The sequence below is a fragment of the Lissotriton helveticus genome, chromosome 9 (genome assembly GCF_964261635.1).
Source record: "Lissotriton helveticus chromosome 9, aLisHel1.1, whole genome shotgun sequence".
Lineage (NCBI taxonomy): Eukaryota > Metazoa > Chordata > Amphibia > Caudata > Salamandridae > Lissotriton > Lissotriton helveticus.
In genome coordinates, this window is record NC_136070.1 from 1,072,434,115 (window position 1) to 1,073,307,293 (window position 873,179).

Here is an 873,179-nt window from a genome sequence, read left to right on the forward strand (position 1 = left end):
CCAAATAACCTGTCTTTGTATCTACATTTAATACGGCTTCACAGCAGGTAAAACGCCTTATATTAAAAAATTGGAAGGTCTTGAATTCAGGAGGGATGAATATAGAGACACCTCTCTTCTCCTTCAGACGAAGTAACAATTTAAAAGACCTGTTAATACACACGAGACCCAAGAACCTGAGGCCATTAGGAACAACGACTACAGTGACAGGCTTACCTTCATACACAGGCCACACACGATGTGGATCATGTAGTATATGTCTTCTCACAAAGAATACACATTCCTTGGATCTGGGACTTCGTACACCATGGGAACAGAGGTCGCATACGAATTGCAACACTCAGGGGGTAATCTATTTACTCACGTGCCCCTGTAGAAAAATGTATGTGGGAATGACAGGCCGCAAAATACGGGTGAGAATAACAGAACACTGTAGCACAATAAGGTGCGGTAAATCAAACACCAAACTTACCGCACATTTTTTGGAACAGGGCCATAGTGTTGAGGATCTCATGTGGACTGTTATAGAGAAAGTACCAGCAGCTAGGAATCAAAGGGATGAACAGAGACTCCTGCTACAATTTGAACAAAGATGGGTCTACCGGTTGAAGAGCCATGTGATTGGATTAAACGATGATATTCCATGGCAGGTCCTGGCGAGACAATAAACCTACATACATTTACTTAACGGCTAACTAGATACTCTTTGTTTCAAATTGATAGGACCAAAGGATAATATCTGACATTTGATTTATTCTCAGACATTCTCTGGTGGGTCTCCTGCTATACTCAGCAATTTGGGAGTGTCTTCATATTATAGAATATATGGTTCTACCCATCCCCAACGTATCACTGTAGAGGAGGTGTGTACTCTTTTCACTGTCTTTTATAGGTGGAGGCTCCCCTTTAATTGCGCCATCCACTGCTTTTTACCTGAATTCATAGGGGCGGTGCGGACGGCATCTATACTAACAGAACCATGGCAAGAGAAGTGGGTTTGGTCTTGTATTGTAAACACCTCTGCCATTGCAGGACAGACCGAGATTTTATTTTATTTACTTATTGATTCCCCCTTCCTTTGACATGAATGGGATGCCTGCTGGTTCTTTTCCCCTGTTCTCGGGACGGGGTACACCATTCTATGAGACGGGTATGATAATTAATATTAACATATATTTGCCGATGTCGGGACTAAGATCTGACTACACTTCCCATGATATACTGCGGGAGAGTGCAGCGGAAGTAATTGGGCGACGCACTTCTACGTTGCATCACGTGTGACACGGCACGCAGAACCCGGGATACGCCTACCGTTGCCTTTTAATCCGTATTGAAACCACACACCTTAACTGCATGGTGTTACGGATAATGGGGCTACAGGAAGGACATCTCCCATGGAACGGTAAGGAGTGGGTGACCTACTCTCATGGCGACTAGAAGTTTGAGGAGATTGAACTCCTTTGGAGAGACTGGGCTAATAGCGGGACCGATACTAAAGCTACCATTTATTCTACATGGTGGCGAGGGAGATGCTAAAGTAATACGCACCCTTTTTTCCCTTTTAACGATGTGCATACAGATTGTGTTCTCTGGGGATCCTCCCGCCGGACACCAGTTCGAGTTCATAATTCACATGGACTCGGTGAGTAATGTACCAAACATTTGTACTCTACTTTTATTGCAATTTGGTTTATCTTCTAAGGGTTATAGATCAGAGTTCACAGTGTGAGATTACGGGGAGAAGTTTGAATTGGTGGTGATGTTATTCAGTCAGTTTTAATGCTATGTTTACTGGCAACATATAGTAGACTAGTATCTTGATACGGGCCATCGAGGAGAATCTTGCTGACAGCCCTGGGTCACAATTCAAATAGAAGGAATGTGTTATACAGGAACCATGGCACAGAATGAGATGGCGGACAGAAAATAATGAGGGGAAGAAAGGAGAGGACTTTCGGGGGTTATTAGCATACCATGATATTTTCTTTTTTGCTCCCTCAGTAAATGTGTTCCTGTATTTTGGGACAAGCCTTAACACGCAACAAGAAGGGCATGGATCTAGACTGACCGGCTCATATCTGGGGGCCCACGAAACCGGATTACGGTAGGGCTACTAGTGAAATAATAGGCGACAGTCCTGACGAAGACCGGGGTGACCAATTTTGGCACGACTAAATCGGTCGAAACATGTTGACCACAGCAGTGTTTGGAGGGAAGTCTTGAGGGATCTTTCAGTCTCTAGCAAGACATCTCCCATCCTACTTTTGTTCTTTTAATCCTGGTAAGGGTACCAAGCAACGTCTAATAAAGCAATTCTTTCAATTGGCACCCCTAATCAGTTTTAATATTTCCCATTTACTGCACTATTGTCGCACTACTTATTTCAATTACATGGTGATTGGCACTGGTTTCATCACATTATATGTTACGTGTTGTATGTGTCTGTTGGTTTCTTGTAACGTTGTGTGGAATTTATTATTTTTCCCCTCCCTTATGCTCCGCCCTGAGTGTGGCTACACCAGGGCGTATTGTAAGCAGACCCGATGATGAAGCATGTCACATACTTCGGTATGTGAGTGAGGGCAGTTTTTTCCAATTTATGGATTTTTCTGTATTTGTCTCGTGGTTTTGATTTTGTGTACTCTACACCCCTCTTGTGTATACATCTGAATTTATATGGGGGCATGGGGAAGTAGAGTTATAAGCCCTCACCCCTCTTTTGTGTAGAATAGTTCTAAACTGCACACAGGCACTGCAGTGTCAGGCCTGAGACATCATTTTAGGGCTACTCCTGTGGGTGGCACAATCAGTGCTGCAGGCCCACTAGTAGCATTTGTCATCACCAGCCCTGGCACACCCAGTGCACTTTACTAGGGACTTCATGGTGATACAAATTTGCCAAACATGTATATTCAATCAGAATAACAATTTACACAGGGAGCACTTACACTCTGGCACTGATCAGCAGTGGCAGAGAGTCCAAAGCATCTAAACCAGCCAAAACGAAATGCAGCACAGCATCAAAAATACAGGAGGTAGAGGCAAAAAGATAGGGGAAACCACGCCAAAGATGCCAGGTCTAACACCTACACTCTACTACCAGTAATCCAGAAGACTAACTAATTCATATACCTGGACTTACCAATCCTTATAACCACAACGGATCAGGGAGCTAGCTGCAAAGATAAGCAGTCTAAAATAACCATTTATAACATTTGCACTCTTTATAATAACCACAGACTCAGGAAGTTTTGAAAACCTTTATCTATTCTGCATCAAGAGTTGAAAGCATGAAATTCCCATCGAGCAAACTATCAATGACCAAAATCAAGAAAATCGTATAACCATGCAGTAAATAGATTATGCCAACCAGTTAGAACTCTAAAGGGAAGGGTAAGGACAGGGAACATGCTAGTAAGAAATTTCAGAAATTAGACTTGGTGCTGTGTGTCTAAAGGACAGGGAAAATAAGGAACATGCTAGAATGTCACAGTTTGAGTAGCCCTAAATAGGTGAATAAGGAAAAGGAACTTGACTTATAATGACGTAAATTTCGAAATAACCATGTAGCTATAGGGAAGGTAAGAAAATTTGAAAAACGCTAATAATTCAGAGCAACCACTTTAATTCAGTTAAAGGAAGGGAAGAGAAAAGGGACATCTATATTTCATGAACGGTATTTCACAATTTGCTCAATGGATGGGTAAAAAAGGGTTTGTTTAAACAAAGTAGAATCCACTCAGAAGGTGGCAGTGGTCCCTAAAGTAATGGGGAACACACAGTGCTGTTTAAATGCCCCTCACACACCAACAGGCCCCTTGGTGTCATGCTTCATCATTGGGGCCTTCGCACCCCTCTACGGGAAGCGGCGTGCTACGACTAACGGCTACGTAGGAGCACTTAATAGTGAACTATGTGAGGGTGTGTGTTTTATAAGGGAAAGAACGTGAGTGTGGTGAGGTGAAAAAAAGAAGAATTAAAAAATACCTGGTACGTAGGAAAACAATCATTTATTATGCCCTCGGCTGGTATTATTAAAAAAGTGCAGAGTGAGGTTGATAATATACGTGCTAGGGTATATCAACCATTTCAAAGTGTCAACATGTTTCGGAGCACTGAGACTCCTTCTTCAGGACAAGGATATGCACATTATCCTCACCTTACTCACATGAAATGTGAAAGTGTTACATACAAAAATTATGTGTAATGTACCTAACAATGTTTTTAAATAGGTACGTTCAGTTGCGCCCAATTGGCGTTGTAGAGAACCTGTGGGAGAAAGACATAATAAACATACTAGTCGGATGTCCAGGAACTCAGGGAAGAAATAACTTTCCTTGTCAATGAGGGTAAGTAGCAGAACAAAAAATCTGGTTCTGGAACCCTGTAAAAAGACAATAAAAAAGGGACATACAAACAACACACAGACATACATCTTAATTGTAGCCTCCCTGGTGTGGATAAAGGGAGAGAGATAGTGGTTAAAATGAAGGCTTACTTATTTCTCAAGTCTGATAACCTCATGAGCCTATGCGTGGTATTGGGGGTATCCTCCCTTGCTGCCCAGTAAAGCAACCTAGAAGATATCAATGGGTAGATTTCAGGTTGTTGATAGGTAAGATCAGCAGAAAGTATAAGGTAACAGATGCACAAAGCGCATCCTAGTTCGTGTGACCCAACTCACGGTTACTGCATGGTTCAATCGCCTGCCTTCCCCTCAACGCGGCTCCGATGAAGTGAGCGGTTGGAAAAAGCGATTTTCTATTTATACTCTTGACTCGGTACTTAATGGAGGTAAATTGAATAATGATTCTCGGAAGTATGCCCAAATACGGCAATAGTTACCCCACCAGATCCGATACTGCGCGGTCGGCGGGGAAGGTGCTGGATGATACTGCGCCTGCGTGAGGGAGTAGCGTAGGTAAAGCTGTGCATGCGCCTACTTAAACCCACATGCGCATGCGTTTAAGTTAGAAGCTCGATTGATGCGCATGGGAGGTACAAAATGGAGAAATATTTATCGACTCTGGTTACAAAAAATATATGTACAAATGACAGTTAAATGCGAGTGTAAATACCGCGTTAATACTATGAGGAGCATGTCAGGGCTAGCAAAAAAAGGGGACCCATCAGTGCTGAAGGGGGAGGAAACCAATAGGAAGGTTATGCCAAGACTTATTTGTGTGTTTTGTATATAAACCACACCATATACACCTATTAGTAGTTGGCCTTCAAATGTACAATATAGTTGGGAACATGCTAAAAGAACAGTTCAGATGTATGACTTTATTATTTGTCAGAATAAGGAGGTAAGAAAATGAACAATGTGAATTTAAGACTTTTAGCTGTTTCAAGAGAGGCAAGGAAAGGACGCAAGTGGGTTTCCCTCACAGATTTATATTTACCTAGAACGGTGTGGAGACCAACCCTGGCCACGGGTCAGTTAAGGACAGGAGAACCCCAAGGAATACAGTTGCCAGTAGGCCAGCAGGTGTAGAAGGAAACTCAGGACAGCAGGACAGGAAAACCAGATTAGGATCAGGACAGGACCACCAAAGTTGAGACCAGCACCCGCAGTTCAGTTGCAACGCCTGCGCTACACCCTCTCTGCAGCTATCAGTCAAAACCCCGATTGGGTTATCGAATTCCCCAGCAAAGTGCTTCGCCAGCACTTTTAAGGTTCCCAAAACCCCGATTGGGTCTGTGAATCTGTCTGACAAAGTGCTCCGCAGCACCTCTGTTTCTCGATCAGCTATTGAGTGCGTTGTGTCAGTGACAGGTCAGCTATTTGGACAAGTCGGACAAAATCTTTAGCTAAACCCAGGCTAGTTATACTGTTTTCGGGTCAGTGTACCACCCCACAAATGTTGCAAGTGTTAGAATCCCCAATTTTGATTGGACAAAAGAAAGGACAGGTCATCACACTTTCTAGGATTTGACTTTCTCAAGTCCCTCATTTGAATTTTTCATACCCGCCAATCAAATTTTGGGTTCCCATGACACGTGCTCTTCACATAACAATGGTGAATTTAACTTTGCATACAATGTATTATTGTCGGGACAGTTCAGCTTCTTCGACTAGGTGAGAGAGCTTCTTCCCAGGCGCATCTTGGCTGGGACTGCCACTTGGTAAAGTTCCAAAGGTCATTGCTTGTGGAGACTCGCAGATCTCGCGCAGACTCAGTTTCAAGCAAAATGGAGTACGGCAGGGGACAGCAGGCCATATTTCGTAATGTACCATGAAATGGAAAAGAAACAGTTTTAGAATACAGGAAAAATGAATGCACTGTATACCATGAATCTCTATACTACTCCCATTACTTTATAATAACTATAGCTTTAGTGATTAATGCGGAACGAACAGCGTAGCAAAAGCAGCAATGCAAGCTTCAGGCATGTGAGAACACAAAGCAGCCATCTTAATTCTACTGCGCAAGTGCAAATAAGTTCCCTCCAGAACTGCGAGTACGTCACGTCACATGGGTATGACCGACGCATGCGCAGAAGAAATTCCCGCGTAGCAGCAGCCATTTTAATCTGCAAGCGTATTACTATTAGTAAACACATAGGCACGCGTCACTGGGACACCCAAAATGTCAGAATAAAGGGTAAATTAATAAGACAAACAGATTGATTAATTAATTAGGGTTATTTGAGGTTCTTGAATACAAGCAAGGCGCTTTACGTGCGAATCCTTGCTCCATCACTCTCTCCAAATCTCAAATCAGGGTTGACTCCCTTCGAGCAATCTTATCGGCATAAAACTAAAGTGTTTCTATAACTCATTTTTCAGAAGTAAGTCTGCCCAAAATTATCCAAAGTATATTGTCTTTCACTGGCAAGTTAGTGCACTAACCTCTCTGAAGAGTGGAGTCTTGAACGAGGTAAAACGTTTTGTGGCTTTTTCTCTTTCAGATGCAGCTTTGGTTAAACATGCCTGACTGCCACTTCAGACCAGGATTCCAGGATGAATGACGTTGTGGAGTTCTGACCTCCAGGAGTGAAGAAGAGAGACATCTGCTCTTTCCAACAGGAAAAAAATCAAGTGCTACCTCGTGGTCAAATCCAAAATGGATGCCTATCACGTGTCATCTGAAAATCCCGCAACATTTCAGATGGCTTGTGTTTCTAGGGAGTTGGCTCAATGTAGGCAAGAACAATAGAGCCAGGGGGCATACATGGCATAATTAGGGGCCCAGGGGAGTGGCACAATAGTGTCAAGAAGAATATGGCCCTAGCGCATTCACATAAAATGGGAACCCAAGGAAAGCAGGCCCCGGGATGACCATATGGGAAAGTGACGTGTACCCTAAAGAAGAAATGACACAAAGGGAGTGAGGACTCCCAGGACTGTGACAATATATACACCCAGTTGTGCCTTTGAGGCGGGGCTAAGCTCTAGAGGCATGCCTTTGAAGTACACAGGTGCCCTGCCTTCCTGGCTCCAGACTAACTACATGGGGTACACAGTCCTTTGTGAGGAGACAGGATACAGTCTATTCAAGTATAAATATGGGCTTGGTGCAGCTCCTCCCTCCCACCCTGTCAGTGATAACCCATCCAGTCACAGCTAAACTACTCATTGTGTGTAGCTGGCTAGGAGGAATACACAAAGCACAACTGTCACCCACACTCAGCCGTCTGACACAGAGACAGGCTGCAGACACCAATTGGCTGAGGCAAAAAACACAATACTTTCTGAAAGGACCTTTTTCAGAATTGCGATTTAAACTTCGACTTCACCATAAGTTAGGATTTTAAATTGTGATTCCAGAGACACTAAACATGAACTGTTTACCTATTCCCATTTGAAAATTACACTTATAAAATGTAATAAGGTAATTCCAATGTTATCCTATGGGAGAGGTGGGTCTTTGCAGTAGTGAAAAACGAATTTAAAAGAGTGTTTTACTACCAGGACATGTAAAACGTAAAAGTACATGTTGTGTTTTTTAAATGCATTGCACCCTACCCTCTGGGCTGTCCGGGGCCTACTCTAAGGGTGACTCATATGTATTCAAAAGGAAGGTTTGGGCATGGCAAAACAAGTTACTTTGCCAGGTCGAAATGGCAGTTTAGAACTGAACACACAAAGGCTGCAGTAGCACGCTGAGACATGTTTAAAGTGCTACTTAAGTGGGTGGCACAATCAATGCTGCAGGCCCACTAGCATTTAATTTACAGGCCCTGAGCACAGTAGGTGCCACTTTACTAGGGACTTCCAAGTAAATTAACTATACCAATTGTGTTGCTGCCATCACATATTGTAAAGAGAGAGGACAAGCACTTTAGTGCTGGTTACCAGTGGTAACATGTGCAGAGTCCTAAAGGTCTAAAGACAAAAAGCTAGGGAGAAAACCATGCCAAGGATGCCAGGTCTAACAATCTTCTTTTGATTTTTATACGACTAATCGCAAATTTATCAAAACTAAACAATCAAATTAAGGTGAAGTAAACAGGTTGACAGATGGCACATGTTTGCTGCCTTCCCATTATTGGTGGAATTATGGGCCCGAATTTTTTAGAAACGTAGCTGGAAATTGCACTCTTTATCATGCCCTGAACCGAGCGTTGCATGATGATGTCGTTTGTTATGGTGTATTCCGATTGTAGAAAACGGGCCAAGTAACCCAGCTCCCGATTGTTGGGAGTGGTGGAGAGACTTTAATGAGCCAAACGAGCTGATAGTCCAGATTGCTAATGCAGGAGGCACTTTAAACAAATTGGAAATATTTGATTAATTGCCCGAATTTGGAGTACGGTTTCATGTGCGTTTTAACCACCTTTCGAATTTCCCACAGTTCCCCTTCTCTCGCTTTTCTAATCAATTGGTTATTTTTTTTAATTGTTATGTTATGTTATATGCCTTTTATACAGCGCAAATCACCTTCAGGTCTCTAAGCCTTACAGAGAAAATGTCTTAATTGGGTTTAAAATTCGTAATGTTTATGAACTGCGGTGCTCTGTATTTTCTTCTTATCTTGCTTGCTAAGACTTTTTTTTTTACTTTTCAGTAATAAACATTAATAAAGCTAAAGCAAAACATCCGTGCTAGACAACTTTTAGCATGCCAATTTTAAATTTGTATATTAATTAAAGTATACAGAGAATGTCCCAAAGATTAGAATACAAGAAGGACAGCGTGTCTTGGTATTTTAAATGCTGGTATTTCCTGAAGCTGCTATTGAGGCACTCAGTCTAGTGTACACCAGAGTCAATAAAAAAACCAGTGCAAATCTGATGCCAGATTTACTCTGCTTGTAGGGATGACTGCGATGAAGCCATTAGACATGCCAAGAATCCATATCACTGCGCTGTTTTCTCTTACAATAAGATTTGGCAATCATACAGTTTGCAGGCTAAACAGGGCGCACACATACTGCGAAAATAATCATGCAAATGTGATAAAGCTTAGTAAGGCTTTTTTTAATATCATGGCCACAAGAAAATATGGGCTATTGGTACTGACAGATGGTGTGTAGCAGAGAAAGCACATTAGCGCCCACACTAATTTTGTCATCATCTGCACGGAAGTTCTTTTGGGTTTCATCCATGCATTGTTCAGCTTCAGGGGAAATGCTGCATTCAGCTTGTGCTAATGGAAAGAAAAATACACCCTCCGAAAATAGAGCTGAGATAAAAATACAGGGCTGAACACGTCAATAAAAATTGAATGGCTGTTTAGAGCGTTTGTAAGTGCACACGATACCAAGCAGGTGGGTTAGACAACCCTCCACAGTTAATGTTTTGGCAGGAGCAAAACGGTCATGAAAAGTCTCTGCTATACATTTGTACAAGTTACCATATACAAATATAGAACAGAAGATAGGTTGAAGGTCACGTGCATTTATCTAGTAACCAACAAAAAAACCTCTGTGGGAAAGAAGCATTGAATGGACAAAGGTTGTGTCCGTAGAATGATGGGGCTAAAGGGGGAACACAGCACAGTGTTATAAGGAGGGCATGCAGGAAGGACAAGAGGGGGCCAGCAGGGATTATTGTATTTTAGTTTTTGAGTATATTCATTAAATAACCCCCGCCATTGGTCGTGCGGACCTTTTCATCAACAAAGAAAATTCAGAAGAAGTTATCATTTACAACCAACACCATTGAACAGTGAAGACCATTTGGGGCTTCACAAGAATCAATAAAGAGATTTAGTGCGAGTTTCAGGGTTTTATTATCAAATTAATTACAAATCGATATGTATTCTGTTAGTAATAATATTTAGTTATTCTCAATATAGATTAAAATAATGCATTAGTCAGTATTTCAAAACGATACAATATCACATTAGTAAGAATTACAAATAATGGAGAAAATACAGCAAGTGTGTTCCACCCATAAAGGAAATCCCTAATCTAAATTAATAAAGGTTTAGGCATATACAGTCAGTTTCTTCAATAGCAAGGGAAGGTATCCACTTCAAAAACACAAATGAAGAGTTCTGATGAGAGAATGAAAACCCATAGGCATGAAGCCTTCACACTTAAGCAATGGAGAATTTGCAAAGCTAAAAAGTATTCTCAGCTGTAAATCAGCAGGCATATCTAGTCTCTGGGTGAGAAAAGGGAAGGCTCAGATGGGTATCTCCTATACAGTCCTGCTCTAAACTAAGGAAAAAATTCTCTAAAAACATTGGTAGCAACAAATATTGCTTTCGCCATATCCAACACCCAATTAATCAATGCTCAGTAACTCTGGAAATAGGCAATCTTCCTAGTTTCTCACGTTTTCACAATGAAGCACTGAATTGAGTCGTTGAAATCGCACACCAAGCACATCTTGTGGTTTAGACAGTTCTTCCCACTCACGTTTCCTGCCATCTTGTCTCCTCCCAGGGAGAACTTCACTATCAGTTGTCTAATACATAACAATGCATATTTACTAGCAAAAAGAAGGCTTCCAGAAAGTTACAACATCTGCAGTGGAAGAGAAAAACAGTTTAATGCAAAAACAGGCCTCTTAACCCGAACGTGTAATCCTGACATTTAATATGGCACCAGTAGTCAGGCTAACTTAAGCAAATACATGATGTTACTTCAAATGTGTTCATACAATGCCTAAATATGATTACCTACTAAAACTTTGCTCTTATTAGGGGGCCGATTCCGATCCGGTAAAATTCTCGTCCGTACGATTCGCATCCGGAGCCGTTTCCGTACGACTCGTACACACACCGTACAACTCGACGAGTACGATCCGGACCGGGGTATCAGGACACGATTCGTACTGTCCACGTCAGGTAAGGGCGATTCGTACGGAAAAGCGCACATTCACATACACAGCGTACGGTGCGTACCCCCCATGATCGCAGGGGTACGCACCGTACCCCTGCGATCATGGGGGGTACGCACTGTACACCCAGCGGACATGGTGTACGCACCGTACACCCAGCGTACATGGGGTATGGTGCGTACAGCCCAGGATCGCGGGGTACGGTGCGTACACCCCGTGATCGCAGGGGTACTCACCGTACCCCTGCGATCATGGGGTGTACGCACCGTACGCGGGGGGAGGGCGTTCTGTACCTGTTTCGGGGCGAACTCTGCTTTTACGGCGGTTTTCAGCTTCCATAGAAAAAGGGTCGTATGGTGCGTACCCAACACGAATCGTACTTGCCGGTTCGGAAAAAGCAGCCGCGAATCGTACAGATGTCGCATACAGTGGGTTCCGAGGGAGATTCGTACGGGAATTTGATTTGTACGGTCCCTGTACGATTCGTACGGAGTCCAGCTCCTGGTTCGAATCGTACTTCGTCGTACGTACGGGGGACGTTGCAGGGTACGATTTGTACGGGAAAAACGCTCCGAACGGAAATTCGGAGCGCATTTTACCGGATCGGAATCGACCCCTAGATGTGTATTATGCAGCATAAATGTACACTTGTCAGCTAAATGCATTTTAATTTGCAAAAATTAGGACATTTGCTGTGTCAGGGGTTGCAGCTGGGGTCCAAGAACCAGAGAGTTATAAGAGTAGGAGGTGTTACTTGAAAAGGCGGGTCCTCAGTTCCATCCTGAAGAGGATAAACGAGTGAGAAACATACTCGTTGTCTTTGTCTGAAGTACCCCAGATGGTAAAAATGTTCACTTCGTAAATCTTTTACCATTGTTAAAAACACTGGGGGCATGATTACGATGTCGAGCGGATGAGCGTTGCAGGGAAGGAAGCACCTGAACATAGGTCGGGGGTTGCGACAACCCAATTTGGAACGGAAAACCAATTGTCCAGTGGGAGCTTGTGTAGCAGGTCCAAAATGCCCATAGCACAGGCTCCATTTGAAAAATGTATGTTTTAAACATCCCTTCACCAGGGAGGGTTAGGGCCATGATGCAGAGGGCCAGGGGGAAAGGGGGCCCCCAATGTCGCTTTCAGAAAGCATTTCCATGTCGGAAAGGCTGACATGGAATGGCTGTTGGAAACCGACATCATAATCCCGACGTCATGAAAGGATTATGAGGAGTTTCCGACACACCAACAGCTGGCGGTCAGACTCAAACCGGCGAGCCGTTGGTTACGGTCCGACAGCCATCATAATTAGGCCCATTTCTTTTGCCTCTCAAAATACAGATACACTCAACAGATGACAAAGTACCCATATTCCACAAAAATTGGTGCCTCGTTCTTTAGTAAAATAGAGACGATGCGCTATTGTGGGCGTTACAAATCTTGGCTTGTGAAATATAGCATTAGATAGACTCAAGGAAAATGATTCAAGACATTTAAAGAAAAGGTTGAGTGCAGAGCCTTTTAGGAAAATGATTGTGCAACCATTTAGGAAAATATATATATATTTATTGATAAGAAAAATCAAAAATTCATAGAAACAGCAATCACAAAATACAAGTATCGTTAGCAAAATAAGAGCAAACCCTCTCCTTCCCTGTTAGTTAATCACCTACATATTCATTTGCTGAATGAAACACGGATGGAGAGTCACTCCAACAAGGGGTAACTTGCTGCCACAGCTACTGGGTTACATCAGGACAGTATTTCCAGATCTCTAAACATTTTGTAAAGTGCCTATTCTAGCTGCATATAGCCTCTCAAAAAGCTTTACCCGTTGCAAATTGCTTAACCATAGGGCAAATGATGATATGAGTCTGAATTTCCAGTTTTGCAATATTAATGATCTGGTGACCAACTAGGCGAATAAATACAAACTGTTGCTGCCGTAAAGAGATGTCTAAGCTCTGAGACACTAGTTTGAACAGAGCCCAGAGTGGGCGTGGATCGACTTAGAGCTGTTGGTTTGAAAACCCAAAGACCTGCTCCCAGAAATACCAAAGATGCAAGCAGCTAAAACATGTATGGATCCAATCTACTCTAGCATTGAAAGATCCGAAGCAACAGAGTGATGTAGCTGGATAAACCTTGTGGAGACGATCCTGTGTATAATAAAGCATCCACTTCCTAAAGAAGGTTATTTTTCTGAAATTAGTGGTGCAAATTTTTCTATTGGTAATCCTATTGTAGAATCCCCAAAGTTTAAGATCTATCAGATTGTTGGTTATAGCTGAGATCGCACTTAATAATGGAAGCAAAGTTTCATCAGCCAATTTGGAATGGAGCAGGCGATACCAGTTGCCAATACCCATAAATGGGAAATGGAGAATGCCTTGCTTATATCTCGAGCTAAGGAAGATACATCTTGATCGCTCTCACAAACAAAGATCCTACTTTGGATATAGCTAAACCATAGACTAGAAATAATATTAGAAAAATTAGCGGCAAGTAGATCCTAGGGGATCACGACTCCAGCTTGAACTAAATTTGCCAGCAAGGGACATCCAGCCTCTTTCCATTTCGAGACCCGACTGGAAGGCAGCTTTTAAATGTAGTTATAAGTGAATCAAGGGCACCTTATATTCTTGCTAATATTTGATAAATCAAAGCTAAAAAAATGTGCCATCTTATAATTAGTTCATTTGGGAAGCCTAACATTTTTTAAAACATTATAACGTCAGTACCGGCTTCAAAAAGCATCTTGCTGAGATAGATACAACTGGAGTTGTCTTGAGAGTTACTCATGCAACTTAGCCAATCGAGCAAGGTAGCTTGATAGTACATTTTGGGGCAGATGACTGTACTTACTGAGTCGTATTCGGCTGCATTTGAGGGACAAAATAATTTTGAATTCAATCTGGATTCTATCTAGAGTCCCACTTCCAGTGTCCATGAACCCCACAATACAATATGATTAGAAGTACTTTTCTTCAACATGTTAATATTTGCATTTGTCTCATTTGAATTATTAACAAATCCTCTACCTGAACCCTGTGGAACAACATTGCAAACTTGCGGAGATGGTATATTACTTCCCTGCACAATGACTCCTTGCATTGTACAATCAATGAAACCAGAATCAAAACCGGAGTACACCATTTGATTTTTAACACCCTTTTGAAACTGCTTTGCCTGCACAACCATTAATTTTTCTTTCAGCTTCCTCTGCTGTGTACTTTGCTTATCTGAGTATCTCATCAGTGCTCTTTGTCTGCCAACACATCACACTATGCTACACCTTCTCTGCGCATTCCCAGCATTAACACTGACACAAAACTGCCAATACCTTCTTTTGGTGGATCTTCAACTCGACTATACTTTCTATGGATCTGCATTAGTCTCTCATAATAAGCATGCTCCTGAATATCTCTCATAATTTTGAACCAATTCACCTCTTTCTCAGGCCCCTTATGTATCAAGAATGAAATCACATTCTTGTACTTTTCCATAACCGCAGTAGCTGGGCCTTTCTGAAGAGGAAGTCTGAGGCTCCCATTTTGGCAATGTTACAACTGCTTTGTATTCAGCCCATAAATCCTTGGGGACAATAATTCCAAACAATGAATTCCAATCTACCCCACACACCTTCAAAATCATTCCTAATTTTTCCACCTCCGTATACACTTTATTCGGTTTCTCCCTAAGCCTTGGAAAATTAATTGTAAATTCAAAAAGATTAGACTGGTTCCAACGAACATTCACATAAGCACCTCCATCTAAGGGGTACACAACCATTTCCATTTCAGGCTGGCTCATAGGTGCATTTGTTTCTTTCTTATGTGCCTTACAACTTCCTTTCTTTTTCCATTTCTCTTTGCATTTTTTAAAATTCTGGACAATCTTGTATAGTTAATGTATTCTCTGATATGCACTTGTAATTTTAATGAACTCATTTCATTTACCACAGCTTCTACCAAATCCATTCTGCAATTTCTACACAAATTGCTCTTTTTACATAAGTTAATGTCACGCTCTGGTGCTAAATCTTCAGACTTACCATATGCTTCATTATAACACCTAACTACTTCTTTGTTCAGATATTTCAATGTATCCTCATCATAAGAAGTCAACCAATCTATGCCAATTGTATTTTACAAAATCTCTCCAAGTTGAATTAACAATTGGTAAATATTATTGTATGCCTTATTGTGGATAATGGCTGGGGGGGGGGCGGCGGGAGTGGGGGGAAATGCATAATGTACTTTACGGTAGAGATGACTGCATTGTTCAGTTTGGAGAAAATGCCAATAAAAAATGTTTAAAAAAAACAATTGGTAAATATTATTTCTCTTTCTTGTTGAGTCACCTGTTTGCACTGTAGTAACAGTAGCAGTAATATCAACAATACTAACAGCTAGAGCAGCACGTGCACTAACATGAACAGTAATAATCCCAATAAGACCTACATCACTCGCAGGAAAGTCAGCACTCATGAAGATGGTCTGGGCGTCTGCTGCAAAACCACATTATCTTCAATTCAATAAATCAGTTAGAAAAGGTGTTCTCATTATCTGAATTGTTCTCTAAATCTTTTTTATCTTTATTTTTCTGTTATTAATTTCATTATTTTTGCAATCAAATGTATTTTTATCTGTCTTATTGACAATTACAGGATACACTTCCGCTCCCTACAGTGTGTCCTCTCTCCATGTTTTTTTCTGCATTCCCCATCTTGAATTCATCAGTGACTCACAGCATTCTTAACCTGTTTCTTTATTCTCTTTTGTTCGTTCTCAGCAGCAACACAATCCCACTTATCCAATGTTTCAAACTGTACAAGTCTAGGTTGCACTTTTCTCTCATACATCAAGTGCATCAAGCTTTCTCACACTAGAGATGCCCTCCAAAGGAAATTGCATGTTCTTATCATCAGAGGTGATCTCGTTCCAGTCTTTGACCAAATACACATATGAAGTCCCGAACTTAACATCTTTTCAAAAGAAGAAGAATCTTCTGAAATCATTTTCTCTTCCTCAATAACAGGCGTTCTAGACTTTCACAATGCAGCTACCATTTTCACTCAATCTGATTACACAAATCATGTGAACAAACAACAATAATCAACCAAATGCATTGCAACCAACGGCGACAACTAGCCTAATCGCAGCGCATCACTGTAATGAAACACCAATTGCAGCGTGACTTACTGTTATGCAATTCTGAAAGACAATGCAGAAAGAAACACATACAAATCAACACACCAACAAAAACAACTTCTTGTCTGCTTAACCTAAATACAGATAAGAAAGAAGGAAAAGTAAATTAATTTAAGAAAAGTATGTCTTGGCACTGTCAGTCACACTATGGCAAGTTTTGACCCATGGCAACTCAGCCTTGATCAGTGTGTATACTCTTGTGCACCAACGTTTAAAAAACACCAATCTAAGGTGCAACACATTCAACAGAGCCTTCAGTAATTGAGAAATGTCTTTATTTTAATGTGAAAGTGTTGTTTCACAAAACGCACATCCTCTTTGCAGACAAGTTCAACAATGTATTTCAAAATCTTGTATTTCAATGAATTGGTTTGCCAAACTCAACACTCAACAGGAACCATAACAACTCAATAATGTATTTAATGCATTTGACAAAGGCCTAATCAAAAACCATAATGAGGCTTGACATTCTGACTCAAAAATATGGTAACAACATAAAAACAACAATAACTAAGGCCAGATGTAGGAGCCAAAATACCTGTCGGTAACGGCCGATATTTAAGAATTGGCATGTAGGGGGCATATTTTACCGATTCGGTAAATTTACCGAATCGGTAAAATACCAAATCAGTATTTTTACCGATTCGGAAACTTTCCGATGTAGGTGGGACTCTTCAGAGTCCCAAAGGCCCTACAAATTTAGTATTTTACCACCCAATCCAATTGGGTGTTAAAATACCGAATTCAGGTGTGCATGCACATGTGTGCATGCACACCTAGCTATGTGACAGACAGACATGCCCTTAGGGCATGTCTGTGTGCCACATGGCGCACATGCCTATTTTTGGGGTGCCAGAGGGTGTCAAAGTGACAACCCCTGCACCCTTGCAGAATTCGGTATTTACCGGTTCGGTAATTACCGAATCAGTATTTCCCATTGATTCCTATGGGCTTCACAGCCCATAGGAATCAATAGGAAATACCGATTCGGTATTTACCGAATCGATAAATACCGAATATTACCGATTCGGTATTTATGAATCGGTAAATACAACTTACCCACATCTAGCCCTAAGACTCCTAATAAGCCCAAAATCAAATCCACAAAACCAAAAAGCTCAGGAGAACTATAATTCATGACACACAATAATCCACACCAAAATACAAATATTGCAATGCACTTTGGGAAACACCACAATCCGTTGCAATGCATTTATATTTCTGATACTCACACTCCTATGCATGGGAGCTGGTCAGGAACACCTGAACACTGAAAATAATCCAATTTGCCTAGGCTAGAGGAACCACAAGTGTGAACAAACTGTGGGAGAAGAAAATCGTATTTCGAAATGTTGTCTCATTTCATGTATTATCTGATATCTGCTGTTTCCCGCCAAACCGGTTGACGCTATTCAGAGAGCTATTTTCTGATTTATATCTGAGGTGCATATTAACGTGGGCCAATAATAGTTAAAACAAAAATGTTAAGATGTATAGAACTGTGTTTTTAAGACGTGTCATATTTTGCCTCAACTCCATTTTATAATAATATGACTGCTACTTCATAATATTCATTGTGTGTTTATACTTCTTGTTAGAAATGCGGTCTCTATTTTTGCAGAGGTATGCACCCTGTCCAAGTAGGAAACCACACTCTAGTCAGGGTAAGTGTAGTATCCATTAAAAGTTTACCTGTACTCCCCCTCGGGTAGCTTGGCTCAGAGCAGTTAGGCTAAACTAAAAAGGTAAAGTGTAAAGTATGGGTGCACAGCACATAGTAACACAGTGAAAACACCAGAAAAGTAATCCGCACCAGTTTAGAAAAAAAGCCGCTATTTATCTGGGTAAAACAACACCAAAACGACAAAAATTCAACATAAACAATTTCAGATATACATTTCTAAAGATTAAATCAAAATGCAATGCTTAGAAGTCTATAGCTCCAAATCAGTCTGACCGTGATGGAACTGAGGCCGGACACCGGAATCGCATAGATCCCCTTACAGTACCTTGGATGCATCGGAAATCAAAAATGATGCATGGTGCAGAGGAGGTGAGGTGTCAAACATGCAGGTGATGCGTGGGTTCCATTTAGCCGGTGCAAATTCATTGAAGATTTAATGCCTGGGGATGATGCATTGTGCAGAGGAGGTCATGCATCAATTGCTGGTGCAAGGTCTCGGTTCCTAAGGACGACGCGGCATCAAAGATGCATCGATGTCACAGGGTGATGCGCTGGTTCTTTAGTGTCAAAGTCGAGCTGCTGGGCTGAAGGCGAAGCATCAGTCGAAAGCCCCTCAGGGCCAGGCCGGTGTCGGAGTTAGAGTGGGGCATCACAGACTTTGGTGAGGCAGTGTGCGAGACTCACGCAGTGGCGATTCTTTGGAGGCACTGCGGCAAAGTCGGGCTGCGTTGAAAGTTGAGGTAGTTGCGTTGCACACTCTTTGAGGAGTGTCCACAGCTTTGTTGCAGGCAGCAGCGATAAGTCAGTTTCGTAGGGATGCACGGATTCCGAACTGACGCTTTGAAGGTGATGCAATGGAGTTGAGTTTGATGATGTAATCAAGAAACCAAGTGTTCAGGACTGGATTTGGCACCACTTGGCAGGTCAGGACTCACAGCAGAGGAGCCAAGGTGCTGGTAGCAAGATGCAGGTGAAGTCTTTGATGGTCCCAAGACTTCAGCAAGAGGAGGAAAGTTCAGTCATGTCCTTGGAGAACCTTAGAAAGTTGCATGCACATAGTAAAGTCAAGTCCCCTCACTCCCGGGCAAGAAGCAGCATGTAGCAGGCCAACACAGCAAGGTAAGCAGCAACGTGGCAGTCCCTCCTGGCAGCACAACTGCTCTTTTTCCTGGCAGAATGTCCTCAGTCCAGAAGTGTTCTGACTATATGGTGTAAGAGGTTCAGTACTTATACCCGTTTTGGCCATTAAAGTTGGGAGACTTCAAAGAAAGGTCTTGGAAGTAGTGCCAAAGACCCTGCCCTTCCTGACCTTGGCTTCAGACACACTACATGGGGTATACAGCTCTTTGTGTGGGAACAGGCACAGCCCTATTTAGGTGCAAGTGTCAACTCCTTCTACCACTCTAGCTCAGGAAGACTCATTAGCCTGGTGATGGGTCATTAGTGTATGCAGGGCACACTTCAGCTCCCTTTGTGTGTGACTGCCTGGAGTGAAATCACAAAGCCAAACTGTCACCCAACTCAGAGGCACAGAATGGTTAAAGTAAGATAATGCCAACTTTCTAAAAGTGGGATTTTCAGACCTGCAAAGCCAACTTCACTAAAAGATGTGTTTTTAAATTGTGAGTCCATTGACACCAAACTACAATTTTCTATCTGTTCCCAATTAGAAGTCATACTTGTAATGTGCTACAAGGCTGCTCCAATGCTAACCTATGAGCGAGATAGGCCTTGCTGTGGTGAAAAATGAATATAGCAGTCTTTGACTACCAGGACATGTAAAACTTAAATGCACATGTCCTATCTTTAAAATGGGAAATGGTCGGAACAAAGCGGGCAGAGCAACATGTGTCCTAACAACGCAAGCAATACCAACCTTGCCTTAACCCCTTCGCTGCTAGGCCTTCCCTTTGATAAGCCTTTTTTTGGCTACTTGGGGTAGTTCGCACTTAGGACCTGTAACTTTTTTACCAGATAAGGTATCCACGCCAAATTTGCGTCCTTTTCTTCAAACATTATGGGGATTTTAAAGGTACCCAGGGTTTGTGGATTCCCCTGGAGGAGACCCAGAAATTAACCAAAACACAGCTAACTTTTGTTTTTTGTCGGAAAAATGGGAATAAAGTGCTACAGAAGAAAGCGCCTGGTTTTTCCTTGTAAATGGTATCAACAAAGGGTTTGTGGTGCTGAAATCACCATCTTCCCAGCTTTAGGGACTGACAGACGTTTGTCAGAAAACCAACATTTTTTACACAGTTTTGGCATTTTACTGGGACATTGCCTATTTTTGCAATATTTTGTGCTTTCAGCCTCCTTCTAGGTAATGGTAGAATGGGGTATGAAAGCAATAATCGATACTGGAAAGCTATGCATTTCAGAAAAGTAGATACAATTCGGAATTCAGCAAGGAGTCATTTATGTAGATCCATCAAGGTTTCTTTATAGAAACTTATAGCTGAAAATAGGAAAAATTGAAAATTTGAAAAAAACCAGCCATTTGTGGCAACGTTTTCACCCGTAAATTCTTGTAAGTATGACAGAGTTTCAAAAGCAATATATTGTTACATCCACTGGACCCTTATGGTTGTGGGAATATATAGGACTTGTAGGTTCACCAAGAACCCGAGGAACCCAGAGCCAATAACTTAGCAGCGTCTTGCAATGTTTTTTTATTGTGTACCGAGGTTATAGCAATTCATTTGAGAAAATAAAAATAGTGAAAAATAGGTATGAAAGACACCTATGTATTTCCAAAATGGGAACAAAATATAGAGTTTAGAAACAGTAACTATTTGCACATCTCCGAAATTGTGGGTATCCATACTAGCATGTGAATTATAGGACATTTATCAAAGTGACTTATTTTTTACACATTGTCTCACAATTGGAAGGCAGAACTGCATCGAAAGTCAATAGGTAATAACAGTTGCTCTACAATTCTGTGTTCTCCTAAGTCTCCCGATAAAAATGGTACCTCACTTGTGTGGGTAGGCTTAGAGCCCCCGACAGGAAACGGCCTAACCACAACGTGGACACTCCACATTTTTACAGTGAGTACAGACCCTTTTTTGCAAAGTGTCAAGCTGTGGATTTTGAACCCTAGTTCAGCCAGCACCTAGGGAAACCTAGCAAACCCATATATTTTTTAAAACTAGATACCCAGAGGAATCTAGGGAGGGTTGACTTGTGTGGCGCTCACCAGGTTCTGTTACCCAGAATCCCTTGCAAACCTCAAACTTTGTAAAAAAAAACACATTTTGGCCACATTTCTGTGATGTAAAGTTCTGGAATCTGCGTTGGTCCTCATACTTCCACCCACCCTGCATTCTCCAAAGTCTCCTAAAGCTCCGAAGTCACCAGGAGCATGCTCACTTCTGACCTCTCAAAGTGAGGCATTAGGCGGTTCACTTGGAAGACCCTCAAAAGGTTCCTGGGAGTCTGCAAACTCGCCAGGTAGGTGACATTACTTTTGCGGTCCTCCACCTCAAAAGGCCCAGTCCACTTGTCCTGCAAGACACAAGGTTCAACTGGGGCCACGACCCACACTTTTTAGCCAGGCTGAAACCAGCGTTTCATCTCCTCCTGGCTTGCTTCCAGGTTCGCCTGAGCGAGTTTCCTGAAGCGTGAAGTTTGGTTCCTGAAGGATAGCATGTGGCTAAATACAGCCTGGAGAGTTTTCCAGGGTGAGGATGTAGCCTTACGGCGAGAGTGGTCTACCTCAAAGCTGGGGAACTGGGTTAGAGTCTCAGCAACCACGCTCAACATCCTGTGATTTTGGGCAAATCACTTAATCTCCCCTTGCCTAACAAAAATGAATGTGTCCATTAATAACAGAACTGGTGCTCATGTAAAGCGCTCTGATCCCTGGTATCTTCGAGTCTAGTTCATGCTATATAAAACTCTAAAAAAAGAAAAAAAGCTGTCTCCCAGCCTTCCTTGACCAAACTGAGAGGTCCTCTCACAGGGTGCCCATACAGAATCTCAAAGGGACTAAACCCTAATATCTTCTGTGGTACCCCCCTGTATGCAAAGAGAAGGCATGGTAAGAGGATGTCCTATTTACGCCTCATGGGTTCTGTTAGACCCTTGGTCGTGCCCTTTATGGTTTGGTTGAATCTCTCTACCAAACCATTTCCTTGTGGATGGTAAGGAGTGGTGAACTTGTAGGTTAGATCGCACTCCTCTCACAGGGATGTCAAACTAGGATATGAAATTGGTGTCACGGTCAGACACCACCTCTCTGGGGAAACCCACATGGGAAAAGATCCCCATTAATGCCTGGCCCACCACTGGCACCGTCGTTGCTAAGAGGGATAGCCTCCGGGTACCGGGTGGCATGGTTCACCAAGACCAGGATGTACCTGTTGTCCATGGCTCTCTTAGGATCCAGTGGCCCCACAATGTCCATTCCAACCCTTTCAAAAGGGGTTCCTACAACTGGAAATGGTTGGAGAGGAGCCTTACACTTTCTCCCACTCTTACCACTTACCTGGCAAGCTTGGCAAGACCTGCAATGTTCATCTGACTGCCTTTGCATTTGGGGCCAAAAGAAGTGGGTGACAAGCTTGTCAAAGGTCTTGTCTTGGCCCAAATGTCCTGCCAAAGGCACGCCGTGAGCCAGACCCATTAGGAAGGTCCTGGAGCACTGCGGTACCACCAGCACACAGGCTGACCCAGTCTCAGGGACCTTAGGCTCGCTGTATAGGAGACTATTCTCCCAATAGATCCAGTGTGATCCAGACTGATACCCAGCTGCCTAGTTTGCAGCCTGCTGCCTCAAACCCTCCAGAGAAGGGTATTGCTTCTGCTCCCTGCAGAACTCTTCCCTGGTGGGACCTCCTTCTTGTTGCCAATGGGTCAGCTCAAATATGTCCCAAAGTTCAATACCTGATCTCCTGTAGATACCGGGGCATCCCCCTTAAGGTCAGCCTCCTCCCAGATAGTGGAAAGCTCATGGGTGGGTTTCCTGCACCCCCTGCCCTTTCTCTTGGCAGGGACCTGGGCCACTGTTTCAGGCTCCAGGTCCTTCTGATCACCCTTCCCGGCTGCCATTGACTAAGTGGTCACACAGGTCAACTCTGGCAACCCAAGCATTTCCAAGATCGACCTGAGCTCAACATCCTTCTATAAAGCATGCTCCAGGTCATTACATAGCAGACAATCTACAGGCATGGTATGGCTTACAACCACCCTCAAGGGACCTGAGACCCCCTATTCAATAGGGAACCTGTGCCACCATACACTAGTGCTCTGAGTTGTTCACAGCAACTACTTAGTGAAATGCCACAGTGATTACTTTCTCCTCAGAGACCAGGAAACACTGGACTGAGGTCACACTGGCTCCAGTATCTTCGAGATCCTCTACCTTTTTCCCATTGATGGTCACCCAGGCGTTGTATTTCTTAGTGTTAGCAGGCACCTGGTTTCCTGGGACCATCCCACTGTTCCCTAGGGAGACAAGGGACATCTCTGTGTGTACGCCTCCTCCCCACGGGCTACACTAGCCAACACCTTGGACTGCCCAACGGTGGGTGGAAGTACCCTCTTGGGACACTTGTGGTCCCCCTTTAAGTGACCCACCTGCTCTCAGGTAAAGCACTTGTGGGGGCAGGCTTCCCTTTAGAGACCCCCTGTTTCTTATCTCCTAGGGAATGGGAACCTTTACCTGGGGTAGTAGTATGGGGCCCTTTAGAGATCTCCTGTGCTTTACCTTTTCCCCCCACTCTTCTGCTGGGGACCCTGCCCACCTTTGGTGGAGTCTCCCCCAAACACCTTCTTGCGGACCCTGGTAGTCACCCAGTTGTCTGCCTCGATAGCAAGTTTCCTGGGGTCCGTCAGCGTACTATCAGTCAAGTGTTGGTGCAGCTCTGCAAAACATAGACTCGACAAGTGCTACCATGCAATCAAATTGTAGAGCCCCTGAAAATCTGTCACATTACTGCCCTTCAGCCAACCATCTAGTGACATGCAAAAAGAATCCACACATTTCAACCAAGTGTTTGCATCAGTTTTCCTACAGGACCTAAACTGATCCCTGTACTTGTCAGGAGTGAGACCACACCTGGTAAGAAGGGCCTCCTTCATGTAAGCTTAGGTGAGGCTCTGCCCCTTACCCAAAGCTATTAAAGTGTCCTCCCCTCTTCTGGGAAAAGAGGCCACAATTGTGCTCCCCAATTCATGTGTATAGACACCTCATAACCCTGAAACCACCGTTGTATGTCGTCCCCCTTCTTGATTTCCTTGCTTACATTCTTGGGGATGTGCACAATTCTATCTGCCTGCACTGAGGAATTGCTGCCACCATCTGTGCTGGATCTACTTCTTAGCTGCAGCTCCCTAATACCACACTCATGCTCCAAGATCATCTTCCTTTCTTCCATGGCGATTCGTATGTATTCCCTCTCATTCTCCAGCCTGAGTTTTTCCAGTTCAAACTACCTTGCTTCCCACCTGTTCTCCAGCTCCTCTGGGCACAACTGTTGCCTAGCCTGGAGGGTTCCCCCCTCCCAAAAGCATATCAATCCTACGAATAGGCTCCTCCGCCTCTACACTGAGATCTCCAGACTGCCCACTGGCAAGTCAGGCTGCTTCCCAGGCCCTCAGCGGCTTTTGAGCTCCTCTTTCCCGGTGAGGCCTCTGATTTGGACTTTGAGGTTCTTCAACTCTTTCACATTGTAGGTTGCTAACCTCTCCTCCTCAAAGGCCACTTCCAAGGATGCAACTGATGATGCTCTTGATTCAGGCATATTGCAATGGAAAGTTCAAGTTAAAAAACAATGGGATTACAAAATAGACCAAACAAACACAGTATGTGGTATGTAAGGATCTGCGATATGGTAGTAGTGTACATCAATCACTGTAGGTCAAGTGCAAATGCAAGTCCTATCCTCACCGCTGCCAACCAATGTTAGAAATAGGGGTCTCTAGGTGGCAATGGTTTGCACCTTTGACTAAATAGGGACCCTTCCTTCTAGTCAGGATAAGGAGGATACACTACTGAAATAACCCCTGCTCATCCCCTTGGTAGATTGGTACGAGAAATCAGGCTTAATTCAGAGGCAGTGTGTAAAGCATTTGCACATAACCAACAGTAATACAGTGAAAACACTACAAAAGGACACCACACCAGTTTTTAGAAAAATAACCAATATTTATCGTGCAAACAAGGCCAAAACGATAAAAGACCAACTTACAGTATTCAAAAATAGGAACTTTGCAAGAATAACTTTAAAATGCAGTTCCTTGAAGCCGGTAGCTTTGTCCAGGGCTACCGCAGTGCTGAAAACAACAGAATCCTATAGTTCTGGCCGACCACATCGATGCGGACTGGCATTCGTGTCAGCAGGCTTGTAAACTGTAACTTTGGTTCCGGCTGACCGCGTTGGTGGGGCACAGTCGTGGCAACCGTAGGGGTTGCAGTGTGAATCGTAGCGGTGTGGCGTGCGGTGCCCTCAAGTCACGGTGCAGGCAACGGCTTGGTGACAGTCATCCAGCGGCGTTGGTGAGACCAGAGCTGCGTGCGGAGTGAGGTCATGGTGCAAGCGGAAGTGCCGGTTGATGGGACATGACAGGGGTTGGTCCAGACTGAAGTGTGAGACGAGGCGGTGCATCGTGTGACTTACAGGTGATGCCCCCAAACCACAGTGCAGTCACAGGTGTCGAGGTCAGCGTGCAATGATGTCATTTGTAGACCAGGTGGGCAGAGTGAGGTGCCCACAGGTCACATTGCAAACAGCGGCTTGGTGGCGGCAGCAGTTGCCATCATCGGTGAGACCAGGATTGGTGTGCGAGCTGCGATGGTGCCTTCTGGGGTGCATTCAGAACATGGAGCCAGCAGCGGTGTCGGTAATGGTGTTGGCTGCTTTCCCCCTCTGTGGCAACTGAAGCCCACGGTTCAGAGAAGGTACCCAGAAGTAAGCAAAGTCTTTGCTGCCCCTGAGACTTAATGAACAGAAGGCAAGCTCTAAAACAAGCCCTTGGAGATACTCAGTGAAAGTGAAGAAGGTTCAGTCCTGTTCGTTCACTGCCCAAGGCAGACCCAAGCAATTGCAGGCCAACCCAGAAAAGCAACACACAGCAAAGTGGCAGTACACCTCCTGGCAGTTCTTCCAGTTCTTCTTCTTGGCAGGTTCCTTGGTCCAAGCGAGTTATAAGGTTCTGGGGTCTGGGCCCCCATATTTATACTCAGTGTCTCTTTGTTCTCTTGGGCAGAGAGTGCCTGTGCTCAGTCCAAACCAGTTTGGTCCTCTCTGGCCTAGCTTCCCCGTAGGAGATGGAGACAGCATTGTCCATGGCAGACCAGGCCCATTCAGGTGTAAGCAAATCTCCTCCCAGTACTCTAAGTGCAGCCCAAGTCTATTCAGCCTAGCCCTGACTCATCCAGGAAAGGCAGGACACCTCGACCCCCCTGTCTAAATTGAATGCACATCTTTAGCCACTCCAATGCCCAGACAGTCAATCTACAACCCAGCAGAGTCACACAGGATGGCTAAGCAAGAAAATACCTACTTTCTAAAAGTGGTATTTTCAAACACAGAGCATAAAACTCATCTTTACTAATAGACGCATTTCAACAATCTGAGTTCAGGCATAATAAACTCCATTTTTCTATCTTGTCCCAATGGGAAGAAATACTCGTAACATTTTACCAAGTATTTCCCATTTTATCCTATGAGACAGATAGCCCTTCAACAGTGAAAAACAAATGTCACTGTAGTTCACTATCATGATACGTCGCACACACCAGGACATGTCCTACTTTTCACATACACTGCACCCTGCCCATAGGGGTTCCGTGGGCCTACCTTGGGGGTGATTACCATGTAATCAAAAGGAAGGTTAGGGTTTAGCAAGTGTTTGCACGTGTCAAGCAGACATGTTAGTAAATACTGCATGCAGACACTGCAGTGGCAGTTCTGAGAACCCTTTGTAAGGCTGCTCATGTGGGCAGCACAATCAGTGCTGCAGGCCCACTAGCAGCATTTGATTTACAGGCCCTGGCATTCTCATTGCACTTTACTAGGGACTTACTAGTAAATCAACTATGCCGGGGGGCGTGGCTGCACGCGCAACAACTGGAAAGGACTACTGCGGGTAGAGCTCCGCGCCGAGCTCCCCTTCCCGGCGTAGTTCTCCGTTAAATTACCCTGTTCAACCGGCCGAAAACCACAGGCGCGGTGACTGCACACCAAGACCCAGCACCTGTCCGAGTTTGGCGGCGATCGGAGCTGCTGAATTGTACCGCGACATCCTGAGGAGATGCAGCCGCACACGTCGCCTCCGGGCCCGGCAGACATCTAGGACATCCCGAGGCCCTGGCGGAAGTGGTAGGCCCGAAGGTACGGCCTACAGCGGGCACTTGCGGGACGAGAGCACCTCCAGACAGGGCATTCGGAGCTTGTCCCCGACAACGAGTGGGCACCGTGTCCGGTATAAAGTGAGACCTGGGACCAACCCGACGGGCAGGGGACGGAGGAGGAGAACGCTGGAACCGGAGGCCCGGACCGGACACGAGGGGACGCCCGGAACCGGACCCGCGATAACAAGCACCACGGAGCCAACACCGCAGGGAAGAAAGAGGTGAGCGGTAGCGGCTCGAGTGACCAAGGGGAACGGGGCCACGAGTGGGAATCACACACAGGCACAGACGACCGCAGCCGAGGATCACACACCCAGACGACGAAGGCGGCACGAAACGCGAGCAACCTACGCCATCAGCAGCGGCGAGGGGCGCGAAGTCACCCGAGGAGCGAGCGACGCACCGCGAGATCGGCCAGCAAGAGCGCTCTCAATCTGGGGCGAGATTCCCGGGGCAATACTGTGCACACAGAACCGGCACGCACGGGCACCCAACGCCGGACACCTGACAGGAAACAACATGGCGCCCGCAACGCGGAGTCGGCGAGAGTAAGCGCCAGCAGCTTGGGTGGCGGGGAAGGCCGGGGCCTGGTGCGCGACCCACGGGCTGACGCCAACATATGCAGCCGGAGATAGACCACCCGGCCACTGCTTGCGTACGACGGGCCGCACGCATACCCACGGCAGGGGGCCGACCGGGCAGTGCGGCAACGAGGCCACGAGGTGAGCGCAGCCCACACCGCTAATAGTGCCACGAGACGAGGCGCCCCCAGAGTGAAAATCGACAGCCGGCAAGTCCGGACGGCGCACGGAATTCCCAGTCTGGAGAGAAAGCTCTGGGGCCAAACCGCGCACACGGACCGGAACGAGTGGCGCAAACTCCAAAGGCAAGATGGACAAATCCGGTAAGACCGCCGATCAGGACCAGACAGCGGCCAAACTTGACACCATGCTAGCGGCCATGGAAAGGCTGGAGGAGTCCATTCAAATCACTCGCACTTCCCTAGCCACCAAAATTGATAGCGTGGCCATAGACCTCACGCACCTCCGGGCGGATCACAAAAAACTGGCGGACCGCACCACGTCCCTGGAAAGCAATATGGAGGAGCTTCAGCCCCAAGTTGGACAATCGAGTAAACACATACAGGACCTACTGAACAGGGTGGAATTCCTGGAAGACAGGGCCGAGTATGCGGAAGGCAGGGCACGAAGAAACAACGTGCGATTGGTCGGTATTCCGGAGAAATGGGAAGGGAGGAATCCGGAGGAACACATGGAACGATGGCTGAAAAATATACTGCCGGAGGGATCACTCTCGCCGCACTTCGTGGTGGAACGTGCCCACAGGGTTCCTACCAGGCCCTTGACAACAGGCTCTAACCCGAGACCCATGCTGCTCCGCATATTGAACTATAGAGACAGAGACTCAATCCTACGCGAGGCACGCAAACTCCAAGAGGTGCGGATCGAGAACGTGTCGGTGATGTTCTTTCTGGACTATACAGTACAGGTGCAGAGACAAAGGCACTCCTTCCTGGCAGTGAAACGGCGTCTGCGACAACAAGGCCTCCAGTATTCTTTGTTGTTTCCCGCAAAACTAAGAGTGGTGGCCGGCGAACAGACACACTTCTACACTGACCCAAACGTAGTGGAGGCATGGCTGGACAGTGGCACAGACACGGCCCCCAGGGCGGCTGCGGATCCCGCTGGCAGACACCAAACTGGCGGAAGCCGGAGGAGACGCCGACCTCGACAGAGAGCACAGACAGGCGCGAGAGGAGCGGCGAGGACACCCCCCCCGGCGGACGCTACGCAACAGGAGAAGCAGGATGCCCTCCGCCTAGTTATGGAGCTAAGCCGCTCCCCTACACAGAGCGACCCGGCTGGAGGCAGTACGCGTGATCTTCCCAGCGACGACGAGGCCATCTATGGGGTGCCGGACTCTCAGGCCTCGGGCGCCGGGCCGGACGTCACGCCTCAGACTGCGGACTACATCAGCTAATTGTGTCATAGGATACGACGCCCTGGGGATACTCACTGTGGACTGTGATGCTGATCACGGGGAGAATATCAAATTGCACTACGACGCAGTGGACAACTGGAAATCTCATGCCCGTGGGCGACGCACCCGGCCCTGGCTGGGGCCTGGGAGCCAAGAGCACACCTGACTCCTTTTCAGTGGATATGCGACCTGGGGACAGCACAGAGACTAGTGCGCGGTCGGCGCACGGTTCCAGGGAGCGCCTGCCCAGCAGCCAACCAGCCAGGACACGTAATGTATGGTGTTTAATACATGTATGAACGACCCCCTGTATTGCAAGTACGGTCTGGACTGGCATATGCCCCCCGGGAAGGCGGAAGGCCTTCATAGAATGATTTTGTTAACTTAAGAACTATTGCTATAGTGCGCACTGCATAGCAGCCCCCCTAGAGTTAGACTTTGTTGCTCTCCTTGAGAGCATGGACGGAAGCACGTTTGGCCTCCGACCTTTTGGTATTCTATATGTTCATCACGTTCAAAGGCTAACCGTTCCATTAGCCGTATTTCTTACCCCCCCTTCATTCTGATGCTGTGGTATGCTGGACTGGATGCACTCTTGATGAACATTGTGTGGATCACTGGCACGGTGGGTACTGTGGGGCTCGTGGGAATGTGGCGGGGGAGATGGGAAAGGAGAACTGCTGAAGAACTGTAATGTCTGCGATTAAAATATGTACATGGAATGTGAGGGGTATGCACACACCATCTAGGCGATACCAGATTTATTCCTACCTCAAACGCCATCACATACAGATAGCTCTCTTGCAAGAAACGCACCTCTGTGAGTCGGAAACCGACACCTTGCGGCGCAGATGGCGGGGACAATTATATGCCACACGCTACTCATCTTACGCTAGAGGGACGCTGGTGTGGGTAAAACCGGGCACCCCATGGACAGCACTGGAATCTTATGTAGACCCCGGAGGGAGGTATGCGGTAGTCAAGGGCAGGTTAGACGGAAACCCGCTGGTACTAGCCTCAGTATATGCACCCAATACGGGACTGACGGACTTCCTAGCACAACTGTCGAACACACTGGCACCATGGCATGGCACCCCGTGGGTGCTGGGAGGAGACTACAACTGCACTCTGGATCCTGTCCTAGACCGATCCCACCCCCCGCCACCTAACTCACAGGCACTAAACGCCGCACACGCCCTTCAGGCTTGGTCAGCGCAATGGGACTTGCAGGATGCGTGCCGCAGCCGTAACCCCATCACCAGAGTCTACTCATACTACTCGGGGGCACACGCCCTACACGTACGCCTAGACAGATACATGGTCACTAGTGAGATTCTACCATTTGTCAGGGATACACATTACATGGGCCGCACACACTCAGATCACAATCCACACCTTATAGAACTAGCATGGGAGCAACCACGGCCGCCGATACCCACTTGGAGACTGCAACCTGATCTATTATTAGATGGTACATTTAGGAGCTCCATAGGTGCTCAAACGATGCAATACTTCGAAGACAATAATGGAACGGCATCCACACCCCAACTAGAATGGGACGCATTCAAGGTGGTCCTTAGGGGACAGTGTCTAGGCACACAGGCTCATTCAAGACGGCAGATAGAGGCAGACCTAAGGCGCCTGGAAACGGACCTAATGCAAGCAGAACAGGAAGCAACTGAGGGCGCAAACACCAGACTACTGGAGGTGCAGGCGGAACATGACAGATTAGTGGATAGGTTAAAACATGTTAACTATGCTGCCCACTCGGCCCGCACACACCGCTACGGTGACAAACCCGGAAAACTGTTAGCCTGGTTAATACAGCGTGAAGATCGAACTTCACCAGTGACGGCGATACGTCCAGCCAACGGCCCAGTGGTATATACACAGGCGAGAATCCACGACGCCTTTGTGACGCACTACGAAGCACTGTATCGGTCGCAGCTGCAGAATCCACAGCCGGATATCACTGCGTACCTGGACGGGGTAACGCTCCCCACCTTGACTGATGACCAACGAGACGACCTTGGGTCGCCGTTAACGGCAGATGAGCTGCGCAACGCCATCTTCGCACTCTCCAATGGCAAGGCCCCAGGTCCGGATGGGCTGCCGGCTGAATACTACAAGGCCTACTCGGATATCCTAATCCCTGAACTCCTCAGAACATACTCGGCAGCACTAGAGGACTCGTCCTTGCCCAAGTCGATGAATGAGGCAACGTTGGTGTCTCTCCTTAAGCCGGGCAGGGATGGCACGCTCCTTGGCTCGTACAGGCCTCTGGCACTGTTGAATACGGACTACAAGATCCTAGCGTCCACCCTAGCCCGGAGGCTGGCGACCTTGGTACCTGCCCTGGTGCATAAAGACCAGAACGGCTTTGTCCCAACAAGGTGCACCTCCCAAAATATAAGGAGGCTGTTCCGAGTGCAGGAATACGCGACCCAGAACTGGCCGGGATCGGGCTGCTTAATTTTAGACCTCGAAAAAGCATTCGATTCAGTGGAATGGCCCTATCTACTGGCAGTCCTGCATAAGTTTGACCTGGGCGATGAATACATCGAGCTAGTCGGACTACTGTACCAGAGACCTGAGGTGAGAATACGCACAGGCGGGCTGTTGTCTGATACCATCAGAGTCAGAAGGGGCACCAGACAGGGCTGCCCGCTGTCCCCATTGCTCTTCTCGCTGGCGATGGAACCTCTCACTGAGATGTTGCGTAGCAGAGGCGCACAATGGGGCATCCCACTAGCAGATGGCACACACATAATATCACTATACGCTGACGATCTGCTCCTGTACATCAGAGATCTTAATCACCTACCACTGGAACTCTCGGACATCTTCCGAACATTCGAGATCATGTCGGGCCTAAAGGTCAACTGGGCCAAATCGGGGGCATACCCATTTGCTCCTAACACCCCAGACCCTGAGCTCCGAATCAACGGTGAGAGGTTGCCAAAATATCTGGGAATACATATATATAGAAATCCCCCAGATATCCTGGATGGAAACCTGACGCGAGCCATCACATCTATAAGATCCCAAATCGCCTTTTGGAAGACTCTCCCATTTAATGTGCCGAGCAGAGTGACATTAACGAAAATGATTGTCCTACCCAGGCTCCTATATAACTTTGCAAACATTCCAATATACGTCCCGGCCCGCACCTTCAGGGAACTAGAAACCATGATTAGAGAACTGATCTGGAACACGGGAAGACCCAGAGTAGCGCTGACAAAATTGTATACTCCAGTTAGCTAAGGAGGCCTTGCGGTCCCAAACCTGGAACTTTATTACCTGGTGGCACAACTGCAATGGGTAGTGGCTTGGCTATCAGGCAAACATCAGGAAGACACAGCCACAGCTGTGGATGCACTATCCTCATTGCAGATACACTCACTATTCCACCCACTGACGGGCGCTAGGAAGCACACCCAACTACATGCAGCGGTGACCGCAAAATGCTACTCTCGATGTCTGCGGCTTACCAAAGCCACTAAACCGTACGCCCCAGCGCTCCCACTCCTAGGTACCCCCAAGACTACGACCGTGGTCACGGAAACAGCTCTGGAGCACTGGACACGCTCGGGAATAGAAACCATGGCGGATTTATACACTGACGGCGCCCTGCTCCCTTTCGCGACACTCGCCACCGACACGGGATTACCGGCGGGACAGTTCTTACAACACGCTTCCATACTTAGAGCATTCACACAAAATTGGGGAAACATCACTGAAGAACCTCCCACACACCAACTGATACAATACCTTCATGTCATGGGGAATGGTACACATGTGGTGCACTGGCTGACCCAAGCACTGTTAACACACACACAACGCACCTTACAACCATTGCGAGATAAGTGGGCAGTAGACAGGGGGAAAGCCTGGACGAACAAGGAGTGGGCGGTGGTACTAGAAAGCCCAAAGAACATTCCCCGCAACGCACGCTTCAAGCAGATCCAGTTCTACATACTACAAAGAGCATACCTCTCCCCAGACAAGATCAACCAATACTTCCCAGGAGCCGCGGCAGGTTGCCCGAGATGCGCACTAGAGGGGGCGGACCTTCTGCACGTGCTGTGGCAATGTCCGCAGATCCAAACATACTGGCGGTCAGTGTTGCCGATACTAGAGCGGAGCACGGCAATGCCGATTCCTCACACATGGGAAGCATGCCTATTAGGCCTCTACCATAGGACCAAACAGAACAAAGTGCCCTCCCGTTTTTGGGATCTTGACCTTATTGCGGCCAAGAGACTAATCATCAAACACTGGAAACGCGCAGAACCACCCATGACAGAACACTGGCGCACCTCCCTGGACACCTGGGCGAAAGCGGAAAGCATTTCCCTCCACAATGAGGAGACGGCAGGACTGCGGCAGTTCCCCATTGCGACACGATGGGACGAGATGCTAAACTCCTTCCATAGAGAATGCCAGACGCCGGGAGCCCCCACAGGCGACACCTCCCCAAGCAGAGAGCACGGAGACGGACACGCACCACCAGGCACTGCTGATGGTGGTCCCGCCACTGACAATCCTACCTGACCAGCAGGACGGGCCCCACCCCCCACCCCGCGGCACATAAACACCGCTGATGACGCGTCGCCCTCCCCGAGCTGGTAGAGCAACCATGGGCCAGCTACGATGTCACCTCTGAGCCCCCAATTGCATCGATATGCATCCACCGCACCACGCACCACGCACCTCCAAGTTTGGCAACCCCACACACACCCCATCCTTTCTATTTTTGCTTTTCCTTTACTTAATGCTGATGAGGCTGACATGATTGAGCTATAATTCCACCATTGTATTCAATGTGATGTAACAGTGTATTATGTGCTTTGCTCCAAGACCAACGTATACGCTCTCGAGCTGCATGATACTGTATAATGTGCAATTCATGTTTTCTTTTATCCTGTGAACCCAATAAAGGATATATTTAAAAAAAACTACTAAATCAAATATGCCAATCATGGAAACACCAATCCATAATCCAATTTACAATAGGAGAATTTGCACTTTAACACTGAGCAGTGAGAAAGTGCACAGAGACACTAAAACAGAAACAAAAGTGAAAACCAGGAGGTCAGAAAGCAAAAAGACTGGGGAAACACGCCAAAAGATGCCAGATTTAACAGTGCTCCACAGAAAGGCCAAAACCTACAACAACCTCAAAACCAGAGCTCTCAAATTGTTGCCCATCATGAGGACCTGAGGCACACAGTTCTCAGTTTCCACAATATGGGGTTATATGTAACATAAAACAGTACTAAAATATGTATTTGGAAAAAATCAAAACGTCTATGGAATGTAGGATGACATAAAGAATGAAATGTTGAGTCCATCATGAATACCTATCAACAACGTGACCACTGCAGTCAACTCAGTTCACAGAATCATATATGCATGGGGTCACGTGTGGCATGAAACAGTACTGAAACGTGTCATTAAGAAAAAGCAAAAAATGTCATGGAATGCAGGATCAAGTAAAGCATTAAATGTTAAGCCTCACTACGACCACCCACCAACAACCGTACCACTGGATGCAACTCAGTTCACAGTATCCATTGAGCAGGGGCTCATGTGGAATGAAGCAGTACTAAAACATTCAATTCAGAAAAAGCAAAAACGTTTGTGACATGCAGGATGCCAAAGGATGATATTGTTGAGCCCCATCATGAACACCTACCTGCAACCTGGTCACTGCAGACACTTCAGTTCCGTGAATCCACTATGAAGGTCATATCTGGCATGAACCAGTACCGAAACATGCCATTCATAAAAAGCAAAAACTTTTGCAGTATGCAGGATGATGTAAAAGCATCAAACATTGAGTCCCGTCACGGACACCCACTAAAAACCTGACCACAGCAGCAACTCAGTCCACAGCACTCACTATGTATGGATCATATGTGGTATGAAACAGTATTTGAAGCAGACGATTTATATTAATGAATCACTTTCTGGGACTGGCTAAAATTACTTTTTCAGACAGAAAAAAGTACCCTTGACCTCCAAAGCAACACCCCCCACATTTGCATATGCAAAGCGGCTGGCACCACGCGGTGCCTGCCGCTTTGCATATGCAAATGCGTTCACAAATGTGCACCGCCCGCCACAATGATAAACATGTAGGATGTGCCCCCCACTGTGGCGGGCACATCCTAATTCCCCCTATGGAACCCCCGCCCCGCCCTTATGGCGGGTGGTCCCGTTCTCCGTTAGGGTGGCGGGCGGGCGGACAAAGTCCACACGCCATCCTAATGACCCCCATAGTCTCACTTTTAGCACCGTTCGTTGCGAACGTGGAGAACAGGGCCATTTTCTGTCCCTGCACCTCTCCCCTTGCGCTCCAGGGAAACAAGGGAGCAGTTTCCTGGGTACCGTTCCTGCACCTGATGCGATCGTGTTAGTGACGTGATCGCATCAGTTTCAGTACAATCACATCTCCGTGTGCCGGAGTGGGGGATTCTCCCGCTCCAACCCAAGGGGGCTTGTGACGGATGGTGGTTGGTTACCAGAGAAGCACACAATGGCTGATGTACCAGTGCCAAACACTTTGTCGTGACCTCGCATCAATAGCACCTGGCCTTGAGAGCTTTGACAGGGAGATCACGTCAATAGTGTCGAAGGGGTTAATGCACCAAAGATCACGCAGGTATCCGGAAACGGCCGGGCCTTTTTAAAGCTGTTGTCTTTGTTGCCTACCTGAGATAACTACAAAATAAGAGAATGAACCTCTCTGGGTAACTGCATAAGTAGTGTGCCCAAAAACAGAGAAATAGGATTCAGAGAGCAGCTAAATGGATAAACCTGTTATTTGCAGTTCTGCAGAAAGTACTGCCAAGGCTTTAAAATATATTAACAGTGATAATAAAATTCCACTTAAACAGTAAAGTTTTGAAACAATTGAAGCCAATACTTTCCGCCTGATTTATTCGTATACAATACTGTTTCATACAAAGAATAACCGCTGTCAATATTGCTTAATGTCTCAGCACTTAAATAGAGCTTCTTTTATAACCCTCAGTATGTTTTAATGTTTATTGTCTTTTCTCAATCGTGCACCATCAATTGAGTAACTCTGAAACCGTCAATGCTTAAGTTGGCACAGACACATGGCGGTAGGAATGGCTTTTGTTATGTTGAAACTCATGTTTCATCATAAACCACAATGGCCCTGGAAGGTGGGACTGTGTTTGATCATTGGTTTCACTATACTTAAGTGTCTCAGCCTTGCAAACAATGGGATCACATATTAGAGTTCAACACATTTGATGAATCCTCCTGCAATACGTCTTTTGTGGGTGCTCAGCTGCGGAGGGAGTGGGGGCAATGGAAGATTAGTTCCAGCATGGCTGTGCAGTTGCAATGTGCAACATCGACACCCTTTGGTGACACAATTCGATTAATAAAGAGCAATATTGTAATTGTCCATTCGTCTTTGGGAACCAGGATGTAGGCAGACACTTAAAACGTACTTCTTTATTTGCACCAAAAAGGTTACACAAGGAATAAAATATTTCACCAGGACCAGATTTTAGCAGCAACTCCCCTAGCTGTTGCCAAGCCAAGAGTCAGACCTGCAGTGAGATAACACAACGACATCCTCATATTGGCTGAATAGTATCTTGCATGTCCACTTCCACGGAACCTTAGAAACATGTACGGAAAGGAAGACACTATTCCTCTTATACAACACACACAACAGGAGCTTTGAATGGAATACCGAAGGCACTGGACAAAGCCATTTAAAAAGGCAGACATCTACTGATTCACACTCCTGAAGCACAGGTACCATAAGAATTTTTAGGAATACCCTTACACGAGTTTTCTGGGTGAGAATGGCCATGGAAATTGATTCTAAAAATCCTCAATTGTGAGAACGTGTTTTCCCAGTTTCCTGCCACTTACAATACAGAGAAAACTGCAAAAAAACTTTCATACTGATAGATTTTTTTTATAAATTACTAATTGAACTTTTAATTTATCAAGCAATCCACTTATTTTGATGATATGAAACAGGATGTTGAATTTAGAATCACTAGTGCTTTTATGGTGCACCTAGATTACACAAGTTGTGAAAACATATTTTAAATTGTCTGCATGGTTAGTAGTTGAAATAAGACACGTTCCAAGCATTTCTGCTTTGTCTAGTTCCCATTTGGGATTCATTCAGTCACCACCCTAAACAATGTAGAGTACTCTCCTACTCTAAAAAAGGAAGCGATCAGTATGGCTTTCTGTCCCCAGATTTGAACATAGTGGTACTAATCCCCCTGTGGCACACTAGTTCAAATTTCACTTTGGGAAGTGGACATTCAGATGTGCCAAAATCTCTTACGTGTGCATCACAGTGAAGAACAGTGCTGAAGTGTGTAGCCACACTAGTAAGACTCATCTGAATAAGAACATGCAGATGCTTATGAACTGGTTTTATATTGTTACAAAGAATCTCACTGTATGGAATCCCTCGCAAAATAAACCCAAAGAAATATTTCAATCAACAGTGATTTATTTGTAAGTACACACCTAAGGGCCTATTATGAAGTGAGTCAGAAAGCCTCTGACCCCTAGTCGGAGGCTTTCCGCCTCACTTCATAGGTTTCAAATCTGACAGCCTTATTATGATAAAGCCTGTCAGATTTAAAACTGGCAGGTCAGACAGACTTGCTTCCGACGGGCTCAAGGAGCCCGTCGGACAGTCGAAGACCACTCATAATCCCCCATGTACGGCGTTTATGTGGGGATAATGATGTTGGTTTACAACAGGCTCTTCATGTTGGGCTTTCTGACATGAAAAGCCTGTTGAAAAGTGACAAGGGGGTCACCTAGCAGGGCACCTATGTCTCCGCAGGCTCTGGTTGGGGACCAGTATTGTGTGGCAGGGATTTACACCGGCTCCCATTTCTCCATGGGAGCTTGTGCTATGGCCGGTTTATGGCTGCTGCACAAGCTGCCATAGGGAAATAGGAGTATGTGACCGCACCATGTGCTGTTGCATTTTAATGGCGTGGAAGGGACCACAGACCGGAGGTTGTCGGTCCCGAGAACGTGGTGATGTCGGGAGGAAGTGAGTCGGCCCGACACCGTAATCAGGCCCTAGAGGAAGAATATTTCTCAACAAAGAAATTGGAAATGGATTCTTGGCCTAAAGACTTCCCATACACATGCTTAATGTAATAACATGGATTAAGGAGGGCCACCCCAACAGCCAAAACAAAGAAAAAGTGTTTGCCTGGCTTTTGCAAACAATGAAGCAATTGGGTTTAAGTTTATCCATTGCGCCCCATCCAATACCATTGTCGCTCAAGAATCCAATTTCAATTTGCTAGTGGGTATAGGTAGATATGCACCTTCCACCCCAAAGCCTTTCACAAATCAGTTAAATTAATTGAAATATTAGATCCCCCAGTCCACCATTTGTAAGTGATAGATTTGGGGGTTCTCCTTTTCAGATGTGCATTGCTTTGAACAGTGGAATTTCAGAGATTATGAAAGTTATGTAAAACCAAGACTACAATAGGGGTATGTAATGGTAATCTGCCCTTCTACAGAAGAAGAAGGTGCACTATAATGGAAAAATAATACTTTGAGGGGTTAAGGTAGATTAACTGTTGGATTACTTGAACATTCCAAGATTAAAGAGGAATGCTAATAACATTCAAGACTGAATACTAATTAACATATTTACTAATCTTTGTTTTGCTGAGATTGGCACGCCATTGGGTTCACTCACAAAATACTGACTACTAAAATATTGAGTAAAATATATCTATTTTAAAAATATCGACTCCCTATATTTATAATTAAAATTGCAAAATATATCGGGAACAAAAATATAATTTTCACTAATATAGGGGCTGATTCGGAAGGTAGGCGGACTTACGTCCGCCCCCACCCCATCGGGAATCGGGACCGCCGACAGGCTGTTGACGGTCCCTCATAGGCATTACCATGCAACGCCACCACGGCTGTCGCAATGTCTATACTTTGTACTGCGGCAGGTTGTGCTGTCTGCAGCCCCTGCCGCAATACAAAATGAGGGACACTGCACATATCCCTGCACTATGTGGCAGGCACCATGTAGTGCCTGCCACATGGTGCAGGGAAATGTGCCCCCAAGTGCTGAAACCAACTGCCCCTGCACAAGGGGGGCTGCAATGGGCCCCCAGAGGCCATCCCTGCCAGCCTTTCCATGGAAAGGCTGGTTGGGAGCCAGCATCATAATCTGTCCAGCGGTGCCTGCTAGTCACCGCCGGCATGCATGGCATGCTGAGGGCCTACCCAGCACCATGCGGTGCCTGCCACATGGTGCAGGTACATGTAGGGTGGCACCATATGTGCCCCCCAGCGCTCACATCGGAGGGTCAGGGAGGAAGGGGGCAGCTACGGGCCCCCAAAGTTCCTTTCCGCCAGCCTTTCCTTTTCATGGCGGGTTAGCCGCCATGGAAAAGCGGGCAGAAATGGACATTGTAATCCCTACGGTGGTGCCTGCCAGGCACCGCCACTATGGTAGAGACTACAACCCCCTACGCCGCACCGGCAGGTTCAAGGAGCCCATTAGAAGCGTGGCGGTCGGTCATGCCAATTTTAAATACTAAACATTAATTACATTATATAATAATGATATAATTAAATTAAAATATATGTAATAATGTTTTTGAAAAATATAACAAGTATTATTTTGAAACAAACATATATTAATATGCATATTTTTATTTACATGTCTAATTAAAAAAAATTACTACATTAATATTTCTAATTTATAGTATTTTTTAATACTTTTTTAATGTAATAGAAAAAATAAATACATATTCATATATGAAATAACAAAATATTTAAAAATAAACCATTGTAATTACAAATAAAAAACTCAAACCTAATAAAAAGTTTGAATTTACTAAAAATAAATAAAATATACATTAGTAATTATGAATATTATAATTTTAAATAACCAAAAACATATTAATATAAATGTAAACAATATAAAATAACTTACAAATGTTTAAATTAATACCAATACTATTTCCACTACAACTTATAAATGGTAGACAAAGGCCCTAATTAAGATGTCGGTCGGAGTGGCCTCCGACCGACACCGTCTCGGTGTGGGAACAGAACGACCGTAGGTTGGTGGATCAGAACACTGTATTACAATGCGACTGCATATGTTGCAGTCACAAACTCCCATTTCCCTATGGAAACCATAGGTGCCCCCCAACCAGATGCTGCAGAGGCATGGGGGCCTGTTAGGTGCCCCCGACAGGCTTTTCATGTCGGAAAGCCCAAAATGAAAAGCCTGACGGAAGCCGACATCATAATCCCAACGGCGGAAACGCCATCCGTAGGGGATAATGTGCGGCCTCCGATTGGCAGATTGGGTCCTTGAGCACCATTGGAAGCCAGTTCGTCCGAAAAGCCGATTTGAAATTCGGCTACCTGCATTGTAATAAGGCGGTCGACCTTAAACCATGGATGTCAGTCATAAAGCCTTTGACCTGCAGTCGGAAACTTTCCGACCGACTTTGAAATCAGACCAAAAGTATCAAACTCAGGAGCTGTAAAATTTACAAGTCCCACTACAGTCAATGCAACAGTAGGGAAAGTGTTGGATGCCGAAGGGGTAACATTTACTTTTCCCACTACAGTCAGTACAACAGTAGGGAAAGTGTTGGCTTGCTGAGGGGTAAAAAGTACTATTCCTACTCAAGTCAGTACAACAATAGGGAAAGCGTTAGATTGCTGAGGGGTAAAATTCACTACTGCCGCTGCACTTTACGTAGCATTAGAAACAGACTATTTCACTTCAAGTTAAATAAATAATTTCAAAACTATAGTAAATAACAAAAAAATCTATATTTTTTGAAAAAAATATCTATATTTTTTAATTAACAAATTACATATTTATTACAATGTTTAATACATATTATAAATTAATACAAATATTATTTTTTATCAAAATACCCAAATCTATTGTCAAAATAATAACAAACAATACAAGATTATTTACAATTAAAAAGCATAATACAATTAATACATACAATAATAAATAACACTTAAAACAATGTAATACTCTTTTTAATGTTATTACTCACATTACTTTCTACTCTATGGGGCCCATTACGATGTCGGGTGGATTGCCTCCGTCAGGCTGGCGGTAGCCACCGCCGGCCAGGCGGAGGCAATCCGCCCGACATCCATTCCCGAATTCCCCCCACCATATTAGTATGGCTGGGGGGACCGCGGCGGACGGAAAGACCGTCCGACGCTTTTCCGCCCCGGTCGCCTTGCGGCCAGGGCGGAAAATGTTTAATATGCTGGCGGTGTCTCATAGACACCGCTAGCCATATTAGTATGGGCTGTCAGTCATGCCTTTCCACGGAAAGGCATGCCGTCTTCACTTTGGGGGCCCCCAGAGTGAAGGAGGGGTGGGGGCTGCACACGGGGGGTACCTGTGGTACCCCCCACATTTGCATAAACAAAGCGGCATGCACCGCTCGGTGCCTGCCGCTTTGTTTATGCAAATGCTGAAATGCATTTCTAGCATTGTGGCGGGCAGTGCTGAGAGCACCGCCCGCCACAATGCTAGAAATGCAGGATGTGCCCGCCACTGTGGTGGGCACATCCTAATGCCCCCCACGGGACCCCCGCCCTTATGGCGCGCAGTCCCAATCCCCGCTAGGATGACGGGCGGACAAAGTCCGTCCGTCATCCTAATGGACCCCAAAATCTCTACAAGCTACACACTACACATCTAAGATGTATATTTAAAACTACAATATTTACGTTTTACATAAATATCTATTAAAATATGAATACAAATTAACTCCTATTAAAACAATTACATTTAAATATCATTGCAGCCTTTATCCGTACGTAACAAACAACACACACCTAATATATACATTTTAAAAAACATCAAAGAATGTACTTAATTAATTAAACCATTATTATAACTAATTAACTAAGAATACCTTAATATTTAATTTACTTCCCACCCTTTACCCCTACCAAGACAACTCACACATATAACCTCAATATTTTATTTACATATTATATAATTATCATGTAAACAATTATTAAAAATTAATATTGATTAATTATTGTAATTTTCTACACAACTTTCTGTCATACAAAAAACACAAAACACCCCCAAAACATACATTACACAATTTACATAATTATCAATTAAATAATTATTATAATAAATCATTTTTTAATAGTTATAAATAATTTACTTCCCACCTCATACAAAACCAAAAACCTGCACTTTAAAAGTAACTTGTATTTCATTAACATATATAATGATCAATTAAATAGTTTTAAATTAATTATTAATTGATAAATTATAATTACTATCCCACCCTATACCCCTATAAAACACAGAACCCACACCTCAAACCTAAAATAAAAAACATTAGACTATTTACATAAATAATGATCCTTTAAATAATTAATAATAAATACAAATTAATTATAAATTAATTATAATTAATTTACTTCCCACCCTACACCCCTTCAAAACCCACAACCTACACCTTAAACTTAAAACCTAAAAATATTAATTGTAAATCAAATATAAGAATTATCAATTAAATAATTGATATTCATTAAAAAATATTTTTGAATTATTTATAGGTAATTTACTTCCCAACATATACCCCTACAAACCCACAATACACACCTAAAACTAGAAAAGTAATATTAATTATACAATGAACATAAATAATTATCAATTAAATAATTACATTACATTTTTAAAAAGTATTTTATTTTTTTTAATGATTTACTTCCCACACTATTCCCCTATAAACCTCACAACCCGCTACAGTACTTAAAATAACAAAAAGTGATTATATTCAAATTAAAAACTATTAATTTACAAACAATATGAAAAACTAACAATATTTAAACATATACAATTAACCTATATATTAAAAGACACAAAAATAGTTAAAAATTGATATTATTAACAACAATATTTTTAACATTGATCTTACTTACCTTAAAATTGATATTCTTGTCCACGATATTATTGCTCATGATATTTCTGTAATAATATAGGACAGGGCAACCCAATCTTCCCCAAGAAAATGGGTATATCTAATCATAGAACAAGAATCCTTGAGGATTTATTCACGAACCTTTTCAATTATAAATTATAACAACGTCAGAAAACTGATCGCTTAATAAATACAAGCACTATAAACAGCAAACTGATATTTAAATTTTTTCTTTTTATCAGCAACTTCATATGAAATCCAAAGTGTGCATCATTAGTTTATACATACACATTGGTATACAAACAATTTGTTCATGGCAACCAAAGAACATGCTGTTGTATTATTCTCTCCCTACAGCATCAGTATATCACCTTTGTACATATGTATGGCCACTTTAATCGTTTTGCCATACATTAATTCAATTAGAAACAATATCTATCTGGTTCATATCTAGAAATCAATTCGTTACAACAAACAAAAGGTGATAGGGCGTCGACGTTTCGGTCTCCACCAGCTTAGTTCCACGAGACCATCCTCAGGACAAGAAGGTTGCACACAATCTATTAAAAGAACATATATACATCTATGTGAACATATACACCAAATGTTACAGTCATCAGCCTACCTATAGTGCACGTGCGTTCGTCTGCCCACATTGAACCAAAACCAGATGCAACACAAATGTGCAGACTAGATGTAAAACATAAATCACCTATTTATAACACACAAAGCGTGTCCAGTGTAATTCTAACCGTGACTTTTTAATTGAATATAGTTGACCCAGTGACTAGCCATGCCTGTGATTACTCACTCTGAACCACTCATAGGTCACTTCAAGCTTCTGTCGGATAAACAACCGGGTATTACTACTCTCATCGAGACGTCATTATTCACAAAATAAAACCACCTACAGTCAAGAGTCTTACCTGGACTTGAACTGTAGTCATATGGTAAGTATACAACGGCGTTTCTCTAGTTAGTCGGATTCATCTAATGAATCCAATTTCTATAGAGTACATAAAACACAAAAGCCGGTCTTCTGTCAATTCTATTTAGTTGGACTTATATGTACATATATACAGATTAGCTCATAACGGCATTATATGCGGGGGTGAACTTACTATCTGGAACAGTTACTACGAATGGTAGACTTGGGCTCGGAAAGGAGGTATTGTGCCTGAATCCGTGAATAATCGCGTAATGGAGGTAGTTCCGATTTTTAACTTATCATCCCATGCTTTCAGTACTAAGAAAGTTGAACTGCTGAGTTATGGACTATCATTCATTCCCACGAATAGAAATTATCTATTTACCACAAAAGTTGAGCTCTACAGATTTTTTAGAACATTACGTCTGAAATATTTTTTTCAGCAAAAACCCTCTGACCATACAGAATGAGATCACAGGATTACGGTGCCCCTCCACCTTCTATCCAGCAACGAATATGATGCCAAAGGAATTGATAACTTTTGAAAATATTGTGCTGATGGAAGTTGAGCAAATATTCCAACAAAGAAAATATGTAAAATTTAATTTCTCCAAAGACCGACATTTGACCCTAAAGAACTTGGCGAGTCAGGATGATATTCTGATCAAACCGGCCGACAAGGGGGGTAGCATCATTATTCAAGATAAATCTGATTATGATGCGAAAGCCCTCAGGCAATTGAACAACACAGCACACTATGTCAAATTGGGAGGGGACCCTACCAATAAAATTAGACAGAAAATACTAAACACGACTAAAGAGGGTCTGGATGGTCTGTGGCTAGGTAAGAAGGGGTTTGACTATCTAAATAAGAACAACTTTACTATCCCTGCGTTTTACACGCTACCAAAAATTCATAAGAATGAGGAACACCCACCCGGAAGACCTATTGTGGCGGGGTGTCAGTCGATTTTACAACCCTTGGTGGAGTATGTCGACTTTTTCATTAAACCATTTGTTCCACTAACCAAATCCTATACAAGGGATAGTATGAGTGTAATCACACAGCTAGAAGGGATACCCTTCAATGAATCTAATGATATTTAGTCACAATGGATATTGAGAGCCTGTACAGTAACATCCCACAAACTGAGGCTCTCCTAGTGATTACTGATGTCCTGAACAGCAGACCACGTCCCCATCAGGTCCCGACTGAATTTATTACCAACTATGCCAAAATAGCATTGGGGGACAATTATTTTCTCTTTAACCACTTGGCTGCTAAGGCTTTTCCCCTCCTGCGCTGAGCTTTCATGATTCCCATTATACATGACGAGTTGACCTTGTCATGAGCACAGCTCCAGTGTGCCTCATGACGAGCTCACCTTGTCATGAGCATGCAAGAGGTTAATGGAGATTTCTTTGGGCCATTTTTGCCCCGGACATAGCTAATCTCTATGTATCAGCTTTTGAGGATGAAACTATTTTTAACAATAACCCATTTGAAGGCCACATTAAGAAATATCTTCGTTATATTGACGATGTGTGTTTTATATGGGAGGGTACCTCAGACGAACTTGATGATTTTCATAGATGGTTGAATGAACAGAACGGGAACTTGCAGTTCACTATGGAATCTAACAACCAATCGATCAGCTTTTTAGACCTATGCATTAAGAACGAGGAGGGTAGGCTTGTAGTGAGTCTCTTTACTAAACCGACTGCGAGGAACACCCTTTTGAAGTACCAGAGCCATCACCAGCGAAATCTGCGAGATAACCTCCCTTTTGGGCAGTTTCTCAGAATTAGGAGGAACCGTACCAAAAGGGAGGATTATTTCAAAGAGGCAAAAATCCTGCAAATGAAACTTATGGCAAGGAATTACCCTTACAGACTAGTTAAACGGGCTCTTAAAAGAGCGTGGTATTATGATCGAGATGCGCTATTACAAACGAGAGTGAAGGATCCTAATACTATCAACTCAATCACATGTGTGACCACATTTGGTACTGAGTCCAATACCATTAAAAAGGTTATTACCAAGAACTGGCATTTGATTCAAAAACTAGAACCACAGTTCAAATGCCCACGGTTTGCCTTCAAAAGAGGTATGAACCTAAGGGATTGTTTGGTGAAAGCATATAAAGATCCACCACCCAACACTAGACAAAACCTTTGGGGCTTGGATCCAGTAGTGGTTCATTATCCATGCGGACAGTGTAACGCATGTTCTACTACCACAACTGTCAAGTCATGTGTACTAAATGAAAAAGAATGGATCTTTAAACATCAATCCAATTGCCTTACAAGGAATGTGATTTATTGCATACAATGCCCCTGCTCTCTAAACTATATAGGGAAAACAAGTCAGGAGTTAAAAAAACGAATAATGCAACACCAGTCTAGGATGAGGTGTAAAATTCTGACTGCTCCATTAGTTGAGCACTATTTAGAAAAATCACATGACACCAATGGAAATGCATTGGTTTGTACTGGATGTGGTTAAACAATCAAAACGGAGGCACGATGTGGGTCGTCTGCTCACATTGAAGGAGAACCAGTGTATCTGGTTAGAAAGGAGTGTAGAGAATGGTCTGAACCAGTATGTAGAGTGGCAAGCATTGGCGACCTTATAACCTCTTTTGAAATTAACCTCATTTAAGAATACCTAACCCTCTTTTTAGAATACTCTGACCATGGGTCTGTATCTATCTGGATTGAGATTGGTTAGACTACTCTGCAGGAGACCCAGTATCCTGAGTTACTTGTATGCAGCAGACATTGGTGTCAGGTCTGGGTGAATAGATTGATTAAACGATGGCTAAATATACTCAAGATGACCGCCATTACCGAACACATACCATTTTAGTTGTTTGGACAAAGAGAAATAGATAAGGATTGTTTTGATTCCGGACACGATTTCGAACATGGCGGGTTTAGGTTCACGGGATCTAACAGAACTTATCAGGGTCCATAATGTCTGATAATATAATTATGTATATATAATTATATGAATAGATCATACGTGACAACGAAGTATTGTGTAGAAGAGTAGAGTAGCATTGACCTGTTCAAGATGGCCGCCACGTTGGATGATACATTACTGATGTTCCGATCTGTTAAATCGAGACGGCAGTACGTGAGACGCTAACGCGATAGCGAGTGAGGCTGGATTACTGATGTGTACGGAGTTGCCGCCAGATAGTAAGTTCACCCCGCATATTATGCCGTTATGAGCTAATCTGTATATATGTACATATAAGTCCAACTAAATAGAATTGACAGAAGACCGGCTTTTGTGTTTTATGTACTCTATAGAAATTGGATCCATTAGATGAATCCGACTAACTAGAGAAACGCCGTTGTATACTTACCATATGACTACAGTTCAAGTCCAGGTAAGACTCTTGACTGTAGGTGACTTTATTTTGTGAATAATGACGTCTCGATGAGAGTAGTAATACCCGGTTGTTTATCCGAGAGAAGCTTGAAGTGACCTACGAGTGGTTCAGAGTGAGTAATCACTGGCATGACTAGTCACTGGGTCAACTATATTCAATTAAAAAGTCACGGTTAGAATTACACTGGACACGCTTTGTGTGTTATAAATGGGTGATTTATGTGTTACATCTAGTCTGCACATTTGTGGTGCATCTGGTTTTGGTACAATGTGGGCAGACGAACGCACTTGCACTATAGGTAGGCTGATGACTGTAACATTTGGTGTATATGTTCACATAGATGTATATATGTTCTTTTAATAGATTGTGTGCAACCTTCTCGTCCTGAGGATGGTCTCGTGAACTAAGCTGGTGGAGACCGAAACGTCGACGCCCTATCACCTTTTGTTTGTTGTAACGAATTGGTTTCTAGATATGAACCAGATAGATATTGTTTCTAATTGGATTAATGTATGGCAAAACGATTAAAGTGGCCATACATATGTACAAAGGTGATATGCTGATGCTGTAGGGAGAGAATAATACAACAGCATGTTCTTTGGTTGCCATGAACAAATTGTTTGTATACCAATGTGTATGTATAAACTAATGATGCACACTTTGGATTTCATATGAAGTTGCTGATAAAAAGAAATAATTTAAATATCAGTTTGCTGTTTATAGTGCTTGTATTGATTAAGCGATCAGTTTTCTGACGTTGTTATAATTTATAATTGAAAAGGTTTGTGAATAAATCCTCAAGGATTCTTGTTCTATGATTTCATATGATATTTCTGTGTCACAATATTTCCAACTCGATATTTGTGTCAGTAGATATTTTTGACTCAATATTTTTTTTGAACACCCGCCATTGTTCTCTATGGGTGTAGATGTAATTTTAAAAAACACAAATTATATAATTTTTATTAATAATAAAACTAAATACTATGGGGCCGATTAACAGTCGAAGCCTTCCGGGCCGCATCATAATTGGGCCCTCTGATTACTTTCTGACCGCCGCATTACAGTGCTGGCCGTTGGAAACTAAACTAGCTAGTCATTTCGACTGGCTTCTGATGGGCTCAAGGAGCCCGTCGCCCAGTTGGAACCGGCTCGTAATCCCAAAGGGCGGGCCTTTCCATCCTTGGGATTACAATGCACGGTTTCCGGCATGGTTTCCAAAGGGCACCGGGCAGGGCGTCCTCCCGTTTAGGGCTGAGGGGCATGTTGATGCAGGCACCTTGGGGTGCCTGCCACAGGGTGCAGGGATGAACAGCACCCTCGATTTCCCTATGGGAGCATGTATAATGGGCAGTTTATGTCCGTAATGCATGCTCCCATAGGGAAATGTAGGAATGTAACAGAACAGTGTTCAGTCGCATCCTAATTAGGAGGTCGGGACTGCTGACCAGAGGTCAGTTAGTCCCAGGACCAAGATGGTGTCGGGCGGACTTAAGTCCACCCGACATCGTAATTAGCCCCTATATATTTTATTTTGTTAACTCAGAACATGTAACAAATATGTATAACAATGTATTAATCATTTTCTTACCCCTATATTCACTGTGGACTATATGTATCAAATGGTTATACCCATTCTGTGTCTATGGGAAAATGTGTTCGTACAAATGGCCCTGTGACCCGTAACTAACCTTTAACCAACCTTTACCCGAAACAAAAATTAAATCATGAAGGTGTTTAAATCTCACTTTTTGCCTTATTTAAAAACTTAAATACAATGCAACAGGACTCAGTTATTTAATGTGTCATATAAATAATCAATGATGTAGGCCTGATTTCTTTTTTTGAAATGTATATGGCACCACCATAGGGATTATGATGATCCTACCCACAGACCGTTTCATAGCGGTTTACCCGCCATTAAAAGGCTGGCGGAAAGGGACATTGGGGCCCGTATCGGGCCCCTGTCTGCCCTGGCCCTCAGTTCTGGGTTTTGGTGCCTGCCACATAGTGCAGGGATATGTACAGGATCATTTTTTGTACAGCGGCATGTGCTGCAGTTCGCCGCATCCCCCGCAATACAAAGAATACACAGTGCAAACGCCTTGCAGGCAGGTGCATTGTAATCCCTATGGCGGGACCGCCAATGGCTAGTTGGTCATCCCGCTCCTGAAGGGATGGTGGTCAGACAGGCCCAATGTGTTTTTGGGCCTGTTTCACAAACACTATGGAGCATCTGCATTAAATCTTCAGTATCCTCATCAGGCAAATGGGCTTGTGGTCAGAGGAGATCAGACCTCTGGTGGAGCGCTTTGCTTTATATATGGGTAAAGTTGTATCATGGAACACGGTATAAACTTTCAAAATGCAATTACCATAATTTGTCTGCATGGGATTCTACACTTAAATAAGAAGAAATAAAATAAGGTGAGATGGTGTGTCTTGGAAAGTGTAATTACTCTCCAAAGTGAGGATGTTAAAGAAGCCATGGGGAATAATGTCCTACAAGATATCAAAAAATCGGACATCAACCTTGCAGAGAAGGCATCTGATGGATGCTTACCAATGCTGGAGATTCAAAATAACTGGCATGTATGCACAAATGTTCTAAAAAGTTAGAGCTGCATCATTAAATTACAAACATTTCTTTATTAATCATAGATTTTGCTGGACCCTCGAAAAGATGGCCACATTTATAACACGTACAGGGACATGTAGAAAATGCAAACCGCCAGGTGTAAATGCTATTTATATTTCCAAATTTTGCGTAACTGTTCGAGTTCAGTAACTTGCAGAATCTCTGGAATCTTGAATCAATAAACTGAGGCAAGCAATTCTGTAGCTATTTCTTAGTCTGGCCTTTGAGATAGCTTTAGCTCACTAGACTATTGGTTTCCCCAAAAAAATCAAACATAACACATACAGAGAGGGGCTTTTGGTTATTGGCTTCATTCATTTGGGGCCAGATGTACTAAAAACTGGCCGCAATTTGCGACCAGTATTTTGTGTCCAGTCTGGTTTGGAAACTAACTTATGTACAAATAGGTCAGTTCACAAATTACCAATTCCTAGTGGATTGCAATTGGACCTACCTTATGAATCTTATAGAGGTAGGCCACAAATTGCTACCCACTATACTTTGCAGCCATCAAAGGAATGGTGGTCTGCTAGGGTCAGCAGACGACCGTGTGTACTTGCTTTAAACAAAGCAATTATTTTTTAAATGCAACCCAATTTCTTTAAAGGAAAATTGAATGCATTTTTTTTAATGAAAATGTAACTTTCACTTTTTAAGAGTAGGCAGTAATCCAAGGGACTGCATCCTATTCTTTAAAAGAATTGTCAACATTCACAAAGGTGAAGGGGTCCATTGTGGATCCCTTCCCATTTGTGAATAGCTTAACCTTTTTGAGGAGGTGATAAAGATTAATGTTTTGCGACTGGAATTCAGTCTCAAAACATTAACATATACCAATGCAAATCAGTATTTGGAAGGGATACCCTAAACATGCCCATTTCAAATATTGATTTGGAATTAAGTCACAAACTCAAATTGCGAATCGGAAACATGTTAACGAATTGTAATATATGCTTTATACAAAAAAGCCTTTTTGCGGTAAGCAACAGCCCGATTCTGCTAATCTGACCCTTGACAAGCACAAATAGGCAATGTACATCTAGATGCAAGTCTGTTAATTTGTAATTCACATTTTACTTCTGCCCACCACAGCATACAGTATGGAGCAATGAGCTAGCCCACTTTATCTAATGGGTCCCCTGAGTTTGAGTGAGTGGACAATGCTTGTGCTCATTGTTCACATCCACTCAAAAATAGTTCTTTTAAGATTCCTTTGTAAAACTAGGCCAAAGTAATCTATTTTAATTTATTTTTTAAATATTAACTTTATATTAACCTCTTTAAGTGACTTGAAATATAATAGCCGTGGTTGGTTAGGTAGTGATTTATTAATATCTTCTACACAAGTAATAGTAAAACATAATACAAAACAAGGATAACTGAAAGCTCGTCATTTAAAAACATCCTTAGTAAAACAGCTGTATAAATGAATGCTTTGTAAATTACATTGTTGATGCTTCCATAAGGCAGCCACATTTATGTGACAGATATTTTGTCTCTTTCCTTTTTATATTTGTGGCATATGTTTGCAGCAAAAAACATTAGCATTGCACCAGATTACCAACGCCAGACCTATGGATTTTTCCAATTCCTCTTGTCATCTGTAATTTCTACTCTTCTATGCTGGCTAGTCAGAAGAAATGTATGTTCTATTTGATTTTGATGGCAAGGCAACAGATAAGCAAACTATTTCTAAAAACTCTTACTCCTCAATTTTATGATTGTTTTGGGCTCTTAAATCTGTGCATACACGCGTAATGTTTAGTCTCTTTATGCTAATTGGCCGACAACAGTCTAGATTGCTATAGTAACAGATTGGTTGGTCCTTTGATTCTACCCCTCTTGGCACAGATCGCAGGGGGGATACCACTAGGAAACCTCTGTAGAAACAAAAACAGGCTCAGATGTCTTCTATTCGGTTCCATAATGAAAAACAGTATTTGCTGAGTAAGAGGATAGAGAAACAAACTATAATTACATTAAAATTAAATTAATTGTATATCGTGGTATTGATTTTTACTAATGCTACTCGCGTGTTTAAAAATGGTAGGATCCCTTAAAATACTTCCACGTGTTCCATAGAGTTCAATTCTTTTTTTTAAATAGAGGGAATGGGACTAAATCCCCATTTTAATTTGTTATCCTGGTCTTGGTACCCTATTAATAGCAACCTACACTATTATCCTTAGTATACACTATAGTGTTTATGTCTTCAAAAACTTTAAGGGCCAAATTACGACTTTTGGGGAAGCAGTAGCGCGGCAATGCCAACCGCTGCACAACCGCTCCACCTAAGGTCGCTGCTGCCTACCCACGAGCTTACCACCACATTTGTGGTCCCGCTAGTGTGTGTCTTTCAGAGCGGCAGTGCCTTTGAAGGAGGCACCGCAATGGGAATGACACACTGGGTTCCTGTATAGTATGGACTCGAAAGACCATGCAGTGCAGGAACCTGGGTGCATGCACACAGGGGTGCACTCGTTGAGCGTCATAAGGGCGCCATTTAGAGTGTTTTTAGGTCTTTATGCCATCATAAGGCTTAGTTTCTTGGGACTGCCATGTGAGGCCCAGCGCTCTATGACAGCGAAATAAATCCCTGCACAAGGGGGGTGCTAACTTAACTGATTTCAAGAAACTGACAGACAGAGAGCTTCTTTCTTGTAAACAAAAAATCTCTCCCACGTGAGCCCAACACTCTAGGCACTCAGTCAATAAATGTCACTGCCTTCAGCAGCAACTGCTGTCCAGGCCTTATATGAATGGGAGCATTGGAGTAGTAAGTTGATAGTGTGTGACACAAAAGTGATCAGTAGGTCTATTTTTGACCTTGTGCACATTGCTGAAACTTGTTAGATTATCGAAGGCAGGGTGAACCACAGATAAGATAAAGAAGCACCTATAGAAAAGTACCCCAATGGTGAAGCAGAATAAACCTGCCACTAGCAGGGCAGTCTGCCCTCAAAAGTAGGAGGGTTTGTCAGACAATATTTTGCCAGATGGACGTTATTTAGTGGTCGCCAGGGGTTGCAAGCTGCCAAGCCTGGTTTGCTCCTTGTGACCCCTGGCTCTGCCTCTGCCGCCCCTGGCCTCATGGGTGGCAAAGGCAATGCCAAGAATAGAAGTAATAAAAAGTGCTGTGTGTGCACTGTTTATTTTTTACAGCTCTGGCTGTGACCTGAGGCAGTAACTCTAAGGTCTCAAAAACACAGTAGTGTATTCTCTTCTGATTAACATAAGCAAATGAAATGCAAAAATAAAACACCACATATTTTTAACAAGAAGTTGCAGGTTTTCATTATTACATATAAGTGTTTGAATAAAAATCACCTCTGTGCTTTAAATGATGGATAATGTCTTACAAGCAATACGAATCATAATGTATCAACGATGATGAAGAATAATTTGTTAATAATATAGTTCACATTAATTATTTGGTTTACATGAAGAAATACAGATGGACAAAACCACAGTTTTTAAATATTCTTGCTCGTCTTTCTGTAATTTAGCAATGCAGTTTATGGTTGAGTTGTACACTAGGAAATCGATATAATCGTGACAGTTTGAGGTATATGTAATTTGGCTTGCAAGTGTTGTTTTATGTTTTTGTGGCTATATTTTCCTCTTCCAATAAACAAATTTTTTCATTCAATAAAAAAGAAAAATGTGAAATTTTCTTATGTCAGCACCCAATTTAAAATGTCGATGGCGTATTAAACTGACATTTATCTGTATCAAAAATGTGTATGATTATATCACTTTCTCCGAGGATTTAGAGTCACATATCATATGATGTCACTTCCTGTGATGTCATTCGGTCAAAGGGTAGGTATTTGATGTCACTTCTGCTATCATTAGTATTTTGGTGAATTGAGGCCTGTGTTTTGAAACAGTCCTGCCAAGTATCACGCAACTCGCGTTAGACTAACGCATTTCAGTGTGGTGCTCCGCTTCAACACACTGAAATGCATTGTCACGCATATCTGCAGATATGTCAGCTGTCACTGTGAAGTGCTGTGGAAGGCACTGTGTGTGGTAGGTGGCAGCGCGCTGCCTGCAGGCTGTGCTGTGTGAGCGCTGCTCCTGCAGACTTGTGGCTCACAGTGGAGCTCAGGCGCCGCTGGGAGCATTAAAGTGCTACAATGTATCTTAATATGGTAATTATGTGGGGCCGCACAGCTCTGATTCAGACACCTGATTTCAGGGCTGGGTCCAAGTCAGGTTGTTTGATACAATTGGCCGGTTGCGCCGCAAGGAATGTGACGTCCTAGCTAGAGCGCAGTGGGAAGTTTGAGTAGAAGGCTGCGTCTCACTGGTTTGCGGGTGGCGCTGGCCTGTCTCAGCGCTGTACTGTCTGACATGATGCTGAATGGTCACAGGGCCTGGCACCCTTGCTGTGGGGCTATAGTGATGGCTGGCGTCCGCTGTGAATCCAATATTGCCCATCCCGGCCGAGGGAGAGTGCAGGGGACGTTGTGGAGTCATCTGCCAGTCACACTCACTGAACGGCAGGTAAGGTTCATTCAGCGGCTGCCAGGACAGGCAAAACTCACAGCAGGGACAGTCAACTGCTTCAGCTTGGAGTAAGGCGGGCGGCATTCTTAACAAAATCTAACCGATCATACTTTTCTGTTTTCAGTTCTGCTCATCTGGTTTGTGGCTGAAATTACTCACAGCAGGGACAGTCAACTGCTTCAGCTTGGAGTAAGGCGGGCGGCATTCTTAACAAAATCTAACCGATCATACTTTTCTGTTTTCAGTTCTGCTCATCTGGTTTGTGGCTGAAATTACTCACAGCAGGGACAGTCAACTGCTTCAGCTTGGAGTAAGGCGGGCGGCAGTCTTAACAAAATCTAACCGATCATACTTTTCTGTTTTCAGTTCTGCTCATCTGGTTTGTGGCTGAAATTGAGGCCGAAATAGAAAATACACAGGCGGGTTACACACATTAAAAAAACTTGGGCAAAATAAATGTGCAAAATCCGTATGGAACCAAGGCATGTGCGTTTTTGGCAGAAAAACCATGCTGCATACTTGGATTAGCTCTATGCACGGTCTGGGGTATCTCGGACGGCAGCTGACCCTTAGCTTTTTAGCTGTACCAAGCACCTAGAGGTGATTCCGTTAACGATGATTGTCGTAGGAAAGGGGGAGAGGTGTGGAACGGGGGCTGGGCAGAGCCTGCCTGGCACCCGGCTGCAGAGAGTCCCTGACGCCAGTCACGCTGCCTCTATGCACCGACATAGCTCTTTCTCACGTTCTCACAGCTTGCCCAGGCCACATCTTGTGTTTTGAGGTGACACAGGGCCTCAGAGTCTGAGGGCTCTTATCTCCAGCCCCTCGCTGTGAACACCAACATATATGGTTCACAGGGAGCACAGAAATGTGCTGCTCCCTCAGGCAACACGGTAAGGCCCCCACTTAGGCTATTCTCCTACCATGCAGCCCGGGATCTTCAGAGATCTTTTCTTGGTCACTTCTTAGCAGTCGCCCTCACATGACCCCACGCTCAAGCCATCACTCTGGAGCACAGAAATTAGCTTAATTCAGCTCTGCATTTACACCAGTCTCAACTGGTGACTGTCACATTTTATATTCCTATATTATTCTGTCTGGCTGCAGTGTTACTTATGCAATACTTTTCAGGAGTCCTGGAGTGGAGCAAGCCGGCAGGGCATGATAAGTTAAGTCCCACAGCATTTATTAACTTGTTTTAATTAGGCTGCGCTGGTGATATAATTATTTTTGGTGTCAGTGAGCTGAGGAGTTGGGTAATTTTTTTTAATAATGCCACCGGTTGTCAGTGACCTGTGTCCCTCTGTTGCTTAGTGCTACTTCTTGCCTAATCAATGCCCGTGCCTGTGTGTGGCGGTGTCCACTAGTCAGCTGTGTTGACTCTCAATTTTAAATTTAGGCAGCACCAGCTCATCTGTCATTTTGCTCTCTGTGCCTGCAGCCTGGTTGTCCCCTTAGGAGTGTGAAAGGCACAGTTGTGCAGAGAGAGCGCCACAGAACCCAAGGAGGGCTAGAGGTCCTGGTTGGCAGTGTTATGTCTAAGAAGCAGAGTGCCACACACATTCACACAAGTAGCATGATCCTACTTGAGTTCTATCAGGGTGTCTGCAGCCTGGGTGTCCCATTAGGAGTGTGAGAGGCATGGTAGGGCAGAGGGAGCGCCTCAGAACTCAGGAAGGGCTGCCGAAGCTGGGGGTCAGTGGCATGAGGTGCTTAGAAGCAGAGCACCTCACACATTTACACCTACAGCACGAGGCTGCACCTGCTCTCTGTGCCTGCAGCGTGGGTATACCCTTAGGAGTGTGAGAGCCTGAGAGGCATGGTAGGGTGGACAGAGCACCCCAGAACTCTGGTTGGTCTGAAGGTCCTGGGGGTCAGTGACATGAGGTGCTTAGAAACAGAGCACCTCTCACATTTACACCTACAGCACGAGGCTGCACCTTCTCTCTGTGCCTGCAGCTTGAGTATACCCTTAGGAGTTTGAGAGGCATGGTAGGGTCCAGAGCACCCCAGAACTCCGGTTGGACTGAAGGTCCTGGCGGTCAGTGACATGAGGTGCTTAGAAGCAGAGCACCTTGCTCATTCCCATCTAACTGCAGTTCCATTTCTGGTGCTTTGCATCATTTTTAAGATCTTCTTGGAGTTTCTCGTTGCTCCAGTGGGTGTAATGTCTGATATTTATGTTTCCTCGTCTTTATCGCTTGATTTTGATCACAAGAAAGTGTCACTAATAGTCGTTGAAATGTCACTCATAATTGCACTGAAATTATGAAAATGTAACACATAGCAATCTAAAACCTTGAAAACTATGGCTTTTGCCTTACCATAAATTGAGCCATATGGCCTAAAATCCACTTTCTGTAATTGTGGGGCCGTGAAGAGGTGGTAGTTGCTTGTCCCTTTTGATTAATCACAAACTGAAAGGGGGTATTTACGCTTCTAGATGAGATATGGGCTCTGCTGAATAAATATTCAATCTTTAAAATGGTCTTGCCATTTTGCTCACTAGTTTACGTTCCTTTTTTGTAAAACATTGGAGTAACCGACTCCTTACACATTCTGCAGCACTTTTTATTTCCCTTCCAGCAGTAATGCACCTGCAACTTAAGAGTCGGAGAACCTTCTCACCAAATGTGACGAATCTGCCGCGCGCTTATTTATCACGCGGGAGGGGTAATGCATGCGCGCGCGGTGAGTATTAGTTCCTCATCTAGCAGCACTGGAATTGGAATTTAGTCCTTCTCAGCATAAGTCATCATCAAGTCCGAACCAAAGTTGTGGCATCTGTCACTGATTGAACTGCTGCCCCTTGGGTAATGGCGTATCAGCTAACCACGCGGAAGAGATTTATCGAGCACTGCCTGGCAGGCACTCGAGCACTAGGGGGGGGGGGGAAGGACGTGCTAAATTATCACCTGCTATATTGGTGAATTATTGTCTCCAAACACGTTTCAGAGAGAGCTCAGTTATAGAAACGCAGTATTTATTCGGACATCAGTGTTACCGGGTTAAATATTTCAACCACTGTGAGGAATTACGAGGCAATTTTGTATTTGTTCTCACAGGATGTAGAATAAATCTGCAAATGGAGGTAAGCACATTGGGGTAGTTATTGTAATTGGCTGGCGCATTAAAGCGGCCATGTATTAGCCCATATCGATCTAGGCATTAGGTAAAGGTACTGAAGTGGTGTGTCACAATTACACATCATGCTACTCGCAGATAAGAATGAAGTAGTGGCTTATGTATAGGAGTGCTGTTTGCCTGGCCGTGGGCCAAGAACCATATAATCTTTGCTATTTGTACATTACATCTACATAATATCAGCTGTATATCCAGCCACAGGTTAAATAGTCTATATGATGTACAACTGGACCGGCTCGATGCACCGCGTAACTGAAGTCTTAATTTAGCTGGCCGCGCACGGACATCTAAGGGATTTTGGGGCCCTGGGCAAAACATATTTTAGGGGCCACTGTTCAGAACATCTCTGAATTTATGATCCAATTTCAGCTTGTTCATGCCAGGTCACTGACACTGCAGAGCCACATCAGTACCAATTCTAAATGTGTTTCCATCTAATATTCAGGGTTAGTGACAGTCTTTTCAATATTGTAATATAGCAGCAGTTTGCTAATATTATTGAAAATAATCTCTGCAACCCCCTGCCATTTCTCATATGTGAGGACCCTTTTTGATCTAAAAGGAACTGTTTTATGGTTGTTGCATGTTATTGAAAAACATACACAACAATTTGCTGCAAAATGTAACAAACTCCCACACATTAGCTATATTAAAAAAAATTACATGAAAATGGTGCTCAAAACAAACTGTATTTAAAAATTATTCACAGACATCAAGGCAGGGTTGTGTGGAGAACAGAGTTAGGTCTATCAGAGCCCACCTTGCCCATGCTATAAAACGTCTATGTGGCCGTGAAGAAAAAAGGGAATCCAGGAAATGGGAGGGTAGTGGCCATCTTGTAATGGAGATGTAGCATGTGTGAGGTATTTGAAAGTAAGTTCATGTTCAAATGTACATTAGTTTGTACATAGGTAACTGCATGAATAAAGCTAAACTGATTACAGATGAAAAACAGTAAAATCAATTTTGTATAAAAATATGTATGTTATTTTAATATTCAAATAAGAAATGTAGACATCAAGGGGCCCATTAGGATGGTGGGCGGATTGTCCCTGCTGGTCCGGCGGGGGCGATCTGCCTTCCATCCGTCCATGATTGCACCCCCACCACTATAGGATGGCTGAGGGGTCCGCGGCAGACGGGAACACTGTCCGCTGCTCAACACATCGACCGGGCAGAAAACTGCCACAATATGGTGGCGGTGTCTGTAAGACACCGCCGTCTATATTATGATGAGGGTGGAGATGAGCCTTTACATGGCGGCGTTGCCCCCATGGATAGGCATATGGTGTTCGCTGTTGGGGGCCCGTTGGGGGGCTGGGGGGTGCCCATGGGGGGTACTTGCATTGGCATGGACAAGGTGGCAGGCACTGCACGATGCCTGTCACCTTGAGCATGCCAATGCACCACATGCAATTCCAGCATTGTGGCGGGCGGTGCTGTGAGCACCGCCTGCCACTATGCTGGGAATGGGGGATGCCACCGCCACAGTGGCATCCTAATTGCAGGTGCTGGACCACTGCACCCCTGCCGGTTGGTCCTGCATTCCGTTACGGTCCGCCCGCCATCGTAATGAACCCCTAAACTTCTATTTCAGGAGCTTCAGGATACGGCACACAGATATTTTGTGCTGTAGTATTTAGCTGTCTGCAAAGAATAATGAGTATGGATTGAAAGCATGCAACCTCAATGTTTTATGCACCCATGAGAATACATTTATTTTTAATTTCATAATGAATGAATAAACGAACTGCGACTTGTAAACCGCACTGCTACTCCAAGGAGTGTCCCGGCACTGCGCTTATAAGCAACCTTACAGACTACAAATGGACTGTCTATTGTTCTATTGTTTAAGCTTTTTTTAAACTGTGAAATAGCATCCACTGAACAAAACTCAAGAGGGAGTTTATTCCATGCAAATGGCCCTAGATAGAAGGCATGTCCTCTAGTTCTAGTGTGGCGGGTCCTTTGGATCCTAGCCTGAAGGCTGTTGACTGACTGCAAGTTTCTAGATGGAATCTAAAAACGGATTCTTGTCCTAAGGTGTGGGGACACGTGCGTTCTCGGAGGTAGGCTTAGGAGAATGAAGGTTGCCGTGTTCTGGACCATCTGATCTGTACTGAGCTGGTAGCCAGGAAGTCCCATCTATAGTTCATTTACATAGTCCAGCCTAAAGGTTATAAGCGCCTGGATGACCGATTTCCTTTCAGAAAAATGAAAGTGCAGGAAATTTTCTTTGCATACGCAGTAGTCCGAAAAATGTGCCTACCTTCGACTTGATTTGCAGTTGGAAGGATAGCCAGTTTGTTAATTTGTCACTCAAATTCTTACTGTCGGCCCCTGAGGGCCGGGGGAGGAGGGTGTCTACTGGCCATAAGGTCGGCCATATTTTTGGGGAATTATGTCACAAGAATAGTATTCATTTTTTGTCTGCATTACATTTTAGTTCATTGGTGGTCATCCAGTGGAATACAGCTGTAAGGCAGGTCTTGATGGACTCTCCCGCAATCTCTTCTCCCCTCCCATAAGAGAATAGCAGCTGAGTGGCATGGGTGTATAAGATCACTTTTACCATCAACTGAGCTAGTGGTGTAAGGTACACATTAAATAGTGTGGGGCTCCAATCAGAGCCCCGAGGCTTCCCCAAAGTCAACTTACAGGATTTTGAGGAGAAGGGAGGGACCCATATTTCCTGTCCTCTATCCTCCAAAAAAAAGCCTAGTCAGTCCAAGGCTTGACAACCTATTTCAATGGATTGGAGACGCACTAGAAGTTTGGACTGGGGACCGTATCAAAGGCAACTGATAGGTCTTACACAATTATAGGGAGAAGGTCAGTCTAGTGGTATGACAACAAAACCCCATATGCTCAAAGGAAACTGCTCACGAGGTGTAAATAGCTTTCCCAGTACTTGGCATAAGAAAAGTCTCCATCAGCCCACCCATTTGGCGGAACTTCGTCATTTGGAAGACTATGAGAGGAGGGTCGAATGTAGCCAAATGTTGCTCTAAGGCTAACATAGGTAGATACCTGACCTCTTACTCTCAGTAATCTCAGCCACAGTAGTTGTTCAAGATATGAGACAACTGATGGAGTGCAGTGCAAGTGATAAACAAGAACAATTTAAAAATGACTATAAGGACAAAAAATAAGTTTATTAGGTACTGTCCAAATGCCATGAGATAAAATGGATCGCCTGATAGTATGAAACAAATTTACTATCTCCTGGCGAGTGGTGAGGTCGACATGTTTCAGCCGTATGGCCAACTAGCCCGGCTTTCTTCAGGACCTAATAGTTGTTAAGTGCTACTTCAGGAAAAGCAATCAATGAAATGTGTTGTAGATAATAGTTTACACGTGAAAGAATTAATAGATCAGTGGTTTATTACCACCCTACCCGACATGAATCCCATGTGTGTGTAGGTAAGAACTATTTCTTCATTTCTAAAACAAAAACAGTTTGTCAATACAAGGGTCAAACTTATAATAGTGAACAAGAATACTTAGAACATAGAGGTTAAGAAAGTCAAAAGGTCGCTTTTACATTTTAATCGACCGTGCCAATTCATTATGTAACTTTGCTAAGGCAATTATTTATTTTTAATAACAGATAGGTACTTACCCTGCTTTCTGTGGGAGTAAGCCCCATCTCAACCGGCAACTGCTCGGTGGTAGAGGCCCCCCCTCTATTCGTAGGTAAAACAAGGGAACATAAGGTGATTACATCATCCTTCTCTTGTCCCTATGTTGTACTCAAAAATCGAAAATTACAAAAACCTAAATCAAAAAGTGTAGAACCATGGCGCTCCACACCATGAAAGACAACAGGCTAGCATTTGACGTGTAGAGTTCAATCTATATTAGTTCAATTTAGTAATGTCTTTTGTTAGTTCATAGGCCTAGCATAATCAGCACGGCCTCCCCCCCCCAGCATCCAAGGTGCCTCCAATATATTCAGCAATGTCCAAAGCCGAACTGGCTAGGGTGGAGTAGATCATTGATTTCAAGATTCAGGAGAGCCGCTGATTTGAAAACCTTTCCTGCACCTTAGATAGGGCCGGCAGTAAGGATGTTGGCCTGCTCATTGGGGTCCGCCAATGTTTTTTTATTTTTAACAGGGGCAGTATTTTAGCCTGCTTCCACATAAAGGGCACTGTTGCTGTGGACAGCGAGGGTTTAAGCACCTTGTTGGCTAATGGCAATTGGCTAATGGGTTGATGGTGTTTGCCCCCAATGCTAACAGGTTGGGAGGGCAGCGATCAGATGTTGATCCCGATTTATGCTTGCCAATGACCCCTCTAGCTATTTTGACTTCTACATAGTATTTTGTAAGAGCTGCCTTATATATGGCCCTTACCTTTAGCATTATAGTATTTTGGCCATTGCCTCTCCAGGATTTTGCAGAATTTCTTCTCATTCCTGAGTCTGTCTGTGATCGAGGGGCCATACTGCTTATTTTTACAGGGAGTACGACAAGAGACTGGTGGAAGCTTCTTGGATGTTACAGATCCAGCTGTCAAGCAGGCTGGTATCTTCCCCAACTGAGCCAGTGAGTGAGGGGGCACTGTCTTCCACACAGCAAATACATTCCAATGGCTGAACTGCTCATGCTGTGCATGGACCCCTGACTGTGGGGTCTGTGATTTTTGCTAAGACAGGCCAGCCAAACGTGTTCATATCCTCCTTTTGATGACTTTTGAGGGCTGGGCTTTTCTTGAGCTTCTTATTGAAGGCTTCTATTTATGGTTATGTTTGCTTAGTTTTTTAAACTTGGAAACACAGCAGCAGCTGACAAGCAGCAGCTGACAAGCAACAACAAATAGGAAGTGCAGCCAGATAGGTGGTATCTGATCCCCAGAGGGAGGGAACTGTACAGTAGGCAACTGGTGTTTGGGGTAACACTGCTTGGGACATGTGCAGGAGGTAAATTGAGTGAGATACAGAAATGGGGCATCTGTGGAATGGAGAAATGAAAGGAGGAAATAGATAAGTAAGAAATCTGAGTAATTCACAGTAGTAGTTCACTCTGCTGCCTGTGAAAACACACTTTTTTCATACTATTCACCCAGCAGAGATTGTTTCAGGCATAGCTTATTTGTGTCATGTAATAAGTGGCCCACTTAGCCACACTGACATTTTAGTCACTGCACAATGTATTGAGCGGAATGGTAGTTTACATTTTTCAAATGTTAAGCAGTTTTTTTTAAGTTGGCAGGGCCCTGTTGCTCATGAGCCCTCATTTCTGTTTTTGGCAATGCTGTACTGCCAAAAGAAATCTGGAATCCTAAAAATGTTTTTACATCTGAGTGACTGGCTTGGAGGTTATAACTGACTAAAGTCATTATGAGTAACCCCGGGCGGAGCAGGCGGAGTTGCTCTACGCAGAGCTCCAAGGAGTTGGGCAAAAACTCAGTGGAGCTCTGCTCTGCGCCTCCACCCCCCCTCAATAAATATGTATAAAATACAAATAAAAATTAAGGTAAATAAAACACACTTACCTTTATCGCGGCATCTCCAGGCTGCCTCCTCCTCGCCGTGGTCCTGCAGAATCCCACACGTCGTGTAGGACTGCGGGCGCAAAAGTGAGACAAAGTAAAAGCAGAAAACAAAAGGTTTGTGGCAGAGCCAACACGTGTTTCATCCCCTATAATTGGCCTTTCTGTCTGGGGCTTCTTCAGGGCTGCCAAATTAAATGTATTCAAATACCATAATCAAAATTAAGATGCATAGAGAGAACACAGACGTACAGTACATCAGAGACAAATTTGTACAGGAAGAAAAGTTTGGTCATTCAGACAAGGGGAGAAAAGAAAATGCGGAAATCATAATAGAGAGTGATAATTAAATAATACATAAAAGCAGGAATCCGTATGTTACCAGGCAAGAAAGTGGGAAGGAAGGAATTTAAGATAAGCCCGGTGGGCCAGGTTCAGAGGGGATTCAACATACTACCACAAGGGAAAATTAAATAAATAATTAACTTTCCCTCATCTTCTGTCAAAATCCATCCACCTGGCTCCACCGCTCTTACCTGCACGGGATGCGGCTGTACCTGAAACCAGTGTCTGACCAGAACTAGTTGGACCAGGGCCAAGATAACAATCAGGAGGTACACAAAAAAAAAAGAAAAGGAGGACGTAGGCAGGACCAGAATGCAGAAGCACGTAGAGGAGAAGGAAGAAGACAGGCAACAGGAGGGCACCTATTTGATTCTACTCCACATGTATTAAGATATGCCTTTTGTAAATGGTTCTTATTTATGCTTCTTATGCTGTCAAATCCCGGAACCCTCCACCTTTTTTAGCCCAAATATAGAATTGGTAAGTATTTGCTGAAAATTAGAGTGCATAGTAATCTGAGGTTGGACCTGGTGGTAGAGGTGAAACTTGACAGAGCGGCCTGAAGGTTGATGAGCGAAAAGGTGTGTGGTCTGTAAAGAATGGCAGAAAGGTTTGAGAAACTCCATAAGGCCAGAAGACAACTCTAAATTTGGTGGACGTAGGTCACTCAGGATGGCAAAAGTATCATCCTCCACCATCCTGATGGAGCTAACTTCCTCCCCCAAATTCTAAATCAGACCCATAGTTTTTCCTTCTTCTGGAATTTGATTTCCTAAATCATTGTTTTCAGGTGTTTTAGTCTGATAACTTTATTTGAACTGAACCGGAATTAATAATTCCAGAATGCACTGGTATGCTGCAGAATAAGAGGTGCTCTGATAACATGAAGCCATTTGGCTATCCTATATCTTGTCCTGGTACATTACCATGGCTTTGTGAGTAACAGCGAATGCAAAGCTGTAGAAGAGTACAGTTTCAACTAGTACTGCAAAGATTGTAATCATCTTTATCATTAGTCACCTCTGCAGGTACATGTAGAGGAGTAGGATCATGTGTGGAGCACAAAAAAGCTAAATAAAGGGCCTGTGGGACCTATAAGTAGGGGTGGGCATAACTTGTGTACATGGCGGAGCATAATTAAATTGAATTACAGTAATATTACGCTGAATTATGCGATGAGCATAACCCAGCATTTTGAGACATTTCTTAGTGCAAAATGTACCCTTGAATCCAAAATGGGCCAGAGGATGCACTTTGCACTAGCAAAATAGTGGTAAATTCAGAATACAGAACAGGAATGGGAACTGCAGCAGCCGACATTCATTTGTGCTCGCTAAGTTCATTCCTCCTGTGCTTCTGCGGTAGGGTGTTTGTCCCAAATTACTTTTAATTATGCTAATTGGCGTAATCATGTAACTTTTCCGTAATTTTGCACTGCAAAAGTAATGCAACGGTACTAATATGTACTCTGGCATGATTATAATTTTGCCCAGGCCTACATATAATTTAAGTGTTTGTGACCAAACAGTAATTAGGCCCAGAATCACTTTTACGAGTTAAAACATTCCTCCAGCTCCTAAAAGGACAATAATGATTTCGTCTGAATTGCAAATAGGCGGGGTCATATAAGGGGTTTTCCCTTTCCAATTTGGGAAGGAATGTATTAATAGTTTACGACTGCAATTGCTAACAACCCCCAAGTAGGAGAGGTAACTAATTTCCTTTAGAAGCTCTTATCCTTTTTTCAATCATGTTGGCATCCTCTGGGAGATGATGTTTTCCAAAATGACAAACTTTTTTTGTAACATCTTTTTATTTCATTAAGTCTTTATTCTTACAATGGGTAACAAAGTGCAATTGGCAATTGATAGTAGCGTCACAGTATTTAGACATTGATCAAATATTTAGTTCCGGAAGCAGAGCAGGTGACATGGATAACATATTGCAAAGCATTCCCCTTTGCAAAGGGTAACCACAGCCTTACAGACATGCCAAGCCCACTCTCAACTAGACACCACCATGTATTAAAAGTGGGAGTACCCAAATAATGATATCATACTCAATAGGCATCTGACAATGCACCGCAACGGTCTGGTGCCTCTTCCAGTTGTCCCTCCAACTCCCCGGTTTCTTTTCTCACTAAATAAGCTTGATAAGTGCCCCAAATATTCTTAGGATGGTTCTGCGGGGGGAGGAGAGCATTGTAAGCATCTGATTGTGTTTTGCAGTGTGTCATGTCTTTTTGCCACTCTTCTAAAGTTGAGGGTGGACCGTGTTACCATTGCATTGCTACCCTGCGTTTGACTAAGAGGATTCTGATAGCCACCAATTTTCTCTCTCCTTTGCTGTTATCTCTATCTAGCCCCAACAGGCTTTAGAGTGAATTGGGCTCCAACGAGTTTCCAGTGATGATCGACAGTTCATGAAATATCTTTACCCAAAACGCCATGACGGCTGGACAGAGTCATGCAGTGTGTAAAAAACCTGCATCTGGAACATGGCAACGGGGACACTCTTCTGAATAACGAAGGTGTAGTGACGGTCGAATAAAGGTACGATACGCCATGTAGATATAACTCTTAGACTTTATTATGATAAGTGGCAACCCTGCGACCTCAGCCACAGCCTCCTCGTAGACAGCTTGTTCTTCATGCCCCCGGCGCTCGCCTTGGAACGCTGGTCGCGGTGACATTCTAAGTGATGTCACCGCGAGCAGCTCCATCACACGCGGAGTCGCCGGGGGGAAATGCAGGCGGAAGATACCACACATCCCCCTCCCCTGCGGAAAGAACAAAAGAAATATAACAATACAACAAATACTTCACAATGTTACCAACTGACATATTGATCAAAGTGTCTGGGGGGTCTGGTCACTCTCCTGCTGGGCCTGACACTGGGGTGGGGGGATGGCAACAGTATCTTAGTGTTGGGCCTTTTGTTCCTCTCCGCATCACTCTCCCCCTCACTGTTTGAGTCTTGCCCGGGTGGGTGAAATCTCACTACTCTCCCTAGGTTCCAGATCTTCCCCTCTTGAGTCTTCACAGCGTTTTTGAACAATTTTGTGATCTTGGTTGGACTACTGTACCCTGACCAGCTAGCTCTCCCAGTTGGGGTTCTGATCTTGATGCTGTCCCCTACTTTGAATCCGGCCTCTCGTGTAGATTTCAACTGGTCGTATCTTTCCTTCCTTTTAGCCATTGCTCCCTCTTGTCTCTCTTGGCTTTTCACTTCTTTTGAGTGGTTTGACCATCCCTTGTGCCACCCCATCCATCCCGGGGATAGCTTGGTGTTGGGTATCCTTGCGCGGAGCAACTCGAATGGCGTGACACCCGTCGTTTGGTGCGGTGTGAACCTGTACGCTTCTACACGCCTCCATGCTTCTTCTTTCCAGCTTAAGCCACTGGCCTTGGCCAACTGTATGCTCTCCTTGAGCGTCTTGTTAAAACGCTCGACCATGCCATTCGTTTCGGGGTGATACAGAGCGCAACGTTTGTGTCTGATGCTCCTCTCTCCAAGGAAGTCTTCCATTTCCTTAGAACACAACTGCACCCCATTGTCCGTGAGAATGCTGCTGGGTAGCCCTTCACTGATGAACACCTCTTCCAAAAATCCAATGACTGTCTTAGTAGTGACTTCACTTACTAACTTTATTTCAGGCCACCTAGAATGCATATCCATGAGTACTAGGATGTACGGCGTGCGCAGCTCTCCAGACAAAGGACCTGTGATGTCCAATGCCAACTCCTCCCAGGGTCCTGACAGTGGCAGCCTGCATACCATCGGGGTGTAGTTTGCTTCAAGACCTTGTCACTGTTGCTGCAGGGAATGCAGTCTCTAATCTTCCTTTCTGTGGCAAGGTCCATGCTTGGCCACCTATAGCTCTCTCTGAGTCTCTGTTTAGTCTTGGTGAGGCTCATATGTCCTTCGTGGGCTATCTCGACCAGGTTGTCTCTGACCGACGTGGGTGGCACTAGTCTCGTTCCCCTGAACAGGCACTCGTCTACCATGGACAGTTCATCTTTGACAACCCAGTATGGTCGCAGATTTCCCTCCCGTTTATCTTCGTGTGTCCACCTGTTTTTTACTCTTTTGCACACCTCTTCCAAGACCTCATCTTCCTTCAATGCAATCTTCCATGTTTCCTCTCCTAGTGCCTTCTGGATGGTGCAGACATTCTCCATCTGTAGTTCATCCGCTTCATCATCCACCTTCTCTTGACTCTCCCTCACTTCTTTCTCATTTACCAGTCTTGACAGACAGTCTGCTGCGAAATTTCGCGCTCCCGGGACGTACTCGACACCGAAGGTGTACTCTTGGAGTCCGACCACCCACCGCCTGATCCTACTGGAGATGGCATCCAGGCCTTTTTTGCTGAATACTTCCACCAGTGGCTTGTGGTCGGTACGAAGAGTGAACTGTGTGCCCCACAGGAAGTCTCTGAATTTCCCTAATGCCCATGATACTGCCATGGCCTCCTTTTCAATCACCGAGTAGTTGTTTTCGGACTTCTGGAGTGACCTCGAGGCGAAGGCTATCGTTTCCTCTCCGTCCTTGCCTACTTGGGTGAGGACTGCTCCCAGTCCCTTAGCGCATGCGTCGGTGGTGACCACAGTCGCCCGGTTGGGTATGTACGACTTCAGGCTGGGGGCCTCTGCAAGTGCCCTTTTTACGTCTTCAAATTCCCTCTGACACTCCTGACTCCAGTTGAACTCTGTCTCTTTTTTTAGCAGCAGTCTGATGGCGTAAGTCCTTCCTGCCAGGTTCTTTATAAATTTTCCATAGAACTCCAACATTCCCATCATCGACTTGATTTCGTCCTTGCTCGTCGGAGGCGCTAGATTGACGATGGTGTTTTGTAGTTCGACTTTGGGACATATTCCTTCAGCTGTCACCTTGTGTCCCAAGAAATCCAGTTCAGCGCAGCCAAACACACACTTGTCCTTTTTCACCGTTAGACCTTGTGACCTGAACCTTCCCAGTACTCGCCTCAGCCTCTCATCATGCTCCTCATGGTTCTTTGCAAAGATGAGTACATCGTCCTGGTAGCACATGACACCTGGGATGCCTTTCAAAATGTTCCCCATGAGTTTCTGAAATACGGCAGCCGCCGAGACTAACCCGAAGGGCATCCTCTTGAACTTGTACGCGCCCATAGGTGTCACAAATGCTGTGAGTTCCTGTGACTCTTCGTGCAGCTTTATCTGAAGTAGGCCGAGGTGAGGTCGAGAGTGGAAAACACCTTGGCTCCCTCAAGCATGCTCATCATTTGAGTGATGTTGGGCAGGGGGAATCTATCAACCACGACCTCCTTGTTCATTGCCCTCAGGTCGATGCAGAGCCGAACCGACCCATCCTTCTTCTTCGCGGCCACGATGGGTGCTAGCCATTCTGTCGCCTCAACTGGTTCGATGACTCCAGCCTTACACAATTTCTCTAGTTCAGATTTGACCTCTTCTTGGATGGCTATGGGAAGCTTCCTGACTTTGGCCACGACTGGCTTCGCGTTGTCTCTAAGTTTTATCTTGTGACAGTAGTTTTTCAAGCATCCCAGCTCCTCTCTGAACACTTCTTTGAACTCAGTCACTACGTTTGTCTTATGCTCCTGTATCTCCTGTATCAGGATCTGGGGATTACTATTAGGATTGAGGTAGACTCCAAACTCCTTCTGTGCTTACCACCCCAAGATGTTATCCCCGACAGTGGACACATACACTTTGGACACAGTTGTCCTGTTTTTGTATTCGATTTTTCCTAGGAAATAACCTTTCATAGAGATGGGGCGACCAGCATACCCCCCCAGGTCTCAGGTCCATACTTTTCAATACTATCTTCCCCTTGGACACACGAGTGAATTCTTTAGCATTGATAATGGTTATCCTAGAACAGGAATCAAACAAAGCATCTAACTCGGTGCTCCCCACTTTTATTGTGTCTTTAGGGCTGCTGACCTGACTCTCATCATTTTGTACTCCTAATTCTTCGCATGTGGCGTCAACCAGACTTTGGATCTGTAACTCTTTCACCTGCACTACAATTTCGTCACATACTTTGTTCGTCCTGTCTCTACTCTGTCTTCCAGCTCCTAGCCCACTCTTGCAATACTGCTTGAAGTGACCTTTCTTGCCGCACTTATTACATGTAAACCTGAGGGCGGGACACTCTCTGTCATTAGCAAGATGCCCCTGCTTGCCACACCTGTAGCAGGTGCCCTTGAATGTTCCTCCCAACTTGCCCGCCCTCTGCTCTCTACCCGCCACCTTCTGACCTTTGATTACTGACACGGCCTCACACTCGGTCACTACTTCCTTGACATTGGGTTTATCCTCGCTTCTTTTCTCCCCGGTGTCTTGCTTTATTTCCTTGACACACTGTAGCATGTGCTCAACCTGTTTAGCTATAATGAGAACCTCCCTCAAAGGTGGGTCATCCTTCAGCCACAACTCTTCTCGCACACACTCCATCCTGCAAGCCAATACAAACTGATCCCTGATCCTTTCCTCACTTGCCCCACCAAACTTGCACGTAGCTGCTAGTTTCCTCAATTCAGAGACAAAATCTTCAATAGATTCCCCCTCCTTCTGTGTCCTCCTCCCAAAGTGGTACCTCTCCATAATTGTGCTAGTCTTGGGGAGATAGTGTAAGTCCAATTTCTTTAAACTTACTTCTAACTCATTGAGACCCCTTGCTTCTTGTGTCCCTAACTCTGGAAGGTGGTCTAAAACCTCTTCTCCTTCCGCACCCAAGTAATACGCTAACAATGCTACCTTCCTTTCCAGGCCAAGGTTAGGCCCACACACAGTGGCGTAATTCAAAAACACTTTTTTCCACTTTTTCCATTGTATAGTGGGATCACCTGGGTTAGTCAGCAAAAAGGGTGGAGGGGTCACACTCTGCATAGTGCAAAGTCACCGTGTGATGTACAACCAGGGAACCTAAAAACTGTGTATATATGACACTAACAGTGTACATTTTGAGCAGGGTGCTATTTCCAGACACTGAATGAATTATAAACGTATATAACACATTTGCCTACAATTCTACCTTTGCATTTTGGAAGTATATGACACCTTAGTGGGGACAGTGGTGGGTACGCCTGTCACAGCCGATCTCAGGTTTGCGTACCAGAGGATAACATTCCCCATAAATGAATTGCAAAGTCCACCCCCAGGCTGTAGGGAACCCAAAGAACAAAAACGATGGATATGGCTCCTAGTCTTGTAAATGCGGCCAGTCCCCTTAGTTCAGACTGCTACCGGCTTGATTCACATTGTGCGGGATATGAGGATGTAAGGAGCCTTTCCCTTGTACACAATTCTAGGCAGGGTGGAAACAATAGATTCCCTTAGAAGTCGGGGGGGGCGCCTGACAATAAAGAAGCAGTGTTACTTTCCCTTATACACCCTTGTGCATGATGATGAGAAGATGAAAACGCCAGCCGTTGCAGGGTTGGAGGTGGTGGAAACGCTTAACTGTCACGCACACAGAATCAACCAAAACCCACACTGCAGGCCTTCAGGTTATCCTATGCGTGTTCCCTTTATGCCACGTTCCGAGTGAAGTGACAAAGTGTGAAAAGCCACGATGCGCAAGACGCGCTTCCGTGACAGACTGTCACGAACCTGCACCAGTCTCCTACGCCTATGCGCCGGCCTCTACTTTGTTCAAAATGCAGGCACAGGCCGGCTGGAGAGAACGGGAATGTTATTCTGCCACTGCAACAGTAGGCCTCGCTCGATCTCCTAGTCCGTCGGATTACACACCAGGCTTGGAGTAAAACGCGCGATCTCCACAGCGCAACTGAAAGCGGCAACCTTTCCTGCTTGGTCGGAGAGGGACGGGCAGTTAGGTTTCTTCTGTCCCGCTGTCGCACCTTCAAATGCTCCTCACACGCACTTCTAAGTGCTTCCGATCACAGCCCGTCAAAGTATGTGCAGTAATAGTACTTCTTCCCTCCCGTGGCAGACAAAGCAACGCGGTCACTGGGGGATGAGCATCACGCCCCACGAAACAGCTGACGGAGGTTACAATTCTCCCAAAAGCGGCAACAGGCAACTCTTAAAAGATGAGATCACAGCTCTTTACAAGGTTTATCCATTCATGCACAAGAGTGTATATTCCTCTCATTTTCATTCTTCATCTCCCGGTCTCGGTACCCAGCTTCACAGACCACTTCTGACGGGGAAATGTTCCCGTCCGACCAGCACTTACTTGACAGGTTGTAAGGCTGTTACGCTTTATTTTCTTGTCCACACGACTCCGCTCAGTGCTTTCAAAGGAGATTCCTACACAGTGCCGTCTGCTTCTGGGTCGCGGAATTCTTCCTCTTTTCTCCTCAGCTGGAGTTCCGGTACATGTCAGCGTGTTGAGGTCGCAGGCATTAGTTTCCCTCGTCGCCAGTGTAGTGACGGTCGAATAAAGGTACGATACGCCATGTAGATATAACTCTTAGACTTTATTATGATAAGTGGCAACCCTGCGACCTCAGCCACAGCCTCCTCGTAGACAGCTTGTTCTTCATGCCCCCGGCGCTCGCCTTGGAACGCTGGTCGCGGTGACATTCTAAGTGATGTCACCGCGAGCACCTCCATCACACGCGGAGTCGCCGGGGGGAAATGCAGGCGGAAGATACCACAGAAGGCCATAGTGGTGTTATCTCCCAGGTGTATAGTAGACACAAATTATGTATTTAAAATGTATGAGTTGATGTCTACCATTAAGGGAGATCTCTCCTGTCCAAGCATAGCAGTATTGCCATGTGTTGTCATCTATGGTTACCTCAGGGTCTCTCTGCTAATCTGTCCATGTGTTGAGCCTTGCCAGACATCTGGACTCTGCACTTGTACACAGAACCTGGGGACCAGTTTCACTGGGATAGCGCAGGGATTTCCAGGGCTTCCTGCATCTCTTTGCCGAGCAGGGCGCGCAAGGCCTGAGGGACCCTGAAGTACTGACAACTAGTTAGGGCTGTCTATTCAGTCGATTCTTGTGCTACCTTGTCCCAACTTTTGACAATGCCGTCGTCAAAGAGGTCTCCCATTTTGTGTATATCAAGTTTATGTAGCTCTTACGTACCTGCTTTCGCCCTCCCCAATGGGTACCATGAGCACAATTCTGTCATAATGTGGGGTGAGTACAATAAGGAGCCCAATTGCTTTTCCAGAATTCTGCACCAGGCCTATCTCGTAGCGTTCAAGAGATCAATTGCGCTGTGTTGTCTAGGTGGCTCCTGAAACAGAGTCATTGGCAGGATATGGGGAAGAGCAGCTTTGCATTCCACAAATAAGTGTGGTAGATCAGGCGGACCCTTAAGCCAGTAATGAGCATGTGAACACTGAGCTGCATAATAATATAGCGCTAATTCAGGCACATTCAAGCCACCCATATCGTACGGTAATATAAGGACTTCCCATTTGACCATAGGTTGCTTGCCTTCTCAGGCTAGCTTGAGCATCGATGAATGCAGGGATATGAAGAACTTGCACACCAAGGACATTGGTATATTCTGGAATAGGAATAGAAAAGGGGTAGTACTATCATTTTCATTAGGGCACTCCATCCAACCAAAGACAAGGGTAATTTGATCCAGCGATCTATATCCACCTCTAATTTGAGGATTGCCCTACCATAGTTATCAACCATAACTATAACTAGGTCAGTATGGACCATTACACCCAGATACTGTATAGGGTCAGTGCTCCACCGCAGGGGGAACTCTATTATTGGTGGTATGGTAGATGATGTCATGGGAAAGATGGAGGACTTGCTCCAATTTATCTGGAGCCAAGAGAGGGCCCCAAAATCAGACTCCTTCTTTGAGCATGGGGGTGAGGTTGCCCTCTGGTTCACGAACAAAGAGCAGAGAATTGGCCGATATTATAAATGGATGTCCTGGGAAACGTATGCCTATATTACAGTGGTATTCCCTTAAGGCACAAGCGAGTGGATCCGCCAATAGCACATAAAGCAAGGGCGATCGAGAGCAACCCTGGCAGGGGCTCCTGGCTATATCAAAGGGGATTGTGACGTGATTGTTAACCCAAACTCTTACCCAGGACAAAACCAGCTTGCTCAGGGCAGACAACCCCTTGTAGCAACAAGGCAAGGGAATTGGCCAAGATTTTAGCAAACATTTTTGCATCTACATTCACTACTGTTAAAGGTCTATAAGAGGTACAGTTATTGGGTGGTTTTCCTGGTTTTAAAAGGGTGATGATTAGTGCCTCTCGCATTGTGGGGGGCATGACCTCCTTCTCTGCCATTTCCTTAAAAAGAGTAACTAAATGAGCGATCAAGAGATCTTGATAAGCCTTATATAAAGTTACAGTAAGGCCATCAGAGCACCGGCAGAACGCATTCCTATAAGTGCAGCCCGTTTTTAGAGAGGTCCAAAAGATCAATAAGGTGCCCTCTGTGCTCTATTATCAGCCATGCCATTCGTATATGTTCCAGGTAGTCTGCCACTGCCTCTGTGTTAGGGTTAGTGGATGAATGGTAGAGTTCAGAGTAAAATCTCAGAAATCGTACAGCTATATGTTATTTAAGACTCAATTGGGATAAAACTGAGATTTTAATTTTCTGAGACAATCAGGAGATTTGGTCCAGGGCCTGGTGGCCAGATACGCTTGGATCTTGCCTGCATCCTGGCCTCAGTGCCAAAAATCTAGGCATCATCGTTGATACCTCCCTCTCCTTGGGCCCCCAAATAAATAGAACAGTCTCCACTTGCTTCGGAATGATAAGAACCCTCAGAAAGATTTGTCAATTTCTCTCCCTCTCCGCGCGCAAACAGGTAGTGGTGGCCCTTTTGTTGTCCAGATTGGACTACTGCAATGGCCTTTATGTAGGGATAAATAAGGGTCTCCTACACCGACTCCAACTTGTGCAGAATGCTGCTGCAAGGCTGGTGATGGACCTTCCTAAATTCCACTCAGGTGCAGCAACCATCAGGAGCCTTCACTGGCTTCCTTTGGGTCCGAGAATTGTGTTTAAAGCCCTGTGTTTGGTGCACAAGGTCTTCTACAATATGGGATCCGAAGGAATTAAAAAACGGGTTCGGAGATATGTCTCTGGCAAGCAGTTAAGCTCTTCCAGCAGGAATCTGGTGATTGTGCATAGATTGATGAAATCTAGATGGTGGAAGATCCTTCTCGTTGGCTGCGGCCAATTTGTGGAACTCCCTTCCTCTCTTAATTTCGAGTCTGGAAACGCATTCCTCATTCCAGAAGGCCTTGAAGAACTGGCTCTTTACCAATACGCATCTGTAACCCCTCTATCTATGGACACCCCTCATCATGATCTCTGTCCACAGCGCCTTGATGCCCATGGGCTAAGTTTGCGCTTTATAAGTTCTACATTCATTCATTCATATGTTTCGTGTCGTTCACCTTCACCGTACACCCTGGCCGTGGCGTATTTACACAGGTGTTTGACTTCAGAGTCTGCAGTCTCCCAGAACTACACAAGCTTTTCCCTAATGTTCTTGAGGATTAACTCATTAACGGCCCATTGGTGTTCTATTTCTAACTGCATGAACTCCCCATCTAATATATCTAGTCTGGATCTCAGAGATCTAAGAACCCCTGCTTGTTTTGAGATTGTGGCGCCTCTTACATACACTTTGAAGATTTCCCAAACATACTAAAGCTAGAAATTATGTCAATATTAGGTTGAAAAAGTTCCTCAATTGCTTGGGCAAATTTGATCCTAAAGACTGAGTCAAGTAAAGAATATGGAGGGAAACTCCCAAGAGAATGCAGTGAATTTTCGAACTCATAGAGCTATATCCAAAATCAGGGGCTAGTGATCAGAGAGAGTTAGGGGGCAGTTCACATTTGGTAATTCAGGACACAAGACTTGGATATTAACCAGTAATCAATGCAGTCTCCATAGGGGAGAGGAGTTGGCCTAATGGCTAGGGCGCTCGACCTCGGACCTGGGGATCTGGGTTCGAGTCTCGGTAACGACGCTAAAAACCTCCTGTGATTCTGGGCAAATCACTTAATCTCCCAGTGCCTAAAATGAATGCGTGTCCTCATGTAACATAACTGGTGCTATGTAAAGCGCTCTGATACCTGATTCAGTTCGGGTCTAGTTCGCGCTATATAAAACTCTGCAAATAAATAAATAAATAAAAAATGTGGGTGTCATATGCTGGGGTGTAATGAGTGAAGCAAGCCCTCTCTGCAGTGCAGAGTCTCCATATGTTTACTAGATCTAAGAGTTCTGCTATGTCCATGATGGCTCTAGCGGCAGCAGAAGGCCGCCGTAGGGGCCCTTGGAGGCCTTAATTGCCCTTAATTGCCCAAAATACAATTAAGTTGCCATCCCAGATCTGTGGATGGTCTCCCCATTGAAGTAAATGGGCACCTAATGCACTGTAGAACTGTGGATCATCCTGAATAGGACTGTATATTACAACCAAAATGTAAAACATCTCCGTCCCTGGTACAGCGAGCAATAACAAATCTACCCTCTTGGTCTGTAGATAGTTCGTGTACTGCAATGCCTGACCTATTTCTGGTCCATATGAAAATCCCCCAGACATGGGAGGTGAAACCAACGGCACAGAAGGAACCCTTTTCATTTACGGTGTGTTAAGAGCACGCTTTTTGTTTCGAAAGGTGTGACTCTTGTAAAGTTTTCTGCGGTCGTGTAGTCACCTCACGTTCCACGTGAGGAATCTGATAGATCGGGTTCTTGTTGAGTATCAACTGCTTTGTCTAGGTCACCCATCCCTTATTGAACCCACCAGGACTTCTAGTATGCCTGAATTGCCATTGCACTAAAACTTTGTCACAATTAACATCATGAATATGTTCCCCACTAAGCAACTCACCCACTCTATGCATGACCCAACTAAGCATAGCAGAATTAAAAGCCACCCCAAACCTCCCAAGCAAGACCCAAGAAACAAAACCCCAAACCAAAAAGTCTACATATGGTGGAACACAGATGGGGAAAATGTTGTCAGGATGTGCCCGAAAGAGATCAAAACCCCTATGACGGACCCAGCGTCCCAGGTTCTCCGCACAGCAGGGACCCCAACTGTAAACAATTGAGGACCAATTTGGCCTGAGCAATGATGCATACCTGAGTACCCACAAACAGTTTTCAATCTATTGCATTCTGGAAACAAAACATCCGCCAGCCCCGTTATATGACCCCCACAATTAGGAAACAGTCTTACCTGTGCCCGTGAAGTCCCCAATGGAGGAGCGGGGGGCTGCGCCAGGGCCCAGACCACGGGTGCCACAGCAGATTACGGACATTAATACATGACACAGTACCTCTAGGACCATAGATTCGTAAATTACTCATGCTCATGGATCTTACTTTTTTCCACAGCAAGCTCAATCAATGAACAAAAAACTTTCATTTTCTTAACATTTAAGGTAGGTACACAGCTATTCAATCCTTTTTCAGTAATGAACAACACAGAACTTGCTTATCTCTTGAATTTTCTTATTTATCTTATGCGTTTGTTTTCATAAATACAAATGTCCTTCAATTACATCACACTACATGGTTGGATTGCTTTTTGTGTTATGTTTGTACATCCGGTCTTAATACAAAGAAAAACTTAGTCATTTGCAAAGAAATTGTAAACCACAATCAAACAAAAGTGCATCTCATATATACAGTGAATACCACATTTTGGCGTGTTTGGTCACAATCCTATGTTTTCTGTCCACCAGGGTACCTCTAAGTAGTACTCCTTGGTCAATTTTACTAAGTATTCCTTAAAAAAGTATAGGCTCAGAGAGTCATTACGAAAATGTTCAAGGTTTAGACCATTCAACTTTTTTATGGCTAAACTTTGAGTCCTTTTCAATACTCCTATTTATTATTGATGCTCTGAGTCCTGTGCAAGTGAAAAGGTGAGTTGTGTGAGTGTGCCGACGCATTTCGATCTTCGTGCTGGGGACCAGGAGGATTCCGAAGAAGGTCTTCCTCCGGGCTGGACTTTGTGATAGGACTATCGTGATCTACAATTTGTGAGGAAAGGAATACAAAATAAAAGTGTCTATCAGTACCTACTATCGCAGGCATACCCAGTGTGATTGAAATGCAGCGATTCAAACTTCTCCGTCTCGTCATTTGGGGTTTGCTTCTTGGGACGTTATGGATCGTTGTTTCTGAGGGGTTAAATACCATGAGGTCATTTCCTGTCTAGTTTCTTCCATGGACGTCTCATTATCTATTGGATGGCTAATGAGTGAAAATGTGGTCCTATTATTTAGGCACATGCATGGTGTGTCAGAGTTGTGCTTCCCATTTATAGGTGTGCTCTTGAGTGTTCAGCAGTGTGGACTGATTTTAACTGAACCTCATAGTTGCGGGGGCAAGGTATCTCTGTGTGTCTGAGGTTTGTTTAATAAAGTTTCTGATTGTCTCAGTATCACCCACGTGGTTTCATATGACATAACATGCATTATATAGAATGGCTTACAGCATGGAGCATACCTGGTGAATCTCCATTATTTTACCAACATCACCCTACTGTGCGCTGTTAAAGCTGTGCTTGAACAGATTTCAGTTCTTCCGTTTATCATGATTTCTATACTGTGTGACATAGCTTGCGTTGTATAATGACTTGCAATACGGAGCATGCCTGGTGAATCTCCATTGATTTACCAATATCACCCTGCAGTGCGCTGGTAAAGCCATGCTTCAAATACCTTCAATTCTTCTGTTCGTCGTGATTTTTTCGACGCGACTCTGCGAGGATTCAATCTCCCGGCTTGCTTCTTCTGGTGTCTTGGCTGCCTCGTCAGTTTCTTGTAGTTGGCGGCTTATTGGCTAACTATATTTTCTTCACGGGGCACGTCATTGGCTACCGATGTTAACTTAACGTTGCGCGTCATCGGCCTGATGCCTGCCTGACTTCCTCCTTTGTATGCTACATGGGCAGTCCTGTGTTCCTTGCGCCTGACTTCCTGTTATAATGTAGTCATGGCATCAAACTTTGTTTATACATACAGTGTATGTGCCTTATATTTTCCTTTACACATGACTTTAGAGTCGTCCCAGGGGTGTGTTTATTGCAGGACACTGCTTTATTCGTCACACTGGTTTTCCTGTAGCGATGTTATCAAGGCGGCACGCTTTATTTATACATATGATGTTTGTACTGCATGTACTCTTGTTCCTCAAAACTTCAGAATGTTCCCTTAAATGCGTGTATGGAGGCACGTATGTTCTTGATTTCGTTCAAGTATTTTCCTCTTGGCTTGCGGGCTTGCTTGGCTTGCGGGCATACACCCATCTTCCTGTTGTAGTATGGTTATGTGAGACCCCCTAGGTCCGCAGTATGCCGGGGCGCATTGCATCTGTGTTTCTCAGGAATTCATATTACAATTATTGCAGTGCATGATTGAATAACTTCTCTCTAGCATTGTTCGCTGTTACCCACATCGGTTATATCCTCCTGCACGTGTTAATTCTGTATCCAAATTGTTTGTTCGTCTAAACTGTCATTCACGGGGCAGAAGATCGACTCAATGTTCTCTGAAGAGATCCTGAGCCTTGCCGTGGTCTGTAGTTTTTAAATGTTCAATTACACGTTGGGTACTTAGACTCTGACTGGCTATATACAGTGTAAGATCTCTGACAGTTCATTTAGGCCGTTTTCTGTGGTCCCAAGTCTCAAAATCATTTTTGCTTCTTCATTTAGCAGTCGTTTTTCTGGCGATCTTCCTTTGACTTGTCTGAGGACTGTCCATTTCATTTTGTTAATGTTATGATTTACCTCCATCCAATGTTTCACCATAGGTGCTGTCCATACTTTGCACTTGATCCTGGATTTATGCTGCATTATTCTTGTTTTGACTGGCTGTGTCGTTTTGCCAACATATGTCAATCCGCAGGGGCATATGATGCAGTATACCACAATTGGGGTATTACAATTAGTAAACTCCTCGTGGTAAATTATTTTATTGCCATACGTGAACTCCGTACCTTCCTCATGTTATTTAACCCCCCAGAAATAACGACCCATAACGTCCCAAGAAGCAAACCCCACATGAAGAGACGGAGAACATTGAATCGCTGCACTTCAATCACACTAGGTATGCCTGCGATATCCCTAGGGTGAAACTGAAATAGCTAATGTACATAAGTAGGTACTGATAGACACTTTTATTTTTTATTTCTTTCCTCACAAATTGTAGATCACGAAAATCCTATCACAAAGTCCCAGCCCTGAAGAAGACCTTCTTCGAAATCCTCCTGGTTCCCAGCACGAAGGTCGAAACGCTTCAGCACTCCCACACAACTCACCTTTTCACTTGCACAGGACTCAGAGCATCAATAATAAATAGGAGTATTAAAAAGGACTCGAAAAGTTCAGCCATAAAAAAGTTGAATGGTCTAAACCTTGAACATTTTCGTAATGACTCTCTGAGCCTATACTTTTTTAAGGACCACTTAGTAAAATTGACCAAGGAGTACTACTTAGATGTACTTTGGTGGACAGAAAACATAGGATTGTGACCAAACACGCCAAAATGTGGTATTCACTGTATATATGAGATGCACTTTTGTTTGATTGTGGTTTACAATTTCTTTGCAAATGACTAAGTTTTTCTTTGTATTAAGACCGGATGTACAAACAAAACACAAAAAGCAATCCAACCATGTTGTGTCATGTAATTGAAGGACATTTGTATTTATGAAAACTAACGCATAAGATAAATAAGAAAATTCAAGTGAAAAGCAAGTTCTATGTTGTTCATTACTGAAAAAGGATTGAATAGCTGTGTACCTACCTTATATGTTTGTGGTAAATAAATAAATAATACCCTATTTTTGAATGTATAAATGAATAACAGATAGCTCAATAAATAAGAGTCAAAATTCGAGGTAGTAGGAGTTTCGCAGGTTTATTACAGCATAAAGGACAGGAACAGGACAACCTGCATAGGAATAGGATGGCAGGGCCCAGCAGCGCTGCTGGTGTCAGGATCGGGACAAGGGGAACGGATGACTTCTTTTAATAACAGTGCATTAGCATATATACATAACGCAAACACATAGCATTACATTGCAGTAGGCGTAGCAGTGGGTGGAGCAGAAGGTGTGACGCGTAGCAGTCGCGAAAGATAAGGGTGAAAAGAGGTGTAACAGGGCGTATACATAGACATGTGATGCAAACGTAACAGAATATGTCATGAATGGGGCGGAAACCATGGAGGGGGCTACCTGAGGAGCCGGGACCTCTAACCTGATGGTGCGCGCAAACTAGCAATGACGTATCACTAGGAGAAGCTGGGGGCTATGAACTCTGTGCTAGGAGCAGAGACTGAAGTCTGGAGAGTCAGGGCGACATGTACCTAAACAGTATCTAGTATCTGATGTTTAGAGAACATGTTGATATAAACTAGAAGTCAGGAGGGGAAAAGGTTAACAGACACTAAGACTGGACCATGCATTATTCTACATGTAGTGCGTGATGAAGAATATTAAATGACCATTAAATGCAGTATTTCTCTAACGTGGAGACGTGAAGGCTAGACAATGACGGAAACTATTGATGCGGTTCAGTAGCTTAGGAATGCAGAGAAGGGGGACTGAACTGATAACTGGAACTATAACATACTTTTGGCAGACTCAGAGGCAGAGCCAGGCTGAACCGGGCACTGTGAGGCAGGAAGTAAGTGAAGGGTCGAGGATACAGGTGGGGGCTGTATCGCTCCTCAGCGAGGTTTCAGGAGACAGGAGCTGAATCTGGTGTCCAGGCCCTTTTGAGGCCTAGAAACGGGGACTTTACAATGGAATAACGTGCACACTGAGAAACGTGGCAACGTAGCTTTACATAGGCCTGATATTCGTAGTATTCACGAGGACTGGAAACTGGCATATTAGAGGTGGACACAACTATAATTGTGTCTTGAATCGAACATGGGGAATACATATGCATATTTAATCATGCACACATAACATATGATGGATGACACGTAGGGACACAGAACATGGCAAAATTTACTTTTCCACATGTTAACAAACTGAAAGTTTTTTGTTCATTGATTGAACTTGCCGTGGATAAAAGTAAGATCCATGAGCATGAATAATTTACGAATCTATGGTCCTAGAGTGACTGTGTCATGTATTAATGTATGTCTATAGATTCCAACCTCTTAGGCCCTGAACTGAATCTATCCCCTTAATGTAAGCACAGCAGATTACGGAGCATGGCCCAAGGACACCCGGCTCAAGGCCCACATGGGAGACCAACACTGAAACAGGGTGCCCATAACCCTTGCCCAAAGAAGTCAAAGGCAACAGAAGTTTATGGTGTTATCTGAATTCAGCAAGTCATTGTCTACATTGGGCGATCCTCTGGGTGAGGCCACACAGAAACTGAGTCATTGTGGTTTTTGAGGAACTGTTTCAACTGCTTCGAGTCTGAGAAGAAGTAAGTTTTCCCTCCCGATAGAATGAGTAGAGCATGCTGTATTCAATGTTCAACTCCTGCAGCTCTGTCTTTACTTGAGTGAACTAAAGGCGGGCTTCTTGCACTTGCTGCTTAAAGTCCGGGAAGGGAGAGAGTTCCATGCCCTCATGTCACAGCACCTTCAGCTCTTTAGCCTTTCAGAGGGCAGTGTCACGATCCCTGTAATTCAGGAGACAGGCAATGATTGGATGCGGATTGGCTCCAGAGATATGCATTAGCATCATGGTACGGTGGGCACTCTCGACCACGAAAAAATCCAAGAAAGTTTCACTCCCCATAAGGGTTATGAACAATTGTTCTACATTTCTCTCCATGTTGTCAATGTTTGTAGATCCGGCCACACCAATGTTTTGGACATTGTTTCATCCCGAGCACACCTCCAGATCGTGTGCAGTTTTGGCCTTCAACGTTTTCAGTACTTTATCCGTTTTCATGTAGGTTGCAAGCTCAGTCTTGATTATGTCCTCAGCATCTGACACTCTTTTTACAGTGTCTAGTCTCTCCGTGTTGATCTAATCTTTTGATCCATTCTATAAGAGAGTGCATCTATTTTACCATCGATCTTTGTGAGGCTGCGCTGCATGGCGGCTAGGATTTGTTTTAAGTCTTGTTCTGACGGAGGTTCATAAGACTCCCAACCGGACTCCACAGCGCCCAAGTGAACCTCTCTGCTCCTGGGTGACCTGCATGGTTTGAATTGTAACTTTGGCTGTAACATATCTGTTTTGCTCATTGTGATTAGTGCCTCTAAGATTCCTGGCGACAAGCAATATAATATTATGAACCTCAGTGCACACACATGTGCTCTAGCATCGCAACAGATTGGCTAGGATGCAACACCAGGGGAGGGTGCTTTTGATCAGGCAGTGGGGAGTGTTTAGCATGAAACATGTGGAACAGCTGGGGTCTAGGGCACTGGTAGCGCTAGAGCCAGTGATTACCACCCCAACAGATCAAATGTTCACTGAGAAGTCTCAGGACTGTGGGGTCCAGTATACTTTCTCTTACTCAAGCTTCATATTTGGTAGGACCCAGGTGCACTGCATAATGAAAAGGCCTCAGCTGCGGTGCACTCACCACGCTGCTGATGCAGCCCCTCGCACTCTGGGCCTCCGTGGCACTGGGGGCTCCTGCAGGTATATCTGTTAGAGGTCCCAGTCACACATAGAACCCACCATGATCACAAGGCTCTCGGATGTAGGGGATTCCCGCTGAGCTTTCAGGGCAGCTTGATTACCAAGCGTCGCTCATGGAAGCCGAATGCACCAAGGGCAGGCACCACAGCCTGTGGGGGTCCAGTGCACAAGAACGCCCAAAGACCACAGAGCAGACCGCCAAACCAAGCTGGAGCAAGGCCCCTGCCCTCTGATCTTCTGCAGGCCCAGTCACGCCTGCCTCTCTGCTGCACTTCTCGTCAAGAGCAAGTCTGGTGGCCAGAAATACCAGAAGTACATGGCAGCCTCTAGAGTCCAATATCCCGGCACTCAATTGTAACAATTTTTAATTCCTTATGTATTAAACATTAAGACTTTTTTTATCTATGCACAGATCCGGAGTATTACATCCACATGGCGGCTGTTGTCTTTTGTGGATCAGGAAAAGGAGGACATACTAAATACCAACTGTCCTGTATATTTTGTTGATCATCTTCTCCTGACCAGCTCTTATAATATTTTGTGTCTGATGTATACATAATTGTTTGGTGTTTATGCTCACTAATATGTATTAATAAATTCCTATAACTAATAAGAACCAAAAGTGTCACTTGTGGATGTAATACTCAGGATCTGTGCATAGATAAAAAAAAGTCTTAATGTTTAATACATAAGGAATTAAAAATTGTTACAATTGGGTGCCGGGATATTGGACTGTATAGTTTGTTTTACCTAGGGACTGTCTATGACATCCCTTTGTATATGTGCACCTAGGTAGTAGGGTGTTTTTTCCCGAGAGGCACCAACCCCAAATGTAACTCTGTTGTTGATATACACTTTTCCAATCCTTAAATATATGGCTTAATCTGAATCTATTTTCAATAAGAGGTGCGCCCCAGTAGCATTACTGCCAGTGAAAGTGTATACATGGCAGCCTCAATCGCAGGGGCAATCAAGTGTCATGCGGGATGCCAGACCGCCGAATGCAGTGAGGATTTTAAAGCATTTCACATCGGGCTTTCAGAGCTCCTCTAGCTTGCAGCCATCTTGAAGGCAGGCAAGCTTCCCCCCGCTCAAAATGGCAATCTTTTCTTTTTAAAAACCGCACTGGTTCTTGTAAGCAACATGAGGAAAATGGAATTTTACATGACCAATATGTCCCCTGCGTGTACCCTATGTTTAATGTATGTGCATGTCATGCATGCATTTTCCCGTAGTGGCCTGAATCACAAGGCCTCTGTATTTACGTCCTGCATTAGGATGCCAGTCATCAAGTCTCCCATGTAAGAAATATTAAGTTAGCATTTAAGGCCCATGTATTTGCATTGTGCACTTTTAAATAAATCACGATGAACCCGTTTTGTGGCTCAGCCTGAGCCCGTCTCTGAATTAAGGGTTTTTCATGGCTCAGACACTCTGAGAGCTACAGTTACGTATCCCTGACCTCGCATACTTCTGGCTCAGCCGAAAGAGACCCAGCACGGGGTGCCAAGACAGTATTTTGCACAACAGTTATCTGCTTGCTCTACAGAATCACATTCCTGCCTGGTGAAGAAGGTAAACAGAACCCGTCTTCAGAGATAGGGCCTAGCCTTTCTGTCTCCGTTTAAGTAAATTACAGAGCTTACATCCGTAGAAAGCCCACGGCCCCCACGCAATGAACGAAGAAATATATGCCCTCTCTGGCTCTTAGTGATGAGCGACCTTTGCTTCAGATAAAACATCCCCGGACTCAAGATATCAGATAATACCAGACGTGCTGGTCGCCCTGACACTGAAGGCCTCTCTACTAGACTGAATGTCAGCTTTCCCCCCAGTCACACGTCAGTTGCACGTCATGATCAAGTTGCACGCACAAGTAGGCAAAGTTCCAGCCTGCCATGCAACCCCCCTCCATGTATCCGCCCACCTATGACTCACCTATGACTCATCAAGTGTACACCCTCATGCACGCCCACATGCTCTTATCTTCTTTTCTCTCTTGCTCTGCCTCGAGCGCTCCTCCTATGTACAAGATTGCACGTATAAATATGTAATCAGAAAATAATGTTTAGAAGACCCTTCCTGAACCTTAGAGGTGATGGAACAGATTCTCCCTTAACTCGAGTTATTGGAATAAAGCCCTTTGACTCGGATACCACGGACTCTGCCTCTCATTTAATGCATGACACTTTGTTTTATTTATAGAAATTATGACAGGGTAATATTTTATTTACCACATTAATCTGGTGCCCGAACAGGCACTAATCCCTTTCCCCACACGCCGGAGACGTAGGTCCAGCCTTTGCCCCCTTCCACAGCCGTGACGGACTTCAAAGTGCACACGCAGCGGGACTTCCTGCTTACTCCCTCAGGCCCACGGAGGAGACGGACTGCGACCAGGCGTCCACACGAGGCCGTGAGGATCGCGGATCATCCCAACCAGAGCCCAACCCGTGAGAGAGCAAGGTCCGAGGTTTCCGAAGGCCCACCTGTTCCGAGGCGCATGCGCAGTATCAAGTTTCCGAGGCCTTCAAGTTCTGCTTCCCGGTGAGTACCACTATGGGGAATGCATAAAGTTCAAGACGGGTTCATTTATTTGAACACGGTAAAGACGTGTCATGTTATATGTACACGGTAAAGACGTGTCCGTTCACACGAACACGGTAAAGACGGGTCCACGGTAAACGTGGGCACGGTAAAGACGTGTCTCATTTTTGGGACCGGTATGGTTGTACTGTATTCCAGTGCATAAAGTTAACTGTTTTCAAGTACATGTTTTATTCCATGTATCAGGTTAGACTGTATCTGTTTTAGTGTTTTAGTGTTGTAGTGTGAATGATTGTTTCAGTCAGTCTATTCTGGGTGTATTGTGTTTCCATTGTGTTGGTTTCAACATGCCACTGTTTTCAAAATTACGTCAGATAGGGACCAGGAAAGGTATACTAGAAGAGTCAGTTAACATCCCGCCTAGAGACACACCTGGTCATTATATGTATAATAATCACGGGCTAGACGCTATTTTGTTTTTAGACTTATGGGTAGATTACACGAAGGATCTGGAGGAGAAATATAGATGGCCTGTCTCAGGAACATGGGATTCTGAATGCATTGTGAGAGTAGAGGAAGCGCTATGGAAAAGGAAATCAAGACCCTCTCAGAAAGATGCCATTGAGTTATGGCGCAAAGAGTCACATAGGAGAACAGAGAAAGAATTGAACAAAGCAGAGAGAACTAAACAAGCAGCGGAAAAGCCAAAGAAAAAGAACTGCGGGAGGAGGGGGAACGGGTCAAAACAGAACAGGCTGATAGAGAAAGAAATGCAGTCGTTACTGGTATTTATCCCGTCCTCTCGGAAGAACTAGCTAGAGTGACCCCCTCAGATACATCCCGTAGGTCGCGAACGCCACCACCTGTACCCTTTAGAGTATGTAGAAAGAGGCCGACAGCATCAGAGGCTTTTATTTTCCTCCTATATAGAAGAGCCCGCACCGGACTACGTAAACGCAGATTTCCCTCCGCCCCCATCGGCCATATAAGTTTACTGTGTAGTTCCTTGTAAATAGCTCCTTGTAAATATGGTTTATGAAGAGCATGTAATTATTATAACTTGTTGAGTTTCTTGTGAATATGGCTTGTGAATAGCGCCATGTGGTTATGGTTTGTGCAGAGCATGTTATCATTACGTTAGGCAGGAGAGAGCTGGATCTCTTTCAAGTGCTTGGAGAAAACGTTTTGAAGATGTGCGTACGTGTTATGTGATAACGTGGAGAGATGAGTTCATGACTTTCCCATGTACTGCAGTCATTGGGGAATGATTGTGCTTCAGCTGCCAAAGGGTTAATATCTTGTTTTGAGAAGGCAGTATTTGTTTTAACATGCTGTTTAACATGCATGGTTATGTGAGCTGACACTAAAAGCCAGTGAGTGTTTAGATGAATGATGGTTTGATTTAACTTTTTCATTGGTTGCTGGGTCTGCCTATGTGCTTTGTCAGCTTGCTGACTGAGTGGTAACATCTTGCATGGAGAGTAAAGAAGTGTTCATTTAACATTCTATTTCAAATGCTTCCGTGTATTTGTGTGGGTTTGCCTTGGAACACTTGATTTAATGTGTTTGACTCAGAGGTCGGTAAGTTGTAAATAAACCAGTCGGATTGAGATAAGGGTTTGCACAGAGGGTGCTTTAATGTTTTCACGGTTGAGAAGAAAATATAAAACAGACCCATCATAGAATGTGCTTTTAATTAGTGTAATGCAACCATGTGTTTTTTTTTTTAATAAAAATGGGTTCATCCTGATTATAAAAATGTGTTCTACAAAATATACATTATTATTTTTCCCAATGCAAGCTGCCCTTTAGAATAGCGTGTGACAGTTAATCCACTCAATTAGAAAACATGGCTTTTTTGAAAAATGATGAATCTGGCCCTTTTAATAGGTAGAATAGAAGAGCTTGCACACTTAATTATGAAAATCTTGGTTATGCAATGCAAAATTATGGTGTTTCACATTTCAAAAAGTAAAATGTGATGTGTTTCCATGCCATGTTGTTCTGTTTCTTTTTTTCCTTTGCAGCTAGTAACAATATTTTATGATATAATTATTTTAAAATGCTAGCATAGCATGTGTCTAAGTTACGAAATAAAATATGTCCTTATTAATTACTGATATTAGGATGCTTTTTATCACGTTTTAAATTTGCTTCAGTTAAGTTAGAGAATGTTGGTTAGCTCTCTGGCCTGGGTACAGATATGTTTTGAATTACAAAGAATGTGTTTTTCGACCTTGAGGTGGCCTGGCTCCCAGGGAAAGATATTTTGTGAAGGGAGGGCTTTTCCCTCTTGGAGCGCCGAGCAGTGCCTGTCTTGTTATTATTGGCCATACTCCAATTCTTTTCCGCGGACAGTCCTCCAACTGACTCAGGCTGAAGGCTTCCTTCGCATGCAGATAAAGAATGCTTGCAATTTGACCAAGCTCTCTCTTCAGTAACTTGGCAGCTGTTCTTAGCTCTCAGAGTTTTGAAAGGGTGGAGGAACCGCCCTGTGGGTGACATCACGATGAAGGGGAAGGCAGTGTAGAGAAAAAAAAAACTTGATGAGCCGCGGAGAAATGTTTATATAAGGAGGGGGTCAAGTTGCTCTTCCTTACAGCCAGCACTGAAAGCTTCATTGACTTCAGATAAGGCATGCTTGCAAATGAATAGTTTTTCCCTCGTAGTGTAAACAGAATAATTGGCAGGAGTTTCGCTCTTGCAATGAGTCCTAGCATTTACAGTCAGGCATTAAAAAGACAGCTGGACAGTATTAGCATGCCTCCCAACACTGCGCTACTCCAGTACGTAGACGACATCCTAATTACAGCACGATCAGAACCAGACTGTGAAAATGCATCACTGACAGTTTTACACTTTCTGGCAGACAAGGGGCACAAAGTGTCCCCTTCAAAGTTACAATTCTGTGAACAGCAAGTGGTGTACACTTGCTGTCCAAGGAGGGTAGACAGCTAACACCAGAACGTATACAGCTCATTTCTAACCTTTCACAGCCCAAGACACAAAAGGAAGTACGGGCCTTCATTGGCCTCACTTCATACTGTAGGCAATGGATTCCCCAGTATGCCTATCTAGCCAAACCACTCATACAATTGACAACACAGGAGGCAGCGTCTTCGACTGTCCTCCCTTGGACACAAGAACATACCTTGGCATTTGAGGAATTAAAAAGAGCATTATGTCAAGCGCCAGTTCTAGCGACTCCTAGTTACAGTAAACCTTTTATGCTTTTCGTAACTGAACGGGATGGAACAGCGTTATCTGTCCTCACACAAGATCAAGCAGGAAAACACAAGCCTTGTGCTTATTTTTCTAGTACACTGGACCCAGTGGCCCAGGCTCTGCCTGCGTGCCTGAAATCGGTTGCAGCAACAGCCCTAGCCATAAGACAAAGTGACTCGATAGTGCTGGGACACCCCCTGACAGGTATCGCATGCAGTGGAAGTTCTCTTAAACAGGACACAGACACAACATTTGACTGTAGCGAGACTGACAGGATATGAACTGACATTATTTCAGCCACACATAGAGATCAGACGATGTAATATTCTGAACCCTGCTACACTTTTGCCCTCAAGTACAGTAAATGCACCACCACATGACTGTGTGGAAGTAATGAATATAGTGACGAAACCAAGACAAGACCTGACAGATATTGCACTTCCAGACCCTGACCTAACACTCTATGTAGATGGATCATGCATGAGAACGAGTGCAGGAGAGTTAGTAGCAGCATATGCCGTGACCACTGCTACTGAAGTCATAGAGACACAAAGAATAGACACACTGTCAGCACAAGCAGCAGAGCTCATCGCTCTGACACAAGCCTGCATAAGAGCTAAGCACTTAAGAGTGAACATTTATACAGATTCACAATATGCTTTTGGCGTAGTTCATGATTTCGGAGTACTGTGGAGGGAGAGAGGTTTCTTGACCTCTCATGGGGCCAAGATTCAGCACGGCCCGCTTATTCAAGCCCTGTTGGAAGCAATACATTTACCTACAGCCATAGCTATCCTGACATGCAAAGCTCACACCAAAGTTACAGACACCATTTCCCAGGGTAATGACCTGGCAGACCGAACTGCTAAACTTACAGCCCAGACACCAACAGACACGACAAGGACAGAGGTACCATTACTGACAAAAAGTATGACAGTCAGGGATCCTTCTCAAGATGTACTCGACATACAGACACATGCCACTACAGATGAAATACAGAGATGGACTGAACAAGGAGGGGTCCAGACTGACCAAGGTTGGATGACTAAGGGAAAAGGCACATGGTTTCTTCCAGATTCCATGGTACGAGTAATCATAAACACAACACATAGTCCAGCACACTTGGGAGAAAAGGCAATGATAGACAGCTTACAGAATATCTGGTTTAACAAGCACCTGCGTGCAGCAGCGAAACAGAAAGTACGAACATGTATGATCTGTTGCCAGTTCAATCCAGGTAAAGGCATCCCGGTGGAACAAGGCGGATTTCATCCTCCTGACCACCCTTTTGAGGTCCTCCAGATGGATTATATCCAGATGGACAGATGTAGAGGTTACAAGTATGTCTTGGTAGTTGTGTGTGCACTAACTAGATGGACAGAAGCGTATCCAGTTCCAGATTATACTGCTGTGACAACCGCTAGGCAATTGGTGCGTGAATTCTTTCCCAGATACGGATTGCCCCGTGTCGCCTACTCAGACAATGGTCAGCCATTTTCCTCTGAATTAATGAAACAAGTGTCTCTTCTGTTAGGATATAATTGGAAGTTCCATTGTGTACGACACCCTGAAGCAGCAGGCCTTGTAGAAAGACATAATCAGACAATCAAGATGAAACTAGCAAAGATCTGTGCAGAAAAGGGCGTGGATTGGATGGTAGCCTTGCCGGTTGCCCTCTTTCACATGCGTATGGTAGCTCATTCCAGAACAGGCCTATCTCCGTATGAAGTAGTTTTTGGTAGACCGCCAAATATGTGGGGTACGCCTATGCCTAAGAAAATAACTGATGTTGACAGTAACATGCTGACAGATTACCTGGCTTCCTTGATGTCTGCACTACTCTCTTGTCGTTCACAGGTTGCTGCCGCCTTCCCTGACAACACCCAGGTCAAGGAGCATGCCATAGCACCAGGAGATTACGTACTTGTCCGGAATTTCGATCGATCAAGCCCCCTTGAGCCGCGTTGGAAGGCGCCGAAGTTAGTGTTACTGACCACGAGGACTGCAATAAAGATCGAAGGAAGAAAAGGGTGGATTCACGCCCATCACTGTAAACGATACTTTGGACAATTTGGAACTTTGGTAAAGAATAAAGACATTAAAGAGATCAAAGACATTAAAGACTTTGCGCCGCTTGCGCCGCCTTTGCTAGTAAAGACTCCACAGCAAGAGTATAGGTCTAAGTTACGATCTAGTAAGTCAGACGAAGTTTAATTGTTTAAGTCCACTAGGTGGTGAATCGGTTAGACTAGATTTCTGACATGTATAAGATCGCATACGACAATAGTAAGAAGAGCAAAATGAGAGAGAAATACTGTAAGCTATTACATAGTAGATGTATAGTTTCTTTGATTATTCTTTTTTTTCTGTGCATCGTTATAATCTGTGTTAGTTTAATACTACATGTTTTCTTTCCTCCTCTTGCCTCACATATGCACTCTTCTCTTAACAACACCGTAGAGCATACATTCAGTGAATTGCCACCCCATGAACTGTCATATCGACTTGCCCTGCGTAACAATACTTTCATTCGAATGTTACACCGTTCTCATCAGACCAGCAATGCGACTGATTGCTGGGTATGTGGCCAACTCCCACCTTATCAAAAGACGAAGGGAGTTCTGCCCTTCTTCCCTTTACCGTTCTCCCACAATGGTTCGTGCGGAGCATGGTTTGCCTTAATGACCTCACTAGACAGAAAGTCCATAGTATACCAAGATGAATGGATATATGGAAACCTGAATAAAGTAATGAATGAGGCATGTTTTCCAGACGAAGACGGATTTCCCCAAAGGAAGGGAACAGATCTAGAAAATGAAGAGTACGAGCAAGGAAATGCATCCGTTAGTTTTATAATGCTGAACGCTCAGCCCATGCAAAACATAGGTCCACCGTTTATATCAGTCCTACCAGTAAAAGGTGCTTTGTGCGTTAGAAAGAAAGGCTCAGTACATATGGGACACAGCGAGTGTAAAGCTGTAGTAGAGTTTAACGATAAAGGACAGTCTTCATTCAAAACATCACGCCATACCTATTTCATTTGCGGTCAGACAGCCTATGTACATCTGCCCCCAGACTGGGGTGGGACATGTTATATAGCGTTCCTGCTGCCACCCGTCTTTCTGGCCCCATCCCATTACCATCGAGATTCACGACTAGAGCATGTTAGACAAAGGAGAGAGACCGATGTCTCAGAGATCGATCAGACTGAAACAGCTTGGGAGCAATATACAGATTTCAACAAAGGATTCTTTTTCTTCATAGGTCCCGTCCAAAACAGTAAACTGATACGCAGGTTAACAAGAACTCTGGAAGCAGTAGTGAATGTGACTGCCTCTGCTCTGGCGAATTTGATCCAGGAGCAGTCTGCCATGAGACTTGTTGTTCTTCAGAACCGCCTTGTTCTTGACGTCATCCTGGCGGATAGGGGCGGGGCTTGTAGAGTGATCGGCTCCAGTTGCTGCATTTTCATCCCTAATAACGCGCCATCTGTGTACGCAGCAATAACAAGACTCCACAAGATTGCTCATGATATACATCAAGACCCAGGCACATGGACTTGGTCCAGTTGGCTCTGGGGTGTAATATCGGCTTGGGGATGGAAAGTGTTGTCGTTCCTAGGAATGATACTGCTTATGATATTCGGCTGCTGTCTCTGTCTGCAGTGTGGCCTGGCCATTTGCGGCCTGTGTGCGACTGCCTGTGTACCACATCCACGTGTACAAAGGATCAAAGATGAACAAATGATGCTGTATGATCAACTATACGGTCTCATGAATATAGATGTGTCCTGAAGGGTAAAGTAGGGGACAAGGAGGGAATGAGGAAAATGGAATTTTACATGACCAATATGTCCCCTGCGTGTACCCTATGTTTAATGTATGTGCATGTCATGCATGCATTTTCCCATAGTGGCCTGAATCACAAGGCCTCTGTATGTACGTCCTGCATTAGGATGCCAGTCATCAAGTCTCCCATGTAAGAAATATTAAGTTAGCATTTAAGGCCCATGTATTTGCATTGTGCACTTTTAAATAAATCACGATGAACCCGTTTTGTGGCTCAGCCTGAGCCCGTCTCTGAATTAAGGGTTTTTCATGGCTCAGACACTCTGAGAGCTACAGTTACGTATCCCTGACCTCGCATACTTCTGGCTCAGCCGAAAGAGACCCAGCACGGGGTGCCAAGACAGTATTTTGCACAACAGTTATCTGCTTGCTCTACAGAATCACATTCCTGCCTGGTGAAGAAGGTAAACAGAACCCGTCTTCAGAGATAGGGCCTAGCCTTTCTGTCTCCGTTTAAGTAAATTACAGAGCTTACATCCGTAGAAAGCCCACGGCCCCCACGCAATGAACGAAGAAATATATGCCCTCTCTGGCTCTTAGTGATGAGCGACCTTTGCTTCAGATAAAACATCCCCGGACTCAAGATATCAGATAATACCAGATGTGCTGGTCGCCCTGACACTGAAGGCCTCTCTACTAGACTGAATGTCAGCTTTCCCCCCAGTCACACGTCAGTTGCACGTCATGATCAAGTTGCACGCACAAGTAGGGCAAAGTTCCAGCCTGCCATGCAACCCCCCTCCATGTATCCGCCCACCTATGACTCACCTATGACTCATCAAGTGTACACCCTCATGCACGCCCACATGCTCTTATCTTCTTTTCTCTCTTGCTCTGCCTCGAGCGCTCCTCCTATGTACAAGATTGCACGTATAAATATGTAATCAGAAAATAATGTTTAGAAGACCCTTCCTGAACCTTAGAGGTGATGGAACAGATTCTCCCTTAACTCGAGTTATTGGAATAAAGCCCTTTGACTCGGATACCACGGACTCTGCCTCTCATTTAATGCATGACACTTTGTTTTATTTATAGAAATTATGACACGGTAATATTTTATTTACCACAAACACGGGCGGTTTTAGAAAAAAAATCAATTTTTAAATCCAGTCATAGGGATGGTGCTGTGCTGTCCTTTGTAGGCCACATCCGTGCAATTACATCCAATCACAGAAGGTTTAAAATTGGCAACTGCCTAATGAATAGTAATTAGGTAGATCATTCTGTAACCCCCTGCGATTAAATGTTAGTGAATCAACCTAAGAGTTTATAGGCCAGTTTGTAAACTACTATTCCACGTGCAAAAAGTATGTGTGCAATTTGTGACTACATTTTGCAAATAAAATAATACATCAGTACCCTAACTTCCATTAGTAGATGGATGCCAGTTACATTCACTTCATGTGTTCAGTTCTACCTGGTGGCGAGTATCCGTTGAATTCTGCATAAGGCATAATAACACAAAATATAGGCTGGTTAGAAACTAGCCGGGTAAATAGTGAAGTTCCTCTGCTATCTGAATGGCTGCAGGCCAAGTTGGGCATACGGTCTGCTACTTGGCAAGCTACCAGGTGAAGAAATACGTTTATTTTCTATTTGCAAGGCAGCCACCCAAACAGTACATTTTTTTACTATTTAGCCATCAATGATATTGAAATCATTTAGCTATTTGCCAGGCTACCAGTGAAGTAGTATATAATATCTGTTTTTTAACCAGCAGCCAGGAAAACAATTAAGCTTAGTTTGTATTTCCATGGCTGCTGGCAAAATTGTAAATAGTGTACTGATTTTCTAGCAGCAGGGTAATGAGTTTCTTTGCAGCTTGCTTCACTGCTGGCCAGATATTACACAACCTTTGTTAAGAAGCCAGTGCCCAGGTCAATACGAAAATATCCTTGTTATTTCTGCAGTTGCTGACTAAACAGTGCAGAATCCCTCATATCCAACCAGCTGCCATGTAAATAGTGATTTTTTTCTGCTATTTGCATGGATTCTGGACAAATAGTGCAGAATCTCTAATATTTAGGCAGCAGCTACAAAAATAGCAAATGTTTCTCTGCTATTTTCAAGGCCACCAGCCAGATAGTGAATAACGTCTACTATTTGGCCAGCGGCCAAATAATAGAGAAAATTCACTATTTAGCCAGTGTCCAGCTACATTTTGGCTATTGAATGTAATTCATATTCAGTGTTACTACAAAGCTCAATTGAACACTTTGGGAAGACTCATCTTTTGTGGCCATCAGTTGGCCTGCAGCAGTCATCATATCCCACGTTACCCACCCACCCTCACCACAAAGACTGGGAGTCTACATACGAGGTAGGAAAGCAGGTACCATCTGGATCAATCACGAAACTGAAGGGGCTCAAAGGTGGCCTGTATTTGCAAAAAACACATGCATCATTTGATGAGACTACCATGGACAGCATGAGATAGTAAGGAGCCAAAAGGAGGCAAAATTACTAAAGTACAAATATTGAATAAATCATAGGACACAGACTATGTAGGTGAAACAGAAACATAAGACTGTTCTAGAGAGACAAAGATATCTAGGGTGGGCCAGAGACTGGTGGGAGCAGAGGCCGACAGAAGCCTGCAGCGAAATATCAGTGTCTCCAAGAGGAACAAAGAGTTCACTGCTTCCAGTTATGTGCATCATTGCCCAGCATGTTAAGAACCGTCCCAGTGGCAGTCCCCTAACACTTCCTCAACATCCTTCCACCTCTCACTAATACCTTAGTCATCAAGTTCACCTACTCAACAATAAAACTTCAGGCGTTATCTGACAACATACTTACTAGTTAAGAATCTCTGCTATTTAAACAGCATGAAATGTAAGGTTTCTTCTCCAAATGGTACTTAAGCTCTGCTATTTTGTTAGTGGCTGGGTAAATAGGGAAACTTCTTTGCCCGGCTGCTGGCCAAATATTACATGATTTCTGCTATTTAGTCAGTGACTGGGTAAATAGAGATATTGGTTTGCTATTTGCAAGGCTCAGGAAAAATAGTATGTAATCTCTTGGATTTAATTGGAGGCCAGGAAAATTGTGTCGTTTCTGAGCTCTTTGCTTGATTGCTTGTGGAATAGTCCATGATCTCTACTCGTTTAGTCGGCAGCCGGATAAATAATTAAGTCTCTTTATTATTTGCCTGGTTGCTGGCCCAATAGTACATTAGCTTTCCTAATCTAGTCAGTGAACGTGTAAATAGTAAAACTTCTTTGCAGTTTGAACAGTCACCAGTCAAAGAGAACATGATCTTTGCTATCTAGTCGGATTCCAGGTAAATAGTGATGTTTCTTTCTTATAGACCCGGCGCCAGCCAAATAGCACATAATCACTGCTATTTATTCGGCATGGGGTAAATAATGACATTTGCTATCTATTTACACGCTAGATGGTCTAATAGTGCATAATCCCGGCTTTTTAGCCAGCTTCAATGTAAATAGCAGCAGAAATTCACTATTTACCCAGCAGCCAGGAAATTAGCCGCAACTTATGTATGAATTCTTCTGAAAGGTGCAGTTAGATTGTTTGTAGTTTTTAACGTTGTTTGATGGTGCTTTTCTGAAAATGCTGGGTATTTATCATCTGGAAAATAATTTTCCTTGTCCACATTCTCTTGTCTTCTGTCCTCATCCTACCTAGTTGTCCACTAAATATGGTTGCTTTGAAAACTTCTTCCTAATGGCAGTGTGAAAGTGGCATTTTAAAGGAGGATTATTGTGGTGTCTTTCACATCAATAAACAAGTTCCACACAGAGTAAAGATCAGGTCCGGTTTATTCATCTCAGCCATCAACAACTCTCTAATAACTGACAACTTAGGAGCCCCCATACAGAGATTCTACATGGAACCCACAGCAGGATTCCACACGGAAACAAGCATGATGTCACACATCTTCCCTCTTTACAAGAACTAAACAAATAATAAAAGAAAACAAGATAAGAGAAAATAAAAACACATTTCACAAGGGTTGACCATGCTGAAAATAAGACTCAAGTAACATAGTCTTTCATATACAATGGTAATCTGTGCACCCTCTGACTTCTCCTTCTGTCTGTAGCAGTTAAGAAACCCGACCTTGTCAGAGATAAATCTGCATCAGTAGGAGAGGAACTGAAGTGAGCACAACCTGGATTAGGATTGGAATTAACTAACACCACACAACTCTTATTCCAAATCATATCATCCTTAGTTTTCACAGCATTTTTGAAAATCTTTACAACTCTTCTCACTTTTCAAAACTTTGACCAGGTCTGACACCCGAGAGGTGCCCTAATTTACACCTGATCCCCAACAATCAACTCATTATTTTGAACACATTTTTTATCACCAAGGTACATTTTCCTTGACAATTGCTTATAATAATCTCTACGTCTCCAATCACCTATCTGATTGTCTTTGAGGCCTTTGTCAAGACTCATCCACCCTGGACAGAGCTTAGAGTTTGAGGCTCTTCCTTTGAACAACTCAAAGGGTGATCTTCCAGTGGTCGAGTGAGGAGACATTCGATAAGCCGTGATCCTATCTTGTAGAACAACTTTCCAGTTTAAATTACTCACTCTGGCTAATTGTATCCCATCTTCGTAGCCAAATTAATGTGGTGTCGTTCACATCAATAAACAGGTTCCACACACAGAGTAAAGATCAGGTCCAGTTTATTCACCTCAGCCATCAACAGCTCTCTAGTAACTGACAACTTAAGGACCCCCATACAGAGATTCTACATAGAACCCACAGCAGGATTCCACACAGAACCAAGCATGATGTCACAGTTATGTATATAAGCATCTGCGATGCATGAAACACTATGTGGAGAAACCTGGCTCAACTTCATCCAATATTAGTTTAAAGGCTGAGAGGTGAGATGCAAATCATGAGTAGAGGAAAAGGAAAAGAAAAGGAATAAAGAAATGAAAAGAAGAACAACAAAAACAATGTTTTTGTGGGATGGTGGGAGTTGAAAAGAGAGGAAAATTAGGATTTGCAATTTATCAGCCATGGTCAAATTACTCAATTGACACTTAAAAAAGTAATGCAGGGCACACTCACAAATACTTTATAGTAGACAGTCAGGTGTTCATGGTGGATTAATGTGTTCCAGGGAATCCTCCAATTTATCTATAGCTAATTAACATTAACGTTCTAAATTTTAGCTGTATTTGACATTGGGTTTTTGCATGTTCTTGAATGTGGCTGCTGTATGCCTTTGGGAATGCTTGCCTTTGACCTGTGCACTAGTATAGAACTTGGTGCTGTTATCACTAAACATGAGAGTGGTTCTTACTTTCCCAAAAGAGTGGGGATCAGCTATGTGAAACCTTACGTCACTGCATATTGTGATGATATGTTAGTATTTCAATACCAATTACTTATTTTCCTTTGCACATATTTACTGGTTTGGGACATCCTGGTATCCTATGCTTTGGCTGAGGCTGTTCTGGTGATATATGCTTAATTTTATTTTGTTTCTTTCCTCTTTTAAAGTGCCTTCACTCAAATACCACATAGTCATCTGGAAACTCTATCCACTATAGCCAAATGAATGTTGTGTAACCTCTCTGAATCATGAATAAATGAATGAGTGTTCACTTGGTGTCTGGATGCACAGCTAAAGTTCAATATTTTCACATTGTACAATAAAAAAGCTGTTATATATCGGTGTCGAGCCATAGTGGCTGTTTCTCTTATTTGATAAGAAGCAGTGATCGGTTGAATCATTTTTGTCATACCAGAGCACTAGCAATAAGCCTATATACTGTTCGTACGGATTGGCACTAAAGCATACATAATGTTCTAGGGTTGAGATTTTTATCTTTATTTTCACTCCTTGGTTCTGTTGTTTTGGGTTTCTTTTTTGCACATTTTCGCATGCCAGGCTTTACTGGGAGAATGATTGACATTTCTATGCGTTCCTTGGGTGCTTCAGTCGACACCCCTGTATGTTTGTATGTTATATCATTTCAGTGAAGTTAATTGCTATTCATTATTGATTTCTAAGAGTCCACTGAAGAAGGGTTTAAATAATCCCGAAATACATTGGGCAAAGTGTACATTTTGTGAGAATGGTCGCTCCTGATTAACGTCACAGTGATATTGTGATTTTTTCATTGTATTCATTGTTCGCTATGTGAATATGAAAATATTTTGTTCAAAATAACGTGTGTTAATTTACGTTGGCCAAATAAAGGCTCAAAATTTGTATGAATCAAGTTACTCAGTATTTCTTGCAGTAGTCTATAAAAATTGTGTGTTTACTGTACAATGTGAAAATATTGAACTTTAGCTGTGCATCCAGGCACCGAGTGAACACTCACTCATTTATTCACGATTTATTGAAGGGGATGGCTACCCTAACAACTTCTGTGCACGCATACGAGATTAATACGTTTTAGTTTTCAAGAGAATATTACAAACGTGGTGTGCGCTAACACTTTAATTCAATTTAACCTCTCTGAACCATATGCGGTCGAGATATTTTCTGATTTATTCAGATGATCATTTGTCATTTTGAATAACAACATTCTAGGACACAAACCCAGAGGGAAGAGAAAAACAATACAGTACATGTATTGTGGTTTGTGGAGACACCAGAACTAATAAAGAGCTAATATGAACCATCAATAAGGATGCCATCCATCTGGATACCTTTACTAACATTACATTGATGTATGAATTCTTCTGAAAGGTGCAGTTAGATTGTTTGTAGTTTTTAACGTTGTTTGATGGTGCTTTTCTGAAAATGCTGGGTATTTATCATCTGGAAAATCATTTTCCTTGTCCACATTCTCTTGTCTTCTGTCCTCATCCTACCTAGTTGTCCACTAAATATGGTTGCTTTGAAAACTTCTTCCTAATGGCAGTGTGAAAGTGGCATTTTAAAGGAGGATTATTGTGGTGTCTTTCACATCAATAAACAAGTTCCACACATAGAGTAAAGATCAGGTCCGGTTTATTCATCTCAGCCATCAACAACTCTCTAATAACTGACAACTTAGGAGCCCCCATACAGAGATTCTACATGGAACCCACAGCAGGATTCCACACGGAAACAAGCATGATGTCACACATCTTCCCTCTTTACAAGAACTAAACAAATAATAAAAGAAAACAAGATAAGAGAAAATAAAAACACATTTCACAAGGGTTGACCATGCTGAAAATAAGACTCAAGTAACATAGTCTTTCATATACAATGGTAATCTGTGCACCCTCTGACTTCTCCTTCTGTCTGAAGCAGTTAAGAAACCTGACCTTGTCAGAGATAAATCTGCATCAGTAGGAGAGGAACTGAAGTGAGCACAACCTGGATTAGGATTGGAATTAACTAACACCACACAACTCTTATTCCAAATCATATCATCCTTAGTTTTCACTGCATTTTTGAAAATCTTTACAACTCTTCTCACTTTTCAAAACTTTGACCAGGTCTGACACCCGAGAGGTGCCCTAATTTACACCTGATCCCCAACACTCAACTCATTATTTTGAACACATTTTTTATCACCAAGGTACATTTTCCTTGACAATTGCTTATAATAATCTCTACGTCTCCAATCACCTATCTGATTGTCTTTGAGGCCTTTGTCAAGACTCATCCACCCTGGACAGAGCTTAGAGTTTGAGGCTCTTCCTTTGAACAACTCAAAGGGTGATATTCCAGTGGTCGAGTGAGGAGACATACGATAAGCCGTGATCCTATCTTGTAGAACAACTTTCCAGTTTAAATTACTCACTCTGGCTAATTGTATCCCATCTTCGTAGCCAAATTAATGTGGTGTCGTTCACATCAATAAACAGGTTCCACACACAGAGTAAAGATCAGGTCCAGTTTATTCACCTCAGCCATCAACAGCTCTCTAGTAACTGACAACTTAAGGACCCCCATACAGAGATTCTACATAGAACCCACAGCAGGATTCCACACGGAACCAAGCATGATGTCACAGTTATGTATATAAGCATCTGCGATGCATAAAACACTATGTGGAGAAACCTGGCTCAACTTCATCCAATATTAGTTTAAAGGCTGAGAGGTGAGATGCAAATCATGAGTAGAGGAAAAGGAAAAGAAAAGGAATAAAGAAATGAAAAGAAGAACAACAAAAACAATGTTTCTGTGGGATGGTGGGAGTTGAAAAGAGAGGAAAATTAGGATTTTCAATTTATCAGCCATTGTCAAATTACTCAATTGACACTTAAAAAAAGTAATGCAGGGCACACTCACAAATACTTTATAGTAGACAGTCAGGTGTTCATGGTGGATTAATGTGTTCCAGGGAATCCTCTAATTTATCTATAGCTAATTAACATTAACGTTCTAAATTGTATCTGTATTTGACATTGGGTTTTTGCATGTTCTTGAATGTGGCTGCTGTATGCCTTTGGGAATGCTTGCCTTTGACCTGTGCACTAGTATAGAACTTGGTGCTGTTATCACTAAACATGAGAGTGGTTCTTACTTTCCCAAAAGAGTGGGGATCAGCTATGTGAAACCTTACGTCACTGCATATTGTGATGATATGTTAGTATTTCAATACCAATTACTTATTTTCCTTTGCACATATTTACTGGTTTGGGACATCCTGGTATCCTATGCTTTGGCTGAGGCTGTTCTGGTGATATATGCTTAATTTTATTTTGTTTCTTTCCTCTTTTAAAGTGCCTTCACTGAAATACCACATAGTCATCTGGAAACTCTATCCACTATAGCCAAATGAATGTGTTGTAACCTCTCTGAATCATGAATAAATGAATGAGTGTTCACTTGGTGTCTGGATGCACAGCTAAAGTTCAATATTTTCACATTGTACAATAAAAAAGCTGTTATATATCGGTGTCGAGCCATAGTGGCTGTTTCTCTTATTTGATAAGAAGCAGTGATCGGTTGAATCATTTTTGTCATACCAGAGCACTAGCAATAAGCCTATATACTGTTCGTACGGATTGGCACTAAAGCATACATAATGTTCTAGGGCTGAGATTTTTATCTTTATTTTCACTCCTTGGTTCTGTTGGTTTGGGTTTCTTTTTTGCACATTTGCGCATGCCAGGCTTTACTGGGAGAATGATTGACATTTCTATGCGTTCCTTGGGTGCTTCAGTCGACACCCCTGTATGTTTGTATGTTATATAATTTCAGTGTTAATTGCTATTCATTATTGATTTCTAAGAGTCCACTGAAGAAGGGTTTAAATAATCCCGAAATACATTGGGCAAAGTGTACATTTTGTGAGAATGGTCGCTCCTGATTAACATCACAGTGATATTGTGATTTTTTCATTGTATTCATTGTTCGCTATGTGAATATGGAAATATTTTGTTCAAAATAACGTGTGTTAATTTACGTTGGCCAAATAAAGGCTCAAAATTTGTATGAATCAAGTTACTCAGTATTTCTTGCAGTAGTCTATAAAAATTGTGTGTTTACTGTACAATGTGAAAATATTGAACTTTAGCTGTGCATCCAGGCACCGAGTGAACACTCACTCATTTATTCACGATTTATTGAAGGGGATGGCTACCCTAACAACTTCTGTGCACGCATACGAGATTAATACGTTTTAGTTTTCAAGAGAATATTACAAACGTGGTGTGCGCTAACACTTTAATTCAAAGTAACCTCTCTGAACCATATGCGGTCGAGATATTTTCTGATTTATTCAGATGATCATTTGTCATTTTGAATAACAACATTCTAGGACACAAACCCAGAGGGAAGAGAAAAACAATACAGTACATGTATTGTGGTTTGTGGAGACACCAGAACTAATAAAGAGCTAATATGAACCATCAATAAGAATGCCATCCATCTGGATACCTTTACTAACATTACATTGATATTCTTGGCTAAGTTAGGTGGTGACTACCACTCAGGAGAGAAAATACCCCATTTCCATACTGGAAAGAAGATATATTATGTTGTGTCCCCAAGAAGGTGGGCAAAACTACACTGTACGCCGAAATGAGCATTAACCTTCTGTTGAGAACCCCAGCTCTGACGCAACAAGAAAGAATATTAATCTCTGTGTTGTGTTGTTAAGTAAATTCTGGTGACATATGGATGGATTGGATAAGTGAGTGTGTGTGCCCATGAGAATGGCATGTATGAAAGGTTTTAGAGTTGATTAGGCTTTGTGATGATTGAACAGTACTTTTAATTTGTGATAAATTTACGGAGAATAGTTATTTTTTTGTAAATGAAATGTGTTATAAAAAGATATTGGTGCATTTTATGTTGAAAATTGTGAAGAAAAGAGAAATAATGAGAAATTGGATAAAAATATAGGTAGATCACTAATTATTTTGTAATTAAGTCTGGGTTAGTAGTGATACAGGTTAAGTGGGAACTCGTGTTGAATATTGATGCATGGTCAAAACACAATGAACAGTCATTATCCACTGCAGCTTAGGTGATGGCTCCTTGGTATTGTATGTTCTTGGACACCAGATAAACACTGCATAGCTTTGCAAACTGAAGAGTTCAAATGGAATAACAAATATTACTTTTGTAGAACATCCTTCAATGAAAACGTGTACAAATGAAAACATTGTCACCTCGTTGTATTTTTCTCTGCTTGCTTTCACTATTGTTCCATCACTGTTATTAGTTTTTTGGGGGGGAAACGAGTGGATCTGTACAAATGATTACTTGCTGAATTCAGAATTTTAGTTTCCAGAAATGTGCAAATTTCTGGGTTCAGCTGTGAGTTTTACTCTCCTTTTCCCCATAATTTGGAAGGAGGTAGGAACCCAAAACATTTTAAATATTGACCAGCACATGAAAAAGTGCAAGAAAAACGGACTTTTCTTTCTACTTGGCCTGTATCTGAAAGCTGGAATGAGACTGATGTCAGCAAAGTAAATGTGTGTTTATAACAATCATGAGAAAAAAACACACTTTCTTGAACAGCACTTTTTTCCACAAAGAAAATGTTGCCACATTTTGGGTATTTTCTCAGGTTCCTCCAGGGTAAACGGAAAATGATTGATTCCATTTACAGGCCAACTCATTGGGAAAAGAGAGGGAAATTTGGCAGGAATAGCGGTTATAAATATAAAGTTAAAGGCTTATACACAAACTGCCTCAAATATTGCTAAAAGGGTTCAGCACTTTGGAGGGGATTGAGGGGGAGGGGGAAACCCTCAGCATTTAACTGCTTCATGCATGCCTCTCTTTAATTTATTCAGTGCACTGCCTGCATTCTGTTATCATTTTCTTGTGGTTCCTTATTGCTGTGTGAGTGGAGCTGTGCAATTTGGCTTAGACACTTATAACCTAGGCATCTCTGCTGCATCTCTCTCATATCATTTTGAGTTAGTATTCATAAGCCGTTTACCTGTTATCAAGTAATCAAATAAAACAGCATGGAATTGGAGCCCCCCCCCCCACATTTCTCTCAATATGGAAAATGCTGTTAGAATGTTTTATTTTGGTCTGGGATTAACCAATTTGTGACTCAAGCTATTAAGTGGTATGGCATACATGAACATCACCCACACTTGAGCTCTAATAAATGTATGTTTTGACAATGCTAGACATCTTTTTTGGTAATTCCTTGGTCACTTAAACATAAGATCATTTAAGGTGTTGAGAAAATATTGGGTATCATGTTAAGTATGTAGTTAATTATTGGCATCAAGGTTATATTCACTAAATCTACTCCATTCCACCATATTAGAAATTTGTGGAATCATTTATAGGTGATATCTTTGAACGTATTGAATGATGAGCTTGGCATTGAGTTTAACCCTGTCTTACCTTTTGTTCATACATTAAAAGAATAAGGATTTGGCATGTATATGGGAATGCAATCTGATTTATTTAAATGTGCAGTCAGAGATGGTCATTGATGTTCTTTTTTAAAGTTTAAAAATGCCTATTGAACATTTTAGAACAAGTTATTAATAATCGTTGCAAATAGTAATATAAAATATAGATGATCTAATGTGTGGGCTTCTGTTTCAAGCTCAGCGTGGAAATTTAAATCCCCTAGAAGCATGACATTTTCTGCCGCCAGGACGTGAAGTGCAATAGTTTCAACTAAGTTGTTTGGGAAGTGGGTTTTGTTTCCAGGGGTCTGTATAGCAGCACACCTTTCCATGTTAAATTTGTTAAGCTTTCTATTTTGAAAATACAGATTTCGCCCCTCTTGGCCTGGATGGCTTCTATGGTGTGAATTTTCACGTTTGATTTAGAGGCAATTGCTATGCCTCCTCCTTTTCTGTCTATCCCATCATGACTGATCAGCTGGTAATCATGGGGCACCGCTATTGCTAGGTCAGGTTGAGAAGATTCATGTAGCCATGTTTCCGTGAAGAAGCAGAGGTCTGGTTTCTCTGTGACCAACAGGGCCCAGATTTCGAGTGCATGTTTGGGGATGGATCGTGTGTTACAGTAAAAACCCACTCAGTACTCAGCTTCTGATTTTACAAGGGTGGACTGTGAGTGTACAGAGGTGTTCCTAGTGGGTAAGACTTGTTTTGTGATGGGTAGACACTCTTGGGTGTTAGGAATCCTGGCAATTAAGGGAGGGACGACGCTATTTTCCAGGGGGTGTGCTTTATTTAAGGAGTGAAGCTCCTGACGGTAAGGCGCGGACGAGCGCAGACGGGCTTGCCTTTGGCCCGCCGCTGCGCGTCCGCTCCCTTATGTAGCAAGGAAGTGGGCGGGACTGGAGCGCTAACCTCACGCTGGGATTTGTAGAGGAAAGATGGCAGAGCCAGTCCCCTACGCACAAGCGATGGCAGACCAGGGGAGACTCAGGATAGTGCAGTGTAGTTTTGCCCACCTTCTTGGGGACACAGCATAATATATCTTCTTTCCAGTATGGAAATGGGGTATTTTCTCTCCTGAGTGGTAGTCACTACCTAACTTAGCCAAGAATATCAATGTAATGTTAGTAAAGGTATCCAGATGGATGGCATTCTTATTGATGGTTCATATTAGCTCTTTATTAGTTCTGGTATCTCCACAAACCACAATACATGTATTGTATTGTATTTCTCTTCCCTCTGGGTTTGTGTCCTAGCATATTGTTATTCAAAATGACAAATGATCATCTGAATATATCAGAAAATATCTCGACCGCATATGGTTCAGAGAGGTTACATTGAATTAAAGTGTTAGCGCACACCACGTTTGTAATGCTCTCTTGAAAACGAAAACATATTAATCTCGTATGCGTGCACAGCAGTTGTTAGGGTAGGCTAAAGTTCAATATTTTCACATTGTACAATAAACACACAATTTTTATAGTGGGAAGAAGTTGGCACTAGTCTATGACACTCTGGTGGTTTTTTTTTGCCCGTATGTTTTGGAAAATGAGTATATGGGCAAATTTATGGAATTACATGCCAGCTATTCTAAGGCAATTGTCCCACTGTGGATTGGTGACGAGCAGGTTTTAACTAAAATATCAGGCAGGATTTAGAGCTAAAATTAGCACCATAGATCAGGTGTTCAGGTTCGCTTGTATGTTTTGGAAATATATCAACATAAAGAAGGGCCACTTATATGTGGCATTTGTTGATCTAAGAGCTGCTTTCGATCTCATCCCTAGACATTTACTATGGGGAGCACTCAACAGGTTGGGTCTACCGGCCAATCTCCTGGAACAATTAATTAGGTTACACCATAACAACTATGCTAAAGTGAGGTGGGGGCCGGAAGGTGAAAAGACTGGGGCAATACCAATAAAGAGGGGCGTTCGTCAAGGATGCGTTCTCGCACCAACTCTGTTCTCCTTATTTGTAAATGGTATTCCCAGTTTCCTGAAGGACTGTAGTAATGGTGCCCCAAAATTAAGAGGGGAGACTATACCCACTCTCCTATTTGCAGACGATACTATATTAGTGTCGCAAACACCGAAGGGTCTGCAATGTTTACTCAACACTTTCCAAACCTACTGCAGTAACAAAGGACTAGATATCAATACCAGCAAAACTAAGTTTATGGCGATAAATCCTCACAGGTCTTTTTCCAGACACATGGTACTAAATAAACAAAGAATAGAATATGTTCAAAATGTTACGTACCTAGGAGTCTCAATTGATTCAAAAATGTCTTGGAAAACCCAGATTGAAAAGAGTAAGCTTCTGCTTACGCAGAATGCACTTCTAATCTAAAAAAAACATGGTAACCGTCATAATAAAGCTGTTTTGCCAGCACGTGAGGTTTTTAAGTTTAAAGCCCAGTCTGCTGCCATCTACGGCGCTGAACTGTGGGGCCCAGCATGCAAAAGAGAGTTTGAGTTGAATGAAAATAAATTCTATAGAGCACTCCTTAAATTACCAACTCGTACCCCGTTAACACCATTGACGCTGGATCTCAACGTGAAGCGAACTGACTACCATGTAATTTTAAGACCGCTAATGTTTTGGGTCAGGATATGGACAACACCAGAGTTAGCGGACTACAGGGCAGCCCTAATTGAGATAAAGGATTTAGATATCTACAACCGCCTCACTTGGTTTAATCATGTTAGGTCCTGGCCGATTGGTCTTGTACATTTCTGGAATAATCCCTTAGAAATGACAAAAAGCTCGAAGAGGGTTCTAAAAAAGTCATTTTGGTTTTATATGGAACAGAATGGACCATATGACAGAGCAAATGGTTTATTGACTAGTGAATTTCTGTTGTTTAAAACCAACCCAAATTTTGAACCCTTTCTCAATGAGGTAAACCCTCCTCTTGCCAAAACACTATACTTGAAGCTAAGATATGGTATACTAATGTTAAAATCATATGTGGCAAGATGGACTAAGGATGGTAGCGATTTATGTACCTTGTGCTCTGGGGTAAAAGGGAAGACATTACTCATGTTCTTTTTTTCTGCCCAGCTTATGGAATGGCAAGGGAAAAATTGATAAAACCAGTTTGTAGAAACATAGGTGTGAGATCATACCAGGTGGCGGAAAGGATATTAAAATCAGACACTAGCCAAGTATTTGTTTTTGCTGTAAGTAGATTTTTGCTAGCAGTTAATTTTATCAGGATAAAGGCGGGTGAGAAGCTCTAGAACACGTATGTGTATTTAAATGAAGATGCAAGAAAATAGGGAACACAATGGGACGCTAGACCCGAACCATGGCCAAGGGACGACATTTGCCGAATTTAATCAATGTAATCAATTATCCAATTGTTAATTGTAAATACGATGTAAATTGTTAGATCTTTTTTTTTACGTTTTTGATACGTGCCTTTTTATTCTCAAGTATTTATTGTAAAACTTCGATTTTAAACATCCCTCCTGAATGAAATTACGAATTGAAAAATTAGATCGGAGGATTATGTATTTCTATGTGAACGTTCTATGATAAAATGTGTAAATGTTTTTTAATGTACCTTTTATGATACGATTGTATCGAAATAAAGGAATAAAGAAAGAATCAGTCTTTGGGGGCCCATAGCAGGCCCCCCCTTCACCTGGGGTATTCCGAATCGGTCCTGTGGGGGTACCCAAAGGATCCCCCTTTTAGACCATGCACATTGTGGCAGGCACCACGGGGTGCATGATTTTCCCCAGCCACCCCTTTACTCAGTGAGAGCCTGTGTCCTCGTTTGGAACACAGGCTCCCATTGAAGTAAATGGGAGTCCAACTGAATCGTATCCAAAAGCATCTGGATGCATCACAATCACTCAGTTGGACTTCCCCGATCCGGGTCGTTCAGAAAGCATTCCGGAACTGAATCGGTGGGAATACTTTCCGGTCGAGATCGTAATCGGCCGCTAAATATTTATATATTTATGGCTTCAAAATACTTTATTATACTCTTCAACTAATACCATTATATTGTGAAAAATATTTCCAGTAAATGGCGATATACACCGCCACAGACACGCAAAAGAAAAAGGAGGGACAGTACTTTTCTCCTCCCTAGCCACCTACATGTGGGTTTCATAAGTTACAAGGAGTACAACGGTAAACAGAAGGTAAAGCGGCTAAAGAGATGGACCCGGTTTCATCCTTTTTCAGTGCCTTTGCTTGGCACCCTCTGTGACCAAATAGGTGACCACCGTCATCATCACGAATACTGGGAACCCACAATTGGGGGCTCCATTAATGGAAAATTATATTGAAAGACTAGAAAATGGGGCCATGTCCATCCCTTTGGTTAAGGCCCCTCGTGAGTAGATCTGATTGAACACCTTGACACACAGGTGCGATCTCGCAAGCTAGGGACTGATAGGAACATAAGACAGCACCCAGCCCGCATACTCCAAAATTCGGGAAATTGCGGTGGTCCAAATAGGCTTGGCTGTATCCTTGACAACGTGTGTTCGTAGTAAGTGCTGTTCGACTTTCTGACAGATATGTTAGAATTCTGTTCTAATCCTATTTTCAGTATGTGATGTATGGACCAGCCAGTCTGTAACCTCGCAATGGGCAAATTAGAAGCCCTTAAGAAAGTAGGTACTATTTGGAGTCTAGGGACTAGCTAAAGTAGTCTTTTAAGGTCTTAATGACTCATCAAATCACCTGTTCTAGCACTAGTATTGGTTCAGTGTGGGCTGAAAAAGGAAACCACTGCATGTACACATAATTTGAGATGGGTTCAATGTTTTTGCGAAGACTGGAGGGTGAGTACCTTTAATTTTTATCCGTCTTTGGTAGTGAAATGTGATCACTATCAGACAACACCTATAAAGAACCATTGTGGAAAGAGTGTGTGTCACACAGGTAGGGTATAGTCCCTCTTTAAAAATATATCCTCATTCCCTTCTTTTGTTTGGCTGAGAAAAACCAATGGGCTGGATTGCAGCCCAGAGGCTCTACTAGTGTCTGAAATGAATTCAAGCAATCCACCATCGTTTTTGTTTTATTGCTTCATGAAGCAGGCTATTTGCTGGAGAGAATACCGAATCAGAATGTCACCATGGCATGGTTTGCAGGGGCGGCTGTTACCCTTTGAAAGTGGTGAGGCGAGCAAATTGCCCCACAGCTTCCAATAAAACCAAATTTCAACAACCCCTCCTTCAACAAACCCAAAGTAAAACAACCCCTCCCTCCAAAAGCCCCAAATAAAAATAACCCCTCACTCCAAAACCTCCAAATTAAACATAAATTAATTACAGGTATTACACATTTAATATATACAAAAATAAAAGTAAATTGTACTTACCCAAAGGCTATGACGCGTCCTCCTAGGTGTTCTCCTACAGTCTGTGGCAGAAAAAGCTCCCCTAACCAATCCAGATGCTGCTCTCATGATGTTAACCAGCATGAGATGAGTGCCAGGATTGGATGGAGTGGATCGCACCGACGCTCCTTTAGGTCCTGGAGGTCTATGCTTGCTCTCCACCCAGCTGTCTTGAAAGCTGAGTGAAGAGCTGCAAAGTGTGCATGTCACTTTGGTCTGTGAAAGACAGCTGACTAAACTGCCATGCGAACTTTGCAGTGTCTGGTCAGTCCTCCATGCTGCCAATCGGCAGCAGAAGGCACGTCCCTATTTCTACTGGCTAAGGGGTAAGCTGGCACTGGCTGTGAACCGCCGCTAAGTGTTCAATTAAAAATGGCAATGAAATAATTGGCATTTTATTTTTAACACTTAGGGGGTCATTAGGATCTCGGGCGGATCGCCATTGCCCGCATGATGGTGCAAATCCACCTGAGATCCGTCCGCGCCCGCCACCCATTACCCCCCACCCGTCCGCCGCTTTTCCACCTGGTCGACAAGTTGACTGTGCAGAAAAGAGTTTAATATAGTGGCGGTGTCTGCTAGACACCGCCATCCATATTGGTATGGGGGCGGACACATGCAGGAATCACTTGCAGGGGCCGTTGCGGGCCCCCAGGGACTCTGGGGGTGCACATGAGGGGTACCATAAGTTCCATGCACAACCACGCGGTGCCTGCCATGTTGTGCATGGAAGTACATGACATGCCTTCCTGGCATTATGGCGGGCTGTGCCGAGTGCACCGCCCGCCACAATGTCAGGAATGCAGGATGCGCCCGCCACTGTGGCAGGCGCATCCGAATGGCCCCCACAGGAACCCCGCCCTTATGGGGCGGTCCCATTTCACAATAGGATGGAGGGCGGACAAAGTCCACCCGCCATGCTAATGACCCCCTTAGTGCGGTTCGCAGTGGGTCGGGGAGCGATGCTCCTCTGCCCTCACGAAGAAACGGCCGCTGGTGATTTGGTGTTGGATGGGCTTTGTCACTGGTGAAGGCCATCAGTGAGGAGAAAGTCTGCACTGGAATCTCCCTGCCCGACATGCTGTACATGCTTAGACCATGTATAGCACAGCAGCAGCTGTGCTTTACTGTCCTGCAGCACAGGATTCAGATAGGTTCCAGGAAGACTGCAATTGAATGAGTGCGACCTCCCTTGCTCCCTTACTCTGGGTTGTGGTGTTGGATAGTGTCCTTTTGCTCGCAAGATGCTACAATGTTTCCATCCATTGAATGACCAGGGTGATTGGTGACTTCTGTAGATATTTGTTAGTGGTTTGTTTCCAGGTTGGAGAAATAGAAATAAGATTGCCTTCATGCATTTGAACAGCTGTGGTAGTTTTTTACACATCTTCAATGACTTCCTCAGCATGCACTGCACAATGCGAACTAAATAAAAATAATTCTTTCAAATATGCCTAGGTGTACCTAGAAGTTTGGATTTAACAAGATCTGTTGCAGGCTCACAAAATTAGTACGTCAGGGAATTTTTGTTTTTGTTAAGAGAAAAACATGTTTTCTCTTGTCCTCACTGGAAACTGCCATGCAGATGTGAGATTTAAAAGGGGGCATTGTAGCTCATTGTTAATGATACAGAGGGCATGCAAATTCAACTCCCCTGTCGCAAATGAGTGTCTGCAAACGGGGTTGGGAACGTGTGTCTGTCATGAATATGCAGTTCAACATATTTGAATTATGCACATCTATACATTGTATAGGCAGAGCAGGAGCATGTAAATCAATCTGAACATATAGTCAAAAGAACTATGTTAACAAATCTAGGTAGGGTAAAGAACATTTACCCAATGTAGGTAATCTCGATTTACCTACTCTTAAATACCGAATCATACCGATTCGGTATTTAAGAGTATGTAAATGGGATGTAGGTAATTTCTATTTTTAAATTACCGAATCGGTAAAATTCGGTAATTACCGAATCTGTATTTACAGATTTGGTAATTGCCATTGATTCCTATGGGCCTTGAGACCCATAGGAATCAATGCCAATTACCGAATCAGTAAATACCGATTCGGTAATTACCGAATTTGCAAGGGGGACAGGGTGTCACCTTGACACCCTGTTGCACCCCTCAATTGTGCATGGGTGCACATGTTGCTGACATACATGCCCTTAGGACATGTATGTCTGCAACATGGCACATTTTTAAAGCAAAAAAAATGCTTACTGAAGGGTTTTCATTCTTCTAGTTGGTGGTAAATAACGAATTCTTAAACCCTTGTAGCACTGATTACAGTGCTACCTACATGTCAAATTACAGAATCGGTAATTTTACCGATTCGGTATTTTACAGAATCGGAAAAATTACAGATTCGGTAAAATTACCGATTCTGTAATTTGACATGCCCCTACATCTCAATATACAAATACCGGTCAGAAACGGCCGAAAATCGGTATTTTCGGCCGTTTCCGACCAGTATTTGCCTACCTACATCGGGCCCTTAATCTTGTAGGTTTGCAAGCTTTTTTGAACTTCACCGATGGGATTCCAGTGCGTAGTTCTGCAGGCTTTGAGTTCTGTTAGGGATCCAGGGAGTCAACAATGGATTGGAAGAAAGTGTCAGATAGTTTGGCATTCCCTGAAAAATGGCTCTTTGGTTGAATGTTTCATGAACTTGTTAATGTTTAGTCTAAGAAGAAATGTGTTTCTTGAGACTACTCGAACGATAAGGCAGCAATCATCGAGAACCTGCTACAGGGGGAGAAAGCTTCTTCATTTGGAGAATTACAGCTGCATTGGTGTCAATGGAACAAATGAAAACCAGACTACCTTAATGGATTAAACAAATCACGCCCAAGACCCATAAATATTATTTCGCAGTTGGAGAGTGGAGCAGACTGTTCCCAGTGTGTGTTTGTCACATTTTAGTAAAGTACAGGAACACATTTGTCTGACCGTGTGGACTTGTAGCACTAAACTATTGTGGCATTCAGGGCCCCAAAAAGAGAAATATGAAGAATTAGGCTACCTGACCGACATGTTAAAAGGGTCAGCGATATTGGGACATGGATGACTTATTTTTTGTTGTGAGCAGGCTCTGCTTAGGCACCAAAAATACATTCAATGTGGTGTTGACAGTCATGAATATTATTATTTTTTGCAGATTTTATATAGCGCAAACTCGACCCGAAGTTATTGGAGCGTTTTACATGAGCACCGATTACGTTACACATTCAAGCACAGGGAGATTAAGTGATTTGCCCAGAATCACAGGATGTGGGTTTCCAGCACCAAAGTCGGCAGTCTAGCCGACGGACCTCATCCTCTCCCCAGAAGATCTCATTATTGACATTGCACAGTAGTGAGAAAGCCCAGTGACAGCTTACACAAGTAGCTGTGTGGAATTTTAGTTCGTGAACTGAACATCATCTGCGCCATCTTGCCCATTCCTCAGACTCACGTATGAACATGCACGACAGCCATTTTAGGTACCATGGTCTCCCTGTTCACGATCGATCATCAGCGCACTTCCCTGACCCTGCAAGCCTCCCCCATGCACCCTGGCTGCCCCCGCGCTCACATGCACAAGTCATGAACCCTCCTCTTCCGCATGACTCTGTCTCTGGGAATCACACCCCGCGCCTGACCAACACCTCCTTTCCTTCCATGAATACCCCTCTTTTGATAAACCCTTCCTCTATGCTCGATTGTCCACACTGATCCTTTCTTTCATGAATATCTCTCCTTTGATGGCCCCTTCCTCTGAGCCCGATTGTCTGCACGGACCGCTGGTCATCCCTTGGCCTGAGGATACAGTTTATTGCCCACTACTGTATGCACTCGCCCCTCTTCAAAGGAGCTACTATTGATCATGACCTCCCCACCCCCTGAGATTCGATCAGGCGCACACATTCCAAAGGAATCGGCGGAACACTCAGCTGCGTGATAGCCCCCTCCTATTGTATGGGGGGTGAGGACCTCTACTGTAGCCACGTGTTGGAATGAGCCGGAACTGGGGGGGGTACCGGGGATGTCATTTTTCATTACTTCACAATGTCTTTATTGTAATAAAGAGCGGTCACATGTCGTAAACCAGTGTATAAAAGGCCAGGCCTCAGAGAGGCTGCTAGAGAGCACCTCGAGACGATACCTTGTTGTCCGATCTGATGTGTTCTGCTCCGTCGGAATAAAACTTGTTTCCTGTCTTCCTGTCTCCAGCGCCTGCCTCTTTATTTGATAAACTTCGTATGGTATTAGAGGCGTTTAACGCCGGGCAAAATTACTTAAGAAACATCGACTAAATCGCCTGACCATTTTCCTGACTTTCCTCAGCTGGTTAACTAACATTATCAAACTCAACACCACAAATATATTTATATTGTTCTTTTGTTTTAATGTACAACAAAAAATGCCAATATATTTTAAACAGTTGCTGACAGATACTTTAAATACATTGAGAAGTATTTGATCACATTGGATGTCAATAAAGTACTCCCAATCTAAAGCACAGAATGGGTACTCCTTGTGCTGTGCAAAGTATTTCAAGGGAAGAAAGATTATTAAATGTTAAGTGATAAAAAAATACTATGTGGTTCCAAATACACTTTGCACATACTTATTATACCAACAATTTATATTTCAAATAAATTAACATTTAAATTTTATGAACGTACATAATCCAAATGTGGATTTAAAAAACAAAAAACATTACTCTTGTAAAATCCATCTACGTTTCCCCACTGTTTTGCACTGTACCTCCAGAGTGACTTAGACTATCTAAGTTGGACCACCAAATGTATGCTGTTTAATAGGATACCTGCTTTATTCTAATTTCTCATAACTGTCTTTCTGTTAATTGTAATGTTTGTGTTAAATTCTCCGTGCATTTGCACAGAGGGCAGATATGGAGTTTAAGAGTGAATTAAATAATGTATCCATTTGAAACTTAAAATGCTGCACGCAGCCAAATTGTACGCCATGTTCTGAATGAGCAACATCGGTTGAAACCCTAGGGCTTAACTGTATAAAACCTTTTTTCTGCATTGCAAGTCCTGCGCTTCACGGAGCACGTGAAAAACCACTGGCAGTGTAGGAAAATGAAATTGGAATGTTTCGGCTCACAATGCCTCCACTGCAAACCATTGAGAACGTGAAATGATTAATCAGGATCAAAACATTGGGGAAAACAAATATAAAATAAAAATATCCAAAATATAAAATGTGTATATGATTAGGCTGCCTTACCTATCTTTTTTTCTTGCAAAGAAAGCTTAACCCCTCAGATGGTTAATACAGTTGAGGGAATATCTGTTTTAAAAAAATCTATACATTACAAGGCTGCTTATGGTTAAGCCACAGATTCCTTTTTGATTTACCTACAACAGTAGTCCCTATGTGCAGATCTCCATTAAATTTGGCAAACACAGCGTAGTCGGCTATGGTCCTGCATACCAATTTTTGTATATTTGCGTGCACGGGAAAAAGTTATGTGGTGATGCAAAGGTTGTGGTTTTCCATTTCGGCTCCCATAGGTAATTGTGCTCCCACCTAGAGCTCAAATCGCTAACTGGATTTACAACAAACTTGGGGGCCGATTATGATCGCGGATAATCCGCATCCTCCGGGCCGGCGGAAGCCACCGCCGGCCCGGAGGATGCGGACTGAAAAAATACCCCACGTCAGATTAGGATGGCTGGGGGATATTTTTTCCGTCCGCAGCTTTTCCGCCGCGGTCGCCTTCCGACCGCGGTGGAAAAACTCTAACATGGCTGCCGGTGTCTATCAGACACCGCCAGACATATTAGGATGGCGGCGGTCCTATGCCTTTCCCTGGCGGCATTTCTGCCGTGGAAAGGCATACGGTCTTTTCTTTGGGGGCCTGATGTGGGCCCCAGGGGTGAAGGGGGGGTGGGGGTTGCACATGGGGGTACCTATGCCTTGCGTGCACGAAGCGGCAGGCACCACGCGGTGCCTGCCGCTTCGTGCATGCAAAGGTCAACATGCACTTTTTAACCTTGCGGCGGGTGCTGCTTGGAGCAGCATCCGCCGCAATGTTAAATGTAGGGGATGTGACCGCCAAGGTGGCGGTCACATCCTAATTTCAATGGAGGGACCGCCGCTGCCCATGCGGACGGTCCCTCTTCCTCGGGGGTGACGGACGGACGCAGGTCCGTCCGCCATCCTAATAGGGCCCTTGGTATGAAAGTAAACTTTTCTCAGAGAGTATGCTGTTATTGGCCTGGTGTAAATCTTGTCAGTAGTTTTATAAAGATTAATGGTAAAATATAATGCCTAGTGGGCTTTAAAGAGTTAACAGTTTTGTTTATTTTGAACATTTTAGCTTGCATACTACAAATTCAATAATAATTGCCGCATGTTGAATGAGGGAGCTTTTTGCTCCCATCTGCCATTTTGGGTCTGCACACCAATCAGAGTTAGCCGACCTAAATGATCTGATTGGGCTGGCTGCAAGAGAAACATCTCTAATGTAGCAGCAATTACAATATGCAAGGCACCGTAAGGCCGCAATTTCTTAAAATGCCACTGGAAGTCCACAGTCGCGCATACTAGGCTACAGACTCAAAACAACTTAGACGACATCAGAACTCCAGGGCCTTGAAAATTATTCCATGGAATGCTAGGTGGATTAATGACATAACATCGAGACAACAAATACCGTCTCACGCAATTATCATAAAATAAATATGTCTGACAAAAAAAGAGAGACCCTACACATAACTATAAAACTCACTTATATCGAACATATAAGCATTGCAAACAAAAATATAAATGTTTACATATATTGAGTACAACAATATCAGGAACAAAAATATTGTGGTTTAAAAGCAAGTATCTACTATGTCAAAAATATCAATGACAATTTTGACTTCAAAATTATCAAAATAAGTGGTAAATAATTTTAAAACACCAGAAACCAATTATTTACACAAAGAAACGAAAATTATTACCTAAAATTCAAACAAAAATATATCATTTAAAAAAATGTACTAAGACAAAATATCGACCATCAACCCTATTAAAATACTACACCTATACAATATACACAAAAAATATTTTAAAATTATGTGATTACTATTAACATTTAAATAAAACAAATATTTACACTATTACCAAAACAGAGAAAAGCAATATTAAATAAAATAATTTAAAATACAAATGTTAAATCACATAAATTAGCGTTTACCAAATAAGGATCTAACTGCCCAAAAATATAACAATTATACTAAAGCAACCAATAAAATACAACTATAAACAACTTTAAGCTATTCCATGCCTTAAACAATTATACAATTAAACAAACAATATTAATATTAATTAAAACAAATAACCCGCAAAATCAATCAATCAGGGGTTTGTAAAGTGTGCTATTCATCATGAGGGTCTCAAGGCGCTGGGGGGGGGGGGGGGGGCAGCTCTGGATCAGTCGATGAGTCAGGTCTTGAGGTCCTCCCTGAACATGTGCAGGGTCGGGGAGCGTCTGATGTTCACAGGGAGCTCGTTCCAGGTCTTGGCCGAGATGTAGGAGAAGGCTCTCCCACCTGCTCTGCTTCTGCGGATGCAGGGGACCTCCGCCAGGGTGAGGTCGGCAGAGCGGAGGTTCCTTTTGGGTACGTGGAAGGATAATCTCTCGTTGAGGTATTTGGGTCCGGAGTTGTTGAGGGATCTCTACTTTCGAACACATGTCAAATGGTTAAAGTAACATACCTGTTGCCAAAATGTAATTGGGCTAGACCCTACCTTTACATATTGACACATATCAAGGGTCCTGGGATGATAATTTAATAGTAATACACTACAGACAGCATTGCAACATGTGGAATGTAATGAAGATTGCTACATGTGATCTTGTATGCAACAATACAAATTGAAACTGACAAACATCTCTGATACTTTGAGTACTGCATGTTAGAAAAGAAGATAGAGAACACATTAGCAAAAGCTGATATGAGAGCAAACAGGACATTGAACGGTTGTGACATTTAACAACGAATAATCTAATGACCAAAAATCTGATACTTTAACTCCTGATGGTGCTTATGAATGATACATTCAAGTCAAGGGTGTTGAGGCTTCATACAAAATATTCTGCCAATTGTTTCAACCACTTTCAGATCGTAAATAGAGGAAGTTTCTACAGTGCTGCAGTTAGGGGTATTTTAGCCCTCAAACAGCCCGTGGTCAAGCCCAGTGGTGTTGGTTCGCAAGACTTCCCCTCCAGGTGCCACCCCTGCACTCAAGTTCTGTAAGGGATACCAGGGGCGCAGTGCAGTCATTTGAACTGCCATGCACCCCATCCCCAGAGCTGATGAGCACATAGATCAGTTGGGAGAAACCAAGTTCCTCAGAATACTTGACTTAATGTTTGGATACTGGCATATTGCCTTGTTCGGGGGTGCTAAAGAGAGGTCTGCCTTTTCTTCCCAGTGAAGGTCACTTCCAGTTCCGGGTAATGCCCATTGTGTTGAACAATGCTCCTGCCACCTTCCAGAGATTGGGCAACCAGGTACTGGCTGAGTTGGAGAACTTAAGTGCCGCAAATCTAGAGGACATTGCTGTCTTCAGTTCTAACTGGGACGACCATTTGTGCCAGAGGGCAGGCTGGCAGGCATAACTATCGAGGCTAGTAAGTGCCAGATAGGGCAGAGTTCAGTGGTCTACTTGGGTCACAAAGTGGGAAGAGGCAAGGTGCAGGACCTCCAAGCCCATACCAAACCATTCTGGCTGGGAACTCCACCACCCACCCGCCCCAAGATCCAGACAGAGGTCAGAGCCTTCTTAGGCCTCACTGGCTACTACAGGCCATTTGTTAAAGAACATGGCACTGTTGCTACACCCTTGACAGAGCTGACTTCCAAGAAGCAATTAGGTCAGGTGATCTGGACAGAGGCATGCCAGAACACTTGACACGCTGAAGGAGGCCATATGCACCACACTGTGCTCAAGGCCCCTGACTTCTCCCAAAAATGAATTGTACAGACAGATGCCTCAGAGCATGGCATAAGGGCCGTGCTCTCAATGCTAAACAAAGAGGGCCTGGATTTGTAGCATTATTAATAATCTCCACAGCATGGTATTTCCTGACATACCTGTGGTCGGAACCTCTAGAGCACTTGCTCTCATATATCATTTAGTCATTCTTGGTCTTGGGTGGCACACATTTCTCTTGCGGTCCTGAAATGCTCTGTCTACACAGGAACCGCTTCATGATTAATACTCCATAAACCATCCCCCAGGTAATCCCCAGTCCTCATGAGACCTTTCCACTCTTCCATAGGGTTGAAATGCAGTACAGACAGACCACTGTTTAAAACAAATACTACAGGAATTTCCCTAGTTCTACTGTATGCCTTTCCAATATTTTGCTGTCTGTTTAACACCAATCTACCTATATCACACTTACTTTGTTACAATTTTTTCCTTTCTGGTTATAGTTCTTTCACTTAGGGCTTTTTTACACTTCTCGTAGTTTTGCTTATTAATTGAATTTCGAATTTTCGTATTTAAAACGAATTCATACCAGTTCTTATCGGATTTTCTTCTCCAGATTGAAACTCTACAGATATTTTCTGTCTTACTATGTATTTTTTGTGTGTATAGGAGTTCCATGCCAATGCCTGTTTAAACCTTGTGTACTTTTAGAAGGTTGGCATTTTCTTACCTTAGCCATTTGATGCCTGCAGCCTTCCTCTGGATCACATGACATGGTGTGGGTGACAGTTAGGCTTTGTGTATTCCTTCTAGACGGGACAGACAATGGGGAGCTTAGGTGTGACTGGATGGGCCATAACTGGCATGATGGGAGGGAAGAGCTGAGCCCAGCCCCACTTACACTTGAATAGGCTATGTTTTGTATCCACACCAAGGGCTGCATATCCCCTATACCTAGTTTTGAGCCAGAGCTAGGAAGACAGGGCACCTGTGCACTTCAAATGCATGCCTCTACTAGCTTCTTGCAACTTCACAGGCAGAACTGGTTATAAATACTGGACCTCAGACACCACCACTTCAGTACACTTCTGGACCTGTGGATACTCTGCCAAGGAGAAGGACTGCCACACTGTTGGACTGCTGCTCTGAAGGAACGGCTGCCCTGCTGTGCGGACTGCTGCACTTTGGCCTGGGTGAGAAGGACTGGACCTGCGTCTCGTCAACCCAGAAACCAGATTGAATCCAAGGACTAGTTGGCTGGCCTCCTGATCTGAAGCCTCAGGGACATAACAGGCTTCCAACAACCTTGCACCTAGACTCTGACATCTGAGAGTCTACCCTGCTAAGTAGTGCCAGCCACTCCAGTCCTGGAGTCTAAGTGGGTGTAAGATGATGTGCCAGCCTCTGAGGATCCAGTGGAACCAACGCATCTCCTCTGCTGCATCAGCACAACCCAGAGAACTAGCGCATCTCCACTGCTGTGTGGATTGGACCTATCACAAAGACCAGCATTGCTGCCAGAACCAACAATGCCTTTGGAAATGCCACTGTGCGACTCCTCCTCGGTGGAGGCCCTCGCATCTCTTGTCGACGGCAGCCATGCGTGCCGCGTCCTTGACGCCAGACTTCGCATCACAAGCCATGTCAGCAGAATCTTTGACGATGAGACAGGCCCTAGCATCACAGCCTCGCCTCATTTTGAAACTGCTACATTGCTTCGGCCATGCAATGCATATTGATGCGGATCCTCGCAACACTTTGCAAACAAGGATTTAACCTACTTTGTTCAGCAGGCATAGTAGGGTCCCTGTAGCTAGTCCATGCTCCATGGAGGTCATCCTGAATTTCTGACTTTGTCCTGGTTCGACGCGACCACATATTAACAGTTGGTACTTTGTGCTTTTCGGTGCTATTTTTACTAATTTCTTTAAAGTTGCATAACTCTGGTTCCACTGATTGGATTTTTGTCATTTTGGTCGTTTTAATAATTAAAGAAACGTCTATTGTTCCAACATGAAGTGGGATCCTTTTCAGTGTTGTTGTGTTTTCACTGTATTACTGTTTGATGTGTTCCACAAATACTCCACACATTTCCTCTAAATTAAGCCTGTATGCTCTGTATGAAGCTATCAGAGGGTTAAGCACAAGTTAATGTAGGGTTGGCTTGTGCCTCACCCTGAAAAGGGTTGTGGTAGCTGCTTGGTCAGGGCTCACAACCCAATCAACCAACAACCCAATTTCTCACATAGGTCATCAATAAAAAATAACCCTTTCGCAACATCATTGGTATAGAGGTTATACACACTGGCCACATGCTACGCCCAACAGCCCATAAACAGGTTGACATACTTGAAGGCAAAGCAGGTGCCCATAGCACAGGGCTTTGTGACTTTCTGTGTATTCTGTTGAACAAAAATATGTTCATCAAACAGGTTTGTATCACGTTGATAAGCATATATATGTGGAGAAAATATGCGATGGGTCTTGCCGTCATGAGATGCCGTAATCCATTTTATGAATGATGCTGGTTTAAAAGTCACTTACATCTATGGACCTCAAAAGCATTTTTACCCCATGTGATTGCATTAATGTGCATCTTGAAATCAAGGCTATTCTTGATGCTCTTTCATTTAAAAAGAATTGTGGATAATAATACCTAGATGCTTAGCCATGTTAGTGGGCAAAGGAGAGGAGCTGAGTACATTTGACCACATTTGGGGACACAAAAGCTGTTTGCCTGCATTAAAGAATTACCTCTGTCATATCACCATTAAGCTTCATACATTTATCCTTCATCCAGGCGGTCATTTTATGCATTCAGTCCAGAAACCTGCATCTCCTCTACAACTTTTTCTTAGATGGAGATAATAAACTGAGTGTCATCAGCATAAGATATGGCTTCAAAAACACTTGTTATCTTAATGGCAGCCAGTAGTATCATGTAAATATTGAAGAAAGTCAGACTAAGGGAGGGCCCTTGGGGGACTTTCTGATTTGCAGAAGCTGGGTATGATTTGAAGGAGGTGAAGGGGGAGTTGGACGGATTGAGTTCTCTCAGGATCGAATGCCTAGAACCACTGCCGAATCTCAGATTGGATAATTATCTCATACATGCATTGGATGAGTATGGCATGTGTTAAACGCTGAGGACTCTGCCCCTAGTTACGTTTCACCCGATATCATCAGTGGCTACCAACAAGGCAGTTTCAGTGCGATGGCAAGGCCTGAAACTGGACTGTGATCGATATAAAAGATTGTTAATCTCTAGATATGATATCACCCAGAAACTAAAATGTTTTTCCAGGACCGGAAAGGAGAAGATTGAAATGGCCCTGTAGTTAGAAAGAATAAAGGAGTCATTATTAGCTTTTGTTGGTATTTTAACTCATATTTCTATGGCTAATCTCTAGCATTAATTGTGAGCAACTGCTGGGTGACATATAGAAGTAGGGAATTTGATTAATTCGCGATTGGATGCAGTTTTTATTTGAGTATTAGAACCTTGCATACAATAGGTACTTCCGTTCTAGCATATACATATGTAAGCGTCAGCAATGCTACTTTTTTGAGTATCATAATCAGTAATTAACCATTTAGGGGCTTAGCCACAGTGACATGTCTATCTAACAAGATATTGTAGTCTGTAAACAATTTAAACAAACAAGTACATTTGTCAGGTCCGGTGTCACAGAATTGACAGTCTCGATAATGGAATAACTTGCTATGGTGGGTATCTGAAATGCAGGGCAAACATAAATCATCTTTGCTAAGGGAACATAGGACTGACAAAAACATTCCAACTGCCACTATCCCACAGCTGTTTCTAAACAGACATGTAATACACCCTTTAAATTAACCACTGTCGTCTAACCCCTGGACAGACCCATCTTTTCTTTCAGTTCCCTGGTATTATATACATGAAGTCAGCATCTCATCCAATAAATGTGCATTCAGGCATCCACAAAGGACTTTACTTTCCCCTTTGTGTAAGCAGTGGCCGCAGCTTGCTGGGAAAATTGGTGAGTCATACCTGAAAGCCCACCGTCCGCCGCCTCCTCAGCTCTGACGCGACTATTCTCAAACAGGCTCCCAGAGTGCCCTGCGCCAATCCAGACGCTACTCTCATGCTGGTATTACCAAACATGGGAGGAGCGTAGGGATTGGGCAGAGCAGGCAGGTTCCACGCTCCAGCCTGTGCTCCTGAGCCCTGCAGATATCTCCAAGCAGCAGCATGGAGATATCCAAGTGCGCAAGTCGGTTAGGCCGTCCATGGATGGCCGGCCAAACCTCCATGCGCACTAGCAGTGCTAGAGCTCCACATACTTCCTGCTGTTGGAAGCCCCGCCTTCAAGACTTGTCGGCGGCTCCATAATAAAAGAGAATGATAATAAAGCAGTTTTATAAACTGCTTTATTGTCATTTCATTTTATGTGCGTCTGCTGGTTCCAGCAGTGGGGCAACGCTCCTCTACCATAACGGAGGAGCCGCCCCTGAGTATAAGGTTCTACTTTCAATTTCAGTCCTCTTTTTCAATGACTCTATACCAGGGGTCTCCAACCTTTTCTATAACGAGAGCTACTTCTGAGCAATGGAAACGGTCCTGAGCTACTAACGGCTTCAACTATTTCTGCAGTAGTAACCACATCAAATACAATTACTACAGAGACCACAACTTACAGAATTACTAGTAGTGGCCACACACATGCATGTCACACTATCAAGTGATAAAATATTGTGTCATGTCAAAATATCAAACCCAGAAAATGACTAATACAATATCATGAAGTATACATGAATCCGTAAGTATAGGTTTACTATTTTTAACTCCACATCTACGTACCTTGAAGGCTCATATATGTGCAAGATAAATAGATGTGTAATTTAGAATGTAATTGAAATTAAACTCTTCTATAAATACTTACCTTCATGATATTGTGATAGCCAATATTCTGGCCACAATATTTTTTCAGGGCGATATATAATACTCAAAATTGTTGAAGCACACCAACCTCCCAACGTGTAAGAAACAGTGCTTCCACATGACTAATGAAATAACAGCCAAAGGAGAAAATGCGCAATGGTATAAAGGGATTACGAACAGGTATAAACATCCCCAGCTTGGTTTGAATTATTATTCAAAGGGCAGCTATAAATATATTTTGTATTTTTAATCCTTTGTTTTCAAACATTAGCATATTAGTTTTCCAAAATGTGTTTTGTATGAAATACGAACATTTCATATTGGGTAAATACACAGAAGGAATATCTTGCCTTTTGCAACAAAAAAACTCACAATTTGAGGGTACAAAAATGTGTAGCGCAACCATCATTAAAAATGCTAGACCCTCGGAATTACTTACAATGCTGGGCTGCACTACAGAGAGCTACTTCCAGGGTACTGGCGAGCTACCAGTAGCTCCCGAGCTACCCGTTGGAGAACCCTGCTCTATACCAATGGTTGCCAGAGGGATATGTAGATTTCCATGCCATGGCAATAGCTCTTTTGGCAAAAAAAACCACTACCAGATCCAGGAAACTTTCCTCGACATTCCGTGGGGAAAGCCCCAACAGACACCACTTTGGGGTCTTTAATTACGGGCAGTCTAACTTTTATCGAGGAGGTTAGTCACCTCATTAGAGAAGCAAGCCACTACGGGCAATCCATACCATGTGATGGAATCCAGTGTCTTCATTGCCACATCTAGGGCATATAGCCAAGGTGTTATTATAAATTCTTTTAAGGATTTCAGGATTACGGAGGTCATAAGTAGACAGATGAATAGGGTGGATTTAAAATGTAATTCCTAAAGCGGCTATACACGTACTCAACAACTTTCTTCCAGTTTCTGTTCTTTGTATCCTCCCTCTTCCAATCCAGCCTCAACTTCAGCAGAGCAGTCAGACATTTTGAGACAGGCCATAAACAGCTAAATCACCATTCCTTATGGTGAATAACAGCTGTAGCACTTCATATGTCTTAGGTTCAGCAATTTGAAAACCCCATTGCAAATGTATGGGATTTAAAACAACTCCATACATCATGAGCTGTCCTCCAGGGACCCTGTTATTCATCATATCGCCCATCGATCTGACTTTCCAACATTGCCATAACACGTATGTCCAAGGTTCCATCCGTTTATCCCTAAAAACAACCCCTCGGCTCTCAGCATGCCCACCAAAGGCAAGGTAGGGGCAGACACCTTCATCAGTTTAGTTCTATTTTTACTTCTTCTCTAGCATCCTAGTGCAACAAGTACAAAAAGGAACATTTCCACCACATGGTGTACTCCTGAAAACAATTCAGTGAGAGTGCTGTTTGCAATTTGGGATTCTGGTTCCTCGCACATTCATAGTGTCAGGCAATTTGTCAGCTCATTATAATTGGGTTATTAGATAATATAATTTAAAATCAGGCGCAACCTGGCTCCTAGCTCTCTCACTGGTAGTTTCAACTTAGAGAATGCCGAACTGATAGCGGCCTTTTCCCCCGAATCAGGAATGTAAGCAATGGGTCTGGTTCACCAAAGAAACACCCACAAGCGCAAATGGGTGTAACCTAAATAGCTTATCTCCAAAGAACCATGTGACTGGTCTGACCACCACTCCACCTCCTTCATTTTACCTGGGACCCGCAAGACAAAGACACCACAACCGGTGATTCCCAAACGCTGGATCAGAGACACTAACAACCTTGACCTTATGAAACTGGAGGCTCGCTGCAAATCTGACCCCCCCCCCCCCTCGCACATAACCACGGTCAGTGACTTCAATGAACATTACTTGTCGTCTATATCAAACATTCTGGATGACCTTGCCCCTCTAAAGCTAAAAAGAACACAAATCAAAGAGAGAAACCCCTGGTTCACTGGTTCCCTCAACTTGAAGAGGAGATACCTACGGCAATCTGAAAGAATCTGGAGACATCACCCCTCTGCTACGCATCTAAAACTTCTCCGCCAGGCGAGAAACTCTTACAACAAGCACATCCTCAATTCCAAAAAAGAATATTTCAGATCGGAATTGGGGAATGCCAAGAATAGACCCCGCAAGCTCTTTGAACTGGTCAAAAACCAATCAAACTGGCTAAAACACCGAAAGAATCCCCCAAATCTCTAATATCGTCAGAGGAATTCTCCTCTTTCTTCGCTGATAAAATCACAGCATTAGGAATTGAACTCAGTACCGCCACCTACTCTCAACCCCTTCCGGACCTGCCCCCCTTTTCCGTACAACCCCCTCTGACCTCACCTAAAAACCAAGCCCGCTGGACCGACTTCGAATACTATGACGAAAACTCCATCTCCAAAATCATCTCTACCTTAAACCCAAATAACCACTTTAATGACCCGCTGCCATCCAACTGCCTCGCTGCTGCCTCCCAATCCATTGTTCCTTGCTGGACTGCAGTAATCAACGCCTCTCTCCAGCAGGGTTCGATTCCGGACTCCTTGAAAGCCAGCCAAGTCCTCCCTATTTTAAAAAAAACATCGCTGGATCCAGCCTCCCCTGACAATTTCAGAACTATCTCCAATATCCCGCTATTAGCAAAAGTACAACACCAACTAAGTCAGCTCATCAACACCTTCCACCTACTTGATGACTTCCAATCTGGATTCTGATCGGGGCACAGCACTGAAACTACTATGCTTCACATCGTGGATGACGCCCTCCAAGCCCTAGACCAAGGCAAAACCTGCCTTCTAATCCTCTTAGATCTATCCTCCGCCTTCGATGCCGTCAACCATGAAAAACTACTCGAACGCCTCAAACTCAGGATGGGTCTGGATGGTGTGGTACTAGAATGGTTCAGGTCCTTCCTCCACAACCGATTTCTCATTAACGGCAACCTATCAGCTCTCACCCGATCACGGTTGAAATCCCCCAAGGTTCAACCCTGTCCCCCACCCTCTTTAATCTTTACTTAGAGTCACTCACCGAAGTTCTTCGTACCGCCAACATCTCCTACCATATGTACGCGGACGATACCCAAATATACATCAATATTTCATCGCTCAAGGTGATCCTCTCCCTGAATGAGACCCTGAAACTGACTGTCCAATGGCTAGCCGCTAACCAACTCAAACTCAATGCAAAGAAAACTGAATTTCTCCTAATTTCCCCTTCAAAAGCCAACCCGGAGATTCAGATGTGGATCAAGGCCATCACAGCCTTAAACTGCCCGCCGACCATTGTGGACTCTGCCAAATCCCTGGGCATAATCCTCGACTGTAACCTGAACATGAGAGACCACATTATCTCGATGGCTAAAGCAGCCAGATTCCACCTGAGCTACCTATGGAAGCTGAAACCTTTCATTGATGCTCCTGACTTAAAAATGGAATTTCAAGCACTAGTCATCTCTAGACTGGAATATAGATGTTCCACCCTTACAGGATTACCCAAGATCTCCTTGGTACCTCTAAAAGCCTCCCTCAACTCGGCTGCCAGACTACTCACCAGCACCAGGAAATTCGACCACATCTCTCCACATATGAAAGCATTGAACTGGCTCCATCTAGAGGCAAGAATTCAGTTGAAACTGGCATGCATTACACACAAGGCTCTATATGCAAACTCCCCTGCTTAACTGGCACAGAAACTAGTGGTATCTGGAGGAAGCAGGAACTCCTGGTCCGCTAGGAACCTCTTGCTCCAACCTGCCTTTTTTTAGAAAAAAAGAACCTACAATAGGGCGTTCACCGGGGCAGCACCAAGAATTTGGAACTCTTTTCCTCCCGCCATCAGGAGAATCCCTTCTCTAGCACATTTCAAGAAGGAGGCCAAAACCTTCCTCATGGGTAAATTCCTCGTAAGGCCTCCCCTCAACCACCACCATATGCCTGACGAATCTAAGACTATTGCTTCTTTCTCAGATCACCAATTCTCCCCGCTGAGAATATGTGGGGCTTTTGTTTTTACTGATTCTAACTAGGACTGTAACCATGCGCTTGTATCCCTTTTTCCCCCCTATGTTCCCAGCACCCTACCCCTCGCCAACCTTTTTGTATATTTTTGTACATTTCTGCACTCTAGACTTTTGTTTGTTCACCTCTGTATACCGTGTAAAGCGCTCTGATACCCTCAAGGGTCAAGTTCGCGTTCTATAAAACACTAAAATAAAATTAATAATAAAATAAATAGCACACTAGCCTAGTCAATATTACCATTTTCACCAGCACAATCCTGAACATAACAGAAAAAGACAGTGTCTTCCATAACCCTGCATTCCCTTTCAAAGCCTGTAGCGGTGTGTCCAGATGCCCATCCCTCAAGTCATTTTCAGAGCAAGACATGGATCATCAGTTATAGGAAAAACGTGCAATTTCTAGGAGACACCCGGGGGGAGCTTACCATGAGAGCCCAATATACAGACGTTCAAACTGTGAAGACATTATCTTTGCTCAACTATCTTCAAGTACTGTCACAAACTCGTCAAGTAATTCCATCAAAGAATATAGGCCAGAGGCACCCTATCTCAGGGTCAACTGTATACAACGATATGTTATACACCTCGTTCGCTAATGGGTTGGGGTCAGTGGTCATCCCTCGCTAGTGCTGTGTTCTACTACATATACATCCATCAGGACCACCATAAGGCGGCAGCAATTTAGGAAATAGTTGAAGACGCACCTCTTTGAAGAACACTATATCCAATGCATTTATAGTTCACAAGCCAACCACCTCTCCTATCATTTGGTGACTTTATGCATGCCTTTGACACTGTACAGCACTTTGCTGTCTTTTGGCTGGGTTTGTGATGTAGAAAGATCACATACCTACATTTGTGGCTGAAATCATTCCTCTGATCTGTAGCCGCCCCACGGGGCTCGAATCTAGGAGGGGGATTCACCTGAGCATTTCCCCCTTCAATCCCAAGCAAACAAGTACCTACTGTATTAAATACTTTCATCACGTATCATTGCATCGGTAAGCTTTTGTGGTATTTCCCCCAAAAATGTAAGCATACATCTTAACATCGTATATTAAGTGAGGTGCTATACCCATGGATAATCCCCCTTTGATCCAGGTGAATTAGCATTGGGAGTAAGGAATAAAGTTATTTTCAGGAGGTGCCCAATGCACAGGGCAATGGTTAACATCTCGGCTAGGAGTGATGTCTGAGTCTGTGCTAGTTTTGAAGCTATTATTCATTTGATGCGGTTGTACTCTTGCTGCTCGGTGATTCACCACTTAGGGCATAAGCAGTTTTTATGATGATGGCTCTTTCAGCCTTTGTCTGGGGAATGAGGGACTTTTTTCACATTATACTGCCTAGACTTCCTTCGCCTCTGGCATTGCAGGGGCTAGAAGGTTGTTTGCTTCTCAATGACTTTATTTGTCCCCCCACGGCTAGTTCCAGTCAATCCCACACCTTGCTGGGCTTCTTAAGGAAGTAGGTCTTTGCCCCAGCCACTACTTAATTTCTCTGGGATTAGCAGTGCGTATCACAAGGAATTTTCTTACTTCCAGCAGCATTACTCTTTTTTGTTTCACTGTTGCGGTGTGGCCAATAAATATTAAGACATTATTTGCACTCTCAACTGACCTGTTGCCCAGGCTTTCTGTAAGATAAATAACACTCACAGCAATGGAACAAGTGCACTACCAATGGTCAAGGCGTCATTGAGCAGGTACGCTGTGGGCTCTGACAAGTGCATAGAGGGTGGGGTCCTTGAAGTGTCACAGTTTGTATCCAGCCAGTTCACCAAATACATCACCAGGTCATTCTTCTAGATTGCTTCTGGTAGGCCCACCACTGATATTGTTCCTTATGGAAAATCTATTCATGACTTCTATACCCCAGGAACTTCACTCTTTCTGTTAAGTCTTGTACTTGTTGGTGTATTGCCAATGCTTTGCAGAAAACTAAGAGCTTCTTTTGGGCACTTGGTATACTCTACCAGTTTGCACTTCTTTAGCTGTAGCCCCATATTGATTATCACAGTGTCCATTTTAGCCTCCAATGCCTCACTAGAGGAAGTGATGTCTTCAAGTATGTTGTCATATGTTTATGTTCGAAATGGCCAGACAGCCTGTCCCAGCCTGCATCTTTAGTGTGTGTGTCCTTCTTTTGCTTTTGGTGTCCTCCACTATTGACTGGTCTCTTGGTACCTTTCAGTTTGTGCATAATCTGCAAGAATGATGGGTTTGTCTCAGTGCAGCTAAGCAGTACTCCAGAAGCTTACTTAAGGGGTGTGTCATGTGACTGCTTTACAGTGAAGCAGGGTCTAGTTTTTACTATATAGTGCCCCAAGCCCATTCTGCCCACATCTGAAGCATGAGTCTCAATTGTCCCTGCCAGCCCATAGACAAGATTGTGCTAAAATTATCCACAGTGCCTTGAGTGTCTACAGAGGCAGTAGGCCTCACACCCTCCTGTAACCTCAGATGTATCTCTCCTAAATAGCGACAGGGCTTAAAATAAACAATAGCCTTAAAAGGAGCATAGGGGTCCATTAGGATGTAGGGCAGATCGCCACCGCCAACATGGAAGTGGTGATCCGCCCTACATCTTTCCCCGCCCGCCCCCATTTGCACCTTGACATATTAGTATGGCGGGGGTACCGTGGCGGACGAGAAGACCGTCCGGCGTTTTTCCGCCCGGTCGACAAGTTGACCGGGTGGAAAAGGGTTTAATATGGTTGCTGTGTCTGTTAGACACCGCCATCCATATTAGCATGGGGACGAAACATTCCTTTCCGTGGCGGCAACGCGGATTTTGCTTTTGTGGTGCACGTTGCGGGCCCCCAGGGTATTGCGTGGGTGGGGGGTACACATGTGGGGTACACACCACCCATGGACATGGTGGCAGGCACCTCGTGGTGCCTGTCACCTGGTGCATGACGATGCACGCAGTGCATTCCCAGCATTGTGACGGGCGGTGCTGTGAGCACCGCCTGCCACAATGCTGGGAGTGGAGGATGCCACTGCCACAGTGGCGGTGGCATCCTAATCGCAGAGGCGGGACTGCCGCACCACTGGCAGGCGGTCCCAGCACCGCTAGGGTGGCGGGCGGACGGAAGTCTGCCCGCCATCCTAATGGGCCCCCAAGTATTTTTGATAAAAAGTTCAAACATTTGTTATGTGCTGCGGTCAAGCACCCGCCAAAATAAGATCCTGCGGTCAACAGTCCCTCATTTCAAATGTATAAAAGGACTGCTTACTCTCCAGTTCGTTGACCACCTTCTGCATTGTACTTTTCACGCTGATGGTGCTCCCGGTTAACCGTTTTATTTAGCATTTTTGATTGAGGTTGTAATGCTTTATTGTACTTTGATGTTCAGTTTCTCTCTCTCTTTCTTTGCATTGCTGCGATTTTGAACTTACTCGATTACATGTTTTTGTTCCTGATCTGCAAGGTGTCTTTGACACTTGTTACTTACTCGATTGCATAAAGTTATTTTTAATTAATGTTGTGTCTTTGACGTTTATTGTCTAAATTGTTTGAATAAATAGTACCACTCTGACTCAGTTGCTGCATTTCACACAAGTGTCTTGTTAATTTAGATAGCACATTTCTGCGGTGAATTATGTGTTAAAAATACTACTCTCCAACAACAGGTGAACACTTTTACTTGGGAGGCCTTCGTCAAGGCAGTCCCATCTTCGTGTCATACGTGTCCTATTAGGTTACAGACCACCTTGTAAAGATAGTGCTTCGTGCATTTCGCTGTAGAAGCCTCAAAGTCATCAGAGGACCTTGCCGTAGTGGCTGAGTTTCACACTGTAATCTCTTTGCGCCACCTCACCCTATTTGCAACCATTCTGTGTATATCAAAGGCATCTATTCCACACATTTTAGTCTTTATTTTCAGTTTTATGTAGCGCAAACTAGGTCCAAAGACAAAAAAGCACTTTACATGACCAGCAGATTACATTACACAAGGTAACTTTTTTATTTTTATTGAGGCATGGGGTGATAAAAGTAATTTGCCCGGAATCAAAGGTTGTGGAGTAGATAACGGGGCTTGAATCCTGGTCCCCAGTTCCAAAGCTGGCAGCTCAGGCCGTTGTGCCACATAACTGTTCCTGCCCAATAGCCATTCTCACATCTCCTGCAGTAAGTCAAAATAAATCATCAGCATGACCCAAATAGTTTATTTCACCAATATCTTCAGCTATATTGCCGGATTCTCCCTTAAGCGCTGATATGAAATTTAATGTAAAGACTCCATTTCAATTTTCTTAAAATATTACTTTTTATTTATATCTTCTTTCTCTTCTTATAGTAAAGCCAGTTCTCCAATAGTAGACACAAAAATTCCCCAACGCGTTTCGTCTCAACATGAGACTTCTTCAGGGATCATTAGTTGAATTTCTTGGAAACAAATGAAGCATTCATCGACCAGTCTGTTCTTTCAAGGTTTTCTGGATTAGACTTACCTCCTGAATCAGCACACTGGGCGTTTTTCAGCATCTTACCATCTACATTATCCGAGCAGCAAAAAAGAATATTTTAAGAATATAGAAATTGAGTCTGCATTAAATTTCATATCAGAGCTTAATGCGGAAACCGGCGACATAGCTGAAGATATTGGTGAAATACACTATTTGGGGCATGGTGATCATTTGTTTTGACTTAATGTGGAGGGGACTCTGTTATTAGAGGTTAGGGATTTGACCTTCCAAATCGTTGCACTGCCCATATTTTGGACTATTGTGAAATCACTAGGAATGATAGGTGCAGTTCTTATATCTCAACCCTGTTTTTTTGTAAATCATCACATCTACTGCGGGCCCGATTCAAAAAGGGCCTCTACACTCGTTGAGGTGGTCCCACAGTCGTGGGGGAGTCTCCACCCTCGGGTAAGAATCCCCGCAATGAGAATTCTCACTGCAAAGGTTCCACCGGGAGTGCAGAGATTACCCCATGACTGCGGGGCCTCCGACACGATTGAAGACGCCCTTTGTGAATCAAGTCCATAGCGTTCAATTCGGCCTCTGCTTTCCTGCAGCCAGGCTCAGTCTTCCTTCTCTGCTCACCTGTACTTGTGTAGCAGTATTTTAACAGTTACAGTCGCACTCCCAGCTCCCTGGCTTCTCACAGTTTAGGAAGGCCGGAATTATGCCTTGCAGTGGGACTGACAGAAGCCACACACATTCCTCCATACCTTACTCCCTACACTAGTCCCCCAACCACTTCTCAAACCTGGGGCCACCCCCACAGGCGATGCACTCTGCCACCTGAACATCCTATAGACCCATCTGGCTCGCCTCACCTCAGCCTCAATCACTTGTCCTACTTGAACTCACATGCAGGCGACACCCCCAAATCTCATTAGCCTGCTTCAGTTGTTGCACTGTAATGTCTGTCCATCTAGGCTCTGCTGATTTGACAGGTTAGGGCCAGCCTTCAGCCCTTTTTATAAGCTGTTCCAAAGCTGCACGGTTTATAGTGGTCAGTTGGTGTTCCCACAACAATGTAGGAGTCTAGCCCACAGCCAGGCACCCCTTTTCAATGTCTCAGCAATTACTGGGGTTGAGGGCCTCCTCTCTATTTAGGGTGTAAGGTATTCTGGTGGTTTGGCAAGAAGCCAACAAGAATTACATCTCATTGCAATGCCTGCTAGCCACACCCCCTCTGCAATAAGATCGAGATCTATTAAAATTTCGTTCCTAAATGATGGGTCACTGAGAGGTTCAAAATCCGATAAAATAATGCAAAATATTTTACTATGAACATTGGAATCAATGAATTAAAAACCTGCCACTGAAATGACATTGTAACAGGAAATCTCTGAACAATTTTGAAGCATTCTTAAAATTGAGTAGTGTGTGACAACAAATGATGAAATTAAAGAGGTAAAATGCACCCTGGTTAGACAAAGGATGAAATCCATCAAATATACATAAGTGACCGGTTACCACCATGGCGATGTTACGTTACTCTTGTTTGTAAAGCACACGTACACCAAACAGTGTCATGGCGTTGGGGGTAACAGAAACACTGCACCCAGCATAATGTCTAATCATTTTATAAATATTTTTAATTTATTTTTCAAGTACAGCTTATTCAATTTGTAGCATTTTCACTTTTCACAAATATCTTACACCATCACTGGTAGGTCTGTGGTGATGGTACAGATGTAGGCTAGGGAACATGTGTGTTGTGTGCCGGTGACATGCTGGAAGGTGCGGAGTCGTGTTTTACTGTTTCTCGGAAGGGGGAGGGTACTCTTTCCTGGATGGTTTCCGGTTTGTAAAAACTACCGGCTTTGGCTACTATATACGAACTTGGGATAGTACCGGGGTAGGGAAATTTTGGGTAGGGACTTTTGTGCGTTGCCCGTTTGGATGACCTATGTTAGATCTGGGGGTCTCTAGTTGGCAATGGTTATCACCTTGGTCCAAATAGGGACCCTTACTTCTAAGTCAGGACAAGGGGATTACTCTCCTTAATAACCCCTGCTCACCCCCTTGGTAGCTTGGCACGAGCAGACAGGCTTATCTCAGAGGCAGGGTGTTAAGCATTTGTGAATATACACAGTGATACAGTGATAACACTACAGATGGACACAACACAGGTTTTATAAAAATAAGTATTCTTTATATAGATTAAACACAAGACCACAAACGACAAAAATCCACAATACTATACTAAAGGTTACTTAAAAGATGATAAAAGTCTCTTAATTCAAGTTGATGGTAAATGCGACAAAGTTCTCAACAAAGTTCTTGGATGCGGCATGCAAAGTGAACAAAAGGCTCGCAAAAAGGGGAGATGCGTCGGTTCCGTGACCCGGGGGAACGGTTGCATCCTTCCTCAATGCTTGCGCAGAGTAGGGGACTCGTCCTGAGCCTTACCGGTACGGAGGTGATGCGTAGATTCTCGACCTGTTTCGGTGCGCAAGATGGCGCCTTGATGCGATGCGATGATCCAGTTGCGATGCGAGGAGATGACGCCCTTGATGCGGCGATGCGATGACGCCCTGGCAGCCTTGCGACGACTCTGTACTTTGGAGCCGCAGTAGGCCCTGCGATGCGCTTCTCCGGTGATGCGACAGCAGACAGCTTCGATGAACACACGCTTCCAGGGAGATGCGACGAACTCTCGCTTCTCCGGCGTTGCGATGATTTCAGCTGCGGCGGCGACACGCTTCTCTCGATGCGTCGCGCTTCCAGCTCCCAGCGTCACGCAAGTGACTGGAGTCAGAATTCCCAGCAAGGAAATTCAGGAGGGAGCTGGAGGTGAAGTCTTTTGGCCCTGAGACTTCAGCAGGAGGCCAGCACAGTTCAAGCCCTTGGAGAATATTCTGTAGATGAAAGTCCTTACAAAGTTCCTTCTCCTTTCCCTTGGCAATGAAGCGACCACGGTAGGCCAACCCAACAAACAGCACACTGGCAGAGGGGCAGTCCAAACTCCTGCAGCTTCCTTGGTTCTTCTCCTTGGCAGAAAGGTTTCTTGTTCCAGAAGTGATCTAAAGTCTGTGGGACTGGGTCCCAATATTTATACCAAAAAATCCTTTGTTCTCTGAAGGCAGAGAGGCCTCTGCCTAGTTTAAACCGGTTCCTGAGCACTGTGTTTACATGACTCTTCTCTTCCTTTCACTGTGCAGGGCAGAAACATCAGACGCCCCACAGGAGGTGGAGCCAGGACAGGGGAGGGAAGATGCAGCTCTGGAGTACTCGGTTGACAGGATTCCCCTTCTCCTTTCACTGTGCAGGGCAGAGACATCAGACAAGCCACAGGGGGCGGAGCCAGCATTGTGGAGGGAAGGCCTAGCCCTATTCAGGTCCCAGGTGCACTCTCCCCCTCCCATCTGGAGGTAAATCTCCCTATTCACCACTGGGCTGTCTCAGACGGTCTCCTGGAATTTCCCCAGCCCTGTCACACACAAACCCAGACAAGGAATACACAAGTCAGCAGAGGCGGGCTCAAATGGTTAGGCAAGCAAATACCTACTTTCGACGGCGGCAACCGTAATGGCCGCATAGCTGTGAGGCTCCTCCGGGCGGGCGCCCGAAGCGGACGGAAAAGAAATGTACCCGCATCCCCGCTGCCACGGACGGCTGTGTCCAGCTTCCTGATGCTTAGAGGTGGCCCGCGAGAGATTGCCAAGCTGCGAGGACGGCTGGTCGCGTCAGCCATGGCGGAGGAGATCTGAGGCCTCCGGACCTCGGCGCCATCTTTCCTGTGGCGTAGGTGCTCCGGGTGAGTGACGCTCGGCCGATTGCGGCCGCGGCTTCGTTCCTTGTTTCTGCCCCTTGCTGCCTAACGCATTGGCTCGCTGTTACCGCTCATTCCCGTTTTTTTCCCGTCTTTCCGGGCTCTTGGGTGCGGCTGCGGCCGTGGGCCTGCTGGAGCTCGGGAGCCGGGGATTAAATTTTGGACTCAGGCGGAGCGGGGGGGCGTGCTGCGGGCAGGGGAGGGGGGCGGGGCGATCTGCGTGCCTGCTGGTCGGTTTGGGGGCCCTCCCGGGCACCACGTTGCTGCCCCGCCGAGTGTTTGGGCTGCGTGCCACCCTGCCTTGCACTCATGAGGCCTCTACCCACTGCGCTACAATAGGGGTGATCCCCGCCTGCACTCCGGAGCTCCATCTTGCGCTGCCTGCCACTGTCTGGTCGCCCCTGCTTCTGCTCCTTTGGCTGCGGCCTGGACTATTGCCTGTTGTGCTGCCCACGATTCCTGGCATTGGTGGTCTATAACCCGGACTGCTTTACAATTGATCCCTGCTCCCCGCCTTTGTCGCAGCGCCTGCGACCTCGCCAATTGTCCTCCACGATGGTGAAGAAGGACCCTGCTCAGAGGACCCTCCATTTCGACAAGCCTCCTCCCCCGGCTGCCGACCCCCCTCAGGGTGCTGCATCGGGAGCTTCTGTGGCACTAGATTCTGGTGACGCAGCGTCCATGATGGCCGCCATGATGGGGGAGATGCGTGCAGGCTTCAAGGCGCTGGACACTAGGTTCGACAGTCTGGAACAGAAACTCTCTGCTATTAACTCCACGGTGCAAGCCCATGATAGACGCCTGGATCTTGCGGAGTCTAGAATATCCGACTTGGAGGACGGGTCCTCCAAAGCTCTGAAGCGCCTGGAGAGGGTGGAAAAGATTCTGAAGGATGTCGCCATTAAGAACGAGGATTTGGAAGCGCGCAGCCGGAGGAATAACATCAGGATCCTTGGCGTGGCGGAGACCACAGCCACTGGCTGATTCGACACCTTTGTGGAAAACCTCCTTATTGAACTGTTTGGCAAGGACACTTTTACGGCTGGTTTTGTTGTGGAGAGAGCACACAGATCCCTGGGACCCAAACCTCATTCTGGTCAGCTTCCCCGACCCATCATTGCCAGAATAATGAACTTTCGAGACCGAGACGCCGCGCTCCGGGCGGCACGTGAGATGGGTGAGGTAAGATGGCAGGGGAGCAGGCTGTCCTTTTTTCCGGATTATACTGTTATGGTGCAGGAGGCTCGGAGGAAGTACACCAGCGTCAAGGCGGCGCTCCGAAACCTGGGCCTCAAATACAGTATGCTCTACCCGGCCCGGCTGAAGGTGGAGGCCTATGGCCGGTTCCGTATCTTTGACTCTCCAGCTGAGGCACAGGAATTCTGCCACTCGTACAAGAAGGGGCCTGGGTCGGCCGTGGGTTCCAGACCCGCCTCTCCTCTAATTCCTGACACGCAGGCGAGCGATGATTTGTTTACTGACGCTGGGCAGGGCTGAATGCCCCTATCGCTCTAGTTCTGGTTCATTCTTCTCCTTGCTGGGATGACTTACCGTTCTTCTACTACCATTCGTCCTTGACTTTTCCCGAAGTCCCGTTGGGTTGCCCGCTCAGGGGTTGCGTTGCTTCCCCCCATGGCGCGGGCCGTGATGTTCTGTTTCCTTTTTTTGGGTTTACTAGATTGTATTATGCAGCCAATTTCGTCTGGTTTTCCCTTTTTGCACTTATTGTTCTGCATGGTTGATTTCCAATCGGTGGGGTTCTGCCTCCCGTGGGGTGCTGGGAGGCTGGGTGGTGGGGGGTGTTTTTTCCTTGTTTTTTTCTTATTTTGATGACTGATTGTGAGACGCAAGACAATGGTTTGCAAAAATGCCTCTTCTTGCCCACGATTCTTGATTTGACTCTATGGCCCGGATAGGATTGCAGACTGGCCCTTCTGGTCTAACATTAATGACATGGAATGTCCGTGGCTTGAATTCCACCCGGAAGCGGAAACAGGTTCTACAGTACGCTGCGAGATATAATGTTGATGTGCTTGTCTTGCAGGAGACACATATGGTTCAGTCAGACACACCTTCCTTTGCGCGGGGTTGGGGTGCCCATAGAGTGTTTTCATGCTTTAGTCGATATGAAATGAAATGAAATGATTACGCTCTTGTATAGCGCACGACTACCCGTAGGCATCTCGGCGCTTGCTTAGGGAACCCGTCCTGGTATTCCCCTGTGAGATACCCCGGCAGGGTGTCCACAAGGTGAAAGCCAGGCATCCCGCCGCGAGGGGCCGTAGTGGAGATTAAGCAAGCTATTGCCCAGAGTTGCAGAGTGTGACCCCGTGAGTTGAGTAGGCACCGGAACGAGAATTACCGAGTCCGTGGAATTTTTGAGCCCGAGACCCGCCGAGGCGGGGAATCGAACCCTGGTCCACAGCTGATCTCAGCTTCCAGGTCTGCCGCCTCTAACCACTGAGCCACGCTTCTCCACCTTGGTGGGGTGTAGCAGTCTTGGTACACAAACGTATTCCCTTTGTCTTGACGGGTAGCAGGGTTGATGGGGAAGGGCGATATGCGATTCTACATGGGGTGCTTTTTGGTTATAAGATTGCCATTGTTGGGGTGTATGGTCCAAATGTAGATTCCCCGACCCACCTTGAGGAACTGCACCTATCTCTACTACACGCGGACATCGACCTGCTGGTGATGGGGGGAGATTTTAATTTACTGATGAACCCCGGCAGAGACAGCACATCTATCTCCCCTGACCGCAAACCACTATCCCGCGCTGTAATGGCAGATATTTGCTCCCACTTTTCACTTCAGGATGTAGAGTCGACGCGACACACTGCCTCCCCCTCCTTTACACACCATTCCGGCTACCATAACACGAGCACCAGGATCGACTACTGGCTCCTTTCTCCGGGCCTGGCGGGCTGGGTTACTGGTCTCCGCACCCTGCCGCGCACAATCTCTGACCATTCTCCTGTGGTGCTGGCGCTTGCGATTCCTAGGTTGGGTGGGTACGAACGGCAGTGGCGATTTCCTGGGCGCGCGCTTGCGGATCCAGTTTTCACTGAGGGGGTCCGCTCTGCGATCGAGGACTACTTCGACCTCAACACTGGTTCGGTTAACACATGGGCCACTTTATGGGAGGGGTTCAAGGCTACTATAAGGGGGGTCTGCATTACCAAACATGTCGGCGCGCTGCGTGAAATTCGAACCTCCCTGACCCGGTTAGAAACTGACCTGTTGGCTATTGAGTCCCAAATTCTTGCTGATCCCTCCCCAGTCAACGAAGCTAAACGCATTGAACTCCTTTTGAAGTTCAGGGATGAGGTGGACAGAGAACTGAAATATCTGGGCAAGTATCACACGGCGCGCCAGTACGGTGAGGGGGACAGACCTGGCAGATTGTTGGCCCAATTGCTGCGCCCGCCTCGGCAAGCTGCGTACATTACACAAATACAAGACGACGATGACACGCCACTCCACACTACTCCTGCCATTTGCAACACATTCTTGACTTACTACAAGCGCCTCTACAAGTCCGCCCTCTCCGACGAACACCGTGACCCCGGTCCCTATATAGATGAAATAGCTATGGTGTTCTTGGAGAGATATATGCAGGATTTCTTGGCGCACCCCATCACACCCGAGTTGATCGTGGAAGCGATAGACTCGCTGAAGGGATCTTCAGCACCGGGACTGGATGGCTTTACGGCTGATTTCTATCAGACATACAAGGAGGAGCTGGGGCCCATTCTGGTGGAGGTCTATGCCGAGTCCTTGGAGTCCGGTATTCTCCCTCCAACGCTCCGTGAGGCGGTTATAGTCTTGTTACCCAAGCCGGGCCGCGACCCAACGGTTTGCAGCTCTTATCGCCCGCTGTCCCTCCTGAACTTGGATTATAAAATCCTGGCTAAAGTACTCGCACTGCGGCTCGCGCTGTTGGTGAACTCTATTATTTCGCCAGTACAGTCTGGCTTCGTCCCTCAGAGATCAACTTCCCTTAACCTTCGCACTCTTTTCTCGGTTCTGCACAGAATTGACCCCGACGTCCCGGCTGCTGCGGTCTTTCTGGACACCGAGAAGGCTTTTGACACTTTGGAATGGCCCTTTTTTTTGGAGGTTATGCGTAGGATGGGCATGCCTGCAATGTTTGTGGCGACTGTTGAATTGCTGTACAAAGCTCCCACGGCTCGCATTCGCCTTAATGGCACCGTCTCAGATAGGTTTACCCTGTCCAGGGGTACGCGACAAGGGTGCCCCCTGTCCCCCTTGCTTTTTATATTGGCTATGGACCCCCTGGTCCGACACTTTCAGGAGAAACATTTGCACAGGGGGCTCCAGTTCCGCACCGGGCCTCTTCTAGTGTCACTCTACGCAGATGACATGGTTCTTTATGTCCGTACCCCTGAGCTCAACCTGCAGCCTTTGCTTTCTGAAATTACGCGATTTGGTGACTATTCTGGTCTTAGGGTTAACTGGCACAAATCGCAACTGTTCCCTCTCACCTTCGCCACGGCGAGATGGCCTTGCTCCCACCCGTTGGAATGGTGCGATGACTCCATCAAATACCTAGGGATACATATACACCTAGATACTACATCCATTATCCGCCTGAACTATGGCCACGCCCTTGATTTTCTGGAAGACAACACTGATCGCTGGCTCCGCCTTCCTTTATCGATGGCTGGGCGTATAGCCATAGTGAAAATGGTGGTTCTGCCCCGGTTTTTATATCTTTTCAACAACATCCCCATCCCTCTAAAAAAGGTTTTTTTCACCCAATTGCGCACTGCCCTACTCAGACTGGTTTGGGGGGGGAAACGCCCTCGACTCGCCTGGAGCACGTTGACATTGCCCTGCGAGAGGGGCGGATTTGGGGTGCCGGACTTCCACCTTTACTATCTGGTAGCCCAATGCTCTTATTCCCACCCCTGGTACCACCCCGATGCCAGGATCCAACATCTAAAACCCGAGGCGGACGCAGCGCTCCCGGTGTCTCTAAATGCCGTGCTCCCCAGGGGCATCCCTCGCGACCCACACGACATACTCCCTCTCACCACAACGACTTGGGCTTGGGACAAACTCAGACGCTTGCTGCGCGTAGACATACTGTATTCTCCGGCCCTCCCACTTCCCAACCCACATTGGCTCCCCATTACAGGCGAAACACTGATTAGTCGGACACTTTCTAAGTACCAACTACACACGATAGGTGACTTGTTCCCAGATGGCCACGCTCTGTCTATTACCGAAGACCCCCGCTTCGCCGACCGCACTTTTATGGACACGTTTGTGTTTGCAAGACTAAGGGCACTGCAGCGGGCTACATTCCCCACTTTCCCGTTGCCGCCTGATGACAATCTGGCACTCACGTCCATTATCCAAAACTCTTCGGGGGCCCATGTCGTGTCCAAACTCTACAAGCTTTGCCTGTCCTCACTTCCGGTGTCTGACGAGGCGGTGAGAGCCGCATGGGAGCTAGATCTGGACATTCAGATAACTGACGACCAGTGGGGAGCATGCTGTGCCATGACCAGGGAAGTTTCAATGAACAGCAGGCACAAACTTTTACATTTTAAATTCCTTCGTAGGCTTTATCACACCCCCGCGTTGGCCCACAGGTTAGACCCGACTCGTCCCCATACTTGTCCTAAATGCAATGCCCCTCAGGCTGACTTTGCCCATCTTGCCTGGACTTGCCCGAAGCTACATTCTTATTGGGTTGAAATACACGACACACTGGGTGCGATCTTGGGTCTGTCCCTGTTGGTCCTTCCGGAGGTTACCCTGATGGGATATATGTCAAAGTTTCCCCGCACGCTCCGCAAACTGGCATCGATCTGCTTCCTTCTGGCCAAGAGGGAGATCGCGCTGCTATGGTGCTCGAGACGTGCTCCATCAGTTGCCGCTTGGCTAAGGAGTGTGGCATTCTGCAATGTAAATAGTGTGGAGTATTCTGACCAACTCCCGGCCTCCTCCCGCCCTACAGACATTTGGGGTCCGTACCGCCAATACCTTTCACAGAAGACACTAGAGGCTCCCTCCCAATCCTTGCATCCCAACACACCGACCGGGGTGGGCTAGCCCTTGGATCCCACTTTCAGCGTTCCCACACTGCTGTGCCTCTGCAACTGTTGTCCACAGCCTTCTTGATGTGGAGTTGGGGCCTGTTAGTCCGGGGCCCGATGTGGTTCCAGATGGTGGGGGTCTTCGGGCCGACGCGGGTGATGGTTCCCGCCATGCTAACACCACCAAACTTTTAGCGCTTTCAGACGCATCGGTGCTGTATGAACTAATGCCGCTGGCCCAACGCATTCCTGGGTGGAATGGCTCCTGGTATAAGTTCCCAGTGCGGAGGGCATTGGCAAACTGCTGCTAAATGTGATTCTGATAGACTTACTGTACTGGTCTTGCAGTCTGATCATCATTATTGTCGTCCCTTTTTATTCTTTCATTGCTTTCTGTTTTATTGGTATGATTTACTTTGTATTTCAGTTGCTTTATTGGAAAATGTTTTTACTGTAACAGTTTTCATGCTGTAAGGTGCTAACCGAATAATTGGCTTGCTGTACCCATCCACCTGTTAATTGAGCTACTTACCTGCCGTAAGAGCAGAATTTGTACCATTGATCTGTTTTTCTGCATATGATAATATGGTTTGCACACCTGCCTCAATAAAGTGTTATAAAAAAAAAAAATACCTACTTTCTAAAAGTGGTATTTGCAAACACAGAATATTAAAATAAACTTTACTAAAAGATGTATTTTATTATTCTGAGTTCAGGCATACTAAACTCGAATTTCTACCATGTTCCCTGAGTCAGTTAGGATTGTAGGGATGTAACAATCTTCACTGCCATTCTAGTCTATGAGAACAGGTAGCCTTCAATAGTGAAAAACGAAAATGGCTGTGATTCACTACTAGAACATGCTACACACATCAGAGCATGTCCTACCTTATACTTACAATGCACCCTGCCCTTGGGCCTACCATAGGGGTGTCTAATATGATGCAAAGGGAAGGTTTAGGGACTGGCAAGTGGGTGCACTTGGCCAAGTCAGCATGGTAGTCACAGACTACACACAGGCCTTTACAAGCTGCGTATGTGGGTGGCACAACCAGTGCTGCAAGTCCACCAGCAGCATTTGCTCTACAAGCCCTGGGCACACATGGTGCACTGTACTAGGGGCTGACAGTAGATCAAATAAGCCAATCGTGGAATCCAATCAGTATATCAATTTAACATAGGGAGCACTTGCACTGTGTCCCTGATTAGCAGTGGCACAGGGCCCAAAACATACAACCAGCCAAAATATGTCAAAACAGAGGAGGCAATCCGTCAAAAATGGAAGGGAGACTCACGCCAATGATGTCAGGTCTAACACGTGTCCCCTCCAGCTGAAATGTGGGGAGAACTACCCTTCCCCTTGGGAGTTCTCTTCACTAAGGCTGAAAAATCTGGACAGACCATCAGCGTTGGCGTGTTCTCACCCCTCATCTGCATCAGCCATCTGAGGGGCCTGTGGTCGGTCTGAACCCGGAAGTGAGTCCCAAACAAGTATGGTCTCAACTTCAGTGCCCAAACCACAGCAAATGCCTCACGCTCAATTGCACTCCACCTCTGTTCCCGTGGAAGTAACCTCCTACTGATGAAGGCTACAGGTTGGTCAAAGCCCTCTTCAGTAATCTGTGATAGAACAGCCACCACACCATGCTCTGAAGCGTCTTTCTGTACAATGAATTCTTTTGAGATTTTGGGTGCCTGAAGCACAGGTGCTGTGCACATGGCAGTCTTCAGGGCATCAAAAGCTTTCTGACAGGTGTCAGTCCAGTTCACTTTCTTGGGCTGCTTCCTGGAAGTCAGCTCAGTCAAAGGTGCAACAATGTTGCCATACCCTTTGACAAACCTCCTGTAGTACTCTGTGAGTCCTAAAAAAGGCTCTCACCTGTGTTTGAGTCTTTGGGGGTTCCCATGCCAGGATGGTATCAATCTTGGGTTGTAGGGGCGCCACCTGGCCGCTTCCTACCTGGTGACGCAAGTACACAACGGAGCCCTGCCCGATCTGACACTTACTTGCCTTGATCGTGAGGCCTGCCGTGCGCAGTGCCATCAACACTTCCCAGAGATGCTGCAAGTGTTCCTCCCAACTGCTGCTGAACACTGCAATGTCATCCAGGTAGGCGGCACCGAAATTTTCCAGTCCTGCCAACACCTGGTTGACCAACCTCTGAAAGGTGGCAGGGGCATTCTTCATCCCAAAGGGCATAACCTGAAATTGGTAGTGCCCATCTGGTGTGGAGAATGCTGACCTCTCCTTAGCCCCGTCAGTCAAGGTGATCTGCCAGCACCGAGACACCAAATCAAATGTGCTGAGGTACCGTGCAGCTCCTAGCCGATCAATGAGCTCATCAGCTCTGGGGATGGGGTGCGCGTCAGTCCTGGTGACTGAATTGAGCCCTCTGTAGTCCACACAGAACCGGAGTTCAGGTGTGGCACCCGGCGAGGTAGCCTTTGGGACCAAGACCACTGGGCTGGCCCAAGAACTGTTGGAAGACTCAATGACCCCCTAAAGCAAACATCTTGGAGATTTCCTCCTTAATGTAAGCCCTAACCTTGTCAGTCAATCTGTAAGCCTTGTGCTTCACAGGAGGACTGTCACCAGTGTCCACATCAAGGACGCACCAATCTGTGACACCAGGAACCAAGGAAAATAGATCAGAGAATTGCCCCAACAGTTGGCGACAATCTTGTTGCTGATCAGGGGTCAGTGTGGCAGAGAGGCTGATACCATCCACTGACCCATATTGCTCTGCTGCAGACAGGAGGTCAGGAAGAGGCTCGGTCTCCTCCTCCATTCCATCATCTGTCGCTAGGTGCATGCCCACTTCGGACCTTTCTAAGTGGGGCTTCAGGCGGTTAACATGAAGGACCCTCAAAGGGTTCCTTGGAGACCGAAAGTTCACCAGATAGGTGACATCAGTCTTGCGCTCCACCACCTCATATGGACCAGTCCACCCGTCTTGGAGTGCACAAGGCTCCACAGGGGCCATGACCCAAACTTTCTGTCCAGGCTGAAGCTCAATCAGAGTGGCATTCTGATAGTACCACCGCTACATCTCTTCCTGGCTGGCTTCCAGATTCGTCTGAGCGAGATCCCTGAAACCACTGGTTTGGTTTCTGAAGGCCAGCATGTAGCTATATACATCCTGGGGAGGTTTCCTGGGAGATTGCTCCCAGCCTTCCTTTACCAAACTCAAAGGTCCCCTTACCGGGTGACCATACAAAAGCTCAAAGGGGCTGAACCCTAGAGACTTTTGCAGCACCTCTCGGTAGGCAAACAGAAGGCATGGCAAGAGGATGTCCCATTTACGCCTCATTGGTTCTTCAAGACCCATGATCATGCCCTTAAGGGTCCGGTTACATCTTTCAACCAGCCCATTACCTTGGGGGTGGTAAGGAGTGGTGAACTTGTAGGTAATACCACACTCCTTCCACAGAGACTTCATATAATTGGAAATTAAGTTTGTACCTTGGTCAGACACAACCTCTCTGGGGAACCCCACACGGGAGAAAATCCCCATCAGTGCAAGTCCCACCACGGGGGGCGTCACTGTCCTGAGTGGAATGGCTTCCGGGTACCAGGTAGCATGGTCCACCAAGACCAGGATAAACCTGTTGCCCATGGCTGTCTTGGGGTCCAATGGCCCCACAATGTCAATGCCCACCCGCTCAAAGGGGGTAATGACTACGGGGAAAGGTTGGAGAGGGGCCTTGTGCATCCTTCCACTTTTCCCACTTGCCTGGCAAGTTTGACAGAGAGTCCCAGAATTTTCCCTGTTCAGTATTTGGGGTGTATATACTACCTATTAGTAGTGGTTGGCCATCTAGGAGTTCTTCCAGAAGTGTGCATTGTCCCTCTGCATCCACCACCCTGCAGGTTTCTTGGAAGGGGGCCCAGGGTCTGAGCCAGAGCAGCGCCCCATGTGCGAACGCAGAATATGTGGTAGCGCATAGGGTGACACGCCATCGTTTACGCAATCTAATTCGCCTTTTGTGAGGTGCGTTTCCTGCAGCATGGCTATCTGTACTTGGTGCTTGATGTAGGAATAGACAGAATATCATTTACGCACTGTGTGCATCCCCTAACATTTAGGGATGAGGAAACTGGTATCCGTAGCTTGGGCCATAAACTGACCTTTCTGATGGTCAAGGGGAGGTAACTGTTGGACCCTTCTGCAAGTTGTCCCCACACCCCAGGTACTGCTGGTTGTGAGTAGATGTAATGCCCACCCATTGTCGGAGTTTGGTTGTGATACTGGGAGGAAATCGAAAACTGTATGGGGACCGGGCCCCAACTCTGGGAACCTACCACAACTGGTGGTACGTCCAAACTAAACATGGTGCTAGAATACTAGTGTATAGTGGGAGCTGTGCGTGTGTTCAGCAGATGCCTGGATTGAGTGTGGCCCATGCCTGTAATTAGATGGCCGGTAGGGCCTTGGCCCCTCTTGGGGTACTTTTGCTGAGGCTCTGGTTGTGTTGGAGGTCTGCTAGAATTGTCCGAGCGTGGAGTGGGAGTTGAGAGCAGTAAGGTGCGCGGGTGAGTGCTTGTTTAGGTAACCATAATTATCTGTCAAAGAAGTGTGTCTGCAGTCTGAGGGGTGACCTGTGGTGGGTTCACCGAGTCTGCTCTGGGGGAGCTGGCATCGCTGAGGTCCTCCTCAAATGTGAAGATACGCGGAGCCTTCTCCCAGTTTGTGCTCTCTGTGGCTGGACCCAAGTCCGTAGCCGCTTGCAGGGCTCTCTTGTGTTCCACAGTAATTTCTTCTAGGTTGGGAGGCCCAGTGGTGGAGCCCCTAAGTTGTGATTTAGGTCATTGCGAGGCCTTCTTCCCGCTTCGGCGTCTCTTCTGGGGTTCCAGTGAATCTTGTGTATGACCCCACTGTGTCTACACTTATGCTTGCAGTTCCATTCAGTCATACACTTCCTTCGGATCCATGAAAACCTTGGTAGCTCTGTCGTATATGAACCTGAGTCGTGCCAGGAAGAGCAGAGAGTATTAGATCCCCTTTTGCTGGAGCAAGTACTTTATCTCTAGGATGGAGGATCATTATCGTTATCGTTGCACCGCCCCAGAGTAGTCTGGGAAGAGCATCACATGCTTGTCCTCTACGTAGATGGGCCCTTTTTGTCTGGTTGCCCGTAACACTGCATCTCTATCCCAGAAGTGGAGGAGTTTTAGCAGCAAGGGTGGCGATCCTAGTGGTGGCCGCTGCGTTGGAATGGTGAGTGCTCTCTCCCCAGAGAAGAATGGTGTGAGCTCGGAAGCCGGTGTAAATGTTTAGGCCATGCCTCCACATATCCAACTGGGTCGGGTCCTTCCCCCCTCTGGCAAATTCACTACTCTGATATTGCTCCTCCAGGAGCAGCCTTCCAGATAGTCTGCTCTTACCTCTAGGAACGAGACCCTGGTTTGGAGGTCCCCGAGGGTTTCTTGCTATATCTTGGCTAGGGGCTGAGGGTGGAGATGGCCTTCTCCCCATCTGAAACCTTGTCGGTCAGCTTGCGGTGGTCGTCCCTAAGGAGGTTAAGGTCAGTGGCTAGCAGCCCAGATTGGTCCTCCATTGAGACCCTTGAGTGCTCTATTGCGGCCAGTACCTTATCTTGCTTGTCGGATATCGACGGTGCAGTGGCTGGTCCTTTTTCCAAGGTACGGTCGTTAGCCACTGAGGAGGTGGGCTGTGTTGAAACTGGTGTCAGTGTCCCTGTGTTGGATCACAGCCGCCCCATGACTTGTCTGACCAGCTATCTGCATTCTTCCCTGGGTTAGCACTCTGGTTCTGGAACTGGTGATGCTCTATCAGTTGGCGTCTTAGGAGGTCTGCAAGTAAGTTTCTGGGGCCTTTATTGCTGCTTTTAAGATGTGCGTGGGCACTGCTGATGCAGAGTATTTTTTGTGGGAGGGAGTGGCCCCGGCTCTAAGTGGAGGTCTCTGTCCTATGTGAATGCTTTTGAGCGATTCTATGTTTTTGCAACTGCTATGTGTGGGCTGGTTTCTTCTGGCTTTATCAACCGGGTGCCTGTCTGTCCCGGGTGCGCTGCTCCTGGCTTTAGTGAGTACCCATAGTACCTTATTCGGGGGGTCCCCTGTTGGCCCCGTTACTGCTGGGTGCAGTCTGATGCCTACTTGCTGCGTTTCCTTGTCCCATTTGGCACCTTCTGTTGTGTTTTAGGGATGTGAGGGGGGCCACACCTCGTATTGTGTCTCTTCTCCCTGCTACCGCCTCTATTCAGGTTGTGCCGTAAACTGTGGTCTCCCCTGGGGGTGAGTGGTCTCCTTCCCTCCTAGTGGAATCTTTGTGCCGTCTCTTCCCACTGTAACAGCTCCCTGTGGCCCTGGTTCCCTCCCTGCGCCTCAAGGCCTGCCGCAAAGGCCTGGAATGTAGGCTGGGGGTAAGTGGTTCACCTTCAGTCTCACGCAGTCTTCCCGTTGCTGCGGGGGTCGGGCGCTTCCCGTCTGCTGCTGCGCTCCGCTCGGTGCAAAGCCCCGAGCCTCCAGGCCGCGTCCTTGCCGTCTCAGGGCCCACCCTCGGCAGTGTTTTGTGTGGGCTCCTGGCAGGGGCTTCCACGCAGGCTCCACTGCTCCAGTCCCCCGCGTCTGCCGGGCTTCTCTGTCGCTGATGGTGTGGCGCTCTCCTTTCTGTTGCTGGCAGCGGACAGCTCGGCTCCACTGTGGGGTCAGCAGTGCCCGCTTCCGCTTGGCACATGGCCGTCCTCATTCGTGGGCAGCGGGTTCCGTCACTAGGGTGGAGTTAGTACAATCAAGCGTCTCGGCTTGCTATCCTTTCCCTCTTCGGGTCGTCACCAGATGCTGGGCGCCGCCATGTTTGGCGCAGTCACAAGCCTATTGGGTGCCTTTTCATTGCAGAGCCCCCTCCTTCTCTCCTGTACCAGACGCCTGGTGGCTGTCCGGGAAGCCAATGGTGGGATCTCATTTCCCATTCTTGCTTTGGGGCCCCACCGGTACGGATGGATGCCGATAGTCGAACAGTTGGTCAGAGCCCTAGATGAACATGTCTGCCATCATGGCACACTGGTCCACGCCCATAATGTCTAATCATATGCTAGTCTGAAAAGCCAGGTCTTCAGGAGTTTCCTGAATTCAGAATAGCAGGGGGTAAACCTGATATCAGGGGGGAGGCTTTTAAAAATGTGAGGGGCGAGTACTGAGCACCTGGAACCTCCAAGTGTCTTTTTTTGAAAATGAGGGAATGTTGAGAAAGTTTGAGTGCACAGATCTGAAATTACGGTGGGAATATATTTTTGAACGCAAGCTGAATTGAAAGTAGGACTGCAATTCTGTGGTGATTAAAAAAGAATGCAGCCGGCCTCAAAGAAGGGACACTGTTCTAATGGAAGCCAGTGTAATTTCCTCTTGAGGGGTGTGATTAAGCAATTCTTGGTGCAAAAGCCCGCCTGCCTGATTTTGTACTAATTGGAGTCTGCAATTCAAGCCCTTGGGAAGGCTCAAGTAAAGGGAGTTAGCATAGTCTAACCTTGAGATGACCAATGAAATGATAACCTGGGTAAGAACCTCAAAGGAGAGAAGTTTACCAATATTTTTGATTTAGCAAAGTTGTAAGAAGCAAGAGGAGATTACAGCCCCTAATTGGGGTTTCATAGACAAATTTGCATCAATCAGAACTCTGAGGCGCTTAACTGACTTCTTGGGCTTAGGAGGGGAGCCCATTTTGGCAGGCCAAAATGAGGAATTCCACAAGTTATACTTGCTTCCAGTAATGACAATTTCAGTCTTATCAGAATTCAGTTTGTGTTGATTATTATTCATCCATTCACAGATAATTAAGATCGTATTTTGAAAAGATGATTACGACGAGTTGTCTTTGGCAAAAATCAATTGCATGCCATCTGCATAATTGATGTAACATAATAAACTGATTCAGTCTTCAATTCTATAGTTAATCAACCAAAGTTATTAGTGCCAGTTACCCATCACACTGCCTTCAATCACTAATACTGCCAGGGTGTCAGCTAGAACCACAGCCCAAATGCCCATAATATTCTCCATTGCTCTGCTGGCTCCAAACACAAAGTTGGATTTAACAGTACTTCTTGTGGTGAATATTTCCATCCACTAGCCTACATTAATGGGTTATTACACATTAGATGTTGTACCTATTGCAATGAGACAAAGCTCACGCTGTGGCTAAATGAAGATGACTTGTTTGGGTGGGATAGATCGCTGGATGTTTGCAAAGTGTCTTCAGTTAGATGGAAGTAAACAAGAAATCCTGGGTGTTAAAACCATTAATCTCAGAACAAAAATGGTCTGGCTGGAACATTAGGGATTCATCAGTGCCTGGATGAGAGTCAGGGACTTGGCATATATTAAATCAGAGGAGGTTTAGTGTGTTTCCCAAACTGTGGGATGCAAGCAGATATCTAGTATGACATAACAGAATGTAAATGCCTGTAAAACACATTCAGCAGTTAGAAAGCAAAACATTAAGCACTATGTTTGTTATTCTGAAGTGTGATGAAAAAAGTATTTTAATAGGATGAAAACAATTAAAGACACTATACTTGGTGATGAACAAATGATAAATATTTACTGAATCACGATTTCCACACAGTATCATGTGTGTGAGCAAATTTAGGGGCCGTATCAATGGAAAATATGTTGTATGTAAATGACAGAGTGGTACCACACCACGCTTTAGTTTACATTCAATAAATTGTCCGCCTCATGTTCATCCAAGAAGGTGAGTCGCACAAAAATGTACTAACCACCCCACTGTTTGCGGCCCACTTAACTGTTTAACTGAGGTCCGCTGACTGCCCTTCTAAAGTGAACGCGACCCTTGATGTTGCATCAAATACATACATGAAATACATCAAACGTAAAGGAGGAGTGGGTTTGGTGGTGTAGCATGAGAGGTGATTCTCTGATTAAACAGCGGTGTGGGCTCAAAATGTTTTGGGCTAGTTTGTCATGATCAGGGCCAGACTGGGAACAGCAACCAGCCCTGGCAGACGGCCCATGGGAGTGGGGGAGGGGTGCTAGCAAGAAGCTCCTGCTTGTGTTACAGGGGGGCAATATTGCAGCCCTGCTGCAAAACCGGACCCCAGTGACAAAACCGGACCCCACCACTCCGTCCCATCAGGGAAATGCCCGGTGCCTGCTACGGCCTGTCCGGCACTGGTCAAGATCAATAATAGAGCTGATTGTAAGACAATAATAGCACAGGTAGTCATCACATGTAGCTCCAGAAACACTTTAGCCAATCAAAGAGTTGAATAAACAATATACTGAAGAAAAATACGTGACACAGGACAACATGGAATAAGCTTGGCCAGAAATATCTGGTGGCCCATCCTGGTAAGTGCCACTGCTTACTTCTGAATGTGAGAGCTCATTTTAATGAGCTGGCTATTGGGTGGTCTAGTGGAAAGCGAACAGTTTTGTCAGAGATACCTACATATAATATGTACTCCCCATGTCACAGAACAAGCAGTGGTCTCATAGTCAAGAACTGTTTTCCCCATCAATGAACACAATACCACATTCAAATTCTGTAAAATGATATTTTTACACTTTATTATATTTACATACATTTTTGCCAAATTTCACCTAACCCGGCATGAAGGCACATTCATCAAGCACCTCAATCAAAAGAAAACACATTGAAGAAAGGAAGGGAGAACTAGTCTGAAACATTGCATCTTTAACAGTAAATGCCAACTTTTTTTATGTGCTTTCACCATATTGTGAAGTACGATGATCACAGTCCTTCAAATTTGCTACAACTAAGGCCTGAAAAATTATTGGTCATGTTAAAAATTTTTTTTATTTGCATTCACCAATTAGCGCTATTGCTTCACTACACAATTAGACCAATCACAGTGCGATGTATTTAGTGAGATGCAACAAGGTGTATTTGCTAAAGACAGTCAATTGTTGTTACACAAGTAAAATTAAGCTTTTTTACAAATATGCAAGAAATTATGCAAAAAAATAACTTGTAGCTTCTATGTCTGTACAGGAGAAACAGAGCTGTACCGATGGGCGGAAAATACCTTATAAAAGGGAAATCACAATCCAATGACCAGTTAGTTAAACAGTGGTTATAAAAAGGCTCAAATTTTACCCAGGTCCGATTTTATGAATTTTAAAACAAATAAAATGCAGTATCCCTTGGGCACAGTGTAATAACATAAATAATATTCCTATTATAAAATGAACGTTCAAGTCACGACTCCAAATAAAAGAAAAAAACGTCAATACAGCATTCAGCCCATTTGCACAAATGTTTACACTAAATGAAGAACACAAAAATGCACACAAAAGTTACAAAAACTTGTACATTCTCAATAAAACTTTCTAGCAAGCTCAACAAAAAAATTGACTAGATTTGTACCACAGAAGGCGTAACAGCATTTTTTTTTTTTTACACAAAATAATAATTCACAGTTGCTGCATGGTTCCCAATAATCTTACTGGCTATTTTTCATCTTAATCACATTACAAGGCTGATACATAAAAAAGAAAACTTTTCAGTACAGTGAATTCCTGAGATTGTTTTTTTGTTAACAAAGGCAACGTCTAAAGCTGCTACTGGAAATATCCTTCACATTTGTTAATTACTGCCCAAATCAAAACTAATTGGTCGCCAATCCTAATAATTATACGGTGAGGAAAAATAGTTTCCGTTTTGGTCTGCAGATGGTCTAAACGAAATTTGATTTTGTGCTAACAGTCTTTTCAGTCTGTTTGTTTTTCCTGCCTGTAGACATTTAGGCAGAAAATTACAATATATGTTCAACAGTCCGAGAATGTCACTAGCAAAGGTGGTATTTTTGTGTTGTCGGATTGCTATCAAGCAAAATAACTATGATGCATTTGTAAAGGCAAGTCACAATGTCTGCCGAATTAGTCTGTTAATGCATACTGTTGAGATGCAAATGTGCAGGCGTAAGTGCATTGGGCAAGCAACAGCATGATATTGTGGCCCCAACATTTCACTGCGTACCACCACCAGAACGAAGCTAACTTATAGCAATAGTAAAAAGAAAGCAGATAATGGCAAACAAAGTCTATGATGCAAGTGGGACGAACGTTCACAGTACTACTAACCTAAAACCTTGTCCCCACTAATTAGCAATGGTGCACCTGAACAATGGAGCCTCTGGTGCTATGAAAGGCAGGTGATGCAATGCTCCAAACTGGGGACTTGAACTACTGGTTGCTATTGAGAGCTTATCTGTGGTGCATCATGCTCCATCAATATCGATGAGGATGTTGCATGCGGGGGGGGGGGGGTGGATAGAGATGTTGCAGAGAGCAAATATGAAACATTTTCCACTTGACAAAATCTCATTGGAAGAGCATTTTGATATGTTGCTATATTTATGAACTTTTATGGCAAGTCTATACAGATATTGGTCCACTGGAATACCGCCTCACTACAGACAAAATATGTTAGAGGGAGTTGCTAGGAGAGCATCACAGTGTAACACTCAAAGAAAACAACTAAAAAAGATGTATTAAATTACACAGCACAATGTGAAAAAACAGTGCATGATCAGTAAGTTGCAGGGAAGTGTCAGTGGCTAACACATACTCCATGCAGCGTACACACCAGTGGTACCAAAAGCGGGTGGATGTGTATTTCTGGTCGTAGAATTTTATGTTGCCCCATCACCCTATGTACCATTGACACATCTATTTTAAATGTCGCAAAATGCCAAGTCTCTAAAAGGCTTAACTGAAAATCAAAGTTAATTTCATGAGGCGAATGATTAAGTCGATGACTCCTCATATTTGCTGTGGGCAGCACCACTGCTTACATGGCTTCACTAGGCAGCTTAATTTCCATAACAAGGAAAAAAGGCTAAACATACTTGCTTCCATGAGTGGGATGCAGCTAAAAGGAAAGCATGGCAAAAGCCTATCAAGAGGTCAGAATTCTTTGGCAGCAGTGCATCAAAATATTTGAACATCACGAAAGAATAATAAATCACGTACAAAATAGAGAACTTTGCATTTAAAAATATATCTGCAGGACTTCAAAATGAGCCCCCAAAACAGCATACCGGATATTACACCTTTGCAAGTACTTCACAAGCAGTCGACTTGTAATTCAAGAGGCACTAACTTTTTGCCAAAGTGCCTGCCCTTTTTCTTAAGGAGTTCAGAGTATCCTAGATGATGAGATGTATATTATCGAGTCCACAGTTTGGACGAAGAAGTGCTTTTTGGACTTCCGGATACGGGGTGGAAGTAATTAGCTGATGGTGAATGCGAAAAACCTAGAATTGCAAAAAGTAACATTTAATTAGCTAAGATAATACTTAATTCCGACAGTAAGACACAGCCATAAAAGCACAGTACAAATGTTATAAGCATTGTTAAAAATAAAATGTTCATTTTCAAATTATTCTGAAGTCAAAACCATCCATGGATATTCAAACATTGTCTTGATCCAACTGTACATAGCCTCCAATAGACTCCAATAGCGCTTAGAGACCTGTCGGTGATTAGCGCTATACAAATACAACCTCTTAGATTAACATTTGTTGTAATTGAAATCGATTTTTCTACACCAATTATAGTGTCTTTCACCAATCCCAAAAAAAGTCTTCCAGTAAAAATATTTATTCAAGCACAGAGATATCGCATAGGTCAGGTTGTTTTCTTGTTGAGTCTGTTTACATTTCACATTTAACAACTTTTATTTCCTAAACCATAGTATATAATCTAGTGTCGCTTATATTTCTATACAAACAAACATTAGCCTTGTGCGAAACGTTCTGTAAAGTATGCGTAATTTTCTCAATTTTGTATTCCACAAAAAACACTAAAGTGTCACCAATGTCACCAGCTCGAAACTTTTTCTGCAAAGGACTGGTTCGAGCAGAAAAGAACTTTCAGAAGACAAGTTCCGTCAGAAAATGTCCTGCAAATTCCCATCTCTGTAAAACAGTCTCTTTGTCAGTATCTCAAATTATCTTTGAATGCGAGTACGCTTTCAAATTTCACTTGATTTACACGAATGTGCCTTTTTTATGAAGTATGCTCAAGTTCAAGTAATTCTCTTGACATGCCTCGTATTTTCGGTGGGAAAAGTTATGCAATTTTGCACACCTTTAACATACACCGTATTTATGCTTTCAGAGACTGAAAAAAAAACAGACTGTCTCAACATTTCAATCCCTCAACACAAAACCCTCACATAATTGTCTAACTGTTCCACCTCCACTCTTACATCTACAGTGCTGATTTTGCTACTGCTCTGATACTCAGCACTTGGAAAGCATCAGACTCAAGTCTCAAGATTATAACCCCTTCATACCACAGACTTTGCTTGGCTTTTTTGCAGCTACCAAGATCTTGTGCCTTGCTCACAACGCAATTTGTAGCTTCAAATGAAGTTTAAGATCAGCAGATCAATTTACATTCATTGCAGCAGAGGAAGATCTGAGGTTGGTGATGCACTTCTTTTCTAATGCCCCACAATACCAACTGCAAGTCTATAGAACACTCTCCACAAGGTGTTGAGGCCTTTCTCTTTCAAAATGTCTATGTGCAGAATAGTTTGCTCCCCATTCATACGACTTGAGGTGGCGAATCCATTTCTCTAATTCCAGGTATTCCCTCTTACTTTCTGGATTAGTCTAAATTGTTATTCCATTCAGGCAAACAGGCACTCTGAATAAGGCTTGGTGGAAAGACACCAAACTGTTAGTTCGATAACTGCTTTATCTGGTGTGATATTTTACAAGATCTCCCCTAAATGGAATACAGGGCATCACTTCTCTGGAAACTTATGTGCTCTGGCACCTCCTGTGTTTCCTTAACAATTTTAAATCAAGAAGTTACCTCCCCCTACTAGGGCTAAATGCATGGCATAATCGCAGCAATTCCAAATAAAAACTCTTATACACAAGCACCTATTTCTTTGAGACTCCCACTTACATGGGGGAAAACGGCACTGAAGTCCTCCCTCCTTACCATACCCCGAGAGAAGCAAGGAGGAAGTAATGCAGGAACTAAAACCATAGTGGCATACTTCTGACATTTTAATGTGCACCTCAACTTCTGTTAAGCGCCCAAATGCACCCTGATAGAGCGCCCTTAAAGACGATCCTGGGTGCCAAAACTACAAGTCCCAGAAGGCTTAGCGAGTTGGGCGGAGTATAAAAGCAGGACTCAGACAACGCTGCACGTCGGATATTTTGACTCCGGACCTGGTGTGGTGAGCTGCGTTATTCTGAGTTCCTGTTTTCTTGTGTCTTCGTATTCCTGTGCTGTCACGCATTCCTTAGCGTTTCGACTAAAGAGTCTTGTTTCATTGCGGCTCGTTAGGGAAGGTCTAGTTTCCTTCCTGGCGGGCAAGTCCGTGTTCCTGCACGCAATTAAGTTTTGCAAGCAAGTGCGGGGAAAGATTACTGTGCACGTTTTGAGCCATCAAGCCTTGTGAAAACAACAAGGTGTTTTCAAATTGTGTGGGTTGTTATCTGATCCGGCGTCCCCGTTGGCTGAGCCTTCTTGCACCGGCTCGTGCGGGGAACGCCAAGCTTATCATCCACTCCTTAGGCGCCCCTGTTGGCTGAGCCTTCTTGCACCGGCTCGTGCAGGGTGCGCCAAGTCTGTTCCATTATTGTTTACTACGGCGTCCCCGTTGGCTGAGCCTTCTTGCACCGGCTCGTGCGGGGAACGCCAAGCTGGTCATCTTCTCTTTCAAGCGCCCCTGTTGGCTGAGCCTTCTTGCACCGGCTCGTGCAGGGGGTGCCATTTCTTCGGAAGACAGATCTGAAGACCAATTCAGGTACTATCGTTATTCATTTAAGGGTGACGTAACCCGTTCTATTGTTTTGCTTCTTCATGAATACTGTTTCAGTATAAACTCGATCCACTATTGGGAATCACGTTCAGGGCTACCATCAATCTAAGCATGGTATGTACTTAACCAATTACTTACATTATTGTCTGGAAAGTTGGTTCCACTCTAAGCCTTTATATGCTGTTTCATTACAGGTGGAACACACATACGCTTCAGACCTATACCCAGAATCATATAGTGGGGGAAGAGACGTATCTTCAGGGCCTAGCTTTAGTTTTGTTACAGGTATAGGATACAAAGTCTTACTAAGCATTGTAGTATCTAGACCCCAATCCAGAACCGAGACATTTATTCTTTTCTCTTTTTGTCGTTACAGTTCTCCCTCCCTGCTGTTCCCTTCCTTTCCTTCCTGTTTATTATTTTATCATTCTGCCCTTGCTTGATCCTTCCTGGACCCAGGCTATAATAGCCTTCTGGGTTAGATCAGGAGGTGGCCTTGTCTCATCAGCCTGCTGATTCCGAGGACTTGGAGGATAACAGAATATCCGACCCAAGGTTACACGTCCTCCCGATCAGGGAGTTTTTGGGAATAATGGCCACGTTGGATGACGTATTAGCAGCCTTGGTGTTAGTACAAGAAGAATTGCATTCGTCTAAACAGGAGACAGCTGAGTTACGCACTAGGCCGGATACTCTCCAAAGAAACCCTTTTAGTGCAGGAGCGTCAGGAACGACTCAGCCCAGTTCAGTGGTGGTGGAAATGCCAGCCATCATACCTTTGGCTAATCCCGAAAGATTCAAGGGCGATGCGGGTTCCATACAGGTATTCCTGACCCAAGTCACTTTACACTTTTCTTGCAAACCAAGGTCCTTTCCCACCAATCAGGCCAAGGTGGCTTTCTTAGTGTCCTATTTAGCCGGTGATGCTGCTCAGTGGGCAGTTCCTTTGATCCAGAGAAATGATCCCATCATTCATGATTGGGAAGCATTCAGGGATGAGTTTGTCAAGGTTTTTGACAGACGGGCAGATACGTATACTGCAGATAGAGAGTTGCTGCTTCTGAGACAGGGCTCTCAGGACTTATTAACGTATCTGAACTCTTTTCGGAGGTTAGTCACAGAAACCAAGTGGCCAGAGGCTAAGCAAGCTTCTATGTTTCATCAGGGATTAAGCGAAGAAATGAAGGACGTTATTGCCCAAATCGACCCTCAACCTGCTACGTGTGAGGATTTGATAAATCTTGCAATGCGCTTAGATCATAGAATGAGGGCTCGCAAGGGGGATCATAAGGAGAAGACCAGAACCATCCCTACTTTTGTTTCGTCCAAGACTGTTGATAACGCTCCTGTCTCAGGAGCTGAGCCAATGGACATAGGGGCGGTAAGAGCCGCGTTAACCCAGATAGAGAAAGAACAGAGAAGAAAGAATGGGCTCTGCCTGTATTGTGGAAAGAAGGGGCACTTCGTGCGAGAATGCCCTGTGAAGCCTAAGGTGGCTAAATACCGTTTCAATAAGGGGGCATCCGTAGTGGGGGATAAACCGACGGAAAACTAGAGGGCTCTGAGGGTAATGAAGGGGTTCCTTGGAGTCGGTCAGTCATCCCTTCCCTTTTGAACGGTTTTGTGGGAAAGAACCATCTGTTTATACAGATCAAGTTATTTGTACAGTCAGAATGGGTGGAGGTACAGGCCATGGTTGATTCAGGGGCCACAGGCATGTTCATGGATACTACAGAGGCTAGAAGACTGGGTATACCCCTCGTTTCTAGGTCTGTCCCTGAAGAGGTATACGCAGTTGATGGTAGGAAATTGGACGTAGGCCCCATTAGTTATCACACAGAAGAGACAGACATGATATTTGGCAGTCACCAAGAAAGGGTTACGTTCAGTTTAATCCAGGCACCTCATTATGGTCTGATTATCGGGATACCTTGGTTGAGGCTGCACAACCCTGAAATAAACTGGGAAGAAGGTATCGTGACCATGAACTCCCCATATTGCAAAGAACATTGTTATGACCACCTTCCCAGTCCATCCCTCTCCTTAGCTAGCAGTGTGCATGTAGCTACAGAAGCCGAAAAGGAAGTGAGGTTGCCTGATGAGTATCATGAGTTTTCCGGGGTATTCGATGAGGTGCAAGCTGAGGTGCTCCCTCCTCATCGACAATATGACTGCCAAATCGATTTAGTCCCTGGTGCAGTCGTGCCTAGTGGACGTTTGTATGCATTGACAGAGCCTGAGAACGCTCATCTAAGGGTATATTTGGATAAATTGGTTGGGTTAGGGTTCATCAGGCCTTCCAAATCACCCGCGGCATCCCCTCTTTTCTTCATACCTAAAGCTAATGGAGAATTGAGGGCGTGTGTGGACTTTAGAGCCTTGAACGCTGTCACGGTAAAGAACCGCTACCCCCTTCCTCTCATCCACGTATTATTGGAACAAGTAAAGACTGCCATCATTTACACCAAGCTGGATTTAAAGGGTGCATACCATCTAGTGAGAATGAGGAAGGGGGATGAGTGGAAGACGGCCTTTAAAACCAGGTACGGCCTCTATGAATATCTGGTTATGCCGTTTGGGCTATGCAACGCCCCGGCTGCGTTCCAGTATTTTTTGAACGATGTGTTACGAGAGATACTGGACCGTTACGTAGTCGTCTATATTGATGACATTTTGATCTATTCAGAGTCGGTGGAGTCGCATATCCAACATGTCAAGGAGGTTCTAAGAAGACTAAGACAACATAGCCTCTATTGTAAATTGAGCAAATGCGACTTCCATGTCACCACAGTCGAATTTCTGGGGGTGATGCTCAGCCCCCAGGGACAAGAGATGGCAGAGCGAAAGATCCGAGCTGTCAAGGAGTGGCCTGTGCCCCAAAACATCAGGGACATTCAGTGCTTTCTTGGTTTCGCTAATTTTTATAGGCGATTCATCAAGCAGTTTTCATTGGTGGTGGCTCCCATTACACGTTTGTTGAGGAAGAATCAGATGTTCAGTTGGACACGGGAGGCAGATGAGGCTTTCCAGATGTTGAAGGAGGCTTTCGTGTCCGCGCCAGTGTTGGCGCATCCAGACCCAGAGAAACCCTATATCGTTGAGGCGGACGCATCCGATGTTGCCATAGGGGCCATTCTCTCGCAAAGACATGTGTCAACAGGGCAGATGCATCCTGTTGCGTATATGTCGAAGAAACTGAATGGGGCCGAATCCAACTACTGCATCGCCGAAAAAGAACTGTTAGCGATAAAAACAGCATTTACCGAATGGAGGCATTTTTTGATGGGAGCAAAACACATGGTGACTGCATACACTGATCACAGGAATCTACAGTATATGACAGCAGCTAGGCTCCTCACACCGAGACAACTTCGGTGGATGTTGTTCTTTTCGGGTTTTCATTTTACTATCACTTTCCGTCCTGGGGTAGAGAATAAGAAGGCTGATGCCCTAACCAGACAGTCATCGCTGAAAACACCAGAAACAGTGGGGGAAAAGGCCATCATTGATCCAGCGAACAGGATATGTGTTATTCAACCAGACGCATTCTTGCACGGAATCCGTTTGGGTATCAAGACCGTGTTCTGGAGAGAGTGGATGCGCCTGCATCCTGAATGGCTGATGAAGGACGGATATCCAGTAAACAACGGACGGTTGTTGGTTCCCACGTTGCCTCTTCGTAAACAGGTGTACAAATGGTGTCATGAGTCACCTAGTGCAGGTCACATGGGGGTGGACAAAACCATCGATCAGCTCCTGAGGAGGTGTTGGTGGCCCTCCTTGAGAACTGACGTTAAAGGATGGGTTTCCCAATGTGCGGTGTGTGCAACAGCAAAGACAGATCATAGACGCCCGGCTGGGCTTCTTCAACAGTTACCCACTCCATCTGTTCCATGGGAACGCATTTCTTTGGATTTTGTGGTGGGGCTACCGAAGGATCAAGGGTGCACGGCAGTGCTGGTGGTTATAGACTATCTGACCAAGATGGGACATTTCGTTGCATGTCCACAAGTCCCTTCAGCTAGTCAATTGGCTGGATTATTGATGGAAAACGTTGTTCGCCTGCATGGTCATCCGTCTGTTATAGTCTCTGACAGGGGCTCTCAATTTACAGCACGTTTTTGGAAGGCGTGGTGTTCATGTTTACACATCGAAACAGCCCTATCCACCAGCTTTCATCCCCAAACGGACGGGCAGACAGAGCGTCTCAATCAAACGCTGAAACAGTTTCTGAGATGCTATGTGGACCAGGGAAAAGACAACTGGGTGAAATATTTGTGGCTAGCGGAGGTGGCCTATAACAATTCCACTCATTGTGCCACTCGGGTCTCCCCCTTTTATTGTACTTATGGACGCCATCCACGTTTCTTGCCATTTCTCCATCCTCATGGGGAACAGACGGTGCCTGAGGCGGCCGGAAGGGTATCTCACATCAAGGACACGTTGGTGAAAGCGCAAGCCAGTCTACAGGCTTCTAAGGCGGCTTACAAGGGTACAGCAGATAAGCGCAGAAGAAAGGGTCCTCTGTATCAAGTGGGGGATCTGGTATGGTTGTCCACGCGGAACGTCAGATTCAGAAAGTACAGTGTCTTCAACCCGAAATACATCGGCCCATTTCCCATATTGCAGAGAGTCAATCCTGTGGCTATGAGACTCGGATTGCCTAGGCATTTGCGGGTGCATCCGGTGTTTCACGTGTCGCTATTGAAACCCTCTTTGTCTCCACGGCGTCAGCCACCTCCTCCTGTTGCCTCGCCTGATGGCTGATACATGGTGGAAGGTATCCTGGATTCCAGGCGACGGGGCAGAGGCCTGAGTTATTTGGTTTCCTGGAAGGGATATGGGCCTGAGGAAAACTCCTGGGAGCCGGCGTCGGGGGTTCATGCTCCACGACTGGTGGCAGAGTACCATAGACTTTTTCCTTTGCGTCCTGGTCCTGTGGGTCGCTCTCGGTGAAGGGGGATGTACTGTTAAGCGCCCAAATGCACCCTGATAGAGCGCCCTTAAAGACGATCCTGGGTGCCAAAACTACAAGTCCCAGAAGGCTTAGCGAGTTGGGCGGAGTATAAAAGCAGGACTCAGACAACGCTGCACGTCGGATATTTTGACTCCGGACCTGGTGTGGTGAGCTGCGTTATTCTGAGTTCCTGTTTTCTTGTGTCTTCGTATTCCTGTGCTGTCACGCATTCCTTAGCGTTTCGACTAAAGAGTCTTGTTTCATTGCGGCTCGTTAGGGAAGGTCTAGTTTCCTTCCTGGCGGGCAAGTCCGTGTTCCTGCACGCAATTAAGTTTTGCAAGCAAGTGCGGGGAAAGATTACTGTGCACGTTTTGAGCCATCAAGCCTTGTGAAAACAACAAGGTGTTTTCAAATTGTGTGGGTTGTTATCTGATCCGGCGTCCCCGTTGGCTGAGCCTTCTTGCACCGGCTCGTGGGGGAACGCCAAGCTTATCATCCACTCCTTAGGCGCCCCTGTTGGCTGAGCCTTCTTGCACCGGCTCGTGCAGGGTGCGCCAAGTCTGTTCCATTATTGTTTACTACGGCGTCCCCGTTGGCTGAGCCTTCTTGCACCGGCTCGTGCGGGGTACGCCAAGCTGGTCATCTTCTCTTTCAAGCGCCCCTGTTGGCTGAGCCTTCTTGCACCGGCTCGTGCAGGGGGTGCCATTTCTTCGGAAGACAGATCTGAAGACCAATTCAGGTACTATCGTTATTCATTTAAGGGTGACGTAACCCGTTCTATTGTTTTGCTTCTTCATGAATACTGTTTCAGTATAAACTCGATCCACTATTGGGAATCACGTTCAGGGCTACCATCAATCTAAGCATGGTATGTACTTAACCAATTACTTACATTATTGTCAGGAAAGTTGGTTCCACTCTAAGCCTTTATATGCTGTTTCATTACAGGTGGAACACACATACGCTTCAGACCTATACCCAGAATCATATAGTTTGGGAAGAGACGTATCTTCAGGGCCTAGCTTTAGTTTTGTTACAGGTATAGGATACAAAGTCTTACTAAGCATTGTAGTATCTAGACCCCAATCCAGAACCGAGACATTTATTCTTTTCTCTTTTTGTCGTTACAGTTCTCCCTCCCTGCTGTTCCCTTCCTTTCCTTCCTGTTTATTATTTTATCATTCTGCCCTTGCTTGATCCTTCCTGGACCCAGGCTATAATAGCCTTCTGGGTTCGGTTAGATCAGGAGGTGGCCTTGTCTCATCAGACTGCTGATTCCGAGGACTTGGAGGATAACAACTTCAAAGGTAATTCTTTCTTTTATAAGATCTCGGAGTTAGATAAAAATCACTTACAGCGTGTAGAGTGAAGCCAAGATTTCTACGTAAAAAGAAAAGCAGTGCACTCTCCTCCAAACTACATATGCAATTCAAACTTGCTGAAACTGGACCCATTATGAGTGAACATGACCATAACTGAGTTCCCCCAATGGCACGCTTACATAAAACCCTGGATACAGAATAGAATTAATTCTAAAAATCTCTAGTTCTTTCCAGACTCGACTATGGTAATGCCACTCTAAGCGGGTCAGCTAGAACACACACAGCCCCCTTGAGAGCCACCCTCAACGCCGCAGCAAGAATGGTCTCAGGGACTAGGAAATTTGACCACATCACCCCTACTCTACAGGCCCTAAAATGGCTACCCATCGAAGCACGCTGCACCTACAAAACGGCCAGCCTCACACAAAGCCTTGCACACAGGCAAACCGGATTACCTCGCTGCCAAACTCACAAAAGCTGGACAAATAAGAAACCTCAGAGGCTCCAACTCACTCCTCTTAATCCCCCCAAAAAGACAAACAAAAAGCCCTCTCCTGCTCTTTCTCTGGGAATGCCCAAACAATCTGGGACTCTCTCCCTACTCACATCAGGACGAATCCCTCTTTCACGATCTTCAAGAGGCAACTAAGGAATTTCTCCTCAACCGCCACCTCTATGCTTCCGGACAATGACTTTGTTACTCTTGGTACCCAATATCCTCGTGACTCTCACTGTACTTTATTGCTTATGTTTTTCACTTTTATGTATGCTGTAAAGCGCTCTGACACCTCCGGGTCTTGCAAGCGCTATATATAACTCCAAATAAATACTAACATCTCCACCCTGTTCAATCTGGATATAGACTATGCATGGCACTAGGTCTGACTTGTTGACAGTGTCTGATGGGGTGTCTATGGCTTTTTATACCTGAATTCTGTGAGTGCATTCCGCTCTGTTGTGGGGCATCTGCATGGCAATCTGGGTATTATTACAGGTTAATGTTACAATTTGGCTACAACTTGACAAGTATTACTTAAATAAAGTAACAAAACCGTTTATTCACTTCCTTATGAAATACCATCAACCACCCTATTTGCATTAGCTGCCTTGGTCATGTAGGTACGTGCAATAAACACTTGACCTCACTCAAGTAGTTTTTTTTATGCCTGCCAGATGTAAAGTTGTTCACAATCCTCCCTTTTGCTCTACATTTAAACCTCTCACCTGACATGTACCACATGGCTCTTCCCGTAGACCTACGCTTTTCTACCTTTGCAGCACTCCCTGTCCTTTGACCCTTTCTTATTTATGAAATTGCCTTTCCCTAGAAGCAAACACTGATAACATTCAAGTCCTTTTCCTTGATGATGACTTATGCATTACCCAATCCAACTTTCTTTCTTGAAATTCGATTCTCTGAAACGAAATATGTATAAAATAGTTATTTATCTGTGGTTGTTCCAACACTGTCTGGCCATCTATTGGTTTGACCTGTAAGTTGGGCCTACCACCAATTGCATTCAAATCATCAATCAAATTAGTGTTTATTTTCAAGCAGTCCCTCATTTCTCCACTCGCTTCTTTGACATCAAGATGCTCCCTAAAGTAATGTATTTCCTTCCTCTTGAAAGCCACAAAACCATAGTGTAACCGTATGTGATCTTCGGCCTGGAGTATGCAGATGTTCTCCATGTGGACCTTTATTCCTTCCGATGTGATTGCTTGCCTCCATAGAATTAAAACAGAGCAACTCAGTTTATCCTTAGACTCCCTGCTGGCACTTCTATTATTCCTCACCTTCTGAATTTGCATTGGCTTCCTACTGCCAAACACTCCCTAGTCAAGGTGGGTACATCTGCCTCCATACTGTCAACTGTAGACTAACACTTACATATCTTTTGCATTAGGATAACTACCACCGTTGAGTCAATGTTTTTCCTTTCTTGGTGGTGGAATGCTCTTCATTGCAACTAATGTCTAACCATCTTCCGTTCAGCAAGCTTAAAGCCTGGCCGATTCCTCTTACCACCTAATTTCTTTTCAGGTTCTTCTTCAGTCTTATCCTTCAGCGTCAGGAAGTACTTTGATTAACAATGCACTTTAGAAATGTTATTCGGTCTTAGCAGAATAAGTGGGGGCGTGGGTGGACGAGTGTGCATATTTGAAAGGAATTGGGATGATGAAGGGAGCTTGTGGACTTTGGGGAGAAGAGTGACACGTGGATGGGGGTTTAGAAGCAAAGGGAGAGTGTAGTTTGTGGGGAGGAGGATATGATGGAAGAGACATTGAGTACTGCAAGCATAGGAGCACATCTTATTCTACACTCCTACTAAAATGTTTGCTTTTACGAGGTCATGAGTGATAGAATTAAGGGATTCAGAGAAAACACAAAACAAAACTGGAGTTTCAGAAACCTCTATCATGGCACTCAGTTAATATGTGTACTTATGGGACAAATTTGCAACTCAAGCCACACAAATACTAGCATGTCATTTTGTGCCTCAAAACTGTCAAGGCGGACATATCATGGCTCCAGGAAACCCACGCTCCGTATCAGCAAAGGATATTACAAAACCAGTGTGGAGCAAGGAAGTTTGACGCGCCTCCCGGGCAATTCGTAATGGAGTGGTGGCAATAATCATATTTAGTCAACTAATCTAGATATCCAGGTATGCAGGGACCCACTGGGCTATCACCCAGTGCCATACGGAATGCACATTTTTAAGTTTCTGCTCACCCAACGGGCCTCCCAATGCTGAAGACAACACATCTGCCAGATAGCTCCAATATGCTTCAAGGTAGGTTTCTGAAAAAAGATGGGTTTTTAGGCGTTTCTTAAAGCTAGATTCAGACTGGTTCATTCTGAGGTCCTCAGGGAGGTTGTTCTAGAATTTGGGAGCTAGCTAGGCCAAGAAGCGACCGCCGCTCCTTGCCTTGATGGCTATTTAACCCAGGTAAGTGGAAACTTATATACTTCTCTCACCCCTAAAACGCCTACCTACAACATCACTTACTTTATTATTTCCAGCTCAATTGTCACGCAGTGTTCTGGTCACAACTACCCAAACATGGCCATGCTATTATCATTCTCCAGCTTTCAAGCACAAGCTCAAAGCCTCACACCTGCTTCTGGATGATCATCATCTTTTACGTCAGAGTGAACATTTCTGTGCTTTGATATGGATAGATAAATGTCGGCAGTCAAATGCCCTAAGAGCCACTGTTAGGAGTTTATGTGTAAATGTTTTCTTCATGAATGTACAGCACACTCTAATTGAGCAATTGAATCTGCAGGAATTTCCAAAGAATGTAAAAAGAGCGCATCATCCCCATACTCTACTAGTACAAATGAGCTTCAGTGTTGATATTAGACAGAATTAAAAGTATTCCAGCAGAGGTTTGGCTAATTTACAACAGTCCCTGGAATAACCAACATGTATGTGCTACAACTGCAAATGAACAGAGAAAACCCTCAGGTTAAAGCTAGTACTTATGTCACAATAAAGACAGTGGCAGGAGAAAATTGATGTCATAAAAGATAAGACCCATTAGCACTAACAGATCCCTCAGTAATTCTTGATCTACTTTCACAGCTCTATGCGAGTTTCCGAAAAGGCAATACTTACTGGTACTCTGTTAGGACCAACTTTACATAAATATATTGATTAGTTTACCACCTTGAAACTGCCAACAGACTCGTTTAAACCTTTGTCAAAGCTTGTGAGCAGATTCCCAATAATAAAGTAGCTGGGGAAAACAGATTGTCAGCAATTTAATGATCTTCTAGCCAGTATTTTGCTGTGGTATTCCACAATGGAATGAGCTTAGTCAATATGATGCATAGTTGGTGGAATGCGGCTAAAATTCTGCCTATCAAATTAACTTTATTCTCACTGTACTAGTCTCACAACAGCAAACCTTTTTTTCTGGGTTAGGAGTACTGCAGACCATGCAAATCTGAAGATTGATCTGCTGGATTTTGCACAGACACACAAGGCTCCATAGGCTGATATCTTCCTAAACGCCAAAAATGGGTTTGATTAGGTACGATGAAAATTATTTTCGTGGAACACATTTGAATATGTTAATTGCCACAGGGTATGTATTTTTTTATGGAGTTAAGGGCCCATATCAGTGACTGGCTGCAGCCATATGCATTAATCAGAAATTCTTAACTGTTCATATAGACAGGACAGAGAAAGCACTTGCCTATTTGAATGACCCTTCCATCCATCCTTCTAGTCATACCCTAAACCACCATCCACTATTAAAGCATTAGCAGAGGAATGTGGGGTATGTTCATGTAGCAGATCAGCAAAATTCAGATTACTCAGTACAATCAGGCAAATCCTGGGCATCGTCCTATTGATGAAGATTTGAAAGTCAGACAGCACCATATTCATGCTCGTATCTAACAAACAAGTTACTTACCTTCTGTAACGTTGTATCTGGTAGAGACAGTCTAGCCGCAGATTCCTTAACTTGTAATATCCCCAGGCGTCAGACTGGATCCGGAAAATTTTCCGCAGCAGCACCTCTGCGCGCCGGGGTCGGCACCGCCCAGCTCCGCCCTGACGTCGTCTACGGACATTATGTCAGCGGAGCCATATATGCCCCTCCCGGCGCGCTGACGTCAGTTTTCGTCGGAGAAACCTTTCCGTGTCAGAACGCGGAGCCATCAACAAAATAAAAAAATGTGAGAATATGGAAACAGTGTGCAAAAGTGACGAAAAAATTGAAGACATTGACAGGCGAGACAGAGCAGTGCTCTGAAAAGCCATCCTGCATGAGCAAAGGCTCAATATATGTGAAAGGGAGACAAGGATGTGGAAAAAAACAGTCTGGCACAGGTTAAAATGTCTGCATCCAGAAAGTGAAACCGTGAAGGGGAACAAGTCCGGAACACAAGATTAAGGAGAGTACACCACAAGATGTCACCAGAAAGAGACGTCGTAACCCCAACGAAAAGACTCATAAATGTACAGAGCCAATAGACTGAAGGAAAAAGCCGTAGGTGTGACAAAGACCACAAGGCAATGTAGAAGGGGAGAACGGGATGGTGGGAAAAAGCGTGAATAGATTTCACACCCTAAAATCCAGGCCAAAGGCTGGCAGGAACACTTGAGCTATTAACATACCGCCTAAGGTAGAGAAACAGAACAAAGCAGTCTGTGTTGAAGTGAGAGAATATCACCTTGCAAAATGGCAATCCACCCTAAGGGAGGCGAGGATAGAAAGCCACAACCTGAAAAGGTCCTCGCAGAACGGGGAGGATGGGCGGGCGTTAAGGAATCTGCGGCTAGACTATGTCTCTACCAGATACATCGTTACCAAAGGTAAGTAACTTGTTCATCTGATAGAGACATCCAGCTACAGATTCCTTAACTTAGAATAGATACCAAAGCCATACCCATGAAGGAGGCGGGTCTGTGACGGAGCCCCACCAAGTTCCCGAAAGAACTTAGTCGTCCATAAGGTGACTTACAGCACCGTCAACCTTTGGGACGAACCACAACGAGGACAGTAATGTTAGCGCTGTTAACCACTAGACCATGAAGCTCTAAAGAGAGCAAAAAGCAATGGGAGGCAAAGGCACCAGAAGCAGTCAATAGCATCACGAAAACCCCTTTTTGTATACCGGGTTGAGAGAATGAAAGCACAGAGCCAGAATACCCATGGCAAAGTGAGAGTTCACAACTTCAAAAAAGGGGATGAACCAACCCAGGGTTTGAAGGATCCACAGGATCGGAGGTGGCGACAGAAAGCAAAAGCCATTTCCGGTCGACCAAGCAAAACAGTGGAAAAATCCCTGAGGAACCTATACATGCAAAGGCACGTGGGGGAGCAGTGGCAAGAGGCTGACCCTTACCCAGAAAAGGCCAGCATGGAGAAGAAACCATATACTAGATATGCTGGGGTAAACGGTAAGGTTATGATTTCGCAAGAAGTAGAGCTGAACCAAGGGTTTGAGAGATCTGCCGGATGCATGCTGGTAGAGACTGCAGCAAAGCCTCGAGAGACAATAACTGGTATGACAAGAGTCCTCGCACACCAGCCCAATATGTACAACAGTGAAAAGGAACCCTGTTGAAACCGGTACCAGCAAGACACAAGTGACAGTATTTGCAGGATGCCAATCCACGGCCACAAGATGCCGGTAGTACTAAACCACATGATACGCCAGAACTTATGCGGTTTGTGACAACATGTGAAGGGCCGAAGACGTGCAGTTGAACGTCAACAAAAAAGAGGGAATATCGGAAGGTACTTAAGCATACCGGAAGTTATCTAAGCATTCTGTGTGGGCGCTTGAGCCACACAAAGTAAGCAAATACCTCCTGAAGGGTAGAGTGAGCAGCTCAAAGGTGCACAACAGCAAGAAGGCAACTGCCCAAAAAGGGCACCAGCAAGCCGGACACCACATAAGAGCTGGTGGTACAAGCAGAGCGGGTCAAGAACCACGGACACCGCATGAAGGAAAGAGCCTGTACGAATCCACCTGGTAAGAACACAGAGCAGATACAGAGCCGGAGGAACAAACGTTGGGATTACTTGCAGAAATGTGGAAACTGGGTAGGACAATGTCCAGGACAGTACGTAATCCAGGCCCCTTGCCAGAGAGGAACAACAGTCCCCTGCAAGAGTGGGTGAAAGAACCTGTTTCGATAGAGGAAAAGGTGAGGACAAATGTAAAGGTCCCGGACCCCAAGAAAAGGAAAACACGCCCCTTTGAGAGTGAACAGCATGAACTCAAGTAAAGCGTGGAAACTCCCGTACAGAAACAGCAGGGAATATGGAAACCGGTGTAGTAGTAGTAGTAGTGATAAGTGGTCAGAAGGAGGTCATGACCACGCGTAGCAGAGAACATTTGCTGAATCGAATCGCTGCCTTGGAGGACAAACCCTGAAGGGGCCATACATCTGAGTTGCATCAAGAAGAACAATAAGTAAACCGCACAGCGGCAATAGGGTGTCAGTTGTGAAAAACTGCAACCACAAGGTATCTCGCCTGGTGTGCGAGATAGACATTTCACGGCATGGAACCTAAGCCAGGGTCCAATGCACCGCAGACGGAAAAACCCAGACATGCAATAAGCAATACCATACAAGGATCACTGTAGGAATAAAGAAGCGGTTCCCAGCAGGATGTACGCGAGGAGACTCCACAGGAGTGTACCAAGGCAAAGGCAGAACCTAATGCCAGCAAATACCCCACATAGGGTAAGGCTAATCCCCTGTAGGGTTATCCTCTGGGGTTAAGCACACAATCAGAGGACTGAAAAAAACAAGAGTAGCAGCCGAACGGCTATACTGAACGAACATAGAAATGGCTAACCAGCCATGAACAGTAACTGGCACCATAACAAAACAGTGCATCAGGATGGGTGCCGTAAAAGGAGGCATAGAACATGGCACCAAGATTTACTGCAGGCCGGACAAGAGATGGGAGACCGCCGAATCTGCGTGGCGGTAAAAAAGATCCACCCCATTAAATGACAGATCTCTGAGGGCATCCCGAATATGATCTGGGAAGCGACTGTCGCACAGCTAAGCATGGCGGCGTAAGGAGCCATGCTTCTGCCATGCAGCAGAAGGTGAAGCAATTCTGTTTGTGGCCCTTCCGGAATTTAAGGGAGAAGATTAGCAACCGAGTCTCAAAGAGCTGAGGATGCGCGTGCAAATACACAGGCAGTATTTAACGCCCGGATGCCTGCGCTGGCAGAGGCGAAAAGGCGGCGACCACAATCATCCAGCCACCGAGACTCCCTGGTGGGAGGTAACAATGGCAATGTGGGTGACAACTGTAAATTAAAAGCCGCCTGAACAACTAGGCCTTGAGCTGTTGGGTGAAGAGACGGGCAAAGAGGATCACCCGGAGCAGGGCTGTGCCTACGAGCAATAGCACGATCAACAGGGTACGCGAAGAGGGTCTTGACCATGTGCCAAGCAGAACGTCAAGTAGAGATTCCCCAAAGGACAGCAAACGTTCTACTTCGATAGGCCCCAATGGAGCAGCTCCAATAAAGGATAGAAAAGTAGAGGCACCATTGGAGGCTGAAAGCTGAGTACAGCAGCCGCCCCCTGAATAGCACGCGCGAAGGCAGCACTAGATTCAGTCGCCATCTGTGTAGGTGACAACAAACCGTCAGTAGGAGACGGTTGAAGGCTAAGCCTGCCACTAGACATGAGGAGTGGAGGAGCCGGAGATTGACTCGAAGGCCAGGCAACACAGGGTACTTGCAATCTGGCTCCTTGATCTCGGGTGTCCATGGAAGCATCAGGTTGCAAATGAGGAGGCGTAAATGGCATTACCGGCATCGACGGATGCCACATTGGAGACTTATCGGCGCCCGAGGAGTCGGGAGGAGCAACCATCAAAGGAATAGGAATCGACGCCAGTACCAGAGATCGACGCCGCATGGGAGTCGCCTGGATGTCAACGGTCTCCACAGAGGACTCAACCGGGACGCCGAACGACGTTGAACCCACTGCCAGCTTCCTGGGGGAGCACGAGGTGCCGGACGCGGCATCGAGCCTGGCATAGGACCCGTCGTCAACACCAGCGTCGCTGGCGCCGCCTCAGACGTCGGCGCAGTAATCCACACAGGGCTATGCGCTGACTGACGGGAGGGCTGTGCTCTAGGCCCTGGCTCCGGAATCGACGCACACAGCGGTGCCAGGGAAACGTCCGCAGACGAAGACCCGGCATGAGTGCCTGCTACCTCTGTAGGACCCAAAGGCCCACCAGGAGAGGGGGAGACTCAGAACAAGCCTGGAGTGCCTTAGAATAAGCCTCCATTTGGGCATGCATTGCCCCAACACCCGGATGAGGTTGGCGTTCGCCCTTACCCGGCACAGTGCGAGAGGAATGGGCAGCAGCAGCATTGACATTAGAAGAAGATCTCCGTAAGCCATGCCTGTGCTTAAGCTTAACTGTTGTTGCACAGAGGTTGCAGGAGCCACCTCGGGAACTAGCCCAATCCTGAGAGGAAGAGCGGCGACGGAAGGGATGCGGACCGGACATCAGTGCGGCCAGTAATTTCATGCGAAGCTCCCTCAAAGACTTTGGTTTCATCCTCTGACAGGAGTCACAGTCCTCGTTAATTCCTTAAGTGGCATAATCTGCTATTGCCTCTTCAAAGAATGAATCTCATTAAAATTTCTTTTCTACCATTGTTCCTGTGGCTGTTTGGACAACTATGATTTATGATTCACTTATACTTTAAAATACTTAAGAAAACGGACACTCATTTTTTGAGACAGGTATAGCAGCCTTTACAGGCATAGTCGCAATTCAGGGTATTGAGGCTGGCAAGCTTTTTCTTTTTAACTTCAAATAGTAACATGCAGTTTTAGGCACTGGGATCGCATCACTTGAATTCTTCGATTGAGGGTCAGACAAACATTTTGCCTCTCTGTTGGATTATTATATCTGTGTGTTATTGCTCAATAAAACAAATATGAAACATAATAGTCCAACATGGGCCAGATCCGGGACGGAGTTTCTAGATGTCCACATAAAACTACATAGAGTAAATCTAAATAGCAATAATTTTCAAAGATGAGTTTCCCCCCCAACAAATGTTGCAGGATATTGTTGATAATATTGGGCGGCGAGTTAAACCGGCTAAATTCTGTATGCAATGCTACAGGTAATGCTGAAGGGCCTAAGGCTAACATCAACATGATCTTCATACAAAAAACAAAACAAAAAAAACACGTTGAAAACCTGACAGTTCTGATTGTTTCAGAAAGTTCTCAAATGCCAATCTCCCGACTATTTTATGGTTTTCATTCTCCATCACAAGGTAAATTGAACACCATTGACTTGCCTTGATAAATGACAACTCACCATCATAAGCTTATTGTCTTTAATTATTCATGTTTTAATACATATCTGTGCTAGGAACATATACTCTAAGTATAGAGTGATATGGCACACTCAGTGTAATTTAATTACCTGTAGTGTAGGTTAAGGAAATCATACAGCTTGTGTCTCTCTCACTTCCCTAGTCTGCGTTTTCTTAACAAGCTTTATGTAATTACAGTAACTCTGTTTATGATGTCTGGATTTTATTACATACTTGATGACAAAATGACCTATCTGTGTTCTATTCTCAGCATTAAGGAGCAAACTCAGCATTCCACATCTGAAGACGTTTTCTGGCAACATCATGTTCCAGTACCAGCTGGTCTTCTGATCCATGAGGCAGTGAGAGATGTTACATTAATGTGCTTGAGAGGTCTGAAATACCAAGATTCTTCTTCAAGGTGCATTCCATTTAGGATTGTGATGCTTATCACAGATCCTAAATGTGATGCTGTACTTACATGCTTTTCAGAAATAATGTTGCAGGATTTTGAGGACCTTCTACAGGCATTTCTGTGGAAATTAATTTCTTGTTGAAGACAAATGCACATTGCTTTTCATAGTTTCTTGCAGGCAACAGAATAAAAAGTTTACGTGGTTTCTGAAGTCACACTTCACAAACTGAGGGCCTCTTATATCTGCACAGAATCCTCAGTTACAATGGTGTCGATTTAGATCCTGGAATGTTTTAGTTTATTTCTCACAAGACTGAACCTTCTAAAAAGACTTCTCTGGCTTGCCAGTCATTTCTAGAGTAGAAATTGTTTAGGCCTATGATTGGTTTAGATTGTGAAAAAAGTAAGGGAGGATGAAAATATGTTTGGGCTCCATCTAATTCCAAGGCTCCATAATTGCACTAGCTTGTTCCTATCAAGCAAATTACTTGCCTCAGTAACACTTTCCAGTGGGTTCTCTAATGGCAGGATCCTTACTTTACAATATCATATCATATAACTTAATTTTATTGCAATTTTCCCATCTTCGTCGCCAATTGTTATCAAATGAAGTTTCTTCAGTCGAGATATTTTCAGGAAGGTTTATTTAGGAGATAAGTTATATGAGGAAGAGCCCCACCAGGAGCAGCCTGTATGGTGCTGGGCCGTTTCAGCAACTGACTACAGCTTTCCTTTTTAACATTCTAAATCCAACATTCTAAAACAAATTCATAATGGCTGAGCATCATATTACAGTTGGTGAGTTCTTGAATGACACTGAAAAGTTCCTTGGAGTTGGTGGAGTTTGCCAGGATTTTGTTGTGGATGAAGTTCCTCTTGGTAGCTCTGATCTGGTTGTGGTAGTCCGTCATGGCGTCCTTGTAGGTGGTGTGGTTTTCAGTTGTCCCGGTGTTTATCCAGTTCTTCTCCAGGCGTCTGCAGGTGCGTCTGACTTTTTGGAGAGCGGTGGTGAATTAGGAGGCTTTCCTGGGGAGTTGTCTGTCGGGGTTGCGTAGCGGTGCGAGCTCGTCTGCGCAGTTTGAGATCCAGGTGTTGAGTTCTCAGGCTGCGCTGTTTGCGTCGGGTGCCCAGGTGTGGTTGTCTCGGGTGAGGGTGGAGTTAAGTTGCACGTCTGTAACCTTGCTCCAGTTCCTTCGTGGTGGGCTTGGGGGTGGTTTGGGTGCCTTGGGTTTGTTGATGGTGACGTGTACGCAGTGGTGGTCGGTCCATGGTGGCTGCGTTGTGTGGCTGAATTGGACGCTGTTTCCTGCCGCGAAGATGGGGTGGAGGGTGTGTCCTGCTCTGTGGGTTGGTGTGTTGATGAGTTGTTTAAGCCCGATGCTGGTGAGGTTGTCACAAAGAATAGTGGAGTTGGGGTTTTCGAGGTGGAAGTTAAAGTCTCCAATGAGTATGTGGTTTGTTGAGGCGATGGCATGGATTGCGATGAAGTCGGTGATTGTGGTGGCGAAGGGTATTTGGGGGGTCTGTAGATGAGGGTTCCTCAGAGTGTGGCTTTGGGGGTGGTCTGAATCTGGAAGTGCAGGTGTTCGGCAGAGGGGAAGGTTTCGCTGGAGGTGGTGAGGCGGAGGGTGCTCTTCTGGGAGATGGCGAGGCCCTCTCCTGGGTCTTTGGGGCGGTCTTTCCTCTGGATCTTGTATCTGTCTGGGATGGCGGTGCTGATGTCGGGGGCAGAGGATGTGTTGGTCCAGATCTCTGTGAAGAAGGCGATGTCGGGCGAGAGAGAGTCGAGTAGGTTCCAGACTTCCATGGCGTGTTTGTGTATGGAGCGTACATTGAGCAGGATGCTTTTTAGGGTGTCGGCGGTGTTGGAGGCCAGGGTGGCGATGAGGATCTGGCGGCAGTGGAGGCAGGAGAACTGGCCGTGGGTCGTGATTGGCGCGGCCTGTTGGCATTCTCGAAGCTTTTCAGGGTTGAGTGTGAGGAGGGTGGTGGTGTCATAGCGATGGGTAGTGGGAGGCCCAGGGTTCCTGGTGCTAGGTGCGCTCGGATACGGATGCAGACAGGCTTGCCTTTGGCGCGCCAGCGGCGTAACCGCTGCGTGCGTCTGCTGCTTGACCGCGCAGAGGCCGTCAATAAGTAGGGGAGGTAGGAGGGAGAAGAGGCTGGAAGGCGGGAGCGGGGGAATTTCTGGGGGGAGGGGCCGCAGGGGCAGGAGCGGCAAAAGGAACAGGCAGGCATGAGAAAACAAAAACAGTGGTGGAATTAGAGCAAGACACAGATGGGTACAATAACAGTGGTACAACAGGGAAACATTAAGAAAAAAATGGGTGATAAAGGTTACGGTGGTTGCAGGCAGTCTGGTCCCAGTTGGAGCGGGCAGCAGGAGCGGAGTGGGCAGCAGCCTCGAACCTCTCAAGGAGGAGGTCGGGGTCTGGAGGCAAGAAACGGCACAGCGGAGCTGCGGGCAAAGAGTGGACCTACATGGAGGGTGGGAGATCATGTGGGATAAAAGGGACACATCTTCCTAATCATCTTTCAGTCAAAAAAGGCTGATGAGGCCAGGGCATTAATCAGATCTTTAAAGGTCAGCCTGTTGTAAAAATGTATCCCTAGATGCCACACCTTACTCACTGGTACTAGTAAGGATCCCATGTCCATGGGCCACCAGCTAGATGACCAAAATCAGGTATCATTGCCCAGGAGGAGAACTTCGGTTTTCCTGGAGTAAGGTTTCTAACACCACCATGAAAAGATCGGTGGAATGGCAGGTAATGTGCCAATAACACATGGCTCTAGAGTGAAAATGCCCTTATGTGATGTGGCTGGTGCTAAGCTGGGGGCCTCTGATGTCGTCATGTTGGGGTGCACACGGTTTCCCTTTGCAAGACATGGTGCGAGGAAACAGTGCGCCCAACCAACTGGAGGCACCCCAGTATGGCCGGCATTGGCTGTATGCTCTTTCCTAGAGCTGCAGCATGCTGCCGCCATGTCTGCGCTGCCAATTCACCAGCCCGGCAGGAATGCAATAATGCGGCAGTTCTCCCAACAGCCGTTGCTGCGGGCTGGTGGTGTCACCACCAAAGTCGAGAGCAGCCCCTAAGAAGCTTTCAAAACTGTGTGTGGGTCTAAGTACTGAACACGTCAATGCTGGCTACAGCTTAGGATTCAGGTGCATTGGTAGAACAGTCTGTATCTCTTTCAGAACAGCAACAAGTGCTGCAGCTCTGGACTGAAGTGTAAGTTGATCCCACTTCTGAAATATGAGGCGGTGCAACATCTCATCATTAAAATGCATTTGCACTGCTGTGTTCAATCTCAGTATTGGAAAAGCTCAATGGAGGGAGATCTTGGTGCAGGAATAATGGGAGAATCTGTTGGTGTTGAAGGAAAAGTTGAATTGGAAGAGCTATTTGTAGGTGTACATTGTAGGAAAGAAGTGCGTGCTAACTCAGGACAGAGATATACTGACAGAGACGTAACTGTGAGTCAGTGTTGTTACACAAATAAATGTCGCAGCCAGGTTTTCAGGCACAGTGGCAGAGCCGTTTCTGGAAAATAGTGCAGAGAGATCAGTAGGAACAGCAGGTCAGGGCCAAGGAGCACCGTTAGAAATGCACCTATGACCAATAGAGTAGAAGAGGAGAAATTTGGAGGCAGGGTCTCAGGTACAAGGGCACAACTGTGTCTGATCTTTGTGTTAAAACAGAACTCAGAACCATATATTTGATGGGGTAGCCTTCTGTGAATTCTGTAAACTGACTACTTGCGACCAAAACTGAATCCCAATAATAAATCCTTTATTAGATCTTTAAAACACCATCAAACAATTTAACATCAGCCATTTGACTGCCATTGGCTGTAACATAACATAACGTGTATTTGTAAAGCACACATTCACCCGAGGCAATCTTGGGCCTGAATACCAGTTTATTGTCACCCAAGTCAATGGTTCTCATTTTATCAACCTCACAAGGATAAAAGGCTGAGAGGACCTGTCAGGATTTGAACCTGTGAGCATGCGGTCGAACACAGGCCCCTACCGTGGATGCATTAGTCCATTAAGCCACCAGTCTCATGAAAAGTAATGCCAGGTTTATCATTAATTTCTAAAATTCATGCCTCTCTCAACCTTTAAGAGGCCACAGTAGAATCCGAATTATCCCCACTCATCTCCAAAAGTCTAAATTGTACAATAATTTGTGTTTTTGTTGATTGCCCCAGATGAACATAGCTTCTGTTCTTTACTTTACTGGTTTGTTTTGCTGGGTTTGCCCAGTGGAGTGGCAACAGGGTGCATATCCTTAGTACTTGAGGACACTTCTTTCAAAGGCCCTTTTGTATCTCCTTCTGCAACCTAGATCGCTCTCTCTTTGCGTACTGAGGAGACCCTGAAGTACTGAACTGTTGTATATAAGGACCCCTTCCTAAATGCCTGCAAAACCTCTTGCTGTAAAGAAAATTCCCTGCCTCTATTTTATTTTACAGCTCCCATTGAGCAGCAGCCCAGCAAACCTCTGGTGACCAAGCCCACCTTGGGATGGTCCAGCCTGCTTGCTTCATGCATGTTTCCACATGATGAACAGGGCTTCCTAGGGTTCTTTTTGGCAGAACATAAAGGGTGTAGAATCAGGCAGCCAGATAGAACCTTAATCTACAGCAATGAGACCAGATAAAAACTCCCTTGAAATTACTCTATTGGATTAAATATAAGAATACTTGCAGCATGCACTTATGAATACAAAGGTCTGGGCTAATTACAAAATCTGAAGCCACACTACAACTTTTGCTAGAGTCCTTTTGCCACGCCACCACCTCTGATTAAATAATTGGTTTTAGAGGGATTAAATAAGGAGATAGAGCTGTCATTGAACAAGGTCCAAGACCGTGAAATGACACTAACTGTAGGAAGAATTTAACCTCTTGGTTTAGTAAAGTGAAAGGTTGACATTTGTGTATACTAAGTTCTTCTGACTAACAGCACTCATTATTGAAATCTGGATAGGTAAGCCTTCAAGTAAGTCCTACTTTCAAGTTCTCATCTCTAGTTGCCTCTATTACCATTTAGGAGAACATCCAGTGCACTATAAGAACAAATAAATAAATAAATTAGGGCTTCAAATGTGGGTACGGGATGACACTTACTGTTGTTAACAGGCTGTGGTGGTGTCCGTGGATAAAACGCTGGGTGTGGAACTGGATCTCTTGGTGCAAAGGCTGCATGGTATGCTGAAGAAAATTCAAATATATTTTAGCTTCAGTAAACCAACAGAGTGCAATCTTCAAAACTTGGTCAGTAGTTATACACAGTGTTATTTGGACACATTCTTACCTATGAACAAGATGGCTGTTCCTGCCAGCATTGCAAAAAGAGTGAAGAACATCACTTGGTAGGAATCAAGGAAATGCTGAAACAGTCCATATCTTTCTGTTGACCCAACTGAAAAGAGAGATACAGTTAAACGCAGAAACTGTCTTAAGCACTTGAAATACTAAAGTAGCATGATAAAAAGAGTAGCATAAAGTTTGCCTTCTACTAATTAAGTGTGAATACATTTAACACATGTTTATCATGCTATGACATTTACATTTTGCTTGTTCCAGCAAAGTATTTTAATTTCTGTGCAACTACATTGTCAGATATTCATCTTATATAGGTGGTTCCTATGAGACAGTAGCCCAGAGGACGGTATGCACACTACGTCCGTCCGAGCTTCCAGTAAGTACGTTTAATAGATTTCTTGGGATTGCTCCATTGTGATACCGCTGGTGGGTGCTGACAGAAACTAAAGGGTATGCACCGGTGGTTTACCTCTTTTGCCCAGTTATCTTATATGAGCAGCATTCAAAGCATCACACGGACCATTCATACTTTAACTTTGCTTTACCTACACTTTTTGGAGAAAGGCAGAGTCCACGGACCACATGAAGGGTTCAACTACTGTTGGAAGCTTTTATTTTGCCTATGGGCAGACCTGACGTACCTCAAGAACTTCTAGCCCATCTCACTGCTTCCTTTTGCCGCCAAAGTCACCGAAAAGGCCGACAACACCCAGCTAGCACACTTCATAGAAACCAACAGCATCCTAGACAGCTCTCAATCCGGATTACGCTGCAACTAAATCACCAGCAAAACCAACAGTTGATGGACAGAATGCAGAATATTCACCCCAGTACAGAGATCTGGGCCTAAATCCATCGTTTTTTTGCACTCCACACCACCCCAGTTCAGACATGGCCATATGCAAATCAGCCTTGACCCTGTGCCTCATGGGAACAGTCCAGCCCGAACTGCCAAGCCATGTCTTTCCTAGACCGAAATCAAGCATCCTAGGACTGGTTTCTGGCTATCAGCCGTCATCAGCCAGGATAGCTTGACTCCAGTGGTGTGCAGAGCATGGAACTCACGTCTGAGCATACCCATCCCACTCGGGGTGACAAATGCAAAACCAACACTGCCACTGCCACCGACGACGTACGAGCCCTCCTCGAACAATGTCACACAGCAGCCCTCATCCTCCTCGACCTACTGGCAGCCTTCAACGCCGTGTCACACCGCACACTAGCCACCAAACTCCACGACGCCAGCATCCAAAGAAAAACTGGATACGATCTTTCCTCTCAAGCATAACACAGAGAATAAGACTCCTGCCCTTCCTCTCAGAACTGAAAGAGGTCAGATGCAGAGTATCCCAAGGATCCTCCCTCAGCCCACACTCATCAACATCTACATGACGCCCCTCACCACCATCGTCGGAACCCACAGGCTCAACATCGTCTCCTATGCCAATGACACCCAGCTCATCCTCTTCCCTCACCAAGGAACCTGCTATCACCAGGCGGAACTTCCAAGAAGAGATGAAAGCCGTTGCGACCTGGATAAGCAACAGCTGCCTGAAGCTTAACTTAGAAAAACAGAAGTCCTCATCCCCGGCATCCCCACCCGCATTGGACAACACCTGGTGGCCCCCTGCCCTTGGAAACCAACACACCCCAATGGACCATGCATGCAACCTCGCATTATACTCGACTCCTCACTCACCATGAATCGTCAGATCAACGGTGTATCCTCTGCATGCTTCATCACCCTCTGCATACTTCGGAAGACGTTCAAGTGGATCCCCTCCAACTCCAGAAAAATCATCAGCCAAGCACTCATCACCAGCAGGCTGGATGCTCTCTACGCAGGAATCAACATAAAGCTCCTCTGCAAACTCCAGACCATCCAGAACGCCGTAGCCAGACTCATCCTTGACATCCCACGACACGACCATATCACTCAACACCTCCGTGACCTCCACTGGCCCCCCGCCGAAAGAAGAATAACCTTCAGGCTGCTCACACACACACCTACAAAGCCCTCCACAACACTAGAACACAAAATCTCAATACTGAATCTTCTTCCACGTCCCCAAGAGAAACCTCTGCTCAGGCGATCTCGCCCTAGCCACCGTCCCTCGTTTCTACAGGACCCAGGGAGCTGGAAGATCGTTCTCTTACCACGCAGCCAAGACCTGGAACGAACTCCACCTCCGACAAAGCCAGACACTGCACCAATTCAGAAAGGACTCAAGACCTGGCTCTTCCAATGACGCAACAGAGCTGCCCCCCAGTGAGACCCTCACGGGTGAGTAGTGCGCTCTACAAACCCTGATTGATTGATGGTGGGTATTCAAATCTATTATGAAAGAAGGCTGCAGACACAACTGAATAAAGGGAAAGACATTTAGTTTTTCCTTTACAGCCACGAAATTCATTCTGGGGTTAACGTATTCCGTTCAAGAATTCCAATGCTTTGCCGTTATATGGTCAGTTCTTGCCAAGTCACCTCATCAGTCACGGTGAATTGCCCTTTAACGAATGTCCCATCAACAGGTTTGAACACACAACAAAAAATTGGCAAGATGTACTACTGTGAGCTACAGAGTCCGTTTGTAATGAAACTTGGGAACAGGAGGACTGTGTTCTGGTCCTGTAATGTAAGCTAAGGGGAGCGCTAGAGTAACCCATTGTGAATCTGGGCTTCTATATTTAAGAGAAGAGTAGGGTTCTCAGTAGAGCTCAATTGTACTCTCAATTTAGACTCAACAGTAAAATACCCGAGAGACACTCCATTGAGAAATTAAACAAGTACTATGATAGTAAAAGTAAAAAGAAAGCAAGGAGTGTAATAGAATTACAATGCACTGAATATACGTATTTCCCATTTATATGTTGGTATTAGGTATAATGTTGATTGACTGCTTATGAGACGTAAGAGGTCTGGTAAACAAATTAGTAATTAAAGCAAATTAAATTTGCAGACGTAAATAATTATGTGAACTAAGTTTTTATTGTCAAGGAAAAATTGATTGTACAATTGACCCCTAAAGAGAACCCTTCTGTGCTCTAGTCCTGGTCACAAATATGCCACTAGGACCTCACTCAAAGGGGCAGAGGAGAGTTTTGAATCTAATAAAGTATTACTTGCCTTTAAGTAATGTTTTTTTTTCGAATGTATTAATTTTTCTTCATGCCTTTTTCATATCTAATGGTATAGCTCTCAATCTGAAAAACTTTGTACAATGAAGACAAATGTAGAGACGAAAGTGGATGACTACCACAGCAGCTCTTCATTTTTGCCATTTTTCTTTGGCCCACAGTTAGTCAGTCAGTCAAAGTACTTTATTTCGATAATTCAATATCATAAAAAGAAGGTGAAAGCATACAATACATTCAAAATACACATTAAAAACAATTACAATTTATATTTTAAAAATATCCCACAGAATTCATAAAATCACTAAAAAGTCATTTAACATAAATATGACTACCATATTACATTACTCTCTAAAAAAACAATATATACAGTGCTAAAAACTCAATCAGTTGCAATTTATCATTTTTCAGTTTATCATTTTCTTGTTCCTAACCCTAACAGCACCTGTCAGATAACTGGCAACATGAAAAATAATTTGGGGGCTGTTAAGTAATTGCAGATAAAGGAGAGCGGGCTTAGCTTGTAAAAACCCTTCCTCCTTAAGGATAGGAACAAGGAATTTGGTCCTTAATGCTGTATAGTTACCACAAAACATCAAAAAATGCATGGCATCCTGCGTTGAGAAATTATCGCAGGAACATGGTGATGCCTTTTCAGGTTTACACCATTCGGGAAAGTGACCTAAGTTCAAATGAATCATATTAAAACGAAAGCGTGTCAAAAGAAACCTGTGGAAAGGACGGTTAACTAAAACAAGGTAAAGTTCAGGTCCAGGGGGATTAGCAACAATGAGGTTGCTCCTTACCGTGGGTTTTATGAGCTCAATTTCTTCTCTATCTAACATCAGTATTTGTAGCATAGCCCCCTTTATTAGTGCTATGTCTTTACGAGTTATTTTGTCGGGTGAGAGAAAGAGCTCAGGTCTCCCTAATTTGTGAAACCAGTGTTTAACATAAGATAGCCACTTAATTGTATTTACATTGTCTAATAAGAGGCAATCTTTAATGATAAAGTGGTTCAAAGAGAGTTCTTCATTCAGCCACGTCTTCAGCCAGGATATTAAGGGGGCCACTCTAATCGCATCTGTAATAAAACCGACCCCTAACTCTGAGTGGATCGTATAAGATGGGGTGGACTGTGGCACTGATAAAATTGTTCTCAGGAATTTATTTTCAGTGACCTGTAGACAATCTATTGCACTGTACCCCCAAATTGAAGACCCATATGTTGCTACAGTCAGGCATTTTGCTTTGTAGATGTTCAACAAAGCCTTTATGGGCCTAGCCCCCAGTTTTTTGCTGAAACCCATAATTGCTGTGGAGGTTCTAGCAAAAGCCACATTTCTATTTTTAATCTGTGGTCCCCAGTTCCCATTCTCCTCAAAAGTAATCCCCAGATATGGGAATGTAGGGACTCTACAGATTTCCTTCTTGCCACAAAAAAAGTTTTCAAATTTGTCTTTCTTTTACCTCTTCCCATAATCATATTTTGGGATTTCTTAACATTAATTTTAAGATCCAGGGACTTCATGAAAAGATCGAAAGCATCCAGCAAACGTTGCAGGCCTACACCTGTCCGTGCCAGAAGGACGGCGTCATCCGCATACAGGAGAACAGGAATACCAAGTTCCCCTATATGCGGAATGTCAGACGCGGCCTCCCTAAGAACCGGCTCAAGGGCATTTATATAAACTGTAAACAAAAGTGGGGCAATAATGCATCCCTGCCTGATCCCCCTTTCGGATTTGAAATGGCTAGAACAACGCCCCTCTGTAGTCACCCTGACTGAAGTTAAAAGATCAGAATGCAGATTAGATAGAAAATTTACCAAAACGGGGTCAAGACCTAGGTCAATTAAAATCAACCAAAGTTTTGTACGATTTACAAGGTCGAATGCTGAGGACAGGTCCATGAATCCCAAGTATAGGGACACATCCTTAGCCTTGGTATATTTATCGACCAGCAATTGTAAATTAAGGCACTGATCTAAAGTACCTCTTTTGGATCTGAATCCATATTGGGTATTTGACAAAATACCTTTATCGTCCAGCCACTCCTGTAATTTATACAGGATGACCCGACCCAAAACCTTACCAGAAGAATCTATCAAGGATATTGGTCGGTAACAGGCAGGATCTGCCCTGTTACCTTTTTTGAAAACTGGAACAATGATGGATTCTTTCCAGGATGCTGGGAAATTGTCATGATTTAACGTGTTAAAAACCTTGCATAGGATCTTCGACCATAATTTTGGGGCATGTTTAAAAATATCGGCGGGGACCCCATCGGGGCCAGGAGCCTTATTTATCAATGTTTGTTCTATCGCCCTTTCAACTTCTTTCACATCAAAGGTAACACAAGAACCCTCCTTTCTGTAAATAAACTCATTTAAACAGTCCTGTTGTGCCGTGTTAGCATATATGCTTCCAAAGTGTTTGATCCATGCCTCGTCGGGTATGTTAGACTCAAGAGGACGGATATCCTCATTTGAGAAAAGTGGCTGGTTAACAACTTCCCAGAACTGACTACTATTTTTTAATGTCAAGGAATCGAGTAGTTTTGACCAGGCAATTTCTTTTAACTCGTTCTTCCTAGTTAAAATTGTGTTCTTATAGCATGCTCTTGACTTAGCTATTAAGGCGCGATCTTTAGGACTGGTCTTTAAAGCCCTAAGTAAATCGGCATGAGCCTTAGTGCATGCGTGATCGAACCATCTCTTCACATGAGGTTAGGAAGGCCCTTTTGCCCCAGTTAAACTTTGAATAATTTGTTTACAAATATTGTCAAACGCCACAATTACTTGAGTGTCTAATGCCCCTGAGTCAAGGCAGATAGCTACATCACCCTCCGCCCTAACCAGAACTTCCTCGACAATATTTTCGGGATTTATATTCGTCCACTTTAACCTACGGCCTTGATCTATAGGAATCACATTTCGGCCACCCTTTTTAAACAATAATTTCATGGTTACAAAATCCCTGGACGATACCTCCATCACGACTGGATTATGGTCACTGAAGGCTGAAACTACTGTATTATATCTTAACACTTTACCTAATATAAAACAAGACATGAAAATAAAATCAATAATTGTGCCATCACCGAATCCTTTAAAAGTAGGGACTCTATCTTCACTCTCACCGCATCCAGATTCATAAGGATTCCATACCGCCAAAAAATCCTCGAGTGCCTCCCCTCTTTTTGAGTGTTCAAAGTGCGTAACAGTAGAACAGGGGGGGCCCTCTTCCACTGAGTTAGCACACAGCTGGTTACAGGGGTGGATATTAAAGTCTCCTAAAAGAATTATCTCGAAACAATTTACCTTAGTTCTATAGACCGGCAAAAAGTTATCAATATAATCCAGATTATGTCTGGTACTTTCCGTAGCATTAGCATTATAAAAATTAATAAACAAAATGTTTGATGAATCAGGGGAATTCAATTCAACAATTAAGCAGTTTTCACAACCTGAATCAAGCTGGGTTAAAACTCCTTTTAAGTCGAGTTTAAACAAGCTCAGTATTCCTCCTTTTGCTCGACCTACCACACCACTTGTGGCCGGAATAGAAAAATGACTATAACCATCCAAGGAGAAGCTATTAATTGTGTCCCAAGTCTCCTGAAATGCCAAAATGTCAAAGGTTTTCAAAAAGTCAAACCATATTTCATTTTCACATTTGGCCCTGATCCCCGCAATGTTCCAAATCATGATTCTGCAGAACTGTGGGTTAGGCCTTGGGTTGTTAACAAGTCAATCATTTTCCTCCAAGGATGCCAAGGGCGCAAACCGATTACAAAGTGGGAGAATTTGTTCGGCTTGGAAGTTTGGCCTACACAGAGCATAACAATAGGGGTCCATTGCCACTGGAGTTTGATGACGAGGATAGGCACACAATCCGGCACTCTGTATAAAAGGGGATGGTGGTGGGTTCTGGTGAGTAACATGAGATTTAGGAATGTTACTGAGGTGGTTATAGAAAAACCCAAGGGGGCGTGCACAAATAAAACCTTCTGTGGTTGATAAAGAGGCCGCCCTCAGGAGAACAGTAGCTACATGCTGAGGGTGCCTAAAATTTACGATGATACAGTCTCCCTTGGTTGTTTTCCTAGAGTTGCCAATCCAGCCCACTCTGCGTGTTGATATAATGTCATTTCGAAACATAAGAGGAAAACCACAGTATTTACCCAGCCATGCCAGTACTTTATGATTCAGAGAATCCACCGTTTCCCCCCTTACATCATTCAACCGTGAATCTATGCCAGGAACGTTTGTTAGCACTACTATATAAGGAGCACATTCTGGTGGTAAGTTAACTAATTGTCTTTGCCTGTACTCCCTCAACCCTGTGTTATTAACTTGGTTATTCACTGCAGCAATAGGAACAGGGTTGGCTTTCGGGATAGGAGGAGAAATAGATTGGTTACTCGAGGGCTGCGCAGATGTTACAACAGGGGCGATGTTTATGACATTTTGACTCCCACTAGAAGAACTTGAAGCCCCCTCATTTACAATAGCAGCATTTACAGCGGTGCCCATGTTAGTATTCCTGTCTGCTTTAGATGAAGACAAGTGTGTAGACAGCAGGACACCCAACCTCGAAACCTCCTTTGACACCTGATCCATTTTATCCCCAACCCCTTTACTAGAAACTGCAGGGCCCTTGGTTTCTTTCAAACTAACGTTAGATTTTTGGGGGTTTATCTCTACAGTGGCTAGGTGGGAAGATAAAAGATTGCCCAATTTGGACACCTCTTTTGTGACTTGTTCAACTTTGTCTGCCAGGTGTCTAAGCATAGTCTCCATTTTCTCTGCGAGCATGTTAATCAAGGAGTTAAATTGTTCACTATTCAATTTTAGCGTACCCCCCTCATTTAGGCTATCCGGCAAAACTCCCCCATCGTCAACCGGAATAGTAGCCACCCTCTTACCTCTCTTGTCCCCTCCACGTTTGCTTTGTACACCTCTACAAGATCTCACTTTCCTCTGTGCCAACGGTGGAGCTGGGGGAGACTCCGGGGACACTAAAGACAACGGTTGAATAGAGGAAGACAAAGAGCTATCTAATAGAGCCACTTCAGGAACGGGATTAACAAGAATATCAGTATCTGCATCTATTTGAATACTTGGGGAGCCTCCTGGAGCTAGATCACAAAACTCTACAGGCGCAGAACCATTAGTGGGTGAAACTGGCGGACTGACTCAGCCTAGTGACATACGGCGTGCTGTGTTAATCTTATTCACCACTTTTACCATGTAGTTATCTATTGGTCCAGACAAAGATGGAGTTTTGCAAGAACGCAATTTAGCCATGGCTGACCGGCTTATTATAACTCAATATAGCAGTCAGTAATCCCACTCAACAATTAGCACTCACGGTTCTTTACAGTCTCTGGAAGAAAAAAACAAGGTCCGTGGCCCAGCCTGGCCTCCTGTGGCCTCTGACGGCCGCAGACGGCCCCTCCCTTGTCCCGGGCTTCGCCCGGCGCGTCCCGTGGGACTGGCGTTGCCTTTATGCGCCTCCTGGCGCTGTTGTGGGCGTCACTGGTGGTGGGAGGGGCCCGGCGGAGCCAAGCCCGGCCGGGAGACAGGCGGAGCAAGGCTCGGCCCTTTGCAGCTGGTGCGGCTGAGCAATGCCCGGCCGTGAAGTTTCCTCAGACAAGAACCCCCGCTGGACTTAGCACTGGCGCTGCCTTTATGCGCCTCCTGGCGCTGTTGTGGGCGTCACTGGTGGTGGGAGGGGCCCGGCGGAGCCAAGCCCGGCCGGGAGACAGGCGGAGCAAGGTCCGGCCCTTTGCGGCTGGTGCGGCGCTGCGGCGGAGCAATGCCCGGCCGTGAAGTTTCCTCAGACAAGAACCCCCGCTGGACTTAGCACTGGCGCTGCCTTTATGAGCCTCCTGGCGCTGTTGTGGGCGTCACTGGTGGTGGGAGGGGCCCGGCGGAGCCAAGCCCGGCCGGGAGACAGGCAGAGCAAGGCCCGGCCCTTTGCGGCTGGTGCGGCGGAGCAATGCCCGGCCGTGAAGTTTCCTCAGACAAGAACCCCCGCTGGACTTAGCACTGGCGCTGCCTTTATGCGCCTCCTGGCGCTGTTGTGGGCGTCACTGGTGGTGGGAGGGGCCCGGCGGAGCCAAGCCCGGCCGGGAGACAGGCGGAGCAAGGCCCGGCCCTTTGCGGCTGGTGCGGCGGAGCAATGCCCGGCCGTGAAGTTTCCTCAGACAAGAACCCCCCCATAGTTGTTTCCTTGGATGTCTACATTCTGGAGTAGTTGGTGGGATTCCTAAATAGTAGGCATCTCTCAAAATGCATATGTGGTGTGTTTCTGGGAATATCTAATACCATATGCCTACCTGGAGGCCAAGGAGTTAAGCAGGGTCAGGCAAGACCCATTTTCTCTTGTAGGCCTGGTATCTGGAGCTCTGGTTATCTGAGACATTTAGCTTTCCACCTTCTGGCGCGTTTTGTCTGTGCAAATACACTCCGGAGAACTCGATTAGAGGCATCAGATCGACTCACGATAAGAATGTATATCCTTGACAACAACAAAAAACCCATGCCATAAGTGTATGCAATAGTACGGTTTAAAGAGCAACTTATGCCTCAAACCTCAATGCCAACATTTTTCAGCACCAGAAGTTATAGAACATTGGAAGCAACATATAATCTAGAAACTGAGGTGAATAAATCCCTCACCGAAGGAACGGGAGCAAAGCAATATCTGTAGAAGAACTAGTGCATTAGAAAAAAAACTTAACTTAAAAACTTGACTTAATAACCTATTCACTTAATATTGACTTGTTATGAAATTAATATTCACTTCCTTTTAGCAGAGGCGTGGTCTCCTGAGAGATTCCCACAGAGCGTAAGTGGAAAGAGGGGAAAGAAGATGGAGCAAGACTCGCTGCTATTTCACACAAGGAATCTCTGTACAACGAATAGTCCAACATGAGCCTTCTTATCCTATAAGGTTACAGGTATTCATGGGTAGAGGATCACAGTCATAGGGCTGATGTTCAAGGTAAGACCCACCCTAAAAGCTAAAGACTGACCCATCTTGGAAAGAGCCCCGATATTTTCAGGGACACCCTTCCTGGACAGCTCACATTGCAGTTCCATGCACATCACAATCTACTTAAAAATGGCTTCACAACTTAATGCGAATCAAACTATAGTAGGTAGAGGGTGTTACCTACACTGATGGCAGATGAAAACCTATGCATGCGTGCATCATAGGATGTATGACTTGAACACTCAGTATGGAAAAAAGGTCAGACTAGCCAATCAGCCATGTACACGGTCTTGGAAAGTAAGGCTGCACATATGCACAACTGTAGGTTATGGCCAAAAACCTTATTTCTATTACTGTTTTAATATACCCTATTATGAGAAACGTCTATGTGATATTAGCACACCTAGCAATGATCCTTGAAGGCTGGATAATATAGATGAAATGGACTTGATCATATGCCCTGAAAAGGGATGGTGCTGTGATGGAGGTGTCACAAAAGGATGGACGCTTGCAATGAAATACATGTACAGGTACCTTGTGAACTTACAGTTGTAGGAGAAAGGCACATTTAGCAGATTAGCACATTTACAGGAAATGTTAAATAGGTATGCATCATAACAGGAACTCAAATGTGTCTGTACTATGACCTATTTGGACAAGTTCAGTTACGAGGCAGAAGAGAGCCAGAGAAAAAGGAATCACTGCACAGCAGGCAAGAAGTAAGCACCACGAAGTCTGCAGTATGGAACTGTATGAGTCCAATCCAAACTGCCTGGCTAAGTATTTAAGTCCATTTTATTTTTGTTGTTTCAGTGTAAAAAAAGCACTGGCTCAAACATTCACCCACTATTTTTGTGTCGCCTTCGAATATCCTCATATTGTGGGAGTGAACTGGGCTGGCATGCTCCCCCTAGGCTGGACTGAAACAGAAAACATTATAAAAGGTGGTAATGTTACCCAGAGGATTTTCCCAGTGGTCATGAAGGACTGGATCAAGCTTTCTATACCTTACTTTTCTGTTGTGTAGGTGAATGTCCTATTGTGCGCTATGGGCTTGTTGTGCTTAATAAATTCAAGCTATCCTCACCTATGAGGCTACAACTGCTGCTCCTATGTGCCATCAACAATCTATAATTAACAGCTGGTAACCAATAAGAAAAAAATAACACTACATACCACTCTATTATAAAATAGTAACACAAGTTTTAAGTAACGGTTAAACTGAGGGATGCAATGTCGTGATGCGGCAAGATTAGAAAGTCAAAGTAATGGGAATGCATCTGAAAGAGACTCTTCTGCTGAATTATTTCATAGAGTTTGAGAGACGGTGGGGAGGGATACACAACTGATCTGGTTTGTGCAACATAATTGAAGGGTAGCGAGAGACGGAGATGGCTTTGTTTCTGTTTTAATAATAATGCACATTCCAGAGACCTGCCATGCTTATCGAAAAGGTGAATAAGGGTCATGTGCAGTGAAGAGCGGCACTTCCCTTGACATAAGCAGAATGGAGCACATCCAGCCAAGTAATAATTCTAAATAAGCTAAACACCAGTTTTAAAAGCACCCTAGAAGCTCTCCAATACTCAAGCTCAATTTTGGGGTCGAAAGACATCATATGACTCAGAGACCTACTTTTGATTCAAAACAACGTTTTGAGACATAAATCTGTCAAACCGTTCAGGAGGAGGGGAATATATGTAGGAGAGGAGCATAAGGGGTAATAGCTGGCCCTGTAACAAATTGTGTCCCCTTTTATTTGAATCTCCTGTGTGATCGAGACCTAGCTTCTGGGAGAGGGCCAAGCCAGCCACTGCAACCCCTGATTGTTAGGGCAATGAATAGCCAACAGCTGGAACCACAACCCCTCTCAACCCAAGAACTCATCCCTACCAAACATGCTTACCCAACACAAATCTATGTCTGTTAATCCGCACTTCACACTCTTTCACAGCAAGCAATACACATACACGTAGATGACCTGCTCCCTGCTCCTCCTGGATACCTCCTAAACACAAAGCAAGAGGAGGCCATCACAGTGACTCCCTGAAACCTAACACTTGAAGGAACAATGGAGGGGGCTCAAATGCAAATCACCAGTATCACTCCATTAAAAAAAAACTTAACTGTTGCTGCACATCATAGCAAAAGATGGAATTGGCCAGCGAAAGAAACAATGACGTTGCATCAAATAGAGCTTAGGTGACACCAGATATGAAGCTCCAACCAAAGAAAAAGAGCATACCCTTTACAAACTATCACTAGTAAATTACAACGCTTGTCTCTCCGCCACTATCACGAACGTTGTCCCCCTTAATAAACATTGTCTCTACTCTTACAGCAAAAAAAAATAAAAAACAAAAGGGGATACAACCATTCCTTATTCAAATATCATGTGGATTGGACAAGGGATGTCACAATAGGAGGACCATGCCACTCTAACACAGATACAAGGAATAAATACAATGGAAAATGGAGAGACTCATGTGAACACTGGGACAGGAAGAGAATAGCATGCACACTGGAGCTTGGAGACATAGAAACACATGTACATTAAGGAACAGCCACACACAAAATATTTTTAGTCTGTTTTATACATTTAAAAAAAACAATTCTATACATTTAATTGCCATCCAATCGCTGTTGTCTTTTTGTCAAGTTTTATGCGATATTGATGCACAATTCATCCCCAAACTTTGATTACAGCACAATGTATGATCGGCATCCTCTGATGACATGCATTTTGGAACAAACAGTATTCCTTTAGATGCAGAGCAGTCTGTTCTTACCCAATTCCGAAAAATAATTAGACTTCTCAAAATTAATTAGCCATTATGTTACAAGAAAATAGTGGAATGATGTTAGAAGCTGGCCTTAAAGACCAACATAACTGAGCTGATGTTGACTGGTTCCAACAGTATTTTAAAGATGCTTTGTCCTCTTGCAGGGATTCTACTCAGAAATAAAACTATGCCTGGGACCACAGAACATCAGTATGTAGGAACTGAGTCACCATACCACATGAGTACCTATGGGCTGAAATCCACACTAGCTAATAGTGCCTTACTTGTTCTCCTAACCTCTCCAGAGAAACAAGCAAATCGGCACATCAGAAGACAACACTTTAGACCCTTTCGGGGATCGTGGTAGCAGGCCATCATCTTTTGTTCTCTCACTCATAAGTATCCACAATAAAATGGAAAGAGACACAACGAACTGTTACAATATTTATTGAAACTATTGTGCTCTATTTTGTAATAACTGCAATGCAATTAAAAGACATATACAAGTCAGAAAAGTGATTATCATAATCATCAGGCTGGACACAATTAAAAGTCCTCCTATCTTGTAGTTTCCACCCTACGGTAGGAACTGCGCATTTGTGGACAGCATAACAGTTGGGATGGTGCTAGACTCATTCCATTCACCTCTTCATGTGTATATTGTCCTACAGGCAGTTCCTACCATTGGGTGGAAACAACACGACATGGCGCCCCACACTGTTGTGTAGTTTCCGTCAAATGGTAGGAATTGCATGTTAATAGGACAACATATCCTGAAGAGGTGCATAGAATCAGTTTAGCACCAACCAAACGGTTATGCTGTCCACAAAAGCACAGTTCCTACTGTAGCATGGAAATTACACAACACTCTCATATTGAAAGACTGATTCCCCTAAGCCTACCCTCTCTATAGAGACATAGGGCCAGATGTATGAACATATTTTCCTATAGACACAATGGGTAAAACTGTTTGATACATCTGGGCCCTTGTGTTATATTATAGGTCTCTGGGATTAGTGGGGGACCCCATATCTGGCATACATAGGTAGTTGTTCTACATCTTATGCGGCAGATCGCTCCTTGTTGGGACCTTTGCTCTGTCAGAATGCATCCTCTGTTTTCAAAATGACAAATCCCAGCTTATATGATATGAATTGCATATTAAAAACAGCAGCTGGATTTTTCTATTATGTCTAGATGTTCGTGTCTGATCACAGAAAAAGCAGAGCAGTGTTCTTTGGAATTGAATGAAATGTTCTGTCTGAATCCCAGCAGAAGAACTAAATAACAAAACATGTGCAGTCTCTTTGTAAAATAAATGTATAGCACAAAAACAATTGTGTTCTTTTGTAACATGTGCAAAGCAAATGCTGGCTATTATGAGCAGTTAGGATAACATAAGAGAGAAAACACAGTGGGCCTCTAGGAAATACACACCAGTCCTAAATATGAACTGTTCTGGATTGAAAACTGCTTGAATAGGATCCTACATAGTAGACACAGTGTTGCTCTGGACCAAGATAGCAGGTTATTTTCAGGCTCTCAAAGTAGTAAGTAAATATGAGGTAGGAAAATAAGAGTTTATCTTGAGAGGGGTAGATCTAGCTTTTTGATCAGGGCAAATTTTGGGAACAATTGCCTGTGAAGATGAAGGGCGTGTTTGTTAACCAGTGACACAGTTACAAAATGATGGGCATTTCTGATGAAAACAGGTATAACACTGTGAAACAAATCAAAAGAGCAGAGGCAGAGAACATCTGGAGGAGATTTTTGAAGAGTAGAAAGCTAGCTTTTTATGTAGCATAAATCCAGACAATCCTTATTGGTTTACAGGGCTTACATTTATAATCCAAATGCTCTCTTTCGTGGTAGTGTGGGGAGCAGTTTAGCCTGATCAGAGGGTAGTGTTATGCATCTGTTGAACACACAGAGTCAATAACTGAGACACACACTCAAGCAGAAACTCAAGATAAATTTAGAAAAATACAGAGATTTGTATATTATTTTTAGACACTAAGATTATTGCAAGAAGGTAGGTACTTTAGTAGAAACAGTAGAAAACGACAGCTATCAGATTTGAGGCATGAGCCTCAACGCAGTAATTTTATCCTATGGGAAAAACATTCACTGCATAGGGTCACTTGCAAATGACTTACAGGGCCTGTTCTCCTACACTTAAGGTAACCAAGGTCCTCAGAACCACCAGCAGTTTCAGTTTACCTGCCCTGGTGTGCCCGGGTGCAGAGGTGCTGTTCACAAGGATAGCATTGAGCGCTATTGCTGAAGTCAATGGGGAAAAGTACCTGTAAAAAAAGGCTGCAAGTGGGGACTGGGGGACGAGTCCACTAGAACCCAAAGGGGGTGGGGAGAGGGAGTGGAGGTCAGCTTTTGTGGGTCTCTGGGGCAATGGGGCACGGTCCGTCTGCTTGGATTGTGGGGCTCAGTGCAGAGGTATTTTGAATGGCGGGTCGTTTGCGTTAGAGGCTCTAACTTCGTGGGGTTGACCTGGCGATGGGGACAGAGCAGGACGACTCTGTGCTGGGCTCAGTGACGCAGACGTCACTGGTTGGTAGGTCAGTCTTGGCAGGGTTGGTGTCTGGACTGAACACTTAACCTCTGACTGATGCAACTGCTCCTTTACTCGGATATTTGTGCTTGAGGAGTCCTTGCGTCTCCAAACTCTGCAGGGAGACGGATCTGACCTCCTAGAGCATGAAGTCTTTTTCTGGTGTGCTGCTCTCTCGGTGGACCCAGGGGTCACCAGAACGGTATACCAGGCAGTTGCGGTCAGTGCCTGCAGACCACAGGGAAGTGGCACATCCATTTTTAAGGAGATCTATGCTGATTACTGGGGTGCAGGACGGTCCTCCAAGTGGTTTGAGGAGGATGCGCAGCTTTTGGACTTAGTCTCAGCAATTGTCAAGAGCCGGCAGTCTGGCAGGGTTCAACGCCAATCTTTGGTGCAGGTACTCAGTTCTCACCTTGTTGGTCCATCTTCGTCCTTCCTTGGTTCCCAGTAGTCAAATCTGAGTTCCTGGTGTCATGGGGCCATCTAAATACTCATTTTAGGGGCGTTAAGGGGTGTGAAGGGTAGTAGCCAATGGGCTACTTACCCCTGGGGTAACTACACCCCTAGATGACCACTTCTTCTGGGGAGTAGTCATAACCCTGTCCCAGAGTTGCCGCTTCCACTAAAAATAAGATGGTGGAACACTTCCTTCATGGAGCACATCAGGCAGTTCACCATAGGGGTGTGACTAGCCTGGTAGTGCAACATGCCTACCTACATAGCTAATTTCTCACTGCCCTGAGCCAAACAGGCTTCAGGGAAGGGGTGGCATCTCCCGGGTCATGGGAAGCTGGGGTCGCATATCAAAGGCAGCAGAGGCGTTGAAGGCTCTGGCCTTGGTATGCATATTTACTAGCCATCCTGCTGGAGAAGGAGTGAACACCTTCCTCCAGAGTAGGCATTGTGGCTGACCTCAAAGAACATGGGCTTGCACCTCCAGGGGATCAGAAACTTGCCTGTGGCGACAGGTTAGATGAAACCAGCCAGCCAGCACACTAGCAGGCTAGTAGGTTTTCACCTCACAGGTGCCCTCTAGGTGCATGTCTTCATAAATCCGCTACTGGCATCAGTACGGATTTATCAAGACCAGGCTTTTCATGCCAAACACCATTATTTTCAGTGAAGCCATTATGTAGCTGGGTAACTTGTAATGACTAGTGCCCAGTACATATATTTAGGATGGCTTCCCTGTTGACTAGCAATATTTGGTAATAGAATTAGAAATCACAGGGGCATATCTATTCTTTCCAATATCTCCTTGCATGCGATATAATGCACACTGTCTTAGGGCACTTAAGGCCTGCCTTAGGGGTGACTTACATACAGTACATGCAATGTATGGGCATTGCACACAGGGAGTGTGCAATGTTGTCTTTTCAGAAGGGCGTGCACCCTTTGACGGAGCCTGCTGTGGCAGTCTGCATGTAATTTTTATGTGTGTCCCCACTAGGGTGCCATAATACATTCTGCAGCCCTTGGGGACACTCTTTAGTAGAATTCTTTAAGTATCAGGTGTAACATTTACTAGGGACTTACAAGGGTGCTAAACACAGTGCCAATTGAACATGACAGTTTTAGGGGAAAGAACACTGGCACTGGAGCCTGGTTAGCAGGCTTCAGTGCACTGTTGTAAGACCAGCATTTAGCAGTTCAAGTGGGGGCAAAAAGTGGGGGGGGGGACATCTGCAAAGGAGTCCAGCTTCCTACAGGAAGAATCAAACAAAAGAACCCCTCCATACCAGGAGATGAGCATTTTCAATGTCTGAAATGAGGGACTAGCTTTCAAACTCCTTTCACCAACTCCACAACACCATCAAATACTGAAATGTCCAAATACTACAGCATAACAAATAGGATTGGAAAGCCTACTATATATAGCAAGTGTTTCTTGCTACAGCAGAGGGCAGTGAATGTGTTGCAGACTTCATCCAGTCCTGCATGAGGAACTCCTGATTGATCTCCAAACAGATTTGCTCGGTTCAAGTTAAAATATGTAAACACCACCCCTTTCAGCTAGTGTAACAAATTACTATTTCAAAACCTATTGCCCAATTTAGCAGAAAATACTCACATTTGGATACTTTTTGTTTAACTCAAAAAGCATCTGGACAGCCTGCAGTAGATAGTCTCCTGTGTGTGCAAGGATTTACTAAGCATAAAAACCAACAGAGAAATGCTTGTTATGCAACTTAAAAACAGTTTAAACCACCTCTGGGATCAAAGACACCAGGAAAAGATGATCCCAACAAGCAAATCCAACGAATTCTCTCGACCAATCTGTCATTCAACTTCACTCGAGTGAGAAAGCACACGACAAAGGTGGTTTGGTAAGTGGTTTTTCTCAACATTTTATTATTTTGCCAGGGCAGCCTGTCCGCCACCTGTACAAATGAAGAATTTCTCGCTAATGTAAAAAAAAGTGCAATTATTCCAGCTCATATTATATAAGAAAACAGTGTATGACACCGTACATGAACACTTCTCTGACAAATGACAGAAGTGAAGGGCACTTACTTTGCACTGGTCCAGTCCGTTCAGGTATGTGAACAATGGCTACAGGAATTGTGATGGACTGGTCTGTCAGGTGGCTGGACACCGTAAGGACAGTCGACGGGTTCCCCTGGCTGAAAACTCTTGAATCCAAAACACTTACTGTATGTGTTACATAACTTGGCAGATCATAGGATTTTTCCTTTTCATAGGTGATCACCAAAGGAGATCCAGATTTGACCTGAAATAATATTTACATTTCTTTAACATAAATAGAATGTGATGTCACACTTTTTAGGAACAACAGATATAATATGACTGTGAGAATGAATTACAAAGTTTCATTTTATTTGCTTTTGGTTGCATGCAAACCTAGAATGTATGTGCGTATGGCTTAGAGTGACCACATCATTAGAGCAACACCACGTTACTGTGGAATTCCCTCCCATGTGCTCATGGCCTTCGAAGGTGGATTCATTTTTCAGTTTTGTCTTGAAACCTGGCATTTCATCTCGTTGTTACCCACATTCAGAGCTTCTGACTACTAATTATATAGGCACCCAGGGCACAACAGGTATTTGCGCTTGCCTTTTACAGCCCATGGCCCTATGGAATTCCAGAGGGTACCACAGATGCTTATGTGGTCCTTTCTGCAATATGGATCCCAGCTTCACACACCCTGATCCTGTGCAACACCAAGGGGGCACTCCCTCAATGCCTTCGCCCTAGCACCGATGCAGCATTGCACATGCAGGTGCGAGGGCAAACTATGTTCAGAGGCAAAGTAAAGTGGGCAATAGGGTCCCTAAGACTCCCAGGCGGGTGATGTGACGTACTGCCCCTGCCTGTGGGCGGATCCCTCCTCCCTCTTGAAAATGAGGCAGATCTGAGCATTCAAGCTCCAGTTTTGTCTTTCACCCATGCGTTCTCCATGGTACCGGCAGGAATTATTAAGTGCTCGTGCCAGTGGCTTTTGAGGGTACATTTTTCTTCATAATAAGGGGCAATGAATGTGCCCGATTGCTAATACGGTCCCAGGTATCATTCTCAGAGAAGATGGAGTTGTATATATTTATGAGAGAATCTCTACCTAAAAAGTTCGAGCAAGTGTTTCTTCTATATTCGCTCTCTCTTTTTCCATCTCTGCAATATCAGGCTCGTTTTATAGTTCGATTTGTTGTACAAACAGTAGCATAAAATATAGCCTTATCAAAGCATATATCTGGAGCAAGTAATTAATAGTATACATAAAATGCATACCCAATTTATATGAGTTTTATACGTGATTATAATACCGAATATAGTTTGAAATGAATGTACTATTAGGCTTTCCATTTTATTGTGCGTTTCGAAAAACAATAAAAACCTTTTGAACTGAAAAAAAGAGCAAGTGGGAAAGTCAGTGCTTCACGTTAAGATTTAAATGGATTTGTGTAGTAGTTCTGATGTGAAATCTGATCGCACAAGTTACTACTTGTGTAACGATATATCTGTAAGAGACATTAGTTAGTATTAGATTCCTTACCTTAGAATATCCTCAGGCGTCAGACTGGATCCGGAAATTTTTGCGTAGCAGTACCCTTGCGCGTCGGTAGGCGTCGTCTGCGGCTCCGCGTCCGTCGTCGGCGTCGTGGGTGCCGTGATGACGTTGTCGGAGTACTTAGACGCCGCCTACGCGTGCTGACGTCAGTTCTTAGACACAGCTTTTCCGCGCCAGAAAGGCAGAGCCATGTTAAAAACCAACACTGGTGCCATTGAAACTAGGGCCCTGGAAGGGGACAACCATAACCCTAGATATTGGTTCGCAGAACGGGGAGGATGGGTGGGTCGGTAAGGAATCTAATACCAACTAATGTCTCTTACAGATATATCGTTAGACAAGTAGTAACTTGTGCATCTGAAAGAGACACGTTAGTATTAGATTCCTTACCTTAGAATAGATACCCCAGCAATACCAACCCCGGTGGTGGGTCTGCGAACCAATAATCACACCAGAAAGTCCTGGAGGACGGAACAGCCAAAGAAGCCATCCCTCCGGACTTGGCTGTCCAGGCAGTAGTGTCTTGCAAACGTGTGCAGCGATGCCCACGTAGCCCCCTGACAGATGTCTTGTAAGGGCACACCCCTGCCCAGGGCAGTGGTAGCCGCCGTGGCTCGGGTAGAATGAGCCCGCAATCCAGCAGGAGGCTCCTTCCGAGCCAAGGAGTAGCATGCCTGGATACACAGGATGATCCACCGGGAGATGGTCCTCTTGTGCACAGCTTTCCCCTTCTTCGCACCCACGTAACCAACAAAGAGTTGGTCATCCACCCGGAACTGGCGTGTGCGATCCAAGTAGAATGGGAGCGCACGTTTTGGGTCCAGACGGTGGAGCCGCTCTTCCTCTTTAGAGGGATGCGGTGGCGGGAAGAAGGTTGGCAAGGTGATAGACTGCCCGATGTGGAAGGCCGTGACAACCTTGGACAGGAAAGAAGGTTTGGTACGCAGCACCACTTTGTCCGGATGGACAGAAAGGAAAGGTGGAGTACAAGAAAGGGCCTGGAGCTCACTCACTCTCCTGGCAGAGGTGATGGCAACCAGGAAAGCAGTCTTCAAAGTCAGAAGGCGAAGAGGACAGTTGTGAAGTGGCTCAAAGGGAGCGCACATCAGAAATGTAAGAACCAGGTTCAAGTCCCACTGAGGCATCACAAACGGAACAGGCGGAAACGTGTGTGGGATGCCCTTAAGAAATCTATTAACAATAGGGGACTTGAACAAAGAAGGTTGATCAGGCAGCCTGAGAAAGGCTGAAAGGGCAGAAAGGTAGCCCTTGATAGTGCCCAGAGCAGAGCCCTGCTGGGCAAGAGAAAGAAGGAAGAGAAGGACCTCAGAAAGAGGGGCATTGAGGGGATCCACAGCCTTTGCTGTGCACCATGCCACAAATCTGTTCCAACTGCAGGCGTATACCGACTTTGTGGAGGGACGCCTGGCTGCCAGAATGATGTTACAAACTTCAGGAGGCAAGTCAAATGGCCTCAACTGTCGCCGCTCAATCTCCAAGCATGGAGGTGGAGACTGGACAGGTTCGGGTGGAGGACCGTCCCCTGCTGCTGCGACAGAAGGTCCTCCTGAAGAGGCAGACGAACCGGGGGATCGACTGACATACTGAGTAGCTCTGGATACCAGTACCTTCTCGCCCAGTCCGGAGCCACAAGGATGACTTGGGCCCGGTCGCGCTTGATCTTCTTCAGCACTGTGGGCAGAAGTGGTATAGGCAGAAAGGCGTACAACAGACCGCAACTCCACTCGCGACGAAAAGCGTATCCGAGCGAGTGCCGCCTTGGAAATTCCAACGCGCAGAACTGATGACATTGCGCGTTCTCTTCGGTGGCGAATAGACCTAACCAAGGCTCTCCCATCGCTGAAAGAGGCCTTGCGCCACGTCCGAGTTCAGACGCCATTCGTGATCCATCATGCACCGACGGCTGAGCTCGTCCGCCCTGGCGTTCAGAGAACCTGCCAGGTGTTGAGCCACCAGGGTCACACCCTGGCGTTCCAGCCATTGCCAAAGGCGAAGAGCCTCTTGACAAAGGATCCACGACCCCACCCCGCCTTGTTTGTTGCAGTACCACATGGCGGTGGTGTTGTCCGTGAACACCTGCACTACACTCCCCCGGACAGAGGGGAGGAATGCCTTCAGTGCCAGACGAATCGCCCTGAGCTCCAACAGGTTGATGTGGAGGCGGGCCTCCGCCGGAGACCAGAGGCCTCTGATCTCCGCCTCTCCCATGTGGCCTCCCCAGCCCTGGAGGGACGCGTCCGTCACAACTGCGTTCTCCGGTTGGGGGAGGGAGAGGGATCTGCCGCTGACCCAATCGCGGTCCGTAAGCCACCACTGCAGCTGTCTCGCAGTGCCCTCCGAGATCAGGACGTGGTCGGATAAGTTGCCCTGATGCTGGGCCCACTGAAACTTCAGGTCCCACTGCAGAGCCCGCATCCACCACCTGGCGTGATGCACCAGTAGGATGCAGGAGACCATCAGCCCCAGAAGCCGCAGCGTCAACCTGACCGAAACCCGGGATAACGGCTGAAAGATGGGAATCAGAGCCTGAATATCCCGAATCCGCTGTTCGGGAGGATAAACCCGAAACCGCGCCGAGTCCAGAATCGCTCCGATGAAGAGGAGCTTCTGAGAGGGGCACAGGTGTGACTTCGGCACATTGATGGAGAACCCCAGCTGGTGCAGGAGGTCTGCCGTTGTCTGGAGGTGGCTGACGACTGTCTGGGGCGAGCCCTCCTTCAACAACCAGTCGTCGAGGTAGGGGAAGACTGAAACCCCTAACCTGCGCAGATGAGCTGCGACCACCGCCATCACCTTTGTGAACACCCGTGGGGTGCTGGTAAGGCCGAAGGGGAGCACGGTAAATTGAAAGTGCTCGTGGCCAACCATGAACCGCAGGTAGCGCCGGTGGGTAGGCAGGACGGGGATATGAAAGTAAGCGTCCTGCAAGTCCAACGCTACCATCCAGTCTCCTGGGTCCAGGGCAGCCAGGACCTGAGCCAGTGTCAGCATCTTGAACTTCTCCTTCCGGAGGAAGCCGTTGACGTTCCTTAGGTCCAAGATAGGGCGTAGGCCCCCTTTGCCCTTCTTGGGTACCAGAAAGTAGTAGGAGTAGCAACCATACCCTACTTCTGGCCCAGGAACGCGCTCGGTGGCCCCCTTGGCCAAGAGGGCCGTAACTTCCTCCTGCAGAAGTCGCAAATGATCCCCCGACACACGGTGGTTCTGCGGTGGCATGGCTGGAGGAGTCGCCTCGAAGGGGAGGGAGTAGCCCCTTCGGACGATTTGCAGCACCCACCTGTCCGACGTGACAGTGCGCCAGTGGAGGTGGTGATGGCGAACCCTGCACCCCACTGGCGTCACATGGGCCTGAAAGCACGGACTAGGAGGGTTTTGAGGCGGATGCTGCGGCAGAAGGTGTGGACTGACCTCGCCGCTGCCCCCGACCGCCCGGACGGCAGTTCCCACGGCCACCACCGCGTTGGGTATTGCCCTGCGGAGCATGGCTGGCGGCGCGTGTGGGCGCACCCCTTCCGTGGCCACGAAAGGAGTGAAAGGCAGCCGATTGCTGGCGCTGGCCCGAGAGACCCAAGGACTTGGCCGTAGCCCTGGAGTCCTTAAAGCGCTCAAGCGCATGGTCTGCCTTGTCGCCAAAGAGGCGACGGCCATCGAACGGCATGTCCATGAGCGTGCTCTGGACATCTGCCGAGAAGTTGGCGGACCTCAGCCAGGCGTGGCGTCTGACCGCCACCGTCGTTGCCATCGCTCTACCTAGCGAGTCGGTGGTATCCAGCCCACACCGGATGGAATACTTGGCTGCATCCCGGCCCTCCACAAGGGCTTGGCCGAGTTTGGCCCGTACCTCCAACGGACACTCTGGCAGCACTTCCGCGACCTTATCCCACACAGAGTGGGTGTAACGTCCCAAGAGGCAGGCGGTGTTGGAAGACCGCAGGCCTAGACTAAGGGACGAGAAGATCTTCTTCCCATACTGGTCATACCTCTTGGATTCCTTGTCCGGCGGGGCCGACGGGAATGCGGTCTGGGAATTGGAGGCCTGGATGACCAGGCTCTCGGGGGTAGGGTGGGAGGACAGGAAACATGGGTCGCCCGGGGCTGGGCGGTGGCGTCTGGCCACGTTCCTATCTACGGGCGAACCCGTAGCGGGCTTGAACCAAGTGCCCAGAAGAACGTCGGTCAAGGCCTCATTAAAGGGCAGCAGAGGCTCGGCCGAGCTTGACTGCGGTTTAAGGACCTCAGTGAGGAGGTTAGTCCTCACGGCCCCGACGGGGAGCTCAAGGCCCAAGGCCTTGGCAGCCCTCATCAGCACCACACTATATGTTGCCCCCTCCTCCGAAGCCACGGTAGGAGGGGAGACAAAACCAGTGTCTGGAGAGGTGTCCAGGCCACTGGCCTCCCCAAGGTCTCCTGTCCAGTCCTCATGAGACTGACACTCCCTGGTCAGAGGGTCCTCAGACCCCTCCCAGTCCTCTTCATCACCTATCTCCTGAAACTCAGGGTTCTCAGCTAATGGGGCCTGTTCATAGAAGTGAAACTCCCCAAACGACGTCTGGAGCGGCGCCCATCGGGGCCGTCCCGGCGCCGGAACAGGAACGGAGATGGAACCGGGGACGGCGCCGCCCGAGGACGGCGCCGGTGGTGACACCTGAGGGTCCGACGCCGGGGAGGTCGTAAGGTCCACCGGCGACGAACCAGATCCCGAAGGAGGTCCAGCGGCGTCCTGCGGCGCCGGGCCCGAAGGCGCCGGCGGCGCTGGAACAACTGAACCCCTCGGCGCCGGGCCCGAAGGCGCCGGGATAACGGGAACCTGCGGCGCCGGGCCCTAAGGCGTCGGCGGCGCCGGGGCCGAAGCACCCGACGGCGTCGGGGCAGATCCCCCCGACCCGCTAGGGGTCCCAGACAGGTCCGCTGGGCCCGAAGGCGCCGCGGAGCCCGTCGGAGGAGAGAGTAGCGCTCGATCTCCTCCGGGCGCCGCGTTGAGCCCAGGGACCGTAGGGTATGGGGCTGGACGCGGCGCCTGCGACTCAGTCGGAGCCGCGTGGGTGGTGTCACCCGAACCCCCGGCCGCATCGCGCGAGCGTCGGGGGGAGTCCGAGGAGCGATGACCCCGCTTGGACTTCTTGTGCCGCTTACCTGACGACGACTTCGACCCGGAGGAGTGCGGCCTACCCTCGGAACTGTGGGGGCTCCGAGCCCGCGACCTGTCCCTCGACCTCCCATGGGATCGGGACCTCTCGCGGCGCGGGACCGACTGCCGGAGTTCGATCCGCCTGCGGGACCGCTCCCGTCTGGCCTTCGAAGAGAGGGCCCGGCAGTCGGAGCAGGCCTTGTCGTCGTGGTCGATGCCGAGACAAGATAAACACACGCGGTGAGGATCCGTGACCGACATCAGGCGGTCGCAATCCTCGCAGTGCTTAAATCCGGGCATCTCTACGTCACCGTCGGAGTCGATATACTTCGAGAACAATCAAAAGTGATCATAAAAGTTAGTCAAAAAATGACTAGGGTTACTGCTTTTTCCAGATCTGCGCTTGCTGGCACGGAAAAAAGAAGAACTGACGTCAGCACGCGGAGGCGGCGTCTAAGTACTCCGACGACGTCATCACGGCGCCCACGACGCCGACGATGGACGCGGAGCCGCAGACGACGCCTACCGACGCGCAAGGGTACAGCTACGGAAAAATTTCCGGATCCAGTCTGACGCCTGGGGATATTCTAAGGTAAGGAATCTAATACAAACGTGTCTCTTTCAGATAGTTACATTCACATATTCCAGCTATGCTTGCAGATTGCATGAAGAAAGATATTCTCTGAGTGATCTCCTTCAACTCAAGAGCTCGAGCATTCAAAGAAAAACAAACCACAAAGGAAATGCACACATTTGTATTTGTATCGTTCAGTATTGGAAAACAGCATTGAGTCCAAGATACTGGCAAATACTCTCATGGACACACTAATAAAAGAGGTTTCTAAACAAAAACCTGTACTGACGTCACTTCATCCCAACCAGTATCATCAAAATGAACTTCAACACCTTCTCTACTGCCATAAGATGGAGGGCTCCATGGCTTTATTTGTACTAATTCCAGAGAAGTCTTGGACTCAAAGATGCAGATTAATGAGGTTTCCTATTGACATAGGCTTTCGCTAGTGGAACTAGAGGCACATGGTTAGGTAAATGGTCACTTGTCGAGATCATTCAGTCTGGTAGAGAGGACCAAGATGCATTTCCCTTTCCCTTGTCCAGTTTATACAGGTAAAGCCCTGAGCATAATTAATGAGAAGTGTTGTGATGGTAAGGACTGAGTGGTGACAAGATAGCTTTGTGCAATACTCAGTGCTCCACAAGACTAACCAATTCAAAGTGATGGTCATAATTCCAGAAGATGAGCTTTAGAAACCTGTTTGCCCAAATAAGAGAAGAAACACAAACATTCAGGTGACTAAAACTAGATCTGGTATTTGAGAAGTCAGACATTAAAACAACTCCAACCATTTTATAATGGGACAAGCAGTCAACTATAAAACCATTGCATGGTGTGTCGGAGTTGAGTGATCTTTCTAAATAGTGATTCTTAATACAAGGACAAATGGCATCAGCCGATCATACAGTGTGGCGCAATATAACTAACAGTAAAGAACAAGTTACTTTATGTAACGCCTCATCTTATAGAAACTACATCTAGTCTCAGATTCCTTTCCTGGAAATAATTCTAAGGTAAGGAATCTGCAGCTTGAAGTGTATCAAATAGTGCATTTTGCTGAAGTCTGTGCAAAAAAATCATATAATAAACTAGGCAAGATTCATATGGAAAAAGCAGTAAATAATTAGCACTGTGAGCATGCCCGAAAGTCTAAACTTTGTCATTATTGAAGAATGATAATATTCTCGCATCTGGATCATAGTCTCCCCCGCTCCAGGGAAGGTAGGGAGGCGCGGGGTTGACTTGAGTGACAACTCTGCAACAGAGGGGGAGAAGAAGCCTCAGGTAATGAAGGCTGCAACTTCAACTGCCAGCGCTCAGACTTACCTCAGGACGTCGATGTAGAATGAAGTCTGCAGGAACGACTCGGGGAACGGGCCCCCAAGCAGGCCGTGGAGCATGGGTGACAGAACAAATGGGGGATTTGGAAGGCTTCGACAGTCAGTGCTTCCAGGTGAAGTTGACTGCAGGAGTTGTGTTCGTCAGCATCATGGTGTACTCCTAGGCCCCACATACAAATAGAATTAGGGTCTGTGGCCGACATCTGCCGTCCACAGGACCCACAAGGCTTGAAGTCTGAAGACATATGTAGAAAAGGCACACTGTTCCATCAACGAGAAGTCGAAGTAGGCTGAAAAATGGCAAGAAGTACCACTACCGGATCCGCGTTGAAGCGAGAAAAGGAGAAACTGTTGTCAACTCATCAGGGGAGGGCTTATATGGACTTCGTTCACATCATATCTGGTGGTCGACATCGCTACGGAGTCGCTCAACGCCTTCTACCAACGTGCAGAGGTACTGCTGTGAAAAATATCCAGATCCAGTAGGCGCCTGAGGAGAATTATAAGGTAAGGAATCTGCAGAGATGTTTTTATCAGATGTTGAACTCAAGTACATTCAGCAATGTAATTTTGGGTGTAATTAAAACCCAACCCTTACCATTTCACATAGTGTTTGTTCAAGACCGTTCCAATATCTTTGTGGGATCATAAACTCCTAACAGTGTGTAAAAAGGTGCCATCTTCTGACTCACTTCAGGCCTTTAAGGGATGAGTCTCTCTTTAAATGCCCAGTTTATATCTGGAGTGGTATAATCAAGGTAAGTAGCAAAACTGACTGAGCTCTTATGGATATGGCCACTTGTCATGGAACGATTAATGCCGTTGTCCATTCTGGGTCTTCAGATATCCCAATGTTTGTCTTCCATGCTTCTCCTAGTTTTGGGAAGGAGTCAGTTGTGTGTATCACTGTTTCATACACTTTGAAGAGCATAACATTCAGTAGTTGTTCTAATGTAAGTTAGGTCTCAATATGGCCGAATTTCAGATTTGGTGTTGCCATATCTATACATGGTTGAAGAGAATATCTCAATTGCAAGTAGCAGAATTGTGAAATATTAATTTCAAATGTTTGCTGTACATCTGAAGATGATCTTGTATGACTGTCTTTTGCTACATTCTTCTATGTTGATATCCCCAGCAGGTCCCATCCTTCAAATTCTGCTAAAGCAATGACTTCTGGAAGAGTGCTAAATGAGTCTATATGCTAGTGAGCAGAAATTTGCAGCATGAGGCCGCTCTTGTCTAGATGTATTAATCAGTGTCAATCTATAGGCAAGTACTCTGGAACACATTTTAAGTTCCATATTTATCAGGGATATTGGTATATATGAATCACATCTTGCGTGTTTTCCCCCAATTATGGTTTCCTCTAGTACCTCAGGTAGGTCTCCTTTTCTCTTGGATGTAGAAACACCGCCTTTGCATTGCATTTGAAACATTTCACCAGGAACCCATTAAGGTCAATGTTTTGCCAGATTGTAATTTTGAGATTTTCTCTGTACTGACCTTAATCTGAGAAGTTTTGGTCTAGTTGATCTTTTCTTCTTTGGATATGTTGGCCATGGAGAGACCCTACCACAGTAGTTTCTAGCTATTCTTCCTGCTACATCGTTGTGGGGAACTATACAACCTTTGCTAGAAACTCAGAAGGTGTTCTGCTCTTGGGCCTTTCTGAATAGATGATGAGTGTCATCCTGAATGCTATAGACTTCTCCAGTTATATTGCCCTTATGATTTAACCAGTAGAGCAATTTTTTGATTTTTATTTTACATGACAAAGGGCAGACTTCTCGGTCTGGCCTCATACATAAATGTTTGTTGGTAGTACACCTTAGATGTTGCCAAGTATGTCCATTATGTCAGTTTGTAGTCACAGTATTCTTCTGTATTAATAACTATTGCTTCAAACTTTTCCACTTTTTTCTCTTTTGTCACTTTAATTCCAAGATAAAGCTGATTGCTCTATCATGGATTACTGGTTTCAGTGCCATTTGTGAGGGAGTCGACCGTTCCTCACTGATCTTCAGGTATTGTTCTACCTCTTCTTTAAGGATGTCTCTACTTTTCATGAGCCGCCATGCATTCAGACACCACAATTTCTGGCATGTGGTTTCTAAATCAATGGTAATTCTTATTGGCAAATGATTGGATAACCCATTTGCATGTGTTGTTGCTTTTTGGACTCTGGCACTCTCAGTTTCTGAAAGAAGCATGTAGTCTACCCTGCAAAAGATTTTGTAAGCTACTGCGAAGAATGTATATGTTTGTGTACTTAGAGGTCATATTGGCCATATATCACATATCCCATAAGAATTCGCCATGGCCACTAGGTGTGGATATAGGAATGTTTGTTATTGTCCACTGGTAGCTAGCACTGTGTGCACAACTGTTGAAATTTGAAATCACCCTCCTATCAATAGTAGGTCTCATGGGGATCTCTGTGCAATGTCTGTAGGAATAACTTAGTCCGATTGGGGTGGAAGGGGATGGGGGTGGGGGTGGGGGTAAGGAGGACACATACTGACTCAACAGTCAAAGTGGATCATTATACATTATCAATTACTATTGTATATCTACCTAGTCTATCTTGCCACACCTGGTCTATTTGAAATCGCAACAAATAAGATGGCTAACCCCATTAAAGGCAGCGTGGAGCACGGAGGCGAACCCAAACCTAGCCAAGAATTCACAGTTAGATCCTACTCGATGGCTTGCTTATAATAGCAGGCGCTCAGCCCCAAATCAGCCCCAAATTATTATCTTCTTAACCATTACCCCCTTTATTTTAACAGTACATTGACATTTCATGCTGACAATGTGATCTTAGCTAGGTTATGATTTATCATTTGTTTTCCAATTTTTATCCAGGTATTATAAACGTATTTAGGAGTGGTGTGACTGTCTGTTTTCACTGTCAAAGTTAAAGTAATTCAAATAATTCCAAGAACTAAACACTTCCTCTGAGTCACTACCAAAACATCTGAAATTCAGTATCTGTGGATAAGCTCACTCAGATCTACTAGTTAGCCTATTGTTCCTCTTAATAAAGGGCTGCAGCTATTTTCCTTTAAATACTGTTGAGCTATTTTGGAATTTGTATCCTTAACACCCTTCTTTAGAAATTGATTCATGCATGCAATTTTACTAGGTTTGGTATTCTATTTTAGTCTTTTATTAGGGAGGAAACCCAATCTAACTTCTCATCAGTCTTGCTATTTTCTGTTATGATTAATTTTCTTCAATCTTTGGGTTTTGGGTAAGAAGTTTTAAATCACAGATTATTACTTTCTCCCAGTTGAATATGATGTGCAAAATGTTTTCCATCCTTGGTATTTCGATTTCTGTTAATCCTTCAAATTGTGAGGATTCAAGCCTCTGTGTTCCCTCTGGTTCTGCGGACATTGATAATGTATTCTGCTTTTTCTTAGACTATTGCCTCCTGGGTCATACTTTGTCAGTACTGCCTTGAGTTTGTCATTCAGAGCTACTAAGTCATATCGATCGAGAATGTTTTATAGTTGTGCACCTTTCATGCTTTCTTGAAAACCTATAAATTGTACATTACCGTACTGGGCCCTTACATCCGCATCTTCTGCTTCTTCTGAAAGGTTTGTTGCTGTGATCATTAAGTTTGTCACTTTTTCTTCCAGCATCATGACTGTCTTCTTTGACTGAAGTACATGGCAAGTTATCCAGTCTACTCTAATGTACTTCTAAGATCTTATCTCATCAGATGAATCGCTAGACTCTTATTACCAATTTTAATTTTCAGCACAGCCCAGTTACTTGGGCAGCATCTACAATAATGTTTGTTTCTTTGTTGCATCTTGAAGTCTTTCCATTTCAAGATTTTCAGGGATTGCTTCTTGCAAATTTCTGTACTTTGATTTTGTGAGCTCCTTGGCCTGCTTTATCTTTGCTCCTTAACTTGTCTCTTTCTGACCTTGTGCATTCTCTAGAGGGGTGATGTGGGGGAATTCCCAAGGAGGGCCCTCTAGTTCTGGGTTCTCTAAAGTCAGTCACGGAAGGCCTCATCCATGACAGATTTGTAGCCTATCCCCATTTGAATAAATGTGGTTATCTTAAAATCTGGTATGGATCAGGCCCTACAGGACAGACTTTGGAGAACCCTGCTATAGATGGCCCAGGCTGTGCTCTACTAATGCCCTGCTCCTAACCCCACTGAGCTTTTTCATTGCTTTAAAGTTTTTTATATTCATGTGTGGTTGCAGGATTTCAAATATCTTGTTTAGCCTTAGATCTTCTTGCTATGTCAAATTAATGCCTTTAGTTCATAGTTTCGCTCTGGTGGGACCTGGGCATCTATGCCCCATGTGGGCCCTTTCAGCTTTCTCAATATATTTATACCCCGAGGGCTGCCGTTTTCTATTTTGCCCCTACGTCAGTATTTGTAGGTTTTCCCTCTATCAGTTAGTGGCAGCTTACATCTCTAGTCCCTCCCACCAATCCCCTTTCTTACTTAATTGTTTGATGGATCGAGGTTTAACTCCCTTCAGTAGTCTGAATGCACCTCTGGTGTTGCCTGTGGCCCATCTATCATTAAATTATGATGCAGGTAACTCGACCTTCCTTGCTCGCTTGCATGTGTAGCAGGTTTCTACACCACACCTCTGTCTGGTCAGATGCTGTCTATGACTGCAGCTCTTTCCTCACTACACTTTATCTGGAGGAGCAGGGTGAATGGAGGTGGGAAGGTCGGGCCAGTACAGTTTGTGTTTTGGCCATGCACGGACCTGTGACCATTCCTAGGACTTCACCGTCATGGTGGTGAGTTTGCTCCAGGAACTCCAGCTCTATTTACTGTCACCATCTTGGCCTCAGTGTATAATTTAAATTAGACTTCTGTTCAGTCCTGTTCTTCTTCTCCCTTGCTCCTCTTCACCATCTGGGGGATCTCATCTGTTTTTGCTGCCACCGGTCCTACCGCTCGGCTGGGATGAAATTTTAGCAGCTGCCTCCTGTGTGAAGGAACAACTCTCAGCCCGCTTAACATGTGGCACTTTTTTACTTCTTGTGTCTGGTACGGCTGGAAGCACGAGCATCGCTTGATTCGAGAGTTTCTTAAGCAGAATTTTTTGTTCCCTCTGCTACAGCATCTGGATGATGTCTGGATGCCCAGCCATAGCTCCTGCTATAGAAGCACAGAGATGAGTTGCCATTGAAGAGTATTTCCAAGAGGGTTGTTAGGACATCTATTGAAAAGCCAATGGAACACATCAAAGCATAGCAGCGCAGTAAGACAGCTTTGTCCATGGATCGAGCCACGGCATCTACAGAATCCCAGCTCCAATAAAGGATCTGTTTAGAGGCATCTAACCCATCATGACCAAATTGGAAAATGCCTTTCTCATGTGGTCCAATAATTTGATAACTACGCTTTGCCAGTTTCCACAGAGCAGGAGACAGGGAGAGTTCACAGATTCAAGAGCGAAGCTATATGTGATACTTTACAGGAAAAAGATCCCCGTCTTTTTTACTCTATCGGGATGAGCCATGGAAAAAGGCTTTTGGGTTAATTTGTGACCACCAGACATTCCAATGAAGCATGTGAATTGCGGGAACCACCTATAGGTACAAATCACCTTGAAATCTTTTGACTGCTGGACCTGAAAATGTTTCTCCCATGCACCTTCTGGTGAAGTATCAGGGCCACCTGCATTTTGTAAATCAAGATACAAGACCGCATCAGCATTATCGGGGGAAGGAGTTTGGTACCAAGAGTCATCTTCTGTGCAGCCGCAATCCTTATTTAGCATGGCAATAGCCACTGAGTTGGACATCCAATAGTTCTTCCATCTTTCGGCCCTAGGAAGAGGCTTTCACAAAAGCATGTCATCAATTTCCACCTTCTGTTACACCACTTGAATGATTTATTCTAACTTTAATAGATTTGAAGTTGGCATTGTAGGCTGCTCTGACCAAACGGGTTCACAGTTCGATCCCCGGCTCCGGCGGCGGCTCAGCTCAGCACCATGTGACTCTGGGCAATAGCTCAGTTAATTTCCACGACGGCCCCCAGCGCCTTGAGACCGTAAGGTTGAGTAGTTCGCGCTTTACAAATACGGATTTACATTAGACATCAAGAAATAGTGCCCGGTCTTTGAGAAGCAAAGCTGTTCCAAGATTTACTCAAGGAAGAAGATGATCCTAGCACAATTTGCAGCTTTTGTGGGGAGATCTTTTGAGAGATTGTTTCCTGCCAGGAGACTTACCTGACTTTAAAGGGGATCGCTTACCCATGTGCCTGTGGGCCTTTGCGTTCATCAACGAACATGAGTCACAGAGTACGATGAGTTCTAAACCCAGAGATTACATTCAGATGTTGTGTGGGTTCTAAGAGGACTTTTTCTTGTGGTACCTGTGACCGGGTTTAAACCTATAATCCTAGAAGAAGACATTTAACCTACTTCCTATCAAAATGATGAGGAATGATGTGGAGAGGGGTTTAAACAGAGATCTTTTTCCTGCACACTGGTTAGTGGCTAATAAAATCCAATGTCACATCCGATGGGCAGAGTCACATGACCCCAGCTGGTGTCACTGGAGTGCTATTGGTGGGGAAATGTTCCTCAAACACAGTCTGGATCCTCACAGGATACTCGTAAGGTGAGGATTTTGAGGCAGAGGTGTCCATTAAACTGTTTATCAAAAATGAACCTTGCACCCCCTTAATTAGAATATTTGGGGATATTTTGCAAGACTCAACATAATGTATATTTTTCACTTTGGGAGAAACAAAGCAACGTAAAAAGCACCCTTATCCGGGGGAGTATTTATCAAGACGAGACAAATGTGAAAAAACAAATTTACAAGGGTGAAAGAAATTAATGAAACAAGCCTTTATCGATTAAATATATATTTCTTTTTACACTGCATTTACAGAGGCGTAGAATGTTATATTTATTTATAAAGGTCATGTATACTTTTTTATTGGTGAATGCTCATACAGGAGAATCAAATGCACACATACTTTTAAAAACTCACTTACTTCTAGATTTTCAAGTATGTCCGTGGCTCCAAATATTTTAACATCAGAACTCATGTGATGGTTGCTTAAGACAATTTCAGTTTGGTCAGCATAAAATCCTGGATTGAAGGGAACATTAGCACTTATTTGCTGCCCAGAGAAAGAGATGCCTTGAAGTGAAGCTGTCACGAGTAGTGCAGTTTTACTCATGGTAAGATGTTTCAGTTGTTTATCACTAAGTCTTTGCATCGATATAGAACAAATATAATGACCTGAAATTATAAATTTATCATCAGATATCCAGTTTTCTAATTGTATCACATTTAGCATCTTTCAAGAAAGGAAGATGCTCATACATGCAAACAACTTATTACATTACTATATACAGATGAATAAAATGCTAGTGAAAGCAAATGTCGTCCAATAACATGTTACAATGAGCAATAGTACAAATTGACACATATTAATACACTGCAAAGGTCAAATTCCTTATTACCCACGGCTTGGGAGCGAAACCTCGCACCAGTATGGGAGCCTGTGCGTGAGGATGTCAAGATCTGGTCCCACAAGTCCCTGTCCATTTACGGCTGGTCAGCTATTTTTAAGATGGTGTTCCTCCCGGGCCTACTGTATCAACTGCAGAATCATCCCTATCCGATTTTCCTGTGGTGGTTTCGTCAGTTGAACTCTGCCTTGGGTCAGTTAGAATGGCGATCCGGACTGGTTTTCTGTCTACGTATTGCGGGGGGCTGGCAACTTCTGACATTTGGTCTTACAATGTTGCATTGCATCTACTTGCTTTAAATGAGTGGTGGTACGGGATAGGGCAGACCCGGCTTATGCCGTGGAGCAGTGCTGCGTGGGTGACCACACTCTACACACTATTCTTTATTCTGACCCGTTGAGACGCTCCCTACCGTCTGCCACGCAGATTGTTTTTCAGATCTGGAGGCAGGTGTTACGGAGGATGGGCTGGTGGAACAGGTTAACTCGGGAGACCACACTATGGCATAATGGCCGCTTTCCGCAATTGGCGATTCTATCTGGGTTCCGCGACTGGGACAGTATCGGGATATCCACATTGGGTAACGTCATGCAGAGTCAGGTTTTAAAATCCTTTCAAGCGTTCCAGAAGGGCTTTCAGATGCCGAAGACCCCATTTTTTAAATACTTACAATTCAGGCATGCTATCTCTCCCAGTCTGGAGGGTCTTGACTCGTTGCCGGAGTTTTTTTTTTTTTTGAGGATATAATTTAATTTTTAAAACTGCCTTCTCTCCTGCTCTGAAGCACGCGCTGGCCCTTACCTGCACATAATTCGTAGAAAGATCACCGCTGTTTGGCGGGTCCGGGTTACCGGGAGGTTGTGGGTGTGAGCGCCATCTTAGTTTGGGGAAGAAGCGCGAGCGCCATCTTGGAGCGTCCAGGTCACCTGGGACGCCGAGACGACGCTATTTAAAGCTCGCTTGAGGAGCGCAGCGGTAACGCGCAGCGGTCGCGCCTTCCCTGCGCCTGAGTCGCGCCAGAGTCCCGCCCGTCTGCGCTCGTCAGCGTCTCGGAGGCGTGTAAGGCGGGGCTCTGGTTGGCGGCTCATTTATAGACCAGGCGCTTCCTGGGTTCGGAGGCGTGTGTTACTTGCCACCTTCGGAATGTTCACCTATAGCGCGGAGTGTTTGTTAGCTTTGCGGTCTCATCCTCAGGGCTGTAAATATCTATTCCCTGGAGGTCGTCTTTTGGGGAAAGGCTGCCCCGCGTGTGGGTGGCGCCCAACATCCTCGTCATCTCCTGCCTCCCCATCTCCTATTCGGAATTATCATTGTGCCCTACTGAACACCAGGTCCCTGGCCCGCCACGCTACGGACATTTGGAATCTTTTAGTAGACTCCAACATATCATGTCTTTTTTTAACAGAGACGTGGCTCGGGGTAGGTTCTGACCCGGATGTTGCCTGTGCCCTTCCCTCTAAATACACCATCTTAAGGAGGGATAGAGTTGGGGGTAGAGGCGGTGGGGTGGCCTTAATAGTGGATAAAGCCTTGGAATGCTCCTCTTTTCCTGTGGAGAATATCGCAGGTTGCGAAGCTTTAGGCTTTTCACTGAGTCTTTCTGCCTCTCAGACATGCACAGGGATTCTCGTCTATAGACCGCCTGGGCCAATCGGCTCTTTTTTCAAAGATCTGCAGGCGGCTCTCTCGGTACCCTGTTTGCGATCAGCACACTGTATGTTGTTGGGCGACTTAAATCTACATATGGACTCGTTACTGGATGCTGATGCATCCAAGCTGCGGGATATTACTGCGCTGCTGGGGCTAGCCCCTTTTATTGACAGTCCTACCCACATCAAAGGCCACACACAAGATTTAGTCTTTTCCACGGTCCCGATTGAGGTGTCCCCACCGCTCCCAGTTCTTTGGTCTGACCACTTTTTAATAAATTTCGTCATTTTGCGCGGATTTAGAGCCAGCCATAGAACGCAGAAGGAGGGGTTCCGTCAGTCCAGAGCGTTTCACCTGGTGACAGCAGATATGCTATCGGATGCTCTCTGTCAACACCCGTGTATACTTACAGGGAACTTAGATGCTGACCTGAATTTGGTTCAGGAATGGCTGCAAATGAGATTTGTAGAGCTGGCTCCAGTGAAGCCAACTAGAACAGTCCCCTGCCATGATTCCGCGCCTTGGTTCACTTCCGCCTCACGGAATATGCGCCAAGACTGTAAAAAAGTGGAAAGACTCTGGCGGCGCAAATATGACCCTGTGGAGAAACTTAAATACCGAGACGTTATAAAACAGTACCACAAACGTATCTCGGAAGCCAAAAAAGAACATCTGGAGCATAGAATAGATCGGGCGGATAACACGAGCAGAGAACTTTTCAGAATTGTGAAAGAGTTTGTTGATCCTGCTGCTGGCGCCCTCACACACTCTCATACAGAAGAGTGGATTAGGAAGTTGGCTGACTTCTTTGTCACAAAAATCAAAATCATTCAAGATTCCTTCCCCCCTGTGGCTCTCCCCGCGGCTGCTGACGACTTATGTCTTACTTGGAGTCCAGTACCATCCTTGGAGGAAGAGGCCAGACCCACACTATCGGTCTTTCCACAGTTGTCCTATGAAACATCGCTGGAGCTACTGTCGCGGCTTCAATCTGGCTCACCCCTGGATGCATGCCCAGCAAAGTGTTTGGGCAGGGTGGCATCAGCAGTAAACAGCTTGTTGAACCCCCTGCTCAATCTGTCTTTGAGTTCTGGAGTGGTGCCCAGGGAATGGAAACACGCGCTTATTCTGCCGCTGATCAAAAAACCTCTGTTAGATCCTTTGCTGCCGGCCAACTACAGACCAATCTCCCTCCTCCCTGCTCTGGCGAAGGTGGTTGAGAAGCATGTTCAACATACACTTACCACCTTTATTGAGAATAACCATTCTCTCCATGATTCTCAATCGGGTTTCCGTGCCAATTATAGCACGGAGACAGCCCTAGTGGAGGTAACCGACGCCATCAGGGAGACGCTCGATCGAAGGGGAAGGGCGATGCTGGTCATGTTGGACTTATCGGCGGCTTTTGACACCGTCCCTCATGCCGGCCTCCTTTTAAGACTCAGGGAGATCGGACTGCGGGGGACGGTGTTGGATTGGTTTCAATCCTTTCTATCGGGCCGCCGGCAGGTGATCTGGGCTCCACCGTTCTCAGCTGAAATGCCATCGCTGGAGGTTGGGGTTCCTCAAGGTTCCATTCTGAGCCCCACCATATTTAACATCTATATGGCTCCTCTGGTGGTGGTAGCGGAGGCTTATGGGGCCCGGATCATCTCATATGCTGACGACACCCAGCTCCTGTTTACGTGCAGCAAGGGAGAGGTTTTTGACGGCGGCAGGATTAAAGACTGTCTGAGTGCAGTCTTCGCGTGGTTTCAGCGGCACAGCCTGAAATGCAACTCGGATAAGTCCGAGTTGCTTTTCTTCGGCTGTGCCCCCGATCCGAGCTGGAGGTCGTGGTGGCCCCAGGACATGTTCCCTCCTGAGAAGTCATCCTCCCAAGTGAAAAATCTGGGAGTGGTTTTTGACGATGATCTATCGTTTCGTCCCCACATTATGGGGTTAGCAGGGAAATGCTTCGGCATTCTTAAAATGCTGAGGAAATTTCTGCCACTGCTTTCCCTGCAATACCGTAAGACTATAGTCCAGGCATTAGTGGGGTCACGATTAGACTACGCAAATGCGCTCTTTGCAGGTCTGCCCAAGTATTTACTGGCCAGACTGCAAATTGTTCAAAATTCGGCGGCCCGAGCTATATTTGGTCTGCCTAGAAGAGCCGGTGCGTCTCTGCTTTTAAATAGGCTGCATTGGTTGCCTATTTCGAAAAGAATCAGGTTCAAAATTCTCACGCTGGCGTTTAAAGCCCTTCATGATGTAGGTCCCAGCTACATAAGGAAGCGTACTGCTTTCTATGTGCCACGGAGGTTGCTGCGGTCAGCAGACTTGGCTAAAATGGAGGTGCCTATCATCAAACGAGTCCGGATGGGAGGGCGGTCCTTTCAATATGTGGCAGCATGCCTTTGGAATGAGCTCCCTTTCTCCCTCCGTAAAGCTAACTGTCTTTTAGCTTTTAGGAAAGAGCTGAAGACCATGCTCTTCGCTGTGTAACCACTGTGACTGCAGCGTCTGCTTTTCGTTGTGTTCTTGGATTTCAGGTCTCTTTGCTAAAGCGCCGGGACACCTCCTGGGGTAGCCGTGCGCTCTAAAAGTATGGCCGTGAAATAAGAAATAAAAATAAGTTCAGCCCGGTGGAGGCCAAGGTATTTAAGGGACACCTCCTGGACCATAAGACTTCCAAAATCTACCAGTCCATAGTTACACACTGTTCCCCTTCGCTGCAGCATTTAAGGGAGGCCTGGGAGGGCGTTGTGGGTCAGATGAAAGAGGAGGACTGGACAGAGGCTCTGGCTTCCCCGCGAGGGGCAGCTTTTGCAATGAGCCTGCAGCTTATTCAATTTAAATACCTTCATCAGGTTTGTTATACCAGGGTCAAGCTCTGGAGGGCAGGCTTGGTGGCTTCCCTGGTGTGCCTCCGTTGCGAGCATGAGAAAGGGACCCTGCTGTACACTGTCTGGCATTGTACTGCATTAGCACGATTCTGGCGGAGGGGTTCTGGCCTGTCTTTCTGAAGTGCTGGGGTGGGAGCTCCCTAATTTGCTGAAGCTAGTCCTCCTACATGTGATGAAAGGGATTGGGGCAACATTTATAAGCGTCATCTCATGCTCCTGGGTTTTACCCTGGCGAAGAGATACATGCCTGCGCCGGGAAAGCCTGTCTAGGGTAGCTGCGCGCATTAGAAATTTAATTAATCATAATAGCTAGAGCCTGGAATGCGGCAGTTGTCCCCTCGATCTCGGCTTTGAAAAATGATGTGGATCTTTGTATGGGTTTGGAGATCCCAATATTAGAGGCCAGGGGTTGTCCACGGAAGCACTATAAGATCTGGAAGAGCTGGGCGGACTACAAAGGCCTGCAGCTTGAACCGCCTCAGGGGGACCGGAGCAGAGACCCAGTGTGACTTCCATATCCCCGACTGCTAGTTCTTCCACTATCTGCATCTACCTGTGATTTGTCTGCAGTTCCTGGGCAGTAAATTGTTTGGTGAAGGATGGGCTGTTATGTTGCTCAATGGCAGTTCGAGTCAGTGATAAATTGCTCCAGAATAAGAGGACAGTGCACTGGGGTTGGTTGTTTTGTGGGACAGATTTAATTTGTATTGCCTTTCATATTTTCCTGCCTTCTTATACGTAAAATTGTCAAATTCAATATTTGTATCTTACATGCGGCAGTTGTCTCTGGGGTACAGAGATCTGCGCCACATGTGATATTTTGACAAATAAAATCTGTTTAAAAAAAAAATAATCCTTATTACCACTGTACAGCAACATTTGCATGAGAATCACAGATCACTTGCCTCATAGATTGCCTTTTACAATGACTTTATACACTGAAGCAATGCTGCTTTTGGTCAGGAGGTCTCTCCAAAGTGATTTTACCTAATTGCTTGAATTTGACCCTTTGCATCAAAGTTTTGGTTAAATTCCTAATTTCAAAATAAATATAAATGGAAACACACCATGGTATAAATGATATCTGCAGCTGTTCCAAGTGTAATATGTGATTGGCGTTTACTGTTGAAGGATCGACGGTGCAGCGTGTCCCACTCAAGGCTTAGCATCTCTTGAGCGACTGGCCCCTCGACCACTGAGCAATAGTAATAATCCACATATTACATTCTGCACATACGGATTATACAATGGGGTTTTGATAGCTGCTCAAGCAAAAAATGCTTAACAGAAGTACAATAAACTGAGCATGAATCGAGAACTTATTCTGGCGTGCCTTTCTTTCTGCAGTGTAAATCGTTCAGTAATTTTTGAGAAATAAGCATTACAAAAAAAAAGAGAGGTGTGTTCTGAATGGTTAGTTCATACATCTCGGACATTAATTCACAGACAATTGTCAAAGTCGAGCTGCCAAAATGTCAATGTACCCCAAAATAAAAAAAATTAAACCTACTGGACAACTCTACAGTGGTCAAACTAGAGACAACACCCTTTCAGTAATGCACTCCAATAAGTCCCAAAATGTCCTGCTTTAACACCTACTCTTGCCAGTGGTGTTTTCGTCACCATACATGAGTTTCCTTAATCTATAAATGATGGTGAGGAGGATGAAGAAATGTCTTAGACTACAATTTAATGGACAGTCACCAAATTGCTGTCTGGCTAAGGACAAAGGGACTAGAAATTAAAAAGAACTGTGGAATAGGATGAAGAAATAATCTTGAGGATTCTGAAAAAAGTGCATCAAGTGCAAAGAAAGCTGTCAGAAACCAGCTACCTAGAGTGTTAGGGTGTGGCAGTATGTATTCTTGTGTCGACTGGGGGTAAGTGGGTTGAGGGTTTGCTATGAAAAGGAGAATTCACCTATGAATAACAAAGTGCTTTCTGAATAATGACTGGCTTTATTGAAAGGAAATGAATGTAGTAATGATAGCTAGTCACTACTCAGGGGAAATATGTGAACAACTAGTGAAAGTCTGACTTCTTCCAGGCCCAATCCACAACCTTCATGTGTACCTGTACTTAAGAGAAATAACTGAGCTGGAGAAGGGATCAATTCCTTCTGACCTTGGTGGGATGTCTATACTGTCTGAAATGGAGCAAAAATGTTTTCCTTAAAGGCAGAAATTTGCCAGGCTGCAGGAGGCCTGCCACAATTGGGAGTTAAATGTGTCACAACTAAAACCTGGTGCAGGAAGCAAACTGTTGTGAGGAAGCAAACTGTTGCGAGGAAGCAATGTCCACAGGAAACTCAATGATGCCTTGGTCCTGGGAAGAATCGCGAACCTCATAAGGAAGGGGAAAGCCGTTGTTCTCTTTGGGAACCTCCCAAATCTGCCTGAAGTGATTTGGCAGGGTGGATGCCAAAAGATAAGGGCCTGCAACCAGAGACTGAGTGAAAGTTTGACAAATGATAGGAGTACCCTGTGGTTATGCACCTGGTGGCAGGATGACTGCAACATGTTAACACCTTCCGCGCTGAGCGTTTTACTGCGCTGCGCTGCAGATTCGCAATTACCGCGTTACATGACGAGCTCAGCTCGTCATGAGCGTACGACAGGCGTACCTCATGACGAGCTGAGCTCGTCATGAGCTTGGAAGGGGTTAAAGGATGTCATTAGAAAGCAGAAGTGGTTCAGAGGTGGTTTGGGGTAGTCACGTTGGACTAATTACAAACAAGTGGAGGCGATGCACTTTGATCACTCTGAACAGCACATGCCAAACCACATGGGTGACTCCTTTAAAGGCTAATAACCAAATAATTAAGATGCATAGCTTTTTATGTGGGGGGAAAAGCAACTCCAACTGCCACTGGAAAACTGGAAAACCTTAAGTATAGCAGTATGAGTAGCTGGGCACAGAATGACCTGCATGAGAACCAAAATGTTAAGATAGACAGATATGATCCATGACACCAGAGAAGACCTCTACAGTACCTCAAGCTGCACCTTTTGTCCACAGGCAGAGGGTGTAGGGAAAATTCTGAATCCAAGACGTGGCCTTAGTCATCTGACCTAGAACACTAAAACAAGGGATACTTTCCATACTCATCCCTTTGAACTGCAGGCTGGATCCACCATGAGTAGAGTTACTTTAACCAACATGACTGTATCCACTGGCAAATGGCTGCCACAATAAATTAAACGGAAAATGTTTGCCTCAATTATTCCATGCATGGCGTATATCAGGGAAAGTCTACCCACATTCAGCAATATCATCTGCAAAAAAGAAATGCAACTCTCCTCATTCAGAAAAGGGGGATAATGAGACACCGCACTCTCAGCAGTGTTCCTTGCTGACTACTTGTTAAACATGCTAGATTTAATAATTTTGTCACAACATTACGCAGTAGTGACACTGTCCTTTCTGTTTTGGAGTGTTGCTTCTAACTTCTGCAACCTCAAGACTTTTCTACCTCCTTTATTACCCTGCTCCAGCATGACAGAGTTAATTCCCTCTGAATCGAGGTCATTGGTAGAGCCCTTCCCTGTAGCATAATTATCTGTAATGCCTCAGAAAATATTCTATCATGTTATTATGCTAGTCTCCACAGTGAAATGGTGCCTTAAACAGACTATACATTCTGCATTTGGCTAGCTGTACTGACGACCCATAGTTGTGCCTAAGTGTAATGGGTTTTACAAACTTTCATTGCTCTGCAAACCAAATCACTTTCAAAGTTTTACTTGCCAAGAAACAGTTTTTTGCCTGATGGACTTTCTCTTATTATTATTGCTATTGATCAGTTTTTTTGGACTTTTAAAAAGTACCAGTCTAAGCTCTTATGATCCTGCCTAGCCCACTGGTCTACCACGTCTTAGGACTATTGCAGACATTGTTTTACTCAACATTCCGTTTCTCAGCGTATAACTAGCCAGAAAACACTTTGTCTCATTTCTTCTGCACTGCAGTCAACAGCAAGCTCCACCTGCACTATACAATTTCAGTTTCCTAGCACCTGTCCACACGCCTGTGTCTCTTTCCTGACCTTGCATGAAGATTTTCCGGTTTCCCTTCCTGCGGCATCGATCAGTTTTGCCTCGATATAGAGGTATAGATAAACCAGGAACTCATCAAGAATGGAGATCTAAATTCTTTAAAGTCTCATGTCGATGGTGTCCAGACACAAGGGAATAGCTTACTAGAGCTGAACTACATGCTCCTAGGAGAATTAATGCCCATAACTAGATTAGATGTAAGATTGTATAAGATATTCTCCAAAAGTGGTCTTTATACGTTTCTTGGTAATTTCCAAGTAATTAGTTGGTTAAAATTGATTCCAATCTTTTTTTAGTAAAACACGGATAGCCTTTTAGAGAAAAGGGTATAAAAAGATCGATGTGTGCCCGATGAGGGTTTGAATTGCCTCAAATAGTCATGAGTAGCAAAATCTGGTCTTCTTCCATGACCGTTCTACTGGTATGGTGGTGCAATTTCCTGGCACACAAGGATATTAGCACATAGTGAAAAAGCCAACTTGTGCACCGTTGGTATCAACAATTGATCATGATTAGAAATATGACGGTGATGCTGGCAATGCCATGACAATCAAGCATTTTAAGATCGTTAGGAAGAAGAATTGTGTGGACTTTTCAATTTACTATGAACTTTTGTTGCTCAAGGTATTGATTATTGATCTTACTATATGTGTGGACTGCTGTTCACATAGCTGGCAACACAGGGCAGTCATTACCTAATATCCTTGGAGCATTTTCACTTGGTTTTCTGATTCTCCGAGGACTTAGCGCATACCATACCCATCCACGCGTCCTTTTGTATTTTAATCAAGCTTTTAAATTATATTTTTGAAACAGAGAAAATCATGAAAAGGACACCATTACTATAAACACCAACCATGTATCAGACAGTTATAGATGTTCCCTAAAGTCCCTTGAGGTCATGTAATGGGAGATAGGAGTACAAAGAAGCCTGAGCTTTCAGAGGAGTGGGGATTTGACAAAAGGCATCCCTTGTTCATATCCCTTGTAAACAAGACTTCTTCCATTCATTTGTATGAGGAACATTGCAGAGGTCCATGAAATGGGCCTCTGCGAAGGCAGAACATGCCTCTACCATGCAATCTAAATCTTTTAAGCACGTAGTACACAAAAATCTACTTTCATGCCAATGCTGATGAAGGTCCTGAAGGTACCTTTTGAATACACCTTTAGGAGAATCAGAACTCATGATGATACTTAAGTACCTAGATGGGTATATCAGTAATAAAAAGCTAGTAAAATGTATGACCACTGTATTCGAGACTACTGGGCATCTTACCTGATTGTGCATCAAATCCAGGTTTTGTTGTAAAGATATCATGTGCTGGAAATTCAAATGGTTTGGCATTGAAATGAAGATGGCAGCCAATGCTGTCCTCTGGGTGCAGTTCTTGCAGGGCTTCAATCTGAACAGATGAGCACAATCCTTAAAGTAAAGCAGAATATGGTTTTAAACTAATTTCTATTCGTGAATGGATATCACTGACAGCCTAAACACATTTAAGAGATCTTGTGGTTTTAGATGAGCAATATCAATATTCGATCATTTATTTTCAAAATGTGGTCTAGGTTTTGAATGATAAAAACAGTTTTCTAAATCGAGGTCAAAATTAGGATAGTGCAAGGAGCAGCAGTTCCGGTTAACAATATATACAAATTGAACAAATGTGTGTATGCTGTCCTATTCCCCTCTACTCATCCCCGTTCCTCTAACTTGGATTATGAAAAATTAACATGGTATTTGTAAAGCACAAACTAATCCCCCCTAAGGGTCTCAAGGCACTGGGGGGCATCAGGGAGATTATGTGAGCTAATGCCTAGAGTCACATAATGCTGAGCTGAGCTGCCTCCAGTGCTGGGGATCGAATCATGAGCCCCGTGCTCTGTAGTCAGCCGCCCTGGCCGCTGCGCCACACCTCTCCAAGGAAAGAACACTGTCCAATATACTTGGCAAACACAAGATGATGGACAGAGTGCTGAATCTTTTCAACCACGTACCCCCCAAGTCAAGAGATCTTGATTGAATTAATCGTTCTTTTGCTCACTATAAAAACCCAGTTTGGACCTAGCCATATGCAAATCAGTCTTGACCCTGCCCCTCATGGGAGCATTCCAGCCCGAACTGTCAGGACAGGTCCTCCCTGGGCTGGAAACAAGCATCCTGGGACTAATTTTGAGGTCTCACCTCTCATCAGCCAGGCTAGCTTGAATCCTGCGGCACAGTGAGCAAGGGACCCATGTCTGGGCACACCCTTGGCCACTTAGGGCAAACATTGCAAACACAAAAAGATGATCGATGGAACGCTGAAACTTTTCAATCACTCACCCCAATCAAGAGATCTGGGATGAATCCAAGAATCCAATGGGGTCGCAAATTGCACTTGCCTCATGAATATTGATGAGGCATGCATTTTGAAACCCCATTGGGAATTGCTAACAGTGTCTGAGACACTGGTGTACATTGCATTTTGCAAGTCACAAATTGCCAGTCGCTAAGTGACGCAATTTGCAAGTCACAAAATCTATGGGTCGTACATCTGGCCCAATGTCTTCTGGAGAGGTGGTTCTTCTATACACCTACCAGAGAGTGAGGTCAGAGCTTATTTTGTTATAAGGGGATAGGGCAATGAAGTGCCTGTTTGAGGAAGCAGGCTCATCCAACATTGCAATAACTGTCATGAAGTCAAAAAGGAAATGAGTTCTGGATGTCTGCATTAGATGATCTGATTCGATGCTCCAGGAGTTCCAGTCGAGAGAAAAAGGCCAGACAATGTTGCTGAAACGATGCAAGACTGGACCATCATTTGTTTTACTGCAGTGTTCTGACCATCTGCAAGCACTCCTTTACAGCGCCTGCAGCACTAACCTTTAGTTCACAACACTGGGATTGTCCAAACATCACAGCACTGGAATCTTTTCTCATTAGAAATTGCAAACTATTGATGGATATTTCAATCTACTACTTCAGCTAAATGGTGCTGCAGTGCAAATGTGTTTTCGAAGTAAAGATGTACTTTACATCGCAGGGGGCTCTCAAACATAACATAGGAAGGAATAGTGGTCGCAATTTCATTGAAGTCTGAACAATCACCCCCGTGTAGTGGCTCACAGAGATTTACATGTGGTGGGAGAGTGAGGGCCCTTCACACCTGTATCAGAAACTGACCCTGCGCTCTGAGTGGCTGTACTTTGGCATGGACAAGGGACACTTTAGTGCATGGGCAAGCACCCTGATAAATGTATTTAGTTATCCAGTGATCTGATATAGCCTGGACTTGACATTTAATGGGCAACATCGCTTTACAAAATTATAAACGCGCATCAGGCGAATACACAGAAAACAATTATGAGACTCCTGGGTTAATGTGATTGCTCCTCCTGAAGGGCCTCCAGCATGAGCCTCGGGATGACAGTCACCACCCATCCTGACTTTTGACGCAGGAGCAGCCACAGGCTGCACCTGGGGTAATGAGAGAACAGCCTCTGCTTTGCACAGCACTAAGACCCGTACACGTCACGTCGACTACATGCTTCATTCTCTACATCGACACAATTACATTCTCTTTCTTACTAACAGCTGTATCAACCTAAGGAGGGTTCAAGATGCTTTAAGACATCTGTGAGCTTTGAACTTCAAAGAATAACGAGAAGGGATAAATATCTGCATATGTTTAAACCAACCAATAGATTTACACATAAATTGGTCACAGGAGTGCGTCATTGTGCAGCCTACATACATGGCATGCTTTTATCACGATTTTGACACGTCAACTGAAGGCATGCAAGAAAACTATTTTATTATAGAAGGCACTTGCATCTGTTTGCCTTTCTCCTCGCTGAGCCCACGAGGTTACAAAGGGCTGTTTTCCCAACATAAAACTGTTCAACATATTTTAAACGAGTATTCTCGGGCACATAGTTCTTTCCAAAATAGGGACAGGATTAAATGAAATGATTTCCTGCAATAAATGTATCAGACACTCTTAGTAGGACACTTGATCAGAAATAAGAAAACGATCAGTGAAAAATACCTTTTAAGTTGCTGGTTTGGTCTCCAACTGTAACAATAATTTTCGAGGCAGTCACGCCTTGGATCTTCGTCTTCTCTTCACTTATGTGCATGGCTGTGGTCTTCTGTGGTGCATGAATCATGATCTGAAAGAGACACGAACAAAGAGATAGGGCCTTAAAGCAAGAAGTACACGGCAGGGGTGTGACTTGCTTTCGTGTCTTTGGCGGAAAAGGGGAAAGAGTTCAATAGAACAGTCAGAGAGTTGCACTCAATAACTGTCTAGAGAAGAGAGCATTGCAATCGGCACTGAAATAAAGTCCTTGCTAATACAACTGGTCTTTAGAAAAAAGAGATTTTGACAATAGTTGTCTCGATCATTCCATAGCAGCCTCGCAAGGATTTGACATCTGATTTCACTTTCCTTTTTTCATTTGTTCGGTAGGCAGTGCAAATATTTTTCGTTGTGTATATTCTGTACAGTTTTAATGCCTTTCATATTTTTGTATTCCTGTATATAGACCTTCAAAATGTCAGTGTTGGAAAATAAACACCCTGTGTACTTCAGTCGGCTGCTACCATACGTCAGGGTACTTGCAACACACCCAAGTGGTCGCTAATATTTCAGGGTTCTGTCAATTCCTTCACAGGGACAAGCTAAATAAAAACATAACGTGCCAGCGTGTAGGCGTTGCTGCTCCATTACACCAGTACACACAATGTCAATGATGCTTTCAAAATATGGCTATGCAATAAGGTGCTCAATATGCTAATACGGCTGCTGAAATGAAATGCAGGCTGTCGGTGATGTTGTTCAAATAAGCCATGTCTTTTAAAAAAAGATGACAAGTCCAATGTATCAGTACTTCTTACTTTGTTGAAGTCTTAAATTCCCATGCAGCTAAATTATTTATCAGGTTAAAGACACGGCAAAGCCATTTGTCCTAATAGATCACACATGTCCATGTAATATTCCACACTGCAAACTAAGCACATATTGCCATGCCAGTTTTTACACTGATGAGTATGCACTCACTTCACATGGCCAGGTACCGACCATCTGTCACTCACTTCACATGCCCAGGTACCGACCATCTGTCAGGTATTGCCACCCTCTGCTCAGGTATGAACATGCGAGATTTATTTGTGCAGATGCATGTGCCAACCACATGAAAGGCATGGTCTGAATACTACCACATATGCTCAGAAAGACACTCCACTACAAACCATGGATTTCCATCACATAGTTAAGTATTTATAAATGTCAAGCACTGACACCATAGGACCCGGCAGAGTTATGCCTCCCAAATGCCAAGTATTAGACTTTATACACCACTCACTACTCACATGCAAGAAGTTGATGTTATATGCCCAGTTTGGAGGGGCTACCCGCCGGCAACCAGTGGCCTTTGATCTCCTCCTTCCCCAGGTCACCCCAGCACGCCAGTCGTGATGCGCCTGTCACAATTGTGATTCTGAGTGGGGAAGGGAGAGAGCCTGCCGCAAATCGAGTTGGCACATGCCACCACAGAGGATCCTGCAAGATCTGGGTGGAGTCCGAGAACAACCCTGATGCTAGACCCTCCGAAACCAGAGGTTCCACTGCAAAGCCTACACAGGATATCCGAGGTATGAAGGAAACCGGATGCTAGTAGTTCAAGAAGCCTCGGAGCCATCCTCGCCACCTCCTCAAATTGAGCCTGAAACACTGTGGTCATACCCTTAAACTCCCAGACTTATATCAGCAGTGCAACGACCTTGCACTCCACCATGTCAAGAACAGAATGAAGAGAATCCTCTGCTTTGGACACAGTTGGGACTTTGGCTCAAATGGTGGGAAAACAGAAAGATGTCAGGGGTAGAACGTGCACTGGATCTGATCTCTGACTGCACCAAGTTTGTTGAGGTTTGGAAATACAGGTCCTCAATCTCAGAAGATGGGTAGTGACCACCACAATCACTTTCATGAACACCCATGGTAAGGCTGAAAAGGAAGCATGAAAACTGAAAATGTTTCCTGCCCACCTTGAGCCACAGATTACGCTGATGGGACTGCAGGACAGGTGAATAGAAATATATGTACTGCATGTCTGGGGCCACCATCAAATGTCCTCCTTCTCTGAGTCTGGAACCCGCTCGATGGCACTACTAGACACTCTAATTCATGGATCAGGACTGAGGATTGCTCTTACGAAAGTTGCTCTGAAGTATTAGGAAAATGGGTGGGGAAGATATGAAAGGTTTGACCATAGCTCCTTGAACAATTTGTAAGACACACCTGTCTGGAGTGATAGATTTATAGCTGGGGATGAAAAGATGTATATATTGCCTCCTGGCAGCCTTGCATGGGACTTTGAGGGCAGAAAAAGGCAGAGTCCCAGAGTTGAAGCAGAAGAAAACTTATTGGATTGCTGCCCTTGCTGGCGCAACTGGTTTTGGCTGCTGCAGTGCTCTAGGCAGAGCTGGAACCGTATCATGCAGTACAGATTGAGAAGGCTGGCACTCTCTGTAAAATGGCCTGCTGGAGTAATCCCTAAACTCCCTGCATCATTGTGGAAATTGCTATGCTAGTGATAATAGTTCCAAGGACCTAATTGTGGGGTGAATCTATAAAATGTTATAGGGTCTAATCAGTCTTTTCACCAAATACCATGGAACCACCAGAGGGCCTGTTCATTAAGGATTCTGGCACGTCCCCAAAAAACCCAGTTGGGCTCATCCATTCATGTCGCCCAAGCTTGACGCTGGTGTAAATTGCTCTGCCTATGCAATTAGTATTATCCTGGCCAGCTCGGACTGCATACTTCACAAGATCCTAACTATTATGATTCATATCGGCTAAAAAGGCCCCAAGATCCTCGGGCGGCAGGCATTGTCTTGTTGGTCATATCCCACTATATATGGATGTACCTTCCCAGGAAACAAATTGTGTTAGTGGATCTGAGAGATGAACCAGCCAAACAAAGCATTTTCTTTCTGAATGCATCAATTATTTTTGATTCTAAGTCTGAGGTATTTATTGAAAGGAATTTAGAATGACCTCATGTCGATGCCGGACAAGGCTTTCCAGTGTAGGATATTTAGTTCAGAAGTCCAGGTCACCGGGATCCAGCCTTTGTCACCTAATTATAGGTGCATGAACGTGGCATAAAACATGTCGCCATAAGGGCACTGTTACAGACATTTTTAAAAGGCAGTATTGACTCAGAAGAAGCCAGCTTTAGTTCAAGAATCCCAGGCAACACGTTCACCCTCGTCTCACTAGTGGGCAGTTGCAACTCTAGACCTTCAGTTGCTCTCAGAACTACCAATGCAAACAAGACAATTTATTTCACTGGTAGTTAAGGAAGCAAATCTAGCTCCGTTTCAGGGGATGTCTTTAGCCCACTGGTATTTTGGAGTTCTACGTGCATGGCACCATCAGAAGAATGAGGAGAAATACTTTGTAGCCCTCCCCCTCATCATCAGTGCAATTAGGTGCATCCTCCACAGGATCAGAACTCGATCCAAGGAAAGCTTTGAACCTCTGATAATATAAGCATTGTAGCAGAGGTCTTAGATTAGAGTCTGGGTGTGCCTTTGTGATCTCATGGCATAACTTTGGCCTGGAGCGGGCCAAAATCAGTTCATGGCCAAAGATCAAGTTATGACCAGATCTTGGGCTGGCAGGTTCGTTATCACCACTGGATTGGAAAGAGTTACCGTGGAACTAGCACCGGTTCTAAGGTCAAGACAGGAGTGCAGGTTCCCAAAAAGGCACTGGGGCCGACCCACCAGAGGGAGTTTGACTAGAGACCCTTGCTTCTCCGTGGGGAGTGAAGGCACACCAGAGGGAGCCAGCATAACACCAAAGGTCTGCAGTATGATCTCTTCGCAGTCCACTATCTGCTACAGGATTGAAGGCAGTCTAGAATATTTAGGAAACACCAGCACCAATTGTGAGATTGGATAAGGTTCAGGTCACACCAGTGGATTGCAATGTTTATCTTGATGATCTTGAACTTCTAGACTCTGAGAGGCAGGATGGGGTGGAGTTCCACTTGGCCTTATTGTGATTAAGTCTGGACTTCAACTAAGATGTGGACTTTTCACCTTCAGGCCAGAACTGCATGTGTGCCTGTGATTTGAAGCTAGATTGTTGCTCTGATCACAGCCTATTGTCGTATCTGGTGCCCAAGCACCCCAAACACACTTTGTTCTGCACTGTTATTAACATTTGCTTCTAGCACTCTCGGCACAGCTTGAATCCTGTAGGTTTCAGTGCTGACATTGTTACCTTACACACTGTGGTAGAAATGTATAAGTTGTCGGAAGAACAACAAAGTTGGCAGTGAACTCCTGATCTAAGTCAAAGAGTGCGAAAAAAAAGGAACAGATATTGCGTGTAGGAGTGGTACTTATATACTCTCCAATCTGTTAGTCCCAGGGAGGTAAGGAGCCACAAGACATCACCTACTGGCCCATGGGAAAACTCCTACAAAAATATCCCAATCCAGTCTAGCACCTAGGAACATTATAAAGTTGAAGAATCTTCAGTTAGAAGTATCCATCAGAGCATGTCTTTAGCATGTAGTATAAGTTCTTACCGGCCTGGATAGGCACACAAAAGTTATATATATATTTTCTTTTTACATAGATGTTGACAAAGCTTCAATAACAGAGTTTAACAACCCTACCAAGTGGAATTACAGATGTCTTTGGTAACTAGAAGTACAGTTATGTTGACCTACAAAGTTCCTGTAACAGTCCAAGCAGCTTACCTCTCTGTATGTTTTAAGCAGTCCAGGAATCTCATAGTAGATGGTGACCACTCCCGAATCTCTTGCTACTGCTGCACCAGTTTTGGGATCCACTTGTAGCATGTTTGATGAAGAGCTCCATACTCCAGAGAGGCCTGTGAGAAATAATATGTTACATTAAACTTTTGAAGGGTTCTTCATTATGCCTCATCTTCTATAGCCCGGGGATTATTTATATATATATCGTGGGGTGGAGTGGGGTAAATTGGGATAGAGGGTACAGTGGGGTAGATTGGGTTAGAATGGGGTAGATTAAAGATGAGTAGATTGGGGTAGATTGGAGTGGGATAGATTGAAGTGGGGAAGATGAATTGGGGTAGATTGGGGTGAAGTGGAGGGAGTAGAAGGGGTTGACTGGGGTAGAGTGGCGTGGGGTAGATCAGGGTAGAGTGGAGTGGGATATCTTGAGTAGATTGGAGTGGATAGGAGTAGACTGGAGTGGGGTGGAGTAGATAGAGTGGGCAGGCTATGGTTGGGTAATTTAGAGTGATGTGGCGTAGATTGGAGTGAGATAGGAGAGGGGTAGTTTGGAGTGGGGTAGTTATGAACGGAGTAGATTGAAGTGGGGCTGGATCGATTGGTGTGGAGCAGATTAGGATGGGGTGGTGTAGGTTGGAGTAGAGAGGAGTGGTGTAGATTGGAGTAGAAAGGATTGGATAAGGTGGATTGGAGATGGGTAGGTTGACTTAGAGTAGAATATGGTAGATTGGAGTGGGGTGGGGTGGAGTGAGATTGAATGGGGTAGATTTGGGTGGTATTTGGTAGACTGGAGTGGGATGGAGTATGGTAGACTCGGGTAAAGTGGAGTGAGAAGAGTGGGGTGCAGTTGGAGAGATTGAAGTGTAGTTGAGCTTGGAGTGGAGTGAAATAGATTGGGGAAGAGTAGAGTGGGGTAGATTAGAATGGAGTGGGGTATATTGGAGTGGGGTAGATTGGAGGGGGATGAGTGGGGTAGTCTGGAGTACAGTGGGGAAAATTGGATGGAGTGGATTGGAGTGGGGTAGATTGTAGTGAGGTTGAGTGAGGTAAATTGGAGTTGTAGATTGAAGTAGAGTACATTTGAGTAGATTGGGGTGGGGTAGATTGGGATGGAGTGGGGTAGATTGGACTAGGGTGGAGTGGGTTAGATTGAAGTGGAATGTGTTAGATTTCAGTGGAGTGTGGTAAATTGGAGTGGGGTTGACTGGATGAAGTGGAGTAGGGTAGATTTGGGTAGAGTGGAATGGAGTACAGTGGAGTGGGGTATAGTGGTTGGATTGGAGTGTGGCAGATTGGAGTGGATTGAGGTAGACTGGTAGATTGAAGTAAGGTAGACGGCGGTGGAGTGAGGTAGATTGGAGTGGGGGTATTGAATAAGACTGGGCAGGAGTTGGATAGATTACAGTAGAGTTTGGAGTGGAGTGGGGTAAATTGCAATGGAGTGGATTGGGGTAAATTAGAATGGAGTGGGGTAAATTGGACTGGAGTAAAGTGGATTCGGGTAGGTTGGAGTGGGTTGGATTGAGGTACATTGGAGTGGGGTGACTTGGGGTCGAATGAAGTGGATTAGGGTAAACTGGGTTAGATTTGAGCTGAGTGGGGTTGATTTGAGTGGAGTGTGGTAGACTGTGGTGGAGTGCAGTAAAATGAGGTGGGATTAATTGGGTTGGATTGAGAGGAGTAGGTTAGATTGGAGTGGGGTAGTTTATAGGGGAATGGGATAGACTAGATCGTAGTGGAGTGAACTGGGGCAGGTTGCAGGCTTGTTAACACAAAATGGTGGCTGGGGATGCACTGTTTAACAGGTCTTAGCACAGAGCAAAGGAGAAATTTGGAGGGAAAACTGAATAGTCACCAGGAATGAGAGGGAAAAACTACAGAGTTTGGACTGCAAATCCCACAATTCAACATGTTAAATGGAAGCAATCATGGGCAGGAAAAAAACCACAAGTTTAAAACACAAAACAAGTGATAAAATATGCAATCACAGGCAGGTTAAAACTACAATTTTAAACTGTAACAACCACAGGCAAAGACAGTAATCACTGAAAGGGAAAATAGTTTTTTTAAATCTTTTTTTTTGGGGGGGGGGATAGACAGCACTAGTCTGCCTCCTTACTACTTCCTGGACTCTGCTCACTACAATCTGGGGCACAGTTAGGCTGCAACTCACAAGATGGACTAGAATGATTTGGGGTGCACCCAGCAAAGCCATAAGTGACCTGGGCAGGTGTGAGGGGAGGTCTCAGATGTGCCTGATAGCTGAATAACCAATCCCCAGTCCTAGGTCTGCTGGCCTAGGGGTGGGGGCTGGGGAGCTCCTTCTCCTGTTCAGACTTCCGCAGGTAAAGGCCTCACAGACTTGAAATCTAACAATACTGTTTGAATGAGACTTTATTCCCTCTCCTGGCCAAAAAACGAAGTGCACAGTCCCTATTAAACACAGTTTAACCAGCTCACAGAAGCACCCTCTGCTGTAGAATATCCCTGTTGCTTTGGGGGGGGGGGGGGGGGAGGGGAGAGGCAGGGGGGTTGGTTTCACAGGCTTGTTAACACAAAATGGTGGCTGGGGGGTGCATTCTTTAACATACAGGTCTTAGCGCAGAGCAAAGGGGAAATTTGGAGGGAAAACTGAATAGTCACCAGGAATGAGAGGGAAACACTACAGAGTTTGGACTGCAAATCCCACATTTTAATATGTTAAATGGAAGCAATCATGTGCAGGAAAAACCACAAGTTTAAAACACAAAACAGGTGATGCTGAATGATACATAGGTGGCACTAAGTGATGCTGAGGTGGTGCTAAGTGATGAAAAAACGTGAATGTTAAAAGGTGCGGTCCATTTTGAAGCTGTGTACTGTGCAATGGGGGAAGGAAGTACGCATGACAGCTGTGCACTGTGCAGAGATGTCAAAGGTAGCAAGCACCACAGCTGCGCAGAGGTGTGAAAGGAAGCGAGCACCACGGTGCTGAAAAAATGTGTATGTTAAACGGTGCGGTCAATTTTTAAGCTATGTACTGTGCAATTGGGGGAAGGAAGCCTGCACCACAGCTGTACAGTATGCAGAGATGTGAAAGGTAGCGAAAATGAACAGGAGTAGGACCCATAAACCACGTTGGAACTGGGTAATGTATGTATATAGAAAAACAATGTTCCAAAAGGTTTCACTTAAAAAGACAGTTAAACATGCATGCAAACTGCATTACATAAGCAAGAAACAAGGAGACTCAATGAAGGTGTTTGAAGGCTGTTAATTGCCAAAGTTACATCAAACGAAGTTGCACAAGGGCATACAGTTAAAGCAGCACTGTACAGAAGAAATCTTGTGACAACCTGAAGGCACTTGGTGTGAAGCAATATATACAAGTGAAAAGTGACGACGCAAGTGAGCAGGGTGAACAGCGTGAACGGCGCAAAGTGAACAATGATGACAATATATACAGGTAACAAATATCTACATTAGCAATCATTATTTGTCAGACTTGGGAGGTAAATAGCATTCATATCCTCAAATACTGACTCTATTCTCCTCACAAAACCCTACCCCCTTTGCCGGGTTTGAAAACAAGGTTCCTTTTGCTAAAATGTCCAATGTACTTCAGAACATGATGATTCCTGAGCCTACCACTACCTGACAAAGTTGTCAATGAACATAACACAGTATAAAGATTTCAATTCCAATTACATTATTACGTTTCCACACCACCCAGGTACGCAAGCATAATAGTGTAATATGTTTTCATGCACTTCTTTTTATAAATAGACGGCATATAATGGGATCACGACATAACATATGTTTCATACAAGAAAGCTTTCACTTAATACATTTTTATAACAAGGACAATGGCTGTGAGAAGTTTTCACTGGTGAGCAGAGTGAGATACTGACAATGGTGAGCAATGTCATTAAAGCACAAGTTATTACTTGTGTAACGATATATCTGTAAGAGACATTAGTTCGTATTAGATTCCTTACCTTAGATAATCCCCAGGCGTCAGACTTTTTGCGTAGCAGTACCCTGGCGCGTCGGTAGGCGTCGTCTGCGGCTCCGCGTCCGTCGTCGGCGTCGTGGGCGCCGTGATGACGTCGTCGGAGTACCTAGACGCCGCCTCCGCGTGCTGACGTCAGTTCTTAGACACAGCTTTTCCGCGCCAGAAACGCAGAGCCATGTTAAAAACCAACACTGGTGCCATTGAAACTAGGGCCCTGAAGGGGACAACCCTAACCCTAGATATTGGTTCGCAGAACGGGGAGGATGGGTGGGTCGGTAAGGAATCTAATACTAACTAATGTCTCTTACAGATATATCGTTACACAAGTAGTAACTTGTGCATCTGAAAGAGACACGTTAGTATTAGATTCCTTACCTTAGAATAGATACCCCAGCAATACCAACCCCGGTGGTGGGTCTGCGCACCAATAATCACACCAGAAAGTCCTGGAGGACGGAACGGCCAAAGAAGCCATCCCTCCGGACTTGGCTGTCCAGGCAGTAGTGTCTTGCAAACGTGTGCAGCGATGCCCACGTAGCTGCCTGACAGATGTCATGTAAGGGCACACCCCTGCCCAGGGCAGTGGTAGCCCGCCGTTGCTCGGGTAGAATGAGCCCGCAATCCAGCCGGGGGCTCCTTCCTAGCCAGGGAGTAGCATGCCTGGATACACAAGATGATCCACCGGGAGATGGTCCTCTTATGTACCGCTTTCCCCTTCTTAGCGCCCACGTAACCAACAAAGAGTTGGTCATCCACCCGGAACTGGCGTGTGCGATCCAAATAAAATGAGAGCGCACGTTTTGGGTCCAGACGGTGGAGCCGCTCTTCCTCTTTAGAGGGATGCGACCACTGCGCCCTCCACGGCCTGGTCGCCCCCACGCTCCCCGCCTGCTCTGCCTGCCTACCTCTACCTGCTGCCTGCCAGACGCCGATCCGGCGCCCCAGCCGCCGCAGGGCCGCCCACCAAGGCCGCCGTTTTTTCCCGCCGTTCCTGCCGCCCCCCCGCTTGCCGATTGGCCCACGCGCTCCCCACCTCCCAGCTGACCCTCCCTGCCGGCTCCCTTCTTATGACGCCCCCAGAGCGTCCGCGCAGCGTGCACGCGCAGCGGGCGCGCCAAAGGTAAGCCCGTCTGCGCCCGTCCGCGCCTGGACCGCGCCCAGTGCCAGGACCCCTGGTCCCCACCGCCGGAAGCCGTCCCAACGGACCTACGACGCCACTGACCTCAACGCACTCAACACCGGCCGAACACCGGGCTGCTACCGAGCCACACCGAGACGCACCCACGGACCCTTCAGCTGCCACTCCTGCAAGTTCACCTGCAACCGGACCCACGCCACACCAGCACCCACCAAGCCGAACACCAGCAGCACCCACCTGAAGTGCATCCTGCTCAACACCCGCTCCGTCCACAGACACGCCGTCGAGCTATGGAACCTGCTCGACACCACAGACCCAGACGTCGCCTTCGTCACGGAAACCTGGATGAACGCCTCCTCAGCGCCTGACATCGCCATCGCCATCCCAGAAGGCTACAAGATCATCCGGAGAGACCGCGTCAACCAGACAGGAGGAGGCATCGCCATCATCCACAGGAACACCATCCGCATCACGACCAACACCGACGACACCCTCGCACCTGCCGAACACCTGCACTTTCAGATCCACGCCAACCCCAAGACCACCCTCAGAGGCACCCTCATCTACAGACCCCCGGGACCACGCACACAATTCAGCGAGGACATCGCCGACTTCATCAGCCCACACGCCCTCCCCTCCGCCGACTACATCCTCCTCGGGGACCTCAACTTCCACCTGGAGAACAACAACGACCGCAACACCACCACCCTGCTGGACAACCTCGCCAACCTCGGACTCAAGCAACTGGTGACCACCCCCACCCACTACGCCGGACACACACTCGACCCGATCTTCTCTTCCAGCAAGGACATCGCCTTCAGCCACGCCACGGGACTCCACTGGACGGACCACAGCTGCGTCCACTTCAGCTTCAGAAGGACCACGCTCCACCATCACCAGCAACAGGCTCCCCGCAGAAGCTGGAACAAGATCACTACAGACCAGCTCGCTACTTCCCTGAGCAAGAACCCTCCCACCAGCACAACCAACCCCAGCCAAGCAGCCACCAACCTCACGAAATGGATCAGCGACTGCGCAGACGACCTCGCCCCGCTTAAGACCCCGCCGAGCAGACCCGGCAGCAAGAAAGCCCCATGGTTTAACGACGAACTCAAGAGCTCCAAGAAGAACTGCAGAGCACTTGAGAAAACCTGGCGCAGAGACCCAACACCGGACAACATGACTGCCCTCAAGCTCGCCACCCGAAAACACCACCAGCTGATCCACGCCACCAAGAAAACCGCATTCAAGGAACGACTGGACAACAACGCACACAACAGCAAGGAACTCTTCAACATCGTGAAAGAGCTCTCCAACCCCAACGCCGGAAACAACAACATCACCCCTTCGCAAGACCTCTGCAACTCCCTCGCCTCCTACTTCCACAACAAGATCGCAGACATACACAACAGCTTCAGCACTCAACCGACGCACGCCATGACCGAACCACCGCCCCCCACCACCACCCTCCGCGCCTGGACCCCGATCAGCACCGAAGACACCACCCGCACGATGAACTCCATCCACTCCGGATCTCCGACAGACCCCTGCCCTCACCACGTCTTCAACAAGGCCGACGCTGTCATCGCACCCCACCTGCGGGACATCATCAACACCTCCTTCGACATCCCACCTTCCCGGAGAGCTGGAAGCACGCCGAACTCAGCGCTCTACTCAAGAAATCATCAGCAGACCCAACCGACCTCAAGAACTACCGCCCCATCTCGCTGCTCCCGTTTCCGGCAAAAGTCATCGAGAAGACCGTCAACAAGCAACTGTCCGCCTTCCTCAAGACAAACGGCTCCCTCGACCTCTCGCAGTCTGGCTTCCGGGCCAACCACAGCACCGAGACCGCCCTGATCGCTGCTACCGATGACATCCGAGCCCTGCTTGACAACGGAGAAACAGCGGCCCTCATCCTCCTGGACCTCTCCGCGGCCTTCGACACTGTCTGCCACCGTACCCTAGTACAGCGCCTCAGCAACGTCGGAATCCAGGAGAAGGCACTGGAGTGGATCACCTCCTTCCTTGCCGGAAGGACACAGAGTCCGCCTCCCCCCGTTCAGATCGGAGGCCACCGAAGTCATCTGCGGCGTTCCTCAAGGCTCCTAGCTCAGCCCAACACTCTTCAACGTATACATGAGCCCCCTCGCAGCCATCGCACGCCAGCACAACCTGAACATCATCTCCTACGCCGACGACACCCAGCTGATCCTCTCCCTCACTAACGACCCCGCCACCGCCAGAGCCAACCTGCACGAAGGGATGACAGACGTAGCCACATGGATGTCGAACAGCCGCCTGAAACTGAACTCGGACAAGACGGAAGTCCTCATCCTGGGATCCTCACCCTCCGCCTGGGACGACTCCTGGTGGCCCCCCACCCTGGGCAGCGCACCCAAACCAACAGACCACGCACGCAACCTGGGCTTCATCCTGGACTCCTCCCTCTCCATGACCAGACAAGTCAACCCCGTCTCCTCGTCGTGCTTCAACATCCTGCGCATGCTACGTAAGATATTCCGATGGATCCCCACCGAGACCAGGAAGACGGTCACCCAGGCCCTCGTCACCAGCCGGCTGGACTATGGCAACTCCCTCTACACCGGAACCACCGCCAAACTCCAGAAGAGATTTCAGCGGATCCAGAACACCTCAGCACGACTCATCCTGGACATCCCCCGCCGCAGCCACATCTCCGGACACCTGAGAGACCTGCACTGGCTCCCGGTCAACAAGAGAATCACCTTCCGGCTCCTCACCCACGCACACAAAGCCCTACACAACCAAGGACCAGGATACCTCAACAGCCGCCTCAACTTCTATGCTCCCAAACGCCAGCTTCGATCGACCAGCCACGCCCTCGCCGCCGTCCCCCGCATCCGAAGAGCCACCACAGGAGGAAGGTCCTTCTCCTACCTGGCCGCCAAGACTTGGAACTCCCTTCCTACCCACCTCCGCCTGACCCAGGACCACCTCGCCTTCAGGAAGCAGCTCAAGACCTGGCTGTTCGAGCAGTAGCGGACCCCCTCCCCCCAGCGCCTTGAGACCCTCCGGGTGAGTAGTGCGCTATACAAATGCATTGATTGATTGATTGATTGATTGATTGATGCGGTGGCGGAAAGAAGGTTGGCAAGGTGATAGACTGCCCGATGTGGAAGGCCGTGACAACCTTGGGCAGGAAAGAAGGTTTGGTACGTAGCACCACTTTGTCCGGATGGACAGAAAGGAAAGGTGGAGTACAAGAAAGAGCCTGGAGCTCACTCACTCTCCTGGCAGAGGTGATGGCAACCAGGAAAGCAGTCTTCAAAGTCAGAAGGCGAAGAGGACAGTTGTGAAGTGGCTCAAAGGGAGCGCACATCAGAAACGTAAGAACCAGGTTCAAGTCCCACTGAGGCATCACAAACGGAACAGGAGGAAACGTGTGTGTGATGCCTTTAAGAAATCTGTTTACAATAGGGGACTTGAGGGGATCCACAGCCTTTGCTGTGCACCATGCCACAAATCTGTTCCACCTGCAGGCGTATACCGACTTTGTGGAGGGACGCCTGGCTGCCAGAATGATGTTACAAACTTCAGGAGGCAAGTCAAATGGCCTCAACTGTCGCCGCTCAATCTCCAAGCATGGAGGTGGAGACTGGACAGGTTCGGGTGGAGGACCGTCCCCTGCGACAGAAGGTCCTCCTGAAGAGGCAGACGAACCGGGGGATCGACTGACAGACTGAGTAGCTCTGGATACCAGTACCTTCTCGCCCAGTCCGGAGCCACAAGGATGACTTGGGCCCGGTCGCGCTTGATCTTCAGCACTCTGGGCAGAAGTGGTATAGGCGGAAAGGCGTACAACAGACCGCAACTCCACTCGCGACGAAAAGCGTCTCCGAGCGAGTGCCGCCTTGGAAATTCCAACGCGCAGAACTGATGACATTGCGCGTTCTCTTCGGTGGCGAATAGATCTAACCAAGGCTCTCCCCATCGCTGAAAGAGGCCTTGCGCCACGTCTGAGTTCAGACGCCATTCGTGATCCATCATGCACCGACGACTGAGCTCGTCCGCCCTGGCGTTCAGAGAACCTGCCAGGTGTTAAGCCACCAGGGTCACACCCTGGCGTTCCAGCCATTGCCAAAGGCGAAGAGCCTCCTGACAAAGGATCCACGACCCCACTCCGCCTTGTTTGTTGCAGTACCACATGGCGGTGGTGTTGTCCGTGAATACCTGCACTACACTCCCCCGGACAGAGGGGAGGAATGCCTTCAGTGCCAGACGAATCGCCCGGAGCTCCAACAGGTTGATGTGGAGCCGGGTCTCCGCCGGAGACCAGAGGCCTCTGATCTCCGCCTCTCCCATGTGGCCTCCCCAGCCCTGGAGGGACGCATCTGTCACAACTACGTGTTCCGGTTGGGGAAGGGAGAGGGATCTGCCGCTGACCCAATCGCGGTCCGTAAGCCACCACTGCAGCTGTCTCGCAGTGCCCTCCGAGATCAGGACGTGGTCGGATAGGTTGCCCTGATGCCGGGCCCACTGAAACTTCAGGTCCCACTGCAGAGCCCGCATCCGCCACCTGGCGTGATGCACCAGTAGGATGCAGGAGGCCATCAGCCCCAGAAGCCGCAGCGTCAACCTGACCGAAACCCGGGATAACGGCTGAAAGATGGGAATCAGAGCCTGAATATCCCGGACACGCTGTTCGGGCAGATAAACCCGAAACCGCGCCGAGTCCAGAACCGCTCCGATGAAGAGGAGCTTCTGAGAGGGGCACCGGTGTGACTTCGGCACATTGATGGAGAACCCCAGCTGGTGCAGGAGGTCCGCCGTCGTCTGGAGGTGGCTGACGACTGTCTGGGGCGAGCCCGCCTTCAACAGCCAGTCGTCGAGGTAGGGGAAGACTGAAAAGCCTAACCTGCGCAGATGAGCTGCGACCACCGCCATCACCTTTGTGAACACCCGTGGGGCGCTGGTAAGGCCGAAGGGGAGCACGGTAAATTGAAAGTGCCAGTGGCCCACCATGAACCGCAGGTAGCGCCGGTGGGCAGGCAGGACGGGGATATGAAAGTAAGCGTCCTGCAAGTCCAACGCTACCATCCAGTCTCCTGGGTCCAGGGCAGCCAAACCTGAGCCAGAGTCAGCATTTTGAACTTCTCCTTCCGGAGGAAGCCGTTGACATTCCGTAGGTCCAAGATAGGGCGTAGGCCCCCTTTGCCCTTCTTGGGTACCAGAAAGTAGTGGGAGTAGCAACCACACCCTACTTCTGGCCCAGGAACGCGCTCGATGGCTCCCTTGGCCAAGAGGGCCGTAACTTCCTCCTGCAGAAGTCGCAAGTGATCCCCCGATACACGGTGGTTCTGCGGTGGCATGGCTGGAGGAGTCGCCTCGAAGGGGAGGGAGTAGCCCCTTCGGACGATCTGCAGCACCTACCTGTCCGATGTGACAGTGCGCCAGTGGAGGTGGTGATGGCGAACCCTGCCCCCCCACTGGCATCACATGGGCCTGAAAGCACGGACTAGGAGGGTTTTGAGGCGGATGCTGCGGGGGAAGGTGTGGACTGACCTCGCCGCTGCCCCCGACTGCCCGGACGGCGGTTCCCACGGCCGCCACCGCGTTGGGTATTGCCCTGCGGTGCGTGGCTGGCGGCGCGTGTGGGCGCACCACTTCCGTGGCCACGAAAAGAGTGAAAGGCAGCCGATTGCTGGCGCTGGCCCGAGAGGCCCAAGGACTTGGCCGTAGCCCTGGAGTCCTTAAAGCGCTCAAGCGCATGGTCTGCCTTGTCGCCAAAGAGGCGACGGCCATCGAACGGCATGTCCATGAGCGTGCTCTGAACATCCGCCGAGAAGTTGGCGGACCTCAGCCAGGCGTGGCGTCTGACCGCCACCGTCGTTGCCATCGCTCTACCCAGCGAGTCAGTGGTATCCAGCCCACACCGGATGGAATACTTGGCTGCATCCCGGCCCTCCACAAGGGCTTGGGCGAGTTTGGCCCGTACCTCCAACGGACACTCTGGCAGCACTTCCGCGACCTTATCCCACACAGAGTGGGAGTAACGTCCCAAGAGGCAGGCGGTGTTGGAAGACCGCAGTCCTAGACTAAGGGATGAGAAGATCTTCTTCCCATACTGGTCATACCTCTTGGATTCCCGGTCCGGCGGGGCCAACGGGAATGCGGTCTGGGAATTGGAGGCCTGGATGACCAGGCTCTCGGGGGTAGGGTGGGAGGACAGGAAACATGGGTCGCCCGGGGCTGGGCGGTGGCGTCTGGCCACGTTCCTATCTACGGGCGAACCCGTAGTGGGCTTGGACCAAGTGCCCAGAAGAACGTTGGTCAAGGCCTCATTAAAGGGCAGCAGAGGCTCGGCCGAGCTTGACTGCGGTATAAGGACCTCAGTGAGGAGGTTAGTCCTCACGGCTGCGACGGGGAGCTCAAGGCCCTGGCAGCCCTCATCAGCACCACACTATACGTTGCCCCCTCCTCCGAAGCCACGGTAGGAGGGGAGACAAACCCAGTGTCTGGAGAGGTGTCCAGGCCACTGGCCTCCCCAAGGTCTCCTGTCCAGTCCTCCTGAGACTGACACTCCCTGGTCAGAGGGTCCTCAGACCCCTCCCAGTCCTCCTCATCACCCATCTCCTGAAATTCAGGGTTTTCAACCAATGGGGCCTGTTCATAAAAGTGAAATTCACCAAACGACGTCTGGAGCGGCGCCCAACGGGGTCGTCCGGGCGCCAGAACAGGAACGAAGGTGGAACCAGGGCCGGCGTCGCCCGAGGACGGCGCCGGAAGCGACACCTGAGGGTCCGACACCGGGGAGGTCGTCAGATCCACCGGCAACGATCCCGTACCCGAAGGAGGACCAGCGGCGTCCTGCGGCGCCGGGCCCGAAGGCGCCGGAACAACTGGACCCCTCGGCGCCGGGCCCGAAGGCGCCGGCGGGATAACGGGGGCCTGCGGCGCCGGGCCCGAAGGCGTCGGCGGCGTCGGGGCCGAAGCACCCGATGGCGTAGGGGCCGGAGCCGCCGACCCGCTAGGGCCCCCAGACGGGTCCTCTGGGCCCGAAGGCGCCGCGGAGCCCGTCGGAGGAGAGAGTTTCCTCATGGCCACGAGGAAGCGCTCGATCTCCTCCGGCGTCGCGTTCAGCCCAGGGACCGGAGGGTGTGGAGCTGCACGCGGTGCCCGCGACTCCGACGGAGCCGCGTGGGCGGTGTCACCCGAACCCCCGGCCGCATCGCGCGAGCGTCGGGGGGAGTCCGAGGAGCGAGTCCGCTTGGACTTCTTGTGCCTCTTACCTGACGACGACTTCGACCCGGAGGAGTGCGGCCTACTCTCGGAGCTGTAGTGGCTCCGAGCCCGCGACCTGTCCCTCGACCTCCCATGGGATCGGGACCTCTCACGGCGCGGGGCCGACTGCCGGAGCTCGAGGCGCCTACGGGACCGCTACCGCCTGGCCTTCGAGGAGAGGGCCCGGCAGTCAGAGCAGGCCTTGTCGTCGGGGTCGACGCCCAAACAGGACAAACAGACGCGGTGAGGATCCGTGACCGACATCAGACGGTCGCAATCGTCACAGTGCTTGAAGCCGGGCATCCCTACGGCACCGTTCGGAGTCGAGAGACTTCGAAAAGCAATCAAAAAGGGTCAAAAAAAGTTAGTCAAAAATGACTAGGGTTACTGCTTTTTCCAGATCTGCGCTTGCTGGCGCGGAAAAAAGAAGAACTGACGTCAGCACGCGGAGGCGGCGTCTAAGTACTCCGACGACGTCATCACGGCGCCCACGACGCCGACGACGGACGCGGAGCCGCAGACGACGCCTACCGACGCGCAAAGGTACTGCTACGCAAAAATTTCCGGATCCAGTCTGATGCCTGGGGATATTCTAAGGTAAGGAATCTAATACTAACGTGTCTCTTTCAGATTCACACACAGCGGCTTCGAGAGTAGCCTGCACTGGTAGCCAATGCAGGAAGCAAGCTGTGGTGGGTGGTGTGTTCCACAGCTGGGCATACCATGCTTTGGTGGGTGCACTTCCATTTACTTCCTTCAAACCTTACACATTTGTTTCCGACTATGGCTTGCTCATAGGCACATATTTGCGGTTGTGGAACTTATAAACATACAACAAACAATATGGTCAGCCACTGACAATTGTCTGGGCCACATTACAGTCCATAGTTGTTTTGCCCTTAATGTCACTTTAGACAGAGGCCCACCTAATGCAAATCAGTACTGATACAGCTCTTCATGGGAACTTGTATGTTGCACTTACTTCTACTGGGGAATTATAGCACTGGTAGATTTTTAAATAAGCCGTTAAATCCTAGAAGCAATAGATTGCTGGCACACCAGACCCACTGGTGAAGTGCCCACTTAAAGAAAGTGACAAAGGGCAAATATGTAGCCTGCGTTGAAAAGGTTAGGTGGGAAAGATACTGTATCTAAGAATACTCAAAGACTGCTGTACATTTACTGTACATTTGTGACAGCAATGTCCCAACAAAAACACCAACGGTCTTTGTAGTCTTGACTTGCTGTGCTCTTAATGAGTAGAGAAGGAACAACTGGAATTCGCAACACTAAATTAAGCCATGGCCTGCTTGTTCCATGGCAATTTCCCTGATTTAGTCTGCCCACTCTTGGCTGCAGTGAGGGTTATACATTTGCTTTGCCGGTCTGCCATGGGTCTGCATTCTTCTCAAGGCAGGTCTTAATCTCATATGCTCTGACTGCTTCATATACCTTCCACTGCTGCCTGATAACTTGGTTCTTCCTCAAGTCCTACTTTGGCTATGCTTGTTCAGAAGTTAGCAGAAACATGAAGTCTTGGATATTTTAACAACTGTACAAGAAACTGCATTAAGGTCTCTTGGAGCTGTGTCCTATGCTTTGATCACAGCCAACGTATTGCACTGACCCTTGAGGGAGACATGTCTAATCCACTGGCAGTTTGAAGGTCTAAATATAACTCATGCTAAGTCTAATGGGGAGAAAGTAAATTGTCCCCATCATTCCTCATTCGTGCTGAATCCACTCCTGCTTGGTGAAACCTCCTTAACTCCATCCCCAGACTCGATATTAAGCCAGAGAGGAAAACATACATTAGCATGTGAAAGATTTCATAAAATGAACAATTCCAGTTTACTATTCATTTTGTTATTCACTACTCAATCAGTAAAAGGGCTACTAACCCGCTTCAACTTGGGATATCTAGACACAGTTATTCCTCTCCCTGTGTGTATAGTCTTCAAGTCTGTGCTTCATTATCAGATTAGGGATGTATACTCTTTGTTAGCCTGTGTTCGTTGAGCCTGTCACATTAATGCAACCATGACAATAGGAAAACATAATGAAGCGGAGGGGGCGAAATGGGACTGGGACTAGGAAATCAATCACAGACATGCTCATGGGCTTAATAGCCACCTGTTAAACTTGGAACAACCAGAAATATCATGATCAAGAACTGATGTGGACAAAATAATTTAACACATGATTATCCACAAACCACCAATTACCCAATGTCTACGTGTTCAGAAGACAGTATAATTACTATTTATGAACAATAAAACTATATGTCTTAGTAAAGCTGGAACATAGGCACCCTAGCTCTATAGAGAAACTTCACATTGGCAAACGGAGCTAGGCAATATTTGAAGATATGTAAAGTCAGCAGCGGGAACGGATCTATGCTAATTTTACTTTGTGTAAAAGGAGAACAATTCTGTATGGAGTCATTAAATGTATTGTGAAGGCGCAACAAGAAAAAACATTAAATACAATATTCTCAATGCCATAATTTCTCTCTGCATCCATGCAGACATTGTGTGCATTCCTGAAATTCAAACTTAGACACTTCCTTGAATAATACTGAATTTTTGATTAGTAGAATATGCAAAATCACTTGCAAGGGAACTAGAAGGGAATGAGCAATGTCCAACAAAGATGTTAAATCTCACCAAGAAGAACAAAAGGTAAAAGAACCATAGTAAAAGTACAAGAAAGGTATTATTTAAGTCAAAGCTTCATCCAGTTGATCAGAGCACAACCTCACAAAACAACAACCTAAAAAGCTATTAGAAACGTTTTTGTAAATGAAGTAGGGTCCTTGTAGGTAATCAATCCAGTAGCCAGTAGTGTCGATTATGTAGGTTTATTCAGTTACAGGTAAGATAGTACATGCTCCACCGGAAGCAGCATCCTGCTGCTCAGCCCCACTCATTCCAACTGGTCACTCATCTAAACCATGCACTCATGAACATTCTATTACATCACAGTCACACAGACTGAGCAGCAAGGAACTAGGTGACACAGGGTATAACAAAAGTCAGTCAACAAATCAAATCATTGACCCTGCCTGACAACAATCCCAACACGAACTGTGAGAAGACTGAACTTTCTTTCAGTTTACCTGAACCTACTTTCTACTCCCTGTGTTTATACACAAAAACGCAGTAATCCTCAGTCACCCGGAGAGAACTGAAAGTAGTACCTCAAGTAAATCACTGTAAAAACAACTTCAACTGAAATCATCCTCCCACGTTACCAATCCCACCGAACAACTATCACAAAGGATTTGAATATGGGCTTTGTGACTTTCTGGACCAAACTTCTCAAGGACTCCCTTCCCCAATGCATCACAAAAGACATCTTAAAAACTGGTTGATTATCCAGGTACTCTTGACACATCAATGTCTCTGTGACGTTTGACACTGTCAATCATCCTACTCTTCTTCGATCTCTGAAACACAAAAGGAGTACTCGAATGTCAGTTTACCATAATTAATTGCAAGGGCAAATCTCCAATCCCACGTTAATTTCAAACATGGTACAATCACTAGTCTTTTCTAGACTATGGCATCTCCTTGCCAGCAGGAATTCTTAAATGCCAGCTGTCTTTTTTGACTCGGCAGGAAGGCGACAGTGAAGCTTTGCCAGCCAGGCAGAGCCTTTGTCTTTATAGTGCAACACTTATGCGCTCTAGTTCACGGTACTACGAATCCTGAACTTGACAATATAGCTTTTAACATCGATGCTCTGAGATTTGGACTATATTCTGAAATTAAGCTTCGTTTTAGCTCCAGGCTAATACCTTGTGGGAAATTACTGGATCGGAATTCGCCCTGAAGAAGCCCGCATGGGCTAAACGAGTTGGCTGTGTTGCACAATTCACTTGTATATATATCAAACGATAAATAAAAAGGAACTACGACAACACGAAGAATGATTTGCCTCTGACATCGTGATTTGTGCTGGCCTATGGACTAACCCAAGGATTGTGTTTAGACGTATTTATGTGCCTCTCTTATTGTGTGTTTATATGTTGTATTAAGGACCACTGAAGGTGGCTGGTTCTTAGAGGTGAGCACGTTTATGAGACCATTTAGGAAACAATAATGGAGTTTCCAAAACTATGTATTTAACACAGGGAGTGGTGCGGCATTTTAGATACCCTGCCACCATGAATCAGTGTGTTTGAGCCATCTGTCATCTCTAAAAGCAACTCTCCTCTCTACTATTTTTGGGCTCCGTAAATTAGGGTCATATCACTCCTATTTGACACTACTGAACCATCTGCAATAAAAGCAAGGAGTATCTTGAAATTGGTGTGCAAATCTCTACAACTGAAAACGCCCCTACTACGTGGCCAAGAATTATCTCTGGAGGATGACAGTTAAATCCGAGGACCAACACCCTCCTACTTTAAGTCCCCTCCTGGCAGAAGAAAGGCATCCTAAAACAAGACTTTTCGGTAAACACCCTCAGGTTGTGTAATTTCATTCCCACACCAATCTGAACTAATCCCTCCCTCAAATTCTTTGAAGGAGGAAAATAAACTTTAACAATCCTCATACAATTTTTCTTGCCATCCCCACACAAACGGTCTTACAGCACTAGACGGTTGCTTTGACAGGGTCAGTGCAATCTTTCAAGATTGACTATTACTCTTCTAAGGTTATCCAAATGTGTTGAATCCATGGGCCTCCCCATATTTGTGAAGATGTCTCTCTGCATATAGCTGTTTAACATTGCCAATAAATGATCTGTAATCTGAAGCGGTGCCTTGGGCACCACCAAACATTAGTTTATCTGCACCACAGTTTTCAACACTACACTGCAGCGGCGTAGCAAAGATACCATGGGCCCTAGTGCAGAGAACCAAAATGAGCCATCCATCCCTTGGTTAGGTACTGATGTATAGGGTCCCCTGAGAGCCCTGGATCCCCAGAGCCACTGCACCTGCTGCACTATTGATAGCTATCCCCTTGCTACACTGGTGTAATGTGTATCTAATCCCCAGCACAACGATCATCTTTGCATCTTATATTTTATATAGTACCTTCCACTACTGTTATCTGTCTTGAAGCTTCATAAAGCTCTTTGAACACCTTTAGCGTCCAGTGCATGCTATATAAAAACAATTAATACAAAACAAAATACAAGGGATAATATTCTGCTACAGTATGTAACTGGAATCTATGAGTCATTGCATTGCCCTGTCCGAACGGAGACTTCTTGTTGTTAATTGCCAAATGTCTTTCTTCCGTAAATACAACTTGTGTAGTATTTGTAGATCTATTTGTAAGAGGAAAGAATTATAATATTAGGCACATCCATCTTCAAAATAGTGTGTTAATGGTCGGCCTTAAACTAGTTAAAAATGTAATAGATAATTGATGGTTGCTAAGAGAAAGATGCTTACCGTCTTGATTTACCAATGTGGCACTAAAACAGATGACATCACCCACTACCGCTTCCTCCGTAAAGTCGGGGTAGATGGCGTGCTGTACAGGTAGAGGCACATAATCAGAAACTCCAGCGTGCTCTGTATCCCAAACTCCAAGCAGCGTCAAGCCTACATTCACAGTCCTGATTACAAAGGTATTGTTGGTTGCTCCCTTCCCAATCTGCACAAAGTCATCCCTGTAGACATTGAAAGAAGGTAAACAATGACATTCTAATCGCACAATGGATAATGATACATTGTTTATGTTCCAAATGAACTAAAAAGGAAATATCGAGTATGCTCTATTGCATTTCCTTAAACATATTTTCCAGATAATACTACTGAGTTCAAGATTAAGTAGCAAGGAAGACAAATATATTTTCTGACATTAGGAAAATTATTGCAATATAATGTAATCCAAAATCTCTTCTAGGAGCTCTATTGTTCCTTCACTAATACTGTAGAGTTCCAACTTTGCCTCCTCAGCTATTCTGCACCATGCAGAGAGAGGCTTCCTACTGAGGTCATACAGAAGCATATCACACAAGAAATGCGTAGAGCAAGCAGATACATCAAGTGCACTTAAAATGCATAAAGGCTCTGTTGTTAATCCAACATTTCTGCTGCCTGTTTAGTAGCATGGCTTCTTAGCTATACTCCTACATAGGAAATGGGAGCAGATGTCCACCTTCTGAAATAACGTTATCTAATATGCAACAAATGAGGGGGGCAAGAAAAATAGTGGATGGATGGAAGAGAGAGAAGGAGTGAAGAGAGGAAAGGAGCAGGGTTGGTTTGAGCATTTTTGCCAGGGCTGCTTTTGGTTTCCAGTCCGGAGCTGTCCGCTCCCCATAGCAATACCATGAGGTTTGTTTATGCCTCTTTTTTAAAAATCAAGTGGTTGATCAATGGATCGATTGCTGTCTTAGATAAAGCAAGATTAAGATTACATACATACATAATATTGAACGGAGCAAATACTGATCAAAGTGTTAGTTACAATTAGGGGTTAGTGAATAAAAAATGTATTCTGCAACATATACTGTTTAGTTAATTACCAAAAGAACAGTGATTATTTGAACTTGCATGCTTTTTGTAGGCAGGCCAGATGCTTTCGGAAGCACGAAGAGTATTCTTTATTGAGGCCGAGTTTATTACGTTTGAATAGAAGTGAATTTTGTTTTTATTGTCCTAATGAATGAGTGAGACATTTCTTCCTAGAATACAATAGTGACAGATACCATGTATAACTGACAAATGTGAATGTTTAAAAAAGCCATGACATGCAGATGAATAGAATTGTGGCTATCCTGCAATATATGACGCTACTTTTTGAGAACATTCAAGTCTTGTACACCTTTGGCGTATATAATTTAATAAGAAAGGAAACATACAAAATCTGAGCAACATGTTAGTTGAGGACACGTAGCAGTTTGCTAGCAGTGTACTACATTGTTTGGACCACACCTTTTAAGTCACCGAAAGGTAACAAACGCACACAAAAAGTGTTCTTTGGTTTGCTAACTGTTGGACCTACAGAACAATAAGCCGCATTGTGAAAAATCTGTGAATGAGACCATATGGATGGTTTCAACTACCCATACAAGAAGCCTTGCTTGTCCTTTAGGACAATTTTTCAAATTAATACCCCAACCCCTATAAATTAACATGCATCCACTTTTTTGCTGCTGTAGAAGACAACAATTGGAATAAAATTCAATAGCATGACTCAGCCAACCCACAAAAATGGGCAAGTTTATGTTATTTGGCCTAACCAATAGTGATTTTCTAAAATTCTTATAGATGAAAATGCCCTCATCATTAATCATTTGTACCTTGAAATCCTCTCTCTGAATACTCCTGCATCACTGCTTTTACCCTTCAATATGCAAAGTAACAATATCGAAGTACACGTCAGAATTTCGGAGGGGCTGGAGAAATCGCTTTTGAATTGTGGACTAGCAACATTATCCACCTAGTTTTCATTACTCCCTGCCAAATTACACCCTTTCCATGTCAGCAACTACCCAAACCCCAAATATATCGACCACAATGAAATACTAAACAGCCTCACTTGATTCTGCACTGCTACTCAACTAGCAAGTAACACACAGATAGCCCAAAAATAAGCAATATGATCACCAAAGTGCTCTAAAACTTCACTTTACAACTGGCATAATTATATAATTTCTCGATAAAATGGCACTTGTATTACAGGGAATCCCTCACCAATTTCTGAGACACTTTATGCGAAGTTTCTTGTACTAATAGAGCCCTAATCAGGATATGCATACCTAGTAAATCTGCACTGAAGAGTGCTGTGCTCTTCCTGGTTTCTTAAAGTTCTTACTAGATGGTAAGACCGTATTTGCCTACTGAACAAGTTACTTACCTTTGGTAATGCCTTATCTCGTAGAGACTATCTAGCCGCAGATTCCTTACCTATGACTATCCCCAGGGGTTAGACTAGATACGGAAGATTTTCAAGCAGTAGCCCTACACACTGGTAGGTGGCATGGTCTGTGCTGGAAGTGATGTGTGCGGTACTTATATAGGTGCCACCCCGGAGTGCAGAAGTCAGTTACTTTCATGACTTTCCAAGTCAGGAGAGGAGAGCCACGATGACAACTGACTACTGGTGAGGAAAAGACTAAGGCTTCGAAAAGAGTGTCCCTTACACCTGAACCGGCTCTCAAGAGCGGAATGATTGGTAAGGATTCTGCAGCTAGATAGAGTTTCTACCAGATAATACGTTCCTAAATGTAAGTAACATGTTCATCTGATAGAGACTTTTAGCCACAAATTCCTTACCTTTGAATAGATACCCAAGCAATAACTCACCAGAGGGGGGTCTGCAAACCCTTTTAAACCAAAAGGTCCTGCAGGACCGAACGGGCGAAGTGCCACTCACGACAGACAGCAATGCCCATGTCGCTGATTGACAGATGCCCAGGAGAGGAATGCCGCACACTCACACAGTAGTCGCAGCCTTGGCTCTGGTAGAGTGAGACCGCAAGCCCTCTGGGGCTGTTACTTGGCCTTTTTTTGCTCCCAAATAGCCCATGTAGAGTTGATTGTCACCTGGAATTCCCTTGTGCGGTCAAGGAAGAACAAGAACGCTCTTTTGGGTTCAGGAGGTGGAGTCTCTCCTCTTCTTTGGAGGGATGAGGTGGGGCAAAGAAAGTAAGCAGGGTGATGTTCTGGCCTACAGGGAAAGGAGTCACAACATTTGGAAGAAAGGAGGCAAGTGCCCAGAGAACCAGCTTGTTCGGGGAAAAGGTGGTGTAAGGAAGGTGGGAATGGGCGCTTACAGTTCTCTGACCCCCGACCATTGTTATGGCCACTAACAAGGCAGTTTTGATGGTCAATAGCTTAACAGAGCAATTGTGCAGAGGCTCATATGGAGCACACACGAGGTGAGGACAAAGATGAGGTCCCACTGAGGCATGATGAAGGGCCTAGGTGGGAACATATGTTGCAGGCCTTTATGGAGCCTTGCCACAACAGGTGACTTAAAGAGAGAAGGTTGATCTGGCAACTGCTGAAACACCAAGTTGGTGGACAGGTACCCGTTAATTGTACCCAAAGCAGAGCCCTGATGGGCCAAAGACCATGCAAACAAGAACACTCGTGAGAGAGGTATATATAGAGGGTCAACATTGAAGACTACCATGGCACAAATTTCTCCTAATGGCAGGCATACACTGAATTGGTGGAGGGACGCCTGTCTGCCAGAATAACATCACAGACTTTAGGAGGAAGATCGAAAGTTGTCAACAGTCACCCCTCAATGTCCACGCACTTAGGTGGGGAGTGCGCAGGTTCGGTGCAGAATCCTGCTGTGTTGCTGTTACAGAAGATCTTCCCAAAGAGGCAGCCTGACTGGAATACTGATGGTAAGGCTCAACAGCTCAGGAAACCAGACATTCTGTGCCCAATCCAGAGTCACAAGGATGACTTGGTGCTGGTCATTCCTGATCTTCTTAAGAACTCTGGGCAAGAGGGATATTGGCAGGAAGCCATACAGAAGGCCGTATCTCCAATCAAGACTAAAAGTGTCTCTGAGCGAGTGTCGCCTTGGAAACTCTAGCATGCAGAACTTCTGACATTGCACGTTCTCTGAGGTGTCGATCAAATATAACCAAGGCTCTCCCCACTGCTGAAAGACACCTTGCACTACATCTCTAGGTGGAGATGCCAATCATGATCTGCTAGTCCCCCACCAAGGAAATGCAGTGACGTTCCAGCTACTCCAGCGGTGCGGAGCATCTTGACATAGGGTCCACGACCCCACTCCGGAGTGTTTGTTGCAGTACAACATGGTGGTGGTTTTGTCAATGAACACCTGCACCAGCCTTCTCTTGATCAAAGATGAAAGGCTTTTAACACCAATCAAATTGCCCAGAGCTCCAACAGGTTTATGCGAAGCTCGGACTCCATAGGAGACCACACTCCTCTGATCTCCACCTCTCCCAAATGGCCAACCCAGGAGTGATACATCTGTCACCACTGTTAGATCTGGTCGGGGAAAGGAGAGGGGTCTGCCACTGACCCAATCATGGTTTGTTAGCCACCACTGCAGGTCTTTTGCAGTTCCCTCCAAGATCTGGACCACTTCAGAGAGATTTCCTTGATGCTCCTTCCACTGTGCCTTTAAGACTCACTGCAGAGCCTGCATATGCGTTTGGTCCTGTGTCACGCGCAGGATGCAGGAGGACATAACCGATTCAGTCTCTCCGAAATCCAGGACAGAGGCAGAAACATCAGTATCATAGCCTGAATATCCTACACTCCACACTCAGGAGGATAGGGCTGAAACTGCACCATGTCCGGAACAGCTCTGATAAAAGGGAGCTTCTGTGAGGAAATCAGGTGTGACTTCGTCATGTTGGTAGTGAACCCCAGCGAGTGCAGGAAGTTCACCAAAGTCTCAAGGAAGGTGGGTGACAACAGCCTGGGGTGAGCCCGCCTTAAAAAAACAGTCATCAAGGTTGGAGAGAACTGAAATCTCGACCTCAGATGAGCTGTGACCACTGCCATCACTTTGGTGAACACCGAGGGGTACTGGTATGGTTGAAGGGTAGCACACAAATTGAACGTGCTCATGGACCACCGTGAACTGCAGATTGTGTCTGTGGGCTGACAGGATGGGGATGTGGAAATATGTGTCCAGGTACAACGCTTAAGTCCAGTCTCCCGTATCTAAGGCAGACAAAATTTAGGCAAGACTGAGAATTTTGAATTTCTCCTTCTTCAAGAAGAGGTTGAGTAGGCAATGATCCAGGATAGGATGAAGCCCTTCATCCTTTTTTGGCAGCCAAAAGTAGCAAGAATAACAACCACAACCTCCTTCTGATAAAGACCTCCTCTCTATGGCTCCCTCAGCTAAGAGAGCATGCACTTCTTGACGGAGCAAGGAGAGATGGTCTGTCAGCCAATGGTGACATGGGTGGAGGGGTGTCACAAAGGGGAGAGAGCAGCCCCTTTGTACTATCTAGAGTACCGAACAGACTGATGTTACCAACCACCAGTGGGGGAGGTGATGGTGTATCCTGCCTCTCACTGGATAAACCATCACCTCCCCACTGGGTGCCCAGGATGGTCTGAGAGCAGACAAAAGAGGCTTAAAGCCAGCGACTGCCCGGGGGGAGGTGGTGGACTAACTTGATCACAGGCCTTCTGTCCCCCATGGTCTCTGGCACCCGCATCCTCGATCATGAAAATGCTGGGAAGCTGCTGGAGTTGACGAGGGGTCATAGATAAGCCCAAGGACCTGGCCGTAGCCCTACTGTCTTTCAAGTGGTTCAGCACTGAATCCACCTTGTATCCAATGAGGCGAGAATCATCAAAAGGCATATCCATAAGGGTATACTGGACATCCCCGGAAAAAACAAATGTTTTCAGCCAGGCGTGGTGCCGCACGTCCACTGACAATGAAATTGCTCTACCTAGCGAGTCGGTTGTGTCAATGTCACATCTGATAAAGAACTTTGCAGCATCTCTTCCATCAGCAACTACCTGAGGGAGTGTGTCTTGGACCTCCTCAGGGACCGTAGGAAGCACTTGCGCAACTGAATTCCATAGTGTATGGAAATAACGGAATAAAGGCCCAATAGGCAGCCGTCGTTTACGACCACAGAGCCAGGTTTGTGGAGGAGAACTTACTAAAGCTGTCCAGCTGCTTGGATACCCTATCCAGTGAGGTGGTAGGGATTGCCCCAGAGTGAATGCGGGATGAGGAGAGTTGGACCACCAAGCTCTCCAGGGTCGGGTGCTGGGTAAGAAAACTGGCATCCTCGGAGGGGGCGATGGCGGCAGGCAATCATCCTATAGCAGGTCCGTAAAAGTTCCAAAGAATGGGAGTAAGGGTTCTGAGGGGGCAAATCCCCACTGAAGCACCTCTGCCAAGACATTACTCTTGACTGCCACGGAGTGTATTTTAAGGTCTAGGACCTCAGCCGCCCTGCACACCACCACTGCAAAAGAGGTTCCCTCCTTGGTAGCCACAGTAGGAGGGTAAACCAGGCCAGGGTCACATGATGTGTCCAACATACTGGCCTCATCTAGTTCCTCATACCTGGTGTCCTCCTCAACTGGGTCTTCTCCAAAAGGATCTATAGACCCCTCCTAAACGTCTCCTTACTAGACCATTTCACCAAATATGGCACTGGCTCTGCTCCAGCCAGAAACGATGACCTTGGTCGATGCCAGACGCAGCGTCAAACAACACCAATCCGCCTCCGAGTCGGAGTCAGAAAAGACAATGGGGATGGTGGCACTGGCACATGCGCTAAGGAAGGTCTTGGTATCCCCGGCACCTCCGCTCCTAATCCAGCGAGGAATCCTTGGGGCCTGAATGGCAAACCTGCTGGCGTTGTCCCAGTAGGTGACCTCCCGTGCCCTTGGAGCGCAAAAACACTCCAGAGGAGTCAGGCGGCCAAAAGATGAGATGCATGGGCATAATAAAATTCCTTCAGCTGGCGGGGTTCGCTCCAGCACTGGGAAAAATCAGGGCAGAGCAGAGCGGACCCAGGGTCAGACCTTGCCGACTAATGGGACCTGGACTGCTGGCACGCCTTCGGTTCTTCCAATTACTTCGACGGAAGCAGGGAAATCAGAGAGTATTTGGACTGCTTAGACTTCTTGTGCTTGTTGGACTTCTCTGATGATTTAGAGTGCGATGAAGAACATCAGAAGGGGCTCTGTGAATGATCCTGGGACCTCCTATGCAAACGGGACCAGATTGTCGCGAAGTCAGCAGATATTGGGCAGCATGGAGCTTGAGGGACTCCTCCTTCGGGTGCATGGCGCGGCAGTCCTTAGATGCCTTGGAGTCATGTCCTAGCTCCAGGCACCACAAACAAACTAAGTGGGAGTCTATCACTGACATTTGCCTATGACAGGACTCATATGGTCTGAAACCAGCCAGTTTCTTGGGTGAAATCCTCGGACTATGAGATGAAATCTAAAAAGTCAATAAAAAGTCCACTCAGATAAGCACTATCAGGAGTGGAAAGGAAAGAATTGACATCAGTACGTTGAGGTGGTATTTATATCGGTACCGCACATGTCACTTCCGGAACATACACCGCCGAGCCAAAAGACGCCCCCTACCGGCATGCAGGGGTACTGATCAAAAATCTTCTGGATCCAGTCTGATGCCTAAGGATATTCAAAGGTAAGGAATCTGCAGCTAGAAGACTATCAGATGCAGATGTCCATTCACGAAGCAAGTAGACTAGAGGGTGTCTTACAGTGACATGTAGCATTGGTTCTCACATTTTACACTGTGCTCTAACCAAGGCATCAAATTGGAAATTAGAGGTCACATGAAGGGGAACATTGAAAAGAGGATAATGATGGAGTGCAGCTGTATTTCAATGGGATATCCTCTAAATATACATCTGTGCTCATTTGTTGTTTTAGTGCTTAACCTGGGCATGCATATTCCATTGCAATTTGAATATAAATATTCTACCCCTTTATAATAACTTTTACAACCTTTTGTGCATGTCCCTTTACATGTGTGGTTTGCATCTATGTTACAATAACCTGGCAAAACTATGGAATCAGAGTCTAAGGTCACAAAACAGGCACTATGCTAAGAACACAAACAGAAGTTCAAAAGTCAGGGTGTGAACCTACAATTCAGTTAATCACGGAATGCTGAAAAGTAGCAGTCCTGACACACCACTAGAAGTTTCATATTTAAGAAGGTCGCAATTCAACATAAGAAGCTAATCTTAATTTATCCTAAATCTTCCTTAACAGGTGACATATTTTGATGTGACAAAATACCAATGAGCTTTCTCAATGCTTAATTTAAGCAAGTCTAAGTTTACAGAATGGAAATGCTTCACTGTTACGGCTCAGTCAGGAAAGAGAGTCTGCTTTGCCTTCTGTGGGTGCACCCAACCAGTATACGTTCATGTATGGGAATATTAAACTATGGTAGGTTACCAATACAAAAAAAAACTTTATTTGCTGACGAGTCGTCACAATGCAATTTTCCATTGCCTGGAACGTTACCGATCTAAATGATGCCTCGAGAAAGCACCCAAAAAATAATTGCTTCTTAGATGGCATACATGCAGTGAAAAAAGCCTGTAGAGAGTAGGATTCCGTTCAAGCAATATGAAAAGGGGCAACGATTGAGCATAACAAGTCGATGGAGATTTGGGTTGTGTTTTCTCCCAAAAATGTATTTTGGGAAAGCAATGAAAATGCCATTAAATTGTGCACGCTGGCTCAGGTCAAATCAGATAATCTTTCCCTTTCCAGTGCCAAAAATGTGACATAGGATGAAAATACTGTTTAAACTGGATGTGAAGGTCCGCTATTCACAGCTGTCATTAGGAATGGCAAAAGCTAATTACGACCACACCATTTATGCACATCTGTTAAACATAAATCTTAAGAGATGAAGATGTCTTGCGATGAAGCTATGTATTCTTTGTTATTATGTTAAAAGAACTTTGTAGATACAAGAAATTGACAAGAAACTCAAAATGTTAAGATTTCAAAAAAGATGGTTAAGTATTACCTAAGTGTGTCAATTTAGCTGAAAAAGCAACTTCATTAAAAAGTTGTGTTGCCAAGTTACCTGTTAGTTGCAAAGCTCAGCATTGAATTTTGTGAATGGAATGAATCACCGGCGTTGTCATGGAAATGAACTGTGAAGGTCAAAGTCATACCCAGCGGAATAGCTTGTAAAGCATCTTTATTTCGGGAACGCAGACCAGGACTTGTTGATATTCTCAGGTATGAAACAGGAGACACCTGCACAATAAAAGCAAATGCATTACTACTGCTCTGTACGTCAGATGAACAAAGGTATACAATTTATCACAAAACCATAATGCCACCATTATCAAATAGGCAGGAATATTGCTTTTGTGCTGCATAGATGCAATTCATTCAATAAGCTGAAAAGTGAAAACCGCGCCATGTAGATTTTGTATTAGAACAATCACAAATGAAAAATATTAAATGCTATGCAAGAATCACCCTCTTTTTAGACTAGAATGTTTGAAATGCATCATTCCACATTAAAATATAAATGTTTAATAAATATTCTACAAGGTTTAGTATTTAAATTCTATATCGAAAATGTGTTATCAATATTCTGCTTAAAGTGGTTGTAGGAAAGCCCCTTGTTGCATGGTTGTCCCCCACTTTTTGCCTGATGTTGATGCTCTTTGACTAAGTGTGCCATGGGTTGCTGCCAACCAGGTACTCAGGGCCTATGTTCTTTTCCTAAAACTGTACTGTTGCAAGCCCAATTGGCAAGTCTCTGGCCACATGTAAGTCCCTTGCAAAAGGTTCCATAGGTACCAAGGGCACTGTGACCAGGGAAAGTCTCTAAAGGCTACACCACATATTGTGCCACCCGTAGAGGCCCTGTACCCTAATACACACACACTGCAATTGCAGGCTGTGTGTTTTGATGCAGAGCAAAGTGAAGAGTCGACATGGCACACAACCCTGTTTGCCATGCCTACAATCCACTGCCTATAGCATAGGTAAGCTACCCCTCTAGGTGGGTGCACTATACCACTGGTGAGGTTACAGGTGCTTGAGCCCTGTACCCCCACAGTGTCTACGTCCATTCTTAAACATTGTAAGTGCAGTAAGGCCATAAAGAGTATATAGTCTGGGAGTTTCTCATTACAAACTCCACAGCCCATACTGGCTTTAATGAAATCGAGGAAGTTTGATATCAATCTTCTTAGCACATTAAACCCACACTGATGCCAGTGTGGGAATTAATGCCAAATGCACTCAGAAGGTATCTTAGAGATGCCCCCTGAAACACATCCTGAATCCAGTGTCCTGGCTGACTTGCTGCTCGCCAGCTGCTACCCCTAGACATGTTTCTGGACCCCTGGGTCGAGAGCCTCCCACTATCGGAGTCCTGAAACAAAGTACATCCTGGGCAGAGGTGCCTAGCCTCCTCACCGAGGATGGGGAGGGTCCACAGAGGGGTAGCTTCAAAGGCTTGCTGCCTTTGTGAGCTGACCCAGCCATTTGCTGCTCCCAGCAACTGGCCCCCACCAGTTCTGACCCCCACTTTGGGTAGGAGAATCGGCGCGAAAACCAAGACGAGAGGAGAGGAGAGGTGTACCCACCTTTGCCAACCCCACCCCTCAGGTGGGAGAGGCAAGGCAAAGCACAACTCCCATTACCCGCCATCTTGAAGATGGGGGACCCAGCCAACCAGAGTGAGGCTTATGCCCCCCTTCCACTATAGGAAGAGGGGCATTATAGGGGGTGTACCCACCTCAAGGAAGGGACCCATTGGTCCCAACCTGTACCTACCCTAAATTTAGTATTTAGAGCCAACCCCAAACCTTGCCTCCTCAGACAAAAAAGAAGAAGGACCGAAGGAGGACACCAACTGACTTGGCCCCTGTCCTACCGGCCTGTCCTGACCTCGACCTGCTCCAGCAAATCCCGGTGTGACCTGCAGCTAGAAGCCCCCCACAATCTGGAAGACCTGCTGTCCTTCCCTAAAAAGACCTTGTCTTCCGTGAGCACCAGAGTTGCTCACCAACAGACTCTAGCTTAGGCCAAATCCACAAGTCTACACCACTCTGCACCAGACGGCAATGGCCCGAGTTAGAGTGGCCCAAACCACTAAGAGGTCTTGGCAGTGATCCAGAGTTAGGATCTGTTGATCTCTGACCTACATTGATTTTCCAGACGACGCCTGCAGTCTCTATCTGGAGGATCACCGCGACCAGAGCCGGTAAGGAAAACCCGATGCCAAAAGACAACCCTACACCCGACGCCCCAAGGTCTTAGGTGGCCCAACCACCAGTGTCCTGGCATCCCTCGACAACCCAACTTACCTCTCCAACCGGTGGTCGCCTCAAGAAGATCTTCGTGCCTGAGGCTGCAGTGTTTGTTGTGACCGGAGCTTCCCCATTCAAATAAACAGGGCTCCCAATGTCGATCCAACACCCTCCCGCCCCTTTGCCTCTGTGGGTGCACCTTGTGTGCTATCTTTGCCCTGAGCTAAACCCTCAGACCTTTACTCCCACAGGCAAGTGAATTGCGAAGAAGGGAAAAGATGAGTAAGACTGCTGTTCTATGGCATCTTACGTTTCACGACGGCCAACGGCCGTCCCGAGCACTACCTCGGTAGTGCTGCGCATGGCCGTTGACCGCCACGGCCCGCCCGCACATTCGAACGCCCCCTACCAAGGCGGAATTGCCGACATGGTAAACAGGTTAAGTTATATAAACATAGCAATATATGTGTTTTAGTGTATACATAAAGTTGTACTGGTAGCACACCATCCAGATACTCAACAACCTGTGCCAAGGAGTTCTCGGACTTTTATTTCAGATATACAGAAGTAATTTAGACATCCTACATTTTAGCTTCACAGGTTCTTGTTACTAACGACGTTCATGTGGTATGGTAAAAATCATATCAAATAAAAAATTTAAGATTATCCATATATGTAAGTTTCGAGAGACATGCCAATTCACAGATTGCCAAAGCAAAATGTTGCCTATGTGAATCAAACTGCAAGTGCCTCGTCTCTGTTCAACATTATACTTGGTTCTTACAGTAGGAAATAAAGAGCCCCTTGAATGTGGGAGTTCAAATCCCATTTGAAAAGACCAGGGAATGTTTTGTGAAAGAATTGGACCACAAAGCCAAATGTGTCATTGGCCTCAATTCCTCCTTGTAGTCCTAGAATGTGGAAATCCTTTTATCGGAGACAATTTTCTAGATCTTCCTGCGTCTGTACATTACTCGTGGCAGAAATTTAAATCTTTAAAATGACGGAACATGGCATCTTTGATAGCTCTCACACCTATGGGAGGTATGCTTTAGCCACTTTTACTGACTGAACCCTGTAGTTTCAGATTCGCAGAGTCAGAGGGTCCTTCCGATTGTGTGCCCATTGGGCTACTTGAAGATGGCAGGTATCTCCCTAGAGCGAAGGTGAAGAAGACAGAATAAAAAAAGAAAGGGAAAAACAGTAGGTGGTCACAGAGGGCGAGGTGCCAGTTGAGTGCTGTTTTGCTACATTGCTAAACAAATTACACTTACGCTGTAATATAAATATATTGTCTAAATTGGAGTTGAGGGCATCTGTTAGACAGATTCTTTGTGGTGATCAGTGCTTCAATCGGCAATAAAAGGTAGCCTGATCTCAGCAGGCAGCCATCTTTCTCCCAGTGACTAGTTAACTCTTTGGCTGCCGATAGCTTGTCTTCAGAAGCATAGGCCATTTTGAACACAGACCAGTTGCACAATGTTATGTTTAGCACAAATGTATTCACATGTATTTTCACCAGCCAAGTAACGGATGCGTTTATTTGAACAGAAATGAGAAATACTTTATTGTATTGTGATAGCATGTTTAAATCTTTCTAAAACAATCAATTATCATCTAACTGGCGAAAAGTCTTAAATGGCCCTTTATCAAGACTGTACTAACAAAGTGTATCATTATTTCGGCTGACTAATTTTAAATGTAAAAACAACAAGTGATGGACTGAATGTGGATCAATGTCACACACTCCCCCAGTCAAAAGATCTGGGCCCAAATCCATCGTTTTTTTGCACTCCACACCACCCTGGGTTAGACAATGGCGATATGCAAATCAGCTCTGACCCTGTTGCCCCATGGGAACAGTCCAGTCCGAACTACAAAAGCCATGTCCTTCCCAGAACGGAATCAAGCATCCGAGGACCGGACCGGTTTCGAGGTAACACCTCTCTTCAGCCCGGCTAGCTTGACTCCAAGTGGTGTGGAGTGCCTGGGACCCACGTCTGGGCATCCCCAGCGCACTTAGGGCGGCAATTGCAAAAACAACAAGTGATGGACTGAATGTGGATCAATGTCACACACTCCCCCAGTCAAAAGATCTGGGCCCAAATCCATCGTTTTTTTGCACTCCACACCACCCTGGGTTAGACAATGGCGATATGCAAATCAGCTCTGACCCTGTTGCCCCATGGGAACAGTCCAGTCCGAACTACAAAAGCCATGTCCTTCCCAGAACGGAATCAAGCATCCGAGGACCGGACCGGTTTCGAGGTAACACCTCTCTTCAGCCCGGCTAGCTTGACTCCAAGTGGTGTGGAGTGCCTGGGACCCACGTCTGGGCATCCCCAGCGCACTTAGGGCGGCAATTGCAAAAACAACAAGTGATGGACTGAATGTGGATCAATGTCACACACTCCCCCAGTCAAAAGATCTGGGCCCAAATCCATCGTTTTTTTGCACTCCACACCACCCTGGGTTAGACAATGGCGTTATGCAAATCAGCTCTGACCCTGTTGCCCATGGGAACAGTCCAGTCCGAACTACAAAAGCCATGTCCTTCCCAGAACGGAATCAAGCATCCGAGGACCGGACCGGTTTCGAGGTAACACCTCTCTTCAGCCTGGCTAGCTTGACTCCAAGTGGTGTGGAGTGCCTGGGACCCACGTCTGGGCATCCCCAGCGCACTTAGGGCGGCAATTGCAAAAACAACAAGTGATGGACTGAATGTGGATCAATGTCACACACTCCCCCAGTCAAAAGATCTGGGCCCAAATCCATCTTTTTTTGCACTCCACACCACCCTGGGTTAGACAATGGCGATATGCAAATCAGCTCTGACCCTGTTGCCCCATGGGAACAGTCCAGTCCGAACTACAAAAGCCATGTCCTTCCCAGAACGGAATCAAGCATCCGAGGACCGGACCGGTTTCGAGGTAACACCTCTCTTCAGCCCGGCTAGCTTGACTCCAAGTGGTGTGGAGTGCCTGGGACCCACATCTGGGCATCCCCAGCGCACTTAGGGCGGCAATTGCAAAAACAACAAGTGATGGACTGAATGTGGATCAATGTCACACACTCCCCCAGTCAAAAGATCTGGGCCCAAATCCATCGTTTTTTTTGCACTCCACACCACCCTGGGTTAGACAATGGCGATATGCAAATCAGCTCTGACCCTGTTGCCCCATGGGAACAGTCCAGTCCGAACTACAAAAGCCATGTCCTTCCCAGAACGGAATCAAGCATCCGAGGACCGGACCGGTTTCGAGTGGAAAAACGATGGATTTGGGCCCAGATCTTTGGACTGGGGTGAATGTGTGACATTGATCCACATTCTGTCCATCACTGTTGTGTTTGCAATTACCGCTCTAAGTGTACTGGGGATGCTCAGACGTGAGTCCCAGACACTCCACACCACTGGAATCAAGCTAGCCGGGCTGATGAGAGGTGTTACCTCGAAACCGGGCCGGTCCTCGGATGCTTGTTTCCGTTCTGGGAAGGACACGGCTTTTGTAGTTCGGACTGGACTGTTCCCATGGGGCACAGGGTCAGTGCTGATTTGCATATCGCCATTGTCTAACCCAGGGTGGTGTGGAGTGGAAAAACGATGGATTTGGGCCCAGATCTTTGGACTGGGGTGAATGTGTGACATTGATCCACATTCTGTCCATCACTGTTGTGTTTGCAATTACCGCTCTAAGTGTACTGGGGATGCTCAGACGTGAGTCCCAGACACTCCACACCACTGGAATCAAGCTAGCCGGGCTGATGAGAGGTGTTACCTCGAAACCAGGCCGGTCCTCGGATGCTTGTTTCCGTTCTGGGAAGGACACGGCTTTTGTAGTTCGGACTGGACTGTTCCCATGGGGCACAGGGTCAGTGCTGATTTGCATATCGCCATTGTCTAACCCAGGGTGGTGTGGAGTGGAAAAACGATGGATTTGGGCCCAGATCTTTGGACTGGGGTGAATGTGTGACATTGATCCACATTCTGTCCATCACTGTTGTGTTTGCAATTACCGCTCTAAGTGTACTGGGGATGCTCAGACGTGAGTCCCAGACACTCCACACCACTGGAATCAAGCTAGCCGGGCTGATGAGAGGTGTTACCTCGAAACCGGGCCGGTCCTCGGATGCTTGTTTCCGTTCTGGGAAGGACACAGCTTTTGTAGTTCGGACTGGACTGTTCCCATGGGGCACAGGGTCAGTGCTGATTTGCATATCGCCATTGTCTAACCCAGGGTGGTGTGGAGTGGAAAAACGATGGATTTGGGCCCAGATCTTTGGACTGGGGTGAATGTGTGACATTGATCCACATTCTGTCCATCACTGTTGTGTTTGTAATTTTAAATGTAATCACATTTGTTTAACTAACAAAGTATTCAATTATCCATTTTTATTGCTACTGAAATATGTATTTTAAAAAAGAGGTATCAACAGAATACCTACCATTTCATAGCATTTCTGCCCATACATTCTGTCAAAGTATGAAAATTGGGATAGGATCAAGATGATGGTCACTCTCCCACCTCTAATGCGGTTTTATTAACCATGAGACAAAGTCTAACATCACTAATCGTACATTTGGACTAACATCCAACTAATATTTAAGCCTGTATCCTATATTCAAAGATGTTTCCATTTAAATTTTGGCTGTATATAACCATTAATCAGTAACAAATAGTTTTCTTTCTCATTTCATGTCCTTACCCTAAATGGTAAGTTTAAATACTGTGTTTCATGTTGTATCTGTAATTGCATATTTAATCACTTTTATCATCAAATATCCCAGGTTTCTCTTTAGTTAGCATTGGAATCTTAACTCCTTCATTCATTTCAAATTCCCCATTTATGCAGTTTCCTGCGGTAGAATGAATTACAACATGTTTCCTGTATTCTGTACTAACTATCTCCTATCCTGGAAATATTCTAAGACATTAGTGTAAGTAACTCATAAAAAAACTCAAGTTTAAATCAGAAGGTCAAACTTTGTTGCTCAAGGCTTAACTGTGGAACATGTTCCATGAAACCATAAACACTGATTAAATAGTGTCTTTTAACACATTACAGTTTAAGCTCTTTTCTAGGTTCTTTTCTGTGAGGTTGCCTTACACTGCAGCTCTGTTATGCTTCAAACAGAGAAATGCATGCTTCTCTGTGCAGGAACAATCTGAAGGGATAAATAGATCAAAAGGCCTCGATAACCCACACAGCTACCATCACTGCCTCAGCAATGGCATGAAACCAATGGCAATACCATCCTGTAACACCATACATAGTTTACTAACAATCTACTGGCCAAGAGGTCTGTCAAAAGTATTTAATTATCTGGAAGTCGTAGGGAAATTGGATGATTGAGTCAATCTGTTTGGTCTTTGTTCTTTTTTGAGACTTAAATATTATGTAACAGCATAAAAGTTAAAAGTAAGGTTTCCCTTTTAATATTACTTGGTATTACCTATTCTGCGAAAGTACCTGATGTGTTGTTTGTTAAAAAACACTTTTGCTTTTAATGGTACTTATTCATGGACCACTGTTTAAAGACATTGACCATAGTGATTAGATCTTTCTCTAGTGGTCCTTTATTAGCAGAAATAGATCAAGGGAAGAAACTTTTAAGTTTAATCTCACAACATAGGAACATCCCATTTCCATTTGGAATCTAACTCCCTGTACTGTAACTTCCCTAGTACTTGGAAGGAACTAAAAGACACATAGCATTACATAAAATATTTAAATAAATGAATATTTTATAATATGGCCACTGTCTGGAAAAGCTGTGTGTGTGTGTTTGAGGACATATTACTAATACTGAATTAAGGGAATTTCTTAAATTGTATTTGTTATTCGGGTCTTTGCATCTCAAGTATTGTTACTAAGGACCAGTGTGTTTTTCGTTATAGTTATTATCACAGGTCCCCCATGATCCTTGGATCTCCCTTGTTGAAATATTATTACTTTTAGAAGGTTATCATTCTCCTGCTTAAAGCTTCTGGGGATTTTCAGAGATTGGCCAGCTGTCCGTGGGCTGGTGATGGCTCCTCCACTGAGAAATGTGCATTGAGCCAGACAGTGAACAAAGGGCCAGGGCGTGGGGAAGTGAAGGTCCTGAGTGGACCCTGATTGTACTTAAAAGTCAAAAGAATCATTACACTCCACGAACTGAGAATATTCCGAAGGATTGCCCTGCTGTCTGAAATAGGAAGAGTAGACCTGCTTGCCTTGAACCCAGGACCACAGTATTGACACCAAGGGTCAGTTGGCTGCCCTCCTGTTTGGGCTACAGGGACATAAGTTTCCAGAGGCCTTTTCTGCTTTCCAGCTGACCTATCCAATTTGTCCTGGAGTGAGTCTTGACCCACGAGTGCTTCCCTCAAGGTCCTGGATCCTCGGCTGGTGTAAGAGTATTTCTCCTGGCTTAACTGAAGGTTTCACAGGATCCAATGCAGGGCCTCTCATCATAGCACTGCGCTGCACCTGGTCAGCAGCTTCACAGTGTGACTCAGAGCCTTGCATCGTCACACCACGCAGCTTCTGAGCGATGGCTTCAACGGATCCGACGAAAAGTCTCTCACGGCAGCACAGTGCAGTCCCTGAACCAAGGACAGAAGGTACCTCTCCCAGTAGGCCATCGCTCCATTCCGGTCAGCCTGAACTTGTGACTTTGGTCTGGCACAATCCGATACCTGCGGTTGGCGCCATTCTTGAACCTTAAACTTTAAAAGCTCATAATTCTGGATCTGCTTGTGTTGTATTTTTATTTATTTACATTTGAGTACTGCTTGAATACTTAGGTTCCATACGGTTAAGCACATTTTATTTAGCGACTTTTGTGGTTCACCCAGGCAGGAATAGTGATCATTATTTGAAGTGTGTTCTCACTCTTTACAACCAATAATGCAAGTTCTTACCGCTAGTTGGTGTTTTTCCTGATATTCTGCCTACGAGCTTCCCTTCTGGACCCATATTAACATCAGTGCTCTAAATTATGTAAGTATCCATAGACCCGTATATTCAAATCGAGATAAAAAGCAGAATTTGCATCATTTTACATAAAGGAAGCATTAGAGCACACAGCAAAACAACAAATGAATAGCAACAGTATATTATGAAATGACACTTAATCTCAAAACATGCCTACAGAGTGCAGTGATAAAATACATTATAGAAATGGCTGTTGTCAGTTTTATGTGCCTGGAGAAGACTTCCTCTGTTCAATAAAACTCAACTTTAAAATTACTCGACTATAGAGATGTATTTCTTTTCTTTACAATCTATAGATCATAAATGAATACCACAACTGAGTATTAACGGACTGAATTATTTTTTATGGAACTCCGGTTTAAAGTCTAATAAACATTTTTTATTGTATAATGTACCTATTAAGAGCTACTTCATTTTATTATCAAGGTTAATGGTATACAAGTTCAAAATGGTTTAGCAACTTTAAGAAAAAATGATTTTAAAAAGCTTACCTTAACACCCACTATCACTGTCTGATTTATCCCAAAAGGTTCCCGAGAATTTACTTCCATTGTTGAAATTCCAGTTAAAGACCCAGAGCTAAGTACACCTTTCTTGTCAACTTGTACAATAGAGGCTTTGTCTGGAGCATCCAGTATTTGATAATTTAGCAAAGCCTCTCCATCCCTTATAGGAGAAAAGAAAAAATGACAAATTAATTTGCATAGAATCCCATTTTCCTTTCTATTAATTTAGTAAATTGATACCACTATGTAAGAAATAATATTTCTTGTTGAAAAGAATGCGCTCTACCAGGAAATTCCTCCTTCAAAAAAGAATCTCTTGATATTCAATTTGATTTAAAAAAAAAAAAAAATTATTGTTTTTTAACATAAATATAAATATATTCCCCCCCTACTCCCCTGGACAGGTAAACATTCTTCACATTAACATCATGTGCTTTACATTGTTCTTGTCATACATACATGGTCATTATAGAAAATTTACAAAATATATTCCCGGCATCACGGAAAACAACAAAAGCAATAACATACATTCATAACAGCATTGATAATGATTAGTTTTGTGCAACTCGCCATTGTGTAAGAGGAGTCCAGATTTTCGTACCCCTTTGCGTCGAGATCTGCCTTTCCGCTTATATATAGCTATCTCAATATTATACACAGCTAAAAGTCTGGCTAGCCACTGTTGAAAGGAGGGTGGTAGCGGGTCAAGCCATGCCGAGGCTAGGCATAGCCGCAGGACTGCCATAGCAACAAATATAAAATCGTGGCCACTCTCAAGGTTATCTGGGTCTTCCGCCCCAAGTACCATTGCTTCATGTGACAGAGCGACATTTCTGCGGAGAACTGAGGTTAAGAACCTCTCTATATCTTGTGTCAAAGGTATTAACACTGGACAAGAGGCAAAGATATGAACGGAGTCTGCTTTAAATAAATTGCATCTCGGGCAGCAAGTCCCCTTGCCGGTTCCCCATTTTGCGATCTTATAGGGTGTATAGTAGAGAAAGAAGCAGGTTTTGTAAAACTGTGCCTGGAGTTTGGTGGAAATAAGAATGGTTTGGGCTAGCTGATAGGAATATAAAAATCCTTCCTTTGAGATTTCGAGTTTACTTTGCCACTTCATTGCCGTTTTATCTAAATCGTCCGGGAACATGTCCAGCAATGAACCATAAACCCCGCCTATTGAGTGTTTCTTAGAGTGTATAATTGTCTCTACTACCGTGCATTTTTCCCCGAGTATCCTTGCCCCAAGTTTATGAATTAAGAAATCCCTTATTTGGAGGTACTTAAAAAAATCCCGCCAATCTAAGTCAAATTCTTCCTTCAGAGCGTTAAAAGATTTAATCCCCTGAGTAGTGTAAAAATCCCCTAATTGTGTAATTCCTGAATTATACCATTTGTTTACGCAGTTATCTTTAAAAATTATTTGAGGAAGAATAGGATTATTCAATACCGGAGTATAATGTGAAATTGGTCCTATTCCTAATATTTTCTTTACAACCTTCCATACCTTAAAACAGCTATATAGAGTCTTAAATTTGACCTTTTTGTGGTAGCTGTCGTGTATGTGCCTCCAAAAGTAGCCATAGCTGGAATTCCCCACCAGTAGCTGAAAGATTGAAGCGGTCTGTTCCTCTGCGTTTCCCCCCCCCCCTTGCAGTATTTCCTTACTGTAGAGTAATACACATGACCAATAATATCTCCTTAAGTTGGGAAGAGCAAACCCGCCTCTGTTCTTAGGAAGGGTAAGGTATTTATATGCCCGGCGGGGTTGTGCATATGACCATATAAATCTAGAAAAGATACGTTCTATTACTGTAAACCAATGACTCGAAAATTCTAGACAGACTGCTCTGAATAAGTATAGTATTTTGGGAAAATACACCATTTTAATTGCATTTGCCCTCCCAATAATGGACAAGTGAAGATTATCTAAACGTCGTAGATCCTTTTGTATTGTGTTCAACATTGGCTTAAGGTTTGTGTCCACGACTTCCTCCAGCTTTGAGGAAATTGTGACTCCCAAGTATGTCGCTCCCTTCACCACCCTTGGATCATCCATCACATTTTTGGGTTTAGAACGATTTGTGTCTTCCCTTGGTTTAGCGCGTAGCCAGAAACCAGCCCAAATGTCCTGGCTTCGGCCTCGATGGTCAGCATTGCTACTATGGGGTCTGAGGTGACTATGGCAATATCATCAGCATATGCTAATGTTTTTGTAGCATAACCCTGTAATATAATGGGTGTTATGTTGTTGTTTTTCTCCAAATAGCGAATAAAGGAATCTATATATATTGCGAAGAGCAATGGCGAGCATGGGCATCCCTGGCGGGTTCCCCTGGAAATGATAATTTCCTTGGTTAGACTTCCATTAACAGATACAACAGTCCTAGGATTAATATACATATTTTGTATCGCAAGAATAAACTTGATTCGAAATCCCATTGTCGCCATTGCTTTCCAGAGAAACTGCCAGGAGACCCTATCAAAGGCCTTCTCTGCATTCAACAGAATTAGGGCCATAGGGTCTCCTGTAATTTCTGTTCCGTCAAATAGCGTGATCACTCTCTGGATATGATTTATCGTTGACCTTCCGGGAACGAAACCGTGCTGACTTTTGGCAATTACCTTGTGTATTATAGGTGCAATTCGGTTTGCCAAGAATTTTGGAATATATTTTGGAATCAGCATTTATAAGGGTTATGGGGCGATATGACCCTAGATGTTCTGGGGGTTTCCCTTTTTTTAGCGAAAATTACAATTTTGGCCCTGGACCAGGAGCTGGGCGGTTCCCCCCCGGAAAAAATATGGATAATTAGATCCCTTAAGATATATTTAATTTCGTCTATGAATGTAGCATAGAACTCCGAAGGGATGCTATCCAGACCTGTTGCCTTCCCTTTAGGGAGGCTCTTGACTGCGGTCAATACCTCTTCCATGTTAGGAGCTTCCTCTAGTGTCTGCTGCGTATTTACCTTGAGGCTTACACCTTCACAATTCTCTAGGTACCTTTCAATTTCGATCATGTCCCCTTTGCCATTCTCCGTATATAGTTCTTTATAAAACCTCCAAAATGCTTGCCTAATCAGTTCTGGGTCTTTTAACTGCCATGCCACTGGATCTATAATCTCCCTAATCATGTTTGCATTGACCTGTTGTCGCAATCGTACCGCCAGTTGATGGCCCACTTGCTCATTAACTTCATAAATTAGTTATTTTCGTGCCGTGGCTTTCCGGATTGCCTTATCTGTAAATATGTTAGTGATCTCTGCCTTGGCAATTGCTACTTTGGCTAAGGTGCTAGAGATATCTCCAGTAATGTCCCTATTACCGGTGGCATTTACGAGTCCCACTTCTGCTAACATAAGCTCATCCTGCAACCTCCGTATCTCCTCTTTCTCCCGCCTGTTTGACCTAAGTGAATTTGATATCGTCTCGCCCCGGACCCCAGCTTTCAAAGTATCCCAAACAATCTCTATTGACGTGCAATGTTTTCAACTAGGAACTTGGGAATACAATCTTTCATATGGAGACGATACTGAGGGTCATGCAGTAATCCTTTTTCGAATGTCCAGTGAATAGGCTCTGATTTAGTTGGTCTAATAGTCAGTGTACAGAAAAGGGGATTGTGGTCAGATAATACCCTGGGCAATTTAACTGTATGGCAATTCTTACTTAGTGAATTTGAGAGTAATATATAATCAATTCTGCCATGCGTGCGGTGTGGATTTGAATAAAAGGTGTAGCCAGGGTCACCAATATTAGTATTAGAAGTCTGCCAAATACTTTGGGTTTACGTCCTTTATACACCCAGTCATTGTTCAAGGACCAGTTTGTCGGGAGGTTTATATTGAAGTCCCCACCGACCATCACCGGAAGAGGCCAGTGTGACAATTCGTTAGAGACCTCGTTGAAAACCCCAGGGTCGTCTGTATTGCTCCCATAAATAGCACAAATTGTCAATTTCTGCCCGGTTTGGTAGGTGCATTCGGTGATAGCCCAACGGCCAAACTTATCAGTTTCGGATTTATTAAACACCAGTCCACTCCCTTTAGCCAGAATAGCAACCCCCCGAATTTTCGCACCTTGTGAGGTAGCACACACCAATTTATACCCTAATGTATTTAACAGCTGACTCTGGGACCCTTCAATATGCGTCTCCTGCATACATATAATATTAGCTCCCCAATTTTGTAGGCCAATTGCAACTGATTGCCTTTTTTTAAGATTGTTCAGACCACAAATATTCAGAGATAGTATTTTTATCCCAGCCATGCTACTAATAGAAAAGAGCCATACATTTTATCCCAGGCTTTCTGGTTTCCTGTGATCCCTATATGTATTTCCCTATAAGTTTTGCTACCCTGTGTCTCTAACCTGTCCTGCCTTCGCCCCTCCCCTTCCCCACCCCCCACCCACCACCACCTTTGAAGGTTACCTGGGCCTGTCTGGACCAGGGGTGTGACCTCCGCGCAAGCGGGCCCTGCGGACTGGGCTAGATTGTTAATATAAGTGATATACTTATCTACTACCAGTTGAGCCAAAAACCTAAATACTCTGATAATGTCTCAGACTTAATTTCCACAGGCTGCCCAACCATTTCCCTTATAGTCCACATTTCCCAATGTAAGTTGAAATAGTTCATTCAACCTATCCGCTCCTTCTATCACGTTTCATTAATATAATTAAGATTGTTTCCCTAGGTTCCGAGAACCAGACTCGGAAATTTCACGTAGATAGTCCTCCACCTGTATTTCGCTGTTAAAGCTTCTTGTTGTGCCTTTGAATATGATTTTCAAGCGTGCCGGATTTTGCAAAAATACTTTTGCTCCAACTTTTTCAAAAGGTCCAAATAGCTGACGCATTTTCCATCTTCGCTCCACGGTAGCGTGAGCGAAGTCCGGTCTGGCAAAAAAATTGAACCGCTTGTAGTCTCGTTAGGCAGTGGGTCTTGCTAGATCATACATTTTTTCACGAAGAAGGAAATGACCAAAGCTGACCAGCATTGCCCTGGGATATTGATTTTGCTTGTTGGAATGCTTTGATAGCATTAAGGGAAAACGATGGACCCGCTGTATTTCCCTTTCCATATCCCAGGCTTCCAACTCCGGAAATGACGTTTTAAGAATGTCAATCATTGCCCCTCTAGCGTCGCTTCCCTCAAAGTTCTCCGGAATTCCAAGAAACCTCAAATTGTTCCTTCTGGATCTGTTCTCCTGGTCTTCCATTTTAAACATGAGATTTCTTATTACTCCATCTTGTTCTTTTCCTTTTTTCTGGAGCATCACAACATCGGTTTCAAGGTTCTCGGTACGAGTTTCCACCATAACCATTCTCTCAGAAATCTCAGAACAAATACTGCCCACTTTTTTCACTGCGCCTTGTAGTTTTTCGATGGCCAAGCGATTCTTTTGGCTATCTTTCTTCACATCCGCGTGAAAGTTTTTAATTGAGCTAAGCACCTCGCTCAGTGAGGGCTCCGTTGTTTTTTGGTATCCGTCTTTGTTCTCTTGCGAGTTCGAAGTTTGACATGGTGTTTCTCCTAGTGATTTATTCCTTGGACTCCTTCGGGGAAAATTGAGTCTGCTTTTGACATAGTCCGTATTATTACCAGGGTCTGTAGTTTCCTCATTCAGCAAGTTTTGTTCTCTTATGTTTTGACCTTTTTTTCCCCCCACTCTTTTTTTTTTTCCTGACATTGATTTCGTTGGGTAGTCTTGAGTCATTGGAGCCAGAGATCTCCAGTGGTGCTGTGCCCATTTGTGCGCTTGGGCTAGATTCTCTTGAATTGCTCAATTTGCTAGAACCACTAGAATCACTTGAGTCGCTTGAGATAGACATCCCTGTCTCGTATAGATCTGATTCGGAGTCTTCATCTGAAAGAGAGTGATTTGCTGAAAGCGGCTCTTTCCCAGCTGGAGATTCGACCTGATATGGAGAAGGGTTTAGGTCCCCCCATTCCTCGGGTGTATTTTTTTGATCAGATTGTTCAGTTTGCTCTTTCTGGTTAGATAACATTACGTCTATTTCTATTAATGCCCTTGTCTCTTTACTCCTCATATTTGGTTCAGCATTGGGGTCAGCATTCCAAGTTCCTTCGCTGGGCCCTGTAGTTTAACTTTCCTCCAGCGAAGGAACTTGATATTCAATTTGAAATCCAGAATCCTTTTTTCAGATGCTAAAGCCATCACAACAGTTATAGAAATAAATACGAGTACATAACAATATATCATTATTAAGAAACAACTACCCATAGTAATGTTATCTGTAATCTCAGTAAGGTGAAATGTAATGTAATCAGTAAAGTCACATCATGTGCACGATCATGAGTAGACCATATGCTTGAAGGAAGGAGTTATGGTTTTTATGGTGGGAGCACAATAATGTTTTGTTTAACTAACATAACTGGTCAGTTTCATGGGCTTTTACGTTTTATTTCCAAGCCATAATTTCACTTTATCTGGGTTTTTATGGGACTTTCTAGGTCTTTACTCTGTGCAACACCCATTGTTTGTACAACCAGCTCCTACTATGTGTGGCTTTAGCCAGGCTCTGCACCCTATCTCTGAATCATGGCTGTACACTGTCTGCACAGTAGAGCTGTGCAGCTGTGTGTCAACAGCCTACCATGTGCCAACCCTCCTGTGGTGCATGGCTTTTAGCCTGGCCCTGCCAATAACCTCCTATACCTCTAACCTCAAACATGTCCAAACCAAATGATGATTGGTGTTTGGCCATGTGCTACATGGGTTGGATGAAAAGGCTTTCCCTCGGACAGGCTCAACACCCAGTCTCACTTACACCACATGCAGCACTCACTTTGGTCATGATTAGTGGGATCTGGGTGCATGCCTTGCCACTGAATCAGATGTGTTTCCGCTTCAGCAGTTCAGAGTATGCTCTGGGTGCTGAGGACAGCCTCTGCACCACCGAACTGTGTAACAATGGTTTAGTGTTGTATGTATACAGAAAATCCTCAATAAATTCAGAAATGTCATTTTTTATATCAATTGTAACTCTGCAATAAATGTTATTTGTAATAAAGTTCAATGCAGAACTATAGTTCTCACTAATTTGGGGAATTATTGTGCAATAGGTACTATGTGCGTACATACTGACAAATTAAAAAACCATAACTGAACATGTGATTGAACATAAATGAGGGAAAAGACCTATCCGAGACGAATACTAATATCAGGGAAAATTAAATTGCACCCATCTAGTTTAGAGAATATGTGTCCTACTCGCAAAGGTAAATATACATGTTTGTATTTACTGACAAGTATATTTAATTCTAGAACTAGGTGCAACTCTACACTACTTTGCTTTTACCCATTTCAGCAGATCTTTATGTCGCCACACCCTAAAATCCAGATGTAGAGCCAACTACAACAGAATTTAGAGAGTAAAGTTACCACTAGTAGTTTGCACACCTAGGTGGAGATCTTCACCACCAGGAGTCTCCTATGTTAAAATATGAGGAAAATTATTAAAGTGTATTATCCTTTAAATATATATTAACTAATGTATAATAATGTAAATTACCTTAAACAATATTAATTTAGAACGAATACAATAAAATGTTACAGCACATTAACTGAAATAAAATAGGTACTAAAACAATTAAATAGATCTTCATTTTATAAATGTATTTTAAACAATTAAAAACGTCCCACCCACACATCTTTATTTTTATTTAGTATGTGGTACATTGTATTAACACACAAGTTTCTACTTGTGTTACAATATATCTGTAAGAGACATTAGTTAGTGATAGATTCCTTACCTTAGAATATTCCCCAGGCGTCAGACTGAATCCGGAAATTTTCGCTTAGCAGTACCCATGCGCGTCAGTAGGTAGCGTCCTGCGGCTCCGTGTCCGCCACTGGCGTCGTCAGCAGCGAGATGACGTCACAGAGAGTACTTAGGCGCCACCCATGCGCGCTGATGTCAGTTCTGTACACGACTTTCCGTGCCAGGAACGCAGAGCCATGCAAGATACTGACCGTTGGTGCATACAACTAGGACCCTGAAAGGGAAGACTGTAACCCTAGTAATCAGTTCGCAGAACGGGGAGGATGGGTGGGGCGGTAAGGAATCTATGACTAACTAATATCTCTTACAGATATATCGTTACACAAGTAGTAACTTGTGCATCTGAAAGAGACACGTTAGTGATAGATTCCTTACCTTAGAATAGATACCCCAGCAATACCAACCCCGGAGGTGGGTCTGCGAACAAGATTACACCAGGAAGTCACGGAGCACCGAACGGCCAAAGAAGCCGTCTCTCCGGACCTGGCTGTCAAGGCAGTAGTGCTTGGTAAACGTGTGCAGCAAAGCCCATGTAGCTGCCTGACAAATGTCCCTCAAGAGAACGCCGCGTCCCAAGGCAGTAGTGGCTGCCGTTGCCCTGGTGGAATGGGCACGCAGCCCCACAGGAGGCTCCTACTTAGCCAACGAGTAACATGCTTTGATGCACAAAACGACCCACCAAGAGATGGTCCGTTTGTGCACAGCCCAACCTTTTTTGGCACCCACGTAGCCAACAAAGAGCTGATCATCCACCCGGAACTGCTGTGTACGCTGCAGACAGAATGCAAGCTCATGTTTTGGGTCCAGACAGTTGATCTCTCCTCCTCCCTGGAAGGATGCGGAGGCGGAAAGAAGGTGGGCAAAGTGGTGGTCTGACCGATGTGGAAAGTCGTAACAACCTTTGGCAAGAAAGAAGGACTGGTCCTTAGAACCACCTTGTCTGGATGAATTGAAAGGAAAGGAGGTTTGGAAGAAAGAGCCTGGAGCTCACTCACTCTTCTGGCAGAGGTGATAGCTACCAGGAAAGCCGACTTTAAAGTGAGAAGACGTAAGGGACAGTTATGAAGGGGCTCAAAAGGAGCGCACATCAAAAAAGTCAAAACAAGATTCAAGTCCCACTGAGGCATTATGAAAGGCACAGGAGGAAACATATGTGGAAAGCCTTTGAGGAAGCGGTTAACAACAGGAGACTTAAAAAGAGTAGGCTGATCTGGAAGCCTCAGAAAGGCGGAGATGGCTGAAAGATAACCTTTGATAGTTCCCAGGTCAGAGCCCTGCTGGGCCAAAGACAGAAGGACCTCAGAAAGAGGGGCAGAAAGGGGATCCACAGCCTTTGCTTTGCACCAAGCCACAAACCTGTTCCACCTGCATTCATATACCGTTTTGGTGGAGGGACGCCTGGCTGCCAGAATGACATCACAGACTTCGGGAGGAAGATCGAAAGTTGTCAACTGTCGCCGCTCAATCTCGACGCATGGAGTTGGAGGCTGGCCAGGTTCGGGTGGAGGACTGTCCCCTGTCGCTGCGACAGATGATCCTCCCGAAGAGGCAGTCGGATCGGGGGATCCAGGTTCATACTGAGTAGTTCGGGATACCAAACTCTTCGAGCCCAGTCCGGAGCCGCAAGGACGACTTGGGCCCGGTCATGTCTGATCTTCTTCAGCACTCTGGGCAGAAGTGGTATAGGCGGAAAGGCGAACAACAGACCGCAACTCCACTCGCGACGAAAAGCATCTCCGAGAGAATGCCACCTTGGAAATTCCAACACGCAGAACTGGTGACATTTAATGTTCTCTTCGGTGGCGAACAGATCTAACCAAGGCTCTCCCCACTGCCGAAAGAGACCATGCGCCACGTCCGAGTGCAGACGCCATTCGTGATCCATCAAGCACCGGCAGCTGAGTTCATCGGCCCTGGCGTTCAGACTACCAGCCAGGTGTTGAACCACCAAGGTGATGCCTTGATGTTCCAGCTATGTACAGAGGCATAGAGCCTCTTGACAAAGGGTCTAGGACCCCACCCAGCCCTGTTTGTTGCAATACCACATGGCGGTGGTGTTGTCCGTGAACACCTGCACTACACTTCCCCAGACAGAGGTGAAGGAACGCCTTCAGTGCAAGTCGAATCTCCCGCAGCTCTAAAAGGTTGATATGGAGCTGGGATTCCGCCGGAGACCAGAAGCCTCTGATTTCCGCCTCTCCCAAGTGGCGTCCCAATCCCAGGAGGGACGCATCCATCACCACAGTGGGCTCCGGTTGGGGAAGGAAGAGGGATCTGCCACTGACCATATAGCGATTCTTGAGCCACGACTGCAACTGTCGTGCAGCGCCCTCCGAGATCTGAACATGATCGGAGAGGTTACCCTGATGTTGCGCCAACTTGAACTTCAGGTCCCACTGCAGAGCCCGCCTATGCCATCTGGCACGTGTCACCAGCAGGATGCAGGAGGCCATCAGGTCCAGAAGCCGGAGGGTCATCCTGACCAAAACTCGGGATAGAGGCTAAAAGATCGGAATCATAGCCTGAATATCCCGGACTCCCTGCTCAGGGGGATAAACCGAAACAGCGTCGAATCCAGAACCACTCCGATGAAAGAGAGCTTCTGAGAGGGACTCAGGTGCGGGAGGTCGGCCATAGTCTGGAGGTGGTGGACGACTGCCCTGGGCGAGCCCGCCTTCAACAGCCAGTCGTCGAGGTAGGGGAAGACCGACACCCTTGACCTGCGCAGGTGAGCTGCGACCACCGCCAACAACTTTGTGAACACCCGAGGGCCACTGGTTAGGCCGAAGGGGAGCACGGCAAACTGAAAATGCTCATGGCCTATCATAAACAGCAGGTAACACCGGTGGACCGGCAAGACGGGGATGTGAAAATAAGTGTCCTGCAAGTTCAACGCTACCATCCAGTCTCTCCAGGGTTGAGGGCAGCCAGGACCTGAGTTAGAGTCAGTATTTTGAATTTCTCCTTCCGGAGGAAGCGATTGACATCCTGGAGGTCCAAGATGGGGCGCAGGCCCCCCTTGTCCTTCTTGGGGACCAGAAAGAAGTGGGAATAACAACCACTCTCTACTTCCTGATCGGGAACGCACTCAATGGCCCCCTTGGCCAGGAGGGCCGTGACTTCCTGTCGGAGAAGAGCCAAACGATCGCCGGACATGCGGTGGTACCAAGGTGGCAAGGCTGGAGGGGAGGACTGAAAGGGAAGGGAGTAACCCCGGCAGATTATCTGCAGCACCCACTTGTCCGATGTAATTTCGCGCCAGTGGTGGAGGTGGTCGCGGACCCTGCCACCCACCGGTGTGGGGTGCTCCCGGAAGCTCTGATTAGGAAGGTTTGGAGGTGGAAACAGAGGGGTAGAGGAAGACTAACCCGCATGCTGGTTCCCAGACCCACCCCTGCGGAAGCCACGGCCGCGGCCTCGCTGAGGCTGGTTTTGCGCAGGCTTGTTGGAGGAGCGTGCCTGGGTGCCTCTGCATTGGTCACGAAAGGAACGAAACCCAGGAATGGCAGTGGTCTTTGTAGAGAGACCCAAGGACTTGGCCGTGGCCCGTGAGTCCTTGAAGCGCTCCAGTGCACTGTCGGCCTTATCGCGAAAGAGGCGGGAGCCATCAAAGGGCACGTCCATGAGCAAGCCCTGGACATCAGGCGAGAACCCAGTCGAACGCAAATAGGCGTGGCGCTGCAACGCCTCAGTTGTAGTAATTGCCCTGCCCAATGAATCAGCGGTGTCCAAACCACACCTGATGGCAAACTTAGCCGCATCCTTCCCCTCAGCAATCACCTGGGAAAGGACAGCCTGGACCTCCTCAAAACACTGAGGCAAGACCTGAGCAACGGAATCCCACACTGTGTGAGAGTAATGGCCCAACAAGCAGGCGGTATTAACCGACCACATTCCTAAGCTGGCTGAGGAGAACAACCTCTTATCAAATTGTTCCAGCCTTTTAGAGTCCTTATCCGGCGGAGCCTTAGGAAAGGCACACTGCGACATCAAGGCCTGAATGACCAGGCTCTCAGGCGTAGGGAGAGTGGTCAGGAAGGCAGGATCACCAGGCGCCGGGCGGTGACGCCATCTGGAGTACCTCTGTAAGAAGGTTAGTTTTGAGGGCCACTCCTAGTAGGCGGAGAAGAGGCAAAACCCGGGTTATAAGAAACATCTAGTTCGCCCGCATCCTCCAGGTTGTCCACCCAATCCTGCTCGGAGTCATTTTGCCGGACAAGAGGGTCCTCAGACCCGTCCCAGTCGTTGTCCGCCTCTGGCATAGAGGGAGCCTGTTGCGGCGGCAGAGCCGGAAAAGGGGTGAACGGCGTTAGGAACCCGGCGCCTGCCCGGGGCCATACCGGAGCCGCCTCCCAATTGGGATCCCAGGCCGGAACAAAATGGTCCAGGAACCGGGGCAGGGTTGGAATAAACGGCACCCATTGCAGCGCCGGGGATGGGGCTGAGGGCGGCACCGCACCTCGCGACGCCGGGGCCAGAGGTGCAGGATCCTGTGGCGCCGGAGACGCCAGACCAACAGGATCTGGACACAAAACCGTGGGCCCGTAGGCACGCCGGCGGGAGCCCGAGGCCTGTAGAGGCGGTCCAAGGCAGCAAGAAACTCTTGCATCTGTTCGGGAGTTGCCGACGGACCCGGGTATGGCGGGTAGGCTGCGGGACTCCCAGGCTCCAGAGGAGCCGCAGGGGCGGAGCCCCGGTCCCCCTCGTCCGCCTACGAGGAGCGACGGGGGATGTCGGAGAGTGAACATGCTTCTTCGCCTTCTTTTTATGGTGTCGCTTACCGGAATCCGAAGGCGAAGACTCGGAGCCCGAGGAGCGACGGCTCGCGGGAACGGCCCCTGGACCCAGAGCGGCGGTGCGAAGAATGCCGAACCTCCAGCAACTTCCGATGCCACACCCGCAAGGCCTTCGGGGCCATGGCCCGAGAGTCCTGGGAGTCGTGATCTGTCTCCAGGCAGTAGAGGCACACATCGTGGGGGTCCGCTACCGGCATATTACGGCTGTACAAGACTTGAAGTCGGGCATCCCTACGTGCAATAGGAGAAAAAAGGGGAGACAAAAGTCTCATGAGAGTAGTCAAAAAATTAATGAGGTACGTGCTCAATCCAGATCTGCGCTTGCTGGCGCGGAAAAAGAAAGAACTGACGTCAGCGGGCATGGGTGGCGCCTAAGTACTCTCTGTGACGTCAGCTCGGTGCTGACGAAGCCAGTGACGGACGCGGAGCCGCAGGACGCCACCTACTGATGCGCAGGGGTACTGCTAAGTGAAACTTTCCGGATCCAGTCTGACACCAGCGGAATATTCTAAGCTAAGGAATCTATCACTAACGTGTCTCTTTCAGATAGTAGTGTTAAAAATATGTATGTTTTAATAAAATGTAAAAGTTTAACATATTCATAAAAATAATTTCTATATTTACTTTTTTTAAACTATTGATATATATATAGACACACACACACCCACACCTCCATAATATACCTATTATTATGAAGACCAGCCATTGCCAGCAATAAAGTGCATAATTAATATTCTAACTACACACACACACTTTGATAGTGAGGTATGCTAAAAACCAGGACGAGGCAAATCTAATTGCGCCTTAAGTGTTTTTGATGCACTTGCTTGAATGTACCTAAACACTCTTCGGAGACCAGTGGTCACAACGCACTGGTCCTTACAAAGACAGTGTTTGTCTGCTTCGGACAAGGTTAACTCACGCTATGAAGACCGAGCTGGTGGACCCACAGAATGGGTTATACATGCCCCCCCAAACAAACTCACTGAAAAAAACGAAAATTAAACGGACATTAATTATAGTTAGGTGAAAATGTCAGTTAAAGCATACCATTTAACAAAATAACTGAAATTATGAGATAATATGTGAGGTAATTACCAGTGCATGATAAGACAGCAATTTATATTTACTTTAGGGCACGAGTTATAGTTACTTGAGCGAATTATAACTGGTGAAGTTTAGTGGGTTAGTTTAAAATCATGTGTTTTCATTGATATTTTCACCTAACTATAACGTTTCATTAAATGATTTTTTCTGTGAATTTCAAAGAGTTTTTTAATGTATATTAAAATGTCGACTGCCATGTGCAGTGTGGGGTTGGATGAAAGGCCTGGCCTGCACCCAGGCACTGTGCCCATCTCCCTGTAGGCGCCAAGCCCCATGTCACTCATGGCCTTTGGCAGTGCATAGCATGGGGTTGGGCACAGAGCTTGCACCCAACCCCTTGGGAGCCCAACCCTCCCACTGTCATGCAGGACTGACTATGTCATGTAACAATGTATGGAGCTCATGTAAAGTAAGGCAGACCGACTGGCTTTGTCACGTTCAAAAAGGTGGAGGGCATACTGGCTTTATCAAGGGGTCAGCACATCAAAATATATATATATATATATATATATAGGTCTCAACAGTGGGGAGGAAATGGCTTTCCATCTAGGGAAATGAGTAGAGAACAACATTTGGTACAAATAATTCCAAGATGATAGTTCATCTTAGCAAACTGTAATTAGAACTTCCAAACATCATCGTATATGGAATAATTGTATACCAATGTAGACAATAGCTCTGAAGCTTTTATCTGATTTTCTGATTTTTTGTCATGTATATATTAACTGTATGAGAGACTCTTTATATCGTTAATCGATTCACAGTACCTGCCTTTTTGTATATTTTTTCACTATGAATTTAAGAAATATCGCAAATACTGTGTGATTCAGATCAAATGAATTGAAATTTGATTGGGAATAACACATGGGTACAACATAGGAGTCTCCCACATATCTAGCTTTCCACTGTATATAAGATGCACTTTAATCACATTTGCTTCATTATTATATGTTGTAAACAATTGCACATGTTTTTCTGTTGTTGCATGCGACGCATCTCACTCCATGTATATTTTATCATTTCCACACCTTTTGAGCTAGGCCCATTATTTGGCTGTTGGTTAGGAAGTGATTTATTTCTTCTTTTCTGGTGTACAGGTGATATGGACTATGTACTGTATATGGGGACATTAGCCGATCCACGGCTGTATGGTTTATGTCTATCCCATGACGCTTTATTTTTGAAACGCCGCACATGGAATAATGCGATTGCCCATCTGTGGGCTTTACCACGCAATTTGCTATTTTGTGTTACATAGATCACACACTACAAGATGGCCGCATTTGTCCTTTGCGAGGCGTAAGTCCCCTTGTCCATGTCCATGCCTGACTGGAAGTGGGAGTGATTATGTTTTGTTCAAATTAATGTCGGAAACAAACACAGTGCATCACACACTGACGAAGGCAGACCGCCGAAACGCGTCTGTGTGCACCCCTCCGCTAAATAAAATCTAGCGCGTTTGTAACCTTCATCCTCGAGTGCTGTCATATTCTTTTTCCAGGATTGGGAAGGGCTTTGGAGCGTTAATATATATATATATATATATATATATATATATATATATATATATATATATATATATATATATATATATATATATATATATATATATATATAGATATATATATCAGACTGTCTTTGTCAAAAAGTGACCCATAACTAAAAGAAATGCGTTACTTACCTGTAACAGCAGTTATCCAGTATTGGTGTCTTTCATAGATTCACATGCCTGAATCATTCCCCGTCGTCGAGACGGGAGCCTCCGGTAAATAAAAAAGTAATGTCCTATAGACATACATAGAGAAAATAGGCCCAAGGGTCTCCCCTTAGTGGCCTTTCCTTGTCCTTATGTAAAAAGGACCAAACTCTTACAGTCAGCCAATCAGCTCCGACCTCCCTCTAGGACCTCCCTGGGAGGAGCCCCAGTCCCTCAGATTTTCGTACGCACCCAACTAGGTTGGCGTAATATTGTTAGAGAGGGATGTGAGACCTTCCAGGGGAGGCGGGAGGGTTGCATGTGAATCTATGAAAGACACCAATACTGGATAACTGCTGTTACAGGTAAGTAACGCATTTCTTATCCAGTATTTGGGTGTCTTTCATAGATTCACATGCCTGAATCAGAATAGCTAGCAATCAGATATGCACCCGCGTGATGGAAATGCTCTGTAGTCACAGTAGACAATGCATGTGTCGTCATACAACATGTGGACAGCATAACAGTAACATCACAATAGCAAGGAACGTGCATACCTGGATGGCGGGATGTAGGAAGGCCCACATCACTGAAAGAGATGGCGAAGCACTGCCTGGCCCACTGCCGCATCCTTCTGAAGTTCGATATCCAGGCAGTAATGTCTGGAGAAAGTGTGCGGTGACTTCCAAGTCGCCGCTCTGCAAATGTCCAAGATTGGTACCCAAGCGAACAGTGCTGCGGACGTGGACATCGCCCTGGTGGAGTGAGCAGTAACATGCTCAGTTAAAGGCCGTCCGGCCTGGTCATGGCAGAATGCAATCGTTGATGAGATCCATATTGAGACGCTTTGTTTCGTGAGGGACAGGCCCATTCTTGGTCTGCTGTATGTCACGAACAGTTGTGAAGAGTTTCTGAAAGTCTTAGACTTATCTAGGTAGAACCTGAGACATCTTTGAGATCTAAAGAATGTAGAGCCATTCCTGCTGCGGTTGAAGGGTTCGCAAAGAGAGTTTGAAGGATTGTTGGCTCATTGAGACGAAAGTCTGAAGGCACCTTTGGAATGAATTTTGGATTCGGTCTCAGCACCATGCTAGCATTCCTGAACTGCATGTATGGTTCCTGAATGGACAGAGCTTGGAGCTCGCTCACTCGTCTGGATAGAAAACCGCCTGTAGCCCACTGACTCTTAGTGGGGATTTTTCACGAGACATACTTTGGGTCAGCTCCGTGTACTGGTTGAACGGATGTTTCATGAGCTTGGTAAGAACCACATTGAGACGCCAGGAGGTGGCAACATCCTTACTGGCGGGAAAGATCTATATAAACGTTTCAGAACTTGCTTAATCAACCCGCTTGACCAGAGCGATGGGCTCGTTTGAATTCTTTTATAACGAGATAGCACTGTTAAGTGTGCTGTAATGGATAGATAAGGCAATATTTGCACCAGTGATGTGGAGAAAAGCATATTTCTGCGGTCTACACCGCAGACACAAAGCGCTTCCCTTTCCGGGAATATGGTCACGTGCTATCCGCACTTGCTCTGGCAAGAATGTCTACAGTCCTGTGGATTATTCCGATTGTGGAACTCTGAACTCAGTCTTGTGGATTATTTCGATTGTGGAACCCTGAACTTAGTGGTTAGGCTACCAACCAGAGAGACTTCAGACCCTGATGTCGAACTGCATTATCGATCATAGTAAGCAGAGATAGATACTGCCGCCGGTGGATCGGCGGCTACAGGGATAGGTGGTGGAGTTCTGTGAACCAATGTCGCCTCTGCCCAATTGGGGCTATTAAACTCAGAATACCAGGCTCCACCAACCTTGTCTTGAGGACAATGGGAGCATCGGGAATGGCGGAAAGGCCTACGCAAAGATATTGCGCCCTGCGGTTGGAGATGCATTCCCTAGCCAGTTACCGAAGTGTGGGCATTCGGCTTTCATTCACGTCGCAAGTAGATCCATTTGTGGCGTGTTTTATCTGGAGAAGATGTGGCCAATGAGTTGTTGGTCCAGCTCCCCGTTACAATGGTTTCTGCCTGCTGAACGCATCGGTGAGCCCATTGTTCGTCTTATTCTTGGTAGGCAAGCTTAAAGGCCCAGGAAGACCGTCAGCAGTTCAGGCAGATTGATATATAGTGTCTTCTCCATAGGAGACTACCTTCCGCATTTTGTGACGACGTGAGGAACCGCTGGAAGTAGGAGTGACAAGCCTTGAGATAGTTTTTGAGAGGATATTCCTCATTGTAGGACTTCGGCCATGTGAGGATTCCCTTTTATGTGGCAAGATGACCCTGTAGATTGTAACCACTGCCTCAATAGCGCCTCTTGTAGAGGTCTTGTTCGTAGTTGAGAGCGAGGAATCAGGAGGATACACTATCACTCTCTGATATGAAAACCTTTGTTGACCGTGTGGCCGGGGTTATACCTAGGAAACCGATGTACCTAGGAAACTGATGTAGTGAGAAGGTCTCAGGACCGATTTTTCCCGATTGAGGATGAGATCCTGAAAGCAGGCGTTGGGAGACCTGGACACGTCTTTTAAGGATGAAGCCTTGAGCAGGCAGTCCTTCAGAGCCGAAAGACTTGGTGTCCTAGTTATGTCGCTCCCAGGGAACTGTATTTCGTGAATATGTGTGGTGCAGACTTGAGCTTGAAAGACAGAAACGCGAAACCGTAAATGTCTGCCCACTACTGCAAATCGTAAGTACTTTGAGCGATTCCTGTGAAGTGGGATATGGAAGTAAACGTCTTGTTTGCTGGACCTCATGGGTTACCATGCGCAACAACTGCCTCATTTAGGAGGGTGTTGAAGTCTCTGAAGCCCAATGTTGGCTTCCTCCTCTTATCTTTTTTCTGGATATAAAAAGGAAGCGGGAACAAAAAGAAAAAACCTTTTCCCTTATGAGGAGGAGGTACTCTCGCTATAGCTCCTTTGAGGAGGAGGAACTCTCGCTAAAGCTCCATTCTACAGCATAATCCAGACGTAGATGCAGCTGTATATCTTGATATCTCTGCTGCCCGTTCCATGAGAAGACAATTTCTCAGAGGATGGGAGCTTTTTTTTTTTTTTTTTGCTATTGTCGGCGACTGAAGGCATTGTGGTCTACTCTGGCCTGAAGAGCAGGAAGATTGGAATTGATAATTCCTTTGAGGGAAGACCTTCTTCTTCCTCCATTTGTACTAAAGGACAGGTCCATATACTGAGGAGTGTCCAAAGCTCTCGCATTGTCATTGTCTGTTTCGTTAACTTTTCGCGCCAATAGTGACTGGCCCTCATCTGGCCTGTCCACAAACATTGTTTGCACCTCAGGACGGAAAGGGTCCTCCTTGGATCCGCAAGACTGCTGGTCCAGCCACTTGCGGAACCCTGTCATAGCGATATTCCTCGTGTAGTGTATGGTTTAACGCCAATGCACCGCCCCTAGCGGAATCCACCTAACTTCCTCTTCGGATGAGTCTGGTAATTCCGGCTGGTATTCGGAATTCCGGCTGGTATGGGGCCAGTGTGCCCACAATTTTTCCATGCTAGCGTACCAAGAGCGCTAGAACGTTCACAGAGGAAAACCTGTTCGTCAGGTTGTGCACTCTTAGACCCTCCTTATCAGGAGGAGGTGACAACGGGGCCGAAGGATCCCCGGAGTTTTTCTAGGGCGCCTGTGGCACTACGGAGTCCGGCTTAGAAAGTTCCTGTCAAGCACGCCGGTGCTGTATCTGGCGCCTTATACTTCTTCTCCAACGGAGGGATCACCAGTGATACAGAGGAGGGGCACTACCGGATCCATACCACTTCTGACTATAGGTAATGGATAACCCGTATTGACCTTACTGCCTTCTTGTAGGGTTCTTTGAAGACGTACCAGAAGCAGGCCTGTTCTTGAGAGGTCATGGAGATCGTAAAACGTTGAGCAGCTCCCCGTACCACCTTAGAAGAGATTCCAGAAGTGGTGGAGTTCCTTCTTCGTCGATGAATTAGTCGACGAGGTTGCCGTCGTAGACTATGCCATCGTAGACGCGCAGTCATAGATGACCATACCCTCTTAAAAGAGATTACAGACTTGGTGGATTTCCTCCTTCGTTGACGAGTCCGTCGACAAGATCTCCGTCAGAGAGTATGCCGTCACAGACGAGCAGTCATAGATGAGGCCGTCGTAGACTACTCGTAGACAAGGCCGTCGACGCCGTCGTAGACTAGCCTTCGTAGCTGAGTCTGTCGTAGATGAGGTCATCATAGACTAGACCATCCTAGACGAGGCCATCGTAGACGAGTCCCTCGTAGACTAGGCCATCGTAGACGAGGCCCACGTAGACGAGGCCCACGTAGACGAGGCCCGCGTAGATGAGGCCATCTTAGGCTAGGCCATCTTAGAGAAGGCTGTCCTAGACGATGTCGTCGATGACTATGCCGCCGTAGACGAGTCCTCGAAGATGAGCCTACGTAGATGAGGCTATCGTCGATACCGTAGACAGGGCGTCGCAGGCGAGCAGTCGACTCCTTAGACTAGCCCTCGTAGACGAGGCCGTCATAGACTAGGCCGTCGTAGACTAGGAAATTGTAGACTAGGCCATCGAGCACTAGGCCTTCGTAGACGACTAGGCCATCGATCATTAGGCCTCCATGGAGTAGGCCAGTAGACTAGGCCATCGTAGACTATAGATTAGGCCATTGTAGACTAGGTCCTCGTAGACTAGGCCCTGTAGACGCCATAGATAGACTAAAATTGTAGACTAGGCCATCGAGCACTAGGCCTTCGTAGACGACTAGGCCATCGATAATTAGGCCTCCATGGAGTAGGCCAGTAGACTAGGCCATCGTGACTATAGATTAGGCCATTGGAGACTAGGTCCTCGTAGACTAGGCCCTGTAGACGCTATAGATAGGCCGCCGTAGACAGGCTGTCAGACGCGCCCACAAAAATGCGCCTTTGTAGATGAGGCCATCATCGTAGGTGAGGCATCATCGAACCGTAGACAGGCCGTAGACATGCCGAGTAGTCTGCGTAGATGAAACCATCATTGATACTGTAGACAGGCCTTCGTTCCGAGAGGCTGTCGTCGATGGTTGCGTCGCCGACGTCAAGGTTGCGTCGCCGACGTCGATGGTCTCGTCGTCGACGGACTCGTCGTCGACGGCGACGGTCTTGACGTCGACGGTCTTGACGTCGACGGTCTCTTCGTCGACGGTTTCGTCGTCGTCGACGGTCTTTGCTGTCGACGGTCTTTGCCGTCGACGGTCTTTGCCGTCGACGGTCCTCACAGTCGTCGACGGTCTTCGCCGTCGTCGACGGTCCTCGTCGTCGTCGACGGTCCTCGCCGTCGTCGACGGTCTTCGCCGTCGTCGACGTCTACGGTGTCGAAGTCGACGTCCATGGTGTCGTCGACGGTCCCGTCGTTGACGTTGATGTCCTAGTCGTCGACGCTCTCGACGCTCCAATCGTCGATGGTGTCGCCGTCGACGTCTATGGTCTCGTCGTCGACGTCATCGTCGAAGCTGTCATCGACGCTCTCATTGTAATGATGATGGTTTTGACATTGATGGCTTCTTAGGCTGTACCTCTAGGAGGTATAGACGACGTTCTGAACGAACCTATGACCAGAGGAGGGGATATAGACGGCTCATACGTCGTCTATTTTGTCCGATATTTCTCCAAAGCAAGTCCTTTACTCTCCTTTCCCACAGAGTGGGGAGACCCTTGAAGGACTGCGCCCGGAAGACCCCTGAGCGGTCTTGTTTAGGGCCTTCTCAGGATGGTACCCTGAGGAATGAGTCTGAGGAGATTCTCTATTGAGGTCTCCTGGACTTTGAGGGCTGAGTCTGAGGAGATTCTCTATTGAGGTCTCCTGGACTTTGAGGGCAACACCTCATCACAGTAACTGGAGAAAATAATAACCTCCTTTCTGGCCTTAAGCATATTAACAGCTCTGTTCACGACCCCTCAAAAGTCACTTGAAAAAGCAACATACCTTGTAGCCTTTGGTCTGAGTGCGAGGAACCGAGCAGAGCCACCTCTTGGAACAAGAAGTGCAGGCTCCAAACAGAATTCTTCCGTTCTTTCCCCTGTTAAAACCTTCTTTAAAGAAAGTATTTGAAGATAAAGATGTATTTGAAGATAATCCATAGTAGAAAAGCCAAATTAATGAAAAAAAACACAGAATCTGAGCAGAGCTCAGAGGAGACTCCCTTAGCACAACGTGCGGTAGAAAATCTGAGGGACTGGGGCTCCTCCCAGGGAGGTCCTAGAGGGAGGTCGGAGCTGATTGGCTGACTGTAAGAGTTTGGTCCTTTTTACATAAGGACAAGGAAAGGCCACTAAGGGGAGACCCTTGGGCCTATTTTCTCTATGTATGTCTATAGGACATTACTTTTTTATTTACCGGAGGCTCCCGTCTCGACGACGGGGAATGATTCAGGCATGTGAATCTATGAAAGACACCCAAATACTGGATAATCAAATGTATATTTTACACATTCTCACATTGCAATGTTTAATAAAAGTTAGTCATAAAATATTTTCAATAAATCCAAAACAAAAACAAAGATAACAACAGTCACGTCAGAGTCTTTTTTTTAAACAGTTTTCAGGCAACAAAATGAAGGCATAGAACCAACTAAAAGAGGGAGCTGCACTCCAGCTGAATAGAATACAGCTCCAGCTTGGAGTGCTTTAAGAAATATGGTAAGCTCTCCTGTGATTATGAATTCAATGTCCCAGGAGACTTATTGTGGTTTATTTAATGTCCTGGGGGGCTGCTACATCTCGAACACTCACCCATTCCTGTTGAATACTGCAGTGGTCAGCCTTCAAATCCCTATATCTCCCAGATCTGGCTCACATACGCAAGTCCCTTAAAACCACTTTTTATGAATATGTCTTACCATCATCCTTCATCAGAGTTCTATCTGGGGATGCTCTCTTACCTCTACTTACCATTGTAAATGCCTCCTTCACTCAAGGCATCTTCTCAGAATCTCTTAAGACTAAAGAGATCCTTCCACTGCTAAAGAAACCTACAGAAGACCCTCATCTCGCCAAATACCAGCCCATAATTCAGCTACCATTCATCTCTGCAAGATCACTAAAAAAGCAGTCTCTGTGTTCAACTCCAAAATAACATCAGTGCTACACCCATCTCCTGCAAGACTACCAGTCTAGCTTCAAATCACGCTGCAGTAAGGAAACTGCCACCTTGCGCATCATAGAAAATGCCCTCTTAACCACAGATGAAGATGACCCCTACCTCCTGATATTGCTGGGTCTCTCAGCTGCCTTCTTCACAGTCGACCATCCCACCCTCATACGCACCCTCGAGTGGTGAATGGGATTCACCAGCACTGTCCTTCACTGGTTCACCTACATTTCCAGCCAATATCAGTGTGTTCACATGAGCATCTCCAGATGACAAAAGAGCTCTATTACATGTGGAGTTCCTCAGGGTTCCATACAATCTTCGGTCATCTTCAACATTTATATAGTCACAGATTCATATATCTACACACAGATTTAATCAAGACTCACCAATATGCTGGTGATACGCAATTCTACTTGAAAGTCTCGTCTGCATCAAACATCCAACACCCCAAACAGTGCTTGCACATCATCTCGACTTAGCTTCAGGTGAGTACTGGACATCTAAGCCCAACCAAGAAGGAATTCCTACTTTGCCAAGAACAACAAATAAGATACCATACAAACATGGCGCAATGACTAACTGTGACAGCTTTGAATGCCAACTCTCACTGATTGTCAAATCATTTGGATTCCCACTTGACACCAACCTCTCCCTCAAGAAACACAATGGAAAAAAAGAGCCTGGCACAAGCTCTCTCTTCTAAAGATAGTCAACCTGTTTCTTCAGAAAGCCACCTCAGACTTCTGTTGCAGCCCTTGTACTCTTGCATCTAGAACGTTTTAATGCTCATCTCCATGGCCTCACTGATGCTACACTGACATCCATTAGGGCATCCTACACACCACAACCCATCTTGACTAGTGCCTACAGTAATATGATAAAATCACCTCTACCCTGATGAAACTCCATTGGGTCTCCCAGCCAGCACGGATCACCTTCAAAACCAGCGGCATCATTTACAAAGCCATCACAACCAGCACCCACACTTATCTTGCAGACAAGCTTACCATCACTGATGGTTCCAGGGACACCCAGAGCCAGGATAGCATAAGGCTGCAGACTAAGAGTAAGAATGAAAAAAAAGACAACAGGCCTTTTCCATCTATGCAGCCAGGGTCAGGAACAAGATCCCCATAACGATGAGGGCTGCCCCAATACTGCTCCAATTTAGAAAAGAGTTAAAGACTCACCTCTTTAAATACTATGTCACAATGCATTTTGCAGGAATATACGTGGGGGGTGGAGAGGGCATAACATCAACTGAAAAACAATCTATACCATATGCAACCTGGATTGTAAAAGTGATTTCCATGGTATTGTACTCTGCAGATACTTAGAAACCGATAACATTAATAGTATCATTCTGTAAATGGCAGTATTTTTGCCTAAACAAAATTTGTACTCATTCAATTCTGCCAAATCACCAGTCCCCCTTGTATCCATATCAATACTCCTCTCTCCTGGCCCTATTAAGCATCTCTTGGTACGATTTCCATACTGCACCGAACCTCTCTTGTGATCCACCTTTCCAGCCCTACACTTCAGAAAATACTGTCTATACCCACCACAAGATAAACTCAATCTCGACTGCCAGCTCTTCGTTATAGTTTTGGCCCCATTTGAACTGAGCAGAGTGCTGAGAGTCGTCCTGCCTTTGTAATACCTCCTGAATAGCATACCATAATCGAAAGGATAAGCTTATCTTGTACAGGGAGATCTTATTGCGTGCCCAAACTGCCTTCGAGCAAAAATGTTTCTGAAGACACTCGGATCGTGTTTGAAGATGTCAGGACTATGATTAAAGGGCCAGCAAGCGGAAGATCGGAACTGTAAAATTTTAGAATAATTAGATTAACAAAAAATACCATTACATATTTCAACATTTTAACAAGCTGGGCAGCCAAAATACAAGCATGAATGCATCTGAGAAAGCTGCATTAATCAGCTTAGTAATATTCTCTTTGTTTCACACTTGAGGCAGCTATCTGAACAAACCAATAGTCAAGAGACGGAGAGGAACACACAATGCCGGAGGGGTAGATGTGACGCGTTCTGCAGCCGTCCAACACTGCATCACAAAGCATTTGAGGTCATTCTGCATGCCATTTAAAGTAAAAGCGCAGTACCTGTTTGTTTGAAGTTTTATGAACGAGTTGGGTGCCATTAATATCTGTTCTCCCTCCACCTCTGGACTAAGGAGCGACAGTTTTTCAAAGACCTGAAAAATATGCGCATATGACATTTACTTTCTGTTCATGCATTCGGCACAGGCGTTACACATCGAGAAATATATTGCAATATGCTGAATGACAGGAGTTACGCCTGTGAAAGTCAATTACACATCTCGGTGGTTTAGTGAGCCTGCTGCAGAGACCTACATATGACAATACAATGAGAATTACGTTTACCATCGCATTCAATAGAAGTTATTTCTCTTTTATATGGCAAGTTAAGGGAGCCAGAGGCACTGCATCACTTGAGAAATGAAATTAACAATCGCATTTCATTCAAAAAAATGAGACCGGAGCAGGAAACCTGTTACAAACTGAGCATTTTCTAAGTACTCCCAAAGTTAATGTAAACCTTTTTTTTTTAAACGCGAGTGATATCAATATGGGAGAAAGGTCTCAAACAAACAACAAGCCATAACGAGTGTGACTTCAAGGTGGAAGAGAGGGCTCTCTGAAAAGAGGTGGCAATAGATGGATGGGTAGCAGTTAGCCTTTTTTCTGCTGCAATCTTGAGCTGCTTACTGAACACAAACACTGGTGACAGCAACTATAACCTGAGGGGAGAAAGTTCCTGGCTAGAGGCTAGGACAGAGAGTTCTTTAATTTTAAGCGTGTTTGTGTCCTAATGTGTGTTTGCTTCTCATTTTTCTTGATCTTTTGTCTATTTTCAGTGAGGTTGGAGGAGTGGAACCGTGTGTTGTGCAACTTTGTGTGAGGAAGGCTATTTTGAATTATAATTTGTGTACGAAAGGTATCAAATAAAGACCTTTAAGAACGGATGAGACATTGTCGATCCTGTTTAAACTCAGACCTCGATTTCGAGGGCATTGTTAAACTCCCACACCCACAAGAACCCGTGTGCACCGATGTCAGAATTATAATTTTTTGTTCAAATACAACAGCTGAATTTTGCCCCAACAATATATTTTGCCCCCACAATATATTTTGCCACCTTAAACCTGCCAACATCTACCGTTTAAGAAAAGGCTTTGTAAATACCGGATACGTGGATTATCGTGCATGATGCACAAAAGCGGCCGGATTTCCCTATTTTAACAGGGAACTCGAAATGGGCAATATTTTTAACGTTTGCGTTGTCCTAGCTCTCAACATTTTGAACATTTGCAGCACCGAGCCTGGCCCGGTGGACGTGTATTCAAAACCTTTTTGAAGAGACCGACACCTATGTGTATTGCTTGTTCATTTACACTTAGGCGGGTAGCAGACTTGCATTGGTTTTTAATTGGTTTGAGCTGCCCACTGGTAATATAATAGTCACTGTGTAGTAAAAAAATCATATTCACGGATATCACCCATCAGTCGCCCTCAGCTGGGGTAGTAAATTGAACAGGAAGCTTTTTCGGATTTTTAGCAATTAATTCCCCAAAACACGGTCATTCCTTTCAGTGTTCTTAACACAGGTACATACCCCTGCCACAGATGGTCTGACAGCTGTGTTTCCATGGATCTCATGAGTTGGATAGTGTAAGATATGTGTGATTTTTTTCAAAGGGTTTGAGCAGAGATCCACACCATACAATATCAGGATATATTTTTCATAGGGAAGTTTTCACGGGGTATCATTGCCATGTTCGGACAACACCCAGGAAAACTTACTGACTGAACATTTCTGAAAACTCCTGTGAGTTGCAGAAGTCCCAACATTGCTTTATAACACTGAATGCCTTTCAAATGGCAGTTTCGAAAAAACTCCTATTTTTTACACTCTTCTGTGACAAAAAAAGTCCAGAATCTCCAGCAAATTCATACCACCAACCATTCACACTTCTGATAAAATTACTTTAATAATTTGCGGAGAATAGGGTTACAAACAGAACGAGCAGTTCCAAACATCATAAACGCTTCACTACCCAGATGCAGAGCTATTCTGGTGGTGCCATTTGCCATGCCACTGCACTTGAATCAACTAGGTTTCACTTTGATGTGTTATTCTTCTGTAACTCAGAGAGACATCTCTATACTCTTGAAAATAAAAATGTATTTTTTTAGATGGCATCTACCACCACAGACTCAAAGTGTCACATTGTTTGCAATATTTCCAAAAGACATAGCAGTCAAGCTGACCACTTGTGGAGAGGAGCTCAGGACTGACTGGGTTTTTTAGCTTCGTTACATTCCTGGGATAACTAGTCTTCGAGTCCTCTGTATTTTTAACACATGGCTGGAGATCCAGTGGAGCAAGGTTTTCTCCTACAGTCACTACAAACCTAGGGCGAGCCGCATGCTCGCCTCTACTATATTCTCAGGCAGTCTCAGAATATTCAGCTCACACTTTAAACATTTAAATTGAAAGCCGTTAAAGTGACATGTATTCTTTTACAAACTCACGTACAGTATTTCACTCACAATGGGCTTTGGCAAAGTTTCTAAATAAAGATACGTTCAAGAACCTTACTAACTATAAAGGGGAGCTCTCAGAAGCGCCAGCGTTACACTTTAATCATATATATTCCAAGCTGGAAACAACGCAATATATTCCATTACAAAACCATGCTCCACATTTGATTCCCAAAGGGCTTTGGAAAATAGTATTTTTTCCAATAAACATATGTTTTAAAAAAAAAAGTAAATCCGTTAATTACCTGAATCTGAATTTCATCTGACAGCTCTCTAGCAAAATTGTAAAGTTGTCTAGCTGTAGGATCCAGGGCTCTTACAACAACCTTCAACCCAGTTTTTCCTTTCGCTCTACTATAAATGTTCATGGCAAAGTTGTATATCGCTGGGAGGTGGATGGAGGCCTATAAACAAGGCGAAGACAAGAAGCATAGAGACACAGGAATTATAATCAAAACATCCAAAGTATAGGTTGCATTCAACAAACTTGCACAAACCTCGCTCAAGATGTACATTCTAAATTGTTGCGAGTTGCTTTCCCTGGTACCCTCAGTTCAAGTAACCCAGCAGAACCCTTCACTTTCACATGTAACGTCCATCATCACTAACTGGAAAGGACACCTAGTCCCTGTTATGGTGCCAATACCAACATAAAAGCACAAGTGCACGTGTCGTTCACCAGAACCACACTCAAGCCATGCTCTTTTTGTGCCACTCAGATATCCTGTTTCGATCCGTTTCCTATCGATCTAGCCAGAAGTGAATTTACATACAGATGGAATGGTGACTGACTAATTTGTACTTAACTTGTACTTACTCCTCGGTTTCCAGTCCCATCTTTCTCCAGCTTGTGGGAAGATTCCCACTGATTGTAAACATTTCACTGTTCAGTAAATCAAACTCAAACATCTCGGAGGATGGCATCCAACACAATATTTACAGAACACGTGTTCGGAGCCCAGGTAATTGGCTTCCAACGAACTTCTGGAGGATTGGGAGACTGATCTTCAATAAATACACAAAAACGTACATAATCCTAGCAGCATAAGCCGGAATCACTAGGGGAGGCTGGCGTCATTAGATGCACACAAAATAGCATTCAGAAACGTAGTGCAGTGACAAATGGGGGACTAGTAAGCTTCTATGGGGTGAGGTCAGCAGGATGTGAGGGATATAGAATGTATGAATGTGTATATCCGGTATAAAAAGGGCCATCATAAGTGCAAGACTGTGTAGGACTATTTCTACTACTGACAAAAGACTCGGGTGCATGTCACATGAAAAATCTCTTTATTAATCTAGTAATCCAATAAAACCTTTAGAAAAAATGTGAATGAGCGTGAACAGCGAATTTGCCTTTAAACATCCATTTAGCTATAATGTCTCAAGCTTGCTACAGTAATGATCAGACATACTATCAGCCACCAAAAAGTCTTGCATCTAGTCATAAATGTAATTTGAAATCTGCAAGTTCAAAAAGCTTCTGAACTAACATCAAAAGAAAAACGCTCACACCCAAACTACATAGTAATAATCCCTTCCCGCAACCTGTTTTATTAGTAACCAGCGACCCCATTATGACGTGTTCCTGTGTTTTATAATTTTCTCAGGGGTGGAGAGAGGGTGAGAATGAGTGAGTGAAGGCCAGCTGAAACAGAGCGCTCACGTGACCTTGCAAGCGAATGAAGACCATGGAAGGGACTGCTGACTGTGTTGTTTTCTCCCTGCAAATGCTCTCCTGCTAATTAATAAACATGCTGTGACTCGAAAAACAAGATAAGAAAAACAAGTTACTTATCTTTGGTAACGCCTTATTTGGTAGAGACAATATCTAGCTGCAGATTCCTTACCTTTGAATTTCCCATGAGTTTTCTTTGAGCAGTACCCTTGCATGCTGGTACCTGGATTTAGTCAGCTCTGCGTGGCGTTGTTACCCACCTGTGATGTATTCCTATAGGTTCTGAATCGATCCCCCTATTCCTGACCCTATTCTGGTTAGTAAACTAACAAGTTAACTAGTAATCAGCCCATGAGGCAGAAAATCCCCATGATGCAGATACCGTTATCTGACGCAGTCACACTACGGCACAGGAACGTGTTATCTGATTAGGTCATAACGCTTGCGATCTAATTAGACAAGCGATATTCCTCCAGTCCCTGATAAGGCATACGGAGTTCTCATAACAAATCAAACCTATGACAACCTGGGCAAAACCCTGCGGCCATTGTTTTGATTTCACCGAGAACTTCAGTAAAAGAATGTGCTAACGAGCAAGTCGTATGACATCCTTATTGACGTATCTATGTCCATCCTTACGTCAATCTCGGCACCTTAAAGGTATAAATATTACCGATCTTGCCCTATGCAAACACACGCGTGGTGACGAGACGGAGCAGCCATACTTGCCGAAGCCAAGAGCAGAGCAGACCCCGCTGGCAGCAGCCCCGCCTTCCTGACGCGCTGACTTCTCCTGCCGAGAAATCCAGCCCCGGCGTTTCTGGGTAGCCCTCGCAGGCAGCCTGGAATATCGAGACCAGAGAGAGAGATACCATTCCTCATTCATCCTAACTTCCAGGTACAGAACTGAATAACCCCTCACAGAGAATTCTTAAGTTATTCACTTGGCAAAAACAAACTTAACTTAAACTGTAACTTTCTATTCCCGCCCTCTTATTAGACTTAGGTCAGGTACACGGGGTAGGCGTATCTAGAAACACCAGTTGAGTACGTTTAGTCAAATGTATATGTGTATGTAATATATTTTATTCATTTTAAAACATCTTATGGCTTAGAAACCATATCAATGTTTTTACAGTATTATTTTATACTATTGCTTTTAATGTATGCACTTTACTTAACTATAAGTATTGCAATAATATCGATCCATTTCTCTTGTACGAGAAAAGAGACTGATCAATAAATAACACCTTTTTATTGAACACGCCCGTCTCTTCCTTTTCTCTACATTCTGATGAGACTAAGAATGCACGTACTGACTGAGTAAAATAAATTGCCTTTTGTTCACACGACTCTCGAGATATACTCTTGATTAGGGGAGAGCAAAGTTGTCATGTTCTATGGTTGTCAGAAACTAAATCCCTTCTTGTCTAATCAGGGGAGTTAATTCTTTCCTGAACATTCGAGAAAGTTTCTAGTGAACTCTGAGCTAAGCTGGCAAACCCAAAACTTTAAGTCTAGTATGGACAGTAGTAGACCTAGTTAACGTCTGGTCTAGGCCTTTACTGCTGTAGGTATTATTCCAATGCGCAGAGCCTATTGGGATGATAGGAACTACACTACATGGCGCCCAACGCGTTTGGAAAGGGCGATAAAACTAACGTAAGACATTTAGAGTAACTCAGTCGTGCTTTCTCACTCAGACCCCTTTTCCCACAATACTCCAAAGACGTCTGGAGTGGGTGAAAGGTTATATCCGCCAGACCGCGCAGGAGGGAACTCCTATGTATGGTTCTTGGTATAGTCAACGTTGAAGGATAAACAGTTCCAAAATATTGTGCATCTAACCTTTGTTTCCATAAGAAACCTGATCTGCAAACAAAAGAAATAACCATCCTGTCAGTAACATGTCAGACAATGAGGATGAAAGAGAGGCAGTTAGATTAGCAACTGAACTCGCAGCAGCTGATGCTACCATGCAGGCAGCAGACCAGGATATAATACTCATCCCGGTCATCAAAAGGAGATCTATAACTCTAAAACTTATAGAAAATGGACTGACACCTAGAGGTGGCACAGTCATATTCGTAATTGAGGCACACGAATATCGGCAGACAGAGGTATACTATTCATGGATACATTTTCCAGCAGCAAATGCTGTAACAAAGTACTTCCACTATTACAAAATAGAGGAACCTCCTAATGAGTACACTCCTTTCGAGGAGGTGGAAGTACCACTCAAATTTCAAGAGCATTTGCTCTTATTTGATGGCGCCCTAAAACACAATAATCACATCACCAGGCTCGGTCCTTTAGGTAGACCAGGAGCAACGTGGCCGGTCCTAGCCGGATACACACCACATCCAGACATCAATGAGATGCCAGCAGCAGAGCTGTTAACACAGCTAAAACAATTAATAAAAATACATAGACAATTAGTCCAGTATGTGATGCGGACTTCAACAATTCAGCCAGCGATTAAACTCCCACAGCTGACCCCTCACCAGGGGAACACAAATAAAATTACACCACAGAACATCCAGTCCTGCCTAGGTAAAGTACCGGCTAAACGGGAACAAATACCATTCTGGTTGGCACAGAAAATCACCCAAATAGAGGCGGTGTTTCCTGACACCACCCCATTAGAAAAACACAGGATTCTGACTATCTGTCTTCCAATGGGAATCGCACCACACATTGAGGACTGTGACACTTGGGGTACAGTCTTTGCTTCCATCTACACAAAAACGCACGGTGTTCCATCCATTTCGGTAATACCAGATGTGCTAAAACAAATTCAAGATGAATATGGTCCTGAACCCGCTTTAACTCTTGGTATGAAATTACTGAAAGACTTCAAGCAGGTCTCGGCTATATTATTAGCCAACATAAAAGGTGAAGCAGCAAACGTGGCGATCCGCCAGAGGTTAAAAGAGACAGATACAGCAGACCAACCAGCGGAAATTGCCAGAATCATAGAAAAATCCTATGAGGAACTAGGTAGAGATAGTTTAGGTGGAATACCAGTAAAACCGCAACTGATTGAAAGTCCAGAAAAAATATTTTTTAATAATAAATCTACATCACCAAAAAAGAACTGGGATGGAAACAAACAATCCAATCCTAAAGAAAAGAAATTCCAGTCCAGAGGAAGGTCTCCTAGGCGAAGAGAAAAATCTCCGAACCAAAGACACAGGTCACCCCAGAGTGACCCCTCTGGGAATAGATATAACCTTAGAAATAGGGATAATATAAAGAAGCCTGATAGATATCAAGACATTGATACCCGTCCCTCTCAATCTTTTCAGACTTCCTCGCAGAAATCGGAAAGAAGAGGACGATCAGAACAAAGAGAAGAGCACGCCAAGTCCAAAGACAAGGAACCTGCTCAACTAAAAAAGAAATTACAATTTCCAAAAAAGAAGGTAGCCAGTATCAAGGTAGTTAACAATGCCGAGAATACTGAGGACACAACTGAAAAACGGAGAGTGGGCTCAGACAATGCTAGACAGTGCAGCAGAAGTGAGCATAGCTCGCAAAGTCCTTATGAATCATCTGGAGACAGTGGACACGAATGAATATCTTCAAGTGGAAACTGCGGACACCAGAGTTAGCAAACCTCACAAAATATACGAAATAACATTGCGTATAGAGGGGGATAAGACTAGGAAAATAAGGGGACTATTTTGGGATAATCTCTCCAAGGGCTATGACATCCTTCTAGCTGAAAAAGACTGGCCACCAGAGTTTGTCAGGGAGTGCCCTCATGGCGAAGAAATAATTATGCCTGCCTTCTCAAATCAAATTCCAATTCATAAAAAATACACACTTGCTAGAAAGTGGGCAGTGGCTCTAGCTCCTGCTTTATATAAAAATCACGTGGGATGGGATGAGGATTCTCCTCCTCACAAAATCCAGTTAAAATCACAACCTACTGCACAAAGGCAGTACCCAATTAAGCAAGAAGCTAAAAAACAGGTAAATGAAATACTAGATCAGCTAGAATACCAGGGGGTGATTGAAACTTGCACCTCACAAATGAACAACCCTTTGTTTCCGGTCTCCAAACCAGACAATTCATATCGTCTAGTTTTGGATTACCGACATCTTAACTCATGTTGCAAAACTTTTGCAGTGCAAAACTCGCATAGTGCTGCACTAATGAATAACATAGTGCGCAAAAAATACAAAACAACATTAGACATCTCTAATGGATTCTTTTGTCAAAACATAGCACCAGAGAGCAGATATTTAACTGCGTTCTCAATAAATGGCACTCAAAAACAATTCTGTCGGTTAGCCCAGGGGTACAAGAACAGCCCGGGGGTATTCTCAGCGAGAGTAACCGAATTACTACAACTATATGATGATGAAGCATTATCTTATGTCGATGACATTTACTTAACAGATGATGACTTGGAGACTCACTTGAAGAGAGTGAACACCATAATACTTGGGTTCGCAGCAGAGGGTTACAAATTCAACTTTAAAAAATCCAGAATTGCCCATCTGACAGTCCTATTCTTAGGATATGAGTTATCAAGTGAAGGCAAAAGCCTGGCTGACAATTTCCTAGACAAATGTGCCGTACTCCAAGCACCTAGAACACTAAAAAACTTACAGTCGATTCTAGGCTTCCTAAACTTCGGAAGAACATACATTGCAAATTACGCAGAAAGGGTCAAACCCCTTTATGATCTGATAAAACCAGATTTTCAAAGATCCAATTGGACTCAAATACACACAGAAATTTTGAGATCCCTACAAACAGACATGCTAATTAAAACAAAATTAGAAACACGTGATAACACACGCAATCTTGTGATTCGAGTCATCCCAGGGAGATGCGGATTCACATACCTGACCTCTAATGAAGGAGAAAAGGTACCAATTGCATTCAAATCACACTTGTACACAAAAGCTGAACAGAAATTCAGCAACAAAGAAAAAATTGTTCATGCAGTTCAAACCGCAATAGCTAGAGAAAAAGATCAAGCACACGGTAGACATATCACAGTCAGAACAGCTGAATCAGCCTTTGAGGCATTAACAACACCGTGTAATTTACCAACAACAACATTGAATCCGGAATGGATACAATGGGTGAATTCAATCACAACGGACAAAGTATACTACTACTTTGATCCAGAACTAGAAGAAATGGAAAATCTAGAATATGAAAAAACATACCCTCTGCCAATCGACATTCTGCCTTTACGACATTACGCCTGTGTAATCTATACAGACGGACATGCTCAACCCTCCGTTTGGGGAGAACAAGCATACAACCCCACATGTGAGATTACAAAAGAAGTGTGGCGCGGAGGTAAACTAAAACCTCTATTAACAAAGACACACTCAGTAGAAACTAATTCAGAACAACAAACTGAAATATTAGCTTTGAAAATGGCGCTAGATAATGCGGATCGCGAATTCCCGACACTTATAGTGTCAGATTCATATTACTGCGTCAAATCATATAACAAGGATTTGCAGACATGGATTCAAAACGGTTACAAAGATAACACAGATGCACCAATAAAGCAGAAACTGCTCTGGGAACAAATAGCTCTTTTACAAAAAGAACTACCAAAGACTCACGTGACTCACTCACTGAGTCATCAGCGTGATGGCGTTCACGTTGCAGGGAATTCATTGGCTGAAACGGCCGCAGCGGCAGCCACTAAATCGGCTCCCGTAGTTCGAAAAAAGCGTACATTAAAATACATTGACGGTGAAACAGTGCTGGCGGTGAAAACGTCATCAAAAGGCGACTGCTCAGCGTTACCGATCAACTATCCACTCAATTATACATACATAATCGATGCAAACTCCGTCCCTTTTGCTCGAATCCCTGGAGTGGGGGATAGAGTGATTCCAAACATGGACAGGAGAAACTTGTTAATCGCAGACGCACATATGGGCGAGGGTCTCAGACACCTCAAACTAAAAAATTCTCTGGAAGAATTACAATCAAGGTACTGGTGGCCAAGCATGAGCCTGCGTCACACCATGTTTGTAAAAAACTGCCCAAACTGCAACAGAGATCGCAGTAGGGAGAGAAACAGTTTAATACCTCGTCGTTCTACTCCAGAAAAAATCAGGAGTAAAAAGGAAGGGTTGCGATTAACATATACAGGCTAGTTCCACTTATAATGTAGATCACCAGCACTCGGCTGACGTCCGGACTGTTATACAAAGATTTGCGAGTCTAAATGGCATATACGCTAAGAGCATGCTACGTTTGACCATTGTCTCCACTCTAGCCCTCAAGCCTGAGGGGAAACATGACCAAATGAGCATAGCCCAGCGGGAATCTTCTCACTTCCTTCCTGAGGGTACGGGATGGTGTAAAGAAAAAACCAAGGCATAAAGCAATCTATAGCGGAAAGGATATTAGGTTCGGGAGCTGGGTGGGTCAAACATCTAATAAGTGTCCAACGTAGTCTCAATAACTTGCCAAGAAATTCTCTGAAGGGATTCAGTGCGTACGAATTATTATTTGGAACTAGGATGATGATCTCTGACATTGATAGTCAGACTTCAGTGGTGAAAGAAAAAAGCTTTGATATCAAAGACCGTTTGGCTATTTTGCAGGACTTAAACAAAACAAGAAAAGACCTGAGCAACATAAAGTTGAAACAACAGCCAACAACCACTGAAGAACCACCACCTGTCCCAGCAAGACCTGTCTGGATTCCAAAAGTCGGGGATCTAGTCAGGGAGAAGATCGCGGTAAAGAAGGAATTTGGGCCTTCTTACAGAAAAGCAGTTCCTGTCTTGTCTGTCAACGGGACAAGATCAGTTGTACTACCGCCACTTGCTGGTAAAAAGGAGAACCGAGTTGTATCCATCGACCTGGTAAAACCACAATCATGTGGCCGATAACAAACAGTAGGCCAAGTGGACTCCCAATAAGTAGCAGAACACCAAGGTTTGCTACCAGTACAGAGGTCCTAACAAAGAGGCTCATCACATTCGAAACGCCTACAGAAGAACAACATGGACTATGCAACAATGCAATAGAACTAAGACCTCTGAAATCCCAAATAAAAACATTTAGCAGAGACACACCAATCTATAATGAAGTACCAAACGAAAATGCAAGAAACAGAAATCCTGAAGCAATTGGAACAATTGACAGAACTGCATCCGGCTACTTCATAAACTTCGATGATTCCTCTGAAGGGTTCAGTGAATCAAAGACACAGCCATCATCAAAAACCTTTAAAGTTAAAGCTAAGGAACTTTTGAAACAACTGAAAGAAACATATCTGATTTCTCCATGGATTGAATTTTGGGTGGGTTTTGGTGCATTTATCCTCATACTTTGGCTCATCATGATACTAACATTGGGACGCTTCATTGAGGGAAAATATGCTAAAATGGACACAGCAAGTCAGAAAATCAACTTGATCCTCAAACCACACACATCTTCACACGTCGAGAAAAGAGAACTTTCTTCAGCCAACTTCACAGCCAATCCGATACCTGGTGGGGTAGCTTGGGACAACACTGACTATGAAATTTATGGTCCGGTCGAGATCCTGAAATATCCACACCAAATTAAGATCTCCTTGAGTGACTTTGTAAAACCAAACTCATTTGCTGATGATTGGGACTTCGAAAGCATTAATAATATGATGTCTGACTTAGTAATGTCTGCTAAATTTACCAAACATGATTATTTGCAGGGTTCTACAAATTATGATAGTATGTACTGTTATACACTATGGTAACCATTTTTTACATAGATCTGCACAACCTAGAAATGTTTTAAATTATAATCAATGGGAACATTGTGCAACACCTCCAAAAGGGAGCTCAAGAACCGTTTACGACAAATATTCATATTTTTCAGGTTTTAACACAAGTAATGCTGAAACATTTTATTTTAAATTGTCAAACAAAACAGGGACCAAGACCATGATAACCAACACAAAATTGTTATATTCAGACTCATTCTTTGAAAAAATGAATACTTTTGGTTTTGATTATTGGGACAAAAATGTTGAATTGAAAAGTGTTTGGGGTACAAAAGAATGGCAAGTACAGGGTATAGAAGCTTTGTTTAGAGCCTGCATGATCCCAGAACAAATGATATTTTTAAATGACACTGTTCAACAAACCACCTGTCTTGGCCTAGCCAAAATCAAAGATTTAAATAAACCGTCTATTCCAAAACCAACAATGTTTAGCAACACTTCTACAGATGAAGAGATAGACGTAAACCATATATTAAACCAAAACAGAACACATCCTGATTGGAAACAGTGGTTGATCTGGCCCACAGATACTAATAACTGTCAAGACAGATTCCTGAACAAAACACAGGGGTTCAAAATGACCAGGCCAGACCCTAGATATCCTCAAAGACATCACCCAGGGATAATAACAACCTACAGTGTGGGCAAATTATGCCTTCAATGGCTACAAACTTCCACACTGGCAGAAATTAAGCAACACCTAACTTTACTTACTGATGGTGCTGACTTGCGTGATTTCACTTTGGGACCACGCAAACAGCGTCAAAAGCGTTTCATAGCAGCCTCTGTATATGCAGCATACAATGAGGCCTGGAAGGTTACTCAAATTGAAACAGCAGAGAGAATACGGGAAATTGACCGTATTAATTTGGAAAAATCACTTTCTGTAGTGGACAATGGGTTAATGACTCTGTCCTCCAGAATTTTTTCTTTGGACAGCATTGTGTCTTCAGCAATCGACATATTATCGCAGGACTTACTGTTATTACAACACGGTCAGTCACAATTGCGTTCTATTGTACAGCTTGGCTGGACGTTACAAAATCTGCGTTCAGGCTATGTGCCTTGGCGTTTAATCAACACAACGTCACTATTCCAAATCTTTAACCTTACTGATAGACAAATCAGTATGGCACAAAAGGGTGCTGATTATACAATCCTGAGCATTGAGAAACTTGAGAGATTACCAGTGACAATGTCAGAACGACCTGTCAGTGAATGGATAATACATGGGATAATAAATATTCCAATCTCAACCTTCAGGTTTCAATACTGCCAAAAATATATACAGGCTGGCATGTACGAGAAATTGGGAAAAGGATACCTTAAAACAACATGGAACCTGCCCTATTCACATGCATGTGTCAGTAATAAAGGACAGAAAGTGTTTCTTAGTGGCAATAATTGTGCGGTCACTAAGCGGCACGCTTCTGTGTAACGGAATTAGTTTGCATGGAGCCTGTGAAGGGAATTCATACAACCTTTCATGTCACCAGCAAGGCACACCCGCAACAGAAATAGAACCGTTCTTTCAAAGACTCTATAATGGGAGTTACATTCTTATTGTAGACCGCAAATGTTGTAGTCTTATGCCCGGGACTCCTTATCTAGTAACTACGACTGCGAAGGTCAAGTGCTGTGGACGCTCATTGTTCCCCAGCTCCTTCCCAGACAGGGAGGCAAGGGCATGGCCCGAATTGAAAATTACTTCTATTCGAATAGATACTTTAAGCAGAATGAAAACAGTGCTTCTTCAGACGCCTACCAGGCTCTCGTCATCAAAAGAAACGTATGATCTACAAGTCGCAAGGACGACTGCAGAGATACATACATTATTATCAACTAATTCCCCCATACATTTCGCGGAAATCCTGAATGAAATCTTAAATATTTCTGATACCAATGGGGTCTCAAAGGTATTTAAGACAGTATTTTCGATGGCATTAACACCATTCAAAGCCATACTGGGTATTTTTCCAGATTTCGTCCATTCGATTTTTGGCGGACTTCCCCTGATCCTGGGACTAATTGCAGGAATCCTATTCTTAGTCCTTATTTTTCGTTATGGCAACCCATGTCACAGACAAAACTCTTGCGACAAGGGAAGACACAATACTAGCCATTGGATACCGGGACCGGATATCAAAAATCCTGTGACTCTCCCGGCTTAGAGACCTGAACATGACTTGGTTTCTATCATTTCGACCAATGTGGCAAAGATGTGTTTTACCTGTATTGAGGTGTCTGCTATGCGGAGAAGAATGCGTGTTAGACACCTGTCTGACGCTACAATCGGATGCGCCAATGGATGGAAACATTGTTGAGCCCGATCAAGGTTCATGCTTTGTGCTGCCCTCAAAGGCTACCAATCCTGATGACGGCATTCGTGGAAGCTTCACCACTACGATTGATGGGTAGTGAAGTTCAAGATGAAAGCAGCATCGAACAGGTACGACCTTCTGTCAGTAATGCAAATCAGAATGTCAATGGAGACAATCATGCGCAAGAATGCATGATTACACCTATTTCCGAGTTAGTGGAACTTTCCCAGGAAGCTGTTGACAGTTTTTTCGAAAGCCTGAATGATATGATGTTCTCTCCAGAACAGAAATAGAGACTTTTGAGCAAGCTCGCACACGGCGTTCCCTGAATTCGGCCTTCAACTTTAAAAATAAAGTCACATGAACAGATTTTCCCTCCAGTTCACGGACAGCAATTTTTCAGCAGCCCCAAATATTTTTGCATATTTTTCGGGACACTATCTTCTGCTTAAAGTAAGAACTATTCTTAAAGAACTAAGGTTTCTAAATTTTAGATAGCTTATAGACATTAGCTGCCCGCTGATACGTTCATAAATATTTTATTCTGTGATGGAATGGTCTCGAACTTTTTTTCTGTATTAAGAAGCCATTTCATGTGTAATTCTCATATACCAAATAAGCAATAATGTATACCAATGCGATTACTTTGGCATTATTCTACAGCTTGAGTGCATACAATACATATGTCTGCAATTTTTCCGTATATTTGAAAAATTTCAAAATGCATTTATGTATTTTGGGGTGGTAAGGTATACACTATACTCTATAGTATGTTGTACTATGTTATACTATGCATAGATAGCCAGCGTGTGGCGCTATTGTGGTAGCGTGTGTGTGGTGGCAGCTCTGCTGCTTTTAACTTCCCGTTTTTGTATTTAATTTAAAAACTTGTTTTAGGCACTTTTACCTTGTTCTTAAGCCTGGCCCACATATCCCCACCTTTGTCACCCTCTACTTGCACTCTAATAGGCAAATTCACCGCGCTTTGCGGGTCCTTCGCCCTGTCTCGAGGCGGCCATCTTGGGGGAGGAAGAGCAGTGTGGTAGTAGTCCTTTGTTGATCTTGCTCGCTGTCTATTTAGGCAGGCAAGTGTGGCAGCGCGTTCTCTCCAGCGTGTGGCGCTATTGTGGTAGCGTGTGTGTGGTGGCAGCTCTGCTGCTTTTAACTTCCCGTTTTTGTATTTAATTTAAAAACTTGTTTTAGGCACTTTTACCTTGTTCTTAAGCCTGGCCCACATATCCCCACCTTTGTCACCCTCTACTTGCACTCTAATAGGCAAATTCACCGCGCTTTGCGGGTCCTTCGCCCTGTCTCGAGGCGGCCATCTTGGGGGAGGAAGAGCAGTGTGGTAGTAGTCCTTTGTTGATCTTGCTCGCTGTCTATTTAGGCAGCCATGCTGACGCGCAGCGGTCACGCGCAGCGGGGACGCCGTAATGACGCCGGAGTTACGCCAGAGTTCAGCCCGTCTGTGCCCGTCCGGGCCCAGACGGGCCTAGGGCCTACAACCATGCCCGACTCGGTAACACCTTTTACCACCAGGCTCCAATATGGAAGAGATGCCCTTATTGCCCTACGCTCGCCCCACCCTATTAGTTGTAGCTATGCTCAGATGGGGACCATTCCATTCTTACCGTGTAGAGCTTGTTCTTCCGGTCACAATTCAGTGGCCGTGAAATCTGTCCTTTCCATGGCTTTACTAAACTGCCGGTCTTTACCGAGCCACGCCATTGAAATTAATTCACTCATTTTAGATCACGAGCTCGACGTGCTGTTTCTCACTGAGACCTGGCTCTCCCCCAGCTCTGGCCCGGACATGGTCAGAGCACTCCCCCCAGGCTTTCACATACTCCATCTTGATAGACCTAAAGGGAGGGGAGGAGGAATTGCAGTCCTCTACAGAGACACGCTTGCGTGTAAGATTCAGAACGGAGGGGTGACGGACTGTGAGAGCTTACAGTTCTCCCTTCGGCTGTCACCTACAGTATCTTTGGTAGGCCTGCTGATTTATCGCCCGCCCGGACCCTTGGGTAGCTTCCCTAACTCTCTCCTGGAAATCACTACACTTCTTGCCTCCTCAACTGCCAACTTTGTGGTTCTCGGGGATTTTAATATCCATCTCGAGGACCCCACTAATGTTGCAGGAATCGATCTGCTTGATGATCTTAAATCTTTCGGAATCAATTTGGCCAACTCGGGCGCGACCCATGAGAAAGGCCATTTGCTTGATCCCTTTCTCTCCAACCTGGACCATCTTACTCCTTCTCCGGCTCTTGCCCTACCTTGGACAGACCACTTTTTGGTGACCGCGTCATGGCAATTCAACAGCCGAGCTGTGGTGGTCCCACGAGTTCACACCCTAGAGAGAGCCTGGTCGAGGCTCCCAGTTGACATCTGGGCGGCACATTTGGAGGCCACGCAGCCCCCTCAGGGTGATAACCCGTTTGTCGCTGATGTGAATTTCCATACCTGGCTCGTGGACTCTTTGGACACTCTTCTACCCAAAAAGAAACAACTTATGAGGGGGAAGAGAGTGGGTTCTGCACCTTGGTATTCTTCAGAATTAAGAACCTTGAGGAAAGGTTGCAAGAGACTGGAGCGGTCCTGGAGGAGAGACTGGAGTGAGGCGTGTCGTAAAGAATATCGCGTGGCGCTGAGTAGGTATAAATCCGCTATTCGGGTGGCAAAATCAGGATTCTTTGAAGAGCGCATTGGCTCTGCGGCCAACTCTTCTAAAGAGTCATTCAGGGTCATTAAGGAGTTACTTAGTGTCCCTGATCCTCTGGTTTTCCACGAGGACCCCCGCAAAAAATGCACAGAACTGGCCTCGTTCTTTAAAAGTAAAATCGACAATATATTAGCCTCCCTTCCCCGGCTAGGTGAGGTCTCCTCTTTGGAGGACAACTCCAGCTCTCAACTTAAGTTGCAAGCGGTGGAGCTGGCCTCCCTTGGTCCGGTTACTAAGGAGGAAGTCTTGGCAGTTCTGAGGTCTATGAAGAGTGGCTCCCCGAAAGACCCAGCACCTATTAAATATCTTAAACAGGTGTCATCTACCATCGTCGGCCCTGTGACGGATTTGATAAACCTGTCTCTCGCCCATGGGGTAGTTCCCCCTAGTTGGAAAGGGGCGGTGGTTAAGGCTCTTTTGAAAAAGCCTAACCTCGACCCCGCCGATCTCGCCAACTTTCGGCCAATCTCCTTGCTGCCGGGTATCAGTAAGGTGGCGGAGAAGCTGGTGAACAGCCGCCTTTCGAACTTCTTGGAAGCCAATTCCCTTCTGGGCGATTCCCAAACGGGTTTTCGCCCTGGTCAGGGGACTGACACCGCCCTACTGGCGGTCGTGGAGAATGCGAGGAGCATGCTGGATTCGGGGGGATCAGTGGCAGTGATCCTCCTGGACCTCAGCGCTGCTTTTGATACCGTGGACCATCTGGTGCTTCTCCAATGGCTGTCGGGGGTGGGGGTCACGGGTCTGGCCCTCAAATGGTTCGCTTCCTTCTTGGAAGGTCGTACATTTGAGGTGTGGGAAGGCCAGGAAAAATCATCGTCAACCCCTCTCCAGTGCGGTGTGCCACAGGGCTCTTCAGTGAGCCCTACCTTATTCAACGTTTACATGGCCCCCCTGGAGAGTGTGGTTCGGCCGCTGGGTATTAAAATCATCAGTTATGCTGATGATACTCAGCTGGTGGTCGGCCTTTCCCAGTCGGCGCACCATCCCGACCGGCTGCACTCATGTCTTGAAAAGATCTACACGTGGATGTGCAGCTCAGCCCTAAAGTTAAATGGCTCCAAGACGGAACTGATGCTGCTGGGGAACTCTTCCCCATCTTTGTCCCCCAGCAGCTGGCCAGACTGTCTGGGTCCGATGCCTCCCCCCAAGCAGGAGATCAAGAGCTTGGGGGTATGGCTGGAGCAGGACCTATCGTTTAAAACCCACGCCAAAAAGACTGCTGGCGTGTGCTTTGGCCTGCTCCGCTCAGCCCAGAAGATCTTGCCCTTGCTCCCAGTGGCCACTCGAAGGCTCCTCATCCAGGGACTTATCATCTCGCGGCTGGATTTCAGCAATGCGCTATTCCTGGGCGCACCCGAGTCTACCCTGAACAGACTGCAGCATGTGCAGAACGCGGCTGCTAGGCTTTTGACGGGTCTCCCTAGGCGTCAATCTGCCCGTCCAGCGTTGAGGGCATTGCACTGGCTCCCTGTGAGGGACAGGGTGAAATTCAAGTCACTCTGCATTGCCCACAAAGTTCTGCACGGAGTCGGTCCACCCATTCTGGATGAGATGGTCCAGCCCTACAAGGCCTCTCGTTCACTTCGCTCTGACCACCAACATCTCCTTCAGGTTGGCAGGGTGAAAAAGGCAAGAACTGGTGGCAGAAGGTTCTCAATAAATGTGGCTTCCTTGTGGAACTCATTGCCCTTACATCTGCGCTCGGAGGCTAGTCTTCTTCGCTTCCGTAAGCTTTTAAAAACTTTTTTGTTTTCCGTTTAATCCTTGCATCTTTTTAGTAGTGTTATGTTCTGGTAAGCGCTGGGATGCCTATTGGTAACCAGGCGCTATACAAAACTCAGAATAATAATAATAATAGATTAGTAAATATGTACATAGTTAGCGTGGAGTGGGTGTGATGTATTCCTATAGGTTCTGAATCGATCCCCCTATTCCTGACCCTATTCTGGTTAGTAAACTAACAAGTTAACTAGTAATCAGCCCATGAGGCAGAAAATCCCCATGATGCAGATACCGTTATCTGACGCAGTCACACTACGGCACAGGAACGTGTTATCTGATTAGGTCATAACGCTTGCGATCTAATTAGACAAGCGATATTCCTCCAGCCCCTGATAAGGCATACGGAGTTCTCATAACAAATCAAACCTATGACAACCTGGGCAAAACCCTGCGGCCATTGTTTTGATTTCACCGAGAACTTCAGTAAAAGAATGTGCTAACGAGCAAGTCGTATGACATCCTTATTGACGTATCTATGTCCATCCTTACGTCAATCTCGGCACCTTAAAGGTATAAATATTACCGATCTTGCCCTATGCAAACACACGCGTGGTGACGAGACGGAGCAGCCATACTTGCCGAAGCCAAGAGCAGAGCAGACCCCGCTGGCAGCAGCCCCGCCTTCTTGACGCGCTGAGAGACGCGCTGACTTCTCCTGCCGAGAAATCCAGCCCCGGCGTTTCTGGGTAGCCCTCGCAGGCAGCCTGGAATATCGAGACCAGAGAGAGAGATACCATTCCTCATTCATCCTAACTTCCAGGTACAGAACTGAATAACCCCTCACAGAGAATTCTTAAGTTATTCACTTGGCAAAAACAAACGTAACTTAAACTGTAACTTTCTATTCCCGCCCTCTTATTAGACTTAGGTCAGGTACACGGGGTAGGCGTATCTAGAAACACCAGTTGAGTACGTTTAGTCAAATGTATATGTGTATGTAATATATTTTATTCATTTTAAAACATCTTATGGCTTAGAAACCATATCAATGTTTTTACAGTATTATTTTATACTATTGCTTTTAATGTATGCACTTTACTTAACTATAAGTATTGCAATAATATCGATCCATTTCTCTTGTACGAGAAAAGAGACTGATCAATAAATAACACCTTTTTATTGAACACGCCCGTCTCTTCCTTTTCTCTACATTCTGATGAGACTAAGAATGCACGTACTGACTGAGTAAAATAAATTGCCTTTTGTTCACACGACTCTCGAGATATACTCTTGATTAGGGGAGAGCAAAGTTGTCATGTTCTATGGTTGTCAGAAACTAAATCCCTTCTTGTCTAATCAGGGGAGTTAATTCTTTCCTGAACATTCGAGAAAGTTTCTAGTGAACTCTGAGCTTAGCTGGCAAACCCAAAACTTTAAGTCTAGTATCGACAGTAGTAGACCTAGTTAACGTCTGGTCTAGGCCTTTACTGCTGTAGGTATTATTCCAATGCGCAGAGCCTATTGGGATGATAGGAACTACACTACACACCTTGGTACGCTGACATTGGTTTCTTTTCACAACTTACCACACAAGAAGTGCTGAGCCATGAAGTGTACTGACATTGGTGTGTTTGAAAACCAGGGCCTTGAAAGGGATCAGCCCTGACCCTAGAACCCTGTCCGCAGTGCTGGGAGGTTGGGAGGGTTGCTAAGGAATCTGTGACTGATATTGTCTCTACCAGATACGGCGTTCCCAAAGGTAAGTGACTTGTTCATCTGATAGAGACATCTAGCATCAGATTTGTTAACTTTGAATAAATATCCAAGCAATAACATCCCTAGAGGGACTATGTACAAATTTCAGACTAAAAAGTCCTGCAAGACCGAACAGGTAAAATGTCAGTCCCTGCGGACCGAACTATCCAGGCAGTAATGCTTGGTAAACATGTGTAGGGATGCCCACATTGCAGCACAACAGATATCCAGGAATGGGACTCCACGAGCCAACACAGTGGTAGCAGCTTTAACGCTGGTAGAATGAGCCCTTAAGCCTTTAGGAGGCTGCTTCTTTGCTAGAGTCTTGCAAATCTTGATGCAGAGAATGAATCACAGTGAGATGTCCTTTTCTGCACCGCCCAACCTTTCTTCACACCAACACCCCACCAAGAGTTGGTTATCTACCTGGAACTCTTTTGTGCGGTCAAGGTAGAATGACAATGAGCTTTTTGGGTCCAGACCATGTAGTTGCTCCTCTTCTTTAGAGGGATGCGGGGGAGTGTAGAAAGTGGGCAAGGTGACAAAATGTCCTACATAGAATGGTGTTACAACTTTCGGGGGGGGAAAAGAGGCCCTAGCGTGAAGCACCAACTTGTCAGGGAAGATTGTCAAGAAAGAAGGCTTGGACAATATAGCCTGCAGCTCACTCACTCTCCTGGCAGAAATAATTGCCACTAAAAAGGCTGTTTTGATGGTGAACAGTTGGAGGGGACAGTTATGCAGGGGCTTGAAAGGAGCTCCCATCAGGAAGGTGAGAACCAAATTAAGGTCCAACTGAGGCATGATGAAAGAGGAAGGTGGGAACTTTTTCAGGAATCTATTGACAGTGGGTGACTTAAATAAAGATCGTTAATCTGCAGCCTCAAGAAAGCAGAAAGATAACCTTTCAGTGTGCACAGAGCAGAGCCTTGCTCAACAAGGGCCAAAATAAAAAGCAAAACATCAGAAAGGGAAGCAGAAAGAGGGTAAATAGACTTTTCTGTATCATATAATACAAATGTCTTCCATTGGCAGGCAAATACTGTTTAGGTGGAGGAAAGCCTGGCTACAGAATAACATTACCAACTTCGGGAGGAAGGTCGAAAGCTATCAACTGCCGCCACTCAGTCTCCATGCAAGAAAGCGAAGAGTTGACTGGTTCGGGTCAAAGAGCTTCCCCTGCTGCTGCTACAGAAGTTTCTCATGAAGGGGCAGCCTATTCGGAGGATCGATGCTCATTTGTAGAAGCTTGGGATACAAGACTCTCCATGCCAGTAGGGATCCACACGTATGACTTGGGCCCTGTCAATCCTGATCTTCTTGAGAAATCTGGGCAGGAGTGGTGTGAAAAGAAAGGCGTAAATACAATACAGAGTCACTTGGTTTGCCTCCACTTTTACTTTGACCTCCAAAGTTGAAGTATGCAAATGGGCTCCAAGTCTTTGCATCTCTCACTATGGGTGGGGGATTATCATTACGGTTTGTCGATGTATGTTCTTCTTTTGATATATGGTTTTAGTAACACTGTGTGTGCGCCGAGACTTGCACTTAAAGAAATCATCACTAAAATGTACCTGCCACTGTGCAAATCTTGTACTAAGAAGAGTAACATTTCTGTTCAATCAGTTTGCACTTATCACCTCAATACGCTTTAGTTGATTTGAGCTAGTATTTGCTGACTGCCCTTTTTCGAGTAGCATTGTCTTTTGGATAGAGCACCACAGTATATTAATATTCAGCACTGTTCCTTTTATCTGGACTTGGAGGGGATGGTTGGAATATGCATAAAACCCAATCCACAGCTACTCACCTACACTGGATAGAGTATTTTATATGATGTTTTATGTTGAGGGTACAGGGCATGGGTACAGACAAGTTCCTGTGTACCCAACTTAAGTGCTGATCACGACATTAGAGAGTTGATTTGCAATGTCATTAGGGTTACCATTTGACATGTCATATAAGTTGTCATGCGTGAGGTCATGTGTACTCCATGTGCAGCGAATAGTTCAATTATAGTTACTTCTATTACCACAAATATCAAATGTCAATTTTTTTTAGTTTTTTAACCATAAGCAACGTACCTTCAAGTTTATTTTCCCTTGAACTACTACCTTTCACACACACACACACACACACACACACACACACACACACACACACACACTCAGAATTATGTCATGACTAGAAATACAAATCATAAATCAAAATATTACACATGGGCATTTTGACATGCATTTTTTGGATTTATTCTTTATAGACGGTTTACAAAAGTTATTAAAGCAGTGGACAAACTGAGCACAATGATATTTACCTCATCATGTCTTGTTTTTACGTCCAAGATATCCCTTTTGGTGACCGACCATTTGAATGTTAAGCCAGGTACAGCATTACCAAATGAGAAGGGAGTCTGATTACTTGTGACACCCATTACATGAACTGGCATCTGAAAGACAAAGATGGTTATAAAACATCCGGTCAAGGCAGCAAAAGTATCAGAGAGTTAAATTCACACTTAGAGCCCAAATTCCATTGGTTCAAGAATTGTTGTACCCATGAGGACATAACAATCAATCACATGCTTACTATATTTGACTAGTGTCCAGTTACCATGATATTTTACTCAGAACAACAGAACTGTATGCCCTAATATTTTTACAATAGCAAACAGTGTCCGTAAAATTCTGTGTTTATCAATTCCTAAACTTTGTTGAGAAACTTGAAGTTAAATTGGGATCAGAGACCTGATGCTCATTTGCCACAAAGGATCACTCATTCATGAATTTCCACATAATATATCATGTAATATATGAAACTGAATAGTGCTGATTGATTAGTATATGTAATCAAATGCAATATTTATCAAATATTTAATACACATTCTAATAGTTATTAAAGATTAAAGAGTAGTTATCCTTGAGTGAAGCAGTAAAAATAGTCTTCTTGACACAGAACTAGTTTTCATCTGTTGGCTGGGCACACAATACCACATTAAAATGAATTGTTGGAGTGGGAATAACAGAGGTTACCAAAAATGACTGATGTGACAAGGTATCACCACACAACATGATCAATTAACATTGGCAAAATATCCTAGTACATAAAGTGTGTAGAAAAACAGGCTGCAAGGAACTACATATGAGCATCTGCTTGCTTTTGTATTTGGCTAAAGAAACAAATACCAAATGCTATGTTCTAATATGTGCTTTGAACTAACCATACTCAGAGGGTGTAATGGTGCAAACAAATTATGGCACTTTACATGTATACATGGTCAAATCTGTCCTACATAAGGAGACTCTTCGAATATCTAACAATGGTCTAAAGAAATTCATAGGCCATATCCACAGGGAAATCCAGTCTATACTTTTATTGATTTTTTTGTGCCATTACTGCTGTGCACAATCCATTTTCCAACCTGTCTTGGTTGACTAGGTTTGCACTATACAAATAGCACAAACACACATAGAAGCCCAAACTAGCAAACTAATCTGAATTGATCATCTATGCTACTTCTACAAGTAAGAAAGCAATCTCAAATGCCTTAGTGGGCCCCATCAAGAATATGGAGATATGGGGGGAGGAGCCTAGCTCGCGGACGTAATGGTCGCCCTTTAGCTCGGCTCCCGCAGCCCTCCGTCCTGATTGCTTATCCTGTCTTTTATCCTGTGCGAGGACGACACATTTTTGGGGCATTGGTAACATAACGGCTTGTTTGTACTTACCATCCGACCCCGGGGTCTCGGTGTGCAGTGGCTCCGGAGTTGTGGCCTCTGAGAGATCGGGGCCTCTGCGAGACTTGGACCGGGACCTGGCCGGTGGGATCCGACGGCTCTCGGCCCCGGCCGAGAGCGAGAACCAGTGTTGGGAACCGATGTGCGAAGATCCCGGCGATCCTGACCCGGGCCTGCCCTGGTGGCCGCGCGGCCGACGTGGATGAGAGGCCTGGGGACCTGATTCTGTGAAGGGGTCTCTCCCTGCCGCTGCTTTGTCCGTCGGCCCTGGTCCTCGGGGCCCGGACTCCGCTTGTTTGGGGCACCGGTGCTGGTGCTGGCGGAGACCCGTTTGGGGCGGATATCCTTTTGGCATCGAGGCCGCCCTTGCGGGGACCCCCGGAGCTTGTAAAGTCCTACATTTGCGAACTGTTATTTCCGGGGGTCTTGGTGAGTGGCGATTGGGCTGATTCACGAAATGGCGGCCGACCCTCTGCAACGAGAATCACCCTGTGGCGGCGGGCCAGTGTTGCCTATTGGTGTGGGGAGCGGATCTGATGGACGTGAGCCGACGGTCAGAGATATCCTGGAAGCCCTGAGATCCCTACACGCTTCCCTGGCCCTGGGCGTCTCGGTGGGTCCGCCACGATCTGCCGCCATTTTGGGCGGCCGTTTCTTCTCGTCGCCCTCTTGTTTCGAAGACTTCATTGCCTCGCCCCCCTCGTTTGACTTGAGTGTCTCCGCCACTGATCGAAGATCGTGTAGTGTGTCGGTGACTTTGGGGCGCCCTGCTTCTCAAGGTTCGGACCCCGGGGACCTGGATGCTGTACTGCGACCCTGTTTGACATTGTTGCCTGAAACTATTGGTGGACTGCTTCCTGTGCCTGTTTCGATGACTTTGCCTGTGTCTATAATTGGGGCCACATCGCCCGCTCCAGTGGCGCAACTGAACTCCTGTTTTTCATTGTTTGTGCTGCGATCTTTGATGCATCTATACTTTCTGTTTGGACTATTGCTCCCTTGTGGATTTATCTACCCCCCACGTAACTATGCTAGTCACCATTCCACTCGATTATATGCTGATTTCGTATTTAGTATGTGGTTTTACATTGCCATGTGGTGGGTGGGGTTTATCGTTCGAAAAGGTTGGGGGTGAAGGGTACGACTTCTGTTTGATTCCCGGTATACGACTTAGTAGCATAATTGTTTCTACTCGTAGAAAGGTGGGAGGTTCCCTTTTCCTCATGTTTTGTGGCACGTGATGGGGTGTCGTCCTGATCTTTTTTGACTGTGCTTCTCTGGTTGGGCGGAGGGCTGCGGCCGCCCGTTCGGATGATAGTTCTTCTGCTCCTCCCTCCTGTCTTCTTTTTTCCGCTTTTGTTGCCTTTTTGTCTCTTTTTTCTTTCTTACTTCTCGCTATATTTCGGGTTCTGGTTTAGGGCGACAGGCACGCTGTTTGAAGGGTGGGCCATAGCCTTCTACAGGGGTGCAGGGTGGGATGGGTGGGTTGGGCTCTATTTTTTGTTTGTCTTCTGGTTCTATGGCCCTTTTGTATCTCTTTTTCGTGAGGCCGTGTCTGTCCCGACCTCCTATGGTGTGTTTCGGGTGGGGGGTGTGGCGTCGTTATTCCTCCTGTTATGTTTCGGCTGTCTTTCTCCCCGATCGCCATACCCCCACTTGGGCCGCTACTCCTTTTGTCTCCTGTCTTTCCGCCACGGGGGGCCTGTGTTGGCGTGTCCTCTTCCTTTCGTTTTTCATATTTTTTTATTCTTTTTTCTTGTTTTATTTAGTCTTCTCTCCGTTTTCCTTTCCCTTCCTCTTTCCCTTCCCCACTTCGTCCCTCCCCCCCCCCCCTTTTTCCCTTCCTGTGTCCCAGAGGTTACTATGACGGGCTGGTTTTGATGCATTGTTTTTCCGTTCCCTCTGTTCTGGCTTGGTAGTGTCTTGGGTGGCGGGCACGTTACGAGGATAATGCTCAGGGGCTGATTGTGTCTCGCACATCCTGATTTCTTGAATGCATTGTATCGTTCCCCCGATAATTTGCCCCCATGCCCCCTTATTAATGTTGAGGTTGGTTTGGGATAGCGGATACCTCCGTATTGCAAGTGAGCCTGTCATTTGCCTTCTCCCCATATTATAAAATTAAGCCTTATTTACTCCTGTGTTTTAGCCCTTTGGTTTCTTATCTCCTCTCCCCTTCTACGATTGTACGGCCTCTGCTTTGTACTAATTGATTATGTGATATTTGCCTGGAGACTCCTGATTATTTTGCACATGGCGGCCGGCCGGCTTGGTTGTAGGCCTCGACTTGTCTTTCCTTTTGATGTCAATAAAGGTTTTTAAAAAAAAAAGCATATGGAGATATGGAGGATGTGGTCCGTCGGCATAAACGCCCGACGCTGGTGCTGGAAACCAGGGTTCGAGACTCAAGGTCGCGTCCACATCCTGTGATTCTGAGCAAATCACTTAATCTCCCCGTGCTTGAATGTGTAATGTAAATTTGGTGCTCATGTAAAGTGCTCCAATACCTTCGGGTCGAGTTCGCCCTATATAAAATATGCAAAGAATAAATAAATACGTAGACAGTGAAAGTTCAAAGGCAATACCTTAGGAAGACTCACAGAATTCCCTCTTGTCACTAACAATACAAGAAAACATCAACCTGAATTCAGCAGCCAACGTATGCAAATGATAGGCATTGTGAAGAATCTTAGGATATTAACCATGTGAAGGAATTAATTTGGTATTGCGATTAAACTCACAAAATCAGCCTGCATAGTAGAGCACTAAAGAATGTCAGAAGAAATTAAACTCACCTGTGTACCAGTTTTCATTCTGGTAATAGGAGCACGGATCCTCACGCCTACAAGCTGTACTACTTCAACTTCAACGGAATCCTACATAAGAAAAACATGTGCTTCATGAAATACTTCCTGTGGTCTACCAACATTTATACTTCAGAATTCAAACACCTATTTGGTTGGTATATCTTTTAATCTTCAAACTGTACGAGCACTATGAATACAGCCTCAACTGTTCTGCTTTAGTGGAAGGAGAACCAGCTTCAGAAACAATATTCTGTAATCCAGGCCACTGAAAGACAACAATCATTATCTGGTGAAACTTTTCATACTTCTCTTAATTTTTTTAATTACCCTGGCTCACTTTTAAAAATCTATACTGAACTTGAACTCATGCATACCATATCTTTTCAACATCTAGTCCACAGAAACAAAATTTTGACCTCAATAATCTTAGGAAAAGCAACCTCAGAACTCGAGTCAAGGTATTCTATTTCTTACAACAATATTTACAAATCTGTCAACAAAGAATAACAAAGGACAACTGCTGCTTATTCAGCCTAGTCATTCCTTGCCTTTGTTTGGCACACAAAATAAATACGGTCCAGCTTTAAAATTGCCTTCTAAGTACTATTGCTGTACCATGTCTTTCCCTGCTCTTTCGTAAAATGTACATCGATATTTTGTAGCCCAGTTTTCACAAAAAACATTTTTAACATGTTTACAGAACATAGTAATTTCCAGGCTCATAGTTGGATCTCTAATTGACCGAGATCTTGAAATAAACAATATGTGAAGTTTTTATTCTGTTTGAACTCAAACTATCCTAAATTTCTCCTTGCTCAGGCTTTCCTTAGGTGGAAGGATTAAACGACGGATAAAGGAGAGACACAGAAGTTACAGGCGAAAGAAGCCTTATTGGGGAGGGTGTACTTGGATGTAAAATACAAACCAGCATAAAACAACACTGTAATGTTATGCAATTTATTAATTTGATTAAGACAGGCTCCAGTTAAATAGGAATTGATCTTGGTTTTGGATGTGTTTAGGCAGAGCAAATTTTAGTAATTCATTCATTGCTGATCTCTAGTCAGATAGACAGAAAGTAATTGCAAGTTCCAAAATCCACCCTGAAGCTTTCAGTAACTTTGGGGCAATGCCAACCTTAACCCCTTCCACGCTCATGACGAGCTGGGCTCGTCATGCAGTAGCCTCCTGCTACGCTGATGACGAGCCCAGCTCGTCATGAATAATGGTGTTTGTAAAGTTCCAGCACAGGAGAAAAATCCCCATAGCGTTCAAGGTGTTAATCTGGAGCCTATGCGAAGAAATTCAGCGAGAATATTCAAGTGCTGACAAGTAACCAATATTGCAAGTTCTCATGATAGTCCACAAGTTGTAAAGTAAAGACAGGTAGGTGGTTTGCTTTAGTGGGTCGGTGCAGCGAAACCAGGAAGAGTGGTTTAACATCTTCATGCTGTTGATGTTATTAAAAGCTGTGAACAGTATGAATAGGCCCAGAAAGCAAGCATTCCATTAGACACTTGAGGAGAGTAGTTTCATCAGGGGGATTTCCAGCTTATCCAGGGGCAGAAACCATACTAGAAGCTGTCAAGGAAACTGCGGTTACCAATTAAAGGGACAGCTATCTTGTGACTAACATTCTGATGACTTTTGCCATACATGACTTTGGTCTGCGGGGGGCGTGGCCAAGAGCCGATCATGGCGGACGTGTAGTGGAAGAGCTCCGTCCATAGCCCTTGACACTAGCTGATAATCCTGTCTACCTGTAACGCAACCCACCTTAATCTTGCGCCCGGAACTGCAACAGGCGAGCGGCGAGCTGCCTTCTTCGGACACCGCCTGACACCCTGGTGAGCTACGGAGACTGCTGGGGCCTGCTGCACCGAGGAGAGCCGCGGCCTCAATTAGCCCGGAGGCCTGATCGCTGGCGGATGCCGGCGGACTGCAGAGGGGGCGCCGGAGGTGTATGAGGGCACGGAACTGAACACGCGCCTGCAGTCGGCGGCTGGCGCTTGCTCCTACCGGCGCCGGACCGCCTCCCCCCTCGCTGGTGAGCCCGGGGGGCCCGTCCTGACCTGCCTATCCCGACCGCGGCCGAAAGAGCGCCGGACTGGCCCTGTGCCCGCTGGATTGACGCGGAGGCGACTGCGCCCGCCTGGGAGCCGGTGGGGGGGGAGGCGTCGGGAGAGCAGGGGGGAGGACGCTGGTACCCGGAGGACTGCTACAACTGCATGGGACACTCGGCGGCAGCCCGACAAGCCTTGGCGCCGAGGCGGTGATACGGGCGCCATCTTGCCTCCACCCCGGGCCCCCGAGCACCCTGGAGAGACGGCGCGAAAGCGGGCGCCACCCGCAACGCTTGAAGGTGACAGGAGTGCCGCGGCCCTTGGGACACGACGCAGCACCGGCACGGCCCCTGCAACCACATCACCGGTGATGACCCTGAGCAACATCGTGGGGTCTGGCTGTACAGAGGCCCGCGTGGTGGGCCACTGACTACAGGACCGCCTTCACGAGAGCAGGTACGCGGCACTTCTCTTCTGTCCTGCCTCCGGCGATCCCCTCCTCCTGCAGCCACTTGCCCATACCCACCACCTCACTGGGGCCGGCACGACAGCTGCGCAAAGGATCCTCCATGGGGCGCCGCCACACCTGCCAGAGGCGCCGCCACAGCGCGGCACATAATGGGCTGTACAATCTGAGGACAGGAAGCGCGATTACCCCAACGCCGCTCTGCATACTAGATCGATGGGGAGACACAGGGGCAAGGCCCAAGATCACGGTGCATCGACGGACATGCAGTCCACCGGCTCGGAGGACCCTCTAGCCTCCTCTAATATGGACGTTATCCCGCCGACTGGGAAAGGGACGCAGGACGCCAAACTAGACCTTATCCTCAACGAAATACGAGCCACACGGGAGACACTGGAAACACGTATCAATAGCATGGCGACGGGTCTATCATTGCTCCGAGCAGATCACAATAAACTCGCGGAGAGGGTCTCCGAACAGAAACTTGCGCTGAATGATCTCATACCTCAGCAGACGGAACACTCGACGAAGCTGGAAGGCATGGAGAAACAACTCAAACAGCTGTGGGACAAGGTGTTCGATGCGGAAGGACGAGCCCGCCGCAACAACGTCCGCATCTTAGGCATTCCGGAACGCAGCGAGGGAAGGAATCCTACCCAATTTGTGGAGGACTGGCTCAGAAACATGGTGGGTCCAGAGGATCTTACAGCCCTATACAGCGTAGAAAGGGCGCATAGAATACCGTCCAAACCGCCGCAACCAGGTGCGCCTCCACGTCCTTTGATCGCGCGCCTCCTTCACTACAAGGACCGCGACACTGTGCTGCGCGTGGCCCGAGAGAAAGCGCCGATTCGCTATGAAGACAAGAATATCTCCGTGTATCCTGACTTCACACCCACGGTGCAACGTGCCAGGTCCACCTTCCTGGGGGTTAAACGCAAGTTACGTGAGAGAGACTTGAAATATGCCCTTCTGTTCCCCGCCCACCTTAAGATCCTACACGATAACAAATCATACTTCTTTGACTCGCCGGAAGAGGCAGCAGAGTGGATGGAGGTAACACTAACGCCGCCGGCCTCACAGGACCCTTTTACGGCCACCAGGAGAGACGACCGTCAGGGTCAAACGGATCGGAGAAGCACCACTTCCAACGCTGGATGAGCCCCTTCGCCGAGGACAGCATCAACGGAACAAGCCGCTTAGGACCGTCTGGCAGCCCACACACCGGTGGTACAATTGACGGAGGAGGCACTCGCCGCCCATGACGCGGGCACGGCCAGGGGCCTGATTAGCAACTCTGACACACACACCGAAGTGTCAGGATCGGCGGACAGCCTACAACTCTTACCCAAGATCATGGCGCAGATGGCAGAGGAATTTTAACATCAACGCCACGAACGCTCTCCGGGTGGTAATGTATTGACTGTATCACTCTCTGCACACAGGTGGGTTGCATGAGGGTTTGGTTTACTAAGGGCTGCCATGCCACCGCAGGCCAGTCCGAGTCAGGCACAAGTTGTCTGCACCCCCCACCGTAGGCACAAGGAACTGTTTGACTTCTGCCCATGTTGGACATCATGGTTCGGACCTCGAGCCCGTTGGCCTGGGGACCTTAGTGTTCAGGGATTAACTGTTTGCTTGACACTCCTCTTCTGCAGTAAGATGTACCAGGCGTGTGCACCCACGCGCTCAGCTTTGCCGCGCTACACGCTCAGACATGGGACCACTTAATGTTTATAACTTGTGCACCTGGAATGTGCGGGGCATGGGCTCGATTCACAAAAGGCACGGGATACTCGCTCAGCTCAACCGTAGGGGAGTTATGATAGCTTGCCTCCAAGAGACACACTTGAACTGCGCTGAAAATTTGAAACTGCATAAGAAATGGAAGGGTCAACTTTTCGCTACGTCCTACTCCGCATTCTCTAGGGGGGCCGCTATTAGGCTTCGTAATTCTGTCCCCTTCAAGCCACTAGAACAGAGAATTGACAAGGAGGGTAGATATGTATTTGTGAGGGGCTTACTGGATGGGGCTACTGTTGTAATTGGATGTGTGTATTCACCAAACTCGGGCCAATCGGATTTTTGGGTAAATGTCAATGGGGTCCTTGCGGATTGGGCGGATCATCAATGGGTGGTTGGAGGGGATTTCAATGCTGTATTAGATGTTGCACTGGACAGGTCACACCCCCCACTACACGCCTCGGAAAGCAGGAGACAGGCAGATGCGCTGGCACAATGGGCGGAGGGATGGGATTTGGCAGATGCATGGCGCAGTACACATCTACAGGACAGGGAATATACCTTTTTCTCCCCGCCACACCAACTCCACACCAGGATAGACTGTATATTTTGCTCCCGTTCCTTACTAGGATCGGTTATTCAGGTCCAGCACATGGGGAAGACCCTCTCCGATCACAATCCTGTCGAGCTGACTTGGCAATGGGGCCGACAGACGACCCCAATCCCGACTTGGAGATTACCCACGGAGCTGCTGGAAGATGCGGTCTTCAGGTCGTCTGTGGCGGATGCCATTGAGAGTTATTTTGACACGAACGCTGACACTGCCAGCTCCCGACAAATAGAATGGGACACTTTCAAAGTCTTCATCAGAGGGGAAGCGATGGCCACTAGAGTGGGCATGAGGAGGGCAGTGATTGATGATCTGAAAGAAGTGGAGGGTAGACTGGCAACGCTGGAGTGTGAAGCAGCGGGCACAAACACACATTTCACGCCACTGCAGAATATAAAGCACGCTGAACTGCTAGAAGACTTGAGATTAGACTACAGGGAATACACTACTAGACAGCACACGCAGGCAGACAGGTCGGGCCCTATGCTGGCCCGTATCATACGTGACTCCCCAGTGCACCACCCCATCTTAGAAATACTGGTTTAGACTCAAGTAGGAATCAACACCGCATTCAAGGACTATTACACCACACTTTACAGCCCACACCGCTGCCTCTCACAGAGCTCATTTGAGGGATTTATGAGGGATTTAGAACTACCCCAACTCACTGACAGGCAAAGCGACGATTTGAAGCGTAGCATTTCTGTTGCGGAGATTAGACAGGCAATACGCGCACTTCCGAGAAATAAAACCCCTGGGACGGACGGCCTACCGGCCGAGTTTTATGCCACATTTATAGACCTACTAGCCCCGCACTTACACGCCATTTATCTAGAAGCACTGCGGACTGACTACTTGCCGCAGTCCTCCCTTCAAGCTTTGATAACTTCCCTCTTAAAACCGGGTAAGGATGGACTGCACCTTGCTAGCTACAGACCCTTATCTCTCCTTAACACCGTCTATAAGATACTGAGTAAGGTACTAGTGACGCGACTGGCACAATACATCCCGCAACTGATCCACCCTGACCAGTGCGGATTTGTACCGGGCAGGAGCACGGCCATGAATCTTAGTAGACTAGCCCAGCTGATGCTACGAGACCCGACAGACAAGGGCTCTGAGGGATGCATCTCATTGGACCTGAAGCAGGCCTTCGATTCCCTCGGGTGGGATTTCATGTTTGCTACGTTCACGAAATTCGGGATACCTCCCGAATATATCGCGTGGGTCAAACTGCTATACACACACCCCACGGCTCGGGTGCGCACATCCAGATACATCTCGGGTCCCCTAGCCATAGCAAGAGGTACCAGGCAGGGTTGCCCACTCTCCCCGCTCCTATTCATCCTGGCACTTGAACCACTGCTCTGTAAACTCCGGACAGTGGCCCCCCGCTGTGGTATTCGGAGGGGTGTGACAACTCATATAGTGTCCGCCTATGCTGACGATATTATTCTATACCTACATAATCTACGGGGCGACCTGGACCCTATTCCTCATATATTTGAGGAATTTAGATCATTATCTGGCCTCACCATAAGCGAACCAAAGTCCTACGGGTTTACCTTTGCTGCTGCTGGCTCGTCTACACCACTGCCCTTTGCGCCACACACGTTTCAAATGGCAGATGCCACCTTCCGATACCTCGGGATACAAGTTTACAGGGATGCCGAAGTAATGATTGACGGCAACCTCGGAAGGGCTATGAGAACACTTAAATCTCAGATACAATTTTGGTTGTCGCTACCTCTATCGGTGGCCGGCAGAATAGCCATTTCCAAGATGGTAATGCTTCCCCGTCTCATTTACTATTTCACAAACCTGCCGTTCCTGATCCCTGCCGCGACGTTCAAGGCACTAGATACACTCCTCACGGAACTCATATGGGGACGAGGGCGAAGGCGCATAGGCCTTGCTAAGTTGCAGCTCACCTCTGGCACCGGAGGTATGGGAGTACCAGACTTCAGGGCCTACAACTTCGCATGTCAACTGCAGTGGCTGGCCTATTGGCTTGCGGGTCGAAACTTACATGAGATTAACATGACAGAGGAAGATCGCTCTAAAGGGAAAACCCATGTCTTTATTACCCCGCTCGGAACTGCCGTGAGACACCCCACCGCTCCTCCGGCTTGCGGTCCAGTACTGGCAGAAAGCACATATAGGAGATCTTTTTGCTGAGGGACAGATGCTGTCCTTTGAAGACTTCAGGACCGCACATGGTGTCCCCGGGGGATCATTCCTTCTGCATGCTGGCCTCCGACATTACGTAATGGGAAGGTGGGCGCCCGAGGGAGTAGAACCACCCACGAACCCCTTACTGACGATGCAGTACCTCATGGGAACGGGAAGTCATCTAACTAAATGGCTCACTGCTAGCATCAGAACAGGACGGGCGGTCTCACTGCCGCCTCTCAAGACCAAGTGGGAGGGCGATATAGGGAGGCCACTAAGGGACAAGGAATGGGAGCGGATCCTACAATTTCCCAAAAAAGTAGCTAGGAACCCCAAATTTAAGTTCATCCAGCTAATGGTCCTGCATAGAGCGTATTTAACGCCTCACCGTATACACGCTATGTTCCCCAACGCAGCCGACACCTGCCCTAGATGCGCAATGGATGATGCATCACTGGCACACATGTTGTGGAGCTGCCCCAAACTGGGCTATTACTGGACCACTATTAATGACTCGCTCACGGAAGCAGGTGCCTTGATACACGCGCTCACCCTGGAATATACGCTACTGGGGCTGGGCCCAGCAGCGCGTAAGAGGAGCGTAGCAACACGTTTTACTGATGTAGCCATGTTACTTGCGAAACGTGCCATCACAATGAGGTGGAAGTCTCCCAAGCCACCTGACCCCGAATTGTGGAAAACGGAAGTGATACGTTGGGGCAAGGCAGAGGGTGAAGCAATACAGCGTGAAGAACGCAGGGGCCTCAGGAAAACACCGATTTCATTGGACTGGTTTACCATTCTGGGGAGGTTCGAGGCAGGGGGTGATGATGAGTCTGATGTTTCGATACCATAAACTGAAATGTGTCCTGCTGTCGGTGGGCTTCCATGTACCGTGAACACACATGGTGCGCTAGACTGTAATACGGGATACCCCGTGATACTATTGCTTATGTCACTGACTGGTTGTGTGGAAAGGCATATTTGATAAGATCTGTTTTGTGGGTGCAGCCTGGTACTAACTGATGTATACATACGTTAAAAAAGAGAGTGTCTTGGGTGGGATCTTTTTTTGTGGGTGGCGGGAGGGAGTTCTTTCACTTCTTAAGGGGTTTGTTCACTTACTCGGAACTACAACAAAAGTTAAAATGTACAATGTACCTGCTGTTATTAGGCCTGGAGGAGCACGCTTACTTCTAGTTTTATCATATGGTAACAACTTTGTATTGTTGCTCTAAACACTATGCTAATAAACAGATTTTCAACAAAAAAAACATGACTTTGGTCTGCAACTGAGAAAAAGACATAGTGGATGGCAATGGCAACCGCTCTGAATAGCATAACGGATGGCAATGGCAACCGCTCTGAATAGCATTCGGTTCCATTGTTTTTTGCTGACTGGGCCAAAACAGACAAATCAATCGTATGCACAGAAGTTTTAGCCTCACTCCAAAACAGAAAACTGCAGTCCAGCCAGCTAGGCCATATGTTCTCAAAAGGAAAACATGCATACATAGACATGTCATCTGTTTGGCATGTGAGCAGTATCATGTTGGGCATAACTACATAGAGAGATTCCAAGGAACAAATACATTAAATAAGAGTTGGCTACTGCCACTTAATATTTCAAGTGGTGTAGTGGAGGCATGTTTTAAGTGTCTAGCAGAACTCTACTTGTAAGCATTTATGAATGATGTTCTTGGAGGTGTCATACCTGGGAGCCTCACATGAAGGCCCTTGTATTTAGGAGTTCCAGCCAACTTGGCTGAAGACAGGATTTTATTTTACTTTTTCCACTACAAAAGAAGACCATTTTGAGACAGAATTTTGCATCTAAGAACCTAGCAGAAGGTCTAAGTGAACTATGGGATGTCCAGTGATAAGAGTCATTTTGTTCTTAAATCAAATAGGTCATAACAAAGACTGATATAGCAAAAGGTATGAAGGAACTAGCAGCTGAAATTAATCGCAGCACATGCACATTTCCTCATAATTAAAAGTGTTCCTAAAATAGAACGATCTCATGTCTGCAAGGCACATTACCTGGGATACTACAACAAGCTTTCCAGTTTCTGCATCTGCAGCTTCAACTACTCCAGTGACCGTTGCATTCCCAATCGATGAACCTTTCACATGACCACTGCTGTTCACTGATGCAATATGCTCATTGCTGATGAAGAAAATGATGTTGGATTGAGGTTGTGGGCCTCCCTCAGACGTAATCTAAAGAATAAACAACAATAATCAATACATACAGAAATTTCACAAATAGACACTCATATACTGCTTTCAGTCAATAAAAAACATAATTCATGTATAGCACTCCACTAAATTCTGTGGGATAACTGATATCAAGTGTGCAGAAATACTTTAAGTACACTAAAGATAATTCATACTTTAACATTATTGTCAAACAGAAGAAGCTGCAATGATAAATTTGGTAAGGGGATACAAACTGGCTTGGTTTCAAGCAGGAGAACTGCCACCAAATGATTAAAACGTCAACAAGCAAAACCCATCCATCCTTTCCCCATCAATACACGTATCTTCAATTACAAAAGTCATTAGATTAAATCAACTTCTATCGTACCTGGATCATTGCACCGATAATGAGTGTTACTTTTCTTGGAATCAATCTAAAGGGTGGGAACACCTGCAAAGGAAAATACGAAACCATATGTTAGCTAAGCATACTCTTCCCTCATCAAGAACAATTAGTTGACTATCGGAGAAAACTACTTTAAAGTCTAGCATTTGCAGCAAACCACGGAGTTACCTTTTTGCAGACAAAGTTAGTAGATGTAAAAAATGAAAGTTCCCCAGCTTGTATGTGTGCTGCAGAACAGACAGCAAATTTCCAGTGACACACAACACAATCAAACCAAACATTTTTAAGTGGTTCTTCAATCATCATGGAGCATTCATGTTTATTCTGCACAGTTGCAAACTAAGTTCATCAACATGAAAACAAGTCTATTAGGTAACCCCAGCCCACATCATAATTGCATTATACAAACTTCTGAAAACTACATGCAGTACAATCTCCTTATATTTCCAACAATAGTGGCTCTAGATTGGATTTTTTGGGGCAAGGCAGACAGACATTGAGAACTCGGAGTGTAGACCTAAATAGTGAGCGAATAATATGATAAAGTACATGAGCTTTTGCACTTTCTAGCATTGCCACACTCTGCTGTCCTGCTTCTTCAGATTCTCAAATCGTCAGGAACAAATTATCAAGCAGTGGAGTATTTGGCAGGTGTGGACAGCATAGGCTGGGTACGAGCTTCAAAACAGACTGGTACTAGAGAACAGTGTGTCTACATTTAGTATCATGTCTGGCCTGGCAGACCAAGAATAAAGATTCAGAAAAATAAGGAAATTAATGTAGATAGATGCCCGACAGTTCACTGGAATATGTTTTTATCTTTTGAAAGCCCTGGTGTGTCCTAAGACATTTAGGTATCCAAAACCTGGCAGAATGAGAAACTGAAATCATTCCATTTCTCCAAGTTGATAAGTATGTCACAGAAAGTCTCACTATATCCACCAAAGTAGAAACCCAAGAGCCTTATTATCAACTATGCATGGTTACATGAGGACAGTTCGAAAATATAGGGATGATGATATTTTGGTCATTGCATATATCCAAATGTATGCTCACAAGTGAGCCTATATTGTCTTCAGGTAAAAAATGTGCACTGTTTGAGGAAGAAAGAGTTGGCAGGTACATTGTTGTTCACATTGACTTAATGCTCACTAAGGAGAGCTTTTCAAGGAGTGTAATACAATGATCTTAGAAACAGTGATGCCAGCTTACAAAGAATGAGCAGATGTCACAATGGATGAATCTCCTTACCCTTTTGGTGTCATAGTCGGACCATGCAAAAAGCATACAAGGGCGGTAAATGCCATTTACCACATCGTCCTGCATGCAGTTTTACCTAATTAAGTGTAATGCGGAGTCAAATTAAAACAGGGATTCAATTACCTAAATAAATAGCAATAATACAATCTTCATTACAATTATAGGTCAGAGAAACACATGGCCAGCAATAAAAAAAAATAGTTCAAGGATTTTCTTTTGTTCCTGGCCACAAGCAATTCTTCAGGGAATCAAAACTGTTGTTCCCTAGGCAGTACATAAAAACGGTGGTCTCAGTTTAGGCCAAAATTCTAAAGATGGTGTGGATCCGAAACAGGCCAGATAAAGTGACAATGTAAAGAACGGATTCCAAGGAATAACCAAGAACAAAATAGGTCTTTCTACAGAGATAGGCCACTAGTCCACCTATGTGGCAAGCAAAAGACATATTCAGTTGGTTGTGGTGGAATGAAGACGAATTCATGGATGCCCCTCCTACCTAGAACTTCTGGATGTTCACTCACACAAATAGGAAGAAAGAATGTTATTATCAGGTACATACTACTGTGCAATCGTCCCTTTGACAAGGAGAACAAAGAATATGTACACAAAGGCAAGCCGAGGGAATCAGACGAGTTCCCACTTCCCTGATACACTGTCAAGTGCAATGATTGCAGTGAGCTGTTCGGTAAACTACATAGTTTTGCATTCTACAATGTATAAGCCATACAGAGAAACAGAGGGGTGGTTTTGTTAAACCCAGTAGGGCTCAATTTAGTGCTAGGTGAGACATATCCATGATGCTTTTTCAGAAAAAGCACAGACATTTGAAATGAGTTTTTTTTAGATTCATTATATGAGCATTTATCTTGAGTAGATCTGTGGAAATTGTGCTTTGGACCTGGCAGTTCAGGTCCTACGTTGGACTGACTTTGCGATCATCCAAAACGCTGCTATTGTTTGAGAAGGCCTTTTGAAGTACCACATCACGGAGATCGATTAGTACTGTGAAACTGATTCAGAACAATCATTACCTATACTTTCCCTTATACTTTGAGGTGTCTAATTGCATTTCCCTGAGGAAGTCTTGATAAATTCTCTGTTTTACTTTGAATCTTTGGGGTCAAAACATTGGCCTTCTGTTGAAACGTTGAAATGTTGTTCTGTTGACTTAAGTGCCATTGTGGGGCCCTGAAGTCAACTGTATAAGTTCTTTGTTTCACAGCGCACTCCTTGCTCACCGTATTTCTCATTGGTCACTATACTACCCTGTCCACTAACAGTCCCTACAGCTTATGATTCATATTGTTTTGTGAAGAATTCGAATAACTGTTATATACATTGTATGTATCCAAAATCTGGACAGAGAGTGGAACTCAGAGGGACACAGGAGCCAGAATGATTACACAAAGAGGTAATCTGGTGTCCACGGAGCAGGTAATTCCTGCTCCATTTCACCAGGTTGTGGTAGCAGACAACCATGAGTTCTCTTAAGGTAGCTGTGAGCCCTGCCATGCCTGTGGATTGTTTGACAGGAAATTACCTGAAATACACTCTCTGGAAGGAAGTGGAGCTCAAATCTCACCCGAGAATGTTGGCATTGCTTGAGTGGATCTGCACAACCACTTGATCCATGACTGCCCGGGAGGAAGTCAAGAGAGCCTGGAAATATAGCTAGACAGGTGACAGGAAAGGGAAGGCCAAGAGGTCAGGGAAACCCACCTCTGAAGTTCCTGCAGTACCTTTGGACAGAGTGCACAACTCTTGAGGGGACAAGCCAAAGCCCAGGCAGCCGGAGATGCCTTTGGGGTTCTGATCTACTGGGAGAACACTCTCCATTACAGTGAGCCTAGGGTTCCTGTGCATAGGGGACAATGTGTGGACTGTGGTCCGTCAATGTTACAGGGCCATCCTACTGGCTCTGGCTCCCAAGATACGTTTGGAAGGACATGGGGGGAAGAATAAGACCTTGTCCCTCACTTTTTACTGGCCTCCAAAGAAGAGAGCCTCAGATACTTTCTATAGGACTTGCCTCACCTGGCAAGGGAGTAGAACGCCAGGAAAGAAGCTGAAGGCTCCCCAAACTCTCATGCCTGTCGTTAGCACCCCCTTTGAGAGGGTGGGGATCGAGATTGTTGGACCCTTTATCCTCAAAACAGCCCTGGTTTTGGTGGACCATAACACTCGGTACCCAGAGGCCAACCCTCTGAGGACCACAACCGAACGTGCAGTGGCTAGGGCCTTAATGGGGATTTTTACCTAAGTGGGTTCCCCCAAGAAAGTGGAGTCAGACACGGTCATCACCTTCATGGCTGCGAACAAGTAGGCAATAAGGTAGGAATATGGGGTAACCTACAAGTTCTCAAAACCTTACCCCCCTAGATGAATTGGCTTGCTGAGAGATTTAACAATACCCCTACTTGCATTTCTTACAGTACATTTAAGAAAATAAGGTGCAAGTGCAATTACAGGCAGATTATTAATATGTTTACAAGACGGTAGTCATTTCATTTGAAGTCATCACTTAAGATGAACCTCTTAATATTCTGATTGGACTTCAAGTGGTCTTGCTGGGCTTTCAATGTAATGGGTGAAGAGTAACACTATGCTAACTGCTCTTCAAGTTACCAGCCATTGTTTAATTATGTTCAATTATGATATGATCTACTGTCATGAGATTAATTTGTTAAATGTGTGTTAACTCTGTTGGAGAGATGCTGGAGGAACTGTGGGGAAAAGGAAGATTCACAAATTAAGGTGGAATTGTTCAAGAAGAGTTGACAAATACACTTGACAAAATACTGGGTGTTTCAGAACCCTGGTGACCCTTATTATTTCTGAGATGGATGAAAAAAGAAGTGCCTTCCAGAAACCTGGGGATGGGGTCATTCTAAGGGCCCAGATGATGGCATGATGGTAATAGCTACCTTATAGGGTCTAGACCAAACCCCTTTTGATATAATGTGGCCTGTGCCAATTGAACACATTCTGTTAACGGGAGACATTTGGCAAGATATATGGCCCCTATATGGAATACATAGCTAATGACAATAGCAAATTGCTAATGCAATTTGAAAAAATGTCTTTGAAGATGTTTTCTTTGTTTGATTGATCCTCAGCTTTGGAAGTGCCTGTTTAGATGAGTTCTATTATCCGGTTAACAATCTGTATTAGACCACCCCATTCGCAAAGAGTTCTCTACACAAAACTAATGATAAAGCCCGAAGTGATTTGCGGAGGGTGGGGAGGTAAGGGAGAGGGACAACATTCAGTTCAAACTAAATGAGGAGGCCTATTTCAAGTTGATAAAGTGTAATATGTTAGTTGATTGTCTTGAATTTACAAGAAATGTTTAATTAAAGAATAAAGTAACCAAGCAAATAGTTAAAGTTCTCAATAAATATAACCTAAATTCTGAATTGCACTTAGAGGTGAGGGAAATATAGAACCACTTTAGACCTTTGGCAATATTTTATATTAGCTTCATTCACATCAAATGTTTTTATACCCGATAATGTGGACATTTAATTTATGCAATATACAAATCTTAGAATACTATGTATTGTCAACTAAAACAAGGAGTCTTACTTCAAACTGTTGTGGTACAGAGTTATACTGTTTCCCATTTTTGTCTGTAACTGTTGCAGTCAGACTTGTTTGGCCGATGGCCACACCATGAACTAGGTATGTAGCCGTGTACACATCAGGAGCTTCATCTAGGAGACTAGGGAAATAAAGGGAAACAGAATACAAACCATAAAGTTATCTATGCAACATAAGGTACAGTAAAGTAAAAAAAAAAAAAAACACCTACACCAAACATGTTACTACAACTTTTAATTAGTTTAGGAGTGACAAACTATAACATGTTATTATGTGAGGCCCAATTATTATCTTTTTGTTGTGTAAGTATTCTTACTGGGAACAAGCCAACATTTACTGAAGTGTATAATTGAAAATGTACAAGAAGATTCTCTGACAGCAGACAATTCAGTGTCTTTTTATGAATAGCTTTAGAGAGAAAACTCAAGGCCAGAATAAAGGAGAAACAGGAGATTTCGGACAAACAAAGCTACTCAACAGTTGTTGCTTCAGTCTGAATTATTTCAGCATTTTTGGTTTCAGCATTATAACCAAGACATTCTTTCTACTATAAACTGTTTGCATTTGTAGACCTATTACATATTTCTTGTTTCACCAACTTGAATGGTTCCTCATATGCAATGTCCTCAAGATGCCTTGCCAAAATACAGTCCACTAACTTTCAGGCTGTATACATCTGGAACAAAGTATATTTTGTGGGAATGGAGAGTTTAACAGCCCATCACACTGCCTGTTACAGTTGCATTTGTGATCTGAAGGTTTCTATGCACCTCTTGTAAGGTTATAATCTGTAACTCGGGCTCGCTGCATAGTTCCTGGCATTCCAGCACTTTGGTCTTATTTTTCAAACACTGTCTTCTTTATAACATACCTCAGAGTCTTCTTTTTCCTAGGATTACAATCACTGCAAATGTGCCTCCACTCATCTTATTCTCATGGCTGGGAAGCCCTGGCATTCAAATGTTTTGTGTACTGAATATAGCCTCCTCATTCGCACTGTTCCCCTTTTACTGCATGCTGGTATCCCCGGGGGATGTATGACGTTACAACGCATACTTTTACAACGCCTACCATTACCACGCAATTTTTACAACGCAGGATCCATTACAACGCAGTACCATTACAACGCATGTATTTACAACGCAGGTACCTTTACAACGCATACCATTACAACGTAAGTATTGGTAAATTTATAATATTTTTTAAATGTCAATTTAATTAAAATTAATATTATTTAATTTAATTTAATTAATTTTATTTAATTTAATTAAATTTATTTGATTTAATTTAATTTAATTTAAATTAATTTAATCAATTTAATTTAATGTAATTTAAATTTAATTATATTGAATTTTTACCCTTTATCCCTTTACCCAAAAACCCAAAACTGACCCTGAACCCTAAAAATACCCCTTTACCCAAAAACCCAAAACTGACCCTGAACCCTAAAAATACCCTTTTACCCAAAAACCCAAAAATGACCCTGAACCCTAAAAATACCCCTTTACCCAAAAACCCAAAACTGACCCTGAACCCTAAAAATATCCCTTTACCCCAAAACCCAAAACTGACCCTGAACCCTAAAAATACCCCTTTACCCAAAAACCCAAAACTGACCCTGAACCCTAAAAATACCCCTTTACCCAAAAACCCAAAACTGACCCTGAACCCTAAAAATACCCCTTTACCCAAAAACCCAAAACTGACCCTGAACCCTAAAAATACCCCTTTACCCAAAAACCCAAAATTGACCCTGAACCCTAAAAATACCCCTTTACCCAAAAACCCAAACTTATAATATTTTTAATAAAATTATATACTTACCAATACTTACGTTGTAATGGTATGCGTTGTAAAAGTACTTGCGTTGTAAATACATGCGTTGTAATGGTTCTTCGTTGTAATGGATCCTGCGTTGTAAAAATTGCGTGGTAATGGTAGGTCGTTGTAAAAGTTGCGTTGTAAAGGTTGTATACCATCCCCGGGACACAAGTTTTTTGCCATTTTGGCTCAATTTCCCAATTGTGGATATTTCTGCCTTCATTTAAAACAATGGTCACGGAACACTGATTTCTTCAGTCTATCTCCATAAAACATAATTAACTACTGAAGACCAACCATGTCACAAGTGTCCATCCAAGTACAGGCAGCCTATTTACATCTGCTTTGATCTCCATTACTGATGCATCCAACAACTTCAAAGCATCCTCTTTTGCAGTGTTCAGATGTCTTTGAGAATAATAATTCTCACCAGTCTACTCAGCTTCACTCAATGGTGTCTAAACTATTGGTCTGGAGCTTTTGTCTTTAGCTGGAGAACATGCAAATAACAGCTCACCAGCTCTTGGCTAATTCTCCTTTGATAACATTTTGGTCAATATTTCCAAATGTGTGAGGAGCAGGCAGCCTGCTGTTCAGGACTATGTACTTGAATCATGTCTTTACAGATACATAGTGCATATGGGCATTGGAATAAAACATTTGTTTTCTTTTCTTTGACCATTTGTTTCTCCACAGCTACGGGCAGTTGTGCAATGGTGTACTGTGATGAATTAGTCAATTGTGATTCCATTACAAAGGGTTCACAGAAGAGATATCCAGCTAAGTAGCCTTCTGACCAATTGTCTCATTACTATGTTTTAGATACACTTGCACGATGAACTTTCATGGCTTACTGTTTTAGGTTTGCAAGCATTTGCCAGATATTTACTTGTGTATTTCCTGGTTTCTAAACTCTTGGTTTTAATTGTTTTAGCTGTATTAAACTGTTTTTATTCTACCTACAGCATACAATAAGTATTAAGGGGTCCATTAGGATGGTGGACGGACAAAGTCCGTCCGCCATCCTGTCGGGGGCAGGTACCGTCCGCCACAAGGGCGGAGTAACCGTGCCCCCAATTAGGATGCGCCCGCCACAGTGGCGGGTGCATCCTGCATTTTTAACATTGCGGCGGACGGTGCATAAAGCACCGGCCGCCGCAATGTGAAAAATACATGTTGTGCGTTTCACAGCACAACATGACAGGCACCATGCGGTGCCTGCCATGTTGTGCTGTGAAACGCAGGGGGGTACCATAGGTACCCCCCATGTGCACCCCCCCCCCTTCACCCTGGGGGCCCGCAACGGGACCCCAAAGCAGGAACCGTATGCCTTTTCGTGGCGGCATTGCCGCCACGGAAAGGCATTCCCCTCAGGCCATCCTAATATGGCCGGCAGTGTCTGATAGATACCGCCACCATATTAGAGCTTTTCCGCCACGGTCGCAAGCCGACCGCGGCGGAAAAGCGGCGGACGGTCTTCCTGTCCGCCACGGTCCCCCCCCATTGTAATATGGCGGGGGGAAAAAAGGTGGTGGACGGGCAAGGATGGCGGACGGATCGCCACCACCTGCATGGCGGTGGCGATCAATCCGCCATCCTAATGGACCCCTTAGTCTTAGCAGTTGCCATCTAAATGCTCTGAAAACTGAGTTCCTACTCATCTCACCCCCGGCGAAAATTTCCACCACCCAAACCTGGCTCAACAACCTAACAGCACTCAATGTCCATCCTACCATCGTGGATTCGGCGAAATCCCTAGGCATCACACTCGACGCCAAGCTCAACATGCAGCAGCACGTTAGCAAAGCCACAAAAGCAGCTAATTTCCAAATCAACACACTGAGGAAAATTAAACCCTTCCTCCCTGCCGAAGACTTCCAAACTGCTGTACAAGCTTTAGTCATCCCTCGAATAGACTACGGAATTGTGGTCCTCAGCGGACTCCCGCTATCCACAACAGCACCCTTAAGAGCCTCCCTGAACGCTGCCGCGAGACTCATTACTGGCTCAAGAAAGCATTCGCATATATCCCCAGACTTAAAGTCTCTAAAATGGCTGCCTTTTGAAGCCAGAATACAGCTAAAAATTGCAGTTATGACACACGCGGCCGTGCACCACAATGCACCCAACTACCTCGCTCAAAAGTTGTCCATATCAGGAGGTTCGAGAACCAATAGAAGTACAAAAAATCTACTCCTGAAACCTCGTAGATTCAGGAAAGAGAAAACATACAAGCGCTCCTTCTCAGGAATGGCACCCAGGATCTGGAATGCGCTCCCTCCTGAAACCAGGCTTATCTCCTCCACCGCAATCTTCAAGAAAGAGGTGAAAACCATCCTTCTGGCCAAGATCTCCTGAACCTTATAGGTGCTGGATCAGAGACTCTGCTTTGCTTTGTATCACTGTTCACCTTGTCCTTTGGCACTATGCTTCTACTTGAGGGGGACACTACTACGTTACTCTCTTACTACCGACCAATATATGATACACGTTGGTTTACTGATCCACTCTCCCGATGCCCCCACTCAGTGTTCTCTCTATACTAAAACATTGGTATAAGCCATCCACACACCCAAGGTGTACCTGAACACCTCTGTAGTGAGATCAATGACTTGCCGTCATATATTACTTGTTTACCTGATTGTATATTGATTTGTTTTATGTATGTTATTATTATCCTACCATGTTAGTGACTATTATACTGCTCCCATTATCTCTGTTCATTCCTACTGCCCCTACCCTGTCTTTGTGAAGCGCTCTGATATCTGTAAGGATCTTGTTCGCGCTATATAAAACTTTGAATAAATAAATAAATAAATAAACCCAACCATGGGATAGCAGTCATATTATCTCATTTTAAACAATCTAGTAATACCTTCTGCAAGAAGTCTGCATTCAGGGAGCTCAATAGCTTTATTCATAACAAAACAGGTGCCACGGAGATCTGGTCCTCCATGAACCCTATACCCAATTCCAAATGTGCAATAGGTTTGAGGAGGATTTAGGAATGGCCAGATCCACCAGATGGGGATCAATACATGCCTGCTCCATTAGGTCCCATAATATGCTCCTATCTACAAGGTCAAAAGCACAGGAGAGATCCATAAATGCCACATGTATGGCCCCTCTCCTGGCTTTGGCATATTTCCCTATGATGAGAGTTAGGTTAAGTGTTTGTCCTACAGTCCCTAGACTGTTTTGGAAGCCATACTGGGCAGGGGAGAAAAAAGAGCTAGCCTCTGCTCAGTTCTTCAGTTTGCCCAGGATTGCCCTCCCAAGGATCTTTACTGTGGAATTAATCAATGCGATTGGGCATGCAGGGTAGTGATCACCTTTCTTATAGGTGGGTACAATGCTGGCTTTACTCCATGAATCTATAAGGTCGCCGTTCACTGCAGACCTCAATACATTTGTGCAACGGGAGCCCAGAATTACAGGATATAAACATTCCTTCTTGTGGTTAAAAAAAATGTTTTTTTTTAAAAAGTATGAGGCATGGATCAAACATCCATTTAATATTCAATATGAGCTTATACATGAGAAACCATGGGGAACACAGTCTGGAATTAATTAACATTTCCTGTGGCCTAAACAACATTCACGAGTAGTTGCCTTGATCCACAGACTTAAGACAAATGGCAAACCTCGAGAACACTTACTTATTTAAGAGCTTGCCTTCTACTGCTTATATTGATCTAAGTATTTCAGAGTCAACACACGGAATATTCCTTTTGTAATTACTATTGTTCTGACAATCTATTGCAGACTAAGAGACCAAGCAAGCCAAAACATATAATTAAAGTGATATAAAATAGAAACTTACGTTAGAGTAACAATTCGATTGGCCTCCTTTAGTTTCAAATCCATGAATTTGAAGTATGTAGCTAGAAACGGCTGCTTAGAAGAGTCTTGTACTCTCACATAGGCTTTCACCGATTTTCCAATCTCCACCTGCATAAAGGATTAATCACAACATTAACTGATGTGAGATGAAATACAATTGTGAATTATTATATTTTTGCATATGGGGTTTTTCATCTTTATGTTGTGTTCTTCCTAGGTCTAGAGTGCCCGTGCAAGTGCTATAAACTCAGATAAGTGGCACACTTTACAGTGTGATTTTTGGAAATTAATCATGCTTTCAAGTGAGTATCTAGTCTTCATCAAATAAGAGACTATTCAATTTAACTTAAAGGCAATATTTAAATAGTCTACTCTTGCGATAATACGTGAACCATGTATTTAAGTTTAGAATTATTCAAAATAATATTTTCTAAGACATAAGCAGTAAAATTGTTATGGCGAATTACTCACCCAGACACTGAGATCACATACATAACTTATCTTTACTTGAAATTTATAATAGGGATGTCAGCTGACTAGGTTGAACTTGCATGTGTATCAACACTGCTACACTAGAACACTGTATCTGTCCATCAGAATATTGAAGTGGACACTGGCTGGGTTGCTTTGCACATAAGGCCCATAAAAACATAAGTATGCTGATTGTGTAATTTATGCAGTGATTTTGTATCGAAGACAAAGATTATGCAAACTGTGTGAAACACAAATACGATAATAATGTGGGCATACTATGTTAGATATAGAGTTTTGAGACAGACAGCAAGAAATAGAGAAGACGAGAGAAGCAACAGAGCTGGGGGAAGGGCCTGTGCATGGTGGGTACATGAGAGCAGCCCTTGAGTCTCTCCTTTATGATACCTCTTTAATTCTGACTGCCTCTGGGCTTTCCGTTTAGTACTCCGTAATGGGGCCAGTGCTGACCTTCCCGGACATGTGGTTGGACCTTAGAGGAAACCTGCATAACCTAGGTCAGGTATGCTCCAATATTCAGTTTAGCTCTGATTGGGCTTAAGGGGTCTGAGAGAGCAACGGACAACAATTATCACAAGGAAGAAAAAATATATATTCTGCACTTTTCTAGGTTACACTATTGAACAGAATGTTTTTTGTTTAGTGGTAATAGGTAAAAATCCACCCTCCAAGCACATGAGTTTCAATGGACTGTAGCTTGAAAGCATGGTATACTAATAGAATGGGTCATGTAGGAACCTCATGGGGCTTACCTTTTATTGTATCGAGCTTCCGGAAGTAAAGAGGTGTAAGTAAAAAATCTTTTTTATATAACCCTCACACACTCTAGTAGTGTCATGCCTCATCATCTGGTTCACCCTGACTCCTAAAAGTCAGGGTGGGCTCAACCATATTTATGAGAGCACTTATTAGACCGGGGGTTTAAGGTTTAAAAATCCTCCAATAGCTCCAATGTATCCCTTTTTATTGCAGAGTTATTGGGGATATTAAAAAGGGGAAAGTAAGGTAATGAGGATAGCATGGTCCTATGACCCAAAAACCAACATGTTTCAGCCCTAAGAGATGGCCTTGCTGGGTCCTGGGCTTTCGTCAGGGTGAATTAATTCTCCTCCCCAGTGTTTCGGATTCAGACTGTTTCTGAAATTGATGTGCAGATGTTTACACTTAAATTGGACAGGTTTTACGGTAACATATAAAGTAATAAATTAGTTGCCCTGCCAGTCTTTATATAGCAATAGGGTAGCATATCACAAAAGGGGTGTGGTCTTTGTTGTTATAAAGATTGTTGACAATCTAATTTGATCCCGATATATCTGAGACCTGGAGACGGGTGGGAATGGGTTACCCATGTCAGGAGGATAGAGAGGTTCTTCCACTGGCTGGAAGAGGTGCTGGAGGGATACATCCTCCCTATTCAATACTAAACAAACCAAAAAGTATCCTACCCTGTGTATGTCTTTAGGTGGTACACCGTCCATTTAAGGGCAGAAGAGGAAGAAATTCCTTATTTATATAATCCTCACACTCTCTAGTAGTGTCATGCTTCTTCGTCGGGATCACCCTGACTGCTAAAGGTCAGGGTGGGCTCAACCATATTTCAGGGAGCACTAGAAGTAGATCAGGGGGTTTAAAGACTAAAAATCCTCCAATAGCTCCAAGGTATCCCTTTATTTGTTTCAGCCCAAGAGGTGGCCCCGCTGGGCTTTCGTCAGGGCAATTCAATTCTCCTCCCTGGTGTTTCAGGTTCAGCCAGTTTCTGAAATTGATGTGCAGATGTCTACACCTAAATTGGACAGGTTTATACTTGCCCTTAGTTCTATTCTAATTTTCTTTTTGGTCCAACCTGAAATAAAAACAGTACGTGGGACTTTCACTATATGTGCCAGTATCACACCTTGTGATTTAGTCAAGGTCGCATTTGGAATCCCGGATAGAGATTCTGTGTGAACGCATGCATCACTGGTTGCATGCTCATTATCCAGTGACTACGGGATATATTGTACCCCAATCAACTCTGATTTGTAGTTGTGAAACTCCCACAATCACACTTAACTCGTGAACATTGTCTATGTAAATTAAATAGTTTACATCTTTTTTAGGCTTGTATTAACTGTTTAAGCACTGTTAAGAAAACATACACTCATTAGTTTGTTTATAAAAAACAGCAGGTTAACACGTCATAATTCTATCGCCATTCAATCATGCTCAGGTTTTGTAGACACACACGCCTTAGTAGGGGACCTCTTGCTTCACGAGGGGACATGGTTGTGGGGGTAGCCCTGTAGTCACACACTAGTGGTAACATCACATTACAGATAATCTGCATTACAAAACATACACCCGAAGACCAGCAGAGATGACTGAACTACTTGGAATAGCATATACTGATGAAATGGCATCCACAATTCTGGCGGCGCCGACCTGGCCTGGCAGTGCAGGCTGGACTGTTCCCATTGGGCGCAGGGTCAAGACTGATTTGCATATGGCTGGGTCCAAACTGGAATGGCATAGTGAGCAAACAAAATGATGGATTTAGGCCCAGATCTCTGCACTGGGGTGAATGTATGACATTGTTCTGCATTCTCTCCAACAATTGTTCTTTTTGTGTTTGTCACCCTGAGTGGGACGGGTATGCCCAAACGTGGATCCCGTGCTCCCCATGCCACTGGAGTCAAGCTATCCTGGCTGATGAGGGCTGAAAGCCCGAAACCGGTCCTAGGATGCTTGTTTCCAGTCCAGGGAGGACCTGGCCTGGAAGTTCAGGCTGGACTGTTCCCATTGAGCGCAGGGTCAAGACTGATTTGCATATGGCTGGGTCCAAACTGGAATGGCATGGTGAGCAAAAAAAACTATGGATTTAGGCCCAGATCTTTGTACTGGGGTGAATGTATGACATTGTTCTGCATTCTATCCATCAATTGTTCTTTTTGCGTTTGGCGCAGTCCATGCGACCAGACACGAACATCACTCAGTGTCTAAACCAATCACAAATCTGGGGTAAAGGTAAGCAGTTAAAGCGGAACCAGATGAAAATTCTGCTCCACGGCGCGACAGAAGACTTACGAGGCAATGCAGCCCCCACAGGATTGTTGGTTAAAAATGAACCAAGAATCTTTCTGGAAGATTCGATTTAAAAAAAAGAATGGTCACTAATAGCATTGAGGTGCACGTGAGACTGGCTAATACTGATAATAAACACAGCAAAACGACTGTCAGGTGCCTTATTCATCAAGATCAAGACCAGTGAGTACGCAATTAATGCTAAACTCAAGATCACAGTATTTAAAAAGAAATTGGAGGAAATCTACAAGGAAATTAGAGATTACAAAAATTACCTTATGCATAACAAGATCAAAAAACAACAGAAAGACCTGAAAAGGTTTTCACATGATAGCGTATTTCCTTACATCAAGGATGATTACAAGAAACAACAAGACTCAGAAGAGGGATCATCAAATAGAAGTGACTCGAGCTTGTCCTATTCGAAACAAGAAGATTGGTCTTGTGATAACTCCTCAAAGAGCTGGAGAGGTAAACAGAGGCACAGAAGAGGTGCAGGATACAATCCCACGTACCCCTCACCGTAGATGTTTGCCTGGCACGGACAATATGGCCCCCAACAATATCAAGGCCCACTCTCAGTTTCATAACATGCCATATTTTCAACCTAACCAGAACCAGCAGTATTTTTTAGGGCGGGGAGGCAGACGGAATGGCAGAAGAATTCAATGGGATGACACAACATGAGATGGAATGAACACAAGGAGCCAGAAGAGAAATCAACAAGTAGGCGCGAGCTCACTGTAGACCTAGTGGTCAATCTTACAGATGAAGCACTGACACCTAATGAATTGGCAGTCCTTGATAAAGGGCTTGGTTATATCCTTACTGCCTAAATTGAGAAATTCAGGACAAGATGTGAGCTATATGAATTCTTCAGAAAGATCAGAGTGAAAATCTTTTTCAAGGGATACACAACATTATACCAAACTTCAAAAGGGCCCTACAAAACGACTGCAAAAGATCACGGAATCACGGAAAAAGCCTTGGAAAGAGGATGGATATTGAAAAAGGAAAAGGAATTCCTCAGCAACATTGAACCAATAACACCTCAATTCTATACTATTCCAAAGATCCACAAAGGTAGAACACCACCTCCAGGCAGACCTATTGTGTCTGGAATAGGCTCGGTCCTAAAACCTCTGTCAGAGTATACAGACTGGCTCCGTGCCCCTGGGTCACACAGATTAAATCCTATGTCAAGGATACAAAATATTCACTCAACATCTTGACTGTCATTGATTAAGATCTCACGCAAGAGATGATGATATGCCTCGACGTGGAGGCTTATACACAAGCATCCCCCAAGAAGAAAGCTTACATGTCAATGCCAACATACTGAGAACACAAGACTGGCCATTGCGTGCACCAATCGAGTGGGTCATAACATAGATGCATATGGCCCTCACATAGAATTTGTTCAAGTTTGAGGACCAACTCTACTTACAAAAACACTGGACTTTCATGGGCGTAAGCACCTTTGCCCCTAGTATCACATGCCTGTACATGAGCCAGCTGGAAGATGATAAAATATAGACCTACAACCCCTTCAACAATGAGATACGTGTCTGGAGACGATATAGAGACGATATCTTGGTCATATGGCACAGAAATAAGAAAAGTACCCAAGTATTCAGCGAATGGTTTAACAAACTAAACCCATATCTCCGCTTTACCATGACTACTCGCAGCACACCAGTATCTTTCCTTGATGTGAATATCAAGGCTAGAGATGGGAAACTGGAAAGCACCCGCTACCGCAAATCCATGGGATGTAACAGCTTCCTCCACTGTAACAGCACCCACCCACGTTACCGGAGAGAAAATCTTCCAGTGGGACAGTTCCTGATGATCAGAAGGAACTGCTTGGACTTGCACAGCTACAAAGAGGAATCAGAAAAACTTGATTCAAAACTACAGGAAAAGGCATATTCCAAAAGGATTATAGAACAGGACCAGAAAAGAGCCAGTACTATGGAACATGCCAAGAAAAGAGCCCGTAACACTTCCAGATCAGCCTTACTGGAAATTAATGCTAAGAGGGGAACCATTTTGCTGATGTGTTACTACATACAACTCATCTTCAAACTTCATAAAGAAGATATTAAACACAAATTTGCATATTCTGACCTCCAATGAACTGAACTTTGTAAAACCACTATTCTCCTTTAAATATAACAGTAGTATTCGAAATATACTGGTACACACTAACTTTTGGAGAAACAAACAAGAGAGGCAAATGATCCTGTGGGGCCAACCCGAAGTAAAAGGACATTATCCTCTTCTACAGCACAAACTACCCATATTGACTTAGGCCTCCCCTCTATGGGAGAAAAAACAACATACCAACTGAAACACTGACGTCATCTATATGATCACAAAAGTTGCTGATATTAAAGATATCAGTCCCAGGATGCATCGTGCCGATAGAGGTAATAAAATCCTCGTAAACCAAATGTATTCAATGTCCACCATATTTTCTCACATGAATTGCTTTTTATTGTGCATTCGTTGAAATTATAGAACAAGGTAATTCCAATTTTCAAGTGCTGCATAATGCCCAAACGCCTTTAAATACAGCATGTTAAAATCCCAAGCTCCATAAGTAATGTCCAAAATGTAACCCAATGCATTTCGGGTGATTACTGCCCTTCGTCAGGGGTTCTTTTCTGTAAAGTTAAAAAGCAAAAGGATTTGTCATTGACACTTATGTAAACTCAGTACTCACAACATTGCATCTTTTCTTACGTGCTAACAATAACTGCCCATTAAAACAACACTTTCCCTCTATGAAAGCGCAACTGAACGCTTTCGCAATCTATTACCAAGTTCACCAGATCGTTACCAGCCTCTAAACCTTTTCCGTGTTCAACAGTCATCATAAACTTCAAGTTATAATGCGATCCTTCTTACCTTAAATATCATTTCAGATGCGAACATATCATTTTTCTCCTTCCCCGTAAGGTTCAATTCATTTTACCCTCCTACGTAATTCAACATAATTTATACATAATGATTCTTCCCACCTGGTTAATCAGGTGCTTCAACCCACCCATTCAGGCTTTTGTTAAGAAAATACATCACCCATAATTCACTCTGTCTGTCAGTTATACCCCGGACCAGATCTTTAACCTTTAGTATGCATGCTGTTATGAAACCTCCCTTGGTAATAAATATAGAATAGACCGCCCTTCCATAAGCTGTCAATCGAATGTGTCGTTAATGCACCTCACTATACACAATAACATTGTTGTTAACAAAAATTAGAATGTCTGCGATGAAAATCACATGCCAATTTGAAACTTAATGCAGTATTAGGAGTCCAAGAAGAATTTCTCGTATTCGGATATGACAATAAACCTTTGTTTGTCCGATTGTTATAATGTCCATGAATGTTCGCTTCTTTTTTAGTGGAGCGTAATCTTTGGGGGCTGGGTCAGGATATAGGACGACACAGTCAATATTATAAAGAGAGTTATGTCTGGGTTCACCTATATTGTTGGACACTTAAAAACAACTTTGGTTATCCGCCACATACTATAGGAGAAAGTACCTCCCTTAGTGATTCTCTAGTAGAAGATATTGACGATGTAACACCATCATCTAATGACACTACAAGCTACAAAATCCTCATGGCTTTAACTGTCTTGAACAAGCCCTATTCAATACCAGGTTCTAATTTACTATACTGCCATATGAAATATGGACAACACTCAGCAGAATTAGATATTAAATAAATAACTCAAACTGAGGATATTAACAATGTAACATATGATGATACTATAAGCCCCAAAATCATTATGGCTTTAATTGTCCAAAACATACCCTATCCACCAATATGGGGAGATATTAAATGTTCCACGTTCTGATTGACTACACTGCCATATGCAATAGGGACAACACTCTCCAATATCAGGTATTAAAAAAATAACTTGAATTGACCCAATTGCACTACACATGTCATGGTCAAGCGATAAGGTTAGATATTGAATACATCTTGTTACTTTTGTGCAATGCCACATCAAATGTACCTGTGAAATAAACTCCAATTGTGTCTCGCCAGCATTAGGCATGAATATAACAGCCTGTATTGAGCCGCCCAAACTACAAGCCCCAGGATCCTGTGGGACGTTGTATTTCGGTACACGCCGACTCACTGAATTGACGCCGCAATGACGTCAGACAACGCAACTGGGCTGGGGCCATGTCCACTAGCGAGCCGCACATGAGAGCAATGGTCCAAACAAATAAACGTGCTCTTTAGCACCGGATACTCAAGAGCCGAGAGATGCAGGACCAATTAGGTGCACAGGAGGGTCATGACCCTTGACGAAGTAAGTGAAAGATGTATGATTGAGTGTGAGAATGAGAAGCAATATCATCTCCCGCTTTTCATTAACTATGGCAACACGCAGTTTTTCTCTTCTTCCACAACTTTACTGATCACCACTTGTGTGTGACTACAGGGCTAACCCTGCAACTGCGTACCCTCATGAAGCGAGAGGTCCACTACTAAGGGGTGAGTGTCTACAAAACCTGAGCATGATTGAATGGCGATAGAATCACAAAATGGTAACCTGCTGTTTTTATAAACAAACAATAAGATGTAGGTTTTTTAACGGTGCTTAAACAGTTAATATACGTCTAAATTTACATTACATAGACAACTTTCAAGAGTTAAGTGTTCTTGTGGGAGCTTCACAGCCACAAATCAGAGTAGATTGGGAAATTATACATCATGTAGTCAGTGGATAATGAGCATGCAATGGGTGATGCATGTGTTCACACAGAATCTCTAGCCGGGATTCCACATGCGACATTGACTAAATCACAAGGTGTGATACTGACACATATAGCGACAGTCCCATACACTTATTTCAGGTTGGACCTAAAAAGAAAATAGGAACAGAACTAAGGGCAAGTATAAACCTGTCCAATTTAGGTGTAGACATCTGCACATCAATTTCAGAAATGGGCTGAACCGGAAACACCAAGGAGGAGAATTGAATTGCCCTAACGAAAGCCCAGCGGGGCCACCTCTTGGGCTGAAACATGTTGGCTTTCGGGTCATAGGACCATAATATCCTCATTACCCTACTCTCCCCTTTTTAATATTCCCAATAACTCTGAAAAGCTATTGGAGGATTTTTAATCTTTAAACCCGCTGATCCACTTCTAGTGCTCCCTGAACTATGGTTAAGCCCACTCTGACCTTTAGCAGTCAGGGTGATCCAGACGATGAAGCATGACACTACTAGAGAGTGTGAGGATTATATAAAAAAGGAATTTCTTCCTTTCCTGCCCTTAAATGGACGGTGTACCACCTGAAGAGAGTAGCGCCCCGCATTTCGTACATACACAGGGTAGGATACTTTATGGTTTGTGTAGTATTGAATAGGGAGGATGTATCCCTCCAGCACCTCTTCCAGCCAGTGAAATGACCTCTCTATCCTCCTGACATGGGTAACTCCTTCCCACCCTTCTCCAGGTCTCAGATATATCAATATCAGATTAGATTGTCAACAATCTTTATAACAACAAAGAACACACCCCCTTTGTGATATGCTACCCTATTGGTATATAAAGACTGGCAGGGCAACTAATTTATTACTTTATATGTTACAGTAAAACCTGTCCAATTTAAGTGTAAACATTTGCACATCAATTTCAGAAATAGTCTGAACCCGAAACACTGGGGAGGAGAATTAAATCACCCTGACGAAAGCCCAGGACCCAGCAGGGCCATCTCTTAGGGCTGAAACATGTTGGTTTTTGGGTCATAGGACCATGCTATCCTCATTACCTTACTTTCCCATTTTTAATATCCCCAATAACTCTGCAATAAAAAGGGATACCTTGGAGCTATTGGAGGATTTTTAAACCTTAAACCCCCGGTCTAATAAGTGCTCCCATAAATATGGTTGAGCCCACCCTGACTTTTAGGAGTCAGGGTGAACCCGATGATGAGGCATGACACTACACGAGTGGGTGAGGGTTATATAAAAAAGATTTTTTACTTTTCCTGCCCTTAAACAGACAGTGTACCACCTGAAGTGAGTAGGGCCCTGCGTATCACACATACACAGGGTGGGAAACTTTTGGTTTCTTTAATCTAATTTGATCACCAGTTCCATCTGCTTCTTAACCCCAAGCCACGTTGTGAGCTAAATGGAGACAGACTGTGAAAAAGAAGACGAAGACTGAATACTTGGAAGATCATGGACCAAAGCCTAAGGTACTGTACTTCCATGCTGGAAGAAATACCTATATCCTGGTCTTCCTTTGCAGTTCTTTACCTCCTGAGCAAAGAGATTAGGAAGATGTTATTTTTCTTACCCCAAGGGGCAAGCATTGGCCAGGAATTCCACAAAAGAAAGAATTTAACTTAAATGTTACTGCTTTTATTTTATGCTGTGTTAGAAGAGCAAAAAGAATATTCCTTTGCTAAATGGTGGGTTGCATAGTTTTCCTAATCATCGGGGTAAGACAAAAGGAGACAAGACTGGCCTGCTAGCAAGACACAAAGGCAGTTGGCCAAAATAAATCACAAGCTGAACTGAACATACATGAGGAGGTTTGTTTTACGTATACGAGCCTCTCATTGTATGCCCTTTTGTATATAATGAGAGGGGTATTCACATTGTTTCTATTGCCTTACAAATTTGGAAGTTGAAATCTGTCAGCACTACCATGTGCTGCCTGTCTCACACAAACAGCACTTCTAAGCCTATAAAAAGGAGGAAATCAATACATTTTGTTTGCTTTCTAGACGGTACCAGAGACTTTGTTAGAGAATCTTTGTCTCCCTGCTCAAGCCAAATTGATGCTATGCATCACTGTGCTGAAGCATTGGAGTGTATTCAAGCCAACTACTCTGTGGATGCTCTAATTCACCTTCATTGTGGCAATGACTAATAGGTTTCAACTGCACCTTAATTGACAATTATCCAGTGTGTCTGTAAAGGACTAGAGAAACACTAGCAGGACCAGTCAGATAAGAGGTTTGCAGTTAGAGGGTTCCAGAACCAGAATCAAATTACTACTTTTGGAGAGAACAGAGAGTTAAAGACTAATATGAAGGACGACATACGCGAGTACCAGTATCAATCATCCATAAAGGGACCAAAATACAAATTATTCATTCCCACATACAAAGGCTGAAGATGATCCAGAAGTGACTGATTTGCTGGTTGACCATACATAAGGCAGTATGAATCTATTGCTAGATACTTAAAATCTCATCTTTACATATTGGAAAGACATTCCATGTAGTTTATTGGCACAGTGAGAAAGGCTGAATTTAGAAAACTGACACTGCTCACATGTTCACACACTGATCGGATTCAGTGCTATGTGAACACAATTTTTCTCTTTTGTATAGCCAACAAGCTCAATCAAATAAATGGACACATAAGTAGAATATTTTCTCAAATTCTAAATAATTCAAATTGAATAGGTATATCCAAAAAAGTACAACTTTCTTAAACTCTCAAAAACAATGCCTGAACCCAAAGGGGCCAAGTACATAAAATATTTACCTCGGAACTAGCCCACTATTTTATAATCCTCACTGTTCAAAATAATATTCAAATTGTTGTAAACACAAAGACTGTTTACCTCTCACGGTTTCAAGAACTGTAAGAGTTTCACAACAGTTGAAATGTTTTAAATAGAACCTAATAAACTGATAAAGCTTACCTACTTTACAACAACGGAAATGTAAAACATAAAACTGCTATCGAAGTCGCAATAGCAGTGAAACCTAAGACTGCTATCACAAGTGCAACGGTCATAACTTACACTAAAATAGTATTCACTAATTAAACAAATAGCACACAAGTGTGGCATATATAAAACATTCAAACCCAGCCTTTCACTAAAATTGCCCCTAAATTGAGCCAGTGTTCAAATTAAGAATATTGCAGACACATTTATCAAAGTTTACTCTATAAACACTCACCTTGTTAACCACACGAACATACAAATCCAGAATATCAGAAACATAGATGTCGGCTTTGGCAGGAGCAGGGAATGCCAAACACTGATCATGTACCATCAGCAACACCGCACCTTGATTTAGGGGTTGTAGCTGACAAGAGCAAACATTGTTTGTTAGACGTTAAAGAAACAAATCCATTCAATGCAACACAGTTCCATATTCCACCAACAAGAACATTAGGTAAAAATGTATATGTATTTATACTGGGTAAATACTTGTGCAACAATAATACGGGTAGTGGGAATGGTGGCACAATCAAATTGTGCATGAGCTTAAGCCAGGTAGTGCAAGACATGTGTCCCTTTAGGCAAGGTACTCTTTAAGCACTCCTCTCCCACCTCCATCATTGATAATGAGTTAACAGAGGGGGTAGTTGGCCCCCAAGGTTCCTCTGGAGCCAAGGGGACTTCATCCCCAGGAGACATGTTTGCACAGTGGTGGAGAAAGGGGCTGTGGCATTCAACAACCTCTCAGCAATACTGCTGTGGGACTTATTGGAGGTAACAGGAGGGGTCGTTGGTCCTTGAGGGCCAGCTACCTTCCCTTTCACTTCCAGTAAGTCCCACACAGTGGGATTTCCAAGATATCTTGGAAGGCCACACCCACTTTCTCTGCCACTCTGAGAAATTCAGCAGTTCAAGTTAGCTGAGCTAAATATAACTGGCGCCCCCGCATTGCACTGCTTATGACCTTGCATTTTACATCACTCATGACATGTTCAGTGACATCACTCATGACATCATCCCCAGAACCTCTGACGCACCCACTGACACCCCAATATAACCTTTCATACACCCACTCCAACTTCTACACTAGCATTCTCAAAACCATTGACACACCCATATCAGTACTTAGGAGCCCACTCATTGATTCATAGGACTACACATACATCCACTTACTTACCCATACAGCCACTCACGCACCAACTCACTCACGAATACATCCACTTATATATTCACTAATACAGCTATACAGCCATTCACACAGTCAGTCACTCATCGAGCCATTAACTCACCTATACATTTATACGCACACCCACTGATTTATTCATACAGATAGTAACACATACTCACTCACCTACACAGTCACTGACACAAGCACACGCTCACACATATGGCCACTCTCGCAATCACTCAGTCACACATACAGTCACTTATACTCCAGCACTCACTTATACTGACTTTCACATATGCAATTACTCACCGACAGAGCCATACACAAACTCACTCACCCATACAGCCACTTACACACTCACTAACCCATAGAGCCACTGAGTAACCCCGCACTCATCCACACAAGCAGTTACACACCCACCCGCACAGACATTTAGACACCCACACACATACTCAGACAACCAATCACTAATCAGTGATGTCATTGACCATCTCATGAGTGATGTAATATGTGAGGTCATAAAAAGTGCATTGCGGGGGCACGAGTTATAGTTAGGTTAGCTGCTGAATTTCTCTGGTTTTGTATGAGCAAAACATGAGTAGAAGTATAACGTCCCTGTAACCTTTGTTTTTTTTCAGTGAATATATGCACACAAGGCTGTCCTTAGCCGCTGTAATCCCTAGTTTATGAGCAAAAAAGTCTCAAAGTTTGACCTTGTACTTGCCACTTTTGGTCTATGCAACTTAAACTCAAGACCATGTGTGTCAATTGTTTCATGTGCATGAAGGATGAGGTCCATTAGTCTAGAATCAAATTCGTTATGTAGCAACCACGGATCCTCTTCTGGTTCAAGTCTCTCAGTGCATGACACTGCAGTACTACATGTAAAATCAATTTTACCATCAGGTACTACATTTTGAATATTGTACAGAAACTCATTACATTTTGTCTTTATATGCCATTACTTTACCGGGCAATTAATGTACTATAAAGTGACAAAAGAAGCACACTCATTCTAAATAGATTTCATACATGACAGTCTAATTGAAGCACCCATCCTATAATACATTTTGTCAGTTTTGTATACAAAATAGTCTACTGTGAATGGTTGTTTAAAAATTAAACAGAAAAAAATCAGAACGGAATGACTTGCTAGAGGGGAATGGTCTGCAAAAAGACATGATCTGAAATCACATCCACTGAGAATCGGATTCAGATACAGGTCAGCTAGTAGATGGGAATAAATCAAAAACTCCAGACCTGGGCTTGTTTGAGGTTAGTAACCTATATGAGCACAACTCTATTAAACTATGCTCAATCAATAATAATCCAGCGTCTTGTACTGTAGAGCTCTGCAGAAATTTTCTTCAGGTGTTACACACTGACTAAACAAAACATGCTTAGTAACTTAATTCTAAATTACATTGTAAATTTAATAAAATTCTCTTTATAAATCTTCAAAAACACAAAATTATTTACGTACCAACACCTTGCCATTTATTTCCCGATTATCAAAACGTATGACATCCTCAACGCTGGTATTCATAAAGAAGTACCCAGAGCCCTCCTTCACAAATAGCTCTGCCTGAAATATACAAGGTATGGCCATTAATTTAAAATACATTCAGAGTAAATTGTGACATTTTAGTCCTGTGCATATCAGGGCTCAACAATGCTTGATAATGGCATATGATTTTCTGTGTAACTGGATACAGAAACAACTTTTAATAAAAAGTGAAAATTTATTTTTACCCTGGCATCAGGGTGATTGTAGATTGTGATCTCACTAGGGTTTACTTTAACATCTTCAACGAGAATGAGTTCAATAGTGGTAGAAACCGGAGCAAGAGAATCATACTGGAAAGGAAAAAAGCACAATTAATATCCATCCCTCAGAATCTGAACCAAACGATTTGCTTACAAAAAGGCAGGAGTTTTAATTAACAAAGGGAACATATATCTGATTTCAAACGTGCATTATTGTTTATTTTGAACAATGTGCAGTAATGTTCTTAGTTACCACCACACACAGTTAAAAGTGTATTTAGTTCATAATTGTAATATAAATCCTAAAAAATGGGATCAATCGTAAACATTATCACCAACTTAATAGGAACAACTTCACAGTGACAAATTCAATACATACAAGACAGGATGTCGGCAGCCTTATAAAATCACCATGTCAAGGTGAATTACTTAGAAATTGATAAACTCATGAAAAGGTTACATTTTGCCAGAAAAAGCCAATAACTCAAAACAGAAGCTGCACATCCACAGGTGCAACCAACAGACTGTAAGCAGCTCTACTCTCTGATCCTGCACTGGCCTTTAAACCCTAGACAGAACTTGAGAAATCTGTTGAATGGATGCTGTTGACAGCCCAACTCTCCCTTCCTGTGTCAGGAATGGCTAGTATTTCAGTGTCACATGTAACTCATTTTCCTTCATGCAATTGGGATTCCAAAAGACATTACTGAAGATATATTTTCATGACATTCTTATGATGTCACAGAGAACCATCATCACCGATGATAAACTCCCATGTAAATTCTACACATCACTTTTCAAATCGATGACATTAACAATTAACTCGGTGATTTAAGGATTGCTGATTATACAGGAAAAGAAGAACATGTTACATTCAGCAACACCTTTTCTGGTGAATAATTTGTCTAATGGTAGATCCTCAAAGTCTGAATCTCGTCAAGTGCCAGACTGGATCTGGAAAACCTTGCAATAGGCGGTGTCATCACCTCCGTCACAACTCTGACCCACTTTGGGGAAAGTAGACCGAGCTCATACAGGATGTCACACCTGCACGGGTGAAAAAGGCAAATGAATACACTAATATATATTTGTTAGCCTTTCCCACAGAATAGGGTGTAGAGCAGGACTACCTGACAGCATAACAATCTTGTCAGTATCTAGTTTGGAACCTTATTAAGTCCACTCTACAGAACAGGAGGAGAGTGAATAGGAAGGAATCCACAGGGAGAATATCTATCAGAAAGTTTTCACGGCATGGTTGAAACCTTCGTGTATTGGGAAGTTACACCCCTGCACACTGCCAAACATTCTTTGGTTTCTTTAGTAGGCACTGGAAGTAGGGGTGTTGGGGGAGATGCAGCACCCCCAGCATAATCATGCTGAGGTTCAGAAGGTGAATGAGCAATATAGATACGTCTGATATACGTTTTTATTTTGTCTCCTTTGGCATTAGTTTAAAGATAGAGTTCAAATGTTAGGATATGTATTCTGGCAAACCTACTTATTTTCATGGAGATTGGCGTTGACTTGTCTTATCTGACTTTAAATTGAGAGATGTAGGTAAACTAAACTATGTGATAATCTTGCTGGGCTAGAGAGAGTGTGAAAGGATCATTTTTTTAGCAGACAACAAAATATACACATCTGTAAATGAGAGATATTTCAAAATATATCAGCAGTTAGGAAAGTACAAATGAAGCATGCTTTTTGTTATTCTGAAGGGTTATGGAATCAAAGTTTTTAATAGGATCAAAATTAATTAAGTTACTTTACATGGTGATGAGCAAATGATAAATATTCACTGAAACCTAATTTCCACACCTCATCTATTGTGAGCTGTATAGTTTTGCCAGTACAACTGCATGCCTACGAGTCTTTATTTAAAAAGAATTCAGGCCACAAAAGGCAGCCCTACAGTCCACCACAAGGGATCCCTGAACTCCAGCTGAAGAGCCTCCAGCTCCAGATGTGAGTGGTTTAAAAATATATGGTAAACTCTACTGGGGTCATGGATTCAATGACCCAGGAAACGTACTGTGTTTGTTGGTTTTGAATGTTGCTAGGGGGCTGCTGCATTACCTGCAGCACGCAACACTAAAAACTAAATGGTTGTTGGTGTCCCTGTCTCTTCTAAAGGCACCACCAGGATGAAAAAAATATAACTTTAAAAAGCTCTAGCGCATTCCTTGCCGTAGCAGAGAATAATAGAGGAGAGTCTCCTGCTGCTCAGCCTACCCAGATCACCCATACTCTTTTTAAAAATAAATTGAGTTGGAGAGATGCGGGAGGAACCCAATGGTTCCCGCCAGCTTCCCAGCCAGCACGCAGGCCAGGTGCTGACGAGAGTCAGCTTTTTATTTTAAATTATTTCTTATTAAGTTGGTGCCCCAGTACTCACCGAGGCACCTACAACTGGTCAAATTAATGGGGGCTGCAGGGGGAGCCCCCAAGACCCTCTCAGCCCCTGTCAAGTTCCCAGCAGCGCACATACCGTAAGCCGGAATTTTACTTTTTGTGGGTAGCTAGTAGCCCACCTGGGGTACCCATGACTTGCAAAATTGTGGGGGCCGCAGGCAGAGACCCAATGTCTCCCATCCCCAACCATTTCCTCAGCCAGCACAATGCATGCGTGCAGAAGGAGCCGGCCTCCTTCCTTTGCTACTTCTTGTGCAGGAGCACCTTTTTTCTATGCTCCCACCCCGGTGGGAGCAAAGTTGTGTTGCCTGCCGGGGGAGAGTGTGGGCAGGGAATACAATTTATATTACCTGTCCAGATGCTACTGGGCAGGGAACACCAATGTCCCAGGGGAAGGGGTCCTCTGGATATTGCAGATGTATTGGATCCAGAGGTTCGGCCCCTTCGCATTGGGGTGAGGGGTCCCCGGGGCCTCTATAATGCTTTGGGGGGTGTGCTATTCTCACACTAAAATCCTAAATGTTTAAATTGGCCCCAAGGATGGGGTTCCATTGGACTCGGCTAGGCTCAGGGACGGGTGACACAAGCCCCCCTTCCCATAAAATAACCATTTGGCCTTGGGGATGGGGTTCCGGTGCCTCTGCAAGGCACACATGCCTCTGCTTTCCCCAAAAACACTGCTGACACAAAAGGCCCTGGGCAGACTCATTTTTAAAAAAGGGCAAAAGCCTACTATTAAAAAAAAAACAATGAATGGTGCTGCAGATTGAAATTTCCTGACATCTATCTGCATGGACAGGGAACGTGATCAGTGGAAACTAAACAGATTTTTTAGAATAGGAAGAAGGGTTACAGGATTAAAACTGAAAAGTGGCTTGTATAGATTACCGCAGAGACAACCTAGAAAGTGTTATTTAAACTGAGGCGACATGACTAAGAATGTAGCAATACTTGAAAGCATTATTGTGAACTTCATAACTGAATTTGGTTTGCGTTTATATCGCTTTTAATATTTAGTTTTCATTTAGGCTGGAGGGGGGCAGATGTGAAAATGATTATTTGTGAAACAATTTAGTTCACTTTAGCCATTTCAAGAAATATGTTTTTAATAGGAATGCTTACAATACTGCTTTGCATCTGCCACAATCACCATAAAGGACTGTAATGAAATTCAGCTACATTTCAATATAGTAATGGTAAATTCCACTGCTGCACTTGAATTTTACTACAGTTTACTGTTTAAGAGATTTCTTAACATGAACTTTTAATGTTCGTGGGGCATGGCTAACCAGCCAATGATGGTAGACGCATAATCGCCTTGATCTGCTCCAGCCTGATTAATTATCCGGTGCTATTGCTAATCTCGGGGCTCATCCGACCCCCAAAACACACTACCTGCTGCTGTGCTGCCCATGCTGTCCTTCTGTGTGTCTGCAGATGATTCAGGAGTGATACGGCAAGGCCAAGGATAGACGCAGTGACTTCTACCACAACTTCAGCGAACAGATGCCAGCCCCCCCACCACCACCACCGACATACAGCTGACCATCACTACCTGGAATCCACCCACCATCAAACTCACCACAGCGACCATGAGGAATACCCACTCAGGAGCCCCCACGGACCACTTCCCTCCGCATATCTACCACAGAGCTTCTGCCACCGTCACACCCGAACTGGCACGGACCATCAATGCCTCCTTTCGAATCCGGCATCTTCCAGACGACTGGAAGTGGGCGGAAGTCAAACCCCTCCTCAAGAAGCCCACGGCCGACCTGAAAGACCTGAAGAACCACCGGCCCATCTCTCTCCTCCCCATCGCAGCCAAAGTCACAGAGAGACTCTTTAACACCCAGCTGACCGCCTTCATCGAAGAGAACTCCATCCTAGATGCCTCCCAGTCCGGGTTCTGCAGCAACCATAGCACCAAGACTGCCCTCCTCACCGCCACCGATGACATCCACATGCTACTCGACCAGGGACACACCGCTGCCCTCATCCTACTAGACCTCTCTGCAGCTTTCAACAACGTCTCTCACCGCGCTCTCGCTGCCAGACTCCACGACGCTGAGATACGAAAAACCGCCCTCGCCTGGATCAGCTCCTATCTCTCCGGCAGAACCCGAAAAGATCAGACTTCCCCCTTTCCTCTCCGAACCCACAGAGATCACCTGCGGAGTACCCCAAGGATCATCACAAAGCCCCACGCTCTTCAAGATGTACATGGCCCCCCTCGCAGCCATTGTCAGACAGAACAGACTTAGCATGATTTCTTACGCAGAAGACACAGAGCTCATCCGCTCCCTCACAAAGAAACCCGACAACACCAGACTATGTTTCCAGGAAGGAATGAAGGACGTCGCCACCTGGATGAAAAATAGCTGTCTGAAGCTCAACTCTGAGAAGACTGAGGTCCTCATAATCGGACAACACATAGTGGCCCTCCACCCTTGGGAGCCTGCCCACTCCGACAGACCATGCACGGAACCTCAGCATCATCCTAGACTCTTCCCTCACCATAACCCGCCAGATCAGCTCCATCACCTCCACCAGTTCCAACTGCCTTCAGATCCTCTGCAAGACCTTCAAATGGATACCCCCGAATGCAGAAAAAACATCACCCACTCACTCATAACCAGCAGACTGGACTACGGCAACGCCCTCCACGCCGGATTTAACAAAACTCTACTACACAAGCTCAAAACCATCCAGAACACCGCAGCCAGACTCGTCATCGGAACCCCACAGCACAAACACATGACCCAACACCTACGAGACTGCCACTGGCTCCCCATCGAGAAGAGAGTGACCTTCAAACTGCTCACCCACGCCTACAAGTCCCTCCACAACATCGGACCCAAGTACCTCAACGAGAGAGTCTACTTCCACGTACCCAAGAGGAACTCCGCTCTGCCGACCTTGCCCTCGCAGAGACCCCCCGCATTCCCAGAACCAGAGCAGGAGGAAGAGCTTTCTCCTACATTGCAGCCAAAACTTGGAACGAGCTACCAGTCAACATCAGACATTCACCCACTCTGCACACCTTCAGGAGGAACCTCAAGACCTGGCTCTTCGCCTGAACCGGAGGTGCATTCTGCATTCTGTGGAGTAGTGTGGCCCACTGGTTAGAGGCGGCAGGCCTGAGAGCAGAAGTCAGCCCGGGACCAGGGTTCAATTCCCGACGCGGCAGGGTCGTGGACCTTGGTCAGCGGACTCGATAGTTCTCGCTCCGGTGCTTACTCTAATCAGGGGTTCCACTCGGCAACTCTGGGCATTAGCTTGCCTAATCTCCACAACGGCCCCACCAATTCCGGGGATGCCTGGCTCCACCTTGGGGACTCCCAGCAAGAGACCATCCCACAGGGAAAGCCAGGACGGGTTCCCCAGAGTTATACAGCGCCGGGACGCCCGTTGCTGGGGCAGCTGTGCGCTTTACAAGTATACTACATTTACATTTTTACATTTACCCCCCACACCACAGCGCCTTGAGACCCTCATGGGTGAGTAGTGCACTTTATAAACCCCCGATTAATTGATTGATTGGCTGTGACTACACTACAGCCACAGGCGAGCCGGCACCACAAGAAGGGGAGGACACCCACACAATCGGCGTCACTGCCAGCCGCACAGTGAGGCACCAGCCATGGGCAGCCAAGATCCATGGTGCCTGCCACGGACAATACCTACCTCGCAACGCAGCAGGTGAGACCATGACTGCTGCACACTAACGGGACCCTGTGTTCTCAGGCCCGCCTTTTTCAGGGTTCTACTGAGCACACCTGTTCCTATATTGCCTGAGGCTACTTCCCCCGGTGCATGTACTGCACCCAGATAGAGCCAGGCCCGCCCCCCTTTCTCCCTGACTGAGTGAGAAGAAATTACACAGATGATGCCACAGACGCCTTAACTGTCAACTCCTGAAGCTCTGTGCTGGATTACCAGGCTCCAGGGGAGTATGCTTTCACACCGTTCATAATCCTGTGAGCTAGAAAGCCCTGATAGGAAGGGGACTTGTTACACCCTCCATTAAACTGCTGCCATCCTTCCTATCCTCTTGGCAATTACCTAGAATCTTGAGGAACCCTTCCTATGTGGTGCACTGCCTACTGAGGGGGATGGGAGTGCCAGGAGATCCAACTGTGCTAAGTGAGTGACAGATCCCTAAGTGAGAGTAGATATTAGTGTCACCCTAACTCCAAGCAAGTGCAAGGCCAAGAGGCACTGCCACTGGACTGTGGCCATCACCCCTGCGATGAGCTGAGGGAAGAGTTAGACACTAAACAATAAGGCTGACCAAATTGGAGCCCCAACACAAGGGATTGGTTGCCACTACTTCGTACTGCGGCACATTGGACACCCTGGCCAGGGGCGGGCTGGCTTACACATTGGGAACATCCACACCAGACTAGTGGACAAAAAGGTTCTCAATCTGACAAGGATAACAAAATAGGTAAGTGTACATAAAGACTAGCTACAATGCAAAGACGATTGAAACCATAATATCGCTGTACTGTTATAACTAGAAAGAAACATATTAAAAAAGCGACCCTATGAAAAGTAATTTAGGTATACAATCTTTACACTCCTGTGTTTTTAACAGTTGCAGGCATTGTCGGATGGCTCATGTTCACAAGGTAATTGTCATGTTAATGCCTTTAAGAAACTGATTTTCTTCTGCATGCGTCTAGTTAACATGTGCTACGAATGAATGGAATTCCTGCAGCTCCCACTTTTCTTTATAAAGTACAGCAGAAGCACATACCGGTGTTTTAACTTTGGACGTAGTGAGATGAGAAGGCTGATATCCCGTAGCAGTTGTGGTGATTGCAGTCGTCCCGGACTTACTGTAAACCAAAACAGTTTGCAAACCTAAAATGAAGGGCATGATTTAAAAACCGTGTAGGACACCAACATATGTTATCATTTCTACTGAGGCCCAAAGATCACGACAAGGCAGATTTTGGTGACATCAACTCTCCAAATATTACAGTTTACAAAAAATGCACCTACCAATCCATCATATTGCCTTAAATTCATTACCAACAAAAGTCATGTGGCTTTGTCTTGTTAACGTCATATTTGTGCTCTTTCTACAGCTTGGAACAAATGCTCCTAAGACCTTGGATGACCAATTAGAGAACTGCACATTATTTACCACTTGCAAACACAGCAAATGCATTCCTCGCTAGGATTCAGATATGCTGGAGGGTGAAATTTGGGGGGTCAATCAAAAGGCAAGGCTTGATCTGATCAAGGTCTACTAGGGATACGACTCAACCTCTCCAGTCATACAGCCCTTTTTAGAGTCCTTCATGTACATAAATTTAAAAAAACACCATGCTCCCCAACAAATCCACCGACTTACATTTTGACTATTATCTCAGACACACACACTCCTCATAAACAGCCACACAAGTGCAAACAAAGCAACATGGTGCACTGGGAGACAGACATTTGCCTTCTAAGTAGGAGTCATCGGCTAAAAACTTCCATCTCTCTTTGTGTTCTTCAGTCCACCAGTACAAACAATCTTGATAAAGACCATCTGAGAACCGCAGCAGTTGATATTCATTTTGTGACTTTTGTGGGATGAGGCACCGAATGTACTACAAAATTTAAAATCCAATATGAACAGATTACTGTGCACTGAGGCAATTAACAAACTAGAATTTAGGTTTTAGCCTTAAGGCTCTGGAGAACTGCTAGATTTGGGGGTCTCTAGTTGGCACAGGTAGGTACTTGTGACAAATAGGGACCCTTGCCTCACGTCAGGGTAAGGGGGTACACTCCTAAAATAACCCCTGCTCACCCCCTTGGTAGCTTGGCACGAGCAGACAGGATTATCTCAGAGGCAGTGTGTAAAGCATTTGTGAACACATACAGTAATCCAGTGACAACACTAAAGATGGACACCACACAGGTTGTATATAAAAAATAATTATTCTTTATATAGACTTATCACAAGACCACAAATGACAAAAATGCTCAATACTGAACTTAAAATGGTAGTTTTAGCTTAGTTCTCTTTAGTTCTTAAAAAGCGACACTTAATGAGTCAATGTACCTTAAGATGCGACAAGCAGGGCAACTAAAGTGTTGCAAAGATGGAAATGCGGCAAAATCCGGTGCAAAGAAATAAAGACGTCAAGTTCTTCCTGATGCGGCACGCTTCTCTGATGTTGTGAGAAGTCTTGACTCAATGCGTCAGCTGCAGTGGCGACACCCTTGTTCTGAGATGTGACGACAGCGGCACACTTCTCCGTGGATGCGAGGCGCTTTTCCCGATGCGGTGTAATGCGTCAGCTACAGCGGCGACACCCTTGTTCAGAGATGCTGCAACACGCTTCTTCGGTGCGCGACGCTTCTCTCGATGCAGTGCAATGCGTCAGCTACAGCGGCGACACCCTTGTTCAGAGATGAGGCGGCAGCGGCTGCAACGGCGACACGGTTCTTCTTCGTTGCGAGACGCTTCTCTCGATGAGGTGCAATGTGTCAGCTACAGCGGCGACACCCTTGTTCAGAGATGCTGCGACAGCGACGCGCTTCTTCTTCGGTGCGCGACGCTTCTCTCGATGCAGTTCAATGCATCAGCTACAGCGGCGACACCCTTGTTCAGAGATGCGACGGCAGGGGCTGCGATGGCGACACACTTCTTCCTCTTGAGTCGCGCTTCCAGCTCCTTGCGACACGCAGTTCCTCAGAAGGCCCAAAACAGCAGCAGGCACTTCTAAAGAACTCTTGGGGAGCTGGGGGTTGAAGTCTGTTGTCCGTGTGACTTCAGCAGGAGGCAAGCTCTTTTCTCAAGCCCTTGGAGATCCTTCACAAGTTGAATAAAGTGCACACTCCTTTGTCCTTTCTTTGGCAGACAGGCAACCGCTGCAGGCCAATCCCCCAAGCAGCACTTCAGCGTAGGGATAGTCTCACCTCAGTTTCTTCAGGTTCCTCTCCTCAGCAAATGTTTCTTCTTGTAGTCCAATAGTGACCTAATTTCTTTGGGATCAGTGTCCTAATATTTATACCCCAAAACCCTTTGTCCTCTTGAGGGCAGAGGGGCCTTTGCCTAGTCCAAACTGGTTCTGGAGCGCTCTGTTTACATGACTCCTTCTCTCCTTTCACAGTGCAGGGCAGATTTAGACGCACCACAGGGGGTGGAGCCGGCATTGTGGTAGGCAGGCACAGCCCTATTCAGGTCCCAGGTGCAATTCCTCCCTCCCATCTAGATGCAGATCTCTCTATTCACCACTGGGCTGACTCATCCTGTCTCCTGGAATCCCCCAGCCCTGTCACTCAAACTCCAGACAAGGAATACACAACGTAGCAGAGGCAGGCTTGGATAGTTAGACAAGAAAATACCTACTTTCTAAAAGTGGTATTTTCAAACGCAGAATGTTAAAACCAACTTCACTAAAATATGTATTTTATCATTCTGAGTTCAGGCATACTAAACTTGAATTTCTACCATGTTCCCTGAGTCAGTTAGGATTATAAAATGTAATAATCTAACTGCCCATTTTGGCCTATGGAGAACAGGTAGCCTTGCAATAGTGGAAAACGAAAATGGCTGTAATTCAGTATTAGGACATGCCACACACACACACCAGGGCTTGTCCTACCTTATACTTACAAAGCACCCTGCCCTTGGGCCTACCATAGGGGTGTCTGATATGAAGAAAAGGGAAGGTTTGGGGACTGGCAAGTGGGTGCACTTGCCCAGTCAGCATGGCAGTACCAGACTGCACACAGGCTCCGCAATGGCAGACCTGAGACACACTTTTACAGGCTGCTTCTGTGGGTGGCACAACCAATGTTGCGAGCCCACTTTCAGCATTTGGTTCACAAGCCCTTGGCACACTTAGTGCACTGTACTAGGGCCTGACAAGTACACCAAACCAGCCAATCATGGGATCTCTAATTCATACATTAATTTACAATAGGGAGCACTTGCACTGTGGCACTGGACAGCAGTGGCACAGTGCCCAAAGCATCTAACACCAGAAAAAACACATGAGGCAGCAGCACAAATGGAAGGGAGACCCAAGCCAAGGTGTCAGGTCTAAAAAGAAACTCACGACGTGTTCTGGTGAATGCATACATTGTGCGCATCTCCATTAACAAGCTCATGCAATGAACAGACTAATGTAGGAGATACGGAAGCAGAGACAGGCTGCTCTTCAGAAGAGGTCCTTTAAAAGTGAATTGCATAATTATGAGGGCATTAGACATCTAATACCGACAGAAGAACCAAGCTCTTGAAGATTAGCATTCTTCCTTATCATAAGTTTCTGAAAGGCTCATTCGGCCTTCACTGTGAGGTACTTATAAGATCAGTGAGCAGGAGTTGTTTGCTTATTGCCTCTGATAAGAGAGGAAGGAACATATACCATGTTAAAGACATTTTTAAACTATAGAATGGAGTTCTCAGGGGCACCCTTGTTTTTTGGAGAGATGATTTAAAACCATTTGTGTGTTTTATAGGACACTACTAGAAGTCTTACACTTCCTGTTTCAGAGTTGTATTGGAACCAAGACTATTTTATCCTCTATAATAGCACCTAATGTCAAATTAACTAGATCATAGATGCAGTTTTATTTCTCACTTTTTTGGGAAAAATTATGGCTTGCATTCATTACAAGATACACATAGTGAGGCAAGGTCTGGGGAATTTTGCTGCATTATGATTTGCGACTCTTCGAACCTGCACGTTGAAATGGAAGTCAATTGTAGAGTGGTCAGTCCACACCTGGTCAACCGGGGGAGCAACCTCTAGATTAGAATATTTGGAGAATACTAAATCCAATGTGTGACCAGCTAGATGGGTAGGACCTTATATTATATTTTCTGGTGAAGCCCTAAGGATGCTAGATCAGCTGGTAGATGGCAAGGATCGGGGTCGCAGACTTCATCCACATGGTAGTTAAAGTCTCCCAAAAGCAAGACGTTGTCTGCAGCTAAGACATGAGGTGCACGCCATTCCATTAGCTTTGAGCTAAAGCCCCCCTCCAAGTTGCCTTTGTGGCAGTTTCTAATTTAAAAAAATTCTTCTCTAACCAGTAAGTACAGCATGAGTTTAAAAGCTTAAAAGGTGGTTGACTAGGCCCTGCCCCTACATGCAAAGAATGCATAAAGTGTAACAGAGCGGGTGTCCAGTAATTCCCGAGCAAACGTCCTATGTGGCATGGAAAACTGGGGGGTAAACAATAGGAGTGCATAATAAGAATCACAACAGTTAACAATTGGCACCAGATGGTGAAGGGTTAGTAGCAGCAGTGTGTTGCAATTGGACATTACGTGGCTAACTGCCCCTTTCTCCAGCATATGAAATTAGGCATAACGTGCAGACAGTGCAAAAATCTAATTATAGTGGGGGGGGGGGGCATGTTGTGGGATAGGGAGCCAATGGCCCAGATTCCTCCTCAAAGCTCACCATTTCATGAGTAGTTCTCCAGGACTCTTAAAGTGGCCTCGCTTGGCCAACAGTATTGGTCCCGTCTGGACAGTTGATTTCTTCTTGACGTGGGCCATCAAAATGTCAAAAAATTGCACTAGTCGGATGTCAAGCATTGTATTCCGAAGTCCAATGACTATTACTGCAGATCTACCTGTCCTGATCCCTAGTGCCTTAAATTCTTTAAATTTAGTAGGCATCTCCGCTTCTGGACCAAACGGGGGCAAATGCATCGGATATGCTGCAATGTCTCAATTGGCAGGTGCCACACTTTGGTATAAAGTCCAGGGTGGGGATCTCTCCCAACCACAATGACAGTAGTTTCTGTTTGACCTTCAAGGAGTATGTGGCCTCCAACAAAGGGGGATCCTTTAGATCGTCATAGGATTTCAACACCAGTCAAATATGAGACTTCTTAGCCACTGCTCCTTTATCTTCCATCCAACTTTGCAGCTTGAAGCTTTTGTATAGTGCTTTACTAAATGCTCGGGTAGGTACATCTAAGTCCCATAGCTCACTGAGCCCTAGTTTTTCTATGCTTCTTTCAAAATCTTCTTTGTATTCACCCTACCCTCTTTGGAGGTTAGTTTCGGTCCAGACTAAGCTGGCTAATGAGCCTTCAGAGATATATTTCAATTTGTACCAGAACTTCACAAATGCTCCGGGTCTGGAAAGTGACTGTTTTGGCAGTAAAAACTCTAGCCTGACTTGAGCAAGTGATGCTGATCTCAGCAGCCGAATTCTTGCTGTTAGGTTCATGTCACGATTTATCCAATATACTAGCCTCTATGTCCATCATCATTTCTCCTCCATATGAGAGCGTAGGTATTAATTTAGCCTTTATTACTGCCAACAATGGTTGGAGGTTGTGCGCCCCTAATGTTAAGAACGCAAAATGTAGGGCTGGTGCTTCTTTGATCACCTCTTTTTGTGGTGCGAACAAAGCCCATAAATCAATCTTAATGCCTAGATAGACATAAGCGGCAGTCTCGTCAGTTGTAGCTCTACTAAAGTCGACACTTACGTTGCTTTATGATACAGCGACTTAACAGAATGACTTTTGTCTTCTTGCGAATTATCTCTAGCCTATTGTTCTCTGCATGATCAAGGGATCTCTGCAGGACTATCTTGGTGTTACTAAGCAATAGCAGATCATCTGCATACAGGAAATTCGACAGCAGGTGACCACCAAAACACGGGGCATGTGATGTCAACTCGTCTAAAGCCGGGAAGAGGTCCAAAATGTGTAGGTTGAATAGAAGGTGTGCAAGACGCACCCCTGTTTTAAGCCAATCGAGGATCTCACTTTTTTGACAGATAGGTGCCATCCGAGATGTTAATCTTGACTCAAGTGTCCGAGTAAAGCAGGCTGATTGTCCTTAGTAGGTTAGCCGGAATACCGCACTGTTGGAGCTTTGTCCATAGTTTGTTGGATTGAACATGGTCAAACGCTGCCTTAAAGTCAACAAAGCACATGGATAGTGGTGTGCCAGTGGCCTTTGCTCTACAGAAGATAAGACCTACTGCCATCAGGTTTGTTAAAGTGCCTTGCTTCTTTGTAAATCCTGCCTGATTTAGCAGGAGTTTCTTTGTATCTGATGCCAATGCTTCTAGATCTTGAAGAAGCAAAGTTGAAAAGTACTTGGGGTCTTCATCCCGTAGGGTAATTAAACAATAGTTACTTGGTGATGAGGAGACACCTCCTTTAAGGATGGGGTGGATGACTGAACCTTTCCAGCATTCCAAAATAGTGCCTTCTGCCAGGATGGCATTAAACATGTATAAACTAGCTAATGATTGATTGGCTTATTTAACCTTCTAAGAATTCCATAGTATATTGTGCAGAAAATACACCTATAGCATAGAAAGTTATAATGTCACCTGTGGACTGCAGCACTTATTGTGCTATCCACTAGTGTGACACAGGAAAACATAGCTTCAGGCCTACCATTATAATCTGACTGCTGCTGAGTAAAACCTGCTCAGTGTGGGTCAGTGAGAAGGGGAAAGATTCAGTGTGATAAAAAGAAGCACGTCAATACAATAGGTACGGTTGTCAATCACCGTCCTATTGGCCTAGCCACATTTATGGTACATATCGTCCATTGAACTGGTTTGAACAGATGCAGAATTAAATTCCTTTTTGCACGGTGGAAAGTTTAATTCTGAATTTAATTCTGCATCTGTTCAAACCAGTTCAATGGACGATATGTACCATAAATGTGGCTAGGCCGAAAGGACAGTGATTGACAACCATACCTATTGTATTGAAATTGTATTAAAGTGCTTCTTTTTATCACACTGAATCTTTCCCCTTCTCACTGACCCACACTGAGCACCTTTCTATTTGCACGTTTCCCCTTGGAGCAACTTCCTTGGTTGTTAGGATACTATTTATTCCATTGATCCTTTACCAGCTTTCAAGTTCAATAAGTTGCTGGTTGTATATGATGTCGGTTAGTTGCATTGCTTCATTTGATGTTTAAATATTTAACTGAGATCCGTGAGCTTCTCCAATTATAATTTCCATAGCTCAGTTTTGTACTAAAGAATTATACTAATTAGGTTTATTGATTCATCATTTACTACAAATTAGGTTCTAGGACCATTGTTTTTTGTATCACTAAATACCCAGGTCCAGGACTACCTTTGGGTAAACCCCATTCTTTGAAAGGGCCGGAGTAAAACCTGCAGCGGAACTTGTTACAATCACCCTTTTTGACAGATAAAAAGCTTTCTTTTAAATATTAGTAAGTCACTCCTATGTAGTCCTTGTAGTCCACAAAGTGCATGAATGGTATGTAAAATTAGGACATGCAGAAAATGAATGTTACTATGTCCCAACAATGGTAGAGCTCTGAAATCGATTTTCACCGTAGCAGGCGTAGCAGTCCTATGCAGGTAACCAGAGTGCAGATTAAAACTAATACTGTATCTCGGAAACAAGACCCCCTAGTAAAAAGATTACACCACTATTTTTTAATTAGTTATTAGAAATTCAATTGAATTGTGAATTCTGTCTGTTGAAATTAAGGAAAAACAATTTTTGAAAGTTACCCTTTACCTAACTGAACTGTGAGAGATGTAATTAAATGTGACTCCTGCTAACTCCCAGCCTGTGCACAGCTCAGGAGGAGGTGTAAAATTCCTCCCAGAAGCACACAATGACCTGAATGGGCAGAGAGGACTCCTGTAAGATGAATATAATATGGAGGGCATGGGCTGTGCCATTTGTGTTGACACCACAGTGTCAAATCCTGACTGACAGATCTATCTGAAACACATGCAAAAGTTTTGCAGAAGGAGCCTACTTTTGTCCTACTGGATAACGTGTCTGCTCTAAAGTGAATTGTAGTGCTAGATGTGGTAGGACAAAAGGGTTACCATAGTATACTCACCACTAACACCTCCAGTCTCAGAGCCCAAGTTTAGTGTGACCGAAGACCTTTGCCATCTTAGATTTGCACTGACAAATTGCATTTTAGGCCAGTAAGTAATAAAGCAAATAGGAACTACAGCAAATGCATGAAGGTTAGGGCCTGAGAGCCTTTACTACTTTGGTCACAGAGGAACAAGGAGTATCTTAAGATGCCCATACACACAGGGTGAGTAGCCCTACACAGATGGACTCTTACCCAGTCTTCCTCAGAAAACTGCTGGATTTTTGAAAGGATAACAGGCAGACTGTGCCTTTTTCATTTATAATCGGTGAGAGGGAAATGAAGAGGTTGGACCCCCTTCCACTTGAGATCCAATAACAGAAAGATCTCAAAGGATCATAAGGCTGATCCCCTGGGCGGCTCCAGGAACATTAAAAAAAAGCTAATGAGGACATTTCTGTAAAGAATTCCAGTTCACTCACCACAGCCAACTGAACCTGGACTGGACTTTTCTGTTGCCCTTTGCCCCAAGAGTCCATAAGTGCTCCACCCTCCCCCGAGGTTCTGGGGGTTTTGAAGTGTACTGCTGTAGTTGTTTGGGCACCAAACAAAGTTTTGTAACTATTCTGAAGCTTTTATTCCAGACTCTTCAAGGGGACCGACTGCAAAAAGTATGCGAGTGCCAGTTCCACTGAGTCTAATTCCATTTCAGGATTGCCCAATGTGAAAAAGAGTTTTTCCTCTGAAAAACAACAAAGTCGATTCTCAGATTGGGACTTAAGAACTTCACCAAACTGCCCTACTTGTTGCATCTGACCTGGGCTCCTTTGTGGACGGCCTCAGTGAGAACCTAGATACCGGTGTACTGCAACCAAGGACTACCATTGCTGTTTTGCGCTTTTTCAACTTAAATCTTAAAAAAATCACGTCGCCAGCTCCACCTTCTAGATTCAGTCATGTTGGTGTCATCTTGTACATTAAATATTCTTCTATTTTCATAAACTGTGTAGTGGTTTTTTTTTATTGCCGGGTTGTGGATTATTTTTTTTTTTTTAAAAGATCTAAATGCCCAAGGGACACGATGCTAAGAAAATCTGCTTGCCCTGTAAAAAAAATCATTTGTCCTGTTTGGTGGTATGCAGCGAGATGACAAATCATTACATGAGGGCTCTGATAATAGCCTCTCTAATTGTGCTCATATTCAAGCAAGCCGGGCCGAAGACGGCTGTAATGCCAGAAACCGGTCCCCGGAAGCTTGTTTCCTTCCCAGTGTAAGAATTGGCTTTTGTAGTTTGGTTTGCCCTGTTCCCATCATGCACTGGGACAGGAACAGACTAATTTGCATACAGCCAGGTTCTGAAACTGGGATGGTGCAATGAGCTAAAAAACGGTGTTGGATCTAGCCCTGATCTTTTGACTGGGTGCGAGTATTCTGCTTAATTCAGAGACTCTGTCCCTCACCACCCCTTGTTGTAAACATATTCTATGAGGCTTTGGATGCTAATTAGGCTCCGATTTCCCCATTTTTCTGCAAATGTACGCACCAGGACTAAAGTAGGTTAAAAGCAGTCGATCCAGGGTTGAGATACCCTGCGAGTCTTTAAATACCGCCTAATTTGCATTTTGAAGGGTATTTACCAACTCCTCGCTAATCTTTACTCCACACTCAAAAAGATTGGAAGTTTACTCCCGACAAGGACAGGGTAGGCGGACAAAAGGGTGTAAAATAAAATAAAAAGTGAAATTGCAAAAGTTCATCAGATTTATGCAGGAGCAAATATAAACTACACACGCATATTTGTAAACTGCCATGTTCACTCTAGTGTCTCTACAGATGTTTATTGCTACCCAACTCAATGGTATGCATTTTATCGAATCAAATAGGATGAAAACGTTAAGTTAACCTGCCAGAATGGAAACCTGTCACCATGTATATTTTCACATTCAAAAATGGAATTCGATAAAGTTTGCATGTAGTTTCCAGCTATACTTCAGTAAACTATTGCGAATGCCAGAGAGTCTTAAATCTGTACTAATGCAAAGACACATATCTGTGAGTGCCCTTTTGTGTGTTTTTCTTTAAGAATTGGATTGCTGACTTACTTTTATATTGCACATTATGGCTTTACACAGATTCATCATCCATATTGGCATGATTAAACACATTTATTAAAAATGCCTCATAGAAAAACTTGTGCTGCAGTTTAACAAAACACTTTTTTAAAGTGACACATTTTTATATATACTTTTTATTTTGAAGCAAATAATCACCAATCTTACTTTTACGCTTCAACATATAACCAGGGGGAATTCAGTAAGCATTGTAAGTAACCTCCTATTGCTAAATACGTCAAATGTGTAAATCTCTTTGAACTGGAGCCACAGTCATTAATGCATGCTGAGCTTGCTACATTTCCTTACAGAGCTGGCTTTTAATAAATTGTATAAAGAAGTTTCAACTGTTTACATATTTAAATAAAAATCTTGATTTAGTGTCAGACAATCTTGTCAGAGATGGCAGCCAAAGGGTTTGTATTTCAGAGAGTTGAGAAAGCTTGTCATTTGGACAAACTTAAACGTAAAACTGATAACGTGTTGCCTTTAACCCCAAACAGTATGTAGGGCACACCCCTGACATTGTGTCTAAGTTTTGACTTTAACTGTGTTAGTATTGCTAAATTCTTTTCACATTTTCTCCGAATTATACCTATCTGCTCTTTGCCATAGCTAGTAGGTGTTCACTTCCGGTTTAAATAACAGAAACCTTAGACTGGACCTTACATGTAGTGACTATTTGTAGTGGATTACCATCCACACCAAATCATATTTTACTTTTGCACATGGTGCGACATGAATTTGCTTGCACAAATATATAAGCAACATATTTTGTGATAAGATAACCTTCACTACCTCCTTTTGAATTACATTAAAGATGCTGCGATTTTTTCATGCTGTAGTTAAATGCCTATGCCCAGTTGCATACCCCCCTCTGTTGGGCTTGGAAGGGTTTACCCATATACGTAGTGAACTACGCCGTGGAAGATGTGTGGTTGGAAGAGTGGTGCTTTTGTTTTAAGCCTCTTTGGGAAGTGTTTTCATGTCATGTCAGAGGTATGGTATTGTGTTAAGGGAGAAAGCACCTGATGTTATGATAGGTGAGGGTATGTGAAAGACAGACATGCAAATTATAATTATTATAGGGGCACAGATATGTATGCAGCTACACACCGCCAGCCTGGCCAAAAGAGCAGCGGGATGCTCAGTTTGTGTGTACAACAAAAAGAGGATTAATAGGAGAAGGGCCAGTTATACATAGAGGCAACATATTTCTTGCAGCGATGGTCTTGAATAAGTAAAAGGATACCAAAAGGGCGACAAATGTAATTGGTCAGATAAGCAGCATCCACACACATTGTTTAGCAGAAAGGATACAGCCTACTGCTGAACAAACACAACCTGGGCAGAATCTACACAATCATTTTAAAAGACACAGATTCCAACAACTCCGGCAATGTCAAAGGAAGCCAACATTTTGAGCAGGGGTTCATGCCCAAGTCCTTATGAAGATCCAGAAGGTTCCCAAAACCAGACAAGCACCTGTCAGCAAGCATGACTCAGACCCTAGTCAGACTGGCACCCTGCACTTCTCAGGATGACAAAAAAAAAAAAAAAAAAGAACTTGATGGGCTGCTGCCTTGATAGATCAAGATCAGATGGGCCTGCCTCATTTTACTATACTGTCCTCAACCCTCCATGTGAGCCTAATCTTTTACATCTCAGAGACCCTTGCCATCTCTAAGGGGGCATCTTCCCAACATCTTCCCAACATTCTAGAATGTCATCCCAGACAACTTCCACAAATATATTTAGTACTGAATGACAGTCAGGGTAAAGAACAAACAATGTGTTGAAAGTAGACCTACCCGGCTTCCACTGTTGCGGCTAGTAGACGCAAGGCACAGATTTGGTAGTTCTCATTTGCTTAAATTTTAATACAGCTCTTTTCTGCAAATGGGGACTTTAATATTCATACGTCCCAGTCAAATATCTTAAAGCTACAACCAAAAACAGGATGGTGATGAATTCGCCTTTGTAAAGTGCCGGTCACTGTGTTCCACTACATGACACTACTCTTTTTAAGAAGGTTTGATATGTGTGAGCTACAAATAATTAATGTGTTGAAACATGTAAATTACACACCCGGGGGCTTCTGGTACATACATTATATTCAGAATTTGCAGAAAAAGCTACCTAAATCTAAGGCTCCAAAGATGATCAGTATAACATCTAGAAGAGGATACAAACAATGTAGCACACTTTTTGCTAATCTGTTCTGGAAGGCGTGCTGTAAGAAGTTTAGACTTTCTTCATCTCGCTTACTTCAGTCTCCAGCTTCTTTTTGGCTTAATATGCTAATTTATTTTATACACTAACGTTTTCACTGTTTTTACACACATATTTCTAAATGTATGCCATGGACAGCATGGTTCAGATTCTGTATACTCAATATGACATGAAAGGGGTCATAGATATGAAAAACATTTCTGCTACATAATTAATCTTGTGTAATTGGAAAAAAAAAATCTTAATCTTCAACTTCTAAACAATTTATACCTGCTGCAAGAAAGCAAGCAGGGCCTGGGCAATTACAATTTTTTTGTTACATCCTAAAATTATAGAATCGTTATATCCTGATAAAGGCACTTGTTAGACACATTTCTACTATTTACATGATCTAGTACTGTTTTCAGTGTTCGCAACCTTCTCGATTTTGGCATCCTCACTGTCCAGACAAGACAGGTGGTTTATTGTTCTTGTATTTTGATTGAGACAGGATGCGTGTTTAATGTATGGTTTATATACAACTTCATCCGTGACTGTGGATGGCTACATTGCACTCAATCTGTTCAGGGATCTGTAGGGTAATATGTGCAAGAATGAGTGTACCAAAGGTGGTCAAATTGTGGTTTCCAGGGGTACACCTTTGTTCTTGGCCTGAGGAGGATGTTCTGTTAAGGGACATTGACAGCAAGAAAAGAGATTTTATAGCAATACATATGGTTTAACTAAGATAACTTGCTGTGAAAGGATATGATATTTAGAAGGCTGAGAGGTTGTAGATATACTGTTGGTTGTCAAAGATTAGCAAACTGTAATTCAGATGCTATGCTGTGGGCTTGATGGCGTCCGGGATTAAGTACATTGTATAGTGCTGGAGGATGACAAAGTACTAGTATCAAGAAATGGAAGTGATGTTGAGGTGACAACACTTAACTAACTAGACTGCTTGCTACCATGTTGTGTACCAGAGCTATGGAATCAGCTTACAGACTCTGAATTCAGATAAAAATTTGGGGAGTGACTTAACAGGTACTGTTTCCGGAGCTCATTTCTACACTTGTTTTACTGATATATATATATATATATATATATATATATATATATATAAGGTTATGACAGTTATTACTGGTGTTACACCTTAGCAATTCTTCAAGCAGCAGAAAAAAAACCAAACTGAGCTAAAAAGTATCCTATACATTTTCTACTTTCCTTATTTTTTAGTTAAATTCTATTCATTTTAAAAGCACGTCATTAGGAATACAGTTCAATTTTGAATAGTCAAGAGTCCAGAGGAGTTTTTGTTCAGAGCATGACACAAATAATTCACATCATATAAAGCACGTCATCTTTCCATTCTTGGTCAAGTGACCTATTTGTCAGTTTCAGGAAGACAATAACTGTGTGTTAATGTTATTTGTTATGGTTATTGCGTGCAAAGATAATCAGCTAGATTCATGAAAGGGCCGTTTTGCGAGTCTTTAATAGCGATTCATAAGGAATCGCTATTAAGGACTTGCAAAACGGGATTCATGTAGGAATTGCTAAATAAATTGCGATTCCTACACATTCCTTATTTGCGATTAGCAATTTGCTAATCGCAAATAAGGATGCGATTTCAAGGGTGCAGGGGTGTCCAAAGGACACCCTGTAGCACCCCTGAAATGTGAATTTACACTGATGTTGTGCACACACATGTCCTTTGGACATGTGTGTGTGTAACATGCAACTTAGAAAAATGCATTAAAATGCATTTTTCTAAGTTTTCGCTATTTACCACGAGGTTTGACTTCGTGGTAAATAGCGGTCCTAAATTGCGAAATCGCAATTTTTTAATGTTTCATGAATGGCATTTAAGGAATCTCTAACAGAGATTCCTTAAATGCTAATCCTCGCAAATTTGCGAATTCTTCATTAGCGATTTTTGCATTTGGGATGATGAATCCCAAATGCAAAAATTGGGCTCGCAAAGGGCCAGATTCTCAGAATCTGGCCCTTTGCGAGCGCAATTTCCTTTCATGAATCTAGCTGACTATTTCTTAAGTAACCTACATTAATCGAGAACATCTCTTTAGCTCTCTGATTGCACTACTTGGAGAATAAAATGTATTGCCTATAAACATGTGCTCAGTTCCTCACAATTCATTACATCACTTTTGCTGTTTTGCTTAGAGAGTAGCTCTTTCCTCATAAAATGAAAATTATAAAATTACATTAACTTTCTTCCAAATATACTTTAAAAAAATTTAGTAAATGTGTACATCACCATGCTGTTTCTTTTGACCGCTTCCATCATTTTTCATTGTTAGCTGCATTGGCACAGTCCTGTCAATGCTAGCCAATGAGACTTTCGTAGACTCCCAGACAATCTCAAGTGAGCTGAAGTTATCAAACTGGCGTCCTTGCTGATCAAAAGCAGCTAAATCCAGCACGGGGTTCCGGTAGTTGGAAACTGGTACCTGAGAAAAAAACAATTACAGGAGAAATTATATAATTACATTTAAGCAACTGTCTAATGCAGTGGTTATTGGGCATCATGGGGATCCACAAAGCCTACTCAGGTGGGCTGCGATATTGGTTTACAAAGTTGTTTGTGTACCAATGAATCGGTTTAGGTTCGAATGTATTGTTTCTTATTACTTAGAAAACTTTGTCCTGAACAAGGTGAAGGAGATACATCACCGAAACGCTGAGTCGCCCTTTTTAGTTTTCTTGCGATGAATATCATAAACAATGTATTAAGTATATGTTTTTAACTTATAAATCATACTGTTTTTATTATAATAAAAAATGTTGATACTGCCACTGATTATGTTTTTCTAATTTTATATTTGTATCTGTTTTTAGTATTTTGATTTATATTTTGTGTCTATAGCATGACTGAAATTGTCATATAAAATTACAGCTCCAACACATGATCCTTAGGTCTAGTTTAGCTGATCAGGGACTTTGTTCACTCTCTAGGTGTGCCAGTCTAAAAAGGCATTCCAGAATTTTGAAATCATTTCTAAGCACTTTGCGGGCGTGTTTTCCACACGTGTATTTTAAGCTTGGATTGTGCCCAACCCGAAACATGTTCAAAATTCTTTGTAAATCTAACACACTATAATGGAATCCAGGCAGCCTGTTTCTGCAAATAGTTGAGCTGAACGTTTATGGTTTGCTTTCCTGTTGCCTGAAAAAAACGTTTCAGCTTTTTCCGCTGCCAAACGGCATTTCAGAAAAGCGCATTTTGTCCAGCATTGCACAGAAGTCTTGGGTGGCATGGGTCCCCTTATAGAGCCAGCTCTGCTCTGCAGAGATTCTTGCCCTGATGAAATTGAATAATTGTTAAACTGTTTTAAATAATATTTTCCTTTAATTAATTTTTAATGTAGGCGCTGTGAGAGGCTATTATAGCCATTTTTCAGAGAAATGCGGTTTGTTTCATGCAACATCCATATAAAAAGCTTATTTTACATCAAAACAGGACCAAACATGTGAGAAATTTGTGGTTGTCACGGAGATTATTTGCAGTACTATTAGTAAGCATTATTGATGTTAAAACTAGAATTTAACAATTGCTTTATTGCCTGCTCTTTTTTCAAACTTTTCTCGGGAGATAACCCCCCCTGGGCCCCCGTTGTGGCTGTCGGGTTCGCACGCTGCACTCGCTCGCCACAAGCCACTCATCACAAACTTTTGCGCCACACCACTTTCAAGACTCACCAGCCGCCACTGAAAATATGTAGTCAACTATTTAAGTGACACACCCCTTTTGTGGCTCCCATAGCATTCCCTTTCAAGAATTGCACACGTTTAAAAATCTGGTTTGCTGTGGGGCATTGCAAAGGTCACATATTGAGAGCAGCTGAGCAAGCAACAATCAAATTATATTTAGTGGAGGCGTTATAAATATTTTGATAAGTAAACAGCTATTATCCATGTGAATTTATACATAACTTAAGTTATTATTTAATGTTCTTGCTATTTAATATTAAACACTTGTACCCATTTGGTATTTAAGGTTTCTATAGTAAGATCCTGGAAAGACTTTTCATTAAATACGAAAAAATACAAAATGTGCAAAATCACATTGATAAAATCATTAATATATGTTCAAAATAAGAAATATTATTATGAATACAAGTATATAGTACAAGTATACATTTGAAAATAAATTATAATAAACCCCATTAGTTATAATAAGGTGCTAGATAATATTTAGCCTGAACCTTTTAAAATTTGAAGATTAAAAGAAAAGAAACCTGTTAAAATTCTATAAATCTTAGCCAAGTAAATGGTGTATAAAAGAAGGTGAACTGAAACAAATAGTTTGCCATAATAAAAGACAACCATATTCATTTGCACAAAATCTAACTCCAAACAAAAGGGGGATGAGGAATGGGGTATAAGAGTACACCTTATCCTATAGTTACTTTTTATTCACATGTGGTGTATGAGGACATTGCTCGAGTATTGGAAGTGATCACTCTTGTAGAAAATCGAAAATAGCACAGCAGTAAGGTACGGGCAGGACCAAGATCTACTGACCCATACTCTAAACTTAAAACTTTAAATATCCAGAAGAATTAGCGGATGTTTGTAGTTAGTTCATTCAACAGGTGAAACGAAGGCTGTTTAACAAGAACAGCTGTTTCTATCCACAAATGTATGTTTCAAATAGACAACATTTGCACTACTGCAATAACAGATGATACAACACCTCACAGGAAGACCAATTTTGTCATCATTATTAACTCTGACCGCAACCATTGCCTCCATTTGCATGAATCCTTGGAGCAACAATTGTGCAAATTTGCTAAAATAGCCAAAAGCTATTTGACTTTTATAATGGAATCTGAGAATCCACACAGGCAAGATTAGCAATGGAACACCCAAAAAATATGTTTGAATGAAAGCACACTTAATTTGACAGGCACATAGTAGCTTGTTCATTTGGTACTGCTCATAGTTTTGGTATACTATCTTTCATCCCCAATTAAGTTACAAGCAAACAGCAATCTAGACACAACATGTGTCAGTTTGATGTGAGGTCATTATTATTTGATGACATCTAAAGAAATTGAAAAATAAAAAAAGATGCGCTAGGACTGACTGAATTTTCCCAGTGTTGGCCACCCTCACACAATGGAATTATCTGGAATCGCTCAGAAACTTTCAAAGGACAGCAATCTTCTTTTCTTGTAGCACAAGTTACTTACCTTTGGTAATGATATATCTGTAAGAAACATTAGTTAGTGATAGATTCCTTACCTTAGAATTACCCCCAGGCCTCAGACTGGATCCGGAAAGTTTTCATCAGCAGTACCCCTGCGCATCAGAAGGTGGCGTTGTGCAGCTCTGCGTCCGTCATTGGCGTCATGGTCGCCAAGATGATGTTGCGGCAGCAACTTAGACGCCGCCCTCACGGGCTAACGTCAGTTCTGTACACGACTTTCCGCGTCAGGAACTAGGGCCCTGAAAGGGATGACCTTAACCCTAGAAATCAGTTCTAAAAACGGGGAGGATGGGTGGGGTGGGAAGGAATCTATCACTAACTAAGGTTTTACAGATATATTGTTACTGAAGGTAAGTAACTTGTGCATCTGCAAGAAATGTGTTAGTGATAGATTCCTTACCTTAGAATAGATACCCCAGCAATACCAAGCACGGTGGTGGGTCTGTGAACCAAGATCACCCCACAAGTACCGGAGAACAGAATGGCCAAAGAAGCAGTCTTTACGGACTTGGCTGTCCAAGCAATAGTGCTTAATAAAAGTGTGCAGCGAGGCCCACATAGCTGCCTGACAGATGTCTTGTAAGGGGACACCAAGTCCCAACACCGTAGTGACAGCGGTCGCCCTGGTAGAATGGGCGCCCAGCCCCAATGGAGGATCCTTCTTTGCCAGAGAATTACAGGCTTTAATACACAAGATGACCCATCTGGAGATAGTCCGCTTGTGTACGTCCAACCTTTTTTGGCACCAACGTAGCCAACAATGAGCTGGTCATCCACCCGGAACTGTTGTGTGCTACTCTGGTAAAATGAGAGCACACGTTTTGGGTGCAGATGGTGGAGCCTCTCTTCCTCTCTGGAAGGATGCGGAGGTGGAGAGAAGGTGGACCAAGTGAAGGTCTGCCCAATGTGAAAAGCAGCGACAACCTTTGGCAGAAAGGATGGACATGTTCTGAGCACAACCTTGTCCAGATGGACATACAGAAAAGGAGGTTTGCAAGAAAGCGCCTGGAGCTCACCCACTATCCTAGCAGAGGTGATGGCAACCAGGAAAGCAGTCTTCAGAGTTAACAGACTAAGAGGACAGTTGTGAAGAGGCTCAAAGCGAGCGCACATTAAGTATGTGAGAACCAGGTTCAAGTCCCACTGTGGCATTACAAAGGGAATAAGATGAAAGAGGTGAGTACTGCCTTTGAGGAATCGGTTAACAACAAGGGACCTGAAAAGAGAAGGCTGATCAGGGAGCCTGAGAAAGGCCAGAATAGCAGAAAGGTAGCCCTTGATAGTGCCCAGATCAGAGCCCTGCTGGGACAAAGAAAGAAGGAACAGTAGGACTACAGAAAGTGGGGCAAAAAGAGGATCCACAGCCTTTGCTGTGCACCATGCCACAAATGTGTTCCTCCTGCAGGCGTATACCAACTTAGTAGAGGGACGCCTGGCTGCCAGAATGACATCACAGACTTCAGAAGGCAAGTCGAAAGGAATCAACTGCCGCCGCTCAATCTACACGCAAAGAGGTGGAGACTGGACAGGTTTGGGTGGAGGACCGTCCCCTGCTGCTGCGACAGAAGATCCTCCCGAAGAGGCAGTCAGATCGGGGGATCGATAGTCATACTGAGTAGCTTGGGATACCAAACTCTTCGAGCCCAGTCAGGAGCCACAAGAATGACTTGGGCCCGGTCTTCTTCAGCACTCTGGGCAGAAGTGGTATAGGCGCGGAGAGGCGTAAAATAGACTGCAAATCCACTCGCAGGCGAAGTGAGCTACAGAATGATGATGGATTCAAGCCAAATATGTAACTGGGAGTGAGTTTCTGAAACGTTTCAGCACTCCATCCATCATGTCCTTGTGTTTGCTAAGCCTGAAAAATCCCACCCAAAAAACAAATACAAACACCACCAAATATATTCATGGTGTATCATGTTGCTGTTAGGTGGGTAAACTCACCCGTTTTGTCAAAAAAATATGAGAACTGAAAATATTGGGTACAAAAAGAACAAAACCAAACAAGACAAAATAATATCGCAGAGGAAAGCGAACCTAAATTAGGCACATGTAGACAAACCTTGGATAAAACTACTAATACAGATTTTTCAACTGCCTTTCATACAGGCCAGGACATGAGGGTGTTACAAATATGTATTGCCACAAGCCTGCAGTGTAAACAATTTTCCCCAGTCTTGCCATGCAGCCAGGAGAATTCACATTGTCCAGGCCACTCCCAATCTAAAGCCCCATAATGCATAACTGTGGAGATCCTTACCTCTTCCCAACCAGCCTCGTATAAACACCTGAAAGGATTCAATCTATATCCCCTCCTCCACTACTTGTTCAAAGACAAAGGATGACCCCAGTTTTATTCTTAACACTTTGTCAGTCACTTATACCAAGGCTAGATGTTTAGTGTTGCACCTCCCCTGCCTCTGAACTGCATCCGAGGTTTTTGTTTAATATCCTCCTTTCCTTGCCAAAGGAAACGGAGGGTTATTGTTGTTGCATAAAACAACACTAGTCCCCACCAGCACAACACCTTAACCCAGCCTCTAGCCCTTTCCGTCCCCAGAGTGGTAAAGGTTTAAAACAATAAAATTTAAAAAGGGTTTGTATCCTGCAAGATAATTATGAACAACAAAAATAAAAATAAATTGAAATAAGTAAAAAAGGCAAAGCTCCACTACTTTTGCAAAAGTGTCATATTTTAGCACTGTCTTTATTCTCACCATCTGTTCAATGTTTTAATTTCATTACTTTTTATCTTTTACTGCTCTGTGGGGAGGGGACAGCACACAGAGCATTTCAGTTTGTGTTATTTATTTACTGTCTACATGGGACATCTTACCCCACAGATAAATGACAAGCATCGGTCTGAAAGAATGTGTGCCAAAACACAAGTTCCAAGGCAGCCAGGTGCTTAGTTTTCAACTTGAAAAAACAATTCAACTACAAAAACAGAGAGGTGAAGTGGGCAGATTTAGAGTGTTGGTGGTGTAGAAAAGCACAATATAAAGGAGCATCACACCATTTAAACAAAGGCAACTACCCACATTTCTCTACTTGATTTTTTCCTAACTTATGCAGCGCTCTAATCTTGCCAGGGCTCTGTCTAAACTTTTCCTGGGTAGCCACCTTCTCTCTTGGCTAAACTATGCAAATCTGGCAAGCATTAACAAGAGCGAAATGTGTGTCAGGAGCTGTATTTTCTTATTCCAGGTTGATTTGAATGATATTTAACGAATCCAAAGCTGTAACACTGTGCCAGGAAGAGTAACATGCCTTTGTTGGTTTTTAGCTTGGCATTGATAGCACTGGCTTAAAAGCTTTGCTGAAATATGGCACAGGGCTCTGCACATTTCTAGGTTGGCATTTGGCTAATCCTAGGCTAACAAATTCTATTAGAAAAACTGACATTTGAGATAGGCAGATTTAGAATGTCTGAGGTGCTCCATTTAAAGGAGCAGTTATTCACCTAAGGACTGGGAACTGTCCTAAGCTCTTTAAGATGGAGTTGACAATGACTGACTTGTGGGAGGAGTCACACTGCCAGCCCAACCTGAGCAATGATGTGTGAGTTTTCCATTGCTTTCATATGTAAAAAGGCTGTGCGGTTGCCTTTAGTGGAACCCCAACCCTCTTGAATAGACAGCAGGAAGTGGAACAAAAACTTTAAGGGCAGAAAGGCAGCTTTCTGTTTGAACACATGTACATGGAAGAATAAAACTGGTCTGTAACAAAATGGACTGATGGAGAGATACCAGCAGTAAGCCTTCCTTCCTTCCTTTTTTCCTTTGATAAGATGGTTTTGACATGATTAGTGGTCACAGCAGCTGAACTCTCTTACCTCTAAGAAGTTGAGGAGGACGAGCACATTACATCAAAGTTGGAATTAGAGATGAGTGGAGTGTGACATACCATTGCCAATAATCCCATAACTAACCACAGTGCTCAGCAAAGTGACGCTTTGTCTCAGTAACCTTAGGAAACTGGGTTTTTGTTGCAGTTGTCACCCCTCTTTATGCCCCCTTTTTAGCTATTAGATGCTGGGTTTTCAACCCTGACATTGCAGTGGGGCCTGCTAACCAGAACTTCGTGCTAGTGCTCTTGCCTTAAAACATGAAGATGCCTAGCTGTAAAGACAAGTGGCAAAGGACTTTACGAATCCTGTAAGTCCCTACTAAATTGTACCCCTGGTACATATGGCATGGGTACTAAAGAGGGTCTCTAAGGACTGCAGCATATTTTATGCCACCCTAAGGCTCCACACACAAATTCCATACAACAGCCAGTGCAGGCTGTGTGACATGGTGCAAACCATTGAGCGAAAACATGAGAGGGCAAACTTGTGTGTCATGCCAAAGTCAATGCATTTAATATGAGTAAGTCACCCCTTCAGCAGGCCTAAAGGCACAGTGAATTATATTTTATTTGAGGAAATATCTGCATGCGCAGATATGGCCCTCTGATGTCTAGCTCCATCACTGGATATTACAAGAGAACAGGGAAACCATCTTTAGGTGTGTAGTGGGCACAGGTCAGCTACATATTAGCTTCACTGAAACATAAGGTATTTGGTATCAAACACCTCGTATTAATAAACCTACACGGATTCCAGTGATTGATTTATTAATAAATGCACCCAGAGGGTACTTTAGAGGTACCCCCTGAACCCTACTAGTCCTCTAGTGTGCTGGCTGACTGGTCTTGTCCAGCCTGTCACCACAGATGAGTTTCTGATGCCCTTGGAGGTGAGAGCCCTCTCTCCGAGATAAGAAACAATGCCTGCTCTGGAGAAAGGTGTTTACTGCTCCAACCAACAGGAAGGCTAGTAAATTAGCATGTCAAGGCATGGAGCTTCAAAGAGCACACAGACTTTGATACACAAGCATGGCTTTCACCAGACCTGGAGATTGCCACCCACTGCCTGAGGCCCATTTGTCATCAGGATAGGAGGGAAATTAGTAGAGACAGAGTCAAAACTATCATTGCTGCTTGATATTTGTGCAGACTACGTAGCCCACTTAGAATGGGACTTCTCTCAGAACACCTCAACCAATGGGAACTGCCCAGTAAAGCTCTGTAAACTGGAAAGACATCAATCCCAAAGGAGTTGTAACAGCCTTTCTGGCTTTCTTCATAGTACTCAGGCCACTCAAAGAGTCTGATTTGAGGCTAGAATGTCAGCAAGCTTCAAGCATAGACCACAACAAATTACAGCAAGTCTTATCAACTGTAAAAATTATGTTCTGGTATGTTGGATGTGCAAAATCTTTCTACACTTAATTCCAATTTCTCAAAGAGGGGTGGAGGACGCCAGAGAACCCTGAAGCAAAAGAGCCATGAGAAGATGAACAACCAGTTGTATTGATATCCTTTAGCCTGAGCTAGTACCGGAGGCTACTGTGTCAAAGCCTTATTCTGTATGAGTGCTAGCTGGTTCTGGGAAAATCTATATCAATGGTAGCACAGACAACAATAGCATGCAACAGAAGACAAGCAATTGAGATATAAAAAAAAGTGCATTGCCTAAAGTATGTATCAACACAAACTGAAGAAAGAAGAAAAAAGTGTGAGAAACAGCATAAAACCTAAAGGTAAAACAGCACTCCGACCCTACATACATAATTGTTAAACATGAGAAAAGCAGGTTCTGATTGAAATCAAAAGAGAGCTAAAGGACAGGTTACTTACCTTCGGTAATGCCTAATCAAGTTGAGACATGATCTAGCCGCAGATTCCTTACCTTAGAATTCCCCAGGTGTCAGACTGGATCCAGAAGATCTTCCACTGAGCAATACCCTTGCACCAGTGGATGGCGTCAGTCAGCTCCACTCGACATTGTCGGCGTCATCTCGGCCATTGTGACATCTGCGTCACCTATATGAGTCACCTCAGCACACTGAGATCAGTTACTTTTCATGCTAGGAGCACAGAGTGGTGTGTTTAGAGTGCCCTGAAAAGGATCAGACCTAACCCTAGAAATGTGCCTGCAGTTCGAGGACGATGGGTGGGCCAGTAAGGAATCTGTGGCTACATCATATCTCTACCAGATAAGGCATCACTGAAGGTAAATCCATCTGATAGAGACATCTAGCTGCAGATGCCTTACCTTAGAATAGTTACCCAAGCAATACCTTGCCGGGAAGAGGGACTGTGGACAAGTTTAGACCAGGAAGTCTTGCAGGAAAGTGCGGCCAAAAAAAGACATACCTGTCAATTGGACTGTCCAGGTAGTAGTGCTTGGTAAACGTGTGCAGCGATGCCCACATTGCTGTCTGACAAATGTTTAACTGGAACGCCACATTGCAATGCCGTGGTAGCAGCCTTAGCTCTGGTTGGGTGAGCCCTTAAACCTTCAGGAGGTTGCTTTTTGCCAGTTCATATAAAAGTTTGATGCAGAGGAAACCCCATTGTGATAGAATACTCTTCTGCAGTGCACAACCTTTATTTGATCCAACACATCCCACGAAGAGTTGTTTCTTCCTCCGGAACTCTTTTATGCGGTCAAGGTAGAACACCACCACATTTTTTAGGTCCAATTGGTGAAGTCACTCCTCTTCTTTGGAGGGGTGCGAAGGAGTGTAGAAAATGGACAAGATGACTGATTGCCCCACCTTGAATGGAGTTACCACTTTCGGTAAGAAAGAGGCCCTGGTGTGAAGCACCAAGTTATCAGGGAAGATGGTCAGGTAAGGAGGCTTAGATGACAGAGCGTGCAATTTGTTAACCCTCCTGGCAGAAGGTATTGCCAATTAAAAGTATGTTTTAATGGTAAGTAGCCTGAGGGGGCAGTTGTGCAGAGGTTCGAATGGAGAACACATCTGGAATGTGAGAACCAAATTAAGCTCCCACAGAGGAATGATGAAAGGGGCAAGTGGAAACATATGTACAAGTTCCTTAAGAAATCTAATTACAGTAGGGGAGTTGAATATAGAGGGTTGGTCTAGCAGCGTCAAGAAGGAAGAGAAGGCCGAAAGGTACCTTTTGAGAGTGCCTAGAGCAGAGTCCTGCTGGGTAAGGGTCAAAATAAAAAGTAGAACTTGAGAGAGGGGAGCAGAAAGAGGAGCAATAGATCAATCTGTACAATATTTTACAAATGTGTTCCACCTACAGGCATATACGGTCTTGATAGACGGATGCCTGGCTACCAAAAGACCACTACAGACTTTAGGAGGAAGGTTGAGTACTATCAAATGATGCAGCACAATCTCCACGTAAGAAGGTGTGACGTTGACAGGTTCAGGTGGAGGACCCTCCCCTGCTGCTGTGACAGACGATCCTTCCAAAGGGGCAACCTGATCGGAGGATCGATGTTCAATAGGAGAAGTTCGGTCTACTAGACGCTCCATGCCCAGTCTTGAGCCACAAGAATGACTTGGGATCAGTCCCTGCTGGTCTTCTTGGGTACTCTGGGCAGGAGTGGTATGGCCCAAAAGGCATATAGGAGGCCTGAGCTTCACTCAAGACGAAAAGCGTCTCCGAGTGAGAGCCACCTTGGAAACTTACGCGTGCAAAACTGCAGACATTGCAGGTTTTCTGCAGATCTAACCAAGGCTCTCCCTACTGATGAAAAAGACCTTGCGCCACCTCTGGATAGAGATACCATTCATGATCCACTAGGCATGGACGGCTGAGTTTGTACCCCCTGGCATTCACAGAACCTGCCAGGTGTTGAACCATCAGGGAAGTGCCCTGCTGTTCCAGCCATGTCCAGAGAAGCAGGGCCTATTAAAAAAGGGTCCATGACCCCACCCCTCCCCACCCTGTTTGTTTAAAGTACAACATGGCAGTGGTGTTTTCTGTGAACTTGAACCAGCTTTCCATTGATTGAAGGAAGAAAGGTGTTCAAAGCCAAGCGAATCACTCTGAGCTCCAGCAAGTTGATGTGGAGTCCCGATTCCGCCAGAGATCAGAGTTCTTTGATCTCCATCTTTGCCAGATGGGTGCCCCATTCCAGATACATCTGTCACTACTGTGTGGTCAGCTCGGGGAAGGAAAAGTGTCTTGCCTCTGACCCAATCGCAGGATGTAAGCTAAAACTGCAGGTCCTGTGCAGTTCTCTCTGAAAACTGGACCATGTCGGAGAGATTCCCCTGATGCTGCACCCACTAGAAATTAAAGTCCCACTGAAGAGCCCGCATATGCCATCTGGCATGTGTCACTAGTGGGATGCAGGTGGCCATAGGCCCAGCAGCCTCGTCATTCTCACTGAAGTTCAGAATAAATTCTGAAACATCTGTATCAGTCTGAAAATCATGGACTCGCCGTTTGGGAGGATGGGCCTGAAACTGCGACGTATCCAGAAGAGTTCTGATGAAAAGGAATGTCTCTGAGAGGGAGTCTGTGTGACTTCAGCACATTGATAGAGAACCCCAGTGAGTGCAGATGGTTCACCATAGTCTGGAGGTGGAAGACAACAGCCTAGGGCAAAATCGCCTTTAACAGCCAGTCATCGATATAAGGGATGAATGGCACCCCTGATCTGCACAGATAAGATGTGATCACCGGCATCACCTCGGTGAACACCCGAGGGGAGCTGGTAGGGCCAAAGGGGAACACAGTGAACTCAAAGTGCTCGAGGCCCAACATAAACTTCTACTACCACCAATGGGCAGGCAGGACAGGAATGTGAGAACAGGCATCCTGTAAGTCCAATGCTACCATCCAGTAACCTGGGTCCAGGGCAGACAAGACCTGAGCTCGAGTGACCATTTTGAAATGTTCCTTTTAGAGGAAGTAGTTGAGGGATCGCATATCTAGGATAGGGAACAAGCCCTTTTCCTTCTTCAGGACTAGTTAGTAGCTGGAATAGCAACCACAGCCTCTTTCTGCCACCAGAACCCTCTCTCTGGCTTCCTTGGCCAAGAGAGTCAAGTCATCCTCCAGCATCAAAGCCAGGTCATCCTCCATCCGCTGGCCATAAGCTGGAGGCATTGAGGGAGGGGTAGTCTCAAAGGGGAGGAAGTAGCTCCTTTGGGCCATCTGAAGAACCCACCTGTTCTATGTAAGGTTTTGCCAATGGTGGAGGAGATGGCTGATTGTGCAGAAGGCAATGCGCCTTGTGAGGTTGAGGCTTGGACCACCAAGCTCACAGGGGCAAGGTATTTAGTGAGGAAATTTGAATGGTCCGGGGAGGACTATAGTGGCGGGTAATTGCCCTATTCACACGAGCCCCCTGCGCTGGGCTTGGACAAGGTTCCCAGAAGGACATAATTCAAGGCACCAATGAATGACAGAAGGGGTTTCCAAGGAGGAGACACCTGGCTCCACGACCTTCGTCAAGATGTTGGTTTTGACTTCCATCGAAGGAAGCAGAAGGTCCTGGAACTCAGCTGCCCTTCTCAACAAAATAGCATAAGCAGCTACCTCCTCATTAGCCAGGGTGGAGGGAGAAAGCAGGCCTGAATCTGGAGAGGTAATCAGTCCTACATCGCCTCACCCAATTCCTCACACCAGTCCATTTCAAGTTTGTCTTGAAAAGGGTCCAACGATCCCTCTAAATTTTCCTCCATTCCCATACGTTTGAAATATGTCTCCCAAGGGTGCTATAGATGGCAGATTTGTCGTTGGTAGGCACTGATCTGGCTCCAGGTCGTAGGGGATGAAAATGGGGCTGCGCTGCCGGAGCCCGGAGTCTCTGCGCAGGGCTGGGGAAGGTCACAGTGGCACGACCGGTGCTGGGCCAGATCCATTACCGGAGCAGGAGCCGTAGGAGGGGAACACAATGGAGCCTCCTCTGAGTCTCTGGGACCCGAAAGCGCACCAGGAGGGTTAGGCCATCCAAATATGAGGGAGATGGCATCATAAAATTCTTTGAACTGGTCGGGGGTCACTTAGGCTCATGGGAAGACAGGAAAGCGTGGAGCTGACATAGGCACAGGTTCTGTAGAATGAGGCCTAGAGTGACGAGGCTCCTCCTCCACTTCGGCCGACAGACAGGGAGTAGTCAAAGCAGGCATCGAGTTCTTGTGCTTCTTATGTCTCTGACCTGACCTACACGACAACTTCGAGTGGGAGGATGAGGACTTAGGACTCCCGGAGCGGTGACTGGACCTTTCTTGTGACCGAGAATGAGACCTCTGGTGTGAACGACGTGGTGCTAAGCACCGGACCGCAAGCAGCTTTAGGCACTAACTCTTCCTGAAAGCTTTTGGAGCCGTGGCAAGGTAGTTGGAACACGACTTCGAGTTGTGTTCGTGCTTCAGGCACTAACGACAAATCAGGTGTGGATCCGTCACTGACATGGCGCAGTGGCAGGCACAGCACGGTTTGAATCCAGAGGTCTTCTTGAACATGTTGGAGTTAGAAAAACCTACACACCGAAAAATATGTGGCAAAACGTCAAAAAAATCCTGTCAAAAAGTGGCAGAGGGTACCCTCTCTTCATGGATATGCCCTGGCTGGTGCGGAAAGAAAGCAACTGGCATCAGTGTACCATGGCGACACATATATGGTAAACAACGTTTACCACAAAACTTTTTCCACGCAGGCAATCACAACGCGGTCATTACAACGACCGCGTTGTGATTCCGCATACCATTACTCCGCAAGTCGGAACAACGACAAGGGTAATGCTCAATGAAAAATGTTCCAGATCCAATCTGACGCCTAGGAAATTCTAAGGTAAAGAATCTGTGTCTAGATGTCTCTATCATATGAGAGTGCATGAAGTAAGCAGCGGATGTGTGCAACCTTCTGGTGTATGGAACAGGGCAGGGAAACTCATGGAAAAAAACTGCTACAAAACAGCCACAGAAGCTATTGAATACCACCAACTCCCACAAAAGATTGTAATGCTAGTGATCTCACTTGGAGCTCGTAGATTAATGCTTTTCAGCAACAACCAATGATCAATCATCCTAGGGAAATGCTTGCACTATGACCGTTATGTTCAATGTATTGATGAACTTAGTGACTCTATTGGCTAGTATTTTACGAAACTCACACTTTCACACCTTGATGGACTTTTTGCAACAATTGTTATAAATTTTAAAGCACAGTTTTAAAGTAATTAGGATTTGAATAAGAGGCTGGTATGTTTAATATGAAATGTTCTTTTATGTTAATCGTCTGTACTGTTTTATTCTACATGTATGGTTTTAATTAATTAACAAGACCTGGCTCTTCGACTGAGCCGGAGTTGCCTACCCCCTCCAGCGCCTTGAGACCCTCACGAGTGAGTAGAACTCTCTATAAACCCACTGATTGATTGATTACATGAACAAACACTTAAAGAATACTGAACATGTACATTCTCCTTTATCAATTGAATCTAATTGTCATGCTCTGCATCTATGACCAATTGCATAAGCAGACAAGTGCAGACTCACCGGGTTGATCATTGTTTTTTCTTCTACAACTGTACTCAGATTTTCATTATTGGAAATCTTTCTTACTGAAATCACATTTGCAGCATGGACCTCTGTAAATGTAACAGCAACTGATGCTTTTAAACACACTAAGTACATTTTCTACTTACCACCTGCTTGTTTTGCTGTAGTAATGGGCAGGAGGCATCAAACTGAGGATTTGCATAGATGGGAGTCAATGCAAGCCTTGATGGGGGAGCACAGATGAATTTCACAACTGCAGGCTCGATAGCCGGGAAAGGGTTTGTTACAGAGGGTTTGTTTCCAACTGTTAGCGCTATTACCTGTACAAAGCAAAAGCAGAACATTAGCCAAATCATGCTGTGCTATGTGAATCAGAACTCTTTGTAGTGCATAATTACCGGACTCCCACATGTTTACAACAGAGATCACACGCAGAGGATTTAACCAATGAAAGAGCACAGTGGTAATAAGGACTAAGCATTATGCATGAATTACACTCTAAATAAAATGTAGAATGAAGGAAACAAATTGATTATCGTGCTTAAGTACTATAAATCAGACATTGGTTTTCAACGCTAGAAAAAGCACTAAAACAGAGAAATTATCAAGTTTCTCAACGCACTTACATTTACTACACTGCAGAATTCACATAATTTAATATTTGTTGCTGACCAAAAACACAAGGAAAAGAAAGAAAATAAGCAAGCTCCAGCATGACTTTTCCAGGCATCTCAGAGCTCAGCTCTTCACCCCACTCTATGATCAAAAATACAATTACCTGGACTATTTTTTCTTGCACATTATTGTGACTATTTTCATGGTAAACAAGGATTTCTTGAACATATCAAGACGTGTTATTCATTCCAGGTGCGCCCAACAACTCATAACCCCATCAGATCATGTCTACACTCTATGGCTCTACTTTCTCTATGATTCTAGTACAGAGACAGGCTACAGCAAGCAGAAGGACACCACTATGAAAATTGCTGGTAAATGCTGAATAGAAATGAAAGCAGCATTTCCACACACCAGTGTACCAAGTGCACACTTCCAAAACTAAAATAGTCCGATTCAAATAAAAGTATCCAATAAAAGGATAAAACCAAATTATTTAGACTCTACTTTAATGGGAAAATAATCACATAGCAAGAATTAACTTTACCTTAACATGATTTCGTTGTAACGTTGATCAGGTAGATATTTAATGAGTATGAATAAAAAAGGGTGCAATAAATCGGCATGTATATTATGTGACGTATTATAAAGTTGGTGATATTAATAGTCGAAGTTTAAAAAAAAAAGAAACTTAAGAATGTTTTGTGAACATTTTTAGGGATTCAAATGTTATAGGAGGAACCTTAATGATCAACAGTCTTGTCAACTGCCATAGGGAAAATTCTATAGCAAAAAACAATGGACACATTTGCGGCAATCTTGGAGGAGGTATACTGGTGTAGTCCAAGTGAAGCTTTAAATAATCAAGGCAAAAAGCATTGAAAAAGTGTTCAGCCATTGTGAGAAAAACGGTCAAATGAGGTACCAAACTATGTAGGTATCTTGACAACTAGGCTTCCAGTTTAAATTTGCTGAACGTATCAACCAAAAATTGAAAAACAAAGGCATAGGATTGGAATATGGAATATTTTTCCTTCGGCCAAAGTGTGCTCGTGGACAGAGGTAGGCTCAGTGAAAAACAGTGATGTGACTGGCTAGCTGCAAATGAAAACTTCAGTTGCAGCAGCAATTATAGGAGCACTAAAGGATCATGTCTAACAAAAACATTTTTCTAAAGGGGTGGGGGGCTAAGGGCATTGTGGTTGGTAAATTAGACTATCTCCTTACAATTAGAAAGTATGTGTGGTAAGGGAAACAAGACGCAAAATTACTGCCCTCAGGAAAAAGCCTCCTGTTTTGTCACAGGATCTGTTAAGCCGACTGTAGGTAAACTGATTCTGTGAGCCAACTCTTTCTAATGGCTTTTTGGTTGAGTTTTTAATTTATTTTTTGGGCTTTGAATCCTGAAACCCAGACTCCTTGTGCAAAGGTGTATGGCCAATGACTATGCATAGTGCGCACTGTGGAAGTGTCAGATAGGTGCAGGATTCAGTTGGGGCGGTTGTGACGGATGCAAGTCCAAGGCATATTCTGTGCCATGCTTCCAGATCCCACTGCGCATGGATGAAAGCCATATACATCTAGTCTAGTGGGAAGGGTTGGTTGCAATGCTAAACAAGAAACAACTGAACTTCCTCAGTTCTACATTATGCAAAGCCAAGCACTGCCAATGACCTCGCTATAAGATCACATAACAGTCACCTACAGTCGTTGCAAATTCTTTTAAACTGACTGCCTTTGACATTCTAATCCTACAGATATATCGGACTATCCACGTATGGACTGATATGTGCTAGTAAGTCATTCAAATGCAGCAGTCTCTGGGTCGTGTACAAAAGTCTTACTAATTCTTATGGGAAGTGGTCTTTCATCATACTGCATTTTTCTAGACTATTTACTTGGTGATATTCAGGGCATCATGTTGAAGGTTACCTTGAATGTCAAAGTATTAGCTATTGCAGATTTTTAGTTTGAATGATATTCATCAAAATATTATTTTTCCAGTTTCAGAAATCAATTATTGGACAATTCAGCAATGTTTTACCACTTCATCACATTCAGAAGAGGACTTTTTGCAGCACATGGAGCTGATTTATACATATGTCTTAAGGACAATATTATTAATATGTTATCTGGACCATGCTTCCTCTTATTTTTCTGATCTTTCTTAAATACATAGGTTTTAGCAAATGACACGTCTTGGTGGTCTTAGTTAAAGGCCATTATTGGTTTGATGTGTACGGTGTTGCACACTTCATGTTAAGTAGAATTGTATTCTATGCCTACTTTAAGGGGATTTGGTTGACCCTTCATTAGCTACTGGTTTCTTTGCTCAGGAATCTCCAACCACACTTGCAATCGTAACCTAGAAATGCCAACAGGAGCATTTTCATCTCTCCTTTTTTCTCTTGATTGGGTTTGCCCTGCCACCTCCAATGGAAATTAATAGGGACTACTCTACATCTGATATCAGGTTTCAAAAAGCTGAAATAAGCACTGTCAAAGCCAATAGGTTTGACGTGTATATGTTGTGCGGATTGGGTGTTCACATGCTCTACAAACCAACTTAACAGCTTTGTCAACGATTGTTAGCACTGAAAAATACAGGCAGCCCCATCTTTTGAACATTAGCGGAGATGTGTTCAAAATGTGTACCATCACCAAAATTAATATTTTTAGAAATCTCAAAGGACTTCTATGTTGTTGATCTATGTATTAATGACAGAACCATGCTCAGCCTGAGTTGAGTCCATGGACAAATTTCCATCTGATCTATATCTCTTATGTAAACACATTTACTATAGCCGAGCTGGAAACCCTGAAATGGGGTTCACATTTATTATTTTTGGAGTTATCATTATACTACCAAATCAGAAGTTGAAGTGTTTTAATCCCCAGAGACTGTTCAATTCGTTTCCACTGTTGCTTGTACATCAAAACACAACAGGAAAAAAAACAATCCATTGGGCATTAGGGGCGTCAATTACATATCAAGGTAAGCCAGTAAAGACAACCCTGCATCCAGAATGCAGAAGCCAGACTAGCCCTCAATCTCCCACACAAGACCCACATCACACCTTACCTAAGAAACTCCACTGAATCCACACACTTTAAGATCTTCACCCACATGTACAAAGCTCTTCACAACACCATTGCAGAGCCTGTGTGTGCAGTTTCCACTGCCATTTCAACCTGCCAATATACCTCTCGCCAGGCCTAAACCTTCCCTTTTTATACATATAAGACACCCCTGAGGTAGGCCCTGTGATACCCACAGGGCAAGGTGCAAAGAATTTAAAAGGCAGGACTTGTACTTTTAAGTTTTACATGTCTTGATAGTGAAAAACTCCAGAAGTCGTTTTTCAGTTTATTTATGTATTGTTAATTAAAGTGTAAATGCAAGGAAGCATGGGGACACATTAGATAATATCTAATAAGAAAACAATCAAACAATAAATCAGCAACTATCGTCACTAAAAAATAATACAGCTGGAAACAACGGCTATAAGGAAAGTAAGGACAATCAATTAGTAATTCAGTGCAATACAAAACCTATTAAAGTGCAGTGCAAGAAACGATACACAAAGCAATCAATATCAGATCCAGTACATTCTTGTGGAAAATCAACAAGCATTAATGTTCGAGATTAATGCCTATGAAGACAATAGCTATAAGGCCACAAGAAAAATCAAGTAATATATATCCTACAATGCAACCTGTTAAGATGCGATTGTGAGAAAGCATAAAAACATGGTACGTGATATCAGATAAAATTCAGTCTAGCAATAGGTCTGCAACTGTCAAAACTGGAAAAGATACTTATAGAACATTAGCTACAAATGACGTCCTGTTGGAGGAATGAAAAAGATCGCCAAGACAAATGTAATAGAGCTCTATTAGGTAACAGAACTATGCCGTGAGTAAAACAGAGATAACATCGTATTAAAGTGAAAATGCATGAACATAAGTACTTAGGAGGGATCCCAGGAGTGAATACCCCTGCGATATAGGCCACACAATTGACTTAATACCTAAAACTGCAGGCAAATCTTTCAGACATGACAAAGCAGCCCATAAATATGATACTAAAGAATTAAGGACCTACTCATTGTTAGTCTTGAAGCAAAGCAACAATGCAGATTTCATACAATTAGCCCCATAGAGCTTAAAAAGGAGAAGAAGATAGCGAAGACGTATTGAACAAAACAGCAACAAATGTCATAGGTTGTCCTTCCCTTCAAATTAGTTGAACCAATGGGGAGCTTGAAGCATCTAGTTAGATTTTCCCCAATCGGCAATGTACCTAACCTGAATTTTATGTATAATTCTCGTTTGGACTCAGGGTAGATCAAATCCAAATATAACATACTGAGAGGGACATGGTCCCTACTGAAATAATTGCCCGGTAGTGACACAGACTTCAGCGCACTGAATTGCTTCACCAGATCGGTATCATGATAGTGATTTTAAATCAAATCAGCAGTGCCCTACCTTATTCTATTTGGGTCTGACCATAGAAACCCCAACTGCAGCTCATTCAAGATATTCTTTCCATCGATGACCAAGCGTTCCTACCAGAACCACCTTCCGATGCTGCATCTACCAAGGATCTTCGCTCACTAGTCTGACCTAATACAACACTGGTCTAAGGGCTGCTATTTCTGTAATTGTGGTGAAACTAAACTCAGCATAAGGTGCTAACAAAGGGGTGTCCTGCCCCAATTCAGCAGAGCTCTCAAAAGGTTGTTCTCCGTCACTTGCAATGAGCAGAAGTTCACATACCACCAGAGCTCACCTCCATAGAGAGCTGCTTCATTTTGTTTATGGTTCTGTAGTATAATACGAATACTTCTAGCCCCTGCCTTATGACTGAAATTCAGGATCACTTTGGCCATGTGTCTCAAGACTGTGGTTGCTTTCTGAATCACTCTTCCAATGCAATTTCATGGCAAACAGAGTCCCCTAGTAGTCATACTGTTTGACAGTCTCGATAGGGACACCTATTATAAGTTTCAGCTTAAAATTCGGGGAATATCTCAATACTATACTCTTGATTTTGGCTCCATTAATAGAATAACATTGGGATTACCTTATTACATTTTAGAAGTTTAATTTCCAATTGGAAAGAGAGAAGCCCCCCAAGTCTGGTGTCTCTGGAATTACAATTTAAAATCACAACATATGGCGATATCATATTTTAAATTGCAATTCTAAAAGTGCCACTTTTAGAAAGCTGGCATTTCTTACTTTAGTCATTTGGTGCCGGCTGCTGGTCTCTGTTCAGTCTAGGTTGGGTGACAGCTAGGCTTTGTGTGTTCCTCTATAGACAGCCACACACAAAGGGAGCTTACTTGTGACTTGATGGGCCATCCTGTGAGATGGGAGGTAGGAGCTGGGCACAGCCTAATTCTTACACCTCAAAAGGCTGTGTCCTATCCACACACAAGGGGTTGCATAGCCTAAATATCTTAAGCAAATACTAAGGTAATAGGGAGGCGCCACTGCTTTTGTGTGCACATTTGATACCAAATAATGGAACCATTGGGAGTGATCTCAAAAACGGAGGATGAGATGGTAGTAAGCTGTGTGTCTATGATGAACAGTGCATCCAGGTAATAAGGGCCTATTAGGTATGCTGCTGCATGTTTGACAAACCCAAAACAATTGCTGTTCCATTTCCACAAAAAATATGCCAGTTAGACATATAAAAACAGTTCCATCTATTTAATTATATTGGAAAAACTCTTCAAGAAGTAGACTACTCCATGGTTCATCATGAGAGAGTGCTCAATAATTGTAACTACATTTTAAAACCAGTTAATATTTAGGGTAATCGCTTTAAAAAGAAAATCAGACTAAACGAAATATAATCCTCCAAATCTGTTTTTGAAAAATACCCAAAATACCCAAGAATCCTCTTTCGTAACCCTTTCACAGCATATATCCGTGCTCACCTTGGATGAAAGTGCTACAAGACCTGCAAGCGATTCTCCCAAACATTCCTCCAATAAAAAATTGCACCAACTGAAAAACCTTTTTCTGTACTTACTTGTTCTCCCAGTGCTCTGCAGGTAACTCTAATCCAATGTTGCAAATGATTTCGAGATGCTGCAGGAGTGAAGATGTTGATGCCAACGCTGGCTGCATCCTCTGCAGAGATATTCCTGAAAAACTTTGATGGTTCAAGGACCCACGGCAATGGCCCCCCTTCAAACAACATGTCCTTGGATGATCCTAGTGTTACTAATGCAACCGAAGCAGGATCAACAGTCTAGAAGACAATGAATATTGCAATCAACATAAATGAGGTGGATGTGGCAAATCAATTGGGATACATTGTACATGGGCAATCGTGGAGCTATTGTCCACTGATTCTGTGCTTATACAGAATTTCCAATGGGTTCATAGACAACGAGAGCAATGTTCAAGGTGCAAGTCACTTGACTTCCCCACGGTGTACCGTTTCCCTTGATGATAGTTTCTCATCTGCAATTTCAAATATTCATTCTCAACTTACATTGCAAGCCCTCCACACCTGCACGATCCCAATTTACCCTTATGGATAAGCACCCATTATGGTCAAAGGTGCTGTGAGTCACTATTAAGTCACATGAATAAGTACCAGAAGGTAGATGGAGGGGCTCCTGGCAGTAGCATATCACTCTCTTCCAAAGTTAAAGGTCAATTTGGTTGTACACAAGTATGATATCACAGCAACTGATAGGAGATGTCAGATTCGTGTAGTCTATGACTGCGTAGTCTGGAAGCTGCGCATGATATCCATCACTCATTAAATATGCATTCAACATTAAGCAACAGCCATTGGTTTGTCCCCATTCAAGTTTCAAAACTCTGAATACTGAACTGTCCCTCACAACAATTTTGAACTAACAAGATAAATCTGAGGAAAAGCACTGTCTGTAATACATATGTGCCCCAATTAGTAGCTCCCATTGTGGAGCGAACACCCACTTAAATCCCTATTGGAAAACTAAAAATTAAGAAATGAGGAATGCAGGCAAAGGTTCAGTTTTACAGAACAGGAAATCTATGTTACTGAGAATTGAATTGAAGTATCTAAAAAAAATTGGGCACGATTGCCCAGCGCTTTTATACATTAAAAAATCCCCATATAGTTTGAAACATTCTCAACTCTATTATTAAAATTAGCAAAAAGTAAACCTAATGCAAGTGTTAATGCTTTCCCCATTGGTTTTGCTTGGGATACTCTTCTGCAGATACAAAATAATGCTCGAGTGTGTAAAATGGGCACTGTGCCTCAAACTAAAACTACGATCTATAAGCAATCCACCATATTTGCCACTCACTCGAGAACTTCAAATTGTAATCTGTCCACTTCGAACACCATTTAAAACATCTTAAGTACACAAATATAGTAGAATCCACAGCAAGGCTTACCTTTAATGGCAGATATGCAGCAATTGTTAATTTGGCATTCAGACGAATATGACCATGTGTGTAGCTAACAAGGACCGTGGTATAGCCATGTGCCTTTGCCTGCACAGTGACACCACTGCAGAAATCAGGGCCCGGCTTTAGTCTCCCTGTTGAAGCAATAAAGTAATTTTTTTTAGAAGACAAAACAGTATGTATCTCTTCAACAATTTGTTAGCCTTAAATATATTGACTGCCACCTTGATAAATAGTGTGTTCCATCTATTAAAATGTACAATAATGTGCTTCTAGTTCGCCCACAAGTAAAATTGTTAGCTGCTACATTTTAAACAGAATGATAAATGACACACAGAAAAGGCCCGTTTGCCCAGTGAATGCCTGAAAAGCAAATGAAAAATGTCTATCAAGAAATCTGCATTGAACATTTCATTTACAGTTCTCCAATAATTTACCAGAAGGTAAACGATAAAACCGCTGCATCAGAGAAAACATAAAAAGGTTATTTGGAATTACACCCGCATGGAAGATCTAAAAGTGTCATATACGCTCCCTGGCAGCGCAACAGGAAAATGACTGCATGAACAGAACGAACATTTCCAAAGCCAGCAAGTCTGGACATGGCTGAAAACTTTATTTTGTGCCTTTTACAACAACAAAACAAGCATTGACAAATGCAGCAGGTCTGGAGTTTGCTGCCAGAATTTTGGCCTTGTCAATGATGGTTTTCCTTTATCATGGGTTTGTAAATCTTTATTGCTGACAAAGCTGCCAGGTCCTCGTCAATTAAAAAAAAATAAAAAATAGGCTAAACCAAATATTTTTTAGTCTCGAGCACACATTGCTATGGTGCGTGGATGTGCTCCCTGTGAAAGGGCAGACTGCGGTGACTCACAGTTAGGTTTCCTGAACCGTTGCCCCATGCTGTATAAGATAGTAGACAGAATAAATATGTGAATGAACAACAGACCAATGGATTTCTTTGTGACCCTAACCCTCCTGCCCCCATGCCAAATAGTTGATTTACCTCTAATAATTTATTCAGAATTATCTGTCAGAGATGGTGTGTTTTGCTACAACTAAGTGGGAGGAGGACATGGAAGAGGAGATTCCTATTGATACATAGACATTCTACTGTTCCCATATGGACCTGGTGTCCTCCAGTAGCCGTATGCATATTAACTATTATAAAAATTTCTCAGAGAGCCCATCGCACTTCCCTGCCATTATGAAAGTGGAGATTCCCGGAAGACGCATATTGCATGAGATTCGGAGGGCCTGAGGCAGGCTCTTTGCATTTGGCCTGGGCATGCAATGGGGTCCTTTTATACTGACACAGGGTGATAGCCACACTGACTCAAATAACTGACTGCAGCACAGAGACAGACCCCAAATTCCACTCTTGCGATGGGTGAGAGACTTGCAGGCATCATAAAAAGTTCATCACACATCTAAAAGAGAGGTGGCGTGCTTCTTGGATGGGAGGATGCAACCAAATTCGAGCACTGGCTGAACTCTTTGCTATATTGTGATGCGGAGTTGTAAGTATATGCGGAACTGCTACCACTGCTTTCCAGACCCAAACATATATGGAGACCTTTAAGACACTACCTCACCACAATTAAGGCCCAACCCTCTCCGTCATAACTCCATGGCCTGGTGGACCCCATTGGTTGCAAACACTCTGGTAGAGGCTATCAATTCTGTCATCACTTGGTCTAGGTCCAAGGAACTCCACCAAGCCACATAATAACTGCCTCTTTCCTGCCCCCCAGAGTGGAAGCAAGTGAGGAGTAGACGTGGAACTGGGAGGGAGGCAAGGGCGAAGAGGGCAATTACCCAAGGTGGGGACCTTGTAAGTGGCCCCCTGGGAAAGTGGACTGTGTCTATTTGATCTCTGTCTATTCTATGTCTCAATCTAAACTGATCTCTGCCTACTGATATAATCTTTGTACACTGTGTAGTCTTAAGGTTTTTTGGGGTCCAGGGCAAGATATATTTCTCTGTTTTTGTGTGTGACCCTGTGTAGGAAAGTGCCCTTTTGGCATGGTTGCCCCATAACCTTTTGCCAGATACCTGATGCAATTTGACTGAGTGTGCCCTGGGTCCCTGCCAATCAGGTTCCCAGGGCCTGTGCTCCTTCCCTAACCTGTACCATTGTTTACACAATTGGCACAACTCTGGCACAACTATAAGCCCCTTGTAAGGGCTACCTATGGTACCAAGGGCATAGTAGCCAGGCAAAGACCTCTGAGGGCTGCAGCATGTATTATGCCACCCTCCGAGACCTCTCACCACAAACATGCACAAATGCCATTGCAACCTGCATGTTAATGTGCAGCTAAAAGAGAAGAGTCGACATGGTAGTGTGCCATGCCTGTCCAGGACTGCATGAGTACTAGGTAAATCACCCACATAAGGTAGGGTGCCCAACACTTCATGTGAGGACCTATCTGCATGAGTAGGCAGGTCCATATAATATCCAAGGCCTTCCTTAGATATTATAAATTACCAGTAAAGCCATCCTGAGTATTGTGCTAGGAAACTTGTAATGGCCAGTTTCTAGACAATATAATGGGTTTACAAAATTCTAGGATGTTTGGTATCACTGTTTTAGATTAACTAAATGCGTCTTGGCGCCGACCCTGTTTTGCCTCTTTGTCAACAGCGTTATATCTCACCTTGATGACGTTAAAGACAACAACCCTCTTTTTCTGGCAGGCAGGAGGGTGCCAGCCATTATGTTTGCTGACGACACCCTCCTGCTCTCTAAAAGCCCAATGGGGATCCAAAGGATTTTGGACGGATTTGGTCTTTTCTGTAGACAACATGGTTTAGAGATCAATACAGAGAAGACCAAATTCATGATTTTTAACCCATCTTCAAGGAGTAGACCTAATCCTACTCTGGGGACAGCCAGCCTGGAAAGGGTTGCAACTTTTCAATATCTGGGGGTAACTCTTCACGAGAATCTGTCTTGGGACCCCCAGATAGTGAAATCCCGGTTAAAGCCGACCCAACTATCCGGTGCAATACTAAAGGTTGCAAACACCTCATCCTTCAAACCTATAAGTCTGGCACTTGAACTGTACAAAACGCAAGCCAAAGCGGCTGCAATGTACGGCAGTGAGCTGTGGGGGTACAGGGCTGGACCGGATCTCGCCAGAGTAGAAAACATCTTTCTCAGATGTCTTCTAGCCCTCCCCCGCAGCACACCTCTGATTCCCCTGAGACTGGATGTGGGCTTAGTTTCTATCGCTGCTGAGCTGGAGTCCAAGCCAGTAAGATTCTGGCACAGGCTCTGGTCCACCAGCGAGCTCGAACACTATAGGAGTGATCTCACCCACGTAATGGCCTTGAACCATCGAGATAGAATCCCATGGCTGGCCTTCGTCAAGAAGGAATTGTACAGTTTAAAATTGCCTGAGCTTTGGGAGGCTCCAGAATTGGGCTGCCCGGGTTGTAATTCCCATGATGAGGAAGAAACCCACCTTTTCTTTTTCTGTCCTGCATACCACAGACCAAGGAAATACTGGTTGGTCCCCGTGTGCAGGAATTTGGGTTTCAGGAGCCATAAAGATGCTTACAGAGTTTTAAGAACTAGTACTCTGCCTCACATAGTCTTTGCTGTGGCTAAATTCATCATGGCTATGTGGCACATCAGGAGAAAATTGTTAATTTCATAAAACCTTTAACCATGAACTTGTTTTTAAAATCTGGACTGTGGTTTTAATTAATTCATGTATGTTTTTTCCCTGATTAGGGAATGTTCCCTCTTTCTCTCATCATGTTTGGAACGACCCGCACTCATTTTATGTAATGTGAATGTAGAATTGTATCCCTTTTTTTTAAATGGTTGTTAAAATGTATACTCGTGCATCTTTTATGGTCTTATTGACCGAAATAAAGAATTTTTGGATTAGATTGGATTGGATTAACTAAATGTTTGAAATTCACCAGTTATAGTTATCTCAAGTAGCTATAACTCATATTGTATAGTAACTATAACGTACTTTGACTGCGTACAAGATGTGGGCGGCTGTTTTTTTGTAGTAAAAAAATTATAATTATATATATATATATATATATATATATATATATATATATATATATATATATATATTCACTGGAAAAAAACATAGGTTTTAGGGGTGTTATAGTTAGCTGGACATTTCACTCGTACAAAACCATTGAAATTCCTCCGTTATAGTTAGTTCTGCTAACTATAACTCACGCGCCTGCAATCCACTGCTGATTATGTCACATATTAAATCATTCATGACATGGTCAGTGACATCACTGATGACATCTCAAATGACATCACTGATGACATCGTCCAGTGAATGTGGTTTGGTTCGTTATTTAAATATATATCATATATATAGCAATCTGCATTGAAGAATGAGTGGATATATAAATATCTGGATGTAGGATTTAGTAGCAGTGTGATTGACTGTTTACTGGACTAATTTATAGTGTCTCACTAAATATATTGGATAGTGACGAAACTGTGTGAATATCTGTATCACTTTGTCAGTTGTTGTGTAAACTGCTGCACCAGTTGGTTACTAGCTCTGTGAAAGTCTATATTAGTTATTGATTAGTTAACTGAGTATTTGTATTGGAGAGTGCATGTGTGTGTGGTTCGGTGGGGGGGTGTGACTGCCCAAAGATGTGTAAATAGTTGATTTAGTAGGTATATGAGGTTAAGACTACAGTTGTTTGGGTGAGTGAATATCTTTATGGGTGTGGTGATGAGAAAATAGATCTCTCAATGGTACATGTCCAACAAACTAGAAAAATAAAAGGCAGTGTATGTGACAGTTGTATATAAATAAGTATACATAAGAGTCAGTGTATACATGCAATAGTGATTTTATAACACTAAGTATGAATTACTATCTATATGAATAAATGAAGTGGTGTTTGTATAAGTGTGTGGCTGAGTAAATGTAAGTATGATCCATTGTTGGCATGAGTGAGTAGGATGACTGCATAAGTGAATAGGATGTGTGATGGTGTGTACTGTCGATATAGGTGTATAAGTATATTTGATAGTGTTCTATTGATCATTGGCAGCATGTACGAGTGAACCTATAGGTAAGTGATTAGATGTGTGTGTAGATGCAGGAATCACCGAGTGGGTTTTTAGAAACTTGTATTGGTGTGTCACTGGATTCAAATATGGTACTCTGTATTTTACAGTGAGTGATGAAAGGTTATACTAGTGTATGATGAGGTGTATCTGATTGTCACGTGGATGATGTCATCAGTGATGTCATTTGAGATGTCATCAGTGATATCATCAGTGATGTCACTGGCCATGTCATAAATGATGTAATATGTGACATCATCAGCAGTGGATTGCGGGGCGTGAGTTATAGTTAGCAGAACTAACTATAACGGAAGAATTTCAATGGTTTTGAACGAGTGAAATGTCCAGCTAACTATAACACCCCTGAAACCTATGCTTTTTCAGTGAATTTCTAATGTTTTTTAAATGCTAATTCCTAACTATAACATGTCTGAAACCTATGTTTTTTTCAGTGAATTTGAAAGGTTTTTTAAATGCTAATTCCTAACTATAACATGTCTGAAACCTATGGTTTTTTCAGTGAATTTCAAAGGTTTTGTAAATGACAATTTTTAAATGTATGAAATCTTCTATTTATTTTTTTGATACTGATTTACTATTTATTTTTAGATATTCTATTTTTTAAATTACAATATAATGACATTATACATTACATTACAAAATATACTTTCTCAGAATGAATTACTGAAACACAATGCAACATTGAGCTCAATGGGGATTTCTAGTTAAATGCAATTAGTTACTTTATGGATTACTTTTCTAACCTTTGGACTGGATCCTAGATTCAGTCCTGGGACATCTCCTGTAAACAGTTGAGTAAAAGCGTTTTGGTTACAGTAGTGATTTTTAAGGAATATTATTGTATTTTCAAAATTGACACTTAGAAACTTTTTCAAATAGAATCACCAATGTTATCCTATGGGAGGAAATTCACTTAGCAGGTAAGTAGTGTTATCTTTGCTTTTTCTTACTCAGTGGTGGATCCTGGATCCAGCACTGGTACATCTCCTGTAAATAGTTGAAAGAACGTCTAAGTCATACAGGCGATTTTTAAGGAATATTTGTAGTTTGTGAAAATCGACACTTTGAAACTTTTCTGGTGAAAACCACACAATGGATTCCTATGGAAGGAAATACAACTTACTGGTAAGTACGGTTAGAATTAATTTTCAGGGTCAGTGCTGGGCTAAAAGATGCAGCACTGTGGTCTCTCCTGATAACAGGTGAGTAAATCGGAATTCGTTGTTCGGATGATTTTAGGTGAATATTTCAAAGTTCCAAAACTCCACACTTAGAAGAATTTCCAAGTGAAACCAGTCAATGTTAACCTATGGAAGGAAATTCAAGTTACTGGTAAGTACGGTAAAAATTACTTTTCAGGATCAGTACCTGGCCCAAAGATGCAGCACTGTGGTCTCTCCTGATAACAGGTGAGTAAATCGGAATTTGTAGTTCTGCTGATTTTACTTTGGCCCACTATATATAGAGCTACTTTCCTACACCATCCCCTCCCTTCACCAGTGTGTAGACGCACCCTGTGTCCATTTTAATTTGGGAGATTAAGTCCCCTTGAATCCCTGGGGTCCAAGTAGCCCACTAGGTACCTCCATTAAGCACCACAGAGCTGTGTTGCAGAGAGGTGTAAAAAGGGGCACAGCCTGGGCCACCTCGCTGCAACGCAGCACAGTGGCACTTACTGGAAGCACCTGGTGGGCTAGGATTGAAGAGGAATTATTTCCCCAACTTAAAACACGCCACAGGGTGTGTTTGTACACGTCACCTCAGGTCCCGTCCCCTCCCCTCACCCCTCTGTAAACGCACCCTGTGTCTGTTTTAAGTTGGGAGATTAAGTCCCATTGAATCCTGAGGGTCCCGAGGGTCCAACTAGCCCACTACATACCTCCAGTAAGCGCCACAGAGCTGCATTGCAGAGAGATGTACCCCTATGTGGTATATTGCCTCGTGTGTATTGCCTCGTGCGCCCGTGCGGCCTACGCTATGTAGGCAGCACTATCCATCCAGCCAAAATTAGAATTTTGGAACACATGAGGGCAATAGCTAAGGGTGATGAGGCGTACCCGGTGGCACGTCATTTCGACAAAGTACACCATCGTAACAGAGATTTATTGAGCTATTTCTGTTTGGACCAGGTTCCATTGAATGCCCGGGGAGGCGACAGAGTCTTTAGATTAAAGAGATTGGAGTCCAGGTTTATAGTGGATCTCCAAACAAAGGTACCTCTGGGCCTCAACAGCAGTGAGGAGCTAGCCATACATCTAGGAGAATGATGAGCTTGGCAATGTGGCACGAAGTATAGGGGAGTGTAATCTGAAATCTGTAAGGAATGTGTAAATAAGATGTAGATATGTATATATTGATCATGAACCTTCTTCTTTTCTTTCTCCAATCTTGCTTTTCAGATGATGTAAATGTGTATCTAGTAAGCCCATCGAGTTAATTAAGTGGAACCTGCAACATATATGGGGAATGGGATGAAGTCCATACAGGACTAGATTGATTTAAGTATTTGCTGACAGAGCGCAGATTATCCCATAATAGTATTATTATCAACTGGAACGTCTAATTTGCGAGTACATTGGTAAACATACGAGTCTGTTTTCGATGTTGTTGCAGGCAATGTAATGTTTAAAAACATGGCGGCCAGACGTTTCGGTAAACATCGAGAAAGGTTGTTACCGAAACGAGTCTGTTGGTTGTGCGAGTTTTTCTGTGAAAATAAAACAGAAACGCCCCAGGAGTGCTTTTCTTCTTTACACGGGACCGTGGTTTTGAAGGCGTACTGAGATTTATATATATATATGTACATATATATATATATATATAGATATAGATATATACAGAACAACTCAGCAGAACCCCAAAGAGTGTCCACAGCTTGGCAGTTTCCTTCCAGGTAACTTTATTTTTCTTCTCTTACACCATGTGCAATACAAAAGGACTGTCGACGCGTTTCGGCTGATACTTTTATGATATATGGTCAGTAGTGCATATATAAAATACTTACAAAATATTTATAAAATATTTATAAAATATTCATAAAAACACCGTTGTATGGGTATCTCTAAGATTTACACATGTCAAATGGGATATCAGAAGTCTTGACTATCTATGTAAAGTACTATATGTAAAACCCAATTTCCAATGTGTTTTCCCTGACAAGATAAAAAATTTGTCAAAATTCCATATTATATATATATATATATATACATATATAAATATATCAAACTCAAAAGTTTGCCTGCTGTAAGGACGCCACAAAACAAGTAGGTTAAATCATCCCATCATTTATTCACCGAAGGAAACCAAAATTCAGCCAGCTGTAGCGCCTCGCATTAATGTCCTGCCCAGCGCGTTTCATGAATCAAATCACTTCCTCAGGGGCTGCGGGCATCTGTGCAACGAAGGAACACAGCAGTTCAATTGCACTCCTCTTAAAACAAAATTCACCCGCCCAAATAGGCGTGGCCACCTCCGTGGCATGCTGGTTTTTGTAGTGCAACTCTTTTATTCCAAGTGGATCGCCGTGCGCTCTCCGTCGATCTGCAAAATATAAAGTCCCCAGTGGGTTGTGGTGCTGACTGCAGGTGACTGTTTTGCATTTACAATCCTCCGTGGGCCAACTTGTTCCTGAACCCACAGCGTCGAATGGCACTGCAGAGGACTGCACTGAGTGCAGCTGGGCGATCCTCGCGGCTCAGGCTGGGCCGCAACATATCAAACTCAAATGTTTGCCTGCTGTGGGGACGCCACAAAACAAGTAGGTTAAATCATCCCATCATTTATTCACCGAAGGAAACCAAAATTCAGCCAGCTGTAGCGCCTCGCATTAATGTCCTGCCCAACGCGTTTCATGAATCAAATCACTTCCTCAGGGGCTGCGGGCATCTGTGCAACGAAGGAACACAGCAGTTCAATTGCACTCCTCTTAAAACAAAATTCACCCGCCCAAATAGGCGTGGCCACCTCCGTGGCATGCTGGTTTTTGTAGTGCAACTCTTTTATTCCAAGTGGATCGCCGTGCGCTCTCCGTCGAGCAGAACAACTCAGCAGAACCCCACAGAGTGTCCACAGCACGGCAGTTTCCTTCCAGGTAACTTTATTTTTCTTCTCTTACACCATGTGCAATACAAAAGGACGGTCGACGCGTTTCGGCTGATGCCTTCAACTGGACCATAAAGTCCCACCGTCTAGACAGTCTATTTAAAGACCACTCACCCACTTATAAACATTTGTGAATCGGCAACCGCTGGCTGCCATTTTCTTAGAGCATTCATTTAATACAATTTACATTGTCAAAAATTTCTTTAGAGTGATGTTTGCAATTTTCACAGTAAAATACTCTTGTTATCCCCGGATGGAATGGTGATGTTAATGTCAGGCCTGTGCTTTCTAAACAACATGTATGAACGTGTGCTTGCATATATTGGCGATGTGTTTAAAAGAGGACGATGGAAACCCATAAGTGGTGAAATGGTAAAATTCTTGGGGTTCTACATGTAGTAGTTAAGAATTGGGGTATTTAAATACTTTTATGATATATGGTCAGTAGTGCATATATAAAATACTTACAAAACATTTATCAAATATTTATAAAATTTTTCATAAAAACACCGTTGTATGGGTATCTCTAAGATTTACACATGTCAAATGGGATATCAGAAGTCTTGACTATCTATGTAAAGTACTATATGTAAAACCCAATTTCCAATGTGTTTTCCTTAAGACAAGATAAAAAAAAATTCAAAATTCCATATATATATATATATATATATATATATATATATATATATATATATAATGTTAATGGGTGTCTTAAATAGCGCTCGGCTACTCCAAGGAGTGTCCCGGCGCTTTCAAAAACCCACAGCAGACTACAGAGGGCAGGCAGAAAAATAGAGAAGAAGCAAGCGGATCACTGTCCATAGAGCCACGTCTTCAGACCCTTTCTGAAAGCCAGCAAGTTCGGAGTACAGCGGAGCGACAGAGGGAGGGTGTTCCAGAGCTGGGGAGCCAGACGTGTAAAAGAGCGTCCCCCGACCCTTGCTTTCCTAACAGCAGGGACAATGGCCAGACCAAGAGATTCCGATCTAAGAGATCTAGTTGGTTTGTAGAAAGCAAGACGTTTCTGAATATATTTAGCTCCCACAGCATGGAGAGCCTTATGCGCCAGCGTTAGTGTTTTAAAAACAATCCGCTTCCGAATAGGGAGCCAATGGAGGGAGTGTAGTAGATCCGAGGCTCTCGCTCGACGGGGTAGGCCAAAAATCGCCCGAGCCGCCGAGTTTTGGACCACCTGAGGTTTTTGTAGTAGGTAGTCCGGAAGACCTAGGTATAAGACATTAGAATAATCCAGCCTAGAACAAATAAGGGCCTGGACGGTAGTCTTCCTATGCGCCAGCGGGAGCAGGGGAAGGAACTTGCGTAACATTTTGAGGAGACCATAGCAAGTGCCAGTCAGACCCAGGATCTGGGACATAAGCGATAGGCTGTTGTCAATTTTGACCCCCAGGTTCTTTGCAGCCAGAGAGGAGGACGCAGGAGGGAACATGTTGACAGGCCACCAATCCCGCCAACTAGGGTCGGCCTGACATCCGAAGAAAAGCACCTCTGATTTATCAGGGTTGCACTTGAGGCTGTTTCGCTGAAACCATTCGAAAACAGCCCCAAGACACCCGCGGATGCTCTCTCCATCAAACTCGGCCCCCTTACCACAAGTGAAAAGGAGCTGGGTGTCATCGGCGTATGATATGATCTGAGCCACAAAGGACTCCAACAGCACCGCCAAAGGGGTCATAAAGATATTAAAGAGAGTCGGGCTCAGCACCGACCCCTGAGGGACGCCAACCTCCAAAGGCGGTACTTCAGCAGAGTAAGGGGGGGGCCCAGACCACCTGCCGGCGACCAGCTAAGTAAGTTCTAAACCAGCTCAACACCGTCCCTCTCAGACTGATCTCGTGGAGTCTGCTGAGGAGACCCTCATGAGGTACGGTGTCGAAAGCCGCCGTCAGATCTAACATTACCAACATGGTCCTTCCTCCTGCGTCAAGTACTTCCTTGATGGCCTCATTGACCTCCAAAAGTGCCGTCTCGATGCTTAGGTTGGATCGAAAGCCCGACTGGGTGGAGTGCAGCAAGCTATGGGTTTCAAGAAAAGTGGAGAGCACAGTATGAACATGCTTTTCCACTATCTTTGCGAGAGCAGGCAGGAGGGAAATCGGCCTATAATTGGCATGCATCTCGGGGTCAAGGCCAGACTTTTTAAGAAGTGGGACGACCATCGCCTGTTTCCAAACCAGAGGAACCACACCACTAGTCAGTGACAAATTCAGAATGGGATTAATCAGCGGGTTCAGAGCCTCCGCTGCCCTAGCCAGAAAACTAGCAGGGCAGGGATCCGAGGGAGAGCCTGACTTAAGTTTGAAAAGGGAGTCCTGAGAGATAGAGTCAGCGAGAGATGGAAACTCAGAAAGAAAGGGTCCAGGTCTCGCTGTCAGATTCAGCTGGTCCCTCGGGATGGTAACTGCACTAGGGCCCAAGAAGGAGAAAGAGTCTTGAATCCGCTTAATTTTGGTGGTGAAAAAGCTAGCTAACGAGATCACCCATGGCTCAGAGAACTCGTGATGCGAAGCATTAGCCTTAGGGGTTAAGAACTCTTTCACAATAGTGAAGATTTCCCTGCAAGAGCTAGAAGCAGTCTCGATTCTTGCAGAGAAATAGTTCTTCTTTTCGGCCAAAATGTCTGCATGGTAGCCCTTGATAGTAGCCCTATAGGCAGCCTTGGCCCCCGGATCATACTGCTGGCGCCAGAGCCTCTCGGCTACCTTGCAATTCGGCCGGGACAGTGCAAGAGCCTCCGTAAACCACGGAGCAGAGGTCCGCCTTGCGGTTGCCCGGGGAACGATCAGCGGAGCTAGTTCATCTAACTGCTCCACTAGCCACTTCTGTAGCTGATCAAGATCCCTCTCAAGGTCACCTGATAGCGGGCAGGGATGCTCCAAGCAGGCCTGAGCTAAACTCTCCGGAGTCACCCAATGGTATGCCCGACTAGTGTGCCAAGGGCGATTGGAAGTAACGCAGGGGGATTTACTGGTGCCCCGGATCTGAAAACTAATCAGAAAGTGGTCCGACCAGAGGACAGGAACGGGACTGGCCATAACAAGAGGAGTGGTGGAAAAGACTTGATCGAGAGTGTGACCCTTGTTAGGAGTCGGAACAGACAGATAGGGAAAAAGGCCTAGGGGGGGCGGTGACATCATTGATTTTAATCGTATCAGCGTCCATCCCAGCCTCCATATGTATGTTAAAATCCCCAAGCACAATAGAGTGTTCTGTCTTTAGACAAAGTGCCGCAATTTGCACCTGCAGCTCCTCATAGAAGGACCCTCGCTGACCCGGTGGTCTATAGACCAGGAGCCCGGAAAAGGATTGATGGGAAGATAGGGCAATAGAAAAAGCCAAGGACTCACAGCCTGAGATGGGCTCCATAGGGGTAGTCACATATGTGGCAGATCTCCGAACCACAATCGCCACCCCACCGCCCCTCCTGATAGGTCTATTGTGTTTGAAAATCACATAATCAGGAGGGATCGCAGTCGTAATATCAGGATTGGAGGACTCTCCTATCCAAGTTTCGGTGAGCATAAGACAAACCGGTTTTTCAACAGTTAACAGCTCGAAAATATCAAGTGCATGTCTGCTCAAAGAGCGAGTGTTAAGTAAAAGGCACTTATAGTTAGTAATGGTCTCAGGGCTGGAGGCCCCAAGCGCAGGAGAATTACCTGGACGCCATCCACACCCTGGACACCGACGTTTGCCTCTGCACCGCCTAGGGAAAACCACATGACACGCAGCCCTACCTTTCCTAAGTGAGAGGAGCTCAGAGGCCGAGTAAGAGATCCAAGACCCAGCAACTCCCGCCGCACCGTCCGCATCCGAGACGCGGACGGGCGCAGACGGGCAGGACTCTGGCATGACTCCGGCGCAGGTCCGGCGCATCCGCTGTCCGCGTCCGCTGCGCGGAGTCATAGCTGTTCTTTTAAAGCGCTGCTAGAGCGCGTCACCCGCCTGGCCCACACCCAATATGGCCACCAAAAACCGGGAACCAGCCCTCGGCGTCGGTACTCAACCGAGAGCGGTCCGGAGGCAAAGGGAGGGGGGAAGGAACACAAAGCGCAAAGGAGGGCAAAGGAAGTCTCAAATGCCTATTAAATGAAGCGATTAAAACACACGAAGATAAATATGCACACAGAATGCTAAATTGCACAAAGTAAAGGAGAGAGACCTCCCGGCTTCCGCCTCAGGAGGGGAAAGTTGCTGCTGTTGGTTATCACTCGAGCAGGCTCACTATTTCCTTTTAAAGCGCTGCTAGAGCGCGTCACCCGCCTGGCCCACACCCAATAGGGCCGCCAAAAACCGGGAACCAGCCCTCGGCGTCGGTACTCGTCCGAGAGCGGTCCGGAGGCAAAGGGAGGGGGGAAGGAACACAAAGCGCAAAGGAAGTCTCAAATGCTTATTAAATCGAGCGATTAAAACACACAAAGATAAAAAATGCACACAGAATGCTAAATAGCACAAAGTAAAGGAGAGAGACCTCCCGGCTTCCGCCTCAGGAGGGGAAATTTGCTGCTGTTGGTATATATATATATATATATATATATATATATATATATATATATATATATATATATATCATAAGTCAAGTTCAATTCCAAGGCCTGTATTACATGAGGCTGTTCCCAGATTATTACTGCGATTACAATCTTCATTGGTCATTGGAGAAAGAGAAAGTGCAATGTGCTTAAGTGCAAAGTGTGCATTCATGGGTCCTAAGTAAGGCAGTCCACCAATTTTACATGATATGTCCTAAACACTCAGGCTGACTAATTAATAGATAAAATAGGTCTCCAAAGGGGTTAGACAAGGGTGTGTGCTAGCCCCTAACTGGTTTTCTTTGTTTATTAATGGGGTTACAAATTACTTTTCTAACCATCCGACAGCCACGCCCTCCCTTGCCGGTATGAAAGTCCCCCTGCTCATGTTCGCGGACGATACGCTCTTAATATCTAGGACGAGACAGGGTTTACAGCTAGCTCTGTCTCATTTTGAGCTGTTTTGCCGCGAACATGAGCTGGAAATTAACGTAGGGAAGACAAAATTCATGGTCCTTCGAGGCCCAAGATCTGTAAGTGCAAGGGTTAATATGGGTGGACCAGCTGTTTTTGCTTATTTGGGAGTAACCTTCAGTGAAAACTTAAGTTGGAAACCCCAGATAGACCTCCTCACCCTTAAGCACGCACAACTTGATGGATCCTTGTTGAAGGAACATAGAAACTCTTTAACTAAACAATTGGCCCCCCTGATTAAAATCTATGGTTCTAAAATTCATCCAGACATTATGTATGGCGCGGAACTGTGGGGCTTTAGCGACATGTCCCAAATAAAGGTTGCTCAGAATAAATTCCTTATGTCAGCTCTTGGGTTACCTCAATCTACACCTTGTATTCCCCTATTATACGACCTAGGATGTCAGCCCGTTGAGGCCATGGTACAGTATAGACCACTGGCGTTTTGGCGACGACTGTGGACGACACCGAATTGTCCTTGTATGCTAAGGCCTTACTAGAAGTTAAAGGGTTAAGGGGCTCGCATAGGATTCCCTGGTTATCTGAAATAAAAGCCACACTGACCGATATGGGGATGGGGACCTTATGGGCCAACCCTGCCACTGCTGTTTTCCCTCTAAGAAGCTTTTTAGGGAGGATTACTGGAGTAGGATTAAGGCTAAGAGACTAGCATCTGTTCTGGGTAGCTCCATGACAGCATTATTCCTCGTTATTAAGGACGACTCCATTTATGAAGAATACTGGGATATTATAACAAAGCCATTAGATCGCAAACTTTACCACCAGTTTTAGAGTAGGCTCTCATCCGCTTCGAGGGCTAACGAAAAACTGAAATCCATCTGGTAATGATAAATGTCCCTTTTGTGTGGATGAGGTAGAAGCGGTTGACCATTTCCTCTTTTGCTGTCCAATGTATTTACAACCTAGACGTGTATAGCTAAGCCCCGTATGTCGTTTACTGGGAACCAGAGAATCCTGAAATCTGACATTACAAAACCTATTGTTATAGGCGTAGCTAAATTTGGCAGTTGGGCCTGGATAATTCGGATCCGGAATAGGAGTCCTTAATAAAATAGTGCATTTGATGATGTTGGTGGTTCTAGCATTACTGTCCACATTATATGATTACTGGACTGTGTGTAGATGGTCTTATTAACTGTATCAGTCGCGAGTCTTTGTTATATATATCTAATACGTTTTTTACTTCTGGTTTTAGCATGTTCTACATTTTATTGCCCATTTTATGACATTTTTATCTATGAATTGTGAAGTGTATTGTATTCTATGTCTTTTATGATGTAAATCGAAATAAAGACCATTTTGACTGACTGATAAAATAGCAGTTGTAAAGTACATTGTGCAATTTCATATTTTAGAGCCTGTGCTCAAGTAATTTAACAATATCATTGTCTTTTAGGACCCAATCTGTAAAGTGACACATGCATTGTGCCATCTTATTGTGCAAATTTGCCATTTTTAACCAAGGATATTTCTTTCTCCAAATACTCCATCTTCCTTCTATCATGAAGATTATTTGTAGTATTCTTTTGGGGGACTGCTTCCATTTCTTTCCCTGATCGTATCAAGTCCTGGATAGTCTCTCCACTGATTCTACACCATGATAGTAATTATTATTCCATGTATCCCCAACAGTACCATTATAAGTCCATTATTAATTAATTCGCCAATTTTACTGAATTCCAATAGTTCAATAGTGTACCATAAACGGGATGATGTTCATTTTCTTCTCAGCATCAGTTCATTTCATAGACCCGGTACGTGTCTCAAGGGTTATGGACGGTCGGTACTCAGATATGGACATGTAATTCTGCATCCAGATTATGGCCAAAGGGTTTTTCTGTCCCTCGTGCCAATATGAGCTTTGACTCTGCTCTTCTGAGTTCCAGGGTATAATCCCCCCTCTTTCGTTTAGTTTTATCATCTTGGCTTCATAGTATCTAAACTCTTGAGCATTTCCTTAATGTTTTTCGGAAAAGTGTTATACCATCGGATATGCCAAGTCTTTGTTTTTAATCGCTCTAAGACGCTGTAAAATCCATAGTTTTAATTTGTTGATGGTACTTCCAACGTAAAGTTGTTTACAGGGACATTCTAAAAACATACCACGTGCTTTGATTCGCACGTGATGTGTGCGGTTATCCATTCCTTTTTTCCATTGGACAGTACATATGATTGTGTATTCATTCCGTGTTCACAGGCCTTGCATTTTGAACATTTCCAAAATCCTGGAGTTGTTAACCAAGTTACCTTTTCATTTCCTGACGTTTGCAGTTGGCTCTGTGTTAAGATGTCGCCTAGCGATGCAGTCTTCCTGTACGTTATCTTAGGAGTTGGTGGTAATTTTCTCTTTATTGACTCATCAAGCAATAGTATGTACCAAAGCTTTTTCAATATGTGTCGTAAACTTTTGTTTTCCACATTAAAGTCCAAAATGATTTGAGTAGTTTTGTCATCTTCCACATCAGTTATCTCATTCACTAATTCTGATCTTGGTTTCTCAATTACTTTATTTTTTGCTACTTCAATCACGTTCAAGGGGTAGCCTCTTGCTAGAAATCTGAGTCCTGTGTCATCAAGATTCTTGTCTATGTCATTGTCTTCTGAGCAGTTCCTCTTAATACGGAGCATTTCTCCGTACGGGACACTCCATTTCAGATGTAGTGGTTGTCCGCTATTTGCATGGAGGATACTGTTGGTGGCAGTCGGTTTTCTATGAATTCTGGTGCAGAGCATCTTTTTTTATACAAACACTTCCACATCCAAATAGGATATATATATATATATATATATATATATATGGCAGTACAATTCATGAGCTGAAAATTAGAATATTGGAACATCTGTGGGCTATCGACAAGGCGGATCCCGCCTATCCGGTTGCCCGGCATGTTGCCGAGTTCCACGATAAGGACAGAAGAAAGCTGCAGTATTTTGGATTAGATAGTGTCCCGTGTAACATCAGAGGAGGGGAACGCTTACGGAAATTACGACGACTAGAGTCGAGATATATCATCGACCTATCGACCAAATTCCCTAAGGGTCTTAACAGCGGGGAGGAGCTAACATTTAGGGAAATAGCAGGCTCTGCCATAAATTTTGGTTTGGTTTGTTCTGTTTTTTGAGGTACATATTGAGGCGACATTGACCCTGTTTATATATTGCGCTGGTCAGAGTAGGTCAAGGAGATTTATGGGCAATTATGGATGCTTTATATCTATTCATGTATGCCGGGAGAAATGTTATGTTATGATTTGTTGAGTATGTATTCTTTGAATTTAGTGAATCTGATGAAGGAATGTAAAGTTTCATATGTGGGATAAAATTGGCTCATGTAAAAGGGATGCCATGCAAACAATACCACAGCGGTTTGTGGTTATATAATTAATAGCCACTCCCTGCTTTTTAAATAGCTAGGCTGCACGAAGAAATAGAATAAAGGTCGTATTCACATGCAGTTTTCCTATCTTTTCACATTACACTGTTTGTTTTGTTTGTTGTGTGTTTTACACTGTTTTTCACTGCACTTTGATTGCACACATTTATGTTTGGACACATTTCTATAAAGCTTGATGACTGCCGATGATGAGAACAGAGCTACACTGGTGAGTACCTACCAGGTTCCCCGTTGGTGGTTCGCCCGTGAGGGGTCATCTTGCTTGCTCACATTTTTTCACAATACACATTTTTGTTTGTTGCCCATTAATCACGACTGTCCTAGAAGGGATGGATGCTTTTTAAATTTGGCGTGGTAACGGTGTACACTCTACCCCAAAGATCTTTAAGAAAGGGGAGAAAGTTGTAAATGATTGCAACATGTTGTACACTTGTTGGGGAAGTATAAAACACTGCCTAAGTGGACCAGGTCATTATTGTTTGAATGACTTTATGAGTAATGTAATGTAATGTAATGTAAGGGACATTTCTACCGCGCAGCTATCACTCCAAGGAGTATCTTGGCGCACAGACAACTCAGATGGAGGAGTTGTAGAAAAGGGAGAAATATGTCACTCAGTTCCAAACACACATTACACTAGGGTTCTACTGGTGGCATCAGGCAAGGAGAAGATCCAGGTTTTCAATGATTTTCTGAATGGGGCTTCCTGAGAGATTAATCGCATCTGAGAGGGAAGTTTATTCCAGGCCTTTGTTCCTAAAACAAAAAGGGATTTACCACCCTTTGTCATCAACTTAAAATGAGGGGGGGTGAGTAGATTCTGATGAGCAGATCTCAAGCAGCGAGTTGGTTGATAACTTTTAAACCCATTACATAAATAGGTTGGGCCACGTTGATGAAATGCCCTAAAGGTAATTAGGAGAATCTTAAACAAGATTCTTTTCCCTATTGGCAGCCAATGAAGAGTATTTAGGGCTGCCGAGGCAGATGACCTACCAGGCAGACGCAGTACCAAGCGGGCTGTCGCATTCTGGACCATTTGCAGTTTGTGGAGAACAGATTTATTTGCTCCAGCATATAGTCCATTGCAGTAATCAAGCCTAGAACTAATTAATGCCACTGCGACAGTTTTCCTCGCTGGTAAGGGAAGAAGATCGAAAAACTTCCTTAGTGCTTTGATGATCTGAAAGCACATACCTGCTACTGCCACGGCCTGGGGTTTGAAAGACAGTTGATGATCAAATTTGATGCCCAAATTACGGGCAGATATAATTGTATTGGGGGGCACTTCAGCTTCTGCTGGCCAGCAAGCTATTGGGGAAAAGAGATTATTCTTGCCTACAGGAAGGATTTCCGTTTTTCCGGTGTTGCATTTTAAGTGGTTATTAGACATCCACTTGAAGATTGCTGTAAGACAGTCCTTGAGATCTTCCTCGGCACCAGGCCGCTCCCTATCCAGCACCAAAATCAATTGGGTATCGTCAGCGTATGAAATAGAGCTGATCTTGAATGACGTGATCAGCTTCATCAGGGGCACCATATAGAGATTGAACAGAGCCGGGCTCAGGCTAGAGCCCTGAGGGACCCCTGACCTGACTTCTTTTACCTCAGATTGATATGGGCCTAGCACTGTTATTTGGCGTCTGTTGGCAAGGAAGTTCCTACACCATGCCAGAACCTGTCCTCCTATCCCTGCGGCAGCCAGACGGTCCACTAAGATGGTGTGTGAGACCGTATCAAAGGCTGCCGACAGGTCTAATAGGATAAGGACGGCCTTGTTTCCCTGATCCATTGCTGCCCTTAATGTTTCTGCTGTAAAAAGTAGGGCAGATTCGGTAGAGTGTTCTGACCGAAATCCTGACTGATTAGGATGGAGAACGTTATTCTTCTCCAAGAAGTTGGTAAGCTGGTTATTAACAACCTTTTCAGTCAGTTTGGATAAGATGGGTAACAGGGAAATCGGGCGTAGGTTGGCAAGAGTAGTAGGGTCGGCAATGGCCTTTTTTTGGAGTGGCTTGACAGCGGCAAGTTTCCATTCGTTGGGGATAGTTGCCGTCTCTAAAGAGGAGTTAATGATCCGATTGATCATTGGGTTCACCATCTCAATTAGGAGATGCAACACCGGAGGGGGGCAGGGATCGAAGGGGGATCCCGATTTACTGGTTAAAATCAATTTAGCAGTTTCCTCCAAGGATACTGGAACAAAATCATCGAAGCAAGAAGAAGATGTCGTCTTCGCTATCACTTCAACCGCCGTCGTTGTGGTAGCTACTGGCTGGAAGGTGTTTGTAATGTCAAGGATTTTATTCACGAAATAATCAGAAATCGAATTGCATAACTCTTGTGAGGGAGGAATCTCCAGCGATAGAGCTGAGGGGTCCATGAAGTCCTTGACAATCTTAAAAATTGCTTTTTGTTCCTGTCCTGCTAAAGATATAGCCTGAAGATAATAGGTTTTTTTCGCCAACTTAATTCCTATATGGTACTTCCGCCTTGCTGTTAGGTAGATATTACGAGCGTGAGAGTCATAATTTCAACGCCACCTACGTTCGAGAGTTTTGACTTCACCTAGTTCAAGTTTTAAAGTTGTTGAAAACCATGGGGCATTCTTTTTTCTAGGAGTCAGGTTCTGATTTCTTGCTGTTTTTAGCAGAGAACCCGCTCCAGCAATCCAGTTGCAAAGGTTTTGATTGTCTGTTGACGTATAACCAGTCATAACTGGCATACTGTCCTTAAGTTTTTCTATAACATCAGGCCTGCTGGCTAGTGCTTTTCAGTCTATAGTGATGTTAATATTACGACAATTATTACCTTTTGTAGAAATTGTACTAGGTTTCAGAACTCCAAGTATGTTAAAGGGGATGAAGTAATGATCTGTCCATAGTTGGGGGCACGGAGATTTAACCATCAAATTATGATAATTTGAACAGACACAGTCTAAGAGGTGTCCTGCCTGATGGGTGGATTCACAATTCCTAAGGGTAAGGCCTAACACTTCAATTGTGTCCATAAAGCAGCTCACCCCAGGGGCACTGGGGGACTCAAGATGCATGTTGAGATCACCCAACAGCGAGAAATTAGAAAACCTAAGAGTTAGGTCACTCAGCACATCCCCTACTGTGTCCAAGAACTTGGCGGGGGAGCCCGGTGGCCGATATATCAAGGCCCCAGAGAAAACAAAAGTGTCATGAATTTTCAGAGAAAAAACTAGTGCTTCAGCCTCTGTTATATCCTTTATTTCTTGGATAGAGCAATTAAAAGTGTTACGATAAATGATAGCAAGACCTCCTCCTCGTTTGTCATGTCTATCCTGCCGCAGGATATGAAAATTAGGAGGAAGGGCTATTGCTACGTCCGGATTACACCACGGCTTAAGCCATGTTTCTGTAATTAGTAGCCAGTCTAGGTGTGAGGAGGGCAACCTGTGTCTGGTTCTTCCCTCTGTGCTCCTCATTGTGTTTATCATGTAAAAGGGACCCAAGCCGATCCACGGCACAATCTAATGTAATGGTACACATGCATAATTTGGTACACCCTATGTAAATGTGTGATTTTATGGGGCCTAAAATATGCCGATCTATGGCTTAATAGTGCTGCGGTTTAATAATATCACCTCATATTTTTAAGAAAAGAGTGTTACGTATAATTTACATTGCACATTCTAAGGTGGCGCCCAATGTTTGCAATAGGGTTACGGTCCCTTTTCGATTGCCATTAGACTAAGAAACTTTATTAGTCTGTGACGACAGCGGTGTCATGAACACTGACGAAGGCTCGAAGCCGAAACGCGTTTGGTCGCTAGGTAATAAAGAAGCCTGCTGTGAAAGCTCTCCCTTGAGTGCAGTTTTTCTTCATAAAAAACGAAGGAATTTGAGCGTTATATATATATATATATATATATATTCTACTGGTGGCTAACAGTAGATTTTATTCACTAAAAAAAACATAGGTTTTACAGATGTTCTAGTTAGGAATTAGCATTTAAAAACTTTTAAAATTCACTAAATAAAACAACAGGTTTCAGGGACGTTATAGTTAGTTGGACATTTGACTCCTATAAAACCAGAGAAATGTGCCTGTTATAGTTAGTTGAGCTAACTATAACTCGACCGCAATGCACTGCTGATGATGTCACATATTACATCACTCATAACAGTTAGAGGACCCCACCCATTTTAGTCATTCTCTCTACAGCGTATGAGGAGACACCTCTTCTGCTTAGAGAGCTTTTATGAAAACTTTTTCCTGTATACACATATCTTATACTACACACAACATGCAACGATCATCTTGATCAATATTCATGGTCTGTACATTAGCCTTCCACGTGTGATGGCCATGCTTCTCAAACGTTACATCAAAAAACAATGAATATGCTACTTACCAGTATGCATCTGTTCTTGGCATGTAGGGCTGCTGACATTCATATCTATAGCATAGATCGCCGCCTAGTGTTGGGTCCGGATGATTGCACATTGTTGTCCTGGAAGAGTCTTCGAAATATCACGAGATAGGTGGCTCCTCCCCTGGACTACAGTGCGCATGGGCATCGACTCCATCCCCAGATTGTTTTTAGCCATTGTGGTGAAGATGGAGTGTAACAGTGTGAGCGATGACCATGCTAAGAGTAAGTTTGAATTCTGCAGCCGCTACAGGCGCCGGGGAGGAGGGCGGGCGATATGAATGTCAGCAGCCCTACATGCCAAGAACAGATGCATACTGGTAAGTAGCATATTCAGTTCGAGGCATGTGGGCTGCTGAATTCATATCTATAGCATAGAATATATAGCAGTCCCTCCATTTACGGCGGCCGCCTGTGCCAGCTGCAGACGTTTGAAAAAGTGTCTTAAGAACAGCCTGCCCCACAGCTGCCTGCTGCTTGGAGTGCACATCTACACAGTAGTGTTTAGTAAATGTGTGTGGTATAGACCATGTGGCTGCTCTACAAATGTCTTCCAAAGGGATATTACCAAGGAAAGCCAAGGAGGCCCCCAACTTACGGGTGGAGTGGGCTCTGGGGGGGACCGTTAAAGTGCGCTTAGCCTTGTGATAGCAAATTTGAATACACTTAACGATCCACCTGGCTATACCTGCTTTGGAAATGGGGTTGCCTTTGTGCTGGGCTGAAAAGGCAACAAAGAGTTGTTGTATCTTCCTAAAGTCCTTGGTCCTATCGATGTAGTACATCAAAGCTCGTTTGACGTCAAGAGTGTGGAGCATTCTTTCGGCTACAGTCTCTGGGTTTTGAAAGAATGCGGGCAGTTCAATGGTCTGATTGACATGGAACTGTGAAACCACCTTAGGAAGAAATTTAGGGTGAGTGCGCAGCACCACCCTGTTTGAGTGAATTTGTATGAATGGCTCTTGGACAGTGAGCGCTTGGAGCTCACTAACACTGCGCAGAGACGTAATGGCTATTAGAAAAGCCACTTTCCACGTTAAAAACTGAACCTCGCATGAATGCAGAGGCTCAAAAGGTGGGCCCATCAGCCTGGTGAGGACCACATTAAGGTTCTATACAGGAGCTGGCGGGGTCCTGGGAGGGATGACCCGTTTCAGTCCTTCTAGAAAGGCTTTAATGGCAGGCACTCTGAAAACGGAGAGATGCTGCCTGTTTTGGAGATAAGCTGCTACGGCGGATAAGTGTATCCGAATGGAAGCATATGCCAGCTTGCATTTGTAAAGATGTAACAAATAACAGATGATGTTGTGAGTGGATGCATCTAGCGGGTTGATGTTGTGTTCTGTACAGTAAATGACAAACCGCTTCCATTTTGCTGCATAGCAAGCTCTGGTGGTGGGCTTTCTTGCCTCCCGTATGATATCCATGCAGTCGGGAGGCAAGTTAAGGTAGCCAAATTCTAAGACTTCAGGAGCCAGATCGCCAGGTTGAGCTGTTGCGGGTCTGGGTGCTGAATGTCGCCATGGCTCTGCGTCAAAAGTCTGGGCGTGAGGTGCAGCCTTTGATGCGGTACCACGGAGAGTTCTAGAAACGGGGTGTACCATGGTTGGCGTGCCCACGTTGGAGCAACCATGATGAGTGTCATAGTGTTGCTTTAGCTTTTGTGCCACCAGCGGTATGAGAGGTGCTGGGGGAAAAGCGTACGCAAATCTGCCTGACCAGTTCATCCATATCGCATTGCCCTGCGACTGTGGGTGAGGGAACCTGGCGGCAAAGTGTTGGCATTTTGCATTTTCCCTTGTGGCAAACAGGTCTATCTGTGGATGACCCCACTGCTGGAAGTACGGGTGGAGTACTGATGGATGTATCTCCCACTCGTGCATTTGGTGGCTGTACCTGCTGAACAGATCCGCCATCTGATTGTCCTTGCCCGGGAGGTGTTCCGCCATGAGGAAGATGTTTCTCTGAATGGCCCACTTCCACATGCTCTGAGCCAGATGAGACAACTGTGGAGAGTGTGTACCTCCCTGCTTCTGAATGTAGTACATGGCTGTCATGTTGTCCGTCCGGATCAACATGACTTTGTTGCACAGATGTACTTTGAATGCCTTCATTGCCATGAAGATTGCCATCAGCTCTAGGTGGTTGATGTGCATCTTCTTTTGCTGCGTAGTCCATAGTCCCTGCACTGTGTAGTGGAGTACATGAGCTCCCCAACCCTGGAGAGATGCGTCCGTTGTCAGGATAAGTTGTGGCACAGGCTCCTGGAACGGTCGGCCCTTGCAAAGGTTGTGTGGATTCCACCAATGCAGAGAGTTGTATGCCCGACCGGTCACCAACACTAGGTCCTTTAACTGTCCGTGAGCCCGATTCCACTGACGAGCCAAGCACTCTTGAAGCGGACGCATATGTAGCCTTGCGTGCGGGACTATGAAGATGCAGGAGGCCATCATGCCTATCAACTGCATGAACACTCTTGCTGGAAGCGAGTGTTGCGTTCTGAACTTTTGGATGAGCGACTGAATGCTGTTGATCCTCACAGAATTCGGCTGAGCCGTGGCCGCCAGAGTATCTATCGTCGCGCCCAGATACCACACATGGGCTGGCTGAAGGTGCGATTTGGGATAATTGAGTGAGAATCCCAGACTGTGAAGAAGGTGAATGGTGTGGGACATGTTGGCGGCGCACAGCTGGGCCGACTTCGCTTGGACAAGCCAGTCGTCCAGATAAGGGTAAACATGAACGTTCTGCCTCCTGAGGTGCGCAGCCATTGTCGCCAGGCATTTTGTGAACACCCTGGGCGCTGTGGTCACTCCGAAAGGAAGGACCTTGAACTGATAATGCCGACCCTGAATCGTGAATCTGAGGTATTTTCTGTGTGATGGATGTAGTGGAATGTGAAAGTATGCATCCTTGAGATCCAAGGTTGCGAGGAAGTCTCCCTGGTTGAGCAACGGAAGAACTTGCTGCAGCGTCAGCATGTGAAAGTGTTCTGAGAGAATATACTGGTTTAGGGGTCTGAGGTCCAGAATGGGTCTGAGGGACCCGTCCTTCTTTGGGATTAAGAAGTACAGGGAATACACTCTTGTGCCTTCTTCCTCCACCGGGACGAGCTCGATTGCCCCTTTTTGCAGCATGACAAGTACCTCCTGCTGCAATAAGTGCAAATGCACTGTGGACATAGGACGGTGTTTTGGTGGCATGTTGGGTGGAGTGGACGTTAACTTTAGACAATAACCGAACTGGATACGTTTCCTGACCCACCTGTCTGTGGTGATGGATTTCCAGACTGGCAGGAACTGCTGGAGTCTCCACCCGACAGGTGTTGTGTGGTCGGGGGGCAGGGGCAGGGCGTCACTGCTTGGTGGTGGCAGAGGAACGGGAGTTGTTATTTCCACGGCCTCTGCCCTTGGCACGGTTGCCCCGATAGCCGCCTCTACTCTGCTTGGTGTAAGAGGACTGCGCCCCACTTTTAGTGTATTGCGTTTGCTGGGACATCTGGCCTCTGGAAACACCTCTATTGCCTGAGCGACGAAAAGTACTGCCCCGAAACTGTTGGGACTGGAGAGCTCCCATGGACTTTGCAGTCTCTGTATCCTTCTTTATTTTTTCCAGTGTGGCATCCACCTCAGGACCAAACAACCTATCAGGGTTGACCGGCTGATTGAGGATGGTGGTTTGTATCTCCGGCTTGAAACCGGAGATTCTGAGCCATGCCTGACGTCTCAACATCACACTGGTGTTAATGGCCCTGGCCGCGGTGTCCGCCACGTCCAGTGCACATTTAATAGAAGCGTTGGAGATGAGCTTCCCCTCTTGAATGAGCATTTCCGCCGCCTCTTTATACTGATCAGGTAGATGTTGTAGCAGGGTCTCTAGTGTGTCATAGTGCGCCCTGTCATATCTGGCCAAGAGTGCCTGAGTGTTGGAGATACGCCAGATATTGGCTGCTTGAGCCGCCACCCTCTTCCCTGATGCCTCCAGCACTTTAGATTCCTTGTCTGGGGGAGGAGCATCACCAGTGGTTTGCGAATTCGCCCTCTTCCGGGCATTGGAAACGACCAGAGAGTCCAATGGCAACTTGCTCTTGATGTAGGTCGGGTCGCCAGGTGCCGGCTTATATATATTTTTCAATTCTAGGGTTAACCACCCTGGCACGTGTGGGTTCTTTAAAGATGTCCGCAGCATGTTTGAGAACCCCTTTCAAAAAAGAGTTTTGACAGTTTTCTCTGCTGTGGAAAAGGTATCAAAAAGGAAGTCCACGTCAACAGGGTCAGCGTGCAGCTGGACGTCGTGGTTTGTAGCTGCCCTCTCAATGAGAGCATTAAATGCCGCACAATCCTCAGTAGGAGAGGTTTTGACATTGTACACCTGAGTGTCCGGGGCAGTTTGTGGATCCCCTGGGTCCCCTGCATCTGCCCAAGAGTCCTGGTGATCCTCAGGATCAGTGGTGGCAGGAAAGTTATACTGTTCGTCATCACCTTCCCCAGCCTCCACATCTGAGTAAGTGGGTGAGGGTGTAGCAACTCTTGGAGTCTGTGTAGCAAGTGGCTCAACCAGAACCGGGGAATCCGTAGAAGGATTCTTGCACTTCAAAGGAATCGTGTAGGACTCCAAAGGCTGCGTCGCCGTGATCTTTCTCTTGTAGAGGGTAAGTTTACCGGTGTCGGCGTCGATAAAGTGTTCCGACTGTTCCTCCACCAAGGGTTGTCGATGCTTCAAGCTCACAAGCTGCGTAGAAGGCTTCGACCCAGCAGACCCTTGCACGGGCGCATTGGTGACCGACCTAGGTGCGAAGGCCTTCGGTGCCACCTTAGGCGGTAACGTAAAGAGGAGCGGCGTCGAAGACGTTGGCGTCTTGGCAGCCTGCTTCGGGGTGGAAGCATCCTTCGGATTGACCGCGGAAGCCTTGTTCCTGATGCGTTGCAGTGAGTCCGACACCTGCTTCGTAAAGGAAGCGGACAGTTTCGTCGACCCGACAGACGTCCTCGGTCCACCAGCGTGTGAAGACTCGAGCGTCGATGTCTTGGTCTTCTCCGGCGGAGGTACAGGAGAAGCTTTCTTAGGTGCGCCGTGTCCTCCTTCCGCGCCGACGGCCTTCAGCCCCGACGACTTCGGGTCGGTGGCCTTGACTCCCGGGGTTGGGGCCCCAGTCTTCAGCTCGACGCCCTTGTTCGATTTTGGATCGACGCCCTTGACCGACTTTGTCTGGACGCCTTTGGTCGATTTCACCGGGTCGACAGCCTTCTTCGGCTTCGGCTGCCCCGACATACCGGAAGACGATGGGGCGGCCAGAGGGACAGACGTCTTCTGTTTCGTTGGCGTTTCCATCACTTTCGGTTTTGTCGACACCGAGGGTTTCACTTTCGGTTTCGTTTTGACCACCGGCAGCTCTGCAGAAGTGTCCGTAGCCGGGCCCGTAGGCGAGGCCGTGGATTTGGGTGCAAGGTCTTGGGTAAGGCCGTGTGGCGATCCCGTGACCTGAGCCTTAGTGATTGTTCGAACGGGGCATAGCTCTTCGCCCGAGCTATCTTCCATGGCCCCATAGGCCTCATTGTCGTCTCCTACCTCGTCGACGACTTCTTCTGCATCGAGCGCTTCGACGTCCGCGTCGTAGTCGTAGTCGATCTCCTCCGCAGGAGGTGAAATCTGCAGATGAACTTCTTGGTCGTCTGGTTCTTCTCTCTCGAAGATGTCCACCGGTGCCGGGGCCGACTGCTGGGCCTCCAGGCGCGCCACGCGCCGAAGTCGAATCGTTTTCTTCGATCGAAACCGGGAACAAGCCATACAGTTGGCTTCATCGTGGTCCGGCGACAGGCACTTGTTGCACACCGGGTGGACGTCGATGTGGGGATACTTCGATCCACACACGGGACATTTCTTGAATGAGCTCCGTTCCATGATGTGTCGTTGGAAGCCTTGTTGCGTCGACTGGGCCTCGAGCACCAAAAAGTAACGCGACTCCTCGGGACGTCCAACTCGGGAACCGAGCCGGAACAGAGTTGGGCACCGAGCGCAAAAACAATACAGACGGTATAGGAAAAGGCCTTCAGGCCTTAAGAAAAGTCTATATCGATTCCGAACTGGAGATAACGAATATACATCCGAACCCAATGGCGGAAAAAAACAATCTGGGGATGGAGTCGATGCCCATGCGCACTGTAGTCCAGGGGAGGAGCCACCTATCTCGTGATACTTCGAAGACTCTTCCAGGACAACAATGTGCAATCATCCGGACCCAACACTAGGCGGCGATCTATGCTATAGATATGAATTCAGCAGCCCACATGCCTCGAACATGTGTGTTACACGATGCCCCTGGTGTGAGTGTGTGTGTGTGTGTGTGTGTGTGTGTGTGTGTGTGTGTGTGTGTGTGTGTGCACATTATTGTGCTCCCTTTCGGCCTGGGTATTGATGGCTCTAAGAAGTATCAGAAGCCAAGGGCAGAGTGCACATCCTAGATCACATGTGACAAACAGTAAACAGCAATGTGTAGATTTATTTTGCTGTATGCTCGGTTGTCAGACTTTACCAGTATAGTAGTGTGTGATATGTGAGACTTTCAGATTCACGTTTGACATGCATTGCTTGACTGTAATGAGCGTTATCACGGTGTATGACGTAGCCTCACTGTTGATCCTCCCTCCATCCGAGCACATTCACATGTATACGCTTCGCGATACCAACACTTTCAATAATACAGCACACCATTGACGTGCGTGTCTGCGCATATCCACAACCTTGACAACGACATGTGATGTTCGCCATTTAATCTTTTCGAACAGCATCTCATTTGCGATACTTGCCGGCTTCCCGACACATGCTACATTAATGTAAATTGCGCATTCTGCGACATCAAAACTACAAAAGAAACACACATAAGTACACTCCCTGGCCTGGCAGGAACTGAACAACGCCCAGATCCCTGGGAATAATTATTCACACCCCTACGCTGGCCTGGTGTATGCAAGCCCAGTCCACTTTGCGTACGTATAAATAGGATAACGACGACGCCACATGTCCCACTTCTTCCACACTGCCTCAGGTGATATGGCTGCATCCACCTCGCATATCACAATGCGCAATAAAAAAAAGGGATCCATGAGGTGTACACCATCCTGGCAATCAACACTGGCTCTAAATTGTGAGCTCTACTGCAGTCGTCTTCTAAACAGATCCATGAGGTGTACACCATCCTGCAATCAACACTCCATCTGAATTGTGAGCACTGCTGCCCGTAGTATTTGCTCACAACAATGAGAGCAGGTGAGCAGAGCGGCCTGGGTGCACAGGGGCTCCAATTGAGCGCGGTGCGAGGGGTGGGGTGCATCACCCTGGCTGCGCAGGTGCGAACAAGTGATGTTGCCGTGCGTAATGATGTGATCTCTGACCTGACTCAGTCTCATCTCTGTCTCATTTTAAAGACCTGCTGGACCGCCCTGAAGGCCTGAGCCAGCGGGCAGCGCTGCCCTACAGACATGTGTTGAGCACAGTGCTGCGGGAGGGGTGGGGTGCATCAGCCTGAGTGCGCATGTGCGAATAAGCGATGTTGCCGTGCGTAATGATGTGATCTCAGACCTCATTCAGCCACATCTCTGTCTCATTTTAAGGACCTGCTGGACTGTACTGTAGGTTTGAGCCAGCGGGCAGCGCTGCCCTACAGACATGTAGCGTTGGCTATTAGGGCACTATAGTGAGCTCATTACTAAGTGTACATGCACACAGCCTTCCGCCACTGCATTACATGCGCACATTATGCTTCTACCATGTGCTCTGTTCCTTTATATGTGAACCTTCGTATAACATTATTATTTAACCTTGTCTATTCTCGTGCACTCCAACTCCTCTTTGAACCATGATTACACAAACAGTTGGTAGATCGTACTTCAAAAACGAAGTATGCACTCAACTGCTGTTTTCTATTAAGCATGAAATAAACCTTCATTTACCTCCAGACGTTTCCACCATTAAATTATTTCTCCCTTTTCAGACACTGAATTGGTGGACCCAAAATGGCCGTAGCGCCTTCCATCGTGGTATCAAGACACCTTCCCCGACCGGAGACCTGCTGTACCAACCTTACAGAGGCCCCCCGGACTTGGAGCTTGCACCGGGACGTTGTTGGACACACAAGTGGTGGCAGGTGAGCAGTGAAGCCTCGGTGCGCAGGACCTACAACTGAGCACAGTGCGGTGGAAGGGGCAGGGGTGCAGCACCCAGGTGCAGGTAAGCGATTTTCCCGTACCTAATAATGTAATCTCTGCCCTCATTCATATGTTTCATTTTAAGGACTTGCTGGACCACACTCTTTCTTGCAGACCCCAAGCGTCCTAGACAAACGGGTGACGGGAGGGTTTAACACTGAGGGCTGGGTATAGTAGGCCGACGCTCAGTCTCCTCCCTCTGTTCTTTTGACCCTCCTTCCCCTTGTCCCTTCCACCCACTCCCTCCCTCTCCCTCCCATTCTCAGTATCGTCCTTTCATTCGGACTACCTTTCTTTACCTCTTCCACATGGCACACATACTTATGTTTCATTTTTGTCTTGCAGGTTTTGACGCTGCTTCCACGGGAGTCCAACCCACGTATTTTATTTTATACTGTTGTTTGTTCTAATAAACTTACGTTTCCATTTATTGGTGTTATGATTAAGGTTATATTTTTTCCCAATCAATAACTGAGTGTATAAGTCTTCTTTTTCTGACAACACTTGTCTATAGTTTACTGTGAAAATTGTCTGTTTATAGGAGATTATGAGGGCAAACATTTGTAATTTAGCGGTGCACCTACCAAGCATAAACCAACTGACTATTACACAAATGAAGCCTGGGAAATTCTACAACTGCAAGGGTTCTAGGAGTGTATCACTTTATAAACACCATGAGTACTGCCCGTGTGGTTACAGAACCAATAAGGCACTGCCTAGGACCACCGAGGCTTCAGGGACTGCCGAGGCCCATCCTGCATATTTAAGTAAAGCCCCGGACCGTGGCGATCCCCGGACTTCAGGTGGCCTCGATCCCCCCGAACAACTAGTAAACAATGCCCGGGAAGGTGACGGTCCTATAGGCTGCGAAACGTCTGTGCCCTCCCGCGCCTAATTTACATGTGACATTAAGATCCCCAGTCCTACAGAGACCCCGCAATATAATAATAGGATTGGCAATGGGACATGACCCACCAGGGGTATCATTTAAATGAACGGGTGAGACTCCGCTTTTTTTGTTTTCTTCGCTCCAATTTACCATCCGGATCCGCTCTATTAAAGCGATATAGATGTATATATATATCTACTGCAACAAAGAGGCACGTACTCAAGATAAGTAAGGATAAGGCTTATTTATTTTTCAGGTCTCCCTCGACCCTCGCAGTAGGAGATGCGCCTTTTTTTTTTAAACCCTAACTTTAAAGTAAAATTATAGTTAGGTGAATATGTCAGTGACATTAACATTTTGAACAAACTTTGTTGACTATTTCAATAGAGAAATCCTACTCACTGACACTTCGGCTTTCAAGTCCTAATAATTCCCATTGGATTACCGCCTGTTTAATCTTGAATCTATTGGTGGTGCACATTCTGCTCATGAAAATGTGTTTTTTGGAGAGCTATTTTCCATCATAATGATGATGGGTTTGCATTGTTCTGTTGTGGAGTTATCTGATTGAAGGCCAGACCTATTTGGGGCAAACCTAAATGATATAGAATGTTAAGATTCTAAAAAAAGGTACAAGTTGCCAAACACAGAAATAACAGCTTCACCGCTAGCCGTGTTATTCGTGACAATACAGGCCTCCCTCTCAAGAGCCAAGATAAAGGGGTGACGCACTAACCAATGTCTGGAGCTGGTCAGGCACACAGGAGTTAAGCAATGACTGTAAACAAGGACAAGGAGTAGTTTCTTACCTGTAACTCCAGTTCTGTAGTAGGGGTATCTCTGTTATAGCCATAATCTAGTGAATAGTCCCGCCCATGTGCGGGGACCCCGGAGCAATCAAAAATAATCTCTTAAGCTGTCTTCTTTGCAGTCCTGCATAGACACTTAACCACTTGCATGCTAATGACAAGGTGAACTCGTCATGAGGCACACTGGATCTGTGCTCATGACAAGGTCAACTCGTCATGTATAATGGGAAACATAAATCTCCAGCACAGGAGGGGAAAACCCCTTAGCAGCCAAGTGATTAAAAGAGAATCAAAGACAAATAATGCAGCCTATAATCACAAGGCTACACTGGCCAATACTTCAACTTAAAGTGAAAAGGATAGCCGAATAAAATCAAATTTTACACATATTGCCAAGTTTCACCCATAGAGAAACTTCCCTTCACCAAAATCCTTGAAATGATAGAGAGGAAGGGTTGGACAGACAAGCCCCCATAGGCTGCCATTATGTGTCTGGAAAAGGGATACCGTGCCTTTAAGGAACTCTCCACAGACCCTCGGTATCCTAGGATGCACAGCCAAAGTCCTTTTACTTTCAGTTCTTTTTGAAGGTGTATAAAGCAAGGCCTGTAACATACAGTACCTCATCATTTTCTCCACTGGGGAGGAGGGCGGGCGCTTATGACTATAACAGAGATACCCCTACTACAGAACTGGAGTTACAGGTAAGAAACTACTCCTTCTGTAGTAGGGGATCTCTGTGTATAGTCATAATCTAGTGAGTAGAATGGCAAGCCCATCCCAACAACCAATCCGGCGGTGGAGGAAAAAGACAACACCACTACTGTGTAAACAGAATTCTCAATGAAGCCTGCCCAACCTGAGCATCTGACCTGGCATCAGAGTCCAGACAGTAGTGCTTAGCAAAGGTATGGACCGACTTCCAAGTGGCAGCCCTGCAGATATCTGCAATGGGAACATTACGTAGCAAAGCCGTTGTCGCTGCTTTGCCCCTGGTAGAATGAGCCTTAGGTTTATTATTTATTTATTTATTTATAGGCTTATATAGCGCTGGACTCGACTCCCGAAGGAGTATCTCTGCGCTTTGTATGCCCTGCAGATACAGATAAAGTGCTCGTCAGAATGAAGACAGAGATAGAATCAGAACAGAAAGGTCTTCAGCATTTTCCTAAAGAAAAATTTTACCCCCTAAGATCTTGTTAGCTTTCTGACAACATAACTGGATACAGGACACAATCCACCTTGAGATGGACTGTTTTGAGGTGGCAAGACCAGTCCTGACCGACCCATACTTGACAAACAATCGGTCTGACCTACGAATGTCCTTGGTCTTATTCAAGTAGAATTTCAACACCCTTCTGACATCCAGGGAATGCAGAGACCTTTCCGCTGGAGTGGAAGGATTCTGGAAAAACGTAGGTAAAGTTAGTCTGATTGACATGGGAATCAGAAATCACCTTAGGAAGGAACTTAGGGTGAGTACGCATCACAACCTTAGCAGCATGAAATACAGTATAAGGTTCTTGGCAACACAATGCCTGAATTTCACTCACCCTGCGGGCCGATGTAATGGCCACGAGGAAAGCCGCCTTCCACGAGAAGTGCTGCAGTGAAGCCTTATGAATAGGTTCAAAAGGTTCCTTTATCAACCTGGACAGCACCACATTCAGCTGCCATGAAGGCGAAGGACAGGAGGAAACACTTTCTTCAATCCTTCCAAAAAATCTTTGAACACAGGGATCTGGAAGAAGGATGTCTGTGAAGGGCATTTCCTATACACAGTTAATGCAGCAAGGTGAACCTTAATAGAATGAAAATGAAGGCCAGACTGAGTAAAATGCAAAAGGTATGGAAGAATGACATCTTCCTTGCAGGTCGTCGGATCATAGTTCTTGAAGTGCACCAGATGCAGAACCTCTTCCACTTGTATGCATAGGAAGTCCTTGTGGAAGATCGCTTAGCCGCCTGGAGTATATTCATGCAATCGTCAGGGAGATTCAGGTGTCCATATTGCTCTATCTCAGGAGCCATGCCGCCAAACTCAACGATGAGAGGTTGGGGTGCACCATCTGCCCCCCCGAACTTTGTGAGAAGGTCCGGCCGACACGGCAGCCGCAGGTGGGGTAGGAGAGACCAGTGAAGCAAGTCCGTGAACCACCACTGTCGGGGCCACTCTGGAGCAATGAGGATCATCCGTGCTCTGGACTGAGACAGCTTGATGAGCACCGCCGGAATCAGGGGAATGGGTGGAAAAGCATGCAGAAAGCTGTTCGACCAGCTGATCCATAGCGCATTCCCCAGAGTCCCCGGTTGGTAATACTTGGAGGCGAAGTCTCGGCATTTTCTTTTTTCGGCGGTGGCGAACAGATCTACGTCCGGAGTGCCCCACCTGTCGAAGATGTTTCCTAGCACTTCGTCGTTTAGAACCCACTCGTGGTTTTCTTGCACCAGCCTGCTGAGTGCGTCCGCCTGAGCATTCTGCACACCTGGCAGATGGGTAGCCATTATCGTCAGTCCTCTGGCTAGCAGCCAGTGCCAGCTCGCCTGCACTTCTATTGACAGTGTGCACGATTTCGAGCCCCCCTGCTTGTTGAGGTAATACATTGTGGTCGTATTGTCCATCTGTACAAGCAAGGAGTTGGTCTGGAAGGACGGATGAAAGGCCTTCAGTGCCAAGTGAACAGCTCTGAGTTCCAGGTAATTGATGTGATACGTGGATTCCGCCGGGGACCACGTTCCCTGGATCTGTAGATGGTCTGAATGCGCTCCCCAGCCGTGGAGAGAAGCATCCGTGACGATAGTCTGAATGGGAATGTTCTTGTGGAATGGAACCCCTTTGAGGGAATTCTCTGCTGAGCACCACCATCTCTGGGACAGTTGAGCGTGAAGGGGCAGCCGGATCCTGTCGTCCCAGCTCCCCCGCTTCTGGTCCCACTGATCCTCCAGCCATTCCTGCAGCGGCCTCATGTGGAGACGTGCGTGTGGTGTGAGGAAGTTGCAAGAGGCCATCGACCCCAGTAGAGAAGACACCGTCCTCACTGTCGTAGATGGAACAGTTGTGAGAGCCTGAGCCTTTTGAAGGATCGATAAGCGTCTCTCCTCCGAAGGAGACACGCTGCTGAAAGAGTATTGATGGAGACTCCCTGGTACTGTAGGCACTGGACAGGAGTCGGAACAGACTTGGACATGTTTATGTGGAGCCCCAGTTGGTTCAACAGAACGGCCGTCCTGTTAGAAGTGCAATTGCGCTTTCTGGAAGGTACGCAATTGCGCTCCCTTGAGGCTTTGATCAACAAATCGTCCAGGTACGGGTAGACAAACACCTTGTTCTTTCTCAGGTGCGCTGCCACCACTGCAATGCACTTTGAAAAAGTCCTGGGAGCAGACTTCAGTCCAAACGGTAGTACTGTGTACTGATAGTGATTGGTGCAGACTAGAAAGCGCAGGAACTTCCGGTGCTTCCGTGCAATGGGCACATGGAAGTACGCATCCTGTAGATCTATTGCACAAAGCCAGTCTCCTCTTTGTAGCTGAGGATAAATCTGGTGCAAAGACAGCATGCGAAACTTCTTCCTGGGAATCCATTTGTTTGCTTGTCGCAAATCCAGAATGGGCCTGAACTCGTTCTTGTCCTTCTTGCGCACCAGGAAGAACCTTGAGTAAAGACCCTTTCCCCTTTGAGACAAAGGGACGTCTTCTATCGCCCTTTTTCTTGACAGGGTATCGGCCTCCGGTTGGAGCTCACGCAGCTGGAACTGCGAGCGAACCGGTGGATTTGCTGGAGGAGGGCTGACAAAACGAAGACTGTATCCATTGCAAACAATATTCAGCACCCACTTGTCCTGAGTAATTTTTCTCCACTCTGCCAGGTAATTTTGTATGCTTCCCCCACACCGGAGCGGGTAACGGACAAGGGGGAAGTAGCACCTCAGGGCTTAGACCCAGCCGGGACCTTCTTCGCCGAGGAGGACTGCTGCTGCACTGCCTGAGACAACGTCTCCGTCTATCATCCGGAATTGTATATATTGTTGACTTTGTATGAATTGCTTTATATGTAATTAATTTTCTCATATGTCATCCATTTCTATATAATTTTGTACAATTAAAAAAAAACAAAAAAAGAAAAAACATGATGTTAGTTAACAAGAATAAATAAATAATTTGATTTATAAAAAAAGTTTTACCATTATTGTTGTAGTGAGCCTGTCTCATAAAATTATATATTCTAGATATTGAAGGGTATTCTTTAGGATAGCAATTGTTTAGAACATGGTTCTAGCTATAACTTTCTTACACTAGTTCGCCTCTGCCCCTCTGACGCTTCTGGAAAGGCTGCCGTTGGTACTGCTGCTGCTGTTGTTGCTGCTGCTGGCCAGCCGGACGACCTTGTACTCGCTTCTGGGACCCATATCTCCTCTGGAACGGGCTAAAGGATTTCCGTTGTTCCTTTGGTTTCACCAAACCAACGGCCTTCAATGTCTCCACTTCCGCCTTCATGCGGGCCATCTCCTCATCCGCATGCGTCCCGAAGAGCGTCGATCCAGAGAACGGCAAATTTGCGACTCTCTGCTGCGCCTCCGGTTTGAGAGGTGTAAGTCGCAACCAGGAATGGCGTCTTAAATGAATGCCATGGCAATACCCATGAGCGTCCGCCGCAGAGCTGATGACTTGATTGGAGACCATCATGCCCTCGTTCAATACCTCCTGGAAGTCTTCCCTCCTATTCCTCGGGAGAAGCTCGAGAAACTGTTGCAGAGACTCCCACAATGCGCGGTCATAGCGACCCAAGAGCACTGAGGCACTCGCCGCTTTCATTGATGTGGCAGCCGTACCGCAAACCTTCCTTCCGGCTGAATCCATCTGACGGCTCTCCTGGTCCGGAGGCACCGTAGAAGACGGGGCAGTAGCATGCTGTTTCTTAGCTGCTGTCACAATAACAGAATCCGGTACAGGATCTGACCTCAAGAACGCCGGATCAGAATCTGGGGGCCTGTACTTCTTTTCAAGCCGAGATGGAGACGACTTCCTTGAAGCCGGGGTCAGAAACAGCTCCATGGCCGGTTCCTCCAGTCCTGGCACCAAGGGCAACAACGGGCGAGAGAAATGACATTTGTGCAAAGTCTCAAAGACACAGAGGTAGATGGTGTGGGTATCGTCAATGTGATCCCTAACTTTGCTGCCCCCCTCAGCAGCACCTCCTGAAATGTCACAATGTCGTCCACAGGTAACACTCTCGTCGGAGAGGAATCCGATAATGTTGGAGAATACCTCCGGTCACTCGAGGAGCCTGTGTAACGGGACCGCAACCTGTCCCTCCGATGGCGGTGACGGGACCTTGTGGAGGAGCGGTGTCTACTGCGAGTGCGATCCCTTCCTCTAGACCTTGATCTAGATCTCCTGGGCCTCGCTGGAGCCGCCGGTCTTAGAGGAGGCGGAAGCGGAGGAATCGGAGTCGGAACCTCACACCGAGGTTGTGGAGGTCGGGGAGGAGGCAGAAGAGGAGGTAGGGGTGGTGTAGGAGGCGGTGGAAGCGGCGGAGGGGGAGGTGGAGGAGGAATCGTTGCTGAAGGAGGAGAAAGCCACGGAGGAGGCATCCTCGAAGGCAGCGGTGGAGGTGTAGGCGTCTTGGGCCTAGAAGGTGAGTAGGTTCGTGAATACTCCGATTCGGATGACCTCATCACTCTCCTCTTCTTCTGAGCAGGCCTCGAAAAAGTTGTTCTGGAGGCAGGCCTCTTTTTGGCCGAGCGCCGGTGCCGCCGCGACCCGGAGCTCGCCGATTAAGATGACAGACTGACCACTGAGGCAGGGGACACTGTCCTGATCCTTGAACGTCTCCTCGACGTCGATTTTGCCTTTCTCGATGTCGACCTCTTCGACGTCCTACTTCTCGACGTCGATCTTCTGGACGTCGACGCACTCCTAGACGTCGAATATCTCCTCTTCGACGTCGACTCGTCTCTTCTCGACGTCGACCAACGTGTCGACGTCAGTACAGCCTCGACCGTGAACGTCGTCGCCTCCTGGACTCATCTCGATGTCGATGGTGTGTCGACGCCGGTGAAGTCATCGACTTCGACCTCGTCCGAGGTCTCGACGTCCTGCCCCTCGACGTCGAGCGGCGACGCCGCTTGGACCCAGAGCCCTGGGTCGACAGGGAGCAGATGGTGGTCATACCTCTCGACGCCGACGTCGAGGCTATCGACGTCGACCAGGATCTGTGCCTTTTCCTGGCCTTTTCTTGACTGGGGAGCCCCCAGAGGCTGAAGCACGTGCAGAAGACGATGATCGAGTCCCTCCATGCCCAGAAGTCCCACCTGGTTCTTCCGGTCTCCTCTGCTCCAGGCCTTGGAGACGAATCTTCTCCCTGTCACGCAGGGTCCTCCTGGTGAAAGAGTGACAGATATCACAGGAGTCAGGGACATGGGTGGAAGGGAGCCAGAGTATACATACCTTGTGAGGGTCAGATTTAGCCTGCTTCCTACTACACTCAGGGCACTTGTCCAATAAAGCTGGCATTTTCGACAAAAAGAGGTAGTAAAACTGGTTAAAAAACACAGCAAAAGGAAGAGGAAGACCCTAGACGTCAAATGAAACACTCAAAACACTGGGAAAGTGCCAAAAATTGAAGAAAAACCCAAAAAGGGAGAGCTCAATGCTCCAGGGTCCTGCTAGCAGGAGCCGGAAAAAAGAACTGAAAGTAAAAGGACTTTGGCTGTGCATCCTGGGATACCGAGGGTCTCTGGAGAGTTCCTTAAAGGCACGGCATCCCTTTTCCAGACACATAATGGCAGCCTATGGGGGCTTGTCTGTCCTACCCTTCCACTCTATCATTTCAAGGATTTTGGTGAAGGGGAGTTTATCTATGAGCGAAACTTGGCAATATGTGTAAAATTTGATTTTATTTGGCTATCCTTTTCACTTTAAGTTGAAGTATTGGCCAGTGTAGCCTTGTGATTATAGGCTGCATTATTTGTCTTTGATTCTCTTTTAAGTGTCTATGCAGGACTGCAATGAAGACAGCTTAAGAGATTATTTTTCATTGCTCCGGGTCCCCGCACATGGGCAGGACTGTTCACTAGATTATGACTATACACAGAGATCCCCTCCTACACAAGCCACATGCATTAAGGCTGAAGATCAAATATGCCACAAAACTCCTTGCTCGCCACACTCTGCAACCATGCTTACAAGGCATGAACTTGGAAAGCAAGACAAGCGGCGGATGAGCATCCTGTGCAGGGGACAACGCAGGTGTATGAACCAAGGAGGCAACACGACATTTTCGAACTACAGGGAGATCATGGAATAATGTATGGCTAAAAACAAAATACCTTCTAAACAACTCATAGAAAGAGCTCAGATGCGCAGTTCTCCCTGTGGACCAGAGCCAGTCCACAGCCGGGGCAGCTGCGTGGAGCAGGGCAGGCACAGATAGTGTCCTCTGCTCTGAGGCTGGCTGCAGCCCAACCCTTACTCCCTGTCCACCTGGCTCCGGTGCTCTGCTGCAGCCGCATGACTAATAGGGAGGGGGAGGGAGAGGGAGTGCAGACAGTGAGATGGAGGAGCTAGGAAATAAACAAAATTGAAAGCGAAACCCGTGCAGCACTCGTGAAACTGGCACAGCACTGTATAACGAGATACTAAGTACACAGCTATGGAGCGGGAATGGATAGTGTTAAAAAGATTGGGCGCTGCACGTGGCTCCCATTGTAAAAGTGAAAGTGCTGAAAGAAAAGCATCCACCATTACTAAAGCTGGCGTCCCACCAGTGCATGTTAGATAAACACAACAAAGAGTTCTCGAAGAGCTAATGAAAGCTGAACAATACGGACATGGTAAAAGGTCCAGTCCTGATGGGAGGTTACAAATGCAGACAAGGTGTTACTAAGGAGGGACTAACAAGCCTTTTAACGTAACAGAAGCCAGCATTTAGAAAGGACAGCAACAGGAGCCAATTGAAATAATTGGGGGAGTGTAGGCAGAGCTTCAACACCATACCAGAATAACCAATGCCTCGCAGCAGTGCATGCGCTGCCCAGGCTCGACCTTCATACCACCTATAAAAATCTATATGACAACATCCCAAATTTGATTTGAAATGTGTAACATATCCTGTAGAATCATGGTGCACTCAGGATTCTTTTCAAACACATTCTTACACTTATCAAATACAACATACGATTGGGGAACCTCCTCAACCTGAAATACTTGAGAACCATATTATCGCAGCATTCTTTCACATACCGATAAAAGGACCATGAAACGTCAGTTAAACAACTGTTATCATTTAGCCCATGTGTATACTGTGGCTCTCTGCTAGTTTGTGAGAATACAGACGATGACAAAAGATTCCCAAAACTTGAAAGGGTCATTAGTCTAAGCACTTAAGATCTTAGTCATGTTCACTATCCCACAAGGCAAGAGGGAGAGGAGTTGTTAGATCTGGGGGTCTCTAGTTGGCAGAGGTAGGTACCACTGTCCAAATAGGGACCCTTGCTTCTAGTCAGGACAAGGAGATAACTCTCTGAGATAACCCCTGCTCGCCCTCTAGGTAGCTTGGCCTGAGCAGTCTAGGCTAATCAGAGGCAATGCGTAAAGTATTTGTACCAACACTCACAGTAACACAGTGAAAACACCACAAACTGATTCCACAACAGTTTAGAAAAATAAAGGTATTTATTCTAAAACTACACAAGACCAAAACGATAAAAAAAATCCAACATACACAGTTCAAATATGGTTTCAAAAAGAGTTCTTAAGGTTGCGTTAAAATTCTTCAAGTTGCGGTAAAATAAACCACGGTTGCGTGAAAAGTTCACAGTTGCGTCACGTTTACTCACAGTACCTTTAGTTGCAACAAAGTTCCAAAAGCAGAAGCTGGTGCGGTGGAAAACAAGCGATGCGTTGCTCCTGAGACCCTGGGGAGGCGATGCGACAGCCCCGCTGCAGCAGCGGGCGTGTTGCGACGAATCCGGTCTGTATGGGGAGGAAGGCCACTTGTATGGATTCCGGTGCGTAGGTTCCGTAGGAAGTCTGTTCTCGCAAAGGCACGATGCGACGATCTCGTAGGTGCTGCGACGATCTCCGGGGCGACGATGCGCGGTCCAGCGGCGATCCTTTCTCTCGCAGCTCCTCGATGCGATGATTCTGCGACGACACTCGCAGCGACGTGATGCGGTCCGCAAGCAAGCGGGGCGGCGTTCTCACCCAGCGACGACAGGCTCTGCGACGATACTCGCAGCGATGTTCGATTCTCCCGCACCGGTCTGGTGCGTCCCGCAAACGGAGGGTGCGACGTCTCTGGCAGCGGCGTCAGGCGCTGCGACGATCTCGACCTCCGTAGCGGCGGGAGACTTCTCGCACTGTCGGGGATGCGCTCCGCAAGCGAGCGATGCGACACTTTTCAATTTCAAAAGTCTCTCAAGCTTTAGTCTCAAGCTTCCCAGCACAGGTCCAACCTCCAGAGGCCCCACAACTGGATCAAGCACTCTAGGAGGGACAGAACTCACTCAGCAGAGTTCAGGGAAGCTGGGGGTGAAGTCCTTTTGTTCCTGGGACTTCAAAACAGGGAGCCAGCTCTTCTCAGGCCCTTGGAGATTCCTTTCAAGACAGGGGACACAGCTCACAGCAAAGTCCTTCCCCTCTCCTTGGCAGCAAAGCAACAGCAGGTCAGTCCAGCAGAGCAACAGCAAGACAATCTTCCTTCTTCAGAGTCAGCTTTCTCCTTGGCAGAGGTTCCTTCTTGATTTCCAGGATGATCTAATTTTCTGTTGTCAGGGGTCCTGTACTTATACCCCTAAAGTCTTTGTTCTCTTGGTGCATGTGGGCCCTGTGCCCGGTCTGAACCAGTTCTGGGTGGATCCTGAGCACTTTGTTTTGGTGGCTGCATCTTTCCTTTCAGAGTGAGGGGCAGGGTCCTCAGCCGCCCAGCAGGGGGGTGGAGCCAGCATTGTGGAAGGCAGGCACAGCCCTATTCAGCCCAGGTGCTAACTCCTCCCACCACTCAAGTCATTCAGCCTAGTGCTGACTCATCCATCCTGCCGGGGAGTTCCCCAGCCCCTGTCACTCACAAACCAGACAGTCAATACACAAACAGGCCCAGGCACACAGAAGGTTCAGACAAGAGAACAGCAACTTTCTAAAAGTGCTGTTCTCAAACACAGGATTTAAAAACAACCTTTCCTAAAAGATGTGTTATTAAATTCTGAGTTCAGGGATACTAGATACTTATGTCCTATCTTGTTCCTATGGGAAGAAATGCTGTTAACCACTGTAGCCAGCATCCCCCATGTTAATCTATGGAGCAAGATAGCCTTACAATAGTGAAAAACGAAAATGGCTGTAATTCACTACCAGAACATGTTACCTGCACCAGTACATGCTCTACCTTTTACATACACTGCACCCTGCCCAGGGGGTACCTTGGGCCTTCCATAGGGGTGACTGATGTGCACAAAAAGGGAAGGGTTAGGCCTGGTCAGTGGGGACACTGACCAGGAGGACATGGCAGTTCTAAACTGCCCATAGGCACTGCAGTGGCAGGCCTGAGACACCATTTTAGAGCTACTCATGTAGGTGGCACAATCAGTGCTGCAGGCCCACTAGTAGCATTGGTCATCACCAGCCCTGGCACACCCAGTGCACTTTACTAGGGACTTCATGGTGATACAAATATGCCAAACATGTATATTCAATCAGAATAACAATTTACACAGGGAGCACTTACACTCTGGCACTGGTCAGCAGTGGCAGAGTGTCCAAAGCATCTAAACCAGCAAAAACGAGATCCAGCACAGCATCAAAAATACAGGAGGTAGAGGCAAAAAGATAGGGGAAACCACGCCAAAGATGCCAGGTCTAACACGTGTCCCCTCCAGCTGAAAATGGGGAGAACTACCCACCCTCTTGGGAGTTCTCTTCACTAAGGCGGAAAAACCTGGACAGACCATCAGCGTTGGCGTGTTCCGTACCAGGGCGGTGTTCCACCGTAAAGTCCATTCCCTGTAGGGAGATGGACCACCTCAACAGCTTTGGGTTCTCACCCCTCATATGCATTAACCATCTGAGGGGCCTGTGGTCGGTCTGAACACGGAAGTGAGTCCCAAACAGGTAGGGCCTCAACTTTTTCAGAGCCCAGACCACAGCAAATGCTTCTCTCTCAATCGCACTCCACCTCTGTTCCCTGGGGAGTAGTCTCCTGCTAATGAAGGCTACCGGCTGGTCTCCTCCCTCCTCAGTGATCTGTGAGAGTACTGCTCCCACACCATGCTCTGAAGCGTCTGTCTGAACTATGAACTCACGAGAAAAGTCAGGTGCCTTGAGCACCGGCGCTGTGCACATAGCAGTTTTCAGGGTTTCAAAAGCAGTTTGGCAGGCGTCAGTCCAGTCAACTCTTTTGGGCAACTTCTTGGAAGTGAGTTCTGTCAAAGGGGCGACAATGGTGCCGTAGCCCTTGACAAAACGCCTGTAATACCCGGTGAGTCCTAAAAAGGCTCTCACCTCTGTCTGGGTCTTGGGGGGCTCCCAAGCCAGAATGGTATCAATCTTGGCCTGTAGGGGCGCCACCTGGCCGCTCCCCACCTGGTGTCCCAAATACACCACAGATCCCTGCCCTATCTGGCACTTGCTGGCCTTGATAGTGAGGCCTGCCCTTTGCAGAGCCTTCAACACTTCGCAGAGGTGTTGCAGATGTTCCTCCCACGTGGAGCTGAACACAGCAATGTCATCCAGGTATGCGGCGCTGAATTCCTCCAGCCCGGTCAGTACCTGGTTAACCAGCCTCTGGAATGTGGCAGGGGCATTCTTCAACCCAAAGGGCATGACACGGAACTGGAAGTGCCCCTCTGGCGTTGAAAATGCAGACCTCTCTTTGGCCCCATCAGTTAAGGCAATCTGCCAGTACCCCGAAGTCAAATCAAATGTACTGAGGTAGCGGGCAGCTCCTAACCGATCCACGAGCTCATCAGCTCTGGGGATGGGGTGTGCGTCAGTCTTCGTGACCGCATTGAGCCCACGGTAGTCCACGCAAAACCGGAGTTCTGTGGGGCCACCGGGGGTAGCAGCTTTCTTGGGGACCAAGACCACTGGGCTAGCCCAGGGGCTGCTGGAGGGCTCAATCACCCCTAGCGCCAACATCTTGGAAACCTCTTCCTTGATGCTGGCCCTGACCTTGTCAGCTACCCTGTAAAATTTCTGTTTCACAGGCAGACTATCTCCAGTGTCCACATCATGGACGCACCAGTTGGTGACTCCTGGGGTCAGGGAGAACAGGGAGGAGAACTGACCCAACACTTGGCGACAGTCACTCTGCTGTTCTGGGGTCAGGGTGGGCGAGAGGACCACACCATCCACTGACCCATCTTGCTCCTTAACTGCCAGGAGGTCAGGGAGAGGATCACTATCCTCTTCCATTCCTGCATCTGTAGCCAGGAGCATGGTTACTTCAGACCTCTTAAAGTGGGGTTTGAGGCGGTTCACGTGCAAGACTCTCAGGGGCTGCCTGGGAGTCTTCATGTCAACCAGGTAGGTTACCTCGCTCTTCCTTTCCACCACCTCATATGGCCCAGTCCACTTGTCTTGGAGCGCACAAGGCTCCACTGGTGCCATCACCCACACTTCCTGCCCAGGTTGAAATTCGACCAGAGTGGTATTCTGGTCATACCATCTCTTCATTTCTTCCTGGCTTGCTTCCAGGTTCGCCTGAGCGAGCTTCCTGAAGCGTTGTGTCTGGTTGCGGATGGCCAGCACATAGCTGAACACATCCTGGGGGGTTTTCCCACGGGACTTTTCCCAACCCTCCTTCACCAGTGAGAGAGGTCCTCTAACAGGGTGGCCATACAGGAGTTCGAAGGGACTGAACCCTAAGGACTTCTGAGGCACCTCCCTGTAGGCAAACAACAGGCATGGTAACAAGACGTCCCACTTACGTCTCATGGGCTCCGCTAGGCCCATAATCATACCTTTCAGGGTCCGGTTGAACCTTTCAACCAACCCATTTCCTTGCGGGTGGTAAGGAGTGGTGAACTTATAAGTTACCCCACACTCCTCCCACAGAGACTTCATATACCTAGAGATGAAGTTGGTACCCCGGTCGGAGACCACCTCTCTGGGGAACCCCACACGGGAAAAGATCCCCATCAATGCACGGCCCACCACGGGTGCTGTGATTGTCCGGAGAGGGACTGCTTCCGGGTACCGAGTGGCATGGTCCACCAAGACCAGGATGAACCTGTTGCCTAAGGCTGTCTTGGGATCCAGGGGCCCTACGATGTCTATGCCCACCCGCTCGAAAGGGGTGCTCACCACTGGGAAGGGCTGAAGGGGGGCCTTCAGCTTCACTCCAGTCTTGCCACTGGCTTGACAGGTTTGGCAAGATCTGCAAAAGGAACCAACGTGCTTTCTCATCTGGGGCCAGTGAAAGTGGGTGACAAGCCGGTTTAGGGTCTTGTCTTGCCCCAGATGTCCGGCAAGAGGCACGTCATGAGCCAGACCCATTAGGAAGTTTCTGAAGCGCTCGGGTACCACCAGCACACGGGCTGCACCGGGCTCAGCAAACTTAGGCTCACTATACAACAAGTCATCTTCCCAGTAGATAAAGTGATCTCTGGCTGCTCCACCTGCTGCCTGGTCTACAGCCTGTTGCCGCAGACCCTCGAGGGAAGGGCATTCTTTCTGCGCCTGGCAGAATTCCTCCCTGGAGGGACCACCTTCTTGCTGCCAATGGGTCAGCTCAGGCAATTCTCCCAGTTCGGCTACCTGTTCCCCTGTAGGTTCCAGGGCATCCCCCTCAGGTTCTGCTCCTTCCTGGACCGTGGGAACGGCTGGGGCTGGTTTCCCGCGCCCTCGGCCTCTTCCTCTCCTGGCAGGTCTCTGGGCCACTGTTTCAGGCTCCAGTTCTGCTGAATCACCCTTACTGGCTGCCATAGCACGCGTGGTCACACAGATCCACGCAGGCAGACCCAACATCTCCAAGTGAGTTCTGTGTTCTACATCCTTCCATGGAGAACTCTCCAGGTCGTTACCTAACAGACAGTCTACAGGCAAGGCATCACTGACAACTACCTCCAAAAGACCAGAGACTCCTCCCCATGCAAAGGGAACTTTCGCCAGCTTGCAGAGGCGCACTGAACTGTCAGCTGCCACTACAGGGCGGAGTACACCAGGGATGATTTGCTCTTCAGACACCCACTGACACCTCACGGATGTCACGCTGGCTCCTGTGTCTCTCAAAGCCTCAACCTCCCTCCCATTGATGGTCACCTTCTGCCCATATTTCTTAGTGTTAGAGGGCAGTAAGGTTTCCTGGACCATCTCTTGGTCTCCTAGAGAGACAAGGGTCATAACCGCTAACTCCCCCCAATCACTAGAAACCAAATCCCCTCCCAAAGCTACACTAGCTAACGCTGGGGTGGGGGCACCAGTGGGTGCTTGCTTCTTCTTGGGACATTTTGGAGCTATGTGGCCCACCTCATTGCAGTGATAGCAGGTAGGTGGGCCCCTGTTGTCTTTATTGTCCCGCCTGCCCTTAGAGGGCCATGGCTGCTTAGGTTTGGGGGTTTGGGATTCCTTTCCCTGGGAACTATTTTGGGGCCCTTCTGAGAACTCCTTTTGGTTACCCTTGTCCCCCCCACTCTTCTGCTGGGGACCCTGCCCACCTTTGGCTGTGGTACCCACAATTCCTCTGTGGACCCTGGTACTGGTCCAGCGGTCCGCCTCCTTAGCAAGCTCAATGGGGTCTGTCAGCTTGCTGTCTAAAAGATGCTGGCGCAGCTCTGGAACACAAAGACTACTCAAGTGCTCCCAACTGATTAAATGCAACAACCCCTTAAAATCAGTTACTTTACTGCCCTTCATCCAACCTTCCAGTGCACGCGAGTACAAATTCACACACTCCATCCAAGTCTCAGACTCTTTCTTCTTGGAGTTCCTAAACTGCAGTCTGTACTGCTCTGGGGTAAGGCCATACCTGAGACATAAGGCCTCCTTCATATTGGGGTAGGTCATGGCACCTGCTAATTCTAAGGGCTCTAGAGCACTCCTCCCAGATGCCTCAAAATGTTTCCACAGGCCCGCCCCCCAATGCTGATCAGGCACACCATTCATCTTCAATGCAATTTCATACGAAGTGAACCAGGCATAAATATCCTCACCCCTATGGTAATTCTGTACCAGGTCCTTGGGAATATATACTTTACCCCCATGCACTGGCTGCGCGCTGCCACCATTAGAACTGGCATCCACCTCCTTGGCTTTAAGATCCAGTTCTCTCATGCTCAACTCATGAGCCAAAAGCAATTTCTTCTCTTCTAAGGCGCGGGCACTTTTGCTCTCCTCCGCCGCCTTTTCTCTCTCTTTATCCATTTCAAATTGCTTCATTTGCATTCTCATTTTCATGACTTCCAATTCATATTCTCTTACTCTCTGATTTTCTTGTAACTCTTCTGGGGTGAGGCCCCTACCGGAGTGGTTGCTGCCAGCTCCTGAGCCTACTCTGCCCACTGGCAGATCTTTGATTTGAAAACCATTTTCTACATCCACATCATCTTCTCCCTCTTGTGCCTCCCAATGGGCCATCAAGATTTTCTGCAGCTCCTCCTTTCTGTAGGCGCTTTTTATGGGGCACTCAAACTCAAGGCAGAATTTCCTAAGTTGCTCAACTTTGTATGAATACAAATCTCCAATGGCAAACTCCATCTCTACTTCTGCCTCTTTACTGGGTGCCTTCCCATGCACAGACATGATGTGTTGAAGAGTTACTCAAAAATAGAAAAATCAAAACCAAAAACCAGTAGTATGCGGTGGCGTAGTGGTCTGCACTCACTAGTGATGTACACCAATTACTGTGGGTCAAGTACAAATACAAGTTCAAATCCCACCGCCTGACCACCAATGTTAGATCTGGGGGTCTCTAGTTGGCAGAGGTAGGTACCACTGTCCAAATAGGGACCCTTGCTTCTAGTCAGGACAAGGAGATAACTCTCTGAGATAACCCCTGCTCGCCCTCTAGGTAGCTTGGCCTGAGCAGTCTAGGCTAATCAGAGGCAATGCGTAAAGTATTTGTACCAACACTCACAGTAACACAGTGAAAACACCACAAACTGATTCCACAACAGTTTAGAAAAATAAAGGTATTTATTCTAAAACTACACAAGACCAAAACGATAAAAAAAATCCAACATACACAGTTCAAATATGGTTTCAAAAAGAGTTCTTAAGGTTGCGTTAAAATTCTTCAAGTTGCGGTAAAATAAACCACGGTTGCGTGAAAAGTTCACAGTTGCGTCACGTTTACTCACAGTACCTTTAGTTGCAACAAAGTTCCAAAAGCAGAAGCTGGTGCGGTGGAAAACAAGCGATGCGTTGCTCCTGAGACCCTGGGGAGGCGATGCGACAGCCCCGCTGCAGCAGCGGGCGTGTTGCGACGAATCCGGTCTGTATGGGGAGGAAGGCCACTTGTATGGATTCCGGTGCGTAGGTTCCGTAGGAAGTCTGTTCTCGCAAAGGCACGATGCGACGATCTCGTAGGTGCTGCGACGATCTCCGGGGCGACGATGCGCGGTCCAGCGGCGATCCTTTCTCTCGCAGCTCCTCGATGCGATGATTCTGCGACGACACTCGCAGCGACGTGATGCGGTCCGCAAGCAAGCGGGGCGGCGTTCTCACCCAGCGACGACAGGCTCTGCGACGATACTCGCAGCGATGTTCGATTCTCCCGCACCGGTCTGGTGCGTCCCGCAAACAGAGGGTGAGACGTCTCTGGCAGCGGCGTCAGGCGCTGCGACGATCTCGACCTCCGTAGCGGCGGGAGACTTCTCGCACTGTCGGGGATGCGCTCCGCAAGCGAGCGATGCGACACTTTTCAATTTCAAAAGTCTCTCAAGCTTTAGTCTCAAGCTTCCCAGCACAGGTCCAACCTCCAGAGGCCCCACAACTGGATCAAGCACTCTAGGAGGGACAGAACTCACTCAGCAGAGTTCAGGGAAGCTGGGGGTGAAGTCCTTTTGTTCCTGGGACTTCAAAACAGGGAGCCAGCTCTTCTCAGGCCCTTGGAGATTCCTTTCAAGACAGGGGACACAGCTCACAGCAAAGTCCTTCCCCTCTCCTTGGCAGCAAAGCAACAGCAGGTCAGTCCAGCAGAGCAACAGCAAGACAATCTTCCTTCTTCAGAGTCAGCTTTCTCCTTGGCAGAGGTTCCTTCTTGATTTCCAGGATGATCTAATTTTCTGTTGTCAGGGGTCCTGTACTTATACCCCTAAAGTCTTTGTTCTCTTGGTGCATGTGGGCCCTGTGCCCGGTCTGAACCAGTTCTGGGTGGATCCTGAGCACTTTGTTTTGGTGGCTGCATCTTTCCTTTCAGAGTGAGGGGCAGGGTCCTCAGCCGCCCAGCAGGGGGGTGGAGCCAGCATTGTGGAAGGCAGGCACAGCCCTATTCAGCCCAGGTGCTAACTCCTCCCACCACTCAAGTCATTCAGCCTAGTGCTGACTCATCCATCCTGCCGGGGAGTTCCCCAGCCCCTGTCACTCACAAACCAGACAGTCAATACACAAACAGGCCCAGGCACACAGAAGGTTCAGACAAGAGAACAGCAACTTTCTAAAAGTGCTGTTCTCAAACACAGGATTTAAAAACAACCTTTCCTAAAAGATGTGTTATTAAATTCTGAGTTCAGGGATACTAGATACTTATGTCCTATCTTGTTCCTATGGGAAGAAATGCTGTTAACCACTGTAGCCAGCATCCCCCATGTTAATCTATGGAGCAAGATAGCCTTACAATAGTGAAAAACGAAAATGGCTGTAATTCACTACCAGAACATGTTACCTGCACCAGTACATGCTCTACCTTTTACATACACTGCACCCTGCCCAGGGGGGTACCTTGGGCCTTCCATAGGGGTGACTGATGTGCACAAAAAGGGAAGGGTTAGGCCTGGTCAGTGGGGACACTGACCAGGAGGACATGGCAGTTCTAAACTGCCCATAGGCACTGCAGTGGCAGGCCTGAGACACCATTTTAGAGCTACTCATGTAGGTGGCACAATCAGTGCTGCAGGCCCACTAGTAGCATTGGTCATCACCAGCCCTGGCACACCCAGTGCACTTTACTAGGGACTTCATGGTGATACAAATATGCCAAACATGTATATTCAATCAGAATAACAATTTACACAGGGAGCACTTACACTCTGGCACTGGTCAGCAGTGGCAGAGTGTCCAAAGCATCTAAACCAGCAAAAACGAGATCCAGCACAGCATCAAAAATACAGGAGGTAGAGGCAAAAAGATAGGGGAAACCACGCCAAAGATGCCAGGTCTAACAGGAGTGTTGCCCAGTCTAGGACGGACAGATGCAGAGTTGGTCCTGCTGCCTTACCCAAGTTGGGAAAATTGCTACACAAGCCTACAGCACTAATGCAAGAGCAGAAAGTATTGCAGCTATAAGGCATCTCAATACTAGCAGAGGGAAGACCAAAGGGAAAAGAAGCCAGATTGTCCATGGAACTCCAATATGGCATATTGACACTTGTTAGAATTGATCTGCACTTCACTGTAGGGGAGTGTAGTATGTTTTGTGTCCCCATTCCTTGTGCCTCTGAGCAGCAGGAATGCTGAGAGCGAATGACTTAATAGAATGTTGGTGTTTAGTAGTGAGTGCAAGCTAGGAGAAAGGGTCAGTTGGATGGAGGATGCAGCACTGACAGGACCTGTTGCTTTCTCAATCACTCTGTAAGTATTCCTGTGCTGCTAATGAGGATTACCGAGTAGGTGAAAGAGGCGTATGGAGGCCACTGTGGTTTTAGAGTCGCATTCCCAGAGTAAAAAATGTAAAGCCATTTTCCCTGCTTCCAAAAGACTGTTGACAAGGTTGGTGGTGTGGTCTGTTTTAGATCTTGTCCTGGTCAACAGGCTGGAGCTGTCTGTTAACTTTACTAAGTCCTATGTTTTAGTTGTGGGACCCCGGGGGCTACGGATGAAAAAGTTTTAAAGCTGGTCACCATACTCTCACTCAGGTCCTGGCTTATCCCTACCTGGGAGTGTTATTTGATGATCAAATACATTGGAGAGCCCTCTTAGAGGATAAGCTGAGCAAGCTGAACAAATCTATGAGGCTATCACCAGCTTGGCTAGTAGATTGCACTCATGAGCACCGGAGGTCATCCTAAAACTGTACAAGTCCAAAGGCATCTCCAAAGATGTATATGGTACTTATATCTGGGGTATGTCCCCTCAGACAGGTTACAGGAAAAAAAATTTGCGCCGGATCCTGGGATTTCCCCAAGGTATCCCAGCTTGGTCTGTGCACGAATAATTAGGGGTTGATTATTTGGCAGATCAAGCGGCAATTAAACCTTTATTGTGCTGGTTAAAGATATGGACACATGAGAATAATGGTTTAAACCGCCTCACCTGGTAATTGTTGAAAAACACCTGGATTTTCTACTTCAACAGCCAAATCAAAATGTGAGCAGTCACTCAATGTAACCATTTCACTTTCTTTCCCATTCATCAGGCCATTAATCCGCAGAGGCAACTCTAATTTCTGGCCCACACGAGCTTCTACCTGACATGGAATGAACTCCATGCCACTGGGTTCAATGACATACACCTTGAAAACAAAAGAGACAATTCAGTACAATATGTTAATCAATGTAACGATGTATACATTAAACATAGTAAAACTTTATTCCAACTATTTTGTGATCCTCAAATGACTGCTCTTTTTATTTTACTGCAAACCGGTAATGAATCAAGTGCAATCTTTATATTCATGAATATATCATTTGTTCTTGGCAGAGATTTAGAAAACCTTATTTTCCAAGATCATTCTTCTGTTCTTAGAGCATATATATTTTTGTACGCCGCTGGCTTGCACTAAGACCATTTTAAAACAGTGTTAAAGTGGACTGAAACCATATTTGCCCCTGCAATACCACTGATTCCTTAAAGGGTTTAATGCCAGCAATGTGATTATCCTAGTCGCTTTCCCAAATAACTAGAAAACAATTGGCAAGTATGCTGCTTTCATCTGAAAAACGCTGCTTCATGTCCATCAAGTCTAATATGCACTGCATTGTACGATATTCCACAAGGTGCCAGAATTAACAAAACGCAAACCAAAGCAGTGGCTACAAGTCAATTTTCACTTGAAGAAACGGTCTTATCATGCAATTACGTCAACAATCACAGAATTTCTTTTGTGATGTCAGTTATTCTACTGTGATATTTTTACGGTTGGCTTGACAGCACACCTGATTATAATATTCCACTGGGTAGATGAGGTGCAATAGGTAACTCGCTCGCACTTTAATGTACAGACCCTTTGGTGTATCATCCCGACTCCTATAAAGTGCTTGCATTGCAATATGTCAGAGACTAGCAGACAACCCAAAAGTACAAAGAATCATCACACATTAAATGATTTAACTGATAGATGCATTGTGTAAGAAAATCATTTTTTTTGTTTATTCACTGCTGCAGGACTTCCTAATGTTTCACTGTGATACATCTGTATTGACCAACATCTTTCCCACAGAGATGCACCTGGAAAAAGGCAAAAGAGGAAATGCACTTATCCTAAAGGTCACCTAGCCCTTCAATTTTAAGGGTGAAGCGATCATCAATTAGAGCTTTATGAGATATTCAAACCGGCAATGGGCAGTATGCAGGGAGTGTAGAGACCTCCCTGCAGTTTTCAAAGTTCTCTGGAAGGCTTGTGTCCTATGAAAGGTAACAAGCTCCTTTTGCAACGATTCACGATCGCCAAACACGGGAAATGCTTATTGATTTGTATAGGTTTGCACATATGGTGGAAGAACCTTTGGAGAGGGGAATGGGCGGGTGTCTTCAGAAAGCGGTATAGCTTTACTTGTTCAATGACATTAACTTAAGGGCCACAAAATCTGCATAGTCACCACTTTAAGACTAATGTATTGAAGCAGAAAATATGACGTGCCACAAGAGTACAGTCAGGCCCGCGTATTTGCTCAAGTAAAGAATCTATTTGGCCTTAAAGGGCACAAGTGCATGTTGCCAGAAATCCACATAGCAAGTCGTGTAGGATGCAAAAGAAGAAAATAAGAACATGAATTGCATGATGTTGGACTTGGCCCTTTTTGCAGAGTCATCCCTGAACTTTTTGCCTTCCTAGCCTTTTTTCTGAAATGGTGTTGGTGGTTCTAGGACTCTGGGCACTTTAGCACTTCTGTCCAGTGTAAAGTGTGTGTGCTCTCCGTGGTGAACATGGTATGATTGGTCTACACCTTTTTGGCATATTTAATTTACCTGTCAGTCCTTTGTAAAGTGGTATCTCAGATAACTGGGGCCGGTGAATTAAATGCTACTGGTGGGCTTGCAGTGCTGATTGCGCCACCCAACAAAGCAGCCTTTCAAACCTGTCTCAGACCTCTGGCATTGCAGGGTCTGTGCGCGCAGTGTTACTGCCGCTGTGACGTGACACCTAAAGTGTGTGCCACGTCTCTGACCCCCTTTAACTGTATGTCAGTCACCCCTAAGGTAGGCCCTAGCTAACCCTATTGGCAGGATGCATTGTAGGTAAAAGGCAGGACATGTACGGTAAGTGTGTGACATGTCCTGGTAGTGACAAACAGCCATTTTGGTTTCTCACTGATGTAAGGCGGCCTTCCCATTGGAATGCATTGGGGATTCCCTGATAAGTGTTTCAGTGGCAATTCCTGATATGAGAGGAGCAGCGTGGTCAAGTCTGGTATGTTTGGAACGGTAATAATAAATAATGCGCAATGGTGTGCACAGATTTATTATCACCTGTGTGCTGTGTGTCTGCCTGCCTGATGTGTAATGCATGTCTGGCTTTGGAGTGACAGGGGCTGGTGAGGTGTGTGTGGCTCCAGGGAGGGCAGGGTGAGTCAGCGCGAGGATTAATAGGAGATCTGCATTTGGAATAGTGGGAGGAGTAGTCCCCTGACCCTGAATAGGTCTGTGCCTGCCTAGGTAATTGCTGTCTCCCCTCAGTGGTGTGTCTGATGACAGAGCCCCAACCTGACAAAGGAGGGTGGGAGCCCTGTAAACAAAGTGCTCCACACCCCCCAGAACCAGTTGAGGCTGGATTCCCCCAGGCCCTGTGCCTCAGGAGACAAAATGGTGTGCTACCTTGGGCTGCTTGGGGACTTGCTGCTGCTGGGACCCAGGAGGAACCGCCACGAGGGACTGCCTCCCTGCTGGAGGGCCCTGTGTGCTGGCCTGCCTGGGCCCAGCTTTGCCCCTCTGGACTCTGGGGTTCTAGCGCCTTGTGAGCCCTGCATTTTGGCCCTTGCTGTGCTGCTCCAGGACGAGAGGAGCGTTTATGTTCTGCAGCGCTGAGCTGCAGGAGCATCCCGAGGGAATCCCGGTGTGGGGATTCCCCCACACGGCATCTGAGTGAAGCAGGAGCCTACCCCGCGTTTATGCCACTTTGGGCGGGAGCCTACCCTGCATTCTGGATTGTCACTGCAAGCGGGAGCCTACCCCGCTGTTTTATGCCTCTTTTAGCGGGAGCCCTCCCCCATTTATGCTTATTAAGAGCAGAAGCCCACTCCATAATTGCAGCTGCTGATCAGAGTGGGAGCCCACCCCGCAAGAGTCTTTAAGCTAGAGGCGGGAAGCCTACCTCACACTCTAGTGAGGAGAGTGAGCCGCCGTCGAGACGAGCGGCGACACGGAAGCCAGGCGCCGCCTGGTTGAAGGAGGGGCCACCTGCGAGATCCGTTGACCAATCTGGGCGAAGAAGCCAGGCGGGAGCCTACCCCGCACTGGCGAGCAGCCAAGAAGAACCCCGGTGAGTGGGGCTGAAGGGGCGGAGCCCTGAGAAGAGGGGCCTGACCGGAGCCTCGAGGGATCCCAGTGCTGAGCTTCCCCCACATTGGAAAAGACCAGAGGAGGAAGAGCGCAGTGGGGCTCGCAGTGAGCAGTGAGCAGTGTCGGTGCTCCCGGAGGCACCGGGACACCTGGGCCGATTTCTCTTTTGGCAATTCTGGCACCATAGGTCCTGGAGGGGGACCTGAAAGGCACGGGGGGTGCACATGTGATCTTCTTCTTGCCGCATTGCGGCGCTGGAGAATGGCACCATACGAGCCCCAGTAAAGGGGGATCCCCAGGCACAGTCGTGCCAGGTCTAATTATTAGAACTGCACCGCGAGAGAGAGCGGGCAGCTGCAACTTGGGGCATTTTTCATTTCTGATGATGGAGTGAGATACACTCCTCTGCCCCAGCGTATTGCGCACTTTGCTTTTGCTGCATTGGCAGCCAGAGGGCCACTTGGAAAGCCCTAGGATTGCAAGCCCTGACATTTTGGACAAAGGGCATTTGAGCCCCACAGAAGGCCAGTTGGCCTGGGGTCAGCTTTATGGTGTTGATAAGGGGCAGGCCCCTAAGATGATGTATGCACCTGGGGAGTGTCACTAAGGTGCCCTCCTAAATGTGAGTTATTGCATAATGTGTTTATGCTTATGATGCCTATTGCATAATGTGATTTTGCTTATGAGTTTTATGCCTACTGTGATGCAGACATAATGCGTTCATGTTGTTAGATAGAATGTGGAGGTCATTATTGTACCAGTAGTAACTGGTTGCGTTTTATTTCTACTACTTGTGCTTGGGATGGTCCTGACAGTGGCCTGATTGGCCCCGTCATGTATATAATCCCCTGTGAATATTGCCTATTGTCAATTGGTAGAGTATATATGTGTGATTATGATTCTAATGTGTTTTGGATAATACAATGGCTATTTTTATATAACCTTGTGTGGAGTTTCTTTTATGGTGTGCCTAGTGTGTTGCTGCTGCGTGTGTGTGTTGCGCAAACCCTTTACACATTGCCTCTGGAATAAGCCTGTTTACTCGTGCCAAGCTACCAAGGGGGTAAGCAGGGGTTATCTTCAGCGTGTAACTCCCTAGCCCTGACTAGAGTGGTGGTTTCTGCCTGTATTAGGCGCATGCCATAGCCAACTAGAAATCCCATTTCTAACACATGACAAATGGAGAACCACTGTATCTGACCACATCTACTGTAGGTGACCAAATGTACGTGCAGCATGCTGCAGAACAGTCAGTGGATTTGTGTCAAGGTGTGGAAAAAGACCTGAGATTTGAAACCTCATTGCCTGCCATAAGATAATTTTACTAAGACACACTAAAGATGGTCATGCTGTCTTGATTCTCTGCTCCATGTCCATCATCCTATAAAAAAGCCATCTCCTTTTCTTGTCATCCAAGCTTGTGCGTAGGCTACTGTACTCACATTGATCTTGGAATTTCATTCTTTTTGTTCGCATCAGAATGGTTGTTACACATTTAATGTGCCATGGAACGATTTCCTACTAGGAGAACTTTAAAAGTCATCAGGCAAATTTACACGAAATCCAAAATAAACTTTCTTAAATTAAATGTATGCCCAGAAGCAATTTACAAAGGGTATTGATAATACAGAATTTCAATTGCAAGTAATGGCACTGTTATTTGTAGCAATGCTAGAACTGCACAGAACAAATTGAAAGGAAATATATTCTAAATTAATGCTTCTAAAAAGCAAAACAAAATTATATCTATTTCATGGATTATTTTAAATAAATGCTCAGCACTTTCCAGCAAGGACAGTTAAACAACAGATGGTCACACTCACCTTCATTTCTCCGTAATGTAGAGGATTTTGAACATCATGTGCCTGTATGACACTTAAACCAACATCATTCGCAGTAGTCATAACACCTTTCACATTAACCGTAGCCACTGCTTGATTAGCCGATGACCAACTAAAGTTCCCACTTCCACCGTGGGCCTAAAGGATAAAAATAACAACTGGTAAAACCCCAAGGCTTAAAATGCATTAATATTAAAAGTAACAAAGCAGCGAAGACGCCTTTAATTGAGGAATAAAATGTGTCCATGGTGTCCAGTTCCATTGCTTAAAGCATAGGTCTGGGTTTGTTTTCTGTAACCTCTATTACGCACCAAGAAATCTGGTAAAAGGTCACTATTTCCCACAATAAAAAGCAGAAACAATTTCCTCAATATTGCACCAAAAGCCTGATCATGTCATCAATGTATTACTAAATATACAATTGCTAATGTTTTGGGAATCACAGCCGTATCATGTCATCAATGTATTACTAAATATACAATCGCAAATTTTTGGTAATGACAGGTGTTCTTTTAATCCACTGAGAAATCAGAAACTAAAATTAGACAAGTAACCAGAAATGGAGAAGCCAATATGCCTGGACTTCGATAACTAGCAAGAAAGGATTTTTTTAATGTTTTATTGCAAGCATATTCCACAAGAAAAGAAAGAATGCTACAGTCTCAACCTGGAAGTCTTCAATAAAAATGTGAAACTTAAAAATCAAATAATAATCGCATGTTGTTTCAACAGAACGTTGCAGTTACAGGTTCTTCCTAGAAGGTATACCTCGAAGTATATGGGTTTGGAAAGTAGAACTAAAATAGTTCATGACTCCAAACAAAAACCCGTGTTACATATATTTTTGTCTATTATTATTCTTTCTGTTATCATGGCATTCCTTCATGGTTGTGCTCTTACATTTTAGTTTGAAGTAAAAGAGAGGATTTGAGCCGGCAAGGGTGGAAGAGAAAAGTAGAGAATGAAAGGGTGGATCAAGAGAGAAAACAGGAAGGGGAGAAGTAGGCCAAGTGGGAAATTGGACCACGAAGTGTAGATAAATGAAAAGAAAGGCAGAGAAGATAGGAAGTAAGCCAATATAGAAAAAGCCATGGAGATCAGAGAGGAGGAAATAAAAGCTGAAAAGTCACAAGCAGATACGAAATATAGAAAAGGACAAAGAGGAGAATGAACAGGAAATAAAAGCTGAAAAGATAGAAAACACAAAAAAGACCAAAAGAAGGCAGACCAAAAGGCGCCAAATAGGAGAAAGGGTGAAAGGGAATGCAAGAGAGATGAGCTATGGCAAACCCTAGATGTCTGGCCTTGACAGGTTGATAAAATGTTTTTATTTTCCTGCAAGCGCCTGTCTCCAAAATAAAGAGAAGGAACACAAATACATGCCACCTAAACATGGTAGTCCTATGATTGCAATAAAAATGCAAATACAAAATAAACTGCAAATACTTTTAATATAATGGTACAAGTACTTTATAGCAGGCAGTTCTGCCTACAGTACAAATGGAAACAGTTTAGTTTAATGCACATCACAGAAAACAACTATTCTTATTAGTGTAAAGAAGGTACGATTGTCTTTGAATTAAGGTAATCTGAAGACATAGATAGGACACATGGACCACACAAAAAATCCTAAAACGATAAAGAATGGACATGAAAAAAAACATTAGCAAAGAAAGTGCTGTCCCCTCAGCCCTGGCACTGAAGTTTACTTCTTATTTTAGGCGGATGCGCACGTCATCAAGCAAAATGCCATTATTCTCTGTGCAAGAGAACCCATAGATAAAGTGAGTTGACCACTGGTGCATGCTGTGGCGAGTCGAAGCAAAATGTGAATGACAGTTTGGCAGACCAATGGATGAAGAGGGCTGACACAATGCCCCTCTTTGCAAGTGCATTTATTTTTGTACTACATTCGGCTGCAAAAAAGCTGGCTTCAGGCCAGGTGCAAAATAGGTATTAAGCAAAATATTACTCTGACCCACATGAACTGTGGTACATAGTAATCTCAATCTTTATATTATGCCTCTTTGTGGGGTTTGTGTATCACCTTTGTCTGATTGGGAACTCCATAGTTATGCAAGTCTCCTTGAAAAGAAATTATTCACTTTTTGACAATAACTCTTCCCTGTGAAACGGTGTGACCAGTGAAGCAAAGCTGATGTAACATCCATGTTTTATAAATCTATCCTATGAGCTGTGGTAAGGTAGCAGTAGGCCTGGTGTGTGAACTCGGCTTGCAGAGTTTTTCGCACTTCGCTCCCTGCAGAGTTTTCAGAGTTTTTTCCTTGCTTGCGCTCACCAATGGTAAGTTGTCAAGCGCGGAAAATCCAACGCGAGACCACTTCACAACGAGATTTACCAACGCGGGCAGTAATGGATGGTTGTTACCACTCATGTAGAGAAACCTTCTGCTCACGTTGAGGAAGCGCCGCTCAAGTAGAACTTCTACTAGAGCAGCAGAAAGAAGCAGCGCCCTCTTGCGCAGCGCATGATGCAGTTAGCGCTGATTTTACAGTGTGGGACAAATACCCAGCACTAACAATCAGTGAGAAAGGCATGAGGTAACACACTCTACCGCTAGAGGAACTCCGCATAGCTTGGCAGTTGTTTTGTCAGTTCGCAGAGCTCCGTGAAACTCCCAGAACTTCGCCTACATAGGAGGTGCCTTGGTAAAAGCATGCCTTCTTACAGAAAGAGGATTTCATCTTCTCTGTTGTAGTGGTCAACTTTTATAATGATAACAGAAGATGGTATTTAAAGATCGATCACTTTTCTACATTTGGCACCTTATCTTATAATTTACTAGTCAGTCATACTAAGAAAGACTAAGAAAAACACACGTGGTTTCCATTTATAACCCCGGGTGCGAACTACATAACTAAGGAAAGTACACCAAAATTACAGTAAAAACGACAACTTCAACTTTGAAAAACAGGTAAGCATACTGTGTACCATAAAGATGGAAAGCAGAATACATTTTTCAATCAGAAATTATCTAGGACATGAGGGATATATAAACCACCACAAAGGGTAGACTTGCTTTGTATCTAAATAGATGGTAGATGTATGCATATATAAAGAATAGAAAGATTACAAAATAAAAAAAAACTTTAATTCTGGAAAGATAACGGTCTTCTATAGCAGAACACACTCCTGCTTCTGAGCTGAACCCAGCACTTTCAGTTGTACAATGTTATAATAGTTTGTCCAAACAGGGGCAGATACAAGTGGTTAACAAACAAGAACAGGTCAGTAGCCCCAAATCAATGTTGTGAAATCAGCACTATAAACAGTACACTGTTTATAACTACTGTCAACAAAAGTCTAAACGTGAACTTTAGGAGAAATAGATTTAATATCTACAAAATATATATTAGCTGTTGGAACCTAAATATGTCAGGTCACCTAGGGTAGCCTGGCCTAGGGTAAGACAAAATCACTAGAGGCACATGTGTAAAGGTTGCAGACCACCCAGCAGTAATTCAATGCAATAACACGCAAAAATGACACTACACCAAAATTTGTGTAAAAATACGAGCTTGTTTATAAAAATATTCTCTGCTCTCTTGTCTTCAGATATCACAGTTCAGTACATTACATTTATCCATGAAATTATGAAGATTTTCAAAGTTGCCAAATTATGTCATTAATCAGCATTAACAGCACATTACATTAGTCTCCAAACTTTGCTAGACTCGACTCCTCTGAAGGGTTTTATACCTTTACCCCCTCTCCACCTTTTACTCCAGAAGAATGGGCTAGCCTCACTCACTTTAGTTTCTCTAAGCAAGGGGAGGTTGGAATATAGTTATTTAATCACAAAACGGGGAACATCCTACATTCAAAGTTAAGTTTCAGAAGATCCTTTCAAGAAACTAGATGGGCATTACCCAGTACTAGCCCAATCCTAATATAGCCAACCGGAAGTCTTTGCTCCTTTAAGAGAGACGCTAAAGCCTCCAAGTTCCCCCTCACGACCTCTCCTTACTTTGTTTTATGTTGGGCCCACCGGCCGGTGTCTCCGTTTGCTGGGGGGAAAAAGACAAAAGGACCCAGACTCCTCCGGCCGGAGTTGCGGCCCCTCGTCCCTCCTCCTCGTTAGCGCGGAGTCAGGGAAAGAGGACACACCAGTCGCACCTCTCCGCTTGAAGTGCGCTCTCCTTTGGAAACCGGGCCGCCCCGCTCCCTCTCTTCTCAGAGAAGCAGGGGCCCGCCTTGATGTAGCTCCCAGCGCTTAAGCGGGAAGCCCGGTGCTTGGCGGCTGCTCTCCGAAGATCTCCTCACCGGCTGCTGACAGGATTTCCCCCGCGAGGACGCAATCGCGCATGCGCGGGGAGTAAGCGGATCAGCCAACAGAGTCTGCTCCGCAGCGGCCTGCTCGGTCCTAGGCCCCTCCTGTGATGGATCACCAGTTCAACTTGGAATATGCGCAGTGGCGCCGGGCACTATACCGCTAGTCCCCTTTTTCTCTTTCTTAAAGCAGCGCTGTCACGGAAGCGCGATCAGTGCCCCAGGGGTCCCGCTCACGGCGGAATCAGGGAAGACGGCTCAGCCCCAATAACCCTGTCACCCCACTCTTTCTCCTCACGAGTAGGGAGGTTTGCTCACACGCTGCAGGACCAAACACCGGTAAGGGGGTCTCGGCGTCACGCAGGGCAGGAACCTGCTTCACACCATGGAGAGAGGGGGTTAGAGGTGGAATCCCTCACATTTGGGCCCCCAGATCTCCAGTTACAGCAGTAATCCACTAACCCTCCATACTGGACAGGAACAGGTGCACAGGAGAACTCCTTGTTTGGTTCCCACAGCAGGGATCTCCACAGCTCCACAATCCCCTAGGATTGACCCCTTCACCTAACTTGGGCACCTCCCTGACCAGGGTCAGCAGGACGAAACTAACTCGGCTAGGACAACAGGAATGGGGGGCGGGGAACCCAGACAGAGGGCAACCCTTGTAGAGCAGTCCACCCTTAAGGACCCTACCCCTTCCAGACCTCAGCCTTCACTCTAGCTGTTCCTCACTGGCAAGAGAAAATGGTTGCCGAGCATTCCGCCTTTTATAGGCTGACCCTCAGAGGTCCAGAAGGGACCAGAAGGTTCTGTAATGCCCTATTCTATCCAATGGGACAGGTTCTAGGTATGTCAGTTATGTCAGTTGGTAGCCACCATTTTGTGACTCCAAAGAAATTCCTGTCAGGAAAGGCCTCTAGGCCTGAGGTGAAAAACTATAAGGGCGAAAGAGCACCTATCCCCTAGACCAACACCTTGAAAAATCTAGTGGACACAAAAATGAATAAGGTTATGAGGGGCAAAAAGGGAACAAAATAAATAATAAATTGGAGGGACTACGCAAAGGGTCAGACAGGTCTAACACGCGTCCCCCCCAGCTGAAAGTGGGGAGAGCTACCCAACCCCTTGGGAGTCCTCATCACTAAGGCGGAAATACCTGGAGAGACCGTCTGCATTGGCGTGGTCCACTCCAGGCCGATGTTCCACCCGGAAGTCCATTCCCTGTAGGGAGATGGACCATCTCAGCAACTTGGGATTCTCCCCCTTCATCTGCATTAGCCAACGAAGGGGTCGGTGGTCAGTCTGAACCAGGAAGTGTGAGCCAAACAGGTATGGCCGCAGCTTCTTCAGAGCCCACACCACCGCAAAAGCTTCCCTTTCAATGGCACTCCACTTCTGTTCCCGGGGAAGCAGTCTCCTAGATAGGAAGGCTACAGGCTGATCCAGGCCCTCTTCATTCAGTTGCGATAACACTGCCCCAATGCCATGTTCTGATGCATCTGTCTGGACAATGAACTCCTTGGAGAAGACTGGGGCCCTCAGGACCGGTGCTGCACACATTGCCTGCTTCAACTTTTCAAAGGCTTGCTGACAAGCCTCCGTCCAAACTACCCGTCGAGGTTGTTTCTTTGAGGTGAGCTCTGTGAGGGGCGCTACAATAGTGCCATAACCCTTCACAAAGCGACGGTAGTAGCCTGTGAGACCCAGGAAAGCTCGGACCTCAGTCTGTGTCTTGGGGGGTTCCCAGGCCATGATTGCCTCAATCTTTGCCTGCAGGGGCTGCACTGTCCTCCTACCCACCAAGTGTCCAAGGTACACAACCGACCCCTGCCCAATCTGACATTTGCTGGCCTTGATTGTCAATCCAGCTTGTTTCAGGGCCTGGAGAACTGCTTGCAAATGGTCCTCCCAACTGCTACTGAAGACAGCAATGTCATCCAGATAGGCAGCGGAGAAACCCTCCATTCCGGAGAGGACCTGATTCACCAGCCGCTGAAAAGTGGCAGGGGCGTTTTTGAGCCCAAAGGGCATCACACAAAATTGGAAGTGTCCCTCAGGCGTGGAGAAGGCTGACCTTTCCTTTGCTCCATCTGTCAAGGAGATCTGCCAGTACCCTGAAGTGAGGTCAAAGGTACTTAGGTATTGGGCAGCTCCTAGCCGGTCAATTAACTCATCCGCCCTAGGGATCGGATGGGCATCAGTTTTTGTAACTGAGTTCAGTCCCCGGTAAGCCACACAGAACCTCAATTCTGGCGTGGTGCCTGGTGGAGCGGCTTTTGGCACTAGCACCACCGGACTGGACCAAGGGCTGTTGGAAGGTTCTATCACTCCTAGCTCTAGCATCTTGGCAACCTCTCCATGGATGCTAGCCTTCACCTTGTCGGACAGCCGGTAGGTCTTTGACTTCACTGGTGGGCTGTCCCCTGTGTCCACATCATGGGTACACAGGTGAGTCCTTCCCGGGACAAGGGAGAACAACGTAGGGTACTGCTCCAGTATCTGGCGACAGTCTTCCCGCTGTTCAGGAGTTAGGGTGGGAGAGAGAATCACTCCCTCCACTGACCCATCCTTTTCTCGAGACGAGAACAAGTCTGGGAGAGGTTCACTTTCCGCTTCCTCTCCCCCATCAGTCACCATCATTAAGATGACCTCGGGCCTCATGGTGGGGTTTGAGTCGGTTGGCATGAAGCACCCGTAGGGGCTGTCGTGGGGTCTTAAGGTCCACCAGGTATGTGGCCTTACCCTTCTTCTCCAACACCTCAAAGGGGCCTGTCCAGCGATCCTGGAGGGCACTAAGCTCTCCAGGCTCCATCACCCACACTTGTTGGCCAGGCTCCAATTCCACCTGGTGAGCATTGTGGTCATACCACTCTTTCATGACTGCCTGGCTGGCCTCCAAGTTGTCAGAAGCTTGCTTCCACAACTTCGCCATTTGGCTCCTGAAGGCCAGCATGTAGCTCACCACATCCTGGGGGGGTTTCCTGGGAGACTTTTCCCAACCATCCTTCACCAGGCTGAGAGGACCGCGTACAGGGTGCCCATACAGAAGTTCGAAGGGGCTGAAGCCCACTCCCTTCTGTGGCACTTCCCTGTAGGAGAATAGCAAACAGGGTAGGAGGACGTCCCATTTCCTCCGCAGACTTTCAGGCAGACTTCTGATCATGCCCTTCAAGGTCTTGTTGAACCTCTCGACCAGTCCATTGGACTGGGGGTGATAGGGAGTGGTGAACCGGTAGGTCACTCCACACTCCTTCCACATTGCCCGCATGTATGCTGACATAAAGTTGGTCCCCCTGTCGGACACAACTTCCTTGGGGAATCCCACTCGGGTAAAGATCCCCATCAGGGCCCTAGCCACCACAGGTGCAGTGACAGTCCTCAGAGGAATTGCCTCTGGGTACCGTGTGGCATGATCCACCAGAACCAGGATAAACCTGTGACCAGCTGTTGTTGGTGGATCCAATGGCCCTACAATGTCGATGCCCACCCTTTCAAAGGGGGTGCTAACGACTGGAAGTGATTCCAGGGGAGCTTTCAGCTTCACCCCTGTTTTCCCACTGGCCTGGCAGGATACACATGTCCGACAGTAAGTGTTGGACACCACTTTCATATGAGGCCAGTAAAAGTCGGGGACAAGCCGAGCAAAGGTCTTGTCCTGACCTAAGTGTCCTGCCAAGGGTATTGCATGAGCCAATTCCAGCAGAAAGGCTCGGTATTGTTGCGGGACTACCAAGGCCCTTGATGAACCAGGTAAGGGTACCTTGGGTTCACTGTAGAGGAGTTCATCCTCCCAGTAAATATGGTAGTGTCCCGTAACATCACCTGCTGCCTGGGCTTCAGCCTGTCGCCTCAGTCCCTCCAGGGTAGGGCACTCCCTCTGCCCCTTACAGAATTCCTCTCTAGTAGGCCCCCCCTCCACATGCCACTCAGCAGGGATGGGTAGGTCCTCCAGAGAGACTACTTCCCCCTCCACGGACTCCTGGTCCACCACCGCAGGTGGCCGATCTGTCACATGGGGTGTGGAAGTCGAAGCAGGCTCTTCCTGCCTTCGGGTCTGTCCCTTTTTGGCAGCGGGTTGGGCCTTGGTTCCAGGCTCCAACCCAAGCGAACTCCCTCTCCGGGCAGTCGCAGACCTTGTGCTCACACAGGCCCAGTCAGGTGTACCCGGCATCGCAGAGTGCGTCCGGTATTCCACCTCTCTCCAAGCGTTGTGCTCCATATCATTCCCCAGCAGACAATCAACTGGCACGGCAGGGCTTACGGCAACTCGAAGTGAACCTGCAACCCCTTCCCACTCAAAGGGAACCTCAGCCACGGGATAGTGGCCCATTCTGCCGTCAGCCATTGCGGCGGGGTGGAGTACATTGGGAATCACCTGCTCTGGAGACACCAGTTGACTTCTCACCATAGTCATACTGGCTCCTGTATCTCTCAGAGCCTCCCCTCTCTGGCCATTGATGGTGATCCATTGCCCATACTTAACAGTATTTGGGGGCACCTGGATCTTAGGAACCATCTCCCGTTCCCCCAGGGACACTAAGGTGACACCCGCCCACTCACCCCCCTTATCTAAGGGCAACTCCTCCCCGAGCGCTACACTAGCTACTCCCGGTGGTTTTCCTCCGGTGGGAGGGGGTGGTCTCTTTGGGCATCTGACATCTCCCTTATAATGTCCAACACCACCACACTCGAAGCAGTGGAGAACCCTTGGCTGCTGGCTTTGGCCAGGATTAGGGTTCCTGGGCGGGTTTGCCTTAGGGGTGAAACCTGTTCCCTTTCCCTGGAAATTGTTTTGGGGACCTTTAGGGAACTCCGGCTTTTTATCTCCCCCCTCCTTCTTCTGAGGGGCGCCCTGTCCGGCCTTTTGGGAATCCCCTCCAGTCCCCTTTGAGGATACCCGGGTACTTGCCCAGATGTCCGCCGCCTCTGCAAGCTTCCGGGGATTGGTCAGCTTGCTGTCCACCAGGTGTTGGCGCAGCTCGGGAAAGCATTTCACGAGGAGGTGCTCTTTCAAAAATAGATCATACAACCCCTCATAATCCTTCACCTCACTGCCCTTGACCCAGCCCTCTAATGCCTTTCTTGCATAATCAAGGAAGTCCACCCAGTTCTGGGTGCTTAACTTGTGGCTCCCCCTGAACTTCTGGCGATACCTTTCCGGGGTAAGCCCAAACTTCCTGACCAATGCTAGCTTCATGGTGGGGTAGTTGGTCTGCTCCTCTGATTCCAAGGCCAGCAAGGTGTCCCGACCAGTAGGAGGCATGTACTTATACAACCCACCCCCCCAGTGCTTCTCCTGGATCCCATGGGCTCTTAAGGAGACCTCATAGGCTGCCAGCCACTTGGCTATGTCATCCCCCTGACTATAGCTGGAAATTATATCCTTAGGCAGGTAGGGTCTGGACTCCCTGGTTGGTTCTCTGGTTTCGCTGCCACCATTTGGAGTTGGAAAGGGTCCCCGTTGCAGGGCCTGGAGTTCTAACTCTTTTAGTTTGAATTCATGAGCCATTCTCCGCTCTTCCTTCTCCTGTTCTAACCTCCTCTTCTCCCTCCTTTCTTCCAACTCCATTTTTGCTATGTCCCACCTTAACAGTCTATCCTCTCTCCTGTCAGCTAACTCGGTTTCTGACAACCCTCTCGATGACACACTGCTGCCCTCCCGTGAGGTTGCCTTGGGGCTGATTGACATCTCACCCACCCCCGGGGGACATTCCGCAGTCCTATCAATGACAGTACCTCTGTCCGATTCCTCCTCTTCCACCGTTCCCTCCTCATTGCGCGCTTCCACCCAAGCCCTCAAACTGGTCTGGAGTTCCCCCTTCTTGGCACCACGCTTAAAGAACACTCCCAATTGTTGACAGAAATCTTTTAGCTGGGCCAATGAATAAGTGTCCAGTTTTTCCAGTGCAAATTCCATTTTGCAAAAGGCAACACAAGGTTAAGCACACAAAAAGAATAGAGTGGCAAGGGCAACCTGAAGCTACCTCCACCCCACCACCAGGAACAAATTTGGAAAAACAAAAGTAAAAATTAGGAGGGCCGCTAGGAGAAAACTCCAGGTGTAGGCTAGTGGATTACACTAAATTACTACAGAGTAGTTGCAACCACAGTCAAGATCCCACCGCTAGACACCAACATGTTGGAACCTAAATATGTCAGGTCACCTAGGGTAGCCTGGCCTAGGGTAAGACAAAATCACTAGAGGCACATGTGTAAAGGTTGCAGACCACCCAGCAGTAATTCAATGCAATAACACGCAAAAATGACACTACACCAAAATTTGTGTAAAAATACGAGCTTGTTTATAAAAATATTCTCTGCTCTCTTGTCTTCAGATATCACAGTTCAGTACATTACATTTATCCATGAAATTATGAAGTTGCCAAATTATGTCATTAATCAGCATTAACAGCACATTACATTAGTCTCCAAACTTTGCTAGACTTGACTCCTCTGAAGGGTTTTATACCTTTACCCCCTCTCCACCTTTTACTCCAGAAGAATGGGCTAGCCTCACTCACTTTAGTTTCTCTAAGCAAGGGGAGGTTGGAATATAGTTATTTAATCACAAAACGGGGAACATCCTACATTCAAAGTTAAGTTTCAGAATATCCTTTCAAGAAACTAGATGGGCATTACCCAGTACTAGCCCAATCCTAATATAGCCAACCGGAAGTCTTCGCTCCTTTAAGAGAGACGCTAAAGCCTCCAAGTTCCCCCTCACGACCTCTCCTTACTTTGTTTTATGTTGGGCCCACCGGCCGGTGTCTCCGTTTGCTGGGGGGGAAAAAGACAAAAGGACCCAGACTCCTCCGGCCGAAGTTGCGGCCCCTCGTCCCTCCTCCTCGTTAGCGCGGAGTCAGGGAAAGAGGACACACCAGTCGCACCTCTCCGCTTGAAGTGCGCTCTCCTTTGGAAACCGGGCCGCCCCGCTCCCTCTCTTCTCAGAGAAGCAGGGGCCCGCCTTGATGTAGCTCCCAGCGCTTAAGCGGGAAGCCCGGTGCTTGGCGGCTGCTCTCCGAAGATCTCCTCACCGGCTGCTGACAGGATTTCCCCCGCGAGGACGCAATCGCGCATGCGCGGGGAGTAAGCGGATCAGCCAACAGAGTCTGCTCCGCAGCGGCCTGCTCGGTCCTAGGCCCCTCCTGTGATGGATCACCAGTTCAACTTGGAATATGCGCAGTGGCGCCGGGCACTATACCGCTAGTCCCCTTTTTCTCTTTCTTAAAGCAGCGCTGTCACGGAAGCGCGATCAGCGCCCCAGGGGTCCCGCTCACGGCGGAATCAGGGAAGACGGCTCAGCCCCAATAACCCTGTCACCCCACTCTTTCTCCTCACGAGTGGGGAGGTTTGCTCACACGCTGCAGGACCAAACACCGGTAAGGGGGTCTCGGCGTCACGCAGGGCAGGAACCTGCTTCACACCATGGAGAGAGGGGGTTAGAGGTGGAATCCCTCACATTTGGGCCCCCAGATCTCCAGTTACAGCAGTAATCCACTAACCCTCCATACTGGACAGGAACAGGTGCACAGGAGAACTCCTTGTTTGGTTCCCACAGCAGGGATCTCCACAGCTCCACAATCCACTGGGATTGACCCCTTCACCTAACTTGGGCACCTCCCTGACCAGGGTCAGCAGGACGAAACTAACTCGGCTAGGACAACAGAAATGGGGGGTGGGGAACCCAGACAGAGGGCAACCCTTGTAGAGCAGTCCACCCTTAAGGACCCTACCCCTTCCAGACCTCAGCCTTCACTCTAGCTGTTCCTCACTGGCAAGACAAAATAGTTGCCCAGCATTCCGCCTTTTATAGGCTGACCCTCAGAGGTCCAGAAGGGACCAGAAGGTTCTGGAATCCCCTATTCTATCCTATGGGACAGGTTCTAGGTATGTCAGTTATGTCAGTTGGTAGCCACCATTTTGTGACTCCAAAGAAATTCCTGTCAGGAAAGGCCTCTAGGCCTGAGGTGAAAAACTATAAGGGCGAAAGAGCACCTATCCCCTAGACCAACACCTTGAAAAATCTAGTGGACAAAAAAATGAATAAGGTTATGAGGGGCAAAAAGGGAACAAAATAAATAATAAATTGGAGGGACTACGCAAAGGGCCAGACAGGTCTAACATTAGCCCTCTGATTTTAATAGTAAACTGGCAATATGTGGGACTTGCACTAAAGATAGTCAAACAAATTGCAAGCAACGCTACATAGTTTGGCCATCGCAAGCTAACATGTTGTCACAAGAGGATTGGTATTTAACAGACGGGAAGAGAAACTGGGGCCTGGGAGATCCTTCACAGTAACCAGCAGGTCACTCAAACTAAGCATCGTTTTCACATTGGCTATAGGACCGGATGCACAATGGGTCTGGTCACAGCACAATTATTTTGCATTGTGCTGCAACTAGACTAACCATTTACAGTGTGAGTGATTCTAAAATTCCCAGCAGCACAAGTGAATATTTGCAATGAGATGCAAACTGACCCCCCCCCCCCTTCAATGTTAAGGGGCATGAAGAACAAGTTACTTACCTTCGGTAACAATATATCTGTAACAGACATATATTAGTTATAGAACCCCTACCTTAGAATTACCCCCAGGCGTCAGACTGGATCCAGAGAATTTTTTTTCGTAGCAGCACCCCTGCGCGTCGGTAGGTGGTGCTGGGCGACTCCAGGTTCGTCATCGGCGTCGTGTTCGCCGGGATGATGTCGCGGTATCTACTTAGATGCCATTCTCACGCACTGATGTCAGTTTTTTACACGACATTCCACGTCAGAAGCGCAGAGCCATGCAAGACACTGACCACTGGTGCACAAAACTATGGCCCTGAAAGGAAGTCCCTTACCCTAGAAGTCAGTTCACAGAACGGGGAGGATGGCTGGGCAGTAAGGAATCTATAACTAATATAGGTCTCTTACAGATATATCGTTACCGAAGGTAAGTAACTTGTTCATCTGAAAGAGACTATTAGTTAAAGATCCCTTACCTTAGAATAGATACCCCAGCAATACCAGCTAGGGAGGAGGGTCTGCGAACCAAGTTCACACCAGAAAGTCCTGGAGAACTAAACGGCCAAAGAAGCCGTCTCTCCAGTCTTGGCTGTCCAGGCAGTAGTGTTTTCTAAACGTGTGCAGGGATGCCCACGTGGCTGCCGGACAGATGTCACCAAGGGGGACTCCACGTCCTGAAGCAGTAGTGGCTGCCGTCACCCTGGTAGAATGAGCGCGCAGTCCTACTGGAGGTTCCTTCATTGCCAAGGAATAACTAATTTTGATGCAAAAGAACAACCCACCGAGAGATTGTCCGTTTTTGCACGGCCTGACCTTTCTTGGCGCCCACATAGCCAAGAAAGAGCTGGTCATCCACCCGGAATTGTTTTGTGCAATCCAGATAGAAAGAAAGCGCACGTTTTGGATCCAGATGGTGGAGTCTGTCTTCCTCATTTGAAGGATGCGGGGTGGGGGGGGGGGGTGTACAAGGTGATGGTCTGTCCAATGTGGAAAGAGGTAACCACCTTGGGGAGAAAAGAAAGTCGAGTTCGAAGGACAACCTTGTCCGGATGAACAGCAAGAAAAGGAAGCTTGGAAGACCGAGCCTGAAGCTCATTCACCCCGCAAGCAGAGGTTACAGCAACCAAAAAAGCTGTTTTAAGGTCAAGAGTCTAAGAGGACAATTATGCAGTGGCTCGAAAGGAGTGCACATAAGGTAAGATTCATGTCCCACTAGTGAATTACGAAAGGAATAGGAGGAAAGAAGTGTGTAATGCCCTTAAGAAATCTATTTACAATATTGGACTTGAAAAGAGAAAGCTAATCAGGGAGCCGAAGAAAGGCTGAAATGGCCGAAATATAGCCCTTAAGGATACCCAGAGCAGAGCCCTGCTGGGCCATGGAAAGGAGGAACAAAATAACCTCAGAAAAAGGAGCAGAGAGGGGATCTACAGGCGTATACCGTTTTGGTGGAGGGACGCCTGGCTGCCAAGATAACATTACAGACTTCGGAAGGAAGGTTGAAAGCTGGCAACTGTCGGCGCTCAATCTCCACGCAAGGAGGTGGGATTTTGACAGGTTCGGGTGGAGGACTGTCCCCTGTCGCTGCGACAGAAGATCCTCCCGAAGAGGCAGTGTGGTCCGAGGATCGATGGCCATGTTCAAGATCTCGGGATACCAAACTCTAAGGGCCCAATCCGGAATCACAAGAATGACTTGGGCTTGGTCGAGCTTGATCTTCTTCAGCACTCTAGGCAGAAGTGGTATAGGCGGAAAGGCATATATAAGACCGAAACTCCACTCGCGACGAAAAGCTAGTGCTGCCTTGGAAATTCCAATGCGCAGAACTGCGGACATTGCACATTCTCTTCGGTGGCAAAAAGATCTAACCAAGGCTCTCCCCACTGCTGAAAGAGACCTTGCACCACCTCAGAGTGAAGACGCCATTCATAATCCATCATGCGGCTGAGGCTGAGTTCATCCACCCTGGCGTTCAGGGAATCTGCCAGGTGTTGAACCACCAGAGCCATGCCCTGATGTTCCAGCCATGTCCAAAGGTGGAGAACCTCTTGACATAGGGTCAACGACCCCACACGCCCTGTTTGTTGCAGTACCACATGGCAGTGGTGTTGTCCGTTAACACCTGCACTACTCTTCCCCGGGCAGAGGGAAGGAATGCCTTCAGTGCAAGACGAATTGCCCAAAGCTCCAGAAGGTTTATGTGGAGCCCGGACTCCGCCGGAAACAAGAGGCCACTGATCTCCGCCTCTTCCAAGTGTCCACCCCACCCCAAAAGTGATGCATCGGTCACCATTGTGAACTCTGGTTGGGGAAGGGAGAGCAATCTGCTGTTGACCCAATCCTGGTTCATTAGCCACCACTGCAATTGGTTTGCAATGCCCTCCGAGGTCTGGACTCAATCAGAAAGATTCCTCTGATGCTGTGCCCACTGGAACTTCAGGTCCCACTCCAGAGACGACATATGCCACCTGGCATGTTCCACCAGCAGGATGCAAGAGGCCATGAGGCCCAGCAGCCTCAGGGTCATTCTGACCGAAACCTGGGATAGAGGCTGAAAGATCAGAATCATAGCTCGAATATTCCGGACTCACAGTTCGGGAGGATAAGCCCGATACTGCGTGATATCCAGAACCGCTCTGATGAAAAGGAGCTTTTGAGAGGGAATCAGGTGAGACTTCGGCACGTTGATAGTGAACCCCTGCGAATGCAGGAGGTCCACCGTAGTCTGGAGGAGGGAGACAACAGCCTGGGGCAAGCCCGCCTTCAACAGCCAGTCGTCGAGATAGGGTAAGGCAGGAACCCCCAACCTGCGCAGATGAGTTGCAATCACCGCCATCACTTTCGTGAACACCTGAGGGGCGCTGGTAAGGCCATAGGGGACCATGGTAACTGAAAATGCTTGTCACCTACCGTGAACCGTAGGCAACTCCTGTGGGCCGGCAGGACGGGGATGTGGAAATAGGCGTCCTGCAAGTCCAACGCTACCATACAGTCTCCAGGGTCGAGAGCAGACTGAACCTGAGCCAATGTCAACATCTTGAACTTCTCCTTCCAGAGGAAAGGTTAGATGTCCCTGAGATCTAAGATAGGACACAGTCCTTTGTCCTTCTTGGGTACCAGAAAGTAGTGGGAGTCGAAACCACGACCTACTTAGACACAGGGGTGCGTTCGATGGCTCCCTTGGCCGAGAGAGCCGTAACTTCCTGGCGGAGAAGGGCCAAGTGATACTCCGACATGCGATGGAATGTAGATGGCATGGAGGGAGTAGCCCCTTCGGACTATCTTCAAAACCCACCTCTCCGACGTGATGTTCTGCAAGTGGGGGAGGGGATGACGGATCGTGCCGCTCACTGGCAACTGGTGGCCCTGGAGGGTCAGACTAGGAAGGTTTGGAGGCTGCTGCAGAGGGGGTGCTGGTAGACTGGCCCACCCATTGGCCCCCAGACCCACAATGCTGGGTCCCACGTCCCCGGCCACACATAGGCTGCGCAGCTTGGGCACGCCAGTGGCTCTGGGCAGAACGTGGTGGGGATCCCCTCCCGTAGCCACAAATTAGCGAAAAGCAGACTGCGTGGGGCGAGTGGAAGCAAGGCCCAAGGATCTGGCCGTAGCCCGGAATCCTTAAAGCGCTCGAGCGCGTTGTCCGTTTTGTCACCAAACAAGCGACGGCCATCAAAGGGCATGTCCAAAAGAGTCAATTGGATATCGCCCGAAAAGCCAGTAGACCTCAGCCAGGTGTAGAGTCTCAGGGCTACTGATGGTGAAATCATTCTGCCTAGCGAGTCGGCGGTGTCCAACCCACACCTTGTGGTGAACTTTGCTGCATCTCTGCCCTCAGCGACTGCACGGGAGAGTGGTCCGGTCCTACTTCGGTCACTGTGGCAGCACACGAAGACTACGAAGATGAGTGGTGGTGAAAGGGGGGCAGTGAAAGAATCACCAAGCCGTGAGGGAAACGGCACCTTACATCATCCGGGCATACTGCTCCAGCGGGCTCCAGTGTGCGGGGGCAAGCGGCAAGAACTCGGACCCTTGCTGCAACCGCCGAGAGGGCTGAACTACAAGACCCAGGTGCCCCGGCGGTCGCAGCACTCTTCCGTCATTCCAGAGCGCCCGGAGGCGCGGTAAAGCTGAGGAGCGCCGAGCGATCTCTGGGGGCAGTGAAAGAATCACCAAGCCGTGAGGGAAACGGCACCTTACATCATCCGGGCATACTGCTCCAGCGGGCTCCAGTGTGCGGGGGCAAGCGGCAAGAACTCGGACCCTTGCTGCAACCGCCGAGAGGGCTGAACTACAAGACCCAGGTGCCCCGGTGGTCGCAGCTCTCGTCCGTCATTCCAGAGCGCCCGGAGGCGCGGTAAAGCTGAGGAGCGCCGAGCGCTCTCTGGGGGCAGTGAAAGAATCACCAAGCCGTGAGGGAAACGGCACCTTACATCATCCGGGCATACTGCTCCAGCGTGCGGGGGCAAGCGGCAAGAACTCGGACCCTTGCTGCAACTGCCGAGAGGGCTGAACTACAAGACCCAGGTGCCCCGGCGGTCGCAGCTCTCGTCCGTCATTCCAGAGCGCCCGGGGGCGCGGTAAAGCTGAGGAGCACCTCTCGCCTCGCGAGTCGCGCGCGGGAAGCGCCAGGGAGAAGCCCGGGACCAGGGCGGGCCCTCCGTGGACATCAGTGGACGGGCGGGCTACCCCTCTTTCACCTTCTTCACTTCTACTGTGGTGAGTTAAAATCTTGTCTCCATGGAGTTTACGGATATCATAGCGACTCAGGATGACTTTCCTTTTCCCCCACCCACATTTGAGTCACTACTTGAAAACGCCCTCACCTTGGTCACTAATGAAATTGCAGATACGGATAGGAGAATGTCCCTGAGCTGCTCTACTACCTTCATACGGCCAATATCCCCGCAAACAAGTCCCGGATTTCCCCTATCCCCCACAGTTGTAATTTCTGAACCCGTTTCAGGACCAATACCTCCTGAAACTTTGCTGGTGGAGGCCCCCCCCCGCAATAATAAATAATTCCCAGGTGGAGGCTACTGCTATCGGGACTTTGGATGTTAATAATAAGCCGGGTGGGGAAAAACGCAAAAGAGATGCAGCTAAGCCCAGGGCAAACAAAAGAAAACAACCATCAATCCTCAAGAATCAACCCACGCCACAGAGCCTGTGGAATAAACAAAAATCAGCAGGGAAAGATATCATCTGTATAGGTGATAATGGCTCAGCGGATACGGATGACATCTCTACTGCCACCATCAGTAATCCCACTGGGAATCAGAATACGATATGGACACAGACTGTCTCAATGGGAGTACATAATACCATATCGAAACAGAATGGGAACCTTATAGAGACTATAGTCAACACAATTTTTAATCGTTTAGAGAAGCAAATGACAAAACAATTTAATAATGTTTTTAGAAGACTGGATAAATTAGAAAATGTGATAAAAAATGAAGAGGCAAAAAGAAAGGGGACTGCTACCCTGGACCAAATCAGGGGTGAACGACTATTGAAAGAGCTTGAGTTAGTTAGTAATACCTTATCTTGTGGGAAGCCAGATGTCTCGCGTCACAGTCCTAAATTGGCCGCGGACCCCAGTATCTCTGGATCCCAAGTGCCCCTTGCACTATCAACCACCCAATCCATATGTAATAATGTGGGAATTAATAAAGTAGCAATTAATTTATCATCTAAACCCCCGCTCACTCCCTTAAACTCACTCCCACCAGTTATTGTGAATTCTAGTACTGACAACCAGAACAATAGCACCGTTCAGCCAAGTACGGTGTCGGGGCCTACTTCTGTTGACAACAGGGGTGCGGGGCAGTCTGGGCATAGCAGGCCACTTAAACACCAGGGGCCTGCTCTGCATCTACCTCCTGCTGCCTGCCCATTTGTCTTGGTACTAGCAGGTATACCACCATTGAGGGAGGGACAGGGGGAATCATGGGTTCAATTGCATAATAAATGCATTGATTGGTTAACCAAGCATAAAGGTGTTGGGCACGATATCTCTAGAGAAATTCTATCAGCCCGAAGGGTATCATGGGTGGGGCCGTCATTTAAAGACATTGAAGGTAACTGTATAGTCCTCAATTTTAAAAATCCAGGGACAGTATGATTCTTGCTTAATAGAAATAACAACCGCTCTGGCATTTCCACCATTGTAACTTCACTACCTTTAAGCTATTTCTACAGACCACCAGCAAGGCAATTCCATCCAGCCCCCTTTCCCCTTAAAATGCATAATAGGTTTGCACCCCTATCTGAATTGGATATGTTAGATTGACCACCAGTTACCAACTTTGACACTATGAATGTGGATCAACCATCTCAGGCACCCAATTCGGAGCTACTATTGGACATCTCTCCGTCTCCTCTATTCACTATAGCTAGTCAACAATCTGTTAACCCAAGAACTATTATACTGGGCTCTGAATTATCTCTTGTAAGTTGGAATATAGCGGGCCTCAGATCGAAACTAAAAATTAAAGAGTGGACAGATTGGGTCTATGAAAATTGTGACATATTAATGCTACAGGAGACCTGGTGTACAACTATGTCCATATTAGAGGGTTACAGTTGCCATAATTTAATGGCATCTGCTTCATCCATGGGTCGTCCTAGTGGGGGCCTCTCTATTTGGGCTAAAATAAGAACTGGGGTACAAACTAAATTGATCCAGACACATGAAAAATGTTTTATGGCTATAAAATACACTAACAGGTTGAAATTGTGTTTAATTAACTTTTATAATAACGATTTTGTGACCCACCCTAATAACAATTTTCTAATTTTGTTTAATTTTATTGATGAAATTTTAATGGGACAGAAATATGGTTCTTTCGACGGAATTTGCATCGGAGGAGACTTCAACCCCCATATGTACCGTAATAATCCCCCCTGTAGAAGCGGAGAGGAACTGAGGCACCACCTAGCATTTCGTGACTTAGTGAATGCTATGGAAGTCGCTGGCAATGGAGAGAACAATATGTTAACCCCCACCTATATTGGCCAGGGATGTGCTTCCACAATAGATTACATGTTTATTTCCCCTTCACTGGGTGATATTATTCTAAAGGCTGAGGTTACTTGCTCCGCCTATAGCGACCACTACCCAATTAGAGTACATTTAAATAATCCAGGGATTATAAAGGAAGTGATGAGAGTAGATATTGGGGTACAAAATCTGGAAGTATCCACTGACAGGCTAAGAGTGGTATGGAAAGGGGTCGATAATAAAGATATTTTAGCCAGAGTTGTTAACAAACATCCAATACTAATCGAGAACTGCTTGTCTCTTGATAGATCAGGCCCAGAAGTGGTTAGTTCTTTCAGTAATCTCTGTATGGCTATTAAAGGAGAATCTTCGAAACCAGCCCGGGCTATTAAAGACCGTGGCCCTCGCTGGTTTGACTCTTCCTGCTCTAGGGCCAATAAGGAACTGAGGGAGGCCCTAAAAATTAAACCAAGGAATCTGTCACTCGTTAGAGACTTAAGAGCTAGGTATAAAACCACGCTACGTATACGATCTGAGGCCCTAGTGACAGACCACTGGGAATCTCTTACCCGTACTGCGACACTGAAAGACACCACTGGATTTTGGAGAGAGGTCAAGTCCTTAAGATCCCTTGGTTCCAATATCAATGCTATTAATTGTAATATAACAGGAGATGTCTGGGCCGAGTATTTTTCTAAAATTCATGCTGTACCAGGGTCTCCCACAAGCACTGTTCTTCCTGCTATGATTGTTGGTCCCTTGAACATTGAACTATCCGAAGTTGAAGACGCTATAATCGAAAGTGCGAGTAACAAAGCACCTGGGCCAGACGGTCTCTCAATAGATCAAATTAAATCAGAAATTAACTTCTGGGCCCCTTTACTTTGTAATCTGTTCAACAACTTATCCGACAACTCAATCCCAGAATCATGGTCAAACAGTGTTATTGTACCAATATTTAAAAAGGGTGACAGACTGGATCCTGCCTGCTACCGCCCGATATCACTGATTGACAACACACTGAAGGTCCTGGGGAGGGTAATTTTTAACAGGATGAGGAGCTGGGCAGAGGAGAATAATGTTTTACATCAATGCCAACTCGGTTTTAGAAGTCATGTGGGCACAGTTGAACAATGTTTGAATCTGAATTTGATAATGGCGAAGTACACTATTGTAAAAAAATCCCCTTTGTACCTTGGTTTTATGGATTTAAGTTCAGCGTTTGATTTCGTTAATCGTTCTAGTTTGTGGTCACTTTTGCTTAGTTGTGGTCTGGAAGATTCTTTGGTGTATTTCCTTTCTTATTTGCACAGGGACTTAAAGGCCAGAGTACGCATCAACGCTGAGGGAGAAGTTTCGAATGATTTTTTAATTGGCAGGGGTGTCAGACAGGGCTGCGTACTCGCCCCACTGCTTTTTATCTTATATATTAACGGGTTGAGTAGCAGCTTGTGTGCGATAACTAAGGATGTTCCAATTATAAACGGTAACCCAACCCCTGCCCTGCTATACGCGGATGACGCGGTGCTAATGGGCCGTACACCAAATGCCCTGCGAATTTTAATTTCTGGTTTTGTTGTTTTCATGTCAGATCTGGGCCTTAATACTAATTTTAAAAAATCTTTTATTATGAACTGTGGGCCGAAAAAGTATAATATAACCTCAATTAAATCGGGCGATAACATCTTAAAATGCACAAGCACTTTTCCTTATTTGGGACTACTATTCTCTAATACGGGCTCGTGGCAGCCACATGTCGTTTATGGGAGAAATAAAATTGGCAAAGCCATCAATTCAATTCTCTCCCTACGGCAACCCAAACAAGCTGATGTTATCACCCCTCTGCTAAATATTTATCGTACCCGATGTCAACCTACGGGAACTTACGGGGCAGAAGTGTGGGGATACTCTAACTGTGTGCCAATTCAGACCGAGGAAAATAGGCTCTGCAGAAAGATCTTGGGTGGAGTTTTCTGTGCCCCAACATTCATCTGCCACAATGAGCTAAAGCTATTGTATATAGAGGACTTTATTCGATCAAGGCCCGCCCTCTTCTGGCTAAAAATTTGGCTAAATCCGGCTGCCCATTTAACTCGCAGCATAATATCTGACTGCCAACAAAGTGAAAGGTCTAATCTTGTACCATGGTTGTAAGCTGTCGAGAATAGCCTATCTAGTGTGGGCCAGGGCCTCTTGTTTAGCTCCCCAAATACTATTGTCCACGCACATAAGAAAATGGTCAAACATGCACTGTATGCTTTGTACAGGGAGGAGCGGACGAGATCTGAACACTCCAAACACTCAGTTGTAAAATATATTTCCTATGCCGAGCCCGATAATGGTATTTTAGTTACACCACAGAGGTATTTGTTGATCACATTAGGAAGATGGAACAGGAGTCTTCTGTTCAGAGTACGGGATGGAAGTATTGTAAATTTATTAAGCTTTCCCCTTGGCTACAATAAACATCTGGAGCAGCTGGACTGTCCTTGTTCCAAGGGTGGCAAACAAAGCTTGATACATTATTTTTTCTTCTGCGGCTTTTATAAACTGTATACCTCCCAATATCTAATGCCATACTGTCGTAAATATGATTTAAGGGATTTTAATCAGGCAATGAGAATGTTTCAAATGATGCTTTCTGATGAGGTTATATTTGCAGTGAGCTGTTTTCTTAAAGCCAGTGTGCGGTCACGGGCAACTATGGAACTTGACTAATGAACACGTGATTATTTGTACTTTGTCACTTTGCATACTTGCATTATGTATATTCAATTATTGTATATTTTCACACAGACATTTAGTCGTTTGGGCTAAATGGATCTGATTTCTGTGGAAACTATAAAGCAAAATATCCACACACTGTGAATTTTTGTAATATTGCCATTTGCACAAACGATGCTTTGAGATATAATCACTCACTTGTAATTGAAAAAGGCTTTCTTTTTATATAATAACAAAATTAATTTGTTTTTATCAAAATTTTTATGCATTTTAACCTGTGTGTACTTTTATGGATGAATTAATTCCGAATAAAGATCATTTGAATTGAATTGAATTGAGTGGTGGTGATGACTCCGCAACCATTCCTGTGACATCCTTCTTAACTGGGACCTCGAGTGGCGCGGAGCAGACTGCCGGGCCTACAGAGGCTTTCGGGACCATACCCGCAAAGACTTCAGGTTCATGGCCCGACAGTCGGAGCATGACTTCGGGTCGTGGTCGCACTCCAGACACCAGAGGCACACGAGGTGAACTTCCGTAACCAACATCAATTTATGACAGGCATCACAAGCCTTGAAGCCAGTCCGACGTGACATCCCTACGTGCAGCAGTAGTCATCACAACTCGAAAAGAAGTCCACAAAAGTTGAAAAATAGTTAGTCAAAAAGTGACTAAGGGTACTGCTCTCTCTGGATCTGCGCTGGCTGGTGCAGAAAAAGAAAGAACTGATGTCAGCACGTGAGGACGGCGTCTAAGTAGATACCGCAATGTCATCCCAGCGATCACGACGCCGACAACGAACGCGGAGTCAACCAACTCCACCTACTGAAATGCAGGGGTACTGTTGCAAAAAGATTTCTCCGGTTCCAGTCTGACGCCTGGGGTAATTCTAAAGTAAGGAATCTATAACTAATAGTCTCTTTCGGATTTGGCTTGCGTCTTATTGATCATTTATTGGAGCAAATACAACTGCTGGAAAGTAGACCGGAAAAGGTCAGAAGACCTCCTTCAGGGCACTGACATTTGCAAAGAATTGGCATTGCGACCCCAGATTCTGCAAGGCCAGGGTTTGCAATGCGACCAGAAGTAGAACATTGTGAATAGCAAGCAGGTAGCCCCAAAAACAACTGTGTGCTCCTTACAATATCCTTGGACTACATTTGCAGAAATTGAGCTGTCAAATATTGCATTTGCAGCTTAGACTTTGAAAATTGGCACAACTGTACCAATATGGCGCTGTATGAAGTTTTTTTAAATCGGTTCATTTCAGCAAGATGCCATTCTAATTCTAGTAAGGCATATCATTTTCATACACATTAAAAGTGCTCCTTCCATTGTACGAAGGAATCCTTAAAGGAACAATTTGACTGAACCCATCTTGGAAATTGTAAAATATCGTTTTTTTAAGCATTAAAGTGTCTGGCAGACACCACCTCTGAAATATGAAGCAATTACTTATACTGAAAATGATTTTGTCAGTGCCTGCAGTTGTAGCCTTGGCAATCTATGTAATAAAATTAGTGTTGCACATGACTGTCACTAGTTCTATCTAAAAGCATGTCTATATATAAGCCATTTTAGCAAGACTTTATACTAAATGTTTTACGTGGACAACAACATGAATTTCCCTCGACATGCATACCAGTTTTAGAAAATGACAGCACACAAACTTGAAAAACCCACCTTCTTAAAAGGCTGTCAGAATCGCTTTGCTCTGCCGCATGGCAAAATAAATTTTGATGTGCTACTAGACAATGGCTCTGGCTAATCAAAAAGTTGACAAACAGTAATCATTGGATCTGCTTCAGCAAGGACAAGAGGAGAGTTACTGCTTTCCTAGCTGTGATCAAATAGAATAAATCCCAAGACGGTGCCATCTTATTCCTATTAATCACATTTTCATCCTCTGCTTTCAAGTCATTCTGGAGATGTTGGATTTTGCTTCAAAAATACAAGTAATCACTTCATAAATTGTGAATTAAAAGCAATAATATTTTTTTTATATCCACTTTAATACCAACTGGAACTGCTCACCCTGGATACTAAGCTCGGGTCCGCAGCTGAGAAACTCCAAGGCAGGGGCAGTGCTCTCAATCTATCACTTTAGACAAAATATATGAATCGACAGTATCAATCGCTAAAATTAACTTCAATGCCAAAATAACGTGCACAGTAAAGACAAAATTTGTAGTGGGCAATCACAAATAGCCATTATAAGCAAACACTTGAATTAACCTATTATAATGAATTAAGCTAGCTTAAATGATGATGCCATTTTGAATGTTAACTTTACACCTTAGGATCAAGAGGTCGGTTTTCACATTAAAAATCTTGTTTTGCACGAAATCGTGTCCCACAGCAGATGCTGTAATTTTCCAGAAGCCTGCTGTTAGCTAGTGAATAGCCATTTGTTATTTATTATCCTCTCCTCCCAGTGAGGTTCTCATCAGGAGTGGCAGGAAACGTGACTTGTGGGAAAAACGGTCTGAACTACAATACCTGTTCAAAGTATCCAACTAAGGATATAGATATGTAAAATCCATTGTGAAGACATGACAAACTAGGGAGTTTACCAGCTCCCAGAGATAGCTGAAGACTGACTGGTTCACAGGATTAGACAGATATGGAAAAGTAAGATCCATTGTAAAGCTCCCAGAGCTTGCTGAAGTCTGATTGGTTCGCAGGAGTGGGGAATGAAAGAAATGTGGCTATTAATGCTTTGTTTAATTCTATTAACATGGCTTCCTTAGACTAGTTAGGAGACCTTGTTGCAGAACTCATGAAGCAGATCTTGGAGATGCGTGCTATGAGCTGAGAAGATCATTTCAGCCTCCTCACACCACCTGACCTGTCACCTGACCATGATGATCATTGATGGCACCAATGATCATCATGGTCAGGTGACAGGTCAGGTGGTGTTTGTTTAATAAATTATAATGAGTAGGGCGGGCGGCCAGCCGCCTGATCATAGAGCCTGCTTGATGGCGCGCGCAGATGTCACCGCCTCTGCGTCTGTGCGCCTGTGTTTTTTTAGGGTAGGGTGAGGGTCTGCTGCCTGCTAGAGTGGTAGTGATGATCAGGGGGCAGGGCTCATCAGGGTCTCATGCGCATTTGGGAAAAAGTGCGCATGACCAGACACGGACTCTGAGCCTAGGCGAGGTCGAGGCAGGCTGAGGCATTTCAGAGGCCAGAGGGACACAGAGACTGGAAAGAGAGCAGCTGCTCAGCACCCCATAATTTGATTCCTCCTGTCTGCCAGTGCCGCCCACAGGTGAGTGCTATGCTATTTGTTCCTTCCTGGTCAGATCTGTTGATTTATGGGTGGCGTGGTGGCACTGTAGTGTCTGGGTAGTGGCCCTGGGCCTGGGGGCGCGACTCGCGACCGGGATGGGGCGGGCCAGAAATTTCAAAAGCAAAAGGGGTATAAGGAAGGAAGGGGCAAGGGGGCTACTACTAGGCCCCAGCCCGGTTCCGATGCAAAGTGGCACTGCGCTGGCTTTTGTTTGTAGTTGTTGCTTGCTTAATTTGAATGTGAGCAGGGAGCAAGGTGGTGGCTGGCCTCAGGCTCAGGCCTGGCACTGCAGCCAGTACGGGATTATGATTATCGCCTACTGCCTGACACGCGACGCGGAGCCCGGCCCGGACACTGAAAGCCGCAGGACTGAGTGACTGTGCAGCGCTGAATCACAGTCTAGTTCACGGTGCGATGTGCGTCCCTTGTCTCTTTCCTCTTCTTTCTTTTATTTGCTCCCCTGTGAAATGGATCTAAAAAAGAAAAACACTTTTGCTGGAAATGTCGTATTTTTCTGTTATTTTGATTCCAAGGTGCAGCATCGGAAATAAAAGGTTAAAAATATGATAAAGGACAGAGTGGTAGCAAACTGGCCAGATTGATTTTATTTACACCCAAACACATTAGCGTCACTTTTGAGTTTGCCAGTGAAGCGCTATTTTTGTTTTCTTGTCTTTGTTTTCCCTGGGTTTGCAACTAGTACACCAATCCTGGAGGTACTGCAATGTGTGGAATGGATAACAAAATATGTACTGCAGCTCTGCGTCCAGGGATGTGGTCTTTTTGTAAGGATATAAGTAGTGGACATTAAAATGGGACCATTCAGGGCCCTGTAGTCAGGTCCCAAACTTTTCAGGCAAAAGCACCCACTGATTTCTGAATAGTGAGTGTAAAAGCACTAAGCGAACCATGTTGTTCCTGCTTAAATTTCACATGGTTTGCTAATTTTGCATTCCCTATGAGTGTTTGCTTTTCCAGGATGTTGTTACTTTTTTTTTTGTAGGCCACATATTGCGCTGGTCTAGTGCGTTGTTTAAATTGAGCCGCACCCAGGTATTTATTTCCGGCAACAATTGAGTTGTAATTGAAGGCAGTGTGAGTTTTTCTCAGTGGGGCAGTATGGTGTTCAGTGGGGGGGGGGGATGTGGCAAAATGGCCAGAGCTGCTGAATTTGGAACTGGTGAACCAGGTTCAGCCGAAATAACCAGTCCATCAGACCACTCTCCTGAGAGAGCACAATCCCATGCTAGACCTTAGAAGGCTTCGCAAGACCTCAGAAGCACTGGGTTCTTAGCACCAGCAGGTGGACCCTCGCAGTGGCAAGTGTGGTTTAACCTTCAAGGCTTGTCCACCACAATCCATACAGAAGTTCACCCACAATCTTGCAGGCAGGCCTATGAAGCAGCACACCCTAGAACAACAGACTCTCACTGAGGTCACAGGACCCTTGAGAAGGGCCAGCTCCAGGGCAGTGCAACTGGTGTGACCGCACCAGGTGCTGACTTTGGGTGGAGGCATTATGTTCGCAAGTATATTAAGTTTTAAACGCGCTTGCTGGCCTCCAGCAATTTTCGGCATCAATAAAAATGTCATGATGACTCTGGTGTTTAATGTTCTTCCTAGAGAGAGATCAGAATTTTGTCTAGTGGAAATTTTGAGTCATGGAAAGGTAGCTCAGAGGGTTAATGTGCCTGCTGCAAAGAACATATACCATGTAGATCACAAAGTGCCCATAATGTAAATAGGTCAGTCGGCTACTGCTTTTGTCGGAGAGACCCTATTGTTACTTGTCGTTAAGAAGTTAAAATCCTAACATAGATCAGTGAGCTATTGACTGTCATGTAAGAGCTGCACATCAACTGCAAAGTATAAATTAGAGCATTATGTTTTTCCCCCAGTCTTTGTTTATCCTAAATGCATCTGAGAGAGAGTGTGGTTATGGTAATTTGAGGGGCACTGTTAAAGGGTGGTAGTGGGAGAATCCATGGCGGAAGTGGTCATTGGGGGGGCAATAACAAGCATTAATGCACAGGACACCACCAGTGCTAAGGCCGGCCCTGCCCTTGAGGGCAGTCTGCCTCACCCATAGGTACATCCATTGGCCTTGTTTCAGAAGTAGTTACTGCAACTTAACAGGGATCGGCAAAGCAGGATTTGCACGCACACCAGACTAATTTTGCAAACTTCACAGTGTCTCTGCTTCATGCAAAAGCACTTTTAACATGTGCTCCCTGCTTTAAGGCCACTGGAATCTTGCAGCAAAGGAGGACAAAATGATGCCGCAGTGTGGACTAAATTATGCACTAAAAAAAGGCTGCAGCATAATGTAGTATGTTTTCTGAAATTTTATTATTTTTGACATTTGTACACATGTGAACAGTCTCTGGAAAGATTTTGCCTCATTGGTACCAGTGGAACATACAAATGCAGCAGTGAGAAAGGTGACCAGTCAACCTTTGCAATAAGCCATCCACTGCGCAGCAACACAAGTCATATTTGTTATTAACTTTTGATACGTTTGAGCTTTAGTGTATGTAAGAAAGGAGAGGGGTACCCCCGACTAGAGTTCCTAATTTCGGGATATGTGACCGTGTGTCAGTACAATAATTAGGAACAAGATAAAAGGGCGGATGATTACTGACAAGAGAGACGGAACACTGAATCAACAAGAAAGTGTGCGGTGCAGTTAAGTATCATATATTTTTATTATACAATCATATCAAAAAAAGGGGGAAAAGAGGGAGGAACCAATATCTTTTATACATTCATTGTGGTTTGGTCTCCGTCATATTTGTATATTCTACAACAGCATAAAGTTATACATATTTGTTGCTATAGATAGCTTGTTTGAGATTTACATTTGTAGTGCTGTATAGAAGATTACATTAAAATACATGGCTAAAGATTAGAGTGTTACTACGCGCGTTTCGGCTATTTAGCCTTCATCAGGAAGCCATGATGAATATTTCTGAAGTACCCGGAACTTATTGATGTAACGTCCTGCAGTATTGGCACAGAAGAATAAGGTGGACACTGTTCGGTTGCCAGTGGAGGAAAGTAAAGTTCTATATGTTAACGAGCTTGACGACAGTCTTTAGTGGTGCGTAAATGGCCTTCCTCGCAATAACCATGAACCTGTATGGGCGGTCCGGTGCGTTTCCCACTGGTGGGTATATATTATTTTGCGAGCCGACCGCTGATAGAGATGCTGAGCGAGCCTTCCAATCGTGGTTTCCTGTGGGAAACGCACCGGACTGTCGTCAAGCTCGTTAACCTATAGAACTTTACTTTCCTCCACTGGCAACCGAACAGTGTCCACCTTATTCATCATGGCTTCCTGATGAAGGCTAAATAGCCGAAACGCGCGTAGTAACACTCTAATCTTTAGCCATGTATTTTAATGTAATCTTCTATACAGCACTACAAATGTAAATCTCAAACAAGCTATCTATAGCAACAAATATGTATAACTTTATGCTGTTGTAGAATATACAAATATGACGGAGACCAAACCACAATGAATGTATAAAAGATATTGGTTTCTCCCTCTTTTCCCCCTTTTTTTGATATGATTGTATAATAAAAATATATGATACTTAACTGCACCGCACACTTTCTTGTTGATTCAGTGTTCCTTCTCTCTTGTCAGTAATCATCCGCCCTTTTATCTTGTTCCTAATTATTGTACTGACATACGTTTGAGCTTTAAACAATTTATTAGTTTAAATGGTTAGATCATGCAGCAGATCTTGCATTATGAGGCAAATACGGCAGAGGAAAACAAGTTGCTTACCTGTAACTGTAGTTCTCCAGTAATGGAAGCTTTCATAGATTCACATGCCTGAATCATTCCCCGTCGTCAAGTCGGGAGTCTCCGGTATATAAAGAAGCAATGCTTAGTTATATAGCAAACTGAAAAGAGGCCTAGGCCCATTTCCCTTTTGCAACCCATAAGGAGTAGTTTCTTACCCGTAACTCCAGTTCTGTAGTAGGGTTATCTCTGTTATAGTCATAATCTAGTGAATAGACCCGCCCATGTGCGGGGACCCCGGAGCAATCAAAAATAATCTCTTAAGTGGTCTTCTTTGCAGTCCTGCATAGACACTTAAGAGGAAATCAAAGACAAATAATGCAGCCTATAATTACAAGGCTACACTGGCCAGTACTTCAACTTAAGGTGAAAAGGATAGCCAAATAAAATCAAATTTTACACATATTGCCAAGTTTCACCCATAGAGAAACTTCCCTTCACCAAAATCCTTGAAGTGATAGAGAGGAAGGGTTGGACAGACAAGCCCCCATAGGCTGCCATTATGTGTCTGGAAAAGGGATACTGTGTCTTTAAGGAACTCTCCAGAGACCCTTGGTATCCCAGGATGCACAGCCAAAGTCCTTTTACTTTCAGTTCTTTTTGAAGGTGTATAAAGCAAGGCCTGTAGCATACAGTACATTATCATTTTCTCCACCGGGGAGGCGGGCGCTTATGACTATAACAGAGATACCCCTACTACAGAACTGGAGTTACAGGTAAGAAACTACTCCTTCTGTAGTAGAGGAATCTCTGTGTATAGTCATAATCTAGTGAATAGAATGGCAAGCTCATCCCAACAAACCAATCCGGCGGTGGAGGAAAAAGACAACACCACTACTGTGCAAACAGATTTCTCAACGAAGCCTGCCCAACCTGAGCATCTGCCCTGGTATCAGAGTCCAGACAGTAGTGCTTAGCAAAGGTATGGACCGATTTCCAAGTGGCAGCCCTGCAGATATCTGCAATGGGAACATTACGTAGCAAAGCAGTTGTCACTGCTTTGCTCCTGGTAGAATGAGCCTTAGGCTTACCCCCTAAGGTCTTGTTAGCTTTCTGATAACATAACTGGATACAGGACACAATCCACCTCGAGATGGACTGTTTTGAGGTGGCAAGACCAGTCCTGACCGACCCATAATTGACAAACAATTGGTCTGACCTACGAATGTCCTTGATCTTATCCAAGTAGAATTTCAACACCCTTCTGACATACAGGGAATGCAGAGACCTTTCCGCTGGAGTGGAAGGATTTTTGAAAAACATAGGTAAAGTTACAGTCTGATTGACATGGAAATCAGAAATCACCTTAGGAAGGAACTTAGGGTGAGTACGCATCACAACCTTAGCAGCATGAAATACAGTATAAGGTTCTTGGCAACACAATGTCTGAATTTCACTCACCCTGCGGGCCGATGTAATGGCCACAAGGGAAGCCGCCTTCCACGATAAGTGCTGCAGTGAAACCATATGAATAGGTTCAAAAGGTTCCTTCATCAACCTGGACAGCACCACATTCAGCTCCCATGAAGGCGAAGGACGCCGAACAGGAGGAAACACTTTCTTTAATCCTTCCCAAAAATCTTTAATCACAGGGATCTGGAAGAAGGATGTCTGTGAAGGGCATTTCCTATATGCAGTTAATGCTGCGAGGTGAACCTTAATAGAATGAAAATTAAGGCCAGACTGAGCCAAATGCAAAAGGTATGGAAGAATGACATCTTCCTTGCAGGTCGTCGGATCATAGTTCTTGGAAGTGCACCAGATGCAGCACCTCTTCCACTTGTAGGCATAGGAAGTCCTAGTGGAAGGTCGCTTAGCCTCCTTGAGTATATTCATGCAATCGTCAGGCAGATTCAGGTGTCCATATTGCACTATCTCAGGAGCCATGCCGCCAAATTCAACGATGAGAGGTTGGGGTGCACCATCTACCCCCGAACTTCGTGAGAAGGTCCGGCCGACACGGCAGGCGCAGGTGGGGTAGGAGAGACCTGTGAAGCAGGTCCGTGAACCACCACTGTCGGGGCCCCTCTGGAGCAATGAGGATCATCTGTGCTCTGGAGACAGCTTGATGAGTACCGCCGGAATCAGGGGAATGGGTGGAAAAGCGTACAGAAAGCTGTTCGACCAGCTGATCCATAGCGCATTACCCAGAGTCCCCGGTTGGTAATACCTGGAGGCGAAGTCTCTGCATTTTCTGTTTTCGGCAGTGGCGAACAGATCTACGTCTGGAGTGCCCCACCTGTCGAAGATGAGTCCTAGCACTTCGTCGTTTAGAACCCACTCGTGGTTTTCTTGCACCAGCCTGCTGAGTGCGTCCGCCTGAGCATTCGGCACACCTGGCAGATGGGTAGCCGTTATCGTCAGTCCTCTGGCTAGCAGCCAGTGCCAGATCGCCTGAACTTCTTGTGACAGTGTGCGCGATCTCGAGCCCCCTTGCTTGTTGAGGTAATACATTGTGGTCTTATTGTTCGTCTGTACAAGCAAGGAGTTGGTCTGGAAGAAGGACGAAAGGCCTTCAGTGCCAAGTGAACAGCTCTGAGTTCCAGGAAATTGATGTGATACATGGATTCCGCCGGGGACCATGTTCCCTGGATCTGTAGATGGTCTGAATGTGCTCCCCAGCAGTGGAGAGAAGCATCCGTGATGATAATCTGAATGGGAATGTCCTTGTGGAATAGAACCCCTTTGAGGAGATTCCCTGCTGAGCACCACCATCTCAGGGACTGTTGAGCGTGAAGAGACCGCCGCTTCTGGTCCCACTGATCCTCCAGACATTCCTGCAGTGGCCTCATGTGGAGGAGTGTGTGTGGCGTGAGGAAGATGCAAGAGGCCATCGACCCCAGTAGAGAAGACACCGTCCTCACTGTCGTAGATGGAACAGCTATGAGAGCCTGAGCCTTCCGAAGGATCGATAAGCGTCGCTCCTCCGAAGGAGACACGCTTGCTGAAAGAGTATCGATGGAGGCTCCCAAGTACTGTAGGCACTGGACAGGAGTCAGAACAGACTTGAACATGTTTATGTGCAACCCCAGTTGATTCAACAGAACGGCCGTCCTGTGCAATTGCGCTTCCTGGAAGGTGGAGGCTTTGATCAACCAGTCGTCCAGGTACGGGTAGACAAATACATTGTTCTTTCTCAGGTGCGTTGCCACCACCGCCATACACTTTGAAAAAGTCCTGGGTGCAGACTTCAGTCCAAACGGAAAGTACGGGTACTGATAGTGATTGGCGCAGACTAGAAAGCGCAGGAACTTCCGGTCTTTCCGTGCAATGGGCACATGGAAGTACGCATCCTGTAGATCTATTGCGCAAAGCCAGTCTCCTCTTTGTAGCGGAGGATAAATCTGGTGCAAAGACAGCATGCAAAATTTCTCCCTGCCAATCCTTCTGTTTGCTTGTCGCAAATACAGAATGGGCCTGAACTTGTTCTTGTCCTTCTTGCGCACCAGGAAGAACCATGAGTAAAGGCCCTTTCCACTTTGAGACAAAGGGACGTCTTCTATCGTTCTTTTTCTTAACATGGTATCGGCGACCGCTTGGAGCTCGCGCAGCTGGAACTGCGAGCGAACCGGTGGAATTTCTGGAGGAGGGCTGACAAAACGAAGACTGTATCCATTGCAAACAATATTCAGCACCCACTTGTCCGGAGTAATTTTTCTCCACTCTGCCAGGTAATTTTGTATGCTTCCCTCCACCGGAGGCTTCCCCCCCACTGGAGCGGGTAACGGACGAGGGGGAAGTAGCACCTCAGGGCTTAGACCCAGCCGGGCCCTTGTTCGCCAAAGAGGACTGCTGGCCGCCTCTGCCCCTCTGACGCTTCTGGAAAGGCTGCCGGTGGTACTGCTGCTAATGTTGTTGCTGCTGGCCAGCTTCACAACCTTGTCCTCGCTTCTGGGGACCATATCTCCTCTGAAACGGACGGAAGGACTTCTGTTGTTCCTTTGGTTTCTCCAAACCAACGGCCTTTAATGTCTCTACTTCCGCCTTCATGCGGGCCATCTCCTCATCCGCATGTGTCCCGAAGAGCGTCGATCCAGAGAACGGCAAATTTGCGACTCTCTGCTGCGCCTCTGGTTTGAGAGAAGTAAGGCGCAGCCAGGAATGGAGTCTTAAATTAATGCCATGGAAATAACCATGAGCAGCCACGAGAGAGGCGTCCGCCGCAGAGCTGATCAATTGTTTGGAGACTATCATGCCCTCGTTCAATATCTCCTGGAAATCTTCCCTCCTATCCCTCGGGAGGAGCCCGATAAACTGTTGCAGAGACTCCCACAAAGCGCGGTCATAACGACCCAAGAGCGCCGAGGCACTCGCCGCTTTCATTGATGTGTAAGCCGTACCGCAAACGTTCCGTCCGGCTGAATCCATCTGACGGCTCTCCTTGACCGGAGGCACCGTAGAAGACGGAGCAGTAGCACGCGGTTTCTTGGCTGCTGTCACGATGACAGAATCCAGAACAGGATCTGACCTCAAGAACGCCGGATCTGACCTCAAGATCACCAGACTTCTTTTGCAGCCGAGATGGAACCGACTTCACCGAAGCCGGGGTCAGAAACAGCTCCATGGCCTGGCTGGTTCCTCCAGTCCTACACCAAGGGCAACAACGGGCGAGAAAGTCTCAAAGATCACAGAGGTAGATGGTGTGGGTACCGTCAATGTGATCCCTAACTTCGCTGCCCCCCTCAGCAGCACCTCCTGAAACGTCACAATGTCGTCCACAGGTGACACCCTCATAGGATGGGAATCCGTGAATGTTGGAGAATACCTCCGATCACTCGAGGAGCCAGTGTACCGGGACCGCGACCTGTCTCTCTGACGGCGGTGACGAGACCTTGTGGAGGAGCGGTGTATACTGCGAGTGCGACCCCTTCCTCTAGACCTTGATCTAGATCTCCTGGGCTTCGCCGGAGTCGCCGGTCTTAGAGGAGGCAGAAGCGAGGAGTCGGAGTCGGAACCTCAGGCCGAGGTTGTGGAGGCCGGGGAGGCAGTGAAAGAGGAGGCAGGGGCGGTGTATGAGGCGGTGGAAGTGGAGGAGGAGGAATCATTGCTTCGAGGAGGAGGAAGCTGCGGAGGAGGCATCCTCTGAGGCAGCGGTGGAGGTGGAGGCGTCCTTTGCCTAGAAGGTGAGTAGGTCCGCGAATACTCCGATTCTGATGACCTCACCACTCTTCTATTCTTCTGAGCAGGCCTCAAAGAAGATGTTCTTTTGGCCGAGCACCGGCACCGCCGCGACCGGGAGCTCGCCGACGAAGACGACAGACTGACCACTGAGGCCGGGGACACTGTCCTGGTCCTTGAACGTCTCCTCGACGTCGATTTTTCCTTCCTCGACGTCGACCTCTTCGACTTTCTACTTCTCGACGTCGATCTTCTTGACGTCGATGCACTCCTCGATGTCGAATGTATTCTCTTCGACGTCGACTTGCATGTTTGCGTGTCGACGTTGACTGCGAATGGCGATACAGCCTCGCCGGCGAACGCCGTCGCCACCTGGACTCATCTCGACGTCAATGGGGTGTCGACGCCGGTGAAGTCTTCGACGTCGACCTCGTCCGAGGTCTCAAAGTCCTGCCCCTCGAAGTCGAGCGGTGACGCCGCTTGGACCCAGAGCCCTGGGTCGACGGAGAGCAGATGGTGGTCATACCTCTCTACGCCGAAGCTATCGACGTCGACCGGGATCTGTGCCTTTTCTGGGACTTTTCTTGACTGGGGAGCCCCCCCAGAGGCCGATGCACGGGCAGAGGATGATGACGGAGTCCCTCCATGCCCAGAAGTCCCACCTGGTTCTTCATGTCTCCTCTGCTCCAGGCCTTGGAGACGAATCTTCTCCCTGTCACGCAGGGTCCTCCTGGAGAAAGAGTGACAGATATCACAGGAGTCAGTGACATGGGTGGAAGGGAGACAAGAGTATGCATACTCTGGGGGGGTCAGATTTAGCCTTCTTCCTACCACACTCAGGGCACTTGTCGAATAAAGCTGGCATTTTCGACAGAAAGAGGTGGTAAACCTGGTTAAAAAACACAGCAAATGGAAGAGGAAGACCCCAGACGTCGAGTGAAACACCCAAAACTCCAGAAAAGTGCCAAAAATTGAAGAAATACCCAAAAAGGGAGAGCTCAATGCTCCAGGGTCCTGCTAGCAGGAGCCGGAAAAAAGAACTGAAAGTAAAAGGACGTTGGCTGTGCATCCTGGGATACCGAGGGTCTCTGGAGAGTTCCTTAAAGGCACGGTATCCCTTTTCCAGACACATAATGGCAGCCTATGGGGGCTTGTCAGTCCAACCCTTCCTCTCTATCATTTCAAGGATTTTGGTGAAGGGAAGTTTCTCTATGGGTGAAACTTGGCAATATGTGTAAAATTTGATTTTATTTGGCTATCCTTTTCACTTTAAGTTGAGGTACTGGCCAGTGTAGCCTTGGAAGTATAGGCTGCATTATTTGTCTTTGATTTTCTCTTAAGTGTCTATGCAGGACTGCAAAGACAGCTTAAGAGATTATTTTTGATTGCTCCGGGGTCCCCGCACATGGGTTGGAATATTCACTAGATAATGACTATCCACAGAGATCCCCTACTACAGAACCTACATTATGTAAAAGAGACCAAACTTGTCTCTGAACCAATCAGAGCTCCTCGCCCTCTAGAACATTCCTGAGAGAACCTTAAGATCCTCAGATATTCGTGCACTTGTGCCATAGACACATGGGAGGAGGGTGGGTCGCATGTGAATCTATGAAAGCTTCCAATACTGGAGAACCACAGTTACAGGTAAGTAACTTGTTTTCTTACTCCAGTATTTGAGCTTTCATAGATTCACATGCCTGAATCAGAATAGCGAGCAGTAAATCATAGCACATTTTTTGTTACCTAAGATCTCGAACTAAGCAACATATGTAATCTGACAATAGCAGTATTCATATATAAATACATATAGATACAACTTCACAAATCGTATACAATACAGCAAACAACAATAAAATGTGCTTATATCACCAATAAAGGAAGGAGGGATGGTAAAGAGAACTCACCGTTACTGGAAAAGGTTCCTCAGTACTGCTTGTCCCACTGCTCTGCAGGTGCATCTAAGCAGTAATGTCTGGTGAAGGTATGAGTACTCTTCCAGGTAGCAGCCATGCAGATATCCTGGATAGGTACGCCTGCAAATAAAGCAGTGGAGGTGGACACTGCTCTTGTAGAATGGGCACATACACGTGCATTCAACGGCTTCCCAGCCGCCTGAGGACAGTACTTTCTTGCACTTGAAATCCATCAGGCAATTCCCCTCTTTGACAACTGAAAACCCTTCCTGGGTGCATTATAAGCAGCAAATAATTAGGAAGACTATCCGAAAGGCTTCGTTTTTTGCAAGTGAAACTTCAGACAGCGTTGAACATCTAATGAATGAAGAGCTTTTTCTGCTGCGGTTGACGGTTGAGGGGAAAACCTCTTAAGGATCAACAGTTCATGTAGATGAAAATCTGTTGGCACTTTTGGAATTAATTTGAGATTAGTCCTGAGGACAATCCTGTCCTCCTTGAATTGCAAAAATGGATCTTGTATCGTGAGAGCCTGTATTTCCCCAACTCTTCTGGCTGAAGTGAGAGCTATTAGAAAAGCCACTTTCCAGGATAAGAATTTTAGATCCGCCCTGTGAATTGGTTCGAAGGGCTGTTTCATCAATTGGGATAGAACAATGTTCAACTGCCAGAGAGGTGGTGGAGGGCTTATGGGAGGGAAAGTCTGAAACAATCCCTTCATGAACGGTTTAATAATTCTTTCAGACCACAATGATGGACCCGAAGAAGTTCTTCTTTATTGAGAAATCTCTGCCAGATGCACCTTAATAGAAGCAGGTGCCAAACCAGATTTTGCTAACATCAGAATATATGGAATAATTTGATGTGCCGCTGAATTTAGAGGATGGATATGACGTTCCTGGCACCAAAAACAGAATCGCTTACGTTCTGTTTGTACTTTCCGCCCTGGCATTTGCTAGAATATCTCTGCATTCTTCAGAAATATCTAAGTGGTGAAATTCGCAGTATTCAGGAGCCAGGCCGCTAAGCGCAGCAATTTCGGGTCTGGATGAAGTACTTGTCCCCGGGACATTGTCAAGAGTGATGGTATCGGTTGCAGAGGAATTGGATGATCCTCCGACAATAGGAGCAACTCTGTGAACCAGTGTTGTCTGGGCCACCACGGAGCTATCAGTATTACTTTGCGCGGTTCCTTCTTTATCTTCGTGAGAACGTGTGGCAGGAGGGGAATCGGAGGAAAGGCATAGGCAAAGACGCCTGACCATGCCATCAAAAACGCATTCCCCCAAGACCCCTGTTGGTGATGCCAACTTGCAAAGAATCAGCATTTTGTGTTCTCAGCTGTCTCAAACAGATCCACTATTGGAACTCCCCATTTGAACAAGACGCTTTGTAATATGTCCTGGTTGATTTCCCACTTGTGGCAGGTCGATTTCAGTCTGCTGAGAGTGTCCGATTTGATGTTCTGATCTCCTGGAAGATGTTCCGCCTTTAGAGATACTACGTGCTCTACAGCCCACTTCCATATCTTTTGTGCTTCTTGCGACAGAGAGAGTGATCTTGTACCTCCCTGCTTGTTGAGATAGTGCATAGCGATTGTGTTGTCTGGCCTCACTAGAACAGATGTTTCCTAAATTCTTGGTAGAAAAGCCAGTAGTGCTAAGCCTACTGCCCTGAGCTCCAGCAGGTTGATGTGAAGTTGTTCTTGCAATTTCCACCGACCGCTGACCAGCAGATCCTGAAGGAATGCTCCCCATCCTTCCAGAGATGCATCCGTGGTAATTACCAATGGAGTTGGTTCGGTCAGAAAGTAAAGACCCACTGTGATGTTCCTTTTTTCGGTCCACCATGCTACTGCTTGCACCATAGCTGACGTTATTTTCGCCTTGTCCTCGAAGGATCCCTCTGCCGGGTGCCATTGTCGATCCAGCCCTTCCTTTAATGGATGCATTCTTAGTCGGCAAAAAGGAATGAGAGGTATGCAAGAGGACATTGTCCCTAGCAGCGACTTGTACTTGCGTACTGAAAGACACTTTTTTCTTGTGAACTCCTTGGCCAGAGATACGAGCCCCAGTTGCCTCTCTGTGCAGGGAAATGCTTTGTTTACTAAGATGTCCAGAATCACTCCTAGGAACGTGATCTTCCTTGAAGGCTGAAGGGATGATTTTTCCATATTCAAAGTCAGTCCCAGTTCGGAAAACAACTGTACGCATGCCATAGTTGAAGCCTGGGTTGAAGTTTCCGATGGCGCTTTTACCAACCAGTCATCCAGGTATGGAAATACTTGGTGTTTTTGCTTTCGGAGAAAAGCTGCCACTGGCGCAAGACATTTCGTAAAAATTCTCGGGCAGACTTGAGGCCAAATGGTAGCACTTTGAACTGGTAATGGTCTCTGGCCACTGTAAACCGAAGATACTGTCTGTGGGAAGGATAACTGGGGATGTGAAAATATGCATCTTGTAAGTCTAGGGTGGTCATATGATCCCCTGGGTTAAAGAGCATCAGAATGTCTTGGAGGGTCATCATCTGAAAAAACTGGTTCTTGAGATAAGTATTCAGAGATCTCAGGTCTAGAATCGGACGCCATTGGAGAGCATTCTTCCAGACCAGGAAGAAACAGGACTAAAATCCCTTTCCCCTTTGGGAGATCAGCACCAGTTCTATTGCTCCCTTTCAGAGCATTGCCAGAATCTCCCGACGTATCCAAGGGCGGAATTCAAGGAATTCTAGAGGATGCCCGAATTGTATTATATTGAGGACCCATCTGTCCGTAGTTATCTTCTGCCAATGATTTAGATGGGAGGCAATTCTTCCACCCAGGGGAACTTGTGGAGGGGAAGGAATACATGAAGCCGGCTCCCGGAGGTTGTCATTGTCTTTTACCAGTGACTGTTTTTGCCCATACTGTTGACGGTATGATTGTGATGATGAGGAATAAGAGGGGTATCTTTCCGGTTGGTAACCTCCTCTATAGGATGATTGGCCTATTCCTCAGACACCTCGAAAGGGCACTTTACTGTACTGTAATGTACCACGGGCGTTCACAGTATCTGTATCTTTCTTGATACCCTGAAGTGCCTCATCTACTTGCTTTTCAAACAAATCTTCTCTGACGAATGGGAGATCTAGAATTTTATTTTGGACCTCTGGTCTAAAGGCAGTCGCCCTTAACCAACCTTGACGTCGTAAACTGCACCTCCCAGCGACCGTAAGGCTGTGGTCGCGATATCCATCGCACAGTCAATTACTTCAGCCTAAGTCCTTTCTCCCTCCTGAAGAACCTTTTTCACCTTGTCTATTGTCTTCCGGAATGAGATCTATGTATGGTGCCATAGCGCACTACATCTGTCTGTCGTATCTGCCCAGAATGGCAAGGGCATTTGCTGCTTTAACGAGGAGAGCAGACATGGTAGAAAACCTATTTCCCACATCGTCTTAACGTCTCCCCCTCTCTGTCAGGAGGTGCTGATAAAGGCGCCGATGGATTCTTAGATTTCTGTTGCGCTGCTTGAGAAATTACTGAGTCCGGCTTTGGATGGCCCAGTAAACACCCTGGTGCGTCCGAAGGAGCTTTATATTTCTTTTCCAATCTAGCGAGCACCGGTGTAACTGTCGCTGGTGTCTTCAACACCTTTAAACCTTCTTCCCACACATGGTTAACAATTGGTATAGCTCAAATCGACCTATGGTATGGCTCCTTAAAATCGTATAGGAAGCATTCCGTTTGTGTTGTAGCCATTGGAAGCTGGAATCTCTTCGCAGCTCTTTCCATTAAATTATGGAATCCACCGATATCCACTGGTGGAAAATCAACAGATACTTGTGTGGGCGAAACCGGAGATGGAATCAGGTAGTCAACCCATTCCTTGTTGGGATCTGTTATTTCTCCCTCTTCCTGTTCTTCATCGTCCGTGGTGACAGGGTCCTGGTGGTGTTGTGTTTGAGGAGTTGGAGGCGTAATTTCTTGTAGTGATTCCCTGCTTCTGACTGGAGTAGTAGGGATGGAACGTGGATGCGAGACAGGGATTTCCAGAGAATCTGGTGTCGGCGGAAATCTCTTTTTATAATCAGCCAGTATAAACTGCAGATCCATTATCATGGAGGATGGCATAGCAACCATTTCCTCCTGGTACCCTTGGCGATAGTGTTGTTGCGGGGGGTTCTGGTACTCCCCATATCCCTCCTCATAGTCATCATCCTGACATTTTAGATGTAGTTGTGAGGGACTACTGGCGTAACCAAAGGGTCCTTCATCCTCCTACTCTTCTGAAACCTCCTCTAGCAGGTGTGATGGCACTAGAGGAGTAATCTTGCTTGGTGAGGTGACCTCTGGCAAAATACTCCTCTTTCGGACAATTAGTCCTAAAGTTTTTCTGGAATTTCCCTCATCGACGAGATCGCCGTTGACACTACTGACATCGATGCAGTCGTCGACACCAGGCATAGAGCGGTTTCAGTCGTCGACGACATAGTCACCGTCGTCGATGTTCCCATTGACGACCCCGTCGTCGTCGTCGTCACTGTCGACGTCGACATAGTCGTCGTCACTGTTGTTGTCGTCGTCGATGTAACCGGCGTCGACACCACCGTCGACGATGGAGAGAACACCGCAATAGGCAATGATGGTGACTTTGATAGTTTCTCTACCTCTATCTTCGTCGTCGACAATGATGGTTTCTTCATCGACGATCCAGTCTACGATGCAAGTTTCTTCGGTTTTTTCCTCAGGAGACATAGAAGACAGCTTCCTAAAGGATTCTTTGACCTGAGGAGGTGACTTTGACGGCTCAGAAGTTTATTTTTTTGATGGTTTTTCTCCAGAGGTATGTCCTTTACTCTCCTTTTCCACAGATTGAGGAAATTTTGAAAGACTACGCCGAGAAGACCCATGAGTGGTCTTTTTTTGAGCTTTCTCAGGATGTTCTCCTGAGGAATGAGTTTGAGGAGATTTCCTTCTCTTTTGTAATCTCCTAGATGTTGAGGAGGAAGCCTCCTCACTGTCACTGGAGATAACCTCCTTTCTGGCCTTTAGCTTTTGAAGCCATATCAAAAGGCATCCTTCATGATCTCAGAGTCTTACTTGAGAAAGTGCGACATACCTTGCAGTCATTGGCCTGGTGATCTGGGTATAGACAGTAAATGCAGTCAGTATGGGGGTCATCCGTGTCGAGCCTCTTCTTTGAACAAGTGGCACAGGCTCTAAACAGATCTTTCTTCTCCATTCCAGTCATGCTCTAGAGAATGTATTTGAAGACAGTCCAGAGTATTACAAAATCCAGTTGAAGATGTAATAAGAAAGTTCTTCGAAAAGGTTAAAAATAGCAGAATTTGAGCAGAGCTCAAGAGAGACTCCCTAGCACAACGTGCGGTAGAAAATCTTAGGGGCAAAAGGTTCTCTCAGGAGTGTTCTAGAGGGTGAGGAGCTCGGATTGGTTTAGAGACAAGTTTGGTCTCTTTTACATAACTAATGTTATGGGTTGCAAAAGGGAAATGGGCCTGGGCCTAGGCCTCTTTTCCGTTTGCTATACAACTAAGCATTGCATTTTCATATACCGGAGACTCCTGTCTTAACGACGGGAAATGATTCAGGCATGTGAATCTATGAAAGCTCCAATACTGGATTAACCATGATTATATAGAAAACATTTGCAAACTAGGATATTTTGCCATTCATGTTTGAACTGCTGTTGTGGAAAAAGGGAGAAGTGCTGATGACAGAAACTTCATGGCTCGGCAAGAAATGGCTTGTGCGTCCACATTTTATCGTATGTAGGACATTCTGTGATTAGAAGCATATCCCACTTTGTGAATGTATTTTAATGTCAATAACTCATTATAACCTTAAATAATCATGTGTATCCACTGGTTGATTAAACCGGGCAGTGAAATGCCAAACAAATACTAAAAATTGGGATGTTTGCACATTCTTGCCACACCTCTGGCTCTGCCCTCTGATCCAATCCTTGGGTTAGTCCCACCCTTTGATTCTCCGCCCAGTTCCCCAACTTTTTTCCCCCCCGCTTAGTAACCTGGTGTTCTTGACGGTCATCATCTACTATTTACTGTGCTTTGAAAGTTGATACAATTGAATATGTAATGAAAAATGTGCTGTAAAATTCACCATTTTAGTCTGTTATTTTCCAAACTTTTCTTGGAGGGAACATCCTCCCCAAACCACCCTATTAGCGGTCAGGCTCGCAAGCTGCACTCGCTCACTTCGCGCCGGACGGGGGCTGGTCTGGCAAAATTTGCCAGGGCTGCTTTCAGTTCCCAGTCCGGCCCTGGAGAACAATGCACTAGATTATGAAAAAAAAGACAGAAGGCTGCAATGAAATACAGTCCAGCATATAACTGGTCCACGTGCCACACCAGGCAGCACACCTGGGTGAATTTTTGGTGGTTGCAGTGTGTGATTGCAGTTCGCTGTGGGGGATGCATTGGGAGGGTCATTTGTCTCTGATGCCCAGGCAGCGCTCTCCAAAGAGTGCTCTAACATGCCACTTCCTATGTGTCATATACACAGTCAGTGCGCTGCCGGACGACCTGTTTGCTCCTGCACCTGGTTGGAAATAAACCATGATTGTAGAGGCAAAAGGCATTCACGCTCCCAGGAAAATGAGGGATTAATAACTAGAGGTCAGATGGACCACAACGTGCTGCCTTGAGTGGCCGAGTCTGCAATCTAAAAGTGCCTTGGTGGCGCCAAAAATAAACACTTTTTACAACCCAGTGGTACATCACGAATACAACTCTTGGTATTTAATGTCAAGTTCAGAAGAGGAAAACAACAAAGTTGCTTCAGTCCTGAATTCCTCAGGAATAATAAATCTATTACTGTTTTGTTAGAAACTATGCAGGGAAAGGTTGAAGCAAAAAATTAAAACGGTTTCTAGTAGTCTTTCTCTGGTACCTACTGCAAACCAGAAATAAGAGTGCAAAGAAAGGAAAACCACAGAGCAGCAAACAAGCAGGAAATCAGCGGTTGATATAAAAGGTCCAAGGTGAGAAGACGTTCTGAGCAGATGGCAGAGGAAGGAAGAGGGTTTAAACAAAAGACAACCTGCCAATGAAGTACGATAACTCCAAGAAAAAAGAGGCAGGGTTAGCCCCAAAACAAAATCTGAAATGCATCTACCACACAAAATGCATCCGATCTGACAACTCTGAGCCAAAAATGTAGAACAAAATATTAAACAGATTTGCCTAGTAAGAAGGAGGAAACAATACGCTGGCATTCACTTGTAGTTCTATGGGCTAGTCTTGCCCGAAGCTCAAAAACCTTTGCACATATTTGCAGAAAGGTCCTCACAAGTCCACCAATTTCAACGCCTTAAGGTGTGCAATGGTTAATGTATGGTTTTTCTACCAATTATTGACTGGCTCACAATTGACATTCTGTGGTATGTAACACTGCCCAAAGTTAGGACGTTCTGGCCAAAGAATAGGTTGCACACCATGGTGCATTTTTTCACACTGACTGGTCTGCAACATGGCCATTTTTCAAACTCCGGAAATGCCTGCGCACAAAAAAAACCTCAATCCATGAAATCGCATTCCATGCATGTAAACCTTTAAAAACAAAAAAAAAGCAGTCCCTGTCCCCTTAAAAGGGGGGGGGGGGGAGATTTAATTGGCAGAGCTTGCAAGTGGTCCCTTGGACCACTGTCTGCCCCCGCCCCATACTCCTCTCCATCCCTCCATGCTTGTGCCATCCACCACCACTTACGAGTGGAAGCCATTCCATAGTGATAGCTTACACTTTGTAAATGAGTCACCACTGCAGGTTGTATGACATTAACCTGCCAATGGAGCAACCACAGTAGCAGTAGCAAAGTATTGACATATATCGTTGCAACTCCCAATTGGGATGGGGGAGCCCTGTTAGATCCCCAGCTGCTTGTCGCCTACGCTACCAAATGGACATTTACTTGAATTAATTAATATACGTATATCAAAATTGCGTGTGTATTTGAGACAAAAATGTGTGGGGGTTTTTAGAACTCATTAAATGATGTTTTGAGGTAAATTGCTCTGTTTTCAAACCCTATTTAAAGATGATACTATTGTGACAAACTATGTGGCATTGGGCAGACTTATTACTAATGCCATACCCTTGGTGCCAGGAGCCATTGCAGCTATCGCTGCTATGTAAGACTCATGTTGAGGCATTCGAAATCAATAAATACTTTTTTACATTACTGCTGGCAATCCTGACTGGTGTACTGCAGTAATTACTGCGAGTATTCTTGCATTCGGTGACCACTAATGTACTTGCCTGATTTGGTCACTATAAACAGCACTAATAACATTAGTAGCTTGGGATGATTTTCATAAAAGATAAGAAGCACTATTTACAGAAAAGTTTGGGTAAGCCTGAATTAGTGCCCGCAGGGCTTCTCATTAGGACCTACTTTGATTAATATTTACATAACCTATGTAGAAGTCCTGGCGCATTTGTTTGGTTTTGAGAGCATGTCATATGCTGATGACACTAATATCATCATCTCCATCCCTGACAATTCTTCTGTCACTCAAGATAAATGTTGCTACTGTATGTCCTCGGTGGCTAGCTGGATGAAGATAAACTGTCTTAAGCTTTACAGCAAGAAGGTCTTAATTTTGGCAGACAGCCCCCTTTCTGGTCCTCTCGTTGGCGCCCCTGTGACCTGGGACCCAAAACTGTCCCCATGGAAACTGCCAGAAACTTAAGTCTTTGGATAGCTGACACCTACTCAAAAGTTAGCTACGTTGTCGTCATCTGTTTCGCTATTCTTAGAATGTTTAAGAAAGTGTTTCCCGTTCTTCCTCTTTCTGCATGCAAGAATGTCATTCAAGCATTGGTCACTTTCCGTCTGGACCACAGAATCCTCTTTACCTACGACGTTTGTCCCATCTCCTCCATCGCCTGCAGATTGTTGAAAATTCTGAGGCCATCTTGATTCTCAATATTCCCGCCCATGCATCATTTCCCCTTCATCTTAAGTTCCATCGGTCTTAAATGGAGCTTTCTACCGGTCTTAAATGGAGCTTTCTACTCTATCACCCTCTCACCTATATTTGATCATATCAACCAGAAGGCATCACTCCACATTTTAAACGGCATTGCAGTGGCAGCCGCTCCCTTTCCTACCTCACAGCTTAACACTGGAACTTCTTACCCATGTTCACACATAAGAACTCCTGCCATAGTCAGTTCAAGAAAATAGCTAAAAAGTTGGCTCTTCTAGCAAGTGTGATTCAGCCCTGGTTGTTGCTTCTTTTTCCCCAGTGCCAGGGCACCCATGGACATCAGCCACACTTTAAAAAAATGTATGACATATTATTTGACTATACAAAGAGTAGCTTTGAGATGGATCAATGATTTCCCAACCCAGACACAAAGTTTGGCTCTCAAACACAATTTATTGCAATGGGATGATTTGTATTAGAGGGTAATTGTGAGTCTGAGTCTAGTGAGGTATTTTACACCTAACAGCTAGGTGGCATCATTTCTCGGGATTGCTGAAAACATACCGGCTCAGTTTAATTGATTAAAATAGTAGCAACACAGAAAATGGTCTGGTAAATGCTGGAACCTCACTGTCCATGATATCAGAGCGCTGGGGTGAAGGCAAAAACAGCTCTGAAGTAAGACAAAAATAGGTGTAAACTTATTGTTAGCAAGGTTTGCTGCCTGGCTTCCAACAGGTAGTCCTAAGGAAACATAGGCCTACAGGATGTGTTAATGAACATCAACTATTTGGTGTTGTGCCTGTTACTGACACTTTGTACAGAAGTCGGCTTTATGTGTGTATACATCCCAATGTGTCCTTGTATGGTGATATAGTGTCTCATTAACCAAAAGAAAGTTCGAAAAAAATCTAAATCAGAAACTTTAGATTTGTAACAATGTCATAAATTTGGATGAACTAAGACAACAATGTAATAAGGTCGAAACAGCTTTCACTCTAACCTACAAAGGTATAAATAAATACAATACTGAAAACCAAGACAGTCTCATGTCATGCATCAGAGTTCGCAGAGAGATGTGAAGGTACCTACTAACATCAGCCCTCATGACCAATAAATATCGCTTGGTACATTCTTATTAGTAACACATGTATTCTGTGATCTTCAAACACAACTGAATAATATACAGCCAGTACAACGCAGCACTATTATGATCTATGTCAATGTTCACAGGTTTACTTGTGAAAGAATGCAACTGTCTTATTCTAAACTTCTAAAAGTAATAACACTTGTGAGATAGCATGTAGAAAAGGCCACAAGTGGCCAATCTTTTTCACTGATGGCGAGTAGAACGTACTGCAGGTCCCAGGTGGAAGGATACAAGTGGGTCCACATCACAAAGCAAACATCCACATAAATTAAAGACTAGTTAGCAAAAAACATTGTAAGATAACCACTTTCGTGTATTAGAATCAAGGTGGTACTGTGTTGACGATCACAGCTTTCTTACCTAGAGTAAACAGGTTATATGACTAAATATGCTCCACCCTACAAACGGGTATGAAAAATACAGTCCTACTAAAATAACATACCTTTATAGTATACTGGTAGGCTCCAGATTTTAGCTGCCAGGGAAAAATCAAAATGCTTGGCAAAAGTATTATGGGCCCATAGATTTCAACCTCCTGTTGATTTCTCACTGGAACAGGCAGGGTGTGGACTCCTCCGTCCTGAAACACAAGAAATTGTAAATCAGACAGTAACAGAATCCCAAAATGCTACATTTTGATTGGGTCGAAAAGACTTTCTCTGGTTAGGGGGGGACCCGGGTGGGGGGTAGTTCCTATGGGGTGGAGGGAATGGGGGGTTATTTGACAAAACTGATTAGTGTTGATATCTAAATTGATTGCTTATCTCTGTATTTTGATTCTATACTCATGGCTCCTCCGGTGTTCGGAGTACCGTGGAATATTTTGCAATCTTCCTTAATATAACAATAAACTTTGTTCTGAAAAGACTTTCTCTGGACAATAATAAATGTTTAAACAAATGTCATTATTTTCTCATATTGACTGTGAGGTCAGTGCACTTTCTCTAAGGGAGATGCATCTGCTGAAAAAATAAGTGCTAGAACTTAAAAGATAAATTAAATGTCGAAGGAACCTATTACACATAAGAGCACGCATATATGTTGACCAATAAAAAGCACACCATTAAGCAATGAATCTGATGAACTTTACCCTAGATTGAAAGAATTTGATTTAAAATAGCAACATTATGCAGGGGGAAGGTACTCCCAGGTACTTAATTACCAGGAGGGTGTGCGACCCTCTGGATCACTTTGGTCCCTTTCATTATAACGTTTTAATATATTTCAGTGCAATATACAAATTAAATCCTGACCGCATTTTCCCCCTAATTATTTCCCTGTTTAAAGAAGATTCTCAACATTCAATAATTAACACGTTCCAAAATAAAATCAATCTCTCATTATACTAATGTTTCAGGTCGAGGTGATGAGCAATTTAAGTGATTATCTGATATCATCAAGGTGGCGGCATGTCACCTTAACAGGTGATTGGTTTGGGGTACAGGATGTGGCCTAACGGCTAGGTTGGTCTACCTCAAATCTTGGGAACCTGGTTCGAGTCTCAGCAACTACGTTCAACATCCTGTGATTCAGTGCAAATCACTTAATCTCCTAATACCTAACAAAAATGAATGTGTCTGGAACACAACTGGTGCTCATGTGAAGCGCTCTGAGACCTCCGGGTCAAGTTCGCGCTATATAAAACTCAGAAGAAAAAAATATTGCAATACATACCTGATCTACTATTGAGATAAGTGCTGCGTCAATAATGGTTTGCCCTTTCTTCAAAGCCTTCACACGGTGATAGGAACCATTCAGAGAGGATTCTAGAACTTCAAAGTACTCCTTGGACATCGTAGAGTCAATTCGAATATTCTGAAAATATATTACAATCCATTATTAATCAATGCACTTTCACACGTTCATACCATGCACATTTAAATTAGGATCAAGTTTGCTTTAACTCCTCTAGTCTAAGCAAGACATGGTTTTCAAAGCCACTGTGAAAATGGAATGGAAATGGCTTGGTTCCTCTTCCAAAGAAAACCAGGAAGAGCGGTAGAGAATTATAGGCACAGCTGGACTGGTTAAGGTGTTTTTCCCCATTGGAGAGATACCACTCTTAAGTGTTTGCAATTGTTTTTGTTCAAACAATATTTTTCCCAAATGTGAAATGCAAATAAACCCATGGTTTGTGAATTACTCTGGAACAGACAAAACAGACCAATAGACCTTAATTTTGATTCATTCAGAAGAACTATAAATAGACATTAATAAAATGCTGCGCTTGTTTCACCCTTTTGGGAAAAGAGAAAACATTTATTTAACATTAAAAGTGCCTTTTTGTACGTGCTGTCCAATAGCTCACTATTTTGGGCAAATCGATGACAAGGCCATTGCGGAACTACTACACATTTCTGAAAACTAGACAATTCTGAATGAAGCAAAGATATTATTTGTGTAACGTGGTCATCCTTTGCCCTCAACAAAATCCTAATTGAAATTCCAGACTTGGTACTTATTTCATTCACCACGAAAGCATGAAAGACTGGTTTGACGACAACACAATTTGAACCTTTGATGTTATTGCTGCCCACAGATTGCCAACATAGAAAAATGTGCTATTTTACCAACTATATCTGCTGGACATATGCAACCATTAGTAAAACGGTTGAGGAGGCTGATTCATTTGCGGATATTATTTGTAATCTGTTGGTCATATGTTTTAAACATCATACAAAGACCTAGAGTGTTCAGGAATCTTCTTTCACTGTCTCCACTGACCTAGACTATTTTTTAATCCCCTGTGGGGACCAAGGGTGCAATTCTATCTTCTCTGAAGCATGTTGTGGGATTTCTTTCAACTGCGTGCTACCTGGTGGCTGAGCCTTGCTTTTTCAATTCCCAGCACCAGGAGTTGCTAATAAGCCCAGCATCGCGTGTCCATCAGAGAGGGAGCAATGCTTACCTCACCCCTATGAAAATCTATTGAAGGACAGCAAAGTATTTTGGTGTTAATTTCTTAGAGGATGTAACCTGTCACAATTAGGCAGTCTATTACTGTGTGCAAGCTTGACACTTAAGAACTTTCATCAGGCGAGTTCCCCTCATGTGAGCGTTAAAAGTTTGAGCTCGGAAGGAACTACTACATCAAGTCACCTGCTCTCTACCCTGCTCATATTCAGCAGACTAAAGGACAGCAGGACAAGAAGGAAGGGAGAGGAGACTGACAACGTCCTCCTTTTGTATTCACCAAACAGTATTATATACAACATAGCCTTGCAGTTACCCATTGAGAGTCAAACAGCATGTGGTGGTAGCCGGTGTGGCCAGAAGGGGTACAGCAGCTGCTCTCTTCCCTTTACATCTCCAGCCAGTAGACTGGAAAGTACCAGTCCAGAGTCTGGCCATTTGTGGTGCCCTCAAACATTGCACCTCTGGGTCTGCATGGACGAGTGCTGTGGCAACTTTCTCCATCTTCTACAAGTCTGAGGGTCCACCACCTCCAAAATAAAACCCCAGGCTCAGATGGAGGCTGATCAGAGGTAGCAACATGAGCTGGTGACACCACTACTCTTAGTCCTGCCCCAGCCATGTGTGCACACACAGACTGGACTAAGAGGCAGGTCTTGACAAAAGAGCTTTCGATCCATTCCCCATCTATACACATGCACATTTTGGCAGAGTACCTTTGCTCTGCTAATCTGGGGAGAGGAGTTGGCCTAACGGCTAGGGCGCTCGACCTCGGACCTGGGGATCTGGGTTCGAGTCTCGGTAACGACGCCAAAACCTCCTGTGATTCTGGGCAAATCACTTAATCTCCCCGTGCCTAAAATGAAAGTGTGTCCTCATGTAACGTAACTGGAAAATATGTAAAGCGCTCTGATACCTGATTCGGTTCGGGTCTAGTTCGCGCTATATAAAACTCTGCAAAAAAAAATATATCTACTCGTGGCACACCTGCCTAAGCAGCTGCAATTGTCAGAGAAAACACAAGTAGCCCAAAATGACTACCTACTCTACCTGTCTTGCTGACACGTTAGTTTGGTATTGCTTAAGAAGGTAAGATGTTAGCAGACACCACTCACCCCATTAACAGAAAATGCCCTCCCCCACGCCCACACTGCATTACCCCCAGCTTACCTATAATCACATACTGCAACTAACCTACTAATAATGATGCGTTTCACTTATTACAAAATGAACTTATTGGGCTTCGTCAATGCTTTTTGAATGGTTGTTTTATGACATGTTTTATTGTAGTCATGTTCATTTGCTGCAGGCTTTTGATCAGACCCTCTCAAGTCTTATTTATATAAATTGGCTTGGAATAACATTGATAATCTTACCAAACATGCATCATCAACCCATCAAATTAACATTTGCTTAATCACCATAATTACAGATAAAATATACTTACCTCAGATAAATAAACTTTATTACTTGATTTGTCGTAAACATCAATAGTGATATCATAAATCCTCCCAGTCTCCAAGACCCATCGGTCTCCGGGATGAACAGAAAAGCCTGTGTCACAGAGAAGTGTGCAAGCGACACGATAAAATACCATGAACAGATAAGCATAGCCAGTACTTCTGAATATTTAATTTGTGAACATCCCACATAATTTGCTAAATGTGGATTTTAGATGAAAGATTTTGTAAATCGACTAATGATAAGACTAGAAAGGGACATTTTGACAAATTCCTTTTCCAAGCATTAGTAATACAAATAAAAAAACAATCGTCATCTCATCTATTCGATGTAAGAAGCAGAAGGGTTTTTCCCCTTTTCCTTCATAGACCAACACTCTCCATCAAGTTAAAATATTGCCATAATGAACACCACTGAAACATCGTTTTTCTTAATGCAGCCAATTCTTGCTTCGCCCACATTCCAATAAATATGTAATGCAGCCGGTACAGTAATTCCCAACTAAAAAGCCCAGGTCATCTAGATGGGCAACTTGAGATCAGAAGCCCTCCCTTTGATCGGAATAGGTTTTAAAATTCAAGCCACTCTCTTTTGTTTTTCAATATCTACAGACACCCTGTGACCTCTTTTCATTGACAAGGACATCAATGTAAATCAATTCGTAGTATAGCCTCTCAGTCGACTGTCAACCAATAACAAAATTTCTTTATGATCTATACTTTGCCACATACTTCATTTAATCTCCGGAATCAGCCCCTTTTGTTCTTTTCAACATGTGTCCGAATTTGTGGGTATACAGTACTGGCTGGATTAGGTCACCTGATATCACTGCCTCTGAGAGTACACATCTGAGCAAAATTGTAATAAATTTAGCAAATATTTCTCTATGCAAGTAAGTTATACCGCTCACTTGCATTTTGATTTACAAGTGTATATATTTCATTTACTGACATGTTCGCTCTGATGATGCTCATGGGTCTCGTACACATAACTTAACGATGCTCAATATACAAATAAAATATGAGAATGCTGAAATTGACATCTCTACATGATAATGATGGAGTAAAACCCTGTCTTGTCACTATCCAAACAAAAAGAATAAAGTAATAGAAGGAATGCTTGAATTAAACTCAGCCACCAGAAATGGCCCTGGCCGCATCAGAGTTCATCACTCTGTTGTTGGTCTGTGATGGGCATGCCCCACTCAAGTTATACTTCACTGCCAAGGTCTCCAAAGGCTGAAGCTGCTCTGGGTTTGCTTGTGTTTCCATATCGAGGTCACCTGGCCTGGCAGTCCAGGCTGGCTTCTTCCTATCGGGGCAGGACTATGAATAGGCTGTGGGGTTTTAGGTTTAAACCTATAATAACTGATAAAACCCCACTGAAAGATAAATATAAACACTGAAAAAACACCTGGACAACCACAAACTAAATGCCATTCAAAGAAAGGAAAAAGAGAGTGAAAGTCATTTTTTATTTCCTGAAGGGGTCAATACAATGTAACTTTGTTATACAAGTAGCAGTAAGAAAGACTGGCTAACATTATTCTGCTTGAGTTTTGTTCTTTAGGGATGCCACTAAAATATTGTTTCTTCTTCCTTTTACTTTTTCAGTTTTGTGGCCTTTGGTCTAAAGATGCAGGGTTTAGTTTCATGTTTTAGGTCTAGTTTAATTATTTTAAAAACTATAGAGAATCAGGAAATATCAAACTCATATTTGATATTTTGGCTGCATTTGATTCTTTCACCGATAGGTAAAATGACAAGTATATATATCACCAAGAATCTGGGATAGTGGTGAAAACATGACACCCGACTTTTGGAAAACATGGAATGCAGTGTCAATTTTAATGCTCTGCAAAAACGGTTCTTTCCAAGTTCAACAAAGATTGGAGTGATGTTGTTTGTATTTGCAGTGATTCAGCTACGTATATAAAACAGTTGTGTGATGACCTGTCAAAATTGATACCTGAGCTGAAGTGATTCCCTGTAGTAGATCCTTGCCACTTGTTAGATGGTATGCTGAAAGCATCTTTCAAATCTTAAGAGTTAATGAGGGATGCTATTGACTTTTTAGTCCATTCTGGTGCACTGGTTTCTAATGCACAAGAACTAAAACCCAAATATTTATCATTTTGTGTTTTATGTGGCATCAAAGAAAGAGTCATCCCAACTGTGTCCCTTAGCTGATGGTTCTCAGCCCAATGGGCTAAGAATGCTGAGAGGGCCTTTTCGCAGAATTTTACATGGGAAGAAAAGAGCGAGCGCACATGACCCAAAGACTCACTGAAGAAGTATTGTATGGTGTAGTACAATAAGATTAATTTGCAAAATTCTATTTGAACCTCATATAAGTACACAGTCTATATACCATGTTCTTTCAGTGCAGAAAGCAAGCAATAATAAAAGCTAAACGTTCCATAAACACCGTAAAAACATTTTTTTCTGTTGTTTTTAGTGACGCGAAAATGTGTAACCACTGATAACTGTCTGTTTAAGATATTGAAAACACTGAAAAAAACACACCAGAATTTACCAAAAATAGAAACTGAAAACAGGAAAGCCTAACTATGAATGATACGCATTTGACTGGTTTTAGTCTACAATAGCATAGTGGGCAAAAAAATTACGTGGAATGCAGCCCTCACGATCACCAGTGGCATTGCTTTCATCACTTTGTTTTTGCAGTTGTCACTATCCAAGCCAGGCTATCTAACGCTTATCTCAAACATAACTCGACCAAATAAAATTAGCACTGCATGGGGACTAAACACCAAGAAACCCAAACCAGACTGATCAATGCAGCTAGGTAGCTACTCATTCCAAATTAATAAAAGTGCCAATTGTCTTGGCTCCTCTCTGAAACAAATGCCACTGCCTCCACCTTACTTAGCTCTAGGCTCATCTTGCCAAGAATATGAAAAGTACTTTCTTTCCAGAAGCAGATTTCAAAAGCTCCAGTGCACGTTTCAGTCTTTTCACCTTAATGTAGGAAACACACAGCTGATTTTGGAAAAGGGGGGTGGTGATGGACAGAGCTTCTGAATGATGCAGAATACTCTTACCAAGTCAAGAGATCATGGTTTTAATCCATCACCGTTTTTTAGCTCACTGCACCATCCCAGCTCAGAACTTGGCTATATGCAAATTAGTCTGTTCCTGTCCCAGTGCATGATGGGACCAGGGCAAACCAAACTACCAAGCCAATTCTTATACTGGGAAGGAAACAAGCTTCCGGGGACCGGTTTCTGGCATCACAGCCGTCTTCGGCCCGGCTTGCTTGAATCCTGATGGTGCAATGAGCAAGGGACTCACGTCTGAGTATACCCTCCCACACATAGTGTGGATAAAACCGATTTTGGAAAAGGGGGGTGGTGATGGACAGAGCTTCTGAATGATGCAGAATACTCTTACCAAGTCAAGAGATCATGGTTTTAATCCATCACCGTTTTTTAGCTCACTGCACCATCCCAGCTCAGAACTTGGCTATATGCAAATTAGTCTGTTCCTGTCCCAGTGCATGATGGGAACAGGGCAAACCAAACTACCAAGCCAATTCTTATACTGGGAAGGAAACAAGCTTCCGGGGACCGGTGTCTGGCATCACAGCCGTCTTCGGCCCGGCTTGCTTGAATCCTGATGGTGCAATGAGCAAGGGACTCACGTCTGAGTATACCCTCCCACACATAGTGTGGATAAAACCGATTTTGTAAAAGGGGGGTGGTGATGGACAGAGCTTCTGAATGATGCAGAATACTCTTACCAAGTCAAGAGATCATGGTTTTAATCCATCACCGTTTTTTAGCTCACTGCACCATCCCAGCTCAGAACTTGGCTATATGCAAATTAGTCTGTTCCTGTCCCAGTGCATGATGGGAACAGGGCAAACCAAACTACCAAGCCAATTCTTATACTGGGAAGGAAACAAGCTTCCGGGGACCGGTTTCTGGCATCACAGCCGTCTTCGGCCCGGCTTGCTTGAATCCTGATGGTGCAATGAGCAAGGGACTCACGTCTGAGTATACCCTCCCACACATAGTGTGGATAAAACCGATTTTGGAAAAGGGGGGTGGTGATGGACAGAGCTTCTGAATGATGCAGAATACTCTTACCAAGTCAAGAGATCATTTTCCAAAATCGGTTTTATCCACACTATGTGTGGGAGGGTATACTCAGACGTGAGTCCCTTGCTCATTGCACCATCGGGATTCAAGCAAGCCGGGCCGAAGAAGGCTGTGATGCCAGAAACCGGTCCCCGGAAGCTTGTTTCCTTCCCAGTATAAGAATTGGCTTGGTAGTTTGGTTTGCCCTGTTCCCATCATGCACTGGGACAGGAACAGACTAATTTGCATATAGCCAGGTTCTGAGCTGGGATGGTGCAGTGAGCTAAAAAACGGTGATGGATTAAAACCATGATCTATTGACTTGGTAAGAGTATTCTGCATCATTCAGAAACTCTGTCCATCACCACCCCCCTTTTCCAAAATTGGAAACACACAGCTAACAGGAGTGCCAAAATCCCACCTCTACCCTCTGAAAAGCATCCACATCACTGCAATCTGTCTGATCATGGGTCTCCAGAAGTTTAACAGAATCACACCTACTCCTGCTGTCAGTCTGCAAAATCGTGAAGAATTGCAGCATCAGTTTCAAATCCCTTAACTGATGTCTAATATCACAATTTACAGCAGCATAGGCATCTCTTTGAACATCAACAACACAAATGGAATACGAGAGATGCAAGAAGGAGCAAACAAGACAGCAAGCCATCTCCTCTAATATCCGGAAAACCTGAAACAAGATCAGAGTCCAGATCCAACAAGCAACATCATTTCTCCCCTTCCAGAAGCAAATCAAGACACACCTCGTTTAACAGCATCTTGCCAGAACCCAACAGCTCTCCATTAATCAACACTCTCCACTCCCACAACCTCTAGAATCCCCTTCACCCAGATGATATAAGAATGCTAGCGGATGCAGGTCAGGCAGTGATTTTGGTACTGCTTGACCTGTCCGCTGCGTTCGATACCATTTCTCACCAAATTTTGGTAGACAGACTTCGTCTCACAGGGGCTCAGGACTCGGCTCTGAATTGGATACAGGACTTTCTTACTGACAGGACCCAAATAGTAAATCTAGGACCTTTTCAATCCAAATCCAGCAATGTAACAAAGGGTGTGCCACAAGATTCCTGTCTCAGTCCATCTCTATTTAATGTTTATGTTGCCCCATTAGCTGCTCTGCTTAGGAAGGTCGGATTCTCTCCGATCTCCTACGCAGATGATACGCAGCTGATCTTCTCTTATAATAAATTTACCCCTGATGTCCAGAAAGTGTTCTCCGAAGGTATGAATACCATCACCCTTTGGATGAAGAGAAATTTCTTGCAACTAAACACAGGGAAAACGGAGATCATGCTGTTCAAAGATGACATCTCCAGATGGTCTCCTGGATGGTGGCCAGAAGAATTGGGGGCAGTTCCGACCCCAAGGACTAAGGTAAAAAATCTAGGAGTACTTGTCAATAGAGACCTCAATTTGGAGGGTCATATTGCAGTAATTAAACGCTCTTGCTTTTATGCGTTGAGCCTCCTTCGGAAGATATTTCATTTCTTACCTATGAGCACACGCAAAATGCTAATTCATGCTCAAGTCCTAAGTCGTTTAGACTACAGCAACGCTTTGCTGATATCTGCCAAGGACTCCAATTTACAAGGTCTGCAGGTAGTGCAGAATACTACTGCCCGTCTGGTGACTGGTGCCCATTATCGAACTCCATCCCTTTCTCTCTTGCATAATCTGCATTGGCTCCCAAATCACAAGAGAATTCAGTTCAAAGTTTGCTGCCTGGTATTTAAAGGCCTTAACTCTATGGGCCCAACATATCTGTCAGAAAAACTAGTCAAATACCTTCCTGGATGCTCACTTCGCTCTGAAAGCAAAAGCCTGCTCACCGTTCCTCGCATTAAGCAGACCAGGTTAGGAGGCAAATCTTTTTCTTACCAGGCCCCCAAATTGTGGAATTCTCTCCCATTAGAGCTGCGTGAGGAAGCTAATTATCTGTCTTTTAGAAAAAAACTTAAGACCCAGCTCTTCTAATCCTCTCTCCCTTGTGACACGTATTTGGATCCTAAGCGCGGAGATATCCCATTTGGGGTGAGTCAGGCGCTCTACAAATGTAATAAATAAAATAAATAAAAAATGCCCCCATTTATCTGGTTATGACCATCTGTCTTGTAGCCCCCACCCACTTTTATGTACACCACTTGTATGTACACAATATGTTGTAGATAGGTGTGTGCTCAATATTGGCTTACCTAAGGGAGTTAGATATGTATTAGAGTCGAACATTTTAACCTTAGCCGAGTACCTCAACTTCTGTTTTGTGGTGGTGGTGGTGGGTGGCAAGCACTGAAAACCTTTTTTCATCACTACTAGCTGTTGAAGATTTTCTTTTGATTCATAAGTGATATGCTTTCTGGTAAATCTGCTATATTATTTTGAATGTTCTTTACCTATTGTCTGTTATAGTGGGTCACTTGTTAATGTACTGGTGTAAAATGAAAAAAACTGTATATAGATAGATTCTATGATTCCTGCCGGGATTTGCCAGCTGTTTATATTAAGAATATAAATTTCACAAGAATCGGGGTAATTTCTTCCAGCACCTCCTTGGTGACAACTTAAAGAAAATAAGGTTTGCAGAAAGTCCACCATTACCTGGAGTAGTGTAACTTGAAAGGAAGAACCAGACATCGGAGAAGAGGGCTCACAACAATGACCATTAAAAATAAATTATCAGTAGCAAAAATGAAAAATTGTAGATGTGGACATCGATAGCAAGTATTAAACTATTTGATGGTAACATGTTAATATATTTAAAACATGCATTGCTGTGAGAAGAATAGTAAAGAGAGTAACACATGTTATATCAACTTGTTAGAAACAACAACAATGTATTCATCAGCTAGAAGATTTGTAAGCATAATGCATAGAAAGAGGTATTGATTTGGACAAGTGTTATATGATATTAAATCCTTTCAAAAGTGCTCAATCTATTATTTGACAGATATCCTTCTATAAGTACACCAGTGCAATTGGAAAATATATCATTCATTCTTTTCACATACTAAGAACATCTCAGAACAATAACCTTCAATGTGTAATTTACATATTGCTAAAATGGTAATTGATTTTAGAGCTGACTCTTGTTAGCCCCTTTCTGAATTGACCCGTTGTATGTATTAGAATGTGCCACAAAATAATTAGCATAGAGGCCGATTACAACAAAGCATTCTATCCACCATGTTTTGTTGTTCTCAGTGAGTACCCTCAGTGGGAAAAGTATGCCCAGATCTGGGCCCCATAACTCAAGGGACTCAACTTGCAACTCACTGGTGAGGCACAAAAAGATAGAACATGACATGGTTGCCTGTATTCTCATATAGAGGTGAGGCAGCCTGGCGGATTGTGTTCCTATCACTTTTGCAGCAGCATACAGAACGATTTGCACATTATGAGCCTTGTCCGTAGGGACAACAATGGCCCAAAGTAAATCATCAGTAAGTGAGGGCAAACCAAGCATTGTGCCCTTCGCTCTTTGTGATACACAAAGACACTACGATGTTCTTTCATCCAGAAAAACAGGCCTTTAGGGAGCCCCTAATAGGAAATGAAAAGTGAGTTCAGTTTAAGGGAGAAGAGAATGTTGTTGGAAGGGAAGGGATTTTTATTTTTATGACCCTTACCATGCTGCAAAAGATACTTTGGTATACAAATTATTTTAGGGCACTCAACAAACTTGTGCCATAGAACTAGGTCATGCTAAGGTTTAGGTCTTAACTTTCCTTAAGCCCTAACATTTCAAAAAGAAATCTTTTTAAATTCACCTGTCATCTATGTAGTGGCTGACGTGTGTTGTAGCAGTTTCATTTCAAATTAATAGTCAAATATATGATGCATCGTGTACACTACCAAACATTGAATTTCCAATACTGATTTAAATGTTCATATTTGGATAGTTTAGAAAGTGAACATACGAGTTGGGTGTGTAACTACATTTTTGAATCATTTCTCATAAAATAACTGTTGCTTCAACAATCTGTACTTAAGCTGAGAAAATAGTATTTAAAATTAGGAGTTCTTAAGACAATTGTTTGTATGGTTACAATGTTATCATTGTTATCATTGACATGAGAAGGAGAGTGCCTCTTCCACTATGTTTTCGGACCTCCTATCCGGCATGAACTGTCGCCAACATATAAATGTTCCGACCCATATTAAGGGTCACATCTTGGACCAGGTCTGGACATCTAATGTGGAGATTTCGGTTCCCCTTATTTCTCCCTGCCTATGGTAAGACCATTTTATAATTTCCTTCTCCCTCACATCTACTCCCTGTCCTAGTAGAGCCCTGGAGAGTAATTTTCGAGCGCGGAATTGGAACAGGGCTGACCTTGGTAAATTTGTTGACCTACTTAAAATTTCCCCTCCCCCCTGCAGCTAACTCCATCGACACCCAAGCCTCAGCTCTTACGCTTTGGCTTGAATCAGCCAGTAATGCCGTTGCCCCTTTTAAGTACACCAAGCTTAAGCGTCTTCATGACGCACAAAAGTGGTTTACCGAAGATCTCAAAGCCTCAAAGCTCGTGCTCAGGCAGGCTGAGCGTCGTTGGCGGCGAGGCTATGCCGCGGACACTAAGTTGCGATATATGTCTCTGCTTAAAGAATATCAAACAGCGATTTTATCTGCTAAGACTTTTTATTTTTCACAAAAAATCGTCAACTCTACCACTAAAAGCAAAGACATCTTCTCCATTGTGGAGGAGCTGTCACATCCAGACAGGGTCACTATTAAACCTTTCCCCTCCCAAGCACTCCGTGACTCCCTTAATCAGTTTTTTGTGGACAAGATTGTTAATATTAAAAAGAGCATCACTACTGTTGGCTTGCCTCTTTCCCCTAGGCCCGATCTTTCTCTGTTATCCCCTAATCCGCAGCAACTTACTCAGATCCCCCCAATCTCGGAGGAGGAATTTTTAGCCTTTTTAAGTAAGGTCACTTCTGGGTCCCCTACCGACTGTTGTCCTCCCTTGATTCTTCGCGAGGCTTTTACAGCTTGTCCGCTTCCCCCCTTGGGAGTTTTGAACACGTCCTTGTCCTTAGGCCTGGTCCCCTGTTCTTTCAAGGTTGCTGAGGTTGTGTCCATTTTGAAAAAACCCACAGCGGACCCTACGGTCATGAGTAACTTTCGCCCCATTTCCCTTCTCCCTTACCTCAGTAAAATTCTTGAGTCTCATGTTACCAACATTCTGAGCTCATTTATTGAACACTCCCAATATCTTGACTCCCAACAGGCTGGTTTTAGGCCCGCCCACTCTACGGAGTCAGTCATACTATCAGTTATGGAGGAACTGTGGAGAGGGGCGGACTCTAACATCAACCAGGTTTTGGTGCTCCTGGATCGGTCGGCTGCCTTTGACACGGTCGACCATGCTATTTTGATCGACCGTGTCAGGGAGGCTGGCATCTGGGGCACCGCTCTGGACTGGGTTCGCTCCTTTTTGACCAACCGCCATCAGGCGGTCCGGCTCTCTCAGTTCACCGCTGACAGGGTCGGCTTAACATGTGGCGTCCCGCAGGGTTCCTCCTTATCCCCTCTTCTTTTTAATTTATACCTGACCCCCCTTATCCGGTCCTTGCGAGGCAATCATGTCACCGCGTTCAATTACGCGGATGACATCCAGTTGATTTTTAATATTGATGGCTTGGCGGAGTCCATTCTTGATTTCCAGTCCACCCTTTGTCACATCAGTGACTGGATGGGGGTTAATCACCTCAAGCTCAACCCCGACAAGACAGAATTGGCTCTTGTCGGGGGCGCGGCCAACCCATGGAAATCTACCTATTGGCCTGTGAGCTTAGGTCTCCCCCCTAACCCAGTCGACTCAGCTAAAAGTCTGGGAGTCATCATCAGCAGTGATCTTACGATGAAGCCTCAGATCAATGCTGTGGTTTCATCTTGTTTCTTTCAGCTCCGTAAAGTCCGGAAAATTGCCCGTTTTTTTACCACTGAGGCCCTCACCCTAGTCCTGTTAGCTCTAGTCATCTCGAGGATTGACTATGCCAATTCTCTTTATGCAGGTATCCCGGTCTATTTATTGAAGAGGTTGCAGCTTGTTCAAAACCAGGCTGCATGCCTCATTCACCATCAACCTAGGCACCAACACGTCAGTCCTCTGTTAAAGTCCCTTCACTGGCTCCCCGTGTCCGAGCGGTGCAAATTCAAGTTAGGCTGCACCATCTTTAAGCCCCTCGCCGGTGTGAGTCCTTTTTTTATTTCTTCACTTCTACACCCTTATGTTCCCTCTCGTAATCTTCGCTCCTCCTACCTGGCCCTACTCAAGGTCCCGGTCTTTAAACGCAAGAAACATGGAGGATTAAGATTTTCGTTTCTTGCTCCTTCCTTTTGGAACTCACTCCCTTTAAGTATCAGATCTGTCTCTTCCTATGCTCTTTTCAGGTCCCTTCTCAAGACTCACTTGTTTTGTAGTGCTTACTGCTAACGCCTCGTGTCTCGCGAACTGTTCTCTCCTTGCTGCTCGAGCGCCAAGAAACCGCTAGGTGTTAGCTGCGCTTTAGAAGTAATTTTTACATTACATTACATGACCATGACCAAAAGAAACTAGAATAAAAGTGGAGTTTGCATGTCATTTGATAGATCATGCATTGCTCGTGGTGGGCAATAAAAGGGTAGCTGTAAAAAGAAAAGAACAGTTAACACTTACCTAAGTATCCTGCTTCCACAACATATATAGTGCTGTTGGGTAGTCTTGATGCACCCTGCATGCGGAGATCTGAAGTCTTAGTTAAGAAACAAGCTTAATATGAATTTGGTATCTATATTGATTAATATTAACCCAAATACATATGTTGGATATGATTTCTTTAGAATACTGACTACTGTATGGTTAAAAACAAACAAACAAACAAAATAAATCTATTACGCTAAGTGTATATAATCTTTATTGGAAAGCAATTAACCATCACAACAAAGAAGATGTAGTACACAATGTAAATAGAAAACTGCACCATTTTAATATAGAATTACAAAAAAATTTACCTATGGAAATTTTTATGAAAAACTTGGATGTTAACATTTACTCATTACCACTGTCCTTTCAGCAATGCCCATCTAACAAGTACCACAAATTATTCTCCCGAATATGGACTGGGGAGTATCTAAATTAATTGTACTGCCATTCGCTTTGCTTTACCTGCCCCTACCTTCGGTGCAAATCTGATAGCCTGTCGCTGCACTCGCCATACATGAGCAAGTGTGTGCATTCCACATGCTTCGGATAAGCCATTAGTCCTCATCTAACTGGACATAAGAATGAACTCTAAGAACACGTTATCTACGCATATCATTTTGCTTAAAATACTAATTTCAACACAAGAATGGGTTTAATCTGAAAAATGGCTGTGCATCTTAACAGACAACCAGTACAAAATATTGTCTAAAATACTAAAATGTTTATATTAAAACGAATAGTTTTCTTACCTGTCGGTGTAGTTTTGCAGCTTGAAGATCTTTCTGGATTCACTATGCTGTGCATTATTCCGCGGTCTTGTGGTTGGGTCCGGAATCGTAGTCCTTTCTTTGGTTTTTTTTTGTAGCCCAGGTGGGCGTCGGCGTCACACCTCCTTGGGTGCATTTCCGGTGACGTCGGCATGCTTCCTGCGGAAGCTCCCACTTTTGGGCGCCATCTTCGGGTTCTTTTTTTCCGTGTTTCTTTCGTTCCCAAAGTAATTGCAATGTTCTATTTAGGTGATATTTTACCGCTTGTACTTTTAAGTCTTTTTTTTTTTTAAACCACCTCTTCTCTCTCCAGCCTCATCTTTCTGGCGGAGGTGGGTGGGTTCGCTAGTGAATCCAGAAAGATCTTCAAGCTGCAAAACTACACCGACAGGTAAGAAAACTATTCGTTTTGCAGCGTGAATCTTTCTGGATTCACTATGCTGTGCATAGATTTTGTAGCGGTTTCTCATTTCTGTGGTGGCTGGGTGGAAGATGAGCGTTGGTTATTGAATATGTGCTGGAGCACCTTTTGTCCGACTTGTGCTTCCTTGTTCATCTGTATATCCACACAGTAGTGCTTCGTGAACGTGTGCACCGAAGCCCATGTTGCCGCCAGGCATATGTCTTGTATGGGTGTGTTAGCCAGGAAGGCTATTGTAGCACCCTTTTTCATAGTGGAGTGGGCACGTTTCCCCTCTGCTAGCTCTTGTCCTGCACGTTTGTGGCAGAGTTGAATTGTTTGTGCGATCCATCGTGCAATAGTCTCTTTGGTTACTGCCTTGCCCATGAAACTGTTGGCGAATGACACAAAGAACTGTTTTGTTTTCCTGTGTCCCTTCGTCCTCTCAATGTAGTGCATGACTGCCCTTCTGGCGTCCAGAGTGTGCAGAGCTCGCTCTGCGCTAGTGGTTGGTTTTTGGAAAAAACTCGGTATCTGTATAGACTGGTTCATGTGGAATTTGGACACGACCTTCGGCATGAAGTGTGGGTCAGTCCTCATCACAACCCTATCATTGTGTATTTGTATGTAGGGTTCTTGTAGTGTCAGCACCTGAAGCTCGCTTACTCTGCGTAAGGACGTTATTGCAACCAGGAAAGCTGTTTTCATAGTTAGCATCTTTAGGGAGGCCTTGTGAAGTGGTTCAAAGGGCTCTTTTAAGAGTTCCGTTAGGACTATGTTCAAGTTCCATGCAGGTGGCGGCACCCGCTTGGGTGGTGCGATCCTTTTTGCTCCTTCCAGGAATCTCTTCACCACCTGTGATGTGAAGAAACTCCTGCACGTTTCTCCCCTTGTGTAGGCGACTATCGCTGCCAAGTGAACTCTTAACGAGGATGAGCTAAGGTTCTTCTCCAGCAAGTGCGTCAGGTACTTTAGCACTGTGGAGTCCTTCTTCATTTTATTGTGAAGTCCTTCTTTTCGGCACCACATTGTGAATCTTTTCCATTTCGCAACATAGCACTTCCGAGTGCTGGGCCTTCGTGCCTCCCGAAGTACCCTCAGGGTGCTTTCTGGCAGTCCCAAATGTGCGAACTCTATGTCCTCAGGAGCCACGCTACTAGGCTCAGGCTCTCTGGCTCTGGGTGTAGCACCTCTCCGTTCTGCATGGAGAGCAGGTCTTTCCTCTTGCCGAATCTGTGGTAAACACTGTGTCATCTCCATGATCTGCGAGTACCATGTCTGCCTGTCCCACTGTGGCGCGACCAGTATCAGGGTCATGTTGCTCACTCTGCACTTGCTCTGCACTCTGTGCATCGGTGGTATCGGGGGAAAAGCGTAAGCAAATGTCCTGGACCAATCTATCCATACGGCATTCCCCAGGGACCCCTCCTCGGGCTGTCTGGATGCGAAGTTTTGGCATTTTGCATTCCGGCGTGTGGCAAACAGGTCCACTGATGGCGTTCCCCATCTGTCGAACAGCCACCTTGTCTCTTGAGCATTGAGCTCCCACTCGTGGGATGCTGATGTCTGTCTGCTGAGCCAGTCTGCCTGTATGTTGTCCTTCCCTGGTAGGTGTATGGCTAGCAGGTCTATTTTGAGAGGGATGGCCAATCTCCATATCTCCTGCGCCAGCGTTGAAAGCGTGGCTGACTGTGTCCCACCCTGCTTGTTGATGTAGAACATCGCGGTGGTGTTGTCTGTTTGTAGCAACACCTTCTGCTTGTACAGTCTTGTTTGGAAAGCTTTCAGTGCAAGGAAGATTGTCTTCAATTCTAGGTAATTTATGTGCTTTGTCGCATCTGCTGGCGTCCACAGTCCCCTCACCTTGAGCTCCTCCATGTGAGCGCCCCATCCCTTCAGGGATGCATCTGTGGTGATGGTCACTGTTGGCGTTGGGGGCGTTAGAGGCTTTCCCCTTGTTATGTTCTCCATGGTCCACCATGTCATCTCCTTCTGCACTGCGTGCGTTACAACCACTAGATCCTCCCAACTGCCTGTAGCTTGTGACCATTGCTCCTGTAGCCATTCTTGAATGGGTCTCATGTGGAGTCGTACATTTGGCACCAGGTGGATGCATGATGCCATCATCCCCATGATCTTGCTCGCAGTCCTCACTGTCCGAGCTTGTCCCTTCCGGTAGAGGCGAGTTTCCTTCACCAGCGCCCTCCCCCTCTTCTCGCTGGGGAACACCTTGCCCTGTAAGGTGTTGATCTGTGCTCCCAGGAAGATCTTCACTTGTTCCGGCTCCATTGATGATTTCTTCCAATGGATGGCGAACCCTAGGCTTATGAGCGTGCTCGTCACTGTATGTGCGTGCTACTTGCATTTCTGGTATGAGTTTGCTTTCACCAGCCAGTCGTCCAGGTAAGGGTATACGTGTATTCCTTGCCTTCGTAGGTGCACTGCGACTGCTGAGAGGCACTTTGTGAAGACCCTTGGTGCTGATTTTAGCCCGAAGGCTAGTGTTGTGAACTGGTAGTGGCTTTCTCCGATGGTGAACCTGAGCATATGCTTGTGCTTTCTGTTCATTGGGATGTGCAGGTAGGCGTCCTTGAGGTCTATCGTGACCATGAAGTCCCCGATCTGCAATTGCGGGAGCACCTCTTGCAGGGAGGTCATTTTGAATTTTTGCGTTCTTATGAATTTGTTCAGGAACCTTAGGTCCAGAATGGGTCTCATTGTCTCGTCTACTTTTGGTACCAGGAAGTACGTTGAGTATACTCCTTTGTTTCTTTCCTTGAAGGGTACCCGTTCTATGGCCTGCTTCTACAGGAGTTCCTTTGCTTCTTCCTGAAGACGCTCTAGCTGTTTGCTTGCTAGTGGTTTTCTTTTTGGTTTTCTGCTTGTTGGCCTCCCTTCCAACTCTATGCAGTATCCGAATTGGATGATGTTGAGGATCCATTTGTCTGATGTGATTTCTCTCCATTCTTGGAGGTAAAATCTTGATCTTCCTCCCACTGGTGTTATGTGGTCGTAGGTGTCTAGTTTGTCTTGACCCCTCTGTACGTGCTGCCCCCTGGGATCTTTTCTGTGGGCGGGCACACGGAGTTTTTTTAAGTCACTTAGAGGCGGGCTGCTGTCCCCCTCTTTTATTCTGTCCACGTCCATTTCCTCTCCCTCGAAAAGGACTGGCCTCTTGGTTGGTACTGCCAGGACTGCTTCTGCTGACCCTGCTGAGCCTGCGAGTCTGCCTGGTGCGTTTGTTGGAAAGCCTGGTGTGATGTACCTGGCTGGTTTCCACCTCTCCCGCCGGGCCTCCGTGACGGGGTTCCCCTTTTGTTGCCTCTGAACTGCAATGCTCTCATGGACCTTGCTGTTTCGTTATCCTTTTTTAGTTGACTGAGCTTCTCAAACTGTTGTTCCGAAAAGCGTATCGCCGTTGAACGGTGTGTTCAGGATGCTGTGTTGCACCTCAGGTTTGAAACCTGAAATCCTGAGCCAGGCGTGTCTTCTTTCAGTGACACCCATCATCATGAGCCTGCTGGAGGTGTCTGCTCCGTCCAGGGCCGTCTTGAGGCAAGAATTTGCCGCGTTCTTCCCTTCTTCAACCAGTTTTTCGGCCTTCTGCCTGGCATCCTGGGGCAGGTCCTTCACCAACTGCCCCAGCTCCTCCATGATCTGGTACATGTGCCTGTTTATCAGGGCGTTGGAATTAGCCATGCGCCAGTGGGTCGCGGCATTCCGTTCAATCCTTCTGCCCACCAGATCCATCCTCTTGCTCTCCTTATCCGGTGGTGGTCCAGAAGTAGTGGGCACGTTAGCCCTCTTTCTTGCTGTGGCCGTGATAATGGAGTCTGCAGAGACCGTGCCCTGAATGTAGGGTGGGTCCTTTGAGGAATGCTTGTATTTCTTCTCTGTTCTGGGAGTGACTGCCTTGCATGTTGTGGGTTCCTTGAATGCTTCCCTCCCCTGAGCCAAGACGCTGTCGAGCATTGGTAGGTACTGGCTCCTTGTTTGCGTGGGGAGCAATGTCTCTAGAAGGAAGTCTGCTTTCTGCTTCTCTTCGTCGAGCTTGAGTCTGAATGCTGCTGCGGCAGATTTTAGCACCGAGTTGTAGGCCCCGATGTCGTCCGGCAGCGAGGGCCTCGAGGGATATGTGTCGACCGCCTCCTCTGTGCTTTCGGTGTCGACATCTAGGTAATCCACCTCCTGTAAGTCAGAGGGGGCCGACTCGGCGTCCGTCCTGCTGTCCTCTTCCTCCCCATAGTTGTAACTATAGTAGAGACTCTCGTCATCTTCCTGGTCGTCGACCACCTCGACATCCGGGTCTTGTTCCTCGGCGTCGTCGTCTTCCTCCTCGACCACCTCCACCACTGGTGGCTTGGTCTTGTGGGGAATCGTGAAGGTTTTCATCTTTGCGTCGAATTCTTTCTTACGCTGCAAGATGTTTTCCATTTCGGCCTCGAGGCGCCTTCTCTTTTTCTCCATCTCGGCTGCGTGTTCCGCGTCGGATGGTTCGGCCGCCCTTTTTTTCGGAGGTTGGCTCGGCGCCGTGCTTTACGGTGCCGGAGGCTTTGACGCCGAACCGGATTTCGGTTCTCTGGTCGGCGTTGGTGCTTTAGGGTCCTTCTCCCTCGGCGTCGATCGATCCTTTTCGGGGACGATTTTCGACGACTTTTGCTGTTCAACAGCTCTCGGCGCCGGGGACTCCTTCTCAGAGGATCCGCTGGGCCTGTGTGTAGCCGCGGGCGCCAGGTGTTTTGGCGCCGGCGCTTTCGGGGCCTTGCCCTCGTTTTTTCGAGACTCAGAGTCTCTCGGGGTCTTAGGGGCCGTAGAGTCTCCTACCTTATCAGAAGTCTTGGTGTAATCGGTCTCTACGACCGTGTAGCTGTCGTCTTCGGCGGCAGCGTTGCCCTCTTCCTCGCAGGACATCCCCAGATCGTAGAGGGATGGAGTCGGGGCCTTCCCCTGGAGGGTGGCGTGCGCTACCCTCTGGCTCACTCTCACACGCAGGGTCTTCGGGGCGAAGGCGGAGCAGGCGTTGCAGTCCTCGTTCGGTGATCTACCGGTAGGCAAAGGTTGCAAACCGTGTGCTGGTCCTTCTGAGCGTACTTGTGGTGGCAGTTACGGCAGAACTTGAACGGAGTGTTGTCCATCATCGAGCGCTCAGGGCCTCCCTGGTCGCGTGTTCGTCGACGTTCGTCGAAGATCTCGATGAATTCTCCTTTTCCCTTGCTGGCTCTTGATCGATGAAGTCTCCTGGAGTCTTCAGATGAATTTTCTTTCCAATTTCTGTATTTTCCTTCTTCTTTCTCCAAAAATGTCTGGAGCCCAAACGGGAACGATCCAGACCCGACCGCGGAAAAAAAGAATCTGAAGATGGCGCCCAAGAGTGGGAGCTTCCGCAGGAAGCATGCCGACGTCACCGGAAATGCACCCAAGGAGGTGTGACGCCGACGCCCACCTGGGCTACAAAAAAAAAAAAAAAAAAAAAGAAAAGACTACGATTCCGGACCCAACCACAAGACCGCGGAATAATGCACAGCATAGGGAATCCAGAAAGATTCACGCTGCAAAACATGGTAACTAAAAGCCAACTATATTCAGGTCATTTCCCCTTTTCCATGAGTTACTTGTGTGCTCCTGGTTCACCTTTTATAAATGTAGGATACAGTTACGCTTTTATGTGTGTTCTGTAGGCATGATCCCATTATTTTCACCTAAAAATAAGAAATGAATACCTGTATCCTGACAACCTCCGACATCACCCTCAGCATAAACCTATCCTCCCCTCCTATATATTTTTTTTAAAAAAAGAAATACCTGCCTTCTACCGCACACTCCCACAGGCCTCCGGCCCTTCACTCTCAGACTCTACACAAAGCCTTGCTCTCCACCCTTGTATTGAGAGTGGAGCACTGGTGCCACACGGACGAGTGGCAAAACAGCTTTTCACAGCTACATATTTTACGAAGCCAACGAAGGTCAGGTGCTATCTGTGTCTCATAGGGAAGGTGGTGCTTGACGCAGGCAGCATACAAACCTGTAACCTTTGCCCATCTCAGGTCTTTGGGCACTTGAGGGATGCGTGAGACGGCAGGTGAGATCTCCAGCCATCATTCCATAACTCTGCTTGGGCCTATGGAGAGCCTGGGGAGATGAGGGAATCACAAGGGGAAGCAAGCATGAGGCAATAACAGTGAGAAACACTTTAGTTTCCCACTGTTGCCATATCATAGCTCAATTTCGAATCCATTTATTCAACCTAATGTTTTTCAAAGCAGAGAACCATACCATTAAAATAAAAAATGGAAATCTAAATCTAATATCTCACAGTATAATGCTTTATACCAATAGTGTGCGGTTGTGTTTACATATTTGCATCAAATTGAACTCACTGAAAATCATTACAGTGGGCCCGATTCACAGAACTAACTTAAGACAAAATCCTAAACTTACTACCATTTTCGTATTCACAGAAGGCACTTACTCATTTTGGAATTCACAGAAGACACTTACTCATTTCAGTATTCACAGAAGTTAGGAGTCCTAACTTTAGGACTCCTAAATGCCTTCTGTGAATACCGAAAGTCTTAAAATTAGGATTTTTCTCAACTTTACTACTATTAAACTGAGAAAAATCCTAATTGTAAGACTTTCGGTATTCACAGAAGGCATTTAGGAGTCCTAAAGTTAGGAGTCCTAACTTTACTACAACTAAATTGAGAAAAATGGTAGTTAGTTTAGGATTTTGTCTTAAGTTAGTTCTGTGAATCGGGCCCCCTGTATCCCTACTGGAAGCACAAATTGATATAAGATAAATGAAAAAGTTAATATAGACATCTTAGATTTAGGCTACTATTTACAGAGATCAATATACCTAATGGATTTAGATAATTCTGATGAGTAATGTAAGCAAATCACAGGGGGCGGGAGGAGTATTAATGGTTCAATAAGCACATTTCAAGGGACCGACGGCAAAGCAGACTAACTGTCTGATTATGCACACTCTTGGTTTTTAGTTGTCAGGTGCCCAGAACCCTGGGCTGATAGAAGCAGCAGCGTAGGCACTGGATACTGAAAGAACAGCGGGGTATCAACTGTCTTGGCCTTCACAATTGAAGCATCCAACAAAAGGGAGTGCAAGCTAAAAATGGAAGATCAAACAGAGGCAAAACCTGCACCTTGTTCTGGGAGGAAACGTAGATCCTGGCCCGGCTGACAGGCGCATCTGGCTGGTCTGCCATGAAAAGTAACTTCCATTAAAGTGTGCCAATCAGGGGATAATCCAAAAGCACTTAATTCCTCAGAAGATGGATCAATGACACCACCTGGGAAACCCAGAGGCCGCACAGACTGTGAATGAACCCGGAGTTGTTCCATTCCATGTACTTGTGTCAAGTGAATATTCGATGATCGGTGTCAGATCAAACTAGCAGCCTGACTGCTCTAGGTAGCTGACTAGAGAGGAACTTTCTGATGAGGGGTGCGGGGGAGGGGGGTTTAAAGCTTCCTGATGTCTTTCAATTTTCAGGATTACCTTGTGTTTTAGGAGGTTCAAATCACACGTTTCTATTCAACAAGCTTTGTTATTCACTGACTGGGTAGCTTCCTCCTTTTCAACATGCTCTTTTTCTTTTAGTGTGCAAGAACAGGGCTTGACCATGGCGGCTGAGGAGGAGTCAAGTTATGAACCTGCCTAGTCTAGTCAGAAGTGCAAAACATGGTGCCTACAGAAGTAGGAATCCCCTAGACTAATCAGGTCAAACTAATCAGAATAGTGTTACATGCGCTGAAAGCACAGAAGAGAGGTAGAACATTATCAGACAAGATTAAAAAAAAAAAAAAAAAAGAACCTCGAGGTGTATTCGAATTTGCAGAGCATTAATGTATGAGATTCTGATCCACAGATAAAGGTGAAAAAGTTGAACCATCAATTACACACTAGAGTGCAGGGACAGAGCATGCAGTGCATGCATGTGGCATGGCAACAGCATGAAAACTCTGTTTTTAACGACTTTTGTTGTAATTTCCATTCCTATCATTTACTGACTGGGTGCCCGCAGTATTAGAGGAAACAATAATCTAAACTTGACCGTGGACAATGAGTAATGTTCAATTTCAGATGGTAGTTACCTAAACTTGATAGACAGTAAAAACTACAACTTCCAGCCAGCAGGTGTCAAAACATATATCAAATGTTTCTCATTGTAATGATCATTCTTACAACATCTGCTACCACTGTCATTTTAATACTATTGTAAGATCAAACCAGAAGATAGCTCACTGTTAGTTGAAACTGTTGCCATGGGACTTAATACACATGCCGCCAAAAAAGACATTTAACAACTGAGATGCCCTAGCGGCAACAGTAAGGCTACACATCTGTATTTTAAATAAGCAGACAATTCAAATGGTAACATAAATAGAAACACTCCACATGTAAATAAAGAAAAACAATCAATGTTCATTAACTCATATTAATGTGCTTTCATTCAGACAAAAAAGGATATTTTTGTGCCCAAGTAACAGGTTTGCCTGACCCTGCTGCAATGCAGTGACTGTTGAGGTTGTCTGGTCTAATCTGCATACTGGCCAATTCGGAACACTCCCGGGACTGACTATGTTGTTCTGCAGCTGTAGTTCATATTGGTCAGATGGCATGATTAACTCTGTGTAGGAAATAAGGACAAAAAAACAGAAAAGGGGTCTCAATTGTAGGACCCCAGAAATGTGGCAATCCTTTGACCCACTAGGCATCATTATTCTTTATCTGGGTTTAGCTGTCATTTCCTTCACACATTTGTAGTCCTTACAAAATTCACGACTGCATCCATTAGGGATAACATCAGTATAACAGCCAGCACATACTGTTGAGGTTATGATATGCCACACAGTAGTTAAAACGAAATATTAAACAAGAACTAGCAGCCTGTTCTAAAAAGCCATATTATTCATTGCCCCACAACTATGAGAATTAACCCATAATTAAAAAGAGAGACTAGAAAGTCTTATTACCATTGGAAATGTGCTATTATTCTTTGCAATTTTTCTTTTAGCTGAAATTAAGTGTGCTTCTCTGATGACTTGTTAAAACGCATTTAGTATGTCAACTAACTTAATAAAATAGCAAACCAAGTTATGTTAATTTCGTATTAAACTTTAATATGAATTCACACAAGGTGCCCAATTAAAAGCCAAAATGTATTAACACATATGAAAGTCACAGCTGTTAATTTTGATTAGAATTCAACAACTACATGAAGAGAAACTATTTTTATCGAAGGAGCGTTTCCAACTCTGAGCGCGTGGACATAGCTCAAAATCTATGGCTTCACGAATTGCCATAAACTCTTGTGTTTTTTTTATTACCGGTTTGCTTTCTGTCATGTTTTGATGATGTAAAATGGAACTAAATAATTTTTAATTCTCTGTGCACACAAATGTAAACTATACTTCAACTGGATTCGTTGTGTGCTGCTACATCCATTGCACTTAGTCACAGTGCCTTACAATATAAATTTTGATTAGTTCGGTCAGAAAGATCCTTATCCGAAGAATGTGCGCACTGTTTCAACTGAACTACTCCGGTTCCTTATCTTAACTTATAACCACGTTTGTTAAATATCAATCAAAGAATTTCAACATCCAAGTTCCATCTTTAGCTTTATTCCAAAGTGCATGATAAATTTGAAAAGGACCAATGTAGGTCCCTCCCATGACCTAATCACATGGCACTTTATACACAGCGCGTAGTGTTTGAAAAAAGAGGGCCGCTTGAATGTACGAGCACGTTCACACTTCACCCAAAGCTTAGAAAAAGAATAAACTTAGCAAATGAGTGTCATGGAAAGGTTAATGCAATAAAGTTTGACATGAGTTAAATACAGCTTACTGCTCATTACGAGCAAAAAACGTGTATCATTTTGCCTTGAGCTTAAAAATGAATAACGCAAGAGGAATGCGATAGCCATAGCATGCGCGTTAACTAGACAGTGAAGGGCTTTTGTAAGCAACAGGAAACTGGCTTGTCGACGTTAAAACAACCTTAGTGTGAGCTTTAAAATAAATTACACGCAATTAGAAGATAAGGCGCATATACCACGATAGAAAAAAGGCCATTTTATCACTGTTTTATTTGTAAAGGTATAGCATGTATGATGTAATAATACACAATGTAATAATGTCTCGAACTATATACTAAACTAGTTGAATAACCTCGATTGAAAATATAGCAGCATGTTACCTTAGAGCGTTGTTAGAAAGACAATGTATATACTTTCTTTTGCATATTGCAGGACTGATTAGCTTTTGTTTATTGTTTGTCCCCTTAGACCCTGAAGAAGGGTCCACTTGAGTGACCCGAAATGCATTGGGTTCTTGCAATCATGAAATGAAATTGAATATTTGCAACTATGGATAATTTTCTCAAAAATCGTATAAGTTGAAGAAATCAATGAACTTTGGAATAAAGCAAAAGATGGAACTTGGATGTTGAAATTCTTTGATTGATATTTAACAAACTTGGTTATAAGTTAAGATAAGGAACAGGAGTAGTTCTGTTTAAACAGTTCCGTTTAAACAGTGCGCACATTCTTCGGCTAAGGATCTCCCTGACCGAACCAATCAAAAAACAAAAGTAAAATGGAACTAAACAGCAACCACCAATAAAAGTGCCAAATTTCGAAATTCTAGTAAATTGAAATTGTAGTAAGTATAATTTCTAAGCAAGAATGATGGTCATCACTTTAAGGAATGTCTCTACTTCATCCAAAATATTTTCCTCTTAGACACCAATGATGACCAGAAAGCCCTTCACAGGCCCCCTCATCACTTGGTTTCATGGAATTGAAGATATGAATTCCTCTTGCCTTGGGAGAGTTCTGACTTCTACAGGTTACCAGTAACTTTACATCTTCACACTGATGCATCAGTGCCCCCTTTTGTATCGCCTCAGTATACACAGCAGATACGGACTGGTGCTAAAATAAAGACTACATAATCAAGAGGCACCGACGCTGAACTGGTACTTCTATGTCCGTATACACAGTGGGTAAAGCCTTAGGGCTCCAAACAGTTTTTCAGTCTCACAGAGAACAAATGTTATACTGCTTTGCTGGGAGGAAGGAACCAGACCGAATTTCCATGGACACACTGCAGCACAAGAAGATACAGGCTCCACAAAGCCTTTGGAGATAGATTTCTCGATCACTCCTTGCTTCACCCTTTGGTGATCTATATAAGAACTTGACAACATACTCCTGCTGATGTTTTGACTGGCGATGGTGTGGAAAACATGTAATATTTTATTTAGCATAAGCAGCAGCCATTTTGGCTGTGGGGTCCATTTAAGTTTCCTTTGTAATTCTTTCTTCTTTTCACTCTGCCTGTGCTATCTATTTTAGTTGACTTCCTGACTCCGCTAAAAGCAAGGTACGTGCTGAAAGTTGTAGCTGCCAGTACATCTGTTGCCTGTCAATCATTTCTGCTGCCATAAGCACTCCTGCTCCCCCTCCCACTTTGCAGACCATGTCGTTTTTATCTGCCCTTGTTTGCTGAAAACTATTTCTAAAACTATTCTTTCCATTTCTGTTAACGTGATTACACTGCACAAAACCTGTATAAAGAGGGCACTGGTTTGTGAAGCCAGTGTGCTACCTCAGGCAGCACTTGAGATTGCTGTGTGGATGTGGTCCCACACATGAGTGATTAATAAACTTATTTATTCCCAACTCCAGTGCTGATCTCTACTTTGTTGGTCTTGGAACCTGTGGGCAAAAGGGCGACCCTGCACCAGTGTAACCCTAAAAAAGGGGTATATTGCCACAGTTGGTGTCCAACGTGGGGCCCCATTGGAGACGCGGTCGTCCGAAGGAGTGGTCTTGATGGAGGATTGGAATTTTTCTGAGAAGCGCACTGCAGGAGAAGACCTTTGTCTTTGCAGGCCGACGTGACTTTTTCCAGTTTTCCCGATTTGATCCTCCAGGTGGTAGCCGGTCTCAACTTTTCTTTGGCGCAATTTTGGAGAGAGCATTAGGTCGACCAGAGATCAGCAGGTGGGAGTTGGAGTCTTCTGTTTGATAAGGTCGCTAAAGCGGAACTCTTGATTTTTTAAGCCTGGGCTTTTTGTTTGAATTTGTGATTTAATTTTTGCAAAAATTGAAGGCAGGTAATGTGGAGATTTTTCTCCTTTTAAAGTATTTTTAGTCGTAATATTTTACTAATATTTGTACAACATGCCTGCTCTCAGAACACTCCGTAGGTGGTGTTGCTGCTCTTGTGGTAAAAAAACTGGTTTAGAACAAAGTCAGCTGGCCTCCCAGGCGGAACGCCTAATCGAGATATGAACGTCAAATATGGTATTTCTTCCATAATGTACGGTCCACTATGGAACAAATACACAAAAAAGATTCTGATCTACAACGGCCAGTGAATGGGTCATTTGATTTTTAAAAAGGTTCAATATGTAGAGCAGTGTTTATTTAAAAGAAAAGGTAAACAGGATATGTTGGACTGTGTGCGTATGTGGGAGAAAGAAGTGCAAGAGAGCGAAAAGAGCAGAAGCTATAGCAGAAGAACAAAAACAATATATCAAGAAGCTCTAGAATTCAAAAATAAAGAAAAGGAAGAAAAAAAAAAATCGATAAAGATGGAGAACGTTGATTAGAGATAAATAGCCAGTACCTTATTAGGCGCCCTATTTATCCCATACTTAATAAATCTCAGGATGACTGCATCTTATTAGATCGATCCCCACCCCCGTATAAATTCCCGACTCCAAGTGCCCCTGAGGATGAGGTTTCTGACAAGGAGCATTTGTCTTCAGATGAAAAAGATAAGCAAGTTGGGCGACAGACTCGTTCTACTCGGTGTAGCGGAGATAAAGATAAATTGAAGGGCAGTGCCAGAGAGGAATCTCGTCAGAATACTACAGCGACGATTCTCACAACTACAGTTCAGGCTTGGGAAAATGTAAAACAGTTATATTTTTTAGAAAAGTTCTGTTGGGAGATATTATTCAATTGGCAGCATATCTCTGACAAATCAGGCCCAAATTATTTGAAGACAGATTATAGGCAGTTAAGAGATGGGACTTACCCTTTCAAAAATATATCTGACACAATTAGACGAGCGGTTAAATTACGGGATGATACATTACAAATTCAAAAGGAAAAAGAATTAGCTAAAAAGCAGCAAGTAGGTGTTGAGACAACAAAATCTCAGACAGAGAAGACTGATAGTCCAGTGGATGCGAATGATCCCAGCAGTAGTGACTCTGCTTTGAGACCAATGCGTGAAGCAGCACCCCTTTATGTTTTCCCGAAGGGTGCGTGAACAAATGATAATCAAACTTCAGATGATGCAAAGGGATATTTTATATATAATTGGGTTTATACTCCTTGGAGTAGAGCTGGTGTGATGGATCTTAAAGCTGCTTTGCCCAACCCCCGGAAAAATCCTGCTGCCGTCTATGAGGAGGTGGAAGGAGCCAGATATTGATATGCTCTTTGGGCTTATTTTGCCTCCAGAGATGTGGAGAACAATACGTGAAATAGATGACAATGTAGCAAATGGTGATACCTGGGAACATTTAGAACAAATAGATGCGGAAAGGGAGCCTGTGCAGAAACCTCAGAAGGAGATATTAGATCTTCCTAAAGCTATTGTGACTAAGTTAAAGACTCTCATACCCCCTAAGAAAATAGATTGGACTACGTTAGCGTCCTGTAAACAGAAAACAGAGGAGTCAGTTTCTGACTTCTTTTCAAGGTTTGAGGAAACATTCCAAGATTTTAGTAGTCAGTCATTGGCCGATGATACGGGTAAGCATTTATTTGTTGATACATTTTTCGCCAATATGTTACCGGAAATAGCGAGTCGCTTACAGGCCAGCGAGAGCTCTTGGACCACGTCTTCCCCAGTTTCCCTTTTGACTATGGCCCAATATTATGAGCGACAGGAACAGGAAGCAAAAGGCAGCGAGGATACGAAGGTAAGAAGTTCAAGACAAAAGTTACGTTGGCTCAAGTATATGGTCCACCATTTAGGGGAAGTGGAAGAGGCGGACGTGTAATGTATACACCAGAAGTGCCCCCTCTTCCCCGAGCAAATTTGTCCCCTGATCAGTGTGCTTATTGTAAAGAGACTGGATATGGGAGTTCTGAGTGCCCTCTTTTGCCAGGTCAGCAGTATCAGAGGGGAAGGGGCAGTATGAGGGGACGCCCAGAGAATTCAGGAAACAGGGGAGGTATGGGAGCTCGGCCCAGATTTGAAGCAGTTGAACAAGGACCAAAATACTCTAATACTTTTGATAAACAAAATCAATATCAAATGTCTGACTATTAAGCTGATGCCCTTGCAGATTCTGCTTATGCATAGGAAAGCCTAGGATAGGGTAAGGAACTGGTTGAGGTGCCAGTAGATCAAATGGGTCCTTATGTTGATGGAAGAGTCTTTGGATCTACTGATCGGTTACTGGTTGATACAGGGGCTACTCGTAGTGCTCTGTCTAAAAATTGGTTCCAGGGCCCCCCGTCCGGCACAATGATAACATCGATCGGATTCAATGGGACACCAACCTAGAACACTTTCACAGCCACTTGAATTCAGACTTGATAAATTTATTGCAGCATGCCCATTTAGGCTCTCCCCTACCACACCGGATAACATTGTGGGTATCGATATGCTTAAATATGTTCGTGCAACAATACGTTGTTCTCCGGAAGGTGTGCGTGTTATTTTGAATGACAATTATCCAATGGTTGAGAGGTCTTGTCAATAAAGAGGTCGCTCTGGCATCCTTACCCAGTACTTTTTGGGCTAAATCAGATACTGATGTGGGTCAAATGGTTATTCCACTTGTACATATTCAAGTAAAGGAGGGTGTTTTATTGCCTCGCGTGCCCCAATACAAAATATCCTGAGAAGGTGAAGAACCATTGCCACACATTGCTCAGGATTTGATTAAAGTGGGGGTGGTGGAAGAGATCACCTCTAACACTTGCAATAGCCCTATCCTTCCTATTTTGAAAAAAGACACCAACACTAAAATTTACAGATTCAGTATTGATTTGCAAGAAGTTAATAAAATTGTAGTGCCCCAATATCCAGTAGTTTCTGATATCACTACACTTCTCACCATGGTCCCTCCTACTGCCACTACATTTTCGGTGATCGATTTGAAGAATGATTTCTTCTCGATGCTCGTTCTCCCTGACAGCCGTTATTTGTTCGGATTCACCCTGATAAATTGATCATATCGGTTCTGTAGAGCTCCACAGGGCTATACAGAGAGTCCCAGCATTTACAGTCAGGCATTAAAAAGGCAGCTTGATTCCTTTCCTGTACCATGGCAACAATGTGGCAGGGTTTAGTGTCAAACATATTTTCTGTGAAATATCAGAGGCCAAAAGTGTCAATTCATATCCTGTCAAGCAAGCACTAGTCAAATGCTGTTTTTTCATTTGATTTAGCAAAGCATCAACAGAATGGGGTACTAACACAAGCAGTTTGTGGCAAAACTATTCATTCACTCTGACGTATTGATACAGCCATTGCTGCCACTGCGCGGAAACATCCAGGCAGCGCACGGGCAACTGGGTCAAGGACAGCTGAGAAATATGCACAAGGACGTTGCTTATCACAGTGTTTATTTATTTATTTCAAAGGTTTTATATAGTGCTGCTGGACCCAAGAGTATCAGAGCGCTTTACAAGGAAGGTGAACATAATGAGATAAAATTAGCATTGTGCGAAAAGAAAAAATTTACAAAATATTGTATTCAGCAGAGCTAAGGGGGCAAAGAAACGGAGAGATACAATTAAGGGGAAAATGAATATTGAAAGTTAGGAAAGAGAAGGGGGTGTAGAGAGGGGGAGAGCGAATATGAATGGATTGAAAGGGGGTGGGGAGAGGAGTGGACAAGAGAGGAGAAAAGAGTGAACATGTTCAGAGTCAGTAACATTAGATACCCCAATATTTGTTGAGAAGAAGTACTTTGAGTTCTTTTTTGAAGAGTGGGTAAGAGGGGTTGTAGCGAAGATCATTGGGGAGAGAGTTCCAAATTGTAGGAGCGTTACCAGAGAATGCACGGGATTGGGTCTTTTGACTTTCGAGTCTGGGAGGGATCAGGACAAGGGAGTTTGTGCTCCTCAGGGACCTGGAGCATCCTGCTTTATGTAGTTTGGTTGCAAGGTAAGAGGGGGCGTTTTGGTGAAGAGCTTTGTGAGTGATGCAGGCAATTTTGTAGGTGGATCTTCCTTCTATTGGGAGCCAATCTAGATTTTTGAGGACGGGGGAGATGTGGTCAAATTTTTTACAGTCAGAGATAAGTCTCGCAGCTAGGTTGAGGACCGATTTAATCGGTGCAAGATGGACTTTAAGGGTGCCGGCCAAGGTGTGTTTGTGTTAAAACCGAGAGGGCACAACCTTCACTCTCGTGGACAAAGAGTGTGAAAGTCTTAGTGTAGTCTGGTGTTCCTAATACTGGTGCAGAGCAAAGAGCTTGGCGTAACTTTTGGAAGGCATTCTGACATTCAGTAGTCCATGGAAGGGGCATCGGAGTGTCTTTAGTCAAAAGGGCCAACAAAGGTTTAATATTGTGTGAAAAACTAGGGCTCCACTGCCTACAAAAAGAAGTGAGGCCAATCAGTGCATGGACATCCTTCTGAGTACGGGGCACAGGAGTGTCTAGAATAGTCTGAATGCGGTCTGGTGTAAGTGCACGTCCCTCCTTAGACAGGAGGTGACCTAAATAGGTAACCTGCGGTCTACAAAATTTCAATTTCTTTCATGAGACTTTGTGATTGTGAGAGGCAAGAAATGATAATAATAAGTGTTCCTCCTTCACACTGCTCAGGGGTATCTGCAACTAACAAGATGCCATCGATGTATTGAATAAGATCCGCTATGGGTTGATGGCTCGTGTCTAAAATTGCCTGATGGCACTATATTTGGTGCCTATGCGATTACATCACTTCAGTAGTAGTTAAAACAGCTCTCATCCCACAGAAGTCAGCCCAAGCGGCCGAATTGATTGCACTAACGAGAGAGTGTGAGCTTAGTAAAGGCTTACTTGTTAACATTTTAATGACAGTCAGTACGCTTTCGGGGTGGCACATAATTTTGCCCGTTATGGAAAGAAAGGAGCTTTCTCACCTCACATGGGACATAGATAGTGCATGGAGAATTGGTACATAATCTCCTTACTGCCCTAACCTATCCTAAGAAAGTGGCAATTGTTAAGTGTAGTGCACACAAGAAAGTGACTGATAAAATAGGAGTAGGTAATGCCTTTGCAGATCACACAGCATGTGTAGCCACAATGCAGCTAAGTACCACATCCATGTATGTAGTGAAGTTACAAGCTGAACGTTGGCATGAAGCCAGGCAAGAGGTGCTGGACATGCAACAATCCGCTTCCGCTGATGAACTAGAATAATGGTTTAAGGAGGGAGCACTGGATGATGATGGCTGTTGGAGAAATAAAGATATGACCAAATGGAAGTTACCCACATCTTACTTATAGCCCATGATTCACATGTCAAATGGGCCAGCACATGTTGGTGCATCCTCAATGGCAAAACAACTTATGCAAGTTTGGGATCATCCTGATATTGCTGGCACTGCTAAAAAGATGGTCCAGTCTTGTTTGGTCTGTCTTCAGTATAATCCTGGAAAGGGAACACGTACTCCAACAGGAGGGTTTGCAACACCAACTGCACCTATTGAGGTCCTGCAAGTGGACTACATTCAATTTGAGCGCTGTATTAACCTAAAATATGTCTTGGTAGTGGTTTGTGCCTTCAATAAATAGGTGGAGGCTATGCTACAAAGGATAATACAGCTCTCACAACAGCTAAACTACTACTAAAGGAGTTCTTCCCTCGATTCAGCATTTGACGGGTCTTATGGAGAGACAACGGACCTCATTTCATTGGGCAAGTTGTCGAATAGGTCATGAAAGGGTTGGGGGTTAAGCAGAAATTTCATGCAGCTTTTCATCCACAATCAGCAGTCTTGGTGGAACATTATAACTCCACCCTGAATTTGAAATTAGCTAACATACAGGCTTCCACGTCTTTGAAATGGCCTGATGCTGTGGCACTACTTTCTATCAGATCAATACATGATCTGGCCTTATACCATATGAGGTTGTGTTTGGCAGGCCTATGAATATTTGGGGAATCCCTAAGCCTCGCCCTATAGATGATGTACCCCATGTGCTGATGAGTGACTATTTGTCCCAGTTAACTGACAGCTTGTCTTCTATTTATCAGCAGGTACGGGAAGCCCTTCCAGACAGGTCCCAGGGTGATGGCCATGATCTGCGGGCCTGGCGACTGTCTTGACAAAGGCGTTTCAACGAATCAGTTCCCTGGCACCCCGTTGGCGTGGACCAGAGCAAGTCCGCTTGGCTACCAGAACTGCGGTACGAGTGACCAACCGGAAGAATTGGGTGCATGCTATCCACTGACAAAGTTCTGCATACCCTCGTGAGCCCAGCTGTGCTGACATATCACTGCGACTTCCTACTCACCGAGAGAGGATGAGCGGTGTCACCTGAAAGATCTGAGGAAGTCTTCCCGGACCACACGATCCCTGGTACATCTAGATATCTGCTTCGATCCAGAAAGAGAGACCTTTCAGCTCAGAAAGAGACTGTTTGAACCACTGTCCTGGGTGGTTAAAGACTGACTACAAAGGGGTGTAGCCTATTAGTGACTAATCGTCTCAAAGTTAGTGAAGAAACCAATGCCTGCCTAGGATCTTAGGGTACCATCGGTTTTGTTGTTTACCAACGAAATGAACATGCCGGAGGAGAAGAAATCGAATGCTGCAAAAGTCTGTAGTAAAAACATGATGTTCGCTATTGGACTAACTTTGACTGTTGTCTTCATTGCTGTCATAATGTGGTTGTAGAGGAAGTAGCTTTGGCTCGAAACTTACTGACTGCTACTACTCCTGTCCCCACCGAACATTATTATTTTACTCTTCCCTATCATGAAAGAAAACATAGAATGTTGCATCTCAATAACACTTTCATACAAATGTTGCATCATACTCATCATGCTACAAACACTACCAACTGCTGGGTATGCGAAATGATGCCAGCACATCAGAAGAAGGGAGGAACGCCTTTCATTCCCATGCCATTCTAGTATAATGGCTCCTGTAGAGCCTGGTTCACACTGTGTGGGCCTCTGAAATTGCTAATACCACTCTAGCTGATGTAGGAGGACTTAATGCAAAGCTTAATAAAGTTTGTTACCCCGATGAGGAAGGGGACCCACAAGCCAAAGGAACAGTATGAGAAATGGAGGAGTATTGCAGAGGAAATTCCTCCACACGTTATGCTTTCCCCAACACTCGAACGGCCAAAGGTAACGGGCCTTTTGTCATCGCTGTTACTAGAGCCCGAGCAAATCATTGTGTGAGCAGTTTTGGTAGTATCCCAGTGGGAAAAAGTGACTGTACCACAGTATTGAACATTACTGGAACGAAAAATAGCAGTTTCATATCCTCACACAACACTTATTTTATGTGTGGGAGTAAAGGCTACTATCATTTACCAATCGGACCCTTCCCCAGGACCCTAGTCAATAGGGTCTTGGGGAAGGGTGCCGCACGGCCGCCCTCGCTATGTAACCCTACATATTACATCATTCATGACATTTTCTATTATATCATTGACAATATCACTGCAACATTTCCAATTAAATTGTTGATGAGAAAACTGCATGGTTGGTGTGCAAATTGTAGTTAGTTAACTTAGTACACGGGTCATAGTTACTTGAGATAACTAGAACTTTAACTGGTGAATTCTTTGTGGTTTTTGGGGTTTTAAAAAGCTACGTTGTTACAGAACATTTCACCCAACTATAACATTTGTGTAACCTTTATTTGTTTCCAGTGAATATATAAGAAAACAATACCCTTTCAGGCTTAGAATATGCAAAAAAGGAAGGAAGGAACTAGCGTAGTTCCAAGTTTAGGTGGAGAGCAGCTCCTATATAGAGCACCTACAACACAATCAACACTAAATCTACTAATCTAATATATATATATACACACACACACACACACACACACCCACACACACACACAAAGACTCCCTCCAAAACTACTGAAGAAGTCTGTACTCGAGGTGCAAGTATTCTCTTTGATTTTAATGGCAGACAATTTTCACTGATATTAAAGTGACCGTCCAGTATTGCACTTTCTGCTGTCAGGGTGTAGCTGGATGCAGGCTGAGCTCCTGTTGCTGCCGTGAAATTGACCTCCTCAGTGTTACTGCCTGTCTCTCCTGTCTGTGGAAACAGTCCTGTAGGTGTAAAAAAAAAACTCCTTTTCCCAAAAGAAAAGGCCTACATGCAGGTGTGCCTCCTCCTACACCCTCTTGAGAGTAAACCCTCCACATTTACATAAAGTGACTGCCTTTGGCAAGTGCCTCGCCTGTTCAATCACTAAGTTATTCGGCTTCTTGCATGTGAAATGAATTCTTTCATTTTCCATCCTGCATTGTACAAACGCATCCTGACCACATGCATACACATTGTTAGCATGTAAATTCGTTCTCTCCTCACCATCCCATGGTCTGGACATTAGTCGCACAAGCATGTGTACCCTGGGCAGGTCTACAGGGTGCGTATATAAGAACCACTAGATAATTCCTTGTCCTAAGACACACCATGCTCCAATATTTTTTCCTAATTTGTAGTCTTGCTTTACTTTAATCAGTCCAGTTAGAAACAATTCCTAATTATAATTAACTGTAAACTGGATGCCTAGGACTCAAGCACCAATGTCCCTGGTGAAACGATGCAATATGCCAAATCTGCACTTAGCCAGCCCAACGCATGTTATTTTTCTTGACTGCATCTTTGTAAGATCACAACTTATTAAGACAATCTAGGTATCACAGATCTCAAACTGCTGTTTGTCTCAGAAGAAAATTGGTTTAGTATTGGTCTTGTCTTAAATGCTTTTAAATTAGTTTTTTTTTAAAAAGAATAGCTTTGATTGACCATCCCGAACAAGCAGAAGCAATACTTTTTAGCACACCTATATATTGAGTAAATCTAAATAATTCGTGCAAATACATGTTACAAATTATTTCAAAATTCAGTGTTGCTAAAGATTCAAATCCTATTCACACTGTCCTCCTTTAAAATTATGTTTTTTCCCCATTGGTTTACATTTTTCCTGAATTTAAAGTATATATTATCGAGGTGCAGTCAATGTTTATTTATTTTTTTGTTCCAAGCTTGTGTTCCCACGCGGCACTGTGGCTTTCGAAGGAAAAAAATGTTAGCACACCAAAACCGTTGACGTAGACTTTCTCAAATGTAGCCCACACATAGCACCCAATCCCGCAAATGTTCTGTTTTAAATCACTAGATATAACCGGCATTACTATTACCTGATGTAAAGGCAATGAGTTTATTGGCCTGGTAACCATGGACCTCTGTATTAGTCCTATTACGATTTGAGCTTGTAAATTGTTTACCACACACAGGCATCAGAAGCAAGCGCCTAACTCAGTAAGTTATATTGCCAGATTGAAAGAAAATATAAACCCGCAATAGACTTAAAGTATGCCATGGTAACTCTTTCAGCCACTTTAGAAATACCCCAATGAAGAGATACCCTATACCGGTTTTCTTTTTTCCTTTCACAAGATGTAAAACATGCAAACAGAGTGGGAAGGTGGTGGTCTATGCAGTCCCAGATATTAAAGAACACAGGAAAATAACGTAATTGCTACTCAGAATTTGCAATGTATTGCCCGGTCTGCCTCTGTGGAAAAAAGTACGAGGGGAGCACTACGCAGCCCGCCAAGAAAAGAGAGCTTGAGCATATGAGGGCAATCACCAACAGGTATCAAGTTTACCGGGCTGCCAGGCACTTGGAGAAGGAATATAATAGTAATCAAAACTCGGATCGAGTATCTACTTATCCCGACGAGGCGGAGGTCAGAATTGTGACCCTAAATGGAGGCGGTGCCTGCTTAGGCACTGCCGTCAGGATTACAATGTCCCTTTCCAACTACCTGTTCATGGCGGTCCGACCGCCATTGAAAGACAGCCAAAAAGGGATTTGGGAGTCCCAAACAGGGCTCCCGTCACCCATGGGCCACTGTGATGTGGTCCTCCGGGGCACATATAGTGCCCCCATGCTCATTCATGCACTGTTTGCCTGGCACACGGTGCATGAATTTGCACAAAATTGTCAATAACACTGCGTCTTGTGCTGCAGCTATTTTCCAGGACTGCAGCACAAGCTGCAGTGTTATGGAGCATTTTTCCACCTCCCAGCCCATCAGGCATATTGTAATTGGGCGGTTGGACTGCCGATGTCTTGTAGGGAGGTCCCATGTCCACAGTGATGGCGGTCAGATGCTCGTCTGACTGCCATCATAATCAGGCCCTTAGTTTGGTTAATGGATAATGTGGAATTGAATGGTTCATATTGGTGAATGATATTAGGTCTATTTTAGTATGGCCACCACATTCAGGCAACCTGTGCTTGGTAACTGCTGATGACTGTTTTTCATGTTTAGTGATAACAATTGACCAATTAAATTGTTTAGTATTTACCTGGAAAATTGACGCGGGTCGCACTGACATTGAGAAAGGTAGTGCTGCAGAAACGTGTCTGGTTCAGTGCTTTGTGTTTTTGGCAAATAAACTAATTGAAGAGTCCCTGTGAATGTCCTTGACTGACTCAGACATTGGTTTCTCATTTGAAAGCAGAGTATTTATTCGTGAGTGGCACTCGGTGTGGTGCAGAGGCTGGTGGACTAAGAGGAAAATATATATATATATATATATATTATTATTCTATGCTTAACATGTTTACAGGTAACTGCACTGTTTTGATACAAGCTATTTGATCAGATGCTTATAGGTCTCTGTTTTTCCACAATATGTCAATATTATCATGACTATCTGCAAGTGCTTCATTATTGAACTATTGAGGAAAAGATAAAATTAACAAAATTGAGTAATGAAAAACTATACAAATCAATTAGCTTCGAGTACAGCAATACTCGAAAGTCTGAGTTTCTACAGTACAACTTCATATCTCAATATGTTATCTATCATTTCTATGTAGACAGGTATCTGTTTATTATTTCACTCCTGCCGTAGAAGAAAAAAGTAAAAAACACAAAAAAGCCTTCACTCTCTCCAGTGCACTGCTCTGTCTCACCCTATACCTCTCTCAATATATCATCAACCTCTACTGACTGACACATCCCAAACCTCAATCTGCTGCTATGATCAAATAACCCTTTCTAGACTCTTCCCTCCTCTATCTCCTGGCTCACCCCAAACCTCACTTTACTAATACGATCTCCCAAAATAACTCTTTCAAAATTCTTCCCTCATGTATCCCTCCCTGTGATTCACCCCAAACCCATTTTACTACTATGATCTCCTCCATCTCTCCTTTTTACTCACTTCCAACCTCATCTTACAAACTATGATCTCCCAAATAACACTTTCTTGACTCTTCCCTTATCTATTCCTCCAATATCCTATTCAATCTAACTAACAGACTCACATGTCCACAGCTCAAATTAACTCACATTTCCCTATACTAATCCACCACTATTCCTTTTGGGTTTCGGAGTGGAGTCCTACTCGCCGAAAAGCACTTTGATGCCTGTCCGGGGTAGTAAGCGCTATATAAATACACTGGGAAAAAAAACAAAGGTTAAAGTAACGTTCTAGTTAGGTGAATATGTCAGTGATAACATTAACATTTTAAACTAAAACATAACGCAGAAATTCCACAATTATAGTTAGCAGAGCTAACTATAACTTGCACCCCTGCCAAGCACTGCATATGACCTCACATATTACATTAATCATGACATGTTCCATGACATCATTTATGACATGCTGATGACATCATCCAAACTTCTTCTGCACATATTGCTCTATAAACCGGCATGGCATTAGAGCTATGAAAGTAACTACAAATAGCTCAGAATAAGATGAAGCATCATGATTACTTAGGTGTAGCAAGCATGTGTCATGTGCAACATTGACCTTATACCATTCACTTCACAGGTAGCACAGTGCACATTAACAATCAACCGCATATATAGGGGAAACCTCATTGCAAACAGTGTTCAATAAGTACACAACTGTTCAGAGAAAGCCAAGTCCCTCAAAAAACTTTTATATTCCACAATTAATGCCATACTACTGTAGGCTTTTATCTGTATACCCTTCCCAGAGGCTTATTAGGCCCCTGGAATGCTATTCCTTAACTATTTTAAGCCTCATTAGGCCACTCTATGCAGGAGTATCATTCCTGTTAAGATCGACCAGTCTGAGGTGTTCCTTAGTGACTCAACCCTGGGATACACAGGGAAAAACCAAGATGCATAAGAATAGTGTTGCATCTCTTCAAGACCCTTGGACATCCCACCAGCCAGCCGTTACCAGGGAGACGTGGATCCTGTGTCCTTTCATTATTATAGTTGTTTTATTTGGTCCAGTTCCCCTTTTCCTTGGGTTCATACTCTCGCCACTGAGTGACACTGAAAACGTTGGTGGCAGTTGTATGGCCAAGAGGGCCCACGGCCCATGCTGCTTCTGCAATTTGTACTCTGAAGATTGGGCATGTCCCAGAAGGACGTTGTGACAGGTATACTCCTATTTACTGTATTTTATGTGTACACTCCAAAGGTATTGATAGCTGAACTGCTCCTACAATGCAGACTAAAACGAGCATAAAACAAACCTGTAATCTTTCCTTGTCTTATTTTCTGCACTTTGTATTGAATTGATGTGCCCACTAGCAGGTAAATGTCATATGCTGGGTTAAGAAGGATGTTCTCCAAAATGAGAAGTCGGACTTCTGCTGGGGGCACATTCTGAGAAAGAGAAACCGGGAGTAGAAATTTAGAGGTTGGAGGAAACGCATTTCTATATTTTTCTCTACATTTCGAGCACATAAACAAATCTATCAGAAGGTTTCTTTGTTCATCTCTGCGTTATCCGTGCTTTTCACACTTTTCCACCACTTTTATCCATCCTCTCTTTAGTAGTCAACTAATACATTGAGAGGCAACATTGAAAGAAGGTAAATTAAAGTAGGTAACATGTTAATGATAAAAACATGCACGGTAACACAGCGATAGATAGGTAGGTACAGATGAAAGGTGCGCATACATTTTTAAAACACTATTCATGAATACATGATATTAATACGATCAGTCCAAACCACTAGTTCGAAACAATAAAATGTACTGGCCTATGAAAATTTGTGAGAATATCAAGAATCTGGAACACAACTTTCTGCATTAGGTATCATTAAAAGTTTTATTGTTGGTTGAATCTCTTCCTAAGAACTGAATAATGGTCTAACGATGAAGCAAGAGTCTACTTCTACTCTAAGAAACCAGCTAACACTCCAATAACTTGTTAACAATATCTTTACTTTTGACCCTTGATATGACTCTCCTGCTTTCTGCCTAAGTGTGTTGCATACAAATATAACATAAATACATACAAACCTACAAAGATGCCTCAAATTTGGCAAAACGTATTGACCTACATTCAAATTACTATACTCATTTCAGGTCTGAATGAGTGCAGAAGTCAATCATGTTAGTTGTCTGGTTAATTAAATACCTCTGATTCCAGCTAAATCCTAGGGCCTACTACAAGAACAAACACTGGGCCTTCACCTTGCGATTAGTCAACTGGCTTCTTTGAATTAGCCTTTAGAGCTTGCAGCATTTAATAGGACAATTTTCACCAACCATCAGATTCCTATCAATGCGGCAAAATACAACAGAGCCAATATGCCCAGCAGGACTGATGCAGTGAATGAACCAGTGTTTAGTGACTGTAAACGTAGCAGAAACATAAAATTTGAAGGAGGGGGAAAAATACTGTGCAACTTTCAAGGAGAAATGTAGGCAGAACCCCGAGAACAATGAGGTTAGTGGAATGGATAAAGCACTCAACGGCACTACAAATTTCAGGAGGATCTTATAATGAAGCTCTTGCACAACACTGTTATGGTTTAAGGCCTGAAAGAGGTCTGTAAAGCAAATGATATGTACCAATCAATACCCTTCGCCCATACCTGCTAATCAAGGAAAGATGTTCTGAAATGACCAACATGTGGTACCCAACATTTTAGAACCACCCCTAATCAAAAAAAAAAATAATAATATTAAAACATTCTTCGTATACACAATGTTCAAAGGGCCTAGCGAAAAGAGGGGTTTATTTCTCAATTAGCATTGGTTCCACCAATTACTACATTATAGATACTTTTACAACTTCATATCCTGGAATAAGACCTGATGCTGTTTAACTGGTTTGCAAAGTCAAAGTGCTAAGCCTCCCGATATAGTTACATGCTGCATTGTGGCCCCAAAATTTACATGAATGAAAAGATACTTTACACGTTCTGTTTGAAAATAGTGGAAACTGTTTTAAGTTCAATGAATGTCCCAAACAATCTACGTTAAAGCAGAAGGCATAGGTATGCTGTAAGTAATGGCATAACTGGAAAAACCCTAACCATGTAAAACGATAAGGGAACCTTGCTGGAACACAGTAACATGATTCTACATTAAATAAGGACAAAGCAAACACCTTTGAGTAAGTATATTCTTTAACATTAGATGAACAAGAATGCATTTTTCTACACATAGGCTGCTCTGGTTTTACCACTGCCTTTTAGTGCCAAGACATTTCTTTAGTGTCATGAGGTTGTGGCAGTAGTTTATTTTCTTATGGGAGTGCCCTTTGTTCACAGGGAAAGCGGATTACTTAAGAAGTGCCTGAAGCGGAGGGTAGTCCGCGTCTCTATTGGCCACGTGTGAAATAATGACACTTGTTGATCAAGCACGGCCCAGGTAAGAGGATATAGTGGTCAGTGTGTTTGTAGTGCTGTAACTATCGTTGTGTTTACATAGTGGGAAATGCCTCCTGGTTAACTAGCCCGTTGTTTGTTACTCTTCTAACACATAGATTGAGTGTGCTCTGGACAGCCGTTGGACAATAAGTTTTGGTTGAAATAGTAGTAAGTTGCCTGTCTTTCAACACTCTGGTGGTGGTGTCTTTCCCTTTCGTCCAATATAATTTGAGTTTGGTTTTTTTCTTTTGTTTATTAGCCCTTTAGTGTTGGCTTGGCTCCCTTGGTTGATGGGTTTGTTTTTTCTTACCTTTCATTTAGTTTTTTAGTTACGGTGTGAAAAAGCAATGGTGGTCTTTCACTTCTTTCTGGGTAGGACCTGGTATTTTTTGCCCCTTTGGTGATTGGCACTTATGTGGATGATGCACTTTCCATGTTGGTGGTGGTCGCTTTACTCTGAGGTAGCACAGAGACGATTCCTAGTGAACCAGATAGGTTCTTTTTATGTATTTTTAGGTTGCCTATTCACCCTTGTCCTGAGGAGGCCAAGATTCCTGGAGGCCGAAACGCGTCCGCGTCGACAGTTGATTCTCGACAAGAGGAGTGTGTTGATATTGTGTACCTGAGTATTTGTTTGGTTAAACACAAGTTTAAAGTTAGGTTCATATATTTTTCTTGAACCCATTGTGTTTATACACGACTTCCTCTTAGTGGACCTCCTGATTTAATAGGGGGACACTGCCCGTGTTTCTAATTTCTGTGGGGTGAAAATAGAATTGTTTTATGTACTTATTTTCTGATTTTTGTGACATATTTTATGCTGCTTGCGATTCCGAAATTGTATTGTAGATATAGGTTTTTCCTGTGTTTACAGATAAATATGTATATATGTACACTTGATATAATATAGAATGTGATTTGTTTAAAAATAGTACTATCAGTCTTGAAGTACAGCTTACTACAAATAAAATTAGTAATCATGATGATGACCAGTTTTGTGATCATTGTATAGTAATGTGTTAAATAAACTGTAGAATTGCTTTCTGTTAGATTGGGAACTAACCAACCGCGACTTGTATTGATTGTTGGTATTAATCCCTCACAACTACTTTGTGCTCCTTTTTGAAGCTTTCAGTGCCAAGGCCCCAGGAAAGATGGACTTGCCCATTATTGTCAAGGTTTCCTTTCCAAAGCAGGCCTCGGAAAATCATTAAAATGTTACTAGACCTGCAGGCCTAGTGACTTAAATAGTCCACTCGACCGACTTGCAATGATGTTGATTCAAACTGGTTTAAAATTATGTTGTCCTGGGCAAATATTTGAATCCACTGAGCAGCCGTTTTCTTCATTATCACATATGAGATCCCCTTCAAATATGCGAGTTCAGCGTGTCTGCTGTACAAAAAAGTATTTTCTTTGAATTAATAGACTAAGCTTGCTCCATATATATTACAAATCTAGCCACATATAGGATATGAATGACCCTCGACTTGCCTCTTAGTTCATTAACAGCATTGCCATCAGGGCGGGGGCAGGCATGTTTCTTAAATCATGTTTAAAATCTATCACTTTTAATAAATACATAACTAAAGCATGAAGTGGTAGCACACTATTATTTACAATCAGCAGATTTTACATTGAAATGGCCACAAAAGTTCCCACTGACTTGCGGTTTTACCGAACAAAATATGTAAGGGTCGATTACGATGGCGGTCGGAGGCTTTCTGACTGCCATTGTCTGTTTCAATTCAGACCAGCTTATAAAGATGCAGTCAGTCGGATTTGAAACTGGCCAGTCATTCCGGCTGGCTTTTGACGGGCTCTAAGAGCCCACCGGCCAGTCGGAAACAGCTTGTAATCCCATACAGTGGGCCTTTCCGCCCTTGGGATTACGATGCATGGTTTCTGGCATTGTTTCCATGCCAGCCTGTTCAACATGGAATGAATGTTTTGGGACCAAAGCAAGGCCTCCTTGGATCCGCGGCACCCAGTGGCAGGCACCTTGAGGTGCCTGTCATGGGGTGCAGGGGAATAGTCGGAGGGAAAGGTTTAGAAAGACTAGTTTGGGAGATCTGAATAGTAAAAGAGGTACGAGATGATGCAAGGTGGGTTAGAGAAGGGAAATGGTTAATTTGTGGATCATAGTAGTGAAATAGGGATAGGAATGAGTCAGAGTGGAGATAGAGATATAGGGCCACGTGTACAACTGTTTTCAGTGGTCGCAAACGGACAATCAGGCCGTTTGCGACCGCTAAATAGGTCTGTGGCATGTACAAGCCCTATTTTGAGTGTCAGTAACCCATCACCGGTTCGCAAAATAGGGTTTGCGACTTGCTATTAGGAGGGGGCATGCCAAGGGCGTCCCTTCCCAATAGCGACTTGCAGTGCATTGTCGAATGTTTAGTGACAGAAATGAAGTTGCAAAACATTCACATTATACCACCAAAGGAAAGTTGGTGATAAACCAATCACAATTGGGAAGGGGTCTCCAAAGGACCCTTTCCCTTTGCGAATGTGGGCGCTTATATTTTTTCAAGAGTAGGCAGTAGTGCCACGGACCGTGGCCTGCTATTAAAAAATTTTACTAAACGTTTCATTTTTCTTTTTTAAACGCATCCAGTTTTCCTTTAACGAAAACTGGCTGCATTTTTTTTAAAACAATCATAGGCATGGTGGTCTGCTGACCCCCCCAGCAGGCCACCGTCCCTGTGAGTGACGACCTTTCCTAAAGGGTTGGAAATTGTGATCTTCCTCATGAATATTTCTGAGGCAAGTCCCTTGCAACCCTTTTGGGAATCGTAAACAGTGTCAGCATTCCATTTTGCGAGTCTCAAACTGCGCATCGCAAACAGAACTGAATTTGTGACTCGCAAAATGGAATGTTCATACATCTGGCCTATATTGAGAGAGATACAGGATGCGATTAGGGTAGTATACTAGAGAGAGTAGTATAATGCAGTTTGGGATGAGTCAGCGAGTGGAGGTAGAGGATTTATTGAGAGAGGTGCAGAGCGAGATATAGGGTAGTGCATTGGAGAAGTAAAATAATTAATATAAAGATACACACGTACACGGAAGGTATATTTCTGTAAGGATGGGAAGATATGTTGATTAAGTTATATTATATAAACTCAGACTTTCAAGTGTTACTGTACTTTAGGTTAATTTCTTTGTTCTTAATTGTTTTTGTAATTCAATAGTGAAGCAATTAGAGATAGTTATGATAGAAGATTTATTTATTCCTGCAGTCACCTATATACACATGTTAAATATAGAATAATATAACCATAAGTATTATGTATATTTGGTAAGCAGAACTATATAATATCTATATTTTTCTAATAAACAAGGATTATTCACATTTATACAAAGCAATACACAAATGTAGGTATACAACTGTAGTCCAAATAAATGCTTATACACAGAGGGATATGTAGTATATAGATGTTTGAGTACGGTTGTTATGTGGGAAAGAGCCAACTCGAGTAGTCTTCGGAAGATAAGGTAATTATCCATGAATCTTATGTTTGTAAAAAGTTCCATAGTTTGGCAGCTTGAAGAGAAGGATGAGCCACCTATGTTTTTTTTAACATATACCATTTAAATAGTGTCATCGAAAGTAACAAGAAATTAATGAGAGAAAAAATGTTGGGAAATCACCTTATAGACAACTTCTTGAATTTTGGCTTTCAGCTTTGAACTGCCAGTTTTCATTCCAGACACCAACACAGTATCGCCTTGCTTTGCAACCTTTTCCATCTCTGTAATATAGGACGGTGGTGTGTATGTAGATTCTAAAAACTTCAGAATCCTGCAAAACCATTCATCTTTATTAAGACACATATATATAACACTTAGATAATAATAACTAGATATATGTTTTTATTTCTAATATGCAAATATATTTCAACATTGAACCTCAGAAATGGGTCGCAAATAGACATATCCAATCTAAAACAAGGGTGCAAAAGGCCCTTTATTTATGTTGTTTTTTTGTTTTTAAGAATGACCTCATATCACAGCTAAAGTTTCTCAAAAGCCAGATCTAAAAAGAAGTGAACAATGTGAATACGGAGAAGATGCATAAATGAAAAAGACTGTTTGTAATACCCTAGGCAGTTTAAGGGGTAGAGAGGACACTGCCTTGAGGTTTGTGGCGACTGTGCTTCCCCGTAACCTTAGCTGATAAAATCCACAAGGGAAGACCATTCCTTGCCCTAAGGGTATCGTTAGCTCCACATAGTCAACTTGGTCAAGCACAATGACTACTTTTCAGGAATACTCAACGAGTGTGTGGTTTACCAACATTTAAATAAGATAAGATACATTTTATAAAGTGCTCGAATGCCGCGGCGTCTTGGCGCTGAAAGTGTGAAGAGGGACTGAACCGTTGACAACGGCGACTTAGTTAGTGGGGAACATGGAAGGAAATATTTTACAAGCAGCAAATACAATTTTAATAAAAGGCGTTTAAAAAAAAAAAGGCAATTTAACTCCCCAAACAATAAATGAATCAGCTGTTCAGGTGACAAGTTCCAAAATAAATCCCTTAGGAACATAATGGCAAACAATCATAAAATAAAAGCTAAATGTAGTATTTTTTTATTATTTTTTATTATCATCATTCAGTTCATAGCATAATCAGAGCAAATACAAAACATATAGACATCAATCCATTAAATAAAGTGCTGCAAGTGCAATAGAACACCAGAATAAGCAAGTAATCATAGCATAAACAAACCAAAAAAAAGAGGAAAAGACAAAAATGATTGAACAATGATTCCATTAACAAATCAGCAAGGATTACTACTAGCTAGTCTGGGCATTCATTTTCTAGGTGATCAATCATAGGCTGCCAAATTTTAATCCCCAGTTGTTAATTTTTTTCAATGATTTGATGCGGTACAGATTAAATTCTAGATGGAATACATTATAAAACTTTGCCCGCCACATCTCATATGAAGGCGCATCAGGCTTCAACCACATAGAGGCAATGCATAATCGCGTGACTGACATAGCCATAAAAAAACAAGCATTGGAAATGCAATCGGGCTTGGATTTATTTGAGTTTGAGCTAATGGCATTGTAAATGACAATGTCTTTTCGCCATGTGTTACGGAGTGTGTGCATGTGGTGTGTAGTGGAATTATGTGAGTTAGATTGGAATTGTAGCAATGGTGGCATGCTGTGCTTTATATGAATATGTTTAAAAGTAAAGTGTACCATACTGAGATTGCTACAATAGTTAATTGTGGATGCGTTAACAATTGATGCATGCACTGATTGCTGGTGGTGTGTGTGACTGCCTGTAGAAATTGTGCACTGATGGCTGGTGGTGTGTGTGCTTGGTAAAAGACTGCACTGCCGCCTGTAGGTGTGTGTGACTGGTGGAAGGGTGCACTGACGACTGGTGGGTGTGTGGTTGGTAAAAGCGTGCACAGATGGCTGATGGGGTGTGTGTTTGGTGAAAGCGTGCACTGACGGTTGCTGGTGAGTGTGCCTTGTAAAAGAATGCACAGACGGCTGGTGTTGTACGCCTGGTGGTGTTTGTGGTTCGTGAAAGCGTGCATTGATGGCTGGTGGTGTTTGGCCCTGGTGAAAGCGTGCACTGACGGCTGGTGGTGTGTTGTTGTGTGTGTGGTTGTGTGTGTGGTGATGAGTGTGTGGTGGTGAGTGTGTGGTGGTGAGTGTGTGGTGGTGAGTGTGTGGTGGTGAGTCTGTGGGGGTGAGTCTGTGGGGGTGAGTCTGTGGGGGTGAGTCTGTGGGGGTGAGTCTGTGGGGGTGAGTCTGTGGGGGTGAGTCTGTGGGGGTGAGTCTGTGGGGGTGAGTCTGTGGGGGTGAGTCTGTGGGGGTGAGTCTGTGGGGGTGAGTGTGTTACACCAATGTGGCGCACTGGTGCCACTGCACCTGCTGCAGCAATGGTAGCTACGCCACACTGGTGGCACTGTACCTGCTGCAACAATGATAGCTACACCACACTGCTGCCACTGCACCTGCTGCAGCAATGGTACCTACGCCACACTGGTGCCACTGCACCTACTGCAGCAATGGTACCTACGCCACACTGGTGCCACTGCACCTGCTGCACAATCAAAGCTAAGTAACACTGATAACACTACACCTGCTACACAACGCCATCTACCACACAGTGGTGCCACTGCACCTGCTGCACAATTATAGCTAAGCAACACTACCACAGCACCTGCTCCACCTATGGTAGCTACCACACACTGGTACCACTGCACCTGCTGCACTAAACTGGTACCACAGCACCTGCTCCACCAATGGTAGCTACGCCTACGCCACACTGGTACCACTGCACCTGCTCCACCAAATATACTTACACCACACCGGTACCACTGCACATGCTGCACCAATGATAGCTACGCCACACTGGTGCCACTGCACCTGCTGCACAATCATAGCTAAGCAACACTACCACTGCAACTGCTCCACCTATGGTAGCTACCACACACTGGTACCACTGCACCTGCTGCACTAAACTGGTACCACATCACCTGCTCCACCAACGGTAGCTACGCCTACGCCACACTGGTACCACTGCACCTGCTCCACCAAAGATACTTACACCACACTGGTGCCACTGCACCTGCTGCACAATCATAGCTAAGTAACACTGATAACACTACACCTGCTACACAACGCCATCTACCACACACTGGTGCCACTGCACCTGCTGCACAATCATAGCTAAGCAACACTACCACTGCAACTGCTCCACCTATGGTAGCTACCACACACTGGTACTACTGCACCTGCTGAACTAAACTGGTACCACAGCACCTGCTCCACCAATGGTAGCTACGCCTACGCCACTCTGGTACCACTGCACCTGCTCCACCAAATATACTTACACCACACTGGTGCCACTGCACCTGCAGCACAATGGTAGCTATGGCACAGTAGTGCCACTGCACCTCCTGCACAAGGGTAGCTATGCCACACTGGTGCTGCTGCACAATGGTAGCTATGCCACACTGGTGGTACTACACCTGCTGCGAAATAATAGCTTAGTAACACTGATAACACCTCACCTGCTCCACGAATGGTAACTACGCCACACACTGGTGCCACTGCACCTGCTGCACAATCATAGCTAAGCAACACTACCACTGCACCTGCTCCACCAATGGTAGCTACCACTCACCGGTACCACTGCACATGCTGCACCAATGATAGCTATGCCACACTGGTGCCACTGCACCTGCTGCACAATCATAGCTAAGTAACACTGATAACACTACACCTGCTACACAACGCCATCTACCACACAGTGGTGCCACTGCACCTGCTGCACAATTATAGCTAAGCAACACTACCACTGCAACTGCTCCACCTATGGTAGCTACCACACACTGGTACCACTGCACCTGCTGCACTAAACTGGTACCACAGCACCTGCTCCACCAATGGTAGCTACGCCTACGCCACACTGGTACCACTGCACCTGCTCCACCAAATATACTTACACCACACCGGTACCACTGCACATGCTGCACCAATGATAGCTACGCCACACTGGTGCCACTGCACCTGCTGCACAATCATAGCTAAGTAACACTGATAACACTGCACCTGCTACACAACGCCATCTACCACACACTGGTGCCACTGCACCTGCTGCACAATCATAGCTAAGCAACACTACCACTGCAACTGCTCCACCTATGGTAGCTACCACACACTGGTACTACTGCACCTGCTGCACTAAACTGGTACCACAGCACCTGCTCCACCAAAGGTAGCTCCGCCTACGCCACACTGGTACCACTGCACCTGCTCCACCAAAGATACTTACACCACACTGGTGCCACTGCACCTGCTGCACAATCATAGCTAAGTAACACTGATAACACTACACCTGCTACACAACGCCATCTACCACACACTGGTGCCACTGCACCTGCTGCACAATCATAGCTAAGTAACACTGATAACACCTCACCTGCTCCACGAATGGTAACTACGCCACACACTGGTGCCACTGCACCTGCTGCACAATCATAGCTAAGCAACACTACCACTGCACCTGCTCCACCAATGGTAGCTACCACTCACCGGTACCACTGCACATGCTGCACCAATGATAGCTACGCCACACTGGTGCCACTGCACCTGCTGCACAATCATAGCTAAGTAACACTGATAACACTACACCTGCTACACAACGCCATCTACCACTCACTGGTGCCACTGCACCTTCTGCACAATCATAGCTAAGCAACACTACCACTGCAACTGCTCCACCTATGGTAGCTACCACAGACTGGTACCACTGCACCTGCTGCACTAAACTGGTACCACAGCACCTGCTCCACCAATGCTAGCTACGCCTACGCCACACTGGTAACACTGCACCTGCTCCACCAAATATACTTACACCACACCGGTACCACTGCACATGCTGCACCAATGATAGCTACGCCACACTGGTGCCACTGCACCTGCTGCACAATCATAGCTAAGCAACACTACCACTGCAACTGCTCCACCTATGGTAGCTACCACACACTGGTACCACTGCACCTGCTGCACTAAACTGGTACCACATCACCTGCTCCACCAACGGTAGCTACGCCACACTGGTACCACTGCACCTGCTCCACCAAAGATACTTACACCACACTGGTGCCACTGCACCTGCTGCACAATCATAGCTAAGTAACACTGATAACACTACACCTGCTACACAACGCCATCTACCACACACTGGTGCCACTGCACCTGCTGCACAATCATAGCTAAGCAACACTACCACTGCAACTGCTCCACCTATGGTAGCTACCACACACTGGTACCACTGCATCTGCTGCACTAAACTGGTACCACATCACCTGCTCCACCAATGGTAGCTACGCCTACGCCACACTGGTACCACTGCACCTGCTCCACCAAAGATACTTACACCACACTGGTGCCACTGCACCTGCTGCACAATCATAGCTAAGTAACACTGATAACGCCTCACCTGCTCCACGAATGGTAATTACGCCACACACTGGTGCCACTGCACCTACTGCACAATCATAGCTAAGCAACACTACCACTGCACCTGCTCCACCAATGGTAGCTACCACTCACCGGTACCACTGCACATGCTGCACCAATGATAGCTACGCCACACTGGTGCCACTGCACCTGCTGCACAATCATAGCTAAGTAACACTGATAACACTACACCTGCTACACAACGCCATCTACCACACACTGCAACAGAGCATATCTATGTATATCAAAAGCATGCTTTGAATATCAATTCCAGCGGTGGGGGCTGAAAGGACGAGCAGGCTGGGAGAGGCGATGTCAGAGGCTTCTGTGAGCTCCCAGCTGTCGTTTCCAGTGGTGGGGGCTGCAGTAAGGAGCAGGCGGGGAGAGGCAATATCAGAGACCTCTGCGAGCCGGCATCTGGCGAAAGGCCAACACTTAAACATGAAAGGAGGCAAAGGGACGCGCGCACGCAAAACTCACTGCAGACTGGTGAACGCGCCCCGACCATCTGGATTCTATTACCGCAGCACCCGGACAGCTATAATTGTTAATTTATTGCACTGCCTTGCGCATAACCACACAGGATATGGCGGAAGTGCTGAAGCAGAAAAACATATGGCCTATTGCGTGAAAGCTACTAGAAACAGGGCACCGCGCGGACCAATTACCATGCAAAACAAACTACTGAAAAATCTCGCGCACTGAGGAATTATTCCTGCACTATCCAGAACCCCCTAACAAAAGGAGCTCGGAGCTCCGCCCCCCTGCTGACGCAGGGGTGACGTAGGCCGAGCCCTAAAAATATCGATTTTGATAGTACAATGGCAGCATATCCATATCTTTACATAATCCAAACATCATCATCTCTCTAGATATCAGCACATCGAAATTTAAAATATTTGACAGAAATTGTGCAATAGATACAAAAAATGGTTTCAAGACTCAACAATCAAAAAATATGTGCACAATGTCCACCATATCGGCTTGACACCTATAACATTTCCCATTATGCATATTCCCCCACTTCATCATCTTAGCCGGTGTACGATATAAATTAAATAAAGTTTTAAAATGTTGAGAACGTAGATTGGCCGTCAAAGTAATTTTTGCAGCCATATCGATTTATGCTTGAACAAACTGGTCAGGAATGCCAAGTCTAATACTCCATTTCCCCTCTTGTATATCAATATAAATCGCGCTGCGTACTCAACAAACTATCATATAAAATCCCGATCTTGGCCGGTTTGTTCAAGACTTCAAGAAAAACATTTGTGCCGGTAGGTAGAATACTTCGATGCTTGAAAATTAAATGCCGTAGCTGTAAATATTTTAAAAAATCATTCTGAGGAATCGCATATTTTTCCTTTAAATCATCAAATGTAACCAGGATGCCAGCATGAAACATACTGCCTAAGCGAACAATGCCTTTATCCGCCCAAGTCCGCATCTTGCTATCCCAAAATATAGAAGGGAGTAATTCTATTGAATCAGAAGGGGTATAGAAATTAATTTGGTTAAGAGAAATGATTTTGCGTACCCACCGCCACCCTTTAAATGCTGCTAATGCGGTCTTAAATCTCGTTCTTTTATAATAGCTTGGTTCGAGAAAGCGTAGCAGCACTTGTCAAGATTGACATTCTAATAGCATTAAATAAATATTAGGGCTTTCAAATGCCGGTGTCTCGCCCCAATCACCAAGATTTTCATATTCTGAAGGAGGCAGGCTAAATTATAAAAAAACAAAATTCGGAACTCCCCATCCACCTCTTGAGAGTGGCAATGTCATAAATTTAGACGCCCGACGAGGAGATTTCCAGCCCCATAAAAACCTATCTGTAATAGATTGCAGTTTCGTTAATTGTACACGACAGTTCCAGCGGTACAGAGTGGAAATAATAGAGTACCCTAGGTAAAATACACATCTTTAAAACATTTCGTCGCCCCACCAATGTTAAGTGAAGACATTCCAACTTTTCCAACTGTCGCTTAACTGATTGTAATATATCCGTCCAATTCACAGTTACTAACTCTTGGAGTGACATCCTAATTCTAATTCCAAGGTACTTAGCCTCATAGGTAACGCGTAAATCGTTGGAGCATAGCCCGGCAGTACACACTACCTGGGTTTTAGTGATATTCAATTTTGTACCCAGAAACTTTACCAAATTCTTGTGTTATATTTTCAATTTCGCATAGTGCTTGTTCTGGATCAGGTGTAATGACCGCATTGTCACCAGCGTAAGCTAAGACATGTACATAATTATCACCCACAACCATTGATTATATACTCTGGGAAGTTTCTAACATTTGCAGCAATGGCTCGATGTAGATGGCGAATAATAGCGGCGAGCATGGACATTCCTGCTGTGTGCCCCGAGTAATATAAACAAACTATGACTCCTGCCCCGTCACACAGATCTTGGCCCTTGGTCGTTTATACATATTTTGCCCATTATAGCCCATAGGAACGCCCACGCCACACGATCAAATGCTTTTTCAGCATATAAAAACACCAAGCCGACATTTTTATGACATGCTGATGCATAATCCAAGACAGCAATCACACGATGCAAATGATTAACAGAGCTTCTACCTGGAGGAAAACCATGCTGATAAGACACCAATGATGGTACAACTTGAATTAAACGGCTAGCAAGGATTTTAGAATATATCTTGGCATCTACATTAATTAATGAGATGGTCTATATGACCCCGGAAGATGTGGGGGTTTATCTTTCTTTTTAAATACCACTATGCTCGCATCATCCCACGAGGGAGGAGGGGTGCCAGCTTGAGCAGCGATAAAAGTGGCCAGCATATCATCTTTAATAATAGAGAATAACAAACGATAAACCTCTAAAGGCTATTTATCCGGACCGGCAGCTTTCCCAAGCGCAAGGTCCTTAATTGCTGTCTCAAGTTCTAGCATAGTTATGGGGGCTTCTAGCTCTTCACTAACAGTGGGCTCAACCACAGATAAATCAAATATAGACACAAACTGGTCAATCTGATCTTGAGATAGATATTCTTGGGCATACAATTCAGTATAATAATGTTGAAAAACCTGCAATATACCATCCATCGTCTCAACCAAACAGCCCTGATCGTTCTCTAAGATCGCTATACGCTGTAATGTCTGCCGTCCGCGAAGTCTTTGAGCTTTATACTGAGTTGCAATATCACGACTCCAGGCACCATTGATCTTTGCCTTAAAACATGCAACCTTAGTCTGTGCCGATTCACTATCACGGTGTGCTCTAATAGCCAAGATAAGTTCATGTTCTGCATTTTTTAGATCTACCAGCAATTTCTCCATATCAGCTTTTTTTTTCCTCTGTTGAGACCACCCATAACTACAAGTTTCACCGCGCAGCCCAGCCTTAAAGCAATCCCATACCATCGCCTGAGAAGCTGTGCCTCTATTATAATCTAGGAACTGCTGAGCCCATACTTGAACATGACATACATATTCATCATCGGATATTAATTTCTTATTAAATGAAAATAACCGCTGTGCCCGCTGAATATTAAAAGGAGGCAAACCCATAACAACAGGGCCATGATCCGATCTGATCCGTGGCATTACCTGCATATGGGCACCACTAATAAATAATCTAGGCCAAAAAAATGTATCTAACCGAAAAAACTTTTTTATGGGGGGGAAGAAAAAAAAGTATACCCGGGATCACCTGGGTTAACCAATGGCCACCCATCAACTAGGCCGTGCTGGAGCAATAATTGCCGCAATGCTCTAAAAACATGTGGCTTACGGCCAATATATCTAGTGAATTGAGGATCCCAGGTAGAAAACTCACCATGTATATTAAAATCCTCTAACAATAATAAGGGTGTACCCCACAATGCAAGCTCGACATTCAAAAAATCAAGGATCTCGGTATCGTCCAAATTCGAGCCATATACAGTACATACTGTGGTCGTGACCCCCCCAACAATACACTCAGCAATTGCTCAGCGTCCTAAACTATCGGCTTTGGTTTTACCCGTGGTAGCTATCATTTGGCGACCCAAAATTGCAACCCCACGATTCATAGTAGCCTGCCTTGATGCTACGAATAGTGTATAGTCCAATTCATTCAATATCTTCTGATTACCCCATGGCACGTGGGTTTCCTGAAGACATATAATGTCAGGATTAATTAGCCGAACTTCCTGCATCACACGCCTACGCTTAAGAACATTGTTCAATCCACATACGTTAAATGAACATATACGCAGACGGTTACTAGCCATTTACCCTGAGTTGAGCCATGAATTGGCACAGGCCGTTAATACATGAAATACAAAATAAGCTTGCTCCTACAGCCTTACAGCATATGCTATGAACTGACATTTTTCCCTTTACACCCTTAACCCAAAAACTACCCACCGCTATACCCCGTGGACCCCCTCAGAAACTCCCTCCCACCCCACACACCCCTCCCCCCCGCATGTGACCCTACCCAACAACCAAGGCAATAGGGCCTATCACCCTTTAGATGAGTATTAGAGAATCTCTGATGCTCGGACAGTCCCGTATTAGAACAACATAGCTCTAGATAAAAAAAAATAGAACTAAGCAGTAATTAGCAGTTATTATTTATAACAGAAACTTGGCTAGGAGAACACTCGGACCCCGAAATTATAGAAGCCATGCCACCTGGTTATTCTCTCTCCAGACTAGATAGGAAGGAGGGGAGGGGCGGAGGGATTGCAATAGCGATCAAAGCTCCACTGGAATGTTCTCTATCACCCCTGCAGATTGACCATTGTGAAGCGGGTCTATTCACAATTATACTTGGTCCTCAACACTCTATATCGGGTATTCTTGTCTATAGACCCCCAGGCAGGCTCTATGACTTTACTACTAGCCTGGCGGAAGCAGCTGCCCACCTAGCCATAAGGAAGAGCAGAATTATGGTACTAGGAGACATGAATGTCCATTTTGACGACCTACTCGATAAAGAGGCAAATTACATCAGGCAAGAGCTACAGGCCCTGCAATTAGACCTAAAAAATTGTTCCCCTACCCATAAACGGAGTGAAAGTTCAGCCACCCTTACCGGTACCCTGGTCAGATCACTTTTTAATTCCTTTCCACATTTGGATATCAGATTCTGAGACAAAGAAAGACAATAATAATCGTTACCAATGTCGGAAATGGAAATTTTTTTCACAAGAAGCCTTTAACAAAATAATCGAGCTAGGAGGGCTGCCAGGGGGCACGGACTGCGAAAGCGCAAATAGTAGGTTAGAAGAACGTATTTTAAATGCCATAGACAGCACTGCCCCTATACGTACTAGTAAAAGACCTAATAGCAGAAAGAAAACCGCCCCATGGTTCACACCTGAGTTACAGGCTGCGAAATCCATTTGTAAAAAATTAGAACGACAATGGCGCCTAAACTTCTGCCCTACAATAAAAACTCACTACAAAAAAGCACAAAAGGAATATAACATCAAAATACGTACCACTAAGGCCATGCATTATAAATGTCGTATTGGGGAAGCAGAGCACTCCTCTAAGGAGCTCTTTAAAAATTTTAAGGAGATCTCAGTGATAACTAATGACAAAACGACTCAGTGGAAACATGCAATAAAATCGCTAACTACTTTTCTGGTAAGATTAAAGACATCTATGCCACTTTCTCGGAAACGTGACTGCTGGACATGATTTTGTAGAAAGAGTAGGAGTAAGCTCTGTGGATGTATGCTTACAAAGTTTCACGGCCCCCCCCCAAAAATCCTTCATAGCATATGCAAAAGTATCAAGTCGGGCTCCCCTCGTGACCCTGCTCCACCTAGGGTACTAGGAGAGAGCTTGACAGTACTAGAGCCTCTCTTTAGGCATGTGCTACAGGTCTCCTTTGCCTCTGCCAGACTCCCGGAAGTATGGAAGAAGGCAATTGTTCTCCCGATTAAAAAGAAGCCTAATGTGAGCCAAGATACCCTTGAAAATCTACGTCCTATCTCCCTGTTACCCTATTTAGCGAAGGTGGCGGAAAAGGTGGCTAACACTCAGCTAGTGGCCCATCTGAAAACTAACAATCTCCTTCACGCTTCTCAGTCAGGCTTTCGGCCTGGCTACTCCATGGAGACTGCCCTCCTGAGAGCTACTGAAACCCTGCGACTAGGAGCAGATGCTGGACATACCATGATTCAGAAAAGGGGGTGGTGATGAACAGAGTGCCTGAATTAAGCAGACCACTCTTACCCAGTCCAAAGATCAGGGCTTGATCCATCACCGTTTTTTAGCTCACTGCACCATCCCAGCTCAGAACTTGGCTATATGCAAATTAGTCTGTTCCTGTCCCAGTGCATGATGGGAACAGGGCAAACCAAACTACCAAGCCAATTCTTGTACTGGGAAGGAAACAAGCTTCCGGGGACCGGTTTCTGCCATTTCAGGCGTCTTCGGCCCGGCTTGCTTGAATCCTGATGGTGCAATGAGCAAGGGACTCACATCTGAGTATACCCTTCCACGCTTATGGTGGACAAAATGATTCAGAAAAGGGGGTGGTGATGAACAGAGTGCCTGAATTAAGCAGACCACTCTTACCCAGTCCAAAGATCAGGGCACTCATCATGCTGGACCTCAGTGCCGCGTTTGACACTGTAGCACACTCCATCTTGCTACAGTGCCTAAACAAAGCCGGGGTCACTGAGTTGGCACTGGGCTGGCTGAAAGCGTTTCTCACCGACCGTAGCTTTCAGGTACAGCTGGGAACTTTCTCCTCAGACAGCATAGCCTTAGAACAAGGGGTGCCTCAGGGCTCTGCCCTGAGCCCCACCTTGTTCAACCTATACATGGCTCCTTTAGCAGACGTGGTGCGATCGTACGGTGTGGAATTAGTTTCATACGCCGACGATACCCAACTGCTGATCTCTCTATCACAGGCTCCTACCACAGCAGCTGCTGACTTTAAGGCCTGTATGCAGGACCTAGCAGGCTGGATGAATATGCACTGCCTGAAGCTCAACGGCTCCAAAACGGAGGTTCTGGTGATAGGAGGGAATGACGCAAGCTGGACAAGAGACTGGTGGCCTACCTGTCTTGGCCCACTGCCTACTCCCTGTAGAGAAGCTAAGAACTTGGGCATTTGGGTGGATCCCAAACTATCTTATGATGGCCATATTCATAGGTTAGTGGGAAAATGTTTCGGGGTATTAAAAACCCTCAATCGCACCTTGGACCTACTTCCCTTAGAGGCCAGACAAACAATGACCCAGGCGTTAGTGACCTCCCGTATCGATTATGGCAATGTGCTATTCCTGGGAACCACCGAAAAAAACCTTAGGCGCCTGCAGGTACTTCAAAACACTGCAGCACGCTTGGTCCTGAGACTACCTAAAAGAGCAGCATCCAAACCATCTTTGGCTGCTCTACATTGGCTACCCATAAAAAAAAGGATCCTATTCAAAGCACTCTTAATGTGCTATAGGATCATATGGCACAAAGCTCCTCAGTATCTTACAGATCTAGCCCTCACTTATGAGCCAAGTAGAGCACTTCGCTCTAAAGGAACTGGCCTACTTAAAATCCCCCGTGTCCAAAGAGCTAGATTGGGAGGCCGCTCTTTTAGAGTGCTAGCGGCCAGCAAATGGAATCTACTCCCAGTGAATATTAGGTTGGCAGAAACTGAAACTAAGTTCAGAAAACTTCTAAAGACCTATCTCTACACTTTATAGACTGTTAGGTCACGGCACTGTCTCTTTCTCCACAAGCGCGGGGACACGCCGAGATGGCGTCGCCATGCGCTCTATAAAATCCTTTATTATTATTATTTAGCGGTTGATCTACGTGCATACTCCCACATAAGTACACATATATAATCAGCTTGCGAATGATCAATGCACGGTTTCATCAACCCAAAGAGTTAAGGTATTCCTTAGCTGAGGCCTCAGAGGTAAAGAATCGATTCTGCCCTTTATACACCATTTTTAGAGTAGCTGGTTGTAAAAGAAAAACCTGTAAGCCCTTAGATTGGAATGGTGCAATTAATTGGCGAAGCCACCACCGATTCTCTACAGTGGAGTGGCAATAATCGGGGCGTACAAAAAATTCAGTCCCTTTCCCAAATCTCTTTTTCTCAGGTCTAGCAAGGTCATATAATGTTTGTCTTGCTGAAAAATTATTTAGTGAAATCAATATGGCACGTGGGTGTTGAACAGCTTGCCCAGTCCGAGCTGGTCGTTGGCGAAATGGAAATCGATGCGCCCGTTGAATTTCCTGGGCCCAGTTCCAGTCTTTTACCTCCGGAAATGCCTCTTCAAAAAGTTTCAACTACGAATTTACGAATGTCCTGCCCCTCAACCCCTTCAGGGACCCCGGGAATACGCAAATTATTGAGGCGTAGTCGATTCTCCATATTCGCAAGCTTTCCATGTACATCTTCCTTGTGCGCCTTGACATCTGCGATTTCTACCTTGTGTTTTGCCACTTGATCCTGGAAATGCGGCCTTCAGCTTCTACCATTCTGTCCGTGAAATCATTACATGTCTTTGCCAGACGTCGAACAGTGTTCTGGAGCTTCCGACAAGTGGTATGGGTTTTTAAATGCTCAGCCCTGGCTTCTAGCCGATGTTCCGAGAAAGCCTTAAAGATCTCCTCTAGTGACACTTTATTAGTGGCCCCCAGACCGCCACTAGCCTGCTCAGATAGGTCCAGGCTCTCAAACATTGGATCGGACTCTGACAAAGCCCAATCAGAGATCTCAGCGGCCCCCCGCTTCCTAATGGTATCAGTATCGCCAATTAAATCACACAAGTTATTCGGACTCTGTTTACTGGACTTCGCAATAGGTGTAGTATCCTCTGTAATCTCTTCGAGCAGTGACAAATCCGCCTCCTCTTCTAAATCACCATCAAGATCTGTTCCATCTTCTTGCTCAGAGAGAGAATAAAATTCACTGTCCTTGCTGCTCACAGGATCTATTACTTCTTCCCCAGTATCACTAGCTACATTGACCACACTATGTTCGCTCCCTTCATGCTCATCAGCGATCACGGCCAAAGCTTGTAGCAGTACTATTAGGGAGCTCTCTAGCGAAACTGGAGAAACTACAAGCTGTTCAAGTGTTTCCACCAACGTAGTGTCACCATCAATATCGCCAGGGTATGGGTCAATAAGTCTGGCTACAGGAATCATAGCCTTTTTCCCTGAGGCGGTTTGAAACATTTGCGGAATTTTGGGGGTAGCCGATGTGTCTATCTCGGGATCCTTGCTACTGTCCACTTTATTGCTACTGGTTTGCGTTAGCTTTGCAGCTAGGGCAGCGCGAGTCCCAACCTGGCTATCTCCAGTAGCCCTGGTTTTCCCACCGCGGGCTGTTTTCGGTCCCATAGCCCAGTTAGAGCAGACCTGGAAGCTTTATTACAGCCAGAGATTCAAAGCAGTAATGCAACACACCCAAAGCACTTACTTAACCATATACAGCGTATAGAAGGTGCTTTCCAGAGTTCTTCCCGCAGCATCAGATCCCCAAAAAAAAAAAACTTTCACAATGTCTTTCCACAGCACCAAAATCCCCTAAAAAATAAAACGTCTTTCACAATGTCGGGGCAATCGGAGCAGTTATTAATTAGTGACCATATACAGCGCATGGAAGGTGCTTTCCAAAGTTCTTTCCACAACACCAAATCCCCCCAAAAAAAATGTTGGGGCAGTCAGGGCAATTGTTAATTAGTAAAGCAACTGTGCAGCACTCCTGAGCCACTTACTTGCCGCTTTAGCCATGCAAAACGCATTTTTTCTCCAGGGCATCCGAAATGCAGATTGGTAGTATTCTCGCTCCCTTGCGAGTTGCCTCTATACACTGTATCCCATCAGAAATATCGCCATAGACGTAGAAGTATCCAAATAGTATCTAGGTAGTCCAGCCGAACACCGCAGCTCCCCGGCGTGCTCCGCCCACCACTCGCTCCACGGTTTCTCTTAGCCTCACAGCGCTGAGAGCCACACCGGAAACCACGCCAATGCGCCGACTTGCCGCTCCTTGCCGTTTAGAGCCCCCCGATGGCATTGGGGGACTACCGAAGCAAGCGCCACACAAGATCACCAAATGTCCCAGGAAAAACTGCCGGGATAACTGCCGCCGAGACCTCAGGTACGAAAAATGCCGGGGTTTCCAAGCGGAGCCTCTCACATGCACATCTGACTAGCAGACGCCATCTTGCCCCCTCCCAAAACTAAATGCAGTAAGTGAAAATTCTTAGAAAAGATTATTTTACTGCCACTACATAAACCCGCTTCTGTCTGTTTCATCAGAGCTAATCTTTTCTAAGATTTTCTATCTCAAGATTTTGGATGCATAACCATCGTTGGTGACCGTTATTGTGGCTTCCTTCTGCAGACTCCATACAGAAGAGCTTACTTTACTGCTTACTTAAATCGAAACTGGCTCTCCTTTAAATCCTTGCCATGTGAGAAGAATACTCAAGCTGTTACCTCATTGATGTTTCATGCTGTGAATTGCTCACCGGTCATGGCCACTATTTTGAACTGCTTTAACCCGTTGACCGCAACGCGAATTCTGCCGCGGTGCAGAGTTTTAATCAGTGGGCGGGGTTCAGACGGCCCCCGGCCGTCCTCCGCACATGCCCACCGTCATGTGGGATGGCCGGGGGCCGACCGCAGCACTGAAGGAGTTAAAAAGGCCATAGTTATGCCACTGTTTAAGATGCCAAATGCAAATACCAGTGATATTAACAACTACAGACCAAACTGTTTTCTGAGATTCAAAGGGAGATCTGTAAACATTTCTTATGGTGGACCCAGTATTGTCGTGGTTAAGTTGGGTATCGTGGCAGTCATGGCTTTTCTTTTGGCCTTGGATGACATCAGATTTGCACTGGATGTTGGTAGTGTCACAGAACCTATATTAATACATATTTTATCACCATTTGTCACCATCAACCATATCCCAAAGATGAACATGCTTGAAGGATTGGGAATGTGTTGCTCTGTCTAGGTGAGGTTCTTTTATGTATTGCCAAATCCAAGCAGTATCTCACCCCACCTTATTGCTCGGATTTAAAGTTAGATTCTTGTGGAGTTTGCAAGGTTCAGCCTCATGTCCAACTCATTTTAATTATCATAGTACACTACTTCTTTCTTTGATTAAAAACACTGGGATAACTCAGTATTTTTATGCAGAGGATACATAGCTGCTGGTAGGGCGCAGTGGTTCCAAGCGCACAAACGCTAATATTTTCACTCAAATCTTGTTGGAGTAGCCAACTAGATGACAGCCAACAAATTGCAGTTACATTTTGGGAAATTGGAGGTCTTGGTGTCTGGTGATTCCCCACAAGTCAGGATGACAGCTTGTTAGCTCAAGTTACTGGGTCCTCTTCCTAGATCCATAGAGACAGCGTGCAACTCAGGCATTACATTTCATTCCACTGTGTAATTTGTTCCCCACATAAATAAACTTTTTCACCTGTTTTCTTTTGATTAAGATGGTGAAGAAAAATGCATTCTTTCTGCACTTCACAGAAAAAATAGCTGGTAATTTAAAAAGTCATATCAGCTAGGTTTGTTCATTTTAGACTGCGCATAGGTAGCATCATGCGTTGACAAATTGTCGGAGGGTGGAGAGCAGCTCAGTCCCTTAGCGAATGTGCAACTATGGGCGACACACCCGCTCCTACTCCAGGTTCAGAGAGATCATACAAAGGCCAGGAAAAATTCCTGGTTCATGAAATTAGGTAACAAGTAAGGTCAACCTACGAGGTTACCTCCTCACAATCTACTAACAAGCAGGAGCAACTGATGGTGATTGAATTTGTAGGGATCTGAGTCCTGAGGAAGGCCACAGAACCTAAGTGGCATTAGTTGACTGGCCGAAACACGTGGACTGCGTAGAGAGAGGATAGTGCAATAAGACCCCAAGACCATCTTGTTTGGTATTTTTAATCATATCTAGGAGGCCCAGAGTAAACTAGTAGTGATACTTCTAAAGTAGTTTTAATGAGATATTGTGAAGTAGATCCCTTTTAGTATTTTGTGAAACTAAAAAGAAAACATGGGGTTTTGTAGCACGCCCTATAATGAAGCATGCCACTATTAGTGGGCTGAGGGCACTTTTATTTATCCCACATATAGGTCTCCAGGGAGGGTGTTAGTCTTTCGGTGTATTTCCTCATCCATTTTGCGTGGATTGGCTTCCGAATGCCAAAATAATCACCTTTAAAGCTTAATGTTTAGTTCATTGAGCCATTAAACTGAAGGATCCCTTCCTTACCTTTGTAAAATCCTCATCTCTCACTCACCAGCATGTCGATCTTAAATCAGAGTTCACACTCTTACCAAAAAACATTCTAGGTTGTCAAAGAACACATACACTGATGATGGCAGACTTCCCTTAATATCTCTAACTCAGACAGTCCTTCAGCCACAGCACTTGCTGCTGGGACTCACCACTTTCTGCCAGAACAAACTGCAGTTCTGTGGTTTGAACCCTCAACAAACCTCTTAGTTAGGGTTTGTTGTATAATTACAGGTAGCATCTACGCTTTAAAGCTCATCCACCCTTCCAGGTCACATTCTGTCCTGCCCGAACTGCCCTGAACAAGTGAGATTAGCACAAGGATTGATGCCCGTTTCGCTGACAGTTATGAGAATCAAGAACTCAGACTGATGAAATGCCACTGCAAACAACTGGAGCGCAAAAGGAGAATAAGCCAGGACAATGCAGACAGGAGCATGTTTAAATCTGCCCTAAGACGCTAGAGCCAAATGATCAAGACCATCACAGGGCTCGAAAAATCATAAAAAATGCACTAGACCTGCAGGTCTAGTAACTTATAAAATCTCCTCGACCTAGGTGAAATGCACTTGACCTCTGACACTGAAAGCAGAGCAAATGTGATAAGTTAACAAGATTTAAAAGCATTTTTATTGCACATTTACTTTGTGAGTAATAAAGATGCCTTTAAATCTTGCTATCTGGTCACATTTCCTATGCTTTCAGAGGCAGAGGTCAAATGTCAGTTTGTCTTCCTACTGCCAGAAAGGGCAAGTAGGACCTAAAAATAGCTTGTCCTGAATTAATCTGACTCGCAAATGCAAGCGGTCAAGTGAATTTTTCGAGCCCTGCATCAAAAGCACAGCTCTGGCACACCGCATCAAGGCCAGCACCAACAGAAGCACTAAAATCTTAGCCTATGTGAAAGATGTCACCTCACCATCGGCCACATCCTACTCATTATTCAGAAACAAAATCACCGCAAATTACAGCAACTTCAGCCCACACTGGGACCGGACAGATCTTGGCAAACACCTCCAGATCTTATCCAAAGAACCATTACTAACCATATAGTCGTCATCACCCCCAGAAGAAACTGCCTTCAAGATGAAGTCCATCCACTCTCTGGCCCCATCGGACTCATGCCCTTACTATGCATACTTGAGAAACTGCAATCCATCAGAGCCATGCTCGCAACTATTTGGAATGACACCACCTCTTCGGCAACCTTTTTAGATGCTTGGAAACACGCAACTGTCCTCCCATTGGTAAAGAACCCTCTACAAACTCTACAGGGCTCACCAACCACAGACTGATCTCCCTGCTAACATGCTCTGCCAAGGTCTTCGAGACAATCATTAAAAGATACCTCACTTATTAGCTTAACGACCACCAACTCCTTGACACCACTCAGTCTGGTTTCAAGCTAAACCACAGCATAGGTCTGCCCTCATCATCGCTAGGTATGACATCCATGTGACTCTGGACACAGTAGTCCTCATCCTTCAGGACCTCTCTGCAGCATTTGACACAGTCTCCACCGCTTCCTCATCCAAAACCTACACAACACCAGACTTCAAGGACAAGCACTCAGATGGATCTGCTCCTTGCTGAATGGAAGGACCCAGTTAGTCAGCCTGGCACTAACACCTCAGATGCCCACAACCCCAACTGCAGAACATGATCCCTCTAGCCAGCATCATCCATTCTCAAGATGTCAATGCCCACTCCTACACCTACAATGCACAATTAATTCTCTACCTAATGGTAAAGCCGTCCAGTACCTGGATCAAGTCAAATGCTTGCATGACTGAAATCGCCCACTAGATGAAGACCAACAGTCTAAAGCTGAACACCAACAAGACCAGAGTCATGATCTTCGGAAGGAGCACATCACTCTGGGGTTTCACCTGGTTGCCAACTGGCTTACACTCACCCCATCAATCAACACCAAGAATCTCGGCATACCTATTGACAGCAAACTCAATATGACCGCCCAAGTAAATGTCATCACCACCTCTTGCTTCCATACCCTGAAGATGTGGAACATTTTCAAATGGCTCACAATCAGCTTCAACACAACCATCACACACAAGCTGGTTACAAGCAATCTGGACTATGGGAACATCCACTATGCTGGGATCAACAAGAAACTCACCAGAAGGCTGTGGACCATTCAGAACTCGACAGCCAGAAACACTCACAACCTCCTATGCCATACTCACACTGCACCTCTGGCTCAAATTTCTCACCCACACTTTGAAGGCACTGAATACAGTGCTGCAGCATACCTCAACAATTATGTCTGATTTCACAAATCTTCCAGACATTTCCGCTCGCCCAGACTCCTCCTTGCACAGATCTCATACATATGGAAAAATGGATCCAGCGGTCGAGGATTCTCCTACGTCGCTCCTAAAGCATGGAACAACCAGCCTCTACACATAAGAGCCTCCTCCTCACTTCTCGAATTCCACTTGAAGCTCAAGACCTGGCTTTTCGAGTAGTCCCACAGGCCCTAGGTGTCCCTAGACTCACACCAGCTCAGCGCCAGGATACTCTCCGGAGTGACAGTGTACTCTACAAATCTGCACAACATAGCAAGAGCAGCGGCAAAACTTTGGCTACAACAGCCTGGGAAGGGAAAGGGAGACAGCCGAGGAGCACAGATAAATGCAGTGGAAAACAAGAGAACACAATCTCTGAAACAACGTTGTTAAAAGATTGCAACACTCTCCTCGCTGTGACTAGAGAAGTGATGTAGCCTTAAAAGTGCATACAGCACCTGACAGAAGATGCACAATAAGACTTTCCTAGCCTAGAAACATACCGGATACATCATAAAAAGATGAAAACAAGTGTTTTAATTGCTACAGTCACTGAACAAAGATGTTTAAAAAAAAATAAAGCAAATCTGGCAGCTTGGCATTAAGAAAGCCAAAGTTAAGCTAATTTACTCCCTCCAAGCTATCACAGTTTACTATATTCATTATAAATGTCATCCTTGTATGATATGGGGTATTGGCAAATGCAATCTAGCTTTATTTCACTGTTTTCCTTGAAAATCTTGTTAAAAGGTGCAGAAATGCCCTCTTCTACACCTCCATAAAGTGTACATGTACTATTCACGCCGGCACAACATTTAAGATTCATTTAGTGAGGCATCAAACCCATGAGTCGTTGATTTATCATGTGCTTAGCGTTGGTTGTGAGATCATTTTGAGGATGTCACTGAAGGCATTGTCATTACCTAAAAAAAGTTGCATATATATGTGTTAATTGTGTGTAGTATATAGTAATGTATTTAATATATTACTTTTCCTTTTCATAGGAAAAATTATTGACTAGACAGCAATTTATTGGGTGCAGCTTGTGGGATTGGTGAGTTCGGACTCTCTAGCCCACAGCACCTGCCTTCAGTAAGCCTTGGACTGCTCTCTCACACTAACTTGACAGTCATGCGCTAAATATGGGTACTTGGGGCTAGATGTAGGTAATAGCCAATTACCGAATGGTAAATACCGAATTTTACCGATTCGGTATTTACTAAATCGGTAATTGCTATGTAGGAAAAAAAAAAAATCGTAAAAATACCGAATCGGTAAGATTCGGTGATTACCGATTCGGTAATTATCGAGTCAGAATTTGCCATTGATTCATGGGCCTACAGGCCCATAGGAATCAATGTCAATTACCGAATCGGTAAATACAGATTCGGTAAATTTACCGATTTTGCAAGGGGAACAGGGTGTCGCTTTGACACCCTGTTGCACCCCTGATTTTGGCTTGTGTGCCATGTGACCCACATACATGCCCTTAGGGCATGTGTGTGCCACATGGCACAGGTGTGCATGCACAGATGTGCATGTACACTGGAATTCGCTATTTACCATGCAATTGTATTACATGGTAAATAACGAATCGGTAATGGCCTGTGGCACTGTTTGAGTAGCCACCTACATCTGTATTTACCGATTCGGTAAATTTACCGATTCGGTATTTTACAGAATCGGAAAATTTACTGAATCGGTAAATATACTGATTCTGTAAATATGAGCCAACCGATATGTCAATTCCCAAATACCGGTCGGTAACGGCCGAAATCGGCCGTTACCGACCGGTAATTGGCGAGCTACATCTGGCCCTTGGTTCTTAGTTGAGGGGTCCGCAGTACCAGGTTCCACAGGAGACCCTGGCTGCCTTGAGGCCTCCAGCCGGATTTCTTACAAACTTGAACAAATCAATGACAGAAGAAAGCAGACCAAAAGCCTCTCTCTCTATGCATTTGTACATGCATTTTTACTAGGAGTTTCTTGAAAAAACAGAGACTGGTGACACAGCCAAAGCTGTCCCTAGACCTAACCAAAATAGAAAGAAAAGATTGCGAACACAACAACAAACATTATCTAGTTTTCTTCCCAAAATTGCTACAGCCTATGGTTGCAATAAAAAACACTGCCAAGCAGGACTTAAACTTGCATCTTTGAATCAACAGCAGGAGTTAAAACAACCGTATTGGTCATCATTCAGGACATACTAAATAACCTCACTGTTCGCATATTGTCTCAAAGAAAATATTATTTTGCATCATGAAACAGTGGTTATCAAATCGTAATCATGAGTCGACAGACCAGTTAAGATTAGTGTAGCCAGCACTTACCGTAATGTGTTATGCATATCCGAGAAACCTTCCGATTCTGTATCTTTTACAACAGTCCAATCAAAAACCAAACCTGCAAGAGTACTGAATGTGTTTCCTGAAAATGAGATGAAAAGCATGGTAAAGAACGTAGTTAAGAACAAATGAATTCAATTACTGGATGTCAAAAGTATCAAAATATATTGTTTAACATAATACTTAACTTGTGCTTTAAAGTTGTTACTTTCTTTTAACAGATGTGTGTTTCCACTTTCTCTATTTACAATATTGTAAGATGGCGACTACATCTATTTACTTAGTGCTTTGCTTCTTGTAATCGATATCTGCGAATACTGTTTATGATCCACTCCCTGCATAACTGCTGCTTACGCTTAGTTATACTAACTATAGTCTCTTTTGAATACCAGAATATGATCACACTTAGGTTTATTGTTTGCCCTTGGTGTAATTTGTTACTACCTGGCCAGGTATGGAATACACTGTGGCGTTTTTGGTTTTTGTAGAATTAGTAATATATTATCTGTCAGCTTCCTCAATACAATATCTTTTCTGGCTCTTGCAGTGTTCCTTTCAACTCCAATATGGCCACCGTCCATGTCTGTTACACAAGTTTTGGACTGGTACAGGTTGTTCATGGATTAGTTGAACAGCATGCACATCGCGGTCAGCATCTTGTATGTAATTGAACTGGCCTGGGGGATTCTTTTGCTGTTTTGAGAAATAAGTCTAAAAAAATACCAATTCTGAGTTAATGAGGTTTCCCTGAGTATGTGCATGCATGAATTATGACGGCCTGTTCTAATTTATGTTTCCTCTAGTAATCTATGGATAGACTCAATATTTAGTGCATTGGAGCTAGAACTTTGTGGTTTACCATGCTGTCCTCGAGCTGATATAGGATGGACACCATTTTGCATTAGTGAGTACAATGTAGTTGTAATTTAATGCCCTCTCTGTAGATGAACGTTAATATCTGATTAATTGCATGTTGTAATATTAGCTGTAGGAAGTTTTAGAACATCCTATGGAGGGTGTTCACGGCTAGGGATAGCAGATGACACCATAGTACATGACCTTTGTCAATACTTTGTGATGCTCCAAATGGATCTGTAATTGGGAGTGAAGTCTCCTGTATAGAAGTTTTCTCCTCTGCGTTTGACTGTGGTTTGTGCTTGATTATTTCTTCATCTTCTTCTAACCCCAACATAGAGGTGTTTCGATCTGCTTTAGGCTGTGGTGATATTTTGCTGCCTCATCCAACAGTTCTGTGCCACATTTTTATTTCACTATAGCCGAATCCAATGCCTTATTGTTTCTGGGTCACTCTAAATTACAAGGTTGTGGTGCAACACAATTGTATTGGTAATTTATAGCCAGTCGAATTGATATAGCTTAATATAAAATGTTGAACCATGAGATTTCGTTTATGCTTGTCATTTTTCGGAATGTAGCCTTGGATTGAAAGAAAACTTTAGGTCCTGAAAAACTATCCGTTTCATTCCAAATCGCAAAGGAATCCTTAATGGGGTGAGAAATATTGGTATTCATGTGAATCAGGATTTCAAGATGCATTAACCTAGCAATGCCAAGTTGGTAGTTGTGCCCCTGCTTTAACCTTACTTGCAGTAAGTCATTCAGCATTATATTTTGTCTTTCACATGTGCAGTTGTGTTGAGGATTACTAGGTATTATTAGATGGCAACTCCTTAGCGGCCTCATGGTGAGTTGGCCACAAGTGGAAGGGGGCCAAGGAGGAAAGGAATTGCCATGCCAAGCAGAGAAAGACCGTGAATTCTGGAGGACTGAGGGACCCACATGGCCAGAGCATCAACGAGGGAGATCCCTGGTGACCAGACTAGGAGGAACAGCAATGAAATCCAAACCTCCTGCACTGGATGGCCAAGCTCAAGTGAAGCACTACACTCGAGGGTGTCTGATGGCCGGGTGCCGGAGTGGCAGCCCATGACTCATGACTGGCATGGTGGCTGGTGGAGTATAGTGGCTCAGGATTTCTGTGTGGAGCCTCACCAGACTAATGCCAGGAATGGTTCATGGGCATATACACTCTTTACCTCCAATTTTTTGCTGTAAAACCGGTGTCCCTGTTGCAGCCATAGGTGCTCTGGAAGAGATGAAAATGGCATGTGGGCCTGCAAGCAAGTAGTGGGGTGATTAACCACATCGGTGCTCGATGAGTTCCGCCCCTGTGCTGGAATATGCAAAAACCCATTATACATGACGAGCTGGGCTCGTCATGAGTGTGCTGGGAGGCTACTGCATGACGAGCCCAGCTCGTCATGAGCGTCGAAGGGGTTAAGAGGCCCCTGTGTACCTGCGGTGTGTTGAGTAGACCGTATTGGTGGTTTGCCTCCAGAGAATAAGTGGAAAGGAAACAAATTAACCCCCATCATAGAGACTCTCTCTTCTGCACAGTGAACTGAAGCATCCTCTAAAGTAAGATAATACGTTTTACAGGCAGGGACTCAGACTTGAATTAGACTGGTGGTACTAAATGGGCCATTTGGAAATAAAATGGGCGCCAGAAAAAAAAGGTGATATGACAGCATAAAGAGATGTTAAGGGAGACCTAACCAGACATATAGCGAGAAGGAGACCTTTCTCACTCGTGGATGACCCTGAAAGTACCGCCTAGGACAACAGTCTCTGAAGATGGAGGTCACACTTGCTCGAATGAGTCCCCGAATACAGGTTTAGCATCTATGAGCAACATCTAACTCCCTGTAAGAGAGAGCTGAGGATGCTGAAGGTCATGCCTGGAGAAAATATCTGCAATATAAGATTCCCAAGGGGAATGGAGAACACAAATCTGTAAAAATTCTTAGACACTGGGCTATGTAGAATATTTCCAGAAGATAGGCTCTCAACATGCTTTGTTGTAAAAAGGGCACACCGGACTCCGACACCTAGGATCCTACTGGGTGCTCCACCTAAACCTTTGATTGCCAGACTAATTATATCACAATTAAATACTTCAGTCTGCACAATAGATCACATTATGTTCAATAAATATGCATTATTATGTGTGTTTGCAGAAATCCTTCAAAGGGGTTAAACAACAACTGAGGGCCATGAATGTCCCATACATGCTCTTAATCACTGCCAAAGTCAAGGTCCTGTTTATTTCCAAGTCTTTCTTCTTTGAATCACCCAAGGAGGCGTTGATTGGGTAGCAGAGAGAAGAGATCTTAATCAGAGCACTACCCAGAACCCTCAAGTCAGGAGACGTGAAGAACCACGGAACCCAAAACAAATACAAATGGCACAGATATGGGAGGAGATTGGATCTGATCACGAGATTGCTGGACAGAGACAAAGAAGACTTCATCTCGGGAGAGGCACGCCATTCTAGAAGCAGCTCTAAGTTTCCACCGTCCACCCTGCCACCAGAGAGGGGAAAATGACTTGAGAGGAAGGTAACCAAGTAGATGCTATTATTCCTTGAACTGCTCTGTTCATCCTGCATTTACATCAGCTTAAAAAAAAAATAGCACTTCCCTTGCAGGTAACAGAAGGTAATGAGGGACACTCAATTAAACTGACCCTCACACAATGTGTACTTAACTTACTTCTAGATTAAATATGGCATGATCAGTTGTATGACATTACAACGGGGGCTTTTACCCCGCGTGCCATTACGACGCTGTTTTTACAACGCAAGTCGTTACAACGACTTGAGCTGTAAGCGCTGGATAGTGGAATAGTTTAATTTTCTATTCCAACTCCAGCCCACGTTACAGTAGGGAAGGTGTTGGAAAATTAAACTATTCCTTTTCCAACAGCGCCATCCAGCGCAAGTCGTTGAAACGACTTGCATTGTAAAAGCAGCATCGTAATGGCAGCGCATGGTAATGCCCGCGTTGTGATGGCTGCTCACCGGCATGATCAGTATCCGGTTCACTTAAAACTGCAAACTATATTGATCATCCTTTAAATAGCACTACCATGGCACACTGAAAAATAATGTTTTCCCGTAAGTGGTACACAGGCTTACAGATGCGTTGAAGAAAGAATTATGGGAGACAGGAGTGTTGGGGGGGCGGAAATATGATTTTTTTGTGTTTTCTTAGTTTTAAGATTTTGCAGAGTACAACAGAGTAGAAGAGGAATTCAAGAGATATGCCCTACCATAATATATTTTGCTAGCTGAGAGAACAAGACTATTATATAATGTCCTAGAATGTTAAATGCCTCCAGGAATGAATGAGATAGAGTGCAGTACTTCAGTTTCCCAGATGACACTTCCCAGGTGTACTATTCCTGCAAAGGAAATACCTCTTGGGAACATGTTGTGGCTTCCTCGGACAATGCAGCTATAATAGGTTGCATAGCAAACATTTTACCATGAATTCCAGAGGCGTGGTAATTTTACAAATAAAAATATTTTCCACTGGCAGTCACGCAGGTAAAAAAACAGGCAAACAGGGCTGCTATGTGGCGATAACTGGTAAAGTCGAAGTTAGTTCCTGGTCCTTTGTGAGCATCTCTGCTTCTCTGTCCTAAATTAGATTAATTTGAGGGCCACTAGATGACCTTAGTCCTCCTAGATGAACTTCCCCAAGCATTGACAATAGTATGTGACTTAAGCCACAATGTTACATACGCTAGACATGGATACACATATGTAGAAAAAGAAGAATGAAACTAAAACATATCCTCCTTACATTAACATGCTTGACAGATGAGTAGACCTAAATTAAGAGGTTCTGGTGAAACTTGCATGAATTCTAATGATTTTGGAGACATTTCCTTAACCACAAATTATCGTGGCATGTTTCATCATAGCCAATGCTCCAAACCTAGGTAGGTAAATACTGCCTTAGTGGACTACACCAGGTTTGGGAGTTCTTAAATAAGAACTGGATTATAGCAGGGATCCAGATAGGTCATAAAAATATCTCAAGGTATACCCTAGGGAATGGTCTTTATTTTTGGGCACCTCCGATAGGATTAAAAATCCATGTATATTAGATATCTGAAAAAAATTACAATGACTTATCTATCCAAAAAATCATGCCAAGATGTTTCGGCTCTGTTATAAGCTCATTTGGGTCACCAGCCTTCATCAGGGCTCCTAAAATCTTTGCCTGTTTGCACACTTGTGCCACGCACCAACATAACCTGACAGGCTTGTGGGAACTTAAATGGTCCCCTTAAAGGAGAGCTTGAGTAAGGACTTCACTAACTGATCAACCTACTGCTTACTATTTTGGGTAGAGTTAGTAATTAATTTGAGCTGGGGGATTCTGGTGCTTGGCACCGGCACCTAATTGTCAACACGGGCACTTGTAACAGTCTAAAGCAAACAAAAGGAGATGGGCGGAGCGCTGAAACTTTTCAGACACTCATCCCCAGTCACAGATCTGGGGGTGAGTGCTTGCATTGTTCAACACTCCGTCCATCATCCCCTTTGGTTTTGCTAACTGATAACAGTCTGCTACATTGCAATGCAGTTTGCATAATTTGGAGACTAGCACAACTGTGGCTTCTTAATTCAGTATATATTACAAAAGACGAATTCCTGCTACTCAAGCCATTCTTATAACTTTAGGGGCCAGGAATAGTTTGAATCATTTACACTTTTAGGAGCATGATGGAAAATAGTTGTGTTGGTACTGTTGGCAGCGCTGGCAAGGGCAATGTGTGCTGCAAACTGCCGTGGCCGCTAACGAGGGTTCTGACACTTATGTTTTTGCTTTACAAATTAAACCCTGGGTAGAGCTGCCCTTTCTTAAAATGGTCATACTTCCCAAACTCCTATATACCCACCAAAATCTTCTCCATTAAAAATTATCATGGAAATAGCAGATCTTCAGCTGTATTACTGGGCTTCCAATTGGCAAACATAATTAATTGGTTACAACGGGATAGAAATTCTTGAACTGGCCTTATTTGAAGCACTCCAATTTATGGACACCCAGAAACCAAAGTCCCTTCCTTCCAAGAAGAGTAATTTTAAACTGTTGGTCCATCGCTATGTACAGAATAGGAAATGCACTTAAGACATGCAAGTGCAGACATGGTTGAGAAACTTGGTTACTTTCTCAATATTTGAATAATAGATATTCCAAGGCATGGGGTACCCACATAAAAATGTTACATTTAAATGTGTTATTAAATTCTTCAGACCTATTGTCGAGTTTATGCATTGACTATGTTCACCTGCTGTTTTTGACATTGAGTTTCCTCACAGTCCGTAGGATCCCACATATTAGGCCAACACTAGACCAGCTACCATAGACATACCTACCAAGACATGGGGTCTCTCACCACCTACTCACCCCCCCCCCCCCCCCCCCAACACATTTCAACCTAAGCTTTTCTCAGCCCCTAAGAGGCATAAACTGTACAAGTTTTCATTTAACTTTTCATCCGACCATTGTAAATGTATGGTTGATGCGTTGTCTTCAGGATGTAATTTCTTGCAAAATGTTAATAAAGAATTACAACACAAAACTCGTAAAACAAGTCTTATATATAAAAAAGTGAACATTATTACACATATGGTGTTCCCCACACGATTGTTACCAAGTAAACACTAGCAGAAATCTTGAGGGTGGAAACACTACATCTTCAGAGTTTTTTACACCAGTAACCTGGGGAAACACATTATTGAGACCTTATTATCCATATCAATGTGCAAATATTGGAATGACTTAGCAATACTGCCCTCAAACAATACCACACCAGGCGTCATCACCATGTATCAGGTGAAGTATTACCGTGGCAATTAAAGGGCACACATAATTAAGCCCGACATTAAGTCACATGTTTGGAGGGTAGTGGGACAGAGTAGGGGGTATGAGGTAAAGAGTGGAGGGCAGGGGGAAAAGAGTGGAGGGCAGGGGGAAAAGAGTGGAGGGCAGGGGGGAAAGAGTGGAGGGCAGGGGGAACAGAGTGGAGGGCAGGGGCAACAGAGTGGAGGGCAGGGGGAACAGAGTGGAGGGCAGGGGGAACAGAGTGGAGGGCAGGGGGACAAGAGCATGATTGAGATAGATGTGCTTAATGGGTACAGACCCTTGTAATGTTTACAGAATCAGCACATTTTAGAGCTGCGTCTGTGGCAGATAAGATTCCAGCAAATGTCACGAACATATCAGTCGAAAGTAATGTAGGACATATATGAAACACTTTCTTAACCTTCTAAAAAAAGTTCCACTGTTCTCTCACTTTCTGAAATAATGTGCCTACCTTTCAGATACTATAAGAAATTAACGGCTGAATGTATACTTGAACAAATGCTAGGAAAGTTTAAACACAGTGGTAAATGCTGGACTTTGTGACACTAAACTAAGAGAGTAATAATCTTGCAAAGAAACGGAGCTCTGAAGCTAAAATGACCAAAAGCAGAGCAGTCTTCGTACGACAGACAGCATGCTGCAAAAGCGAGTCAACGCGGTCTTCTTCCCTTCTGGATACTTTGAGGTGCCAAACGGTCATCATGGTAAAATGTAACATTTTCTGGTGAAAGGAAGTTTGCTATATTGTGACTCTGAATATTAGAAACGGTAACAAATCTTGAGAGAATCATCAAATGTGGTCAGCAGCTGCTTTTACACAAAAAAACAATGCATTACACAGTCTCTTTTCTGTAACCAATAGATTACTAGCAGAACTTAAATGCCAGCTGTCTAAAGTGCCACAGTCCACCTAATATGCTTCCGCAGAACCATTTTGCCCCACCCTGTAATGTGAAGAATGAACCCATGGTCTTTTTTTTATTTTTCAACACACGGGTTGTTTTTATCAAACTTGCAGTGTGCCGTGTTTTTAATTCTTTAATGGATGCATACTAAGTTATCACACATTTATATCATGAATTTATAATTTATCCAAGAGGTACCACCATCAATGTGTAAATTAACACATATCTTTGTCTCTTTTCAGGACCTCATAAACAGTAAAGGCTGTGGTTCTTCTTCAAACCTGCAGGTTCACTGGGCCATTCATGTTTCTGTTTTTCCAGGCGCATCAGAACACTGGGTGAGAAAATAATTAAATGGCATGATCCAAGATGGCTCGAAACAACTGATGGGCAGCATGCCGAACAAATCAAACATTCACCCCCAGTCACAGATCTGGGTTTAATTGTTCTTTTACTCTTCACGCCACTGTAGCTTGGACCCAGCCTTAAGCACATCAGTCTTGACCCTGATCCCCATAGGAACAGTCCCACCAGAACTACCAGGCCAGGTTCTCCTTGAACTGGAAAAAAAGCATCCTATGACCAGTTTGGAAGTATCACCCCTCATCAGCCAGGCTAACTTGAATCCAGTGTTCCAAGATGGAGCACGGTGCCAAGAGGTTCTTGACGAGGGGCAAGGTCAGAGGTTCAAGGCGAGGGTTTCGCTTCTACTACCATTAATAACTACATGGGTATGTTTACCTCCACTTCAGATAGCTCGGCTATTGTACATTATGTAGGTAGAAAGCTGCATGAAGAATAACATCGGAGAAAGCTACTGCAGTGATTCCAATCTTCTGCAGATCAATGATCAACAGGAAGAGGGCTGTGCTGGAGTCTCACTTGAGTTGCAAGGCCATCTTCCGCTGTACCTGCCAAAGGACTGTTGCCATCCGCACAGGCTGCTTTACTTTTTAAAGGTATATTTAAAAACAAAACTGTTTAGCTTCTAGGAGCATGACATGTCATTTTAGAAATTATTTGTGAAAATGCATTTCTGCCTCCAGTTTTACATATTCATCAAATTCCCATGCTACAGCTATACATTTCTATTTCATTTACAAATTCTTTGTTTTTCCATTTCCAGTCGACATGAACATCAAATGCATCTCTGGGACCCGTTACATAAAATAAGTTGCCCTCCACTCAAGAAAAGTCAAACAATCCGCACTGATTGGCTGCGGTCCTTCCTAGTTACATAATAGTTAACTGGGATCTTGAGAACCGGCCAGCAATCTCCTTTGGTACTGGACCTTCAGAATCCTCCTGGGAGTTTATAAAATGTTTTTGATGTAGCACATCTAGCCGCATTTCTTCCCTTTCAAAGTTGTTCCACAAATTATATATGTTAATAATATCCTGTTCACTGGGACTCAATTCACCAGCCTCACAAGTGTGCAAAGACTTCGTTTGCTGTGCCAAAATTGGACTTCCTGACCTGTAGGTCACAACAGGTGTCAAGGGTGACTTCTTAACACACTGAGCCATTTGTCAGACACTTCAGGTTCTACAGAGGCACGCCCCCTCTCCGCCCATCCCCCCCTCATTGGGCTGTGCAGCTTTGGGCTAAGAAGCTCCATTGTGCTCTACAAGTCCACCCTCTTACCTACTTAGTTTCAAAAAGCATTTCCTAATCTTCAGCTCATCGAAATCCAGCATTGAGATGGAGAGTCTCAAGTGAACTCCTTCCTGACAGTGACCAGCCACTCTACCATCTACATCCTAAAAAAAGTGTTCCGGCAGAAAACTGAAGTCTCACTCATTGTTTTACAATGGACTCTTTTTGAAGGTCCTTGCTGGCAAATGATTTGCAATGGGCCAAGGGGTGTGAACGTTTCCAATCAAAAGTGTAAGAACCTCATTAGTTCCCTTAGACTGGCAGTTGTCTAGAATATTCATAGTTGAATAAGTACTCAAAGTTAAACTTAGGTACCTCAAATCAGATTGTAGATTTAGTCATTTAAGTCAAATTACATTTGATATTAATTGCTAGGACAGTTCCTGAGATGCAAAACAAAAACCAATTTATATTTATCGTTATAAAAACTCCTACAGCACTGCGTTGAGTGGTCATCGCTCCACTTTAACCTGCACTAAATTCACCATAAACTGTGGTGTAAATAAACAGGCTTTTTGCAGGTTGCCCCACTTCTAGCCCCTATTTGGACTACTAGCTGCTGTTTTTTCGGCTCGGAGTGCACTGAGGCATGCTACCCAGACATCAGTGCCAGTGTTCTAACCCATTACAAAGGAATGCAGATTTGGCTATCCAAAATTGGCACAAACTGACTTTCTTATAAGTTTTTAGTATATGGTACACATAGAATGTAAGGCAGAGTAGAGTGTCCACCCAGGGCTGCAGCACGGGTTGGGCACAATGTGTGTGACAGAGTACAAAATTGCTCCCAGCCTTCCAACGCAGCCTAGAAGAGCAGTTTTAAAACTGCCAGGTCTACTTGGCCATCTAAACCATCGGCAAAGCCCCCACTTCCCTTAACAATATATGCAAGTTTCACTTTAAAAGTACATCGGCAAACTTGCATATGGATTTATTTCTTCGCCTAACGTGTTTCGGCGCTATGAGCTCCTTGATCACAGGCATCCATTATCACAACGCGGTCATTGTGAAAGGCATCAATGTCCGCTATTTATTGGTGTGAGAGCCCTCTGGTGGGCATCTCTAGTGACGGCATTAAGTATTGCCGGCTGGTCCTTGTAGTGCCTTTACATTTAATTTTTCCCTGTAGTAGGTGCCGTGTTGGTATAATTAATTCTATATGGATTCAGTCCCCAGTGGGCCTCCACTTACAGTTCGTCGATTTTTTTGTATAGCCTGCTACTTCCAAAATTGAGCTTGGAATAGTTCCTGACACTCGCGGCCCCCTTTTGTTCTGGGGTGGTGCAGATTCCGCGGCTGGACAGCCGCTATAATTTTTTATCAAAAAGAGCTCATAGTCCCAAAATGCGTTAGGCGAAGAAATAAATCCATATGCAAGTTTCCTGATGTGCTTTTAATGTGTCTGCCATGGAGTGCACTTCCAATCGAGGATGCTTAGTTTAATTTATTTTATATATATATATATATATATATATATATACACACACACATACAAAAAAGAAGGAGAGAACTCTGGGTAGTTCCCAAGTTTAGGTGAAAGGCAGCTCCTGTATAGAGCACCCTCAACCCCAGCGACACTCTAAATTTGCTCACCTCAAATGTCTTCTTTTCTATCAAAGTTTTTAAGCATAGGATTAGCACAGTGCTATCCACGCCGAGCTGTAAAATGACAAAAGCCATTTACCACTCCAGGCACAATATTGTGCGAGTCTTACTGGCGTGGAGTCACGATTGCTGCTTTGATGTAGATATAGATATATATATATATATATATATATATATATATACACACATATATATATATATATATATATATATATACATACACACACACACACACACACACACGAGCATAAGACGTGCATGTAGAATCAGTAAAGGATGATGGAAATGAATCATTTAACGATGAAGATAGTTGCCTCTGTTCCAAACCCTGCCCCTTTTTAGTAAAATTATTATTAAATTCAAGCAAACCCCCGGCTGGGGGTTTTTTTCTGCGCACTTTAATATTAGGCACTTAAGCACATGCACTTTACTTGTCATTGACAGGGACACTGTATAAAACAAGGTAGATACAGACGATTTGCTAGTTAGCAAAAGGGAAATATGATATAAAAATGTAGATGCTCTGTGTTAATCATGATGGACGATTTTTCTTTTTTAACATTCAGGGCAATGACAGTTTAAGGAATTGGGTAACATTAATTGATAGTTCAAAAAGATTTTTATGCATTTATGCAGATATAATGAAATGTTTTTACCATTCCCGTACAACGCACAATATTTGCTGTTTTAAACTAATGGTATTACGTAATTTTAACGAAGTCTGTTTTCCCGACATTGACAAGGTTTGCAATATAAAGTCTGTTCTCTATGTCCTTGCAAGTAGTACGATGACAGACACGAGTGGCGATTGGCTAATGTGGTTTTTAAATACGAAAGGGGTGAACTTTATACAAATGACCGGTGAGCAAGGCGGCTGAGTCAGCCGAAACGCGTCTGGTGTTTGGGGCACAGCACAATGCACTTTTGAAAATTAAAAAATAAGACATTGTTTGAGTCCGTTTCTCCGTTTTTTGCTGAAACTAGCAAGTTGGAGTTGGAGATAGATAGATAGATAGATAGATTAGATAGATTGGATAGATTGGATAGATAGATAGATAGATGATTTTGAGGAATACTGTCCTGGTCGAAAATATCTTGAAACTCTCTGGAGTGCGAGTCTTACTGGCATGGAGTCACGATTGCTGCTTTGATATAGATATAGATATAGATACATATATACACACACACACACACACACACACACACACACACAAGAGCATAAAACGTGCATGTAGAATCAGTAAAGGATGATGAAAAGAAAAGAGGCAAGCTCACTGTTACTGAAAAAGATGTTACAGCACTGCCTGACCCACTGCCGTATCACTGCAAACTGCAGATTCCAAACAGTAATGTCTGGTAAAGGTGTGTGTATTCTTCCAGGTAGCTTTCCGGCAGATGTCCTGAAGCAACACACCAGCAAACAGTGCCGTAGACGCAGAGAGCACAATATTGAAGTGCCGGCGAGGGGGAGAAGGTTTCACTAGTGGAAAGACTCTAAAGAGGCCTTTGAGGAATTGTTTCACTATTCTAGCGGACCACAATGAGGAAGAAGCAGATGATCTTCTAAATCAGGAGATGGCTGCCAAGTGGACTTTGATGGAAGCGTGCCAAGTGCAGATCAGGCAGAATCTGGTCAGAGGAAGAAGAAAACAGATGCACATCAGCTTGCTGGTACCATAGGCAAAAACGTGTCCATTTAAGGCGATAAATTTTGTTAGTACTTTCTGCCCAGGCTTTAGACAGAATTTCTCTGCAGTTTGAAGGAATGTTTAAGTGGGCAAACTCATTGTGCCAGGTGCCAGGCCAATAAGTGAAGGGACCTGGGATTTGAATGCAATACCTGTCCCTGAAACATTCTAAGAAGAGTTATCGGCTCAACTGGATGTAGGGTCTCTCCAAGAGAAGAAGGAGCTCTGTAAACCAGTGCTGGCATGGCCAGGCCAGGGCTATGAGGATCATCATGCAGTTTGGCTTTCATCTTCATGAGGACATTTGGAAGAAGAGGAATTGGAGGAAAGGCATAAGCAAAGATGCCGGTCCATGCCATAAAAAATGCAATCCCCCATGATCCCTGATGGTGATGCCAACTTGCAAAGAATTGGTATTTTTTGTTCTGGGGGGTTGCAAAGAGAACGAGGTTCGGCTTGCCCAACCAAAGAAAGAGGACTCAAGAGTTTTTGAGCCGATTCCCATTTGTAGGATGATTTTGCTATTGTGTTCAGTTTTCCGGGGACATGTTCTGCCCGCAAGTGCGCACCGTGGCAGATCAACCACTCCCAGATCCTTTGTGCTTCTTGAGAGAGAAGATGTGACCTTGCGCCACCCTGTTGGTTGATGTAGTGCATCGTGGTCATATTGTCAGTTCTGATGAGCACAGCAGAATTCATTATCCTTGGAAGAAAAGCCTGCAAGGCGAGATGCACTGCCTTCAGCTCCAGCTGATTGATATGACAGTGCAGATGGGGCTTCTGCCACCTGCCACCTGCCGCTGACCTGCTGGTCTTGAAGGAGTGCTCCCATTCTTTCAGGGAGGCCTTGGTTGTTTTGACCAGAGGAGAGAGTACACTTAGCAAACACAGGCAGACTCACAAATGTGACTGTTTTGTCCACCATTTAAGGGCATGGATCTTTATTGGAGTGATGTTAACAAGATTGTCGAAGGAGCATGCTGTTTGTAGCCACTGCTTGTATAACTGCTCCTGGACTTGACGCATTCTTAGATGGTAAAATGGAGTTAAGGGAATGCATAATGACATCATCCCCTAAAGGGATTTGTAGAGGCGTTCAGAAAGACACTCTTTTGTTGGTATTAATTCATCGAAGGACTTCAGTTACAATTGCCTTTCTGCTGTTAGGTACACTCTATTGAGAGTGGTATCAAGCGTTGCTCCCAGGAATGTAATTTTCCTTGATGGGTCAAAGGCTGATTTCTTTGGGTTCAGCATAAAACCGAGCTCACAAAACAGTTTTGTACAGGCAGCTGTTGATGCCTACGCTGTGTAACTGGATAGTGCTTTGACTAACCAGTCATCTAATTATGGGAACACCTGGTGTTTTTGTTTTCTTTAAGAAGCTGCTTCTGAGAAAGATGAATATGAGGGGTAATGATATTGTTGATAAACAATGTAGGAGGAAATACCCCTTTCTCGAACACACGGAAATAGCATCTTTCTATATTGAAGCGCACCCAATGACTTGGCTGTATCCATGCCTGTCTTAATCGCTTGGAGCATGGCATCCACGTGCTTGCCAAAAAGGTCTTCCCCATTGAAATGGAGATCCAGTATTTTGTTTTGACCTGTGGCCTAAATGAGGTAGCTTTGAGTCAGCCCTACCTTCATAACACAGCAGCACCAGCTAGTTGCCTTAATGAGGTAGTGGCAACATCCATTCCACAGTCAGTCACCTCTGATGATGTGCATTCTCCTTCCTGCAGAACTTTTTTGGTCTCCTGTTGGCTATCCTCTGGGTGCTGGACTAGATAAGGGGTGATTTCGGACAACATTGGGAAGTCATATCGTCCAATAAAAGCAAGCAAGTGAATTTGCTGCTCTAACAGTAAGTGCTGACATGGATGAAAACCTCTTCCCGATATTATCAAGGTACCTACCTTCCTTGTAAGGAGGCACAGTGATTGGTGCCAATTGATTCTTTGATCTACATTAAGCTGCCTGTGCAATGACCGAATCCGGTTTTATGTGCCCAGTTAAACATGCAAGAGCATCATCTGTAGCCTTGCACTTTTTATCTGAGTGATAAAGGACCGCAGTAACAGTGCCTGAAGTCTTCATGACTTTTTTCATCCTTATTTCCATATGTAGCTCACAATGGGTATCGCTCGTACACTGTTTCTAAATGGCTCCTTAAAATCATACATAAAGCAGTCGGTCTGTTTAGTGGGTATGGGTAATTAAAAGCTCTTTACCGCTCTTTTGAAAAGGTTAAGAAAACCACCAATTTTCTCAGGAGGAGAATTCACAGGAGTTTGTGAGGGAGACCATGGCATGGGTATCAAATAATCATCCCATTCTGCATCGGTGTCAAGAAGCTCATTCTCCTCTACCCTCCTCATCAGACGTTGCAGGATCTTGGAGAAGAGTTACTTATGGAGAACGTCTTACTTGGGTAGGAAAATTTACAAAATCAGGCTCCCCACAACCCCCCCCACCCCCCACCCCCCATCTGCATCGAAATAACAGTTCCAAGGGCAGGGATAATACAAAAATGCAACAACAACAAAAAATTGCCAACCAATTCAAGAATATGAATACAATATAAAGATATCAGGCAAATGAACATGTGAATAAATATACATACTTTACTGACTCTTCAAGTTATTATTAACCAACAGATGTAATCTCGTTTGACTAAATGGGGTATGGGAAACCTCCAGAGTGAAAATGTAATCATGTCTCACAACACAAAGCTAATACAAAGAAATTGAAAATAATTATTACAATAACAATTTTTACAAAACCACGTTACAACAAAGAGAAAACCAATATATGACAAATCAGAAAACATGTTAGACAATTAAAAACCATGAATATATACACTTTAAAACAAATAAATTAGCTTGATTCATCATTTTTAGGTCTCGCTAGCGAACACAGCGCATGCTTGGCGAGGATATTGTCGTCGCTTTGGTTTGCGAAGGGAGGCTAACCATGTGTGCGCACAGACAAGCGATGCGCATGGAGTCTCCCCTCTGCAAGCACACAGCACGATACAGCCTGTCTGGAAAGCGCATGCGCACTTCGGTTTTCGCAGTGGCACATGCTGGGGTTTCCCTCGCTTTCTCCGCGAAAGGCGCGCGACGTGCTTGTGACCTGTGCAGGGCCATGTATTTCGCTTCAACACCGGTGATATACCGACAGAAAAATAAAGTTTTACTATGTCTTGTTCTCCGTATGTGGCGAGTGGAAGATTGAAAAATGTACAATACGTTTGTGACATCTTTATGCTGTGTAAAGGATAAGAGCGCGAGGGAGATCGTTGTCAACATGTCAGAGCGCGAGGGCGATAGTAGCTTGCAGATGCTTGCGTGCGTTGTCAGGTGGAAACCATCGCCGGAAGGCACTGGAGCCTTCCTCCTCCTCTTTTTTTAGGGGGGGGGGGGGGGCGCGAAGTGCACATCTTCTTTCAGGAGGACGTGGTTTTCATATGGCGCCAAGGGTTGCAAGCGTTGATTCTTGGGAGGGGAATGAGGCCTTGTCAGTCGCTCTCCTCCACTGTGATTCATGTTGGGCAAAGGAAGGGGAGGAAGACTGCAGCCAGTGGGCCCCCTGCTCACAAATACACAGTCGTGCAAGAAGGAACCGCTATACCCACTAAAAGCCTCATGAATGACATTTGTCTACTCGTGGCATAGACGTTCATTCAAATGCGCTCGCTACTCTTGACTAAACCTTTATACAGGGCTTTAAGTGGGATGAAAAAACTGGGGAAAGGGGTGTTTCTCAAAGGGGCGTGGCTCAAACGTAAGCTAAAAATCTGTGCTTAGCATAGTGTGCCGCCCAACATATTGTTGTATTGGAATTACTCTGCATGTGTATTCTTCACTAGACATATGTTTTGCTGTTTCTGTCATTGCATCCAGCTTTATATGATACAAGTAACATCATATCTACAACAAGTCCAGACTTTTGGCTTTGTCAATGGTTAGTTGCATAAGATAAATAAGCAACAACTATGGCTTGTTGTAAATAATATTTAAAACCCTTCCACTTAAAGCCCTGGTGACACCACAACAATGTTGCTGCCCCTGAGTTTCAAAAAGAGAAGGGAAATCCAGAGAGAAACTGACTCTCTTTAAAGGATTTTCCTTCCCCCTACAACCAGTAGCTTAACACAGGCTCCTGCGGTGCAGGGGCACCTGAGCTGCGAAGGGAGACAAACCATGTGCGCTCACAGACAAGCGAAGTGCACGCGCATGGCGTCTCCCCTCTGCAAGCACACAGCGCGAGCATCGCAGTGCAATGAAGTATGTAAGGCCTGATGCTGGATCAACTTTTCCCTTATATGGAGCAAGTAATGCAAATGCATGCGGTGTTACGTACCCATCAACTGAGATAGGACTATACTCTCGATGGCTGAACACTACTATATGGAACTAGCTGAGGTAATAGAAATAGGACTTCTCTATAGATGGTAGTGCATTTTTAAAGAGCTCTAAATAATGCAGGACATTTGTTACAGCTACGAGGTGGCTGATGGCTCAAAAGACAAAAAAGTAACAGTGACTGGAGTCTTCATGACTTTTAAACCGTCTTCATATGTAGGTCACAATGGGAATCATACAGAGACCAGCCTGTCTGCTTAGTGGGTATGGGTAAGTCAAACCTCTTTGGTGGTTTTTAAAATGTGCTAGAAATAGCGGCAATGTCCTCAGGAGAATCCACAGGAGTTGGCGAGGGGGGTGATGGCGTAGGTATCAAATAATCATTCCATTCTACATTTTTTCACAAAGCTCACCCTCCTCGCTCTCCTCATCGGACGTTGTAGGGTCTTGCAGAAGAGGTTCTTCTGGAGAATGTCTTACTTAGATAGGTAACCATAAATGCCTCTTGTGGAATAGAAGTTTGCTCGGGTGGAGATTTTACAGGTGAGGCAATTGGTGCTAATATTCTCGAAGTTGGAGGGTAAAGCCTTATTGTAATCTGCGAGCATACAGTGCAAACAGATTCCATACATTACCCTATTAAAAATAAATACATACAAGGAAAACAGTACTTAAAACAATCTATGTTTAAAAATAATTCAAGGTCGTCAGGGAAGGACAGTGTGCAATACAGAGTCAGATCTATAAGAGGGCTCCCTGAAAGGCTGGGGCCCTGGGTCAGAGCCCACTTTGCTCATGCCTTAAAACGTCTCAGCTCCTAGATAGCGAAAATGCAACCTTTATAATTAACAGTTTAGAAATCTAGAATTCACTTGGCTGACTGCAAACAGCTATACAAATATTAACCCTGCCAACCATGTGTGTATACCTCATTAAGTGATGTGACACATGAATCACACAAGTGAAAGAAAGAAATGATTCTTAAATGTGTTGGGATTAGACGGGAAGCCCTACATAAACTTACAGATGCAAGATTTGCTAACTCAACTTGAAAAGTATGTTTAAACAATTTAGAGGCTCTGGGGAAATGTGAAACTCTGAAAAGACGTATTGCTCCCCAAACCGCAGAGTACTGTGCTGCTCCAACCACTATTTACTAATATACATACTGTAGTTAATACTGGTTCTACCACTATAATTGAAGTTCACTATTCAGACTACTGGTACTAACACTACCATTAATAATGTTATTACTACTACTAGTGCAATAACTAGTAATACTGTTACTATAGGCACTACAGTTAGTAGAGCTACACCCTGAGGATAGTATTACAGACCCTCCACTCCTAACAGAATGGCTTATAGTATTATTCCTACAAATACTATGGGCCTGATTTAAGGTTTGACTGACTGGTTACTTTGTCACAATGTGCACACGTGCATCATATTCTACAGCATTTCTAATAAGTTGGGCGGGCTATGCATCACGTTCTAACAGTTACCCATTATTACCAATCCCACAAAGCCTAAATTGGGCTCCAAGAGTTGGTAGTGCTACTTCTAGTGTGCTTCTTTTAGTACTTATACATATTACTACTGTACATTTTTTTACAGATACCAAACGTTCCACCAATTATCCTATAGTCAATTATACTACTACACATGATAGAACTATTACTGATGCTGTCATTGATAATACTAATATAACTACTACCTTGAAACCAACTATTGTTGCCAATACCATACTACGGCTACGAATACTACCAGCAGCAGTTCTTGTACTCTTACATGTATCAATAAAACTATCCTTCATTGCAGTGGCATGAGCAGTGACATAATAAGCATCAGCAGCAGTAAAGGATGTAGCCTTAAAGAAAGCGGTACTGGTGATGATAGCACCTGCAATAGTACTAGTGAAATCCTGTTCACTAGAGTTTAGTATGAACAGACGTACTAATGCTACTATGTCTAGCCATACTTAATGTACCTCTACTAATAAAACTACAAGCATCACTTCTATGAGTAATGAGTCCATTAGTAGTACTTGTAAGGTCAGCAATGGTAACACTAGTAGAAATACAATGGGTACAGGTGGTTGCAATATAGCAATATGAATTCTAATAAGTGTAGGATACAAGTGCACTAGCTGTTCAGGGAGAGGCTAGGGATAGAATTGCCCATCGTATCTAGGTTAGTGGTGATAGCATTGTAACAAATGTGTGAGGAAGGGCTTTGTGAGTATGGTTAGGAGTCTAGGAGGAATGAAAGAATTATCAAGTATGCGGGGCAATTTGAAGACTTCTTGTCCAATGGCAGTTAGAGGTTACTAGGCATTAACTTTAGCAACTGGTGCCTTAGGGCCACAATTCTTTTGCACTCCAGCTGGATATTTAAAGAACGCCCTATTAGCAGTGGACTCAGGATCGCAATAATGAGCAGAACGGTGAGCAAGGTTAAACACCCAGAAACTGTCTACACACAAAATAAATTAAATGTCCAGACAGAAACAAAAGTGAAAATGTGATTAGCTTAACACTTTCAGAATCAGAGCTATTACCCAATAGCGAACTCTGACATGGTAAGTGGCATAGTATAATTTAACATGGAGCTCTGTGGTCATTGTTATCCAGTGGAGGAGCTCACAGTCTTGCCATAGGAACATTGCTGTATATCGTGGACAAACAAAAATAAAAATCACATCTTCAAAGGGGTTTCACAAAGTTACCTACAATGTACTTCATATGACAAGACTAATGGACCTGTAGTTTCAGACTGCAGGGATTTGCTTTGGGTGATGCTTCAGAATGTGCCACTGTGCATTTGCCACAAAAGCAAAATGAAAACTCGATAATGCCCAATAGAGTACCACACAAAAAACAAAAGAGCCCACACGTCCGAAGGGCGGCTGTGCCAGGTCATGTGTGTCCGAGGGCTGGTTTGTGCAATTACTGTAGGCCAATCCAGTAGTCACCGGGCTAATATATATCTGCCTATAGGTGTTGGTAATGATCCATAACATAATACCACAAAAACCTCGGATACTCTCCACAGGAGGGAACCAGAGGCAATGAGGGCTCTAGGGTGAGCTGGCCTCCAATCACAATTGTTAAACATAAGAAAAGCCACCTGAGAAAATATTTATTTATTCTTTCTACGTAGGGTGTACACCTCAAGCTGGTCTCTGGACACACACAAATGTGTGACGGGATGCCCTCACACATCACCATGTGTCATCATCAAAGGACTCCATTCGCTCTTCAAAAGGCCAGTTTGATGAAGAGTTCACCTACACTTAAGTAAAGGAGGCACTTCTACCAAACTTTTGTACATGTGATATGAATATGTTAATAACGAATGCGATACATCAAATTGCCGTTTATATTAAGTGAGATATCACTTGGTGTTAAAAACCAGTGTGGAGAGAAGGGGAACAAGTACCCCGTCATTATTCAAACCATCAACATGTTTCTGCCTCTTGGCTCACAAGTTAGACTGGACGTAAAATTCAGCTCCGCTCGAAGTGTTTGCAAAAGTCGTTAACTTCACGTTTCACTGAGAATACGAAATTACCAATAAACTCTGTAATCCGCAACTGAGCAAATTTTTTCAGTTGGCGCTTTTGGTGTGTTATTTTGCACGCATGCATAGGAAGCGCAACAAGACTTGGCAGATACTCGCGAGCGGCCACAAGATTTGATAGCCACCCGTAATACGTGGCAGCCGCTAACACAGATTTAGGCCACACCAGTGACTTTTTTGCAGAGTGCTTGAGAAAAGGGGTAAGGCCTTCAACAACGTTTCAGCAATCGGGATGTAGGGCACTTACTTGTAGCAACAATAGGGGTTCTTAGCCCCCAACGACCCTCAGCAGGCATTCCTCAACCAGTAGTACGCCAGGACGCCCCTTTACAGACAGGGGGAGGAGCCTCAGAGAACATCTCAGCAATCCTGCTGTGAGGGGGCTTACTGGTCACAACAATAGGGGTTCTTGACCCCTAACGACCCTCAGCCAAGGGGACTTCATCCCCCAACCCAAAGTGCACCAAGAGGCCCCTTTTTAGAGTGGTCGGGAAAGCGGACATACAATCCTATCAGTGCCACTTCAAATAGGGGCTGACCCTTTGTTGTCCCTCACAATTCCTAGGTAACTGGAAAAAATAATCACCCAATTTAAAATACATAGGCTGAAAGTGAAAAACAAACAAAATCATGTATTTTTGCATGCACAAATTGTGAGTGTGACACTGCACTCGTGTATCACACATTCCAAACTGTGATGGTGTGAGACCAGCTCAAATCTCTCTTACCCTAACAATGGGTATACCAGAGCCCCATGAAGGATGGGCTCAGGAAACCATGCAGTCACATACTACGTAGGGTGAAAGAACACAACAAGCCTCCAAATTAAAGAGTTATCTAGAGGCTGTAGCTAGAAAGCCCTGCCTCCCCCCCCCACTACCCACTTACTACTCTCTAAGGTGCGTCCCTCGTGGATCACCTAGTGGTACTGGCTCCTTCATCCAAATGATCGGTAGAGAGGACTAAAAGCCAGGTTTACATATCCCAGTCAATGGCCGTCTGATTGGTGGAGCGTTTTACCTGTAATCGTTCTCAGCGGTTTCTCTTGTTTTTTACATTTCAATCACGTGTGGCAACTGCCGTCAGCATGTATCACTCATTAATATAATGCAAGGCTACTTGAGAGCTAAATGACCATTAGACTACTAGACGGTAGTGAACTGGGGTAGTGATCAGAGTTTCAAACTGTAATACGTAGGAAGATGATTCCAATGGCTCTATAATCAGGGTAACCTTTTCCAGATGATGGCGTGGGACTCAGTTGAAAGGTCAAAGACTACACTTCTCAAGAGGCTGCAGGAGTGTTTAACTACAAGTACCCACATGAGGATGAGGAGTTAGGCCATTGAAGCTGGCTCACCCTTCGATAGGCGAAAGTTATGTAGCCTCTCTTCAATCCAGAAGCCATTGTGCTTGAGGTTCTACTACTGAACATTTTGGGCTGGGATATCCTTGTGGCTCCTGGGCACTCTCAGCCAATCAGACTATCCTTCCTTTCACATGGGTTGCACGCTTACTTGAGGATCAGTCACTCCTCCTGGTAGTCCTAGACCAGCTCTTAGCTCTCACAAGTAGGTATGCTTCTCTCCATAGGTCAGCAGCTTAGCATCTCTGCAATCTTTCCCAGACTTAGGCTCAGTTTGGAAAGGAAGAGCTGATGCAGCAGTGACATCTCGATTTCAGCACCTTTATACACACAGTGTGGGTTTGTTCGTCCTTCTAGTACTTCAGGTGGCGAGTGATATCTTGCCTCACGGATGTCTTTTCTTGGGAGATCCTGCTAGATCCCAAATTGAACCTTCTCCATAGCACAGAGGGTCTTGGCAGGAACTGCTATAAACGCCACCTGTTATTCTTGGGACCTGCAAATGCTTCACCTTGGCACAACATAGGAAGGCAGATAAGCATGTGACATATCCCTTGGAGGTCAAATCACTGCCCTGAACTCATGTGCACAAAAGCAACAGCTTTGAAAATATTATACAAAGCAGACTGGTATATCATTTTAGAAAATGCAATTAGCCTGAACCAAAAACACCCAGTCCGGGCAGGTTATGAAAACCTGAAGCTCAAAGTGTTTATCACAAATGTGGTGCGAGAAGAAAAGAAAAGGCTCACAGTTCGCTTACCTCGAAATGCAGCAGTAGAAAGCAATCTAAAATATCCAAACCTGGACGAAAGCAGTAAAAAGCTGGTAAGACAAAGGGGACGTGGGGGTCTAACTCACCACGTCCCAATTAGCATTGTGGATGCTCAATCGTTTTTTACAAAAGACACAAAAAACGATGGATGTAGGCCCAGATCTTTGTACTGGGGTGAATGTATGACATTGTTCTGCATTCTGTCCATTAAATGTTGTTTTTGCATTTGTCACCCTAAGTGGGACGGGTATGCTCAGACGTGGGTCCCTTGCTCTCCATGCCACTGGAGTCAAGCTATCCTGGCTGTGGAGGGCTGAAAGCCCGAAACCGGTCCTAGGATGCTTGTTTCCAGTCCAGAGAGGACCTGGCCTGGCAGTTCGGGCTGGACTGTTCCCATTGGGTGCAGGGTCAAGACTGATTTGCATATGGTTGGGTCCAAACTGGAATGGCATGATGAGCAAAAAAACGATGGATGTTGGCCCAGATCTTTGTACTGGGGTGAATGTACAACATTGTTCTGCATTCTGTCCATTAAATGTTGTTTTTGCATTTGTCACCCTAAGTGGGACGGGTATGCTCAGACGTGGATCCCGTGCTCTCCATAGCACTGGAGTCAAGCTATCCTGGCTGATGATTGTTGTTTTGGCAATTGGTTTTTACTGCACATCAGAAGCCATATGAGATATATTACTGGTGGCCTTTAAAAAAAATGTTTGACATATCCACCTAGAGGTGCGGTTTCAAAATAGAAATGAATGTACTTTATAATGTGATGAGGCGAATGAGTGGGTTGGTGACCATCACTCTGCCATTACTATAGTTATGCCATGCGTACATAACGAGCAATAATGTTGTGCTTGTAGTTACAGGAGATTAATATTTGGCAGAGTATGCAGGCTCCAACTGTAGCGCAGACATCTATCATTAGAAGTTATCTGGTGTTTCTCAGAACCATCATGAAAATCAATAAAGAGCTATTAAACAAAAAGTAATCATCATATTTCCTGACATAGGCCTCACAACTAAAAAGTGTTTCTACACCGCTCCTAAGTAACCCGGTCTGCAAGAAAGAATCCATACTGCTCTTATATGAGAATATTCATTTTTAAAATCAAAATCTTGATTGCAAGAATGTAGATGTCACATTAAGGCAGGTCAGTTTCTTTAACTATTTTGTTTGTGGCATACACTTGCAGTAAAAAAAAATATATACATGCTGCAAGAATAGGGCGAGAGAAACTTGGCCGCCTCCATGAACTTAGTGTGTATTTTGATCAAATATGCCGCAATTGATCGCAGCAAAATTTTGGAAGAAATTAGAGCTATCGAATCTGAACTATCATCCCGTCCTGAGTCTGATGAAATCAAAAAACTAACTGAAACTATGAATGAACGCCTCAAAAAACACGAGGAAAGAATAAAAGGTACGCAAAGTCACCAAATTCACCCGCGATGCTGATGATTATCGCGATGGACGAATTTTCACGTTTTCAAGAAAATATAATATGGCTAAAAGGCAGGCTTATAGCAGCAAGAAACAGACCAATGTAAGCGCCACACATGCAGTTGATGCGAATGCCGGACCTAGCACTAGCGCACCGGTCTTGGAAACTGATGACGATATTGAACAGGTGAGCGTTGATACGATTTCACTCACGAGCAGGACACTACTGGTTCCTCTTCAGATTTAAAAACTTAATAGGACTGGCCAAATGAAATCTCCAGCAGGAAATGGACTTCGTAGTCGAAGAGAGGTTACAAACCTTGCGTCCGAGGCAACAAAGAGAGCAAACAAACAGAGGAGGAATAAGCACAGGAAAGAACGGAGACGCAAGCGGCAACGCTGCTCAACCTCAGAAAAAGAAGAAAAAGACATGGTCAAAACGGCGATAGTTGACAACACTATCATAAATCTTTCCAATGTGACTGAGCAGGGCGGAAGAGCAGCTTCTTTCAATAGGACTCAATTATTGCCCTGTTCAGAGTTTCAACTACGCTATGACTCGAATTGATTTGATCTGTTACATTCGGAAATTAAAGCTGAAAAAACATTTTGCTTTAAAAAATGCCAAAGATACTTTAACTCCTGTGAATCCTATTGAAGAGAATATTGATTCTAATATCAATCAGTTGACTGCCTCTGACACTTATACCTTTCTCAACATTAATGATTTAAATAATCCTGACTATGACCCTACCAATGACCCAGATGTTGCCACTCAAGTGAGGATACAAAAAAAAAAATCGCCATTTTCCAAAAAGGAGCAGGACTGACCCCATTTAGAAGCAAATCCAAATTCACTCCTTTAATGCCAAAGGATGCTATCGATGTGTTTCACGAATGTGTCACTAACGACATCAAAAACTTTATTTAAGGACCTACAGCAAAACCAAAAGAAAGAAAAAAAACTACTCATATCACTAGGGAGTATGTGAAATTAATGAAAAAACGCGGGGATAATCATGAAATTGTAATAAAAAAAGCGGACAAGGGGGTAATCTGGTGATTTGGCCTAAAAAGGATTACATACAGGAGGCCAAACGCCAGCTGGATGATCCCCTTTGCTATCAGAAAACTTCACACAAAGAATATAATGATGCTAAAGGCAAATTGTACAAGATGTTAGGACAATGGAGAAGAGAAGGCCTTATTTCTTTTGAGGAACATAAATTTATGTATGTGGAATTTCCTGTCTTACCAGCATTGTATTTAATTCCTAAAATACACAAAGGTACCCGTCCAGTGCCGGGCAGGCCAATTGTTTCTGTCATCAAAAGTGTGGGGAAGAAAGTCGGGGAATATATAGACTTCTTTCTCCAAGATATTGTTAAACAATTGCCAAGTTTTGTGCGCGACACTAGCGATTTTTTAACCAAAATCGAGCACATTGAATGGGATCATGATATGTGGTTAATCTCGCTAGATGTAGAGGCGCTATATACTAGCATCAACCATTCACACGGCCTCTCCGCTATTAAACATTACCTATCCAAGCGCCCTATTATTTATTATGAGCACAACAAAGTCATTTTGTGTCTCATACAATGGTGCCTAGATAATAACTATTTTTCATTTGGCAAAGACATTTACAGGCAATTGAGAGGAGTGGCGATGGGGGCCTGTTTCTCCCCCAGCTACGCGTGCTTGCACGTTGGCTGGTGGGAGGAACAGGTCCTTGCCGTTCAACATGGTGTTTGGATGAATAGCCACGTCAAATGCTATTTACGTTATATTGACGACATCTTTATAGCTTGGAAAGGGACTAAGGAAGAGGCCCTAGTATTTATTCAGACTATCAATGATAACCCCTATAACTTGAATTTCACGGCCCATATTGACAAATACAAAATACAGTTCTTAGATGTAGAAGTCTATATAGCTGAAAGCCAGATCAATACGACTTTGCATAGAAAAATCGACAGCGGGGAACGCAACTCTCCATGCTACGAGTATGCATCCCAAACACACTATTGCAAGCATCCCGTACGGAGAGATCCTTAGGTTAAAAAGGATATGCAGTTCCCCATCTGATTATGATTCCTGTGTCAATGAGCTCATGGTGAGATTAAAAACTAGAGGTTATTCTGAAACTATCCTCAATCGAGCTATTGAAAAGTCCAAGTCGAGGTCAAGAGTGAGTCTCTTTTCTGAGGCTCCTCCGGATCTAGAGTTGGCATCCTCTCCTGCTTCACAGGATGACTGTCCACGTTTGATCACAGCATTTAGCAGGGAAGACAGAAAATTGACGGCCATACAAAGAAAGAATTGGCCTATTGTACTTAGCGATCATGTTCTTAACTCCAGGTTACCAGCTAATCCTATCATCACCTTTAGACGGGCTAAAAATATGGGCATGACTTTGGACAAAGCAGCCCCAGAATTAAAAGCCAAAAGATCTTGGTTAGCACCTTCCAAAGGTTTTTTCAAATGCTCAAGCGGTCGTGCTTGTAAGTTCGGTGTCAGCACGACTCACTATTCCACGCCCTTCAGTGTTGACCCCCAGCCGATCATTGGCAATTTTAGTTGTAAAACCGACCATGCTGTTTATGTCCCGACGTGCACCTGTGGCTTGAAGTACGTGGGTAGTACGAAGCTCCAGGTGCACGTCAGGATATTGCAGCATCTTCGTGCCATCTTACATAATGATCCGGCGTACCTGGTGGCCCGCCACTTTAAAAGAGTCCACAATAATGATTTGTCTTGTTTGAGATATTTTGTGGTTGGGGCCATTCCCCATCTCAAACGAGGAGGGGACCGGGAGATACTATTAAGACAACTTGAAACTAAAATTATATTAGAATTTGACAGTCGCTGGCCAAATGGTTTAAATAACATTGAGGAGATGCACCACTTTTTATAATGTTTATATTACAGTGGCATGCATATGTAGCAGGCTTAGGTTAACTTTTTTCTATCTCTCAGCTCCCTCTTAGTTAGGTTCCCTATTTCGAGGTTGAGTCAGTGTTCCTGGCTTCTTATTTTATCGTTCCTGTCTTCCGTATACTGTACTTTCCTGTACATGGATCAGTTGTTGTATTACTCCTAAAACATTGTTTTGCATATAGGTCCTTATTTATTTCCTGATATTTATGTGCATATATTTTATATATGTATATATATAGGATCAAAAAAAAAAATTTGACCATTTGTTTTGTTAGGATATTTAAGAAACCCTGAATGAATTTATTATTAGATGTTTTTGTATTTTTGTACTTTTGTAATCTTTTTGATACTACTTTTGTATTAGGTGAAGGGTTTGTATTTATATCAAAAATGTTATTATGAAATTTTTGCTACCATCTTTTATCGATTGTTTTTAAGAGATATATTATGTCATTAAGTAAATATATGCACTTTATCTCAGGGATCTGAGTAGTATTGTATATAATAATGATTTTATCTCTTAGATGTCGATTATGTTGCACACTGTTCTTGTTGTTCACTTAGGGTATACACATTTGCATTATCGTTAGCACTTTATTATCCATGGCTGCTGAATTCTAGTGTTGCACATGAAATTCATGAGGTTTCTTTCCTTTGTTACTCTTTGAACAAGATTATTAATATTTATTTATACTATGATTTCTTGCTTAGCTGCTATGTGTATCTATTGTTTTAATTTTCAATGGATTTTATCACTCGCAGTAGATTTTCCCTTTTTAGGTTTCGACCTGGCGAGGGGCAAAGCCCCTCCCAGATCGAAAACTTTTGTTTTCAGTAGGGATGTTTGGACCGCCTCTGTTTCCAATTGGCTAGCTCCATAAATGGAGGCTAGCCATTGGGAGACAGAGGCTGTCAATCGCGCTCTCTCCTGAAAATGCGATTCGGGGGCGTTTCGCGGTGTTTTTTTAAGCCCCGCCCCTTTGTCCCGGGCCGCGCTGTGATTGGCTGCCGGCCCGGGACACCCCCGTGACGTCATTCCCGGGCCGCGCTGTGATTGGCTGCCGGCCCGGGACCTGACTTGTGTTTTTTTATCTCCAGAAAGGTGGAGAACCGCGGGCATGTTAGCAGCCTCGAAGCAAGTGGCCTGTATGAAAATGACTCCCCTCGCAGAGCTGTCCCTTCGTGTAAAACAACTATTAGTCACAGCGAGCCATGGCATGCATTTTTAATCACCTGCTCAGGGGCACAGCGGCCTGTGGGGAAAGGGGCAGGCTTGTGTTCCTGTAAGCCCCACACACCAGGCAGCCACTGAGGGCTGACTGACTCACCCGCGCCCGCCAGCCTGCGAGGCCACGCCCCTCACTTGAAATGGCGCCCTTTCCTCCAGCCCGTGCACCTGCGCCCTCCCCCACCCCCTGCCTCAGAGCACACATGTCACGGCGGGGGAGGGAAGGCGCTCTCCGGGAGATGCAGAGAGGGATCGATGACAGTGGCGTCACTAGGGGGGTGCGGGGGTGCGGACCGCACCGGGTGACACCCTCACATGGGTGACACCATCATCTGCTTACGCTGTAACACTGCTCAGACCCAGTCACGCAGCAACGACGGTACGTACGCGCGCGTCCATGACAGACGTGAGGGTTCATGGCAGTAATATCCGAGCCGAGGGAAGGTAGCGGACGGCTCTGCTGTTGTTAGTGTTACAGACAAGGTGAGTGTTGTTTTAAAGATGTGGGCACGGATTAATGACACGCCAGCCCTTTGTTCGGTGCGGTGGCACAAAATAGGAGTCTGATATTCGTGTAAAACTGACAACCACATCACCGGCCTTAGCTTGGTAACTTTACTTTGGCAGCGTGACACGCATTTTCTATAGCCGTCACGAGCCTTGCTTTCTTTTCTGTGGCAGCACAGCATGCTTTAACTATAGCGGCTGTGCGCCTTTCATTTCCTCAGAACTTGCCCTGTGCACCTTGGTTGGTATTTGTAGGTCACAAAATGACTTAGTAGGATGGACACTCGCTGCTGAGATTTGTGTAATCTTCGAGTTTCAAAACGAAACGTTAACTCCCAAACTCCACAGAGCGGAGGGCGTGGGACTGTTTCTGGCTAACGCTTGACCCTTCCTTCCATTCCATGCCCCACACAGACTGCGCACCATTTTTCAAAAAAGTTTATATAGCGCGAACTAAAACCCAAAAGTACCAGAGCGCTTTAAGCAGCAAAGCCAGGGGACGAGAGGGAGAGCTGCGCTTCAGCCTGTCTCCGAGCAGAGGGCACTCTGTCTGTCTGTGGCTATTCCTCGCAGCTGCCCTGGCCTGGCCGAAGACTAGCTCTATACTCTGCAGTGAACTGCAGGTATCAATGAGCTCTTTCTCGTCGACCTGGTTTTGCTTTCACAGTTCGTCCCCCCCCCCAAGCTCCTCCAGCACACCCTCTCTGCTCATCCTCCTCCCCCTTCCTTCCAATCGCTCATGGGGCCCCAGCTTGCACCTGCCTCACAGCGGGAACCAGCTGGACGGAGATGGAGGGCTGTGGTGCAGTCTAAGATTAGGGGCACGGGGAAATATATCCTTCAAAAATAGAATAGGGGTGGAGTGGTTTAGTTGTTGGAGTAATATTGCCCTATAGTGTGTTTCTTTTAGTCGCATTTTGTCTTCACAGAGCAGGATTTGATTGACTGACTGTGTGGGCATTGCTAGGGGGTTTGCATGCCTGTTTAAGCACCAATATTGTAAAGGTAATCTGTCCGTCAACCCTCAATCTCATTGGTTTTATACTGTGAAAAAAGGACATTGCATGCTCTGGCGAACAGGTGGCATAAGTGGATCTAACCAGCAAGGTCCGGGTGACAAGTGTGTTATTTTCTGGGTAGAAGAGTTGTAGGCACTGCTATGTGTGATACGGCACATTGATTTTTTATTTTACAAAGTTTTATATAGCGCAAACTAGACCCGAATCGGGTATCAGAGGGCTTTACATAGCACCAGTTGCATTACATTGATGCTACAGTAACGCCCCAATACAGATAATGGTGTCAAAGGAAACCTGCATTAAGCACATGGCCATCACCCACTGCTAGCTACAGAGCAATCTCACCATTTCGTTTTCAATTTAGCTCATGCATTCTAATTTAATTTTCTTTCTTCTTGCATTGCAATACTCGCCGCCTGTAGTCCTGCTCTCTGGTCAGATAGTCTAATCTTGGGCAGTTGTGGTTCTTTTGAATATATTGGGTAATTCCTGTAAACATCAGAGTGCACATCGGCCTCCCTACCACCACTGCAATAGTTTGAATAAATGAATAAAAATCACTTCTCTGTTCTTAGCTGCACGGGTCTTTCACGCTTTGTAAGTGCTCCAAGTTCACACAGCTTTTTATTTTGTTGGCCTGCTTTCTAGCAAGAAGTGTTCCTGTTTTGCTTACTCTGTGCAGACTCTTTCATCACGGCGCTCACAATAGTAGATCTAACTCCTACCGGACATTTTCTCAGCGTAGTTTCTCCCCCTGCTTTAATGTGACTTATACAAAAAACGTATCTGCTTACCAATCAGCCAGGTTATGGCTGTAGCCATTCTCGGGGCGTATTCACAAATCTGCACTGTATACAATAAAGGAGCAAGATAGTATTTCCAAAGATATTTTGTGACTCATCAGTCGCAATGCCGCTAATATCTCGAGTTGCTCAGTTGTATATGCATTATGTGCTTTATTTTATGCATTGTTTCTGTAGATAAACCTTAACTGGTTTCCAATCTGCTCGGCTGCTGCTACCTCTTCCTCCCCTCTACTTGTCTGTCAGGCTTTTACTTCCCTGTTGCCAGCGCTGCCCTGATGATCCCCGGCGGCCATATACCACATGTGCATTACTATCACAAAACATGGCATTTGTAGCTTTCAGATCTAGCGCACATTTTCAGATATGCTTTTTGGAAAGGGGGTAAAATATTGTCATCCTTTATTTTCTCTGAAGAACAAACACTATGCTGCTTACTGCTTAGGATATATTAAAAACCCACCAGTGCTGCCTTTCTGGCACCCTTTGGAGGAGTATTGCAGAAAGTGCTTTTGGCTTAAGCGCCGACACAATCACTTGCGAGACGTGTTCTGTGTGAAACAAGGTTATTATCTGCAGTGTAGCAGGTGCATGGCACTGGTGCTTCTGGGTGCGAGGGGCCCACTGCACCCCAGCTTTAGCTTTTTTTGCAACCAAACCGAAGCACGAGGCCCATTTTCCTGGCTTGCATAATGCCAATCTCCCAGAAGCCCATCATTATTAGAGGTCCATCTGAAGTAGGCGACAATGATATCTTATCTCAAATCATTACTAAAGGTCGTATGGTAGCCATAAAAAGGGTGCAGTGGTCTCTATGAAGTCACTAGAATGGCTGCAGCACCCCAAGTCCTGCCTCCCACATTGGAAAATGTGAAAGGCAGCCCTGTGTCAAGATACCGGTTTTGTACGAAAAATAACTTGTGTGTTCTGTTTTATGTGCACATTGCCTTCCTTAAAACATGTAGTGAAAGATCGTGCAATGTTTCTACGGGATGGAGTTGGCTATGGAGCTACCAAGGTCCAGAATGACTGGTCGGTGCTCTGCAGCCTCGCCTCTGCTCTGTGTCTAACTATTTAAACTTATTCTCAGCGGAGCGCGCACATATTCAAAGCACATTTCATGTGTTTATTTCAGTCACTTTGAAAAAAGCAGAGAACTGTGAGGGAGAAAGCATGGGGGGGGGGAGAAGGCGACGAGGAAAGGGTTAAAAGAGCAGCAGGCGGTGGAGGGGGTGCAGGCGGAGGGGGGATGGTGCAGGCAGAGAGGGAGATGGTGCAGGCAGATGGTGAGATGGTGCAGGCGTAGGGGAGATGGTGCAGGCAGAGGGAGAGATGGTGCAGGCAGAGGGAGAAATGTAGCAGGCAGAGGGTGAGATGGTGCAGGCAGAGGGTGAGATGGTGCAGGCAGAGGTGAGATGGTGCAGGCAGGGGGTGAGATGGTGCAGGCAGGGGGTGAGATGGTGCAGCGGAGGGGAGATGGTGCAGACAGAGGGAGAGATGGTGCAGGCGGAGGGGAGATGGTGTAGGTAGAGGGGGAGATGGTGCAGGCAGAGAGGGAGATGGTGCAGGCAGAGAGGGAGATGGGCAGGCAGAGGGAGAGATGTGCAGGCAGAGAGGGAGATGGTGCAGGCAGAGAGGGAGATGGTGCAGGCAGAGAGGGAGATGGTGCAGGCAGAGAGGGAGATGGTGCAGGCATAGAGGGAGATGGTGCAGGCAGAGAGGGAGATGGTGCAGGCAGAGAGGGAGATTGTGCAGGCAGAGGCAGAGATGGTGCAGGCAGAGGGAGAGATGGGGCAGGCGGAGGGGAGATGGTGTGGACACAGGGAGAGATGGTGCAACCAGAGGGGAGATGGTGCAGGCAGAGGGAAAGATGGTGCAGGCAGATGGAAAGATGGTGCAGGCAGGGGGTGAAATGGTGCAGGCGGAGGGGAGATGGTGCTGACAGAGGGAGAGATGGTGCAGGCAGAGGGCACATGGTGCAGGCAGAGGGTGAGTTGGTCCATCCGTTAAGTTGTGAGGGGGTGACACCATGAGTTACCCGCACCGGGTGACACCAACCCTAGTGACGCCACTGATCGATGAGGCGCGAGCAGTCGATACTGATTGATGCCCCAAGGAGCAGCTTGAACATGCGTTTTATATTGCGGGACAGAGGCGGGATCATTACCGGGCCGGCGCTGCTGCTTCTGCTGGCAGGAGGCAGCTTGCGGTTTCCCCAGACCCGGCTTCCAAGAAGACGCTGCTTGTAGATGTAACGGGAAGATTAGAATCGTATTTTTCTTTCTTTTTTAAAAAAAAAAAAACTGGTGTTGGAGTAGAATAAGAGGTGCCAAGGCGCTTGGCGGGAAGACGGCTGAAATGGGTCGGCGCATCAGTAATGCAAGGGAGAGAGGCCCTGTTATTCAGTATGTATGGAAACATGCGGTTCTGGGAGCTTTATTCGTGTGTTCAGGCCACAGGGCTTGCCTCTGTAGTGTATGCATGATGCATGCTCCTCATTAGCATATGCTTCTATTGATGATTCTGAGGCGTCCCTCCACCCCTCAGTTCTGTCATTAATCTCGGCTCACTTATCTTTTCCACCCTTGCTGTGGGTGCGCCCCATCGACAGCCACAGCCTCCCGCAACAATGGAAGCATGAGAAGTAAACCAGGCAGCAAGGGGCATTTAGACATGAAATATCAGATCACGTATTTTATACTCCTGCTCATAACGACTAAAGACACGCAGTCGTTTACCAGGGACAGCGTGAAGGAACACAGCTTCTGTTTGTGGTTTCTATATTCTGCAGCAAAGGAATGTGGTTTGTAGTTTAACAGGATCTAGTGATAAATGAATCTTTTTTTACCCCTACCATGCGCGCGGCCACCCCTTGAACATGGTCAATGCCATGGGCAGGACTTTTGTGGGATAAAAAAACGGGGTTGTCTCAAAGGGGTGTGGCCAATGTAATTAACAAGCATTTACAATGCAACGGTTTCGCCTTTGGAAAAGTTTGAGCTATTGGCATTGTAAATGACAACATTTGTATTTGTGTGTTGGTTTTGAAAACAGATAAATAAATGGCAGTGTCATTTACATTGCCAATAGCTCTAATTTTTCCAAAGGCGAAACCGTTGCATTGTAAATGCTTGTTTATATGGGAAATTGTTTCAACATGTATGGATTTATCCGGTAACTTTATAGTGCAATCTGAGCTGTAACACGCCTAGTGATAGTATTTCTTCACTTTTCTGTTTTAACACAGGATACGTGATGTCACCACTAGAGGGTGTTTACTTAGCACTGCATATGTATAAAAAAGCATTTCGTTTATTGCACTGTTGCAGCGTGATCAAGGGCAACCCGCCTGAAACGCGTAGCTGCTGGTCTCTGTAGAGGTTGCAAATAAAATTCCATTTTTGCTGACTTTTGTGGTCCGTCTCCCTCGTCTGCAAGCGTGCGCTGCTGCGGCTTGAAACGCTGTGAGAGCCGAGGAGGAGCAGAGTTTTCATATATATATATATATATATATATATATATCTCCCCACAACTTTCCAACTTGTCCACGTTAGAAACAGGCGAGCACACTGGAATCCGATTTGGAAAATTCTTTATTATGCAAACCCCCCCCCCGTCACCCCTGACAGACACGTTTCGCTACTCTAGCTTCGTCAGTGTCAAAAAAAAAAAAATATATATATATATATATATATATATATATATATATATTCCTTTTTTTTTTTTAAAGAGCCGTCTTATCAGCAGGCCTGTCTAGTATCAGCAAGATCTTACATTGTAGTCAATCCATCTCTATGCTGACATTACTGGTGCAATTCTAAAGAACAAGGCAAGACGAGATCAAGACGGGGTGTGTCCTAATGATGCAAGTGGTGCCCTGGGGGAGAGGCTCATTTGGCGTTAATGCTAGCCCACAGTATCACTTGAACAGCGACAGGCTTTGTTTCCAGAAAAAGGCCACGAGAAGGAAAATCTTGGCGACAGAAGAGCACATCCTTTTTTTCTGCACAAAATATCAAAAGATCCGGAGGAGATGGCTACGCCGGACCTGCTTAAACATTGGAGCCAGGCAACATCAGGTTACCTACATAATCCTTAAAACTAATACCTCAGGTCCAATAGTTTACGCGGTCAGTCGTTTCCTATTCTCGTTCGGGATCAAACAGGAAAGGCTTCTGCACACGGTTGGTGCTGATTGTTAATATCAAAATCAAACCCGTGATTTGAAATTGATTTGCTAACACAAATGAACTGCATACTGTAGCAAAAACTCTCTATTTACTGTTAGCCCAGTGCTGTGCTTTTTAATTGTATGCCGATATATAGGTTATTAGATAACAATTGTTTTTAAAATTTTAGCTATGCTTGTTTTATCTATTTTAGAATATGCCAGATGACTTTTTATTTTTGTTTAAATTACTCCAAAATGTAAGTATTGTTTGTATTTGCATTTGCATACTTTGATGGTTTTTAACTATCAAACTGAATAAAGTTATTCAATTTCAAGTACTACAGCTCCAGGAAGCAGTTTCCAGCCCTGCCCTAGGTGGTGTGCAAACACAGGCTAGGAATGCCAGACAATAGGTGAAAGCCAAGACGTACGAATAAAGCTTTATAATTTCTCACCTCTTAAAAATGAACACTGATATGCCCCTGGAGGTTTGAGAGCTACAGAGAAAATCATCAAACAAGCACCTGTACTTGTGACAATACCTTCAAAACTAGAAGCTTTAACTGTAGTAAAAATCTGCGGATAGCATTCTCTGGTTTCTGGCAGCTGCTTTGGACATGTGCCACCTTCCCCCACTGTTCAAACTTCACTGGATATTTGTAGTGTATGCACTTCAAATCATTATCATTTACTTTGCAACACCTCTGGATCACTGAGCATACAACGATAACGATAAGGAGATGTGAACCAGTAGCTAATCTGATGATCGTGTACCCCAGAGAACAAGGTTACATTCCTGATTCGGCCAATGTCCACCTCCCCCTCCCAAAAAAAAACTTCCGTCAGGAAAAATCACTTAATCTTCCTTTGCCTCCAACCCTCAGTACGAGTGACTTCCTAAAAATACGTGTCATTTAAAAAACAGAAGCCATACAGTGTTCTCTAGTAACATACTAATTACATCTAGCCAACCCACACTTCCAATCCAGATTTCTATTGCGGTTTTAACTCAAACACACCTACAATGTGGTTATGTGTGTAGCGTCTCATGTTTCTGAAGCTCCAAATACCGAAAAAGGTTTTCCTTAAGGTGTTCTAAAGCTTCCTCTATTCCAATCCTCCCCAATTATAGACAACACAGATTGGGTTGACTTCCTTGTGGCTCTGCATAGCCCCCTGTTAACATATCTTGTAGTGACCACCACTCTAACACTCCCAACAATACCACCAGGATATATAGGTACTTCATAGAAAAACTAATTTATATAACATACACTTTTAGAAACTATTTAATCTAAACAGTATAATCCAAATTTCCAAGGTGCAGGCCATTTACCATTCGATGGAACCGATATATAGAATATTTTTCTAAACAAGTCTTTCAAACTAATCCTTTCCTGTTTTTAAAGAGATGAACACCATTGGTTTCGAAAATAGGTTGTTCGTTGTTCTACAACGTTTACATAAATCCTTTTTTCCTTTAATCCACGTTCTTCCCTTTCCATCCCAAGTCTTGTAAAAAGGGGATGCTTTATGTTGTTGTTTGTTTTTCAAATTTCTATTTCAGGGAGCCACAATTTGAGCTCCCTTTCACTAGTACCACTTTTTTTCCATCTCTCCTTTACCAGTCTTTAATGATATCTATTAAATGAGCATATTTTCCCTCCTCTCTCGTGCATCTCTTTATTTCCACTTTGTGGGGTTCCGTTTCTGTACACTCAAACCTATTGTTAACCCTTTGCCTACCATGTCTCCTTCTTTGTCTTGTTGCTGCCTTTTTCCTGCTTTATTAAAACGAAGTCCCTAACTCTGAATTACTGTTTGGTCGGTTTTTTTTCTATCTTATTTGATTTTTGGAAAATTAATTGCTAGATACCATGGTGTAATGTAATGTAATGTGTATACTTGTAAAGCGCACTGTTGCCAGCCGGCGTCCTGGCGCTGTATACCGCTGGGGAACCCGTCCTGGCTTTCCCTGTGGGATGGTCCCTGCTGGGAATCCCCAAGGTGGAGCCAGGCATCCCCGGCGTTGATGGGGCCGTTGTGGAGATTAGGCAAGCTAATGCCCAGAGTTGCCGAGTGCGACCCCTGGTTAGAGTAGGCACCGAAGCGAGAATTATCGAGTCCGCTGACCCTGGTCCACGACCCTGCCGCGTCGGGAATCGAACCCTGGTCCCGGACCGACTTCTGCTTCCGGGTCTGCTGGCTTTAACCAGTGAGCCACACCACAGATGGTATCTGTGCACACCTGTGCCAAATACATTCTCCTATGTTCTAACATGCCTTGTACAAACATTGATGAGGCAAATCCCCCAACAGTTCTGCCATGCGTCCACGATGTATGTCGAACTCATAATGGTGTAAAGGACACACGTTTTAATGTCATGTGTACACCACAGAATAGCCTAAACGGTCGACGAAGTCACTCACTCTCCTCCTCGTGCCCCGTATTCTCGATGAAATGTTATTTTTAACATTTCTACGGCAGATTGTCTTAACAGATTAACAAATTGCTTAGTTCTCCAAGCTACTATTTAAAAATCCTAAATGAATACTGTTATGGCCAAACTAAGTTAAAAGTCTACAAAAGACGATCTAGAAATGTACAATTTCTAGGCTTTAGAGACGCATGCAGGGCCCCCTCAAAAACAGAATGGCATTCCCGAGTATTCTAGTGCCTGCACTTTGACCCAAGTATTATTAGCAATGGACAACGTCATCAATCTAGTCTGAGTTGTACTGCAAAACGTTAGGGACATTTTTTATCAGGAAAGCATAAGAGGACATAGTTGTCATGTTTTCCATTGATGATGCAAATATATATATGAATTGCTCACTTACTTGTAAAACGTAACTTTGAAAACAAACTGGAAGAACTTGCAGTGTGTACAAAAATACACTTTTGAAGCATGTTGCATTTACATTCCACAACAATTGTGCAAATATACTTCTATCAAATTACCTTCAGAATCCAATGCCTGAATTTTCAGTTCCAATGGGGAATCTTCTAGATATAGTTCTCTTGTTGTCGACACAATCTGAATATCTTTGATTATATCGACTATTGCATCACAACGAAGTACTTGGCCAGTCACTAAAATGACATACAAAGCAAACCGTTAACATATTACAATTAGCCAAATGCACACAACTGCAAACAACACAATGACGCATAGTGGACTGCCTTAACTGCAATCTACTATGCGTCACAAATCCCACAATTGCTATAGAATACGTTTTAACATAGTGTTTCTAGTTTTCAATTAAAAGACACTAAGGCCTTTATTGGACACCACTCAGAGGGTTATCTTCACAGGAGATACCAGTCCGTATAATTCCGCATATTACTGGATGTGGGTATGCACCCGACACAAAGCCAAATATGAGTAAATAGATGCCCTTAATATGGACCTGCATTTGTTACTAGGCCTTGTAACTTCTGTTCAAGCAGGTTAGCCCCCATTCTAGGCCCATAACTCGTTAAAGCCAGTAACTAGGACGAAGATACCAGCTAGAATCGGAAGTTCAGGCGCTGGTATGTATGCCTCCAGCTACCAATCACCTACAAACCAACCAACTCCAAAAGAGCCCATCGAGATAAGGGCGACAAAATGTATAATATGACACTTCTGTTACAGCCCACAGAAATATAGGAAACGGCCAGCTGCAAACAGTGTAGCCATTTATTCTTAGCTTTTAACAAAAATCACTGCGCCTTCCTTTAACCAGGTGTTGAAAAGTCAGTTAAGCAAGCATGTTTCAGGATCTGCTAGTTAGAATGCACCATAAACAAGCATTTGCCATGCAACAGGTCTAGCATGTACCAGAGCTTGAGCTATTGGCATTGTAAATAACAAGGCCTTGGAGGGGGAGGGGGGAGAGGGGGGAGAGGGAGAGGGAAATAAAGATGGGGAACAAAGAGAGGGAGAGAAAGAGGGAGAGAAAGAGGGAGAGAAAGAGGGAGAGAAAGAGGGAGAGAAAGAGGGAGAGAAAGAGGGAGAGAGAGGAGAGAGAGAGGGGGGAGAGAGAGAGGGGGAGAGAGGGAGGGGGAGGGGGAGAGGGAGGGGGAGGGGGAGGGGGAGGGAGAAATAAAGATGGGGAACAAAGAGAGGGAGAGAGAGAGGGATAGAAGGGAGAGGCGCGGGAGAGGCACGGGAGAGCGAAAGAGAAAGAGAGAGAGAGAGTGCAGTGGGACGGCAAGAAAAATGGAGAAAAGTAATCATGAAAGAAGCGAGGGGGGGAGAAAGAAAGAGGTGGGGAGAGAGAAAGAGCGTGGGAGAGAGAAAGAGAGACAGTGGGGAGGAAAGAGAGGGGGGAGAGAGGGACAGAAGAGGGAGAGAGAGGGGTAGTGAGAGGGAAAGAAAGAGAAACAGAAAGAGAAACAGAGAGGTGGGGAGAGAGGGGGAGAGAGGGAGGGAGAGAAAGAGGGGGAGAGAGGGAGGGAGAGAAAGAGTGGGCGAGAGAAAGAGGGAAGGAAAGAGAGGGGGTGAGAGAGGAGGAGAGAAAGAAAGAGAAACAAAGAGAGGGAACGAGAGGAAAAAGAGGGAGAGAGAGAGAGAGAGAGAGAGAGAAAGAGCGAAAGAGCGCGCACAGTGGGACGGCAAGAAAGAAGGAGACAAGTCGTCATGGAAGAAGAGGCTGAGGTAGGCAAAGAGAATGAAAGATAATAAAAGTGGAGAGAGAGAGAGAGAGAGAACAGCGGGAAAAAAAGATTTGCCTATTAGCTGAAAATATAGAGTAGCATGCCAAAGACATGAGACGAAAAAAGTACTAACAAAAAAAGAAAACAGTAATAATAACAAATACAATAATAACACCAATATAATAATTATAGGACTGCAATAAGTATTATTGATATGAATAATGATAATAAGTATAAGGAAGATTTAATGTTGATACCACTATAAGTAAAGCTATTTTACCTTTCTATTTATTATTTTACTGTTTTTGCAAAGTCTTTTTAGATATGAAGGGGTTCAGATGTGATCAAATTATTGAACGCGAGGGGCGCCCTAAACTTTTGTGAAATCAGGCCGGTTATCAAAACAAGTTTTCTTTTCTGTTTAGGTCTTCATCCGGGTCACAGTATGGTCGATATTCTATTCGTCTCGGAGTCGGTGTGCCAATGTTTACCACTGGCACTGCCCACGGTGTAAGCAGTAATGCCATATGTGGTATCCATGGCTTTAAGGCGCCGCGTCAATGTGAAATTCATATATAAAAGCAAGTAAGAGGCTGGCACACACATCACTGCACACGCATAATCCCTTCCAGAAGCTGTGTGCCCTGCTCAGTGGGTGAGACAACCGTACACAAAGGCCGTAGATGTCTCTAGGGCTGGGGGATACCACGCAGGGTTGGCACAGAGCACTCTGGGCTTTGATCCTGTGCCTGTCAGCACCCTCACATGCCAGGCCTACCCTGCAGGGGTGAGCCAGCTGCACAGGTCCTGGGGTGTGGGCAAACATATGCTCCATTTGGGAAGGCAAGGCCCGGCCCGGGGTAGCTGGCTCTGCAAAGGGGGCTGGACTCTGATTACAGGCAAATATGTTTACATTTATTTCTCGCAGACAGGAACGTACACTCATCCGTCTTTGATGGCCACTACCAGTGACAACTCTGTGCTATGTCCTATTTTACTAGGAAACATTTGCGGTTTACAGCTCGAGGAGGGACATGCATCTAAGGATACGTGAGTCGTTCCGGAGCGAAGATAACCAGCATTGGCAAGGTAAAGTTTCAGATTGTCGATGTCTGACATTTGTGTCTGCCAATGTGTAGTACGCCTCGGCGGGCTCCTCCCGACCTGAGCAGGGAGTTGGTGGAGGCCTCCTCAGAGAATGGGCGGACCACCGGAGGACTGCTTCTGCTGTGTTTGTGTTCGGAGGGCAGCTGATAATGGAACGGAAAGAAATTGATTAAAACAGCGATTGGGTGGAGTTTGACTAGTAATACTGATTACTTGATGCCTCGTAGAGGCAGCATGCGCTGCCTATGCGAGACCTAAAAAGGCTACCTTCACTTCACAAGCTGCTCCTTGTCCCCTTTCACGGATACTGAAAAGGATGCGGGAGTGGAAAACAGATCTGTAACAACGAATGGCAGTCTTTAAAATCACATGAGCCTAACTAAGTGTATTATAGTGAAAGAACTGAAAGGGCAAAATCATTTGCTCAGTGGATTACTATTGGAATCAAGATACATTCAATCAATATTTTGATAAAAATGTATATGTTCAGTTTAAATTTTTGGAGTTACTGCATGGAGGCAAGGAGTATTTTTTATTTATTTATTTATTTATTCAAAGTTTTATATAGCGCGAACAGGATCCTTACAGATATCAGAGCGCTTCACAAAGACAGTGTAGGGGCAGTAGGAGTCAACAGAGATACTGGGAACAGTATAAAAGTCAATAACATGGTGATAACATGGGTAAAGCAACAATAACACGGTGACAATAACAATAACAATAAGATGGTAATAACATGGATAATAAAAAGCATACATAAAACCAATCCATATACAATCAGGTAGGGAAGTAATATAGGACAGTACAAGTTATTGATCCCAATACAGAGGTGTTCAGGTGGATCAGTAAACCAACGTGTATCATATCTTGGTCGATAGTAAGAGAGTAGCGTAGTAGTGCCACTCTACAGGTAAAGTGTAGTGCCAAGGGATAGGGTGAGCAGTGATACAATGCGGAGTCTCTGAACCAACATCTATGGCGATCAGGAGATCTTGGCCAGAAGGATGGTTTTCACCTCTTTCTTGAAGAGTGCCGTGGAGGAGATCAGCCTGGTTTCAGGCGGGAGCGCATTCCAGATCCTGGGTGCCATTCCTGAGAAGGAGCGCTTGTAAGTTTTCGCTTTCCGGAATCTACGAGGTTTCAGGAGTAGATTTTTTGTGCTCCTATTGGTTCTCGAGCCTCCTGATATAGACAGCTTTTGAGCGAGGTAGCTGGGTGCCTTGTGGTGCACGGCCGCGTGTGTCATAACTGCAATTTTTAGCTGTATTCTGGCTTCAAAAGGCAGCCATTTTAGAGACTTTAAGTCTGGGGATATGTGGGAATGCTTTCTAGAGCCAGTAATGAGTCTCGCGGCAGCGTTCAGGGAGGCTCTTAAAGGTGCTGTTGTGGATAGCGGGAGACCGCTGAGGGCCGCAATTCCGTAGTCAATTCGAGGGATGACTAAAGCTTGTACAGCAGTTTGGAAGTCTTTGGCCGGGAGGAAGGGTTTAATTTTCCTCAGTGTGTTAATTTGGAAATTGGCTGCTTTAGTGGCTTTGCTGACGTGCTGCTGCATGTTGAGCTTGGCGTCGAGTGTGATGCCTAGGGATTTCGCCGAGTCCACGATGGTAGGTTGGACATTGAGTGCTGTTAGGTTGTTGAGCCAGGTTTGGGTGGAGGACGTTTTCGCCGGGGGTGAGATGAGTAGGAACTCAGTTTTCAGCACGTTTAGTTTGAGGTGATTATTGGCCAGCCAAGATTGGGTGTTAATAAGCGTGGAATTCAGATGTTTGATATCTTCCGGGGATTGTAACTTTAGATAGAGTTGTGTGTCGTCGGCGTACATATGGAATTGAACATTGGATGCTTGAAGCAAGGTGGCGAGCGGTTCCATAACGAGGTTGAACAGTGTAGGGGAGAGGGTGGATCCTTGTGGCACACCTAGATCTGCAGGCATAGGTGTAGATAGCACATTGTCGATCTTGAACCTCTGAGACCGATTGTGAAGGAAGGACGAAAACCACTTGAGAACAGTTCCCGATAGCCCCATTCGAGTATTTAGCAGCTCCAGCAAGTTCTCATGTTTGACCGTGTCAAATGCTGACGAGAGGTCAAGAAGGATGAGGAGGCAGGACTCATTGCGATCCAGAATTTGGAGGGCGTCATCAATTATGTGTGTCATAGCTGTTTCCGTGCTATGTTTCGCTCTGAAACCTGATTGATGAGGGTTGAGGAGGTCAAATTGATCAATGTGTTTTGTTAGTTGGAGTTGGACACATTTCTCCAGCAGTTTGGCCAGGGTGGGGATATTGGTGATGGGCCGATAGTTGTTTAGGTCAGACGGATCAGCAGTAGGTTTCTTGAGTATAGGCGTGACTTGCCCCACCTTAAGGGAGTCTGGAATGTGGCCTTGCTGCAAAGAGCTGTTGATGATCTTGGTCCAGAGAGGGAGGAGCAAGGGGGTAAAGTCTTTTACAGCATTAGCAGGTAGAGGGTCTGTGAGGTGATTAGAGGGCTTCAAGGTGCAGAGCAGTTTGTGTATTGCTTCTTCCGAATAGGTATCGAAGTACTGCCAGGATGCCTTGTTTTTAGGTTGAGTGTCTGCCATTCTGGTGTGGTTGGGGTATCGGCTTACATCCATGATGAGGTCATTTCTTATGTTGTCAGTCTTTAGTTTAAAGAAAGCAGAGAAGGCTTCACAGTGTGGGGTGCCATTTGTTGTGCTGTTTGATTGTGTGGGTTGTGCCTTTGTTTGGGTCTGGATTAGCTCGAACAGTTTTCTTGGCCTGTTCTTCGCTTGGTCCAACTGGCGGCTGAAGAAGTCCGACTTTGTGCGCTTTATATTCCTAAAGTAGACATTTCTCTTGTTCTTAAGCTTTTTGAGATGCAGTGCTGAAGGGTCCGATCTCCAGGTGCGCTCTGCCATTCGCATATTACGCCTCTCATCATTGAGTCTGTCATCATACCAGGGGTTAGAGATTTTGGTGGAGACTCTCTTCAGTTGCAAAGGGGCGACTTCATTGACTATTGTATTCATAGAGTCAAGGTAGTGGTCAGTTAGTGATTGAACATCTGAGGCACCTGAAGGGGGAAGGAGGAGGTTGCCGATGTGGGGTGGTAGGGTTGAGGGGTTAAGATTCTTCAGATCCCTTTTCCATATTTTGGATTTGATTGGTTGAGTAGGGTTAGGTTTAACTTTTTCGTTGATAAAGAAGGTGATAATGTGGTGATCTGACCAATCACAGGGTAGAATCGCCTCCAGTTGAATAGCGTTCTCTTTGGCAATGATGAGATCGAGAATCGCGCCTTTGTCGTGTGTTGGTTTATCGCATAATTGGCTGAGGTCAAGCGCATTGAGGAACGATTTGAGGCTATTCACCACGGTGTCTTTCTGATCGTTCCAGTGGAGATTGAAGTCCCCCAGGTAGACTTGAGTGGTCTGCCGACCGGCATTGGAAGTGATCATGTCCATGAGTTGTTGGGAGAATATGAGATTGTCACCAGGCGGGTGATAGATGAGATGTAAAGCACAGACTTGTTTGCCCTCACTGGTGATGTCGAGGCAGAGGAGTTCACAGGAGGAAAGGGACGGGGAGGTGACTTGAGTAACGGAGAGGTTGCTCCTAAAGATGCATGCAATTCCCCCGCCCGTCTTGCCAGGAGACCTGTCCAGCCTAATGATGTGATAATTGGGGGGGACTAGTATGTCCATAATCGGGGTAGAGGCCTCAGTGAGCCACGTTTCCGTTAGAATGGCTAGGTCCAGATCCCTTTCTGAGACGAGATCCGCGATGTCGGAGGAATGTCTCTGGGCCGATCTGCAGTTTAGTAGGATGCATTTGAGTTTGGGAGAGAGTAGGGTGGTCGAGCTATCTAATGTGAGGTGAACTTTTCTGAGGTTGTTAGGGACGGAGCCTCTGTTGTTGAGTGTTGGGAGCCTCCGAGTGTTTGTAAGAATTGTGGGTATGGTGATGTGTGAGTTGGAAAAGTCTTTTACCGGACCTGGGCCATAAGAGTGAAGGAGAGAGCATAGGTCGCGGTCCGACAAGGGGTTGAGAACACGACGGGGGCGGTGGGAGTTATTGCGAACGGGGATAGTAGGCCATTGCTTGTGTCGTCGGGGGCGAGGGTATGTAGGGAGGGTGCGTCGTTTGTAGGGTAGTGGGATGGTGCGAGGTAGACTGGGCTGTGAGGAGAGGAGGTCTTTGATAGCGTGGACTTCTTTTTTGATTTGTAAGATTTCCTCTTTGACTTGTTGGAGGGTGGATAAAGTCAGGTCAGGGGGGTCATTGGGGAAGGTGTTGGTGGAGAGGGCCGTTGGTGAGTGATTGAATGGTGATCTGGGGGGCAGGCAGGGTATCAGGGGGGGGGGGTATACTGGCGTTGTTGAGGGGTTTAGCGGTGCTAAAGGGTGGGATGGTATTCAAAGTGTGAACGTGTTTGTGGGCGAGGGGTGTGGGTGATGTAGGTGAGACAGGCGGTGGGTGGGGAGCATAGGTAGTGACTTCAGTGGAAGACGGTGCCGGTGAGTAGAAGAGTGAGTGGAGGCTGAAGACGGTGGGGGAGACAGGAGGGTAGTGAGGGCTGAGAATAGGAGGTGGGAGAGAGGGGGAAGCTAAGGTGAGGGAGGAGGTATGTTCTGTATCGTTTGTTGGGAGGGGGGTAGCGTTGTGAGTGGGAGTGGGGAGGGAGCAGGGACGGGAGAGGTGTCTGCCGTGGGGGGGATGGGGGGGGATAGGTGGATAAACTCCGAGTGATGGTGTGTGCAGATGTAGGCGTGTTGTGGGTGGGAGTTGTTGTGTCAAGTGTGAGAGATTCGTGGTTGGGAGTGGGGAGGGAGATGGGGAGGGAGAGGTGTCTGTCATGAGGGGGCTGGGATGGGGGGGGTGGATAAACTTTGGGCGGTGGCTTGTTCAGATGGTGGTGTGTTGTGGGTGGGGGGTTGGGAGGATAAACATTGGGCGGTGGCTTGTTCAGATGGTGGTGTGTTGTGGGTGGGGGATGCTCTGTCCGGGGGGAGAGGGATGGAGGGGGTATGGGTGGGGATAAGCAGGGTCATGTTAGAGGGGCTGCTAGTATGTGCAGTGGAGATAATTGTGACTGTCTTTGGGGAGTGGGGGGCGTTAACAGCAGGTGGGCCATTTACTAGGGTGCTGGGGGTAGAGGTGTGGTAGGTGGTGGCTGCGACGTCAGGGGAGATAGTGCTGACGGAGTTCTGGGTGGGGGTCAGCAGCTTGGAGAGGTGCTCTTTGAACTTGGGGAGCAGGTTGTCTAGTAATTCCAGGTGCTTGTCTGCGGCTTGGATTAGGACAATCCCGTTATTGTATATAGTAATGGTAGACCTGCCAGGGAAGAGGTGGGAAGGTGTGATGGTGAGAATTAGGCCATGAGGTGTTTTCCTGGTGGTGGAGACTGTGAGTAGGGATAGGAAAGTTTTTCTCCATTGGGCTCTGCGTGCGGTGTGGAAGATGATATCGGTATTCAGGGCTCCATTGCACGGTGAGAAGTAGGTGTCGGCAAAGGGTGTTTCAGGGTGCGACCTCAAGAAGTTGTGTTTAAAACGCTTAGTGGCATTTTTGGAGAGAGGAGTGGGGGGGTAGTTAATTCTAAAAGTGTGCTTGCCGCTGAGCTCCATTTTAGAGAGGCTGTGGCGATAGGTGTAGGAAATGGGACGGTAGTACAAGCTGTCGTCCGCTAGTTATAGGGCCGTGGGGGACACCAGTGAGTGATCAGAAGTATAAGAGGTAGAAGTCAGTGTGATCCCCGAACAGACAGTGCGTAGGTGCAGCTTACCAAATGTATCCTATGTACGAGGAAGCAGTCAGTTTACACCGTGTAGCCAACTATGAAAGGTAGGACCGATTTTGTATGATGGAGGATGCTGTCGGAAATTCATGACCATCCAGGGATCTTTAAGGGATCAATACCGTATGGAAGTAGGTATAAAGAGGGAAACCAGACGATATGATAAGATAGATTAAACAAGCAATTTGGGAGACCCAATGTGCCTCTTTTTTTTTTTTGCAGACCGTTTTTCCAGGAGCATCAGTTACATTACATAAGAAGACCTTTGTGTTTATTTTATTTTTTTGAGGTACAGGGAGGTTAAGTGATTTGCCATTTGCCCAGTATCACAGGATGATGAGCCTACGCCATGACTCACACCTGGTACACCAGTTCCAAAGTCGGCAGCTCTGGCCACACCCTCTCCTCTTTTAGTGAAAACATGAAAAAGGTAGAAAAGGTCAACCATGGGTAACCCACAACAAATTGTGGAAATGTCAATTGAATTAGATAAAGAAAGAAGGAAGGATTATGTCAGAAACGACACACCTGAACAAAATGCATTTGTGAAAATGAAGGAAGCGCTGGCTTTTGCACTTGCCCTAGGACTCGCCGATTAGGTCAAATCTTTTACTTTGCATCGTCATAAACATACTTGATTTACACTGGGAGCATTAATACAGTCACGTTGAATAGAAGTAGTCCATACGTTATTATTCTTCAATTACGGACCCTGTCGCAGCTGGGCCTCCACCATGTTAAAGGAATGTCGCAAATGCCGCATGTCTTGTTGAAGCATTTAGAAATACTGCGCCGAGTTCTCCTTTACCTGTTGCAGTGCCTCATTCTGTGGTTGCATTCCCTCTCACTACAAATACCCAGCACCTCTTTACAGCCAGATTGTCCAATATAAAATTGCATTGTTGTCCGCTTCTCGCATTAGCCTCACTCAGTTTCCAGCCCTGAACCCTGCTTCTTAAGTCCAATGGTAATAAGGGGTCCCCTCCGACTGTCTCCTTGTCCCTGACCATGTAACGAAGCCCAGGATGGACGTAACTGATGTGTCCATTCTTGACCGCGAGTTACTATATTGTGTTGATGGCTCTTGTCTCAGAAAGAATGATAATATCCTAGTTACTGGTTATGCTGTAAGTACCCTGTATCAGATTGTAGAAAGTAGTCACTTGCCAAATGTGTGCTCTACTAAGGCTGCGGAGCTTATATCTCTCTCCAGAGCCTGAAGTTAGCCAAGGAAAAGAGTGTACCCATGTGCACAAATTCAAAGTATACATTTGGAGTGCCACATGTTAAAGGAATGTCGCAAATGCCGCATGTCTTGTTGAAGCATTTAGAAATACTGCGCCGAGTTCTCCTTTACCTGTTGCAGTGCCTCATTCTGTGGTTGCATTCCCTCTCACTACAAATACCCAGCACCTCTTTACAGCCAGATTGTCCAATATAAAATTGCATTGTTGTCCGCTTCTCGCATTAGCCTCACTCAGTTTCCAGCCCTGAACCCTGCTTCTTAAGTCCAATGGTAATAAGGGGTCCCCTCCGACTGTCTCCTTGTCCCTGACCATGTAACGAAGCCCAGGATGGACGTAACTGATGTGTCCATTCTTGACCGCGAGTTACTATATTGTGTTGATGGCTCTTGTCTCAGAAAGAATGATAATATCCTAGTTACTGGTTATGCTGTAAGTACCCTGTATCAGATTGTAGAAAGTAGTCACTTGCCAAATGTGTGCTCTACTAAGGCTGCGGAGCTTATATCTCTCTCCAGAGCCTGAAGTTAGCCAAGGAAAAGAGTGTACCCATGTGCACAAATTCAAAGTATACATTTGGAGTGCCACGCGACTCTAGACTCTTATGGATGGAAAAGGGTTTCTTAACATAAGCATAGGCCCCACTTTTACAAATGGACAGTATATTCAAAACCTTTCGAAAGCCTTAAAGTTGCCTAAAAGGATGGTGGAGGGAAAGTGAACCGTGCACCAGCATACCCATGATGAGGTCTCAAAAGGTAACACCCTAGCTCATGCAGCAGCTAAAAATGCTGCTGTACCTAAAACCGCTGATATTCCTATGAATGTCATGAGAACTGAATTATTTCCTGCACCCACTCTAAAAAGGCTTGTCCCAATTGCAGGAACTAGCCTCCGAAAGTTATAAACAGTCCTGGATCACGCAGAACTGTAAAAGAGACCCTGGACGGGTGTGGCGAGACTGCACTGGGCATGTGGTCACACTGACATTTCTACTTCCCAACCTCGCCAGGTTGTATCATGAAGCAGCCAATGTCGGTGGGGATAGCATAAAACATCTGCAGTAACTCATTGCCATGAACCCTTCTTTTCTTCCGTAGCCAAAAATTGCCAGTCTTGTGCCATTTGCCGGTCACTCAATGCCAGAAAGACCACCCCTTCCCTTTGGGGGCCCTTTGTGCTCCTTAAGATGGACTTTATTGAGAAGCCAAAGTGTGCTAACTACTTGTACTTTCTGTTTTTTTGTGTGTATGTTTTCAGGATACATTGAAGTGTACCCCTCTCCCCATGCAGATGCCATCACAGTAGCTAAGCTGTTACTTGGGATATCGTACTGGATCTTAAGTGACCCTCGAACACATAGTGTCAGCACTATTGGAGGCAAGTTGCAAGGCTTTAGTAACAGACCAGCATTTCTATTGTGCTTATCACACAAAGTCCGCGGGCAAAGATGAAAGAGAAATGGTACCTTTAGAACAATATAGCCTAGATATGATCAGACTCCTCTGAAATGGCCTGATCCCCTGCCACTAGCTCTATGGTACCTCAAGGATATTCCCTCCAAGAAAACTAAATTTAAAAAGCCCATACGAAATAGTCATGGGCCGACCCAGGAAGCTGCCCCCAAATACCACGGTCTCAATAAAGATGAAGTATTGTAGAAAAATTACACAATGTCTTTACAGTTTACGTCCCCAGGTTCAAGAAACCTTACCCGAACATCCAACTAAAGCCTGCTACTCCCTCGAGCCCGGTGACATGGTGTAAATACATGTAAACCAGAGGAACAGCACACTGCAGTCTCACTGGCACAGGCCCTAGGTCCCACACCTCAACAACACAGCCGTGGGCTACTGACGTGGATCCACTTATCTCACTGCAAGTGAGCTGCCAGTCCTAGAGACAACAGAGTTCCTGCTTCTGTGTCTGGAGCTTGGCCTGGTCCCTGGTCCCTGATTCGAACCCCCTGCTGGATCGGTCACTGCTGCTATCCTGAAAACTGCTGATGAGACAAGCCCTCCATGTCCACTTTCTCGGATGACCTCAACACCATGTGATGCTGCCCCTACCATCTCACATAGTCACTACCTCTGTCCGAGGGAGGCAGTCTCCTGCCGATACTTCTGTGGGTCTGGCCTATCTTTTCAGTGGCCTTGAATGTCTGGTAGTGGTGAGGTACATCCTTGCTGTAGAGTGGAGGATTATTTATTTCAAGGCCTAACTGTACTAAACCTGCTCTAGCAAGGAGTCATCGTTCAGACTATTGGGAAAAACTCCTACATGCTGTTGCTGGGAAAATACACACAAACGATTAATCTTTTCCTCGCTGGATTTGCATCATTTGCCAGTGGATGTAGGGGGTAGTATACCTGTGATAGGCGCATCCATAAGTTACAATGACACTTGCCTTGATCACCTTAAACCATGGGCACAGACTGCCAGTGTGCAGGCATATACCCCACTTTATATCAGGGCCGTGAAAAGTTTAACAATCCTTTTAATCAGACAGAACAAGGCAGGTGTTATTCATCTTGCACTGATTTAATCATACTTTATCTGTAAGCACTGTAATTTATCTGCGAGCACTATAACTCACATGTGAACACTGTAAAGCAAACCTCCACAGTGTTTTTGTTGGAAACAGTAAATGGGACCTTCTTTTACTGCACCGTGGATTGCACTTTTATGAAATCCGTCTTCCTCACAGACAATTTTTCACAAGCACCATCAGCAGGACATACTTTACTTGTCCATACCCCTACCAAACCCTCAACCCTTGCACCACAACACACCCCAAATATACTAGAAACAATACAATGGGGTGCAATTATCAGAAGGCAGGCCTAGTAGCTTTGTCAGGGATCGCCACATTAATACAAGTGGAAATCTCTCATAATAAACCAGCGCAACCCCATTGATCTCACTAAGGATGGTACTATCTTACGATTACATTCATTAACACCTGTATTGCATCACTGCACAGGGAAAGTTGCATTTTACACCTCGAAGTGTGCTCCCACCACCAGAAGTGGTTTCTTCAGAACTCCTGGCTTCTAAATGTGCAATTTCTAGGAAGCACAATTTTTACTCTAACCCCAAGACCCCAAGGCAAAAGTACCCTCTCTGCATGCACTCTCCAGGCCCCAAAGCCGCCATGGGGACGTCAGGGGCTCCCTACTTATGGAAGTCATACTCCTGCAGGACCAGTCGTCAGAAGATTCAGGGGAACCATCCAGGGCCCTCTCCAGCAAGATTATTCCTTTGCTGTCCCCAAAGCGTGCAGTGGAGCCAGCGCCACTGTTCTTGGAGAAACAAACCTTAGCCCATATATGCATACTGAAGTCAAAATTCCTTGAGCCATCCTTGCAGTAGGGGGTCAGAGTTCTTCTCTCTTCCAACTTAGCATTCCTCAGGTGTCACTTCTCCCACTTCTCAAAAGTATCTGTTGTGCGAAGGTTTTTAAGAGGGGTGGAATGCTCTAAAGCTAGGCACCTTTGCCTAAAACATCATCACTCCGTGCAGCCCAAACTGTCATGCTTCGCATTTTGGAAATTTTCAAGATGGCCCATTAAGTGGTCTTTTTTGAAGACCTTCTCTGAGAGCCTAAGCCATGCCTATAACCTCTCTGCCACAGCTTCCTGGCCATCAGCAGTCTTTAACGTAAAGTGACGACACTGGTGGTTAGCATTTAAAATACATTATAGCAGGGTTAACAGTGAGAGATACACAGTTAGTGGGGTTCTCTCACTGCAGAAGTTTATAAACCAGTTAGTCCCTAAAAAGGGAAAAATCCAAGGGGATTTAATGGACTGAACCCATTTCTCACAAGGGGCCATCGGTTCCTTCTAAATATGAAATAATGTAATATCTATTAACTGCTTAGTGAGATTTCCTTTCGATGACAAGATTGCCTAATAATTTGATGCTGTACAAAGCTATGCTTGTATTTATTGTGTTACAGAGAGCTACTTGTACAATACCAAGAGAGACTAAGCTGGCTTTAAGAACCTGAAGTGACTCTATACTGTACTGTCCACTTTAAGCTAAAAGAAGACAGTTTCCATTCTAATAATTACCAGAAAAAGGGTCACAAAAATGGAAACTTATAAATGTTACACACTAGATTGTTGCCACTCATGCAGTCATTGCAATGTCCTCTAAGGTAAAAATACAAACAACCTAGCGTATGCTGGGAGTCCATTATGAGTCAAATTAGAGTAGAAGCTGTATTCACTGTATTTTGTAAGTTCAAAAATTAACCACGTGTCTTGAGCTAACCAACCAGAATCTGTTTGAGACAAACACCCAGTTTCAAATGTGTTCATGACTTGAAAATGATTTCTAAACCATTCTTCTATACAAGTAGGGTTTACATAACTGCACAGCCACTATTTGTGTTGTATGTAAATTGAAGATGGGGACTTACATGTGTCTTCAGCAAAGATGATACTTGTCAGACGTGTTGGTTGTGATGATCGCGCCTGCACAAATGCCTTTTGGGAGCACTGACGTTCATCCAAATCCAGAGGATCTATGCTGGCGACTTCTGGTCTCGTAGAGGACCTGCAACAAACATTTCATGATGTAATTTCTGTGTGAAACCAATAACAGGCAAATTACAAATTTATTCCTTGCCAAACAGCTTTCCATTGCCACAATCCTCATATTATATTATATTTTTACAGCACTTTTATCTAGTTTGTTCAGTATAGAACTGGTAGACATCATTGTTTTAAATATGTGAAAAAATAGTAAGAATTAGAAACAGAATTATGTCAACAGCAACAACATAATCTGAGGAGGAAGAGTACCTCTACTGAATGTGGAAAAAAGGTGTGAGAAAGACGGAGAGCATTCCAAGGTTGGGGCAGCAAAGTAAACAAGCATTGAAAATGCAATAGGTCTCACCTTTCATTAAGTTAAAGCCATTTGCTTTGCTATACAATACCATTAGCAAAGCAAATGGCTTCAACTTAATCAAAAGCGAGACCTATTGCATTTTCAATGCTGGTTACAGAATGATGATGGAATTGTGAGCGATTTACAATCTGAGGCGGCGTCTAAATGACCTCATTGTACCATCACGTCAATGGAGCGCACAGTTTCCAGATCAGAGACTGTGGAACCAATTGACTGAGCAGCAGCATCCCATGGGTCCTGTGTGCCATGACGAAAAACAAGAAAAATGGGCGCCCTTAATGCTCAGTTTGGATGTGAAAGACAGCTGAGTACTTCAGGCCACATCAACCCTGCCCCCCAGTGGTACTCCACCTACTGCAATGCACGCCTGTGAGTGAGCATCTGCCACTTTAACCACTGTTTCAGAGACGTTTTAAGGAGCCACAAATTCTAGATTTTTAACAACTTTGTGATGTTAGGAACAATAGACTCAGAACCACAGAATTGTATTTACAACATACCTTACATATTTAAAATACACAACAGCAGGCAAAAAAAAGTATATTCCCCGATTTAAAAAAAAACATAGGTAGAAACTAGGAGAAGGGGGTATGCTGTGTGCAATCTTTAGAAAAATCTAAAACAAGGATTATAAAAACTTATATGAATATCAGTTGCTTCGCAAATAGAGCATTTTCAAATGGACAGGGGGAAAAAAGTAAGAATATTTTTAAAGAGACCATCAGCAAGAGGGTTAACACAAGCGCCTTAAAAGGCTCCCACTTCTGCGCGGCTTGCACTGAGCACGCAGGAGCCCAGTCCAGGGAATCCGCGGAGCGCTGCTCTGTTGCCAGGAGCATGCGGTATGGTCACTACCATCGCAGTCCCCTGGGATGATGTTGGGAAACAGAGCGCCGGTTAATGTAATTAACAATATAATGTGCCTGCAAATACCACAAGTGCTTGCTGGCGGATTTATGTGATTTCGCAGCGCGTTAAATAACACGTTCTGTTATTCCACGTCCGAATGATAGGAACGTTTTATGATAAAAATGTTGAAAGGCTGACTCAGCTTTGCTCTTAATACAGACAATGACCTGCAGATTAAATACAACCCGAGCAGCAAACACTAAACTAACTGAGCTATCTCAACTCGCTTACGCGCGTATTTGTCATTCATTGTATACACAAACATGTCTAACAAGATAATTTATAACTTTCGATTTTAGGATGGAAGAACTCTATGTAACACTATCGTATAAATAGAAATGGTGGTTTGAATACCAACTTGGAATTACTAAATGTTTTCTACTACAAAAGTAGAAAAAATGTTGCAATTCGAACTTTTCCACTTTCAAGACATGATTCCTTAGAGTACTTGTGCATGCAGGGCGTTTGCCTTGCGGGAGCGAGCAGTGGCAGGCACGATAATTGCAAACAGATGGTGCCGCTGCTCGCTCCCGCAAGGCAAATGCTTTGCATGCTCGAGTACTCATTGGAAACAGTGCAAAACATGCACGAGTTTCCAAGAAAGTACAGAGCGATGCCAAGAGGTCCCTCCTTAGCAGCGCCTGTGAGCTGCATAGGCGATACCTAAAAATGGAAAAGGTGATGAGGACAGTATCACAAAGGAAAGTGAGGAACATAAGAAAATGCAATTAGGCATATAAATGAATACCAACAGCATACCCACCGACTTACAAATGAATGTCACCATGCGAGGAGGGGGCGGGCCTCATACGGAGAGCTACCTAAGAGGCACTCTGCCCTCACTTACACCCCAAATATATTTTTTTAAAAGATCATTGAGGCTCTTGTCCTGTCGTGCTTTCACATCTCTTAATAGACATCGGCTGCTCACTGCCTCCGAAAATGAGCTACAAATTCATTGTTTACAGAGGTTCTCAGCTTGTTTTCCCTGCCATCATGTGATTTAGGCTCCTAACCGGAAGACACTGGGAAGGGAGCGGAAATAGTGTGACTCACGGTGGCACCATGAGAGTTGGCAGGTGTGTTACAATTTACTTATTTTCATGTTTAATATCTGACTGATGGCAAAATCAGAAGAGAGGCGTGACCAATAGATAATAATAGAGCCCGAGTAATAAAATCACAAAGCGGTCTCAAATCGTGTGCACTCTTCCAGCTGATGCTTGCTCAGGGCAGACCGTTTCCTTTGTTTTTCAAGAAAATTAATAAGGAACAGCACTCCAAGAGTCGGTTAGTAAAAGGCTTCTTTTTATTTAAATGGAAAAATAAGACTGTCCTCTTTCGACCCTTTAAGGTCTTGGTTCGGCTAAATCAGTATATATATATATATATATATATATATCTATATCTATATATAACCACTCCACTTTCCTCATGTAGATAGCCATCCACAGGAAAAAGCACTCACGGGGGCTGTTTGTATCAATTTATTCGGAAACAAACAAACAGACTCGTTTCGGTCGTAACCTTCTTCTAGGTTTACCGAAGCGCTGTTTGTATCAATTTATTCGGAAACAAACAGACTCGTTTCGGTCGTAACCTTCTTCTATGTTTACCGAAGCGTCATCCAGACTGTCATTAAATCCAGGTTGCTCTAAAAACAAACAAAGGACGTCTCCCAATATATTATGGGAGTTAGTCAAGGGACTTATGCGCCATCTTGAAATACATCAGACTAGCGCGTTTCGTGTCCAACTTAAATGTCGTAATTCATTGTCGACATAAAAATCTATACTGCCAACAGATGGGCCTGTAGTGTAATCAACTCGCGTTCCTTTACATTGCAATTACAATTCTGCCCTGGATGGGCAAATACAGATGCTCCCCTGATAAAATACAGTCTTAGAAGTGAACCACAAATAATACATCAACAATTAATTAGTCATGATCTATAAATCGTCGGTATAGGGATCATAAGTTTAGGAGAAACAATCGCTTGAAGGAGAGAACAGTACAGTAAAACAAAGAGTTCAGAAAAGTGATGCAGCAAAACTTCAAAAGATTAAAAAAAATACAAAAATGCTAATCAGTATACAGTGCATACATATCCAAATTGCTTATTGACTGAAATCCTTCACCCAAATGAACTGCTAGTTCTTCATGAAAATTGAGACCCATCGGCGCCCTAGTTTGCATGTCAATAATGTACCTTGATTCCAATCTTCTAAGTTGTGTCAACCTATCTCGCCCTCTGGGGTTATTCGGGACATGATCAAGGCCAAAATAGCGAAGGAGGTCTCTATTTCGATGATGGACTTTATCAAAATGGCGTGCCACGGGGTATGCCTCATCGACCTTTGCAATGGCTCGCATATGTTCTAGTATCCTTATTTTTAAGGGGTGAACAGTGCTGCCAATATATCGAAGGCCGCAAGGGCAGGTTAAGCAATAGACACTATACGGTGTCGTGCAAGTCAGGAATTTCTTAATATTCTTCCGGATCCCCACCTTCGGAAGGTCATAGGTCAGGACCCTTTTACTAAACTTGCAGGCCTTACATTTCCCGCATGGGAAAAATCCCTGTAATGGGCCAAAGGGAGATTTAGGAATGTCAGTTAAATAGCTATGCACCAACTCATTTTTAATTGATCTCGCCTTCCTAAATGTTATCAAAGGATTGGACGGTAGATCATCACACAGTATCTCATCAGTACGGAGAATATGCCAACTTTTCTTCAAAATCTTCTTGAGTAATGGGGCATTCTTGGAATAAGTAGTGATAAGACGAAACCTCCCCTCAGCATCGGTGTAGGTTTTCCTATCCTTTTTCTTGAACAGGTTCTCCCGCTTAATGTTATTGGCCCTGTCATAAGCCTTACTCAGGATCTCTGGGCTATAACCTCTGACTTTAAAACGTGCAATACTCTGTTTAGCTGCATTCTGGAATTCATCCTCATCTGTACAATTTCGTTTGATCCTTAGGAGTTCCCCATAGGGGATACTCCTTATAAGATTCGATGGATGACTACTCGTGGCTACAAGAACAGTATTCCCAGTAGTCAACTTACGGAATAATCTGCTTTTCAATTTGCCAGACTCAATATAGATGTTTACATCCAGATAATTGACAGACGTTTCGCCGACCTCCCCTGAAAATTCCAGATTCACCTCATTCTTATTAAAGCACTTCAATGTACTCTTTATCTGTTTCAGGGGTACCGTTCCATACGATGAATAAATCATCGATTAAACGATGCCAACTAATCACTTTTTCAGTCCTAATAGCATTGCATGCCCCCCAGGCCACCTGCTCCTCCCACCAGCCAACGAACAAGTGTGCATAGCTGGGGGCGAAGCAGGTGCCCATCACTGTACCTGATATCTGTCTATACAGCTGAGACTGGAAAAGAAACATGTTGTTAGATACGCAAAACAGTGCAAATTCCAGCACCATAACATTGTGCTGTGAATGTTTCAATGGTCATTGGTTCAAGAAATATTTCATCGCTTCCAAACCATCCACATATTTTATGGATGTGTAGAGGCTTGTGATGTCTAATACCATCATCGTATAGCCCTCCTTCCATTCTAAAGATGTTAATTTCTCCAAAAAGTCGGTAGTGTCTCGAATGTCCGATTTCAGGGTTTGTACAAATGGTAAAAGGAAGAAATCCACATAGATTGGCAAATGTTCTGTTAAACTTCCCTGAGATGCCACGATGGGTCTCCCCGGCGGTGCTTCCTTGTTTTTATGCACCTTAGGCAGGTGATAAAACGTGGGGATGGTCGGATTCAAACGTCTGAGAAACATGAACTCCACCATTTCCAACATACCTTGATTATGCCATTTCGTTATCACCGAATGATATTCCGCTATGCTGGATTGATATTCTTTATTGGTGATAGGCAAATAGGTGTTTTAGTCAGTTCACGAACAGCCTCTTGATTATAGTTCTTCCTACTTTGAAGAACTATATTTCCGCCTTTATCTGCAGGCTTATAAATAATCTCATTATCCTCACTTAGGCTCACAAGTGCCAAATGTTGTTCTTTTGAAAAATTATTAGTCTCCGATCTGGTGAATTTATGTTTACTCCTAAACTGTATCAAGTCCTTAATTACTGCTTCTGAGAAAACATCAATAGCATCATTTGTCAATTGAGGATTGAAGGTAGAAACGGGTTTAAATGGCGCGAGGCCCCCCTCTTGTTCTATTCCAGTTATTACAAACTGTTGTAACCTGCTGATAGAGGTCAACCTGATTCCTGGATCATCTTGGTGTAAATCTTCAAGTACCATGATCGCATTCAGATCTTTGCCAGTCAGGGTATCAGTTTCAGTCATCTTAGTGGCTTTCTTTCATTGTGTGCCAGATTGAACTTTCATCTTGAAGAACTTATGGAGCTTTAATTTACGGGCAAACTTGTATAAGTCAATGCGAGTTTGCGTAAACTCCATATCTCGTTGTGGACAAAAATTAAAACCTAATTTCAAAACTGATTCCTCGGTCTCCGTTAATTTTTTGTCAGTCAAATTAATGATGGTAAGATTATCCTCCTTCACAGCCTTTTCTTGTTGTACCCTCTCTTGCTCCTTGTGGCGGGTGGCAAAATGTTTGTTCTTACGGCCCCTTTGCCCCCTCCTGGTTTTCCTCTTGTTGCCTTCTCGGGTGGCTTGCCTGCCCCTCCGCTTTGCCACGATTGGCGGATCAGTTTGAACTCCTCGCGAAAAGGAGTAAGGTTACACCCAGATCTAAGACGCCCTCTGGTTTCATCCTCAGAGGATTCATTCTCGGTGACCTCCGATTCTGACGTCACCGGTGTTTCCGTTGCTCCCGCTTGTGCTGCTGTCGTTTTCTTCTTATTCAACAGCTCATCACGGGGTGCATCATACTTCTTTGCGAAGGTTAGAATCCTCCCTCGGGCATATTCTTCTTCGTCCCGGTCAAACTTGCTCTGTTTCTGTATCTTAATTTTCTCTTCATAAGCTTTAAGGCGTTTTTTCATCTGCTCTCTGAACTCGACGATCTTCGCCTGATCCTCCTCCTTAGACAATTCCTCCTCCAACTGCTTAATATCCTGAAGTGCCTTCTCCCGATCACTCCATGCAAATTTTACTAGCAGCCGCAGACTTCCCTGGCATGCCGCTGCTGTTTGTTCTGCCCATGCATCCAGTAGCAATGGGTCCGGTGATTCGTAGGCTGGCACAGTATAGATTCTAAGGCATCTTGGGACTCTATTAACGTCAATATAATTCTGCAGCGAGGTCCCTTCCCACCACTTTCTCACTTCTCGCTCGTACAGCCGTTCGAGCGCGTTGCATTTGGTGGTTATTTTGTTCTTACTCGACCCCCCTGTGGGTTGTTGAGTGGGACTTCTTTTGTCCCTACCTTTAAACATGTTTGTGGCCGCTTCATGTCGCTCCGTTTCGCAAAACATGCTGTATGACCAATCACGTATTGCTGTGAAAGACAACAAATAATATGTCCTTGCCCTGGAGCAGCTGTCAATACGGTAGATACGCAAGTACGCCAGCCGGCGTCTTACCGGGACTCGCCGTCGTGTTGAATACTTCGGCTCTCCGTGCTTTCCAACATCGATAGTCCCTCGATATGACTTTACTGCAACAGGACGGTGCCACGCCAAATTCACACATATATATACATAAACAAAACCCTTTCAGGCATAGACGCATAAATTGTGCAAAAAAGAAGGAGAACACTCTGGGTAGTTCTCAAGTTTAGGTGGAAAGCAGCTCCTGTTAGAGCACTCTCAACACCAGCGACACTCTAGATCTGCTCACCTCAAATGTCTGTTTTTCTATCAAAGTCTTTAAGCATAGGATTAGCACAGTGCCATCCATGCCGAGATAGAAAAGGACAAAATCTTTTGCCATTTCTACAGCAAAGTCTTTAAGCATAGGACTAGCACAGTGTTGTCCTTACCGAGCTGTAAAATGACAAAAGCCATTTATCACTCCAGGCACAGTATTACAGCTTTGAATTGGTAAAATACCAATTCAAGCCAACCTGAAATGAGTAAAAGCAACCACAGTGCTAATCCTATGCTTAAAGACTTTGATAGAAAAACAAACATTTGAGGTGAGCAGATCTAGAGTGTCGCTGGTGTTGAGAGTGCTCTAGCAGGAGCTGCTTTCCACCTAAACTTGAGAACTACCCAGAGTTCTCTCCTTTTTTGCATAATTTATGTGTCACTCTATGCCTGAAAGGGTTGTGTTTTGACTTATACTGGGTGCTTCCTTGTTTCTGGACAAAGCTATACCTCTCTGAAGAGCTCTAATTGGAGCGAAACACTGTGTCAGGGGTTGCTTTTACTCATTTCAGGTTGGCTTGAATTGGTATTTTACCAATTCAAGCTGTAATACTGTGCCTGGAGTGATAAATGGCTTTTGTCATTTTACAGCTCGGCAAGGACAGCACTGTGCTAGTCCTATGCTTAAAGACTTTGCTGTAGAAATGGCAAAAGACTGTCCTTTTCTATCTCGGCGTGGATGGCACTGTGCTAATTCTATGCTTAAAGACTGATAGAAAAACACTCTAACAGGAGCTGCTTTCCACCTAAACTTGAGAACTACCCACATATATATACATATACATACATATATATATATATATATGAAATCCAAATCCTGTAGTGGAGCAGCTTGAGGCAACACGACAAAGCAGGTACAGACCACGCAAGCGTTTGAGGTGAAAAGTGCTTTATTTCTCCATGTCTGGCGTACCTGTTGTCCGGTCTAGAGTTCCGCGGAACTCTAGACCGGACAACAGGACAACAGGTACCAGACGGGCCCGACTTCCTTGCGCAAGTGCAAATCGTCCTGGCCCCTGGCAGAGATCCATGAAGAGTTGTTCACCGTAATTAGGTGTACAATTTGAGAGGAAACCCCTCTTGCATATACAAGCATCTTAGCGCGTGCTTTACACACAGGGCACTGACAAAAACTTTAGATCCCTGTAACACCCTATCACATACAAGGTCCTGAAGAAAGCCAGTAGAAGAAAAGGCCTGGCTGAAACTAGTTGACCGCACTGGACGTCGGAGACCATAAGTCAACCGTGCACGTCCCAAGCCTTTGTTTTTAATGACTGCCTGGGGCCCAAAATTAAAGTAACCTTTGGAACCCCAAGGACAGTATTTTAAACTTCACACAAAGCACACTCACTGCACTCTCACAAACCAAACTAAACCCGCTCCGCAGTAACCTGGTGTCGAAGCACACCTGAGGCACACTCTGTGCCTTGGGTGGGGCCCGATGATGAAGCATGCCACCAACTAGGTTGGTGGGTGAGGGCCTTCATGAAAACCTAATGCTTTTCCATATAGACACAAACCCTTCACACATAGCTAGTTCTTGTTGATTTAAAAAAGTGTTGATACTTTAACATTTAGTTGTGAGTGACATAAAAAGTATATATTTTCTATTATTTTGATTTTTTACAGTATGAAACTAGCGATGTCGACTTTAAGACAGCATAAAACCAACTTCCATTGTAATTCAAACAGTTCACAAAGCCTTCGGTGCGGTATAGCTAAGTAAAATAGTAAAGATTGGCTTGGCTTTACATCTATGTCCATTTACCCCCCCCCAGTAGATCCCCACACCCCGGATCCCACCTCCCCTACTTGGTTCCACTGGGTGTAGAGACCAGGCCTCCCACACTGATGTGAAAGAAATAAACTTTAAATTTGCACTTCTTACCCCTCCCATCCTAGGCCGTAGTACTCTCTCCACCTGTCATATATTCTGACAAACCTTTTGGGGCATCCTCAGCTCGTGTAGACCACTTTGTCTGCCTCCAAACCACTGAGCCATTGTAGTTTAGTTGGTATTTACGACCTACCTCACAGTGTAGCAATGTACCTCTTTGCTAACATAAATCGCGGATTAAAGAACAAGAGGTGGGCTCGCCTGAGGTCAACATCGCATTGGACTCCCAGTAGGATAAACTGTGGTGTCTTGGGGATGGCCACCTGAAGGACAGCCTCAGTTTCTTTGACGATAGTGGCCCACTACCTTGCTAAAAGGAGGCAGGACCAGAGAGTGTGTATAAATGCACTCTCACCCACCCCACATCGGTACTGTAGTAAGTAAGTGCTGTCTAGGATTTTCCACTGTATTAACCTCAGTTTTGGACGTAATGGCCACTTCTATAGGATGCATTAAGGCTGCCTCCCAGTCAACATTCTTCTTCGGACAAAATCTCTCTCCCAGGTTGCCATGGATTGTATAAGGGTGTCAGGTTTGTTATTTATGATGGTGGATTTGTTTCGCAGACCACCATACTAGTTACTTCTTCTCCAAGTATCCCATTTTCCAAGACCCTCCCTTCGGGCACTACTTTCCAATCTATTTTCTCTGCTTAAAGAGCACGATGCAGCTGCAGGAACATATATTACTGTCTGGGGCTCAGATTGAATTCTTGCTGTAGGACTTTGAATGATTTCACTCCACCCGCAGCCATAAGGTCTCCCATCACGAAGATACCTATGGCATCTCATTGGCTGAATCTAGTTAGCTTCCCAATTTCCTTCAACATGTGCCCTTTCCACTGTGGTGTTTGCTTGGTCACTTTTCCCCACCATCCCGAGTGCCTAGTGGCCTTGTCCCATATGTCGAACGTTGCCTTGGAAGGGCACAATAATTAATACCTGCTCTTTTCACTAATTAAATAATGTATGTATGTATGTGGGCTTTTCCAGTCTCAGCTAAATGTAGGTCGATTAAACATTCAATTACAAATGTACACAATAAAACCAAACCTCTCCACCCCTCTAACTATAGATCTGTTTAGGGTCTCTGCACGAAACAATCCAAAGCCACTTCCTATTCTGTTTGCCAGAGTTCACAATATAAAACTCGTTCCTGCTGTATTTGTCAGATATTTTAGAAAGTAAAACCCATCACTACTGCACTTGCCACGGGATTACACCATGAAAAGCTGCTACCTACTGTAGTTGACCTGCGGCCCGTGTTAAGAATGTGTATATGAGATATCAGTGACAGACTACTTCGTAGGAGGGCTAATAACAGTTGCTTAATACAATACCTGTAAAAAAGATCCGTAAAGAGACAGGTGCAAAACTGCTCTCTACAATGCTTTTGAATTTGTGTTTACATGAGGTCTGGTAAAGGCAACTGTATCAATTCCCCAGTTCACACAACACCCTATGCTAGATCAGACGTCCAATGTGCAAGCACAGTTCTTATTTCATCATACGTAGAATCACTGCCCTAAAGGCACATGTTCTGTACAATAGTCGGAGGTAGCACAGTTGCCAAGGAATGCAGGTCACAACAGCACACAGGAACCGTGCAAACAGTCACATAGGGGTGGAGCAAGAAACCCTGCATACTAGGCAAAAGGCAGCATACTGGTCTGTGATTCGACAGAATGTATACATGCAGAGGCAAGGAAAACTGTTGCAAGAAGTGCAAATACCAACATTATTAGTTGTTATTAAGATCGTAAAATGTTTTGACCTGTGGTAGTTTTGGATGTTTGCATCTTTCTGTTTTGACAGAGTAAAAATAAAACAAGCATTTACAAATCGAACCAAGCAGGGAAGTTGGCTACCCACAAAAAAGTTTAAAATGAGCATGAGGTTACCAACGAACAAAAAGAAAATTATACTGCACAGAAAACTGTATAATAAATTGCTATCTAAAATATAAAGGTGGCATTATCGCGCAGGAAACGGACATTAACTAACGGTTGGCAGTGGCCATCATCCAACAAATGGGCAAGAAACTTCATACAAGGACGGTGAGGGTCTAGAACTATACTTGTTGGCCAGGTCTAAGACCAATAGCGCCAAGTGCTATTATAAGAATATGAGTAGTGTTACCACTTACACGCCTTTCATCCCTCTCCCAATGCCAGCATTTTCTACTCTGCTCTTGTTAAGTGCTTTGGATCCTAAACACAGAGGAAGGACTTCACTATTATCTGGGAAATGTTGCCTGAGGTGGTGGTAGTAAACAGGGCTTGTATTTTATCACAGCTACATTTATATCGCTCTACATTGCTCTTACACGCGCAATAGCATGTTTCCCGAGAGGTAACACACTACTCGGTGCGAGAGCAATCTATGAATGAGTGCGTGGCTGTCAAGCAGCCTTTATAGGTAGTATTTTGATGTTTTCCTCTTATAGTGCTTTGGCGCTTCATTTAGGTTTTAATTCAAAGCAAAAAGGAGTGAGAGATGAACCACTTAAACATCAGCAAACTTGTGCTAATAGATGGACAGTGTGTGTGAGGGCAGTGTGGTCGACATAAGAAGGATTTTGGCATAGGAGCAAGCATAGTGCAGCACCAACGCATGGGTGTATTAAAGCAGAGTAAGAATAGATGTGCTCACACATGTGACTATCCACCACAAAAGAAAAAGGTCGGTAGTACAAATTTTAGATCACACAGAATAAGTCCATAAGACATTTTCCACAGATTAAGTTTGTCACTCTTAGGAGATGCAAATCTTCGTCAACGGTGGTATACGCTCTACTGTATTTCATAATTTTCTAGCCGGTAACCTAGAATTAGTAACTTTGTTAATTTTGACAATACGATGTTGATGTACACCATGATATATGTACGTATAAAAACGAACTCGCAACTGCATTGTTGAATTTAACTAATATGACCTCCCCCTCAACCCGGAGTCAGAAATAATTGGTTAGGCAGGCCCTGCGACCTAGGTCTGAAGCAACTGATTGGCAAATCACAGGTGGGGACACGTAACCATTAGACAGAACATGCGAGCAGGAAAACCCAGATCGATCCCACTGATATGCAGCGACACTACAATGGTCTCAGGAGATTGGCCCAACAAAACACGTTTGGCCAGGGGAGCACGCATTCTTAAAAACACTATAAAGTCAGACGCCACACTAAGCTAGGAAAACACAGCCAATCAGAACACAGCATGCACATTACACGCAAAGCTCTTCATGCCGGACATCTTGATACATACCCACTGACTCTGCAATAAGTTCACACAAGGATGAGGACCACCTGCGCTTATCAAAACCCAGATTAATGGCAGCGTGACTAGGCCCAAATTTCTGTTGCCAAAGGAATGCATAAATCATTTAATGATGCTTCATATAAAAGTATAAAATGATGGCCAAAACCAATGTTCTTTGAGGCAGTCCAAACACAAGGAGATGATGGACGGAGCGCTGAAACTTTTCAGACATTAACACCCAGTCACAGATCTGGGTTGAATCCATAATCGTTCTTCAGCTCACTTCACCACCCCAGTTCAGACACCACTATATGCAAATCAGTCTTGCCCCTGTGCCTCATGGGAACAGTCCAGCCCAAACTGCCAAGCCATCTCTTCCCTGGACCGGAAACAAGCATCCTGGGACCGGTTTCGGGCTAACAGTCCTCATCTGCCAGGCTAGCTTGAATCCAGGGGCAAAGTGAGCAAGGGACCCATGTCTGGGCATACCCGGCCAGTCTTCAGACCCTGACTCTGTTGTCTGATCTCTCGGCAGCTGCGTTTAATTAAACAACTGTTTCTGATTTGCCAAATACCTCGTCTTTCATTTTTTCAAAAGTAAAGTCATATTCGAGCAATATTCTGGCGAGCCAGAAAGGAGACATTGGTACTTTGAGCCTGACTGCAGCCGAAGGCAAAGGACCCCGCCCGTACGGATTCAAATCTGCGCAACAAGAACAGGGAACAGAGACTACAATTGAAACACAGTTCTGCTGAATCCACGGAGTGGGAGGTCAGTCGTGAAGCCGCCGTCAGTAGGTAAGAGACTACATCTCATCGTTAGTCCCAGCATTTGGTGTTTGGCAAACTAGGAAAGATGAGGATCGTTTGGCACTTGGACCACTGGGTGTGACACTTAGGGTACGGTTGTGTATGGGTGTGATACAAGGGTCGCTTGGACCACTGAGCGGGACACAAGAGGTACAGGTGTGATATATGACCAACATCTCAATCTTATTTTTTAGTCTAAACAAGTTTTCTTAGTGCTATCAGTTTCTTAACACTGGTAGTATCTGAAAGAAGTGAGAGGAGCCATTTGCTTGGACTGATGGGCATGTCACAGCTGGTACGCATGACCCTGGGTGTGATATAGGGTGTAATTTGGACGTTATGGGAAAAATGTGGTCTTTTGGAGAGCAAGGTGTAGCTTGTGCTTGGCCAAAGGGGGCCCGTAGTTGTCGAGTTGCTCTTTCTTCTCTTCGTAAATTGTTGCTATCATGGGGGTGTGACTTGGCACCGGCCAAGATGGCCACATAAGTGACTATCTCCGCAGCGGCTGCTTATTCTCTACCCCAATACATCTGACCACAATCCGACAGACTCCTGATCTAGAGCATACCGGGGTGTCCGTGAATGTCAGCTGCACCCTCAGAGAAGGACTGGGAGCCGAGGGTTGCACAGCATTGACGATATAGATGTCGGCGGCCTGCCCGCCGAGATCTAGCGAGGAAGTGTGGCCTGCCTGGGGAGGACTGTGGGAAACTGTGCCCGGCTTGGGGAGGTGGCTGAAGCCAGACGCCGCCAAAGACGATTAGAGGGCCTGGTTGCTGGATCATGGCCCCCCTTCTTATCTGGGACAGGGGAGGGGTGCAGTAATGGGTGGCCAGCCCAGAACTTTGAGGCAGCCCTAGGAAGCATCCAGCCGCGGAAAAGGACAGCCAGACCGGGGGCGTCTGATCGAGGGAGTTTGGGCCCAGCTTGGATGGGCCTGGCCTCGGGAGGGATGGCAGATGGCAAAGGCTTGTGCAGGACACCCGGGCAGTGAGGACCACCCGCGGCTATAGACATGCCGTTTGTTGCGGCAGCTGATAACTGGCAGGGCAGCACCATTGGGTAAGTGGAGAAGGCCTGATGTGGTGAGCCCAAAGCCCTCAGCAGCAAGTGAGGGGGTCCGGATCCCACCGAGGTAGATAGTAGGACGATGGCAGATGGGTGTCCAAGAGTCTTGGTGCGCCCCAGGGAGGTGTCGGACTGGGGGGGAATTCTCGCCCCCCGCCCTCAGGTGACAATGGCATGAGAGAACGGAAAGGACCTGGACGTCCAGTGCCGGACCAGTGCCATAGGTGGATAGTGATACACTGTCCCCCACTGTGATCGGTGCTCGGATCGGGGTGCGACAAGAGGAAAGGTTGCTGTGGGCACCGACGGTTGCCTCGGCAGTGCAAGGAAGTGGGCGAGACAAAGATGAGACCAAAGGGGATACATCTGGTCCAATCCAACAAAATGGACAGGTACGCGGTGCCATGACAGGTGATGGAGGAAGGCGCGGCAGCCAAGGAGGGCCTGGCCCTGCGGAGCACTCATTGTGGGCCATCATGGCAGCCATTGCGGATTTAAAAAACACACTGGAGCCCAAGTTGGATAAGGTGACCGCAGATGTCGGCCTCCTCAGTGCGGATATCAATAAGATATCTGAAAAGGTCTCAGTGGCGGAAATAAATATTGATGTAATTCAATCCACAACACGCCAGTTGGAAAAAGCAGTGCAACAATTGACTCACCAGCACAAACTCATGGCAGCAAAGTTGGAAGACCAAGAAGGTCGGACCCGCAGAAAGAATATAAGCTTGGTGGGTGTCCCTGAGCGTGTGGAGGGGCCCAGTGTGGACCTTTTCCTGGAGGACTTTATCCTCAAGAAAATGAAACCCTAACGGCTCTCTACTTTCTTTACGGCTGAAAGAGTGCATAGAGCGCCGATTCCGCCGCCAAATCCTGGCGCACCTCCCTGGACAATCACAGCAAGAATCCTCAACTACAGGGATAGAGATGCAATACTACAGGCAACCCACGCAATTCGGGGACTTTACCCATGACAATGTCACAATCCGGTTTTTCCCTGACTTTACGCTAATAGTGCAGAGTCAGAGGCGCACCTTTGCAAAGGTCAAGAAAGCACTCTTGAGCAGAAAACCTTTAATACATGATGATGTTCCCAGCGTAGCTCCAGGTGCTAGGTCCTGGTACTTCATGTCACCAAAGGTGTGGCGCTGGTTGGAGAGGGACCTGGCGGCAAAGAGGTCACAGGGACAGGGCGAGTAGTGGAGGCGCTAACGAGATCTCAAAAGATGAGAAAAAGGGCAGCCCACGCAAGAGGCCGTCACCATTGAAGAGTCTGATTGTGTGGTGTGCTCTCCGAGCCCAATGGGGTGAAAGTGCATGATTTGTCCTTCAGGCCTCAGCTGCGTGCTGCCCCAGAGGAGGGTGAGGCCTTGCTCGGTCTGGTCCGCCCCAGATACTTGCTTGCAAAACTGGCCTGTTGCATGGATACTGGGCTACACACCACTGTGGTACATATGTAAGTACAGACCCAATAACTGTGGGTTACAGAAGGATACAAACTGCTGCATAGGCACTAAACTGGTCAGACACGGCGGTACTAGCCATCCCCAAGTTATGGTGATAGTTGTTCCTGGGCAACAGGAGATCTGCAAATTGGGGATGTGGGTAGTTTTAGCTACGGTGCAGAGTAGCAGGGGGGTTATTTGGGGGGGTTATTTATGCAATAGAGACTTATGTTCAAATTTTGAGGAAGCAGTTAATGCTTTGGGGACATCGGTCCAACACATGCGAGACTGTCAGGCAAAGAGGGATGAAGGGAGTGGAGGGAAGGGACAGAGGAAGGAAGGCACCTGATCCACCTTACGCAGGATATGGCGGTACAACTAGTGATGGCCCTAACAGCCATGACGTGGAATGTCAACGACCTTAGCGAGAAGATTAAGCATTCTACAGTTCTCCAATATCTCCACAGACGGTCCTCAGATGTGGTCCTACTGCAGGAGACACACCTTAGGGGAAACCGCTGCCAGGCAATGAATAGGTCTGGGTACACCCTCCTGGCTCATGCAGATTCCCATCAGGTTCCAGAGGAGTGGCCATCCTGGTGAAAAACACAATCCCCTTCCTGCCGGGGCGCCAGTGGCATGACTCCCTGGGTAGATATGTGGCACTCACAGGGACATGGGAGAGTCAAGCACTAAACCTCTGTTCAGTACACATCCCACTAAGACTGCAAGCAGACACTTTCCCGGAACTTGGCAGGTTATTGATGGATCTGGGGGTTTTATAATGGGAGGAGACATCAACTCTACGATGTCCTCGGATGTGGATAGGAGCTAGTCATCCCATCAAGCAAAGGTCCAGGAGCCGCTGCTGGGTTTTGTGGGGGCGATGGGACTTGCGCACAATACTGCGGCCCGGCAGTATAAACACTTGCAGGCAGCGCATGGCAGTCAGTCACACCTAGACTACATTTTCACACAATGTACAAATGCAGGGCACTTCTGCTGGCGTGCCAGAAACCATTCTCCGATAGAGGAATAACTTCTTGGCCACTCACGTGAAGATAAGAGACGGGATTGAACACTATTTCCTGGAGAACTCGGGGTCCATTGACTCGCCTTCCACCTTGTGGGAGGCCTACAAAGTGGTGTTTAGGGGTTATGTACAGGCAGTGAAAGGAAAGAGTGGCGTTCTCAGTGCGAGACACTGGAAAAGGAGGTTGAGGCACAGGAGTCCAAAATGGCTCTATAAGGAGATACGGACCGTTCACTGAGTCACCAACTGAGCCTCAAACAGCGAGACCTGAAAGACATGGGAGGGAATGCCGCTTGAATGCACGCCATTGCCAAGCAGGGGCGCATATATGATTTGGATGACAAAGCGAATATGTGGATTGCATGGTGGGAGAGGAGAGACATCGAGGTAGGAACTGGGTGCTGGAGCTAAAAAGTTAAGAGTAAACTCCAATGTACAACTGGGAGGGAACTAGAGGCCTTCGCGGAGTATTATTAGGTGCTGTATCAGTCGACTGCGAGTAGATCCGGGGGGTGAATCTACGGACCTGCTCGGAGAGGTCTCCCTGCGGGAACTACCAGCAGGAGCTAGAGCAGAATTAGAGAAGGACTGGAGGAGATAGGGTGAGCAATACAGGACACAGTCTGTGAAGGCGGCGGGCCCCAACGGGCTGCCCATGGAACTGTACAAATGTGTGGCAGACAAAGTGCCGCAGCCAATGCTCAGCATGTTCCAGAAGGCTAGGGAAACTGGGCAGCTACCCGAAGACATCAGACTAGAAACCACAGTAGTTAACCCGAAAAAGAATAAGCCTCTCGACCAATGTGGCTCTTATAGGCCGATCTCTCTGCTAAACTTTGAAGCCAAGGTCCTGGCCAAGGCATTAGCTAATAGATTGTGCCCAGTCATCGCCTCCGTCATACTCCCTGACCAGTCCAGCTTTATGTCGCACCGGAGTACCAGGCTGAATCTTTCAGCAGCTCTACGGAGTCATGCAAATAACGGCATCCCATCCAACAGCGGCGCTGCTCTCAGACGCGCACATGGCGTTTGACAGCATAGAGTGGCCCTATTTATTTGTAATCCTGACGCAAATGGACTTCGGTGGAAAATTCTGCAACTGAGTCAGACTTCTATATCATGATCCAATGGCGAGTGTCAGGGTCAATGGAGTGGTGTCAAGATCATTCATATTGCACAGGGGCACCTGTCAGGGACGCCGCCTCTCTCCCATGATATTTACGTAGGCACTTGAGCCCCTCGCAGTGTGAGTGCACAAAGACCAGCTTGTATACAGCATCACGAGGGGTGGGCTGGGAGGAGCACATCTCTCTGTACGCAGACGATGTCGTGTTATATGTGCGCAAGCCCCAACAGTCAATTCATCAACTTATTCACATCTTCAGGCTATTTCGCGGCTATTCGGTCTACCAGATAAATTGAAATAAATCCTTGGTGTTCCCACTGGCTGGGGATCCCCCTCTGCTCCTGACATGGAAAGATGAGTTTAAATAGCTGGGTATCCGTATAACTCACATGGAGGGGAAATTTATTTCCCTCAATATACTCCCGCAGCTGCAGAGATTGAGGGAAGACATGGCCCACTCGCGGCGGCTACCGATCTCCTTAATGGGTCGGGCCATCCTGTTCAAGATGATGGCCCTCCAGCGCCTGTTGTATGTACTCCAGAACACCTCCTACAGAATCTCTTCTAATGTCTTCCAGACGATCTACTCCGAACTTCGAACCTTGCTTTGGAGGGAGGAAACCTACGAATAGTGCTGCGTAAAATCCAGCGCAGAGTATATCAACTTGGACTGGTGGTTCCAGATATATGGTGCTACTATTTGGCATCCCAACTCAAACATAAATGGCTGAGTGTTTACAGACACATCAGAACTGGCATACCGGCTGGATCAGCATGCCATAGGTTCAATGGGCTATTCAGGGGTGCTGTATCTGAAAAGCTGTGAAAGGGAGCTCCTGGCAGAGAGTCAGGCAGTAGAGTAAGCATGGTGAGAAGCGACTAAACTGTTGGGAATGGACAGCAAACTGACAGCCAAACTTCCCCTATGGACCAGTGGTGAACTGCAAGAACTGGGGGACGTCTACAGGGTTTTATCAGCTGGAGCCTCATTGGGACTGACAGCTTTGGTGATATCTGGCGAGATGGGGCGATTATCTCGTATGACGATTTGCAGTCCGAAATTCAAATGGTAGACATCGAGCGATTTCAGTACCTACAGATGCGCACGCCCTGAGCTGCTGCCTACCTGAGGGCGAGCGGATTCCTGAGTACCCTCCCCTCGAGGCCTGGCTTCTCCTTGATCCAATGGAGGAAAAGGCCATCTCCTGTACCTACAGAAAACTTCTTAATAATTTGCCAGACACTCTTGGCCCCCTGAGGGAAGCATGGGAAACCGACCTGGGGCTATTAGAGGATGATGACAGGGCGGTGGCACGGCAATGCCCTAGAGAGATAGCCATTCATGCATGCTTCCGCTTGGTCCAGATCTGTATTCTGCATAGATCATATGCCTCTAGGACACTATAATACAGGTGTGACTCAGATTGTTGCGCCAGAGAGTGCAGGGAGGATGGATCCTTCTTCCAGATCATATGGACTTGCCCCAGTTTTCTGAACTACTTGGAGGGAGTGACTGGGGTTATGGTGGAGGCCATGGGGCTCTGGGTCCCACTAGAGGCAAGGTGGCACATCCTGGGAATAACGGGGAAGGAGTGGTGGCCCACACACCTTGGTACTTGGCTCATGCTGGCCTCGGCGGTTGTAAATAGTAATATCACTCAGGCGCGGGGGCTGCGACCCCGCCAAGGGTGAGTGACTGGGAGCATGATATAGATTGGTGCCACCTGGTGGAGAAGGCCATTTACCAAAGCAGATGATGCCCCCAAAAATGGGAAATTATCTGGGCCCACTGGGGCGCTTATAGACAGGATTACACGACAGCCGGGAAGGCATGTCCTGAACTGTCGGGCGGGAAGAAACTATAGGAGTAGGGAAGATTCAAAAGGAAAGGCCCCTCACTTTCCAATTACTTATGTTGTGTACCATAGATTACTTTACACCTCTCTGTGTCAATTGTAGTGGTGTGCCGAGCGATTTAAGTTTTTCTTTTTACATTTTTTTTATTGTTGCTATCTTTGTGCCTAAGCCGATACTGTCGGGCTCACTTAGTTTCGTGTTCCAAGTAGAGCCTCCCCTCATCATCGAGCAGCATGTGCTGGGTGTGGGCTAAGTTTTTTTTGACAAAGTCACCATTTTATTCTATAGGTTTCTATTTTCTTTTGCGCTCTCTTTTTCTCTATCTCTCTTCATTGCAGTGTTCAGATGTTACAGTCATGATATTTTGGATATTCTACTTGTTCTGGTGCTGGTAGATCATTCCAATGGTGTTTCATGTTGAACGTTCCAAGCAAGGTGTATGCACCACCTACCACCACCATACACGGACTCCGAGGTGCTCACTCTAATTCCTGCACTGGATTACACCAATCCGACGGTCAAGGGGACCACAAGGCCGGGCAGCAAACCACTAGATCTAGGGCAGGGAGGTTGCCAGATCGGTATACCTAGACAATCCTGGCCTCATCTCAGTTCAGTGCCAGGATTCCCTGAAGTTCAACCCCTCATCCATAGGATGCAACCCACCAGGCACCAGCGGCGCGGGGAGCCGGCACTCCAACCCGTCCACTAGAGCGCTCGCAGGTAATTAGGAGGTGTGTCGCCATACTAGATACCGCCAGTGGGGAGGGGGGTTGAGGAAGTCCCAGCCCTCTGAAGTCTGACATTGAGGTGGGTGCCGCAGAGTATACTCCCCCAGGGTATGTCAAGACAGCAGAAGAAACAGGAAGTGAGCAAGATGAACAGCGCGCAGCACTGAGCAAAGGAGGCAGCCTATGTAGGAATTAGAGGAGAGGCATGGGTTGAGAAAGGAGAGCACAGAGAGAGAGATGCATCCTCCCCTGGAGGAGAGTGGAGCTAGGCCCTGGGTTCCACATGAAGAGGAATCTGAAATAGAACTAGAGTGGAGGCCCCTATCAGGAACACGAACACTGCCAGAACGTTGGCGTAGTAGAGGGGCAGACTAAGACATAAGATCAGGGTAGCCTAGCCCAAACCCAATTAATACAGAGCAGAGCAGAATGGCACCTCTGCGCGCACACAAGGAGACCAGTGACGTGGATGTCTGTTGCTCTCCCCGAACGCACTGTTCAAACAAACTGACCCCTAGAGAAATAGCTGCGAGATAAGAAGGCAGGGTCTTTGCATGACCATTCTGCCACCTGCTAGCCCGCTGGATCCAAAGGGATGGCCAGTATGATAGACCCTGGTTGGAAGAGGTATTTTGCCAACCAGAGGACATGGCCATCGCAGAAGACTGCATCCGGCATGCAGGGGGAGATCCCAGGTGGAACTTCCCCTACATACAGGAATGCCTCAGAAGATGAGCGCTAGAATGGAGAAAAGCCAGCAGAGTGTCTCCATGCCAAAATATATCCGTTATTACAGAAAAGTACGGCAGGGAACATCTATGTGCCATGGGCCCCGATGGACAAGGAAGGGCTCAGGACCAAACTGCCCCCATTAACGGGGTGGGAAAATAAATCTCACATTTTGAGAAAAACACTGCAGGATAAATCTAGCAATAGGCAATATCAAGAGTCAGCTCAACAGTCTCAACACTGTTTTCCAGAGCCCTAATCTCAACCGTTACTTTTAATAACACAGAGCATGACGGGCCACATTTAATTCATTCAGACACTAGATCTGGACAGCCTTTAGGGAAATATATTCCCTGACCGCCCAGACATAGACAGAGGAGGATTGACGGCAGAGAGCATGAAACCATGACCGACTTTCTGGACAGAATGAGGGAACAGTGGGGTCAAGAGACAGGATAGCCATGGACAAACACAGGCCCCCAGGTTGCATTCTTCTACAACATCCTCAAGCAGAGACTGCCTGCCGAAATACAAAGTGGTCTAGATAGTATAGTAGGATTAGACACCAAACCATGGCAGGTGATACAGGCCAGCATATTACATTACTAGAGGAAGAAAAAGGAAAAGGAAAGGGAAAAACAGGAGCAAGCCCATAGAGACACTGTAAGCTGGTCCAACATAAGTTATAAAAAGACTGCCCTTGAGGCACAGCCCTAGACTGGATCCGATCATTCCTCACCGGAAGAAGCCAAATAATTAGACTGCCACCCTTCCTCTCCGATCCCACGGAAATTACCTGCAGAGTCCCACAGGGATCATCGCTGAGCCCGATCCTCTTCAACATCTTCATGGCCCCCCTCGCCGCCATTGTCCAACAACACAGCCTCAACATCATCTCCTACGCTGATGACACCCAGATCATCCTCTCCCTCACCAAAGACCCTGCCACTGCCAGACTCAACTTCCAGAAAGACCTTCAAATGGATCCCCCGGGGGTCAACGAGGACAGTCACCCACACACTCCTCACCAGCAGACTGGACTATGGAAACGCACTATACGCCGGCATTAACAAGTCCCAACCCCAAAAACTCCAGACGATACAGAACTCTGCCGCCTGACTCGTCCTCGGCATTCCCCGGTGCGCACACATCAGCCAAAACCTTCAAACGCTCCACTTGCTCCCCGTGGGAAAAAGAATCACCTTCAAAATCCTCACCCATGCCTACAAATGCCTGCACAACAGCAGACCCAAATACCTCAACGACAGTTAGCTTCCACGTACCCAAAAGGAACCTCTGATCCTCCAACCTCGCACTAGCTGAAACCCCACGCATCTGCAGAGCCAGAGCAGGTGGAAGATCCTGCTCTCACATTGCGGCCAAATCCTGGACCGAGCTCCCTGCAGACATCAGACTCGCCCCCTCCCTAAACACCTTCAGGAAAGCTCTCAAGACCTGGCTCTTCTGCTAACTGAGCTGCGAACCCCCCCTCCCTCAGTGCCTTCAGACCCTAGTGCACTTAATAAACCCCCTGATTGATTGATTGAGGGGGCTGCATTAGCCGCAAGCGTGCGAGAAGCCCCAGTCTTGAAGGAGCTCCGCCTGTAGACCCCAGAGGGTTTCCACCCAGTCCTAAGGGACAGAGGTTAAGGATGGCTGACCGATGCCGCCTGAAGGCTTATCATGAGTACAGATCAGGTCTGGGCCAGTCCAGGCCAAATCCCCATCCACAAAACCAGGCGCAGATCAACCAGAGCGTGCAGCACATTCAGCCACAAGGAACTCAGTCAGCAAACATACTGCTGCAACAAGGACAAGGTGGATGGCCAGACACATGGCAACCACAGCAGGCAGGGAACCCAGCCCAACAAGCACGGAGGCCATAGCAGGAAGGGGGACTGTCTGGGGAGTTAATCATTTTACACAATCACTCGATCCAAATGCGCAGCAAGCCTAAATTCACAAATAAGACACATCCAGTTCATATCCACATCAGACACAACAATAAAGACATGCGACAGCATTCGGAGAAAACTCACCCTTTTACTTGCGTTCAGGAAAAACTCAGGACTGCCGTATGTTCGGTCAATCGTGAATCCACGCTAAAGTCAGTTATCATGGGTGCCTACAGGGGTTTAGGCCGACTCGGTTGCTAGTTCCCCAGGGCGGGGAATGGATGGCCACGCCCGGGAGAGGCGTGTCTGATGAGGGGGCAGGGCAGCCCCCAACCAGCACATAAAAACAAGCACCCAGATCCCCACATCCAAGTCCAATAGGGGCAGGTTCTTATCACAAGATCAAAAGGACCCCACTAAGGCCACCAGCTAGTAGAGACCCCCTTTTCAATTCCAATGCTCCAATGCCAAAAGCCATGTTTTCCATGAACTAAGGATAGTGCCGTCCTCTCAAAACTCTGCAGTCCATGCACAGATCAGCGACAATTTGGCACCAAATTGTTGCCTGATCTCCCAGTCACTGCGTTTAGTTAAATAACTGTTCGGGCTTTGCCAAACGCCTCGTCTTTCATTTTTTCAAAGGTAAATTCATATTCAAGCAACAACTTGTTCCGATGTGAACACTACGTAACCTTCTACATGTAGTCTGTTCCACAGAAAACAGCTATCAAATAAAAAAGCTATTATGAATCTGCCCTAGAGCATGTGGCAATCAAAAGGAATGGGCTTTCTACTACCACCCATAGAATATGCTTGAAGGGTCCACCCTGGAATGGCAAGCCTTAGGAATGGTCATTACGTAATCAGTCATGTTTTTGGGGAACCCACAAGAATGGCATGAAGACACCCATAGAAACTGGTATCATACATATATATTTATATATATCAGGGGCCAACCCAGGTGTAGCAGACAGTAACCCATCTTAATGAGCATTAAACAACTAGCCATAGTTGGTGGTCAGTGCCAATATCAAATAAATACATTCTTGGCATGGGATAGGAGCTCTGATCTTATGAAGCAGGATTACTCTTGCATAAAAGATTGAGTTACTAATATTCATTTTCTTCGTAAAGAAGCCAGTTTTTCATTTAGGGTGAAATACACCAAAAAGCCAAAACGGAAGTGCACCATTTTTTGAATAATTGTCTTTTTTTCCCCCTTTTACTATATCCATTAATTTGTTTCCCAAATACACGCTTGCTCTCATGTTTACTACTACTTTGTATAGACCAGGCTTTTTCAACGAGTACCTTGTGAGCTACTGGTAGCTCTCCAACTACCGCTCCTGTGTGCAACCCAGTGCACTAAATTAAACCAATTGCATTGCTGAATTAATGTATGTGTACCAGAAACTCAAACGCTTGTATTTGGGATGAAAATGTGCATATTTTCAGAACTCACAGGCAGATGTTTGAATAGTTGAATTTCCAATTCAACCATTGCAAACCATTACATTCAGTTAGTTAGCAATAAACATGTTATTTCAGCACCAAGATACGCTAACGGGTCAACTTGCACTTTGCAAATACTTATGTTATATTTAAAACTAGTATCAGAGTGATAAATTATGCGACACTGTGGGAGACGTGTTATCTTGATGCACTACAGGTATGGCTGTTATGTATTGTGAGCGTTTTATTCCTCCTTCCCAATATTTTCATTCGTTCCCATCAATGAGCACATTTTCGTTAATTGTTGGAGAAGCCACAGTACCAATTGATTTTTGTAAACGAAGTTCTTTTTATTAGTGTTATCACAGGATTTCATCCATTTTTGCTCAATTCTCATATGTCCAATATGCAGTTAGATCTTACAACAAGGGACAGCGGATTTACCCGGAGACCTCTGACCTGACTCGCACTGCTCCTGACAAATTTTTATAAAGAATACTGAGGATATGTACATTCTATGTGATTATGAATGTTCAAGACACTTCGCTGCCTGGTAAACCAGTGTAAAGACTGTAAAATAGCCTTGAGAAAGCCCTGGCTTGACTACCCAAACAGGGCGAAACACGTGTCGGCTGTTCTGTTCCTTGTTGTAAGATCTAACTGCATATTGGACATATGAGAATTGAGCAAAAATGGATGAAATCCTGTGATAACACTAATAAAAAGAACTTTGTTTACAAAAATCAATTGGTACTGTAGCATCTCTAACAATTAATGAAAATTTGCCCATTGATGGGAACGAATGAAAATATTGGGAAGGAGGAATAAAACACTCACAAACTTCTGTTTACCTTTGTTCTTAAGAGGCTGGAGCGGTCCAGAGCCTTGAGCCAATTTTCCTCCAAGTAAAACGGATTTGGGATTCATATCCAGCGTTGGGATGCCTGGACCGGATTGTTTCTTTCTTACTAAATGGTTGTTATGTATTACCCACGTCAGGGCATTTGGGGAGAGGAGTTGGCATAACGGCTAGGGCGGTCGACCTCCAATCTGGGGAACTGGGTTTGAGTCTCGGCAATGACGCTGAACATCCTGAGATTCTGAGCAAATCACTTAATCTCCCCCGTGCCTAACAAAAATGAATCTGTCCTCATGTAATGCAACTGGTGCTATGTAAAGCGCTCCATTACCCGATTCGGGTCAAGTTTGCGCTTTATGAAACTCGGTTTTAAAAAAAGGCATTCGAATTGAGAAAGCCGTTTTCAGATTACTGCTGGCCACTCTGCTAGATGCACTGATGTGATCATTGCAGATATATATATGCATGGGACGGCCACTAATGTAATCTTGTCTGATGTGGTAACTATTAGAACACAAAAAATATTAGTATCTTGGGAGGGTACTGTGGTATCTTCCACGCAATAACCCCCCGGCGCCTCGCATGTAATGGAGCTGCCCTCGCGGTGACATCACTTAGAATGTCACCGCGACCGGCGTTCCAAGGCGAGCGCCGGGGACCTTGTGAGAGCGCTGGAATAGCGAGGCTGTGGCTGAGGTCGCAGTTGTTGATACTAAATAAAACCCATTTGTTCATTTATGTGACGGCTCTGACTTTCCCTTAACCCGTTACTACACTGGCGACGAGGGCAAACCTTCTGCGACCTCAACACGCCGGAGAAGAAAAATAAAAGAAGAACAGCTGGCTCGAGGAAACGCAGCCGGCTGACTGGGAAGAGTATCGGGTTGCAGTACAAACAGACCGCAACGCGGAGAGATAACAGAAGTAAGAAGCAGCCCGGGGTCGAGAGGTGTTTGAATAAATACTCGAAGGGGCTCAAGGGGTGGAAAGGTACCCCGCCGAAGAACGTGTAAAGGCGACTGTGGGTCGGTGAGGACTTATCATCTGACTGTCAACGAAAGAAGTAAGATAACGCCTGGCTGTCATTCCTGCGCGCTACCCTACACTTCCCAATGTCCTGTGCGGCGTGTAATGTAATCTGCAGTCATTTAAGTGTGTGAGACGTGCCCTGCTAAGGATAGCGTTGAGGAAGACTGGTCATTTGCTTAAGTATTTTGCTTGTGGAGGCGCGAGCACTTCACGATAGGCGGCACGCTCTGCACAACGTGAAGCGCGAAGGGATCCAGCGCATAAGGCGGCCGCCTAATTACTCTGGATTGTCATCAGCGAGTAGTGGAGCTCGGAATCAACATAGGCTGGCGACAGACATTTGCGGGAAGCATATTCCACCCCTGTAACCCTGCGTTGGTTGTTGGCTGAAATATAGCGCTGCGGGGAAGCGAGGAGCATTCACGGCGGTTGGAATAGTTGAGAGCAGGACATCTGAGGGCATCTAGGCGCGACGCGGGAGGAAGAGTGGAGCACAGGAGCGCAGCCGGTCAGAGCCTTCGTGCGGAAACCCTCAGCCAATACTGTATGACTTTGTGACCGAGTGGCAGCGTGGCTGGTGGAGGAGGCAAGAGCATGAGGGAGATTAGCCGTGTTCGTCGCAGCAGGAATTGTGCGCAGTAAAGGGTGACAACATTGACTGTAAAGAGGTTCTCTCTGGAAATGTTCAGCCAGATGCACTGAGGGACCCTAGACTCGTCTGTCCCTCGTGACAGGTTTAAGCTAGACTACACTACGCAACTAGCACAGCGTTTTGTGGTCCATCAGAAACATTCAGCAGTATAGCCAGCTCCTACGCTCTGAAGTCTTTGCACCTCACCCTCATACATGAAGGACCGTGCAAGGATTCTTCCTTTTGTCTGCCTGTGGTTATGTCACTGAGGGAACTTGGAGATATAGAAAGTGTACTCTTTAAGGCACATACTAACCTACCTTTTCCTTTTCAGCGCAATTGTGCCTAGTGGGTGTGTATTTTCTCAGGGTGTCAGCAGGGAATAGTTAGCACCCGGCATGCAGAGTGTGACCCCTCCACCCTTTTTCTTGACCACCCCGGGGGATCCCAATATCCAGTGGAAGAAATGGAAAAAAGTGTTTGTTAATTATGCCACTGTGTGTGGGCCGAACCTGGGTTTGGAGAGAAAGGTTGCGTTATTGGCCTATTATCTAGGTGCGGAGGGTGAGGAAGTCCTGGATCATCTCCCAGAATTAGGGGCACAGGAGGCTAGAGGTCTCAATGAGTTTGAAGTGAGCCTTAGGAAGTTAGATTTACACTACCTTCCCAAGACTAGCACGATTATGGAGAGGTACCACTTTGGGAAGAGAACACAAAAAGAGGGAGAATCGATAGAAGATTTTGTATCCGAGTTAAGGAAGTTAGCCGCCACTTGCAAATTTGGTGGAGCAAGTGAGGAAAGAATCAGGGACCAATTTGTTTTGGCATGTAGGGTGGAACGTGTGCGTGAAGAGCTATGGCTCAAGGACGACCCGCCACTCCGGGAGGTGCTCATTGTAGCCAAGCAGGTGGAGCATATGCTTCAGTGCGTCAAGGAAATAAAGCAAGACGCAGGGGAGAAGAAAAGTGACGAAAAGGCCAATGTCAGTGAGGTGGTGACTGAATGTGAGACAGTGTCAGTAGTCAAAGGCCAGAAGGTAGTGAGTAAAGAACACAAAGAAGGCAGGCTGGGGGGAACGTTTAAAGGCACATGCTATAGATGTGGTAAGCAGGGGCACTTAGCTAACGACAGGGAATGCCCTGCTTCCAGGTTCACGTGCAACAAGTGCAGGAAGAAAGGGCATTTCAAGCAGTATTGCAAGAGTGGGCAGGGAGTCAGCAGGCAAGGCAGAGACAGGACGAATGTAGTGTGCGACGAGATAGTGGTGCAGGTACAGAATTTACAAGCCCCCAGTCCCACCAACCTTGCGTGTGCGGAAATAGTAGTGCAGGTCGAGGGAGGACAAGTCAGCAGTCCTAAGGACACCATAAAGGTTGGGGAGGTTGAAGTGGAAGCATTATTTGACTCCTGTTCCAGAATTACTATTATCAATGCCAAAGAGTTCTCACGTGTGTCTAAGGGAATGATTACTTTGAAAAGAATGGATCTTAGGCCAGGGGGGTATGCTGGTCGCCCCATCTCCATGAAGGGCTATTTCCTTGGGAAAGTAGAATACAGCAACAGAACAACAATCTCCAAGGTGTATGTGTCCACGGTAGGAGATAACATTTTGGGGTGGCAAGCACAGAAAGAGTTAGGGGTCTATTTGAATCCTAACTGTGATCCCCAGATTCTGATACAGGAGATCATTGAACACAAAGCAGATGTGGTAACAGAATTCCAAGAGGTGTTCAGGGAAGAATTAGGGTGCCTAAAGAACTACTGCCACAAAATAAGACTGAAGGAGAACGCCAGGCCTGTCGTGGCCAAAGTCAGGAAGCTCCCCATTGCCATCCAGGAGGAGGTGAAGTCTGAACTGGAGAAACTGTGCAAGGCCGGAGTCATCGAACCGGTGGAAGCTACTGAATGGTTGGCCCCCATTGTCGCAGCCAAGAAGAAGGATGGGTCGGTCCGGCTCTGCATAGACTTAAGGGCTTTAAACAAGGAGGTCGTGGTTGACCGTTATCCCTTACCCAACATCACCCAGATGATGAGCATGCTAGAAGGTGCCAAGGTGTTCTCCACCCTCGACCTCACCTCGGCATATTTCCAAATAAGACTACACGAGGAGTCTCAAGAACTCACAGCATTCGTGACACCCATGGGCGCATACAAATTCAAAAGAATGCCATTCGGCCTAGTCTCGGCGGCCGCCGTGTTTCAGAGGATCATGGGCAACATGTTGAAGGGCATCCCAGGCGTCATGTGCTACCAGGACGACGTACTCATATTTGCCAAAAACCATGAGGAGCACGATGGTAGACTGAGATGCGTGCTTGAGAGGTTTCAGTCACAAGGCCTCACAGTGAAAAAAGACAAGTGTGTGTTTGGCTGTGCTGAATTGGACTTCCTGGGACACAAGGTGACAACTGAGGGTATTTGTCCGAAAACTGAATTGCAAAACACCATTGTGAACCTGACACCCCCCAAGGGCAAGGACGAAATCAAGTCGTTCATGGGGATGCTAGAGTTTTACGGAAAGTTCATAAGGAACCTGGCGGGAAGAACATATGCCATCAGGCTACTGTTGAAGAAGGAGAATGAATTCCAGTGGAGTCAAGAGTGCCAGAGGGAATTCGAGGACGTAAAGAAGGCACTCGCAGAGGCCTCCAGCTTGAAGTCGTACATACCCAACCGGGCAACCATAGTCACCACCGACGCAAGCGCGAAAGGTTTGGGGGCTGTCCTCACCCAAGTTGGAGAAGAAGGAGAAGAAACCATAGCCTTTGCCTCGAGGTCACTCCAGACGTCCGAGAACAACTACTCGGTTATCGAGAAAGAGGCCTTGGCAGTATCCTGGGCGTTAGGAAAATTCAGAGACTTCCTTTGGGGAACACGGTTCACCCTCCGAACTGACCACAAGCCGTTGGTGGAAGTATTCAGCAAGAAGGGCTTGGATGCCATCTCCAGCAGGATAAGGCGGTGGGTAGTCGGCCTTCAAGAATACACCTTTGATGTTGAATACGTCCCCGGGACACAGAATCTTGCAGCTGATTGTCTATCCAGGCTCGTCGGTGATGAAGGAACGAGGGAGAAGCAGGAAAAGGCGGATGAAGAAGAAGAAGACCTTCAGGTGGAGGATGTCTGCACCATCCAGAAGGCGTTGGGAGAAGAAACATGGAGAAAGGCGCTAGAAGAAGACAAAATTTTGGAGGAAATTTACAAAAGAGTAAGAGGCGGTTGGAAGCACGGTGACAAACAGGATGAAAACCTGCGGCCATACCTGGCCATTAAAGACGAGTTGTCCATAATAGACGGATGTCTATTCAGGGGAACTAGACTTGTACCTCCTGCAACCGTGAGGAACAATCTGGTCGAATTAGCCCACGAAGGACATTTGGGCATCACCAAAACCAAACAGAGACTCAGGGAGAGCTACTGGTGGCCGAGCATGGATCTGATCACTGAAAGGAGAATCAGGGAGTGTATTCCGTGCGGCAGCAGCGACAAGGTCCTGAGGCAACAGACGCCACCCATGGTGTGCAGGCCGCCCCCTTCAGGACCGTGGGTCGAGTTGGCATTGGACATCGTGGGCCCCATGTCCGGAGAACTGCGGACACCCTACATTTTGGTGCTGGTGGATTTGTATTCCAGGTGGCCAGAGATAAAGTTGGTCAGCGAAGTCACGACGAAGACAGTCATCAACTTTCTGGAGGAGGTGTTCATCCGGGAAGGGCTACCTAACAACATCTTGACGGACAACGGTGTGCAGCTATGTTCCAAAGAAATGGAAGACTTTTTGGAGGGAAGAGGCATCAGACACAAGCGTTGCGCCCTTTACCACCCCGAAATGAATGGCATGGTCGAACGCTTTAACAAAACCCTCAAAGAGAGCATCCAATTGGCCAGGGCCAGCGGGATAAGTTGGAAGGAAGAGGCGTGGAGACGGCTAGAGGCATACAGGTTCACGCCACATCAGACGACGGGGGTCACCCCGTTTGAGTTGCTCCGCGCCAGGATACCCAACACTAAGCTGACCCCAGGATGGATGGAGTGGCACAAGGGTTGGTCAGACCGATCTAAGGAAGCTAGAAGCTTGGAGAAGCAAAAGGAGGCCATGGAAAAGAGAAAAGAAGGATATGACCGACGCAAAGCCGCACAGGATGTAGAATTCAAGGTGGGAGACAGCGTTAAAATCAGGGCTCCAACAGGGAAGGCAAGTTGGTCAGAGTACACCAGCCCAACCAAGATCACCAAACTATTCAAAAATGCAGTCAAGACTCAAGAAGGGAAAATATGGAACCTTGGGAGGGTCGTAATGTGCCATCCTCTGGTGAATCCAAGGGGACGGGAGGGAGACCCTAGGCGGGACCCCAGTTCCACCACTAAGAGGCAGACCATGACTCCCCACACAACCGGCAGGCCTAACAAGAGGGTGACCAGACCTCCTAGACATTTTGATCAGTATGTAATGATGTAACCTTGGGCACATTGTCTGTGTTGTCAAGCCTCTCTTCAGGCCTAGGAAAATGTTGACCGTCACACACCCAGTTGGGTGTCCCTGTGCCACCAGATGCGTTCTACTGTTTATATTATACTTATGCTTTTCTTTCCGCAGGGAAGGGGGATGTGTGGTATCTTCCACGCAATAACCCCCCGGCGCCTCGCATGTAATGGAGCTGCCCTCGCGGTGACATCACTTAGAATGTCACCGCGACCGGCGTTCCAAGGCGAGCGCCGGGGACCTTGTGAGAGCGCTGGAATAGCGAGGCTGTGGCTGAGGTCGCAGTTGTTGATACTAAATAAAACCCATTTGTTCATTTATGTGACGGCTCTGACTTTCCCTTAACCCGTTACTACAGGTACTTCTTAACTTTAGTAGCAATTACAGATAAGGTTGGAGACCGCCGCCATAGACAGACTGTCTAACATGCTCATATCACAATCGTATGCCAGAGATGCCCATTCATATTAAAGCATACTTGTGGCAGTCACTACATAGCAGGATACCAACCTTATAAAAGGATGCCCATCAGAAGCCGAGAGAGACCATATACAATAGGAAATTCAATTTGCCAGCAAAGGCATCACCAAGCTTTAGGTCCAACGATAATCCCAAGGACACTGACGAAATTCCAGTGATAGCCACCTAATGCCAGGATCCCCAGTACACCTGGGCACACAATATGACATGGATGCCTGGTCACCATATGGGAAAATTACCATGACTAGAGTAGACACAATATGACATGGGGGAAGAACCTTATGCCAGAACCAACATAAGGCTTACAGGCATCAAGCATTCATTTACACTCTTTTTGTCTTGTTCTTACACACGTCCACAGCTCTCTCCGCCCTGTCTCTTAATTTGCTATCTGGGGTGGCTGTCAAAAACTCACAAGAGACTCCTTCACAGAAAAGCCACACTGGGCCAAACTCTTACTCCTCCGCCACTTTCAGCGTCTTCCTTGGTTGCATAAAACCTTTTACTCCAGGCCAGCCCCATACTTACACTAATCCTGATTGGAGCATGGTTATAGAAATTATGCCTAGTCATTACAAAGTTAATTGCATAATAATTGGTCATGTTATCCAGTCCTGTGCCGTTTACCACTTTGTATGTCTGGGAGTAGGGTGAGCTATCCTGTCAATCGTACACTACTTAGATGAAAGATTGGCTGGCTCGCTACTGCACAAACTTATCCAAAGACAGCAAAGTGCTGTACAGGGTCAAAGACAAGCTTAAAGTCAACAAGTGATAGCTGGTTTGTGGATGGTTATTGCATTATGATGTAATGCTTTTTAAAGAGATGGGTCTTGAACTCTTTCCTAAACTGGAGCAGCACTGAGGCAGATATGGAGATGTTGTTCCAAATCCTAGATGCACAGAAGGAAAAGGCCCGCTATTTTGTTTTTAATTTTTAGATCCCACCTTAGACTGTGCATGCGCAGTTGCTTGTTTAGAGCCAACTATTGCTTACCATTGGTTGGCTTCATTGTCATTCGCTTCTTACTCGTTATAATGCGCCAACATCTCTTCCTCTTCTTGTGTTTGGCCCTCCCCTGGAGCACGGACAAAGTACTTGTGTACTTCTAAGGCGTGCATTATAGGTGCTATATTTTTCTTTTTGTTAAAGCACTCAGTGGCAGCACGTGTTTTCAAGCGGTCTCCCTCATGTGCGTCTCTCCCATCCACGCATGCGCTCTGTGTCGCTCACCGGTGTGCTTAAGGCCCCCAACCACAATCATGTTGCGCTCTCTCGCCCATATGCTTGGTCTCGTTTGTTGGCGTGCTTCTGTCCCAACACTGCATGTTGCTCGTTTGTCCATGTACTTGGCAGCCGCTTCATTGTGCTTATTTTTTCAAACTTTCCTTCATGCTGTACAGCATGAAGAAAAAAACATTGGCAGAGGCAATAGATCTCCAAGGCACGATCTATTGGCTTTACCACTGCTTGTTTACACCTCTTAGTCACGTGGTCTGTTGGTGTCCTAGCTACGGTCTGCAACAGAAGCGGGGGTGTTGGTCGCGACGGCGTTGTAAATCTTGCATTGATGTAAACATTATTAATGTAAAATTAAATAAAAAATGAACAACAGTATATATTAGGGAAGATTTTTGTACGTTTTACTAACAGAGCAATAAATATGCGCGCTCTGGTGATCGAAATGAACAGTGATTCAACCTGCTTCAAGCACTGGAAATACAACTCGGCAATTAGAGAAGAAAAAACGTTCGGTAAATACACGCGGGATAAGGTCATATTCTGCTCCTGGATTAGGTTTCTTTGCACAGCCTTTCGGCTACTTTGTTACTATAATCCTTTTGCACGCGACTGCGGAGCACGAGGACTAAAACACTTGAAACAAATTCAGCTCCAGGGATTTCGAGGATTTCGACTTGAAAGTGAACCATGAGCGAGTCAAATCTGCTGCCAAACTGTTTTTTTTTTAAACAGGGCGCCAAAAAGCACAATTCACGGACAGTACATGATGAACACTTTCATAGAGACATTGTGAGATGTACCGAATTTTTTTTTTTAATGGTCTTTTAACACAGTAGTTCACAAATAACTACCAACATGACTAGACTGCCCATGCGAGACAGAGGGGAAACCCCCAGGAAGCCGAGGACCAGGGGCTGATTTCAGCATTGAATGAATGGATAGATCATAAGCTATCCAAGCACACTACCCCAAGGGAACACACCATTTTCATAAAAACATATAATTTGAGCCTACAAATTCTGCTCGAGATCAATAACTCAGGATTTATAAAGCGCTGCAAATCACCCGTGAGGGTCTCGAGGCACTGGAGTTGCTAGTTGCTTCGTGTTTCTGTACATTCAAACAGCCAGATCTGGAGTCCGTTCCTGAATTCCTGAGCGATAAGTTGGTCCTACGGTGCAGGGGAAGGTCATTTCAGGCTTTGGCCACCAGATGAGAAAAGGAGCATCCCCCGCTGTTGCATCGGCGAATCCGAGAGGTGTATGCGAGGAAAAGAAAGCGGCTCACAGGTGTCTGTCGGTAGGTGGAAGGTCATTTGTTTGCTGATGTATGCTTCTCCTTCATTGTGAAGGGCTTTGTATGAGAGTGTCAACATTTTAAACTGGCCTTTCTTCTGGCTCTGGAGCCAGTCTAGCTTCTTGAGGTGCGGTGTGATGTGGGTCCCACTGGGAGGTCGAGGATGAGTCTTGCAGATGAGTTTTGTATTGTCTGTAGTTTATTCAGGAGGAGTGCGGCGATTCCTACGCAGTCTGTTCCCGTAGCCCAGCCTGCTGGTGAAGAGGGCCTGCGTGATGGTCCTTCTGGTGTTGACTGGGAGTCACCAGAAGATCTTGCGGAGCATGCTTAGGGTGTGGAAGCAGGTGGATGAGACTGCGTTTACCTGTTTCTTCATAAATAACTTGCTGTCCAGGAAGATGCAGAGGTTGCTGGCGTGGTCTAATGGGGAAAGGGATGGCCCGAATTCAGCATGCCGCCATGCGTTGTTCCATGGCAAGGTGTTGTGCCCAAAGATGAGGACTTCAGTTTTGTCCGTGTTGAGCTTGAGACAATTGTCCATCGTCCAGTCAGTAACGTTCATCATTCATCTGTGGAAGTTGCCACTGGTGGTGTAGAGTTCTTCTGACAGTGAGAAGATGAGCTGTCTGTCGGTGTATGGGATGATGTTGACTCCATGCGATCTGACATTAGCCGGGGAGGGTCATGTACACGTTGAAGAGAGTAGGTCTGAGGGACGATCCTTGAGGAACACTGCACATGATCTTCTTGGGTATTAAGGTGAACGATGGGAGATTCTCTGGAGTCTTACAGTGAGGTATGAGGTGATCCATTTGAGGGCGTCTCCATGAATTCCGATGTGGTGGAAGACGGTGTCGAGGGCGGCTGACAGTTCCAGGATGGTCAGAAGCCTCACTCTCTATACTATCAGTACACCATGGAGCTGCATCGAAGACGTTTTTCATGGCCAGTTTGCACTTCAAGTATACCATTGTCACAGAAACAATGGGATTTTTTTCAGCACTGATGTCAACTACAAATGTCACCAGTGGAAACAAAGCAATAGAACTCTTTTAAAAGTGCTGGTATTCGCCAAATTCGGGGCGAGTCTGTCCTTGTTGTCTTTTGTGGGCAGCATCCATCTTCCACCTTGCCAAAATCATTCTTGCAAACATACAGATGTTCAGGATAATCTATTGGTAAACCTCAGAGGTACACACAGTGATTGTGAAGTATCGCTGGTGTACAGCGGTTTCAATGTCCACAATCATTACTTCAAAACGTATGTACTTGATAGTTGTGAAACTTTCTAACAAAACATATTACCAAAAGAGAGGTGGGGATATCTGCTCTACAACACTGGACTTAATTAGCATGCAGACACCAGTAACCATCATCTTTTGGTCTACATTGCAGCTTGTTTATATTCTATAGCAAAAAGAACATTTGATGGACAATGCTGAACAATGAAAACATTCACTCCCAGTTAACAGATCTGAGTTTAATCCGTTGCTTTTTTGGCCACCACCCCACCCCTGTTTGAACCAAGCTATATGCAAATCAGTCTAGACTCTGCTCCTCTTGGGAACAGTCCAGTTCAAACTGCCTAAGTGGGAAGACTATGCCCAGACGTGGGTCCCATGCTCACCATGTCACTGGAGTCAAGCTAGTCTGGCCGATGCGGGGTAATAGCCTGAAACCGGCCCCAGGGTGCTTGTGTCCGTTCCAGGGAGGACCTGACCTGGCAGTTCAGGCTGGACTGCTACCATGAGGAGCAGGGTTAAGACTGATTTGCATATGGCTGGGTCCAAACTGGAATGGCATGGTGTGCAACAAAGCGATGGATTTAGATCTAGATCTCTGTCTGGGGGTGAATGTTTGACATTCTTTAAGCATTCTGTCCAACAATTGTTCTTTTTGCATTTGTTTCAATTTAGCATAAATAGTGTACACTATAAAGAAAATGGGCGGTATCAGCTAATTTAATGGTGTACCAAACTGCTAGTACTCACTGTATCTGGAGCCTTCGATATTGCCCAAATTGTATTGTACTCAAAATTATCATAACCATAAGATTACTACCCTGCTTGGTGGCATTACAAGCATCACTCCCCATCCACAATTGTCCCTGGAGGTCCCTGTGCAGGTGACCGGATCGTTGCATAACATGGCATTACTTCAGCTGAACTTAGATTTGCGGTTAGTTTTACCGAATCCAAAACATGTTGCGTATACGAATGTATCATTTTTTTAAAATGAAATTTCATCAATTTTTAAAAGATACATTTCAGCATTTAAACCCTCCTCGGGCATCCGATGTGAAGTAAGTCATGCATGGTTCACTACATTGAGCTGGTCTGATTTCTCTGTAACTATTTCTGTACAAAGCGAGGTATGATTTCGAGGCCAAGGCTGAATAATTAATTATTACAAAGACCTCTGTTGTAAATGCTGGATCATCTTCCGGGGCAGCACTGTTCACAACACCGAATGTCTCTGACTCTCTGCCAAGATACATTTATCTGAGACGCCACCTTTAACTGCAGAGCCTTGATTACATCTGCGGCTGCGTCGCCCTTGGAAGGCACACGTTTCGTCAGCTGATCTCATGCAAACGGGTTATTCTCCCATTTGTGCCAAGTATTTCAGTTACTTCAGATGTAACGTCGATAAAGTAATTGGTCAACATTTCCCAGTACCGTGGGTCAACCCTCCTCTTTACCTTGTTGATGAATGAGCTCCATCCTAAAAAGCCCCAATTTTACACCCAATGGAACCAAGCATGCTGTGACTTTCAGTTTCACTTTCCCGATTATTAACACGTGCCTGTCTGTAAGTCCCATTAAACTTAAAGAGAGGTTAAATATAAACAAAGAAACAAAGTATGACCTGGCGTGTGGTGCAACGGAAGAAAGGGCGGTTCGCAGCACAGCAAAGCAAACTTCTAAACCGTGTAAACGAAAAGGCAGACAAAGAGGCTCGTAAACCAATATTAGTTTACCAACTTTAAACACATGCACGAAATTTGGATTTTGGCTTGGCTGAGAAAAATAAAGGGTGGGGGCAGCGAAGAGGCAAGAAAATAGCCAAGATAAATTCACTCGAGACCGCGTTCCAGCTATTCTTCTGCTGCTTTTAATGGGCCAGCGTGGTGCATTTTTGAGCGATAGTGTATGGTACATATTTACTCTGAAATGCGTATTACTTTATGTGCTAAACGTTTCCAGTCTGAAAGCTACGATGGAGCAGAGGGGTATTTTTTTGTTTTTCCAGCTATGGGGGGGGGGGGGGGAGGGGGGGGTGGAGTCGGAGCACATAAATACGTAAGTGTTGTCAGGAGGGAGGGAAGAAGAGGCAATGGCCCTGCGTGTGGGGCAATGGCCCTGCGTGTGGGACAACTGCAACAACAAAGGGCGCTTGTGCACAAGAACGCACAATTCTATTTCCGTCTTGGGGTCACGAAGTCAGGCACTCTGTGGCCCTCACCAAAACACCTCGACGACAGTGGAGGGGGAGGAAAGGTCACCATGACCCCACACTGTTTGGGGCTCTCAAAGATGGATGCAGCTCGAGTCACACTACGCCTAGGTTCACATAAGGCTGGATGAGCCCATCACAGAGAAGCCCCCGAGGTCTTCTCCATAAATGCCAACGCTGTGTCACATGTTCACTATAACACGCTGGGCACCCAGCCCAAGGCACACGTGACCACTGCACGTGGACATAGCACACCAAGCACTGGCAAAACCAATACATTTCGCCTATGCAAAATCAAGCGGCTTTGCCAATGTTTTTTAACATGTTGCACAGCAGTTGCATCTATGCACATTATTATTTATTTGGGAGTTTTATATAGCGCTGGCTAGACCCGAGGGTATCCAAGCGCTTTATAGACGCATAACCATAGAACATGGCATTAATACACGGATTCGCAGTTGACATAGCATATGCAGAGGGAATGGATAAACAGTGCAGCATTATATATATATATATATATATATATATAGGATGGGCTAGGGAGGGAAAGATGCATGAATTTATGGAAATGGATAACCGTTTTGTGGTTCTACCGCTGTAACTTGAATTCAGTCCTGAACTGATCGAGCTGGTACGTCTTTTGTATGTGATGTACATGGCTGTAAAGTCCCAGCCCGAGGCTGGCAGTACCCTTGTTCCAGGAGCAACTCATTTTTAGGTCGAGCTGGAGAACAATGCGGAGCATTGTCCAGCTCGACAACTAGAGTTGCCTGTCTCCTGGGAATCTGAGACCGGGTTCGGGCACGCGCGCCGATTGGTGTCTGTGGACGCGCACGTCCAGGCCGGCGCCGTGCACATCCCCTGCCTCAGATTCCCACCTAAACACGCAGGCACAGACGCAGGCACATACAAGCGCACGCGCGCACACACACAGCCCCCCCACGGGCTCACACGCACACACACAGCCACGCACGCCCCCCATGCACACACACACACACGTGCCCCCCACTCACCTGGCTCTTTTGTCGCGACTCCCCTGGTATCTCCGCCGCATCACCTGGCCTGTTTGAAGACGGGGACGCATTGAAATCAGACCCGCAGAGTCCCGGTGTCAGTCAGTGGTGCAGGGTGTCCTGGAGTCCCGCGCGCGGCATCCGTCACTATCCGGCCGCCCGCCTCTGCCCGGCTAGTCTTCTACTGCCGGTGGGCGGTGCCTCGCCACGCTTCCTGTCCCGCCTGCAGCGGATTGGCGCGGCCGCGCTAAGCACCGCCTTGTTGTATCCTAGCCATGGAAATTGTCTCTCCGAAGCGTAATATGCGTCCAATTCTGTTTTTATACATGAGGTGGGTGTGGAGGACCAGGTGTAGCGCTTGGATCTGTGAGGCGCTTAGAAAAGTGGGCGCTTCGAGCTGAGCCCTGTGTCAGCCACGGGATTAAGCTCAACTTCATCCTTCTTTCGGTGTCTTTAAACCTTATATTATTAGAGGAAAAAAAAAAAAAAAAGTGTGGTTATGAAGCCACGTATTTAATTCAGCAGAAGACTTGCAATGCTAAGCGGTGCCTACACGTGTGAGAAATGAATGCAGAAGGCTCGTGGCAGGGTCTCCCGAGGCTGTGAGTAAATGTATGATCAATGAGAATACAATCTTGCAGAACTGCACCCCTGCCTTTCAGATCTTCCTGCGAGTATTGCATTGCGTCTAGTCGCTTGGCCGGCAGTCTGAAGCTCTCCTAGCATGCCAAGAGGAATGCCTCTGGCCTGCTTATGATCGCTCATATCCAGTCTCCCATGTTTAGAATTCATTACCTGTGGCCCAATGATGAAGTCGATTTCATCCATATTGCAAAGCTTTAATGTCCTGTTGCCTCGAGCTGTTGTGTCACGATGGGATCGGGTTTCAGGGGAGAGGGGGCATCCACAGCGATCTAAGGAGATGGAGTAACAGTGTAAGTACTACGGGGTTAAAAAAAAACCAAGTAAACCGTACATGTCTTGTGGAATGTGTCCGACCGGGCGTGGGGAATTCCTGGTGCCTGTCCCCGAGCAAGTGTGTTATCCTGGGCAACGGGGCGCACCTCGAGCGCTCTAGCGGAGGTGTAGGGAGCCCAGACCGGGCCCTCCGGATAAAGATGCGCCGGGCGGACCCTGGCACCCCCGCCCTGATGGAATATTTATTTGTCAGAGTGGAACTTTTCACTGGGCGCCTCGGAGGCGCCGCCCTCGGAGTGGGGTCAATACTCGCATTCTCCTCCACGCTGTGTGATTCGATATAGCGCCTTCCGCCTGATCCTCTACCACCGCTGTCTTCACAGCGAGTTCTTGGGTAAAGCCACTTCAATGCGCTATACCCAGATTATACCCCTTCGGACAGGCGTTGATTATTTTATGTTAATCCTAACCAGTGGGTTGTGTGTGTGATGCTGCTACTGCACACCCTCCCTCGCTTCAATATTGGAGAATGTCGATGAACCAGAGGCCGGTCTGGTTTTGCGACCTTGCGCTCCCACTTTCAAAGGTCAAATTTGAATTCCAAAGGAAAGTTCCAAACTCTGCCATCAGCACTTAACGTGTTGACATTCTTGAAGTCCGAGCCAAAGTAATAAGCAGAGACTCCCACGGAAGAGGAATGTGCCTACATGGTACCTGATCGGCGCTTACACACCGCACTTAGTGGCACGCATTCTATCAACCACTTACGGGTGAAAGGAGGCGCTGCCCTAGCCGGCTTGAAACTCGTGCACTTACTGATTTGGAGGGTGCACAAATGCCTTTTTTTGCGATTTTATATAGCGCGAACTGGACCTGAAGGTATTGGAGCGCTTTATATGAGCACCATCTACGTTAGTATACATTATAATTTTTTTAGTAGGCACGGGTAGATAAAGTGATTTGCCCAGAATCACAGGATGTTGAGCCCACACTCAGACTCGAGCCTAGTTCCCCAGGTCCAAAGTCGGAGGCTCTGACCATTACTCCACATCCTCCCACAGGTTTGATTTTATTTGGCCTTCTTTGTGAACCACTTGTGCAGAGCCAGCCCTCCCACGTTTGTGATGAGGGCGGGCAGCTCTCCATTATCACATTTGTGTGACACTTTGCACGCCCAGAGACATTTGAAGACATTTTAGGGGTTTTATCCTAAACCCCCTTTGAATCAGTGTACCTAAAAAGATATTTATCAGCCGCACACTGAGGGAGTTTGAGTGTGATCACACGATTGTCACTGAATGCGAGCTCCAATTCCCTTACCACCCCCTGGAGTAAGTCCAGACTGCTCACTATGCAACTTCTGAGCGATAGCTTAGAATAACAAGCCTGGTGTTCACATGGATTTAATTAGTCTTAAGCTTTGAAACGCCAGTGGTAAAAATCATTATCCACCAGGCATACTGCTATCTATCTAGCGCCCTCCCTCTATCTATCCCCCTCCCTCTATCTATCTATCGCCCTCCCTCCCTCTATCGCATCACCATTGCATCACTCAGCACCACCACGGCATCACTCAGGGGCACCACAACATCACTATGCGCTACCACAGCATCACTCAACGCCACAGCATCACTCGTCGCCACCACAGCATAAATCTGTGCAATCATTAAAAAACAACTGGTTCAATTATGTTCTCTCAATGTTTCAAAAAGAAGTTAATATCACTTCTGTTCTTAGATTTTCGTCACTATAAAATACACTGAACATAACCTTCACAAAAGTTATTTACAAAAGTTTAAGCTATTGCCAATATAAATTACAATACCTTTTATTTAAGTATTAATTATTAAAAAAATAAAAGCCATTGTTATTTGTAATATCAATACATCTAAGTCACGTAAAGACAACACATATTGCATTACAAATGTTCTAGGTGTCACATTTGCGAAAGTTAAAACTATTGGAATTGTAAATGACAAAGCTATTAATTTAGCTATTTTCAAAACCAACACATAAATACAAAATTTGTCATTTACAATACCAATATCTCAAACTTTCCTAATGCGAGACCTATTGCATTGCAAATGCTTGTTAAATTAGCCGACACAGCGCTATCTGAAGGTGTGTCGTGTGCGCTTGCGCCCAGTGGTTTTAGGGTCCAAAATAACAGGGCTCATGTGAAAACCGGGACTGAAAAAAAAATAGGCTCCCGAGAACACAGATTCAGAATCATTTATTGACAAAATATCTGCCGCATTTTTATATCTCACAACAGAATTGTTCGCACCTTGAGTCCCGCAATTTTCAATTATTGCAGGAGCTTGCCTATTAGAGATTTCTCTCTATTTACTCACAAATATGGAGATAAGGCCTCGATGGGGATGTGGATGCATGTAGACAGTTTTGTTGGGATGTGTTAATGAATCATAGATATTTCAGCAAAAGATGCTTTTTTCTTGTGTTCACGTGCTACCTTTCGATTGCAGCTCTCACTCTTCCCTTTGATCTTGTGCAATGTGTCCAGCTATCATGTTTGTCCATGCATGCCTCCAGCACGAAGTTCTCCGAAGCCTGTGACACACCAACCTGCTTGATGTAATTTAAATGTATTCAAGTTTCCAGAGCAACAGGGTTCCCTGTGAAAACATTCAGACTGCAAAAAACAAAGACTAACAGATTAAAATACTCCTATTGACATGCATAGAGAGGTCTATACTAAATTATTGGCCAGTTTTAGGTAAAAAATTCCAGCCTCTTATAAGAATCTGACTCCGTTTACAAGTTTTCCCCAATATTGGCGAAGAACAAGTAGATTTTGGTACTTCACATAAAATATTCTCCAGGTAGCAGTATTTATCAGTCTTTTATCCCATGTAATAAATATAGTCAGTTTTGGCCAGCTAAAATGTATCCGTGGTGTGTGATTTGTAGCGCAATACTCTTAGTTCCAATATGTGCGGCAACTGGAGTTACCACACTTATTGAAATGTAATGTCCAACTCATAATGAGAGCTCAAGTAGAAAAACAAGGTGGATGTATGATGGTACGACGCATGGTTTTACCACGCGTACCGTTACAACGCGGTTTTTACAACGCAAGTCGTTACCACGACTTGCGTTGTAGGGGTGCAGACTTCGGAATTTTTAAATTTACTATTCCAACACCAGCCTACGTACAGTAGGGAAGGTGTTGGATAGTAAATTAAATTATTCCTTGTCCTGTTGCGCCCTCCAGCGCAAGTCGTGGTTACGACTTGCGTTCTAAAAACCGTGTTGTAACGGTATGCGGAGTAAAATCCGCGTGTTCTCCAAACAAGGTACACCTTGCAATCCCTTATTTGTTATGAACACATGCTTATGTTGTTAAAGATCTTCATGACCGATGATGGTTTGCAAGGAGTGCATGGCATACAACTAATGTAGAAAATATTGCATATGTTTACCAATGCGTTCATTTAACATTTGGCTTTGAGTATCAGTAATGTGCATTGGTCTCTATTCTACTTGTAAAACTGTAAAATTCCCACGTACTTATTCCTATTGCTTGATACACCCCGTAATGCACAGCTTATGATCAAGTGAAAAGATACTTCATACAATTTTCCAGTGCAACAATGCATAAAACCTACTGGGGTTCCAGCTGCGAGAGGGAAGTCATTCAACGTTTGGGATTCTATGCTAGACTTGAGAGAGTTGTGTCCATGGACTTGGACTTTACCTGTTTGAAGGGCATACTTGCTTTCGCAAGCGAAGAGAAGTAGTATGGATTATGATGATGGAGTACTTTGAGAAACTAGCAGAAAATATAGGCTCCCATTAACGCTTATTAAAATTGTAGGTATTTTGTTCATGTTTAGATTGCTGGCTTTTACCGTATTAATATTTTACTTACTATTACTGTAATTGCATTCATGCTTTATACTCTAGTTGAAACTAGAATAAGATGTTCAGTCTATAACACTGTGATCGTCATTTACTCCTCAGAATCAAAGTTTGGGGATACACATTTTAATTAGCCAGTAAGAGCATCTGGCAAGCCTGGAGAAGTCAGAGTACTGACCAGTTCTCTGCAACTTAGTCCATGAAGACAACTCTTACTTGCTCTGTAGAACTTAAGATAAGCATAAAAGGGTTTGAGGGCCATGGGAAATCTAGCTGGAGGCCACAGAGGGGTCCAACTTCCCTTTGAGCTTGCAACTCCCTGATCCAAACTTATTTCCCACCTGCATGAACATCTGGCTTCACGAAGTCCTATGCTCACAAATATCGCATCAAATAAGGATTCATAAACCTATATCAGCTGTCTGTGCATTTTGAGGGACTCCACATGGTATCTCATTGCCAGACTGGCCTAGCAGATGCCCCCAAAAAAACAATGCAGGAGCCCAGCAGAGCTTCTTCCGCCCCAGCAACTGCCTGCCACCTGTGGCTCACAGCACTTATTCAGGTTGCCCACCATGCCACTGGGGCCCAAGTAGCTATGAAAACAGGAAAGCACAAAACTCCACAATCAATCCCTTGAACAAGTAACAAACACTGCCAACATAATCAGGCATACACACAGACCAGGACTACAGTCAAACAAACGACACATACAAGTAAATGTAAATCCAGTACTTGTATAGCGCTCGAATCACCCCCCAAAAGGGGTATCTCGGCGCTGGGGCCATTGGGAAGATTAAGCGAGCTATTGCCAAGAGTCGCACGGTGCTAGGCAGACCCCTGCCGCCAGAGCCGAGGATCGAACCGTGATCCCCAGCGTCAGCGTCAGTCAAGTGTTGACCAACCCCACTTAATAGTAATGCAAGTAGCTTTTGCTCTCCTATTCCAGCTCCTATTCTGTGAGCACCAGGGAGTTAACCATGGCAAACATGGCTCCCCGATTCTCCAAGAGATATTGACCACTTACTACAACTATGTGCTATATTGCCTTCTCACCCCCGTCGCTTCACCACCTAAGGTGCTTTTCCCTGCCGGTCTGCTCATTGCCCCCCCCCCCCTTCAATCCCCTCTTTATCAGTATTGTTTCTTTGATCCAAGAGTGGCGATTTTAGAGATATGCATTTGCTTTTTATTGTTTATTGTCTTGCCTATTCCTTTCAGCTATGTGTTGCTTTTTGTCTTTATTCTCATGGTTTGTCTTTGAAAATTCAATAACAAATAAAAAATTAAAATAAAAGAAGAATTGACCACTTTCACCCTTGTGAAAGAACACTCCAAGGAAGGAGTCTATACTGAAGAGAGACTTAATAATGGTGCTTATCAGGGAACTGGGTAGTTCGCTTCTGCCAGGCGAGGTGGACTAGTAACACCGAAAACATCAACAGCACTATGCACACTTCAGGAAAGAAATAAAAATAATTGCGACAGCAAATTGCATGCTTGCTTCCAAACGCCATTAATAAATGTTACATTAAAGATCGAATGTTAAAGGGAACCCTACTTCAACGCGTTCCTAGGAGTAAGACTACATATTTGGAAACATGAAGCTTCCGAGTGGAACAAAGGCATCAGTGTATAAGAAAGTTAAGTCGACAAAACTTCAGAAGCTGAAATAACACTGTAGCTTTTCACTGCTCAGATAATCTTGACACCTTTAACACGGTCTTATCCCAGCGTGACCACAGATAACCTCCTGCTTCGAACCTATGATTGCTTAAAATGCTTTAACGTTAGAAGCCACGTGGTCGACCCGTGGAGAATGTATGTTGGAACATTCCCCCATAGCGTTCTAGAAAAACACCAACAAAATGCAAAAACAGCTGGAAATCGTCGACTGCTTTTCAGCCCCCTTTCGAACTGACAAAAAAGACACGTACTAACTAGTTAGGAGCATTGATGCAGCCAGTTGACGAATTGTTACAATAAGTTATAGAATGCGAGTATTTTGTTATTGCTTTGAGCTGCGCTTCTATCCATTGGATGTTATTCTATAACGTGCCCGATGCAATTTTAAGTTTGGAGAACGCATTCCATTATCTCATGATTTAATGGGAAGGCAGGAAGGGGGTGGGCTTCTTTATCTGCCCGAATTCCTGTTTATATTTTCCAATTTGTATTTGATTTGCCCACGGCATGTGCATGGATGTGCTTGTATGGCGTGTGCCTAGTTTAGCTCATACTACTAAAACCATGTATTTGAATGAGCCTTAAATTCTCACTTTTGCACACTAGGAGAATCGGTATTTTTGGTGACGGCGTGATTGAACAATGAATGGTTTATAAAAGTTTGCAGTGCATGGGGCTTTCCTATATTTAACTGAATGAGACCTACTCAGTATGAATATCTAATCATACTTCTCACATACCAATTCTAACAGAGTTAGGATTTATTTTATTCCAAACAACATTTCTTTACTGTCTCACAGTGTGATTCCAATTGGGAGTACATTGACCTAAAACCATGAAACAACCACCAAGGTTCTCACCAGACACTTCAAACTACAGACAAAATAGAATGTGGAGATGATCAACTTTCAAAGGACCCAATATCAGTGACACTCCATGACATGCCATAAAGCTGTGTCTGTGAAACGAACAATGTTTGCTTAATTAACAATACCAAGAGTTCCCCAAGTGGTCACATTTTTCAGAGCTGGTATCCCATGCACAAGTATATCCTGTGCAGCCCCTAGATCTTCCTATGAACCATCCTTAACACCACGTGCCTACCATCGGCAGCCATAAGCTAGTCAAGACTCTAGAAACCCAGGTGAAACGCCCAACCATAAGCAACATAGTGGTGATCTGAGCAAAAATTGAAAATCACAATTTTGGCGGAAAACCTCAAACACCACTTCAACCTAGCTTATCCTATCAGAGGTCAACCTGAGACCCACTACTGCTGTACCGATTGATACACACACTGCAATCCCTGCATGGTCCTACACCAGTAATAACTAAAACTGTTTGTGTGTTTTCCATAGCGCTAACATTCCACCATACAGCTGCCTCAACATTGTGAGACACTACACAGCAAATATGTAGAAAGGTAAAAATAAAGGCAAAAATACAGTCCACGAGTGACTAAAGGGGTAGCTGGATTCGAAGAGAGTGAACTGCGACTGCATCATGATGTAGTGTTCTTGAAAGAATTCGCTTCAATTCTTCCTAAACCAAAGCAGGGCTGGGGCACTCTTGAGGGTTACAAAGATGTTGCAGATTCTGTGGAGGATTGTTGCCTTGTTCTATCATTTTTGTACTTATTTGTCTCCAAACTGATGGTGTCCTGGCTGGATGTGTGACAAGGACCAAAAGAAGAAGGTGAGCTTGCTAGCCATATAGTCAGGGGTGGTGTTTGTGATGGCATTCTAGATGATGCAGCTAGTTTTGAAGGTGATGCAGCTTAAAAGGGGTGACCCAGTGAAGTTCTTTCAGGGTGAGAAGAGGTGGTAATTTTTCCTCAGGCCGATGATGAGGTATAGTGCTGCATGCTGAATGTTCTTAAAGGGGCACCGGCTGAGTCTGGAAGACTGTGGAGGAGGGTACTGCCACCCAGATGTGTGATTTTGAGAGCTTCAACAGTAGTCAAGAAGTCATTTTCTGGGAGGAACAGTTTAGTAGAGAGAACAGCTACAAAGCTGTATTAGTCGTCTTGCTAATGTGTTCCTTGAGGGTTTGACCGATATCCAGAATAAATTGGAGAGACTTGGCATGAGGTAAAAGTTTGGATTCAAATCAGTCCAGGTTTAAGTCTCTGAACCAAGTTTGAACCCACAGTTGCTTGCTGTTCTCATTTAACAGCAGAAACGTAACTTTGTTTTGGTGTGGTCAAGCTTCAAGTAGGTGATGGACATCAAGGATTGTGAGAGGTGCAAAGCGTGTCTGAATCATGTGATGTACGGAGGAGACCTTAAAATGCAGTTGTGTCCCCTTACAGCACAGGGTGGATGACCAAGGACGTTTTGCGAAGGTCCATGGACAGTGGGAGGGCCGGCTGCTAAACGTAGTGTCGGTCTATATACCGCCAGCCCTTCAAACGGCAGCATTGCCGGCACTGGGAGAATTTCTACTGAATCTCCCAACAGGAGATACCATCGTTGGGGGGGACTTTAACTCAGTGGTAGACCCAGTATTGGACAGGTTCCCGATACGGGCACATACGTCAAGTTCTTCCAATTTCCAGGGATTCCTAGCAGCAATGGGCATGGCAGATATTTGGAGACACAAACACCCCACTACGAAGCAATACACCTATCACTCACCAGTACACAACAGTTTATCCCGTATAGGCTATTTCTTGCTGCTTGGCAATTGATTGAGCGACGTAGATACCAGAGATATACTGCCCAGGGGAATATCAGACCATTCTCCGTTGGTATTAACTCTCTCCAGCTGGGAAAAGACTCGTAAAAGGATATACCCCACATACCCTACTTATCTGAAGGTCCCCAAAATTAAGAAAGACCTCAAAAATGCAACTAAGTACTACTTTGATGAAAACGAAATGTCTGTATCCTCTCCCTCGGTTCTGTGGGAGGCATACAAGATGGTCCTCCGAGGACAAGCAACAGCTTCAATTACTGGGCACAAAAAGTCACACCAACGGGAGCGTTCTGAGTTAGAACTATCATTACACACGGCGAACGTGGCCCATATGGCGGATCCCACGGCAGAATCTGCACATCCCTCCTCAATGCAGAAGCAAAAATTCTCGCGAAATTGTTGGCCAATAGGCTAATGACCCATCTTCCGCTGTTGATACACCCAGATCAATCGGGCTTCATGCCTAATAGGAGCACTGCTCTTAATCTCCGGCGTGTGCACGGGGTCCTGGCACGAGCTCCATCGTTATTAGAACCGGCGGTGATTCTTTCCTTGGATGCCAGAATGGCGTTCGACATGGTAGAGTGGGGGCACCTATTCGCTGTCCTGTCCCATATGGGATTTGGCACTAAGTACATGGCTTGGATACGCCTCCTATACTCCAATCCAGTCACTCAGATTACTGCTAATGGTCACATCTCGCACACAATCCAGCTGGCAAGGGGGACCCGTCAGGGCTGTCCCTTATCACCCTTACTATTTGCCCTGGTCTTAGAACCGCTGGCGACACTGATTAGAGCAACGCCATTGCTGAAAGGGATTAGCTGGAAGGAGGGTTGGGAGGATCGTGTATCGCTCTACGCCGACGATATGTTGGTGTACTTAATGGATCCGGACAGGAGCATTCCAGCGCTCCTCGCACTCTGTGATGCCCACGGGAAAACATCGGGCTATACTCTAAATTGGTCAAAATCCGTTATATATGTTCTGAGGGGGCCTGAGCCCTCACTAGCTGCGGACTGCCCGCTGATGATGGCCTCGGGCTCTTTCAAATACCTGGACATATATATCACCGACAGCTCAATGGAGTTCTTTGAAAAAAATCTGAAACCTCCCCTGGAACGTCTGCGGAATGAGGTGAAACACCGGGCGTCATTGCCACTAACGCTCCTTGGTAGAGCAGCGCTCTACAAAATGATGGCTCTTCCAAGATTTCTGTACGCCCTAGAAAACACCCCATACCCGGTCTCGCCACGATACTTTCAGCAGGTGACGGCAATGGTTTCCAATCTGTTGTGGAGTAACCGTCCGGCACGCATTGCCCATATCAAACTGAACAGAAGTTGGTACCGGGGGGGGGATTGTGCTGCCAAACTTGCAAATGTACTATTGGGCCGCACAACTCAAAATTGTGAACCAATGGATTCATACACCCCGAGATGACCCGGCCTACAGGACCGACAGGGCACAATTAGGCACAGACAGCATGCTATCAGTACTCTACAACAGAAGCCAGGCGGCGAAATTGGTAGGACCCACGAAACATACGGACGCAATATGGCACTAGCGAAATTGGGGTGGAAGGGAACGATCACTAAGCTCACCCCACTCTGGGACACTAAGGCACTTGGGCAACTGAGACGGAGTAAGGGGTTTACACAATGGGATAGCATCGGAATATCCACAGTGGGAGACTTATGGGATAAAGGGACCGTGATCCCGTTCACCCTGCTCCAACAGCAATATGACCTGGGACCGAATTAATCCTACAGATACATGCAGATCAGACACGCGTTATTGCAGGCACTACCAATAGACAGCGATGTCCCGGAATCCTCACCGTTAGAAGATAGACTACTCACTGATTACATGCAGCGTAGTGCAACCTCGATTACCTACCGTAAGCGGATCAATAACCTGTTGGACCCTATATTGAAATTACGAGAGAGGTGGGTAGAGGAGCTGGGCGACATGGATGATACGAAATGGAATGAGGCGCTGGCGTCCCCAAGGGAGGTGGGCATTTCAGCCAAATTCATATTAGTACAGCTTAAAATCCTACATCGGATATATTATACTAGAACCACGCTACACAAACTGCAATGAGCACCGCATCCCTATTGTCTTCGAGGCTGTGGTGAAGAAGGTACACTATTCCATACCCTCTGGGACTGCCCATTCATAACTGCATACTGGCGACAAGTGATGCGCACTATTTCACAAACACTTAAGGTATCCCTGACACCAGAGCCACGTAAATGTATTTTGAATATTTGGGATCCGAATGATTTAGCCAGATATGGGCAAATATGGGGCATGTTGGCCATCATGGTGGCAAAGAGAGATATAGCACAAAAATGGGGTGCATCAGAATTACCCACCTTAGCACAGTGGAGCAGGAACATGGACATACTAATGTTGACAGAACGGGCGGTGTACGTAACTAGGGCCTGCCCTCGCAAATGGAAAAAATATGGACTTCTTGGAATGTATATATATATATATAGAGGGGAAATATGTGACCCATTACCGGAAAATGACGTCACAAGCTCCGACAAGGAAGAAGATGGGGAATAAGATAGGAATTGAGGGGCTGATGACCCCGGTAGGATGAACAGCGATATATCACGCATGGTAATGTGGTTTGAAACTTCGTGTGTATGCACCTGTGTATCCAAATTTGCATAATACTGTGGTCGTATTAAATGTCAACGTGTATGTTTGTTACTCTGGAAAATAATAAAAATCTTTTTTTTTTTTAAAATGCAGTTGGGATGAGTGTTTAAACATGCTTTTCCACTGCGGCTTTTCCGCTGTGGAAAAGCATGTGGAACTTTGCTTCTGTGGGCCCCTTGCAGGCCCCCAGGGTGAAGGCGGGGTGAGGGTGCACATGAGGGGTACCTATGGTACCCCCTGCATTTACATGCACAAAGCGGCAGGCACCGCGCGGTGCCTGCCGCTTTGTGCATGTAAATGCAAAGCATGCATTTTTTAACCTTGCAGCGGGTGCTGCTTCAAGCAGCACCCACCGCAAGGTTAAAGATATAGGACGTGACCGCCAGGGTGGTGGTCACATCCTAATTGCGCCGCTGCCCCTGCGGACGGTCCCTCCACCTCGGGGGTGGCGGACGGACGCAGATCCGTCCGCCATCCTAATAGGCCTCCAAGTTAGATGCATTAAAAAAAATCTACTTTTAGTTTTTATTTTAAACGTAGAAATTGACTGAAAAAAAAAACAAAAAAAACATAAGGTTAAGATTATAGTTAGGTGTATATGTCAGTGATAACATTAACATTTTTGGATGGGCTCCCAGGCCTATAATGGCTCAGGGAGGGGACCATCACGGACTCCCCTAATATATGTTGAAAAAGAAAGAAAGAAAAAAAAAAAAGCACACCATATATATTTTTTTTGTTCCTGCAATCGCATGGGATCTCAGCAAAAGTTACTCATCTGTTCTGCAATTTTGGGCGGGGTTGGGGGGCCTCTTGAGTCTCCCTATGAGGCTTAGGGATGGAGAATATATATATATATATATATATATATATATATATATATATATATATATATATATGTGTGTTTTTGTGTTTTTTTTCTCCCCAGGGGAGTAGGTTCCTCAGTCCTGTAATGGCTGCAACATTTTTCTCATGTTGCTGGCAGCTAATCAGAGCACTTGCACCCACAGGAGTCTGACTCCAGTGGGAGCGAATTCACCCAAGGGGGAAAAAAAAAAAAAATCACCTGGCCCAACCAGAACACTCTTTTTAAAAATTATGTTTCAGAGACTCTTGCAAGCGTGCCTCTGACTAAACCATCCAGATATACAATTCATTTTTAACCCTAATTTATCAAAACCTACTCAACAGATTTACACAAAATCACAAAAAGAACAATCTGTAGACCAAGATCTATCTTCCTGACGAATTTGGCTTGATTCTGTTCATCAGTTTTTGTGAAAATGCTTCTGACAAACGGCTATGGAAAATGCATGGGGATTTTGCCTTTTGGGAACTCCCTTTTTTCTCAGCTCCTGCATGCCGGATCACCCCAAAACTTTCCATGCACAAAGTAGTCAAAAAAGAGCACTTTTTTGGGAAGTTTTGTCAAACTGTGCCAAAGTTATAAGCAAAACAAAAGGCATTTTCCTATGGAAATGCTGACATAACTATAATTCCCTATTCATGACCGCCATTGGGTAATACATATGTATACACATATAAATATACACACACACTTACATTTGTTAAGCCCGACACAAAATCAGAATGACAAATTTTAAGCAAACTACACTATTTGTAATGAAGATTAGTTGAACAAATTAATAAGACCAGCAAAATGCTGTGTCTGTTTAGATCGAAGCCTACCAGACAGTGCAGCTGTCTGAATGAAAAAGACTTGTTAGGCACTCCTGAAAGCTTCCCTGGGAATACATTCCATCCATTGCTGCCCAGTGGCTTGTAGTTTGTAACTCACATTTGCTTACTTTCTTCCATGAGGGCTCACTTTCTGTAAAAACAAGCCATTAAAATTATGTTCTTTCCTTGTCACATTTGCTGTGCATTCAAAGACAAATGTCAAATATTCAGCTACATCTTCTGAGGGAGCTTGTTCTTTACATTTCTCACTCTAAAGATGCACCAATTTCTCGGGACAAACTGGCAGGCCCAACCAACAACTTCTGTGACTACGACTACTTCTGACCCGATGCCTTGGGTCTTCTCGGACAGACACACTGCACTCAACCACCATGAGGAGGGAACTCCTGGTGCACGGACCACATGGCATAAAAAGCACACCTTTTTATCTCAATCTCAAAAAGAGTCAAGAAAGCAAAGACCTTGCAGTTGCACATGCATGACTCCAAATACTAACTTCAGAACTACCATGCACACAAAATATCACATGGTCAGCTGTCTCAGCGTTCACGATATGCTATCACATGTTGGTGAGGGGCGTGGTCTGTCCGCACAAATGCCTGATAAAAGAGACTCGACAAGTGGCCGCTCCAGCAGCCTTCATAGCTTTACAGAGGCCTAAGTAATGTGAAGCATAAAGCAATCTGGGATTGGTAGTTTCTCGCTCTCATCACACATACTGCTTTGCAGTTTCATTTCCGCGGTGTGTTACGCTGCTGACGAGGTGCTAGGCTTTGTGTGAATATATGCAGAAGAGTGAGGGAAGAACATTAAATTACATTTTTCCTAGAGAAAGCATCTGCTCCACCCGCCCTGTGCAGAGTACAGACCCTGGGATCTCCGAGCTATCTTTTAAAGTGCTGTTCTAGGTTTGACACATAGCAGACTAGGGCTGTAATGTTGAAATAATCTGAGAGAGAGATACTTTTATTTGATTTCATAAAAAAAATCATAAAAGGGTGGATAATAATCTGTACTTTCTGACTTGCTTGTATGAGATGTCTGCCAATGTTTCTTTCTACTGCTTGTATCCACAGGTTGCAGGCTTTCTCGTAAAGACTTCTCCCGCTAATACTCTAAAAAGCCTTCATGAAAAACTGACCTTGACTTACTTGGGTTTGATTTCTGTCCTTTCTTTCGTCATGACCCTCTCCTCGCTTCCCACCCTCTATTTCTGAGAGTAGCCTTCTCTCCGTCTCGTGTCTGTCTGACTCTGATTTAATGTAATTCTGCAATGGTTCACACATCATTTCATAGACGGCAATCCTTTCCATGCTTTTGTGATATATGCCTGATTGTTAATGTAAGCATGTGTCGGACAGCTTTGTAAACATTGCATAACTGCATGCTTGTGAGCTCTGCTGTGTACAAAACAGCTGTGATCTGTGTCACCCTTGAATTCAGGGGCTGGGCTAGTGTTTAGGAGCTGTTGGTTCCAGCTGAGCACGTGGTTCGGAGCTCTGCAGTGTTCAATGCACAAAGCTGCCGTGCACTGGCCGGGGAGCCATGCACGTATTTAAGAGCATTGTGCGCACGTGGGTAAGCGATGAGGATGCGTTTTAGCAACTGTAGCCCAGAGCTGTGCCCCGGGCTTGTAAAGTGCAGGCCTGCGGCGGTTTCATGCTCCCGCTGCAGACATGCTCTGCTTCCTGTCACCTCGCCGTGCCCTCCCTGCCCTGAAACCCCACACTCACCATCGGTAGCAGCCCTCCGTGGCCTCCAGAGTGAAGTTGATTCTCGTCCCCCGGGCATAGGGCAGCAGCACCTTGGGGATGTTCAGCTTGGAGGCCAGTGCCAGGGAGAGTAGCGGGAGCAGATAAAGGGGAAGCCAGCGATGTGGCGGGGCCATGCTGCTCCCAGCGACCGGGCACCAAAACCCGCTATCTTCGGATGACAGGAGCCCTGTGCGGTGGAGGGAGAGCCGCAGCCGAGTCTCTGTACAGGAAACGGGATATCGATGGAAGCTGCCGCCGTTGCACTTGTCCCTTCGCTTACAGTGGTTATTCCGGAGGCTCGTAAGGACAGTCCGGGTGCATAGAGGGTTCAGGGGGAGCAGGCCGGGACCCGCTGTATTATTTTCAAAGCTGTTCCTGCAGGAGATGTGGCTCCCTCTAGAAAAGAAAATACCCGCCTTTTGCCGCTATTAGAGCGACGTCAGGACCAGGGCAGGAAGCGGACGGGGGTTAGAGTGGGAGGTGCCTGTTCGAGGAGGCTGGGCCTGCCCGGGGCGGTGCGTGGCTTATCAAGCAGGGGGGACGCGATTACAGCCGGGGAGAACGGTGCGCCAGCAGCACTTAGGCTGGACAGCCGTAAGTGCTTTCTGCGCAGGCCCCCCTGTGCAGCTGTAAACAGGTCAGGGACTGGCTGCTCGCAGCACGAGACACATATGGGTCTCGAGGAACAGATACAACAAAGAAAACTGTAGCAGCGTCGTCCCTTTTGTCTCTAACAGAAGCGTCGGCTTGCGGAATATTAGATCTGACTGATTCCCGGGCGGACAGCCCCGGGCGAGGAAACGCGCGCGGCTGCTTCCCTCACAGGTTGTCTGTCGCGAGACGGCGCCGGGGGCATGTTTCTGGCGCACGTGGGGAAGAACAAAGGTAATTGCAGCAGCTGTGTTTTGACGGGCTAGGATGAGCTGCCGAGCGCACCCAGGAGCACAGCAATTGGCTCATGGTTAAGGAGCCTGAAAAACACCCATAGCTGCCAAGGTTTCAGATTGCTATGTGTGACATTTTTATAATTTCAGTGCAATTATGAGTGACATTTCAACGACTATGAGTGACAATTTCTCACGAGCAAAAATCAAGCAACGAAACATATAGAGAAATATATAAATATCAGAAATTACACCCATTTGAGCAACAAGAAACTATAAGAAGTAATTGAACTAAAGTGCACTAACAGGGGCCTGTGAACAGCGCCGGTGAGCTGCTCGGCCAATCAGTGCGCCGTGCTGAGTGGTGGCCTGAGTAAAAGTAACCATGAAACTTAAAAGTAAACCAAACATAGGCAAACAGTCGACTTACAATGTGTGTAGAGATAAGCTCCAATGTGGAAACCAGCAGATTAGCACCATGTGCCAATGTTGGCAGCTTAGCCCCCCATTACACCATCCCTAAAACAAACAAAGTTACCCACCAAGCAAACTGATAGCAAATTCGTGGTAACACAGGTGGAAACAATCCTTTTAAACATGTGGCACAGTTCATCTACAAACACGTGACCACAAATTGTGCCAAGAAATACGTGACCCTCTGCAGTGAATCATATTGTGCTCACTCCCCATGCCTACTACGTGAAAATGATACCAAGCACTTCTCAGTCAATTATGCAAATGAATAGTGAGAATCACAATTGTAAAAAGCACTTAATGCTGTGAATGCTGCCTAAATTAACAATAAACTATGACCTTAAACCCGATGATGCAGTCCAGACAAAAGTTTCCATGCATCCGGTCATTGAAAACAAAATGAAAAAGAAAAATTATCCAAAGCTCCATGATTCGCCATTTGCTGTTTAAAGGGGACTCCTGCGTGCACAGTTAGAACTCGATATTTCCAGGAGGCCTCCGATGTGATGTAATATGTAACTGCTATTTCAAAGTCTCAGGGTGCAACATAACCAGGCCGGACAAAATAATATCTAAATGAATGCATGATGGTTGCACTCCATTATTTTCAAAAACTTTTCTTTAGATGATCGAGTGCATGAATTTCAGAAGCGGGACCCCAGCGTGACTGGATAATGTGTGCCTCTTTTAACCAACGTGCGAACGTCTTGGCAGGTGAATGCTGCGAGTGTGGGTGGCCCTGGGCCATACACGACTTCAAATTAAAACTAAAACCCACGGCTGCCTCCTACCTCAGTGTCTTGTCCAGCAAAGTCTGAGTGCGACTCCAGCTCGCAAGTGAAGAAAAAGTACTGCTCTGCCAGAGACGGGCGCGCTCTGAAAAACAAAGCTGCCGCCAGGCTCCTGACTGGCTGCCTTGCAGCCTGGGGTGCTAATCACCCTGCACGTGATCACAGGGAAGCGCGCCTTAATAGAAAACGACGACGATGAGCCGCGAAAGACATCTTGGTGTGTTTATTAGTGATTCACCAGGCTGTCCTGCCAGCTCTCGAGTGCACCATTCATCAATCTATTCTATTTAATTTTCAGGCAGTCACATGAACGCTTTCCATAGCGCAATTACCGCGTTGCTGCAGCTCATTGTTATAGCACGCCTGGGGTGGTCGGAGGTCCCTAATTATGCGTGACTAATGCATTTCGTGCGGTGATGCAGACACCTGCACTGGAATGCGTTAGTGTCACGCCTAATGCGTGATACTTGGCAGGGCTGAACACCCTGGAAGTCGCCCACCCTATTCTACGTATCCGAAACAACGGCATGTCCTCATTTTAAATTCATTGCAGGGCCGTTGTGAACCGCCCACTTTAGCAGCTGCAGCTTGGCCTTATCTGCAACTTAGCAGATACAAGCTCATAATTAACACAAATGAATGGCAAAGTAAATGGAAAACGGAGAGACTGGGGTTTCTCTAATAGGAATTTACATTGAAAAGGCATATGGCAAAACAGGACTAGTTGGTTTAATTAAACACTTAGGCTGAGAGCACGGTTACAGAAGCAGGTCTGAGGACTGTATGGGCTCCCAATTTGCAACCAAACAAAAGAAAACCCTGCTTTAAAAACAATATCTTTGTGATGAAATGCACTATAGTCTAGTTTTAGAACACTTAAACACTACCTGATGCTTCAGAGCACTCAAAAACATGGGAAGTTTGCAGAAATGCAAAAACAAAGTAGTATTTCATAGTACCAGTTGGCATAATAAGTACTGTGCATCAATTAGGTACGCTCCGGGGTGCCATTCTGTCCATGGTGGACCCTTGATCGCTGTGTGCTGTGTCCTGATTGGCTATGTGTTCCTAACTTCGAATGGCAACTATCTTTATGATGTTTTGAAAATATGTGCACCCCTCTGGTCATGTGTGCTTTGGGGCCACTCTCGTTGGAACATTGTGGTGTTGCTGCACTTATCTGGGGGATGGACCTGAGTTTCCTGTCCGCACATTTGTCTGCTGGCTATGTGCCATCATACCAGTGATGTGTCAATCAGTAACCTGAGGCATGTGTCCCAGAGCCTGCCTAACCACGTATTTCTGAATCGGGGTTAATGGAGAGTTCATGACGGGTGAGTTTGCTAATCATGATGCAATTTCGCTCATATATGCGAGTGTATCATTCTAAACATTGGCATTGATGTTATCAATATTAACCCCTTCGCTGCGGGGGTTATTTTCCCGCTGTGCTGGGGGGGGGCGCGCACGGCGCCCGCATGCTCATGACAGGCTGAGCTCGTCATGAGGCACGGCGCTCCTGTGCTCATGACGAGCTCAGCTCGTCACAGGAGCATTACCTGCCGTGGAACGCTCAGCACAGCAGGGGAATTATCCCCGCATGCGAGCGTTCCACGGCTCATGACGAGCTGAGCTCGTCATGAGCACCGGAGCGCCGTGGCTCATGACGAGCTCAGCTCGTCATGAGCATGGAAGAGGTTAACATTGGATGGATGAAATGATGATCAATAGGATCAGTTGATGGATGGAAATCTTTACTGATGGATGTTTAAGTCAAATGATGGATGTGTGGATGGATGATTGATGTGTGTGGATGGATTGATGAAATGGCCAATGGATGGATGTACTAGTGAAAGACTGAAGATGTGAGAAAGAATGAATAGATGACAGAATGTAAAGGTGAAATGGTGGATATCAATGGGTAGATGGAAGGGTGAAAGGATGAATGACTAGATGCTTGGCTGGAAGAGAAGAGATGCTTGGCTGGTTGAGGTTCACTTGCTTGGTGCCATCAGAGCTTTGGCTCCAAGTTGGGGTTATTTTAATTTTGTGGCTAGTCCCTTGATTCGTGTCTTTTTAATTAAAACTAACTGTTCCAGTTGCATTTTGCACGCCCAATTTTAATTTCTCACCCTCCATGACAGAAAACAAGCTAAGAGCTCACTTACACCCACCACTTTAAATGTGCAAGTGCTGAGTGCCTGCACTTCTTTAATCTGAAAAGGAAAGTACCTGCGCTTTTCAGTACTGCTGCAGTACATTTAATTGAAGATCACCAGCACTTCTCAGACGCAAACAGGTACTCCAGATAGTGAGTGCCAGTTCTTCTGTATTCCATTTCAAGCACTGCTCACACCTAACATAAAAATGTTCTCAATATAGGGTCAGAAGAAATACACATTGCAAACTAGTGTAATCTGCTATCTGTGTGAAAATGCACCACGGTGTCCCACATAGGTGTATGAAACTCTAGACAAATTCTACAATACAGTAAAGGTGTAATTACTATCTGCTTACAGTGTCTTCATAAGGATTTTTGAGATCTCAGACAGGATTTATTTGCGGGTCCCCTTTTCAGAATAACTTTCAATTTTATCACCAATTCTCTGCGAATTCAGGCCCGAGTGAAAAAACAATATTGAATTAAACTCAAACTTTCAAACAAAAACACCAAGGGGTCGATTCCGATCCGGTAAAATAATCCGGCGTACGAATCGTATCCGGAGCCGTTTCCGTACGACTCGTACAGACGCCGTACGACCGGACGATTCCGATCCCGATCGGCCGACCCGTACGCGATTCGTACGGTACACGTCGATTCGTACGGAAAAGCGCACGCTCACCTACACACCGTACGGCGCGTACCCCCCATGATCGCAGGGGTACGCGGCGTACCCCTCTGGTCATGCGGGGTACGTCCCGTACACCCAGCATACATGGGGTACGTGCCGTACACCCACTGCACATGGGGTACGGTGCGTACCCCATGAACGCTGGGTGTACGGTGCGTACCCCGCATGACCACAGGGGTACGGCGCGTACCCCTGCGATCATGGGGGGTACGTGCCGTACCCGGGGGGGGGCCTTCCGTACCTATTTCGGCGCGAACTCTGCGTTTACGACTGTTTTCGGCTCCCGTAGGAAAAGGGTCGTACGGCGCGTACCCGACACGGATCGTACTTGCTGGGTCGTAAAAACGTGCCGCGATGTCGCGTACTGCGGGTTCCGAGTGAGATTCGTACGGAGATTTGAGTCGTACGGAGTCCTGTACGACTCGTACGGAGTTCGGCACCTAGTACGGATCGTACTTCATCGTACGTACGGGACGTCTACGGATACGATTCGTACGGGGAAAAAACTCTCCGTACGACCATTCGGAGCGCATTTTACCGGATCGGAATCGACACCCAAAAGTATGTCTTGTTCAAGAGCCCAAAATCCTTAAAATGACACTGGGTATAGAGAGTCACACAGTGTTTGGTAAATCAAGGTTCTGGTAGAGAGATGGACAAAGGTGAGACTGAGTGAGTGTAAGATCAAATTACCAGGGCCCACTGGGAAGCTGGGTCCATGGGCAATTGTCCACTTTGTCTGTGCTTTAAAACGCCTCGCCTACTTATTCTTTGACTGTCACAGGCATGATTAATTATTTCTAAATATAATAAAAAGAATGTGATGCTTTACCTTCATTTTATATTACAGCAACTGTGCCAGTGTTGTGAAAACATTACTTTTTAATGTTATCTTGTATGTACTTCACAGGCTCATGCTTGGATCTGCGGTACATCTAGATGAGGAAATAAGACTCATGCACAAAAGGTCTATCCTGAAAGGACTTTCCAGGAATTACTTCAAAAAAGGGCTTACACATGCAATTCTGTATGGGTCTATACAAAGCAACATACTTTTTTGTTTAACCGAAATGCAATAGAAATACAATAATCTAGTATATGACCTAAAACACAGAGGACAAAGTCATCCAGTCCTGGGCTTTCATTTATCGACCATATGCATTTTGCGATTTGTAGTCTAAGAGGCCAGATGAATTTGAAAAGTGCCAGAGTATATTAATTTGTAAATGAAAACCAAACACCGGAAGCAATTTTTCCTCATCTCTGTATTCAGGTACCCCTGTCAGAAATTGCAGATGAAAAGAAACTGAAAAAGGCCTTGTTATAGCAAATCTGTGAACTTTTTAATGATACATCAACAACAGTTGCACCATATGACACAGAATGTCTTTTCAATATGCCCCAAAAAGACATTCTTTAGCACTCACTAACAACTTGATAACTTTGATGCATTTCATTTTTGATGGTTAACTACTACTTTTATAATACACACTGTTGGGTGAAAGTGTGTAACAAAGTATTTGCATGTTGTACTTTTTATTTGGATCTGCCTCACATGTTGCAGGATTCTAGAATACTATAAAGTGTCACTATACAGTTGTAGCACTCCTGTTGCACTTTCATTGTTTCATATGAGACGTCACTTATTTCAGTCAGTTTATGAAGTTCCTCCATACCTGTCGCTGGTTAATGAGAGGAAAGTTTGATATTTAAGAGTGATCCCATAAATGCGAATGAAGGGTAAACAAGTGTAGGAGGGTCCTGTGGGTTTGTAAAGAGGTACAGTCGCGACATGTGGCATTAGGAACGTGAATATAGCTGAAAAGAAGGTGACATCCTGCAAATGAGCATGTGTTGACAAACCGGTTACTCGAATTTGCAGAAGTATCCCTTAATTTCACCCCCACATGTACTGCAGGCAGATTGGCCTTTCATTGATAAGATGCATATTTTTGAATAAAACAGCATTTCTGCAGTTACTGGTGAGGTGCTACCACTCAGCCAGAAAAGGAGGTTTATTACCTTCCTGCCCAGTGCCTGTCACATGCCTGCTCTGTTGTGACACTGTGAGCTCATGCCCAATTAGGCCACGTCAGGGCATGCTTCCTTGCTGCTGTGGCCTGCACTGTAATCGCCCTCCCGCAGTGCCCCAACAGTGTGCTACATTTCCCCCAGAACTGCTATAACACAGTGAGCTTCCTAAGTTGTAGTTTCCTTCCCAGTGTAGGCTTTGTCCTTGCAGTGCCCTGTCAAAGTGGCTTCTCAGCAGTGCAATGCCCGCACCCTTATATTTTGCACACCACCTTAAGAGTGCCCTAATGGTTTGAGATCCCCACAGCAGGGCTTTGTTTGTTTATTTTTTTATTTTTGCAATGTTATATAGTGCAGATTTAGTCATTGATCTCAGAGCACTTTACATATTTAATAAACATTAAAATAAATAAATAACAGGTATGCACTATGCATAATGGTGAACATGTCTTATGTGGTTCCAAAATGCTGCAGGGTATGATTCAATTCCTTGTGTCCGAAATGATCTTGTACTGTGTAGATCCAGGTGACAGACCTCAAAGAATTAAGTTATACAAAAAGTAACATAGTATCGGAAATCTAAGAATTCAGTGGCAGATGCCTAACACTTGGAAAAACATTGTTAACTTATTTTGCGGGAACCAATGTGATGCTTTTTTAGACACTTTTCTGTTGAAGCGATGTATATTGGAGCTGTCCTGAGATTGTGAGTAAATATGTTCTATAATCTAGGTTGTGCCCTGAAATGCCTTCTGGAAGGGAAACCTTAGTTCTTATGTATTCATGTAAAGAAATAATTAAAATGAATAGCACAGGAACAGGTCTACATCTAGCATGTGAGAGCAAAATCAACAACACTCAAAGTTTTATTTAACCCAGTTATATTGAAAGGAGGTCTTGACAATGACTGGTATTAAAAAATGGTTGTCTGAATATTTTAGAAAACAGCAATTATTCGTCAAGGCGTAGTTGCTGTAGTAATAACCAAGGTGGCGACAGAGTGTTCAAAGCTGTTATTAATGTGAGGAATACAAATACAGGCGATCAGCAATCAAAACAATGCAGAATTAGGCTTTATGATCAATTTTATAGCCAGAAAGATTGTCGGGTCTATTTTCTAAAGGAGAGGTGTCCCACATAGGACCAGTTGTGCTAGACCCATGCCAGATTTTCATTATGCACACTGATATGTACTTGAGCTCACATTTGGTTCATTATGTGTAAATGTATGTTATATGGATATCCTAATAAAACTGGTATGGATCCGCCCCCCCGAAACCTACATGTGACCCACCTGGTATAAAGAAAATATTGACTGGAGTGCAGTTCAGATTGGATTCTGCATATCTAACTGTTGATGAACAACCGTTGTTTAATTTATTTAAACAATTATATATTTTAATATCATTTTCAACCATCATTTGTCGACAATTGTGGTAAATAACTCACTGAGTGTTGTTGATTTTGCGTACACTCCCTGGATTTAGACCTATTCATGTACCATTATCTTAAAAAAATATAAGGGTTTCCAGCAAATCAGTCTGTAGGAACGAATGATCCCCCTCCTACACCTTTCTAGGCCTTTAAAAGAAAAACATGCTAAGATTACAAGATATCCAAAACGCGTTTGTAAGATTACTGTTTGGAATGTGAAAATTTGACTCTATCTCAATCATACTTAGAGCATTACACTGTCTGCCCATAACAAAAGAGAGTTAGAATTTTTTTATTCATCACAACCATTTTGTGTTCTCAATTTTTTCGAATATAAACTGGATTCAAGTCATCAACTGGTTTAAAGCAAACTATTTGTAGTGTCCAAGTTTGAACAAAGTAAATGGAAAACATTTAAAAAATGGGAAATATGTCTAAAGTTGGAGGTATTTCTGAGTTGGTTTGAGAGTGCCAAATGAAATTTGATGGGGTGATTGCGGACTCTCTCCCAATATCAACATTGTTAGTTTATGATGTAAGACTTTTTTTTAGGAATGCATGTTTTTCTTGGCAGGAGTGAATCTTCATTGGGAGTCACTGTTTGTGCTCCCCATAAGTGCCCTAATGGTATAGGCTTCCTTCCAGCTGTGCCCTGTGTCACTGCGATATTACTGCAAACAGTGCAGTGCTATCAGACACCAGGACAGTGGTTCCACCAGTAGTGCAGTGTTGGTGCTACAAGACCAATGCAGTGTCGACTTTCTTCCAGCAATGCCCAGCTGCTTCCTGTGTCATTCATTCTTTGCATCCAGCATTGACCTGGCACTAGGCACTTTATATCTGCAGTTTCCTGCCAGCATTGTGAAATTCCTACACCACTGCTGTGTCAGAGCTGCATGAATACAAAAATGAAAAATTCCTTCTGCAGAACCTGCTCGGTGACACAGCAAACCAACAGCACACGTTTTCTCCAGTGCTACTCCCTCGAAACTATAACACAGCCACCGAGGGCACTTCCTCTGGCATTTCTCTGTCAGTGCTGTAGGATACAAGTGTTATACCCTTTACCAGAAGAGACCTGTAATTGCAATATTCCAGTGTGAGCTTCCTCCAACTGTGTCCAGCTTGGTACAGGACCTATCATCATGAGCATCCTTCAGCATAGTCCTGGTCCATCATCTAGGATAGAAGGACTCAGCAGTATGAGCTTCCTCCTTTCAGTGTCTTTATCAGTGCTGTAGGAGTCCAGCAAAGCATCCTTGAATCAGTTTTTCATCAGTGTTGTGAGATTCCAGCATTGTGAACATCCTCCCAGCAATGCCATATCAGTACTGCAACATTCCGGTATTTTGGAATACATATATTTTTAGACTTGTGGTGCAGCAAAAGGAAAGAGGGCTCTTACTAACTCAACCATATTTTAAACATGTTCAAGCTTAGGAAACACGTTTTCAATTGGGGAAATTTGTGAAAATTACAGTGTAAAACAATTTAAATCATATTTTTTTGGTTCAACCAGCTTTGTTTTTTTTCTATGATCCATCAGTAACATTATACTTCTGTATTATTTTGCATAATTTGGCTTTATCTTTTTTTAGGTCGAGCCTAGGCAGCACATGCGCTGCCCTGCAAGGCATGCTGTATTCAGGTATGGACTTGTAGCTCAGCCCATTTCCCGCTCATCTTTTCAATTGGCTCCTGTTACTGTTCTTTCTAAATCATTGCTTTTGATTCATGAATAGGCTTATTAGTCCCTCTTTTGTACAACCTTGTCTGCATTTGTAAAATCCCACGAGGACCAGATGTTTTACTTGTGTTGTTACAAGGTCTGCTTTATCTAGTCTGTGAGCACTATTTTCTTTAATGACACAGCACTGCCTCTTTAAAGCAGGCTTTAGCATAGCGACCCTCCGCCCCCTTTTTTTTTCAACATGCCACGCGCTTTCCGTTTTGCAATGGCGGTCACACACACCACTTGCAGGAGGCTGCCCTTGAGGAATAATGGCGGGCGCTTCTTGATTTAATTTTCAGGGCACCATGCCCACTTTCACAGAATTTTTTTTTCAGCGCACCATGTGCTTTCTGCTTCACATGGTGGACCACCCACTACACTCCCAAGACGCTGCCCTTGAGAAAAAATGGTGGGTGCTTCTCGTTTTAATTTTCAGCACACCATGCGCGCTTCAACTTTCATTATTTTTCCTCCCGTAATTTTCGTAGGACAACTTTGCATCAGTGTTGTTTAGTTGGCTGCAACATTCACAACTCGAAATACTGGAAGCCTTGCATTGTACTTTCATTTATATAGCGCTTCATTCCCTTGAGGTCACATTGAAGCGCATGATTTGTAATGGTCTCCTTTACCTCTACATTACTTGTCAAGTTTTTTGGGTTAGTTCAAAGTCATATATAGTGGAGCATGATGCTTCGGTTGCCTCATGGTGTTAGCAACAGACTTTTAAATGAAGGGGCAATGCATTGTGAAATTATTTTTTTACTTGAGCCTCAATTACATAGAGTCTATTATGCAGCATACACTGACATTTATTTTTGTGTTCACTGAAAGTCTCCCCCTTCTTCATTCTGGGGTTTGTGTATAATAGTAGTTACCATAATCATGCATATACCCACACGATAACCAAATGGACACATTTTAGTGATTGCTGCTTGACTTGTGAAGAATAAGGAGCCTCTATTGGTATTTCACTTATGTGCGCGTGGCATCATATTTGTTGTAGGAGTAAAAGGGAGAGAAACACAAATCAAAAGAAATAACTTTGCAGTTATTACAGCACTGCAAAAGACAATGTAACACAATTATGGAGAACCCAAATTGTACTTGGTGCTCAGTGCGAGTGAGTGAGCGTCACGGTAGCAACACAAGTGACAATAATCAGCGACGGCGGCGCAGGTGACTGGTGATTAATATATACAGTGAGTAAAAGACACACAGAATGGTTCCACATTTGTTTGAAATTGACTTCGATAAGATAATGCAGGTATTTTTTTTTAACCATTTAGTCTGGAGCGCCTATGTTCGCGCTGGGCGGTTGACGGAGTTTCGATCCTTTTCAAATCAGGACTTGGGTAAGGTGCAGTGCAATGGCAGCGTGAGTCTAGTGCCCGGTCCGTATGTTCAACAGAATCCGATGATGGGAAGCCAGAGCTGGTGGGGTGTCCAGTCGGCAGGGAAGGCCACCGGTCAATTGATCCTTGCAGCTTGTTGCAGCTCGGATTCATTTTCCCGCAGAGACCTCGCCGCTCGGAGACCGGTGGCCTTCCCTGCCGACTGGACACCCCACCAGCTCTGGCTTCCCATCATCGGATTCTGTTGAACATCAACGCCACATCGCAGACATGGACACCAAACGTCAACAGAGCTGGCCCACCCCTCGTCTCTCCCTCCAACATGTGCCAGCTCAGGACCAATGTGGTAACCAGCTTAGTGGACTGTGATCATAAGAAATACCAAAGAGGGCGGAGTCGAGACAGAGGGCGATTTATTCTTGGGCGGAAATTTGATGTCCCATGATGAGTTTGTACAAGCTAATGCTGTTCCAGGTACGCTGTTCTTGACCCATGCTGCAATCATACATTTCATACACCAGCACTGGTTGGTGGACCAGAAGGAGCCCCCCTCCCTTCCAACTATTGCAGGCACTTCACATAATGGGCCATGGGAGCCTTCTGGTTAGATGGTTATACCGGGGGATATGTGCACATATGGGCACTTCACTATTGTCCCTTCACCAGAAGTAGGAAACTGCGATAGCCAGGGACTTCGTAGACAGAGAATAGGCGCAGATCCTAGACGAGTCTTCCGCAATGTCCGACTTAAATCTATACAGCTGCTAATCCTACACAGGGCTTACCTAACGCCGCAGGCGATATGTGGCATGTACCCGACTGCATCTTCAGACTGTCCTCGGTGTTGCCGGCCGGATGCTGACTTCATCCACATGATGTGGGCTTGTCCCTCTCTGAAAGGGTTTTGGACTGAAATCACGCAGGGACTCACTCAAATCACTGAGTGCTCCTCTTGGGCCACTATTGAGGCCTGCCTCTTGGGTCTTTCCCCTCTCCCCAAAAAGACGGTTGTACTGCACTACTTTACATGGCTCTCCTTGATTCTGGCAAAGAGGCTAATCATGCAGCGCTAGAAATCTCGTGCAGCGCCGCATGAGGGAAAGTGGAGAGAAGAATTTATCAAAAGGGCTACGGCCAAGAGAGAGGCGCTGTAGCGCGAGGAATATAGGGAACTGAGGAAAAAGCTGATTTCAGTGGCATGGACCCAACTGGTAGAACATTTCAGGTCACATACCGCAGCTCATCGTGAAGATTGAGGGCATATCTGCCCCCCCCGCCCCCCAATGGTCTTAGCCTGTGCCTAATAGTCCAGAAACCTGTTAGAAATGGGCATTATATGTTGAATTGAACATGTACCCCCCTCCCGGGCCTGGATCCTCTTGTTCCCTTCCCATTCCCCCCTCTCTTCCTACCCCTAATGCTCCAGCCCTGTCACCCCGTAAGGATATATTATAAGATTTAGGCGTTCCGACCATAGCAGCATTTTAAAAAATGTTTTAGGGAGGGTTTTTTCTTTTTTAGTGGGAGGGAGGCAGTTAGTTATACACATTAATTTCCTTGAATGTATAGCCAGACAACTGTATGTAAGCCTCTCATGCATACTAATACAAGAAATATATAGCAATGACTACGTCTGTTAACACATACATATACCAAAACTTGGAATTCTTGTTCATGCAATTCGTTAGAAAGAAGCTGTAACCACTGTCGAATGTAATGTGCCTATATGAAACTTGAAAATGAATAAAATTTGTGTTAAAAAAAAGGTCGTATTGTAAATGACAATGCCTTTTATTTATGTGTTGTTTTTTAAAACATAAATAAAAGGCATTGTCATTTACAATACCTATAGCTTAATCTCTCGCAAATGCGAGACCTATTGCATTGCAAATGCTTTTCCCTCGATACTGCATTCCCTCCTACCTGCCTGTTTCCCAGCCTGTTTCCCAGCAGCATCAACAGCTGCCTGTTGATGCTGCCCCAAACACACCTGCTTCCTCTTGATGCCCCTCCCACATCCCAAAGTCTTTTGTATCTCTCTATTTACTTTATTTTTTGTTTGGCAGAGGACTAGGCAGCAATTTCTGCCAGCCCATCCACCTTGAAGGCTCTTTTGTGCTACTTCTACTTTTTGTTTTATATTTTCCAATCCATTGAATAAGTATATAGAAAAAACTAAATGGTGCCTGCGTCCTTTTGTGCTGCTGCAACAAATGATGGACAGAATGCTGAATAAATCAAACATTCTCCCCCATTCAAGAGATGTGAGTTAAATCCCTCGTTCATTTGCTCACTACGCCACCCCAGTTTGGACCCTGCTATATGCAAATCGATCTTGACCCTCCTCCTCATGGGAACATTCGAGCCCAAACTGCCAAGCCAGGTCGACCCGGAAATAAGCATTCTGGGACCCATTTCGGGGTATATCACCCCTCATCAGCCAGGCTAGCTGAATCCAGTGGCACAGTGAGCAATGGACCCACGTCTGGGCATACCCATCCCACCTAGGGTGAAAAGTGCTGCAGCAACAAATGATGTACTGAATTCTGAATACATCAAACATCCTCCCCCAGTCAAGAGACCTGGGTTAGATCCATAGTATTTTTTGCTCACTATGCCACCCGAGTTTGGATCTAGCCATATGCAAATCAGTTTTGACGCTGCTCCTCATGGGAACAGTGCAGCTTGAACTGCCAAGTCGGGAACTCCCTGGACTGGAAACAAGTATCCTGGGGCCAGTTTCAGGGTATATCACCCGTCATCAGCCAGGATAGCTTGAATCTAGTGGCACTGTGAGCAAGGGGAAAATGTCTGGGCATACCCATCCCACTTAGGGTGGAAAGTGCTGCGGCAACAAATAATGGATGGAATGCTGAATAAATCAAATGTTCTTCCCCAGTCAAGAGAGCTGGGTTAAATCCATCATTCTTTTGCTGACTACGCCACCCTAGTTTAGACCCAGCCATATGCAAATCAATCTTGACCCTTCTTCTGGGAAGAGTCCAGCCCAAACTACCAAGCCGGGTCCACCCTGGACCAGAAACAACCATCCTGGGACCAGTTTCTGGGTATATCACCCTCATCAGCCAGGCTAGCTTGAATCCAGTGAAACAGCGAGCATGAGACCCAAGTCTGGGCTTTGTGTATGCATAATAGAGCTTGCGTGCCTATCCACTATGATCAACGCAGTGTGTCTCAAGCCTGATCAATGACCAAATGCCTTTTTTCACCCAAAAACTGGACTTGTGTCTCCATCCTCCAATAATGTATGACAATACAGATTGGTTTTGTGGCGTTCAATTGCAAGGGTCACAGTGGATAAATGTAGGAAATCTGCCTTTGCTGTGTGGTCACCCCAGATTTTTTGGCTTTTGTTAGACCCCATATTTTTGCTGGCTATAATACTCTTTGCGCTTCAATCCCGCAAACCAGTGGTAAAAGTTAATGTTCTCCTTCTTTAAGCATGATGGGCATGATGGCGAAGAATGATGTTTAATTTGGCCACAATGGTGGTCGGACGTCCCCTGCCGCGGGAGACGGGGTAATCCACATTTGCAGGGACTAGAGTGTCTACAAGTGGTTCTTCCTGTGACAGGGCCTCCCTTCCTGTGGCTGTGGCAGATGTAGATGGGCTAGATGTTGTTAGATCAAAGGAAGGGGTAGATGGTGCTGGGAAAGCCCTGCACATACGGGTGTAAATGTCCAACAGCACCCCAGTCAGGAAACCCATATTGGAGTGTGGGCCTCCATCTGATGAATGAACTCCCTCTCCAATTGCTTCATGTCCTGGAGCTCGGTGAGTACCTGGCCCATCATGCATTGGGACTGTTGATAGGCTCCCAAGACTTGGTTGATGATGGTCTGGGGGATGGTGACCCCAGTGTCCTCACTATACTGGCCTGCATTATCCCTCCCATGATCCATAACCCCACTACCCTGTGCCCTTGGCTCAGTGTGCCCCATCCAGCTTGTCCTGGGTGAGCTGGAGCTTGTGGTCTTGCCAGTGGCGGCTGGTGACATTTGAAAGTGGTAAGGCGTAAAAGTTTGGGATGCGTGCCCTGTGGCGAGCTCGAAAGGCTTAAGAGGGATTCGGGCGGCTTGACCCCCCCCCCCCCCCCAGGAACATTGTGAAAAAAAACTGGGCAAATTGGGTATTTTCAAGCATTTACAATGTGATAGGTCTCGCAGCATTAAAGTTTGAGTTACTGGCATTGTAAATAACAATGCTTTGCATTCATTTTTTTTATTTGCAATTGGTATATAAACATTGTTTGTGAATGGTTAGCTGTTGCTTATGCTAAGCAAAGTTGGCAGTAATATAGAGTGCTAGTCTTGCTTGTTATAAGCATGCTGATTTAAAGCGCTCTGATACCTGCACTGATGGCAGGTGGTGTGTGTTCATGGTGGAAGCGTGCACTGATGGCTGGTGGTGTGTGTGTGTGCCTGGTGGAAGCGTTCACTGATGGCTCGTGTTGTATGTGCCTGGTGAAAGCGTGCACTGATGGCTGGTGGTGTGTGCCTGTTGAAAGCGTGCACTGACAGCTGGTGGTATGTGTGTGCCTGGTGAAAGCGTGCACTGACGGTTGGTGGTGTGTGTGCCTGGTGAAAGCGTGCACCGACGGCTGGTGGTGTGTGTGTTTCTGGTGAACGCATGCTCTGACGGCTGGTGGTGTGTGTGTGCCTGGTGAAAGCGTGCACTGATGGCTGGTGGTGTTTGTGCTCAGTGAAAGCGTGCACTGACGGCTGGTGGTGTTTGTGCCCGGTGAAAGCGTGCACTGACGGCTGGTGGTGTTTGTGCCTGGTGAAAGCATGCACTGACGACTGATGGTGTCTGTGTCTGGTGAAAGTGTGCACTGACGGCCAGTGGTGTGTATGCCTGGTGAAAGCGTGCACTGACGGCTGGTGGTGTGTGTGCCTGGTGGCAAAGCATGCACTGACAGCTGGTGGTGTGTGTGTAGGTAACCGTGCACTGACGGCTGGTGGTATGTGTGCCTGGAAGCGTGCACTGAAGGCTGGTGGTGTGTGTGCATGGTGGAAGCGTGCACTGGCAGCTGGTGGTGTGTGTGGCTGGTGAAAGCGTGACAGCATTGTCCACAAAACATCCACGAAGCGAATCACTTAACCCATATTTTTTGGACAAGTGTCGTTTTGGAGAGCCTTTGACGTGACATCGTTGTTCTTCAACATTCAATTGCTTAGTAGCTCTGGACATAACGCCACATCTTTCACAGGGACCGACCGGACCAGGAAAAAACAGGCCAGGGTATAAAAAGTACATTGCTCCCAATACCTAATCTAATAGCAAAATGAAAGCGTCCCACGTGAAAATCTGAAAATAGGGCAGTTTTGAATTTGTAAACACACGTTGTGTAAGTGTTGGCAGTGTACTCCTGCCACTCCACTTAGCTGCCAGCAGGGGTCAACAGTCATTGTTTAGCCTTTTGTTTATGATATACACATTGGCTACTCCTATGGAACAGGGTGCTTACTGTGGGTCCTATTTCCCCCCTGTGCCTGTCACCTTCCATACAATGGCAGATGCTGCTTCCAGGACATTCTTAATGTATGCAGGATGGGATGTATATGTCTGTCCACGTTATGTTATGTACAACTGGAGGTACTTTTTGACTAAATGCCAATAAAGAAATGGGAAAAAAAACGTGCTTTGTACTTCACAAGGCATGGGAGATGGCATCGTGCAGGCAATGTTTGTTGCAAGATTCGGAGAATCAACAGTGAAACCTGCCCCACTAGATCATAAAACAAGCCCACAAACAGACAGACAAAACAAGAGTTTCATCGCTGTTATCCCAAATACATTTTCAACTCCACATAATCATGGCATTAAAAATTGGTTCATGAAAAGATAAAGACTTTCAAATGAACTTTAATTGTACGTGCAGTGCATTTTAAATGCATTATTTCTTTTTTAAGAAATGCAGACTTTAAAAGGTGTCAACATTTTAAATATGTATTTAAATATTACCAGAAGTATTTAAGAATTCACACGTTCCAACTATTCCAAATTTCACAGATCAGAGTACAGTAACTTATGGTCTTTGGTAATGCCTGGTCGCAACAGGTGTCCCATTTCTTTGATTTATGGGCAAAGAAAGCACCCTCAGTACTGCAGGTAGGTACACTGCCTTGACTCAACAACCCTAGGCTCGGGCTCTGGCCGGACAACAGTATTTCCTTTTCATCATGGCAGGTTTTATTTGGCGATACCAGAGCATGAATGGAGGCATGAATTAGCAAGGTCACTATTTCTATGCAAGAGTCCTGTGACTGCTCGCTTTGAGGACCTCTCCCGAGTCCCTTCTGTGTAGTCTACTGTGCTGCCTGTGCACAGCCAGGGATAGTATGAGCTTCTGGGAGACACCACGGCCATTGTAAACAAAGACTACCAGGGCAGCAAACACAATACTTTACTTGCACTGCACAGTACTGTCTGTGCCCGTGCTGTATAACAACACACACTGCTCAAGCTCAACTGCATCCTAATGCACATTGCCGCAGAGTATTCAACATAGTGCCTTGGCGTCTTTGCCAAAAGGAAATGCAGCCATGTGACATTTCCACTTTTGAAGGACTAGATCAGGATGGCCTCCCGTAGCACTAGTAAAATGAGCATTGGTCTAAAAAAAATAAGAACCTTTGCTGGCAAATAACAGCCCAAGTTAAGTAGTGGTGCTGTTGTCATCTGGGCAGAGGTTAAGCACCGGAACGTTACTCAGTTGAAGTTTAAAAACATACACTTTTAAAGAATAAACTTTACAAAATCTTATGAATTAAGCTGAAGCACTTCAGTGTGTTAAAGAAATACAGAGTTTTCAATTCGAAAGAGACTTTTCATATTCCAACCTGATCATAACTGCCAAAGTTTGAAATTGCTATGTGTGACATATTCATAAATTCAGTGCAATTATGAGAGACATTTCAACGACTAGCAGTGACACTCGTTAGCAAAATAAAAGCAAGGTAGAGGAGTTTACCTAGTCATCTGAATAAATGCTACAAATAACCAAGTTTTAACCATATGCAATCCCATGGAGAAGCGCATTAACCTGAGATGTAATGTTATAGCCGGAGCAGCCTACTATAAACAATACAGGACCTGGCCACGATGTATGTAAGTGGTGCGCCTGTAATGTGCTCCAACACCTTCGGATCGAGGTTGTGCTGTATTGTAAAAACTATAGAAATATGCACTAAAAGGTAAAAACAAAGACTTACCTTACATGCAGTGCAAGATCCTCAACAGGAAGCCTCGTAGCAGCTGAACTCTTCAACCGAGAGATCTCCCAGAACTGTTCTATTGAGCTGCGCGGGCCTGCGTGTGTGGAGGTGTCACTGCAGAAACACTTCAGGTCAAAACGCCAGCTCAAAAATAAACGGGCCTTAGAGATAATATGTTTGCAACCCGTTAACCCCTTCCATGCAAGATCCTTAACAGGAAGCCTGGTAGCATGCCTATTTAAAACAAGGGATGCCTAGCCGAAGCGAAAGCGCACACACACGCAGTCCTTACGCACTGCGCATGTGTGCTGCCAACTTTGCCTGGGAGCGCATGGCAGTGTCCGGCTCCCGTGAGCTGAGGGAGCCGTGCGTTTTTGGAGCCTGTAGCAGTGTCCGGGGCTCCCGTGAGCTGAGGGAGCCCCGCATTTTAGGAGCCGGTACCAGAAAGAGCACGGTGAGTGGTGGGGGGAGGGGTGCATGTTTGTGTGTGTGCGCGTGTGTCTGCATATGTCTGCATGTGTGTGTGTGTGCGCGTGTGTGTCTACGTGTGTGTGTGTGTGCCTGTGTCTGTGTACGTGTATCTGTGTGTACCTGCCTGTTTGTGTGTGCGTGTTTATATTTATTGTGTGTGTGTGAACAGCCTGCCGGAATCGGAGAGCGTGTTCATGCGCGCGACCTGATCCGATTCCGGCAGGCTGCATGCACGTGCCAGTCTCTTGTCTCCTCTTGGTAGTCCTTGAAAGCTGAAACGACTGAAACAATCACAATAGACTCGCTTTGCGACAGCTAGACTTCGCCCTGCAATTCCAGGCGCGAGACCTAATGAAAACGAAAGAAAGTGAACACAGCAATTGTCAAATTGAAACTGACCAGTGAAATTAATTGGACTCACTTTAAATGCAAAAATACTGCACCTTAGGTCACTCCAAGCCCTCTCTATAATGGGTGTCCAACGCAGGTCCAGCAAAAGACATCAACACAAATATATGCACATTAAATTAACCTGATTGGGACTAATTTATGTAGTGAGAGGGTATCCTGAAAATGTGACATGGAACAGCCCTCCTGAGCCTAGACTGGGGTACTAGACACCTATGGCCTCGATAAGAGTAACGAGCATTGGCCTATCGAATAGTTCTCGCCTTTCAGGCCTTATAAATGTTTAGCCATACAGCACATTATCAGACTACCCAATGTGTCACAATACCTAAAATTATTAAATGATAACGGTCTGATAATCATAAACCACCTTCCAGAAAAAGCTTTTGTTGATGTACTAGGTATTTTATGTCTGATGTTCAAAGAAGGCAGGGTGGATAAGTTATACCATACGCAATTCATTGACTCACTGACCCAATAAACAATTTGGTTCCCTAGGCAAAAGATCTATGAATCAGAATGGATTAATGGATTGCTAAGTCTTTAAGAATGCTTTCAATTTGCATATTCCCTACCAAATATAGTTCTTGTGGCTATCAAGTGCCCACCCCAGTACAGGCAAAGCATACATGCGGAGATCACCAGAACGCTGATCAAGACACCTTCAAATGCAAGAGACCACAGCTGCCATAGCATTAGCCAGATAAAACCCTAAAAACACCAGGGTGTCTCATTGCCCAATATTAAAAGCCAAGAAACAATTCTATAGCAAGCAGCTTGTAAAATAAATCGTTGCATGGGCTAGGGTCAAAAACTCAAGACTAACTGCATACCTATGCCATGATCAAACCACTCTGCGCTGTAGATAAGTTAGAAACGGGTCCGATTCTGAATGCTACACCGACCGAGTCTCGTCACTGAACCTCTGTCTGAAATTATTGCCCACAGCGTCTTGCCCATTAAAAATGGCACCAATACAAGCTCGTCACCTTACCTGAGCCGGCAGGCCAGAGGATGGAACTCCAGGGCCGTAACTGTAAAATATATGTTATGGATGTAATGGTTTGCAGTGTAGTCTCGCACCACACGTATCCCTACATCCGCAGGCCAGGTGTGGCCTGTGGGGAAGCAATAAAAGGAGGACGGCCGCTCAGGGCACGTCACTTCCGACTGGGCATCTAGTGTGGTCTCCATCATTGTGACTGCCGCGTAAGCCTGCCCCCGCGCAAGCCCGCGATTCCTGCCCCGGGCCGACTGAGGCCCAAACAGCAGAGGCATCACATTGGCGATGAGCGGAGGGGGCCCAACCCTCGCCCATACACCGCACAGCCCCGGCGTGCACCCGCCTCCCATTCGCAGCTGCACCCCGACATGGAGTCAGCTGTTCTCCCGCCCGACGACGCCACGGGCCCGCAGTGATTCTGCACAGCCCCTGCGGCGCTGCATCTATGGCAGCAAGACACGCTGGGACGCTGCCTCCAGAAGCCGCTCGGAGCGCCAGTGACGTCACACCTCGCATGCGAGGCGCCTACCGGCCTGCAGATCGGCCAAATTTCTCCCCTGCTTCACGGGTGAGAGGAGTAAGAAGAGCTGCCCCACCCCATGTGCCAAGGCCCTGATCCTGCGAGGCCTGACTGTACTCTGCTTGCTGCAGCACCGTGGGAGATCCTCAAGGAAGTCACACCTCCTCATAGCTGCCCCAACACAAACTGGTGAATGTGCATCGGCCACCCAGCACTGCCTGGGGTAACGAGCACTGGAAGAACAAGGGAAGAGAAAGGTGGCCCTGAGAGAAGACGGTGAGTGGCACGACGACAAGGGAAAGGGGCCCTTCAGGGACACACAGTAAGGAGAGTGGAAGGGAGGAAAAGGCCCACTCGCGACGGGGTGGCCCGAGGGCGAGAACAAGCACCGCCACAACGCCATAAACAACACAAGACACAAGGTCCATCCTCAGAGACTGTGCGGCAAGACACGCCCCAGCCAAGCAACAAGGGAGATGACGACGACGCTGCTGCCACAATCCGCATCCCATTCCAGCACGCGGCATCAGGAGTCCTACCCCCGTTCAGTGTGCTTGAAGACCCAGCAACTGCCTCCCCCAGGTGGAAGATATGGATAGAACGCCTAGACAACTACTTCGTCGCCACCCGGGAAACGGACAAATCAGTCAAAAGGTCCCTGCTTCTCCACTACGCCGGGGACGAAATATTCAAATTGTTCAAGCACCTACCGAACACAGGGGCGGCGGACGACTACGACGTGGCCGTGACGGCGCTCAACGGCCATTTTGACCCGCAACTGAACCCGGATTTCGAGGTCTTCAAGCTAGGACAAGCACGCCAGAGGGAAGGAGAGTCCATGGACTTGTTCTATGCCCGCATCAGGGAACTGGCCAGCACGTGCACAGACGAGGATCAGCCGAAAGCAATCAGGAGGCAACTCATTCAAGGATGCCGCGACAAGACGCTACGTGGCCTCAGACTGTGAAAACCGGGGATCACGTTAGAAGACGTCCTGATACTAGCCAGGTAGTACGACCTGTACGCAACGAGAGCAACGGTGATGGATCAGGCGCTGACCAAGTCCCAAGGGAAGGTGGAAACCATCAAGATGGAGCGAGCAGAAGAGGTACGGACGAAACCAAGAGGAGACCAGTCCAGAGGACCCCGGGGAGATGCACCCAGGACGAAATGTGGGTACTGTGGACACGAGCCCCATGCTGCCAAGGACTGTCCTGCTCAAGGAAATACCGGTACCAACTGTGGCATCCCCAACCATTTTGCATCAGTCTGTAGACGGCGCAACAATACCCTGAACTTTCGAGGGCAGAGACCCCCAACGAGAGCGGCCCAACAGCTGTCTGTAGCAGACACCACGCCACCTGACCACACCCAGAAGAAGCCCGCAAGACATCTACCAACCATGGACGACTCGTCAGACGAAGATGATGAAGAGGCCTACATAGTATCGTTCGTAAAAGATCTAAAACAACACCGCAGACCCCAACCCACCTGCGTAGTCCAAGTGGCAGGGACTGATGTCAAAGCGGTTATCGATACAGGAGCCACAGTCAACGTCATGGGTCTACTAAAATACCGGAGCTTGCATCCTCGCCCTCCCGTAGTTCCATCCAAGACCCGGATATACGCGTATGGAGCCGACACGCCCCTGCCGTTGAAAGGAAAAATGGTAGTAGGCCACGATCCATGTCATCGACAGAGAAGCGGACACACTCCTGAGCAGCCACACCGCCGAAGACCTGAAGTTGATCGTGTTTCCCAGGAGAACCAGGTGGAAGAACTCCTAGGGCAGTTCCCGGAGCTGTTCAAAGGCCTCGGATGCATCAAGTGTGAGCCCATCAAGTTGCACATCGATAAGTCAGTTGCCCCAGTCGCCCTGCGACATCGGCGGATCCCTTTCCACCTGCGACCACTCGTAGAGCAAGAGTTGGAGAAATTAAAAGAGCAAAGGGTCATCGAGAAAGTATCAGGACCAACTCCATGGGTGTCCCCGATGAAACAACCGGGAGCCATCCGTCTATGCATTGACATGCTCCTACCTAACAAAGCGATAAAGAGGGAACACCACATAACACCCACAATGGATGACATCATCGCGGACGTCAACGGGTCAAAGTGGTTCTCGAAGATCGACCTGAACGCAGGGTACCACCAACTGCCCCTGGCGGAGGAGAGCCAGTTCATCACAACTTTCAGCACTCACCTTGGGCTCAGGAGGTACAAACGATTACATTTCGGAATATCATCGGCGGCTGAAGTGTTCCAGAACACCATAAGGGAACTGCTTTCTGGGTTAACCGGAGTGTTAAACGTGAGTGATGATATCCTCATCCACTCAGCAACAGCAGCTGAGCATCACAAACACCTCCGCGAAACCCTGAAACGACTCAGCGCCCATGGAGCAACCCTCCACAGAGAAAAATGCCAGTTTTTCCAACCCTCTCTTGAGTTCTTTGGCTACGTGTTCAACCAAGATGCATTCAGGTGGACCCGAGAGAATCACAGGCCATCAAGAACACCCCTGCTCCGACCACACCGACGGAAGTGAGGAGTTTCCTGGGCATGGCCACCTACTGTGGGCGTTTCATACCAGGCCTTGCCACCCGAAGCGAACCTCTCCGAGCCCTCACAAAAGCAGACACAGCCTGGCACTGGGGCCGTAAAGAGGAAGAGGTGTTCCACAGGATCAAGGACGCTCTCCTACGGGAGGCCACGCTGGCATACTTCGACCCCACCAAGCCGCCAGAAGTGTTGGTGGACACAAACCCCGTCGGCCTTGGGGCAGTACTGGCTTAGGAACGTGAACCAGGTCAGTGGGCCGCCCTGGCATTCGCTAGTAAGGCTCTCACCCCGACAGAAGCCAGGTATGCATAGATCGTGCGTGAGGCGCTCGCCATCAAGTGGGCCTGCAACCATTTCCACCTATACCTTCGAGAACAACCGTTTACCATGGTTACCGACCATCAACCACTAGTCCCCCTTTTCAAAGGAACCGCGCCCCATCCGCCGCCACGAATTGAGCGATGGGCCGTCCAACCACAACCCTACGAGATGGAGGTCGTCTACCGCCCGGGATCCAAGAACCCCGCCGACTTCCTCTCAAGACACTCCGCTCAGGTTGAAACACCTGGAGAAGATGAAGGCAGCAAAGAGTTCGCCCACTGGGTGGCCCTCACGTCGTGCCCCCAAAGTATGTTGCTGGACTAAGTGAAAGAAGCAGCTGTCACCGATGCAGTGTACACCAAGACGCTGGGAGCTGTACAGGAAGGCTCCTGGACCGATTATCTGCGCCAAGCCAACTCGTGGACTCCAGAAGACCGAGAACTCCTCACGAAGATGTGATGAGTTCGCCATGAGCTAAGTGCCACCGGAGATGGCGTCCTGATGCGAGGACCCCGGCTAGTCATCCCTCAGAGCCTCAAGCCAGGCATGGCCTGCGGGGAAGCAATAAAAGGAGGACGGCCACTCGGGGCACGTCACTTCCGACTGGGCATCTAGTGTGGTCTCCATCATTGTGTCTGCCCGCAATTCCAGCCCTGGGCCGACTGAGGCCCAAACAGCAGAGGCATCACAATGTACACACTGGGCGTGCACTGCATAGGTCCTGTGAAGCACTGACCGATTAAAAATACAATGAATGTGGGGGGGCGTGGCTTGGACGGCAATGTGGACGGTCGTCTAGGTCCGTCGGCTCCACATCCCTGAGGGGAAACTAACCAGCCAAACGAGCCAGATCTTGCCAAAACAATAAAAAAAAGGTGGGGGAAGGTAAGCGCTGCAGAACGACGGACGAGAAGAAAGAGGAGAGCAGCCACAGTACGAGGTAACAGCCCTTGAACCCACCACGGGCAAACAACAACGTGAAGCACAAGATGGCGCCTTGAAGCAAGTCGAAGACCCTGAAAGGAAAACCAACAGAGGAAGTAGCGAGAGAACGCCACCACTTCGAGCCATAATCCCTACAGCCGAGGGCGGAGACCCACCTCCAAAACCCTGCCAAAGCCCTTACCAGGTGGAGATCCGGGACCCGTGAAAAGAGGGAACGCCTGGAGTCAGCGACCAGTACGGACATAGAGAAAAAGGACAGGCTGCAGCGCAGGACACAGACCGGCGATCTGAAGATCCAGAGACGCGCCATCTGTGGGCCGTCAGAGTGTGCAACTCAAAACCGGAAGCGGCTGCAGGGAGAGACGCCATTGCCGGAAGTCTTCACCGATCCTGGGCGGAAGACGAAGCAGTGACCAGAAGCGGAAGCGGAAGAACAGACAACCGGAAGGGGTCGCACGAACAAGTAGAGTATGGAGACCTGCGCCGGAGGCTAAGCGGAGAACCCCCCTGGGCAGGAAGCTAGCGGAGAAGGTGCGGAGAAAGCGCAACCCAGACGGCGCCCTACCGGCAGAAAGGAGAAGGTAGGAGAGCGCGGGGGAGGCACAGGAGAAGGCGAAAGGCAGGAGGCGAACGGCAGGAGCGGAAGAACGGCCCAACTGAGGAGCAGTACGAACAAGGGGGGGGCACGAGATCCCCGCACCGGAGGCAAACGCAGGGCGGAAACGAGAGCCACAAACAAAAGCTGAGTCTGCAGCCGGAGTCCAGTAGTCCAGGGGAGGGGAAAATATACAACAACAAGAGCCTACAAGAACCTACAAGAGCCTAGGCGGGCTCTAACCCTCTAACCCTAATCTAAGACTGAAAAAGCCCCCAAAGATAAAGCCACGAAACGCTCGGCCACACAACACAAGGGGCAACACTGCCTCCTACACATATAAGGAACGCGAGGCGATAAATTCAGGGCCGGAAGCTAGAGCCGGCATAAGGAAACTCGCAAGCACAACGTCTGCGCAGCACCAAGGTCCGAGGTGGACTAGGGGGGGCACGCCAAGAGCAAAGACGAGAGACAGTACCAATTTGGGACATCAAAGACACGCAAAAGACACAAAACTGATCAAGGGGGCACAGAAACTGGAACAAGCAAACAATCACTCAATACAGGTAGTGTCAGAGAAGTGGAAGTGGAAGAGCCAGAAGACAAACAGAGGCACGTGACCCTTGGGCCTGGAGTACAGGTGAAGCCCAACCAGGAGGGCACATAGAGCCACAACGCCAAACCAGAGAGACACACAGACAAGTGTCCAGCAAAACCCCTAACCATACCAGCCACAACAACCCCTACATCTCCTGGCTGCACAGGGTTGCCGACTCGAAAAGTGGATGGGCTGTCCAGCCCCGAACGAGACAAAACACATGCTGGCAGGACTAAAGGCAAAGACCAGGACAAGGCACATCAGAGAGCCCAGCAGGTACAGACATCAAGGGAACATCGCGGTGGCAAGGGCGATAAGCGTATCCAAGGAGGTCCAGGCAGGAAGACAGCTAGGCAGCATCCTACCCAGAAGAGGTAGCGCAACGATGGCAGGCAACGAGGGGAAGAAAGGGGAGGAGCAAAAAAGACCCAAAATAGACAATCAAGTATCCCCCTCAAAAACCAGAGGCGAAACAGCCACACTAGAGACTATCCTAAGGAGAATAAATGAGGGCAACGAGGTGGCGAAAGAGACTAAACTAAAGGTGGAGAACATGCAGCTCGAGCTGGCAGCCATAAGAGCGGACCTCCACAAAACAAACACAAGAATGGAAGTAGCTGAAGGCCGAATAAGCTTAGTGGAAGACGAGACAAGTGAGAACACCAAGGCCATAGCGGAGCTACAGAAAGTCACAAAGACCATGCAAAAACAACTTGCGGACAAGGACGACCGGGCAAGAAGGGGCAACATACGAATCCTGGGCCTACCTGAAGGAGCAGAAGACAAAGCGGGCTCATGCGCAGCCATGCTAGAGGAGATGATTCCACAACTCATGGGCACCACATTTGAGAGAAGGTTCGAGGTACAAAAGGCCTACAGAATACCAGCAGGGAGAGCAATGACAGGCAAGGGGCCAAGGGCGATAATCTGCAACCCACTCAGGTTGAGCCAAACAGAAGCCATCTTCGCTTTTGCCAGGAAGAACCAGAATCTGTCGTGGGCGGGAAGCAAGATCGTGCTAACCCAAGACTACTCGAAGCAAACGGTAGAGTCAAGAAAGGGTTTCCTGGCCCTCAGAGAAACCCTACGAAGGAGAGGCGCAACTTTCAGCTTCATAGGCCCAGCCAGATTCAAAGTAACTGACAAATGGAAAACAATGACCTTTGAATGCCCGGACGATCTAAGGAACTACCTACGAGGACCACCGGTGGAAGAAATGGAGGAGATCAAAAGCCCCGGAGCAGCAAAAAGAAGTGCTTCACCAGACGCGAGCGGGCAATCGGAGTAAGACACACCACAAACCAAGGAATACTCAGGACACAAAACAACAAATCTACCTCAAGCCACCATGAACAGCCAAACAGACAAAGAAGGCCGGGAGAGAAACCGCCAGCAGACACAAAGAGACTTACCGCCGGACAAGGGCAATCCCAGCGACCAGGAATACAGCAGAATTTGAACAAGACAATGTTTCTTTTCTTTTAATACCAACCTACCTTTCAACAAAGAAGAACACAAAATCTACATCAGGGATGATGTGGGGCAGAGGAACTTTGTCGTCGCACACCCACTCAGCAAGTAAGGGAGGGGTGGGACGGGCGGGGGGGCCAAAGGAGGGGGGTGGAGCGGGGTGCGTGTACATGGGCTCTTTTTCTATTATCTATCCTTCTTCTTCTACTATCTTCCCCTTTATATCTTCAGGTCGAGGTCCAGCAAACGCAGGCATAGGTACCGCGGAAGGCATACAACACAGACAGTGCAAACACGCAAGGGAAGGCCAACTAGACCGCGCAACACGAGCGACACAAAATGACAAACACCTCCCAGAGCAGCATCGCAACAGACATTAAGATAGTGTCCCTAAATGTCAAAGGCCTCAACGGCCCGGTCAAAAGAAGGAAGGTGCTTGAGCACCTTAAGAAACTCAAAGGCGACATCTATGTGCTCCAAGAAACTAGATTAGAAGCAGCGGACATCGGGCGCATAGGTGCAAACTGGATAAGTGAGGTTGTGGGATCTCCGGCACAGAACAAGAAGAATGGGGTAGTAACAATTATCACCAAAAAATCCCAGCTAACAGTGGTAGGCTCACAAGTCGACACCCAAGGAAGGACACTGGTGACCACTCTCAAAAGGGCGGGAGAAACACTTCATGTAGCGAACATATACGGCCCCAACACAGAAGATAAATCATTCTGGGAGGGGGTGGGAACACAACTACACACCCTACCATTAGAAGATCTGATGATAGTCGCTGGGGACATGAACCAGGTTCTAGACTCAGCGATCGACAAACACCCAAACAGGCCAAGCCAAACAGCAAACAATCCCAATATCCTGAAGAACCTCTGCGCCAAACTCAGACTGAGAGACCCATGGCGCCTAAGCAACCCAGACGCCAGAGAATACACATTCTACTCCAACCCACACAACTCGTACAGCCGAATAGATTATATCCTCATGTCAGAAACACACACCCACCTCATAGACCACACGGAGATAGGAACCAGATCAGTATCAGACCACTCGCACATAAGTCTAACCCTGGCAGGCAGGCATAACGACAAGCCAACACGTAGGTGGCGCTTCGATGATACCATACTCCATCACGTCTCAGCGAAAGCCGAGATAGAAGAGGCGATAAAAGAATACCTGCAAATAAATGACACACCAGAGACAAACAGGGAGGTACTATGGGACGCACTAAAAGCCACCGTTCGGGGAGTAGTCATGACAGTCAAAGGCAGATTAAACAAAGGAAGGAACAAAAAAATTGAAGACCTAAAAAAGGAAATTAAAAACCTGGAGAACAGCCACATAGCCAGACTGGATGACACAAACACACTCACGAATCTGACCAAACATAAGTATGAACTCAACAGAATACTGAGTGAGCGAGCAGGGACCTGGATTAACAAATATAAATCTATTAACCTCTGCACTGCGAACAAGGCCAGCAAAAATCTAGCATCCTACTTAAGAGGGAAACAGCGTCAACACACGATAGGAGCCATCAAAGACAGACAGGGCAAGTCCGTGACTGCAAACAAAGAAATACTAGAGGTCTTTAGAGATTTCTATGAGGGACTGTACACCAAAGATGAAACGCTAAAGGAGGATGGGGGCAAAGAGCTGCTAGGGAAAATAACCACCCAGACACTATCAGACTGTGAACGAGGCATCCTAGAGCTAGACATATCAGAGGATGAGATAGCCAAAGCCACGGCAAGCCTTAAGGTCAATAAAGCGCCAGGGCCAGATGGCTTCAAAGCCAGCTTCTATAAAAACTACATGCACATCCTCAAACCCACGATGAAACAGGTATTCACAGAATGCGCCCAGGCAGGCCACATGGTAGCCTCGATGGCTGAGGCAAACATAATTGTCATACCAAAGGAGGGGAAGGAGTCAACTGAGGCAAAGAACTTCAGACCAATCTCCCTCATCAATGTAGACTGCAAGATATACGCTAAAGTACTTGCAAACAGACTCAATGCATACCTACCTAAACTCATACACAACTCTCAAGTAGGCTACCTCAAAAACCGTATGTCCCACAACAACACGAGACTACTTTGTCACATAATCAACCACTCCTCCAGGAGCAACGAAGCCGCAGTCATGATAGCCCTAGATGCGGAGAAACCCTTTGACAGGGTCTCATGGCCCTTCCTAGAGCAGTGTATGGTGAACTTCAGTTTAGGACCGAACTACAGGAAGATGGTGATGGCCCTATACAGCAACCCCAAAGCTAGGGTGGTGGTCAACGGAGGCACATCCAACATACTAAACCTAGGCAGGGGAACGAGACAGGGATGCCCACTCTCACCAGCCCTATTCCAGTTAGCCATCGAACCACTCCTCACGATGATTAGAACAAATAATGATATAGCGGGGATACCAATCACGGGTGAGACTTTTAAGCTGGCGGCATTTGCGGACGATGTCCTAATAATCACAGAGGATCCCGAAAGATCCATCAGAGCACTGACTGACACTATCGACAAATACGCCCAAATCTCAGGGTACAAACTAAACAGAGATAAATCAGAGTGCAAACCCCTAAATATCTACACAACAAGAGAGGTACTAGGTAACTCCGGATTAACATGGCAACAGAAGCCCATAAAATACTTAGGCATCCTTTTTGAGAGAGACCTAAGAACTACACTAGAGCACAATGAACAGGTAACAATCAAGAAAATTAAAGAGACAGTGGAGGGGTGGTCGCCCAAATTCACCACATGGTGGGGGGGGGGTAGAAGCTATAAAAATGATGCTAACACCTGTGGTCAACTACATGCTAACCATGCTCCCGTTGACGAGCACAGATGATTTCCACAAGAAACTAGACAAGATACTCAACAACTGTCTGTGGAAAGAGAAAAAACCCAGAATAAGCCTACATAAGCTTAGGCTCACAAAGGATCAGGGCGGCCTGAACGTAACAAACTTTAAGAGATTCCAGGTAGCATGCATAGCTAGACAGGGACTACACTGGTTAGACCCAAGGAGGGAATATACCCCAGCATGGCTAACACTAGAGCGTGAACTTTTAAAAGGCATGAACCCCATCACCCTCCTCACAGCCACCAGACACCCAGCAGTCAAGGAGAACCCCATCCTGAAGAACACGAAAACAGCACTCCTGAGTGTCGACAAACTACTGACATCAAGCATAAAAGGGAGCCAATCTGAATCTATATGGCACAACCCGACAGTGAAATACAGAGATAAGGTCCTAGACATGCACGAATGGTATAGACATGGCATCTCCACGGCCCAAGACCTTCAGGGACAGGGTGCATACACATCCTTCGATACCATCAAAGAAACACACAACCTACAAAGCATAGAGCTCTACAACTTCCTGAAAATCAAAGTAGCCATCAGGAAGGCTAACCTCAGTAACCGCACACCTTCGCTCATACAACTCGCAACCAGTCTCAACACACTGGGACACCAAGTAGCACACCTATACAAAGTCCTCCGTCCCAAGAACTCCAAACTAAACAGTAAGGTCACAAATATCTGGGGGGAGGTAGCAGGAAGGGAGCTAAGCGAAGCAGAGAAGGCAGAGATGTGGAGATCCTCCACTAGGAAGAAAATAACAGCAGCGCTCAACCAGAACAAATATTGGCTAGTGCACAGGGCATACTGGACACCGGCCCGCCTGGCCACTCTTGGGGTTCGGGACAGCGATACATGTTGGAATTGCCACAAAGGGAGGGGAGACCTAGAACACCTTCTGCTCAGCTGCCCTAAGGTCAGGGGTTTCTGGAACAGAATTGAAACACTCATCAAGGAGATCACAGGAATAGACATACACATAGATTTCCCCAACCTAGTCCTAGGCTTTATGTCTCCGACAATCACAACGACAGAGGATCGCGACCTCATTGACCTATTGCTAACGGCGGCAGTCAAAACGGTCCTGAGTAATTGGAAGGACACCTCAAAAGCCGCGCCCCAAGCATGGCTCAACTGGGTCACGTTCATAAGGGGGGCAGACAACATCACAGCGAAACACTCACCGAAAATCCACAGGCAGGCGAACATGTGGGGACCCCTAGACCATTACCTAACATCACACAAACCCCCATAGGCGCAAAATCCGGACTCAACAGAAGGGACACACTTTCCTGCGTACCGAGCAAGCTCTCTCTCAACCTCGACCTCCCTCATCCCCTCTCCTCACTACTGTCCGGGGCTGGGAAAGAAATACCAACGAACAACGAACCGTCGCAAAGGAGGAGGCATAAGGAAACGACCAAAAGAACATGAACAATCGAACTATTAACCCCCCCCCCCGGCGCCCCTCTCTTTTTATTTTTTTCCTTCTTCTCTTCTTTCTCTAATCTTCCACTCGTGTATATCCCGTGCTCCATGTAAATATACATTTTTTTTCTACTCAATAAAAATTTAGGGGGAAAAAAAAAAAAATACAATGAATGTGAACTTGCATAATGTAACTGATGCTCATGTATAGCGCTGCAATGCCTACTCAAGCCACATTTTAGAATCAGACTAGTAATTAACTAACAAAAACTGCATTCCTTCTGTCCTCAATGTAAACGTGTACTCGGCAGTGTAAAGCATTTAAGACCTACACAGCCATTTTCACAGGAAAATGACCTTTGGAACTTTATATTTAGGCTACACACTATGCTGTGTGCCTTCTTCCATGCAGGTTAGCTGCGAGGTCCGTGGGCGTGGCTGCCTCCTACAGGAGGAAACAGGTCGGCATGTGCTTCTAGGCACAAAGAAAACATGTGCTACAAAAACGTATCTATGTTTTGTGATAAAAGTAGATTTTATATTACTTCAAAGTACCTTCTACTTCCTACCTTTAAACATAGTTAATGAAATAGTTTACTCGCACTTCACTTTCTTATCTGTAGCAGTCAGCTCAGCTGACTAACCTCAGTGGCTCCTGTGTCTGGAAGCAGCAGGGCGGGGCCGGGTGGTTCCACGGGCTCCAGCAGCTGCAGTTACCGAGGCACTGTTTGAAATACTGATTTGTTTGCCATAAAGTAAGCTGTATGATAAGAGCTGATAATGGGGCAAGTGAACAAACAGTGCTTTACAATGACTGCTTGTTCCGAAAAGATAAACAGCAGAAGGTATTATGAACCCTGCTGCATATGCATGAGGGCCAGAAAGAAGTGTAAGTGGCTCGTGCGTGTGCGCACGCGCATGTGTCCCTATCCGCACGCACCAAAACTTTGTTTGGGAGGGGGAGAAATTGTACACATCACAAGGCAAAATGGCGTTTTTTTTTTAAACATAGAAATGACTTAAACATTTAATTCAAGGTGCATTATTCCAATGAGAGTCGCAGCCGGCATTACGGGCGGGTGTGAGGGGGGGTGTAAATGGGGTCGTCGCAGGGGGCATGGGGGGTGGGAGGGGTTTAATTAAAATAAAACTCACCGTCCCGACCGCCTCAGCTCGTGGCCAGTCCCGACTATCGCTGTCCCTGTTTTCCTGCAGCTCTCATCAGGAGGAATACCACCAAGAGGCAGCCTCCCTCCCCTCCGCCAATAACAACGCTTCAATGGCAGCATTGTGATTGGTGAGGCGCAGCAGAGAGCCCCCCATCTGGGCGCTTAACAGGAGGCCCTTTCCTCTATGGAGGCTGCATGCAGCCTACATGGAGGAAAGGGAGAGTGCGCATGACTGCTTTAGTCGGCCCCAGGCCGAACAAAGCAGTCAGGGCACACAACATTGGGCAAGCCACTCCCTCCCTGCCCTCGAGCAGGACCGCCCGCCCACAACCAGGCACTCCAGGCATTTCTGCTTTCTCATAGTGCGAGAAGCAAAAACATAAAATGGTAGTTTTACCATATTATTTTTCTGCTTCTCGCACTGGGAGAAAGCAGTGGGGCGACGCCCCCACACCTCAATGGAGGAGCCGCCACTGGCTCTTGTGATCTCAACATCACCCAGGACTGGGGGCACACGATCGGAGTCACAGTTGTAGGTATATAGGAAGTGGAGTCTTCGGTTTGCTGAAATGTTACAACTGGTGTAGGGGATATCATTGTGGGCGCATTGAGTGTCACTGGAGCTGTCTGATTAGAATGACCAGATGTAACAGGCTTCTCATCGACCTCCAGATTACCAGAAGTGTTATCCTTGCTGAAGGATTAACTCTGGGCTGGAGTGGACGTATCTTCAGTGGCAGGTTCCTGCCAACGTGGTCTGCAGTTGGACCTATTGAGAAATTGAAACATTTGTATTTGTAAAACTATGTATTGTACAATAAAATCTTTAGAGACAAACAATGGGGATTCCTAGAAGACAAAACAGGTAGAGATTATTGTGGTGATTGCTTTCTGTGGTATTTCACATATTACCCTAACTTGTAGCAATTACAAACAGTACAACTTCAACTAAGCAGGTAATAAGATCTCCTGAAATATTCATGAAGTGATTAAGAAGTATACCGAACATCTCCTAACCAGTCAGACCAACACAGTGGTGAGGTGAAAGGTGTAATTGACAATTGAAAGGCCTAGCTGACTTCAAAACAGACATTGCTACAACTTGGATGGATGTTTGTCATTAGCTATCATGTGAACAATGCAACGTCCATTTTTGCAAGTACCAATTATATTCAAAATACCTTACAATTTTAATGTCAACACAGTTGCATTTGTGAAAGTCATGACATCAATTCAATTCTTTGAGAAGAACAGGACAATATTCAGAACACAATACAAACCATTTTCAGTAGAGATTATTGAATAGGGATTAATCATTACATGGCACATTACCATATGTTGAAATGTGTTTGACAAGAGAGAATGAGCAATATAACATAGCAATATTCTTTTGAGTAAACAGAAACAGGGTATCATGGTAGTTGTAGTCATTTCAAAGATAACTTACCAACACTTGCAAAATGGTTACTGGAAAATACCCGTGGAAAATATGTAGCAGAAATGGGCCAGACATGTACATTTTGACACACATATGGGTTATTTATTGTGGTAACCCTTTCAAGCACCATACCAGCATGTGACATGTAATGCCCGGTTACTCACCGGTTATCTTCATTACTCCGAGTCCTGGTCTTCCCGTTCCATTCCAGGAAGATGGACAAGGAGATAATTGAGGTTGCCACCTGTAATCGTAGATGCAACACAATACATTCACACAAACAATCTAAATCATCTGAAAGTGATAGTTTTGAGGTTTCTATGTTATGAAACAAAGTGCAGCACACATTAGCAACAGCTAACCTCAAAGGAAACAGGACATTGAGGTTTAGTGAGAAAGTGTAAAGTGTAACTTACCAGACTCCACTCCCCCAGGTATTCCTGTCACACCTTCAGTATGGAGGTTCTGAAGACCTTCTCTTCCCAAGGCATGAATGAGACTGGGAGCCTGGGAGAACAACCACCAGCCCTGTTGGCCTACATGTGACGCTTGGAGGCCAGGGAAAGCACCCTCCTGCAGGTAGTTTCACCACTTTCTAATTTCCTCCTGTGTGTGCAAGTTATTTGCTACAGCATTCACTCTGTTGACTATCCTAGCCCACATTTGCCTTTTCTGGGATAGGGGTGTATTATGAACTTGGGCTCCAAACAATTGCTGCTCCACTCTTAGGATTTCATCCACTATGACTGGCCATTCTCCCTACTTAAAACATTGATTTTTGGGGCCTGGCATTGTGCAAAGAAATTGGATCAAATTAAAACATGAATTACAAGGTACTAAATTAAAGAGGGACAGGAGACATGGAGAATGAACAGAAACCCCTCACTTAACAGGCAAGGCCTCTGAAAGCAAATGTCATGGTGGAGCTGGAATGGCAAAGGTTTATGGTCTGAAATGGTGTGTGATTATGTATAGTGTGGTATGCAGGTGTTTCCATTTGTCAATTGTGTTATACCAGCATCCATCCAATGGCCACAGTGATAGTGCATTGTTGAGCACATACTGCGAGGGGCTCACTCCGTCTGGGAACTGCCGCCATAGACCGCCAGCACTGTGAAATCTAAATCTGCTTTGTTGGCGTGGATGCGAGTCAGCCTGCATACATCTAAATATGGTGGCCAAAAGACTGTCGACTTGGCAAACTACTAGGGTCTGCCACCACGGCTGTAAGACCGCCAAGATCTAAACCGGGCCCTCTGTCTCATCTTTCCATGGTAGTCAGTTGAAGAATGGATAGATTAGTTAAAGAATGCATTGAGTAACTGAAAAGAGAGTGCTAGGGGCAAGTTAACAGCTGAGGCATCTAAGTAAAATATCATGGAGAACTAGCCTCGAATCACAGACCAATTGATATGGATGATCCTCTTCACAATCCAGATTTGTCAGCAGAGATCGAACTATGTATTCAGCAGATTTTTATTGTGGATTATAGTCTGTCAAGACCAGAGTTTAAGAAGAATCAGATAAACTGAGAGGGAAGCATGCTAAAGAGTAATGAAGACCAGGGCTTTCATGGAACATACACATCAAAGAATCAAGCATTGGCCAAGCCAATAATTTCTCCTTTAAAATGCGAGTGCAGAGTTATTAGCTTTGACAACTTATGTAGTATTTGCATGGCACAAACTAAGCCAAAACTCAACTCAGTGCTGTACAGTGTCAAAGGCAGGAATAAAGTCAACAAAGAACAAAGAGGTTGCAAGGGTTCTGAGCTGCCAATGCTTGGCTTTACCCAAAAAAGTTTTTAAACACATTTCTTTTTATTAAAAGCATTTTAAGATGGCCACTGGTGCATCACTACACATGCACAGCCATGTTTGATGTGTTCTCATAAAGTATAAGCATCACAGGATGGCAACATGCAAATTTAAAAACTAAATTAATTTATTGTTCTAATATTGCCAGCAGACATTTTTAAGCAGTGAATAAATGAGGAAAGCATAAGGTGAAACAAAAAAAGTGAATGGACGACTAAGGGTGGGCAACTAAAAAAACCATGAAAGTTTGATCATGAAGGTGGAGGAGTAGGGAAGCAACTGACAAGCAGGGGTGGGTGGAAGAGCAGAACAGATTACAGGGGCCTTTATGTGAGGGGGGAGTCAGCAGACTGGGGAGAGAGCAAGGAAAGGCATACACTCCCATGAGGGCTAAAACAGGATTAAACAAAATGGTTCCCCAATGCCAGCAGTACAAGCCATCCAGCCAGCAACATGATAAATGAGCTATGCCCAAGGGTTTGGAACAAACACAAGAATAAGGAGGAAAGGCATCGAAGAAGCCAGGATCTAGTCCAAAACTCATTCTATGTATTGTATAGTAAACCATGTGTCTTCAACACTAGATAGCTAAAGTTGTCTGTTGGTGACACCTAAAATCAAATCTGGATATGGGAGAACTGTGAGCCGACCCTGGTGTCCTACACAGTGGTGGCTGGCACGGCTCGGGGTGGGCCGGACTGAGGGAAGGGGTTTGGGGGGTAGTGGGTAAAGAAAAAAAAATGTACATTTACCTCCTCGAATGCTTCTCTCCTTGTTGTCCCTTGTCATCATCCCTTCTGCTCCGGCCAGAACAAGAAGAACCCAGACTACCCTAAGGGACGAGGTTCGGCGCTCAGACCTGGAATGGGAGCCTGGGCATGTTCTCCACCCAGGCTGTAATGCACTCACACTCGCTCTCTCATGTTATGTCAGTTGCATGCTGGGTGCAGATTATGAGTTTCAAATCTCAGGGATTGTTTTCAAAATTCCATTTCACTCACCAATACACCTTATGTAAAACTACAACAATTTAAAATCTGGAGATTTCTTCTTTGCAGTATCCTGCAAATTGCTTCGAGGCACACTCCTTTATTTTAAAAGAAGAAATAAATCAAAAGACAGGCCTCCTAAACCCTCCTACTTGAAATTCTACCCATAGGGTAGTCACTATGTCATCCAATCATACCCACTTCAATAATCTCTCATCTACAACTATGGTTCCGTTATATACGTATGAGCTCGTTCTAACGTTCGCATCACAACACACTCTTTTTTTGATAAGCAATTTTATTGTTTTGACAAAGAACAAGCACCAGCAATACGGCATCGGATAGCGACAATATTGACACACAGCCAACTGAAAGAGCAAATACATTGCATTTGACCCCACCACGTAGCATTGAATACAAGCATTATATACAAAGTTCAGGCTACTCCACGCCACCTAGCCATTTGCCCCACACCCTCCGATATTTCTTAGGACATTCCCCACAACAACACACTCTTAAGAGATAAATATATCCCATGGCGTTTTTACTGCCCTCTGCTATTGTTTTATGACAACTGAAACATCACTTGAAAGGAAAGGAAAAAGAAAGAAGAGAGCCATGTTTCTATATGTGTCCCTGTTGAGGCTAGCATTCTTATTTTTTAAATGGGACAGCATCACCCTTATCCTCTATCTTTCACATGGTTACATTCACCCCCAATTAAAGAGCAATACTGAGTCTTCCCTTGCAAAACATTACGTCCTTAACTCACCCCAATAAATTGCAAATAAGTTTCATAAACGTTGCCGTTCCTTCGTACTGACCAAATAGTCAGTTTCTACATGCTATCATGAGAACCCCCAACTTGAGGCCAAAAGCCTAACAACATCTCACTAAAAAGCAATATTTTGCAATTTAATTTTGTACTTAAGTGAACCAAAGAGAAACCCCACAGGTTCAGATACAATGTAACCAAAACTCCCAGTCAACATATTTAGCTTCCTCTTCCCGGTATGTGAACGTACTGCCCTATAACATGTTCTCATTCCTTCGTAATCGTGCCACCAATACCAGATCGCACAAACTCATTCCTTTAAATACTAATCATAAATTGCACCTTCCGCTCTGCCAATCTCATCTTAGTTCATTAGAATTCAAATATTGCGGTTGTTCCAAAATTGGGAACAGGATTCACAAAGATCTACCAAGTCAAAAGAAAAAACATTCTCCCCACACCTTACTCAAGCCATGTCAAATGATTAAGATTTGTAATTTCATACCAATAGTATGTTAATACGGAGGTTTTCTAAAGACTTGATGTCAGTTACAATCAACACGCAAAAATAATACAATGTGGATTAAATGCTCCGCCCTTTACTAACATTGTTTTAAAAATAACCCTCACCCACCAATTAGTTGGTGGCATACTTCATCATTAGTTTCCCACCTAAGATACTGAGTGCATCTTAGGTGTGCTACAATGCCTGATTACAGAGGAGCTGGTTTATTTTTGGGATGTGGTGAATTTATGAGTGAGTTTTAAAACTAACTCCAGGATATCCAGCCATTGAGGGATACATTTTAATAGTGGACTCCTTGGGTAGGGTTAAAACAGTGGTGTGGGTGTGCAGTGAGAAATTAGTGGTTTCTAACATCCTAGTGTTTGGTCGACATGTTTCTGGCAATAATGTGTGCTGATTGAGTCTGAGTGGCTTTCTTCAGGATCGAGGTGCAAAACCCCATACATTGAATGCACACTCAGTAAAGCATGTGTGTGTGGGGTGTTTTTTATTGTAACTTACGATTTTCATCCAACTTTTTGTAGTATCCGAAACGATTGAATATAGCTAGACAGACATTATGCATGAAAACATGGTAGGTTAAAACCACTGATAAAGATAATGCAGGGCTAGCAGACCAGTGTGTGTGTGTGTCGTGCAGCATGCTCACCATGCCACTGGGAAAGCGCTTCCAGTTTTGTACGCACATGTTTTGTGTTCAAGATGCATATTTAAAAGCAATCACAGACCTGGTGGTCTCCTGACCCCATTAGGCCACCATCCCTGTGATGGCAGCAAATTCTAGTGGATCACAAATTGCAAACTTCCTCATTAATATTCATAAGGTAGGTCTATTTGCAACCCACTAGGAATCGCTAATTTGGACATTAGGGCCAGATTTCAATTTAGTGCATTGTTAATAACAATTTTCAAATAGCAATTCACAAAAAATTGCCGTTTGTTGATCGCTGTTACTAATGTTCGGACATCTAGCCCTAAGTTTCTTGAATGGGTGATGCACACTCAACTTTATGTATGTGTGTGTGTAGGGGGCTACGTCAAGACAAGTTGCTCTTTATAGAGTGTAGCCTTATTTCTTCTTTGATTACCTCAGAGTAGGTTTAAGCTTGGGCTTTTTATCACATGAATCTGAACTAAATGAAATATACTATAGATTTGAGAATGTGTGAGATACTTATCTACTTAAACCTGCCCTTTTATTAGCACAAAATGAGATATAGGTCCCTGTTGATATTGTAGGGAAATGCGTACAGTACGTGGAGTCTAGTACTCTTAAGGCAACATACTGTCATGCTATTATATGATACAGAAGCGGATTTCTAAACTGAATCAATTGGTGAATCTCACTTCTGCTAAATGAGTTTTTATTTGATTGGAGAAAGTTTGAAGGTGTCCAAATGAGGTAATGAAAATCTTACCTGTCTCACTGTATGGGCCCAGTTTACAAAACAATTATAAAGGTATGAAAGCATAGGCTTAAACCGAAATGTTCCAGAATCCCTGATTCATAAGACTGTAAACCATACTTTTTTTTTTTTTTTTTTGAAAACCTTTATTGGACAGAGAAAGCTCACAAATACGGGCCTACAACCCACCAGGGCTGGCCACCACATAGCAAACGTATCAGGAGTCATACACCAATTGTCACAGTATACAAAGGCAACGAGTCAGGGGAAAGAACAGGCATCGTAGAGCAGTCTAAGGAGCAAACAAATAGAAAGGTAGTTTTCTTTTAAAAGGAACGGGTATGAGAGGTCAGGAGCATAGCGGGCCGGGAAACAAACCAGAGGGGCGGGGTCGCGGCGGGCAGCCACACAGCGATCCTAAAGACACAGGAGAAGCAAGTACGACAGAGGTATACCAATAAGTACCGGGCAAAACCACGAGCATGATAAAAGGCAACTGCGCACACAGTCCACTGCCCGCCCACCGCAGCCACCACCCATCCAACCCATCAGCACAATAAAGGACCCAAATACCAAAACAATACGAAACGCACCCCCAGGTAGAAGAAAACCCCACAAAAGGGGAGGGGAAAGGGAAAAGGGGAAAAAAGAAAGGAAGGGACCCCAACCCAAGCACCCGCCCCCAGGTGACAAAACAGGAAAAACGAAAGTCCGGTACAAAATCGATCACAAAATAGGAAAACAGACATAGCAAATCCCCATCTTTGCAATACCGGAGAAATATACCAGAAAGACACCAGGGGGATAGATGGCGAGACAGAGCCCCGAAAAAGGGGATACACAAGGGCCATAGAACCAATAAGGGAGAAAAAGAGGAGGAGACAGAAGCTCCCTCCACAAACAACAACAGACCCTCCCACCCACCCCACAAGCCCACCCTACACCCCTGCAGAGGGCTACGGCCTACCCCCCGGCAGCGTGCCTGTCGCCCTAAATAGAACCCGAAATGTAGAAGAAAGAAACAGGCTAGAAACTAAGACAAAAGGGGACAGGGGAAGGAGAGAACAGCGCACACGGGGGGAGGGCGAAAAAACAGGATCATCAGCTTCCATCCCGCCACCTGCCACAAGGGAGGAGTAGAGCCCACGGAAAGTCAATGATATTAGGATAAGTTTCAGGAGTCTCAAGAAAGTACACAACATTACAACAGCACTTGTCAGTCACATATCAAAAGAAACAAGACTACCGCATATAAAAATAGTGTCAGCCCTGTCCGCTTTTGTCCAAAGTTGTAACCATCCGAACAGACAAAGAGCAAACAGTGAGGGACACAGGGCACAGGAGTAAGTTCCGCGGCAGTCCTAAGAAGAAACGTGAAAGAAAATACTGAAGGTCCAGGAAAGGCATAGCACAACAGTCGCATCGCAGGCTGAGGTCCAAGGACAGTGCGAACGAGGCAAGCCCAGCCGGGCCGGCACAGGCTTTTAGGCCGGGGTGTAGACGCGATGAGAAACTGGAAAGATCATCGAGGCCAGGCCAGGAGATAAGCGGACCGCAGACCAGGGGCCGAGGCAACCGAACAGGATGACGAGGAGCGCCAGAGACTTTCCGACCCAAGGATGCAGTCCCCGCCGGGAGCATAGAGTCCAGGAGCACACCAGCCGCAACCAGCAACGAGGAGGCCAAACCTGATGACGGGGGCCCGCACAGTTCAGAAGGAGGGTCCGCCCCCACAGCGGAAACAGGCGCCGCCACGGTAGTCCGCCAGGAGTTCAGTGCATCCAGGACAACTTGAAGCGTAGGAAAATCCGTACAAGATCCGACATCCGGGCCATGCGGCGGGCCCCAAGTGCTCGCCCAGGCCCGGCAGAGACTCCCAGGGCCGGCCGCCATCTTAGGAGCCCAGCAAGTCCTCGGTCTTCGGGGACCCCGGCCGGGGTAAGACCAGAGCAAAGGAAGGTCAGCCGAACTGCGGCAAGGCGCCCCAAGGCAGGAAGGAGAGCCAACAGAAGAAGGATGTCCGTCGGTCCCCCCGTGCCACCGGCCCCGTTCTCCGGGCCCGGGCGGAAAAATTCAAAATGGCCGGGCCGGGGAACAGAAGGGGGACCCAGCCGAACAATTGAGTAGGCTCTCCCGCGAGGGGCAGCGTTCGTACCTCTGGGCCCAGGCCAATCGGGTCGCCAACGGGCACAGCCGGCCAATTCGCACATCAGCCCCCGCGTCCAGCTCCACAGCGCCAGCAAGGGCCGAGCATCATGCTCCGTAACGTCTCGGCGCCGCAATGAGGTCCGGCCAGTCCGCCCCGGAGGCTCCGAGCGGGATCGCTGCACAGGATCGACAGCACTCAGGATCACCGGAGCAACGGGTAAGTGTCGGCGAAGCGACTAGAATACCACACACAACAAGTAGGGCTTCACGGGGCAGGAGTAATACAGGATAAACGAAGAGAAGCAGGCGGTTGAACGGAGCCGAGCTAAAACGCGGCCATCTCGGTCGCGAGCTAGGCTCCTCCCCCTGTAAACCATACTTGATGAACAGTTGAAATTGCAGATTTGCAGACTACATATACCAGAATTCATTGGTATCACAGTAAGTGGCAATACTTGTGTTTTTTTCTGTACTTCCATATGAGAGTAAACAACCATGTCCAAAGACGCAATGGGAATTTACTCTCTTTTTAATATTTTCTAGCATACTTTTTTAAATAAAATAATTTTAATGGTCAAGGCTATTTAATTAAAACTGAGATAAGTTTAAATATATAAATGGGGAAGCTCTGCCCCCTCCGCACCCCCCAGGAAAAAAGTAATGCCAGGTGATATTATGTGGGGATGGAGAAATGCAGCTTTAATACACATAGTAGAAACAAACGCAGGATGAGTAATTCATTGTCACTAAGCAGATGGTGACATTTCTGACAATGTTGTTGAAAAGGAAATTGGAGCAGGCATAACCTGAAACTGTTGGAGCATTTGAGTGTTTCAGACCGCACCAAAAGGTTTCCTCTAATTGCTAAAAGTGACAGTTCAATGGAGGCATTTTAATAATTCAACAAAAGAGCTTCCTTGGAGGCCTGAAATAGCAATTAAAACTGTGCGCTTCAGAGACACTATGAACATGTCTCTTAAAACAAGTATACAGAGTAAGAGGTAACTGTCATCAAATGAATATTTACAAAGTACATACACTAATATTACATGGCATGTTGGTCAAAATAAAGCTGCAACAATTGATTTAACATAATCAAGTTTAAGGGCATTATGTAACCAATGTAAATAGATCTTAATGTCAACACGTGTCAGCTACATCACACTGATGAGCTTCACACAGAGCAAACTAGATCCTTGATTGTTGAACATCTTTGAGAAATTCCTGTGCTTTGCTGACAGAGGTGGTAGTGTGGTTTCTAGACCCCTGTGGGTACCTTAAAACGGAATACAACAAATCCACTATCCATTGAAACTTGTAGGATTCAGAACTGGAGCGGAAAGACTTCCATAAATACTTAACAGCTGGGCCTTTTTTCCCCCCAATGCTTTTTTTGTCTATTTGGAGTAGTTTGCACTTAGTGCTCCATAACGTGTTTCCACATAAGGTATCCATGCAAAATTTTCATCCTTTTTTCCCAACATCCTGGGGATTCCAAAGGTACCCAGGGTTTGTGGATTCCCCTGACGGAGAGTGAGAAAATAGGCAACATATAGCACAACGTAGAGTTTAAAAACAAAAGAAATAGGATAGAAGTGCCCCAGCTAATTGTGTCTATTTTTTTTCTTCTAAAAATGGCATCTACAAATGGTTTACTGCACTAAAATCAATATCTTCCCAGCTTTCAGGAATATACAGAGCTAATTTAGAAAACCTAATTTTGTACCACAGTTTTGGCATTTTTGTAAGAGGTAGCCTATTTACCCTATTTTTTGTGCTCTCAACCTATTTCCAGTTTGTGGTGAAAACCAGTTTGAAACCCATGGGTGATCCAGAAAACTATACATTTCTGAAAAGTAGACAAAATTAAGTAAGGGGTCACATGCCGTAAAGAAAAATGACCAACCTTCGGTTATCACGAATATAAGGAACTGGTCTAAGCTTAACTTAGATGCATGGGTGTATCTCCTAGCCTCTTGGGCTCCCAAGATTCAGGGAAAGATTGAAGAAGCTTGTTCTAGCAGAGAAAGCTGGATCACAGATTTCACTGGATAAGATGGCCCCTAAAACGACTCCCAAACCGAAAAAACACGCCTAAAATGGCACCATCATTCAATGCACTACTAGTGTTCCTAAGAAAAAGCTGCAAAAAGATTGAAAGGGAAGAGAGGAAGAATTATGATATACAACTTAAAGCCAGGTATAAGGCAGCCATCAGACTTTACCACAACTATTCCAAAGACGCTCAGGCAAAATATTTTGAGCAAAAGACTAGCAAGGCTCAGAATTCATCTAAGAAACTCTTCAAAGTGGTCAAATCTTTGACCTCCTTAACTCCTGATAATCACATTGTTCATGCTACGGAGGAAAGATGTAATGATCTAGCCACCTACTTCTTTAAAAAAGTCGTGAATATCTAAAGCTCCTCTCAGACTGGGAGCAAGACGCCCACAAGCCAGGAAATAGATCAGGTACGGACCTCATCCACGCCTGACCTCACTCACTAACCTAAATGATGTGAGATCTCTGATAGATAAGGTCAAATCAGGCTCACTACCAGATCCTGCCCCATCCCATGTCCTTAGTAAGGTCACTGAAGTCCTGCTTCCAGCACTAGTTGAACTTATCAATCTCTTACTAGAGACAGATGAAGTTCCAAGAGCCTGGAAACATGCAATTATCGGACCGTTGTTAAAAAAATACAGTTTGGACCCTGGTCAACTCAGGAGCTATCATCCTATATCACTTTTACCACTTATTGGCAAAGTAATAGAGAACATATAAATGGAGCATTTACAGAGTTTCTGCAAAGTAACCATCGCCGCCATCCCACACAGATGGGCTTTCCTGCACAACACAGCACGGAGTCAGCACTCCTAGCAGTGACTGAAAAAATTAAAAATGACCCTGTACCGAGACAATTCAGCCGCTATACTACATCCTGACCTCAGTGCAGCATTCCACACTGTGGATCATTCTATTCTACACAACAGATTGCTGGATATTGGTATCCAAGACAATGCCTTTGAGTGGCTTTCCTGAAGGGCAAAACATTTCAAGTCATGGAAGCTAACCTTTTCCCCGAATATCAAGTCTCTAACTTGCTGTGTGCCACAGGGCTCTTGCTCATCCCCACATTGTTTAACATCTACCTGCGACCATTAGCTCAAATAGTTCAAGAATGAGGTATCTCTATGATATCATATGCAGATGACACACAGCTGGTGGTCTCTCTGGACCCAAGAACCAATGGTGAATCAGATAGGTTAGCACCATGCCTGGAAAGAGTTTTGGAATGAATGTCAAGCAGTTGTCTGTTGCTGGATGGGGGCAAGACAGAGCTGATGATCCTCAGAAACAAGCCAGTCCCCAGACCTCTGACTAGCTTGCCTAACTGTCTAGGTAGCTCACCTGTCCCAAACGTGACTATCAGGAATCTTGGCTTCTGGCTCGACAGGGATTTAACCATAGAAACACAAGCTAAGAAACTTGCAGGCACTTGTTTTGGGTTACTCAGAATGCTCTGAAAAATCCTGGACAGTATCCCCGTACCGCTCAGAAACTCATGTTTGGTTTATGGAAACTCCCTCTTACTGGGGACACCAAAATACAGCATCACCAGACTTCAGGTCATCCAGAACGCTGCTGTAAGACTGCTGTGTAAGGTCCCAATACAGGAATCTGCTGGAAAACACATAAAAGCCCTACTCTGGGTCCCGATCGATGCCAGAGTTAAATTAAAAGCACTTTGTCTGACAAACAAAGCCATAAACAACAAGGGCCCCAATAAAATCAGTGGGTTGGTGAGCTGTTATGTCCCTAACAGAAACCTTAGATCCTGCTCTGATCGCTTATTAAAAAGAACCAGAATCAGGAAAGACAGATGAGGTGGCAGATCCTCTGTGCATCTGGCAACAAAGCTGTGAAATTCTCTTCCACGTGAATTTAGACTTCTGGAATCAGAATCAGCTTTCCAAAAAAAGATTAAAACCTGGCTCCTCCAGCAGCACCACTAATCCACTCTAACATCTATGCCTTATCTGACCCCCAGCACTGGGAAGCCCTAGGGCAGCTATGCACTCTATAAATCTCATAAACATGTGTAGATCCCTCAAGCTTTTCCCAAGTAAAATAACTGTTGAAATAAATGTTGAAAATGAGTAGGGAAAAAATGGCATTTGTGACAACTTTTTCATCTGTAACTTTTTATCACAGTGACCAATTTACAAAAGCAATATACCATTATGTCTGTTGGCCCCTTCTGGTTGTGGGTATATAAATGGTTTGTAGGCTTTCCAAGAACCCAAGGTACCTAGAGCCAACAACAGCTGCACCGTACAATGTTTTTTTCATTGAGTACCGAGTACAGACCAATTCATATAGCGAAATAGGTATAGTGAAAAATGGGTATCAAGGAAACCTATGTATTTCTGAAATGGGCACAAGATTATGGAGTTTAGGAGCAGTGGTTATTTGTACATTTCTGAATTTGTGTGTACCCATAATAATGTATGATTTAAAGTGTATTATTCAAAACCTTTTTTATACACTGGCTTATATTTGAAAGGCACAAATGCAGCAAAATCCAATTGGTAATAACAAATGTTCTACTATTCTATGCTCCCACAAGTCTGCCGTTAAAAATTGTGCCTCACATGTGTGGTTAGTCCTAAAGCCTGCCTGACCTTTTTTTATATTGTGCGTAGCTCTAGATTTTGGACCCTAGCTCAGCCAGCACCTGGGGAAACTTAGCCAACATGTATCTTTCCAAACTATACACCTAGGGGTATCCAGGGTGGGCTGACTTGCGTTGCACTAGCAACGGTTTTTGCCCAGAATCCCTTGAACACCTCAAACTTTGACAAAAAACCACAATTTCCTCTGATTTCTGTGACAGAAAGTTCTCGAATGTGTAGGAGCCACAAACTTCCATCATCCAGCATCCCCCCCAAGTCTCCCAATAAAAATGGCACCTCACTTGTGTGTGTAGACCTACAGTCCGAGTCAGGAAACGGTCCAAAATGCAACATGGATGCACTTCATTTTTCCTCCGAAAACTGACCCTTTTTTTCCAGCGTGGGTAGTTTTAGATTTTGGACTCTAGCTTATCCGGCACATAGGGTAACCAAGCCAACCTGAACGTTTTTTAAAACTATACACCTAGGGTTATCCAGAGTGGGCTGACTTGCGTGGCTCTCACCACATTTCTTTTACCCAGAATCCTTTGCAAACTTTTGGAAAAAAAACATTTCCCTCTTATTTTTGCGTAAGGGGAAATTTTGGAATCCGCGGGGAGTCACAAACTTCCACCCTGCCAGCCCTCCTCCAAGTTTCTTGATAAAAATGGTATCTCATTTCTGTGGGTAGGCCTAGTGCTCACGACAGGGAAGGGCCCAAACGTATTGTGGTAATATGAAAATGATCTATCACAAGACGACCTGGTTTTGCAAGGTGGGCACCTGCGTATTTGGTCCTGGGCTTGGCAGCCCTCTAGGGAAACCTATCAAACCCAGACATTTCTGAAAACTAGATACCCAGGGGAGCCCAGGGAGGTGTGGCTTGCATAGATACCCCAATGTTTTGTTACCCAGAATCCCCTGCAAATCTCAAATCTATCTAAAAAGTCACAGTTTCCTCACATTTTTGAGTGGAAAAGTTTTGGGATTACCAGGCCAGCATGAGTTTCCTACCACTGAGGGTTCCTTCCAGTATCTCGATGAAAATGATACCTCACTTGTGTGAGTGGGCCAAGTGCCTGTGACAGGGAAGCGCCAAAAAAACCTTTAGAGATTTCCCTTCTTTTAGACCCACTTTGTTTCCCCCTCTGTTTTTCACTTTATACATTTTAAGACTGGGTCTCCTTTTCGCATCCACACAAGTGAGGGATCATTGTGCCGGACTGGTGACAGTGATCCCTCAACTTTCCCACACAAATATGTGAGGAAAATGTGACTTTTTAGCTACATTTGAGGTCTACATGTGAATCTGGGTAAGAAAACCTTGGGTATCCATGCAAGCCACACCTCCCTTGACTCCCCGAGGTATCTTGTTTTCAGAAATATCTGGGTTTGGTAGGTTTTCCTAAATGGCCGCCAAGCCCGGGACCAAAAACACAGGTGCGCCCTTTGCAAAAACAGGTCATTTTGTGATAGATAATTTTGGTATCTCTACAATAAGTTTTGGGCCATTCCTTGTCACTGGTACTTGGTCCACACACTTGAGGGAATGCTTGGTGGTAGGACATTTGTGGCTGCTTGCAGATTCCAGGACATTGCCTCACAGAAATGCAAGTAAAATGTGTTTTTTTAGGCAAAGTTTGAGCTTTGCAAGGGATTGTGGGTACAAAAACCTAGTGAAAGCATGCAGGTCATGCGCCCCCCGTACTCCACTGGTTGTCTGGTTAAAAAAAATATGCAGGTTTTCCTGATGATGGCTGAGTTAGGGCACACAATCCACAGCTACCCATAATGACAAAAAAGCAAGGAGTTCTTACAGCCACAGATATAATTCTGGTACTTATTTGTTAAAGTTAATCTATCACCTACACTAGTTGGTTTTAGCACCTCCAGAAAGCTGGCTTCAAAGCACAAATACTTATCAAAGTATCTAAATATTGAAGCCAAGCCTTCTGAAAGTGAGCCATAAAGCCACTTCAAGGCACCAAGGGCCAGATGTAGGTGGCCCATTACCGGTCGGTAAACCCGAAATTCGGTAAATTTCAGGTTTACCAGCGGGTATTGATCCATTTGCTATGTAGGGGAGATTCGGTAAATACCGAATCGGTATTTAATACCGATTCTGTAAATACCGAATCTTAACGATTCGGTTATACTTACCAAATTTTTCCCTACATAGCATTTACCGATTCTAAAATACAGAATCAGTAAAATTCGGTATTTTAGAATCGGTAAATGTACTTTACCTACATCTAGCCCTAAGTGCTTTATGGTTCATTCACACGCCATTCAGGACGGAATCAGTTTGACTCCATTTTACCACCTGTCAAGTAACCACCTCCTTCTTTCTGAACATTACCAAATGCATACCTAGTGAACCTTTACTAATGGCTCCCATGTCAGCCAAATGAGACTCAGAAAGACGTCTTTCAGGTGCCTTTCTTACCCCTTCATGTGTCTGTCCTCATCAAAGTCCTGACTGATCCTGTATAATTGTCAAGTGAAGTTATAGTAATGCCTTCTGTCCCTAGCTCCTTGAACCTCCTGAAAACATGTCTTTCCTGCGCCGTCAGCGCACTTACTGTGCTAAATTCAATTCCTTCCAGTTTGTGGATGCTAGTTGGGGGTGTCCGAGCATGCCTTCCTCCGAGGGCTCATTCCTCAAACTGAGCGAGCATATCTACTGTTGAAACTAAGGAAAACATACTGGGAAAAAAACTGCCTACGTTCTCTAAAGTAATAAGACAAAAAATCTCCTGTGGCACTCATTCACTGACACTTCTACTTTTGCTTTGAAAGTGTGAAAACTCAAATACTAACTTGTATCATAAGCAATACTAAAGATGTGAAAACAATCATCATGTATGATATTGTGTCCTGTACCCTTTTTCAGCATTATTGGTTATTCACAGCAAGTAGACGTGTTGGTGAATTTCTTTGACTTATTACAGTTACTCTGGTTCTCATGGGCAATCAGGGTCATCCTTATGTTGCATACATAAGTTCCCTAAAAAGCATTTCACAATCCAGTCAAGCCTTGGCTTATCTTCTGTCCACCAATATGTGCAGTGTGGGGACTATAATGCACTTGTGAATCAGCTAACAGAACACCAACCACGTTCTGACGGCGGCTAAAGGTGTTGAGCAGGCCATAAGCACCTCCATGATTTTCTCAAGTCGGTGCACACAAAGTCTACAGCTTCTTACCTTGTGAAGTAGTAGCCTATGGGAGGTAGGTATCAATGCACAAGCATTGAAAGGTTTGTGTAACAGCAAATCCACCTCAGTCAATTTCACAATAGTTCACTGTGCATGGTACAATGTAAAGCAAACAGGAAAAAACAGGGCTGGGTAAGATGGGCAATGGGGACAGTAAATAAGACTTTCCTGCCTCTTTCAATGCTTAGAGCACACTTTACGACAACAACATGTTCGAGTCTTTTTAGGTGTAGCAGGAATGCCATTAGCAAAGTATTGCTCCTTTATCTTTGCCACATCCTCCAGAGCATATGAACTGGAGGCTGCTGCGTCTGTAGCAGTAAGACTTTCAGCGATAGACAACAGAAAGTCAAGGAAAGGCAGTCTTACTGGAGTTGTCTAACGATAAACAACATACACATTGTAATTTACCATCTCGATCAGGTGGGTAAAAAGTTTCTTGTACCAAGTGCTAGTTTTATGACTGGCATTGTATGGCTGAAGAACCTGGCCATTCTTATCCAGTCCACCTAGGTACTTGTTGCAATCAAGAATACAGGTGGGCTTGTGAACTTTGGCCGTCTGACCCCAATCCGTGATGGAAGAACTGTTCTCAACATGAATTGTGGTGAGTATGTACGCATCACGCTTATCCGAGAACTTGATTGTGAGCATTTCATTGAAACACAAAGCAGTGCTCTGGGATTTCTAGAACTCCTTAGAAACAAGCTCCTGTGAGAATCCTTTACAGCGCCAATGAACTGTACCGCAGGCCACTGTGTTAGGTTTTTACAGCTCACTGAACAGCTCCAGACCCGTATAGAAATTGTCCACATAGAGGTAATAACCTTTGTGAAGGAGAGGCTGTAGAAGCTCCTATACAATCTTCCCTGTGACTCCTAGCATGGGAGGACACCCTAAAGGGTTTAGGGTGGAGTCCTTCCCTGTATACACTCTCAAGCTGTACACATAGCCAATAGAGCTCTCACAAACCATGTACAGCTTGATGCCATAGCGAGCTCTTTTGCTCGCTATATACTGCCTAAACAGCAACCGCCCTTTGTACAGGATCAAGAACTCATCAATGGCTATACTCTTTCCAGTAGTATAAATCTCTGGAAACCTGGCAGACAAATGTTCCATGAAAGGCCAAATTTTGAACAACGAGTCATGGTTTGGATGCTCCAGGGGCAATGCTGCAGACTTGTCAAAGAAATGCAGCATATGCTGCAATAGCAAAAAATGATCTCTGCTCATGTACGGTGCGAAGAGTGGGGTTACCCAAACCGTGCAAGTAGACCAGTAGGACAGCAAGGTTGGTTTATGCACTACCCCCATTTTGAGCATGAGGCCCAAAAGTGTCTACAACTCCTCTAATGAAGTGAGAGTCCCCATTGTATTACTAATGCGCACAAGCCTAATATGTTTTTTGTCAGTTGACCTCACGTGGTATGAACCGCACATTGCTGTAGAAGTGGATAATGCAGACCACTGCCTGTTGAACATGGTATGCGATCAACACAGTCAGATGTGTGGTGTGGGCCTGGGACTGGTTGTGCTGCTAGGCTGGACTCAATTGTCTGTACTCTGGGTACGTAACCCCTTGTTGCCCCTAGCAACAGAGAACTGGACTGAATTTCAGCTGCAACACTTGCACCTGGCCACGAGTAGGAACTTCTAACCCAGCGGCACCTTTCTTACCTTCTTGAATGATGTTCTAAGCACCACTGAGTGTACGCTACTGGACTTATACCTCTATTACCACTTACGCAACATCTACAAACAGATACATATAACTTTTCCTCAGGAGTCTGCATTAGACCTTGTCCTCAATACCTCCTTTCAACTAGACTGTACTCTTTTGTCACTCAATCGACAACCCCTTTGACTACACCCAGAGCTCTTGCTGACTGATGGTCTGAACTGAGAGGCGACCTGATGGACGAGGTTTGGCCCTACTGCTGTGCCCTGACGGAAATGCCATCCCCAAATTATAGACTCCCACTGCTTCACATGCAATTCCTCCACAGGCTTTACCCAGCCACCAGCTTGTACAAAATGTGGCTAGCTGGAGATATTCTATGCCTGCGCTGGTAGGATGCTGGTTTTCTGCATCTGGCATGGCATTGCAGTAAAATAACGAAATTCTGGTCCTCGGTCTCTGACTGTTTAGACTCAGTGACACTCAGCACAATGCTGAGAATACCTCTGGTGGCTCTCCTAGGGTACTCTAAAGACACTCCCTCAGGCCCTCACAAACATACCACCATGATGCTGGTCCTGGCCAAGAGGCATGTTGCTATGCACTTGGGCTGGCATGCCGACCTGAAGGATGATGACTGGCTGACTGATGTGGTGTATTGCTGGGAACAACTGGGGGAATAATGGGTACGGATACCTTGCATATCCGGCCAAAAAGATATTTGAGGCCCAGTGACAAAGTACTTGGCTGCTCGATTTGGGGATGGGGAAGAGGTTGGATGATCGTACCTACTGGTTGTATTCTCTGAGGAGGAGCCATCTTGCTTTTGTATTTAATCTTTGGTGATTGCAGCAGAGCAGCTTGACACCATACCTCCTGGAAGTTCACTGTAAATGCACTGTAATTCTACACTCTGTACTAACTATTGTTCACAAACCTTGGTCTGGAAACTGTCTTTATTTTTTATTGCTTCTTCCCCGCTTTCTTCATTTCCCATTTACTTTTTGTCATGCACTTGCCACTAAAATCTAATACATAAAATATTTTGAAAAAAGCCTCCAGCGCCCAACATTTTCACTCCACTGCTGTTATGTATTACCTTCCTGCTGCATCTAGGTGAATGGTCACCAATTTAGTTCCAATCTCTGTTAATCAATTATGATAATGGTGGGAAACAAATATATTCGTATTGCAAAAAACGCAAAGTGGCCAAACCATCACTACATTAGTTAATGTAATTTAATTTAAACAGGATGCATGGGCGTCAATTCACCAAAATGCCAGGGGTAGCGAAAGTGACCTTGTGTCCTTTGATGCCCTGGGCCATCACAGAAGGTGACATCACTTAATTCTAATGACAGCTCAGGAAGTGACATCACGAGACCTTTGATTCTGATGTTGTGATAGAAGAAGTGAGATGATGCTGAATTGAAACATAGGACATTGTACAACCTAACATTGTCATGTATTCCTATAGGTTCTGAATCAATCCCCCTATTCCTGACCCTATTCTGGTTAAACTAACTATCAAGTTAACTAACAGTCAGCCAATGAGGCAAGAAAAGCCCCCATGATGCAGATACCGTTATCTGACGCAGTCACACTACGGCACAGGAACGTGTTATCTGATTAGGTCATAACGCTTGAGATCTAATTAGACAAGCGACATTCCTCCAGCCCCTGATAAGGCATACGACGTTCTCATAACAAATCAAACCTATGACAACCTGGAAAATCCGTGCGGCCATTGTTTTGATTTCACAGAGAACTTTAGTAAAGAATGTGCTAACGAGCAAGTCGTATGACATCTTTATTGACGTATCTATGTCCATCCTTACGTCAATCTCGGCACCTTTAAGGTATAAATATTGCCGATCTTGCCCTATGCAAACACACGCGTGGTGACAAGACGGAGCAGCCCTACTTGCCGAAGCCGAGAGCAGAAGCAGACCCCGTTGGCAGCAGCCCCGCCTTCCTGACGCGCTGAGAGACGCGCTTCTATCTCAAGCCGAGAGACCCAGCACCGGCGTTTCTGGGCAGCCCTCGCAGGCAGCCTGGAATATCGAGAGCAGAGAAAGAGATACCATTCCTCATTCATCCTAACTTCCAGGTACAGAACTGAATAACCCCTCACAGAGAATTCTTTAGTTATTCACTTGGCAAAAACAAACTTAACTTAAACTGTAACTTTCTATTCCCGCCCACGCATTAGACTTAGGTCAGGTACACGGGGTAGGCGTATTTAGAAACACCAGTTGAGTACGTTTAGTCAAATGTATATGTGTATGTAAATATATTTTAATCATTTTAAACATCATATGGCTCAGAAACCATATCAATGTTTTTACAGTATTATTTTATACTATTGCTTTTAATGTATGCACTTTACTTAACAATAAGTATTGCAATAATATCGATCCATTTCTCTTGTATGAGAAAAGAGACTGATCAATAAATAACATCTTTTTATTGAACACGCCCGTCTCTTCCTTTTCTCTACAATCTGATGAGACTAAGAATGCACGTACTGACTGAGTAAAATAATTGCCTTGTGGTCACACGACTCTTGAGATTGACTCTTGATTAGGGGAGAGCAAAGTTGTCATGTTCTATGGTTGTCAGAAACTAAATCCCTTCTTGTCTAATCAGGGAAGTTAATTCTTTCCTGAACATTCGAGAAAGTTTCTAGCGAACTCTGAGCTACGCTGGCAAACCCAAAAATTAAGTCTAGTATCGACAGTAGTAGACCTAGTTAACGTCTGGTCTAGGCCTTTACTGCTGTAGGTATTATTCCAATGCGCAGAGCCTATTGGGAAAATAGGAGCTACACTACATGGCACCCAACGCGTTTGGAAAGGGCGATAAAACTAACGTAAGACATTTAGAGTAACTCAGTCGTGCTTTCTCACTCAGACCCCTTTTTCCATTATACTCCAAAGACGTCTGGAGTGGGTGAAAGGTAATATCCTCCAAAACCTCGCAGGAGGGAACTCCTATGTATGGTTCTTGGTATAGTCAACGTTGAAGGATAAAAACATTCCCAAAATATTGTGCATCTAATCTCTGTTTCCATAAAGAAACCTGATCTGCAAACAAACGTAATACCATCCTGTCTGTAAAATGGCAGAGAGTGATGATGAAAGAGAGGCAGTTAGATTAGCAACTGAACTCGCAGATGCTGATGCTACCTTGCAAGCAGCAGACCCGAATATAACACTCATTCCGGTCATTAAAAGGAGATCTATAACCTTAAAACTTATAGAAAATGGACTGACACCTAGAGGTGGCACAGTCATATTCGTAATCGAGGCACACGAATATCGGCAGACAGAGGTATACTATTCATGGATACATTTTCCAGCAGCAAATGCTGTAACAAAGTACTTCCACTATTACAAAGTAGAGGAACCTCCTGAAACGTACACTCCTTTTGAGGAGGTGGAAGTACCACTCAAATTCCAAGAGCATTTGCTCTTATTTGATGGCGCCCTAATACATAACAATCACATTACAAGGCTCGGTCCTTTAGGAAGACCAGGAGCAACGTGGCCGGTCTTAGCCGGATACACACCACATCCAGACATCGAAAGAATGCCTGCAGCAGAGCTGTTAATACAGCTAAAACAACTACTAAAAATTCATAGACAATTAGTTCAGTATGTAATGCGGACTTCAACAATTCAGCCAGCGATTAAACTTCCACAGCTGACCCCTTACCAGGGGAACACAAATAAAATTACACCACAGAACATCCAATCCTGCCTAGGTAAAGTTCCAGCTAAACGGGAACAGATACCATTCTGGTTGGCACAGAAAATTACCCAAATAGAGGCGGTGTTTCCTGACACCACCCCATTAGAAAAACACAGGATTCTGACTATATGTCTCCCAATGGGAATCGCACCACACATTGAGGACTGTGACACTTGGGGTACAGTCTTTGCTTCCATCTACACAAAAACGCACGGTGTTCCATCCATTTCGGTAATACCAGATGTGCTAAAACAAATTCAAGATGAATACGGTCCAGAACCTGCTTTAACCCTTGGTATGAAATTACTAAAAGACTTCAAGCAGGTCTCGGCTATATTATTAGCCAACATAAAAGGTGAGGCAGCAAACGTGGCCATCCGCCAGAGGTTAAAAGAGACAGATATAGCAGACCAACCAGCTGAAATTGCCAGAATCATAGAAAAATCCTATGAAGAACTAGGCAGAGATAGTCTAGGTGGAATACCAGTAAAACCGCAACTGACTACAAGTCCAGAAAAAATATTTTTTAATAATAATTCACCAAAAAAGAACTGGGATGGGAACAAACAATCCAATCCTAAAGAAAAGAAATTCCAGTCCCGAGGGAGGTCTCCCAGGCGAAGAGAGAAATCTCCAAACCAAAGACAGAGGTCACCGCAGAGTGACCCCTCTGGGAATAGATATAACCTTAGAAATAGGGATAATATTAAAAAACCTGATAGATATCAAGACATTGATACACGTCCCTCTCAATCTTTTCAGACTTCCTCGCAGAAATCGGAAAGAAGAGGACGATCAGAAGAGGACGCCAAGTCCAAAGACAAGGAACCTGCTCAGCTAAAAAAGAAATTACAATTTCCAAAAAGAAGGTAGCCAGTATCAAGGTAGTTAAAAATGCCGAGAATACTGAGGACACAACTGAAAAACGGAGAATGGGCTCAGACAATGCTAGACAGCGCAGCAGAGGTGAGCATAGCTCGCAAAGTCCTTATGAATCATCTGGAGACAGTGGACACGAATGAATACCTTCAAGTGGAAACTGCAGACACCAGAGTTAGCAAGCCCCACAAGATATACGAGATAACATTACGTATAGAGGGAGATAAGACTAGGAAAATAAGGGGACTATTTTGGGATAACCTCTCAAAGGGTTATGACATCCTTCTAGCTGAAAAAGACTGGCCACCAGAGTTTGTCAGGGAGTGCCCTCATGGTGAAGAAGTAATTATGCCTGCCTTCTCGAATCAAATCCCGATTCATAAAAAATACACACTTGCTAGAAAGTGGGCAGTGGCCTTAGCACCTGCTTTATATAAAAATCATGTAGGATGGGATGAGGACTCCCCTCCCCACAAAATCCAGTTAAAATCACAACCTACTGCACAAAGGCAGTACCCAATTAAGCAAGAAGCTAAAAAACAGGTAAATGAAATACTAGATCAGCTAGAATACCAGGGGGTGATTGAAACTTGCACCTCACAAATGAACAATCCTTTGTTTCCGGTCTCCAAACCAGACAATTCATATCGTCTAGTTTTGGATTACCGACACCTTAACACATGTTGCAAAACTTTTGCAGTGCAAAACTCACACAGTGCTGCACTAATGAATAACATAGTGCGCAAAAAATACAAAACAACCTTGGACATCTCCAATGGATTCTTTTGTCAAAACATAGCACCAGAGAGCAGATATTTAACTGCATTCTCAGTAAATGGCACTCAAAAACAATTCTGTCGGTTAGCCCAGGGGTACAAGAACAGCCCGGGGGTATTCTCAGCGAGAGTAACAGAATTACTACAACTATATGATGATGAAGCATTATCTTATGTCGATGACATTTACTTAACAGATGATGACTTGGAGACTCACTTGAAAAGGGTGAACACCATAATACTTGGGTTCGCTGCAGAGGGTTACAAATTCAACTTTAAAAAGTCCAGAATTGCCCATCTGACGGTCCTATTCTTAGGATATGAGTTATCAAGTGAAGGCAAAAGCTTGGCTGACAATTTCCTAGAGAAATGTGCCGTAATCCAAGCTCCTAAAACACTAAAAAACCTACAGTCAATTCTAGGTTTCCTAAATTTCGGAAGAACATACATTGCAAATTACGCAGAAAGGGTCAAACCCCTTTATGATCTAATTAAACCAGACTTTAAAAGATCCAATTGGACTCAAACACACACAGAAATTTTGAGATCCTTACAAACAGACATGCTAATTAAAACAAAATTAGAAACACGTGATAACACACGCAATCTTGTGATTCGAGTCATCCCAGGGAGATGCGGATTCACATACCTGACTTCTAATGAAGGAGAAAAGGTACCAATTGCATTCAAATCACACTTGTACACTAAGGCTGAAATGAAATTTAGCCCAACGGAAAAAATTCTTACAGCAACACAGACAGCTATAGCAAAAGAACGAGCCCTGGCACAAGGTAAACGAATAGTAATCGTAACACCAATACCAGCCTTAGAGGCGGTAACAAAGGCAAGCATTCCAAATGCTAAAGCACTCCATCCAAGATGGATACAATGGGCTAACTCTCTTGCTGCAACAGACGTGGTGTACGAATTTGATCCTTATTTAAAAACACAAGAATTTCTCCAATATGAATTTGAATGTCCTCCGCCAACCGAAATTCTGCCTCTAGAGCACTACGGCTGTATAATATATACAGACGGATCAGCACAACCCGCAGTAGGGGGTAAACAAGCTTACAGTGCTGCGTGCGCGATTGTTAAAGGTCGTTGGCACGAAGGGAAATTTAAACCAACCCTCACTAAAACACAATCCCTAGGAGATTGTACAGCTCAGCGAGCTGAACTACTAGCATTCAAGATGGCGCTTGAAAATACCGATCGAGAATTCCCCACACTCATAGTGTGTGATTCGTATTATTGCGTTCAGTCTTACAATGAATACTTGCAGATCTGGCTTCAGAACGGTTTCAAGGATGCGAAAGGTGGCACAATCAAGCATAAAATGCTCTGGGAACAAGTAGCTCTTTTACAAAAAGAACTACCAAAGACTCACGTGATACATACACTGAGTCATCAACGTGATGGCGTTCACGTTGCAGGGAATTAATTGGCTGATGAGGCCGCGAAGGCAGCTGTGCAAACGGCTTCCGTAGCTGCCGTCACCAGGTCAAAAACAAAAATAGACAGCGAAATATTACAAGCTGTCAGCGCTTCAGAAAAGGATTCGATAGAACCACTCCCTAAAGGCTTTCCAGTAAAATACTCATACATAACTGATGCAAACAATGTTCCTTTTGCTCAAATCCCTGGAGTGGGGGATAGGGCAATTCCAAACATGGAACATAGGTTAGGACTAATAATAGCGGCACACGAAGGGCTTGCTTCTATCCATGCTGGCGTCTCAGCCACAGTATCATTATTAAAACAGAGATACTGGTGGCCACAAATGAGAAGACAAACGAGGAACTATGTTCTAGCATGTGAAATATGTCCAAAAATGAAAGTATCAACGGTGAGACGTCCAGCGCAGACGCCCCTTCTAATCTCGGATAAACCATTAGCCTGTGTTTATCTAGACCACTGCGGTCCCTTACAAAGGGATGGTAACTATAAATATATCTTGGTTGCAGTGGACTCATGCACGAGATTCATATGGATGTGGCCCCAGCGAACGGCTGACGCCAGAACTGTTATAAAAGATTTGCGAGTCTTTATCGGCACATACGCAATTGGCATGCTGCATTCGGACAATGGTCCTGCTTTTAGCTCTCGGGCTTATAAGGAGGCCATGGTCAGCATGGGCGTGCAATTGCGGTACTCTTGTCCATTTCACCCTGAGGGGAACGGAATTGTTGAAAGAAAAAACCGTGACATAAAGCAATCTATAACGGCAAAGGTATTAGGTTCGGGAGCTGGGTGGGTCAAACATTTAATAAGTGTCCAACGTAGTCTAAATAACTTGCCAAGAAATTCTCTGAAGGGATTCAGTCCGTACGAATTATTATTTGGAACTAGGATGTTGATCTCTGACCTTGATAGTCAGACTTCAGTGGTTAAAGAAAAAAGCTTTGATGTCAAAGACCGTTTGGCTATTTTGCAGGACTTAAACAAAACAAGAAAAGACCTGAGCAACATACAGTTGAAACAACAGCCAACGACCACTGAAGAATCACCACCTGTCCCAGCAAGACCTGTCTGGATTCCAAAAGTCGGGGATCTAGTCAGGGAAAAGATCGCGGTAAAGAAGGAATTTGGGCCTTCCTACAGAAAAGCAGTTCCTGTCTTGTCTGTCAACGGGACAAGATCAGTTGTACTACCGCCACTTGCTGGTAAAAAGGAGAACCGAGTTGTATCCATCGACCTGGTAAAACCACAAAATGTGGCCGATAACAAACAGTAGGCCAAGTGGACTCCCAATAAGTAGCAGAACACCAAGGTTTGCTACCAGCACAGAGGTCCTAACAAAAAGGCTCATCACATTCGAAACGCCTAAAGAAGAACAAGAAGGACTATGCAACAATGCAATAGAACTCAGACCTCTTAAAACCCAAATAAAGACATTTAGCAGAGACACACCAATCTATACTGAAGTACCAAGTGAAAATGCAAAAAACAGAAATCCTGAACCAATTGGAACAATTGACAGAACTGCATCCGGTTACTTCATCAACTTCGATGATTCCTCTGACGGCTTCAGTGAATCAAAGACACAGCCATCATCAAAATCCTTTAAAGACAAAGCTAAGGAACTTTTGAAACATCTGAAAGAAACATATCTGGTTTCTCCATGGATTGAATTTTGGGTGGGTTTTGGTGCATTTATCCTCATACTTTGGCTCATCATGGTATTTACTTTGGGACGCTTCATTGAGGGAAAATATGCTAAAATGGACACAGCAAGTCAGAACATCAACTTGGTCCTCAAACCACACACATCTTCACACGTCGAGAAAAGAGAACTTTCTTCAGCCAACTTCACAGCCAATCCTATACCTGGTGGGGTAGCCTGGGACAACACTGACTATGAAATTTATGGTCCGGTCGAGATCCTGAAATATCCACACCAAATCAAGATCTCTTTGAGTGACTTTGCAAAACCAAACTCATTTGCTGATGATTGGGACTTCGAAAGTATTAACAACATGATGTCTGACTTAGTAATGTCTGCTAAATTTACAAAACATGATTATTTGCAAGGTTCTACAAATTATGATAGTATGTATTGCTATAACCATTATGGTAACCATTTTTTACATAAATCTGCACAACCTAGAAATGTTTTAAGTTATAATCAATGGGAACATTGTGCTACACCTCCAAAAGGAAGCTCTAGAACCGTATATGACAAATATTCATATTTTTCAGGTTTTAACATAAGTAATGCTGAAACATTTTATTTTAAATTGTCAAACAAGACAGGGATGAAAACCATGATAACAAACACAACATTGATATATTCAGATTCATTATTTGAAAAAATGAATACATTTGGATTTGATTATTGGGACAAAAATGTTGATTTGAAAAGTGTTTGGGGTACAAAAGAATGGCAAGTACAGGGTATAGAAGCTTTGTTTAGAGCCTGCATGATCCCAGAACAAATGATATTTTTAAATGACACTGTTCAACAAACCACCTGTCTTGGCTTAGCCAAAATCAAAGATTTAAATAAACCGTCTATTCCAAAGCCAACAATGTTTAGCAATAGCTCTGATACAGATGAAGAGATAGACGTAAACCATATACTAAACCAAAACAGAACACATCCTGATTGGAAACAATGGTTGATCTGGCCCACAGATACAAATAACTGTCAAGATAGATTCCTGAATAAAACACAGGGTTTCAAAATGACCAGGCCAGACCCTAGATATCCCCAAAGACATCACCCAGGGATAATAACAACCTACAGTGTGGGCAAATTATGCCTTCAATGGCTACAAACTTCCACACTGCCTGAAATTAAGCAACACCTAACTTTACTTACTGATGGTGCTGACTTGCGTGATTTCATAATGGGACCACGCAAACAGCGTCAAAAGCGTTTCATAGCAGCCTCTGTATATGCAGCATACAATGAGGCCTGGAAGGTTACTCAAATTGAGACAGCAGAAAGAATACGGGAAATTGACCGTATTAATTTGGAAAAATCACTTTCTGTAGTGGACAATGGGTTAATGACTCTGTCCTCCAGAATTTTTTCATTGGACAGCATTGTGTCTTCAGCAATCGATATATTATCGCAAGACTTACTGTTATTACAACATGGTCAGTCACAATTGCGTTCTATTGTACAGCTTGGCTGGACGTTACAAAATCTGCGTTCAGGCTATGTGCCTTGGCGTTTAATCAACACAACGTCACTATTCCAAATCTTTAACCTTACTGATAGACAAATCGGTATGGCGCAAAAGGGTGCTGATTATACAATCTTGAGCATTGAAAAACTAGAAAGATTACCAATGACAATGTCAGAACGACCTGTCAGTGAATGGATAATCCACGGAATCATAAATATTCCAATCTCAACCTTCAGGTTTCAATACTGCCAAAAATATATACAGGCTGGCATGTACGAGAAATTGGGAAAGGTGTACCTTAAAACAACTTGGAACCTGCCCTATTCACATGCATGTGTCAGTAATAAAGGACAGAAAGTGTTTCTTAGTGGCAACAATTGTGCTATGTCACTAAGCGGCACGCTTCTGTGTAACGGTATTAGTTTGCACGGAGCCTGTGAAGGGAATTCATACAACCTTTCATGTCACCAGCACGGCGCACCTGCAACTGAAATAGAACCATTCTTTCAAAGACTCTATAATGGGAGTTACATTCTTATTGTAGACCGCAGATGTTGTAGTCTTATGCCCGGGACTCCTTATCTAGTCACTACGACGGCGAAGGTCAAGTGCTGTGGACGTTCTTTATTCCCCAGCTCCTTTCCAGACAGGGAGGCAAGGGCATGGCCCAGTTTGAAAATTACTTCTATTCGAATAGATACTTTAAGCAGAATGAAAACAGTGCTTCTTCAGACGCCTACAAGGCTCACGTCATCAAAAGAAACGTATGATCTACAAGTCGCAAGGACGACTGCAGAGATACATACATTATTATCAACTAATTTCCCCGTACATTTCGCGGAAATCCTGAGCGAAATCTTAAATATTTCTGATACCAATGGGATCTCAGGGGTATTTAAGACAGTATTTTCGATGGCATTAACACCATTCAAAGCCATACTGGGTATTTTTCCAGATTTCGTCCATTCGATTTTTGGCGGACTTCCCCTGATCCTGGGACTAATTGCAGGAATCCTATTCTTAGTCCTTATTTTTCGTTATGGCAACCCATGTCACAGATCAAACTCTCGCGACAATGGAAGATACGATCCTAGCCATTGGATACCGGGACCGGATATCAAAAATCCTGGGACTCTCCCGGCTTAGAGACCTAAACATGACTTGGTTTCTATCATTTCAACCAATGTGGCAAAGGTGTGTTTTACCTGTACTAAGGTGTCTGCTATGCGGAGAAGAATGCGTGTTAGACACCTGTCTGACGCTACAATCGGATGCGCCAGTGGATGCAGATACACTGTTGGTTCCTACCAAGGTTCACGCTTTGTGCTGCCCTCAAAGGCTGCCAATCCTGATGACGGCATTCCTGGAATCTTCACCACTGCGATTGAAGAGTAGTGAAGTTCAAGATGAAAGCAGCATCGAACAGGTACGACCTTCTGTCAGCAATGCGAATCAGAATGTCAATGCAGACAATCATGCGCACGAATGCATGGTTACCCCTATTTCCGACTTAGTGGAACTTTCCCATGAAGCTGTTGACAGTTTTTTCGAAAGCCTGAATGATATGATGTTCTCTCCAGAACAGAAATAGAGACTTTTGAGCAAGCTCGCACACGGCGTTCCCTGAATTCGGCCTTCAACTTTAAAAATAAAGTCACATGAACAATTCTTCCCACCAGTTCACGGACAACAATTTTTTAGCAGCCCCAAATTATTTTTCACAAATTTTTCGGGACACTTATCTTCTGCTTAAAGTAAGAAACTATTCCTAGAGAACTAAGATTTCTATTTTTAGATACTTTATAAACTTTAGTTGCCCGCTGGGATGTTCACAAATATTTTATTATGTGATGAAATGGTCTCGAACTTTCTTTCTGTATAGCCATATTAAGAGCCATTTCATGTGTATTTCTCATATACCAAATAAGCAATAATGTCTACAAATGCGTGTTTACTTTTGCATTTAATTCATAGCTTAAGTGCATACAATATATATGACTGCAATTTTTCAGTATATTTGAAAATTTCAAAATGCATTTATGTATTTTGGGGTGGTGAGGTATACACTATACTCTATAGTATGTTGTACTATGTTATACTATGCATAGATTAGTAAATATGACCATAGTTAGCGTGGAGTGGGTGTCATGTATTCCTATAGGTTCTGAATCAATCCCCCTATTCCTGACCCTATTCTGGTTAAACTAACTATCAAGTTAACTAACAGTCAGCCCATGAGGCAAGAAAAGCCCCCATGATGCAGATACCGTTATCTGACGCAGTCACACTACGGCACAGGAACGTGTTATCTGATTAGGTCATAACGCTTGAGATCTAATTAGACAAGCAACATTCCTCCAGCCCCTGATAAGGCATACGACGTTCTCATAACAAATCAAACCTATGACAACCTGGAAAATCCGTGCGGCCATTGTTTTGATTTCACAGAGAACTTTAGTAAAGAATGTGCTAACGAGCAAGTCGTATGACATCTTTATTGACGTATCTATGTCCATCCTTACGTCAATCTCGGCACCTTTAAGGTATAAATATTGCCGATCTTGCCCTATGCAAACACACGCGTGGTGACAAGACGGAGCAGCCCTACTTGCCGAAGCCGAGAGCAGAAGCAGACCCCGTTGGCAGCAGCCCCGCCTTCCTGACGCGCTGAGAGACGCGCTGCTATCTCAAGCCGAGAGACCCAGCACCGGCGTTTCTGGGCAGCCCTCGCAGGCAGCCTGGAATATCGAGAGCAGAGAAAGAGATACCATTCCTCATTCATCCTAACTTCCAGGTACAGAACTGAATAACCCCTCACAGAGAATTCTTTAGTTATTCACTTGGCAAAAACAAACTTAACTTAAACTGTAACTTTCTATTCCCGCCCACGCATTAGACTTAGGTCAGGTACACGGGGTAGGCGTATTTAGAAACACCAGTTGAGTACGTTTAGTCAAATGTATATGTGTATGTAAATATATTTTAATCATTTTAAACATCATATGGCTCAGAAACCATATCAATGTTTTTACAGTATTATTTTATACTATTGCTTTTAATGTATGCACTTTACTTAACTATAAGTATTGCAATAATATCGATCCATTTCTCTTGTATGAGAAAAGAGACTGATCAATAAATAACATCTTTTTATTGAACACGCCCGTCTCTTCCTTTTCTCTACAATCTGATGAGACGAAGAATGCACGTACTGACTGAGTAAAATAATTGCCTTGTGCTCACACGACTCTTGAGATTGACTCTTGATTAGGGGAGAGCAAAGTTGTCATGTTCTATGGTTGTCAGAAACTAAATCCCTTCTTGTCTAATCAGGGAAGTTAATTCTTTCCTGAACATTCGAGAAAGTTTCTAGCGAACTCTGAGCTACGCTGGCAAACCCAAAAATTAAGTCTAGTATCGACAGTAGTAGACCTAGTTAACGTCTGGTCTAGGCCTTTACTGCTGTAGGTATTATTCCAATGCGCAGAGCCTATTGGGAAAATAGGAGCTACACTACAACATTGTAGATCAAATATTATGGAACATTAATTCAAACCCTTTTAAATTTGATTGGAGCACCTGCAAACACCCCAAAATAAACACTGTTAATAACTGATGAACCCCAAGTCAAATAAATCTACCTAGTGCTGACTTAGACAATCCTCGGAAACGTGGCTTTGTGGGCATGGGCGTCTGCAAAGATTGTTACCGGGGGGGGGGGGGGGGCAACCTTTTAACATCCTCCATCCTCCGACATGATGTGTGCCAGGTGCACAGGAGGAGCCATGGGGCGCAGGCCGCATATGTTTACTTACAACATAGGTTTGTTATGCTACAGCCATCTCTTTTTTGTGGCCTTTGACAGATATCACATTTTCTAGCAGTTGGCAAAGAAAAAAGCAGAGCTGCAAGTAGGAGAAGCTCCTGCCCAAAGGTGAAAAAGCGCAGGCATGCAAAGGGTTGAGAAACCTGATGCAAAAGATTAATAGAAGGATCAAGCTGCCTTTGTCTGAGTAGCAATTTCTAATCTGTTTTATGTCACCACTATTGAAAGCACCACATTATTCATACACGCATGATCAAGGCGCTATAACTGAATTATAAAAACAAAAAAGGTAGAATCTGCATTTCATGTTAACATGCACAAATGAATGACAATTAACATATATGACAAATGTATTTATTTCGAAACTGTATTGACTTAAATGTATTAAAATAAAGAAAATGTAATATATTAACTTAAATAAAACAACAACTGTTCTCATCCAAATTGGAAAATAAAACATATAAACTTAACCTGGATAACTGTTGCAGGTTAGGAACTGCAAACCTCTACACTGTTGCTGAAATTTGACTATCACATTTTTCAATGAGTAATTTTACACAATTTTTGCTCACTTGTTATTGATTTTAAAAACGGAACTGTAAACATCTGTTGTCTTGTAAAGCTGCATCGTATGCAAATGGCTTATGCATATTCTGTAGCGCAATGGGTCGAAGACATTTCGTACATCTGCTATCAGTTTTTAAAGCAAAATTCCCCTCTACATTGTTATACGCTATTGGATCTGTTCCAGTCAAAGACTGGAGTTTCTTAGATAAGATTGAAGGCCAGATTTTATGTAAACTATGTAATTTTAACACTCTGGTCCCGATTCCTGCTATTAGATTGGAGTTTGGTTTAGTAAATTCATTTGTTCAAGGCTGAGTCAGGGTAATATGATGGAGAGACCAGTTAAAGAATAGGGAGTTGTACACCTTAAGGTCTTTTACATGTCAAGAAATCTTCGGAGGAAAAACATATCATTATTCCTTCTTCCGTGACTTCACCTTGGCACTGAATTGTTTCGGTGCAAATGAGGAGTCTGTGATTTTGCTCCTGCTTTTAGAACTTAAATCCTTTTTAAAGACACAAGTTGTATGGTTAGCTTTCAGAGAGATGTCAAGTATTGCCGATTAAAGGAAAGTCTGAAGATAATAGCCATCTCAAGTACCCACAGAGTTGCCAAGATATACCTATCCTGGAATTTAGACCATGATCTTCGTAATTGGCTAACTCTATGCCGCATGAATCTTTTACCATTAAATGACCTAACAACAAATTGTTCCCCTCTTTGAAAATTGGAAAAAAATACAACATATGTAACATGGACATTCAGAATCTTGATCACATTCTATTTGTTTGCCCAGCTTTGTTACCCTTTTGTCATCAATGGCTTCACCCAATGTTTATACAAATCAACATCAAAAGCGCATCATCAGTCCGCAAATTTCTCATCTGTCCAAAGAATGAAATAGTGTGTACACAATTATTTCATTTTTTAGGAGTTTATGAATATATTCTAGTCTTTATTGTACTCTACATAAGCAGGTCCTTCCTTTAGCAGAACATACCTTATTTATTTTTATGAACAAAGAGGAGGATTAGTGGCATGAGTTACGAGAATTTAGCTAGATTCCCGTAATCTCTTCTGAGCTTATGCGATATTTGGCATCCCTCATGACTATGTTCTTAAGTTCAGGGCCTTTTGTACTTCTTAGGGCTAATGGAGTTCTTAACTCTTTGGTTTTATTTTTGCACTTCTTATTGTTGCTACTTAGTTGCCTTTTCCACAAAATTGGGATATATTTTTTCCTTTTAATCCATTGCTGTTATGGGAATATGAAATGTTGATATATATGCGTTCAATTTTTCCTTAAACTGTCTCTTGCTCTATAATCCTCTGCTGCTACAGAAGCTTTTTATCTAAAATTGGATGAATTATGAAGTTGGGATTGTATGGTAATATGTACTTAATTTGATTTCTTTGTCATTTCGTACGTGCATATAAATTTCAGTGCATAAAGAGCAGGTACGCCGGTTTTATTTTTCCGACTGTAGATTTATATGAATCTCTTGAAAAATTGGAATAAGCGAATCATGCTGGAGATCTTTGCAAAATTTGGCTTGGCACTACTTTCACATTAAATGTACAAAGCAGGTTCTAACTTTGTTTCTTTTAATGCCTTCTATCGACCATGACCCTCAGACTTGGTGCCTCAATTTGTCTCAATAGTCAGATTACAAGATAGCAAACAATATCTGTTTCTTTGACTCACTGAAGCTGGTTCACTACTTTGTTGAGGCTTCATCTGTTTATTTTATATTCCCACCATGGCCTTTGTTTTGTTTGGTTGCGTAATGTGCCTCACGCTTTGGACTCTGGAATGGGCGGTTTCAAGAGAAAGGTGCGCTGTATTGAAGGAGCAAGACCACAAGCACCAGTGCCACATCAATCAATCAATCAATCAGCATTTATATAGCACAGCACTATCACCCCTCGGGGTATCTGGGCACTGGGGGGCGCCATATTTCTGTTGAAGAGCTAGGTCATGAGTTTCTTCCAGAAGTCAATCAGGGAAGGCGCAGTTTGGATGTGGAGAGGAACATCTTTTCCAGGTCTTGGCAGCGATGTAGGAAAACATGCGACACTGCTGCGGCTGCAACGGATGTGGGGATGTTCATGAGTGCAAGAGAGGAGTGCTGGTGTCTTGAGGGTAGGTAGATGGACGCTCATTCGATGGCTGATGTAGGTTGGGCCATGATCATGTAGAGTTCTGTAGGCTAGTGTGAGGATCTTAAACTGGCATCTTTTCTGGATGGGGAGCCAGTGGAGGTTTCTGAGGTGGGGGTGATGTGGGTCTATTTTGGGAGGTCCAGTATGAGTCTGGCTGTGGTGTTCTGTATGGTCTGGAGTAGTCTGAGGATCTGGATGGAGATGGTGGCATAGAGAGCGTTGCCGTAGTTGAGGTGGCTGGTGACAATAGCTTGTGTGAAGGTCTTTTTGGTGATGATTGGGTTTCATCTGAAAATACTGCGGAGCATGCAGAGGGTGTTGAAGCAGGAGGAGGCGAATGCGTTGACTTGTCGTTTCATGGTCAGTTTGCTGTCAAGGATGATGCCTAGGTCACGTGTGTGGTCTTTTGGTGAGGTTGTTGGTCCGAGTACTAGTGGCCAACAGCTGTGATCCCAAATGGAGGTGTTCTTTCCAAAGATCAATACTTCCGTCTTGTTGGATTTGAGTTTGAGCCAGCTGTCTCTCATCAAGTTGGCTACATTGGTCATGGCATTCCAGAAGTTGATTTTGGTGTTGGAGGGGTCTTCAGTGAGTAAGAGGGTAAGTTGAGTGTCATCTGCGTAGGAGATTATGTTGAGGCCGTGGGATCTGATGAAGTCTGTGAGAGGAGTCATGTAGGTTTTGAACAGGTTGGGGCTGAGGGATGATCATCCTTATGGTGCACCGCATATAATGTCCTTCGGGTATGGGGTGAAGGGAGGCAGTCGGGTGCTCTACATGCGTCCTGTGATGAAAGAGGCAATCCACTTGAGGGTGTTTTGCAGTATGCCAATGCTGTGGAGTCTGTCGATGAGGGTGTGGTGGGAAATGGAATCCAACGCAGCGTAGAGGTTGAGGAGGATCAGAGCCACAGTTTCTTAACAGTTGAGGAGAGTTCTGATGTTGTCTGTGGCAGCGATCAGTGTGGTCTCAGTGCTGTGGTTGGCACAGGATCCTAACTGGGAAATGTTGAGAAGTTAGTGTTGTTCCAAGTAGTCGGTGCGCTGTAGGTTGATGGCTTTCTTGAGAACTTTGACCGGGTAGAGGACCAAGGAGATCGAACAATAATTTTTTTAATTGCAGGGGTTGACAGAGGGTTTCTTTAAGAGGGGTCTGTCCTCCGCTGTGGAGATGGAAGTGTTGATGATGCTGGTGAGTTCCGTGCTAATGGGTTTGCTTCCAAGGTGGAATAGGCAGTGGGGGCAGGGATCGGTGGGTGCACCAGAGTGTAATGAAGGCATGATGGCCGTGGTCTTCTGAGTGGTGAGTGGCGACCAGGGAATGATCATTCGGCTGGTGTGTGCTGGGTGGTTTTTGAGGTTGAGACTGGTGGGTTGGAGGTTGAAGTTGTTGTAGATGGTAGCGATCTTGCTGTGAAAGAAGTCTGAGAGAAAGTCGCAGAGTTCTTAGGAGGTGTGGATGGTGTTCCCCATGGCTCCTGAGTTGAAGAATTCCTTGACCATTTGAAGAGTTCCTTCAAGTGGTTGGCTGCCATGTGATGTGGGTGTGATGGCTGCTTTCTTTGAGACGATGGAGGAAGTTATTGAGAGCGGCTTTGTGAAAGGCTTTGTCGGAGAGGTTCCTTGTGGCTCAAGTGCTTCTCGAGTTGGGTTCTCCGGCTCTTCCAGCATTTTCACAGAGTGTATTTCGCCCTACCTGCTGCTTTCCGGCACCTCCCGCATCGCACCTTCGGCTGTGCCATCCTTCGGTTTGTAGTTCAAGGGGGACTACTGAGGAGGACTGCATATCCCACCAGCCTTTGCTGATGCCCTCTGACGCCGTCACTCGGAAGCGCCAGGAGGCGCTTAAAAGCATCCAGAGCCTCCCGCAGCGCGGGAGGCACGTGGGCGGGCACGTCCACGCCCGTCGAAGCCAGGAGGAGACAGGACAGGGCCATCCCCCTTTTGCTGGACATTCGATGAAACTAGCGGACTTGGTCAGTGCCTTTGGTTTATAAACATTGTTGTTAACTTGTATATTTAACTGTGACTTATTATTTTTTTATCATGAGCAAGTGTAATCGAAAGGCGGCAGGGGGGCAAGGGGTCGTAGGTACCCTCGATGCATTTTTGCTGAGGGCCGAATCTGTTATTTTACATGAAATTGAGCTCACGCAAAAGAGACTTTCCTTGGAGCCCCGTCGAATCTCTTTTGAGGTTCTTCCTGCTGGCCCCATGCTAACCATTGACCCACTCCCTAATCCTGTACCCTTGTAGGACACTTTATCGCCAACATCCTCGTTTGCTGGTCCCTCTAATACAGCTAGTGTGCTCTCCCTCTCTCCCTCACCCCCAGCTAAGATCCTTACTCGCAACCAGCGAACATCTCACGCAAAGGGTACAGAAGGTGCCAGGACTGTTGTTGCAAAAAAATGGAAAGCGGGTGGTTTACCACTCACTACCACTCAGGCCAACAAAGTGGCAAAAACCCGAGGCGTGGCACGAGGCAACAAAGGTAGCACCCAAGAAACTCAAAATAATAGTACACCTAGCACAAATGTGATCAATGCACAGGGTTTATCTAGTGATATTTTGGGTCAATTGGAAGTTCGCCTCTTGGTTAAAATTGAGGAAAAATTAACATCTTTGCTCAATCCTCTTTTTACCAAGCTGTCTGATATCAATCTCAGACTCGATAAAATTGAGCAACAACATCATCTGTCAAAATCTGCCCCTCCAGAGGTAGCTAGTAATTTCCAGACTGATTCCATCAGAATACCACCCTTGTCAATTAATCAACCTGACAGGGTAGTTGGCCCTGTCCATAATTCTGTAGTTTTGCCCTCAATTTTAAATCCTAGCAGTATACATCCTAGTATCCCGATGACTGCCCCTGGGAGGGAAACAACTGGGGGCCCTGTGAAGGGGGATGCGGTCAATCCAAACAACTCCCTTAACTTACTCTCCGCTGCAACACCCTATACTATTATTCTATCTAATGTAACCCCATTACAATCAGGAAGTGGGGAACACTGGGTATCGCTTAGGAATAAAGCCCTGCATTATTTAAATAACAAAACTGGTTTGGGAAGTCATCTATTTCGCGAATTCAAGATGATTCGTAGAACTACATGGATTGGGAGAAGTGTGGCTCACTGGTTAGAAGCGGCAGACCCTGAAGCAGAGATCGGCCCGGGACCAGGGTTCAATTCCCGACGCGGCAGGGTCTTGGGTCAATGTCCGCGGACTCGATAATTCTCGCCGAGGTGCCTACACTAACCATGGGTCCCACTATGCAACTCTGGGCAATAGTTTGCTTAATCTCCACAACGGCCACATCAGCACCGGGGATGCCTGGTTTCACCTTGGAGGTGCCCAGGAGGGTCCATCTCACAGGGAAAGCCAGGACGGGTTCCCCAGCGTTATACAGCGCCAGGACACTCCGAGATGGAGTAACAGTACGCTTTACAAGTATACTTACTACTACTACTACTACTACTACTACTGGGAGATCACCAAAAACAAGCTCAGGGGATTGTGTGGTATTGAACTTCGGGTCTCCCCTACTAGTGAAAAATATTTTGGTTAGGGCTGGGACAAGGCATTTGACAGAGGAAGATATTAGCATTTTGCCGTTGGGGTTCTTTTACCAAAACCCCTCAATGCTGTCTACCAGGGTGGGTGATCCCCGACCTATTCACAATCCCAATGGTTTCTATGAATATATTGTTCCCACTCACAATAGCTTTAATCTGCTCTCCAATCTGGAAGAAATTGGTTGATTGGGACGTTTGCCAGCTCGTGAAGTGATACCATCTCCAGAGGTTGCTCTGGCTGCAGTTGAGCAAGCTTTGCTTTCACCATTGACGGACAGATCTTGTTCTCATGCTCTTTGTGCCCCATTACAGTGCAATAACTCTGATTTACCGGGAGAAAGTAGGGCACTAGTTTGTAGCCCATCATTTCATACTGAATCTATCCTAAATATTCCTACTAATTCTGGGACTAGGAGTGGTCTACACCCTTGCTTAAACACCCTAGACTCTAACCATGATTGTGCTGTGTTAAAAATTATGTCATGGAATATAGCAGGGCTAACAACTGAAATTGCTACACCTGATTGGTCACATTTTATCGAGGAACAAGATAGTCTGTCCTTTCAAGAGACCTGGGCGGTAGACCAGGTACTCCGCCCAGGTTATATTAACTTTTACAAACATGCAGAGAAGGGTGAAAGTGGAAGGCCCAAAGGGGGATTGACAATTTGGGTTAGGCAGTGTTTGCAGTATAGGATAGAGGAAATCTACATTGACACTAGGGATATCCTTATAATTAGGTTCCATCAGGGTAATTTTCCAGATTTTATGTTTATCAATGTTTATTCGAGGGGTCTACAGTGCGGGAAACCCTCAGAAACTATAGCACTGCTTGATGGTTTTTTAACTCATCAAAGAGGCCAAAACAACATAATAATAGCTGGGGACTTCAATTGCACATTTGAGCCCCTAGATTCTCTTGATATGGATTTTAGTGTTGAGGAGGACGCCACTTGGTTGATTCCTTCTATTGATTTAACACCAATAAAGAAGTGGACAAGTTCGGCTCTACAGCTAAAGGTTTTTTCCTTGGAACATGGGGTGAGAGCTGTAAATGGGCGCACCTCATCCGATAAAAATGGGTTGCCGACATATGTTAGTGGCGCACGTTCTAGTCGCATAGACTATATCTTTATTAACAAAGAGCTCTGGACCTACCTGTTAGACATGAAGGTATATTCTCGTCCAGAAAGCGATCATAATCCTTTGCTCCTTTCCATGTGGGGACGTTACCCAAAACAGGATTAAGGTGGGACACCATTTGTTGAATGTGTGGAAACTTTCACAACAACTGACTTACGGCGCCTCAAATGGTCAAATGTGGCGAATAAGGCTGAACATTCTAATCAAATGAGTATATTAGTAAGTATCACCATAGCCTCTTTTCAGCATGTTGCTGAACACGATGACCCATCCTTTAGTGCTGTACAGATCCATGAAAACCTTTTTAATGGTCTTAAAAGATTTTTTACAGCCAAACCCAAAAAATTAGTTCTACAACCTTGCCACAAATCTGCTCCATGGTATAACTCTTTGTGCCGCATAGCATATAGATCACTAGCGGCTGCCATTAGAAGCAAAGACGGGGGCCTGATTAAAGTAAAAAGCACAGTCTATAAGGTAGCCCAGACCCAGGCCAAAAGGGATTGGGATGAAGCACATTGGACTGACCTACTCAACGCTTGTAGCAGGAAAGATATGACTGCTTTTTGGCATATAGTGAAGTGGGGGAGCGGGGGCCGAAGTAATATTCCGGTGAACTATGTGACGCCCGAAGATTGGGTTGCTCACTATAAAAATCAGTTTGCCTCTGGTCTAGCAGACCAAGATATTTTTGTTATCCCTCCACCTATCCCAGACATATATATAACCAAAAAAGAAGTGGAAAACGCTCTCCTCCAAGTGCTGAAAGGCAGGGCTCCGGGGCTAGATTGCATCCCCGCGGACCTGTTCTTACAAGATTTTGATTCATGGGCATTGTACATCCAACTGTTGTTGAACGCCATTGCAAACGGGAAATCATTGCCCAGTTCTTGGTTAGGAGCCATAATCATTCCGATCCATAAAAAAGGTGACCGCTCGCTACCAAGTAACTATAGGCCTATCAGCCTGATTGACTGCATCCAAAAAGTTCCTGCTCGGGTACTGCTATGCAGAATCCAGGCCTGGATGAAGGACTGCCATATCCTCTCTGATTTACAAGCGGGGTTTCTGCAGTCCATTTGCACAGTAGATCAGGTTTTAAAGTTTATTCTTATAAATTGGTGGACGGTAACTCTGGGGAGAGGCACCATTTACGCTGCATTTGTAGATTTGAAGTCAGCCTTTGATTTAGTTCCACGCTATAAGCTATGGCTAACCCTGCTTAAATTGGGTATGCCGACTGAACTCCTAGCTCTTTTGGTAAAGTTACACACGACAATTTTGCTCAGGTCAGATGGGACATGGCAGGTGGTACCACGGAAAAATTCCCAGTAGAAAAGGGTGTCAGACAGGGATGTGTCTTGGCACCAACCCTTTTTTCCATATACATCAATGGGGTAGTGAATTATTTAAAAAACTTTCCTACTGATGCTCCGATTTTAGCTGGGGTGAAGACGCCGTTGCTTATGTTCGCCGATGACACTTTAATTTTGTCGAAGACGAGACAGGGACTTCAAAGTGCCCTCCTAAGATTCAAAGTATTTTGTGCAGATCACGACCTTATTGTAAATGTCGATAAAACAAAGTATATGTTTCTGCACAACCATAAAAAAGTCATTGGTGATGTTAAAATGAATGAAGTGTTATTGGAGCAAACCGAGACCTTTGGGTATCTGGGGGTACAAATTGATAGAAAGCTGACTTGGAAGCCGCAATTAGACTGTTTGTCTGTTAAACACGCGCAACTTTCTGGTGCACTGCTTAAGGAGCACAGACGTTCACATACCAAGCCCATAGCTCCTGTGCTTCAGATTTATAACGCAAAAATTGGTGCATCAATCTTTTATGGGGTGGAGTTGTGGTGATATGCCAATTTGGAAACTCTGGTGGTGGGACAGAATAGATTTGTGAGGTCTTTAGTTGGCCTCCCTCAATCTACCCCCCTAGTACCCCTTCTTCTGGACCTGGGATGCCACTCAGTGAGAGATGTGGCACACTACAGGCTTTTAGCCTATAGGAGGAGGATATGGGTTACTCCTGAGCTTACACATTATGCCCAGGCCCTGCTAGAAGTGAGGGATTTGGACGTCAATTGTAAAATTGGGTGGTTTAGTTGTGTCAAAAATCTATTACGCGAGATGGGTATGGACCAACTATGGACCGCCCCCACGGAAGAGTTTTCCCAAGCAAACTGAATTTAAAGGTAGCCTACTGGAACTTACTTAATAACAAACGTTTCGCATCTTGTTCCAGCGGCGTCCTGACCATCGCCTTTCTTGAAATAAAACACAAGCCCAAATATGAGGGGTATTGGGATTTGATCACATCATCACAAGACAGGAAATTATTCCATCAATTTATGGCGGGATCTTTGCCTATAAATTCTTTTACCACCAAATGGAATAACACAAGTGGTAGTCTATGTCCTTTCTGTCGAGACATGATTGAAACACTACCTCATATTTTCTTTGTATGCCAAGCTTACATTAAACCAAGGCGGACCTGGTTGAAACCTGTTTGTTCTAGGTTAGGTTCCAGGTCCAGCAGTGAGGCCTTCCGCATCTTAAAAACCTCACTGGAAGGCCCGATTATGGTTGCAATTGCAAAGTTTTTGGGCTGGGTTTGGATGATTAGATGGCATAAAAAAAAAGTTGTTCTAATTGACGATGTGTTTTCTATCGAAGTAAAATGATCATAGCATTATGTATCTCTTGTACAGTGAACCTATTTCCCTAGTGAATTACTTACAAATGCAATTATAACTTTTAAAAACACGTTTTTTTTAATTATGGGTTTGTTTTAACTTTTTTAACTGTATTTATTGACTGTTTTATGTATGACAATTGGGGTGCTGGTTTGTGCAATGGAGTAACCCGATAATGAATTATGTTGTATTGTCGATTCTGCCTCGAATGTTTATGCTGCTATAACTTTATGATTTTTTTTAACAAATCGAAATAAAGTTTATAAACTAAACCAAACTAAGCTTCTCGAGTTGTGGCGCTTGGTGGTCCTAAACTCTGGGTTGTACTAGCTGCTTTGTTATGAGGCTTTGTTGGTTTTTGCTGGTTTCAGTGGGGTGACTCTGCCGGCGCCTTTGGTGATCTAGATGGAGAAATTCTAGACAGCCTGGTCCAAGTCTGCTGAGGTTTCCGGTTGAGTGGTGCTGAGGACTTGTGTCCACTGTGTCTCGGTTACCTTACCCCAGCAGCGGTGGAGAAGCTGTGATGCTTGGCGACGGTGCGTTGATTGTTGGAGATTGTGAAGTGTATGATGATGCGGTTGGTCCAGGTGAGTTCTGTGACATGGCTGAATTTGATTCTGTCGCTGGAGGGGAAGATGGTGTTGAGTGTGTGACTGGTTGTGTATGTAGGTTCGGTGACAAGCTGAGTGAGGCCAATGTTGTTCAGGTTTTCCAGAAGGGATGGTGGAGTTAGTATCAAAGTCTTGTCTGCTGGACAATACTGGCAGAGCTTGAAAGTGATAGTATCCCACTAGTGGCAGCTAGAGCTGGTCTTTGCTCAGACAGCACCATGGGTGAAACCAAATTTGCTCCCTCTTCCCACTTCATTCTCTCTAGCTGTGTATGTGTTGGAAAAAATGGGATGAGTAATGGGAAGGTGAGCGGGCCAACAGAGAAGAGAGTCATAAGAAGAAAAGAAGTAAAAATGGAGACGCTGTGTCGCGCCGGGCAGGTAACACGTGACAATACTGGGTAGGTACAACTCTTCTTTTATTGGACTGAGCAGATACAACAAAGCACTATACATGGGGATGTCCTTTTCAGGGGGATCAGTTCTTCTCCTCCTTGGCGTCGCTGTAGATGATGCTTCGTCAGGGGCCATCCAGGATATGGGAGAAAGGAGAAAACAAAGAAATGCACTTCCGTTGGTGCCAGACGTCTTTTATTACAAAAGGGGGGGTTGGAGTGAGGGATTTGTTCACCCGGTTAGATTCTCTAGACGGTGAAGGAGAGGGGAAACCATCAACAAAAGGAGCAGAGGGGGGCGCCAAAATAGGTAACGCTTGCGGCTTCACTACGGGGCACTTTTCAGAAGCCTACCCTGCCTCCTGAGGACGCAGTGCCCACCCTTCTCCATGCTTCCCGGAACCGTGCCAGTACCTGCTCTAGCCACGTCCCTCCGGGAATGTGGCTGGGCGCTGTGTGAGGTCGGTGTCCTCCTGGCTTCTCCTCGAGTAGTTTGTCTGGGGTATTCAAGATTACTGGTCCTTCTGTCTGCTTCAGGATTCCTCGCTCTGCCTCTGCACTCTGACATCCGTCTTCTTCCTCCTTCCTCCTTCCGGTAATCGACGACTTGATCATAGGCTCTGGTAGTCTTATCCTTGGCTGATGTGTTGTACTCCCACCCCCAGGGAGCGGGCCGGAGTCGTCCCGCTCTCGGGATTTAAAGGGCCAGCCTTGTGGGGCATAGTACTCGTCCTGAGCACTAAAGCTGACATCAACAACTGTGGGCTGCAAAGGAAAGAGAGGGACGGTCCGTGAGGCGATACCTGATATAGAAAATCGGGTCTTTGGGAGCCGGACCCCGACCCAACCCACACCTAGTGTCTTCCCATTCGTGGATGAAAGAGACACAGGAGAGAAAGTCTGCATTGGGATTTTGCACCCCCTTGTGGTGTCGAACATCAAAGGAGAAAGGCGAAAGGCTGGAGGGCCAGGAACCAGCGCATTACGCAAGGTTTATTGCCCTTGCTCCTGCTCATCCAGACCAGGGGAGCATGGTCAGTGAACAGGATGAACCTGTTTCTTTCCAGGTAGTACCTGAGTTTCTCACGGCCCACTTGATGGTAATGTTGTTCCAGAGGAAAAAGTTTCCGGCTGATGAAGAGGATGGGCCTTTTCACTCCATCCTTCGAGATCTGGGAGAGCACTGCCCCAATGCGACATTGGAGGTATCAGTTTGTACAATAAAAGGACGGGTGTAGTCAGGGGTGACTAAAACATGACTAATGGTAATTGCCACCTTCAGTTTCTTGAAAGCCTCCAGGACAGACGTGGTAGGAGAGACTAGGTCCTGTTTGGTGGTATTCTTCTTCAGTAGGTCGGTAAGGGGGGTGGCTATTTCAGAGTACCCGGAACAAACCTCCTGTAATAGCTGAGAAGACCTAAAAATGCTCTCACTTCTTTCTTTGTTGTGGGAAAAGGTGTTTTTGTGATGACTTTAATCTTTTCCTCTTGGGGTTCTATGCACCCATCACCCAGTAGGTATCCCAGGTATTTTACTTTATGGAACGCCACACGGGATTTCTTGGCGTTGATGTGTAGTCCTGCGTTTTGCAGTTCCTGGAGTACCTGGTGAAAATGTTTGAGATGGGTTTCCCATGTGGGACTAAAGATGACAATGTCATCCAGATACGCCGAGGAATATGCTTGATGGGAATGCAGGACCCTATTCATCAACCTTTGAAAGGTTGCGAGAGCCCAGTGGAAACCAAAAGTGAGTACCGTAAACTCAAAAAGACCGTCGGGGTGGAAAAGGCGGTTGGCTCTTCACATGGGCACCTGCAAGTATCCCTTGGTGAGGTCTAAGGTGGTAATGAAGCGAGCATCCCCCAACCGTTTCATGAGCCTGTCTACAAGGGGTAAAGGTTAGGCATCAAGTTTAGACATGGCGTTCACCTGACGAAAGTCGATACAAAACCAGACAGACCCGTCCGGTTTGGGGACCATCTCGATGGGTGAGGTCCTCTCAATTTGTGATGGACGGATCACGGCCATCTGTAGCATCCATTTGACTTCCTCAGAAATGGCCTCCTTGCGAGCAGCTGGTATTCTATAGGGCCGTTGTCTGACCACCTTCCCGGGGATCGTTTCTGAACGGTGTTCCACCAAGCTGGTCCTCCCGGGAAGGTCAGAAAAAAGGGTAGTATCGGACTCCAGTAGCTCTAACAGGCCCGTATATTGGTCTTTTATTAGGGAGTAATTTACTACTAAGCTTTTTAGGGTACAAGAAGTGGTTTCTTTTGACAGAGCTAGGTGGTTGTTTTGGGTTAAGGGTCCTATCCATTTCTTGAGCAAATTAATGTGGTATGTCTGGTATTTATTTGGGCCGAGTTGGAGTCGGTAGGTGGTCTTACTGATGGTAGCCACCACCTTAAAGGGGCCCTTCCATTCCTTTGTTACTGTAAAAAGAGAGGTAAGTTGGAGAACAAACACCCAGTCATTCACCTGGAACGTTCTCCACTTTGTTCCTTTATCATAGACGTGTTTTGGGGTCTTTTGATTTTTCTCTTGGTTCGCATGAGCTAGGTCACACAATTTACCTATCCTGGACTGAAGATGTTGGGTGTATTCAAGGAGTTCGATGGTCTAGTTGCTTTCTTTCTTCCAGGCCTCCCTTGTCATCTCTTACAAGGTCTTAGGCTGCCACCCATAGAGTAACTCAAATGAGGAGCAGCCCAGGCTGGTCTGGACCTGCCCTCATATGATAAAGAGAGCGAGAGGAAGAAGGCAGTCCCAGTTGTTTCCTTCACCCAAAAGCATCTTCTTTAGGGCCAACTTAAGGGTCCTGTTGTACCTCTCAACCAGTCCATCGGTCTGAGGATGATAGACGGAGGTCTTCATGTGTTTCACATCCAACATCCTACAGACTTGGGACATGAGCTTCGATACAAAGGGGGTACTCTGGTCAGTTAAGATTTTGATGCGGAAATCCCACCCGGGAGAAGTATTCTCGTAGTTTGTCCGCTATGTTAGAGGTGGTGGGGGCCCTGAGAGGGAAGGCCTCGGAAAACTGGGTGCAGTAATCCACCAGGACAAGGATGTACTGAAACCCTTTTGTTGACCTGGGTTAAGGGCCGATTAGGTCCATGCCTACCCTTTCGAAGGGTTAGCCCACTATAGGAAAGGGCTGGAGAGGGACTGGAGGGGGTCGGTATGGGTTTTTTCTTTTCGCAGACTGGACATTCCTGGCAGTATTTTTTTATGTGTGCATAGATACACGGCCAGTAGAAGAAACGGAGATGGTTCTGTGTGGTCTTTAGGGCCCCCGAATGACCAGCCAATAAATGGGATTGGGCAAAGAATAGTATCTGCTCACAAAAATCTCTGGGGACCAACAGTTGGGGGTTTTCATAACTTCCAGCCACTCTGTATAGAATACGATTAGGTATTTGAAAGCAGGGATAGGACGAGACAGCTCTAGTCTGGGAGACACGGGCTTCCTGCCAGGCGTGGGCTAAAGTGGCATCATTGTTCTGGGCCCAGCGGAAGTCCTTATCTGTTTGCAAGGTTTCCTGGGATAGAAGGGCCCTGGGATGTTGTCTTTAGGAGTGGAGGTTTTATCCTGGCCTCCTCTTATGTTACCCAGAAAAAGAGACTGGAAGTTGGGATTGTCTGTGCCTAGAATCAATTCCTCCGGTAGGGAAGAGAGGACACCCACTGTGAGCATGGAGAGGGGAGCCTGTAGTGTAGTTCCTATATTCCCTATAAGCTCTGCACATTGGAATAATATATCCTATAGAATTGACGTAGGACTTATGTCTACTAGGTCTCTATCGAATATATTAGACTTAATTGTGAGTGCCAGCTAGCTCAGAGGTCACTAGAAACTTTCTCGAATAAACAAGAAGGGATTAGTTTCTGTTAACCGCATAAACATGACAACTTTGTTTCCCCAAGACAAAACGTATCTTCAGAGTCGTGGAAACAATAGATAGATATTTTACTCAGTCAATCGTGCATGCTTCGTTTCACCAGAGGTGCAGAGAAATAGAGAGACGGGCGTTCTCAATAAAATATATTTATTGAACAGTCTTCGTTCTCATGCAGTGCCCACCCTTCTCCATGCGTCCCGGAACCGTACCAGTACCTGCTCTAGCCACGTCCCTCCGGGAATGTGGCTGGGCGCTGTGTGAGGTCGGTGTCCTCCTGGCTTCTCCTCGAGTAGTTTGTCTGGGGTATTCAAGATTACTGGTCCTTCTGTCTGCTTCAGGATTCCTCGCTCTGCCTCTGCACTCTGACATCCGTCTTCTTCCTCCTTCCTCCTTCCGGGAATCGACGACTTGATCATAGGCTCTGGCAGTCTTATCCTTGGCTGATGTGTTGTACTCCCACCCCCAGGGAGCGGGCCAGAGTCGTCCCGCTCTCGGGATTTAAAGGGCCAGGCTTGTGGGGCATAGTACTCGTCCTGAGCACTAAAGCTGACATCAACAACTGTGGGCTGCAAAGGAAAGAGAGGGACGGTCCGTGAGGCGATACTTGATATAGAAAATCGGGTCTTTGGGAGCCGGACCCAGACCCAACCCACACCTAGAGTCTTCCCATTCGTGGATGAAAGAGACACAGGAGAGAAAGTCTGCATTGGGATTTTGCACCCCCTTGTGGTGTCGAACATCAAAGGCGAAAGGCGAAAGGCTGGAGGGCCAGGAACCAGCGCATTACGCAAGGTTTATTGCCATTGCTCCTGTTTATCCAGACCAGGGGAGCATGGTCAGTGAACAGGATGAACCTGTTTCTTTCCAGGTAGTACCTGAGTTTCTCACGGCCCACTTGATGGTAATGTTGTTCCAGAGGAAAAAGTTTCCGGCTGATGAAGAGGATGGGCCTTTTCACTCCATACTTCGAGATCTGGGAGAGCACTGCCCCAATGCGACATTGGAGGTATCAGTTTGTACAATAAAAAGACGGGTGTAGTCAGGGGTGACTAAAACAGGACTGCTGGTAATTGCCACCTTCAGTTTCTTGAAAGCCTCCAGGACAGACGTGGTAGGAGAGACTAGGTCCTGTTTGGTGATATTCTTCTTCAGTAGGTCGGTAAGGGGGGTGGCTATTTCAGAGTACCCGGGAACAAACCTCCTGTAATAGCTGAGAAGACCTAAAAATGCTCTCACTTCTTTCTTTGTTGTGGGAAAAGGTGTTTTTGTGATGACTTTAATCTTTTCCTCTTGGGGTTCTATGCACCCATCACCCAGTAGGTATCCCAGGTATTTTACTTTATGGAACGCCACACGGGATTTCTTGGTGTTGATGTGTAGTCCTGCGTTTTGCAGTTCCTGGAGTACCTGGTGACAATGTTTGAGATGGGTTTCCCATGTGGGACTAAAGATGACAATGTCATCCAGATACGCCGAGGAATATGCTTGATGGGAATGCAGGACCCTATTCATCAACCTTTGAAAGGTTACGAGAGCCCAGTGGAAACCAAAAGTGAGTACCGTAAACTCAAAAAAACCGTCGGGGTGGAAAAGGCGGTTGGCTCTTCACATGGGCACCTGCAAGTATCCCTTGGTGAGGTCTAAGGTGGTAATGAAACGAGCATCCCCCAACCGTTTAATGAGCTTGTCTATATGGGGTAAAGGGCAGGCATCAAGTTTAGACATGGCGTTCACCTGATGAAAGTCGATACAAAACCAGACAGACCCGTCCGGTTTGGGGACCATCACGATGGGGGAGGTCCTCTCACTTTGTGATGGACGGATCACGGCCATCTGTAGCATCCATTTGACTTCCTCAGAAATGGCCTCCTTGCGAGCAGCTGGTATTCTATAGGGCCGTTGTCTGACCACCTTCCTGGGGATCGTTTCTATACGGTGTTCCACCAAGCTGGTCCTCGCGGGGAGGTCAGAAAAAAGGGTAGTATAGGACTCCAGTAGCTCTAACAGGCCCGTATATTGGTCTTTTATTGGGGAGTAATTTACTACTAAGCTTTTTAGGGTACAAGTAGTGGTTTCTTTTGTCAGAGCTAGGTGGTTGTTTTGGGTTAAGGGTCCTATCCATTTCTTGAGCAAATTAATGTGGTATGTCTGGTATTTATTTGGGCCGAGTTGGAGTCGGTAGGTGGTCTTACTGATGGTAGCCACCACCTTAAAGGGGCCCTTCCATTCCTTTGTTACTGTAAAAAGAGAGGTAAGTTGGAGAACAAACACCCACTCATTCACCTGGAACGTTCTCCACTTTGTTCCTATATCATAGACGTGTTTTGGGGTCTTTTGATTTTTCTCTTGGTTCGCATGAGCTAGGTCACACAATTTACCTATCCTGGACTGAAGATGTTGGGTGTATTCAAGGAGTTCGATGGTCTAGTTGCTTTCTTTCTTCCAGGCCTCCCTTGTCATCTCTTACAAGGTCCTAGGCTGCCACCCATAGAGTAACTCAAATGAGGAGCAGCCCAGGCTGGTCTGGACCTGCCCTCATATGATAAAGAGAGCGAGAGGAAGAAGGCAGTCCCAGTTGTTTCCTTCACCCAAAAGCATCTTCTTTAGGGCCAACTTAAGGGTCCTGTTGTACCTCTCAACCAGTCCATCGGTCTGAGGATGATAGACGGAGGTCTTCATGTGTTTCACATCCAACATCCTACAGACTTGGGACATGAGCTTCGATACAAAGGGGGTACTCTGGTCAGTTAAGATTTTGATGCGGAAATCCCACCCGGGAGAAGTATTCTCGTAGTTTGTCCGCTATGTTAGAGGTGGTGGGGGCCCTGAGAGGGAAGGCCTCGGAAAACTGGGTGCAGTAATCCACCAGGACAAGGATGTACTGAAACCCTTTTGTTGACCTGGGTTAAGGGCCGATTAGGTCCATGCCTACCCTTTCGAAGGGTTAGCCCACTATAGGAAAGGGCTGGAGAGGGACTGGAGGGGGTCGGTATGGGTTTTTTCTTTTCGCAGACTGGACATTCCTGGCAGTATTTTTTTATGTGTGCATAGATACACGGCCAGTAGAAGAAACGGAGATGGTTCTGTGTGGTCTTTAGGGCCCCCGAATGACCAGCCAATAAATGGGATTGGGCAAAGAATAGTATCTGCTCACAAAAATCTCTGGGGACCAACAGTTGGGGGTTTTCATAACTTCCAGCCACTCTGTATAGAATACGATTAGGTATTTGAAAGCAGGGATAGGACGAGACAGCTCTAGTCTGGGAGACACGGGCTTCCTGCCAGGCGTGGGCTAAAGTGGCATCATTGTTCTGGGCCCAGCGGAAGTCCTTATCTGTTTGCAAGGTTTCCTGGGATAGAAGGGCCCTGGGATGTTGTCTTTAGGAGTGGAGGTTTTATCCTGGCCTCCTCTTATGTTACCCAGAAAAAGAGACTGGAAGTTGGGATTGTCTGTGCCTAGAATCAATTCCTCCGGTAGGGAAGAGAGGACACCCACTGTGAGCATGGAGAGGGGAGCCTGTAGTGTAGTTCCTATATTCCCTATAAGCTCTGCACATTGGAATAATATATCCTATAGAATTGACGTAGGACTTATGTCTACTAGGTCTCTATCGAATATATTAGACTTAATTGTGAGTGCCAGCTAGCTCAGAGGTCACTAGAAACTTTCTCGAATAAACAAGAAGGGATTAGTTTCTGTTAACCGCATAAACATGACAACTTTGTTTCCCCAAGACAAAACGTATCTTCAGAGTCGTGGAAACAATAGATAGATATTTTACTCAGTCAATCGTGCATGCTTCGTTTCACCAGAGGTGCAGAGAAATAGAGAGACGGGCGTTCTCAATAAAATATATTTATTGAACAGTCTTCGTTCTCATGCAGTGCCCACCCTTCTCCATGCGTCCCGGAACCGTACCAGTACCTGCTCTAGCCACGTCCCTCAGGGAATGTGGCTGGGCGCTGTGTGAGGTCGGTGTCCTCCTGGCTTCTCCTCGAGTAGTTTGTCTGGGGTATTCAAGATTACTGGTCCTTCTGTCTGCTTCAGGATTCCTCGCTCTGCCTCTGCACTCTGACATCCGTCTTCTTCCTCCTTCCTCCTTCCGGGAATCGACGACTTGATCATAGGCTCTGGCAGTCTTATCCTTGGCTGATGTGTTGTACTCCCACCCCCAGGGAGCGGGCCAGAGTCGTCCCGCTCTCGGGATTTAAAGGGCCAGGCTTGTGGGGCATAGTACTCGTCCTGAGCACTAAAGCTGACATCAACAACTGTGGGCTGCAAAGGAAAGAGAGGGACGGTCCGTGAGGCGATACTTGATATAGAAAATCGGGTCTTTGGGAGCCGGACCCAGACCCAACCCACACCTAGAGTCTTCCCATTCGTGGATGAAAGAGACACAGGAGAGAAAGTCTGCATTGGGATTTTGCACCCCCTTGTGGTGTCGAACATCAAAGGCGAAAGGCGAAAGGCTGGAGGGCCAGGAACCAGCGCATTACGCAAGGTTTATTGCCATTGCTCCTGTTCATCCAGACCAGGGGAGCATGGTCAGTGAACAGGATGAACCTGTTTCTTTCCAGGTAGTACCTGAGTTTCTCACGGCCCACTTGATGGTAATGTTGTTCCAGAGGAAAAAGTTTCCGGCTGATGAAGAGGATGGGCCTTTTCACTCCATACTTCGAGATCTGGGAGAGCACTGCCCCAATGCGACATTGGAGGTATCAGTTTGTACAATAAAAAGACGGGTGTAGTCAGGGGTGACTAAAACAGGACTGCTGGTAATTGCCACCTTCAGTTTCTTGAAAGCCTCCAGGACAGACGTGGTAGGAGAGACTAGGTCCTGTTTGGTGATATTCTTCTTCAGTAGGTCGGTAAGGGGGGTGGCTATTTCAGAGTACCCGGGAACAAACCTCCTGTAATAGCTGAGAAGACCTAAAAATGCTCTCACTTCTTTCTTTGTTGTGGGAAAAGGTGTTTTTGTGATGACTTTAATCTTTTCCTCTTGGAGTTCTATGCACCCATCACCCAGTAGGTATCCCAGGTATTTTACTTTATGGAACGCCACACGGGATTTCTTGGTGTTGATGTGTAGTCCTGCGTTTTGCAGTTCCTGGAGTACCTGGTGACAATGTTTGAGATGGGTTTCCCATGTGGGACTAAAGATGACAATGTCATCCAGATACGCCGAGGAATATGCTTGATGGGAATGCAGGACCCTATTCATCAACCTTTGAAAGGTTACGAGAGCCCAGTGGAAACCAAAAGTGAGTACCGTAAACTCAAAAAAACCGTCGGGGTGGAAAAGGCGGTTGGCTCTTCACATGGGCACCTGCAAGTATCCCTTGGTGAGGTCTAAGGTGGTAATGAAACGAGCATCCCCCAACCGTTTAATGAGCTTGCCTATATGGGGTAAAGGGCAGGCATCAAGTTTAGACATGGCGTTCACCTGATGAAAGTCGATACAAAACCAGACAGACCCGTCCGGTTTGGGGACCATCACGATGGGGGAGGTCCTCTCACTTTGTGATGGACGGATCACGGCCATCTGTAGCATCCATTTGACTTCCTCAGAAATGGCCTCCTTGCGAGCAGCTGGTATTCTATAGGGCCGTTGTCTGACCACCTTCCTGGGGATCGTTTCTATACGGTGTTCCACCAAGCTGGTCCTCGCGGGGAGGTCAGAAAAAAGGGTAGTATAGGACTCCAGTAGCTCTAACAGGCCCGTATATTGGTCTTTTATTGGGGAGTAATTTACTACTAAGCTTTTTAGGGTACAAGTAGTGGTTTCTTTTGTCAGAGCTAGGTGGTTGTTTTGGGTTAAGGGTCCTATCCATTTCTTGAGCAAATTAATGTGGTATGTCTGGTATTTATTTGGGCCGAGTTGGAGTCGGTAGGTGGTCTTACTGATGGTAGCCACCACCTTAAAGGGGCCCTTCCATTCCTTTGTTACTGTAAAAAGAGAGGTAAGTTGGAGAACAAACACCCACTCATTCACCTGGAACGTTCTCCACTTTGTTCCTATATCATAGACGTGTTTTGGGGTCTTTTGATTTTTCTCTTGGTTCGCATGAGCTAGGTCACACAATTTACCTATCCTGGACTGAAGATGTTGGGTGTATTCAAGGAGTTCGATGGTCTAGTTGCTTTCTTTCTTCCAGGCCTCCCTTGTCATCTCTTACAAGGTCCTAGGCTGCCACCCATAGAGTAACTCAAATGAGGAGCAGCCCAGGCTGGTCTGGACCTGCCCTCATATGATAAAGAGAGCGAGAGGAAGAAGGCAGTCCCAGTTGTTTCCTTCACCCAAAAGCATCTTCTTTAGGGCCAACTTAAGGGTCCTGTTGTACCTCTCAACCAGTCCATCGGTCTGAGGATGATAGACGGAGGTCTTCATGTGTTTCACATCCAACATCCTACAGACTTGGGACATGAGCTTCGATACAAAGGGGGTACTCTGGTCAGTTAAGATTTTGATGCGGAAATCCCACCCGGGAGAAGTATTCTCGTAGTTTGTCCGCTATGTTAGAGGTGGTGGGGGCCCTGAGAGGGAAGGCCTCGGAAAACTGGGTGCAGTAATCCACCAGGACAAGGATGTACTGAAACCCTTTTGTTGACCTGGGTTAAGGGCCGATTAGGTCCATGCCTACCCTTTCGAAGGGTTAGCCCACTATAGGAAAGGGCTGGAGAGGGACTGGAGGGGGTCGGTATGGGTTTTTTCTTTTCGCAGACTGGACATTCCTGGCAGTATTTTTTTATGTGTGCATAGATACACGGCCAGTAGAAGAAACGGAGATGGTTCTGTGTGGTCTTTAGGGCCCCCGAATGACCAGCCAATAAATGGGATTGGGCAAAGAATAGTATCTGCTCACAAAAATCTCTGGGGACCAACAGTTGGGGGTTTTCATAACTTCCAGCCACTCTGTATAGAATACGATTAGGTATTTGAAAGCAGGGATAGGACGAGACAGCTCTAGTCTGGGAGACACGGGCTTCCTGCCAGGCGTGGGCTAAAGTGGCATCATTGTTCTGGGCCCAGCGGAAGTCCTTATCTGTTTGCAAGGTTTCCTGGGATAGAAGGGCCCTGGGATGTTGTCTTTAGGAGTGGAGGTTTTATCCTGGCCTCCTCTTATGTTACCCAGAAAAAGAGACTGGAAGTTGGGATTGTCTGTGCCTAGAATCAATTCCTCCGGTAGGGAAGAGAGGACACCCACTGTGAGCATGGAGAGGGGAGCCTGTAGTGTAGTTCCTATATTCCCTATAAGCTCTGCACATTGGAATAATATATCCTATAGAATTGACGTAGGACTTATGTCTACTAGGTCTCTATCGAATATATTAGACTTAATTGTGAGTGCCAGCTAGCTCAGAGGTCACTAGAAACTTTCTCGAATAAACAAGAAGGGATTAGTTTCTGTTAACCGCATAAACATGACAACTTTGTTTCCCCAAGACAAAACGTATCTTCAGAGTCGTGGAAACAATAGATAGATATTTTACTCAGTCAATCGTGCATGCTTCGTTTCACCAGAGGTGCAGAGAAATAGAGAGACGGGCGTTCTCAATAAAATATATTTATTGAACAGTCTTCGTTCTCATGCAGTGCCCACCCTTCTCCATGCGTCCCGGAACCGTACCAGTACCTGCTCTAGCCACGTCCCTCCGGGAATGTGGCTGGGCGCTGTGTGAGGTCGGTGTCCTCCTGGCTTCTCCTCGAGTAGTTTGTCTGGGGTATTCAAGATTACTGGTCCTTCTGTCTGCTTCAGGATTCCTCGCTCTGCCTCTGCACTCTGACATCCGTCTTCTTCCTCCTTCCTCCTTCCGGGAATCGACGACTTGATCATAGGCTCTGGCAGTCTTATCCTTGGCTGATGTGTTGTACTCCCACCCCCAGGGAGCGGGCCAGAGTCGTCCCGCTCTCGGGATTTAAAGGGCCAGGCTTGTGGGGCATAGTACTCGTCCTGAGCACTAAAGCTGACATCAACAACTGTGGGCTGCAAAGGAAAGAGAGGGACGGTCCGTGAGGCGATACTTGATATAGAAAATCGGGTCTTTGGGAGCCGGACCCAGACCCAACCCACACCTAGAGTCTTCCCATTCGTGGATGAAAGAGACACAGGAGAGAAAGTCTGCATTGGGATTTTGCACCCCCTTGTGGTGTCGAACATCAAAGGCGAAAGGCGAAAGGCTGGAGGGCCAGGAACCAGCGCATTACGCAAGGTTTATTGCCATTGCTCCTGTTTATCCAGACCAGGGGAGCATGGTCAGTGAACAGGATGAACCTGTTTCTTTCCAGGTAGTACCTGAGTTTCTCACGGCCCACTTGATGGTAATGTTGTTCCAGAGGAAAAAGTTTCCGGCTGATGAAGAGGATGGGCCTTTTCACTCCATACTTCGAGATCTGGGAGAGCACTGCCCCAATGCGACATTGGAGGTATCAGTTTGTACAATAAAAAGACGGGTGTAGTCAGGGGTGACTAAAACAGGACTGCTGGTAATTGCCACCTTCAGTTTCTTGAAAGCCTCCAGGACAGACGTGGTAGGAGAGACTAGGTCCTGTTTGGTGATATTCTTCTTCAGTAGGTCGGTAAGGGGGGTGGCTATTTCAGAGTACCCGGGAACAAACCTCCTGTAATAGCTGAGAAGACCTAAAAATGCTCTCACTTCTTTCTTTGTTGTGGGAAAAGGTGTTTTTGTGATGACTTTAATCTTTTCCTCTTGGGGTTCTATGCACCCATCACCCAGTAGGTATCCCAGGTATTTTACTTTATGGAACGCCACACGGGATTTCTTGGTGTTGATGTGTAGTCCTGCGTTTTGCAGTTCCTGGAGTACCTGGTGACAATGTTTGAGATGGGTTTCCCATGTGGGACTAAAGATGACAATGTCATCCAGATACGCCGAGGAATATGCTTGATGGGAATGCAGGACCCTATTCATCAACCTTTGAAAGGTTACGAGAGCCCAGTGGAAACCAAAAGTGAGTACCGTAAACTCAAAAAAACCGTCGGGGTGGAAAAGGCGGTTGGCTCTTCACATGGGCACCTGCAAGTATCCCTTGGTGAGGTCTAAGGTGGTAATGAAACGAGCATCCCCCAACCGTTTAATGAGCTTGTCTATATGGGGTAAAGGGCAGGCATCAAGTTTAGACATGGCGTTCACCTGATGAAAGTCGATACAAAACCAGACAGACCCGTCCGGTTTGGGGACCATCACGATGGGGGAGGTCCTCTCACTTTGTGATGGACGGATCACGGCCATCTGTAGCATCCATTTGACTTCCTCAGAAATGGCCTCCTTGCGAGCAGCTGGTATTCTATAGGGCCGTTGTCTGACCACCTTCCTGGGGATCGTTTCTATACGGTGTTCCACCAAGCTGGTCCTCGCGGGGAGGTCAGAAAAAAGGGTAGTATAGGACTCCAGTAGCTCTAACAGGCCCGTATATTGGTCTTTTATTGGGGAGTAATTTACTACTAAGCTTTTTAGGGTACAAGTAGTGGTTTCTTTTGTCAGAGCTAGGTGGTTGTTTTGGGTTAAGGGTCCTATCCATTTCTTGAGCAAATTAATGTGGTATGTCTGGTATTTATTTGGGCCGAGTTGGAGTCGGTAGGTGGTCTTACTGATGGTAGCCACCACCTTAAAGGGGCCCTTCCATTCCTTTGTTACTGTAAAAAGAGAGGTAAGTTGGAGAACAAACACCCACTCATTCACCTGGAACGTTCTCCACTTTGTTCCTATATCATAGACGTGTTTTGGGGTCTTTTGATTTTTCTCTTGGTTCGCATGAGCTAGGTCACACAATTTACCTATCCTGGACTGAAGATGTTGGGTGTATTCAAGGAGTTCGATGGTCTAGTTGCTTTCTTTCTTCCAGGCCTCCCTTGTCATCTCTTACAAGGTCCTAGGCTGCCACCCATAGAGTAACTCAAATGAGGAGCAGCCCAGGCTGGTCTGGACCTGCCCTCATATGATAAAGAGAGCGAGAGGAAGAAGGCAGTCCCAGTTGTTTCCTTCACCCAAAAGCATCTTCTTTAGGGCCAACTTAAGGGTCCTGTTGTACCTCTCAACCAGTCCATCGGTCTGAGGATGATAGACGGAGGTCTTCATGTGTTTCACATCCAACATCCTACAGACTTGGGACATGAGCTTCGATACAAAGGGGGTACTCTGGTCAGTTAAGATTTTGATGCGGAAATCCCACCCGGGAGAAGTATTCTCGTAGTTTGTCCGCTATGTTAGAGGTGGTGGGGGCCCTGAGAGGGAAGGCCTCGGAAAACTGGGTGCAGTAATCCACCAGGACAAGGATGTACTGAAACCCTTTTGTTGACCTGGGTTAAGGGCCGATTAGGTCCATGCCTACCCTTTCGAAGGGTTAGCCCACTATAGGAAAGGGCTGGAGAGGGACTGGAGGGGGTCGGTATGGGTTTTTTCTTTTCGCAGACTGGACATTCCTGGCAGTATTTTTTTATGTGTGCATAGATACACGGCCAGTAGAAGAAACGGAGATGGTTCTGTGTGGTCTTTAGGGCCCCCGAATGACCAGCCAATAAATGGGATTGGGCAAAGAATAGTATCTGCTCACAAAAATCTCTGGGGACCAACAGTTGGGGGTTTTCATAACTTCCAGCCACTCTGTATAGAATACGATTAGGTATTTGAAAGCAGGGATAGGACGAGACAGCTCTAGTCTGGGAGACACGGGCTTCCTGCCAGGCGTGGGCTAAAGTGGCATCATTGTTCTGGGCCCAGCGGAAGTCCTTATCTGTTTGCAAGGTTTCCTGGGATAGAAGGGCCCTGGGATGTTGTCTTTAGGAGTGGAGGTTTTATCCTGGCCTCCTCTTATGTTACCCAGAAAAAGAGACTGGAAGTTGGGATTGTCTGTGCCTAGAATCAATTCCTCCGGTAGGGAAGAGAGGACACCCACTGTGAGCATGGAGAGGGGAGCCTGTAGTGTAGTTCCTATATTCCCTATAAGCTCTGCACATTGGAATAATATATCCTATAGAATTGACGTAGGACTTATGTCTACTAGGTCTCTATCGAATATATTAGACTTAATTGTGAGTGCCAGCTAGCTCAGAGGTCACTAGAAACTTTCTCGAATAAACAAGAAGGGATTAGTTTCTGTTAACCGCATAAACATGACAACTTTGTTTCCCCAAGACAAAACGTATCTTCAGAGTCGTGGAAACAATAGATAGATATTTTACTCAGTCAATCGTGCATGCTTCGTTTCACCAGAGGTGCAGAGAAATAGAGAGACGGGCGTTCTCAATAAAATATATTTATTGAACAGTCTTCGTTCTCATGCAGTGCCCACCCTTCTCCATGCGTCCCGGAACCGTACCAGTACCTGCTCTAGCCACGTCCCTCAGGGAATGTGGCTGGGCGCTGTGTGAGGTCGGTGTCCTCCTGGCTTCTCCTCGAGTAGTTTGTCTGGGGTATTCAAGATTACTGGTCCTTCTGTCTGCTTCAGGATTCCTCGCTCTGCCTCTGCACTCTGACATCCGTCTTCTTCCTCCTTCCTCCTTCCGGGAATCGACGACTTGATCATAGGCTCTGGCAGTCTTATCCTTGGCTGATGTGTTGTACTCCCACCCCCAGGGAGCGGGCCAGAGTCGTCCCGCTCTCGGGATTTAAAGGGCCAGGCTTGTGGGGCATAGTACTCGTCCTGAGCACTAAAGCTGACATCAACAACTGTGGGCTGCAAAGGAAAGAGAGGGACGGTCCGTGAGGCGATACTTGATATAGAAAATCGGGTCTTTGGGAGCCGGACCCAGACCCAACCCACACCTAGAGTCTTCCCATTCGTGGATGAAAGAGACACAGGAGAGAAAGTCTGCATTGGGATTTTGCACCCCCTTGTGGTGTCGAACATCAAAGGCGAAAGGCGAAAGGCTGGAGGGCCAGGAACCAGCGCATTACGCAAGGTTTATTGCCATTGCTCCTGTTCATCCAGACCAGGGGAGCATGGTCAGTGAACAGGATGAACCTGTTTCTTTCCAGGTAGTACCTGAGTTTCTCACGGCCCACTTGATGGTAATGTTGTTCCAGAGGAAAAAGTTTCCGGCTGATGAAGAGGATGGGCCTTTTCACTCCATACTTCGAGATCTGGGAGAGCACTGCCCCAATGCGACATTGGAGGTATCAGTTTGTACAATAAAAAGACGGGTGTAGTCAGGGGTGACTAAAACAGGACTGCTGGTAATTGCCACCTTCAGTTTCTTGAAAGCCTCCAGGACAGACGTGGTAGGAGAGACTAGGTCCTGTTTGGTGATATTCTTCTTCAGTAGGTCGGTAAGGGGGGTGGCTATTTCAGAGTACCCGGGAACAAACCTCCTGTAATAGCTGAGAAGACCTAAAAATGCTCTCACTTCTTTCTTTGTTGTGGGAAAAGGTGTTTTTGTGATGACTTTAATCTTTTCCTCTTGGAGTTCTATGCACCCATCACCCAGTAGGTATCCCAGGTATTTTACTTTATGGAACGCCACACGGGATTTCTTGGTGTTGATGTGTAGTCCTGCGTTTTGCAGTTCCTGGAGTACCTGGTGACAATGTTTGAGATGGGTTTCCCATGTGGGACTAAAGATGACAATGTCATCCAGATACGCCGAGGAATATGCTTGATGGGAATGCAGGACCCTATTCATCAACCTTTGAAAGGTTACGAGAGCCCAGTGGAAACCAAAAGTGAGTACCGTAAACTCAAAAAAACCGTCGGGGTGGAAAAGGCGGTTGGCTCTTCACATGGGCACCTGCAAGTATCCCTTGGTGAGGTCTAAGGTGGTAATGAAACGAGCATCCCCCAACCGTTTAATGAGCTTGCCTATATGGGGTAAAGGGCAGGCATCAAGTTTAGACATGGCGTTCACCTGATGAAAGTCGATACAAAACCAGACAGACCCGTCCGGTTTGGGGACCATCACGATGGGGGAGGTCCTCTCACTTTGTGATGGACGGATCACGGCCATCTGTAGCATCCATTTGACTTCCTCAGAAATGGCCTCCTTGCGAGCAGCTGGTATTCTATAGGGCCGTTGTCTGACCACCTTCCTGGGGATCGTTTCTATACGGTGTTCCACCAAGCTGGTCCTCGCGGGGAGGTCAGAAAAAAGGGTAGTATAGGACTCCAGTAGCTCTAACAGGCCCGTATATTGGTCTTTTATTGGGGAGTAATTTACTACTAAGCTTTTTAGGGTACAAGTAGTGGTTTCTTTTGTCAGAGCTAGGTGGTTGTTTTGGGTTAAGGGTCCTATCCATTTCTTGAGCAAATTAATGTGGTATGTCTGGTATTTATTTGGGCCGAGTTGGAGTCGGTAGGTGGTCTTACTGATGGTAGCCACCACCTTAAAGGGGCCCTTCCATTCCTTTGTTACTGTAAAAAGAGAGGTAAGTTGGAGAACAAACACCCACTCATTCACCTGGAACGTTCTCCACTTTGTTCCTATATCATAGACGTGTTTTGGGGTCTTTTGATTTTTCTCTTGGTTCGCATGAGCTAGGTCACACAATTTACCTATCCTGGACTGAAGATGTTGGGTGTATTCAAGGAGTTCGATGGTCTAGTTGCTTTCTTTCTTCCAGGCCTCCCTTGTCATCTCTTACAAGGTCCTAGGCTGCCACCCATAGAGTAACTCAAATGAGGAGCAGCCCAGGCTGGTCTGGACCTGCCCTCATATGATAAAGAGAGCGAGAGGAAGAAGGCAGTCCCAGTTGTTTCCTTCACCCAAAAGCATCTTCTTTAGGGCCAACTTAAGGGTCCTGTTGTACCTCTCAACCAGTCCATCGGTCTGAGGATGATAGACGGAGGTCTTCATGTGTTTCACATCCAACATCCTACAGACTTGGGACATGAGCTTCGATACAAAGGGGGTACTCTGGTCAGTTAAGATTTTGATGCGGAAATCCCACCCGGGAGAAGTATTCTCGTAGTTTGTCCGCTATGTTAGAGGTGGTGGGGGCCCTGAGAGGGAAGGCCTCGGAAAACTGGGTGCAGTAATCCACCAGGACAAGGATGTACTGAAACCCTTTTGTTGACCTGGGTTAAGGGCCGATTAGGTCCATGCCTACCCTTTCGAAGGGTTAGCCCACTATAGGAAAGGGCTGGAGAGGGACTGGAGGGGGTCGGTATGGGTTTTTTCTTTTCGCAGACTGGACATTCCTGGCAGTATTTTTTTATGTGTGCATAGATACACGGCCAGTAGAAGAAACGGAGATGGTTCTGTGTGGTCTTTAGGGCCCCCGAATGACCAGCCAATAAATGGGATTGGGCAAAGAATAGTATCTGCTCACAAAAATCTCTGGGGACCAACAGTTGGGGGTTTTCATAACTTCCAGCCACTCTGTATAGAATACGATTAGGTATTTGAAAGCAGGGATAGGACGAGACAGCTCTAGTCTGGGAGACACGGGCTTCCTGCCAGGCGTGGGCTAAAGTGGCATCATTGTTCTGGGCCCAGCGGAAGTCCTTATCTGTTTGCAAGGTTTCCTGGGATAGAAGGGCCCTGGGATGTTGTCTTTAGGAGTGGAGGTTTTATCCTGGCCTCCTCTTATGTTACCCAGAAAAAGAGACTGGAAGTTGGGATTGTCTGTGCCTAGAATCAATTCCTCCGGTAGGGAAGAGAGGACACCCACTGTGAGCATGGAGAGGGGAGCCTGTAGTGTAGTTCCTATATTCCCTATAAGCTCTGCACATTGGAATAATATATCCTATAGAATTGACGTAGGACTTATGTCTACTAGGTCTCTATCGAATATATTAGACTTAATTGTGAGTGCCAGCTAGCTCAGAGGTCACTAGAAACTTTCTCGAATAAACAAGAAGGGATTAGTTTCTGTTAACCGCATAAACATGACAACTTTGTTTCCCCAAGACAAAACGTATCTTCAGAGTCGTGGAAACAATAGATAGATATTTTACTCAGTCAATCGTGCATGCTTCGTTTCACCAGAGGTGCAGAGAAATAGAGAGACGGGCGTTCTCAATAAAATATATTTATTGAACAGTCTTCGTTCTCATGCAGTGCCCACCCTTCTCCATGCGTCCCGGAACCGTACCAGTACCTGCTCTAGCCACGTCCCTCAGGGAATGTGGCTGGGCGCTGTGTGAGGTCGGTGTCCTCCTGGCTTCTCCTCGAGTAGTTTGTCTGGGGTATTCAAGATTACTGGTCCTTCTGTCTGCTTCAGGATTCCTCGCTCTGCCTCTGCACTCTGACATCCGTCTTCTTCCTCCTTCCTCCTTCCGGGAATCGACGACTTGATCATAGGCTCTGGCAGTCTTATCCTTGGCTGATGTGTTGTACTCCCACCCCCAGGGAGCGGGCCAGAGTCGTCCCGCTCTCGGGATTTAAAGGGCCAGCCTTGTGGGGCATAGTACTCGTCCTGAGCACTAAAGCTGACATCAACAACTGTGGGCTGCAAAGGAAAGAGAGGGACGGTCCGTGAGGCGATACTTGATATAGAAAATTGGGTCTTTGGGAGCCGGACCCAGACCCAACCCACACCTAGAGTCTTCCCATTCGTGGATGAAAGAGACACAGGAGAGAAAGTCTGCATTGGGATTTTGCACCCCCTTGTGGTGTCGAACATCAAAGGCGAAAGGCGAAAGGCGAAAGGCTGGTGGGCCAGGAACCAGCGCATTACGCAAGGTTTATTGCCATTGCTCCTGTTCATCCAGACATGGGGAGCATGGTCAGTGAACAGGATGAACCTGTTTCTTTCCAGGTAGTACCTGAGTTTCTCACGGCCCACTTGATGGTAATGTTGTTCCAGAGGAAAAAGTTTCCGGCTGATGAAGAGGATGGGCCTTTTCACTCCATACTTCGAGATCTGGGAGAGCACTGCCCCAATGCGACATTGGAGGTATCAGTTTGTACAATAAAAAGACGGGTGTAGTCAGGGGTGACTAAAACAGGACTGCTGGTAATTGCCACCTTCAGTTTCTTGAAAGCCTCCAGGACAGACGTGGTAGGAGAGACTAGGTCCTGTTTGGTGATATTCTTCTTCAGTAGGTCGGTAAGGGGGGTGGCTATTTCAGAGTACCCGGGAACAAACCTCCTGTAATAGCTGAGAAGACCTAAAAATGCTCTCACTTCTTTCTTTGTTGTGGGAAAAGGTGTTTTTGTGATGACTTTAATCTTTTCCTCTTGGGGTTCTATGCACCCATCACCCAGTAGGTATCCCAGGTATTTTACTTTATGGAACGCCACACGGGATTTCTTGGTGTTGATGTGTAGTCCTGTGTTTTGCAGTTCCTGGAGTACCTGGTGACAATGTTTGAGATGGGTTTCCCATGTGGGACTTAAGATGACAATGTCATCCAGATACGCCGAGGAATATGCTTGATGGGAATGCAGGACCCTATTCATCAACCTTTGAAAGGTTGCGAGAGCCCAGTGGAAACCAAAAGTGAGTACCGTAAACTCAAAAAGACCGTCGGGGTGGAAAAGGCGGTTGGCTCTTCACATGGGCACCTGCAAGTATCCCTTGGTGAGGTCTAAGGTGGTAATGAAACGAGCATCCCCCAACCGTTTAATGAGCTTGTCTATATGGGGTAAAGGGCAGGCATCAAGTTTAGACATGGCGTTCACCTGACGAAAGTCGATACAAAACCAGACAGACCCGTCCGGTTTGGGGACCATCACGATGGGGGAGGTCCTCTCACTTTGTGATGGACGGATCACGGCCATCTGTAGCATCCATTTGACTTCCTCAGAAATGGCCTCCTTGCGAGCAGCTGGTATTCTATAGGGCCGTTGTCTGACCACCTTCCTGGGGATCGTTTCTATACGGTGTTCCACCAAGCTGGTCCTCGCGGAGAGGTCAGAAAAAAGGGTAGTATAGGACTCCAGTAGCTCTAACAGGCCCGTATATTGGTCTTTTATTAGGGAGTAATTTACTACTAAGCTTTTTAGGGTACAAGAAGTGGTTTCTTTTGTCAGAGCTAGGTGGTTGTTTTGGGTTAAGGGTCCTATCCATTTCTTGAGCAAATTAATGTGGTATGTCTGGTATTTATTTGGGCCGAGTTGGAGTCGGTAGGTGGTCTTACTGATGGTAGCCACCACCTTAAAGGGGCCCTTCCATTCCTTTGTTACTGTAAAAAGAGAGGTAAGTTGGAGAACAAACACCCACTCATTCACCTGGAACGTTCTCCACTTTGTTCCTTTATCATAGACGTGTTTTGGGGTCTTTTGATTTTTCTCTTGGTTCGCATGAGCTAGGTCACACAATTTACCTATCCTGGACTGAAGATGTTGGGTGTATTCAAGGAGTTCGATGGTCTAGTTGCTTTCTTTCTTCCAGGCCTCCCTTGTCATCTCTTACAAGGTCCTAGGCTGCCACCCATAGAGTAACTCAAATGAGGAGCAGCCCAGGCTGGTCTGGACCTGCCCTCATATGATAAAGAGAGCGAGAGGAAGAAGGCAGTCCAGGTTGTTTCCTTCACCCAAAAGCATCTTCTTTAGGGCCAACTTAAGGGTCCTGTTGTACCTCTCAACCAGTCCATCGGTCTGAGGATGATAGACGGAGGTCTTTATGTGTTTCACATCCAACATCCTACAGACTTGGGACATGAGCTTCGATACAAAGGGGGTACCCTGGTCAGTTAAGATTTTGATGCGGAAATCCCACCCGGGAGAAGTATTCTCGTAGTTTGTCCGCTATGTTAGAGGTGGTGGGGGCCCTGAGAGGGAAGGCCTCGGGAAACTGGGTGCAGTAATCCACCAGGACAAGGATGTACTGAAACCCTTTTGTTGACCTGGGTTAAGGGCCGATTAGGTTTCCTGGGATAGAAGGGCCCTAGGGATGTTGTCTTTAGGAGTGGAGGTTTTATCCTGGCCTCCTCTCATGTAACCCAGAAAAAGAGACTGGAAGTTGGAATTGTCTGTGCCTAGAATCAATTCCTCCGGTAGGGAAGAGAGGACACCCACTGCGAGCATGGAGAGGGGAGCCTGTAGTGTAGTTCCTATATTCCCAATAAGCTCTGTGCATTGGAATAATATATCCTATAGAATTGTCGTAGGACTTATGTCTACTAGGTCTCTATCGAGTATATTAGACTTAATTGTGAGTGCCAGCTAGCTCAGAGGTCACTAGAAACTTTCTCGAATAAACAAGAAGGGATTCGTTTCAGACAACCGCATAAACAAGACAACTTTGTTTCCCCAAGATAAAACGTATCTTCAGAGTCGTGGAAACAATAGATAGATATTTTAGTCAATCGTGCATGCTTCGTTTCACCAGAGGTGCAGAGAAATAGAGAGACGGGTGTTCTCAATAAAAGGTATTTATTGAACAGTCTTCGTTCCCATGCAGAAGAAATGAACTGCTACAATCGTAATACTGGCTGTAAAGTATAATGCATACAGCAAGAAGAGTATTATAAAATAATACTGTAAAAGCATGGTATGGTTTCTAAGCCATAAAATACATAAATTAATAAATAAAGACTAAAAGTACTCAACTGGTGCTTCTAAAATACGCCTACCCCAATGTACCTAACCTAAGTCTAGTACGAGGGAAGAAGTAAGTGTGGTGTAGCATAAGTTTAGTTTCTTTTTGCCAAGAATCTATCCAAGATTTCTCTTAGGGTCTAATCAGCTCCGTACCTTGGTTTAGAATGAAGGAGGTCTCGTATCTCTCTGTCTCAGGACTCGATATCCCAACACCCCGCAAGGGGAGCTTATAAACACTGGAGCTGGATTTCTCGGCAAGAGAAAAGACAGCGTCTCTCTCAGTGCGTCTGCTAGAGGGTCGGCTTCCTTCGGCACTTGCTGCAGCGAGATGCGCAGGGCAAGTAGATAGTCGAACTGCTCCAAACCACCGTGTGTTTGCTCGGGCAAGTGTGGGCATATTTATACCTTGAAGGTGCCGAGTTTGACGTAAGGTTGGACATAATAGCGTCATCAAAGAGTCTCAGTTCTTTGAAAACTCCTTGAGTTCTTGGATAAATCAATATTCAAGCAAGGGGAAGTCCCTGACTGCTGAAGGCGAGTTTTCCAAGAAATCGTTGTGGATTTTCGGAACTAGTGGAAGTAGCCATGCCGTATTTGCACTGCATGAGCTATGTCTAAATATGGTTATGATTTCTATGACTATAAAAGGAAAGGGTGATTTATACCTATATGAGGGCAGGAATCCAGAAAATTACACTAGGGTCCTAAAATGTTATACAACAAGCCACCTGGGCACTTAAGTGGCACTTGAGCCGTGGGGTAGGAGCGGACGTCTCCATGGACACAACGTTTACCCGGGATTACTTGACCAGGTCTGAGTAGCCTACTCTTGATCAATGACTGACGACATCCTGAGTCAAGAAGGGCGGAAACATGAGAACCGTTAATGGTCAAACTTACGTAGAAGGCCCCCATCTCCTCAATGTACATGAGATATCTGGGAGCGTAGCTGATGTCCATTGGCTCCTCTGTTTTTTTTTTTCTGCAGGCAGGCCTTGGCTATGTGGCCCCACTCTGCGCAGTCAAAACACTGGGGTCCACGATGTGAGAGTATCTCTGGTCTCAGGATATGCGATCTTTATGGTTCTTTAATAGGCCTAAGGGGCTTCCTGGCTGTAGATATTGTTCAGGTGTCTTTTCAGGTTTTCATGTGGCAATGCAGGGCTGACCACGTGCGAAGGAAGTCGCCATTTCTACAGCCTATTCTGCTGTGAGATTGGCGTGTTGTCTCAGCCACCGCTGGGTGGAAAGGGCAAGGCTTTTAGAAACTGTTCCAAGTAAATGGAGTTCATAAATTCTTCTTTGGTGCGATCTGAGGCTTGAGCCATTTATCGGCGGCAAGTTTTAATTTAAAGAAAAGGGTCTTCGGGTTGTCTCCGGGAGATCCCTTCTTTTTTCTGAAGTGGAGTCTGTGGGCTTCTGAGTCCATCCCTAGGTGGTCCAATATATCGCCTTTATTTCCTCGTATGGTGTGACACCCCCGGCATTGGCGACCTGATAGGATGCCTGGGCTTCTCCTGACAAAAGAGGGGCAAGGAAGAAAGGCCACTTCCCTATCGGCCAACCAGAGGCCCTGGCTGCCCTCTCGAAGTTCAATAAAAAGGTGTCAGGGTCCTCTCTTGAAACATATTTCTGCAGGGAGACATTGGGTGCAGCAGTAATACCTTTAGCGAGCTTGTGCACGACAGCTACCTGGGGCTGCTCCTCACTTACCCTCTGCAGGGTGTCGATCTGGGACTTCATTATGTCCTTGAATGCATCGCAATCCGCTTGGGCAGAGTTCATTTGGCACTCCACCGCCCATTCCAGTTTCTTTTGGCCCTCGACTATGTGCTATATACGTACTTCCATTTTAGGCTCCCAATAGATGTCACGCTGCCCGCATTCTCCACCACATGTCGCGCCGGGCAGGTAACACGTGACAGTACTGGGTAGGGTAAAACTCTTCTTTTATTGGACTGAGAAGATACAACAAAGCACTATAGATGGGGACGTCTTCGTCAGTGGGATCAATTCTTCTCCTCCTTGGCATCACCGTAGTTGATGCTTCGTCAGGGGCCAGCCGGGATATGGGAGGCAGGAGAAAACAAAGAAATGCACTTCCGTTAGTGCCTTTTATTGCAAAAAGGGGGGGAAGGAGTGAGGGATTTGTTCACCCGATTGGATTCTCTAGACGGTGTAGTGGAGGGGGAACCGTCACCAAAAGGAGCAGGGGGGCGTGCTGAAATAGGTAACGCTTGCAGCTTCACTACGGGGCACTTTTCAGAAACCCCCCGCCTCCTGAGGATGCCGTGTCCTCTCTTCTCCCAGCTCCCCGGAATCGTGCCCATACCTGCTCTAGCCACATCCCTCTGGGAACGTGGCTGGGTGCTGCGTGAGGTCAGCGGCCTCCTGGCTTATCCTCGAGTGGTTCGACTGGGGTATTCAAGATTCCAAGTCCTTCCGTCTGCTTCAGGATTACTCGCTCTGACTCCGCACTCTGACGTCCGTCTTCTTCCTCCTTCTGGTCATTGATGACTTGATCACAGGCTCTGGCAGTCTTATCCTTGGCTGATGTGTTGTACTCCCACCCCCAGGGGGCGGGGCCAGAGTCGTCCTCCTCTCGGGATTTTAAAGGGTCAGCCTTGTGAGGCATAGTACTCCTCCGGAGCACTAAGGCTGACGTCAACAACTGAGGGCTGCAAAGGAAAAAGAGGGACGGTCCCGTGAGGCAATGCATGATGTAGCGGATCAGGGTCTATGGGAGCCGGCCCCCGATACACTGGCACCAGCAGCCTCCACAGTTTTTAAATCCACTTATTTTTGGAGCCCCATCTGAAGAAGACTGTTGTTGTGCCCCACTAAAGCTTAGCCCGTGGCGTGGGCTTAGCGCACAGAAGCAAAAGGCTGTCCCTGGTGGCAGCCAACAGAATAGTTGTCCAGCTGACCTGCTTTGACTTCAATAGGCAATGTCCTACTGGTCAAGCATGAGGATGTGATTAACCTACTATCCACAAGGACAATCCACATGGAGTCAGTTTAGGTCTGATGGCTCACAAAGGGATGTCCTCTTTGGTCAGGAATTTATTGAACCAAAAGTTGGTAACTATGGTACTCTTGTGTGCCATTTCCCTCAATGGTAGGACTCCACATAGCATCCCAAAGGTATGGGCTGGGCAACAGTCGTCACCAAGAACTTAGGGCCATATGTAGGTAGCTAAATACTGGTCGCTAACAGGTGAAATTCGGTAAATTAGCCGTTATCGACCGGTATTTAGGCCTTTGAGATGTAGGAGGTCAAAAATAAGGGTTCGGTAATTATGAATTGGTAAATACCGATTCATCATTACCGAATTCTGAAATTCCGAATCGGTATTTACCGAATTCTTATTTACCGATTCGGTAAATAAGAAACGGTAAAAACGAGAAAAGATATGTAGGTAAAGGGCCATATGTAGGCAAATTATATTTACCGATTCCTTAATACCAAATTTTACCAATTCGGTATTCAGGAATCGGTAAATGAGATGTAGGTAAAAAATCTGTAACATTTACTGATTCGGAAAAATTCGGAAAATGTGTACAGAATCGGTATTTACCGAATCGGTATTCTGTACACATTTTTGGAATTTTTCCGATTCGGTAAATGTTACCGATTTTTTACCTACATCTCATTTACCGATTCCTGAATACCAAATCGGTAAAATTTGGTATTTAGGAATCAGTAAATGTAATTTACATACATATGGCCCTTAATCTTCAACTTGAGTATTTAGGTGTGGGAGCTTTGACTATTTCTCATGTGATCGTCCATGATGGGGTGAAAGGATGTCTGAATGATTTTATTCTATTCAAAGTAATTTTGAATTTTTGACCTTCGAAGAGAGAGGATCATTGTGTGTAGTTCATGTGGAAGATAGTAGGAGGCTAAATTCTTCTCTAGTTTTGGCAGGATGATATTTGCAGCTGTTAAAGTGACAGATTCAATCTCAGTGTATTTTGTATGTTCATTCAAAGATATATGTAGGCTACAGCTGTCTGCGTGTTGCAGAAACCGGCACTCAATGAAATCCACAGGTTTTGCAGAGTTGTTGGTAGCAGGCTGACTGTTGACTTTTGGAGCTCAGCACATAATACCCTGTTTGACTTGTTGCTGGATTAGGAACCCCAAGACTAGAGAACCGTACAGGTTCCCGACTTTGAGTTCTGTTTGAACATGCTTGATTTCTCATCAAGGCAACCAAAGTTGTACTACATACAATGCTGTAGTATTGGGTATGATAAGTCATGCTCCTCGAAGAATTAACATTTCTTGAAGATTATATGTTTGGATGACGTTTAATGTGAGGAGCTGGCTACTAATTTTTGGAAGTGTGTTCTGATATGAATGATTAGAGAAGTTGGAGTTTGGAACAAAAGTAAAAATTATTTTAATAAAAAAGGGAGAATTTATGTTTGTAATTGACATACTGCTGAGTTTTTGTTGAGGCGCAATCGTTTTGCTTAATTTACTAACATTAATGGATTTAAATTCATGAGATTTAAGATAATTCAAATAATGCAGGACGTAATCGTTACCGGTTCAATGTTGCGGGACAGTGCTCGCAAATGCTCTTCCGAGTGTAGTTGTTGTTTTGCTGTCTACTGTGAGTGAGCGTCATTGAAGAAGAATTCTCTACCTCGCGGGCACTCCGGATATACATAGAAGTGGCCACACAGGGTCGAGAGGATGCGTAGTTTCAAGGCTAAGTCTCACGAGAAAAAGGCGACAATTGTGAATAGGGATAAAAGAGATGTAAATGAATGGAGGGTATGCAAGCGTTGTTGACGGTTCAACGGTCTACTGTCTGCGCTTCGATGCGCTTTGAAAAACGCTCAGGATTGTTGGTGAGAGGAATATTTTAGAGTAGTGAGGGATAAATTGTTGAGATAGGATTTATTTGTTTGTAATTTATTGACACGGTTTGGGAAGCATATTAGGATATGGGGAGAGAGCAGAATAGTGATTTGGAGATTACAGGTAATATGTTAAATGAGGAGATAGTTAGGAGATTATTTCAATATGAAATGAAGAAGCAAGTAAGTAAGACAATGTAGGATTATCTTACGAATAGGAAAAGGAAAGACGTTGAATCAGGTGAGGAGTTTTAGTCCCTGTCTGAGGGAGAAGGAATGAATACAGATGTTGGAAAGAAGTATACTAAGAGAACAAGACATATTGAGGACATTGATATGTCAAAAAATACTGAGGTTGGGCAGAAGGTAACCTTGAAGAAAGGTGTCCTTGGCGGCACAATAAGAACAGGTATCCTTGGCGACATGCATGGCAGGGATGCCCTTGGCGGCACACAAGAGGAGGAGGAATTTGAGAATGAAATACAGAATTCATTGTCTGGTAAAATTTTGGACTACTTAGATGAATATGTATTAGATTTTTAGGAGGATGATGATAATGAGGATTTGGAAGAGATGCAGTTCGATGCTTAGAATGAAAGTATTAGGGATCCTTTTCGGGCAGATATGTTTACTCCAGTTAATATTAACCCCTTCCATGCGGCCGCGATTCTGCGCCTGTGCGGCAAAATCGCGAGTGGGCAGGTTTATGACGGCCCCCAGCCGTCATCAGCACACGAGCCCCGGAGTGCATGACGGCTGGGGGCCGTCATCAGCATGGAAGGGGTTAAACATCCTAGGTGTGAAGAATAGTGGCCTATGGACCATGTGGCAAAATTTATAAAGACATGGATTAAGAAACCTTTGGATTGAGAAATGCGTAAACTGATGATGGCAGAGTGTTCAAGCCCTAGAATTGAAGAGAAAGTTTGTGCTACACCTAATTTGGATCCAGATTTAATAAGTTATTTATTTCGCATGGGGAGGGATCCAAGGAAGGGTCTAAAAAGATCCATAAAGATATGCCAGGATAAATTACTGGATGTCTTGGGACCCCTGGAAGAATGTTGCATGTGGCAGAGGAAGCATATGCAAATGAAGAGCAGATAGATTTAGAATTGTTAAGAGGATGGATACAAAGTGCTGTGGTACTCTTAGGAAATACAAATGCAGGTTTGTTACAGGAGAGAAGAAAGGCTATTCTTATGAAAATAAACCAGAAATTGGGAGATATGGCACCGAAAGAGGCAAATGAGGATACAAAAGGATTACTGTTTAGAGAAGGTTTGGTGAAAGGAACTGGGAAATATGTCAGTACTATTACAGCATCTGATAAGGCACGGGGAAATATGAGAAAGGTGTTTGAAGTTTTTGGAAGGGCCAGTAGGAGGGCACCCTATACTGGCTGTGGATTACAGAGGTCCCAATATAGAACACAGTATTATTCACAATATGGAATGCAGTACAGAGGGAGAGGATATCATCCAAGTAAAGAATTTGATCCTAGTAGAGGAAGGACAGGAAGGCAAGGCAGGAGATATTCGAGAGTAAGAGGTCTACTCAGTGATGGAGGACAAGATGAGTATGGGGATTATTTTTGGTTCTTCCCAAAAAGGAATAGGAGGACGTTCCAAGTTCCTCAGAAAAGAATGGGGGAAGCTGACTGGGGATCCTTGTGTCTTAGACATGATTCAGGTGTTTATGATAGAATTCATAAGTTGTCCTTTTTAAACAGGTAGAGCAAAGAGAGCTAATGATGTCAAAAGAACAGGAAGGTGTAGTAGATGCAGAAATAGTTTCTCTGTTCCCAAAAATGCAATAGAAAAAGTGGAAGAGTCAGCAAAAGGTTTTGTGAGCAATTTGTTTATGGTGGAAAAAAAGGAAAAAGGTTGGCGTCCAGTCATAAATCTCAGGGAATTTAACCCATTTATATTTTATAGTTACTTCAAAATGGGGGAATCCATTGCCTAGGGGATTTGTTGATAGAGAAAGATTGGTTAGTAGAATTGGATCTAAAGGATACTTTACTATTCCCATAGCAAGAGATAGTCAAATGTTTTTATAATTCAGATGGAGGAAAAAATTGTACCAATTTCTATGTTTACCTTTTGGGCTTTCCTCAGCACCTTGGTGTTTAACAAAGGTAATGAAAGTGGTTGTAGCATTTTTTCGACAGAGAGGGATAAGGATGATTATTTACCTAGGCAATATTCTGTCATTGTCGCAAAACCAGGAGGATTGAAGAGGATGATGCAGGAAGTAGAGCAGAAGGGGTAGAAGTTAGGATTTATTTTGAACACGGAGAAATCTTGTATGGAACCTACGTCATGATTGGAGTTTTTGGGTTTTCTAGTAGATACAGTAGATTGTCAGTTAAGTCTTCCAGGTAAGAAGATGAAGATGATCAAGAGGGAGATTCAGCAGAGTTTGAGGAAAGAATGTGTAACACTAAGGGAATTGACAAGGATTATAGGGCTTTTGTCATCTTCAATACAAGTAATTTTTCCAGGGCCTCTCCATTACCGTGCATTACAGAGATTGAAGGGAGAGGCATTACGAGGGGGCTTATGGTATGGAGACATAGTAACTAGGAATTCAGAGGCAAGAAAGGAACTTTTTTGGTGGTTGAACAATATGGAGGCATGGAATGGAAGAACAATATTTGGAGAAATACCAGACTTTGTGCTGGAGTCGGATGCGAGTTTTACTGGCTGGGGAGCGCGTTTAGGAAAAGAGGAAACAGGTGGAGTGTGGAACAAAAAAGAGAAGTAGGTCACATAAATTACCTAGAATTGAATTTGAATGTGGATTAGAATTCAAGAAATTTGAGGGATTTCAGGGACTGGAAGTTGGACAGGGAATGTTTTTGCAAGATAAACAGTGTATAGGGCCACCTAGAGGTGAATCTCTTTGCAAATCATTGATGGAGCGGGGTTTCCAAAAACCAACCTGCTCAGATAAAACCTATTGTGTGTAATTTATTAACAGAAATAATGTTGAAGAGAATTAACATGGGGTAGTTATAAAGAGAATTATCAAAATGTATAGGAGGAAAATAACATGATTCCTGTAGGCCGCTAATGATTTCTGCATAGAGAAAAAGAAATAGCAGGGAAAAACTAATGTTAGCTTTTTTATATTTTACCAAGAAAGGGGTTTGTTTTAGTAAAACTGCACCTAAAATGAAGAAGTGCAAAGTAACCAAAATGTGATAACAAGTAAAGAACTTTATGTTAATGATAATAATTACATGAAACATTTGAGCGAGAATATTTGTGTTATGGATAAAATAAATAAAATATTTTGTGAATCAAATTACTAAAGCCCATTTTATTTCTCCTAGAAAATGGCACGCTTTGCAAGAAAAGGCCTCAACTTATTGTCAGAATTAATTTGCTTTACTTTTTAAACACAGGCTGCAAAAAGTATTGTATTTTGTCCTCATAATAATAGTTTATTATTTCTTGTCGACGCTATGTGTGGAGATAAGTCGTGGACTTCCTCATGGACCAGGGAAATGTTTATTTTGTGTGGATAACACATCTAGTAAATGTTGCAACAGCTGTGAAGAAGAGCGAGAGCCTCAGAAGGAAAGGCTGATATGATTTTCTCTGCTGAAGAACGATGACGACAACGTGATCCTAAACAAAAGAGTCTTGAAAGTCAGTTGCAATGGAAGTGGTGTGATTGAACACCCTATGTCTCTGGACCAATGAGAGCTATGGATGATCCGGGTTTGACACAATAGGCTAGAGACAAGATGCAAGAGCTGTGTTTCTGTTTCTATTCCTATTCGGCTGGCTGTAGCTGTCTGACTGATCCGGACTCTTTAACTTTGCTCCTCATATCTTTGTGAGGTTGCCAAGCTTTTCCTTCTGGCCGGAGAGTTAGCCTTTCTGACTTTTAGCACGCTGTGCTAAAGTTTCTTCTAGGTTTGTATGAATTCAATATTTGCATTATTATTTGCAAATGTCTTTTTGTCTCTTTTCCTATCCACTCACTCATGCTGGTCAAATGAGATGTTATTGTGATTCGCTTGAGATTTTATTGTGAAAATGCCTGTTCTCTCTCTTGTGAAAATCTTTGAAACAAAACCTGCATTGTTTGATTGATCATTCATTTTTTTTTTTGTAAAACAATTTTTATTGCAGAGCTATACACTTGGCACATCAACAGTTTGCACAGCGTAGTTGCAGGCTCAGTCCCCACCATAATATGATACACAGCCATTTAGCCCTCAACCCGGAGGTCGGGCGGCGGTTCTCGTGGTCCTGTTATGCTCCTAGGTGTGTTGGGTCGTGTAGGGGGAGGATGGTTCAACCGCCTTCTGCTTTATGTGTTTATTCTCCTCTTCCCTCTCCACTCCTAGTATTGTTCGTTGAGCTATGTCAATGCTCTTGCTGGTCTGCGCCCCCCCTCCCCCTCTGTGTGTCTACGCCTATGTCTGGTGCTAGTGCATGTAGTTATGGCGTTGGTCGAAGGAGTTTTACGTGCTTCCCTGTGTGTGCGTGTCTGGTACCAGTGCTGGGTGAACGATGGGTGTCAATGGAGTTGATGGGCCCTCAGTCTCCTCCCCTTCTAGTTCCTCTAGTGTGTTGTCTCTTAGAGCCTGAACCAACGCCTCCCACGCCCTCGCCGCATCCTGCGCTTTCTCATCTGAGCTTCGGCGGGCCAGTTGGTATCTGATCGTGCTCTCGGCTGTTGCCCACTTCAAGAATTCGTTCAGCCATCTCTTGTGTGTTGGCCCCGTCTTCGATTTCCATCCCTTGGTCAGCTCCCGTTTGGCTAGGAGCAGTCCCATGTCTATGAATTTGCTTGTAAGCTTGTTTTTGCGTGTGTGTGGGAACCAATGTAGGAGTGTGACCTCATTGTCGTAATGCAGTTCCCTGTCCGTCACTGTGTTCAGTGTGTCACCTATCCCACTCCAATACTCCTGTATGTGAGGGCAACCCCGGAGCATATGGAGTAGATCCGCCTCTATTAGGCTGCATCTAGGGCATGCTGCGTCTGTTACTCCAAAATATGTTGCTACTTTGCTCGGGGTTAAGTAGGCTCTGTGAAGGATGTACAGGTGGATAAGTTGGAAGCGCGCATTCCTGGTGCTTTTCCTAGCTCTGCTCACTAGTTGGGACCACGTTGTGTCGGGGATTTCTTTCTGTAGGTCTGCTTCCCACTTCATTTTAGGTGGAGTGAGGGGTTGAATGTTTTCGGAAGACAATCTGGAATAGAGGCACGTGACTGCTTTGAATGTCCCTGCCGCCATCATCGCGTATTGGCACACCAGAGTTGTCTTTGGCTCGACCAGCCCCTCTCCCCAGTGCGCTTGTATGGCCCTCACTACCGCTGCGTGTATTAAATAGTCGCCCCTTGGAAGGTCGTAGCGCTCCTGAAGAGTCTGAAATGGTACCAGAACTCCGTCGTCATAGAGGTCCCCTATCATTTGTAAGCCTGCCTCTTCCCAGTCCTGTATTCCCGACCAGTCCCCCCCATGCGGTAGCGCCGTCACCATACCCAGTGGGATTTCGGGCGCATACGGGTGCATCGGCCCTGCTCGCTTCTGCGATCTGTTCCAGCATAATCGAAGCGTTCGTTCCTCCAGAGATAGTCCCCTGAGCACTAATTTCTGTTGCAGAGTAATGTATGCCAGGACATGGCGGGGTATCCCAATTTCCCTATCGTGTTCCGGACCCCGATAGGCTCTCGCAACCTCTTGTGTAAAGTATTGTAGTTGGGCCGCCAGGTAGTATAATTCAAAGTCCGGGACCGCCAGGCCACCCTCGTCTTTCGAGCGGGTCAGCGTCACCAGTGCAATTCTATGCCTGCCCGTTCCCCACAAAAAGGATATTACTAACGACTTAAGCCGTTTAAAGGTTGCTCCGGGTATCCATACCGGGAGGGTCCGGAAAAAATATAGCAGCCTTGGTAGGGCTATCATTTTCAGCAGTGACACTCGACCCGTCATGGACAGGGGCAGGGTTGCCCAAAAGGCCATACTGCTCTGCAAGGCTCTGATGCAGCGTCCGATGTTGCCGTCCAGTAGGTCCGCAGGGTCATGGTATATGTGCACCCCCAGATAGCTTAGGCAGTCGGACTCCCATCTCAACATCGAGTGGGTTGGGGGACGCGCCCCCTCCTTCCGCAGGGGGAAGAGACAGGTTTTCGCCCAGTTCACCCGTAAACCAGAGATGTCGCCAAAGCATGCTAGCAGTCTCTCGGCACCTTCTACCGCCTCCTCGGCATCCTCTAAGAAGAGGAGCAGGTCGTCTGCGTACAAGGAGATAAAATGGCGGGTTCCCCCGGAGTCCAATCCACTGTAGTGGTCGCCCCGTCTGGCAGTCGCCGCCAGGGGTTCCACTGCGAGCGCGAATAGTAGGGGGGAAAGTGCACACCCCTGCCTGGTTCCTCGGCTCACATTGTATCTGTCTGATACCAAGGCTCCGACCCTCACTCTGGCTTTTGCCGACGCGTACAGTACTTTCGTCCACTCTATATATCCCTCTTCTAATCCAAAGATCCTCATTACTCTATAGAGGTAATCCCACTCTAGGCTGTCAAATGCTTTCTCCATGTCGACCGCGAGCACTAGGGGGGTTCGTGCCTCGGAAGGAGGATTATCTAGCAGTCTGAGTAGTCTGCGTATGTTGTGCGTCGTGTTTCTTGTGGGTATGAATCCTGATTGATCTTTGTGGACCAATCCTTGCATATGGGTCAGCAACCTGGTGGCCAATATTGTACTTAGGATTTTATAATCCGTCGTCAACATAGACAGCGGCCGGTAGGACGCTGGGTCCGTGCTGTCTCTCCGTGGCTTTAAGAGGGGTATCATTATGGCTTCGCGCATTGAGCAAGGAAGTTTGCCCGTCTCCTTGGCCTCATTATAAATTATTCGAAGGCGTGGGGCCAGCTGGTCAAGGTATTTGGCATAGAATTCAATGGGCAGTCCGTCCAGTCCCGGCGTTTTGTTATGTGCCATATGTTTTATCGCTCCCTTTATTTCCGTCAAGTCTATCGGGCTGCCCAGGGATTCAGCGTCTTCCCGAGTCAGCTGGGGCAAATGCAGGTCGGCCATGAAGGCGTCCGTTGCCGCGCCCCGATCCACCAGCCTGCTCTGATATAGCCTTTCGTAATAGGAGCGGAAGCAGTCCAGTATATCCGGCTGCGTTTGGAGCATGTCGTCCCCACTCCCCCTGAGGGACATAATTGGCTTACTGTTTCGGCTGGGGTTTGCTAGCCAGGCCAGGAACGTGCCGGTTTTATCCCCCTCCGCGAGGGTTCTTGTCAAGTACGTTTTGTAGTCAAAGCTGCGGAGGCGCTCCACTTCTACCGCCACTGCTTCCCGCGCATCGCTGACTGTACTCTGAAGTTCAGGGTGGTTGGGTCGCTCTCGCTCTGCGTTTCTCAGTTTCTGTTCAGCTTTATCCAAATCATCTATCAGCGTCCTGCGCGCCCCCGCAAATTTTCCTATACAGTGTCCCCTCACCACTATCTTAAATGCATCCCATTCTATAGCCCTAGATGAGGCAGTGTCTTCGTTCTCCACGAAGTACTGTGCGATCCTCTCTCCCAACGCCTCGCGGAAAGGTGGGTCATCTAGCGTGTCCGGCCTTAGCCGCCACGTCGGGATAAGTGTGGGTTCGTTCATCCAGTCTAGTGTTAGGAGTAAGGGGTTGTGATCGGAGATCGTTCGCGCTAGATATTCTGTTCGGGTCACCGACGGGAGCACTGTTTGCGAGCACAGGAAGACGTCGAGGCAGACATGGAGGTCATGAATGCTGGAGTAAAATGAGTAGTCTCGTTCCCCCGGGTGCTGTACCCGCCAAGCATCCGATAAATCCCATTTTCCCTGCCAGTCCGCTCGGTGCTTTGCTAGTCTATACACTGGGGATGCCTGCAGTGGTGGGTGTGATCTGTCCAGAGAGGTGTCCGCGATTGAGTTGAAGTCCCCCCCTATCAGCAATGGACTAGTGAAGTAGCTGGCCAGTGTCCTAGAGAGTTTTGTAAAGTATGTCGCTTGATCTACATTTGGAGCATATACACTAGTAAGTGCTATGTGTCGGCCTCTAAGCAGGCCCTCAACCGCTACATATCTCCCGTCTGGGTCCACAGTGTGTCTAGTGACCTGGAAAGGGATGCCCGCTCTTATCCAGATCAACACCCCTCTAGCGAAGGCAGAGTATGTAGTGTAATAAAGGTGGCCCCTCCATCTACGCTGTAGCGCCACTCCCTCCTTCCGTGTCAAGTGAGTTTCTTGCAGGAATGCTATGTACACTCCCCTGCGGACTAAATAGGAGTGGATTTTGTGCCTCCTTGTCATCGTATTCAACCCCCGCACATTCCAGGACACACATTTCAATGATCCCATATTAGCCATAGTCCCATTGCTTACGATTCAGTTCAAGCTTGGTTGGCAGCCAGACAATAGGTTCGACAACAGTTCCATCCCCCCCAACAATCCCCACAGTCCCCCCCCTTGAACTGTGCCCTGAGTTCCCCCAACTACTCCAGGCTCCCTCCCCCCCCAGAACAGGACCTAACTGCAACAGAGTAGTTCCCATCCAAACAGGTGAGCAATCGTGCTCTGAACTTCTACGTGCCCGTGATTAGTATCACGGAAGCCTTATGGGCTCTGGGGAGCGTGAGCTAGTTACTGGTAGTTTCCGATGCCGTCTCCACAGACCCCTCCCACCATATACAGCGCAACTTACGATACTTCAGTCTAACAGCGTCCTGCTCAGGTGTGCATAGAGGCCATTCGGCATGCCATCGCCAGGAGACCAGTAGCCATGTCCGGAAGGTCAGCTGCCAATTATCACTTCCGATGTCTGTGGCGTGATTCTCGGACCTCCAGTTTTGCCCATTTCCGATAATTCAGTCTCCGAGCCCGAACCCCGTTCTTCCGAGCCCGATTCTTTCTCCGACCGGAGCAGAGTTGATCCCGAAACTTCTTTCACCGCTTGGAGTGCCGCCTTTCGTTCGCCTTCCGTTTGAGATTGCGTTGGTTTCCTGGTGCGCTGTCTCAGCCTCCGGAGTCTCCTCGATTTCCTCACCGGTTGATTTCGGCGCTCCTCCTCAGCCCTAAATCGTGCTCCATCTGTGCCTGCCTTGTAGGTGTCCCACCAGGTCCAAGCCTCCTCCGCTGTTGCAAAGAACTGAGCTTTTCCATCCACCACTATTCTGAGCCTGGCTGGGAACAGCAGAGAGTATTGGATGCCTTCCGTGCGTAGTTCCTTTTTGATGGAGAGGAAAGAGGCGCGCATTTTTTGCGTTTCAAATGTATAGTCCGGAAATAAGGTTACTTTGCTGTTGTCTACTTGGAAGGGTCCTGCTTCCCTGGCCTGTTGCAATAGCCAGTCTCTGTCTTTGTAGTGCAACAGCTTGATGACCACTGGACGAGGAGGCAGGCCCGGTTTCGGGGGTCTGGATGGGACACGGTGCGCTCTTTCTAGAGTGAAAAAGGGGGAGAGGCCCTCGGGGGCCACCACAGTTCTTAGCCAGTCATCTAGGTAGCCCACCATGTCCGTACCTTCTTTTTTCTCCGGAAGGCCCACTAGGCGCACGTTGTTTCTGCGGCTGCGGTTTTCAGCATCCTCTGCCCGCCTCTCTAGAGCCTGAATGCGGTCCAGTGCTTCGGTGAGTCGCCCCTCCATTGATTTCTGTGCCGGTGCCAAGACCGTTATGGCGTCCTCTGTCTACTTGACCCTATCCGCTAGTTTTGCATGGTCTGCACGAAGGAGTCCAAGACCCGTTGAAACTTGTGCAATATCGTGGTGCAGGGCATCCTTCGTGGCTGCGATCGCCTGAAGAATTTTATCCTGCATTTGCTGCAGGTCTGTAGTTGGTGGGGGAGCTTCTTCCGGAGGGTCCGTAGTGGGGCTGGCATCTCCTCTCGCTCCTTTCGGTTTCCCCATTGCGGCGTGACAGCGGGGGATCAGGGTAGCGGTGAGAGAAAGGGGAGCCTGGCGGCCTTTATGTGGTGCGTCAGTGGGGGTCCCCTGTGAGATTACCCGGAGGATCGGATCGTGCCCTCCGCCGCCTCAGGGTCAGCTGGTGTGCAGTTTTCGTCGCGGGAGCTGGGCCTGCTCCGGTCTGCCTCACGGCCGCGCTGCTGTGCGCCGGGCAGGGCCACTCACTGTGCTCTGTAGGGTCTCCCCTCCGCCGCGCTGTTAGATGTCTGGCGCTCGCGGACGCCCCCGGCGCCAAACGGTGGCGCCCCCCAGTCCGTTTGTGTGGCCTCAGGGGTATCGTGATCTTCAGCTCTGTCGGGGCATTTCCGGCCCGGTCGGGGGGCCCCCTCGCTGGTCCGGGGGGTCTCCGCGAGGGTCCCACCAAGCTGGGGGCCCGCGTGGGCCGGCCGCCCCGTGGATAGTACTCCCTTTAGGAAGGCCGAGGGTGCAGGGTCCAGCACAGGTCCCCAGGTCCTCTGATGGTTATGCGCAGCCGCTCCTCAAGGCACCCATCAGGCGCGGGCCCCAGCGAGGCCAGGGCATCTCGGGCTCCCGCCGTGGATCTACCGCCCTCGGGGCGAGGGTCAGCCGGGTCGGCACGTGTTCTCTCAGGGCCAGGGGGGGGGGGGGTCGCAAGAGCACCCTCGGTCGCTCCGGTTCTCTAGGCCAGCAAAGGTGTGGTAGGCCCACCTCACTGCCTAGACCGCAGTTGGAGGTCGCGGCGGAGTCGGAGCTCCAATTCTTGCTTCCCGGTCAGCTCGGGGCCGCTCCTCGATGTCAGGGCCCGACGCGCTCCTCTCGGCGGCGTCCTCAAGGGTCACTCCCGGGTTGGGCGATCATCACCTGGGCTCCCCCCAGCCACCAAGCACCTCCAGTGCCCTCCCGCGAAGGGCAGGGTGCCTCTGTCCGGCCCCAGGGACGGGGGCAGAGCCGTCGTCTCCCTGGACGTCAGGGATCCACCCCTCGGCTTCACCCCGCGGGCGTCGGTCGAGTGGCTCCGGGGGTCAAGGTATGGGGAAGGTACTCACTCGGTAGCCCGGGCTCCCCAGGGGCGTCAGCCGCGCCGGAGCCGTAGTCGTGGTCCTCTGGGCCGGTCGGGCGTACCCGCCCACTTCGGGGGTAGTAGGCCCTGCTGGCGCCGGGGCCTCGATTTTAGCCTCCCGGGCAGGGAGGAGTGGCACTGGGGTCGGCGGGGCGCCGAGCTCGGTCCTCCAGCGGCTCCTCGCGGTTGTAGGGGGTCGCAGGATTCCGTCGTCGGGCAGTCGCCCCCGATTACACCCGGGCTACACTCCAGCTCTCTCAGTTGGGCTCCAGGGTTCGCGCTGCAGGTCCCGGCGTCCCAGCGGTTACGGGGCCGCCGCCATCTTGCGCCTCGGGTCCGCAGTGTAGTTTCGGACCTGTACGCCTCACCCGGTGCAGGAAACAGCACTCCCGCAGCACTGGAGCAGGTAGCAGTATGTTGCTGGGGTCACCCGATTTTTTCACGGGGTTCCCGAGCCGTATGAAGGATGTTTTGGCGGATTACGGGCGGTGGGTTCGGGAGCCTCGTTAGGCTGCCACCATCTTCGTTGGCTGCTAGCCACGCCCCCCCTTGATTGATCATTCATATACTAAGAAATAGACAAAAGCAAATTGATAAGTAATCAGAGTCTGTCATTATTAGTGTTTGTGAATAATGTAAATATTTCGTTATTTGTAGGATATTCCCTTTGTTGTCGGTCCCCTTAAGGGGGGTATTGTCCGTCTTAATAATGGTCAGTTCCTGTCAACTTTCAAAAAGGTCCATTGGAGAACCGAGTTGTTGAAGGTATGGGCCAAATTTAGTTTAGTAAGGAAGTTTGGTGGGTTAAAAATTTGTCAAGAGCAAAGTAGTAAAAATTACCCACATGCTTCCACTGGATCATCATCTAACGTACCAGTTAGAAGAGTATTTCAGCTGGAGAGCGGATCCCCTGGTGGCAGCAGTGGATGCATTCCAGCAGGTGTGGAAGGGGAGAAAGGGTTATGCCTTTCCTCCTTTCGCCATGATACAGAGGGTATTGATGAAACTGGGGCGGGTGAAGAGTCAGATAGTTCTGGTGACACCATTTTGGGTGTCACAGGTTTAGTTTCCGCCGGTAATGGAGTTAGCATGTGTGGAACCTTTTTGATGCCTGCCAGAGTGGGTATTCTCAGGAACACAATGGAGGAAGATCATCCTTTAGTATGAAACCATGTTTTGAACCTTCTTGTTTGGAGAGTGTCAGGAGATCTGTCTGCCTCAATGGACATCAGAAAGGGTTGCTGAAATACTGGAGGAGTCATGGGCACCAGGAACCAGGAATAGGTACCTAGTAATTTAGAGAATATGGTCCGGTTGGTACATGGGAAGGAACTTGGATCCCATGGAGACTCCTGTAGTGGATGTGGGTAATTATTTGGCAGAGATATTTCAAGAAGGTCTGGAATAGCGAACACTAAATTGTTACAGTTCAGCGATATCACCAGGGCATTCACACGAATGTAATGGTGTGTAGAATGCCAAGGAGCATGAGGATTAGGAGACCTCCTAAAGCTTGTTATAGTGTGGTGTGGGATGTTAACTCGATGTTACTGCTTTTTTTGCAATGGTCAACAGATACTTGGACTTGAAAAGACTTTCTAAGATTTTAGCGTGTTTTTTATGTCTGGTATTATTTAAAAGGGTACCGGATGTGAAGGCATTGGAGTTGAGAAGAAGTTAATGGGACTAGACGGAGTGTGTTTTGAGATTTGTAAAAGGACAAACACCATGGCCACTTCTGTCTTTTATCCTATCTTTAGTGAGGAAAAGAAATTATGTGTAGTTAATTGTATACAGGAATATGAGAACAGAGTGTTGGAGCATAGGAGGTATCGAGATTATCAATTGTTGATTTCATATCTAAAACCTTTTTGTACAGTAAGCACAGCTACGATTTTAGTGTGGTCAAGAACGTGATGAGAGAGTGCAGGGTTGATGTGAAGAGATCCAAATCTCACTCTCTGCGTGGTGCAATGGCAGGTAAGATGTATTTGTAAGGTGGTTGTTTGGTGGAAGTGTTAGAAGCGGCTGACTGGACAAATGCAGGAATTTTGTAAAACATTATTTTAGACCCATTAGGCATGTTTCAAATGTTGTGTTAAGAGGCTTTGAACATGCTTAATGGTAGCCTCCGGTCTTGTAATGAAATGGTGATTCTCCAAGCCTAGTGTAATGAGAATCAAGAATTCATTAAAGACGCAGAGGCTAACATTATCCCGCCCTCTGCAACCCAATTTGGGTAGGAGTGGAGGGAGTAATTTTTTGGTTGGTATAGTTACATTTGATATTTTTTTTGTATGAGAAGATAGTTGTCTTTTAAGTGTATAGTATAAAAAACGGAACATATAGGTAAAAAAAGAAGAGGAAAAATGTATAGTAAATAATAGGTGTAACAGATCAGGTTTATGGTTTATTTGTTTTATTTTTATGCAGATTAAAAGGAAGACGTTTTGGACTATTTCAAAGAAGAAGAATATTCAGAAGAAGATACAGTTCACTGCATTAAAATAGGAAGAATGTTGGTGGATGGAATATTTATGGACTTGTGTGTTCCAGTTCTAGTGTTTGTTCTATTGGGGATTCTTTAACCCCTTCGCCGTGGCGTGAATTTTGCCGCGGTGCGAGGGGGCGGGGCTGGACGTGGCGCTCAGGTACTCATGACGGCTCCCGGCTGTCATAAATCACGGTGATGAATGCTAGCGAGAATGGGGTCACCCAAGAAATCTAAAGGACCTGGGTCATAATTGGTATGGGAAACAAGTGGTCCTAGATCATAGTTTAAGTTAATCACATTAATGATGAAAATCAATTACTTCATGAGCAAGTGTAGTTACTACCTGAAAAGGAAAAGAAGAAAGCCACATGCATTCACATATAACAAACGGTACCCATGGTCAAGTTTTAGCCAAAACTCTTTAGAATTTTTTTTTAATTTTAAAATAATTATTATTTTCAAAATTATATTTAAACACAGTTTTCTACTTTGAACACCTGGTTACAGCCAGGTGGCGAGATGTAGAGGGTGTAAAGAGGGTGCTCGTGAAAAAAGAATAGAGGTATAGGAAAATTTAAAGAATATAAATCAATTGTAATCATTCAATAGATCAAGTCTAGAATTAGACTTGTTGTAGGTGGAGGCCTGCCCCTGGCATTATTTAGAGCCAAAACGTTATTTCTTTTTCAACAGAGTACAGTGAATTCATCATCTGTAGGTTTTCCGCAGGGGGTGGTGGGAGAACAGCGGCGGGATGCAGGCCCACGTTGGGTGGTAAGCGTCGACGTTTCGACCCTGGCGCTATAAGGGTGAGTCTACTCCTCAGCTACGGGTCTTCTTCAGGACGGGGGAAGGGGACCTATGAAGGTTATTGAGGATTATGGAGAGCCCCCAGCAGGACGGTGGGCCACCGTTTAGTGGTTAGCCCAGGACAATCATGATTTTCTAGAATAGTTTCATACAGTTTTCAAAAGATGGGGGTGTGTGCTCATGACGGCCGGGAGCCGTTAGAACTCCGCCCACTGATTAATTCTCCTGCACAGGCGGGGAATTAACCGCGCATGGACGGAGTGGCAACGTTCTGACGGCTCCCGGCCATCATGAGCACACGTCTACTATGACTCATGATGGCCGGGAGCCGTCATGAGCACCGAAGGAGTTAAAGGTGCTGCAGGAGTAGCATTAAAAGTTGTTATGCATAATGTTAGCTTCCTCGTCTTTAATGAAATCTTGATTCTCATTACACTATGCTTGGAGAATCGCCATTCTATACAATGCTGGATTATTGAGTATGATAAGTTATGCTGCTTGAAGATATAACAGTTCTTAAAGATTTCAACAACTCATGACAAATGTTCATGAAACTGTTAGACAGGATTTCAATGCAAATTTTCAGTGTGTGTGATTCTTCAGCAGCATCTTCCACTTTTTCTGGCTGGGAGCCTTAGCAATAACTGCAAGCAGGAGTCTTGCTTTGTCTTCTGGTTTCTGTCTTGCGGTGAAACGCTTTTGGTAAGACTGTTATCTCTATTACTGATCCAAAATATTTCTCTTTGCAATCATTTTCTTGCTTCTCCCGTGCTGTTGTTTGTCTGGGGTGCTAAGAGATGTAGCCAGCAGGGTTGTCAAACTTGGGACAAGATTTTCTAGTGGTGGTTTAGTGGATTAATGTATCTGCTCCAGAAATCTGTGTTTGTCTGCACTGTCACAGGTTAAAGTCCTGGCAGGCCCATCATCCTTTTCAGGTTGATGACATGAGCACCACTGAGTTGGGTAACAATAATGATCTGTCATTTAGCCCCAAGGGTTTCGTTACTTAAGATGTAATACCAATTTGTATATTGTCAAGTGGATGAAAGGGGACCACACAAAAAAACACACTATTAGCATGTGATTTGTGCCTAAATTACAAGGATGTCCATGCATATGTATTTTTAGTAGCCTTTAGCACCTCACTTGCAGCCAGATCTTTCCACTTGTATATTCCTTTTTGGTGTGGAAGGTTCTGCTTTGATGCAGAGCATGCCCAGAGCTTCAGACTCCGATTCAGAAAGGTACTGCACAACTTAGAAAGATCAAGACCGTATACACAGGTTACACCCTCACGGTGTTCCTGGAGCATGCCATTTGGAATGTTTATTGTCTCCCTATCCATGCGCCTTCATCCACTAGTGTTACTGTGTTTGTGAACCCTTAGATGGTAGGGTGGTAGATGCTTCCCAGGCCCTCTCATCCATAACTACTAAATTAGGAGGCTTTTCAGGATTAGGTAGACCTGTGCTTTGGGATTTCAATGGGCATCACTTCTTGTGTCTAGGATAGGTCTGCTATTATTACTCTACAGTGTATGCTCAGAGAGCAGATATATTTGTTGCTTAGTGGATCTAAGTCTCAAGTTCGCCAAGGCTTGAGTGGGTCATGGGCTCTTGGATGGTGTCCCTCTGTGGTATCAAGAAAGACAATTTTGCTGACTAGTTGGATGACAGCATTGTGGAAGTCGTTTTTGTGAAAGATGCATCTGGTGTATGGTTTGTACCAGCAAAATGGGCATCCCCACACAACATCTTAGACATATAAGTGGTACATGAGTAACCATCCTCCTTCCTGATTTTCTCTTTTTTTCTCTGTGAGGAGGAGGACTCTCACAAATAAGAAAAATAAGACTAAGGATACAGTTGGTGTGAAGTAGTTGAATTACAAGGGTATATCTGCTGACAAAGAGACATCGCAAGACAATTGTAGAGTGAAGATTTTGTTTTCCTCTTCTCAGTCTTGGTCCTCATAGGTGCCCATCGCATATTGACAGAAACAAGTTGCCACTTCTCCTGGTATATGAAGGATACCGTACTTCATGACTTATTATGCATTAGAGAAAATATGGCATTTTGTGATCCAGATGATGCCATCACTTCCTGTATAACAGAGATGCAACAGTTTAAGAAACAGAAACAGGATGGGCTTTCCCTTATTCATGAAGCGAAGGACGTGATTGTCAGAAAATGAGGAAAGCAGGAAAAAATAAGAATGCCTTTGGTTTAGATATATATTATTTCCATTATTTTGATCCAAGGAATCCCTGCCAGTACTGGTATATTCATCTTGGTCAGCCTGCCAGGATGCTTCCCTTGACTGCTAAAAACAAGCCCCTGCTTGACCTAAAAGACAAAAGGTTATATTTCTCGCAAGTCAACAGCTGTATATCAGACGAGAACACGATGCTCGTTGGATGAACGAGATGATCAAGTCACATGATGGATATGAGGCAAGAGTAAAAGATTAATACCGATCTATAATTAGAAATGGATACGAGCGATGAAAGAGTGGAGTAGGGCGGTGGTCAAAGCACATGATTATTGGGAGAGGGGAACAAAGTGCTCAATGATTGAGAGAGAGATGGCAGGTACAAGTTATATGATAAAGTGGAGCTAAGCACAAGTCAGATGAATGAGGTGAGTGGGGTATAAAGTGGAGGAAACATTGGGAAGAAAAGAGAAAACAAAGGCAAACTTCAGTTGATACAGAAGATCAAAGCACAAAGTGGATAAGAGAGCTGGAACTGTACAACATCTGGATGAAAGAAGGGTGAACAAAATATAAGATGGATAAGGGAGGGAATCAAAGCCGGATGAGGTTAAAAAGTTGACCAAGGCACAAAAAGGATGTTAGAGGGGATGGAGGCAAACAGTAGATGGGACTGTGGAGTAAGGCACAAATGGATGAAAGAGAAGCGCCACTCAAAAGTCATATGAGGTCCCAGTTGGATAGGTGAGGGAACCAAGGTTAAAGGTGTATGAAAGAATGGACTTGGGGTGTGACCGAATAATGAGTAGACCAGGGCTGAAGATGGGTGTTAATCCAAGCACTATCCTTCTCATCTCCGACTTACGAGAGTGACATGGATTATCCACAACTTCCCAGTTTTCAGTGATACTTACTAGGGGAAAAGGGAATGAGTGATAAAAAAGAATGCGTCCTTAATCGTTAGGTCTATGGTGTGTCTTATCAAATTCATCTCAAATTGAACTGATGTTATCTAAAGATGAAAAGTACACCATCCAGACCACGTTACTAGACACACAAATATGTACAGTTGGAAAAACCATATACAGTGATATGTCTTTACATGGGTCTCTCATCAATCAATTAGCATGATATACCATGTGAATCCTGAGTGGCAGGCTAAAGTATGGCTACTTCGTGGAAGGCTATCAGTTAGTTACACCTAGCATATTGTAAGGGCATTATGAAGAATTCTCAAATGGGAGATTCCGCCCAAGTGTAGAGACTCACCCATGACTGCAGGGCCTCTGCCATGAGTGCAGAGCAGAGACCCTTTGTATATCAGGCTCTGTTAGACTTGGCATCTTTTGGCATGTTTCCCCTGTCCTTTTTGATTTCTGACCTCCCGGTTTTGACTCTTTTTTTGCTGGTTTATTGTCTCTGCACTCTTTCACACTGCTGTTCAGTGTTAAAGTGAAAGTGCTCCTGTTGTAAATTGTGTTATGGATTGTTGTTTCCATGATTGGCATATTTTATTTACTGGTAAGTCCCTAGTAAAGTGCACTGAGAGTGCCAGGGCCTGTAAATGAAATGCTACTAGTGGGCTTGCAGCACTGATTGAATCACCCACACAAGTAGCCCTGTAAAGGTAACTCAGACCTGCCACTGCAGAGTCTGCATGCAGTTTGTAACTGCCATGTCGACCTGTTAAGTGCACCTACTTGCCAGACCATAACCTTCAATTTTCTTACATGTTAGTCCCCCCTAAGGTAGGCCCAAGGTACCCCTGTGGGCAGGGTGCAGTATATGTGAATGATAGGACATTCCCTTGTGTGAGTAGCATGTCCTGATAGTGAAATACTGCCAATTGTGTTTTTCACTATTGCAAGGCTACCTGTTCCCATAGGATAGAATGGGGAGTTGCTTATAATATCTTATAAACATAACTACACCTGGGAACAACGTAGGAAAATAAAGTTTAGCATGCTTGAACTCAGAATGTTAAAATGCACCTTTTAGTGAGGGTGGTTTTCACAATCTGTGTTTGAAAATACGACTTTTAGAAAGTAGGTATGTTCTTGCTTAGCCATCCAGTGTGCCTCTGCTAGGATGTATATTGGCTGTCTGGCTTTGGGGGTGACAGGGGCTGGGGATGTGCAGTGGCTCCAGAGTGTCTGATGAGTCAGGGCTAGGCTAAATAGATTTGGGCTGCATAGGGGGAGGAGAGTACCTTTCACCTGAATCTGCCTGGTCTGCCTTCCACCTCCTGCCAGGAAGCTGGGCCAGAGAGGACAGAACTGGTTTGGACTAAGCACAGACACTCTCTGCCTGAGAGAACAAAGGATTCTGTAGTATAAATACTGGGGCCCAGACCCCAGAAGTTTAGAACTCTTTTGGACCAAGAAGACTGCCAAAAAGAAGAGCTGGAGAAGCTGTGAGGAGGAACTACCACTTTGCTGAGTGCTTTGCTGTGTTGGCCTGCAGTGGCTGCTTCTGTCTTTGGCAGTGAAAGGACTGGACTGAATTCTCTGCAACTTCTTTATTGAGTTTCTCCAAGGGCTTGATGTAGAGCTTGACCACTGTTCAAGAAGTCTCAGGAACAGCAAAGACTTCAAGTTCTTCTGCCATCAGCACTGGGGACTGTGTGTTTTGTGCTGCAACAGAAGAAAAAGCAACCTGACGCCGTCTATGAACCACTCCATGCACTGAAGCACTGCAAAGGGCACTGCCACAAGCTGCACCGCAATGCTGGTCTCACCGATGACGCCACCTGATGTCGCCACCAAGCTGCTGCACTGCGACCTGTCGGCACAGCACTTCGCACCACCTCGCTTCACGCCGCCGCCTTGGTATCCCCGACGACGCTCCATGCCGACACCAATGCTGCTGCTTGCACCGTGGTTCGAGGGCACCACTTGTAAGTTACCCAATGCACCATCCTCATCCCGCACCGGAGCCTTGGCCTACCGACGCTGGTGCCATCGACTCCAGTTCGTCAGCCGACGACAGTGCTTCAGGAACAACGACGCCTCTGCTTGTACCATGACCTGCGAGCACCACGACAAGTACCACAGCCCTGGTCTCACCGATGCTGCTGGGCGACCGTCACAGAGCCACTGCGTGCACTGTGACCTGAGGGCACTGCACGCTGCACTTTGCATCGCAGCACTTGATGCCTGCCTACGCTGGCACTCCTGACTTCAACCGCGAGGAGTTCGATCTGCAACATGTGTAATTTCAAGGGCCCAACAACTCCTACACCGACCTCCGGAACCAACGCCCACGGACGACGCCCCTTCGGGGCTCATCGAGGGGTCACAGATGCCCTACATTTCTAAAGGTACGGTTTTGCAGGTCTTCCTGACACATTAGCTGGCCCGCGACGCCGCGGTCAGCCAGAACTATTTGGATTTTTTGTTCACGACGTCGTGATAGCCCCAGATGGACTATCGACTTCAAGGAACTGTATTTCAAGTCTATTTTGATCACTGAAGATTTATGAGAACTGTATGGTGGATTATTTTCGTTTTTGGTCTTGTTTTAGATATATAAATATATTGGATATTTTTCTAAACTGCTGTGGTGTCCTTTTGTAGTGTCTTCACTGAATTACTGTTGGTTCTGTGCAAATGCTTTATACACTGACTCTAATGTAAGCCTGACTGCTTGTGCCAAGCTACCAAGGGGTGAGCAGGGTTTATTTTAGGAGTGTAACTCCCTTATCCTGACTGAAATGAAGGGTTCTTACTTGTACAAAGGTGCAAACCCTTGCCAACTAGAGACCCCCATTTCTTACAGGCCCTATATATTTTTGGTTAGAACCTCGCATGAACCCAGTGAGACTCTCTAAACAACACTGCATGCAAATCTACTACTCAATTTTTGAAAGATTATTTGTGTTTCCCTGTCTGTAGTGCTGAGGATTAAGTCATGCTTAAGTCTTCCTTTGTGATAGGAATTGTCAATGTCCATTCATTTTATGTGCAAAGCCTGAATTAGAAATTACATGTTCATTGTGCAGTAAATCCAGTCAATTAGCCTTTCATCCCTAAATGCCAGCAAGCAGTTACTTATCTCTCTCTCTTGTCTTTCTAGGTGTAAGCTAAGTGCTGCACAAGGCCAGCGAAATAAAAGAGTGAAGCACGAGATTAATAAAAGAAAGGACAAGACAAAAATGTGTTTGAGAGATGGGACTGGGACACTTGATAGAATAGAAAGGGAATCAAGGAACAAAATGCAAGAGAGAGAGCGGATAGAGATATATGAAGGCCAAAGCCAGCTGAATCAGGTATTCAGTTTAGTATTCAAACCACTTGCTTAGGGTAAGTCAGCTATATTTGAAAATTGCACATCTGATATTAGTACCAGTGGTCCACGGGTTGATACTTAAGACCAAATGAAAATGGCCTAAACAAGACATTTCGGGGTCTACTGGCGAACTGCACTTTGTAGTTTGTTTTGTAGTATTACAATAATACTACAAACATACTATATAATGCTATTCATAGACTATGTGCAGAGACCTACACCTGTCCAATATTTTTCTGTGTGGAGATCTCGTCCCGTCTTCTGAGTCTCCGCACATAAAGGTATATGTTTTAGAAGTAAATGTGGGAGGGGCAGTGGCTGGAAATTGGGGAATATTTACGACTAAAAGGGAGAGATTTGGAGAGCCGTAAGGAGAGCTTAAGGAGGGCTGTAGGGAGGGACATGCACCCACCCACAAAATAATAAGCCCACTCCTACTCCCAAACTGCTTTTCTATAGTTCCTACTGCCCAAAAGGAAACAAAACGGTGGTAAATATGCTCAAGCTCACAGAGAAGTAAGTCCTGCACCACCCATGGCCAACCACTGGTAATGCAACACTCTCCCTTATAAAAATTATGGATGTAGGGACCTAAAATGAAACTATACAGGATAAGCTGTTAAATGAAATTATTTCAAATAGTTAAAAATATAAATATTTTAATTTAATGTACAACAAATGATCTAAAAATGAAACACACTTATTTTAACATATTCTAATAACCTTTTTTTAAAATAAAAAATGAAGATAATGTTAATTGTTTATTAAAACATAATTACATTTTAATTAATTCCATACATAACTTTAAATAATTTATATTACAAATATATATTTTACTCTAGGTGAGATTTTTTTAATTAAACACCAGAAAAATTATTTTAATTAATATATTCAAAATAAATTGAAAATAAGATTCATTCTGTAGAATTTTATGCTTTGTTCTACCTTTAAAACAAATATATACAATTAATTTACAATAATATTTAACATAACATATTTTTACTAAATGTTTCCAAGTTTAATTAAAATTTTCTATTTTCCCCATACATAACTATAAGAAGATCTTTGCCCCAATTCCTGTGTTTAGAGTATACATGAAATGTATAGTGTTGATAGTTTCCTATGGTTAAGAAGAGGGATAGATCACCCTATAACACTTATTTTTAATCTGCAAGTTTGCAGTGCTGAATAGCATCATTACTGTAAGCTTAAGGAATAAGAACACCAGGTGAAAAACATAGGCTGCATAGTGGCACAGCACAAGTTTTAGCACATTTCTGCATGACTGTGCTTGCATACAAACACACATTGAGCCCAGACAATGCTTGTCGTTGATGTGTTGAAGTATTTTAGATGTTACTATAAATCCAAGCTGGAAAGCAGACACTCAAAATCCTAAGTGGATGACATGAAGTCCAAAACGCCAATTAAAATTTCTCTTTATTCTTTATCAAAAACACCCATTATAGCCAATGCATATGTTACTTTTAACAATACGGAACTTCTTCAGGGCAAGTATCTGCGTTGTTTTCAATGCTTGGTGAACTGATATTTCATTGTGTTTAAGTTGCTTGTCTATGGAGACTGAAGTAAAAGGATGTGATGTGGGATCTGTAATTGCAGATTATTTGAGTGTGTGGAAAAATGCTTAGAAGCATCAGAAATGACGTGCATGAGGGTCTCTGGTAGTTGGTATGTCGAGTGAGGTGTAACAGAGAGGCGCGAAGAAAGCAGTCCCACAGATGGGAGAGCTTATGGAAGAGTGATGGGAAGTGTGGTTTAGAGACATGTGTGTTATCAAAAGAGACTAGCTTAAATATGACCAATATTGTTAGGACTCTGATTAGATTTGTCATGGGCACCTCGTTGGGGAGTTCATGAAGCCCTTACCCACCAACCTGGTTGGTGGCATGCTTCATCATCGGGCCCACCCAGTGACACCTAATGTGTCCCGGGTGTGCTGCGACGCCTGATTACAGCGGAGCTGGTATTTTACTGAGAGTGCAGTGTGAGGTGTAAAGTGAAGTGTGAGTTAAAACGGCTTGGCGAGGGTCCCAGTACCCGAGGGTAAATTACATTTTAATAACTGGGCCCCCGTCAGCGGTTAAAATAAGGCTTGGGGATGTTTAAGGGAGGCGAGTTACTACCTCCTACATCCATCAGTTGGTCGAAATGTTTCAGCCAGTGCCTTAAACTAAATCTGGCTTTCCTCAGGACCTTTTAAAAATAGAGTGTAGTGCAGGTTAAAAAGGAGTGTAATCCAGGCTATGTGTTACACTCACTAAGGTGTTTCTCTAAGTGTGAGAGGGGGGATTCCCTTCTCATATATGCGCTTAGATTTTGCAGCCAATGCTTCCAGGAGTGAAGCGGTAAGGGGTTGACCAGCTTTTCTCGTCAGAGCTTGCCTTGTACCTGTTGCACCGTCCTCGTACTCCGGTGGACTTAGAGACATGTATCAACTCATGCAGGTCATCCAGCTTCATTCTGATGTTGAGCACTTTGGTTTGGAGAGTAAATAAGATGCATGCCCTCATCAGTAGTGATTCACTGTGAAGACAGAGAAGATCAGTCCTTCAGTAGACAGGTAGTTTTAATTATGATGTTTTATTGTAGCACAACCTGACCATTAAGTTGGTATAAAGAGGCAGGCTGCATCGAGAGGCAGTAGTGTCTCCCAGAATGACTGTGGGCTTTGTTCTTGGCAGGAGTTCAGTCTCTGTCACTGTGGCTGTAGCTTTGTTCTAGTTTATAATCCATGTTAACTGATTCTTGTTGACAATATGTCCTATGGTTTCATTCCCCAAGGGGTGTGTGGATGATGGGGGTCCTGTGGAGAGTGGAAGAGAGTAAGCTAATGGTGTTGTAGTTAGTATAGAGCATACGATCAGTGTTAATGTTCCTAGCATTGGTAGAACCTTTTAGGGCCTTCATGGTGTCATACAAGAGGATGGAGATTTAGAGGTTGATATCCAAGCATTGGATTCTCATTTTTATAAAGAGTGAATGATATCTCACTTTTCTGATTAAGGTAACCTAAGATAGTAAACATTTTCCGGCACAGGATTTTTGTGTTCTTCACTACCAAGAAGAAAACGACTACTGTGTCGGATCAGTCTTAGATTTTTTTTTAAAATGCAGATCTGTTCTCATTGAGCATAGTCAGAAGCTATGGTACTGATTATAGTTTCCAGGTAAGCCTTAGGCTTGTGACTGTGGTATTTGAGGATAGTTTTGGTTAGGTCAGGGAGGGAAAATTATACCCAAGGTGTTGTAAAATGCATTTCAGAGTCATAACTGAAAGGAAACTCTTCTTGTTTTAGGTTTTCAGGCCCCAATAGGATCACTACGATAGCGGCAAGGCGATTGATTTGAGATGCAGTTTCAGTGTGGATCATCTGCAATATGCAGAGGTGGGGTGTCACTCCATGCAGATAGAAAATTATGATAGTAAGAAGTCTAATTAGGTGCAATTCACTGTGGCCTCACATTGGGTTGATAGGACATTGAGATGTAAATTTGTCTTGAGTACAAACTAAGCATGAGTGTGGAAACCTTTGGGAGCACAAATCACATTTAGCTGTAAAATCACTCTGGGATGCAAAATCGTTTTTAGATTAAAAAAACACACCAAAGTAAGCAGGACTGTGGTGTCACATTTATTTGGAAAATTACATTTAGGTACAAATCATCCTTGGTACAACATCATCAGGAGTGTGTAAAGACGTTTAAGAGACAAAATGCACTTAAAAGAACAAATGCAGGTGCAAAATCACCTTTTGAATGAAAAAATATATTTGGTGCAATATATTAAGTGTGTGAAAATACTTGGCGGAGCGAAATCCACATTTAGGCGCAAAGTAATACTTAGATACAAAGTCACATATACATGTAAAACCTCAATAGTACATCAGTAGGAGTGTGTAAATATTTCAGGTACGAAATCACTTTTAGATGCAAATTACACCTAAGCAAAGTAAGCAGCAAGATGATATGACATTTATGTGCAAAAACTCTACCAAGATGCCAAATCACTATTGGTATTGTACTTAGATGCAAGAACCGAATATGCTGCAAAGTTGTCAGGGAGTGTGAAAATATATTTTGGTGCACATATCACATTTAGGAGCCAAAACATATTTAACTGCAAAATTACTGCTGATGCTAAAAGAGCATAAGTGTCGAAGCACTGTTAGAAGAACATACGCTCATTCATGAACTGGAATGGGATGCATACTTTAGTAAGGCGGTCTAAAACGCATCGTAGCCAATAGTTAGTCGTGAGATAGAAACAGTTCTCTAACTTGATCCAAAATGTGCTTCTTCAAGCAGAGACTGAAGGGCACTTCACCAAGGCTCCGCTCTTTGTATTTTTTTGTGTTTTTGACATATGGTCTGGCAGACAGCTAAGGCTTTTTATAACCTGATCTAAAAATCAAAAGGCAATTCATAATACAAATACCAAAGAAATGGAATATTCACACTTTCTTAGATTTCACTTGTAAATGTATTTACTTTGTTTCTTGTATAACACTTGTTCACTCCAAGGAGCATATTGGAACTAAGAACAAGAGTTACTTCTCCACAGAAAGAAAGGAGTGAAACAAGAGGTCAGAGGGATTCTGACGAAAGAGAAAGATTTCATGGGAATCCAAGGAATAAACTAAACATATGACTTATGTGCTCTAAACAATGATCATTTGAACGTAATTAAATTAATTGAATTGCATTGCACTGCATATGGCATTTTGATGTCATGACTGCTTATTCTAATGAAATCTGATGCGACTGTGTTCAAATGATGGATCCTGGGTGCTATTATCTTAATTAATTGACCAATTAACTCAGGCTCATGGAACGATAATAGGCACAATTTGCACGTGAATACAAATCAATCTATATGAAGGTTTCAGAGACAGTAATAAGGAGTAATTGGTGTTTTTATTACTTTTTATGCAGACAAAGTGGAACTGTGAGTGTATATAACTAGCAAAGGTTAAAATGAATGCAATTCCTCAAGTACCTCTAGGCATTATATCATAAAGATGTATCCTAATAAAATCTTCATTAAGTTAAGAGCAAAAGCCATGCTGTCTCCTTTTCGGAATAGTGAAAATTGTAGAAGTTTATTCAATCCTGTATATGTTAGACTGCTCTCTATAAGTGCCTTTTTGCACTTGGTTTGCACCCAACATTTGCAAATATTCAAGTACTTTCATAAGACTGCGGAAAACAACATGTGTTGCCAACGCATGTCATCCCCCTACCCCGAATACATGAGAAGCTGTCGAATGTGAAGCCTAAAGAATACTTTACCATCTTAGATTTGCCAGTGCCTATCATCAGGTACGATTGCACAAAGAATACTTCATTTGACATCATTCATTACATCAAAGGAAGCATTCCAATTTATTTGCATGCCCTTTGGTCTCACCTCTGAATTTACAGTGTTCCAGAGGGTCATGCAGGGTGTCTTGAACAACATATTGAAAATGATGGTATTTCAAGATGATGTGTTGTTATGGGGAGAGAGTAAACAAGTGTATGATGAAGTTCTGCATCAGGTGTTGAACAGGCTGGAGAAGGCAGGACTTACCATCAGTATGAGTAAATGTACATTTTGTGTGAAGGAAGTAGAATATTTATGGCACACTTTGAATCACAAAGGAATTATACCCAAACCTAACTTAGTGGAGGCAAATGAGAGTGCTCCCTCTCTGCAAGATAAGGATCAACTAAGGTCATTTCTGGGACGTGCAGATTACTATGCTAAGTTTGTGCATCACTTTGCGAAGAAAGTCCATGCATTGCGTGATTTAATGAAGAAAGGAGTGAAGTTCCAGTGGTCTGAAGGATGTGAAGATACATTTGAAGAGGTGAACAGGTCCATTGTGAAAGCTATGACTTTAAAACCATTCGATCCTGATGACAGGACAATAATTGTGACAGATGCTAGTAGTTATGGTTTTGGGGTGGCATTACTGCAGGAGCATGAAGGCAAAGGAAGGTTGGTAGAATTTGTATCGTAAACTTTGAAGGGAGCATAGAGTACTTATTCCATGGTGGAAAAGGTGACATTAGCATACTGGTGGGGGGTGCAGCACTTGTGAATCTCTGTGTGGGATGTGAAGTTTGCACTTCGCACTGATCACAAGCCATTGTTGGAATTGTTTTCTACAGAGGGGGCTGGTAAAGCAGCACCTCCTGTTGCAAAGTAACTGTATAAACTGCAGGAATCTCTAATAAAAGAGAGGGACCCCAACAGCCAAAGGGGTAGGGTTCCAAAAGACAATAAGTCAACTACAGTGTCCCCTTTGGACAAATTGTAAACAAGAAGATGCACTTTCAATCTCATAAGACAAAAACCACTTCAATCCATCCATTTAAGCAAGAGCGAAGATGATGCAAACATAGTCAAAAATTAAAACCGTGTACAATTTATTGTAGCATTTTAAAAAAAACAGATTCATAGAAAAAATTATTATACATATATCACAACACAAATAATAATAACTGGGAATAGGACATAGAAAATATTTCTAATTAAAATAGAATAGGACAACAGTAGTCAGACTTAATTAAATCAAACTCCAAATTTGTATAAATATCTTTGAGATGGAGATGTTATGTAGTCCAATGACTTAACGTGTCACAATTCAGAGTGGCATCGACGTGTTTCGGTTTTGGCAGACTGAATACAAGCCAACACCTTCTTCAGGATTAAAAAATATATTCCCAAATAATATGGTATATCTGCAAAGTAAAAAATATACAACATAAGATACACCATATCCAACTCTTAACTATATCATCATCAGCTAACCTGCAGGAATACCAATTTATGGTGAAATATGTGCTCAGAGTAAAAAGCAGCAAAGAAGACTGTATGTCAAGATTACCACTAAATAGCGCTATGGTGCATGAGGAGGATGAGTGAATGGTAGCTGAAGTCTCGAAGGTGAGTAAAGCTATTAAAAAGGATGAGTGTAAAGAAGCTGTGTTGTCGGATCCCTTAGTGGGAAAGCTAATGGAGGTTTTGCCGCATGCCAGAAAATGGAAAAAGGTAGGAGATTTGAAAGTATTCAAAAATGTGTGGGAGGAAATGTCATTTGTAGATAGTGTGGTGAGGAGATGTGAAAGGCTGGTGGTACCGAACAGTTTAAGAGAGAAATTGCTAATGTTGTTCACCAAGGGCATGATGTTGTCTATGAAATGCAAGGTACAAGTGGATTTTTGGCGGCCAGGAATTGATAGACAAATTGAGAGATTTGTCAAGGAGAGTATTCCATGTACAGTGACAAGTTGCATCAGTTGCAGGAATCGTCCCAATCTCCTAAAGCTTTACCAGAGCATGCTTGGGAGAAAGTGGCTATCGATTTTTGTGGCCCTTTTGAATGTTTGGGTATGGGTGATAGGTTTGCTGTTGTCATGATGGATTTTTTTTCATGAGGGAGGTGACGACTAACAATGTGATTGCTTTCTGTGAGGAAATATTCCGGAGGGAGCGATGTCCTACAGAAATAGTGAGTGACAATGGACCGCAGTTTGTTTTTGAAGAATTTGGAAATTTCCTGAACTAATGGGGAATAAAGCACTGTAGGACACCCGTGCATCTACCAGGTGAAACGGCATGGCTGAGCTCTTTAACCGTGTGCTGTGGAGAAAACATTCAATTAGCCATTTCTAGTGGTACTGGTTAGAGGAATCAATTCAGGGACATGAGTTGGAGCTACAGAACCACTCCACGCTCTGTGACGAGGGAAATCCCATTTTGTTTGTTGAAAGGAAGGGTGCCATGCACTGTGGCTGTGCCAGCATGGATGGCATGGTCAGGTCAATGAAGGGTTGATTGCAGAAGGATGAACGTAAAGGTTGCGAAATATCGATCGCAGTATGAGTGGTCTCGAGATTGACACCTCTAAATTGAAAATTCCTGATGATCAATCCCCACAAGTCTTACAAGGGTAGACAAACTCTGGGTGACACTCTGATGGAGAGAGTTAACACCTTTGAATATCTGGGAATTCCTCTAGCAGAAAGCATGTTGTGGAAGCCCCAGGTGGGTAAATCTACTCTGAAGCTCTCTCAAATAGCTAACATAGATCTTCCTATTGATATTCAGTGCCGGCGCCTCTGCAGATATATGAATCTAAAGTGGTGAGCGCAGCCCTTTATGGTGCAGAGCTGTGGGGATTCGAAAGGATGAAAGATCTCTCCAAAGTTGAGAATAAAAACTTCTAAGGAGTATAGTCTAGCTTCGCCAGAGCACCACTTGCCACCCCTTAAGATTTGACTTGGGCAGGAAAACGATTGCTAATAAGGCTATGCTACAGCCACTGTTTTTTGGCAGAGGATTAGGTCCACTCCAGAGATAACCTCTTATGCTAAGGCCCTAAATGAAGTTATCTCCCTAGACAAGCAGAACAAGTTAGGGTGGCTAAGGAAAATATTCAACTATTAGTCAATTTGAGGATAGAAGATCACTGGGAGAACAGGGATCCAGCCTCATTCCCTGCTAAAGACCAAATAAAAACACAGTACTGGGGTTGGGTTGCCTAGTTAGCAGCTACTAATTCTAACAAGAGCTGGATAAGTTCGAAACTTACTGATTTTAAATACGTTGCTTTCTTAGACTCCTACTTAAACATAATCCAAACACCATTGGACAGGAAACTATACATGCAGTACAGATTGTGCACGCTCCCCCTTAATGTCTACACTAGTTCATGGCGCAATTCCCCAGTGACATTACAGTTCTGCCCCCTTTGCACTGCTACAACAGAAACACTAGGGCATGTCTTATTTCCCTGCCCAGCCTATTCTTGCTGGACAGCCAAGTGGCTCACACTTCTATGCAAACAGCTGGGGATGCGCCACCACGTTGAAGCCTTGCGCATACTTTGATCAGATAGTAGACCATTGGTAGCCTGTGCAGTTGCAAAGGTATTGGGCCACATGTGGGGCATAAGGAGGAAACTGTAGCATACAGGTGGAGACTGATAACTGCACTTTATCTGTTTTCAGTCAATCCAAAGCATCAGTTGTATAGTATTTTATGATGAACATATCCAGGTTTGAGTTGGTCGTATCCCAAACGTTCTTTGGCAACATAGCGGACCCCGTCAGAAGACTTTGCATCTCAGAGGTTTTTGTTGCTTTGGTTGTATCAGATAGAGGGCTGTCTAGCATGCGAACCACAAACCTCGTTCTTACTTTTTGGCTTGATGCCCAGGATATGGTTTTAATATTTTATTCCCTTTAACTTTTTATATTTGAAATGAATTGCACATTGTATTCCTATGATCTCGCTATGTATCTTAGGCTCTATTATAATCTTTTTCAAATTTGTAACGTATGAGTAAAATTGTACATCGCACTTTTATGGTCATAAGACCAAACACAGTTTGGGGTAGACCCGAAATGCATCGGGGATGTTGTTAAAATTCCTGTGAATTGAACTATGGATGATTTCATATGTTAAGAGAAGTTTTTGTTACTATGAATACAAATATGCAAACACATGGATATTTCACTATTGAAACATGCTGTTGAATAAACTAATGTGAAATATAACAAATGGAGAGTTGACTGTATTAAGCGATTTGTTTTCGCAAAGGAGTGCTTATATGAGTTTGCCCTTCCAGTGGTGAAGGACTTTCTATACTGTATTATATTCACACACCTCAAGATCAGGAGGTGATACTCCACAGCACCCATATACTGGAACAAGCTGGTTTAATTTTTTTACATTTATTAAAAACGGAGGACTGCCATTTCCTCATTCTTTTTGCATTACAGACTGACACATTAATTTTTAGGCACAGGTAGATTAAGTGCTTTGCCCAGAATCACAGGATGTTTGAGCCTCCCACCAGACTCGAAACTGGTTCCCCAGCTTCAAAGTCAGCCGCTCTAGCAGTTAAGCCACATTTCTGAGAAGCTGGAGCTTGTAGACAGTTGCTGAGGAGGCAGACACGTCAGGAGTCCTTGCATGTTACTTAATAAACCCTCTACCAACTAAATCACAGTGTCCTTGCATCTCAAAAGAAGCCAAGTACCCCTTATTAGTAATTGACTATCAGGGAAGTGGGCTAGAGAGGTCCAAGGCTTTTGGTAAGTTGAGATTTTTCAGGCTAGGAACTCAGAACTAAGCAACTCAACAAACAACACCAAATAAAGCAATGACCAGTCAGTGCTTTTTCTTATGAAAATGAAAAGTATTTCATCACGCACAAAACTAAATACTATGTGCAAATTAGCAAGTATTTGCAGAATGGCAGGTGGAAGTCCCTATTGTGACACCGTTTAAAGGTCCTACCAACCTACAGGGGATGCACATGAAGGAACGGCCACACATGTCCAGTAATCCTCTAAATGTACACTGGACCACCTATGCAGGAGGCACCTCAAATGGTCTTCACACATAGACAGAAATCAATGCTTACAGAGACATACATTAACAGAAATATCTAGCTGACATCTTTCAAGTGTATTATAAAAAAAATGCTGATGCATTTATGTGTTAGGACTCTTCCGCAGTTTGTACTTTCTGCCAAAATGGCGGAAACCCCATTTTTACAGGACTAGCACTCTGCACTATGCAACAATAAACTTCGGCTCATCTGTTATGCCCCCTTCCTTCTCTACTTAACAAGCACCATTCCTCTACTCGGTTTGGCAGCTGCACTTGCGGTCACATCATTACTTTCTGCTTGAGAGGAGGACACCCTCAAGTGGTGAGTGGGTTCATGAAATATATCAACTATTGTGATTGTATTTATATATAGTCTACTACCCCTGATGAGAAGCACACTACCCAAAAAGGATTCATGGTGAATTGGTATAGGGAAATATGAATTAATGTGAGCGGTGGACATGTGAGTCTGTTAGTTGGATTGAAAAGTATAATGGAGGGATAGAAGAGGGAAGAGTCTAGAAAGTGTTTATTTGGAGATCATAGCAAGTAGGAGGCTTGGGTTGAGTAAATTAGAGATGGAGGAGGGAAGAGGCGGGAAGAGTCAGGTCCGGTGACCACAGGCATTTACATCGCTATACACTGCGATTATTTTCACAATACTTAATGAACAAGATTAGAAAGGACTTGGTATTGTATTTATAGATTTTGCACTCTCATGTTACTTTATTTACAGAATACTTCTGATGTGCCTATGAGAACATGAGGCGTGCTTTAATAAAAAAAAGTCATCCCTTTAACCATAATTTCATATTTCACATTGAAATCGTTTAAGATGAATACCATAAAAATTGCACTACTTTTTACTTTCATTACCACGAAAAACATGCTGAGATTCTAACTTTTGTTTTTGGATTGCCACTAACACTCATAAATCACACTCTTGGGAAAAAGTTTCTGGAAATAAGCAAACAGCGTTTTGATTTTATGTGCAGCTTCCCCAGATGCACAGCCCCCAAAAATTTGAGAGGAGCAATTGTTCTTCGGAAACTCAGTGCCTATTGGCTCATTAGTTCCATACTATCTCCAGTCACATAACACAAGGAGAGGTCTTTCTTTTGTGTATTTTCTTCTTTCTTCCTTTTAAAAATCCATTCTAGCATAGGAAATATTGCTTTTACATAAGGGCTGGCGGTGACCATGTCCTCAAGAACATATCCCTCTTTGATTTTTAAATCCACCCCATTCAATGGGGAACAAGATCAGTGCATGTTTAAGTTTTTATTTTTCAAATTGTCAAATTGCGACTTAGCCCTTAAGACTGTACATTTTCAAAAGTTTTGATAAGTTTAAAAGTTGTCAATGTACGTTATATTCAGGAATCCAACCAAGACATACGAGTATGTTAATGTAAAACAGTGTCCACTTGGGTGGTCGCATTTACAGCCTGGGGCTTGCGGACATAGCAGCCCCCTTAAACACCATTCATTGTACATATAATTGTGGGGAGTATGTGAAGTTTTTCGAGTAGGAACACTGAAAGAAGCATTTCGTATTTTATCGACTGAATTAAAGGGCTGTTTTTCCTTTTCTTGATTGGAGCTCGCCAAAGCCTATGTATTGACTAATGAATTCTGGCTTAGTATGCAAGGGGAGGCCTACACATGTCAGACTGCAGCACTACGGAAATAGAATGCAAACCGACAACAGATCCCACCGCTCCACTGAAGCTTTATGTGGGACTTAGAAACACAGGGTGGAGAAGGGCCCAAGGGGAATTGGTTTATAGGACTTATAGTAACGAATGCGCCAAGACTTTTCCTTACGGATAAAGCCTTTATCAGAGACTGGTCATTAATAGCCTGGCGCTGTACTAGAGACTGGCTTATTTTAATCATCACAACTGCTAAAAGAATTGCAGACGCCATCCTAGTTGAAATACAAGTCCTAGAAGGGAAAATAAAAACCACTTTAACAACAAAAAAATTTGAGAAACAACAGGAAGACTCCAATAAAGCAAATAAAGAGTACAGAGACCCAATATTATTTGCGAAAATAGAGAAATTCAAAAAAGATTTAGAGAAGTTCTCGCATGAGAAAATATACCCGTATACAAGTGAGAATTACAACCCAAATGACTCTAACAAACAGAAACAAACACATGGCTCTTCCTACGCCACCTCCTCAGACTCGGATTCTTCTGACACTGACAAGAACAGCACCAACCAATGGAGAGGGAAAGGTCGCCAAAATCGAGCAAATCGCAGATATAGTGGGCGAGGCAATATGTACCAATCAGGACCATGGTGGCCGCCAGCCCCGTGGGGATATCCTCAATTCCCTCCTCCAATGTCGCACTATCCGATGCAGCCTCAATATTTCGACAGCCAGGCTTTTTTAGGACAGGGCCGAGGCTGGAATCGAGGCAGACGGAGAGGACAAGGTCAAGTTCAATGGGCAGACGAACAGGAACTTCCAACGGCACGCAACAAATGAGGCCAACAATAACTGTCCCTGAAGTTGAAGAAGATCTCGTAGTGAATCTCAGCACTCGGATATTGACCCCCAATGAACAAAAGGTACTCAACAAAGGGCTCGGGTTCGTGCCTACCAACAGTGGAGACTCGTTTCAAATTCGAGGCGAGATTGAGAAATTCTTCAGAACCGTGAGGCTGCACTACCTTTTCAAAGAAAAAGATTCAGAAGAACGAACCATGGACAGAAACACAGGTTTGAGGGTGAAGTCCACTTTCATGCCGCTACTCCAGCAAGTACCACCTAAAGTAGGTGCGTTTGAAGCAGCAGTACTACATGATTTAAAATCTCTTGATTTCTCTAAACAAGACAATTACCAAAATCTGTCTAAATTAGAGAGAAATGCACTTGAAACCTTGTCAAAAGACACAAATATCGTGATCAAACCAGCGGACAAGGGAGGAGCCATAGTTGTCCAGGATACCACCTCATACCGGACTGAATGTCTAAGACAACTAGGAAATGCCCAGTTCTATACACGTCTGGATGAAAATCCAACAACGAGGCTCACCAATGAGATCAAACACCTAGTAGAAGAAGCCAGTACAGAAGGCTGGATTACGACGCAGGAGGCTACCTTTCTAGTAACTAAATTTCCTATCACTCCTTACTACTACACTTTGCCCAAAATTCACAAACCAGCTAGACCGCCGCCAGGCCGTCCTATTATTTCGGGCATAGGGTCTCTCTTAGAACCCTTATCTTCATTCGTGGATGTTTTTCTCAGCCCATTGGTAAAAACGATGCCATCGTACCTGCAAGACACGAAGGATGTTCTTCGCTTACTACCAGAGGTATAGTTCGACACAGACTCAGATATACTGGCGAGCCTTGATGTCGAATCCCTGTATACTTGTATACCTCAAACAGACACTCTGGAAACAGTACGAGAACTTCTGGAGAACTCTGCCCCAGACACCATAACACCTATCCATTTCATACTGGAATTAGCAAGAATTGCCATGACAGAAAACTTTTTCGCCTTTGAAGATGACCTGTACCTACAGGTATCAGGTACTTCAATGGGCAGCAAATTTGCACCCAGTTTGGCGAATCTTTATGTCCATCATTTTGAGACCCATCATGTCCTCAATACCAACAACCCACACCATCATCAATTGATGATGTGGAGAAGGTACATTGATGACATTCTACTTGTCTGGCGAGGAGATGAACAATCTTTACTGTCTTTCCAGGGTTGGCTTAATAGCCAAAACCAGTACCTAAGATTCACCCTGGATCACAGTAAAACTGCACTCCCATTTTTAGATCTCCTAATCTTTCCACAAAATGGACATTTAGCAAGCTCTCTGTACCGAAAACCCATGGCGCGCAACTCTCTGCTGAGATTTGACAGCCATCACCCCCGCTCTCTTCGAGAAAACCTTCCATTCGGCCAGTTCCTGAGGGTTCGCAGGAACTGCTCAGACAAAGTGGATTTCCATTCCGAAGCGAAAGACCTTTCGATGAAATTGAAAACACGGAGATATCCAGGAACGCTGGTCAAAAAATCTCTCAAACGGGCTGAAAACAACCATCGTGAGGCGCTCTTGGCACCCCCAGTCAGCAAACCACCCCTGGACAGACTGGCATGTGTTACCACTTTCAATACCTCCTCCTCCAAGATCCAGAAAATCATAAGACGAAGATGGAGGATTTTGAACAGTGCCGGAGATAACATCCCTCTGCCACTTTTTTCGTTCAAAAGAGGGAACAACCTTAGGGACGAACTGGTTCACACGAGACCGCGACACACTACAGAGGAAATCGTCCCTACTTTATGGAATCTCCCCCCAGTCCAGGGACATCACCCTTGCGGGAACTGTTCAGTGTGCCCACAAACTAAAAGAACCTTGAATGTAGACATTGGTACAACTCGACCATGGGCGCTTAAACGCCACACCAATTGCAACAGCGAGAGAGTCATTTATTTAATTACCTGTCCATGTAGTTTAAGATACATAGGAATGACGACCAGGAAAATTAAGTTACGTATACAGGAACACAAGAGCACAATCAGGCGCAACAAACAGGCGACCCGTCTCACTTCCCATTTCCTCACCGCAAAACACCATGCAGATGAGATACAATGGGTGGTGCTGGAACAACCCTATATACCTCAACATGTCACTAATGTATCCCATTTTCTGCTAAGAAAAGAACAGAGATGGGTTCACAAATTAAAATGTGACACAGAGGGGTTGAACGATGATATCCCATGGATACAGTTGTGAATGTGCCCCCATAATAGAGTACACTCCATGTCACCTTCAGGAATAACATAACCTGGGTAACAAGCAAGACACATGTCGGCCAGTGAACGTGGGTTACCATAAACATGAACCTTGCCTCAATGTGTATTTTGTTTCTTCTGCTTATCAGTCATTTGTGGTATCTCACGCATGTCTGTAAAAACACTTTTGCCAAAATAACCTAAAAAAATGAACTGTTCTCAGCTATTTAGAACAGTCGGCTAATGAGAAATGCCTATTTAACGCTAGTTTCTTAAACAAGTAGTTAACGCTGTATCATGAACAAGTGGTATTACACAAATAGACGACTCAACAAGAGATAAAAAGAAAGCATTACCCCCTGCTAATACAGCGGTCCAATATATTAGCTTCTATTTCGGAAGAAGAAGACTGTTTCTCTGAGACTGGGCTCCTTTGCATCTGCCCTAGATTTTACGAAACGGACTTCAAAAAGAGCTTGTCCCTAATAATCTAAATAAGACCACTAATATTGACAGGAGGCAGGAATCAAATACGAGCACTGTTAAATTGAAATATGATTGTTATTTTGCAACACTCTACTGCTTCCTTTTTAGAATGAACATTGAAAAGACAGCTACGTAATGGATTTTCAAGGTATCCGCGGCGTCTTTAAACGAGTACTGAGCCTTAGAGTAAATTACACACATATGAACTAAAGGCCATTGGCTTTTTTCGACTTTCCGGTTTTAAGCCGCAGAACCAATCAGATTCGGCCCTCTTAGTTTCCAGAGCGGTCCGCCAAATGAAAATAACAATCTGGAAATCAGGTCCGAGAGGAAGAAGCCCACGGCCTATTATTAGCATACAGGGCTGTCAGAATGTACATTCTGATTGGCCCAAGATAGGAGCCTATCAGAATGGATAGACAGGCAACTCTCTCTAGGGTCCGCAGGCCTATTTCTTATTCTTGCGCATCGCACTGGGCCATCACCTCCCCCTCGGCTCAGAGCAGCACGAGGCAACGACGGAGAGGTAGGTGCGCTTCAGGCTGCGTTAAGATTTTCTGTTTAGTCTCTGTTTAAAATCTCGGCTTAGTCTACATTTTCCATTATTAGAAACCGACAAAGGACACACGTAGCGGACCCTTTGAAGCTATGAAAGTGCCCGATTTATTTGTTGTTTTTTTCCCTCCAACGTGTAATACCGGACTGTATATTCGGAATGTCGGATTCCAGTAGGGACAAATGGGGTTAACTCTACGCTTGCTTATGCCAAAAAAACGCATCGAGAGAAAAGCGTGCCATTTGCATTCTGAGTAGAAGGCTACAGTCACACCTCTGCCACTTCTATCGATTATGGGGAGATAACCTTTTAAAGACTGGATCCTTCCATAAAAGTCATCCCTCCTTTGGCCTCCTTTCTTGCCATTTTGTATCTGCACGAGAATGATATTTGGATGTACTGATCCAATCAATGAGATGAACTAAAATATACTATTTGAATCAATTCCTTTCAGTGCGTGGCCTCCTTTACCCTGAGCTGTTGCCAGGTGAGGTGAGGTTTCTCATCCCATAAAATTGGGTAAGTTAAAAATCAATACACGGGGGCGTGGCCAAGATGGCGTCGGAGTAGGACGCTCTTTCTGTGCCTCTCCGGCGCCGATCCTTCTTAGCGGCTTATAGCTGCTGTCATCAGCCCGATTCGGCCACCGGACGGCTGGTCGAGGTCAGCGGAGTGGTGCGCCGTCTTCCGGTACCACCGGCGGAGCGCTGTGTCACTCGCGGAGGCGAAGAGGGCGGAGAGAGTGTGCGGCCTTGCAGTCCCCGGCCTCGCGTATACTGGTGGCCGGCCGGAAGTTCAGGACTGTTGCGCCGGTGGAGGAGGCCCGCGACCACCACCCGAGCTCTCCACGGGTGCCAGCGGCTGAGCGCGAGCCACGCGGGTGGCGGAGGGTGAGGTTCCCTGCCGGAGACCACTGGAGGCTCCCGGTCTTGTGAGTGGAGGGGCCGGCCTTGTGAGCAGCGTGGGGCCCGGAGGCGCCGATTTGGAGGTGTAGTGGAGGCCCCGGGTGCTTCCCGCCGGCAGCGCCCCTCTGGGACGCACAGCAGGGGACAGCATCGATTTGTGGAGCTGTGCGCTGGCCGGGTGAGGAGGAGCACTTTCGCCCGGCGATCCAGGCGGACGACGCAAGGGGGCAGCTCGGCCTCCTGTGGTGCAGAGGAGTCCTGGGAATTGCGCCTGATGCCGGTCTGCTTGGCATATGGGCCCCCGGAATTGCCGCCGCCTTGCTGTGCCTGATCATCGGGTGGACCAAGGGACTTTACCTATGCAGGCCCCCCTCATGGGCTGTGGGATTGGGAGTGCGGCTCGGAATGACGCCTGGTGTCCTGGAGGTGGTCAGGTTTGACGACGTGCTGCCGCCATGTTGCTTGCCGCATCGGGCCATCTAGGTGCATCACCCCCGCGCCTACCTTCCTGGTGCTTGGGTAGCCCGCCGCACCCTTCCTCGGGGGCTTTTTCAGCTGTCCTCTGGGACTGCGGCACACAAGGACCCTCAGGGTACCGCCGGCCGGGAGCAGAGTGGTTTGTATCGAGTCGTGTGGCCCGGCTGGGCCTGAGAGGTGACTGAGGCCTCGTCCGCCCTGGTGTGGGGTACCTAGCAGTATGGCTAACCAGGCCCGCAAGGGACGCGTGTTGAAGGACGGAGCATCTAAATCTTCGCAACAGCCGGCTTCCCCGGGGGCGAGTGGGTCACCAAGAATGTCCGATGACGAGGCCCCGGCCACCAAGGCGTTCATGACCGAACTTTTTGCTTCTATTAAGGAGGACATCTCCGAGCTGCGGGCACAGCTGGCCTCTGATCTCCGTGAAGTGCGGAGAGATGTTGATGGGATTGGGGAACGAGTGGCGACCCTGGAAGACCATGATTTAAACACGGCCAATGATGTCCACTTACTACAACAGGATGTCCTTCGTCTTACAGAACAGAACTTGGACCTACAGGCGCACACGGAGGACCTTGAGAACCGTTCCCGTCGGAATAACATTCGCATTAAAGCGGTGCCTTGGGACGGCGAGGCAGGGGACCTACGTGGCTATGTGACGGAACTGTTTCTACAGATCTTGGCCGAAGACGATACGAAGGAAATCCAGATGGATAGGGTTCATCGCGTTGGCTTGCCCAGGCGAGGGGGGGGGCACCCCCCGACATCCTGGTCTGTGTTCATGACTTTCAGGTGAAAGAGCGCATCCTCCGTAAAGCCAGAGCCATCACTTCGCTGCAGTTTCGGGATCACCGCCCTCAGCTCTTTCAAGACTTGGCGGCCTCTACACTCCAAAAACGGAGGGATTTCAGGCCGGTGACCGCTTTTCTGCGGGAGCGCAACATCGCGTATTCTTGGGGGCATCCCTTCAGGATCATCTTCAGGTGGCAGAACAGATTAGTGCAGATACGCTCCCTCCAGGAAGCAAAGGACCTCTTGGGCTTGGAGGATACTACGCCGTCCCAGAGATCGAATGCGTCCCCATCCCGGCGGCGTCGACGGTCCTCTTCATGGCACAGAGTGGGGTCTTCTCCGGTTCGGGGGCGCCCGGACCGCAGTTCCAGCCAACAGGAGAGGGGGAGCGCGGTAGCTTCCGTGGCCTCTGCAACGATGCCGGCGTCTCAGGCCAGCTCTGGAGCAGCGTGAGATGACCTACTTCGCGTGGATCGGCGCTGGAGGGGGCACGGACCCCCCCGGTCTGGGTGAATGGATGTACTTTTGGAGAAGACTCCCCAGACCGTGAACTTGGGAGGAACCGGAGAGGTCTCCCTGTCCTGTCCCAGGAGTGGCCGAAGCTCCGCGAACTATGGACCAATGGGACTGATGAGTATTGTTTTCAGTTTGTTAATGTTTTGGGTGGTTGGGGATTTGAGGGGTGGAAGAGGGGTGGGGGTTGGGGGGGGGGGGGGGGGGTGCTGGGAAGGGGGTGGCGACCGGGTGCTGTGTATGCGAGATATGGTCTGCGTTTAGTGTGTCCTCCTCTAAGGCTCATTGCACGGGGCTGCTTTCTGGAGTGTTCCTTGCCTCATATGGGCCTATTGGCCCCCTAATTGATTTGGGATACGTGCGGATGGGAATGCTGCGCCTCTTAGACGGGTGGGTCCTGGTACCTCTGGGTAGGACACTAGCCTGGCTATTGGTGGCGAGGTGCCTCGATGTTTGGCACCTGGATTGTTTGTTCGGAGGGCCGCCTGGTGTGCTTCGTTCTGGGGGACCTGATTGTGCTGCTCTGCTGGGGTGGGGGGGACGTGGGGATGACTGGAGGGAGATACTTGGAGTTTGGCCTGGTTCGGATGAGTGTGGAATGGCGATGTCCCTGGTGGGGGTAGGGGCGGGGTCCTTGCTGCCACACTCCCAGAGCGATACCTCCCGACTTTGTCATGCCTATTGCTGTAGGGACCTGGAATGTTAAAGGTCTCAACTCCCCGCAAAAGCGTCAAAAGCTCTGGAAGTACCTGTTGGATCATCATCTGGATGTGGTGGCCCTCCAGGAAACCCACCTTGCTAGGAGGGACGAACTTCGGCTTCGTCACCGACAATTTCCCCTCATTTACAGGGCATCTGCGTCCACTAAGCATAGAGGTGTGGCCCTAATGTTCAAGGCATCCCTCCATTTTCAGCCTCTGGGTGTGAGTAGCGATAAGGAGGGCCGTTGGCTCATGGTGAAGGGGTCCCTGTATGGTCGACAATGTACCTTTGTAGTTGTGTATGTCCCTAATGCTGGCCAAAACGGGTTCTTGCAGGAGCTGTTGGAGAGGGTGGGGAATTTTGTGGAAGGGCACCTATTCCTCCTGGGAGATTTTAATATGGTCTGGGACAAGAGCATGGACAGTTCAGGTGCGCGGCGGGCGGAGTCAGGGGTTTTTTCAGTAGAGACGCAGCGACAAATAGGGGCTTTGGGTCTCGTGGACAGCTGGCGCTTCCTACATCCACAGACTAAGGACTATACGTTCTTTTCCTCAGTACATCAGTCTTACTCCCGTATTGATCACATTTTTATTAGCCAGGCGCTTAGGGGAGATGCCCAATTCTCTGATAACTTTTCGATCTCCCTCTCTGATCATGGCTTGGTGACTCTTGGCTTGCAATGGCGTATGGGTGGGGACGGCTGGCGGAAATGGTACTTTCCGGCGGCACTCACTCGAGATGAGGAATCTTGTAAAGCACTTCGGAAGGCACTTGGAGATTTCATGGCGCTTAACCCGCCCTCAGATACCTCGGTTTATGTGACCTGGGATGCGTGCAAGGCTTCCTTGCGGGGCACCTGCCTCGCTCTCAACGCACACCTCAACAAACTTAGGAGGACGGAGAGGGAGGCCCTGGAAGTGGAGCTTGCCCTTTTAGAACAGGCGCACAAGTCCAATCCCTCCAGGGTGACTCTCCGGCCACTGACGGCGGTGAGAGGGAAATTGAAGGCCCACTATAATAATAGGGCTGAGTTCACTCTCCTCCGCCTCCGCCGCATCTCCTACTCCCAGGGGAATAAGGTTGGGCGGCACTTGGCGCGGCAGCTCCACGATAAGCGCGAAAAGGACTACATTGGGGGAATCCGCGACCAGGCAGGCTCTGTACACCATGGTGATGCGGACAAAGCTGGCATCTTTGGCCGTTTCTACGCCACTCTTTATGCAGGTGACGCCCCCGACTCGGAGGCTCAATCTGCATTCCTGAGGGGTCTCCCTTTGCCACAGGTCTCCGCGGAGTGGAACGACATGTTGAGTTCCCCGATTACCAGAGAGGAGGTTCTGACCGCCATTAAGGCGTTGAAACTCCACAAGGCCCCGGGCCCGGACGGCTACACCGCTCTGTTCTATAAGACATTTGCGTCTGAGCTCTGCGACTTCCTGGTCTCCCTCTTTAATTCCATGGCATCGGAGGGCAGGACTTCTGACACGATGGCCGAAGCGTTGATCACGGTTCTCCCCAAACCCGGGAAGGACCGTGCTGAGTGCGCCTCCTACCGGCCGATAGCGCTCCTCAACCTAGACGCTAAACTGTACTCTTCTATTCTTGCGGGGAGGTTGGGGGACTTGATGCCGGCTTTGGTGCAGCCGGACCAGTCCGGCTTCATCAAAGGGCGACAAACCCACGACAACTTGCGGCGTGTGGTCCACCTGATCGAAAAGGCTACTAGATTCCGTATTCCGGCGGTCTTAATAGGTCTTGACGCGGAGAAAGCCTTCGATCGCGTCGACTGGGGCTTCCTGCGTCATACTCTCGCGGCCTTTGGGTTTGACCCTCGCTTCCTTCAGATGCTTGAGGCCAACTTTAGCAACCCTATGTCGAGGGTGTTGGTGAATGGCCACAGGTCTGGCAGTTTCCGTCACTCACGGGGTACGCGTCAGGGATGTCCTCTCTCACCACTCCTCTTCGCTTTAAGTATTGAGCCCTTGGCGCTCGCGATCCGGGAGCACGAAGGCATATTGGGCATCCCCTTCGCCGGGGAACAGCATAAGATCTCGCTGTTTGCTGACGACGTGCTGCTCTCCCTTAAAGATCCGGAACTGTCATTGCCCCATGTTCATACTGTGCTTTCTGTCTTTGAGAAGGTCGCAGGCTTTAAAGTTAATCTTACCAAATCATATATATTGAACTTGACTCTCTCACCCGCAGGGGTGCAACGTTTGCGGGCACTTACACCCTTGTCCTGGTCGACTTCCTCGCTGATGTATCTAGGAGTGCATTTGACGTCTACTATAGGTGCCTTATTTTCGGCCAATTTTACACCCATGTTGAATGTGCTTCGCACTGAACTCGAGAGGTGGAAGCCCAAGTTCATTTCATGGCTGGGTAGGGTTCATGCCCTCAAGATGGTCCTCCTTCCTAAACTTCTTTACCTCTTCCAGGCTTTACCTATTCCGGTGGATTCAGACTATTTTCGTCGACTAAAATCTATAATGCTGAAATATGTGTGGCAGGGTGGCAGGGCGCGACTCTCCTATGCTGTGCTCCGCCGTCCATGTTCGGAGGGGGGGGTGGGGTTCCCGGATGTGGTCCTGTATTATAAGGCGGCGCAGTTGAGGGTCCTTGTTGAATGGTCGCAGCGGCTCTCGGAAAAGCATTGGCTCCATATGGACCGGTGTGTGGCTGGCAGATCCATCTGGGACCTGGCATGGAAACCCAAGACTGACCGCCCCAGGAATGCGTACATTAGCACACCTACCAGCACGGTGTTGAAGGTCTGGGATACACTTAGCGGAGACGACCGGTGGACCACCTTCCCTTCTCCCTTTACTCCTATTCATTTTAATCCGGCCTTCCCCCCGGCATTGTCGGGCGGACCGTTTGAGGTTTGGAGGGAGGGCGGCTGCCGAGCTCTTACTCACCTGTTTCACGGGACAGCGCCACTCACTTTTCATAACTGTATGCGAGATTACGGGGTGCCGCCCACGGAACGCTTTCGTCATCTTCAACTTTTGCACTGGGCGACTTCGACTACAGTTGGGGACGCCGCTGTAAGACCACTGACGAAATTTGAAGCTTTCATCCTCCGCACGTCTGAGATGAAGGGGACGATTTCCTTCTTATATAGGATGTTACTTGATACTGCAGATTCCCCCCGTCCTCGCTACATGGACCACTGGGAGGCTACCCTGGGTAGGGATATTTCTGACACCGAGTGGAGGAATCTCTGGCGGGATGTGACGAAGCATAACCACTCCACGAACCTCCGCGAGGCTCATTTTAAACTAATGTTTGACTGGTATCTATATCCAGCTAGGCTGCATCGGATCTTTCCGACTACTTCAGATAGGTGTTGGCGGGGCTGTGGTGGCTTAGGGGACTTTCGCCACATTTGGTGGGATTGCCCCAGCATTCGTCCCTTCTGGTCCGAGATCCTGTCCCATATTAAAGACATATTAGGCTATCCAATTCCGAATTCCATGGATTATGTCCTGCTGGGGCTAAGAGATCCCTTACTGGAACACCAAACGAGGGCTGATAAACGCATGGTATGGCTGTGTTTGGGGGCGGCTAAATTGACACTAGCGACCGCCTGGAAGAGCCCATCTGCTCCGGCTATTTCATTGTGGCATGCGCGACTGTGGCGTCTTTTGAGTATGGAGAGATTGTCTGATATATTTATGGGGAACTTCAAGAACTTCATATTTACCTGGGGTCCCTTGGTGAGGTTCCTCTCTCGGGGTCTCCCTTCTGCAGTTTGTCCCCCGGCACTTCGTGCACTACACCTATTTCAAGTTTAACCGTTCAGTGTGGGTGGTTGTGATGTATGGATGTTGGTCGCCACCTCCAGGGGAAGGGGTGGGTGGGGGGGGGACTGGGGGGACGTTGGGGGTTTGCAGTTACTCTTGTTGCGACATGCCTCCATGTGGGAGTGTCCAAGCGGCGCTCCTACTTGACACCAGCTTGCCTTGGGACGCCTCCTCGAGCCCGATGAACAATCGTTATGGACTTGCCGCGCTCGTTGCTTTAGTGACCACGAACATTGATATGTGAGGCAACATATCTTATTTGTATGGGGGGCGCTATGGCGGGGTTCCTGGCATCCCCTGTGCGGGAAATGTGGCGTTATGTCGCCTGTTATATGGTTCAGCTCCTTCTTTCTCCCCTTTACTTTTCTACCTTTTCTTTCACTCTTGAGCAAATACCAAAATAAAAATTTAAAAAAAAAAAAAAAATCAATACACAGAATATACATGTATGTATAAACACAAGCAAATGATAATTGTTGAAATCACCATAACTTTCTGCTGTATGGTTCTCTCTGTGTTTATGTTGTTCTACAGGAGATGATACACACCTTTTAAGAATGTCTGTAGTCTGTCCTTCACAGCACAAAAAGTAAGTGTTGCAGTAGTGATTTATAGGTCCTGACGAAAGCCTGGAGAGGCTGAAACATGTTGACCATATAACATCTATGGTAAATAGAAAAAAAAAATTCTGCTATTTTCACTCTGCTTTTAACTATACCATCTTGATGGGCACACCTAATAAAGTTTCCTTATTGACATCAAGATAGGTATTTTTCATCACTTGGATTACCATTCTCTCTATCTCAAATACCCTTCTTACACTTTTTCCGAGCACTGCAACTAAGCCCTATCAGCCTTCAAACTCTGTCATCTTCTCTGGTTGAGGGTTCAACCATTGGGTCCTAAGCTAGCCTCAAGTTCTATCTGAGGAAGGGCTTATTGGACACCATTTTTCGAACACAAAATCCCAGATGACGAAGTTCCACTATTGAGTGGGCTGATGGGTACTTTTTATGGGTTCTTATTCTGAACTGGGTTCTTATTCTGAACTGAATCTCAATACTCACTTCTTTCTGTGTGTCTCCTGTATGATAGTAATCTTCTAGTTCCAGTTACCTCTGTAGAACACTTTTTAGGCTCTGCATTGAGTTTGGATCAACGTAAGACCTGCGGTATCTTCCTTGTGTTAGCTTTATGTGGGACCCCAGCACCCCTCCCCAGTAAAACTTTTATGAGGGGAAACTCTGGCTGCAATTCACATTATTTTGATTGGATCCAGGAAACGCTATGAATAGCGGCTGTAACCAGCTTACAATCTCCAAATGACCTTAAAAGTAATTTGTTTAAAAAAAAAAAAAAAAGTAACTGAGGAATTGGTGTTGGCTATTTGTAAGCACCAACTCCCTTGAACCACTAACATTTCATGCAGTGTGTTAAATGTTATGTTGTTATCATTTAGCAAAACAGCATTCTTGTATAGGGAAAACATACAATAAATAAACAATATATTTGTGTAAATAAAATCAGTAACCACTTACCCTCTTCTATCCTGCCGCCACCCTTCTCTATCAAAATAATTGAATAACATATCCACCACTCAAATTACTACATATTTCACTCTACTAATTTTCAATACTAATCCTTTAATGGGCTCCAGAGTAGCGTGCTACTCGCCAGAAAAGCGCTTCAACTCCCCTAAAGGGGTAACAAGTGCTATATGAATGCAAACCTTTCTCCCCCTTCTATCCCTCCGCTATTCTTCTCACTCCAAATAACTGACTAATAATCAACCACTCAAATTACTTTCATATTTCACCATATGAATTCACCACTAATCCTTTATGGGTTTCCGGAGTGGCGTGCTACTGCCCCTCAGAGGTAACAAGCGCTATATAAATACAAACCTTTTTTTCCTTCTCTATCCTTTCGAATCCAAATAACTGACTAACCTATCCACCACTTTAATTACTTTCATATTTCACTAGACTAATTCAACACTAACCCTTTATGGGTCCCGGAGTAGCGTGCTACTCACCGAAAAAGCGCTTTGATGCCTCGTCAGGGGTAGTATGTGCTATATAAATGAAATTACAATACAATACAATACAATGGAAACAGACATTCTTAGTAAAATTCATTTTCTACGTGTTCAATAGTGAGAAATAGCAAACAACGCCTGCCTTCTTTATATAAGGAATACCTCATGACAAACTATTATGACAAAAAAGTGTGATGCTTGTGCTTTTCAGCGTTAAAACAGCCTATCTTGCATTCCATTGGAGGCACTTTTTAAGAGGAGAAGGTGGAAGGACACGACACAGCAAACAGCATGAGGTGGGAATGTTTATTCTGCCGAAGTCCACCATAGCTTAGTGAGAAAAGGTCTGGGAGACAGGTCCTCCGCAAAGCCAGACCTAAAAATAAGGTGGTGGGGTTGAGGAGGAGGACAAATATAGATTGATAAATCCACCAGAGTAAAAGCAAATAACATATTTAAGGTGATGGTTAAATTGGCCCAAAATTCTCTGGAAGCACCAGTTGGAAAAAATGCAACAAATATCATTTGTGCCAAAAAAACAGACAATCCGGCAGCATGTCAATACCACTGATGTAAAATGATGTCCATTTAAAAGTAATTAAAAACTAGTAGATTCACCACCAAAATCATTGCCAGGGAGCACTTGGCGCCTTGACTGAACCATATAAAAGCCAAGCTTACGCCGACAGTCAGATGCTATCATGCAGAAGGCATTCAGGATACTGCCTACCAATCAATCAATCAATCAATCAATCTATCTATCTATCTATCTATCTATCTATCTATCTATCTATCTATCTATCTATCTATCTATCTATCTAGATACACACACATGCTATGTATTGGATCGTGCTCTTGAACCACATTCCTCCGATATCTGAATGACTAATTCCAGCAGTTATTGATCTCACTGGCATTAGTCTTTTTCCTGTCCCACTGCACTGAGCTGTGAATTATAGTCTACTATAAAGTAGGCCAATGTGAGTTTACTGTAAGCTTCCCTCCAAGTGCAATAGCCTAACAATTTCAACCATCTGTTCAGTAGTGCATAGGGGAATATTCTGCTTCTGGCTTCTGCCAGGAGCGACTTCTGCTTAGGACCCAGCAGGTGACTGTTGGCACATCTATGCTTCCCTTTTGGCCCAGCTATCAAGGCTCAGAACTCAGATATGATTCATCGTTCTTATTCTTTCTGGAACACTATTTTCAGTAGAAAAGCTCCCTCAACCTCAAAAGGGACAGACATTAAAGTCAGAATTGGAAACCTCATACACAAACTAACTGTGATAAGCTTTGATTGTGAAATTTCATATGTTCATAGTTGGCAAATTAAAGCAAACAAACGAATTTATGGATTTAACGAAAAACGACATCCTAATCTTACCTGCTAATTAGACGTGGAGTGACAAAAAAAATGTTACTTTTTATAGATGTTCTTGTGTACCTTTTCTGCACGTGTACTACCGTATGCACAACGTATATAATTCTATGTAAACACATTATTTGGGGAGATTAAAATCCAGTGCACATCATGATGATCAAGAGTGAGAATGACAGCTTGACAGGTAATTTGCAGCTTGAGGCATCTGCCAGTTTTCTGCAAACTTATAATTAATGGTGTGAAGGGGTCAGATGATACATCCACAAGTTTCACCATTGGAAGATTGAAAGGTGTTAGTGCTTGCTGACAAGCCATTAATTTTACTAAGCAGCCTATAAACAATGCAAAACCAGGCTCTACTGCTCCAAAAGCTTGAAACAAAGATTCAGTGCAGGCCTAATTGAGTAAAACACACCTCATAAATAGCTGAAGGTATTAGCAACTGGATGACCTTTCTCAAGAAATGGAGGGACAGGAAATCCAATTTCACTGTGTGGAGAGTGGCATCTAAGGAGTGTCATGCACTTGTCTAATGATACCTAATTCAAAAATAGCAGTCCCATGCTTCTGTGTTATTTTACTATGCAGTAACTGATTAAATCAATGATAACAAGCCAACACAGTATCTTTAAGTTTACCTATAAAGCGCAGTGGAGAAAAAACAATCACAATACAACCTGTTTGGAGGTTAAGAACAGGAGGGTAGTTCTCTGAGCAGTGTAACCTTCCCAGCGACTCCGATGCAACCGTGGTGTGATGGTACACAATGGGCCACTATGGTGAACTGCTTGGCTAGGTGAAAAAATAAGACTTCCTACAGCTGCAAACTAACAGGAGGAAGGGAAGGATAGCATAGATCTGGAATGATGGCACTTAAGTGAAAGACATAGACAATGAATATCATCTTCAAGGACCTGGACAATGTGAAAATGGCAGAGTCTGGGGTGGAGGTGCAACTTGGCCAATGAAACAGAATGTGGCAAGTGGTGAGGCTGAGGTGATGGTAGTCAAAACCATGGTACTGGCTGTGGAGGGAGCAGCAGATAATATTGGAGCGGACATGGAGGCTATCTCAGAGTTTTGTCAAGGTGCATCTGCTGCCATGCTGGTGCTGGTGAGCAAATCTGAGGGTTTTTGGGAATGGGAGGGAGGCTTCAATTATAAGAGTTTGGGGTTCCCATCAGTCGCAGATGGTGAAGATATCATAGTGTTGATACAAACTTTATTTGAGGAATGTCATTCACATCAAGGTAATTTTGGTGTTGTCACGGTGAAGAAGGCATACAGATGCTCCTCCAAGATATCCAGCTCTTCTGTTTCTCTAGAGTCTAGAGGGGGGCACTTTTATGATGATGATGATAGGAGAAATTGACTGGCATGAACCCTTTCTGAGAAGGAGTGTTGCGCTGCAACACAATCTGTATATTGCTAGCAAGCACATCTTACTATCTGCTGACTTTGTTGTCAAGACTCAATACAGAAGGAGGTTGGTGTTAGAGATTTAAAAAGAAAGTTTGGGCCTTGGCATGCTGGCCTCTTTCCGAAGTGCCTCAAAGAATATGGTGATACAAGAAGGGAGGATTTTGTCTGTTAACAAGTTATAGCTTCTCAATTCTTTTTGAGTGAAGTTCAACACAGGCCATCAATATATGTATATATGCATGTGGTATGAATGTGGTACTTGTATGGTGCAAACCTAGCCAAAAAGGCAGCGGAGCACTATACAGGGTTAAAGGCAAGCATACAGTCAAAGAATGATAGGAGAGGCAACTGGCTATTGGATTGTCACTGCAATGGGGTGTGCGGTGTTTAAAAAGATATGTCTTCAACTCTTTCCTAGATTGAAGTAGCATTGGGGTGGCGTTCAACATTACAGGGATGTTGGTCCAGATTTTAGGTGCTTAAATGGGAAAAGGCCTATTGCTTTTTTACCTTTGTTACAACTCTTAGTTACCAGTGTGATGGTAGCCTAGCTGCGGTTGTGGGCAGAGCAACCAGATATGGAGCTTGTCAACAAGATAAGGGGGTCATGATAGCTTTGTAAATTATGTAGCTAATTTTCAAGATAGTGGGGGCAGGAAAGTTGACCCAATGGAGTTCCATCAGGGTGATGACTTTTGGTGAGACATGTGACACAGCATTTAGGATGTCCTTAAGGAGCACCAATCTGGAGTCTGGAAGGCCATGGAGTAAGCTGTACTACCATCCAGATGTGAGAGTACAAACACTTGAACAACAGTTCTGAAGTCGATTCTGGAAGAAATAATTTTCTTTTCTTTAGTAAAGAGACCTGCTACCATACCATGTTTGTTCTTTAGCAATGTGCAGCCGCGGGCCGTGGAGGGAGTTATGGTGGGGCAGGGAGGCGGGGAGGGGGAGGGGCGGGGTGGAGGGTGCTAAAAACCGGCATATGGATAATTGCAGGTAAGTAAACAATTTAATTAATAAAACGAATTTCGTAGCGCGCACTGCATCGCATTTTGCCATGCAAGGCGCACTACCAAATTCGTTTTATTAATTAAATTGTTTACTCACCTGCAATTATCCATATGCCGGTTTTTAGCACCCTCCACCCCGCCCCTCCCCCTCCCCGCCTCCCTGCCACACCGTAACTCCCTCCACGGCCCACGGCTGGCAATGTGTTCCTTGAGGGTGAGGTTGCTGCTCAAAGTGAATCCCTGTGGCTTGGCGTTTGGTGAATGTTAGGGTACAAAGCTGTTAAGGCAAAGATGAGTGGGTTTTTATTGTCTTTTCCTGATCTAATTTGTCTTTTTAATCCAGGAAACCTGATTATTTACAATTTCTGCCCAATGTGCCCCATCTATTTGATAGGAAGAGTATGCAACTGTTCCTAATCATCGAGAAACTCCTCTTTTTTACCATCACTTTTCAGGCTGATGGACAGCTTAAATTCTACTTGGTCTAATTTCCAGAAGCTTAGAAATTCTTCAAGGTTTGATGAGAAGAGCCTAATCTTTTGGGCTTCATTCAACAAGTGCATCCTCTTGGTTTTAAAGATATGCTGATAGGCTTCACTTTTAATTACTTCAGAAAATATAAGGCACCAAATCACCAAAGGGCAAAGAGCTTGTCTTCCCACCAATTTTGAGGCTCTTACTTGCTGTAGAAGTATATATTAATCAAACAAAATTATATCATACTAAATTTAATCAATAGGAAGTACCCCTGTTTGGTGGAGATTAAACTCTTTGTCAGTTGTCTTGTCTTCTTCTTTCTACAAAGATCAATATTGTCATAGATTCTTGTTTAGGACGTTTGAGGAAAAACGCAACACAGAATAACAGGAAGCACTTACAAATATGAACATAGTAGGTGCCCAAATTGAAGATCTTCTTCTTCAGATACCCAAAAATATTGAAATCCTTGCCTGAGGTAAATGCATTGTGTTGATTTCTGGGAGCTCAATCACTTCTTTAGTGACTGACTTCTTTAGTTCCTACTTGGCTTTCTCCTGACCTGAGATCACAGCCCACATTTCTTACGTTTAATCAGTTCAGAATATACAAGGGTGCCTAATCACCTGGAAGCTCTGCACAGTTTTTCCCACTCTTTTGATGTGAAGAGTATGCAATGGTTCCTAATCATGGAGAATCTCCTCTGTGGGAAGTTGGGTTACAGGTGAGGGAGGTGAAATCCTACTCAAGCAGCAACCGCTAGTGCACCGCGAAAATTACCCACCCTTTATACATCACAAATGTCACAGACACTTAGGGGCATATGTATCAAACAATTTTGTATCGGCATACGCTGCGATTCGCAAAAAAAACAGCGTTTGCGAATACATAATCGCAAAACGCGATGTATGAGCCTTTTTCCCATCGCAATATTGAGGAATCGCTAATTTTGCGATTCCTTAATTTTGCGTAAGCATTTAAGGAATCGCAAATTGTGATTCCTTAAATGCTATGTAACAAGCACCCAAGTTGTGCGATTTCTTCTTACGAAATCACAAATTACCACCAACTTCAAGTTGGTGGTAATTTGTGATTTCTTTCAAAAATGAACTTTTTGGCATTTTTCAAGGTGCCATGTGGCACACATACATGCCCCTAGGGCATGTATTTGCACCATATGCGCACACATGTTCATTTCAGGGGTGCATCAGGGTGTCCTTATGCCACCCTTGCCCCCCTGAAATTATTCTCAATTTGTGATTCTCAAATTGCGAATCGCAAATTGAGAATGACTTCCCATTCATTCTTATGGGCCTCCTGGCCCATATGAATGAATGGGAAGGTATTCCTTAATTGCGATTTCGCAATTTGCTAATCGCAATTAAGGAATACTAAGAAATCGCAAAATATTTGCGAATTTTTAAATACATCCCGTTGTGCAATTCTCAAATAGAGATTCTCAAAAAATCGGTATTTGAGAATCGCAAGAACGGATTTTGATACATATGCCCCTTAATAAACTGCTTGAAAGTGCACTTAGCACATGATTCATGTACGGTTTAATGAAATAATGTAAGTGTACATGACATTATCAAAGAGTGCCTTCACTGTAGGATTAGAGAACTTACTCACATAAATGTTTTAAAGAATTATCCTTATTCAGTAGAAAATGTACTCATCAAAGAGATGAAATGTGACTTTCTAAATGCGTGTGCTACTTCATATGAATATCATTTAACAAATTGAAACTATGATTAAACACTATCTCATGTCGAAGAATGTAATCCTACTAGAAACAATATTGGTTTATGTACTGTGTGCATTAACATTTCATATATTTGATATTTTGAATGTAGTTCTTAGTCATACTAATCATTGAATACTAAGATGACTTATTGAAGAGTACATGTGATAGGAAATCTAATGGATTAGAAACACATTTATTTGTGTTTAAATGTGCAGATGCATATTAAATGTGCACATTAAAGTTAATGCTTAAGCCCGTCCAAAGTAGGTCTGTATTTCACCATGCTGCATAAAGCTGTTTTTTGTTCTGCTAACTCGACATTTGTTGCAGATATTCACATGCATTGTTAGTTTAGAACAGATACATTACTGTACTAGAGATAGAGGGAACAGGAGCCTGAGTACTAAATGAAGGAACTGTTGTCCAAAAATTGCCATCAACTTGAGTTTGAGAGAATGATGTTGTTCCCATGTACAGTGTGGGACAAACCAGCAATGTTGCAGTCTGCAACATGATGATTCGACAATTTAATTGCGCCTCTGATGGTATGCTTGAGGGGGTGTCACCCCTCGGACTTTGCACGGTATAGTATACCATTCCCCTTGGACTTTTGAACGCATTCCTCGCAGATCCCAGATCTGTCTGACCCCATGGTTATTCTATGCACACATCTTCCCTGATTTCTTGCTTCCTTGATCATTGCTAGCTTAATGGACTTTCGGAGGCTTTATGCCCAAATGCCTTTTCAGAATTTTGCTTAAGTGTGGCTTAGGCTGACAGTTATTCATGATCCATAGAAGACACTTGACCGAGCTTCTGAGATGCTAATGCTTTCCTACTTGATCTCATTGTGTCCTGATTTGATTTCCTTTATGGAGTTTATCTGATTTGCTAGAGCCCTCTTCCTGAAACATCCTCTGGACTTTGAAATTCTTGATTACTAATGTATATAGAGAGACCCTACCCCCTAACTATAACATAACCAGACTCGACAGAGCCGACAGGCCTGGTGGTGGCATAGCCTGCATTCACCAGATCGGCCTAACAGCGACCAACGCCAATGCCCCGGAATATTATCGTGCGAATACCTATGCTTAAACATCGCCAACAACAACAAACAAATCTGCTCTCTTCACGCCTTCTACCATCCTCCGGGAGATAACCTCACTTTCATAGAACACTTCATGTACATTCTAGCTTCAAATGACAACCAACATTCTAAGCAAATTTTCTTAGGGGATTTCAACCTTCACTGGGATGACCAGAACGATCCAGGGGTAAACAGCCTCAAAGCCTTCCTCACAGACCTCAATCTCATCCAAATATGTAACAGCCCAACACACGACAAGGGTGCAACTCTCGACCTAATAATCTCCAAAGCGGACTCATCCCCAACTCGACACTCCCTTGCGACTGGTCTGACCATCATGTCATTACATTCCAAATCTCGGAAACCATCACACGACTCCCTACACAACCCCTGAGAACCAAGATCTGGAAGAGGAACCTTAAAAACGTCGGATCTAACCTCACAGCCTTAGATAACTCAAACACTCTTAGTCCCCCGGAAGACCTGGCTGATGTTCCGGGGCTGACAAATCACTACTTTCACTCCATGAACAACCTCCTAGACAAAATTGCCCAATTGCAACTGAAGAGAACCTCCTCAAAAGACTCCAAACAATGGTACGATGGGAGGCTAAATGATGACAGACGCTCTCTTAGAGTAATTGAACGACGCTGGAGAGCTACACCCTCAACTGACCTCCTCAAACTTCTCAGAACCTCCAGAAACGCTTATTTTAGAAAAATCTGAAATTCTAAAACGGATTTCTTCAGGTCTCAACTGGACCCCGGGGCTAATAGGTGGTGTTAACCATAGCGCTATTCTACCACAGCTAGAGTGCCTTTCACTTTTGGAGCACGTTTTTCACTACAGAACCTATGACAACCAGGAGTAATTCTAAATGTTTGTCTTGTTCTACTTGTATGTCTCTGTCCTCTTTCTTCCAGGTGCAGAAACGATCAGTAGAAGCCTCCTAAACCAGGAGTAATTAGGAATAAGTTTACTATTCCTAATTTTTTTGCACTTTTCACATTTTTTATTATTTTCACACCCACGTCCCTAGGTAAGGGTGGGCCTTAGTGTGCCCATACCGCCGGGGTTTATCACACCCAGTCCTGATGAATTGCCGGGTAAATTAACACCGTTTCAATGGCAAGAAACATGTCGACTACTCTGTAGGAACCCACCACTCAATTAAAGTGGACTGGTCCCTCACATCTTTTAAGATCTATTGTCTTTAGTGATCATTTAATAAATTGTTATCTCAGATACACTACTGACATTTTTAATACCTCCATCACTCACTAATTTTCATTTGCACGCAACACGCCCTCTACTCACCATCCCGCTCCGCAGTAATCCTGGCGTTGCAGCACACCAAAGAGACACTCGGTCTCTTTGGTGGGGCCCGATGATGAAGCATGTCATCACTAGGTGGTGAGTGAGGGCCTTCCTTAACATCCCAGTGTGGTTGTTCTTGTGCTCCCGTGAACGGCATAGTCCTTTCTCTATGGACACTTCTTTTGTTTATTGAATACTGACCGGGGAACAAGAGTGTCAGAGTACTCTCCCTACCTCTCTCCTTGTCATACATACTCAACTGGACCTAGCCAAGAACCGCCCCAAAAAACTTTTCGATCTTATCAAAGCCCAAACCAAGTGCCTATCTGAGGTCCTAAGCTACAGTTGGTCCAAAACTCGGTAGCCAGAATCTTAGCAGGTATCCCTAGGTTCCAACCCATCTCACCCACCTTCCGCCAACTTCATTGGTTGCCCTTCAGAAGCCGGACCAAATTCAAAGCATTATGTATTGCATACAAGGCAATCAATAATACTGGGCCACAGTTCCTAAAACAATCACTAAGCCTATACCCCCCCCAACAGACCACTACGCTCCTCTACAGCATACCTACGTACGGTCCCACGCACCAAGAAAGTCTCCTGGGGAGACCGACATTTCCTAGTTGCCACGGCAAGACTCTGGAACACCCTTCCACTCTCCATTAAAACTAGTCCCACACCTATCAAAATCAGGAAACAATTAAAGACCAGTCTCCACTCTCATCGATTATCCTCTGAATTACTCCTTAAGCGCCGAGACACCCCAGGATATTTGCGCGCTATATAAGTTGCCTAAACATAAACCCTCCAATCACTTCATTGACCTGCTCCCGGCAAACTACATAAAAGACTTCACTCCTCTCTTACTACCCCTCTGGACCAAGATCATTAATACTTCCCTTCTTCAAGGATCCATTCCAGACACCTTGAAAACGGGGCAGGTCTCGCCTATCCTAAAGAAACCCACAGCGGATCCCGCGGACCCTAATAACTATCGCCCGATCTCTAACATCCCTATGTTAGCCAAACTCCTGGAAAAATGTGTTAACATACAACTGAACAGTCACATTGATCGTTTCAACCTGCTGAACCAATTTCAATCTGGTTTCAGAGCAGGTCACAGCACAGAATCAGCCATGACACATGTATTAGACGACGCTCTAAAAATCCTTGACCAAAATGAAGCCTGTCTTATAATCCTACTCGACCTGTCATCAGCTTTTGACAATGTCAAACACGACAGACTGCTGAATCTCTTGAAAAACAGAATGGGTTTGTCTGGAAGTGTATTTAACTGGCTTGCCTCTTTCCTCCAAAATATATCCCAAAGATTCAATGTCAACCAATCCTTGTCGATCCCCTCGTCTGGTACTCTGGGAGTTCCACAAGGTTCCTCCCTCTCTCCCACCCTATTCAACCTTTTCATGGAACCCCTCACTGATCTTCTCAGCCTCTCCAAGATACACTTCCACATGTATGCTGACGACACCCAAATATACATCAAAATCCTCTCTCTGGAAGACATCAAATCTCTCAATGCCACACTACAAAAACCCCAAATTTGGCTGGCCGAAAACCACTTGAAACTTAACTCCCTCAAAATGGTATTCCTTGTAATCGCTCCCCCGAACAAAACTCACACTATCATAGACTGGATGAAGCACCTAACAGCTCTCAATGGACAACCGCTCATAGCCAACTCAGCAAAATCTCTAAGGGTAACGCTGGACAGTAACCTTAAGATGCAGAAACACATCAGCACCTCAACAAAGGGAGCCAACTTCCACCTAAAGACCCTGCGAAAACTGAAACCCTATCTGCCCGCCTTCGATTTCAAACAAGCAGTTCAAGCCCTAGTTATCCCCCGCTTGGAATACGGAGCAGTAACCTTATGCGGACTCCCTAGGTCATCGACAGCCCCGCTAAGAGCCACAATCAACTCAGCTGCGAGACTCATCACAGGTTCTAAGAGAAACGCCCACATATTCCCAGACCTGAGAGCCCTCAACTGGCTACCGTTTGAAGCCAGAATTCATTTAAAAATCGCTTGTAACACACAAGGCCCTCTACCACAACGCCCCACAATACCTAGTTCAGAAACTGGTGCTCTCAGCGGGCAGCAGAGCTTCGAGGAGTGCCAAGACTCTTCTCCTACAACCTCAACGATTTGCCAAGAAAAAAACTTATAACCGGTCCTTCTCCGGTATGGCTCTGAGGATATGGTAACACATTGCCCAGTGAAACTAGAATGAACCCATCCTCTGCCTCCTTCAAAAAAGAAGTGAAAGCTATCCTCATGGCTCAATTCACGTGAACTCTGTCTATTCACTGCACTGTATTACTTGCTTTTCTTCGCTCATATTCGTCCTTCTGTTTATCTTTGCTATTTTGCGCTAGCTTAGCACTGTCTTCTCTTGATCTAGATGTATGTATAACTTACTTATTTCGTGGTTCATTATATCGGAATATATTCTATGTATTTTCTACTTGTCATGTAAAGCGCTCTGAAACTCGCAAGAGTCTTGTTCGCGCTATATAAAACCTTCAAAATAAATAAATAAAAAACCTTAGATTAGTCTCTGAACACCAGATATTGATGCTGTTGTCTGCATCACGGTTACAAAACTACTTGTCTGGCTGATACTAATTTGCCTTAATTTCTTTAGGAGCCTGAGGATCCCAGTTGTCATTCTGTATCTTTACAGCATTGTCTTTGTTTATTTGAATTTGATTATTAAATTGTAATAAAACTCAGTTGAACTTGGCTACTTATTCCTGGTCCTCATTGTGTAGCCAAATGGGTTGAACTGTTAATTGAATTTTGATTGATTGTTAAATGTTAACTCCCATCACTTTTCAGTCAGAGAAAAAGGTCTAAACAAGTGGGCCCAGAAAACACTGGATCGAACCTGGTAGCACGTCAGATAGCTATCCACTAACGTGAAGGATTTAGCATGTCCTATCTAAAAACTTCCCAAGCCTAGTCCAAATCTCAAAAGCCCATGGTCCGGTTGAAGGATTGATGGAGTTGTGACAGTTTGGAAATTACATGTAGCAGCGGAGGAGTGTGAGTATCTATAGGGTTGCGCATTGCTATTGCTTGTGCTTAGATTGCAGTATTTTGAAATGGCTGTGTGATGTTATGTGAGCTGATTTAAGTTGATGTGTGGATGTAGCACTTGATGCCGAGAAGTTAAAGTGGTTATCGGGTCTGCCGTTGCCTAAGCTCCCGGGATATAACGTTAAAAGATGTAAAGTCCAGTTGCAGAGTAGAAGATACTGGGTGTGGTTGTTTGCTGTGTGTGGTGCTTGTCGTGACACTTCGTAAACAGCATTATTGAGATAGGGATTTTATCTTAGTGTGATTGTGAGACGTGGTTGGTATAGTTGATCTCAGTGCACACGGAATAACTGTATCACTCTGAGTGAGATCCCATTGGTACATTTTACAGGTTACCCAAGAGATGGGCTGGCACAACATTACTAACTTAAAGAAAGATTTTAAAGGATTAACAGCAACAGGTGCTTGGGAAGCAAAAGGGAATGTTATAGGCAGATGGTTTTGAAACTTAGGGAGTGGAATTGTTGGAATCATTCTTAATCACTTAGTGATAATTGCTCTTTGTGGACTATTCCTGAGGGAAGAACTGGCTTGGCAGTTCGGGCTGGACTGTTCCCATGAGGAAAGGCTCAAGACTGATTTGCCTATGGCTGGATCTGAACATTCAACCCAGATCTGTGACAGGGGGTGAGTGTCTGAAAAGTTTCAGTCCTCCTTCCATCATCTCCTTGTGTTTGCTTTGGTTGCCCTAAGTTGGCAGGGTATGCCCAGACGTGGGTCCCTTGCTGTCTTTGCCACTGGATTCAAGCTAGCCTGGCTGATGAGGGGTGTGACCCTGAAACAGTTCCAAGGATGCTTGTTTCCAGTCTAGGGAAGACCCGGCTTGGCAGTTCGGGCTGGACTCTTCCCATAAGAAACAGGGTCATGACGGATGTGCATATGGCTGGGTCTGAGCTGGGGTGGCAAAGTGAATTAAAGAATGATGATGCATTCAACCCCGATCTGAGACAGAGTGTGACTGTCTGAAAAGTTTCAGCGCTCTGTCAATCATCTCCTTGTGTTTCCTTTGTTTGCCCTAATTTGGCAAGGTAGCCCAGACGTGGGTTCCTTGCTTACTTTGCCAGTGGATTCAAGCTATCCTTCCTGATGAGGGGTATTACTCCAAAACTGTTATCAGGATGCTTGTTTCCGGTCCAGGGAGACCTGGCTTGGCAGTTCGGGCTGGAATGCTCCCATAAGGAACAGGGTCAAGACTGATTTGCATATGGCTGGGTCTGAACTAGGGTGGAGAAGTGAGTTAAAGAATGATAACAGATTCAACCTAGATATGTGGCTTGGGTGAGTGTCTGAAAGGTCTCAGCACTACGTCCATCATCTCCTTGTGTTTTCTTTTTTCGCCCTAAGTTGGCAGGGTATGCCCAGATGTGCATCCCTTGCTCACTTTGCCACTGTATTCAAGCAAGCCTGGTGTATGAGAGGTATTACCCCAAAACTGGTCCCAGGATGTGAGTTTCCGGTCCAGGGAAGACCAGGCTTGGCAGTTCGGGCTGGAATTTTCCCATGAAAAACAGGGTCAATTACTGATGTGCATATGGCTGGGTCTGAGCTGGGTTGGCAAAGTGAGTTAAAGAATGATGATGCATTCAACCCAGATCTGAGACAGAGGATGACTGTCTGAAAAGTTTCAGCGCTCCATCCATCCATCCGAACCGAACAGTATGCTAGTTTTCGGTTGAGAGAAGACCTGGCTTGGCAGTTCAGACTGGACTGTTCCCATGAGGAACAGGGCCAAGACTGATTTGCATATTGCTGGGTCTGAACTGGGGTGGCGAAGTGAGCTAAAGAATGAAGATGGATTTAACCCAGATCTGTGACTGGGGATGAGTGTCTGAAAAATGTCAGCGCTACGTCAATCATCTCCTTGTGTTAACTTTGTTTGCCCTAAGTTGGCACGGTATGCCCAGACGTGGGTTCCTTGCTTACTTTGCCGGTGGTTCAAGTTATCCTTCCTGATGAGGGGTGCTACCCCGAAACTGTTATCAGGATGCTTGTTTCTGGTCCAGGGACAGCTTGGCAGTTCGGGCTGGAATGCTCCCATAAGGAACAGGGTCAAGACTGATTTGCATATGGCTGGGTCTGAACTAGGGTGGCGAAGGGAGCTAAAGAATGAAAACATATTCAACCCAGATATGTGGCTTGGATGAGTGTCTGAAAGGTTTCAGCACTAGGTCCATCATCTCCTTGTGTTTGCTTTACTTGCCATACGTTGGCAGGGTATGCCCAGATGTGCGCCCCTTGCTCACTTTGCCACTGTATTCACGCAAGCCTGGTGTATGAGAGGTATTACCCCAAAACTTGTCCCAGGATGCGAGTTTCCGGTCCAGGGAAGACCAGGCTTGGCAGTTCGGGCTGGACTATTCCCATGAGAAACAGGGTCATGACTGATGTGCATATGGCTGGGTCTGAGCTGGGGTGGCAAAGTGGGTTAAAGAATGATGATGCATTCAACCCAGACCTGAGACAGAGGATGACTGTCTGAAAAGTTTCAGCGCTCCATCCATCACCTCCTTGTGTTTACTTTGTTTGCCCTAAGTTGGCAGAGTATGCCCAGACGTGGGTCCCTTGCTCACTTTGCCACTGGATTCAAGCTAGCCTGGCTGGTGAGGGGTGTAACCCCGAAACCGGTCCCAGTATGCTAGTTTTCGGTTGAGGGAAGACCTGGCTTGGCAGTTCAGACTGGACTGTTCCCATGAGGAACTGGGCCAAGACTGATTTGCATATGGCTGCGTCTGAACTGGGGTGGCGAAGTGAGCTAAAGAATGAAGATGGATTTAACCCAGATCTGTGACTGTGACTGGGGATGAGTGTCCGAAAAGTTTCAGCGCTACGTCAATCATCTCCTTGTGTTAACTTTGTTTGCCCTAAGTTGGCAAGGTATGCCCAGATGTGGGTTCCTTGCTTACTTTGCCAGTGGTTCAAGTTATCCTTCCTGATGAGGGGTGCTACCCCGAAACTGTTATCAGGATGCTTGTTTCCGGTCCAGGGAGACCTGGCTTGGCAGTTCGGGCTGGAATACTCCCATAAGGAACAGGGTCAAGACTGATTTGCATATGGCTGGGTCTGAACTAGGGTGGCGAAGGGAGCTAAAGAATGATAACATATTCAACCAAGATCTGTGGCTTGGGTGAGTGTCTGAAAGGTTTCAGCGCTAGGTCCATCATCTCCTTGTGTTTGCTTTATTTGCCATACGTTGGCAGGATATGCCCAGATGTGCATCCCTTGCTCAATTTGCCACTGTATTTAAGCAAGCCTGGCGTATGGGAGGTATTAGCCCAAAACTGGTCCCAGGATGCGAGTTTCCGGTTCAGGGAAGACCTAGCTTAGCTGTTCGAGCTGAACTGTTCCCATAAGGGATAGGATCAAGAATGATTTGAATATGGCTGGGTCTGAACTGGGGTGGTGAAGTGAACTAAAGAATGATGATGGACTCAACCCAGATCTGTGAGTGGGGGTGAGTGTCTGAAAAGATTCAGAGTTTCGGCCACCATCTCCTTGTGTATGCAGCATTTTCATACACTGCTCCCTGCTCTACGGGCTATGTAGAGCCTACCCTAGGGCTGACTTATATATATTGAAAAGGAAGATTTGGGCCTGGCAAAAGGTTTATTTTGCTAAGTCGAAACGCGCCCACCAGCTCCGGTCCCCTCCTCCCGCCGCCGGGAGTGAAGCCACGCCCCTTTTTCTTCTGTTCCCTCCCCGCTCCCGCCTCCCAGCTGCTCCTCCTCCCCGCACTTGGCCATATATGGCGGCCGTGCGCACTTGCAGCGTTGACGCGCAGCGGGCGCGCCGATTGTGCGCCGAAGGCGCGCCATAGGTAAGCCCGTCTGCGCCCGTCCGCACCTGGACCGCGCCCAGGGCCAGGACCCCTGGCTCCCGCAGACCCCAGCCCACCCGCCGGACGTACGACGCCGCCACCCTCAACGCACTCAACACCGGCCGAATCCCCGGATGCTATCGAGCCACCCCGAGACGAACCCACGGACCCTTCAGCTGTCACGCCTGCACATTCTCCTGCAACCGGACCTGCCCCGCTCCAGCACCCGCCAAGCCGAACACCAGCAGCAACCACCTCAAGTGCATCCTACTCAACACCCGCTCCGTCCACAGACACACAATCGAACTCTGGAACCTCCTCGACACCACGGCTCCTGACGTCGCCTTCCTCACGGAAACCTGGATGAACGACTCCTCAGCGCCCGACATCGCCATCGCCATCCCAGAGGGCTACAAGATCACCCGAAGAGACCGCGGCAACCAGACTGGAGGAGGCATCGCCATCATCTACAGGGACACCATCCGCATCACGACCAACACCGATGACACCCTGAAAACCGCCGAACACCTGCACTTCCAGATCCACACGGACCCAAAAACCACCCTCAGAGGCACCCTCATCTACCGACCCCCGGGACCACGCACACAATTCAGCGAAGACATCGCCGACTTCATCTGCCCGCATGCCCTCCCCTCCGCTGACTACATCCTCCTGGGGGACATCAACTTCCACCTGGAGAACAACAACGACCGCAACACCACCACCCTGCTGGACAACCTCGCCAACCTGGGACTCAAGCAGCTGGTGACCACCCCCACCCACCTCGCCGGACACACACTCGACGCTGTCTTCTCATCCAGCAAGGACATCATCTTCAGCCACGCCACCGGACTTCACTGGACGGACCACAGCTGCGTCCACTTCAGCTTCAGAAGGACCACGATCCACCACCACCAGCAACAGGTTGCTCGAAGAAACTGGAACAAGATCACGGCAGACCAGCTCGCCGCTTCCCTGAGCCAGCACCCTCCCGCCAGCTCAGCGAACCCCAGCCAGGCCGCCGACAACCTCACGAAGTGGATCAGCAACTGCGCAGACGACCTCGCCCCACTGAGGACCTCGCCTAGCAGACCCGGCAGCAAGAAGGCCCCATGGTTCACCGACGAACTCAAGAGCTCCAAGAAGAACTGCCGAGCCCTCGAGAAAGCCTGGAGAAGGGAGCCAACACCGGACAACATGACCACCCTCAAGCTTGCCACCCGGAAGCACCATCAACTGATCCACGCCACCAAGAAAACAGCATTCAAGGACCGACTGGACAACAACGCACACAACTGCAAGGAGCTCTTCACCATCGTGAAAGAGCTCTCCAACCCCAACGCCGGAAACAACGACATCACCCCTTCGCAAGACCTCTGCAACTCCCTCGCCTCCTACTTCCACAGCAAGATCGCTGACATACACAACAGCTTCAGCCCACAAACAACGCTCCCCACGACCGCACCAACGCCCCCCACCACCACCCTCAGCGCCTGGACCCAGATCAACACAGAAGACACCATCTGCACGATGAACTCTATCCACTCCGGATCTCCGACCGACCCCTGCCCCCACCACGTCTTCAACAAGGCCGACGCTGTCATCGCACCCCACCTGCGGGACATCATCAACACCTCCTTCGACACAGCCACCTTCCCCGAGAGCTGGAAGCACGCCGAACTCAGCGCTCTACTAAAGAAACCAACAGCGAACCCCACCGAACTCAAGAATTACCGCCCCATCTCGCTCCTCCCGTTCCCAGCCAAAGTCATCGAGAAGACCGTCAACAAGCAGCTGGCCGCCTTCCTCGAAACGAATGGATCCCTCGACCCCTCACAGTCTGGCTTCCGAGCCAACCACAGCACCGAGACCGCCCTCATCGCTGCCACCGATGACATCCGAGCCCTGCTGGACAACGGTGAAACAGCGGCCCTCATCCTCCTAGACCTCTCCGCGGCGTTCGACACTGTTTGCCACCGCACCCTAGTGCAGCGCCTCAGCAACATCGGAATCCAGGAGAAGGCACTGGAGTGGATCATCTCCTTCCTCGCTGGAAGGACACAGAGAGTCCGTCTACCACCGTTCAGATCGGCAGCCACGGAAGTCATCTGTGGCGTTCCTCAGGGCTCCTCGCTCAGCCCCACCCTCTTCAACGTCTACATGAGCCCCCTGGCGGCCATCGCACGCCAGCACAACCTCAACATCATCTCCTACGCCGACGACACCTAGCTGATCCTCTCCCTGACCAACGACCCCGCCGCCGCCAGAACCAACCTCCACGAAGGGATGAAAGACGTAGCCGAGTGGATGACGACCAGCCGCCTGAAACTGAACTCAGACAAGACGGAATTCCTCATCCTGGGATCCTCACCCGCCGCCTGGGACGACTCCTGGTGGCCCCCCGCCCTGGGCACCGCACCCAAACCGACAGACCACGCACGCAACCTGGGCTTCATCCTGGACTCCTCCCTCTCCGTGACCGGACAAGTCAACGCCGTCTCCGCGTCCTGTTTCAACATCCTGCGCATGCTACGAAAGATCTTCCGGTGGATCCCCACCGAGACCAGGAAGACGGTCACCCAGGCCCTCGTCACCAGCCGACTAGACTACGGCAACGCCCTCTACGCCGGAACCACCGCCAAGCTCCAGAAGAGACTCCAGCGGATCCAGAACGCCTCAGCCAGACTCATCCTCGACATCCCCCGTCGCAGCCACATCTCCGGACACCTGAGAGACCTGCACTGGCTCCCCGTCAACAAGAGAATCACCTTCCGTCTCCTCACCCACGCACACAAAGCCCTACACGACCAAGGCCCGAGCTACCTCAACAACCGCCTCAACTTCTACGCTCCCAAACGCCACCTCCGATCGACCAACCACGCCCTCGCCGCCGTCCCCCGCATCCGAAGAGCGACAACAGGAGGAAGGTCCTTCTCCTACCTGGCCACCAAGACCTGGAACACCCTCCCTACCGACCTCCGCCTGACCCAAGATCACCTCTCCTTCAGGAAGAAGCTCAAGACCTGGCTGTTCGAGCAGTAGCGCCAACCCACCCCCCCCCCAAGCGCCTTGAGACCCTCTGGGTGAGTAGTGCGCTCTATAAATGCCTTGATTGATTGATTGAAACTGCACACACAGGCTGCAATGGCAGGCATGTTTAAAAGACTACTTAAGAGGGTGGCACAATGAGTGCTGCATGTCCACTACTAGCTCGTAGTACTACTCTACCAGGAACTTACAAATACATTACATGTACCAACTGGGTGTAAACTGAATTCATCATGTTTAAAGGAGAGAGCACAAGTACTTTAGCACTGGTTAGCTGTGGTACTGTGCGCAGAGTCAGAAAAGCAAACAAAAACAGACTCAGAAAAAAGGAAGGTGAAGGCAAAAACTTTGTAGATGACCCTTCAAAAAGGGCCAAGTCCATCATCCACTCTCTTTTTCACACCATTTTTCAAACTGATGAAAAGCTCAGAATCTACTATAAGTACTATTTTTGTCCTTTTGGACATTGCATGCTGTTTGGCCACCCCACTGACTGTTTATGCCAGAGCCTGCTCAGTGTTTGAGGCTTGTTGTGACACATGATTTCTATATTTGTTTGTATTTCATTCACAATTTTTCACAAAGTGCTACTTTAACATACGAAGGGCTGTGATTGAGGAAGACAGAGCCAGCATCCAGGTAAAAGGCAGATAATGGAGCATAATTACAGCTGCAGTGTAAACAAGTCAACTTGAACTGGCTTTTCCTTTTTCTAATGTATCTCTTAAAAGAAAAAGTGATCAGCAAAAAGGAGATGTTTATGCCAACTTGTTTATTTTTTCCACACTGTAATTCATTGAAGGAAAGATAACATGTCTACATGTTTCTACACAGTATGAGCCACAATATGTTTTAACCCCACTTGCAATAAGTGGATTCTAGCATTATTTTACATTTCAAACTGATTTATTGTGTGTTTTCCCACAGTACATATTCAGCTTTTATTTTTCTTGTCAGCAATGAACACGAAGCAGGAGGATACTAAGGTTTTAAGTGGTAATGGGAGGGATAATGTGTGACATGTATTAGAAGGAATAAAATACACTCTGCCATACATTAAAAAGGATATAGTAAGTACCATCACATTATAAATGAACTCAGCATTCTGCCTCATTCCTCTATATGGTCACAGAACTCCTCAGTGACTTGGGATATCCTTATAATGTACAGAAGGGTGTACTTTATCCCATATAGAACAGTGTATGCTAGTTCTTCTTTTGATACTGGGAGAGAGACTTTATAAAGACAGAGGTGTATGATCTACAAATCCAGTATAATTTCAGAAAACACATTCAACACATAGCCATGACGTTTAAATGCTTGATTTTGACTCCCATTCCTCTCTTATGCTGTAACAAGAAGACACTGATTTCTCCCACAGTACATCATTTATTGTTCAATCTAGAATGTAAGGTGTTTTCAAATGTTTAAACATGCCTCTGATTATGTACTAGCATCAGCTTAAATGGAGCAGCTCTAGTATCTGTGCACTAGAAACTCGTTTTATTGCCCATAAGGGTCCATCTCATTTGAGATAATAGACTCTCCTAAATCTCAAATGTTCATTAAAGTGCACAACTGTCATCAAAAAATCATTTAAATAAAGTCATTTTCTTGAATTCCACTAAAAACTGCAACCTATAAGCATATAAAAACTCTGGGTCATCAACGATAGGCTTCATTTGGAAACTTGCAACATCTTAGTGAGCTGAACTATTCCCTCTCCGCCTATTTCATTTGACATATTTCTCACATCCCTGGTGTTACCTACAAACTAAGGTAAATTGCCGGAAAATGATGAGGCAAGCTACCAGTGCACACGTGGAAGCATTCCAGAGGCAGTTGATGAAGCACAGAGGATCTTGGTAACATGTATTCATATAAACCATATTCTGCTTTATTTGGAACCACTGATTATTTGAGCTTTATCTGCAAAGCAAAAAAAGTTTTTTCTAATGTACCAATTCCATTTTAGGAATTGGCAAACATTTACCAACTCCCAAAATTGGATTTGAACCCTATATGAATTCAGTATTTCGAAAGGGGCGTGTTTAACCGTCCTTTCTGCATACCGAACCAGCATCACGGAGATCAATATTTTGCGACTGAAATGTGGTTGCAAAACATTGAAAAATGACTGACTCCCGAGTTAGGGTGGTAAACCATTTGTAAAAGGGAAGGGGTCCCCTTGGGACTCCTTACCTTTTGAGAATATATAATAAAAATGTTTGTTGGGAAGTAGGCAGTAAGCCTGGAGTCGACTGTTAACTCTCAAACAAACTTAAGTAAACTTTTTTTAAAAGCAACATCATTTTCATTAAGGAAAAGGAGCTGCATTTAAAAAAAAGTTTACTTTATTGAAAGCCGACCACAGGCATGGTGTCTACTGACCCTAGCAGGCCACTCTCTATGTGATGGCCACCAATCAGAGTAAGTTGCAATTTGCAACCTATCTCATTAATATTCATAAGGTAGGTCAGATTACGACCCACTCCAAAATGGAATTTTATGAATGGCTATATTAGTACATAAATCAGTTAGTAAAATTCAAGACTGGTCGCAAAAAATGTTGACCAATTTGTTGCAACCAGTATTTCATACTTCAGGCTCCAGTTACTTACTTTCAGCAGTTGTCAAACGACCCTTTCTTACAGACTTTAGTATTCTATTGGGGAGCACCTTACAAAGCTTCTAGGCTTAATTACAATTTAGGACTCACTTGACCCACTGACTCCATATCTCCATGACCTAGATTGGGCCCTTCAAAAGTATCCAGCCAATGAAATAGACCCCTTTTCCTGCTGCCATCTCTTATTGGCAGACTTCTTGCTGCATTTTACCGTGCCCTTGTTGTTGCCTACCTGGGGTGGTAGAATTATAGTCCTTTCCTGCGGTGCTGTAGGCAGTGCCCGGTAGCTCCAGACTCTCAGCTGGGTTACTTCTCTGGACCCTTCATGCCTTTTTTGAGGGGTAGGCCTTCGCCTTTACCAGATTAAATTTTGCTCTGTGGTGACTAAGCTCTATATAACAATGACAGAAATCAACACACAAATATTACACAACTTTATAGAAGCTCGGAGTAGAGTACCCTGCCACTCAGAGGTTTCCAAGGTACATTAAATTCTGAACTTTTGATATTTGAAACGGGCTCAGGCATCGAGCTTTCAAATCAGTTGCAAATAATTGATCCATTTAGGCCTTTCTTTTGATAATCTAGTACTTGTAGCTCTACATTCCCTGTTCTAAAGAACCAGAATGAAAATATAGGGCTGGATAAACTGCTCACAGCTGACATGGGGCACCAAGAGATGCAAATGCCTGTTTTGTTCAGTTGGTATAGTTTCCTTACCTACCTTGTGCATGTATATTATTCACAGATATATTATGCATGCAAAGCTGAATTCTAAGTGGTGTGTGAATGATTTAAAACACACACCAGGGAATACCTGATGTGACATAACATCTCAAGTATAATACACTGAAGCAGGGCTTTAAGTCGAATAAAAAACTAGGTGGTCTCTCAAAGGGGGGTGGCCGATGTAATTAGGGGCGTGGCTGAAAAATATGCAAGCTAACAATCTGTGCTTAGCATAGTGTGAGGCCCGACTTGTATTTTGCTGTTTCTGTCATTGCACACAGAGATATAATACAAGTAACATTACGCCTTAAACAAGTCAGGTCTATTGGCTTTCACAATGGTTGTTAGTTGTGTAAGATACATAACACACACAATTGATGGACGGAATGCAGAACAAATCAAAACATTCACCCCCAGTCAAGAGATCTGGGTTAAATGCATCATTCTTTTGCTCACCATGCCACCCCAGTTTAGACCTGACCATATACAAATCAGTCTTGACCCTGTGCCTCATGGGAACAGTCCAGCCCGAACTGCCAAGCCAGGTCCTCCCTGGACCGGGAACACGCATCCTAGGACCGGTTTCGGGGTTTCACCCCTCTTCAGCCAGGATAGCTTGATTCCAGTGGCACAGTAAGCCCAGGACAGACGTCTGGGCATACCTGGCACACTTATTGCGAGAAAGCAAAAGAAACACAATTTATGGATGGAATGCAGAACAAATCAAAACATTCAACCCCAGTCAAGAGATCTGGGTTAAATCCATCATCCTTTTGCTCACCATGCTGACCATGCCACCCCAGTTTGGACAAATCAGTCTGAAGGCCCGAAACCGGTCCTGGGATGCTTGCTTCCAGTCCAGGGAGGAACTAGCTTGGCAGTTCGGGCTGGACTGTTCCCATTGGGTGCAGGGCCGAGACTGATTTGCATATCGCTGGGTCCAAACAGGAATGGCATGGTGAGCAAAAAAACGATGGATTTAGGCCCAGGTCTCTGTACTGAGGTGAATGTATGACATTGTTCTGTATTCTGTCCATCACTTGTTCTTTTTGCATTTGTCACCCCGAGTGGGACGGGTATGCCTAGACGTGGGTCCCGTGCTCTCCATGCCACTGGAGTCAAGCTATCCTGGTTGATGAGGGCTGAAAGCCCAAAACCGGTCCTGGGATGCTTGTTTCCAGTCCAGGGAGGACCTGGCCTGGCAGTTCGGTCTGGACTGTTCCCATTGGGCGCAGGGTCAAGACTGATTTGCATATGGCTGGGTCCAAACTGGAATGGCAAGGTGAGCAAAAAAATGATGGATTTAGGCCGAGATCTCTGTACTGGAGTGAATGTATGACATTGATCTGCATTCTGTCTATCAATTGTTCTTTTTGCATGTGTAAGATACATAAGTACCAAACAATGGCTTCGTTGTATAGAATATTGAAAATTCTTCAGTTCTGAAATAATGAGTCTGTGAAAGACCTACAACGAGTCTCTTCAAAGTTACCTCAAAGGCAGTGAAGGGTAGCACTGCTGCAGAGTTAAGCTTTTTTTTGGTCTGAGTGCCAAAATGGAGAGCTCGACAGATACCAGTCTCAGCACCTGCTTTTTAGAACTGCTGTTGCTGAGCACCATCAAGTACCCGTCCCACTTAAAGCCCTGCACTGGATCACAGAACAATGAGGTTACGTCGATATTGTTGGCAAAACTGTCGTGAATATAGCATTTTCATAAAGGCAGCTGTGACACAGAGAGAAAAATCCAGAGAAAGAAACAGGCCACCACAGCAGGTACAGTTGAATCACAGGTTTCAATTCTAGAGCCTTAGGGTGGTCTTCCCTAAACGTTTTGCCTCCTTGGCTCATATTTTTGCTGATTCTTTTTGTTGGCTTAGAACTCTGGGCACTATACCACTGTTAATCAGTGCTAAAGTACATGTGCTCTTTTCCCTAAACATGGTTTAATTGATGTATCCACAATTGGTACATTTAATTTACTTATAAGTCCCTAGTACAATGCACTAGATGTGTTGTGGGCCTGTACATTAAATGCTACTAGTGGGACTGCAGCACTGCTTATGCCACCCACTCAAGTAGCCATTAAACAAGTCTCAAGCCTGCGTCTACAGAGCCAGTGTGTACAGTTTGCACTGCCAAGTCAACTTGGCATTTGAACCCCCTTGCTAAGCCTTAAACTCCCCTTTTATGACATATAATTCCCCCCTAGGGTAGGTCCTAGGTAGCCCACAGGGCAGAGTGCTATGTTACTAAAAGGTAGGACATGTGCTTTTAAGTTTTACATATCCTGATAGTAAAGCCTTCCAAACTCGTTTTTCACTACTGAGAGGCCTACGCCTCTCATAGGTTAACATTTAATACGCTGTAATTCCTAACTGAGAGAAGATAGAGTTATCATATGGAATGGTAAGCTTAAATTATCTTTAATGGTAAGGTTGGAGTTGTGGTTACTATTCTGAAAATGCCACTTTTAGAAAGTTAAGCATTTTTCTGCTCTTAGCCATTTGGTGTCCGCTTCCTGTCACTGGCTGGGCTGGATGACAGCTTACTTTGTGTACTCCCCCAAGACAGACACACACAAAGGAAGCCTGGGTGTACCTTCATGCATCTTCCTGGGAGGATGGGCGGAAAGAGCTGGGCATAGCCTCACACTTGCACCTGAATAGGCAATGTCCTGTCCACACACAAAGGGCTACATACCCCTGTAATGAGTCTGGAGCCAGGGCAGGAAAAAAGATCTCTGTGCACTTCAAAGACCGTTCTTTTAAGTCACCCCTACTTCAAAGAGACCAATCTGCTAAGAATAACTAACGTACTTAAGGACTGCCACTCTGCTGGCCTGCTGCTCTGGAAGACTACTGTCTTACTGTGCTGCCCTGCTGCCTGCAGCTCTCACTGACTAACCCTTCATCACTTGAACCCAGAGTGACTCCAAGGCTAGCTGAAAAGCCTCCTGCTTTACGAGTCGGGCACATCAAAGTCTTCCATCCTGCTCCTGTGCCTTAGCCATTGGAATTGGATCCAGGTGCTTGCTCCAGCGGAACCAACACATCCTCTGCTGTGAGAGTGGATTCTACGGTGTTGCTGGAACAGAACTGGCACAGCGCACTCAGAACCAGCATATTGCCACTGGAACCTCCATATCGGAACCATTGCATCGATTCTACTTCAGAGAGACGATCAACGCATCCCCTCGACAGCGTGGAGCAAACCGGCACATCAGCTTCGGAACCATTGCACCTCAAAACCCCTTGCTGAGCCTAAAGTTCATCTTTTATTACATGTAAGTCACCCCTAAGCTAGGCCTAGGTAGCCCATAGGGCAGGGTGCCATGTAACTAAAAGGTAGGACATATTGTTTTAAGTTTTACATGTCCTGGTAGTGAAAACTCCCAAACTCGTTTTTCACTATTGACAGGCCTATCCCTCTCATAGGTTAAGATTGAGGATTCCTTATCACATTTAATAAACTGTCATTACTAATTACGAGAAGGTAGAGTTGTTATGTTTAGTATCTAAGAAAAGGTAATGATAAATCCTTTTTAATGGTAAGGTTGGATATGTGGTTACTATTCTGCAAATGCTACTTTTGTAACGTTATGCATTTTCTTGCTCTTAGCCATATGATGTTTGCTACCTGTCTCCAATCACTGGATGGGCAACAGGTTATTTTGGGTATCCCCCATAGGCAGTCACACACAAAGGAAGCCTGGGTGTGACTTCATGTATCTTCCTGGGAGGATGGGAGAGAGTAACTGGGCACAGCTTGGCACTTACACCTGAATAGGCTGAGTCCTCTCCACGCAAAAGGTCTACATAGCCCACCTGTGGTGAGTCTGTAGCCAGGGTAGGAAGAAAGGACCACTACAAAGATCCTTCTTTGGAGTCATCCCAACTTAAAAGGCACAGCTGCGTATTAGTACTGGACCTCTGACCCTAACAACTAAGTAAATTTCTGGACCCAAGACCAATCTGTCAAGAAATACTGCTGTGCTTAAGGGCTGCCACTCTGCTGGAATGCTGTTCTGGAAGATTGCTGCCTTGCTGTGCTGCACTGCTGCCTGCAGCTTTCTCTGACTGGACCATCATCATTTGAACCCAGAGGGACTCCAAGAGCTAGCTAACCAGCCTCCTGTTCTAAGGCTCAAGGTCATAAATGTCTTTCATCCTCCTGTGCCTGGGCCACTGGAAGTGGACCCAGGTGCTTGCTCCAGCGGAACTGTCATCCTCTGCTGCAAGAGCAGAATCAACGTATAGCCACTGTTTCAGGAACAGCACCGGTGCATCGTACTTGGAACCAGCACATCGCCACTGGAACCACTACATTGCCACCACTGCAGAGATACGATCGGTGCATCCCCACAACTGTGTGCAGAAAACGAGCAAATCGGCTTGTGAACCATCGCAACTTGAAACCGGAGCTTCGTCTTCGGAACCAGCGCATTGCCATCGTTGTGTGGAAAAAGCGACACATCACCTCAACTGCGGGATTGACACTGACGCATCACTCAGCTGCACCCCGTATCTCGCTGTTTGTGAGCAGGATCAAGGTACTTTTGTTCAGTGGGCCTTGCTTGGCTTCTGTATCTGGCCCGTGCTCCATTGCGGTCAGCCTGAGCTCTTGCCCAGTCTAGCACCACCTGAGAACCCCATAGGGGTTCATTGCTTCTTAGCACTATTTTCACTTTAAATATTTAAAAAAAAATCATATGCTGACTTCTACTTATTAGATTTTTGTCGTTTAGTCTTGTTTTATTTTTTTAATTAAGAGCTATTTTCCTAACTTATTTTGGATTCTTTTTGTGTGATGTTTTCACTGTTTTACAGTTTGATGTGTATCCCAAATACTTTACACATTGCCTCTTAAGTTAACCCTGAGTACTCAGTGCCAAGCTACCAGAGGATGAGCACAGGATAATTTAGGAAGTGTTGTGACTTACCCAAACTAGGATCGTGGTTCCTGCTTGGACAGGGTGCATACCTCTGCCAACCAGAAACCCATTTTCTAACAATCACCATTATGGGGATGTGCGATTGGCCCAAGGTTATCTAGAGTTACCAAAGCATATGGGTGAGCACGGATTGGTCGTGGTCTGACAAATGCACGCATCCTGGGAGGTCAGCGCTCAAAGGCATAAATTGGCTTTACAATCTCCAGTTATCCAAGTAACAGATGCATCCATCAAAGAAACCATAACGTATTTGATGCGCCATTTGCGGTTTCAGTGTACCTACCTTTTTACTTACATGTGCCCAGCTTAAACATTCGAGACAAGCATATGCTATTGACAGAATCAAATAAGCAGCTATAGCAGCTGAAAGGGAAAAAGGAGTTGCATGCCCATCCTGGACAGACATTTGCACATCTCTGCAGCCTGCTGCAGGCAGCCCCTAATTTCATGAAGGAGGTTGAGTGGACAAGGCGGTCACAAGGGCACCAGCAGGCCGAGTCTGCTCTCTGAAGGGGCGAGCGGCACCCTGATATGCAGGGATGTCAGCCTGGGTGGTGGACTACCGCACCGAATGGTCAATCCAAGCTTCTGTGTAAATGCGTTGGGTGGAGAAGGGTGGCAGCATGGTACATGGGGCCTGAACCGCCAGGTGGCAACCATGAGAAGCGGCACCCAACCCCATCTACTGTGGTTATACCACTTGGGGTTGTACGTTGCTAGAAAGCTTGGCCATCACTCTGCTGGCTGGCATCCATGAAAGGCATACCCTTGAATTGGACAGCCTAGGTCAAGTCGAAGATCTTTACTTGAAACAACAGCCGAGGCTGGTCATGTAGGCCATCCCTAAACAGACCAAGTGTGCCAAATTGATCCATGTACAATGCTGGCTAGACTGTTCCCAAGAAGAACACCCTGCACCGTGATGTCTACTTCATGTCCCTACCTGCTCTCCTGGAAGGCAGGCTCGGTGGAAAGGCCAATTTGATGGGCCTGAAAGGCAGCCCCAGGCCCACAGGGAATCAGGGCTGGCTCGTCCATGCCTTTGCAGCCCCACTGGGAGTACAATGGCATGACAACGGGTCCCATGTACATTGCCTCTACTAACCAGGCGGAAGGCCATCTGCCTTTCTTGTAAGCGGTGTACACTGTGTGACACAGGGTGCCATTCGAGTGAAAGCATCCAAACTCCTATGCCCCTGGCTGGGCTCAAAGAGTGAAATTAGCCCTCATTGTGACTTCCAGGGTAGGGTGGCTACCCGGGGCCCAGGGCAGGATGGCTCAGGCCCTCGCAGTACCCAGGGAGTACCACTACATGTCAAAAGTGGCCCTAGTACCTTGTCTATACTAATCCAGAGGAAGACCACCCACCTTTCTTGTAATTAATGTAGACTGAGTGACAGAGGAGAGCATTCAAGCACGTGTATATGTCCTTCTGGAGCCCTGGGTGGGCTTTATTAATCAAAGGAGCCCTCATTAGGACTTTCATGGCAGCCAGGACATCCAATTGCGTGATGCATTCCTATAGCATGTATAACCACATGATCAGAATAAGAAGACCAGATGGCTGGGCTTGAAAGATGGCATTTTGATGGCATCTTGTCCGATGAAGTTTCAACTGGCCTTTGGGGCGGTAGAGGCTCCTCAGGTCAGGTTTATGAGCCCTGAGCTGGGCCTCAGGCACAGGGTTGTGGGGAGGCCTCATGGAGCTCTGACCCAGGGCCTGGTTAGAGCTTTTTACCCAGCCAAGCAAGAAAGCTGTGTCTGGTGCCTACTAAACACACAGGCCAGGGCCGGTGGCTTCCACTCCAGGGCCAATCAGAGCTGTGACCTGGGGCATCCTAGTCACTTGTCCCTACAAATCTTGAGGAAAGCCACCTGACTTTATAGTAATCCGTGCACACCAAGTAACCGAGGGGGACTTTCAAGTAAATATGTCTAACCTCTTGAAGCCCTGTTTGGTCTCAAAGAGTCAAATGAGCCCTCATTGGGAATCCCATGGCAGCTTGGCCATCAATGATGGACAATCATTCCTATGGCATGTGCAATTGGATGCCCCGGGCTTGAATAACTGCCATCTGGTTCACCATATCTTAAGAATCAGCTTCCGCTCGCCCCTTGAGGAGCCAGTGCCTCACTTGACTGGGTTCTTGGAGTTTGAGCTGGATCTCAGGCACAAGGCTGTGGGGGAGGGCCTTCCAGAGCGCTGAACCGGGGCCTGATCAGAGCTTTTCACCCAGCCATGTAGGGACTCCCTGCCCAGAGCCAGTGAGACCTGTCCCATGCACTTCACGAGACGGGCCACCCTAGACCCAGCACGATCGCTGGCCTGGGGCATGGTCAGAGATTTTTTACCCGGCAAGCAGGGGAGCCCTGCCCAGTGCCTGTGGTCCCCCGTCCCAGGCTTTAATTAGCATTGGGCGTCCAGGTAACATGTCCCTAGAGAAAGGCCATGCGCCTTTCTTTCAATCTGTGCACACCGAGTGGCAGAAGGGCACATTTGAGCAAATGTGTCTGACCTCCAGGAACCCTGGTTAGGCTCAAAGAGTTAAATGAGCCCTCATCTGGACTTCCAGGGCAGCCTGGCCATCTGGGTGCACAATGAGTTCAATGGCATGCGTGACCAGATGGCAGGGTTTGAATGATGACTATCTGGTTGCAGGTTATCTTATTAATAAAATTCTGCTCACCACTAAAGAGGCCAGCAGGCTCCTGGGCCTGGTTCTCAGGGCTCGAGCTCGGCCTCAGGCACGGTCCTATGAAGGAGGGCTTCACAGACCTTTGACCTGGGGCTGGTCAGAGCTTTTTCACCCACCCAAGCATTGGAGTCCTGCCCAGCGCCTTGAGGTTTTCGTCCTGGGCACTTTGTGAGAAGGTGGGCCGAAGAAGGGAACTGTGGTCCAGGTGCTTCCACCCCAGGGCCAGCCAGGGCTCTGACTTAGGGTCCAGTCAGAGTTTCTTAACCCGGACAAGAAGGGAAGTCCTGCCTGGGCATGTGGGACTCCTTGCAGGGAACTTTGCGACCTGGCGAGCCAAAAAATGAAGCCCAGGGACTGAGGTCCCACCCCTGTTCCAGCTAGAGCTCTGACCAGAGGCCTGGTAAGATCTTCTTAACCTGGCCAAGAAGGGTAGCCCTGCTAGGGTCTGTGGGACCTTTCCCTAGGTTCTAAGTGATACGGCATGCCAGCTGGGCCTCTGACCCTAGTCCCATTCAGAGCTGTTTCACCTGGCCAAACAGGGGAGAGCACTTTGCGATACAACTGCCTGTACATAGACCCTTGGTCCCAGGGTTCTCTCTTGAGGACAGCCTGCGCGAATATTTGATGTTACTTAGCATACCGTTACTTCGCAGGTATTTACCTCAAAGTTTTTCTTTCGCAAATACCATTACTACGCATGATTTTAGTGTGCATGCTTTTACTTCGCAAATATATAAAAATACATAAAAAATGCTTTTACTTCGCAGTTAATTATTACGCATACCATTACGTGTTTTTGGTACTTTAAAACAAAAAATGTATTGTAATAGTAACTTATCCCCTGGCACGCACCCTGAAACCTAAAAATACCCCCTACACCCCCAAACCCGATCTCACACTGACCTCTAAAATTATCCCAGCACCCCAAAACCTAAACGCACCCTGAACGCCAAAAATACCCCAGCACCCCAAAACCTTAAACACACCCTGAACCCTAAATATACCCTCTACACCCCAAAACCCTAACCCACCCTGACCCCTAAAAATACCCCAGTACCCCAAAACCTAAAAGAACCCTGAATCCCAAAAATACTGCAGCACCCCAAAACCTTAAACACACCCTTAACCCTCAAAATATCCCATGTACCCCAAAACCTTAACCCACCATGACCCCTAAAAAATACCCAAGTACCCCAAAATCTAAAGGCACCCTCAACCCTATGAATACCCCAAAACCCTAACCCACCCTGATCTCTAAAATTACCCCAGCACCACAAAACCTAAACGCACCCTGAACCCCAAAAATACCCCAGCACCCCAAAACCTTAAACACACCCTGAACCCTAAAAGTACCCCTACACCCCAAAACCCTATCCCACCCTGATCCCTAAAAATATCCCAGCACCCCAAAACCTAAACGCACCCTGAACCCCAAAAATACCGCAGCACCCCAAAACCTTAAATGCTCCCTGAACCCTAAAAATACCCCCTACACCCCAAAACCCTGACCCCTAAATTTACCCCTGTATCCCAAAACCTTAAACACACCCTGAACCCTAAAAGTACCCCTACACCCCAAAACCCTATCCCACCCTGACCCCTAAACATATCCCAGCACCCCAAAGCCTAAACGCACCCTGAACCCCAAAAATACCCCAGCACCCCAAAACCTTAAATGCACCCTGAACCCTCAAAATACCCCATGCACCCCAAAACCCTAACCCACCCTGGCCCCTAAAAATACCCCAGTACCCCAAAACCTGAATGCACCCTGAACCCTAAAATTACCCTCTACACCCCAAAACCCTAACCAACCCTGACCCCTAAAATTACCCCAGCACCCCAAAACCTAAACGCACCCTGAACCCCAAAAATATCCCTGCACCCCAAAACCTTAAATGCACCCTGAACCCTAAAAATACCCCCTACACCCATAAACCCTAACCCATCCTGAGCCCTAAAAATAAACCAGTACCCCAAAATCTAAACGCACCCTGAATCCCAAAAATACTGTAGCACCCCAAAACCTTAAACGCACCCTGAACCCTCAAAATACCCCATGCACCCCAAAACCCTAACTCACCCTGACCCCTAAAAATACCCCAGTAACCCAAAACCTAAACACACCCTGAACCCTAAAATTACCCTCTACACCCCAAAACCCTAACCAACCCTGACCCCTAAAATTACCCCAGCACCCCAAAACCTAAACGCACCCTGAACCACAAAAATATCCCTGCACCCCAAAACCTTAAATGCACCCTGAACCCTAAAAATACCCCCTACACCCAAAAACCCTAACCCATTCTGAGCCCTAAAAATACCCCAGTACCCCAATACCTAAACGAACCCTGAATCCCAAAAATACTGTAGCACCCCAAAACCTTAAACGCACCCTGAACCCTCAAAATACCCCATGCACCCCAAAACCCTAACCCACCCTGACTACTAAAAATACCCCAGTACCCCAAAACCTAAAAGCACCTAGAACCCTAAAATTACCCAAAAACCCTAACCCACCCCGACCCCTAAAAATACCCCAGTACCCCAAAACCTAAACGCACCCTGAACCCCAAAAATATCCCTGTACCCCAAAACCTTAAATTCACCCTGAACCCTAAAAATACCCCCTACACCCAAAAACTCTAACCCATCCTGAGCCCTAAAAATACCCCAGTACCCCAAAACCTAAAAGCACCCTGAACCCTAAAATTACCCAAAAATCCTAACCCACCCTGACCCCTATAATTACCCCAGCACCCCAAAACCTAAATACAACTTAGTTTGCACAGTGACTCCATTATGCGTAGTAAGTACATGCTAAGTAATGGAACATGCGTAGTAAATGCATGGTAAGTAAATGCATGCTACATAAGGGCATCTGCAAACTAAAATATAGGTAGTAATGGTAATACGAAGTAATGACCACATAGTAAAGGTAGAATACCAGCCTGCGCACTACACATCCTTGTAATCTGTGCCCATCAAGTGACTATTGTGGCTCCAATTCCTGGAATCTCTCCCCTCTGAGCACATACATTCGCCGCCGGCCCTACTGTCCCCCGTTTTTACTAGCCCTCTACCAGCGCAGGGTCCACAGATCCTAGCCTCCCAATCCCATACCTTAGTGGAAGGCAGACTTAATGAGATCTTACTCTGCCTCTTACAACTTAAGTCAGAGGTACGTGACCTATTGCATATCTCAGCAGAATTGGCTGCCAACTCCAAGCTTACCTGCGCCACTATGACCAATCACCATCTCTGCTCGCTCTCATCTAAAGTGTGTACCTCGCCCCCCTCCCCCTCAGAACGTCGGGCACCGGCCTACATCACCCACTCACCCCATAGTTGGGCTTCCACTCCTCTTCCTAACGAACAACCCTTCTCGGCCATCCAGATGTCGACCATCACTGTCGGATAAGGGTTATCCATTCTCTCCTACTTTCCTATGATCCTGCACATTCCTCCAACATATCCAACTTGCAACAAATTAAATCTATCACCACTGATCCCTTCAGGGAACCTAGGCTAAACACTAAAGCATTAAATGAGACTAACCTCACGAAGGTCACCACTACATTATCAGCACCTATTGACGCCAACACAAAGCTCAAATGCGTGCTCCTAAACTGTAGATCGGCAGTGAAACATGCTGCGGACATTGCTGACCTCATCCTTGAGGACCTTGTAATGCTGACTGAAACATGGTTAAATGACTCAGCTGCTCCCATCCTGGGCATTTTAGTGCCTCCCATCTATGATATCATTCGGTTAGACAGAGCAAGTGGTCAGGGTGGAGGCATCACCTGCTTACATCGTAGTAACCTCATTGTGAAAGCACTACAATAGGACCTGCTGCCGTCCTGTGAATACCTATGCACTGAAGTGGCTGGTAGCAACAATCAACCATGCAAACTGTACGTTCCACCACCCGCCTCAACACAACCTTCCCTTCACTGAACAGATCATGGACATTATCTCGGCGAACGCTGATTTCCATGGCACTCAGATCTTCCTGGGAGATTTCAACCTGCATTGGAACGATGGGAATGATGAGGTGGTCAATAGCCTTAAAACCTTCCTACTGGACTTTCATCTAATCCAAATTTTTGACAGACCTTCTCATATTGAAGGAGCTACCTTAGATCTTGTCATTGGTAAGCCCAACTCCATCCGTTTGGATTCGATCTTCCCATATGATTCGACCGACCACTACTGCATCTTCTTCCTCGTCCCGGAGTTGGTAAGAGCTAGTAGAGCTCAGCCAAAGAAACCCAAACAACTAAAAAGATGCCTAAGGACCATCAACTCGCACAATCTGAATGCGCTCAGCGATGACATCCTGCCCCCTCCCATGAACATGTCGGACGTACATGACCTTCCGGCCCATTATAACTGCTCAATGACCAATATGTTAGACTCGGTTGTACCTCTACAGCTTAAAGGACTGTCCTCCAAACTCTCCAAACCCTGGTTTAATGACAGTCTTAATTCTGAGAGAAGGAATCTAAGACTTGCGGAAATACTGTGGCGAGCATATCCCTTCCTTGAACATCTCTACCATCTGAGATCCTTAAGAAGCATCTACAACAAATGCAACAGATGCTCAAAGGCCACCTTCTTCTGAAGTCAACTAGAGCAAGCAAAAAACCGTCCAAGAAAACTGTTCGAACTGATCAAGTCCGAAGCGTACAGTCAGCCTAATCCATCGCCACAGGGTAGGGTGCCACTACCGAACTGCGATGAATTTGCTGACTTCTTCACTGATAAGACCACTAAGATCGTAGCTGAACTACGCTCTGCACTCAAACAACTGTCGTTCAGGTCGCTGAACAGCCCCCCGCCCACTGGGTTGCTTGTCACGGTCCCAGTGCAGCCCTACCTCCCCAAAAACAACGCATCCTGGAGCCTGTTCCAATCCTTGGATGAAAGCGCCATACGCAAAATGCTGGCTACTCTGAAACCGTCTAATCACTACAAAACCTCCCTGCCATCGAACCTCTTCTCCGAAGTTAGAACCTCCATACTCCCTCTTTAGACTAAGATCGTCAATGCATCACTTCGACAAGGTGCTATTCCTGTTTGCCTAACAGCGGTTCAAGTTACCCCGATCCTAAAGAATCCATCTGCAGATCACACGGACCTTCACAACTTTCGACTAAACTCTAACATCCACACGCTGGTAAAGCTCCTGGAGAAATGTGTTCTCGCCCAACTCTGCAACCACGTCGATCACTTCCAACTCCTGGCCCAGTGTAAATCTGGTTTTCGCCTGGGTCATAATACAGAATCAGTGTTAACTCACATTGTCGATGCGCTAAGAATGTTGGATCAAAATTAATCTTGACTTCTGATCCTTCTCGACCTTTCCTCAGCATTTGACACTGTCAAACATGATAACTTAATTGACCTGGAACATAGAATGGGGCTGTCCGGGCCTGTACTAAACTGGTTCTCATTCCTTCATGACAGACCCCAAAGCTTCAAGGTGAACCAGTCCCTCTCGCATCCTTCGCCAGTCACGCTGGGGGTCCCCCAGGGTTCAGCGCTCTCACCCACGCTCTTTAACCTGTTCATGGAGCCTTTGACAGAAATTCTGAAATCATCCAGCATTCACTATCACATGTATGCGGATGACACCCAACTATACTTGAAGATCGCCTCCCTTGAGGCCATCTGGTCCCTCAATTCAGTCCTACTGGAAACTCAAAGCTGGCTGAGACGCAACTACTTGAAGTTAAACGCTCTCAAAACAGAATTTCTACTTATCGCACCACACAAGCAATCTCTGGTCATCTCACTCCTCTTAACTGTAGGCCGCACCTTGATGATTCTGCAACCTCTCTGGGAATTATGTTAGACAAAAGTCTGAACATGAAAAGGCACATCAGCTCCTTCTCCAAAAGAGCAAACTTCCAACTCAGCATTCTAAGGAAACTCAAACCGTACCTCCCTGCTCATGACCTAAAGGTGGCAGTGCAAGCCTTAGTGTTATCAAAGCTGGACTATGGTAGCGCAACCCTTTACGGCCTACCTAGAGTGAAGACTGGTCCTCTTAGTGCTGCACTCAACTCAGCTGCTAGGCTCGTAACAGGCACCAAAAATACAACCATATCACCCCTAACCTTTTGTCCTTGAACTGGCTGCCTTATGAATCTCGGATACAATTAAAAATTGCCTGCATGGCACACAAAGCCATTCACTTCAATACCCCTTTGTACCTCCCTCAGAAACTGGAGCTCTCATGTGGCAAGAGAGCCCCCAGAAGCGCCAGCACTCTATTGCTGAAACCGTAAAAATTCAAGAAGAAAAAAACCTATAATCGAGCCTTCTCCCGTATAGCACCAAGGATTTGGAACTCCCTCCCCCCTGAAGTCAGGGTGAACCCTTCCATTGCCCTCTTAAAAAAGAAGTCAAAGTGCTCTTGATGAAGACATTTCTGCCTCTGACTGGCTATTCAGGTGGATACTGAGGCCACATTCGCAGTTCTGGGGCCCAGCTGCTATGGTCACATGATTCCCTTTGCTCTATTTGACTTTGTATCTTCTGCTTTGTGGGTTCTGTTTTGATTGCATGTATCTGTATTCCTCTTGATGTATAAATTGTAAAGCGCTCTGATACCCCCAGTGGTCATGTTCGCGCTATAGAATACTTCCAAAATAAATACAATAAATAAATGAGAGAATGTATCCCGTCTCCTGGATCACTGATTCGGATTGCCACTTCAAATGAGCCCTCGATGGGACTTCCAGGGCAGCTGGGAATCCCGAACACTGAGTCATGTGAAGGAAATGACGTGTTTTGCATGTTTATTTTAAACATAAAATAGCCACAGTGATGTGGGCATGGCACATGATTTCACTCACCCCTAATCACAGCCCTTTACCAACCCAGAAGAAAATACATGTGAAATTGCGTTAAAGTTCCCTTCTGTAAAAACACTGCACACAGGACACAACACTTGGCACCATCATCAGCAACGCACGTTTTCAATCAATATAGCTGAGTAAGCACTGCAATCTTGGCAGCAAAACCATATTGCACTGTGGTCATGTTTTGCCCTAAAACAATGATGCAACAAAGACAACTCCTGGGGCCATTATGCACACAACATGGCTCTAAACCATATAGTTTGCTAAGCTTTTTCCCCTCATCAGAAATAGAATTCAAAGCTATATTATATGCATAACTTGGCTCAAAGCCATATAGTTGGCCACAGCAGGCCCCTCAATACCGCAGCTATTAACTCTCACCAACGTAAAGAACAACCATTGAGAAGACGGTAACCACAACAAATCCATGAAAATTGTGCAAAAGAAATACAAAACAACACAAGATATCTCAAATGGATTCTTCTGCCAAAATATAGCGACTGGAAGCAGATATTTGACTGCCTTCCCGGAGCTAGACTCACGGAAACAATTCTGCTGTTTGCAAGAGGGGTATAGAATAGCCCGGGGCTCTTTTCAGCTAGAGTAACAGAACAGGCTTTGTCAGATGTCGATGACATATACTTAACAGAAGATGACCTGATGGAGCACTTGACCAGAGTGGACAGCATCATTTTGGGGTTTGCTCACATGGGCTACAGATTCCATTTAAAAAAATGTAAAGTGTCTTGTTTTTGGGATATTAATTTTCACGTGGGGCAAAAGCCTGCAGACTAATTTTTTTGAAAAATGTGCGTTACTCCAAACTCCAACAACACTGAAAAGACGGCAATCCATATTAGGAATTTTAGATTTTGGCAGAACATACTCTCTGATTACGCAGAACGGGTAAAACCATTCTTTGATCTCATACGCCCAGATTTTTCAGGGGCACTTTAGACACAGACATCTTACGTTCCGTGCAAGCTGACATGATAGCTTCCAAACATTTACACACGTGTGAGCACAACGAACCTGGTGATCTGTGTGATGGCGGGACAACAGGCTACACACATGTTCAGTGAAGGCGACAGTACCGATTGCATAGAAATCGCATCTCTATACAAATGCTGAAATACGTTTTGCATGGACTGAAAAAATACTGACTGCAGTTCAGACTGCTGTAGTGAGAGAGCGTGCCCTAGCACAAGGGAAACTAATTGTTGTCATAACCCCGTTACCGACCTTAGAGGCGGTTCCGAGAGCAAGTGTACCAAATGCAAAAGCTCTACATTCGAGAAGGATACAATGGGAAAATTCCTTCACTGCAACAGATGTAGATTGTAGATCGGACTCTACATTACAAACACAAGCATTTCTCCAATATCAGCAAGAATATCCTCTACCCTACCAGTGCAAGGGGGGGGAGGTCCGCCCCAGACAGCATGAGTTTTGGGTGCAGTGTCTCTGCCTCCCAGCTCTTACATGCATGAATTTATCACCAGCATCCCCGCTCTTGAGCGTGGCCACGGAAAAGATTGGGCCGCCACGGGTGGCAGATTGCCTAGTTACGCCACTGCATCCTGCCATAGGGACAAAACAGTAATATTCCGCCACATGCGCAGTAAAAGGCTGTATTCCTGATGGGACTTGGCGCCTGAAAAAATTTACATGCAGTCACTTGCTCACTGCACAGCACAATTGGCAGAACTGCCTAGTTAGAGAGAAGAAAACGGGGACTTAAGCAGTCTTTAACAGCAAGGGTACTAGGCTCTGGTCGCAGCTGCGTTCATCACCTATCTGGAGTTCAGAGGTCCTTGAACAACATGCCAAGAAATCCCCTGGTGGTCGTACTCCCTATAAAATTCTGTTTGGGGTTAAGATGTGGGTCCTAGATCTCATTGTCCCAGCATAGTGGCGGCTGGGACACCGCTTGACATCAATGAACGTTTAGCTGTTATACAGGAGCTAAATAAGTCCAGGGACTTCCAAAACAACGTCTAAATCAAATGCACCGCTACTGAAGAAGTGAAGGTTGTTCCAGCAAGAACCAGCTGGATACCGAAGATCGGGGATCTGGTCAGAGGAAAAATCCCAGACAAAAAAAGAGTTTGAGCCACCTTACAGAGCGCCTGTGCCTGTCCTGGCTGTTGAAGGGTCACAGAATGTGCTTCTTCCGCCCATTGCTGGTCACCGTGACAAAAGATTTGTCTCTATTGATCTGATCAAACCACACTATGTGGCCGATTCCCAACAGAAGGCCACTCAGACTCCTGGGTAGCTACCAATGTTCTCTCGCTGCCATACAGGAGCTTCAGATGGAAGCTTTAATTGCAAATTAATCCTGCAAGATACAAAATGAGACTGTGGTAAACAACAACGAAGTACACCTTCTACCTGTTTCAAGAACAACTACAACTGTGCAATCTACAAGTACACAAACACAGATATCTATTCGGAATGCAGAAATAAATAATATCTACGTCAATACACAACAGATCGAACCAGAGTCAAGTTCATCGACCTGCTGAGCTGCCAAAAATAGACAGAACAGCGTCAGGATATTTGATCAATTTTGCTGACTTGTCCTTGGATCCATTGGAGCCTCCACCACCACTAACGTTACGTTGAAAGTATATGTTTTCAATCGGTGAATAAAAAACATATTTTGATAATCCATGGCTCCACCTTTGGATGTCAATAGCATTACTTTTCCTCATTCTTTGGATTTGTTTTTTGACTGTTCTTCTCCTCCTAAATGGACATTTTGTCCCAGAACGCTCTGCAGTACACCCTGTGAACGTGGTCCTGAAACCACAAGCATCATCACACCATGAGCAAAGAGTCTTTTCCGTGGTGATATTTCAGCTATTCCAATTACGGATCGGATTGTATGGGATAAGATATCATTTGATGTGTCTGGTCACAATTAACTTTTACAAATTCACCATTTGTTTAATATTTTGTTAAATTACTTTGTCACCCCCAATAGCTGTTTGTGATGATTGGGTGACTGATACAGTATACGAAATGTTAGATGATCTAGAACATTCAACTGTATTTTCTTCTGACAGGCTTTATGATGGTACAGCCAATTTTGGTGAGATGTTTTGTTATCAACATTATGGTCATCATTTCTTACATAAGGCTAGTAAACCACATGAAGTGGTTAACTATACTCAATGGGAACATTGCCCTACACCACCAAAGGGTAGTTCTAAATCTGCGCTGAAAAGGGGTCTGACTTGATACACATGCTTTGGAGCTGTGCCTGGGTGGGTGCATACTGGAGTGAAGTGGCTGAAGTATTACACATCTGCACCGGCAAAAGCTCTCTTTTGTTTGGCCAACCTACCTGCTACACAAATTCCACAGGACACCCAGCACAAAGATTTCTGGACCTAGAGCTTATAGTAGCCAAAAGGCTGATTACTAAAAAGTGGAAGTCACCAGACCCTCCCAATATTGCAGCCTGGCGAGGATCAATGCTTGCGTGCTATTAGGCGTGAAGAAACTACGGGACTGCGCAGGACTACCATTGCAGTAAGCTGGGACGCCCTTTATATTGCGTTACAGCTTGGTACAGACATGGTAAGAGGGGATTCCACTGATACAAATGTTGTGAGCAGCTAACACGCTCACGAGTCGGGTAGAGTGTATACCACAACACTTTTGACTGATAGCATACAAGCTGCTTCTATAAAGATACTAGCACACACCTCAGGGGCAGCTGGTAACCACTGGATACAAATTCAAATCTGAAAACGGTAGGGCACTATGGGCTGAGCATCTGTTACACGTGTAGTTGTTCATTTCGTTAGTTTATGCAATTCTCTTTTTTTTCTGTTTGCCTAATTTATCTGATCCATTGACACTACCTGGTTATCTAGGAGTACCGATGTTACCACTTTGTCTCTATTCAAATACATGTAAAGGCAGACAGTATAGACGTGTAATAACGTATTTGATGCACAAGATAACTAGAACTGTATGGTTATAATTATTGTCCTGCTTTTATGTCCCCTGATCCCTTTATCATATTCCTATTGTCTAAATAATGCAAAAGGGACATAAATGCATACGTCTACCATATCCATGATATGAATCGAAGTCCAGTGCAGCTTGCATGCAAGAATTATGTATATTGAAAATATAAAACCAATAAAGAGATTTGCACAAAAGAAAGGGTAGTTCTATATCGTTTATACAAAAGTTTGAATATTTTTCTGGTTATTTCACATCTGACCCAACCTCATTTTATTATAGGCTTGCATTATCCCCTGTTAAGAAAAATATGTCAATGGACACTAAGCTGATATACTCTGCTTCTTTGCTTTCCGATCTCTCTGTACAGGTCTTTGACTTTTGGAGAGACAAAATAGATGGAAAATCTATTTGGGGGACAAAAGATTGGCAGGTTCAGGAAACTGAGACTTTATTTAGGACCCGTTTAATAAAAGATTTGAACACGCCACAGATTCCCCTCTTACACGATACAAAAACTGGCAGCAGTTGACGCAGTATGATGAAACAAATATTGACATTATGCTGCGTAAGATGAGGCATAATTCGACAGACCCCAATTGGAGGGGATGGTTAATAAGGCCATTGGACACTGACAGATGTCAGGATAAATTTCTGGGTAAGATCAAGAGTTTCCAGCACATAGGTCTTACATACAATATGTACAAAGTGAACATTTGGGGGTGGTTAAGACTTACAGTGTTGGGAAGTTGTGCCTAGATTGGCTAAAGACCTCAACACTGTCCCAGGTTGAACAGCACTTGAACGTTTTATCGGCTGACTTGGACTTACTAGACTTCTTGTTTGAGCCTCAGAAACCAGATAAAAAGCACTTTCCGTATGCTGTCTATAATGAGGTATAGAAAATATCTCAAAAAGAAGCTGCCGAAAGACTGCGTGGGACTGACAGGGACAATTTAGAACAGACTCTTGCAGTAGTGGACAACGGTATGATTATTTTATCTTCTAGAATGTATTCTTTAGGTAACATTGTCTCGTCAACAATAAACGTACTCCAACAACATTTGTCTGCATTTCAACATGGGCAGTCCCACCTTAGGTCGGTTCTATTATTAAGCTGGACATTACGTTCAGGGAACGAGCCATGGCGATACAGCAACACCAAGAATCTGTTTAACACTTACCTTCTTTCTGATTAACAGATAGCTGTGGCAGGAAAAGATGTGAAATATAAAATGTTACATATCGAAAAATTACCTTTTACCGTTGCTGAGATAGCATCCTCGGATTGGATAATCTATGGGTGCATTACACTGCCAATCTCTACTTTTCACCTTCAGTACTGTCTCCAACATCATTAAGTGGGCAGATATGAGGCGTTAAGTGAAGGGTTTATACATGAACAATGGGAACTTCCTTTCACATTCCGGTGTAGGAATAAGGACACTGAAGCTTATCTCAGAGGTTCAGACTGCGAGAATACTTTAAGCTGGTCTCTGGTGTGCAAGGACGTTTCATTGCAAGGGGGCATGCAATGCGTCGGTAGCGAACCTGTCTTGCTACTTGAAAGAGTCTCTTGCGGCCATGATACGTCTGGCTTTCAGATTACTTTTGAATGGGAGTTACCTGATGCTGAATGGTCAAGGTTTGTGTGAAATGAAACCAGGAGTCGCTTACGTGGTCACCATTTCTTCCATTGAAACATGTTGTACATAAGTCCTTTTTCCGCTTGCTCATTTAGCTAAGGGGGATATGCTGTGGTCTTCTATTAATCTTTCCAGCGTGCGCTTTGACAGCCTGAGCAAACTGAAAGCCTGATTGTTTCAAAAAGATGTGCCTTAACTTCGGCTAAGGAGCTGTCGCGTTCCTCTTCGGAGTTACAGACGCTCCTCTGTACTAACTTCCCACAACGTTTTGGGGAACTGGTTCATCGTAGTTTTAGTATGTCTAATACAACTACAATCGTAGGGTTTTTGAGAAGCATCAGCTCCAGTTTAGTAAGCACCTTCCAGATGGTTTTTGGAATTATTCCATCCTTCATCCACTCCATCCTTGGAAGCATTTTTGGGGGTCTTCCGCTAGTCTTGCTCCTATCCGCAGGGATATTGGTTTAAGTATTTTTCTCCGCAATGGATGTCCTAGTTTGAGTTCAAATGGAGTTGGCACTATCTCACATTCAACTGTGCCGTGATCACATGGAATACCTCTGCGAAAAGAATTGGATAAGCATTGGTTCCTGTCCTTCCGGCCTGTATGGCTTCATTGCGTACAGCCTGTGTTCCGCTGTCTCCTGTGGAATTACAAGTGTGCCCTAGACTTGTGCTTGGGGTCTCAGTTGGTTAAGTCTTGGGACTTACATGCTCTGGTGAAACTGCTGAAGGCCCATCTGTACAGCTATCCCCTGCAGATACCTCTGCTCCTGCCCGCCTTCTGTGAGCTAACCTAGGATGCTTCCGCGCCTAGTGGTTTGGATCTTTGCTTTGTTTCAACAGAACATCAGGTGGTTGCATACGCTCCCTCAGCAGCTGCTGTGGGGGTTGGAAGGGAACATACCTGCTCTATTGACTTGCTTCGATGTATGCCTCTGGGAAGTCGTCAGCAGATGCTGGGAACAGCACTGTTTCGTCTACCACTCATGATATGTAAACTTCTGGATGCCTGTGTGGTGGTAACTTCTATTCGGCTTGTTTTTACCTTCCAATTTTGTTTTAGATTGAATCTCTGTATTAATAATTTTTTATGTTTTTAATGCATTTGGCTTTCTTTTTGCTCTGGGCTTTCAAATAGCATGAGTACCTGATTTTAAATGCAATACATGTATCACCTTTTTTCATATTTTATATATGCTCATGTACAGGTTTGCTTTAGATAGCTTTCTAGCCAACACTTGGACGAGAAGTGGGTGTCATGTGCCCGAGTTAGGTTCTGTAGGAATTAGTGCGATTTTTTACATACACACTGTCCTTTCCTAAAGTTGCCTTCTCTTTGCCACATTAACCTTTGACACACATTTGCATTTGAGACTCTTAGACTCATTTCTTGGAAACACTAACCTTGCTGACACAGTTTTGTGAGCACACTATCACACTGCCTTGACATTATACATGACTCTCAAATGGCGTGACACAAATGTGCTTTATTATGTGTCAACGCAGGTATATGTGGAATACAAACAATCTCGGCCCGATGCAAGGATATTAATTTATATTTATACCCTTCTGTTTCCGAACAAAATTAAAGACACTTCTGCTGACTTCAAGCTGAAGCTCTCGCCTAGCAGCTGACCGACTTCTCTGTGACGGGTGTCCAGTTCATGACCAAGACTAGGTCTTACATTCTTACCCATCAGGTAATGGGGCTAGATTGTTGTAAACGAATCTAGGACCCTAGTGTAACTTTTCCCGATTCATGCCCTTATATAGGTATACTTTACCCTATCCTTATATAGGCATAGAAATCGTTACCATATTTGGCCTGAGCCTTACAGCCCAAATACGGCGAGGCTACTACAGAAATCAGAAAGAAGAGGACAGTCAGAACAAAAAGAAGAACGCGTCAAGTCCAAAGATAAAGAACCCGTTCACCAAAGTAAAAAAGCTCAATTTTCAAAGAAGAAGGTAGCAAGCATAAAAATTAAACATGCTGAGGATTCTGAGGACACAACTGAAGAATGGGGAATGGGCTCAGACAATGCTAGACAGCGCAGCAGAAGTGACCATAGCTCGGAAGATCCTGATGGATCATCTGGAGACAGTGGACTTGAATGAATACATTGAAGTTGAAACTGCCGACACCAGGGTTAGTACACCCCACAAGTTATATGAGATAACACTCCGGATAGAGGGGGACATAACTAGAAAAATAAAATCTCTCTTTTGGGACAAGCTTTCCAAGGGTTATGACATACTTCTAGCTGAAAAAGCCTGGCCACCTGTTGTTGTTAGGGAGTGCCCACACGGCGAAAACATGATTATGCTAGCCTTCTCAAATCACTTTCCAATTCATAAAAAATATACATATGCAAGGAAATGGGCCGTAGCTCAAGCTCCAGCATTATATAAAAATCACGTAGGATGGGATGAGGACTCTCCTCACCACGAAATACAGTTAAAAAACCAACCTACTGCTCAGAGACAGTACCCTGTTAAACAGGAAGCTAAAAAACAAGTCCGGGAGATTTTAAATCAACTTGAATATCAAGGGGTGATTGAAACATGCACATCATCTATGAACAATCCTTTGTTTCCTGTCTCCAAACCAGACAATTCATATTGTCTAGTTTTGGATTACAGACACCTAAACTCCTGTTGTAAAACATTCGCAGTACAAAATGCACATAGTGCTGCACTGATGAATAACATTGTGCGCAAAAAATATAAAACCACATTGGACATTTGAAATGGGGTTTTCTGTCAAAACATTGCACCAGAAAGCAGGTATTTGACCGCTTTCTCAATATTGGGGTCACAGCGGCAATTTTGCCGTCTCCCCCAGGGATTCAAGAATAGTCCAGGGTTATTTTCAGCCAGAGTAACAGAGTTACTACAAATGTACGACGATGAGGCATTATCTTATGTCAATGACATCTATCTTACAGATGACGATTTGGATGTACACTTGAAAAGAGTGAACACCATAATACTTGGGTTTGCTTCTGAAGAGTATAAATTCAATTTTAAGAAATCACGAATTGCCCACCTCAATGTCCTATTTTTAGGGTACGAGTTATCAAGTAAAGGCAAAAGCCTGGCAGCAAACTTTCTTGAGAAGTATGCGCTGCTTCAACCTCCAAAAACACTGAAAAACCTACAGTCAATTCTAGGTTTCCTGAATTTCGGTAGAACTTACGTTTTGAATTATGCAGAGAGGGTTAAACCTCTCTATGAACTATTCAAACCAGATTTCAAACCAACTAATTGGACTCAAGCACACTCAGAAATTCTGCGTTCAGTCCAAACAGACAAGTTAGCTAAAAAACAGTTACAGACACGCAAAAACGTTCGCAATCTAGTGATCCGTGTCATCCCAGGAAAATGCGGATTCACATACCTGACCTTTAATGAAGGTGAAAAGGTACCAATCGCTTACAAATCACACTTGTACACACAAGCTGAAATGAAATTCTCATCAACAGAAAAAATTCTGACAGCGGTTCAAACTGCAGTAGCAAAAGAGAGAGCTCTCGCACAGGGTAAACGTATAATGATCGTTACACCTGTACCTGCCTTAGAAGCAGTGACAAGAGCTAGCATTCCCAATGCAAGAGCTTTACATCCGAGATGGATTCAATGGGTTAACTCTCTTGCTGCAACAAACGTTGAATACCATTTTGACACTAATTTAAAGACACAAGAATTTCTCCAATACGAATATGAATGTCCTCTGCCGACTGAAATTCTGCCTCTGGAACATTACGGATGTATAATCTATACAGACGGATCAGCACAGCCCGCTATTGGGGGCAAACAAGCCTATAGTGCTGCGTGCGCGATTGTTAAAGCTCGCTAGCGCGAAGGAAAATTCAGACCTATGGTCACTAAAACTCAATCACTCGGGGACTGTACAGCTCAGCGAGCTGAACTACAGGCTTTCAAGATGGCGCTTGAAAATACTGATCTCGAATTCCCCACACTAATAGTGTGCGATTCGTATTACTGTGTACAATCTTACAATGAGTATCTGCAGAACTGGGTTCAGAACGATTTCAAAGACTCAAAAGGTGGCACAATAAAGCATAAAATGCTTTTGGAACAAGTAGTTCTTTTACAGAAAGAACTACAAAATACTCACGTGATTCATACACTGAGTCATCAGCGTGATGGCGTTCACGTTGCAGGGAATTAATTGGCTGATGAAGCCGCGAAGGCAGCTGTGCAAACGGCTTCCGTAGCTGCGATTACTCGGTCAAAAACAAAAATAGACAGCGATATAATGCAAGCTGTCACTGCTTCAGCTAAAGACAGTGGTAAGACACTCCCGAAAGGCTTTCCAATAAAGTACTCATATATAACTGATCCGAATAATGTTCCTTTTGCTCGAATCCCTGGAGTGGGGGATAGGGCCATCCCAAATATGGAACAGAGGTTAGGACTAATTGTAGCAGCACATGAAGGGCTAGCATCTACACATGCGGGAATTGCAGCCACGGTGTCATTATTAAAACAGAGATACTGGTGGCCACGCATGAGGAAACAAACTAGAAATTATGTTCTAGAATGTGAAATCTGCCAGAAAATAAAAG

General features: G+C 45.2%; 1 protein-coding gene across 1 annotated transcript; it reads right to left on the bottom strand.

The window, feature by feature from the left end:
- Positions 1-152,025: 152,025 nt before the first annotated feature.
- NUP210 (nucleoporin 210) lies at positions 152,026-676,766 on the bottom strand. Its single transcript, XM_078661451.1, has 40 exons — positions 676,294-676,766; positions 621,973-622,109; positions 607,732-607,863; positions 569,952-570,048; positions 547,698-547,848; positions 541,905-542,037; positions 525,660-525,820; positions 515,976-516,042; positions 505,177-505,283; positions 502,491-502,631; positions 501,259-501,396; positions 454,032-454,187; positions 448,804-449,002; positions 397,446-397,591; positions 396,076-396,297; positions 389,558-389,731; positions 375,133-375,325; positions 360,465-360,571; positions 353,273-353,377; positions 353,004-353,105; positions 350,588-350,716; positions 339,056-339,183; positions 333,397-333,532; positions 328,534-328,596; positions 327,987-328,166; positions 318,878-318,958; positions 314,663-314,794; positions 294,624-294,782; positions 291,916-292,007; positions 267,234-267,408; positions 257,574-257,749; positions 248,447-248,667; positions 230,624-230,757; positions 225,886-226,009; positions 223,134-223,280; positions 212,778-213,028; positions 197,187-197,403; positions 179,171-179,278; positions 178,984-179,067; positions 152,026-154,763 (listed from the first exon to the last, which is right to left on the bottom strand). The coding sequence occupies exons 1-40, from the start codon at positions 676,446-676,448 to the stop codon at positions 154,675-154,677; spliced, it is 5,649 nt and encodes a 1,882-aa protein (XP_078517577.1). The 5' UTR covers positions 676,449-676,766; the 3' UTR covers positions 152,026-154,674.
- Positions 676,767-873,179: the final 196,413 nt, after the last annotated feature.

Excerpts from the sequence above, each read along its gene's own strand:
- NUP210 (XM_078661451.1), bottom strand. The coding sequence starts at position 676,448 with ATGGCCCCGCCACATCGCTGGCTTCCCCTTTATCTGCTCCCGCTACTC. Across the intron at positions 525,821-541,904 it reads AAGACAAGGAAAGATTACAG|AGTTAATCATGCCATCTGAC; the intron begins GTTTGTTTTATG and ends TTTCCTACACAG. Across the intron at positions 267,409-291,915 it reads ATAAAACTTCAAACAAACAG|GGATGGAGAGGCTTTGCTAA; the intron begins GTACTGCGCTTT and ends TTCTCCTATAAG.